The 1,153,433-nt window shown below is 46.4% G+C and overlaps 2 protein-coding genes and 1 long non-coding RNA gene across 8 annotated transcripts in view; all 3 read left to right on the top strand.

Moving 5' to 3' along the window:
• Positions 1-156,438: 156,438 nt before the first annotated feature.
• On the top strand, positions 156,439-660,937 carry LOC146857044 (histamine N-methyltransferase A-like). Of its 4 annotated transcripts, none has more exons than XM_085647541.1 (8): positions 156,453-156,656; positions 201,452-201,605; positions 270,855-271,082; positions 426,656-426,708; positions 498,256-498,363; positions 529,245-529,375; positions 533,484-533,577; positions 658,916-660,937. In XM_085647541.1, the coding sequence occupies exons 3-8, from the start codon at positions 270,934-270,936 to the stop codon at positions 659,269-659,271; spliced, it is 891 nt and encodes a 296-aa protein (XP_085503667.1). In that variant the 5' UTR covers positions 156,453-156,656; positions 201,452-201,605; positions 270,855-270,933; the 3' UTR covers positions 659,272-660,937. The 4 variants fall into 4 exon arrangements, with proteins under 4 accessions (XP_085503664.1, XP_085503667.1, XP_085503666.1 ...); XM_085647540.1 differs by lacking the exon at positions 156,453-156,656 and adding an exon at positions 170,955-172,761; XM_085647538.1 differs by lacking the exon at positions 201,452-201,605 and having other exon boundaries at positions 156,439-156,656.
• On the top strand, positions 507,551-511,091 carry LOC146857045 (uncharacterized). Its single transcript, XR_014979843.1, has 4 exons — positions 507,551-509,634; positions 509,719-509,776; positions 509,879-509,934; positions 510,037-511,091. It is a non-coding gene; the product is annotated as an uncharacterized LOC146857045 (long non-coding RNA).
• A 161,857-nt stretch (positions 660,938-822,794) lies between the features above and the next one.
• The window catches only part of LOC146857046 (histamine N-methyltransferase-like), a 383,299-nt gene continuing 52,660 nt past the window's right edge, over positions 822,795-1,153,433 (top strand). The window contains exons 1-4 of one of the 3 annotated variants that reach the window (XM_085647544.1): positions 852,976-853,192; positions 885,372-885,525; positions 968,942-969,169; positions 1,140,283-1,140,335. In XM_085647544.1, the coding sequence (XP_085503670.1) occupies positions 969,021-969,169; positions 1,140,283-1,140,335 (202 nt within the window). In that variant the 5' untranslated portion in view covers positions 852,976-853,192; positions 885,372-885,525; positions 968,942-969,020. Of the gene's footprint in view, positions 822,993-852,975; positions 853,193-885,371; positions 885,526-968,941; positions 969,170-1,140,282; positions 1,140,336-1,153,433 lie in introns of those variants that run through there. The other 2 variants (XM_085647543.1, XM_085647542.1) reach the window with 2 other exon arrangements.

Raw genomic sequence — 1,153,433 nt, forward strand, 5'->3', positions numbered from 1 at the left:
TCTACTGGCTACAAAATGTGTAGCCTTTGTTCCCGGGACAAATCCCATTGTGTTAGGATGAATGTGCTTCAGAACAACTGTGTCCCTCTCCCACAGTTCCATAGTTACTAGACTGAGCACAATCGGGCCCTTTCAAGTCCTTTCACCCGCATGTAACATGCTTTCAAAAATGGATTCTTCTGGGTCAGGATCATTCACCTTACAATCTCTCTTAAAGTTTCCCACCTTGATGCACTTGAAGAAAGTCACCACTTTGCCCTTGTAAGGACTACCCTACACTCCCTTCTCCAGATGGTCCTTCCAGCACAAACTATTACCATTCCCTTGTTTCCTGGGCCATCCTTGAGTCCCATGAGAGGTGTCCTGATGCTTACACTCTTACACTCTGGTTTAGGACCAGTCTGTGGAGAGTTCTTCTCCCTCCTTTGGCTTAGAACCATGCTGTTCTAGCCCTTTCGGAACCCTATTAGCCAACCACTTGTTAGCCAACACTGCAAGTTTCTCTGGATCCTTCTCTGTCAAGCCAGATAGGTATTGCATAGGTTGGGTAGAGCACTCCTATTTGAGTCTCTCTGTCACAATCAATTGGTTAAGAGACCAAAAGTCATCTGCTTCCATCTTTCTTACCCACTCATTCCAATCAAGTAACAAACCACAAATCTACGTTTAAAATGGAAAAACATATGCACTCTTGCAGTCCTGAAATCTCTGAAGGTACTGAGCTGGCTTCAGCCAAAATTGCCTAATCAGAGATTCCTTCATTCACTCATACATCATTTGGGGCAAGTGTCTGGTTTGTCTCTCAGTGAGTGGTGGCTGTGACTATCCTGTCTCCGGCATCTTGCCTCGCTGATGGTGTGCAAGTGCTCCCACAGAATCCTCACTTCCCTGGTGGGAAGTGGCAGATCAGGTTGCAGTTCTTGATGGTTCTGGTGAATCACTCTGGCATACAAGGTCATCATATCTCACAGTACATGGAATCCTGCCTGATCGGCACAGTGAAATCCTTCATGGTGGACACTCCTGGCATACAGGGTTGCCACACACTACTTCACAAGGCTATGGTCCTTACTGCACAGCCGTGTTGTTCACTGCAGCCCCTCCTGGAATACGGGGTAGCCAACTCAGCACTATGAATGGGGTTCATGCAGTGTGGCATATAGCTTAATTCATGGCGACCCTCTCCTGGCATAGAGGGGTCACTGACTCTGTCCTGCAGACAGGCAATGAAGCGATCAGTCCTCTTCCTAGCAGGCCACACTGGTCTTGGTAACCAGGCAGGTGCTGGTGCTCCAGGTCAGGTGGTCTTGGTTTCCCTTGGTGATGTCCCCTCCCCCAGCAGGCAGACTAATAGGACTTGGCCACCAGACCTGGTCATAGGCGGAAGTCCTACAGAACTTCCCCACCTCACACAATCCATCTGGATGTTTGGCAGAAGAATGTTTTTAGGGTCTCAAACTCTCCTTCTTGTAGTGCATTCCAGATACCAAATGTGATTTAGTCTTTCAGGTTTTATGATGGAATTCTGCTTTTTTTGAAATATCTACTCCTCTGCTCTCTATTCATCTTGAAAACCAGTCTGTCTCAGCAAAAGCGACTTATAGTCACACAACACAGGCTATGGGAGTGACTAGAATTCCAATCCTGGATGTCAGCCACAATGATATGTGCATCAAAAGGTTAGCCCAGGGGTCCCAGACCTACTCTTTGTTATTTTCTTATCAGTATGTCTGGACGGAATTCTGTGGAGGGGCAGAGTGGGCCGTGGGCATGCTGCAGAGATGAACAACAGATCCCCATGTGCCACAGCACCAGTAAAAAGTAAATGCAGGCTCGTGCTAGGCTGCACTCACCTTCTTGAGCTGCTCCACCTCCTGCCGGTCTTGCAAGTTGTACTCCAGCCAACAGTTACCCGGAATGGAGGCTCTGCTGCCCGAGAAGGGCAGCCCACGGACCACGACAGCGGGCAGAGGAGGCACTCCTACCGCCTGGGAATTCTGGGGTCACGGAGACTTTTGAGGCGGTCAGTCCAGTGTAACTACAGATGCAGAATATAAGGGTCAGCAGCACTCACCGTGCTTGCTCCGAGACCTGTATCACACTTTTCAGAGGCTTGCACACAAGTGGAATGTTAGCTGCACTGGAGGCGATGTTTCAGTGGTTCGCATTTTACAATACTTATTCAGCATCTAATTGGCCACCTCGAGGGGTGATCAGGTTAAGGGTCATAAACTACAACCTTCCACCGCAACCAAACTCACCCATAGAGCAACCAAAGCCCTGCTTTCAATTTGTTTTTAAATAAACAAGCATTTGGTAAATGCATTAGGTTTCTCATATTGGATTAATAATTTAAGAGGTGAGGAAGCTGTGTATGAGAGCAGGGAGAATGGTGTGAGTGCAGGGTGATTGGTTCATGAATGAAGTTTGATAAGTGACTGAGTGGAGGGTGAAAGTGCCTCAAAGCATGGTGATTGATATGTGTTCAGTGCAGAATTAGAAGTATGTGACTGTACAGGGAGAGAGAGGTTACCCTGTATAAGGTAGGATGTGTACAAGTATAGAGTGAGCGGTATGTCAATAGTATAAGTGCAGGATGAGTGGTTTAAGTTCATGGTGAGAGGTGTGGGTGGAGGCTGAAAGGAATGTGAGTGCAGAGTGAGAGGTATGTCAATTTTGTGTGAATGCAGAGTCAGCACTGTGTGAGTGGTGAGTGAGCAGTACCTGACTACCAGTGTAATGTAAGGGTGACTGTGCAGATTAAATGGTGGGTGAGTGTGCAGTATAAGCGGTGTCTGTGAGTAGGTGAAAGGTATTTAAGTAAGTGTTGTGCAAAGTTACAAAATGAGGCAAAGCACTGCAGTGTCCTGCCTGCAAATTAAATATTAACAATGGCAACAAATGCCATATTTTCCATTTGCTCCCCGAGCTGTGCTATACTTAAGAATTACTACACACTGCTGCCACTGTGGCCAACTTTCTATTGGAAGCCAGCAGCTGTTAAACGGGATAACAGGACTTTGAAATGGCATGGATTAGGAATAAAAGTTGGGGTAAAAATACATTACTTTGACTAATAAGATATGTGGGCAGAATAGAATTACTTGGGGCAAGAAAAAAGAATGTGGGACAAGAAAAATGTGTAGGAGAAGAAGGAATAACAAAAAGGAATATAAGGGCACGCGGTAATGAAAGAACTGAAGTAGCAAACGTCTGCAAAGTCAATAGGTCTGGGTATAATGTGCTAATCAATGCCAATACATTGACACATGCATTTGTTTTCTGGCTTCACTACATTAAAGCCAGACCTATTGGCTGCACCTTTGCTCATTTTGTTTCAAGCAACTAGATTGACTGCAAGTATACATATGTGTGAGTGTTGTAAATATATGCGCATGTCTGTGACTTGCTTGTGATTCCTGACTAATACTTAAGAAAAATGTTTAGGTCTGTTGTAAGCAGCACATGTAGTCCTGAAACAGGGAGGGTTGAAGTGTATGCTGATCAATGCAAATAATATGAAAGACCTTTACAAACAACATATATAAAAAGCTGTTAAATTCATCCAAACACCCGTATTAACATCACTAGTAACATACAGCTGAAAAGTGGAAGAAAAGTCATTTGGCCGAAGGTCTTCGGAGTTAATATGCAATGCATACAGCGTTTGTAAACAATACAAACCAACCTCATTTGCTTGTGCCCAGATGCTTGATCTAGTTCATAGAACTGTGCTGTGCAAGCCTGTTCATTAAACCATCTGTTCATAATCTTTACAAACACTTGGTTGTACAGAGGACTGCAAAAGTTAAGAACAGATTTAACCTGAAGCCGTACAAGTGATACATGACAACATTTGGAAATACTCAAGTGAAGATAAAGTTCTGAGGATTAACGAACACTGTGTTTTAAAAAAAATCTTATTCAAGTTATTACAGCCCTAGAGCCAGATGTATCAAGATAGCATTTTGGGATTCCCTATTGCAAATCACAAGGATTCACAATTAGGGAATCACAAAATGAAATGCATGAATGTGTATAGTGCACCTTTAGCGATTTCTAAGAGGTTGCAAATGACCTACCTCATGAATATTAATGAGGTAGGTCGCAATTTGCGTCCTCCTAGGAATTGCAAAAATCACAGGGATGGTGGCTTGCTGAGATCAGCAGACCACCATGTCTGTGATTGCTTTTCAATAAAGCAATCGTTTTTTTTTTTGTAAAGACCCTTTTCCATTTGCGAATGGGTTACCACCTACTTGAAGTAGGTGGTAAAATGAGAATGTTTTGTGATCACAATTGTGATCACAAAACATTCATACATACGGATGCGATTCAGTATTAAGAAGGTACGCCCTAAACACCCCCTTCCTAATACCGAATCGCAAACCAATTTTGCGATTCGTTAACAGGTTACTGAATCGCAAAATTAGGGTTGCTGAATCGGAAAAACAATTTTTGCGTTCGCAACGGGCTGATTCTGCTAATCTGCCCATTTGCGAAAACAAAAATGCTTGATACATCTGGTCCCTAGATTTATAGCGGAAAAGAAAAATGAAATAGCGAATCTGGTGCAGCTTAAGAACATTATTCAGACAAAAAAGAGAGAAGTCTGTGTCCTAAAAATAGAGCCATGTATGCTCAGATGTGCTCCAGATGTAGAATAAATCGCTACACAAAAGATTATGTTAAAAAAGTCAATTCATGCATCCAGAAAAACAGCTGGTGGTACCAAAGGAGGGAAGAAAAGGGGCACATGCCAGCAAATTCTGAGAGCAGGCAGGCAAATATCCTAGCAGTTTACAGAGATAAAGCAGCAGGTAATCCGCACAGCAGTACATATAGATAGAGCAGGCAGCAAAACATCATTTCGAGGAGATAGAACAGAACAGGCACGCTCCCAGCAGGTTGCAGAAACAGGATGGCTAGTGCTAGACTTGACTTTTTAAGCAGGTTTACCCCCAGACTTTTTGGCCTACTGTTTTTTACCTCTTTTTTGTCGGTTTTACGACTCTGGACACGTTACCACTGCTATTCAGTGCTAAAGTGCAGATACTCTCCATCGCTATGGTGCTTATGGATTGGTGTTTCCATGGTTGGCTTATTTCATTTACTACTAAGTCCCTAGTAATGTGCACATGTGTGCCCAAGGCCTGTAAATCAAATCCTGCTTGTGGGCCTGAACCACTGATTGTGCCACCCACACAGGCAGCCTTTCCAAGGTGCCTCAGACCTGCCACTGCAGGGTCTGCTTGCAATTTTTACTGCCATTTTAAGTGGCTTAACGCAGCCTTGTAAATAAGGCGAGGTCCATATCGCCATCACGTCACTGAAAGTGACGTTGTAGTGGCGATAGGGGCTTGTAAATATGCCCCTATGTCTATCCTAGAGGTTGCTTCCTGATGCCCATTTTGAAAGATGCAAATTTTAGCACTGCATGGAAGCCATGGCTTATATTCAATCGGTATACTCATTGTATATTTGCTGGTCTGTGGTGATTTTTTTTACTGTGTGTAATCAAGCTGTGGAAATTGTTGAGCTGATGTTCATGTTTTATTAAGCTTGGCCATTTTTACTGATATCTATGTGATTATATATATATTTTAGCACTGTAAATGAACTTTTTTTTTATTGTTTTGAACTGTTCTTTTACTTTTATGGTTGATGTATCCAAACCAATATAGTACGACTTGACTTGCCCTGTCCTAAACACACGTCACCAATAGGTGGTTTGGTTAGAGACAAGTGATGAAAACACCCTCTGCCAAATCACCAGTAGGACAAAAGTAAAAAATTACAAACCATAAATAAAGCAAACAGCCTTCAGACATGGAAAACTGCATGCATACTGAGTTCCAGCATCTCCATCGACTGGCATTAAACACCACGGATAGAAAAGTGGGGAAGAATTACAGTAACCACACCACACATTGATAGAAGTATACCCCAGCACATCCGTGAAACAAGCAACCTACCCACTCTAAAGCTAGTCCGTGATGTTGACAGCCTGCCTTCCTGCGACGTGCTAACTGGTCTTTCTAAGAGCCAAAGAGGGACGTCACTGCTCTTCAGGTTAATTTTCTTGCAGACAGCAAGCAACACCTTGGCACTGAGGTGAACAATACCTAATAACAGAACCCTAGCACAAACAATAAGCTTGAAGATATGTCAAAGAAAGGGAAGAAATTCGAAACGCAGCCCAATAAATGCTGAGAAACCAGAGGAGCCATTGAAAGCAAGAATCGTGACCAGAGACGTTTTCATGGTCATTTCCGGGAGAGCACTACCATGGCAAATATTTATTGCAACACCGAGGGGGATATTTACAAGAAAGAGGTAGAGAGAGGCGTTATCATTCCTGGCCTAACGCCTCTCTCCGCCACTTATGACACACAAGGCTGCCCCACAGTTACAACGATATGGTACAGCCTTGCGTTTCCTCCAGAGATGGCACAACATTTAGCAGTGAAGCACCAACGCAGGCCCCCTTGCACCATAGTGCAAGGATGCCTGAGTGCAAGGGAGGATTGCTTATGTGTACGAAGGTGTCCATTCCTGCACATAAACAATCCTGAAATTCCATTTTGGCACTTTCATGTGTGCTGCTTAATGCAGCACACATAAAAGTCACAAAATGACATTTAAAAAAAAATATTGCTTATGGAGACCTTCCTGTACATAAACAATCCATGGCATTTTGCTTTTTCCATGTGTGCTGCACAAGGCAGCTCACATGTAAAATGTAAAAGGCAAAAACGAGGAGAAATAATGCATTTCTCCTCGTTTCGCCAACTAAAGACCAGGTTTTCCCTGGTCTTATTTTTGCCACTGGTTCCTATGTAAACTACCCTTGTACATATGGGGCAGCGTCAAAAATATTGGGTGTTGCAGTGAAACGCCCACCACAACACCTTCCCCTTTCACCCTAACCATAGCGTGAAAGGGGGCCTTATTTACAAAGCAGGGTTAAGCCATGTTAAGTGGCTTAACTCTGCCTTGTAAATAAGGCTAAGCCCCTATCGCCACCACAACGTCGGTAAAAGTGACATTGTGGTAGCGATAGAGGGTTGTACATATGCCCCGAGTGCAGAAAATCAAGAGGAACTGCGAGGATTCTGTTTTCCTTGTAGGAAGGACTGTAAGGCAAATATCTCACATTTTGCTTTCCCCAAACTCTACCCGTGATCTCGTGGTCACAATTCCAGGCGCTGTACTACAAGCCTATAACCACTTCACCTGCTGATGTTGTGCCTACAGTCATGTGCTCTGCTAATCACAGCCTCAGAGGGTAGAGATCACGAAATCACCCCTTTTCTTAACCAGTACTTTTCATTGAATTTCAGTAGAGTGTATTTATTGTCCATGTGGGAATCGTGTCACTATAGCAAATGTGTACTACTTTAGCACATTACATGCAAACATGACATTTGCAATATGACTGCCATGTACCTCCTGGTTAGACTAACAAATGGATGCCTAATAGTTTCTGCACAATGTGTAGCAGACAACTTTGATAGGTACAAAACATAATTGACCAGTTGTTAGAAAGGATAGACGGACCGGGAGGGTCGGCCGGGGTCAGGAGGAGAGGTCTCCGGGGAGAGCCGTCTCCAGCGATCGTACAGATAAGTAACTTCCCCCCCACAGACAGATACCACACACGGATAAGGTTCAGTGTTCTTTATAAGCACTTCTTAAGGTACGGTTGAATGGTACAAGGAGGTCTGGACTCAGGGGTCCCCTCGATTCAAGTCTCTCAAAGCAGGGTAAGGGGTAGCGGGACAGTCTGTCTACCAGTCAGGTAGTTTGGATGAGATGATGATTAGCTCACAATCCTCGAGCTTAGTTGGTGCGGGCCGCGGCAGCGCCAGCAGGTCCCGGAACGATGGTCGATGTACGGTCCGCGGCAGCGCCAGCAGGTCCCGGTGAGGTTGGTCGTTACAACGGGCCGCGGCAGCGCCAGCAGGTCCCGGAAAGATGGTCGATGTACGGTCCGCGGCAGCGCCAGCAGGTCCCGGTGAGGATGGTCGTTACAACGGGCCGCGGCAGCGCCAGCAGGTCCCGACGAGGATGGATGTTGTAGAAGGCCGCAGCAGCGCCAGCAAGCAGGACGATGGTTCACAAGAGCGGGCTACGGCAGCGCCAGTAGTCCGTCAAGGCTGAGTTCTCTCGGTGTCTCTCGACTCCAGGATACAACTGCCTTCCTGCTCCGGAGTTGCCCCAGTTATAGGGCAGGCGCTCTTTGATGTCCGGACCCTCGCACTTGGAGGTCGGAGGGCCCGGGATGAAGGTGTCCAGACACCCAGCAGGGGGTGGAGCCAGCGCCTGGGGGAGCTGGGGGCGATCGGCACCTGGCGGGGGAAGAGCTCTTGACACTTCGTCCTCCCATTGACCTGCCAAGTGGTCCGCTCACCTCCTGGGTGGATGGTGGTGCCGGGATGTCGGGGCCGGTCAGGCCCGGGGTTAGGGTCGGGGCGAGGCCACGCGGCCTCGTGGTGCAGGGCCCAAGATGGCGGCTTGAACCGGCCGGGGAAGCCGGTGGGGCTGGGCCCCGTGATGAGTAGAGGTCCGAGGGCAGAAGATCCGTCGGGAGACGGGGTACGGGTGCTTTTCGTGGGTTATGCCTGGTGGGCCGGAGCTCGGGCCCTGTCGTGCGGGGAGGGAGCAAGCCCTTCGTGTGGCCTGTCCAACATGCGTCCCCCCCAGCTGAAGGCGGGGAGAGTCACCCATCTCCTTGGGGACTCTCTTCGTCGAGGCGGAAAAAGCGGGACAGGCCATCCGCGTTGGCGTGGTCTTGGCCTGGTCGGTGCTCCACAGTGAAGTCCATTCCCTGCAGTGAAATGGACCAGCGCAAGAGTTTTGGGTTCTCCCCCCGCATCTGCATCAGCCACTGCAGGGGTCGATGGTCGGTTTGTACCCGGAAGTGGGTACCGAAGAGATAGGGCCGGAGCTTTTTGAGGGCCCACACCACTGCGAAGGCCTCCCTCTCGATGGTGCTCCAGCGCTGTTCTCGGGCCAGGAGACGTCGACTGATGAAGGCCACCGGCTGGTCATGACCTTCGGGGTTTAACTGAGAAAGGACGGCTCCGATGCCGTGGTCGGAGGCGTCGGTCTGTACCATGAATTCCCGACTGTAATCGGGGGCCTGGAGCACAGGGGCGGTGCATAGAGCGGCCTTCAGCTTCTCGAAGGCCGCTTGACAATCGGGGGTCCAGTTAATCCGCTTCGGCTGGTTCTTGGACGTGAGACCCGTGAGGGGCCCCACGATGCTGCCGTAGTCTTTCACGAACCGCCGGTAGTAGCCGGTGAGCCCCAAGAAGGCTCGGACCTCGGTCTGGGTGACGGGGGGCTGCCAGGACTGGATGGCAGCAATCTTAAGTTGTAGCGGGGCCACCAGCCCGCTTCCCACTTGGTGCCCAAGGTAGGTCACAGACCCTTGGCCAATTTGGCACTTGCCGGCCTTAATTGTGAGGCCGGCCCGCTGGAGGGCCTGTAGGACCTCTTGGAGGTGACGGAGGTGGTCGGGCCAGTGGTGGCTGTATACAGCGATATCGTCCAGGTAGGCAGCGCTGAACTCTTCGAGCCCCGCCAAGACCTGGTTCACGAGGCGTTGAAACGTGGCGGGGGCATTCTTCATGCCGAAGGGCATGACCTTGAATTGGTAGTGGCCATCGGGGGTAGAGAAGGCTGACCGTTCCTGAGCCCTGGGTGTGAGGCCGATCTGCCAGTAGCCCGCTGTTAGGTCGAAGATACTGAGGTAGCGGGCGGCCCCCAGCCGGTCGATCAGCTCGTCTGCTCGGGGGATCGGATGAGCGTCGGTCCGGGTGACAGCGTTCAAGCCCCGGTAGTCGACGCAGAATCTCAGTTCAGGTGCGGTGCCGGGGGCAGCGGCTTTGGGGACCAATACAACCGGACTGGCCCAGGGACTGTCCGAGGGCTCGATGACCCCGATTGTGAGCATCTTGGCCACCTCCTCCTGTATGCAGGCCCGTACCCGATCTGGTACGCGGTAGGCCCGGTGTCGGACAGGGGGACTGTCCCCGGTGTCCACGTCGTGCAAACACCAAGGGGTGACCCCGGGGGTGAGGGAGAACAGGGTAGCGAACTGCAGCAGGAGGTTCCGGCAGCCCTGGCGTTGCTCCGAAGTGAGGGTGTCAGAGAGCCGGACCCCGTCCACGGAGCCGTCATTCTCCTGAGTCTTCAGAAGATCCGGGAGGGGTTCGGAGTCTTCCTCTGCCCCACTGTCCGTAGCCATCAGGAGGCTGAGTTCTGAGCGCACAAAGTGTGGTTTGAGTCGGTTGGTGTGGAGGACCCGAAGGGGGTTCCGGGAGGTCCCCAGGTCGATGAGGTAAGTGACGGGGCTTTTGCGCTCGACCACTTTGAAGGGCCCCGTCCACTTATCTTGCAAGGCACATGGTTCGGTGGGGGACATCACCCATACTTGTTGTCCAGGCTCGAACTCAACAGAGGAGGCATTGTGATCATACCACCTCTTCATGTCCTCCTGGCTGGCCTCGAGGTTCGCCTTGGCCATCTCTCTGAAGCGCCGGGTCTGATTGCGTAGGGCCAGGAGGTATTTGAAGACGTCTGGAGGGGTCTTTAGGGGGGCCATCTCCCAACCTTCTTTTACTAGGCTGAGGGGCCCTCGCACAGGGTGCCCGTACAGGAGTTCGAAAGGGCTAAAACCGAGGGACTTCTGGGGAACTTCGCGGTAGGCGAAGAGGAGGCACGGGAGTAGTACATCCCACTGGCGACGGAGGGGCTCTTCCAATCCCCCAATCATCCCCTTGAGGGTGCGGTTAAAACGCTCCACTAGTCCGTTCCCTTGGGGGTGATAGGGGGTCGTGAATCTGTAGGTGACCCCGCATTGTTGCCAGAGGGACTTCATGTATTTGAATATAAAGTTCGTGCCTCGGTCGCTGACGACTTCTCGGGGGAAGCCTACCCGGGAGAAGATCCCCATTAGGGCCCGGCCAACCACCGGAGCTGTCACGGTCCGTAGGGGCACCGCCTCGGGGTAGCGGGTGGCATGGTCCACCAGTACTAAGATGAACCTGTGTCCTTGTGCCGTGCGGGGGTCCAGAGGCCCCACGATGTCTATCCCCACCCTCTCGAACGGGGTGGTGACCACAGGGAAGGGTGGCAGAGGGGCTTTCAGCTTCCGACCACTCTTCCCGCTGGCTTGGCATGTGGGGCAAGATCGGCAGTGGTTCAGGACGTCATTCCTCATCTTCGGCCAGAAAAAGTGGGTCACTAGGCGGCTGTACGTTTTATCTTGGCCCAGGTGTCCAGCCAGGGGGACATCGTGGGCCAGGTTGAGCAGAAAGTCTCTGAAGCGGAGAGGTACCACCAGTACTCGACCGGCCCCCAGCTCGGCGATTCTTTGCTCGCTGTATAGCAGGTCGTTATCCCAGTAGACCCAGTGAGTTCCGGTGGAGTCCCCTGCGTTCTGGGCGCTGGCTTGTTGGCGGAGTCCCTCAAGGGAGGGACAGGTCTTTTGTTCCTGGCGGAACTGTGCTTGGGTGGGCCCCCCCTCTTGACGCCACTGAGCCAGGTCAGGAAGGTCCTGGGGTTGCGCGTCCCCTTCGGCCGTCGGGTCTGGGAGGCTGGCCTCGTCGTTGTCTTCTACTGGGGCGACTGGGGGCGGAGGTGCTGGCCATTCTGGTTCTTCTGATCGAGGGACGGCACGGGCGGCCATGGACCGGGTGGTTATGCAGGCCCAGTCTGGGAGGCCCAGCATCCCCAGGTGCTCTCTTCTCTCAACGGTGGCCCACGGGGAACTCTCGAGGTCATTTCCCAGGAGGCAGTCCACGGGGGCATCGTCCCGGACCGTCACCTTCAACAGGCCGGAGACCCCTCCCCATTCGAATGGAACGCAGGCCATTTGACACATACTTTCAGAGTTGTCTGCCGAGCGGACGGGGCAGAGAATGTTCGGCAGGATCTGCTCGGGCTTCACCAGGTGACAGCGGACGGCCGTCACACTGGCGCCTGTGTCACGCAAGGCCTCGGCTCGCTGTCCATTAATGGTCACCCACTGACCGTATTTCCTGGTGTTAGTGGGTAGGGGAGCCCGCGGGACCATGTCTCTTCCCCCTAAGCACGCCAGGACCATGGCGGCCGGTTCCCACTCTTGCTGGGCCGGCTCATACTCCTCTGGTTCCTCCAATGATCGCTCTTCCCCCAGGGCGGCGGCAGCTACCTGGCGGGGCTTGGGTGTTTGGTTCTGCGGGCAGCTCGGGTCATTGGCGTAGTGGCCGACTCGCTGGCATCGGTGGCACGTGACGTTGGCTCGGACCCCAGGACGCCACGGGGGGTTGCCCCGACCGGCCGGAGCCGGGGTGCTGGCCACGGGTGTTGCGGGCAAGGCGTCTCTCCCTCGCCCCTGGCCCCCTCCTCCTCCCCGAGGACGGTGCTGGCCTTGGTTGTTTCTGTTCTGTTCGTGTGGCCCCCTCCGGCCCACTCGGGTGCTTTCCCATCGGTCAGCTTCGGCGGCGAGCTGCCGGGGGTCAGTCAGCTTACTGTCGAGGAGGTGCTGCCTGAGCTCGACGAAGCAGTTGTTCGACAGGTGCTCCCATACCATCAGGTTAAAGAGTTGTTCATAGGTGGTGACCTGGCTCCCCTTTATCCAACCCTCGAAGGCACGGCTGAAATAGTTCACGTATTCTACCCAAGTTGTACCTGGGATCCGGGTGCAATCTCTGAACCTCTGGCGGTACATCTCGGGTGTGAGGCCGTAGCGGGTGAGGAGGGCAGCCTTCATGTGGTCGTAGGACGACATTTGGTGATCTGGGAGCTGCAGTAGGGCATCGCGCCCCTCGTTGATAAACCTCCCCCAGAGTCCGGCTCCCCAATCACTCCGGTCGATCCGGTGGGAGGTCATGGCGATCTCGTAGGCTTTAAACCACTGTTGTATGTCGTCTTCTCGGACATACTCGCGGACAACATCCTTGGGGATGTGGACTTTTTTCTCGATTGGCCCCGGGGTGTGTGGTCGCTCAGGCACCCCCAGTTCTTTATTCTGTTTCCGAAGTTCTATTTCCGCCAGTTTGCGCTCGTGCTCGAGCGTTATTTTTTTCTCCTCCAGCTCTCTCTGTCTCTGCTTCTCTTCTCGTTCATCTCGGAGCCGCATGTGCTCGAGGTTGAGTTTCTGTTCAGCTAACTTGAGTTCCCCATCCATCTTGAGTCGTGCCATTTCCAACTCGTGCAATCTGGTTCTTTCTCTTTCTCGGATCTCCTCCTGCGAGAGGCCCGTTCCCCGCTCCTCGGGAGCCGTGGCGTTCCCCTCTGGTGTGATGCTGCTTTGGTCGGAGGGTCCGGCGACCCCAGTTTCTGCCCACGACTCTAGGGCGTGCTTTAGATCCTCTTTGGTACTCAGGCCGGTGGTAGCAATGCCAAGTTCTATGCAGAATTGTCTCAGTTCGCGGTGGTTGTATTCTTCTAATTTCTCCATTTGGAATTTCTCGGTGGAGTTGCTATCTTTGGCTGACATCGTGTTGTTGTCGTGGGGTGAGCTACTCTCTGTACGATTACGCGTTGATTCGGATCGCGCCGCTGGCCACCAATGTTAGAAAGGATAGACGGACCGGGAGGGTCGGCCGGGGTCAGGAGGAGAGGTCTCCGGGGAGAGCCGTCTCCAGCGATCGTACAGATAAGTAACTTCCCCCCCACAGACAGATACCACACACGGATAAGGTTCAGTGTTCTTTATAAGCACTTCTTAAGGTACGGTTGAATGGTACAAGGAGGTCTGGACTCAGGGGTCCCCTCGATTCAAGTCTCTCAAAGCAGGGTAAGGGGTAGCGGGACAGTCTGTCTACCAGTCAGGTAGTTTGGATGAGATGATGATTAGCTCACAATCCTCGAGCTTAGTTGGTGCGGGCCGCGGCAGCGCCAGCAGGTCCCGGAACGATGGTCGATGTACGGTCCGCGGCAGCGCCAGCAGGTCCCGGTGAGGTTGGTCGTTACAACGGGCCGCGGCAGCGCCAGCAGGTCCCGGAAAGATGGTCGATGTACGGTCCGCGGCAGCGCCAGCAGGTCCCGGTGAGGATGGTCGTTACAACGGGCCGCGGCAGCGCCAGCAGGTCCCGACGAGGATGGATGTTGTAGAAGGCCGCGGCAGCGCCAGCAGGCAGGACGATGGTTCACAAGAGCGGGCTACGGCAGCGCCAGTAGTCCGTCAAGGCTGAGTTCTCTCGGTGTCTCTCGACTCCAGGATACAACTGCCTTCCTGCTCCAGAGTTGCCCCAGTTATAGGGCAGGCGCTCTTTGATGTCCGGACCCTCGCACTTGGAGGTCGGAGGGCCCGGGATGAAGGTGTCCAGACACCCAGCAGGGGGTGGAGCCAGCGCCTGGGGGAGCTGGGGGCGATCGGCACCTGGCGGGGGAAGAGCTCTTGACACTTCGTCCTCCCATTGACCTGCCAAGTGGTCCGCTCACCTCCTGGGTGGATGGTGGTGCCGGGATGTCGGGGCCGGTCAGGCCCGGGGTTAGGGTCGGGGCGAGGCCACGCGGCCTCGTGGTGCAGGGCCCAAGATGGCGGCTTGAACCGGCCGGGGAAGCCGGTGGGGCTGGGCCCCGTGATGAGTAGAGGTCCGAGGGCAGAAGATCCGTCGGGAGACGGGGTACGGGTGCTTTTCGTGGGTTATGCCTGGTGGGCCGGAGCTCGGGCCCTGTCGTGCGGGGAGGGAGCAAGCCCTTCGTGTGGCCTGTCCAACACCAGTGTACCATGGCTACAATTAACAGCTAACCAATGGTCCCACTGTGGCCTTCTCTTTCACTTACTTCACGTCTTTCGGAAGGTACAATGGCTAAGATCAAAGTACTTGCGTTCACAGCAATGGAAAGCACTATACTTTTATGATGACGTAAAAAGGGGAAGTGCCCCTTTTCACAGCTACAGTTGTCCACCGTCCTCTTGACACAACATTAAAGTTTTACCCATCTGCCCACACCACTGGACACTCTGGAAGCAGGACATAGACTCTCAGTTATTCATTAGTAAGGTATGCCTGTCGGTACCAATTCCTAGACAACTCTTCTCTGCTGTTTGCAGGCAATTACAAATGTACATAGGGGTACTTACATGTTTCCCTTTTGTTTAGACACACATCACCACAGCAATGTTAGCTGGCAACAGTCACACTGTGCTTCATTACCCACCTTACCCACCTCTGACAAATGGAGAAGACCTTGGGGGGGCTGGAGACTTGGGCCAAAACTGACACTGAGCTTCAGAACAACCTGGTGAGAGAGAGAACTCCATGCAACACTGATGGAGCGTCTGTGATGTCTAGATTGGACAGCACACATGGCCTGCACCAACGCTGAGCTTGACAAATTAGGCAAGTTACTGGCCCAATTGGTCATGCCTCACTGCTTGGAGACTGGGAGGGAATACAACAAACCTCACAAGAAGGCATTAAGTTTTCAGTGCATACTATGTCACATTATATGAGAGGGACACACCTAAGACTCACTTTCCATGATATGAGGCTATGGCTGAACTGTGACTGGCACAAGCCCTGAGAGACCACAAACAATCCCTGGGGGGCCCCCATCACTGAGCATGACATAAGGAAATGATTCAGTTCCTCTGGTGAATCAACTCTGCCAACTGCGGATTATCGCTGACATTTTATGCCAGCTACGAGACCTCTCTTACACCATGTGTTTTACATATGTTTCATAAGGCAAGAGACCTGGGGTAGTGGTCCCAAAAAGGAACGAGACACCTCACACCTGTCCTCATACAGACCAATTTCCCTTCTATCTACGGATTATTAAATCTTTATAAAATTAGTACAGATCGAACATTGCCCATCCTACCTGACCTGATCCACTCCCAAAAACGGCCTGAGAAAGTCAGAGTGCTGGGAAATTGTTGAGATGTGAAAAATGCAGTCCAAGAGCACATTAAGCAGGTCATCTCCCCAAGTTGGCTGACATTGCATAATTCTATTCTTAGGCACCCCTTCAACCTTGTCAAACTCTGCTCAAGAATGTGCATGCTAACCTGTTTTTTGGCATCCACCCACTAGAAGCTCTCCTAGAATTCCTCCATAAGGATACATGTACGGGACGTGGGGACAAAAGGACTTATGGGTGTCTAGAGAAAATTGTGCCCTGAGATACTGCTGTACAATTGGAAGGCATAATCTGTGAGATGAAAAGTGATGGTGGAAGCAGCCTCAGGCCCTGGTATAGACAACGCTAGGTCAGTGGATGTTAGTGTTATGTCCTCCAGCCCCAATATTGGAGGAGTCTGCATTTCCAAGACCTCTTTTTCTTCATGGTAATGAGTAGTCCTGGTATCACTCTCCTATCCAGGAGTGGCCTCAAGGTTCCTAATACTCTCTGTAGGTGCAGCTTCACCTAGAGCTGTTCTCTTCATGAGTATGTATGTTTTCAGGTTGAGATGTTGAATATTCACCATGCTCCTTGTCAGTGGTTGTTGTTGACTCCAGCATTCACGAAACAGCTGAGGTTATCCTATGCTTTTGCTCCCAGGGGCAGCAGTTGACATTTGAAAGTGGTGAGGCGTAAAATGATTGGCATACTGCACCGTTGCGAGCGAGCATAGCGTGCGTGCCCGAACCACAATAAGGGCGGTTCGGGGGGGATCTCCCCCGAGAACATTTTGAAAAAATAGAAGAAAAATGGTGCATTTTCAAGCAAATTTGAGAAAGCAGGAATGTTAATAAAGCAATTGTGAAAGTGCAGTTATTACATTAATAAAGAGATGTCATATAACATAGGTAGCTGCTTATTCAGTATAACCACAGAGCTTCATAACAGACTTCTGAAGTACTGGGTTTTTAAAACCCAGCGGTGCAGGGGAACACACCCTAAGACTTCAGGTTCTTCCTGTTTCAGACCTACAGAAACACAGAGTCTTCTAGGTGAAGTCAAAGATCGATTTATTTGGCTGCAGACAAATTACAGGTATCCGAGAAGTACAACACAATGTATGTTCTCAGGAGACTGCTTAAAGTTACAGAAACGGGCTTCTCGTTAAATACAGAATATCATGCTTCAGGCATACATTCCTTGTTTTACAATATGGTCATCTACATGTATCCATTACAAACGAAAAGGCAGAGTCATGATGACCATCCCACATTCCAGTTAAGCCAGCCCACAATTATTTACCCAGCGAGGCTCAGATCCCACATCAGATATCAACAGGCCCCAATAAACACGGGCATCTCCTGTTTATAAAACAAGCCATAAAGCAGGAAGAGTCAGGTGTGAAAGAGATTAGCTGGAGGCTTGTGTGGGATGAAAAGGCTTTATGGTGTGTCAAACCCTGATGCTAATCACAGGTGGCCGTAGGACGGGGAGCTCGTGGGACCGGACTGACCTGGGGCAGCGGAGCCAAGCTGCAAAGGTCACAGAGAAGTCAAATAAAGGTTCTAAAGGCCCGTATTTGTTCGTAATGTGTAGCCTATGTGAGGGCAACCATAAGATGGCCACCGCTCTAAGATGGAACCCACGAAGTCAATGTATAATATCGTATACATAGTGCATTTATCGTTAAAACGTTATACACAGCACTTGTACATACCGCATTGACCATTCGCGGTTCGCTAATACCGGAATAGACAGGGGTAGGGCCCTGCCTCCCACGCGGTCCCAAATTTCAAAGTACCACAGACCCTCCTTTTGCCCTTACATAGGCAATAACTATACTCACATCAATCCGAGTCTAGGTCAATATTCACGAAGTCATGGAGATGTTGCTGTAGCATCATCCTGTTACTTAGCTCGTCCCTCGATACAGGTTTCCTTACACATAATGTAGCACAGAGGCCACATATCGCAGGAGCGCACTGTATACACAGACAGAACAGGAAAAGAATGGCTAAGATCATTCCAATGACCATCAGAATCTTCCAACCCCAGGCAGATATCAGTTCCCAGAACCACCCCACCAGTGACCAATCTCCTTTATCCACGTGTATGGATTCAGATATTTTATGCAGTTTGGAGATGGCTTGATAAACTGTTGGAGCGTTATCTGGTATGAAAATGCAACAACTAGATTGGATAACCTTACATACCCCACCGCGGTCTGCAAGTATGACATCTAGAACCATGCGGTTCTGCAAAGTCATGAGGCGATCCGCTTGGAGCTCAGCTGTCAAATTACCAAGGGCACCAGCCGTAACATTAACAGTGGATTCAACCACACGAGTCAGTTGTCTCAGGTTCCTACTATTGACCATAGGTCCCCAAAACGGCAGGAAACCCAAAAAGAAGTCTCCCGCTTCCTGACCGGCAGTATCCTCCTTACTAATCACGCCTCTTACAACTCTGGTCTTGTGATAGTCAGAGGCAGCAGTAAATGTTGGCGGTAGCAGATTTGCAATATAACATGTGCCCGAGAAATCAGGGGGCAACCATGTATATGCTCGGTCATTGCAGACAAAATATGTACCCTTGGCAGCCAAAAACGCAGGGGAAAACTGTGATGGAAAAGTGTACGTTTCAGTACAGTCACTTTTCCCCAGTTGAGCTCTTGGATTCTGACCATTACCTTGTAAACAGAACCGACCCATGTGGGGTACGACCCAAATTGGGGATGAGATTTTTCGCTGCCTTTCACCCAGACTAATACTATACCCCGTCGCGTTCCAACCTACATAAGCTCGCAATTCATCCTTGGGAATAGATGAGTATGCGTCGATATCTCTGCTCATATCGGCAACTCCTTTCATTAAGGCTTTATTATTTGTGCTAGGTCTGATGGAACGCGGTTGTCGTGGGGAGTAGGCATCTAATGCAAAAAGGAACATGGTCTGGAATGCCCATGACGATCCATTATAACTAAACGGCAGCACTAGATATGGAATACCCTTGTTGATGGTATGTGGCATTAAACCACACACCCAGCAATTGGTTGTATTCATGACTAGTTGGTGCTGGTGCAGGAGCTGAATAAAGGAGTTGTTTACAAACTCTGATCGTCTAGCTTGTTTGTGTTCAGGCAGAGGGTGGAAAGAGTGCAAGGAGGCAGTAGGAGAAGGTATAGGCTGTACAGTGGGTGCAATGGGCTCTTGAGAGGAGAAGAATACAAATCCTACAGTAAACACCATCATACTACAAAGTATAAACAAACATAATAATACAAAACGTTTGCTCTTCATTATTTTACATATTTTCGCTTTAAAGTTCATTTCCTCAGCGAGTCTCTCCATCTTGAAAAACTCCATCCTCTAATCGTGCCGCTCGCGGCGGGTGAGTCTCTTCTGCTAAGGAGTACGCCTGTCGGTCCAGGGAACGCCCTAGACCAACCAGAACCATTGACCTAACGTCTTCGGCCTGTACCCCAAAGTCTTGTCACCGCGACCCTGCGGCTGAACCCGGATGGTGGTTCGAAAAACAAAAATCAAGAAAGTCCTTCAGATGGGAGAGCTATAATATCAAAAAATAGTAAGGGAAGGGAATTTTTATTTGTCCATTGGCCTTGGTCTCAGGTTGTAGCGGTTTCTACCAGCTACTGTCTGGTCTTGAAACAAGAGTTCAGGCTCTGTGGTGTCCAATCGAATTGACGGTGGCACAGCTTCTTGCAAAATATCGTCACTTTCTTGTTCTGAAGCTGTGCCTCTCACTCGTGCATCACTAAATGGTGCAAAACGAGGTACAGTGTCTGTTTCAGAATCGGTGATACCCTCCTGGACCCACTGGTCATATGGTAGAGGCAAAGGGATCCTCTTGCAGTGGGCGCCGTGAATCCAATTCTTATTCCCCTTTACTCGAACCGCTGACCTTGTCGATAGAAGTACGAGGTGAGGGCCAATCCAACGGGGCTCATCGTTGCTCTTCCGCTGGAAATTCCTCACCAGAACCCACGTGCCAGGGTCGATAGGGTGTCCTGGAGCTTCAGAGGCCTGGGGGAGAGTATTATGCACCTGTTGGTGTAAAACACGCAATTTAGCCGTCAATTCACACAGATAGTCAAGCAGTACTGGATGTTCGATTTCGATGAATTTCGTCAGTCTTGGCACACCCCTTACATTGGCCGGGCGGCCAAAAATCACCTCATATGGACTAAGTCCCACTCGTGAATGCACAGTCATTCTGGTGGATAGGAGTGCTAAAGGCAGAGCGTCAGGCCATTTAAGACCGGTGCTCGCCTGGATTTTGGCTAGTTTGAGCTTTAGAGTGCCATTGTAGCACTCTACTAAACCAGCTGATTGGGGGTGATTTGCAGCGTGAAACTTTTGCTTTATCCCTAACCCCTCAGACACATTCTTCATCACTCGACCCACAAATTCACTCCCATTATCACTCCACACCATTCTTGGCATTCCAAACCTAGGAAAAAATTCCTTCACTAGGGCTTTGGCTGTGGATAAAGCAGTGTTGTCTTTCAGGGGATATGCTTCTATCCATTTTGAAAAAGCGCAAACAACAACCAATACATATTTCAAGTTGTTGCACCTTTCCATGTGGATAAAATCTAGCTGCAAAACTTCAAATGGATATGATGGAGGCGCAAAATGACCAGCTGGAGTTGGGGTTCCTCTACCAGGGTTGTATTTCAAACATACCATACAATTCTTGACCACATTCTCTGCACACTTGGGAATTCAAGCATTCTGCCATACTGGAGCCAACAACTTACAGATTCCTTTCATACTGATATGTGCCATTCCATGTGCCATAGTAACCACTGGGAGCACATATGCATCAGGTAGCAACCATCGCCGATGTTCTGACAAATCAACCCAACAACCATTCTCATCCAATTTACCCGTACTTTCTCTCCACTTGCTCAACTCTTTCTCTGTGGCTTCAGCTTGAAGGGACTTCACACTCTCTATCGTGTCTTCACACATTCCAACGTCATTAACCCATCTTGCAGGGCCTGCAACATACATTCGAGTCTTCACATCTTTTGCTGTTTCTTTCGCGATTTCATCAGCAAAAGCATTACCACGACCAACATCATCAGTGATTTTCTTGTGCGCACTGCATTTCATAATCGCAACTTGTAACGGTAGGGTCAGTGACTCAAGGAGATCATTCACCAACTTGCCATTCTGAATTTTAGCTCCATGCGAAGTCAGGAACCCACGTTCTTTCCACAATCGCCCAAAACTATGGGCCACACCAAAGGCGTACTGGCTGTCAGTATATATGTTCACTTTCATTCCTTCAGACAACACGCATGCTCTTGTAAGGGCAATCAATTCTGCTGCTTGAGCCGAATTATGTGGCACTTGTGCAGTTTCAACGATCGTATGCAAAGTCGTGATAGCATATGCAGCAGTCGTATCACCATTCGGAAGCTTAAAGCACGAACCATCCACCCATAAGGTACCATCACACTCAGTCAGGGGAGTATCTTTAAGATCCACTCTCCCTTTCGTCTCTTCTTCTGTTCTGAACAGACAATCATGTTGCTCAATCTCATCTAGGTCCGCTGGAATCGGCAATAATGTAGCTGGATTCAACGTGTTGCATCTCTTTATGTGTATATGGTTTGCTAACAGTGTCAATTCATATCCTGACAATCGCGCACTAGTTAAGTGCTGTGTCTTGGTCCTGTTTAACAATGTGTCCACAGCATGTGGAACCATAACAATCAATGTATTATCCATCACTAGTCCAGCAGACTGTCGAATAGACACAGCTGCTGCCGCTGTGGCTCTCAAACAACTTGGCAATGCCCTCGCTACCGGGTCCAAGGTTGACGAAAAATATGCGCATGGACGCGGTCTGTCACCAAAAGGCTGTGTTAACACTGATAATGCGCAACCGTCCTTTTCATGAACATACAATGTAAAAGGCTTGCTGTAGTCAGTGGTACCCAACACAGGAGCTGAACATAATGCATTACGTAATTCCCAAAAACTTTTCTGACACTCCTCAGACCATGGGATAGGATTCGGTGTGTCTTTACATGTTAGTGCTAACAAAGGTTTTGCCAGCAAAGAAAAATTCGGTATCCAGTGCCTACAGTATGAAGTAATGCCCAAGAAAGCACGCACTTCTCTCTGTGTTCTGGGCACACTCAATTGTGCGATGGCTTGAATTCGTTCTGGGGTCAGTTTCCTTCCCTCCTTTGATAAGAGATGACCTAAGTAGGTCACTTCTTGTCGACAATATTGCAGTTTTGAGAGAGACACTTTATGATGAAAGGCAGACAAATGACTTAACAATGACAATGTAGCTTCTTTGCAAATCTTTTCAGTATCCGCGGCGATTAGCAAATCGTCAACGTACTGAATGAGGATAGCGCCACTCGGTAAAACAAGTGCATCAAGCTGCGCTTTTAAAGCTTGACTGTATATTGATGGACTTTCACAGTAGCCCTGGGGAGCGCGTTTAAAGCGGAAGCTTCGACCTACTAAACTGAAGCCAAAAATGTCCCTGCTCTCCTCTGCAATTGGGATGCTAAAGAAAGCATTCTTTAAATCGATCACTGAGAACCATGCAGCGGAGGCTGGAATCATAGTTAACAAGGCAGTTATATCGGGGACAACTGGAAACTGTGGCACAACAATCTTATTTACCTCTCTAAGATCGATCACAAATCTGTAAACAGGTGGCTGTGAAGGGTCCGTTCGTTTTAAGACAGGTAAAACAGGACTATTGCAAACGTTGCCTCTTGTCTCTTCAATTACACCCTTTTTAATCAAATCACTGACACTTGCTAACAACGCTTTCTGACCTTCATTGGAGATCTTGTACTGGGGAATACGTGGCAATCTGACATTGGCTTTTAAAGTGACCACATATGGCGGTGTTTCCAAGAGACCCACATTATTGGGACCAGTAGTCCAAAGGACATCCGGAAGGGATGACAATTCAGGTGGCATTGCATTCTTTGACAAATACATCGGGGAAATCACTTCCTTACCTAATGTAAGTTGTACTCCTGAGGGAGAACAATATAGCGTTGCATGCAATCTTTTTAACAAATCCAATCCTAACAAATTTTCACCACAACCTGTCGTTAGGCTGAGGGGTGATTTTAACTCACAAGGTCCAACAGAAAGGGGCATAGGACTAGAAATCGGGTTTCTAACTGGGGCGCCAGAAAAACCTACTGAAACGTTAATTTCGCCAGACAAAGGCGCGCCAGGGAGTTTTGAATGCATAATTGAACTCTTTGCAGCACCAGTGTCCAGCAGAAAGGGCTCTTTTACACCCGCTGTAGTCACTTTAACATATGGTCCACTTTGATCCACTGGTACTGCAACAACTCCCTCTCTCTGTCTATGGCTGTCCTAGTAATCATTACCTTCCACATTGTCGTCTTCTGCATACTGAGCAGTATTACCAGTTGCGTTGGCTTGCTGATCAAAGCTATTTATGGTATTTTGAGGTGGAAGAGGACGCGCGTTTTGGGGAACATTTCCACGCCCTCTACCTCTAGGAGCTTGCTGACCACCTCTACCTCTTGCGCCATACGCATTACTAGTACGCTGCATTAATTTAGGACAGCTATACTTGAAATTACCTTCCTCTCTGCAATATGAACATTGATTGGGACCTAGAGGGATACGTGGTTGATAATACCCATTCATTTGCTGGTTATTCTGAAACTGTTGGGGTTGCTGATAGATACCTTGGGTTTGCCTATAATTATTCTGTCCTCCACGTTGCGGGTAAGCCTGCTGTAAAAGGACCTTTGTTTTCAGTTCTTTCGTTTTCTTATCTGTTCTATCCTTCTCGTCTTTATCTCTATTTTCATAATACTGTGCAGTAGCCAGTATTTGCGCTGAAGAGGAAACAGCCGAAGAACTCTCTGAATCTTTTAATTTCTTACACAACTCGGGAAGTAGATTCTGCACAAATTTATCCACAAATAACTGTTGGCCAACTTCAGTACTCATGTCTGTGGTCGATAAACGTTTCTTCAAACCTTGTAAAGAAATCGGACACTGTCTCATCTTTCTTCTGCTTGCATGCAGATAGTTTATCCCAATTCACGCGCATCGCGGGCATTAAAGTTTTCATGTATGTAATAATTCTACCAGGGAGGTCTGCTACTAAAAGGTCAGGCTTCGCACCACCAACTTGGCCAGCGTCTGCAGCAATGATATTAGCCCATGTGTTACCCAATTCTGCAGCGTGATCTACATTACGAATGGATCCCCATAAAGGCTGTGGAACCACATTCCCGAACAACATATCTATGTCAGCTAGATTCATGACACACGATTCTGCAGTTTGTGATAACTCCTTATAATATCCTGTAGGGTTTTTACGGGGGTCAGGCAATGTCTGCTTAAGCGCTAACACCTCAGAACGCTTCCATGGGACATGTACCCAAACACGCTGAAAATGTGCTAAGACAGGTGGAGCAGCATTTGGATCAGCAGGTCTCCAAACTGGGGGAACCTCACGCATCGGATATTGGCGCGCTTTTACCTTCTTCCCCACAGGGAATTCCTGTTCAAACAATGATTGTTGACAATCGCCATCCCTGAAGGACAGTAAAATCGCAACTGCTCTATCTACATCGGGACCCACAATTGTACCTGTTCCAAAATCAAACCGCACTCGACACAACTCCTGTGGGGTTGAATTTGAACCATGATCCTCCAATTCCTCACAGAGGAATTCACACATTTTGTCAAAGACATACCTCTGTTTTGGGGCATCCCGTTGGTGGAAAACGTTAACAACTGATTCCACATTATAGAGTGAAGGGAAACCAATCCACCTACGTGCCAGATGATCTAACATCTCTTTCTCGTCAGGACCAGGCAGCTGACTACGCAATTGCTTACGTTGTAAACCAGGGGTCATACTAGATGACCCAAAGAGAGGCGACATTAAACTAGTAACTACATTAGCTAGTCGTTGTCGTGCTGAAGGAGAAGTTGAGGCGAAAACGGGGGGATAGACAGAGGGAAGAAAGGCGGATTCAGATACAGGTACCTGGGTAGTGTAAGAAAGAGCGCCAGGGGAGGCAGCTGATGTGCTAGGCAAAGTCGCAGGAAGCGCGGGGGCAACAGGTAACAAAACTGGCGGCCCTTGAGAGGGCTGCACTGCAGGGATAGGAGTCAGCTGAGGAGGAGCTGGCGGTTGTGGGAAGGCTTGCGGCATATTTACTGGAGGCTGCACATTTACGAGCTGTGGAGGCGCTGTGGCATTTTGCGCATACGGGGGTGGCGAACTTAGCAAATGGGACATTAGGGAATCTTTCTCTTTCTCTTTCGTCTCATCTTGTGGTAGAGGTGACAAAACTGGGTAACATTTATCGATCCCTAGTTTGCGCTGTCTATGTAACTGCTCATTCATTTGTTCCTCCTCATTATCTTTAAATTGCACAGCTGCTTGCATCATTGACATACCTTTGTCTCTCTTATTCCTTTTTGCTAGCTTAATTTCCTTCTGTTTGGCTTCCTTTCGCCATAGGCGGAAAGAATCAAACATCGCCGGCCGGGCTTTCTTTTTAAATAATTTAACTTCCAAATTATCTAAGATATCTGTATCGAAACTACCATTTTGGGGCCATTTTAAAACACCGTCCTTTCTGGTGTATCGGATCCACACTTCATTATATGTGATGGGGCCCACGCCATGTTTTACATAAAGCTCATAAGTTGGAGTTCCAATTGGAGGAACCGGACACAAATCCTCTAATTGGGAATCCCTCTTACAACCCAAACAAAACAATCTTCCAAATACACTAGAACCAGGCATCTTCGCTCACTAGTCTAGTTTCAACCTTCAAAGGATTATCGAATACGGTAGTCTCGTGAATACACGAGTCCTCTGGCTTTGGCACTTGCAAGTTCCAAATCAAAGCGATCCCGAAGGATACCAAAAATCCCGAAGGATACCAAACAAACTGGGAGACGCTCCACTTATACTTAACTGAGGTATCGATGATCGATGGCGTCACCAGAAGACTCTCTCAATTGTTTCGCTCTACCAAATCGTCAAGGGTCCAAAACAGGGCGATTAATCAGGGCAGCAGTCCTTCGTAGCCGTCGGGACGTGGAGAACCTCGCAGAAAAGACTTTCGTACCACGTCGACATGCAGGGGTCGATGAAGTGGCGGCCTTCCTCCAGAATTTCCACACGAAGCTCCTCACGAACCTCTGGCTTGGACCGGTACCGCTGAAATCGCCCCGAGTTGGGCGCCAACTGAAGTACTGGGTTTTTAAAACCCAGCGGTGCAGGGGAACACACCCTAAGACTTCGGGTTCTTCCTGTTTCAGACCTACAGAAAAACAGAGTCTTCTAGGTGAAGTCAAAGATCGATTTATTTGGCTGCAGACCAATTACAGGTATCCGAGAAGTACAACACAATGTATGTTCTCAGGAGACTGCTTAAAGTTACAGAAACGGGCTTCTCCTTAAATACAGAATATCATGCTTCAGGTATACATTCCTTGTTTTATGATATGGTCATCTACATGTATCCATTACAAACGAAAAGGCAGAGTCATGATGACCATCCCACATTCCAGTTAAGCCAGCCCACAATTATTTACCCAGCGAGGCTCAGATCCCACATCAATATCAACAGGCCCCAATAAACACGGGCATCTCCTGTTTATAAAACAAGCCATAAAGCAGGAAGAGTCAGGTGTGAAAGAGATTAGCCGGAGGCTTGTGTGGGATGAAAAGGCTTTATGGTGTGTCAAACCCTGATGCTAATCACAGGTGGCTGTAGGACGGGGAGCTCGTGGGACCGGACTGACCTGGGGCAGCGGAGCCAAGCTGCACAGGTCACAGAGAAGTCAAATAAAGCACATGTGTTCTAAAGGCCCGTATTTGTTCGTAATGTGTAGCCTATGTGAGGGCAACCATAAGATGGCCACCGCTCTAAGATGGAACCCACAAAGTCAATGTATAATATCGTATACATAGTGCATTTATCGCTAAAACGTTATACAAAGCACTTGTACATACCGCATTGACCATTCGCGGTTCGCTAATACCGGAATAGATAGGGGTAGGGCCCTGCCTCCCACGCGGTCCCAAATTTCAAAGTACCACACTTCGAGATACAATGCATTTCTGAGTACCTCACTCACAGATGTTTTTTATTTAACAAACAACTAAACTGGTCGCAAAGTAGCAGCGTTCAACATTGTTTACTTTTTGTAAATGAAATCAGCACGTCCCTCTTTAAGAGCAGCAAACTTGTCAATAACTTTAATGTTAAAGTCCAGGAATTTTTGAACTAGCTTGCTCTCTACAGAGAGCATTCCCAAAGCATTGAGTCTTTCCTCAAGCATGGTGTTCCTGAGGAATGTCTTAATCCTCTTTAAGGCTGAAAAACATCGTTCAGACTCGGATGTTGTCATTGTGGTAATGACAATTTTGAGTAAAGTCACTGTCTCTGTCAGTGACTTTTCCATATGAAGATTATTTATTAAAGACAGGGCACTTGTGGCCTTCCGGGACACAGGCATTGCGTACAGTACAGTCAACTCAGTTCTCAGCTGCTCTTTTTTGAGCATAGGATAAGCTTCCACAGCCTCATTCAGAGCACGCTCCGGGAAAGATTCATCATATTTTGCAAACTCTTCAGTTTGCATTAATGTGGCACTCACCAAATGTTTAGGGAAGGAAAAACTTTCTTGTGCCTGCACAATTACAATGTCACATATCTCCTTTGCAATTCGGACAAGAGTGGTGATGTTTTTCCTGCGGTTTGAAAAAGTAGAATGCTCTGGCAGTTTGCTGTCTAAATTTTCAACCCCATCTCTCACTTTGCTTATGCTTTGTACAAACATAGTGGTATATACTTGCACTTTGACAGTATCTATCTCTCGTGCTTGTAACTGATGGTATAACAGGTCAACAGCAACCATTATATCATGAAATAAAAACAGTAAGAACTGAAACTCTCTGTCTTGTAGTGTTCTAGAAAAGCCACGGGCTTCAGTCTGACTTTTGTAATCAAACTCATTATTGGCTTCTATGGCGGCAAAACATTTCTCAAGGTCCTCCCTATCTTCATAGATTAGGTTGACTGTAGGGATGTTAAAGTTCCAACGAGTTGAGGATCCCCGTGGAACCCTTTTGTCCACAATCTCATGAAGTGCTTCCATCCTTTTGGGGGAATGTGAGAAGAATGCTGCCATGCCTCCTACATCCTGAAAGAAAATTTGTGTCTCGGTGATCTTTGATACTGCCTGTTGCATAATAAGATTAAGTTGGTGAGCATAACAGTGCACATAATGAGCATTAGGGTACACATCTCAAATTCTTTTCTGTACTCCACTAAGGCTTCCACTCATTACGGAGGCACCATCATAGCTTTATGCGATAAGTTTTTGTTTTTGAGGCAGCTCTGGAAAATTAAGTTCACTTGACACAGTATAGCTGCAGTAATGGTTTCTGCACTAGAGTCTCTTAAATGTGTGAAACCATAGAACCTCTCCACAGCTTCTCTGTCATTGTCAATGTACCGAAACACTAATACAGACTGTGTTTTAGTGGCCACATTAGTGGTGTCATCAGCCTGAATAGCCACAAAGTCTGTATTTTGCAACTCTCATAATTTCGAGCATACACTCAAGGAGTTCATTTTTTATAGTTTTAGAGGTGCCCTTAAAGACTGTAGCACTTGCTAAATGTGTTTCCAATTCCTTGTCTATGCTTACTGTAGAGAGTAGGATCTGCTTCACATGGGTACCCCCACTTTTTGCTGGTGTTTCACTGTTTTTCGACCTTAGTCTGGCTGTGACCCTGCTAATCAGGACCACAGCCTAGCTGCTTCCTCTCTAAAAAGGTTTCCATGTACATTAGGTACATATCTAATTGGATTCTGGAGTTCCTTATAAGCCCCTAGTATATGGTATACTATGTACCTAGGGCATAAGTACCTCAGAGGCCTTCCAGGGGCTGCAGCATATATTATGCCACCCCTGGGAAGCTCTCCAAAATGGCACCACAGGTCTGCTACTGCAGCCTGGGTAAGGGTGTGCTTGCACCCCTTACTGTGGTATATCACTACCCTATACAGATACATATAAAGCTATAAGCCACTCCTATGGCAGGCCTTGACAATCCTGAAGGCTGAGTGCTTGGTTTTGTGTGAGAGGGCGACCAAGCATGAGCTGAGCCCTACTGCAGCTTTCAGAAATAATTCCTTATGGCTTCTCTGTGATACAGCCATACCATATTCTCTTAAGTGCATTCTAACCTCGCTGTAAATGCTAACTTTGGAATGGCTGCATCAAAACATGTTGTGTTTGGTGTCAAACGCTTTGGAATACTACCCCCCGCCAAATTGGCGGAGGTGGTAGCATTCCACCCTTCTAGAGGGAGAGACATGTTCACACTGGCTAAACCCGGTAGGACTTTCCTGAGCCCTGGCATCACAAAATGGATGCCTCTGACACAGACACGGGTCTGGCCTCCTGCTGCTGACCGAAACTCCGGCAGGGAAGGCCTGGACAATAGGTTTACTGTCGAGGGGAGGTGTAACCACCTCCCCAGACAGGCTGATGTGTATTGGGGCTGGGCGGAAGAACTCTCTGGTGCTTAGAAGTCCTGCACTGGGGGCACACTTCGTGTCCCTGTGTATACCTCAGTTCAAACCGGTTGCAGGGGCTACCTGCCCCTGCTCTGGTGCGAAACTGGACAAATGAAATGTGTGTAACCACCCCTCTTTCCAAGCCCACCCATAGGTGAGGCCTTAGAGTTAGTTCATCCCCTAAACTTACTATAAGTATAGGAATCCACTCCCTAGGACTTTAGATTACCCTGGACAAAACTCTGCAACATATATACCTGGACCTTCGACTTTCTATCACGACTAGAAGACGGAAGAAATCTCCCTTGGGGTAAAGGAGTGACTCCCCTGCTTGGCAGGCACCAAAGAAGCAACTGACTGGTCTGCATCGCTGAAGCTCCCGCCGGACGCCGAAGTCTTTGCATCACCAGGGGTAGATTTCCAGACTTCCCCGAGGCTACCCTGAGTCCACAGCAAAGCTGAGGCCTGTGGCTATCGTGGGTGATGTGGAACCGTGACCCTTGGACACCGTGATCTTTTGTAGCACTATCTTCCTGGACATCCTCGAAGTTGTGCTTTGGGCTCCATGCAGCCCCAGCCTTGAGCACCACCTGCACCAAAGATAGTTGGCCTCCACTCCACGAGTGACCCGTGGGCCAGCATAAGTGCAACTGCTTGAGGCTCCTTCGCGATCACTAGCCCATTGGCTAGCAGGTACCCACAAAGGCAACTCTTCTTCTGCTTGGACTTTCCTGCTTGATCCAGATGTGCCCTTACTTACCCTTGCTGGGTGAGTTCCTCAGACCTTGCTGGTCTGCAGCGCAGTCCTTTCTCTGAATTCCAGTGACTTGCCGTTGCCAAGGCTTGTTGGGTCCCTTCTGGTCGCCAACACCGCAGCACTCAACAGACTTTGTGGGACAGCTAGAATCCAGCTCATGGACTTTGTTGACGCCTCCTGGACCTCGTGGATGAAGAGTGAAGACACCCATCAACTGACCTGAAGCACCTGACATCTGTGGGCATTGGTCCATCCTGCACTAGGTCACTGGCAAGTGACCCAGACTCTGTCCCCTCTGCTTTCAGGTTCCCTACATCCTAGATCCAGGCTTGGATCTCTCCGGGAACTTCACAGCAGCAGCAGTTCTTTGCAGGCTTCCATTGGAATCGACGACGCGACCCGACACCAAAAGACACCTATGCACCCGGCTTCCCTGGGTGAGGTAACTCGAGTATTCCGGTGCTCTCGTGGGTGCTAGCCCTAGAACTACCTAAGTCCAGAAGGGTTTGGTCCTGAGTCGATTAGAAGTGTCCCTAATCTTTAAATTTCCAACGCGACATTGCCCATAGAAGATAACAGGAACCCGAAGGTTGTGTTTACACACTGCATACAGTCCCCGTGGGTCCCCTGTGTCACTACCTTGGGTGGTTCTTTGGGGTCTCAGCGATTCTACAGGCTATAGGCCTAGTGTCTATCCCAGTCGTGGTTCTTATACCACTTTTTTGGTATACGGTTTGGTACGCCCCAAGGGCCCAAACGTGTATTTGTGCTATTACTGATTATTGCTATCTTGTAAACTGAGTACTTTGAACTCCAGTCTCATAAAGAGACTAGAGGGTTGTGTTTTATCTTAAACACATATATTTTGAATATATACCTGGTGGGGTTGTCCTTTCATTTGATCATTCAAGAGATTATAGACTGGTAAAACAAGCTGCTTTACATTCCTTTAAGACTTAGCTTGAAGGCTGCTCTCCATAGCTACCACTAGGATAGCTTTCAATAAAGGTTGTCTTTGACCTATCACCATAAGGGGTTGTTTGGATTGGTACAAGGTGCCCACTAGAACTAGTGGACAGCATATATTAGGCCACCTTCTCACATTGGTGTGCAGCGTGTGGCATTCCAGCTTACTCTTGTTTTACCAGATAATCTCAATTTAATTGATCAACTGAAACCCACTAAAGGTACCTGAGGTACATAGAATATCAAGTTTAGCTACAGTAAGTTCTACTGAACTTAGAGTTGTGTGTTAAGGGATAGCACACCCTTTCTACAACTCAAGAGAGTTTAGTAGGCCACACTAGTGTAGGTAGTGCAATACACCACACCACATTAGTAATGTCTAACCAGCCAGGAACCAGTGGGCCCAACAGGAACCAGTGAGCTCTTTCCCAATAAATATGAGGATCTCTCCTTTGCTCAGCTAAGGGCCTTATGTTCCATTAGGAAGCTGAAGACAGGCAAAAGTCCATCCACCCAGCATCTCATAAAGATACTGAAACTGGATGATATCACAGGGCCTAGTGGTCCTGATTATGTAGACAGTGTGGGTGGGGCAGCACCTGTGGGTGGGTCTAGAGGTGGAAACTCCCCTGACCCTAACTCTAATGCTGACCAGACTGGTGACAATGACCAGACTCTGGTGAACACAGACCACCAGGATGAGGATGAGGATGAGGATGAGGAGGATGACAATAATGCTACTTCCTTTACTCCTCCTGGTAGGCCTGACAACAGGGCTAGAAGGGATAGATCTCTGTCAAGGGGATCTACCCAGTCTAACTCCTCTATATGAACTTCTGTTTCTTTTCACAGAGGGAGGCAAACCTCCCAGGAGAGGAGAGAGAAACTGCTGAAGTATGAGCAAGACAAGTTCAACCTCAGAAAACAGCAGATGGCATTAGAAAGGGAAGCCCTGGAGCTCTACAGAGCTAGTAAAAAGGAGGGACTAGAGTCCCTTGGTGGTAGCAATTTCCCTAGAGATAGGGAAAGTTCTTATGACCATAGAAACTTAAGTAAGATTGTCCCTCCCTAACTGCCTTGGAGAGGGCCTGTAAAGTACAGAAGGTCCCTCAAGGTCAGTGGGCAGCAATCTTATGGCTCTCCTTTGTAGACAAAGGTAGAGACAAGCTCCTCACTGTAAGAGAAGAGGATGCTGATGACTACAAAGTCTTGAAAAGTGCTCTGATAGATGGGTTTGGCCTAACCACTGAACAATACAGGTTAAAGTTCAGAGACACCCAAAAGGCACAAAATCAGGACTGGGTTGACTTTGTTGACTGTGCTGCTAAGGCTCTGGAAGGTTGGTCATTGGGCAGTAAAGTGTGTGACTTCAAAGGATTGTACAATCTGATAATGAGGGAGCAGATTCTTAATAACTGTCAAATATCAGCTGTTGCACCAGTACCTGGTAGACTCGGATCTGATCTCTCCCCAAGAATTGGGAAAGAAGGCAGACAAATGGGTCAGAACCAGGGTGAGGCAGAAGGTATAGAACCAAGGTGGTGACCCAAAGAAGCAAGATTCCAAAAACTCTGACAAGGGTGGGTACAAGGGTAAAGACCAGAAGTCTTCTCAAGGGCCCCAAATATCTTCTTCAGGTGAGGATTCACAGTCAGGAAAGGGAAAAGGCCAAAAGAAACCTTGGTGCAAAACCTGTAAACAGAAAACTCACTGGACTAGTGACTGCACCTAGGCCAAAGAAAATACTCCAGCCCTCACCAATGCCCCTAAGGCACCTGCTACCCCTAGTGCAGTTACAATTGGTGGTGGGAATACATAGAATAAGGGTGTAGTAGGGTTGACCCTGGGTTCTGAGATGGACTCTGTCCTAGTCAGAGTACCAATTCAGGCTGTGCTTGTCAGTGATGGGGAAATGGATATTTACACCTTTGTGAGTCCCAGTTACTTTGGCAAATACAGACAGCAGCCTTTAATTAATGGAGTAGAAGCTTGGGCATTTAGGGACACAGGAGCAAGTGTCACAATGGTGACAAACGATCTTGTGGATCCTGGGCAGATTATACTTGGGGAAATGTACCAAGTGACCAATGCTAGCAATGTCAGAACAGACCATTCTCTGGCTGTTGTTAACTTCTCCTGGGGAGGGGTAACTGGCCTTAAGAAGGTTGTGGTAAGTGCAGACCTACCAGTACAGTGCTTGCTTGGCAATGATCTATAAACTTCAGCTTGGGCTAAAGTGGAGCTTAGGACACATGCAGACATGTTAGGGATCCCTGCACATGTCTTTGCTGTGACCACGTCACAGGCAAAAATGTCAAAAGCTGGACAGGCCCTGTAGTCTGGAATAATGGACCAGGTGCCTCACAAGAGGAGGAGCAGTAGGGTTAAGGCAGAGCCTTCCCACCTGTTTCAGGATACTGATCAGTCTCCTCAGGGAGATGATCTTGAGCCTGCAGAAGGAACTGTACCAGATGAGCTTGAACCTGACCAGGTTGAGTTCTTGGGGACAGGGGGCCCTTCCAGGTCTGATCTGAGCCAGGAGAAGAAAACCTGCCCCTCTCTTGAAACCCTCAGACAGCAAGCTGCTGATGAGGCTGCTGGGAATGCTAGTGGCACCCATAACGTTTATTGGGATGATGGACTCCTTTACTCAGAGAGTAGAGACCCCAACCCTGGTGCACCCAGGAGGTTAGTTATACCTCTGAAGTTTAGGGGCTTCCTATTGACACTAGCACATGATATTCCCCTAGCAGGACACCTAGGCCAGAACAAGACTTGGGACAGCATTGTTTCTCACTTTCACTGGCCACACATGTCTGAAGACACAAAGGAGTTTTGTCGCTACTGTGTAACCTGCCAAGCCAGTGGCAAAGCAGGTGGTACTACAAAGGCCCCCCTGATACCACTACCTGTGGTGGGGGTGCCCTTTGAAAGGGTAGGGATTGACATTGTTGGTCCCATGGATCCCCAAACAGCATCTGGGCACAGCTTTATACTGGTGGTAGTGGATCATGCCACCAGGTATCCAGAAGCAATTCCCCTAAGGACCACTACAGCACCTGTCGTGGCAAGAGCTCTCTTGAGTGTGTTCTCTAGAGTAGGTTTTCTAAAGGAGGTAGTATATGACAGGGGTGCAAACTTCATGTCTAGTTACTTAACTGCTATGTTAAAGGAGTGTGGAGTGAACTACAAGTTCACCACACCCTATCACCCACAATGCAATGGTTTAGTTGAGAGATTCAACAAAATCTTAAAGGGCATGATCACAGGACTCCCAAGAAGCTTAGGCGAAAATGGGACCTTCTCTTGCCCTGCCTTTTATTTGCATACAGGGAGGTGCCTCAGAAGAGGGTTGGCTACAGCCCATTTGAACTTCTGTTTGGTCACCCTGTCAGGGGTCCATTGTGTTTGGTGAAGGAAGGATGGTAGCTACCTCTCAAGCCGCCAAAGCAAGACATAGTGGACTATGTACTTGGTCTCCACTCCAGGATGGCTGAGTACATGAAAAAGGCAAACACAAACCTTGAGGCTAGCCAGGAACTGCAAAAGCCTGGCATGACCAAAAGGTTGTACAGACTGTTTACCAGCAAGGACAGAAAGTGTGGGTGATGGAGCATGTGGCCCCAGCAGCTCTCCAGGACAAGTGGAGTGGACCCCACACTATTGTTGAACAGAAGGGAGAGCTTACTTATTTAGTAGACCTAGGAACTCCCAGGAGTCCCCATAGGGTGCTCCATGTCAACAGGCTATAGCCATATGTGGACAGTGCTGACATGGGCTTGCTCATGGCAACTGATGAGGGACAAGAGGAAGAGAGTGACCCACTTCCTGACCTCCTCTCGCAGAACCCTGATGATGGGTCAGTTGATGATGTAGCCTTGGCAGGCAGTCTCACTGGAGAGCAAGGGACCCACATCTAGGCATACCCTTCCCACTTGGGGTGACAAATGCAAAAACAACAGTTGATGGACAGAATGCAGAACAATGTCATACATTCACCCCAGTACAGAGATCTGGGCCTAAACACACTTAAAATCAGTTAACATGGTGGTGGTTGAGGGTCATCATAGGGTGTCAGACCACAAAAGTGGCTCATTCACTACACACATTAATCACTCCCGGTAGGTACAACACAGGCCGGGGGGGTGGGGTGGGGGAGGAGGGTGTTTAGAGTATCCTGAGGGTCGCATTCTCAGTATTTATGACTGTAAAAATCCAAAGTGCAGAACGCGATCAACCAACCATTTTCCACTGGTTAAACGACCTGTGCTAACACACACCAGCGACTTTACATTGAACAACATAGACCAGGAAGGTCACAGCAGCCGCGGCACATGCAAGGAGGAGTTTTGGGTAAGACATACTTCAGGGTTATAAAGAATCACAGCACAGTGAGTGGCACCCATTATGCTAAGAACAGCACGACGTGGTAGCGCTCATGATGGCAAGACTACATTTAACCCCCAGTTTTTGTGGCCTTTTTGCCAAATTTTGCAGCCTCAAAAAAAAAAAACAAGGGATAAATATGTAACATTAAACAAAATACATTGGCTGGCTCGGGAGGGGGTCCATAGTTAAAAAAATATATACATTGCTCTGGTTGGCTCGTTTTTCGCTGTGTTGCGCTGCATCCATGTGAGCTACATCGTGAATTACTAATAATATTTATTTATTTTATTTTTGTTTGTGAAGTTTTATACAGTGCTGGCTAGCCCCGGAGGTATCAGAGCGCTTTACATGAGAATTAGAGCGTTACAGTTAATATATATGGGCGCTGTTTCACTGTTGTATAGTAACGCAGTTTGTGGTTAGGGTGTATTTCCTGTTGCGTCCCAACGGTTTCCTGGTGCAGTGCTCTCTTTGGTAGAAAACAGGAGGAGGAGGGGCTTGACATCCTACTGTCAGTAGGAAATAACACTAACCTCCTTGGGGATCGCTATGGGCCCGATTCACAGAACTAACTTAAGACAAAATCCTAAACTTACTACCATTTTGGTATTCACAGAAGGCACTTACTCATTTTGGTATTCACAGAAGGCACTTACTCATTTCGGTATTCACAGAAGTTAGGAGTCCTAACTTTAGGACTCCTAAATGCCTTCTGTGAATACCGAAAGTCTTAAAATTAGGATTTTTCTCAGTTTAGTAGTAGTATAGTTAGGACTCCTAACTTTAGGACTCCTAAATGCCTTCTGTGAATACCGAAAGTCTTACAATTAGGATTTTTCTCAATTTAGTAGTCCTAAGTTTAGGACTCCTAACTTTATGACTCCTAAATGCCTTCTGTGAATACCGAAAGTCTTAAAATTAGGATTTTTCTCAATTTAGTAGTCCTAAATTTAGGACTCCTAAATGCATTCTGTGAATACCGAAAGCCTTAAAATTAGGATTTTTCTCAGTTTAGTAGTTGTAAAGTTAGGAGTCCTAACCTTAGGACTCCTAAACTGAGAAAAATCCTAATTTTAAGGCTTTTGGTATTCACAGAAGGCATTTAGGAGTCCTAAAATTAGGAGTCCTAAACTTAGGACTACTAAATTGAGAAAAATCCTAATTTTAAGACTTTCGGTATTCACAGAAGGCATTTAGGAGTCCTAAAGTTAGGACTCCTAACTTCTGTGAATACCGAAATGAGTAAGTGCCTTCTGTGAATACCAAAATGAGTAAGTGCCTTCTGTGAATACCAAAATGGTAGTAAGTTTAGGATTTTGTCTTAAGTTAGTTCTGTGAATCGGGCCCTATATTTTTAGGAAAAGTGGGATCTCATACCAATCTCTCAAACAAACGCTCCGTTCCTGCAAGCCTAAGAATGAAAGGCGAAAAACTCCACAGTCCCACAAACAGGAATCGAGTATCAAATGGAAAATGCAACGCCTCAAGGAGATGCGAGACCCCATTACCTCTCCTAAGAATAAAATGCCCGATTCGTTCGAGAAAAGAGGGAGTGAGAATACCACACCGACCTGCCCAAAATAAAGCACCACGTGCTGCCCCCGTTGAAACACCCACCTTTTTCGAAGCGCCTCACTCACCAAGAGAAGCGAACTCCCTTGCCTTCTCGCCTCTCAAAACATGCACTGCTATGACTGCGTATACAGGTTCATTAGCAAATTCAAAAGAGCAATCAGCGAGGCTTTGTGTGCAGCGAGGAGATAATAAAAATGATTACTAGCTGCGCGTGGAGCCTGGACGGGAGATGTCTGTGTCTTGCTGGGAGTCACTGGTCACATGAACGCAGTGACCGGGGGACTCAGGGGCCAGGACGTGCTGCTATTGTGTGCACCAAGGCGATAATAAAAAACAAGCAGCATGCGCTGCCCACCCCTCATACACACCGGCTCCTTGCGCATGCGCCGCTGCCTTTTTGGGGTCAGGCAGAGATGCGCTGGACAAACAAAAAGTCCGAACAGTGCAGACGAAAACTGTAGTTGGTGGCCGCTGCTTCCGGACTACACGGAAGTCAGTTGGACATCAACAGCCACTGAACACAAAGGTAACAAAAGCGATAACAACCTTTAGCAAATGGCAAGCAAATGGCAAGCGAGAAAATACCGACTGCTTGCCAACATATAGAGATTACTTTAGGTCTCGCTGAGACAGCGCATGCAGCGCATGCGCTGCCAAGGCGAGACCTAAAAAGGGTGGAGGGCAGGAGGCCACATGGAACGATGATACATCCGGACTCCACGAGGTGAGACAGGGGAGACTTCAGGAAGAGCGACCACAAGACAAAAGGGTTAGACAATACGGAGAAGAACCTGTAAGGAGGGAAAAAGTTGGTTAGAGCAATTACAAACATTGTTAAAATATGAGAAATTAGTTTAACTTTATAATTATGAACCTACAAAATCAGACATTAAGTTACAATGAGTAAAACAAACCAGTGTCTAAACTAGTAAATGATCTATGAACTCCACAAGAAACTCAACAGGTTAAATTGTCGTGAGGGTTTGGGGGTGCCAGCGGACGTTGCTAAGTTAGCATTAGTTTGTGCGTTGCATCACCGCCATCTTGCCGCTTATGCACACGACACTACATGCCTTGATTCCCGTAAACACTTTTGACCATGCTGCTTCAACTGTCTGCCTTTCACTATTTCTGTTGTGCTCTGAGTTCTCGTCTGTACTTTGTGTTCAAGGCCAGAAAACAACTCCACTGGTTAATCGGCTTTGGTCCGTCCCACACACATATAGACATAACATGGAAAACAGCTGCGCTTCTGACTTTCTGGGTGCTTTTAATATTGCACAGGATGCAAGTTAACAACACTTGGAGAAAACCTTTCTAGAGGAAGAGCTGTAAATCCTATCATATAAGACTTACGGTAGTTTGTTCCGCTGTCCAAGCTCAGAGGTCTTCCATTGATATAATAAACATAGCTTGTAGCACAGGGAGGGTGGTAAAGCGCTATAAGGATTAATCCACTGTCATTATAATATGAAATCCCCGTTCCTATTATATGGATTTGTAACCATGCTGATTATATTGTTTTTATGCATTTCTTTGCTAGTGTTAGCAAGTGTACTGAATTACAGAGCATGTTAGTTGAAATAAACATTTTAAACTATAGAGTGTCTCTGGTTACTCACATTGTGAACAGGTAAGAGTATCTAAGCAAAAGAGTGTCTTGTTCCCACTAATTTTGAGAGGCCCTGAGTCGAATGTCCTAGGATATCCAATCATTGGAAGCCTCGCTGTAGTACGGAGAACGAATGGGATACTATAGCTAGCCGGATAGGGGTTCTGGGCACTGATGCATGTTTGTGGTACACCACAATACAGCAAAGTGCTGGTTTCCTCTGCATAGTTCTGTATATGTGCAGAATCCCTGCAACAAAATATATAAGGCTATATCCAGGAGTTGCTATGAAAGAAGAATCATCAGGGATGTGATTTAGAAATATCCATCTTCTCCGGGCAGTGTGAGTTCAGGAAACTTTTGAGTTTGAGAGGTTCATCATGAGTGATGATGTTGTTGTTGAAAGTTACTCTGAACAAGCATGGATGAAATAAGCCAAATTGTGCACCAATAGAACGTAAAGCTGATCTCATGACCAAAAATTCCTTTTTTCTGTCTGCTGTAGACTTTGCATAATCCTGCGAGAAAAAAAGTTGATTTCCTGATGGCAAAATCCACTTCAAGGACCTAACTGCAGCCAGTACCTTGAGAAGATCTGTATATTCAAGAAAATAGAGTATGACACCTCTTGGTGTACGTAAGGCAGATGGAGAGGACTCAGCCTGTGAGCACATTGAATGTTCAAGACAGTGGTTTTTAGCAGATTGAGCACTGTCGGCAAGAATGATTTGAAGAAGGTTATAAGGTAAGAACCTTCTGAACCCTCTGACAAACCATATATACGAAGGTTGTTTTGCCTGTTTCTATTTTCAAGATTTTAAATCCGCTTCTCAAAAGATACAACCTGAGATTGAAGGACTGCAACCGGAGCGCAAGCCGAGCTCAGGGAATCCACACAATGTTCAACTGTGGTAATTCTCTCCTCCATCTGTTAAAACTTGAATCTTGGAATTTGTCTCCTCTACAAATGGGTAAAGTGCACATATTTCCTCTAGGATAAGATCCATTGGAACTGACATAGGCTGCTTTGGTGGAGTAGGAGTATGTCTTTTCAACTGCTTGGTTCACACCTTGGTGACTTTAGAAGAAGAAGTGGAGGCATCTTTAGGAGAGGAGTCCAAATATTCATCCATTTTGGTATGATGAATATAAAGGTGTGTGCGAGAAATAAATAAGCGATTTGCGGGGAACACCAGTGATCTTACTGTTTTCAGTCTACCCATAAATATGACGACTAGGAATAGTATCACCTCAAGTATGAGTTAAGCAAGTGCAGCCGTTAGCCCTAGTAACATCAAGCGCCTCGAACTTCAGGGTTAGAAGTGACATTAATAATGAAGCACTGCATAGTCATAACCTGTAGGAATTATCTTGGAGAGAAAAAAGAAAAAAACAAAGCCATATAATGCAGAGAAAATATCAATAGCGAAGTGTGAAGGAAAAGATTACTAATTCACACATAAAATACTCCACAAAGCCCACTGGTGTCCGGGAAAAACATTAGCTATCACAAAGAGAACAGTACGGCAAATATATGGTGTTTTGCATGCCAATAATATCACTTCGAAAAAGCGAAAGAGAAGACAATGCCACAGTGAATATAGCCTGCTTGAAATTCATGGTGACAAAAAAAACATGAAACAAATAAGCAGGGTTAATTACAGTAGACAGTTATCTTTTGACATTGGTTAAAGTACGCTGGATTCCATGTAAAATCCTTCACTAGAGGGCATAAAAAGCGCAAAATGGCCGCTGGTATCACTGACGAAGAAGGAAAAGCCCCTGTTGGTTTCTAGAGGTAAGAGGCAATAAGTCACTGCAAAAGATGCTCAGTTATGATAAATCTGCCTCCATGCAACTTGCAACGCAAAACGAAGAGATTTGGAAGCACAGAGAAACAAGGTTGAAGGTCCACAGAGGAAAAGAAAGTTCCCTCAGGTCGCGTGCATTTACCAAAATGGTGGGCGCTGCATTGTGACGGGGAAAAGGAAGAATTTTGACCAGAAAGCGGGTCTCTTCCACGTTGAAAAGCACTTCAACAGCTACTGCCTGGATTCCGACGGCCGCCCTGTCATTTCCGCCGTTCTTCTCAATGGCAAGACATTACAAATTCCTTCATCCTCAGCGCTGGCACCGGGAGCGTCACGGAAACGCTGCCATCCTCCTTGGGTGCTAGCCACACCCCCGACCTTTTGGCCATTATAACCAGACTTCACAGCCACAATTTAACTGAAGAGCACTGTCTACCTTCTGGTGAGCTGACGGATCCCTTTTCTGTGGAAAGAGGGGTGAGGCAGGATTATATTCTTGCCCCAACCCTCTTTTTGCTTTATGTTAATGATTTGATCTTCTTTCCGAATTATTGTGACAGGGATGCTCCCCAATTGGCTAACGTCAAGACTCTCACACTAATGATTGCGGTGACACCCTTTTAATATTAAAATCGCATATGGGATATTTTATGTAATTTGGAAAGTTTTTGCAATCAGAAGGGACTAGAAAGAAATGTAAATAAAATGAATTTTATGGATTTGAATTCAGGCCACCTTACTAGATCAAATCCTAAGCTCATTGGTGTCCTCTTAGATCACATGCACGTCTTTGACTATCTTGGGGTGACCCTCGTGGAGGATTAAGATTGGTGATGCCATATTGAAAAACGTAGGCTTAAATTAATGCAACACACTGGGGCACTACTAAGAGCACAGCAAAGTTCCCACTTTCATCCAATTACTCCTGCAATCCAAATTTATAAAATGCAGGCTCTGGGAGCTACCCTCTATGAGGTTGAACTCAAGGGGTATAAAGATATGTCTAAATTGTTAGGCACCGAGAACCGTTTTCTGCACCAGTTACTGGGGCTCCCTGATAGTACACCATTTCCGCTCCCCTCCTTCAATGGCAAATGGGTTGACAAATTGGGTATTGGTGGGTGCACCTGCCCTGCCTGTGGAGCGGATAGGGAAACAGAAGAGCATGTTTTATTTTTCGATCCGGCATGCTCAAAGAGCAGGGAAAAGTGGATATTCCCTGTTTGTCGGCTTTTAGGTGTCAGGGAACATCAAATTGCCCTCCATATCTTAAAGACTGATGCCATACAATGCTTGGCCTTTGCTGTATCCCGCTTTTTGATAGCTATGTGGAGGATTAGACAAGGGGCTTGTCCATAATCCACTGTTTTTGAAATTTTAGCAGTTTAGGTTTTAGCAATGTGTAATCTAACACAGTTTTGTGAGGGAGGGGGTTTAGGTGCATCTATCTGCCATTGGAATTCTATTTTTGGTAACTGGAATTTTGTCTCTTTTTTATTGATGTATGTTATTTCATATTTAATCATTTATGTGAAGTATTTGTATGCATCAAGTGATTTTATTTATTTGCTTGCACTTTTATGACACATTGCCGAAATAAAGTATTGAATTGAAATGAAAATGTGAATAATGGTATTTTTTATGAAATTGGTTTCTAAATAATTAAGAAGAACAAATGGGTGGTTTAATAATGAGTGTAGGAAGTTAAAATTGAGGATACGAAAATGGGAAAGACAGTTAAGAAAAAGGCCAGATAAGGGAACTCTGGAGAACCTCAGAGTGATAAAACAGGAATATAAAAAAAAGTTGAGAGACAGTAAATTAGAATAAATGGCCAAAAATTGTGATGCAATGTTAGACGTGATAAACGCAAATAATATAAGATCATTCTGGCGCCTGGTAAAAGATTGAAACGTACAGGAGGACATGCGCGTTTAGTGAGTGAAGATGACTGGGCTAGCCATTTGAGTAAACTGTACAATGGTACAAATAGCGAAAAGACCCTGGAAATAAGGTACGAGGAATCAGAACTACAAGGGCTGCACTTCTCCATTCAAAACATAAAAGAAACTATTCAATCCCTAAAATTAACTAAAGCAGCAAGGTCAGATAATCTGCCTGCAATCATATTAAAAAATAGTACAGATTGGTGGGCAAGGTTTTTAAATGCGACCTTTCAACATATTATAACTTCGGGAGTATTCCCAGAAAGTTGGAAGGGGGTCATTTTGAGGCCAATTTATAAAGAAGAGGATGCTACACTACCTCAGAATTACCGCCTAATAAGTTTGCTGGATGTAGGGGAGAAAGTTTTCTCTAAAATACTACTAGGCATAGTGAAATCCTGGGCAGAGCAGTATAACCTAATACCAATAGAGCAAGGTGGGTTTCAGGAGGGCCATTCAACCATTGACCATTGCCTCAGTCTATGGGCAATGGCAAAAAAGGCAATTGTAGTGCGAGGTAATCTGTTTTGCTGCTTTGTGGGCTTCCAAGCTGCTTTTGATTCAGTAGATCGTAGTCTAATGTGGAGTATGCTAGCGGAGCCCGGAATCAACAAGGCAGTACTCGCTTTAATCCAAGAAATGCACTCAAGTAATTTGGCCAGGTTTATCTTGGACACCCAGGGAACCCTATCTAGCAAAATCCAGATAATGAATGGTTTGTGGCAGGGTTGTGTTCTTGCCCCATTGCTATTCTCCTTATTTTTATCTGATTTGCCGAATATATTGAGTAGGGCAGGTGGGGTAAGCCCTAAGATGGGAGGGACCCATATATCTTGTCTGTTATATGCAGATGACTTAATGATAATGGATATGACAGAGTTGGGCTTGCAAAAAAAACTGGATATTTTTTTCGAATATTGCCTAAATAAATGACTCAGCGTCCACCTAGAAAAAACAAAAATAATGATATTGGGAAAAAAGAAGAGCTCCCTGTACTGGACATTGGGAGAGGTTAGAGTGGAAGAAGTGGATAGATACAAATATTTGGGTATGTGGTTTGACAATAAGTTAAATTGGAGGGATCACATACAAAGGCGCTCTCTCCAGTATGGGGGCCTCAAACATTTTAAGCAAAAGCATGAAGGCCCCTCTCTGCGGCCAATTCTATCGGCTTTTAATGCATTGGTACGCCCACAGTTCCAATACGGTGTAGAGGTACTATACATGGGAGGTAAATCAGATTGGAACTTAGAAGAGGGTAATCAAACAGCTCCTTGCACTCCCCTCGTCAAAAAATGAAACAGGCTGTACGAGTAGAATGGCATCTTAGAGCCTGGAATTTTCGGGGTATGCAAGCAGTATTGAATTTTTGCAGAGAATGAATGAAGAGGGGCCCGATAAAATAGCAAAAGTCTGTAAAAAATAAATAGAGGCTAGCGAACTCAATTGGGCGTCCCAAGCTAGAATTAGGCTAGAAAAGTTCTGTGTCAAACTATCCCTAGAACCAGACCAATGGAGGCTGGGGCAGCAGATTCCCAAGTCGGTGTTACGTGCTATTATTAATATGAAGGCCCGAGAGGAAGATTTGGGTTATTTGAGGAGTAAATGGTCCTCCCGGTTCTTGATAAACGGGTGGACTAACGATCAAATATTCCCTTATATTGAGGCCATGCCTAACCCAAAACTTAGAAATATAATCTTGAAATTTAGAGTGGGCCTGAACCCATGCACCACTGATTGGAAGATAAAATACGCTATGATGAATGAACAAGGTCTGTGCACATGTGGATTACAAGTAAAATGCAACGGCCCACACATTCTGTTGGACTGCTTGTGGTTCTTAGAAGAACGGAAAACATTTTTGAAACCCCTTTTTACTGTCTATGAAATTTTTAGTAGGGATCAAGCGCTTAGCTTACTGGCAAATATGAGATTTTTAAATGTGACATGTGCAATGGGAAGATTTTTAATTGCTATACAGGAGTCGTTGAAGGAATTGGTTATATAATTTAAAAGGGGCGGGCAGAAATTTGATACTACCCATGTTTGGGAATACCCCTGGCCCTTGTTATTTATGGTGGATGTATAAATGTTTACCTAATGTATAAGTGATTCCTTCCCCTCGCTGATGATGAATTAGGTTCTCCCTATGGTCTGGTCGAGTTCCTATTTTCGATTTAGCAGGATTTTATTGTGTTTTATACTGTTTTATGGTTACAGGGTTTGTACAAATCAGATTTTATTTGTATGTATTGCAGCACTTTATTTTTATGGCTATATATGCCAAATAGAAATGTAATAAACAAACGAAAATTGTATTCTCCAGTACTTATATTCTTAAAATATGCTGAATGAGTGTTTAAGTCAGTGCACTGAGTTTCTGAAACGGAGCCATGCTCATCATCTATTTACTTTTTATGTCAAAATCATTTGCGAAGTTTCAACATAAAGTGAAGAGAAGCAGTGCTACCTAGTGGGAATGTTAAGTGCAACAGCCTTTAAGGAGAGTGGGTGCGTGGGGGTTGGGTGCGTTATGCTGCATTGCAACTTGTATTTTATGTAGCACTCCATGCCACAATTCTGTCATTCTTAAGAGTTGTTAACAACAGATGATATTGTTACTCAATTTCAAGTTACTATTATCCAAAATAACTAATGCTTAAAATATCGACCACAGAAAGGAGAGAGATTGATCCAGTCTTGCTTTGGCTTTAACCCAGGACCAGTTGAACAAACCAGATATCAACAAGCATTTGCAATACAATAGGTCTCGAATTTACGCGAGTTTAAGCTATTGGCATTGTAAATCACAATGCGTTTTATTTATGTTTTAAAAAGCAAATCATAAATAAAAGGCATTGTCATTTACAAAGCCAATAGCTCAAACTCGCGTAAATGCTAGACCTATTGCATTGCAAATGCAAGGCATCATGGACAACGGGAGGGTGGGTGGGCAGTCTCAGGGAGGGAGAAGGTATGGACAGCGGGCCGACGAGGGGTGAGCGGGGAGGGAGAAGGCACGAACAATGGGAGAGAGGGGGGTAAACAAGGCATGACAACAGGAGGGGGTTAAAGAAGGCACCAAAGCACGTTGTGCCTGCAGTAAGAGAAACTAAAAAAGGAAAATAGTGCTCACAGTCTAAATAACACGTACCCTGTTACAACCGAAGTAAAGGGGCCAGTCGCCATGGAAGGTGACAAATGAAGAGGAGGCAGTACTGAGGCAGGACTAACAAGCCTATTTTTGAATCAGAAGCCAGCATTTAGAACAGACAATGACACAAGCCAATGTCAAATATGGGCAGAGTGGGCGGGGCTTTTCAATTCGCTATTCCACCACAACAAGTCTCGCAAAGCAGCGCATGCGCACTGGCTCTAGGCTCGACCTAAAAACGAGTGTCAACACCAGTCATATTTGAGACTGCATATCTAGAATCGTCTGAGCTTAGATAACTGTTTCTGTTTCTTAAAAATTATGCAGCCGTTCCCTATTTCATTTTTTCATGCTTTCGGTGGCCCAATGGCAAGAGCCCCATGAAAAGGAAATGCTATAAACATTTACTTTTGCATTTAGTTGAAAGACCCCATTACTCCAACAAGCTAAAATTAGCATGTACAGAGCACTAATATTTTTGATTAAGAACATACTTCAAATCAGCCATTTTCTCTGAACTAATAACAATTCTGATTAAAAAGCATGAAAAACTATTTTTGCGCTGCTCTTCTTCCGTAACAAAGGCTGACACTCTCAGTACACTCAAACTGGAATGGAAACTAAGTACCTGAATGCCTTGTTCATAAAACTGAACCTAATTGAAAGAAGGTAAGTACATCAAACATGAACTTGCGTGTCCGATCTCTTTTTGCTATATCTGATGCTTAAGCACATTCATAGGTTTCTTCAGCATGGTTGGAGTAAACCCTTGATCATCATGCACAACACCAAACATTCTACTAATAGGCTACACTACAAATCAAGGTTCAATCAACCATGCATAAAAAAGTAGGCCCATATTTATCAATATTTCACACAATGCAACGGAGCAAACAAACTTGCTACGTTGTGGTGTGCTGCGTGAAAGGACACAAAACAATCAATTGAAAACACAATACAAGGAAAATCCCATGCCCATTTAGAAAAAAATAATACATTTTAATAAATTATATGAGATCAAAATGACAACAACCCAATCAGTGGAACCAGAGATATGCAATTTAATGATTTACAGTAACTTTAGCACCTAAAACCACCATGCGCCACTCGCGGTCATCTGGATGTGTAAAACTGGGTAAAAGTCACAAGTTCAGGCCAACCGCGATGGAGCACAGGTCGGCTACAGAGACCTGATCAGGTTAGACCAGCTGAAAAAGTTGCCTTCTAAAGTGCAGTGCAAAGAGTTCTGCGAGGAGCAGGGAAAGTGAAGCGGACTGTAGTTGCTATAGCGCTAAGAGCAGGCGGGGTGTCATGGATGGTCATTGCTGTAGCATGAAGATCCTGTCGGGCATTGTCGGCGGTCATTCTGGAGCTTTGTGTTGGCGGTCAGCGCGGGCTGTCAGTGCTGTAGTGTGGATTGTAGACATAGTATTGCCGGTCATCGATGTAGCGCAAAGAGTTGGGTTGACTTGAGTCGGGCTCTACCATTGGGAAGACGGCTGCGTCAAGACCAAAAGACACTACAGTGTCCCCTACGATGAGCACTTTGCCCCTTACTCTACCATGGACTCCGGTGGCCCTGAACCAAATGCTCTATCCTGTGTCCCACATCTACAGCCCCCCTCATTCAGGACACAAACGGAAGCCTGTGCTTTCCCACTTAGGGAATTACCCTAGGCTATCTTCAGCCTCGGCAGATGGAGACCATGGCTGTTGTCCTCACAACGAGCATGCCCTGCCAATGTTCGCTTCCCCTTTTCTTAACACCCCAATCTCAGTTCAGCCGCAAAATAGGAGAGGTCAGCACGGATTACCTGAGTGGTGATCCTCTGTTCCCAAGTTCATTTCTCTTCTCCAACGCATCCAAAACTGGGGTCTTCAATTCTAAAAATGAATTTTTACGCATCCTAACTGCAATCTTCCCACACGCAACCAGCTGAGATCCCAGCCTTCTGAATAATTTTTATGAATAAGACTAGTGTGTTCCGTGACCATAGCCATTTTAACTTTCATTGCCGCTACCATGCCGTTTGCAGTCTCCTTCCTCAGGCAGCCATCTTCATGCAAACCCTCCACATAATTTCACTTAGAACTAAAATAGGACTATGGCCCCCAGACCAGCCCTGATCTCATGCAGGGAAACAAAAAGAAGACTGTGATTTATTTACAGCCTTGGCGGTCCATCTAGTGGCTAAATTGTTAATAATGACCTCCTTCTATAAACTTTGGGAAGCTACTGAGCTAATAGATATTTAAAAAGGTCTGAATTAAGCATCCAGAGCGGCGGCCATTTAGTATTGGTCCGTTGCTCTTCTACTCGAGCTGTACATTCGCATTCCTAGGCACAGAAGCAATCAGGAAGACACCTTTTCTGCTTCCCTGGTAGGTGAACAGCTACCACTAAGATATGAAAGAACAGCTGTAGACACACAAAATGTATAACCGAGCTTCATCTGGAAATGGCCATCTTCAATTGTTCAATTGACTGTCCCCCACTCCATCTAAAGTGACTTTATTTCACAATAAATTTTGCTTGCTACTTTACATATCAAAACACTCGTAATGACTTACCTACCAGAAGCATGGACTTTAAGGAAGTATCGGTTAATCCACTTGCCCATTCACAATCTCCGGCGAAGCACACCCCTCCTTGCCCACCAACCCTTGCTACCTGCGCCTTTCCTGGCAACATCATCATCCAGCCTAACTCCACTTAACCCTACGATGATTCTAGGTGTTGGCCATTGCGATAATTATGTCCTACCTTTGCCTGTAACTAGCGTTCTTCAACAGTTGCACTTTCTAGCCCTAATTACTTCATCTCCTTTGCCCCCTGACCACTTCCTCCACTCTCTTTCCACCACCCTATGCACAGCTTGCCTCTGGAAAGGATCCACAAAGAACAGCCAACACCATCCTGGAGCCAGCTGGACATTATGCTCATAAATCAAACATCCCCTGAATTTATCCAAAAAGGCATCCAAGTCCTTAAAACACAGACTCCTCAAACCTTATCCAGAAACTGTGGTCTCCGACCCATATTTTTGTGTGAATAAAGGAGCTATAATTAGTGACCTCATATTTTGTACAAATAGACGAGCACAATGGAGGAAAGCCCTACTCTCACTACTGATTATCTCCATAAACAGAAAAATGCCCCATGGTCTCAAACTGTTGGTATCCCCTTCTTCATCATGCAGAGCAGCAGTCACAGTTACCATCTACAAAAACAACAGTTGATGGACAGAATGCAGAACAATGTCATACATTCACCCCAGTACAGAGATCTGGGCCTAAATCCATAGTTTTTTTGCTCACCATGCCGTTCCAGTTTGAACCCAGCCATATGCAAATCAGTCTTGACCCTGTGCCTCATGGGAACACTCCAGCCCGAACTGCCAAGCCAGGTCCTCCCTGGACTGGAAACAAGCATCCTGGGACCGGTTTCGGGGTTTCACGCCTCTTCAGCCAGGAAAGCTTGATTCCAGTGGCATGGAGAGCACGGGACCCATGTCTGGGCATACCCTTCCCACTCGGGGTGACAAATGCAAAAACAACAGTTGATGGACAGAATGCAAAACAATGCCATACATTCACCCCAGTACAGAGATCTGGGCCTAAATCCATCGTTTTTTTGCTCACCATGCCGTTCCAGTTTGAATCCAGCCATATGCAAATCAGTCTTGACCCTGTGCCTCATGGTAACAGTCCAGCCAGAACTGCCAAGCCAAACCAGAAACCGGTCCCAGGATGCTTGTTTCCGGTCCAGGGAAGACATGGCTTGGCAGTTCGGGCTGTACTGTTCCCATGAGGCACAGGGTCAGACTGATTTGCATATGGCCATGTCTGAACTGGGGTGGCGGAGTGAGCTAAAGAATGATGATGGATTAAACCCAGATCAGTTGACTGGGGGTGAGTGCTTGCAATGTTCAACACTCCATCCATCATCCCCTTTGATTTTGCTTTGTTCGCCCTAAGTTGGCAGGGTATGTCCAGACGTGGGCCCCTTGCTCACTTTGCCACTGGATTCAAGATAACCTGGCTGATGAGGGTTATGAACCCGAAACCAGTCCCAAGATGCTTGTTTCCGGTCCAGGGAAGACATGGCTTGGCAGTTCGGGCTGGACTGTTCCCATGAGGCACAGGGTCAGACTGATTTGCATATGGCCATGTCTGAACTGGGGTGGCGGAGTGAGCTAAAGAATGATGATGGATTAAACCCAGATCAGTTGACTAGGGGGAGTGCTTGCAATGTTCAACACTCGGTCCATCATCCCCTTTGGTTTTGCTTTGTTTGCCCTAAGTTGGCAGGGTATGCCCAGACGTGGGTCCCTTGCTCACTTTGCCACTGGATTCAAGATAGCCTAGCTGGGGGGCGTGGCTTGCTGCCGACGGGAATGGCCGCGCAGTAGCGAAGCTCTGCAGTGCCACTCCCGAAAAATCCTGAAATACTGAGCCCCGAGGTCCCCCACCCGAGCGGAGAGCTGACGCCTGTGTTGCAGGAGCCCCCACGGCCCGGGTGGTGAAGTTTGGCGGTGATCGGAGGTGGGGCCGGGCCGGGACAGCGCTTCGTTCTGCGGGAGCTGTTGGACAACCGGACGGCCGCGAGGTGCGGCCCTATCGGACGAGGCAGCTACGTGAGGCCGCGGCTGCGGCCTGAGATCTCAGGTGCAGTGTGAGCGGGGGCGAAGGGCCCTGGCCTGCTTGAGGTCTGGTTCCGAGGGGCCCCTCGATCGGCCTGACCTATTGGAAGCCCCAACAGAAACAACAGCGACAGTGGCTGCAGGGCCGAAATTAACGGGAGCTGCCAGCGGAGTCTTGGGCCCGGTGGCGTGGCCGGATCGTGGCTGATGGTGGCTGAGCGCGGGCAAGGAGGGCTTCAGAGGTATACGGTGGAGACAAGGTCGCCGCTCTGAGTCGTGGGAACGAGAGACACGATTACATCTGGTCCCGGGTGCCGGCACTCCCCCAGTTGAAGGAAGTGCGACCCAGGTGGGTGACGGGACCAGCGCGGCCGTGGGGGTGGCCAGTCTGCCGGGTATGTGAGAAGCGACGTCTTCAGCGGGATAACAACGTGTCCCGAGTGATTCTGCTGGCCCCCCCACGACACCCCAGAGACCCCTATATTGTACAGGCGTGATTCCCACTGCAATTACGGTGGAGTGAAGGCGGAGAGCTGAGACGGATGACCTGCCATCGGTAGGGGGTGCACTCCAATAAGGGACTGAAGGACTCACCAGGGAGTGGGGTGTGAGGCCGCCTGGAGAGCCATCGGGTTCCCGCCTCTGCGGGTGAGAGAGATCTGATCGCTGGGGCTTGCCGTTGGACGGCTGGCCGAGGGAGCTGAGGTGTGGCCTTACGGAGTGGCGGGACCCAGAGGCCGGTCTACGAACGTCAACGTCAGGTTTCCACATGTAGGAGCACCTGGCTGGGGAGCGACTACCCGGCTACGGTGAAGCGGACACGGGGAGGGCGGTGGCCGGCCCTTGCAGTGGTCCACCCCAGGATCTTGAAGCCGGAGGGGGCGCCTTGGCGACAAGGGTGCAGTCTGCGAAAACCGACAGGCCGGGTGGAGGTCTCCACCGCAGGCGGCGGGGATTAGCGGCGGCGCCTCCTGGCTGTGGTGAGCCCACTGAGGGGCGATCATGCCGTCTGGGCGGAGCAACAAACCCACGACACAAGCCAAGCTAGAGAAATTCGCGTGGCACCAGCAGCAGGGAGGTGATCGAGCTGGGACGCCGGCCTCAGACGGTGGAAGTGACCCGACGAATAAAGACCTCCTGGACGCCATCAAAGCCGTCAAGACATCCCTTGAGAACCGGATCGATACGGTGGCCACCGATGTTGGGCTGATTCACGAGGACATGAGAAAGATCGCAGACCGGGTGGGGGCAGTGGAGACGATCACCAAAGAACTGTCAAGCGACACCAGCCTCCTCAAGCGTGAAATCACTGACCTGCGAACCTCCCACGAGGTACTTGCCCGGCAGCTGGACGACTATGAAGGCAGGATGCGCCGGAATAATGTCCGAATTATTGGTGTTCCGGAGCGGGCGGAGGGGCAAGCAGCGGATCTCTTTGTCGAAGACCTGGTCCTCACTCACTTACAGCCTAGGGGACTCTCTAAGTGTTTTCCATTGAAAGAGCCCATCGAGTGCCGGGGGGTCGCCCTAGGCCGGGGGCCCCTCTCTGACCACTTCTGGCCCGAGTGTTCAACTACCGTGATCGGGACATTATTCTTCAAACGGCGAGGGCGGCGCCGCCAGTCACTGTGGAGAACAGCACCATCACATTCTTCCCGCACTTCACCTTACGGGTCCAGAAACAGAGACGCAGCTTCCTGGAGGTGAAAAAGGCACTTCGCGATCATGAGGTCAAGTACGCAATGATGTTCCCGGCGAAGCTGCGAGTGGAGGCCGATGGCAAAATGTGGTTCTTCATGCGCCCGGAGGAAGCTTGGGACTGATTAGACGGTTGGCGCACGGTGGACAAACGGAAGAAGAAGGGTCCCTCGGCGGCGGATGCGACTGATGATTGGCGCCAGCAGAGACGCTCTCCGGTACGTTCCGATTCTGGGGCCCCTGGCCTGGTGGGAGAACATTAACTTTGGACGGTGGTAAGAAGGTATGGGATCCACCATGGCCGCACAGTATACTCTCCTCTAAGAGGTCACGAGGCAGACTGCTACCCTCACGGGGATATTACTCATTGTATACATGACACTTAGGCCGGGAGTGCACGGCACTCGTTGCGCTGTTACAGCCAACTGGGTCCCCCTTGTAGGCATCGGATGGGCGTGAGCTGTGCCTACACTAACATCGATGGCCTCCTCTCAACCGTGTGTTTATTCAAGTACTGTTTGGTGGAGTGGTGTGGGGGAGTATGATTCAAGTACGTAGCTATGGGGTGGAGTGTGGTTCTGGCGGTATGAGCAGTGGTTAAACTGAATTCTTTGACTAGTTGTGAGTAGGGTGGGAGGGAGGGGAAGGTTTTTGTAAGTTGTCATTTGGTGCGATGGGAGTGGGGCAATACACGTTTCCTCGAAGGTTTTCTGGGGGGTGACAGGCACTCTGCATGTTGGGGGAGGCGGGCGGTTGTGGTCCCGTTTTGCAGGGGAGCAGGGAGGGTGGGGTAGTTTCTTGGACTGAGATGGTTGGAGGGGTTGTTATTTATTGTTTTTTTGCAGCAGGTCCCCACGGTAACGTTTGTCAATGCACGGCATGGACTAATCGCCTATTGATTTCTGATCTCGTCTCAGTTGTCTACGGGAGGGGCGGGGGGAGGTGCTGACAGTGTGGCCCCTGTACGCTGCTAGCTCTGATCACTCCTGCATGTTGTTCTCAGGTTCCAGTGGCTATGGCTCAGAGACTTAGTCTAATGACCTGGAACATTAACGGGCTAGGCGACAAAATTAAACGGAGCATAGTGCAACAATTAATACACCGACATCGCTTAGACGTGGTGCTGCTCCAAGAAACTCATCTTATGGGTAACTCCTGTCAGGCCCTGGACCGAAAAGGGTATCGTATGGTGGCACACTCCGGATTTACCTCGGGATCCAGGGGGGTGGGGATTCTCATGAGAAAGGGCTGCCCCTATGTGATCCACACCACTCACACCGAGCCTCAGGGTAGATATGTGGTTTGCTCTGGTAGTTGGGAAGGGAGAGCCCTCCACCTAATCTCAGTTTATGCGCCGCCTGGCCTCTAGCGCCAGACCCTGGCAGATGTGGGGACAATCCTGACGACCCTTCTGGAGGGTGCGGTGGTTATGGGTGGCGACTTTAACTTGGCTATGGACGAGACAATGGACCGCTCTCCACCCCGTAGGGGTGACCCACGGGGCTCGCAACTGAGTAACTTTGCGGATGCATTCGGCCTGGTGGACATTTGGAGATGGTCGCACCCCAGAGACACGCTTTACACTTTCCAATCTGGAGTGCACGGCAGTCACTCTCGGCTTGACTATCTGTTTACTCAAGCGCAGTATATCCAACACTTCACCGACTCCTCCAGCTTGGCAAGGGGGATTTCTGATCACTCCCCGGTATTATCTTTCTTTGGAGCGAGCATAGAGCGGCAACCTGGTCCCATCCGGATCCAGCCGTGGATGCTGAAAATCCCGCATATTAGAGATTCCTGGCGACGGGACATGGATTACTACTTTGAGGAAAATGAGGGATCGGTGGCGTTGGCGGTACCATTATGGGGCGCGTACGGGGCGGTCATCAAGGGACGAGCGCTGTCCCTGATGGTGGGACACAAAACTGAACGTAGGAGACGGGTTAGTGAGCTGGAGACGGAGATATTACAGCTCGAGCAAGAGACCTCACGCACCCCAGCCCCCGAGACCCAACATTTACTTGACGTTAAGAGACTGGACTATAAACAACTGCTCTGTGAGGAGGCCAGTCGACAATCTCTTGCCACCCGACATAGAATTTATGAGATGGGGGAACGCACTGGTAAACTATTGGCCTGGCTAGAACGTAAAGAGTTAGCAACGCACTGGGTGGGGGCGGTCAAAGGGCTGGATGGGGAACTGATCACCGACCCTCAAAACATTGCCGAGCTATTTGCAAAATACTATGAGCAAATATATATCCCGCCGCACAATTCACAGGCGTGTTGGGCGGCAGCCCTCCTGGCCACCATAGACGTGCGATGTCTCTCCCAGCAAGAACGAGAGACCCTGGAGTCGGACATCTCGCTCGATGAAATTCAGACGGCTATCCGGGATACCCACTCCGGAAAAGCCATGGGTCCCAATGGAATCCCGATAAAATTTGTGAAATCTATGACCCTGAAGCTGGCGCCCCACCTGCTCAACCTGTATAAGGAATGCTATGAGACTGGTACTCTCCCGGCCGAAATCCGTGATGCCACAATAGCGGTGATACGCAAACCTGGCAAACCAGCGGATGAGTGTGCATCGTACAGGCCCATTTCCTTGATCGCCGTGGAGGCCAAAATCCTGGCTAAGCTGCTGGCCAACCGTTTACTTCCATATCTCGCAGCCCTGATCCACCCGGACCAGTCGGGTTTTATGCCTGGCCGCAATACCGTGCGTAATCTGCGTCGTGTTCACGGGGTCCTGGGGTGGGCGGAAACACTCCGAGAGGAGGCGCTATTGCTTGCACTCGATGCTAAGATGGCGTTTGATACGGTGGTGTGGGATTATCTCTTCGCTGTCCTCGCCCGTGTCAGGCTGGGTCCCCGGCTGATAGGATGGATTCGACTGCTATATACCTTGCCCACGGCCCATGTATCGGTCAACAACCACCGTTCGTCATCCTTCTCCCTCGGACGTGGCATGTGGCAGGGCTGCCCCCTATCGCCGCTCCTTTTTGCCTTGGCACTGGAGCCGCTCGCGGTCTGGATCCGGAGTGACCCCGAAATCAGGGGCCTTAAATGGACAGCGGATCAAGAAGATCGCATCTCTTTATATGCGGATGATATTCTGTTGTACCTGGCCTCTCCTGCACGCTCGATTCGTCGAGCGCTACATATTTTTCATATATTTGGGGCCCACTCGGGGTACCAGATCAACTGGTCCAAATCCCAGATGTATCCCCTCTGGGGTGACCCGCCGATTAGCCCTAGGGGATATAACATACCGGTAGCGCTACAGGGTTTTCAATATCTGGGCATTTTCATAACAATGGATTCGGCAGTATTCCACGAGCGTAATTTGGGGGGCCCACTGCAACGGTTCAAATCTAATGTGATTCACTGGAAAACACTGCCCCTTACCCTCCTGGGAAGGGCGGCCCTTTTCAAAATGCTAGCTCTTCCCCGTTTCCTCTATGACCTTCAAAACACATCCGTACCCATCCCTGAGTCCTATTTCTTGAAGATCGATGCAGCACTGCGTGGGCTGTTGTGGGGAGCTGGTACACCGCGCATCGCGATGCAAAAATTGACTATGGGCTGGTATGACGGCGGGATTGGATTGCCGGATTTACGCCTTTATTACCAAGCGACGCAATTGATTGCGATCAACCAGTGGGTGTTCGGGTCTTATGACGACCCCAGCTTTCGAATGGACCGCTGGCTCATGGGGAATGGAGGGTACAACCGAGCGCTGTACTTAAACCCGAAGAACCTTGGCTTGACTGGCCCGACGGCCCGAATGGTGGAGATTTGGCATACACTCCAGAGGCGCATGGGGTGGTGCGGACGGCTGACTAAGGCCACCCCACTCTGGGTACCTGAATGTCTAGGCCGGCTGAGCACCTGCGCGGGATTCGATAAGTGGGATCTTATTGGCATCTCTAAGGTGGGGGACGTCTGGTTAAAGGTAAGCTGGCGACCTTCGCAGAGCTTCAACTCAAGTACCAGCTTGCTCCCTCTGAGCACTTTCGCTATCTACAAATCAGCCATGCTATCGACCGCGCCCTACCCGCGGATACCTCCCTTCCGGATTACTCGCCTCTGGAGGACAGATTGCTGCTAGATCCAATGGACCGCAGGGCTATCTCCTTAACGTATAAAAAGTTAATTAATAATCACACTGACTCAATGCACAACGTTCGGGCCTGGTGGGAAACAGATGTGGGTGACCTATCTGATGAAGACTGGAGGGATGCGTTGGCCTCCCCTCGGGAGGTGGCGATACCAATGCGGCTCTGGCTGGTTCAGCTCAAAGTGCTGCACCGTGTGTATTCCGATGCACCCTTGCTGTGTAAACTAGGTAGGCGTTCTGATGAGGTCTGCCTGCGGAATTGTCATCAAGTTGGCACATTTACACATATATTGTGGGCCTGCCCCCCCCCGTACACCACTATTGGGTAGAAGTCACTCGGCAGATGGCGCGGGCCATCGGTAAGGCGGTCGCTCCCTCCCCTCAGCTATGCCTCCTCAATGTGTGGGATGATACCGACCTCACCCAAGCGGAGCAGGAGTGGGCGGCGTTGGGTTGTGCCACAGCTAAAAGGAATATTGCCCAGAAGTGGGGGGTAGCCGCTGTGCCATCGCTGTGCGCATGGGCCAATGATATGGATTTCTCGATGGTGGCGGAGAAAACAGTCTATAAGGGTCGAGGCTGCCCTACAAAGTGGGATCACAAATGGGGACGATGGAACAAATATTGGGGGGACATTTGCATTTCTCCCACAATAGAACTCCGACGAGAGAGACGGGCCATACTAGACAGTTTGGGAGTTGGGGCATCGTCCTGAGCGTCTGGAGAAACCTAGCCGAGATGCTGTGTGGTGGGTCCCCCTGATCCTTAACGGGGTTGGGAATCACCTCTTTCATGTGCCGCTACTGGGGGTGTCTTTGGCCTAGCTGTGATAAATGCAATGCTTACTGTCTCATATGCCCAACATGTATTCCGTCTATGTCGGTGCTATGCATGTGTCATGACTGCTGTAATGCTGCATATTTTGTTGTTAATAAAAAGTTATTTTTTTTAAAAAAAAGATAGCCTGGCTGATGAGGGTTATGAACCCGAAACAGGTCCCAGGATGCTTGTTTCCGGTCCAGGGAAGACATGGCTTGGCAGTTCGGGCTGGACTGTTCCCATGAGGCACAGGGTCAGATTGATTTGCATGTCTGAACTGGAGTGGCGGAGTGAGCTATGGAATGATGATGGATTAAACCTAGATCAGTTGACTGGGGGTGAGTGCTTGCAATGTTCAACACTCCATCCATCATCCCCTTTGGTTTTGCACAGTTACCATCTACAATAATGATATTAACCTCATCCAGTCTTTAGATCATCACCTTTGATAATTTGAGGAATGTTTCCCTCTCATCCAAAAATGGCATCGATGTCTGATTTTTCCTCCGTTCCTCCTAACACGGTAGGCATCGCTAAGTCACTTACATCACCACGTGGGACAGAAACCATTGCCCACCACACTGGTTTGTAGCTTTACCCCGAAGCCAGAGCAATTACTTCAGATTTTCATAGCCAAGTTACCAACACTCTTACCCCAACTATGCCTCTGATCTCCCACCTGCCTTAACGATGTCTCCCCAGAATGCTGATCCTCCATTAACATCTAATGTCATACCGCTAGCACTCCTGCATACCCATCTTTTGAGCTCTCTCCTACTAATGTTGATGTTACCTCTATCCCCAGTCGAGCCTCCCCTGTACTCTATCCCAATACATGAGCACCCTATCCCCAATTGCATCATCACCTCCTTGTCCCCCTGCCCACTGCTTCAAGACCTGACAACCCGCACACACACCTTCCTAGAATCCAGATTAGATGAGATTACATAAAACTTGCAGGAGCTCAAAGCAGACTTACATAGACTCTTTTGTATCACCACAGAGATGACCACCATTCACTGTCCTATTAAGGACCATAGGATGACCAACCCTTCAACCACCCTGCCATATCTACCATACCCCTCCCTTCCAACCTGACCTTTACTTTCATGTCACCCATGCAATCCCAATGAGCTCACGCGACCGATAAGATGGAAAGTCTCTTTATAACAATAATGATATCTAATCCCTCATCTTGTCATATAACTCTTTACCTTCTGATATCACTGACAATCGGGGTATAATCCATCCCATCCTGGCAAACCCTCATTGAGCTCCTACGTTCAACCATAGAGTGGTCAACAAGCACAACCTCAGGTGAATTACCCTCACAAATTCTATCCCAGAACACCACAAACCCCAATTGAAATGCATGGTAATCAACTGCAGATCAGTTTCAAGATATGAGGGAGATATTGCAGACCTTATCCTCATAGTTGATTTTTACCTGCTAATCCTGACTGAAACATGGCTAAATGACTCCTCTGCTCCTATCCTTGACATACTAATCCCTCCTAACCACAGCATTACTAGATGGGATAGACCCAGTAGACCAGGTGGAGGCATCGCCTGCATACACAACATCAACCTGTCAGTTAAACACGCACAAATCCTGTTCTATCCACCTGCAAATACATTTACCTCAATATCACTTGCAACAAAAGACCTATATACAAACTACACACAATCTACCACCCTCAAGGAGACAATATGGGTTTCATAGAACAAATCATGGAAACCATTGCAATGTTAGAATATGCTCGTTGACGCTTTAGTAATGTCATGTATAAGTTAGCATTTGCTAGGCCATTTTCTTTTCAGGCTCTAATTTGTGTGGTGTTTGAAACTAATCTTTCTCTGTCATGATAAATCCCCTTTGCTAAGTTTCATTTCTGTTATGAAGAACTGCTTGCGTTAGTGCATAGTTTCCCCCGATAAGAAACCTCTCCCACTTTTCTGGCAGTCAGATCGTAGCACAAGCCGGAACAGCCTTGAGCGCCAGCCGCGGCCTGTGGAGGGAGTTCCGTGGGGCGGTAAGGTGGGGCGGGGGGTTCTAAAAAACAGAATATGGATAATTGCAGGTAAGTAAACAATTAAATAAATAAAACGAATTTCGTAGCGCGCTGCATCGCAAAATGCGATGCAGCGCGCGCTACGAAATTCGTTTTATTTATTTAATTGTTTACTTACCTGCAATTATCCATATTCTGTTTTTTAGAACCCCCCACCCTGCCCCTCCCCCGCCCCGCCTTACCGCCCCACGGAACTCCCTCCACGGGCCGCGGCTGTTGAGCGCATCCCTGACAGGGTAAGATATGAGAGTAGAAATCTTTCTTTGTTTTTCACTGTCTGGCCACATCTGCTTGGAAAATTCTACTGTGGGCATGTTTTTAGCTAACCATGTAATGTACAAAATGTATCTTCATGCTTACAATTTCCCAGTACCCTCTGTAGACTGTTACAAAGCTGTGCAGGTGGAGCCTGGCTCTGAGCATATATAAATAAACAATTATTGGTGTATATTTGCCACTGTCTGTCCGACTCTTCATTTGGTATGGAAGGCTGAGAGCTGGTCTGTGGTGACTCGGGTGACCCTAAGCGGATCATTTCCTTCAGCAACAAATGCTGGTCAACATTGTACGCAAATCTTTCTGGGAGACTTCAACCTCCACTGGAACGATCTGAATGATTTTGCAGTTCACAGTTTTACCCTTCCTTGCTGAACTTAACCTCACCCAAGGTGACAGGCCCACATTCAACAAAGGGTTAACCTTAGATCTTATCATCGGAAAGCCCAGTTCAATTAAATTGGAATCCATCCTCCCCTGTGATTGACCAATTACCATTGCATCACATTCTTCATCAGGGAAGCTGTGATAACCAACACAACCCAACTTAAAAACCCAGATTCTGGAAAAGGAGCATGCACAACATCAACCGTAATGAACTGACCTCTTAGCAACAAAGGTGCCGATTACGATCCGGTAAAAAAAAAGCCCGTACGACTCGTATCCGGTCTTTTTACCGTACGAATCGTACAAGTGCCGTACAAACTGCCAATTACGATTCGCATGGCAAAAAGTCCATACGAATCGCATTGGGAAGTATTCCCCACATGTCCTCGGGTCGGAAAAAGTGTCCGACACGTCTATGGACGATTTACCGTACAAATGTGAAATGTGAAGTCCGACCGCGGAATCATGATCCATCCTGTGCGTCCGATATTACAACCGCATGGAAAAAACACCATCCGCACCGAACTCCCATAGCAACCATGGAGACATGTGCCCGCATACGCGCCCAACACTCCCCCCAGCCCCCGTACGTTCGAGTCATACCCCACGTGTATGTACACCCCCCGTGTATGTACACACCCCCTGTGTATGTACACCTGTGTACGTGTCGTACCCCCCGTGTATGTACACCCCTGTACGTGTCGTACCCCTCCCTGTATGTACACCCGTGTACGTGTCGTACCCCCCGTGTATGTACACCTGTGTACGTGTCGTACCCCCCGTATGTACACCCGTGTACATGTCATACCCCCCGTGTATGTACACCCGTGTACGTGTCATACCCCCGTGGATGTACACCCGTGTACGTGTCGTACCCCTGTGTATGTACACCCGTGTACGTGTCGTACCCCCCGTGTATGTACACCCCTGTACGTGTCGTACCCCCCCTGTATGTACACCCGTGTACGTGTCGTACCCCCGTGTATGTACACCCGTGTACGTGTCGTACCCCCCGTGTAGTACCCCCCGTGTATGTACACACGTGTACGTGTCGTACCCCCGTGTATGTACACCCCTGTACGTGTCGTACCCCCGTGTATGTACACCCCTGTACGTGTCGTACACCCCCTGTATGTACACCCGTGTACGTGTCGTACCCCCCGTGGATGTACACCCGTGTACGTGTCGTACCCCCGTGTATGTACACCCGTGTATGTGTCGTACCCCCGTGTATGTACACCCCTGTACGTGTCGTACCCCCCTGTATGTACACCCGTGTACGTGTCGTACCCCACGTGTATGTACACCTGTGTACGTGTCGTACCCCCCGTGTATGTACACCCGTGTACGTGTCGTACCCCCTGTGTATGTACACCCGTGTACGTGTCGTACCCCCCCCGTGTATGTACACCCGTGTACGTGTCGTACCCCCCCCTGTATGTACACCCGTGTACGTGTCGTACCCCCGTGTATGTACACCCGTGTACGTGTCGTACCCCCGTGTATGTACACCTGTGTACGTGTCGTACCCCCGTGTATGTACACCCCTGTACGTGTCGTACCCCCGTGTATGTACACCAGTGTACGTGTCCTACCCCCCTCTACGTTTGTGTCGTACCCCCGTGTATCTACATCCGTGTACGTTAGAGTCGTACCCCCACCCGCGTATGCATGGAGCGTACCCCCACCACAACATTCTAAGTACGGAGCGCACCCCAGGCCCCAACATCACAACCGCATGTACGAGTCGTACCAAGCCACACACAAGGACAGCACTGTACAACAAAATGGGCCATGTACACACCGTACACACGCTAAAAACGCACGTACACAACCAGGACAAACCAAAACAACACAAGAATACACCATTCGAATGGCACAAAGCTACAAAACATGTCCAACAACCACTAAAACAACACATTCACTGACCTGCAACTGCCAAAAACAAACAGAGGCCCAAAACACCACCACTCCTTATAACACACCCACCCAAAGTTCAAACACAGCCACACCCACCAATGGACCAATAAAAAGGGCCCACACACACAAACCATGAGCCTTTGCAACAGACTCACTGCTGCCAGACCCCACAGACAAACTACAGCACCATACTAGAACCTTTACCACACCTTACACTTGCACACCTTCACACACACACCTTCACAAACACCCCCTCATCACATTCACACACACACCTGCACAACCACACCCACACACCCACAACCATCCACACACACCCCCCCACCATCCACACCCACACCCCTCACCATGCCACTAACAAGAATCCAAAGTTCACTAGCTGAGAGTTGGAGGTCCTTGTCGATGAAATCCTCAGAGTCGAGCCACACCTCTTTGGAACATTGGTCAGACAGACCAGCATTTCAGCAAAAACAGCCATGTGGCAGACCATCGTCAATGCTGTGAATGCTGTTGCGTACACCAGAAGGAACAAGCAGGAATGCCAAGCCAGGTGGTACGATCTGCGGAGGAGGGTCCGAGCCAAGATGACGGATGAACACAACCAGGCCAACGTCACTGGAGGAGGGCCGTCCCGCAGACCCGTACACTACCATCCCTGGGAGGAGAGGGTGATGGCCATACTGCCGGTGGAGGCAGTGGACGGATTAGGAGGACTCCGAGACCCGGGTGAGTACACAAACAACGCACCTCACATGGGGGGAACGTCATCCACAACCAAACTCACAAACAGGCACGCAACCACCCCAAGCTATAGCATGACTCAACCACACTCCATGAACACGCACATGCCACTGGCGCCACCATGCCCCATGCACCCAGCTGGACAATGTCAAGTCACAGGCCACAGAAGACACCAACACATGACACGGTAAGCAGGATGGCGGGAGGGTGGGCCCAAAAAATCACATAGTGCAACTCAGAAGCAGACAACAATGCCCTCTGCCCATATGGCCTAGGTCACAGCCAGACAAACAGTGTGTCCCCACACAGGAAAGACTTGCCAGCAAATGGCGGACGCCTTGCATTAACACATGGGGGTGACGGCACGTTCTTGCACATGACAGCAGCAAATGAACAGACAACACTGTGAAAGAGTGGCAGCACACACCACCACAGCAGCAGTGCAGACACAACACCCAATGGGTGCCTGGAGATCAGAAACAAACTCACATCAACAATCCAAGGCCCATTCAAAGATCTGCTAACAGTGTGTGCACAGTAAGCTGGGCTGAGGTGACAGAGGGTGACACACAGAGGGAGGGAGAGGGGGACAGAGAGGGAGGGAGACACAGGGAGACGGACAGAGGGAGGAGGCTGACACACAGAGGGAGGGAGAGGGGGACAGAGAGGGAGGGATACACAGGGAGACGGACAGAGGGAGGAGGCTGACACACAGAGGGAGGGAGAGGGGGACAGAGAGGGAGGGAGACACAGGGAGACGGACAGAGGGAGGAGGCCAACACACAGAGGGAGGGAGAGGGGGACAGAGAGGGAGGGAGACACAGGGAGACGGACAGAGGGAGGAGGCTGACACACAGAGGGAGGGAGAGGGGGACAGAGAGGGAGGGATACACAGGGAGACGGACAGAGGGAGGAGGCTGACACACAGAGGGAGGGAGAGGGGGACAGAGAGGGAGGGAGACACAGGGAGACGGACAGAGGGAGGAGGCCAACACACAGAGGGAGGGAGAGGGGGACAGAGAGGGAGGGAGACACAGGGAGACGGACAGAGGGAGGAGGCTGACACACAGAGGGAGGGAGAGGGGGACAGAGAGGGAGGGAGACACAGGGAGACAGACAGAGGGAGGAGGCTGACACGCAGAGGGAGGGAGAGGGGGACGGAGAGGGAGGGAGACACAGGGAGACGGACAGAGGGAGGAGGCCGACACACAGAGGGAGGGAGAGGGGGACAGAGAGGGAGGGAGACACAGGGAGACGGATAGAGGGAGGAGGCTGACACACAGAGGGAGGGAGAGGGGGACAGAGAGGGAGGGAGACACAGGGAGAGCAAATCAGCCTTGTGGTGTGCGGGAATGTGTGCCAGTCAGCAGGTGGACTGCGTGCATGTAGACAAGGGTGGCCACTGCCAGCACCCCCCCTCTCCTCCATGGCAAAACACAGGGCCATGTCACAACCTGTGCACGAGCACAACGACAGCTACCTGCATCATATAAGTGTGTGGAACAACTGCATGTGCCCAGGTACAGTGCCACACGGAATGCGCCAATGCACGGCTTGCCACACCTGCCCACTCCACTGCTGACTGCAGTCACACTTGACGCAGCAAGTAAGACTGTGCCAGACATAGGTAAAGTCGCCAAAGCTGTGCCCAAGGGGCATACCCATGCACAAGTGCACTGTGAGTGGAATGCAAGACAGATCCAAATTCCCAGAGGAAATGTGCCAACTTATACACCAATGAAACATGGATGTTGCATGGAACAAAATTAACATTGTCTCTCTCACACACAGGTCAACGTCGTGGATCACCCCCCAACACTGGGGGGGAAGACTCCTAACACGGTAGGCATCACTAAGTCACTTACATCACCACGTGGGACAGAAACCATTGCCCACCACACTGGTTTGTAGCTTTACCCCGAAGCCAGAGCAATTACTTCAGATTTTCATAGCCAAGTTACCAACACTCTTACCCCAACTATGCCTCTGATCTCCCACCTGCCTTAACGATGTCTCCCCAGAATGCTGATCCTCCATTAACATCTAATGTCATACCGCTAGCACTCCTGCATACCCATCTTTTGAGCTCTCTCCTACTAATGTTGATGTTACCTCTATCCCCAGTCAGGCCTCCCCTGTACTCTATCCCAATACATGAGCACCCTATCCCCAATTACATCATCACCTCCTTGTCCCCCTGCCCACTGCTTCAAGACCTGACAACCCGCACACACACCTTCCTAGAATCCAGATTAGATGAGATTACATAAAACTTGCAGGAGCTCTAAGCAGACTTACATAGACTCTTTTGTATCACCACAGAGATGACCACCATTCACTGTCCTATTAAGGACCATAGGATGACCAACCCTTCAACCACCCTGCCATATCTACCATACCCCTCCCTTCCAACCTGACCTTTACTTTCATGTCACCCATGCAATCCCAATGAGCTCACGCGACCGATAAGATGGAAAGTCTCTTTATAACAATAATGATATCTAATCCCTCATCTTGTCATATAACTCTTTACCTTCTGATATCACTGACAATCGGGGTATAATCCATCCCATCCTGGCAAACCCTCATTGAGCTCCTACGTTCAACCATAGAGTGGTCAACAAGCACAACCTCAGGTGAATTACCCTCACAAATTCTATCCCAGAACACCACAAACCCCAATTGAAATGCATGGTAATCAACTGCAGATCAGTTTCAAGATATGAGGGAGATATTGCAGACCTTATCCTCATAGTTGATTTTTACCTGCTAATCCTGACTGAAACATGGCTAAATGACTCCTCTGCTCCTATCCTTGACATACTAATCCCTCCTAACCACAGCATTACTAGATGGGATAGACCCAGTAGACCAGGTGGAGGCATCGCCTGCATACACAACATCAACCTGTCAGTTAAACACGCACAAATCCTGTTCTATCCACCTGCAAATACATTTACCTCAATATCACTTGCAACAAAAGACCTATATACAAACTACACACAATCTACCACCCTCAAGGAGACAATATGGGTTTCATAGAACAAATCATGGAAACCATTGCAATGTTAGAATATGCTCGTTGACGCTTTAGTAATGTCATGTATAAGTTAGCATTTGCTAGGCCATTTTCTTTTCAGGCTCTAATTTGTGTGGTGTTTGAAACTAATCCTTCTCTGTCATGATAAATCCCCTTTGCTAAGTTTCATTTCTGTTATGAAGAACTGCTTGCATTAGTGCATAGTTTCCCCCGATAAGAAACCTCTCCCACTTTTCTGGCAGTCAGATCGTAGCACAAGCCGGAACAGCCTTGAGCGCCAGCCGCGGCCTGTGGAGGGAGTTCCGTGGGGCGGTAAGGTGGGGCGGGGGGTTCTAAAAAACAGAATATGGATAATTGCAGGTAAGTAAACAATTAAATAAATAAAACGAATTTCGTAGCACGCTGCATCGCAAAATGCGACGCAGCGCGCGCTACGAAATTCGTTTTATTTATTTAATTGTTTACTTACCTGCAATTATCCATATTCTGTTTTTTAGAACCCCCCACCCTGCCCCTCCCCCGCCCCGCCTTACCGCCCCACGGAACTCCCTCCACGGGCCGCGGCTGTTGAGCGCATCCCTGACAGGGTAAGATATGAGAGTAGAAATCTTTCTTTGTTTTTCACTGTCTGGCCACATCTGCTTGGAAAATTCTACTGTGGGCATGTTTTTAGCTAACCATGTAATGTACAAAATGTATCTTCATGCTTACAATTTCCCAGTACCCTCTGTAGACTGTTACAAAGCTGTGCAGGTGGAGCCTGGCTCTGAGCATATATAAATAAACAATTATTGGTGTATATTTGCCACTGTCTGTCCGACTCTTCATTTGGTATGGAAGGCTGAGAGCTGGTCTGTGGTGACTCGGGTGACCCTAAGCGGATCATTTCCTTCAGCAACAAATGCTGGTCAACATTGTACGCAAATCTTTCTGGGAGACTTCAACCTCCACTGGAACGATCTGAATGATTTTGCAGTTCACAGTTTTACCCTTCCTTGCTGAACTTAACCTCACCCAAGGTGACAGGCCCACATTCAACAAAGGGTTAACCTTAGATCTTATCATCGGAAAGCCCAGTTCAATTAAATTGGAATCCATCCTCCCCTGTGATTGACCAATTACCATTGCATCACATTCTTCATCAGGGAAGCTGTGATAACCAACACAACCCAACTTACAAAACCCAGATTCTGGAAAAGGAGCATGCACAACATCAACCGTAATGAACTGACCTCTTAGCAACAAAGGTGCCGATTACGATCCGGTAAAAAAAAAGCCCGTACGACTCGTATCCGGTCTTTTTACCGTACGAATCGTACAAGTGCCGTACAAACTGCCAATTACGATTCGCATGGCAAAAAGTCCATACGAATCGCATTGGGAAGTATTCCCCACACGTCCTCAGGTCGGAAAAAGTGTCCGACACGTCCACGGACGATTTACCGTACAAATGTGAAATGTGAAGTCCGACCGCGGAATCACGATCTATCCTGTGCGTCCAATGTTACAACGGCATGGAAAAAACACCATCCGCACCGAACTCCCATAGCAACCATGGAGACATGCGCCCGCATACGCGCCCAACACTCCCCCCAGCCCCCGTACGTTCGAGTCATACCCCACGTGTATGTACACCTCCCGTGTATGTACACACCCCCTGTGTATGTACACCTGTGTACGTGTCGTACCCCCCGTGTATGTACACCCCTGTACGTGTCGTACCCCCCCCTGTATGTACACCCGTGTACGTGTCGTACCCCCGTGTATGTACACCCGTGTACGTGTCGTACCCCCCCGTATGTACACCCGTGTACGTGTCGTACCCCCCGTGTATGTACACCCGTGTACGTGTCATACCCCCGTGGATGTACACCCGTGTACGTGTCGTACCCCGTGTATGTACACCCGTGTACGTGTCGTACCCCCCCGTGTATGTACACCCCTGTACGTGTCATACCCCCCCTGTATGTACACCCGTGTACGTGTCGTACCCCCGTGTATGTACACCCGTGTACGTGTCATACCCCCGTGTAGTACCCCCCGTGTATGTACACCCGTGTATGTGTCGTACCCCCGTGTATGTACACCCCTGTATGTGTCGTACCCCCGTGTATGTACACCCCTGTACGTGTCGTACACCCCCTGTATGTACACCCGTGTACGTGTCGTACCCCCGTGTATGTACACCCGTGTACATGTCGTACCCCCGTGGATGTACACCCGTGTACGTGTCGTACCCCCGTGGATGTACACCCGTGTACGTGTCGTACCCCCGTGGATGTACACCCGTGTACGTGTCGTACCCCCGTGTATGTACACCCCTGTACGTGTCGTACCCCCCGGTATGTACACCCGTGTACGTGTCGTACCCCCGTGTATGTACACCCGTGTACGTGTCGTACCCCCTGTGTATGTACACCCGTGTACGTGTCGTACCCCCCCGTGTATGTACACCCCTGTACGTGTCGTACCCCCCCTGTATGTACACCCGTGTACGTGTCGTACCCCGTGTATGTACACCCGTGTACGTGTCGTACCCCCGTGTATGTACACCCGTGTACGTGTTGTACCCCCTGTGTATGTACACCCCTGTACGTGTCGTACCCCCCGTGTATGTACACCAGTGTACGTGTCCTACCCCCCTCTACGTTTGTGTCGTACCCCCGTGTATCTACATCCGTGTACGTTAGAGTCGTACCCCCACCCGCGTATGCATGGAGCGTACCCCCACCACAACATTCTAAGTACGGAGCGCACCCCAGGCCCCAACATCACAACCGCATGTACGAGACGTACCAAGCCACACACAAGGACAGCACTGTACAACAAAATGGGCCATGTACACACCGTACACACGCTAAAAACGCACGTACACAACCAGGACAAACCAAAACGACACAAGAATACACCATTCGAATGGCACAAAGCTACAAAACATGTCCAACAACCACTAAAACAACACATTCACTGACCTGCAACTGCCAAAAACAAACAGAGGCCCAAAACACCACCACTCCTTATAACACACCCACCCAAAGTTCAAACACAGCCACACCCACCAATGGACCAATAAAAAGGGCCCACACACACAAACCATGAGCCTTTGCAACAGACTCACTGCTGCCAGACCCCACAGACAACCTACAGCACCATACTAGAACCTTTACCACACCTTACACTTGCACACCTTCACACACACACCTTCACAAACACCCCCTCATCACATTCACACACACACCTGCACAACCACACCCACACACCCACAACCATCCACACACATCCCCCCACCATCCACACCCACACCCCTCACCATGCCCACTAACAAGAATCCAAAGTTCACTAGCCGAGAGTTGGAGGTCCTTGTCGATGAAATCCTCAGAGTCGAGCCACACCTCTTTGGAACATTGGTCAGACAGACCAGCATTTCAGCAAAAACAGCCATGTGGCAGACCATCGTCAATGCTGTGAATGCTGTTGCGTACACCAGAAGGAACAAGCAGGAATGCCAAGCCAGGTGGTACGATCTGCGGAGGAGGGTCCGAGCCAAGATGACGGATGAACACAACCAGGCCAACGTCACTGGAGGAGGGCCGTCCCGCAGACCCGTACACTACCATCCCTGGGAGGAGAGGGTGATGGCCATACTGCCGGTGGAGGCAGTGGACGGATTAGGAGGACTCCGAGACCCGGGTGAGTACACAAACAACGCACCTCACATGGGGGGAACGTCATCCACAACCAAACTCACAAACAGGCACGCAACCACCCCAAGCTATAGCATGACTCAACCACACTCCATGAACACGCACATGCCACTGGCGCCACCATGCCCCATGCACCCAGCTGGACAATGTCAAGTCACAGGCCACAGAAGACACCAACACATGACACGGTAAGCAGGATGGCGGGAGGGTGGGCCCAAAAAATCACATAGTGCAACTCAGAAGCAGACAACAATGCCCTCTGCCCATATGGCCTAGGTCACAGCCAGACAAACAGTGTGTCCCCACACAGGAAAGACTTGCCAGCAAATAGCGGACACCTTGCATTAACACATGGGGGTGACGGCACGTTCTTGCACATGACAGCAGCAAATGAACAGACAACACTGTGAAAGAGTGGCAGCACACACCACCACAGCAGCAGTGCAGACACAACACCCAATGGGTGCCTGGAGATCAGAAACAAACTCACATCAACAATCCAAGGCCCATTCAAAGATCTGCTAACAGTGTGTGCACAGTAAGCTGGGCTGAGGTGACAGAGGGTGACACACAGAGGGAGGGAGAGGGGGACAGAGAGGGAGGGAGACACAGGGAGACGGACAGAGGGAGGAGGCTGACACACAGAGGGAGGGAGAGGGGGACAGAGAGGGAGGGAGACACAGGGAGACGGACAGAGGGAGGAGGCTGACACACAGAGGGAGGGAGAGGGGGACAGAGAGGGAGGGAGACACAGGGAGACGGACAGAGGGAGGAGGCCGACACACAGAGGGAGGGAGAGGGGGACAGAGAGGGAGGGAGACACAGGAGACGGACAGAGGGAGGAGGCTGACACACAGAGGGAGGGAGAGGGGGACAGAGAGGGAGGGAGACACAGGGAGAGCAAATCAGCCTTGTGGTGTCCGGGAATGTGTGCCAGTCAGCAGGTGGACTGCGTGCATGTAGACAAGGGTGGCCAGTGCCAGCACCCCCCCTCTCCTCCATGGCAAAACACAGGGCCATGTCACAACCTGTGCACGAGCACAACGACAGCTACCTGCATCATATAAGTGTGTGGAACAACTGCATGTGCCCACGTACAGTGCCACACGGAAGGCGCCAATGCACGGCTTGCCACACCTGCCCACTCCACTGCTGACTGCAGTCACACTTGACGCAGCAAGTAAGACTGTGCCAGACATAGGTAAAGTCGCCAAAGCTGTGCCCAAGGGGCATACCCATGCACAAGTGCACTGTGAGTGGAATGCAAGACAGATCCAAATTCCCAGAGGAAATGTGCCAACTTATAAACCAATGAAACATGGATGTTGCATGGAACAAAATTAACATTGTCTCTCTCACACACAGGTCAACGTCGTGGATCACCCCCCAACACTGGGGGGGAAGACTCACAGGACTCGGGTCGGCGGGATGAAGGAGCCACCGGCAGTGAGGACTCTCACCACTCTGTGGACGAACCCGACCAACCTGGCCCCTCTGGTGTCCAACGACCTGCAGCACCTGCGTCAGGTACAACGGGGCCAACCACCACCCCCACTCCTGCCACATCCCAGGAGACACCCAGGATCTCTGCCCCACCACCACAAAGCAGCCAGGCTGGCCAGGAGGGACACGGTGTCCCGGGCACCCAGGAGGAGGCAGGCGACAACGCCAATGCCACCCCTCAGGGGTCTCGGAGACCCGATGTGCCCACAAGGGCAGGCCAGGTGCAAGTGGGCAGGGGTGGTGGGAGTGGAGGACGGCGGAGGCGCCAGCCTGACCAGTTGGCAGGGGAACCGGTATTTTCCCATGTCCGAAACATCCTGGACACATACCGGCAGGACACCACGGGCATGGCCCAGGTTGTGTCCATCCTCGAGGAGATCAAGACCCAGCAGGCCCAGCAACATGCGCAGCAACATGCCTGTCTACTGCAACACCAACGGAGGATGGAGGACAGACAGGCTGAGCTCGTGACGGTGTTCACGGGAATTCACAGTACACTCCGTCGGATGGCCGACAACATGGGCAACCCTCCCTGTGCCAGAAGGCGTAGAATATCACCACCCACAGGGAGGGATCAGGAGGAGGAGGAGGAAACATCCGATGGAGCATCCCAAACATCGTCACGGCCTGCTTCTGAGGGTCCCCGCAGAAGGGCGGGTCGTCCACGGAAAAGACCGTGAGGGTCGGCGCTACAGCACCATCTCCCAGGACACCTGGCCTGGCACCTGGCCCACTGGAGCAACAGCAGCACAGCATCAAAAGACATTCTCTGCCAAATGGCCTTGCTGGTCACTGTCTGACCAATGTTGACAAAGACTGTGGCATGAACTCTGAGGATTTCTAATGGCAAGGACACCAACTCCCCTAGTGAACTTTGGATTCCACACACCCGGAAAGCCCCTCATGTCAAACCCCCCCCCCCCCCCTAAAATAAAAAGTCACACCATGAAGAGAAGATGCCTGCTGGTTGCATTATTACCTTACATGTGTCTTGTAAAGTCTAAACATGCCTGAGTTCTCTTTTGACTTAAACCATCCACACCCTGGGGCCTGAGTCTGGCACAGGACATACGGGTCACAATGTATTAGGCAAGACAGACATGGAGCACCATACACACCCGTGATGGGCCCAACCAGCTGAGGGGGTGGCCGCACAACCGTGCCGACAGACATATTGAGTACAGCAACAGTCATGCGCAGAGGTCAGGGATCATGTCGAGTGTCCTGGGGGCACCCAGGTATGTGTAGACAGGTGGCAGAACCATGTCCTGCAAGCTTGAGTCAGGTGGATGCAGAGAATGGTGGCCTGGCCAACGTTGGATGCATGGGGATGGCACATGTCACAATACCCACACAGTCATGGACATCATGCACAATACACAGTCTAATCCCACACAAACAGCTTGCATCTTGCTACTCTACACATAGACACATAGCCACTATCACGGAAAACCATGCCAGACATGCTGGATGCACCGTGGCAACACACCAGCATTGACTGAGAAGAGGCACCTTGGAGGCATAGGGACACCTTTATTAGTCATGTATTCGGGATTGCAGAGGCAACTCGAAGTACACATGAACAGTTCATGTGGAGTAACATGTGGGTCCAACACTGGCACCCCCCTTCTGCAGCACAAATGCGTGATAGCCATGGAACTGGCACACAAGTGTCGGCTAACAGCTAAACACCCCCTGCTGCTCACGGAGAGCCTGCCATACACCATTGATCCGCTGATGTGGAAGTCCCACAGCATGTCAAGCCAATGCAAACCATATGTGTCCGAGGGCAGTGTTACACACATTGATGCCATCATCACATTCCACAATCCCATCACTGATGACTGTCAACAAGTCTGACCATCTATTCAGGTGTACCCAGCTGCATGTAATGTGTACCATGGTGATGCAACATGTCTGCAGTGGAACCAAACATCGACAGGGGCAGTGTGCATACATCGTGAACAACTGCCACACCCAATACACCCTTGATGCATCCCTTACCCTAAGGAGACTTCCAAACGTGTCCGTGCCTGTAACGCTGAGTCAGCACACGATGACGTGTCCATAAGGAATAGCAGTGCCACAACAATGCAAGCAGCAGACGGCCTGCGCAAGTACCTGGGGAAGAGAGACACACAAGAAGTCAGCCACAAAAAGCAGAGCCACTTGCATGTGCATGTACTCGACACATGTATGGATGACAACATGCTAGGTCACAATTATGACTGGGGAAATACACCCATCACTGGCACCATCACTCCAGTGACACATCCACACACACCTCTGACTCACGTGCCATACATGCAGGTGGAGACACACATCACAACACCTGCCACACGGGGACCAATGCGTGCACACTCAGACACTGGTACTCACCACTAAGCAAAGAAGTCGCGTATGAGCCGAGTCCAGATGTCCTCTTGCGGCTCCACATCCTCCACATCACTAGTCCCATTGCCAAGCCCTTCGTCCTCCACGGGTGGATGGTCCTGGTCATCTTGATCCAGGATGAGTGGCACAGCTTTCTCAACTGCCATGTTGTGCAGCATGCAGCAGACCATGAAGATTTTGCAGACCTTCGCCGGGGCATATGGGAGGGCGCCGCCGCTCTTGTGGAGGTATCTGAATCGGCTCTTCAGGAGGCCAAATGTCCTCTCTATCACTCGCCTTGTCCGGCCATGGGCGGTGTTGTAGCGGAGCTGGGCCGGCGTGATGGGGTTGCGGAGAGGTGTGATCAGCCATGGCATGTTGGGATAGCCAGCGTCCCCTACATGGAAAGCACATGGACATAAGTAGGACAGGAGAAGCGGTCGTGCTGGAAGTCTATGCAAAATACAGGACAGACAGAGTGTACCCACCAACAACACATGCTCGTTCGTTGCGCAGCTGCGTCATCATTTCAGGCACCCTGCTACGCCTCATGATGTAGGCATCGTGTGCTGATCCTGGAAAACGAGCACAGACATGTGTAATCACCATGTTGGACAGACACACCACAAGGGCATTGATGGAGTGGTAGTGCTTGCGATTCCGGTACGCTACCTCCTGTGCCTGTGGTGGTACCAAAGCCACATGTGTCCCATCTATGGACCCAATGACATGGGGCATCCCTCCCAGGGCATAGAATCCACGCTTGACCCCAGTCAACATTTCTGGGGTAGGAAAATGGATGAAGTCATCCAGGTGAATCAACATGGCCTCTAAGAAATCATGCAGCACACGGCAGAACATGCTCTGGGACATGCCACCAACATGAGCTATGGTATTTTGAAAGGTACCCGTGGCTAGAAAATGTAGGGCTGCCATTACCTTTAGCTTGGGTGTCAGTGCCGTAGGATACCTGTGCTGCGGTTGCAGGTGTGGTGCCAGTCTCGCCGTCAACTCCAGAATCAACCGTTGGGGGAAGCGGTAGCACCGGATACAGTCATTCTCCCGCATGGCAGCCAAGTCCGGAATTGGTCGGCGAAGAGGCGGCACTCTGCAGTAATTTGGAAGTGACAAGGAAGAGTGAGTGCACCACAACAACAATTTATTTGTACTGAGCACATGTTAATCTGTCTATACACATATGCTACATACGGAGTCAGGTATGTGCCACATGCCCTGGACACGTATAGCTGCCAGGTGACACTCCTACCAAGACCCAGCTACACACGGAGATTGTGAACCTCCACATGCCATGGCATGGGATTAGCTGTGTCCCAGTGCAAGTGAACAGCCAGACGCAACACAGGAGTGACATACATCAACACATCATCAGAAGTAGGATGTCGATTGCAGAGACTGGTAGCGGAACACTAGAGCCACAGGTCACATGACATTACACTAGGACAGCACACACACCTTGCCATTAAGGTGTACATGTCATGACTCACCACACATTCATAGAGAGGATGCAGACATGTCCTTGTTACGCTACTCTGTGTCCCATGCATACATACGCACCTCACATCCGATACCACATGTAGCATGGTGTGCGGAACAGTGTGCCATGTCAATCTACACACAGACACATGTTGGTTGCTGCAACGGCTGCAGCTTTTGAGGGAGCTCCAACAGCAACCTAATGGGAACCCCCCACACATACAGGACATAGTCACATCGTGCACCGTGGGCAGTGACATGTCAGGTGTGGTAACCCCTGTACCGGGCCTCAGGGGACACTTCCGTGTGTTGGTGTCCGTGCCATGCCAGTGACGCTCATCCCAAGTGTGCAGTACGACATGCACACATGTCAAAGGAGTCAAGGGCATGCCTGGCACACATTGCATCGTGACACATTACATGTGTACACATCTCATCATACATCTGGTGCCTTCTCCACTCAGGAGTAATGTGCCACATCACAGCCTTTCACACCTGTGCCCCACACATGTAGTACTGGCCAGACAATGCCTCGATGTCCATCCATGGACAAGTATGTCAGCCCTATTCCTTCCTGTGTGCTGCCTGTCACCACTGTGATGTGTGAAAACCACCGTACTTCTGCTAAGAGGGCCTGTGTACGTTCACGTATCACTATGGGAGTGCTGCCGTATGTGTACCCATAGTGATGGTGAGCGTACAGGCATGTGTACGATCCGTACCACTATGAGTACGCATACACAAGAACACCCATAGTAGTACGGCCCGTACACGCGTGCGTACGTTCACTATCACTATGGGTGTCCTCGCGTATGCGTACTCGTAGTGGTACGGCCCGTACACACGCCTGTACGCTCACTATCACTACGAGTACGCATACGCGAGAACACCCATAGTGATAGTGAGTGTACAGGCGTGTGTACGGGCCGTACCACTACGAGTACGCATACGCGAGGACACCCATAGTGATAGTGAACGTACAGGCATGTGTACGGGCCGTACCACTACGAGTACGCATACGCGAGGACACCCATAGTGATAGTGAACGTACAGGCGTGTGTACGGGCCTTACCACTATGGGTGTTCTCGCGAATGCGTACTCGTAGTGATAGTGAGCGTACAGGCATGTGTACGGGCCGTACCACTACGAGTACGCATACGCGCGGACACCCATAGTGATAGTGAACGTACAGGCGTGTGTACGGGCCTTACCACTATGGGTGTTCTCGCGTATGCGTACTCGTAGTGATAGTGAGCGTACAGGCGTGTGTACGGGCCGTACCACTACGAGTACGCATATGCGCGGACACCCATAGTGATAGTGAACGTACAGGCGTGTGTACGGGCCTTACCACTATGGGTGTTCTCGCGTATGCGTACTCGTAGTGATAGTGAGCGTACAGGCGTGTGTACGGGCCGTACCACTACGAGTACGCATACGCGAGGGCACCCATAGTGATAGTGAGCGTACGCACGCGTGTACGGGCCGTACCACTATGGGTGTTCTTGCGTATGCGTACTCATAGTGGTACGGCCCGTACACACGCCTGTACGGGCCGTTGCTATGCATTTGGGGTGCCCTAGGGCCCCGGAACGCACCGTACCTGTGTGTGAAGCTCAAAATTACATAGGGGACACATGAGGGACAAGTATTAAGGCCTACATGCATGCTGGTTGTCATGGAGACCAAGTTGAAAGTTTGAATTTGTTCTGGAAGGTGCAAAGCAGAAGTCAGTTGGAATGAATCTACTTTGTTGCAATGTGTTTGTGGGGTTGACATCATGCTGAAGAAAAAAACACAATAAGAACCCACTGACTGTGCTAGGTTTGAAGGGATTGGAGGAAACATAGGATGCAAATGTGAGTGACCAATCATTCTGTACTCCAGTGCATGAAACAGGCCAGCAAGGCAGATATAAGGCAGCCAGGTCCCATGAGGGAGCACTTGCCTGCACATCTCTGGATTCCACGACCCAGCTGCTGCTACTGATTCCCTGGAACCATGTCAAGGTCTGTGGAGAGGTCACAGCCCTTCACCCTGGAGGAGAACCTGGCTTTGCTGGATGTGATCCTCCCACAGTACCCCATGCTGTATGGGCGTTCAGGGTATCAGGTGAGTGCAGAGTCCACTGGCACAGACTGTGTCCCTTTTTTGTGACTGTGACTTCTGGCATTGTGTCCAGGTGTCTCACACATGCTATGTACTGTAGGGGGATCCCAGGGGGGGGGGAATGCCTGATGTCTCCCAGCCAGAGCATGCAGTGGTGCATGTCTGCCATCCTCACTTGCATCGTGTTAACTGTGACAATCACTGCATGGTGCATGCCACATTCTGCCTGTCTTATCCTCCTGGGAATGTTGCCTCTACAGTCCTCATGTGATTATGTGGTCAGCCCAGTGTGACAGATGACTGTACCCACAGATGTGTGTTAGTTCTGTGTATCTGTGCTGAGAGTGTCCACATGATGTGTTCGTACCCTGGACATGGGTGTGTGTGTAAGTCCCCTGTCATATGTGTGGGTGCATATGTGGAGTGTAGCACCCCAGCTGCATGAGGGATGGATATACCCTGGCCATGTGATGTGAGCAGGGAGCAGTGCTGTGTGTCTGACATGCAGAGCCAGCCCCACACCTGTGAGCCCCCCCCAGTCTAGTGGCACATGTGCAGAGTGAGGTTTGTCGCTGCACTTGGCAATGGCAGGTGAATGTCCGGTGCCTGTGTGTGTCTGTGTACTCTGCTGCGGTAGCGTCAGTGGCCTGTGGCATGTGACTGCTTAGAGGTGCTGCACATTATCCTGGTGTAGCTTGTGATGCACAGTGTGAGCCTGGATCATTGATTGTGTAGTTGCCCTCATTCCACCTGTGTCCTTTCAATGGCACGTACTGCTATTGCCCTTCCCCAGAGGATCATGTCCCTATGACAAAGGTGCAATGCGTTGGATGCATACTATGCCTTGTTGTAAACAGCAAATGTGTTCTAATATGTGTCTCTGTGACATGTGCCAGGTGTATTGATGTAGTGTCACTTGTTCATCCTCACAGGTAGGCGCCTCTGCCAAGGAGCAGATATGGCTGACCGCCGTCAGCGCCGTGAGGAGTGCGGATGGTCGGAAGCGGCGCCTGTCCCAGGTGAGGAAACGCTGGCAGGATATCCGGTGCTGGATGCAGAGGATCGCACGGGTCCTGCTGGGGGACTCACGTGAGAGCCATAAGAACCGCGGGCGCCGCCGACTGACCCACATCCACAAGCGTGTGCTGCCGGTGGTCTTTCCAGACTCGGAGAGGCGCTTACAGGAGATGCAGCAGCAGGAAGGGGGTAGGTACATGTGTGCTTGTTGTGTTTCACCCGCATTTGTAAGTGCACAGTTGCATGGATACACTGCCAGGGTTTAAAGGTGCTGTGCAGATCCAGTTACCCACTGTATAGCTGTGCTCTCCTGCCTCCCTTCCCCTCCTTGCAATGTGTTCCCTGGTCTGTGTGTAGTCACTCCTTCACAAGGTTATCTAGGCTGGCACTTTCTCCACGTGAACTATGCCTGTGGCATCATGTGTGGGGGTGGTGTGTAACCGGTTTTGGGACCTTGCCTGTGCCCTGTCCAGTTCAGTACATGTGGGTTCCATGTCAGTTGGCACTGATGCTGAGTCCAGACATGGGAGTTAGTCTCACAAGTGTCATGCCTTACAGTGCGCATGTCCTATGTTGTGGCCTGTGACATGATGTGCATGAGTGTGCGATACGCATAGTGCAGGGATGGTGGCGTGTGTTGCAGTCATTCCCATTCAGGACCATGGAGCTGTGTTGCCACTACTGTCCCCTGGGGCATATTTTCCGAGGTGTCATGTGTGTCATCACAAAACGTGGACACTCTCAGTGTCTACAGCATAGGTTGTGCTCTGTGCCATTGTCCCCTGGCACCATCTATATTGACGTGAAATGTAGTACAAGTGTCCACTGTACAGCCTGACCTGATTTTCCTTGTTCATAGTCACAGTGGCCAGTGCCTGTGTGTCTTGTTACAATCATCTGATGATGGCCATTTGTATATGATTATTTGGACAGGCGCACCTCGGGTATTTGGCGTCCAATCTTGCATTTATGCAGCCCCTGTGTATTTCACCCAGACCAAGAGGTGTACGTGCCACCTGTGTCTCAACAGATTGTCTCATGTAGGGGGTGGTTGGTGCGGGGCAAGCCTACATGTCAAAACCTGAAATCTCCTTGCTAGTTCTGGCCAGTGTGTGATGTTTGGCTGGACATATACTCAAGGTGCAGTGAGCCAGTCATGTTGGGCATGTTTTCTGCATTACCTATGCAGCATGTGCCTCAAGTTTATGGATTTGGTCCCTCCTCATCCCTATTGTCGGCAACGCTGTGTGGTGCAGATGCAGTGCTGGATTGTCCCCAGGGCCTGGCTCCTCTGTCAAACTCCATTTCATGTCATTTGCTATTGTGTCATGCTCTCCATGGATTTTCATTGGCATGGTGGGTCAACCAACTGTGTGTTGCATGCCCTACATCTGTACCTTGTATTGTAGATGTTACTGATCTTACTTTTCAGGCTATGCACTGTAACCTACGTAGATTGGACTCATGTGACATATGTATACAGGTGTGTGATTAATTGCTGTCTCTTCACCTTGCCCACAGCATCGTCGGGGGACACGGAGGGAGACATGAGCACAGACGGAGCGGAGGGACCGAGCACCAGTGCCAGCGTTGACATCGTGGCTGGCACATTGAGTGGTACAGAGGCGGAGGAGAGTGAGGCCGAGCACCTGTCCACTGGCACCACCGAATATGAAGCGGACGGGTCCGAGGATGATCTCTCCGAGTGGGCGGAGGCTGCACCACCAGCTGAGAGTGGCACAACATCGCACCCCGCCCCCTCCATTGCCATCAGCCGCCTCCCACTTGCTCGTGTCCCTTCCCAACGTCCACGGTCACCACATGTCTCCTTCCTGCCAGGCACCGCACCCCCTGCCCCTGTCTCCACTGCTGCCGCCAATGCCGAGTCTGTGGACATCCAGCGGCAGTTGCAGGTTGGTCAGGCTGCGATCCTTAATGTCCTCCATGGCCACAGCCAAGTGCTGCACAACATGCAGGCATACTTGGAGAGCATTTTTTCATCGCAGGCTGACCAATGGCAGTTGCTGAGGTCCATAGACTCGACACTGACTGCAGCAGTGGGTCTCCTGCAGCGCTACGTCCCACCCCCTACCCCTGCCCCATCCACACTTCCCACTCCCATGCCTGTCCCACGTACACCCAGATGTACGCATGCACACACCACAACAGACACAGGCACCACACCAGCAGGGAAGGTCATACGCACACCTCCTGGCACGCACACACAGGGTGAAGTAGGCACACCCACTGGGTCGGGGGCAAACGTAAGACACACAGCCAGAGTGGGAGTCCGCATTCCACCCAATCCACTCCCTCCAAATCCCCTCCCCTCAGCTCTCCTGGCCACATATCACACAAAGACTCCTTCATGGCCGCTCTGTCCCTGAGCCCCACAGTGACACCACCCCGCAAGCGGTCAAGGGAGTCCCCGGTCAGGGTGGTTGATTCCCCCCCCTGTCTACACCCTCCCCCAGTGGCGCTGCGACCCATCCCTCTGACCCCCCCTCCTTGGGGCCTGTGGTTCCTTCGGGTGCAGGGGATTCCCTGGAGGAACTTGCTAAGGTGTGCAGCGAGATCCTGGCCTCCGCCATTGGCCCTGCCCCACCCCCTGTGGTGGAGTCCTCCATCCCTGCACCCACGACGCCTACCCTTCGCCCTCCTGTCCCTGCGGTGCCTGGTTCTTCCCCCCCACATGATGCCCTCACCCCTGTGGAAGACGACGGAATCTAACTGTGCAGGCAAGCTAGGGGACACGCATCCCACTGAGTCCCCCATCCAGCTGTGACTTCTGGACTGCCCTATGGGCTTTGTAAATATTGAACTTCCTACAAACAAGACTTTTTTGGTTCATGCTGAATAAAGCAATTTATGTTTTTCCTCTTGGAACACTACTGCTTTGCTGGTATTGCTGTTGGTGGGGCTGCTACATGGTTTTGGGTGGTGTTCATGTGTTGGGTGTGTGGGAAATCTAGTAGTGTGCTGGTCATAGGGGGGACCCTGGTATCTGTGTGCCATCACACGGGCGCCGATCAGGATCCTGTAAAAACCGGGTACGATCCGTCGGACGGAGCATATTCTCCGTCGTCAAAATCTACCAACATGGAATTACGATTCGCACGGAAACACCATTTCCGTACGAATCGTACAAAACCCCGACCGATGAAAATAAACCTACAAATGTGATCCGGGAAAGCGCCGACCTGACGTCGGGACGCTCGCAGCCTGCCATTCACGAACCAGGAATTACGATTCGCACCGACGTCATCCCGCACGGTGAATATTTTCCGGCTGCCAAAAACTGCCGGGAAATCAGGACGACGCGAACAAGGAGTACCAGTACGCGACGGACAGACAGGACGACGCGAACAAGGAGTACCAGTACGCGACGGACAGACAGGACGACGCGAACAAGGAGTACCCGTACGCGACTGACAGACATGGACCCGAACCTACGTGTCATCCCGGCCCTCATAGCAGTCGACCTCCTCTACAGGTTACGACGCAGACGCCGCAGAAGGTCAGAACAACTAAGGGAGGGGGGAAAGGTGGGGAAAGGGGGGGGTCAGGACGAGGGGCAGGCCACAAACCCCCACCATAGTCACACAGCACACATGCCGTGGACATACCTGACTCCCAGGCCCTGGTCACTATGAGGGGGTGGGGCCGTGTCCAGCCAAGCCAGCGACCGCCACAACAGAAGTCCTTGACGACGCGAACCTGCAACACAACCAGACAGGTACGTCCCGTACCCACGCCTTAAGAGCGTGGGTACGAGTCGTACCACGCCCACACCTACGTCACCCCAACAATGGCGGGACGGCTCGTACCCACGTGGCAAAGGCCTGGGTACGGCCCGCACAAGCATCACATAGCGTGGGGACGGATATGTATGGACCGTACTCCCACCCCGTATGCATGGAGCGGACCCCCAACCCCAACAGTGCAAGTACGACACGTACCCCCACCCGCGGACGTATGGAGCGTACCCCCCACCCCAACAGTGTAAGTACGACACGTACCCTCACCTGCAGACGCATGGAGTGTACCCCCACCCCAACAGTGTAAGTACGACACGTACCCTCACCCGCGGACGTATGGAGCGTACCCCCACCCCAACAGTGTAAGTACGACCCGTACCCCCACCCGCGGACGTATGGAGCGTACCCCCACCCCAACAGTGTAAGTACGACACGTACCCTCACCCGCGGACGTATGGAGCGTACCCCCACCCCAACAGTGTAAGTACGACCCGTGGCCTCACCCGCGGACGAATGGAGCGTACCCCCACCCCAACAGTGTAAGTACGACACGTACCCTCACCTCGAATGCATGGAGCGTACCCACATCCGTGTATGTAATGAGCGTACATATTGTGAAATAGGAGAGGTGTGTGCAGAGTCCTCCCAGCAGTGCCCAGAGACAGGAGGGGTGTGTGCAGAGTCCTCCCTGCAGTGCCCAGACACAGGAGGGGTGGGTTCCTATCACTCCCAGCAGTGCCCAGAGACAGGAGGGGTGGGTTCCTATCACTCCCGGCAGTGCCCAGAGACAGGAGGGGTGTGTGCAGAGTCCTCCCAGCAGTGCCCTGAGACAGGAGGGGTGGGTGCAGAGTCCTACCAGCAGTGCCCAGAGACAGGAGGGGTGTGTGCAGAGTCCTCCCAGCAGTGCCCAGACACAGGAGGGGTGGGTGCCTATCACTCCCAGCAGTGCCCAGAGACAGGAGGGGTGTGTGCAGAGTCCTCCCAGCAGTGCCCTGAGACAGAAGGGGTGGGTGCAGAGTCCTCCCAGCAGTGCCCTGAGACAGGAGGGGTGGGTTCCTATCACTCCCAGCAGTGCCCAGAGACAGGAGGGGTGGGTTTCTATCACTCCCAGCAGTGCCCAGAGACAGGAGGGGTGTGTGCAGAGTCCTCCCAGCAGTGCCCTGAGACAGGAGGGGTGGGTGCAGAGTCCTCCCAACAGTGCCCTGAGACAGGAGGGGTGGGTGCAGAGTCCTCCCAGCAGTACCCAGAGACAGGAGGGGTGGGTGCAGAGTCCTCCCAGCAGTGCCCAGAGACAGGAGGGGTGGGTGCCTATCACTCCCAGCAGTGCCCAGAGACAGGAGGGGTGGGTGCAGAGTCCTCCCAGCAGTGCCCTGAGACAGGAGGGGTGGGTTCCTATCACTCCCAGCAGTGCCCTGAGACAGGAGGGGTGGGTGCAGGGTCCTCCCAGCAGTGCCCTGAGACAGGAGGGGTGGGTGCAGAGTCCTCCCAGCAGTGCCCTGAGACAGGAGGGGTGGGTTCCTATCACTCCCAGCAGTGCCCAGAGACAGGAGGGGTGTGTGCAGAGTCCTCCCAGCAGTGCCCTGAGACAGTAGGGGTGGGTTCCTATCACTCCCAGCAGTGCCCAGAGACAGGAGGGGTGTGTGCAGAGTCCTCCCAGCAGTGCCCTGAGACAGGAGGGGTGGGTGCCTATCACTCCCAGCAGTGCCCAGAGACAGGAGGGGTGGGTGCAGAGTCCTCCCAGCAGTGCCCAGAGACAGGAGGGGTGTGTGCAGAGTCCTCCCAGCAGTGCCCAGAGACAGGAGGGGTGTGTGCAGAGTCCTCCCAGCAGTGCCCTGAGACAGGAGGGGTGGGTGCCCATCACTCCCAGCAGTGCCCATGGAACGCAAAGGGTGGAGTAGCCACAGATACCATGCCCACAAATGTCAGTCAGGTGCACAAAGACCCTGCAGTACATGTACCACATGTGTGCGAGGCTGGGAGTATACGCATGCATAGGGCCAAAAAGAAAACATGTCCACATGAAGTCATGTCAATAGTCCACATACACAAGTACAATGACTACCAAGGATGCCACGAATGATGCAGGTGGAGAATGGCTCAGCATGCATGTGCAAAGGTGAAGGACTACGTCACACACCCAGCTAATGTACACACAGCTCTGCGCTAAAGTCAGGGGACACCCTGCAGGGAAGAAGTCAGGGTACACAGAGGAAGGAATACACCTTGGGACAATTGCAACATGCAGCAACTGCTTACATGAATGGAGAAAGGTAGCTAACACCGTGTGATGGCACACAGATCTCAGGGTCCCCCCTATGAGCAGCACACTACTACATTTCCCACACACCCAACACATGACCAACACCCACAACCATGTAGCAGCCCCACCAACAGCAATGCCAGCAAAGCAGGAGTGTTCCAAGGGCAAAAAATAAATAGCTTTATTCAGCATGAGCAAAAAACTAGTATGAAGTAAGTCCAATATTTACAAAGCCCATAGGGCAGTCCAGGAGTCACAGCTGGATGGGGGACACAGTGGGATGCGTGTCCCCTAGCTTGCCTGCACAGTTACAAGCCGTTGTCTTCCACAGGGGTCAGGGCATCATGTTGGGGGGAAGGAACAGGCACCGCAGGGACAGGAGGGCAAAGGGTAGGTGACGTGGTTGCAGGGATGGAGGACTCCACCACAGGGGGTGGGGCAGGGCCAAAGGTGGATTCTAGGAGCGCGCTGCACACCTCGGCAAGGTCCTCCAGGGACTCCCCTGCACCCGAAGGAACCACAGGCCCCAAGGGGGGGGGTCAGAGGGATGGGTCGCAGCACCACTGGGGGAGGGTGTGGACAGGGGGGGGACTCAACCACCCTGACCGTGGACTTCCTTGACCGCTTGCGGGGTGGTGTCACTGTGGGGCTCAGGGACAGAGCGGCCATGAAGGAGTCTTTGGGGGAGATGTGGCCAGGAGAGCTGAGGGGAGGGGATTTGGAGGGAGTGGATTTGGTGGAATGCGGACTCCCACTCTGGCTCCGTGTCACACGTTTGCCCCCCGACCCAGTGGGTGTGCCTACTTCACCCTGTGTGTGCGTGTCAGGAGGTGTGCGGCGGACCTTCCCTGCTGGTGTGGTGCCTGTGTCTGTTGTGGTGGGTGCATGCTTACGTCTGGGTGTATGTGGGACAGGCATGGGAGTGGGAAGTGTGGAAGGGGCAGGGGTAGGGGGTGGGACGTAGCGCTGCAGGAGACCCACTGCTGCAGTCAGTGTGGAGTCTATGGACCTCAGCAAGTTGCGTTGGTCAGCCTGCGATGAATGAATGCACTCCAAGTATGCCTCCATGTTGTTGAGGACCTGGCTGTGGGCATGGAGGACATTAAGGATCGCAGTCTGACCAATCTGCAACTGCCGCTGGATGTCCACAGACTCAGCATTGGCGGCAGCAGTGGAGACAGGGGCAGGGGGTGCGGTGCCTGGCAGGAAGGAGACATGTGGTGACCGGGCACATTGGGAAGGGACACGAGCACGTGGGAGGCGGCTGATCCCAATGGAGGGGGCGGGGTGCGAGATGTAGGGCTGCTGTCAGATGGTGGTGCAGCCACCGCCCACTCGGAAAGATCATCCTCGGACCCGTCAGCTTCATACTCTGTTGTGCCAGTCGACAGGTCCCCGGGTTCACTCTCCTCCGCCTCAGTCCCACTCGAAGTGCCAGCCCCGATGTCACCGCTGGCACTGGTGCTCGGTCCCTCCGCGCCGTCTGTGTACATGTCTCCCTCCGTGTCCCCCGACAATGCTGTGGGCAGGGTGAAGAGACAGAAATTAATCATACACCTGTATACATATGTCACATGAGTCAAATCTACTTAGGTTACAGTGCATAGCCTGAAACAAAGGAAGAGTTACAACTACAAAACAAGGTACATATGTAGGCCCTGCAAGACACAGTTGTGTGACCCACCATGCCATGGAAAAACTATGGAGAGCATGACACAATAGCAAATGAGATGACATGGAATTTTGACTGAGGAGCAAGGCCCTGGGGACAATACAGCACTGCATCTGCACCACACAGCGTGGCAGGAAATTGGGATGAGCAGGGACCATATCCAGGAACTAGAGGCACATGCAGCATAGGTAATACTGATAACATGCCCACCCTGACTGGCACACTTCACCTTGAGTGTATGTCCAGACAAACATCACACACTGGCCAGTCCTAGCAAGGAGATTACAGGTCTTGACATGTAGGCCATGCCCGCACCACCCACCCCCTACATGAGACAAATCTGTGGAGACACAGGAAGCACTTACATCTCTTAGTCTGGGTGAAATACACATGGGATGCAATAATTCAAGATTGCACACCAAATACCCAAGGTGCGCCTGTCCAAATAATCATGTACAAATGGGCATCATCAGATGATTGCTACAAGACACACAGGCAATGGCCACCGTGAGTATGTACTTGGAAAATCAGGTCAGGCTGGACAGTGGACACTTGTAATACATCTCACGTCAATAAACATGGTGCCAGGGGACAATGGCACAGAGCACAACCTATGCTGTAGACACAGAGATTGTCGACATTCTCGGATTACACACATGATACCTAGGAAAATATGCCCCTGGGGACAGTAGTGGCCACACAACTTCATGCTCCTGAATGGGAATGACTGCAACACACGCTAACATCCCTGCACTATGCGTAACGCACACTCATGCACAACATGTCACAGGCCACCACATGGGACATGCCTGCTGGAAGGCCTGGCACTCGAGTGATTAACTCCCATGTCTGGACTCAGCATTAGTGCCAACTGACATGGAACCCACTAGTCCAGAACTGGACAGGGCACAGGCAAGGTCACAAAACCTGTTACACACCACCCCCACACATGATGCTGCAGGCATTGTACACTTGTAGAAGGTGTCAGGCTACATAACCTTGTGATGGAGTGACTACACACAGACCAGGGAACACATTGCAAGGAGGGGAAGGGAGGCAGGAGAGCACTGCAATACTGTGGGGAACAGGATCTGCACAGCACCATAAACCCTGGAAGTGTATCCATGGAACAGTGCACTTACAAATGCTGGTGAAACACAACAAACACACACATGTACCTACCCCCTTCTGGCTGCTGCATCTCCTGTAGACGCCTGTCCAAGTCTGGAAAGACCACCGCCAGCACACGTTTCTGGATGTGGGAGAGACGGCGGCGCCCGCGGTTCTTATGGCTCTCAGGTGAGTCCCCCAGCAGGACCCGTGCGATCCTCCGCGTCCAGCACCGGATATCCTGCCAGCGTTTCCTCACCTGGGACAGGTGCCGCCTCCGACCATCCGCACTCCTCACGGCGCTGACGGCGTCCAGCCATATCTGCTCCTTGGCAGAGGCGTCTACCTGTGAGGATGAACAAGTGACACTACATCAATACACCTGGCACATGTCACAGGGACACAGATTAGAACACATTTGCTGTTTACAACAAGGCATAGTGTGCATCCAACGCATTGCACCTTTGTCATAGGGACATGATCCTCTGGGGGAAGGCCAAAAGCAGTACGTGCCATTGAAAGGACACAGGTGGAGTGAGGGCAACTACACAATCAATGAGCCAGGCTCACACTGTGCATCACACCCACCCCTCCTGTCTCTGGGCACTGCTGGGAGGACACTGCACCCACCCCTCCTGTCTCAGGGCACTGCTGGGAGGACTCTGCAACCACCCCTCCTGTCTCTGGGCACTGCTGGGAGGACTCTGCACCCACCCCTCCTGTCTCAGGGCACTGCTGGGAGGACTCTGCACCCACCCCTCCTGTCTCAGGGCACTGCTGGGAGGACTCTGCACACACCCCTTGTTGGACAGGCCACACGAAGGGCTTGCTCCCTCCCCGCACGACAGGGCCCGAGCTCCGGCCCACCAGGCATAATCCACGAAAAGCACCTGTACCCCGTCTCCCGACGGATCTTCTGCCCTCGGACCTCTACTCATCACGGGGCCCAGCCCCACCGGCTCCCCCGGCCGGTTCAAGCCGCCATCTTGGGCCCTGCACCACGAGGCCGCGTGGCCTCGCCCCGACCCTAACCCCGGGCCTTGCCGGCCCCGACATCCCGGCACCACCATCCACCCGGGAGGTGAGCGGACCACTTGGCAGGTCAATGGGAGGACGAAGTGTCAAGAGCTCTTCCCCCGCCAGGTGCCGATCGCCTCCAGCTCCCCCAGGCGCTGGCTCCACCCCCTGCGGGGTGTCTGGACACCTTCATCCCGGGCCCTCCGACCTCCAAGTGCGAGGGTCCGGACATCAAAGGGCGCCTGCCCTATAACTGGGGCAACTCCGGAGCAGGAAGGCAGTTGTATCCTGGAGTCGAGAGACACCGAGAGAACTCAGCCTTGACGGACTACTGGCGCTGCCGTAGCCCGCTCTTGTGAACCATCGTCCTGCCTGCTGGCGCTGCCGCGGCCTTCTACAACATCCATCCTCGTCGGGACCTGCTGGCGCTGCCGCGGCCCGTTGTAACGACCATCCTCACCGGGACCTGCTGGCGCTGCCGCGGACCGTACATCGACCATCTTTCCGGGACCTGCTGGCGCTGCCGCGGCCCGTTGTAATGACCATCCTCACCGGGACCTGCTGGCGCTGCCGCGGACCGTACATCGACCATCTTTCCGGGACCTGCTGGCGCTGCCGCGGCCCGTACCAACTAAGCTCGAGGATTGTGAGCTAATCATCATCTCATTCAAACTACCTGACTGGTAGACAGACTGTCCCGCTACCCCTTACCCTGCTTTGAGAGACTTGAATCGAGGGGACCCCTGAGTCCAGACCTCCTTGTACCATTCAACCGTACCTTAAGAAGTGCTTATAAAGAACACTGAACCTTATCCGTGTGTGGTATCTGTCTGTGGGGGGGAAGTTACTTGTCTGTACGATCGCTGGAGACGGCTCTCCCCGGAGACCTCTCCTCCTGACCCCGGCCGACCCTCCCGGTCCGTCTATCCTTTCTAACATTGGTGGCCAGCGGCGCGATCCGAATCAACGCGTAATCGTACAGAGAGTAGCTCACCCCACGACAACAACACGATGTCAGCCAAAGATAGCAACTCCACCGAGAAATTCCAAATGGATAAATTAGAAGAATACAACCACCGCGAACTGAGACAATTCTGCATAGAACTTGGCATTGCTACCACCGGCCTGAGTACCAAAGATGATCTAAAGCACGCCCTAGAGTCGTGGACAGAAACTGGGGTCGCCGGACCCTCCGACCAAAGCAGCATCACACCAGAGGGGAACGCCACGGCTCCCGAGGAGCGGGGAACGGGCCTCTCGCAGGAGGAGATCCGAGAAAGAGAAAGAACCAGATTGCACGAGTTGGAAATGGCACGACTCAAGATGGATGGGGAACTCAAGTTAGCTGAACAGAAACTCAACCTCGAGCACATGCGGCTCCGAGATGAACGAGAAGAGAAGCAGAGACAGAGAGAGCTGGAGGAGAAAAAAATAACGCTCGAGCACGAGCGCAAACTGGCGGAAATAGAACTTCGGAAACAGAATAAAGAACTGGGGGTGCCTGAGCGACCACACACCCCGGGGCCAATCGAGAAAAAAGTCCACATCCCCAAGGATGTTGTCCGCGAGTATGTCCGAGAAGACGACATACAACAGTGGTTTAAAGCCTACGAGATCGCCATGACCTCCCACCGGATCGACCGGAGTGATTGGGGAGCCGGACTCTGGGGGAGGTTTATCAACGAGGGTCGCGATGCCCTACTGCAGCTCCCAGATCACCAAATGTCGTCCTACGACCACATGAAGGCTGCCCTCCTCACCCGCTACGGCCTCACACCCGAGATGTACCGCCAGAGGTTCAGAGATTGCACCCGGATCCCAGGTACAACTTGGGTAGAATACGTGAACTATTTCAGCCGTGCCTTCGAGGGTTGGATAAAGGGGAGCCAGGTCACCACCTACGAACAACTCTTTAACCTGATGGTATGGGAGCACCTGTCGAACAACTGCTTCGTCGAGCTCAGGCAGCACCTCCTCGACAGTAAGCTGACTGACCCCCGGCAGCTTGCCGCCGAAGCTGACCGATGGGAAAGCACCCGAGTGGGCTGGAGGGGGCCACACGAACAGAACAGAAACAACCAAGGCCAGCACCGTCCTCGGGGAGGAGGAGGGGGCCAGGGGCGAGGGAGAGACGCCTTGCCCGCAACACCCGTGGCCAGCACCCCGGCTCCGGCCGGTCGGGGCAACCCCCCGTGGCGTCCTGGGGTCCGAGCCAACGTCACGTGCCACCGATGCCAGCGAGTCGGCCACTACGCCAATGACCCGAGCTGCCCGCAGAACCAAACACCCAAGCCCCGCCAGGTAGCTGCCGCCGCCCTGGGGGAAGAGCGATCATTGGAGGAACCAGAGGAGTATGAGCCGGCCCAGCAAGAGTGGGAACCGGCCGCCATGGTCCTGGCGTGCTTAGGGGGAAGAGACATGGTCCCGCGGGCTCCCCTACCCGCTAACACCAAGAAATACGGTCAGTGGGTGACCATTAATGGACAGCGAGCCGAGGCCTTGCGTGACACAGGCGCCAGTGTGACGGCCGTCCGCTGTCACCTGGTGAAGCCCGAGCAGATCCTGCCAAACATTCTCTGCCCCGTCCGCTCGGCAGACAACTCTGAAAGTATGTGTCAAATGGCCTGCGTTCCATTCGAATGGGGAGGGGTCTCCGGCCTGTTGAAGGTGACGGTCCGGGACGATGCCCCCGTGGACTGCCTCCTGGGGAATGACCTCGAGAGTTCCCCGTGGGCCACCGTTGAGAGAAGAGAGCACCTGGGGATGCTGGGCCTCCCGGACTGGGCCTGCATAACCACCCGGTCCATGGCCGCCCGTGCCGTCCCTCGATCAGAAGAACCAGAATGGCCAGCACCTCCGCCCCCAGTCGCCCCAGTAGAAGACAACGACGAGGCCAGCCTCCCAGACCCGACGGCCGAAGGGGACGCGCAACCCCAGGACCTTCCTGACCTGGCTCAGTGGCGTCAAGAGGGGGGGCCCACCCAAGCACAGTTCCGCCAGGAACAAAAGACCTGTCCCTCCCTCGAGGGACTCCGCCAACAAGCCAGCGCCCAGAACGCAGGGGACTCCACCGGAACTCACTGGGTCTACTGGGATAACGACCTGCTATACAGCGAGCAAAGAATCGCCGAGCTGGGGGCCGGTCGAGTACTGGTGGTACCTCTCCGCTTCAGAGACTTTCTGCTCAACCTGGCCCACGATGTCCCCCTGGCTGGACACCTGGGCCAAGATAAAACGTACAGCCGCCTAGTGACCCACTTTTTCTGGCCGAAGATGAGGAACGACGTCCTGAACCACTGCCGATCTTGCCCCACATGCCAAGCCAGCGGGAAGAGTGGTCGGAAGCTGAAAGCCCCTCTGCAACCCTTCCCTGTGGTCACCACCCCGTTCGAGAGGGTGGGGATAGACATCGTGGGGCCTCTGGACCCCCGCACGGCACAAGGACACAGGTTCATCTTAGTACTGGTGGACCATGCCACCCGCTACCCCGAGGCGGTGCCCCTACGGACCGTGACAGCTCCGGTGGTTGGCCGGGCCCTAATGGGGATCTTCTCCCGGGTAGGCTTCCCCCGAGAAGTCGTCAGCGACCGAGGCACGAACTTTATATCCAAATACATGAAGTCCCTCTGGCAACAATGCGGGGTCACCTACAGATTCACGACCCCCTATCACCCCCAAGGGAACGGACTAGTGGAGCGTTTTAACCGCACCCTCAAGGGGATGATTGGGGGATTGGAAGAGCCCCTCCGTCGCCAGTGGGATGTACTACTCCCGTGCCTCCTCTTCGCCTACCGCGAAGTTCCCCAGAAGTCCCTCGGTTTTAGCCCTTTCGAACTCCTGTACGGGCACCCTGTGCGAGGGCCCCTCAGCCTAGTAAAAGAAGGTTGGGAGATGGCCCCCCTAAAGACCCCTCCAGACGTCTTCAAATACCTCCTGGCCCTACGCAATCAGACCCGGCGCTTCAGAGAGGTGGCCAAGGCGAACCTCGAGGCCAGCCAGGAGGACATGAAGAAGTGGTATGATCACAATGCCTCCTCCGTTGAGTTCGAGCCTGGACAACAAGTATGGGTGATGTCCCCCACCGAACCATGTGCCTTGCAAGATAAGTGGACGGGGCCCTTCAAAGTGGTCGAGCGCAAAAGCCCCGTCACTTACCTCATCGACCTGGGGACCTCCCGGAACCCCCTTCGGGTCCTCCACACCAACCGACTCAAACCACACTTTGTGCGCTCAGAACTCAGCCTCCTGATGGCTACGGACAGTGGGGCAGAGGAAGACTCCGAACCCCTCCCGGATCTTCTGAAGACTCAGGAGAATGACGGCTCCGTGGACGGGGTCCGGCTCTCTGACGCCCTCACTTCGGAGCAACGCCAGGGCTGCCCGAACCTCCTGCTGCAGTTCGCTACCCTGTTCTCCCTCACCCCCGGGGTCACCCCTTGGTGTTTGCACGACGTGGACACCGGGGACAGTCCCCCTGTCCGACACCGGGCCTACCGCGTACCAGATCGGGTACGGGCCTGCATACAGGAGGAGGTGGCCAAGATGCTCACAATCGGGGTCATCGAGCCCTCGGACAGTCCCTGGGCCAGTCCGGTTGTATTGGTCCCCAAAGCCGCTGCCCCCGGCACCGCACCTGAACTGAGATTCTGCGTCGACTACCGGGGCTTGAACGCTGTCACCCGGACCGACGCTCATCCGATCCCCCGAGCAGACGAGCTGATCGACCGGCTGGGGGCCGCCCGCTACCTCAGTATCTTCGACCTAACAGCGGGCTACTGGCAGATCGGCCTCACACCCAGGGCTCAGGAACGGTCAGCCTTCTCTACCCCCGATGGCCACTACCAATTCAAGGTCATGCCCTTCGGCATGAAGAATGCCCCCGCCACGTTTCAACGCCTCGTGAACCAGGTCTTGGCGGGGCTCGAAGAGTTCAGCGCTGCCTACCTGGACGATATCGCTGTATACAGCCGCCACTGGCCCGACCACCTCCGTCACCTCCAAGAGGTCCTACAGGCCCTCCAGCGGGCCGGCCTCACAATTAAGGCCGGCAAGTGCCAAATTGGCCAAGGGTCTGTGACCTACCTTGGGCACCAAGTGGGAAGCGGGCTGGTGGCCCCGCTACAACTTAAGATTGCTGCCATCCAGTCCTGGCAGCCCCCCGTCACCCAGACCGAGGTCCGAGCCTTCTTGGGGCTCACCGGCTACTACCGGCGGTTCGTGAAGGACTACGGCAGCATCGTGGGGCCCCTCACGGGTCTCACGTCCAAGAACCAACCGAAGCGGATTAACTGGACCCCCGATTGTCAAGCGGCCTTCGAGAAGCTGAAGGCCGCCCTGTGCACCGCCCCTGTGCTCCAGGCCCCCGATTACGGTCGGGAATTCGTGGTACAGACCGACGCCTCCGACCACGGCATCGGAGCCGTCCTTTCTCAGTTAAACCCCGAAGGTCATGACCAGCCGGTGGCCTTCATCAGTCGACGTCTCCTGGCCCGAGAACAGCGCTGGAGCACCATCGAGAGGGAGGCCTTCGCAGTGGTGTGGGCCCTCAAAAAGCACCGGCCCTATCTCTTCGGTACCCACTTCCGGGTACAAACCGACCATCGACCCCTGCAGTGGCTGATGCAGATGCGGGGGGAGAACCCAAAACTCTTGCGCTGGTCCATTTCCCTGCAGGGAATGGACTTCACTGTGGAGCACCGACCAGGCCAAGACCACGCCAACGCGGATGGCCTGTCCCGCTTTTTCCGCCTCGACGAAGAGAGTCCCCAAGGAGATGGGTGACTCTCCCCGCCTTCAGCTGGGGGGGACGCATGTTGGACAGGCCACACGAAGGGCTTGCTCCCTCCCCGCACGACAGGGCCCGAGCTCCGGCCCACCAGGCATAATCCACGAAAAGCACCTGTACCCCGTCTCCCGACGGATCTTCTGCCCTCGGACCTCTACTCATCACGGGGCCCAGCCCCACCGGCTCCCCCGGCCGGTTCAAGCCGCCATCTTGGGCCCTGCACCACGAGGCCGCGTGGCCTCGCCCCGACCCTAACCCCGGGCCTGGCCGGCCCCGACATCCCGGCACCACCATCCACCCGGGAGGTGAGCAGACCACTTGGCAGGTCAATGGGAGGACGAAGTGTCAAGAGCTCTTCCCCCGCCAGGTGCCGATCGCCTCCAGCTCCCCCAGGCGCTGGCTCCACCCCCTGCGGGGTGTCTGGACACCTTCATCCCGGGCCCTCCGACCTCCAAGTGCGAGGGTCCGGACATCAAAGGGCGCCTGCCCTATAACTGGGGCAACTCCGGAGCAGGAAGGCAGTTGTATCCTGGAGTCGAGAGACACCGAGAGAACTCAGCCTTGACGGACTACTGGCGCTGCCGTAGCCCGCTCTTGTGAACCATCGTCCTGCCTGCTGGCGCTGCCGCGGCCTTCTACAACATCCATCCTCGTCGGGACCTGCTGGCGCTGCCGCGGCCCGTTGTAACGACCATCCTCACCGGGACCTGCTGGCGCTGCCGCGGACCGTACATCGACCATCTTTCCGGGACCTGCTGGCGCTGCCGCGGCCCGTTGTAACGACCATCCTCACCGGGACCTGCTGGCGCTGCCGCGGACCGTACATCGACCATCTTTCCGGGACCTGCTGGCGCTGCCGCGGCCCGTACCAACTAAGCTCGAGGATTGTGAGCTAATCATCATCTCATCCAAACTACCTGACTGGTAGACAGACTGTCCCGCTACCCCTTACCCTGCTTTGAGAGACTTGAATCGAGGGGACCCCTGAGTCCAGACCTCCTTGTACCATTCAACCGTACCTTAAGAAGTGCTTATAAAGAACACTGAACCTTATCCGTGTGTGGTATCTGTCTGTGGGGGGGAAGTTACTTGTCTGTACGATTGCTGGAGACGGCTCTCCCCGGAGACCTCTCCTCCTGACCCCGGCCGACCCTCCCGGTCCGTCTATCCTTTCTAACACCCCTCCTGTCTCAGGGCACTGCTGGGAGGACTCTGCACCCACCCCTCCTGTCTCAGGGCACTGCTGGGAGGACTCTGCACACACCCCTCCTGTCTCTGGGCACTGCTGGGAGTGATAGGAACCCACCCCTCCTGTCTCAGGGCACTGCTGGGAGGACTCTGCACACACCCCTCCTGTCTCTGGGCACTGCTGGGAGGACTCTGCACCCACCCCTCCTGTCTCTGGGCACTGCTGGGAGGACTCTGCACACACCCCTCCTGTCTCAGGGCACTGCTGGGAGACATCAGGCATTCCCCCCCCTGGGACCCCCCCTACAGTACATAGCATGTGTGTCACACCTGGACACAATGGCAGAAGTCACAGTCACAAAAAAGGGACACAGTCTGTGCCAGTGGACACTGCACTCACCTGATAACCTGGTCGCCCATACAGCATGGGGTACCGTGGGAGGATCACATCCACCAAAGCCATGTTCTCCTCCAGGGTGAATGGCTGTGACCTCTCCACAGCCCTTGACATGGTTCCAGGGAATCAGTAGCAGCAGCTGGGTCGTGGAATACAGAGATGTGCAGGCAAGTGCTCCCTCATGGGACCTGGCTGCCTTATATCTGCCTTGCTGGCCCATCTCATGCACAGGAGTACAGAGTGATTGGTCACTCACATTTACATCCTATGTTTCCTCCAATCCCTTCAAACCTAGCAGTCTGTGGGTTCTCAATCTGTTTTTTTCTCCTGCATGATGTCAGCCCCACAAACACATTGCAACAAAGTAGATTCATTCCAACTGACTTCTGCTGTGCACCTTCCTGAACAAATTCAAAATTTGAACTTGGTCTCCATGACAACCAGCATGCATGTAGGCCTTAATACTTGTCCCTCATGTGTCCCCTATGTAATTTGGAGCTTCACACACAGGTACGGTGCGTTCCGGGGCCCTAGGGCACCCCAAATGCATAGCAACGGCCCGTACACGCGTGCCTACATTCACTATCACTATGGGTGTCCTCGCGTATGCGTACTCGTAGTGGTACGGGCCGTACACACGCCTGTAGGGAGCGTACAGGCGTGTGTACGGCCCGTACCACTACGAGTACGCATACGCGAGGACACCCATAGTGATAGGGAGCGTACAGGCGTGTGTACGGCCCTACCACTATGGGTGTTCTTGCGTATGCGTACTCGTAGTGGTACGGACCGTACACATGCCTGTACGCTCGCCATCACGATGGGTACACATACGGCAGCACTCCCATAGTGATATGGGAACGTACACAGGCCCTCTTAGCAGCAGTACGGCGGTTTTCACACATCACAGTGGTGACAGGCAGCACACAGGAAGGAATAGGGCGGACATACTTGTCCATGGATGGACATACTTGTCCATGAATGGACATCAAGGCATTGTCTGTGCATTACTACATGTGTGGGGCACAGGTGTGACAGGCTGTGATGTGGAACATTACTCCTGAGTCGAGAAGGCACCAGATGTACGATGAGATGTGTACAGATGTAATGTGTGACGGTGCAATGTGTGCCAGGCATGCCCTTGACTCCTTGGACATGTGTGCATGTCGTACTGCACACTTGGGATGACCGACACTGGCATGGCACGGACACCAACACACGGAAGTGTCCCCTGATGCCCGGTACAGGGGTTACCACACCTGACTTGTCACTACCCACGGTGCACGATGTGACTATGTCATGTATGTGTGGGGGCTTCCCATTTGGTTGATGTTGGAGCACCCTCAAAAGCTGCAGCGGTTGCAGCAACCAACATGTGTCTGTGTGTAGATTGACATTGCACACTGTTCCGCACACCATGCCACATGTGGTTTCGGATGTTCACTATCACTATGGGTGTCCTTGCGTATGCGTACTCGTAGTGGTACGGGCCGTACACACGCCTGTACGCTCCCTGTCACTATGGGTGTCCTCGCGTATGTGTACTCGTAGTGGTACGGGCCGTACACACGCCTGTACGCTCACTATCACTACGTGTACGCATACGCGAGGACACCCATAGTGATAGGGAGCGTAAGGCGTGTGTACGGCCCGTACCACTACGAGTACGCATACGCGAGGACACCCATAGTGATAGGGAGCGTACAGGCGTGTGTACGGCCCGTACCACTACGAGTACGCATACGCGAGGACACCCATAGTGATAGGGAGCGTACAGGCGTGTGTACGGCCCGTACCACTACGAGTACGCATACGCGAGGACACCCATAGTGATAGGGAGCATACAGGCGTGTGTACGGCCCTACCACTATGGGTGTTCTTGCGTATGCGTACTCGTAGTGGTACGGACCGTACACATGCCTGTACGCTCGCCATCACGATGGGTACACATACGGCAGCGCTCCCATAGTGATATGGGAACGTACACAGGCCCTCTTAGCAGCAGTACGGCGGTTTTCACACATCACAGTGGTGACAGGCAGCACACAGGAAGGAATAGGGCGGACATACTTGTCCATGGATGGACATACTTGTCCATGAATGGACATCAAGGCATTGTCTGTGCATTACTACATGTGTGGGGCACAGGTGTGACAGGCTGTGATGTGGAACATTACTCCTGAGTCGAGAAGGCACCAGATGTATGATGAGATGTGTACAGATGTAATGTGTGACGGTGCAATGTGTGCCAGGCATGCCCTTGACTCCTTGGACATGTGTGCATGTCGTACTGCACACTTGGGATGACCGACACTGGCATGGCACGGACACCAACACACGGAAGTGTCCCCTGATGCCCGGTACAGGGGTTACCACACCTGACTTGTCACTACCCACGGTGCACGATGTGACTATGTCATGTATGTGTGGGGGCTTCCCATTTGGTTGATGTTGGAGCACCCTCAAAAGCTGCAGCTGTTGCAGCAACCAACATGTGTCTGTGTGTAGATTGACATTGCACACTGTTCCGCACACCATGCCACATGTGGTTTTGGATGTTCACTATCACTATGGGTGTCCTCGCGTATGCGTACTCGTAGTGGTACGGGCCGTACACACGCCTGTACGCTCCCTGTCACTATGGGTGTCCTCGCGTATGCGTACTCGTAGTGGTACGGGCCGTACACACGCCTGTACGCTCACTATCACTCCGTGTACGCATACGCGAGGACACCCATAGTGATAGGGAGCGTAAGGCGTGTGTACGGCCCGTACCACTACGAGTACGCATACGCGAGGACACCCATAGTGATAGGGAGCGTACAGGCGTGTGTACGGCCCGTACCACTATGAGTACGCATACGCGAGGACACCCATAGTGATAGGGAGCGTACAGGCCTGTGTACGGCCCGTACCACTACGAGTACGCATACGCGAGGACACCCATAGTGATAGGGAGCGTACAGGCGTGTGTACGGCCCTACCACTATGGGTGTTCTTGCGTATGCGTACTCGTAGTGGTACGGACCGTACACATGCCTGTACGCTCGCCATCACGATGGGTACACATACGGCAGCACTCCCATAGTGATATGGGAACGTACACAGGCCCTCTTAGCAGCAGTACGGCGGTTTTCACACATCACAGTGGTGACAGGCAGCACACAGGAAGGAATAGGGCGGACATACTTGTCCATGGATGGACATACTTGTCCATGAATGGACATCAAGGCATTGTCTGTGCATTACTACATGCGTGGGGCACAGGTGTGACAGGCTGTGATGTGGAACATTACTCCTGAGTCGAGAAGGCACCAGATGTATGATGAGATGTGTACAGATGTAATTTGTGACGGTGCAATGTGTGCCAGGCATGCACTTGACTCCTTGGACATGTGTGCATGTCGTACTGCACACTTGGGATGACCGACACTGGCATGGCACGGACACCAACACACGGAAGTGTCCCCTGATGCCCGGTACAGGGGTTACCACACCTGACTTGTCACTACCCACGGTGCACGATGTGACTATGTCATGTATGTGTGGGGGCTTCCCATTTGGTTGATGTTGGAGCACCCTCAAAAGCTGCAGCTGTTGCAGCAACCAACATGTGTCTGTGTGTAGATTGACATTGCACACTGTTCCGCACACCATGCCACATGTGGTTTCGGATGTGAGGTGCGCATGTATGCATGGGACACAGAGTAGCGTGACAAGGACATGTCTGCATCCTCTCAATGAATGTGTGGTGAGTCATGACATGTGCACCTTCATGGCAAGGTGTGTGGGCTGTCCTAGTGTAATGTCATGTGACCTGTGGCTCTAGTGTTCCGCTACCAGTCTCTGCAATCGGCATCCTACTTCTGCTGATGTGTGGGTGTATGTCACTCCTGTCTTGCGTCTGGCTGTTCACTTGCACTGGGACACAGGTAATCCCATGGCATGGCATGGGGAGGTTCTCAATCTCCGTGTGTAGCTGGGTCTTGGTAGGAGTGTCACCTGGCAGCCATACGTGTTCAGGGCATGTGACACATACCTCACTCCGTATGTAGCATATGTGTATAGACAGATTAACATGTGCTCAGTACAAATGATTTGTTGTTGTGGTGCACTCACTCTTCCTTGTCACTTCCAAATTACTGCAGAGCACCGCCTCTTGCCCGACCAATTCCGGACTTGGCTGCCATGCGGGAGAATGATCAGATCCGGTGCTACCGCTTCCCACAACGGTTGATTCTGGAGTTGACGGCGAGACTGGCACCACACCTGCAACCGCTGCACAGGTATCCTACGGCACTGACACCCAAGCTGAAGGTAATGGCAGCCCTACATTTTCTAGCCACGGGTACCTTTCAAAATACCATAGCTCATGTTGGTGGCATGTCCCAGAGCATGTTCTGCCGTGCGCTGCATGATTTCTTGGAGGCCATGTTGATTCACCTGCATGACTTCATCAAGTTCCCAACCCCTGAACAGTTGACTGGGGTCAAGCGTGGATTCTATGCCCTGGGAGGGATGCCCCATGTCATTGGGTCCATAGATGGGACACATGTAGCTTTGGTACCACCACACGCACGGGAGGTAGCGTACCGCAATCGGAAGCACTACCACTCCATCAATGCCCTTGTGGTGTGTCTGTCCAACATGGTGATTTCACATGTCTGTGCTCGTTTTCCAGGATCAGCACACGATGCCTACATCATGAGGCGTAGCAGGGTGCCTGAAATGATGATGCAGCTGCGCAACGAACGAGCATGTGTTGTTGGTGGGTACAGTCTGTCTGTCCTGTATTTTGCATAGCCTACCAGCACGACCGCTTCACCAGTTCTAACGATGTCCATGTGCTTCCCATGTAGGGGACGCTGGCTATCCCAACATGCCATGGCTGCTCACACCTCTCCGCAACCCCATCACGCCGGCCCAGCTCCGCTACAACACCGCCCATGGCCGGACAAGGCGAGTGATAGAGAGGACGTTTGGCCTGCTGAAGAGCCGATTTCGGTGCCTCCACAAGACCGGCGGCGCGCTCCCATATGCCCCTGCGAAGGTCTGCAAAATATTCATGGTCTGCTGCATGCTGCACAACATGGCAGTTGAGAAAGCTGTGCCACTCATCCTGGATCAACATGACGAGGACCATCCACCCGTGGAGGACGAAGGGCTTGGCAATGGGGCTAGTGATGTGGAGGATGTGGAGCCGCAAGAGGACATCCGGACTCGGCTCATACGCGACTTCTTTGCTTAGTGGTGAGTACCAGTGTCTGAGTGTGCACACATTGCTCCACGTGTGGCATGTGTTGTGATGTGTGTCTCCACCTGCATGTATGGCACGTGAGTCAGAGGTGTGTGTGGGTGTGTCACTGGAGTGATGGTGGCAGTGATGGTTATATTTCCCCAGTCATAATTGTGACCTAGCATGTTGTCATCCATACATGGGTCGAGTACATGCACATGCAAGTGGCTGTGCTTTTTGTGGCTGACTTCTTGTGTGTCTCTCATCCCCAGGTACTTGCGCATGCCGTCTGCTGGTTGCATTGTTGTGGCACTGCTATTCCTCATGGACACGTCATCGTGTGCTGACTCAGCGTTACACGCACGGACAAGTTTGGAAGTCTCCTTAGGGTAAGGGATGCATCAGGGGTGTATTGGGTGTGGCAGTTGTTCACGATGTATGCACACTGCCCCTGTCGATGTTTGGTTCCTCTGCAGCCATGTAGCATCACCATGGGACACGACATGCAGCTGTGTACACCTGAATAGATGGTCTGACTGGTTGACAGTCATCAGTGATGGGATAGTGGATTGTGATGATGGCATCAATGTGTGTAACACTGCCCTCGGACACATACGGTTTGCATTGGCTTGACATGGTGTGGGACTTCTACATCAGCGGATGAATGGTGTATGGCAGTCTCTCCGTGAGCAGCTGTGGGTGTTTAGCTGTTGGCCGACAACTGTGTGCCAGTTCCATGGCTATCACGCATTTGTGCTGCAGAAGGGGGGTGCCAGTGTTGGACCCACATGTTACTCCACATGAAGTGTTCATGTGTACTTCAAGTTGCCTCTGCAATCCCGAAAACTGACTAATAAAGGTGTCCCTATGCCTCCAAGGTGCCTCTTCTCAGTCAATTCTGGTGTGTTGCCACGGTGCATCCAGCATGTTTGGCATGGTTTCCCCTGATAGTGGCTATGTGTCTATGTGTCGAGTAGCAAGATGCAAGCTGTGTGTGTGGGCTGAGACTGTGTATTATGCATGATGTCCATGACTGTGTGGGTATTGTGACATGTGCCATCCCCATGCATCCAACGTTGGCCAGGCCCCCATTCTCTGCATCCATCGGACTCAAGCTTGCAGGACATGGTTCTGCCACCTGTCTACACATACCTGGGTGCCCCCCAGGACACTGGACTGGATCCCTGACCTCTGCGCATGACTGTTGCTGTACTCAATGTGTCTGTCAGCACGGTTGTGCGGCCACCCCCTCAGCTGGTTGGGCCCATCACGGGTGTGTATGGTGCTCCATGTCTGTCTTGCCTAATACACTGTGGCCCGTGTGTCCTGTGCCAGACTCAGGCCCCAGGGTGTGGATGGTTGAAGTCAAAAGAGAACTCAGGCATGTTTAGACTTTACAAGACACATGTAAGGTAATAATGCAACCAGCAGGCATCTTCTCTTCATGGTGTGATTTTTTATTTTTTGGGGGGGGGGTTATGACGTGAGGGGCTTTCCGGGAGTTTGGAATCCAAAGTTCAGTAGGGGAGTTGGTGTCCTTGCCATTGGAAATCCTCAGAGTCCATGCCACAGTCTTTGTCCACATTGGTCAGACAGTGACCAGCAAGGCCATGTGGCAGAGAATGTCTCTTGATGCTGTGATGCTGTTGCTCCAGTGGGACAGGTGCCAGGCCAGGTGTCCTGGGAGATGGTGATGTAGCGCCGACCCTCACGGTCCTTTCCGTGGACGACCTGGCCTCCTGCGGGGACCCTCAGAAGCAGGCAGTGACGATGTTTGGGATGCTCCATCGGATGTTTCCTCCTCCTCCTGATCCCTCCCTGTGGGTGGTGATGTTCTACGCCTTCTGGCACAGGGAGGGTTGCCCATGTTGTCGGCCATCCGACGGAGTGTATTGTGAATCCCCTGGAACACCGTCACTTGCTCAGCCTGTCTGTCCTCCATCCTCCGTAGGTGTTGCAGTAGACAGTCATGTTGCTCCGCATGTTGCTGGGCCTGCTGGGTCTTTATCTCATCGAGGGTCCCCTTGATCTCATTGAGGGTGGACACAACCTGGGCCATGCCCGTGGTGTCCTGCCGGTATGAGTCCAGGATGTTACGGACATGGGAATATACCGGTTCCCCAGCCAACTGGTCAGGCTGGCGCCTCCGCCGTCCTCCACTCCCACCAGCCCTGCCCACTTGCACCTGGCCTGCCCTTGTGGGCACATCGGGTCTCCGGGACCCCTGAGGGGTGGCATTGGCGTTGTCGCCTGCCTCCTCCTGGGTGCCCGGGACACCGTGTCCCTCCTGGCCAGCCTGGCTGCTTTGTGGTGGTGGGGCAGGGATCCTGGGTGTCTCCTGGGATGTGGCAGGAGTGGGGGTGGCGGTTGGCCCCGTTGTACCTGACGCAGGTGCTGCAGGTGGTTGGACACCAGAGGTGCCAGGTTGGTCGGGGTCGTCCACAGAGTGGTGAGAGTCGTCGCTGCCGGTGGGATCGGGCTCCCGCAGATCCGGGTCCTGTGAGTCTTCCCCCCCAGTGTTGGGGGGTGAACCACGACGTGACCTGTGTGTGAGAGAGACAATGTTAATTTTGGTCCATGCAACATCCATGTTTCATCAGTTTCAACGTTGGCACATTTCCTCTTGGAATTAGGATCTGTCTTGCATTCCACTCACAGTGCACTTGTGCATGGGTGTGTCCCTTGGGCACCACTTTGGCCCCTTTAACTATGTGTGGCACAGTCTTACTTGCTGCGTCAAGTGTGACTGCAGTCAGCAGTGGAGTGGGCAAGTGTGGCGAGCCATGCATTGGTGCCTTCCGTGTAGCACTGTACATGTGCACATGGAGTGGATCCACACACTTATATAATGCACGTAGCTGTCGTTGTGCTCGTGAACAGGTTGTGACATGGCCCTGTGTTTTGCCATGGGGAAGAGGGGGGTTCTGGCACTGGCCACCCTTGGCTACATCACGCAGTCTACCTGCTGACGAGCAGACATTCCCACACACCACACGGCTGATTTGCTCTCCTTGTGTCTCCCTCCCTCTCTGTCCCCCTCTCCCTCACTCTGTGTGTCAGCCTCCTCCCTCTGTCCGTGTCCCTGTGTCTCCCTCCCTCTCTGTCCCCCTCTCCCTCCCTCTCTGTCCCCCTCTCCCTCCCTCCGTGTGTCAGCCTCCTCCCTCTGTCCGTGTCCCTGTGTCTCCCTCCCTCTCTGTCCCCCTCTCCCTCCCTCCGTGTGTCAGCCTCCTCCCTCTGTCCCTGTGTCTCCCTCCCTCTCTGTCCCCCTCTCCCTCCCTCCGTGTGTCAGCCTCCTCCCTCTGTCCGTCTCCCTGTGTCTCCCTCCCTCTCTGTTCCCCTCTCCCTCCCTACGTGTGTCAGCCTCCTCCCTCTGTCCATGTCCCTGTGTCTCCCTCCCTCTCTGTCCCCCTCTCCCTCCCTCCGTGTGTCAGCCTCCTTGTTGGACAGGCCACACGAAGGGCTTGCTCCCTCCCCGCACGACAGGGCCCGAGCTCCGGCCCACCAGGCATAACCCACGAAAAGCACCCGTACCCCGTCTCCCGACGGAACTTCTGCCCTCGGACCTCTACTCATCACGGGGCCCAGCCCCACCGGCTTCCCCGGCCGGTTCAAGCCGCCATCTTGGGCCCTGCACCACGAGGCCGCGTGGCCTCGCCCCGACCCTAACCACGGGCCTGACCGGCCCCGACATCCCGGCACCACCATCCACCCAGGGGGTGAGCGGACCACTTGGCAGGTCAATGGGAGGACGAAGTGTCAAGAGCTCTTCCCCCGCCAGGTGCCGATCGCCCCCAGCTCCCCCAGGCGCTGGCTCCACCCCCTGCTGGGTGTCTGGACACCTTCATCCCGGGCCCTCCGACCTCCAAGTGCGAGGGTCCGGACATCAAAGAGCGCCTGCCCTATAACTGGGGCAACTCCGGAGCAGGAAGGCAGTTGTATCCTGGAGTCGAGAGACACCGAGAGAACTCAGCCTTGACGGACTACTGGCGCTGCCGTAGCCCGCTCTTGTGAACCATCGTCCTGCCTGCTGGCGCTGCCGCGGCCTTCTACAACATCCATCCTCGTCGGGACCTGCTGGCGCTGCCGCGGCCCGTTGTAACGACCATCCTCACCGGGACCTGCTGGCGCTGCCGCGGACCGTACATCGACCATCTTTCCGGGACCTGCTGGCGCTGCCGCGGCCCGTTGTAACGACCAACCTCACCGGGACCTGCTGGCGCTGCCGCGGACCGTACATCGACCATCGTTCCGGGACCTGCTGGCGCTGCCGCGGCCCGCACCAACTAAGCTCGAGGATTGTGAGCTAATCATCATCTCATCCAAACTACCTGACTGGTAGACAGACTGTCCCGCTACCCCTTACCCTGCTTTGAGAGACTTGAATCGAGGGGACCCCTGAGTCCAGACCTCCTTGTACCATTCAACCGTACCTTAAGAAGTGCTTATAAAGAACACTGAACCTTATCCGTGTGTGATATCTGTCTGTGGGGGGGAAGTTACTTATCTGTACGATCGCTGGAGACGGCTCTCCCCGGAGACCTCTCCTCCTGACCCCGGCCGACCCTCCCGGTCCGTCTATCCTTTCTAACATTGGTGGCCAGCGGCGCGATCCGAATCAACGCGTAATCGTACAGAGAGTAGCTCACCCCACGACAACAACACGATGTCAGCCAAAGATAGCAACTCCACCGAGAAATTCCAAATGGAGAAATTAGAAGAATACAACCACCGCGAACTGAGACAATTCTGCATAGAACTTGGCATTGCTACCACCGGCCTGAGTACCAAAGAGGATCTAAAGCACGCCCTAGAGTCGTGGGCAGAAACTGGGGTCGCCGGACCCTCCGACCAAAGCAGCATCACACCAGAGGGGAACGCCACGGCTCCCGAGGAGCGGGGAACGGGCCTCTCGCAAGAGGAGATCCGAGAAAGAGAAAGAACCAGATTGCACGAGTTGGAAATGGCACGACTCAAGATGGATGGGGAACTCAAGTTAGCTGAACAGAAACTCAACCTCGAGCACATGCGGCTCCGAGATGAACGAGAAGAGAAGCAGAGACAGAGAGAGCTGGAGGAGAAAAAAATAACGCTCGAGCACGAGCGCAAACTGGCGGAAATAGAACTTCGGAAACAGAATAAAGAACTGGGGGTGCCTGAGCGACCACACACCCCGGGGCCAATCGAGAAAAAAGTCCACATCCCCAAGGATGTTGTCCGCGAGTATGTCCGAGAAGACGACATACAACAGTGGTTTAAAGCCTACGAGATCGCCATGACCTCCCACCGGATCGACCGGAGTGATTGGGGAGCCGGACTCTGGGGGAGGTTTATCAATGAGGGGCGCGATGCCCTACTGCAGCTCCCAGATCACCAAATGTCGTCCTACGACCACATGAAGGCTGCCCTCCTCACCCGCTACGGCCTCACACCCGAGATGTACCGCCAGAGGTTCAGAGATTGCACCCGGATCCCAGGTACAACTTGGGTAGAATACGTGAACTATTTCAGCCGTGCCTTCGAGGGGTGGATAAAGGGGAGCCAGGTCACCACCTACGAACAACTCTTTAACCTGATGGTATGGGAGCACCTGGCGAACAACTGCTTCGTCGAGCTCAGGCAGCACCTCCTCGACAGTAAGCTGACTGACCCCCGGCAGCTCGCCGCCGAAGCTGACCGATGGGAAAGCACCCGAGTGGGCCGGAGGGGGCCACACGAACAGAACAGAAACAACCAAGGCCAGCACCGTCCTCGGGGAGGAGGAGGGGGCCAGGGGCGAGGGAGAGACGCCTTGCCCGCAACACCCGTGGCCAGCACCCCGGCTCCGGCCGGTCGGGGCAACCCCCCGTGGCGTCCTGGGGTCCGAGCCAACGTCACGTGCCACCGATGCCAGCGAGTCGGCCACTACGCCAATGACCCGAGCTGCCCGCAGAACCAAACACCCAAGCCCCGCCAGGTAGCTGCCGCCGCCCTGGGGGAAGAGCGATCATTGGAGGAACCAGAGGAGTATGAGCCGGCCCAGCAAGAGTGGGAACCGGCTGCCATGTTCCTGGCGTGCTTAGGGGGAAGAGACATGGTCCCACGGGCTCCCCTACCCGCTAACACCAGGAAATACGGTCAGTGGGTGACCATTAATGGACAGCGAGCCGAGGCCTTGCGTGACACAGGCGCCAGTGTGACGGCCGTCCGCTGTCACCTGGTGAAGCCCGAGCAGATCCTGCCGAACATTCTCTGCCCCGTCCGCTCGGCAGACAACTCTGAAAGTATGTGTCAAATGGCCTGCGTTCCATTCGAATGGGGAGGGGTCTCCGGCCTGTTGAAGGTGACGGTCCGGGACGATGCCCCCGTGGACTGCCTCCTGGGAAATGACCTCGAGAGTTCCCCGTGGGCCACCGTTGAGAGAAGAGAGCACCTGGGAATGCTGGGCCTCCCGGACTGGGCCTGCATAACCACCCGGTCCATGGCCGCCCGTGCCGTCCCTCGATCAGAAGAACCAGAATGGCCAGCACCTCCGCCCCCAGTCGCCCCAGTAGAAGACAACGACGAGGCCAGCCTCCCAGACCCGACGGCCGAAGGGGACGCGCAACCCCAGGACCTTCCTGACCTGGCTCAGTGGCGTCAAGAGGGGGGGCCCACCCAAGCACAGTTCCGCCAGGAACAAAAGACCTGTCCCTCCCTCGAGGGACTCCGCCAACAAGCCAGCGCCCAGAACGCAGGGGACTCCACCGGAACTCACTGGGTCTACTGGGATAACGACCTGCTATACAGCGAGCAAAGAAACGCCGAGCTGGGGGCCGGTCGAGTACTGGTGGTACCTCTCCGCTTCAGAGACTTTCTGCTCAACCTGGCCCACGATGTCCCCCTGGCTGGACACCTGGGCCAAGATAAAACGTACAGCCGCCTAGTGACCCACTTTTTCTGGCCGAAGATGAGGAATGACGTCCTGAACCACTGCCGATCTTGCCCCACATGCCAAGCCAGCGGGAAGAGTGGTCGGAAGCTGAAAGCCCCTCTGCAACCCTTCCCTGTGGTCACCACCCCGTTCGAGAGGGTGGGGATAGACATCGTGGGGCCTCTGGACCCCCGCACGGCACAAGGACACAGGTTCATCTTAGTACTGGTGGACCATGCCACCCGCTACCCCGAGGCGGTGCCCCTACGGACCGTGACAGCTCCGGTGGTTGGCCGGGCCCTAATGGGGATCTTCTCCCGGGTAGGCTTCCCCCGAGAAGTCGTCAGCGACCGAGGCACGAACTTTATATCCAAATACATGAAGTCCCTCTGGCAACAATGCGGGGTCACCTACAGATTCACGACCCCCTATCACCCCCAAGGGAACGGACTAGTGGAGCGTTTTAACCGCACCCTCAAGGGGATGATTGGGGGATTGGAAGAGCCCCTCCGTCGCCAGTGGGATGTACTACTCCCGTGCCTCCTCTTCGCCTACCGCGAAGTTCCCCAGAAGTCCCTCGGTTTTAGCCCTTTCGAACTCCTGTACGGGCACCCTGTGCGAGGGCCCCTCAGCCTAGTAAAAGAAGGTTGGGAGATGGCCCCCCTAAAGACCCCTCCAGACGTCTTCAAATACCTCCTGGCCCTACGCAATCAGACCCGGCGCTTCAGAGAGATGGCCAAGGCGAACCTCGAGGCCAGCCAGGAGGACATGAAGAGGTGGTATGATCACAATGCCTCCTCCGTTGAGTTCGAGCCTGGACAACAAGTATGGGTGATGTCCCCCACCGAACCATGTGCCTTGCAAGATAAGTGGACGGGGCCCTTCAAAGTGGTCGAGCGCAAAAGCCCCGTCACTTACCTCATCGACCTGGGGACCTCCCGGAACCCCCTTCGGGTCCTCCACACCAACCGACTCAAACCACACTTTGTGCGCTCAGAACTCAGCCTCCTGATGGCTACGGACAGTGGGGCAGAGGAAGACTCCGAACCCCTCCCGGATCTTCTGAAGACTCAGGAGAATGACGGCTCCGTGGACGGGGTCCGGCTCTCTGACACCCTCACTTCGGAGCAACGCCAGGGCTGCCGGAACCTCCTGCTGCAGTTCGCTACCCTGTTCTCCCTCACCCCCGGGGTCACCCCTTGGTGTTTGCACGACGTGGACACCGGGGACAGTCCCCCTGTCCGACACCGGGCCTACCGCGTACCAGATCGGGTACGGGCCTGCATACAGGAGGAGGTGGCCAAGATGCTCACAATCGGGGTCATCGAGCCCTCGGACAGTCCCTGGGCCAGTCCGGTTGTATTGGTCCCCAAAGCCGCTGCCCCCGGCACCGCACCTGAACTGAGATTCTGCGTCGACTACCGGGGCTTGAACGCTGTCACCCGGACCGACGCTCATCCGATCCCCCGAGCAGACGAGCTGATCGACCGGCTGGGGGCCGCCCGCTACCTCAGTATCTTCGACCTAACAGCGGGCTACTGGCAGATCGGCCTCACACCCAGGGCTCAGGAACGGTCAGCCTTCTCTACCCCCGATGGTCACTACCAATTCAAGGTCATGCCCTTCGGCATGAAGAATGCCCCCGCCACGTTTCAACGCCTCGTGAACCAGGTCTTGGCGGGGCTCGAAGAGTTCAGCGCTGCCTACCTGGACGATATCGCTGTATACAGCCACCACTGGCCCGACCACCTCCGTCACCTCCAAGAGGTCCTACAGGCCCTCCAGCGGGCCGGCCTCACAACTAAGGCCGGCAAGTGCCAAATTGGCCAAGGGTCTGTGACCTACCTTGGGCACCAAGTGGGAAGCGGGCTGGTGGCCCCGCTACAACTTAAGATTGCTGCCATCCAGTCCTGGCAGCCCCCCCGTCACCCAGACTGAGGTCCGAGCCTTCTTGGGGCTCACCGGCTACTACCGGCGGTTCGTGAAGGACTACGGCAGCATCGTGGGGCCCCTCACGGGTCTCACGTCCAAGAACCAGCCGAAGCGGATTAACTGGACCCCCGATTGTCAAGCGGCCTTCGAGAAGCTGAAGGCCGCTCTATGCACCGCCCCTGTGCTCCAGGCCCCCGATTACAGTCGGGAATTCATGGTACAGACCGACGCCTCCGACCACGGCATCGGAGCCGTCCTTTCTCAGTTAAACCCCGAAGGTCATGACCAGCCGGTGGCCTTCATCAGTCGACGTCTCCTGGCCCGAGAACAGCGCTGGAGCACCATCGAGAGGGAGGCCTTCGCAGTGGTGTGGGCCCTCAAAAAGCTCCGGCCCTATCTCTTCGGTACCCACTTCCGGGTACAAACCGACCATCGACCCCTGCAGTGGCTGATGCAGATGCGGGGGGAGAACCCAAAACTCTTGCGCTGGTCCATTTCCCTGCAGGGAATGGACTTCACTGTGGAGCACCGACCAGGCCAAGACCACGCCAACGCAGATGGCCTGTCCCGCTTTTTCCGCCTCGACGAAGAGAGTCCCCAAGGAGATGGGTGACTCTCCCCGTCTTCAGCTGGGGGGGACGCATGTTGGACAGGCCACACGAAGGGCTTGCTCCCTCCCCGCACGACAGGGCCCGAGCTCCGGCCCACCAGGCATAACCCACGAAAAGCACCCGTACCCCGTCTCCCGACGGAACTTCTGCCCTCGGACCTCTACTCATCACGGGGCCCAGCCCCACCGGCTTCCCCGGCCGGTTCAAGCCGCCATCTTGGGCCCTGCACCACGAGGCCGCGTGGCCTCGCCCCGACCCTAACCCCGGGCCTGACCGGCCCCGACATCCCGGCACCACCATCCACCCAGGGGGTGAGCGGACCACTTGGCAGGTCAATGGGAGGACGAAGTGTCAAGAGCTCTTCCCCCGCCAGGTGCCGATCGCCCCCAGCTCCCCCAGGCGCTGGCTCCACCCCCTGCTGGGTGTCTGGACACCTTCATCCCGGGCCCTCCGACCTCCAAGTGAGAGGGTCCGGACATCAAAGAGCGCCTGCCCTATAACTGGGGCAACTCCGGAGCAGGAAGGCAGTTGTATCCTGGAGTCGAGAGACACCGAGAGAACTCAGCCTTGACGGACTACTGGCGCTGCCGTAGCCCGCTCTTGTGAACCATCGTCCTGCCTGCTGGCGCTGCGGCGGCCTTCTACAACATCCATCCTCGTCGGGACCTGCTGGCGCTGCCGCGGCCCGTTGTAACGACCATCCTCACCGGGACCTGCTGGCGCTGCCGCGGACCGTACATCGACCATCTTTCCGGGACCTGCTGGCGCTGCCGCGGCCCGTTGTAACGACCAACCTCACCGGGACCTGCTGGCGCTGCCGCGGACCGTACATCGATCATCGTTCCGGGACCTGCTGGCGCTGCCGCGGCCCGCACCAACTAAGCTCGAGGATTGTGAGCTAATCATCATCTCATCCAAACTACCTGACTGGTAGACAGACTGTCCCGCTACCCCTTACCCTGCTTTGAGAGACTTGAATCGAGGGGACCCCTGAGTCCAGACCTCCTTGTACCATTCAACCGTACCTTAAGAAGTGCTTATAAAGAACACTGAACCTTATCCGTGTGTGGTATCTGTCTGTGGGGGGGAAGTTACTTATCTGTACGATCGCTGGAGACGGCTCTCCCCGGAGACCTCTCCTCCTGACCCCGGCCGACCCTCCCGGTCCGTCTATCCTTTCTAACACTCCTCCCTCTGTCCGTGTCCCTTTGTCTCCCTCCCTCTCTGTCCCCCTCTCCCTCCCTCCGTGTGTCAGCCTCCTCCCTCTGTCCATGTCCCTGTGTCTCCCTCCCTCTCTGTCCCCCTCTCCCTCCCTCCGTGTGTCAGCCTCCTCCCTCTGTCCGTGTCCCTGTGTCTCCCTCCCTCTCTGTCCCCCTCTCCCTCCCTCCGTGTGTCAGCCTCCTCCCTCTGTCCGTCTCCCTGTATCTCCCTCCCTCTCTGTCCCCCTCTCCCTCCCTCCGTGTGTCAGCCTCCTCCCTCTGTCCGTGTCCCTGTGTCTCCCTCCCTCTCTGTCCCCCTCTCCCTCCCTCCGTGTGTCAGCCTCCTCCCTCTGTCTGTCTCCCTGTGTCTCCCTCCCTCTCTGTCCCCCTCTCCCTCCCTCCGTGTGTCAGCCTCCTCCCTCTGTCCGTCTCCCTGTGTCTCCCTCCCTCTCTGTCCCCCTCTCCCTCCCTCTCTGTCCCCCTCTCCCTCCCTCCGTGTGTCAGCCTCCTCCCTCTGTCCGTCTCCCTGTGTCTCCCTCCCTCTCTGTCCCCCTCTCCCTCCCTCTGTGTCCCCCTCTCCCTCCCTCTGTGTGTCACCCTCTGTCACCTCAGCCCAGCTTCCTGGGCACACACTGTTAGCAGATCTTTGAATGGCCCTTGGCTTGTTGATGTGAGTTTGTTTCTGATCTCCAGGCACCCATTGGGTGTAGTGTCTGTCTCTGCGCTGCTGCTGTGGTGGTGTGTGCTGCCACTCTTTCACAATGTTGGCTGTTCATTAGCTGCTGTCATGTGCAAAACAGTGCCTTCACCCCCATGTGTTGATGCAAGGCGTCCGCCATTTGCTGGCGAGTCTTTCCTGTGTGGGGACACAGTGTTTGTATGGCTGTGACCTAGGCCATATGGGCAGAGGGCATTGTTGTCTGCTTCTGAGTTGCACTATGTGAATTTTGGGGCCCACCCTCCCGCCATCCGGTTTACCGTGTCATGTGTTGGTGTCTTCTGTGGCCTGTGACTTGACATTGTCCAGCTGGGTGCATGGGGCATGGTGGCGCCAGTGGCATGTGCGTGTTCATGGAGTGTGGTTGAGTCATACGATAGCTTGGGGTGGTTGCGTGCCTGTTAGTGATTTTGGTTGTGGATGACGTTCCCCCCATGTGAGGTGCGTTGTTTGTGTACTCACCCGGGTCTCGGAGTCCTCCTAATCCTTCGACTGCCTCCACCGGCTGTATGGCCATCACCCTCTCCTCCCAGGGCTGGTAGTGTACGGGTCTGCGGGAGGGCCATCCTCCAGTGGCGTTGGCCTGGTTGTGTTCCTCTAGCATCTTGGCTCGGACCCTCCTCCGCAGATCGTACCACCTGGCTTGGCATTCATGCCTGGTCCTTCTGGTGTCCGCAACAGCATTCACAGCATCGACGATGGTCTGCCATATGGCTGTTTTTGCTGCAATGCTGGTCTGTCTGACCAATGTTCCAAAGAGCTGTGGCTCGACTCTGAGGATTTCATCGACAAGGACCTCCAACTCTCGGTTACTGAACTTTGGATTCTTGTTAGTGGGCATGGTGAGGGGTGTGGGTGTGGATGGTGGGGGGTGTGTGTGGATGGTTGTGGGTGTGTGGGTGTGGTTGTGCAGGTGTGTGTGTGTGTGAATGTGATGAGGGGGTGTTTGTGAAGGTGGTTGTGTGAAGGTGTGCAAGTGTAAGGTGTGGTGAAGCTTGTAGTATGGTGCTGTAGGTTGTCTGTGGTGTCTGGCAGCAGTGAGTCTGTTGCAAAGGCTCATGGTTTGTGTGTGTGGGCCCTTTTTATTGGTCCATTGGTGGGTGTGGCTGTGTTTGAAGTTTGGGTGGGTGTGTTATAAGGAGTGGTGGTGTTTTGGGCCTCTGTTTGTTTTTGGCAGTTGCAGGTCAGTGAATGTGTTTTTTTAGTGTTTGTTGGACATGTTTTGTGGCTTTGTGCCATTCGAATGGTGTATTCTTGTGTTGTTTTGGTTTGTCCTGGTTGTGTACGTGCGTTTTTAGCGTGTGTACATGGGCCATTTGGTTGTACGGTGCTGTCCTTGTGTGTGGCTTGGTACGACTCGTACATGCGGTTGTGATGTTGGGGCCTGGGGTGCGCTCCGTACTTAGGAGGTTGTGGTGGGGGTGCGACTCTGACGTACACGGGTGTACATACAGGGGGGTACGACACATACAGGGGTGTACATACACGGGGGTAGGACACGTACAGGGGTGGGGGTACGACTCGAACGTACTGGGGTGTACATACACGGGGTAGGACACGTACAGGGGTGGGGGTACGACTCGAACGTACAGGGGTGTACATACACGGGGGTAGGACACGTACAGGGGTGGGGGTACGACTCGAACGTACTGGGGTGTACATACACGGGGGTAGGACACGTACAGGGGTAGGGGTACGACTCGAACGTACAGGGGTGTACATACACGGGGGTACGACACGTACAGGGGTGGGGGTACGACTCGAACGTACAGGGGTGTACATACACGGGGGTACGACACGTACAGGGGTGTACATACACGGGGGTAGGACACGTACAGGGGGGGGGTACGACTCGAACGTACTGGGGTGTACATACACGGGGTGGGACACGTACAGGGGTGGGGGTACGACTCAAACGTACTGGGGTGTACATACACGGGGGTAGGACACGTACAGGGGTGTACATACACGGGGGTACGAAACGTACAGGGGTGTACATACACGGGGGTGGGACATGTACAGGGGTGGGGGTACGACTCGAACGTACTGGGGTGTACATACACGGGGGTAGGACACGTACAGGGGTGGGGGTACGACTCGAACGTACAGGGGTGTACATACACAGGGGTAGGACACGTACAGGGGTGGGGGTACGAATCGAACGTACTGGGGTGTACATACACGGGGGTAGGACACGTACAGGGGTGGGGGTACGACTCGAACGTACAGGGGTGTACATACACGGGGGTAGGACACGTACAGGGGTGGGGGTACGACTCGAACGTACTGGGGTGTACATACACGGGGGTATGACACGTACAGGGGTGGGGGTACGACTCGAACGTACAGGGGTGTACATACACAGGGGTACGACACGTACAGGGGTGTACATACACGGGGGTAGGACACGAACAGGGGTGGGGGTACGACTCGAACGTACTGGGGTGTACATACACGGGGGTAGGACACGTACAGGGGTGGGGGTACGACTCGAACGTACTGGGGTGTACATACATGGGGGTAGGACACGTACAGGGGTGTACATACACGGGGGTACGACACGTACAGGGGTGTACATACATGGGGTGGGACACGTACAGGGGTGGGGGTACGACTCGAACGTACTGGGGTGTACATACACGGGGGTAGGACACGTACAGGGGTGTACATACACGGGGGTATGACACGTACAGGGGTGTACATACACGGGGGTGGGACACGTACAGGGGTGGGGGTATGACTCGAACGTACTGGGGTGTACATACACGGGGGTAGGACACGTACAGGGGTGGGGGTACGACTCCAACGTACAGGGGTGTACATACACGGAGGTACAACACGTACAGGGGTGGGGGTACGACTCGAACGTACAGGGGTGTACATACACGGGGTAGGACACGTACAGGGGTGGGGGTACGACTTGAACATACAGGGGTGTACATACACGGGGGTAGGACACGTACAGGGGTGGGGGTACGACTCGAACGTACAGGGGTGTACATACACAGGGGTAGGACACGTACAGGGGTGGGGGTACGACTCGAACGTACAGGGGTGTACATACACGGGGTAGGACACGTACAGGGGTGGGGGTACGACTCGAACGTACTGGGGTGTACATACACGGGGGTAGGACACGTACAGGGGTGGGGGTACGACTCGAACGTACAGGGGTGTACATACACGGGGGTACGACACGTACAGGGGTGGGGGTACGACTCGAACGTACACGGGTGTACATACAGGGGGGGTGTACATTAACGGGGAGTACGACTCGAACGTATGGGTGCTGGGGGGAGTGTTGGGCGCGTATGCGGGGACATGTCTCCATGGTTGCAATGGGAGTTCGGTGCGGACGGTGTTTTTACCATACGGTTGTGAGATCGGACGCACGGGTTGGATCGTGATTCCTCGGTCGGACTTCACTTTTCACATTTGTACGGTAAATCGTCCGAGGACGTGTCGGACACATTTTCCGACCCGAGGACGTGTGGGGAAATATTCCGAATGCGGTTCGTATGGACTTTTTACCATGCCAATCGTGATTGCCAGTTTGTACGGCACTTGTACGATTCGTACGGTAAAAAGACCGGATACGAGTCGTACGGGGAATTTTTTTGCCGGATCGTAATCGGCACCACGGTGTTAGCTAGGTTTCTCTGTTCATGTAAGCAGTTACAGCATGGTGAAATTGTCCCAAGGTGTATTCCTTCCTCTGTGTACCCGGACATCTTCCCTGCAGGGTGTTCCCAACATTTAGCGCTGAGCTGTGTGTACATTAGCTGGGTGTGTGACGGACTCCTTCAACTTTGCACATGCATGCTGAGCGATGTCTCCACCTGCATCATTCGTGGCATCCTTGGTAGTCATTGTACTTGTGTATGTGGACTATTGACATGACTTCATGTGGACATGTTTTCTTTTCGGCGCTATGCATGCGTATACTCCCAGCCTCGCACACATGTGGTACATGTACTGCAGGGTCTTTGTGCACCTGACTGACAATTGTGGCAATTGGATCTGTGGGTACTCCAACCTTATTTTTTTCCATGGGCAATGCTGGGAGGACTCTGCACCCACCCCTCCTGTGTCTGGGCACTGCTGGGAGTGATAGGCACCCACCCCTCCTGCGTCTGGGCACTGCTGGGAGTGATAGGCACCCACCCCTCCTACGTCTGGGCACTGCTGGGGGGTCTTTGCACCCACCCCTCCTGTGTCTGGGCACTGCTGGGAGGACTCTGCACACACCCCTCCTGTCTCTGGGCACTGCTGGGAGGACTCTGCACACACCCCTCCTGTCTCTGGGCACTGCTGGGAGGACTCTGCACCCACCCCTCCTGTCTCTGGGCACTGCTGGGAGGACTCTGCACACACCCCTCCTGTCTCTGGGCACTGCTGGGAGGACTCTGCACACACCCCTCCTCTGTCAGGGCACTGCTGGGAGTGATAGGCACCCACCCCTCCTGCGTCTGGGCACTGCTGGGAGTGATAGGCACACACCCCTCCTATTTAACAATATGTACGCTTAGAACATACACATGTGTGGGTTCGCTCCATGGGGGTACGGTTCGTACTTACACTGTTGGGGTGGGAGTACGCTCCATATGTACGCGGGTGGGGTACGGGTCTTACTTACACTGTTGGGGTGGTGGTACGGTACGTACATACACTGTTGGGGTTGGGGTACGCTCCATGCATACGAGGTGGGGGTACGGGTCGTACTTACACTGTTGGGGTGGGAGTACGCTCCATACGTACGCGGGTGGGGTACGGGTCGTACTTACACTGTTGGGGTGGTGGTACGGTACGTACATACACTGTTGGTGTTGGGGTACGCTCCATGCATACGAGGTGGGGGTACGGGTCGTACTTACACTGTTGGGGTTGGGGTACGCTCCATGCATACGCGGGTGGGGGTACGGGTTGTACTTACACTGTTGGGGTGGGGGTATGCTCCATGCATAAGCGGGTGGGGGTACGGGTCGTACTTACACTGTTGGGGTGGGGGGTACGCTCCATACGTCCGCGGGTGAGGGTACGGGTCGTACTTACACTGTTGGGGTTGGGGTACGCTCCATGCATACGCGGGTGGGGGTACGGGTCGTACTTACACTGTTGGGGTTGGGGTATGCTCCATGCATACGCGGGTGGGGGTACGGGTCGTACGTACACTGTTGGGGTGGGGGGTATGCTCCATGCATACGCGGGTGGGGGTACGGGTCGTACTTACACTGTTGGGGTGGGGGGTACGCTCCATGCATACGCGGGTGGGGGTATGGGTCGTACTTACACTGTTGGGGTGGGGGGTACACTCCATACGTCCGCGGGTGAGGGTACAGGTCGTACTTACACTGTTGGGGTTGGGGTACGCTCCATGCATATGCGGGTGGGGGTACGGGTCGTACGTACACTGTTGGGGTGGGGGTATGCTCCATGCATACGCGGGTGGGGGTACGGGTCGTACTTACACTGTTGGGGTGGGGGGTACGCTCCATGCATACGCGGGTGGGGGTATGGGTCGTACTTACACTGTTGGGGTGGGGGTACGCTCCATACGTCCGCGGGTGAGGGTACGGGTCGTACTTACACTGTTGGGGTTGGGGTACGCTCCATGCATACGCGGGTGGGGGTACGGGTCGTACTTACACTGTTGGGGTTGGGGTACGCTCCATGCATACGCAGGTGGGGGTACGGGTCGTACGTACACTGTTGGCATGGGGGGTACGCTCCATATGTCCGCGGGTGAGGATACGGGTCGTACGTACACTGTTGGCATGGGGGGTACGATCCATGCAAACGCGGGTGAGGGTACGGGTCGTACTTACACTGTTGGGGTGGGGGGTACGCTCCATGCATACGCGGGTGGGGGTACGGTCCGTGGAATACTTGTGCGGGCCGTACACAGGCCTTTGCCACGTGGGTACGAGCCGTCCCGCCACTGTTGGGGTGAGGTAGGTGTGGGCGTGGTACGACTCGTACCCACGCTCTTAAGGCGTGGGTACGGGACGTACCTGTATTGTTGTGTTGCCGGTTCGCGTCGTCAAGCACTTCCGTTGTGGCCGTCGCTGGCTTTGCTGGACACGCCCCCACCCCCTAGTAGTGACCAGGGCCTGAGGGTCAGGTATGTCCAGGGCATGTGTGCTGTGTGACTTGGGTGGGGGTTTTGTGGCCTGCTCCTGGTCCTGCCACCCCCCTCCCCTTTCCCCCCTCCCTTTGTTGTTCTGACCTTCTGCGGCGTCTGCGTCGGAACCTGTAGAGGAGGTCGACTGCTATGAGGGCCGGGATGACACGTAGGTTCGGGTCCATGTCTGTCCGTCGCGTACAGGTACTCCTTGTTCGCGTCGTCCTGATTTCCCGGCAGTTTTTGGCAGCCGGAAAATATTGTCCGTGCGGGATGACGTCGGTGCGAATCGTAATTCCTGGTTCGTGAATGGCAGGCTGCGTGCGTCCCGAAGTCACGTCGGCGCTTTCCCGGATCGCATTTGTATGTTTATTTTCATCGGTCGGGGTTTTGTACGATTCGTACGGAAATGGTGTTTCCGTGCGAATCGTAATTCCATGGTTGTATATTTTGACGACCGGGTACGCGTCGGACAGAGAATATGCTCCGTCCGACGGTTCGTACCCGGTTTTTACAGGATCTTGATCGGCACCAAAGTCTTGCCTCCTCCTGGAGAGATATCAGATGTCCTTGATCTTAAAAATCACGACACTTGCTCCATATTGACTGTTCTTGACACGGTTGCTCTACAACAACTAAAAAGAGTGTCCACAAAAGATTCCAAACCTTGGTATAATGGTAGCGTCAATACAGAAAGATGCAACTTGAGGCTAGTTGAATGACAGTGGAGATCAGCTCCGTCCCTTGAACACCTCAAGCACTTGAGATCACTGTGGAACAGATACTACATACGCATCAGATCTTCAAAAGCAAATTGTTTCAGAAACCAGCTGGATCAAGCCAACAACTGACTCAAAAATGTTTAAATCTCATAAGAGCTCAATTAAACTGGCACCTATTCGGCCCATTGCTGGATCTAATCCACAACCGAATTGCAAGGAATTTGCCTCCTTCTTTCTCCAGAAGACAGAGAGCTTAAAAAATGATCTGCAGATTACTGTGGAACAATGTCCTCTCCCACCTCAAAACATCCTGTCCGCCTCCTGTTCTACTGTTCCTTTGTGTCCCCCGAGGCACTTCCCCCAAAACAATGCCTCATGGAACTGTTTCAAAAACTTTGAGGAAAGTACCATTCATAATATTCTAACAACGCTCAAACCCTCAAACCACTTCAAGAACCATCTACTTCCCAACTTTCTCAAGGAGATCATACCCGCAATACTCCCCCCTTGGAGAAAGTTTGTCAATGCCTTCCTCCTTCAAGTCACTATCCCGACTGCCTAAAGCACGGTCAGGGTTCCCCCATCCTAAAAAAAAACTAAAAGCAGATAAAACTGACTTAAACAACTTCAGATCTATTTTCTCCAATATTCCTACCCTGGCAAACCTCCTTGAAAAATGTGTTCTTATCCAACTCTGTAACCACATTGATCAATTTCGAATATTAGACCAATTTCAATCTGGTTTCCGTCCAGGACACAGCACTGAATCGGCTATGACATACGTAGTGGACGATGCCCTAAAAATACTGGATCAGAACCAATCCTTTCTTTTAATCCTCCTTGACCTATCATCGCCATTTGATTCAGTTAAGCATGACAACCTACTAGCCCTTTTGGAACAATGTATGAGGTTATCGGGATCAGTCATTAACTCACCTATATCCATTACAGGACTCAAAGATTCAAAGTTACTCACTCACTATCTCAGACCATGCCGGTCATATTAGAGATTTTCACTCTCCTTCAGGAAGGGGATATTGATATTCTGTCCCTGACAGAAACCTGGATGGGGGACGCATCAGCCCCCGATATTATTTCGTCCCTGCCAGGGAATTTTGACGCCGTTTGGCACAATAGGCAAGATAACAGAAGAGGGGGAGGGGTGGCTACTCTTTTTAAATCTAGTCTTACGGCTACCATGATAATATCAGAAAGTTTTGATAAGTCTGAGATTTTATGAGTTAAGTTTATATTTAACTCCTCTTGTTTCGTACTTCTGACAGTTTGGTAGGATCACTGACAAAATATCGAAGGTCAAAACATCGACCTACAAAAATATCGGAGCAAAAATATCGATGTCAAGAATATCGACATCCTATCTCCAACATGGTAAGTCCAAAAATATTGAAAATAAAATATAGAATGTCAAAAATATAGTTTTTAAAAATATAGGGTATTTTTTAGTTAAAATAAAATATGTTAAATAAACCAAATAATACTTATAAATAAAATAAACATAATCAAATATATTTTATAATGTTTAAAATGAATAATTAATATATATATAATTTAATAAAACATGAATTAAACATATACATATAATATATAATATGCTTCAAAAATAAAGCCCCACTCCGATTTCTGTGCAAACACAAGACTTTATTCGTCTGAAGCAGCATATATATAACTCAAGTCCTGACCGGTTTCGGCGTCACCACGCCTTGCTCACAGGTGAGTTCAATATTTACCATGTGGTCACGAGGCCATAGGATCAACTACAGCCCCCAGCATGCATCATCGTTGCTTTGTAATCACGAGGCATTGCTTAGTATTCATGTTTTGCCCAAATAGCGTTTTATGAACAATGTCTCAACAACGTACCAAATTGTAATGTGCACGCATTCCTTCTCACAGCAAGTGCACTTTTATGCTGCCTCTGTCCATGATAAGGGTTAGCACTGCGGAGCTTCCAAGAGGAGAAAACTCCCCTATTCCCTTTCTCTCTGATGAGCTACCAATACTTCTGGCAATCCTTCGTTTGGTGCGCGAGAGCGTGTCATGCCCCCTCCATAAAATCCAGCACAACATCCTCCGTTTACTGGGGGCCACCGACTCTGCAGGGTGGGCTCAAAGGTTGCAGGAGCGGAGAAGCCTGCATATTCAATGCTTCAAAAATAAAGCCCCACTCCGACTTCTGTGCAAACACAAGACTTTATTCGTCTGAAGCAGCATATATATAACTCAAGTCCTGACCGGTTTCGGCGTCACCACGCCTTGCTCACAGGTGAGTTCAATATTTACCATGTGGTCACGAGGCCATAGGATCAACTACAGCCCCCAGCATGCATCATCGTTGCTTTGTAATCACGAGGCATTGCTTAGTATTCATGTTTTGCCCAAATAGCGTTTTATGAACAATGTCTCAACAACGTACCAAATTGTAATGTGCACGCATTCCTTCTCACAGCAAGTGCACTTTTATGCTGCCTCTGTCCATGATAAGGGTTAGCACTGCGGAGCTTCCAAGAGGAGAAAACTCCCCTATTCCCTTTCTCTCTGATGCGCTACCAATACTTCTGGCAATCCTTCGTTTGGTGCGCGAGAGCGTGTCATGCCCCCTCCATAAAATCCAGCACAACATCCTCCGTTTACTGGGGGCCACCGACTCTGCAGGGTGGGCTCAAAGGTTGCAGGAGCGGAGAAGCCTGCATATTCAATGCTTCAAAAATAAAGCCCCACTCCGACTTCTGTGCAAACACAAGACTTTATTCGTCTGAAGCAGCATATATATAACTCAAGTCCTGACCGGTTTCGGCGTCACCACGCCTTGCTCACAGGTGAGTTCAATATTTACCATGTGGTCACGAGGCCATAGGATCAACTACAGCCCCCAGCATGCATCATCGTTGCTTTGTAATCACGAGGCATTGCTTAGTATTCATGTTTTGCCCAAATAGCGTTTTATGAACAATGTCTCAACAACGTACCAAATTGTAATGTGCACGCATTCCTTCTCACAGCAAGTGCACTTTTATGCTGCCTCTGTCCATGATAAGGGTTAGCACTGCGGAGCTTCCAAGAGGAGAAAACTCCCCTATTCCCTTTCTCTCTGATGCGCTACCAATACTTCTGGCGATCCTTCGTTTGGTGCGCGAGAGCGTGTCATGGCAATAATAGGCAAGATAACAGAAGAGGGGGAGGGGTGGCTACTCTTTTTAAATCTAGTCTTACGGCTACCATGATAATATCAGAAAGTTTTGATAAGTCTGAGATTTTATGAGTTAATTTTATATTTAACTCCTCTTGTTTCGTACTTCTGACAGTTTGGTAGGATCACTGACAAAATATCGAAGGTCAAAACATCGACCTACAAAAATATCGGAGCAAAAATATCGATGTCAAGAATATCGACATCCTATCTCCAACATGGTAAGTACAAAAATATTGAAAATAAAATATAGAATGTCAAAAATATAGTTTTTAAAACTATAGGGTATTTTTTAGTTAAAATAAAATATGTTAAATAAACCAAATAATACTTATAAATAAAATAAACATAATCAAATATATTTTATAATGTTTAAAATTAATAATTAATATATATATAATTTAATAAAACATTAATAAACATATACATATAATATATGATATATAGACTTACTTAATCAGTTTTAATAATTGTTTTAATAACTTATAAATTATTAAAAATTATTATAAATTACAAATACATCATACACATAAAACAATAACATGAATACAAATTAAATAATTATATATAACACATTTAAAAAATTACATTTAATTTGAATATTGTTAAAATTAATTATATATTACATTAGCTAAAATAATAAAAAAAATATTAAATAGCACAGACAATAAAACTACTACTTCAGCTCCAAAAAAACAACAGTAAGGAAAATGTTGGATAGCGTAGGGGGAAAAATTTCTATTCCAACTCCAGAGAGTGCAACAGTAGAGAAAGTGTTGGATAGCGTAGGGGTAAAAATTACTATTCCCACTCCACAGAGTGCAACATTAGGGAAAGTGTTGGATAGCGTGGGGGTAAAAATTACTATTCCAACTCGAGAAAGTGCAACAGTAGGGAAAGTGTTGGATAGCGTAGGGGTAAAAATTACTATTCCCACTCCAGAGAGTGCAACAGTAGGGGAAGTGTTGGATAGCGTAGGGGTAAAAATTACTATTCTCACTCCAGACAGTGCAACAATAGGGAAAGTGTTGGATAGCGTAAGGGTCAAAATTACTATTCCAACTCCAGAGAGTGCAACAGTACAGAAAGTGCTGGATAGCGTAGGGATAAAAATTACTATTCCAACTCCAGAGAGTGCAACAGTAGGGAAAGTGTTGGATAGCGTAGAAGTTCAAAATAACATACTTATAAATAAAATAATTATTTAAAATATTAGTGATTTAATTATTAAATAACTCTAAATTATTTACAAATACCAATAAATTATGATTACAAACATAACTACCAATTAATAATTAATTAACAATAAATTAATAATAAATACCAATAAAAAACAATTAACAAATATTAATTACCCGATAATTAATATTAAACAATAACATATTTTTCACACCCAAAAACATATGAATTATTAAAAAGTAATTACCAATTAAAAAATATTGAACAATTAACAAAAATGATACCACAAAATAATAATGAAACATTAATTACCAATTAATAATTACTTATTCATATATTAATTAGAAATATCAATACATAATATTTAATCATATTTAATTCACAATTAATGATTGATCAACAACAAATTATTTTTCATAACCAAAATTTTATAATTTACAATATTTACCAATTAATAAATAATGTCCAATTAATTAATTATCCACACCCAACAATAAATTTAATAATTACTTAATAAGATTTCAATTACTTCCAAGACTATTCCCCTATAAACGCACAACGCACTCCAATAATAAAATAATACACTTAACATAATTATCAATTAATCAATTAATAAAAACTAATTACCAATTAATAAAAATTGATTACCAATTAATACTTAATTAACAATAATATAATTATCAATACCAATAAATGAAAATAAATTAATATTTAATTACAATTAAATTACTTCCCACCCTATTCCCATATAAACCCACAACCCGCTACCGAACTTAAACGCAAAAATTAATTAAAATTAATTTATAATTCCTAAAAATGTATAATTAATTTCATATAATTAAATTACTTCCCACCCTATTCCCCTATAAACCCACAACCCACTACAGTACTAAAACACAAAATTGACTTAAAAAAACATTATTAACATATCAAAATTGTATACATATATTTTAAAACCAGTAAAACACTTAACAAAAAACATATAACACATGCATATTAAATACATAATAAAATACATACAAATAATATAAATATCGATACTAGTAACATCAATATTAGTAACATCGATATATTTGATATCGATATTACTAACTTCGATATTACTAACATCGATATAAAAATACTTACCTTAGGGTCGATATTCTGTCCATAGATATTATTGACATCGATATTCTGTCCCTTCGATATTTAAAACTCGATATTAGTGTAGGTCGAAATTTTATTTTCGATATTTTGACTGTTTACCAGTTTATCGTCCCCCGGATGCATCCCCTGGCTTCTGCGATTACTTTGGCAAAACTCTATCGGACCTCAACACACGCTATCAAAAGTTTATGGTCGTAGGAGATTTTAATTTCCATTGGGAAAGAATCCCACGAGAGCCACAAGCTAAACAAATTGACATGACAATGTCGAATTGAGGTTTCCACCAACTGGTAAACTGGCCCACTCACATCAAGGGGCACACCCTTGATCTGGTTTGGTCATCTAACCAGCAAGACAGGCTCCTAAACATTCTCCCATGTGCTTGGTCGGACCATTCCTTAATCTCCTGCTGGGTCCCTCTGGATAGCTCCCCCACCCAATCTCGTTCGGAATGGAGGAGAGTGCGAAGCTGGCATAAGATCCAGGCGGGAAATCTCACAGCCAACCTTCAGAGACTACCCTTATGTAGGCCGGGGGGGGTTATACCAACATTGACATTGCCAGCCAATCCCTTAGTAACACCCTCCAATCAGCTATTGACCACCTAGCTCCAGAACGCAGGGAAAGAATAAAGCCCAAACGTAAGGGGGCTCCCTGGTTCAATGAAGCTTTGCGGGTAAACAGACAGAGCTTGCGTAAAGCGGAGAGACAGTGGAGGAAAGCCTAGAACTCCACTGACCTGATCCTTTACAAAGCTGCTCTGGCCCTATATAAGAAATCTATCACTTCTAGGAAAGCTGAATACTATGAGGCTCGGATTACAGATGCCCCTAATAAACAGAAGGAAACTTTCAAGATCTTAAAGGAACTCAGCAAAAAGGTCGACGCCAAATCAGCCTCAATACCTTTCGACGTCAATACCCTGCAGACTTTCTTTCTTCAGAAAGTGACAGATATTCTTCATGAGATTGATAGATCTCCTATTGCTCTGAGTTCCCAGGAACTGGCGCTGCCTTTCTCTTCATCAGTTCAATTCCTCACAGACTTTCCCCCTTTGGACTCAGAAGCTCTGGCATCATTAATCAACAAAACCAAATCCGGTTCACCGGCCGATCCATGTCCACCTAGGATCTTCCAGATGGCCCTCCCAGTCTTGGATTGCCAGATCCTCACACTTCTTAATAACTCCCTGGCCACCGGCCAGGTACCATCCAATTTGAAGGAGGCTAGAGTTATCCCCTTATTGAAAAAGCCAGGAGCTGACAGGGCTGAGCTGAAAAACTATAGGCCTATCTCGCAACTCCCTTTCTTAGCTAAGGTCATGGAGCAGCATGTCTTGAAAGTATTATCCGGTTTTCTTGAAAATTCTGAGCTACTCCACCCACGCCAGGCCAGCTTTAGAGCCCACCACAGTACGGAGCTAGTCATATTATCTGCTCTTGATGACCTCAGATTAAAGGCTGATAACAGAGAGGCGAGCGCCCTAGTACTCTTAGACCTCTCCGCAGCATTCGACACGGTCAGTCACTCTATTCTACTGACTCGACTGGCGTATTTGGGATTTAGGGGTCCTGTCTACAATTGGCTAAAGTCCTTTTTATCGGGACGCTTGCAAAGGGTTCAACTCGGCGATTATACTTCAAACAGGGGTGATATCCCCTGTGGCGTGCCTCAGGGCTCTGCATTATCCCCTCTGCTTTTCAATATATACTTGCAGCCCCTAGTGACTGCACTGTCCAATCTGGATTGCCGAGTTTTTAACTATGCAGACGACACTCAACTTATCCTGAGTATTGACAACTCGGCCTATGCTCAAGAGACAGTTCAAAACATCCTAAGATTTACCACTAACTGGATGACGGTTAATTCCTTGAAAATTAACCCTGACAAAACGGAGGTCCTCGTCATTCCAGCAATTAACAACTCCTGGAGTGGCTTGTTCTGGCCCAAAGAACTTGGGGCCCCTCCATGTCCGTCACCAGTCGTGAAAAGTCTGGGAATCAAGATCGATTCAGAACTCTCCTTGAGTCACCAGGTCTACTCAGTGGTGGGCATCTGCACTGGCGTCCTGAGACAACTGAAGAAACTGGTCCCCCTCCTATCAGTTTCTTCTATGAAATCCATAGTCTCGGCTACTATTCTATCGCGCCTCGACTATGGGAATGCGCTCTACCTAGGACTCCCTCTGAAACTTACGAATTGACTCCAGGTTGTACAGAACGACGCCGCTAGGCTGATTTTTAGCCTTCCTAGGAGGACCCATGCTTCATCCCTTGCTGCACAAGCTACACTGGCTGCCTGTCAGACAGCGCGCAAAATTCAAAGGCCTGTGCATTGCTCACAAAACCCTCTATGGCCACGCCCCCAGCTACATAAGGGAACGTCTAGTTAAATATGTGCCAGGGCGAGTACGTCGCTCTACAGATGCCTCCCAGTTAGTCTGCCCTCGGAGCAATTTGGTTACCAAGGGTGGACGAGCTATCTCAGTTATTCTGCCACGACTCTGGAACCAACTGCCGGATACCCTACGAAAGGAACCGGGTTTGCTCCCTTTCCGGAAGTTGCTAAAAACTCTGTTATTTAAAGACACTTTTTAACCTAACTCACCACCAGGACGGTCTGTACCGGCTTGAATGCAACCTCTTTTCTGTCAAGTGCTAAGAGATCTGTTGGTATATATGCGCTATATAAATAAACATACAAATACAAATACAAATTAGGGGTCCCAGGGGGCCACACACTTTTGCCCACTCTTTTCACCCTGTTCATGGATCCTCTTACAGAAATGTTGTGTTCATCCAACATCCACTTTCGCTTGTACACTAATGCTACTCATCTATACCTAAAAGTCTCTGCACTAGAAGACATCAGTTCCCTCAACACAACTCTTCACAAAACTCAAAATTAGCTTGCATCAAATTGCTTAAAACTAATACCAGTCATCTGTCATTGAAAAATGGTTGAAACATCTAGGAGCCCTCAACTGCATTCAACACGTCATTGACTGAGAGATCACTGGGATTAACTCTTGACAAGAACCTCAACATGCAGACACACCAAAGGAGTGAATCACTAAATGAACATTCTAAGAAAATTAAAATCATTCGTCTCCCCCAGTGACTTCAAGCATGCAGTGCAAGCCCTTGTGATTCTCAGGTTGGACTATGGAAGTACAATACTCTATGGACTGCCCAGATCCAAACTGGCTCCTCTGAGAGCCTCGCTCAACTCTGCGGCTAGGTTTAACTGAAATCCCTTAACTGGCTCCCTTAAGAATCAAGAATCAAGCAAGATATTGCCTGCATGACACACAAAGCCTTCCACTTCAAAACCCCTAGATATCTTGATCAGAAACTAGAAATCTCTGGTGTTTCCAGATCATCCAGAAGCTTCAACACCTTACTTCTGAAACCTCAGAGATTCCACAAGAAGTAAACCTACAACCGATCTTTCTCTAGGATTGTTCCGAGAATATGGAACACCTTGCCCTTCTCAAGTCAGAATGAATCCCTCAAATGTATCCTTTAAGAAAGAAGTCAAAGTACTACTTGTGAACACACTTTTTCCCTATATCCTAAGATATCCATTTAGATTCCTTAGTTTTCCTCATGACTACGGAATGCGGAATACTTTGTGTTTTCGACTTCCGAGTCCTGACACTACCCTCCCTTTTCTCAACACTGCATTATCCTGCAGTTTTCTTGACTATGATACTTTTGTTTTTATTGGTTTATCTCCTCTGCTCTCTGGACACTGTAAAGCATAACCTTCCTTGCCGGGTACTGCCTTACCCTGTAATTTTCTCTGATATGATATTATTGTTATTATTGGTCTGCTCTCTTTATATTTGTAAAGCATTCTGATACCCGCAAGGGTCATGTTCGCGCTATAAAAATGTATCAAATAATACCCAGATTTTTGCATTGGCCGTCGGAGTGGATGGCAAAAATTTGGCACAAACGGGCCTGTTTGCGGTCACGAAGAGCCCAAAAATTAAGGATTTTTCCTGTTCTTCCAGGAGAAGCTCCACTGAAGTCACACCTAGGGTCCAGGACATCAGGGGCACCTCTTGAGGATCAGGAACTTACTGCAGGTGAGGCCAGAAGGACTCAGGCAGGTCTAGTTTCAGGTCCAGACAGGTCCAGTACTGCAGGTCAGCTGTGCAATTGCAGGAAGGGCTCTGGAGCTTGTTGTGTCCCTCTAGCTCAGAACAGTTAAGTCAACAGACCCTTGGAGTCACTTCAGGCTGGGATGCAGGTCTAGTCTGCCTTCTCAGACAGCAGGGCAGGCCTTAAGTAGAAGAGCAGCAGGGCAGCCCTTTTGTAGTAACCACAGGCCTACGAGTGCACTGAAGAGTGTGTCTAAGGGTTGCATTTTTATAACTTGTGACCACTTTGAAGTGAAAGAAACTTGTGGAGTCTACAGATGTGTCTGGAATGTCCTGCCTCCCTGTCCTGGTCCCAGTATATCTGCATGCACAATAGGCTAGTGTGAATTCCTTTGTGTGTGAGCTGAGGCAGTGTCTTTGAAGTACAAGAGTGACAGGTGACAGCTCCGGCCCTCTCAAAAAGTCAGGATGGCGCATCCTGTCAACACCCAGATCCTCTATTTTGTGGCTGCCTAGGAGGAATAAACAAAGACCAACTGCCAAATATACCCAGGAACAAACTGTATGAACCAAAGAAAATTTCAACTTTCTAAAAAGAGGCCTTTTTTCAGAATTGTCAATTAAAATCCAACTCCACCACTAAAGAGGGCTTCACATTCCATTTCCTCAGACATCAAACATGACATTCCTACCTGTATTGATATTAAGAATGATATATTGACCATTGGCTCTATTTGGCATAATTGACTCCATTTTCTGTGCTGATTCCATCTTGTGTAACAGACTCCATTTTCTGTGTTCGCGCATAGCTGCAAACTGGGGAGGGCTCTTCACTTGTTTTTTGCTCTTCACCAATTAGAGTGAACTGGAACATGTTGTGTGGGATGCGTGCTTGGTACCTTTCAGGGAATGTGCGGAATGTACAGCTCTGTCTGGGAGTCAAAATACAGGAGCCTGGCCAGCTGCTCTCTTGACCTTGACACAGACCAGTACGGCCAGCTCGGTTTTTGTAACAGAAGAAAGGGGCCGAGGTTCCTAGAACATTTGACTCACGTTGAGTAAAGCCAGAGAATGTTGACAGGTGGACTGGAACATCTCTCACAGAGCAGAGGTACTGTTATAAGATGAACGGAATTTGAGTCCCGTTCGAGAGTCCAAGCCCAGCTGCCAACGGGTTCCCCAGCTAGAGTTGGCGAGGATGTAGAGTGAACGATCGGTGAGGTATTACTTTATGTACATAATTGCTAAGTTTCTTAGCTCTTTGCTACATATATATTTGCTACATTTTATTCTGGTTTTGCACTTGAGTTTCTTGATATTTGGGAGTCTGCATTAACTGATAGATTTTGCCTTCCTTCCTAAAATATGTGTCACTTTAAATGCACTTGAACTTGTCTTCTTGCCTCTCCGAAAGAGAGTGCTGGGTCTTGTTTTATCACCTCGTCTTTTGGGAGTGCTGTTTAACGTTTGTTGTGTAAAGGTACAGAGGTGCATTTGCCTCCTCTTGGGAGTGCAGGGTCCAGGTGTGTCCTATTGTGTCAAATTACAAGCAATGTATTTTTGGCATCACTTGCCAGGATTCGAAAAGAAAATTTAAAAGGGGAAAGAAAAATGTTTTTCAGAAAAACGAGGGCAGATTCCCAGATACCAATTGAAATACCTGGATGGGAGGTAGTCCCACATGGTATGCTTGCCCACAAGTTGGTTCATTGCGCTGGGCTGAGTGAGAATTGGAATGTGTGTTTAGCTGACACTGAGCCAGCACAAGTGGTTGTGTGTTTGCAAAAAGTGCCTGTCGAGAAAGGGCAAGACCATAGCATGTTAGGGCGAAGAGGCTGGATCCTCTTGTGTGCTTATCGTAAAACGCATGAAAAATGTGTTCAGCTGCAGCACGGACATGAAAAAAACGTGAAAAACAGTTTGTTGAAGCCAAAAATACCTCTACGATGTTAACTTGTCAGAATAAGTTATTACAAGATAAGTTGGAAACTTACCAGACTGTGGCAGAAAAGGCTGCAGGTCGTATTGCGCAATACAAGTACAAGAAAAGGAGGGGAAGGGTTCACAAGAGCAAAGTACGTTTAGTTAGGTAGGAATTGACAGATTCTGACAAAGACCTGGAGAATCTCTGCTTACATGGAGGGTGCGGCTGTTTTATATGGGTGCCTCTGGGTTAATGTTGGGTCACGGAGATGCAATGAAATTCTGCACGCTCAGTACAGATCCCACAGTGCAGGAGCCGTTTAGGAATTACGGGGGCAATAATCAAACTAACCTGTTAAAAATGGCAGTGGTTGGATGCAGTCAGAAATCCACGACAGAGTCAGACTGGCCAGTGAATGATAAACCCTGGTATACATTGAGAGATGCTCTACAGAGGCTTAAGGAGGAAGGGATGAAAACTACTATTTTTCTGGATAATGCACATAAGTTGATGTATGGACTTTTAACTGTGTCAGTGCGAAATAAAATAATCCGTTTGGCTCCCCCTGCTTACAAACAAGTGATGATGACTTTGCTAATTAATCAAACTGGTAATACTTTGGCACAAGTGATTGAGGCAGTCCGTGAGTTGGGAGAGCTGGGGGACTGGATTAAGACTGAAAGAGCTGCCTGATCTGAGAAACGTACAGATAAATGCAGGCCAACTAGGAGAGATATGTTTATGGCTTTGTTGAGGTATGGAGTGGAGAAAGAGAAGATAGATGGAATACATACTAGAAGTCTGTTGGAGATGTATCGGAAAAGAGGGTTGGACAAAAAAGACGGAGGCAGGAAAGTGAGTAAGCAGAATAAAATGCAAGTGAGTCAGAGAAAGCCAGAGGTGGATGAGGAGGAAAAGGAGGGTGAGAGAGCTGCCTATTTGAGTATGAAGGAAGGGAGAGATTCAGAGAGTGAATGGCTCAGTGAGAACTGGAGGGGGGAGGAGTTCCCCCGAGAGTATGACAAGTTGTACCCGGATTTGATCTGGGCAAAGGTTGACAGATTTAATGCAGATTAGGAAATAGGTCAAGCTCCAATACAGAGATGGGCTCACAAAGACAATAGACCTTATGTTGACATAGAAAGTCATTGGAAACATCGTAATGTTCAGAGGACCCGAGCCCTAGTAGATACTGGAGTAGAGACCACTTTGATATATGGACAAGTTTAAAGGATAGTATTTCACAATCACATGTTTAGGCAGAAAAGAGACACCAGCGGTGCAGACAAAGGTTCAAATGAAAATAGGGAGAATAGAAAAAAGAGAGTACACTGTATTGATTGTGTCCCTCTCTGAATATATTATTGGAATTGATATCTTGAAGGGAATGACTCTGTATTTGGAGGATGGGTACTATGAATTTGGATAAAAAAGGTACATTTCAGTTGGCCCTGTAAGAGTGAGTCACTTGAAGATTCCTCCAGTGAAGGTGCCCCAGGCTACTAAGGTAATTCATTTGAAACAGTACAGAATTCCAGGAGGGCATGAGGAGATCAGTGCAACCATACAAGACTTGATAGAGGCAGGGGTGGTGACTCCAATCACTACCGCCTGGAATAACCCCTTGTGGCCTGTGCTCAAAAGTGACAATACTTGACGCATGACAGTTGATTATCGCGAATTGAACAAGCACACACCTCCTTTGACTGCCGCTGTCCCAGCTACTGTTACTGTAATTGAGAAAATACAGAAGCATCCTGGGACTTGGTATGCGACTATTGATATTGACAATGCTTTCTTTTCTATACCTATAGCCCTTGAATGCCAAGAGCAATTCTCATACTCATGGAATGGCAGACAACTAACATTTAGAAGCCTTCCTAGGGGGTACTTACACAGTCCTACTATCTGTCACCAGCTGGTGGCAGAGCATTTAGATGAGGTACCAGTTATTCCTGGCTGGAGTACAGCTTGGCCATTACATTGATGATGTAATGATACAGGGAGAGACATAAGAGCAAGCACAGATTCAGTTGGACAGGATTGTGGAGCATTTGCAGAGTAAAGGATGGGAGATAAATCCCGCAAAGGTACAAGGACCCTCACAAAATGTGAAATTTTAGGGTATTCAATGGCATCAGGGACACAGAGAGGTGGTGCCGCAGGTGAAACAAAACATCAAAGAATTTGCTGTGCCACGAAATAGGAAGGAAGCCCAGAGGTTCATTGGATTGTTTTGTTTTTAGACACAGCACATCCATCAATAGAGACAGATTTTGGCCCCTTTGTACAAAGTCACGAGAAAGAAAAATGCATTTGAATGGGGAGAGCAACAGCATATTGCATTTGAATCAGCAAAAGAGGCTATACAGCGCGCTTTGGATTTGTGGCCAGTGCACGAGGGGGGTGTACACTGCCTAGCATGCTGACTTCATGTCAATGGGGTGTGCAGCCTTATTTCCGCAGATCCATGTCTGCATCTATGGGAGTGACATGCGGTGGTTTTGCAGCCATACAATTACACTGCTGGTTTGAGACACTCGAGGGGGTGTACACTGCCTAGCATGCTGACTTCATGTCAATGGGGTGTGTAGCCTTATTTCCACAGATCCATGTCTGCATCGATGGGAGTGACATGCGGTGGTTTTGCAGCCATAAAATTACACTGCTGGTTTGAGACACTCGAAGTCAGAACAAACATTGTTTTGGGCTATGTGATGTCATAGTCCATTAAGTCTTCACATGCTCATTCGTGTCATTACAAATGTATTTTGTCCAGAGGGTACTGAATGATGTGTGTACAGTTTTCAAATGGCCCCTATAGTGATGTGTGCATTATGCACAAGAGTCCAATGCCTGGGTGTAACACTCTTGGTGGTAATTCACCTATGACACATCAAATAAATCTGAGTTGGCGATGTCATCCTTCTATTGATTCCATGATGTGTTCAGTCTTGCATGTGTAGGCACAGTTTACCCTACATGCATGTGATAACTCTGATGAACCACATTTAACCTCAGTGTGAGGCCCTCCGGCCTGCACATAAACTGCCCAATGTTACAAGGAGCCATCACTAAATGGACTGAGTGAAACATGTGTGTTGTCCACCGCCCTCTTTATCAATGCGCTATCTTATGCCTGAGGATTGCACAGGACAAGACTACACCTTGTGAGAAGAGTGTCAGAATGTAAGATCGTGACCCTAAATGTGACCAACATGACACATGTAGCCATGCACTGGTGAAGGACATTGAGGGGTGTGTAGTGTTGGACACAGTGAGTCTGCCATGACACATCATTTCCAATGTATTGTATGTAATGCTCACTCCGATACTGCATAACAGATGAGGGCCATTATCACATTGTTTGCTGTGCTGGCACTCTGCATATGTATGAGATGGCCATGTAGTGTGTCCATCATCATACATGTATACATTTCTATGAGATTATTTGATCCAAGGGTACTCTGTATCATGCTGTATGACCTCTGCTCAACATTTATGTATTAGTGTGTTATGTTATTGCATGCTCCTGAACTGACACACAGTGGTACACAACACATTGTCACTGAAACTTCCTCTTCTTGTCTCCCATGCCTGCAGCTTAAGGTACATCAGCGTAAGGTGATATGGAGGGCCATTGCACGTAGGGTGCGGGCTCTGGGTGTATCTAACCGATGGCATACATACTGTCAAAAGAGGTGGGATGACATCTGCTGGCTGAGCAAAAACATGGCTGGGGGTGCTCCCTCGGAGTGGCAGGTTGGCACGCAGGAGCATGACAGCACTAATTGCCCACATCTTGGAAGTAACATAGCCAGAGGTCAATGGACGCTTGTGGGCCCATCAGCAGCAAGATGGGGGTGAGTATTATGTGAAGTGTGACCTTGGGTGTGACTGACTGCATGAATCCCAATCCTAAGCCAGTGCGAAGCTCTGTGATGTATATAGTGTGATGCAATGGCTTTTAAGTGGCCTCAGTGTTGAGTGCAGCTGTTCTGCATTTGTAAAACATGTGGTTTTTCATGTGTTTAAACACCTGACCCTTGTCATTGACAGATGAGGTGTGGCCTAGTGACATATGCTGCAGTATGAGTGTCATAGACATGAGCTGGCAGTGAATGTAGGAGAGTAGGGTCTGCTTCACATGGGTACCCCCACTTTTTGCTGGGGTTTCACTGTTTTTCGACCTTAGTCTGGCTGTGGCCCTGCTAATCAGGACCACAGCCGAGCTGGTTCCTCTCTAAAATGGTTTCCATGTACATTAGGTACATATCTAATTGCATTTTGGAGTGCCTTATAAGCCCCTAGTATATGGTATACTATGTACCTAGGGCATAGGTACCACAGATGCCTACCAGGGGCTGCAGCATATACTATGCCACCACTGGGAAGCACTCCAAAATGGCACCACAGGTCTGCTACTGCAGCCTGGGTAAGGGGGTGCTTACACCCCTTACTGTGGTATAGGCTACCTATATCCACACATATATACAGACACATATAAACCTATAAGCCACTTCTATGGCAGGCCTTGACAATCCTGAAGGCAGAGTGCTTGGTTTTATGTGAGAGGGTGCCCAAGCATGAGCTGAGCCCCTCTGCAGCTTTTGTAAATACTTCCTTATGGATGTTCTGTGATACAGCCATACCATATACTCTTAAGTGCACTATAACCTTGCGGTAAATGCTAACTTTGGAATGGCTGCATCAAAACATGTCGTGTTTGGTGTCAAACGCTTTGGAATACTACCCCCTCCCCACCAGTTCTGGCGGCGGGGTTAGCATTCCACCCTTCTAGAGGGATAGACATGTTCACACTGGCTAAACCAGGTAGGACTTTCCTGAGCCCTGGCATCACAAAATGGATGCCTCTGCCACAGACACGGGTCTGGCCTCCTGCTGCTGACCGAAACTTCTGCAGGGGATGCATGGACAATAGGTTTCCTGTCGAAGGGAGGTATGACCACCTCCCCAGACAGGCAGATATGTATTGGGGCTTGGCGGGAGCACTCTCTGGTGCTTTGAAGTCCTGCACTGGGGGCAAGTTTGCTGTCCCTGTGCATAGCCCAGTTCAAACCAGTTGCAGGGTCTACCTGCCCCTGCTCTGGTGTGCAACTGGACAAAGGAAATGGGTGTAACCACCCCTCTTTCCAAACCCTCCCATAGGTGGGTCCCTAAAGTATGTCCAACCCCCAAACTTAGTATAAGTATGGGAACCCAGTCCTTGCGACTTTAGATTACCCTGGACGAAACTCTGCAACATATATCCTGGACCTTCGACTTTCTATTTCGACTAGAAGATGGAAGAAATCTCCCTTGGGGTCAAGGAGTGACTCCCCTGCTTGGCAGGCACCAAAGAAGCAACTGTCTGGTCTGCAATTCCAAAGCTCCAGCTGGACGCCGAAGTTTCTGCATCATCAGAGGTGGATTTCCTGACTTTCCCGAGGCTACCCTGAGTCCACAGCAAAGCTGAGGCCCATGGCTATCGTGCGTGACATGGAACTGTGAACCCTGGGCACCGCATACTATTGCTGGTATATCAACTTCCTGTTTATCCTTGAAGTTCTGCTTTGGGCTCCGAGTAGCCCCCGCCTTGAGCACAGACTGCACCAAAGATCTCTGGCCTCCACTCCATGAGTGACCCGTGGGCCAGGTTGCAGTGCGACCGCTTGAGGCTCCTTCATGATCGCTAGCCCGTTGGCTAGTAGGTACCCACGAAGGCAACTCCTCTTCTGCTTGGGCTTGACCTTCTATGTTCTACTTCAACTATAAGACTGAAGAAATCTCCCTTGGGGTCAAGGAGTTACTCCCCTGCTTGGCAGGCACCAAAGTAGCAACTGACCGGTCTGCATCGCTGAAGCTCCCGCCGGACGCCAAAGTCTCTGCATCACCAGAGGGAGATTTTCAGACTTCCCTGAGGCTACCCTGAGTCCACAGTAAAGCTGAGACCCGTGGCTTTCGTGGGTGATGTGGAACCGTGACCCCTGGACACCGTGAACTTTTTCAGCAACACAATCTTACTGGTCCTCCTCGAAGTTGTGCTTTGGGCTCCAAGTAGCCCCAGCCTTGAGCACCTCTTGCACAGAAGATTGTTGGCCTCCACTCTACGAGTTACCCATGGGCCAGCTCCAAGTGCGACCACTCGAGGCTCCTTCGCGATCACTAGCCCATTGGCTAGCAGGTCCCCACGAAGGCGACTGCTTTTCTGATTGGGCTTACCTGATTGCTCCAGATGTGCCCTGACTTACCCTTGCTGGGTGAGTCCCTCAGACCTTGCTGGTCTGCACCGCAGTCCTTTCTCTGAATTCCAGTGACTTGCCGTTGCCAAGGCTTTTTGGGTCCATTCCGGTCGCCGACACTGCAGCACCCCACAGATATTGTTGGACAGCTCGAATCCGGCTCGTCTACTTCATCGACGCCTCCTGGACCTCGTGGCTGAAGAGTTAAGACACCGATCAACTCACCTGAAGCACCCGACATCTGTGGGCATTGGTCCATTCTCCCCTCGGTCACTGGCTAGTGACCCAGACTCTGTCCCCTCTGCATTCAGGTTCCTTACATCCTAGATCCAGGCTTCGATCTCTTTGGACACTTCTCCTCTTCCCGGCAGCGGCAGTTCTTTGCAGGCTTCCATTGAAATCGACAACGTGACCCGACACCAACAGACACCTATGCACCCGGCTTCCCTGGGTGAGGTAACTCGAGTACTCCGGTGCTCTCGTGGGTTCTAGCCCTAGAATTTCTTAAGTCCAAAAGGGTTTGGTTCACACTCGATTAGAAGTGTCCCTAATCTTTAAATTTCAAACCGCGACATTGCCCTTAGAAGATAATAGGAACCCGCAGTTGTGTTTTCACACTGCATACAGCTCCCGTGGGTCCCCTGTGTCACTACCTTGGGTGGTTCCTTGGGGTCCCAGTGATTCTAGAGGCAATAGGCCTAGTGCCTGTTCCAGTCGTGGTTCTTATACCACTTTTTTGGTATATGGTATAGTACCTGGTGTGGTTGTCCTTTCATTTAATCATTCAAGAGATTATAGACTTGTAAAACAAGCTGTTTTACATTCCTTCTTCAAGACTTAGCCTGAAGGCTGCTCTCCATAGCTACCACTAGGATAGCTTTCATATAAGTTTGTCTTTAACCTTTCACCATAAGGTGTTGTTTGGACTGATACAAGGTGCCCACTAGAACGAGTGGACAGCATATATCAGGCCACCTTCTCACATCAATCATATAGACCAATGTCATCATGTTTAGGTAGAAGCACGTGCACTTTAGCGCTGGTTAGCTGTGGAAAAGTGCTCAGTGTTCTAAGGCCAACATGTGAGGCAACAGGCAAAATGGTTGGGGTTTTCCCCCAACCATTTTACCTTTTGTCTCCCATATTTGCTGATCTAATGATGACAGGTTTGACACCCCAAAACCGTAACGATTACGCATTACCGTGGAGCCTTAGTTGGCATGGGATAGCTGGCCTCTGTGCCGGTGAGTAGAGCCGCTCGCTTGTGAACTGGAATGTGGACGGAAGGGGGAAGCCTCCATCACTCTTAGTGCACTGCATGTCCATGGGGCACCTCGTGCTAAATCATTTGTAGACTACCTGATTCTGGGTCAGGGTTTCGTAAGTAGCGAGGCGGATACCTTGTTGTGATTTTTTTGAAAGTCATCCTCTGTTCATAGCTTTTATCTTACTGCGTGGATGCCTGTGCCACGAGGGATGGGGTGACACCCTGTGGAAGGCTGCCTCCAACATGTGAAGTGCAGCATGGGGGCTCCTTCTCCTGTCCTGCATCACCAGTAGCAGGAATGGGGGCAAACACTTTGGAAGTCAGCATGGTGAACAGATGGCCAGAACAGACACCATCGAAGCCGCTTGGATATAAGAAGGCAGTCAGTGGCTCAAGGAAGGGTACTCTTGAGTGCTATCATCGTTGTCATCTCCTGCCAACATTCTGGTCATCAGGTTAGGCCAAGCCACCTGGTCACCAGGCAGAGAGACCAAATGACTAGCCAATGACAGACTGCCCAGATGACCAGTCAGTTGCTGTCCGACCAGTGGCCAAAAGGGTCTGCCGGAACAGCCAACTCCGACTTTTGTCTCCCCCCAGATTCTGTAAACCCCCACGATAATGAAAGAAAAATGGCTTTCCAGATAGGCTCTAGGGGAGACAAGGTGTTGGCTGGGGTTTAACCCTCCTTAATTCCAGGCTCTTTCACCAGGAAGGTAGAACACACCAACCCAGGGCTTCTTTTGCTGATGGCCTGGCGTGACAATCCTCACCTTGGGCATGGTGGCTGCAGACTGGCAATGACCCTCATGACCTTCCAGGTTGAGGAGCAGAGACAGGACCCAGTGTGAAGGTCCAGGCTGATACGGGGCTAGGTTGGCATACCCCGCGGACGGAGCAAGGAGGGGGAGTGTCAAAGCACTTCCCTGAGGCCCCACCCAACCGGCCACAGCATCCATGTCTGCCCGCAGGAAAGGGCAGACAAAAATGAAGAGCCGGCTCACGCGGCAGCATACGAGGGTGCTGGCCAGTCGGGGAGCTGGCAAGAGCAGAGAGCAGCTGGGAGTGGGCTCCCCATGCTTCTCTCCACCTCACCTGGATGCGGGGTGCCTGGGTGGGACTGGAACCTTCGAGGAAGTGAAAAAGTGGCATGAAGCCACCAAGATGGAAGCACGGCTCTTTCCGGAGCAACGAGAGAGCCGCTACTCAAATATGCACAAGCAGGGGTAAAGCAACCCATAATGCTTTGCAGGGCCTAGGAAGGCATGCAGAGCAACCTGGCTTGGTTGTGGCATGTGGTGACCCCAGGAAGATGGGGTCACTGCCATTTATGTGCAAAGGTGCAGGGGGAGCTGCAGGAACAACACAGTCTCCCCTAGCACGAACGTGGAAAGTTCCCACCCAAAGTCTCTGGGGAACTTGAAGGAAAGAACCCCTCAAGCTGATGGCTAGGTCTACACTGATGTGTGAAAGGTTGAACATGGATTGTATTCTTGGAAGCATCCCTTAGGGGTGGAAATGTGTAATTGCACTGTTGGTGGTTTTACTTAATGTTGTTCCTTTTGGGGACTGGAAGTCACATACAATTTTTGAAATGATAAGTAATTTGGATATATGTTGCTAGCCTTTCCTGCCAGGTTGTAATTGCACAATCATTGCATTATAAATGTGAAGCCTTTTAGGGGCTTTGATTGTCTTCCATTATACCTGCTATCAGATATGTTAAGTACCTGTCATTCTATGTGAGGCCTAGACACGTATTCTTGCTACTGCGTTAGTTGAACAACCAGACTGTCAGCCACTGTGATTAAAGTGTGTATATTTTCTGTTCAGTATGAGATGCTCAGTCAGTGTTATGTATCACTATGGCAGGTGGTCCTAATAGAAATGCTTGATGAAATAATGGGATGGGCTGTCGCTGGGGTGGTGCCAGTGGGAATGGCCCCGCTCCAGGGTTTGGTCAACCCACTGCATTTGGGGGCAAGATGATGTTCATACATGTGAATGGTGGTATGCAGGAGGGGTGAGAATTTTACGCAATGTTAAGAGTATTTCCAACAGCTTGTAAATTGATGCATAGTATTGAGTAGTGTGCGTGTCATAAATGTACTCTTCCTTTTTATAAAGAAAAGTACAGACTGGACAATCAATTATTGAGTGTAATTTCTGAGTACCTGTAAATGGCGATTACTAGCCTACACTATCTCCCCTGAGCAAGCCTGAGACTGCTCTGCAATGCGCTACAATCGGGTGTTGGGTTCCCAGTGAAGGACAAATGTAGACCCATTATTTGTGCAGGCCTCACAACTAATGCGTCATTTTCCAACATTGGTGTCTAGCGGCAGGAAACATAGTATCCCATTCTGGTACGCATTGACAGCATTTGATAATTCCAGTTTTGCCACACATTACCTAAGCAGAAAGGAGCAAATAATAGAGCACAAGGCTCTGAGAAGGGTTCAAAGGTTTGGTTATATGAAATAAAGGTATGGGAAAGGTAAGCCCCCAAACACATATGTCATGTGAAGATATTATGGTTTAAAGGTTAAACTGTATTGATATGACTGAGTTATGTTGATTGTAATGTGATGGAGGAATAGGGCTTTCCAGGAAATGATTGCATACCAGTGTTCTAAGCCATATTGTTCCCTTTGAACCCTACACACACTACCTCTGCATGAGGCGGGAGTCTGGGTTTCCTACAGCTTGGACAGATCCTGTAATCTGCTTGTGGGAGGGAGGCAAAGCCCTGGCTTTTTCCTCTGAAGCCAAGGCTCCAGGCACAAGGCAGGGCCAAATCCATACCCAGGCCAGGGTGGCGTTGGATCAGGCAGGATTCTGGGGCTCCTGTGGCTGAACAGTTCCCAAAATCCTACACCCCAGGAGAGGCTGGTGAAGCCATGGCTATTGCCTGGGAAGTCAAGGCTCCAGACACTGTGCACTTTCACCTTCCCTACCTGGGCCAAGATGGCATTGGGCCAGGAAGGAGTCTGTAGGTTGGACAGCTCCCACAATTCCATCATAACAGGCTTTTGCCTGGGTTTGAAGGGCACTAAGCATGGCCACCTTACCTACCCAGGTCAGGGTGGCATTAGGCAAGGGAGGAGTCTGGACTCCTGTTGGCTAGACAGCTCCTGTAACACCCACCCCCTGTAAGAGGCAGGTGAAGCCATGACTTTCAACTAGAAACTAGGGTCACAGGCAGGGTCACCTTCCCTACACACAACAGGGTGGCATCGGACTGGGGAGAAGTCTGGGGCTCCTGCAGGTTGAACAGCTCATGTAATCCCCTTCCTCCATGAGAAGCAGGCAAAACCATGGCTGTCCTCTGAGAAGCCAGGGCTGCAGGCACCAGGCAGGGCCACCTCCCCTACCTGGGCCAGGGTGGCATCGGACAAGGAAGGAGCCTGGGGCCTTTGCAAGCTGGACAAATCCCTCAATTCCCTGTTGGAGGCCCGGTCCCCGCAGGCCCGTGGTGCCAGCCAGCAGACTGAGGCTCATACCCTGGTCAGGGCAGGATATAGCCCCCCCACACAAGGGTTTGCCTGGTTTTAAGACAGCCACTAGTTAACTTTTCAGCATCCAGTGGGCAAAAGCAGGGCCGGACTGGGAACAGAAACCGGCCCTGGAAAACTGCTCAGCCAGCCCCCTGGGAGGGAGGTGTAGCGAGATGTTTGCTAGAGCCGGTTTCGGCCGATTTTGTTACAGGGGGCCGAAATTGCTGTCCTCCTGTAACAAAAACGGCCCCCCACCAGGGGCTGAAAACCAGTCCCCACCCAGGAAACCCCTGGTACCCGCTACAATCAGTCCAGCCCTGGGTAAAAGGGTCACTTGTGACATTTTCATTCTCAAGGCCGTTCCAGCCAATGCACGAGCATAGGGTAGTGAACCACATAACCAACCCTGCCTTCCTAATGTGAATTCCTGCCAGGCCAATCCGAACATGCAAAGAATCTTCGCTACCTCTCTCAACGGGTAGATATAACGCACAGCTACATAACTGCACATGAAAAAAAATTGGATTTCAACGGTTTAGCTAGAATTACAGCTGTTAGTTGGCAGCACAAAACAGAACTCCGTGCCAAACATTCACTGTGGAATTGGGAAAATTAATGTTTAATAATCGACTACTGTCTGGTAACTCATTTCTGCTGGAGACAAAACCACACCTTCTGTCCCGAAATGCCCTTTGGTGTGGGTGGAGCTGTTGAAAGTTTGACTTGGCAGGTTCGTCTAGTGTTTTTCAAAGTTCCAGATTTAAACAACTCTCACTCTGTTACTTCGATTCGAGTCCTCGAGATCGCTATTACCTAAGTGAAAACGCTTTATCATTTCTGAATAACATCTCCAGAATTGTAATCTTTTTCTGCGAACATTGCTTGCTGCAGCCTTAAAGGAAATTATCATAGTGGAGTAAGGAGTTAGGTAAGTCTCCCACTGTTTATTTAACACATGTGACTATTTTCTTTGCTGTACATTTGGGTAAACACATACTAGGTATTAGCTACAAATTCGTATAGTTGTATCTACGTTCGTTTATAAAACCGATATATATTTATTTAACATGCAGATTTACATACTGGATTTAAAATAACTAGTTAATTTCAGACTTTGCAAGGCTATCCCTGTTTGTGACTTTTCTTTCCTATTTTGAATCAGTACAAATATTGTAAATATAGAGTGTGTCATTCGTAAATTCTACTATCCATGATTTGTGGATTATCCAACAGTAGAGAGTGGTTATGAATGTGCTACATTCTGGAATTAACAAATAATGGCAGTAGTAGGCTTAGAAAGCAGTACCAGCCTCATGTTTCCTCACATACACTAGCAACCAGACACCAAGAGGTGATAAGATGTATGCTGACAAAGTCTAACCACTTGCAATAGCTTGGGATAGCATTTCAACCCATCATGTTTCACCCAGTGTGCTACTATAAACAGAGGCCCACACAATGCAAATCTCTTCTGACCCTGTTCATCATAGAAAGTGTCCTCCCTGAACCTTGGACATCTCATCTTTCCACCCTGCAGCTCTCTGCTTTTTACAGTTGGGATATTTGAGATTTACTGCCCCAAATCTCTCTGGCTAAGGTACACCCCTGTCAAGGACACTCCATTAGCACTTTATATTGAAATTACGGAATGAAATGTAGTTTTCCAAGGCTTACTCATGTTGTTGCCACATTTTGTAGAAGGATTTTTATGTTGCATATCAATTTTCCCTCTGTATGCTGTAATAATCATTCCGAAACAATTCACACAGCTCTAAAATACATTTTATTTTATATATTTATGTGTTTGCTGTTTCCAGATTGTCTCTAAATAGAAAAAATAAGGTTGTTATTCCTTTTTGCAATTCTCTATGGGTTTCTCCTGTGATTCTGGATTGACAAGTGTTCATGGAGAAGACCCATCTGGCCTATGCTAATGTTGGCTAATGCTTCCTCTCTTGCTGAATGACTTTCTCCCACCCTCAGTATTTTTGCAATTTGCACAGTACCTTTTGTCCATTCTAGTTCTTTTTAGTGAAAACTGAGCTTTCAGCCTCCATTGGTAGGCGAGAGCCAACACTACTATGGTTAGGTTGCACTCAGCAAGGATCACTAAGTGAGGTTGACAGTGTCCTAATATGGGCTAACAAATGTGCCTGCAGTCCTCGACTTGTGCTTCTCTGCACACTGATCCAGGAAAGCAGGGCATGTACCAGTTGAAGAGGAGGTGGCGCCAGAGTTGCATTGTTCACGATGTAGTGGATCGTACCACTTGGTATCTTCCTCAGGCACAATCATAAACCTCACCATCTAAACAACCCTGTTTCTTAGTGATGAGTACTTCAGACTGGTTGAAGTTCTTTCCGTTGGAGTGGCATTTCCTTTAATACTTTATGTATTTAATAGTAAACTGCAGGATGAGGTCAGAATTGTCTAGTGCCCTGATGTTTCTTGGCGCTGAGTTAATTCAATCAATCAGGGATTTATAGGTCTCACTACTCCCCGGGGAGGGTCTCAAGGCACTGGAGGAAGGGTTATTCAGGCAACTCCGGTCATTCGAAAAGCCATGTCTTGAGGCTCTTCCTGAATGCTTGCAATGTGGGGCTTCATCTGATGCTGAGGGGGCATTTGTTCCTGGTCTGGGCCTCGATGTAGGAGAAGGATCTGGCTCCTGTTCTGGCTCTGTGGATGTGGGGGATTTCGGCCAAGGCCTGGTCAGTGGAGTGGAGGTTTCTCATCTCCATTGAGGTATTGGGGTCTGGTGTTGTGGAGGTCTTTGTAGGTGTGTGTGAGCAGCTTGAAGGTCACTCTTTTATCGACGGGGAGCCAGGGGAGGTATTGTAGGTGCCGGGTGATGTGGTCTTGTCATGGGATGCCGAGAAGTCTGGCTGCGGCGTTGTAGACGGTTTGGAGTTTGTGAAGTAGAGATTTGTTGATTCTGGCATAGAGGGCGTTCCAGTAGTCCAGCCTGCTGGTTATGAGTGCGTGAGTGACGGTTTTCCTGGAATCAGGGGGAACCATTTGAAGGTCTTGTGGAGTATGCAGAGGGTGTTGAAGCATGTGAAGATACAGCATTGATCTGTCTGTTCATGGTGAGGGGGAGTTCAGTATGATGCCAAGGTTGCAAGCATGGTCCGCGGGAGTGGGGGGGCTGCCGAGGGTTTGGGGCCACCAGGTGTTCTCCCACACAGAAGGGGTGGATCAGAGGATGAGGACTTCCATTTTTTCTGAGCAGAGCTTCAGGCAGCTGCTGCACATTCCAGGTTGTGACGTCCTTCATTCCTTCCTGGAAGTTGTGCCTGGTGATGTTGAGTTCCTTGATGAGGGAGAGGATGTGCTGGGTGTTGTCGGTGTAGGATAGTATGCTGAGTCCGTATTTTCTGACGATGGTTGCAAGGGGGGCCATGTAGGTATTAAAGAGTGTGGGGCTCAGGGAGCATCTTTGGGGTACTCCTCATCTGATCTCTGTGGGTTTGGAGAGGAAGGGCGGGAGTCTGATTCTTTGAGTTTGGCCGGCTAGGAAGGAGCAGATACAGTCTAGGGCAGTTCCCTGTATACCTGTGTCGTGGAGTCTGGTGGCTAGTGTGCAGTGGGAGACAGTGTCAAAGGCTGCTGAGAGGTTTAGTAGAATGAGGGCTGCAATATGGCCTTGGTCGAGGAGTGTGCAGATGTCATCCATGGCAGCTAGGAGGGCGGTCTCTGTGCTGTGGTTACTGCGGAAGTCGGATTGGGATGTGTCAAGGATGTCATTGGATTCCATGAAGTTCGTCAGTTGGATGCTGACGCTCTTGTCTGTGACTTTGGAGGCGAAGGGGAGGATGGAGATTGCAAAAAACCGGGAGAGAGAGGGTCCACAGGAAAAGTTTAACGACCTCCACAGACACTTTCCCAACCAACTCTCGCAACAGAACAATGAGGTGCGTGACACGCTTAGTGTTATCACTCGTTTGCTTCTGCGGAATGAATCCAGCCTGATCGGGGTCCACAAGCCCAGGCATATAGGGGGCCAGTCGGGTGGCTAGTATGCCAGTGTAGAGCTTCAGATCCATGTTCAGAAGCGCAACGGGCCGGTATGACCCACAATCCATCTTGTCCTTCCCTGGCTTAGGGATGACGGCTATCGCTGCTTCCAACATGGAGAAGGGGACCGCCCCGGCTGCTGCGAAGGAGTTGAAGAGCCGGGTGAGCAGAGGAGTGAGCGTTGAGCAAAACTGCTTATAAAAAGCCGCGGTGTAGCCATCGGGGCCAGGAGATTTGCCTAGCTTCAAATGAGCAATAGCTGCTATGACTTCCTCCGGCCTTATCTCTCTCTCCATGTGAGCTGCTTGGTCTGGTGTCAGGGTGGGAAGACGAGCTTGGGCTAAGTACGCATCTATGTCCATACTCTCCAAAGGCTGTTCGTTGTAAAGTTGGGCATAAAAGTTGTGGAAGATCTCTGCAATAGCCGCGTCGCCCGAATACATCACTCCTGCTCGGTTCCTAATCTCCTGGACTCCCTCTCGCTGTCGAACCTCCCAGAGCTTGTGCACGAGTATTCGCCCACATTTATCCTCGCCAGTATAAAAGGAGTGCCACAGCCGCATCACAGCGTATTCCGCCTTATCACGGTCAATAGCAACCAGCTGTGCCCAAGCTGCCGTCAGCTGTCGCCATATCCGGGGGGCCCGGTACGCTGGTGCATCCGCTCTAGCACACGTACCTTCTGTGTCAGCTCTTCCCTTTTCGCTTTATGGTCCGCGTTGTCTGCGGAAGAGATGTCAATGACTTCACCTCTGATGACTACGTTAAGGGCCTCCCATCGAGTAGAAAGAGCTGTGTCTGGACTGCCATTGTGTAATAAATAGTTCTCTAGTGCATGCTGTATCTGGGCGACTGTGTCTGGTCTGTGCAATAAAGTGTCGCGGAAGTGCCAGTGTCTAGTCGGTCGCCCTATCTGTGGAAGGGCCAGTGTGACCTCCATTAGGGCGTTATCGGACAGAGACGCTGCCAATATGTCGGCCGAGAGAGTAACGACGCGGAGAGCCTTCGAACCCAAAAAGTAGTCCAGTCTGGCATATGTTTTGTGTGTGTTAGAATAATATGAAAATTCTTGTGATCGAGGGTGGTGTTGTCGCCATAAGTCTGTAAGGTCTAGGTCATGCAGCCTAGCGAGCCCTGTAGGTGAGAGGGCGCCAACCTGACTTGTGCATTGTGCTGATCTGTCTAGGTCGTTGAACACCAAGTTGATATCCCCCCTATCAATATGTGATGCTCCTGAGTTGCCGTAGCCTCCATGAGGACTTCATGTAAGAATCGTTCTCGACCTTCGTTGGTGGCATAGATAGACCCCACAATTAAAGTGTGACCCCCTATGGTAAATTGGTAAGTGAGAAGTCTGCCCTTAATCTCAAACCCTTTCTGCACCATTTTTCCCAGGAAAGCCCTTGAAACCAAAAAAGCCACCCCTGCGATCTTGGTGGGTTTAGAAGAAAATAATTGTGTCAGAAAGGTGTGGGACCTAAGCCGGTGGCAGTCCTTGGGGAGCAGGTGTGTCTCTTGAAGGAGGCAAATATCTGCCCCTGTACTCTCTAGATAGGAAAGAAGTGCCCTGCGTTTGATGGGGTTATGGAGCGCTCTCACATTAAGAGTGAGAATATTAACTGATAGTGGCATCTAGTACCTAGAGATGGATGTGGCACCAATCGTGATTATCGGGAGAGCAAAAACCCGGGAGAAGCTTGCAAGGGGCAACCCTCAACGCCAGCGCAAGAACGAGTAAACAATAGTACCCCATGGACTGGGGGCCCCCCGGAAAAAAGAGACAGAAGGAAAGAGTAAGTAAAGAGAGGATTAGAGCAAAGACCCGCAAAAAATGGAGCAGAAAAAACAGGGCACAAGCGCCAAAAAAGTTCCTGAGTTCTATCATTAGTCCGTCATCCAAAGAAGAACAGAGAAAAGGTCTATGGGGTTGTCGTGCGGCCCTCTCCACCCCAACCCCCCAAGCATCAATAGAAGGACAGAAGCATGTTAGCCAGGCTCAGTCACATAGTCGACACCTTGGCCAGGGCTTCTGGCAAAGCCTCGAGGGCGGCCTGTTGCTCTTTCTTGACCACCAGTGGATCTGGTCGCTGGGCGCGGTGTTGTCGGCGCTGTTGCCTCTATTTCGGACGACCATCGCTAGACCCATGATCTGAGCGCTCCCCCTCGTCTGCGTCTTCTGGGATGGGGATCCTCAACAGTTTGCTTGCCTCAGACAAAGAGCGGAGTTGGTACAACTTGCCATCATGCCTGAAAACGAGGCGGAATGGTTGTCCCCAGGAATAGGGAGAGCCTCCGTGATGGGCCGGAAGATCTTACGTTTCTGGAGCGTAATAGCAGCAAGGTCTTGGTAGAGGATGGGCGATTGGTTGCGGAAGGTGATCGATTGAAGCAATCTAGCTTTGAGTAGAATTTCTTCCATGGTGTTGAAGTCCTGGACGCAGAACAAGATGTCTGCCAGAGGTGCAGTTGCCGCCCTAGGTGGGCCCACCCTGTGCGCTCGGTCCAGCTTGAGATCAGAGTCCAGTGGGTTGCCCAGGATATGGTTGAAGACCTCATGCACATATTTGAAGATATCGCCGGTTTCTTCATTGGTTTTCACTCCTTGGATTCTAATGTGGCGGCTGGAGCGGTTTCAAGGTCTTCCAAGTGAGATTGAACGTTCTCCTGCTGCCATGTATTCGGATTACCTCCTGTTGCATGGCGGCCAATTCGGTTTCCTGGGTGTCTCTTATGTCTTCCAGGGATGCCACTCTCTCCCCTATGTCGTCTACGTCCTTGTGTATGTCTTTAATCCTCGCTGTGAGGTCACGTTTCACTGTCTGGAGGTCATCCCGTAGGGCAGCGAACAGGGACTCCAGAAATGCCCACGTCACCGGTGCCTCCATAGAAGTGGCCATCTGTGCTGTTGCGTCCGGTCATCCGAGGTCCGCTGACCCCCCGCTCTGTGTCCGGGCAAAGAGATCCTTCAGCGATTTTTCTCTTGTGGCTGATTTGTCCTTTCTGCCCTGGGTGGATGTCATGCTCAGCTCTCCCAACGGTACCGGCACTGGCAAACACGAACCAGGCTGCATGGTGAGTCATTATGGTGCAATATCGTCTGATACGGAAATCCCACTCCGCGTCTCCGGGCCCAACCATGTGCGTACCAGCTCTACTCCGCACCCAGTACATAGTGCTGCCAAATATCAGCATGCAATCGGCTGGGCCCCTAATGGTGCGCCGGGCATCCCTACCTTCCAGGCCTAGGTGCGTCAGGACATCATGCAGCTTCAATCAGTGGAGGCCGGTGGGGCAAGTCCAGTAGTCTGCCTCTATGTACGGCCTCCTCTGGCTTGAGAGCGAAGTTGCGCGAAGGGGGAACATGGTTAAGCGCTCACAGGGGTGCGGCAACACCCACCAGATGCAGGGACCCTTCAATTATCCAGCGCTGGTTTCTATAGGACCAATGGCTGCAGATGGCAGGGTGGTGCCGTCACTCCCGAGCCACTACCTGCTCCATAAAGCCCAACAGCGGGGGCCAGCCCAGCGGTGTCCAGGAGAGCAGATCCGGCAGGGTCCCTCTTGGTGGACGCCGGACTGGGTGTACTGCCAGAGCCCCGAGCTCTAATCAAGCCTGCCATGGGGCCCAGCACGGCCTTGAAGTCCTCGAGGAGGCTCCAGGGAAGGAAGCTGCAGTGGGGAGTGGGCGTTTGGTGCGACTCGCCGTGGGAGCCCCGGGGGTCACTCCACCGGGCTGAAGGCCAAAATGCCTCCCGATTGCACACACCCCCACTGCCAACCTCCAAGCATGTGTGTGCTCCGGCTTCAACCAGGAAGGCCGCCGCTCCTCACAAAATGGCAGCCTTTGTTCGGCCGCCGATCGCCAGCGCTGTTGCTCACAGGTCTGAGGCATCATGGGCAATCCTTGGGTCTGGCCATCGACCCCGGCGGAGTGATGTCACTTCGCGGCTAGGGACGGAAGGCTCTAGCCCCCGCAGCCGCGGTATCGCCGGCTTCTGCTGTACACTACTTCTCTGCCACACGGCTCCAGCTCAGAATCGGAAGCATGAAGCACAGCCACGGGAGCCCCAGGAGTCACACCTGGTAAGACGCCGATTGTGCCAGGGCACCACAGCTGCCAAATCAGTCGCTTTCGGTGCGTTTCAGAGCCAAGGCTGGTGCTAGAAATCGGTGGGCAGGGGAGAGAAGGCAAAGTACGTCTTAGCTCTCCGCCATCTTGGCCACGCCCATCATATAGTTTTAAATGCTAAGTCAAAGTGGCAGTAAACTGCACACACAGGCACTGCAGTGGCAGGCCTGAGACAGGTTTGAAAGTCTTCTTCTGAGGGTAGCACAATCAGTGCTGCAGCCGACTAGTATCATTTGAAGTAAATACTCTGGGTATATGGTATACCACTTTACAAGGGGCTTACCAGTACACCAAATATGCCAATTGTAGGAGAGTAGGATCTGCTTCACATGGGTACCCCCACTTTTTGCTTGTGTTTCACTGTTTTTCGACCTTAGTCTGGCTGTGGCCCTGCTAATCAGGACCACAGCCTAGCTGCTTCCTCTCTAAAATGGTTTCCATGTACATTAGGTACATATCTAACTGGATTCTGGAGTGCCTTATAAGCCCCTAGTATATGGTATACTATGTACCTAGGGCATAGGTACCTCAGAGGCCTACCAGGGGCTGCAGCATATATTATGCCACCCCTGGGAAGCACTCCAAAATGACACCACAGGTCTGCTACTGCAGCCTGGGTAAGGGTGTGCTTGCGCCCCTTACAGTGGTATAGGCTACCTATATCACTACCTTATACAGACACATATAAACCTATAAGCCACTCCCATGGCAGGCCTTGACAATCCTGAAGGCAGAGTGCTGGTTTTATGTGAGAGGGTGCCCAAGCATGAGCTGAGCCCCTTTGCAGCTTTCGGAAATACTTCCTTATGGCTGTTCTGTGATACAGCCATACCATATACTCTAAAGTGCATTATAACCTCGCGGTAAATGCTAACTTTGGGATGGCTGCATCAAAACATGTTATGTTTCGTGTCAAACGCTTTGGAATACTACCCCCCTTCCCCGCCAGTCCTGGTGGCGGGGGTAGCATTCCACCCTTCTAGAGGGAGAGACATGTTCACACTGCCTAACCCGGAAGGACTTTCCTGAGCCCTGGCATCACAAAATGGATGCCTCTGCCACAGACACGGTTCTGGATTCCTGCTGCTGACCGAAACTCCGGCAAGGGAGGCCTGGACAATAGGTTTCCTGTCGAGGGGAGGTGTCCCCACCTCCCCAGACAGGCTGATGTGTATTGGGGCTGGGCGGGAGCACTCTCTGGTGCTTTGAAGTCCTGCACTGGGGTCACACTTGGTGTCCCTGTGCATACTCCAGTTCAAACCGGTTGCAGGGGCTACCTGCCCTAGCTCTGGCACAAAACTGGACAAAGGAAATGGGTGTAACCACCCCTCTTTCCTTGTCCACCCATAGGTGGGGCCTTAGAGTTAGTCCATCCCCTAAACTTAGTATAAGTATAGGAATCCAGTCCCTAGGACTTTAGATTACCCTGGTCGAAACTCTGTAATGTACATCCTGGACCTTCAACGTTCTATCCTGACAAGAAGACTGAAGAAATCCCCCTTGGGGTCAATGACTGACTCCCCTGCTTGGCAGGCACCAAAGAAGCAACTGACTGGTCTGCAATTCTGAAGCTCTCGCCGGACCCCGAAGTCTCTGCTTCCCCAGAGGTAGATTTCCAGACTTCCTCGAGGCTACCCTGAGTCCACAGCAAAGCTGAGGCCCGTGGCTATCGTGGGTGACGTGGAACCATGACCCCTGGACACCGTGAACTTTTGCAGCAACACTATCTTCCTGGTCCCCCTTGAAGTTGTGCTTTGGGCTCCGAGTAGCCCCAGCCTTGAGCACCTCTTGCACCAAAGATTGTTGGCCTCCACTCTACGAGTGACCCATGGGCCAGCTCCAAGTGCGACCACTCGAGGCTCCTTCACGATCACTAGCCCATTGGCTTGCAGGTCCCCATGAAGGCGACTCCTTTTCTGATTGGGCTTACCTGATTGCTCCAGACATGCCCTGACTTACCCTTGCTGGGTGATTCCCTCACACCTTGCTGGTCTGCACCGCAGTCCTTTCTCTGAATTCCAGTGACTTGCCGTTGCCAAGGCTTGTTGGGTACATTCCGGTCGCCGACACTGCAGCACCCCACAGACATCGTTGGACAGCTCGAATCCGGCTCATCTACTTCATCGACACCTCCTGGACCTCGTGGCTGAAGAGTCAAGACACCGATCAACTCACCTGAAGCACCCGACATCTGTGGGCATTGGTCCATTCTCCCCTCGGTCACTGGCTAGTGACCTAGACTCTGTCCCCTCTGCATTCAGGTTCCTTACATCATAGATCCAGGCTTGGATCTCTTCGGACACTTCTCCTCTTCCCGGCAGCAGCAGTTCTTTGCAGGCTTCCATTGAAATCGACGACGCGACCCAGCACCAAAAGACACCTATGCACCCGGCTTCCCTGGGTGAGGTAAGTCGAGTACTCCGGTGCTCTCGTGGGTGCTAGCCCTAGAACTTCTTAAGTCCACAATGGTTTGGTTCAGACTCATATTAGAAGTGTCCCTAATCTTTAAATTTCAAACCGCGACATTGCCCATAGAAGATAATTGGAACCCGCAGTTGTGTTTTCACACTGCATACAGCTCCCGTGGGTCCCCTGTGTCACTACCTTGGGTGGTTCCTTGGGGTCCCAGTGATTCTAGAGGCAATAGGCCTAGTGCCTGTTCCAGTCGTGGTTCTTATACCACTTTTTTGGTATATGGTTTGGTACGCCCCTAGGGCCCAAACATGTATTTGTGCTTTTACTGATGCTTGCTCACTTGTAACTTAAGTACTTCAAACTCCAGTCTCATAAAGAGACTAGAGGGGTGTGTGTTAACATAAATACATATATTTTAAATATATACCTGGTGTGGTTGTCCTTTCATTTGATCATTCAAGAGATTATAGACAGGTAAAATAAGCTGCTTTACATTCCTTCTTCAAGACTTAGCCTGAAGGCTGCTCTCCATAGCTACCACTAGGATAGCTTTCATATAAGTTTGTCTTTAACCGTTCGCCATAAGGGGTTGTTTGGACTGATACAAGGTGCCCACTAGAACTAGTGGACAGCATATATCAGGCCACCTTCTCACACCAATCATATAGACCAATGTCATCATGTTTAGGTAGCACGTGCACTTTAGCACTGGTTAGCTGTGGAAAAGTGCTCAGTGTTCTAAGGCCAACATGTGAGGCAGCAGGCAAAATGGTTAGGGTTTTCCCCCAACCATTTTACCTTTTGTCTCCCATATTTGCTGATCTAATGATGACAGGTTTAACACCCCAAAACCGTAACGATTACGCATGACCGTGGAGCCTTAGTTGGCATGGGATAGCTGGCCTCTGTGCCGGTGAGTAGAGCCGCTCGCTTGTGAACTGGAATGTGGACGGAAGGGGGAAGCCTCCATCACTCTTAGTGCACTGCATGTCCATGGGGCACCTCGTGCTAAATCATTTGTAGACTACCTGATTCTGGGTCAGGGTTTCGTAAGTAGTGAGGCGGATACCTTGTTGTGATCTTTTGAAAGTCATCCTCTGTTCATAGCTTTTATCTTAGTGCGTGGATGCCTGTGCCACGAGGGATGGGGTGACAGCCTGTGGAAGGCTGCCTCCAACATGTGAAGTGCGGCATGGGGGCTCCTTCTCCTGTCCTGCACCACCAGGTGCAGGAATAGGGGCAAACACCTTGCAAGTCAGCATGGTGAACAGATGGCCAGAACAGACACCATCGGAGCCGCTTGGATATAAGAAGCCAGTCAGTGGCTCAAGGAAGGGGACTCTTGAGTGCTATTATCAATGTCATCTCCTGCCAACATTCTGGTCATCAGGTTGGGCCAAGCCACCTGATCACCAGGCAGAGCAACCAAATGACTAGCCAATGACTGACTGCCCAGATGACCAGTCAGTTTCTCTCCGACCAGTGTGCAAGAGGGCCTGCCGGAACAGCCAACTCCGACTTTTGTCTCCCCCCAGATTCTGTAAACCCCCACGATAATGAAAGAAAAATGGCTTTCCAGACAGGCTCTAGGGGAGACAAGGGGTTGGCTGGGGTTTAACCCTCCTTAATCCCAGGCTCATGCACCAGGAAGGTAGAACGCACCAACCCAGCACTTCTTTAGCTTATGGGCTGGGGTGACAATCCTCAACTTGGGCATGGTGGCTGCAGAAAATGACCCTCATGACCTTCCAGGTTGAGGAGCAGAGACAGGACCCAGTGTGAAGGTCCAGGCTGATACGGGGCTAGGTTGGCATACCCCGCGGCAAGACAAAGGAGGGGGAGTGTCAAAGCACTTTCCTGAGGCCCCACCCAACCGGCCACAGCATCCATGTCTGCCCACAGGAGCGGGCAGACAAGAATGAAGAGCCAGCTCCCGCGGCAGCATACGAGGGTGCTTGCCAGTCGGGGAGCTGGCAAGAGCAGAGAGCAGCTGGAAGTGGGCTCCCCATGCTTCTCTCCACCTCACCTGGATGCGGGGTGCCTGGGTGGGACTGGGACCTTCGGGGAAGTGGAAAAGTGGCATGAAGCCACCAAGATGGCAGCACGGCTCTTTCCAGAGCAACGAGAGAGCCGCTACTCAAATATGCACAAGCAGGGGTAAAGTGCCCCCTAATGCTTTGCAGGGCCTGGGAAGGCATGCAGAGGAAACTGGCTTCGTTGTGGCGTATGGTGACCCCAGGAAGATGGGGTCACTGCCATTTATGTGCAAAGGTGCAGGGGGAGCTGCAGGAGCAACACAGTCTCCCCTAGCACGAACGTGGAAAGTTCCCACCCAAAGTCTCTGGGGAACTTGTAGGAAAGAACCCCTCAAGTTGATGGCTAGGTCTACACTGATGTGTGAAAGGCTGAACATGGATTGTCTTCATGGAAGCATCCCTTAGGGGTGGAAATGTGTAATTGCACTGTTGGTGGTTTTACTTAATGTTGTTCCTTTTGGGGACTGGAAGTCACATGCAATATTTGAAATTATAAGTAATTTGGATATATGTTGCTAGCCTTTCCTGCCAGGTTGTAATTGCACAATCATGGCATTATAAATGTGAAGCCTTTTAGGGGCTTTGATAGTCTTGCATTATACCTGCTATCAGATATGTTAAGTACCGTGTCATTCTATGTGAGGCCTAGACATGTATTCTTGCTACTGTGTTAGTTGAACAACCAGACTGTCAGCCACTGTGATTAAAGTGTGTATATTTTATGTTCAGTATGAGATGCTCAGTCAGGGTTATGTATCACTAGGGCAGGTGGTCCTAATAGAAAAGCTTGATGAAATAATGGGATGGCCTGCCGCTAGGGTGGTGCCAGTGGGAAGGGCCCCGCTCCAGGGTTTGGTCAACCCACTGCATTTGGGGGCAAGATGATGTTCATACATGTTAATGGTGGTATGCAGGAGGGGTGAGAATTTTATGCAATGTTAAGAGTATTTCCAACAGCTTGTAAATTGATGCATATTATTGAGTAGTGTGTGTGTAATAAATGTACTCTTCCTTTTTATAAAGAAAAGTACAGACTGGACAATCAATTATTGAGTGTTATTTCTGAGTACCTGTAAATAGCGATTACTAGCCTACACTATCTCCCCTGAGTAAGCCTGAGACTGCTCTGCAATGCACTATTTGTGCAGGCCTCACAACTAATGCGTCATTTTCCAACATTGGTGTCTAGCGGCGGGAAACATAGTATCCCATTCTGGTACCCATTGACAGCATTTGATGATTCCAGTTCTGCCACACATTACCTAAGCAGAAATAATCAAATAATAGAGCACAAGGCTCTGAGAAGGGTTCAAAGGTTTGGTTATGTGAAATAAAGGTGTGGGAAAGGTAAGCCCCCGCACACATATGTCATGTGAAGATATTATGGTTTAAAGGTTAAACTGTATTGATATGACTGAGTTATGTTGATTATAATGTGATGGCGGAATAGGGCTTTCCAGGAAATGATTGCATACAAGTGTTCTAAGCCATATTGTTCCCTTTGAACCCTACACACACTACCTCTGCATGAGGCGGGAGTCTGGGTTTCCTACAGCTTGGACAGTTCGTGTAATCTGCTTGTGAGAGGGAGGCAAATCCCTGGCTTTTTCCTCTGAAGCCAAGGCTCCAGGCACAAGGCAGGGCCAAATCCATACCCAGGCCCGGGTGGCATTGGATCAGGCAGGATTCTGGGGCTCCTGTGGCTGAACAGTTCCCAAAATCCTACACCCCAGGAGAGGCTGGTGAAGCCATGGCTATTGCCTGGGAAGTCAAGGCTCCAGGCACTGTGCACTTTCACCATCCCTACCTGGGCCAAGATGGCATTGGGCCAGTAAGGAGTCTGTGGGTTGGACAGCTCCCACAATTCCATCATAACAGGCTTTTGCCTGGGTTTGCAGGGCACTAAGCATGGCCACCTTACCTACCCAGGTCAGGGTGGCATTAGGCAAGGGAGGTGTCTGGGCTCTTGTTGGCTAAACAGCTCCTGTAATACCCACTCCCTGTAAGAGGCAGGTGAAGCCATGACTTTCAACTAGGAAACTAGGGTCACAGGCAGGGTCACCTTCCCTACACACAACAGGGTGGCATCGGACTGGGGAGAAGTCTGGGGCTCCTGCAGGTTGAACAGCTCATGTAATCCCCTTCCTCCATGAGAAGCAGGCAAAACCATGGCTTTCCTCTGAGAAGCCAGGGCTGCAGGCACCAGGCAGGGCCACCTCCCCTACCTGGGCCAGGGTGGCATCGGACAAGGAAGAAGCCTGTGGCCTTTGCAAGCTGGACAAATCCCTCAATTCCCTGTTGGAGGCCCGGTCCCCGCAGGCCCGTGGTGCCAGCCAGCAGACTGAGGCTCATACCCTGGTCAGGGCAGGATATAGCCTCCCCCACACAAGGGTTGCCTGGTTTTAAGACAGCCACTAGTTAACTTGTCAGCATCCAGTGGGCAAAAGCAGGGCCGGACTGGGAACAGAAACCGGCCCTGGAAAACTGCTCAGCCGGCCCCCCTGGGAGGGGAGGGAGGTGCGGCGAGATTTTTGCTAGAGCCAGTTTCGGCCGATTTTGTTACAGGGGGCCAATATTGCCGTCTTCCTGTAACAAAAATGGCCCCCCCAGGGGCTGAAAACCAGTTCCCACCCAGGAAACCCCTGGTACCCGCTACAACCAGTCCAGCCCTGGGTAAAAGGGTCACTTGTGACATTTTCATTCTCAAGGCCGTTCCAGACAATGCACGAGTATAGGGTAGTGAACCACATAACCAACCCTGCCTTCCTAATGTGAATTCCTGCCAGGCCTATCCCAACATGCAAAGAATCTTCGCTACCTCTATCAACGGGTAGATATAACGCACAGCTACATAACTGCACATGAAAAAAAATGGGATTTCAACGGTTTAGCTAGAATTACAGCTGTTATTTGGCAGCACAAAACAGAACTCCGTGCCAAACATTCACTGTGGAATTGGGAAATGTAATGTTTAATAATCGACTACTGTCTGGTAACTCATTTCTGCTGGAGACAAAACCACACCTTCTGTCCCGAAATGCCCTTCGGTGTGGGTGGAGCTGTTGAAAGTTTGACTTGGCAGGTTCGTCTAGTGTTTTCCAAGTTCCAGATATAAGCAGCTCCCACTCTGAGACTTCAAATCGAGTCCTCGAGATCGCTATTACCTAAGTGAAAACGCTTTATCATTTCTGAATAACATCTCCAGAATTGTAATCTTTTTCTGCGAACATTGCTTGCTGCAGCCTTAAAGGAAATTATCATAGTGGAGTAAGGAGTTAGGTAAGTCTCCCACTGTTTATTTAACACATGTGACTATTTTCTTTGCTGTACATTTGGGTAAACACATACTAGGTATTAGCTACAAATTCGTATAGTTGTATCTACGTTCGTTTATAAAACCGATATATATTTATTTAACATGCAGATTTACATACTGGATTTAAAATAACTAGTTAATTTCAGACTTTGCAAGGCTATCCCTGTTTGTGACTTTTCTTTCCTATTTTGAATCAGTACAAATATTGTAAATATAGAGTGTGTCATTCGTAAATTCTACTATCCATGATTTGTGGATTATCCAACAGTAGAGAGTGGTTACGAATGCGTGTTTTTCATTATCTGCTGTACCAACAGTGGATATTTGAACGTAAATAAGCTACTGATCATGTTTACATACTCATTTGTTCAGTTCAAATTAACCAGCAAATTACGACAACCAACATACGCCAATTATTTTCATAACACAACTCAAAAATTCATCTGTGATGGTACGTTTTTCAGGGATCATTAGGTAAATTGAGCCTTTTACCCCCGTGTAAAGCAGGTGAGAGAGAGATATCCATCTGCTGGCTCAACTTCAAAATGTGGAAACCAGATAACCGAGAATTAGTACCTCCTTCCCTGCTTTTTCAAAGTGTGTGATCCTCAGCAAACATTTTATTTCACAGATCTTATTTTTTCTTTATTTTCCCACATAAGTGTACATTTAAATACTTGATTTCCGGATATGCACTTTACAAGCTCCTTTAATGTTTGATTTATTAGACTGTAATCGTGTCCCATCTTTAATAACAATCTCTGCTTTGTTTAGGGGTTACATGTGTGCTGGCTTGCCTCTTAGGTCACTAATGGCATTGTCGTTGAGGAGAAAGAAATTGCTGTTTCTAGGTTCAAAGTCATTAAAGTTTCTAGGTCTGATGTGCTAAGGAAAAATACAGGGTTTTTTACACGATATACATTGCAAATGTTTTCATGGCTTGGATCGTATAGCCAATCAAGAGCCTCGACCTAATTTGCTGTTGCATCCACCTCTATTTGCAGCGTATGGTTAGTACATGGAGCAGCCAGTCATTTGATAAAATGAGTTATAAAAAGTGACAACTGGAGATGTGGAGCCTTGTCTACACACACAGTTTTGACAGCTCTGCCATCAAGACTTCTCGCAACAGACATGAAGAGTGTGTGCAGTGAAAATACATTTAAAACATGTTATCCCAGGGCAAGGAGTCCCGGCTATTGTGTTGAACATGAAGATAGTCATGATTTCCCTGTGAGAACTACAAGGCCATTTGGGACGGGCGTGGGTCAAGCTTCTGGAAGGGGTTTTTGGGAGTGACACTCCGCAAATGCATTCTTGGCTTGTGGTTGGGTCTGGGGGCCCTGGGTCGTGTTTGTGATGTCTGTGGTCATAGAAGTGTTCATTGAAGGGGTGCACATGTGCTACATTCTGGAATTAACAAATAATGGCAGTAGTAGGCTTAGAAAGCAGTACCAGCCTCATGTTTCCTCACATACACTAGCAACCAGACACCAAGAGGTGATAAGATGTATGCTGACAAAGTCTAACCACTTGCAATAGCTTGGGATAGCATTTCAACCCATCATGTTTCACCCAGTGTGCTACTATAAACAGAGGCCCACACAATGCAAATCTCTTCTGACCCTGTTCATCATTGAAAGTGTCCTCCCTGAACCTTGGACATCTCATCTTTCCACCCTGCTGCTCTCTGCTTTTTACAGTTGGGATATTTGAGATTTACAGCCCCAAATCTCTCTGGCTAAGGTACACCCCTGTCAAGGACACTCCAATAGCACTTTATATTGAAATTACGGAATGAAATGTAGTTTTCCAAGGCTTACTCATGTTGTTGCCACATTTTGTAGAAGGATTTTTATGTTGCATATCAATTTTCCCTCTGTATGCTGTAATAATAATTCCGAAACAATTCACACAGCTCTAAAATACATTTTATTTTATATATTTATGTGTTTGCTGTTTCCAGATTGTCTCGAAATAGAAAAAAAAAAGGTTTTTATTCCTTTTTGCAATTCTCTATAGGTTTCTCCTGTGATTCTGGATTGACAAGTGTTCATGGAGAAGACCCATCTGGCCTATGCTAATGTTGGCTCATGCTCCCTTTCTTGCTGAATGACTTTCTCCCACCCCTCAGTATGTTTGCACTTTGCACAGTACCTTTTGTCCATTCTAGTTCTTTTTAGTGAAAACTAGGCTTTCAGCCTCCGTTGGTAGGTGAGAGCCAACACTGCTATGGTTAGGTTGCACTCAGCAAGGCTCCCTAAGTGAGGTTGACAGTGTCCTAATATGGGCTAACAAATGTGCCTGCAGTCCTCGACTTGTGCTTCTCTGCACACTGATCCAGGAAAGCAGGGCATGTACCAGTTGAAGAGGAGGTGGCGCCAGAGTTGCATTGTTCACGATGTAGTGGATCGTACCACTTGGGATCTTCCTCAGGCACAATCATAAACCTCACCATCTAAACAACCCTGTTTCTTAGTGATGAGTACTTCAGACTGGTTGAAGTTCTTTCCGTTGGAGTGGCATTTCCTTTAATACTTTATGTGTTTAATAGTAAACTGCAGGATGAGGTCAGAATTGTCTAGTGCCCTGATGTTTCTTGCGCTGAGTTAATTCAATCAATCAGGGATTTATAGGTCTCACTACTCCCCGGTGAGGGTCTCAAGGCACTGGAGGAGGGTTTATTCAGGCAACTCCGGTCATTCGAAAAGCCATGTCTTGAGGCTCTTCCTGAATGCTTGCAATGTGGGGCTTCATCTGATGCTGAGGGGGCATTTGTTCCTGGTCTGGGCCTCGATGTAGGAGAAGGATCTGGCTCCTGTTCAGGCTCTGTGGATGTGGGGGATTTCGGCCAAGGCCTGGTCAGTGGAGTGGAGGTTTCTCATCTCCATTGAGGTATTGGGGTCTGGTGTTGTGGAGGTCTTTGTAGGTGTGTGTGAGCAGCTTGAAGGTCACTCTTTTATCGACGGGGAGCCAGGGGAGGTATTGTAGGTGCCGGGTGATGTGGTCTTGTCATGGGATGCCGAGAAGTCTGGCTGCGGCGTTCTAGACGGTTTGGAGTTTGTGAAGTAGAGATTTGTTGATTCTGGCATAGAGGGCGTTCCAGTAGTCCAGCCTGCTGGTTATGAGTGCGTGAGTGACGGTTTTCCTGGATTCAGGGGGAACCATTTGAAGGTCTTGTGGAGTATGCAGAGGTTGTTGAAGCATGTGAAGATACAGCATTGATCTGTCTGTTCATGGTGAGGGGGAGTTCAGTATGATGCCAAGGTTGCAAGCATGGTCCGCGGGAGTGGGGGGGCTGCCGAGGGTGTGGGGCCACCAGGTGTTCTCCCACACAGAAGGGGTGGATCAGAGGATGAGGACTTCTATTTTTTCTGAGCAGAGCTTCAGGCAGCTGCTGCACATTCCAGGTTGTGACGTCCTTCATTCCTTCCTGGAAGTTGTGCCTGGTGATGTTGAGTTCCTTGATGAGGGAGAGGATGTGCTGGGTGTTGTCGGTGTAGGATACTATGCTGAGTCCGTATTTTCTGACGATGGTTGCAAGGGGGGCCATGTAGATATTAAAGAGTGTGGGGCTCAGGGAGCATCTTTGGGGTAATCCTCATCTGATCTCTGTGGGTTTGGAGAGGAAGGGCGGGAGTCTGATTCTTTGAGTTTGGCCGGCTAGGAAGGAGCAGATACAGTCTAGGGCAGTTCCCTGTATACCTGTGTTGTGGAGTCTGGTGGCTAGTGTGCAGTGGGAGACAGTGTCAAAGGCTGCTGAGAGGTTTAGTAGAATGAGGGCTGCAGTATGGCCTTGGTCGAGGAGTGTGCAGATGTCATCCATGGCAGCTAGGAGGGCGGTCTCTGTGCTGTGGTTACTGCGGAAGTCGGATTGGGATGTGTCAAGGATGTCATTGTATTCCATGAAGTTCGTCAGTTGGATGCTGACGCTCTTCTCTGTGACTTTGGAGGCGAAGGGGAGGATGGAGATTGCAAAAAAACGGGAGAGAGAGGGTCCACAGGAAAAGTTTAACGACCTCCACAGACACTTTCCCAACCAACTCTCGCAACAGAACAATGAGGTGCGTGACACGCTTAGTGTTATCACTCGTTTGCTTCTGCGGAATGAATCCAGCCTGATCGGGGTCCACAAGCCCAGGCATATAGGGGGCAGTCGGGTGGCTAGTATGCCAGTGTAGAGCTTCAGATCCATGTTCAGAAGCGCAACGGGCCGGTATGACCCACAATCCATCTTGTCCTTCCCTGGCTTAGGGATGACGGCTATCGCTGCTTCCAACATGGAGAAGGGGACCGCCCCGGGTGCTGCGAAGGAGTTGAAGAGCCGGGTGAGCAGAGGAGTGAGCATTGAGCAAAACTGCTTATAAAAAGCCGCGGTGTAGCCATCGGGGCCAGGCGATTTGCCTAGCTTCAAATGAGCAATAGCTGCTATGACTTCCTCCGGCCTTATCTCTCTCTCCATGTGAGCTGCTTGGTCTGGTGTCAGGGTGGGAAGACGAGCTTGGGGTAAGTACGCATCTATGTCCATACTCTCCAAAGGCTGTTCGTTGTAAAGTTGGGCATAAAAGTTGTGGAAGATCTCTGCAATAGCCGTGTCGCCCGAACACATCACTCCTGCTCGGTTCCTAATCTCCTGGACTCCCTCTCACTGTCGAACCTCCCAGAGCTTGTGCACGAGTATTCGCCCACATTTATCCTCGCCAGTATAAAAGGAGTGCCGCAGCCGCATCGCAGCGTATTCCGCCTTATCACGGTCAATAGCAACCAGCTGTGCCCAAGCTGCCGTCAGCTGTCGCCATATCCGGGGGGCCCGGTACGCTGGTGCATCTGCTCTAGCACACGTACCTTCTGTGTCAGCTCTTCCCTTTTCGCTTTATGGTCCGCGTTGTCTGCGGAAGAGATGGCAATGACTTCACCTCTGATGACTACGTTAAGGGCCTCCCATCGAGTAGAAAGAGCTGTGTCTGGACTGCCATTGTGTAATAAATAGTTCTCTAGTGCACGCTGTATCTGGGCGACTGTGTCTGGTCTGTGCAATAAAGTGTCGCGGAAGCGCCAGTGTCTAGTCGGTCGCCCTATCTGTGGAAGGGCCAGTGTAACCTCCATTAGGGGGTTATCGGACAGATACGCTGCCAATATGTCGGCCGAGAGAGTAACAACGCGGAGATCCTTCGAACCCAAAAGTAGTCCAGTCTGGCATATGTTTTGTGTGTGTTAGAATAATATGAAAATTCTTGTGATCGAGGGTGGTGTTGTCGCCATAAGTCTGTAAGGTCTAGGTCATGCAGCCTAGCGGGCCCTGTAGGTGAGAGGGCGCCAACCTGACTTGTGCGTTGTGCTGATCTGTCTAGGTCGTTGAACACCAAGTTGATATCCCCCCTATCAATATGTGATGCTCCTGAGTTGCCGTAGCCTCCATGAGGACTTCATGTAAGAATCGTTCTCGACCTTTGTTGGTGGCATAGATAGACCCCACAATTAAAGTGTGACCACCTATGGTAAATTGGTAAGTGAGAAGTCTGCCCTTAATCTCAAACCCTTTCTGCACCATTTTTCCCAGGAAAGCCCTTGAAACCAAAATAGCCACCCCTGCGATCTTGGTGGGTTTAGAAGAAAATAATTGTGTCAGAAAGGTGTGGGACCTAAGCCGGTGGCAGTCCTTGGGGAGCAGGTGTGTCTCTTGAAGGAGGCAAATATCTGCCCCTGTACTCTCTAGATAGGAAAGAAGTGCCCTGCGTTTGATGGGGTTATGGAGCGCTCTCACATTAAGAGTGAGAATCTTAACTGATAGTGGCATCTAGTACCTAGAGATGGATGTGGCACCAATCGTGATTATCGGGAGAGCAAAAACCCGGGAGAAGCTTGCAAGGGGTGACCCTCAACGCCAGCGCAAGAACGAGTAAACAATAGTACCCCATGGACTGGGGGCCCCCCGGAAAAAAGTGACAGAAGGAAAGAGTAAGTAAAGAGACGATTAGAGCAAAGACCAGCAAAAAGTGGAGCAGAAAAAACAGGGCACAAGCGCCAAAAAAGGTCCTGAGTTCTATCATTAGTCCGTCATCCAAAGAAGAACAGAGAAAAGGTCTATGGGGTTGTTGTGCGGCCCTCTCCACCCCAACCCCCCAAGCATCAATAGAAGGACAGAAGCATGTTAGCCAGGCTCAGTCACGTAGTCGACACCTTGGCCAGGGCTTCTGGCAAAGCCTCGAGTGCGGCCTGTTGCTCTTTCTTGACCACCAGTGGATCTGGTCGCTGGGCGCGGTGTTGTCGGCGCTGTTGCCTCTATTTCGGACGACCATCGCTGGACCCATGATCTGAGCGCTCCCCCTCGTCTGCGTCTTCTGGGATAGGGATCCTGAACAGTTTGCTTGCCTCAGACAAAGAGCGGAGTTGGTACAACTTGCCATCATGCCTGAAAACGAGGCGGAATGGTTGTCCCCAGGAATAGGGAGGGCCTCCGTGATGGGCCGGAAGATCTTAAGTTTCTGGAGCGTAATAGCAGCAAGGTCTTGGTAGAGGATGGGCGATTGGTTGCGGAAGGTGATCGATTGAAGCAATCTAGCTTTGCGTAGAATTTCTTCCATGGTGTTGAAGTCCTGGACGCAGACCAAGATGTCTGCCAGAGGTGCTGTTGCCGCCCTAGGTGGGCCCACCCTGTGCGCTCGGTCCAGCTTGAGATCAGAGTCCAGTGGGTTGCCCAGGATATGGTTGAAGAGCTCATGCACATATTTGAAGATATCGCCGGCTTCTTCATTGGTTTTCACTCCTCGGATTCTAATGTGGTGGCTGGAGCGGTTTCAAGGTCTTCCAAGTGAGATTGAACGTTCTCCTGCTGCCATGTATTCGGATTACCTCCTGTTGCATGGCGGCCAATTCGGTTTCCTGGGTGTCTCTTATGTCTTCCAGGGATGCCACTCTCTCCCCTATGTCGTCTACGTCCTTGTGTATGTCTTTAATCCTCGCTGTGAGGTCACGTTTCACTGTCTGGAGGTCATCCCGTAGGGCAGCGAACAGGGACTCCAGAAAGGCCCACGTCACCGGTGCCTCCATAGAAGTGGCCATCTGTGCTGTTGCGTCCGGTCATCCGAGGTCCGCTAACCCCCCGCTCTGTGTCCGGGCAAAGAGATCCTTCAGCGATTTTTCTCTTGTGGCTGATTTGTCCATTCTGCCCTGGGTGGATGTCATGCTCAGCTCTCCCAACGGTACCGGCACTGGCAAACACGAACCAGGCTGTATGGTGAGCCATTATGGTGCAATATCGTCTGATACGGAAATCCCACTCCGCGTCTCCGGGCCCAACCGTGTGCGTACCAGCTCTACTCCGCACCCAGTACATAGTGCTGCCAAATATCAGCCGGCAATCGGCTGGGCCCCTAATGGTGCGCCGGGCGTCCCTACCTTCCAGGCCTAGGTGCGTCAGGACACCATGCAGCTTCAATCAGTGGAGGCCGGTGGGGCAAGTCCAGTAGTCTGCCTCTATGTACGGCCTCCTCTGGCTTGAGAGCGAAGTTGCGCGAAGGGGGAACATGGTTAAGCGCTCACAGGGGTGCGGCAGCACCCGCCAGATGCAGGGCCCCTTCAATTATCCAGCACTGGTTTCTATAGGATCAATGGCTGCAGATGGCAGGGTGGTGCCGTCACTCCCGAGCCACTACCTGCTCCATAAAGCCCAACAGCGGGGGCCAGCCCAGCGGTGTCCAGGAGAGCAGATCCGGCAGGATCCCTCTTGGTGGACGCCGGACTGGGTGTACTGCCAGAGCCCCAAGCTCTAATCAAGCCTGCCATGGGGCCCAGCACGGCCTTGAAGTCCTCGAGGAGGCTCCAGGGAAGGAAGCTGCAGTGGGGAGTGGGCGTTTGGTGCGACTCGCCGTGGGAGCCCCGGGGGTCACTCCACCGGGCTGAAGGCCAAAATGCCTCCCGATTGCACACACCCCCACTGCCAACCTCCAAGCATGTGTGTGCTCCGGCTTCAGCCAGGAAGGCCGCCGCTCCTCACAAAATGGCAGCCTTTGTTCGGAAGCCGATCGCCGGCGCTGTTGCTTACAGGTCTGAGGCATCATGGGCAATCCTTGGGTCTGGCCAGCGACCCCGGCGGAGTGATGTCACTTCGCGGCTAGGGGCGGAAGGCTCTAGCCCCCGCAGCCGCGGTATCGCCGGCTTCTGCTGTACACTACTTCTCTGCCACACGGCTCCAGCTCAGAATCGGAGGCATGAAGCACAGCCACGGGAGCCCCAGGAGTCACACCTGGTAAGACGCCGATTGTGCTAGGGCACCACAGCTGCCAAATCAGTCGCTTTCGGTGCGATTCAGAGCCAAGGCTGGTGCTAGAAATCGGTGGGCAGGGTAGAGAAGGCAAAGTACGTCTTAGCTCTCCGCCATCTTGGCCACGCCCATCATATAGTTTTAAATGCTAAGTCAAAGTGGCAGTAAACTGCACACACAGGCACTGCAGTGGCAGGCCTGAGACAGGTTTGAAAGTCTTCTTCTGAGGGTAGCACAATCAGTGCTGCAGCCGACTAGTATCATTTGAAGTAAATACTCTGGGTATATGGTATACCACTTTACAAGGGGCTTACCAGTACACCAAATATGCCAATTGTAGGAGAGTAGGATCTGCTTCACATGGGTACCCCCACTTTTTGCTTGTGTTTCACTGTTTTTCGACCTCAGTCTGGCTGTGGCCCTGCTAATCAGGACCACAGCCTAGCTGCTTCCTCTCTAAAATGGTTTCCATGTACATTAGGTACATATCTAACTGGATTCTGGAGTGCCTTATAAGACCCTAGTATATGGTATACTATGTACCTAGGGCATAGGTACCTCAGAGGCCTACCAGGGGCTGCAGCATATATTATGCTACCCCTGGGAAGCACTCCAAAATGACACCACAGGTCTGCTACTGCAGCCTGGGTAAGGGTGTGCTTGCACCCCTTACAGTGGTATAGGCTACCTATATCACTACCTTATACAGACACATATAAACCTATAAGCCACTCCTATGGCAGGCCTTGACAATCCTGAAGGCAGAGTGCTGGTTTTATGTGAGAGGGTGCCCAAGCATGAGCTGAGCCCCTCTGCAGCTTTCGGAAATACTTCCTTATGGCTCTTCTGTGATACAGCCATACCATATACTCTTAAGTGCATTATAACCTCGCTGTAAATGCTAACATTGGGATGGCTGCATCAAAACATGTTGTGTTTGGTGTCAAACGCTTTGGAATATTACCCCCCCCCGCCAGTCCTGGCGGCGGGGGTAGCATTCCACCCTTCTAGAGGGAGAGACATGTTCACACTGCCTAACCCGGCAGGACTTTCCTGAGCCCTGGCATCACAAAATGGATGCCTCTGCCACAGACACGGGTCTGGCCTCCTGCTGCTGACCGAAACTCCGGCAAGGGAGGCCTGGACAATAGGTTTCCTGTCGAGGGGAGGTGTCCCCACCTCCCCAGACAGGCTGATGTGTATTGGGGCTGGGCGGTAGCACTCTCTGGTGCTTTGAAATCCTGCACTGGGGTCACACTTGGTGTCCCTGTGCATACTCCAGTTCAAACCGGTTGCAGGGGCTACCTGCCCCTGCTCTGGCACAAAACTGGACAAAGGAAATGGGTGTAACCACCCCTCTTTACTGGTCCACCCATAGGTGGGGCCTTAGAGTTAGTCCATCCCCTTAAACTTAGTATAAGTATAGGAATCCAGTCCCTAGGACTTTAGATTACCCTGGTCGAAACTCTGTAATGTACATCCTGGACCTTCGACGTTCTATCCTGACTAGAAGACTGAAGAAATCTCCCTTGGGGTCAAGGACTGACTCCCCTGCTTGGCAGGCACCAAAGAAGCAACTGACTGGTCTGCAATTCTGAAGCTCCCGCCGGACCCCGAAGTCTCTGCTTCCCCAGAGGTGGATTTCCAGATTTCTTCGAGGCTACCCTGAGTCCACAGTAAAGCTGAGGCCCGTGGCAATCGTGGGTGACGTGGAACCATGACCCCTGGACACCGTGAACTTTTGCAGCAACGCTATCTTCCTGGTCCCCCTTGAAGTTGTGCTTTGGGCTCCGAGTAGCCCCAGCCTTGAGCACCTCTTGCACCAAAGATTGTTGGCCTCCACTCTACGAGTGACCCATGGGCCAGCTCCAAGTGCGACCACTCGAGGCTCCTTCACGATCACTAGCCCATTGGCTAGCAGGTCCCCATGAAGGCGACTCCTTTTCTGATTGGGCTTACCTGATTGCTCCAGACGTGCCCTGACTTACCCTTGCTGGGTGATTCCCTCAGACCTTGCTGGTCTGCACCGCAGTCCTTTCTCTGAATTCCAGTGACTTGCCGTTGCCAAGGCTTGTTGGGTCCATTCCGGTCGCCGACACTGCAGCACCCCACAGACATCGTTGGACAGCTCGAATCCGGCTCGTCTACTTCATCGACACCTCCTGGACCTCGTGGCTGAAGAGTCAAGACACCGATCAACTCACCTGAAGCACCCGACATCTGTGGGCATTGGTCCATTCTCCCCTCGGTCACTGGCTAGTGACCCAGACTCTGTCCCCTCTGCATTCAGGTTCCTTACATCCTAGATCCAGGCTTGGATCTCTTCGGACACTTCTCCTCTTCCCGGCAGCAGCAGTTCTTTGCAGGCTTCCATTGAAATCGACGACGCGACCCAACACCAAAAGACACCTATGCACCCGGCTTCCCTGGGTGAGGTAAGTCGAGTACTCCGGTTCTCTCGTGGGTGCTAGCCCTAGAACTTCTTAAGTCCAAAAGGGTTTGGTTCAGACTCGATTAGAAGTGTCCCTAATCTTTAAATTTCAAACCGCGACATTGCCCATAGAAGATAATAGGAACCCGCAGTTGTGTTTTCACACTGCATACAGCTCCCGTGGGTCCCCTGTGTCACTACCTTCGGTGGTTCCTTGGGGTCCCAGTGATTCTAGAGGCAATAGGCCTAGTGCCTGTTCCAGTCGTGGTTCTTATATCACTTTTTTTGGTATATGGTTTGGTACGCCCCTAGGGCCCAAACATGTATTTGTGCTTTTACTGATGCTTGCTCACTTGTAACTTAAGTACTTCAAACTCCAGTCTCATAAAGAGACTAGAGGGGTGTGTGTTAACATCAATACATATATTTTAAATATATACCTGGTGTGGTTGTCCTTTCATTTGATCATTCAAGAGATTATAGACTGGTAAAATAAGCTGCTTTACATTCCTTCTTCAAGACTTAGCCTGAAGGCTGCTCTCCATAGCTACCACTAGGATAGCTTTCATATAAGTTTGTCTTTAACCATTCGCCATAAGGGGTTGTTTGGACTGATACAAGGTGCCCACTAGAACTAGTGGACAGCATATATCAGGCCACCTTCTCACACCAATCATATAGACCAATGTCATCATGTTTAGGTAGAAGCACGTGCACTTTAGCACTGGTTAGCTGTGGAAAAGTGCTCAGTGTTCTAAGGCCAACATGTGAGGCAGCAGGCAAAATGGTTGGGGTTTTCCCCCAACCATTTTACCTTTTGTCTCCCATATTTTCTGATCTAATGATGACAGGTTTAACACCCCAAAACCGTAACGATTACGCATTACCGTGGAGCCTTAGTTGGCATGGGATAGCTGGCCTCTGTGCCGGTGAGTAGAGCCGCTCGCTTGTGAACTGGAATGTGGACGGAAGGGGGAAGCCTCCATCACTCTTAGTCCACTGCATGTCCATGGGGCACCTTGTGCTAAATCATTTGTAGACTACCTGATTCTGGGTCAGGGTTTCGTAAGTAGCGAGGCGGATACCTTGTTGTGATCTTTTGAAAGTCATCCTCTGTTCATAGCTTTTATCTTAGTGCGTGGATGCCTGTGCCACGAGGGATGGGGTGACAACTTGTGGAAGGCTGCCTCCAACATGTGAAGTGCGGCATGGGGGCTCCTTCTCCTGTCCTGCACCACCAGGTGCAGGAATGGGGGCAAACACCTTGCAAGTCAGCATGGTGAACAGATGGCCAGAACAGACACCATCGGAGCCGCTTGGATATAAGAAGCCAGTCAGTGGCTCAAGGAAGGGGACTCTTGAGTGCTATTATCATTGTCATCTCCTGCCAACATTCTGGTCATCAGGTTGGGCCAAGCCACCTGATCACCAGGCAGAGCGACCAAATGACTAGCCAATGACTGACTGCACAGATGACCAGTCAGTTGCTGTCCGACCAGTGTGCAAGAGGGCCTGCCGGAACAGCCAACTCCGACTTTTGTCTCCCCCCAGATTCTGTAAACCCCCACGATAATGAAAGAAAAATGGATTTCCAGACAGGCTCTAGGGGAGACAAGGGGTTGGCTGAGGTTTAACCCTCCTTAATCCCAGGCTCATGCACCAGGAAGGTAGAACGCACCAACCCAGCGCATCTTTAGCTGATGGGCTGAGGCGACAATCCTCACCTTGGGCATGGTGGCTGCAGACAATGACCCTCATGACCTTCCAGGTTGAGGAGCAGAGACAGGACCCAGTGTGAAGGTCCAGGCTGATACGGGGCTAGGTTGGCATACCTCGCGGCAAGAGCAAGGAGGGGGAGTGTCAAAGCACTTCCCTGAGGCCCCACCCAACCGGCCACAGCATCCATGTCTGCCCACAGGAGCGGGCAGAGAAGAATGAAGAGCCGGCTCCCGCGGCAGCATACGAGGGTGCTTGCCAGTCGGGGAGCTGGCAAGAGCAGAGAGCAGCTGGAAGTGGGCTCCCCATGCTTCTCTCCACCTCACCTGGATGCGGGGTGCCTGGGTGGGACTGGGACCTTCGAGGAAGTGGAAAAGTGGCATGAAGCCACCAAGATGGCAGCACGGCTCTTTCCGGAGCAACGAGAGAGCCGCTACTCAAATATGCACAAGCAGGGGTAAAGTGCCCCCTAATGCTTTGCAGGGCCTGGGAAGGCATGCAGAGGAAACTGGCTTCATTGTGGCGTGTGGTGACCCCAGGAAGAAGGGGTCACTGCCATTTATGTGCAAAAGTGCAGGGGGAGCTGCAGGAGCAACACAGTCTCCCCTAGCACGAACGTGGAAAGTTCCCACCCAAAGTCTCTGGGGAACTTGAAGGAAAGAACCCCTCAAGCTGATGGCTAGGTCTACACTGATGTGTGAAAGGCTGAACATGGATTGTCTTCATGGAAGCATCCCTTAGGGGTGGAAATGTGTAATTGCACTGTTGGTGGTTTTACTTAATGTTGTTCGTTTGGGGACTGGAAGTCACATGCAATATTTGAAATTATAAGTAATTTGGATATATGTTGCTAGCCTTTCCTGCCAGGTTGTAATTGCACAATCATGGCATTATAAATGTGAAGCCTTTTAGGGGCTTTGATTGTCTTGCATTATACCTGCTATCAGATATGTTAAGTACCTGTCATTCTATGTGAGGCCTAGACATGTATTCTTGCTACTGCGTTAGTTGAACAACCAGACTGTCAGCCACTGTGATTAAAGTGTGTATATTTTATGTTCAGTATGAGATGCTCAGTCAGGGTTATGTATCACTATGGCAGGTGGTCCTAATAGAAAAGCTTGACGAAATAATGGGATGGGCTGCCTCTAGGGTGGTGCCAGTGGGAAGGGCCCCGCTCCAGGGTTTGGTCAACCCACTGCATTTGGGGGCAAGATGATGTTCATACATGTGAATGGTGGTATGCAGGAGGTGTGAGAATTTTACGCAATGTTAAGAGTATTTCCAACAGCTTGTAAATTGATGCATAGTATTGAGTAGTGTGTGTGTAATAAATGTACTCTTCCTTTTTATAAAGAAAAGTACAGACTGGACAATCAATTATTGAGTGTTATTTCTGAGTACCTGTAAATAGCGATTACTAGCCTACACTATCTCCCCTGAGTAAGCCTGAGACTGCTCTGCAATGCACTACAATGGGGTGTTTGGTTCCCAGTGAAGGACAAATGTAGACCCATTATTTGTGCAGGCCTCACAACTAATGCGTCATTTTCCAACATTGGTGTCTAGCGGCGGGAAACATAGTATCCCATTCTGGTACGCATTGACAGCATTTGATAATTCCAGTTTTGCCACACATTACCTAAGCAGAAATGAGCAAATAATAGAGCACAAGGCTCTGAGAAGGGTTCAAATGTTTGGTTATGTGAAATAAAGGTATGGGAAAGGTAAGCCCCCGCACACATAAGTCATGTGAAGATATTATGGTTTAAAGGTTAAACTGTATTGATATGACTGAGTTATGTTGATTGTAATGTGATGGCGGAATAGGGCTTTCCAGGAAATGATTGCATACCAGTGTTCTAAGCCATATTGTTCCCTTTGAACCCTACACAAACTATCTCTGCATGAGGCGGGAGTCTGGGTTTCCTACAGCTTGGACAGATCCTGTAATCTGCTTGTGGGAGGGAGGCAAAGCCCTGGCTTTTTCCTCTGAAGCCAAGGCTCCAGGCACAAGGCAGAGCCAAATCCATACCCAGGCCAGGGTGGCGTTGGATCAGGCAGGATTCTGGGGCTCCTGTGGCTGAACAGTTCCCAAAATCCTACACCCCAGGAGAGGCTGGTGAAGCCATGGCTATTGCCTGGGAAGTCAAGGCTCCAGGCACTATGCACTTTCACCTTCCCTACCTGGGCCAAGATGGCATTGGGCCAGGAAGGAGTCTGTGGGTTGGACAGCTCCCACAATTCCATCATAACAGGCTTTTGCCTGGGTTTGCAGGGCACTAAGCATGGCCACCTTCCCTACCCAGGTCAGGGTGGCATTAGGCAAGGGAGGAGTCTGGGCTCTTGTTGGCTAGACAGCTCCTGTAATACCCACCCCCTGTAAGAGGCAGGTGAAGCCATGACTTTCAACTAGGAAACTAGGGTCACAGGCAGGGTCACCTTCCCTACACACAACAGGGTGGCATCAGACTGTGGAGAAGTCTGGGGCTCCTGCAGGTTGAACAGCTCATGTAATCCCCTTCCTCCATGAGAAGCAGGCAAAACCATGGCTTTCCCCTGAGAAGCCAGGGCTGCAGGCACCAGGCAGGGCCACCTCCCCTACCTGGGCCAGAGTGGCATCGGACAAGGAAGGAGCCTGGGGCCTTTGCAAGCTGGACAAATCCCTCAATTCCCTGTTGGAGGCCCGGTCCCCGCAGGCCCGTGGTGCCAGCCAGCAGGCTGAGGCTCATACCCTGGTCAGGGCAGGATATAGCCCCCCCACACAAGGGTTACCTGGTTTTAAGACAGCCACTAGTTAACTTGTCAGCATCCAGTGGGCAAAAGCAGGGCCGGTCTGGGAACAGAAACCGGCCCTGGAAAACTGCTCAGCCGGCCCCCCTGGGAGGGGAGGGAGGTGCGGTGAGATTTTTGCTAGAGCCGGTTTCGGACGATTTTGTTACAGGGGGTCGATATTGCCGTCCTCCTGTAACAAAAATGGCCCCCCAGGGGCTGAAAACCAGTCCCCACCCAGGAAACCCCTGGTACCCGCTACAAACAGTCCAGCCCTGGGTAAAAGGGTCACTTGTGACATTTTCATTCTCAAGGCCGTTCCAGCCAATGCACGAGCATAGGGTAGTGAACCACATAACCAACCCTGCCTTCCTAATGTGAATTCCTGCCAGGCCTATCCTTAACATGCAAAGAATCTTCGCTACCTCTCTCAACGGGTAGATATAACGCACAGCTACATAACTGCACATGAACAAAAATTGGATTTCAACGGTTTAGCTAGAATCACAGCTGTTAGTTGGCAGCACAAAACAGAACTCCGTGCCAAACATTCACTGTGGAATTGGGAAAATTAATGTTTAATAATCGACTACTGTCTGGTAACTCATTTCTGCTGGAGACAAAACCACACCTTCTGTGCCGAAATGCCCTTTGGTGTGGGTGGAGCTGTTGAAAGTTTGACTTGGCAGGTTCGTCTAGTGTTTTCCAAGTTCCAGATATAAGCAGCTCTCACCCTGAGACTTCAAATCGAGTCCTCGAGATCGATATTACCTAAGTGAAAACGCTTTATCATTTCTGAATAACATCTCCAGAATTGTAATCTTTTTCTGCGAACGTTGCTTGCTGCAGCCTCAAAGGAAATTATCATAGTGGAGTCAGGAGTTAGGTAAGTCTCCCACTGTTTATTTAACACATGTGACTATTTTCTTTGCTGTACATTTGGGTAAACACATGCTAGGTATTAGCTACAAATTCGTATAGTTGTATCTACGTTCGTTTATAAAACCGATATATATTTATTTAACATGCAGATTTACATACTGGATTTAAAATAACTAGTTAATTTCAGACTTTGCAAGGCTATCCCTGTTTGTGACTTTTCTTTCCTATTTTGAATCAGTGCAAATCTTGTAAATATAGAGTGTGTCATTCGTAAATTGTACTATGCATGATATGTTGATTATCCAACAGTAGAGAGTGGTTATGAATGCGTGTTTTTCATTATCTGCTGTACCAACAGTGGATATTTGAACGTAAATAAGCTACTGATCATGTTTACATACTCATTTGTTCAGTTCAAATTAACCAGCAAATTACGACAACCAACATACGCCAATTATTTTCATAACACAACTCAAAAATTCCTCTGTGATGGTACGTTTTTCAGGGGTCATTAGGTAAATTGAGCCTTTTACCCCCGTGTAAAGCAGGTGAGAGAGAGATATCCATCTGCTGGCTCAACTTCAAAATGTGGAAACCAGATAACCGAGAATTAGTACCTCCTTCCCCGCTTTTCCAAAGTGTGTGATCCTCAGCAAACATTTTATTTCACGGAGCTTATTTTTTCTTTATTTTCCCACATAAGTGACTTGATTTCAGGATATGCACTTTACAAGCTCCTTTAATGTTTGATTTATTAGACTGTAATCGTGTCCCATCTTTAATAACAATCTCTGCTTTGTTTAGGGGTTACATGTGTGCTGGCTTGCCTCTTAGGTCACTAATGGCATTGTCGTTGAGGAGAAAGAAATTGCTGTTTCTAGGTTCAAAGTCATTAAAGTTTCTAGGTCTGATGTGCTAAGGAAAAATACAGGGGGCCTCATTTATGAAAAGTGACGCATCACTGCGTGAAAACAGTGATGCGCCACTTTTCACTGCGCCCTCCCTGCGACTCCAGTGATGCGTCATATTTACAGTATGACGCATCATGTCGCAAGGAGTCACAGATACGTCAGTATTTCTGACGTATCTGTAGGCGCAAAAGTGACGCATCGCTGGAGTGTGTCACAAAAGTGACGCAACTCCAGCAATGTGTCCTTTCACATGGGGCAAGCCCCATGTGAAAGGGCCTGCGTCAGTCTTACGCCTGCCTTGAGGCAGGCGCAAGAAATTGACGCATTTGCACCCTAGAAGTGGCGCAGTGAAATCTCGTAGATTTCACTGCGTCACTTCTACGACCCTTTGTTGCGTCAAAACGCCCCCCTTGCATACATTATACCTGGCGCAGGTATAATGTGGCGCAGGGGTTTACAAAGTGACGCATCTACCTAGATGCGTCACTTTGTAAATATGGCGCAACATGGCGCATGTTTTCTGCCACTGGTGCGTCACAAAAAGTGACGCACCGGCGGCGCAAAAGTGACGCAGGGGCTCATAAATGAGCCCCAGGGTTTTTTACACGATATACATTGCAAATGTTTTCATGGCTTGGATCGTATAGCCAATCAAGAGCCTCGATCTAATTTGCTGTTGCATCCACCTCTATTTGCAGCGTATGGTTAGTACATGGAGCAGCCAGTCATTTGATAAAATGAGTTATAAAAAGTGACAACTGGAGATGTGGAGCCTTGTCTACACACACAGTTTTGACAGCTCTGCCATCAAGACTTCTCGCAACAGACATGAAGAGTGTGTGCAGTGAAAATACATTTAAAACATGTTATCCCAGGGCAAGGAGTCCTGGCTATTGTGTTGAACATGAAGATAGTCATGATTTCCCTGTGAGAACTACCAGGCCATTTGGGACGGGCGTGGGTCAAGCTTCTGGAAGGGGTTTTTGGGAGTGACACTCCGCAAATGCATTCTTGGCTTGTGGTTGGGTCTGGGGGCCCTGGGTCGTGTTTGTGACGTCTGTGGTCATAGAAGTGTTCATTGAAGGGGTGCAAATGTGCTACATTCTGGAATTAACAAATAATGGCAGTAGTAGGCTTAGAAAGCAGTACCAGCCTCATGTTTCCTCACATACACTAGCAACCAGACACCAAGAGGTGATAAGATGTATGCTGACAAAGTCTAACCACTTGCAATAGCTTGGGATAGCATTTCAACCCATCATGTTTCACCCAGTGTGCTACTATAAACAGAGGCCCACACAATGCAAATCTCCTCTGACCCTGTTCATCATAGAAAGTGTCCTCCCTGAACCTTGGACATCTCATCTTTCCACCCTGCAGCTCTCTGCTTTTTACAGTTGGGATATTTGAGATTTACAGCCCCAAATCTCTCTGGCTAAGGTACACCCCTGTCAAGGACACTCCATTAGCACTTTATATTGAAATTACGGAATGAAATGCAGTTTTCCAAGGCTTACTCATGTTGTTGCCACATTTTGTAGAAGGATTTTTATGTTGCATATCAATTTTCCCTCTGTATGCTGTAATAATCATTCCGAAACAATTCACACAGCTCTAAAATACATTTTATTTTACATATTTATGTGTTTTCTGTTTCCAGATTGTCTCGAAATAGAAAAAAAAAGCAATTCTCTATAGGTTTCTCCTGTGATTCTGGATTGACAAGTGTTCATGGAGAAGACCCATCTGGCCTATGCTAATGTTGGCTCATGCTCCCTCTCTTGCTGAATGACTTTCTCCCACCCCTCAGTATTTTTGCACTTTGCACAGTACCTTTTGTCCATTCTAGTTCTTTTTAGTGAAAACTGGGCTTTCAGCCTCCATTGGCAGGCGAGAGCCAACACTGCTATGGTTAGGTTGCACTCAGCAAGGCTCACTAAGTGAGGTTGACAGTGTCCTAATATGGGCTAACAAATGTGCCTGCAGTCCTCGACTTGTGCTTCTCTGCACACTGATCCAGGAAAGCAGGGCATGTACCAGTTGAAGAGGAGGTGGCGCCAGAGTTGCATTGTTCACAATGTAGTGGATCATACCACTTGGGATCTTCCTCAAGCACAATCATAAACCTCACCATCTAAACAACCCTGTTTCTTAGTGATGAGTACTTCAGACTGGTTGAAGTTCTTTCCGTTGGAGTGGCATTTCCTTTAATACTTTATGTGTTTAATAGTAAACTGCAGGATGAGGTCAGAATTGTCTAGTGCCCTGATGTTTCTTGGCGCTGAGTTAATTCAATCAATCAGGGATTTATAGGTCTCACTACTCCCCGGTGAGGGTCTCAAGGCACTGGAGGAGGGGTTATTCAGGCAACTCCAGTCATTCGAAAAGCCATGTCTTGAGGCTCTTCCTGAATGCTTGCAATGTGGGGCTTCATCTGATGCTGAGGGGGCATTTGTTCCTGGTCTGGGCCTCGATGTAGGAGAAGGATCTGGCTCCTGTTCTGGCTCTGTGGATGTGGGGGATTTCGGCCAAGGCCTGGTCAGTGGAGTGGAGGTTTCTCATCTCCATTGAGGTATTGGGGTCTGGTGTTGTGGAGGTCTTTGTAGGTGTGTGTGAGCAGCTTGAAGGTCACTCTTTTATCGACGGGGAGCCAGGGGAGGTATTGTAGGTGCCGGGTGATGTGGTCTTGTCATGGCATGCCGAGAAGTCTGGCTGCGGCGTTCTAGACGGTTGGGAGTTTGTGAAGTAGAGATTTGTTGATTCTGGCATAGAGGGCGTTCCAGTAGTCCAGCCTGCTGGTTATGAGTGCGTGAGTGACGGTTTTCCTGGAATTAGGGGGAACCATTTGAAGGTCTTGTGGAGTATGCAGAGGGTGTTGAAGCATGTGAAGATACAGCGTTGATCTGTCTGTTCATGGTGAGGGGGAGTTCAGTATGATGCCAAGGTTGCAAGCATGGTCCGCGGGAGTGGGGGGGCTGCCGAGGGTGTGGGGCCACCAGGTGTTCTCCCACACAGAAGGGGTGGATCAGAGGATGAGGACTTCCATTTTTTCTGAGCAGAGCTTCAGGCAGCTGCTGCACATTCCAGGTTGTGACGTCCTTCATTCCTTCCTGGAAGTTGTGCCTGGTGATGTTGAGTTCCTTGATGAGAGAGAGGATGTGCTGGGTGTTGTGGGTGTAGGATACTATGCTGAGTCCGTATTTTCTGACGATGGTTGCAAGGGGGGCCATGTAGATATAAAGAGTGTGGGGCTCAGGGAGCATCTTTGGGGTACTCCTCATCTGATCTCTGTGGGTTTGGAGAGGAAGGGCGGGAGTCTGATTCTTTGAGTTTGGCCGGCTAGGAAGGAGCAGATACAGTCTAGGGCAGTTCCCTGTATACCTGTGTCGTGGAGTCTGGTGGCTAGTGTGCAGTGGGAGACAGTGTCAAAGGCTGCTGAGAGGTTTAGTAGAATGAGGGCTGCAATATGGCCTTGGTCGAGGAGTGTGCAGATGTCATCCATGGCAGCTTGGAGGGCGGTCTCTGTGCTGTGGTTACTGCGGAAGTCGGATTGGGATGTGTCAAGGATGTCATTGTATTCCATGAAGTTCGTCAGTTGGATGCTGACGCTCTTCTCTGTGACTTTGGAGGCGAAGGGGAGGATGGAGATTGCAAAAAAACGGGAGAGAGAGGGTCCACAGGAAAAGTTTAACGACCTCCACAGACACTTTCCCAACCAACTCTCGCAACAGAACAATGGCGGACAATCAACTGCACCCTCGAAACAGGCACATTCCCTGACAACTGGAAGCATGCAGAAGTCAAACCCCTCCTCAAGAAGCCCTCCGCAGACCTGACAGACCTCAAGAACTACAGCCCAATCTCCATCCTCTGAAAACACAATAAATTGTCTCGAGGTCTGTATTATTACTAGGTGCCTACAGGCATCCTGCACTACTCATAAGTACCTAAGCTCAACTAAATTTAAAATGCCATATGGGCAACCCTTATAGGGAAACGGAGTCCCATCACTCACCCACGGGTGATGTGCTTCATCATTTGGGTTCTCCTCCCGGCTGTAACTCCTAGTACAGCCGAGGGCTACAGCCCACGCACTGTGAGGGAGGAGCACAGGGATGTTTTATTGGAATGATCTCATAGGATAAACTAGAATCCACGATATGATGAGCTGTGGGCTATTAATAGGTGACAGACACAGTGCAAAAAACCAAAAATTAGTGAAGTTAAAACTGGCTACTAAGAGAAAAATGTGTTTATTGTATATATCTTAGTGTCAGGGTTAAAACCAGTGCTAAGGCAGTTGTGAAAAAATAAACTGCTACTGTCTAGTTTTAGAGGGTAGGTCGGTCTACATGTTTCAGCTATCTGTGACCAAAAAGTGTCTAGCCTTCCTCAGGACCTAAAAAGTATAAGTTACTGCGTCAAAGAATACAACAAAAATGTTTAGTGTGAAAATATGTAAATGAAAAAATAGAAAGATGTAACTTATCGCACCAATTATATTATTCCAAAGTTTGTCTGCAAACCTGTGTAGAAAACAGACAAAACAATAGATGAAAAAAGGGTACTGGTGAAGCAGTGTTCAAAGTAATAAAGAGCTAGTAATAAAGACTCAGTCTCTTATACAAATGCTTTGCGTTATATTGTAAAAAAAAAATTGAAAGGACTCACCCGAAATGTACGGGTAAGAAACCTCACCTCACATGGCCACTGCTCAGGACGTGAGGCACTGCACTATAAGGCGTTTGTCTATGAGTATGTGTGATGACACTCCTCAAAGGCACAGGGTGAGCGTCTCCGTCTTCCACAGCCACATGTGGGATATAGTCATTGGATTTAAACCAGTAGTATGCATACTGCGCCTGCACACATAGGTAATACACATAGAAGTCTGGAGCAGTGAACCCTCCCTTCTCATAAGTCAGCGTTAAAGTAAGCCAGCTAATTATAGGTTGCTTGTTCCCCCATACTAACCTCAATAATTGAGTTTGTACTGTTTAAAAAAAATGTTTTGTCAGTGGGATTTGAATATTGCAAAAAAGATTTAGATACTTAGGTAGGATGACCATCTTTATTACAGCTATGCGATCTACCAAGGACAACGGCAGGCGGGCCCACCGGTCAACCTGCTGCACTAAGGTGTTATAAGCCTGACTATAATTCACCCTGACCACCACCTCAGGGTCTCGATGCACCCATACCCCGAGGTACTTGACCGGTTCTTCCGACCATACCAGTGGGTACTCCATTTGGGGTGGGGCCGTAGCTAGCGTTAGAGGGATAATGACAGATTTCGCCCAATTGATTTGTAGCCCTGAACGGAGGCCACATTTTATATATTCTCTTATAATCTGGGATAGATAACTCTGGGGTTTACGAACAAGAAGGAACATATCGTCCGCATATAGGGAAATCCCGACCGGCCGTTGATTAAAATTTAGGGCAGCATCCCTATGCCTCTGTCTTATTTTACACGCTAAAGGCTCTAATACAAGTGCAAAAAGAAGGGGGGGACAGAGGACAGCCCTGTCTGGTACCGCGTTCTATCTGAAATGGTTCTGATGTGAGGCCGCCCAATCGAACTCTCGCTGAGGCGTCAGTGTAGAGAACCTGTATCCAGCGAGTCAAAATGAAGGGAAATTCCATTCTGTGTAAAATATATATCATATATTTCCACTCTATAGAGTCGAACTCTTTTGCAGCGTCCAACAGAACTGCCACAGCCGACAAGTCAGGGTTAAGCACGTGGAACATGGCAAAGATGGTACACAAGTTGTGGGAAGTAGAGCGTTCCGGAATAAACCGAGATTGATCTGGGAGCACCAAGAGTGGCATCAAAGGCTGTATTTTGGTGGCCAGAATTTTTGCTAAAATGTTTGCATCCAAATTAATAAGTGAGAGTGGACGATATGAGTAACAGTGTATGGGAGACTTATCTTTCTTCAGGAGAGTGATAATGAGGGCCTGGCGCAAGGAAGGAGGGAGAATCACTGATTCATGAGCTTCCGCATACATCTCTAGTAAGTGTGGTATGAGGACGTCCGCATAGGCCTTATAAAACTCCGCCGTCAGGCCATCTGGCCGTGGAGTTTTATTGTTGGAAAGAGAGAGAATGGCTTCTCTGACATCGGCCTCATCAATGGGCTGACTTAGGTATTCTCTGTGGGCATCGGTGAGCCATGCACAGGCAGCGTCTTCTAGGTAGTCATTCATAGCTGCATCATCCATGCCGCCACGTGTGGCATAGATACCTGAATAAAACCTCTGGAATTGTTCCAGTATAGCATGAGGTGTGTAGTGTGCCGTACCATTACAGTCAATAATGTGGTCAATTGGGGGATTGTCAATTCTAGAGCGAAATTTTCCAGCTAGATTTCTACCCGGCCTCCCCCCTTCCCCGTAGGCTCGGGCCACATGTCGTTTAGATAGATACCTCACTTACGTATCTGCTAATGCCCTATATTCCTCCAGTTGTTCGTGGATTTGCGCCAATATAGCCGCGGTCAGAGGTCACTGGTATTGTTTCTCAAGCTCCCCTAGTCTTCTCTCTGTCTTGGACAACTGGCCTCTAAGGTCCTTAAGAATCCCCGCTGAGGTACTTATACACACCCCTCTGATCATCACCTTGAAGGCTTCCCACAGTCACCTGACTGTCCACAGAGCTCACATTCAAGTCAAAATATTGTACAATAGCCTTTCTAACAGTTTCATTATAAATCGGATCTAACAAAGCCTCTGCCCTAAATTGGTGGTGGTGCGGGTTAGTGGGAATGTGTATATCAAGGACAACAGGGTTGTGGTCGGATAATGTACGCGGGAGCGTGTAGAGATTTTCCACCCACCCATTGGCCTGATCCTTCAGCAGCCAGTAGTCTAACCGCGACTAGCTGTTAAACGCAGGAGTTATGTGTGTACCCTCCCGCACTCCCTCATTACGTAATCGCCACAGGTCCACCAGCCCCATTTCTGCCATGGCGTCCCTTACACATTGTGCCACTTTTTGAGTTTGCACACCTGCTGGATTAGATTTATCCACTAAAGGATCGAGATGGGTATTCAGGTCACCTCCCCAAAGGATCGCCGACTCAGGCCAAGTGCGCAACATATTAAGCATGTGCAGAAAAAAGGCGCTGTATCATCTACAACAGGACCATACATGTTCACCACTGTCACCAGCGCCATTCTCAACTTTCCTTGCACCATTGCCCATTGGCCCTCTGTATCTACGCAGTTATGTATGGGTTGGAACGGTACTCCTTTTTTAATAAGAATAAGGACACCCCTTGAGTAGGTAGAATATGATGAGGCCAACCGATAGGCTGCCCATCTGCACGCCACCTTGTCCTCTGTGTATTTACTCAGGTGAGTCTCCTGTAATAGAGCGATCTTCACAGCGTGTCTATCCAGCTGTGCTAATACTTGTCTAATCTTCTTTGGGGTATTTAATCCCCGGACATTCCAAGTTATACATTTATACATTTCCGTGGTCATCTGTAGTGAGAAGCAATGCGACTGATATGGCGTGGTATTATACAGAGCATGCACATATATCTACATACAATACAGGTATCATTGCAATTCCAATCAAGGTACCTCCAATATAGTAAACCAATCCCGCCCAGCCCACCCCCCACCCACTTCAGCAACCCCAATTTGCCAAAGATAAGACCCTCATGGAAAAACCAACCCAACAACAACAACATCCTATCCCATGTCAAGTGGGGAATGCCCATTGTGGGGGGTCGCAGCGGGAAGTCCACTCCCAGATCTAGGTGGGAGGGGGCCGCGATAATCTATTTTACCCTCCTATCCATAGCCAATCCACCGGATCCTTGTTAAGGAATATGGTGCAGGGTATCAAACAGATTTATAAACCTTTAGTCACAACAACACACTATTAGGTATATCCCAATCCATCAACCACATGACTGAAGAAGCCTGTACTGCCCCATCTGGTAACATTTATATACTAGCAGTCATAGCCACAGTAGTACACTAAATATCGGAGGGGTGTCTCACTCCGGGTAGGTCGTTTGAAGCCCGTATATACTGTAAACGTAACCATAGAAACATGTAGCGTGACTCTGGGCACTATCCTTCACGCACAAATATAAGCATCCAATATGCATTCAGTGGGCTCAAGGCCCCTTACTACTCAGTCATCAACATACGATGTGTGGGCCGGAGAACTACGCTGCCGGCGCAGGGATCTAGCGTAGTCCATGGCCTGCTTAGGGTTGGCGAAGATCTTGGCGTCATCTGTCCCTCCTATTCGCAGTCGCGCTGGATAGAGCATCGCGTATGGGATCTGTTCTTTCATTAGTAGTTTCTTCACATTTTGGAATTCCTTCCGGGCCGCCTGTACTGTCGCCGTAAAGTCTGGATAGAATGAGAGAACGTTACCCTGATAGTTAATCGTGCCTTTTTGACGTGTGATGCGCAGCACAGTATCACGGTCTCTAAAATTTAACAGCCTGGCAATGATTGGTCGTGGAGGAGCGCCAGGAGGACATCTGAGACATTTGAGAGGTTCTCCGTGCCACATACGTCCCGCAGCAGTGTCTCCATGTAGTCTTCTAACCGCCCCACATTGGTGGATTCTGAAATGCCCAAAACGCGTACGTTATTGCGCCGGGATCGTGCTTCAATATCTTCATTCTTCGCCTGGATAACAGCAAGCAGTTTCGTGATGTCGGACATTTTCGTGGCAACATGCTGCAGTCCATCTTCAGCGTCAGAAATGCGCTGCTCGGCTTCTCCAAGTCGCACCACCTGCCTATCAAATTTTGCTGAAAAATGGTCCATTCTCCCATTAAAGGCTTCGATCTTGCCATCTATGGCCTGAAAGCTGGCCTGGATGGCAGACAGCGATTTTTCGAGTGCTGTGGGGTCCTGGGATGTCGCATGTAGCTCAGAGTCCGACGCCGCATTATGGGTGGACTTCCCACCTTTCCGCAATTCAAACGTGTTTTTTTTCCGGTTTCCCCATCGTGTATACCCCAGCTGGGAGGCCCTGCGCAGGTAGAACACAATGCCGCAAAATTCATGGCGGCGGATGCGCACTTCAAACACAAACCAGAAGACTATTGTCTGCGTTGCCAGAGAGCAGCACCAAACGCCACAAAAATGTGCACCCCCGTATCTTACTCCTCAGGGGACCGGTATCTTCAGCATCTGAATGCAGGCTGGGTAGATGTTGGGCCCAGGAGATGTACTGCTATGATAAGAAGCACTCGTGGCGTGTAGCGTTTCCGCAGCAACGCAGGGCGGCAACCAGTGTCTCCTAGAATGTCCACTTCAGTTATAATGCCGAGAGTCCCCACCACAGTGGTCCAGCCCTTAAATTATCAAGGGGGCACATGTTCAAGAGGCTGTGCAGAGTGAAGAGCAACCAACCCTTCCAACACTAATGTGGTGTGCCCCAGATCCTGCCGTGGTACAGGTTAGACACAGCTTGGTCCCCTCTGCTGTGGGGTAGCACTCCGTGCTTTTTTTTCGTTTTGCTTCTGTTCACCATGCAGTCTGGTATATGTGCCTTTCCTGTTTTCCTCTTATAATGGGACCATAGAGGCTCCCAGCAGCGTCTATGCAGTACAGTGCACTTAATATGAGGCATATGCTCGCCCCGAGATCAGAGAGCAGGGGTTACACCAGGGGGGGGGGGTCCCGTCAACACTGCCTTCCCGCCCGGGTGAGCTCCACAGGCGGCGTGTTTGTCTCCGTCCCCGTCAAAACCTACCCTCCGACCGGCATCAAACAGCACAACGCACTCCTCGGACGCTGTTAGGGAGCTCATAAGATGCGTTTGTCACGCTCATGTAGCCTCCATTTTCTCGGGTCCGAGGCACGTCGTTATTAATACCTCATCCTCTGAAGCCTTGATTCCGGGGACAAACCACCTCTCAATCGCCCTCAGTTCCCGCAGCAATTCTTCATGAGATACCGCAGTAAATGGCCCGGTAGAGGCAGGATTCTTGCAGGATTTTGATCAGCGGCCGGCAGAGCAACGCTACTGTGCAGCCATCATGCCGAACGCCAGGCTACGCCCCTTGAAATGATATAATGGGTGCGATAAGTTATATCTTTCTATTTTTTCATTTACATATTTTCACAGTGAACATTTTTGTTGCATTCTTTCACGCAGTAGCTTATACTTTTCAGGTCCTGAGGAAGGCTAGACACTGTTATAGATCACAGATATCTGAAACATGTAGACCGACCTACCCTCTAAAACTAGACAGTAGCAGTTTATTTTTTCAAAACAGCCTAAGCACTGGTTTTAACCCTGATACTAAGTGATACACAATAAACACATTTTTCTCTTAGTAGCCAGTTTTAACTTCACTAATTTATGTTTTTTTGCACTGTGTCCGTCACCTAATAATAACCCACAGCTCATAATATTGTGGATTTTAGTATATCCTATGAGATCATTCCAATAAAACATCCCTGTGCTCCTCCCTCACAGTGAGGGGGTTGTAGCCCTCGACTGTGCTAGGAGTTATAGCCGGGAGGAGAACCCAAATGATGAAGCATGTCACCCGTGGGTGAGTGATGGGACTACGTTTCCCTATAAGGGTTGCCCATATAGCATTTTATATTTAATTGAGCTTAGGTACTTATGAGTAGTGCAGGATGCCAGTAGGCTCCTAGTAATAATACAGACCTTGAGACAATGTATTGTGTTTTCAGAGGATGGAGATTGGCCTGTAGTTCTTGAGGTCTGTCAGGTCTGCGGAGGGCTTCTTGAGGAGGGGTTTGACTTCTGCATGTTTCCAGTTGTCGGGGAATGTGCCTGTTTCAAGGGTGCAGTTGATTGTCCGCCGTTGTTCTGGTGCGATGGCAGGTGTGGCCCTGTGGAAGATGAGTGGCTCGCAGGAGTCCATTGGTGCTCTAGAGTGTATGCTCCTCATGGTCTTTGTGGTGTCTTCTGTGGTGACAGGGGACCATGCGAGGATGGTCAGCTGAGTGGAGTTGCAGGTGGAAGGTGTAGGGTCGGTGCCTTGGTTCGGTTTATCGAAGTTGTCATAGAGAGTCCTGATCTTGTAGCGGAAGAAGGAGCCAAGTTTGTTGCAGATGGCCTGGGAGGGAGGGACATCAGAGGTTTGACTGGGGGGTGTGGTGAATTATTGTATGATTTTGAAGAGTTCCTTGGAGTTGCAGGAGTTGGAGAGGATTCTGGCCTGGATAAAGTTCCTCTTTGTAGATCTGATGAGTTTGTGGTGTGCTGTAGTGACGTTCCTATGGGCGGTGCGTGCTTCTGGGGTTTTGCTGTTCCTCCGCACTTTCTCGAGTCTTCTGCGCGTGCGCTTGGATTCTCAGAGGTCTGTGGAGAACCAGGTGGCTTTCGTGGTGTGTTGCCTGTCGGAGTTCTGGAGAGGTGCGAGCATGTTGGCACAGTTGGCGAATCATTTGTGGAGTTCTTTGGCTACAGAGTTGGCATCGGTCATGGTGGGTGGAGGAGGGTGGCTGAGGGTGGAGGCAAGGTGTTCTTTGGTGATTTTGGTCCAGTTTCTCTGCTGGTGCGTGCCGTTGGTTTGTGTGCGGTGGGTTTTGAGAAGGAGAAGTGAACACAGTCGTAGTCCATCCAGGGGAGTTGCGTGGTGTGGCCGAAGCGAAGGTTGATTCCTCTGGTGAAGATGGGGTTTAGAGTGTGTCCCGCCTTGTGAGTGGGGGTGGTGGCAAGTTGCTTTAGTCCGAGGTTGGCGAGGTTGTCTAGGAGGGTGGCGGAGCTGGGGTCGCTGAAGTTGTCAAGGTGGAAATCAGTACGTAGTCCATGGAGGTGAGGGCGTGGGGTGTGTTGGTGTTAGTGTACGGGGTGCACGGTCTGGGAGGTCTGTAGGCGAGAGTTCTGCATAGAGTTGTTCTGGGAAGCAGAAGATATACAGTATCCCTTTTCCCTAGCACTCAAATTCCAGATATATATTTCTCGTTCAAGCTTATTGGCCACTTCAGGGCTGCCAACCCAGATCCTGTGCAGAGCAATGCAGGCTCTTCCCTGCATTGCAGCAGATCCCTTCAGTTCATCTTGCCCCAGCATCTTTACAGCCCCTCTCCTCAGCAGTGACTGCCTCATGCAAGATCACCTCCAATTTCCCTCCTGAACAATTGGTCTCTCTCCTTCAAAGCAGGATCAATGCAGTCTCTCCTGGCAGGTTCTCAGAACTCTGCATGTTTCTGATCCCTACCTGGTAAGGAAGGTTAGCTGTAGTTACCCAATACCTGGAGTACAGTGAGTTTCTCGGCTGCCACTGGTGTGGAGGCCCCAGATGTTAGAAGAGACATCTTGGCATGCATTTGCTTTAAACTTGCTGTCCCATCTTTATATCAATGTTGCACACAGCATTTGTGTTTTCTAATAGTACTTTTGTAGGCACGTTTTAGGCAGTTCCTACCTTTTGATTATTCCACTGAGAGTGGTCTAGCCATAGCATTTCTTGTCAGTAGCTAGTAGGAAGGTGGAGTGGAACTATGGGCCAGATGTATCAAGCATTTTTCCCATTTGCAAACGGGCCAATTCGCAGAATTGGCCCATTTGCGTACGGGAAAAAGCCTTTTGGGATGTTTCATCCAAAAAAAGGCATTCGCAAAATAGGAAGTCGCAAAAATTGTGATTCCCTATTTTGCGTATGCATTTAAGGAATCGCAATTTGCAATTCCTTAAATGAAATGCAGGAAGCTAAAATAAATTGCGACCTTGCAACTTCAAGTTGGTGGTAATATGCGAATTCCATGAAAAATTCACTTTTTTGCATTTTTCAAGGTGCCATGTGGAGTACATTCATGCCCTTAGGGCATGTATGTGTGCCACATGTGCACACATGTATATTCCAGGGGTGCAACAGGGTGTCCATTTCGCACCAATGCACTCTTGAAATTGCATGCACAATTTGCGAGTACCTATTGGGCAGTTACAAATTGTGCATGAAATTCCCATTCATTCCTATGGGCCTCTAGGCCCATAGGGATGAAAGGGAAACCATTCCTTATTTGCGACTCGCAATTTGTGAGTCGCAAATAAGGAATGTGTAGGAAATGCAATTTATTTTGCGAAACCTACGTACATTGCATTTTGCGAGTCCATAATAGCGAATCGGTAATATTTGCTATTATTGGACTTGCAAAAGGCAATTTTGATACATCTTGCCCTATGAGTCTTCTGTCAGCGTGACCCGAAACAAGGTCACAAAAGAAAGAGTGGCTGCCCCTAGTTAACTACTTGTTAACTTGTGGAGGGTAGCCCTACCAGTGAACAATGCCCAAAACACCAATTTGCCAACAGTATAAAAGCAAAAAATAGCTAAGAAAAGCAACATGGTGGGTGGCATAAGTTGTGGCATGTGTTGTATGCGTTGTAAACCATAACTGTTGGATTTCAGTCGTTTTACACATTTGCGCCAGAGCCATACCTCAGTTTTTAACTGTGTATTATCAGCATGAAATCAGTTTATACTCAGTAATGATATTTAGGATCACATTTTCACAGGAAAGACTTTTTTTGGCTTGGTCATAATGTGCTGTTATTTTACTAATCTTCATGTGATTTTCCCCAAAAAGTCTCATCCACCTCAGCTACTTTCAGGAAAGTTTTAAGATGTGCAAGTACCCTAAATGTAGCAGAAAACTAGATCCAAGCACTGGGTGTTTAAGACGTGGTTCCCAGCACCAGAAGTAATCAAAGGTATTGCCTCCATACTTATAATGAGTGACTGTATTCAGTCTAGATCCACAAGCAAACCAAGTAAAACAGTTTTTTAATGCAATCGAAATTCGTAGCTTTAGGTGTAATGCAATTCATAAGCAGTTTAGTTTTTTTGTTGCTATTTGTAAAGGAATTCCAAAGTCTTGCAATTGTAAGAGTTTGCAATGTCAAACCAAATGTTTTTTATGTGATTTTTAGGAACAGGGTATAGACCAGGCCATTTATGTTGCAGAGCATATAAACTGATTAAGAGAATATTTTGCCTCTCCCTTGTATTCTTATTGCCAAGGTCTCTTTCTAAGCAGTACGGAACCTTTTGTAGCAGTTACAAATGAAAGTCAACTGATTAGCACTGTGAGGTTAATGTTGTGCAGGCTTGCACTCCAGAAATGGGACTCTTGAGGGAGGAGAGATGGAGAGAAGACAATGTTTGTGTCCTTGGGAATGAGGCACACACATTTTTGGGTGCTCCTCATAACTGGCATATGAGAATACAGGTGTGTGTAACTTTATAAACTATCTACTTGCCCAAGAGATGGGATGCTTCAGAAATATACCTGCCATGTTACAAAATCTAGTTGTCCCTTTTGATGTCATGCAGCGTGTTGACAATTTATGGCAACGTCCTTATTATATCAGAGCACTGATAATAGTCTCTGCTATTATGCTATGACTCTTATTATATCTAACTTTTGATTATAGCAAGACACATTTTTCCATCTTTTCAGAAATGTACAAGCAGGGGTTGGAAGTAAGACGGAAGTAATATTTCCAGGGTTGGGATGCATGTGAATCTGTACACACCTACACATTTACAGGTTTAAGGGTATTTATCCATTCCTCTCCAGTACTAGAAAAGATTAGAAATGTACTTCTCTAAAGGAAAGAGATCGTGGCATCCTACATTTGTATGAGTAGCTCTACAAAAGCAATTAAATAAAGCAAAGTTAATTAGTAGTTGCTATAAATCTGTTTTTAAATGTAATTACTGCAGATATCTATGTCTGAATTGTCTACTGTACATGTATATCCCCTATATACAGTGACTGGAAAAGTAAGACACCTCCCTCTAAATCATGAGTACTCAAAAACTTTTTCCAAGGAGCCAAACTGTTCATCTCTGGTGTGACCGACAGCCTCATTAATGGCAGCATCGTGGTGGGGCGTGGGAGGTGTAAAATGGGAGTAGGGTAAGCAAGACATGTACATCTTCCACACTTGACCAAACTGTGTGATCCTGGCCAATTGTTTTATTGCACTTTGCTTATTGCATTGTTGTCAGTGTGAGGGAGGAAGGAGACATGAATGTTTCTAAATTCATGTCTGAATACTTTGACTTTAAAAAAAAACTTTTGCAATACACTCTTATAATCTCATGTACTAAGGTGAAATGCGTCCGCAGGTTAAATGAAACACACTTTTTTGAATTTTGAAGAGGCTTCTGTGCTTTTTTAATTTTTTTTACTTCAGTTCACTGTAAATCAATGCATTGCATTTATTTAATATCTTTATGAGTATTACTGCCTTGTAAATTAAACAGTAGCCTAGTTCTGCTGTTTAACCAGGGGCTGCATTTAAAGATCAGGTGTATTGCATGCGGCCCCCGGACTCTACTTTGAGTATCACTGCTCTAAATGATAGTGTTAAACAAAGCAGCTTCAAAAACGTTTAGTGTTGCTCGAATATGAATTTACCTTGAAAAAACAAAAGACAGGAGGCGTCTGGCAATACAGAAACAAATGGTTTAATTAAACACTGCGGCGGGGAATACAGCTTACAGAAAGAGGTCTGAGGACTGTCTCAAAGCACAATCATTCCAAGCAATTGTTATACAGTTTTGAGAGCAATAATGTGGAGCTTGTCTGTGAAGCCATAAATAAAAGGTCCCTGGTAACAAATGCAGGTTGGCCTTGACCTTGTGTGGACAAAATGTGGTCCTATGGGTAGTGTGTCCAGATGTCCGGCATGAGGAGAGCGTGATCACTGCATGTACTGTGTATGTTGTGTCCTGATTGGTTGCGTGTTCCTAACTCAATGTGGCATCTGACTTTATGATGTTTGGGAATGCTTGATCCCTTCTGACCTCAGTTTCCTGTTCGTGTGTTTGTCTGCCAGATACGTGCCACCCCACTTTTGACCTGTCAATCAATTACCGCGTTCCTGGGTTGCAGAGCCTGCCCAATCAGTGATTTTCGAGTCGGGGTTGATGGAGAGTTCATGACGGGCGAATTTGACAATAGCGAAGCGATTTCGTTTGTGTATGCAAGTTTACCATCATAAGCATTAGCATTATTTTTATCAATATCAAAAGTAGTTAAGGAAATAACCAATTATATTAAGAAAAATTATGATAACCAGTGTTAGTATCTTGAAGGAAGTGGCCCAAATTAGGGTCACTCGGGTCACTCACGGCCACCTATATGCCTTCCCAATAAATGAAGAGTCGATCAGTCAGTAGAGAAAACAAAGCAGTTAGTTTATTCGTAATACGCTGCAGCGGAGCCCAGTCTGATCAGTCTCCTTAGATGGCTGCCAAGGGGTCTTATCTCTCTCCACACAGTAACACAAATGATACAATTCCGACACCTTGAGAGTCCCACCCAAACTGGAACTTCCCAGTTCAGGCCATAATGAACAAAGAAGGCACCTACGGTGGGCAGTGCCACAGGGCAGGGAACATGCTATCTCCGTCCCAAGGCCGTTCGGCAGCTCTCTACTATGGAAAGATGTGGGAACAAGTGTATCTAACGGTAAAGGTATGCAACAATGGATAGTATATTCATTAGTGCAGTAAAGCTTCAACCTTGAGAAGTACAAGCTGGAGGCGCAGGGCAGCCTGTCTGCAGAGACAAGCATTATGAGACACTCAATCTTAGTTACAGGACAACATGGCGTCAATAAAGATGGCGCCATGCATGCTAACTTAACAAGGAATAGAGGCTTGAAGATAGCAAAGGGGGCATTGTTTTAATCATGTGCATCACGTAAATAACATTTGAAATCTAACAGATCCTCCTTTTAACATGCATGCTAAGAAGCTTTATTGGCACCATCAGGTCAGGGTCTTTACAATTCTAGAGCTGAGAGGAAAAAAGGAATATGCGTACATGCAATAAGTATTCAAATATCCCTTTGTCTATATTTATTAAATCCTGAATACCTTGCATCATCATAACTCTTGCATCAGAATCTCATCTTGGGGGCATAGGAAACATCTTTGGACATTGATGCACAGCATGCACAACAAGCAGGGAGGCAGTGTATACACAGGCAGCATGTCAGAATTACACCAGCTAAACCAATAAGGAAAGTAAGGATCTTTCAACCCCAGGTAGCGAGCAAACTCCAGAACCATCCTGTGAATGACCAGGTACTATTATCCTGATGTATCTCTGATGCTATCATATGCGATTTCTGTATGGCAGTGTAGAAAGTGGGGACGTGATCAGGGATGTACACACAACAGCTACTACAGATGACGAAACAGGCCCCACCCCGGTCAGCCAGGATAATGTCTAAAACCATACGATTTTGAAGGGCAACAAGTCTCGTAGCCTGGACCTCTACTTATTTTTTTTTTTTTAGAATTTTATAGAGCACGAACTAGACACGAAGATATCGGGTATCAGAGCGCTTTACATGAGCACCAGTTTCGTTACACAAGAACACGTTCATTTTTTTGTTAGGCAAGGGGAGATTAAGTGATTTGCCCAGAATCACAGGATGTTGAGCGTCGTCACGGAGACTCGAACCCGGTTTTCCAGCTTCGAGGTCGACTGCTCTAGCCATAAGGCTACATCCTCGCCACCATGATATTGGTCAGTATTCCTGCAGTCATATTAATTATTCCTTCCACCACCCCGTAACCCTTCTAATATTAAGACTATTGGCCTTGGGGCCCCAAATAGGTATGATGACTTTCATGGCATCCATGAACTGCTGCAATTTGGTGTCTGTCTGATCAATGTCATCGGTGGTAATCATTGTTTTAGTTCAGGGCGCACGGGCCCCTCTTCACTGCAAACAATGATCCTTATGATAATTGGGAGGAGCTATATACACGGGTGGCAGAAGGTAGGAAAGGGAGCACCTCCCCAAAGACCCTTCAGGGATCCCAACAGAACCATGGTGCCCACACACAAAATAAACATTACATGGAGGGATCAAGGGTGGACTTCTTGTTCCTCTTAAATTATAAGTAGTGTTGCAACTTCTCACCCCCACCTCTATGTCTCCTACCCCCTGGACACAGAAAGAAGCAATAACGTCCACCACTGACAAGGGTATTGGGTTGTCCTCAGTAGCGTTGCGGGCCTGGAAAGACTGGTAATATTCTGATGAGTTGAACTGTAGGATATTATCTCTCTCCACCTGAGACCAATTCCCCCCTCTCACTCCCTTTTATGCCTGCATGCAGGAGCTCAGAAACAACCTGCCAAATGGCTCTCGGCCTGTGGGGTTACCAGGGGGAGCTCTATTCCTGGAGCGCACGTTCTGTGTCTGGGTACGAGAACTGGTACTCTTGCGCTCCAATGTATCATCCTGGGGAAAAGAAGTGACCATGCTAAGTAAAGCAAACCACCCCTTACAACTATGAACATATGACTAGGGCATGGATAACAGATTCTCACTTTTATGAATTACCAAGGGCAGTAGTCCACATATCCAACACTTTGTCGTATTGTAAGCAGCATGCGTCTGATGCAACGTTTGAATAAAGAGATTATCTTTATAAGGCTCTCTATGTTCCTTCTTGTGAGAATTCAAAGTAACAATTATATGTTCAGGGGAATATAGGCGTAGTGCCAATCAAAGCATGTGCAGGATATTTCTCCTCGAGGAAGTACGTCACCCCAAGTACCAATATCGAAGAGATCAAGATAATCCGCACAAACACAATCTTGTTTCTAACAGACCAGGTGGACCAAACAGGCCCATTTTGCTCAGGACGCGGAGCTGCGAAAGGCTGCTCCTCCTCTTTAATGGGGTGGCCAAAAGGGATACATGTATATTTTCCTCTATTCACACAACAACAACAGAAGAGTCTTACACTTGGAGCCAAGCTGGAATGAAAAGAAAAATTAAAAGGAAACCAGGGCAGTATATTGTTCATTAATCGTTGGCTCTTTTGAGCACCGGCGGTGGAACTGTTCGTCCAGCTCGAATCCGATCCCACGTTGCAGGGCAAGAACATTCTCCTCGAAAACACCATCCACTTGTCCTGTTCGGTGACTGTCCGAGTAATGCACCAAGTACTCTGTCCCTAAACTATTATTGGTACCACATGCAAGGTACACGCACTCTATTCTTCAGCAATGCAGTCCATCCCTACTAACCTGACTGTCCCTCTGGTGCACTGTTCTTCTTACGGGGACGCAAATTGTATCTCAGCACTCCAGGGACAGTAGGGTCAGGGAACAAGGGGTCAGGCTCAAGGGAACCAAGGGGCAAATGGGCAGACCTTGAGAGTCCCGCCCAAACTGGAATTTTCCTGTTCAGGCCATAATGAACAAAGAAGGCACCTACGGTGGGCAGTGCCACTGGGCAGGGAACATGCTATCTCCCTCCCAAGGCCGTTCGGCAGCTCTCTACTATAGAAAGATGTGGGAGCAAGTGTATCTAACGGTGAAGGTATGCAACAATAGATAGTACATTTATTAGTGCAGCAAAGTTTCAACATTGAGAAGTACAAGCTGGAGGCGCAGGGCAGCCTTTCTGCAGAGACAAGCATTATGAGACAGACACTTGATCTTAGTTACAGGACAACATGGCTTCAATAAAGATGGCGCCATGCATGCTAACTTAACAAGGAATAGAGGCTTGAACATAGCAAAGGGGTCATTTTAATCATGTGCATCACGGAAATAACATTTAAAATCTAACAGTGTGCTTCATCATACCTTCACATCCATCAAAGAAACCAGTCATGGCTTTGCCCTTTTCAATCAAACTGAACTATGAACCAACCACTTCCCAAGCACCAGTTTCTTTCAGAGTTTACGCTTCATGCTAAATATTAGTTATATTATTAACATATTCACTAATTACCATGCTATTATCCTGCACATAAGTACAATATTGGAAGACTTCCAATAAACAGCACACAACACCTTCTTTTGTGAGCAAAATATCTAAAGCTCTGTTATTCTGAATTACCACTGCATGGATGACAATAATCTCCTCATTAATATTAGTGAAATCATTTGCAGTATTAGCAGCAACTCAATGTACTGAGGTGGATAACTTGCTAATGTTCACATTACTCAAAGCCACACCGCTAACAGTTATAAACACTAACCCTGGGCGTAGTTCACGAAGTAGCTCTATGCGTGTCTACGCAAAGTGCACTTCGCACTACGCGAGCTACGCTTAGCACTTCGCGAACTGCGTAGTACCCTGTTTGCACTCTGCAAGAAGCATCCGGCACTGTGCAATCTTTGAAAACGGCATCTTGCACAGTGCGAGCTGTAGTTTTCTGCCACTCGAGTAGATTTTTACTCGAGTGGCAGCTTTCTCAACGCGGACTGGTAGTTTCTCATTGTGAGCGGTCGCGAGCATACGCGACTACTCGCAATGAGAAACCTGACCTCCCCACATTGAGAATCTTGCCAGGAGGTTTATTTTCCACGCTCGAGATCGGCAACTTTATGTTGCTGATCGCGAACGTGGGAAAAGTCTCGCCGGGATGTCATTTTGCTTGCTCGCGGTCGCCAACTTGACGTTGAGGACCGCGAGCAAGCAAAAAATTACCACTGCACTACGCTAAGCGTGTTTGCACTGTGCGAAGTAGCGCAAACTTCGCAAATTACGCGAGCATAGAGTAGTGCTTTGCCCAGGGTTAATAAACACCCTGAAAATATCTGTAACATCTTGACAAAACACATATTTCACTATTTTAATGTCTCAATTAATTCATCCAATTTATTTACTTACATGATACATTTTCGCTAATACTATGTAGCAGGAACCAACCCAGTTATAGTAAATCAATGTTAAAATAAGCTGCTTTACCATATACATGATAAATTCCCCAAAATATAGGTTCATTACCTAACATATAACCTCGGCTAGCTGTTTAACACTGTTAGACTTGGCATCCTTGGCATGGTTTCCCCTGACTTTTTACCTCTACCTCCTATATTTGTGATGCTGTGCTGGATTTTGTTTTCGTGGTCCTAGATGCATTGGGCACTTTGCCACTGCTGATCAGTATCAAAGTGAAAGTGCTCCCTGTAAAAATTTTTATTACAATTGGTTATCCATGATTGAAATATTTGATTTACTGGTAAGTCCTTAGTAAGGTGCACTGTGTGTGCCCAGGGCCTATAAATTAAATGCTACTAGTGGGCCTGCAACACTGATTGTGCCACCCACCTAAGTAGCCCAGCAAATGTAACTCAGACATGCCGTGTCTGTGCACAGTTCTAACTGCCATGTTGCCCTGGCAAGTGCACCCACTTGCCAGGCCCTAACCTTCCTTTTTCTTACATGTGAGACACCCCTAAGATAGGCCCAAGGTACCCTTGTGGCAGGGTGCAGTGTATGTGGAAGGTAGGAGATATACTGGTGTGTGTGATATATCTTGATTGTGAAATACTGCCAATTTTGTTTTTCACTATTGAAAGGCCACCTGTCCCATAGGATAATATGGGAGATATTTTGTAAGATCTTAAAAATATAACTTCCCATTGGGACAAGCAGAGAATAGAGTTTAGGCTCTCTGAACTCATAATTTTATGACCAATCTATTAGTGAAGATTGTTTTTAAATTGTGTATTTCAAAATTGCTTCTTTAGAAAGTAGGCATTTTCCTACTTAGCCATTCTGTGTGCCTGTGCTGGTTTGTGTATTGACTGTCTGGTTTTGGAGTGACAGGGGCTGGGGATGTGCATTCACAGTAGACAGCCACTGGGGAGGTTGAGGTGTGGCCTGCCTGTCCTGGATGACTCAGACCTGAGCTGAATAGACCTTGGCTGCAATTAGTAGTGAGATGAGCTTTCCTTGCACCTGAATAGGGCCTGTCTCCCTTGCACCAATGCTGTCTCCACTTCATGTGGTCATGCTGAACCAGAGAGGACAGAACTGGTTTGGACTGGGCTCGGAGACCATTGCCACAAAGAGAACAAACACAAAATGGGGTATAAGTAATGGACATTAAACCCCAGAATGTTATATCACATCTGGACTCAATAGGATTTTTTCCAAGGAGAAGAGCTGGAGAGCTCCTAGGAGGAGTACTGCTCCTTTGATGTGCACTCTTTGTGGTTAGCCTGCAGATACTGCTTCTGCCAAGGAAAGAACAAAGACTGGAACTTTGCTGAGGAACCTGCTTGAAGAAGAATCTCCAAAGATCCTGTTTGTGCTGACCTCCTGTTCTAAAGTTTCAGGGACTCAAAGACTTCACCTGCAACCCACTGAAAAGCACCTGATCTCCTGTCTGGACTACTGCATTCAAAATTGCACCAATTCAATTCCTGGACCTTGAGAATTGTGTGGATGGTGTTGCAAAGCAAAGAAAACCATTTCCACTGCTGTCAGCGACACTGCTGTGACACCATGATCTGCACCGAAGTCAGGGGCACCGCTCGTAAAGTGAACGATGCACCACCCTGCCTGCACTGCCGCTCTAACGCACTTCAACACCTCCAGTTATTGGCCTTCCTGACTCCAGCGCTCTCACCGACTCCGTCACTGCCAGCACCTGCATCCTGCTATCACGGCACTGATAACCGACTAGGGTCACTCCATGAACTTGCCGACTTCGCTTCGCCTCACCGGAATCAATGCCTCACCGCCAACGCAACTGACTTCCCCTGTCCTGGATTTGACATGTCGCCTCTTCACGGACTCGATGCCTCACCTATCCTGTGGCAGCCAGGGAGCTGGCGTCAACCTCAGCACTGACGTCTCAGCTCCCCAAGGCCATGCATCATCATACACACTTATTTTCCAAGGTACAGTTGGTTTGGGGGTCCATGTGACTCTGAGCCCAATGCTGGGCACCTTGCTGTCAGCGCTGTACTTTGGATTTATTGCTGTCACAATATGGTATTAGCCCCAGGTGGAGCTATTTGTTTTCAACAAACTTTATTTTTGAAATAACTATTTTAAATGCTATTTTACTACATTTATGCTTGATTTTTGTCATTTTGGTCTTGTTGAGTTTAGATAAAGATACTTTATTTTCTCTAAACTGGTGTGGTGTCCATTTGTGGTGTTATCTCTGCGTTACAGTGTGTTTTGAGTACAAATACTTTACACATTGTCTTTTGGATAAGCCTGTCTTCTCATGCCAAGCTATCAAGGTGGTGGGCAGGGGTTACCTAAAGTGTGTTCCCCCTTACCCTGACTAGAAGCAAGGGTCCCTACTTGGACAAAGGTACCTACCTCTGCCAAGTAGAGACCCCCAGCTCTAACAAACAATAACTACACTTACTCCTTCCAACCATTTCTGAAGCTCCCCAATCATTTTGTTTCTCACACAGCATGCACTTCACCCCTTTCGTTTCTGATTAATTCTAAGATAAATATTTGATTTTCTAAATTTCTCTTCAATTATTTCTTACAATTGAATCTCTCTAGCTTCTTCAACATTCCGACTCATTTTCACTCATCTGTCTATGAGTTCTCTAATATAGTTACGCTTCGTGTTAACCAGCTTATACATAACATAACAGGTGTATTTGTAAAGCGCAAGAATACCCAAAGGTGTCGGGGCACTGAATAACAGATGTTTATTGTTACCCAACTCAGTGGTACTCATTTTATCAACCTCAAATGGATGAAAGGCTGAGTGGACCCACGGGGATTTGACCCTGTGACCATGAGGGCGAACACACGCCCCTGCAGTGGCTACTTTAGTCCACTGAGTCACCAGACCCGGCTTTAGCCACCAGACCTGCTTACATACACTCTTTTTATTATTTACATTAGTAATTTGATATTGCATGATGGTACTGTCATTATGGATGTCAGAATCCAAATTCTTAATCTTAGGCAACACATCAAATGGCAAACTATGAAGTATTTCAAACTCGAAAAACAAATGCTGTTTCCATAAAACAGATACGTATATATTACATGACAAAGAATAGGATAAAACAAGTTTCTTGTATGTTATTCATCTGTAACAGAAGTAGGCAGATATGTACATATATATCAATCACTAGGGCTCATCACCACTCTGTACCTCGTAAGAAATAGAGCAGAAATATTTTTCTTAGAATTCTCAACAGAAACAACTTTTACCTGATCTACTAATTATTGAAAATCCTATGCCATAATCACCTTTGATTTCAGAAGCAAACTCAACAGGAGAATGTAAACTCACTAAAACTGAAAATAAAATTAATAAATTGAGAATCGTAACAATTATTTTTAGAGTCAAGCACAATTTGTTAAGAGTAGCCATCTTCTGTTCATAAAAATTCTCAAAAACAAAATCTAATTCCCTAACAAGGTGCTAAATTGAAAATACTTCATCTCCGGTTCTCAAAAGTAAGTGAACATGGGCAGATATAGGCAGGCAAAACAAGTTTTTAATCCTTAGAGTTCAATGCGCACATAAAACTATCTTCAGCAGGATGCCTAGGGCACAAAATCATTCTTCTCCAAAAGGCATTCACTACTAAGATAGGCAAAAGGAAAATTCTTCTAATTCAATTTCTAGTCTAAGAAAGTATTGCAGGTACACAGTGAAGATGATAAATCTTCTCAATGATTCAATATTCAGTTAATTGCTCCATTAGGATTATTCAGTGTTTATCACCATAATTTCTCAGTTCAAGACTATTCACGGAGAGTCATCCAATAGATACTGATAGTCTCTCAGATCAATGTTTCTTTTTTCCTTTGAATATTTGTCAAATATGCCCATTCAGGTGCTGCATACTTCCTGTTTGATACCCTTATTCTTTTTGATCTTCCGTCCTTAGGCTGTTCAGAATCGCCACCAATAAGATCTGTTACTGATTGCAATGCTCTTCTTCCTTTTTTTCACACCTTCAGACCAATCAGCTTAAATAAAGCTTTTATCTTCAGTCAGATTTGTCCAATTTTCATCTTCGTCTGTCTCATGATTTGCATAACTTTCAACAGGGGCACCTCTGACTGCTCTTGAGGGTTTTCAAAGTTAGAGTTTTAAAAGTTTGATTTTCTTGTTCTTTTTGTTATTGGTCTTTATGATCTTGTTGTTCTGGAATTCTTTGTATTCTTCCTTTTCTCTATTCCCCCCCCTCAGGATCCACATAGTGAACTTGTGCTTGACTGTGAACTAGTGGTACGTATCACCACTTATTCATCTGCAGTCTTCTCTCTCTTGTGAGACGTGTGAATTTTATGTGGCATTCCTCTATACTTAACAGCAGTATTGGTCACCAATAATACTTGGTAGGACCCTTTCATCTGGAATCCAGATATTATTTCCTCTGGTGCTCGTTCACCACAGCCTAGTCTAGGTCATGGCAGGGTTCTTCACTTGCTGAAGGTGTAGCCACATTCACCTGGTGAGTGACAGTTCATAGCATATCAGCCTAACTCTTGCAATAATCCAAAACTAGATAATCATTTATGTTTACACATGCAACTGAAGGAATACCTGTAATTCTCATTCCTCGGCACATCAGAATCTCATGAGGAGAAAACCCAGTAACAATACCAAGGGAAAGTTATCTGGCTACCTCAATATTGACGGTGCACAGACCTTTGCTAGCGTTGCTTTCAGAAAGTAGGGGCTGTCTCTACAACTTCTCATGCTCTGGGTGATATGAATAATTGAATTTCTGTTCCAACTTCAGTACCTAATAACCTCATTTTTTAAATGTGTTCCTATACCTGACTCCAAAGAAGCTGGTAAACAGAATCTAGGGATTAATCCTGACAGTAAAAGCTTGGCTACACTGAGCGCATCACATCGCCTGGTGTGCGCATGGCCAGCGGCTCAAAAGACATACAACCACAAAATATATCTCAAATTGTTACATGTGTTATTTCCACAAAATCAATTTTTTATTTTGTATCGGGGTCTTTTGACCTTCCTATTTGACTCATGGACATATTAGGTTTCCTACTGACATTTAACTGTATATAATGTTGGCACCTTTATAAAATGTTGGATATACCAAAAGTTTTTAAAGATGGCCACCATACCATCATATCTAATGTGTAGGCCATGAAGATACATTACTATCTACAACAACGTTAAATCATGCAAAACAATCCTTCCACCAGTAACACCCAATGTTCATTTTTCCCTTTTGAACATCCTGCTTTTTCCATCCTTTTTTTATCCTCTGGCAACTCGGTTTGCAGTTTCCTCATCTCCTTAAATGATTGAACTGACATTGACAAGAAGATATTTTTGATTGGCAATTGCACAGAGTAGTTAGTACTCTAGCGTACAGTAGCTCTCGACACCAGCCTAGGGCCTGCGTACTTGAATACGGGCATGGTGAGGACACGCCAATTGAGCGCTAAAGGCACACCAAAGGCAAGCCCTTCTGCTCCCGAATGGCCCAGGAGCCAGGAATTATGCCTTTTTGTCTACAGATAGTCTCACTTACACTGCCTCCCAACTGCTTGACTGCTTGCCCTTCACCCCTTTACCACTAGAACCTTTAGTTTTTTCAGTGAATTTCTAAGGCTTTTTAAATTTAAAATGCAAATTCCTAACTATAACTTACCTGTAACCTTTGATTTTTTCAGTTAATTTTCATGTTTTTTTTAAGTAGCAATGGTCTTTGCAGAATGGTGTGAAAGGGGGGGGGGCTCTGACCAGCTCTCAGAAATCCCGTTGAGTAGGACCTATAGAACGAACCAGGAGGGCTTCTTGATTCCCAAGGTCCTTTAGCATCAAATGCAAAAACAACAGTAGATGGACAGAATGTAGAACAATGTTATACATTCACCCCAGTACAAAGATATGGGCCTAAATCCATTGTTTTTTTGCTCACCATTCCATTCCAGTTTGAACCCAACCATATGCAAATCAGTCTGGACCCTGTGCCTCATGGGAACAGTCCAGCCCGAACTGCCTAGCCAAGTCCTCCCTGGACTGGTCCTAAGATGCTTGTTTCTGGTCCAGGGAGGACCTGGCTTGGCCGTTCGGCCAGGTCTAAACTGGGGTGGCATGGTGAGCAAAAGAATTATGGATTTAACCCTGATCTCTTGACTGGGGGAGAATGTTTTGATTTCTTCTGCATTCCGTTCATCAATTGTGTGTCTTTTCCTTTAGCATCAAAGACAACTTTATTCCCCAACCAGTAGTATGCCATGAGACGTGTTTGCAGAGTGGTGCAGAAAGGGGGTGAGGCCTCCGAAAACCTCTTAGCAAACTGACTGTGTGGATCTTGCTGGAGGTAACAAGAGGGATACTTGGCCTCCAAATTCCCTCAAGAGCCAAGGACACTTCATCCTCCAACTAGTACTATGCTAGGAGGCATGTTTGCAAAATGATGGAGAAAGAACGTCTTTGATGATTGCACAGGTAGTGCCTGTATGATTCTATGAGTGCCATTGCCAAGGGCAGATTGTGAATACCGGGTGTTTTTAACAAAGTGAAAAACCCATATATGGACATATTTTACATATGGTTTCAATGTAGTTATTTAGTAAGATACTAATTTAACTCTTCCATTTGTAATAATTTGTCGAAATAACTAAATCATAAATGCATTTTCCTTCTTCACAGCAACACCAGAGGTCGCAATGACATCAGCAGTCATTAAACAAATGAAAAAGTGAAAAATAGATATATAGACATATTTTACACAAAGTGTGTGTCTATCTCTTTAGTAACATATTGGTTTAACATTATTTTAACAACACATTTATTAAAAAGAAAAGTTAAAAAAATAACTCAACATCTGAACTCACAAATAGAACATATCTACCAAACAACCATCAAACTACCCATTGTTACCCAAACTCATGGGGAATAAAAAACTGTTGCCAAACTGGTACAAAGCACAATCTGAAAACATCACATTACTGGGAAAGTAAGTAATATCTTTGGATAATATACTGTTCAGTAAAATGAATAGGAAGTATACACCCACTCCTCCTTCTTGAATCTTCTTTTCCAGGAGTTTATTGTGAGCAGTTGGTAGATTTTGACTGGAGTCTGTTTTTGAATTCATGGAATAACGTCTCTAACTGCCGGTCAAGCAGAAGGAAGCTGGAGGACCATCTACATCAGTGGCAGCAGCAACAATTCCCGGGCACAAAGTCCCATTAGAGGTACATACTACTTCAACAGATATGGCTCCAGAGTTTTCAAGAATGCCCACATATTACATGAATTGTAGTTTTGTTATAACAGCTGGTGAGCAGTGTGTTATAGCTATTCACAATGCTGCCAAAAATCATACATGGGGCCCGATTCACAGAACAAACTTAAGACTAAATCCTAAACTTAGTACCATTCTGGTATTCACAGAATGCACCTAGTACTTCTGGTATTCACAGAATGAACTTACTTCTTTTGCTATTCACAGAATGAACTTAGTACTTTTGCTATTCACAGAATGGATTTACGACTACTAAACTTACGTCCGCACTCGGGCCGGAAATTCCGGCCCGGAGGCGGAGCTTCCGGCCCGGAGGCGGAGCTTCCGGCCCGGAGGCGGGGCTTCCGGGACGGAGGCGGAGCTTCTGGGCCGGAGGCGGATCTTCTGGCCCGGAGGTGGAGATTTCGGCCATAGCTAAATCGGCCGGAATCCCCACCCCCGGGCCAGAAGCTCCGCCTCCGGCCCGGAAGCCCCGCCTCCGGCCCAGAAGCCCCGCCTCCGGGCCGGAAGCACCGCCTCCGGGCCGGAAGCTCCGCCTCCGGGCCGGAATTTCCGGCCAGAGTGCGGACGTATGTTTAGTAGTCGTAAATCCATTCTGTGAATAGCAAAAGTACTAAGTTCTTTCTGTGAATAGCAAAAGTAGTAAGTTCATTCTGTGAATACCAGAAGCACTAGGTGCATTCTGTGAATACCAGAATGGTACTAAGTTTAGGATTTAGTCTTAAGTTTGTTCTGTGAATCGGGCCCATGGTATTTTTTCCCCCTCCTATATTTTTTGCACATTTCATAAGAGGAGTTCATAGTGAGCAGCAAGAAGGCAACGCAAAGCTAAAGGACCCTCGACTTGAACAGTACACAACAACCCGAAGCAGAGAGTCCATTCAAAAGTCCAATCTAAACTTCAAGATTTGGCTCCACAGTTTTCCCCTATCGCATCATACTGCATGGATTGTGGAGTTGTGAATGCTGGAGAGCAGTCCATAATGACCCTTCTCAATGCCGCAAAGAATAATAAATGTTGATGTTTTCTTTTCATTGTTGGCCCTTCATAGTTTTTCTACATTACCAGGCATTTTATCTTACAAAATAGGTATCTTATGTGTTGTTCACTTTATTATATTCTAATTTATTGTAACACTACCTACATATAACTTGCCGTATAGACAAGTCAAGCCATCCCTCTACAAATAAATACACAGGTAACTTTTGCCAATTATCATCATTTACTTTTTCTCTTTTTAAATATAAGTCAACACTCTGTATTAAAATCTTCTAGTAAGTGCATCGACAACATATACAAACATACTCTGTTTTTTTCACTTTCTTAAAACTATCATCTGTAATATATGGGTATTGTCCTGCAACTCCTCCTCTTAACAACTCTTCATTTTTCCTAGAATCCTGCTCAGGACCAACGAAACAAAACTGCACATCACTGCAAACCTATTCCATATCTGCCACACTACAATGCAAAAGTGCTCTATTCATTTCTCCTAAACATTAAGCAGGAGTTTTCACATAATGCAGTCTCCTACCTTAAAGTTATCATTGTTGAGTGGTATAACTTATTTAGTTTTTTAAACTTCGCCTTGGAAAGATATGTAGGAATTTTACAAAGTGCATGAGTGCATAAGTAGAGCCTGAGTGTTTCATCAGTGCACACGTGTGCCTCAGTATTTTAATGACTGTATGGGTTGTAAGTGGGTATTTAGATGGCTATATAGGTTTTGCTCAAATATTATAATGATTGCATAGTTACAGCCTTGTTAATGGCGTAAGTCAATAGTTAGTACCTAGGTGATTAGATGAAAATATAGATAATTTCTGCATAGTTCAATGACTACATAATTTCTGCCTGCCTAATTGCAAGAATACATGTGTAGTGTCTGGGTAATTAAATAACTCAATGGATAGTGAATCACTGATTTGATGACTTCCTGAGTAATGACTGGGTGATTGCATGAGTGCCTGAATACTGCCTGACTGACTGAGAAAGGAACATCATTGCGGTTAGATACATAACAGTTGTCACTATATTTCAAACTCATTGGTTAACTCCTTCTGTCAGTATCAAACTACCTGTTTTACTGAATACATGCTTTTCTTCTGAATTAAATCTAGGTATCGCACTTGATATATAATTGCCAATTCCAATCCAATCTTTATTTCGGTCCGTGGCCCATAAGAGAACATTGCAAAAACATACGATATATAAAAACAGATTGAAACTTTAAAACCCCCAAAAAAACAAGATAAAATTGATACAAGGACGATTAAAAAATCAATCAGCATTTATTCCATTACTGGTTCCTAAAAAAGCCAAATGAGCCCACCACATAAAAGATAAAAACGAGATACAGCGTACACAATTGGCAATTGACTATTATACTTTAGGAGTCTAAAAGTTTCTTCACAACGCCTTATACACAGGTTCCTACACAGTTGTACCAGCCATCTGTACCTGATTTTTTTTTATATCCCGGACAAAAAATTAAATACATGGATTTCAGTCTCCTCCTCTGAACGACATGCAGGGCATCCCAGAGCAGAGCTGTCGATCCATTTGTTAGAAAATGCACACAGAGGGAGAGAACCGTGCCTGAACTGTACATAGAGTTTCCTAGCTAGGGCTGGTTGTATTTCATCTAGGCATGGCTCCAATTTATAAGTATCCTTTATGTTCAGAAAATTACCTGTGAGAGAACAGATGGCAGGATTTTCATGGAGTTGAGCGAGTTTACCCCCCCTGTAGCTACTAAGTAGTTGTTTACATGAGATTGTACTACAGGCAACCTCCTGATTACTCCAGAGGCTGTCTCTACCTATGTTTTGAAAACCTTCTTTCAGGTGTGCGAACCAGGCCATTTTACCTATACCAGGAAATCCCAATATTTCTTGCAACTCTGTCCTATATTCAGCCAGTTCTGGGGTCACCCATAATCGCTGCCAGAATATTAGGGGTCTACAGCCAATTTCCTCTGCAATTGGTCTAACTCCTAGGTCCAAGCGTAGTGCGACAAGTGGGGAGCACACTGGTAGGCCAAACAGCTGTCTAAAGAGCTTATTCTCAGTCTTAATAATTGTCTTGGAAAGGCAATACCCCTGAGTTCGGCCCCAAACTTAGCAGCACTCCTTAGGTGGGTTTTATAGATCTCTATTACAGGTCCTACTGGCTTATGAAAATAATTTCTGGAGAACTTAGCCAGCCTGCCTGCCATCTGGGCTAGCTTAAGACTTGACTTATCCATTTGTAGACCCCAATCCATTTTTTCTTTTAAGGTGGGACCTAGATACTAAAAAACAGATACCCACTCAAGTTGGATACCATTCATATCTGGGTTAGGACAGGTTGTGTGAGCAGAGTTGAAGACCATATATTTTGTTTTCTCTATATTTTGTTTTCCAACCCCCTGTTTCTGCAAAACTTGCCAAAACCATCCAGGATTCTCTGGATACCCATTGGTGATTTGGACAGCAGGAGGGTATCATCTGCAAACATCATTGCTGGGATTAGCTTGTGTGCTCGCTTTGGAGTATCTATGTCCTTCAACCTGCTCAATGTAACAACCAGTCCATTGATATAAAGACAAAACAGAGTGGTAGCCAGCACACACACAGCCCTGTCTAACTCCTCAATTTATTGGGATTGGCGGAGTGAGTTCCCTGTGCTTCCCATGCCTGATATGTGAACAATTGCCCTCATGCAGTCTTCTTAACATATTCAAGAGATATTAGGGAATTCCAAGGATGCTTACTACCACCCAGAGGGCATCGCTTGGCACTAGGTCAAAAGCACGTTTGAGATCCACAAAGACCAAGTATAGACTACCACCTTCCAGATGCACTGTTTTCCAATAAAGGAGTTGGAGCCTAAATATTTGGTATATGGTGGATGTTTTTTCCCTAAAACCAGCTTGTAGAGGACAAATATGTTCCTCCAACCAGGTCTGTAAGTGATCCAATAAGGTCCTTGCAAAGATTTTTTGTGATACATATATTTGATGGGCAATAATGGGGACCCTTTTCTTATACCCTAGAAGAATCTCTGCTCCAGCCCAAGTTGACGGGCATGCCATCCCTTGTAATATAGCGTTAAAGAGCACCCACAGATATGTTCGCCAGATGTTAGGCTCAGCACTGAAAAGATCCCCAGGTTTCTTGTCCAGACCTGGGGCTTTATCAGGAGCTGTTTTTTTTACAGCACTGATAGCTTCGGTCAACTCAGGATCTCTGTGTGGGGGTTTTAGGATGGCTGGGTTCTGTGGTCTGGGTGCTAACATAAGTCTCCGGTGGGCTTAGAGGGCCTGGAAATGTTCTTTACAACTATCAGCCGCTGTATTGGGTTCTAGAGCCACCTTTCCATTTCTGCTGCCTGTACTCACAATGTTTCAGAAGGCTTTTATATCCGTAACCTCTAGGGCCTGTTTCAGAGATGCTCATTGATCAATTTCCCATGATTTTTTTGCAAGTGAACTGGTGTCTTCATAGAAAGCCCTTGCACTTCATGTTTGGTTTATACTCTTAGATTTTATGGCCTCTATCAGGGCCCACTTTGCTTTCCGACAGCTTTGGTTAAACCAGGACTGCTTAACCTTTGCCCCCACCCCCGGGTGGCCACTGGCCAGAATATGTCCACCACTTTAGTGGTCATTGCTTCATGCAACTTAGCAACTATTGTTGGGGATGCAACAATACCATTTATGGTTGATAATTTTGCTAGTTCTAAAAAAGATGGTATGATGGATTCCTACAGAAAGGTCATTCTTTCAGGGGATTGTTCGATCCAAATCCATCTTAAATTTTGCCTACCATTGATGAGTAATAGTCTATCATCTATTGTTCAGAGTTCTCAGCGTCTGACAGCTGCAATTCCAAGGTTAAAGCATTATGGTCGCTGTCATGCCGTGATTGGACAGTGAAATCAACAACCCTATCCCACATCCATATTTCTATCAGGATGTAGTCTAGGATGGAAGAGTGACCAAGCCTATTGAAGTTGTGTTTTCCAAGGGAATCAGATCTGGTTTGGCCGTTGCAGGGTCGATGGAGTGATTTAAAGTAAGCAACTTAATCTGAAGAGCCAGTGGTGTCCATGCCCTCAATGTAGGAATATAAGGCTTAGGGATAGCCCAAAGCCGATCCTCCTCAGTGGGTGGTGTATCATAAAAATCTTTAGTTGGCTCGAATTGACAATTTAAATCACCCCATATACCTGCCAAAGCATTTTTGGTGAAGCTAAGAATTAGGCGGTCTAATTGATCTAAGGTCAAGGATTCTTGAATGGTCCTCACGGGCCTTGAATAGACATTGACCAGAACTATTTTGAAGTTTGGAGAAAAGGTAAGCAGGATACACAAGATGTCATCAGAAAAGGACTCCAGTTGAGTAACCGTCCAGCCTAAATAGGAACCTACCCAGATACACAGCCTCCCAGAGGGCCTTCCATTTCCTCTTGAGGAGGCATCTATTTTGAAGGTTGCAAACCCCATACGCAATGTCTCCTCCGTTGTCCTTGTTTCCTGGAACATGCATATATCAACCCTGTCAACAAAATCCCCAACATATAATTGCATACATGGCTCTCTAGAAACATACATTGCTTTGTTACTAAGCGTGCACATGCATCAGTGAGTTTCTAAAATGAAAAACAAAATTTTGAAATTTTTCAAAGGGCAAAACCTTTTGGGAATGGCAAACCTACATTATTTCTCAAATACTTCTTCTGCTTCTAAATCAAACATTCAGCATATCTCAAACAAAAGTAACTCTCGGAATGAAGCTAGCACAAGAACTCTCAAGGCATCCTTCTCAATGTTAAACAAACCATGTTTAAAGAAAAAGACTACTCTCACCATATTCATTACATTTTCATCAGCCTTACTTCACATAGATTACCATGTAAACATATATGTGATTTCTTATTAAATGTATACATTCTAGCCCTCTTTCCCAAAATATATACCTCTCTGCATCTTTAAGTAAACTCAAAAGTCCCACCAAGTCTAGCTCCGTGACCGCTCTGCTCCCTAAACTGCACTGGCTTCCCATGGAAAAACGCATCCAGTTCAAGGCTTTATGTGTGGCGCATAAAATCCTGTCTGGACAGGCCCCGTTGGGCCTGGCCAAGCTACTTAAGTCCTACACCCCATGACGCCTATTAAGATCGGCTGGTCGTGCTTTGGTCTGTACCCCCGCGTCTTCAAAGCCAGAGCTGGTGGCCGCTCCTTTCGGAACTTAGCCGCCAAACTCTGGAACTAACTGCCGGTCCCTATTAGAATTATTCAGAAGCACTTGGCGTTTCGTAAAGCAATAAAAACCTGGCTCTTTTCTGGCCCTGCGAAATCCTTGTAGGTCTAGCTGTCATCCTGCGTCTATCTCTTGGTTGTTGGTCTTGGTCAGGGTAGCGCTGGGACGCCCTGTTGCTGGGGCAGCCATGCGCGCTACAAATCGGATTAATAATAATAATATATATAGCTATGTGCAAGCACAAAAACCATATCTTATTATCTAAGCATCTGCAAAGCGGTCATATAAGTTAAAAAACACATTGACAAACACTTCCCAATACATTCCGAACAAGTATTAATACTTTCTAATCCATAGACAGGTGGACAACATGTTCTCATCTTTTATTTCCCACTATACTATTCCTGTTTAATAATTTTATTAAAAGTACTACAACTCCCAGAATGCAAATAACAGATGTATCTATTCTGCACATGATTTTACACATTTAAAACATTCTTAGTGCCTCATAGCAACTTTTCTCAAGACTATACTGTTATTTTTCATTAACTTATACAATGTAATAAAGAGGTGCTAATTCATTTTTCTCTTTCTTCCCAAAACATTCACCACTAACCTCTTAAAAACATACAGTCTAATCGATACAGTTCATTTAATATATTTTTTCTCATCACTGTGATACTCCTTTTAATTAAACTCCCATATACATCTTCATTTCTAATGTGCATTTTAAAAATAATTGGAAAGTTATACACATACCAGTGAATTCAGTTTGTAGATTTTATTGCTGTTTAGCTCTTTCTGGATAGTTTTGACACAATTAAGATTTGTAAAAACTAACCATAAGAATTGTACACCACTCGCATGCAAAGCAACTCTAAAATAGCAACCTCTTCTACTTTCCAAACTATCATCATGAAAAATGCAGAAATTGGAATCATCTTTCATTTTAGTCTACTGCATCTCCACTTGTGAAGGGTTAGCATCTGTTAACCCTTTCCCTCTCTTTCAAAAAGAGGTTCCCGTTGGCGTGTTTTCGCAATGTGTTCGTGATGACCACGGAAAAAATTGGAGTTCAAACCTATATCTAGATTCATTTTTCTGAAATGTAAATACTACACAACAGTTTATTACATAGTCCTGAGTTGGAAATTAAAACTTGCCATTACTTACATTATGTCATCACTCCTCAACTTTAAAAAAAGTTCTGTCTCTTTAACACCCTTCCCCCAATACAGTCTTAGCTCAGTGTACCTGCAAACCCAGTGGAACCAGTAGGGAAAACGTTTACAGCACATTCTAGAAGGAACATGCTACTTCCAAATGAGATACAGCAAGTGTGGTTTACTCCACAGATTCAAATGCAGAACAATGTCTGTATTACATTTCTTTTTTTTAAACAACAGCCAATAATAAGACTTTTTCCTGAGCCATCCAACACACTACCTAATTTTATGCACTTTCATGCTGACCGCATTGAATGAAATATATATATATATATACATATATATATATATTACCTACTGGCGGTCGCCAGTAGGTAGTTATAGTTAGGACCACGTTTCCATAGGAAAACCTCAACATTCTATTTTGAATAACTTTGGCGCCGGTCGATGAATCCTCGCGAATTTCTCAAAATAGGTGGGGCGCTCCGCTCCGCTCCTACCCTGAAAGTCTCGGGGGGATCCGTCAAGCGGGGGCTGAGATAAAAGGGGGGTCCCAAAACGCGTTTTTCCCATGCATTTTTCCATAGGACCTTTAGAACGAGCTACAGCCCGAACGGCTGAACAGAATTACTCAAAATTTGGCAGAGAGGTAGTCCCTAGGTCAAGGAAGTGCCTTTTGTAGGTTTGGTGTAAATCTGTTCAGTAGATTCTGAGAAAATAGCCTTTAAATCAATATATATATCTGAGCCCGCTTACGGTACGCTTACCGTACGCTTACGGTAAGCGTACGGTGGCGTGCGCGAGCGCGATTCTGATTGGCTCTTAGATCTTAGTAAACATTCGAATCGGTCGAAACCAGGAAGCGGCGGCCGCCGTTTTGTGTATTTCACTCTGAAAAAAAAGAGTGAAAACAAGGAAAGGGGGCAATGAGGAGAGTTACAGACCCCCTAACATTTGTAAGGGGGTCAAAGAAGGACAGAAAAGTACAAAAAAAACATTTATTGATTTTAAAAAAAATCACGGGGTACGCGTACGGTAAGCTTACGGTAAGCGTACGGTAAAAAAAATAAAAAAAAATAAATGAAAAGCAGATTTAAGAGTTTAGATATTAGGGGGCTCTAAAAAGAGCCGTTGTGTTTATGAAGTGATTTTTTAGTGGTACCTACAAGTAAGTACCGATGCAGAGTCTAAGGTTCAAGAGGAAGACTCTGTTCCCTTCATCATTGAAGTGCACACCATCTCCTCTATAAATGTCTTGCATGTCATAACGCAAGTTGTTGTGGTAAATGGCACCCATACCATAGTCACGGAGGAAAGCAGAAACAGATTTGTTGATGTGCTTTCTTGCTTTGTCAATCTGTGGACAGAAATGATTGGACCAGTTCCATTTTTGCCTTTGGCATATGTTGGAAAACACAAAGGCAGTTTTAGGGAAAAGTGTAAACAGTTGTGCAAAGGTGTCCTTCATAAGCATTTCCAGACATACCCCAGTCAAAGTGCCTAGGTCATTGCCACCACAGTGCACTATTATGAGGTCAGGGTGTTGGATTTGAATGAAGGATTTCACCAATGGCATCAATTGGTGCCACTTTAACCCTCTCTGACCAATCCATTTAATGTCTACATTTGGCAAAGCAAGGTCTCTCACCATACCTGTTTTCTCTGCAAACTTTTCACTCCAGAAGACATAGCTGTGCCCTACAATCCACACTGTGAACATCTTCAAAGGAGAACTGGATGCACTCAGGAGGTGTCTTTCAGTAGAATGGCAATATGAAAAGAAAGACAGTTTGGAAATGGAGGCATACATATTTTTTTCAAAACAAAAAGAACTGATTGGCTGTTTCATACCATTCTAGAATAAAAACTAGGCTGTATGTGTAAATTAATAGAAGCATGTTTTGTATTGGTAAAAAAAAATGTGTAAACAAAGAACAGTACTATGGATTTGCTGTTAGGTTTGAAAAGTCAAGCACTCTTGCTCTGTGGAATTGAAACATTGTTTGGCGAACTTCTGACCTAACTCAACACAGCAGTGTTCCATGAGCTGTTGCTATGGTAGCAGGCAGAAGTCAAGTTGGGGGAAGGGTACTAGGCAGAAGTCAAGTTGGGGGAAGGGTACTTTTGGAAAAGGGTTGGTTTTCAACCAATAGAAATGTGTGATTACATTTGAAAAAAAGGGGGAAGCACTGAGATTTGAAACTTACAAGTATATGTGTGGAAAAATAGAGGGAAAGTTTGCCATTATCTGGTTCTGCTGAGAGGAGAGAGGTGAACACAACAGAGATCCTGGCTCTGATAATCTGCTGTTTGAGTGTCACATTTCTTTCACAACTAACTAATTTTAAAGGTGAGTTTACAGTTTGAGAGGGGATGTATGTAGTAACTTAAGAAATGAATAATAGAAATGGAAATTGTTTTTGTTGTAGTTACACATGGAGGTTTCATAATGTGTCAGTCTGTAAAAGTGATTTTCACTTGCCCAAAAAAAAGAGCAGTAAGTGTGCTTTCAAATTGGCAAAGAAATTTCGTTTTGGGACTAATGTGAAAACATGACTCTGTGTGCAGAGAGGAATTATAGGCAGAGATTTATTGCGTCTTGCTCTGGTGATTTCACAGTTGCATTAGATGGAAAGGGGGAGCGAATTTTTGGGGGAAGAAGCAGAGTCTTAGCACACACCCATGTGCTTGCCATGTATAGTCATGCACAGTATTTACAAGCGAGTGGGGTTTTCAGGTTTCAGTCTGTAATGCAAATACATTCAGCATCACTAAGGCTGGTTGCCCTTGCTGTAGTGTAGCAGTCTGGACATGGGCTTTTTAAAAAATCTGAAAAGTGGTTTCATAATGTGACAGTTTGTAAAAGTGATTTTCACTTGCCCAAAAAAAAGAGCAGTTAGTGTGCATTCAAATTGGCATAGAAATTTCATTTTGTGACTATTGTGAAAAGAAATGTAGTAATATATTTAAATACAATAAAGGAATTGTTACAGAGAATCGGTGAGATCTGTACAAATAAAACTTTAGAATTTTATTGGATTACCATTGGAAATTTAATCAAAAAAGAATTTTAAAATTACTATTTGGTCTAAAGGAAATGAAATCAGATGTATTTTGGAGTTATTTGAGATATAATATTGTGATTATACTTCTGAAACAAACATATCAGACGGTATTTTAAAGAAATAAGTATTGGTATTAGATGATATTTTTTTAGAATATTATGCATTTCTATAATGTTAAGTTTAAGTAAAAAAAGAATCAGGGCTTTTTTAATACAATCTTTGTGATTGTTATTTTTTTTTGCCCGCTGTAAAATGATGAATGCAATTGCTTTCACAATTTATAGTGAAATGCAATATATTCTGAAAACAGCAAAAATAAGGCAAAAATATTTTATGGAAAAAAATGTAAATATGTGTACTGTATTATAAAATGTTTTAAAAATATTAATACTTTTTTCTTTTTTTCCAGATAGATATAGAAAATTTTCGAAAACTACAAACATTTTTAAAACTATTTTAAAAAAAAACAAATGAATAAATATTTTTTCAGTGAGTATGGTAAGTCAATAATAATAATTGTAGTCTCTCAAGGACCTTGTAATGTGTTTATTGATTTTTAGTGTTTTTTAAAAAAAAAAAAAAAAGTACGCGCACCGTACGCGTACGGTAAAAAAAAATAAAAAAAAGTTTTTAAAAACATATGTAAAAAAAAGGTGAAAGATAAGGTTGGCTCTTAAAAGAACCGTTGTGTTCATGCAGGGACAGAGGAAAGGAAGCATGGGAAAATTATTCAAAGCGACAAATGTGTTGATCTATTTTGTTGTTCACTAGGGAAACACTGGTCTCCCTATAGCAAATTAGATCTTGACAAAATGTGCATCGAATATCAACCTTCCGAAATCGAGGGTTGATTTCCAGAGGGCCAGCAAAAGGAGATTCTCCCCCCACAGATGAAGGGCTCACCTGACCTGCAGAAGAAGGAGTCAGCCCTGCAGATGATGGTTCAGGCTGAGCTGCTGTGGATGTACTGGCTTGTCTTTCTGAAGAGTTACCTCCAAAAAGATGACCATGTGTCCTTCTGTGTACATCCTGGAGGTGTCTCTTCATGGTGTGATTCCCAAAGGAATACTTCCTGTTAGGATTACCTCTAGAAAGTACACGCTTACACAGCTTACAAGTCACTAAGGGTGCATTTACCTTTTGCTGGCCTTCAGGAAAAGTAAAATAATCCCATACATAAGAGGGCTTTTGTTTCCTCGATCTCTGCCTCAAGACAGTGCTGCTAGTGCTAGCCTCACTCTCAGAAGAGCTCTGCTGTTCTGCCATCGTATCCCAAAGACAAACCAGCTCCTTCTCCCAAGGGATCACAAGCAGAAATGAGGGGAATGGGTGTGGTGTAGGAGAGTTCTAGAACTGAAAGTAGTTTCAACCAATCAAAAGTTGTGTTTCATGATCACATGACCTACCGTACGCTTACGGTACGCTTACGGCAAAAGTGCGCATGCGCATAAAAAAGACACGCGCTTGTGCGCATGCGCATAACAGTCACTCCCGGCACTTCCGCGTAACGTGCGCGTGTAGCGTACACGCGTACGCGTCCCACGCGGAGTACGCGCGGCTACGCAAATTGCGTAACTATACGCAAGCAGCGTAGGAAAATTACGGACGTTGCGTAAACCGTACGCTTACCGTGAGCTTACGGTACGCGTACTAAAAAAAATAAAAAAAAAAATAGAAAAAAAGTACTGCAAATAAATTTTACATGTTTATTTTAAAAAATATATAAAAAAAAACATATTTAAGAATTTTAAAAATTTAATCATAGTCTTTATAAAAGGTAAGAAAATTAAAATAAAAATATGTTAGAAAAAATAGAAGAAAAAAAAAAATTAGCATTTAAAAAACCTTGCAAATTCACTGAAAAAACCATGGGTTTCACACACGTTATAGTTAGGAATTAGCATTTAAAAAACCTTAGAAATTCAGTGAAAAAACCATAGGTTTCACACACGTTATAGTTAGGAATTAGCATTTAAAAAACCTTAGAAATTCAGTGAAAAAACCATAGGTTTCACACATGTTATAGTTAGCTGGACATTTTACTCGTAAAAAACCAATGAAATTCCCCCGTTATAGTTAGTTCAGCTAACTATAACTCGCGCGCCCGCAATGAACTGCTGATGACGTCACATATTACATCACTCATGACATGGTCAGTGACATCACTCATGACATCACTGATGACATCTCAAATGACATCACTGATGACCTCACTGATGACATCATCCTTGTGATAGAGTGGCAGACCTCCTCTTCCCCTAATAAAACCTTTGATACACACATTCAAAAATAGAGACTAAAATTTACAAAACAATGGACATACCAATAACAGTTACAACAACCTCTTCAGTAATTCTAAGATCCACATACACATCCACTCATTCACCAACAGTCCAATACAGTCACTCATACATGTACTCACTTATCATATGTACTCATACACCTATACATCCTGTAACACAATGCCACTCATCCATAGGGCTACTCACACACATAGTCACTCATGCTAATAAAGAATCAAACATACATTTACTTGCATATACAGTTATACACACACCACCACACTTACTTCTACGGAAACTTACACATACTTAGTCTTTTAAACAATCACTTATGGAAATACATACTTATTCATACAGGAACTCTTTCAATCTCTCACTCTCACATATACTCACATATATAAACCAATAGTCACATATACTAGTTTTAAACATATGTAGTTACTCATAAAGACACTATTGAGACAGTCATTCACTCACTAACACACCCATACACACACTCATCCACCCATGCAGTCCTGCACACATGCTCTGTTCAACACATACAAACAGTGAGTCACTCATTCATGCACCTATGCACTACGTCATACCCCCCACCGAACCATGCAGACACTCAGACTAATACTCAAAAAACCAACTAATAACCTATATAGACACCCATGTAGCTACTCACCAACCCATGCAGCCACTTATACACAAAGTGAAAAAATGATACAGATATTTATATATTTAAACATTACTCACTAAGCCATGTATTCACTATGATACACTTAATCAGTCAGTTACATAATCAATTTTTCAAAAAGAAATCATCCATTTAGACAGTAATATACCCATTTATTCTTCCATCAACCTTGAGATATACATATATAAAACATATTTAATTTTCAGAAAAACACACATTCACTGGAAGCTGTCATCAGTGAGGTCATCAGTGATGTCATTTGAGATGTCATCAGTGATGTCATGAGTGATGTCACTGACCATGTCATGAGTGATGTAATATGTGACGTCATCAGCAGTTCATTGCGGGCGCGCGAGTTATAGTTAGCTGAACTAACTATAACGGGGGAATTTCATTGGTTTTTTACGAGTAAAATGTCCAGCTAACTATAACATGTGTGAAACCTATGGTTTTTTCACTGAATTTCTAAGGTTTTTTAAATGCTAATTCCTAACTATAACGTGTGTGAAACCTATGGTTTTTTCACTGAATATATATATATATATATATATATATATATATAATCACAGAAAAAACCATAGGTTTACCACACGTTATAGTTAGGAATTAGCATTTCAAAAACCTTGCAAATTCACTTAAAAAACCAATCCTCTGCTGATGACTTCAGATATTACATCACTGTATTTAAACACTTATTTACCCATGTCTTCTTCCATTAATTTTTAGCTATACATATATTACAATTTTTTTTTTTTCAGAAAGACACATATGTCATCAGTGATGTAATATAGGATTGCGGTCGCGTGAGTTATAGTTGCCTGCACTAACTATAACAGGGGAATTTCATTGGTTTTTCACGAGTGAAATGTCCTGCTAACTATAACATGTGTGAAACCTATGGTTTTTTAAGTGAATTTGCAAGGTTTTTGAAATGCTAATTCCTAACTATAACGTGTGTGAAACCTATGGTTTTTTCAGTGAATTTGTACGGTTTTTTAAATGCTAAGTTATGTATTTATTAATATATTTTTTTTTTGAAATTTTTTTTACTGTGCGCACCGTGCGCGCCCACTTTACGCAGTTCGGGCCGTGCGCGCACGGTGCACGAAGTACGCGGAATTTTTTCTGTTTCTACCGTGCGCGCACGCTACGCGCACTTCGCGATTTTTCGCAAAAAAAATAAAATCTTTTTTTGGCCCTTGGGGGTCCTTCTGGGACCCCCTGACAAATGCTAGGGGGTCAGGAACTATCCAGCCTGCCCCCTTTTCACGTTCTCCACCTTTGTTTTTCACCCCCTGAGAGTGCGAGAGACAAAATGGCGGCCGACACTTCCTGGTTTCGACCGATTCGAATGTTTACTAAGATCTAACAACCAATCAGAATTGCGCATGCGCAAGGCAGGGTGCGCGCACCCAGCGCGCACGGTGCGCGCGTATAGATATTTATATGCCTTTAAATGCTATTTTCTCAGAAAATACTGAACAGATTTACACCAGACCTGCAAAAGGCACTTCCTTGACTCTATGGCTACCTCTCTGCCAAATTTCACGTAATTCTGTTCAGCCGTTCGGGCTGTAGCTGCGACTAAAGTCCCTATGGAAAAATCCAGGGCGAAAACGCGTTTTGGGACCCCCCCTTTTTCTCGGCCCCCGCTTGACGAATCACCCCGAGACTTTCAGGGTAGGAGCTGAGCGGAGCGCCCCATTAGTTTTGAAAATTTCGCGAGGATTCGTCAACCGGCGCCAAAGTTATTCAAAATAGAATTTTCAGATTTCCTATGGAAACTCGGTCCTAACTATAACTATCTACTGGCGGTCGCCAGTAGATAGTTATAGTTAGGACCGAGTTCCCATAGTAAATCTGAAAATTCTATTTTGGATAACTTTGGCATCGGTTGACTTATCTTCGTGAAATTTTCAAAACTAATGGGACGCTCCGCTCAGCTCCTACCCTGAAAGTCTCGGGGTGATTCGCCAAGTGGGGGCTGAGAAAAAAGGGGGGTCCTAAAATGCGTTTTCCCCATGCATTTTCCCATAGGACCTTTAGTCGAAGGTACAGCCCGAACGGCTGAACAGAATTACTTGAAATTTGGCAAAGAGGTAGTCCTCAGGTCAGGCATGTGCCTTTTGCATATATGGTGTCAATCTGTTCACTAGTTCCTGAGAAAATTGCAGTTAAAAGTACATAAATATCTACATGCGCGCACTGTGCACGCACAAATGTCCGTGAGCGTAATTCTGATTGGTGGTTAGATGTCAGTCAACATTCCAATCGGTCGAAATCAGGAAGTGTCGGAGGCCCTTTTGTGTGTGACAGTGAAAAAAAAAGGTGGAGAACATGAAAAGGGGGAAGGGTAGAGAGTTTCCTGACCCCCTAGCCTTTGTCAGGGGGTCCCTGAAGGAACCCGAAGGGTGAAAAAAACATTGTATTTTTTTTCAAAAAATCACGGGGTGCGCGCATGGCGGCAAAAAAATCATTAAAAAAATAGAATTAAAAATCAAGTTTAAGTGTTTAGATGTTGGTTGGCTCTAAAAAGAGCTGTTGTGTTCATTGAGTGTTTTTTTGTACCTACAAGTAAGTACCGATGCAGAGTCTAAAGTTCAAGAGGAAGACTCTGTTCCCTTCATCTGTGAAATGTACACGTCTCCTCTATAAATGCCTTGCATGTTGTAACGCAAGTTGTTGTGGTATATAGAACCCATACCATAGTCTCTGAGGAAAGCAGAAACAGACCAATTGACGTGCTTTCTTGCTTTCTCAATCTGCGGACAATATTGGTTGGACCAGTTCCACTTTTGCCTTTGGCATATATTAGAATATACAAAGGTAGTTTGTGGAAAAAGTGACATCAATTGCACAAAGGTGTCCTTAACAAGCATTTCCAGACCTACCACAGTTAAAGTGCCTAGGTCATTTCCACCACAGTGCACAATTATAAGGTTAGGCTGTGGGAGATGTTGAAAGGATTTCATCAAAGGCATTAATTGGTGCCACTTTAACCCTCTCTGACCAATCCATTTAATGTCTACATTTGGCAAAGCAAGGTCTTTCACAATACCTCTTATTCTGCATACTTTTCACTCCAGTAGACATAGCTATGACCTACAATCCACACTGTGAACATATTTCAAGGAGATCTGGATTAGGCCTGGGCGAAAATTTTGTTCCGTTCGCGGAAATTGCGAAAATTGGGCATTTTCGAGTTCCGCGGAGAGCGCGGAAATGTCAAAATGTACGCATTCCGCAGCTTTGCGATAATTTGTTTCTTGCTCGCGCTGTAAAAAAATACATTCTCGCGCGCGCGCGATCGCCTTACCTGAATCCCCGCATTCGCCGACAAGTTTTCCCAATCCGGTCGCGTTCTCCATGAGATGTTGTATTGTTTTAGCCATTTGCGCTGTCTCGCGACAGTTCACGTCTGCAGTGACGTCATGCGTCGCGCGATCACGCCTTTCTTCTCGCGATCATGCACCACGAGACAACTGAAAACAAGATGGCCCGCCCGCGAGCAACCGCAGGGGAAGTTGGCGACCCGCAACCATGCAGAAAATTTCGCGAACGTGCGGGAAAAAAACTTCCGCATCTTCGCGATATTTCCACGTGTTTGCGGAGATTTGTGACATTTTCGCGATAATTTGCGAAAGTGAATTTCGCAAATTCCGCCCACCCCTAATCTGGATGCACTCAGAAGGTGTCTTTCAGTAGAATGGCAATATGAAAAGAAAGATAGTTGTAAAATGGAGGCTTACATACTATTTTTTTTAATAAAAAGAACTCATTGGCTGTTTCAGACCATTCAACACTAACAACTTGGCTGTATGTTTACATTTTTAAAAACATGTTTTGTATTGGTTCAGAAAAATGTGTTTCCACAGAAGATTACTTTGGATATGCTGTTAGGTTTGAAAAGTCAACCACTCTTGCTCTTTGGATTAGAAACATTGTGTGCTGAACTTCTGACCTCTCTGCTCACACCAGTGTTCCATGATCTGTTGCTATGGTAGCAGGCAGAAGTGATGTTGGGGTTAGGAATCATTTGGAAAGGGTTGAAATTTGCAACCAATAGAAATGTGTGTTTCCATTTAAAAAAATGTGGGAAGCAATGTGATTTGAAGTTAACATGTATAAGTGTGATAAAAGAGAGGGAAAGTTTGCCATTTAGTGGTTCTGGTGAGAGGAGTACAGCTCAGAGATTGTGGCTCTGATAATCTGCTGTGTGAGTGGCACATTTCTTTCTCAACTAACTACTTTTAAAGTTGAGTTATGAATTTGAGAGGGGATGTATGTGGTGTATTTTGATATAAATAATAGAAATTTGTTTCTTCTTTTAAAGTTGTGTTTTACATTTTATGTTTTGGAAGATATTTAACTGCCTTGAACTTGTAAGATATTATGGAGTATGTCTTCACCATAAGTTAAGGTGTACTGGTATCACCCAGAAATACTGTTTTGTGCCTAGAATCACATCATGAGCCTGAGTGCACACAGGAATTGTTGTCAGAGATTTAATTTGTGTTGCTTTTGTTCTGTAATACTTGCACTCGTAGGAAAGGGGCAGCTTGTTTTCTTGAACTGTGATGGTTAGCATTCAGCACAAATCACTATCTCACAGATGAGAGGCAAATGCTAACACATTTGAAAACAACAGGGTAGATTTTCCTTCCACTCCTGCAATGGGTGAGGTAGTTCCTACATGTTCAAAACTCCAATTAACCCTTACCACAGGTTATCTTACATACATCTCTGCAGTCTTCATGCAGTTGTGCAAGCGTCCATGCAGATCTCTCTTGCACCTGACAACACACAGTCTCCAGAAACACACTCTCAGCACACAGGCAGCTGCTTCTGCTGCACTCCCATGCTTACTATTCAGCACTGTGTGGTATTTCAGATAGCAGTGTGTAACGCTAACACATTCAACATCACCAAGGCTCATTTCCTTTGCTCTAGTCTAATCACTCACCCAGGTTCCACATGCTCATGCTCACAAGTAGCTGTTAGGACATGTGCTCTTTTCTGCCTCTCTAAACTATAAGGAAAATGTGTCAGGCTGTTACAGTAATTATCACTTGCTCTACCACAGTAGTAAATGTGCTTTGAAATTGCCAATGAAATATCGTTTTCTGCCTAGAATCACACCATGAGTCTGTGTGCACACAGGAATTGTTGTCCAAGATTTAATTCGTGTTGCTCTTGTTCTGTAACACTTGCACTCGTAGCAAAGGGGCAGCTTGTTTTCTTGAACTGTGATGGTTAGCATACAGCACACATCACCATCTCACAGATGAAAGGCAAATGCTAACATATTTGAAAACAAAACAACAGGGTAGTTTTTCTTTGCAGTACTGTAATGAGTGAGGTAGTCCCTACATGATCATAAGCCCAATTAACCCTTACCACATGTGCTCTTACATACATCTCTGCAGTCTTTATGCAGTTGTGCAAGCATCCATGCATATCTCTCTTGCACCTGACAATACACAGTCTCCAGAAACACACTCTTAGCACACAGGCAGCTGCTTCTGCTGCACTCCCATGCTTACTATTCAGCACTGTGTGGTATTTCAGATAGCAGTGTGTAACGCAAACACATTCAACATCATTAAGGCTCATTTCCTTTTCTCTAGTCTAATCACTCACTCAGTTTCCACATGCTCATGGTGTCAAGTAGCTGTTAGGACATGTGCTCTTTTCTACCTCTCTAAACTATAAGGAAAATGTGTCAGGATGTTACAGTAATTATCACTTGCTCTACCACAGTAGTAAATGTGCTTTGAAATTGCCAATCAAATATCGTTTTCTGTATTGTTAAATATTACTACTTTTTTTCTTTTTTTTCAGATCTAGAAAGAAAATTTAGGAAATTGAATAAATTTTTCTTTTAATTAAAAAAACCCATTTATTTCTAATTAAGTTATTTTGTTGGTCAGGTACGTTTAAAATATCTGTATTTCTCACCCCTTCACTTTCATCCTCCCTTTTCTTTACTTCTCCTCTCTCTGCTTTTCTCATTCCCCTTTCCTCTCTCTTCTTCCTTTACTGCTCTTTCGTAACTCGCTCACTCCTTCTCTACTACTCCCCTAGGTTTACTGCCTCCATCACTATTTTTTCAACCATGTTTCTCTACCTGTCTCCATATGTCTCAGTCATTCTAACTGACTTACTCCTTCTCAGTTCCTTGCTCTCTGTCTCTGTTTCTGTCTCTCTCCCTTTGTCTGTCTTACCCTTAATTTCCTTAACATCTCTGTTTCTACCACTCCTCCTCTCTCCATCACTCATTTTCCATCTATGTTGATTTTTTAACCTTCTCCGTCATTCTCCTTCCCTCACCTTCCCTAACTGTCACTATCCTTTACTCATAGTCACTCCTATTCTCCTACTTCACTTCCTCCTGTCTGTATCTCACACCCCTTCACCTTTTCGCATTCTTTCCTTCACTCTCCCTCACTCTGCTTTGCTCATTGAAATCCTGACTCCCTTTCTCTCACTCCAGTTTCCTAAATCCCTCCATCCCCTCACTCCCCATCTCTCACTTTCCCTTACCCCCTTTTCTAATCCTCATACCCCTTATCTCACCATCACTCCACTTCTCTTACTTTCAATCCCTTTACCCTGCTGTACTTCATCCGCTTCATCTGTTACTCCCTTTTCCTATCTCCGTCCCTTACTCCCCTTTTCTCACTCCCCCTCCCTCACTCTCCATTACTCACTGCCATTCCCTTACTCATTCACTCTTCTTATCTGTATCCTTTACCCTTAGTCCTTTTGTTGCAGTCAGTCTTTCACTTGCCTTTCTTGACTGATCATACTTTCCTTTTCTCACTCATTCTGTCAGTCCTTTCCTCCTCTTCACTCAGTCATTTCAATCATTTCAATCATTCATGTATACACTACACTTTCATTCAATAAAATTACAACACAGTATATTAGGAATATAGCTCTTCTTGGAGAAGTGAAGTGAGTTCTGAAAAGAACAGTTTTTTTTTCTTTTTTGTTTTGTATTTTTTTTTTTAGTTTTTTAACAATTTTGTATTTTTTTAGAGCACCAAAAAAAAACAGGGAATGAAAAACTGTTCAACAGGAACAAAAACAATAAATGAAAAGAATTATGGGGTGGCGCATGTGTGCTGCTGTATTTTGTTCTCAATCAAGTTAATGCTGCTCTCGCCGTAGCAAAGAACAGCATTGCACACATTGCAATGTATGTGCACCTTCTGGAACAGTGGGCGGATATCCAGTGATCTTGTACACGGTGAATCTGCGGCCGCAGATGATGTGCTCGGCTGAGCAGGTGGAGGGTTGTCTCTTATGGCTCATGTCGACTCACGAGCATAAGCTACAGGATGCACTGTTTTGAAGTGCCTCAACATGGAATAAATACTAAAGGAGTATTTCTTTGTGGGATCTCCTCTAGATAAGACACTTCCACATATAGTGCATGTCACCTTTGGGGCATTGCCTTCTTTTGGCCCTCTGGAAAGGTGAAGAATTTCCATATGAAAGAGTCTTTTTGTTTCTTCTGCCTTGGTGGTACCACAAAGGTCTCCTCCTCACTCCCTGAAGAAGACTGCTGTTCTGCCATTTTCAAATACTGGAAAAGCTGTTCAGCTCCTTCTCCCAGGAAATAAGAAGAAATAGTGATGGGAGTGGGTGTGGTGCTTGAAGATTCTGGAACAGAAACTACTATGAACCAATGAAAAGTGTTGTTTCGTAATCACATGACTTGCCGTGCGCACACCGCGCGCGTACGGTGCATGCACGCATGTGTGCACGGAGCACGCACGCATGCGCGCACGGAGCACGCAGGGTGCACGCACACATGCGCGCACGGAGCACGCACCCATGCGCGCACCCCCACGGCAGAAGATAGCCAAAGAGAAAAGTTAAGAACGTGAAAACACGTAATGGAAGACACTTCCTAACGCCCTAGGCCTTGTCACAGGGTCTCAAAAGGACCCACAAGAGCAAAAATAATGCTTTAAAAAAAAAATAATAATAAATTAGCGCGCACCGTGAAAAACCCCTAAAAGAAAAAAAGAATTTAAACTGTTTATAAGTTTATAGAAGATATTAACTATGCTGTTCAACTTTAGCCAAATAAAAAAAAAAAGAGCTGAGCCATTCCATATTACAGGATACAGTCAATCTATAACTATATACATAGGTAGTTTATTGTAAAATAAATATATACAAAATATAATATACATAAATAAATTAGCATTTAAAAAAACTTGCAAATTCTGTAAAAAAAACATAGGTTTCACACACGTTATAGTTAGGAATTAGCATTTAAAAAACCTTTGAAATTCACTGAAAAAACCATAGGTTTCACACACGTTATAGTTAGGAATTAGCATTTAAAAAACCTTGCAAATTCACTGAAAAAACCATAGGTTTCACACACGTTATAGTTAGGAATTAGCATTTAAAAAACCTTGGAAATTCACTGAAAAAACCTTAGGTTTCACACATGTTATAGTTAGCTGGACATTTCACTCATACAAAACCATTGAAATTCCCCCGTTATAGTTAGTTCAGCTAACTATAACTCGCGCGCCGGCAATCCACTGCTGATGACGTCACATATTACATCACTCATGACATGGTCAGTGACATCACTCATGACATCGCTGATGACATCTCAAATGACATCACTGATGACATCACTGGTGACATTATCCAGTGAATATGTGTTTTTCTGAAAAATAAATATTTTTTATATATGTATATCTAAAGGTTAATGGAAGAATGAATGGGTAAATAAGTGTCTAAATTGATTTTTTTTTTGTAAAATTAATTGTATAACTGACTTATTAACAGTATCTTAGTGAATACAAGTATTAGTGAGTAATGTTTAAATATTTAAATATCTGTATCAGTGTCTCACTTTGTGTATAAGTGGCTGCATGGGTTGGTGAGTAGCTACATGAGTGTGTATATGGGTTATTAGTCCGTTTTTAGAGTATCAGTATGAGTGTTTGTATGGTTCAGTGGGGGATATTACTTAGCGTATAGATGCATGAATGAGTGACTCACTGTTTGTATGTGTTTTGAAGACAGTATGTGAGCAGGACAGTATGGGTGGATGAGTGTGTGTATGGGTGAGTAAGAGAGTTAATGACTGTCTCAATAGTGTCTTTATGAGTAAGTCCATATATTTTAAACTAGTATATGTGAGTATTGATGTATATAAGTGAGGATATATGAGAGTGAGAGATTGGAAGAGTTCCTGTATAATAAGTATGTGTTTCTATAAGTGATTGTTTTAGAGAGTAAGTATGTGTATGTTTCTTTAGAAGTAAGTGTAGTGGTGTGTGTATTGCTGTATATGCAAGTAAATGGATGTTTATTTGCATGTGTGAGTATGTGTGTGAGTAACTCTATGTATGAGTGTAGGTGTGTAACAGGATGTATAGTTGTAAGAGTAGATATGATGACTGAGTACATGTATGAGTGACTATATAGAAGTGTTGATGAATGAGTGGATGTGTATGTAGATTTTGGAATTACTGAATAGGTTGTTCTAACTGGTATTGGTATCTATAGTTTTCAAAACTTTAGTTTGTATTTTTCAATGTGTGTATCAATGTTTATATTAGGATAAGAGGAGGTCTGCCACTCTTACACAAGGATGATGTCATCAGTGATGTCATCAGTGATGTCATTTGAGATGTCATCAGTGATGTCATGAGTGATGTCACTGACCATGTCATGAATGATGCAATATGTGACATCATCAGCAGTGCATTGCGGGTACGCGAGTTATAGTTAGCTGAACTAACCATAACGGGGGAATTTCTATTGGTTTTGTACGAGTGAAATGGCCAGCTAACTATAACACCCCTGAAACCTATGATTTTTTCTGCAAATTTCTAAGGTTTTTTAAATGCTAATTTCTAACTATAACATCTCTGAAACCTATGTTTTTTTCAGTGAATTTCAAAGCTTTTTTAAACGCTAATTTCTAACTATAACGTCTCTGAAACCTATGTTTTTTTTCAGTGAATTTCAAAGGTTTTTTAAATGCTAATTTTTAAGTTTGATAGTAGTTAAACCTATTTCTTTGTACTGATTTTCTACAGTTTTTTAACTGTTTATTTATAAATATTTTATTCATTAAATAACATAATATATTTTTCTGAAAATTGCAAAAAAAAGAATTTTCAAATTCAAACTGAAATATTGATTATTTTCTTGTTTTCATTTTTTATTTGAATATATTTATATTATTTTCTTTAAAGCGTACACATCACGGTGGGTGCGCGCATTCTAGCTGCCATTTTAGAAAAGTTGTGAAGGATCCGCGTACGGTGTGCGACGGCTGCGTGTCTTTCAGTTACATCATATACATTTAATATTACGTGATGTGCGCGATTGGTATGCGACCAGTCCGCGACTCCTACTCCCGCGCATTTGTGACACATGCGTATTACGGTATGAGATGTTTGCGCGGTTGCGGATCCCGCGTGATGTCATATACGTGCTGGGGCGCACTGGGTGCGCGACACCCGCAAAAAAATGTATGTTCCAAAATTATATGTATGTGTCTTTAATATACATATTAGGGCAAGAGATGATCGAAGATATTCATAAAACTAATATATGTGTACTTATAAAAAACTTGCGAAGTCGGGTGCGTGCATCATGAGTGCAGAGAACCAGGTCAGCAGAACTGCTGTATAGCCAGAGAAACCAGGTCAGTAGAGCTGTTGTAGAGCCAGAGAACCAGGTCAGCAGAGTTGCTCTAGAACCAGAGACCCAGGTCAGCAGAGCTGCTCTAGAGCCAGAGACCCAGGTCAGCAGAGCTGCTCTAGAGGGAGAGAACCAGGTCAGCAGAACTATTTTAGAGCCAGAGAACCAGGTCAGCAGAGCTGCTCTAGAGCCAGAGAACCAGGTCAGCAGAGTTGCCTTAGAGCCATAGAACCAGGTCAGCAGAGCTGGTCTAGAGGCAGAGAACCAGGTCAGCAGCACTGCTTTAGAGCCAGAGAACCAGGTCAGCAGAGCTCTTTAGAGCCAGAGAACCAGGCCAGCAGAGCTGCTTTAGAGCCAGAGAACCAGGTCAGTAGAGCTGCTCTAGAGCCAGAGAACCAGGTCAGCAGAGCTGCTTTAGAGCCAGAGAACCAGGTCAGCAGAGCTGCCTTAGAGCCATAGAACCAGGTCAGCAGAGCTGGTCTAGAGGCAGAGAACCAGGTCAGCAGAACTGCTTTAGAGCCAGAGAACCAGGTCAGCAGAGCTCTTTAGAGCCAGAGAACCAGGCCAGCAGAGCTGCTTTAAAACCAGAGAACCAGGTCAGCAGAGCTGCTCTAGAGCCAGAGAACCAGGTCAGCAGAGCTGCCTTAGAGCCATAGAACCAGGTCAGCAGAGCTGGTCTAGAGGCAGAGAACCAGGTCAGCAGAACTGCTTTAGAGCCAGAGAACCAGGTCCGCAGAGCTCTTTAGAGCCGGAGAACCAGGTCAGCAGAGTTGCTTTAGAGCCAGAGAACCAGGTCAGCAGAGCTGCTCTAGAGCCAGAGAACCAGGTCAGCAGAGCTGCTTTAGAGCCAGAGAACCAGGTACACAGAGCTGCTTTAGAGCCAGAGAACCAGGTCAGCAGAGCTGCTCTAGAGGCAGAGAACCAGTTCAGCAGAGCTGCTTTAAAGGGAGAGAACCAGGTCAGCAGAGCTGCTTTAGAGCCAGAGAACCAGGTCAGCAGAGCTGCTCTAAGCCAGAGAAACCAGGTCAGCAGAGCTGCTTTAGAGGGAGAGAAACAGGTCAGCAGAACTGCTCTAGAGCCAGAGTACCAGGTCAGCAGAGCTGCTTTAGAGCCATAGAACCAGGTCAGCAGAGCTGCTCTAGACGCAGAGAACCAGGTCAGTAGAGCTGATTTAGAGGGAGAACCAGGTCAGCAGAACTGTTTTAGAGCCAGAGAACCAGGTCAGCAGAGCTGCTCTAGAGCCAGAGAACCAGGTCAGCAGAGCTGCTTTAGAGCCAGAGAACCAGGTCAGCAGAGCTGCTTTAGAGCTATAGAACCCGGTCAGCAGAGCTGCTTTAGAGCCAGAGAACCAGGTCAGCAGAGTTGCCTTAGAGCCATAGAACCAGGTCAGCAGAGCTGGTCTAGAAGCAGAGAACCAGGTCAGCAGAACTGCTTTAGAGCCAGAGAACCAGGTCAGCAGAGCTCTTTAGAGCCAGAGAACCAGGTCAGCAGAGCTGCCTTAGAGCCATAGAAACAGGTCAGCAGAGCTGGTCTAGAGGCAGAGAACCAGGTCAGCAGAACTGCTTTAGAGCCAGACAACCAGGTCAGCAGAGCTCTTTAGAGCCAGAGAACCAGGCCAGCAGAGCTGCTTTAGAGCCAGAGAACCAGGTCAGCAGACCTGCTCTAGAGCCAGAGAACCAGGTCAGCAGAGCTGCTTTAGAGCCAGATAACCAGGTCAGCAGAGCTGTCTTAGAGCCATAGAACCAGGTCAGCAGAGCTGGTCTAGAGGCAGAGAACTAGGTCAGCAGAATTGCTTTAGAGCCAGAGAACCAGGTCAGCAGAGCTCTTTAGAGCCAGAGAACCAGGTCAGCAGAGTTGCTTTAGAGCCAGAGAACCAGGTAAGCAGAGCTGCTCTAGAGCCAGAGAACCAGGTCAGCAGAGCTGCTTTAGAGTCAGAGAACCAGGTCAACAGAGCTGCTTTAGAGCCAGAGAACCAGGTCAGCAGAGCTGCTCTAGAGGCAAAGAACCAGGTCAGCAGAGCTGCTTTAGAGGAAGAGAACCAGGTCAGCAGAGCTGCTTTAGAGCCGGAGAACCAGGTCAGCAGAGCTGCTCTAAGCCAGAGAAACCAGGTCAGCAGAGCTGCTTTAGAGGGAGAGAAAAAGGTCAGAAGAACTGCTCTAGAGCCAGAGTACGAGGTCAGCAGAGCTGCTTTAGAGCCATAGAACCAGGTCAGCAGAGCTGCTCTAGACGCAGAGAACCAGGTCAGTAGAGCTGATTTAGAGGGAGAACCAGGTCAGCAGAACTGTTTTAGAGCCAGAGAACCAGGTCAGCAGAGCTGCTCTAGAGCCAGAGAACCAGGTCAGCAGAGCTGCTTTAGAGCCAGAGAACCAGGTCAGCAGAGCTGCTTTAGAGCTATAGAACCCGGTCAGCAGAGCTGCACTAGAGGCAGAGAACCAGGTCAGCAGAGCTGCTTTAGAGCCAGAGAACCAGGTCAGCAGAGCTGCTTTAGAGCCAGAGAACCAGGTCAGCAGAGCTGCTCTAGAGCCAGAGATCCAGGTCAGCAGAGCTGCTCTAGAGCCAGAGAACCAGGTCAGCAGAGCTGCCTTAGAGCCATAGAACCAGGTCAGCAGAGCTGGTCTAGAGGCAGAGAACCAGGTCAGCAGAACTGCTTTAGAGCCAGAGAACCAGGTCAGCAGAGCTCTTTAGAGCCAGAGAACCAGGTCAGCAGAGTTGCTTTAGAGCCAGAGAACCAGGTCAGCAGAGCTGCTCTAGAGCCAGAGAACCAGGTCAGCAGAGCTGCTTTAGAGCCAGAGAACCAGGTACGCTGAGCTGCTTTAGAGCCAGAGAACCAGGTCAGCAGAGCTGCTCTAGAGGCAGAGAACCAGATCAGCAGAGCTGCTTTAAAGGGAGAGAACCAGGTCAGCAGAGCTGCTTTAGAGCCAGAGAACCAGGTCAGCAGAGCTGCTCTAAGCCAGAGAAACCAGGTCAGCAGAGCTGCTTTAGAGGGAGAGAAACAGGTCAGCAGAACTGCTCTAGAGCCAGAGTACCAGGTCAGCAGAGCTGCTTTAGAGCCATAGAACCAGGTCAGCAGAGCTGCTCTAGACGCAGAGAACCAGGTCAGTAGAGCTGATTTAGAGGGAGAACCAGGTCAGCAGAACTGTTTTAGAGCCAGAGAACCAGGTCAGCAGAGCTGCTTTAGAGCCAGAGAACCAGGTCAGCAGAGCTGCTTTAGAACTATAGAACCCGGTCAGCAGAGCTGCTTTAGAGCCAGAGAACCAGGTCAGCAGAGTTGCCTTAGAGCCATAGAACCAGGTCAGCAGAGCTGGTCTAGAAGCAGAGAACCAGGTAGGCAGAACTGCTTTAGAGCCAGAGAACCAGGTCAGCAGAGCTCTTTAGAGCCAGAGAACCAGGTCAGCAGAGCTGCCTTAGAGCCATAGAACCAGGTCAGCAGAGCTGGTCTAGAGGCAGAGAACCAGGTCAGCAGAACTGCTTTAGAGCCAGAGAACCAGGTCAGCAGAGCTCTTTAGAGCCAGAGAACCAGGCCAGCAGAGCTGCTTTAGAGCCAGAGAACCAGGTTAGCAGAGCTGCTCTAGAGCCAGAGAACCAGGTCAGCAGAGCTGCTTTAGAGCCAGAGAACCAGGTCAGCAGAGCTGCCTTAGAGCCATAGAACCAGGTAGGCAGAGCTGGTCTAGAGGCAGAGAACCAGGTCAGCAGAACTGCTTTAGAGCCAGAGAACCAGGTCAGCAGAGCTCTTTAGAGCCAGAGAACCAGGTCAGCAGAGTTGCTTTAGAGCCAGAGAACCAGGTCAGCAGAGCTGCTCCAGAGCCAGAGAACCAGGTCAGCAGAGCTGATTTAGAGTCAGAGAACCAGGTCAGAAGAGAAGCTTTAGAGCCAGAGAACCAGGTCAGCAGAGCTTCTCTAGAGGCAGAGAACCAGGTCAGCAGAGCTGCTTTAGAAGGAAAGAACCTGGTCAGCAGAGCTGCTTTAGAGCCAGAGAACCAGGTCAGCAGAGCTGCTCTAGAGCCAGAGAACCAGGTCAGCAGAGCTGCTTTAGAGCCAGAGAACCAGGTACACAGAGCTGCTTTAGAGCCAGAGAACCAGGTCAGCAGAGCTGCTCTAGAGGCAGAGAACCAGGTCAGCAGAGCTGCTTTAAAGGGAGAGAACCAGGTCAGCAGAGATGCTTTAGAGCCAGAGAACCAGGTCAGCAGAGCTGCTCTAAGCCAGAGAAACCAGGTCAGCAGAGCTGCTTTAGAGGGAGAGAAACAGGTCAGCAGAACTGCTCTAGAGCCAGAGTACCAGGTCAGCAGAGCTGCTTTAGAGCCATAGAACCAGGTCAGCAGAGCTGCTCTAGACGCAGAGAACCAGGTCAGTAGAGCTGATTTAGAGGGAGAACCAGGTCAGCAGAACTGTTTTAGAGCCAGAGAACCAGGTCAGCAGAGCTGCTCTAGAGCCAGAGAACCAGGTCAGCAGAGCTGCTTTAGAGCCAGAGAACCAGGTCAGCAGAGCTGCTTTAGAGCCATAGAACCCGGTCAGCAGAGCTGCTTTAGAGCCAGAGAACCAGGTCAGCAGAGTTGCCTTAGAGCCATAGAACCAGGTCAGCAGAGCTGGTCTAGAAGCAGAGAACGAGGTCAGCAGAACTGCTTTAGAGCCAGAGAACCAGGTAAGCAGAGCTCTTTAGAGCCAGAGAACAAGGTCAGCAGAGCTGCCTTAGTGCCATAGAACCAGGTCAGCAGAGCTGGTCTAGAGGCAGAGAACCAGGTCAGCAGAACTGCTGTAGAGCCATAGAACCAGGTCAGCAGAGCTCTTTAGAGCCAGAGAACCAGGCCAGCAGAGCTGCTTTAGAGCCAGAGAACCAGGTCAGCAGAGCTGCTCTAGAGCCAGAGAACCAGGTCAGCAGAGCTGCTTTAGAGCCAGATAACCAGGTCAGCAGAGCTGTCTTAGAGCCATAGAACCAGGTCAGCAGAGCTGGTCTAGAGGCAGAGAACTAGGTCAGCAGAACTGCTTTAGAGCCAGAGAACCAGGTCAGCAGAGCTGCTTTAGAGCCAGAGAACCAGGTCAGCAGAGCTGCCTTAGAGCCATAGAACCAGGTAGGCAGAGCTGGTCTAGAGGCAGAGAACCAGGTCAGCAGAGCTGCTTTAGAGCCAGATAACCAGGTCAGCAGAGCTGTCTTAGAGCCATAGAACCAGGTCAGCAGAGCTGGTCTAGAGGCAGAGAACCAGGTCAGCAGAACTGCTTTAGAGCCAGAGAACCAGGTCAGCAGAGCTCTTTAGAGCCAGAGAACCAGGTCAGCAGAGTTGCTTTAGAGCCAGAGAACCAGGTCAGCAGAGCTGCTCCAGAGCCAGAGAACCAGGTCAGCAGAGAGCTTTAGAGTCAGAGAACCAGGTCAGAAGAGAAGCTTTAGAGCCAGAGAACCAGGTCAGCAGAGCTTCTCTAGAGGCAGAGAACCAGGTCAGCAGAGCTGCTTTAGAGGGAAAGAACCAGGTCAGCAGAGCTGCTTTAGAGCCAGATAACCAGGTCAGCAGAGCTGCTCTAGAGCCAGAGAACCAGGTCAGCAGAGCTGCTTTAGAGCCAGAGAACCAGGTCAACAGAGCTGCTTTAGAGCCAGAGAACCAGGTCAGCAGAGCTGCTCTAGAGGCAAAGAACCAGGTCAGCAGAGCTGCTTTAGAGGAAGAGAACCAGGTCAGCAGAGCTGCTTTAGAGCCGGAGAACCAGGTCAGCAGAGCTGCTCTAAGCCAGAGAAACCAGGTCAGCAGAGCTGCTTTAGAGGGAGAGAAAAAGGTCAGAAGAACTGCTCTAGAGCCAGAGTACCAGGTCAGCAGAGCTGCTTTAGAGCCATAGAACCAGGTCAGCAGAGCTGCTCTAGACGCAGAGATCCAGGTCAGTAGAGCTGATTTAGAGGGAGAACCAGGTCAGTAGAGCTGATTTAGAGGGAGAACCAGGTCAGCAGAACTGTTTTAGAGCCAGAGAACCAGGTCAGCAGAGCTGCTCTAGAGCCAGAGAACCAGGTCAGCAGAGCTGCTTTAGAGCCAGAGAACCAGGTCAGCAGAGCTGCTTTAGAGCTATAGAACCCGGTCAGCAGAGCTGCACTAGAGGCAGAGAACCAGGTCAGCAGAGCTGCTTTAGAGCCAGAGAACCAGGTCAGCAGAGCTGCTTTAGAGCCAGAGAACCAGGTCAGCAGAGCTGCTCTAGAGCCAGAGATCCAGGTCAGCAGAGCTGCTCTAGAGCCAGAGAACCAGGTCAGCAGAGCTGCCTTAGAGCCATAGAACCAGGTCAGCAGAGCTGGTCTAGAGGCAGAGAACCAGGTCAGCAGAACTGCTTTAGAGCCAGAGAACCAGGTCAGCAGAGCTCTTTAGAGCCAGAGAACCAGGTCAGCAGAGTTGCTTTAGAGCCAGAGAACCAGGTCAGCAGAGCTGCTCTAGAGCCAGAGAACCAGGTCAGCAGAGCTGCTTTAGAGCCAGAGAACCAGGTACGCTGAGCTGCTTTAGAGCCAGAGAACCAGGTCAGCAGAGCTGCTCTAGAGGCAGAGAACCAGATCAGCAGAGCTGCTTTAAAGGGAGAGAACCAGGTCAGCAGAGCTGCTTTAGAGCCAGAGAACCAGGTCAGCAGAGCTGCTCTAAGCCAGAGAAACCAGGTCAGCAGAGCTGCTTTAGAGGGAGAGAAACAGGTCAGCAGAACTGCTCTAGAGCCAGAGTACCAGGTCAGCAGAGCTGCTTTAGAGCCATAGAACCAGGTCAGCAGAGCTGCTCTAGACGCAGAGAACCAGGTCAGTAGAGCTGATTTAGAGGGAGAACCAGGTCAGCAGAACTGTTTTAGAGCCAGAGAACCAGGTCAGCAGAGCTGCTTTAGAGCCAGAGAACCAGGTCAGCAGAGCTGCTTTAGAACTATAGAACCCGGTCAGCAGAGCTGCTTTAGAGCCAGAGAACCAGGTCAGCAGAGTTGCCTTAGAGCCATAGAACCAGGTCAGCAGAGCTGGTCTAGAAGCAGAGAACCAGGTAGGCAGAACTGCTTTAGAGCCAGAGAACCAGGTCAGCAGAGCTCTTTAGAGCCAGAGAACCAGGTCAGCAGAGCTGCCTTAGAGCCATAGAACCAGGTCAGCAGAGCTGGTCTAGAGGCAGAGAACCAGGTCAGCAGAACTGCTTTAGAGCCAGAGAACCAGGTCAGCAGAGCTCTTTAGAGCCAGAGAACCAGGCCAGCAGAGCTGCTTTAGAGCCAGAGAACCAGGTTAGCAGAGCTGCTCTAGAGCCAGAGAACCAGGTCAGCAGAGCTGCTTTAGAGCCAGAGAACCAGGTCAGCAGAGCTGCCTTAGAGCCATAGAACCAGGTAGGCAGAGCTGGTCTAGAGGCAGAGAACCAGGTCAGCAGAACTGCTTTAGAGCCAGAGAACCAGGTCAGCAGAGCTCTTTAGAGCCAGAGAACCAGGTCAGCAGAGTTGCTTTAGAGCCAGAGAACCAGGTCAGCAGAGCTGCTCCAGAGCCAGAGAACCAGGTCAGCAGAGCTGATTTAGAGTCAGAGAACCAGGTCAGAAGAGAAGCTTTAGAGCCAGAGAACCAGGTCAGCAGAGCTTCTCTAGAGGCAGAGAACCAGGTCAGCAGAGCTGCTTTAGAAGGAAAGAACCTGGTCAGCAGAGCTGCTTTAGAGCCAGAGAACCAGGTCAGCAGAGCTGCTCTAGAGCCAGAGAACCAGGTCAGCAGAGCTGCTTTAGAGCCAGAGAACCAGGTACACAGAGCTGCTTTAGAGCCAGAGAACCAGGTCAGCAGAGCTGCTCTAGAGGCAGAGAACCAGGTCAGCAGAGCTGCTTTAAAGGGAGAGAACCAGGTCAGCAGAGCTGCTTTAGAGCCAGAGAACCAGGTCAGCAGAGCTGCTCTAAGCCAGAGAAACCAGGTCAGCAGAGCTGCTTTAGAGGGAGAGAAACAGGTCAGCAGAACTGCTCTAGAGCCAGAGTACCAGGTCAGCAGAGCTGCTTTAGAGCCATAGAACCAGGTCAGCAGAGCTGCTCTAGACGCAGAGAACCAGGTCAGTAGAGCTGATTTAGAGGGAGAACCAGGTCAGCAGAACTGTTTTAGAGCCAGAGAACCAGGTCAGCAGAGCTGCTCTAGAGCCAGAGAACCAGGTCAGCAGAGCTGCTTTAGAGCCAGAGAACCAGGTCAGCAGAGCTGCTTTAGAGCCATAGAACCCGGTCAGCAGAGCTGCTTTAGAGCCAGAGAACCAGGTCAGCAGAGTTGCCTTAGAGCCATAGAACCAGGTCAGCAGAGCTGGTCTAGAAGCAGAGAACGAGGTCAGCAGAACTGCTTTAGAGCCAGAGAACCAGGTAAGCAGAGCTCTTTAGAGCCAGAGAACAAGGTCAGCAGAGCTGCCTTAGTGCCATAGAACCAGGTCAGCAGAGCTGGTCTAGAGGCAGAGAACCAGGTCAGCAGAACTGCTGTAGAGCCATAGTGCCAGGTCAGCAGAGCTCTTTAGAGCCAGAGAACCAGGCCAGCAGAGCTGCTTTAGAGCCAGAGAACCAGGTCAGCAGAGCTGCTCTCGAGCCAGAGAACCAGGTCAGCAGAGCTGCTTTAGAGCCAGATAACCAGGTCAGCAGAGCTGTCTTAGAGCCATAGAACCAGGTCAGCAGAGCTGGTCTAGAGGCAGAGAACTAGGTCAGCAGAACTGCTTTAGAGCCAGATAACCAGGTCAGCAGAGCTGCTTTAGAGCCAGAGAACCAGGTCAGCAGAGCTGCCTTAGAGCCATAGAACCAGGTAGGCAGAGCTGGTCTAGAGGCAGAGAACCAGGTCAGCAGAACTGCTTTAGAGCCAGAGAACCAGGTCAGCAGAGCTCTTTAGAGCCAGAGAACCAGGTCAGCAGAGTTGCTTTAGAGCCAGAGAACCAGGTCAGCAGAGCTGCTCCAGAGCCAGAGAACCAGGTCAGCAGAGAGCTTTAGAGTCAGAGAACCAGGTCAGAAGAGAAGCTTTAGAGCCAGAGAACCAGGTCAGCAGAGCTTCTCTAGAGGCAGAGAACCAGGTCAGCAGAGCTGCTTTAGAGGGAAAGAACCAGGTCAGCAGAGCTGCTTTAGAGCCAGAGAACCAGGTCAGCAGAGCTGCTCTAGAGCCAGAGAACCAGGTCAGCAGAGCTGCTTTAGAGCCAGAGAACCAGGTACACAGAGCTGCTTTAGAGCCAGAGAACCAGGTCAGCAGAGCTGCTCTAGAGGCAGAGAACCAGGTCAGCAGAGCTGCTTTAAAGGGAGAGAACCAGGTCAGCAGAGCTGCTTTAGAGCCAGAGAACCAGGTCAGCAGAGCTGCTCTAAGCCAGAGAAACCAGGTCAGCAGAGCTGCTTTAGAGGGAGAGAAACAGGTCAGCAGAACTGCTCTAGAGCCAGAGTACCAGGTCAGCAGAGCTGCTTTAGAGCCATAGAACCAGGTCAGCAGAGCTGCTCTAGATGCAGAGAACCAGGTCAGTAGAGCTGATTTAGAGGGAGAACCAGGTCAGCAGAACTGTTTTAGAGCCAGAGAACCAGGTCAGCAGAGCTGCTCTAGAGCCAGAGAACCAGGTCAGCAGAGATGCTTTAGAGCCAGAGAACCAGGTCAGCAGAGCTACTTTAGAGCTATAGAACCCGGTCAGCAGAGCTGCTTTAGAGCCAGAGAACCAGGTCAGCAGAGTTGCCTTAGAGCCATAGAACCAGGTCAGCAGAGCTGGTCTAGAAGCAGAGAACCAGGTCAGCAGAACTGCTTTAGAGCCAGAGAACACGGCAAGCAGAGCTCTTTAGAGCCAGAGAACCAGGTCAGCAGAGCTGCCTTAGAGCCATAGAGCCAGGTCAGCAGAGCTGGTCTAGAGGCAGAGAACCAGGTCAGCAGAACTGCTTTAGAGCCAGAGAACCAGGTCAGCAGAGCTCTTTAGAGCCAGAGAACCAGGCCAGCAGAGCTGCTTTAGAGCCAGAGAACCAGGTCAGCAGAGCTGCTCTAGAGCCAGAGAACCAGGTCAGCAGAGCTGCTTTAGAGCCAGATAACCAGGTCAGCAGAGCTGTCTTAGAGCCATAGAACCAGGTCAGCAGAGCTGGTCTAGAGGCAGAGAACCAGGTCAGCAGAATTGCTTTAGAGCCAGAGAACCAGGTCAGCAGAGCTCTTTAGAGCCAGAGAACCAGGTCAGCAGAGTTGCTTTAGAGCCAGAGAACCAGGTAAGCAGAGCTGCTCTAGAGCCAGAGAACCAGGTCAGCAGAGCTGCTTTAGAGTCAGAGAACCAGGTCAACAGAGCTGCTTTAGAGCCAGAGAACCAGGTCAGCAGAGCTGCTCTAGAGGCAGAGAACCAGGTCAGCAGAGCTGCTTTAGAGGAAGAGAACAAGGTCAGCAGAGCTGCTTTAGAGCCGGAGAACCAGGTCAGCAGAGCTGCTCTAAGCCAGAGAAACCAGGTCAGCAGAGCTGCTTTAGAGGGAGAGAAAAAGGTCAGAAGAACTGCTCTAGAGCCAGAGTACCAGGTCAGCAGAGCTGCTTTAGAGCCATAGAACCAGGTCAGCAGAGCTGCTCTAGACGCAGAGAACCAGGTCAGTAGAGCTGATTTAGAGGGAGAACCAGGTCAGCAGAACTGTTTTAGAGCCAGAGAACCAGGTCAGCAGAGCTGCTCTAGAGCCAGAGAACCAGGTCAGCAGAGATGCTTTAGAGCCAGAGAACCAGGTCAGCAGAGCTGCTTTAGAGCTATAGAACCCGGTCAGCAGAGCTGCACTAAAGGCAGAGAACCAGGTCAGCAGAGCTGCTTTAGAGCCAGAGAACCAGGTCAGCAGAGCTGCTTTAGAGCCAGAGAACCAGGTCAGCAGAGCTGCTCTAGAGCCAGAGAACCAGGTCAGCAGAGCTGCTCTAGAGCCAGAGAACCAGGTCAGCAGAGCTGCCTTAGAGCCATAGAACCAGGTCAGCAGAGCTGGTCTAGAGGCAGAGAACCAGGTCAGCAGAACTGCTTTAGAGCCAGAGAACCAGGTCAGCAGAGCTCTTTAGAGCCAGAGAACCAGGTCAGCAGAGTTGCTTTAGAGCCAGAGAACCAGGTCAGCAGAGCTGCTCTAGAGCCAGAGAACCAGGTCAGCAGAGCTGCTTTAGAGCCAGAGAACCAGGTACGCAGAGCTGCTTTAGAGACAGAGAACCAGGTCAGCAGAGCTGCTCTAGAGGCAGAGAACCAGGTCAGCAGAGCTGCTTTAAAGGGAGAGAACCAGGTCAGCAGAGCTGCTTTAGAGCCAGAGAACCAGGTCAGCAGAGCTGCTCTAAGCGAGAGAAACCAGGTCAGCAGAGCTGCTTTAGAGGGAGAGAAACAGGTCAGCAGTACTGCTCTAGAGCCAGAGTACCAGGTCAGCAGAGCTGCTTTAGAGCCATAGAACCAGGTCAACAGAGCTGCTCTAGACGCAGAGAACCAGGTCAGTAGAGCTGATTTAGAGGGAGAACCAGGTCAGCAGAACTGTTTTAGAGCCAGAGAACCAGGTCAGCAGAGCTGCTCTAGAGCCAGAGAACCAGGTCAGCAGAGCTGCTTTAGAGCCAGAGAACCAGGTCAGCAGAGCTGCTTTAGAACCATAGAACCCGGTCAGCAGAGCTGCTTTAGAGCCAGAGAACCAGGTCAGCAGAGTTGCCTTAGAGCCATAGAACCAGGTCAGCAGAGCTGGTCTAGAGGCAGAGAACCAGGTCAGCAGAACTGCTTTAGAGCCAGAGAACCAGGTCAGCAGAGCTCTTTAGAGCCAGAGAACCAGGCCAGCAGAGCTGCTTTAGAGCCAGAGAACCAGGTTAGCAGAGCTGCTCTAGAGCCAGAGAACCAGGTCAGCAGAGCTGCTTTAGAGCCAGAGAACCAGGTCAGCAGAGCTGCCTTAGAGCCATAGAACCAGGTCAGCAGAGCTGGTCTAGAGGCAGAGAACCAGGTCAGCAGAACTGCTTTAGAGCCAGAGAACCAGGTCAGCAGAGCTCTTTAGAGCCAGAGAACCACGTCAGCAGAGTTGCTTTAGAGCCAGAGAACCAGGTCAGCAGAGCTGCTCCAGAGCCAGAGAACCAGGTCAGCAGAGCTGCTTTAGAGTCAGAGAACCAGGTCAGCAGAGAAGCTTTAGAGCCAGAGAACCAGGTCAGCAGAGCTTCTCTAGAGGCAGAGAACCAGGTCAGCAGAGCTGCTTTAGAGGGAAAGAACCAGGTCAGCAGAGCTGCTTTAGAGCCAGAGAACCAGGTCAGCAGAGCTGCTCTAAGCCAGAGAAACCAGGTCAGCAGAGCTGCTTTAGAGGGAGAGAAACAGGTCAGCAGAACTGCTCTAGAGCCATAGAACCAGGTCAGCAGAGCTGCTCTAGACGCAGAGAACCAGGTCAGTAGAGCTGATTTAGAGGGAGAACCAGGTCAGCAGAACTGTTTTAGAGCCAGAGAACCAGGTCAGCAGAGCTGCTCTAGAGCCAGAGAACCAGGTCAGCAGAGCTGCTTTAGAGCCAGAGAACCAGGTCAGCACAGCTGCTTTAGAGCTATAGAACCCGGTCAGCAGAGCTGCACTAGAGGCAGAGAACCAGGTCAGCAGAGCTGCTTTAGAGGGAGAGAACCAGGTCAGCAGAGCTGCTTTAGAGCCAGAGAACCAGGTCAGCAGAGCTGCTCTAGAGCCAGAGAAACCAGGTCAGCAGAGCTGTTTTAGAGGGAGACAACCAGGTCAGCAGAGCTGCTTTAGAGCCAGAGAACCAGGTCAGCAGAGCTGCTCTAGAGCCAGTGAACCAGGTCAGCAGAGCTGCTTTAGAGCCAAAGAACCAGGTCAGCAGAGCTGGTCTAGAGGCAGAGAACCAGGTCAGTAGAGCTGATTTAGAGGGAGAGAACCAGGTCAGCTGAGCTGCTTTAGAAGGAGAGGACCAGGTCAACAGAGCTGCTTTAGAGACAGAGAACCAGGCCAGCAGAGCTGCTTTAGAACAAGAGAACCAAGTCAGCAGAGCTGCTTTAGAGCCAGAGAACCAGGTCAGCAGAGCTGCTCTAGAGTCAGAGAACCAGGTCAGCAGAGCTGCTTTAGAGGGAGAGAACCAGGTCAGCAGAGCTGCTTTAGAGCCAGAGAACCAGGTCAGCAGAGCTGCTCTAAGCCAGAGAAACCAGGTCAGCAGAGCTGCTTTAGAGGGAGAGAAACAGGTCAGCAGAACTGCTCTAGAGCCAGAGTACCAGGTCAGCAGAGCTGCTTTAGAGCCATAGAACCAGGTCAGCAGAGCTGCTCTAGACGCAGAGAACCAGGTCAGCAGAGCTGCTCTAGAGGGAGAGAACCAGGTCAGCAGAGCTGCTCTAGAGGGAGAGAACCAGGTCAGCAGAGCTGCTCTAGAGCCAGTGAACCAGGTCAGCAGAGTTGCTTTAGAGCCAAAGAACCAGGTCAGCAGAGCTGCTCTAGAGGCAGAGAACCAGGTCAGTAGAGCTGATTTAGAGCGAGAGAACCAGGTCAGCAGAGCTGCTTTAGAGGGAGAGGACCAGGTCAACAGAGCTGCTTTAGAGACAGATAACCAGACCAGCAGAGCTGCTTTAGAGCCAGAGAACCAAGTCAGCAGAGCTGCTTTAGAGCCAGAGAACCAAGTCGGCAGAGCTGCTTTAGAGCCATAGAACCAGGTCAGCAAAACTGCTTTAGAGCGAGAGAACCATGTCAGCAGAGCTGCTCCAGAGCATCAAAACCAGGTCAGCACAACTGCTCTAGAGCCAGAGAACCAGGTCAGCAGAGCTGCTGTAGAGTCAGAGAAACCAGGTCAGTAGAGCTGCTTTAGAGGGAGAGAACCAGGTCAGCGGGGCTGCTCTAGAGGAAGAGAACCAGGTCAGCAGAGCTGCTCTAGAGCCAGAGAACCATGTCAGCAGAACTGCTTTAGAGCCATCGAACTGGGTCAGCAGAGCTGCTTTAGAGCCAGAGAACCAGGTCAGCAGAGCTGTTGTAGAGCCAGAGAACCAGGTCAGCAGAGCTGCTCTAGCTGACACTGACTGACTCTGACTGATTGACACAGACTGACACTGATTTATTGACACTGACACGGACTGACACTGACACTGACTGACACTGATTGACTGAAACTGACTGAATGACAATGACTGACAATGTTTGACTGGCACTGACTGACTGATACTGACTGACTGACTGACACTGACTGACACTGACTGTCTGACACTGACTGACACTGATTGACTGACACTGACTGACACTGATTGACTGACTGACTGGCACTGACTGACTTACACTGACCTACTGACACTGACTGACACTGACTACTCTCTACTACTCTACTACTCACTCTCTACTACTCTCTACTACTCACTCTCTACTACTCACTCTCTACTACTCACTCTCTACTATGCACTACTACTCACTCTCTACTACTCTACTACTCTCTACTACTCACTCTCTACTACAATCTACTACTCACTCTCTACTACTCATTCTCTACTACTCTCTCTCTACTTCTCACTCTCCACTACTCTCTACTATTCACTCTCTACTACTCACTCTCTACTACTCTCTACTACTCACTCTACTAATCTCTACTACTCTCTACCACTCACTCTCTACTATTCTACTACTCACTCTCTACAACTCTCTACTACTCTCTCAATACTACTCACTCTCCACTCTACTACTCTCAACTACTCACTCTCTACTACTCACTCTCTACTACTCACTCGCTACTACTCTCTATTACTCACTCTACTACTCTCTACTACTGTCTACCACTCACTCTCTACTACTCTACTACTCACTCTCTACTTCTCTCTACTACTCTCTCTTTACTACTCACTCTCTACTACTCACTCTACTACTCACTCTACTACTCTCTACTACTCACTCTCTACTACTCTCTCTCTACTACTCGCTCTCTACTACTCTCTACTACTCGCTTTCCACTACTCACTCTGTACTACTCGCTCTCTACTACTCTCTACTACTCACTCTCTAATACTCACTCTCTGCTACTTTAGTATTCTCTCTACTGCTCACTCTCTACTATTCTCTACAACTCACGCTACTACTCTCTACCACTCACTCTCTACTACTTTACTACTCACTCTCTACTACTCTCTCTCTACTACTCACTCTCTACTACTCACTCTACTACTCTCTACTACTCACTCTCTACTACTCTCTACAACTCACTCTCTACTACTCACTCTCTACTACTTACTCTCTACTACTCTCTACTGCTCACTCCCCACTACTCACTCTCTACTACTCGCTCTCAAGTCTCACTCTCTACTACTCACTCTCTCCTACTCTCTACTGCTCACTCTCCACTACTCCCTCTCTACTACTCGCTCTCAACTACTCACTCTACTACTCACTCTCTACTACTCCACTACTCTCGATTACTCTCTCTACTTCTCACTCTCTACTACTCTTTCTACTACTCACTCTCTACTACACACTCTCTACTACTTGCTCTCTACTACTCGCTCGCTACTACTCTCTACTACTCACTCTATTACTCACTCTGCTACTCACTCTCTAGTACCCACTCTCTACTACTCCACTACTCTCTACTACTCTCTCTCTACTACTCACTCTCTATTGCTCTCTACTACTCACTCTCTACTACTTGCTCTCTACTACTCATTCTCTACTACTCACTCTCTAATACTCTCTACTACTCACTCTCTACTACTCACTCTCTACTACACTCTCTCTCTACTACTCTCTATTACTCACTCTCTACCACTATCTAATACTCTCTCTCTGCTACCCACTCTCTACTACTCTCTACTACTCACTCTCTACTACTCACTCTACTACTCACTCTACTACTCACTCTCTACTACTCACTCTACTACTCTCTACTACTCACTCTCTGCTACTCTCTCTACTACTCTCTACTACTCTCTCCTACTCTCTACTACTCACTCGCTACTCTCTATTACTCACTCTCTACTTCTCTACCTCTCTCTACATCTCTCTACTACTGTCTACCTCTCTACCTGTACCTCTCTACCTCTACACCTCTAACTCTACATCTCTACCTCTACACCTCTACCTCTCTACCTCTCTCTACCTCTCTACATATATATATGCACATATATGCATATTCATTTATCTATATGTATGTGTATATATATATATATACATACATATATACACATATATATAATCTGCATATCTATATAAATACAAATATAAATGCATGCATACATATACATATACATATATGCATACATATGCATGTTACGTACATGAAAGTTTGAAAAACACTAATACAAGCAAAGCTAAAAAGCAACCTAATTACAAACAGAATTGCTTTAACTTAACTGAGGGCGAGACCTATTGCATTTTCAATGCTTGTTTACTTTGGTTCCATCAAGAAGGCATTCAGATGTGTCACATATTTGCCATAAATTCTGAATGGTAGCACTCTAGTTGCTCATTAGATCACTGCAGTAAAGCTACTGCTCACCAGGGAAGTCTGCTGCTGGTATTCAAAGTGCATGTTTCAGTCTGCATGTCAGACTTTTTTAATGACATAGAAGAGGATTTGAGAAGTCAAAATGTGCCCTAATTTTTCTTTCTGCAGCACTAATCATAATTTCCATTGCAAAATGAACCCCCTCATTTTGTTCCTTTGCAAATGAAATGTTTTAAGTGTTACCACTTTATTCCAATCAAGATGGCTTCAGGTGTGCCATACTTTTGTCATAAGTAAGACTGTTAGCGCTCTAGTTGTTCTTTAGAACACTCTGGGACATTCTGTCATTGGGCTATACTTGGGCTACATCTGGGTGATATTTGTGCTACATTTGGGCTCTTTTTTCTCTGGTGGCCAACTTGGGAGACGTTTTTGTTATGAAGTTTCCACATTTCCTCATTTACTACAGTCTCCTCAATAGGAAATACTTTCAGGTTTTTTACTTTGATTCCATCAAGAAGGCATTCAGATGTGTCACACATTTGCCATAAATTCAGAATGATAGCACTCTAGTTGCTTATTAGATCACTGTAGTAAACCTACTGCTCACCAGGGAAGTCTGCTGCTGGTATTGAAAGTGCATGTTTCAGTCTCCATGTCAGAATTTCTTAATGAAATAAAAGAGGATTTGAGAAGTCACTCAAAACGTGCCCTTAGTTTTCTTTTTTCAGCATTAATCATAATTTCTATGGTTCCTTTTAAATTAAACTACTCACTTTCTACTACTCACTCGCTACTACTCTCTGCTACTCACTCTCTACTACTCACTCTCTACTACTCTCATCTACTCTCTACTACTATTCTCGACTACTCACTCTCTAGTACTCACTCTCTACTACCCACTCTCTACTACTCTCTACTGCTCACACTCCACTACTCACTCTCTACTACTCGCTCTCAACTACTCTCTACTACTCACTTTACTACTCACTATCTACTATTCTACTACTCTCTCTTACTCTCTCTACTTCTCACTCTCTACTACTCTCTCTACTACTCACTCTCTACTACTCTCTACTACTCACTCTCTACTACTCTCTACTACTCATTCTCTAGTACACACTCTCTACTACTTGCTCTCTACTACTCACTCTCTACTACTCTCTACTACTCACTCTCTACTACTCCCTACTACTCATCTACTACTCACTCTCGACTACTCTCTACTACTCAATCTCTACTACTCCACTACTCTCTACTACTCACTCTCTACAACTCTCTTTCTACTACTCTCTATTACTCTCTACTACTCACTCTCTACTACTCACTCTCTACTACTCAATCTCTACTACTCTCTACTTCTCACTCTCTACTACTCTCTACTACTCACTCTCTATTACTCACTCTACTACTCACTCTCTACTACTCACTCTCTACTACTCTCTAATTCTCTCTCTCTGCTACTCACTCTCTACTACTCTCTACTACTCACTCTCTACTACTCTCTACTCTCTACTACTCTCTACTACTCACTCTCTACTACTCACTCTCTACTACTCTCTACTACTCACTCTACTACTCTCTACTACTAACTCTCTGCTACTCTCTCTACTACTCTCTACTACTCTCTACTACTCACTATCTATTCTCCACCTCTCTACCTCTCTCTACCTCTCTCTCTACTACTCTCTACCTCTCTACCTGTACCTCTCTACCTCTACACCTCTATCTCTCTACCTCTCTCTACCTCTCTCTACATGCACACATATGCACACACATATATATATATATATATATATATATATATATATATATATATATATATATATGTATATATGCATATGCATTTATATATATTTATGTGTATATATACATACATACATATATAAACATATATATAATCTGCATATCTATATAAATACAAATATAAATGCAGGCATAAATATACATATATGCATACATTTGCATGCTATGTACATGAAAGTTTGAAAAACACGAATACAAGCAAAGCTAAAAAGCCACCTAATTACAACAAACAGAATTGCTTTAACTTAAACGAGGGCAAGACCCATTGCATTTTCAATGCTTGTTTGCATTTGCCATAAATTCTGAATGTTAGCACTCTAGTTGCTCATTAGATCACTGTAGTAAAGCTACTGCTCACCACGGAAGTCTGCTGCTGGTATTCAAAGTGCATGTTTCAGTCTGCATGTCAGAATTTTTTTATGAATTAGAAGGGGATTTGAGAAGTCAAAATGTGCCCTCATTTTTCTTTCTGCAGCATTAATCATAATTTATATGGCAAAATGAACCCCCTCATTTTGTTCCTTTGCAAATTAAATGTTTTAAGTGTTAGCACTTTATTCCAATCAAGATGGCTTCAGGTGTGCCATACTTTTGTCATAAGTAAGACTGTTAGAGCTCCAGTTGCTCTTTAGAACACTCTGGGACATTCTGTCATTGGGCTATACTTGGGCTACATCTGGGTGATATTTGTGATACATTTGGGCTCTTGTGTCTCTGGTGGCCATCTTGGGAGACTTATTTGTTATGAAGTTTTCTAATTTCCTCATTTACTCCGGTCTCCTCAGTAGGAATACTTTCAGTTTTTTACTTTGATTCCATCAAGAAGGCATTCAGATGTGTCACACATTTGCCATAAATTCAGAATGTTAGCCCTCTAGTTGCTCATTCGATCACTGTAGTAAAGCTGCTGCTCACCAGGGAAGTCTGCTGCTGATATTGAAAGTGTATGTTTCAGTCTGCATGTCAGAATTTCTTTATGAAATAAAAGAGGATTTGAGACGTCACGCAAAATGTGCCCTAATTTTTGTTTCTGCAGCACTAATTATACATTCTATGGCAAAATTAACCCCCTCATTTTGTTCCTTTTTAAATTAAATGTTTTAAGACTTACCACTTTATTCCAATCAAGATGGCTTCAGGTGTGACATACGTTTATCATAAGTAGGACTATTAGCGCTCTAGTACATGTTTTACTGAGAATGTCAGACTTCATTCTCACATGACTCAGAAAGATAATGTGAATTTACAGAAAATATGCTCTCAGTTTATCTTATAGATCACCTTCCAAACCTCTGTGGGAAAAGCATGAGAAAATAGTTTTATCTCAAACAGGGTTCATGATATCCCAGTAGAAGGCTTTTTCACATGGTAAAATCACCTTAGAACATAATACAATTCCTAAAATGAGTATGGTACCATATCAACAAATGATTTATAATGTAACTAAAGTCTTAAAACCTTCTAATAACTGCAATGCTTTTTAATGAGGTGCTATCATGTATATTGGTCCCAGGATGGCTGCCAACACTTCTTGGATGAAGTGCTGACAGCCAATCAGATCTCACGATGAGATGTGTGTTTAGGCTCCGCCCAGATATATATTTGGTTTTACTTTTGATTGTCTCAGGAACTACTGAACAGATTTACACCAGTTAACCAAAAGGCACGAGTGTGAACCAAGGGCTAACTCTTTGCCAAATTTCGTGTAATTCCGTTCAGCAGTTCGGGCTGCAGCTGCGATTAACGATTCCTATGGAAAATTGCATTGACAAAACACGTTTTGGGACTCCCCTTTTTTCTCGGCCCCTGCTTGACGTATCACCCCGAGACTTTCAGGATAGGAGCGGACCGGACCACTCCACCAGTTTTGAAAATTTCGCAAAGATTCATCAACCGGTGCCAAAGTTATTCCAAATAGAATGTTGCAGATTTCCTATGGATAATTGGTCCTAACTATAACTACCTACTTGCGACTGCCAGTAGGTAATACACATACATATATATAAATGCATATACATATATATGCATATACATATATATATATATATATTTCTATTCAAAAAGCGATTATGCAAGTATTCTCAAAGATATCAGAATTTGACTACTCACAGAACATGGCAGAAAAGCTTTACAGAGTCGATTGCTATGTTATTTGTTTCCAACAGAACAAATAGTTCCAGAGAAAATATACAAGAAAATTGCTGAAAACAATACTGTAATCTGCTTAATGCCAACACTACATGAATGCTCTATATTCAATCAAGAACTTTTGAAATTGGAAAATGAAGAGATTATAAAACTGGAAGCTGTGGAAAAAATACAACCAGAAGGAATAACTATTATATTGACAAGCAAATTGACAACTAAATTGGATTCTCTAGAGAAAAACATATCGAAAACCGCTGGTTTAGAAAAGAATCTTTATGTATGTATGAACTGTCGAGTAATTTTAAGACGTAATTTGGATGTAGAAAAAGGTGAATGGAGCTATGGGTAAAGTTGGGGGTTTTGTTAATTACCAGAAAAAAGATGGAATTGAATTTTTAAAAATAAAATTTGATCACATTGAAGAGGTTAAAGACATTAGTCGTTGTTCAGTTTGTTTTTTGCTTGTGAAAGACTTATATGTACGTAGGAAGCAGTTTCCGTTTTCTCTAGCATATGCTGTAACTATTTACAAATCTCAAGGATTAACTGTAGATAGTGCTTTTGTAAACATTGGATCTAGTGTGTTTAAAGAAGATATGGCATATGTTGCTTTGTCACGAGTGAAAAAAATATCTGGTTTATTCATGATAGACTTTGATGACTCAAAAGTTAGTGCTGATGCAAATTGTGTAAAGGAGTAAAATAGATTAAGAAGAAGCTATGTTCCTCATTTAGGTCAGTATCCAGTGTTTGAAAAACGTGTTGTTTGTCGGAAAAGGAGAATTGAGAATATCTGTAATGAGGATGTACAGAAGAGAAAACAAAAAGAGAGTGATGTGATTGCAAGCAAAAAGAAAAAGGACAATGTTGAAGAGGTTGTTGGTTGTCATTTTGAAAATAGCTAGGTGTCAACTGTTACGCTAATGTAGTGCTGAATGTTGTATTTTATCTTGAAAGTTTGCAAGAGCAGATAATACTAAATCATGAAAAAAGATTTTGTTCTCTGCTGAGTTTCCTTTATGAGAAGCTAAGTAATGATAAAACTAAAATAGAAAGTGCTTCGGATGTTAGAAATCATTTAGATGTATGTTCTGGATGTACACAGTTTACACAAAATGTCCAGCAAGATGCACAGGAATTCTTAATGTATATGCTTATGGTACTGGAAGATGAAGGGATAGAAATAGAAAATATGTTTGGTCTCTCTTATAAATGGGAACATTGTTGTGAAAACTGAATGAACACATGCAGCAATAAATGTTGATTCTGAAAGGTTCATACATTTAACATTACCAGAGAGTAAATCAGTGACTTTTAGTAAATTAGTTAAAGATGCAAATCACAACATGGAATGTTCTCAATGTAAATCAGAAATGTTATCAACGTTATTTTTAAAGAAATATGGACAGTATATATTTTAATGATGCAACGTTGTAGAGCTGATGGAACAAAATTGGACACTTTAATAAAGAAGTTTGTAGGAAATCAATTATCAATATCAGGAAAGACTTTTGTTGCAGTTGCAATAATTTTCCATGATGGACCTTCGATAACTTCTGGTCATTACACAGTTTATCTAAAATGTGAAAAAGGCTGGACGCTGTGTAATGATTCTCAATTGATTTTCAAGCAACGTTTGCCTGCAGAATTACCAAATTGTTACTTAATTTTTCTAAAACCAAATTTATAGATACAAATTGCAGCATCTGAAGAAACCATTATTTAAATTTTATAGGATTAACATTGGTTACTTCACTTAAAAAGGATTTAAAAATTACCATTTGGCCTCATGGAAAGGTAAATGTTTCTATTGTGGACTTCTTTGACAGATATTATTTTGGTGTATGTGCTTAAGCAACAAGATTTACAGACGTTATTTATTGCAAATAGTTATTGTTCTTAGAAGATATTTTTAATATATATGTTACATTTCTATCAAGGTATATTTTACTGAGGATACATTCAGGGCTTTCAGATTGTTTATTTTTTGGCCCGCTGTTAAGTGATGAATACAATTGATAACACTATTTTCAGTGAAATTCAATATATTCTGAAAACAGCAAAAAAAGGGCAAAAATTTACTTTGTTAAATATGAAAATATGTGTACTGTTTTCTAAAATGTATTGTTAAATATTACTACTTTTTTCTTTTTTTTTCAGATCTAGAAAGAAAATTTAAGAAATTGAATCCATTTTTCTTGCAATTAAAAAAACCCATTTATTTCTAATTAAGTTATTTTGTTGGTCAGGTAAGTTTAAAATATCTGTATTTCTCACCCCTTCACTTTCATGCTCCCTTTTCTTCACTTCTCCTCACTCTGCTTTTCTCATTCCCCTTCCCTCTCTCTTCTTCCTTTACTGCTCTTTCGTAACTCCCTCACTCCTTCTCTACTACTCCCCTAGGTTTACTGACTCCATCACTATTTTTCCAACCATGTTTCTCTCCCTGTCTCCATATGTCTCAGTCATTCTAACTGCCTTACTCATTCTCAGTTCCTTGCTCTCTGTCTATGTTTCTGTCTCTCTCCCTTTGTCTGTCTTACCCTTAATTTCCTTAACATCTCTGAGGCAGATTTACAAGCCCCCTGCGCCACCACTACGTCACTTTTCATGACGTACTGGTGGCGCAGGGGGTTCCTCCATATTTAAAAGGAGAGGAAAAGCCACCCTGCGTGACTTTTGCTCTCCTCGTAAATACAGTCACTTCACAGGCAGCACTGTGCGTTGAAGGGGCATTCCATAGGTGTTGTTGTGGGTGTTCCCACGCAACACCCATAGAACTAGACACATCTCCAGATTTACGAGAAATCGTAACTCTGGAGATGCGTGTGAATGCTACGCCACCCTAGAGGTGGCGTAGCGAGGCACAACGAGGAGAAATGTTTTCATTTCTCCTTGTTTTTTCCTCTTTCAGTGCGTGCTGCATTCTACAGCACGCATTGAAAGAGGATAAAGCCTCTTGTGATTGTTTTTGTGCAGGAAGGTGTCCCTTCATGCACAAGAACAATCTCCCCACCACGCAGGCATCCTTGCACTATGGTGCAAGGGAGCCTGCACCGGCGCATGGCTGCAGTTTGTGCATCAGTTCAGGGGAAACATAGAGATGCGACATATTCTTGTAAATATGTCGCATCTCTGTGCTTTGAAACTAACGCAGCATGGCTCAGCAAAATTACTTGCTGCACCGTGCTGTGTTAGTTTGTTATAAATCTGCCCCTCTGTTTCTACCACTCCTCCTCTCTCCATCACTCATTTTCCATCTATGTTTATTTTTTAACCTTCTCCGTCATTCTCCTTCCCTCACCTAACCTAACTGTCACTATCCTTTACTCATAGTCACTCCTATTCTCCTACTTCACTTCCTCCTGTCTGTATCTCACACCCCTTCACCTTTTCACATTCTTTCCTTCACTCTCCCTCACTCTGCTTTGCACATTGAAATCCTGACTCCCTTCTCTCACTCCAGTTTCCTAAATCCCTCCATCCCCTCACTCCCCATCTCTCACTTTCTCTTACCCCCTTTTCTAATTCTCATACCTGTTATCTCACCATCACTCCACTTCTCTTACTTTCAATCCCTTTACCCTGCTGTACTTCATCTGCTTCAACTGTTACTCCCTTTTCCTATCTCCGTCCCTTACTCCCCTTTTCTCACTCCCCCTCCCTCACTCTCCATTACTCACTGCCATTCCCTTACTCATTCACTCTTCTTACCTGTATCCTCTACCCTTAGTCCTTTTGTTGCAGTCAGTCTTTCACTTCCCTTTCATGACTGATCATACTTTCCTTTTCTCACTCATTCTGTCAGTCCTTTCCTCCTCTTCACTCAGTCATTTCAATCATTTCAATCATTCATGTATACACTACACATTCATTCAATAAAATTACAACACAGTATATTAGGAATATAGCTCTTCTTGGAGAAGTGAAGTGACTTCTGAAAAGAACTGTTTTTTTTGTCTTTTTTGTTTTGTATTTTTTTTTAGTTTTTTAACAATTTTGTATTTTTTTTATTTTTTTAGAGCAGCAAAAAAAACCAGGAAAAACTGTTCAACAGGAACAAAAAAATGAAAAAAAATTATGGGGTAGAGCATGTGTGCTGCTGGATTTTGTTCTCTATTAGGTTAATGCTGCTCTCACCATAACAGAGAACAACATTGCACACATTGCGACTTATATGAACCTTCTGTAACAGAGGGTGGATATCCAGAGGTCTTGAAGCAGGTGAACTTGCGGCCGCAGATGATGTGCTGGTGGAGGGTTGTCTCTTGTAGCTTGTGTAGACTCACGAGCATAAGCCACAGGATGCAGTGTTTTAAAGTGCCTCAACATAGAGTAAATAGTAAAGGAGTATTTTTTTTTAGGATCTCCTCTAGATAAGACCACTCCACAAACAGTGCATGTGACTTTTGGAGCATTCACCTTCTTCTGGCCCTCTGGAAAAGTGAAAAAATTCCAAATGAATGAGTCCTTTTGTTTCTTCTGCCTTGGTGGGACAAAGGTCTCCTCCTCACTCCCTGAAGAAGACGAATGTTCTGCTATTTTCAGGTGCAGGAAAAGCTGTTTCTCCCAGGAAATAAGAAGAAATAATTAGGGGAGTGGGTGTGGTGTTTGAAGATTCTGGAACTGAAACTACTATGAACCAATGAAAAGTGTTGTTTCGTAATCACATGACTTGCCGTGCGCGTACTGTGCGCGCACCGCGTACTGTGCGAGCACCGTGCACGCACCGTGCGTGCACCGTGCGTGCACCGTGCACGCACGGAGCACGCATGCATGCGCACACGGAGCACGCACGCATGTGCACACGGAGCGCATGCGCACACGGAGCATGCACGGAGCACGCACGCATGCGCACACCGTGCGCGCACGGAGTGCGCACGGTGCGCGCACCCCCGTGGCAGAAGATAGCCAAAGAGAAAAGTTGAGAACGTGGAAACAAGTAACGGAAGACACTTCCTAATGCCCTAGGCCTTGTCACAGGGTCTCAAAAGGACCCATATGAGCAAGAAAAATGCTTTAAAAATAAATAAAAAAATTGCAGGTGCGCGCACCGTAAAAAACCCTAAAAAAAAATTGTTTAAAAGTTTATAGAAGATATTAACTATGCTGTTCAACTTTATCCTAATTCAAAAAAAAAGAGCTGAGCCATTCCATATTACAGGTTACAGTCAATCTATAACTATATACATCGGTAGTTTATTGTAAAATAAATATATAAAAAATATAATAATACATACATAAATTAGAATTTAAAAAAACTTGCAAATTCAGTAAAAAAAACATAGGTTTCACACACGTTATAGTTAGGAATTAGCATTTAAAAAACCTTGGAAAATCACTGAAAAAACCATAGGTTTCACACACGTCATAGTTAGGAATTAGCTTTTTTAAAAAACTTGTAAATTCACTGAAAAAACCATAGGTTTCACACACGTTATAGTTAGGAATTAGCATTTAAAAAACCTTGCAAATTCACTGAAAAAACCATAGGTTTCACACATGTTATAGTTAGCTGGACATTTCACTTGTACAAAACCATTGAAATTCCCCCGTTATAGATAGTTTAGCTAACTATAACTCACGCGCCCGCAATCCACTGCTGATGACGTCACATATTACATCACCCATGACATGGTCAGTGACATCACTGATGACATCACTGATGACTTCTCAAATGACATCACTGATGACATCACTGATGACATCATCCAGTGATTATGTGTCTTTCTGAAAAATAAATATTTTTTATATATGTATATCTAAAGGTTAATGGAAGAATAAATGGGTAAATAAGTGTCTAAATGGATGTTTTTTTTGTAAAATTAATTGTACAACTGACTTATTAACAGTATCTTAGTGAATACAAGTATTAGTGAGTAATGTTTAAATATTTAAATATCTGTATCAGTGTCTCACTTTGTGTATAAGTGGCTCCATGGGTTGGTGAGTAGCTACATGAGTGTGTATATGGGTTATTAGTTCGTTTTTAGAGTATCAGTAAGAGTGTCTGTATGGTTCAGTGGGGGATATTACTTAGCATATAGATGCATGAATGAGTGACTCACTGTTTGTATGTGTTTTGAAGACAGTATGTGAGCAGGACAGTATGGGTAAATGAGTGTGTGTATGGGTGAGTAAGAGAGTGAATGACTGTCTCAATAGTGTATTTATGAGTAAGTCCATATGTTTTAAACTAGTATATGTGAGTATTGATGTATATAAGTGACGATATATGAGAGTGAGAGATTGGAAGAGTTCCTGTATAAATAAGTATGTCTTTCTATAAGTGATTGTTTAACAGAGTAAGTATCTGTACGTTTCTTTAGAAGTAAGTGTAGTGGTGTGTGTATAGCTGTATATGCAAGTAAATGGATGTTTATTTGCATGTGTGAGTATGTGTGTGAGTAACTCTATGTATGAGTGTAGGTGTAGGAGTAGATATGATGACTGAGTACATGTATGAGTGACTATATAGAAGTGTTGATGAATGACTGGATGCGTATGTAGATTTTGGAATTACTGAATAGGTTGTTCTAACTGGTATTGGTATCTCTATAGTTTTCAAAACTTTAGTTTGTATTTTTCAATGTGTGTATCAAAGTTTATATTAGGATAAGAGGAGGTCTGCCACTCTTACACAAGGATGATGTCATCAGTGATGTCATCAGCGATGTCATTTGAGATGTCATCAGTGATGTCATGAGTGATGTCACTGACCATGTCATGAGTGATGTAATATGTGACGTCATCAGCAGTGGATTGCAGGCGCGCAAGTTATAGTTAGCTGAACTAACTATAACGGGGGAATTTCAATGGTTTTTTACGAGTGAAATGTCCAGCTAACTATAACGTGTGAAACCTATCGTTTTTTTGTGAATATATATATATATTTATATATAGAACTTCGTCTTCAATCTCCCACATCAACCGGAAGGACGACCACGGACCAAGTAGGTAATGTGCAAGTGTTTATTATTCCTTTACAACACCCTGCACCACCATGACGCGTTTCATCCTCAGAAAGGCCTTGATCACCTGACGCTGCCAGAAGAAACCTCTTCTTTTAAAGTGAAAGCGCACTTCCCGTGACAGTGGCTGATAGACATAGAGAAAACCTCTAGATAAATACGCATAGTGCAGTTTGTTATGGACATCACATGGTCAAATAACTTAACATTTTCAGTTACTTGTTGTGGAAATGAGCCAACACAAATACCTGTACAACATAACGCAAAAGTGCAAATTGGGCATGTGCAAAGAAGCAAAATTGGAACATGTGCAAATAAACAAGTTATTAGACGCCCAATGTTTCGAGCCAACTGCGAAATTGAAGAGGTTAAAAAAGAACAATACATAATTAAATAATATGTTCTAGAAATTCCCCTCATTAGCTCTTGTTGCTTGATATCCATAGTTGATAATATACAATGTACAGCAATCAACCAATGTGCTAAAATGTAACAATTTCAGTTTTTAGCAGCATTCTCATATCGTATGGAAAATTCCTACTTATGCTGATGTTGGCCTGACACAGAAAATTAGACCTGTGATCGATGCTATGTCCTGAAATAATGCATACATCTTTTGTATCTATTCATGTAATTACCATATGGAGCTAAATAGTACCCCAGTGGGTCAAAAGATTCTTAGTATTCTTGTGTGACTTAGGGGTTCGTAACAAAGTAACATGTTTAAGATATGTTGTTAGGTGTTCTCAAATTACGACAAAACTAATAGGTAGAGTGATTTATAGAATTAAAATCAAATGATTTGGAAATTCATATAAATATAATATCCTAAAATAGTATATATCATAAAAAACGACCTAAAAAAAACCCCTTTAAGAAATAATTATTACATCATAAATATTTAAAACTACATGTTAACTAAATCACATGTACGGTCACCTAAAAGTAAAAGAGTAAATTAACTTATTAAATTTACTTTGAATCCCTATATGCCAGTTCTGATAAAAATGTATAGTTAATGACTGTGTTTACCACCTCCAACCACTGAGTGCAACAATATTAGAAGAGTAATAAAGTAACCCAGTGTAAAATGTGAATTCATTTCTTTTTATATCTACAATGGAAAAAAGAAGCTCCACACTGTGCGTAAAGAAACATACGATTATCATATTTGTATTGACATAGGGGCTGCTACTATCTAGACTGAATAATAGGAGTATTAGTAGGGGTGGGCGGAATTTGCGTAGTCGCGTTACGCAATTCTCCGCGAAATGGTATAAAATCTCCGCGAACACGCAGAAATTCCGCCAACACGCGGAATTGCTTGTTCGCGATGCTTTTTTCCTGTTCGCGACCGCTGTTTGCGTGCTCGGGGGGAAATATCTCGCGCACACGCATTTTGAGATCGCGAACAAGCAAAAATTCCGCGAAGTCCCGCGGAAAGCAGAATTTTGGGCAATTCTGCGTTCTCCGCGGAACGCGAAATTACCTAAATTTCGCAAATTCCGCGAACGGAACGGAATTTACCGCCCAGGCCTAAGTATTAGAAGCAGGTAAAAAAATCCTCACTTAAATTAAGTCAAATCGGAGTCTCAGTATCCAACTCGAGGATATATTTGGTTTCGAGCTTTCTTAACAGGGCCTCTCGGTCACCACCCCGGCATGGGGGTGGGACCATATCCTCCACAAAGTAGCTCAAATGTTCCAAACGGCTGTGATGCACCTCTTTGAAGTGTCTAGCTACTGGGTAGGCTGTATCATTATTGCTGAATGCCCTCATGTGCTGGAGTACACGCTTGTGAACCTGCAACTTGGTACTACCAACATATTGTAGGCCACACGTGAACTCCAGCACATGTACGGCAAAATCTGTTTTGCAAGTTAATTTTTTAGAGAAGGTGATCGGGGCCTCATGGAAGGGAATTGTATTGGAAGTTTTGTTTCTACCATATCTGCAGGCCTTGCAGGTAGCGCATTTCAGGAAGCCTTTGGTGGATTGTAACCAAGAGCTAGTGCTCACTATTTTAGGACTACTCTTTACGAGCATGTCATTCATAGATCGAGCTCTACGAAAAGTGATATTCGGAGTTTTAGGCAGAGTATCACCAATAATGGGGTCATTACATACCAGCGTCCAGTTTTTGTTAAAAATCATGCGTAACTTATTGTGCTGCCGACTATAGGTTGTTATAAACCTAGGTGGTTCGCTAATGGGAGTTACAGTAGCGGACAGAACAGATATGTTGTGGCTACTACCCAGTGCTAATGATCGGGAAATGCTGTTTGCTTTTGTGATCGCTTCATCGATCATTTTGGCAGAGTAACCTCTCTACAAGAATCTGTTCTTACTCTCCATTTGTGCAGCGGTGCAGTCAGTATCCACACTACAGATACGTCTGATATGCAGCATCTCACCAAACGGGATGCTGCGTATCAGGTGATCCGTGTGGTGGCTGGTGGCTTGTAGCACTGTATTGCCCGCCATAGATTTATGGTGTAAACGGGTCTCCAGATGACTGTCCTGGACATACACCTCTACATCCAAGAAATTTACTGATACTTTGCTGATTTGTGATGTAAAGCTCAGATTGAGAGTATTATCATTGATTTCTTTGATGAACACATTAGCAGCCTGCTCTGATCCCTTCCAAATGACAAAGAGGTCATCTATGTAGTGACGCCACACTACTATATGATCAGACAGGATGTGCTCAAATCTAGAGGCGAGGACTTGCTCCTCCCACAGTCCCGCATGAAGAGAGGCGTAACTGGGGGAGAAGCAAGCCCCCATAGCCACACCTCTTAGTTGTTGAAACACCTGACTCTGGAATAAAACATAGTTATTATTTAGACATGTCAGAATCATATCGGATAACATTTTGTTGTGTTTCAGCATATAGAGTGGTTTTGTCCACAAGTAGTATTCGACTGCTTTAATACCATCCATGTGATGTATACTTGTGAAGAGCGCCGTAACGTCTAAAGTTATTAGCAGATAGTCTTCTTGCCATATGGTTTTATCTATTTTCCTCAGTAAGTCAATTGTATCCTGTATGTACGATGGAAGGCGCTGTAAAAAATAATCAATGTATTTTGAAGTGTTTTCCATAATGCTTTTCTTGGCAGAGATGATAGGTCTGCCAGGAGGCTTATTGGGATCTTTGTGAATTTAGGGAATTAAGTAACTTTTTCATTAGGCTGCCATATTGGTTGTTTTGATGGACACTTCTGTGTTGGGTGTGGAGTGTCGATATATGCAACTTCTTAAGTTGGGTCGTCACCAACTCATTGTAAATATCAATGTTGTCATGCATCATTATAGGATTAAATGATGATTTTGGTCTGAATTTGGTTAGGCCTGGCGATTCAATCTGGGGAAGGTGCCGACATTGATTGTGTCATCACTTGTGCTCTCTTGATGTAATTCATTCAGATTGCACATCAGCTCATAGTCATTGGCTGTTATGATTGGGGGGCTTAACATCTCTTGTAGCACTCCCTCCTCCATCACATTAGGCTTGGAATTGCTCAAAGTATAGAATTTGAGCAATTTGAGCTTACGAGCATATTGATATAAGTCAATGCGGGTTTGGGCATAGTTGAAATTATTCGGTGGGCAAAATGATAAACTAAGAGATAAAATATTGGTTTCAGCACTAGTGAGATTCATATTCGTAAGATTGACTACTGATAACTCATCTCCAATGGGGCTAATCATTTGCGGTTCCATCTCGTCTGTGTCTTTTTGCAAGTTGGTTTGCCGCTGCCGTTTGTTTTTGTGGCACTGTCTGTGCTCCCGGCGCTTAATATATATATATATATATATATATATATATATATATATATATATATATATTACCTACTGGCGGTCGCCAGTGGGTAGTTATAGTTAGGACCTATTTTCCAAAGGAAATCCGCAACATTCTACTGCCAATAAGTTTGGCGCCGGTTGACGAATCTTTGCGATATTTTCCAAACTTTTGGCCAGCTCCGGTCCGCTCCTATCCTGAAAGTTTTGTGGTGATTCGTCAAGCGGGGGCTGAGAAAAAAGGGGGTCTCAAAACACGTTTTACCCATGCAATTTCCCGTAGGACCTGTTGACGCAACTACAGCCCGAACTGCTGAACGGAATTACACCAAATTTGGCTAAGAGGTAGTCCTCAGTTCAGACTCGTGCCTTTTGCATAAATGGTGTAAATCTTTATAAAATTAGACTAAATAAGATAGATGTATCTATGGCCTCGGAGGATAAGCGCACCCTATGCGCACCCTAAGCGCACCCTCCCCGAACCGAGCGCGCACCCTCCCGATCACACGCTGAATGCTAATTGGCTGTCAAGTGTCTGTCTACATTCGAAACCAGGAACTGTTGGCAGCCATTTTGTGCCTCGGTAGAAGCGAGGCTGAAGAAGTAAGGATATTAAGTGTTTAAAACATATAAAGGGGGCAGGGTAGAAATACTCTGACCCTCTAGTGTTGCTTAGGGGGTCCCAGAAGGACACCCTGGGGCCCCTTTTTTTTTTTTTTAAATCTGCGAAATGCGCGCAGGGTGCGCGGATCCGGACGAAAAAAAAAACCCGAAGCGCGGGCTTCCGCAGTTTGTTAATAATTAGCCCCAGGGTGGGCCAAATCCCAGGGGTAAAATGTTTGGAAATTTATTGAGGGAGGGGGGCTGTGTGACCCCCCTCCTGGAGCCTTCGAGGGCCCTGGGGACCGCCACCCCCAGGGCCTGCTCCTAGAGTGTCCTGGGGTGCCCACCCCCAGGACACTGCTGTTTGCTATGAGAGGGCGGGAGTCTCTTGCCCTCCCATAGCAAACTTCGTTCAGATTTTGAAAGAGAGAGTAGGGAAACCTGCTCTCTCTTTCAAAATCCAAACGATATTGCTTTTCCACATGGGGAGCTGCATGTCAGCAGCTCCCCATGGGGAAAAGCAATGCCGGCTCCCAAAGGATGTGGGGAGTCGGCTGGGACCGTGGGGGCGTTGGGGCTCCCCCCATGGTCTCCAACGTTTTTTATAAGCCCCGGGGGATGGGGTCTCCGCGGATAATAAAAATTAGTGATAGGGGCTATTTTTTTTTTTACGGTAAAATTAGGAGTCGCGCATCCTAACGCCTTGGGTGCGCGGTTCCTCTCACGTAGGGTGCGCAGTTCCTTCTACTTCTAAGGTGTGAGATGTTCCTACAAAGAAGCTCAAAGAAGAATGATTGAAATGGGTGGGGTCTTTCAATAGTTAGAATAGGAAATGTAATGAACCAATCAAATCTCTTTTTCTCAGGTCACATGGGATCCGCGCACCATGCGCATAGGCGACATGCACCGAGCGCGAATCCGCGAAATCGCATTTAAAAGGAATATAGGATTAGAAGTAAAAATATATAAATTTTATCAGTTGTTTAGATTGTGTGTTCAATTAATATTCACATGAAATACATATATATATGTTTTTTGACATTTAAAATATTTCGTGGGATTCGCGCACCCATCGTGTCAAACACGCATATGACGTTTCGCGTAAGCGCGCATGCGTCGCGTAACGTGCTTTGTACGTGTTGCGTATGGGCTTGGAGCAGCGTACCAGTCGCATAGCAATCGCGTACAAAAATACGTACCCATCGCATACCGTACGCGGATCCTACACTACAATTGTAAAATGGCGACTATGTTCCGTCCAGGGATAGAAAAAAGGTGCCCATAGGGTGTGGGAATCCCCAAAAAATTGTACCAAAAAATAAGTATTACAAATATAGCTTCAAAAATTGTTAAAATATATAAAAAATGGTTTAAAAAATTAACAATTTAAAAAAAAAATCTTTAAAAAAAAACACTATAAAAAAATGGTGAAAAACAATTTAAAAAAAACATAATTAAAGGAATTGACACACTGAAATATAAAGATTTAGAAATCCTATGAAAATCATTAAACATCATAGCTTTAGAGATAAGTTATAGATAGGAATTAGCATTTAAAAAACCTTTGAAATTCACTTAAAAAACCATAGGTTTCAGGTATGTTATAGTTAGGAATTAGCATTTAAAAAACCTTAGAAATTCACTGAAAAAAACATAGGTTTCATACACGTTATAGTTAGGAATTAGCATTTAAAAACCTTAGAAATTCACTGAAAAAATCATAGGTTTCAGGGTTGTTATAGCTAGCTGGACATTTCTCTCGTACAAAACCCTAGAAATTCCCCCGTTATAGTTAGTTCAGCTAACTATAACTCGCGCCCCCGCAATGCACTGCTGATGACGTCACATATTGCATCACTCAAGACATGGTCAGTGACATCACTGACGACATCTCAAATGTCATCACTGATGACATCACTGATTACGTCATCCATGTGATAAATTAGTGCATCTTCTCACGCCCTAATATAACCTTTGATACACCGACTCAAAATTTCAGACGGCCATTTTGAAAACCATAGATACTCCAATACCAATAACTACATCACCACTCATTGACTCTTAGGTCTACGTACACCTCCATTCACTCACCTGTACAGTCACTCATACTTACAGTCACTCAGTACAGGACTATCATATGCATTTATACACCTATATAGACATTCACACACTGCCAATCATCCATTGAGGTACTACTGACACACCTAGTCAGTCATGCAAATAATTAATCACAGTCCAATTTACTCACCTATACAGTTATACACACACAACTTCACTTACTCATAAAAAATGCTACCACATTCTTACACTCTTATACAATTACTGATACAAGCACACACTCATACATACACTCACTCTCACAATCACACACTCTCACATATAGCCAGTTATATACTCTTACACACATATATACTGCCTTTCACATATGTAGTTACTGTCACATGTACCACTGAGATATATATTCAATCACTAACACAACCATACACACACTCACCCACCCATACAGTCCATCACATATGCACTCTTAAAACCATGCACCATAGAATCACCCACTCACACATCTATGCACAGAGTCATACACACCCTACCCACACAAACACTCAGGCACCCATACAGATACTCAGACAACCAATCATTAAACCACATAGACACTCATATAGCTATTCACAAAACCATGCAGCCACTTATACACCAACAGATAGACAGATACAGACATTCAAGCAGTTTAATCACTAGTCTGCAGTAAGATACGTTTAATGACTCATTTATATAGTCAGTCACGCAACTACTAAATCATCCATTCACATAATTATACACCCACTCATTCTTCCATAGGCCTGTCCCTATATATATTAAACATATTTAAATTTTACAGAAACACAGACTCACTGGATGACGTCATCAGTGAAGTCATCAGTGATGTCATTTGAGATGTCATCAGTGATGTCACTGACCATGTCATGAGTGATGTAATATGTGACGTCATCAGCAGTGCATTGCGGGGGCACGAGTTATAGTTAGCTGAACTAACTATAATGGGGGAATGTCTAGGGTTTTGTACGAGAGAAATGTCCAGCTAACTATAACACCCCTGAAACCTATGTTTTTTTCAGTGAATATATGTATATATATATACATACATACACATTTATATATATACATTTATATATATATAATATACATTTATATATATATATATATATATTATCTTTTAGGTGTAGGCTGCTGTGTTTTTAGGGTAGTTGGGCAGGATGTTAATTAAATAATTATTATCAATTAATGAATTAGCTATTTAATTGATCATCAATAATGAAATTAGGTAAATGGTTTAGTACTTATTTATTTTAGCTTTCTCTACGTTTGCTTAGACTAGAGTGGGAATAGTCATTGTAACCTTCTGAAGTCCAGTGCTTTCCCTACTTTTACACAGACTGGAGTGGGAATAGTAAATGTATCCCCTCTGAAGTCTAGCACATCCCCTAATGCAGCACAAAAAACAAGGATAAATAAGCATATTTCTCCTCATTACGCCTCACCTCAGGAGGCGTACTGATTTGGTGCTTCCCCGTGTGTACATCTATTTAGAATTCTGGGACAGAGTCAAATTTCCGTGGGTTTGCAGGGGAAAACCTACAGCAATGACCATGGAATGTCTCCCAGGTGCAGAGTCCCCACCTGCAGCCTCTTTCTGTTCTGAATCAACATGCTCAACATTAGACTATACATTGGTATCCCTTTCATTCTTTTGTCCCATCACTACATTCCGCCTTGGGGATAAGAAGGACAGTGACATTAGGCCAAAGTAGATACTTCTACAAGTAGCTGCACCGGCATTGGCCCTCACTCTTGCCACACAGTGAATTTTAGGAGCTCCAAATCCTCACTAGCAAACACAGGTGAGGTGCTTCAATCTGCAAAGGTCCTACAATAGGCATGAGATGGGTTTACAAGTAGCCTTACCAGCAAATGGGAATGCTTCACTGTCAATTTAGCAAATGCATTCTATTTGATAGTCAAATATAGTCAAATACAGGCCGACACGAGTTACAAGGGAAGCAGAATGGATCCCAATTGCCCAACAAAATCAACTGAGACAGCTGAAAAAGTCCATAAACAGCACACTGAGACTGTAGAGGTACAAACCAGGGGATCCGATCCTCCAACCGTTATTGTGCCAACTGAGAAATAGGCTTAATAAGTTAAAATGGAACATTAATAGATACAGGGAAGAAGAGCTCTGGGCACAACTTCTCTACGACACCAAGGCCAAAAATAGCACACGTTTCTTGACAACGCTGAATAAAATAATGCTTCCATTTATTTCTGAAGAGATCTGGACATATTTCTTGACAGTTCACTTGAACCAGCAAGCTCAATGATAGATGTAATTATTTTCCAAAATCTTCAGAAAAACATCACTCTCTAAACAATCGTTAATCATCAGAATGCTGCTAGGCCATCTCATATTACTGCAATTAAGCACCATATCTTAAAAGGCATGCTAGAAGGGGCCATGGGCCTAACGGGATTCCACCAGCCCTCTTCAAGCAAGACACAAACTATTGAGAAGCAACTTTAGATCCTCTCTTTCAGGAAATTAGAAAACCTAGGGCAACTCCGGGACTCCTGGAAAGGCTCTGTCATTTCCCCAATCTATAAGAATGAAGATAAATCCCTACCAAAAAAATTACTGCCTTGTCGCCTTGCTTGACAATGAGGCAAAATATTTTGCCTGCACTTTAATAGATGAACTCCAGGCCTGGGCAGCAGAGCAGGCAATCATACCATTCAACCAAACTGGGTTTTCCAAGGCACAGGCACAATTACAAATATCCTAACCATGTCCCTGCTCATAAACATGGCAAGGTCATCCAAACAGGCATTTAAACTCTGCTTTATAGACTTCATGGTAGCATTTGACAACATAGACCGAGTTAGACTCTGGAAGAAATTGGCCCACTGAAAGGTTTCCGCAACCACTCCCGGACATGTTAATACTTCTCCTTACAGACAGCTGGGTGCATGTAAAAGTAGATGAGGGCACACACATTTCAAGATGAATTCCAACCACCGATGGGCTCAAACAAGGGTGTGTTCTCGCACCCCTCTGATTAATATGTATACAGCACATTTGACTCAGACCCTCAGCTCCTGCAACTCACATGCCCCCTAGCTAGGGGCAAGTCTTTATCCAGCTTACTATATGCGGACAATGTGGTTCTGCTTAGCCACATACAAGTGAGAATGCAACGCCTCCTTAAAATACTGTAGGCATATAGAGCGGACAACTTTCTCACAGTAAATTTAGAGAAAACTAAAATAATGAGCATAAAACATGGCAGGAAAAAACCTAAAGTCTGCAACACACTATAAATATTTAGGGGTAATAATCGATAATTGTGGTCAATTTGTCGGCCAGCTTGAATCGATTAAAATGAAAGGGCTGGCCTTAAAATAACACTGAGCAACCTAAAATCCAAACTGTCAGCTCCCAATGCACTCCCGACTTCTCCAGGTAGCACGATCCAAATATTACCTACCATTGCTTATGGAAGCGAATCCTGAGAGTAAGGGGCTCCAGAATCTTGGACAGCACCTAAGTCAAGGCCTACAGAATTATGTTTAACATACCAACTTATGCCTCTGGAGCACAGATCGGGCAGGAGTTCGGCCTCACCAAACAATAATTAGCAAGGCAGGGGGCTTATATAGCCTGCTCGCATAAGATCAGACATGCCATCCCGTACACTATAAATTATCTGCACTGGCAAGAGCTACAGCACAGGAGTACATCAACTGCTAGACATTTCCTTAGGAATTCCATGCAAACACTGAACTCTCCCAAGTTTGGGATGCTGCAACCAGGCATGCAGCCTTCTAGAAAGTGGAACAGAAGGCAATCAAAAGTCATTGATTAGTAGAAGAAAAGGCAGCATTCTCAGCCCCAAGCAATGCCTGGATGTCGATCAGCAGGTACAAATCACTTGGCCCACAGACCTAATTTTAGCTTGTGCTAGCCCAGGAATATAAAGGAAGAGCTTTTGAAATATTGGTTAGGCATACTTCTGTTTGCTTTACACCTTCCACTGTGGCTGAGGGGACAAACCTCAATGTGCTGCCACCTGCACAGCATTGGAATGAGGACATGCTGCACCTGCTTTACACCTGGACTAATCTGAGGAAGGAAAGGTCTTGCCTGCTTCAACCCCAGTTTAACTCCCATGAAGTCCACATGCAGAGACAGGCTGTGATAGCCTGCTTCAAATCAGAGGACCCGCAGTTAAACTGCAAGTTAGTAAACTTCCTGGCACTGGCACAAAACAAACCACCAAGTTCCAGCAGAGACATTGCCCCTGCAGCAACTTTGGCTGCCAATGCAACAAGCAACATTAACTTTTAAACCATCATTTTAAAAATCACCAACACTATGGATTGCTCCCTATCTCTCATGGTAAAAGTACAAAAGACACATGGCAGAAAAGCCTCCTTCCTGCAGATGGTTCACTGCATCTAGAGCTTTTTCAGGCCAGATATGAAGAAGAGTTAGGATATGGGCATGGCTTCCTGGGTACTTGGGAACTCACCTAGCTTAAGCTTGTCACAAGTCTATTTTACTTACTTTGTAACTTTTTATTTCAGCACGTCTATAGGATTATGTTTATGTAAATTCTAAATCCACATGTAAAAAGTTATATATATTTTACTAGGCCTTAAAAATATATTTTCATCTTTCTGTTTTAACTTGCACTGGTTTTAAATAACTATGCATCTTTAAAAAACTTGAAACTTGAGTAAGGTGATGCAGTGGTTTGCTCTGCGCCACCTTACTCATGATTTATAAGCCACTCATAGCCACGCAGGGTGGCTTTGCTTGGCTTCCTAAATTGAAATGAGAACCCTACATCAGACATGTACCACTTTAAATGGTGGAAATGTGAAGCAGGGCTCTCATAAATAAGCTCCTTGGTATATCCCTAGATAGTGTAGCAAGATCACTATCAAGTCAAATTAATCCCGAAATGGTCAGGGTTATGCAATGTGTCTTGGGCACCAGTTGAGGAGTGGACTGATTAATTATAACTTTGCACAATGCAGTAAAATAAATTAATAGTTGATGGTGGGTGTCGGTAATTTCCTGCCTTTCATGCCCCTCAAGAAAACACTACATGGTATTGTACTCAATACGTCCAAATTGCGTAAATATTGAGTGATCCATTTGATAATTTTTCAACAATGGATGCAAACTAAAACATGTACAAATGGACGACCAACACTGAAATGCATGTATAAACCATTGCTAATCTATGGCCATCTGAAATTATTGAAAGTTGGCATGCAGCAGTCCGCATATTTACACAATGTAGCACAAAAAGAAAGTAATAGGAGTTTGAACAAAAATAATTGTGTGTGTTGGTATAATATCCTGGTAAATTAGGTAAATGGAATGCTGTGCTTTCATAGATCGGACTCTTGCCACTGATGGGTGGTCTAATCTGTCCTTAGTGACCACTTCTTTTCATCCAGTGAAGTTTTCTGTACCATTAGTTCACACTCCAGCTGGAAACCCTTAGGATCTATGGGTGTGCACCTTCTTTTGTACCTAGTACTGCAGTGTGAAGACCACAACTGATTCAGTCTGCTAGATATCAGGGAACAGCCTCAAGTTCCTGCCTTTAACTTATAGATTTAATACAAAGTAATTCCAAGGTCCACCCAGTGAAGGTAATAATGTGCTACACTATCAAATTGATACTCTTCTGTGCTATATGCACCTTGTACCATGACCCCTTTGCCCCATCTACAACACAAATGGTTTCCCACAGAGGTTTCACTGTAAACACAAATTCTGCCAAGTTCTATTTGGGTCCACACCCCTCCGCACAACATTATATAAATGCTAAACCGGATAAAATCTAATACATGTAATTATTATCAGTGGAAAGATTTCAGTAATTGACTGTTTTTGTATAAATTCCTGAAACTGGTGAAAGGTGAATTATTTGATAAATTCTAGGAGGTCAGTCTTTGGAGATGGAAAGGCATGAAGCTATATTTAATAATTCAGACTTCAATTTAACATTCATAAACATACTTTGGGTTGGGACCATACTGATGGATATTTCATATATCTACTACCCCACTTGCCCTTTGTAAAAAAATATCCTATGCACCAGATACATCCTAACATCTGGATCTTTAAATAGGAAACATATACACTGTTTTCACATTAATTCATTTCCGGTCAAGGTCCCTGGAGTATAGTCCAGATCCGGAGTTTACCTGGAACACTAGAAGGTGAAAAACTCTTTAATCAAATCACTCAAGGCTATAATGGCATTTGATCTTGATCAGATAAGAACTATAACGATAAAATAATAAAACCCAAAGATTCTGCATTGTAAATGATTTTTTAAGATGCAGCATTGGAACGATGTTTAATTTTTAAAACATAAATGCTGGTGGCCAACAGTTTTTTTGAGATGCCACTGCCCACTTCTAGCAATGCCACTTCCTCCACTAGTACTCACCAATTGTACCACTGGTGTATGTCAAAGTAGTGTTGCAAAGGGGCCTATCTTTATCAAAAGGGATTTGGGGGTTTCCCCCAGGAAAAGTGTAAAACAAACTAGGAAAATGGGCCACAATTAGGTACACAATTAGAGCGCGGTGGATCACTCAATTCTTTTGCACTGGAATCACTGTACCTGCTGCACTAGTGATAGCCAAGCCTCTTCTTTTGTATGTTAAGGATTCCTGAAGTGCAATAGTGCAATCGCAAGTGTTATTAGATGAGACTCACAGGAGCGTGTTATAGCATGTTCAGGTAAATGCTTAGCCATAGCAGAACTGTGGCATAACAGAAAGATGTAAGCAGACATAATGTGACTTTCGCAGATCTCTCAAGTAGAAGATGTTGCCATGTCATATTTGTAGCTTCACATAGTTTGTATTCTATTACCCCAGGAGCAGCCAGTGCAGGTAAGAGCATTGGGGCTGGTTGGGGGGGTTTCGACAGACGACCACGAGGGAAAATTAAATAAATAATGAATTTTTCCTCGTCGCCATCTGTCGAAATCCCTCACTCCACCCGGCCCCACCGCACTTACTTTCATGGGCCGTGGCTGCTCTTACCCCTTTGTCTATCTTCCTTGTCCAAGCTCTACCCACGTGGAGTGGCCCCAACCGCAGACAGATACCCGTTATGTTCAGTCTGCCTCCTTCAGGACATTGATACCTTGTTGCAGTGAGTAGCTAGTATTTAAGTTAAAAAGTAGTGGTTTAATTGTATGTGAAATGCTCTGAAAACTCACATGTAAATCTGCTACACTTGAGCAGGCAGCAGGAATGAGTTGCTGTGGCAGGGATTGTTTTCCCTACTCAGGTGATCTAGCTTGGGCGGGGAGATGAATAACGTCCCTGCAGTGTCTTATTGTATCTCTGCTATTAAGTATTCCTTGTTTCTTCTGGCACTTGAATAGGAGTGTGCATGCAGGAGGGTTGAGTGCACTGTGTTGATTTTAGCACTGATTCTTGATTCACAAGATGTGAACCAGGTAGGTAACATATGAAAAGAGTAACAACTGCAGCAGCGAGGTTGGTAGCCTGGTGTTAACACCATGGAAGAGAAGATGTGTGTAGGGTAGGGGTCACCAACCTTTTCTTTAGTAAGAGCTACTTCTGAACACTGACAATTATTGTGAGCTACTGAAGGCTAAGCAACTTGATTATTGTTACCAGACACCCCCTCGTCCAGCTTCATTGACCTTAAGCCTAATGTCCAATAAGCTAGATACTATGGTTTGAACAAAATACTTTGCCTACGGTCACTATGACAGGGCTTCAATGTGTGTCAGCGCGAGCGGAGTCCTTGGGGATGTATGAACATGTGTGCGTATAATTAGGATACATGTATGTTGAGGGTGACTGAGAGCCTGTGTTGTATGTACTTATGAGACAGGACATACCTTTTGCCATATTTGTCACCGTTACATGTATAAAACAAACATTCAAGCATTTTTTAAATGGGACACATTTATAGTGCAGAAAAATGTTCAGCAAAACTGTTCATAATATAGATCATTTTTTGGAAATTTAAATGTCTCCTGCTTAAAATAATGGCTGTATTTTTCAGTTATAAATATGCAGGGTCTACCAGTTACTGGCAGCAAGATGCCTGCTTTGTATAAAGGTGACACTTTGAAATGGAAGAACATTAAACTGAAGAGCTAACTTTATGTTTACATGGATTGCATAATACTGATTATTTAAAGATTCCCCATTTCCAAGTGTCACATTTACAAACAGCTGGCATCTTGCTTTGAGTGACCTATTGACATGGTGCCATATTTATAACAGAAAAACAGCCATTTGTTTGATGGGAGGAATTTAAAGTGAATAAATATGCTTCATAAAACATTAAGGTGTATTTGGCTTAATTGAAAGTGTAGAAAATATTTAGAGTTAGTAGTTCATAGAAATATTTTTCTCCACTTTAAATTTCTTCCATTTCAAACAAACACTTTGAAATGGAAGAAAATTCAAATGAAGAGATAACTTATTCATTAACGTAACTTTTAATTTAGATTTTCTCTCATTTAAAAGCATTCAGAAACATACTGTTGATCTCACATTCCAATATTGAGTTGACAAGGACTTTTATTTAAGAGTTAACTCCCTCAGTACTTCAGTTCTTCACTTCTGTGCTCCAGCCTCGGTCCTGAATGTGACTGAGCACTGCTCATTATCAGGTCCTGCTATCTGCAGACTGATGATAATAATGTAAAATAACACAGCCTGCACTTAACTTTAAAAGGAAAATGTATGCTGTGCTTATTTAAAAATGAACTCAAGGTTCTGAGCTACTCTGAGAGCTACTGTTAGCTCGCAATCGACTGGTTGGTGAAACGTAGGTAGAGGAATGTCACAATGTCCCCAGTGACCCTGAGAAGTATGAGAAGTGGGACATTATATCTACATCTACAGCTGCTTTTCAGGTCATGATTTCCAGTGCTGTGTCAGCAGACCTGAATAACCTGTGACAACAAGGTCATTATTTTCCCCTGAAACATATGACAACCAGCACCCTGTGCAAAGAGGGAAATATATACAAGGAGCACAATTACTCCTTATACAAGTAAAGGCAGTCTTACAATTTCAAGTTACTTCACAATACGATAGATGACCTTCCATTTCATAATGTCATCCAAAACCTTTGTGTTGCAGGAATTGAAAGATATGGACAAATTGAACCTCAGTTCTATAAAGTTTAGCCTGTTAATCCTCTATGGCTTCAAGCAAAACTGTTTTCACAGACTCTGCAGGAAACAAGTTGGAGAGATCGCAAAATATTTCCTGTAAAGCACCTAATTTTGCAATGAGGACTGGAATATATGTGGCATGTGCTGCCCAATTGTTTTTTAATAATTTCCAGTCTTTATTCAACAGTCTGAAAGCCTACCTCCATTTTGGGCCACATGGAATGGTTGACCTACTTCTTGTCACCTATAATCATTCTGATCCTTTGCTCCATCTGTTGGTGCATTATAGCAAGTGGAGGAATTCTTTTGATGAAACTTTGGAATCTAGATATTGATGAAGAGCTCTAGCATATCATCTACTTTGGGACAAATGTTTTTGGACCTAAATCCAATGAATGTTTTAAAAAATCAGCTAAGGAGGATGATTATTCAAACTTGTTCAGCCACATGTTCGAAACAATCCTTTTGTCTAGAGATGCTGAAGCTAAGAAATCCTGGTGGATGTCTCCCCTTTCGAGGCAGGGCTGGGATATTGCACATGCTAAAACATTGTGTCTCCACTCTCCATCCCACCCAGAAACAGCCCTCAACAGCATGACTATCACTGCCCTAAGGTGGGAGGAAGTATAAATGCTTTCTTAAGAAAATGGAAAGAAACGATACAAACTAAAAGGCTATTGTCCATTATCCAAGATGGCTATCTTATAAAATGCAAGGAACTTGCCCTGAACCACTGCTCTCTCCAAGCAGAAATCAAGAAGAACTCTCTTCTTTAAGATATAAAATACCTACTACACACATATGCAATAATTCCTGTCCCTCATTCTCAGAGACATTTTGGAACTTATTCTATCCTATTTCTGGCACCAAACGTGGATGGGAGGGTGCATCCATTCTATAAGTACAGACAATATACAGTTAGGTCCTCTGTACTCTGTTCAAGATGGTGATTTTACAATCTGTGATACCTTGATGGTGCCCTGTGATTGTCATCAGCTAAAACATCTACTGCCTCAAATTGTGGCTTATTGATCTCCGGAAACAAAAAGCTATGAAAATATAGTTCTGAAAGGAATCTCAATAGCTACAGTGGTGGCTGGATCAAAAAAGTCTACCAAAAGCAGTTCTGTAGACTTTCCCAAAGTATCATATTGAATAAAGATGCAAGTTATTAGGGATGGGGGGGGCAACATTGGGCAGATTAGAATTGCATGGCAGTTGGTCTCAATCAGAAAATCTGCAATCATCAAATTGGAATGAGTTTTTAATGATTCTAAAATCTCTAATGTGTTTTTCTCTTAAAGTGGTAGGAAATCTGTGATTGCACGGACAGTCAATCAGGTAGCTCACAGGTATGTAGTTTTTCAGGGGGATATGAAAAACAAGCCCTTAGTGCAAAAAGTCACAGTGATATTGAAAGCTGCTTTTGATCCTTATTGACTGTGGTTCTTAGCTGTCATGCTAATGGCAGTAGTGCCTCGTTTTTGCCTTCTCCTATCCCCATCTTCTCTCAGAGGTAGGATAAACTGCCAAGAATTAAGTTGCAAAATAAAAGTGTGCAAAACATTATTGAATGTGTTTATATTCTTAGTGCCTGCAAAAAATAAGACCTACATTATATCCTCAAATATTTAGAACTAGTATGAAGAAGATGGACAATGGAGTAATGACCCTATTACTTGCTTGAACTGTATTACTTTTAGCCCTTAAATTCTCCTATTTTGCTTGGTATTTGAAGGTCAGCCATGGAAAGGAGGAGAAAGAATGTGGGTACGGGTCCATTAAACAGTGTCTGCCTTGGGGGTAAAGGCCAACCCATGAGGTTAGGACTGTGATGAAAAAGACTAGGACTCAGGGCAATAAATATTACTGGTATGTAGCAGCACCATTACTCTACGAGAGCACAATTGAATTTAACACTGAATTCATGTCACACCAACAAACATTACTACATCAAATGTTTACTTGAGCCTTTGTGGTTTCCTATATAAAGGAAACAAGAAATCAAGTAGCCCTTGTTTACAAATATCACACCAATAAGGAACATGCCATAGCATTATTTTTCTTGCATCAGGTAGCTAAATATTTGCCTTATGAAACAGAGAGAATAAAATGTGAGAAACTCTAAAAATATAAGTGGCTTGAACAAAATATACAAGCTGTGTTCTAAAAGGTATTTTAATCTTCATTTCAGAGAAGAGAATTACCAGGCAAGGTGAGAAGAAAAAAACGAGGCAACTCTCATAAAGTTGAACTTTTCATTAATTTGTCAGATGGCAACCACCATGGCAAGTTCACTGCGAAGCTTATTATCAGATGAAGTCTGTTATGCTGAATCATACCAAGTGTTCCATGACAAATCAACTGCACATGAGTGCATGCAGGAATTTATTTCAAAGGAGTTGCCAAACATAATTTCAGGGTAAGTTATTCTGTCTATTCATTATATATTGCTGCCACTGGGAAGTTATAGTTAGGAAAGCATTTCCATGGGAAATGCCTTTTGCATTTTGTTAATAACTTTAGTGCCATTTGAAGAATTTGCACAAAACTTTCTAAAACATCTTGATCCGGTTTTTGTGTGGAAAGTTTCATGGTGATCCATCAAGCAGGGGCAGAGAAAAAAAGGTGGCTTCAAAATGCAAAATCCTCATGCATTTTCCAAAGACTTCCTTAGCAAGCACTAACACAAAAACTGCTGAACTGAATTACACCAAATTTTGGAGGCTGCTTGACATTGGCTCAAAGATTGCGCTTTATCTGATTTTTTGTAAATCTGCTAAGTTGTTTTTGAGAAATGTAAGGTTACAAAACATGTGTATATCTTGAAAGTTGGATTTTCTGGGCTCTCGCAAAAGTCCAGCAGGAGTGCAAATTCAAAAATCGAACCATATGATTGAACGAGAGGCCTTGTTTTCCCATCAGGAATCTTGAGATGTTCCTGTGAGTTCCACAGGACTGAGACCTCTCATTGACTGGCTGTAAGAGGTTTTTAAATGAAATGGCTACCTCTGCACTTGAGCACAAAGCTTCAGGAAAGATTGACACAGAGAAGAAGGAGAAATATTTGAAGCACAAGCAGTGTGAGATACCTAATTTTGCGCAGAACTGTGGGGCCGAGAACAGATTTGTGAGTACTCCTATCATACCTTTTAGAGTAGACCTAAACTTAAAATTGATAAGAGTCCTAAATAAACTAAAACCATTACTGTTCTGCAAACGGATCTGAGTTGCTCCATATCTAAAACAGTATAGGGATTGCCTGAATGATATCTTAAACTCACTGACAGCGTTGAAATCACCTTGGCTCTAGTTTGTCAAGATATTCCTTGAAGATTTGGAGCTAAGTGAACTGTGGTTGGACATGGGAAGTATCAATCTGTCTTCAAGTAAGCTCATGAATTTGCTCCACTGGTAATTTGAATGGGGAAAATTGCACTGCTGTCCCGATTTAGGGAGATTAACCCTGCAGTTCTTGCAATTCAAACCCGCTCCCAGTTTTGAAGTTTTTTCTATCACATTAATCTCCCTTTGTAAGGTAATTTCTTGTTCACTTTAGATTGGGTACATTGCCACTTGCCAAGACAAATGGAAGCGCTACCCCCATGGGCAAGCCAATTGCAGGGCATGTGGTGTTGCTCCCAAAACTGAGGCCCATTGTCTTTTATTTTGCAAGAAGTATAAAAGACAGAAGAAATTCTGGGTCCTACACCTTTTTAGGCAACTGGGAGATAGATAATACAAAATGGCCCTGATGATCTGCAATTTGAATACCAGCCTCTGCGTCCTAATCGCTGATGCAAAATTCTTGAAAGCAGTTTGGCCTCTAAGAAGGTGAAAATCAACACATGAAATCAAAGTGTTCTGCCAAATATCCTGGTGGGCCTTATTTGAGTAGCTTTGTCTGATATGCTCGAGCCTACTATTTCTAACCCAGTACTGTATTAGAAATTTGGCTCTGTTTTTTACTAAGCATGCACTTTATCTCGATAATCATTGCATGAAACATTGCAATAGGATCCTGGCCCCAATACGGATCTAGTAAAGTGGGGAATGCTGGGGTTCAGAATGCTGTAGTGCAGTATGGATGCCTAACATATGCCCCCCCATTTTGAGGCCAATCAAATATCTAATAACCCCAGGTAGTTGGTGCAAAGCACCTTGCCTTATAATGTTTCCTGCATAATAGTTTGTGCATAATGGGTGACCATTTTTTAATGGCTTTTTTTACATGTTTTAATTATACTGTTAACAGAAACATTTGAGGGGATTTCATAATGGGCCTCCCAAATCTGTATATGATAAAGTGTGGAATACCCCTCTGAGGGAACTCTGGGATTAGATTGTTGGAGCCCACTAGGGAAATGGTTAAGTTCACGTTTAGAATTAGGTTTGAACGTTTTGGAATAACATGGCAGACCAGGATAGGCTGTTATCTGAGATGCGATGGCACCTGTGTGATCAACCATTTTTATCTTTTATTCTAGCCATGATGCTTGTATGTATATTCATCTTTATTGAAATGAATTGCACTTTTTAGATATATTGTATTTGTATGTGACTTTCGAGGACTTCGGCCAAAATAAAGTACTTTTTTTTACTTTGACTTTAAAATGGCTGCCATGACAGTTTATTAGAAAATATTGCTGATGTTGTGTGGATGAAGTGAAAAAGGCATATAACCAGTTAGGAAAAAGGCATCTTGTCCCTATGGTAATTGAGAGGCGGTCTGTAAGGCATAATCACTGTGATGAAAAAAAGTGGAACTCCTTTTAAAAAAATGTTGCAATCCTGCGGGACACTCGGGGGATCGCAAACATTTATGGGGGGTAGATAACATCTCTTTCCACTGTACTATGGACATCTGTTGCCCTAGGGAGGAGTCTTACTATGGAGGTAGTTCATCATTACCCCTACAATGCATATTTCTCACACTGCAGAATAGTCTGAGCAGAGAGGCCTGTCCTTTTCCGTACTTTACTATGGATGCTTGCCTTCCTGTGAAGGGATGCTAGTGGAGATTCTAGTCCCTCCCCACACCCTACTACGTATACCCATCACCCTGAAGCTACCCATCAATGGACAGGTCAGTCCCTCTCAATAACATACTATGCACACCCTTCATTCAAGAGAGAGGTCACAGCAGAGAGTGTAGTCCTTCCCCACACCCTACTACATCTACCCATCACCCTGAAGTTAGCCATCAATGGAGAGATCAGTCCCTTTTCATACCCTACTTTGCACACCCGTCATCCAAGAAAGATATCACAGCGGAGAGGCCGTTTCCTCCCCAGATCGTACTATAAATGCCTTTCACCCTGGGCACATGTCTCAGTGGAGAGGGCACTCATTTGTCACAACCTATCATGCACACTTTCAACCAGGGGCAAGGTTTCAGGGGGGAGAGGGTAGTTGCAACCCATAGCCTAGTACAGACATCTGTTAACCTGGTGAGAGGTCTCAGCAGGAAGGCCACTGCCTTCCCATATTGTACTACGCAAGCCCATAACCTTGGGTATAGGTCTTAGAGGATTAAATATTTTGCTGATAATTTTGTAGTTGCTATTGTATGAATTGATATTTTTGACAATATACGTTTATTTAAAAGCAACAATATTTTTGTTTTCAAAATATGTAAAAATTGATATTTCTAACTACAATATGTGTGTTCTTGATGTTTGTGTTTTTTATAGTTAAGTATACAGTGGCAATATTTTTGTTGATATTAAATTCTGGATATTTTTGTGTTTTGATATTTTATGGATCAATATTATGTAAGTTATCCACTCAGTGAGCCTAAATCAAGCTTTTGAGCTCTTTGCAACCGTAAACGGACCCGTTTGCACGGAGACCGTGTCACCCACCCTAAAAATCAATGTGAAGCACCATCAGTCCAACTCTTCACACTGCAGCATTGACCGCTCACAGGAGAACGCCAATGCAAAACTCCAGCTTGCCCATCCATAATGCCCAGCCTGCTCTTGGTACCATTCCAACTAGGGGTGGGCGGAATTTGCATAGTAGCGCTACTCAAAGCTCTGCGAAATAGTAAAAAATCTCCATGAGCATGCAAAAGTTCCGTGAACATGCGGAATTGCTTGTTCCGCCCGTTCGCGATGCTTTTTTCTTGTTCGCGAATGCTATTTGCGTGCTCGGGGAGAAATATCTCGCGAACATACATTTTGAAAGTGCGGACAAGCTAAAAATTCCACGAAGTCGCGGATCGCAGAACTTTTTACAATTCCGCGTTCTTCGCGGAATGCCATAATTACCCAAATTCCGCAAATTACGCAAGCAGAACGGAATTTACCACCCAGGCCTATTTCCAACAGCCTCCTGCGACAATCTCCTTGCTCCTGGCAGCCCTCTCCAACACAAACAGGACTCTTGGCACAAAATCTGAGAAGGTAAACCTTCAATGGGACTAACCTGGGACTGTATCCAACCTGCGGTCCATCGCGGTTGGCCTGAACTTTTGAATTTTACCTGGTTTAGTGCTACCAGATTGGCGCTTTGTGCTTTTTGCCACTATATTCACTTTATACTTTAAAAATTTATATTTTTTTCATTGGATTTATGTTGTGTTGGATTTGTTTTATTTATTCAATTCAGCTCTACTCTTTTAACCTGGTGTGGGATACTTTTTCTGTGGCATTTTCACTGTGTTGCTGTTTGAGGATTTTGCACAAATACTTTACACATTACCTCTAAGTTGAATTGAAACTTTATTCGGTAAGAAAATTACATACCATAAAAGTGTTTACACATAAAAAATACATTAGTAATTTGTACACATGTCATTTTTACAGGATTGATTTGTTTGGCCTAAACAAGTGGAAATAAGTGCAAAATGGCAAGAGCGAATTAAAAAGGATAATGTAACATTAATTTAAAAATGGTAAGATAATTTAAGAAAATTAGGGCAATGTATGACAGAGCAAAAACAAACCCCCCGGTGGCAGTTTTAGGATGCATAGGGGGGCTAATCCCAATTCATCGTAGGGTATGTTTAAGTGGTTCGCAGAGAGCGTCTGTCAGTGTGTTATGTCGTACACAGAATTTTAAAAACATTGCCATATTTTTTGCCAGTGAATCTGTTTCTAACAGTTGGAGGGCCATAAAAGCTGTCCGGCACTGAATTAGGCCCAAATGTTTCAGGAAGGGGATCAAGTATAGCTTTCTTGGCTCAACATAAAATTTGCAAAACATTATCACATGAATGGTTGTTTGGGGGGAAAGATCGTCACAAAGGCACGGCATCAGTTGGGTACTCCAGTCGTTTTGCCCAGGGAAAGTAATTAGACGATGGAATATATTCAGTCGCATTCTGGTGAGTAAAAATTTCTCATAATTACTCAGGTTGGAATTCAGATATGGCTCAATTTGATCTGTTATCTGTATTGAGAAGAACAGTTGGGCAGAGTTTTTATTTAATTCAAGAGCCAGGCGCAGATCAGTTAAATGGGTTAAACAAATGTCTCGCAGCCTTTTTCTGGGGATTAATGTGTTATTTTGGGGGTTTAAAAAGAGATGCTCAAGTTCTAGGTCCATTAAAAACTTTTTGACGTAAGCAAGCCAAGTGATTGATGATCCGTGCGCCAAGTTCTTGCAATCATTAATGAGTTCCTGGGTAAGTTTTAGTTCTGGTGTCGTCCAGATACGATGCCATAGAAGAATAGGCTGCATGCGTATCACGTCCATAATGTATGGAAGGCCCAGTTCACTGTGAATGTTAAAGGTTGAGGTGGACGATGGGACTCCCAGCAGGAATTTCAAAAAGGAATTTTCTGTCTTTTGAAGTGAAGTGACGTGTGCATTTCCCCAAATCCCGGCCCCGTAGATAGCTGTGCTAAGGCATTTTGAGTTATAAATATCTAACATTTCCTTTGATGCTCTTTTACCCAGCCTCCGAGCAAACGCTTTCAGGGCCGTTGTTGCTTTTAAAAACTGCAAATTTCTGCTCTCTATTGCACTTTTCCAGGTAGATTAATTATCTATCACGACTCCTAAGTAGGGATAGGTGGTAGTGTCCTCTATTTTGGTGTCGTGTAGATAGATGTTTTTCTTGTTACGTAGGTGTTTCCCTGATGCCATCACAAAAGTTTTTTTGGTGTTAATGTTTAGATCCAGTTGTTTCATAAAATCCGTATATCTGATCAGGGCCCGTTGTAACTCAAGGGGGGTGCGGGCGAGTATGACTGCGTCGTCCGCATATAAGAGTGCGGGGATTGGGCGTTGTTTAATGTGTGGCTGGTCCTGACTGCCTTTTAGCAAGGCTGCTTCTAGTCCATTAGTGTAAATGTTGAAAAGAAAGGGAGCCAGGACACAGCCTTGCCTTACTCCCAGTTCAATTGCAAAGGATGATGTTAGCTGCCCCCCGATGCCATATCTTACTCTAGTAGTGGTATTCGAGTAGATTTCCCTTATGTAGTTCACCAGGTTGAAGTCAATGCCCAGTTGCATCATTACGGTCCAGAGCTTGGTGTGATCTACGCAGTCAAAGGCTGCGGATAGGTCAACGTATGCCATGTAAACACTGCCACCCTTTACATGGACATACTTCCCTCTCAAGAGTGTAAGGTTGAGGACCTGCTCTATAGTGCCTCTACCTTCCCTAAACCCGAACTGAAGGTCGGATAGGGTATTGTTTGATTCGGCCCAATTTTGTAAACGTGCTAAGAGGATTCTACCTACTACTTTGCCGAAAGAATCCAATAATGAAATTGGTCTATAGCACGTGGGGTTGTTCCTGTTTCCCTTTTTAAATATGGGCACTAAGATCGAATCAGACCAGGAGGTTGGTAGTCCTACATAACCCAATGCGTCTAGGACGTTTAGTAGCAGGGGGGCCCAGAGGTCGATGTTTGATTTGTATAGGTCCATGGGGACCGCGTCGGGACCCGGGGCCTTTCCTGATCTGCTAGCATTCAGGGCTTGCTCAACCTCTGCAAGCTCGAAGTTCATGTTTGGAGGGATGGTTCGGGGTGTGGATGCATAATGATTGTGTGTTTGGAGCCCGTCCAATTTTGAGAAAATTTTTGAAAAATGGGTGACCCACTCTTGTTCTGAGATGGTAGTCTCAAGTGTGCCACTTGCTTTCGGTCCTGACAGAAAAGAAGAATTTACAATCTCCCAGAATGTTACCGAGTCTTTATTTTGGCAGCTGCTATGTAAAGCGGTCCAGTGTTCTTCTTTAAGTTCTCTTTTCCTGGAAGCTACTGCCTTATTATAATTTTGTCTGGCAGTTAAAATATCGGAAATATTTCTTGGGGATTTTTTAAGGGCAATCTTGAGGGTTTTGTGGGCTCTGGAGCATACTGAGTTAAACCACCTGAACTTGGGTTTATCCTGAGGTGTTTTCTGTGCCCGGGGTTGGACTGTCAGGGCATTCTTGACCTGTAATGTTATTAGGTCGTAGTTAGCCACAATCTCTTCGGGGTTGGTTGTCTCCGTTAAACAGGCTTCAAAAGCAGGGCGGGCTGCGTTAATTATAGTTTCAAGGATGGCGGTGGGGTTGATTTTTGACCATTTCAGTGCATAACCATTTGGACGAGGCATAGAGATGGATTCTGCACGGAGTAGTGTTTCTGGGTTTCTTTTTGGGGCAGTGGTTTGGATTGTGACTGTCAGTGGAAAGTGATCACTGAATGCACTATCATGGGTATGGACGTCAGTAATCAAGTTGGGGAGGATGTTCCCTACTAAGATGAAGTCGATGCAAGAGGATAGGCCTCTGCCGTTGAAAGTTGGGGCAAAAGGAGTTATAGGAGTGGTGAATTCATTTGCAAAGGCCAGTTGTAAATGGATCATGTTCTCATTCAAGACAGACCCGTTTTGAGAATGTGAGAAATGAGGAATATTGTTTTGTGTGTGGTCCAGGTAGCCACAGTTACCGTTTGGGGCGTTCTTGCATGGTGCTGAGTTAAAGTCTCCCCCCCAGATTATTATTGGTTCCCTGCCTTTAGTAGAGGTTAATTGTTTTTGTAAGGAGACACGGATTTCTTTTATGACCCCTGCGAATCTATCTTCCGGGAGATTGTTATAGAAATTAACAATTAAGATAGGTGGCATTCTACTTATAGTGATGCGTATAATCTGGTATTGTGGTTCGGCTTTAAGGGTATGGGCCTCCAAGGTTGGTACTAAGTTTGTGACATATATTGTTAATCCACCCTTTGCTCTACCCGATGTAGAGGGGAGTGCTGGGCTGAAAAAAGTCTTGTAGCCATTTATATGTAAAGGGGTTATTGACCAAGTCTCCTGAAGAGCGATAATTTCAGATTCTTTAATGAATTTTATCCATTCTTCGTTTTGGGTCTTTGAGCGAAGGCCTGATATATTCCAAAAAGTTATTTTTAAGGGTGAGTTTGTTTTCTTGCGTTTAGGGTTTGTTCTGCGAATGTTTTGATTATGTGCAATAGGATCCATATTGGTACTGGTGTCACCCTCCCTGTGAGGTGTAACTGTCAGGGGGGAAATAATTTCGGGACTGTTGATCTGTTCAGCGTTGGGTATGATCCCTTGTTGATTTGTGAATGTTGAATGAGTTGAGGAGGGGAAAAACTGTTGTTTCCTTAGGTGTGGCTCGGATTGGACAGTTGGTAGAGAAAGAAAGGGGATGGTAGTCGGAATTTCAGGATTGCTCATTGATGTTAACTGTCAGTCTACCTCTTCTAATGTATTGAGCTGTTCAAATCGGTTTTGGGTGAGGATGCACCCATTCCCGTTGTGAGCATTTATTTGCTCGCTGTGATAGAAATAGTCAAGTGACACCATATTGATATGGTTGATTTCATGTATTATTGTCCTATTGATTCTAAGTAAGGAGCGGACTAAGCCTGGTGATCTGAAATTTACGACTATGCAGTCTCCAGGGCTTTTTTTGGTAGAGTCACCGATCCAGCCCACTCTCCTCACCATCAAGATCTGATTTGTGTGTCTTGGGTGGAAGTAGGTGTTTTTAGTGAGCCAGTGGGTGACCTTGTTCCTTAACGAGGCCCATGATTCAGTGGATTCTTTTTGTAGAAAAGGGACGTTTGTCAGGACCAAAACGTATGGCCGGGCAGCTGGTGGTAAGTGTAAATGATCGTTGTTAGGGATAGTAGTACGGTCTGCCCTATTGTTTTAGCTTAGAGCTACGTTAGAACTCGGAGATGGATCAGGTTCAGTGTTTGGTCTTGAAGTTCCCTTTGTTACATGGGTCTTCATCAGTCCAGTTGTCGAATGGAAAGTAGGGGTGGTTACACTGGGATTGTTGGGGTGGTTAATTGAAGGTAGTGGGTTCCGGTTTGGTTGTGGATTGGGGTGACTGGTTACCAGCGATGTATTAGTCGAGTTTTGTTTGGTTATGGCATCGACTACCGTTTTAGTCAGTTGGACAAATTTATCTTCAAATACCGAAGAAAGTAAGGAGATCATTTCCCCAAGTTTAGTTCCGATGTCCTGACTAACAGCTAACTGTAGTGTCTTTACACTACTTTCCACTGATAACTTAATTGTCTCGCCAAGAGTAAATAATTGGTCTTGAGGGGATGGGTTGATTTCCTCTGTTTGTATGCCTATATCACTGGTGGTTGGAGTTGGTGAGGACTTTCCCCCTTTGCAAGACTGGCCTTTTTTATGTGTCCCCTTCCCCGGTACTCGTTTTGGTTTTACCTTTCCCTCGTGTTAAGGGGCCCTTTGATTGTAATGCGTCGGCATTCAGCCGAAGTCTAGGTCGATCAGGTGAAGTTGGGGAATGATTGAGAGAAGTATTACTGGGGGCATGTTTTTTTTTAATCTTCTTTGCAGTTTTGATCGGAGTCTGTTCCGTTATTGAATTGTCAGTTATGTATAAGGTGTCAGAAATATGCCCGGTGATATCGTTCGGCGTTAATGATATGTCTGTGACACCAGAGGTCTGGGAGGTGGGAATCATATCAGTAACGGGGGCTGTAGTGGAGATAGATATGGAAGTCGTAGGGGGTGAAGGGGCGTTCACAATGTGTCCTAACGACGAGCGTTTTTTAAAAAGAGGCTCCATAGATAAACGCCGTTCAGTAATAGCTATCTCCTGCTCCAGAACGGAGGCAGCCCTAGTGATAAAATGGTCTAAGGTCCCCCTAACTGACCCCCCCACCACTGGTTTCTTAGTGTGGCTTACGCGGTTGGTCATAATGACTTAATAATGTACGGAACCGAATAAGACAGCTAGTTGATGTGGTAATAACAAAAGTCAGTGGATTACAGACAAAAATGACTTTGCTGGCCTACGCACAATCAATTAGAAGCAGAACCACTCCCAAAGTCAAACAATCCAGAGTAAACCCCGCCCATACAAGATGTGCGGGTGGTAGGCACGGGTTGATGATCGCAGTTCACGTGTTAGCAAATAGCAGCAGGACTGTCACTTTCGGTCTTTCGGTCTCCTGATAATGCGCACAACCAGTGTCCACGATAATAGTGTGATTTCTTTACACCAAACTTCTTACTGACATTGGGCAAGTAGGAATTAGTAAGAATGCCATTATACAGTACCTCAGGACCAATGCCAAGAGATGTGGCTCTGCTCTGCTTCTTCCTGCCTCTGAGGGCCGCAGAGGGCCCGCCCTTTGCCCGGGCTTAGCCCGGCTGCGCCCGCGCGCGGTCCCGCGTCGTGGGGGCTGGGAGTGATTTTATGCGTCTCTGTGCGCACTTCTGATGACGTTGGCCAATTAGCGCTGCAAGGGTTCCTGGGAACTGTGGTCCCACCTGCGCACTGCGGCCGCTGTCAGGTCTTAGTGCGGCGGCGGCAGGGGGACGAACAAAGGATTCCGGTGGTGAAAACGGTAAGAGCACTAGTCCAGGGCCAAAGCAGGGCGCAACCAGAATAAGGCATCCACGGCACGGCTGACAGAAGAAGCCCGCTCTGCCGGGGCTGGGAGTGATTTTACGCGTCTCTGTGCGCACTTCTGATGACGTTGGCCAATTAGCGCTGCAAGGGTTCCTGGGAACTGTGGTCCCACCTGCGCACTGCGGCCGCTGTCAGGTCTTAGTGCGGCGGCGGCAGGAGGACGAACAAAGGATTCCGGTGGTGAAAACTGTAAGAGCACTAGTCCAGGGCCAAAGCAGGGCACAACCAGAATAAGGCATCCACGGCACGGCTGACAGGAGAAGCCCGCTCTGCCGGGGCTGGGAGTGATTTTATGCGTCTCTGTGCGCACTTCTGATGACGTTGGTCAATTAGCGCTGCAAGGGTTCCTGGGAACTGTGGTCCCACCTGCGCACTGCGGCCGCTGTCAGGTCTTAGTGCGGCGGCGGCAGGGGGACGAACAAAGGATTCCGGTGGTGAAAACGGTAAGAGCACTAGTCCAGGGCCAAAGCAGGGCGCAACCAGAATAAGGCATCCACGGCACGGCTGACAGAAGAAGCCCGCTCTGCTGGGGCTGGGAGTGATTTTATGCGTCTCTGTGCGCACTTCTGATGATGTTGGCCAATTAGCGCTGCAAGGGTTCCTGGGAACTGTGGTCCCACCTGCGCACTGCGGCCGCTGTCAGGTCTTAGTGCGGCGGCAGCAGGGGGACGAACAAAGGATTCCGGTGGTGAAAACGGTAAGAGCACTGGTCCAGGGCCAAAGCAGGGCGCAACCAGAATAAGGCATCCACGGCACGGCTAAGTTAAGCCTGACTGCTTTGTGCCAAACTATAGGAGGTTGAGCACAGGCTACTTTGAGGGATGCTTATGCCTTATCCTGACAAGGATTGTGGTTCCTGCTCAACCAGGGCTTACACCCCAGTCAACCAGTAACCCAATTTCTCACATTGGTGATCAGAAGTGAAGATCAGGACATATGTTTGCTCAGTGCCATACAGTGATTTGTTGTACATTAAGATCCCATATCTGAGACCAATTCAAGTTTTAAACTCTCCCTGATTAGTGATGGATTAAACCCAAATCAGTTGACTGGGTGTGAGTGCTTGCAATGTTCAACACTCCGTCCATCATTTCCTTTGGTTTTTGCTTTGTTCGAAATAAGTTGGCAGGGTATGCTCAGACGTGAGTCCTTTGCTCACTTTGCCACTGGATTCAAGCAAGCCTGGCTGAAGACGGCTGAAATGCCAGAAACCGGTCCTAGGAAGCTTGTTTCCGGTCCAGGGAAGACATGGCTTGGCAGTTCGGGCTGGACTGTTCCCATGAGGCACAGGGTCAGACTGATTTGCATATGGCCATGTCTGAACTGGGGTGGCAGAGCGGGCTAAAGAACGGTGATGGATTAAACCCAAATCAGTTGACTGGGGGTGAGTGCTTGCAATGTTCAACACTCCGTCCATCATTTCCTTTGGTTTTTGCTTTGTTCGCCATAAGTTGGCAGGGTATGCTCAGACGTGAGTCCCTTGCTCACTTTGCCACTGGATTCAAGCAAGCTTCGCTGAAGACGGCTGAAATGCCAGAATCTGGTCCTAGGTAGCTTGTTTCCGGTCCAGGGAAGACATGGCTTGGCAGTTTGAGCTGGACTGTTCCCATAAGGCACAGGGTCAGACTGATTTGCATATGGCCATGTCTGAACTGGGGTGGCAGAGTGGGCTAAAGAACGGTGATGGATTAAACCCAAATCAGTTGACTGGGGGTGAGTGCTTGCAATGTTCAACACTCCGTCCATCATTTTCTTTGGTTTTTGCTTTGTTCGCCATAAGTTGGCAGGGTATGCTCAGACGTGAGTCCCTTGCTCACTTTGGGTCCGATTCATAGAACTAACTTAAGACAAAATCCTAAACTTACTACTTTTGGAATTCACAGAAGTTAGGATTTTGTCTTAAGTTTGTCTTAAGTCTGTCTTAAGTCTGTCTTAAGTTTGTCTTAAGTCTGTCTTAAGACTGTCTTAAGTCTGTCTTAAGACTGTCTTAAGTCTGTCTTAAGTCAATCAATCAATCAAGCATTTGTATAGCGCACTACTCACCCAGAGGGTCTCAAGGCGCTGGGGGAGGGAAGTCCGCTACTGCTCGAACAGCCAGGTCTTGAGCTGCTTCCTGAAGGCGAGGTGGTCCTGGGTCAGGCGGAGGTGGGTCGGGAGGGAGTTCCATGTTTTGGCGGTGAGGTAGGAGAAGGACCGTCCCCCTGTGGTGGCTCTTTGGATGCGGGGGACGGCGGCAAGGGCGTGGCCGGTCGATCGAAGCTGGCGTTTGGGTGCGTAGAAGTTGAGGCGGTTGTTGAGGTATCCTGGGCCTTGGTTGTGTAGGGCTTTGTGTGCGTGGGTGAGGAGTCGGAAGGTGATTCTCTTGTTGACCGGGAGCCAGTGCAGGTCTCTCAGGTGTCCGGAGATGTGGCTGCGACGGGGGATGTCCAGGATGAGTCGTGCTGAGGCGTTCTGGATCCGCTGGAGTCTCTTCTGGAGTTTGGCGGCGGTTCCGGTGTAGAGGGAGTTGCCGTAGTCCAGACGGCTGGTGTCGAGGGCCTGGGTGACCGTCTTCCTGGTCTCAGTGGGGATCCACCGGAAGATCTTGCGTAGCATGCGCAGGATGTTGAAGCACGACGAGGAGACGGCGTTGACTTGTCTGGTCATGGAGAGGGAGGAGTCCAGGATGAAGCCCAGGTTGCGTGCGTGGTCTGTTGGTTTGGGTGCGCTGCCTAGGGCGGGGGGCCACCATGAGTCGTCCCAGGCGGAGGGTGAGGACCCCAGGATGAGGACTTCCGTCTTGTCCGAGTTCAGTTTCAGGCGGCTGTTCTTCATCCATTCGTCTACCTCTTTCATCCCTGCGTGGAGGTTGGCTCTGGCGGTGGCGGGGTCGTTGGTGAGGGAGAGGATCAGCTGGGTGTCGTCGGCGTAGGAGATGATGTTGAGGTTGTGCTGGCGTGCGATGTCTGCGAGAGGGCTCATGTAGACGTTGAAGAGGGTTGGACTGAGCGAGGAGCCTTGAGGAACGCCGCAGATGACTTCGGTGGCTTCGGAGCTGAACGGGGGGAGGCGGACTCTCTGTGTCCTTCCTGCGAGGAAGGAGGTGATCCACTCCAATGCCTTTTCCTGGATTCCGACGTTGCTGAGACGCTGCACTAGTGTACGGTGGCAGACAGTGTTGAAGGCCGCGGAGAGGTCTAGGAGGATGAGGGCTGCTGTTTCTCCATTGTCAAGCAGTGTTCGGATGTCATCGGTGGCTGCGATCAGGGCGGTCTCGGTGCTGTGGTTGGCCCGGAAGCCCGACTGCGAGAGGTCGAGGGAGCCGTTCGTCTCGAGGAAGGCGGCCAGCTGTTTGTTGACGGTCTTCTCAATGACTTTTGCAGGAAACGGGAGCAGTGAGATGGGACGGTAGTTCTTGAGGTCGGTGGGGTCGGCTGATGGCTTCTTTAGTAGAGCGCTGAGTTCGGCGTGCTTCCAGCTCTCCGGGAAGGTAGCGGTGTCGAAGGAGGTGTTGATAATGTCCCGCAGGTGGGGTGCGATGACAGCGTCGGCCTTGTTGAAGACGTGGTGGGGGCAGGGGTCGGTTGGAGATCCGGAGTGGATGGAGTTCATCGTGCGGACGGTGTCTTCGGTGCTGGCCGGGGTCCAGGCGCGGAGGGTGGTGGTGGGGGGCGGTGGTTCAGCCGTGGCGTGCATTGGTTGAGTGCTGAAGCTGTTGTGTATGTCAGCGATCTTGTTGTGGAAGAAGGAGGCGAGGGAGTTGCAGAGGTCTTGCGAAGGGGTGATGTCGTTGTTTCCGGCGTTGGGGTTGGAGAGCTCTTTAACGATGTTGAAGAGTTCCTTGCTGTTGTGTGCGTTGTTGTCCAGTCGTTCCTTGAATGCAGTTTTCTTGGTGGCGTGGATGAGTTGGTGGTGTTTTCGGGTGGCGAGCTTGAGGGCGGTCATGTTGTCTGGTGTCGGGTCTCTGCGCCATGTTCTCTCGAGGGTTCGGCAGTTCTTCTTGGAGCTCTTGAGTTCGTCGGTGAACCATGGGGCTTTCTTGCTAGCGGGTCTGCTAGGCGGGGTCTTCAGAGGGGCGAGGTCGTCTGCGCAGTTGCTGATCCACTTCGCGAGGTTGATGGCCGCCTGGCTTGGGTTCGTTGCGCTGGTGGGAGGGTTCATGCTCAGGGAGGTCGCGAGCTGGTCGGCTGTGATCTTGTTCCAGCTTCTGCGTGCAACCTGTTGCTGGTGGTGGTGGACCGTGGTCCTTCTGAAGCTGAAGTGGACGCAGCTGTGGTCCGTCCAGTGGAGTCCGGTGGCGTGGCTGAAGGCGATATCCTTGCTGGATGAGAAGACGGGGTCGAGTGTGTGTCCGGCGTAGTGGGTGGGGGTGGTGACCAGCTGCTTGAGTCCCAGGTTGGCGAGGTTGTCCAGCAGGGTGGTGCTGTTGCGGTTTTTGTTGTTCTCCAGGTGGAAGTTGAGGTCCCCGAGGAGGATGTAGTCAGCGGAGGGGAGGGCGTGCGGGCTGATGAAGTCGGCGATGTCTTCACTGAATTGTGTACGTGGTCCCGGGGGTCTGTAGATGAGGGTGCCTCTGAGGGTGGTCTTGGGGTTGATGTGGACCTGGAAGTGCAGGTGCTCGGCGGGTGCGAGGGTGTCGTCGGTGTTGGTCGTGATGCGGATGGTGTTCCTGTGGATGATGGCGATGCCTCCACCGGTCTGGTTGATGCGGTCCCTTCGGATGATCTTGTAGCCGTCTGGGATGGCTATGGCGATTTCGGGCGCTGAAGAGGCGTTCATCCAGGTTTCCGTGAGGAATGCGACGTCTGGGGCTGTGGTGTCGAGCAGGTTCCATAGCTCGACGGCGTGTCTGTGGACGGAGCGGGTGTTGAGCAGGATGCATTTCAGGTGGCTGCTGCTGTTGCTCGTCTTGGTCTTGGTTGGTGCTGGAGTCGTGCAGGTCCGGATGCAGGTGAACTTGCAGGAGTTGCAGCAGAAGGGTCCGTGGGTGCGTCTCGGGGTGGCTCGATAGCATCCTGGGCTTCGGCCGGCATTGAGTGCATTGAGGGTGGCGGTGTCGTACGTCCGGCGGGTAGGGTGGGGTCTGCGGGGGCCAGGGGTCCTGGCGCTGGGCGCGGTCCGGCCGCGGACGGGCGCAGACGGGCTTACCTTTGGTGCACCTTCGGCGCACAATCGGCGCGCCCGCTGCGCGTCAACGCTGCGCGTCTGCACGGTCGCCATATATGGCGAAGTGTGAGGGAGGGAGGAGCTGGGAGGCGGGGAGCGGGGAGGGTACACAAAGGAAAAGGGGCGTGGCCGCTGGCGCGGCGGCGGGAAGCGGGGAGCGGGGCGGGGGTCACAGGGTAAACACGGGAGAAAAAAATAATTAGATGGCAGGCACAGGGGGAGAAAACACGGGTAACAGTGGAAAGCAGTCACAACAATAGCAGTTAACAGAGGAAATTAGCGTGGCAAACACGGGATAAAAAATAATTAGATGGCAGGCACAGGGGGAGAAAACACGGGTAACAGTGGAAAGCAGTCACAACAATAGCAATCAACAGAGGAAATTAGCGTGGCAGTACACAGGAGGGGAGAGCGATCCCGCTGGGGCTGCGGGGGCGGGGGAGAGGCGGCAGGCTCAGCGAGGCTGAGAGCGGCAGCGGGCAGGGAGCACACGCAGCAGCTGGTGGCCGTGCGGTGCGGGGGTGTCCTGGGAGGTCACACTCACCTGCACTGCACGGTCGCCATATATGGCCAAGTGTGAGGGAGGGAGGAGCTGGGAGGCGGGGAGCGGGGAGGGTACACAAAGGAAAAGGGGCGTGGCCGCTGGCACGGCGGTGGGAAGCGGGGAGCGGGGCGGGGGTCACAGGGTAAACACGGGAGAAAAAAATAATTAGATGGCAGGCACAGGGGGAGAAAACACGGGTAACAGTGGAAAGCAGTCACAACAATAGCAGTCAACAGAGGAAATTAGCGTGGCAAGCACGGGAGAAAAAATAATTAGATGGCAGGCACAGGGGGAGAAAACACGGGTAACAGTGGAAAGCAGTCACAACAATAGCAATCAACAGAGGAAATTAGCGTGGCAGACAAATTTAAGACAAAATCCTAACTTCTGTGAATACCAAAAGTAGTACGTTTAGGATTTTGTCTTAAGTTAGTTCTGTGAATCGGCCCCAGAGCCACTGGATTCAAGCAAGCTTGGCTGAAGACGGCTGAAATGCCAGAAACCAGTCCTAGGAAGCTTGTTTCCGGTCCAGGGAAGACATGGCTTGGCAGTTCGGGCTGGACTGTTCCCATGAGGCACAGGGTCAGACTGATTTGCATATGGCCATGTCTGAACTGGGGTGGCAGAGTGGGCTAAAGAACGGTGATAGATTAAACCCAAATCAGTTGACTGGGGGTGAGTGCTAGCAATGTTCAACACTCCGTCCATCATTTCCTTTGGTTTTTGCTTTGTTCGCCATAAGTTGGCAGGGTATGCTCAGACGTGAGTCTCTTGCTCACTTTGCCACTGGATTCAAGCAAGCCTGGCTGAAGACGGCTGAAATGCCAGAAAACGGTCCTAGGAAGCTTGTTTCCGGTCCAGGGAAGACATGGCTTGGCAGTTCGGGCTGGACTGTTCCCATGAGGCACAGGGTCAGACTGACTTGCATATGGCCATATCTGAACTGGGGTGGAAGAGTGGGCAAAAGAACGGTGATGGATTAAACCCAAATCAGTTGACTGGGGGTGAGTGCTTGCAATGTTCAACACTCCGTCCATCATTTCCTATGGTTTTTGCTTTGTTCGCCATAAGTTAGCAGGGTATGCTCAGACGTGAGTCCCTTGCTCACTTTGCCACTGGATTCAAGCAAGCCTGGCTGAAGACGGTTGAAATGCCAGAAACCGGTCCTAGGAAGCTTATTTCCGGTCCAGGGAAGACATGGCTTGGCAGTTCGGGCTGGACTGTTCCCATGAGGCACAGGGTCAGACTGATTTGTATATGGCCATGTCTGAACTGGGGTGGAAGAGTGGGCTAAAGAACGGTGATGGATTAAACCCAAATCAGTTGACTGGGGGTGAGTGCTTGCAATGTTCAACACTCCGTCCATCATTTCCTTTGGTTTTTGCTTTGTTCGCCATAAGTTGGCAGGGTAAGCTCAGACGTGAGTCCCTTGCTCACTTTGCCACTGGATTCAAGCAAGCCTGGCTGAAGACAGCTGAAATGCCAGAAACCGGTCCTAGGAAGCTTGTTTCTGGTCCAGGGAAGACATGGCTTGGCAGTTCGGGCTGGACTGTTCCCATGAGGGACAGGGTCAGACTGATTTGCATATGGACGTGTCTGAACTGGGGTGGCAGAGTGGGCTAAAGAACGGTGATGGATTAAACCCAAATCAGTTGACTGGGGGTGAGTGCTTGCAATGTTCAACACTCCGTCCATCATTTCCTTTGGTTTTTGCTTTGTTCGCCATAAGTTGGCACGGTATGCTCAGACATGAGTCCCTTGCTCACTTTGCCACTGGATTCAAGCAAGCCTGGCTGAAGACGGCTGAAATGCCAGAAACCGGTCCTAGGAAGCTTGTTTCCGGTCCAGGGAAGACATGGTTTGGCAGTTCGGGCTGGACTGTTCCCATGAGGCACAGCGTCAGACTGATTTGCATATGGTCATATCTGAACTGGGGTGGCAGAGTGGGCTAAAGAACGGTGATGGATTAAACCCAAATCAGTTGACTGTGTGTGAGTGCTTGCAATGTTCAACACTCCGTCCATCATTTCCTTTGGTTTTTGCTTTGTTCGCCATAAGTTGGCAGGGTATGCTCAGACATGAGTCCCTTGCTCACTTTGCCACTGGATTCAAGCAAGCCTGGCTGAAGACGGCTGAAATGCCAAAAACCGGTCCTAGGAAGCTTGTTTCCGGTCCAGGGAAGACATGGCTTGGCAGTTCGGGCTGGACTGTTCCCATGAGGCACAGGGTCAGACTGATTTGCATATGGCCATGTCTGAACTGGGGTGGCAGAGTGGGCTAAAGAAGGTTAATGGATTAAACCCAACTCAGTTGACTGGGGGTGAGTGCTTGCAATGTTCAACACTCCGTCCATCATTTCTTTTGGATTTTGCTTTGTTCGCCATAAGTTGGCAGGGTATGCTCAGACGTGAGTCTCTTGCTCACTTTGCCACTGGATTCAAGCAAGCCTGGCTGAAGACGGCTGAAATGCCAGAAACCGGTCCTAGGAAGCTTGTTTCCGGTCCAGGGAAGACATGGCTTCGCAGTTCGGGCTGGACTGTTCTCATTTGGCACAGGGTCAGACTGATTTGCATATGGCCATGTCTTATCTGGGGTGGCAGAGTGGGCTAAAGAACGGTGATGGATTAAACCCAAATCAGTTGACTGGGGGTGAGTGCTTGCAATGTTCAACACTCCGTCCATCATTTCCTTTGGTTCTTGCTTTGTTCACCATAAGTTGGCAGGGTATGCTCAGACGTGAGTCCCTTGCTCACTTTGCCACTGGATTCAAACAAGCCTGGCTGAAGACGGCTGAAATGCCAGAAACCGGTCCTAGGAAGCTTGTTCCCGGTCCAGGGAAGACATGGCTTGGCAGTTCGGGCTGGACTGTTCCCATGAGGCACAGGGTCAGAGTGATTTGCATATGGCCATGTCTGAACTGGGGTGGCAGAGTGGGCTAAAGAACGGTGATGGATTAAACCCAAATCAGATGACTGGGGGTTAGTGCTTGCAATGTTCAACACTCCGTCCATCATTTCCTTTGGTTTTTGATGTAATATGTGACATCATCAGCAGTGGATTGCGGGCGCGCGAGATGTAGTTGGTACAACTTACTATATCAGAGGAATTTCAATGGTTTTGTTCGAGAGAAATGTCCAGCTGGCAATAACACCCCTAAAGCCTATTGTTTTTTCAGTGAATTTCTAAGGTTTTTTAAATGCTAATTCCTAACTACATCAGGCCTGAAACCTATGTTTTTTTCAGTGAATTTCAAAGGTTTTTTAAATGCTAATTCCTAACTATATCAGGCCCGAAACCTATGGTTTTTTCAGTGAATTTCAAAGGTTTTTTAAATGCTAATTCCTAACTATATCAGGCCTGAAACCTATGTTTTTTTCAGTGAATTTCAAAGGTTTTGTAAATGACAATTTTTAATGTATTAATTGTTATACTGATTATTTTGATACTGATTTACTACATTTTGTAAACTTTTTATTTTTAGATATTTAATTTTTTTAATTACATTATACATTACAATACAAAACATACTTTCTCAGAATGAATTACTTTAGTTTAAATAATTTGCAAATAGGCAATAGACTTTTAAGTACAATAGTTACAGTTGTTGCAATGGGCAACACAATTTCAAACACAATGCAACATTGAGCTCAATGTGAAATTCTAGTCAAATGCAATTAGTTACTTTATGGATTACTTTTATAACTAGAGGGCTGGATCCTAGATTCAGTCCTTGGACATCTCCTGTAAACAGTTGAGTAAAAGCCTTTTGGTTACAGTAGTGATTTTTAAGGAATATTATTGTATTTTAAAAGGTGACAGAACATTTTTCACATAGAATCACCAGTGTTATCCTATTGCAGAAATTTACTTAGCAGGTAAGTAGTGTTATTGTTACTTTTTCTTACTCAGTGGTGGATCCTGGATCCAGCACTGGCCAATCTCCTGTAAACAGTTGAAAGTCATACAGACGATTTTTTAGGAATATTTTTAGTTTGTGGAAATAGACACTTAGAAACTTTTCTGGTGAAAACCACACAATGAATTCCTATGGAAGGAAATACAAGTTACTGGTAAGTACGTTTATAATTACTTTTCAGGGTCTGTGCTGGTCTAAAAGATGCAGCACTGGGTTCTCTCCTGATAACAGGTGAGTAAATTGGAATTCGTAGTTCGGCTGATTTTAGAGGAATATTTGTACGTTTCAAAAATGGACACTTAGAAACTTTTCTGGTGAAAACCACACAATGGATTCCTATGGAAGGAAATACAAGTTACTAGTAAGTATGCTTACAATTACTTTTCATGGTCAGTGCTGGGCTAAAAGATGCAGCCCTGGGTTCTCTCCTGATAACAGGTGAGTAAATCGGAATTCCCAGTTCGGCTGATTTTAGAGGAATATTTGTACAATGGTGAAGGAAGGGGGCGGGGCCTGAGGTGACGTGTGAAAACACGCCCTGTGGCGCATTTTAAGTTGGTCAATTAATTACTCTTCAATCCAGAGGTCCCCTGGGGCTCAACTAGCCCACCAGGTACCTCCAGTATGCGCCAGGGAGCTGTGTTGCAGAGAGGTGTTCAGAGGCCATGCCCCTTTTTACAACACTCTGCAACACAGCTCCATGGTGCTTACTGGAGGTACCTGGTGGGCTAGTTGGCCCCTAGGGGACCTCTGGAATGAAGAGGAATTAATTCCCCAACTTAAAACGTGCCACAGGGCGTGTTTGCACACATATCACCTCAGGCCCCGCGCCCTACCTTCACCACTGTGCAAACGCACCCTGTGGCGTGTTTTAAGTTGGGGGATTAAGTCCCCTTGACTCCTGAGGTCCCCTGGCGGCCAACTAGCCCACCGGGTACCTCCAGTATGCGCCAGGGAGCTGCATTGCAGAGAGGTGTTCAGAGGCCACGTCCCTTTTTACAACCCTCTGCAAAGCAGCTCCGTGGTGCTTACTGGAGGTACCTGGTGGGCTAGTTGTCCTCTAGGGGACCTCTGGATTGAAGCGGGATGAATTCCCTAACTTAAAACGCACCACAGGGCGTGTTTGTACAGTATCACCTCAGGCCCTGCCCCCTACCTTCACCACTGTGCAAACCACCCCGTGGCGCGTTTTAAGTTGGGGAATTAAGTCCCCTTGAATCCTGATGTCCCCAGGCTGCCAACTAGGCCACCAGGTACCTCCAGTAAGCGCCACGGAGCTGCGTTGCAGAGAGGTGTAAAAAGGGGCGTGGCCTCATTACACCTCTCTGCAACGCAGCCCCCTGGTGCATACTGGAGATTCCTGGTGGGCTAGTTGGCCCCCAGGGACCCCCAGTATTCAAGGGGAATTAGTTCCCCCTCTGCAAACGCTCCAGGGGGCGCGTTTGCAGAGTGGTGTAAGGAGGGGGCATGGCCTCCGGCCCGATCCCGGTCTTTTTTTTCTTCTTCTTTTTTTTAGAAGGGGGGCTTCTTTTTCCATTTTTTGGGCCCTGGGGACCACATCCCCCAGGGCCTGCCCCCAATTTTTGTTTATAAAAAAAAAATCGGGAAGGGGACCGCGTGGCCCCCCTCCCGAGGCCATAATTTGCCCCGGGGACCACACACACGGGGACATTGCCCTTTCTTTTTTTTTTTTTTATTTTTTATGGAGGGGGGCTGCGTAGACCCCCTCCTCTGGCCATTTTAAGGCCCCGGGGACCCCATTGTTTTTTTATTTTATTTTTTAATCTGGGAGGGGGGCCGTGTGGCCCCCCTCCTAGGCCACTTATGGCCCCGGGGACCCCATCCCCCGGGGCCTGGCCTCTGTTGGGGGCCGTGGGGGTCCCCAATTCCCCCATGGTCCCAGCCATCTCCCCGCGTACTGCGGGAGCCGGCATTGCTTTTCCTCATGGGGAGCAGCTAACATGCTGCTCCCAATGTGGAAAAGCAATCAGCTTTGCTTCATTGAAGCCAGAGCAGGTCTCCCTGCTCTTGCTTCAATGAAGCAAAGCAGTTTGCAATGACAGGGGGGGAGCCGCGAGGCTCCCGCCCTGACATTGCAAACTACAGTGTCCCGGGGGTGGGCACCCCGGGACACTGCAGTAGCCGGCCCTAGCAGTCCCCAGGGCCTATTCAAGGGGGGTGGCGGTCCCCGGGGCTGGGGGGGCCTGAGAGCCCCCCATCCCAAATTACTTCAAGCCCCGGGGGTGGCTGTCCCCGAGGCTGGGGGGCTGCGAGCCCCCCCCACCCATTTTCAAGAAGCCCCGGGCGGTGGCGGTCCCGGGGCTGCGGGGTGCTGTGAGCCCCCCCACGTATACTATCTTTAAGCCCCGGGGGGTGGCGGTCCCCGGGGCAGTGTGGGGGGGATTGTGACCCCCCCAAACTTTTTTAAATTCTGCCCCCGGAATTTGGCCCCCCCGGGGGCCAATTATCAAAGAAGCGCGGGAGCCCTGCGCTACTTTTTTTCATTTTCGGCCAAAATTTGTGCTGGGTGCGTGAATCTCACCGATCTTGTTTTTAAAAAAATGCTTTTTTTGGCCCTGGGGGTCCTTGTGGGACACCCTGAGCAGGCCTAGGGGGTCAGGGTGTTTCTATTTTTGCGTTTGTCGCATTTGTTTTATAGGTTTCTTGTGCCTCGGTTGTACCGAGGCACAAGATGGCTGCCAACACTTCCTGATCTGGAGTGTTGACAGCCAATTAGCATTCAGCTCGTGCACAGCAGGGTGTGCGCTGGGTGCGGGGAGGGTGCGCGGATCCTCCGAGCCCATAGATATATCTATCTTTTTAACTCTAATGTTCTCAGGAACTACTGAACGGATTTACACCATTTAAGCAAAAGGCACGAGTCTGAACTGAGGACTACCTCTTTGCCAAATTTGGTGTAATTCCGTTCAGCAGTTCGGGCTGTAGCTGCGTCAACATGTCCTATGGGAAAATGCATGGGGAAAGTGCGTTTTGGGACCCCCCTTTTTTCTCGGCCCCCGCTTGACAAATCACCGTGAAATTCTCAGGATAGGAGCGGACCGGAGCTGGGCAAAAGTTTGGAAAATTTCATGAAGATTCGTCAATCGGTGCCAACGTTATTCCAAATAGAATGTTGCGGATTTCCTATGGAAAATAGGTCCTAACTATATCTACCTACTGGCGACCGCCAGTAGGTAATAGATATATGTTGGACTTGGCCCTTCTGGCAGGTTCACCCCTGAACTTTTTGCTTTTATTGGTGACTTGGGGATAGTGGTTTTTGGATTCTGCGCACTTTCCCTGTGTCCCAGGGTAAAGTGCGCGCGCACTCTGAGTGCATGTGGTGAGATAGGCCTGCCCTCCCATAGGAATGCATGGGGAATGTATGTGTCCCTAGTAGTTCCTGATGTGTGGGGTGTGCAGGCCCGAGTTTGGTATGTGCGGACTCGTGTAATCGAATGCTTCGCAATGATATATAATGCGTGATTATGTCATGTGCGGAAGTGCCACTTCTAGGAGTTGGCATATTAGTGTAAAGTGTGTCTGGCGTGTGATTGGCTGGAGCTGGCTGGTGAGCCTGGCTCCAGGAGTCTGGTTGGGTCTGCCCCAGTGGTGAGTGTGAGATTAGCATGCTGATGGCTGGGGAGGAGTGCACCTTGGACCTGAATAGGGCAGGGCTTTCCCCATACAATGCTGGCTCCGCCCCTGTGGTGCGACTGACGACCCTAGCCCTGCCAGTGAATAGAGTGAGGGGCTGAGCACATCAAGGGTGCTCCCCAACCAGCTGTGACTGGTTTTCCCCCTCACCCTGAACCAAGAACAAAGGGTTTTTACTGTATAAAAATGGGGCTGTGTCCCCACAGAAACTGTTCTCTTCCAGGATCCTGAGGGTGGGCTGCTGCTGCTGGAGGCAAGGAGGAACCGCCACTTGGGACTGCCTTCCTGCCCTGGAGGGCCCAGTGAGCTGGCCCCTGGCCCAGCCTTGTCCCCCTGCCTACCTTTCTAGAAACTTGGCTGGACTTTGTGCCTATTCTCTCCTGCGCGCCTGGAAGCGCTCTTTGTTTCACTTATAGCGCTAGGAGCGCTTTAATTGTGGCCAGCAGCGCGGAGCTGCAGTTGATAGCGAGGGAACCCCGACGTAGGGATTCCCTGATATTTTGCCACGTTGCGGGTGCCCACCCCTCTTATTGCCATGCACTTCGCGGGTGCCTACCCCGCTTCTTTGAGCATTTAATTAGCGGGTGCCCACCCCGCTCTTGGTGCCGCATTTTTGTGGAGAATTCACGTCGCGGGTGCCCACCCCGCGACTTAAAAACTACCTTGAAAATCACCGCTGTGGCCCCATTCGGCCGGACAGGAAGTCAGGCAGTGTTCGTGGTGACGTGGACGGGGCCTCGTCCTAATCCAGGAAGTCGACGGGAGCCTACCCCGCGCTTCCCAGGAGAGCTCCTGTGAAAGTGAGCCCGACAGCAGGAGGAAGCGGAGACCGAGGCTCAGCGGGAGCCTACCCCGCCTACCGGAGGAGAAGGGAGCCAGTGAGTGGGGGCCACGTGGGACAGAGCGCCTGACGCTCCAACGTGTGGGGCAGCAGGGTGAAAGAGTCCCCCATGTGGGACTCCGACGTCTGGGGGCCTTTGTGATTGGGAGCCTGCGAGGCTCCAAGGCTCTAGGGGGCAGTTCATTTGGTTCTTGAGCCCCGAGAGGGCTCCACCGGAGGTCGGGGCATTTTTGTCGTGCCGGCAGGCACCAGGGCAGTGCGAGTGTCGGGCGGCCCCGGAAGGCAGCGGGCCGCCCCAACGTGTCCCCTAGCCCCGAGCGGGACTCCAACGGTTACGTGTGGCATTCCTTTGCTGTTACGAGCGGCCCCGGAAGGTAGTGGGCCGCTCCAACGCAGGGCACATTATTGATCAGAGCCGGCGAGGCTCAGGGCATTTCGTGTTGCAAAGCCCAGAGGGGTTCAGGGGGCCACAAGTGGTGCATATTTAGAGTCCAGGAGAGGCTCCAACCCCTGCCATATTTGTTTAAGAAGGCACAGTGGTGCCCCAGCATTTCTCCAGTTGCCCAGCACTTAGCGGGCAACTGCTACGTGTAGGTTGTGCTTTGTGCGCCCTGGTTTGCGCAGCCTGCGCAGGAGCGCCCTGACTCTGCTGGACACAGGTCGTCCTTGTCCCTTCAAGGCCAGTTGGCCTAGGGACTGCCACAGGTGGTGGCTGATGTGAGTTTTGCGCTATTGTTTCCTTTCCTGCACCTCTGAATGTGTTGCGATGCATCATGTGTAACGTGCTATTACTCCTACAGGTATTGTGATACTTAGGTGGTTGTTTGTTTTCTCCTAGTACAGGTGGTGCTAGTGAGGTCCTGGTTCCCTGCACGATATTTTCCTAAGGTGGTTAGGGTTGCGTAGGTGGTACTTACCTGATACCAGTAGTTACTGGTTGTGTGCTACATTTGCTATTTTGTACTACAGTATTATTCCTATGTTCTACGAGTACTAATTCCTGACCGTGGTCCATGTGGCCCTGTCCCCTGTACATATAATCCCTTGTAAACTCTGCCCGTGCCTGTTGGCACATTGTAAAGTGTGTGTTTTTATCTAATGTGTTTTGGTAATACAAAGGCTATTTTTCTATAATACCTTGTGTGGAATTTCTTTTGTGGTAGGATTTGGGTGTTGTTGCTGGGTGCGAGCGCAAACGATTTACACATCGCCTCAGAGATAAGCCTGACTGCTCGTGCCAAGCTACCAAGGGGGTGAACAGGGGTTATCTTTGGCGTGTAACTTCCTTGCCCTGACTAGAGTGGTGGTTTCTACCTGGCTTTGGCGCAAGCCTTAGCCAACCGGATATCCCATTTCTAACATTGGTGGTCAGCGGTGGGATTTGGACTTGCGTTTGCGCTGTATCGCAGCAGCAACTGGCTGCACGACAAAACTCTGCATTTAGATAGTCACATGGTATAGGGATTATTGTCTAAGGTTGCTTTTAAAATGTCATTTCTGTGGAAATGTGTTGCTTGTGCACTTTGAGTTGAGTGTCCTGCCAAGGACAGAAACCAGAAGCTGGAGGAGGTAACTGCCCCTGTGCTGTTTGTTATTTCTGGGGTTGGCCTGCAGTAGAAGCTGGAGGAGGTAACTGCCCCTGTGCTGTTTGCTATTTCTTGGATTGGCCTACAGTGGGGACTTACTGGCACATGCATCAAGGAAGACTTTTGCGATTCCTTAATTGCGATTATTAAGGAATCGCAATTAAGGAATTGCAAAAGCCTATGCATGTAGGAATCGCTATAAAAATAGCGATTCCTACACATTCCTTAATTGCGAGTCGCAAATTGCCAGTCGCAATTAAGGAATGCCGTCCCATTCATTCCTATGGGCCTCCAGGCCCATAGGAATGATTTGGATATTGCATGAGCAATTTAGGTACTCGCAAATTGCTCATGCAATTTCAAGGGTGCAAGGGTGTCAAAATGACACCCTATTGCACCCCTGAAATTGATCTGTGCACATATGTTGCACACACACATGCCCTAAGGGCATGTGTTTGCGCAACATGAAACTTTGAAAAATGCAAAAAAGTGCATTTTTCAATGTTTTTGCAAATTACCATGAAGTCCAACTTCATGGTAATTTGCTTCCCCTAATAGCGAAATCGCTAATTTTAAAACTTTAATGCATTGCATTTAAGGAATCTCAATTTGGGATTCCTTAAATGCAATCGCAATTTAAGGAATCGCTATTTTGAGATTCCTTAAATTGCGATTTTTGCATTTGGGATGATGCATCCCAAATGCAAAAATACCGGTCGCAAAGGGGCAGATTCTGAGAATCTGCCCGTTTGCGACCGGTTTTTGCTTTGATGCATGTGGGCCTTAATTGGTAGGTGTCCCTAGCTCGGGAGGGTAGATCATCCCCCTAAGTGCAGTGTATTTTCTGGATTCACCAGTAAGGGTGGGATCCAGTGGTGGCAGCATAATAGTGTCCAGTACATTTGTTCCCCGCCCTGCGCCCAGAGTTAGTACCTGTGTCACTTGTGGTCAGGTTGAGGAATCAGGGGTGGTAGAAACTGCCTTACCAGTCCGAGGGGAGGGTTGTGTATGGATGAATGGTGTGTGGCACTAGGCAAGTGAGTGTGAGTTCTCTGGGATAGAGAGCTTGCTGAACCCTTTTTGTGAATTGTGTGCTTCTGTTAAGCTCAGACCCCTAGGTTCCCTGTGTAATCCTTTCACCAGAACGTCCGCCAGAATGGAGCCTGCTTGTGATCCCTATGAGCTAGCTTGGCGCCAGAGGCAGGAGTTAGAAAGGTCCTGTACAGAGAGAGAGTCCGACACTCTGTACGAACTTCAGGACCACCTGGTCCTATGGCAAAAGGGTCCATGGGATCTTGAGCACAGTATGGAAAGGGCCCGGGCCTCCCACCTGGAGGGTGGTGGGTCTGTGGGGAGCCCTGAAGATTCAGAAGATGACAGTACCTGGACGCCAGTAGAGAGTGAAGACCCCATAGGTAGGGAGTCCCTTGCTGGGTCCAGCGTAGGAGGCAATGCCTCATCCCTTTCCCTGTCCCCAGAGGAGTGGGAAGATAGGAGGAAAGAAAGGGAGCACCAGCTGACGTTAGAAAAGCTCAGGTTGGAGCATGCCCAGGCTATGGCGCAGCTGGAGGTCGAGAAGCAACAGCTGGATGTGGAGGAGAAAAAGTTGGAGACCGAGAGGGTCTTAGCGCAGGAGAGGATAGTGGAGGCTGAGAGGGCCTTCCCCAGGGAGAAATCAGCTCTGGAGGGTAGACTATCCCCTGCGCGCAGTTTTAATTTTCTGAGCTCCCCAGGGAGGGTTGAGTCCAGTGGTGGCAGCCATATAGATTCCAGTGTAGGAAATCCCTGTCCCCCCAGTCTGGTACCTGTTTCCCAGGAGGAGGAGTTAAGGTTGAAATTCAGGGGCAGGAGGAAGCTGTCTCACCAGTCTTAGGAGGAGTTTGTGGATGGATGTGAGGATGCACTGTTTGATTGGATAAGAGTTCACACGCTCTCTGATTTTGATAAACTGTGCGAACTGGTTCTCAAAGAACACCTGCTTAGTTGTTGTGTGCCGGGGTTGCACCAACACCTGTTGGGGTGTGGATTGTCTGAGCCAGGTGAGCTTGCGGATGAAGCAGAGCGCTGGGAAAGTGCTAGAGGTTCTCTAGAGTCCTTAGGGAGTGAATCCAAAAGTAGTGGTTCAGGTATCTTCCAGCCCAGCGTGGTGGAAGAGGCTCAGTGTTGCCCAGCTAGGTCCCAGGATAGCGAGGAGGGTGTAGGGGCTTACGGCCTGGCTCAGTGGAGCGGGAGTAAGTGGGTGACCGAGGGTCCCCAGACGTACGAAACCCTGCCTCAGGACTTGAATGGTTTCATGAGGGAACACCAAGTTGGGGACCTAGGCTGTCCTATTAGCCCATTTGAGGAAGATCTCCTAGGGAGTAGAGGACCTGGAGCGCCTGTAAACAGGGCTCCTGTGGTTCTAGAGTCTGGCAGTACCGCTCCGGTAGGGAGGGTACAGGAGTCCAGCATGAGAAGTGATTGGGGGATGAGTTCCCCAGGGGAAGAGCCAGTGGGTCAGGGACTACCCAGTTGGGCTAGGATCCCGTGTAGTGACCATGGTGACACCACTTCTGTTCTGGGGGATCTCTGCGCACTGTCAGGTGGACAGGGGACGGGAGATCAGCGCCAGACAGACAGTCACTCGACATATGTGTCGTTTGTGAACCTCAGGGGGATGGAGTGTAAGTCCCCAGAAGTCCTGGAGTGCCAGGCAATTATTCCACCAAAGGTTCTAGGCCCGAGGTTGGAAGGCCAGGTTCGGGGTCAGCCTGACCTGAAGGGAGGAACGTCTGTAACCAGCGTCCCGACCGGTTCTTCGTCCAGAGGTACCGCCCCAGTTGGTAGGGAGCAGGGCACTGGAAGGGGGTGCAGAGGGCGGGAGAGCCCACCTCTGGCCCCGGTACAACCTGAGGGGTTAAACCCTGGGTTGGAATGGCGTTCTAGAGGTACCCCTCGCCAGAGGAGGAGGAACCCTAGGAGAAGAGGTAGGGTGAGGAGAGCCTTCCCTGAGACTCCTGGTCCGCTTGAGGTTGTAGACCCTAGGCTGAAGAACCAGTGGCAGTCTAGTCCTGTCTTGCGGACAGGAAGAGTGGAGAATGGCCGCTATGTGCCAGGGGTTACTACCCCCCACTCTGTGATTAGGCAAAGACCGGTGGCACCTGGGTGGCCTAGGGCCTGGTCTTGGCCGCGGACAGCTTGGGAGTACCAGTGGGGTAGCCCAGTTGGTCCGGACAGTGGTTTTAGAAGGAATTCCATGGGTTCACCGTGGCGTAGAACAGGAGGGTGTCCCTGCAGTTGCGGGCCCGCGTCCGTGTTCTATCGCCCCAAGCAGAGAAGTCCATCACGGTGGTGATAGGTCTGCCCTGCGTTTTGGCTGGAAGGGGGTTGTGTTGGACTTGGCCCTTCTGGTAGGTTCACCCCTGAACTTTTTGCTTTTATTGGTGACTTGGTGATAGTGGTTTTTGGATTCTGCGCACTTTCCCTGTGTCCCAGGGTAAAGTGCGTGCGCACTCTGAGTGCATGTGGTGAGATAGGCCTGCCCTCCCATAGGAATGCATGGGGAATGTATGTGTCCCTAGTAGTTCCTGATGCGTGGGGTGTGCAGGCCCGAGTTTGGTATGTGCGGACTCGTGTGATCGAATGCTTGGCAATGATATATAATGCGTGATTATGTCATGTGTGGAAGGGCCACTTCTAGGAGTTGGCATATTAGTGTAAAGTGTGTCTGGCGTGTGATTGGCTGGAGCTGGCTGGTGAGCCTGGCTCCAGGAGTCTGGTTGGGTCTGCCCCAGTGGTGAGTGTGAGATTAGCATGCTGATGGCTGGGGAGGAGTGCACCTTGGACCTGAATAGGGCAGGGCTTTCCCCACACAATGCTGGCTCCGCCCCCTGTGGTGCGACTGACGACCCTAGCCCTGCCAGTGAATACAGTGAGGGGCTGAGCACATCAAGGGTGCTCCCCAACCAGCTGCGACTGGTTTTCCCCCTCACTGAACCAAGAACAAAGGGTTTTACTGTATAAAAATGGGGCTGTGTCCCCACAGAAACTGTTCTCTTCCAGGATCCCGAGGGGGGGCTGCTGCTGCTGGAGGCCAGGAGGAACCGCCACTTGGGACTGCCTTCCTGCCCTGGAGGGCCCAGTGAGCTGGCCCCTGGCCCAGCCTTGTCCCCCTGCCTACCTTCCCAGAAATTTGGCTGGACTTTGTGCCTATTCTCTCCTGTGCGCCTGGAAGCGCTCTTTGTTTCACTTATAGCGCTAGGAGCGCTTTAATTGTGGCCAGCAGCGCGGAGCTGCAGTTGATAGCGAGGGAACCCCGACGTAGGGATTCCCTGATATTTTGCCACATTGCGGGTGCCCACCCCGCTTATTGCCGTGCACTTCGCGCGTGCCTACCCCGCTTATTTGAGCATTTAATTAGCGGGTGCCCACCCCGCTCTTGGTGCCGCATTTATGTGGAGAATTCACGTCGCGGGTGCCCACCCCGCGACTTAAAAACTACCTTGAAAATCACCGCTGCGGCCCCGTTCGGCCGGACAGGAAGTCAGGCAGTGTTCGTGGTGACGTGGGCGGGGCCTTGTCCTAATCCAGGAAGTCGACGGGAGCCTACCCCGCGCTTCCCAGGAGAGCTCCTGTGAAAGTGAGCCCGACAGCAGGAGGAAGCGGAGACCGAGGCTCAGCAGGAGCTTACCCCGCCTACCGGAGAGTGGGGGCCGCGTGGGACAGAGCGCCTGACGCTCCAATGTGTGGGGCAGCAGGGTGAAAGAGTCCCCCGTGTGGGACTCCGACGTCTGGGGGCCTTTGTGATTGGGAGCCTGCGAGGCTCCAAGGCTCTAGGGGGCAGTTCATTTGGTTCTTGAGCCCCGAGAGGGCTCCACCAGTGGTGGGGGCATTTCTGTCGTGCCGGCAGGCACTAGGGCAGTGCGAGTGTCGGGTGGCCCCGGAAGGCAGCGGGCCGCCCCAACGTGTCCCTGAGCCCCGAGCGGTACTCCAACGGTTACGTGTGGCATTCCTTTGCTGTTACGAGCGGCCCCGGAAGGCAGTGGGCCGCTCCAACGCAGGGCACATTTTTGATCAGAGCCGGCGAGGCTCAGGGCATTTCGTGTTGCAAAGCCTAGAGGGGTTCAGGGGGCCACAAGTGGTGCATATTTAGAGTCCAGGAGAGGCTCCAACCCCTGCCATATTTGTTTAAGAAGGCACAGTGGTGCCCCAGCATTTCTCCAGTTGCCCAGCACTTAGTGGGCAACTGCTACGTGTAGGTTGTGCTTTGTGCGCCCTGGTTTGCGCAGCCTGCGCAGGAGCGCCCTGACTCTGCTGGACACAGGGCGTCCTTGCCCCTTCAAGGCCAGTTGGCCTAGGGACTGCCACAGGTGGTGGCTGATGTGAGTTTTGCGCTATTGTTTCCTTTCCTACACCTCAGAATGTGTTGCGATGCATCATGTGTAACGTGCTATTACCCCTACGGGTATTGTGATACTTAGGTGGTTGTTTGTTTTCTCCTAGTACAGGTGGTGCTAGTGAGGTCCTGGTTCCTTGCGCGATATTTTCCTAAGGTGGTTAGGGTTGCGTAGGTTGTACTTACCTGATACCAGTAATTACTGGTTGTGTGCTACATTTGCTATTTTGTACTACAGTATTATTCCTATGTTCTAAGAGTACTAATTCCTGACCGTGGTCCATGTGGCCCTGTCCCCTGTACATATATTCCCTTGTAAACTCTGCCCGTGCCTGTTGGCACATTGTAAAGTGTGTGTTTTTATCTAATGTGTTTTGGTAATACAAAGGCTATTTTTCTATAATACCTTGTGTGGAGTTTCTTTTGTGGTGGGCTTTGGGTGTTGTTGCTGGGTGCGCGTGCAAACGCTTTACACATCGCCTCAGAGATAAGCCTGACTGCTCGTGCCAAGCTACCAAGGGGGTGAGCAGGGGTTATCTTTGGCGTGTAACTTCCTTGCCCTGACTAGAGTGGTGGTTTCTACCTGGCTTTGGCGCAAGCCTTAGCCAACCGGAAATCCCATTTCTAACAATATATAGCTGGGCTTGCCGCGTGAAAATCAAAGCTACCTGTTGCCCCCTCGGCAAGGCATCACTCGAGCAGCCGCGAAGGCAAGCACCACCCCAAAGAAAATAGGGGTCACGAGCTCGGAATCATGCCGAGCTCTCTATGTGAAGGAGCAGTTGAGGGATGAAGGCACACCACGCACCCCGAGGCCCATCCAAGGGCCACTAATTACAACAGCTGTGAGCATTAGCGCCAATCCATGGGAAAAGACACGAACTACGAATTCCATCAGGCAGTGCGGGTCACACCCGAATCGCCCATTGGAGGGCCATCAATTTGCCAAGTAGGAGTGTCCTAATAACTCACCTCAAGTCGAGCCTCTGATGAGAGCGAAGGCTCAGAAACGCGTCAGGCTGAACATCAAAGACATGAGCGCCGGAGAGAGTTCTCGGTGTGCGGGGATGTGCTGTACCCGCCATGACTGCTGCTCGAGTGATGCCTTGCCGAGGGGACAACAGGTAGCTTTGATATATATATATATATATATATATATATATCTTTACTGAAGAAACCATAGGTTTCAGGGGCGTTATAGTTAGCTGGACTTTTCACTCGTACAAAACCATTGAAATTCCCCCGTTATAGTTAGTTCAGCTAACTATAACTCGCGCGCCCGCAATGCACTGCTGATGCACATATTACATCACTCATGACATGGTCAGTGACATCACTCATGACATCACTGATGACATCTCAAATGACATCACTGATGGCATCACTGATGACATCATCCAGTGAATGTGTGTTTTTCTGAAAATTAAATATGTTTTATATATGTATATCACAAGGTCGATGGAAGAATAAATGGGTATATAAGTGTCTAAATGGATGATTTGTTTTTGAAAAATTGATTGTATAACTGACTGATTAAGTGTATCTTAGTGAATACATGGCTTAGTGAGTAATTTTTAAATATGTAAATATCTGTATCAGTCTCTCACTTTGTGTATAAGTGGCTGCATGGGTTGGTGAGTTGCTACATGAATGTCTATATACGTTATTAGTTGTTTTTTTGAGTATCAGTATGAGTGTCTGTATGGTTCGGTGGGGGGTATTACATAGTGCATAGGTGCATGAATGAGTGGCTCACTGTATGTGTTGAAGACAGCATGTGTGCAGGACTGTATGGGTGGATGAGTGTGTGCATGGGTGTGTTAGTGAGTGAATGACTGTCTCAATAGTGTCTTTATGAGTAACTACATATGTTTTAAACAAGTATATGTGACTATTGGTGTATATAAGTGAGTATATGTGAGAGTGAGAGATTGGAAGAGTTCCTTTATGAAGAAGTATGTGTTTCTATAAGTGATTATTTAAAAGACTAAGTATGTGTAAGTTTCTGTAGAAGTAAGTGTGGTAATGTGTGTATAACTGTATATGCAAGTAAATGGATGTTTGATTCTTTATTAGCATGAGTGACTATGTGTGTAAGTAACTCTATGGATGAGTGGCATTGTGTAACAGGATGTATAGGTGTATGAGTACATATGATGAGTGAGTACATGTATGAGTGACTGTATAGGACTGTTGGTGAATGAGTGGATGTGTATGTGGATCTCATAATTACTGAATAGGTTGTTGTAACTGGTATTGGTATGTCCATTGTTTTGAAAATGTTAGTTTCTATTTTTCAATGTGTGTATCAAAGGTTATATTAGGGGGAGAGGAGGTCTGCGACTCTATCACAAGGATGACGTCATCAGTGATGTCATCAGTGATGTCATTTGAGATGTCATCAGTGATGTCATGAGTGATGTCACTGACCATGTCATGAGTGGTGTAATATGTGATGTCATCAGCAGTGCATTGCGGGCACGCGAGTTATAGTTAGCTGAACTAACTATAACGGGGAAATTCCAATGGTTTTGTACGAGTGAAAAGTCCAGCTAACTATAACGCCCCTGAAAGCTATGGTTTTTTCAGTGAAGTTCTAAGGTTTTTTAAATTCTAATTCCTAACTATAATGTGCCTGAAACCTATGGTTTTTTCAGTGAATTTCAAAGGTTTTTTAAATGCTAATTTCTAACTATGCCTACAGAGATAGGACATGTGAAGAAAGAAGAAAAAACGCACAGAAAGAAAAAAAAGAAATGCAGAAAGAAGCAACAGAAGTCCTCAAAGACGAAGAAAAGTGCAGGAAGAAGGATAACGTGCAGAAAGAACAAACAGAAGAGCAGAAAGAAGGCTTGTTGCAAAATCATCCTGTACCCTCAACTTTTTCAGATGGATACTGGTGTTAACTGAGTCTGACTAACCAGTCCTAGAGCCAGTGCTATGTTAAAAGACACTCAGAATACAGTGAAAACACCTACATACACTAGGGAACACTATGTGTTGGGGTCCCCCTGTGATTAGCATGACCTCCTCTGTAAGCCCCTAGTATATAATAGGGCAGGGGATTAAAAATACCTCTTAAACGCGCTACAGGGCGTGTTTGCACACGTCACCTCAGGCCCCGTCCCCTCCCTTCACCACTGTGTAAACACGCCCTGTGGCCGTTTTAAGTTGGGAGATTAAGTCCCCTTGACTCCTGAGGGTCCCTAGGGTCCATCTAGACCACTAGGTACCTCCAGTAAGTGCCACAGAGCTGCGTTGCAGAGAGATGTAAAAAGGGGCATGGCCTAAACCACCTCTCTGCAACGCAGCGCAGTGGGGCTTACTGGAAGCACCTGGTGGGCTAGTTGGCCCTCAGGGTCCCTCAGGATTGAAGGGGAATTATTTCCCCAACTTAAAACGCGCCACAGGGCGTGTTTGCACACGTTAACTCAGACCCCGTCACCTCCCTTCACCACTGTGTAAACACGCCCTTTGGCATTTTTAGTTGGGAGATTAAGTTCATTTGAATCCTGAGGGTCCCTAGGGTCCAACTAGCCCACTAGGTACCTCCAATAAGCGCCACAGAGCTGCGTTGCAGAGAGGTGTAAAAAGTGGCACAGCCTGGACCACCTCTCTGCAACGCAGCTCAGTGGCGCTTACTGGAAGCACCCTCAGGATTGAAGAGCTGTGTTGCATAGAGGTGTAAAAAGGGGCGTGGCCTCAGAACACCTGTCTGCAACGCAGCTCCGTGGCGCATACTGGAGATACCTGTTGGGCTAGTTGGCCCTCAGGGACCCTCAGTATTGAAGGGGAATTAATTCCCCAACTCACAACTGGCCAAGGGGCACGTTTGCAGAGTGCTGCAAGGAGGGGGCGGGCCTCCGGCGCGATGCCGGTCTTTTATTTATTTTATTTTTTTAAGAAGGAGGGCTCTGTGGCCCCCCATCTTTTTCTAATTTATTGGCCCTGGGGACCCCATCCCCCAGGGCCTGCACCCTAATTATTTTTGTTGAAAAATTAATTTGGAAGGGGGCCGCGTGGCCCCCCTCCCAAGGCTTTAATCGGCCCCGGGGACCCCATCCCCGGGTCATGGCTTTTTTTTGTTTTTTAATTCTTTAGGAGGGGGGCTGCGTTGCCCCCTTCCTCAGGCCACTTATGGCCCCGGGGACCCCATCCCCCTGGGCCGGCCTTTGTTTTTTAATATTTTAAAGATATATATATTTATAGAAACACCTAGGACATGCTGGACAAACCGTATATACCTATCACCATGACGATTTGCGTGATATTCATTAAAAGGCGACTATGCATACAATAAATCCACGTTGCATGTATTTACACCGCTAGTGAAGCTCTGACGTGTCTAATCCCGGTGCCCCCGCCGGTGGATACTCTCCAAGTAGACACCCTTGTCGTTTATTTATACAAACATGGGTAGCTATTGACGGGCACATTTAATACACACGCACACAAAGCCATTCAAAGGGGATTCGCCAAAAATTTGACCAAACTATGCAAGAAACCCCCCTCACGGTTAATAAAACAAACATCCACCGCCGGATGTGTAATACTTTTGATTTTACTCTCTGGAAAGGGGACGAACCTCACTTGAGAGACACAGCGTGCTCCTGGCTGAGCCCAATGCTGTGTTACACCCACCAGTGCCCGCCGAGTGCCACACACCTCTGTGTTGTATTCCACCAGCTAGTGCACATGCTATTACACTCTCTAGCCCATGTGCACTGTAACAGCACCCCGTGAATATGTCATGCCACACTTGCCTTCGCAAGGGTTATATTGCCCCATCTAACATGCCTTCCTCGATGCCTATGTTATCAATCAATAATCTTTATTCTCGATCATTTAGATCATCAAAGATATAAATACATAACAATTTTTTAAAATTTTGAAGTTTTCGATAATTTGAACAGTTCCATGTACACAATGACTTTCGACAATTTCATAGTGCGAACATTAAAAAAACATAAAAAGAGATTGACCAATATCTTATAATTTTATACAACCCCCCCTCTTTTAAAAAACGAGATCGAACATACCACATGGCCATTAAATACTTTGCCACAGCAAAAACAATCGAAGTTGACATATCAGTTTTTAAAATTCTGAACGCAGGCAGATAGTTCCTAAATCCCATATTTTTAAGAATGGGTAGGAGCCAGTACTTCCTCACTCTTTGGTAGGCTTTGCAAAAAAGGACCACATGTAGGTCAGTTTCCTGGGGATATGTATAGGCTGGGCACTGCTCTATTGTTGAGGGCTGGGACCAAGAGCTGGTGAAGGCCCTCAGGGGTAGAGAACCATATCTCCACTGTAGGTATAGCTTTCTTGCCAACACAGGACCCATACCATCTAATACACTTTCCATTAGGTAAGAGTCTTTCAATTGTATAAATGTATGAGTCAATGAGCCCACCCGTGTGCTACCTAAATCAGTAGACAACTTTGCCTGATAGTAGAGTTGAGAGAGTGCCTTTCGAGAAGTCCTCCTACTTGAGTTAACAGGGTCGGTCCATAATTCTGGTAGGCCTAAACTTTCACATATACTCTTTATGTATCTTAACCAGGGGATGTTACTGGTATTCGGTAAAGCCAGGAACTCCTGGAGCTCGCTTCTATAATCACTAAGATCCTGGCTGCTCCATATTCGTTGCCAAAAGTCTAGGGGTTTTAGACCAAGTTCCTCAGCGATTGGCCTAAGACCTAGGTCCAGTCTCAGGGGAAATAGTGGGGTACTCGAGGGGAGGGCCACTAGCTGCCTGAGAAATTTATTCTCTGTGATTGTTAAGTTTTTTGCAGGAACATGGCCCCAATGTTCCGCCCCGTATGTAACTGAGCCCCGAGCTTGGGATTTATAAATCTGTATCATGGGGCCCAGTGGGCGATATATAGATTTACCCGCCATTCTTAAAATACCCCCCGCTTTCTGTGATAGTTTCAAATTTGCCTTAATCGTATGTGTCCCCCATGTCATTTTCTCATTCAGGGTTACCCCTAAATATTAGAATGTGGAAACCCTCTCCAGACGCACCACACCCAACAAAGGGTTAGGACGTGTTGAGGGGGTAGGGTTCAGGATCATAAATTTTGTCTTGGAGGTGTTAATTTCAAGGCCCCTCTCAGTGCAAAATTTCAGGAACCCATCCACTATCCGTTGGATTCCCATGGGGGATTTGGACAGCAGCAGGGTGTCATCTGCAAACATTATGGCGGGCACCCTGCTGCCATTCAGTTTGGGAGCGTCGATGTCTTCTATCCTGGACAGGTGGGCGATTACCCCGTTGACAAAGAGGCAAAACAGGGTGGGTGCAAGCACACATCCCTGCCTCACCCCCCTGTCAACGGGGAATCTTTCTGTTAAGCCCCCCATCCTGCCACACCTGACCCGCGCAAAGTTGTCCTGATGTAGTTTAATCAGAATGGACAGGATATCTGGCGGGACTCCCAAGTCATCCAGGACACTCCAGAGTTTGGATCTTGGCACCAAGTCGAAGGCGGCCCGCAAGTCCACGAAGACCGTGTACAGGCTGCCCCCCTCGATAAGTGCCGTCCTCCAATAGATAAGATTAAGGCGAAACATTTGGTCCATGGTGGATACCCCCTTTCTGAACCCGGCCTGGTAAGGACTCATGGTGGCGGTCTCCTCTATCCAGTTCTGTAATCGGTCTAAAATGAGCCTTCCAAAAAGTTTTTGCGACACATCTATCAGGCTGATGGGCTGGTAGTTCCTAAATCCCATATTTTTAAGAATGGGTAGGAGCCAGTACTTCCTCACTCTTTGGTAGGCTTTGCAAAAAAGGACCACATGTAGGTCAGTTTCCTGGGGATATGTACAGGCTGGGCACTGCTCTATTGTTGAGGGCTGGGACCAAGAGCTGGTGAAGGCCCTCAGGGGTAGAGAACCATATCTCCACTGTAGGTATAGCTTTCTTGCCAACACAGGACCCATACCATCTAATACACTTTCCATTAGGTAAGAGTCTTTCAATTGTATAAATGTATGAGTCAATGAGCCCACCCGTGTGCTACCTAAATCAGTAGACAACTTTGCCTGATAGTAGAGTTGAGAGAGTGCCTTTCGAGAAGTCCTCCTACTTGAGTTAACAGGGTCGGTCCATAATTCTGGTAGGCCTAAACTTTCACATATACTCTTTATGTATCTTAACCAGGGGATGTTACTGGTATTCGGTAAAGCCAGGAACTCCTGGAGCTCGCTTCTATAATCACTAAGATCCTGGCTGCTCCATATTCGTTGCCAAAAGGCTAGGGGTTTTAGACCAAGTTCCTCAGCGATTGGCCTAAGACCTAGGTCCAGTCTCAGGGGAAATAGTGGGGTACTCGAGGGGAGGGCCACTAGCTGCCTGAGAAATTTATTCTCTGTGATTGTTAAGTTTTTTGCAGGAACATGGCCCCAATGTTCCGCCCCGTATGTAACTGAGCCCCGAGCTTGGGATTTATAAATCTGTATAATGGGGCCCAGTAGGCGATATATAGATTTACCCGCCATTCTTAAAATACCCCCCGCTTTCTGTGATAGTTTCAAATTTGCCTTAATCGTATGTGTCCCCCATGTCATTTTCTCATTCAGGGTTACCCCTAAATATTAGAATGTGGAAACCCTCTCCAGACGCACCACACCCAACAAAGTGTTAGGACGTGTTGAGGGGGTAGGGTTCAGGATCATAAATTTTGTCTTGGAGGTGTTAATTTCAAGGCCCCTCTCAGTGCAAAATTTCAGGAACCCATCCACTATCCGTTGGATTCCCATGGGGGATTTGGACAGCAGCAGGGTGTCATCTGCAAACATTATGGCGGGCACTCTGCTGCCATTCAGTTTGGGAGCGTCGATGTCTTCTATCCTGGACAGGTGGGCGATTACCCCGTTGACAAAGAGGCAAAACAGGGTGGGTGCAAGCACACATCCCTGCCTCACCCCCCTGTCAACGGGAAATCTTTCTGTTAAGCCCCCCATCCTGCCACACCTGACCCGCGCAAAATTGTCCTGATGTAGTTTAATCAGAATGGACAGGATATCTGGCGGGACTCCCAAGTCATCCAGGACACTCCAGAGTTTGGATCTTGGCACCAAGTCGAAGGCGGCCCGCAAGTCCACGAAGACCGTGTACAGGCTGCCCCCCTCGATAAGTGCCGTCCTCCAATAGATAAGATTAAGGCGAAAAATGTGGTCCATGGTGGATACCCCTTTTCTGAACCCGGCCTGGTAAGGACTCATGGTGGCGGTCTCCTCTATCCAGTTCTGTAATCGGTCTAAAATGAGCCTTCCAAAAAGTTTTTGCGACACATCTATCAGGCTGATGGGCTGGTAGTTGGATGGGAGCAGGGGCGAGCCTTTCTTAAAAATCGGAACCACCTCTGCGCCCAGCCAAGTACAGGGCACCTCCATATCCTTCAGAATCGCGTTGAATAGTACCAGGAAATAAGGGGCCCAAATATCTGGCTCCTGTTTAAAAAGATCCCCCGGGAGCCCATCCAGGCCAGGTGCCTTCCCAATTGACAAGCCTGATATGGCAGCCCGGACCTCCCTTTCAGTGAATGGGTCCCATTCCATATAATTATGTACAGATGGGATAATGGTACAGTCTCCATGCCCTGGTTCCACTGTGTACAGAGACTGGTAATGCTCCTGCCAAGTCTTGGAAGAAATATTTGGCTCTATTGCCGAAACAAGTTCCCCGGAGCCTGAGTTGACAATTCGCCAAAACTTCCGTGAATCCATAAGGGCTAGAGAACTGACAAGTTCTTCCCATTTATTCTGATACCACTCAATCTTAGCATTAGCAATCAGCTTCTTGTATTCACGTCTCCTGGCTTGAATCTCAGACCTACTTTTGCGATTCTTAATGCTCGACAAAAGGTCCCTCCTTGCTCTACGGCACACCGCATTATACCATGTGCACTGGTTCCTTCCACCCCCCCTCCTTGGTCCATTGTTGAATAGATCTGCAGTCAGAGTCTTTACGACTTCTTCATGGTTCAGCCAAATTTGTTTGTTTTTTTCCCCTGAACTAGGTTCATCACTTAAAAAGGCCATATTCTACAAAATGGGAATGAGATTATTATAAAACCGGGGGAGCTTGGCTGTGCTTGCTACTATTTTTTCCCACTTAATTCTTCTCCTATTGCTTTCGAGGACTAGATCAGGGTTTGTTTTAGAAGATTCTACTTCCCCATGGTCCCGTCCGGGAAGGAGATAGTCCAATTCCAGGGCATTGTGGTCGCTGTCTTCTCTATCCATTACCCTAAAATCAATGACATGCGACCACGAGGATAGTTGCACTAAGATATAGTCTAATCTTGATTCCCTACCTTTCCGATTGAATGTGGGTTTACTCGGGATATCAGATTTAACACGCCCGTTACAAGCCCTAACCCCATGTTTCAAAGTTAGGGCAGTAATCTGGAGTGCTAGTGGGCTCCAAGCTTTGGGCGATATAGATACTATCGATGGTACTCGCCATCCTGCCTCTTCCTCTAGGAAAGCCCCATCTAGAAGACCTGGTAGGGGCTCAAAGTGTGAGTTCAAATCCCCACCCACTACAAAAGGGAACCCCTTATGGAGTTCAGCGAGAAGATCCAAAAGTTCATCAATGGTGGGGGACTCCTGCAGGGTGGTAACCGGCCTCGAGTATACATTTACCACCGCTAATCTGCAGCAATGGGACCATTCTAGTAGAGCCACAAGTATGTCTTCTGATGCCACTGGAAAACGCGTGGCCTGGCATCCCAGGTGAACTGCGACCCAGGTTTCAAGGCCTCCCGATGGACGCCCCCTTCCCCCCCATTTCGCGGGAATGGAGAATACTGCAAAACCTTGCCTCGCATGTTCCTCTCTCTCCCAGGTTTCCTGGAACATGCATAAATCTTTGGAATTAATATATTCAATCCATTCCTGGCAGTCGGACTTATTTCCCAAACCAGCCACATTCCATGACAATATTTTTAATGGCAGGGGCCTATCGTTTAAAATAGTGATGATGTGGATGGAAACATCCCCTTTATCGCTGGCCATGATCTCTGGGTGAGTTGGGGGGAGGCTTGTTTCTTCCCCCACATTGTGACATGGCTTGCCAATGGAATTACTCGGAACCCCATGGTATTCTAGGGCGTTGGGCAGCTCTATCTCTAGACTAATTCCATCCACAGCCTCCCATACTACAGGGTTACACTTCCTGCTTGTGTATATAGGCAGTCAATCTACCATATCTAGTTGGCTGTACCTATTCTGAGTTGGAAGGTAAAATTGCTGAAGGGATCTCCGGGGATGGTAGTCTTGCTCGCTAGCGCCCCAATTGCCGCCTCTCCTATGGCAAATTTCCCATCCCTCATCGGCCATATTGGTGGTGTAGTGGGCTATCTCCTGTCTTCGAGGGTTGGGGAATTCTCTCCATCCTCTTGCCAGCCCCCCACCCAATCTCTCCGAATGTGTGCCTTGTACATTAATTTCGGGGTACCCTTGGTATTGGCTTCTGGGGTGATGAAAAACTCCCCTTCTTTTGATATCTCCCCACCCAGCCGGTCTTTGTATCCGAGCCCCCCAAGTCTCATCCTCTCTATCATATGCTAGAGGAGGATAAAAAAAGGAGAGGGGTAGGGATTGAATGGTAGTCCCCTCTTCCTCTGGGATCCATCCGCATATATGCAGGACGGTCCTGTGGTCTTTAAAACTGACTATAACACAATCACCATTTATGGATTTAGTTGAACTACCCAACCATGGAACCCTTCGTACCATAACGACTGCGCTCAATATACCTTCCGGGAGCGGTCTGTATGTGCATAGCCAATTTATCACCTTATTCGTAAGGGAGGCGGTGGATTCTTTAGAGGTAGCGTTCAATTCTGGTACCCCTACCAGGACAACAGTATATGGGGCTGCCTCTGGGGGAAGGTGTATTGGTCCCGGCTTAATCCTCTTACTCACACCCTCGGACGTTAGTTCCCCAATATTCGGTGTAATGATAGGAGCAGGATCACTTTCCCCAGCTTGCGTTGCACTATTTGGAGGGGAAGATGGATGATTATACTGTTCTACATGGTTTTTTGGAGCATTTGCCTTCAACCTACTTATAGACGGGGTAGGTTTTGCCTGCTGCGCTATATGTGTGGCACTTTTAACCCGATTTGTAGCCTGAGAGGGTCCCTTTTTTGTTTCTCTGTCGGGAACCTTGGTCCCACCACTGTTGATTGCTTTCAAACTGTCAGCTAGTTGGGCTGTCGACTTTTCTATGGCCACTAACCTAGCTTCCATTTTTATTAGCCTTTCTTCCAGTGGGCTTAAAAGGTTTCTTATGAGGGCACCTATATCCGCAAGGGTAACATCCTCCTCAGTGGGCTCAAGTAAATTCAATTCAGCGTGGGTGCCTGTCTCCCCAGGTGAATTGAAGCGCATAGCCTCACCTCTATCTATTTGCGTTTTTCCCCTAATGTTTAAACAGGAACTGTTTAATAGCGGATGCGAGGAGAGTTTTGAGGTATTTAGCTTTCGCACGCCCTTGTTCTTAGGCCCTCCTCTCTTTTTCGGGATTGCTCCTTCTCTAATCCCCTTTCGCTTATTCGCTTTTGGGCCTACGGGGTTAGCATTATCGGGGTCTAGGGTGGGGTTTATAGTAAGTATGGGGTGGTGTTGAGCAGGTGGAAGAGTTAGCATGCTAAGGTCTACAGAATCACTGGGGTCCTTCCTGCTTAACTGGGAGATACAATTTGATATATCCAAAGTCCCGGAGGGATCACTTGTGCCGTCCACCCCCGTGTCCAACACAATAAATTCTGGGCTTACCTCAGGAGATTTTGCCTGAGCCAAGGGACCCATAGACGATCTCCTCACCCAGTCCAGTTCTTGAGATATTCGCCTCTCAAGGAGTGTGATGTCCTCTATTAATAGGGACCCAGCTTTCACAAAGTAATTATCCAATGTTCCCTTTGGTACAGCTGCAACAGCCGTGGCACTTTTACTCCTTGTTTCCCTTGTCGTCATCTCTACAGGCAAACACCAAAAGTAACCTTCAAAATCCAACTGAATTTCCGGGATGGACCAGGGGGGATGGCCCAGGCCCGGCCTCTCCCGTCCTCTAACGGCCTCACACGGCCCGCCCTTTGCCCGGGCTTCGCCCCGGACTGCGCCCCGCACGCGTCCCGCTAACACGTAAGTAATCAAGGGATTATATAGTAAAGGGGGGAGGAGTTGAAGGCGGGCCGGGAAGAGTGACCAGGTGCGCGGGATGAATCTGGCAGCTACGCACCCTGGACCTCGCAGTCCGAGCAAACAGGCAGCCTCCAGGTGTAAGCACCCTCAATAGAATGTCCCAGGGCTCCTCGATGCAAGAAGAGTTGAATGAGCAAAACGGCAAGGTCCGCGCCTACGAGCGGCTCCTGCGAAGCGGGGGCTGCGAGGCGTTATGTAGGTGGAGGAGCTGAAGGCGGGGCCGGGAAGAGTGACCAGGTGCGCGGGATGAATCTGGCAGCTACGCACCCTGGACCTCGCAGTCCCAGCAAACAGGCAGCCTCCAGGTGTAAGCACCCTCAATAGAATGTCCCAAGGCTCCTCGATGCAAGAAGAGTTGAATGAGCAAAACGGCAAGGTCCGCGCCTACGAGCGGCTCCCGCGAAGCGGGGGCCGCGAGGTGTTATGTAGGCGGAGGAGCTGAAGGCGGGGCCGGGAAGAGTGACCAGGTGCGTGGGATGAATCTGGCAGCTACGCACCCTGGACCTCGCAGTCCCAGCAAACAGGCAGCCTCCAGGTGTAAGCACCCTCAATAGAATGTCCCAAGGCTCCTCGATGCAAGAAGAGTTGAATGAGCAAAACGGCAAGGTCCGCGCCTACGAGCGGCTCCCGTGAAGCGGGGGCCGCGAGGCGTTATGTAGGCGGAGGAGCTGAAGGCGGGGCCAGGAAGAGTGACCAGGTGCGCGGGATGAATCTGGCAGCTACGCACCCTGGACCTCGCAGTCCCAGCAAACAGGCAGCCTCCAGGTGTAAGCACCCTCAATAGAATGTCCCAAGGCTCCTCGATGCAAGAAGAGTTGAATGAGCAAAACGGCAAGGTCCGCGCCTACGAGCGGCTCCCGCGAAGCGGGGGCCACGAGGCGTTATGTGGCGGAGGAGCTGAAGGCGGGGCCGGGAAGAGTGACCAGGTGCGCGGGATGAATCTGGCAGCTACGCACCCTGGACCTCGCAGTCCCAGCAAACAGGCAGCCTCCAGGTGTAAGCACCCTCAATAGAATGTCCCAAGGCTCCTCGATGCAAGAAGAGTTGAATGAGCAAAACGGCAAGGTCCGCGCCTACGAGCGGCTCCCGCGAAGCGGGGGCCGCGAGGCGTTATGTAGGTGGAGGAGCTGAAGGCGGGGCCGGGAAGAGTGACCAGGTGCGCGGGATGAATCTGGCAGCTACGCACCCTGGACCTCGCAGTCCCAGCAAACAGGCAGCCTCCAGGTGTAAGCACCCTCAATAGAATGTCCCAGGGCTCCTCGATGCAAGAAGAGTTGAATGAGAAAAACGGCAAGGTCCGCGCCTACGAGCGGCTCCCGCGAAGCGGGGGCCGCGAGGCGTTATGTAGGCGGAGGAGCTGAAGGCGGGGCCGGGAAGAGTGACCAGGTGCGCGGGATGAATCTGGCAGCTACGCACCCTGGACCTCGCAGTCCCAGCAAACAGGCAGCCTCCAGGTGTAAGCACCCTCAATAGAATGTCCCAGGGCTCCTCGATGCAAGAAGAGTTGAATGAGCAAAACGGCAAGGTCCGCGCCTACGAGCGGCTCCCGCGAAGCGGGGGCCGCGAGGCGTTATGTAGGCGGAGGAGCTGAAGGCGGGGCCGGGAAGAGTGACCAGGTGCGCGGGATGAATCTGGCAGCTACGCACCCTGGACCTCGCAGTCCCAGCAAACAGGCAGCCTCCAGGTGTAAGCACCCTCAATAGAATGTCCCAGGGCTCCTCGATGCAAGAAGAGCTGAATGAGCAAAACGGCAAGGTCCGCGCCTACAAGCGGCACCCCGTATGTTATAACGCACAGCGCTATGCCATACATATTACAATCTGGGATCCATATCTTTGTCACAGTGCATATGCAACGTTACACTCCCCAGCACATATTTTATATTACAACTTTAGAGACTAGTTAGGTTACACAACACTGCCCTGTGCATATTACACTCCAAGGTGCATATCGCATAGCACGCGCTAGTGCCTGTGCTATCTCGCACTCTCCAAGGAATCTGTCATTGCGCACAATGTATTGCATATTATATTTCACGCCCGGTTCATCTTATATCACACTTTTTGGTGCATAGATTATACCAAATACTATATCTAGTTTTCATTTTCAATCGTGTTCTCAGGACTATGTTCTATATAACACTGCGTCCACCTACCCTTTTCACGGGCATTACATTTTTCGATGGGGTGTGGAGGGTGAGGGGGTGTTTCTGCCAAGTGAGCCCAGAGTCACAGTCACAAACGTCCTCTTCTTCCTGGATAAAAGTGAGATTATGCTGCATACTTGTTCATATTTTAAGTAGTTCGCACAGACACACATATTTTAAAAACAATAAAGTTCCCAATACCCACCTTCTCTGAACAGTTAGCTTGCTGCCCCATCCACCTCCTCCCTATCCTCTGTTGTCTGAATCCATGGACTAGCCTCCTCCCTCCTGCCATGCATGGTCTGATGTGCTGCCACTGCCCTCCATTTAGCATGATGTACCAGTCCACTCCTCCTGCCCTCCATTGCCCAATTCTATCGCCCATCATTGACCTCCTGTTAGCCTCTGCACTTAGCTTGCTGCCCCTATTCTCCTTCCCCCTGCCCTCCGATGTCTTTGGGCATGCCCCTGCTCCATCCTTTTTGCCCACCATGTTCCATGGACCTGCCACTCCTATCTACTCTGAGTGTTCTGTTGAGCTGCCACTCCCCTCCCACCTGCCTAGCATTGTCTGACGACTGTAACCTGTCCCTGCCACCTCCACCCTGCCTGTCCACATGCCATGTCCCTATCCCCTTCCTCCTGTCCTCCATGGTCAATTTTACTGCCACACCCTTCTGCCCTCCCTGGTCTGTTGTGCTGCAACTGCTCCTCCTGCCTGCCCCGCTTGGTCTGTTGTGAGGCCCCTTCCCCTGAACTCTCTTGTCTGTGCCCAGGTCCTGACCCTCCCTTCTATCCTCCATGGTCCTTTGTGCATGCCCCTGCACCCTCCTTCTTGCCCATCATAGCCATTGTGCTGCCACTAAACCTCCTGCTTGCCATGCATGGTCTTCTGTGCTGCCATGACCCCTCCCACCTTCCCTGTGTGGTCAGCTAGCTGCCCCTGACCCCCTCCCACCTTCCCTCCATTGTCTGTGTGTATGCCATCATAGTCTCACTGTTGCTCTCCATGGTGTGTCTTGTTTCGAGTGCCCATCCTGCCTGACCTCCATGGTCATCTTACTGCTCCTGCCCTGGTCCCGTGCCCCCAGCCCTCTGTTTCCATGTGCAGAACCCTATTCCCTCCGTCCTGGCTTGTCTATTCCATTGTAATGCCCCTGAACCGTCACTCCTGCCCTTTATGGTCTGTTATGCTGCAGCTTTCTCTCCTGTCTGTCCATTATGGTCAGCTAGCTACCATTGCCTCTTTCCCCTCTGTTCTCTGTTGTCCATGTGCATGGTCCTGTCCCCTCCCTATTGCTTTCTATGGATTGTTGTGCTGCACTCCCGTCCCGCATGCCCTGTGTGGTGTATTGTGCTGCTGCAAACCCTGATGCCTGCCCTGTAGGGTCAGTTTGGTGCACCTCTCCATGTCCCTCCTGTCCTCTGTTATCCGAGTCCATGTCCTTACCCCAATTCCTCCTGCCTACCATGATCCAATGTACCATACTTGCGAACATTTTGAACTTGGTAAGAGGGAGATTTTGATAAAAAACTGGGGTATTGATTTTCCCCTTTGAGTTATATTGAAAAAGAGGAGTTTGTAGACAGGAGACAGATCAAATAAAGCCCGTTTGAGCTTAAAAACATTGGACTTTTCCTGGCTGAAACGGGTCTGTTGGCATGTATGGTTGTATTACCACTGCCTCTTCCTTCTGCCCACAATGGTCTATTATATTGCCACAGCCTCTCTTGCCAGTCGTGTATTGTTGGTTTGTTGCCCCTCCCTCCCTTTCCACTGCCCTCCATAGTCTGTTGTGCTGCCCTGCCCTTCCTGCCTGCCCAGTGTGGTCAAATTGTTGCCTCTGCACTCTCCTACCTGCCTTCAATTTTCAGAGTCCGTGCCCCTGGCCTCTGCCTCTCAACAGTATCCCAATGAACAACTAGATTGCTTACATTCTATATTTATTAGAAAAGTGTGGAACGCCTGACGTCATCTTGATGTAATCAAAACTGTAATACCTAGAGCATTTCCTTTAGAAATTACATATATGAGAGGGTCTTACTTACATCAAAATTATGGTTAGTGCTCTAAAAAACTAAAATGAGGACATATTTTCTGAGTTTTCAAATAGCGACAAAGAACTTTTAAATTATTTGTAATCTTTATGTTTTTTTATCCAGTTGACCACTTGATTAAATGTTGCACTTAGGGGAGAGGATGAGGTGTTACTTCCAGAGCTGCAGACTTTGCAACTGGGGAACCTGGTTGGAGTTTCTGCTTCAGCTCAACATTCTGTGATTCTGGTCAAATCACTTAATCTCCCCATGTCTACAACCAAAATGAATTTGATCTTGTGTGATGTAACCAATGCTCATGTAAAGCACTCCAATACCTGACAAGTCTGGACTATATAAAACTGCAAATACACAAAAAATAAGTGTTTTGCACACTTCTGTCATCGGGCTACATGTGGGCTACATCTGGGTGATATTTGTGCTGCATTCGGGCTCTTTTGTCTCTGGTGGCCATTTTGGGAGGCTTATTTTTTATGAAGTTTCCTAATTTCCTCATTTACTACAGTCTCCTCAGTAGGAAATACTTTCAGTTTTTTACTTTGATTCCATCAGGAAGGCATTCAGATGTGTCACACATTTGCCATAAATTCAGAATGTTAGCACTCTAGTTGCTCATTAGATCACTGTAGTAAAGCTACTGCTCACCAGGGAAGTCTGCTGCTAGTATTGAAAGTGCATGTGTCAGTCTTCATGTCAGAATGTTTTTATGAAATAGAAGAGGATTTGAGAGGTCACTCAGAATGTGCCCTAATTTTTCTTTCTGCAGCACTAATCATACTTTCCATGGCAAAATGAACCCCCTCATTTTGTTCCTTTTTAAATAAAATGTTTTAAGAGTTACCACTTTATTCCAATCAAGATGGCTTCAGGTGTGCAATACGTTTGCAATACGTTTGTCATAAGTAGGACTGTTAGCGCTCTAGTTGTTCTTTAGAACACTCTGGGAAGCTGCAGTAGAACACAAAGGAATCAACTGACAGTATCTGCCCTTGTTGGATGTACATGTTTTACTGAGAATGTCAGACTTCATTCTCACATGACTAAGAAAGATAATGTGAATTTACAGAAAATATGCTCTTAGTTTAGCGTATAGATCACCTTCCAAACCTCTGTGGGAAAAGCATGAGAAAATAGTTTTCTCTCAAACATGATTCATGATATCACAGCTTGGCCTGGGCTAAAATTCCGTTCCGCTCGCGGAAATTGCGATAATTTGACATTTTCGCGTTACGCAGACAGCGCGAAAGTGTCAAAATTTACTCAATCCGCATTTTACCGGAATTTTTTTGCTTGCTCGTGCTGTAAAATAATACATTCTCGCGTGCGCGCGGTCGCCTTACCTGAATCCCCGCGTTCACCGACAAGTTTTCCCGATCTGGTCACGTTCTCCACGAGATGTAGGATTATTGGCAGCCATTTGCGCTGTCTCGCGACAGTTCGCGCCCGCTGTAGCATCATTCGTCGCGCGATCACGTCTTTCTTCTCGTAATCATGCACCGTGAGACAAGTGAAAACAAGATGGCCGCGCCCGCGAGCAACCGCATGGGTAAGTTGGCGAGCCGCGACCAAGCAGAAAATACCGCGAACGGGCGGGAAAAAAGCTTCCGCATCTTCGCGAAATTTCCGCGTGTTTGCAGAGATTTTAATATTTTCGAGATAATTTGCGAAAGTGAATTTTGCAAATTTCGCCCACTCCTAATCACAGCAGAAGGGTTTTTTCACATGGTAAAATCAAATTCAAAATTCAAGTAAACTATATTAGGATAAAAGTCTCTTATCTGAATTCTGTATTGACCCGAGCCCGGGGAAGAATAGGGTAGGGAACCCGTGAAGTGACCATGTAGAGGGTGGGTCCCTTCCTTTCCTCCTGTGAAAAAAAGGGAACATCGATAAGAGATATACTATTTATTCCACTGAGCACATTATATACAAAACAGCGAAATACAAAGCATCAATATATTATAGCAGAATTATTTTTTTTTAAATAAGTGCTCATGAATCATGGAGATGTGAGGCTAATTCCTCATCGAGGTTATGTCCTCCCGGAAACTTGGATTCTAGTACTAATATCCATTTGGATTCCTTTTGTCTAAGCACCAGTTCCCTATTGCCACCCCTTATACCTACAACTATTTGTTCAATAGCAAAAAATCTAAGTAGGGAATTATTGGATTGATGGTGTTCCAAGAAATGTCTGGCAATAGGGTAAGCTACATTTACATTGGTTATGGCCCTAAGGTGTTCCATGACTCTTTTTTTCACCATGCATGTAGTGCTACCCACATATTTAAGTTTACATGGACACTCGAGTACATACACAATGAAAGTGCTGCTACATGTCAGGATTTGATTAATTTTCCAATTTTTGTTCCTCCCTGGGATACTGAATTCCTTCACTGAATAGCTAAATATACAAGCTCTACAGTGTCCACAGGGAAAAACCCCTTTTAACTCATGGAAGTCATTCTTTTTCATCTCCGTTCTATCTCCCCTCACTAAGATATCTCTCAGACTTTTGCCTTTTCTGTACGTGATTTGGGGTCTTTCTCCTACTTCTTTACCTACAATAGCATCCGTTTGAAGAATCTTCCAATTGTCTGTTATGACTTTACGAATTTTATTAGATCTGTTGTTATAAGTCGTGATCATTCTGATACCCTTATCTGAATCCTTATTTCCTTTGTTAGTCGGTTCAAGTGATTTCTCTCTGCTGACTTCGTTGACCTTGTTATGAGCCCTATTCAGGACCCATTCAGGGTACCCCCTTTGTCGGAACCTTTCAAGCATGATCCTCTATTCCTCATGAAATTTCTCATCAGTACTACAGTTCCTTCTTGCCCTCAGTAGCTCCCCATATGGAATACTCCATTTCAGAGATTCTGGGTGTCCAATGAGGGCATGAAGTAGGCTGTTTCCAGCCGTCTCCTTTCTATAGAGACTGGTGACAAGGTTTCCGTTCTGTACCTCTATGCGGGTATCTAGGAAGTCTACACTTTTGTTACTGATGGTATGTGTTAGGACTACATTGTATGGATTGTTGTTAAGTTTATCAATAAAGGAAACGGCATTTTCTTCAGTTTCCCTTCCATACAATAAATAAATCGTCAATATATCTTAGCAATAAAGCTACTGACTCAAAATCCTTGACGAGTACCTGATCCTGATGAATCTCCTCCTCCCACTTGCCCAGGAAGAGGTTAGCAAAGCCAGGTGCGAAGCACGTTCCCATTGCCGTGCCCCGCACCTGCTGATACAATGTTTCGTCAAACATGTTTTTTAGGCACAACATTATCATGTCTGCTAACATACCTGTGTGCTCTAAATACATGATAGATCTAATTCCAAGGTAATGCATGCAGGCTTCCACACCCTGGACGTGATCAATTATAGTATACAATGAATTCACGTCCAGGGTGATAAGATAGTAATTTTCTTCCCAGGTAAGACCCTGTATTTTGTTTCAAAAGTCCTTGGTATCTTTCACGTATGATGGTAATTACATAACATGTTCTTTAAGAAAATGATCAACATACTTTGATATATTTTCATTCACATTACCTACGTAGGAAACAATCGGTCTCCCTGGTGGAATAGTGGGGTGTTTATGGATATTTGGTAGGAGGTAGAGAATAGGCGATTTGGGAAAGTCTTGTTTCAAAAAACAATATTCCTGCCATGAAACAATGCCTAATTCTTGCCATTCTGATAATTTTTGCCAGGTGGTAGTTATACTGGCATTATATGCTACTGTATCACATTTACAATAGAATTCAACATTATTGAGCTGTTTTTTAGCCTCATTGATATACATTTGTTTGTCCCATAACACAATGTTACCACCTTTATCAGATGGACTTATGACCAAACTACTATCTTTAGACAATGATAAAATCAAATTGCGTTGTTTATGAGACAAGTTAAAATTCCCTGTTCTGCAATTTGCAGTATTATGTTTCTGTTTAACCAGTTCCTTGGTAACAACATCATGGAAGGTATCAATTGCATCATGAGTAAGATTCGGATAAAATACTGATCGTGGTTTTAACGATGTACAAACAGCCTTATCCGTTACAAAGTCGGATCTTCTCAGTTCATCCTGTTCTTCTGTGCCATTCTTATAGGGGCTTCCCAGATCAAACACTGTTTGTAATATTGAGGCATCTCCCACTGTAAGCCCTGGTTGTGTAGGCATTAGGCCTGGGCTAAACTTTCGTTCCGGTCGCAGAAATTGCGATAATTTGACATTTTCGCGTTCCGCGGAAAGCGCGAAAATTTCAAAATTTCCGCATTCCGCAGCTTAGCGATAATTTGTTTCTTGCTCGCGCTGCAAAATAATAAATTCTCGCGTGCGCGCGATCGCCTTACCTGAATCCCCGTGTTCGCCGACAAGTTTTCCCGATCCGGTCGCGTTCTCCATGAGATGTTGGATTGTTGGTAGCCATTTGCGCTGTCTCGCGACAGTTCGCGCCCGCAGTGACGTCATGCGTCGCACGATCACGTCTTTCTTCTCGCGATCATGCACCGCGAGACAACTGAAAACAAGATGGCCGTGCCCACGAGCAACCACATGGGTAAGTTGGTGAGCCGCGACCATGCAGAAAATACCGCGAACGGGCGGGAAAAAAACTTCCGCATCTTCGCGATATTTCTGCGTGTTTGCGGAGATTTTTAACATTTTCGCGATAATTTGCGAAAGTGAATTTCGCAAATTCTGCCCACCCCTAGTAGGCTTATCATATCTTTGCATCATACTAGATTGCCCTTCACTGTTATTTAGTGCATGCCATTTTTTTCAATTTTATTTTTCTTATAAATTTAAAAATGTCTATACGGGTGTTAGCATAACTGAATAGTTCTGTGGGGCAAAAGGTCAAACCTAAGCATAAAGTGGATTTCTCAAAGTAAGATAAAGTACGGGCAGAAAGATTTACAATAGTTCTATTTACCTTTGTTTTTTTATATTGCGACATTGTTTATGGGTAAGCTAAGGTGATTTAGTTTATAAATTTGCCATTTCTTTTGTTTTCTTTTTAGGCAATCTCCATGTCTTTGAGAGAACTGTGTAATTATGTAATCTTTTTTTTAATTTTTTGTTCATTTCCCTCATATTCGTTCGCCCCGGGGGGGAAACTCCCATATGGCCTTGAGCCATGTAATAGTCGGGGTGGGTTTTCCAGGGGGGGGGGGGGGGTTGGGGATGTAATGGGTGGGGAGCAGTGGGGAAAAAAAAATCCTCAGACGCCTCAAAAAAAAAAAATTCTTTTTGTTTTTTAGATTTGATTATTCTTGCCCTTGCGATTCCTTTTCTTTCTTTATTAATTTAGATGGGTGACAAAAGAGGAGAATTAGTAAAAATTCTTTCTTGGAACGTCAATGGTCTCAGGGTACGAGGGAGAAGGAATAAGATAATACAGTACCTTAAAGACTGCCCAGCTCAGATCATCATTTTACAGGAGACACACTTACCTCATGGAGAAGGTTTAGACCTTTTTGGGCGCCAAAGCTGGATTTCTCAAGTAGCTTGCACATCGCACTCGGCAGTGATAAAAGGGGTTGCTATTTTTGCAAAAAGAGGGTCGCAAGTGGTGTTTGATTCCCATATTTCAGATAAAGCCGGAAGATGGCTTCTGGTTAAGGCAAAGGTCTCAGGCTACCCTTTTACTTTAGTGGGATATTATGGCCCCAATCAGGATGACGTCTCCCCTTTGGGAGAGCTATTAGCTGAGTTAGTGGATTCTTTAGATCCTATCATTATGGCGGGAGATTTCAACGCTATTTTAGATTATAAGCTATATAGGACCTCTTGTAGTAGAGCTCGTGTTAATCTAAAAATGTCAACCCTTATTAAACAAATAACGGGGACCACAACCCCGGGGCTTTTATTGATTATTTTGCGGGGGCACATGGTCCCCCTGCTGCCCGGGACCACCACCCCCAAGGCTTTTAAAAAACAAATAATACACCTGTATGAGGGTGCTCAAGTCCCCCCACATGCCCCGGGGATCACCACCTCCCCAGGGCACTAATATTCAAATGCAGGGGTCCGTTACGGACCCCCGAGCCCTGTGGACCACCACCTCCCCGGGGCTGTGCAAATGTTGGGAGGGGGGCGCACGACCCCCCTCCTGGATCCCTTGATGGCCCTGGGGACTGCCACCCCCCAGGGCCGGCTCCTGCAGTGTCCTGGGGTGCCCCGGGACACTGCTGTTTGCTATGGCAGGGCAGCAGCCATGCGGCTCCCGCCCTGTCATAGCAAACTGTGGTTTGGGTTTTTAAAGTGAGAGCAGGAAACCTGCTCTCACTTTCAAAAATGCAACCACATTCTTTTTCCACACGGGGAGCTGCATGTCAGCAGCTTCCCATGTGGAAAAGCTATGCCGGCTGCTGCAGGACGCGGGGAGCCAGCAGGGACCGTGGGGGCATTGGGGCTCCCCCCACGGTCCCCAAGGAAGAGGCCAGGTGCCGGGGGATGGGGTCCCCAGGACCAGAAGTGACCCGGAAGGGGGGTCATGCGGCCCCCCTCCCCTGTGTATTTAAAATAAAAAATAAAAAAGCAGAGGCCAGGTCCCAGGGGATGGGGTCCCCGGGGCCATATTTGGCCTGAGGAGGGGGGCCACTCGGCCCCCCTCACAAAAAAACCATAAAAAAGGATGGCCAGGCCCCAGGGGATGGGGTCCCCAGGGTCAGAAGTGGCCTGGGAGAGGGGCCACGCGGCCCCCTCCCCCAAAAAATAATTATTAAATAAATGGGGGCCCCTGGTGATGTGGTCCCAGGGGCCAATAGAGGCCTTAGGAAGGGGGCCATGCATTCCCTCCTTCCTATAAAAAACAATATGTGTGGCCATGCCCCGGGGGATGGGGCCCCCGGGGCAGAAATTGGCCACGCGAAGGGCGCCCATGCGACCCCCCTCCCATTTGAATTTTTTTTTTAAAAAGGGGCCAGGCCCTGGGGGATCGGGTCCCCACAGCTCAAAAAAGGCAAGAGAAGGTGGGCCACACAGCCCCCCTTCTTCATTTTTTTTTGTTAATGTCGGCATCGCGGCTAGGCCCCATCCCCTCCCTACCACACTCAGCAAATGCACCCCCTGGCGCGTTTAAAGTTGGGAAATTAATTCCCCTTGAATACTGAGGGTCCCTGGAGGCCAACTAGCCCACCAGATACCTCCAGTAAGTGCCACAGGGCTGCGTTGCAGAGAGGTGGTCCAGGCAATGCCCCTTTTTACACCTCTCTGCAACGCAGCTCTGTGGCGCTTACTGGAGGCACCTGATGGGCTAGTTGGAACCCAGAGACCCTCAGGATTCAAGTGGAATTCATCCCCCAACTTAAAACGTGCGACGGGGCGTGTTTGCACAGTGGTGAAGGGAGGGGGCAGGGCCTGAGGTGACATGTGTGCAAACATGCCCTGTGGCGCGTTTTAAGGTGGGGAATTATTTCCTCTTCAATCCTGAGGGTCCCTGGGGGCCAACTAGCCCACCAGGTACCTCCAGTAAGCACCACTGAGCTGCGTTGCAGAGAGGTGGTCCAGGCCATGCCCCTTTTTACACCTCTCTGCAACACAGCTCTGTGGCACTTACTGTAGGTACCTGGTGGGCTAGTTGGACCCCAGGGACCCTCAGGATTCAAGGGAACTTAATCCACCAACTTACAATGCGCCAGGGGGCATGTTTGCAGATTGGTGGAGAAAGGGGGCATGGCCTTTGTCTACCTCTCACCAATCCCACTGTGTGGGGCTTACTGCAGGTAAAAGGTAGGTTAGTTGGCCCCTAATGGACCCCCAGCAGCGAAGCGGACTTCAATCCTCATCTAAGAGTGTGCAAGGGAGCGTGTTTGTAGAGTGGTGGGCAAAGTGGGCATGGCCTAGAACGAGTACTTACCAATGTTGCTGTGTGGGACTGACTGGAGATAATAGTTTGGGAAGTTGGGCCCAAAGGATGTTCTTGGGGGCCAACTACCCCTCGTGGCAGACTACGGGATGGGGGATGAAGTCCAATTTAGTCCTGAGGGAGTTTTGGGGGCCAAGAATCCCTCCTGGTACCTCCTGTAAGTCCTACGCAGCGGAATTCCTGAGCGTTCGTTGGACGCCCAGCACCTTTTCTCCACCACTCTGCAAACGCGACTACTAGTTAAAGTAGCATATTTCTGCACCTCTGACTTATAGGTAGGTTTAATCCCCCTGCCCAATTATGTACTAGGGCCTTACAGAGGAGGTCATGCTAATCACAGGGGTACCCCAACGTGTATGTAGGTGTTTTCACTGTATTCTAAATGTCTTTTAGCATAGCACTGGCTCTAGGCCTGGTTAGTCAGTGTCAGTTACCACCAGTACCCATCTGAAAAAGTTTTGGGCACAGGATGATTTTGGAACAAGGCCTCTTTCTGCTCCTCTGTTGGTTCTTTCTGCACATGTCTTGCTTCTTCCTGCTCTTTTCTTCGTCTTTGTGGTCTTCTGGTGCTTCTTTCTGCATTTCTTTTACTTCTTTCTGTGAGTTGTTTCTTCTTTCTTCAAATGTCCTACCTCTGTAGGCATAGTTAGAAACTAGCATTTAAAAAACCTTTGAAATTCACTGAAAAAAACATAGGTTTCAGGCACGTTATAGTTAGAAATTAGCATTTAAAAAACCTTAGAAATTCACTGAAAAAAACACAGGTTTCAGGGGCCTTATAGTTAGTTGGACATTTCACTCGTACAAAACCAGAGAAATTCCTCTGTTATAGTTAGTTCAGCTAACTATAACTCGCGCCCCCGCAATGCACTGCTGATGACGTCACATATTACATCACTCATGACATGGTCAGTGACATCACTGATGACATCACTGAGGACATCTCAAATGACATCACTGATGACATCATCCATGTGAGTTGATGCATCTTCCCACACCCTAATATAACCTTTGATATACCCACTCTAAATTACAGACTGCCATTCTCGAAACCATAGACACTCCAACACCAATAACTACATACCCACTCTCTCATTCTAAGGTTTACACACACATCCACTCACTCATCCATACAGTCACTCATACTTATGGTCACTCAGCACAGGCCTATCATATACACTCATATACCTATATAGACACTCACACACCGCCACTCATCCATAGAGGTATTCACACACCTAGTCAGTCATGCAAATAATTAATCACACTGCCATTTACTCACCTATACAGTTATACACACACCAGCTCACTTACTCATACAAATACTATCTATGACATCATCCAGTGACTGTGTGTTTCTGTAAAGTTTAAATATGTTTTATATATATATATAGGCCAAGGTGTATTGAAGAATGAGTGGATGCATGACTGTCTGAATGGATGATTTATCAGGTGTGTGACTGACATTTTAAGTGAGTGATTAAACATGTCTTACTGAATGCATGGGTTAGTGACTCAACTGTGTGAATATATGTATCAGTATGTCTGTTGGTGTTTAAGTGGTTGCATGAGTTGGTGAGTAGCTACATGAGTGCCTTCATGGTTTATTGATTGGTTGTCTGAGTATCTGTATGGGTGCCTTAGTGTCTGGGTGGGTGGGGTGTGTGTGACTCACTGCATAGATGTGTGAGTGGGTGATTCACTGGGTGTATGGGTTCAAGAGTGCGTCTATAAGGGGCTGTATGGGTGGGTGAGTGTATGTATGGCTGTGTTGGTGAGTGAATGGATGTCTCAATGGTACATGTGTGAGTAACTACATAATTGAAAGGCAGTATATTTGAGTGTTGGAGTATATAAATGACTATATGTGAGAGTGAGTGATTGTGAGAATGCCTGTGTGGATGAGAGTGTGCTTGTGTCAGTGATTATATAACAGAGTAAGTATGTGTTAGTATCTGTGTGAATAAGTGAGGTGGTTTGTGTATAACTGTATAGGTGAGTAAATGGGAGTGTGATTGATTCTTTGCATGACTAATTAGCTATGTAAGTAACTCTATGGGTGAGTGGCGGTGTGTGAGTGTCTGCATAGGTGTATGAGTGCAGATGATAGTGGATGTATTGATGAGTGATTGCATGTATGAGAGACTGTATGGGTGAGTGAGTGGATGTGTGTGTAGACCTAGGAATCAGTGAGTGGGTATGTAGTAACTGGTATTGGTGTGTCTATGATTTCATGAATGACAGTCTGTATTTTAGAGTGGGTGTATCAAAGGTTATATTAGGCTGTGAGGAGGTGCGTCAGAGGACCACATGGATAATGTCATCAGTGATGTCATTTGAGATGCCATCAGTGATGCCACTGACCATGTCATGGGTGATGTAATATGTGATGTCATGAGCAGTGCATTGCGGGGGCGTGAGTTAAACTTAGCTCAAATAACTATAAATGCCGAGTTTCTCTGGTTTTGTATGAGTGAAATGTCCAACTAACTATAACGGCCCTGAAACCTGTGGTTTTTACAGTGAATTGCTCTGACTAACCAGGCCCAGAGCCAGTGATATGCTGAAAGACACTTATAATACAGTGAAAACACCTACATACATTAGGGTACCCTATGGGTTGGGGTACACCTGTGATTGGCATGACCTCCCATATTAGGGCGGTGGTATTGTGAGAAGTTGGCATGATATATGCTGTCCACTAGTTATAGTGGGCACCTTGTATCAGTTCAAACAACCCCTTATGGTGATAGGTTAAAGACAACCTTTATTGAAAGCCATCGTAGTGGTAGCTATGGAGAGCAGCCTTCAGGCTAAGCCTTGAAGGAATGTAAAGCATCTTGTTTTACCAGTCTATAATCTCTTGAATGATCAAATGAAAGGACAACCACACCAAGTATATATTTAAAATATATGTGTTTAAGATAAAACACACTCTCTTTATGAGGTTGGAGTTCGAAGTACTTAAGTTACAAGTCAGTATTCAACTATAAAAGCACAAATACACGTTTGGGCCCTAGGGGCGTACCAAACCATATACCAATAAAGTGGTGTAAGAACCACGACTGAGCTAGACACGAGTCCTAGAGCCTGCAGAAGTGCTTGGACACAAGGAACCACCCAAGGTAGTGACACAGGGGACCCACAGAGGACGTGTGCAGTGTGAGAACACAGCCGCGAATCGCCGCTAACTTCTATGGGGAAAGTCGCGGTTGGAAATTAAGAGTTGAAGGACACTTAGGGGATGACTATGAGCGAACCCTTTTGGACTTATAGGTGTCTAGGGCCAACACCCATGGGAGCACCGGAATACTCGTGTTACCTCACCCAGGGAAGCCGGGTGCATAGGTGTCAAATGGTGTCCGGTCGCGTCGCTGTTTTCAATGGAAGCTGTTCAGGAAGTGCTGCTGCCGTGAAGAGGAGAAGTGTCCGGAGAGTTCCAAGCCTGGATCTAGGGTGGAATGAACCTGAAAGCAGAGGGGACAGAGTATGGGTCACTTGCCAGTGACCAAGGGCACGATAGTCCAATGCCCATTGATGTTGGGTGCTTCAGGTGAGTTGATGGGTGTCTTGACTCTTCACCCACGAGTTCCAGGAGGTGTCGACGACAACCAGGGGCTGGATTCAAGCTGTCCCATTAAGTCTGTTGAGTGCTGCAGTGTCGGCGACCAGATTGGACCCAACAAGCCTTGGCAACGGCAAGTCACTTTGAAACAGAGGAAGGACATCGGTGCAGACCAGCAAGGTCTGGGGGACTCACCCAGCAAGGGTAAGTCGGAGCACGTCTGGAGCAACCAGGAAAGCCCAATCAGAAGAGGAGTTGCCTTCATGGGGACCTACTAGCTAACGGGCTAGCGATATCAAAGGAGCCTCAAGAGGTTGCACTGGAAACTGGCCCACAGGTCACTCATGGAGTTCAGGCCAGAAATCTTGGGTGCAGAATGTGCTCAAGGCTGGGCTTCACAGACACCAAAACACAACTTCAAGGAAGACCAGGAAGATGATAGATCAGCAAAAGATCACGGTGTCCAGGGGTCACGGTTCCACATCACCCACGATTGCCACGGGCCTCAGCTTTGTCTGTGACAGTGGCATCCATTTTGTCATGCCAGGGCTGTAGAAAGTCTTTACTGGGTTAGACCAGTGTGAACATGTCTCTCCCTCTAGAAGGGTGGATTGCTACCCCGCCGCCAGAACTGGCGTGGGGGTAGTATTCCAAAGCGTTTGACACCAAATCGACATGTTTCCGTGCAGCCAGTCCAAAGTTAGCATTTACCGCGAGGTTATAATGCACTTAAGAGTACATGGTCAGGCTGCACCACAAACAGCATCAGAGGAGGTACTCTGAATGCTGCAGAGGGGCTCTGCTCATGCAGGGGCATCCTCTCACATAAAAACCAAGCACTCTGCCTTCAGGATTGTTAAGGCCTGCCATAGGAATGACTTATAGGTTTTATATGTGTGTGCAATGGTCGTGATATAGGTAGCCTATACCACTGTAAGGGGTGCAAGCACCACCTTACCCAGGCTGCAGTAGCGGACCTGTGGTGTCATTTTGGAGTGCTTCCCAGGGGTGGCATAATACATGCTTCAGCCCCTGGTAGGCCTCTGAGGTACCTATGTCCTAGGTACATAGTATACCATATACTAGGGGCTTATAAGGCACTCCAGAATCCAATTAGAAATGTACATAATGTACATGGAAACCATGGAAAGAACAAACAGAGGTGCTGAAAGAGGCGCAAAGGGTACAGAAAGAGCAAGTGAAGTGCAGAATGAGGCAAGCGAGGTACACAAAGAGGCAAGAGAGGTATAGAAAGAGACAGGTGGGGTGCAGAAAGAAGGAAGAGAAGTGCAGAAAGATGCAAGGGAATTGCTGAAAGAAGCAACAGAGCTGTAGAAAGATGCAAGAGAAGTGCAGAAGGAAGCAACTGAGGTGCAGAAAGAAGCTAGAGCAGTGCTGAAAGAACCAACAGAGGTGCAAAAAGAGTCAATATGGGTGCAGAAAGAAGGAAGAGAAATGCAGAAAGAAGCAATAGAGGTTCTGAAAGAGGCACAAACAGTGCAGAAGAGCAAGATAAGAGCAGAAAAAAAGCAACAAAGGTACAGAAAGAGGCAAGAGAGGTGCATAAACAGGCAGGAAAGGTACAGAAAGATGAAACAGGGGTGCAAAAAGAGGCAAGAGGGGTGCAGAAAGAGAAAGAGAGGTGTAGAAAGAGGCAAGAGGGGTGCAGAGAGAGGTATGAGAGGTGCAGAAGGAGGCAAGAGAGGTACAGAAAGAGACAGTAGGGGTGCACAAAGAAGGACAAGAAGTGTAAAAAGAGGTAAGAGAATTTCTGAAAGAAGCAACAGAGGTGTAGAAAGAAACAAGAGGGGTGCAGAAAAGAGGCAAGTGAGGTGCATAAAGAAGCAAGAGCAGTGCAAAAATAACCAACAGAGGTACAAAAAGGGGCAAGAGGGGTGCAGAAACAAGTAGGAGGGGTGCACAAAGAGGCAAGAGAGGTACAGAAAGAAGTAGGAGGGGTGCAGAAAGAATGAAGAGAAGTTCAGAAAAAAGTAACATAGGTGTTGATATAGGTGTGAAGGGTACAGAAAGAGCAAGAGAAGTGCAGAAAGAGGCAACAGAGGTACAGAAAGAGGCAAAATAGGTGCAGAAACAGGCAAGAAATGTACAGAAAGAGAGAACAGGGGTGCAGAAAGAGGCAAGAGAGCTGCAGAAAAAAGCCACAGAGGTGCTGAGAGAGGCAAGTGAGGTGCAAAAAGGGGCAAGAGATGTGCAGAAAAAAACAGATGTGCTGCAAGAGGCAAGTGAGGTACAGAAAGAAGCAACAAAGGTGCAGAAAGAGGCAATAGCAGTGCAGAAAGAAGCAAAAGAGGTGCAGAAAGAGGCAAAAGGGGTGCAGGAAGAGGCAAGAAAGGTGCAGAAAGAGGCAACAGAGGAACATAAAGAGGCAAGAGGGGAGCAGGAACAGGCAGGAAAGGTGCAGAAATAGGGAACAGGGAAGCAGAAAGAGGCAAGAGAGGTGCAGAAAGAGAAAAGAGGGGTGCAGAAAGAGGCAAGAGATCTGCAGAAAAAAAGCAACAGAGGTGCTGAAAGAGGCATGTGAGGTACAGAAAGAGGCAAGAAATCTGCTGAAAAAAGCAACAGAGGTGCTGAAAGAGGCAATTGAGGTGTAGAAAGAAGAAAGACAGCTTCAGAAAGAAGGAAGAGAAGTGCAGAAAGAAGAAACAGAGGTGCTGAAAGAAGCTCAAAGGGTGCAGAAAGAGCAAGAGAAGTGCAGAGAGAGGCAACAGAGGTACAGAAAGAGTCAAGAGAGGTGCAGAAAGAGGGAACAGGGATGCAGAAAGAGGCAGGAGATCTGTAGAAAAAACAATAGAGGTGCTGAAACAGGCATGTGAGGTGCGGAAAGAGGCAAGAGATCTGCAGAAAAAAGCAACAGAGGTGCTGAAAGAGGCAAGTCAGCTGCAGAAAGAAGCAAAAGGGGTTCAGAAAGAGGAGAGAGAAGTGCAAAAAGAAGCAAAAGAGTTGCTTAAGAGGCAAAAGGGGTGCAGAAAGGGACAAGAGCAGCGCAGAAGAACTAAGGGAAGCGCAGAAAGAAGCAACAGAGGTGCAGAAGAAAGCACGAGGAGTGCAGAAAGAAAGAAGAGAAGGGCAGAAAGAAGCAACAGAGGCACAAAAAGGCAAGAGTGGTGCATGTAGAGGAAAGAGAGTCGTAGAAAGAGGCAAGAGAGTTGCACAAAGACGGAAGACGGGTGCAGACAGAGGCATGAGGGGTACAGAAAGTGGCAAGTGAGGTGCAGAAAGAAGCAAGAGCAGTGCAAAAAAAATCAACAGATATACAAAAAGAAGCACAAGGGGTGCAGAAACATGTAGGAGGGGTGCACAAAGATGCAAGAGAGGTACAGAAGAGGCAGGAGGGGTGCAGAAAGAATGTAGAGAAGTGCATAAAGAAGTGACAGGTGCTGAAAGAGGCATGAAGTATACAGAAAGAGCAAGAGAAGTGTAGAAAGAGGCAACAGAGGTATAGAAAGAGGCAAGAGAGGTACAGAAACAGGCAGGAAAGGTGCAGAAAGAGGGAACAGGGGTGCAGAAAGAGTCAAGAGAAGTGCAGAAAGAAGCAACAGAGGTACAAAAAGAGGCAAGAGTGGTGCAGGTAGAGGGAAGAGAGGCATAGAAAGAGGCTAGAGAGTTGCACAAAGAGGAAAGACAGGTGCAGACAGAGGCAAGAGGAGTGCAGAAACAGGCAATGGAAGTGCAGAAAGAGGCAAGAGAATTGCTGTAAGAAGCAACATTGGTGTAGAAAGAAGCAAGAAAAGTGTAGAAAGAGGCAAGTGAGATGAAGAAACAGGCAATAAAGGTGCAGAAAGAGGGAAGACGAGTGCAGAAAGAGACAACAGGGGTGCAGAAAGAAGCAAAACAGCAGAAAGAAGCATGAAAAGTACAGAATGAATCAACAGGGGTGCAGAAAGGTCAAGTGAAGTGCAGAAAGAAGCAATAGAGGTGCAGAGTGAGGAAAGAGAACTGCAGAAAGAGGCAAGAGTTGCAGAAACAGTCAAAAGAGGTACATAAAGACACAGCAGGGGTTCAGAAAGAAGCAAGACAGGTGCAGCAAGAAGCATGGAAGTGCAGAATAAAGCAACAGGGGTGCAGATAGAGGCAAAGTAGTGCAGAAAGAGGCAAGTGAGGTACAGAAAGAGGCAGGAGAGATGCATAAAGAGGCAAGATAGGTGCCGAAACAGGGAAGAGAAGTGCAGAAAGAGGCAAGAGAATAGCCGAAGGAAGCAACAGAGGTGCAGAAAGAAGCAAGAAAATTGCAGAAATAGGCAAGTGAGATGCAGAAACAGGCAAGAAAGGTACAGAAATTGAGAAGACAAGTGCAGAAAGAGATAACAGGGGTGCAGAAAGATGCAAGATAGCTGTAGAAAGAAGCATGGAAAGTGCAGACTGAAGCAACAGGGGTGCAGAAAGAGGCAAGAGAACTGCAGAAAGAAGCAACAGAGGTGTGGAAGCAGGCAAGATAACTGCAGAAAGAGGCAAGAGAGTTGCAGAAACAGGCAAAAGAGGTACATAAAGACACAGCAGGGGTGCAGAAAGAAGCAAGACAGGTGCAGAAAGAAGCATGAAAGTGCAGAATGAAGCAACAGAGGTGCAGATAGAGGCAAAGTAGTGCAGAAAGAGGCAAGTGAGGTACAGAAAGAGGCAAGAGAGATGCAGAAACAGGCAAGAAAGGTACATAAAGAGGGAAGACAAGTGCAGAAAGAGATAACAGGGGTGCAGAAAGAAGCAAGACAGCTGTAGAAAGAAGCCTGGAAAGTGCAGAATGAAGCAACAGGGGTGCATAAAGAGGCAAGAGAACTGCAGAAAGAAGCAACAGAGGTGCGGAAGGAGGCAAGATAACTGCAGAAAGGGGTAAGAGAGTTGCACAAACAGGCAAAAGAGGTACAAAAAGATGGAACAGAGGTGCAGACAGAGGCAAGAGAGGTGCAGAAACAGGTCAAATTGGTGCAGGAAGAGGCAAGAGGGGTGCAGAAATTTGCAAGAAAGGTGCAGAAAGAAGCAAGAGAAGTGCAAAAGAACCAACAGGGGTGCAAAAAGAGGCAAGTGAGGTGCAGAAGGAGGCAAGAAAACTGCAGAAAGAGGTAAGAGAGTTGCAGAAACAGGCAAAAGGGGTGCGGAAAGAGGGAACAGGTGGGCAGACTGAGGCAATTGAGGTGCAGAAAGTGGGAAGAGGGGTGTAGAAAAATACAAGATGCATGCAGAAAGAGGCAAGTGAAGTGCAAAACAAAGCAAAAGAGGTGCAGAAAGAACCAACTGAGGTGAAAAAAGAGGCAAGAGGGGTGCAGAAAGGGGTAGGATAGGTGCACAGAGAGGAGGGGAACTGTAGAAAGAATCAACGGAGGTGCAGAAAGAGGCAAGTGCGGTGCAGAAAGTAGCAAGAGAGGTGTAGAAGGAGGCAATAGAAGTTCAGAAAGAGGCAATAGAGGTACAGAAAGAAGGAACAGGGGTGCAGTAAGAGGCAGGGGTGGTGTGGAAAGAGAAAAGGGTGCAGAAAGAGGCAAGAGATCTGCAGAAAAAGCAACAGAGGTGCTGAAACCAGCAAGTGAGGTGCAGAAAGAGGCAAGAGATCTGCAGAAAAAGCAATAAAGGTACTGAAAGAGGCAAATCAGCTGCATAAAGAAGCAAGAGAAGTGCAGAAAGAAGCAAGAGAGGTGCAGAAAGAGGCAATAGAAGTGCAGAAAGAAGCACCAGAGGTGCAGAAAGAGGCACAATGGGTGCAGAAAGAGGAAAGAGAAGTGCAGAAAGAAGAAGCAAAAGAGGTGCTCAAAGAGGGAAGAGGGATGCAGAAAGGGACAAGAGCAGTGCAGAAAGGACCAAGGTAAGCACAGAAAGAAGCAACAGAGGTGCAGAAGGAGGCGCGAGGAGTGCAGAAAGAAGGAAGAGAAGTGCAGAAAGAAGCAACAGAGGTGCTGAAAGAGGCATGAAGGGTACAGAAAAAGTCAAGAGAAGTGCAAAAAGAAGCAACAGAGGTGCAAAAAGAGGCAAGAGTGGTGCAGGTAGAGGGAAGAATAGCATAGAGAGAGGAGGAGAACTGTAGAAAGATTCAACAGAGGTGCAGAAAGAGGCATGTGAGGTGCAGAAAGAAGCAAGAGAGGTGCAGAAAGAATCGAGAGAGGTGTAGAAGGAGGCAATAGAAGTTCAGAAAGAGGCAGTAGTGGTGCAGAAAGAGGGAACAGTGGTGCAGAAAGAGGCAGGAGTGGTGTGGAAAGAGAAAAGGGTGCAGAAAGAGGCAAGAGATCTGCAGACAAAAGCAACAGAGGTGCTGAAACAGGTAAGTGAGGTGCAGAAAGAGGCAAGAGATCTGCAGAAAAAAAGCAACAAAGGTGCTGAAAGCGGCAAATCAGCTGCATAAAGATGCAAGGAAGGTGCAGAAAGAAGCAAGAGAGGTGCAGAAAGAGGCAATAGAAATGCAGAAAGAAGCACCAGAGGTGCAGAAAGAGGCAAAAGGGGTGCAGAAAGAGGAAAGAGGAGTGCAGAAAGAAGCAAAAGAGGTGCTCAAAGAGGGAAGAGGGATGAAGAAAGGGACAAGAGCAGTGCAGAAAGAACCAAGGGAAGCGCAGAAAGAAGTAACAGAGGTGCAGAAGGAGGCACAAGGAGTGCAGAAAGAAGGAAGAGAAGTGCAGAAAGAAGCAACAGAGATTCTGAAAGAGGCATGAAGAGTGCATAAAGAGGCAAGATAAGTGCAGAAAGATGCAACAGAGGTGCAAAAAGAGGCAAGATTGGTGCAGGTAGGGGGCAGAGAGGTGTAATAAGAGGCAAGAGAGTTGAACAAAGAGGGAAGACAGGTGCAGACAGAGGCAAGAGGGGTGCAGAAAGAGGCACATGAGGTGCAAAAAGAAGCAAGAGCAGTGCAAAAAGAACCAACAGAGGTGCAAAAAGAGGCAAAAGGGGTGCAGAAAAAGGTAGGAGGGGTGCACAAAGCGTCAAGAGAGGTATAGAAAGATAGGCCTTCCAAGCATCCCACACCACTGAGATCTCAGCGGAACTGATGTTAATATTGAAGAAGGACTCTATTTCCTTGGATAAGTATTTAGCTTTGGATTCGTCAAGAAGTAGTGAACGATCAAATGTCCCCACCCTTGATTGTTCTTTCTCTGCCAAAACTAAGTCCATCCATACAGCTGTATGGTCTGACAGATGGGGAGTCAGGTAGCCTATATCCTTGATTTTACCCCTAAGGTCGTGACTGACCAGAATATAGTTAATCCTTATCTTATGTCCATATTTGCTATTATAAAAAGAGACACCTAATTGGGAACCCAACCTTTCTCTCCAAACATCGCACAGTCCATTCTGTGTCATCATCATTTGAAGATATGTCCAAGACTTGGACAATACATTCGCCCTACTACTTGGGGACTTATCCAGCAGAGGATTCAGAACTATATTGAAATCACCAGCCACGATAATTGGTTCTGGAAATAACAACAGATTTGAAAAGATCGTTTTCAAGGAGGAGGGGTCATCTTAGTTAGGGCCATAATAGCCTACCAGTGTTAAAAGAAAACCTTGAACAGATAGTTTGACAATGACCCACCTGCCACCTGCGTCTATCATCGACTTTAAGGGGTAGGAGAGGTGTACAAAGAGGCAAGAGGGGTACAGAAAGAGTCAGGAGGAGTGCAGAAAGAGGAAAATGTGAAAGAATCAACTGAGGTGCAGAAAGAGGCAAGTGAGGTGCAAAAAGAAGCAAAATAGGTGCAGAAAGAAGCAACAGAAGTGTAGAGAGAGGGAAGAGGGGTGGAGAGAGGGAGAGATGCAAGAGGGGTGAAGAAAGAAGCAAGACAGGTGCAGAAAGAAACAAAGAAGTGCAGAAAGAAGGAACAGAGGTGCAGTAAGAGACAAAAAGGGTGCAGAAAGACATAAGAAAGGTACAGAAAAAGGCAAGAGAGGTGCAGAAAGAGAGAAGAAGGGTACAGAAAGTGGCAAGAGGGGTACAGAAAGAAGCAAATAAGGTGCAAAAAGAGGCAACAGACGTGCAGGAAGAGGGAAGAGAGATGCACAAAGTAGAAGAGATTTGCAGAAAGAGGCAAGAGAAGGGCATAACAAGAAAGAAATGTATAGAAAGAAGCAACATTAATGCAGAAAGAGGCAAAAAAGGTGCATTAGAACCAATTTAACACCCACATTTAGCAATAAGTAACAGGTGACCATTCTAGGTTTGCAAAGGGCCTTCCACCACGCTGTAACACTTGTCGCAGAATGTTTGGTACCGTTTGAGCCACTTGAGCTAGAAACAAGGCTTTTTTTGTTCAAATCTGCAGATTAGGGAGCAGAAGATAAATTACGTGGCTAATGCAGAAAATGTATAATTGTATAAAAGTTGGTGCAGCCAAACAGTCGCATAATTCCACTGGCCCTGCTCATACCTCTGACTAGGTCCACAAGTGCTCCTCAGTGATTCCTTCTTTTTTTTGTCTCACTGAGTTCATAGTTGAGCTTCTATGGAAACGAGGAAGACTAAACCTGAGGTTACCACTCCACAACACAGACTACCATACCACATAATTACTCTCCATAACAAATAATCCCACTGTACATAATTCCTATACACTAAGTACCACATAGTTAATATCTACATAAATTCACTGCACAACATACCATCTAATTCTACTACACACAATGTACATCCACTCCACTCCAAAAAACATTAGTAAACAACTTTTACATTTACAACGCCAATAGCTCGAACTCTCACAAATGCGAAACCTACCACATTGCAGACAGTTCTTTAACTAGTAGATGCGTTTGCAGTGTGGTGTAGATGGGGTGCTGGGCCTCCGCCCAGTGCTCTGGAATTCTGCTGTGCTGGACTTACAGGAGGTACCAGGAGGGCTTCATGGCCCCCAAAGTCCCTCAGGAGTAAATTGGTCTTCATCCCCTATCCCCGAGTTTTACCTACCCAGGCCATTCTCCTAACCATTTTAAATTCAGAAGAAAAGTACCCTATTTAAACCAGTCCTGGTTCTTAACCAATGTAGGGATTTGTTTCTTAAAGCCACCCAGGATTCGTTTTCATAGGTAGAGAGCTGCGGTACGTTTGCTAAAATTACAGTATAGGGAGTTGCTTCAGGGTCCTTAGGGGCCAACTAGCCCACCTGTTACCTCCAGTAAGCCCCACACAGGTGGATTGCTTAGAGGTGGTCAGAGGCCACGCCCTATTTCCACCACTCTGCAAACTCACTTCTCTGTGCAGTGCTGGTGGGGTGATGAGGTCCCCTTGCCTCTTGAGGACCTCAGGAGTAAATTAGACTTCATCCCCCAAGCAGCAGTGCACCAGGAGGCACGTTTGCAGAGTGGTGGAGAAAGGGGGCATGGTCTCTGACTACCTCTCAGCAATCCAGCTGTATGGGGCCTAATAGAGGTAACGGTAGGGCTAGTTGGCCCCTAGGGACCATCGAGAGGCAACGGGACTTCATCCCCCAACCAACAGTGCACCAGGAGGCGTGTTTGCAGAGTGGTGGAGAAAGGGGGCATGGCCTGCGACCACCTCTCAGCAATCGCACTATGTGGAATTTACTGGAGGTAACAAGAGGGGTAGTTGGCCCACAAGAACAACCTTGGGGGCCAACTATGCCTCCTAGTACCTCTAGTAAGTCCCAAACAGCAGGATTGTTAAGTTCTCATAGCAGGCCACGCCCCCTTTGCCCATCACTCCGCAAACGCGCTCCCTGACATGCTCTTGGATGAGGACTGAAGTCCCCTTTGCTGCTGGGGGTCATTTAGGGGCCAACTAGCGTATCTGTTACCTGGAGTAAGCCCCACACAATGGGATTGCTGAGAGGTGGACACAGTCCATTCTCCCTTTCTCCACCACTCGGCAAAAGAGCCTCCTGGTGCGCTCTTGGTTGGGGGATGAAGTCCCCTTTCCCCCTGTGGGTCCCGGGGAGCCAACTAGCCCTCCTGTTACCTCCACTAAGCCCCATACAGCTAGATTGCTGAGAGTGCTAAAAGACCACGCCCCCTTTTTACACAACTCGGCAGACGCGACTCCTAGCGCACTGCTGCTCGGGGATGAAGTCCACTTTAGTCTTGAGATCCTCAGGACACAAGAGGACCTCAACGCCCCACCAGCAATGCGCCAAGAGGTGTGTTTGCAGTGGTGTGAAAAGGGGTGTGGCCTTGGACCACCTCTCAGAAATCCCACTGTTTGGGGCTTACTGGAGGTACCTGGTGGGATAGTTGGCCCCTAAGGACCCAAAAGATTCTAGGGGACTTCCTCCCCCAACCCAAAACATGCCAGGAGGCGCATTTGCAAAGTGGTGCAGGGAGGGACTGGGGCCTCCGGCGAGATGACGGTTGCTGTTTTTATCCCTTTGTTAGAAGGGGGGCCTTTTGGCCCCCTTCTCCTAACAATTTTTGGGCCCTGAGGACCCCATCCCCAAGGCCTGAGAATTTTTTTATTAAAAAAAAATGGGAAGGGGGCTGCGTAGCCCCCGTTGCCCGGGCCACTTCTGGCCCAGGGAACCCCATTCCCTGGTGCCTGGTCAACCCCCTTTTTATGAAGAGAGGGCCTGCGTGGCCTCCCTCCTGAGGCCAATTGTGGCCCCGGGGACCCCATCCTCTAGGGCCGGCATTCTGTTTTTTTATTTATTAAATTAAAGAGGAGGAGGGCCGAGCGGCCCTCCTTCCGGGCCACTTATGACCACGAGGACCGCATCCCCCTGGGCCTGGCCTCTTTTTAATTTGTTTAAAAAAAAAATCATTAGGGGAGGGGGGGGGGCGCATGTCCCCCCTCCCCTGGGTCACTATTGGCCCCGGGGACCCCATCGCCCATGGGCTGGCCTCTTTTTAATTTTTTAATTAGGTGAGGGGGTCGGCCACTTCTGGCCCCTGGCACCCCATCCACTGGGGCTGCCCCTCAAGTTAGGGACCGTGGGGGGAGCCCCAGTGCCCCCACAGTCCCTGCCAGCTCCCCAACTCCTGCGGGAGCCGGTATTGCTTTTGGACAAGGGGAGCTGCTAACATGCAGCTCCCCTTGCCCAAAAGCAATTCTGCTTTGCTTCATTGAAGCGATAGCAGGTTTATTGCTCTTGCATCAGCAAAGCAAAGCAGGAGTTTGCTATGACAGGGCAGGAGCCGTGCTCCCACCCTTCCATAGCAAACAGTAATGTCCCAGGAGTGGGCACCTCAGGGCATTGCAGAAGCCGGCCCTGGGGAGTGGCAGTCCCCAAGTCCATTGAGGGCTCCAGGAGGGGGGCTGCACAGCCACCCTCCAAATCTTTAAAGCCCCAGGGAGGTGATGGTCCCCGGGGCCCGGGGGTCCGCAAAGGACCCCATATTTAAATAAACAGTGCCCTGGGGAGGTGGTGGTCCCTGGAGCAGTGTGGGAGGGCTTGAGCCCCCCATACTAATTATTTTTCATTGCCCTGGGGAGGTGGAGGTCCCTAGGGATTGGGGGGCCCGCAAGGCCCCCACCCTTATTTATCAAAGCCCCAAGGAGGTGGCTGTCCCAGGGGCTTGGTGGGGCCTGCGAGGCCTCCACATCCTTATTTGAATAAAGCCCCAGGAAGGTGGCGGTCTCCGGGGATACCTGGGGCTGCGTGCCCCCCGCTTATAATGGATAAAGCCCAAGGGAGGTGCCATCCCCGGGGCTGCAGTGCCCCCGTGTACCCCTGCTATATAATAATACACTGCCCCCGCGACCTTGCCCACCATGGGCTTAGGAATAACAAAGCGCAGGAGCCAGCACTTCGTTTTTTTTGTATTTTCTCGCACGGATTCACATACACAATAAGATTTCGGCTGTTTTTTTAAAAAAAAAGATTTTTTTGGGGCCCTGGTGATCCTTGTGGGACCACCTGAGCAGACCTAGGGGGTCAGGGTGTTTCCACCCTGCCCTCTTTCTTATTTTTTCACCTTTTTGGCACTATTTTCTTGTCACTCGGTTACCGCATCACAAGATGGCTGCCAACACATTCTGGTTTGGAGTATTGGCAGCCAATCAGAAGTCAGCACCAGCTCGGAAGGAGTCATGACTCTTCCTCGGTGCTCAGATATATACATTTTTATTTTTTTATTTTCTCAGCAACTACTGAACGGATTTAAACCATTTTAAAAAAGGTTGCTTTCTGGCCCAAGAGCTAACTTTTTGCCAAATTTTGTTCAGCAGTTCGGGCTGTAGACGTGTCTAAAGTTCCTATGGAAATTAAGATGGCGAAAACGTGTTTTAGGACGCCCCTTTTTTCTCGTCCCCCACTTGACGAATCACCCCAAAACTTTCAAGACAGGAGCTGACCTGAGTGAACCATTAGTTTTGAAAATTTTGTGAAGATTCGTCGAATGGCGCAAAAGAAAAACGCTTTTTGAATAGAAATATATATATATATATATATATGTATATGCATATATATGTATATGCATTCATATATATGTATGTGTATTACCTACTGGCGGTTGCCAGTAGGTAGTTATAGTTAGGACCTATTATCCATAGGAAATCCGCAACATTCTATTTGGAATAACTTTGGTGCTGGTTGATGAATCTTCGCGAAAATTTCAAAACTGGTGGGGCGCTCCACTCCACTCCTATCCTGAGAGTCTCGGGGTGATTCGTAAAGCAGGGGCCGAGAAAAAAGGGGGGTCCCAAAACATGTTTTCCCCATGCAATTTTCCTTAGGAACCTTTAATCGCAGCTACATCCCGAACTGTTGAACGGAATTACACCAAATTTGGCAAAAAGGTAGCCCTTGGTTCGTCCTCATGCCTTTTGGTTAAATCGTGTAAATCCATTCAGTAGTTCCTGAGAGAATCAAAAGTAAAATCATAGATATATGTGGGCGGAGCCTAACCACAAATCTCATCGTGAGATCTGTTTGGCTGTCAGCACTTCATCCAAGAAGTGTTGGCAGCCATCTTGGGACCAATATTCATGATAGCATCTCATTAAAAAGCATTGCAGTTAATAGAAGTTTTTAAGACTTTAGTTACATTATAAATCATTTGTTGATGGTACCATACTCATTGTAGGAATTGTGGTGTGTTCTAAGGTGATTTTACCATGTGAAAAAGCCTTCTGCTGTGATATCATGAATCATGTTTGAGAGAAAACTATTTTCTCATGCTTTTCCCACAGAGGTTTGGAAGGTGATCTATAAGCTACACTGAGAGCATATTTTCTGTAAATTCACGTTATCGTTCTCAGTCATGTGAGAATGAAGTCTGACATTCTCAGTAAAACATGTACATCCAACAAGGGCAGAGACTGTCATTTGATTCCTTTGTGTTCTACTGCAGCTTCCCAGAGTGTTCTAAAGAACAACTAGAACGCTAACAGTCTTACTTATGACAAACGTATGGCACACCTGAAGCCATCTTGATTGGAATAAAGTGGTAACTCTTAAAACATTTAATTTAAAAAGGAACACAATGAGGGGGTTCATTTTGACATAGAAAATATGATTAGTGCTGCAGAAAGAAAAATTAGGGCACATTTTGACTTCTCAAATCCTCTTCTATTTCATTAAAAAATTCTGACATGCAGACTAAAACATGCACTTTGAATACCAGCAGCAAACTTCCCTGGTGAGCAGTAGCTTTACTACAGTGATCTAATGAGCAACTAGAGTGCTACCATTCAGAATTTATGTCAAATGTGTGACACATCTGAATGCCTTATTGATGGAACCAAAGTAAACAAGCATTGAAAATGCAATAGGTCTCCCCCTCGTTTAAGTTAAAGTAATTCTGTTTGTAATTAGGTGGCTTTTTAGCTTTGCTTGTATTAGTGTTTTTCAAACTTTCATGTACATAACATGCATATGTATGCATATATGTATATGTATGCATGCATTTATATTTGTATTTATATAGATATGCAGATTATGTATATGTTTATATATGTGTCTATATATATCCACATACATATATATAAATGCTTATGCATATATATGTATATATATGTGCATATGTGTGCGTGTAGAGAGAGGTAGAGAGAGGTAGAGAGGTAGAGGTGTAGAGGTAGAGGTGTAGAGGTAGAGAGTAGTAGAGAGTGAGTAATTGATAGTAGAGAGTGAGTAGTATAGAGTAGTAGAAAGTAGTAGAGAGTAATAGAGTGAGTAGTAGAGAGTAGTAGAGTGAATAGTAGAGAGTAGAAGATAGTGAGTAGTAGAGAGTAGTAGAGAGTGAGTAGTAGAGAGTGAGTAGTAGAGAGTGAGTAGTTGAGAGTAGTAGAGAGTAGTAGAGAGTGAGTAGTAGAGTGAGTAGTAGAGAAGTAGAGAGTAGTAGAGAGAGAGTAGTAGAGAGTAGTAGAGAGTGAGTAGTAGAGAGTGAGTAGCAGAGAGAGTAGTAGAGAGTAGTAGAGAGTGAGTAGTAGAGTGAGTAGTAGAGAGTAGTAGAGAGTGAGTAGTAGAGTGAGAAGTAGATAGTAGTAGAGAGTAGTAGAGAGAGAGAGTAATAGAGAGTGAGTAATAGAGAGTAGTAGAGTGAGTAGTAGACTAGTAGAGAGTGAGTGGTAGAGAGTGAGTAGTAGAGAGTAGTGGAATAATAGAGAGTGAATAGTGGAGAGTAGTAGAGAGTGAGTAGTAGAGTGAGTAGTAGAGAGTAGTAGAGAGTGAGTAGTAGAGTGAGTAGTAGAGAGTAGTAGAGAGCGAGTAGTAGAGAGCAAGTAGTAGAGAGTGTGTAGCAGAGAGTGAGTATTAGAGAGTAGTAGAGAGTGAGTAGTAGAGAGGGAGAAGTAGAGAGGGAGTAGTAGAGAGTAATAGAGTAGTAGAGAGTGAGTAGTAGAGTTGTAGAGAGTGAATAGTAGAGAGTGGGTAGTAGAGAGAATAGTAGAGAGTAGTAGAGTAGTAGAGAGTGAATAGTAGAGAGTGAGTAGTAGAGAGTAGTAGAGAGCGAGTAGTAGAGGGTGAGTAGTGGAGAGTGAGTAGTAGAGAGTCTGTAGTAGAGAGTGAGTAGTAGAGAGAGAGTAGTAGAGCAGTGAGTAGTAAAGAGTAGTAGATTGAGTAGTTGAGAGTGAGTAGTAGAGAGAGAGTAGTAAAGAGTAGTAGAGAGTGAGTTGTAGAGAGTAGTAGAGAGTAGTAGAGTGAGCAGTAGAGAGTCGTAGAGAGTGAGTAGTAGAGGGTGAGTAGTCGAGAGTAGTAGTAGAGAGTAGTAGAGAGTAGTAGAGAGTGAGTAGTAGAGAATGAATAGTAGAGAGTAGTAGCAAGTGAGTAGTAGAGAGAGAGTAGTAGAGAATGAGTAGTAGAGAGTGAATAGTAGAGAGTAGTAGAGAGTGAGTCGTATAGAGTGAGTAGTAGAGAGTAGTATAGAGTGAGTAATAGAGAGTAGTAGAGTAGTAGAGAGTGAGTAGTCGAGAGTAGTAGAGAGTGAGTAGTAAAGAGTGAGTAGTAGAGAGAGAGTATTAGAGAGTAGTCAGTCAGTGTCATTCGGTGTCAGTCAGTGTCAGTCAGTCAGTGTCAGTCAGTCAGTGTCAGTCAGTCAGTCAGTGTCAGTCAATCAGTGTCAGTCAGTGCCAGTCAAATAGTGTCAGTCAGTCAGTGTCAGTCAATGAGTGTCAGTCAGTGTCAGTCAGCCAGTCAGTGTCAGTCAGTCAGGGTCAGTCAATCAGTGTCAGTCAATCAGTGTCAGTCATTGTCAGTCAGTGTCAATCAATCAGTGTCAGTCAGTGTCAGTGTCAGTCAGTGTCAGTGTCAGTCAATCAGTGTCAGTCAGTGTCAATCAGTCAGTGTCAGTCATTCAGTGTCAGTCAGTCAATGTCAGCTTGACTTTCTCTGCTGACCTGGTTCTCAGGCTCTAAAGCAGCTCTGCAGACCTGGTTCTCTCCCTCTAAAGCAGCTCTGCTGACCTGGTTTCTCTGGCTCTACAGCAGGTCTGCTGACCTGGTTCTCTGGCTCTACAACAGCTCTGCTGATCTGGTTCTCTGGCTCTAAAGCAGCTCTGCTGACCCGGTTCTATGACTCTAAAGCATTTCTGCTGACATGGTTCTCTGGCTCTAGAGCAGCTCTGCTGACCTGGTTCTCTCCGTCTAGAGCAGCTCTGCTGACCTGATTCTCTCCCTCTAAAGCAGCTCTACTGACCTAGTTTCTCTGGCTCTACAGCAGCTCTGCTGACCTGGTTCTCTGGCTCTAGAGCAGCTCTGCTGACCTGGATCTTAGGCTCTAGAGCAGCTCTGCTGACCTGGTTCTCTGGCTCTAAAGCAGCTCTGCTGACCTGGTTCTATGGCTCTAAAGCAGCTCTGCTGACCTGGTTCTCTGGCTCTAAAGCAACTCTGCTAACCTGGTTCTCTCCCTCTAAAGCAGCTCTGCTGACCTGGTTCTCTGGCTCTAAAGCAACTCTGCTAACCTGGTTCTCTGCCTCTAAAGCAGCTCTGCTGACCTGGTTTCTCTGGCTCTAGAGCAGCTCTGCTGACTTGGTTTCTCTGGCTCTAGAGCATCTCTGCTGGCCTGGTTCTCTGGCTCTAAAGCAGCTCTGCTGACCTGGTTCTCTCCCTCTAAAGAGCTCTGCTGACCTGGTTCTCTGGCTCTAAAGCAGTTCTGCTGACCTGGTTCTCTGCCTCTAGAGCAGCTCTGCCAACCTGGTTCTCTGGCTCTAAAACAGTTCTGCTGACCTGGTTCTCTACCTCTAAAGCAGCTCTGCTGACCTGGTTTCTCTGGCTCTACAGCAGCTCTGCTGACCTGGGTCTCTGGCTCTAGAGCAGCTCTGCTGACCTTGGTCTTTGGTTCTAGAGCAGCTCTGCTGACCTGCTTCTTAGGCTCTAGAGCAGCTCTGCTGACCTGGCTCTCTGGCTCTACAACAAACCTGGTGACCTGGTTTCTCTGGCTCTAAAGCAGCTCTGCTGACCTGGTTCTCTCCCTCTAAAGCAGCTCTGCTGACCTGGTCCCTTGGTTCTAAAGCAGCTCTGCTGACCTGGTTCTCTCCCTCTAAAGCAGCTCTGCTGACCTCGTTCTCTTGCTCTAAAGCAGCTCTATTGACCTGGTTTCTCTGACTCTACAGCAGCTCTGCTGACCGGGTTCTCTGGCTCTAGAGCAGCTCTGCTGACCTGGTTCGTAGGCTCTAGAGCAGCTCTGCTGACCTGGTTCTCTGGCTCTAAAGCATTTCTGCTGACCTGGTTCTCTGGCTCTAGAGAAGCTCTGCTGACCTGGTTCACTGGCTGTAAAGCAGCTCTGCTGACCTGGTTCTCTCCTTTTAAATCAGCTCTGCTGACCTGGTTCTCTGCCTCTAGAGCAGCTCTGCTGACCTAGTTCTATGGCTCTAAAGCAGCTCTGCTGACCTGGTTCTCTGGCTCTAAAGCAACTCTGCTAACCTGGCTCTCTCCCTCTAAAGCAGCTCTGCTGACCTGGTTTCTCTGGCTCTAGAGCAGCTCTGCTGACCTGGTTTCTCTGGCTCTAGAGCAGCTCTGCTGGCCTGATTCTCTGGCTCTAAAGCAGCTCTGCTGACCTAGTTCTCTCCCTCTAAAGAGCTCTGCTGACCTGGTTCTCTGGCTCTAAAGCAGTTCTGCTGACCTGGTTCTCTGCCTCTAGAGCAGCTCTGCCAACCTGGTTCTCTGGCTTTAAAGCAGTTCTGCTGACCTGGTTCTCTACCTCTAAAGCAGCTCTGCTGACCTGGTTTCTCTGGCTCTACAGCAGCTCTGCTGACCTGGGTCTCTGGCTCTAGAGCAGCTCTGCTGATCTCGGTCTTTGGTTCTAGAGCAGCTCTGCTGACCTGCTTCTTAGGCTCTAGAACAGCTCTGCTGACCTGGTTCTCTATCTCTACAATGAACCTGGTGTCCTGGTTTCTCTGGCTCTAAAGCAGCTCTGCTGACCTGGTTCTCTCCCTCTATAGCAGCTTTGCTGACCTGGTCCCTTGGTTCTAAAGCAGCTCTGCTGACCTGGTTCACTCCCTCTAAGGCAGCTCTGCTGACCTCGTTCTCTCGCTCTAAAGTAGCTATATTGACCTGGTTTCTCTGACTCTACAGCAGCTCTGCTGACCTGGTTCTCTGGCTCTAGAGCAGCTCTGCTGACCTGGTTCGTAGGCTCTAGAGCAGCTCTGCTGATCTGGTTCTCTGGCTCTAAAGCAGCTCTGGTGACCTGGTTCTCTTGCTCTAGAGAAGCTCTGCTGACCTGGTTCACTTTCTGTAAAGCAGCTCTGCTGAACTGGTTCTCTCCCTTTTAAATCAGCTCTGCTGACCTGGTTCTCTGCCTCTAGAGCAGCTCTGCTGACCTAGTTCTATGGCTCTAAAGCAGCTCTGCTGACCTGGTTCTCTGGCTCTAGAGAAGCTCTGCTGACCTGGTTCACTGGCTGTAAAGCAGCTTTGCTGACCTGGTTCTCTCCCTTTTAAATCAGCTCTGCTGACCTGGTTCTCTGCCTCTAAAGCAGCTCTGCTGACCTGGTTCTCTGGCTCTGAAGCAACTCTGCTAACCTGGTTCTCTCCCTCTAATGCAGCTCTGCTGACCTGGTTTCTCTGTCTCTAGAGCAGCTCTGCTGACCTGGTTTCTCAGGCTCTAGAGCAGCTCTGCTGGCCTGGTTCTCTGGCTCTAAATCAGCTCTGCTGACCAGGTTCTCTCCCTCTAAAGAGCTCTGCTGACCTGGTTCACTGGCTCTAAAGCAGTTCTGCTGACCTGGTTCTCTGCCTCTAGCGCAGCTCTGCTAACCTGGTTCTCTGGCTCTAAAGCAGTTCTGCTGACCTGGTTCTCTACCTCTAAAGCAGCTCTGCTGACCTGGTTTCTCTGGCTCTACAGCAGCTCTGCTGACCTGGGTCTCTGGCTCTAGAGCAGCTCTGCTGACCTCGGTCTTTGGTTCTAGAGCAGCTTTGCTGACCTGCTTCTTAGGCTCTAGAGCAGCTCCGCTGACCTGGTTCTCTGGCTCTACAACGACCCTGGTGACCTGGTTTCTCTGGCTCTAAAGCAGCTCTGCTGACCTGGTTCTCTCCCTCTAAAGCAGCTCTGCTGACCTGGTCCCTTGGTTCTAAACCAGCTCTGCTGACCTGGTTCTCTCCGTCTAAAGCAGCTCTGCTGACCTGGTTCTCTCGCTCTAAAGCAACTCTGCTAACCTGGCTCTCTCCCTCTAAAGCAGCTCTGCTGACCTGGTTTCTCTGGCTCTAGAGCAGCTCTGCTGACCTGGTTTCTCTGGCTCTAGAGCAGCTCTGCTGGCCTGATTCTCTGGCTCTAAAGCAGCTCTGCTGACCTGGTTCTCTGGCTCTAAAGCAACTCTGCTAACCTGGCTCTCTCCCTCTAAAGCAGCTCTGCTGACCTGGTTTCTCTGGCTCTAGAGCAGCTCTGCTGACCTGGTTCTCTGGCTCTACAACGACCCTGGTGACCTGGTTTCTCTGGCTCTAAAGCAGCTCTGCTGACCTGGTTCTCTCCCTCTAAAGAGCTCTGCTGACCTGGTTCACTGGCTCTAAAGCAGTTCTGCTGACCTGGTTCTCTGCCTCTAGCGCAGCTCTGCTAACCTGGTTCTCTGGCTCTAAAGCAGTTCTGCTGACCTGGTTCTCTACCTCTAAAGCAGCTCTGCTGACCTGGTTTCTCTGGCTCTACAGCAGCTCTGCTGACCTGGGTCTCTGGCTCTAGAGCAGCTCTGCTGATCTCGGTCTTTGGTTCTAGAGCAGCTCTGCTGACCTGCTTCTTAGGCTCTAGAACAGCTCTACTGACCTGGTTCTCTGGCTCTACAACGAACCTGGTGTCCTGGTTTCTCTGGCTCTAAAGCAGCTCTGCTGACCTGGTTCTCTCCCTCTATAGCAGCTTTGATGACCTGGTCCCTTGGTTCTAAAGCAGCTCTGCTGACCTGGTTCACTCCCTCTAAGGCAGCTCTGCTGACCTCGTTCTCTCGCTCTAAAGCAGCTCTATTGACCTGGTTTCTCTGACTCTACAGCAGCTCTGCTGACCTGGTTCTCTGGCTCTAGAGCAGCTCTGCTGACCTGGTTCGTAGGCTCTAGAGCAGCTCTGCTGACCTGGTTCTCTGGCTCTAAAGCAGCTCTGGTGACCTGGTTCTCTTGCTCTAGAGAAGCTCTGCTGACCTGGTTCACTGGCTGTAAAGCAGCTCTGCTGAACTGGTTCTCTCCCTTTTAAATCAGCTCTGCTGACCTGGTTCTCTGCCTCTAGAGCAGCTCTGCTGACCTAGTTCTATGGCTCTAAAGCAGCTCTGCTGACCTGGTTCTCTGGCTCTAGAGAAGCTCTGCTGACCTGGTTCACTGGCTGTAAAGCAGCTCTGCTGACCTGGTTCTCTCCCTTTTAAATCAGCTCTGCTGACCTGGTTCTCTGCCTCTAGAGCAGCTCTGCTGACCTAGTTCTCTGGCTCTGAAGCAACTCTGCTAACCTGGTTCTCTCCCTCTAATGCAGCTCTGCTGACCTGGTTTCTCTGTCTCTAGAGCAGCTCTGCTGACCTGGTTTCTCAGGCTCTAGAGCAGCTCTGCTGGCCTGGTTCTCTGGCTCTAAATCAGCTCTGCTGACCAGGTTCTCTCCCTCTAAAGAGCTCTGCTGACCTGGTTCACTGGCTCTAAAGCAGTTCTGCTGACCTGGTTCTCTGCCTCTAGAGCAGCTCTGCTAACCTGGTTCTCTGGCTCTAAAGCAGTTCTGCTGACCTGGTTCTCTACCTCTAAAGCAGCTCTGCTGACCTGGTTTCTCTGGCTCTACAGCAGCTCTGCTGACCTGGGTCTCTGGCTCTAGAGCAGCTCTGCTGACCTCGGTCTTTGGTTCTAGAGCAGCTCTGCTGACCTGCTTCTTAGGCTCTAGAGCAGCTCCGCTGACCTGGTTCTCTGGCTCTACAACGACCCTGGTGACCTGGTTTCTCTGGCTCTAAAGCAGCTCTGCTGACCTGGTTCTCTCCCTCTAAAGCAGCTCTGCTGACCTGGTCCCTTGGTTCTAAAGCAGCTCTGCTGACCTGGTTCTCTCCGTCTAAAGCAGCTCTGCTGACCTGGTTCTCTCGCTCTAAAGCAGCTCTATTGACCTGGTTTCTCTGACTCTACAGCAGCTCTGCTGACCTGGTTCTCTGGCTCTAGAGCAGCTCTGCTGACCTGGTTCGTAGGCTCTAGAGCAGCTCTGCTGACCTGGTTCTCTGGCTCTAAAGCAGCTCTGCTGACCTGGTTCTCTGGCTCTAGAGAAGTTCTGATGACCTGGTTCACTGGCTGTAAAGCAGCTCTGCTGACCTGGTTCTCTCCCTCTAAATCAGCTCTGCTGACCTGGTTCTCTGCCTATAGAGTAGCTCTGCTGACCTAGTTCTATGGCTCTAAAGCAGCTCTGCTGACCTGGTTCTCTGGCTCTAATGCAACTCTCCTAACCTGGTTCTCTCCCTCTAAAGCAGCTCTGCTGACCTGGTTTCTCTGGCTCTAGAGCAGCTCTGCTGACCTGGTTTCTCTGGCTCTAGAGCAGCTCTGCTGACCTGGTTCTCTGGCTCTAGAGCAGCTCTGCTGACCTGGTTCGTAGGCTCTAGAGCAGCTCTGCTGACCTGGTTCTCTGGCTCTAAAGCAGCTCTGCTGACCTGGTTCTCTGGCTCTAGAGAAGCTCTGCTGACCTGGTTCACTGGCTGTAAAGCAGCTCTGCTGACCTGGTTCTCTCCCTCTAAATCAGCTCTGCTGACCTGGTTCTCTGCCTCTAGAGCAGCTCTGCTGACCTAGTTCTATGGCTCTAAAGCAGCTCTGCTGACCTGGTTCTCTGGCTCTAAGCAACTCTGCTAACCTGGTTCTCTCCCTCTAAAGCAGCTCTGCTGACCTGGTTTCTCTGGCGCTAGAGCAGCTCTGCTGACCTGGTTTCTCTGGCTCTAGAGCAGCTCTGCTGACCTGGTTCTCTGGCTCTAAAGCAGCTCTGCTGACCTGGTTCTCTCCCTCTAAAGAGCTCAGCTGACATGGTTCTCTGGCTCTAAAGCAGTTCTGCTGACCTGGTTCTCTGCCTCTAGAGCAGCTCTGCTGACCTGGTTCTCTGGCTCTAAAGCAGTTCTGCTGACCTGGTTCTCTACCTCTAAAGCAGCTCTGCTGACCTGGTTTCTCTGGCTCTACAGCTGCTCTGCTGACCTGGGTCTCTGGCTCTAGAGCAGCTCTGCTGACCTCGGTCTTTGGTTCTAGAGCAGCTCTGCTGGCCTGCTTCTGAGGCTCTAGAGCAGCTCTGCTGACCTGGTTCTCTGGCTCTACAATGACCCTGCTGACCTGGTTTCTCTGGCTCTACAGCAGCTCTGCTGACCTGGTACTCTGCACTCACGATGCATGCACCCGACTTTGCGAAAATATATTTAAAAATAATATAAGTTTATTATAAGTACAAATATATTATTTTTATGAATATCTTTGATAATCTCTTGCCCTAATATGTATATTAAAGACACATACATATAATTTTGGAACATCATTTTTTTTGCGGGAGTCGTGCACCCAGCGCGCCCCAGCACGTATATGACGTCACGTGGGACCCACCACCACGCAAGCATCTCGTACCGTAATGCGCATGTTTCGCGAATGTGCGGGAGCAGGAGTCGCGGACTGATCACATACCAATCGCACACATCATGTAATATTAAATTTATATGATGTAACTGAAAAACACGCAGCCGTCTCACACCGTACGTGGATCCTTCACAACGGCTGGAATCCGTGCACCCACCGTGATGTGTGCGCTTTGAGTGCGCGACTTGAATTGGTTTTTAAAAAAGAAAATAATATAAATATATTAAAATAAAAAATAAAAACAAAAACATTAATCAATATTTCAGTTTGAATTTTGTTGTTGTTGCAATTTTTGGAAAATAAATAATGTTATTTAATGAATACAATATTTATAACTAAACAGTCAAAAAACTGTAGAAAATCAGTACAAAAAAATAGGTAGAACTACTATCACACTTAGAAATTAGCATTTAAATTTTTTTTGTAATTCACTGAAAAAACCATAGGTTTTAGAGACGTTATAGTTAGAAATTAGCATTTAAAAAACCTTAGAAATTCACAGAAAAAACCATAGGTTTCAGGGATGTTATAGTTAGCTGGCCATTTCACTTGTACAAAGCCATAGAAATTCCTCCGTTATAGTTAGTCCTGCTAACTATAACTCGCGTGCCCGCAATGCACTGCTGATGATGTCACATATTGTATCATTCAGGACATGGTCAGTGACATCACTGATGACATCACTGATGACATCTCAAATGACATGGCAAAGAATACGAGAACTACATGAGCAGGACACTTACTGGTGAGCTCAGCCAACGGGGGAGCCACTTTACAGGAAGATGCAGTAGGCTCCCCTGGGAGGAAACGCCACCAAGATTTATTCGAAAATAGGCAAGCCGCTACTGCTGTTGCTGTGGTCAGGCAAGTCAGCAGAAGTGTTGGTAGTAGGTCCTTTCGATCTATCCATCGGCTACAATATAGCAAATGTTATTCTTGAGGTGATCCCAGCAAACCATTGTAGTGTTAGAGATGTTTCTGGCAGCCCCGAGTCTTTTAGTCTCAACCGGAGTAGCATATGTGAATCAGAGCAACCAGAGCAATTAACGGGGACTGTCGACAATGGAGCTCACATCTGTGATGCTATAATTGATACAGAATCAAATTAATTAAGGGGATCACTTTATCACCTGAATTAATGGCTACTGCTGGAGAGCATGGAAGAGTTCTAGATGCACATTATTGGGAAAAGGAGGTAACCAAGGACCAGCCTGGTTTTGAGCTGACCAGTTTCAATAGCTACGACTTCTGATACAACCCCCACCCCTGCTTCTCTAGGTAGGGATTCCGATGGGGAAGGGGAGAGACAAATTGCTCCTCAGGTACCGACTGGTGACTGCGCAATAACTTGTAAGGCACAAAAATTTCAAGCTGCTCAAGTTGCTCAACAGGAATATAGGAAAATCACGGAAAAGAGAGACAGCCCAATACTTTACTTGTCTAATAAAAAGAGGAACGCCAGATTTAAAGCAGCGAAGGGAGCAAAGAAAATTAATACTGGGCATGACAATACTATCTCTTCACAGGCAAAAGGCCTTCCAGTGGACAGCCCTCTCCGACGCTGGGTTCAAGCAAATGGGGGGTTAGAATTATAATATCACGGCTATAGGGGGCTAGTCCTTCTGATGGTCCTTCTGATAGCGCCAATGGTGGAGCAATGGTAGAAATAGGTACGGATAATTCGGAGAGGACTTCTGCCTCCTCCAGAACATTGCAACACACGATGCAACAGGCAAGGTAGAATGGTCAGTTGGAGAAGGCCCAAGATTTAGAGCAGCCATCACTGTCTTCGATCTTCCAGGCTTTACATGACCAGTGATCAGAAGCCCAGGAATACTATGCTCAAGCCAGAGCTGATAATCAAAGTATTCAACAATCAATAAAGGAGGTGAATATGAAGATCGAGACACTTACGATTGAGGAGCTACATCAGAGGGTGGCAATCACTGAGGAGACTAACGTCCAAGCTGCTAGCTCGCTGCAAAAACATGAGAATTATATTACAGCCATGCAGCTTAAGATAGAAGATTTGGAGACCCAGCAGCGGTGCAATAATCTTAGGCTGTTTGGTGTCCCAGAGGACAAGGAGGGGTCGGATCCAAGAGCGTTCACAGTCCAGCTTCTTCAGAAGGCCTTCCCCGACTTGGGAGACTGGGACTGAGATTGCCAGGTACAAAGAGCGCATAGGCTTCCACTGGTAACATATAAACAGGGATCCTGCTACCCAAGGCCATTCCTGATTTTTTTGGGAAATGTTTTGCTTCGGCAGGCAGTATCCTTAAAAGCCCGTCCTAGCTCCCAGGTGACTGTTGGTTCTTATACAATTTTTGTGCGGTCTGATCTTTGTAAGGTGTCAATGGACAGACGGTGGAAGTTGTATCAATTGATAGATACATTAAAGGCTAATGGGGCACAAGTGTTTTTGAAGGAGCCTGCATGCTTGAAAGTTCTAAGTGTGGGGTCAATCATATTTTTTCTCAACCGAACAGGAGGCAAAGGACGCAATTGACAGATGGCAAAAAAAGCCTTCAGATAATATTTAGATTGTTTTGATTCTGATTTGTGTTGTTCTACAAGTCAAAGAAGGGTGGGGAAGTGGGGGAGAGAAGAGAGGGGGAAATTGATTTTAGGGTTGGATTCATGATTACAATGTCTCTCCGTCTCTCTCTGATTTATGTCCTATTCTTTTTTTTTTTCCTCTTAATATTCACTCTTCAGTGGGCCTGGATTTGGCTTCAATGTTTACTTAGAAGCAGGTTCTGAAAAATTGGAGAGGGTTTGGGACTAGCTTGGGCATCTCCGTGGGGTACTGCTGCCAGTAGCTGCCAATTCAGGGGCAGCTGGTGAGAGGGGATAATTCCTCCTCTATGACAGGGGGTGGGGGTCCTAAGGAAGGAGAGGGAGGGATGGGGGTGTTTGAAAGACAGGAAAAAAGTCAACAAAGTGGTATTTGGAGAGCCTAGAAGTAAACTGACAAAAAGAGCATATAAAAACAAATTTATTATAAGATTAGAGGGGCATATGGGGCAGGGCAGCACTAAAATAAAAGGGAATTATATTTATCATGGACCGGAATAAATGTCTTGTTTGGAATGTTGCAGGTCTTAATAATAGAACGGAACTTCAACTGGTTTATGAAGAGCTGAAAATGTATAACCCCCAATTGATGTTGCAAACAGAGACGCATCTTGCATATAAAGATCGGGCTTTTCTTAAATATTTGGGCTATGAGACAATAGTATGTACAACACAAGGTACATCAACGAGGTGAACTGCTATAGTTGCACAGTTGGAAATTAGGGGTAAGAAATTTTCTGCTCATTGTATGGTTCTACGGTTATTGATACTTTGAATAGGGAAATGTTAAATTGGGAGGGGGAGCGGATGGTAATGGGAGATTTTAATTGTGTTATGGATTATAATATCGATACAACTAGACAAGGAGCTATTCATAGAATGCGGAAGACTCGTGCAGCGATTATAGAACTGGGACGGTTGCAATCTATCAGAGACACATGGAGGTACTTAACCATCCCAGGGTACACGTACTATTCTGCGCCACATAAGCTGTATTCTAGGGGGCGGGGCGTGGCCAACTGCCGGGCATGGAGGACGTGAGCTGAAAGAGCTCCGTTCCTTACCCTGACAATTAGGGGAATATCCTGCATCTAACTGGACCTGGGTCACCCATCCTTATGCAGCGGACCACCTCTGGACTCAGTGGCTGTGTTTTGGGCGCTGATAACCTGACGGAACCTCTTCCATTCTGTGTTACCTATGGACGGCACCGGAGCCGTGGAGCGACGAAGGGCGGAGCCTCGTATGCTGTAAGGCCGTCCCGCCGGAATTCGCAACTCCCACCATGCTTCCAGCGACTATGGGCGATATTGACGTGAAGATTGCGGACGCTGCTCCTGATCGGCGGTGTTGCGAGGGGAGGCTGTGGTGAGCATTTGATTGTTTGGTTTGCTGCGCCACAGCAAAGACCAAAGAAAGCAAGATGGCGGATGTGGCCAGCCACGAACATGACCGGCGCAAGAGAGGGTGATGGTGAGAGGTGCCCTGGTGAGTGTGCGAGCAACTGTAGAGGATCTTGGTATTGCGGAGTGTGGGGACTGCAGGCGCTTTACCCCCCCTGATTGGGACATATACTGACGATTCCGAGGTGAGCCTCCGCTGGGAGGAGGGGTGCATGACTAGGTGTATGGGCGCCCCTGATCCTACACCTGGCATCGCTGCTTCCCCGCTGACTACAGAAGGCCACGCTCTGCATAGGGTTGCATTGCGGTGTTTTACGCACGCTGCCTCCGTGCTTTCTTGTATGTGTTTCACCTTCAATGTGCAGACCAACGCACTGCTACAGGGCCCTCTTCTGAATGTTTGTGCCCCTGCCCCCATGATTGGCGACCACACGTGCAGGGATGGTGACGCTCTCCACCTGCTGTCTAGCCTGGCTGTAGAGGAGCACCCGGGGTTGGATTGGGGGTGCACTGCTGGTATTACCGCTGGGACTGATCTAATGCTTGTTGGTGGTGCAGTGACCGGCATCCCTGACAGTGAACATAGGGAGTGTGAAGCCAGCGCATGGATGGGACTAAAGACCCATGACCTGCGGCACTCGAGTCTGCAGGCATAGTTTGTGTGCGCCAAGGACCTGAGCCTACCTGGCAAACCTGAGCCATGGCACGATTGGACGCACCAAAAACAAACAAGTGGATGCGGCCGCGGATTGCAAATGCAGCTCACATTCGGCAGTGCTTCAGATAATGATGTGATACCTCTCACTGGAAAAAATCCCCACGATGCTAAACTGGACTTAATCTTGAAAGAGATACGGGACTCACAAACGGCGCTGGAGGCGCACATGGGTACGATGTCCACCAATCTCGGCCTCCTGCAGGTGAACCACAAAAACCTCGCCGACAAGGTCAAATCGAATAAACTGGCACTGGATGATCTCATACCCCAGCAGACCATGCACTCAGCTCGAACAATTTCAACGTCAACTGAAGGGCTTGCAGGACAGAGTGGACGATGCAGAAGGAAGGTCCCGCCGCAATAACGTTTGCATACTTGGTATACTGGAGAGCAGATCCAACCCCACACAGTTTGTAGAGGACTGGCTGAGAGACCATGTGGTGACAGAGGGCCTAACATCTTTGTACAGTGTGGAGAGGGCGCACCGAGTGCCTCCCAGACCTCCTCAGCCGGGTGCAACCCCCGCCCGCTGATAGCACGCATACTACATTACAAGGACCGCGACACAATCCTACGAGCCGCCAGAGAGAATGCTCCCATACGTTTTGAGAACTGGACAATTTCTCTTTACCCAGATTTTAACCCGGCAGTCCAGAAAGCTAGAGCTACTATTTTAGGAGTCGAGAAGAACCTACGGGAACGTAACTTGAAATATGCACTGCTTTTCCCAGCTCGATTGAAAATTGTCTACGGGCAAAAATCATATTTTTTTGAAAACCCAGAGGAAGCAGCGATCTGGCTTGAAATAACTTTTACACCGGAGACTTCTCAGACTTCACTACCGTTGGGACAACTACATCATGCTCCCCGATATGAATGACTGGACTACCCCGATCGGGATGTGGCAGTAATATAAACACTGTGGACACTGGCCCAACATCGGAACAGATCAGGAACAGCCAGAAAGATGCACTCCTGACGGTGGCAGCGTTGGCTGCTCACGATGCCCAGGCTGCGGCGACCTCGGAGCACTCATCGGATGTAGACACAGTGCGCTCTGACTCTGAAACTAGCATAACGCTGTTCCCCTCGATTACAGCTCAGGTTGCCAGAGACTTCTAATGTTGTGTTCAGGGATGTCCGGGACCGGTAAAGTATACAGAGGTTATGCATTATATGTACTACTGTTGGTGGCTGCTTTAGTAGGTCTAGTGTAACTAAGCTGTATAGGGAAGTGTGCTAATGTAACCAGGACATTTTTGAATGGGCAATACATTGTTTCTACGAACTGTCGCAGTTCTGGCCTTCACCCCCCAGGCGATTGCGATAAGTCATTTATTGTTTAGAATCCATGTTGGACTTCTGTTTCAAGTTTAGTCCTCTGAAGTTTTATGGGGGAACCTAGTATTGGGGAATTTATATGTTAACGCATGCTTGGCTCATAGGCAGTTTATGTTTACAGGGATTCCGTTTTCACATGTCACATGGCAACTACGCTTTCTGCACCACGATGGAATTACATAATAAATACACCTACTTCACCTGGAACGTGAGGGGCAAGGGTTCCATCCATAAAAGACACCGTGTCCTGGTGCAACTTAATAGAGGGAAGGTTGCTATAGCTTATCTGCAAGAAACTCACCTAATGCTGACGAGGCAGCCAAGTTACTGAGAAAGTGGAGGGGGCAACTGTTCGCTACCACATACTCAGCTTTCTCCAGGGGGGCGGCGGAGTGGGTGCGAAATAATGTCCCTTTCAGGCTCCTGGAGCAGAAAATAGATATCAACGGCAGATATGTGTTACTCCATGGTTTGTTGGACGGGGCTCATGTGGTTATGGGCTGTATATACGCACCGAACATTGACCAGGATAAATATCTAGCTACACTGGGTGCAGCCTTGACAGACTGGGCCGAATACCCTTGGGTGAAAGGGGGCGACTTTAGTGCTGTATTAGACGTTGACTTAGACAGGTCTCACCCCCCATTACACACCACAGAAAGCAGAAAACAAGCAGAGGCACTTAAAGTGTGGACGAAGGGATGGAAACTCCATGACACATGGAGGGCAATACATCCAGGGTACAGGGAGTATTCCTTTTATTCACCACCACACAGACTGCACACTCGGATAGATCGGTTCCTATGTTCCGGCACCCTGATGGGATCCATTACTTTTGTGCTCCATATGGGACAAACCCTATCGGACCATAACCCAGTGGAATTAACTCTGCAGTGGGGCAAGGTTCCAACTCCGATCTCGACTTGGAAACTACAGCCCAGGATGCTGGAAGATCCAGTCTTCCGCAATGCCCTCTCGGAGGCGATTGTCCATTAGTTTATGGAGAATGCGGGGTCTGCTAGCACTCGCCAGATGGAATGGGATGCTTTTAAAATGGTCATTAGGGGAGTGGCAATTAGCACTAAAACCTCGTTATTGGTTTAATGCACTGGTAATGGTCTGATATGGTCTACATGTTTCAGCCTCGTGCAGAGTCTAGAGGCTTTCGTCAGGACCAATGAGTTTAGGGGAGCATTTTCGGGCTCACCTAAAAATTGTATGGGGTGGATATTTTGTACTCACCGCCCTTGTTGTCAGGAATCAGACCTGTAGTATCTGTTCCTGCAAAAAGAAATTGTGAACATTATCACATCCTAACAACAAATTAATTGCTAGTTGTTTTCATTGATCTATGCTAGAACGATTTTCAAATATTCTAATCCCTGTTAAAACTAATTTAGGTGTGGGATAATAGTACGCATTACTGGCGCCCATATTTCACAGACAGGACTGAATGTTGTCAACAGAGGTAAAAAGTAAACGCTCTATCGGCTTTCTTTTAGATGTTAGATACATTCTTACCAGTATATGATTGTTGAAATGAACCGGTTAAATGGTGTGTCTGATGTATCATTGTTTCTTATGTATAAGGTTTGTTGCGAAAATTAATGATCTGAACTGTTGAATTCAGTTTTCACATGTACAATTTTCAATTATGGACATCGGTTAGTCATGGTGGTATGTGCATATTTGCTAATGCTACGAGGAGTGAGACTATGGTCGCCTCGATACTCGTGTAAACTAGCTATGTTATGGTTCCCGAAGGGAGGCCTGTCTAGGGCGAGTAATACGATAGGGGTCAATTACCTCTCTTATAGTGAAGACATCTTCCTTCAGGGTACCCGTCAGTTGTTTGAGAACCTATTGCTGTTGAAAAAGGGAAACGGTTAGTTTCCGTTTACTCACTGTTTGCCGCCTCGTTGGGAACAGCTTCGGCGTGGCTTACCGGTTGCTCTTTCAGACTCGCTTGTTCTGACTCTGACGTTGGTCCCTGGGATAACGTGCGCCCGGTTAGGCTCGCGTTACATAGGCGAGCGTGTGTGAAATGAAAGTAGGACTTTTCGATTCTGGTTGGCATTTCGGTTGGCACTTGTGGTTGGCATTGTTGTTGTTAATAGTACATGTGAAGGTAACGTGCAAAAGTTAATTTTAGTATAGGTGGATACACAATCATTTTTATATGGAATTCAAAGTTTATGGTGGAAAGACGTGAATTTTGAGCTGCATATTCGCTGAGCCTTATTTATCCAGTGATTGGAAGAAACAAGTGTTTTTTCTTATTCAATCATGGAAGGTAATTGTTGCTGTCATTTGTTCAGAGCAAACCAGGGTATAGTATCATTCAGCCCTTCTTTGTCTGTCTTGAGAGGGTGGACCCAGCGTTGTTCCTTTTCAAAGAGCACACGTTCCGCATTGTAGCCTTTGATCAATAGGGTCTCTAGGACTACCCAATGTAGATCTACTGAAGTGTGATTTGCTTCAATGAAATGTTTGCTCATTTGTGTTGTTGCTCTTTTACATGTGATATTGCTTCGATGTTCAATGATCCGTTGTTTGATCTTACGGCACGTCATTCCTATGTATCTCAAGTCACATGGGCAGACAATTATATAAACCACATGAGTGGTGTTACAATTCGTGTGGTTACGTAGTTCACATCTGAGGTTAGGGAGTAGTTGTAAGGTCTTGGTCACCTTTGTTAACTTGCAAACGGAGCAGGAACCACAAGGGTAATGACCTACTACCGGACTTAGGTTCCATGCTGATGTTATGGTTTCCCTTGTGGTCATGATCCTAGGTCTTGTGTGGACCAAGATGTCTTTGATGTTTTTAGTCCTCCTGTTGGCGAATCTCGGTTTGGGCCATTTCAGTGTATTCGATGTTAGGATTCTCCAGTTCTTATTGACGATTTTCTTTACTGTGTTTGATTCTGTGTTATACGTCGTGACACAAGTCAGTAGATCTTTTGGTTCTTCTCGTTGCACAGTTAGTAGTAGATTCTCTCTTGGCTGATTGTGAGCTCTTTTTTGACACTTTTTTATTGTCTTGATTGGATAATCTCTCTTCATAAGTTGCTTCTCTAGGTCTCTTGCTTGTTGTTTGTAATCCTCTAAATTGCTGCAGTTCCGTTTTAAACGTAGGAATTGACTGTAGGGAAGATTGTCTCTCAAAGGTCGGGGATGGAAGCTGTTGTAAGAGAGGATACTGTTCCTTGCTGTCGGCTTGTAATAAGTTTTGGTGTGCAGTGTATCATTCTGGGTAAAGATAGTTACATCCAGGAAATCCAGTTGTTTTTTGTCTGCTGTGGATGTGAATTTGAGACAATCGTCTCTTGTGTTTATCCAGGTTATGAAGTTGTTTAGTGCTTCATGACTGTCTTCCCATATCATGAACACGTCATCTATGTAACGTCGCCAAAACGTTATCCCTCTGTGGAAGGGGTTGTTGGGGGTTTGTATGTGTTCCTGTTCGAAATTGCTCCCATACAACCCTGCCACACTAGGGGCAAATGTGCTGCCCATCGATGTACCGTGGCATTGTCCAAACAGGGTCCCTTCGAATTCAAAATAGTTCTCTGTGAGAGCTAATCTGCAGCACTCCAATACAACATTTCTGGGTGTCTTGTAGGTCCAGTCGCATGTGAATAGGATGTTCTCAAGAGTATTCAGAGTCTTCTGTTGGGGTAAACTAGATATAGAGACTCTCAACATCTAGGCCTACTAGGAGCATGGTGTTCTCATTAAAGGTCTGTCCTTCAAGTAGGTTGAGGAGATCACGGGTGTCCTTCAAGTAAGTGGGTGTTCTTTGTACCAGAGGTTTCAGGAATTGATCGGCAAATTGCGAGAGTGGTTCTAAGACGGACCCAATTCCTGACACTATGGGGCGTCCTGGTGCTGGGGTTTTGTTCTTGTGTATTTTTGGCAGGGAGTAGAAATATGGGTCTCTTGGTGACTTTGTTTTTAGGAAAGCGGCCTCATATTTCGAAATCCATTGATTGATCTCTGCCTCATCTCCCATTAGTTCGATGGTTCTTTGCAATCTCTTTGTGGGATCAGGTGTTAGTTTGATATAAAATCTTTCATCAGATAGGTGATCAATGCATTGCTGATTGTAGCTTTGTTTGGTCAGTAGGACAATGGCTCCTCCTTTATCCGCTGGTTTTATTATTAGGTTGTCTTTCTTGCGTAGTTCGTCCATCGCTCTTTGTTCTTTCTTTGTTAGATTTATGTAGGGTTTCTTACTTGTGGATCCCAGGTTGTCTACTTCTTGCATAATCGCTTGTTCAAAAGCTTGTATCTCGACAGGCACCAGATGCGTTGGTGGATTGAAGGTAGATTTGGGTCTTAAGTTGGTATCGCTTTCTCTGAGTTGTGTCTCTTTGTCATTAAAAAAAGCCTTGAGTTTGATTTTCCTGCAGAATTCTGCTAGCTCACATCTCAATTTGAAGATGTCGAGCGGTGGGGTAGGAACGAAGCCAAGACCTTTGTTGAGGACCTTCTCTTGGTCATTTGTAAGCGTGATTTCAGTGAGGTTAACTACCAATGATTCATTGAGCTGTTTCCTGGTTGTTCCTTGGTCATGCTTCGGGTATGCATTTGTCTTTCTTGCTTGTTCCAAGTGACTCCTTTTCTTCTTCCCCTCTGGCGTTCAGGTCCTCTCCCTAAAAAAGAGGAGGATGATGGTTGTGTATTCATCATTGGGCCCATATGTGGTGGGCCTTGGAAGTATGGATTCATCCATCCTGAGTAGTTTGGCATGTATGGTTGAAAAAGAGGTGGTGGATGATCGTAATATCTCGGCATTTGCTAGAGTTATTTTCTCTTCGGCGTTGGTTCCTTCTATTCTGGCCTCTCCCTCTCCTTGTGGCGGTGCCCTCGTCACTACTCCAGTCAGAGTTGTTGTTGGAGCTTTCAGCTGAGGAATCTTCATCTTCTCTGTAATCCGGAGTGATATAATCTTCTCTTGAGTAAGGGTGCATTTTCTCCATTGAAAATCTTTTAAGGCCTTTATTCAATTTCTGGATTTTGTTTTGGGTAATGTACTCTTTTGTCTCATTCATTTCTTTGTTTATTTCCTCAAGTTTTTTCTTATAAACAGATATCTGGACCGTGGTTTTAAGTTTGGCTTCACTGGTTTGTATGCTGATTGTTAAAGCTTCGACTAGCCGTGTTGCTGTCTTAATTATTAGGACTAAATAGTCCCTAGTACATTTCCATGAGATGGATGACCAGTCTTTACGGAAGAGTATATCTTTTAGAAAGATTTGTGGGGCGTTTTGTACCCATAGGCCTTTAGGTGCTGAGTTTGCGCGTAGGTATTCTTTCATAATGATGCCATGGATGGCTGTTCTGACTAGTTCTTTCTTGGTCTCTGTGAGTTCATCCCACTCATTCATTTGAGTTAACGTCTGTGCCAAGTCTCTGTCTTGTAATAATGTGGATAATTAAGACAGTAACACGGCTAGTCGAAGCTTTAACAATCAGCATACAAACCAGTGAAGCCAAACTTAAAACCACGGTCCAGATATCTGTTTATAAGAAAAAACTTGAGGAAATAAACAAAGAAATGAATGAGACAAAAGAGTACATTACCCAAAACAAAATCCAGAAATTGAATAAAGACCTTAAAAGATTTTCAATGGAGAAAATGCACCCTTACTCAAGAGAAGATTATATCACTCCGGATTACAGAGAAGATGAAGATTCCTCAGCTGAAAGCTCCAACAACAACTCTGACTGGAGTAGTGATGAGGGCACCGCCACAAGGAGAGGGAGAGGCCAAAATAGAAGGAACCAACGCCGAAGAGGAAATAATTGGCAAATGCCGAGATATTACGATCATCCACCACCTCTTTTTCAACCATACATGCCAAACTACTCAGGATGGATGAATCCATACTTCCAAGGCCCACCACATATGGGCCCAATGATGAATACACAACCATCATCCTCCTCTTTTTTAGGGAGAGGACCTGGACGCCAGAGGGGAAGAAGAAAAGGAGTCCCTTGGAACGAGGAAGAAAGACAAATGCATACCCGAAGCATGACCAAGGAACAACCAGGAACCAGCTCAATGAGTCATTGGTAGTTAACCTCACTGAAATCACGCTTACAAATGACCAAGAGAAGGTCCTCAACAAAGGTCTTGGCTTCGTTCCTACCCCACCGCTCGACATCTTCAAATTGAGATGTGAGCTAGCAGAATTCTGCAGGAAAATCAAACTCAAGGCTTTTTTTAATGACAAAGAGACACAACTCAGAGAAAGCGATACCAACTTAAGACCCAAATCTACCTTCAATCCACCAACGCATCTGGTGCCTGTCGAGATACAAGCTTTTGAACAAGCGATTATGCAAGAAGTAGACAACCTGGGATCCACAAGTAAGAAACCCTACATAAATCTAACAAAGAAAGAACAAAGAGCGATGGACGAACTACGCAAGAAAGACAACCTAATAATAAAACCAGCGGATAAAGGAGGAGCCATTGTCCTACTGACCAAACAAAGCTACAATCAGCAATGCATTGATCTCCTATCTGATGAAAGATTTTATATCAAACTTACATCTGATCCCACAAAGAGATTGCAAAGAACCATCGAACTAATGGTAGATGAGGCAGAGATCAATCAATGGATTTCAAAATATGAGGCCGCTTTCCTAAAAACAAAGTCACCAAGAGTCTAGGGGTGGGCGGAATTTGCGAAAGCGACTTTCGCAAATTATCGCGAAAATGTTAAAAATCTCCGCAAACACGCGGAAATATCGCGAAGATGCGGAAGTTTTTTTCCCGCCTGTTCGCGATATTTTCTGCATGGTTGCGGGTCGCTAACTTACCCCTGCGGTTGCTCGCGGGCGCGGCCATCTTTTTTTCAGTTGTCTCGCGGTGCATGATCGCGAGAAGAAAGACGTGATCGCGCGACGCATGACGTCACTGCGGACGCGAACTGTCGCGAGACAGCGCAAATGGCTAAAACAATACAACATCTCATGGAGAACACGACCGGATCGGGAAAACTTGTCGGCGAACGCGAAGATTCAGGTAAGGCGATCGCGCGCACGCGAGAATGTATTATTTTACAGCGCGAGCAAGAACCAAATTATCGCAAAGCTGCGGAATGCGGAAATTTTGACATTTCCGTGCTCTCCACGGAACGCGGAAATGCCAAATTATTGCCAATTCCGCGAACAGAACGGAAATTTTGCCCAGGTCTACAAGAGTCCCATATTTCTACTCCCCGCCAAAAATACACAAGAACAAAACCCCACCACCAGGACGCCCCATAGTGTCAGGAATTGGGTCCGTCTTAGAACCACTCTCGCAATTTGCCGATCAATTCCTGAAACCTCTCGTACAAAGAACACCCACTTACTTGAAGGACACCCGTGATCTCCTCAACCTACTTGAAGGACAGACCTTTAATGAGAACACCATGCTCCTAGTAGGCCTAGATGTTGAGAGTCTCTATACTAGTTTACCCCAACAGAAGACTCTGAATACTCTTGAGAACATCCTATTCACATGCGACTGGACCTACAAGACACCCAGACATTTTGTATTGGAGTGCTGCAGATTAGCTCTCACAGAGAACTATTTTGAATTCGAAGGGACCCTGTTTGGACAATGCCACGGTACATCGATGGGCAGCACATTTGCCCCTAGTGTGGCAGGGTTGTATGTGAGCAATTTCGAACAGGAACACATACAAACCCCCAACAACACCTTCCATAGAGGGATAAAGTTTTGGCGACGTTACATAGATGACGTGTCCATGATATGGGAAGACAGTCATGAAGCACTAAACAACTTCCTAACCTGGATACACACAAGAGACGATTGTCTCAAATTCACATCCACAGCAGACAAAAAACAACTGGATTTTCTGGATGTAACTATCTTTACCCAGAATGATACACTGCACACCAAAACTTATTACAAGCCGACAGCAAGGAACAGTATCCTCTCTTACAACAGCTTCCATCCCCGACCTCTGAGAGACAATCTTCCCTACAGTAAATTCCTACGTTTAAAACGGAACTGCAGCAATTTAGAGGATTACAAACAACAAGCAAGAGACCTAGAGAATCAACTTATGAAGAGAGATTATCCAATCAAGACAATAAAAAAGTGTCAAAAAAGAGCTCACAATCAGCCAAGAGAGAATCTACTACTAACTGTGCAACGAGAAGAACCAAAAGATGTACTGACTTGTGTCACGACGTATAACACAGAATCAAACACCGTAAATAAAATCGTCAATAAGAACTGGAGAATCCTAACATCGAATACACTGAAATGGCCCAAACCGAGATTCGCCAACAGGAGGACTAAAAACATCAAAGACATCTTGGTCCACACAAGACCTAGGATCATGACCACAAGGGAAACCATAACATCAGCATGGAACCTAAGTCCGGTAGTAGGTCATTACCCTTGTGGTTCCTGCTCCGTTTGCAAGTTAACAAAGGTGACCAAGACCTTACAACTACTCCCTAACCTCAGATGGGAACTACGTAACCACACGAATTGTAACACCACTCATGTGGTTTATATGATTGTCTGCCCATGTGACCTGAGATACATAGGAATGACGTGCCGTAAGATCAAACAACGGATCATTGAACATCGAAGCAATATCACATGTAAAAGAGCAACAACACAAATGAGCAAACATTTCATTGAAGCAAATCACACTTCAGAAGATCTACATTGGGAAGTCCTAGAGACCCTATTGATCAAAGGCTACAATGCGGAACGTGTGCTCTTTGAAAAGGAACAACGCTGGGTCCACCGTCTCAAGACAGACAAAGAAGGGCTGAATGATACTATACCCTGGTTTGCTCTGAACAAATGCCAGCAACAATTACCTTCCATGATTGAATAAGAAAAAACACTTGTTTCTTCCAATCACTGGATAAATAAGGCTCAGCGAATATGCAGCTCAAAATTCACGTCTTTCCACCATAAACTTTGAATTCCATATAAAAATGATCGTGTATCCACCTGTACTAAAATTAACTTTTGCACGTTACCTTCACATGTACTATTAACAACAACAATGCCAACCACAAGTGCCAACCAAAATGCCAACCAGAATCGAAAAGTCCTACTTTCATTTCACACACGCTCGCCTATGTAACGCGAGCCTAACCGGGCGCACGTTATCCCAGGGACTAACGTCAGAGTCAGAACAAGCGAGTCTGAAAGAGCAACCGGTAAGCCACCCCTAAGCTGTTCCCAACGAGGCGGCAAACAGTGAGTAAACGGAAACTAACCGTTTCCCTTTTTCAACAGCAATAGGTTCTCAAACAACTGACGGGTACCCTGAAGGAAGATGTCTTCACTATAAGAGAGGTAATTGACCCCTATCGTATTACTCGCCCTAGACAGGCCTCCCTTCGGGAACCATAACATAGCGAGTTTACACGAGTATCGAGGCGACCATAGTCTCACTCCTCGTAGCATTAGCAAATATGCACATACCACCATGACTAACCGATGTCCATAATTGAAAATTGTACATGTGAAAACTGAATTCAACAGTTCAGATCAATAATTTTCGCAACAAACCTTATACATAAGAAACAATGATACATCAGACACACCATTTAACCGGTTCATTCCAACAATCATATATTGGTAAGAATGTATCTGACATCTAAAAGAAAGCCGATATAGCGTTTACTTTTTACCTCTGTTGACAACATTCAGTCCTCTCTGTGAAATATGGGCGCCAGTAATGCGTACTATTATCCCACACCTAAATTAGTTTTAACAGGGATTAGAATATTTGAAAATCGTTCTAGCATAGATCAATGAAAACGATTAGCAATTAATTTGTTGTTAGGATGTGATAATGTTCACAATTTCTTTTTGCAGGAACAGATACTACAGGTCTGATTCCTGACAACAAGGGCGGTGAGTACAAAATATCCACCCCATAAAATTTTTAGGTGAGCCCGAAAATGCTCCCCTAAACTCATTGGTCCTGACGAAAGCCTCTAGACTCTGCACGAGGCTGAAACATGTAGACCATATCAGACCATTACCAGTGCATTAAACCAATAACGAGGTTTTCATATGCACGATACCCTTTTTAATTTCCCCGTGTCATGCATCTCAGGAATAAAGGACACGAGATTTGACATCGGGAATTTTATTTAAAATATCACGATTCTCTGAGCACGAGCACACCCTCTTTTTGATATTTCTGGCCACTACTGCAGAACCAGTTGCTCTTCCTCCATGGGGAGGTTAGCATTTGGACAAAAAAAAGCCCAATGATCATGCTATTGCGATACACGAAGGCGGAGAATCAACATATACCGCCTAACGCATGTGTACGTATATGAGGGTTTTTTAACGATGACCACCCACGTTAACTAAGACCCTGGTACACAGGACAAGTGGTCCATTCTCCCCCCATTTTTATATTTGTACTAACCATTGGAAGCTGAATGGATCACTGCTTCTTTTTCCCTCCCCCCATTGATTTTTTGTAGTTATAAGTAGCGCACAGCTGTGGGAAAATATATGAGACCTAGAACAGGGAGAACGATCTCCCAAAGTCCCCGCACACCCAACAATTGGGCTAAACGGGCATAAACCTACACGGACTAGAAAACAGAGGTAATCATGGCTGAAATGCAAGGACTGAGCTATACAGAGGAGGAAGTAAATGCTATTCTATCAGAATCCTCATTATTACAAGACAGAGACTTGGCACAGACGTTAACTCAAACGAATGAGTGGGATGAACTCAAAGAGACCAAGAAAGAACTAGTCAGAACAGCCATCCATGGCCTCATTATGAAAGAATACCTACGCGCAAACTCAGCACCTAAAGGCCTATGGGTACAAAACGCCCCACGAATCTTTCTAAAAGATATACTCTTCCGTAAAGACTGGTCATCCATCTCATGGAAATGTACTAGGGACTATTTAGTCCTAATAATTGAGAAGATGTAGATTCCTCAGCTGAAAGCTCCAACAACAACTCTGACTGGAGTAGTGACGAGGGCACCGCCACAACGAGAGGGAGAGGCCAAAATAGAAGGAACCAACGCCGAAGAGGAAATAACTGGCAAATGCCGAGATATTACGATCATCCACCACCTCTTTTTCAACCATACATGCCAAACTACTCAGGATGGATGAATCCATACTTCCAAGGCCCACCACATATGGGCCCAATGATGAATACACAACCATCATCCTCCTCTTTTTTAGGGAGAGGACCTGGACGCCAGAGGGGAAGAAGAAAAGGAGTCACTTGGAACGAGCAAGAAAGACAAATGCATACCCGAAGCATGACCAAGGAACAACAAGGAACCAGCTCAATGAGTCATTGGTAGTTAACCTCACTGAAATCACGCTTACAAATGACCAAGAGAAGGTCCTCAACAAAGGTCTTGGCTTCGTTCCTACCCCACCGCTCGACATCTTCAAATTGAGATGTGAGCTAGCAGAATTCTGCAGGAAAATCAAACTCAAGGCTTTTTTTAATGACAAAGAGACACAACTCAGAGAAAGCGATACCAACTTAAGACCCAAATCTACCTTCAATCCACCAACGCATCTGGTGCCTGTCGAGATACAAGCTTTTGAACAAGCGATTATGCAAGAAGTAGACAACCTGGGATCCACAAGTAAGAAACCCTACATAAATCTAACAAAGAAAGAACAAAGAGCGATGGACGAACTACGCAAGAAAGACAACCTAATAATAAAACCAGCGGATAAAGGAGGAGCCATTGTCCTACTGACCAAACAAAGCTACAATCAGCAATGCATTGATCTCCTATCTGATGAAAGATTTTATATCAAACTTACATCTGATCCCACAAAGAGATTGCAAAGAACCATCGAACTAATGGTAGATGAGGCAGAGATCAATCAATGGATTTCGAAATATGAGGCCGCTTTCCTAAAAACAAAGTCACCAAGAGTCCCATATTTCTACTCCCTGCCAAAAATACACAAGAACAAAACCCCACCACCAGGACGCCCCATAGTGTCAGGAATTGGGTCCGTCTTAGAACCACTCTCGCAATTTGCCGATCAATTCCTGAAACCTCTGGTACAAAGAACACCCACTTACTTGAAGGACACCCGTGATCTCCTCAACCTACTTGAAGGACAGACCTTTAATGAGAACACCATGCTCCTCGTAGGCCTAGATGTTGAGAGTCTCTATACTAGTTTACCCCAACAGAAGACTCTGAATACTCTTGAGAACATCCTATTCACATGCGACTGGACCTACAAGACACCCAGACATTTTGTATTGGAGTGCTGCAGATTAGCTCTCACAGAGAATTATTTTGAATTCGAAGGGACCCTGTTTGGACAATGCCACGGTACATCGATGGGCAGCACATTTGCCCCTAGTGTGGCAGGGTTGTATGTGAGCATTTTCGAACAGGAACACATACAAACCCCCAACAACCCCTTCCATAGAGGGATAAAGTTTTGGCGACGTTACATAGATGACGTGTTCATGATATGGGAAGACAGTCATGAAGCACTAAACAACTTCCTAACCTGGATAAACACAAGAGACGATTGTCTCAAATTCACATCTACAGCAGACAAAAAACAACTGGATTTTCTGGATGTAACTATCTTTACCCAGAATTATACACTGCACACCAAAACTTATTACTAGCCGACAACAAGGAACAGTATCCTCTCTTACAACAGCTTCCATCCCCGACCTCTGAGAGACAATCTTCCCTACAGTCAATTCCTAAGTTTAAAACGGACCTGCAGCAATTTAGAGGATTACAAACAACAAGCAAGAGACCTAGAGAATCAACTTATGAAGAGAGATTATCCAATCAAGACAATAAAAAAGTGTCAAAAAAGAGCTCGCAATCAGCCAAGAGAGAATCTACTACTAACTGTGCAACGAGAAGAACCAAAAGATCTACTGACTTGTGTCACGACGTATAACACAGAATCAAACACAGTAAAGAAAATCGTCAATAAGAACTGGAGAATCCTAACATCGAATACACTGAAATGGCCCAAACCGAGATTCGCCAACAGGAGGACTAAAAACATCAAAGACATCTTGGTCCACACAAGACCTAGGATCATGACCACAAGGGAAACCATAACATCAGCATGGAACCTAAGTCCGGTAGTAGGTCATTACCCTTGTGGTTCCTGCTCCTTTTGCAAGTTAACAAAGGTGACCAAGACCTTACAACTACTCCCTAACCTCAGATGGGAACTACGTAACCACACGAATTGTAACACCTCTCATGTGGTTTATATGATTGTCTGCCCATGTGACCTGAGATACATAGGAATGACGTGCCGTAAGATCAAACAACGGATCATTGAACATCGAAGCAATATCACATGTAAAAGAGCAACAACACAAATGAGCAAACATTTCATTGAAGCAAATCACACTTCAGAAGATCTACATTGGGTAGTCCTAGAGACCCTATTGATCAAAGGCTACAATGCGGAACGTGTGCTCTTTGAAAAGGAACAACGCTGGGTCCACCGTCTCAAGACAGACAAAGAAGGGCTGAATGATACTATACCCTGGTTTGCTCTGAACAAATGACAGCAACAATTACCTTCCATGATTGAATAAGAAAAAACACTCGTTTCTTCCAATCACTGGATAAATAAGGCTCAGCGAATATGCAGCTCAAAATTCACGTCTTTCCACCATAAACTTTGAATTCCATATAAAAATGATCGTGTATCCACCTATACTAAAATTAACTTTTGCACGTTACCTTCACATGTACTATTAACAACAACAATGCCAACCACAAGTGCCAACCGAAATGCCAACCAGAATCGAAAAGTCCTACTTTCATTTCACACATGCTGGCCTATGTAACGCGAGCCTAACCGGGCGCACGTTATCCCAGGGACCAACGCCAGAGTCAGAACAAGCGAGTCTGAAAGAGCAACCGGTAAGCCACGCCGAAGCTGTTCCCAACGAGGCGGCAAACAGTGAGTAAACGGAAACTAACCGTTTCCCTTTTTCAACAGCAATAGGTTCTCAAACAACTGACGGGTACCCTGAAAGAAGATGTCTTCACTATAAGAGAGGTAATTGACCCCTATCGTATTACTCGCCCTAGACAGGCCTCCCTTCGGGAACCATAACATAGCGAGTTTACACGAGTATCGAGGCGACCATAGTCTCACTCCTCGTAGCATTAGCAAATATGCACATACCACCATGACTAACCGATGTCCATAATTGAAAATTGTACATGTGAAAACTGAATTCAACAGTTCGAGTCATTAATTTTCGCAACGAACCTTATACATAAGAAACAATGATACATCAGACACACCATTTAACCGGTTCATTCCAACAATCATATACTGGTAAGAATGTATCTAACATCTAAAAGAAAGCCGATATAGCGTTTACTTTTTACCTCTGTTGACAACATTCAGTCCTCTCTGTGAAATATGGGCGCCAGTAATGCGTACTATTATCCCACACCTAAATTAGTTTTAACAGGGATTAGAATATTTGAAAATCGTTCTAGCATAGATCAATGAAAACGACTAGCAATTAATTTGTTGTTAGGATGTGATAATGTTCACAATTTCTTTTTGCAGGAACAGATACTACAGGTGTGATTCCTGACAACAAGGGCGGTGAGTACAAAATATCCACCCCATACAATTTTTAGGTGACCCCGAAAAGGCTCCCCTAAACTCATTGGTCCTGACGAAAGCCTCTAGACTCTGCACGAGGCTGAACATGTAGACCATATCAGACCATTACCAGTGCATTAAACCAATAACGAGGTTTTTATATGCACGATACCCTTTTTAATTTCCCCGTGTCATGCATCTCAGGAATAAAGGACACGAGATTTGACATCGGGAATTTTATTTAAAATATCATGATTCTCTGAGCACGAGCACACCCTCTTTTTGATATCTCTGGCCACTACTGCAGAACCAGTTGGTCTTCCTCCATGGAGAGGTTAGCATTTGGACAAAAAAAAGCCCAATGATCCTGCTATTACGATACACGAAGGCGGAGAATCAACATATACCGCCTAACGCATGTGTACGTATATGAGGGTTTTTTAACGATGACCACCCACGTTAACTAAGTCCCTGGTACACAGGACAAGTGGTCCATTCTCCCCCCATTTTGATATTTGTACTAACCATTGGAAGCTGAATGGATCACTGCTTCTTTTTCCCTCCCCCCATTGATTTTTTGTAATTAGCACTAAGACAGGAGTTCGACTCGCTCTAATAGAACGACTTACGGAGCTAGAGGGTAACTTGGCTGCGCTGGAAAGGGAGGCTACAAGGACAAATGAACAATTGACACAACTACGGGAGGCTAACATTCAATATGCAGAGCTACTTGAGGAGCTACATGTTGTCGATCACCGGCTATACACACAGAAACAACACACACAAGCTGACAGGTCAGGGCCGTTGCTAGCACGGTTGGTTCGTGACGCCCTTTTGCCCGCACCCATATTGGAAATCCAGAACAGTATGGATGTTGTGGTGAACACGCAATTAGACATCAATACTGCGGTTAGGGACTACTACGAGCACCTTTACGGTCCACTACCTGGACTTGCTGATACTGATTTTGAACCCTTCTTCGACGGATTATGCTTACCACAACTCACACAACAACAACGTGAAGAATTGACACGACCAATAACAGGGGTGGAAATCAGGCAGGCGATTAAGGCTCTACCGCCTAATAAAACCCCAGGGAATGATGGCCTACCAGTTGAAGTTTACACGGTATTTGCCGACTTGTTGATTCCTCGTTTGCAATGCATATATCACAAGTCATTGAAAGAAGGTGTGCTCCCCACTGCTACATTGCAAGCGTTAGTAGTTTCTTTATTAAAACCTGGGAGGGATGGTTTGCTCATTTCGAGTTACAGACCCTTATCGCTCCTCAATACAGACTATAAAATACTGAGTAAATTGTTGGCCACTCGCCTTGATCAGTTTATTCCCACACTAATACACACTGATCAATGTGGGTTTGTACCTGCAGAGTAGCCATCACAAAAATAGTACTGCTGCCGTGGCTACTTTATTATTTCACCAATTTACCAATACTTGTCCTCTCAAGGATCTTTAAAGTATTGAGCTCTCTGGTAATAGACCTAATATGGGGCACAGGGCGCAGACGTATCAGCCTAGCAAAATTACAATTAACCACGAAACAAGGGGGGATGGGAGTGCCAGATTTGCGTGTGTATTGATATGCTAGCCAATTGCAGTGGCTAGCATATTGGCTTTACAGGAAGTCATTTGCAATAGTTGGATATGACACCACGGGACAGGGACAAGGGGGTCATCCACAGGCTCTTACTACCTCAAGCCCCCCTACCGACATTGACACCCCATTTATTGAAGTTAGCCATTACTTACTGGAGGAGTGCGGTGAGATACACTGGACGGACGACACCGTATGCCCCCCTTATTCTGCTACTGGGTATCCCTACCTGATTGGGACTGACCACTAACCGTGCTCTACAAGCATGGACTGGAGTGGGCATCACCACAATAGGCGAGTTCTTTTTGGAGGGTGTCTTAATGACACATGAAACATTTGTGCGGGTACGTGGTGCCCCCGATACGCTGTTCCTACTACATGCACATATATCCAGATATATACGCACTACATGGTCACCAGAGGACACTGAACCGACCACGAATACGCTACTTACCATGCAATACCTAATGGGAAATGGGGCACACCTGACAAAATGGCTAACTCACGGGATTCGGACTGAGACGGCGATCTCATTATGACCGTTATGCGACAGGTGGGAAGGGGACGTAGGCCGTGAATTTACAGTCAAGGAATGGGACACTATATTGGGATACCCCAAGAAGGTTTCTCGTAATACTAAATTAAAATTTATTCAATTGATGTTGCTACACAGAGCTTATTTAACCCCACGCAGACTGAGCACTATGTTTCCGGGGGCAAATGATGCCTGCCCGCCTTGCCAAGCACCCAATGCGGGGTTGATACACATGGTATGGGATTGTCTGGGGCACTACTGGGTGACGGTATGCAAAATACTGGCAGATATAGCCCCGGCGCGCCAGAATGACACCTTGGAATGCTGCATACTAGGACTAGGGCCTGGTGAAAAGAAGGGTAATCCTGACTCTCGATTTGCCAATCTTGCGCTCCTTCTAGCTAAAAGACCCATAACCACATGATGGAAAGCCACTAGGGCCCTGTCCCTACAGGACTGGCATACGGAAGTGGTGAGATGGGGCAAGGCAGAGGGGGTTGAACTACAAAGGGAGGAATATAGAGGCTTAAGGAAAACACAGATTTCGTTGAGCTGGAATACAATGATGGAAGAATATGCTGCGATAGATATTTTATCCTTCTAAGGCATAATGTGACTATCGATTGGGGGCTTGGACCACGGTTATGGGACACATGGGCTACTTACATCATCTGTGGGCTATATTATGTAAGTTAGCAGGGCTGCACAGTTAATCTAAGACAGACTATGGAACCGAGATACACACAAATTCAGATATGGAAAATGTGCAAATGCTAATATCAGATACTTATTGCCGAGCATGTGGGGAGGGGAGGGAAGGTTGGGTACATTTTTGTTAGGTTGATATAAATGTAATGGGCCCTGATAGATTTGACTAATCATGATATGATTTGCTGGACTCCTGATGTAGACGAGAATGCTGAGAATTATCGGTACTGGCTTGCCGTTAGAGACTCATTTCACGATTTCAGACCTCTATGCGATGAAGTACAGGGACTCTCATGGATCTTCGGCACTATCAATGTGTATTATTTTAAACTGGTTGTAAACATTTGTAGCTATGCCATGTACCTATATGATCATGTATCGCTCTGCAATGTCTGTCTAACTGTTGTGTAAAATCAATAAAAACAAATAAAAATAAAAAAGCTGTATTCTAGAATGGATATGGAATGGGTGTCGGATCATATAATGGCATCATCAGATATAGAAATATGCCCACGAGTTACTTCCAATCACAATCCTTTATTGTTATTGTTTAATTTAGAAACCCAAGATAGGATACTTAGACCTTTTTCTTTTCCTATATATCTTCTTTCAGATAGTGGCTATTTGGATAATACTAGAAAACAGCTTGAATTATTTCTCAAGGAGAATATTGGTACCGCCTCCTCATTTATGGTTTGGGATACTATGAAAGCTGTTGTATAACTCAACAATTTATATGGCAATAGAATAAAGCTGGGGAAAATGCGAGTAAGGAGGCTATTCAAGCTGTTCGAAGAGCTGAAGAATTATACTCAGAGGCAATCCGACTAGGTACAAATGATCAGGAACAGCTGCTTCTCTCCTTGATGGATGCTAGGTTAGCTATAAGGAAGACATTTAGGAAAAGAAACACGGTTAGATACCATAAACATCGTGTGATTAAATATGAATATGGAGAACAAATAGATAAAGTTCTGGCTTACAAAGTGGCAGAGGATAGAGCTAAAACTCAAATAAGAAATATAAAAGGAGCAAATAACACTCTGTACTCACAGCCACAAAATATTTTAGAACAATTTGTTTTATAGGGAGTTATATATGCCAACTGCAGATCCTGGAGAGTAGGAGATGCGGCTGTACCTTCAGGGTAGAATCTTTCCAACAGTGAGCGACAAAACATCTGCTTTATTGGAGAGCGATGTAACTACGGAAAAATTGACTTGGCAATATCTTCCCTGCCATCTGGAAAGGCAGCTGGAGAAGATTCTATACCTACTGAATTTTACAAAACTTTCAAAGATATTTTGACTCAATTTCTTAGATTAGTCATGCAAAGTATAGGGGTCGTGGGAAAGATACATGACACAGATGTTTTTTTTTTTTTTTAAAAAGGGCAAGCCCGCTGATGAGTGTGGCTCTTATCGGCCAATTTTGTTGTTTAACGTAGATGCCAAGATCTTTGCAAAAATCTTAGCGAATCGTCTCTCACCAGCTAGGCCTGGGTTGGTGTCCTCTCAACAACATGGGTTTGTTCAAAACAGGGATACTACAGCCCATGTTAACATGGTAGTGGGGGCATTCGATATGCCTGGAAGGAGGGCAATTCCTCTAGGTATGATTCTTTTAGACACCAAAAAGGCATTTTTTTATAGGTTGTACTTTATAAGTTTGGGTTTAAAGGCCAATTTAGGCGGTGGATACAAGCTCTATATGATAAGCCTCAATCCAAATCATCATACCTAGGTTTGCAGTCAACAATTTTTTCGATTCACTCTGGTACAAGACAGGGGTGTCCCCTCTCCCCTTTATTATTTGTTTTATATATCGAGCCGTTTATATCTGCCCTGCTGTCTGACCTTCAAATTATGCCATTAGTATCAAGCGATATACCACTTAAGGTTATCACTTAAGCAGATGATATAGTGCTTTTTACAACTGAACCAATTAAAACTATTATGTTTATTGATGATGAAGCTGCTAACTTCGACTCTATTTCAGTATATAAACTAAATATTAAATAAACACACTTTTTGGTGTTTGCTCTGTAGTTACTTATCTGGGGATTAGGCTATCTGCACAGATAGACAAGATATTTTTTATTAATTCTGAATCTCTATTGAAAGATACAGTTAATATGCTCAGGAAGTGGAATAAATGTCCGATAGGTATAACAGGGCGTTCCAATATTATAAAGAAGAAGATTTTGCCCAAATGTTTGTATTTATTTAGAACTATTCCTTTGCGGGTTCCAAATGTATGTTTTTAAGAAACAGGAGCGAGTTTTGGGTAGTTTCATATGGGGATGCAAAAAAGCTTGGTGAGCTATTGATTTGTTGAAGCTTTCATATGAACAAGGAGGACTTGACTTTCCTGATTTTAAAAAGTACTTTTAGGCTGATTTCGCTGTCCATTTTCACAGCCTTCTAAAGCCTGAGTATAAAAACTGTTTTCATCAATTTATACTAGGAGAGGACAGCAATATGTACCTATACAGGACCAATGACCCAAACTATTTCAATAGAGTTAAGTTTAAGAATATAAGGGATAGTATATTTATTTGGCGTGCTATTTCTACTAGATGCAATCTGTCATTTTACCATGATAAACTTCCCTTATAGGACAATCCGATATTTCCAGATGCTTTTCATGATGTTGTCAGCAAACGGAGATTAGATATGGGATTACATGTCTAGGAGATCTCTATGACTATAATGGTTTTGTATCCTTTAATAATCTGCTGATGCAATATAAATTGCCTGATCATATGTTTTGAAAATATTTACAGATTAGGGAATATTTGGTGAGACATCTAAACTTGACAAAATTAACTAGGTCTGAGATATGGGAATGCCTGTATAGTACGAAAACAAAATCGGTGATAAGTCAAATGTATAAATGTATTCAGAATTCTAGGCCAAATGATTCTGAAAGATTGGAGGCTGTTGGATGAAGACGCTGGGGACAGAGGTTACATCTATTACTATAGGACAAGCGCTTAACACTATAGTTAAGTCAGTGCTTTCTGTCAATCTGCACCTGCAGCAATTTCGCACCATATGTTTGCTATATCACACGACAGAAAAAATATCTAAATGGCTCAGGACTGGTTTGGGAAGCGATAGGACAAATTGCCCCAGGTGTGATCTATATTCAGCTAGCATTACGCATATGTTTGCAACCTGTCCTGAATTAGAGACATATTGGCAGCAGATTGGCCAAGTATTCTCTCAGAGGTTGGGGATAGTGGCACCAGTAACGGTCATAGAAATTATGATGGGTCGTGAGATAGTGGATCATAGACTTACTCAATTAGCTTCAATACTGCTAGTTGCTGCTAGATTGGCAATAGCCCGGGTATGGATCTCTATAAAACCACCCTCTATAAATGATTGTTGGCTGCTGGTCAAGGAAACGTGCTAGATGGAAAAAGCTTTAGCTAAGGCAAGGGGTATACGCTCCGTGATGAAGCTAGATGCAATATGGGGGCTACTGTTTTAAACCTTTTTTGTTTCAGGTATAATTCTATCTGAGGTATAGATAGCTGTTATGTTATGATGCTTCCTTCTGCTTTGTCATGATATTTGTTATTTTGTTTGTTTTAAGATATTTATCTATGCTTTTCTACAATTATTTTGTGTTCATGTAATTTGGTGTAAAGTCTGTGCCCCTCTTGTTGACAAGAAAAAACAAGAAAAAAAAGAAAATCTACTTTACTTCAAACACATTACATATTTGAATAACCACCATTAATTTAGAAAGTATAAAAAACTCTTAATATAAAGATTAAAACTTAACTAAAATATATATATTTACCAAATTCCTAAAGAATCTAATAATTAATTTTCAATTAAAAAATAATGGTTATTTAATTATTCCGTGGAGGCACACTTCTAGTCTAATTCCATGAAAAAGAGGTTGGTGAAATATGAATATTCAGGAGCAAGAGACCTCACCTAACCAAATGGGTGGCATACTTCATCATCGGGCAGCTCCTCATTGGGCCGGTGCTGCAATGCCCAATGGCCCCTCAAGTAGGCTCTTTGCCAGAGATCTTTTCAATTGATTTGCCATAGAAAGCCTATAGTGAGGGTGCTGTGAGTGTAGATTGGAGTGAAAATGAATTGAATGCTAAAATTGACTAAGGTCCACCAAATCACTAATTTATTGTAATGGTGTTTCTTGTAAAAAAAAAAGCAGAGTGACTCCAGACAGGAAAGAATGTTCCTTCTTATTTGCTCTCAAAAGTGTAGTTACAAACTAGTCAACATGTTTCTTGACAGAAATGGAGGCCATGATGATCTTTGGCAACTCATCAAGACCTTATAATATTCTAATCTACAAGGAACTGGAACAGAAATCTGAATTGGTAAAGTGCCCAATCCAAGGTACCACCTATAAGTGTGGAAAAAACAGATTCTCTTATTGAAATTGTCATGAAGAGAAAGGAAAAAGGAAAGACTCTGACCTGAAAAATAAAATATCAGAATAGAAGCATATGTTGTTAAGCATCTCCATCAAGCTTATTATTGCGAGGGCATCAAGTAAACTCAGTGCATTAGCATTCAACTTGGATGCAATCGAGGTGCAAGTGGACAAACAAACCCTGTGTGGGATGCCACAGAAATACCACCTGGACAAACCAATACAAACAAAAAAACAAGCTTCCCTTACATGCTAGTGGTAAGCATTAAAAGCAACAAATAAGGCATCTAATATATCTTGCCTATTTGGGAAATGCTCAGTTCCTTGGATATCGCACGGAACAAGTTAACCGCATTGTGTGCGGTCTCTGTGAAAGAAGATCCAGCCTAAAGTCAAACAGTGCCCCTTCTGAGGAGATCCATAAAGGGAGAGTGAAAATAGACTCATGGTCCCATGCTCGGCCACTGCCTGACGACCTACCCTTTCGTTGCTATCCTGAAGGTATCCACGAGGGGGAGGATGGGGCTTAAATCTCTGCCATTCACGCTTCTGGGCGGCAAATATAGCAGTGCATGTGGAGCATGCAAAACGTGCATGTGCCACTCAGAGCCAACTCATCAACTAAGGCGAGGGAAAGGACCTGGAGGGCGGTGGGGATGGTCTTAGAGCTAAAATATTGGAATGGCAAATCCTGGTGGATAGAAAGTGAAAATAGAAAACCATCTAATTTTCCACTTAAACACAGACATGCGTTATTAAGAACCGGCCCCTGAGAAATAGCAAATAAATTCAAAGAGGGTGACAAAACATGTGATTGCCCAAAACGTGCAAAGGCCTATATAATTGAACAAGTTGAAATAAGTGGCACAAAGGGAGCCATTAATGTTGGTCAAGTTCACTCAATGTATATGACCATTGAAGTCCATAATATGTGCATTGAGGTGGAACACGCAATGTTGTTCTCTATAAAGCAAGGTGTTTTGTTTGCATTATGCCATGCTTCCAGTACTGTCCACTCAATGTAATCAAGAATATGATTCATTGCAAGGAGATGAGTGCTTGTTTTATTAGTTTTCCTCCTACATCTAATGTCACTTCTATGTTAGTTCATGCGTGTTTTATTTGGTCATGTGGTCATCCCCATGAACCTACATGAGCATACAATCATAGAGATGCAATTTTTTGTGTTGCAATTTGTGTGATTAGTTAATGTCATAGTGTGTGTATTGCCTACGATTATCTATTAAGTAGGTTCTGTGAGACTGAAGACTCAACAGAAGCCACATGAGTAGCGTCCCGTAACGGGTGGAAGATCCCATAGGCTACATTGTTCTCTCCGTGGCCTTGGTTTTGGTATGGAATGGACCAGCATATCCATCAAGTTACTAGTGCCCTTGAAAGCAAATCGGGGGATAGGGATATCAAGGGAAGCAGTTTTTAGAATGCCCCAATGTCTTGGGATGATCTTTTCAATTATATTTAAGTTGGAAGTGTGTCATTCTGGTCTCAAGTAGTGTTTTGCAGTTATTCTACCTAGCCCTTTTGCGAGCATGGTTGATGAAATATTGTGGGTGGTTCTTTGCTCTCAAGTTGTCTGTCAGGGACATAGCTTGGTTGTCAAAATCCCTAGAGATGCTGCAGTTACGGCAGTTACTCAAAAATAGTCCAAATGAGAGATTGTACCTAAGGGCCCTGGGATGATGACTTTTACATAGAAGGAGACTATTGCAAGCAGTAGACTTTTTGCATGTCTTAGTTATAAGCCTCCCCTCCAAGATAGTAATGGCCAGGTCCAAGAAAGAGAGTTCTGTGTTGGGTATGGCTTTGGTAAACCAGAGGTAAGGATTAAGAAAGGTTATCAAATCTGTGAAAGTCTCGCATGTGGCCAAATTGCCTCTTCATATCATCAAGATAACATATATTTAGTGTTGTCATAGTAGTATGTTATCTGTATATGGATTGGTGGTACTGACAATTAATTCTTTCTCAAAAGTGATACATATACAAGCAGGCCAAAGTGGGCACAAAAGTACTCCCCATAGAAATGTATTATGTTTGAAGATGCAGATTGTCTTCAAATGGAAAGAAATTCTCTTTCAAAGTGATGGTGACACATTCGATGATAAAATGTACTGGGGTACAGGAAGACACTGTTTTCAATCTCACATATTCTTCAATAACCACCAGGGTTGCATCCTGAGGAATGTTAGCGTAAAGTGCCTCCACATCTAGGGAGACCAGTAAGTCAATCTCCTTGACTTTGTTGGCCTACTAAATTAGATTCAAAATGTCCTTGATGTGTTTGACAAATGACGGAGTCTTTTATACTAAAGTTTAAGGAAGTGGTCAATGGGGGTGTACTTTGGCAACCACGTAAGATGGCTGCTTAAAGCTCGAGCTCCACAGCCCCCGAGAGCCTTGGGGATGCGGTGGAGACCTTGACTCCTTGGCCACAGTGTGCGACCCCCAGACTCCACTGAAATGGGCACGGTGGTTTGAGCCCTGTCATGCGGAGTCCTCTGTTCCTGCCAGGAGGACTGGCTTTAATGCCTTCATGGGGTGTGCAGCTGAGGCAGAGCAGGCATACAGATGAGTAGCAGCCCAACCCAACTGCTTGCACAGGCTGCGATGCATCACCCTGGGAGCAAGGGCATGGTACACCAGTCACAGCACCCGCCCCACCCAAGAAACTCTGAGGGCCGGAGACTACCTGTATTCTTTCCTCCAGGTCTTGGAGGCCTCCAGATCCCAGAGACATTGCCCGGTCGGGGATCCACCTGAAGAGTTGTTGCAGCAGGTCACGATACGGCGTTCCCACCGAGTCTGATACAGCCTTCATCACATCACTCTACATCGGGGGACAGGGGTGTGAGCACGACCCCCCCACAGCATTCCATACCTCTCATGGCTCCTCTGAGGACAAGGATCTGCCTGCACTTTCTCTTCTTGCTCTCATGGATCTTATAGGCAAAATCAAGTTGGGTCCCACCAAACAGTTAGGTGAGTGGCGTGAGACTGGACTAGCTAGCCTGCATACCCCCATCCTCCACTTTCCACCCCCACAGGGAATCATCCTACCTGACGACAGGTAATAGCCCTGCTCCTCCATTCACAGAGTGTCTGCCCTGGCCCACCCACCAGAAGACAATACAATGGCCTTTTGCTGTGGGGTAGCATGCAGGCAGTCCAGAAGGTGACCTTGTAGAGATTCACCTATGTCCTAGACATGCTCCCCTTCCACCTGCCAATCTCGCTCTTATGATTGGTGGATGGGGGCATACGGTCTTTCATCTTGGAAATCATTTGGGCCCCGGGTGACTAGTCATAAACTCTTCACCCACCATTCGCGCGACGGCCCAGGACTCCCCTCGGTAGAACCCTATGCCTTGGCCCTGCAACTGGTGCTGCTCACCTCCATGCTCCCAGATGCTCCAGACCCTCAACTGTGGGCCACAATTGAGCATCCAAGCTGGAGTGCCCACAGGGGATCTAGCCTATCTATCGGTATGACCCTTCCTTCCCAAGCCCTAGGAACCTGATGCTCCAGCATTGGCTAAATCTTGGTGGACAGCCCACAGCCTTTTTTCAATGGACACTCTCCTCCACGACCACACACCTCTATTGGAAAATTAGGCCTATGCATTTGGGGCTGAGGTTGTATTGAGGGACCTGGTGCACCGCAGGTATCCATAAGTACCGCCACATGCTGGACCAGTTTCTTTGGGGTGTCCCACAAGGAGTTTGGCCTAATGTCCCACCATTCCTGGAGGTATCTCTACCTGAGTCATCATCTGGGCCTGCATCCTTGGACTTTCTAGCCCACTGTGGTCTCTTATCTAAGAACATGGTGACACTTTCGTGGGGCGATGTCTGGCCTTAACACTCTATTGATTCACCATTTGTAATCTATACCCAAGCAGGCCAGCCTCCACATTAAATGGCAAATCCGGCTACATACAGACTAAGAACCAGAGAAGTGGGTGGTCCAGCCTGGGGCGCTGGACTGCCATGCCAGAAAAGCGCAGCTGAAGCTCTGACTCTTTAAATCACTACATGACTGGCATGGGACACCCTCGATGCTGAGGGCAGCAGTTCTACTGCCCCATTGTAACTGCTGGCGCTGTGACGATGGTCACTGCAATCTGATCCACATCTTCTATGATTTTTCCACTATCCTGCCCTAATGGGAGGTGATCAGCCACTCTCACCATGGTTTTGCCAGTTAGCAGGCCTCAGTGCACTCCCAGAGGTAAAAAGAACAGCAGCATCAGTCAGAAAATGTTGAGGTGAACATGCAAAAGAGGTCTTTCCCAACAGGACATGAGTAACTTATTCTTGTCCTGGTAGTTCTCATGATCTAGGTGGAAAAAGCTGAAAAGGCCATCTGAATTTACATGGTCAGTCTCAGGTCTGCGTTTCACTATATAGCCCATACCCTGTAGTGAGATTGACCATCTTAACAGTTTGCGGTTCTCTCCTCTGAGAGATCTATGGTCATTTTTAACTCTGAAGTAAGTCTCAAAAACCTAGGGTCTCAGCTTCTTCATGGACCAAACCAAAGTAAAGGCTTACCTGTGAATGGCGCTCCTATGCTGCTCCCTAGGGAGGAGTCACCAGCTGATAACGGCAACTGGTTGATCCTGACTCTGGATATTCAGCTGCGGCAGTACTGTCCCAATCCGATGTTCTAAAGCATCAGTTTGGACAACAAATGCTTTGCTAAATTCAGGTGCCTTCAGAACAGGCGCTGAACACAAAGCTTTCTTAAGAGTATCAAGGGCCTTTTGGCATTGGTCAGTCTAAGTTACTTCCCTTGGCGGCTTTGTGGAGATTAACTCTGTTAAGGTTGCCACTATTGTACCGTACCCTTTAGAAAATCTTCTGCAATACTCGGTCAGGCCAAGAAAGTTCATGACCTGGTTCTGTGTCTTGGGAGCTTCCCAGACTAGAATTGTCTGGGTTTGGGCTAAAGAGGGTGTACATGGCCTCCACCTACTTGGTGACCCAAGTACTACAGACCCATGTCCTCTCTGGCACTTGCTGGCCTGTTGAAGGGCTTGACGCACTACCCTGAGGTGGACCAGGCATTCTAAATACAGCAACATCATCCAGATATGCTTCACTAAAGTCTTCCAAACCTAGGAGTAGTCTGTTCACCAGCCACTGGAAGGTGACAGGTACATTGTTCAATCAAAAGGGCATCACTTTGAACTCAAACTGGCCTTCAGGTGTAGACTTCTTCTTTTCTTCTGGTGTGAGGACTACCTGCTAATAACCTGAGATCAGATCAAAAGTGCTCAGATATTTTGCAGCACCCAACCTATCCATGAGCTCTTCTGCTCTTGAGATGCAGTAAGTATTGGTCTTGGTAACTGCATCCAAGACTCTGTAGCCTACATAAAATATAATTTCTGGTGTACCACCCTTAGGGAATTGCTTGGGCACTAGGACTACTGGGCTACCCCATGGATCACTAAAGAGTTCAATCACCCCAGCTCTAGCATATTTACAACATCAGCTTTGATACTCGCTTGGACAGGGTCTGACAACCTGCATATCTTGTTTGTGACAGGTAAACTGTCACTTATGTCCATCTTATGGTTACACCAGGTTGTCAACCCTGGGGTCAATAAAAAGAGATCAGTAAATTTACTGAGCAATTTTTAGCAGTCTTTTAGTTGCTGTTCGGTCAGAGTAGAAGACAGGACTACTCCCTCCACTGAGCAATCCTTAAAATCGGTAGACAGTAGGTCAGGGAAGGGCTCACTCTCCTCCTCTTCCCCTCCATCTGTCACCATGAGCATAGTAATATCAGCGTTATCATGATGGAGCTTGAGCCTATTCACATGTATCAATCTGTGGGGGTATCTGGGCATTCCCATTCTTCTCTAAGATAGGGTAAGCCCCGTTCATTTATCTTAGAGGGCCCTGGGGGCTACAGGCTCTAGAACCCACACCAGTTGTCCAGGTTGGTACTTAACCAGGGAGGACTTCTGCTCATACCAGTGCTTGATAAGTTCCTGGCTGGCCTCTAAGTTTCATGTATTCAGCCATTCTTGAGGGAATGCCAAGTACATAGCCCAGAATGTCTTTCGTGAGTTCCTTGAGAGGTCTTTCTCAACTTCTCTCACCACACTCAAAGGACCTCTTACAGGGTGCCGAAAGAGCAGTTCAAATGGCATGACCTCTACTCCTTTCTGACAGACCTCCCTGTATGCAAACAGCCAGCATGGTAAGAGAACATCCCATCTCCTTCTGAGTTTCTCCGGTAAACCCATAATCATACTTCCATGGTCTTGTTGAATCTTTCGACAATACAATTTCCTTGGGGATTATAGAGGGTAGCAAAGTTATAGGTCACTCTTCACTCGTCCCACATGGCTTTTAGATAGGCAGACATTAAATTTGTCCCCCCATCTGGTGAAGATTCCAAGGAGGGCTTTAGCTACTACAGGAGTAGTAACCATCCTAAGGTGAATAGGTTCAGGGTATCTGGTGGCATGATCCACTATAACTAGAATGAACCTATTGCCAGAGGCAGTAGCAGGGTCTTGAGGACCAACAATATTGATCCCTACTCTCTCAAAGGGAGTCCCTACTACAGGCAGTTGTATGAGGGGAATATTTGACTTGCAACCTGCTTGAGGTTAGGTTGAAGATAAATTATCTGTACTGTTAGAGGGACACTTCTCTCCTGCCTGCCCCTGGTTTATGGCCCCTTGCCTCACTGTGCAGGATTCCCTCCTACCAGCACACTTTAAGAGTTCCAATGACATAACCTTCCTCCAATCTCAGGCCTTCAAGAGTGGGCCATGTTTTTTGTCCTTGGCTCAAGTCCTCTTTGGAGTTCTGCTAACTCAGGCCTGTTTCTCTTGAGAGCAGCCTCTTGCTCAGACCCCAGGCCATCACCTGATAGTTAGACTCCTTCTGAGTCTGTGGACTAAGGGAAGTTGCCTTGCCAGACTTCCTACCCTTCTTCTTCATTGGGCCATCATTTTTTTAAGCTCCAAAGTCTAGACACACACCTACTCAGGAAGACTCAGCATTGCTGCATGAGCCCTTCTCTCTACCTCTGTCCAGGCAGAAGTTTCAAGATTCGTTCCCAGCCATCAACTGGATGGCAGGGAACATAGCTACTTTCTAGGGCCAGTAACCCCTACTCACTCCAAAACTACCACATCTATGTGATGCAACTTTTTAACATTGTCAGAGTTTAGTATCTGCTGCAGTTCATCAGGATGATCTGACCTGGGGAAACTAGCTTAGTCATAACCACAGTGATACTGTCACCTGTATCCCTCAAGGCCTGGGCCTCAGTCTTGGCCACTGCCTATACTATACCATGCCTGCAGGCCAGTGGGCCAATGGTACAATTTCCTCCTCACCCATTGAGACCAAAGTGGCTTCAGTGTACCCTCTGCAATTTCCAGTGGCAGCTTCTACCCTGAACTCTACATTGGCAATGCCCTTGGAATGGTCACCAGTGGGTGGTTTTTGGTGTATGTAGGATCTCCCCTCGTACGCCCTGGCTGCCTACAGTCATATCACACCCCAGACTTTGCAGGGTCATAATTCTTTCCCTGGTTCCTGCATTCCTTTGACTGGGATGTGGCTCTGAGCTTCCCTCCTTGGGCATCTTTAGGGGATTCCTTGGGATTCTCTGCCTTTTTATGCTTGACTCCATCTTTCCGCAGGTTGGGCTTTCCTCCTTTCTTTTGTTAACCACCAAGGACCTTCTTGGGCACTCTAGTGCATACCCATTCATCAGCTATCTTCCCCACCTCTCTAGGGCGAGATGGATTTGAATCTACCAGAGGCAGGTGTAACTTTTCTGAGGTGCAATTGGTAAGTATTTGTTCCTTCACCACCAAACTGTAGAGTCCCTCAAAGGTATCTACATTGTTACCCTTTATTCCATCCTTCAGTGACTTCACAGAGGGATGTTCGAAATCCACTCATGTCTGATCTGACCCCTAGTCTAATGTGTGTTCCTGAACTTTTGTCTGTAATCCTCTGGGGTGAGACCAAACAGTTGTATGAGTACCTCCTTCATGTGGGTGTATAGCTCTGCCACCTCATCCTCAAGTATCAGCAGCCCATCTCTCCCTACTGTTCGGACCAGTTCCCACCCTTCTCATTTGAAAGCTCTCACATAGGATTTCAGCCCTTTATCTATGCCATCCCCCACTACATCCATAGGAACAATTCTCTAGGGCAATCTTGGATCAAGGGCCCCCCCTGCATTCACCTCTGGTTCCTTGATGTTGCCTACATTTTTCTTGGAGTTTCAACCACAGCTTGATCTTTGGAAGGACCGTCTCCTTCCTTCCAAGGCCAACTTCCACTCTTGTTTCTCTAGGAAACATAAGCTGCATTTCCAGATCCTTGTGTCTCCTTACAAAAGTGGAACTCTTTTTACTTTGAGATGTGAAGTCATGCATTGATTGAAAGTGGAGGTAACTCTCTCATTGCCCCCCTCTGTTTCAAAGAGATCTCTACTATCTTCTTCATCCCTACTGCCAGGGGGGCTCTCTTCTGCTAGTTGTGCCTGGAATTGCCTTGCTTCCTCCCAAGTTCTGAGGGCCTTCTTGAGGTCCTCTTTCTTGGCAGTGAGCCTGGGCCGTTTTTTCTCTATTCCTGCCCAGCACCCTTAATTTACTGATCCTTAATGTGGGTAGGATAGCCAAGTTGATTCCCATGTCACAGACCTGCAGTGCTGTTCAAATCTGTAAGTTTACTAAAAACCTTAAACTATGCATCTCTCTCTCACACCTTTTCATTCGCCACGCTACTATGTTCCTTAACTCACTAATCACACCTCGGTGGTTACCATGCACACCATGGAAACACTTCCCACATAGGATAAAAAATAAAGACATCGGCTTTCCAACCACACACCCTACATGGAGTAGCTTGCTGACAATGTAGGTAAGTGCTTCAGTGCACAACATAAGGGTAGTAAGAATTATACAAATGATGCAATACAATTATTTTAATACATCATGCCTCCTTTTTGTGCATTATCATACAATGGTACCTTTAAATGCCTAAGTTAAGCGTGCGCACTTTTCCATGTAATAATAACCTATTCCACATGTATGGTGCTCAAGACTTGTCACTTAGGTCATTACTATAGCATTGCTATAAGGGATGGTGGGAGTCCATGATTATTTCATTTTCAAAAGCTGTTACTTCTAAAAATACCTCTCAGTTTAGCGCAATAATGGGTTGTTCGCATGAAATACTTCTGCATATAGGAGAAATAAACGTGATTTTCTAAAACATTCAATCATATTTTTGTACGACTTTTGTGCCATTATTTGCATTATTTTTAAGTCTTTGCTCATTTAAGGAAGGGGTCACAGACCTTAGCTTGGCCCAGGCTCAGCTCCCATTGTTAATTTATTGGCCTCATTTACAACAGAAACATATAGCCGCTGCGAGTGTGAGGTATTTTTTTTTTTTAAATGAAATTCAATTTAAAGTGAATTGTGAAGCCTTATATTCATTGTGCCATAAAATTAACACTTCATTAAATTAAAAGCATTGTTTTACATGTATTTTGTTCTCAAATACAGCACCTCTTGGAAGTTCTCCCTGGGGACAGACTAGAGCCAGGAACTTAATTTTACATTCCTCCCATCATTTCATTAAAATGTAATGAAAAAACGTGCAAAATGATGTTCCTGGTTCTGTTTTGTGGCCAGGAACATTTAGAAATGCTGCATTAATTTAATTATTAAAATAAAGCAGTGTTTCTAATTGATTTTTTATAACAAGTCTGCTCTCGTTTTGGATGCCTCAAATAACGGCATGCACAGGCATTTTAAAAGAAAAGTTCCTATTGGACACAAAACCTGATGCCTGTCTGGTTGTGCTGAAGGTGGCAAGCGCAGCCTCTCCTGCTCCAGGGTATGCAGACCCAATAGTGCCTTCATGGCTGCATCTCTAACTGCCAAAAATGAGCAGGGTCATAGCACGATGCCGGCAGCAGAAGGCAAGCATTGTGGTTTTCCGTGGTCAGGCAAACACTGCCCATGCTGGCCAATGTCAGCAACAGGTAGGCTCAAATAGCAGCTCGTTTGTATGGTAGCGGACAATCACGGGCAAAAGGCCTGAAAAGGCCTAAAAAATAAACAAAACAATGACAACAGGGTACTAAAATGGAAGTCAGGCTTTGAGCTACTGACAGGGTGTCGGCGAGCTACCAGTAGCTCGCGATCAACCGGTTGGAGACCCTTGGCTTAAGCAAAGGAAGAAGTGTAAAGAATTTAACTGTACCAAACAACAACAAAAAGAAAGCCACATGACACAAAATAAATCTGACACAATTTTATAGAAATAGATTATATTTTTATGAATTGTTAGTTTCCAAGATAAGCACAATCCACTGGAGAGTTCTGGAGGTTCCGATTTTCAAAGAAAATCTAACTCTCAGTTCAGCCGCAAACAAGCATTCGTAACCGTAAAGTATGTAAAAAGTTGCAATGTTTGTAAGAGTAGAGTTTGACTACTCCAGCCTTGCTTGGGCAACCAAATCTGAGAGAGATAAGATCTGACGGGGCCAATAAGAAATATTTAGAGTTACCTGGAACCAAAGCATTTTCCAGTCCAGCCCCACACTTTACAGCATGACCTCGATAGACTTCAATGGAGAGGCCCTGATGCTGCGGATGGAGCAGATGGACAATGCTCAAGACTGATCTGGGTGCTATGCAATCGAGGAAGATCCTTTGCAGCTATTCCTCAGTCCATGGGTCAGGTGGGACGACTTTGGCCACAGAGGTCAGAGTCCCTAAAATGCCTTTTTAAGACAGAAGAAGGCTAGCTGCGGCTAGGCTACCCATCTCCGTACAGAGAAGTCCCAGTAATATCCTTTGGTGGAGGCTGGTGACCTATCTGGACTCAGATTACTCTCCCAGGTCCTGCTGACTTGTGTGCAACTTTTGGCCATCGAAGATTGGTCTCTTGGGTTGCATAGCAGCATTCAGTGGTAATTCTCCCAAAGTGGGTATTGGCTTGCCGATTTGGGCTAATCCAGCTTTGATGGCCCTGGTGCTGGTTCCAGGAGGTCAGCCGACTGACCCTTGGAGTCACTTCTGTGGTCAGGGGATTGGAAATGACTTTTCTAAAAAGCCAGAAACTATAGGCACAGTCCTGTTTTTGCTTGCCCAAAGTGCGGCAGGTGCAGGGGTCAGCTGGACAGTCCTTCTTTGGTCGTTGTTCCAGTTTTAGCATGATCTGTGATTCAGGGTGCCAGGAGTACCATATTTATTCCCACAAAGTGCCCTGAGGGGATGATGCAGTCACTAGCCAATGGGCTACCAGGACCCCTCCCTCTTGGTAATGACTTCCCGGCTATGTGTTGCATCAAGCCATTCCAGAGTACACTATTCTGCCCACTCTCAAGATGTTGGACCCTTCCTTGAATGTTAGGAGTTTAGTAGCCCACCCTAGAGGTGTGGCTACCTGGAGGCTACATGTTCATGGGAAAACCAGTTTGGGCACTGGTCTCCCCTCTCTGTTCCCTCCACCAGCTCATCTACCTGAACAAAGGGCAGGCCCTCAAGGGTGTGATCGCCATTCGCCTACCAAAGACAGCTCTGACATTGAAGCTTGGCTTTTAGGCTAACACTCTGAGTGACTTGCTGAGAAGGAAAGGTAACACCTCACCCTATAGCAGGCTGATATTGTTCCTACACCTGGGAGTCATTCACATAACTCCCAAGAGGGCAGAAAGCTGACTGGTTTCTATTTACTCTGTTAGGCCACTGGACAGACTGTGTCACAGAGTGGCAACTTTCAAAAAGTTGCCTTTCTTTAATAGTGGCATAAAATTCGACCTGGGCATCAAGTCGTGATTAATTCCATGACTAATTTGATACCTAACAGTGCCCATCTAAGTAGTCCCATTCAGAAGTTAGTCTGGCTGAGGGGTCAGTTGGAAACTCTTTGCTAGCCTATTGGCCTATTAACTCTTCCACGGCAAAATGACAATTTGGAAGTGTTGCTGCCATGACATATATAAAATGCATGTTAGACTTAATAATATACAGTTCTTTATCTTAGGGCTCAATAGGTCTTCCATAGGGGAGACGTTTAAATATTGTTAAGGGACGTGGGGGCTTTACCTTTGGTTTTAATGGCATAGTCAAACTAGCAGTGTTACTCCTGCCATTCCAGTCTGTAGTGGCAGGCTGGGAGATATGTTGTACCGTGTTGCACACAGGGTGGCACAATCAGTGCTGCACCCCTGGATGGACACTTTGCCTTGCATGCCCCAGGTACCATAGACTAGGGACCTACAAGTAAGCCAGTCTATGCCAATTAGGGGTTCACAATTCAACATACTTTGTAAGGGGTTAGAAAACTGACACTGAGGTCTGGTTAGCAGGCCTCAGTGCACTCTCAGTCAAAAAAACAGCAGCCTCAGTCCAAAAAATGTGGGGGTGAACATGCAAAAATAGTCATTTCCTTACACAAATCTACCACCCTGAGGAGGATAGTCACATGAGAGGCGAGTATATTTGTATATGCTACTATAATGACCTATCACCCTGGTGAGGTCTGTTACTGGAGAAGCTATTCTTCTCACACACTCTACCACAAACATTTATTTTTCGGAGTATCAGTGCCACTTGAGAGGCTAGTCCCTCCCTATACTCTAATATCAACAGCTATTAGTCTGGCAAGCAGTCTGAAAAGAAAGGTCAGTATGTTGCCACCCCCTACTACATACACTCATAACTCTCAGACGATATCTCAGGTTAGCGACCAGTACTGATACACCCACTTCTTAGAGAAAAGCAAGAACTTAGCAGTCAGGTAAGTTACACAATGCAATCTACTTTGCACACCAGTCATTCAAAAGAAAAGTCTCATGGGAGACATGACATCCTTTACATACCCAACTGCACATATTTAAAGTTGAAGATAGATGTCTCCTCCATAAGGCCACTATCTTCTTATAGTCTACCATACACAGCTGTCATCAAAGAGAAACTACTCAGCACAGAGACCTTGGACCATATTTTTCTGAGGGTTGTGCAGATTTTGCACCAAGCTACTGAGTACAAAAGCAACGCAACCCTTAAGATGTGATTTATTAAGCCACACATGGTCACCTTGCATGGCCCTGAGTGGCTTGATAAATCCAGAGTAACACAGTGTAGCACAAATTGCTGTTTTACTTTACTCTGGCCCAGGGAGGCATTCCATGGCTGGCGTATGGGTGTTCCTATGTAAAACACATGGATTGTGACGCATCCCTAGATGTACCATGAGTAGTAGACCTTGGAATTCCTAAACAATTGCTTAACATCCCCAGATCAGGCAAAACAAGGAGGAATTTATATTTATTTCTCCTTGTTTTTACCTGTTTCTATGTGTGCCGTAGAAAGAGGAAAATGTTTCAGGGGATTGTATTTTTGGAGAAGGATGCCCCTTTCTGCACAAAAAAATCCTGCTCACAACACAGGTACCCTTGCACCATGGTGCAAGAGTGCCTGTGTTGGTGCTAGGCAGCACATTGTGTACCAGCACTGGAAAAAGGCTAGAATGCACTGTAAAATGTTAATTATGGCACATTCATGTCTTTTACCCTGTCACACAGTGCAGCAAGGTAACTTTCTGCCCTGTGTGATATGTAAACGCATAAAATTATAAGTAGGGACAAGAAGAGCACACACAAAGGCTTCAAAAAATGGCTTTATTGACAATGAACTGCAGTTGAGACAATTTGCAAGTAAGACTGCAAAGAGATCTGATTACAGAAAGGAAAACCAGTCCTTATATACAATTTTCAGAACCTTCAGACATGTTAATCATTAATACCAAGATCATGGTGTGATCATTTCCCAAATATGTCCACGTGTCCATTACTTTATAAGTGACGTACATGATCGTGCTAATATTTAGCCAACTCTTAACGTTACTGCCTTCTATGCACTATTTCCATATATATGATATTTGCCATGAACAAACACTTTAGCCAAGCAAGAGCAGAGCAGGTTGACATTATCTAGTTCAGAGGGCCATTTCTAAGAATGAACTCGCTGATCTGGCTTCTGTACATAGTTGAAGGCTAGTGGGCCATTTCTAAGGGCCTGCAAGTTACACGTATATGCACAAAGTACAGTTGCAATCCATTTGGTTCTTGCTGAATTTCAGACAGTTTAGTTTAAACATTTGTGTACCACCAAACTATATCTGATGAGTGAGCACATATTATTAACAAGTTGGTGAAACACAGAAATTAATGTAAAACTATGGTTCACTCTAATATATCTTTTCACTAAAAGGGGCTAATTAATTTTTCGTCTTTTACAGATATAATGATAAATATGCCCCAGTTCTTCTCCATACTGTACTAAATAAAGCCATGACCCAACAGAGAATTGTCTCTAAAGACACCAGTCTCTTTCAACAAGCTACTAAAACAGTTATCTTCCTGGGGAGAACTCTCAGTAGAGACACCAGTCCCTCCCCACACCCTGCTGTGAATAGTCATCACACTAGAGCAGAGGTCTTCAAACTTTTGGGTGCCGAGACCCCCCTGTCAACATTTTCAGTCGTAAGGACCCCCTCCTGATAAACATTTCAAAAACTGTAGGCAGGGCTTCTGGAATTACGAGGCAGGTGCGGACCAAATTACACGACAGGCTTGACTAAATTGTGTGGGAAGAAAATTTAAATAATGTTATGTGATGCAGCGTTATTTTGGGATAGAATTGCTTCATTATTTTAAAATTTTTTGCACACAGTATCACTGAGGAAAGATTTCACCCCATCAATACCAGTTTATAACCAAAATACAGCAATTAACATCAGAAAGATGTCTAGTCAACCTTTGAGATGGGCCTTCCACTCCGCAGGAATACGTGCTGCCATATTAGAAGCTCACCTGGCCCTGGCCGGGAGCAGCAGGGGTCCCTTAAAACCCTGGCAGTCTTGTGCAGAGTTAAGCAATTTACCCATGCCACTTTCCTCTCACCCCTCCCTTCCATCCCTCTCTCCTCTCCCGGATCCCTCTCTCACTTTGCAGGCCATTTTCTTTCACCCCTTCTTACAACTTCTAAACTCTCCCCATTCAACTTCTCACTTCACCCTTAATCACCTCTTGCCATTCTGCCTTTTCACTGCCCTCATCTCTAACAGTTTCTCGCATTTATCTCATGGCCTCTCTGGCCCTGTCACCTCCCGTGCCCATCTGCCCTTCTCATTCATCTCAAGTCTCTCCGTTCAAATTGTTGTCTATTTGTATCTTACACCTCTCCAGTCCCCCATTCATCTTTCACATCTATCCTTTGTTTTTTCACACCTTCTTGAACCAATGTCCCTCTCCCCTGTTACCTCAGCACCAGTGCTTAATTTGAGAAGGTGGTTTCCGTTGCTCCGCACTGGCACCTAATTGTGCACACTGGCAATATGACCGTCTGCCACATGGCACTTGATGGCTCTGTCTGTGTAATTTAGAGATGAGCAGAACAGCTGTTTATTAATTCAATATACATTAAAAACGATAAACTCCTGACATCCATGCCATTCTTATAGCTTTGTGGGCTTGAAATAGTCACACTTGTACAGTGTTATGGTTGGTAGTTGCATAGGTATTGACATTGGCCGCACATGCAAGGCAATGGGTGGGTGGTTAAAGTTGCAGTGGCCTACTGGTGAGGTTCCTGGCACATGTTTAATTATAAATTAATCACTGCTAAGCACCCACCCCAGTACTCCCTCTCTTCCCCTATCGCTGCTGTCCCTCACCAATGTCGCATCAAATTACTTTTTAGGTCACAGATCATCTCTCAGCTATCTTCTCTCACAGTTTGACAGTAGCCCTCCTCTGTGCCCTCAACTTACCCTCACACTCACTTCTTGCGTGTCTGCACTTCCCTTCGGCACTTCACATTTCTCCTCATCCCTGACCTCTTCAATCGAATTCTCTCACTCCCTTGCTGTACTTTCTCATCCTCTCATCTCTCCTCACCGAGCACACGGGTCAGACCCGTATGCTCCTCTTGGCCTGTGCCACTCTGCTTATTGTTCCCTAATTCAGGAAGGCACGAATTGTCTGTCTTGCTGTTTTGGTGCAGGCCACACAGTTATGGAACGTGCACCCTCCTTTGCTTCGCTCCACCAAGACTCTATTATCCTTTAGGAAGATATAAAAACCTGGCTCTATGCTCTGTAGGTCAGCCCATTTGGCTGGTTCTCCTTCCCCTTCTGTATGTTTCTCATTTGCCTTCAGGCAGCAGAGGGCTATTAGCCACAGGACACCTTTTGGTAATAGCAGCACACTACAAATGTAAATAATAATAGTAGGCAGAAGCATGGGAGCGACTAGACCCAAACTTCGCGAGGGGGCCTACACTCCCAGGCAGGGCTGGCCATAGCACTGGCCACACACGGCGCAACAGTCTTTTTTGGTGCCCCATCCCCGTTTCCTCCTTCTCCATAAATTCCCTCACTACCACTCACCAACAAAGCACCTCATCTCTCTGTAGCACCTTTCTGACAAACATTTTTTTTTTATAGTGCTACTCAGTTTACTCACAGTTCTGTGATCTGCATAGTACATGTTCTTTGTAGCAGGCACATTAACCCTCTGCACTCTGTGGATGAGAAGTGTGCCCATGTGAGTGCACGGTGAGTGATGCAACAGTGTGAGAGTAGGGAAAGAGGAGTGACTGCAGGGTGAGTGAGGTGACCATGAATTTGGGTGCGGATGTAAGTGCAGAGTGGGACGAATTAATGCATGGTTAATGATGGGCTTGTTTGAGCAAATTGCAAATTGAGCAGTGAGGGGACAGGTGAAGGAGGTGTCACATGAGTGCATATGAGTGGTGTGACTGCAGGCTGAGGTACAGGGTGAACAACGCAAGTGCATTGTGATTGCAGAGTGATCACTGTGAGTGCAGTGTGAGAGGGTGAATGATGTGAGTGCATGGTGATCAGTGTGAGTGCATTGCGATCGCTGTGAGTGCAGGGTGAGCGTGAAAGTGAAGTGCGAGAATGAGAAGTGAGTTCTCTGAATGCAGGGTGCATTCCCAAACACTTGAAGTAACTCAGCATATTATTGACGGCAGCGTAGGGTTTAAGATATAAGTTAAACTATTGCTATTATGACATTAATCAGGGATCGAGGGTGGAGGAAATAAATAATATGCTGATCCTGCAACACACTTCCAGTCCTATGGTTAGGGTTGCCTGCTCATTATTTTGATTTCCCAGACGGTACAAAATTAAGCAGTCACCTAAAGCTGTATATTTCAGCACTCATCTGTGCGTACTTGGAACGTCAAATATAAATAGAAAGCACTTTTAATTGTGTTCTAGGGCTGCCTCAATGATCCATGACTGATAATTAAAGGGAACAAAGACAGAAAAGTCACATTACGAATTAATGCATATGATTTTATTTACAATCCCATTTAGTGTCAAGAGGAGGCCTTTGCAGGCTCCTTAAACATTAAATGGCTGGTATTTTTCTTCTTGCAACCCTACTTTATATTTATTTTCATGAAATGCACTCTCACACTACTGCAGTAACTGTAAAATACAAATGTAAGGAAAAGGCAGAGTTGGGGCCCAGGGGGTACTGGAACTAGAAAAAATCAGTAACCACTTTACAAAAGGTATGTAAATCTGCAAATGGTCCTTAACGATCCGTGAAACTCAGGAGATAAGACTGCAGTGCAGACAGCTCAGCGGAGCCCACAGCAGCTCGAGCTGAGACACACTACGGGGGAGATGGGGGGCTGAATCCCTTGTTGTGCCTCGCAGAAGTGTGACCGTGAATGCGCGACCCCCTTTCCATCAGTTCACGGCCCCCCTGGGGGTCGCGCCCCACACTTTGAAGACCCCTGCACTAGAGTAAGGTGTGAATAGAAAAGGCAGTCTTTCCCCATACTCTACTACACCAACCTTTCATCCTGGGATGAGGTCTCAGTGGTGGGACAGTCCCTTCCCATATCTAACTATGTAGCACTAGGGAAGTGTCAGTGGACATGCCTCTTCCTTCCTACAACCTACTATGCATGCCAGGGCAGTCTCTACTCATGCTCTACTATGAATTAACATCACCCAGAGGAGAGGTGTCAGCAGAGAACATAGGGGCATATTATCAAGCCAGGCGATAAAATTATCGCCGCTTTAGTGGCAGAAAACTGCTGCTAAAACGGCGATAATGGGCTTGATAATATGCTCTATGGAATTCCAATTGAAACCCATGTTAGATGTGAAGGACATCTAACATGGGCTTCAATTGATATTCCATAGAGCATGTTATAAAGCCCATTATCGCTGTTTTAGCGGCGGTTTTTTGCCGCTAAAGCGACGATTATTTTATCGCCTGGCTTGATAACATGCTCCTCATTTCCCCCAACATCCTTCTACACACACAAGTCATCTGGGGCAGAGGTCTCACCAGAGAGACCAGTCTCTCTGCACAACCTACTGTTCATGCCTCTCACCCTGGGAAGAGGTATTGGCAGAGAGGTCTGTCTCCACCTACACACTAATACACATATTTCTCACTCAAAATGGAAGTGTCAGTGCACAAGACAGTGCTTCCCCATACCCTGAAATGTACATCAAGTATTGAGGAGAGACATCTGAATGGAGATTTCAGCCTGTACTGCATGTATCCTGATATAAAAACATGTCAAATCTTCCCCACTTCAGTGTATGCCTCTCCAGTCTGCACCATTCCACTGTACACTATTCCACTGTACTGAATCCCACTGAACCCCACTCCTCCCTGCTCTATGCCACTCAAGTCTACACCACTCCTCTGTATGCCACCCTACTGTTTGCTATACCATTGAAAGGTACTACAATCTACACCACTGGACTCTTCACTATTCTACTGTATGCCCCTCCACTCCATGCCACTTCCCTGTATGCCACTGCACTGTGTTCTATTCCATTGTCTGCCACTCCCCTCTACAGGACACCCTTTGAGGTCCTGATTATGATTATGGCAGACAGGGTTACTCTGTCACAAACATGATGGATATCCCGTCGGCCAAATTAAAATTCCATTATATCCTGTGGAACTTGTAACACAGCGGATGAGATATCCATCACATTTGTGATGGAGCATTACAACAGGACCTAAGTCACTTAACTATTATTCACTTCTCTCAATACTATTCCAATCTATGGCACTCCAGTCTCTTCTATGCCACACTACTCCACCATACACCGCTCCACTCTACTTTAGGATAGTATACTCCACTGTACACTGCTCCAATCTATGCCACTCCATGTTATTCCACTCTCCACCACTACTTTTAACTCTGTCCCACTCCACTGTACACTGTACACTATCTACTATACGCCACTCCACTCTATGCCTCTGTACTGTATGCCACTGCACTATACGTCACTCCACTGCCCCCTAATCTATTCTACACCACTCTACTCTATCCCACTTCCCTTTCCGCCAATCCATTGTATACCTCTCCACTCTTTACTATGCCACTCTTCTCTACTCCATTCAAGTCTCCAACACTCCAGTATTTGCCACTCCAGACTGCACCACTCAACTGTACGATATCCCATTGTACCCCACTACACTCTACACCACTACACTTTACACTATTCCATTTTCTGGCACTCCACTGCACTTCCCTTTATGCCACTCCACTGTATGCTATTCAACTGTATGCCCCGCCCCTCTATGGGACTTCACTCTACACCTCTCCACTCTATACTATTCCACTGTTTGCCACTCCACTGTATATCACTCTACTTTGTTCCATTTTGCAGCTCTTCAATCTGCTATACGACATGCTTCTTGACTCTACACAGCTTCACTGTACTCCAATCCTCTCTACACTATGACACACTACTCTATTCTACTCACTGCACGCTACTTTAAGAAAGACCAGTCCACTCTATGCCACTTCACTGTATGCCATACCACTGTATGCAAGTCTACTGTATACCACTCCACTATATGCCACTCCACTCTACGTTAATCCACTCTAAGGCACTCCACTCTACGATACGCTACTTGACGCTACACAATTCCAGTCTACCCCACTCCACTGTATGCCATTCCACATTACAACATGCCACTCCACTCTATGTCACTCCACTGCATGCCATTCAACTCTATGCCACTCCACTCTACAGCACTCAAGTGTATGCCACTTCACTCAAAGCTACTACACTCTATGATGTTCTACTGTATGCCACTTCACTCCACTGTATGCCATACCACTCTATTGTAGGCTATTCAACTGTACATCACTCCACTCTATGCCACTCAAGTATACGCTACTCCAGGGTATGCCTTTCCAGTGTACGTCACTCCATTGTATGTCATTCCATTCTAAGCCACTATGCTCTACACCACTCTATGCTGCTGTTCCACTGTATGTCATTCCACTGTATGGCACTCCACTTTGTGCAACTCAAAGTGGTTGTTTGGGGATGGGTGGGAGGTCAAGAGCAGGGAAAAGCAAAGCAACTCAAGTCCATGTCACTCCATTGTATACCATTCCATTGAAAGCCATTGTAATCTACAAAACTGCACTCTTCACTATTCCACTGTATTCCACTCCACTCCATGACACTTTCCTGTACGCCACTCACTGTATGCTATTTCACTGTATGATACTCCCCTCTTCAGGACTCCACTCTACCCCACTCCATTCTATGTCACTCCACTCAAAGCTATTCCAATCCATGGCACTCCACTCTACACTACACCACTACACTCTACTTTATGACAGGCTAGTCCCCTTTATATCATTACTCTATGGGTCACTCCACTGTATGCTATTCTACTCTTTACCACTCCACTCTACCCCACTCCACTCTACACCATTCCACTGTACCCGGGCCACTCTACACTATTCCACTATATGCCACTCCACTCTACACCACTCAAGTCTTCTCCCGTCTAGTGTATGCCACTCCAGTGTACACCACTCCTCCTCTCCTCATTTCTTCCTTCCGTCCAAGATGCCATAATCCGACTGATGCCTCGCTACCTACTCTACCCCAATACCCAGGAACTGAAGTTGGAGATCAAGCAAGGGTTTTATGCCATTGCTTGGTTTTCACACGTGCTGGGAGCCATGAACTTCACACATGTGCAACTGGTACACCCTGAAGCCACTGCACATCTTTATGGGAACTGGAAACACACACACTCCATAAATATCCAGGCTATTGTGGACCATCGGGTCCTCTTCACCAATGTGATGGCTAAATTCCCTTGCAGTGTGCATGATGTCTATATATTCTGGCACTGCATCATCAATAAGCTATTCCAGAACAGTTAATATGGGAATGACCTACTTGTAGGTAAACTAACCTCCAATACCCCACACACCCACCAACAGGTAGAAATGGATGACATACTACCCGTGAGTGTGTCTGTTGGTGCAGTTAGGAAATGAAGAGGGATGTTGCTCATACATGCACTGTCTCAGTACACTGCTGGCTCTGTTTCTGGCTGTTTGGTTTTGTAAATCTATATGAAAGAGATGCCATGGATTATCTCTTGGGTGTGTCAGTCACTAATGACTTGTGTAAGTGAGAGTGGCACTGTCTCCATTACCGCTAGATACATAACAACAGTGTCTCTGCATGGGAATAAAGTTGTAGATGCTTCAAACTGTGTCTGAGAGCATCTATTAGTAGCTCTGCCTTTTTTTAACAAGTGCTTACATGACATTAAACTCAGTATAGAACACTGCATGTATAAGTCAGTACATGCACCTAAAACTATGTGTACCTGTCAAAAACATCTAGCTACAAGTCTTTGCTTTTATGCACAAACAGTTTACCCTATGACCTTCCTACAGGCTACCTTAGAGATGACTTGTAAGTAGTACTATAGCAGATTAAAACATGTCAAAGTGTTTGAAAGACCAGGTTGGCCTACCTGTAGAAATGCATGCACAGACTCAAGTGTACTAGGCCTGGAATATTTTCCAAGTGCTACTTCTCTGGATGTTTCACTTACTAATGTCTGACCTTTACAACATATCTCCATAAGTGTCTCAGTTTCTATCTGTTTTTTTTCCGTTATGTAGTAAAGTGTCTCAGTACACGGTTGGCTCTGTTTGTGGCTGTTTGATTCTGTAAAATTATTGGAAAAGAGATGCATGGATTGTCGCTTGGATGTGTCAGTCACTAATGACTTGTAGTAGTAGTAGTAGTAATAAGCTTTATTTGATTTCTGTTTAAGAGAATCATAAAAGCACACAAAAACATACTATACAAGTTAAAAAAAATCATCATCCCATTTTTCACAATTTCTTTTGGGAAATATTTTAAACCGTATGTTTCTCCCCATTATAAAAGCAAAATTATTAAACCATCTTCATAATATGATCGAATTTCTACATTTTACAATACTTTTCAAAAACATAGATTAAATTCATATCGTAAATTCATTTTCTAAAAGTAGCAGTGCTGAGAACGTGGGTCGACATCTTCTAAAACCAAACTTCTTTAAAAGAGGTAACAACCATTTTTTCCTTTGAATATTATAAAATTTACAGAAAAGAACTGCATGGAGTGTCGTTTGCTCTGATCTGTCATCACAGGGGCATAATTGCATCACCCTGGCCCAATCATTCGTATTTGGGAAGCCAATTATTCTATGTAGTATGCCCAATATAAATCTTGTCAGCAGTAATCGATCATAAATGCCTCGCACTAAAATAAGATATGGTGGCATACTATAGGTTGTTAATATCAGTTGATTATGCAATACTGTAGGTTTGGAAATTTGTTTTTCAAATCTTAGTGATTCAAGTAAACACATACCTTTGGATTTCAACTCTTTTCTTGAGATAATGCTCATTTTGCTTGGTTCATTGAAAACTCTGGATAACCTAAGTCATACAGGAAATCCTTGACATACTTAAACCACTTCATTCTTGAGACCCCAGCCATACTTAAAACATCAGTTAAAATCTCTCGATTTAGATTAGTTTCTGCGCATAGCCATATCCTATGCCAGAGCATGATTGGTTCTATTTTAATTAAATCTACAATAAATGGGACCCCCAATTCCGAATGGCAGACATACGACAAAGTGCTGCTCGGGAGTGACAAAATATATTTTAAGAATCGATTTTCAACAAGTTGTAAAGATTAAACATTACAATCACCCGAAAGTCCTGCACCGTATATGGAGGTAGAGACGCACTTACCCTTATTGATTTGTAAAAGTGCTTGAGGGGCCTCCTACCTAATTTATTTGCGAAGTTAACTAGGGCTGCTGTAGTTTTCATATAAGCAAGCTTTCTCGCTTGATCCGCCGGAGCCCATGTAGCTTTATGGTCAAATAAAATTCCCAAGTAACTAAAACTATTAATAAAATGTATTTTTTGTTTATCAATATACATATCTCTACATTTATTACTGGCTTGGCCGCACCTAATAGCAAAGGTTTTAGTAGTGTTCACCCTTAAACCTAGATCATGCATAAAAACTGAAAAACTATCTAGTAGTCTTTGTAGACCCAATTGGGTGCGGCACATCAGGACGGCATCATCCACATATAATAAGAGGCCGTCCTTTTATCATGGGAAAATCTTGACCGGTATTAACCAAAGCTTGAGCCAGCTCATTAATATAGAGATTAAAAAGGAAGGGGCCAAGAGACTGCCTTGCCTCACCCCTCTCCTAATTTGGAATGGGGCAGTACATTCTCCAGTTGGGAGAATGTACTGGTACTTCTGGTAGAGTTGTTTTAAAAAATATATAATGGTATCATCTACCGCCAGATCCTGGAGCACATTCCAGAGCCTGTCGTGCCTTACACAGCCAAAGGCTGCGGAAAGGTCAACAAAAGCTAAAAACAGCCTTCCTTTAAAAAAAAAAAGTATATTTACCTATGAGAATGCTCAGGTTCAAACTTTGTTCGGTGGTTCCCAATCCCTTGCGGAATCCATATTGCAGATCTGAGAGTATCTTGTTCTCCTCAGCCCAATCTTGTAGGCTCTTAATATGATGTGTCCAATAATTTTGACAGGGAGTCTAACAAGGATATTAGGCGATAGCAAATAGCATCTTGTCCATTGCCTTTTTTGAAAATGGGAATTAGAATAGATTCTGACCATGTCTCTATGAGCTTAGACAAACATCTGGCTGTAATTACTTGTGTAAGTAGTGGGCCCCATAATGCAATATTATTTTTAAATAGATCGAAGGGAATCCCGTTAGGTCCTTGAGCTTTCCTCCCTTTACTGGCCATGATTGCCCTATTTACCTCCTCCAGGGTAACTTGGAGGTCAGTGGATTTTACTGGACATAACAATGTCGTTTCATTGTCATCCTCCAAGTATTTTTCCATGACATTGGTATTGTCAACCTCATCAAATAATTTTGAGAAATGCTCCACCCACTGCAATTCCGTAATAGCCATCTCAATGGAAGGAGCATCCTCCGGCTCCAGAAAAGGCGCCCTCACTGCCCTCCAGAAACTCACCCCATGCTTGGTCATAGAGGTCTCCTGGAGAGCTTGTGAAAGCTCTTCTCTTAGTTCTACCTTTTGTGCTTTAATCGCCTTTTTATATAATCCCTCCTTGCCTCTCTTAGTACTATTGGGTTTCTGGGTATTTTGTGCGTCAATGTTTTCAAAGTTGCATATGCCTGCGTGCACTTCGTATCAAACCATCCTTTAGCCTTTCTAGATGGGTTGACTTTTGCACCCAGAGAGCCTCATTGATGGCCCTTGTGATAAACTGAAAGGCATTTAAAACCGTTTTGCCTGTTTCATTCTCATCTAAGATGGTCACCATTGCCGAATTATTTTTTGCCACAATCTTCTTCGTGGTTTCTAGTGGATCCACCATCGCCCACTTCAGGGCATAAATATTTACTATATTTATTGCCAAATTTTGTGGGGCATGAATGAATTTATGCTCATGGTTATTTTGTTGTGTTAATTGCGACAAGGATATGCTCTCTGTTAAGTGATCACTTAAGACAATTTCATGAGTTTCAAATGAATTCACTCTAGCCGCATATCTGTTTGATATGAGGATATAGTCTATTGTAGTAGTGCATCCTCTTCCATTAAAAGTACCTTTGAAGGGAGCAGGTTTGGTACTTAACTCGTTTGCGAAACCCAGATCATGACCACATACCATCTCATTAAAGACTTCCACGTACTGCGAATATGGGAAATGGGTTTCATTTTTCCCCTCCTCATTCATATTGCCACATATATCCTTGCCATTATTTGGGCATAGTGCTATATTAAAATATCCCCCAAATAATAAAACACGACCCTTTCCCCTCACTTTGAACCAATTTCAGATCATTATCTAGTGTTTCTAAGATTTTCCCAATCTGATTCGCTTGAGCATTGTTATAAAAATTTACCAAAGCGACATTATACTTCTTCTCCATATACAGTAGCAACACCTGATAATATATTTTATACTGACCTCTACCATTTGACTAGTTTTGGGTACCACCTTGATCATCTAAGGAACTGCTGAGAGTTTGGCCTCTATCGGGTGTAATTGCTGGAGGCTGTTTGGCTCTATGTGGTGATTAGAAGGGCTATTTGAATTTGTTTTTGTACACTTGTCGTTAGCTACCACTTTCTTATATCAGTGTTGTAGTGTTGCCTCCTTTTCCAGTCAATCTAACTCTTCTAGGTTGTTTAGACTTTCAAAACAATTTGATGTTTGGACATTGCACTTAGAGTAACTCTCACCTACATAAATCCTGTCATGTCATGTCAGTGGGAATTTATAGAGCGCACGTACACTGGGGAGGTTTCATGGCGCTAGTTTGGCAGGAGTACGGTCCAGAGAAGAAGTTAGAAGGCCTGTCAGAAAAGCCAGGTCTTTAAAAGACTTCTGAAGGCGAGAAGATTGGTGACAAGACGGATTTCAGATGGGAGAGAGTTCCAAAACGAGGGGGCCAAGGTTGAAAAACTGACTCTGCCGGTGCGTTTGAGTCTAAAAGAGGGAGTCAAGAGAAGGTTTTTGTGGGCGGAGCGGAGATGGCGAGTGGGGGCATATCTTTTGATCATGTTATTGACAAATTTTGGGCTGATGCCATTGAGTGATTTTCAAATGAGACATCCAATCTTAAAGGCACACCGCTGGATAACTAGCAGCCAGTGAAGTTGCTTCAAAATGGAGGTGATGTGGTGATGCCTGTGTAAATGAGTAATCCGACGCGCTGCCTGCTTTTGTATTAACTGAAACCATTTAGAGAGATGAAGAGGGATGCCAAAGTACAGGGAATTGGTGTAATCGACATGTGACATAACCATAGCAATGACTACCTGGATACGAGCGTCATTAGTGAGGTATTTACAAATCTTCTTTATTTTCCGGAGTTGAAAAAAACAGGTGGATACTACAGAACTAATCTGTGGCTTCAGAGTGAGATCGTGACTGATAATCACACCAAGGCTTTTAGCCGAGCTGGAGGGGACAGGAGGCTGACCTAGTTCTCCGGGCCAGAAGTGGGGTCCCCAGGAATTTTTGTCAATACCACCAGTTAGGATGAGTTCCGTTTTATCCGGATTAAGTTTCAGGTGGTTCTTGCTCATCCATTGGCTGATGAACAACATGGTGGATTGAAAAGCATGGATCGACTCGGGGGTATTGCTAATGGGAAAGATGAGTTGGAAATCATCTGCGTAATTGAAAGTGCAGACTTTGTGCTCCTTCAGGGCTCGGACAAGTGGATGAAGGTAGAGGTTGAACAACAAGGGGGAGAGGGAGGATCCCTGGGGGACTCCACAAGAGATTTGAACACTAGGGGCCGTAAACTGAGCTGTGCGAACAGCCTGAGAACGATTTTCCGAGAAGGAGTTGATCCAGCTTAGGGCAGGGCCTGAGATTCCGGCATCCTTGACACGGTCGACCAAGAGACAGTGGTCGACCATGTCGAAGGCAGTGGAAAGGTCAAGTAGGACGAGGGCCTGTGGAGAGCCATTATCAGCCTCACTGCGAAGGGTGTCCAGTACAGTAAGAATAACCGCCTCAGTAGAGTGTGCCAGGCAGAAGCCAGCTTGGTGAGGGTCAAGGAATTCTGATTTCTCCAAGAAGTTAGGGAGGCAGCTGGTGACATGGCCTTCCAATAGCTTGTATTTAAATCAATGTGGAGTGAGATAGAAGGAGCTGTGATCCATTCGGCTTCCAGCTAATTGTTCATAATCAAAGGGAATGGATCACTGGTACCTGTCACCAGGGTTCAGGTGGTTGTTTCCGAAACTTGGTAAAAAACCCTCATTTACGTAGAGCTGTTCAGGGGCGGTATATCTTGATTCTCCGCCTTGATTTAGCTATGTGTCAGCATCATCATAGGGTTTTCTCTCATGCTTCCTCCGCCTGGAGGGAACCACTGGATGTTACAGTAGTGATCAGAGATAAAAACAGAATGTGTGAAGTGCTCTTGTGATGTGAAAAAATAGTTATGTTTAAAAAGTCCCTCTTGCTACCTGGTCTCAATTGTATTCCGTGCGGTGCAAGGGAAAAAGGGGTAAAATCTGTAAATGTGCAGATAGGGTATATAATGAGTCCACTGCACTTTTTTAGTTGGTCGACATGTTTCAGTTCCGTTGATTGCCCAGAGGAATTTGGTACTCGATCTTCTACCTAGGATTTGGTTATTTGCCATTTCCTACACAAATCACCCCTTTCTGAGGTCCTGAAGAAAGCCCCCTGACCCCTCTGGGCAACCAACGGGCTGAAACATGTCGACCAACTAAAAAAGTGCAGTGGACTCATTATATACCCTATCTGCACATTTCCAGATTTTACCCCTTTTTCCCTTGCACCGCACGGAATAAAATTGAGACCAGGTAGCAAGAGGGACTTTTTAAACATAACTATTTTTTCACATCACAAGAGCACTTCACACATTCTTTTTTTTTGTATCTCTGATCACTACTGTAACATCCAGTGATTCCCTCCGGGCAGAGGAAGCATGAGAGAAAACCCTATGATGATGCTGACACGTAGCTAAATCAAGGCGGAGAATCAAGATATACCGCCCCTGAACAGCTCTACGTGAATGAGGGTTTTTTACCAAGTTTCGGAAACAACCACCTGAACCCTGGTGACAGGTACCAGTGATCCATTCTCTTCCAATAGCTTGGCCAGAAAAGGGAGATGGGCCGGTAGTTGGTCCAAACTGACGGATCGGAGACCATCTTCTTTAAGAGGGGTATGACAATGGCCTCCTTAAAGGTGGCAGGGACGGCACCTTGAAGTAAAGATTCATTTAAAAGATTTAGAGCAGGGCCCGGAAATGCAGTGAAGATTTCCTTCAGAATGCTAGGACAGCAACAATCAATGGGTGAACAAGATTTGATTTTTGAAAGAAGTTTAGAAAAGGTGTGATCAGCTAGTAAGGAAAAATGCATGAGGGAGCTGTTATTGGTGATGTAAGGGGGGTAAGAGACAGGTTTTGACTGGCAGGGATGCTGGACTTGATTTTCTTAATTTTATCAATGAAGAAGATATTTAAGGCATTGCAAAAGGTTTGAGAGGGTGGGGGCCTACACAGGGTTCTTTCAGGATTGGAGAGCTCGTCAACAATGCGAAAGATCTCCTTAGAGCGGTTGGTTGCAGGCAACATTTTTGTAGAATAATAGGCTGCTTTGGCCACTGAGATGGATTTTTTGTAGGATTTCGAAAAGTTAAGGTAGGACTGTTTGTCTTCAGGTTTGTAATTGCTATGCCACTTTCTTTCAAATTGCCTAAGAGCAAGTTTTAGAAGTTTTAAATCACTTGAAAACCATTTTTGAGCGTCATGTGGGTGGGGCGCGTGGGTCTTCCTGAGGGGAGCAAACTTATCGCAGGCGGTCAATAACCAATTGGTGAGCTGAGCATCGGCTAGGTAGAGTAGGGCATTGCCCAGAGGAGCTGAGTTAATGAGGGAGTCAAAAAAGATGGTTTATCAAGTTTGGTCCAGTTTCTTTGAGTGCAGCTAACTGGGCTGGGAATTTTGTTCATGGCGTTATTTAGAATAGAAAAATGGATAAGATGGTGGTCAGACCAGGTGCAGGGTGAGACTGAGACCAGACACAGAGTGATGTTCATGGTCCAGACCTGGTCAAGAGTGTGTCCTTTAATATGAGTAGCCATGGATATATGTTGGGTGAGGTTTAGTTGGGTGAGTAGCTCGGTTAGCTCAGCCGATTTAGGGCCGCCGGGGGTGTCAGTGGCCCAGTAGTTGAAGTCGCTGATTAGTAAGAGCCTCCCATAGTTCCTGTTTCTATTTATATGGCCCAACAAGTTTGGTAGTTTGTAGAAGTGACCTAATGGCACAACATTGATGTTTTGGGGGCTAATAAAGTAATTTGCTAGCTGCTCTAAAATGGTTCTCACCAAATAAGGGGAACCAAAAGTCATGACTGCACAGTCCCATGGAAGAACTTTGTGAGTTTTACCTGCCCAGGCCAATCTCCTAACCATTTTAAAATTCAGAGAAAAGTACCCTATTTAAACCAGTCCTGGTACTTTACCAATGTAGGGATTTGTTTCTTAAAGCCACCCAGGATTTGTTTTCAGAGGTAGAGAGCTGCGGTACGTTTGCTAAAATTACAGTATAGGGAGTTGCTTTAGGGTTCTTAGGGACCAACTAGCCCACCTGTTACCTCCAGTAAGCCCCACACAGGTGGATTGCTTAGAGGTGGTCAGTGGCCATGCCCTATTTCCACCACTCTGCAAATTCACTTCTCGGTGCAGTACGAGTGATGAGGTCCCCTTGACTCTTGAGGACCTCAGGAGTAAATTAGACTTCATCCCCCAAGCAGCAGTGCACCAGGAGGCACTTTTGCAGAGTGGTGGAGAAAGGGGGCATGGTCTCTGACCACCTCTCAGAAATCCAGCTGTATGGGGCCTACTAGAGGTAACGGTAGGGCTAGTTGGCCCCTAGGAACCCTTGAGAGGCAAGGGGACTTCATCCCCCAACCAACAGTGCACCAGGATGCATGTTTGCAGAGTGGTGGAGAAAGGGGGCATGGTCTGCACCACCTCTCAGCAATCCCACTGTGTGGGGCTTACTGGAGGTAACAGAGAGGCTAGTTGACCTCTAAGGACCCCTAGCACTGAAGAGGAGTTCATCTCCCAACCAAGAGCATGCCAGGAGGTGCATTTGCAGACTGGTAGAGAAAGGGGGCATGTCTTGCTATCAGAACTCGGCAATCCTGCTATGTGGGATATACTGGAGTCCCACACTGGACTTACAAGGATGTCCTTGGCGCCAGCTGCCTCTCTTGTTACCTCCATTAAGTCCAACCCAGCAGGATTACTAAGAGGTCTTCGGAGGCCATGCCCCCCTTTCTCCACCACTCCGCAAATGCATCTGCTGGCACACTAATGGGTGTGGGAGGAAGTCCACTTTACCTTTGAGGGACCTTGGGGGGCCAAGAAGCCCTCCTGGTACCTCTTGTAAGTCCTACACAACAGAATTTTTGAGAGCTGGTCGGAGGCCCAGCACCCTTGCTCCACCACTCTGCAAACGCGACTACTTAAAAAACCTAAGAAATTCACAGAAAAAAACAAAGGTTACAGGGACGTTATAGTTAGGAATTAGCATTTTAAAAAACCTTTGAAATTCACGGAATAAACAAAGGTTACAGGTATGTTATAGTTAGGCTGAAATTTCACTCATACAAAACCAGAGAAATTCAGCTGAGCTAACTATGACTCGCACACAAGCAATGCTCTGCTTAAGACCTCACATATTACATCACTCATGAAATGGTCAGTGACATCACTCATGACATCACTGATGACATCTCAAATGACATTACTGATGACATCAGTGATGATATCATCCACAGCATCTCTGATGCACCCACTCATACACCTATAGAATCTTTTATACATCAACTGGCACTCCCACACAACCATTCACAGACCTATTCACAGAGCCATACCAGTACTTACACACCCACTCACTGATTAATTGATCTATACACACAACCACTCTCTCACCCATACTGCCATTCATAGACCCACTCACTCACTAATACAACCATTGATATATCCACTCATTCAGCCATACAGGCACTCACACACTGAGTGAGTCACCCATAGAACTACTCACACACCTATGCACTCATCCATACAGTCAATCTTACAGCCACTTACTCACCAAACAGTTATACACCTACCCACTTACTTACTTATACAAATAGTAACACATACTCACTCAGCTATACAGTCACTGACAGAAGCATGCACTCATCCATATAGCCACTCTCACATTCATTCACTCATGCATATAGTCACTCATATGCCCTGTCACTCACTTACACTGCCTTTCACATACTCAGCTACTCGCCCATACTGACACATGTACTCAATCACAGACAGTCATACAGCCACTCACTCACCCATACAACTTCTCACACATGTAACAGTACACCATACAGCCAATGACTCACTCACTCACTGATCCATAGAGGCAGTCACACACCTCCTCACCCACACACACAGACACCCAGACAACCATAGACATAGTCAGACAACCAATTAATCACCCATATAGCCATTTACGTACCCACTAACATACTCATACACCCACTTAGACTTCAACTGACAGATACACACATTCACACAACCAGTCACTCACCCATACATTCAATGAGATACCTAATCACTCACTTATACAGTCAGTCACACACCCACTGAGTCATTCATACAGTCACTCATACATCCACTGATTCAACAATACATCTTGGTATATATATTTAACACATTTAAAAAAAACACTCACAGTCACTTAATGATGTCATCACTGATGTAATCTCTGCTGTCCTTTGATATGTCATCAGTGATATCATCAGTGATGTCACTGACCATATCATGAGTGGTGTAATATGTGAAGTCATAAGCAGAGCTTTGCGGGCGCAAGTTATAGTTATCTCAGCTAACTATGACTTCTCACTTTCTCTGGTTTTATATGAGTGAAATGTCAGCCTAACTATAACGTCCCTGCAATCTTTGTTTTTTTCCGTGAATATATATATATATGTATCAAGGCCACAGTCTGGTGGCCGAAATGCATCATCTGGACATGATATTGCAATAAAATAATCCTTCTGCATCTCCATTGGAGTCTGTGCTCGTGTTTTACTCGTCGTGGTTCAACCTTGAGGATTTGTTTGGATATATATATGTATATGTGTACACATACACACACACACACACACACGCACACACACACACACATTAAAAACTATTTATTATTAACATACCTCTCAATTTTCGTAGTCACTTCTTGAATGTTACCACTGTTTCGCTTGCAACTATGTTTTATCTCTAAAGTACTTTACTTTTAAGAATCAATTCACAACAGTTTTGGAAACCTTCCCCCACACTGGTATGCTACAGTTACCATATCAACCTGTTTTTAAACACTATACTGTAATAGAAAGTCAAAAGTTCATACACTTTTCAACCACAGCATACCAGCTTCCAATTGCACACTAGCAGGTGTGGTTGAGTACTGCTAAACACAAACCTTTCCACAGTAGCATAACTTTTGAAACATTTAAATTCACCAAACACAATTCTACTCACATTTCCAATTAAAACACACTCTATTTTAAACTTTTCAATTATTTACAGTACCTAATCAAATACAACATTTTGAAAAACCAACTGCACTCCTCCATTTTAACTTTTATTCATTCTACCAACTTTCACATTCAGCTACAGCCTTCTCCTGTGTGCTACTACTTCTTCCTTGAAAATGGTTAGATTGTGGATTGTGGGTCACAGCTATGTTTTCTGGGACAGAGAATATGCAAGAAAGTGTGGAATGACAGAGACTTGGGTTTTCCTAATGTGAAACTTAAATGGTTGGGCCAGAGTGATTTAAAGTGGCACCAATTGCTGCCTTTGGTTGAGAGTATTTCACATTCCCACCATCCAGACCTGTTGATAGTGCACTGTGATGGCAATGACCCAGGGACTCTTACTGGGGTTGGTTTGGAAATTGCATTGAAAAAGGCCTTTGGCAAATTAATCACACTTTTCACTTATACTGTCTTGGTGTACGCCAACATATTGTCATTTACAATGCTGATGGCTTAAACTCGTGTGGATGTGAGACCTATTGCATTGCAAATGCTTGTTTCAATGGGAGCCTGTGTTCTCGTTCGGAACACAAACTCCCATTAAAGTCAATCCGAGTCCGACTGAACAATGTTGGGAAGTATCGTAATCGGTCAGTTAGACTCGCACAACCCGATTCGGTCGAAAACGGTTCCGGAACCGATTCAGTCTTAACAGTTCCTGAACAACATCGTAATCGGCCCCATAATACATTGATAGGATATGTTGTATTTTTAATCATAGAGGCAGCATCTGACTTAAACTTCACAGTCATAGTTAAGAATTCATAACTGGGAAACTCAGCAACAGACAATTCCTTAAGTGCTTCATTGTGGGACTCTTCAACTCGCTGATTCCCTCCCTTTGTTCTCCCTGACCCCTGCCTTTTGTGGATCCTGTCTTTTTCTGGATCGCTAACTTACCCTGATATTGAATGTGTTATCTTTCTGTCATTATTGAATTTTTTTTTTCTTTTGCCGTTTGTTCCCCATCTGTTGACCTACCAGTTCCGACCTGCCTCCTAGCCCCCTATCCCTTGTTGCCTTTGACTAAGCACTCCTTCTCCCCTTGTTGGGGAAAGATCCAATATTCGTACTCTAGAGTCTCAATTACCCCTCTGAGAGAGTTCACAGCATCAAGGGAGCTACGCACAGTTGAGGTATGGTATGGCGCCCCATGCCAAAGCACTCCCTCTCCCCTTGTTGGGAAAGGATCCAGTAGGTAGGCCTTGGAGTCTCAGATACCCCTCTGAGAGAGTCAACTGCATAAAGGGAGCCTCACGCAGCGGAGATGTGGGAATGATACCACTTCCCCTGGGATCACAGCTTACCGGACCTTGAACGCGGCTTTACTCATCTACCGGTTTGTGCCCCGTCACCCTCTCCCTCCTCTTTCATGCTCTGTCTCTCAACCCTCCCCCACCGCTACCCTCTTTCATTCTTTGTCTACTTCCTCTGCTCCTATCTCCGCTCCTCTGAATCTCTCCCCTTGCCTGCCACGCAGCCTAGCCCCTTGTCCCTTGTGCCCTTTGACTAAGCACTCCTTCTCCCCTTGTTTGGGAAAGATCCAATATTTATACTCTGGAGTCTCAGTGATCCCTCTGAGGGAGTCCACAGCATCACGGGAGCCACGCACAGTTGAGGTATGATATGGCGCCCCTTGCCAAAGCACTCCCTCTCCCCTTTTTGGGGAAGGATCCAGTAGGTAGGTCTTGGAGACTCAAAGACCCCTCGGAGAGAGTCCACTGCGTAAAGGGAGCCTCTCGCAATGGAGATGGGGGAATGATATCACTTCCCCTGAGATCACAGCTTTCTGGACTTTGGGCGCAGTTATTACTCGTCTACCGGTTTGTGCCCCTATCACCCTACCCTTCCTCTTTCATGGTGTTACTCTCACCCTCCCCCTCCTCTTTCCTTCCTTCATTCTCTGTCTACTTCCCCTGCTCCTACCCCCTCTCCTCCGAATCTCTCCCCATGCATGATTTTTCCCTATATATGTCCCTATTGTTTGTCTCGACCCAATATCCAATATGCAACGATGTAGCTATGCTCTAACACTGTGTAACCTTTGTAACAATGTAATCTGCAACTCTGGTCTGATACTCATGTAAAGCACTTTGATACCTCCGGGTCTAGCCAGCGCTATATAAAACATTTAAAATAAATAAATAAATAAAAATGCTAAATACAAAAATGGAAGTGGTCAAATTAATTCTGTCCACAGATTGACAAAGCCAGGAAACATGTTAATAAAGCTGCTTCTGCAGTCCTCAGATACCATAGCATGGGCTCTATCAACAAGAACAATCTAGGTTTTGACATGCATGAAATCTATAGAAGTGTTGGAGTTCACTTTACAGATGAAGGCAACAGGGTGTTTCTCAGCAACTTGAAACTTTTCATCCAGTCTTATGTGTAGCTACAACATACTCACAATGAATACAATGGCTCTCGTCAGAGCCACCCTATTGCTCACCAATAAAAAATATTGATTTCAAATCCTTTTATATATATATATATATTTTTTTTTTTTTAGTCCTGACTCCACAAAACAAAAATACAAATTTAAGGGACAAGAACACATTTTAGATTTATAACTCAGAATTTACATCCATATATGTTATAATTAATTTATAAATAGTTTTGTAGCCAACTAACCGTGTGTGCAAGTGGGTGCATCAGTTTGAGTGGCTGTTTGACTAAGTACATGAGTCTCTGAGTGCCTCTGTTGTGTGGTTGCAAGAGTGTCTAAGTAGATCTCTAACTGGGTGTGTCAGTCTTTGAGTGCCTCTGTGAGTGTGTGCGTCACTGTCTGAGTGGGTGTATGAGTAGCTGCATGAATGTCTACATGAATGTCAGTGAATCTGAGAGTGGGTGTGTAAGTCTTAGAGTGGGTCTGTAAGTGTGTTAATAACTCTGTAAGTGAGTCTGTGAGTAGGTGCATACATCTCTGACTGGATATATAATTGGGTGCATGAGTGTCTAAATGGATTTTGAATTGGTGTATAGCTGTCTGAGGAGGTCCATGAGTGGGTGCATGACTCTCTAAGTGGGACTGTGACTGGGTGCATGCATCGAGGAAGAGGTGTGGCGCAGCGGCCAGGGCGACTGACTCCGGAATCCGGGGATCACGGTTCGATCGCCGGCGGCAGATTAGCCGAGCACCATGTGACTCTGGGCAATAGCTTGCTTAATCTTCCCGACGGCCCCCAGCACCTAGAGACCATTACGGGTGATTGTTCACGCATTACAAATGTGGATTATTATTATTATTATTATCTCTAAATTGCTCTTGAATGGGTGTATGACTGTCAGACTGAGTCCATGAGTGGGTGCATGAATCTTTGAGCAGGTCAGTCAATTGGTGTATGAGTGTCTAAATGGGTCTTGAGTGGGTGTATACCTGTCTACGTGAGATAGTGAGTGGGTGTGTCACTCACTAATTGGCTCTATGAGTGGGTTCATAAGTGTCTGAGTGGATGCATAAATTGATTCATGAGTCTCTGAGTGGGTCTGTGAGTGGGTGCATGAATGTCAAAATGGATCTTGAGTGGGTGAATAACTTTTTGAGTGGGCATGTGAGTGGGTGCATGAGTGCATAAATGGGTCTTCAATGGGTGTATGGCTGTCTGAGTAAGTGCAAGAGTATGTGCATAACTCTGATTGAGTGAGTGGGTGCATGAGTCTCTAAGTGGGTCCAAGTGTGGGTGCCTCAGTCTCTGAGTGGGCATGTGAGTGTGAGCAGGAATGTCAACATTTGTCTTGAGTGGGTATATGGGTGTCTGAGTGAGTCTGAGGATAGATGAGTGACTTTCTGACTGGGCTTGTGAGTGGGTGCATGAGTGTGTAAATGGGTCTTGAGTGGGTGAATGACTGTCTGAGTGAATCCGTGAGTGGGTGCATGAATCTTTGAGTGGGCATGTGATAGGGTGCATGAGTACATAAACAGGTATTCAGTGGGTGTATGCTGACTGAGTAAGTGTCAGAGTGTGTGCATGACTCTCTCAGTGAGTCTGTGAGTGTGTGCATGAGTGTCTAAATTTGTCTTGAGTGGCTTTATGGCTGTCTGAGTCAGTACGTGACAGGATGCAGGAATCTCTGACTGGGCTTAGGAGAGGGGGCATGAGTGTCTAAATGGGTCTTGAGTGGGTGTATGGCTGTCTGAGTGAGTCCATTGGTGGTTGTGTGAGCCTCTCAGTCAGTCTGTGAGTGGGTACATGAGTGTCTGAGTGGGTCTGTGAGTGGGTGTGTGAGTCACTATGTGTGCCTGTAAGTAGGTGAATGAGTTTCTGAGTGAGTGTGCGAGTATCTCTGTGGGTCTGTAATTGTATAGATAAGTCTGTGAGTGGGTTTCTCAGTGGGTGAGTGACTGAGTGATTCTTTAAGTGGGTTTATGAGTCTATGAGTGGGCTGCTGAGTGGTTGCATGACTCTATGTGTGGATGTGTGCATGTCTGTGTGGCTATGAGTGCATGCATTACTGTGTAAATCAGTGTTTCAATTTTTTTCATTGAGGTTTGTAACTACATTGCAACATTACACAAAGGGGGCACGCTGAGTGTCGTGATGGGGTTGCTTCTTCACACGTGTAAAAAACAAACAAATGACCACATTTCTTTGCTCGTAAGGGATGCCTTGCAAAATTCTATAATACAATAATGGAGTCAGGGTACCCCCTACCCTGATCTCTTATAAACCTTTTACCACTGGCATATATCCGCTAGAGAAAATGGATGCCGTTTTGGTGTGGTGCATGACGTTACATGGGGACCACGCTTAGAGCCATGCTGGAGTCGCGACCCCATCGAAATAAAAAAAATCCCAGTATTCTAAAACACAAAATATATCTTCATACCCCCCAACAATACATCCATGGGATCAAGGTACTCCTACCCTTACCCCTTTTATGGTTTTTTGAACTTTAAACAATCCACTGGGACCAGCTCACTTCACAAAATGGTAGCCGCAACATTTTCCAAAGCCTTCCTCCAGCCAATGACAGCTCTCTTTCTGTCACATGGCTTCACATAGCAATGTGTCAGAGTCGCGTTCCCTTCACATCCCAAGTTGAATATCTGGAACACCTTTAAATAACTCCAAAACTACTGAATGGGCTTACACCCACTCTCAAAAAGGCACTTCCCCGAACCAACATCTACTGTCATGCTCAATTTGGTGTAATTCGATTCAGCGGTTTGACCTGTAGCCATCTCTAAAGTTCCTTAAAGAATTAACATCAGAAAAATGAGTTTTTGGACCCCCCTTTTTCTCGGGCCTCACTTTGGTGGATCAGCCAAACATTTTGCAGACTGCAGCTGAAGTGAGCGGTGAACTAATTCTATACATTTTGCCAGTAGCCTTCAAACCAAAAAACTCTATTCCTATGGAAACTACATCCTAACTTTAACTACCTACTGGCAACAGAGGTAGTATCACAAGTGTAGTTCTTGACAATATCACATGAAAGTATTTTCATGCAAAAATAACATTTTACTTTTTTTGCAGTAGTCTTGCTCTCACTCAAAGTGGTTTTTAAAAAAACCCAAGCCACACTCTGCTTCTTGGATGACAGCTCTTCATCATCAGTGTCTTCTTCTCCTACTGGCACCTCCTGCTTTTGAGATTGGCTGAGCAGGTGTTCTTCCTCCTCAGTTGACCCTGATGCCAAAATATTTTTCCAAAAAGCACAAAAGTCTGTCCAAAACTCTCCCTTTTTTCAATATCCCCACCAGAGCTCCAAAAGTGTTCCTATCCCACAGAGGAACATTCAAGAAAGAAGAAAGAAGTGGGATAATTTTTCCAAAATTACAGCAACTGACTCCTCCAATCACATGTCTTCCATTCCAAATCACATGATGTGTGCACATACCGGGGTATTACCGATCACCGAGATCATTGGGGTGACCGGCACCATCGTGAAAGTAGGAAACAGCAAGTACTAGTAATTTTGTTAAAATATTATTACATATTTACAAGTTTAAAGACCATACTACTAAACCAATGGTGTCAGAGAGTGCTTCAAATATGTGTATATATATATGTTTCAGATTTTTTTAAAAACAGGCACGCTTTGCGGTCATCAACGTCATCGTGGTGGCCGGCACAATTGCAAAAGCTCGAAATTACAACTGAAAGAAATTGTGTTAAAATATAATTACATTTATGCAAATTTCAAGACCCTACTACTTATCCACTGGTTTCAAAGAGTGCTTCAAATATGTGTATATATATGTTTTAGACTTTTTGAAAACACACACTATCCGTGGTGTCCCCATGGTGACTGTGAAGAAGTTGTGATGATAAAAATGTATATAAAAAACACCTTTAATAATCCACAAAAAAATTAATGATAGGCACCTTACTAAAAGGCCTCTTCAGCATATAGTCTAATACTTTTGGAGAGGTGTTCTTCATGTCTAGGAATACAGTTCATGACCACCACTTAACGAGGCACTTACTTCTTCAAAGTAAAAATCATTTTTCTCTGCAGTATCACTGTCTATAGTTATCTGTTGAACATGGTTGATCAACAAATACAATGAAAAACTTACAGACACATAACAGCGCTGGAGACATTTCCTCAGCATTCTTTACAGCATTACACCACTCTACAAATGCAACTGCTAGTTAAAAAAACTTTGATAATCACTTAAACAACCAAAGGTTACAAGGACCTTCTAGTTAGAAAATGGAATTTTAGAAATCTTTAAAAGTCACTAAAAAAAGCAAAGGTTACAGGGATGATATAGCTAGGAAATAGAATAAAACAAATATTAGAAATACATTAAGAAAACAACAGTTACAGTGAGACGTTATATTCAGAACTTATAGCTGAGCTAACTATAACTCGTGCCTCTGCAATGCACTGCTTATGACCTCACAAATATTATCACTCATGACATGGTCAGTGACATCTCAAATGACATCACTGATGACATCATCAATCAAGTGTAACTGTTTTTAAGAGTTTATGGGTGTCAAACATATACGCTCACCTCCTGCAAAAGTTAAATTAGTATACTAGATGCATTATTACTGAATGATACTACTTCTAACATATATCATCAGAGTGTCTGTGTGACTTTATGTACCCTTATGTGTATGGGTGTGTGTGTGACTACATGGGTGTATAAGTGGGTGTGTGTGTAGCTGTGTGGTGAGTGAGATGCTGTGTAAGTAGCTGTATTCTTGAGTGAGTGGGTGTGTCAGTGGCTGCATGGGTGAGTGAGTAGCAGTGTGAGTGACTCTATCGGTGGGTAAGTGGGAGTGTAATAACTTTATAGGTGAGTGAGTGGGTATCTGAATGGCTATATGAGTGAGTGACTGGGTGTGTAAGTGGCTGTGTGGGTAAGTGAGTGACTCTGTCTGGCAGCTGCAACACGTATAGGAATTTGACGTTTCCTTGAATAAACATTGGTGAATTTTATTGAACTGGTGACATTGTTCTTGAGGGAGAACTTTCCAATAGTATATATGTGCATATTTGAGATGTCATCAGTGATGTCATCAGTGATGTCACTGACCAAGTCATGAATTATATAATATGTGACATCATCAGCAGTGCATTGCGGGCGCATGAGTCATAGTTAGCGTAACTAACTATACCGGACACATTTGTCTAGCTTTGTATGAGTGAAATGTCCAACTAACTATAACGTCTCTGAAAACTATGTTTTTTTAAAGAATTTCAAAGGTTTTTTGTATGAAAATCTCTAACTAAAACGTCCCTGAAACCTGTGTTTTTTTCAGGTGAATTTCTATGGCTTTTTAAATGCTAATTTCTAAGTATAACGTCCCAGAAACCTATGTTTTTTTCAGTGAATTTCTAAGGTTTTTTTAAATGCTAATTTCTAACTATAACGTCCCTGAAACCTGTGGTTTTTTCAGTGAATTTCAAAGGTTTTTTAAATGCTAATTTCTAACTATAACGTCCCTGAAACCTGTGGTTTTTTTTTAGTGAATTTCAAAGGTTTTTTAAATGCTAATTTCTAACTATTCCTACAGAGGAAGGACATGTGCAGAAAGAGAAAGAAAGGCACAGAAAGAAGCAAGAGAAAACCAGAAAGAGGCAACAGAAGTCCAGAAAGACGAACAAAGGTACAGAAAGAAGCAATAGATGTGCACAAAGAACCAACAGAGGAGCAGAAAGAGGCCTTGTTGCAAAGTCATCCTGTGCCCCTAACTTTTTGCTGGCGGTTACTGGTGGCAAGTGACTCTGGCTAACCAGGCCTAGAGCCAGTGCAATGCTAAAATACACCTAGTATCCAGTGAAAACACCTATATACACTAGGGAACACTCTGCGTTGGGGTACCCCTCTGATTGGCATGACCTCCTCTGTAAGGCCCTAGTACCTAATAGGACAGGGAGATTAAAACTACCTCTAAGTAAGAGGTGCAGAAAGATGCTTCTTTAAGTAGCAGTCGCAATTGCAGATTGGTGGAGAAAGGTTGCTGGGCCTCCGACCTGTGCTCAGGAATTCTGCTACATAGGAATTAGAGGAGATACCAGGAGGGCTTATTGGCACCCAAAGTCCCTCAGGAGTAAATTGGACTTCATCCCCCATCCCGTAGTCTGCCAGGAGGCACGTTTGCAGAGTAATGGAGAAAGGGGTCTTGTCCTCTGAAGACGTCTTAGGAATCCCACTGTGTTGGACTTACTGGAGATAACAATAGGGGTAGTTTGCTATGGCAGTGGGGAGCCGTGATCCTGCCCTGCCATAGCAAACAGCATTGCAGGATCCGACCCTGGGGGGGTGGTGGTCCCCAGGGCAATCGAGGGCTCCAGTAGGGGGGTCGAACTGCCCCATCCCAGCATTTGTAAAGCCCCAGGGAGGTGGTAGTCCCTGGCACGGACCCCCGAATTTAAATAAACAATGCCCCGGGAAGGTGGTGGTCCCTAGGGGCAGTGTGGGGGGCTCGAGTCCCCCCACACTTTAATTCTGAAAGTAGCCCCAGGGAGATGGCAGTCCCTGGCGCTGCGGGGGGCCATGTAGCCCCCACATTTAAATCAGGTAGCCCTGGTGGTTCCCGGGGCTTTGGGGGGCCTGTGAGCCCCCCAAATAATTAAATGTCCCGGGGAGGTGGCCGTCCCCAGGGCTTGGGAGGGCCCACGAGGCCCCCTACCCAATTTCAACAAAGCCCTGGGGAGGTGGCAGTCCCCCTTTATTTAATTAAAGCCCCAGGGAGGTGGCGGCCCCTGGGGCTGCAGGGGGCCACGTGCCCCCGTGAATAAATGATGAAGCCCTGGGGAGGTGGCGGGCCCCGGGGCTGTGGGGGCTGGGCCCCTCACCTTAATTTCAGAATTGCTGCCGGGACCTGGCCCACCCAGGGGCTTTTTAACAAATGAAGCGCGGGATCACGAGCTTCATTTTTTAAAAATAATTTTGGCCAGATTCGCAAACCCAGCATGAATTCGGCCAAAACTATAGGAAAAATGCATTTTTGGGGCCTGGGGGTCCCTGTGGGACCCCCTGAGGAGGCCTAGGGGTTCAGAGTGCTTCCATCCTGCCCCCTTTTATTGTTTTTAATGTTTTTTCTTCCCTTTTTCTTGTTACTCGGTTACTGAGTCACAAGATGGCTGCCAACATATTCTGGTTTAGAGTGCTGGCAGCCAATCAGAGTGAAGCTCGTGCCCGGGTGTGTTCGTAAACCCTCCTTGGTGCTCAAATATCGATATTTTTCTTTTTTGAATTTCTCAGCAACTACTGAACGGATTTGCACCATTTTAAAAAAAAGGCCGATTTCTGGACCAAGATATACCTTTTTGTCAAATTTAGTGTAATTCCGTTCAGCAGTTCGGGCTGTAACCTGTTTCAAAATTCCTCTGGAAATTAAGATGGAGAAAACGTGTTTCGGGACCCCCTTTTTTTCTTGGCCTCAGCTTGATGAATCACCACAAAACTTTCAAGACAGGAGCTGACCGGAGCGCCCCATTAATTTTGAAAATTTTGCGAAGATTCGTCAAACGGAGCTAAAGATATTGGCAAATAAAAAATAATTTTCCTTTGGAAAATACATTCTAACTATAACTACCTACTGGCGTGTCTATATATATATATGTAGACACACACCAAAAAAACAATGTTTCAAGTAACATGATAAGTGAATATGTCAGTGACAGCATTCTTTTTTTAATGTAATAAAACACAAGAGAAATAGTAGTAAGGGTAGGTGACAATTTCCGTTCCGCTCCCGGAAATTGTGAAATTTCATCATTTTCGCGTTCCGTGCATAACGCGAAAATGCCAAAACTTCCGCGATCCGCAGCGGGACGGAAATATGCAGGGCAGGATTCATTCTTGCACAATGCTCCTGTCATTTTAAACCTCAGGAAGCACTTACAGATTTAAATAAAGCAGGTGCACGAGTTGAAGGTCAAATTCAATAACGCATTAATCAGCACAAAAGATTCGTGAGCACGGTGGAGGCTAGGCAGGTGTGCTTTCTCCCCATATCTACCGTCACCAATTTGCTGTATTCCTTGATGGAGGTCTGTGCATCCATGAGTTTCTCGAGCGCAATCCCCGTGTAGTTCCTGACACCAGGAGGTTCTGTCTCCTCATCTGCTGCGCTGGTCGGTCTCTGACCCTTTATAAACAAGAGGCATGTGAACTGCATAGAAGCCCTGCCGTTTGGCCCCAGCCCACACACCAATGGTGTGCAACGTCTTCCCGCCCTTTCCCCACTATGATGGACAGCTCACTCGAGGGACCCCGGCGCCCATCAGCACGGTGGCAAAAGTTACAGACACACATGGTCGCTGGACAACTCTTCTGGCCCTTTACGCAGCTGTAGTGTAGGAAAAGCACTATACATTTACCCACCGAGGTAGCACTTACTGATTAGCCAGTAGAAAGTACTCCAGTTGAGTATTGCACAATGACGGTGGCATCTTGTTGAAAAATATGCAGGGCAGGATTCCTTCTGGCACGATGCTCCTGTCACAAAAATTAAACCTCAACAGGAAGCACTTACAGATATAAATAAAGCTGGTGCCCGAGTTGATGGCCAAATACAGTAACGCATTAATCAGCACAAAAGATTCATGAGCTCGGTGGAGGCTAGGCAGGTGTGCTTTCTCCCCATATCTACCTTCAACAATTTGCTGTAATCCTTGATGGAGGTCTGTGCATCCATGAGTTTTTTGAGCGCAATCCCCGTGTAGTTCCTGACACCAGGAGGTTCTGTCTCCTCATCTGCTGCGCTGGTCGGTCTCTGACCATTTATAAACAAGAGGCATGTGAACTGCATAGAAGCCCTGCCGTTTGGCCCCAGCCCACACACCAATGGTGTGCAACGTCTTCCCGCCCTTTCCCCACTATGATGGACAGCTCACTCGAGGGACCCCGGCGCCCATCAGCACGGTGGCAAAAGTTACAGACACACATGGTCGCTGGAGACAACTATTCTTGCCCTTTACGCAGCTGTAGTGTAGGAAAAGCCCTATACATTTACCCACCGAGGTAGCACTTACTGATTAGCCAGTAGAAAGTACTCCAGTTGAGTAGAGGTATTGCACAAAACGGTGGCATCTTCTTGGACAAATATGCAGGGCAGGATTCCTTCTGGCACAATGCTCCTGTCACAAAAATTAAACCTCAACAGGAAGCACTTACAGATATAAATAAAGCAGGTGACCGAGTTGAAGGTCAAATTCAGTAACGCATTAATCAGCACAAAATCTCCGTGAGCAAATGAAATTTCACGTGTTCGCGGAGATTTTTTGCCGTTTTGCGACATTTTGCGAAAGGCACTTTCGCAAATTCTGCCCACCCTTAAATAGTAGTATCTGTGATAAGCTGTTGCTCAAAAATCCATTTCCACTGGCTAACCTATGAACGTCGACGGTTACTCCTCTCTAACAGCCGTCACAGTGATATCTAATTATTATGTCCATAAGATTTTTGGAACAAAGAAGAAGAAACCGGTTTGGACTGTGTATCTGAGACTGCATGTGGTTAGGAGGATGTATCTATTACCAGTGATCATTTTTAGAATAAATTTGTATTTTTTGATTCGGCAATGTGGGGTACAACAGTGTTTTTTTATGAATATTGCCAATTGTAAACCTAACTCTGAATTTATATTGCTTATGTGAGTATTAATCTTTGTACAATAAATAGAATAATTGTGAAAACAAAATTAAAATGAATTATTTGACCAGTACGCCTGACTTTTATTTCAATATATTGGTTATACTGTAAAGGGTGTCTTCTGCATAATAATTGTAGTGTTGGATTTAAAGACTAACAAAACACAAAGTATACTGGAAATAATCCCTCCAGGGACATTTTGTTTTTTGACTTAATTACGTTTCCTGGGGGAATACTGAGTTGCCCTAGTGTGATTAAATATACTTTCTAAAAGTGTCATTCTAAAATAATAATGTTATATACAAATGTACCATTATAGAGGATTTATCATTACCATTCCAAGGATATAAAATTCAACTAGCCCATTCTACTCAGGAATTACATCTTAAAAGTTTATTAAGGAATTCCCAATGCTAACCCTTCGAGGGGGAGTAGGCCTCACAGCAGTGAAAATATGAATTTAGCTGTTTGGTACTACCAGGACATGTAAAACTTAAAAGGCCATCTCCTGCCTTTTACTAAGACAGCACATTGCCCTTAAGGCTACCAAGGGCCTACGCTAGGGGTGACTTCTGTGTAATAAAATGGGAGTATAAGGCTTGAAAAGTGGTTTTAAATGGCAAGTGGAAGTGGCAGTAACCTGCACACACACGGCCTACAATGGCAAGCCTGAGACAGGTTTGAAATGCTACTTGTGTAGGTGGCACACTCAGTGCTGCAAGCCCACTAGTAGCATTTAGATTACAGGCCCTGGGTATATGGTATACCACTTTACAAGGGACTTTAGCACTGGTCAGCAATGGTATAGTGCTCAGAGACCTGAGCTCAACAAAATGATACAGCAAAACGAGAAGGTAAGCGGGGAAAACATTTGAAGGAAGAATGTCATAAGGATGACAGGTCTAACAGTATATGTATATGAGACAATACCAAAACTGAAACAAAACATAAAGTTTTTATTCAAATGTATTGTCTTTTTAATGCCATTCATTTGAAAAATACCTACTATATGGATCTCAGCAATTCAAATACTGCTTCCCTTAAACTGTACTTCTGTAATAATTCAGATATGAATGATTAGAGAAACAATGGTTCTCAGGTGATAACATTAAATGTATGTCTTCTTCTACGCTACTATAAAGTTTTGATAAAGCATAAGTATATCATTTAATTAATTCACAGCAATAAAATGTTGTATCCATTTTACTTTCAGGACTGGACAAGGGAAGTCTTCAATCAATGTCTTAGGTATAGGAAGTGGAACAGGTTTGTAAGTTTTAGTCATTGCAATGTATTTCTTTTTCCTAATGCGTTGCTTGTTTTTTTGGCTTTGACGAAGCCATCGCTTGAAGAAGGTGTGCAGTGTGACTGTCATAACATTTAGTCTAATGTACTGTAAATGCTAGATGATAGTAATGCAAATATTCCCGACCTGTATATGCATATTTGCCTTTCCTCAGTGAGATAAGCAATTGGTGAACTTATGTTTAGCCATATAAATGTAAACTAAATCTATGTTCTTCATTTTGCATGTTACAAAACATTATATAATATGGATTGTACTGTTCAAAAGTTCAAGCCTTCAACCCATTTTTTGGCAATGTAAAAGGTTGGCCTGGGTTGCAAAGCGGCAGGAAATTACAGTGGAATCGCTGCTGTTTCAGCTATTGCCAGAAAATAACGGGGCAATATTTAAAAGGTATGGGGAAACATTGTTTCCAACAAATCATTTGACTATGTCTCCTTCAGCAGAGAAAGTGGTCTGTAGATCTTTCCGATAATTATCAGGGGGTTTTTAGTGTCTTGACCCTGTCCCGGGCTCACTGTGCCACTGGATTCAAGCTAGCCTGTCTGATGAGGGATGTTGCCCCAAAACCGGTTCCAGGATGCTTGGTTCCTGTCCTGGGAGGACCTGACTTGGCAGTTCGGGCTGTACTGTTCCCATGAGGCACAGGGCCAAGACTGATTCACATATGGCTGGGTCTAAACTGGGGTGGCATTGTGAGCAAAAGAACAATGGATTTACCCCAGATCTCTTGACTGGGGGTGAATGTTTGATTTGCTCTGCATTCTGTCCATCATCTGTGTGTCTTTTGCTAGCTTAAATAATTGACTTTGCTGTCATGCTACCACAAAAAGGTATGAAGCTGTCCACCCACATCACTCTACTACCATGAAGTCAATTAATAATTTGTAAAAGACTTTCATATATAAATACTCTATCTTCTAATGATATGAAAAATAGAACAATACGCTCTAAAATTGAATAAGCCTCCTTTTACACTGCACTTATCCATTCAAATATTTACAGAATTTCACAAATATGTGCTCTTTCATTGAATTATCAACTCTAAGGAGTATTTTAGAAAAGATATTCAAATATGGGTTCCCTTGTAGCTAACACATTCCTCCAATATAAGGACTAAATTATCCAGTATGCTTAGAGGGTCCATGATGGCCTCTTTTATCAAATAGTGAACCAAGATTCAAAGCAGGGCCCTACTGTCCACCTTGTAATTGTAGTTCATACACCAGTGAAAAATCTGGAATTCTCTATTCTTCCTGTTTAAAAAATGGAATGCTTTGGGCATCAAGGTGTAAGAGAACACATTGTGAAGTGCTTAAGAATTAAGGAAAACTCTGAGAAAAGCTGTGTGGCAGCAAAGCTTTTCGTGTCGGCTCCTGTGAGGAACCAGGTGTTTTGCAGGTTTCCACCTGCCTTTTGTTTCACCCCCATTTGGACTACTACAAGAGACAAATGGTTCTGTCGGGTCACACAATTTCTTTGCAGTGTGAGTTATTCACTGAGAGATTTATACAATTGAATAAAAGCGATCCGCTTGAATACAAAAGAAAATGGATGAATTTGTCTCATTCAGAAGGATATTTTACTTCATATTTGCAAATCATTGGATAAGGTCAAGAATTACCATGTCATAAAAGCTGTCCGATAACTCTACTAAAAAAAAAAAAAAACGACGCATGTGGGTGTGATTGTAGTGACTTGGTGAATAAAGTATGTGTATCATACAACAAATTTGGACAAATACTGTATAAATATTTTTTACAACGAAGTATTGAAAAACAAGGTCCCATTTTCACATCAAATAATGGAGATCACCCTAGATTGCTAAATTCATTATATACTGGTTTACTAAGGGACCTATGGCATGGACAAAAGAACCGTCGACGTTTCGACCCTGACAATCTGCATGAATGATGTCAGCACGGGTCTTCTTCAGAACAAACAAGCGCGGTGGACAGCCTGTGTAGAGAAATAACTAAGTATCTGAGGATCCATGTGAATACTGTGGCCTAAACCAGGTCAATCATCTTGACTATATTTATATACCATTTTTGGTTCTTGTGTAACATATCCTCATTCATTTTTGTGGAATAGATCGCCAATGTGCATGTGATTCGTGGTTCAAATCAGCAAATATACCTTGACCACGTCTATAATCTAATACCATTTCTGGTACATTTGTTTTTGTTCCATCCCAAATACGTGAAGATGCCTTACAGACACTCCTGCATTGAGCCTGTGGTCTCGCTGCCACGGCACGGCATCCTACGGAGGAGATAGTGGCTGGGTGAGAAGGTGATTTGCCTCCTTTAGGAGCGGCCCTCGGTGGACTCTGGAGCTGAGTCCTGGCTGTGCCTAAACACCGCCCCCCCCATGGGGATGATAATGAGGGCCCAGGAGGGCCTTAGGGTGGAGGGCCCTGGAGTGTTTGGCTGCTAGTTGTCTCATGTACTCTACTTACCTGTCACCCCACTGGGCTGTAATGAGGGAGAGTGTGGCCTGCTCTGGAGGAGCTGTGGCAACCGGCGGTTCCAGCTTGCGTCAGAGGGTAGCCCCTTTGAGTCCCTGAGCTTAGAATTAGCTCCAGCTCTCACAACAGCTTCACACTTGATGGACTTGAGGATTTGCAGCCACACAAGCTACATACCTTTTGCTATCATATGGAGCCTTCAACATCCCTCAACCCCAGATAAGTGCCCACTACCTCATTTTCACCTTGTGCACAGATGAGACGCTAGATTCTGGAAGACCTGATGCTTCAATCACCTTCTCCTTTATTAAAGCCCTGTTTGCTTCCCTGCGAGACGATATCCAACCCACAAAAAAGAGCTCTCTGTTTATCTCAAGGAGGTTTGTCGAGACATAGACAGCCTTGGAGACAGAGTCTCAACACTCACAGATGACGAATCGAGCCGAAACAAGAAAATTGAGCAACTCCAGCAGAAAGTCCTTCACCTTCAAGACCAACACTTAGACCTGCAAGCCCATGTGAAAGATTTGGAAAATAAGTTGCGTCATAATGACATCTGTATTAGGGGCATCCCATCAGGTTTGGAGGGGTCAGACATCACCTCATTTTTGACTGAACTTTTTTGCTTGATTCTTGAAGCACCTCCAGACACTGAAATCAAATGGGATCGCACCCGTCGAGTAGGCTCTAAAAGGTCAGCTCCGGCACCCCAGCTGACATTTTGATAAGTGTTCGTGAGTTCCCGCAGAAAGAACGTATTCCCCGAATGGCTCGAGACAAACACCCAATACAGTTCCAAGGATACAATCCGATTCTTTATAAAGACATAGCAGCATCCACCCTTTAAAATCTTAGGGCCTTCCTTCCTGTCACTACCCACCTAAACAACCCGCATACCATATAATTCTGGAAACACCCCTTTAGACTGGACTTCCAACTTGATGGGAAACTTCATCAGTTTTGCTCACTTGAAGAGGCCTGTCAATCATTGGACATTAAAAATGTCTTCCCGGAGTAGTCTTGCAATGACCAGCATGATCAAGGAACCCGGAGAACCTGCAGAAGGAGAACCACAAGACTATCCCCTACAGAACTACGCCCAGACCCAGTGACTATGTCTAAAGAGAGACATGCACTCCTGGTTCCAATCACTGGAGATTCAGGCAACTTAGCAGTGACACGAAGCAGGCCACGACCTTTCTCTCCTCCTCTGTTCCTCTTTTCAACTTCTTTCTTTCTCCACACTCTTGACGACTGGCCTGGGTGGGGGCTGGGGAAAATGAGTATTGGCCACTGTACACCCGTTTTTCTGCTTTACATTCCAGAGCGTGCTGAGTCCTGGACATTGACACTGTTCACAATGTTTCTTCAACTGCTTCTTCATTTACCCATAGGTTTGTTTATTCCTTTGTTTTGTTGGGACCCAGCGACTAGTGATCCCCTTTTCAAACACCATTACTTTAGATATGGGCTCTCACACAACACTATGTTCTTCATACATGTTGCTTAAAGCACCCCGCAGAGGTACCTCTGTATCTCACAACCCCTCTTGTGCAGATGACAGGTGATCTGATGATTCTCACGCTCAATGTTAAGGGTCAAAATAATCCCACTAAAATGCAATCTATCCTTTCATACTTGGAGCATTCTGAGGCTCATATTTCTCTTCTTCATGAAACGTACCTTCTTACCAGTGAAGCTTTTCCCCGACAATATTTCTCATCACTTCACAGTAAAACTGCAGGAGTGGCCATTCTAGTCTTCAACTCCTTTCAAAGGAAGGTAGGTCCCAAACAGGCCAAAATTAAGGGTAGATTGCTAGCTTATACAGTGATAGTGGGCTCTCATGCTTTCACCTTAGGCACCATTTATGCCCCAAATGAAAGGCAGGAACGCTTTTTCTGATGAGCAGGGACAGAGGTGATGAATACCCCAGATCAGCTGGTTATACTGGTAGGGGACCTGAATTTGGTTTGTGACAATGCGCTAGCAAGGTCAGCCCAATGTCATGGACAAATGGGAACCCTTTCCCCTGAGAAGGCACTATGGTTAGGTGACATAGGCTTAATGGACATCTGGCAGGCCATGGCGCACACAATCAGGACTACACATTTTATTCCCATGCACACAAAACATATGCTAGATTAGACAATTTTTTGGCTCACCTGAGGTCACTTCCATAAGTTCTTTATCGGACCATGTTGCAGTAAGTATTACCCTGACTGTATCCCCAACCAGGCCACCCCCCTAAACCTGGTGACTTCAAGAAATCCTATTGCAATGCCCTGAAGTTGTAAAGCAAATCACTTAAGCGATATAGGAATTGCTAGCTATTAATGCCCCCCGACAGTACTATCACTAAACTATGGAGAAGTATAAAGGCTGTTGTTAGCAGGGAGCAGATTGCAATTTTTGCTGCAGACAATAGAATACGCAAGGACAAATGGGAAACACCTGTCCCACCAGGTTTGAGAACTGGAATGCATTCACAAATGGATGGACGCTCCATGGCTATGGCGACAGCTTGAAGCTGCCCATTCCTATCTGGCAGGTATCAATCTGGATAGTGCGTAATATGCAGGGTTCATTCTCCGCAAATGTATTATATTGGGGGCAATAGATGTGGATGCCAGAGCAAGTGGGTCCAGACAGAGTTTGAAACTGCGGTTCAGGAATGGAAAGATGACCCCAATATCGTGAATACCTTCTGAGATTTCTATGAAGACCTTTATACGGCCCAAAGCCTGTCCACAGATGCGCCAGCCACATTCCTTCAAGAGGCCCACTCCCCAAAATTAACAGGGGAACAAGCAGCTGATAATGACCATCGTAAAAAAACACTTAAATCTCCAGGCTCAGGTGGCCTCTCTGCCCTCTTTTGCAAGACATTTTGCTCGCTTTTAAGATTATTTAATGTGATTTTCTTAATTCCCCCTTCCATGTTGACAGCATCATCCACTGTCCACTGTCCTTATTATAAAGCCAGGTAAGAACAGACGTTATTGTGTATCATAAAAACCAATATCTTTTTAAATGTAGATCTTAAACTTCAATGGCATCCTTGCAGCCTGTTTGAGCCCCTTGATGCTTGGCCTCACTGCCAATGTACTCCATCTCATTGACAAAGCCTAGCGCTCAAATCAGGAGCAGATGTTGTTAGCAATAGATGCTAAATAAATGTTTGCTAGAGTTCATTGGCTGTATATGGCAGCCACTCTCAAGCATTTTGACCTCGGAGACAAATTGTGTAGATGGATCCTCAGCAGCTATAGTCAGCCTACTGCAGTGTTCCGGGTGAACGGGCACTCCTCCGCTCCGTTTCCGATCAGCAGCAGCACGCGACAGTGGTGCCACCTCTCACCCCTAGTGTTTGCATTATATATGGAAACAATGGCTCAGAGAATCCGGCCTCATCCTATGATATAGAGAATCCTCTTTGGGGAGAAGAGCATGCTATCAGTCTCTACTCAGATAATGTTATAGCAACATTAGAGGATCAATCCATTTCATTACCTACCTTCCTTAATGAACATGAACTGGATACATTTAGCCAGGCTGCAGGCTTTAAAGTAAATGTGCACAAATCTCAAGTTTTTAATCTATCCCTTCATCCTCCCACACAGGAAACCCTGCAACACAAATATCCCACACAATGGGCAACAACATCTATCCCATAGCAGGGTCTTCAACTCACAGCTAAGACCCAGACAACAGCGACGCTCAATTATCAGAACTTACTTCACCAAGTTAAATTAAAATGACATCGCTGGGACCTTACTGTCTTCCTTTGCTTGGTCACATTGCAGCCCTAAAGATGATGATTCTACCAAAGATATTATTTCTCTTCCAGATGCTCCTGGTGGAACTCCCTCCTGGAGTATTACAGACCCGTCAACAGGGGCTTAATCAAATATCATATGTATAGGCAGCTAGGAGACCCCGCATGTGCAGAGACTTAAGCTATAGATCGCAGACGAAAGGAGGTTTAGGAGTTCCGAATCTCTACCGTTATTATCGGGCAGCTCAGCTTAGGGTTTTTCTGGAGTGGGGTTCCAAGACAAATCTGAAAAGCACTGGGTTTTCATGGACAGAGGGGTGGCGGGACAGCCACTGTAGAAAATTACCTTCTTTCACAAATACGCCCACCCCAGGAACCTTTATCTTTCCCCTATCACTAAATCCTCCTTGGATGCCTCCTACAAAGTTGCTGAGCAGGGTGGACTTACCTCATTCCCCTCTTCCCTTACACCAGTTGTGGGTAACCCAGATTTCACTCCAGGTTTAGACTCTCCGGATTTCAAATACTGGAACCAGATTGGTTGTAGATCAATTTGCTCGTAATGTGGCTATTATTTTAACAGCAACTAAGATCGCCACAAATTGGTATTTCAGAACCTACCCAGGTGCAGAAAGGTAATCCATCTTGAAAACCAGATTGTTTGTCAATTGTGGCTCTTTAGGCATGTTACTGCATTTACTATGGGATTGTCCAACACTCACATCACATCCTACTGGATGCAAGTGCTTGATGACGTTAATACCCATTTCAACACACAACTTCCTGGATTCCCTGCCTAAAATCATTCTGGGTCCACCCAATACACTCACCATCCCACTCAAATCTCGCAGGGGCAGACAGATTGGAGATGCACTGGTTGCAGCCCTGCAGAATATAATGACACATTGGGGTGTGGGCAGATCCCAACAGATCTAGGATGGTTACACTAGTTTTGCCACATACTTGGGATGGAGTGACTGCCCCTTTTCTTATTGAATCAGGGAACCTCTTTCCCTGAGATTTGCTGCCTGTTCCTGACATTACTGACATTGTAGTTTTGCAAACTCTACTGTCCCAAATTTTGACGCCTTCTTTGATTAACTGAGACCCTCCATACCCCTATCTGAAAGAGTCCCTGTAATTTTCCACATTAGCCTATCAGATCGCACTTGCTTTGATTTCAAATGCTGATTGGTCCCGGGGGTAGGAGGAGTTTTGGGGTTGATTGGGAAATTCTAATGATGGCATGGCTAATAGGTTGATAATTTTGTGTTGCTTTTCGTTCTTATTTTATAAAACCAATAAAGAGATTTAAACCATAAAAGAAATCATAGGCATGATGGTCCACTGACCCCAGCCAGCCACGATCCCTGTGATGGTAGCGATTCATATTTGGTCACAATTTACAACTTACCTCATGCATATTATTGAAGTAGGTCACATTGCAATCCCATTTGAATTTTAGAAGTTCGCAAAAAGCAGTGCTTTCAGTAAATTTTGGTGCACAAATTGCAACCAAGTTTATTAAATGCATTGTATGAACATAAGGCCCCTGATTTCTTGGCAATTAAGTGCCAAAGTTCAGAAGTGTTCCCCTTTTTGTTTACAAGAGTATGCCCCAAATGTTACGAATAGGTCCTGATAGAGATGCCTTTATATTTCTGCTTAACATTATAAATGTCACACTTAGGAAAACCGTTTTTGTGGACCAGGATCTTCAAATTGCATTTCAGATTTTTAAAAACATTATCGTATCAGTGGCATGTAATTATTATGGTCAATGTGTCCATCAATCAAGACAAGGTTAGACCAGTAGAGGGCTGCAAGGGGTGCCTGGTGCTGTTAGGTGCTGTAAATATGTAAACTCACTTAACTCAAAAAAAGTATCCTCCCTTACAAGGAGCAATGATGAAGGAGAAAAGGAAAAGAAAACCTATACTCCACCACACTTAGAGGTGGGAAGAGGAGAAAACCTCTTTTTCTATATATCCCTCACCCACTCTAGCAGTGGCATTCTTCGTCATTGGGTTCACCCAAACTCCTAAAGATCAGTTGAAAAATGGTCATTCAAGCACAATATGTGACACAATACAGATGCCTTTGTCTGTCACTTTGAAATGATTAAGTAATTTCGAGCAAAATGAAAACATAATCATGCTATTTTTCTGTTTGTACTTTCTGTTCACATGCAAATCCCTCCAGACAATAAGTACCTATCTTTTGTTTGCATGCTGAAGTAATTCTTTAGCACTACACGTTTCCAGCTGCATAAATTAAGTTACTGGGGGATCTCTACTAGAAGAATGCCCAGGACCTATTTAGGCCAATAGAGTAGGGCAGAAAAATGTTGGCTCTTTTACCTTAGGGTCATAGGACAACAATTTCCTTGATGCCCCTTCCCATAGTTTTTAATCGTATCCACTCACTCCACTAATAAAGGGATACCTTGGATTTGTCGTGTAGCTCCTATAACAAATATAGAGGATATGCACGTTTGGACCGCATACACTGTAGGATTGGTGTCAGAGTCACTCTAAACACCCCCACTGGGTATGTTGGCCTTTTGTACCAACTAGCTCACAGTGCCACTAGGATGTCCTCTTACCAAGGAGAAAATAGTTTTCAGCAACCATCGAACATGACATCCCTGATCCCTCAGGATCGTGGAAACAATATGCTACTTTTGGCTCAGTAACTCGTGCTTACATAGTCTGTCTCAGAGAGATACACAGAATAAACTGGCTGGGCGTTTTCAATAAGTATTTTCTGAACAGTTGTTATTCTGGTGTAGAATAGATGAGCTCCAACAACCGTTAGACAGTATAAGATATACATGATTAGCAGTACTATAAAGGTAAATGGATGGTACAGCTCTACCATCTTACAATTGTCATGAAAACATACTAGTATATAAAACACATAATTAAAAGATGCGTACTCCTATGATACTTCCCGAACTAGATGTACCTAAATGTACCTAGCATGTGTGTAGGTGTTAAGCCAAGAATCCCTCTAGGATAAACTCAACCCCATTACCTGAAGTGAGAGACTGTGGGACCCCGTCTTGGTCTTGAGTTGGACACCCCGCAAGGGATGTTAGACCACTGCAAGCTGTAGTGTCTGCTTGCAGGAACCTCAGCATCTCTGGTCAGTGTGTCGGCCGGGAAGTCTCGGTCTCCTCTGCTCTATCTTAGCAAGATGTGATGTATATATACCCATAGGCCTCCCCAGGGGTGCTTCTTCTCTGTATTACTGTGTCGGCCTAAGGATGACATTGGGCACAAACTTTATACATAAATATTATACAGGAGATGATCATCCTGCTGTGCCTCCAAGAATCCTCATGCATAATGTATGAGATTTCAAACTATGGAAAACCTGTGTTTCTGAATGCAGTGTCGTATTTAGGTGAAAGGTCAGTCCCTGTAAACTGTTATAAGTGTAATGTAGGGAAGAATATGGGTGAAGGGTAATGAAGTTACCGGGTCCTATATTATGGTACCTATATGGAATATAACAAGGTGAGGTAGGGATTTTTATTAAATATTTTTTTTTAAAACCCATACAAAAAAAATTCAAGTCTTTTTTAATGTGCTTCCTGGAACATGGTTGAGCCCGCCCTAACCTTTAGGGGTTAGGGTGAACCCAATGATAAAGCATGCCACTACTAGAGTGGGTAAGGGTTATATACAAAAAGAGGTTTCCTCCTCTTCCCACCTCTAAGGGCAGTGGAGTATAGTTTTTTTCACTTTCTCCTTAATCATTGCTCGTTGGAAGGGAGGATACTGTGTTTGAGTTAAGATTGTTTCAGTGGGAGTACGTATCCTCTTTCCTTTCACTTTTCAAGGATCTCTCCACCCTTTTGGTCTCTGAAGTAGCCCTTCGTACCCCATCTGTTATAAGCTGCAAATATGTCCCCCTAACTGGTTGGGTGATGTTATGGTTCCACATCAAATTGATAAAACCCTTAAACATCACCAATCATGACCTGCTACATATAGCATAACTTGTGTCCTGCCTTCAAAATCTTCACTCATCCCGTTCTAACTTCAGAATTTTAAAGAGTTCATGAGTAGTAGTGAATTGTGAATTTCAACTAAAAATAAGGCATTAAGTCATCAGGTGTGTGGCTGGGTCCATGGACCGGTAGGATGCAAGGCTGGTTGTATGCAGGGCTCACCTCAGCCAAATTTTCTGTCCAGCTCTTCTTTCAACACCTACCACATGGAACTAAAAACTGTGCAATGTGAGATCTGGGTGCCCGCTTGTTTGGTTGCAGGACCTGTTCTAAGGTGAGGGTCTCTGTAAATCCCATCAGCCATGCGCAGTGGGAACCTAACACACTGGCTGGGGACCTCTGTCCAAGTGCTAATATTCCTTTAAAAAAGTAATCAGAAATTCTGGGGAAAAAAGTTAAGATGAAATTGTGGCTCAAATCCTGTAACATTCACATGGGAAAAAACTATGAAACTCACTTAACGATTCTAAATGAAAATGTAAAAATACCTGAAATTCAGCAACAATTGTCCACTATACAAATTATAACACATGACCACTGATAGAAAGTCTGCTGATACATCAGGTAGAAGGGGAAGGAGTCAGATTTAGTCAGAATGTGTAGAGCATAATCAACGCCTGACTTCATCGTTAGGTGTTTTCCAAAATGAGTTTGGATTGTCTCTCCACCCATTTCTTTCCTAGATTGTAGTCAGGAATCAAAGGTTAGAGATTTAATGAAACATAATCATATGTTATACATCTGCTCCAGGTTTGTTTTAGCAAAGAAAAAACATAGGTTTGTTGGAGTCAATCTGGGATTGTCCCTTACGAAAAGCATGAAGTATTCGGGGCTGGATTTATAAAAGGATTGTGATGCTCTTGTGTCACAAAAAGTGACACAAGGAAACTAAATCTTTAAGTAAGTTTTACTAAGCCACGCAAGGCCTATTTGCCTGGCCCTGCATTGTCTGGTAAATCTGGAATAATGCAAAGCAGCGCACGTCAATGCCTTGCGTTACTCTGAAGTGGGAAGATGTTACATAGTAGGGCGTGTGTGTTACTTAACATCCAGCTGTGCTTTTTGGTGCATTTCCAGATTAATCAAGACTAGTAAACCTGGGAACACATCAAAATGGTAAGCCTATCCAATTGAGGCACAATAAGAAGTAATATCGACATTTCTCCTTGTTGCTGTCTTTTTGTAAGTGTACTACATTCTGCAGCACACTTGGAAAGAGGAAAATGCCTCTAAGGATTCTTTTTGTGTGAGAAGGAGTCAATTTCTGCACAAAAGCAACCTGGCTGACAAGCAGGCACCCTTACTGGATGGGGCAAGGGTGTCGGAATTGGTGCTAGGCAGCACACAATGCACAAGCATAGGGAGAAGGCAGGAATACGCCAAATCCTGATAGATATGACACATTCTTGCCCTCTCTATTTGACACAGTGCAGCAAGTTGTCTTCCTGCATTGTGCTGCATCATATAGTGATAAATCTGGGTCCTGGTTTATTTAGGAGAGAGTGATATCGGAGCAGACTCTTTGGAGAAATGGATTCTGAGAAACGTAAATAAGGCTTCATCTTGGCAATAGTAGCGGTGGGCTGCTAACCGCCACCGCTAGCCGCTAACCGTTAATCTGCTGGAACCTGTGGAGCCCCTTCTGAGCCGAATTTGCAGTGCCCGCAGCAGCCGCCACCGTAAGCAGCCGCCCTCACCACAGCCGCATACCAGCTGCAAACCGGTGAGCTGGGGACCAGCCTGCACATGGCACCTGCACCAGTCCCTGTAGCAGCGGTAAGCCCCCTCGGCCCCCTGGGGGGCCCTTGTGCCCAGCGGGAGCAGTCAACGTGGTGGGGGCCATACACCCGCATGTCTCCTCAATGCAGGGGCAGGTGCAGGGGAGAGGGGGAGAGGGTTACTAGCGGTTGGCCCCAAGAGAAGGTAGCAACCATTAAGATCGTGGCACAGGTCGGCCTTCTGCCCTCTGCCCGGCTGGTCCCGTGCTTTCCTGGCCCCCCCTAGAGGCTGTACTCAATCAATCAGTCCACCCCTCCTAAACCACTTCCAAGCCACTGAAACACCGTGCAGGCTCTAGTTTTCTCGCGGCAGGTGAGCGTGAACGCGGTGGTGAGCGTGAACGCTGCAAAACGCCGAAACACTGCCAAAGCCGCAGACGGTGAGCCAGGACTGGCTCGGCTTCCCACTTGGCCCTCCATCATCCTCCGTCACCAGAGGTGAGGTGACCGATCCTCTGTATCAGATCATCCCTAACACCTGGTGCGGGCGGTGCAGAGCTTTCGGGACATCGCTGATCTATCGACGGAGCCGTTCGGCCAACGAGCTGCGACGCCGGGGCCTCGAGTGGTGTTTGAGGCTGGGAGAGCAGAGTACAGATCGGGGACATTGCGGTAAAGTGGCGCCGGCAGAATTTGGAGGGGCGGCACGGATTACTGGTGGGCGGATTGTATCTTCCCGAGGCTCCAGGAAACCAAGGTGAGCAGCACCTTACTGCCCCGGCTGCGCCACAGACCCTCGGGGCACACAGGAGACCCGAATAGATTTAGGCCCTAGGGGGAAGACGCTGATAGCCCAAGTGACGGCAGCGGCCGTGAAGACGTTGGTGTGGCCTGAAGCCCTGGGCCCTGAGGACGCCGGCGATCGGGAGGCCGGCATTGGCAACCACAGGCGGAGTGAGGGCTCCCTGGGTCCTGGGTCAATCCCTGCAGCGCCGGAGAAGAAGTGGACGGGTGATACGGCGTAGAGAGCACCTCCCGGTGATTTCGGGCCTGAGAATTGTGACGGTGCTCACTGATATTGATCGGTGTACTGAGGAACCCTGTGACTACCAGTCAACCAAGACCTGCTTTGCTCTGTTGTTGCCGTGTTTTCGCCTTCCGATTAGCCAACCAGCCAGCCAGCCAGCCAGCGAGAAGCCTGCTTCCACGACGAAAACAAAAAGAAGAAAAAGGAAGACCACCTGATAAAGTGCTCCTCAAAAGAACAGCTAGGCAGGCTGGGCAGGCAAACGGTACAACAGAGGTAAGTGAGTGCATAAGTGAGGGAATAACTGTAGCAACCCACCACCCCGCTAAACATCTTTAAAACTGATAATAGGCAGTATACAGGGGATAATTGCAGGGGGCAAAGGCAGAATTACGCCCCAAAGCAATATCTGAGCCAAGTAGCTCTGAAATTAAAAGGACGATGGCCCCGAAAAGGAAGCAAAAACTACGCAAGGAAGCTTTCGAAGAAAGCCCAGGGAGGAGTGAGTTACGGGAGGGGTAACGGACACTGGAAGAGAACCAGGAAAGCCAGGCCTCCCCTGAGGATAATAGTAAGGGGTTACGAAAGAAGAGGAAAAATAAAAGAGCTACCAAACAAGACCTGCAAGCCCAAAATGGTAGCACCTCAATACCCAACCTGAAAGGTAGCACTGCAGTCACTAAATCCATAAAGGACTTTGTAGGGAAACACTATAAAATCACAGAGCAACCTATAATAAACTTGGAAACGGAGAAGGAGCACCGGACTGAGAACGCAATAAACCTGGAAACTGAGGAGGAGCACCGGACAGAGAAAGGAATGGGAGTCTCCCTAGAAGAAGAAAGGGAGGATCCCCTGTCAATAAACCATTCCATCTTGAGCCAAAACTTAGAAATAGCAGCACCACGTCTTTCATCATCCCCAAAACTTTTATCTTTGCAAACTTCGGAGAATGCAGGGCAATTGGGAAATGAAAGTCAGGGTCTAAGTTTCGTCTGTGGGGCCTCATACCACCAAGTACTGCAAAATTTAAATGGGCTAAAAAACGCAACCCAGCAGGACTCTCCAAGTATAGGAAGCCAAGCTATCCCTGAGAGAAACAGTCTCCAGGACTCGGTCCTGTCAGCGTCACCCTCATCCTCCATGATGGACTTACTTTTGATGTTACAGAAAACCCTTCAGGGAAATCACAAAAGCTGTCCCTAAAAAAGATCGAAGAGGAGCTGGTAGGAATCAAAGGACAAATGCCTCACATGTTAAGATCAGTAGTCACTCCCCAGCCCACAGACCAAAAGTATAGTGAGTGAGACGGCAGAAGCACCAGATAACGTATATATATACAAATGCCCAATGTTGATAAAATGGAGATGTGAATATGTAAGGGTTCACACTAAAGGTAGGGCACACAAGAAGCGGGCCCCCAAAACAGCATTAAAGGGAAAAAGGAAAGAAAGGGAGGTAGTGGAAGAGCAAAGCCTAAATGCCTCTGCCCTGACTTTTGTACCCATTAGATCTCCGATAGCAGAGAACAAAAGAAATGCCCCAAGCGTTCAAAGGAAGAGCCAGAGTAGTAAGGGTTTAAATGAGGGATTATTAAAAACCAAATTTGCAAATCAGAGAGTAAATTCATCCCTAGGGGGACAAACCCGAAACTATCCGAGGTATGTTAACCCAGATGAAGCACCACATCCCCAAGTTCTAGCAGAAGTGGATAGTAAAATGGGGCACCCAGGGTGGGCAAATGGTAGACAGTTAAACCCAGAAACCCCCAAGAAAGGATTAGACGAGGGTAATAACAAATGGGTGTACCTGGAACCGGCGCTATGAGGACAAAGGGGAAAGAAACTGAGGAAAATTAACCCATTAAGTAGGGTGCAAATCATGACTTCCTTCTCTAAATGCTCAAGCCTGAGTGGGATTGGCTCGGAAGATCTGAGACAGGTGGGTTTCATAGAAAATACAAATGGCAAGGAAATAACAAGAGAAACATTGAGAAAGCAGTGAGTGAGATACTCCATGTGGGAATAAGGTTAATCCCAGAGAGGGAACTAAAGAGAAATGCACAATCAGGAAGTAGTTTCCTAAAGTGCCATGCAGGCCTTGGGAGGAGACAGGTGAGGCTACTGAGAGATAATGAAGAAGAGGGTAGCCGCCTGAACATAGTGGTAAATAACACAGTAAAGGAAGACTCATGGGGTAATTGGAGTCAAAGAAGCAACCTGGGAGAACCTTCCGAGAGGTATATGGAGGGAATGGCTGAAGATGGTGGTCTAAGTGAGGTAGAATAGGATGAGGGGGGGTCGCATATCCTAAGTCTCTTATCATGGAACATAAATGGTTTAGGCAATGAGATAAAACAAGAGCATATAAAGAAATTAGTAAATAAAGTGGAAATTGCCTGTCTATAAGAGACTTGGGTATGCGACGAAACCCCTAACTTCGATGGCTACCTTTAACTAAACCGACCGGCCAAGAAAAAAAGATTTGGTTGCCCATCAGGGGGAATTATGACTCTTATATCAACAAAAGCAATAAGAAATGTAAAATTGCTAAAAGTAAAATATAAATGGCTATTGGCATTCAGATTAGACCTCTTGACCTTGGATAAGAAATATGAAAATTTAACTGTTATAAATGTATACATGCAATGGGATAATGCGGCAGAGTATGTAATTGAGATGGGGAATTTTAAAGAGGATATAGACTCTTTATTAGAAAACCATGCTTCAGATGTGTTGTTAATCATAGGGGATTTTAACCATAAGCTGCACACAAAAAAGGCCGATCTTTGTCACAGAGAACTTTTGGATGCATATGGAATCGACTATGCCTGTTTTCCAGCATGTGATCCCTCGAAACAGGATATGGAATTGGTAAACTATCTAGGGAGGAAGGGTCTTTTTTGCCTAAATGGCAGATTCAAAACAGACTGCCCGGCAAAGAAGACCTTCAAAATAGGTTTACAAAATTGCCCAATTGATTATGTTTTTATGCTAGCCTGGAACTTCCCACTGGTTCGGGAATTTAAGTGACACCAAAATGAAAGCAGCGACCACAATCCATTACAATTGACGGTATACGAGGGAAGGAGGGAACCCAGAGAATAAGTGATCCCACAAGAAGTTGACTACCCCAAGCGTGTGACGACAAGACAGACAGAGGAGTATCAGGAAAAATGAAAGTCCTTTCAACTTAAGGTAGAACTGGGAGACATAGGGAGTAAAATCTTGAAATGGTACGAGGAGAAGATAGTCCAAGTAGTACAGTGTCTACGGATGGAACTAAACAAGGATAAACGAAAGGGTACAATAATCCCGGTTAGCCGACTGAAATGGTTCTCCACTGACTGTCAAATTAAAAAAAAGGAGATAAGGACAGTATTAAGAAGCCACAGAAAAGAGTTCAACCAAGAGAGGCAAAATTATCTTAAAAAGCTGAAAACTGAGTTTAAAAAGATGGTTACTGATGCAAAAAGGTCGTATAAAGAGAAATGTTGGGTAAATCTGCTAGAATCAATTGAAGCTAAAAATCTAAGACAATTTTGGAAACTGGTAAAAGCAGCATCCGCTCCCACAGCAGGGGAAATGAAATGTGTCATTAGCGAGACAGCCTGGGAGAAATACTTAAGGGAATTGTATGGTCCTCGAGAACTTTTAGGAGTCATAGAGCTCCAGCATTGGCAGGAAATATCAGAAGATTTCAAATCAGATTTTACCGAAAAGAAAGTAGAAAATATAATAAGGAACCTGAAACTAACCCGTGCTGCAGGGCCAGACAATCTCCCAGCAATAATATTAAAGTCTCAGATAAAATGGTGGGCAAGATTTTTCTCCCAGCTGTTCCAAATAATATTAGTAAAAGGCATAATGCCAATGAACTGGAAGGGCGCTGTAATCAGGCCAATCCATAAAAAAGTAGCATGGACATGCCACAAAACTATAGATTGATTAACCTTCTAGATATAGGAGAAAAGGTATTTTCAAAAATTGTGTTAATTAGACTAAATGCTTGGGTCGATGAGTTTTCAATCGTTTCCATTGAACAGGGAGGATTCAGAGAGGGGCATTCGACGATAGATCATTGCTTTGCTCTATGGACAATGGCGAGACAGTCGACGGAACAAAACGGTAAGCTTTGTTGCTGTTTCGTTGACTTTCGAGCAGCATTCGATTCAGTAGACCGAGCCTGCCTCTGCGAAACTCTCATGAACAAAAATATACCTAAAGACCTGCTGGCTATAAAAAAAGAACTACACCGAGGTAATTGGGCACAAGTAATCAAGGATACTGAGGGGTCACGCCAAAAATACCTATTGAAAACGGCCTGAGACAGGGCTGCGTTTTGGCCCCACAGTTATTCTCTATATTTCTGTCTGATTTACCAGCCTGCCTAGAAGTTGAGGGTAGTGCTAGCCCAAGAATGGATGGTAAAAAGGTGCCCTGCCTTTTATATGCGGACGACTTGGTAATAGTAGACCAGATTGAAATGGGCCTCCAAAGAAAGCTGAAATCTTTTAGTGAATATTGTGCAAGGAAATTTCTAACAATAAACTTGGACAAGACAAAAATTCTATGTTTTGGAAAAAAAGGTAATAAAGTTTAATCGGTTCTTAGGTGATCTTAAACTGGAATCTGTTAATGTACATCGCTACCTAGGGATGTGGTTTGAAAAGACACTAAACTGGCATACACATCTAGAAGCCCAAAAAGCGAAAGCTCAAACATAAATTTCTGGTCTAAAAATGTTTAACCGTGATTACGAGGATATGTCTCACCGTCCGTTACTAAAGGCCTTCAGTGCAATGATACCTCCACAAGTACTCTATGGCGCAGAAATCCTTTATTTGAGCAGTAAAGGAGTCTGGGACCTGGAGGAAGGAAAATGCCTGAAAAACCTTATGTCCCTGCCCCCATCATCAATGGTCCAAGCAATAAGAACTGAACTAGGAACAATTGCCTGGGGGGGTACAATCACAAATAGCGGTGATTAGATTTTGGAAACGTTTGGAAAATGAAAAAGGCCAGAAAGCACCATAATGGTGTAGAAAAGAGATTGAATTTAGTAATCTAAAATGGGTAAAAACATGTAGGAAGAAAATGGCGCAGGCCTGTGAGTGTATAAAGGTGGTCATATGCCAAGAATCACTACGAATAGAGTGCACAAAAAGTGACTCGAAGTTCAATGGGCAAGAAGTTTCTAGAAGAACTGACTTGGAATACCTGGCTAAGAAAAAATCAGTAGAGTTTATGATGAGCTCCTGGTCTAAGGAAAACTGGTTCCCTTACTTGGACATATCACCAAACCACTGGTATAGACAGGAGATATTAAGGATGCGAATTGGGATTGATCCGTGGCTGGTAAACAAAGAGACTAAATCGAAAATGTTGGATCATAAAGGGTGCTGCAAGTGTAGGCTGGGCACAAAAGGGGATATAGTGCACATCCTGTTATATTGCATAACTATATTAGAACAGCGTAAACTATGTCTGCACCCAGTATTTTTAAAATATGATATAAGAACACGGGCACAGGCGGTCAATTTCCTCACGGAAATGCCCTCTATCGAAATCGCAATTGCTCTAGGGAATTATATAAAGGTAGTACAAAGATTTCTAACAATATATAAGTATAATTTTAGAAATGTTATAATAAATGAATTATATAGCTTGTCTAAGAGAAAAGGTTGATTTTAATATGATAATAATTTTTAAAGGGTAAGGACCATCCAAAGAAAGTGATGTTTTATTGGTACCTTCCTTTGAGACATGTATCCAGTGTACGGAAATTTTATAAATTTTCTGTAGAATATTTTAATGCATGCAATTATTTTGTTGCATGCTGTAGAATATTTTAAACCAGTAATTTTCCATTTGCACATGTTTAAAGACTATGATCTAAATAAACATAATTTTGACTTGACTTGACACTTCCATCAAAGTACATTTTCTGATTTAACACTAAATGACCCCAGACTTCTGTGGTGCGCCACCTAAGATGTTGTAGTGAATGAGGGAGAGTTCAGTTTTTCATCCAAGCTTCAAAAAAAGTGGAGAAATCTTTGTGTTTTTTTAGAAATGTTGGAGACCCCCTTTGATCCTTTTAATTCAGAGTTGCATGAGGTTCTCTGAAGGTCGAATCAGACACAAATTTTGTTCAGAGGCTCTGAGGAACAGTTAAAATGTTTGAGTGCCAAAGTGCTGATCTTTAATTATTTTCATCTTTTGAATATTTCCTGCACACTCCTGTCCATATCATAATTTCCATGTGCTAAGCTGTAGACCCTTGGACTTTTTTCCACTGATATAGAGTGTAAAACCTGAACACGGTATTGTTATTCAGGTCTGTGACCCATTTCCTGCGTCAATAGGTGGTAGGTAATTGAAAAGGAGATGCAGCGCCAGCACCGGGGGACTCAGCGGAGGCTACAGTGTGCAAAACTACATGCCCCAGACTGCCGAGGGCCAGCACCAGCAGCAGAGGTCCCGCCCCTTGTGAACGGGGACTGTATTTAATCAACTCGCGCCTCCTGCTTCGCGGGAGACGCAGCGCCAGCACCGGGGGACTCAGCGGAGGCTACAGTGTGCAAAACTACATGCCCCAGACTGCCGAGGGCCAGCACCAGCAGCAGAGGTCCCGCCCCTTGTGAACGGGGACTGTATTTAATCAACTCGCGCCTCCCGCTTCGCGGGAGACGCAGCGCCAGCACCGGGGGACTCAGCGGAGGCTACAGTGTGCAAAACTACATGCCCCAGACTGCCGAGGGCCAGCACCAGCAGCAGAGGTCCCGCCCCTTGTGAACGGGGACTGTATTTAATCAACTCGCGCCTCCCGCTTCGCGGGAGACGCAGCGCCAGCACCGGGGGACTCAGCGGAGGCTACAGTGTGCAAAACTACATGCCCCAGACTGCCGAGGGCCAGCACCAGCAGCAGAGGTCCCGCCCCTTGTGAACGGGGACTGTATTTAATCAACTCGTGCCTCCCGCCACGCGGGACGCGCGCGGGCGGCGCCGGGCTAAGCCCGGGCAAAGGGCGGGCCGTCTGTGGCCGTCAGAGGCCGAAGGAGGCTGGGCTGGGCCACGTCCCTTTCCTCTCCAGCAACTGTGAGTACACAGGCCCGGTGTGTCTCCCCGTTTTGTTTCCGGTCAATTATGTCTACTCGTTCTGGTAAGCTGTTAAGGAACGAGGGCGAAAAGGGGCCAAATGTGGCGAGCCCTATCATAGGAACTATGGACCGCTTCATCACCAGGGTGGCGGCGGTGATTGAAAAGGAGATTGCTATGTCTGAGCGGCGCTTATCTGAGGTTTACCTCCCCTCAAGACGCTCATCCTTGGGGGTCGACGCTCAATCGTTTATACCGGCCAGTGCCCAGGTTCAACCCGTATCTCCATCTAGTGTGCCTGGTGTTTACACAGACCCCCCCCAGTTGGCTGGTATAGAGCAAAATATAGGTAGGCTGGAAAATTTGGCTGCTCTTTTCCCTATAGCTACAGCGGAAGACGATGGCCTTGGTAAGCTGTCCACATCATTATTAACTAACCTCCCAAGCGAAGTTATCAGTGAGCTGGAGCCCTCAATACCGCTCACTGCGCCCTTAGCTTTATCAGAAGGGGAGTTAGTTAGGTCTTCCCCGAACTCCCAAACTCCAATCACTGGACAGGAGAATAGACCCCTAAGCAAAAAGCTACGAAAACGTAAAAAGGGTTGCCTAGTGAGACAGGCCGCTCTTTACCAAAGATTAAGAAAGCCTTCTGGATCTGGTACGAGAACTACAAGGGGTAAGCCTATAACGAATGAAATTGACATAGATGGGGATGTTTTGATCTCTTCCAAGGGGCTACACCCAGACGCAAACACTCTCAAGTTTTCAAAGCTCCCTGACTCAGTAACGGTTGAAAATATTTTTGAGAAGGTATACAGCCTCTTGAAACCGTTACTAACACAAGTCAAGGGTCTAGGGGAAAGGATAGACAAACTTGAGCAATCAACCCTTGACGGGTTTCATTCACTTAAAACAACATTTAAACAAATAATTAGAGTGACTGAAAACAAGGACTTGGGTGCAAAGGGGAATGAGCCTTTACCTCAGAGAGACCCTAAGCACCCAATATGTCTTAACAAGGTTGTTCCCAATAGTCCATTAATTCCAGCTCTCATATCTCCCGTCCGTCCCAAAGCAGGGCCAAAACATAAGGGTTCAACAACTCACATAGAGCCTGACAAAAATAAGCCTAAGCCTCTTCAACAAAAGCAGCCACAGACTGTTAGTGGCAAAATGGAAGTCTCCCAAAAACCAGGGGCACGTAGTAATTTTAATGGGTTAGCGCTAGAGGAAGTCCCTAGGTCTGCATCCCAACCTACCGCCACACCTACCCTCTCACCGGCCCCCAGTAAGCCAGCTCGACGGATCCCCTCAGTAAACCTCCCACCAGACTGTCAACCTTTTGTTGCAGTCATGGTTAATGTGCCCCCTCTAAAGGAAGGCCAGGTGGAAAACCATCAATCACTCAAGAACAAGTGTATCCACTGGCTGAAGGCAAACAAACCAATCCCGCTGGGTGTGGATGGTATTATCTTAAGTGTCCGCAGAGTGGATTGGGTAGGGCAGGGGAAAAAATCGCAGGAGGGGGATTGTATAATCATAAATTTCCAAGACACAAGAGTAGTACCATCGATCTGCACTCCTATTAAAAGTATGGGGGCTCCGGGGGTTAAAGTGGTAGATCTTTCTTATTTTTACCCCAGGAAAATTGTTGGCTCAACTGGAGGAAGTTTAAGTCCCCCTGTTTTTGGTCAGAACTGGGCTGGGGTCTCAGGGGACATTAGGGAGAACCATTTGTGGGCACCAGGGCCTTACTGACTGGAAACTGGGAGTAGAGCTGACCCAGCTGGAGTATTACCCACCAAAATAAATCTTACAAGTGGGATAGGCGACTGTATATCCACCCCACATGAGCCCTGTTCCCCTCATATTCCTCCGAGGAGGTTCATAGACAGGGGCATTCTGGCGACCAGCGACACTTCAGCTGTCACGGACCTAGTTTTTAAGGTTTTCAGCTGGAATGTCGCAGGGATTGCAAGAAAACTGGCACTACCGGAGTTTACTGCTTCGGTTGATGAGCACTCCCTGTGCCTTTTCCAAGAGACATGGAGCTGTGTTCCGGTCCATAGGGTGGGCTTTTCTTCCTATTCCTCCCCTGCGCAGGTTTCGGAAACAGGGAGAGGGCGACCAGCGGGCGGCCTTCTCATCTGGGTCGCGGCTTCTCTAGATTGCAGAGTCATGGAGTTTCCCACAGGTTCCCCTGACATACAAAACATCACCCTAATAGACCAAAGGGGAAGAATTGTTCTAAATGTTTATAATGTTTATGCCCGGGGAACCGTGGGCGGGAGAAAGTCTCCTGTAATTTCTCTCCTCGAGACCTTGCTAAATAATACCCCATATAAGTCTCGTACATTGGTTGCTGGTGATATGAATTGTACGTTCGAGCCCTTGGGCTCGGACGTCTCCCTCGACCAAGACGAGGAGGATACCAGGTTGGGGATTCCGGTACTGGAAATCCCACCGATTAGAAGGTGGTCAGAAGTGGCGCTCCAGTTATACTCCCTGAGCCTTGAATTCAACTTAAGGGCAGCAAATGGGAGGACATCCTCGGATAGGTTGGGTGCCCACACGTACAATAGGCCAGGACATACCTCTAGGTTGGATTATTTTCTAATAGACGTATACCTATGGCCTTATGTAAGGGACATGCAGGTGGTCCCCTCGACTGAAAGTGACCACAACTTGCTCTCTTTAAGTATGGTCCAGTGGTGGCGCCCCACAAGTAAGGATAACATTAACCGGGTAGCCGCACCCCCGGATGAGTCTGAAGTCTCCCCTTGTGGTAGACGAATAAAATGGGCCAAACTGGTTTTATCAGAGGCAAAGGTAGGGGAAATTCAATTCCACTTAAACCACGCGGTAACAACCCTTGGAACCTCCTTGGAAGGGGTGGGTAGTGTGAGTGGGCTTTTTGTCTCCCTGGTAGAAGCCTTAACTAACGTCTTTACATTATACCATAACAAGTCGGGTAACAAAGACATTAAAAAACCAGCCGATGGTTGGTATACCCAAACATGCAGGGTTCATAAGGCTAAGTTAGTTGAGGCGCTCAAAGCTAAGTCCCGTAGTGTGATACAGGAAGCAAGGAAGGCCTACAATAAGTCCCTTAAACTTGCCAGGAGGGAGTGGGAAGATAAATACTGGGAAGACCTGCTCCAGGCTAGTAAAATTAGGGACTCTCATAAGCACGTGGAAAAACCCCGATGCTTTTGTGAGACCCTGCAACATCCCGCCTCAAAGCTGGGTAAAACATTTTGGGACCCTATACCTCCCCCTAGATGGGGAACGCAACGTGGGGATGGACTTCACACGAGCAATCGAACCTCATGCCTATGATCTCTTCACTCCTTTAGAGATTGAGGGGGTTATAGGGTGGGTAGCCCCTCGCAAGGCAGCGGGCCCAGATGGCCTTCCGGGGGACCTTATGAGGGCATATCCAGCGGAATGGGCACGGGTTATAGCAGCTCTTCTAAATGATATCATGATGGGAGGGGCAGTGCCAGAATCCTGGAAAGGGGCGGTGGTGGTCCCGATTTATAAAAAAGGGTGCAGGGAAACACCGGGGAACTACCGCCCTATAAGTCTGATTGACTCCACCCAAAAGATAGCTGGTAAAGCTATCCTTGGAAGGATTCTCCACTGGGTGGAGGAGAATAAAATCCTATCAGACTTTCAGGCAGGTTTTCGGGCTGGTATGGGGACAATAGAACAGGTGTTCAGGCTGGCACTACTGGGGTGGAAGGTGGTGGAACTGGGCAAGGGTAGTCTTTATTTGGCCTTTATAGACCTGAAGACTGCCTTTGACCTAGTCCCCCGGGAAGATCTTTGGAGGGTACTTTATGAGTTGGGATTACCCCCTTACATCTTGTCCCTTCTCATTAGCCTCCATGCCCATACCTTTGCTCAGGTCCGCTGGGGTAAAAACGGAGAACTCACTGAGAAGATTCCAGTGTCCAGGGGCGTAAGACAGGGCTGTGTCTTGGCACCCACCCTATTTTCACTATATGTGAATGGGGTGGTTAAACATCTACAACAAGAACCAGCCGACGCCCCCTGTCTCGGAGGAGTCCGTATCCCCACCCTGCTTTTTGCGGATGATACGCTCCTGATCTCGAAGACCCCTCAAGGCCTCCAGAAATTACTAACGCGTTTTCAGGAGTTCTGTGCTGCAAAAGGACTAATAATAAATGTGGACAAAACAAAATATCTAGTCCTAAATCCTCCTAAGAAATTGGGCCGTCCACCCACACTTAACTCGATCCCCTTAGAGAAAGTAGCCGAATTCGATTACCTCGGTATTCGGATTACGGATAGGTTGTCTTGGGCTAATCATATTGATAAAATGGTCCTCAACCATAGGAGAGTAGGAGGTGCTCTCATGAGGGAGTTCAGGGCCTCTCCTAGGAGATCACTTACCCCAGTAATCGATATCTACAAGGCCAAAGTAGTGTCATCAGCCTTGTATGGGGCAGAACTGTGGGGCCACTGCCGATTGGACACCCTAGAGACAGCGGAGAGCAAGCTTCTGAAATCCTTTATCTCCGTTCCACTGAGCACACCATCTGTACCAGTGCGGTTGGACACGGGCTGTAAAAACATTAAAGACCAGGCCCAGCTTCGCCCGCTCCTACTATGGACACGAATCTGGAGGGGTGAAGAACTAAAATCCTATGCTGACGCCCTGGGGGAAATAATGAGTCTGGGGGGCTGGGCGAAGGTTAAGAGAAACTAAAAAGCTTCTGGAGAAGATCGGACTAGGAGGCTGTTGGTCATCACGTTCAGCCCCTCCAAAAGAAGTTGTTAAGGCGCTTTACTGGAAATGGACTGTGGAGCGTCTAATTACAAACTCTAACCACTGCAAGTCCACTGTCGCCTTTTTACAAATTAAAGATATTGTGGCTTTTGAACCCTACCTGGACTTGATTACTCTCCCCTTCGACCGAGCCCTTTATTTTAAATTTAGAGTTGGATCCCTCCCCCTGGGTGCAGTGGTATCGAGTTGGTCATCAGCGGCCCGTACTTCTCCCAATTGTGCATGCTGCCCGAGTAGGATTGAGTCCATTGCGCATGTCTTATTTGAATGCCCGGATTATGCAAGGCCTAGGAGATCCTGGTTGAAACCCCTCTGTCGAAATATGGGCACACGTAGCCACCTAGTAGCCTTGCGTATCCTAACCACGGACACTTCCCCCCCTATAGTATGTGGAATAGCAACATTTTTAAAGTTGTTTTGGCTTATTCGTTGTAAGAGATTGTCAGTAGCTGTTTAATTCTTTTTTAGCTAATTTAATAACGGGCATTTTATGTCCTTTTATCTTTTTATGAATTTTTACTGGCTTCTTGTAGCATTGTTTTTTTTTTTTTTTTTTTTCTGTGCATTGTAATGATCGTATTTTTATTGTGCTTACAAGATATCTTGCATATCGAATAAAAGCTTATGACTGACTGACTGAGATGAGGAGGATGAACCAATAAAGATGAGCCTAAGTAACCTTCTTTCCAACTTGGAATGACTAGAATGAAGCTCTATTTGTGTGTGGTAATTACACATAATTAATTGAATGATGTTAATATTGCTTATGATGAGGACAAAAGTGACACAGCAGGTTTGTTTGGATCTCCACAGTGAAGAATGTAGTATCAAAGGAAAATATCCGTGTCAGAAGTGATCAAATATTTTACGACCGTTTGATATTTTTTCTTTGAATTTTTTGTTGCCATGAAGAACATGGTAGATAACATGTAATCTGACTGACAGAATTGGAAAGTAGGGAACTGGTATTTTGTATGACTTGCATGTGATGGAACTTACGTGAATTGCTCCTGCCCTGCCCTCTGTATTCGCATTTCTATTCAGACACATAATAAAATATTCAGGTGGGCTCAACAGATCTAACGCTTGTTGAGAGGTTTTATTCAACCAATCAGGAAGATTAGGACCAGGTTGTTTGAAATAACACAATGTGCAATATATGTGCCATGTTTAATGAAAATCTGCACTTATGACGAGGCATTTGAGGGTGCATTGCATGGTGATTTTAGGTAGGGTAGCTAGCATTTTATTTTAGTCAGCTCGTCATGGTGAACACCTTTACTCTTGCATGTTGGAATTCTTACTCTTCTTAGTAGTGATGGAGTAGAGCCCTTTAGTCCTCTTTGTTCTTGAGTTTGAGTTATACTTGTGTGGCAGGTGCTAGGTGCCTTTAATGGTCATAGGTGTATTTTGTCTACTATCTCATGTGTGTATGTTGCTTTGTGGTGTGGATTCCACTAAGGATTTAGTGGAAGAATGGGGGGCCTGTTTGGTGAACAAGATATTGCAATTTAGTGTGTTCTGCATAGAGGCTACAATGCTGCCAAAGTTCATTAGAGGGCAATCTCATTTACTTGAAGGGTGTGTCAAACTTGAAAGAGATGACTTATAGATCCAGGTATATAAAGACTTAATTGCATGCTTTCCACCATTCACAGGTGGTCAGTGTCCTTCCCTTAAGGCCACCTAAGTGATACTACAATTGACTCCTCATTGTTGTGCAAAAGTTGAGTTTAACTAAGTTTACAGTTTCTGAACAAGTGGGAAAGGAGCCATACCTGTCATTTAGGTATTCATTAGGGCTTGTGGCAGACTGAGGGTAGGAGGTCTAAATGTTGTTCCCAGTTAGGCAGGATAAGAAGGAGAGAATGCAGACATGTGCCTGAAGTAGTAGTTCTAGGGGAACTGTAGCCAGGAAGAGAGGTAAAGAGAACTGTGATGGACCAACAGATGCATCCAGGACATCTTTCGGGCAATTTGCCATTTGGATGCAGACCCAAATTGAGGTAGACTGGCTGTGTCAAGTTGAATAGGAGATGCATGAACTAGATTAGGTAAGTTCCACTAAAGTGCCACAATGCAGGCAGTTGAGGATCACCTAGTGAGTGTGGCTATTACAAGGTGGTGAAAGGTTCAATTAATCAGAGATCTTACTTACCTTTTGTTACAGTTGTTAAGTATTGGGATGCAAGTCTCTGACATTGAAAAGTTGTTTTTTGTCCCACATTGAGGGAGGAGCCTTAAGTGATTGTCGCTTGGTTGAGTCGAGGCAGGCTCTCATTTGAGCTGATTCCATGGATGGAATTGTTTTGATGCAAGAGAAGTTGGAGATGAGTCTATAGTTGGCTAGGATCTTAGGATTAGCATTTCAATTTTCTTTATTAAATATCCACATGCTATATGTATAAGTTAACATGGGACAAACCCACTAAGAGAGAAATAGCAATAGGAGTGGTAATGGTGAGTACCAGCTCAAGAAGCCTGACATTCACAGCTTTTTTTTTGTTAAATATGTTTTACTAGTTGTATTGTCAACTGTCAGGCAATACCATAAGCATGTCATACAATAATGATCCACAGCAAAGCAACTTATGGTGATATTAAAATCTATAGTGAACCACACATTTCTCCGACAGCTTGCCATTATCCCAGTTTACATTATCGTTCAGATATGATAATGATCAAAAGTATACTCTCTATGTATAAACCCACATGGATGTGCATTATCATATGATCTTTACCTCTTTCTTAGAGATTGCAGTGGATCATGTGAGCAACCTTTTGAGTATGGCTGTGCGTTAGCATGATTATTAATAAGTAGCAAAAGAAGGGTAAAGGGCTCAAGTGGTCAGATAGATCAAACCTCAAGCACTGTGTAGTATGTTCCCATTGCCACTAACAGATCATCAAATGAAAACCAAACTATGTCTGAGGTCTGTAAGACACATAGGTGCCGATTCCGATCCATTAAAAAATTTCCCCGTACGACTCGCATCTGGTATTTTTACCGTACAAATTGTACAAGTAGCGTACAAACTGCCAAGTACGATTCGTATGGGAAAAAGTCCATACGAATCGCATTGGGAAAATTCCCCCACACATCCTCGGGTCGGAAAATGTGTCCGACACGTCCCCGAACGATTTACCGTACAAATGTGAACAGTGAAGTCCGAGCGCGCAAGTACGATCCGTCCCGTGCGTCCGATGTTACAACCGTATGGAAAAAACACCGTCCGGACCGAACTCCCATAGCAACCATGGAGACATGTGCCCGCATACGCGCCGAACACCCCCCTAGCCCCCGTACGTACGCTCAGAGCACCCCCCCAGCCCCCGTATGTACGCGCTGAACACCCCCCCAGCCCCCATATGTACGCGCCGAACCCCCACCCGTGTACATCCACCAGTGTACATACGGACCGTACCCCCACCCGTGTATGTACACCCGTGTACGTATGGACCATACCCCCACCCGTGTATGTATGGAGCGTACCCCCACCCCAACAGTGTATGTACGGACCGTACCCCCACCCGTGTACATACACCAGTGTATGTACGGACCGTACCCCCACCCTTGTATGTACACCAGTGTATGTACGGACCGTACCCCCACCCGTGTATGTATGGAGCATACCCCCACCCCAACAGTGTATGTACGGACCGTACCCCCACCCGTGTACATACACCAGTGTACGTACGGACCGTACCCCCACCCGTGTATGTATACCCGTGTACGTACGGACCGTACCCCCACCCGTGTATGTACACCCGTGTACGTATGTATGGAGCGTACCCCCACCCCAACAGTGTATGTACGGCGCGTACCCTCACCCCCTTATGTACGGCACGTACCAACACCCCACCCGTGTATGCATGGAGCGTACCCACACCCCACCAGTGTATGTACGGTGCGTACCCCCACCCCCGTATGTACGGCGCGTACCAACACCCCACCCGTGTATGTATGGAGCGTACCCACACCCCAACAGTGTATGTACGGACCGTACCCCCACCCGTGTATGTATGGAGCGTACCCCCACCCCAACAGTGTATGTACGGACCGTACCCCCACCCGTGTACATACACCAGTGTATGTACGAACCGTACCCCCACCCGTGTATGTATGGAGCGTACCCCCACCCCAACAGTGTATGTACGGACCGTACCCCCACCCGTGTATGTACACCCGTGTACGTACGGACCATACCCCCACCCGTGTATGTATGGAGCGTACCCCCACCCCAACAGTGTATGTACGGCGCGTACCCTCACCCCCGTATGTACGGCGCGTACCAACACCCCACCCGTGTATGCATGGAGCGTACCCACACCCCACCAGTGTATGTACGGCACGTACCCCCACCCCCGTATGTATGGCGCGTACCAACATCCGACCCGTGTATGTATGGAGCGTACCCACACCCCAACAGTGTATGTACGGACCGTACCCCCACCCATGTATGTATGGAGCGTACCCCCACCCCAACAGTGTATGTACGGACCGTACCCCCACCCGTGTACATACACCAGTGTATGTACGAACCGTACCCCCACCCGTGTATGTATGGAGCATACCCCCACCCCAACAGTGTATGTACAGACCGTACCCCCACCCGTGTACATACACCAGTGTACGTACGGACCGTACCTCCACCCGTGTATGTACGGAGCGAACACACACCCCACCAGTCTAAGTACGGAGCGTACCCCAGGCCCCAACACCAGCACCCTCACCCAACATCGCGCATGTACGAGTCGTACCAAGCCAGAGCAAAGGACAGCACTGTACAACAAAATGGCCGATGTACACACCGTACAGACGCTAAAAACACTTGTACACAACCAGGACAAAGCAAAAAAACACAAGAAGACTCCATTCGAATCGCACAAAGCCACAAAACATGTCCAACAAGCCCAAATACAACCTATTCACTGACCACCAACTGCCAAACTCCTAAACAGAGGCACAAAACACAACCACTCCTTATAACACACCCACCCAAAGTTCAAACACAGCCACACCCACTAATGGACCAATAAAAAGGCACAACACACACAAACCATGATCCTTTGCAACAGACCCACTGCTGCCAGACCACACAGAGAAACAACTGCACCATACTACAACCTCCACTACACCTTACACCTGCACACCTTCACACAACCACCTTCACAAACACCCCCTCATCACATTCACACACACACCTTCACAACCACACCCACACACCCACAACCATCCACACCCACACCCCCCACAACCATCCACACCCACACCCCTCACCATGCCCACTAACAAGAATCCAAAGTTCACTAGCCGAGAGTTGGAGACCCTTGTCGACGAAATCATCAGAGTCGAGCCACACCTCTTTGGAACATTGGTCAGACAGACCAGCATTGCCGAAAAATCATCCATGTGGCAGACGATTGTCGATGCTGTGAATACTGTTGGGGCCACCAGAAGGACCAGGCATGAATGCCAAGCCAGGTAGTACGATCTGCGGAGGACGGTCCGCCGCAAAATGACCGACGACCACAACCAGGCCAACATCACTGGAGGAGGGCCGCCCCGCAGACCCGTACAATACCATCCCTGGGAGGAGAAGGTGATGGCCACGCTGCCGCCGGTGGGAGTGCACAGAGTAGAAGGACTCCGAGAGCCTGGTGAGTACACAAACAACTCACATCACATGGGGGAACGCCATCCACAACCAAACTCACAATCATGCACGCAACCACCCCAAAGCTATCACTTGACTCAACCACACTCCAAACACACGCACATGCCACTAGCGCCACCATGCCCCATGCACCCAGCTAGACAATGCCAAGTCACAGGCCACAACAAACAACAACACAAGACACGGTAACCCGGATGGCGGGAGTGTGGGCCTCAAAAATCACATAGTGCAACTCAGAAGCAGACAACAATGCCCTCAGCCCATATGGCCTAGGTCACAGCCAGACAAACAGTGTGTCCACACACAGTAAAGACTTGCCTGCAAATGGCGGACGCCTTGCATTAAGACATGGGTGTGAAGGCACTTTTTGCACATGACAGCAGCTAATGAACAGCCAACACTGTGAAAGAGTGGCAGCACACACCACCACAGCAGCAGCGCAGACACAGACACTACACCCAATGGGTGCCTGGAGAGCAGAAACAAACTCACATGAACAAGCCAAGGGCCATTCAAAGACCTGCAAACTGTGTGTGCCTAGGAAGCTGGGCTGAGGTGACAGACAGAGGGAGGGAGAGGGGGAGAGAGAGGGAGGGAGAAAGGGAGACGGACAGAGGGAGAAGGCTGACACAGGGAGGGAGGGAGAGGGACACAGAGAGGGAGGGAGACACAGGGAGACGGACCGAGGGAGGAGGCTGACACAGGGAGGGAGGGAGAGGGGGACAGAGAGGGAGGGAGACACAGGGAGACGGACAGAGGGAGGAGGCTGACACAGGGAGGGAGGGAGAGGGGGACAGAGAGGGAGGGAGACACAGGGAGACGGACAGAGGGAGGAGGCTGACACAGGGAGGGAGGGAGAGGGGGACAGAGAGGGAGGGAGAAAGGGAGACACAGGGAGACCAATTCACCCTTGGGTGGTGTGGGAATGTCTGCTCGTCAGCAGGTGGACTGCGTGCATGTAGACAAGGGTAGGCAGTGCCTGAATCCCCCTCTCTTCTCCATGGCAACACACTGGGACATGTGTCAACCTGTGCACGAGCAGAATGCCAGCTACCTGCATTATCTAAGTGTGTGGAACAACTCCATTTGCCCACGTACAGTGCAACATGGAAGGCGCCAATGCATGGCTCGCCACACCTGCTCACTCCACTGCTGACTGCAGTCACAATTGACGCAGCAAGTAAGACTGTGTCACACATAGGTAAAGTCTCAAAAGCTGTGGCCAAGGGACATACCCATGCACAAGTGCACTGTGAGCGGAATGCAAGACATAGCCAAATACCCAGAGGAACTGTGCCAACTTTGAAACGAATGAAACATGGATGTTGCATGGAACTAAAATAACAGTGTATCTCTCACACACAGGTCAACGTCGTCGATCTCCCCCCAACACTGGGGGGGAAGACTCACAGGACCTGGCTCTGCGGGACGACGATCCCACCGGCAGCGACAACTCTCACCACTCTGTGGACGACCCCGACCAACCTGGCCCCTCTGGTGTCCAACCCCCTGCAGCACATGCGTCAGGTACAACTGGGCCAACCACCACCCCCACTCCTGCCACATCCCAGGAGACACCCAGGATCCCTGCCCCACCACCACAACGCAGCCAGTCTGACCAGGAGGGACACGGTGTACCGGGTACCCAGGAGGAGGCAGGCGACAACGCAAATGCCACCCCTCAGGGGTCCCAGAGACCCGATGTGCACACAAGGGCAGGCAAGGCGCAAGTGGGCAGGGGTGGTGGGAGTGGAGGACGGCGGAGGCGCGAGCCTGACCAGTTGGCTGCAGAACCGGTATATTCCCATGTAAGAAACATCCTGGACACATACCGGCGTGACACCACGGGCATCAGCCAGGTAGTGGAGGCCCTCAACGAACTAAAGAACATGCAGGCCGAGCAACATGCCTGTCAACAGCGACACCAAGGACGGATGGAGGACAGACAGGCTGAGCACTTGACGGTGCTCACGGAAATGAACCGTTCACTCCGCCGGATATCCTACAACATGGGCAACCCTCCCTGTGCCACCAGGCGAAGAACATCACCACCCACAGGGAGGGATCAGGAGGAGGAGGATACATCCGACGGAGCATCACAAGCATCGTCATGGCCTGCTTCTGAGGGTTCCCGCAGGAGGGCGGGTCGTCCACGGAAAAGACCGTGGGGGTCAGCGCAACAGCACCATCTCCCAGGACACCTGGCCTGGCACCTGGCCCACTGGCCCAACAGCAGCACAATAGCAAATGACATTGTCTGCCACATGGACTTGCTGGTCACTGTCTGACAAATGTTTACAAAGACTGTGGCATGGACTCTGATGATTTCCAATGGCAAGGATACCAACTCCCCCAGTGAACTTTGGATTATACACACCCGGAAAGCACCTCTTGTCATACCCCCCCCCCCCCCCAACACGTACCCCAACATAAATAAAAACTTTCACAATCAAGAGATGATGGCTACATTTTGCATTATTACATTACATGTGTCTTGTAAAGTCTAACCATGCCTGAGTTCACATATGACTTCAACCATCCATACCCTGGGGCCTGAGTCTGGCACAGGACACACATGGGTCACAATGTATTAGCCAAGACAGACATGGAGCACCATACACACCCGTGATGGGCCCAACCAGCTCAGGGGGTGGCCGCACAACCGTGCCAACAGACATATTGTTGACAGCAACAGTCATGCACAGAGGTCAGGGATCATGTGGAGTGTCCTGGGGGGCTCCCAGGTATGTGTAGACAGGTGGCAGAACCATGTCCTGCAAGCTTGAGTCAGGTGGATGCAGAGAATGGTGGCCTGGCCAACGTTGGATGCATGGGGATGGCACATGTCACAATACCTACACAGTCATGGACATCATGCACAATACAGAGTCTAATCCCTGACAAACAGCTTGCATCTTGCTACTCTACACATAGACACATAGCCACTATCACTGAGAACCATGCCAGACATGCCGTATGCACCGTGGCAACACACCAGCATTGACTGAGAAGAGGCACCTTGTAGCCATAGCGACACATTTATTAGTCATGGATTCCGGAATGCAAAGGCAACTCGGATTACACATACACACGTCATGTGGAGTAACATGTCGGTCCAACACTGGCACCCCCCTTCTGCACCACATATGCTTGATATCCATGGAACTGGCACACAAGTGTTGGGTAACAGCTAAACACCCCCTGCTGCTCACGGAGAGGCTGCCATACACCATTGATCCTCTGATGTGGAAGTCCCACACCATGTCAAGCCAATGCAAACCTTATGTTTCCGAGGGCAGTGTTACACACATTGATGCCTTCATCACAATCCACTATCCCATCACAGATGACTGTCAACAAGTCTGACCATCTATTCATGTTAATCCAGCTACATGTCATGTGTCCCATGGTGATGCTACATGTCTGCACAGGAACCAAACATCAACAGGAGCAGTGTGCACACATTGTAAACAAATGCCACACCCAAAACACCCCTGATGCATCCCTTACCCTAAGGAGACTTCCAAACTTGTCCGTGCGTGTAACGCTGAGTCAGCACACGATGACGTGTCCATGAGGAATAGCAGTGCCACAACAATGCAACCAGCAGACGGCATGCGCAAGTACCTGGAGATGAGAGACACACAAGAAGTCAGCCACAAGAAGCACATCCACTTGCATGTGCATGTACTCGACACATATGAGGATGACAACATGCTAGGTCACAATTATGACTCCGGAAATACACTCATCAATGGCACCATCACTCGAGTGACACATCCAAACACACCTCTGACTCACGTGGCATACATGCAGATGGACACACACATTGCAACACATGCCACACAAGGACCAATGCGTGCACACTCAGACACTGGAACTCACCACTAAGCAAAGAAGTCGCGTATGAGCCGACTCCAGATGTCCTGTTGCGGCTCCACATCCTCCACATCACTAGCCCCATCGCCAAGCCCTTCGTCCTCCACGGGTGGATGGTCCTGATCATCTGGATCCAGGATGAGTGGCACAGCTTTCTCAACTGCCATGTTGTGCAGCATGCAGCAGACCATGAAGATTTTGCAGACCTTCACCGGTGCATATGGGAGTGCGCCGCCGGTCTTGTGTAGGCACCGGAATCGGCTCTTCAGGAGGCCAAAAGTCCTCTCTATCACTCGCCTTGTCCGGCCATGGGCGGTGTTGTAGCGGAGCTGGGCCGGCGTGCTGGGGTTGCGGAGAGGTGTGATCAGCCATGGCATGTTGGGATAGCCAGCGTCCCCTACATGGAAACAACATGGACAAAAGTAGGTCAGGAGAAGCAGTCGGACAGAAAATCAACGCAAAATACAGGACAGACAGAGTGTACCCACCAACAAGACATGCTTGTTCGTTGCGCAGCTGTGTCATCATTTCAGGCACCCTGCTACGCCTCATGATGTAGGCATCGTGTGCTGATCCTGGAAAACGAGCACAGACATGTGTAATCACCATGTTGGACAGACACACCACAAGGGCATTGATGGAGTGGTAGTGCTTGCGATTCCTGTACGCTACCTCCTCTGCCTGTGGTGGTACCAAAGCAACATGTGTCCCATCTATGAACCCAATGACATGGGGCATCCCTCCCAGGGCATAGAATCCACGCTTGACACCTGTCAAATGTTCAGGAGTTGCGAAATGGATAAACTCATCCAGGTGAAGCAACATGGCCTCTAAAAAATCATGCAGCACACGGCTAAACATTGTTTGAGACATCCCACCCACACGAGCTATGGTATATTGAAAGGTACCCGTGGCAAAAAAATGTAGGGCTGCCATTACCTTCATCTTGGGTGTCAGTGCCGTAGGATACCTGTGCAGCGGTTGCAGGTGTGGTGCCAGCCTTGCCGTCAACTCCTCAATCAACGGTTGGGGGAAGCGGTAGCAGCGTATACAGTTATTCTCCCGTGATTGCACTACAACAACAATTTCTATGTACTGAGCACATGTTCATCTGTCAATACACATATGCTACATACGGAGTCAGGTATGTGCTACATGCCCTGGACACGTATGGCTGCCAGGTGACACTCCTACAAAGACCCAGCTACAGACGGGATTGTGAACCACCACATCACATGGCATGGGACTAGCTGTGGCCCAGTGTAAGTGAACAGCCAGACACATTACAGGAGTGACATACATCCACATATCAGCAGATGAAGGATGTTGATTGCAGAGACAGGTAGTGGAACACTAGAGCCAAAAGGTCAAATGACATAGAACTACAACAGCCCACACACCTTGCCATGAAGGTGTACATGTCATGACTGATCACACATACATTGAGAGTATGCAGACAGGTCCTTGTTACGCCACTCCGTGTCCCATGCATACATACACACCTTACGTCGGATTCCACATGTGGCCTGGTGTGCGTAACAGTGTGCCATGGCCATCTACACACAGACACATGTTGGTTGCAGCTACTGCAGATGCATTTGAGTGAACGCCAACAGCAAGCTAATGGGAACACACCACACATACATGACATTGTCACTTCGTGCAATGTGGGTAGTCACATGTCAGGTGTGGTAACCCCTGTGGCGGCCATCAGGGGACAGTTGCGTGTGTTGTTGACTGTGCCATGCCAGTGACGCTAATCTCAAGTGTTCTGTACTACATGCACACATGCCAAAGGAGTGAAGGGGATGTCTGGCACATAGTGCACCATCACACATCACATCTGTACACATCTCATCATACATCTATTGCCTACACAACTCAGCAGTAATGTGCCACATCACAGTCTTTCACACCTGTGCCCCACACATGTAGTACTGCACAGACAATGCCTTGATGTCCAGCCTTGGACAAGTATGTCAACTGTATTCCTTTCTGTGTGCTGCCTGTCACCACTGTCACATGTGAAATGCACCGTACATATGCTCTGAGGGCGTGTGTACGTTCCCTATCACTATGTGAGTGCTGCCATAGGCCTACCCATAGTGATAGGGAGCATACACGCGTGTGTACGGTCCGTATCACTATGGGTACGCATACGCGAGCAAACCCATAGTGATAGGGAGCATACACGCGTGTGTACAGTCCGTATCACTATGGGTACGCATACGCGAGCACACCCATAGTGATAGGGAGCGTACACGCATGTGTACGGTCCGTATCACTATGGGTACGCATACGCGAGCACACCCATAGTGATAGGGAGCGTACACGCGTGTGTTCGGTCCGTATCACTATGGGTACGCATACGCGAGCAAACCAATAGTGATAGGGAGCGTACACGCGTGTGTACGGTCCGTATCACTATGGGTACGCATACGCGAGCACACCCATAGTGATAGGGAGCGTACACGCGTGTGTACGGTCCGTATCACTATGGGTACGCATACGCGAGCAAACCCATAGTGATAGGGAGCGTACACGCGTGTGTACGGTCCGTATCACTATGGGTACGCATACGCGAGCACACCCATAGTGATAGGGAGCGTACACGCGTGTGTACGGTCCGTATCACTATGGGTTTGTTCGCGTATGCGTACCCATTGTGATATGGACCGTACACACGTGTGTACGGCCTGTTGCTATGCATTTGGGGTGCCCTAGGGCCCTGGAACGCACCGTACCTGTGAGTGAATGACCAAATTACATAGGGGACACATGAGGGACAAGTATAAAGCCATAGATGCATGCTGGTTGCCATGGAGACCGAGTTTAAAGTTAAAACTTTTTTCATCAGGTGGCCTGCAAAAGTCGGTTTGAAATAATCTACTTTGTTGCAAAGTGGTTGTTGACTTGACATCATGCTGAATTGTAAAAAAATGCTAACCCCCTCACTGGGGTAGGTTTAAAGGGATTGGAGGAAACATAGGATGCAAATGTGAGTGACCAATCACTCTGTACTCCTGTGAATGAAACAGGCCAGCAAGGAAGATATAAGGCAGCCAGGTCCCATGAGGGAGCACTTGCCTGCACATCTTTTGAATCCACAACACTGCTGCTGCTCGTGATTCCCTGGCACCATGTCAAGGTCTGTGGAGAGGGCCCAGCCATTCACCCTGGAGGAGAATCTGGCATTGCTGGATGTGATCCTCCACAGTACCCCATGCTGTATGGTCGACCAGGGTTTCAGGTGAGTGCTGAGTCCACTAGCAAAGACTGTGCCCCTTTTTTGTGACTGTGACTTCTGCCATTGTGTACAGGTTTGACACACATGCAATGTACTGTAGAGTGGGTCCCAGGGGGGGGAATGCCTAATGTCTCCCAGCCAGAGCATGCTGTGGTGCATGTCTGCTCTCCTCACTTGCATTGTGTTTACTGTGACAATCACTGCATGGTGCATGCCACATTCTGCCTGTCTAATCCTCCTGGGAATGTTGTTTCTACAGTCCTCATGTGATTCTGTGGTACCCCCAGTGTGACAGGTGACTGTACCCATAGATGTGTGTTTGTTTAGTGTACCTGTGCTCAGAGTGTCCACATGATGTGTTTGTGCCCTGGACATCGGTGTGTGTGTGTAAGTCCCCTGTCATGTGTATGGGTGCATATGTGGAGTGTAGCACCCCAGCTGCATGAGGGATGGATATACCCTGCCCATCTGATGTGAGCAGGGAACAGTGATGTGTGTCTGCGGTGATGAGTCAGGCCCACACCTGTTACACCACCCAGTCTAGTGGCACATGTGCAGAGTGAGGTTTGTAGCTGCTGTTGGCAATGGCAGGTGAATGTCCTGTGCCTGTGTGTGTCTGTGTACTCTGCTGAGGTAGCGTCAGTGGCCTGTGGCATGTGACTGCTTTGAGGTGATGCACATATTCCTGGTGTAGCTTGTGATGCACAGTGTGAGCCTGGATCATTTATTGTGTCGTACCCCTCATGCCACCTGTGTACTTTCAATGGGACGTAGTGCATTTGGCCTGCCACAGAGGAAAATGTCCCTATGACAAAGGTGCAATGAGTTGGCTGCATACTATGCCTTGTTGAAACCAGCAAAATTGTTCTAATGTGTGTCTCTGTGACATGTGGCAGGTGTATTGATGTAGTCTCACTTTTTCATCCTCACAGGTAATCCCCTCTGCCAAGGGGCAGATCTGGAGGGACGCCGTCAGTGCCGTGAGGAGGACGGATGGTCGGAAGCGGCGCCTAGCCCAGGTGAGGAAACGCTGGCAGGACATCCGGTGCTGGACGCGGAGGATCGCACGGGTCCTGCTGGGGGACTCACCTGAAACCCATAAGAACCGTGGGCGCCGCCGTCTGACCCACATCCACAAGCGTGTGCTGGCGGTGGTCTTCCCGGACATGGACAGGCGCTTACGGGAGAAGCAGCAGCAGGAAGGGGGTAGGTACATGTGTGTTTGTTGTGTGTCACCAGCATTTGTAAGTGCGCAGTTGCATGCATACACTGCCAGGGTTTAAATGTGCAGTGCAGATCTTATTACCCACAGTATGGGGGTGCTGTCCTTCCTCCCTTCCCCTCCTTGCCATGTGTTCCCTGGTCTGTGTGTAGTCCCTCTTTCACAAGGTTATCTAGGCTGCCAGTTTATCCAAGTGCCCAATGCATGCAGCATCATGTGTGGGGGTGGTGTTTAACAGGTTTTGGGACCCTGCCTGTGCCCTGTCCAGTTCAGTACTTGTGGGGTCCATGTCAGTTGGCACTGATGCTGAGTCCAAACATAGGAGTGTGTCTCTAAAGTGTAATGCCTTACAACAAGCATGTCCTATTTTGTGGCCTGTGACATGATGTGCATGAGTGTGAGATATGCAGAGTGCAGGGATGGTGGCTTGTGTTGCAGTCATTGCCATTCAGGACCATGGAGTAGTATGGCCACTACTGTCCCCTGGTGAATCTTTTCCTGGGTTTCATGTGTGTAATTAAAAAATGGGCACAATCTCAGTGTATACAGCATAGGTTGTGCTCTGTGCCGTTTTACCCTGGCCCCATTTATATTTACGTAAAGTGTACTACATGTGTCCACTGTACAGGCTGCCCTAATTTTCATTGTTCATACTCACGGGTGCCAGTGCCTGTGTGTCTTGGTACAATTATCAGATGATGGGCATTTGTAAATGATAAATTGGTACAGGCGCACCAGGGGTATTTTGTGTCCAATCAGGATTTCTTGCAGGCCATGTGTATTTCTCCCAGACTAAGAGATTTAAGTGCTTCCTCTGTCTCAACAAATTGTCTCTTGTAGGGGGTGGTTGGTGCGGGCAAGGCCTCCATGTCAACACCAGAAGTCTCCTTGCTAGGTCTGGCCAGTGTGTGATGTTTCTCTGGACATACACTCAAGGTGCAGTGACCCATTCATGTTGGGCATGTTTTTAAGTATTACCTTTGCAGCATGTGCCTCAAGTTCATGGAGATGGTCCCTGCTCATCCCTTTTTACGGCAACGCTGTGTGGTGCAGATGCTGTGCTGCATTGTCCCCAGAGCCTGGCTCCTCTGTCCAAATCCATATCATGTTATTTGCTATTGTGTCATGCTCTCCATAGTTTATCAGTGGCATGGTGGGTTAACCAACTGTGTGTTGCAGGGCCTACATATGTACCTTGTATTGTAGATGTTAGTCATCTTTCTTTTCAGGCTATGCACTGTGACCTATGTAGATTTGACTCATGTGACATATGTATACAGGTGTCTGATTAATTCCTGTCTCTTCACCTTGCCCACAGCATCATCGGGGGACATGGATGGAGACACCGGCACGGACCATGAGGAGGGACCGAGCACCAGTGCCAGCAGTGACATCTTGGCTGGCACATCGAGTGGAACGGAGGCCCAGGGGAGTGTGCCGGAGGACCTGTCCAGTGCCACCACAGATTATGAAGCTGACGGGTCCGAGGCTGAGCTCTCCGAGGGGGCAGAGGCTGCTCCAACAGCTGAAAGCAGCACAACATCTCTCCCCGCCCCCTCCATTACCATCACCGGCCTCCCACTTGCTCGTGTCCCTCCCCGGCGTGCTAGGTCACCACGTGTCTCCTTCCTGCCAGGCACCGCACCCCCTGCCCCTGTCCCCACTGCTACCGCCAATGCCGAGTCTATGGACATCCTGCGGCAGTTGCAGGTTGGTCAGACTGAGATGCTTAATGTCCTCCATGGCCACAGCCGAGTGCTCAACAACATGAAGGCATACTTGAAAGGCATTTCAGCATCGCAGGCTGACCAACGCAACTTGCTGAGGTCCATTGACTCGACACTGACTGCAGCAGTGGGTCTCCTGCAGCACTTCGTCCCACCCCCTACCCCTGCCCCATCCACACTTCCCACTCCCATGCCTGTCCCACGTACACCCAGATGTCAGGATGCACACACCCCACCAGACACAGGCACCACACCAGCAGGGAAGGACAAGCGCACACCTCCTGGCACGCACACACAGGGTGAAGTAGGCACACCCACTGGGTCGGGGGGCAAACGTAAGACACGCAGCCAGAGTGGGAGTCCGCATTCCGCAAAATCCACTCCTTCCAAATCCACTCCCCTCAGCTCTCCTGGCCACAAATCCAGCAAAGACTCCTTCATGGGCGCTCTGTCCCTGAGCCCAAAAGTGTCACCACCCCACAAGCGGTCAAAGGAGTCCCCGGTCAGGGTAGTTGAGTGCCCCCCCCCTGTCCACACCCTCCCCCAGTAGCACTGCGACCCATCCCTCTGACCCCCCCCCTCCTCCTTGGGGCCTGTGGTTCCTTTGGGTGCAGGGGAGACGCTGGAGGACATTGCAACTGTGTGCAGCGCCATTCTCACCTCCACCTTTGGCGCTGCCCCACCCCCTGTGGTGGAGTCCTCTGTCCCTGCACCCACAACACCTACCCTTGCCCCTCCTGTCCCTGCGGTGCCTGGTCCTTCCCCCCTACATGATGCCCCCCCCCTGTGGAAGACAAAGGAGTCTGACTGTGCAGGCAAGCTAGGGGACACGCGTCCCAATGTGTCCCCCACCTGGATTGGAACTTTGGATTGCCCTATGGGCATTGTACACTTTGAACTTTCAAAGGACAAACATATTTTTTGATGCTGAATAAAGCAATTTCTTTTTCCTTAGTACACTACTGTTTTTCTGGTATTGCTGTTGGTGGACCTGCTCCATGATTTTGGGTGGTGATAATGTGTTGGGTGTGTGGGAAATGTAGTCTTGTGCTGGTCATAGGGTGGACCCTGGTATCTGTGTGCCATCACAAGCTGTTGGCTAAATGACTTTGTTCATGTAAGCAGTTACTGCATGGTGACATCGTCCCAAGGTGTGTTCCTACCTCTGTGTAACCTGACATCTTCCCTGCAGTGTGTTTCCATTTTGAAGTGCTGAGCTGTGTCTACATTAGCTGGGTGTGTGAGGGACTCCTTCAACTTTGCACATGCATGCTGAGCGATGTCTCCACCTGCATCATTCGTGGCATCCTTGGTGGTCACTGTACTTGTGTATGTAGACTGTTGACATGACTTCATGTGGACATGTTCTCTTTTAGGCACTATGCATGTGTGTACTCCCAGCCTCGCACACATGTGGTACATGTACTGCAGGGTCTTTGTGCACCTGACTGACATTTGTGGCCATTGGATCTGTGGGTACTCCACCCTTTTCGTTCAATGTGCACTGCTGGGAGGACTCTGCACACACCCCTCCTATGTCTGGGCACTGCTGGGGGAACTCTGCACCCACCCCTCCTGTGTCTGGGCACTGCTGGGAGTGATAGGCACCCACCTCTCCTATGTCTGGGCACTGCTGGGGGAACTCTGCACCCACCACTCCTATGTCTGGGCACTGCTGGGGGGACTCTGCACCCACCCCTCCTATGTCTGGGCACTGCTGGGGGAACTCTGCACCCACCCCTCCTATGTCTGGGCACTGCTGGGAGAACTCTGCACCCACCCCTCCTATGTCTGGGCACTGCTGGGAGTGATAGGCACCCACCTCTCCTATGTCTGGGCACTGCTGGGGGAACTCTGCACCCACCACTCCTATGTCTGGGCACTGCTGGGGGGACTCTGCACCCACCCCTCCTATGTCTGGGCACTGCTGGGGGAACTCTGCACCCACCCCTCCTGTGTCTGGGCACTGCTGGGAGTGATAGGCACCCACCCCTCCTATGTCTGGGCACTGCTGGGGGAACTCTGCACCCACCCCTCCTATGTCTGGGCACTGCTGGGAATGATAGGCACCCACCCCTCCTGTGTCTGGGCACTGCTGGGGGAACTCTGCACCCACCCCTCCTGTGTCTGGGCACTGCTGGGGGTACTCTGCACCCACCCCTCCTGTGTCTGGGCACTGCTGGGGCAACTCTGCACCCACCCCTCCTGTGTCTGGGCACTGCTGGGAGTGATAGGCACCCACCCCTCCTGTGTCTGGGCACTGCTGGGAGGACTCTGCACCCACCCCTCCTATGTCTGGGCACTGCTGGGAATGATAGGCACCCACCCCTCCTGTGTCTGGGCACTGCTGGGGGTACTCTGCACCCACCCCTCCTGTGTCTGGGCACTGCTGAGGGAACTCTGCACCCACCCCTCCTGTGTCTGGGCACTGCTGGGAGTGATAGGCACCCACCCCTCCTGTGTCTGGGCACTGCTGGGAGGATTATGCACCCACCCCTCCTATGCCTGGGCACTGCTGGGAATGATAGGCACCCACCCCTCCTGTGTTTGGGCACTGCTGGGGGAACTCTGCACCCACCCCTCCTGTGTCTGGGCACTGCTGGGGGAACTCTGCACCCACCCCTCCTGTGTCTTGGCACTGCTCGGAGGACTCTGCACCCACCCCTCCTATGTGTGGACATGTACGCTCGGAACATACGCGGGTGGTGGTACGGTCCGTACATACACTGTTGGGGTGGGGGTACGCTCCATACATACGCGGGTGGTGGTACGGTCCGTACATACACTGTAGGGGTGGGGGTACGCTCCATACATACGCGGGTGGGGGTACGGTCCGTACATACACTGTTGGGGTGGTGGTACGCTCCATGCATACGCGGGTGGGGGTACGGTCCGTACATACACTGTAGGGGTGGGGGTACGCTCCATACATACGCGGGTGGGGGTACGGTCCGTACATACACTGTTGGGGTGGTGGTACGCTCCATGCATACGCGGGTGGGGGTATGGTCCGTACATACACTGTAGGGGTGGGGGTACGCTCCTAACATACGCGGGTGAGGGTACCGTCCGTACATACACTGTAGGGGTGGGGGTACGCTCATTATATACGCGGGTGAGGGTACGGTCCGTACATACACTGTAGGGGTGGGGGTACGCTGGTTACATACGCGGGTGAGGGTACGGTCCGTACATACACTGTTGGGGTGGGGGTATGCTCCATACATACGCGGGTGAGGGTACGGTCCGTACATACACTGTAGGGGTGGGGGTACACTCCTAACATACGCGGGTGAGGGTACGGTCCGTACATACACTGTAGGGGTGGGGGTACGCTCATTACATACGCGGGTGAGGGTACGGTCCGTACATACACTGTAGGGGTGGGGGTACGCTCGTTACATACGCGGGTGAGGGTACGGTCCGTACATACACTGTTGGGGTGGGGGTACGCTCCATACATACGCGGGTGGGGGTACGGTCCGTACATACACTGTTGGGGTGGGGGTACGCTCCATACATATGCGGGTGGGGGTACGGTCCGTACATACCCGTACCCACGCTGTAGCATGCTTGTGCGGCCCGTACCCAGGCCTTTGGTACATGGGTACGGGCCGTACCGCCATTGTTGGGGTGACGTAGGTGTGGGCGTGGTACGACTCATACCCATGCTCTTAAGGCGTGGGTACGGTACGTACCTGTATTGTTGTGTTGGCGGTTCGCATCGTCACCCACTTCCGTTGTGGCAGACGCTGGCGTTGCTGGACATGCCCCCACCCCCTCGAAGTGACCAGGGCCTGGAGGTCAGGTGTGTCCAGGGCATGTATGCTGTGTGACTTGGGTGGGAGTTTTGTGTCCTGCCCCTGCCCCCCCCCTTTGACCCTGGGTGTTGTTCTGACCTTCTGCGACGTCTGCGTCGGTACCTGTAGAGGAGGTCGACTGCTATGAGTGCTGGGATGACACGTAGGTTCGGGTCCATGTCTGTCCATCGCGTACAGGTGCTCCTTGTGCGCGTCGTCCTGATTTCCCGGCAGTTTTTGGGTGCCGGAAAATATTCTCCGTGCGGGATGACGTCGGTACGAATCGTACTTCCTGGTTCGTGAAACGCAGGCTGCATGCGTCCCGACGTCACGTCGGCGCTTTCCCGGCTCACATTTGTATGTTTATTTTCGTCGGCCGGTGTTTTGTACGATTCGTACGGAAATAGTATTTCCGTGCGAATCGTACTTGCATATTTGTAAATTGTTACAACTGGGTACGAGTCGGACGGAGAAAATGCTCCATCCGACGGTTCGTTCCCGGTTTCTCCAGGATCGGAATTGGCACCATAGTGATTCAACATCCTGTTTTTGCTATTGAGATTAATTCCCGTTGATTAACATGACACAGGACTGCTTGGTGATCAAAGACTCTTAATCTCATTTATTCTGAGATGTGTAGAAATATGAGCCAATTATATTGATTAAAGAGACAAGAAGGCCAACATGTATTTCACGACAATGAGGTTACTACATCAGGGCCATTACAGTGTCTAAGAGTAATATGAAATTCATTAAAACAGCCACATGTCATAAACAGAATGTTACCAAAGACCAGTAGAAAAGGAGATTAAAAAAAAAAGAAATAAAACAAAACGTTAGAATAAAAATGAGAATGTTCATAATGTAACAAAATATTGTTTTCAAAATCTTTTAAAGGATTTACCATATAATAGTTCGGATAAGTGAGTTAAGATAAAATCTTGAACACATAGGCCTAGAATACCAAAACTCACCACAATGCAAATGGAATTAATACCTAAGAGCCAATAGTAAAAATAGAAAGCTTTCCTATCCACACCTTGTGACACACACAAATAAAATTGAAAAATATTGAGTCGAAAGGAAAATGATTGTAAAAAGTAAAGAAAAATGGAAAATAAATGATGCTGAGAAAAGACAGATATCTAATGGCTACCTGAAATATTAACTCAAAGGTGTGATAGAGTGAATAATGTTCAAAATTATGAAATACCTAATTACTTATTGACATCCAATTTCCACAAAATTACCACTTCACATGAGTTTTCACAAATCTAGTTCCATCAGTTCCACAAATACTGTTTGCATACGTTTAACATCAGTCTAAAAAATAGAAAATAATGTACATTCAAAAGTTAATGAAGGATCAATCACTTATTAGTTACCATGTCTGAAGAATAATAACATATCTGGGGGTACTCACATTCTATTTGTCTTCTTGTACAGTTAAAATCAGAGGTGCAATTTTATGTCAAGATTTGGAGGCCAATATTATGCAAAAGTCCTTTATTGCCACCACTCAGCAGAATCTTAAAGACTTCTAAAACTTAGTATCTTTAGAACATTCTAAACATAATTAAAAAAACAGCAAACAGTCCTCTTCATTCTTTTATTGCAGTTGCTCACTTAGATAAGTATAACTAATATTCTGTTCTTTGAAATATACCTTGCTTGTTTTGAGAGATGAATTTCTGTGTTGTTTGGAGCATGTTTGACTGACTCGCTCTTGGTTATGAGTGTGTGGTTAATTCTGTTGTTGTTATACCTGTATGCCCTTTTTATGCTAGTTTAGAGCTTTGCGGGTCTTTATCTTATTTATATTTACATTCGTAAATTTGTTTTGTAACTTAGAAATAATATAATTTGCAAGATTTTGGGACTTTTAGGACCGGTGTTTGTGTACCCTAACTGTCAATTTCATGGTTAGAGCTTTACGAAATGTGCGTTGACATGGGAACAACCTTACGGTTCCCTGAATGTATTTAGCTCTAGGTGGTTTTTGCACTGTCAGTGAGAGCCATAGTTTCTGCGGCGTGAGGCGGATGTCGGCTGGTGTTTGGGAATTTGCTTTGTGATGCTCCCTAAGCAATTGCGTGAACTCGAGGACCTTATAAGGCACGTTGAGAAGGGCTAGACTGCTAACCTCATCGGGAAGTTGTTTGTGCATGCATGAGCCCGGTAGAGGCAGCTCCTCTCGGAACGTTCGTGTGCGTTCTGAAAGGATTCAATTTTTGTGAGAGGAGGAACATTTTGAGACAATGTGCAGGTTTTCTGAGTTTCAGAAGAAGAGTAGATCAGCTTTTTCTTATTATTGATATTCCCTTTGGTATTTGTGGACTTTTCTCTTCGGAGTTGGTAGGCCTTTTTATACTTCTGGTGTTCTTGAGGAGGTTTAAAGTTTAAGATTGCTGAATTCTTTTCCTATCTTACTATTTCTCTAGTATTCTTTGTTGAGGTATTATGGGCGGTTCAGTGACTAAATATCGAGGGACAAAATATCGACTACACAAAATATCGACTCCCTATCTACAAACAGGTAAGTACTAAAATATCGATTCCAAAATATAGACTGTTAAAATATAGTTAGCCAAAATATCGAATTTTTTAAATGTATTAAAAATAATATAAAATTAATTAAATATTAAAAACAATTAAATAAAACATGCATAATATAATATAAAAAAGCTTAAAATGTAAACATAATATAAGTAATTTAAAAAAGTCGAGATTTTGTTGGATTGTGAGAGCGTAAAAATTACTATTCCCACTCCAGTGAGTGCAACAGTAGGGAAAGCGTTGGATAGCGTAGGGGTAAAAATTACTATTCCCACTCCAGTGAGTGTAACAGTAGGGAAAACGTTGGATAGCGTAGGGGTAAAAATTACGATTCCAACTCCAAGCAGTGCAACAGTAGGGAAAGCGTTGGATAGCGTAGGGGTAAAAATTACTATTCCCACTCCAGAGAGTGCAACAGTAGGGAAAGCGTTGGATAGCGGGAGGGTAACAATTACTATTCCCACTCCAGAGAGTGCAACACTAGGGAAAGCGTTGGATAGCGCAGGGGTAAAAAGTACTATTCCCACTCCAGTGAGTGCAACAGTAGGGAAAGCGTTGGATAGCGGGAGGGTAACAATTACTATTCCCACTCCAGAGAGTGCAACAGTAGGGAAAGTGTTGGATAGCGGGAGGGTAGCAATTACACAATTACTATTCCCACTGCAGAGAGTGCAACAGCAGGGAAAGGGTTGGATAGCGTAGGGGTAAAAATTACTATTCCCACTCCAGAGAGTGCAACAGTAGGGAAAGCATTGGATAGCGTAGGGGTACAAATTACTATTCCCACTCCAAAGAGTGCAACAGTATGGAAAGCGTTGGATAGCGGGAGGATAAAATTAACTATTCCCACTCCAGAGAGTGCAACAGTAGGGAAAGCGTTGGATAGCGCAAATGGAAATTTACTATTCCCACTCAACTGAGTGCAACAGTAGGGAAAGAGTTGGATAGCGGGAGGGTAAAAACATTGGGGCCGATTCACAGAACTAACTTAAGACAAAATCCTAAACTTACTACTTTTGGTATTCACAGAAGTTAGGAATTTGTCTTAAGTTTGTCTTAAGACAAACTTAAGACAGACTTAAGACAAACTTAAGACAAACTTAAGACAGACTTAAGACAGACTTAAGACAAACTTAAGACAGACTTAAGACAGACTTAAGACAGACTTAAGACAAACTTAAGACAGACTTAAGACAAACTTAAGACAAACTTAAGACAGACTTAAGACAGACTTAAGACAAAATCCTAACTTAAGTCTGTCTTAAGTCTTTCTTAAGTCTGTCTTAAGTTTGTCTTAAGTCTGTCTTAAGTCTGTCTTAAGTTTGTCTTAAGTTTGTCTTAAGTCTGTCTTAAGTCTGTCTTAAGTCTGTCTTAAGTTTGTCTTAAGTTTGTCTTAAGTTTGTCTTAAGTCTGTCTTAAGTCTGTCTTAAGTTTGTCTTAAGACAAACTTAAGACAAAATCCTAACTTCTGTGAATACCAAAAGTAGTAAGTTTAGGATTTTGTCTTAAGTTAGTTCTGTGAATCGGGCCCTTACTATTCCCCTAGTCCCCTATGTAATTTTGATATTCACACACAGGTACGGTGCGTGCCAGGGCCCTAGGGCACCCCAAATGCAGTGAAACGCACCGTACACACGCGTGTACGGTCCGTATTACTATGGCGTACGCCTACGGCAGCACTCCCATAGTGATAGGGACCGTACACACGTGTGTACGGTGCGTATTACTATGGCGTACGCCAACGGCAGCACTCCCATAGTGGTAGGGACCGTACACACGCGTGTACGGTCCGTTTCACTGCAGTTTTGGTGCCCTAGGGCCGTGGAACGCACCGTACCTGTGTGTGAATTTTGAAATTACATAGGGGACACATGAGGGACAAGTATAAGGGCCTAAATGCATGCTGGTTGTCATGGAGACCGAGTTTAAAGTTTGAAATCTTGCATCAGGTGGCCAGCAAAAGTCGGTTGGAGACAATATACTTTGTTGCAATTTTTAAACCATGCAAAGGCACTCACTGGGGTAGGTTTAAAGGGATTGGAGGAAACGTAGGATGCAAATGTGAGTGACCAATCACTCTGTACTCCTGTAAATGAAACAGGCCAGCAAGGCAGATATAAGGCAGCCAGGTCCCATGAGAGAGCACTTGCCTGCACATCCTTTCATTCCACAACACTGCTGCTGCTCGTGATTCCTCTGGCACCATGTCCATGTCTGTGGAGAGGGCCCAGCCATTCACCATGGAGGAGAATATGGCATTGGTGGATGTGATCCTCCCACAGTACACCATGCTGTACGGTCGACCAGGGGAGCAGGTGAGTGCTGAGTCCACGAGCTTAGACTGTGCCCCACGCGTACCCGTACGTACCCGTACGTCACCCCAACAATGGCGGTACGGCTCGTACCCACGTCCCAAAGGCATGGGTACGGGCCGTACCGCCATTGTTGGGGTGACGTAGGGGTGGGCGTGGTACGACCCGTACCCACGCTCTTAAGGCGTGGGTACGGTATGTACCAGTATTGTTGTGTTGCCGGTTCGCGTCCATGTCGACATCCGTTGCAGCGGGACGCTGGCCTAAGTGGACATGTCGCCACCCCCGAAGTGACCAGGCCCTGGAGGTCAGGTATGTACAGGGCATGTATGTATTTTAACTTGGGTGGGGGTTCTGTTTCCTGCCCCTGCCCCCCCCTTTGCCCCTGGGTGTTGTTCTGACCTTCTGCAGCGTCTGCGTCGGTGCCTGTACAATAGGTGGACAGCTATGAGGGCTGGGATGACATGAAGGTTCGGGTCCATGGCTGTCCGTCGCGTACAGGTGCTCCTTCTGCGCGTCGTCCTTATTTCCCTGCCGGAAAATATAATCGTACTTTCTGGTTCGTGAAACGCTGCCTGAATGCGTCTGGACGTCACGTCGGCGCTGTCCCGGATCACATTGGGATGTATTTTTTAGTCGGTCGGTGTTTTGTACGATTCGTACGGAAATAGTGTTTCCGTACGGATCGTACTTGCATATTTGTAATGTTTTTTTACCGGGTACGAGTCGGACGGAGAAAACGCTCCGTCCGACGGTTCGTACCCGGTTTCTCCAGGATCGGAATCGGCCCCATAGTGGCTTAACACTCCCTTGTAAATAAGGCAAAGCCCCTATCGCCATCACAGCGTCACTGAAAGTGACGCTGCGGTGGCAATAGGGGCTTGTAAATGTGCCCCTAAGGCTCCCAGTCACTTAATTCCCTTCTCACTATCCCTTTGCCTCTTTCCCAACAAATTCAGTCAATACAGTCAGCAACTCATTCTAAACCTGAGACACACCTGGTTTTCTTATTGCCTTTTAAACCTGATTTAGAAGCAGATGCTTTCAATACTTCCATAAATATACTCATCCATCTCCAATTTTCCCAGTGTGAGACCCAGCAACCAACTTCCAGGACATAGCTCTTAGGCAGTGCTTTATCAGTGTCCCTCCTAAAAATGGAACGCTGCTGCTTGAGTATTCTATACAGGGGTGAAGGATCAACCCCAACAACAGATCTTTATTTTACCCCAGTCCACCCCTCCATATCCGTAGTCGTTCACTGAATGACTTTCACAAACTCAACTTTATTTGGCAGGACTAGAGCGTATGTATTGAGAATTCATCTTCTCAGGTCCTACATCTGGGATACACTAACTGTAGTACTCAATATATTTTGCATAATTTACTAGGTGTCAAAAAGATTTTCTGTACTATTTTGATTTGTATAAGCCTAAAATATACACCGTTAGATTTTTCTGGCGCATAGTTTAATATCTGTCTCCAATCTCCCTTAGTATAATTTAGGAGAGTATATATGCTGCCCACTTACCTTAAATCACTGGAGGATTACTCCTGATCCCTGCTGCAATGCCCGATAAAGTAAAGTCACTGCCTTGTTCCCCTTATCCAAAATAAGTATTGTGTTCTTTGGGTTCGAGGTTGCCTGTCTACCACGTCCTTTTAATTAAACGAATCATACATCTATGGAGCAGAAAGTCTTCTCCAATCATATCTTTATTCTGGAAAAGATCCCAGAAAGGTGTAAGACTTCCAGCTTTATATAGGCGTCCCACTATGTCCGTACCTCTGTCCAACCACAATGCCAAGTGCCAGGTGTTCACCTAAGTTCACAAGCCTAGCAAGCCCTCCGGTCTAAGGCTTAAGCTATTTTGGTCAGTTTTTTTTTGACTATGCACCAATCATGCTTTAGACACCAAGTGATGATACATTTGTTTATTAGTTAATAAAAATCATAAACAGAGATCAAAACATACAAAAACGTATAATCGATAAATGAGTCAAATCTTGAAATGAAATTATCTATCATGGTAAAGCACTCAATCTCACATGGTTTTCTAGACCGTCGAAAGACAAGTCTGATATAAAATGTAAAAAATGCCTACATTGTCTAAAACTGGGAAGGCCTTATCAAAATTCAAACGTTTAACCTGGATTCCACGTGGACACCAATTTTTGGTACTAGGTAACTGGTGCTGCAATAATAATATTTATACTTTGTTGTTTGGTCGATTTGAACCTTTACGAGCTAAAATTGCCGGTTGAGATTAAGAAGAAAGTAAAAAGCTAGAGGCGTACATATATAAGGGAGCATATTCCCATGCTAGACCTTACAAGGCTCCACTAGACCTTAGAAGGTTTGATGTCTTAGCACAAGCAGGTGTACCCTTGTGGTGTCAATTGTGAGTTAACCTTGAAGGCCTGTCCACCACAATCCATATTGAAGTTTATCTCCAGTCTTGCGGGCAGGCCTACGAAGCAGCACACCCTAGAGCAACAGTGATCCAGTTACTGTGACTCTGTCACTGAGGTCACATGAACCTTGAGTAGGTTAGGGCGGTGCAAACGGTGTGACCGCACTGGGTACCTATTTTGGGTGGGTGCGTAGTGTTTGCAAGTATATTATGGTTTAAAAAAAAACTTGCTGAAACCTTCCTGACCTCCAGCAATTTTCAGAAACAATAAAAAATGTCATGATAACTTCGGTGATTAATGTTCGTCCTAGAGAGAGATCCGAGTTTTGTCTAGTGGAAGGGTTGACTCCTGGAAAGGTAGCACAGAGGGTTAATATGCCTGCTGCAAAGAACATGTACCATGCAGATCACAAAGTGCGCTGCTTTAATGGGGGGACCATGATGAATGGTTATTTAATGTCAGCTGTAGATGATGGATCTCTGAATAGTGTCATGCATGTGCATGTTTGCATTGTGCTGAGGGGATTAACACTGTATCCCGGACCCCATCCCAGACTTTTTCCCTTAAGCTCTCCCCTAATGACAGCTTCACAGGAACTCTTGTCTATTGCCCTCCAGGCCCACTGAACCAATTTCATACAACTCTACCCTCCCTAGGAGCAGAACTAGCTTTGTCCCCCTCCAACTTTATCTTGCTGGGCGACCTTAACATTCATTTCGACAATAGCTCAGACAGCACAGCAAATGATCTTACAGCGAGCCTGGCCGCATTGCAATTGGAGCAACTAGTTCGAACCCCCACTCATAATAAAGGACATTTGCTGGACCCTGTATTCAGCAACTGCAACAAGCTCAGGGTAGGCCCCATCACCGCTCTCCCATGGTCCGACCACTTTCTTATCCCTCTCATCTGGTCCATACATAAACCTGTATCCTGCACTCGCCTCCCACGAAAAATGAGAAACTGGTCCAGGCTCCCACTAGAACAGTGGACTAGGTCCCTGGTAGCCTCAAGACCCTCATTTTCTCAGAATCCCTCGTCAGACAGCAGGGAATTTCACAACTGGATCCGGAAGTCCATTGACTCCATACTCCCCACTCGTAAAATCACCTTAAAGAGACCTCGGGAAACAGCCCCCTGGTACTCAGATGAACTCAGAAGGAAAAAACGACTGCAGGAAATTTGAGAGGAAGTGGCGTCTGGGGTATGCCACCGCAGACAAAGCCATGTATAGGGAAGCCATCAGAGCCTACAAAACTGAAATAAAAACGACACAGTCCACAGTATTTTAGTAGCAAAATTATGAAGGTCAGATCTAAACCGAGAGAGATTTATCAAATAGTAAAAAGCCTCACCAAGCTGCCCCCTCCCGTAGTCCCAAATGACAACCCCACCGCGCGCTGCAACGACCTAGCGGACTTCTTTTATCAGAAAATAAACAAAATTTATGTAACATTTACAGCTTCAACCTTGGAACCCCCCAGGGTTGGACCTCAGCCCCCTACTAGGGCGGAGGGCCACTCGCGAATAGCTCTGGAACACTTCCCCCTAGTGGACCTAGAGTCACTAGAACCCGTGATACTACAGGTGAAGTCAGGTTCCCACGACCCAGCCCCCCCCGCACTATGACCGCCGCCAGTAAAGTTATTCTTCCTACTCTCATGGAGCTGCTTAACAACTCCTTGATAAAAGGAAGTGTGCCACCAACTTGGAAGCAAGTTATGGTGCGAGCACTCCTGAAAAAGCCCAACCTAGACCCCAATAACTATAATAACTACCGCCCCATCTCCCTTCTGCCTTGGGTGAGCAAGATCCTGGAGAGACACATCAACCTCCATCTCACAAGGTTTCTCGAATCTAACCATCTACTCGATGCCTCACAGACACGGTTCCGCCCCAAACATGGGACGGAAACAGCTCTGCTGGCCGTGACAGAAGAAACCAGGCGGATCCTGGATCGAGGGGGGTCAGTGGCAGTCATCCTCCTCGATCTGAGCGCCGCGTTTGACACGGTATGTCACAAAACTTTGCTGTGCCGACTGCTCGATCTAGGAGTTTCAGGAGATGCTCTGGCCTGGCTAGGATCCTTCTTGAGCGAGAGGACCTTCCAAGTCTTTGACAGAGATGCCATCTCCACAAGCAAACCGTTGGACTGCGGGGTACCGCAAGGCTCATCACTAAGCCCCACGCTGTTCAATGTGTACATGAGGCCGCTGGCTGAGATCGTCCGTCTATATGGCATTAAGATCGTTACATATAGTGGTTTCCCTCGCACAGAAGAACGGTGAGCCAGTACAGGTCAACCTAACGACCTGTATGGAAAAGGTTAGGAGATGGATGACGGCATCCTCTCTTAAACTCAACGGCGATAAAACTGAGCTCATGGTGCTCGGCCCTCCATCTTTGTCCACCATCGACCGCCTATGGCCCATCACCTTAGGCTTACCCACAATTCCGAAAGACAATATTAAAAGCTTAGGGGTCTGGTTGGACAAATCCTTAACCCTCAACACCTAAGCTACAAAAACATCTGCAAACTGTTTCGGGATCATAAGGGTGCTCAGAAATAGCCTGCCACTTCTGCCCTTTGAAGCCAAACAAATTGTCATTCAAAGCCTTATTCAATCCCGACTTGATTTCAACAATGCCCTTTACTTAGGGGCGCCGGAATACATGCTGCAAAAACTCCAGCGGATCCAGAACTGCGCTGCTCGCACGTTGCTGCAGATTCCACGCAGAGTATCAGCGGTGCCCGGGCTGAGGACCCTACACTGGCTCCCTGTCAGGGAGAGAGTAAAATTCAAAGCCATGTGTATCTCCCACCGAGCCTTCTGGAGAACTGGCCCCAAAATTAACCACTCCCTGCTTTCCCCCTACTGCCCCGGCAAACAACTCCGATCCACCCACGCATTCCTAGCGGTAGCCCCCCGGATCAAGAGGTCAAGAGCAGGAGGAAGGTCCTTCACGCTCAACGCTGCTAAGCTGTGGAACTCCCTCCCCCTACACCTCAGATCAAACCCTAATCTGTCATCCTTTCGCAAGGAGCTTAAAACGTTCCTTTTCAGCAACTAACTAACCCCTAGCTGCTCTCCTCAAAGCACTATTCTTTCTATTAGCGCTTGTACGCCTAAGGGCAGCAGGCGCGCTTAATAAAACCCCTTTTCATTTCATTTAATTCATTTCATTACCAGGTAATTGTTCACGCAGCTCTCTGATGGATGTCACATGCGGTTTTTCTGAGTCCCCATCTCTTTTGTACTGCCAGTTACAGGTGTATTCAACTGTGTAGCCTTGGACCGTGTCATGTATGTGTATGTAACTTGCATGATCGAGGTAACTATTAGCGGCGATACTACGTGTCTCTCGGTCCTCTTTCAAGTGCTTGCCGTCCTTTTTTCCCAGCAACCCCCCCCGCCCCCGGGGCGGCAATCTGAGGGATAGTCTCGGGCGCCACAAGCTCTAGCTACGCCTCTGGACGAGGAGATGTCCCACCTGGAGCCTGCAGTGCTGTTCTGTTTGCCATGGGATCTTGGAAGATGTCATGGAAGTTTCTCCTCAATGCAGAGTCGTTTGCCATGCCTGTTCGTTATTTATGGGATCTCATTTGTTTTTTCCAACTCCTTCACTGCTGTGGCCAAAAAATTCACTGCTTTGCATACAGGCTGAACCAAAGACCCTTGTAGTAGCTTTATCACGGTGGGTCAACATGATTTTCCTTACCACTGTCTTAAAGCTGGACGCAGTAGATTTTCCTGACTGATAATAGCTCCAGGCAGGTGCATAATAGGTGCAGCAGTACTACACTACTGTAGCTGCAGAGACGACACTCCATCTTTAACCAGGTCTGTTCCCATGCCACCAAGTGAAGAGTACTTCCCACAAGATGGGCCAGTGACTTTCCCCCTAGCAATGTGTATGTCTTCTCACCCTGTTCAGTGATGAGCCATCTAGCTATCTACTGGATTTCTGCTGGCCAAGCAATCTAACCCAAAGCATAGTACACAAAACAGTCCTCTCCTGCTGGCTCTTAAGTGTTGCGAAGGCAATGCTGCATCTCATATATTTCAGTTCAGGTCTTGTAAAATGCTATTAATTCATGGAAAAGGTAATTACTGAGTAAATGTTTGAAATAATACAGTGGATGGGGTAGTGTTATCATTTTAGAGAGGACATTCTTAATCTTGCCCTTGACCAGCAGATATAGGGTCTTACAAAAGGCTACACTGTTCTTCAGCACTGCAGACAATGAAAGGGTCTTCCAAAAGGTTACACTTTTCTTCTGCACTGCCATTGCTTACCTAAAATTGCTGTCTATTATCTTGGGATCTACATAGTAAATAGTAACCCCCAAAATAACAGAATAATTGCAGTTCTCAATTGAGATCTTTACAAGATTTGGCAGTTGGAAAAGGCTAGACTGCAAGGTCATTACAACTGTCAGAACTTACATAGAGCATTGGCAGATGAGTCCTTGTAGCAAAGTAGGATCTGCTTTTATGGTTACCCCCACTTTTTGCCTGGTGCTAAGCTGTTATTGACTAGTCTGATTCGGGTCCTGCTAATCAGGACCCCAGTCTCAATGAATTAATCCCTATATTGGTATGTTCAGTACTCAGACACATCCCGGATTGGATTGGGGTCCCTAGTATATGGAAATAAGGTACCCAGGGCATAGGTACCCCACAGGTCCCTCATGGGCTGAAGCATGTATTATGCCACCCATGGGAGACCATTCAAACTGTAACTACAGGACTGCCACTGCAGCCTGTGTAAGCTGGTGCTAGCACCACGTACGAAAGATATAGGTTTCATATATCTAGGGTCACTGCACTTAAAAACTATGAGTCAGCCCTATACCAGGACCTAACAATCCTGAGGGCAGGGTGCTTGGTTCTAAGTGTGAGGGTGCCCCTGCATGAGCAGGACACCCCTACAGCCTATGGAGTCCATTCTCCTGGGTTGTAAGTGAAGCAGCCATGTATCATATTAAGAGGCACCTCGTAATTACACGATGACCATCTTGAAATCTGCTGCAACGAATCCTATCATGTTTGGTATCAAACATATTGGAATCATACCCCAGTAAATGGGGTAGGAGGTATGATCCCAAGCACTGGAAGAGCCCTCTGTTAAGCTCTCAGTGCTCCCGGTACCATTCTTCTAGACCCGGACAGCACAACATCGCTGCTGCCGACCAGAGACATGATTCTGCTGCTGAGTCGAGCTCGGGCAGGGGAAGGCAGAACAATAGGTATACTGTCACAGGTAGGTGTGACTGACCACCTCCCAGACAGGATTTAGGTCAGATGTACGACGCGAATTAGCATGCGCAAACGGGTTTGCTAACCATTTGCACATGCTAATTCTGATAGGGCCATGTACAAACACTATTTTGCGACTCGCAAAATAGTGTTTTGTAACTCACTATCAGGAAGGGGCGTTCCCTTCCTAATAGCGAGTCACAAGCCATGTACCAATGTTTTGCAACCGCAATTGCGGTCGCAAAACACTCGCAAATTACCACCCTCTTCAAGAGTGTGGTAATGCAGTCGCAAATGGGAAGGGGACCCCTTCCCCTTTGTGACTGGCACTGAAATATTTTTTAAGGGCAGGCAGGGGTCCAAGGGACCACTCCTGCCCTTAAGAAATGAAACGAAAATGTTTCCTTTTTTTTTAATGCACCCCGTTTTCCTTTAAAAAAAACAAGCTGCATTTAAATAAAAAAACTGCTTTATTGACAGGCAGTCCCAGACATGGAGGTCTGCTGAGCCCAGAAGGCCACCATCCCTGGGAGGGCCAGCCATTCTCAATGAGGTCGCAAATTGCAAGTGACTCATTAATATTCATAAGCCTTGCATTTTTCGACCCCATTGGGAATCACAATCAGTGTCTCCGACACTGAAGTACATTGTAAATTGTGCCTTGCAATTTATGACTCACAATCAAGTGCAAATTGTGAGGCGCAATTTATAAGGGTCGTAAATCTGGCCCTGAGTGTATTGGGGCAATTGATTGCACTTGCCAGTGTCACTCAGTATGCGTGAGGGGCACATTTGGTGACTCCTTTTATAGTCCAGTTCAATCCAGGCTCTGTGAGCTGTTATCTCCCACTCTGACACAAAACTGGACAAAGGACATGGGAGTATGCTCTCCCCTGTCCAAACCCTCCCCTGGGAGGGTCCTCTGAATCATCTCCAACCTTTCGTTAAGATACTTAAGGGATTACATGGGTGTATGTCCCTAGATTCGGCGTGTGACACAATTAAATTCAGACACCACTTCACCTTCTACCGTCTGGGCACTCTGGACTTTGTTTGGGCTCAACTTCATCTTCCTTCCAGTCTGCTGCATTGTTTGTGCCTCTCCACCATACAGGAATCTTCCAATGCCTGTGGGCATCCAAGACACATGAAGGAATCTCCCTTGGCGTGAAGGAGTGCCTTCATCTGCAGGCACCAAAACTAAGCTGATTGATCTGCTGATCCTGAGCTCCCACAGACTCCAAAAGGCTCAGTAACACAGGTGGTGGTTCTTCACATCTCTCGAGGCCTGTCCTGCCCTCTCACCAAGTTTGAGGCCAGTATCCCTTGTACGTGCCACAGGAAGCAACCCCCTATGAACTTTGTCAACTTGCCATTGCAAAGGCTTGTTGGCTTTCTTACACCAAGATCTTCAGGCTATAAAATAACCCCATCCACAAGCATCTCCAGTGACCAGAATCCTCATCCACACCGCATTGTTTGCACCGTGGCCTGCATCTTTTGGTGAGCTGCTTGAGGTCCTCTTGCAACTCCAGTGCCTCTGGCCTGTGGGTCCTGTACAAGGTCACCTTTTTTCTTTTGGGCTTCCCTGATTGTCCTGTGCCTGCCCTGCCTCCCCTGCTTTTGGTGAGTCCCCTGGACCTTGCTGGTCCCGACATTGCACCTTCTTCGACAACAACATTGTTTGCAGTTGCCAAGGCTTGTTGGTGGTCCCTACAGACATCGACCCATCAGCTCTCAACATCCGATGTGGGACAAATCAAGGTCACTGTCAACTTTCCTGCAACTCCTGACTTTGGTGCGCATTCGTCTTCCAGGTCTGTGGGTCACTCCTGAGTGACATAGACTTTTCCCCCTGTCCTTGCAGGTACTCTTCAACTTGAATCCACCTTCGGATTCCACTGGACACTGGATTTTCCAGAAATCCTACATAGGTTTAGACTGCTGTTTCAGATGCCATTTCACACCTATGCACCCGGCTTCCCGGGTGTAAGTAACGTGGGTACTAGGGTATCCACAGGTAGGGTGGCTCTCCAACCTTCTGACTTCCACTGGGTTTATTCAGGGTTCACTAGGAAGGGTCTTTAATCTCTAAAATTGCAACAGCGACTTACACATTGATTTGTACGGAGAATGTGGTTGTGTTCCCACACTGCACACAATCTCCATGAGGTCCCTAGGTACTCACCTTGAGTGGTTCCTTGGGTACCCAACACTTCTATGTCCTCTGGGCATTGTCCTGACACTAATCATGGTTCTTATACCACCTTCTTAGTATATGATTTGGTCCACCCCTAGGGTCGACTGTATATTCTGTGCTATTTCCGTGATTTCTATGCAAAGTATTGTGTGCATTGTGCATATCTCTATCTCTATCTATAGTAGATAGCTGTATGTGTTTGTTAGTTAGTATTATATAATAAATAAGTATTTTTATAAATACATTGTGTGGTTCTTTTTCATTTAATCTATACCTATAAGATTGCATTCTGGTAAAACAAGCTGCTTAAACTCCTTCTGGACTCAGCCTGAAGGCTGCTCTCCACAGCTACCACTTACAGAGCTTTCTAAGGTTGTCTAAGACCTTTCAAATCACCACAAGTGTTGTCTGGACTGGTGCAGGGTGTCCACTTGCATAAGTGTACATCATATACCAGGCCAGTCTCTCACAGTCCACTCATTAGAGTGCACCATGTAGAACACTAGTCTCATTCATACATATGAAAGACCATATGTGGTTCCTTGGTTGTGGTGATTTTCCTTTGCCTGCCCTCTAGCCAGTGTACAGTTGCTAGGCTTTCTATTACCAGCTCAAATATCATCTTCTGATGGCCACCCTGCAGCACTGCTGCCACATCCTCCAGACGTTCCCCTTCCCTTGTCAGGGGTCATGCCTAGTTTTGTTTTTCATCTTCTACTAGACTGTCCTTCCCTGCTGCCTTATCATGCCAAGTTGCTCTCAGTATGTGTTTCCAACTAATTTTTAGCCATCTGTGAGTTCCATGAAGAATTGTGCTTTGTCATTCACCATGGTTTTGAGTTTAGCTGGGAACAAGAGTGTGTAGCGCAACCCCAATTCTTTTCTGTGGTTTACTTACAGTAAGTAAAAGCACCAGGACTGGGCAGCCAGGGTGTAATAACATGACAGAACAATAATACTGTTTTCCACTTCAAAATATTTGGCTTCCCAAACCTTTTATAAGATTAAGTCTATGTGCCTGTAGTTTAAGATACTGACTACTAATTGGTGTTGGGGCCGAGCTGGGTGGAGAGGGTTTCCCTGAGTCTCTACATGAAATATTCTGTGATGCAGAATTTTTAAAGCCCATTCATGCACAACGTTTGAGAAATCCAGTTCTCGAAAAAGAGAAAACATTATGCTTTTTGGCCTTTCCTAAAAACTCATATGCTATTTCTCCCGGATTGCCCATGTCTGTATGTTCAATGAACCTCACCCTCTAAGTCAGCTCTTGTGGTATTTTGCACAGTGCTTTTGTACTTGACTTGGTTGAAGTTCACTGTGCACTGCTTCCACCAGTCCCACAGTTTCCTCCAGCTTCTTCTGGGTTTCTCTAATTATGCCATGAGCAATTATGATACGTGCAAAAGGTGATGGGTGGCTGTTTGTAATAAGTCTAAAGGATGTATGTCGTTACAACGCACACTTTTACAACGCATGCACTTACAACGCATTTTTTACAACGCATAATCCATTACAACGCATGACATTACAACGCATGACACTACAACGCATTTTTAAAAACTACCTTTACAACGCATTTCCATTACAACGCATACTACCTTTACAACGCATACCATTACAACGCATAATATTAAATTGCATTTAAGGTAAGTATTATATAGTATAGGGGTAAAAGTTACTTTTCTAACTCCAGGGGGTGCAAAAGTAGGGTAAGTGTTGGATAGTATAGGGGTAAAAATTACTATCCTAACTCCAGGGGGTGCAACAGTAGGGTAAGTGTTGGATAGTATAGGGGTAAAAATTACTATTCTAACTCCAGGGGGTGCAACAGTAGGGTAAGTGTTGGATAGTATAGGGGTAAAAATTACTATTCTAACTCCAGGGGGTGCAACAGTAGGGTAAGTGTTGGATAGTATAGGGGTAAAAATTACTATTCTAACTCCAGGGGGTGCAACAGTAAGGTAAGTGTTGGATAGTATAGGGGTAAAAATTACTATTCTAACTCCAGGGGGTGCAACAGTAGGGTAAGTGTTGGATAGTATAGGGGTAAAAATTACTATTCTAACTCCAGGGGGTGCAACAGTAGGGTAAGTGTTGGATAGTATAGGGGTAAAAATTACTATTCTAACTCCAGGGGGTGCAACAGTAGGGTAATTGTTGGATAGTATAGGGGTAAAAATTACTATTCTAACTCCAGGGGGTGCAACAGTAGGGTAAGTGTTGGATAGTGTAGTGTAATATTATGCGTTGTAAAGGTATGCGTTGTAATGGTAGTATGCGTTGTAATGGAATGCGTTGTAAAGGTAGTTTTTAAAAATGCGTTGTAGTGTCATGCGTTGTAATGTCATGCGTTGTAATGGATTATGCGTTGTAAAAAATGCGTTGTAAAGGTAGTGCGTTGTAAAAGTTGCGTTGTAAAGGTTGTTCCCCAAGTCTAACCACTGGCAGTAGCACAGCGTAGCTCTCACATACATCATTCTTTTGCTCACCATGCAGACTCAGTCTGGAGCCAGACATGCAAATCAGTATTGACCCTGTTCCTCATGGGAACCGTCCCACCCAAACTGCCAAGTCAGGTCCTCCTGAACCAGGACCCAAGCAACCCAGGGCTGGTCTCGCCCTAGTTAGGGTCTTATCAGCTGGGTAAACTTGGTTCTAGTGACACAATGAGCATATCACCCACATCTGGCCATACCCATGCCACTTAGGCATGGGTATGAAACACACAAAAGGTGATGGGTAGCTGTTTGCAATAAGTCTAACATCTGACAATCGGTTGGGGAAGCACTCTAACCCATCACACTTTTGCTCACCATGCCACTTCAGTTTAGACCCAACCCTGTTCCTCATGGGAACATTCCAGCCCAAACTGCCAAGCCAGGTCCTCCCTGAACTGGAACACATGTAACCCAGGACCAGTTCCACCTTAATTATGGGCTCATCAGCCAGGTACAGCTTGGTTCCAATAACACAGTGAGCGTGGGACCCACGTATGGGTATACCCATGCCACATAGAGCAGTACATGGAATATATAAAAAGTGATAGGTGACTGGTTGCAATAATTCTAGACACTGGCAACTGCACTGGGTAGCACTCCATTATCTGGTCTGAGGAACACATCCCTGTAGCAAAACTGGTCCTGGGCTGCTTGTGTTCCAGTTCAGGGATGACCTGGCTTGCCAGTTCGGGTCGGACCACTCTGAGTGGAGCAGGGTCAAAACTGATTTTCAAACAGCTGGGTCCAAACTGAGTTGACATGGTGTGCAAAACAATCATGGATTGGGACGCAGGCCAAGTAATTACCAGTGGCTGAGATTAATTCAAGCATTCCATCTGTTACTTTTTGTATACTTTAGTGTCACGCAAAGTGGGATGGGTCCTGTGCCAACTGTGTCACTGTAACCAAGCTTTACCTGGCTGATGAACCCATAACTAGGGCAAAACCAGTCATTGATTGCTTGTTTTCTGGTTCAAAGAGGACATGGCTTGGCAATTTGTGCTGGACTGTTCCGATTAGGAGTGTCAATGTTGATTTGCAAATAGCTGGGTCCAAACTGAGGTGCCATGGTGTGCAAAATAATGATGGATTAAGATGCATCCCTGACTAATCACCAGTGGCTGGGCATAATTCAAGCATTCCAATCATCAATTTGCATACTTTAGTGATCGATTATGATAGCATCAATTTTGTGTTTGAGTGCCTTTCACATGGCCTAGATTGTATTCAGGATCTTGTCCACTTTATCTGATTTTGCTTTGGAATCCACCATTTAGGCATAATTGGGGGCTTATAGGCACTATTTGAAGGTGGTCATCATCCGTTTTTGTCTTGCTTCTTTGTCTTGTTTTGCTCCCTTGGTGCTCCATGGCTTTCACATACGCAGACACTAGGCTCATTCACCTTGTTCAAGTGGCTCAAGTAGAGAAGAGCAGACTCAGTTAAGCTCTGGTTGCTGTAAAACAGTTGTTCTTTTTACTTCCAAGATGTGTGCCAACAATGGTCTTGGGTTGTGGAGAGGGAGCCACTCCACCAGTTTCTTATAAGTGATATATCAGTGCTTGGTGCAAGCAGATCTGGCAACAGCGTTTACTAGATGCTGAGCCTGTTTACAAGTGATTTCTAGCTTGGTGTCTATGCCAGTCCTTTTCTCTCTATATACCTATTGTCCAGGAATGAGCCCACTCGTGGCACAGTAGTATGTATCGCTGCTGTAGGGCAACAGCCAGAGAAAGAGGGTGGTAGTCTCACCAGGTGCACCCAACTGGAGAATCTGGTACCTGGAAGCCATTTGTCCTGCTTTTCTGTGTGACCAGACACAAAAAGAAACTATCTCAGTATCTCACTTCCCACTTCCAAATTTTCAGCTGCCCTCAGCAGTAGTCTTTTACCCACTCATGCATGTATCGATACCTTGTGCAAAATCTGGACAATTGAGGAGTAAACAGGAACAAGAAGAGGTCTGTCCTCGAGTTCCTGGGCAGCCATCCTCTCCTCCATTGCCACATGGACCAACACCATACATTTGGTACCCTTGAGGTGCCCACTGCTCACCAGAGTTCACTTCTTACCGAACAGGACCACACAAATGCGGCAGCACTCCAGGCTACTTTCTGCACTCGATCACTCTTGGTATTCACTCATGTGGGCCTCTCTTCATCACAAACCTTCTGCCCAGAAGTGATGATACACGAGTTATAATTGATAAACACTATTGTGGAGTATATTTTGTGTGCACCTCCATCCATTTTTTAACAGTTATGCATATGCTTTTTTATTATTGATTCCTTGGAAATATGTGTAGCATTAATGCTACTATGAGCAGATTGTTGCAAAATTGTTTGTCCTGTTGAAGGAGTCTCATAAGTAGGTGGGGTCCTGAAATACTGACAATTGATATGCTACAAAAGACATGTATGACAAATAGAAACAAGATGCGAAGAATGAATATAATACGCAGTATGACGAAAATGTTAGGGAATTTACTCCAGCAATCTCTTTGCGTTCCTTCTGGCATTGATGAATTGATTACCAAATGTGAAGAAATGCATTAAGATTGTCATAGAATTTAGTAGAGCACTTTGAAAACTGTTTAAGTAGTTTTTAGTATACAAATGTAAAAGGTGTAGGAAAGTGCAATTTTGGTGTGGTAACCTATATATTTGTTTGGAACTAATGCTGCTGTTTTACCTACTCTGGCAATGGGATGCTGCTAAACAGGTGGCTGGTAGGAGTGGGTGGGTGTATCTCGTGTAATTTGCCGCCGAGTAATTATGTGAAATTACTGCATAATTAAGTAAGATTATGCGGAATTATATGAGGACTAGTATAAGAGTGCTACACTGTATTTAGCTCTATTTTCCTATTGCAAAATTCTGCTTCAATAGTGCAAAGTTCACCCCCTTGCGCCTAAAATGGACACAAGGTTGCATTTTGCACTAAGAAAAATAGTGCAAAATGCAACAGAACACTAGAAGTAGCAGCCAGGAGCCGCTTGAGCTTGCTTTGCTTGGCCTGTGCTTCTGCCCTGTGATTGTGGTGCTAAGTATTCCAACAGCTGCAATCGCATAATTTTCTGTAATTTTACATAAAAAAATGAACACAAAATTACTCCAGTTACTCCAGCGTAATTAAAATGTAATAGGGCCTAGTGACAGTGCTTGTGATCTAGCCTCTAGAGTTTAACAAAATGGGATAACTCCTAATTGCCAACCATAACATCTCTACAAGGTCATAGTATATGGTGTGGAAATACACCCATGGCATTATAAGTTAAATGTCACCTATGAAATGCAGCACATATAGTGCCATCTACTGGTGTCATAAAGGAAAACATGGCTTCATGACTATCATTTTAGCCCGACTGCTGCAGTCACAATCCTACAGGGTAGATTCAAATATTAGTAAATCACCCCAAAGAAGTTCTTTTTGCTCACAAGGTTGGGTGTATGGCATTTAAAAGTGAGACCTGTGGAAAATGAATGTCGGCATGTACCTACAGTGATATTGCCCAAAAGCCTTTTCCACTATGGCAGTCCTAGCTGTCCTATTTCAAAAATCAGAGTACCGCTCAATCAATCAATCAATCAATCATTTGCAAAGCGCACAACATACCAGCGGGGGTCTCAAGGCGCTGGAGGGGCTACTGGTCGAACAGCCAGGTCTTGAGTATCCCCCTGAAGGTCAGCAGGTCTTGGGTCTGTCGTAGGCTCAGAGGGAGGGTGTTCCATGTCTTGGTGGCGAGGTGGGAGATGGATCTCCCACCGGTGGTTATTCTTCGGATACGTGGGACGGTGGTGAGTGAGAGGTCGGTGGAGCGTAGCTTTCGGTTGGGGATGCAGAAGAAGAGCCGTCTGTTGAGGTAGGCTGGGCCGGTCTTGTGGAGTGCTTTGTGTGCGTGGATGAGGAGCTTGAAGGATATCTTCTTGTTGACGGGGAGCCAGTGCAGGTTTCTCAAGTGAGGGGTGATGTGGCTGTGTCGTGGTACGTCGAGGATCAGTCGTGCCGAGGCATTTTGGATGCGTTGTAGTCGTTTGATGAGTTTTGTCGGGGCTCCTGCATAGAGGGCGTTTCCGTAGTCGAGTCTGCTGCTGACGAGGGCCTGGGTGACTGTCTTTCTTGTATCTGTCGGGATCCATCTGTAGATCTTGCGGAGCATGCGGAGGGTGTTGAAGCAGGAGGAGGAGACGGCGTTGACTTGCTTGGTCATTGAGAGCATTGAGTCGAGGATGATTCCCAGGTTGCGTGCATGGTCGGTGGGTGTTGGAGCTGCCCCCAGTCCCGTCGGCCACCAGGAGTCGTCCGTCCCAGGCTGAATGGTTGGAGCCGAGGATGAGGACCTCCATCTTGTCCGAGTTCAGCTTCAGACGGCTGATCTTCATCCAGTCGGCGACAGCCTTCATTCCTTATTGGAGGTTGGCTTTGGTGGTGATGGGGTCCTTGGTGAGGGAGAGGATCAGTTGAGTGTCGTCGGCATAGGAGTTTATGTTGAGGTCGTGCTGTCGGGCGACGTGTGCAAGCGGGGCCATGTAATTGTTGAACAGTGTCGGGCTGAGGGAGGATCCCTGGGGTACGCCACAGATGATCTCGGAGGCTTTGGAACGGAATGGGGGGAGGCGGACGCTCTGGATTCTGCCAGAGAGGAAGAAGGTGGTCCTTTCCAGAGCCTTGTCTCGGATCCCTGAGGCGTGGAGGCGTGCGCGTAGTGTGCAGTGGCAGACGGTGTCGAAGGCGGTGGAGAGGTCTAGGAGGATGAGTGCTGCGGTCTCACTGTTGTCCATCTGGGTTCTGATGTCATCGGTGGCGGCGATTAGGGCAGTCTCAGTGCTGTGGTTGCTGCAGAACCCTGACTGGGAAGGGTCCAGGATTCTGTTTTCTTCAAGGTATTGGGTTAGCTGTCTGTTGACAATTTTCTCAATGACCTTGGCCGGGAAGGGGAGCAGAGAGATGGGACGGAAGTTCTTGAGGTCTCTTGGGTCTGCCTTAGGTTTTTTGAGTAGGGTGTTTATCTCAGCGTGTTTCCAGCTCTCTGGGAAGGTCACGGTCTCGCGGGAGAGGTTGATGACGTTTCGCAGGTGGGGTGCGATGAAGCTGCTTGCTTTGTTGAAGACGTGGTGCGGGAATGGGTCTGACGGAGACCCGGAGTGGATTGTGCTCATGGTCTTGATGGTGTCATCGACGCTCACGCTGGCCCAGGCTAGCAGGGGGTCGTAGTCGATGGTGTGTGGAGGGTCTGTTGTGTTGCTGTCTGTTGGGGCTGTCTGGGTGTTGAAGCTGTCGTGGATGTCTGCTATCTTGCGGTGGAAGAAGGTGGCGAGGGAGTCGCACAGGACATGCGACGGCGGGATGTCGTTGGTGTTGGAGCTGGGGTTGGAGAGTTCCTTCACGATGTTGAAGAGCTCCTTGCTATTGTGTGTGTTGTTGTCGAGGCGGTCTTTGAAGGAGGTCCTCTTGTAAAACTAACGCTGTATCTTGGGAATGGGAACAGTGGTGGCTGGTGAAATTTGAAAGTGATGGTGTTGCATAAGAGCGATGAATTAATTTTTGTGTGCGAGCAAGCAGGATATTTCAAAAGGGGGTAGGGGGAGGTTTTTTGCCCTGAAAAGTTTTTTTTAAATTGATATCAAATTGTGATCTCTCTATAGTAATCAAACCCACAAATAGTGTATAAATGACCCCTGATTTTCTGCTTTATTTCTGATAGCTTTGCCATCAGAATGGGGACAGGACTGTTTATCAGTTCAGATTCAAAAGCTGTTACTTTTAATGAATACTTTGGAATGGAAAATCTCATATTCTAAGGTGAAACGCTTCTGCATGTTAAAGAAAGAAACTTTTTTGAATATTGATGACACCATGTTATATTTTAGAGAACAAATGGAGGGACGGGAGAGGCCGTTTTCCACTCACAAGGGAATGGGAGGTCCAATAGGAACAGGGGCCCCTGTTACAATAATAGCAAAAAATGTTCCTATAGTTCCTCAAAGAAGAAGGAGAGTAGTGTAAACGCAAAGGCTTCAGGCGGATAAAACACACCATACAGTCAGTGTGGAAAATCCTTGTGTCGGATTTAAATGCCCTCACACACCCTTGCAGGTGTCATGCTTCATCATTTGGGCTGCTCCTCGTCGGGCCGGCGGTGCAATGCCCCACGGGCTCCCTAAAAAGGGGCTCTTTGGCGGAGATCTTCAATCCGACTGCCGTATAGATGAAGTGCGGGTGTGGGGCCAAATAGATGTAGATAAAGATTGGTGATATTAAAATAAGGTTAGGAATGCCTATTTGAGGTACATTTTATTCAGATGGCTTCCTACCTTAATTAAAAACGTGTACACAGAGCACTTATGTGAGTGTAATGTCTCCTATTAAAGTGGTATGTATATTGCAATACTGGGTCAACATGTTTCTCGCTATGAGCAATTTATACTCGCGATTCTTCAGGACCTATGGGGGGGTATCTAAACTATCTACATAACACAACCTAGTTGGTTGGGATTAATGATCAATCTATGTATTGAATACCTGTTGGTACCGGGAGTTACCTGAAAAGAAAGGAAGGTATCATCAAACAAGTTTGATCAGACAAGTTTGCAAAGGTGATTCGTGAAGCCTGCACGGTGACACACTCTCTATAACTTAGATGGTGCAGTGTCGCAACATACGTCAACATTAGTGGATTAACGTTGACTATATTTAAAAACGCCGAGGTGGTAGGTCCCTAGGTGAGCTAGAGTGACTAATCACCGGTGTGTAACATCTGTGGAAAACACATAGCCGCGTCTAAACAACTCACCCTAGTCAGTCAATATCCAGGTATCAACAGTACTCGGTAGGTTGTACACGAATGTGACTTCCTCTAGATTAAGAGGCTGTAATCGACTTCTAGTGCTAATGACTTCATTAGTACACATGAGCCCCTTCAAATACAGGATATCATGATGTGCACTGTACTAACAGAAATCCTTTTCGTTCATTGCACATCCTGAGCTCACGCCTTTTATGATGGTCATATGCTCAAATTACGAAAGCTTACTGTGCTTGTTCCAGTGTAGTGTTGCACCCCCCCAGCCCTCGCACTCCGGTGCCGACTTACTGTATAATAAAAAGGATTCCTGGAATGAAGACATGAGGGCATTGCAAGCAGCCTCCTTTAAACCCACCTTTGCCCAGGACATTGTGGGGTGGGGTCAATGAGACTTGTTGGCCCCACCCTGTGACAATCTGGGAGAGGGTAGGATGGTGAGGAAGCCTCAGCAATGACTGGCAAGCAGCCACGGGCAGTACAGGACTGATGCCCAACATGCCCGGGCAGCTTCTAAAATATGATGTTGCTACGCAGCATCAGTGGGTGGTCCTCCAAGTCCCCCAAATCCAGCAATTTTGTGCAGGTGTTAGGTTAGTCCCACTTAGCCAAGAAATAAAGAAAACGTTACCTGTGCACATGTGAGTGTGCCACCATAAACGGGCTTGTTGCCTGACCCTCAACTGAGCAAGGGTTAAAGAAAGGCAGGCACTGAGGCACAGAAATGTTTTTTTAGGCATGTGGATGCTACATGCTAAAAGCAATTACTAGCAATTAACAATTTAGCAATTAACATCCACATGCCTGCAAAATGAGGAGTACAAAGTCCTAATGTTCAAACACAGGAACTGCACCTGAATGGGACACGTAATAAAAATCATTAAACAACAATTTTTAACAATTCAAAGGGGAAGTTAGGTGTCTTATAAAATTACGGATAAGTAACTTTAGAAAGCTACATTTTCTATGTCTGATGGGCAAATTCGTATTAACACTCCAGAAACGACCAGCCTGAATATGGTGTGACTGAGGTATGGAATTTGCACCAGGACCTACATAACAGTTCATTGCGACTGACAGGTCGCCTTTAATAGTCTGAGATTACTCCTTTGAACTCAGCAGACTGATGGTGTCCTGCCATCCTGCTGACACCTCAATGTCAAATCCTACCTGACAGGCCTGTTTTCGCCACATTTTACATTTTGGCACCCTTGAAAGGGAGCAAACAGGATGCCTGGTCAATTTATGTGCATCCCCATCTAGTGCTTAGGGACCTTGTTTTAGTCTTACCAGACCTCTGTCTCCTTCTTCAAACTAGATTTTTATGGTTAGTTGTGCGTGGACACTGGTGATTTCCATAGTCCACTCCTCTACAACCCCCCAGCATTCAAAGCCCAAGTTCAGTGTGGCTAAAGACCTCTGCCATCTTGAAATTGCTCTGACACATGGCACTTTGGGACTGTTTGTGATAAAGCAAAGGGGAACTACTGAAAAAGTGAGTTGGGTTGCTGCCAGGAACCTTTACTCCATGGGTTAGGGAGTGCCTAGGATTAACACTCACCCACTAGTTTATGCCAGACAAAAACATGGCATACCAAGGCACCTAATAAGGAATACTTTCAGGATCTGCAAAAGAATAGAAGAGGACTGACCTGTTGTCTTCACCTGAAGGAATGCACTGCTCCCACTTATACCTAGGTCTAAGAATCAGACTCCAAGTTAATAATTCATTTTCTCACAGATGGTATATTACCATAGTTACTAAAAATGAACAACTTGATGAAATGCCCTGTTTTTGTTAAAGTTCATTTATATAAATTAAGTAGGAGATTTATGACTAGACAAACGGCCCCATGATGGAGGTGCGACCCACCTAATTTATAAGACGATCATTTATAAAGGCTGTTACGGCGGTTCAGTTAAATGCATTTTGCTGTTCTTTTTTATTTACAAATAGAAAATCCTGAAACTGGATTTTCTTTTTGTAAAGGAAAAATACAGTGCTCCCCTCGCCATAGTACTTTTCTCCCTTGGTGGGGGTAACATTATAATGTTTGAATTTTTCCTTACTGGCAGGTTTTAGTATTATTGTATTATTATAGCATTATTAGTGGAACCAACTTGTTATGGAGCTTCATGATGCTTCATATGCCCCCTGAAGCTTTTCCGGCCTCTTCCTGTTAGTTTCCAGTGCCAGTGGCCTGAATTAAGGCACCCACTGTCCTTGCTATTTGGCAACCATCTTTGATCGACTGAGGGGCCCAAGTTGTCAACAGATGTTTTCCTTAGAGAGTAAAGGTTGTGAGGATGAAGTTGAACAATTTAATAATGTCACAATTAGTAGTCTTCATTACTATCCATCCAAATCTTCCTTGAAACACTGCATTCATCCTGCAGCTATGCACTTGGACTAGGAAGTGGCTTCCCTCCTGAATCAATAGATCCTGCATAACAAACAAAAAGTGAAAAACACTAACATACTTTTTTCATATGTGTTCGTCTTTTTAATGCAGCATTTATTTTGCTTGATAAGTGTATTCTGGAAAAATCAAGTTGAAAAATACTAAATTTCCATGATGGTATTTTCAGGGAATGTTTGATCAAGAATAAGGAATGTAGAATATGTTTCTTTTAAACTGAGGAGTTATTTTTCAAGTTTCTGTGTCCCTCCAGCAAGACCTCGTCAAATGCCAATGAGAATTCACCTCAAGCAGAGCAAAGGAAGCACTCCTGGGAAGAAGAATACTGTACCAATCAACAAATAGCAGTAGAGATGTATACTTTTTTAGACTGACACAAGAGATGATTTATAGTGATGCAAGGGGGCTCCATGGATATTGTAGACAATAGGCTTTGCAGAGGGCTGAAGCGAACAAGCCAGATCTCAATAGTGCAGGAGTTATTAGGGGGGGTTTCAAGAATGAAGCATTCTGTGGTATGCTCACATTTGTTAAACAATGTCATTTATTTTTCTACTTAGGAAAAATGGATATACAGATTTTGTCAAAATTACAATCTCAGTGCCCAGGAGTCCAAATTAATAATCATGTGGTTGAACCAAATTCTGCGCAGCTCTCAAAATATCAAGGTAATGTATTCAGATACATGCATACTGTATGTAGTTTAACTTGTGTTTAATTCAACTTCGTTTTACAGTGTGTTTCCAAGCCTGTATCATTGTTGAACTTCATTGTAAGGTAGCATTTAATACGGTTAATTTATAATGTGTTGTTTTTATGTTTTTCTGATACAATGAGTTCTGTTGCATGAAACAGTTTTTTACTTTTATAAAACATGTTTTATGTTTCCTCATCCCTTCTTACCATAACCCTTTCAATATAAATAAATATATACTGAGTTGATCCGGGTAAGAGAGATTCTTCATTACAAAGTGTGGGTGGTAGCTGCCTGCATTTTCAAGAGGGGACAGAGATCCCCTAGCAGTTAGGTGCAGTGAGTGACAACACCCACCTGCAGGTGGATGTCTATGTGGACCATGGGAACTCCTGACTCCCTCCAGATGTCTGCCCTCAGGGGGCGCACTGATAGTGTGGCACTTTTATCTAAGATGTTAGATAATATAACTACAGAGATGATGCTAGGAGACAAGAAAAAAGGGATTACTAAGTGGATCGGATGGCTACATTCAAAGTAAAATAACGGTGGGAGCGTGCAGCTCGAAAACAGATTTTGTGACTTTAATTTCATTTCCTTACACTAATATTTCACCCATTGTTAAATGTATGCCTTATTTTGCACACTCATGCTATATGGCCACCAATGCATTTAATATATACTCCACGAAAATTGGCAGAAAAATCTGTATTGCCCCACTCATTAACCACATGTGGCATACACACAAGGGGGGCAAAGTGAGAATTCTGAAAGCTGCAATTTTCCTCATTTACCACACGAAGCTCTGACTGTATGCAAAGAACGGGGTTATTACCATCCGGGGAAAAAACGAAATCAAATATTTTGAGAAATGTAAATTCCTGCTGGACGGGAGTGTCAATTACTTTTTACGAGTTCAGACATATTCTACAGCATAAGAAGAATTCTGCATTGATCTGCTCTCTTGTCTGCTTCGTCAATATTTTTTCTTGTGTTTTGTATTTGTAGTGCCTGATCTTGTCCTCAGTAATTGTGTCAAGTCTGCAATCGCTAGCTCAGTATGTCTGTCCAGTAATCTTTAACTCAATGTTTGGACCTAAATAATTGCTCATGCCTACACTTTTTTGTTACACATGGAAACTGAATATTCACGGCTTACAACCAGCCCCCAGAAAATCATCACAGACACAACTGTACCACGAAGAAAGCTGTACTGCAGGAACACCCTCATTATCAGCAATATTAAAATATTCAGCTGATGTCTGAAGACAATTCATACCTCAATGGCCAGAATCACCCTCAATCTCTCACACCAAACCCACATTACACCACACCTGAAGGGGAACCAATGGTTCCCAGTTCATAAAGGAGCATAATTCAAAGTCATCACCCACATTTTCAATGCATTACATAACGCTGGTCCATTATGCCTCAACAATTGCATCTTCTTTGACAGATGTTCTGGACCCCTCTACTCACCCAGACTTCTGATTGCACACATCCCATGCATACAGAAAACCAGATTCAGCTGTCAAGCCTTTTCCAACATCACTTCTAAAGCATGGTAGAACCTGCTGCCACATCTAAGAACCTCCTCTTCACTTCTTCAATTCTGCAGGAAGCTGAAAACGTCACTTTTTGAGTTGTCCCAAAAGGCCTTAGATGTGGCTAGATTCACACCTGCTCATGGCCAGGATACCCTCCCGGGTGATAGTGCGCTATGTAAGTCTCCATAACATAATCTAACCAAGAAAGTCCAAGAACAAATTATAGAAATGTCTCTATACCTCAAAGAGGGCTGGGCTTTAGAGCTTTTGAGTTTTCTTGAGTCACATATTCTTTAAATTAACTGCTATCATGCTATTATAGCGGATGTCAATTTAATGAAAATGTGTGCTTAACATTATGAACATTTCTGCACTAAAATGAAAAGACTTTCCTTGAACGAAACTTTGTTTCCCTGTGCTTGACTAAATTAGCCCCAAATGAAGTCAAATTTCTACCTTGGAGTTAACCATGGTGTGTACTATCTAATGCTCTGTATTTACATGTTGTTCTCCAAAACTACGGAGGAAGCCTTTTGTAAAATGCAGTGCTCTTTTTGCCACTAATACTATGGGCAATTAATTTGTGGGACTTCCATTGTTTTGAGTAACTAGATTTGTAATGCCACATCCAATGAAATTATGATAGAATAGGGCAAATTAATACTCATTTACGGCATAGTGCTAGGATGTGGCAATAGATGATATTGTGTAAATCTGAATTGTAATTTGTTTACCTTTGCACTCCTTATGCTAACTTTGCCCTTTCCATTGACCTCTGTTGTAAATTGTTCTATAAAAGATGGTACATTTTGGAGGTGAGCCAGTCTGGTTGGCTTGACTTTAGAGAGTAAACCCCATTGGATTGTCTCATACTTTGGACTTAGAATATTTTTCACTTGACTTAATGTCATTCTCATGCTGCATTTCAATGAGTCTTACGCTGATTCCCTATATTGATTTACTCTGCACTTCAACTAATTATTGTGTTTGAGTTATATATTGCACCTGAATTATTTTAATAAACCCTGATGATGATTTGCATCTTACTATTGACTCTTAAGAAATTATTTCAATTAAATGCTAATTATTTAATTTGTGTTTGGGTGCAATTTAGGGACACATTGCCTTGTATATGCTTGAGGTTTAACACCATCCTCTATCCTGCGATGGCGCTTTATCTTCATTATCTGATTAGATAGTGTCAACAGTTTTGGTGGAAGATACGAGCACCCCAAAAAAAGGCACGCCAAATATAGACACCTGAAAACCCTTAAATTCTCTAAAAACTTTTAGCATCCCATAATCTGGATTCTGTCTAACCCAGTGGTTGCTAAATTGGATTATTTTCTGTGTTCCGTGTTCCTGAGCTGTTCTGGACCAATGGAAAGTGAATATAAATATGTCTAGATGCATTGTGGTGTGTTTCGTTTTTGTTCAAGTGCATTATGTTTTTTTGTAGTTTGTGTATGTTCGGTATGATTTACACCGTGTGTGATCTCTTTTGCATTCCAATTCTGATTTTGTCCTGGGCATAGTTAGCGGAGTTTCGTTACGCAGAACTCCTTGAAGTGGCATAAAAACTAAGTGGAGTTCTGCAAGCGGCAGAGTGCAGCGTGAACTGCCGTTTGTGCTGATCTTCCTCCTGCTCTAGTAGAAATTGTATGCGTGCAGCAGCTCGCGCTCGCCTACTTACTGTTGGCGAGCGTGAGCAGGGAAAACACTCTGCTGCACTATGGGGAGTGGAGTTTTCCCACTCCACGAGCTCTGCGGAATGCGGCGTGCAGATAATTTCACAAACTCTCCGAGCAGAGTGGAGTTCACTGCACAGGCCTAGTCTTTAGGTGGCCTAGTTACTGTGATTTTGATAATTTTGGCACATTTATGACCGTGGTTTATGTGTTTGTTGTTGTGTCCATCTAGATTTCAGTGTGGTAGGGATTGGGTCACTACAATTTGTATACATTTGTTGACTGGTGGCCATGCCATTGCACTGGAAATCCCAGGCTTTGCTTTTTAAGCAGGACCTGACCTTGTATTTGCGTAACTTTCATAACAATGATTTGGGGCCCGATTCACAGAACTAACTTAAGACAAAATCCTAAACTTACTACCATTTTGGTATTCACAGAAGGTACTTACTCATTTTGGTATTCACAGAAGGCACTTACTCATTTCGGTATTCACAGAAGTTAGGAGTCCTAACTTTAAGACTCCTAAATGCCTTGTGTGAATACCGAAAGTCTTAAAGTTAGGATTTTTCTCAGTTTAGGAGTAGTAAAGTTAGGACTCCTAACTTTAGGACTCCTAAATGCCTTCTGCCAATACCCAAAGTCTTAAAGTTAGGATTTTTCTCAGTTTAGGAGTAGTAAAGTTAGGACTCCTAACTTTAGGACTCCTAAAATGAGAAAAATCCTAACTTTGAGACTTTCGTGTCTGTTTAATCACAGCACTTTTTATTGTTGAAGTGGTCCATGAGCAGAAAATAAAGTTGTGGTAGTCATGGCCCGCTCTCAATTTTAAAGTCAGGACTTTGGTGTGTAATTGATCACTCCTTTTTTTCACCGTTGTGTTTTCTTTAATTTTTGTTGGTACAGTTTCCAATTTTTGTTGAACAAGGTGGCAACCGATGATGAGAAACGTGGCAGTACTGGTAATCATCTAACCAGTGTCAGCCCGCTATGGTGTTGCGCACGTGAGGTGCCTCCTTGCTCCGCACATTTTTTCCAATTCTTTGTTTCTTTTCTTCTTCTCCCCTAACTTCCACGGTGGGGGTTGCCACAGCCTTACAATTGATAACTGTGGTCTTCAAGCTAAGGGTTCTTGCAATAGTCACTGCTTTTTAAATAAACAGTACAGATATTGGGCTATCAGGAATCCACCTCACAAATATAGATTATTGGGGGTGGTTGTGATGAGATGAGTTTTCCCTCCCCAATCCTGGCAGTACATAATATAAAATAAGCAAGCACTGTACACTATCTAGTGGGTCTGTTGTGGTATATACCACCTGGAATTCCCCTTATTTGTTGTTCGAGTGAGGTGAGTCACTATGCTGTCTAGCCTTTTTTCCAGTGGGCCAAGAAGGGTACGCAGCAGTGTGTCTATTTGCTGTGTTGATATTACATCCCCGACTGCTTGTGGCGATGTGGTAAGAGGAGCATGTGCCTGGTCTGAGGGTTCCCCAGGGGGCTTTAGGTGAATGGACTCTGGGGGTGGGATGCAGCTTCCCAGGCCTTCAGTGCCCATATTGGAAGCCTCAGGAACTATGTTATTTCGACGTTTTGCTAGTTTAGCTCCCCCAGGTTTAGCTCTAGCTACACTGGAGGCTTTGGGCTTGATTTTCGGAATCGACCCTTTTGTATTGCCCTTTTTGTTTCGCAAAATCGGTCCATGTCTAATCACTGGAGGCGATAAATCTCACAAAGTTGTCGGGAGATCATCACAGCTCAGGAGATCACTGTGGGATGTGTCATCCATAAATTGGGTAAGGGGTAAAATGGTTGTTTTAGAACCACTACAATTAGGAGCACCCTCTAAAGCTTTGGGGGTGCGGGCAGTAGCAAAAAGGCCCCAAGGAAGATCTCCTAGCTAGGGCAAGGTCCTGCGAAACTCTGCATTCCATAAGGTCGATGCCCTGATCGATCACAGAATTTGCTCTTACTATAAAATGGTCTAAAGTGCTCGTAAGGTTACCATTGGGAACAAGGTTCCTGCCCTCTTTGGTTGCCATTTGGCTTAAGGGGAAAAAGAATAGTGAGATCGTAGTAGTAATGCGCCAATAATTGCTGCAATCAGCCTGTAAATAGTTGGTACCAACAATCAATATCCGATGAGAATGTTATAACATAAAAGGTACACATACGGTTTGGTCCACAGATTAAAGAGGGGGGGCCCGGTCCGGTCTCTATCGGTCTCAAACGGGCTACAACGGGCCCGCCCTTGGCCCAGGCTTCACCCGGGACATGCCCCGGACGCGTCCCGCGTACGCGTTGTAGTGGGAATAGTTATAGTGGAAATGGAGGGAGGAGCCGGGAAGAGTCACCAGCTGCGGCCAATGTCCAGCAAGCAGAGGGGACGCTGGGACTCGCAGTCCCGGGTATGCTTTTACGCTGTCCTCAGTGCTCCCGCACCTATTTCCGCACAACAATCACCTCCGGTGGATAAGAGATCCTGCACACAGCCCGCCAGCCAAAGTCTGTCTCCGAGCGGCTCCTGCGAAGCGGGGGCCGCGAGGAGCTTTGAAGTGAGGAAGGGAGGGGCCGGGATGAGTCACCAGCTGCGGCCAATGTCCAGCAAGCAGAGGGGCCGCTGGGACTCGCAGTCCCGGGTACGCTTTTACGCTGTCCTCAGTGCTCCCGCACCTATTTCCGCACAACAATCACCTCCGGTGGATAAGGGATCCTGCACACAGCCCGCCAGCCAAAGTCTGTCTCCGAGCGGATCTGGTGGACCATGCATTACTGTGGACAACCTTACTGGATCTAGGTGCACTATCTGAAATTATTTATTTCCTGGCACGACTGTATAGTAAATTGTCGGCTAGGATTCGCTTTGGTCAAGCGGGAGAATGTACCCCTAACATTAGAGTGGGTTGCGGCATTAGGCAAGGTTGTGTCCTCGCCCCCCTTCTTTTCTCCCTTTTTATTAACGCCATTGAGTCCGAGTTGAGACTGGTTAATGCTGATGCCCCAACCGCTGAAGGACTAGCAATTCCAGTATTGCTTTACGCATACGACACAGTGCTTCTATCTAGAACCCCTGTCGGACTGCAGAGACTAATGGATACATTTTTGGATTTTATTAAAAGGAGAAAGCTCAAGATTAACAATTCAAAAACTTTTATTATGGCCTGTAGGAAGAAAGTAAAAAAATGAAGAACCTTTGTGTTTGATGATCAAACGATCCAAGTGGTTGAGAAATTTTGTTACTTGGGTATCACTTTTAATAGTGGTGGTATATGGGCTCAGGAGATGTCTAATGTTAGGGCAAAAATGAGGAAATGTGCCTTCGGTATCTTTAAATTTGCTTCCAAACTGGGAAGTAGGCGCATATATGACATGTTGTATATTTACCGCCACAGATGTGTATCTTTGGCTCTTTATGGTTCAGGCGTGTGGGGATATTGTCGCCATGAGGCCTTACAAGTGGAGGAAAATACATTTTTAAAAAGGCTCCTCTGTTTACCATCCTCAGCCTCTACCAGACTGACCCACCAGGAGGTCGGATTGGAGCACCTGGCAGACCTCATAGGATTAAGACCCCTACTGGTATGGAGATCTATCTGGTCTAAGGAACAAACTGGCTTTACGAGGAAAATGATCATTGATTGCCTCCGTTTAGATAAATTTAGACTGATCCCATGGCGTAATTATACTATCACTACGTTTAGAGATGTGTTTAATTTGAACGTCCTTGAAGACCCTGCCTGCGCTATTGATATACCGAAGAAGGAGTTAAAACATGTTTATTTGGGGGGTAAAGCTAAATTACGTAGTGATGCCACATGCCAGTTCTCTACCCATATATATTACCATTCTTATAATTTGGCTGAATTTGGCTTCTCAAAGTATCTAAAAGTGGTCACTAAACACTCTCATCAGCATGTCCTTACTAGACTGCGACTAGGGATAGTTCATAAACTGGTAGCTTACCCTCAAATTAAGAAACATACCTCTGCCCCATGCCGGTGTGATGGGATTTCAAAACAAAGTTCCGAGCACTTTTTGTTGATTTGCCCATTATATTTGTGTTTTCGTATCACTTACCTGAAACCACTTTTTAAAAAATACTTTGTGCTCACTGCGAAATCTGCTATGAGCCTTCTATTTGCACTTGATGAACCTGATGTGTGTTATTCTACTGCTGTATATATTTTAAAATCTGTATCTGCAAGAAAAAGTATGTCCTTTTTATCTTAATGAGTTTAATCTGTTTTTAGTCAAACCCATTGGATTCCGTCTTCCCATTGTCATGAAATTTTATTGTGCTTTTATGATTGTTTTCTAAAATGATCGAATAACGTTTTTGAATCGAATCGACTCGAATCGTGTGCTTAAGTTTAAGTGTTCATGTTAATCACAGCCCCTTCACAAGCTATGATTAACATGAATACTTAGACAAAAGCACACAATCTGCCCCACACCACGCTTTACTAACAAAAGAGTACAGCAAGTTTAAAAACACAGCGTGTACTTTCAATTTATTCTGAAAGCACATGCCCAGTGGTGGTCGTGCAGCTCTTGTTATTGAAGTGCATTTCATTAAATATTGTGCGTGTTCTTGGATAATTCTCCCTGGTATGTGCGAGTTGTAAGTTGGTGCAGGGGTTCCACTTAAAAAGTATATTAAGACCCCTTCGTGTAAACATTTTTAAAAAAAATAATAATTTGCACTTGCCTTGAGTTCTATTGAGTGCTACATGTTACCCAAATGAATTTACAGCGCTATAAAATATGATTAAAAAAAAGAATTGCAATAAAATGTTGCCAACATGAGCATTCTTGTCAGTCTGGATGTTTAGGGCGTTCCTGGATCTGACATTCTTTGGTTCTGCTCATAATATTAGACTTTAATCAAAAGCCTCTTTAAAACCATCGATATTCACAATTTCCTTGAACTACAGAAAACATGCATTGTGAGGTGAAGGGCTGAGGCTCATCCAAAGTTTCATGTCCTGGATCCCAAGGATCCTCTGGCATACTTCACAGGGTCAAAGGTCAAGTACTATGTACCTAGCAGGGGGGGGGGGCGCATTTCCCTAGCTTGCTTAGGGCCCATGGAATAACTCCATGCCAGGAATGATCGCAGGCTCTTGGATGGACACAGTGGCTTGCCAATTTCTGAAGGCAGCCTTGCCCTTTGTCCCAATAGGCTTTGTATATAAAGCACAGGGTTTTTTGGTGCCCTAATCCACATGAGTAATCCTCGCATTTGGTTTGTTCACAGTCACTCATAAAGTCATTTGTAATTATGGCTCCGTGTTTTATGATATTTATTTTTAAACATTTACATCTGTATTTATCGATATTTATTTTTGGGCCATTTTATGAGTATTTATCCATATTTATTTTGCGGTTTGAGAATAAATGGAACAAAAAAAGGTATATTTCCACGTTTATTTAATGGATAAACATGCACTCATACTTTGATGCCTGTCGAATTTTAGCAAATGCAGCAGCCAAATATAGCAAAACACTACAACCCCAGGCAAATATTAACAATTTACTGCAAATGTATTTTAACTTGTGCCCTCATTTTAAGATATCTTAACCTGTGATTCTTTAACTCTGCTGTCTATCTGCTCATCTGTTGTCTTGGATTCGCATCAGACACCATTGAAAGCCAATCATTATAAGCACAATTTTCGATATTTGTCTGCTTTTAAATATGAATACAGACAGGAAACCTATAGTTTTCTGTTTGTATTTATCTGTAAAATTCAGTAACAATAGAAAACTGAAACCCTTTGTAATTAGATTTGTCAGAATGTGCCATGTATTACTTAAGCTCGCGGGTTCGATCCCCGTATTGGCCAGTATTTTTTATCATTAATGTAGAAAAGACATGCATTAGAGTACAAGGCATTTAAAAACACTTTATTGGGTTGGTGTTTGTTCTAGTAATTTAATTTGCTCTGGTGGCTGATGTTTTTTACTAGGAACAGGGTGGGTGTTGCTTGAGTCATATAAGGGGCACTGCAGGCTAACTCTTGCTGTGATAACCGCCTCTGCCATGTTTTCATGGGTCTCTCAAAGTGCACTTTTTGAAGTGCTGTTTGAACATGGACGCGTCACTGAAAGGGACACTTTCTCTCCGTGAGTGGCGATTCCTCAGCTGGATGTTCAGATGTCACGAGAGGTGAAGGAAAGAGCACATGTTATGTAGCCTACATAATGGAGGCATCATGGAAGATCTGGTATATCTTGGTGCCCTTTACTCTCGTTTAGTTTAACGTATGTATTGCACACTTCATCCACCAGTGTAAACCTTGCAAAATGAATACAAATATGTACATATAATTGTATATGTTTTTCGTGACTCCCTTTGTAATTTTTCCATTCCAATATCAGGTTTTCTTCTGCAATATCTTGTTGGTAGGAACTGCAAAATATCACAGCTTTAGGGACATAAAAATATGCACAGTCTCTCAGGAAAGCAAGCACAGTGTGGAAAAAGATCCAGAGTTTGAATCTCAGCAGTACCTCGTGTTTTGCACAACCTCATAGAAGACGTATTGTTTGATAAAAGACTCACTGTCTGCAAACCCAGCTGCTCCTATTATAATTATCCACATGCACTTAATGCTCCTCCTTCAAAGCTAAAGATATTTTTGGTGTTTAAATGCCAATGTATTGTACCACCAAACACTAGTGTCTTTAATTTTCAAAGCCAATCAGTTTGGGTGTGAAGTAAAAAGATGTTTTTAAGCTGCACTGGCATCAAAGTACAACATAGGCAGCAGTAATGCAAGCTTCAAACAAGTGCGGCTCAGCCAGCACTAGAATAACCTTCAATTACTGTCACTGTTACTGAAGGGCCAGAAGAGGTTCAAGCTTCAGTGGTCCAAGAACATTCACAGCACAGTCAGCAGATTAGAGTACAGATGGTTACAGCACAGGCAGCGGTGCTGCAAGCTTCACTTACATGATAAGGCTGTGAGTAGGCTAAATGTAAAGTTAGGTTGCAGAGGGAGCAGTAATAAAAACAGGCAGAAATGGAAGTACTTTTACAACCGGGCATTGTGCACAGCACAAGTAAGGTCTTCTGTGTAGAGCTGAGTACATTTCCAAAAGGCTCCTTTTGAATAATGTGTCTGAACAGTTACTACCCGCTTTAGAGACTAGTTTAGCATATTGTGACCCAAGCTTAGGGCCCCTCTGAAGTGTTGTGTCTAGTTCTGCACAAGTAAGGTCTTCTGTGTAGAGCTGAGTACATTTCCAAAGGGCTCCATTTGAATAATGTGTCTGAACAGTTACTACATGGTCCACCAGCTTCTTTGCATCAGGCATTTTAACCTCCTCCGCTACTTTATGATGAGCCAAAACCTCCACTAGACAAAACTCAGATCTCTATGCAGCAGGTCCACCAATCTTCAGAGTTATCTTGACATTTTTATCATAGCATGAAAATTGCTAGAAAGTCTTTATCATATTTCTTACATGCCACTGCATCATCTTCAGGTGGGATCTTTTGATGGCTTGTGTGCTGCTCAGTCCTTCTTGTGAATTTCCTTGTTCAGCCAACTCAACCATTTGCGCAGTTTGAATGCCAGGGAAAAACTGCATCACAGAAGGTGTAACACACAATACAGATTTATAGGCCAGTTTAAGATAATGGATGCTAATAATGAAGCACATGGGCACGTGCCTGTTTGTCCTGAACTGGAATCGCATGTAACTATTTGGTCATTTTTCCTATTGGGGTCTCTAGACCTGTCCCATTCATAGTTTGTAACTCTTCCAGCGTTTGCTTATGATCTTGTCTTCAATTGCAGGTTTCCATTCTGTAAGGTATTTGTATATGAATGATCGGGTGTGGTTACCCACAAAGTCAAGGTAGTTCTGTTTACTTTCCTCGTTGGGCTGGGGGTTGCTACGTAAATAGATTCACAATCTGCACCGCTTTTCTTTTGCAGGTTTGTGAGACCGTACTACAAATACAATTGCTCAGGCAGACGTGAGTACAGGCAGAACAAACAGGTAATTGTTTGGTAGAGTTATACTGGTGCATCTTGTACATTGTAGTATAACAACATACCTTACCCATGTTTTCTTCTGTTGCAGGTTTCACAGACAGAACCCCACACATTTAAACGGGCGTACATGAGTACAAGCAGAACAGGTAATTGTTTTAGTCGAGTTCCCTTATGGTGCACATGGTATATTGCTGTATCACAATGTGCTGAATCACACTGTGCCATAACAATCTTTACTTCTATTGAAGGCTCTACGGACAGTGCTACATAGAAGTTTAGAAGGGCAGAGAACAGAAAAATCCAGGTAATTACACTCTATGTTGTGCTGGTGATACCTCAGTACTACGTGACAGATTGCATTCATGTGCATAGGCGTCAACGAAAGCCATTTTCCATTATTTTGCAGGCTTTGTGGCACAGCAGGTTCAAACCGGCGGGGACGGAAATGTTCAAGCGCAATCTGTAACTTTGGGAGAGTGCCGTGCTTCACTACAAAGGAACAAATGTTGCCTTGTATTCAAGGAAGAGTGGATGAAAGAAATTGTGGAGGCTGACATACAGAAATCACGAAGCAAGGTTTGGGTGCAGCTCGGGGTACTATTTCAATACAGTCCAGATGTGGGCTTGATTTTCAAAGCATGTGTCGAAGTCGAGATTGTTGGGGACCTTTCTACAGATAAGAAATGGAGTGATGGCTGGAAATTGGATTACATGAAATGCCATCTAATTAGCAAAGTTCACGAGTCTGCCATGGTGATATTGAGAAACAGAAGTGCTGCTGCCAGGTTTGGTTATGGAGTGCGGGCAATTCTGAAAGAAACTGCCACTGACAAAGCAAATAGAATGGAAGAAGTTGAATGACAAAGATCCCTGCCTGAGGAGTTAGAGATTCTCATCAACAACGTGTTGCTGGCAGTCAAGATGAATGCTTCAATGTTATCTGTACAAGACATTCATGACCACCTAGCTTTGTATGTGAAGATACCAGACATCTAGAGGAGCAATAACCATTCCTTTCAGTTCCTTGAGGCCATCAATAGCATTATATACTGTGAAGTTATGTCAGAACTTCGTAACGCCTTGTATCACACATTGATAATTTATGAGAGAACATATATTTCTGTTATAAAAAATGTTCATCCTGTACTTCAAGTTCCGACCTGTAACATCAACAGAGCACAAAAAACTGTTTGGGGCATAGTGAAGCTGACTAGTTGTAATGCTGAGGTTAACACTACTGCTGTAAAAGAATTCGGCACTGCCAATGAACTGGACCTCATGAAAATGGTCCTGTTCACATCTGATCGTGCATCTATGATGCTGGGTAAGAATAATGGTGTTGCTACTCGCGTTAAACAATCTATTACTCATTTAGTTGAGCAGCATGGTGTCGCCCATCAAGAAGATTTGGGAGTTGATGATGCCTGGAAGAGGGTTCTAATGATTAACCCCTTCAGCGCGGCGGATTACCGCGCCGTGCTGAAGGTTTCTTGCGCGGGCGGGGCCGTGACGGAGCGGTTCCGTCATGCGCACAGCGTGACCGACGCGCATGACGGTACCGCTCCGTCACAAGCATCGAAGGGGTTAAAGAGATGGAGACATTATTGAGGCATGTCTACACTGTGTTTTCAAGATCTCCTGCAAGGAAGTCCAAGCTGGATGAAATTGCATCGGTCACTAAATGTGAAGTGGTTTCTTTTCAACCACTGAATAAAGTCCGGTGGCTTTCAAGGCATTTTGCTGTTGGTGCACTAATTCGTAATTATGAGGCTGGTCTTAAGTACTTTGAGCATGAGAAAGTTCAGGAGAATGATCCAGTTGCTAAATATTGTTTCAGAAAGCTATCAGACTCCAACTACCATATTCCCTCTGCAGTACTTAATGACATTCTGGATGAATTTGCATTTTTGTGCAAACTATTCCCAAAACGTTATTTGACTACTGTTGAAGCAGTACACTGTCTTTTGGAGCAGCAATGTAAGAGATCTGATGGTGTTGTTCAAGGAATGGCAAGAGTTTGACAGTGGGCCTATTTTGTCTTTTGTTTCCCTTATTTGTGAGCACATGCAAAAAAGGTTCCCTGAAAATGAACTGAAAGAATGGGCAAGTTTTGAATTCCAGGCAATAGCAACATAATCACATTTTGAATATGGGACTGAAAATGTACAAAGACTTGCTGAAAAGTTTAGAAATGTCTTGGTCCTGGGTGATTGTGAGACACCGGAAGATGTTGTTCGACAGTACAGAGAATATAAATATGTGGTGGAAGAACATGTAAAGGGTGGATTATTTACCACCATTCAAGACATGGTGAATTTCACTGTAAGCAATGCTGCTCAGTATAGTGTGGTGTCTCATTTTGTTGATGTCTGTGCAACATTTCAAGCATCTAGTGCAGATTTGGAATGAGGATTCAGCCTCATGAATACTATCAAGAGTAAATTGAGAAATAGATTAGAGCAGAAGCATTTGGAAATGCTGATGAGGACAAAGGCCTACCTCCTGAATGGGAAAGTTGACCTCAATAGACTTTATCAGTATTGGAAAAATGGCAAGGATTGCAGTGACAAGCAACCATGTCACCCATCTAGTGATGCCACTTGACTTGTCTAAACTGCCCTCTCCCACAGTCCATGTTTGCCTGGATGTCAGACTTTTAAAAACTATCTCTGGCGGGATAGCCCAACATTACACAGTAGCTTTCACATCAAATTGTAAATATGTTATGTAATTTTGTAACTTATTGTGTATATGTGATCTTGTATAGGCTCTCAACATTTCCCCACCCAATGAACAGTGAGTGCTCCAGTGAGGAATATTTAGTGAAATCTTATGATGGTACCACCGTTGGAGTCTTGTGCTTTTCTAAACCTGAAGTATACTTGCCTGTGTAACCAATTCATGTCATGGCGTGTTTGTCCAATTTGCAAACCTGCCTTGAGACCCTTAACATGGCACTGTATGTGTGAAAATGCACCATCTTTTCACTTTATTAAGTAAACGTTTGGAGTGATATTTGGCGCTGCCCACACACGCGGTCTGGTTCCTGGCGCACATTGCCATGATTCCACTGCCGCACACAGAGGAAAAAAATGAGAGGGAACATTGGTTATGAAGTTCTGCATTCACATCGTTGTAGGACATTTCTCTGTGTTGTTATTGAAGTACTAGTTGTGAATGCATTTTAATTTAGACTGGTTATTGTTCACTGCTTTGTATGGAACTAGACGCTGGTGGGAAACTTGCCTATGTGTGAGTGATAGTGCCAAAAGGTATTATTACCTCTCCGAGTGAAATTAATGTACCCTTCCTTTTTGTCATGTGTCAAGTGAAGCAGAGAAGGAATTTTGTTTTGAATAGATTTAAATTGTTGTTTAGTTTTTATTTTTTTCAAGAGGAGAGCATTGTGTCACATGAATGGTGCTGCTGTTTGTTGATTTTCACAGGCAGTCCTACTGTGATTGGTTGGTCATAGGAAATTGTGTTTTTGGTCGAGGTGGGTGTTAAACATTCTCAAGCAGGAATCACAATTCTTGTTAGGGTGATCCGCAAAAGTCATGAAATCAACCTGTGCTTAACCTTATGGTAGTGGTGCACAAAAACAGTCAGGCTTAACTTAGACTGTGTTAAGATTTTATGCAGCACACAAAAATAATAAAGTGAGAGCAAAACATGGGAAACATTCCACACCAATTTACAAAATAACATAATAAAATTCAATACATAAATTGAGACCCAACTGACAAAGATCCAATCAGTAGAACCGGAGATATGAAATTTCAAAGATTTCGGTAAATATAGCACCTAAAAACAAAGGATCCTCTTGTGGTCAACTGATCGTCTTAGACTGGGGAGAAGTCACAAGTTTAGGCTAACCATGATAGAGTGCGGGCAGAATACAGGAACTCGGTTAGTTCAATTGAAAAATTACCTTCTCAAAGTTTGGTGCGAAGAGTCCAGTTCATGGTGCAGGAGGCCAGGAGGAGTGAGAACAGCATTGCAGATGGCCAATGTTGTAGTGCGAGTTTCCTGTGGAGCTTCGTGAATCGTCATTGCTGGAACTTTGCATTGGTGGCTACGGTGGGCTGTTGCTGCAGTAAAGCAAAGTGCAGATTTAGCATTGCTGGAAGCCTCTGTAGGATGAAGAGTGGGGGTCACCAGATCTTTGAGTTGGCGGTGGTCCTGTGTGGCAGTGTCTCTCTATGAATGGGCTTATTCACAGTCACAATGAGCTCAAACTTTGAGACTTCTCCTTTCTTCACAGAGGACTGCACACTGATGGCATCCAATGGTATTGGACCTGGGGAGGCACCTCTTGGGGATCGAGAACTCACTCTGGCAGACGCTAGCAGGGCTCAGGCAGGTTCACTTGCAGCAGGTCCATGGGGCAGTTGCAATGAGGCCTCTGGAGCTTGTTATGTCCCTGTAGCTCATAGTAGGAGGTCACTCTCATAGTACTGGTCCTCTCTCCTATAAGCAGCAAGGTAGACCTCAAGCAACAGGGTAGTCCTCTGAGACACTGGGCAGGCTACAAGCAGCAGTACAGTCCTCTGAGAAACAAGGCAGTCCTTCTGAAGTCTTCCACAGATCCAGAAGTGTACCAAAGAGTGGAACTGAAGGTCCAATAGTTATAGCTGGTGCCAGCCGTTGAAGTGGGGGAAACGTCTAGGCCTTTCTACATATGGTTCTGGAAATGTCCACCCTCCCCCTCCCAAGCTCTAAGGTTTCTAGGGTGAAAAAGGTCTGGTGGTAAGTTCTTTGTGAGTGTGCTGGATACAGCACATTCAAAATGTAAGTAGTCAGGGAACATCTTCCCATCCTGCCAATATCCAGTCCCCTTTTGTCTCACTGTCAAGGAGGAAAACACAAAGGCCAACTATACCCAGGTATGTGACCCAGGTAACAGGCAGTAGGCACCAAATAGTTACAACAACAAAAAGTGACATTTCAAGTTACAATTCCTCAGACATCAAACCTGAAATTCCCACCTACTCCCAAACAATAGTTATCAAATGTAATAATATAAATCAATGTTATCCTATGGGAAAGATAGCCCTTGCAAAAGTGAAGAACGATTCTTGGAATTTTTCACTTACAGGACATGTAACATTTACAAGTACATGTCCAGTCTCTTCAATAAACTGCACCCTGACCTAGGGCTCTTTAGGGTCTACCATAAGGGTGACTTATATGTATTCAAAAGGAAGGTTCATGCTTGGAAAAAGGTTTATTTTCTTAAACTGTACACAGCCTGAAATGGCAAGCCTGAGAAATGTTTTAAAGGCTTACTTAAGTGGGCGGTACAAAAGTGGTCCCAGAGCACTAGTAGCATGTTAGTTAATAGGCCCTTGGTATTTGTAGTACCACTTTACTATGGTCTTGTCAGTAAATTAAATGTGCCAATTGGGTGTAAGTCAAATTTGATTGTTCAAATGAGCTACCTCAAGCTCCCTGATTCCCAGTGCCTGACTCTTGGCTCCAGCACCCGACCCCAAAGTGGTCGCCGGGGGGTTCCAGTGTTCAGGAGCACTTGATCAGCAGTAAGCGGGAAGGCTGTCAGTGCGAGGCTCTGGGTGCAAGTCATGCGGTGGTGTGGTGCAGGGCATTTACCACTTACCTCACAACTAGCTGGTCTGGCCCCGCCCAGCTGCCCAGCCCATTGCACCAGCCCACAGTGCTCCCATAGTGTCTCCAGCCAGAAGAGGGGCCTTGAGAGACCCCAAGTGGCCTCATTATTTGGTAGGCTAGAGGAACAAGTTGGAGCTCAGGAGGGGATCCAGAAGAATAGCAAAGCACAGAGCAGGTAGGGCTAGCGCCATGGCTTCCTCCACTGGGGAGGAAGTGGCCGGCATTAGGCCGGTGCAGCTTGCTCCTTTTGTGGGATCACTCCACCCCTGCCCTTTTTCGTGTGCACTACTATGCAACAACCACCCAGCAATATTTAAATCTCCACTATTATCTGCCACCCTGCAGACAGGCACCTTCCAGGGAGGCACAACCACCAGTGGCTTGAACACTGCATGACCATCCATTGCTGGCTACATTTGACTATTAGCCTGTTGGTGAGTGCGAACCACAGGAGGGGGCAGAGAACCTCAATTCCCAGGAGTCATTGCGGCTGATGCCACGTACAACACCAGCAATGCACACAAAGGTGCCTACTTCTTTTGCTGGGGCTCTCAAATTTATAGTCAATATTAATGGCAAAATAAATCAGGAGATAATGACCTGTCTAGACCCAAATCCTGATAGAAAGGAAGTCCTGCTAGTCTTTGAGAACATATTGCAAGAAATTAAACTTAATTTACTATGACCAAATAGCCCCCATAATCCTAATACTGTTAGCTGGTATGATAGTGCCTGTACAAAAGCACCTAAAAACCTTCATACAGCTCTAAAGACTAATCCTAGCGACCCTTTGCTAGTTAGGACAAGACACCATTCCTCAAAAAGTCAAGGGAAGCCAGGCTGAGAGTCATGAAGGAAGAGGCTTCGGACACTCTACAACAGGCAGTGGTGTCGAAGAATAGTAGAGACTTCTGGACTGTCATTAACACCCCCTTTTTCAAAGATGCCACAGATATTAACCTCGAAATTCATGTGAATGAGGAAGAGTGGGTGGCACATTTTGAGAAGAGTTTTGTTAGCTTAGAGGCAGGAATTTCTCAGCCATCATGTCCTGCACAGATTATAAATAAGGACATTCTGTCCTTTGACTTAGGGGAGGTGAGATTGGGACTGGAACAGTGTAGTAGATCTAATTAACCTGGCCCTGACGGGGTTTTCGTCGATTTCTTCTTAGATAACCTGAATCTATGGGCCCCACTTCTGACATCTGTTTTTAATGGTATAGCCAAAGCTGTTATTCCCTCTTTATAGTAAAAGTCAGACATAATTCCATTTATAAAAAGGGAGAAAAGGCCTTAGTTAAAAACTATAGACCCATTGTGTTACTCAATGGCACAGCTAAACTAATTGGACAGGTATTATTGAACAGATTAGAGACCTGGCCCCAAGAAAGCAACTTTCTAATTCCATAACAGTTTGGCTTTAAAAAAGAAAAAGGGACTAGCGATCAATTCCTTAACCTAAATTTGCTAATTTCTAAGTATATAGTGGCCAAGAAAAGACATCTTTACATGGCCTTTATGGATTTATCGGCCGCTTTTGACTATGTCATTCACTCAAAGTTATGGGAAATTATGAAAGGTATGGAAATAGAGCTGACAATAATAAGATTTATACAGACAATGTATTCACAGGCTACCGCCTGTGTCGGATTCAGGAGGGATGGAGAGTGCACAAGACAGTTTGGCATCTCTAGGGGTGTTAGACAGGGCTGTGTGTTCACCCCATTCCTCTTCTCAATTTACACCACTGGTGTAGAAGGCGCACTGGTGGAGACTACATTGGATGTCCCTAAAGTGAACTCGGCCCGTGCTCCCATTCTCCTTTATGCGTACAATGCTGTCCTGCTGGCGAGAACTGGTAACGCATTACAAAGACTAATAGGGGAATATATGAAAAATATGAAGAGCCTTGGGCTCCAGATCAATGAGACAAAATATTTCGTCCTCGAATGAAGAAACCAATAAGTATTTTACAGAAGGGAAAAGGCTGGAAGTGGTGGATACCTTCTCCTACTTAGGGGCCCTGTTTGACAGGAAGATTATGTGGAAAAAGTTGGCTCCAACTAGAAAAGAGTATTGGAGCTATATACAGATTCCCGAAAAAGATAGGTACTACACCATTGAAAGTAATTAAAAAGATTTATGTGGCAAAATCCATCTCTGTTGCCACGTACGGGGCAGCTGTCTGGGGGTCAGCAGACATGACACTCTTGCAATGAATAGAAGATGGCTTTCTGAAAAGATTGTTGACTGTACCAAAATCCTGCTGCAATTTTAACTGCCACACACCGTACTGTACATTTTCCCACCAGTCTAATCTGCATTTTCAATTATTTTGCAAAGTGTACATTGATGAAAGAAAAAGATTTATTGCCCCGCGTTTGCGCAGGATGAAGTTTACACACTGCCACCCAGCTCTCTATTTTCTGCTCTGATAATTTTACTTGTTATGCCCTGGCATCATTTTATGGTCTGCCATAAAAAAAAGGAGGCAGCATCTTTAGCATTGATTGTCTGACAGTTTAACACCCGGGGTTACATTTTTTAAAATCTAAAATAGATTCCTATGTATTTATTTGCATATACTGGTGAACATTATTTACTTACACCAATTTGTAAGCAAGGCTATACTTTTTTTTATGATATGTTTTATGAAATGTAAATAGCCATGGATTTTATTCACTTAGTATTTTAGCTTTGTTTTATATTGTGCTCCTAGCTGTGTGATATACTTTGTATAATATATATGAAATAGCGAAATAAAGGTTATTGATGATGATGATGAATTACCACAAGCACTTTAGCACTGGTAAAGTACACAGAGTTTTAAAGCCAATGTAGGGAAGAAGGACAAAAGTTTGGGGGAAGACCACACCAAAGGCTGTCAGGTCTAACATTGGTGTTGCATAAGAGTGTTTCATCGTGAATGGTTGCCATTTACCACAACTGTGCTCATACTGGTTTAGTGTAATTGTGTATTTTTGGGGAATTGAGTTAAGGAAAATGTGTATTTTACATGGAAGAATCATTCCGCTCTTTTAATGGAAGGAGAGAAAATTCCTCCAGAAGATTCTCCCACCTATGAAATGATTTTAAAGTTTGGCCCATATATGTGTATGTGGTTAAGAGAATGGAATAAGCTGAGAAAATATGCTTTAGTTTTAATGGTTCCCTCAGTGTAAGAAAGCTTGACTATCTGAGATGGAACATGCTCGATGGAAAGCCACAGGTTTGATCTGAACAGTTTAAAGCACTGAATGAATTAAAAGGGAACAAAAAAGAATGAAAAACCAAATTAAAAATGCTGTGAGCCATTTTTTTTAAACAAGATGAGGAATGCAGAATAGGGTATGGAAAAGCAACACAGTGTTATGTGGAGGGTATATCATGCAATAGTGAGTGATACTGATAAAAAGTAAAAAGATAATTGATCTGTGAAAATGAAAATAGAAAAGCTAAATGTTGTGAACAATTCAGATGAGGAGGACACATTTTGGATGGCTTATGTGATCTAAGACCTTCTCCATGCAATGATGATGATCAGAGATCAGAGATCAAGACTCGTGGAGCAGGGAGGAGCAGGAGATCCTTTGTGCATCTGCCACAATTATACGTACAGAGCCAGATGTTTCAATGGCACCTGGGAATTAAGAAGCAAGGCCAAGTGTAGTCGATCCAACTAGTGTTATCATTGTGTCTACCCTACCTGTTTTAGATAATGTGCTAACTGTTCACACAGTAATTACTATTGCTGCTGCTAGTGCAGAGCAACCAGAAGAATAAGCAAGAAAAGTGATTAATATTTACAAGCAAAAATCTGAATATAGGTAACTTTTGTGAGGTAGTATTACTATAGAGAGATATATTCTCTATATTGTGGATGTTTTGAAATACATGAGTAATAAAGCAGCTAATCGTGGATGTGATGCATATGAGAAATTTGAGGCGCTGGCAGAAGAGTGTGGTGTTTATTTGTCTAAAAATTAGGGGTGGACAATAAATACTGCCCACGTTCTTGTAATGTTGAGATCAAATAAAACTCCACCAATCACCGCATGCCAACATTAATTTGATGAGCGAGATTTGCCATCCCCTAGCGCAATATTCTGGAGCTAGGATGGTACCCGGCGAGATTTTTTCAACATGGGCGGTCGCACACTGCCTCGACCGTTGGCAGTGAGAAAACTGCTGCTCAGGTAAAAAATCTTCTGGAGCTGCAGCAAAGAAGCAGCACCCTCTGGCACACTCCTTGGTGCCATTGGTACTGATTTTGGAGCATGCAACTAGCTCATGGTGCTAGAGAATCAGTACAACATGCAGAATCTACCCACTTGCGGAACTCCGTGGAATCTCGCTGAGTTTTTACGTAAGTCCGCACAGTTGCGAAGAGTGAGACTCTGCGAGTTCCGTTCACCCCTACTAAAAAGAAAAGTTTATGTAAAATGTATATAATGTATATGACTGATGATGAGATACATGAAATGTGTTTGCTCTACCTACAGCCATGCATTATGGAGTTAGCAAGCTGTAGTAAAGAATGGATGGCTCTAATAAATACAGAAATAAGTGATGACCAAACCCTAAAGGGGTGGCAAAACACTGAAGAAAAATACATGGAAATGAGTCTGAAAAAGAAATGGTTGTGACTGAGTTTCCATTGTGAGATTATCTGATGTTTGCATTTCCAAGGTGTTAGTGTGATGGAAAGCAATGTTCAGAATGCAAAAGCTATTTCTCAGAGTAGAGGTAGGGGTTGTGTGAACAGTTCACATGGAAATGAGAACATTAATATAGTGAACAATAACATTTCCTGCCATAACTGTGGACATCTTTGACATTGGAAGCAAGAATGTAGACAATTTCAAGATCAAATTCTGATTTTGATTCCCAAATGCAGCAGAATCCAAATAACTTAGCACAGAATGAGCCCTGACATCTCAGTCAATGGTCCCAGCTAAACCGTCTCCGGTGCAAAATATACAGAATCAAGGACAATATGATGTGAATGTACCTGTAGCTCCAGTGATGTAGCAGAATATACAAAATAGCAGAGTGCTTTAATCACCAATAATTGAAGTGTTTTCCCAATTAACAGCAAATATGAGTGACTCACAATGGCGGCACCTGAGGGGGGAGGAGCATTGCATGCTTCGAGCAGTGCTAGATGTAGAATAGAGTTTCCCCTATGTAGAGGGTGATGTGAATGGCCACCCAGTATCATTTCTGATTGATACAGTTGCTACCCAAACCCCTGTTCATCCCATCGAGACTGCAAGCCTACCCCTGTCATGAAAAGAAATCAAAGTTGTTAGTATTAATAACAGAGAGATAACTAGCCAGGTCTCAGCAAATCTGAGCAAATGTTACAATAAAAGTTGTCCAACTTGAGAGTGATCATGAGTTCATAATATGTGACACAAGTCCCGTAAGCCTATTAGGATGGGACATCCACTGAGAAATTGAATTGCATGATCTATTGTGTACCAGATGGTGGTGCAATTCAAACCCAATGTAAAGACTTAACCTTCAAAAATTAAGGGTGTCATTTATATCTTGCTGGGACTACTGCCATCCCTCTGTGGCAGCTGTTCCAAGTACTCCATTGAGTTGATGGTATTCAGCCAGCTGTATTTATATGTGTGCTGGCTGAACCGACGCTGCAGCAGCTTTCTCCGCTGGCTAACAGTGCCCTGTCACCATCAGGCTGGCGGCATTGTGGTAAGACTATTTAGATGTTCCCGCTACGCGGGCAGTGTCCTAGCAGCAGTTTGCTGATGAAGTGAGCCCCTGGTGGAGTAGAAACTCGCAGGTACTGCTTATTACTGTGCAAATACACATATATGTCATGTTTTTTGTATCAAAAACATGTCTCAGAAATGTGTTATGTCCCTTTGTGTTACATATTGCACGCCACACACACAACATACACACCCTATTGAATGCACAACCACAGGCGCCACAGGTACAACACCCACAACCACAACAAAGCATTTTTTTTTAGTGCCCATACAGGCGTGTTCAATTCACCTCAATAAGAAGGAAAATGACCACTTCTACATTACACCTAAGAAAAATGTTGCACGTAAGAGCAATGCAAAAGATACACAAGATTACAGCAATTATCAAAACACGAATTATAGTAGGCCAATTGTACAAGTAGTTAGATCCCAGAAAAATGAAGTTGTTTGGCATTGTGATGGGCTAAGAGCAGCAAAAGAGGGACCTGGGCTCATGGGTACAAGATGGAAACAGAAGAGGAAAACAGGAAAAATTTACACTTTTTGCCACATTTCCTTCAATTCTGCAAAATCAAAGTAGGAGGTATTCCCACCACATTTGCCTCAACTGAAAGGCAAATCATAATCAGGTCGGTGGAATCCGTGTCTGCAGTCCCGCCGCCAGCCACTTCTGCCTATGGAGCTGTTGACGCGAGTGAAGATTCCCAATGAAGGCAGCGGACTCTAACGGTCATTCGCCTCTGGACTCACCAATATCTAAATAGAGTTGGTGGACCACCAAATAGGCAGGTGATGAAACAGTCAAAAAAGTGACAGTGAGACCGATTCTGGCAAGATCTAAATCAGGCCCAAAATCATTTGTATCTAGTTCTCCTAAAATATGATTTGCCTCTTGATTTGAGACCCACAGTGAATTTTATATGTAAAAAGATAGGACTAATTAAATGTGCAAAATCAGTCAAAAAAACTTTCAGTGACATTAATGCAGCCTTTCCTCAAACTCTTCAATGCAATCTTATATGAGAAGCAGAGGAGGAGATGAAGCCCGTAACTGAAAAGACTAGAGAACAGTGAATTCTAAAGAATGTGCTCGGTAGTCCCCATAATTTCCCTGTGATGGGAATTCATAACAACAAGCGGAAAATATAGGGTAGTCGTGGATCTTAAAAATATCAACAAAAATGTGGTTCCATGCAGTCCTGTGGTACCAAGTCCTGCTGTGATTATAGTTCAGATTCCTGTAGATGCAGAATGTTACAGATTTATTGACTTATGCCAATCGTTCTTCTCCATTCCTCTTCGTGAAGATAGCCAAAATCTTTTCACATTCAGATCCTCAATAATGTTCTTTTTGGTGCTGTATCCTACAAAGGTATGCAGAAAGCACCTCAATCTTTAATTAAATTCTGAAGAACATTTGGAAAATCTGCAACTACCCTGTAATTCAGTGCTAGTGAGATATATTGACTATTTGATCATTGCAGCAAAAATAAAAGATTAAGATCGAATGCAAATGTGATAATGGTCTTAAAGTGTCTCCCATGAAAATGCATTATTGTATGAAAGAAGTAATCTATTAGGGTCACCATATTCAAAACAGGGCAAGAAAGAATATGTTTCTGCAATCCTGAGACTGAATCCTCCAAAAATCCGAAGAGAAGTAAGAATGTTCCTGGCTCCTGGGAATAGTAGATAGTGGATTCAACACTTTTCCTTTTTAGGTCTCGGCTGAGCCAGCGCTTTAGCGCTGCTCTGGCGAGACTTATAGTAAGCGAGTTTTGGAAGTGCAAACAGTGGCTTTTCAGTCCTCCAAGTACAGTGCATGTGCCCCGGGCGCTCGCACCATTTGGCAGCCTGAAAAGCACTGCCTGATCACTTGCTTTGATGTCCTCAGTGAGCCGCGTGGCCACTGAGGACATCAAAGTGCACACCATTTGCCACCCCCTTGTTTTTTCCTTTGATCCCTATCTTTCCCTTCCTCAATCTCACCCTCTCCCTGCCTTTTACAACTGCGGCCCGCACCACTGCGCCCGTCCCCACTCCCCCCTCCCACTCCTTCCTCGTCAGCTTCAGTGCGCTCTTGTTTACGAAGTAACTACATAAAAAGACCCTCATTCCTGTATTGAACATGGGGTCTGCATTAATAATATTTTCCTATTTATGAGCCAGGAATCTACTTCACGGGCAGACTGACATAACTGCTGCCTAATCACATGTTCCTAAAGAAAGGTTCAACAAAGGGGTGCCACCAAAGCCCATATAGCTATACTGCTTTTTAATTCCTTTTTTGTGTGATTAGGTTAGTTTTACCAAAGAAGTCTCCAGCCAGACCTAGAGAAAGGAAAGCACGGTCTCCTCATTAAAAGACTAGGAAGTCGCTTCTGAGCATGGGCAGGCGGGAGGGATCAGCATACTACTGCCAACAGGAGGTCGACCACTTTGTTCCAATAATCCTACAAATGCTCAGACACACCTCATGCCGCCGGTACTGTATTCAGAACACAAACTTCCTGCGGATTGCACGAGGCGGAAATACATTTCTCCTCATTTATGAGCAAATTATGGCACATAGTCATCACGTTAACATGTTTTTCATCTTAACAATGCTGCTGGGTTGTTGTGCTCTTAATTTTCTCTCACGCTATATTGATGGGCTGTCTTTTAGATCTCGGCTTGGATCAAAGCGATACAGTTCCCGTAATAAAACTAACCAAGGGAATGTCTTGTATTATTACCGGTAAGAAAATACATGGTAAACCGACAGAGGACAACGCGAGGAGACGTTTCCTATGCAGCTGGGCCTCAAATGAGCTCCAGACACTTGCATCTCTCTGCTAAGCACATCAATCTGTCCAGCCTTCTTTTTTTGAGCGCCCCCTTTAAATCAGTCTCCACTGCAGTTAAATCAAGCTGTTTCTTCAAACTTCAGTCACCCATGCCTTCCCCTTGGCTGTAAACTCGCAAACCAGTCATTAAGTGTCGGTAATAACCAAGAGGTGGAAGCACAATTGTTGCCTAATTAAGATTTGATTAAAGGCATCGTCAGAAACCTACACGAAAGTTTACATCAAGATGAAACGTTGACATAAACAACACACAAACCGCTGCTATCTCGCTGGGCCCGTATTTATAAATAATCCCTTTTCAAGATGAGTCCAACATTCCAGCGCAGAAGCAAAATCAACTGAGCATAAAACATACTGTGTTACGTATGCAATTATGTGAGGTAGGTGCGGCACTGAAAAGGAGACCGGGTGTAATTTCAATCGGTGGTTGCAGGTGGGGCCAATGGCACTCATTTTTCCTTAATAAACTTTGCCCGAGAGAAGGAGAGCAAAAAAAAATAAATCATTGGCATAGCCAATAGGTCTCGCTTTTGGGACCTTATAAGTGTTTGATTAACCAGCACAATATCCTTAGTGCAACAACATCAACGGTTGCATGGCTAAACACATATAAGGCCACAAAGGCGGGACCTATTGGCTATGAGGTTTACCATTGAAACTCTCTTCTGTGTCCAGGATACCTTAAGAGCAGCTGAGAATATTTCTGTACCTTTAGCACCAGCAGAGTCACTTGCAATCTGTATTGACGTGCGTCTGGCTCATGTATCTGTCATTGGGAGTCAGCATCAGACGTGGTCGGCCACATCCAACCCACTCCCCTATTATGTCACAGCAGGAACATCTCACCCCTAACAAAGACATCACCGCGCGCTGGCGCCACTCACGCGGTCTGCCCTGTCGCATTCACACAGATGGCTAAGCACGGAGACTAGGTGGTCCGGTGAAGTCAATCAGGGTCGGCCTGCAGCCTCATGTGACGATGGGAGAGGCATCACTTGCCACGGTGCCTCACACCCTCCGGACCCCAGGGACACGGCACGCAGTGAGAACTAACACAGACCCACCCGGCCGTGTCTCCTTGTCGTACAGAGGAGGTGGTGATAACAATGCCGGGTTTGTTCCATGCCCAGGTACCCAGTGGAGCCAGGCGCGTGCAGTATTGATGGCCCTGCATGCACTGTGTGTATGAGTGAAGTGTGCATGCTGCTGGCCTTACCTGCACTGTGGGTACGAGGGAAGTGTGCAGTGCCGCTGGCCTTACCTGCACTGTGGGTACGAGGGAAGTGTGCAGTGCCGCTAGCCCCTTACCTTCACTGTGTGTGGCCTAACTTAGCGCTCCTGGCAGGGCTCCTACAGTTATTACGACAGTTATTACGGAGCTTTGTTTTTACCGGTGCCACACCGTTTCAAACAAAAGCAGACAAAATGTTTCCAAGGAATACCTCAATTAAATGTCTTTGCAGATGAATATACGTTACACCTATTTAATTCATATGGAGCATCCTCTCACAAATGTTATATAGCGCAAACTCAAACCTATTTTATTAAGGTATCACGTGCACTCTGGTGCTAAATTTACACCGGTGACTAACGGAACGCGCTGATGTTTAAATGCATTTGTAATGCTGCAGCAACATGCTTTGCCATTTACAGCTAAAACAAACATTGTCATTGCCAATAGGTCTCGTTGGTTTTGTGTTTATTAAGCTGTACTGTCTGCATGTGCGCTACGAATGAAGCATGTGTTGGCAAGGGTGGCCCCAGATGCTCCTCACGCCTCCTTCCCGGGTGCTGAGTCAAGACTCCTATCTCCTTTCAAGGCTCGAGGACAAAAGGGAGGGATAGCGTGTGCAGCAGCAGCAGGGAAAGCTTCCCTCCCCCAGAGATTCCCGAGGGAAGCCTCAAGGCCTCCCAGACCCCACCCCTCAGGACAAAGAACTCTCACTTGTCAAAAGGGCCTGTATGGGGTGCGGTGACATCAAACGGACAATACCAAGCGTGCACGTTCATTCGCAGCACACGATCTCACCTCGCTCCAAGCCTTCACTAATGCATTCCTATTTATGTAGCGCTTTCCACAGCTGAGGCGAGGCATAAGGCGCTTGCTTTAAAAAAAGTGCCATATTCACTAGAGATGGCAGCTGCCTCTCACGCCAGAGCATGTACCTTCTGTAAGTTCCTCTGACTGGAAAAAAAGTGCTCCACAGGAATACATGGTAGGGCACGGAACCCACCCTTTCCCTGAATACAAAATTGGGCTACCAAGCATATAATGCCGTTGGAGTCTCCACTACGCGAAATAAACACTTTTGTAGAAAGTCTACCCCGGAGTAAACAACGCCAAGTTCTGAAGGAAGACAACTTATCGCGGAAAAAATGTTTGAGAGTTTATTTTTTTGCAGTTTTCTTATATAGCGTGAACTCGACCCGAAGGTATCAGGGCGCTTTACATGAGCATCAGTTGTAGGACACATTCGTTTTTTTAGGTACGGGGAAATTAATTGATTTACCCAGAATCACAGGATGTTTGCGCCGACACCAATCTCAAACCCAGTTCGCCAACTCCAAAGTCGCCCGCTCTAGCCATTAAGTCACATCCTCACGATTGGCAGGTCCAAAATGTTTAACAAAAGACTTCAGCACTGACAGGTTTCACCTACCTCAACCGCTTACCCCTTCAACACAACTTCTCCACCCCTAGAGGTTACAACAGAAACCTAGAACTACAACAAGCATTTGCAATGCAATAGGTCTCGCATTTACACAAGTTTGAGCTATTGGCATTGTAAATGACAGTGCCTTTTATTTATATTTTAAAAAACCAAACTTAAATAAAAAGCATTGTCATTTACAATGCCAATAGCTCAAACTCGTATAAATGCGAGACCTATTGCATTGCAAATGCTTGTTTGCAAAGCCTTTACTGAGGCTTCCTCACAGCGATCATTCGAATCCTGTGCAGTTTGAAGATGAATGCACAAGTGCCTTTCTTGTGCTCAGAGATAAACTCTGTAGTGCACCTGCTCTAAAAAATCACATTTAAAAAATATGCTGCCTATTCTGCCATGAGAGAGAAGGATGTACATTCTCTGTACTTGTTCAAGAACATGAGAAAATCAGAAGAACCATGGCTTATTTTTCTGCCACATTAGATCTAACTGCTGCTGCACATCTTGGATTTCTGAAGTCGGTTGTAGCAGTTTATCATGCCGTTCAGCACAGTGAAGGGATTGTGAAGGGTTACACATAGGGAGCCTGAGTCACAAATGTAAGCTTCCATGTTTGTGTAAGTTTACTACTTCTACTTTTAGGTAGTCACAAACTATGTGCAGAGTTAAAGGACTCTGTACTCCCTATTACTTTTGTGTGCAGAGTTCTTGGGCGGAGAACTCCACAAACTTACGTTTAAGGGGTTCAGAGTCATAAAACCTGGCACGTAGTTTGTGAATACCTAAAAGTAGTAAACAAACACAAAACTTTGAATTTACCTTCATGAATCAGGCCCTAATTGTGCTATTCCTTCACTCAGTTGAGACTGTGCTGACTCGTACACAAACTCAGCATCTGACAAACAGTTGTTTTTCTAAATCATGGTGAATAATTTTGGTGGCTAACCATATTTCAATCAGAATAATACTATGAGTTAATAGTAGGTCTACGACTATGGATACTCCACTATCATGGTGGATAACTCTGCATACAAAAGATAAGCCTGTCTTATATTTTTATGGCAGAGTTCTCTGCCCTGACCATGGAGTCTGTCTAGTCGAAAACTAACTATTAACTTGTAGTTTGTGAATACCGCAAAAAAATAAACTTACATAGAAGGGTGATTGTGTACCTTTGTGAATCAGGGCCCCACTTGTCATTTGTACAGTGTTCCCTTCTGCTGGTTTGCTATCCAACCTGTTTCTGTGTCGTCCTCTGACACATCCGTAGCTACTAGTGCCTTTTCCCAGAACACATGCATCTGCCACTTCAGCTCACCAGTCCTGTGGTCTTCACAAAGCCAGTTCAGAAATCTTATTACAGATGCTGACCTCAAGACAAGTTGCCATTGACCATCAGAACCCTCTCAGTAGTCTGAAAACATCAACCATTGTTTATTTTTATATGCTTGCTCTATCCGTTAAAACATGTCACTCTTAAGGAGAAGATGTGGTCCGTCGGCTAGACTGCCGACTTTGGTGCTGGAAACCAGGGTTCGAGCCTCGGGGTCGCGTCCATATCCTGTGATTCTGGGCAAATCACTTAATCTCCCCGTGCCTGAATGTGTAACGTAACCGGTGCTCATGTAAAGCGCTCCAATACCTTCGGGTCGAATTTGCGCTATATAAATCTGCAATAAAATGTTTAAAAAAGTCATCTCCCCCTATTTGGCTTGACCCTTCCACCCTCTCACTTTGGGGAATCACCCCCTTTCTTGACCACAACACTGCATGTTAATTTATTATGGAAGTAGAATAAAAGGACTCCTGAAGGGAGGAAACCAGAATAATAACCAATGGACTTTGGCTGGGACAGGAAAGGAAACTGGTGTCTTCATTGGACTTCACCAGATAAATCTACTTAATTGCCGAATGCATTAGTCTCTTATTCCAAGTTTTCCTCTGAAACATGCAGGATTAGCTTTTTCTGCACGACATGCTAAAGGTATTGATATTTACCTCATATTTTTCACCTTCTACATTTTGCTGGTTTGACCTGCTGAAATTTACCAATGGGAAGAGCGGGCTGCAATATTTACTGCAAATCTCAGAATTCTGATTTCTACGTAAAGATAAGATTGCATACGGATCCAAATTCACCCTTAATTATGATCTGGACCATAGTCTGTTTGTGCCAGCTAGGCTATTCAAACGTTTAATCGATTACAACACCAATAGGCAGTATACAACAATCTTATCTGTATTAAGGCTCAAAATACACAATGGGTTTTCAATTGCACTTACTATGGAGTACAACCGTTTTCACTGTAATCACAACTCAGCAGGAGTGTTTTAATAGTTCTATGAGCAAGGCTTTGTGTTTGACAATTCTATATTTATTTTGATGTCTGTTCATACATTGCTCTTTCTTTCCTTGGAACTATCCTTTCCCTCTTCCTACAGTGGCTTGGAGAGTCATGGGTTATTATAAACCTGTTTTCTCCTTGTCTCCACCAGAAAACTTGAATCCCCTTAAACTGCTTTAGCACATGGACACCTTATAGTGAAGAGACTCAAGTATGCCGGCCCTTCACCTGAAGTACTTTATTACTGTTAAGCATTCCCTATCTGATGTGTGCTTCTGTTTTTATGACGCTCCCAACTATTCTAAATGAGTTAGATGAATTTCTAGAATGAATTAGAGAAGAAAAATATTACAGAAGATTACAAGCGCATGTATTTTTTATTTCAGAGCTTGTTACCAAAACATCACATCTTCGAAATATAGATTTCATCTGGCATAATATGACTCTAGAAGAATATCAAAGTGAAATGGAGGATAAAAAAGAAGAAATCAAATATGACTTTATCCACATGATTCAGGTAATATGCACGCAGTATATGAACACAGGAATAAAGAAATCAAGGCTTGCCAAAGAAAAGTGATCTACACATTAAGCTGATAAGCCCTATTCTTGAAAATAAAGTTATTTTAGCAAATATAAAAAAGCCTGGGTCATTTAATATTTGTCAGGATGGAAGAACCCTTATACATCTGCAGTTCTCCTACCCCTCCAAACTTGTAGCTCCCCTACCCCATTCAGAGTGTGGTATCCACTATTGAGTCAATCAAAGCTTTGGCTTGTTCACCATACCGGGTTGCTTTTCAGGCACTAAGAAGACCACCCGAAAAGGGCCTGATGTATGTTTTCTAAATCACAAATAACAATAAACCTCACACACATGGAGAAAACACCATGTGACAATTCACAGTGATCCCCACACGCATGAAGAAAAGGCCATGTGTCATAGGACTATATTTTTTGTTTTCCAAATGACCACTTTGTAAGGGTTGTCAATGAAAAATAACAAGCATTTGGCAAAACCAAAAATTCCCATCTCCCCCCTCCAGGGAGTCTATAATTTTTGCCAATACTATTTTTCCCAAAGATGGGCACCGAATGTGTGAGCACAGACTCAGTAGCCAAAGAAAAATGTAAAAGATGGCTACCATATAACATACGTAGGTATAGAGGTCATGTTTGTCTGATTACCATTGTGCATGCACACACTAATTCTGCAACAGCCTTTCTAATTTACTTTAAATTTAGAGTTCTATGATTGCAGGAATAAAGTATTCATGAGCTGCAATGAAATGGGAAAGAAGTGAGCTGCCTGATATTACTGTACCTCTCTGCAGGCAATTTACAGAAATAATTTTAAAATAAGAGTGAAAAGGTGGTAAACGGGCAGTTGTGAGTGCCAGGAGCAGCATATCTAGGAGCAAAGCAGATTGCCCAAAGGCAGAGGACCTGCTGCAGGTCTGCCTCATGCTCCACAAAATGACATTCAGCCAATGACTCCTCATCTTGAATTACTAAGGACACCCTCTTCAAGGAGAAACATAACTACTATGCAATTCTGAACACAAAAAAGCTCTATCAATTGATGACCCTTCTGTATTGTATATACAATTTGGGTGTGAACAATGGATGAAGGTATGGCTTGATTTTAACTTGAATGACTTACTATGTTGCCTAATGTTGATGATAATATATCTGCACTGGTTGAAAAGTACCTCCTGAATTTTGAAGGATGCAGTTTATTAGCGTGACGGAGCAGCTTCATCACTACGCTGGCATGTAACACCACCATCCTGAAACCACTGCTTAGATGATGTCACAAACTCAGGGAATGTGTGACTGGCATATATGCAGTTCCCTCTCACAGATGCACCTATATGCCACCACTATTCATGCTAGCAGCAATAATCTATGGACACCACTGTTACCTCACTAAGTCCATCCTCTGAATCATGCAAAGGAATATATATAAGTGCAAGGGCAGATGGCATGGCTAAAAAACAGCTTTGTCCAATTGGAACACCTTGGCAGATGACTTGGGTACAGGTTGGTATTCTCAACCAGTGCCCCATGCACAATAGTTGGAGACACATCTTCACCATTCTGCACACTATAACCAATGAATGTCCTGATGATCTTACTAGTAAGTCACAGAGGAAGTCAGTATACTAACAACAATAGAATGACCAATAACTGTGCCCTAATTAGCACTACTGAGCGGACAAAACAGATGACAATGAGATCTCCCTATAACCATCTTTGCCCTGTTGGCTGCTCTAAACATTGTCCTGCCTCACAGCATGATTTTCATTGTACTTTCAGCAGCATGTCCATCACCTGTGTGACTAGTTCATAGTCTCCCTGAGTGTGACTCAACCAAAGCTGCCCACTCATGCAGTAACTGTAGACCCACCATTTACTGTTAGTCACATAACTCGTGTTGCCACTTTCTTATAGGACTCACCACCCTGTGTATTTGGTACATCACATTCAACTTTTACCCAGTACCAGTCACTGGTAAGAGGCAAAGGTTGCACCCTCTACTGATCATGTCCATATGCTCAGTCAGGACTTCTCTTCTACCAGAAATTGAGTTTCTTGATTCTTGGAGTTCCATGCACTGCTCTCAGGGTATGTGTTCATCCTACTCTGCCTATTGACATGACATTTTGGACACTCAAAACTATGGAAAATACATTTCTAACCAATACAGTTGAGGTTCTAACATTAAGTCAATCATTTGGCATGGGTTTGTATGTCTTTCCTTCATCTAAGAAAGTGTATAGTAGTGATCCAGTCATTCGCTCTGGTGATGGCAAGCTTGACTCTACACTCAAGTTCACATATCATTCTATAAGGGGTTTCTGGTATATACCAGGGAAAAAGGCATTTTGTTGTTCTGAAGTTGGTTCAAGGCACATGTATCATGTGGTTGAGAGAGTCCAGCATCTATCTTGCTAATTTAAGCCCATGCCTATATTAGCAATTAAAATCAAAGAGGGAGTGAGCATAAATATCAGCTGCAGATTTAGAGCTCAAACAAGGATAATGCAGCTCAATGAAGTGGCCATGTTGAAGCATGCTGAAGTTCCTTCTGGAAGATACAGACATAGATTAACTTGAGCTCCATCTCCTACATTATCACAAGGGCCTACTGTGGCATGCTCAGCACTCTTGTCAATGCCCCCGAATGATGTACCTACAAGGATATTAGCAGAGCTCCTCAGCTAGTTGCACAAAAGACAATGTCAGTCTAATATTTTGACCCTTGAGCAGTGCCATCAGAGCTGATAACAAAGACAGAACCCACAGGGATGGAGTTTGTAGACTCTATAAACCTCATGTAATATGTTGACTTGGCTTTCTCCTCTTCATTGCCTTTGTAGGGAAGTACAGATGTCAGAAATGACATGCCGCACTGCGCATCCGAAACAGTAACAGTGTGTCCAGTACATGTTCTCCACATACTAGATCCTATAACTTACTTTTCAATGACATTCACCTCAGCCCTAATGGAAGCAAGAGGTAATGTATGAGGCCAGTAAAGGTGGCATACTTGGAATCCATACTTTTGAAAGCCACTTGGCCTGAACTGCAGTCCTAAACTCATTCTGTGGAGGAACGGTTTTAATATGTTAAGCAGCTGAACTGTTAATATGCCTACTAGAAATAACACTGAGTCCTTAAGTACATTGGTATTGTATGTAACTCTTTGATATATCATATATCTAGAGTATTGTCTGATCCCCACTGAAAATAAGCTTCTCCAGCCATAGGTCACAAGTAATATTATGTTGCCACCCAACAATGTAAGGAATACTGTCATTAAGATTTTTTATTAAAATTGTTTAGCATACTGACCCTTATGCACCCAGCATCAAATGCTTAAGTTACCAGAAATTCAGTCTCAGTTAGCTCCAGAGATATAGCTGAATATTCTCAGTGTATTAGGGTACAGCGATCCTTAACTTACTATTGAAGACTACCAATGATCTAGTTTACAGACTGAACAATACAAGTTCCAGAAATGATCCCTAAGGTGCCCAAATGTCATAGGGTTGTGGGAAATTCATCTAGCTTGCTGTAGTCATTTGGTACAGAATAATGCAAACCAGACCCTCTCTATGAAGCCAACTATGCTGATCAGGATTAAAATGAGGACACTATGATGTAGCACATGTAAAGCTTCTGAAGGAACTTGTAAATTGGTACTCACAACTCTAGTCCAGATGATTTCTCATCCAGCACCAATCCAATTGTGGTCTCTTATTGTGTAACGCACCCTGCTGACATTTTTAACTGGTACCCCACTCACAGACGCTCCTCATGTGAATCAATTAGGAGAAATTAAGGTAGACACATTCAGGGCCTCCAATTCTTCTGGAGGAAGACAGATAATAACGGGACATTACTTGTACATTGTATTGAGCCAAAACAGAAAATTGTTGAGTAGCCACAATGTCTTATCCAAGTGATACTGTTATTGCAAACAGCTTGTAGACACTCCTAGTTCATTCCTTTTTCGTGGAAAAAAAGTATACAGTTTGAATGCATTTTGTTAATTGGGTAATATTCTTAGCACAGGTCTTAGCACATTGTTCTTAATATATCTGAATTATTATTTGTAGATGCTTTATTATGTGAAAGATGTCAAGAAAACTATAAACTACTGGAGAAATTGCTTGGCACCAGGTGGGAATCTTCTTATCATTCTAGCGTCAGGTGGGTAACTTTTGAATCTTTACTTGCCTCGCTAATCGATATGTACTGCACTTTATATTTTTATTGCACTTGTTTCAAGTATATTTTTTATTACGCATAGTTACTAAAAACCATTGCACAGTTGTGTGCTGTCAGAATAAAAAAAATAACATTGTGGTTCTGCAGTAAAAACATTGATACCCATCATGAAGGTGCTGTGCAGTGCTTACATACAAATATACAAAAAGGCTGATAAAACCATTTGATGAGTGCCATTAAAATGTAACAGTAAAAATGAGAACCATAAAAAGTATGCACTGCAGTACTGCGTGGCTGTGATGATAATGGTTAGTGTGGCCTGCGATGTGCATCTATTGTACAAGACAATAGTTCCAGACAGTCACAGCGCGAAATGAGGACAGTGCATACATATCAGGAGGAGGCTCATGATGGCTAAGCGCTAGGACTTCGTTTCCCATGTTGGTGGGCTGTTTGTCGAGTTGTTAAAATTGAGTTTAAGGAAGCAGCTCCCGGTTGGCATGTCAGGTTCTTCATTGTACGCTTAATGCTGGAGTGGTTTGTATGCTCCTGTTATGTTGAATTGATTTTTTGATCCACCAATGTGACGAATTTGACCACTCTGCAGTTCAGTTGTGTGGCCCCTAAATCGAAACATGCCAGCACCGCTTGCCGCCTGCTGCAGATCCCTGACTGCTTGAGCAGGATCTTTGGTAGCTGTATCCTCTCTTGCTCCAGAGCTGTGCATGTGCAGATTAAGTGCAGAATGTCTCCCGGGCCGGTGTAGCACAGACTGCAAGTGAGCATGCCCTCTGCCATGGTGGAAGGTGTTCGGCGCACAGTAGAATGCCCAGGAGATGCTTTAAAATCTTTATTTTGAGAGCTTTTTGGGGTAACCCTGATTGAAGTATTTTTGGGGTGCAGATCTTTTGTAAAAGTTCAGGGTCATCCAGGAATGAAATCTGGCTGAAAACAGACCCTTGTCTTCCAGCAGTGAGAGTTGTTTTACTGACTTCCAGACCAATTTTTTGAAGAATGTGTGTTGTAGCTGGGTATTTCAAGGATTAGTGAACCTTGTGATTTCAAGAGATTCTTGTAAGTAGTGTCTGCCTGGAGATGTATCTCTATGCTGGAGTTCTTACCATAGCAGCTGATTAGAGTGTTTGAGGCAGAGAGTCTTATCTTATTCCAGCAGATGATGTAGGCACCATGCCTGGACAGCGATTGTTTCACTAAGCCGAACTCCAGCCTTATCTGAGCTGGTGAAATGTATTTTGGGAGGCTGAACATGGTTCTGTACGCCATTATCAGGGAGCTATCCAGTTTCTTAGTATCTCTCCCCCACATTGCTTCGCTGCCATAGGTTAGTGTGGGGAGTAGCTCGGCCTGTGCTACCTTCAGGAAAGGGGCATAGTGAGGGCCCCATCAGTTTTGATGACAGGTTTTTCAGTGTTATTGCCACAACCAGGCTTCTCCTTCTGATTTCCTAGTGGACCCATCATTATCAATAATGACGCCTCGATATTTATAGTCAATGGTGGGTTCAATAAGACCACCTCCAAGGTGCCACCGCTTCTGCCGCCTTCTTTTGTTGTTTATCGTCATAGTCCGTGTTTTCTTGAAAATAATTTTTAGACTGTTCTCTGCGGCGTATTTCTGCATTCCATCAAGCAGATGTTGGAGACCCACATATGTGTGGCTGAGCAGCACCACGTCATCAGCATACATAAGGTTTGTCTGTGGTTTACCACCGAACCTGGGTGCCTGTGTGTTGCTGATGTTGAGAGCTTGACGGAGGTCAGTCATGTAGAGAATGAACAGAGTGGGTGCCAGCATGCAACCCTGCTTCAGGCCTTTAGTTGTAGGGACCTTTCTAGAAATATGTCTTCCCCCTCCCAGTTTCACCTGGACCCAGGTATCAGTGTGTAGAAGCAGTGGATTTCCAAGATGTCCTGAGGGATTCAGCCCATGCTATGAGATCCTCCAAGATGGTGCCTGCAAAATATTTTGCCTCGTTGTCGATCAGGGCCACTAGGCGATAGTTGCTAGGATGAGCCTTGTCACCGCTCTTATGGATCTGCGTGATCATTGATCCTTTCCTTGATTGCGGTATTCTGCCTTGTGACCAGATTTCTGAAAATAGGGTTTGCAGGACATTAGCCAGTCGGCTGGTTTGTTTTCAAACAGGGACGGTGGATTCCATTTGGGCCCGGAGCCCCCTCTCTTTTCTCTTTTGTGATTTGCTTCTTGATTGCCAATGGAAGTGGTTGCCTGGCTCGTGCCCTGGTGATTTTACTGGATTTGGCATGTTCAACCCCAGCTCTTGGGCGATCGCGAGGCATCCGTCCATTTGGGTCCATTGGGCAGGTGTCCCCAGCATCGTTGTTGAAGTGTTTGAAAAGAAATTTAAGCCATATTTCCTCTGAGATGTGAGACGAGATTCCCTTGGGATTATAGCATTCACTTTTTTCCAGAATCAGACGCTGTCATTGTGGTTAGCATCATGAAGCAGCTTTGCCCAGATTTCGTCTTCTTGCTCTTTCTAGATTTCCCAGTTCAATTTCTTCAGACGCTTCCATCAGTCTTGCAAGAGTGTGCGGGCACTTAAGTCCCCTGGGAGACTTCTCAGGCGTCTTCGGTTGGAGTTTATTGATTTCTTGAGCATTTTTAGTTGGTCCCTTTGAGCTTTGGGGCTCCTGTTTCTCGGGCCAGTTACCTGGCAAGAGTCTACTTTCGGAGGTGTTGTTCCCCAGAGGGGCACCGTTAGTTGTGCCTGTTGCTGTTGATTGAAAAACATTGGTTGTTGTTTTTGAAAGAGACTCCGTAGTTGTTACTGCCCATTTGATCCTCCTTACATTTGAGGTGTAGGTAGGCTCCAAAGCTAGTTCTTGTTGGATGGTGAAGGTTACGGTGGCTGACAGTAGGATTTCCTGTGGGCGATGGTCACTGTTCCCTTTATCCACCATTTGGAACTGTTGAATGAAGGTGAACAGTGAGAGGCTGTGAACGTGTAATCTAAAATTGAGCATGATGTGAGGGAACGGGCGCGAGTCCTCAGGGAATCTTTGGTTGAGAGTGCTGAGGGTTAAATGTTCTATACCATCCAAGAGACGTTTTTTCTTGCGCTTTTGCTTGCAATTAGTGAAGCGCATTGTGGTGGGATGTTGCAGAGTGAAGTGAGGATGGTGGTCTCTTCATCCCTCGATGTGCCAAGGAAATGTTGATTTAAATCCCTGGTTTTAATGAAATATGGGGTTTCCATTTCAGTTATAAAGCTAGATACTTTGTCTATCAAGTTCTCTGAATCTTTGGATTTCCGTTTTTGGGTTGATGTAAGTGTTGACTAGGACCACCTCGTCTTGCCATCCATAAAGAGAGAGGGCAATATTCAAGGCGAAGGTGGCCGGTGCAGGGGAGCCAACCAGGGCCAATGAGGTGACTCTCGTTCTGGAGACGTAGGTTGCCAGCCCCCCTGAGTGGTGTCCAAATTTGTTGCTTATTGTGGTTGGTGTGGAGAAACACATATAGCCTTGGAGATGATGCAATAGTGTGAGCCATGTTTCCCGCAGCATAATTATGTTGAAAGATTGGAGATATTGTAAGAAGTTCTGATCCATGATTTTTGTCGACAAGCGGTTTATATTCCATGAGCATAAGCGGAGAGGGTTGGGGTCTGCTGTATCCCTAAGGCCTTTTTTTTTGGGTCATCATTGCCTTCCTGCGAAAATGGTTATTGTCCGAGTGATTGGCCTGAAAGCAGGCGATCTACTCTGCGTGGTGGGTGTTGCCCAAGTGCTGCTTTGTCTGTCTGTCCTCAAATTGGTCCCCGGCTGGGTTGATTATTCTAGAGCCCCTCAGCACTGTATTTGCCCCCCCCTGGGGCTTTGTAGACGTTTGCCTCACAATGGGGGCCATAAAAGGCGTTGGATATGCTGGAGTTAAATGCGGGGTGATGTCAGGCTTTGAAGGTGCCCTGTTCAGCTAAAACCTTCTGGGTGGCTGTTGCTGATTTCCATGTGCTCTTAGTGGCCTCTGGCATTGTAAGGTCTGCGGGCAAATCATTTCTACCGAGAATATGTCAGTTGTGCTCAGATCAGTGAGAGTTGGAATTATTTGCAGCAGCCTTTGGATATTCCCCCTGTTCTGGGAATCCTGTTGTCCTTTTGATGTAAACATGGGGTAGAAGAGAGTGGCGTAAGTGGCCTTCTGCATATTTCCCTTCAGAGGAGTTTTCTGTTGAAGGTCGTTGGTAGGTGCTATGTGCTAGGGTGCCAGGTTGGCGACTGCCTTGTAATGCTCCCTTTGGCTGGGGTTCCCTGCTGTTGCTTGGCAAACTTACAGTTCTCTGTTGGAGGATGCTTAGGGGGGTGCAGTGTGTTCTGTTCAGGCTGAGCTGCGTGATTCTCTCTCTGAACTACAAGGTGCTTTCCAGACATAAGAATGGTCGATAAGGCCAATTGTTCCGGGTTGTGCACTGCCATCCGGGACTGCCCAGTTTTGCTGTTGGGGACTTCAGCGCCAATCTTCTTGCTTGTATTCTTTTGTGACTTAGGACTCTTTGAGGCTGCGTCCAGCAACAGTGATATAAGCTCATCATTACTGTAGACTGTTGCAGTTGTCCCGGAGTGGTAAAAGGGGGCAGAGGCCCTCCATTTGGTTCAGATCGTTCGAGTCTCGGTTGGCTGCCGCTCTGGGGACCCTTTTTATATAAATGTTGTTAGATTTGGGGGTCTCTAGTTGGCACAGGTAGGTACTTGTGACAAATAGGGACCCTTGCCTCTAGTCAGGGTAAGGTGGTACACTCCTACAATAACCTCTGCTCATCCCCTTGGTAGCTTGGCACGAGCAGACAGGCTTATCTCAGAGGCAGTGTGTAAAGCATTTGTGACCACATACAGTAATCCAGTGACAACACTACAAATGGACACCGCACAGGTTTTATATAAAAAATAAGTATACTTTATATAGATTTACCACAAGACCATAAACAACAAAAATACACAATAATATTACTTTAAGATGGTAGTTTTAGCTTGGTTCAGTTAAGTTCTTAAGGTGCAATACTTTGCGTCAATGTACCTTATGATGCTTGCGCTTCCACGACAAGCAATGTTGCAGCGATAGAAATGCGGCAAAGATCTGGTGCAAAGAAATAAAGATGTGAAGATCTTCCAGATGGGGCATGCTTCTCCGGGGATGCGAGAAGTTCTCGGTTCGATGCGTGGAATGCAGCGGAGACACCCTTGTTCAGAAGTGCGACGGCAACAGCTTCAGCTGTGACACTCTTCTCCCAGTTTGCATGAAGATTCCGCACAATGCGACAACTACAGCGGTGACATCCTTGTTCAGAAATGCGACGGCAGCAGCTCCGACGGCGGCGCGCTTCTCTTGGGATGCGAGGCGCTTTCCTCGATGCGGTGCACTGCGACAGTTCCAGCGGCGACACCCTTGTTCAGAAGTGCGACGGCAGCAACAGCGATGGCGACACACTTCTTCCTCATTGCGCGGCCCTTCTCTCGATGCGGTGCAGTGCGACAACTCCAGCGGCGACACCCTTGTTCAGAAGTGCGATGGCAGGCAGCAGCGACGGCGACACGCTTCCTCTTCATTGCGAGACGCTTCTCTCGATGCGGTGCAGTGCGACAACTCCAGCAGCGACACCCTTGTTCAGAAGTGCGACGGCAGCAGCAGCAACGGCGACGCGCTTTGGCTTCGTTGAGTCGCGCTTCCAGCTCCTTGCAACACGCAGTCTCTCAGAAGGCCCAAAATAACAGAAGGCACTTCCAAGGAACTCTGGGGTGCTGGGTGTTGAAGTCTGTTGTCCCTGAGACTTCAGCAGGAGGCAAGCTCTGTTCCAAGCCCTTGGAGATCCTTACAAGTTGAAATAAGCACACAGAGTCTCTTCTCCTTCCTTTGACAGTCAGGCAAACCACTGCAGGCCAATCCCCCCAAGCAGCACTTCAGCTTAGAGATAGTCTCTCCTCAGTTTCTTCAGGTTCCGCTCCTCAGTAAAGGTTTCTTCTTGTTCCAAAAGTGATCTAAATTCTTGGGATCAGGGTCCCTCTAAATATACCCCAAAATCCTTTGTTCTCTGAGGGGAGAGGGGCCTTTGCCTAGTCCAAACCAGTTCCTGAGCACTCTGTTCACCAGACTTCTCCTTTCCTTTCACAGTGTAGGGCAGAAACATCAGACGCCCCACAGGAGGTGGAGCCAGCATAGTGTAGGGAAAGCACAGCCCTGGAGCACTTTGTTGACATGATTCTTTCTCTTCTCTCACAGTGCAGGGCAGAGACATCAGACGCACCACAGGGGGTGGAGCCAGCACTGTGGGGGGGCAGGCACAGTCCTATTCAGGTCCCAGGTGCAACTCCTGCCTCCCATCTAGATGCAGATCTCTCTATTCACCACTGGGCGGACTCACCCTGTCTCCTGTCCATAGGGGTGTCTGATATGAAGAAAAGGGAAGGTTTAGGGACTGGCAAGTAGGTGCATTTGCCCAGTCAGCATGACAGTACCAGACTGCACACAGGCTCTGCAGTGGCAGGCCTTAGACACACTTTTACAGGCTGCTTCTGTGGGTCGCACAGCCAGTGCTGCAAGCCCACCAGCAGCATTTGGATTTACATGCCCTTGGCACACTCAGTGCTCTGTACTAGGGTCTGACAAGTAAACCAAATCAGTCAATTATGGAATCACCAATTCATACACCAATTTACAATAGGGAGAGCATATGCACTTTAGCACTGGTCAGCAGTGGTAAAGTGCCCAGAGTCATAAAACAGCCAACAACAGGTCAGACAAAATACAGGAGGAAGGCATAAAGTTCAGGGATGACCCTGCAAAAAGGGCCAAGTCCAACAGATGTGAAGTTAAGTTCCCATTTCCATTGTCTCTTTTGCTTGGCATGTGCGCCTGTTCCGGGTTTTGTGAGAAAGAGGGGCTTCCTTGGTCGGACTGGTTATTTGGCAGGGGGTCTCTGGTATTGGTATTGACTGAACCAGGTTTAGTGGGCAGCTGTGTTTGTTGATGGGAGAAGATTGGGTAGAAGATTGTGGGCTTCTCAGCGGTTTTCTGATTGCGCCCTTTCCTTCTCTGTTGGCGTCCATGTTTGGTGTTAGCTTCAAGGCATGCGTTACTTCTTGGGGCTTTGTTGTCTTGTCCTTATGAATCCCTGGCAGCCTGGCAGATACCTTGGTGTCAGGTCCAGTCTGCTGATTTTGGTGGTACGCCCTCCCGCTGTTCAGAGTTGCCTGATTCCCCTCGAGTGGTCCTTGTGCCATAGCGCTGCCACTTAGCGGCTTGTTTCCGGGTCCGATTGTTGCAGAACTCATCTCCATTAGTAGGTTGTGTAACATTGAGGGCAGAGTAGAAAGTTTATCAACTATGTCGCTGCAACCGCAGTGGAGTTGGAACTCAGACTGAGCCCTCGTGATTAAGCTGTTAAGGGCCCCCAATTTCTCATAATTGCCTGCGGTGAACAGAGCCAAGGTGTTCAATAGTTAGAGTTGAATATCCATCTCTTCAGACTGATATTAAAGCACCTCAACGGCCAGTTGTATCGTGTTTAAGAGGGAGGCCCAGGTGCTACTGACTTGCTATTTAGGGTACGTCCCCCTCTTAGGTTTGTCTGTTGACTCCTCCCCAGACAATCAACTGAGGTTTAGGGAGCGTAGTTGAGGGACCGTGACTGGGGTAGCGCTCTGTTGCGGGCCAGGTGAGTAAGCAGCCAGAATTTCCTCCCATTCTTGTGTGTTCAGATAGGATAGAACTGCCTTCCCCCCCTCTTGATGGCTCGGGTCAGCAGACCCCCCTGTTTCTTCAGAAAGTCTGGGCAGTAGGGAGGATGTCCAAAGTTGTGGATGTAACAACTCTGGGGTTGATAGATTTGTGACTGCTGGCCGCTGCAATGCTGCCAGTGTGGTATCCCTGAATGTCAGTAATTGACTAAAACTGCTTTTCAGGTTTTTTTCTGCCTGCTGAGTCCTCTCAGAGCATGTTGAGCATGAGGAGCTGTTCTCCTTTTGTGTCAGGGAAGGGCAGCACTCTAAGTTGCTTTCTGGAGTGCATTCTGAGGCGGATTCTAGTTGGTTAGACTGCATGGTCCTTTTGTGGCAGTTATCCTCTTGTGTGAGACCCAGTGGGCTGGCTGCCTTTGGGGTGGGAGCTGGTGAGATATTGCCCCCCTGCCCCGCTGTGGCCTGCAGTGAGCCTAGTTCCAGTGCTGATTCTGATTCTGAATCTAAGCAGTTGGCTGCCCTGAGCTTATTTTGACCTTGGTGTACTAGTGCTTGTACTTGTCATGAGTTGGTTAAGGTCCAGGTTCTTTGAGACATTGCAGGACTGAAAAGGGGCTGATTGTTTCCGCTGTGCTGAGACTGGCCTTTGGGAGCCCCAGCTGACTGTGGCAGGTGGAGCAAGGGGGGCTGCGGTTGTTGCAGATCTCTGGAGCCCTTGGGCCCACTGTGGAGGTAAGCATTCTTGTGGCTGAGTTGTTAGCTGGCGTCAGGCTTGGCAGCTCCTCAGCACTTGGGCTAGTCTTCTCTTGCATCTGAGTGATTAATCAGGTCGAATCCATTTGCAAGGGAAGCAGAGGGGTCTGCATTGCTCGAATGGATTGAAGAGCCTGCGTCAGTGAGGAATTTTAATTTTGTATAGATTTTTGGTTGGGTTAAGACAGGTAAACTGCTTAGGAAGTCTTTTGATGCAGGGTCTGTTGTGATTAATGCAATGCTGGTGCTGGCTCAAGCAGTGGGGCATCACTTTTGTTTTTTCCTTTCTTCTCCCCCGGCATTGGGGAAGTGGCCACCTTGGCTTTCCCCAACCTCATCGGTGCCAGCTGGCAAACTGCTGGTTGGGCAGGAGAGCAGAGAAAGGGTGGCTGCGGGCCCCTGGGCTTCAGCTCCGGTTTGGGGAATTGTTAGTCTGATATTTAGAGTTGTATTGCCCTTTGTTATGCAGTCAAATATCCTTGCCCCCGTTGCCACTACTGAGCGAAGGGACCTCAAGAGTGGTGCTGGAACTGGAGATGGTGCTGGGTCTGGTATAAGTGGGTTCCAAATTGATTGGCATCTCCCTCTTTTCCCCCTGTTAGGGGAGGCTGTGTGGTGCAATGCACTGGGAAGTTGTAGTGACTGGCGGGGTGCCATTTAAGCACTGTTTAGGTACTGCTTCCTGTCCTCAATTGGCCCCCAGCATTGGGTTACACCAAACTGCCTGCGGTGAGGGGCCTGCATGTATTTGTCTATTCGGGTCGAGTGGAGTTGAGAAGGATGTAATGGGGGTTGACCTTGATTATGGAGGAAGGGATTCCCGCTGGTCCTCAACTGCCTTATGGTGTTGCGGGGGTTCTTCCGACAGCGTAGGGAGAGAGAGAGTTTAGAGGGACCAGAAGAACTAGAAGAGAAAGAAAAACTTGGCAGATTGCAGATGACAGCTGGCAGCTCCTGCCGCTAGATGCCTCTAAATGCTGCGGATTGGACCTCCCCAGCTTGCCACCCCAGCTGGCCACCCCCTACCTCCTGGTGAAGGGGTGGCATGGGGTGACACTCTGCAGCAACTTGACAGTAGCGGCAACCCCCTTGGCTCTCCTCTCAGACCCAAGTGGCACCCAAATGGCAAGGTGGCGGAGCAGGCAGATGAGCAGGGCACTCGGGCTGAAATACACAGGCTACACCCAACCTAATTGGGTCGCCTCCGCAGGTTCCACCCAGCACACACTCAGCAACCACCTCTAATGACAGTTGCATTGGTCGTCTTAGGCTGCGTGGTTGATGGGCTTGTTTGCGTCAGCCTTGCCACCTTGCTGCCTTGCCTTACCGCTGCTAGGTAGGGGTCCGAGGAGAAGTTTGGCCGGGCAGGAGAGTCTGCTTTGCTCGGGATAAGCATGGTGCAGAGCAGCGGTGATTTTAATATAGAGCTCGCAATGTCCCACACTCACTAGCAATCATTTGAAGAGGCTGTAAGTGAAGACATGCAAGAAGATTAGAGGATGTGTCACATGTCAGTTTCCTCCCACAAACTGAAAAGTCTATTATGTGTTTGCTACAACACATTTTACTCTTCTTTTTCGTTCTCATAGCATTCCATAGCACCTGGTCCTGGGTGAAGCATATTCAAAATTGTAACATCCTCTTTGAGTGAAGACAGTGATGCACATTTTTATAGCATTACAATAATAGTGTTGTCACCTCCTTTGTGGTTTTATTCAAGCAATTAAGATCAAACTTTCATTTTAAATTTTGTTGAATTAACTTTTTTTATTAAAATACATTTTCATATTTTCCCTATACTTAGTGAGTGTCACTGAACTCAAGATTTTAAAGTGCTAGTTCAGTCAATGTGCATACTTTGGTGTTGTTTTTTGATTATGTAAAACAAGTTTCACTCATGATCGCCTTCAATTATTGCTATGACGTGTACTGCTTGCAAAAGTCTTGTCCCTGCCCCCACATCACATGACTATTTCATCACCTTTAGGTGGCCATATCAGTAAAATGCCTAGGCATCCAGAGGCTCAACCAAGCAAAAGCAGTCTGCAGCATGGCTGGACAGCAACAGATGCTGACAACTACTCAGGTGGCCCTGAATTTCCATTTAGTATGATCATGGCCCCCAAATGCAACAAAAAGATTGACATTTAGGTCTGGCTGTCCTATGGAGGCTCTTTATACCCCAGGCCCAGAGGGGTGAACAAGGTGTGTGTTGATTGGGAGTACCACAGCAATTGGAGGGCCTGAGCAGCACCGTTGTTGGCATCAGAGTTGCCCCTCATTTACATGAGCTAATTGAGGGGCTTGTGGTCAGTCTGAACCCAGATGTGAGTCCCAACCAAGTATGGTCTCTGCTTCTTCAGTGCACAATCCACAACAAAGGCCACCCTTACAATAGCACTCCACTTCTGTTCCTTGGAAAGTAATATCCTTCTGATAAAGGCAATAAGCTGGCCTAGACCCTCCTCTTTTAACTATGATTACACAGTCCCTACACCAGTCTCTGGGACAGCAGTTTGTACAATAAATTCTTGAGAAAATTCATGGGGATTGAGTACAGGTGCTATGTACATGAAGTGTTTGAGGGTGTCAAAGGCTCTCTGACAGGTCTCTGTCCAGATAACCTGCTTGGGCTGCTTCTTGGAAGTCTGCTCTGTTAACGGGGCACCAATAGTGCCATATTCCTTAACAAACCTCCTGTAATAACCAGTGAGGCCCAGGGAGGATCTCACATTTGTTTGTGATTTTGGGGGCTATAAGGACATGATAGTCTCTATTTTGGCCTGGAGGGGCTGCACCTTTCTGCTGCCAATGAGATGTCTCATGTTCACAAAAGAACCCTGCTTTATTTGGCACTTGTTGGTCTTTATAGTTCAGCCCGCCTGTTGCAGAGCCTGGAGTAATTTCTGGAGGGGAAACAGGTGGACCTCTCAGCTGCTACTGTAGCGTGCTATGTCATCTAAATAAGCAGCCCAACGGCCTCCATCCCAGCTAGGACTTGGCTCTGAAAAGTGGCTGGGCATTCCTGAGTTCAATCGGCACCATCCTAAACTGGAAGTGGCCCTCTGGAGTAGAGCATGCTGACCTCTCATTGCCCCCCTTGGTTAGAGAAAGTTCCCTCTCAGTAGGTGGCTGAGTCAACATGACTGGAGTGGGTGAAAGCCACTTTATCATAGTTGTGTGACTGAGCATGAACTAAATCATGTATTAAAACATTCTAAAAAGAAAAAGAAGAATGGTGCTGGGGAGGAAAATGTTGCCGAACCAATGGTGAGCAATAAGGTTGTGGGTTCAAAAGGCATGATGGTGGCCCTGGACACTGTCTTCAAGAAACTTGATAAAGTTGACACGTTCCTGGTCATGGTAAAGTGTAGACTGCAGACTTCGGCGAAGAAAATAAAAAAGCTGCCATACTCAGTGAAGTGGTTTTGCCTGCAACAAATGGTGGAAGGAATGGGCCATCGAAGTTGGATACAGCACCCATATGGAGTTTAGAAGTGGAGTGCAGAGGGTTCTGTCGGCACTGTAAGGAAGAACTACATTAATCAAAGGTAAATGGCTCATATTAGAGTGATGGGGTTCCTTGTGCTGGTACTCAAAGCATAACTGACTCAGGCAATGGGAACATCTTTATTGGATCACATATCCCCCTGGGCACACTACAGAGAACTGATCAAAATAGCCTATTGACTTTCATCTGGACACACGTGGCCCTTGAAAAGAAACAGCATCAGAGCCATACTTGTGGTCTTTAGGGACTCCTGTTTACCATCAGCCATCCTCAAATCTACAGTAGTGTTTGAATCCGCCTTACAAGTTGCTGGTAATATGATCTTTCCATTCCAATCTAGATTCACAAATCTAAGCTTAGTAGTCAAAGTTAAATGGGAGGGGTCTGTGACTGAAGAACTGCTGATGCCAGGTATCACATCTTCACCATGCTGTCTGCCTCACCTGAAGGTGATGAGGGAATGACAAGACCGATGTATACGTTCAGAGAGAGGCAGTGCAAGCATTCTCTGAACGATGTTAGGAAATACACTGCAGTGGCATCTTTGGAATGATAAAGCTGTGCTGGTGATATAATACAGTGTCTACAAACACTGAGAGGTAGGGTAGAGGATTTGGGTTGAAGGATAGGAATTTGGAGCATCATTAATATAATACAGTTGCTGAGAGTTACAGTTTTTAAGTCTACCATGGAACAATGGACCCTTGGTATCTTTGACCTTCTATTTAAAAAACAAACATTTAGCAAAATTAACCACACCAAACCAGTTTTGAAACAATCGAATTGGAACCAATTTCGAAGGGGATTGTGTTCAAATGACTGTGTGTGCTGTATTTTACAGTGAAACTTTGAGCAAATAAACAAATACACAGTGGCTCAGTTTGTCTTTTCACCTAATAATGATTCCTTCTGTCTAGCTAAGGACCAAATTACAAGTTTGTTGGACTGATGATTGGGAGATATGGGGCGAAGATGATCTATTCCACACAGTATCTCACTGTCAACATCCAGCCATTGCTAGATATTACCCCCTCAAATGGGAACAACCATATCGATCTGTAATTGCCTGAACCTTTTGAATGGGTTAGCTCTAATTCTGGGGACGTTTCTGGTGACATTTATATCCTGCTTTGGGCAGGATGGTGTGATTTGACAGGGCAGGCTATGATGTGAATGGAGGGTTGGATGATCCCAATGTGCTGCAGCAGTGGGTCAGGTGGAGGCCTAGCTGAAGCGTCAGACATCAGGTCCCGTTAGTTTTACCAGGTGAGAATTGACAATCTGTAAAACTGGGAACAGTGCTTCTGCACCAAGTAGTCCCGGGTGCAGAAACCATGGGGTACCTGTGATTGGGTGGACCTGCTCCTAGGAGGTACTGCTTTTCCAAACTTATAATGCAACGTTTAATCTATTATGGAGACACAGAGGTTTATTTACAAGCCAATTGCACTGCCAGTACGTCACTTTTTCCCATGTTAAAAGTGACGCCGGCGGTGCAAGGGGCTTGTAAACAAGCCCCATAGTTTCTAGGTCCAAGTTGCAGTGCACTGTATTAAAGCATGAGTCAAGCCAGAAATCCTAAATAGCTACACAAAAGCCACAATTGATGGTAGGGATCTATATTCCAAATCTTCAGGGTATTTAAAGAGACAGTGGGTGATAGATTACCTGAAATAAGTAGCTCTTCAAACTTTAGTGAAACCACGTGCTGTAGTCTTCAACTAAAATGGCGATGGGGATTCACTTAAAGAAAATTGACCTTTCCATATGGAGGGATTTGCTGCAAAACTAGACCCTGAAGTGGAAACAAATCTCACCATTGTTTTAGAGATCACATTAGTTGCCACTACATTTGCAGATTATCTTTAAGGCACTGAGAAATGCCCCAAAGACTGGGGACTCAGGCTTCAACTCTATGCAAGACTTCAGATATACAGACATGAACCATACCAAATTCCACTTTGTTTGTTTGATACAGTTTATATGTGTCATATATTTACTGCCTCACTGCATGTCAGATATATGTCAGAATAAGTAATTAAAAACTAGAGGTTATGTCCAGATCCTGGGAAATCTGGAAACTGACTGATTTCCCACAGAGCCTCCCAAAAATATGTTCTGTTCTTCAATAAATATTTTCACAGTATTATACATGTTTACATGTACTGTAAATGACTTCAGCTCAGAGAAACTGGTGTTAACACCACCATTGCTGAGTACTTGCCTTCCTCAAGTAAACCCTCAAACATCCACATGGTTTCTCCCTCTGCACTTTCCTAATGTTTTTTGTTTCACTGATTCAGGATCAGATGCTATACTATTACAGGGAGATTACATTTTTTACATTTTTCAATTACTGGCTAATACCACAAGTGGCGTCAGTGTGCTTAATAAATATATATGCTATTTGACCTTTGGCGCCTCGTTATCTTGATGTTTAGGCAGGGGCTGGTGCCCTCTTTATGGGTGTGAGCACTTTTAGTTCCTTTAATTAAAAATCATACGCAGATTCCAACTTGACCAATAGTTACCAGCCTATATCTTGACTGCCCTTGGTCACAGCTGCAAAAGAAGGGTCTACAGGAAGATATGCTTCAGTACACTTTAGCAGTACTGCAAATCCTCTTCTTTATTGGGAGTGACTGGCTCTAAACCAGGAGCACACCTGTCATACTCTTTTTTAGTATCTGCTGGCCACGACCACAGCACTGAGGCCAAATGTACTAGCCAACATCAGTAGTCAGCTATTCCTGCAGGAATCGGCCGGTCATTACCCCTTCTCCCTGGCAAGACTCTCAAGGATTTCCAGGATATTGAAACAGCTCTTCCTCCAGATCAGATTCCAGAAAATGTCCTCTCTCCATTGGGAAGTTAGTTGTCAGGCAGATACCAGTTCTTGCTGCACAGTAGTCCTATGGGTACTCTCTCCTTGGTAAAAGAGAATTTGGAACTGAAACAACAAGTAGGTCAACACCTCCCATTTTACACTGGGACAACATGCGGGGGATGTGCATTATGGGGCATATTCTCAAGGATCTATCACCAAGTTATCGGCACATTAGAGCAGCCAAAGTTGCGATAAATATATCACCCCATTCACAAGCTGGTGCTAACAGCCCACATCACCACTTTACCAGCGAGAGCAGCTGCAAAAAACATCACCACAGATGACCCCGGCAACTAACGCTAATGAGATGCAGAGTAGACGTTCCTGAGCAAAAAGCCTCGACAACACCACACCGCAACAATCTCAACGACCAGCCAGATAGGCGATGAGATCACAAAACATGCGATAAGGTGCGTTAGCAGCAGGAAATTAACATCTGCTCTGACCTGGTGCAAAGTCGGACAACAACCTGCAGCATAAAGGGAGCCCAGAGCCACACCTGAAGAACAACAGATGCCATGGAGCTACTCATCATGGAGCTCGGTGCCCCAACAGGGCCACAACACCCACGCCACCACCCCCAGGACCGCCACCCTCCCAAGAACCCCACCGCTCCCCCCATGAAACAACACAGACGCAACGCAGACAAAGACAGCGGACCTTCAGAAATGCACCAGCCTCACAGACTTAACACCAGAGTATGTCATTGCCAACTACAGACTCAAAAGGACAACCATCCTCCACATCCTATACATCATTGCTCACAGGCTGAGGGCACCAACACAGTGGACAACCAAAAACCCTCCGCAGACAAAGCTGCTGGCTGTGCTGCACCTGTTGGCCTCTGGGACATTCCATCCAACAACTGCCAGAGTCAGAGGAGTCTCACAGCCAGCCCTATCCAAGTTCCTCAAACCTGTCCTGGATGCCATCCTCAGCTTGGTACCTTAGTACCTATACTCCCCCCACACTGCACATGAACAGCTGGAGAACAAGCAAGGCTTCTATGCCATAGCTGCATTCCCGCACGTGTTGGGGGCAATTGACTTTACACATGTCCTACTAGTGCCACCTGCCGACACTGCACACAATTACCACAACAGAAAGCACAAGCATTCCATCAATGTGCAGGCAATTGTGGACCACCGGGGACTCTTCACCAATGTCGTCACCATCTACCCAGGCAGTGTGCATGACTCATACATCTTCCAACAGTCCATCATCAACCGGCGCTTCCAGGATGGCACCTACGGAAATGCAATGCTCATTGGTAAGTACCAAATGAACACCCCACACACCTCCAATCCACAATCATACAACTCACAACTCTGGCAATACACACATTAGAAACCCACATACAACATGTCAAACAACATGCTCACCCACCAGACACGACAGCACAACTTACTGTGGCAACCTGGACTAGCCATGTACATGAGCCACCAACGGCATGGCACATCAGCCACACACCAGGGGAATGTGGAGTTAGGTGGCAACCAGATATGTGCGAAGGAGGCAAGTGACCCATGAATGAGGATTTCCCCTATTGCCAAGTGTGGCGTGGATGTGCTAGACAGACTGTAGTATGCAGACGACAGACACATCCATGTCGACATATAATGCTGGTGTTGGTAGTGTTGTGGACAGTGGACGCAACTATGTCAGCCCAGCCAGTGGGGAAGATCACAGAAATGTAGCTTGTTACGTCCCCCCTGTAAGCGTGTGCGGAGTGGGCTTACGCGACGTGCGCCAGGCTAGTGTAGGGGTGTGAATAAAAAGCACATAGCCCTGGGCGTAGTTTTCTTCTGGAATGGCCAACGTGTCTGCCAGGGCGACGCCTCTCACCCCGCCACGAGGCCGACGCTGTGTGCGTCCGTGCCTGTGATCCTGGGCGCCTTCCGCAGCCCGGGCCGCTGCTCCCCGAACTAGTCTTGTCCGCCCCTGTGCATTCCAGGTCTCACTTCTCACCTGCCGACACCGGCGTGTCTCCAAGAGTGCCCACCACGTGCATGTGCCAGCTACAAGCCGGAGGCCCCAAACCTTGGCAGCCTCCTCAGACCATTGCGGCCTCCGCGAGCAAGGCCCGCAGAACTCCTTTCCCGTTGACGCACTCCACCGGCAAGCACAATGGACAAGTAGGTTACACTTTTGGAACTGAGTCTTGATTACACGATGGCAGAGTACATATTCATGGCATTGTTTAAATCCCTATTCTCTGTTTGATGTGGTGCTACCAACTCTGTGGATAGCATTCCGACCACACATGTCTGTGGGCCCTTGCGGACTTCTGCCTTAGGCCTACACACCGGTCCAACAGGCCTCAGACAAATCCAATCCAGTCCATCCCAGGAAGGACACGGCATCGTCGCTGGATGTACACCCGGTCACCTCTGGTGCCCCCACCTCCGTCAACCAGGAATCTTCTCCCCATGCCATTCCAATGCCGTGTGTTACAGATCCAGGAGGACCTGGCTGCACAGCAGTTGCCCCACGCTAACCGCTGCCTCCGGCACACACTGCGGTCGAGTAGGACACACAATTGGAACTGAGTCTTGATTTGTTCATTGCAGAGTTAATATCATTGTACAGGCCTCATCACAGACTGCATCCCCTCACAGCTCTGGTGCCACGGACTCTGTGCCCTACGGGAGTCACGGGCACTCTCCCATTGAACTTTGTTGGCATCTGAGTCTATAGCCTGGGGATTGTCTTCATCATGTAGCTGATTCTGATATGGTGGGAAAAAGGAGACTGTAGCATTCAACTCCTCCATAATGCCTGTTTCTGCTTGCTTCTGCCCTCTGCATAATGCCCTGGATGGAAACCTTCCACTGTCACCCATAACACTCCGTGACATTCTACTTGGACATCAACGAGGACCCGCTCAGCTCTCGTGGCCCTATCTCAGTGCACCACAAGTCACCGTCCCTTGCGGGTGTGCCTGTGCCAGCCGCAGGGCATCCGTGGCCACTAACTCTGTGCAGCTCATGTCATGGACCCTTGCTGTTTGTACTTTGTACTTCTGATTGTCTGATCACTGTTGTAGTTGTTGCCAGCACCAACCAACCCCTAAGGGGTTGCTTACACTACCCAACACCCATACAGCAAAGGCGTCACTGAACGTGTGACCCTGGCAATAAAAGGTGCCGGGTGCACGTGCCCATAGCCAGTTCCACAAATTAGCTCAGTGTGTCCGTCTGGTCATTATGTATGGATGAGAGCCCCAGGCCATACAACATCACATTGTGCTGTGTACAATGTGCACAACCTTGTCACCTCAGGCAGTCGGGTAGACCTGGGACATGTAGCTGTGTCAGAACACCCTGTGAGCGTAAGTGAGTTGACCGGCATACGGCAGTACGGCGTAGGGGTGTGGCCATTCGGCACGTGGCTCTGGGCGTGGTTGAGTTTAGGCCTTGACAAAGAGGTAACTGATGCGTGTGTCTTTGGTGTAGTGTCTGTGCCACCTGTCACGCAATGTGCAATGTTGCTATGTAGCATGCCTACTGAGTGCGGCCTCGGCCAAGGGGTACATGAGGGTGAGCCAGCCCGCCCGGGGTCTGGGATCATAGATGTCAATTGCTGTGTGTGTTGCCATTTCCGCAGCATAAGCCAAAGGTCTACCCTCAACTGCAGGGCGAGTTCAGACAGGCATGAACTATACATTTGTGTCCGCCCAGTCCTTACCACAGGCCTGCACACACGTGACCACCCACCTTCAGTGCACAACATCACTGTGTCGTTGTCAGGCTTGTGGACATGTCAAATAAGGACAAAGTTACCCCCTATTTGCTTTCAGGTCTAAGAGGAGGGGGAGACAACAACAACTAAGAAAATACCTCTATACTGACCTATCTAATTTCAACATTGGCCACAAGCACAAACATAAGACATCTCCCCATAAACAAAATCTTGTCACATGTACTTACTTCATAAATTATTTTTATTATTATCAAAAGAAAAAAGAAAATTCTCAATTTTTATATATATATCTACATGTTATTCATTTTTGTGCTCATAAAGTCATAAAAACATACATGTGCTTACAAATTCATATGAGTTAAATGAATATGTACATTTGAAATATAAATCACAAAGTTGTAAAAACCCCACACACAACCATCATACCTGCATTCTCACCGAACAGCCTGCTCACTCATACTATAATACATACTTACAACACAAAAAGTGACAATAAAATACAAAGTATGGATGGGATCCTATATAACTATAAGTTCAACCATTGACATTCGAGAATTAGATTATTCTTCTTGACATACTCTCTTCTTATCTGTGCCTCTGGTAGGATTCCCAAAAGTCTGTAAGTGGTCTACGCACGTTTTGGTGAAAAGTTAATCATATCACATTCATCAGGTCCAGTTACAGATTCAATTAATTATACCATTAAGGTGGACAAGGGGTTATCTGTAAAAACAACAGTAACTTACATTAACCTGGGGAATGTCATGATTAACAATGATATAAGGAAATTATTTAAACATAGTAGTGCCCATGGTGTCTGAAACTTTTACCAGTAGCGGTATTACTCCATGATCTACTTGGTAGTGACAGCGTAACTATACCAATGGTCAAGTGCACAAAATTGTTAGAGTGAGGTGAGGTTTGGCCCAGAGTTTTAAAAAAAGAGACCAAAGTGTGCATATAATTGAAGAGTGCAGAGGAAAAAAGAAAAGAAAAAAAACAAGAGGAAAAGAAGAAAAAAAGGAGGGAAACAAAATGATTTATTTCACCTAAGATCAAGAATCAAGAAGTATGTTATAGAACCCGAAAAATGAGGACCTGAAAGTTATAAAATATTTCAAGAAATAGGAATAAAGTTAGAACCTGCATAATTCTGTTTAAACTCACAGCAGAGATGTCTATGGCTTAAGTATATCTACTTTGCTATCTGATAAGAGCCCACATGTGGGTGTTCCTTGAAAAGCTGATGATTCTATTAACAGGGGAGGAATAGAATATAGTACACAAAAAGAGTAATCTCCCAAACCAACATTAAAGACAGAATTCATCCTATTAAGAAATTGTAACATCTCACCCCAGTCAGATCAGTCCTGTCAGGAGATAGTAATATCTCACTCAAATCATATATCGTCAAAACTATTAGGTCGCATCCATACAAGAATGTTTCTTATTTTTCTAAGTTTGAAATATTATGGTGTTTGTCTTGGCTCCACCTGAAGAGAAAGATTGACAAAGACGGCCATGACAGAGAATCTACTCTATGTCTAAACACACTTCAATTGTTCTACAGTGTGATAAATATCTTACCTAAATAATCAGGACATTTGTAACTAACGTCTCTTCGTGGTCATTCAGTGGACAAAGGAGGGCCAGGTATCTTTATTATCCAGATTGCTCCGTAAGATTATTCTAAAAATTGATAAATAATTTTGACATCAAATTAATATATGAGCCAATGATGAAGTTAATATAAATCACCAGCACAGATCTATATGTAGTGTTTAGAACCTGGTGGCGCATGCTCCATTATTAAGAAATTAAGCAGGCAGACGTATTCCTACTCTAAAATGAAACTAAGTCCAGGGCTGCTAAGATGGTGTAACCTATCGCATCCCAGGTTGTTAGATGCAAATGTCAGGAGCTGTCATAGGGAAAATCGTGTGGTCACATATGGAGGAAATATTCTATCTCTCTAATTAGATAATAGGCATTACCAGGAGTTAAACCTTTAAGATGCCAAACAGTAAAAAAACAGAGAACAATCATCTCATGGTGGTGGTGCTGTGAGCTAGTATTTGGAGAAAAAAACGGGAGCGTAATCACCACCTTTAGACCAAAGACTCAAGTGTGAGGCACCTATTCTAGGATGGGCATAATTCACAACATTAATTGCTAAACCTTCAATAAAACATGAAGGTGCACCCACTGGTAGGTACAATAGGAGTTGTTATATAACATTTACAGTGGACACAGGACAGTTTGTGCTAGATAAACAATTTAAATGACGATAGAAAAAGTTTCTAGAAAGGTGCCTAAGCCTGGTGGGCGAGAATCTCACTGATTTTCTTCTTCTTATGGCGACTTTATCCACGTTGTCCCGTAATCCTTCTGCGTATGCGGAAATCCTTCCGTATCTATGACGTTATACGTAGTCCAATAATCAAAATCTCGCGATGTTACATGGTTCCAAGGGATCAAACCCTCGTATGTTGTACAATGGACGGCATATTAAGAGGGTTAGCGTATCGCTCATAACATGATGAATAAAACGTATATACGTATATACGTTACGGCGGTTACGAAGGGCAGCATAAAGCCACCCATGCACGATCAGTCCATAGTTAGAACAACCTCATCGATGCTCTACTATGAAGTAAACAATCAAAGTATATTAATGATTATAATCCAGTTATTTTGTCGATGTGGAATGCTAATATGGATATCCAGTATGCTGTGGGTAATTCCATTGCTGTTGCTCGGTATGTAACGTCATACATACACAATCTGAAAAGATGGAGTTGAAAGAAATGTGGGAAGAAATTTCTCAAGAGAAGTCTCCTAGTTAGAAATTGTACAGGTTTAGTTTGATGATGCTGTCCCATCGAGAGATTGGATCCTAGGAATGTTTGGATCGGTTGTCCTCTTCAAGTTTATATTCAAAGCCAAGAGGAATCATTTGGGTTAGTCTAGGTCTTGCTGCAACACAAAATCGAGTACTTAAATCTATTCAAGAAATTGAATATTTAGCATTACATGAACCGGAAAGCACAGTAGTTGTTAAAACAAACATGTTGGATACATACTATCCAAATAGAAGTCAACATCTTGAAAACATATGTCTCTATGAAGTACTGCAATATTACAGTTTTAAGAGAAATATTACAGAGAACATAAATGAAGAAAAATATGCAGTGATTGGTTCAGAAGGATGTTTGGTGAAACATAGTAAAGGAAATCTGATTAATCACAGGAAACTGAGTTGTGATACTCCTGATAAAAGAGAATGTTACTATTTACCACTTCTGCAACTCTTCAAGCCTTGATGTACTGAAATGGATTTTCAGTGCTATGAAGATTATTTTAATGCATGTAAAGATAGCATTGAATGCACAGTTTTTCCAAATTATCTCCAAATGTTAAATGAAGAAATTGAACAGGAAGCTAGTATTGCAGTTGAGATTGCTAGAGACAGTTCTAAAGATAGTCAAAGTTCTGCTCTACTGAGTCAAGATCTACTAGGAGAACCAATTCTTGAAAATGAAGCAGCAATTGCTATGAGTGAAGTAGAAATGCAATGCATTAAGCTCAACAGGATATATGGAGTTGGGAAAATTAGAAGAGCAACTAGATATTGACCAGAAAGAAATATATCAGAACGTTACACAACAGATAGACCATGGTTTACTTCATGAAAATAAAGAATGCAACAGTAGATCATTTAAACCTATCCGAATGTATATCAGTGGTCAGGCTGGTACAGGAACACGTTTCTTAATTAAAGTTTTAACCAGTTATATACAGAAAACCACTGAATATCATTTATCTTGTGTTGTAACTGTTCCAACTGGATTAGCAGCTCACAACATTAAAGGAATTACATTACATTGCTTACTAATGCAAATTTTTAAATCAGAATACGATGTGTTATTTGGAGGAAAACATGTGATAGTTTTTGGCGATCTACTGCAACTTACTCCTGTAAAAGGGCAACCAGTTTTTAAAACACTTGTGCTTGAAGACACCAGAACATCTTTGGGAAGTATTGGAAATATGAACATTTGGTCATATTTTGAATACAGAGAACTTATTAAAAATATGCGACAGGCAAGTGATGAAGATTATGGAAGCATTCTTCAAGATATAAGAATTGGTGTATTGACAGAAGGTGGCAAAGAAGCATTGCAAAGTCGACTACTTACAAACTTGTTTCCAAATGAAAATGTTGCTCCGGAAATAATATACAAAAATATTGGAGAAAAGAAATCTATAATCTGCCTAATGCCAACACTGCGAGAGTGTTCTACATTCTATGAAGAACTTTTGAAGCTGGAAAAACAACAAATAATACAAATGAAAGCCATTGATAAAATAGAGAATGAAGGAATCACTATTATTTTGTCAGAAAAATTAAAAACAAAATTGGATTCATTGGAAAAATCTATAGCTAAGACTGCTGGTTTAGAAAAGAGTGTATATTATGTGAAAACTGTCGGGTAATTTTACGGCGTAATTTGGATGTGGAAAATGTTTAGTGAATGGAGCAATGGGAAAAGTTGTTGATTATGTTAATTATCAAAATAGAGATGGAATTGAATTTTTGAAGATCAAATTTGAGCAGATTGAACAAGTAAAACAGATTGCACGTTGTCTGTTCGTTTTTTGCTTGTTAAAGATTTGTATGTTCGTAGAAATCAGTTTCCTCATTCTTTAGCATATGCGGTGACCATTCATATCTCAAGATTTAAGTGTAGACAGTGCTTTGGTAAACATTGGAAGTACTGTGTTTAAAGAGGAAATTGCATATGTTGCATTGTACCGAGTCAGAACTTTATCTGGGTTGTATTTGATTGATTTTGATGAGAGAAAGATTAGTGCAGATGCAAATTGTGTAAGAGAGTATAATCGGTTAGGAAGATTGTATGCTCCAAACTTCGGTGAATATCCTGTATATGAAAAGCGTGTAGTAGGTCAAAAACGAACATATAAGAAACTCTGTATTGAGGTTGGAAAGAAGAAAAAAATCAGTAGAATGTTGAGATTCCGAACAAAAAGAAAAAGGACACTGTTGAAGAGATTGTAGGATATCAGTTAGAAAATAGTTCAGGTATCAACTGCTATGCTAATGTATCTGTGAATGTCATATTTTTTCTAGAAAATCTCCAACAACAAATTATGGAGAATCGTGAAAAAAAATTTTGTTCCTTGTTGCATTCTATTTTTGAAAAATTGAGTACTGATAAAAGTACTGATAAAAGTACTGATAAATGTTTCTGATATTCTGAATCTTCTGGATATATGTTCTGGTTCTTCACAATTTACACAGAATGTACAGCAAGATGCTCAAGAATGTTTTATGTTTAAGCTTGTAGTATTGGAAGATGAAGGAATACAAATTGAAAATTGGTTTGGAGTTCGTTACAGATGGGAACATCAATGTGAACATTGTACATTTGCTTCTACCACTATCATAGACACTGAAAGATTCATATATTTGACAATACCAGATTGTAAAACAGTGTTTTTTAGCAAATTAGTTAAATCAGCTAATCAAAATATGGAGTGTAGTCACTGCAAGTCAGAAATGTTATCAACATTATTTATAGAAAGATTTGGACAATATATAATTTTAATGATACAACGTTGTACAGCAGATGGAAGAAAATTAGAAACTTTAATAAAAAAAATTCTAGCAAGTCAACTATCAATATCAGGAAGAACTTTCAAAGCAGTAGCAAATATTTTCCACGATGGACCTTCTACAACATCTGGACCCTACACTGTCTATTTAAAGTGCAATAAAGGATGGACACATTGTAATGATGTACATTTGCTTTTCAAATATCGGTTGCCTAATGAACTACCAAATGCATACCTAATATTTTTGATGTCAAAGTTCTGAGAACATCATTCAGCCTATTGGGAAGATGTCATTATGAATTAATGAGATTATATTGGATATTTTCAATACAAAGAATTTCAGAAACAGCATTTGGCCTATTGGGAAGATCTTAATATGAAATAAGAAGTTTATTTTTGGTATTCTCACTGCAAATGGTTTCAAAAACCTCATTTAGACTATAGGGAAAATATTAAGATTTGTTGATTCAATTATCTTTTCTGTTCTTTGATATTTTATTTTGAAAATTGTGTTAGAAAGGAGCATTTCATATTTTTGATCGTTGTATTATATGCAATATTATTGAGGATATTTATTTTAGTAAATCTGAACACATAGTTGATTTTGTTGTAAATATATTGAACACAGATCTGTTTTTTTCAACAATCTTATTGATTGTATTGTTTTGCCCGCTGTTACATGATGAGCAACATTGAAATCACTGTCTATGGTGAAATTCAATAGATTCCGAGAACAGCAAAAAAGGCAAACTGAATATGTTATGTAACGGTAAAATTATGTTGTGTACTTTAAACTATAATATTATACGTTATAACTTTATTTTTTCTAGGCCTGGGCGTAAATTTCGTTCCGCTCAGGGAATTTGCGATATTTTGACATTTTTGTATTCTGCGGAGAGCGCGAAAATGTCAAAGCTTTCGCAATCTGCCGCAAAACGGAAGTATTTTTCTTGTTCGTGCTTTAAAAATGCATTCTTGCTTGCGCGGTTACGACTTACCTGCGTTCGCCGATGAGTTTTCCTATCCGTTCACGTGCGCCACAAGATGTTGGGTTGTTGGTAGCCGGTCGCGCTATCCAGCGAGAGTTTGCGCTCGCGAACATGTCATTTGACCCGGAACAGGAAATAAGCATCGCGAGCAAGATGGCCGCGCCCATTAGCGACAGCATGGGCAAGTTCGCGATATATTTCCCCGCGAGCATGCAAAAACACATCACGAATGGGCGGAAAAGGAATTTCCGAATCTTCACGAAAGTTCCGCGTGCTCGCAGAGATTTTTAGCAATTTTGCGATAATTTGCGAAAGTCAATTTTGCAAATTCCGCCCATCCCTAATTTTTTCTTCTCTTTTACAGACCAAAATTCTAAAGTTTGAAAGATTTTTAAATTTTGATTATAAAAAAGAACTGCAAAAATTGTTTCAAAGACTTTCATATCTACTATCGAAAAAGTAAGATTAGGTAACCCAAACACTATCCATGCACTACTACATTTGCCTCTTCACTATCCATACAGTCCTCTAACCACCTAGACACTGCTCATTCACACCTTCAATTCCCCAGGTAGTACCCATGCAGTCAAGCAATCACCCTGTCACTCCCCATGCATTTCTCCAGTCACCCAGCAAGTACCATGGACTAACCAATCACTCCGCCAAAACCCAAACACTTAAAAAATTCACTCAGGCACTGTCCTTGTGGTACTCTAATCATCCAGTCACTACCCATATACTCATGCAATGACCCAGTCACTAACAAATGCACTGCTGCAATCCCCTATGCACTACCCATGCAGTCCTCTAACCACTTACACACATCTCATCCGCTCCTTAAATTCCACTGGTAGTACCCATGCAGTTCAGCATTCACCCTGTCACTCCCCATGCACTCCTCCAGTCACCCAGCCACTACCATGTACTAATCCAAACACTCCGCCAATACCCAAGCACTTATAAATTCACCACACACTCTCCTTGCAGTACTCTAATCATCCACTCAGTACCCATATACTCATGCAATGATCCAGTCACAAACACATGCACTGCTACAATCCCCTATGCACTACCCATGCAGTCCTCTAACCACTTACACACTTCTCAGTCGCTCCTTCAATTCCCCTGGTAGAACCCATGCAGTCCTGCAATCACCCTGTCACTTCCCGTGCACTCCTCCAGTCACCCAGCCACTACCATGTACTAATCCAAACACTCTGCCAATACTCAAGCACTTATAAATTCTCCACGCACTCTCCTTGCAGTCCTCTAATCATTCACTCAGTACCAATGTACTCATGCAATGATCCAGTCACAAACACATGCACGGCTGCAATCCCCTATGCAAAACCCATGCAGTCCTCTAACCACTTTAACGCTTCTTATTCGCTCCTTCAATTCCCCTGGTAGTACCCATACACTCCAGCAATCACCCTGTTACTCCCCATGCATTCCTCCAGTGACCCAGCATATACCTTGTACTAATACAAACACTCCGCCAATACCAAAGTACTTATACATTCATCACACACTCTCCTTGCAGTACTCTAATCATCCACTCAGCACCCATATACTCATGCAATGATCCAGTCACAAGCACATGCACTTCTACAATCCCCTATGCCCTACCCATGCAGTCCTCTAACCACTTACACACTTCTCAGTCGCTCCTTCAGTTCCCCTGGTAGTACCCATGCAGTCCTGCAATCACCCTGTCACTCCCCATGCACTCCTCCAGTGACCCAGCCACTACCATGTACTAATCCAAGCACTCCGCCAATACCCAAGTACTTATACATTCACCACACACTTTCCTTGCAGTACTCTAATCATCCACTGAGTCCCCATATACTCATGCAATGATCCAGTCACAAACACATGCACTGCTACAATGCCCTTGCACTATCCATGCAGTCCTCTAACCACTTACACACTTCTCATTCGCTCCTTCAATTCCCCTGGTAGTACCCATGCAGTCCTGCAATCACCCTGTCACTTCCCGTGCACTCCTCCAGTCACCCAGCCACTACCATGTACTAATCCAAACACTACACCAATACTCAAGCACTTATAAATTCTCCACGCACTCTCCTTGCAGTCATCTTATCATTCACTCAGTACCCATGTACTCATGCAATGATCCAGTCACAAACACATGCACTGCTACAATCCCCTATGCACTACCCATGCAGTCCTCTAACCACTTACACACTTCTCATTCGCTCCTTCAGTTCCCCTGGTAGTACCGATGCAGTACTGCAATCACCCTGTCACTCCCTGTGCACTCCTCCAGTCACCCAGCCACTACCATGTACTAATCAAAACACTCCGCCAATACTCAAGCACTTATAAATTCTCCATGCACTCTCCTTGCAGTCCTCTAATCATTCACTCAGTACCCATGTACTCATGCAATGATCCAGTCACAAACACATGCACTGCTTCAATCCCCTATGTACTACCATGGCAGTCCTCTAATCCCTTACACACTTCTCATTCACTCCTTCAATTCCCCTGGTAGTACCCATGCACTCCAGCAATCACCCTGTCACTTCCCGTGCACTCCTCCAGTCACCCAGCTACACCCATGTGCTAATCCAAACACTCCACCAATACCCAAGCACTTATAAATTCATTCAGGCACTCTCCGAGCAGTACTCTCCTCATCCACTCAGTACGCATGTACTCATGCAATGATCCAGTCACAAACACATGTACTGCTGCAATCCCCTATGCACTACCCATGCAGGCCTCTAACCACTTACACACTTCTCATTCGCTCCTTCAGTTCCCCTGGTAGTACCCATGCACTCCAGCAATCACCCTGTCACTCCCCGTGCACTACTCCAGTCACCCAGCCACTACCATGTACTAATCCAAACACTCCGCCAATACCCAAGCACTTATAAATTCATTCAGGCACTCTCCTAGCTGTACTCTAATCATCCACTCAGTACCCATGTACTCATGTAATGACGCAGTCACAAACACATGCACTGCTGCAATCCCCTATGCACTACCCATGCAGTCCTCTAACCACTTAAACACTTCTCATTCGCTCCTTCAATTCCCCTGGTAGTACCCATGCACTCCAGCAATCACCCTGTCACTCCCCGTGCACTCCTCCAGTCACCCAGCCACTACTATGTACTAATCCAAACACTCCGCCAATGCCCAAGCACTTATAAATTCACCACACACTCTCCATGCAGTACTCTAATCATCAATCACTCAAGCAATTTTTCTTTTTTTAACCAATAGAGGTGGTTCCGTAAGAACCTTTTTTTTTGTTTTCTGAACAATTTTACATTTTTCTTGTTATTTTTTAACTTTTTAAACATTTTTGTGTGTTTTGTATTTTAAAGGCAACAGACAAAAATGAAGATCAGGTAACGATCTCTCCAACGAAAACAAAGGCACATTATAAAAAGAAAAATTAACATTTATGTGCTTTTAGAGCAACAGAGATAACGTCCACACACTGCTCTCCAATACAGACTTTGGTGTCGCACTTAATGCAACTAACTGCTGCATTTAAAAATTCTGGAAGAATGTGTGGCCTTGGAGCAGGTGGAAGCTGTGATGATGTAGATGGATCATGCGATCCTGTTCGGCAGCAGCATTTAACTTCTCCTCTCTTCTCTTGCCAGGTGTACCGAGTGTATAGTCTCCAGATGTTTTTTCATGCTGCTAGTACCGCACAAATATTTATTTTTGGAACCTCTAGACAGCACTCTCTTGCAAATAATGGAAGTAACTTTTCGGGCGTTTACCTTTTTTTCGCCCTGAGGAATGGTGAGAAAAGCCCACACAATGCTCTCCTTTTTCTTCTTGCCCTGGTCCACCGTCTGTTCTTACTCCTCAATGGCCAAAGGATCAACTTCAGCAAGACTGGAAGCCATAGTTGTTTTGTAAAATAAACAACACACAAAAAAAGTAAAAGTTTTGAAGACCAGCAGGAAACAGGTCTTGTCTCTGTGAAAGACAACAAATAAGGGGAATATCATGAGGATGGATCCTCCCTCTTCCACAATGAAATTGATTTAAACCAATCAGATTCTTATTTTCTTGTGCTGACATGAAGTTGCGTATGGTGCGCGCACCCATCACACACCCATCGCGCACCCACAAAATATCGTATACATGATTTTACACTATAATTAGAAATTTCTATAAACTTTTTAAGTATATTAGCAAACTGTTCACTGTAATATCATATTCAAAGTTTCAATAGTAATTTTTTCAAATTTGAAAATACGCCGAAGTCGCGATCACGGCGTGACCCTGGATATTCGTACGGGGAGGGATCACACACAATAAGCGCATATGCTGCGCATACAGCAAAATTACTTTCAAGCAGATTATATTGAAAATAATAGTTTAAAAATAATTTTGTAAATACATTTAAACAAACACTTAATGCAAAACTTTTATTCATAATACATTTAAAGATATTTCATACTTTACAAATTTTACCGAAATCGTGATCCCTGCGCAAATTTTCAAAATGGCTATACGAATGCGCGCAGCCATCATGTAGGGTGCAAGTAGGGTGCGCAACTTCTGTTTTAAAAAATTATTATTATTATAGTTTTCCTAACTATAAATTATTCTAAACTTTTTAAAAATATGTATACATGTAGTCAATAAAAAAAACATAGGATTGAGGCACATTATACTTCGAAATTTTCATTCAAAATACCTTTGAAATTCACTGAAAAAACCATAGGTTTCAGGTAAGTTATTTTAGAAATTAGCATATAAAAAAACCTTTGAAATTCACTGAAAAAACCACAGGTTTCAGCAACGTTATAGTTAGAGATTAGCATTTAAAAAACCTTAGAAATTCACTGAAAAAAACACAGGTTTCAGGGACGTTATAGTTAGTTGGACATTTCACTTGTACAAAACCAGAGAAATTAGTTAGTTGGGCAAACTCTAACTCGTGCCCCCGCAATGCACTGCTGTTGACGTTACATATTACATCACCATGACATGGTCAGTGATATCACTGATGACATCACTGATGACATCTCAAATGACATCACTGATGACATCACTGTTGATATTATCCACATGATCATCTGATGCACCTCCTCACACCATAATATAACCTTTGAAACACCCCCTCTAAAATACAGACTACTATTCTCGAAACCATAGACACACCAATACCAGTTAGTACATACCCACTCACTGATCCATTGGTCTACACACACATCCTCTCACCTATACAGTGACTCATACAAGCAGTCACTCATCACACAGTCACTCTCACAATCACTCACTATCATATATAGTCATTGATATACTTCAACACTCACATATACTGTCTTTAACATTTGTAGTTACTCACACATATACCAGTGAGATATCCATTCACTCACCAACACACCCATACAAACACTCACCCACCCATACAGACCTTCACAGATGCACTCTTGAACCCGTACACTCAGTAAAGCATCCACTCACACATCTATGCACAGAGTTACACCCCCCCACCCACTCTCACAGACACTCAGGCACCTATACAGATACTCAGACAACCAATCAATAGCCCATATAGACACTCAAGTAGCCACTCACAAATCCATGCAGCTGCTTACACACCAACTGACAGACTGATATGGACATTCACACAGTTTAATCACTAACCTACTAAATCATCCACTCATACACCCACTCATTCTTCAATACACCTTGGCATATATAATACATATTTATGATGTCATCAGTGATGTCATTTGAGATGTCATCAGTGATGGCACTGACCATGTCATGAGTAATGTAATATGTGACGTCATCAGCAGTGCATTGCGGGGGCACGAGTTATAGTTAGCTGAACTAAATATAACGGGGGAAATTCTAGGGTTTTGTACGAGGGAAATGTCCAGCTAACTATAATGCCCCTGAAACCTATGGTTTTTTCAGTGAATTTCTAAGGTTTTTTAAATGCCAATTCCTATCTATAACGTGCATGAAACCTATGGTTTTTTCAGTGAATTTCAAAGGTCTTTTAAATGCTAATTCCTATCTCTAAAGCCATGATGTTTAATGATTTTCATTGGATTTCCTAAAATTTTCTATTTCAGTGTGTCAATTCCTTTAATTATGTTTTTTTAAATACTTTTTTCACCATTTTTTTTAACTTATTTTTTCAATTAATTATTTTAAAAATTAAAAAATATTTTTTTTTAATTGTTTAAAAAAAAAAAAAGTTAATTATTTTTTTAAAAAATGTGTTTGTTAAAATATTTGTTAAACTATATTTTCAAAACTTTTTTTTTCTTTTTTTTGGGATCCGTGCACCCTATGCGCACCGTTCTCGATCCCTACGCGAAAGCATCCACGCACCCAACGCATTAGGAACCGCGCACCCAACGTGAGAGAAATCGTGCACCCAACCGTTTACCGTAAAAAAAAATTGGCACCTATCACTAATTTTTATTATCCCCGGGGACACCATACCCCGGGGCTTATAAAAAAACGTTGGAGACCGTGGGGGGAGCCCCAACGCCCCCACAGTCCCTGCTGGCTCCCCGCATCCTTCGGGAGCCGGCTTTGCTTTTCCACATGGGGAGCTGCTGACATGCAGCTCCCCGTGTGGAAAAGCAATATCGTTTGGATTTTGAAAGAGAGAGCAAGTTTCCCTGCTCTCCCTTTCAAAATCCTAACGAAGTTGGCTATGGGATGGCGGGAGACACCCGCCCTCTCATAGCAATCAACATTGTCCTGGGGTGGACACCCCAGGACACTGTAGGAGCCGGCCCTGGGGGGTGGCGGTCCCCAGGGCCTCGAAGCCTCCAGGAGGGGGGCCACACAGCCCCCCTCCCCCTATTAATTTATAAACATTATGCCCCCGGGATTTGGCCCACCCAGGGGCTGATTATTAATGAAGCGCGGAAGCCCGCGCTTCGGGTTTTTCTTTTTTCGGCCAGATCCGCGCACCCTGCGTGCATTTTGCCATTTAAAAAAAAACAAAAAAGGTGGCCTCACGAGGTCCTTCTGGGACCCCCTAAGCAACACTAGAGGGTCAGAGTATTTCTACCCTGCCCCCTTTACATCTTTCACACACTTCTTTCCCTTACTTAATCAGCCTCGCTTCTACCGAGGCACAAAATGGCTGCCAACAGTTCCGGGTTTCGAATGTAGACAGACACTTGACAGCCAATTGGCATTCTGCGCATGATCGGGAGGGTGCGCGCTCGGTTTGCAGAGCGTGCGCTTATGGTGCGCATAGGGTGCGCGGATCCTCCGAGGCCATAGATATATCTATCTTTTTTACTCTAATTTTCTCAGGAACTACTGAACGGATCTACACCATTTATGCAAAAGGCACGAGTCTGAACTGAGGACTACCTCTTTGCCAAATTTGGTGTAATTCCGTTCAGCAGTTCGGGCTGTAGCTGCGTCAACAGGTCCTATGGGAAATTGCATGGGGAAAACGCGTTTTGGGACCCCCTTTTTTCTCAGCCCCCGCTTGATGAATCACCACAAAACTTTCAGGATAGGAGCGGACCGGAGCTGGCCAAGAGTTTGGAAAATTTTGCGAAGATTCGTCAACCGGCGCCAGACTTATGGGGAACAGAATGTTGCAGATTTCCTATGGAAAATAGGTCCTAACTATAACTACCTACTGGCGACCGCCAGTAGGTAATATATATATATATATATATATATATATCTATATATATATATATATATTGAACAAGTATACTCTCCACACTTCCACTTCTGCTTCCAGCGGAAAAAAGAGAGACGGACCCTCACGGCTCTGTCAGGAAGATATTTATTCAATAGACTCCCCTCTGCGACGCGTTTCGAGCACTGAGTGCCCTTGATCACACAAAGACCATTGCGCCCGCCATTATTTTTAAACATTGCATCGTGAATCACATGACCTTTCACAAATAGACATAGAAGAAATACTCCGCTACATAAAACCTTCGTTGTGATGAGGAAGATGTCCTGTTACATTGTGTTAATCAATTAACTTATTGTAATTGTTGGTAATAATTTCTAAACTGCATAAATGCATTGAAGTATATTATAGTGGGTTGAATAAATATATAAATACATTAAAAAATACATTTAATTATATAAATATTTTAAAAAATATTTCTAAAACCACTCACAACTATATCACAGGGCTTTGCTATTGTAAACATAATCAATAAATATGTAAACAAAATATTGTGCAATATATCGCAATCTGTGCAAACTTTGCAAAGCTAAATCGCCAGTGTCCATATTACTGTGCAACAATATACTTCCTTCTTTGCATAACCCAACAGTTTATGTCTGCATGAATGCTTTACAGATATGACCTCATTAACCAACTTCTTTTAGCAGGCTCGAATTTTTAAACTATGTCTAAATTAGCTTTTTCTAACTATTCTCTAAACAGTGAGTTTAGTAAATGAAGTGCTAAAATTGTACCCTTCCCTAAAGTAAAAAATCAAAAAATCTCTTTTTTTATATATATGTCTTCTATACATGTACATAAATAAATTGTTAATAATTTGTACATGATCCTCACTATTGTTGCTATATGAAAAATACCCTTAATGTGCAAAACAGTCATGTTTAATAATTCAAAATTGAAATAAGTTAATAAAGTGAAAACATTTATTTTTTTACGGGCAAGAATGTTATAATCCTATATATAGAGAGAGAGACACATTAATTTTTGGTAGGCACCTGGAGATTAAGTGATTTGCCCAGAATCGCAGGATGTTGAGCCGGGACTCGAACGTTGTTCCACAGCTCCAAAGTCGGCCGCTCTGGCTGTTACATCACATCATTTCATATAGTAGATAATGTGTCCTTGATTGCGCATGCAAATATGTGTAAACACTTTAAAGACTTGGAAGAAATTCAGACAGGGCAGCTGGATTGCAGTATTCTTTGTATTGCACTATTAATTTGAATCCCTGCTAACATCACACATTCTATTTTCAGGGATGCATTTATTTTAGCAGGACCTCAGACATTAAAAGTATCATATTTCACCCTTTTTTAGGTCCTATATCCTGCATCCTAAAGCACCTCCTGCTGAGGAACTTGCATATGAAACATATTACATTGTGCTGAAAAGCTGTGTGAATAATACTTGTGGTGTTTTTGTCATATAATTTGCAATTTCTTGAACCAAAATGTATTAAACCATGCAACACGCTCCGCTGCTGAATACTTTAGTGACTGAATATAAGAAAGGACATAATCAAGAAACTAGTGAGGGCCCCTTCTAGGTATTCAGCGGAAATGGAGCCCAGAGGCGAGGTCCAAACACATTGGCATTCTAATTCTTTCATTTTGATCGTGCACTCTGGCTCTCTCCGTTGGGGGAATAACTATCCAGGACACACAGTTGGGCACAGTCTTCTTGTGACCCTTCCCTTAAGGCTAGGTGACTGCACAGGAAGAACGACTGTTGATTCAAAGATTCATCTTTTTATGATTACATCTACATGGTTATCGTGATGGCCAGGATTCATTTACCGCTGTCTACATTGTATCAAGTGTGCCAAGTGGACCCATAGTCACCCGTATTTGAGGATTTACGGACTGACCATGTATTATAGAACAGCTGATACAGCAATATTTGGCTCTCTCCAGCCTTTAGATATCCACTTACTGGCTGGAATTTGAAGCATTACAACCACTGTGCCTTTGTCTGTTTCTGAGACCTTGTGGCATATACTAGGAATCTTGAGACAACTCGTTTTAAATTATTATACTGAGCCCTGGTGTATTATGATATATGGACACAACATATGAATTACAGATGGCCGTCTGACCACTACATAAATCATAAATTGAGCACCCTGATGAAGGAGTGTCTCAGTCAATGGTACCTCCGAAACGCTTGTCGGCGCACTTTCTCTGTGGTGTTTACATATTGGGGCAGATTTATGAGGGACTTGCGCCCCTTTTACGCTGCCGTTGCGTCACTTTTGTGACGCAGCGGCATCGTAAACCCTGTGCCACTTTGCGCCCTATTTACATTGTGACGCATCTATGGAGATGCGTCACGCTGTAAAGCCCTGCGCTACATTAAACCTGCGTCAGGTTTAATGTATGCAGGATGGGCGTTCCGTCGGAAAAAGCCTCGGAAAAATGACGCAGTGAAATCTATAAGATTTCACTGAGTCACATTTCCGACGCTGCTACGTCAAAACCCTGCGCCTGCTTGAAGCAGGCGTAAGGCATGACGCAGCATGTTAGGTATGGGCAGCCCCTGAGCATTGCTGGAGTTGCGTCGTGCTTGCGACATGACTCCAGCAATGCGCCGCCCTTACGCCATCAGATGCGTCACGCATCTGTTTATTCCTGCGCCATGATGCGCCGCATTGTAAATGCGGCGCATTATGGGTGGCGCAAGGGTAAATTTGCGTGACGCATCTTTCCTGGTGCATCCTTGCTGATTTGCAGGGATGCGCCAGGAAACATAAATCTGCCCCATTGTATTTAATGTTGTCTATATGTTTAGTGTAATTTATTGTAGTACTGTTTCACTATATGTTTTTGTCGATTCTGTCACTGTGGAGACGTACATTCATTGTATGATTTTTTCTATGTAAATTTTGGGGCTCTGTTCCGATTAATGTACGATGTTGTGAATTGTTTTATGTCAGAATATGTAATTTTATAAGGATACATATATAAAAAATATCTCAACCAAAAAAAATGCTATATATATTTTCTGATAATAAATGATCTAAACTACTTTGTTCTGTGGGACATAGTATTCGGGATCCACTACCGGTCACAAAAGAAATTTAGAGGGGAGTGTGTATGTTTTTTCCCTGGTTGCTTACCCTTATATTGTGTTTTCGCAGTGACCCTCTTATGTGTTCTTTATAAGCCGAGACTCGAACCTGGTTCCACAGCTCCAAAGTCGGACGCTCTGGCTGTTACATCACATCATTTCATATAATAATAATCCACATTTGTAAAGCGGCGAACAATCACCCGTAAGGGTCTCTAGGCGCTGGGGATCGTCGGGAAGATTAAGCAAGCTATTGCCCAGAGTCACATGGTGCTGGGCTAATCTGCTGCAGGCGCCGGGGATCGAAGTTGCGTCGTGCTTGCGACACGACTCCAGCAATGCGCCGCCCTTACGCCATCGGAAGCGTCACGCATCTGTTTATTCCTGCGCCATGATGCGCCGCATTGAAAATGCGGCGCATCATGGGTGGTGCAAGGGTAAACTTGCGTGTCGCATCTTTCCTGGCGCATCCTTGCTGATTCCCAGATTCCGGAGTCAGTTGCCCTTGTCGCGGCGCCACACCTCTTCCCTAGATAATGTATCCTAGACTGCGCATGCAAGTATGTGCAAACACTTTAAAGACTTGGAAGAAATTCAGACAGGGCAGCTGGATTGCAGGATTCTTTTTATTGCACTATTAACTCGAATCCCTGCTAACATCACACATTCTGTTTTCAGAGATGCATTTATTTTAGCAGGACCTCAGACATTAAAAGAATCATATTGCACCTTTTTTAGGTCGTATATCCTGAATCCTAAAGCACCTCCTGCTGAGGAACTTGCCTATGAAACATTACAATACTTGTCGCGTTTTTCTCATATAATTTGCGATTTCTTGAACCAAAGTGTATTAACCCGTGCAACACGCTCCGCTGCTGAATACTTTAGTGACTCTGAATGTAAGAAAGGACTTAATCAAGAAACAAGTGAGGGCCCCTTCTAGGTATTCCAGTCTTGTGTTCATCTGTCTTACAAGGACGTACTTTGAGCTAGGGATGGTTCTTGCAACAGTTCCCTCTCAGCAGTCCCAAGTCCTAGACCCACAGTGGTTAGTACCTCACTTATATTTTCCATGGTTTGATGTATTATCCTTGCAGTGATATCTATATGACCATCATTACATAGGTATAAGTGCCTACCTATTCCGCTGTTCCTTCTTCCGAAATCGATGACTTTTGCTATCATTAGATTCAGTTAATTTCAGCACTTCTATATGGCAACAGCTGCAGCAGAAAGTGCTATAAAACAACAATTTGATATGACTTAGTTAAACTTCAAAGCGTGCACAAAGGTCATACATGTGTTGTAATACAACTCAACCTCTCAGGGGAGTTCGACACCATTAACCATACAACCTTTCTTCACAAGTTAACGAAATATGCAGGAATAGGCAAAACCACTCTCACCTTAGGTATAGTAGGGCTGGGTGAAATCTTAATTGCACCAGTGGAATTTGTGAAAATCTCAAGTTTTACGTTAAGTGACATTTTTCAAAATAATTTTTTAAGGAGTATGCACCTTGTGTTAAAAAAAAGTCTTGTGGAATACCAGCAAGAAACTAATTTGCCAGGTAAATGTCTGGTTAAAAGACTGTTTCTGCCCATACCAGTGTCCTGCTAGTATTTCACAATACTTTTTTTTAATGAAAGGTGCATACTCCCTTAAAAAGAGTAATGTGAGGTAACAGCTAACCACATTTCAGTCTGCAGGTGTAATTTTTCAAAATGTTCATAACATTTTAAAAGGAAATGATGCGGTTTTGTACAACCCGTATTAGATCCTTCCTAGCCAACTGCACTCACCAGGCCAATGTAGTTTCTCTCTTTTCCATGGCCACCACTGTTATCAGTGGAGTTTTAAGGTATCGTCATTTTACCAAACCTCGCCAGCTTCTATTTGTGTCCCTTGACTTACACTCTGTGATGGCCACAATGTGGTGTAACAGATGTTCAAAACGTCACATATATTCATGTCAGATTGGCAGAGATCTATGTATGATGCACACCCAGCTCCTTCAAGAATGTCCAGCATTGGATGAAACAAAACGCACTCTGTCTGAACAGCCAAAAGACTTAGACCATCTTCTGGCCCTGCAAGCCCATCTTTGCTTCCTGTCGCCTGGATCAATTCTACGTGATTTTCAACGACTTCAGTTTCCAAGGTGCGGTATGAAGGTGCCTTGGTTAACGAAGATTACACTTTCATCCAACAATTGAGCACAATTACCATAAATGCACTCTGACATCTCTGTCTGGCATGAGGTATACTCCCGGTATGCCTTCTTTCACACAATTTACCTTGCTAATTCCATTGTTCTCACCTCACCTAGGTCACAGCAACAGGCTGCAGAGGGTTCTGTCCAGGTAGACACTTAACAAATTGCAACCCATTTCAAAACTTTCATGCTTGGTGTACATTTATTGCAAGTCAATTGGATCATCTAACACTCATGTTTAGGACACTCTATTGGCATCCAATCAGGAAGAGGAACAAGTTCAAGACTTGTTTGCAAGATAGGCCCGAGGCTACTTTGCTAAAGTTTTTTACCCCTATTAGCGTCCCTGTAGACCATAATCAGCCTCTGTGAATATAATGGGCCATTCCCGTCAAATCTGGTGAAAAACCTTTCTGTGTACAAGATCAGCCCTCTAGACATTTCCGATGACTTCCAAAACGATGGTTATGGTCTCACGATCACCTTTTTGCACTAATCCTACCAGATCTCATCACTGATTCTGTTCTTGTGACCCCTCCAACACCTACATGGGATCAAGGGGTTTATAGTAGTCTATGACCTGGAGAGCGCCTATCTCCCTCATATTATGCACTGTGACTCTCCATATGTTAGCCCCCAGTGCTCTAAGACAGTAGATTAGTCTAGTGAGTTGAATGCTTACCAATAATATATGTGGACATCTGCAGGTAAGGAGTTGCAATTCTTTCAAGGCCACCTCAGTCTCCCATCCTTACAAGAGCAATAAAGTTAGCGCCATTAAACTGGGTAATATAATAAAGACAGGGCAACCCGATGGGTGAGCAGTACCTGGTTATACAGTAGATTAAGCAGTAAGTGCCCAACTCAACTAATTCTCAACAAAACGATATTAATGTCATACAGGGACAAGAAAGTCACAATTTCAGTTATCTTGCAGGCAACAGAGTTATTATTTGAATGATGCAACAGGTGCAGTGGCACTAGGCCCAACAGTTGTCAGAACTTTTCTAAACACCTAATATTGATATATTTTACAACTAAACAGGCAGCCATAAGTGCAGATATCTAGCAAGCACTAGGGTCATGATTTAAATAGTGCAGCAGGTGCAGTGGCACCGGGAGCAAAAGCTCCAGGCACCCCACTAAACCCCCAATATTGTTATATTTTATTCCTAAACAGGCAAGCACAAGTGCAGTTACCTTGTGGACAACAGGGTCATGGTTTGAATGGTGCAGCTGGTGCAGTAGCACCGTCCCCGAAAGATGTCAGTACTCCTCTAAACACATAATATTGCTATATTTGACTCCTAAACACGCAGTCACAATTGTAGTTACCTTGCAGTTAAAAGAGACTTGATTTGAATGGTGCAGCAGGTGCAGTGGCACTGAGGTTAAAAGCTCTAGGGAGCCCATTAATCCCAGATTATTGCAACATTTTACTAATAAACAAGACAGTCACAAGTGCAGTTATCTAACAGTCAATAGAGTCATGATTTGAGTGGTGCAGCAGGTGCAGTAGCACCAAGACCAAAAGCTCTAGGCTCCCCACTATGCACTTAATATTGCTATATTGTACTACTAAACAGCCAGTCACAAGTGCAGTTACCTTGCAGAAAACAAGGTCATGATTTGAATGGTGCAGCAGGTGCAACGGCAACAGGCCCAAATGTGTCAGACTCCTCTAAACACATTATATTGCTATATTGTACTACTATACAGGCACAGCCAATTGCAGTTATCTTGCAGTTAAAAGGGGCTTGATTTGAGTGGTGCAGCAGGTGCAGTGGCACTGAGGCCAAAATCTTTAGGGACCCTTCTAAAGTCAGAATATTGATACATTTTACTACTAAAAGCGCTGTCACAAGTAAAGTTATCTAGTAGGACAATGGCCATGCTTTCAATTGTGCTGCAAGTGCAGTTGCACCTGATCAAAACATTGTCAGAACTCCTCTACACAGCAAATATTGCTATATTTAACTACTAAATAAGCAGTCACAAGTGCAGTTGCCTTGCAGTCACTAGGGTCATGATTTCAGTGGTGCAGCAGTTGCAGTGGCATTGGGCCCAAAAGTTGTCAGAATTCCTCTAAACTCATAATTTTGCTATTACATCAATTATTTCCCCTTTTCATTTCATTTTTCAAATGTTTCTATTACTTACCCACACGAGACCACTAGAAACAGCACAATATATTGCCTTTTTCTACATGAACAAGTCATAACACTTTAACAGGCTTTTTTCGAACTTATATTGTACAACTAGTCAGCAAGCTACAACTTACAACAGAAACAGCTTAATATTAATTACATAGGCAAAACCTAATGCGTTTACCAATGCTAGTTTGTTCTTAGGGTGATGTCAAACAGATATCAGATCACACATTTCATCCACTGACACATGCAGTACTTGATTTATGTAGTATGCCTGGTCAGGTATAGAATACCTTCAATAAGGCACTCTCGCTCACTTTGGTCTCCTCAGTCTTTGTTGATCTCTCTCTAAGTCATTTGAACCACTTGTTTTTGTTTCAGTGACAAGTTGGTAGTATTCAAACATATTCAAACATCTGACACACTTGTTCTCAGTTTCCTGACAATAGTTTTGTGGCCACTCAGCATTAAGGGTGACTCTTCTTGGTTTAATGCTTGTTCCTTCACCCGGTTCTGCGGTTTATTCTGGTGCTGTCTCAACTACTTTCTCAAGTGGTGATCTAGTCTCTTCTTCTTGGTCAGCGACTTCAGTGCCACTTTGTGAAATCCCAGGAATTTGTATCGATGTTACTGGCTGTAGCTCTTCACCCCTTTCTTCTCCTCGCTGCTGTGATCTATGTGATACTGCTCCTTGCAGCCCATCAGCTTGTGGCGATACAGTCACCAGTGCTATCAATTCAGGCTCAAAGAGCACTGTTTCTTCATATTGATTTCTTACTCTTTGGGGGCACGAAGCATGCACCCAGTTTGGTGCTCTGTTACACTTAACAGCAGTGTTCGTGATTAAATCCACTTGGAAGGGGCTTTTCCATCTTGGTTCCAAACAAGTCTTCAGGACATGCCTTTTGACTTCCAGTCTCCTGGACTGAGGCTACGGAACTGTATATTATGCAGGTTTAGAGTTTTAGATTCAATCTAGTGCCAGACAGAGCACACCACGTCAACCATTCCTTTGCAGTAATTGAGTATCAAATCATCTGTGATTTTCAAAAGTGCATTTGCAGGTACAACGGGCAGTCTTATGGCATACCCTGTCAACATCTCATGAGGGGATAACTCAGTGTTTCTGTCGGAGACTCATCAACACCGATGGTAAAGCACCTGGCCATTTCAGCTATGTGGAAGAACAAACTTATGCTAATTGAGACTTTATGGTTGTAATCTGTAATGCTGTACAAAACAGCCAAAAGATCTCATTATTGAAATGAGTCCCATATATGACTCCAGAAAATCAGGCAATCCATACCTTGCTCTTAACTCTTCCAGCAGTAGTTTAGCTACAGCAACACACATTCAATCCTCCATGTTGGGCAGGCTTCCATCCATCAAGAGAAAAAGCATACTATAAACAGAAAGTATCTGAACCTGTTACAAACAGGCATCTCAATAAAGTCCATTTGCATCCTGTTGAAAGGACCACCTGATCTACCCATGTGACTCGGTATTACTAGTGTTCTTTTCCCTACATTCATTTGTTGACATATCACACAACAATGGCACAATTCCTCTGCAAGCATACTAAATCTGGGGTTAAACACATTTTGTGTGAATACCCTCCCCATTGCACCTCTTCCTAAGTGTGTTGGGCCAAGGAGATGTGCCATTGGGAACAACAAACTGTCTGGCAAAACTAGTCTTTCATCAGCTGACATCCAGATGTCATTTGCATTTTTCTCACAACCTCCTCTGATTTAAGCCCTGCTGCTCTGCCTTTGAAACATTTTCCTGCAATCAATTGAACTCTTTCCATTTGTCAATTACTGACAATAACATTGAAAAGGCAGTGACTTCCTCAGATTCACCTGAGTAAACTGCATTGAATGTGCAGGCCGCTAGTGCACAATACTGTGCAACTTCATCAGCATGTCTGTTTTCAACTGCAATGTAACCATTGTCACGTTGGCGAGCTGCACATTTAACCACTGAAACCCTCGTTGGCCACTGTAGTGCTGTAAGCACATTTTTTACATGTTCCCCATTTCGGATGGGAGTTCCAGATGAGGTCATGAAACTTCTTTGCGACCATATCTGTCTGAAATCAAGGAAAACACCATAGCCATACTGATTAGCTATAAATATAGTTGCTCTCAATTGTGCAGCTAACCTGCATGCTTCAGGTAAGGGAAATTAGTTCTGCAGCTTGTGCTGAGGTAACACCTCAAACACTTGAAGCTTCCACATGATTAATTGCACAGACAGTGTAAGCTGCTCTCAGGGTGCTTTCATTGTTTCTCAAAAATGAGCCATCAACAAAGATTACACAATCAAGCTCATTCAGGAGTTCATGTTTAATGTTTGCCTTCGGTTGATGCATAAGACTGTGCCATCTAGACAATAATGTTCAACTTTATCACAGTTTTGTTGACGTGTAGAAGTGTTGAGGGATTCAGAATTTGGCATTGCCTTAAAATCCCATTCTCCAATGCCAGGTTTTGCTGCTCAAACATAGTGAGCCTTTTGTTGGTCATGTACTGGGCTTTTTTTCTGGTGAGTAATATCTCAACAGAATGAGGAACCATTACAGTTAAAGAATGTCCCATTACTATGTTCTCACTCCTCTCAATACTGACACCAAAGGCTGTGATTGCTTTAAGGGAGCTGGGCAGACCTGGAGATAAAGGGTCAAGGGAAGTAAAACAAGCATTTGCAATGCAAATAGGTCTCGCATGTGTGAGTTAGAGCTTTTGACATTGTAAATGGTAATGTTTTTTACATATACATTTTGTTTTTGGAGTGAATGTATGTAGTGTGCAAAATCGCTTGGAAAGGTCCTGCACTTCGTAATAAATATATTGAAAAAGACGCAAAGTGTGGATTGTGTCAACAATTGCTTGGCACGTACCTCATGGGTGAAGTGTCGCCACACATGCACACCGTGGTGCTTTACTAATGCGAAACTCATTAATAAAAGTAGTGCTTACAGACTAACCAACGCGATCAGGATCGGAGCATGTGAATCCGAATCCCGGTTTCTCTTTCATATTCTAGACTATTTTACTCACTCTCCTGCATCTTGGTTATCCCCCAAACACTGGGAGGCAATGAAGTATGCCAAGGGTGCAGGGGGCAAGGGGACTTCGGGGGTACATGAAAATGTATTCATTGCCTAATTGTCAAAGGTCGCCCAGTGCTATTAGTTAAAAGAGTGCAGATTTCATTAAGATATTAAGAGTACTTTAATCGCATCTATGAGAAAATTGACATTAACTAAACAAAATGCCAGAATGCATGTCAGTTTTCACAGTGTTTTAGACAGTACTGGTTGCTTAGTTTCATTACATTAATTTTTGTATTTACTCTTTTACACAGCATCCAAAGTAGGTTACCTACCCCAGAGCCCTGTGTTATTAAATGACCCATAGAAGGGAGTATTTTACAGTTGAGCAAATGTGTCCAAATGTAATTTTGATAGTGCCATGGAATGATCGGCCAATGAGCAGGTATTTAACTACACGTTCAAAACGTACGGTATTGTAGCTGTTGTTTGTTTGTACACAACCACCTCTCTGAATGTGTTTATTAACACAGAGCTTCATCTACCAGACAGTGCTCACAGAGTGGCGACTAAAGCACAGAACAAAGTGTATTCATTTATCCTGAGTGTGAAGGCAACCGGAAGGCTTAGGTGCCTGCCCGGAGAGGCTAGGGATCCCAGCGCTTCTACAGACTCTGCCGTGCTCCTCTGCACCAGTAGCAATTGCAAAAACAACAATTGATGGACAGAATGCAGAACAATGTCATACATTCACCCCAGTACAGAGATCTGGGCCTAAATCCACCGTTTTTTGCTCACCATGCCGTTCCAGTTTGAACCCAGCCATATGCAAATCAGTCTTGACCCTGTGCCTCATGGGAACAGTCCAGCCCGAGCTGCCTAGCCAGGTCCTCCCTGGACTGGAAACAAGCATCCTAGGACCGGTTTCTGGCATTTCAGCCGTCTTCAGCCAGGCTTGCTTGATTTCTAGTGGCATGGAGAGCAAGGGACCCACGTCTGGGCATACCCTTCCCACACGGGGTGACAATTGCAAAAACAACAATTGATGGACAGAATGCAGAACAATGTCATACATTCACCCCAGTACAGAGATCTGGGCCTAAATCCATCGTTTTTTTGCTCACCATGCCGTTCCAGTTTGAACCCAGCCATATGCAAATCAGTCTTGACCCTGTGCCTCATGGGAACAGTCCAGCCCGAACTGCCAAGCCAGGTCCTCCCTGGACTGGAAACAAGCATCCTAGGACCGATTTCTGGCATTTCAGCCGTCTTCAGCCAGGCTTGCTTGATTTCCAGTGGCATGGAGAGCAAGGTCTGCATTGTCAGCATTCCGTCCATCATTTGTTTGTTGTAACGCTTTTTGCCCTAAGTGGGATGGGTATTCCCAGACGTGGGACCCGTGCTCACTATGCCACTGGAGTCAAGCAATCCTGGCTGATGACGGCTGATAGCCAGAAACCGGTCCTAGGATGCTTGATTCCGGTCCAGGGAAGACATGGCTTGGCAGTTCGGGCTGGACTGTTCCCATGAGGCACAGGGTCAAGACTGATTTGCATATGGCCATGTCTAAACTGGGGTGGTGTAGTGGGCAAAAGAACGATGGATTTAACCCAGATCTCTTGACTGGGGGAGAATGTCTGCATTGTCAGCATTCCGTCCATCATTTGATTGTTGTAACCCTCTGCAGCAGCAGGGCACAGCTCAGAATCTGCCGCATGTGTTAAGAATAGGTGAGGGGGATGAGGTTGGGGCATGAGGGAGTTGCAGGCACATTTCCAGGTTATTGAAAGTGATTATTCTAACGTGAGGCAATGGAGACTGACTTTGTCTGCACAAGTCTATTTCTCTACCATCTACCTGTGCTCACTGTCATGTATCCATTCATATCTCTTTGTTAGAGGTGCGCCAGCCAATATATTAATTAACAGGTAGAGCCAACCGGAGATGAGCCAAGCGTATACGAGCCAGTGGGCGAGCCGTGAAAATGATCGGCATGTTAATCATACAGTAAACATGATGTAAATGTGCGATAATGTCTCTTCAGAATTCAAAAAAGTGTATTTCTTTAGTGCGTCACCTCAGTACACAAGATGATAGCACTGAATTGAGAGGAAGTTATTAAAAGTGCTCCTTTTAAGCATGAGTTAAAACACTGCCGCTCCTCCCGCCCGACAACAATGCCATTTGTGAACTAAGAGGCGTCAGTTGCCATGCATACCCCGAATGTTGCTTAGAGTTTTATTATATTTAGAGTAACATTAAAATCTAGTTAATTAAACATGAGAATTTTTTGTACAGCATGCATCTTGAACTCGCATTTTTCAAGGTGGCAATAATAAAGATGAAAACAGAAGAGCCGGCAGACAAGAAAACATAAACGGGAGTGGGGGGGTGAGAAGTCACAGACTGAGGGTGGGGTTGTGGGGTGGGGAGACAGGGAAGAAAATAGTGTTAGGAGTAAAGGGGTCAATAGCCGTGAAAGGATACAAATGATAAATGAGGAGGGACTAACAAGCCTCAAACCAATCGCAAGGCAGCATTTAAGACAAAAGCCAATGAGCAGAGAGTGGGCGGAGCTTCCACGAAGCTTCCACACTACAGTATATACTGCATGTCTCACAAAGCGATGGCAGCGCATTCGCGCTGCAATGCTAGGTGAGACCTAAAAGAAAATAGTGTCAGGACTAAGGGGCCAATAGCCGTGGAACAATACAAATGAGGAATGAGGAGGGACTAACCAGCCTCAAACCAATCGGAAGGCAGCATTTAAGACAAAAGCCAATAGGCAGAGAGTGGGCGGAGCTTCCACGAAGCCTCCACACTACCGTATATACTGCATACCTCGCAAAGCGATGGCAGCGCATTCGCGCTGAAACGCTAGGCAAGACCTAAAAATAAGCCACAGGTCTTCGTGCATTTGAGTAAGCACTGAGAGAGCGCAGCCCTCTCTCACACTGCAAAACAGTGTAAACATCTAACTGTAATCTGGCATTCCAAGCAATCGTTGTCGCATAGAAGCAGATCAGGCACATCTTTTTGTGTCAACCTCAGTAACAGCATAGCCACTAGGGAAACACTAGTTGTCCACTGCCTGCAGTAGCCAACTATTCCCAAAAACATTCTGACTCCTGTCTGTGTTTGGAGTGGGATATTCTGCAAAATTGCCTCCACTCTCTCTGGGGACACCTTTCACGCTCCTTTCTCAATTATATGCTCCATATATTGGACTTCTTTCTGACAGTATTGCAGTTTATCTGGTGACACTTTGAGCCTTATTTCCAAGAAATGATGCATCGCTGCGGTAACGCATTGAAGCGTCAGATTTACTGGCGCCTGCTGCAAACATCCTTGTGATGCCATGGAAGTGCTGTATTTACCATACGTATCTCCATGGCGCAAGGACCCAAGTATGCATCAGAAATACTGACAGATATGTGTGAAGGATGCCACAAGGCATCAGGCCCAAAGATAGTGCATTGCTATAGTTGGAAATAAGACTGACGCAGCTACAGCAATGCATCAAAAAAACAAACAATGCATCAGTATTAATTGACAAAAGTAGCCTACTTTATGGGGACTGGGTGAAAAACTCACCTTGGACTCTATTACATTGGTCCTGTATATCTTGCATATAAGTGGGAATAGTGTACTTCTATGCACCACAATACCTATTAATGTGTGGCGTATTGTGTTAGACTACTATGTGTGTGGATACAAGTCATTAATGTTGTGTAATGTGACATTTACTGTGTTACAGCACACAACAAGAAGCTACCCTGAATCAGTGTCTGATTCCTAGTTCAAGATGAGGCACATTATGCCAATGAATTAGGTGGTGCTGGACATATAAAAAAATGCATGACCTGGACTTACACACCACCAGGTGTCATGCTTCATCATTGGCTGTCCTCGCCCTTTAAAAACCACGTTTAATAAAGGGCGGGCCTACACCTGGAGACAGGGAGACACTTCTATAACTAAGAGGGGACCCATGTTGAATAAGTGAGTGAGTGACATTAAAAATCGATGTACGGCCTGCGTGAAACTTTAATTGTGCAGAACATGCTTGATATTAAAAGTAATGGTGGAGACTAGGAGGTTTAGTGCCCCATCTACATCTGTCTTGCCAACATGCTTCTGCCACATCAGGCCAGGAGGGTCCATGGCATTCATCAGGGCATAAATAAAATGTCTCCTATCTTGTCTCTAAGAGACAAAGATGAATCCCCTCACATAGGCTAACTCTAGTCTAAGTCTACCATGACATTATCGGAATACCTGTAAAGAAATGACATACCACAACCTCAGTGAAACAGTAATATACACTCGTACTGGTAAGGAAGGAATCAGACGAGAACACATGCACAAGGTACACTTAAAGAGCATGTAGTGAGCACACATGTCACTGCATATGTGGTGCTCCAAAACAATTGTTGTGAGACCAGCTCACACTCTTACCCTATTAAAGGTGTAGGGATGTCCCATGGGAAGGGAGGAGTAGAGGTGAGGAAATATGAATTTTGTGATCAGTTATGTCCCCTATCGTAGACCCCAACGGCTCCATGTACCTGCTATACGTACATGTATGTTCCCTCTTGCTCCAGTTTTGAAGACGCAAATATATGTGCGTCCACCGTCAACATGTCCTCTTTCAGATCCACCATGAATGGGTCAGATATTCCTTTCCTAAGTATGAAAGGCCACCGACTTTATGTGGTTCACTTTCCACATTTTACAGATTCAGGCGAGTAGGCCCGAATTCTGTCATCAAGCCTTTTCCTGTCTTCTGCCTCTGAAAGCTCCAGTCTGAGCCTGCATCTGTGACCATGAACTTTGTCTTACTCCCTGCGCGGCTAACGGTGCCTGATCCAGCCCGTAGCCTGCCAAAAAACTGTATTTCACCTTCAAGATTATCTCCTCCGCCCCTCATCCGATGCATTCCTGTCTAGCAGTTTAGGTAAACATTCCTCCAGCTACCGTGCAAAGGGGCCAGGCCTCGCTGTCCTCATGCAAGTAATTCATAACCCTGTTGCCATGGAATATTCCTACCCCCTCGCATTTAGTGTAGACACTTAGACGCTTGTACACGCACTAGTCAGTATAGTCAGTATAGTCAGTATAGAATAAGATTCTATCCTAAGAGACCTCTCTTTTTGGATAACACAGATCTTTAAACATAGGATATTAGATATGATTTGGGATTAGGTTGACATAACCCCAGACTTTTGTCTCCACATGTAGAGCTAAATGTCAAGTCCCTTTCTCCCTCTAGTTGCACGTCAATCACACGTCATGCGGCTGCGCACGCATCTCTGCCAAAATATTTCTGCTGACATTGCAGGATTCTCTTATGGATCCACCCACTTATGACCTCATATATGATGACGTTGTCTAGTTACGCCTATTCTAGTTACGCATGCATAGTTTATTTTTCTTATCAGTTGATACGCCTACTACATCTGTTTTACTGTAATGCCTCTTCTATAAAAATGATTAACTGTCAATAATATATGCCCTTCCTTCCTGAACTTTCGTGGTGATGGAACAGAACGCAAACAATTCGAATTGTGTTCCTTTGTATAGGAATAAAGCCTTTTTAAACCTCTAATACCACGGATTCTGCCTCTCATTCTACTGAGTTATTTTTAATAGACTTTACCGCATAAAAAATAGTACCGGTAACGAAATATTTACCACATAAATTGGCGCCCGAACAGGGACACTTTCTCATCTCACGCGCCGGCGGTGCGTTGCAGGCCCGGTCTCCTGCCACAGCTGAACGGACAAAAACGCGTACCCGCAGGATTTCCTGTATCTCCCTCCGGCCAAGCGGGGACGACTGAGGCTGCGATCAACACCCAGACGAGGCGGTGAGAAGTGCGAAGTATCCCGACCAGAGCCTAGCTGAGAGAGCAAGATCCGAGGTATACAGAGACCCGCCAGGTTCCGAAGTTCCGAGTCCAGTCCGGTCCAGTCCAGTTTCAGTTCCGTTCCGAGGCCTTCCGTTCCGAGCTACGCGGTGAGTACCATTACCGGGGAGGCATTTAACGTGCACATAGTCTGTGCCGGTCAAGACGGGTTTGGGTACACAAATCCGGTCTGCACTGTTTTAGCAGTGTATCTGTACTGTTTAGCAGTATATATAGTATGTTTTGCATATATATAAGATAAATAAGTATTATCTAGTGTCAGTATAATGTCAGTAACTAGTTTTCTATTAGTTATCATTGTTCGTAAAAACTGTTAAGTGTTAAATGTTTTAAATACGTTCTATATACTGTGGTGTGAATGACTGTTCATTATTGTGTTTTTATAAAGTTTGTCCCAGTCATAAGGTCTAAAAATGCCGCTCTTCTCGAAACTAAGACAGATCAAAACTAGAAAAGGAGTACTCGAAGAAGCTGTTCCCATCCCACCGAGGGACACTCCAGGGTACTTTATGTATCATAAGCATGGCCTAGATGCCGTATTATTTCTTGATTTATGGGTGGACTACACCAAAGAATTACCAGAGAGTCAGAGATGGCCCGCAGCGGGGACCTGGGATGCAGATTGCATCATGAGAGTAGAAGAAGAATTATGGAAAAAGAAAGCCAGACAGTCACAGAAAGATGCCATTGAATTATGGCGTAAAGAATCATATAGACGCACGGAAAAAGCACTCAGACAGGAAGAGAAAGGTGAAGAGAATTCAAATAAAACCCGAGAAAATCTATTACTTGAGGAAGGTACCCGAGTAAAATCAGAACAAATAGACAGACAAAGAAACGCCCTTATGAACGGTATGTATCCACTTCTGGCCGAAGGGTTACCTAAGGCTACTCCGGAAATACCAAAAGACTTGCCACCTCCATTGTTTCCGATAAAAGCACATCCCAAGGGGCATCCTAGAACCGCACAAGATGTTTTCCTTTCCTCTTACTTAGATGACGCAGCTCCCGAGTATGCTAATACCGCATCACATGGACCGCTTGCCGATGATGTGCATCGCCAAGATTCTCCGTCTGTACCTCCACAACAACCAGCTTCGACACACATTCCGACAAGCACATCTGTTTCTACAGCTTTTCCCGCAACGACGGTTGCTGTCTCACCTTCAACAAATCCTTTTACGTCCAGCACCCCGGACGGTGCTATAGGAGGTACGACAGACATTTTTTCTACGCCACCCAGAGGAGATAAATTTTCCCTTAGAGAATTAGCACACCAACGTACGCCCAAACTAGCAACCCCCGACATGCTCAAGGAACTTCTAGTAGATTGTAGATATGATCCTGTACCCGGTAAACGGGACGAAATGCTGCTGTCATCATTACGTATTCGACGAGCCGCAATATATTTAACGAAGCTACCAGGAATGGCTACGCATTTAGAAAATATATATCACTTTGTCCAGTCAGGACGAGGTCCTGAAAGTATTAGCAGAGCCATGGAGTACCAGAAAGTGGAGGTACAGGGACAACTGTTACGTTTCCTCATAAACTGTGTAATCAGAAATCAAGACCGACCAGGGGTAAATCCGGAAGAAATGCAAAAACTTGTCACTTGGGGTAAGAATATATCAGAAGGAAGACATGATAAACTGTTATGTATAGTAGCTATGTACCGAAAGATCCGCAAAGAAGTAGAACGAATACACGAAGAAAGATTAGAGGTAGACCCCACTGACATAAACAGAGAGGAGGAGGAGCAAGAATCAGACCAAACAGATACAATAGCTTATGTAGGTAGAGGAAGATCCCATAATAATACCAGAGGTTTTAATGACCCAATACGTCCAATACGTCCGGAATGTAATAGACATCTTCCAAACCCTATGCAAAATGCAAAATCCCCTGAACACTTATTCCAAGCCGCTGATAAATTACTCCGAGATCGAAGGGGGTACCACGTGCTCGATTCCATGGACGAACAAGAATTAGCCAGGTCAGCAGTACAATGGGCAGACAGTCCCGGCGAATACAATGATGATGTACTTGCACACACGTTTCTGAATCTAGACCCCTATGAACAGCGTTTAGCTAGTATATACATGATTCAACACCTCCTTATATTATATAAAAACCAACACTCCGATCCAGGACCCTTACCTGACATATTGACAGAACTGCTCACGAATATATGGAGAGGGTCAGGTACTGATTTAATTAAGGAAATTCTAGTATCTCGAAATCAATATTTAAATTTCGTATGCCCAGAACACGTTCCAGTTCCCATCATGGGGAGAAAAATGTATCACATAGATAGACAGAATCCGTTACGCGAAGTACACCCAATTAGAGGTGCCGATGATAATTTTACACGCGTGTTTGTATACACGCCTATAACTAAACTGGAATTATTAGAAATGAAGAAAGTAGTACCCAGCCATGACAAGGACCCAGCAGGTTTCCACCGTGAGATCAAAGACATGTTACTCATGGGAGAGTATACCTACCCCGACATTATGAAAATATTGAAAGTCCTATTACCCGCCGGTGTTTATGAGAAACTCAAAGAAAAAGAATGGGAGGTGGGAGACCAAAAGATAGATTGGACAGCATTAGAAAACGAAGAAAAGGCCCGAGCTGCAGGAGCAGGGCTTGGGGATAAGACTACAGCATTAGCAGGATTACTAATACAGGTACTGCCACGTTTATTAACTACGAAAAAGGAAGACTGGGGTGCAATTTCAGCCTGTAAACAAAAACCAGATGAAGACACTAGTGATTTCTATTCCCGATTTGAAAAATGTTTTAGTATAAATAGTGGTATAAAAGCCAGTAGTGAGTCATATCCACATCTGTTTGTGACAAAATTAGTTGAAAATTCTCTGCTACAAGTCAAGAATAGAGTATTGAAATTCGAAAGTACCTGGCAAGGTAATACCCCATCACAGATGCTACAGATGTTACAATATCACCACAATAGAATTAGAGAAGAACAAGAACACGAACAAAGACGTATGAAAGATACGAAAATGAAAATGCTTGTTGCACAATCAGTTCCAGCCGATAGTCACCAAAAGGGTGATTCCGCAGGTCCTGCGAAAGGGACATGCAACTATTGTAAACAACCCGGTCATTATATACACGATTGTCCAGTCCTGAAACATAATATTGCCACAGGTAGAACACATGAGAGACCACGTCCACCTAGACAGGATCAGAATCAACAGCAACTGCCTCAGCAGGCACAACCTAGGTTAGCTCCGCAACAATTAGCTCCGCAACAGGCAGCTCCACAACAGATCGTAGCACCACCACAAGCGCAGCCTGTTGCTGCAACTCAAGCAACAACACAACAGATGTATCAGTACGCACAAACAGATTATCCCGATTATCAACGATACTCATGAGATAGCCTAGAGAGGGAAGTTGGCTTACCCCTTATAGAGGTTCCTGTAGACCAAGAGGGACCTTATGTACATAGTGAACTATTAGGGGAAGACAGAAAGTTTTTACTTGATACAGGGGCAAGCAGAACAACTATAAGACGCAGTGAAGTTCCAGGGGCACCCCTCTCAGGCTCACAAAATATTTCCCTTGGATTCTCAGGAAAACCTATAATAAATGACGTAACACAACCTCTTCCACTTACAGTCGGTCCATTAACACGTACTACAGATTTATTGCTTACTAAATCATGTCCAGAAAACTTGTTAGGTATAAAAACATTGAAAGCTCTAGGAGCCATAATATGTTGCTCTCCGGAAGGAGTACGACTATTTTTACGTGACTTTAAAGGTCACTACGTATCCAGAGACATGGATCACCGACTGCAGAATTTACCTACACATTTATGGGCACAAGGCCCCACTGATGTTGGTTGCATGAACATTACACCATATCGAGTTACACTGAAATCAGGAGTGGTACTACCACGAATGCGACAATACAAGTTACCACCAGATGCTGTAGTGGCTTTACTGCAAATCATTGACGAGCTTATTGCCCAAGGAGTGGTTGTCGAAACTGACTCCAATGTATGTAATTCCCCGATAATTCCGATTCTTAAAAGAACGGATCCAAAAGCTCCGCCAGTATATCGATTGGTTATTGATCTGCGCGAATTAAATAAATGCATTGTACCACAATACCCTGTGGTCCCAGATATCTCCTCATTACTCACAGCTATTGACTCAGAAGCAACGTTTTTCACTGTAATTGATCTCAAGAACGCTTTCTTTAGTGTCCCAATTGATCCAGAAAGTCAATACTTATTCGGTTTTAGTTTAAATGGACGAAGTTTTAAATTCACACGCGCACCTCAAGGATTTACAGAAAGCCCCAGCATCTATAGCCAAGCATTAAAACGAGAACTTGACAGTATCCACATGCCAGTTAACACTGCCTTGCTTCAATATGTCGATGATCTGCTGATCACCGCCCGAAGCGAACATGAATGTGAAAAAGCGTCACTGACGGTTTTAAAATTTCTGGCTGACAAGGGGCACAAGGTGTCCCCTTCCAAGCTGCAATTCTGTGTCCAGCGAGTTGTTTATCTTGGGCACTCGCTGTCCAAGGAGGGAAGGCAGCTTACACCCGACCGCATCCAGTTAATTGCTAACATGCCACCACCCAAGACACAAAAGGAGGTGCGGGCTTTTATAGGCCTCACTTCATACGGTAGGCAGTGGATCCCTCAATATGCATTTCTAGCAAAACCACTCATCCAGTTGACAACACAGGAGGCAGCCACATCGACTGTCCTCCCTTGGACTCCAGAACATACACATGCCTTCGAAAGCTTAAAGAAAGCTTTATGTCAAGCACCTGTCCTAGCAACACCATGTTACAGTAAACAGTTTACACTCTTTGTTACAGAACGCGAAGGTACTGCTTTGTCAGTACTCACTCAGGAACAAGCAGGATCACACAAACCTTGTTCTTATTTCTCTAGTACATTAGATCCAGTAGCTCAGGCACTTCCAGCGTGCCTGAAATCAGTTGCAGCAACAGCTTTAGCAATCAGACAAAGCGATGCCATAGTGTTAGGACATCAATTGACAGTACAAGTACCACATGCAGTAGAGGTTCTCTTGAACCGCACACAAACACAACACTTGACTATAGCAAGACTCACCGGTTACGAATTGACATTGTTTCAGCCACACATAGAAATCAGACGTTGTAATACGTTAAATCCTGCCATACTGTTACCAGTAGGCGGAACAGATCCATTGGCACATGATTGTGTCGAAGTCATTACTATCACGACTCAACCCAGACAAGACTTGACAGATATCCCTTTGACAGATCCAGACTTGACATTATATGTAGATGGGTCATGTATGAGAACAAGTACAGGAGAGTTAGTGGCCGCTTACGCAGTCACAACAGACACTGAAGTCATTGAAACAAATTGTATTAACACTTTGTCAGCTCAAGCAGCAGAGCTCATCGCTCTGACACAAGCCTGTATTCAAGCCACAAATAAAAAAGTCAACATATATACAGATTCACGTTATGCATTCGGAGTCGTCCATGACTTCGGCGTACTGTGGCGAGAGAGAGGTTATTTAACTTCTCACGGTGCCCACATCCAACACGGACCCCTCATTCAAGCCCTATTAGACGTGATTCATTTACCTACTGCAATATCGATTATGAAATGCAAAGCCCATATAAAAGTTACCGATATCATTTCTCAGGGTAATGACCTAGCTGACAGAACAGCTAAACAGACTGCTCAGAATCAGACTCTCACAACTGACGTGACAAAGACAATAGTCCCGACACCAACACATTGCATGACAGTTAAGGATCCCGCCCTTGATGTAATTGACATACAGACACATGCTACACCAGAAGAAATAAAGAAATGGACTGAATTAGGAGGGATCCAAACAGATCAAGGATGGATGACGAAGGAAAAATCTATATGGTTTCTTCCCGACTCAATGGTCCAAGTCATCATTAACACTATACATAGTCCAGCGCACCTAGGAGAAAAAGCTATGCTAGACAGCATTCAACACATTTGGTTCAACAAACACTTGCGAGCCGCAGCAAAACAAAAGGTTCGTACCTGTATGATATGTTGTCAGTTTAATCCAGGTAAAAGCATCCCCGTAGAGCAGGGTGGATTCCAAACTCCCGATCACCCTTTCGAAGTCCTCCAGATGGATTATATCCAGATGGAACGATGTCGAGGATTCAAATATGTTCTCGTAGTTGTCTGTGCTCTTTCCCGTTGGACAGAAGCATACCCGGTTTCAGATTACACTGCCCCGACTACTGCCAAACAGTTAGTTCGAGAATTCTTCCCACGGTACGGTTTACCACGTGTTGTCTACTCAGATAACGGCCAGCCGTTCTCATCCGAATTAATGAAACACGTTTCCCTTCTATTAGGTTATCAATGGAAATTTCACTGTGTCCGACATCCCGAGGCGGCAGGTCTCGTGGAACGCCATAATCAAACTCTGAAAATTAGATTGTCCAAAATATGTAGAGAAAAAGGAGTCGATTGGATAGTAGCTTTACCAGTTGCGCTCTTTTACATGAGAATGGTAGCACATTCTCGAACAGGGCTATCCCCGTATGAGGTGATCTTCGGTAGACCACCAAATATGTGGGGGACGCCTATACCTCGTAAAATAACTGACGTTGACTGTAATATGCTGACAGATTACCTGGCTTCCTTGATGTCTGCACTACAATCTTGTCGTTCACAGGTATCCGCAGCTTTTCCCGACAATACTGAGGTGAAACCCCATGACGTGGTTCCTGGGGATCTGGTTTTAGTCAGGAATTTCGACCGGAAGACCCAACTGGATCCTAGGTGGAAGTCACCGAAGTTGGTTTTACTTACCACAAGGACAGCTGTGAAAATCGAGGGAAGAAAAGGGTGGCTGCACTCGAGTCATATCAAGAAATTTTATGGACTACCATCCAGGGTAGAGACTCAACCCTGTATTCCCTCACAGACAGACTCAAAGCTCCCCTTGGTTGAGCAATCGAACTCAGAACTGTATAAACTAAAATTGAGGTCCAGTAAGTCAGACAATTTGATTGTTTAAGTCCTCTCCAAGGTGAATCGGTTGAATTTGTCTCTGACATGTATCCTCTGGACCGGAATAGAGAAAGAAATAATCAAATATTGCTCAAGAAGCATGCGTATTGTAAATCATTTCGTAGTCATTGTACAGTAACATTATTAATTTTGTTTTTTCTAAGTCTTTTGATCATCATTGTCAGCATCCTATTGCATATGTATTACCCTATTCCTAAGCATGCTTATAATATAACTGCAGAACATTCTTTTAGTGAATTACCTCCACATGAATTGTCTTATAGATTTGCGCTGCGCAATAACACTTTCATTAGTATGCTACATCATTCCCATCAAACCAGCAATGCCACAAATTGTTGGATATGTGGCCGACTCCCTCCCTATCAGAACTATAAGGGAGTTTTGCCCCTCTTTCCCTATCCGTTTACACACAATGGCTCCTGTGGAGCATGGTTTAGCTTGATTAATTCCCTAGATTCGAATTCCGCAGTTTATCAAGACAACTGGGTATGGGGAAACCTGAACTTAGTTTTGCTTAAAGTCTGCTACCCTAACAAGGAGGGACTTCCCAAAAGAACAGGAACTGATCTAGAAAATGAAGTATATGGATTAGGTAATTTTACACTTAACCTCATGATCCTGAACGTTGAATCTGAAGCCACACCAATCTTGCCCGCCATGTCCGTATTCCCAGTAAAAGGGGAACTATGTATAAGAAAGAATGGCTCCATACACATGGGCCATAGTAAATGCACCACTGTAATAAAATTCAGTGATCAAGGCAAGTCTACATTTAGAGCTTCTCGTCATTCCTACTTTATATGTGGCCAGACCGCATATATACGCCTACCTCTAGATTGGGATGGTACCTGTTACATAGCATTCCTCCTACCACCTGTTTTCCTAGCTCCTCCTGATTATCACAGAAATACTCATTTAGTACACAATAGACAGCAGAGAGATCTCCCAATTGTCGATTACACTGAAACGGCATGGGAAAAATACACAGATTTCAATAAAGGTTTCTTTCCTTATATAGGTACAGTCACTAATAGTAAGCTGATACGTAGATTAACCAGAACCCTTGAAGCAGTAGTGAACGAAACTATTTCCGCCTTAGGCAATTTAACAGAAGAGCAGTCTGCTATGCGGATTGTTGTGCTTCAAAATCGTCTTGTTCTTGACGTCATCCTAGCTGATAGGGGCGGAGCTTGTAGGGTCATCGGATCAAGTTGTTGCATTTTCATACCAGAAAATTCGCCGTCAGTATATAAAGCCATAACCCGCCTTCATAAGATTGTAAGCCAGATAAACCAGAGTCCAGGCACCTGGACTTGGTCCGGTTGGTTCTGGGGCGTGTTGTCAGCCTGGGGATGGAGAATGCTCTCCTTCCTAGGTATTGGCTTTCTCATACTATTCAGTTGCTGCTTATGTCTACAATGTGGGCCAGCGATTTGTGGTCTGTGTGCCACCTCGTGTATCCCACATCCAAGTTTTCGTTCGAGATCCCGGAAGAAGAAAGAAGAACAAATGATGCTATATGAACAGATCGATGGATTGATGAAGATCGATATCTCCTAAGGGTCCGAAGGGGACAAGGAGGGAATGAGGAAATATGAATTTTGTGATCAGTTATGTCCCCTATCGTAGACCCCAACGGCTCCATGTACCTGCTATACGTACATGTATGTTCCCTCTTGCTCCAGTTTTGAAGACGCAAATATATGTGCGTCCACCGTCAACATGTCCTCTTTCAGATCCACCATGAATGGGTCAGATATTCCTTTCCTAAGTATGAAAGGCCACCGACTTTATGTGGTTCACTTTCCACATTTTACAGATTCAGGCGAGTAGGCCCGAATTCTGTCATCAAGCCTTTTCCTGTCTTCTGCCTCTGAAAGCTCCAGTCTGAGCCTGCATCTGTGACCATGAACTTTGTCTTACTCCCTGCGCGGCTAACGGTGCCTGATCCAGCCCGTAGCCTGCCAAAAAACTGTATTTCACCTTCAAGATTATCTCCTCCGCCCCTCATCCGATGCATTCCTGTCTAGCAGTTTAGGTAAACATTCCTCCAGCTACCGTGCAAAGGGGCCAGGCCTCGCTGTCCTCATGCAAGTAATTCATAACCCTGTTGCCATGGAATATTCCTACCCCCTCGCATTTAGTGTAGACACTTAGACGCTTGTACACGCACTAGTCAGTATAGTCAGTATAGTCAGTATAGAATAAGATTCTATCCTAAGAGACCTCTCTTTTTGGATAACACAGTTCTTTAAACATAGGATATTAGATATGATTTGGGATTAGGTTGACATAACCCCAGACTTTTGTCTCCACATGTAGAGCTAAATGTCAAGTCCCTTTCTCCCTCTAGTTGCACGTCAATCACACGTCATGCGGCTGCGCACGCATCTCTGCCAAAATATTTCTGCTGACATTGCAGGATTCTCTTATGGATCCACCCACTTATGACCTCATATATGATGACGTTGTCTAGTTACGCCTATTCTAGTTACGCATGCATAGTTTATTTTTCTTATCAGTTGATACGCCTACTACATCTGTTTTACTGTAATGCCTCTTCTATAAAAATGATTAACTGTCAATAATATATGCCCTTCCTTCCTGAACTTTCATGGTGATGGAACAGAACGCAAACAATTCGAATTGTGTTCCTTTGTATAGGAATAAAGCCTTTTTAAACCTCTAATACCACGGATTCTGCCTCTCATTCTACTGAGTTATTTTTAATAGACTTTACCGCATAAAAAATAGTACCGGTAACGAAATATTTACCACAGAGGGACCCCTGTAGTCCAGTCCATACATTTTTTTGATGTGCCCAGCACCACCTAATTTATCGGCATAATGTGCCTCATCTTGTACCAGGAATCAGACACTGAGTCAGGGTAGCTTCTTGTTGTGTGCTATATGTTGGTTGGAGGCCAGCTTACCCTGCCAGCCTCTTTTTTCCTCCCCTTTTGAACAAAAGGGTTCCTGTGTATTTATATACATTTACTGTGTTACCTACCGTATGTGAGGAACTGTTGAGGGGGGGTAAATTCCTTGCAGATTACTTTGTTGGAAGGGATTTCAGCTGGCCTATGCCATAGCCAATGCGCCATCCCCACAACTGGTTTTTTGAGGCGTACAAATTCTGAAGCATTGAAAGCACCGTGCCCCGCTTCCTGATGATACGTCACTTTTCCAAAAAATCATAAATACCACTGCGTCAGTTTTATGTGGGATTTTACATGGGAACACCTAACTTGCATAAATCAATTTTAACGCGATGCAGCTGATTCAGAAGAAGGTAAAAACAAACGCAGGCCAACGAAAAGTGACGTATCTGCCTAGATACATCACCTTGTAAATACGGGGCAAAGAAACTGCAGCCGGTGTGTCAAAAAAATTACTCAACAGCAAAGCAAGCTCCTTGTAAAGCTGCCCCTTTTTGACAGTTCTCAGCCAGGTGATTCAATAATGCAATTGTATCTTGTTTGCAAGCTTCTTATGTCTCTGATGGCACACGTATATCATCAAAGTACTGCACGAGAACTGAAGTGTAGGACAACTGTTGTGACTCCAAATAGTTTTTCAAGAGCTGATTGAGAATAGAAGGACTCTCTGCATACCCTTGTGGAACTTGGCACCATGCTCTGTTGAAAAATGAAGGAAAATAGGAACTAGCTATCTTCATGCAATAGTACTGAGAAGAAAGGCTGACAGTGGTCAACGATGGTGAACAATTATGAAATGAATGGAATCTGGAAAAGAATTGTGTTTGGATCCGGTACCAGGGACAAAATGGGATAACAAAGTTGTGAATCTTACAGAGGTCCTGAACAATCTAATATTTACCATTAGGTTTCTGCAAACCACTGATCGGAGAGTTGCAGAAACGACTAACAAGTTCTTAAAAATACATTTATTCAACATGTCTTCAATTACAGGTATTATTCCTGCAATTGTTTATGGAGTCAAATTGTATGGTTGTGTTCTTGGATACACTGCGTTTGGCTTCACTGTGCATCGGACAGGATCTACACCTTTAATCATTCCTCTGTCTTTTCCTGTGAAATCAGATGCTACTGGGTTCACCGTCTCTTTCAAATCAGGTAGAAAATCTTTAATTTTTCTCACTGGAAATAATGCTACGGTCAGAAATGGGGTTACTAGCTGGGAGTGGTTTGCATCCTGTTCAAGTAGGGACCCTCACTCTAGTTAGGGTAAGTGAGTCACACAGCTAAGATATTCCCTGCTCAACCCCTTGGTAACTTGGCATGAGCAGTCAGGCTTATCCCAGAGGAAATGTGTAAAGCATTTTTTACACACTCTTTAACACAGGGAAAACGCCACAAAAGTACTCCACACCAGTTTAGAAAAATAGACAATATTTATCTGAGTAAAACAAGACCAACCCGACAAAAATCCAACATAAACAAATCAAGGTATCACTTTTGAAAAGATCACTTAAAAGTAAAGATTGCAGAAATCAATAGCTCCAACTGGAGCTATTGTGACAGGTACTAGTCCAACAGTTCAGTGTCAACAACGAGGATGCACGGGCCAGCTACAGAGACACATGGACCCCCGGTTTCAGTACCTTGGAAAATGAGGAAAGCAAAGACTTTGCACGGTGTCGGGGAGGTGAGGCATCACTGGGCCAGTGCAGCGTCAGTTTCTTACTGCAACAGGGGAGGTGAACTGTTGGTTCCTTATTGTTAAAGGGGAGGTGATGTGGATTCCGCTGCGATGCATCAGTGTTGAGGAATTAGGGAGGTCACACACATCGGTTATAAACTCCACAGCGTTGCTGTTTTAGTGCTGGCATCAATAGGTATAAGTTGGGGCAGTGTGTCGTGCTCTTCATGAGTGGGGCTTTCCTCTCTGGTACAGGCAGCAGAGTGGCATTGGTGGGGAGTGCAGTCACCGTGGTGGTCAAGGGTGCGGCATGAGTCGTGGTGCTGTGTCAAGGTCTTCATGAGTGGTGTCCTCAGGTCTGATGCAGACAGCAACTTCAATGATGGAGTCAGAGTTTTTTTAGTTGATGGCATCAGCAACACCAGGGCTGCAGTGTAAGAGGGGGCGGTGCATCATGCTCTTTACAAGTGGGGCCCTAGTCTCCAGAGCAGGCAGCGGCACTTCAGATGGCATCGGGATTGCTTTTCTTGAGTTGCAGCACCAACCATATGTTTCCAAGGATCGAGCAACTAGATTTGGCACCACATGGCAATCAGACCTCCTAGCAGAGATGTCCAGGTGCTGTTAACAAGATGCAGGTGAAGTCTTTGATGGCCCTGAGACTTCTTAACAGGAGGCAAGCACACACAAGCCCTTGGAGAACCTTGGAAGCAGAATGTAGAAAGCAAAGTCCAGTCCTTTCACTCCCAGAACAGAAGCAGCTGCAGCCGGCCAGCCCAGCAAAGCATTCAACAAAGGGGCAGCATCTCCTGACTGCAATCCAGCTCTTCTTCCTGGCAGAATGTCTACAACCCAGAAGTGTTCTGAGTATATGGTGCTAGAGGTCCAGTACCTATACCCATTTCAGTCTTTGAAGTAGGCAAACTTCAAAAGAAAGTCTTTACGTGCCCTGCCTTCTGATACACTTCGCAAACTGGAGATGGCTTTGTGGGAGGACAGCCACAGCCCTATTCAAGTGTCAGTGTCAACTCCTCCCACTACTCTAGCTCTGGAACACCTGTCAGCCTGGTAAAGGGCCATCAGATATGCACAGCACATCGCAGCTCCATTTGTGTGACTGTCCAGAGTGGAAACACAAAGAGTCCAACTGTCATCCTAACCTAGGCATGTATTCAGCAGACAGGCAGAGGCACAGATTGGTTAAGCAAAACAATTTACATTCTCTAAAAGTGGCATTTCCAGACAAGCAATTTAAAAAAACAACTTCACCAAAAGATGTATTTTTAAATTGTGAGTTCAGAGACCCCAAACTCCAAATCTCTTTTTATTCCCAATTGGAAGATATACTTATAAGATGTTACAAGGCAGCTCCAAGGCTAACGTAAGGGAGAGATAGGCCTTGCTGTAGCGAAAAACAAAATGAGCAGTATTTCACTACCAGGACATGTAAAACACAACTGTACATTTCCTATCCTTTCAATACATTGTACCCTGCCCATGAGGCTACCTTGGCCTTACCTTAGGGGTGCCTTACATGTAATAAAAGGTAAGGCTTGGACCTGGCAGGTGGGCACACTTGCCAAGTCAACATGGCAGTTTAAAACTGCTCACACTGACACAGCAGTGGCAGGACTGAGACATGGTTGCAGGGCCACTCATCCGGGTGGCACAATCAATACTGCAGACCCACTAGTCGCATTTGATTTACATGCCCTGAGCACACCTGGTGCACTTTACTAGGGACTTACTATCAAATCAAATATGCCACTCAAGCCTAACATAACACCAATTCAAATTAGACATGGAGCACTTGCACTTTAGCATTATTCAGTAGTGGTAAAATACTTAGGGGCAGATTTACAAGCCCCTTGCGCCACTTTTGCATCACATTTCCCATGTTAAAAGTGATGCAAAAGTGGCGCAAGGGGCTTGTAAATCTGCCCCTTAGAGTTCTAAAAACCAGCAAAAGTTAGTCAAAAAAATACAGGAGGAAGGCAAAAATGTTGTGATAGCCCTGCAAAAAGGGCCATTTCCAAAACCTAGTTTTCTGTCTTGTTAAACCAATGTAAACTCTATGTCCTCACAATGTGTCTGGAATTCAATACCATAAGGTGAGCAGTAAATTGTGAAATTGAACTTGCTCAACAAACCTCTCCCTAACAAGTTTACAGGACTTGAATCACAGACAGCTAATTTATGTATTTCCTTAATTGAGTCAATTTTTACAGGGACCTTCTCTGAAATTGGGTTTGTGATCTGTTTGTTGGAAACCCCTACAACTTGGATCTTCTTTCCAGACAGAGGTAGGGCTGGGTCTTCTGCTGTTCTAACAAAAGGATCGGATAGCACTGGTGTTGATTAAAAATGACACCTGGTGGCCACTAACTTCTCCTTCAGCAAATGGCCCCCTCTGGTCTACCTCTAAGACTGCGGCAAGCACAACATCTTCCTTCCAGTTCAGGCACTGTTATTGAGAATTGTTGGAGCCAAAACATCATGATTGAAAACAGGAAACTGGTTCTGAAATGGGTTTAAATTTACTTTGAGCATACAGGGTTTCCCATATTTTGTTGGGACCATCAGGGATTGTGGAATCTGCATCATTAGAACTTGTTTCTGCATTGGCACTTGCATTTGCTGAATGGACACATTTTGCAACTGCATTTGATTTCCTTCCTGAATTTGTACATTTCTGTTTAATCAGTCTGGATTAAATCCACACTTAATTTTCCAATGCCCGATCTTGTTGCAAAAAGAGCAAGGCGTCATTTACTTCAACGCCTTTACATCTACACTAGAATTCAGATCAACCGAAACACTTCTATATCTACCCTGTGAAAAAACAAATCCTCCTTGAGTACCCTATAATCCAGATTGTAAACCAACACTTTGCATACCACCTTGATTTCCTGCAAATGACTAATTCTGAAAAGCTTTTATGAACAAACATCTGGGCTAATATGAATTCCTCCTTAGGTTGTCTGTGCTTCATCTCTTGTTCATACCTACAGTATTTTGCATTGTTCAAGATTAACCCTGGGCAAAGTTTGCGTAGCCGCGCTATGTGAGGCTACACGAAGTAGCACAAAAACTTCACAACGCTACATGTAGATACGCGAGCATGCGGAGGTGCTGGTTTCCACATGCTCGCGTGTGCTCACGGTCGCCAATTGGCACTGCCATCTTGTTTTTCTATTCTTTGCATGGTTCTGGTGCCTGTTTTTCAATCCCTCTCTAATCTTTTCAATCCTTTTTTTTTACACTGTTTTCTGATCTTTCTTGTCTATCCTTCTCTGTCCCTAAGTGTATATTTTGCGTTTTATTTCTACTTTAACTGTGTTTTTTTACTTTTATCGACTGTTTTATATTACTTACCTTTTTATTCTCCTATTTCTTCTCCTGACTTTATTTTTTACTCCTACGTTTCTCCCCCCACCCACACCAGAACCATGGCTAAGGGTACCGGCTCCAAGGGGAAGGTGCCTGCGCCCAAGAAGAGCCGCCACCTCGTAGCAGACTGCGCCCGGAAGGGGTGCAGACCCTGTCCCTTTTAGCAAGACGGAGGTGGCCACCCTTATTTTTTTGTGCAGCGACACCTCCCCTTGATCTTGGCAGCCTGCCTCCGGGTACGCTTCCCGAGGGCATCACTGCCAGTGGGCAAGGGTGCACCGGGCAGTGTTTCACTGCTCTGGGGTCCGGCGCACCCGCAACCAGCTGACCCACCAGTGGTCAGACATCTTGGACCGGAAGCGGGACCTGCTGGACCTGCTTGGTGTTGAGGACATGGGGCTTGGTGAGTAGCTAATAGTATAATACTAGTAGTATTGTGTGTTCTGTAGACTGTGTTACTGTTATTGCGAATATAATTTTTTCCGAATAGCAAGAATGCTGCTGCGTACATTGCAGGTAAATTATGTTAAAAAATCTTCTGTGATTGCTATTCTTATAGACACAGGTTCTCGGCGCTACTAACCAGCGCTCGCTTGGGCTGATTATGTGAGAGAGTTTACTTTAGAGAACTTAAGTTAGGTAATGCTAGAGAGACTCTAGTCCTTCCTTCGTCCTCCTGTCACTAAGATAGTGGTGGATTGATAGGTAGTTTAATTACTTAGTATTAGTTGGTAATTTTTCAGCGGTCTGCGTGGCGCATCCTCTGTCACGTCACGTGCTGCTGAGTGCTTCTTACTCCAGTCCTTAGTAGAACCTTTTGTAGTTTGTTAGTGAGTGAGTAATATAGGCTTAGCAGAACATCAGCAGCAACCAACCAACAATTTGGTGTATGCAAAAAGGTATGCATGCTTCCTCCATCTATGCATTTTTGAGGACTAAAATAAATGGAAATTCAGACTTAGTGAACAATTGGCCCGTCTGGAATAGGTGGGTTAGGTCAGGTGCTACTTAGGCTTAGGATGGGATTCTGGAATCAGAATGGAACACTGGATTTGTGCTCATAAATAATAAGTAGACGGTCCGCGAATCCCGCAATACTACTACTCGATCAGATTATATAGTCAATTATATTGCAATTGTTGTTTGCAAAAATGTTTTTATGTGCGCTTTTTAAAATATTTTATTTGTTTCACACCAATCATCAATTTTTGTCTCTTTCTTTATTATATTTTACATGATCAGCACCTAGGGGCAAGAAGACGGGGTCAGAGTCAGCGTCAGCAGGATAAGATGCCTCCCAGGGCCTCCCAGGGCCAGTATCGCTCCTCTACAGAGGGCTCTGCTGCTGGACCCAGTAAGTCCTCCAGTTGTTAATATTATAATTATATTTCCCTAACTTTTACTGCACCTTATTTTTTCTGAACTATTATTTCCGTTTCCTAATTCTATTTTTTACCAAATCTTCTTTTATCTACATTATCTGTTTCTAAATTCTTGTTATCCCTGCTTCTAACTGCCTCTGCCCTGACTCTCTGTACTATTACTATATTAGTCTGTCTGTAGCTAAGCTTGCCCAGTTGGCCACTCTATATTTTTATTTAAAAAGTTTTAAAACTAAGATTCACCAACAGCTCTAGCCACTGAGTCCAGTCTTTTAGGTTGTCTTCTTCTAGTCTTCTTAATCTTGAGGCTTTTCAACAATTCCCACCAACAAAAAATGCCCAACCAGATATTTTACTATTTTTGATAGGATTGGACATACTACTGCTAGTTTCTACTCTACTGTAGTACCCGATTTGTACTATTGATGTATGTGGTATATGTAATATGTATTTACACTTTTTTTTCAATCTTGCTAGTGAAAAAGAATAAATAGAGGAGGTGTATATGGCATCTAAAATATGTATGTTGAGAGAGACTAAGTTGTTGTGAACAATGGTTGAGGAAGACACCCTTTACTTAGCATTAGAGCAATAGCATTAGCAGCGGGAGTAGTAGTTGAGTAACTAATGGCCTCCTCTATCCGACTTCAACTCAGCTGGGGAAGTTTCATGGAGAAGACTCAGAGTCAGATCAGAGGACCTTGATGGATGGGTTGAACGAAAAGGAAAAGAAGGATGGAAGGAGGAAGGACGGGCGAGATGTAATATATATGACTGGCAGAGAAGGATATGTGGGATGCATGCATATAGGTGGCTGATTGAAATCAGATGCATGGGTGGTTGAAGGATGGGTGGAAGGTGAAAGAAAAGATGACTGCCTAGGTGGGTGAAACTGTATGGGTGATAGCAAGGTTCCTCCGGGGTGCTTCATGGGTCAAACGTAAGGGCAAGCAAGGAAGGAAGGACGCATGGGTGGTGGTTTATGGAAACATAATAAATGTTTGTTGTTGGTGAAACAAACTAAGGTTTGTTGAGAGATTAAGGAGAATGATAGACATGTTAACTTTGAATGAATGGATGCCTGGATGGTATTCATCATAGCATAGGTGGAGACTGTCACTTGATGAACAGTCTTTGAAGAGAATGTAAAAGCAAATAAACTGCGCTAGAGTAGCAAAGACAAGGAGAATAGAACAAAGTTGTATTTTCAGAATACTCTCTTGACTCCCAGTAGTTTGCAATCACAGCATATATATTGTGTATGTTGTTATCAAGCGCCTTCCTCCGACTCTAAGGCCCACTCTCTACTTTAATTTATTTTCGACTGTCTCTGCCTGCCATGAGTGGCCTGGCCTATCAGCTGCCTGATTGGTTACACAATCAATCAAAACAAAGTACCTCATGTCCTCATGTCGTCCCATATATAAGCAATGATCATTTGGATCAGACATCATCTGCCTTGTTGGAGTAGTCAGGGCAGGGTGAAAGTGAAATTGAGCAGTTGCCCTTGATGTAACAGAGTATGGCCAGTGCCACCCATAATAGAAAAATAAGATGATTGTGTAGGCAGCTTCCCCACCTGCAGACAGTAGTAAATAATATTTACGTGAGTCTGCGCCACAAGTATGTTTGTCTTGGGCGCAAGCTGACTGAGCTGGCATGCTGACTACAACAAGGTTACTTAATTTACATAAACAAGAGAGAAGAAGAAGACTGGCGTACTCGAGTCCATAGTGCTAGTATAATGCCTGAAACTGCCACAAATGTTAGAGGCCGAGAAAGTGGGAGGATCGATACCACAAATATTATGTACTGTGCTTGCTAGTGCTACTGTGCCACTATGTGTAGAATTAATTTTGTGTTACTGTTTTGCTAACAGTATTGGTTACAATCTTAATAGTCTTTTTTTAGGTCTCGCCTGACCCAGCGCATGCGCTGGTCTGGTGAGACTTTTAGTAGGTGAGTTTTCAAAGTGGTACTGGCTGGCCTAGCACTTGCGTTCACGCGAGCGTACACGCGCACAGCCGCCATCTGTCTTTCACGGGTCATTAGCACCACTCGGCCGCACGTCTTGTGGCTCCTGCCATGTCTGCTTTGTTGGGAGTCCTTCACTGAGCAGCAAAGAAAGAAAAGCGAACAATGTCATATATGCTTTATTTTAGAATAGGAAAGTCAAATATTCAGAAAAAATCGGGGGAATGCATTTTCCCCTTAGCTTGTGTGAAAACAGAGGCAATTTTAGGCAGGAGACTGTGAAAGGCTATTTTTGCTTCAACAATCGTGAGTCTCTCGCCTCAACACTCAACAGGGTCGATTGACATGTATCCCATAGGCGCTAGGGTGTCGGATCCATGCATAGATAATTTGACTCATATTCATTAACTCCTTACGAACTAGTCTGCTCTGGACGACCTCTTGTTCTTAACATGTTTAGAGTGTTCTATGTTGAGGACGACAAATTTCTCTATAGTTTTCTGCTTTGTAACTCTTTCATTTGTCCACTGGTTTAGTTGGAAAACAAACAAACAGTTCCATGAAATAGGCAAGTTCGCCACCCAGTGGCCTGTGGCGGTAAATGCCCGATCAATGAAGAAAACTGGAATTTGAAATCAGTTACGGCCCACTGCGACGTTAGCACCGAGTCTGTCTACCTAGCGCTTTCCTGCACTTGAAGCACACGCACTACATAACTACAGTTTAACATTGTATTATCATCCATATGTATTACTGAGATCGACTTTGTCAGAGTGTTGCTCTTAAATACTGCTTTTTGCTTTCATTCCATTCTGAAGTCCGTGAAAGTTTGCAGTGAGGCCGGGGTAGACATAAACTTGTTTGCCTTATCGCTGTCTTTTTAAACTTGAAGAATGCAGCTTTTTGGAGCACCTCAATTATATTATTTCTCCTCTTGCCTCAGTTTGTATTTTAATCTTTGTTACATATAAAGTGTTTTAAACACCCTTTGCATAAATAGCTGCTACAATGTTGTCAAATTTTTCCTCCCAAGGCGATTTAAAATGGCCTCTGCCTACATCTACTAATCCTGCACCAGAATGTGTTTGATATAAAAGGCTGGAAAGCGGTATCCAGCATCAATAGCTACTACTGCAGGAACACTTTTTTCTAAATAAGGTCTTACACATTGCTTTCTGCATGCACGATGCATATTAACTTTTAGACCTCTTAAAATAAATAGACATTTCAACTTTAATGTACCGTCAAGTCCTCAAAATATATATATTTTTTATATGTGAGTATCAACCTCACATTATTTTTGATGTAAGCAGTCTTAGGGTAATATAACATCCCCTAAGGCAAGACTCGTCCCAAAACGTAGCTGCATTCTCCTTTCTCCCACGGCACCCAAAGCCTCATACAGCATGGACAAGTTGTGCCATTACAGCCCAAGCTTCTGACTTTGCTACTGGGGAACCACGTTCACCTGTCTAAAATTTTGTGATTCCGTAGAAATAACTTTCTTACCCTGTGAATAAAAAAACAAGGGACATTGTGTAATGTAACTGGTGCAAATGGAAACTGGCACAATATCTTTGGTTTGAGTTTGCACATTATAAAACTGTACAAAAAAAATATGTAAGGCCTACCACCTGAGTCAAGTCTGCAGCCATTCGCACAGAGCTGTAGGGTAATGGTAGATGGTAGGCCATTGCTGTATGTGTGTGTGGTGCCTGTCTGCAGTGTGTGTATGCAGTGCCTGTCTGCAGTGTGTGTGCGCATGCGGTGCCTGTCTGCGCGGTGTCTGTGTGCAGTGGCTGTCTGCAGTGTGTGTGTGCGCGTGTGCGTTGTTTCGTCTGCGTGTGTCTGCATGCTCGAATTTGCATAGGCATCAGAATGCCAACACTGTCGAAGGACTAGAAGTAATGCCTGGAAGTATTAGACCCAGTATATCATAGATTATTTACCACAAACTTGATTGTCTTTAATGGCTAATGTAATATAATGGATACTGTGCTACATGGCTAAACACTAAAAAAGTTCCAAAAGCGAGACCTTTTGGCTATGCCAATGCTTGATCATTTTTGGTATAGCTACTCCTTCCCAACCAAAGAAAGCCAAACTAGACAGGAAGGAGTTGTCAGCCATGGCCCGGCACCTGGAAGCTGGAGGCCATCCGCATGGAACATCGGCGGCTGGTGGCTCTGGCGGAGGAGGTGGCAGCAGCTGCAGCCTCCTCTAATGCCCCAGGCCCCAGCCAGGCCCCTTGAGTGGTACGGCGCCGCGGTCTGGCAGCCGCCCGCCACCATTCAACCCACACTGCTGCCCCCCGTGGATGCACTTGTCGAGCTCTTAAGCGCCGGATGCTCCTCCAAATGGCAGGCCTAGAGGAGCAGGTAAAGGAGGTCCTGGCGATTAACCTGCGACTGCGAGCCCACCGATAGAGATCCCGTTGGATTGCCCCTTTTTTATTCCTTTTTTGGTGGGTGGGCATTGAGCGTACGTTGGGGAAAAGTTGGGGGTTATATACTTATGGACAATTTTATTTTTGAATTTAAAGGACATTGTTTTTACTCTTTCTTTATCTTTTTGGACATTGGGTGGGGTTAGGGAGAGGGGTGGGTCAGGTGTTGTGGGATTTTTTACATTAGTTTATTTTAGAAGGGGATTACATTATAGTTATACTTAAACTTTACGATGTACACACAGTTTCCTTCCTTTGCTCCTGAAGGTCTGCAGCAAGTTTTTGATTTAAATAATCTGCCGATTTTGTAACACACTAACAGATAGATGTGGTACCCTCACTGAGTGACTTGTCCTACTAGTACTGTCAGTCTCTCCTCCTAGTCTATGCAGTCTGCAACTGGACTCAAGGGTGTGGGTGTGGGAATTATTGAATTCATTTCCATTATTAATTATGCCTTTCCCAAACTTCTTCTCTTACCTGTGATTGATGTTTAAACTTAGGCACAGCGATGGCTGAATGGTGATGATGGTTTGGTTTCCCAAGATGCCATGGTTGTGGTGGTAGTAGTAGACAATGGCAGTAGCATTTGAAAAAAAAGAAAATGAGACAGTCAGTCGCTGGAGAGAGACTCTGGAAGGAGTAGTAGAACGAAGTACACAAGAAGACTGCCAAACAAAAAACCATGATAATGATCGGCAATGCTAAAGTAACATAAAACATAATGGTGGCGGGGATAGCCAAGTACAACAAGTTACAAACTGTAGTTGACTCGAGTCACTCGACACAAGCATAACCTTTAGTGCTGTAAGGAGGAGGATGATGGATCCAATCTATGCGGGCAATTAATTAGGATGGATTATTTTCCTTGGGAAAACAAATGGAGCATGGGTGGGAAAGCAGAAGATCCTCGCCCTGCCTTGATATTGAATTAGTGTTGCGTTCACCACATCCACCCCAGCAAGTGTGTGATCAATTATTGGTGTAAATTTACTTGGTCACACCTCAATATAAATCACAAAGCCCGAATGAAGCGGGTTAGGGTTTGATTAATGGTTGGAAAGAGATAATTGAGGGAAAGGTTTGACAAAGACATACAGTACACATGGGCAACAACAACTGAACACACACAATCTTGGCCGACGACCATCATATATCTATTAAGGGAGAAAAAGGAAATGCATGCATGATGATGACTTGATGGTTAATGATGATAAGTAGGACTTACTAACTAGACTAGTAAACAGTACAGGGCAGCAGTATATTATTAATTATTATTATGCAATTTGCCTTGCCTGTCTGCCCTCTGAGAAACCCAAATTACATACATTTTATGTTCTGTTGTACCGGGCTTCCTTTTAAAGGTAGCAAAGAAAATTAAAAAATAGCAGTAGGGATCAATTATAAGCAAAGAGCAAACATAATAACGACAAGACACAGTCATAGTGATTGGAGAGAAAAAAACAATCAAATTATTTTAAAGATGATGAATGATACTAAGGTTACTGTATGTTATCCTGGTCGAATTGGGGAGTTGCATCTCGGCATTTCTATTGATCCTCCCTTTCATGGACTCTGCGTCCGTCAATCTTGGGTGCCACTGTCTGCCTTGTGGATGCGGATTAGTAGGTGGGTGTGAGTTGTTTTTCTCTGTTTAGCACGGGGAAAAGCCAGCCTGTAAGTTTAGATGGAAATACAAAAGGGATATTGAAAAATCAAGGAGAAAAAAAAAGCATCAATTACGGAGGAGTGCACACACTTTCAGAGGTGGCATTGCTAAATCATGTCTACTCTGTTGTATGTTTCCAGCAACAGGATAGAGCAGGCCCACGGCGGCCACCCAAACTCCGCTTAGCTTAGATTTTGACTGAGCCAGACAGAGCACACATATACAGCAACACAGCATTTTCCAAAGTAAGTAACTAAATCAATGCTTGGCTGTCAGTCATACCACTACTACACTCGTGACTCGACTCCACCACTACACAGATATGTAGCTGTGGTTGTTGTTGGCTTGTTTATCTTTTTATGCCACTTCGTGAAACACCCTGAGTTATCATCTCCGATCCAACTGACTGACTGCGAAGATACTATGTGGTCATCATCATGGTGTTGTCCAGCTCAGTCTGTAGTGTACTGAGTCAAACTGGTATGTATGGGAGGTCAGTTCTTTTCTTACCTCGGCCACCAGCTATGGAATGACCCCCGAGAAACTGCACCTCATTGTCCATCTTTTGAAAACAGCTTAAGACTTGGATGTTCTAATCTGGTGGCGTTCAGTGTGGGTACTGTTGCGCTATATATTTCAATAACCAAAATAATAGGAGATTAACCATTTTAGCATGATTCTTGGTGGCCTCAGTATTAGTAGGTGTAGAAAAGTGCCCTTCTTGGATGTTCACCCACTATTTCTTTCTGTAGCTGCTGTGGTTTTAGATCTGAAAATGCACTGGGACCTGCTAACCAGGCCCAAGTGCCAGTGCTCTTTCCCTCTAAAGGTAATTGGTACACCCAGTTGGCAAGAAGCTTTAACCCCCTCTCTTATAAGTCCCTAATATATGGTACCAGTGGTTCACGGGGCAAGGGTACATCATGTGTGGGCAGAGTCCCTTCACCGCCTTGATATATGTAAGTCACGCCGACGGTAGGCGTCCTAAAGCCCAGGAGGAAGGGTGCATTATTTTAATAGTAAAGACATATATGTTCAGACAAATATGCCTCAACAGTAACTTTGCCATTCAAGTTTGCTGAAGTGAACGGCGGTCCACAGGCTAAAGTGGTCTGGCTACCAGACAAAACTGAAATAGCCAGCTCCACAATGGTGCCACTGAATTTAATCATCCTTGGTATCAAGCACCACTCTTTTTCACACCTGACACGATTCTCGTGTTGGGGTGAGCCGGCATGCACCCATGGTGTCATCCCTAGAGGTTGCCCACCAACATACTGAGATCCCCTGTGACTTGCCAGAATATCCGGGCCATTTGCTGCCAAGAGAAACATCTGACCTCCTGCTGGTGGGTGCTTTCACTCCCAGAGCACAAGAGACAAAAGGCCTGGGCAGGAAGGAGGTCACACCTCCTCCCTCCCAGGATGGCTAGTGAAAGACTTATCAGGGCGGCGAGTCTCAAAGGCTTCACCACCTCTTATATGTAAGTGACCTGGCCCCCAGTGGAGGCAAAGCCCTCCCACCCCCAGGTACTCGTGTTTGTGAGCAGGTGGGAAATTAGGTATTCATGGGGCTTACCACCCCAAAAAGCTAGCCATACATCTACGGTGACCTAGTGGGATCGTGCAGCCATGGATGCCATGTACCATCTCAAAAAGTCTGAAGAATAGTGGGTTCTGTGTGGTTTGGTGACATGCACCCACAGGATGTGGTCACCTCAGGGGCAGATTAGCCACAGGATGAGCAGCAAATTGGCTACTAGCCCTCACACCCCTGAACACCCACTAAATCCAATTTTGAAGGGGCATCCCTGACATCAGATCTCCAGATCAGCTCTGAGAAGAAAAGGACAAAGAACAGACCCATGTCAGCAGGACTCCACAAACAATAGGCACAAAGATTGCACCTGTGGCAGCCCACGACTTTACTACGACATGACCAAAAGGAAGGTGAAACCCTCTGTAACTTAAAGACTTCACCAGGATTCCCTAGTACTAGAGGAACTAGTCACCTGTAGTCGGCAGGCTCAAACAGCACGTCCATATTCCGAAGAAGGACTAACCACCGAGCTCCATCATAGACCACCCTGAAAGTGACCAGCCAGGTGCCATTCTGGGAAGCCCATTCCTGAACCTCAGTGAGTCTCAGCCCTCTACAGTGTTCTTCGGACATCTGGAATAAGATTGACGAAGCTGTGACTTTTGCCGAGACCAAGGCTTGTTGGTGGTTTGGCTGACTGCCAACTGCTTCACTCTACACCTCATGTGGAGAGAGCCTTCTGCATTGTCCCCCTCCACCCCTGTGGCACAGCTGTTGAGTTCTTGCAACCTAAATAAGGCTTTGTTGGCACACGTGGTAAAGCCAGCACCTGCAGTTCCATTGTACACCACGGCTAGCCAAGCACACCTCTGCACTCGAGAGGACCAAGCTAGGTAGAGCTGATCTACTAGGTAAATCCTGGTCCAGGGGCCCCTCAAAGCTTTTCCTCCAAGGGGCTCCTCTGAACTTCAACCTGCGAGTATGTTTTGTCAAGTACTGTTTTTGACTGCTCCTGCATCTTCCATTCAACACCCAGGACAGCCAAGTCACCTCTGCAGCCGAACTCCCTGGTCAATGTAAAATTACTCTGACTATGGAGGCTTGGTCTGTGGACCCGCAAGACCTTAACTCTAAGTGGGTTCCATTAATCTTGCTCCATAAGTGGCCGTGTGTCACCTGAGATTTTCCCCATTGACCGCAATGGTGAAGTTTGACAGCTCTGCAAAGTACTGATTTATTGAACACTTTAAAATCAATAACTCTGGTAATACGCCTTCTACGGATTTCATTTTGGTTTCCAAATTTATATACAAATACGCTCTATTTTTATAAATTATGTGTCGGATTTCTTTTGAGTTGTGTCAATAACTCATTGTTCATGTTGGTGCTGTAAAATACTCAACATCTGCCTCTAAATAAGACTATCTGCTCTTTGCCACTCTACTGGGACTCAGAGAGGGATAGTGTGAATGCAAGGTCTATTTTGGGTTTCATGTTAATATTACATGGTAAGGCCTCCCAGTCATTTCACATAATGTTGCCACTTTGCTAAAGTAGGCATGAATTGTTTTTTACTGTGATGTATCATTCCGCCTCTGCCAGATAATTCACCCTGGAACTAGATACAACAGCATCCAATTCTCAAATAAAAAATTATGTTCTTGTCTGAATGTATTAATTTTCAAAAACAGGTATATCTAGCCTACATTAGAGTTCATGCTTTGTCACAAATAATACCATACTGCAGGTGTTTGAAAAAACACTGAAGTTGCCGGAGATATATATTTTTTTACTTATTTATTTATATTTTCCAAAATGTACAATGAAAGATAGAAATAATTGTCCTTGGCAATCATTAACAAAAATGAGTACAGATCATCATAGGTCCATGTCCAGCAGAATATTACAGGGTATGTTTTGTGATCCAATGGAGTATTATATTAATATGGAAAAAAAATGATAAAAGAAAATAAATGTACGCAAATCAACCTAGCAGACAAACCTACTAACCTAGTAAAATTATGTGACATGATGACATTGTAATAATAATGTGGAGTAAATTAGAGTAGGATCAAAGAGTGTGTATTGAGAGATTTACATTTACACCTGCATCATTTCAACAAAAATACGACAATTCAGAAACCAAACAAGAAAACTCTGGGGCATATTTTCAAGGAGCTATCGCTGAGTTAACAGCACTTTATCGCAGCCAAAGTTGTGATTAATGTATTGCCCAATTCACAAGCTGGTGTTAACAGCCAACAGCACCAGTTTACCCGCGATAGCAGCCGCAAAAAAACATCGCCACAGAAGACCCCCACAACTATCGCTAATGAGCTGCAGAGTAGGCGTTCTCGTGCCAAAAGCCGCCACAACACCACTTCAAAACATTCACAACGACCAGCCAGAACTGCAATAAGAACACAAAACAGGCGATAAGGCGTGTTAGCAGCAGGAAAATAACACCTGCTCTGACCTGGTCCAAAGTCGGACCACAGCCTGCACCACAAAAGGGAGCACAGCCCACAGCCACATTGGAAGGGCAACAGATGCCATGGAGCCACTGGTCATGTGGCCCGGACACCCAAGAGGGCCACAACACCCACCGCCTCCACCCCAGGACGCCAACCCCTACCCGGAACACCCCCCGGGCCACCACAGAGGCAGCGCAGACAAAGACAGTGGATCTCCAGGAAACGCACCAGCTACACAGACCCAACACCTGACAATGTCATTGCCCACTACAGGCTCAAAAGGACAACCATCGTACGCATCCTGGCCAACAATGCCCAACAGGCGGACGGCACTAACACAGCGGACAACCAACATCCCACCCCACACAAAGCTTCTGGCTGTGCTGCACCTGTTGGCCCCTGGAGCCCCCCAACCAACACCTGCCAGAGTCGGAGGTGTCACACAGCCAGCCACATCCAAGTCCCTCAACCCTGTCCTGGACATCACCATCAGCCTGGTACCCCCACCAAACCCATGATTCCTCCATCCTCCGACAATCCATCAGAAACCAGCGTTCCCAGGATGGCACCAAGGGAAATTCACAGCCCCTCGGCAAGTTCCAAATGAACACCCCACTCACCTCAACTCCACAACCATGCAACTCACAACTCTGGCAATGCATACGTCACAAAATCAAAACCAACATGCAAAACAACATGCCCACCCACCAGACACGACAGAACAACTCACAATGGTAACCTGGGCAAGCCATGAGCATGAGCCATCAACGGTATTGCACCAAAGCCACACACTAGCCGAATGTGGGGAGAGGTGGCAACGAAGCATGTGTGAAGGAGGCAGGAGAACCATGATTGGGAAAGTACACAATGCCAAGAGTGGCAGAGATCTGCTGGACAGACTGCAGTATGCAGAACACACCCATATCCATGGTGACATATACCTCTGGTGTATGGAATGTAGTGGACAGTGGACGCAACCATGTTACCCCGGCCAGTGGGGGAGTTCGTGGAAATGTTGCCTGTGACGTCCCCTCTCGTAAGGGTGAGCGAAATGGGATGGCCCGGTGTGTGCCAGGCCAGCGTAGGGGTGTGAATAAAAAGCACGTAGCCCTGTGCGTGGTCCTCTTCTGCAAAGCCCAACGTCTCTGCCAGGGTGGCGCCTCTCACCATGCCACGAGGCCGACGCCATCCTCTTGAGCAGAGTTGCCTGCGATCCTGTGCGCCTGCCGTACCCTGGCCCGCTGGACCCCGAACCCATCAGACCCGCCCCTGTGCAGCCAGGCCACACTGATCACCTGCCGACACCGGCGTGTGTCAAGGAGGGCCCACCATGTTCCGGTGCAAGCTCCAAGCACCAGTTCTGTGACCTCAGCAGACTCCGCAGGCCAGTGCTGCCCCCCCGACGCTGGCCTACATTACTCCTTCCTCATTCAGATTCTACACCGGCGTCCACTTTGGCCCAGAAGGTCCCATATGTGAAACTGTGTCATGAGTCCTGAATAGCAGTGACCCCAAAGCCGGGGCAGCGGCCACAGCACCAGACCCCCCGGATCAGTGAGGCATAGTTCCATATGGGCATCTTGCGATATGTGGTGCCACTAACCCTGTTCAACGCCAGCCGGCGACACGTGGTGCCAAGAACCCTGTTCAACGCCAGCTGGCAACATGGTGGTGCCACTAATCCTGTTGCCACTAACCCTGTTCAACTACAGCCAGCGACACGTGGTGCAACTAACCCTGTTCAACGCCAGCCGGCAACACATGGATGAGGGACCAGGACTACCCTGCGGACCAGTAGGTCCCAAATCCAGCACCTAGTTGCAAATCACGAATGGCAGAGTCCACACCAGTGGTTGCACGGAGAGGAGTAAGAGGAAGATGCGGCTCAGTCCGGACGAAAGCCGGGTCACAGTCACGGAGGTGACCGAACACTATCAACAACTGACCTGATGCCATCAACCCTGTTCATCGCAAGTCCACAACCCATGGTGCCACTGAACCTGAACCACACAGGCCGTTGGGGCCATACAACCTATGCTGGCGACACTCTGTGAATGGCCCATGCTGACCACTGCCTCAGGCCTACACTGCGGTACAGTAGGTCACACATGTGGAACTGTGTCTTGGGTAAGATGTGGAGGAATCCACACCATTGGACATGCCTAATCGCAGGCGTCATCCCCTAAAAGCACTGGTGCCACTACCTCTGTGCGCAATGAGTCATGGGCACCATCTGTTTAGACTTTGGTGGCATCAGAGCCCATGGCTTGGTGGTTTTCTCCATCTTCTTCTGCTGGACCGGACTTGGTGTCCGATATGTGTCTGATCCATTCATCTCCACCATAGTAACTGTATCAGCGTTGGCCTGCCCTCTGCATCCTGCCCTGGGGTACACCTTCCACTGTCCATCGAGACTCTCCGTGACAAGGCCCCTTGTCATCCTGTGAACCTGCTCTGCACCCGTGACCCTTCCCCAGTTCACCGCAAGTCAGCGGCCCATGGCGGCAGGCCCATGCAGGACGCTGTGCATCCAGGGCTAATAACTCTGTGCAGCACAAATCATGGGGCCTTTATGGTTGAATGGTTGTGTCCTTTAAGATGTACACTGTTGTCGATTTCTGACTGCACCAGGCAGCCCTTGCCGGCTGGTGTGCACACACCACACACACATCCAACACAGGTGTCACTCGGTAAGTGTGCCTGATAATAAATGTGGCCGTGCACACGTGCCCATAGCCATTCACACCATCTGAACAAGTGTGTCCGTGTGTTCATTGTGTCAGCATGATGGGCACAGGCCCTGCAACATCACAGTGTGCTGTCTTCTGCGGACATTGCCATGTCACCTCAGCATTGGCAGTGACCCTGGACATGTAGCCCCGCACTTAGCCCCCTGCATGCACAGGCTGTGTGTGCTGGTTCGGCAGGGGGGCAGGGTGTGGTCCGGACCTGGCCTGGTACAGGAAGTGTGGTAAGTGTGTCTATGTTTTGGGGTGTTGTCACCACCAGGGCCACAGTACATGATGTTGCAATGTGGCATGTACCAGCAGGGCGGGACCGCAGGTACGGGGACATGTAGGAGTGCAAGAACGCTCGGGGTCTTGGCAAATGCATGCCAGGTGTTATGTGTATCAGTCTTGCGGATGCATGAGTCTGTTGCCTGGCCTCATTTGCAGCGCGATCCCAGCCGGCCATGGGCTGAACACCTGTGTCCACCCTGTCCGGACCATTGGCCTATACTCAAGTGGGCGCACACCTTCGAAGGCCAGCATCATGGTGTTGTGGTGTTGTTGGCATGGCGCTGGACATGCGTGGACAGGCATTAGAATGGTGTCCAGTAGGAGTGCACGTGATGCAACCGTGCAGCGCACTCAAGTGTGGGTGCCCGTGGCAGGGAGGAGCAGCTGTGTATCAACGTGACACACAGTGAGTCCGCTCATGTGCGTCATGCTGGGCATATCATCCATGAATCCCAGGGTGGCAGATGTCCCACCACAACCACGACCGGCCTCTGTACGTTTCCTGTATGCATGCAGCTGGTGAAGTTACTGTAGGGATGAAAGGTCCTTTGTCTGTACTATCAGACGGTAGCACATCTGCAGCTCCGAGCAGGAACTTGCATGTGCCCAGCGCCCCCTGACAGATACAATAGCATTTGCTTGCGACTCCCACACTACGCACTGCCTGACGTGAGACCAACGTGTACACATCCCACACGCAGTAGTATTTGGTCGTAGTTGGCGTGCGTGAAATGGCTTTCACACGTACTCCCACCCTACCCAAGGCCTGCACCCGTTGCACACAGACACTGCTCATTGCACCAAGCTGTGTGATTTCATCAACAGGACTGTCTCAGGGCAAGCCAGTGCCGCATCAAGCAGAGCCACTGATGCAAAAGCAGACCATCCCGGACACATGCTCGACTCCAGTCACATGGAGCTGTACCGTGCACTTCTGCTGCATGTACTGGGGGCATTGCCATTGGCGGATAAGTTACCAGCTGAGCTTCCCCCTTGCACACGTCACCTGCATGCAGCCTGTATTGCATTGTCGCTCGTGCATATTCAAGTGGTCCATGGATGTCTGCCTCTCCAACGTAACGGTAGACGACCTGGATTACGACGTGTGTGTGCGCCCCTGTTGCACCACGACCAGGATTGTCACCAGGATGACTGCTTATGGCATGCATCTATGTTTGGCATGCAGGCTGGAAACTGGACCTGGGAGATTGCACGAGTCGTCATGTGCAGTGAGCACATTGAGCCACTACCCGATTGGGCTTTGGTGCACATTGGGTCCAGTGGTTGGAGTCAGCACATCTGTCCAGGTCAGCTGATGGATTACGTCAACAACATGTCAGATGTGGTGGACGACGATCGCTCATTGGAGATGTTGTTTTACGCAGCTGCACTCACGTTCATGGACGAGTGACAAGGTACCTGCAGCCACAACTGGATGTGAGCCATTGCACGTTTCCCGACACATGGATGCATGTAATGGATATGGTCACATGTCCCAAGACACGATATATATAAACATCCCACAGGTAAAATACTTATTTCAAAAAATGATTCTCATGAATGCAACAATATTGAATTAAAGAAATTAAGGACACGATGATGGAATAATGATGTGGTCTAGTGTTGTAGAAACCAATGAGAAAGTTTATTTTCTGCTAGCCGCAGATTCGCCGATACACGTCGACGCTCCAATGGTAGGAGGTCTGTTAGATCTTTTGAACATACGGTTAGAATCATCCAATTACCGGTCGTGTAAAAGATCGGTAGACCTAACTCCTTAACTCACCCATAAGGAAAGATCAAATAGTTTATTAGACCCCCTACATGTGACTAGAGCTACCCTATCACAGGGGATGTTCGACAAGCTACGAGGAGGTTAACGTGAAAACACACGTCATGTGATCTAAGATACCCAATACAAGATAGGAACAGAGAATTTTTGCCAGCCATTTATATTTAAATGGCTTGATCTCAGGCAGATACATTTCAAACGCTACCGAGTAGGACGCAGAGACACCGCCGGTATTTACGAGATCGAGACATCATTTAAGGTAAAATTTGGCCAACGGAAGGTTTAGATATACCCCTCTATCAGGATTCTTATGTTTAAGATAATAGACAGGTTAGAACAATTGAGGTGCTAAAAAGATAGGATCGAATTAATTGAATGACGAAATATAACTTTTGATGAGGATTCTAATATTTAAAAGAACAAGTTTGTTAGAACCATAAGTGAGATGATTACGCATTACAATTTTGTGTGTACGATCATGGCGAGCTACACATAGCCTCGTACATTCAGATTTTTACGATAATATTTAAGAAGATAGAAAATTGTCAAACATTAACCAGCTTAAATAAGACCTGAATCAATAATAGAAGACCAAGGGCCTCATGTAGGTAGCGAAATACCGGTCGGTAACGGCCGATTTTCGGTAAATATGCCGTTACCGACCGGTATTCAGACAAGTGAGATGTAGGAGTCCAAAAACCACTTTTCGGTAAATATGAGGCGGTAAATACCGATTCATAGTTACCGAATTCTAAAATACCGATTCATATTTACCGAATACATAATTAACGAATCGGTAAATATGAAGTGGTAAATATGAAGTGGTAAAAATTTAAAATGACATGTAGGAGCAGTCGGTAATTAAGAAATCCAGGAAAATCGGTAAATAAGAGTCGGTAATTAACACGGATTGAAAGCAGGTGGTAACCATCAACAATGCACATAAGCAATCCCAAAATGCAACAGCGTGGACAACATGGCCGCCATGTACGTCATTGCAAGGCGCCTACGTCTACAGGCAGCAGGACTGAGGGTGTGGCGACGGGAGGAACAAATCTACAGACAGCGCATCACACTATTCCAGCTGACTGATGCAGAGATACATGAGAGGTACAGGCTACACCCCGAAACCATCATGGACCTGATAAGGGACCTGCACCCACTCCTGGACCAGCCAACAAGAAGGGCGCACGCCATACCACCACATGTGCAGGTGCTCTGCAGCCTACATCTACTGGCATCCGGCAGTTATCAGGTGGTGACAGCTGCGGTGGGTGGTGTATCCCAGAGTTGCCTGTCCCGTTTCTTCAGGAAGTTCCTGGATGCCATGATGCAGAGAATGCACCACTACATCAGCTTCCCAAACACACAGGCTGCACTGCAGAAAACAAAAACAGACTTTTATCACATGGCACAGTTCCCCCATGTCATCGGCTGTATTGATGGTACACACATCCCAATCTGTCCACCAGCTGATACAGAGCACATCTACAGGAACAGGAAGTCCACCCACTCCATCAATGTGCAGGTGATCTGTGATGCAGGGAACATCATCACAGATATTGTTGCCAAGTTTCCTGGGAGCACCCACGACTCGTACATCTTCCAGAATAGTGGGATCTACACACGACTGAGTGCCGGCGAATTCGGAGAGGGATACCTGCTGGGTAAGTAACAGTGACGCCCCTTGAAACCTGCAAATCAGAGTGTATAGAGGCATGTAACTGATGGTTCCCTGTTACTCATCCAGGCGACAGTGCATATGCATGCCGTTCATTCATCCTCACTCCCTACCTACACCCAGCAACCCAGAGTGAGAGACGATACAACGTGGCCCACAAATCTACACGCAATGTGGTGGAGCGCACGTTTGGACTACTGAAGAGCAGGTTCCGCTGCCTCCACAAGAGCGGAGGCGCACGCCAGTACAAACCCATCACCTGCTGCAAGATAATTGCCACTTGTGCAATGCTGCACAACCTTGCCACGAAAAAAGGTACAGATGTGGAACTAACATATTTTGAGGACAACGAGGATGAGTCAGGCCAGCCAGAGGGCAGCGCAGCTAGAGTGCCAACTGCAATCGATGGGAGAGAGAGACGGGCAGAGATCACATGCAACTATTTCTGAGTAAGTGAGGGGACACAGCGAGTTGTGAGAAGTCATGACGTAGTTTAATGTGGCACCACGCCATGAACACATGAACAGGCCAATCTGGCAATATGCCATCTATACAATGAGTATGTCCAGGGTTACGTCACCCAATGGCAAGTGGATAAGCAGGGCCACATCAATGTTTGCGCATACGCGCTGCAGTGGTGGATTGCACGGCCTGTGCATCCTCACTAGAGCCAACCCCAAGCCGCCTGCTGCTCCTGCGTGCTTCGGGGACGGGGGGTGTGATGCTGCTGCTGGTGTCGATGCTCTCCGCAGCATCCCCTGCAGCAGTTGTCGACGCCTGACTAGTCAATAGCACCCCTAGTGCACTTGTCACCTGCACCATCCCCCGAGACAGGTCGCTGCAGCACTGTGTTAGGCCCTCCTGCATCGTCACAGAGCGCCGGCAAAGTAGGGAAGTCGCAGTTGCCAGACGGTTGAGTGCCCTGCTGGTAGTGTCCCTTCTCTGGCGTTCCCGGCGCCGTGCTTCGATGTCAGCATCTAATTTGCTGCACAACTGCTGGATTGACTGGGACATGTCCCGAATGCCCGCAGCCATGCCGCCAATGTTTGTGTCCATGTTGACTAAGCTTATCTTCATCACCCGCATGTGCCTCTGGACTGACATAACTGCCTTTGATTGCAGGCGCTGTTGCTTCAACATTTGGCCCTCGAGCCCCAAGAAGACACCATGGCCGTCAGTGGGTGCTGGTGGACTCTGGACACGCGACCTGCGGCGCCCTCTTGCTCCCGTCTGTGCTGCCTGTGAGGTGTGGGGCACAGTGGGATGGCTCCCTTCCTGGGGCCCGGTGCGGTCTTCTGGGCCCATGCTGTCGTCTGACGAGGTGTCTAAGGCTCGTAGCCTGGCTGCTGGACGCCTCCTCATTCTCACACCTGCAAGCGGAGATGTGGCTGGTGAATCGAACATGAGTGGCGATGCTGGCTCTGGTGGTGGTGATGCTGGCTCTCGGTGAGGTGATGCTGGCTCTGTGTGCGGCGAGGCTGGCTGCGTAGGTGGTGCGGCTGCAAGTGGGCCTGCTCCCTGGTCTGCACTCGTGCTGGCTAGAGGTGATTTTTGTGGCCGGTGTGCCGTCTCCCCTGCAGCATGCCCTGTACTGCATGATGTCACATCTGTGGACAGAAAAACAACATTGGCTCAGTGTCCCCGAAGGGCTGCATTGCAAGCGTCACAATAAATCATTTCACATTCCAATCTGTCCTCTGTCTCCTTGTGCCTCGAGTGCGTGACATGCCTTGTTGCCCTGTAACATTTACGTCATGGTTAGTGTTGCCCTGACTACATCTCCCGGAATGCATTGCCTGTCTGCACTGACACGTGTGGACTGCAGTGTGATTCTCGTTTCACAATGGGGGATGTGGGATAGGGGTAGGGGAGGCTACATTGCTGTGCTTTCGTCTTACCTTGGTGTGTTGCGGCTCTGGCAGAGCTGTCGGCGTCCCCAAGACCCACGACGCTCTCTTGCTCGAGTGTGGCCGCCACCAGCTCCTCCAGTTCGGTGAGGGCAGGTGCCCTGTTGGTTCCACCTCCGGTCTGGCTGGCCTCCCTCTGGATGTCGCCCATCTTCCTCTTGGTCACAATCCTCAGGTCATACCAGCGCTTTTTGAGGACCTCAATGTCCCTGTGGGTCACTCCCACAGCATTGACCTGCGCCTGGATGGCCAGCCATTTGTTGCGCTTTTCGGCCTCAGGCACTTGCAGGGATTGCCTCCCAAACAGCTTCTGGTGCTGCTTCACCACCTCCTCCACCAGCACCTGGAGTTCCTTGGGGCTGAATTTGAGCTTCCTCCTCCTTTCCCCTCCGTCTTTCTGTGTTCTCTGGCTGGACATGCTGTTCGTTTCCCGCTCGCACATGCAACTGCTCCCTGCCTCTCCTCTGCACTCCAAGCCTCTCCAGGGTCGGCTAATTATGTACACCTGCCTGGGTGTGGCCACTTCGGCTAATTGTGTACACCTGCCTGGGTGTGGGCAGTTCCTGGTTGGGTGGGCTGTCGTTGCACAGGATTAGCTGTTTCGTCAAGTCATGTGATGTTATTTACCGAATCCGTACGTACCGATTCGGTATTTTCCGATTCGGTAGACACCACCTCGGTATTTTCCGATTCGGTAGATACCACCTCGGTATTTTCCGAATCGGTAATTATCACCTCGGTATTTACCGAATCGGTGAATTCCGATTCGTATTTACCGAATGTTACCGAATCGGTAACTGTTACCGAATTTTTACCTACATATAACTTAACGATTCTAATTTACCGATTCGGTACGGCTCGGTATTTAAGAACCGGTAAAATTTATTTACCTACATGAGGCCCCAAATAAACAGGATATCATGTAAGTGAAACTCCATATAGGAATAATATATACCTGTCATTTCCCTTATAGGTGGACCCAAATAGATTATCATCATTGACAAAACCTTCTTTTTAGGTCTCGCCTTGGTATTGCGTAAGCGATCGCAAAGCGAGACTATAGAGAGCGGGTTTGAAAAGTGCTCCCAAAAAGCGGATTGCCTTGCTAGCACACGCACAATCACGCGCATCGTGCCGCCATGCAATCCGCCTTTTGGGAGCACTTCACAGGGTCCGCTCCCCCGCCCCCAAGCGCGCGCGCGCCACGCTCCGCCGGGCTTGTCTTTTTTTTTTTTATAAACTTTAAGCGCGAGGCGCGCGTGCGGACAATGCTTGTTTAAACTTAAAGCGCGAGGCGCGCGTGCGGCCAATGCTTGTTATTACTTTGAAGCGGCGCTCCTTTACTTTTGGAAGCAATGTGAGTACTTTAGTGAGGGGTTTCTATTTTTTATCACTCTTGCCTTATCTATCCTACATGTACTTTCAACTCTGCATGACAAACTCTGTTCTTTAATTGTGTTCTAATGTTATCAAACGTCGCCTTTTCACGCTCCTCTCAATTGCATAACCATTTTGAGAACCTTCTATTTCCTCACCAGCAATTACAGCAATTCAGTTTTCTACAGCGCCAACTCGACCCGAAGGTATTCGAGCGCTTTACATGACCACCAGTTACATTACACGAGGACGGATTCATGTTTTTGTAGGCACGGGGAGATTAAGAGATTTACGCAGAATCACAAAATAGTTGACACGGAGATTCGAACCGGGTTTCAACTCTGCATGACAAACTCCGTTCTTTAATTGCGTTCTAATGTTATCAAACGTCGCCTTTTCGCGCTCCTCTCAATTGCATAACCATTTTGAGAACCTTCTATTTCCTCACCAGCAATTACAGCAATTCAGTTTTCTACAGCGCCAACTCGACCCGAAGGTATTCGAGCGCTTTACATGACCACCAGTTACATTACACGAGGACGGATTCATGTTTTTGTAGGCACGGGGAGATTAAGAGATTTACGCAGAATCACAAAATAGTTGACACGGAGATTCGAACCGGGTTTCAACTCTGCATGACAAACTCCGTTCTTTAATTGCGTTCTAATGTTATCAAACGTCGCCTTTTCACGCTCCTCTCAATTGCATAACCATTTTGAGAACCTTCTATTTCCTCACCAGCAATTACAGCAATTCAGTTTTCTACAGCGCCAACTCGACCCGAAGGTATTCGAGCGCTTTACATGACCACCAGTTACATTTCACGAGGACGGATTCATGTTTTTGTAGGCACGGGGAGATTAAGAGATTTACGCAGAATCACAAAATAGTTAACACGGAGATTTGAACCGGGTTCCCCAGCTCCAAAACCGGCAACTAAAGCTGTTATGCCACATCCGTGTTGGAATGAAAGTGAGTTGGACGCTGGGAAACATTATGAGAGGCATTTCCCTCATCCTTAGAATGGGAATGTGGGTGAACTGGCGTTTCCCGGTTGTCGGCGCATGAAGTGCAGTATTGAAGCGTTTCGTAAAAAAAAAAAAAAAAACACATATAATATAAAGAACACGTACTTTACAGTCCTCTTCAAGCCATCCGCCGCGAGACCGATCTCCAACAAATGCTTTCCCTGCAGCCGTATTTCAATGGGTATCAAAGTTTCAGTTTTGTTTCATCACTAGCCAGATCACATGGTTAAGGCACTCGAGAAGCGAGATAGAAACTGACGCCTGCTTGTTGGCAAGCATAATAACATCTAGTACCCTGTTCAACATCGATCTCACAGGTCCTGATTAAAACAAGCATTGGCATAGCCAATAGGTCTCGCTTTTGGGACCTTATAAGTGTTGAACTATGCAACAGTTGCATAACTAAATACTTATAAGGTCCCAAAAGCGAGACCTATTGGCTATGCCAATGCTTGTTTATATAAGTGACCTCATCAAAAAGGATCAATAGAATAAAGGATTGACAATACAATATACAGGTATATGTTTGTTGTGAATGAGTATAATCATTTATATTTATAACTATGATAGAATCAAATGATACAATACCTTTTTTTGTTTTCCAGTACAATAGATGAGGATATCAGCATATGGAATGTACTGATAATAATCAGAGAAAGGAAAACTAGATTAAACAGATATAAAAACTTCATCATCTGATATAATTGTAAGTAACAATTGAGACCTAGTCGAATCAACGTATATATACGGTAAAGAAAAATGTGTAAAATCGGAATTCTATGTATTTTTTCTAGAATATCCACGTAACAGCGGAAAGTAAATAAAAGATACTAACAGATAGAGGAAAGATATAAAGGAAGCTGATGCATATATGAGAGGAAAACCCGTATTGATTATCGCAAGAAAGACAGAGTAATTAGATAAACAAAGTAAGCAAATATGTCTGGAATAAATAGAGCACTATCATACTATTGAAAATATAATAGTCACTCTATAGAAATTCACAGTAAAAAGAAATGAAAACCCTAATATCTCCACGCTTCATCAAACATCTTTATACCTTTTCACTCTACCCTACTTTCCATTAATTTATCCTAAAATTCTGAATCACGTTTACTATTTAATAAGTCCACTATGGTGAAGGTCAAGGTCAAGGTCAATTCAGTCAAAATGTTTTCAAAAACTGTAGTGTAATTTTTGAAATTTTATTTTAGGTTAACGTGTGGCTTTTTTCCTGATGAAGACGCAGTTGGCGTCGAAACGCGCGTCGAAAAGTCTTATATTGTCTGCCACAAAGAAACACGATTTTTCTTTTTTATCCATATATGTGATTGTCTTGTAAAGATTTACTGGTCTGTCACAAAAAATTATTGTATTTTAGATAATTGTTATTACTGTTTATTAAACTGTACAAATATGTCGATGTATATATAACTGTATACACAAGAGAGGGAAAGACTATTGATTGATGTATAATCTGTACATATAAGAAAAGGAACTATATGTCAATTTGTATTTTAATTGCTTAATAAATAACAGTTTTTATAGAAAATCTCTTGGTAATTTTTAGCCACTTTATGTTTTACACTCAGTTTATTGTATCTAATATGTACTTGATAAACATGGTTATCTATTAATTTAGAAACATACTATATATATTGCCTAGGGATATATATTTCACTTATGTTGTGTGCCCTGGGAATTACCACATAAATTGGACAGGGGGTCCCTGATACTTTTCACACATGTCCCAACACGACAGTGGACATGGCTGCATTGGCCTTGGCCAGGACTCAAGTTACAGGCGTGGACAACTAACGTGGGTTGGCACTGACTTGTGTTGGTGAGGGACTCCCCCGAGGTGGACATGGGCGCTTTCCTACGTTCCCCATTCAGACATGCTGCTGCATTTGTCTGCATATCGTGGCACTTCTCTTGGCCGTACTGACTGGCACTTGTTGATAAAGTTTCCACACTTTCACTTGTCTCCAACTGTGTTGTGTCTTGATTTGTATACCAATGTGTGTGTCACGGACTCTCTGGCTCCCTGCCATACGTGCATTGCTACCCCATCAGGACTGTGTGTTTGTACTTGTGCATTATCCTGTCCCTGTTTCGTGCTTTGCCAGATGCGTATGGTCGTTTTCTTGTTCACAAGCGTGTGCACTTGTGTCCTGTGTTTGGTTGTGAACAAGTTGGTGTTTGTACCACATAGTTTTCGATATTGGGGTGCTCTGCTTCCTATGTGTGTGTTCTGCATTGTGTGTGTGAGATGTCCTTTCAGCTCTGATTTGGCTCACCCTTCTCCCTTTCAGGCGGTGTTGTCTTCAATTATGTGCTTGTTCAGTGGTGTGACATTGCCGGGTTGTGTGACTTGTGCTCCTGGTTGGTGTTGTTTCTCTTGGGCATGGTTTGTCTGCAGTTGTGCTGTGCTTAGTTGTGCATGTGTGCCATTGTGCCCATCTCCCCCTGTCCCCCAGTCCCTGCTGGTTCCTCTCCCTGTTGCTGTTGTTTGGTGCAGTTTCCGGTCCCCGAGTCCTGCCACCATCTCCAGACTGATGTGGTGGACACCATTTCCTCCATGTCATCCAGCTCCTGGTGTGGCGCTGGACTCCCACCTCCGGTGTGCATTGCTGCCTTCTTGTTGTTGGCATGTTTCTGCTTGTTTGTGCCTTTCGCATCATTGCTGGAGTTCTGGTTTTCTGCCATTGTCCTCCTCCACTCTCAGGCTGCATTCATCTTGTCCAAGATGGCCTGCCATGTACAATGTTTTGTTGCCAATGGGTTTGGTGGCGTTTTCTGCTGGCTCAGGTTACCTCCATTGTGGTTGGCTCTTGTTTCCTGTTTGGTCTGTCTTACTTTATAGGCTTTTCTTGTGCTTATTCCCACCTGCCGTGTGTTTCCCAGGTCCTGGCGGTGCTTATCCCTGCTTTCCTCATTGCGAATGGGCTCATCGCACGTTTTCTGGTGTTGTGGTTTGTGTTTTTATCTCCGTCAGGGTGGTTGTATTGCGGACATTGGCCAAGTTTTCGGCGGACTATCGCATGCTACCACCATGTTGTGAATTCCACGTTAACATGGGGTTATTTCCCCGCGATGGGCTGCGATGTGTAAAGTTGCGTTAGCATTTTTTGGTGACGTTTAGCACACGTTCTTGCGAATATACCCCAAAGTGTGCTGTTTGCATACATGGCCATGGCATTACTGGGTGAGGTAGGGAGCAATAGACAGTGTTGCAGCTGTGTGGTCATTAGACTTGATATATTTGATTGTGCTGAGAATAAGTTGCTTGGGGAGAAAGATGGTGAATGAGGTGAGGGTGTAGGGAAGGGGGTAGGGGAGGGGGCAGGGAGTATCGAAAAAGAAGTTCTAGGTCAGTTCCTACCCTATCTGTCGATCTATGAGTTATCATTGAGAAAAGGTGAACAGATTGAAGATTAACGTCCTAACTATCCTGTAATTTGTATATGAGCCTCTAATATGACGCAGTTGTATACCTTTCAGTTATCCACTCATCATGAGCATGTGGTGTGGTGTGGTAATTCGTCAGTGGCATAGAATAGAGATCTTGGCCATGGTGATCTCTGTGGAGAGTAAATGTAGTATATGGTTTGTTAAAGAAGAGAAGTCAGTCATGTCATGCAACATGATCAATTTTTGCATTAGGGGTAGTGGAATATCAAGGGTTTTGTTGAGAGTATCCCCTAGTCAAAGCCACAGTCCAAGTATGTTTGAGCAACAATTGAGAACATGCACTATATCACACCCCACCTGGACACATCTCCCATACTTCATGTAGAGAAGTAGGCTGACTGTAAACAGTTTTTGTTGGGTCCAGTACCAATCCTGAATTATTATAAGGAAGAAAATGTAATTCCAGATTCCTCACTCACATCCCCCGATCAATATTCTGATTTTTTATTTTCATTCCATGGCAGTGTATTCTGTGACATATCTTGGCACTTTTTATGCAACTCTGATAGTAAAGGGCCTGGCATGCAATTAAGACATTAAAATGTTATAAAAGTGTACCTTAAAGCCTGGTTGCGGAGCATTGCGAGGTCCCGCGTCAAGGATGAGTCGTGCAGCTAATGTTGATGAGTCGGTTCAGAGGAGCTACAAGTCTGCGATGCAAGATCCTACATCGTCATAGAGGAGCCCGTCAATGAGGCGCTTGCATTTTGAAGTCTGGCATAGAGGATGTGTCACGCAGCCTGGGCGATGCGTGTGTTCCAAGTAGCTGCGTGCCAGCGATGGGGAGTCTGGCGTCATTGTTGAGACTGCTGTCCATGAAGGGTTTGTGATGAGAGAGCGTGTGGCAAGAATGTGTCTTGCAGAGGTGGGTCAGATGAGGCTACGGGCTGTGAGGGCAATGCCAAGTCCTAATAACCGGATACCATAGGATATAATGCACTTATAATACGGTGGACGGGATATCCGTCACGTTTCTATCGCAAGTATCCCATCTTGAGTATTCCATCAGCCAAGATCTAAATCAGACTGTGAGCCTATTGAGGTGTAAGTAGTGCTCTGCCATCCCAACCTGCAAGTGAAGGCACATTAAGGCACATATAAGCTCTCTATTGCATGTAGCTTTATTAGAGAAACACACACAAAGACCAACTGCCAACTACACCCAGTCTAATGACCCAGGCACTAAATGGCTAAGGCAGGAAAATACCAACTTTCTATAAGTGGCCTTTCCAATATTGTTATTCATAATCCAACTTCACCATAAAAGAGGACTTTTCATTACAGTTCCAAAGACATCAAAGATGAACTGTTCACCTGTTGCCATTTGGAAGACATCCTTATTAAAAGCCATGTTAACTCCAGTGTTATCCTATGGGAGAGGCAGGCCTAGCAATATTGAAAAATGAATTTAAGAGTTTTTTACCACCAGGACATGTAAAACTTAAAAGTACATGTCCTACTTTTTAAATACACTGCCTAACCTAGGGGAGAAGTATTATTAAAAAGGAAAGTTTGAGCCTGACAAAAGTTTTTTTTGCCTGGTCGAAATGGCAGTTTAAAAAAAGAGAAATGGGGGTGCACGTATCTAGCAGTCCAAAGAACCAAAATATAATTTTCAAATGTCCTCTTTATTTCAAAAATATTTTTGGGGAGTAATAAGAAATGGTCAGCCAACGCGTTTCATTCCCTCAAGGGGAACTTAATCAGAGCTTTACTTAATGTTTCCACTCTTCACAACATTTCCAAGATAACACGAAGAGTTCACGAGATGCAGTCTATTTAACATGCGCCTCGAATTCCGGTAGTGTCCCGAACAAAATCCTCAGTAATCCGGCGTGTTCCTCGAAATGGCAGTTTAAAACTGCACACACAGTCTGTAGTGACAGGTCTGAGACATATTTAAAGTGCTACTTAAGCGGAAAGGGTCAATCGGTGCTGCTGGCCCACTAGTAGCATTTAATTTACAGGCACTGAGCACATGTAGTACCCCTTTACTAGGGGCGTTCAAGTATGGAGATCACATCACCATTATTAAGAGAGAATTTCCCCCCTCCACCCAGCACAAAGACAACCCTCACAATAGGCATGGGAAAGCCAGCTGACCTCCTTTTCTGTGTAGCAGTGACATAACTAGGCCTGAGCCGAATTTGCGGACTTCAGGGAGATCTGCAAGCAGCGGAGTATGGTGTGAACTGCCATTCAATCATATCTTCATTTCGCTATGGTAGAAATACTACCTGAGCGGTAGCTCAGACTCTCCAAGATACTGTTGGCGCGTGCAAACGGGGAAACATATCTCCACTGCACTACACAGAGTGAAGTTTTCTGCACTCCGTGAGCTACACGGAGTGCGGAGTGCAGAAATTTACCAAAACTCCACAAACGGAGCAGAGTTCATTGCCCAGGCCTAGAAATATCAGCTGCAGAAACTCGCTGCAACTGCCAAGCTAACCTGCTGCCTTGACCTACAATTAGACCTGCAACTGGCCCCGCCTGAGCCTTACTGTTCTCTCCTGGAATGAGTTCCTGACTCCTAAGTGGCACCTCTTAGGTCCTGAACTTTTGCTGTGGCTCTTTTGAGCTCCACTTAAGTCTTCTGACTTTTCTTGACTGATAATGGGCCTGTTCCCACCAAAAAGTAGCTGACTGCACCAGCCACCAATGCAAAGTTTCAGTGAGTCATCTCTTAGTTCTACAGCATCGACCGCCAATGTTGCCCTGTCTGAGATGCCGACAGGATCTTTGCGCTACATCAATGAAAGTCTGTAATGCCCAGATGGCCCTTCGCTCTACTTCTACAACCCAAAAGACTCTCCCTGCTCCTTGTCGTCCTTTTCTCCATGAGAGGAACTCTTGACACTTGACTGAGATGGTACCTTTTTCAGCTGAACTAACCTGGTTCCTGTATCAGACACGCGCTCTATCGCGATTGGCTTTATCTTTTAACTTTCACCTGGTCATGCAGAACCAGAACGCCACTCGTGGCGCTTTGGGACTTTTGGTGCAATTTTCACTTAAATATTCATAACTCCATTTCTACTGATTAGATTTGGGTTGTTTGGTGTGAAATTATTTTTTCAAATTTTACTCAATGTTTTTAAATTGTTGTGGAACCTTTCTTTTGGTGTATTTTCACCGTATTGCTGTTTGAATTGCTATATGAATACTTTACACTGTACATAGCCACTATGTTAAGCCTGACAGCTCTGCCAAGCTTGTGGCTTCACCCTGACAAGAATTGTGGTTGCTGCCTGAGAAGGGTTTCAACCCCCCACAACCATTAACCCAATTTCTTACACATTGTTTAAGCTCACAAGTTAGCCTTAAGGTCAGCAAATTTTCACACATGAGGAGCAGGGGTGGGGTTCTGCTTAGCTCACAAAGCATATCATGATATGTCTGAGAGAACTAATTCTTGTTGATGATGTACACAATATCCCCACTAAAGGTGGGGAAAAATGGAGACCACAGTGTCAGAGCCGAGCAACAGCTCCAGTCCCAGGAGTGCATCCTCACTAACTTCTGTGCTGTACTTGTACAAGTAAATCAGTTATGAAGGTCATGCAAGTTCAGCTAAAGTCTCTTTGATAGAGATATTTCAAATGTCCCTCTTTAGGAGTAAAGGTCATTGGTATTGGACCATTGGTGATCTTTGTCACACTTTCTTTCTTTCCCTCTAAGTGACAAGCATTGTACCCATAACCGACTATCCAACTGGGGAGGGTGCCGGTGAGTTAATGTGGGACCTGAGTACACATATAGTTATGGTAAGACCTACTCCTGATCGCGGGGATGGGTGCTGCTGTTGAGGGAGCCGGTGGATCACTGCAATGACAATGCATGTTCTCACAGATGGGTCCGGTGCCTTTCCTTGAGACCACATGAAAAAACCATCTAAGAAATACTGACCAATGGCCGTCAGGCCAATTCTGTGCCATCTGTGATGAGTACAATCACCAAAAAACTAAGGGAAAAAGTGTTACTCCAAATCTGTGTGTATGAGTTGACATTAGTGATATATGATAACAAATCATATTTTTCAGGCATCTTGAATTGTCTTATATTTCAGTAATTTAAAGTAATTAGGGCCAGATGTATCAAACAGTTTTACCCATTCTGTGTCAATGGGAAAATGTGTTCATAAATCTGGCCCTTAGACTCTGAACTAAAACAATGACAGGATTCTGTACCAATGACAAATTCCTATGTAGACAGCACTTTTCTATCGCCTCTCTTCATTAGAAGAGAGCATATACATGAACCAAAGGATGCCCAGAAGGACATTTTAAAGTTTGGTAAGGCCCATCCATACTTTTTCTGATTTAGCTTCATGAATCGGCTCAATCTTCTAGCTTTCTGATACCCCATATAAAAATGCCAATGGCTAATTCTAGTTGCCTAAATAAAGAATTTTGCAAAAGCAGTAGGATTGCATGAAACAAAATGGATTCATTTTCAGAATATTATATTGTCCAATGATACTAATCTGTAACCGGTCCCAATGACACATTTTGAATATTCATTGAACACATTGCATCATCAGTTATGAACCAATGTTTCCCCCTGGTTTGAAATTCCGAATAATATTTGTTTTAATAGTTTTCTGTTTATAATGAGATACTATGCCAATGCCTTCAATATCAGAAATAGCTTTGATGGCATCAATAGAATATATGGCCACATCATCAGAATGAGCAGTGATTTGAACTCTGACCGCACTGATCATGATGGGGATATTGAAGTGTTATCCATTTTCCAATGTAGATAGAGTTCTAGCTAAATTGCAAACAGAAAAGGGGACATTGGGAACCGGTAGGTGCTTCTGTTAATCAGGAATAATTTGGACACTAGACTGGTAATAACGGTATTTCCTCTGGGTTTTTTGTGAAGTGCCTGGACACGGTTAACAAATTTCACACTGAATCCCATCATACTCAAGGCTGCCCATAAGAATGGCCACAAACCTCTATCAAAATCCTTCGCTGCATCTTGGAGAATCATTCCAACTAATTAATTAAAGCAGAATCATACAATGAGATTGCTTAATTTTGGTGAATGGTAGCATCACGTCCAAGTATAAAGCCACGTTGCTGTGGACTGACAAGTACCTCAATAATGAAAAAAGGTGAGTGGCTAAGATTTCTACATATATTTTTGCCATATTGGTAAGTACAATCATATGTCTTAAAAAAACTGCAATATTGATTGAGTTCCATGAAATGGTATTTCAGAACCATGTTCTATGCCAATGATAGTTACAAAAGTATAGGAGCTAACTGATGTATAAATGCCTTAAAAAATCCAATAGGATTGTAGCATTGTTCCCAGATGGTAAGGATAGTATGGCTGATCTAATCTCTTCTAGAAAGATATCAGCATCTAATAAGCTAGTTTTTATTTTATTTAGCTTCAGCTTATTAACAGTTTTTGAGTAAGAGTATTGAGTCAGGAGAACATACTAAGTCTTCACAAAATACACTATATTGTGTTTGGTAAAAGATTAGGAACTGTTTGGGGTGTCTCCTTTGGCTGAGACACAGTGCCTCTTTGACTAACTTGTGGCCGAACGCTCCTGGGGCTCACAGGTTCTCCTACCTGACCACGCCGTGAAGGCAATGGCTTCATTCCTACCAGCGCCATGAGGGGAACAGCTTCACTTTCACCAGCACCAGCGCTGTGAGGGGAACGGCATCCTGCTCCCTCCCCTGCACGCCTCACATCGCGCCGTGAGGGCAACCGCTGCAGCTGGGGACTACATCACCCAGCTGCCACAGGGACCGGCGCACCAGTGACGCCATCGACGCGCCCAGAGGCGCCTTAAGTGAAGGGAGTGCCGAACGCTCCTGGGGCTCACAGGTTCTCCTACCTGAACACGCCGTGAGGGCAACGGCTTCATTCCTACCAGCGCCATGAGGGGAACGGCTTCACTTTCACCAGCACCTGCGCCGTGAGGGGAACGGCATCCTGCTCCCTCCCCTGCACACCTCACATCGCACCGTGAGGGCAACGGCTGCAGCTGGGGACTACATCACCCAGCTGCCACAGGGACCGGTGCACCAGTGACGCCATCGACGCGCCCAGAGGCGCCTTAAGTGAAGGGAACGCCTCCTGCCTCGCGGGACGCGCGCAGGCGGCGCCGGGCTAAGCCCGGGCAAAGAGCTGGCCATCTGTGGCCGTCCGGGGCAGGACGAGGCAGGGCTGGGCCACCCCTTTAACATCCAGAAGAGGCTGCAGAGAGCTCACCAAGGTACTGCTATGTTGTTAAAAAAAAAAAAGAGGCGATTGTGGCCCCCTATTACCTCGCAGTTAACATTCGATAATTGGGCCCCCAAGGGACCACCCAGCTGCAACTTACGCAGTGACACTGACATTATAGTGTATAAGTAGAATGGCTGCAAAAGTACAAACTCGATCTGCCAAATTGAGCACCAAGGGCCATTTAAACTTAAGACAAATGAGCTATTCAAAAGGAACTCCCCCCCAAGTACCAGCGCAGCAGACCGCAATTGATAGAATGTTGCTCAAGGCTATCGGCGAAGTTTCAAACAAAATTTAGCGTACTGAAAGACGGCTCTCATTAACCCCTCAATTGAGCCAATTTTCATCGCCTGACACCAATATGCCAATGACCATTCATGATTTGCCTCTGGAGACCCTGCTGACAATTATTACCCCTGTACAGACAACTCCCATTAGGGGCACAGATGTAAACAGTAAAGGGGTTAAGACACGAGCTGCCAAGAAAAAGGGGAACAGTAAGAGACAACCTGGATATAAAAAGGCCAGAAACCGTCTGGTCCCTAACCACCCAGATGTTGTAGCTGCAGAAGATAGTAGGGACCAAGTATTGGATACACAGGTACCCTCTGGGTGGGTGTCCCATATTATCAGTGACCTACAGTCATATTTTGAGCAACTTATCAATGCTCAGACGAAACAAATCCTGAGTAGGTTGGATAAAGTTGTCTCTTTAGTGAAGCTAAGGGGGGGGAGGGATAGGCAACACTCTCTTACCACTATCGACCAATAATTTGGTCACAGAGTCAATGAGCACAAACCCATTGACTGCACAAATAACTAAAACCACGGTAGAAGAGCAGCCTAACAAAAATACGCCCACCACCCCATTAGATAATCCCGTAGCAGGGCCCTCTAATGTTAACATAAGACCATCATTATTGTCAATCCCGAACCACTCACATAGTGATAGAACATATACAGGCCCTCCTTCGAACATAGCCTCTGCAATCTTGGCGCTACCGCACAATTTGTTGGGCCTGCCCCAACCTAGAGAAACACCTTCTATTAAACACGTAAATAACGGGTCTTGTATAAATTTACCCCCAGAGGCAGCCCCATATGTCATCATACTTACAGGGGTCCCAGAGTTAAAACCTGGTTATACAGAATTGCATGACGAGCTTAAAAACAAAGTCACGCATTGGTTGAACAAGAACAGGCCATTGCCCAGGGACGTACAGGGGGAAATTTTGCATGTAAGAAGGGTAAGGTGGCTAGGGAATAGGCAACAGAATGCAGTAGGCGACTGTGTGGTGGTAAATTTTAGGGACTACAGAATAGTCGATCACATACTAAGTTGGGGCCCGGCTGTTCACAGTAGCAATATTAGTTCTTTACCTTTGGGGTCCTTCTATGCTAATGGAAGAAGCACACTGTTTGGAAACTGGGCCCATCAAGACACAGACGAGCGTTCTTGGGGTGGCAAGGATTTCTATGGAACAAAGTCATATGCTCTCCCGGGGAGCCAAGGTAGATTAACCCTGAGGAACAGGTTTGATCCCCTTATGTCCCTGGAGGAGTTGGACTGACTGCAAGGGGCGAAAGATCATGTTGAGCAAACTTTCGTAGAACTGAATACTGCTCAAATTACCTCTACAACTATGGCCCCTTGTCACCCTAAGACGAGTAAAATCTGCACTCATTAACCAATTGGGGGGAGGATCCCAGATAAAACTATTGTAACTGAATGCACAACAGGAAATATGTTGGGTAGCTCTGCATGCTTAAAGGAGGACAAGATTACTGAGGCAGTAGCCCATGTGTCCCCACAAATACAGCACCCACAAGCTGTTCAGACTATGCTAGCGATCAATATAGATGTAAGCACTGGAGTATCTGACCACACTACCTATAATAACCTTGTCCCAAAAGGGAGACAATCACAAGAGGGGATTGAAATGGTCTCATGGAATATAGCTGGGTTGTCCTCCAAATTTCATAATCAGGAGTGGAGGCAATATATCACCACATTTCATGTAATTTGTTTGCAGGCAACTTGGGTGGTGGACCACAATCCCTTTCACTTAGCAGGGTACAAGTGTTTCTCTGTTCCCGCACAGAAATTGGCCCCGGGAAGAGCAACAGGAGGGCTAATTATTTATGTGGATCTGCAGCTAGAAGGAGTGTTGACCGATTTAAATTGGAACTCAGCTAATACACAAGCTATTGGGTTTCACGCAAGTAGGCTAAATGTCATCTTGATTAATGTATATAATGCCATAGCAGGGGGTGGGAAGGGGCGAATAATATATGACTTGGATAATTGCCTGACTCAAGAGTTGGATCAAAGGAAGACAGCTATGGCCCCATGTGTGGTTTTGGTGGGAGACCTAAACTGTCACCTGTGCCCTAATTTAAGATCAATGGAGGGTGTTTGGTCTGGTTGCACATTGGCAAAAGGGCCGCATTTTGAACACAGTCCGGAAGAGCTGGAGTTTGAGAGGGTCCTGAAAAACCACGCGTTAAGGCACACATTAGACCTGGTGGGTTCCAAAGATGGCTGTGAGGTCACTCCAACATTTAGGGGAAGAGGGTATTGCTCCATTATAGATTACATAGCTGTCTCTCATCTATTCCGGGAATGGATAAATGAGGCAGACATTGAATGGAGCATATTCAGTGACCATAACCCATTAGTATAGAAGATTAAGAACTGGTCTTCCCGTAATGCAACGAAAAGGGTCAAGGCAACTAGCACAGTGAGGGTAACCGATAAAGGAAGACGCCTCAGTTGGGCAAAAGTGGATGGGGATGCCTTCTATAGATCCTTAATGGAGAAAGGCAAAGAGATGATTGGGGTGTGCTTAGACCCCTCAGTGGAGGGACCTGTTGTGGTTAAAGCTTTTGAGTCCGTGGCACACCTCATAGATGGTCTATTAAAATTAACCTCGAAAGTGGAAGTCAAATCCTCCGCCAGATGGTTTAACAAAAACTGCTCCCGGGCCCACAAAGAGTTAAAAGAATGTCTAAAAATAGTCCCAAGAGACAAGATGCGTATTGCACAGAGCAGGACCGCATCCAAAAAAGCAATCAAACAAAGGAAATCGGCACTCCAATTACAGGCATGGGAAGACCTACGGGATGCAGTAGATAGAAGAGATTCAAGTGCATTGTGGAAAATAATAAACAAACCTTGTTTCCAGGATACTGCTGCCCCAGTAATTGGTACAACCATCCTCCCGGAGCAATGGTCTGACCACTTTGAATTACTGTATAATTATTCAATTGAGAGCTCTAGGGGTGATGGGAGACCATGCCCATGGGTGACTAAAATCAAATTCACATTGGAGGAAATGGTAGTGGGCATCCAAGGATTGACACAAAATAAAGCCCCAGGCCCGGACGGAATTCCCCCAGATCTCTACTTAAGTAGGGTTGATCTTTGGGCCCCAATTCTAACAAGGTTAATAAATACAGCGATTGCAACGAGTATGCCACGATCCTGGTCCGAGGCTATAATAGTCCCAATTTTCAAAAAAGGATGATCCGCAGTGTTACCGACCCATATCTCTAATTGACGTGACGGCCAAAGTCTTGGGGCGAGTAGTCTTAAATCGCCTATTAGACTGGGCTGAAGAACACCAAATAATTACGGACTTGCAATATGGGTTCAGGACCGGAAAATCAACTACAGACCAGTGCCTGAATCTTTATTTATTAGAGGCTAAATACACCCTTGCAAGTGATCAGGCTGTATATCTGGGGTTCATGGATCTCTCAGCCGCTTTCGATCATGTCAATAGGGAAAAGCTCTGGGATCTGATGATCAGACTAGGGGTAGATCAGGGCTTAGTTGACATCCTAAGAGCACTCCACTGGAACACCTCAGCTAAAGTGCGATTTAATCTGGAGGGTGATACTACGGCACCCTTCCCTTGCACCAGCGGGGTGAGACAGGGATACATTTTGGCCCCGTTCCTGTTCTCATTGTACATAAATGAGTTAGAACAGGCACTATGGAAACTGAATGTAGATACCCCTAGAGTAGGCTCCCGACCGGTTCCCGTGTTGTTGTATGCTGACGATGCAGTACTTTTAGCCCGCACACCTAAAGGTCTCCAGAGTTTGTTAGATGGGTTCGTTAGCTTTATGGCCAGTTTAGATCTATCAGCCAACCTAACTAAGTCCTATGTACTGCTGGCTGGATCTAAACCTTGTAAAAAGTTCTTATATAAAATAGGCACATACAAAATGGAACAAGTTAAGACCTTTTCCTATCTGGGTTTACTTTTCGATGGGCTTTTAAATTTTAAACTTTTAATTGAAGAGCGAAGCTCAAAATTAGTGGCATCCACAGGGGCCATAATGAGCTACGGGCGTAGGCTGGGCAGGTGGTCTCCAGAACAAGTTATGCACCTATACGGCTCAATCTGCTGCCCCAAAGTAATGTATGGGGCTGATGTTTGGGGTTTTGTATGTACCCAACAAATACAGATTGAGGAAAACAAATTCCTGAGAAAGATCCTCCAAACTTCACAAAGTACACCGGCCCACATTACTCATGCTGAATTGGGAAGGGTACACATGGAGGATCTGATTAAGGTCAGACCTCTCACGGCTTGGCTAAGAATTTGGTCCAATATGGAGGCAAGTTTGAGCAGACAAATAATCAGAGACTGCATGGACAGAGACAAGGGAATATGCATTCCATGGCTGAATTATGTAAGGACTGCTTTGGAGGTATTAGGTTGTAAGGACCTCTTTTTTAACCCAACAACAATAATCCCCGAGGAAAAACTTAGAATTAAAATAATTTTTTATGCAAAAGAGACTGCACGTAGAGCGGCTCTTGAAGAAAGCAAGCCCACAGTTTGTGCCTACAGCATGGTAAAGACAGTAGAAGGTATGGAACCGTACCTCGCTCTTATGCACAATACACAGGATAGGTTTTTAATCACCCGATTTAGGCTCAACCTTTTACATCACCTGTTGGCTGATCCACTTGGTTTTACTGTTACAGTTGAGCAGAAGGGTACCTGTGGCTGTGACAATAGGTCTCCGCAGGATACCCTTCACTTTGTTTTATTATGCCCTTTTTATTCGGTACCCAGACGTAGCTTTTTACTCAGGATTTTAAAACAAATGAAGTTTAGACATGCCAAGGTTGCTCTTTTATACTTACAAAGGTCTGAGAACCCACTGACATTGGCTTGTACCATGAATTTTATTAAAGTTGCAATAAGACTTAGGAACACTAGGGGGCAATATTGAATGAATTGATGATAAATGTACTTTGTGAAGCCCAATGTAATTGAAATGCACTGAAATGATGTTTTTTAAATGTATTACTGTACTTTTATGATATTTTTTAAATATCGAATAAAGGATTTGAAATGAAATGACTAACTTGAAGAAAGATGTAATGGCTTTATTCATTTTTTCATTACTTTTATAAGCCATGGCTTTACCAAATGATTTGCCATATTCATAATCTGCTCCCTTGCTTACTTTATAGGCAAAAGCAGCTTGTTCCCTCAGTGAATGACCCTAAGTGAATGGCCACTTTTTGTTTTATATTCAACCACTTGCAGAAGAATATATTTTATGTCATGGAGCTTGGCTCTATATTAATCTGGCAAGTTCCAATTCTAGTGTCAACAGATTTGAATAAATGTTTTCCTCTCTTTTACTTTGTATCCTGCTTCAATTGGAAAAAAATGTAATAGTAACTCCCCTGAAATATGCTTTGAGAGTGTTCACAATCTATGTTATTAGTCAGAAGCTCATGTAGGGTGGGTAGAAACCCTTTTGTATTCAAGATCAAGGAAAGGGGAGCATTAGTTATTACATTTCTGCTTTCCCTTGATGAATAAATAAGATGACCGCGATGCAATGTCACTTTAGGGGAGATTTCAATATGAGCTTTGAATGCTATTTTATGTGGAGCTAGACCCAAATCTACATAGGAGTAATGTTTATTGAGAGGGGAGTAATACTTGTAGACTGTTTCATCTCTTTTCAGCTATTGACAGAAATTGATAAGACCATGAACTTTCATCAACGCTTGTATTACATTGCAAGCTCTTGACAGACAGGATGTGGCATGATGAGTAGAGTCACTTTTTTATTCCAATATGCAACAGAAATTGCTAAGTGTGACTAACTCCCCTGGTCAAGCTTTCAATCTTAAAATTAGTAAATCAATAGTCTGAGGCTCATCTAGATTATTATAAATTACACATATGCAATTTAGAACATGCCCCATCTCTGGTTGGGCCATGACCCATGAATCAAATCGGTCAACAGCCATCTTGGACACTGTCTTAGAGATAAGACAATCACTCCTCAGATATATGTTTATTGTAATGTACATTCAACTAGAGTCGTGAAAAGCAGCAAAATCTTTATAAATGGTATTTGTCTCCGCTAAGCAGAAAATGTGTGGTTTGTACATCCTACTTTTTACTTTAACTAGCCGTCATTTTAGGGAGCTATTTAAACCACATTAATTCGGGCACATTAACTTTATAGGTGCCATGTAATCATAAATTCATAGCTAAAAGCCTCCATTTTGCTTTGTTTTCATTTGTTTTTGCTCACTACCTTCTGTCAACAAGAATACAAACTTGTTTTGCCCTTCTCTCCCTTTTTTAGGGCGAAAATCCCTACGTCCCGCCACAGATGATATACACCATTATTCCCTCTGCCAGTATTTAGTCTGCCATGAATAAACCTCTTGTTCAATAGTATAGTTTCCATGCCTATTTCTTTAAGACTCATTTTTTAATTTCTCACATTGTTTCTAAATGTTATCAACGTCCACTTCTGTAGTACAAAAGTAAGTATGGCCATGTCTTTGAATCTTCAGTCTGGAAGGTTTCTGCAAATAAACCTGTGCCCTTGCTGTTTTCAATGGTTTGATCATTATGGATAGTCGCCATCAATGCACAAAACTTTAAGTGGCAGTAACCAGATCAACCAAAAAAAGATGTAGTGCTAAGCAGGATTGAATTAGTAGGTTGTGTCTTCAGATAGGTTGTGTGTCATAATAAATATTTACCAATATTTATCAAAATGGCTCTTTGTCTGGTAGTGGTAAGCAAATTAGAATGCATATTTATAGCCAAATGAAGCCAATTGGCAAAACCAAGCCAGTTAGGTCAGGAAATGCGTTTTGGAATAATTGTATAATGTATTGCTGGGGATCATTCCCCTCCTGCCCTTCTGGAATACCAAACACCTGAAGATTATCCGTTCACTGTTGCTTGTCTAGATCCTTAATTTTTTGCATTGGATTTTCTGAACTTGTCACTCATGCCCTTGAACTGACGCAGTTATCCGTGCTGTTTCTTCCTCAGTCTCTGCAGTGCATTTTTCAGATTCAGCCATCTGCTCAGTCAGGGCACAGATATTTCTGGCCACCTAGGATAAGAACTGTTAGTTCTTCAGCTTATCAGGCTAGGCCTTCATATAGAGTGCTAATGGCTAATGTCTATGTATCTGAATCAGTTGAAAGATGGTCCCAAGGAAAGTTCTTTTATCTGTGCGTCATCATGAATTTTACTTGAGTTGCTGGAGCGGTAATGGATTGGTAAACCAGAATTGCCCAATCAGTCATTCCCACATCAGGTGATCAAAATGCTGGAAAAATCAGTCAGAGATGGTTGTCTCTGTCTCACTAGGCTATTTACACTTTTGTGGTGATACTGGTTTTACTGCAGAGATTCTTAGGATTTTGCAACATCATATATGGTTTGCTCTGCAGTCTAGGCACTCCTTTTTTACAGTCAATCATATTTGGATCGCCTCTCTTATTTGTAATTTTGAGCACCCATTTTCCAATGGAAACATTGTTAGGCCAGGCTTCGAGCATATCTTTTTTTTTAATACATTTGTTTATTGAGTTTTACACGTTGAGTTCAATTTGTAGTTATACATTTATCTAGCAACATTTGGCACATTTATAAATGGGTAGTCCATATCTGCAAAGATCAGATGCCAATGGGGGGAGGAAGAAAATAACATCTTAGTAGTGCAGGTATTAATCACATCTGTCTATATCCAGCAGTTCTGTCATTTTCTACCCCTGATATTTCAGGGTTCGGGGTTAGGGCCGCATAACATTGTCAATCAAATATACTCTAACATTGTTCTCATGAACAGAAAAACATATATACAAAAAACTTTAAAAGAACAAGCGCATCAGTATACTAGAAACAGTTGCAGGTATAGCGGGTAAGTGATCTTGGCATTAAGCTGACAGCTCAATCTAGCTTTGTGCATCTGTGCTGTCGCAACGGTCTTCTTGGTGGGCGAACATTTTCCCTCTCGTCATGGGGGGGTTGTGTTATAGAGCAGCGCTGTTTATCAACATGGGGAGGTTGGGGACACCGCAGGGGAGGGGGCATCTTCTTCTATATCCTTACTTTCCCATCCCCGTCTGACCACAGGTCGGCTATTGGGCAGCGTCGTAGTCCTCTGCTATCTTCCTCTATTAGTGCTTGTTCTTCTGCCCGAGCCCAAGCCATGATATCCTTTTCCCAATGCAGTATGCCGGGACCAATAGGGAACTTCTACCTGAGGGCTACTCTTCTCCTAGCTAACACCAGGGCTAGGTCTATGAATCGGTTTCCGATTTTCTTGTGTGTAGGCCTATGGAGTATTCCGAGTATACATGCCTCCATCGTACAGGGTATCGTGCGTTCCAGGACCGTGTACATTGCCTATATAACATGCTGCCAGTATGTGACCAGTAGCGGGCAGCACCAGACCATGTGCGTAAAGTCAGCGTTCGGCTGTCTGCTGCGCTGGCATTGTTTGTCTGTATTGCCCCATATTACATTAAGTCTGTGCGGGTGAGTTAAGTCATGTGTAAGGCATTAAATTGGATATATTTAAAGCTAGCGTTTCTAGAAATAGTCTTAGGTGATCTCAGCACTCGTGTCCACTCCGCATCTGTGATAGTGCATTCTATAAGGAGTTCCCATTTTTGGCGCAGTGTGGGTAGTGTATTCTCGACCATTACCCTGAAGGCCCGGTAAAGCCACTTAATGAGAGGTCCTGCTGTTCCCAGTATAGTCATGGCGTGTAGTAAGCCATGTGTTTGTGGTTGCTGTGTTTCCTCTCCCCATAGAGATTGAAAGGTTTTCTGCAGCCCATAATAGGTCAGGAACTGTCTGCTTGGAAGGTTGGACTGGGCAATCAAGTCCTCTAGTGGGATCAACGCTCCATCCAGGTACAGGTCCCCCAGTCTTGACAGTCCCACATTTTCCCACTCCCTCAGTTGGCTCATAGTCAAGGAGGAGGTGTTAGTATCCCCTCTGGGCAATCCAGCCAAGAGAAGATCTGGTGAGTACAATGTGGCTCCTGGCACTCGAGTGAGGCCCCTTCACTGACACTGTAGGGCCACCATACCCAGAGCATTCCTGGGCCGGTCTCGTTGCCTAGGCTTTTTAGCCAGTTCAGCAACTCCCCCTTAAGTTCCGTACTAGGTGGGTAGTCTAATTTCTCCAGCCCAATCCCCTCGAGCCACTGGGCCAGCCACTGCAGCTGGGCGGCCAAACGATAAGCCTCCAAATCCGGGGCTCCTAGCCCTCCATTGTCTGGAGATCTCTGGGCAGTGGCTAGGGAGACTCTGTTGCTGCCTCCATCACATATCAGGTCTCTCAGTAGCGTATCAACCTCTACAAACCAGGTCTTTGGGATGACCACTGGCAGATTTGCAAAAAAATAAAGTAGGCATGGCAGCATGACCATTTTAGAGAGCGGTATTCTTGACATGGTTGGAAGCTTGAGGGAGCGCCAGAATGCCACAACCGATTTAAGTGAGCGGAGCGCTAATTCAGGTTGCCCTCCAGAAGATCATGCTGATCATGAAATATCTGAATACCCTGATATCTGAAAGACCGAGGGGACCACCTAGTACCAGCCGGCAGCAGGGGGCTGCAGGGCCCAGGGGGAATACATGTGTCTTGTGGTGGTTCACCTTTAAGCCGGTCAACCCAGTGTAGTCGTTTAAAATCGTCAGTGCATCCCCTATCCCTTCTTCCCCATTCCGTAGGTACAGAAGGATATAATCTGCATATAGTGATATCATATATTTCCTGCCGCCCAGCAACATACCCTAAATTGCACTGCCAGCGGCACAATGGCCAGCGCAAACAAGAGAGGCGATAAAGGGCATCCCTGTCTGGTTCCTCTATGAATATCGTAGGAGGTTGAGATTACGCCGCCTGTCCTAACTCTAGCTGTTGGGAGAGTATAGAGGAGCTTAACCCATCCGATCCACTCGTCCCCCAGCCCCATAGCATGCATTACTCTCAGCAGAAAGTCCCAAGGCAGGGAAACAAATGCCTTTTCAAGATCCACTGCCATGACCGCTGCATTTGGGTAGTGAGGGATGTCTCGGTGGAACAGTGTGCAATACAGCCGTTGGAGGCTGCCCGAGGTGGACCTAGTAGGAATGAACCAATTCTGGTTGGTGTGGACTAGAGTACGCATGTGTGGGAGTAGCCTGCCAGCCAATATTTTACTCAATATTTGGAAGTCCAAATTCAACATGGACAGAGGCCTGAACTCCGTAACCTTAGTGGTCTCTAATTTAGCCTTAGGAATGGGCACCACCACCCCCTCCCTGGTTGATACAGGCAGGTGGCCCTGTTCTAGTGAGTGTGTGTAGAGCCTCACAAGTGGTGCATGAGCTGGTCACATGTAGAATTTGGCCGGGAGCCATCCGGGCCAGGGGTCTTCCCTTTTGCCAATTCCTTAATTGCTGCTCTAACCTCGTGCAGACTAATGGGGCTCTCCAGAGCCTTGTTGTCCTCAGCATCGATGGACCGCAAGGGGGTACTCTCTAAGTAATCCTAGAACATAGTTTCCGGTATGGCCAGTGGGCTCTCATACAGAGACTCGTAATAGTGTAGGAAGCTTGCGTTTATAACTTTAGGGAATAAGTCGTGCTGCCGTCGCTAACCTGCAATCTGGTTATTGGAGACCCTCTGGCTTCTGGTTGGATAAGCCAGGCCAGCAGCCTGCCTGACTTCCCGCCCTCTATGTGTTGTTTCTTCCGGTATTCCGTACCGTCCAAGGTCCACAGTCTGTCCAACGTCTTGTTGTACGCACTCTTGGCCCCAGCCCACCCTCCAGCCCATGAAGCTCCGTTTCCAGTTGTTCATTCACAATCTCTCGCCTAGTCCCCACCATCGCTCCCATACAGTGGCCTCTGACAACCGCGTTGAAAGAGTCCCATACCACCAACGATGAGCTGACCGTCCCCTGATTGTTGTGAAAATAGTCAGTTACACATGTCTGCAGCGCTTGCCGAAAACATGCATCTCCCAGCATAGTGACGTCTAGGCGCCAAGTCGGAATGGCTGGTATATCTGGCTTAAGGGAGAGCATCAGGAGCAAGGGGCTATGGTCTGACAGTGTGCGCCCTAGGTACTCTGAGTGGCACATTTGAGTGCTAATGTGGGATGAGCAAAGAAACATATCCAACCTGGTGTGTAGGTGATACAGAGGGGAGTAGAACAAGTAATACCCTGTCCGGTCGTGGTGCAGTCGCCATATATCTACTAAGTCCCAGTGCCTCATCCAAGTTCCCAGGGCTTTTGCGTTGGAGTTAGCCAGCACGCCACGGAGGTGTGGTGTTGATCTGTCCATGGTGACCTCTACATCACAATTATAGTCCCCACCCAGCACAACGTCTTGAGAGGTCAACTCTGCTAGTGGGCCAGAGAGTACCCCAAGGAACTGTTGTTGCTCCTGGTTGGGGGTGTAAATACTGCCCACCACTATCTCCTTGCCAAATAATCTCCCCTGCATCAGCACATACCTGCCTTAAGGGTCTATTAGGGTGTGTGCTACCTCAAGGTCGGGTCCCGGGGTGTACCCATATCAAGGCCCCTCTGCAGGAAGCAGAATAGGATGTGGCGTATAATTAGCCCCTCCATCTATGTTTGAGCCGCTGTCCTTCTTCCCGGGTCCGGTGGGTCTTTTGCAGCATAACCACTAGTTCCCCTCTATGCCTGATGCAGCTTAGTTTGTTTTGACGTTTTGTTGGCGACCCCATGCCCCTGACATTCCAAGTAAGGAACTTTATTCCTCCTGGGCCCATCCTTCTGTCTGCCATAGGAATCTAAGTGCATGCACCGCCTGCCAAAGATAATCTTGAGCATATGCTGGTAACTGTGCGCTAATATAAACTTGAAAACCCTCAACACCCCAACCCAAGAGCAGCAGCGCAACCGCTAACCGTCCAAACTTACGGACCAAACAGTACATGCAGTCAGAATGCCACATCCAGCCACTGGATGAAGCCTTCTGTTGGGGGTGAGTGCAGAATGCGAGTGAGGCGGGGAGCCTCATCCCCGCTCCATCCGTTGCTGATATTCTCAGGCAGCAGTTCTGAGTTTCCAGTTCACTTCAATAACCTGCTGTGCCCCGCTGTCATGCATGTAGGTGGTCCAGATCCCGCAGTATGCCTCTCCCAAGAGGGCAGAGCAAAGGGCCTCTCTGAGAGACGTCCCAGGAGTCTCCTCTTGTTAAACGATATCATCAGCCAACCGTGGGGTGAGCTTAGGCAGGAGAGAATCGGCATCAAGGGAGTCCTCAGAGTCAGCTGACGCATCTGCGGATGCCGCCGAAGACCCCGGTGTCTGAGTGCCTTGCAAAGGCGAGATGTTTGGCGCCTCTATCTGCAGCCCCACCTGCCTGTCGCGGAAAGTCTGTGAGGCTGTGGGCCTGTGCGTTTGCGGTCCTTTACGGTTACGTTTTGGTCTCCTCCTGCGTGGCAGCAACCCTGTTTCCGTAGTATTGTGCCTCTTAGGCAGGGGTGCTCCTTTCTTGTAGGCTTCCATCCAGGTCCAAACTGCCTCTGGAGAGTCACAGAAATGTGATGTGCCGTCCAGCATGATTTTCAACCTTGCCGGAAATATTACAGAGTACTGTATTCCTTCTGCCCTAAGGGCTTTTTTGGAGTCTATGAAGGACGCTCGCTGGACTTGCACTCTGGCTGTAAAATCCGGGAATATGGACACCTTACTGTTTTCGATGGTATAGGGGCCGTGGGTGCGTGTGTGTCGGAGGAGTGCGTCGCTGTCCCTGAAATGGAGGATTCTGGTGATCACTGGTCTAGGGGAGCCCCCCGGGGCAGGAGGCCTACCCGGCACTCGATGCGCTCTATCCAAAGCAAAGAACTGGGACAGGAGCTCCGGGGCCACCACGGATTGCAACCATTGTTAGTGAAAGTCCACCATGTAGGATCCTTCCATTCGCTACGGTATCCCTATGAGTTTGATATTGTTCCGGCGATTGCGCCCTTCTGCATCCTCTGCCCGCCGTTAAAGCATTGCCACCCTGGTGAAGAGATCTTCCAGCTTTGCAGCCTGCGCTCTCTGCTCTGGCTGGGCCTCTGCCAGCGCGGTTTCAGTTTCCTGGACCCTGTCTGACAACTATTGGTGTTCTGCTTGCAGCAGCCCCAAACCCACCGATACTGCCCGATGTCCTGCTGGAGTGCATTCTTGGTATCAGCAATGGAATCCTTGACCCTATCGAGGTGTGAATGGAGTGAGTCGTTGTTAGAAATGGGATTTCTGGTTGGCTAAGGCTTGCGCCAAAGCCAGGCAGAAACCACCACTCTAGTCAGGGCAAGGAAGTTACATGCTAAAGATAACCCCTGCTCACCCCCTTGGTAGCTTGGCACGAGCAGTCAGGCTTATCCCGGAGGCAATGTGTAAAGCGTTTGCGCACGCACCCAGCAACAACACCCAAGGCCCACCACAAAAGAAACTCCACACAAGGTTATATATAAAAAATAGCCTTTGTATTATACCAAAACACATTAGATGATAATCACATAATTTACACTGTGCCAACTGGCACTGGGAAGAATTTTATAAGGGACTATTTACACAAGACAGGGCCACATGGGCCACTGTCAGAATTAGCACAAATCACCAAAAGTAAATGTAGAACATATACCAAAGGAAACACAAAGTAACTGTAGAGCACCACCAGTAACTACTGGCGCAATAATGACCTCAGCGTCATCACACTAGAATCAGGTAGCACAACCAGTACTTACTGGCGCAATAATGACCTCAGCGTCATCACACTAGAATCAGGTATAAAACCTATCCTGCATCCATCACAGGGGCATAAACACATTATGCAATTTCTCATTAGTCTAACGCATTAGACCTCACCACCTAAGTATAACTATACTAGGGGCGTACATCACACAGGGAAGTACAATCTGCCTAACATCAACCTAAACATGTAAAACAACCTCCTAGGCAGAAATCCTATCTAGAGGTATAAAATACAGGGTGCGCAAAACATACTATACACAGTACAATTCCTAACACCATAAGCATTAACACATGAATCACGATAACACCTCAATCACATTAGGGTCCAGGTAGCGCCAGAACCTAAACGTAGCAGCTGCCCACTACTTGCTGGGCAGCTGGGGACAAGAAGAGGGCCTAAACGCTGCAGCTGACACTAAGTGATGTGCAACTGTGGAAGGCAAATAGGAGGCACGGGCTCTCAATGGCCCCTGAAACAATATCCAAAACGTTGGAGCCACCTAGGCTCTACACGCACCATGTCCCCCAGTACTGTGGAGCGCACTGGCGCTTTTTAGAAGGAAAAGATACCCCCAAAACGCTGGAGCCACGTAGGCTCTTAGAACACTTATGCCCGTGGGGGATACCTAGCGACAATAACCATGCCCACCATGCTGGAGCCTTTAAACAAATATGGCCCACGTTGGAGCCACATAAGCTCTAGAAATAACATGTCCCCATAGCGTTGGAGCCAGCTGGGGCTCTTAAAATAAGAAAATAGCACTGGTACTACGGGTGTCATCAGAGTCCCACTCCGGGACTCGTAGGAAGGCGGGATGGCCCAGCAACGATGGAGCAGCCCCCTATCAGGCGGGGGCCGCTCAGTACATGGGCAGTGACTCTGTGCCTCGACCGGCACACACAACAGAGGCGCCCCTGCTCACCGGCTCTCTTCGTCGGGGCGAGACTTCTCTCCTCTCGCGGCGCGGGGCTTCCCTCACTCCTGAGAGCCCCGCGCTGCCGTCTTCACCCGGGCCCTCTCCTGGGACCCGGGACTTTTACCTGTCGGCTTGTGGAGGCGGGGTGGGTTCCCGCCCTCCGTGAAGGAAGCAGCCACACCTCACCGCGCTTCACCCGGTCCCCCATCTCGGGACTGGGGCTTACAAGCTGGAGCCCTCGCGGCTCCTCCACAGACTCCTTTTCTGGGGCTCCCTCCAGCCAATGCGAGCCCCGCAACGCTCACACCACTTCCCGCTTCACAGACCCAGCTGCAGGTCCCGCCCCCGTCACAGGCAGACTTGCCTGACTTCCGGGAGGCCGCGTCTGGGCAGCGGCGGCTATTTCTTCGGCCACAACGAGGGGTAGGCTCCCTCGAGGGGGAAAATAAATGTAGAAGCGGGGTGGGCACCCGCATTGAACTCCTACAAGCGGGGTGGGCACCCGCATTAATCATGAAACAAAACCGAAGACGCAGGGTGGGCACCTGCGCGCCAAAAAGCAACCAAATAAGCGGGATGGGCTCCCGCAAGGCCGGCATCATGGGGGAATCCCTAGTCCGGGGATTCCCTCTCCTTCTCTTAGCAGCGCGATGCTGCACAGCCCCAGCTCCTCTCTCTGGGGGAATTAGAATAAAGCGGTCTCCAGGCGCTATGTTCAGGACCAACACAAAGTCCTTGCTAGATCAAGAAAACAGCCAAAAGGTCCCACAAAGTCCATCAGGTATCCAGGGGCTGGGCAGGGCCCAGGGAGGCAAGCCTTTCCCTGGGCCCCAGCAGCAGCACGCCCCTGGTTGTTTCAAGTCCACGAACAAGAACATTTTCATGGGGTCACAGCCCCTCTTTTATACACCAAATCCTTTGTTTCCAAAGGTGCAGGGAAGGGGCGGACCAGATGCAACTGGTTCCTGAGCACTTTGTTTTGCTCAGCCCCTCTCCCTATTCACAGGACAGGCCAGGGACATTAGACGCACCACAGGGGGTAGAGCCAGCATTGTGTGGGGAAAGCCCAGCCCTATTCAGGTCCCAGGTGTACTCCTCCCACTCATCCACATGCAGCTCTCTCCATTCACTACCGGGGCAGACCCATCCTGACTCCTGGAGACAGACACACCAGCTAATCGCAAGCCAGACAGTCACTGCACATTTATGCCAGAGTCTAGAAGTGGTACTTCTACACTAGCCACAGTAACGCCGCACACATCATCGCGCAGCATTTAATCTCACAAGTTCGCACATACCAAACTCGACCCTGCACTCCTCTCACATCGGGACTTAGCACGGTCACTCAGATCCCCCATGCATTCCTATGGGAGGGCAGGTCAGCCTCACTAAACCATACACAGAGCGCATGCGCTTTACACTGGGACACAGTGTGAAAGCGCCTAGAGGCCCAAAACCACTAGTACAACACAGGAAAAAGGCTAGGATAATGCAAAAAGTTCTGGGGGTGAACTTGCCAGAAGGGCCAAGTCCAACACAACCCCCTTCCAGCCAAAACGCAGGGCAGACCAATCACCACCGTGATGGTCTTCCCTGCTTGGGGCGATAGAACACTGACGCAGGCCCGCACTGCAGGGACAGCCTCCGGTTCTACGCCATTCTGAATCAACGTGTTTGCATCTGAAAAAACAACTGAAAAAAACTCAGGCCCAACTAGGCTACCCCACTGGTACTACCTAGTTGTCCACGGCCAGGACCAGGCCCTAGGCAATCCAGATACCACTGGTCCTTGCCAAACCCAGAGTGGGGGTAGTAACCCCTGACATACAAGCCGTTCTCCACTCTTCCTCTCAGTGTAGTTCCCAACTACCACTGATCCTTCAACCTAGGGTCCGCACCCTCAGGCTGACCAGAGGTCACGGGCAAGAATGCCCCACCCTACCTCTACTTCTGGGGTTCCGCACCCTCCCAGGGAAGCACCCACCAGAACACAACTCTCCCACCAGTTCAGGACCTCTCTCCACCAACTGGTCTACCACCTGGGATCCACGGGGGTCAGAAGTGAGGACTCCCTCCCTCTGCACCCCCTTCCAATGTAAAGCAGGGTCTCTTCACCTAAGATGAGCCCCACCTGCCCTCAGGACTACAGCTGCCCTTTACGTCCAGATCCGGAAACACTGACTACTGGCTCCCCAACCGAGGGACGTACCCTTTGGTCAGATGCCTGGCGAACCAGGACTTAACGAGGGTGACACATAACTAATGGGTCGTGTGACAGTCTGCCTGGCGCTGATCTCACTACCTCCTGTCCATCTGACAGTGCGTGCAGACCCCCCAGGACAGAAGTGGCGACACCAAGGTCACTCAGTGACGACTAAGCCATCCCGGCTGGTCCCTGACCTACTGATTCCCACTGGGGAATCCCTCCCCCTCTCACCCCCCCCTCTGGACTTCCGCACCCTCCAAACTGGAGCGGTACCGCCAGACACCAGAAGTACTGGATGTGTACAGACACTCCACATCCTCTAGACACTGGGAGATCTTCCTCAATGACCTATTGGTACAGCCTAGGCCCCGACCTGATGTTCCCTAAAGAAACCATCCAGGCCCTGAGACTGGGTTTCGGGCACCTGGGGACACGCAGTCCCACCCACTCCTTCTCCGCAGAGTCAGGACGTGACCGAGACCTAGCTGGGCTACGCTGAACCTCAGCCACTCCTTTTGGAATCACTCCCCAATGCAAGTTCCCTATCCCAGAGAACTCACACCCAATCAACTAGCAAGCTCCTTATTTCAGAGAACTCACACCAAAGTATTCAGCAAGCTCCTTATTTCAGAGAACTCACACCATTCATCCACACACCCCCCCCCCCCAGATTGGTAAGACAGTTTCTACCGCCCCTGATTTCTCAGCCTGACCACCACGTGACATAGGTACCATTACTCCGGGAACTGGGAATGGGACGTTCACATTCATCCAGCGCATTACACATTCATCCCCACCCCTCCCAAGACTGGTAAGACAGTTTCTACCGCCCCTGATTTCTCAACCTGACCACCACGTGACACAGGTACCATTACCCCGGGAACTGGGAATGGGAATACATGCACTGGACACACATCTGCTGCCACCTCTGGATTCCACCCATACTGGTGAATCCAGAAACACATTTCCACAGAAATGACACTTAAAACAATTTAAAACAATAATCCCTTTCCATGTGAAAATCTAAATGCAGAGTTTTGTAGTGCAGCCAGCCGTCGCTGTGGTACTGCGCAAACGCAAGTCCTATCCCACCGCTGATCACCAATGTTAGAAATGGGATTTCTGGTTGGCTAAGGCTTGCGCCAAAGCCAGGCAGAAACCACCACTCTAGTCAGGGCAAGGAAGTTACACGCCAAACATAACCACTGCTCACCCCCTTGGTAGCTTGGCACGAGCAGTCAGGCTTATCCCAGAGGCAATGTGTAAAGCGTTTGTGCGCACACCCAGCAACAACACCGAAGGCCCACCACAAAAGAAACTCCACACAAGGTTATATATACAAAATAGCCTTTGTATTCTACCAAAACACATTAGATGATAATCACATAATTTACACTGTGCCAACTGGCACTGGGTAGAATTTTAAAAGGGACTATTTACACAAGACAGAGCCACATGGGCCATAGTCAGAATTAGCACAAATCACCAATAGTAAATGTAGAACATATACCAAAGGAAACACAAAGTAACTGTAGAGCCCCACCAGTAACTACTGGCGCAATAATGACCTCAGCGCCATCACACTAGAATCAGGTATAAAACCTATCCTGCATCCATCACAGGGGCATAAACACATTATGCAATTTCTCGTTAGTCTAACGCATTAGACCTCACCACCTAAGTATAACTATACTAGGGGCGTACATCACAAAGGGAAGTACAATCTCCCTAACATCAACCTAAACAGGTAAAACAACCTCCTAGGCAGAAATCCTATCTAGAGGTACAAAATACAGGGTGCGCAAAACATACTATACATAGTACATTTCCTAACACCATAAGCATTAACACATGAATCACGATAACACCGCAATCACATTAGGGTCCAGGTAGCGCCAGAACCTAAACGTAGCAGCTGCCCACTACTTGCTGGGCAGCTGGGGACAAGAAGAGGGCCTAAACGCTGCAGCTGGCACTAAGTGCTGCGCAGCTGTGGAAGGCAAATAGGAGGCATGGGCTCTCAATGGCCCCTGAAACAATATCCAAAACGTTGGAGCCACCTAGGCTCTACACACACCATGTCCCCCAGTACTGTAGAGCGCACTGGCGCTTTTTAGAAGGAAAAGATGCCCCCAAAACGTTGGAGCCACGTAGGCTCTTAGAACAATTATGTTCGTGGGGGTGACCTAGCGACAATAACCATGCCCACCATGCTGGAGCCTTTAAACAAATATGGCCCACGTTGGAGCCACATAGGCTCTAGAAATAACATGTCCCCATAGCGTTGGAGCCAGCTGGGGCTCTTAAAATAAGAAAATAGCACTGGCACTATGGGTGCCATCAGAGTCCCACTCCGGGACTCGTAGGAAGGCGGGATGGCGCAGCAACGATGGAGCAGCCCCGTATCAGGCGGGGGCTGCTCAGTACATGGGCAGTGACTCTGTGGCTTGACCGGCACACACAACAGAGGAGCCCCTACTCACCGGCGCTCTTCGTTGGTGAAGAACCAGAACCTTATGGGCCTGGCGGCGCAGGGTACGCCTGATATCTTCGGGGTTCTCCTGCTTAGCTGCACAGAGACACGGGACACTCTGTTCAGCGTAAAAGATCGGATTTTATTAGCTGCAGCTAGCACAGATATCCAAGAAGTACACAAGGTAGGTTCTCAGGAGACTGCCACTTCACTCCGTGGCGCACAGTCTTTTATAGTACATAGGTGATATATACATTAACCAAGAACACACCTAAAGCACACAAAAAGGAACCAGTAAGAAGAGTCGGAAAATAAAGCAGAACCAATAGAATAAGGTGAAAAACAAAAGTGTCATGTAACTCGGAGAAACCTCTCCTCCATGGATGTTTGTCACCCCTCCCACAAGTTAATCAATCTAATGACCGGTAACTGACTTCGCAGATGGCGAGACACTTTTGTGTGTTTTAGAGGACAGTTGTGAAACGAGAGAATACGAGCAGAGGACAGCGAAGGCCAGATGATAAGATAGAGTCAGGAAAGAATAGTGTGAACCAACAGATAGTTGAGACAGGGATTAAGGAAACCAGACGGGGACTAGTGCACTCGGCCGGTTCCTGACACCAGCTTCTAAACAGAGGCAGAAGGCTTATTCCGACACGATGTTGCAGAAAAAGCAGAAATGCAGAAATGACTTCGTTCGCCGTGCTGCCTGAGTGAGGGCAACACAAAATGGCGGCGGAGCAACAGTTACATCTTTACAGATGTCTTCTGAATCAGCAGCAATCAATAAATTGTCCATGTACTGTATAAGAGCAGCACCGGATGGTAAATGAAAAGTATCAAGATGACTCTTTAAAGCTTGACTGTAAATAGAGGGACTTTCACAATAGCCTTGTGGTGCGCGTTTGAACCGGAAGCTTCGGCCTCCAAGAGAGAAGCCAAAAATATCCCTACTTTCTTCTGCAATAGGAATACTAAAGAAAGCATTTTTCAGATCAATTACAGAAAACCAAGTCGCTGTGGAAGGTATCATTGTCAATAAGGCAGTGATATCTGGGACCACGGGAAACTGTGGTACGACAATTTTGTTTACCTCTCGGAGATCAATTACAAAACGGTAAACAGGAGGTTGAGAAGGATCAGTGCGTTTAAGAACAGGAAGAATAGGACTGTTACATATGTTTCCTCTTGTTTCTTCAACCACACCCTTCTGAATCAAATCATGGATAATTTCCAAAAGTGCTTTTTCACCTTCAGTGGAAATTCTATACTGTGGAATATGTGGCAATTGAACATTAGGTTTGAGAGTGACAACATAAGGTGGAATTTCAAGACAACCAACATCGTTCGGACCCGAAGCCCAAAGTGTTGTAGGGAGAGAAAGCAATTCTGGTGGAAATTTGTCTTTAGATAAGTACATTGGAGAAGTCAGTTTCTGTCCTAAAGTAAGATGTACACCAGAAGGAGAACAATATATTGTAGCATACATTCTTTTCAATAAGTCCAAACCCAACAGATTCTCACCACAACCATTCGTCAACAGAAGTGGAGATTCTAGATCGTAAGGGCCAATTGAAATAGGTAAAGGGCTAGAGACTGGATTACGAACTGGGGCGCCAGAAAATCCTACAGATACATTCGTTAAGCCAGACAAAGGTGCCCCAGGGAGTTTAGAATGAATGATAGAACTTCTCATCGCACCAGTATCTAAAAGAAATGGCTCTGAAATACTCATCGTAGTGACATTAACATAAGGTCCATTCTGATCTACTGGAATCAACACAACTCCCTTACTTTGTCCATGGCTGTCCTAGTTAGCATGAAGACTTTCATTCTCGCCTTCAATATAATGATCTTCATTGTAGTACTGTGCAGATCTAACATTTTGTTGATCAAAGTAATTCACGGAATTCGGAGGAGGAAGGGAACGTTGTTCTTGAGTCAACATACCTCGACCTCTGCCTCTGTTTACCGACTGGAGGCCACCACGACCTCGTGAAGCAGATGGTGTTCCATTACGCTGCAATAAAACCGGACAACTATTTTTAAAGGGACCTTCCTGTTTACAATAGGCACATTGATTAGGGCCTAACAAAGGTCGCGGAACATATGGTTCAGGCTGTTGATACAACCTTTGAAACTGCGGAGGCTGTTGAAACTGAGGCTGAACATAGCGAGGAGGATAAGCCTGTTGCAAGAGAACCTTTGTTTTTAATTCTTTCGTCTTTTTCTCTTGCTTTTCTTTTTCTTCTTTATCCGTGTTTTCATAATATTGAGCAGTAGCCAATATCTGGGCTGAAGAAGATACAGCCCATGAACTTTCGGAATCTTTTAATTTATGTGACAGCTCGGGAAGCAAATTATACACAAATGTATCCACAAATAATCGCTGTCCACCCTCTGTAGCCATATCTTGACCACTATGATCAATGAATGTCTCCTCAAAACGAGTGAAGAAGTCGGAGACACTCTCATCTTTCTTTTGTTTGCATGCTGCCAGTTTATCCCATTTTACTCTCAAGGCAGGCATCATCGTTTTCATTAACGTAATAATTCTACAGGGGAGTTCCGTAATCAAAACATCAGGCTTCGCACCACCCACTTGAGCTGTATCTGCGGCAACTATAGCATTCCAATCACCACCTAATTCTTGAACGTGATCTTCTTTACGAATCTTAGCCCATAATGCTTGTGGAACAACATTTCCCATCAACATATCGATATCAGCTAAGTTCATGATACAAGCATCAAACAGTTTGTGACAATTCTTTATAATAATCCGTAGGGTTTTTCCGTGGATCCGGTAAAGACTGTTTGAGTGCTAAAACTTCAGATCTCTACCAGGGGACATGTACCCATATACGCTGGAAGTGAGCAGGAACAGCTGGATTAGGACCCTGACCTGCAACCGCTTCCTTCCACACCGGAGGAACCTCCCTCATCAGGTAATTTTTCAGTGTCAGTCTAACCGAAGGATCGGAATCAAGGAAAGTCTGAGAGGACAATAAAGTTCTAAAGGTGATAAGTGTCCTTACAGCATTATCCACTTTAGAACCTACAATAAGACCTTTATCAAAATCAGCCTGAATATCTAACAGACCCTGTGGAACCAAATTTAAATTCGTATCTTCCCATTCTTTAACAAGAGTGTCACACATTACATTAAAAACATATCTTTGCGTAGGCGCATTCAATTGCGAAAAGGTAGACATAATATCAGGCACACTATATTGCGGACCCTTCTCGATCCATTTGCGTGCGAGAGAGTCCAATTTTTCTCGTTCTTCAGAAGCTGGGAACTGACTACGGGACTGTCTTTGTGCAAAAGCCGGTGATACATTTAATGCTTCAAAGAAAGGTGATAAAATACCAGTAACAGTGTCTGTGCGTCGCTTACGCACAGACGGCGAATTAGACATAAGGATGGGGGACAAGGTATTAGGCAAACTAACAGAAAGAGAACCAGCAATTTCAGGAGGAGCGGAAGGCGTAGGAGCAGGAGATGAGGACAAAGAAGTCGAGGGCAAAGCTGGTAGGGGCGATAATACTGGAAGGGGCAAAGTCAGAAGAGCCGGAGCAGGCGGAGGTACTGCTGGCGGCTGAACAGGCTGTAACAAAGGAGGTACATTAGCACCTTGTACATAGGGCGGAGGCAATCTCAATAGGTGAGACATCAGGGGATCTTCTTCTAAATCTTTCTTTTTATCGGGAGAGGAAATAGGCAACACTGGATAACATTTATCTATTGCCATACGATGCTGTCTTTCTGAAATTTCCATCGCATTATTAATTTCGTCATCTTTAAATTGTTGGGCAGCCTGTATAATCGTCATACCCTGTGTTTTCCTATCTCGTTTTGCTTGCTTAATTTCTCTCTGTTTGGCTTCCTTACGCCAAAGGCGGAAAGAGTCAAACATTGCCGGCCGGGCTTTTCTCTTAAATAACGCTGCTTCCAAATTATCTACAACATCAGTCTCGAAACTACCATTTTCTGGCCATTTTAAAACACCATCTTTCTTCGTGTATCGGGTCCATGCCTTGTTAAAAGCAATGGGGCCAACACCATGTTTTGAATAGAGCTCATAAGTGGGAGTTCCAACCGAAGGAATCAGACAAGAGTCCTCAAGTCGGGAATCCCTATTACAACCAAAGCAACAAAATCTTCCAAACTTAGTCAGACCAGGCATCTCGCGATGCCTCAGGTACTGTTCACAAACTTCAAGGGGGTAAATTTTAATTTACGTAGTACAAATGCACTTACCCCTCGGCTTCGGCTATTGCAATAGTTGAATCTAAGGACCTAAGGGCAAAACAAAGGAACAAGTTGTGGGAGCGACCCACCAAATATACTTAACTAAGGACGTCTTCTTACGCCAACAGAGGCCCGTCTATCATCTCGCCTTACCATACATCACCAAAAGAAGGGCTGAGGCAGGGCGGCAGTCAGGGCAGCAGTCTTCAGTAGCCGTCAGGAAGGAGTAACCACGCTGCAAAAGACTTTCGGACCACTTCGACATACAGGGGTCGCTTAACGTGGCTCGCGATTCCTCCAGAATTTTCTTGCGGGGTTCCTCACGACCTTCAGGCAGAACCACTACCACTGCAGCCGTCCCACGTTGGGCGCCAGTTGAAGAACCAGAACCTTATGGGCCACGCGGCGCAGGGTACGCCTGATATCTTCGGGGTTCTCCTGCTTAGCTGCACAGAGACACGGGACACTCTGTTCGGCATAAAAGATCGGATTTTATTAGCTGCAGCTAGCACAGTTATCCCAGCAATACACAAGGTAGGTTCTCAGGAGACTGCCACTTCACTCCGTGGCACACAGTCTTTTATAGTACATAGGTGATATATACATTAACCAAGAACACACCTAAAGCACACAAAAAGGAACCAGTAAGAAGAGTCGGAAAATAAAGCAGAACCAATAGAAAAAGGTGAAAAACAAAAGTGTCATGTAACTCGGAGAAACCTCTCCTCCATGCATGTTTGTCACCCCTCCCACAAGTTAATCAATCTAACGACCGGTAACTGACTTCGCAGATGGCGAGACACTTTTATGTGTTTTAGAGGACAGTTGTGAAACGAGAGAATACGAGCAGAGGACAGTGAAGGCCAGATGATAAGATAGAGTCAGGAAAGAATAGTGTGAACCAACAGATAGTTGAGACAGGGATTAAGGAAACCAGACGGGTATTAGTGCACTCGGCCGGTTCCTGACACCAGCTTCGTAAACAGAGGCAGAAGGCTTATTTCGACACGATGTTGCAGAAAAAGCAGAAATGCAGAAATGACTTGGTTCGCCGTGCTGCCTGAGTGAGGGCAACACAAAATGGTGGCGGAGCACAAAATGGCGGGTCGATTCGATCGCGATCGAAAATCACATTTCCTCATCGGGGCGAGACTTCACTCCTCTCGCGGCGCGGGGCTTCCCTCACTCCTGGGAGCCCTGCGCTGCCGTCTACACCCGGGCCCTCTCCTGGGACCCGGGACTTTTACCTGTCGGCTTGCGGAGGCGTGGTGGGGTCCCACCCTCCATGAAGGAAGCAGCCACACCTCACCGCGCTTCACCCGGTCCCCCATCTCGGGACCGGGGCTTGCAAGATGGAGCCCTCGCGGCTCCTTCACAGACTCCTCTTCCGGGGGGCTCCCTCTAGCCAATGGGAGCCCCGCAACGCTCACAACACTTCCCGCTCGCTGACCCAGCCGCTGGTCCCGCCCCTGTCACAGGCAGACTTGCCTGACTTCCGGGCAGCTGCGGCTGGGCAGCGGCGGCTATTTCTCCGGCCACAATGAGGGGTAGGCTCCCTCGAGGGGGAAAATAAATGTAGAAGCGGGGTGGGCACCCGCATTGGACTCCCACAAGCAGGTTGGGCACCCGCATTAATCATGAAACAAAACCGAAGACGCAGGGTGAGCACCTGCGCACCAAAAAGCAACCAAATAAGCGGGTGGGCTCCCGCAAGGCCGGCATCATGGGGGAATCCCTAGTCTGGGGATTCCCTCTCCCTCTCTCAGCAGCGCGATGCTGCACAGCCCCAGGTCCTCTCTCTGGGGGAATTAGAATAAAGGGCTCTCCAGGCGCTATGTTCAGGACCAACACAAAGTCCTCGATAGATCAAGAAAGCAGCCAAAAGGTCCCACAAAGTCCACCAGGTGTCCAGGGGCTGGGCAGGGCCCAGGGAGGCAAGCCTTCCCCTGGGCCCCAGCAGCAGCACGCCCCTGGTTGTTTCAAGTCCACGAACAAGAACATTTTCATGGGGTCACAGCCCCTCTTTTATACACCAAATCCTTTGTTTCCAAAGGTGCAGGGAAGGGGTGGACCAGATGCAACTGGTTCCTGAGCACTTTGTTTTGCTCAGCCCCTCTCCCTATTCACGGGACAGGCCAGGGACATTAGACGCACCACAGGGGGTGGAGCCAGCATTGTGTGGGGAAAGCCCAGCCCTATTCAGGTCCCAGGTGTACTCCTCCCATTCATCCACCTGCACCTCTCTCCATTCACCACCGGGGCAGACCCATCCTGACTCCTGGAGACAGACACACCAGCCAATCGCAAGCCAGACATTCACTGCACATTTATGCCAGCGTCTAGAAGTGGTACTTTTACACTAGCCGCACACATCATCGCGCAGCATTTAATCTCACGAGTTTGCACATACCAAACTCAACCCTGCACTCCTCTCCCCTCTGGACTTAGCACGGTCACTCAGATCCCCCATGCATTCCTATGGGAGGGCAGGTCAGCCTCACTAAACCATACACAGAGCGCACGCGCTTTCCACTGGGGCACAGTGTGAAAGCGCCTAGAGGCCTAAAACCACTAGTACAACACAGGAAAAAGTTCTGGGGGTGAACTTGCCAGAAGGGCCAAGTCCAACAGTCGTCATCGCCAGCCGGTTCATTAGTGCCGCTCTTCTGCGCTACCGGCGGAGTCTATCTTGTCGCGGGCTGGGTCCCTCCCTGCTTCTGCTTGGGATTAGGCATCTTGCCTCCTGGAAGGGCTCCCCGCAGCGCCACTCACCCTCAGTATGCAGCAGGAGGCCCCGAGTAGCGGGTCACCACTTTGTCGCAGGGCGGCCCCCCATGCGGGGTTGCCTCTGGGGTCCTCCATTTGGGCAATCCAGTACGCAGTATTCTACGAGCTCTCTGAACAGAGTGGGCACAGTGGAGGGGCACCGCCACCCCCCGTCTACAGGATCCACCCCAGAGGCTGGTGAGGTCCACGAGGTCTTCCACAGATTTCCCCCAAGCTCTTGCTAACAGGGTCGTGGTGTGGCCCCCAGCATCTCCAAGGACAGGGCACCTCCAAACATCAGGTAGCCCATCAGTTCTCCGGGCTCAGGTGCTCCTCCGTCGTTACCTCTAGGCTGAACAGAGGCTGAGGTGCAGCACCTCCGCCGCAGTCTCTCCGACCCCAGCGCCGAAGTCAGCACACCCTCAACAGTCTGCTCTGGCCGGGATCCAACTTCTAGGCCCCCATCGTGTGTCTACCATCCAGCAGCCTTTTGCCTCTTGCCGCAGCCAGTCTATGCTGCACCGGGCCTCAGTCGACCTGCCCCTGCTCTCTCCGAGGGCACTCCGCCTCGTCCCTCGCAGCATTGTCCTGCACTCCAGGGGCTTCAGGACAGCCCACCCCTGTGCTCCACTACTCAGACAAGGACCAGCTGTGGCCACCCAACGCCAGTGGTGGGGTACCCTCCTCAGGCCTCACCCGCCGTGCTCTCTGCTGGCTTCGAGCATATCTAATGCTGTTTTACCCCTGTCTAGAATAAAGAATATATTATATTTCAGAAGATTCACTATTGTCATTTTGCCCTCCGAAAAGCCGTAAAGCGTCAAATGTATGTAGGCTCCTTTAAAAACCTAGTTTAGGTTTATGGTCTAGCACTTAGAGAATGGGATACCAAGTGTGCATTAGTCGAACCTTTGAGGATGTGCTCATCATTTTTTAATTCAGGGTGGTTATCTTATCAGTGGAACTCAAGCTTCCTTTAAAGGTTTCTGAGTCTGTTTCAACATTAGTGAATTGCTTTAGTTTTTCAGGTGAATTACTTTGAAAGAAGTGGAAGAGACCAATGTTATTCTATCAGAATTGAGTGCAACATTTGTGTCTCTATTTGTTGCTGAACAAGCAGGTTTGCTGGATACTTTTTTGTCATCCTAATACATCTTGTCACTCTATGTAGCCCCTGTCTGTGACCTTAATTCCAAATTCAGGTGAATCTGAGGTCTTCTCATGGAGCTGGTGCACTGATATCACAACAACTTCTGCTTCTAAGGTCCCTTGCATGGCATCACAGAGGCATGAATTGACTGGGGAATCCTAAACATTGGCTATGCCATCGGTTGGAAGACTGGCTCAATTGGACAGGTACTCAATCACCCGTTGTCCATTCTTGAATGACTGATTCCAAATGCTAAATCTTAAGCCTTTCGATTTTCTTGAGCCCCAACTGGAGCATTCGTTGCCTAGGGTTCGGAAGGCATGGCTGCCGCTGTTGCCTCCACTGGGTGTAACCATGACACTAATGATTGCTGTTGTCACCCACTGAGAGTAGATAAGTATGCTATTGAAAATGGCAAAACTAGCTTCAGTCCTCTCACTTTTTGCCTCCATAGGTGAAAAGACAACATGGTTGTACATGATGTGGGACTGGCAGAAGAGCTGATCAGCACTATCTGTGGCTCACTTTGCCACCATCTGTCTCCCCCTTAAAAATGTCTAATTCATCAAAATGACAGAAACAAATTTTTGAGGATCATGGAGCTGCATCTTGATTTTTCACATGTAGTGGGTCACAAAAGGTGTGTTAGCCATAGTTTTGCAGGTTGGTATATAAATACCTCAAATCAGGGACTCACTTGGGTCCACATTTTGGGATCAGCCCTTATCCTCGTTGGGAAGGTATTCAGGAACTTGCAAGGCTCTACAGAGAAAAGGGTCACACTGATGAAGGTTTATAACAAAATCTATGAGGAGAGGAGCCATTCTGAAACTGAGAATTCTCCTTTGACCTCATAGTTTGTTTAGGTATTAGCAATGTCTGTCCTATCCTGCGGATTTCCACACCAGCAGTACAGTCAATGAGTCTGATTATGAGTAAGTAAATTTCTGGTCAGTGCATCTCTTTCATTTCTCTTCAAGCATTCAACATTGTTTTATAGAACATGACTTACCATGTATAATAAACTTTATTTTCCCCTTCACAGGAAACGGTGGATGGGACACATTATGGAATAAACATGCCCAGAATTATGCCAAGGATGATACGGTCTCATTAATCACTTCTTCGGATGTGAGGACAATTCTAGATGAGCAAAGAGTTAACTATGAATATTACCATTTACCATCCGAAATTGACATTTCAGAATGCTATGTCCATGGCAGCAGAGATGGAGAGCTTCTTGTGGATTTCTTAACACACACCATTGACCTTTTTAAAGTAGCCCCATCTGACTGGAAAGTTGCAATTTTAGACATTTTAAAAACACAAGACTGCAGTGATGAAAAAGATGGAAAGTTGCTTTTTAAAAACCATAGTGGTGCAATTGTGATTCCACAGTGACTATTTGATGCATGCATTGTGGGTAAATAAATAAAATTAAAGTTAGTGTACCTAGTAAAAAGCATGAATATTACACTCAGTTTAACTACCTTTACAAATGCATTTTCAGTCAGGTGTGAAACATAGGGTGATGGCATTAGTGTTAATGGATTTTTATTAATTGCTTTTGTCTTTAAAAATCACAAACATGGTGCATTGATTTGGTTGCATATAGGCATCAATAAAATAGTGTCTTCCAAATTATGGTTTTCTAAATGTAATCATGTTGCGGAGCAGTGCAACGTTTTTACATTTAAGTTTTCTGATGTTTGAAGTAAGGAATACTTTTCTTTACTTGTCTGTAGGTTTTGTATTATAGATTGTGGGACTTATCCAAATAATATGCTTCCCGTCTGTGTTAGACAGGGACAGTCTTTCTCGATGCAGTACATCAGGACGTTTTATTACATTTATCATTTACAACATATCGAGAAGGCAGTATATTTGCTATTAATGTCAACTATGTAAAAGTAATGTACAACACATTAATTTCCAAATACGTTGCACAAATCACAGTTCAGGGCCTAATTATGAGTGTGCCAGACACATTGGTGTTAATTCTGCACCCACAGAGTTAACAATTGTGAGGGTCCAATTAACTCTGGGGGTGCAGAATTAACATGGATTGCTGGTTGAATCCTGAGATTCCCCTGAGAATTTAGGAATTACCTTTGGAATCCGTAATTCTAGGTCAAGTTACCCTGGTATTTCATAAGTTCTCCAAGACTTTCATTCACCTGGGGGATGTCTTAGGGTAAAAGTAAACAATTTTGATGTTGTGGCATGAGTCTTGTAAAGCACAACGATTACCCCTAAGGCCATTCTTGTACTAAATGGGTACAGGGAAACAACATGCCGACTAGGTCAGAAAACCAATTGAATACATGGGTTTTCAGTTTATTTTCTGAAAATCAGTATATTGAGAATACACATTTGCATATAAATGTGGAGCAAAATGTGCCTCCCATTGCTTAAACTTCTAATTACACAAATATTACTCTATCTTTATTTTTAGCCTCCTTCCTATTGATTTTTATATTTGTAAAATGGATAATTATATTTCCAACATTTGTTGGTCATGTAATAGTAAAGATGGCACATTACTTCCTATGTTATGTTTTTTACGTAAATGTGTTAACTTCATTTTGGACCATGGAATGGTCTGAATCCTTTAAAACTTTGCAATGTAATGCCCCCATTCATTTAAATATGTTGTTTTGCATTTCATGAATCTTTTCTGATTGCAACTCTACTTTTAATGTCAATTTATTGGACTTGTTTCTTGTTGTTTCTTTCATGCAAATAACTTTGTGTTGGAAAGGCTTTTAAAAACATCAGTCTTGGTTGAATCATATAATCACAGGATAGATACTTCTCATTAGACAATAAAAGTAATTTAGTAGTGGTTTGCCATGGTTGCCTTATAACTATATTTGTATCCAATTGCTCAGCTGTTTAAATAATGTTATTTTTTAATCAATTATTCTATTGTCTTGCTTCTTTTATTCTGTACTTTCTCCTACTTTCTTTTCCTAGTTTCTGTATGTTCACTTTAAATAATTCTCATACCTCTAAAAAGTAAAGTTTAAAAAAATGTTACAATAGTAAAGTAATGAAATCACCATAATAGGTTTGCTATTGTATGTTTTATTTTATGTAATACTGCTTTTATTGCTTGAAATACAACTTTATTCAACAAAAAAATTATTTGGGGGATATACTTCAGAGAACTTCTGATAAAAGTTTGGCTTATAGAGACCCGAGAGCTCTCCTTGGAAGGTGAGGTTTTTATTTATGTTTAAGAACCTTGGACTAGAATTGTGGGCTGGTTAATGCACTAATCATAAAGCTTTAAATGTGAGGCAACACTTTATAGGTAGCCAATATAGGTCACACAAGGTGTGAAGACAATGAAGCATGAGCAGTGTGACCAAAAATTAGTCTTGAATGATCTGAAGGTGATGAGAGAGGTAATCAGGGAGCCCAAGGTTGAGCGAGCTCCCTTACTCCAACCGAGAGACTATCAGAAGTGTATTACGGCCTTACAGGCTAGAGAATGAAGGAGTGGGACACAGTTCTTGTTGGTTAAAGATTAAACCCAAATTCATTGCAATGAAAATTGGGTCCTGGGAGATCCCCAATTCTGCTGGTCACCAAGATTTGGACTGCAGAGTTGTTTTTCGGCCAAACCTGAAAACCCCTGTTTTATCTCTACTAGTTTTAATGCAGTTAGAGTTCATTTCCCAAACAACAGAGCTCATGCAAGCTTAAACATTTGTTTGGGTCTGTATGTCATTATTCAGTATGGAAATAATAATCTGAATGTCATCTGTTAAGGAAATTTTGTCAAGACCAAAGGAACGAGTACATTTGGCCAACAGGGTAATGCAAACATTGTACAGCATAGGACTAGTAGAAGATCAATTAGGAAATCCCCAAAGTAAAGGAAACTACATTAGATTTTTAAAGGATATTAGATGGACTGACTGTGCTCTCCTACAGAGAAAGGAGAAAATCTATTTAAGTGCTGTAGTACAAATCTCCAAGGTCAAAAAGGGCTTTGCTCAGAGTGGAGTGAGATATGTATCAAATACAATTGACAGGTCAAGTAATGCGTGAGTGGTGTAATGTCCCAGCTATTAAGTACATTTTGGTGCCGATTCCGATCATGGAAATCCCCGGTACGAATCGCAGTTCAGAGCGTTTTCTCTATACGACTCGTACTCGGGATTTCCAGTTTACAAACCAGCAAGTACGATTCGTCCCGATAGGCCATTTCCGTCCGATTCGTAAAAATTTACGAGCGTGCAAAAAATACCCACAATTCCGATCCGGGGCTTCTTGTACGTGACGTCCGGACGGAGTCAGGCAGCGTTCCACGGACCAGCAAGTACGATTCGTGCCGACGTCATTCTGCACGTATATATTTTTCCGGCAGCCGAAAACTCCCAGGAAACTGAGGACGACGCGAACAAGGAGCAGCGGTACGCAACGGACAGCCATGGACACCAACCTACGTGTCATCCTGGCCCTCATAGCCTACGACCTGGTGCACAGAAATCGCCGCGCACGCCGCAGAAAGTCAGAACCACACCCAGGGGCAGAGGGGGTGCGAGGGGCAGAAAACATAACCTCGACATAATATATAAAAAACATACCATATACTGTACATACCTGACCTCCAGGGTCTGGTCACTTCGGGGGGTGTGTCCACTAATACCCGCGCATGCGTATCCGTCACCACCACAATGTAGGTACGGTCCGTACCCACGCCCTCAGGACGTGGGTACGGGCCGTACCACCATTGTAGTGGTGACGTAGGGCTACGCGTGGTACGGCCCGTACCCACGTCCTGAGTGTGTGGGTATGGGCCGTACCACCATTGCAGTGGTGACGTACTGGTACGCGTGGAACGGACCCTACCCATGCCCTCAGCATGGGTATGGGCCGTACCACGCATAGCCCTACGTCACCACTACAATGGAGGTACGGGCCGTACCCACGTACTCAGGACATGGGTACGGGCCGTACCACGCGAAGCCCTACGTCACCACTGCAATGGTGGTACGGCCCGTACCCACGCCCTCAGGACGTGGGTACAGGCCGTACCACGCATAGCCCTACGTCACCACTGCAATGGTGGTACGGCCCGTACCCACGCCCTCAGGACGTGGGTACGGGCCGTACCACGCGTAGCCCTACATCACCACTACAATGGTGGTACGGCCCGTAACCACGCCCTCAGGACGTGGGTACGGGCCGTACCACGCATAGACCTAAGTCACCACTACAATGGTGGTACGGCCCGTACCCACGCCCTCAGGACGTGGGTACGGCGCGTACACATACAGAACCACTACAATGTTGCCACGAACCGTACCAACACCCCCAGAGCGTGGGTATGGTTCGTACCAACATTGTAGTGGTTATGTTGGGGAATATGAGGTAAGGACCGTACCCACCCTATGAATGCGGGGTAATGGACCGCATCACCCGTACCCCTAGGGCACCAGTACACAATGGATACAAGGCGTACACACGCCACAAATGTTGGCTCAGGGCCTGGTGCAGGAGTTAATCAGTATATTGGTGTGTGTGAATGCACAGGACAGCAGTGTACTGCACCAAGGGTGCGAGTGGGTGGGTGGGTGGCTGCCGAGGACTCCCAGCAGTGCCCAGGGACATGTGGGTGGGTGCAGAGGAATAGCAGCAGTGCCCAGGGACATGTGGGTGGGTGCATATCACTAACAGCAGTGCCCAGAGACATGGGGGTGTGTGCATATCACTAACAGCAGTGCCCAGGGACATGTGGGTGGGTGCAGAAGAATACCAGCAGTGCCCAGAGACATGGGGTGGCTTCCGAGGACTCCCAGCAGTGCCCAGGGACATGTGGGTGGGTGCAGAGGAATAGCAGCAGTGCCCAGGGACATGTGGGTGGGTGCATATCACTAACAGCAGTGCCCAGGGACATGTGGGTGGGTGCAGAGGAATACCAGCAGTGCCCAGGGACATGTGGGTGGGTGCAGATGAATACCAGCAGTGCCCAGGGACATGTGGGTGGGTGCATATCACTAACAGCAGTGCCCAGGGACTTGTGGGTGGGTGCATATCACTAACAGCAGTGCCCAGAGACATGGGGTTGTGTGCATATCACTAACAGCAGTGCCCAGAGACATGGGGGTGTGTGCATATCACTAACAGCAGTGGCCAGGGACATGGAGGTGGGTGTACATCAGTATCAGATGCACAGAACCCCATGTGTGTATGTACGCATACCTGAGTTTGGACTATGATGATAGTGCCCTAACAACACATCACTGACAGCAGGGTCCCACTCACAGGAAGATGGATGTATTTCCCCCAATGCATGACACACCACATGTGGGTGTGACGACAAATAACACATGCAGACCCACCCATGGTTGATGCAGCACAATACACACCCTGAGATCAGGACACAAGACTGTATAGTCATGTAAAAGTGCACCAAAATAAGAGACCCAAAGGGAACACACACTGTCAGGCACATCCCAGGACTGATACGAATGTACAGGTGCAGGGACATCCACCAAGATATTGGCTCACATGGAAGGAATAGGGTGGAATTCCCACAGATACAATGCCCACAATTGTCAGGCAGGTGCCCAAATACTCTGCAGAAAAACTAACATTTGTGTGCTAGACCAGGATTACACACATACATAGTGCTGGAAATGGAGATTTCCACAATGAATTAATTGACACATACTCAATACACAAGTACAGTGGCTACCAAGGATGGCACAGAAGATGCAGCCGCAGACATCCGTGAGCAGGCGTGGCCATAGCTTAAGGGATACGTCATTCAACAAAGGAAATGTAGACACATGTCAGCACAACAATTGGGCAAGTCTTTGCAGGGAAGCTGTCAGGTGCCACAGAGGAAGGAACACTCCTTGGGCCAATGTCTCCAATCCCAAGGAACACACACTAACAATGAATCTTACCAGAGACATTGTAATGGCACGCAGATACCATGGTAAAACTTCGTGACCATCACACAAAAACATTCCTCAGAACCATAACACATTACCACCACAACAACTCCATGAGCCTCAGCACCACCATCAAGTACCTGAAATGCAATAGTGTGCAAACCAAAACATAATGCTTTATTCAGCACAAAAAATAAATTTGAACAGAAGACTGTATACAAAGGCCAATGGCCAGTCCATTATTGAAGTCCTTGGGTGTACGTATGGGACAGCGTCTCCCCCTAGCTTGCCTGCACACTGGAACCCTCAGGTCCATCTACCGGCACCGCAGGGACAGGAGGGGGAAGGGTAGGTGTGGTGGGTGCAGGGGTGGACCTGTCCAACACAGGGGGGATGGCAGCGCCAAAGGTGCAGGCCAGCTCTGCGCTGCACACCGGAGCCATTGCGTCCACGGCAGCCCCGGCTCCACAGGATTGCCCAGGGTCAAGGGAGGGTGTGGTGGCGGTGGGATGGGGCGCTGCGCTCATGGTGGAAGTGGTTGAGGTGGGAGGGGACTCAACTCCCCTGCCTGGGCACTTTCTCGCACGCTTCTGTGGTGGTGGCTCTGTGTGGGCAAGGTCCTGTCCAGCAAGAAACATCTGCTGGGGTGACAGTGTAGCAGGGGAGCTAAGGAGACTAGTTGAGGTAGAGGGTTTTGAGGCATGCGAAATCACACTGTGGCTGTGTGTCTGCCTGTCAGTACCCGACCCTGTGAGTGTGCCTAACTCCCCCTGAGTGTGCGTGCCAGGAGGTGTGTGCTTGCCCTTCATTGGTCGTGTGGTGCCTGTGTCTGGTGTGGTGTGTGTGTGGGAAGGTCTGTGTGTGCTTGGGACAGGTATGGGAGTGGGTATTGTGGATGTTACCGTGGTAGGGGGGTGACGCTGCGCTGCAGGAGAATCACTGCTGCCTGCAGGGAAGAGTCAATGGAACGCAGAAGCCGTTGTTGGCCAGACAGCGTTGCTGACATGCCCTCCATGAACGACACCATCTGGGTCAGCAGTGTGGTGTGGCCATGGAGGACCTGCAGCACCGATGCCTGCCCAACCTGCAACTGCCGCTGGATGTCCACACTGAGGGCAGCAGGGGTGAGAGGGGCAGGGGGTGCGGTGCCTGGACTGAAGGAGACATTCACTGGCTCTGCACGGACAGAAGGGACTGGAGCTACTGGGAGGGCGCTGATTAGAACGGAGGAGGCAGGGACAGATGTTGGGCTGCTGCTAGATGGTGGAGCAGCCTCCGCCTCCTCGAAGAGGTCAGCCTCGGACCAGTCGTCGTTGTAGTTGGTGTCGCCACCAGACAGGTCCTCCGACTGACTCTCCACGCCCTCCGTGCCACTGGCTCCAGCAGACTCCGAAGCACTGGTGGCACTGGTGCTGGGTCCCTCCTCCTGGTCCGTGCAGGTGTCTCCCTCGGTTTCCGTGGATGGCGCTGTGGGCAAGGAGAAAGTACACAAACCATCAGTCACCTGTATACATCTGACACATGAGTACAAACACATCATGCAACACTGCAACTCAGTAAAGCATCATGAGTACCAGTTACATTATTCCATACATATCTAGGCCCTGTACTCCCCAGTTGTAAGACCCACCATGCCACTTGGACACAAGGGGAAAAAAGGACATACCAGGCCAAATATTTCATTACAAATGCAAGGAGGAAATAGTGTCTGTGAACAGGTGAGCACAGCAATACAATGAAGTCATGCCACCTCTTGGTTACCCTGAAACAAACAGTAGTGGTGCACACAATCACAAATGACACACCACAATACTCCAGGTGTCCACACATAAGACACAATGCCTGTCATGTGGAGTGGAACACATGGCCAAAGCCCAGACAATGCATAAGAGAATGGGCCTGCAATAGTGATGTAAAATAGCATAGCTGTACTGTGGAGACACCCTCATGGCAAGGCAGAATGTCCACACACATGTACGTACACCAAGACAAAAGTCCCTTGCACCAGGAACACACACAGGTGCCAAAAATGCATGATCGGGAATCATTTACTTTGAAAATAACACATCCTGCTAACCTCAAACAACAACCCCACCGCCAACATCACTGGGTCACTGCAAGTGATTCACTGCCGTGCCAATTTGCACACACATGTCAGACCTGGCAAGGAGTAATCAGGGTAGTCCATGTAGGCCCCTACCGCACAAACACACCCTACATGAGGCAATGTGAGTGAGACAGATCAAGAAGTGCCACCTCTTAACCAGGGATAACTAAAATGTTCTGCGAAAATTCACAAAGGTACACATCAACTCCTGAGTCTGGCATTGCAGTTCTGTGACATACAACCAGCAACTGATACTTGTGAATAGCCACACAGGAAATGCACAGTGTGAGTATGCACAAGACACATGGTGTATTCCTGTACAGGGGACACATGTATCACACATTGGATAAGTACTAATGAGCTCAGTGAAATATGCCACTGATGAAAAACTATGCTGAACTCACGGAGAATGGCCAAACTGGCGTGTGACACACATGATTGTGAGGCCTGGGTGTCTCAGGGGACTGTGGTGGTCACAGTGATCCGTGGCCATTGTATTATCTGAGTGCAACCTTAGCAACCGCCATGGCACTATGCATACCTCCCACACATGCACATCATGTCTGAGGCCACAACATTGGTCATGCATGCTGCAAGGGTGTGTGGTAGATACCTCACACTCCTATGATGAGGATCACCATGAGTGCTTAAGAATATGGACCCACAACATAGTGAACAGGTCGGGGTACAGGCAAGGTACCAACACATGTCACACTCCACCCTCCCACATGATGCAGAAAGCAATGTGCAATGGATTAACTGCCAGCCTAGATGACCATGTGCTAATCTGATGACACACAGACAGGGGACATATGTCAAGGAGGGGAAGGGATGAATCAGACCACCGGTTGACATTGGGGAACTGTAAATGCTATGCACATATGCACTACAGCAGTGGATCCAGACTACACAGCATTGCCAAAAGCTGGTGACACACAACACAACATCCATGTACCTATCCCCTCCTTGCTGCAGTCTCTCCCTTAACTGCCTATCGAGGTCAGGCAAGACCACCGCCAGGACACACACCATGTGGTGGGTCAAGCGTCAGCGCTCTCCGTGTTTCCGTGGAGGTGAGAGTCTCAGCTGGACCCGGGCGATCCGCCGGGTCCAGCACCGGATGTCTTGCCATCTCTTCCTCACTTGTGGTAGGCGCCGTCTTCGATCCCCCACATTTCTCACGGCCCTGACGATCCGCTTCCAGATCTGACCCTTCTCGTAGGCAGTTACCTGTGATGAGGAATAAAAGTGAAACAACATCACTACACCAGCTCCATGTACCATAGACACACATATTAACATCTTTGCAATGTTGAACAGGGCAGAGGATGGTGGCAAGGAATTGCTGAATACTGAATACCTTGTCCTCTGTGGAAGTCCCAATGCACTACATGGCATTGAAAGTACACAGGTGGCAGAAGGGGTGCAACACACTCTATGATCATGGCACACACTGTGCTTCACATGCAACAGCAGGCTGATGGACAGCACCTCCAAGCACACACATGCCACAGTCCACTGATGCAACCCCAGATGAGTACACAGACACACACAGGCACTGAGCAATCACCTGCCCATCTCAACAGGAGATACAAGCCTCACTCTGCACATGTGCTACTTGACTGTGGGGTGTCACAGGTGTTGTACGAGCTCAGCAAGTCAGACACACAGCACAGCTTCATTCTCACATCAGATGGGTCGAGCTGTTGCCTCCTCCATGCAGCTGTGGTGCAACACTTCACATACACACTCACGCACATGACAGGGAACATTCACACACATCCATTTACATGTGGCGTTCACATCACTTGGACACTCTGACCACAGGTCCACTCAACTCATACACATCTGTGGGTACAGTCACCTGTCACACCGGGGTGAACACACATTCACCTCCGGACTGTATTTCTAAAAACTACCAAGGCGTTGCAATGCTGAATGTGTCATGCACTATGCAGTGAATGTCACCAGTTAGCACAATGCAAGGCTGGAGTGGACACATGAACTACATCATGCTCTGCATGAGGTACATAACCTCCACCCCACCCCCCCGGGACACACTCTAAACAACATTGGCTGTCTGCCCCTCTTGGACACAATGCCAGAAGTGAAAGTAACAATAAAGGTGCACAGTCAATGGTAGTGGAGTCAGCACTCACCTGTTCCCCTGGTCTCCCATACAGGCTGGGTTACTGTGGGAGGAGCACATCCAGCAGGGCCTGGTTCTCCTCCTGGGTGAATGGCTGTGCCCTCTCCACAGTCCTAGACATGGTGCCAGAGGAATGCAATGCTGCAGCAAGTTAGTCAACTGGAAAGTTGTGCGGGCAAGTGCCCTCTCAGGGGTGCTGGCTGCCTTATATCTGTCTTGATCAGGGGCTTTCACATAAAGGAATACATGGTGATTGGTCAGACTCCTTAGCATCCTACGTTTACACCAATCCCTTTAAACCTACACCGATGACACAAATCTGCATGATTCAAATGTTGAGCATCAGTGCAAGGAAACCACCACTTTGCAACATTGTAAATGTTTGACCAACTGACTCTTCCTGGCCACCTGAAGGCAAAATTTGAAAAGGAAACCTCTGTACCCATGACAGCCAGAATACTTTTTTAATTAGATTTTTGAAAATACAAACACATGTATGGTGCGTTTCACGTGTACACGTTGGGCACCTCTACGATAGTGTTACGAACCGTACACATGCTCGGAGAGTGCATGTGTACGGTCCGTAACATGCGTACAGGCACGGGGCTGGTGTAGGGCCTGGGGTACGGTGCGTACATACGCGGGTAGGGGGTAGGTGCGTACATACACGGGTGGGGGGTAGGTGTGTACAAGCACGGGGCTGGTGTAGGGCCTGGGGTACGGTGCGTACATATGCGGGTCGGGGGTAGGTGCGTACGTACGTGGATGGGGGTTAGGTGCGTACAGGCATGGGGCTGGTGTAGTGCCTGGGGTACGGTGCGTACATACGCGGGTGGGGGTAGGTGCGTACAGGCACAGGGCTGGTGTAGGGCCTGGGGTACGGTGCGTACATACGTGGGTGGGGGTAGGTGCGTACATACGCGGGTGGGGGGTAGGTGCGTACAGGCACGGGGCCGGTGTAGGGCCTGGGGTACGGTGCATACATATATGGGTGGGGGGTAGGTGCGTACATAAACGGGTGGGTATGTAGATGCATGGAACGGACCCTACCCATGCCCTCAGAGCGTGGGTACGTTGCATTTCACAGCTTACAATGGGGATAGTATGCGCTAACAAAAGCTATGGAGGTCTCACACTCGCATGAGGATGTACATCAAGTGATTGTCAGGGCAGTCCTTCATGTGCATGGACAATGCGTGTCAGGCATTGATATGTCACATGTATCATCATGTGTTCTCACAATAGATGTGTGACGACCTGTGTCCACATGTCATGTGTGATGGGGCACTATGTACACACCTCTCCTTCCCACTTAGCACATGTGTGCATGTAGTGCAAACATGTCAAGCACTGCATCACTGTAATGGCACAGTCAACCACACCCGCAAGTGTCCCATGATGGCAGGGACAGTGACACTACCACCTGACATCTAACTACCAGCGTGTCCCGATGTGACTATGTCATGTGTGTCATGTGTTCCCATGAGCTTGCTGTTGGTGGTCCGTTAACTGGATCTGATGTTTCTGCATCCAACATGTGTCTGTGTGTATATGTGCATGTCGCACATATACGCACAACATGCCACATGTGGCTTCACACGTGACGTGTGTCTGGATGCTCGGAACATGATAGTCGTTTACATGAGGACATATCTGCGATGTCCCCATGTCTGTGTTTCCATTACTCACGTGTACCCCTTGATTGCAATGTGTGTGATCTGTACATTAATGATGACATGTGACATGTGAGTCTAGGTGGCCGCAAGCTGTCTGTATGAGATGTCATCCTTGTAATGCAGATATGTGGATGAATGTTACTCCTGTGACGTGTCTGGCTGTTCACTTACACTGGCACATAGGTAGTTCAAGGACATGTAATGTAGAATATGACAATCAACGGGTGTAGCTGTGTCTTTGCAGGGGTTTCACCTGGATAGCAGATGTGTCCGGGCTGTGTTGCACAGGCCATACTCAGAAATTAGCTGATGTATAGTAGTAGCGTAGCGTGTGCTCTGTTCATTGACCTAGATGTCATCATGTACTCACCCTCAGTCATTCCTTCTGATTTAATGCAGAGCACCGCCTCTACCCCGACCAATGCCAGACTTGGGTACCACGAGGGAACGTAACTGCATCAGACGCTACCGCTTCTCCCAACAGTTGATTCAGAACTTAACCACGAGGCTGGCACCGCACCTCCAACTGCGACACAGGTATCCTACTGCGCTGACCCCCAAGATGAAGGTGATGGCAGCCCTACATTTTTTTGCCACGGGTACGTTTCAGTTCACCATAGCTGTTGTTGGTGGCATGTCCCAAACTATGTTCAGCTGTGTCCTGCATGATGTTTTAGAAGCCATGTTGCAGCACATGGATGAATTCATTCATTTCCCAACTCGTGAGCAGTTGACAGGTGTCAAGGGTGAGTTCTATGCCCTGGGAGGGATGCCCCATGTCATTGGGTCCATTGATGGGACACATGTGGCTTTGGTGCCACCACAGGCACAGGAGGTAGCCTTTCGCAACCGTAAGCATTATCACTCCATTAATGCCCTTGTGGTGTGTCTTGCAAACATGCTTATTTCCCATGTCTGTGCACGTTTTCCAGGGTCAGCACACGATGCCTACATCATGAGGCGTAGCAGGGTGCCAGAAATGATGCAGCAGCTGCACAACGAACAAGCATGTCTTGTTGGTGGGTATCCTCTGTTTGTCCTGTGTTTAGTGCTATCCTTGTATCTTACGTCATCTCCTGACCCACTTCTTCACATGATGTTTCCATGTAGGAGACTCTGGCTATCCCAACATGCCATGGCTGATGACTGCTCTCCGCAACCCCAGGACAGCTGCAGATCAACGTTATAACAGCGCCCATGGGCAGACCAGGCGAGTGATTGAGAGAACGTTTGGACTCCTGAAGAGCCGTTTTCGCTGCCTTCACAAGACAGGCGGGTCTCTCCCATATGCACCGGTGAAGGTCTGCAAAATCTTCCTTGTGTGCTGCATGCTGCACAACATGGCAGTGGAGAAGGCTGTGCCACTCATACTGGATCCGGATAATCTGGAACATCCACCCGTGGAAGATGAAGGGCTTGGTCACGAGGCAAGTGACGAGGAGGAGGAGGAGGACATCCGGAGTCAGCTCATCCGCAACTTCTTCTCATAATGGTGAGTCCCTGTGTCTGAGTGTGCACGCTTGGAGCCGTGTGTGGCATGTGTTGGTATGTGTGTGTCCAGCTGACTGTATGCTAAGTGCCTAAGAGGTGTGTTCAGATGTGTCCCTCACGTGATGATGTCATTCAATGCATTGTAGCTGAGTCACTCAATTTTCTAATAGCATGCTGACACACTTATTCCTGTAGGGTAAATGACCATGCATGCGGATGAAAATGTTTTGCATGACTTCTGGTGTGTCTGTCATCCCCAGGTACTTGCACATGCTGTCTGCTCGTGTCATGGTTAGCCTCCTGCTATTGCTCATGGGTATTGCAATGTGTGCTGAATCAGCGTTCCATGCACAGACATGGTGAGTAGTCATTTTGTGTAAGGATTGCTACAAGGCCTTTTGGGTGTGGTAGGTGTTTGTAATGTGTGTGCCCTGCTCCTGTGCATGTAGTGTCACTATGCATACATGTCAACTCACCATGGGGTACATGACATGTAGCATGACTCCCATGACTTCATGGTCACACTTTGTGAGCGTCATCTGTAATGGGACAGTGGATTCTGATTAGGGCATCAATGTGTGTACAACTACCCTGGCAACATACAGGAAGCTACAGGTGGACATAGTGTGGGCCATCCCCGTGACAGGCTCAATGGGGACTTGATGCCTCTCGGTGTGCAGCAAGGGGTGTTTGGCTCCCACACACTACACTTGTGTGCCAGTTCAATGGATTTACAGCCTCTGTGTTGTGTAGGGGGTGGCCAGTTTAGCTCCCACATGTTCAGGCAAAAGATCTGTGATTCTGTTCAGATTGATGCGTGTCCGTTGTTGTGAGCCTGAGTAATAAAGCTGTTCCTCAGCCTCCAAGGTGCATCATCTCACTCAATGCAGGTCCCTTGCCACTTTGCATGTGGCATCTCTGGCATTTAATTCAAAGTGTGGGAATATGAGTCTATGTGTACTGTTGCAACATGCGTGCAGTTACTCATGGATTCTATTGTCTATTGTGCATGAAGTCCATGTTTGTGTATGTATTTGAGCTTGTTGGTCCCCACAAGGGGCAATCAACGCCTGCTGAGGGTGTGTCTCCTGTGTAGGCCTGGGCGAAAATTTTGTTCCGTCCGCGGAAATTGCAATAATTTGACATTTTCGCGTTCCGCGGAGAGCGCGAAAATGTCAAAATTTCCGGTTTCCGCAGCTTGGCGATAATTTGTTTCTTGCTCGCGCTGTAAAATAATACATTCTCGCGCGCACGCGATCGCCTTACCTGAATCCCTGCGTTCGCCGACAAGTTTACTTGATCCGGTCGCGTTCTCCATGAGACGTTGTATTGTTTTTAGCCATTTGCGCTGTCTCGCGACAGTTCACGCCCACAGTGACATCATGCGTCGCGCGATCACGTCTTTCTTCTCGCGATCATGCACCGCGAGACAACTCAAAACAAGATGGCCGTGCCCGCGAACAACCACATGGGTAAGTTGGCGACCCGCAACCATGCAGAAAATCTCGCGAACATGCGGGAAAAAAACTTCCACATCTTCGCAATATTTCCGCTTGTTTGCGATAATTTTAAACATTTTTGCGATAATTTGCGAAAGTGGATTTCACAAATTCCGCCCACCCCTACTCCTGTGCACATCTCGGCCTTCGGTTTCATGGTCCTGGGTCAGTCATCTTAGGTTATTGTGCATCCATCGTGTCTGTGTGTGCCATGGGAAAGCGGACACTCCATCATGTACATTTGCCTGTTGCAGTTGTCCTTACTCACATATTTGTGTATTGGTGCAACTAGTGGCATAATTTCAAGGACATGCTGCATGCTGATGCAGTCCCAGCAGCAAGGGCACAGATAGTATCCTGATTCGGCAACATACACGCCTCCAAGATGATCCTCCCTTCCTCCCTCCACCCATTCATTTGGCCTGTCATCATCTTGTCTGTGCCACTGTTGCGGTCACACGGTGCCAAAGGATGGTCCGTCAGTGCATGCAACGTGCACATTGCGTGACCCTCATGTCCTTGCATGACCCACATCACACTACAGTCTGATGTTGCTACCACACTCCAAGCAATGTCCATCCGCAAATCTGCGGCATGCTCTCAGGCATACCCTCAGCACACACACAGCAGCTTAGCATGATGAGTGTGCCACTAGAACTGCCTACACAGCACTGCCACGCATTCCAGGCACTGTGACACCAACCAGGTGATGTCCCTCTTACTCCCCACCGGCACTCTACCACAGCAAGTACATGGGAGTGGGAGTCAAGCCTTCAGCCTGTAGTATGGTGTTGACATATGGCACATGGCCCAGGTATTATCTCTGAGCGTGTCAATCGTCTATGTGTCTAGGACTACCCTATCCCCCATGACATGCGCACAGCAACTCATCATCAGCTCGTATGCCATTGATAGCCAAGTGCTACTCACCCTCACCAAAGACGCAAACATTGCCAGTTCCAATATTCAAGAATGCATGTCATCCATAGATGTATGGCTGTACAGCAGCCACCTGAGGCTGGACTGGTACATGAATGAGATAATAATCTGAGGATTGTCCCCTTCCAGCTGGGCAAGTGGTTGTGTCCCACACGCAAGACACCTGCACAAGCACACAGTGGCCATGCACACAAGATGGTGTGCACCATGTATTGCTGGCTCACATTTGCCATGCAAATCTCAAGCATCTGTGCCTAAGGCTGTAACTCACTAGGCATTATGCACATGATCCACAGATAGATCCACTCCGTGGACAGACAGGCCATCCCCCAGGTCCACAACAACATCTGTGTGAAATACTGCCCTGCCCTATACGGAGCAAGTACATCCACACTCACAGGACACTTGTACACATCCAGGGTGCGTCTGCAGACCTCAGCTTCGACATCCTGCGCCCCAGCAACATAACCCTCCACCAGAGATAGCTGCAATGGATAACTGTGTGCTGGCAGATGACCTTCACACTCCCCGCAAAGACTCATGAGACAGGCCCCCAACCCCAGACCCAAAACCAACCTTGTACGTCTGTCAGCCGAGACCCCGTTGGGCCATCTCCCTGCATCCAACCTTGCCCTGCCCACCATTCTTCACATCCAACATACTACAGATGCAGGACATGTTTTGCAGAACTGCGAAGACATATCTGCTACTCACTCCCAGGCAACATCCACATGAGCCATGTCCTCTACGCATTGCTTGTTCCTGTTCCCAATTGGTCTGTCCTCACAGCATTAGAATCCCCCCTCAGCAGCATGTGGCCACCACGGTTGAGTATTGTGCTACATGTCTGTTTCGGATGATACATTGTGACCCAGGTGTGTCCTGTACCAGACTCAGCTCCCAGGGTATGGATGGCTGGAGTTAGTTCCACATTCAGGCATAGTTTGACATTTCCACACACGTAGGTTGTAGACACATGCTAAAAAACTGCAACATATAGGTAGAGAGTTAAAGATTTATTATCAGTGGGGGGCGTGTTTAGTAGGGACAAGTAGGTGCTGTACAGTGTCCATAGAATCCAAGGTTCACAGGGGGAGATGGGATCCTTGTCATTGGAAATCATCGGAGTCCAGACCACAGTGTAGGTCATCATTGGTCAGACTGTGACCAGCAAGTCCATGTGGCAGAGAATGTCATTGGATGAGGGGCTGCTGTTGCGCCAGAGGTCCAGGTGCCAGGCCAGGTGTCTTGGGAGATTGGGATGGTACGCTGCCTCTCACGGTCTTTTCTGTGGATGACCCACCTTCCTCGCGGGACCCCCAGATGCAGGCCTTGACGATGTTTGTGATGCTCCGTCGGAGTCCTCCTCCTCCTCATCCTTCCCTGTGGCTGGTGTTGTTCTTTGCCTGGCGGCACAGGGAGGGTTGGCCAAGTTGTCGGCCATCCGATGGAGTGAACGGCTAATGTCCGTGTGCACTGCCAGGAGCTCAGGCAGTCTGTCCTCCATCCGTCCTTGGTGTTGCTGTTGACTGGCATGTTGCTCGGCCTGCAGGTTCTTAATCTCGTTGAGGGTCTCCTCTACCTGGCTGATGCCCCTGGTGTCACGCCGGTATGTGTCCAGGATGTTGCGTATGTGCGACATACTGGATCCCTCAGCTGGCTGGTCAGGTTCTCGCCTCCGCCTGCCTCCACTCCCACCACCCCTGCCCACACGAGCCTGGCCTGCCGTTGTGGGCACATCGGGTCTACGGGACCCCTGAGGGATGGCATTTGCAGGGTTGCCTGCCTCCTCCTGGGTGCCTGGAGAACCTTGTCCCTCCTGGTCAGACAGGCTCTGTTGTTCAGTGCGAGCAGGGCTCCTGGGTGTTTCCAGGGATGTGGCAGGAATGGGGGTGGTGGTTGGGCCAAATGTACCTGACACAGGTGCTGCAGGGGCTGGGGCACCAGAGGGGCCAGGTTGGCTGGGGTCATCACTGCCAGTGGGATTGTCTTCACGCTGAGCCTGGGACTGTGATTCTTCCCCCCCAGTGTTGGGGGGAGATCCATGACGTTGCCCTGTGTGTGAGAGAGAGACAATGTTAATGCTGTTTCATTAAATGTTAGAATTGGGAATCTCTGGTTGGCACAGGTATGCACTTGTGACAAGCAGGGACTCTGACTTCTAAGTCAGGATAAGGGGATCACCCTTTCAAATAACCCCTCCTCACCCTCTAGGTAGTGTGGCGCAAGCAGTCAAGACTATTCTCAGGGCGTCATGGGTTAAGCATTTGTGAACACATACAGTGATACAATGACACACCACAAATGGACACCAGTCAAGGTTGTATAAAAATAGGTTTCTTTATATAAGGCTTAGCACAAGACCAGAATAACGAGTAAAATGACCACAATAATATTTTAAAGTTTAATGTTCTTGTAAAAAGGCTTAAAACACAAAAATAGTCTTCTTTTAGTTAAATACGCTTCTTTCACATAAGTACGCTTCTTTCAAGGCTCTGTACGGTTCGTACCTGGATGTGCGGTTCGCTGGCGTTAAAAACAAAGAAAGTACGAGTCGAACAATCGTTGCGGACTCCGGGGTCTTTGACGTGCACGCGGCGGTGCGAACAGAACAAAGTACCTTGGTTTCGTGGGGTCCGCGACAGACAGTGCGGGACAAGTCGATGGGTCCGGATTGTAGCTCGGCAGCGTATTCGGTCTGGTCGGGTCGCGGCGTCGGGACGCGGCATTGATACGGGACCTTCAGGGATATGTTGCGGATGGTCCGGATCGGCTTGCAGAGTCTGTGGCGTTCGGCTTTCGAGCCGTACCGTCGGTGCGGATAGGCGGCGACACTTTTCGGCGCCGTACTGCGTACGGGGAGGATCGGTGCGATGCCGCGTCTCGGCTCTGAGCACGGCACAGTACAGTACGTTTAGCAGTGTACGGACCGTACCTGCGGGACAACGAAGCTTGATGCGTACCAGATCAGGCAGCCAGGGCTGTACGACTCGAATCGGCGGGGAAGGTTAGGTGCGATGCGGCCGGGAGGAATACGGTGCGTACCAACGCTTTTAAATCAGCGTAGACACACGGTGCCGGGCGGCAAAGACACGGCTTCGTGGCGGATGGAGTACGAGTCGTACTGGGGCCAAATCCAGCGGGAAACAAGCAAGAATTGTCCAGGCAACTCAATTTTGGAAGGCAGATGAGTCCAATGGTCCTGGGACTCAATTCAGGGGGCAAGCTCTTCTTCCAAGCCCTTGGAGATAGTTGAACAAAAGTCGCAAAGTCTCTTCTAGACTTTTTCTCTCCTTTCTCAGCAAGGCACCAGCTGCAGGCCAATCCCCAAGGTTAGGGAAAGTTACTCCTCCTTCAGCTTCTTCCAGGTCCTTCTAGTCAGGCAGAGTTTCTTCGTGGTTCAATTAGGATCTGATTTCTTAGGAGCAGGGCTCCTACATTTATACCCAGTTTCTTTTGTCTTTACAGGCCAGGGGGGCCTTTGCATAATCCCAGTCCAGTTATTTTCAGTGTGGAGCACTTTGTTGTTGGGACTCTGGCTTCTCCTTACAGCAGGCAGGGCAGAGACATCAGACGCTCCCCAGGGGGTGGAGCCAGCATTGGAGTGGCAGAGCACAGCCCTATTCAGAGTCAAGGTGCACCTCTCCCACCCATCCTGGTGTAATCTCCCTATTCACCACCTGGCAGCCCCATCCTGTCTCCTGGAAATTCCCAGCCCTGTCACTCCAGCTACACACAAAGGAGATAACCCCTCCCAGCAGACTGAAATGGTTAGGCACGCAAAGGCTATCTTTCTAAAAGTAGCATTTGCAAACCCAGGATATTAAAATAAACTTTACTAAAAGATGTATTTTATTATTCTGAGTTCAAGCATACTAAACACGAATTTCTACCATGCTTCCTGAGCTTGCTAGGATTATAAAGTGTTATAATCTAGCAGCCCATTCTGGCCTATGGAGAGCAGGTAGCCTTACAATAGTGAAAAACGAAAATGGCTGTAATTCACTATTAGGACATGCCACACACTTCAGGGCATGTCCTACCTTATCCTTACAATGCACCCTGCCCTAGGGCCTACCATAGAGGTGACTAACATGAATGTAAGGGAAGGTTTAGGGACTGGCAAGTGGGGACACTTGCCCAGTCAGCATGACAGTACCAGACTGCATGCAGGTTCTGCACTCTAGTGGCTGGAGTCAGCCTAATTTCCTAGAATTTCAATCGGGCTATGTTGCGGATGCGGGACAGGTTTTAAGTGCTGGTACAGATCTTTTTATACCTGTTGTTTTTAGTTTTCTTTTAAAAGTTTCTTACTGTAATCCCATCCCCAGGACCATATATATTTTTCCAAAAAGTGTGCCCTGTGAGGAACAGTACAGTTTTGAAGAGAACCATGTCCATTGGAGAGCCCTGTTGAGTGGACCCTCGTGTGAGGTGTGAGAAAACAGCCACTGCATTGATCAGGTCAGTACCCCTCTGCAGCACAAAGTTGATGACTCCTGTATGCAGGACAGGGCCACCGTGAATTGAGCTATGAGCTGTGCTGCACCGATTGGGCTGGAGCTCATGTGTAGTGCCAAGTCAGCAGCCCCATATGCCAGAAGGGGCCACAGTGAAAAAGGCTCTTGTATCCCAGCCTCCAAGGCATGTTGTCTTTGTTTCCCTGGATGATGTCATCTCACCCAGCAAGAAGACTAGAATGCCTTGGCCCCCAGTCCTGGTCAGAAGCAGGCATTTTACAGAGCCTCCTCTCCTCCCACTGCCTGTTTGGCTGCTTAGAAGATGACAATTTTTAGGGTCTCAAACTTCCCTTCCTACAGTCCATTTCCAGACGGCACATGTGATTTAGGGTCTGAGTCTATAATGTTTTCTGTTGGGGTTCTGCTACTTTTGAAGTGTCCACTCATCTGCTCTCACTCCCTCTTGAAGAGCATCTGACCACAGCAGGAGCAGCTCCAAAGCTGATAGTCCCAAAACACAGGCCATGGGAGTGACTAGAGGTCACACCTGGATGCCAGCCACTGTGATATCTGCATCAAAATGTTAGCTCAGGACTCTTCCTTGTCACATCCAACTGAATCAAGGAGCCCCCTTTGAAGTCTTCGGGGGAAGCTGCCTCTCCGCTCTCCAGTGTGTGCCCCACTCAGCTTACAGGAATCCACCAATGCACAGATCTGTCTGGGGGGATTTATCTACCTCCACATGCTTCACCATGCATGCCTTGGCCTCCCAAAATGCAAACCAGGGTCCTCCATTCAATGTATGATTTGCATGCACACGTACACCCAGTGTACAGATAGAGCAAGCACACACTGCAAAACACTGTATCTTCCATGTACGGTACCACCAATAGGCACTCACACACACAGCACATTCACTTACCATGAATGCACTGTGCAGCACTGTATCCTTTAAGTATTGTGACGCTCACAGGCACACATATATTCAGCACATACATTTAACAAGCATGCCCTACTGAGCACTGTATCCTTTGCGTATTGTACCACTCCTAGGTACAAATGCACCCAGCATATGCATATGGCTTGCACATACTGCACAGCACTACCACCTTCCTGTATTGTACCTTTCACAGGCACACATACCCCCACAATATGCATCCTTCACACACACACTGCAGAGCACTACACCATTCATGTCTTGCACCATTCACAGGCAAATATACAGGCAGCAAATATATTTAACATGCTCGCACTGCATAGTACTGCATGATCCTTGCATTCCACCCTTCCCAGGCACATATAAATGCAGCGCAGCTACACCACTACACACCAAGCTGAGGTAAGACAAGGGGTGAGTTAAGCAGACAGCAGTGGGTCTTTAACAATGAGAGAGCCAGTTAGCCTCACTCCAGTGACACAGGTTAAAAAGGACTTGTTCACTCCTTCTAATCACTACACGGTATTCTGCCACCAACACACTCGTGCTGCATAACTTCTGTTGAAGACATTAGCCTTTCCCCACCATGAGGGTAGTGCTTTGGGTACCCCTCCCCGTTCAACAAGACCGCAATCCTTGAGACAGCCCTCTATCATGGCCCACACTAATGATCTATGTTTGCCTATGCAAAAACAACAAGGTGATGGATAGAATGTTTGCATTAATCTCAGCCACTGTCAATTGCTCTCGATGCATTCCAATCCATTGATTTTTGCCCACCATGCCACCTCAGTTTGGACCCAGTCACATGCAAATCAGTCTTGACCCTGCTAATCCTGGGAACAGTCCAGCTCTAACTGCCAAGTCAGGTCCTCCCGCAACTGGAACACAAGCAACCTAAGATTATTTTTGCCGTACTTAGAGCTCTTCAGATAGATATAGCTTGGTTCCACTGGCACAGTGAGCCTGGGACCCATGTCTGGACATACTCGGCGCACTTACGGTGGCAAATGCAAAAAAAACAAGGTGATGGATGGAATGCTTGAATTAATCCCAGCCACTGGAAATTGCTTGGGCCTCATCCCAATCCATAGTTTTTTGCCCACCATGCCATCTCAGTTTGGACCCAACCATATGCAAATCATTCTTGACCCTGCTCCTCATGTTTGATATGACAACAAAAATTAGCATTAGGCTTTCGGACATCAATACATTTGGGCACTTAGGTCTGGGGTACACGTCCATTACCATGCAGAGGACTTTTCCTTCCCAACAGACGCCCCTCCCAAGTCAGAGCACTCTGAACCAACTTGCAATCTAGAGAGATTGAGTGGTCAGATTGATAGAAACAGTGGGAAGGTCCATCAGCATTCCTATGGCTCAATCCGGCTCTATGCTCCACCAAAAAGTCTAACTCTTGCAAATAAGTATACTCTTGCATATTGGGTCTCTAGTTGGCAGAGGCATGCACCCTGTCCAAGTAGGGACCACAATTCAAGTCAGGATAAGTCACAACACATTCCCAAATTATCGTGTGCTCACCCTCTAGTAGCTTGTCACATAACAGGCAGGCTTAACTTAGAAGGCAATGCATAAAATAAACTCCACAGCAGTTTAGAAACATAGAGAATAATTATCTGAGTGAAACCATGCCACAATGATCAAAATCCATCAATTAGAAGTCGAGATATTGAATGTTGAAGAAATAAATGCAGTAAAGCACTTAGAAGCAGGCAACGCTAAAATAGTTACTTCAGGTCGCGAGGGACTGGTGCCTATCCAAAGTTCAGGCCGACTGCCATGGAGCACAGGATGGTTACAGGGAGCCATTTCGGCCCGCTGAACACAGTACCTGAATCCTGGAGCGCAGTCTGTGCGATAAGGCTTTGCGTCATCCTACGTCAGTTCCGGGAGACTGTGAGGTTAGTCTTTGGGAAACTTTGCGTTGTTCGGCATCAGTTTGAGAGAAATCAGCTGGGCGGCAAGGGTTTGGGGGGCTTTGCTCTGTGTTGCTTGGGATTTGGCAGAAATTCAGTGGCAGAACCCACATCTGAGGCCCAGAACTTGGAGGGGGCATCTCAGGCAAGGGTAGGAGTCAGAGTCCAGCAGCACCAGCTGAACTGCAGGAAGTCTTTTATACCCCTGAGACTTAAGAAAAGGGAGGCGAGCTAACAAGCCCTTGGCGATCACTTTGGAGAGAAGGTAGAGTTCAGCTCTCGTTCCAGCAGAGTCAGAGAGCAGCAGGCAGCAGGGCAACAAGCAGGAAAGCAGTCCTTCCAGAAAAACAGTCAATTTGAGTCCTTTGAGCAGCACTGCAATTCTTCTCACAGCCATTCGGTGTAGTTCCAGAAGTCTCTGATTTGGGAGGGTCAGGGACCCAGAAGTGCACGAGCACCCCTTTCAAGACAGTCCTGTCTGCTACGTTATCTATGGGGATCACCCGCCAATTTGTGGTGTGTCAGGTCATTCATAACTCCTTGATGTCCTGTTGTGAGCCCCCTTTACTCACGTCTGCTCAGGCCAGCCATCAGAATGGAGATTTATGCAGAATGGTGTTCAGCCACCCCTGGCCTTCATGGGTATGTGGCCATCGGGCATGAATGGGATCTGTCACCCCATCCAGATGAGTATTGGAGACAGGCTAGAGGTCACATAGAGCAAAGTTATGAGCAGAAAAAGGCCCACTCTCTGCAGGTTCCATTTCTGCACAAGTAGTGTTAAATCCAACCTTACCAGCAAAGTGAATTCATCACTACTATTCCACACATAGCAAACATGACAAAGTTACTCTCCTAGGATCAAGAATTACTACTTAGAAGCACGTAAGGGAATTCCCAATGCTGGTCTATGAGGAGAGTAGGCCTCATTGTAGTGAAAAATGAAATAGGCTGTTTTTCACTACCAGGACATGTAAAGCATACAAGCACACGCCCTTGTCTTTGCTCACATAGCACCCCGCCCACTGGGATTCCAAGGGCCGCCCTTAGGGGTGACTTATATGTAATAAAAAAGGGAGTTCAGGGATTGGCAAGCAGCTTTACCTGCCAAGTCATAGTGACAGCGAACTGCACATGCAGGCCCTGCCATGGCAGGCCTGAGAGACATGAGCGACCTTTGACCCTGCCACCAGGCAGGTCGCTCCCCCCATCCGCCATGCAGCCCCCTGTGGGTTGAACCTCCGTTGCCGCTTTTGCCGCCTGACTGCTCGCTCCCTTTTTCATTCTGTACCCCTGCGCTTGGCTCTCTGTGCCACTTTGTTTTTTCATTCTGTGCCCCTGTGTTTTGCTTTCTGTACCCCTGTGCTCTGTTGTCCCTTTCCCGCCGTCTTTTCCCGCCGGGTTTTCCCCGGGTTTTCCAGCACCGCGGAGCCCCTGCGGCCCCGCCCCCTTCACTCCCATTGGCCGCCCCGCTCCCACCTCCCAGCTGCTCCTCCATCCCTCTGCCCTCATATGGAGGAAGCGAAACGGGCGCGCAGAGGACGCGTGCAGCGTGCGCGCCGCTGGCGCGCCTACGGCAAGCCCGTCTGCGCCTGTCCGCGCCTGGACCGCACCCAGCGCCAGAACCCCTGGACCCCGCACCCCCCGCAATGCCAGACTGCACTACGACGCAAGCACCCTCCACGCACTCAACACCAGACGAGACCACCCCTGCTACCGGGCCACCCCGAAACGCACCCAGGGGCCTTTCACCTGCCGGAACTGCAGATTCACCAGCATCCAACCCTCCACACCACCAGCCAGAGAACCCAACCACCTCCGCTGCATCCTCCTCAACACCCGCTCCGCTCGCAAGCACGCCATTGAACTCTGGGACCTTCTAGACTCCACCGCCCCCGACGTCGCCTTCCTGACGGAGACCTGGCTGAACGCCACCTCAGCACCAGACATCGCCATAGCCATCCCACAGGGCTACAAGATCTCCCGCAGAGACTGCACCAATGGAGTGGGAGGAGGAATCGCCATCATCCACAAAGACTGCATCAAAATCTCAACGAACACCGATGACACCCTCACCACCGCCGAGCACATGCACTTCCAGATCCACACCGACCCCAACACCACCCTCAGAGGAACTCTCATCTACAGACCTCCCGGACCCCGCCCACAGTTCAGTGACACCATCGCCGACCTCATCAGCACCCACGCCCTCGCTTCCCCGGACTACATCTTCCTCGGGAACCCGAAATTCCACCTCGAGAACAACAACAACGCCAACTCCACCGCCCTGATCGACAACCTCGCCAACCTTGGACTCAAACAGCTCGTAACGACACCTACTCACGCCGCTGGACACACGCTCGACCCCATCTTCTCCGCAAGCCCCCACGTCTCCTTCAACCACACCACCGAACCACACTGGACCAACCACAGATGCGTCCACTTCACCACAGATACCACGCCGCTGCTGGGGCAAGGTCACCGAGGACCAACTGACTACCGCCCTCTCCCTGAGACCACCCACCGACCCCACCGACCCAGACACCGCCGCAACCAACCTCACACAGTGGATCAATGACTGCGCCAACACCCTCGCCCCTCTCAAGACCTCTACCACCAACCACACCAACAAGAAAGCCGCCTGGTTCACCGAGGACCTCTGGATCTCCAAGCACACCTGTCGGAAGCTGGAGCAGAAATGGCTCCACGACCGAACACCAGACAACCACACAGCCCTCAAGAGCGCCACCCGCAGACACCACCAACTCATCAGGACCGCCAAGAAGACCACCTTCAAGGACCGCCTCTACAACAACGCACACAACAATAAAGGGCTCTTCAGCATCGTGAAAGAACTCTCCAACCCCAGCTCCAACACCAATGACATCCCGCCATCTCAAGACCTGTGCGACTCTCTGGCCACCTTCTTCCACCGCAAGATCACCGACATCCACGACAGCTTCAACTCCGACCCCCCCGCACCCACCACCGAGTCCACCACCCCTGCGACTACCACTCGCACCAGTTGCCTGACCGTCTGGTCCAGCGTCAGCGACGAAGACACCATCAAAACCATGAACTCCATCCACTCCTGATCCCCATCGGACCCCTGCCCTCACCACGTCTTCAACAAAGCCAGCGCAACCATCGCGCCCCACCTCCGGAAAACAATCAACTGTTCCTTCGAGACAGCAACCTTCCCAGAAAGCTGGAAGCACGCCGAGACCAACGCCCTTCTGAAGAAGCCCAAGGCGGACCCCAAGGACCTCAAGAACTTCTGGCCCATCTCCCTGCTCCCTTTCCCGGAAAAAGTGACTGAGAAGATTGTCAACAAACAGCTGACCCGCTAACTCGAAGTTAACAACATCCTGGACCCTGCCCAATCCGGTTTTCGCACCAACCACAGCACCGAGACCGCCCTCATCGCTGCCACTGACGACATCCGGACCCTGATGGACAAAGGAGAAACAGCCGCCCTCATCCTCCTGGACCTATCAGCAGCCTTTGACACGGTCTGCCACCGCACCCTATCAGCACGCCTCCATTACGCCGGTATCCAAGAGAAGGCCCTGGCCTGGACCACATCCTTCCTCTCCGGCAGAACCCAGAGCGTCCGCCTCCCACCCTTCCGCTCCAAAACCACTGAGATCATCTGCGGCGTCCCACAGGGATCCTCCCTCAGCCCGACGCTGTTCAATATCTACATGGCCCCCCTCGCCCACGTCGCACGACAACACAACCTCAACATCATCTCCTACGCCGACGACACATAGCTGATCATATCCCTCACCGAAGATCCCCACACCGCCAAAGCTAACCTCCACAAATGAATGAAGGCCGTAGCCGACTGGATGAAGGACAGCAGACTGAAGCTGAACTCAGACAAGACAGAGGTCCTCATTCTCGGACCCACCCCATCAGCCTGGGACGACTCTTGGTGGCCGATGTCACTAGGCACAGCCCCGGAACCCACAGACCACGCACGCAACCTGGGGGTCATCCTCGACTCCACTCTCTCCATGACCAGGCAAGTCAACGCTGTCTCCGCGTCCTGCTTCAACACCCTCCGTATGCTTCGCAGGATCTTCAAATGGATCCCCCTCGACATGAGAAAAACCGTTACCCAGGCCCTCATCACCAACAGACTCGACTACGGGAACGCCCTCTACTCAGGCACTACAAACAAGCTCCTGAGACGACTCCAACGCATCCAGAACGCCTCGGCTCGACTCATCCTCGACGTCCCCCGCCGCAGCCACATCACACTCCACCTGAGAGGCTTGCACTGGCTCCCCGTCAACAAAAGGATCACCTTCAAGCTCCTGATCCACGCACACAAAGCACTGCACAACACCGGACCCACCTACCTCAACAACCGACTCAGCTTCCACACCCCCACCCGAAGCCTCCGCTCAGCCAACCTCGCCCTCGCCACAGTCCCTCGCATCCGAAAAACCACCGCCGGCGGCAGATCCTTCTCCTACCTCGCCGCCAAGACCTGGAACACTCTCCCCACCATCCTATGACAGACCCAGGACCTGCTGGCCTTCAGAAGACTCCTCAAGACCTGGCTCTTCGACCAGTAGCACCCCCCTCCCCAGCGCCTTGAGACCCTCTCGGGTATGTAGCGTGCTTTACAAATGCAGTGATTGATTGATTGATTGATTGATTGATTGGTTAGGGGGCTACGTAAGTGGGTGACACAATCAGTGCTGCGGGCCCACTAGTAGCACTTAATTTAGAGTCCCTAGGCACCTGCAGTGCAAGTTACAAGGGACTTATAAATAAATTAAATATGCAAATTGGGTCCGATCCAATGTTACCATGCTTTAGGGGAGAGAGCACAGGCACTTTAGCACTGATTAGCAGTAATAAAGTGTGCAGAGTCCTAGAGCCAGCAAAAATGCGTACAGAAAATGGAGAGAGGATGGAACTGATGGCCTCCTTATTTGTATTGTGATATTCTGGATAGGCTTCGATGACAACACCACATGGGGCACAGCGGTAGTATAATGCCTGCATTGTATGCATTGTATCCTGAGCTCTCTGTATAACTAAAATGCTCAATGCACCCCCACTTGAAAATCCCAATAAAGATGTTTAAAAAAAAAAAAAAAAGAAAATGGAGAGAGGCAGGTGAAAAAGTTGGGGGAAGACCCTGCCAATGCTGTCAGGTCTAACATATAGCATCTCAACAACTTGGAATTCTCTCCCTTCATAGCCATGAACCATTTCAGTGACTTATGATCTGTTTGCAACACAAACTTAGTGGCAAACAAATAAAGGAGGTATTTACACAAGATCACAATATGGAAAAACACTCCTTCTGAATAAATGCCCAGTTCTGTTCTCTGGGTAGTGATCTCCTACTAATAAGGCTTACTGGATGCTCTCCACCTTTATCATCCAGTTGAGTTAACATCGCTCAAACTCCTTTGTTAGAGGCATCCACCAGTACAATGAAAGGCTGACTGTGGGCAGATGCTTTCAGTACAAGTGCAGTGCATAGCACCTTCTTCAGTTACTCAAATGCTTTCTGACACTCTGCAGTCAATATCCCTTTTTCAGGCTGCTTCTTAGATATCAATGCAGCCAGTGGGGCATTCAAACTTCCATAGTTTGATACAAAGTTACTGTAATACTGAGTGAGACCTAAAAAGACCCTCACTTCAGTCTGGGAAGTAGGCACTTTCCACTCCATCACAGACTGAATCTTGGCATCCAAGTGGCAAATCTTCCCATTCTCCACCTCATGCCATAGGTAGAATACAGAGAACACTGGTTACCTTGATGGTCAGATTTTCCTCCTGTTGTGTATATAACAGTTGTTCTAAGGGCCTCAGGCGGTCCTGCCATGATTTGCTGAACCCTGCAACATCATCCAGGTAGGCCAAACAGAACTCTTCAAGCTCTGTGTGAACACGATTCATCAGACACTGAAAAGTGGCAAGAGCATTCTTCAACCCAAAGGGCATCACTTTAAACTGATATATCCCTTCTGTGGTACAGAATGCTGTCTTCTCTTTAGCATTTTGAGTATACACTCTCAGATCGAAGGTGCTCAAGTACTTTGCAATACTTAACCAATCCATAAGCTCATCTGGTCTGGTAATTGGATGGACATTGATTTTGATTACCTAATTGAGGGCTAGGTAGTCCACATATACCCGCAAATCAATACACCCTTGCATTGGTACTAGGATCACATGACTAGTGCAAGCGCTATGAGATCTCTCAATCACCCCCAGGTCTAAAATGTTGGCAACTTCCTACAAAATGCATCCTTGAACCCAGTCAGACAGTACGTACATTCTGGCCTTCACTGGCAGATTGTCACCTGTATCTATGTGAACCACACAGACAGGTGTCAACCTTGGAGTCAGCAAAAAGAGGTTGACAAACCATCCCAACACCTCTCTACATTCTCTCTGCTGCCCAGGCACCTACTCGGGGGCTAACTGAACCCCTTTCACAGTGCCATCCTTCATGTCATTATGCAGCAAGTCATTAGGAAGCTCACTATCTTCCTCTACTTCCCCTGCCATACCCATGACATCCACTGTGTATTCTCTCTGGAGGTTAGGCTTCAGCGTGTTCATATGGAACACCCTCTTGGGTTCCCTTGTGGCACCTGTGTCCACAAAGTACTTTGCCCCAGAAACCTTCTGAACTACCTTGTATGACCTCCTGACCTTCCTGACATACAGTCAGCTCAGCTTTCTGGTCATACCATTCTTCGTCAGTGCTTGGCTGGCCTAAAGATTTTTTTTTCCTGACTCATGTATTGCGTCCTCACCAGCCTGAGGCCAATCACATAGTCCACCACATCCTTTTTGTGGAGACTCTGAGGTTTCGTCCCATCCTTCTGAGACTAAGGTGAGTGGGCTCCATATTAAGTGTCCATTCAGAAGCCCAAAGGGACCGAACCCTACCCCCTACTGTGGAATCTCTAGCTATGCAAGCAAAAGACATGTCAGGAGAAGATCCCACTTTCCCCTGAGGTTCTCTAGCAGGCCTCCCACCATGCTCTTTAGGGGCGGGAGGTGAACTCCGCTCCGCTTGCGGAGTTCGCTTAGTTTTGCCTATTCTGCGCAGAGTTCTGAAAAACTCTGTGAAGTGGCACAGAGTTTTTCCTCTCAACATTAAGTTGATGAGTGAGGTAAATCATACTCTAGACCACTTCCGGGCAAGATTTCTCAACACAGCCGGTCATGGCAGGTCACTACCGCTCGTGTTCAGAAACCTGCCACTCGCTTTGAGGAAGCTACTGCTCAAGTAGAACATCTACGCGAGCAGCAGAAAGAAGCAGTGGCCTTTTGCGATGCGTGTGGTGCTGCTTGCACTGATTCTACCACGCAATACAAACTCCCTGTGCTAAAAATCAGCACAAGTAGCACAACTTACCGCACTCTGCCACCTGTGGAACTCCATGGGGTGCAGCAAAGATTTTTGGGCACTTTGCAGAGTTCTCCACAAACTCCACGAAGGCCTAATGCTCTTCAGCATCTTGTTAAACCATTGGTTTGGGGGTGGTATGCCATGAAGAAGTGATATGTCATATCAGTTTGCTTCCACACCTCTCTATTGTGAGAGGAGAAGAGGATGGTTCCCCTGGTCAGAAATTACTGTCCTTGGAAATCTGACCCCCAGAAAGATGCCCAGGAGAGCTCTTGCTACCACCCTGGCAGTCTTACTCCTCAGAGGTACAGCTTCAGGGTACCTGGCGGCGTGAACAACCACAACCAAAATATAATTGCTCTCTGAATGTGAGGGGGTGGGGTTGAATGGACCAACTTTGTCTATCTCCACCCACTGAAATGGAACACCTACACTCCGAAAAGGTCCTAATAGTGTCTTAGTCGACGCTCCTGTTTTACCCCTAATCTGGCCAGTGTGACAGGTTTTAGAGAACCTCTCTTTGTCTTTGCCGATCCCTGTCCAATTCAACAGAGGGTCCAAACTATCCTGGATTTTTCTAATCCGTAAGTGTCCTGCTAAGGGCACTTCACGGGCCAGCCACAACAGGAAGTTCCTGTGCACTAATTAAATCACTAGTCTTTTGCTAGTTCCTGGTTCAGGATTTACTGGCTCACTATAAATTAGGCCACCTTCCCAGCTAACTTAGTGTTACCCGACCACCCCTTTGCTGTCCTAATCCTGCGCGTTTTGTCAAAGTCCCAAAAGCAAAGGGCACTCCTCCTTTGCACTAAATAAATCTTTCTAGGTCAGATCACTTGCTGGACACTGAAAGTGTCCCAGCCTCCAGCAACTGGTCCACTTCAGGAGCCTCATCCCCTCCTCCCTCTGGAGCAGAAGAGATGACTTCCACAGCCATTGCCTTCTCAGAGTCTACCCTTTCCTGCAAACTACCTTGTTCTGGTACCTGAAAATCAGGAATGATCCCAGTCCCTATCTGAGACTGATGTGCAGTCTGTGCTCTGGTCCACACAGGTGATGTTATCCAGGCCATAAAGGCTTCTTGTCCTGGCATCAAGCCAGGAGCAATCAAATAATTTCCCAAGAGAATGACAGGACTGGTAAATTTAAATCTCGACTTGGGGTTCATCAGTCACTCTCTGGTCTAAAAAAGAAGAGATGGATTTATTGCGCATTAAACAAGAGACACAGTATTATTTTTAGAAGGCCTCTTCAATCGTTTACTAACTATGCTCATTTCAGTTCTCTGCGGTATTCCAAGATGGCGGCTGCCATCTGTGCCGTTCCAAGTCAGCACTCTAGTGTTTTGCCCCCAGTTGAAGATTAGTGTACTTCTCACGCGCGCTCTATGCGCGCTGTGCACTTCAACTGTAGATTCATGGTGTGAGGCAGTGTTTCGTTTTGCGTATGAGCAATTCTGAAGAAGTTTCTCAGGAGAGTCGCGTTTTCGCTATTATCGCTGCTCTGCCTGACTTGTTTGAGTGTTGGCAGCATTTCTTGTGGAAATACTTTTGAGTTCCAGTCTCCAGGTATTTAGAGAATACAACATCTTCCTGAGACTGGTGAGTTCCTTTATTTTTGGAAGCTGTAATCCGTGAATTTTCAAAGTAGAATCCAGAACCACAAGTAAGTCCTTAGCATTTCCTTCAATGAGGTGAACAGTACCTCTCTGCGTCGGGGAGTCTCTAAAAGAAAGTAAATTCTGGAGTTTCAGAGAAATTTGAGTGAATTTAATTAGAGGCAGTAGTGAGTTTGAGAACAGCTTTACAGGCTACACAGAATACCATTTCAAAACAGATTAATTAAGGAAGTTTGGTCGCAGCGCAGTTAGTACAACTTCCTAAGAACATATTGGAGAAGATACTTAAACTGTTTAGTGAGTTTTCTGCGCATTAGTACACTTGTCTATCTACACTCGACTCTACGCTACAGTAGATATAAATATATATATATTTGTACTTACCATCTTTATTTGCATCCAACATCTGTTAGAGAAAAAAGAGAAAAGCGAAAAGACTTTTAACAAGAAGGAATACAATAATTTAATGCTACAAGTAGGAGCGCAGTAGTAGCAGTGTGTATTGAAAATAACTATACTTTAAGTAGGTCTTGTCTCAATCTAACAAGACTAAAGAGAGCAGCTAACCCACTGTGTTCTAAAGGTAATTAAGTTCCGTGGGAGGAGGAGGTTGGGAGTATTGAGAGGGCGTTAGTGTTAGAAGTAGTAAACTCTGTTCTTGTGTTTACAGGTGTTCGTGAGAACCCTTGCAGGGTTTCCAGTGAGGTGAACACAGCAGTGGCAGCCTCTCTTGTATTTCTCATTCCCCCTTCCCCCTCTCTACTGTGAGTGAATATATTTACTGGCAGTGGAGTCTGGGATTTGGGACTTGCTCTTCTGCTCCCTTGGAAGCCAAGTTACGAGGTGCGTGGTACTTGACAGATTGAAGTGGCTTACAACTCTTCCACTCGAGCGGAAAGGCAGAAGGTTTTGACGTTAAGGCTTTAGTGTCAGTTTTGGAGGGGTTACAGAAAAAGTTACGTGAAACAATAGACAAGAATAAGACCTTAAGAGACGAGGTTAGGAAGTCTAGTCTGGAAGCAATTTATCTCCGTCAGAGTTTTGAAAACTTGGTTGAAAGGATCTATCCTACGGTAAAAGAGCAAAAGCCCCAACAGTTTTCCCCATCCCCTTCAGCAGCAGGATTGACTACGCAAGTAATTCATGCAATTTCCCCCATAATTCCCTTAGCCCCCCCTGAGAGGTTTACTGGTGACCTTCATAAGGCTCAAGTTTTTATCACGCAGTGCTCCTTGCATTTCCTTTGTAGGCGCATCATATTTAGGGAGGATCAGTTCAAGGTAGCCTTCATGCTGTCTTACCTGAGCGGAGATGACACAGCCTGGTCGATGCCACTGGTAAATTGCAATGATCCAATTTTGTATAACTTCGAGGAATTTAAGAAGAAGTTCCTTTGCATTTTTGATCACCAAACAGTTTCAAAGACTACAGACAATGAACTGCTTGATCTCAAGCAAGGAAATCGAGAGCTGGTTGCGTATCTCGTGAAATCCAACAAGTTGATTGTCAAAACTAATTGGCCTGAGGCTAAGAGGGCAGCTATCTTCTATAGAGGTCTCAAGGACGAATTAAAGGATGGTCTGGCCCAAATCCCAAAAAGAACCACAGATGTTTCCGAATTAATTGATTTGCTACTACAAATAGATGAACAGCAAAATGAGAGGAAGAGGGAGCATCAGAAAGATTTTTTGACCAATGCCACCTCGATTTGACAGAATTAAACCAGACACCAGTAAATCTAGTGAATCTATGTCAGGAGAAGATCCTATGCAGATTGGTTCAGTTCACGGTCCCTTGACCAAAGAAGAGAGAGAAAGACGTAAGACCGGAAAACTGTGTATGTACTATGGAAATTCTGGACATTTCGTCAGAGAGTGTCCTAAGAAGCCTAAGAACAATTCTTGGTTAAAAGACAGGTCCCACCAGTAAAAGGGGCTGCTCTGGTGGGTGCTTCTGATAAGACGACTCCAGACACACAACTTGTCTCTAATACTCTACAATCTTCCGCCCCCCCATCTGACTATCTCTAGTTTGATCAAATTCAGAAATACTGAAGTAGAGGAGGTATTTGTCATGATCGATTCTGGTGCTACTGGTAACTTCTGCGATATTAAATTTGCCACGTCACTTGGAATTAATTTTATTATGAAAGAAAGGCTAAAGCCTGTTTGAGCAGTGGACGGAACCAATTTATCTTCTGGACCCATTACTTACGACACAGAAGAAATTACTCTGATTGGTCCGAACAAAATCGAAGTTTGTTGAGATTTAGTCTCATAGATGCACCGCAATTTCAGTTCATACTGGGACTACCGTGGCTCACCGAGCATAATCTAAAAATTGATTAAGCTCCTAGGACTGTGGAACTAAATTCAGAATACTGCAAAGAGCATTGTTTTCACTTGTGTGACACAGTTCATCGACCTTCGCCATCATTTCTATTGGCTACTCTGACTCACATGGATTGCGCTATAGAAGTACCAGAGATCCCCAGCGAATACCAAGATTTGGCTCCTCTTTTTGATGAACAAGAAGCCCAAAAGTTGCCACCCCTTGTGAATATGATTGCAAGATTGATTTAGAACGTGGAGCTTGTGAGAAGGTGGCCTGATACATGCTGTCCAATAGTTCTAGTGGGCACCTTGTATCAGTCCAAACAACCCCTTATGGTGAATTGGTTAAAGACAACCTTTATTGAAAGCTAACCTAGTGGTAGCTATGGAGAGCAGCCTTCAGGCTAAGTCTTGAAAGAATGTAAAGCAGCTTGTTTTACCAGTCTATAATCTCTAGAATGATCAAATGAAAGGACAACCACACCAGGTATGTATTTAAAATATATATATTTAGGTTAACACACCCCCCCCTAGTCTCTTTATGAGACTGGAGTTCGAAGTACTTAAGTTACAAGTTAGCAATTATAAGTAATAGCACAAATACACGTTTGGGCCCTAGGGGCGTACCAAACCATATACCAAAAAAGTGGTATAAGAACCACGACTGGGATAGACACAAGGCCTAGAGCCTGTAGAATTGCTGGGACCCCAAGGAACCACCCAAGGTAGTGACACAGGAGACCCACGGGGACTGTATGCAGTGTGTAAACACAACCGCGGTTTCCCGTTATCTTCTATGGGCAATGTCGCGGTTGGAAATTTAAAGATTAGGTGCACTTAGAATTAAGTCAGGACCAAACCCTTTTAGACTTAAGAAGTTCTAGGGCTAGCACCCATGGGAGCACCAGAGTACTCAAGTTACCTCACCCGGGTGCATAGGTGTCTTTTGGTGTCGGGTCGCGTCGTCGATTTCAATGGAAGCCTGCAAAGAACTGCTGCTGCCATGAAGAGGAGAAGTGTCCGAAGAGATCCAAGCCTGGACCTGGGATGGAAGGAACCTGAAAACATAGGGGACAGAGTCTGGGTCACTAGCCAGTGACCGAGGGCAGGATGGACCAATGCCCACAGATGTCGGGTGCTTCAGGTGAGTTGATGGGTGTCTTGACTCTTCAGCCACGAGGTCCAGGAGGCGTCAACGAAGTCCACGAGCCGGATTTGAGCTGTCCCACAAAGTCTGTCGAGTGCTGCTGTGTCGGCGACCAGAATGGACCCAACAAGCCTTGGCAACAGCAAGTCACAGGAATTCAGAGAAAGGATTGCGGTGCAGACCAGCAAGAACTGAGGGACTCACCCAGCAAAGGTAAGTCAGGGCATGTCTGGAGCAACCAGGAAAGCCAAGCAGAAAAGGAGTTGCCTTCGTGGGGACCTGCTAGCCAATGGGCTAGAGATCGCAAAGGAGCCTCAAGCGGTCGCACTTGAAACTGGCCCACGGATCACTCGCGGAGTGGAGGCCAGCAATCTTCAGTGCAGGAGGTGCTCAAGGCTGGGGCTTCTCGGAGCCCAAAGCACAACTTCAAGGAGGATCATGAAGATGCTGTTGCTGCAAAAGATCATGGTGTCCACTGTCACGGTTCCACGTCACCCACGATAGCCACGGGCCTCAGCTTTGCTGTGCACTCAGGGTAGCCTCGGGGAGGTCTGGAAATCCACATCTGGTGATGCAAAGACTCTGGCATCCGGCGGGAGCTTCAGCGATGCAGACCGGTCAGTTGCTTCTTTGGTGCCTGTCAAGCAGGGGAGTCACTCCTTGACCCCAAGGGAGATTTCTTCCATCTTCTAATCGTGATAGAAAGACGAAGGTCCAGGATATATGTTGCAGAGTTTCGTCCAGGGTAATCTAAAGTCCTACGGACTGGATTCCTATACTTATAGTAAGTTTAGGGGATGGACTAACTCTAAGGCCCCACCTATGGGTGGGCTTGGAAAGAGGGGTGGTTACACCCATTTCCTTTGTCCAGCTTCGTGCCAGAGCTGGGGCAGGTAGCCCCTGCAACTGGTTTGAACTGGATTATGCACAGGCACACCAAGTGTGCCCCCAGTGCAGGACTTCAAAGCACCAGAGAGTGCTCGCGCCCAGCCCCAATACACATCTGCCTGTCTGGGGAGGTGGTTACACCTCCCCTCAATAGGAAACCTATTGTCCAGGCCTCCCCTGCCGGAGTTTCGGTCAGCAGCAGGAGGCCAGACCCGTGTCTGTGGCAGAGGCATCCATTTTGTGATGCCAGGGCTCAGAAAAGTCCTACCGGGTTTGACCAGTGTGAACATGTCTCTCCCTCTTGAAGGGTGGAATGCTACCCCTGCCGCCAGAACTGGCAGGGGTAGTATTCCAAAGCATTTGACACCAAACACAGCATGTTTTGATGCAGCCATTCCAAAGTTAGCATTTACCGCGAGGTTATAATACACTTAAGAGTATATGGTATGGCTGTATCACAGAACAGCTATAAGGAAGTATTTCCGAAAGCTGCAGAGGGGCTCAGCTCATGCTTTGGTACCCTCTCACACAAAACCAAGCACTCTGCCTTCAGGATTATCAAGGCCAGCCATTGGAGTGACTTATAGGTTTATATGTGTCTGTGTATATAGGTGGATATAGGGAGCCTATACCACTGTAAGGGGTGCATGCACACCCTTACCCAGGCTGCAGTAGCAGACCTGTTGTGCCCTTTTGGAGTGCTTCCCAGGGGTGGCATAATACATTCTTCAGCCCCTGGTAGGCCTCTGAGGTACCTATGCCCTAGGTACATAGTAAACCATATAATAGGGGCTTATAAGGCACTCCAGAATCCAATTAGATATGTACCTAATGTACATGCAAACCTTTTTAGAGAGGAAGCAGCTAGGCCGTGGTCCTGATTAGCAGGGCCACAGCCAGACTAAAGTCGAAAAACAGTGAAACACCAGCAAAAAGTGGGGGTACCCATGTGAAGCAGATCCTACTCTCCTACAGAGCTGCCTTGCCTTACAGCAGCATCTATGTCCTCTCTGAAGTGGAAAACTGTCATTTGAAGGAATATTTGGATCAGTACCTTGCAAACGGATTCATGCGAACCTCACAGTCCCCTGTCTCATCTCCTTTGTTTTTCATCTCTAAAAGGATGGGAAGCTTAGGCTTTGTATAGACTATAGAGCCTTGAAGTTTGCCACCAAGAAGAACCGTTACCCTTTGTTCTTGATTTTGGAACTCTTGGATCAGGTAAAGGAACTAATGTATACACCAAGTTGGATCTGAGAGGGGCTTAACATTTGGTAAGGATGGCTGAGGGCGACGAGTGGAAGACCACTTTTCGAACCCGATTTGGTCTGTTTGAATATGAAGTCATGCCGTTCTGCCTTTGCTGTGCTCCTGCAGCGTTCCAGCATTTTGTCAACAACATTCTTAGGGAGCATTTGGATCGCTTAGCAGTTGTATACATCGATGATATCCTTATCTTCTCTGCAAATTTGGAAGAACACGTGTTGCAGGTACGATTTTGTAAAAAATTGCCTGAAAATCAACTCTATGTTAACCTGGAAAAGTGTGTACTTCATACCTCTCGAGTGGAGTTTTTGGGCTTCATTTTGTCTCCAGAAAGAGTTTCAATGGATGACACCAACGTGAGAGCGATAAAAGATTGGCCTTCTCCCTGAAATGTAAAAGAAATACATCACTTTTTTGGTTTCGCCAATTTTTACAGCCGCTTTATCCACAACTTTTCTGAAAAGGTTAGCCCCCTTACTCGTTTACAGAAGAAGAAGGAGAAGTTTGTTTGGAGTTCTGAGACTGAATAGGCCTTTCAGTTATTAAAAGTTACTTTTACCACGGCACCGATTTTACAGCATCCGGATTGGGAAGAGTAATTTTTTGTTGAGGCTGACGCTTCCAATTTGGTCAATGGTTGAATTCTTTCTCACAGGCACAAGAAAACTGTGCAGCTTCACAGTGGCCACGGTCCAGAAAGTTAACTGTGGCAGAGGTCAACTATGCAATTGCAGACAAGGAACTATTGGCAGTGAAGGATGCCTTTCAGGAATGGAGGCATTATTTATTGGGAGCTAAGCAAGAGAGTACGGGCTTCACTGACCACATAAATTTGCAATTTTTAAAGTCTGCGAGAACACTTGCCCCCAGACAATTGAGATGGTCAATTTTCTTTGCAGATTACAATTTTGTCCTAACCTACAAGCCTGGTACAAAAAATGGAAAGGCGGAGCCCCTGTCTCGAATCGATACAGGAGAAGGTAAAGAGCTCACTACTAGGGGATTGATCATACCTAAAGAAAAGATCATTGGAGCCATTCAGTACACCAAACTGGAGGAAAACTTTAAGAGTTCCCTTTCAGATGAAGATAGGTTGAAATGGATTGAGGGAGGCTCTGGGAGAGAATTAAAAGATGGAAAGCTCTATTATCAAGGAACCTTCTATGTTCCATGCGAAGAATTACAGAAGAAGGTCATTCAGCATTGTATTGGCTGGGCACAAAGGAGTGAAGAAAACTTTGGAATTAATAAAACAAAAAGTTTGGTGGCCAGAAATGGAAGCTCAGGAGAGGCAGTATTTGGCATCTTGCTAACAGTGTGTCAAGGGAAAGGTAGTCAGGCAGGCCCCACAAGGTTTGCTGATGCCTTTGTCTGTAGCCCCCTATCCATGGCATACAGTTTCCATGGACTTCATCGTAGATTTGCCCTCCAGTCAAGGGTATTCCACCATTTGGGTGATAGTTGACCATTTTTCTATAATGAGTCATTTTGTCCCACTCAAATCCCTTCCCAACTCTGCACAGTTGGCTATTTTATTCTCACAACACGCAGTGAAGATACATGGAATTCCTAAAGTGGTGATTTCAGATCGGGATCCCCACTTTATTTCACATTTTTGGAGAGCCTTTTTAAAAAGTTGGGAGTCGATTCTCGTTTGTCCACGGGTTTCCCTCCAGAGACTGATGGGCAAACTGAGACGGTAAATCAGAATTTGGAGCAATACCAGCGTCTATATCTGATGGAACAGGAAGGTGAATGGCCAAATTTGATTTGGGCAGCTGGGTTTATCTATAACAATGCAGTACACTCTTCCACAGGTTATTCCCCATTCTTTTTAAACTCAGGCAGGCACCCTAACATGTTAGTTGGGAAACAGGAGAGTGAAGTTCCGGCAGTGGAGGTAGTGGTAAAGGATTTACAAAAGGCCTATCAGACTGCCACAAATAATCTTGTGAAAGCTAAAGGTTCCTTTAAGAAGCAGACTGACAAGAAGAGAAGAGAGAATCCAGTTTATGAGTCAGGTGATAAGGTTTTGATCTCCACTCGCAATATGCGATTAAAAGGGAAAAGGACATTCCAACCTTGATTTTTGGGGCCTTTTTAGGTAGAGAAGATAGTTAACCCAGTCACTGTTAAAGATTCAACTCCCTTGAAGATTAAGAATTCATCCTGTGTTCCATGTGTCTTTGAGAAAAAAAAATCCACCAGACTTGAGAAAGGTCCTTCCACCAGCACCAGTTCAGTTCCAGTCAGAAGAAGAATTTGAAGTAAAACGAATCTTAGATTCTAAAGTAAGAAACGGGAAGTTATTTTAACTTCTAGACTGAAATGATTTTGGTCCAGAGGAAAGGTCCTGGGAGCCTAGTACAAATGTTCATGCCCCTAGAAGGATTCTAGAATTTCACAAGACCCAACCCAAGAAGCCTAAGGTGGGAGGCGAGGAGGCTTTGGTGGGGGGTACTGTCAGGGCTGAAAAATTTAAATCTCGACTTGGGGTTCATCAGCCACTCTGGTCTAAAAAAGAAGATATTGATTTATTGCTCATTAAACAAACAAGAGACACAGTATTATTTCTAGAAGGCCAATTCAATCTTTTACTAAGTATGCTCATTTCAGTTCTCTGGGGTATTCCAAGATGGCGGATGCCATCTGTGCTGCTCCCAGTCAGCACTCTAGTGTTTTGCCCCCAGTTGAATATTAGTGTACTTTGCACGCGAGCTCTATGCGCACTTCAACTGTAGATTCATGGCATGAGGCAGTGTTTCATTTTGCGCATGAGTAATTCTGAAGAAGTTTCCCAGGAGAGTAACATTTTTGATATTATCGCTGCTCTGCCTGACTCATTTGAGTGTTGGCAGCATTTCTTGTGGAAATACTTTTGAGTTCCAGTCTCCAGGTATTTAGAGAAAACAACATTTTATTGAGACTGGTGAGCTCCTTTATTTTTGGAAACTGTAATCCGTGAATTTTCAAAGAAGAATCCAGAACTGCAAGGAGTCCTAAGCATAACCTTCAGTGAGTGTACAGTACCTCTCTTCATCAGGGAGCCTCTAAAAGAAATTACATTCTAGACTTGCAGAGAAATGTGAGTGCATTTAATAAGAGGCACTAGGGAGTTTGAGAGCAGCTATACAGGCAATACCATTTCAAAACAGACTCATTAAGGAAGTTTGGTCGTTGCGCAGTTAGTACAAATTCCTAAGACCATATTGGAGAAGATACTCAAACTGTTTAATGAGTTTTCTGCGCATTAGTACACTTGTCTATCTACACTCGACTCTACGCAACAGTAGATATAAATATATATATTTGTACTTATCATCTTTATTCGCATCCAACATCTGTGAGAGAAAAAAGAGAGAAAAGCTACACGTAGGAGTGCAGTAGTAGCAGTGCATATTGTAAAGAACTATACTTTAAGTAGGTCTTGTCTCAATCTAACAAGACTAAAGAGAGCAGCTAAACCACTATGTCTAAAAGGTAATTAAGCTACGTGGGAGGAGGAGGTTGGGAGTATTGAGAGGGCATTAGTGTTAGAAGTAGTAATTTCTGTTCTTTTATTTGCAGGTGTTCGTGAGAATCCTTGCAGGGTTTCCAGTGAGGTGAACACAGCAGTTGCAGTCTGGCTTGTTTTTCCCATTCCCACTTCCCCCTCTCTACTACGAGAGAATATATTTACCAGCAGTGGAGTCTGGGATTTGGGACTTGCTCTTCTGCTCCCGTGGAAGCCAAGTTACGAGGTGCGTGGTACTTGACAGAGATACATAGCACCTTGCCCGGATATCATGGACAACTTGCCATTGAGCTCAATCTAAACTCTGGTAAGGGGGCACTCCATGCCCTCTCTACTGGCTACAAAATGGGTAGCCTTTGTTCCCGGGACAAATCCCATTGTGTTAGGATGAATGTGCTTCAGAACAACGGTGTCCCTCTCCCACATTTCCATAGTTACTAGACTGAGCACAACCGGGCCCTTTCGAGTCCTTTCACCCGCATGTTACATGCTTTCAAAAATGGGTTCTCCTGGGTCAGGATCATTCACCTTACAATCTCTCTTAAAGTTTCCCACCTTGATGCACTTGAAGAAATCACCACTTTGCACTTGTAAGGACTACCCTACACTCCCTTCTCCAGGTGGTCCTTCCAGCACAAACTATTACAATTTCCTTGTTGCCTGGGCCATCCTTGAGTCCCATGACAGGTGTCCTGACGCTTACACTCTGGTTTAGGACCAGTCTGTTGAGTGCTCTTCTCCCTCCTTTGGCTTAGAACCATGCTGTTCTAGCCCTTTCGGAACCCTATTAGCTAACCACTTGTTAACCAACACTGCAAGTTTCTCTGGATCCTTCTCTGTCAAGCCAGATAGGTATTGCGTAGGTTGGGTAGAGCACTCCTATTTGAGTCTCTCTGTCACTATCAATTGGTTAAGAGACCAAAAGTCATTGGCTTCCATCTTTCTTACCCACTCATTCCAATCAAGTAACAAACCACAAACTAAGTTTTAAATGGAAAAACATATGCACTCTTGCAATCTTGAAATCTCTGAAGGTACTGAGCTGGCTTCAGCCAAAATTGCCTAATCAGAGATTCCTTCATTCACTCATAGATCATTTGGGGTAAGTGTCTGGTTTGTCCCTCAGTGAGTGGTGGCTGTGACTATCCTGTCTCCTGCATCTTGCCTCGCTGATGGTGTGCAAGTGCTCCCACAGAATCCTCACTTCCCTGGTGGAAGTGGCAGATCAGGTTGCATTTCTTGATGGTCCTGGTGAATCACTCTGGCATACAAGGTCATCATATCTCACAGTACATGGAATCCTGCCTGATCGGCACAGTGAAATCCTTCATGGTGGACACTCCTGGCATACAGGGTTGCCACACACTACTTCACAAGGCTATGGTCCTTACTGCACAGCCGTGTTGTTCACTGCAGCCCCTCCTGGCATACGGGGTAGCCAACTCAGCACTATGAATGGGGTCCATGCAGTGTGGCATATAGCTTAATTCATGGTGACCCTCTCCTGGCATAGAGGGGTCACTGACTCTGTCCTGCACACAGGCAATGAAGCGATCAGTGCAGCATCCATTTTCTCAAACCTCACACAGAGAGCCCACTCGACAGGGCTCCCACTGGACCTTTCTCCATTCAACGATCTCCTCTTCCTAGCAGGCCACACTGGTCTTGGTAAGCAGGCAGGTGCTGGTGCTCCAGGTCAGGTGGTCTTGGTTTCCCTTGGTGATGTCCCCTCACCCAGCAGGCAGACTAATAGGACTTGGCCACCAGACCTGGTCACAGGCGGAAGTCCTACAGAACTTCCCCACCTCACACAACCCATCTGGACGTTTGGCAGAAGAATAATTTTAGGGTCTCAAACTCTCCTTCTTGTAGTACATTTCAGACACCAAATGCGATTTAGGGTCTGAGTCTTTCAGGTTTTATGACGGGATTCTGCTTTTTTTGAAATATCTACTCCTCTGATCTCTATTCATCTTGAAAACCAGTCTGTCTCAGCAAAAGCCACTTATAGTCCCACAACACAGGCTATGGGAGTGACTAGAATTCCAATCCTGGATGTCAGCCACAATGATATGTGCATCAAAAGGTTAGCCCAGGGGTCCCAGACCTACTCTTTGTTATTCTCTTATCAGTATGTCTGGACGGAATTCTGTGGAGGGGCAGAGTGGTCAGTGGGCATGCTGCAGAGATGAACAACAGATCCCCATGTGCCACAGCGCCAGTAAAAAGTAAATGCAGGCTTGTGCTAGGCTGCACTCACCGCCTTGAGCTGCTCCACCTCCTGCCGGTCTTGCAAGTTGTACTCCAGCCAACATTTACCCAGAATAGAGGCTCTGCTGCCCGAGAAGGGCAGCCCACGGGCCACGAAAGCGGGCAGAGGAGGCACTCCTACCGCCTGGGGATTCCGGGGTCACGGAGTCTTCTGAGGCGGTCAGTCCAGTGTAACTGCAGATGCGGAAAATAAGGGTCAGCAGCACTCACCGTGCTTGTGCCGAGACCTGTATGACACTTTTCAGAGGCTTGCACACAAGTGGAATGTTAACTGCACTGGAGACGATGTTTCAGTGGTTTGCATTTTATTCAGCATCTAATTGGCCACCTCGAGGGGTGATAATGTGAAGGGTCATAAACTACAACCTTCCACCGCAACCAAACTCACCCATAGAGCAACTAAAGCCCTGCTTTCAATTTGTTTTTAAATAAACAAGCATTGGTAAATGCATTAGGTTTCTCATATTGGATTAATAATTTAAGAGGTGAGGAAGCTGTGTATGAGAGCAGGGAGAATGGTGTGAGTGCAGGGTGATTGGTTCATGAATGAAGGTTGATAAGTGGCTGAGTGGAGGGTGAAAGTGCCTCAATGCATGGTGATTGATATGTGTTCAGTGCAGAATTCGAAGTGTGTGACTGTACAGGGAGAGAGAGGTTACCCTGTAAAAGGTAGGATGTGTGCAAGTATAGGGTGAGCGGTATGTCAATAGTATAAGTGCAGGATGGTGGTTTAAGTTCATGGTGAGAGGTGTGGGTGGAGGCTGAAAGGAATGTGAGTGCAGAGTGAGATGTATGTCAATTTTGTGTGAATGCAGTCAGCACAGTGTGAGTGGTGAGTGAGCAGTACCTGACTCCCAGTGTAATGTAAGGGTGACTGTGCAGATCAAATGATGGGTGAGTGTGCAGTATGAGCGGTGTCTGTGAGTAGGTGAATGGTATTTAAGTAAGTGTTGTGCAAAGTTACAAAATGAGGCAAAGCACTGCAGTGTCCTGCCTGCAAATTAAATATTAACAATGGCAACAAATGCCATAGTTTCCATTTGCTCCCCGAGCTGTGCTATACTTAAGAATTACTACACACTGCTGCCACTGTGGCCACCTCTCTTTCTGTTGGAAGCCAGCAGCTGTTAAACGCGATAACAGGACTTTGAAATGGCATGGATTAAGAACAAAAGTTGGGGTAAAAATACATTACTTTGACAAATAAGATATGTGTGCAGAATAGAATTACTTGGGGCAAGAAAAAAGAATGTGGGACAATAAAAATGTGTAGGAGAAAAAGGAATAACAAAAAGGAATAAAAGGGCATGCGGTAATGAAAGAACTGAAGTAGCAAACGTCTGCAAAGTCAATAGGTCTGGGTTTAATGTGCTAATCAATGCCAATACATTGGCACATGCATTTGTTTTCTGGCTTCACTACATTAAAGCCAGACCTATTGGCTGCACATTTGCTCATTTTGTTTCAAGCAACTAGATTGACTGCAAGTATACATATGTGTGTGTGTTGTAAAGATATGCGCATGTCTGTGACTTGCTAGTGATTCCTGACTAAAACTTAAGAAAAATGTTTAGGTCTGTTGTAAGCAGCATATGTAGTCCTGAAACAGGGAGGGTTGAAGTGTATGCTGATCAATAAAAATAATATGAAAGACCTTTACAAACAACATATATAAAAAGCTGTTAAATTCATCCATGCACTCGTATTAACATCACTAGTATCATACAGATGGAAAGTGGAAGAAAAGTCATTTGGCCGAAGGTCTTCGGAGTTAATATGCAATGCATACAGCGTTTGTAAACAATACAATACAACCTCATTTGCTTGCGCCCAGATGCTTGATCTAGTTCATAGAACTGTGCTGTGCAAGCCTGTTCATTAAACCATCTGTTCATAATCTTTACAAACACTTGGTTGTACAGAGGACTGCAAAAGTTAAGAACAGATTTAACCTGAAGCCGTACAAGTGACACATGACAACATTTGGAAATAATGTTAATGTTAATGTTAATGTTAATGTTACTGGGTATTTGTTAAGCGCACGGCTACTCCCCAGAGTGTCCCGGCGCTGATCATAGAACCCGCAACAAAGATACTCAACAAACATATACCACAGACCCAAATCAAGGAAACAGTGATGTTTTTACCTTATGACGAAAACGCAAGAGATCAGATTCCTGGCGTAAGTCAGAAGGAAGATTATTCCATAGGGCAGACGCCAGTACCTGAAAAGTACGGCCACCCTGACGGGAAAGAAAAAACCTGGGAGTGCAAAGTCGTTGGGCAGTAGAGGACCGTAGCAAACGTGAAGGTACATAATATTGGCAGCGGTCCCTTAAATACGGTGCGCCAATATTATGAGAGGCCTTAAAGGCCAGTACCAAAGCTTTAAAGAGAATCCTCTTGCGTACAGGAAGCCAGTGCAGAGTTTTCAGAAGAGGGGTCGTATGAGTGCGACGATCGTCCAGATAGATCGCTCGAGCAGCAGCATTTTGAGCCACCTGGAGGCGATTCAGGAGATATTCAGGCAAACCAAGATACAAAACATTCACATAGTCAAGGTGAGATAGTACCAAAGCCTGGACAACTGTCTTTCTATGTGATTGAGAGAGCAATGGAAGAAAGTTTCGCATCATCCTGAGTAAGCCAAAGCAGATGCCTACCACTGACTGAACCTGGGCATTCATGGAAAGCTTATTATCAAGTTTCACCCCCAGGTTCTTGACCGTGGTAGCTAGGTCTGAGGGCGGAGACATGTTTGAAATACTCAAGTGAAGACAAAGTTCTGCGGATTAACGAACACTGTGTTTTAAAAAAATCTTATTCAAGTTATTACAGCCCTAGAGCCAGATGTATCAAGATAGCATTTTGGGATTCCCTATTGCAAATCACAAGGATTCACAATTAGGGAATCACAAAATGAAATGCATGAATGTGTATAGTACACCTTTTGCGATTTCTAAGGGGTTGCAAATTACCTACCTAATGAATATTAATGAGGTAGGTCGCAATTCGCGTCCTACTAGGAATTGCAAAAATCACAGGGATGGTGGCCTGCTGAGATCAGCAGACCACCATGTCCGTGATTGCTTTTCAATAAAGCAATCTTTTTTTTTTGTAAAGCAGCCCGTTTTCCTTAAAGGAAAACAAGATGGTTAACAAAACAAAAACTTTAAAGTTTTCTTTTAATTTCTAAGAGGAGGCAGTGTTTTTACGAACATTGGGACCCCTTCCCATTTGCGAATGGGTTACCACCTACTTGAAGTAGGTGGTAAAATGAGAATGTTTTGCGATCACAATTGTGATCACAAAACATTCATACATACGGATGCGATTCAGTATTAAGAAGGTACGCCCTAAACACCCCCTTTCTAATACCGAATCGCAAACCAATTTTGCGATTCGTTAACAGGTTACCGAATCGCCAAATTAGGGTTGCTGAATCGGAAAAATTATTTTTGCGTTCGCAAACGGGCTGATTCTGCGAATCTGCCCATTTGCGAAAACAAAAACGCTTGATACATCTGGCCCCTAAATTTATAGCGGAAAAGAAAAATGAAATAGCGAATCTGGTGCAGCTTAAGAACATTATTCGGACAAAAAAGAGAGAAGTCTGTGTCCTAAAAATAGAGCGATGTATGCTCAGATGTGCTCCAGATGTAGAATAAATCGCTACCCAAAAGATTATGTTAAAAAAGTGAATTCATGCATCCAGAAAAACAGCTGGTGGTACCAAAGGAGGGAAGAAAAGGGGCACATGCCAGCAAATTCTGGGAGCCGGCAGGCAAATATCCTAGCAGTTTACAGAGATAAAGCAACAGGTAATCCGCACAGCAGTACATATAGATAGAGCAGGCAGCAAACCATCATTTCGAGGAGATAGAACAGAACAGGCACGCTCCCAGCAGGTCGCAGAAACAGGATGGCTAGTGCTAGCCTTGACTTTTTAAGCGGGTTTACCCCCAGACGTTTTGCCTTTTGGCCTACTGTTTTTTACTTCTTTTTTGTTGGTTTTAAGACTCTGGACACGTTACCACTGCTATTCAGTGCTAAAGTGCAGATACTCTCCATCGCTATGGTGCTTTTGGATTGGTGTTTCCATGATTGGCTTATTTTATTTACTACTAAGTCCCTAGTAATGTGCAAATGTGTGCCCAAGGCCTGTAAATCAAATCCTGCTTGTTGGCCTACACCACTGATTGTGCCATCCACACAGGCAGCCTTTACAAGGTGCCTCAGACCTGCCACTGCAGGGTCTGCTTGCAATTTTTACTGCCATATCAACCTGGCAAGTGTACCCAATTGCCAGGCCCAAACCTTCCCTTTTCTTACATGTAAGGCACCCCTTGGGTAGGGTGCAGTGTATGTGAAAAGTATGAGATGTACTGGTGTGTCTTACTTGTCCTGATAGTGAAAGACTCTGTATTTCGTTTTTCACTATTGCAAGGCTGTTTGTCCCAGAGGCTTAACATGGGAGTTTCCATTGGGATAAAATAGAGAAATGGAATTTAGTATGCCTGAACTCAGAATTTAAAAATACATCTTTTAGTAAGGATGATTTTTATATTAGAAAGTGGGTATTTTCTTGTATAACCATCCTGTGTGCCTCTGCCTCTGGGTTTAGAGTGACAGGAACAGGATATGTGCATTCACAATAGACAGAGACACGGAGGGGTTGAGGTGTGTCCTGCCTTTCCTGGGTGACTCATAGCCAGGCTGAATAGACCTGGCTGCAATTAGAGTAGTGGGAGGAGTTGTTGCCTGCACCTGAATGGACTGTGTCTGTCTTCCACAAGGCTGTCTCCACTCCCTGGAGTGAGATTGGTCTGAGACAGGCAGGACTGGATTATGTATGCCAGTACAACTTTGTTTGTGCCATCTTCAAAGGGAAATGTGATATAAATATTTGGGTTAACATGTCTGTGATTCAATACTCTGCACTTTATGGTAGCTTTTCAGTCCTCGACTTCTTATCATGCGACTCTTCCATTATGCCCAGTGATGATCATTTTACACAATGCACTTTGCACTTATTGTTCTTTTGTAAATATTTTGGGGCATAGTTACAATAAAGTGGAGAAGCATGTCGTTAAGCCAAGAAGGCCAACGACACGCTTCGTCACTTTAGAAACACAGGGCTGCACAATATTTACTAGCGGTATACAACCTTTACAACGCAACTTTTACAACGCACTACACTTACAACGCATTTTTTACAACGCAACATCCACTACAACGCATTCCATTACAACGCAGGACACTACAACGCATTTTTAAAAACTACCTTTACAACGCATTCCATTACAACGCATACTACCTTTACAACGCATACCATTACAAAGCATAATATTACATTAAAACCCCTACACTATCCAACACTTACCCTACTGTTGCACCCCCTGGAGTAAGAATAGTAATTTTTACCCCTATACTATCCAACACTTGCCCTACTGTTGCACCCCCTGGAGTTAGAATAGTAATTTTTACCCCTATACTATCCAACACTTGCCCTACTGTTGCACCCCCTGGAGTTAGAATAGTAATTTTTACCCCTATACTATCCAACACTTGCCCTACTGTTGCACCCCCTGGAGTTAGAATAGTATTTTTTACCCCTATACTATCCAACACTTGCCCTACTGTTGCACCCCCTGGAGTTAGAATAGTAATTTTTACCCCTATACTATCCAACTCTAACCCTACTGTTGCACCCCCTGGAGTAAGAATAGTAATTTTTACCCCTATACTATCCAACACTTACCCTACTGTTGCACCCCCTGGAGTAAGAATAGTAATTTTTACCCCTATACTATCCAACACTTGCCCTACTGTTGCACCCCCTGGAGTTAGAATAGTAATTTTTACCCCTATACTATCCAACACTTGCCCTACTGTAGCACCCCCTGGAGTTAGAATAGTAATTTTTACCCCTATACTATCCAACACTTGCCCTACTGTTGCACCCCCTGGATTTAGAATAGTAATGTTTACCCCTATACTATCCAACACTTACCCTACTGTTGCACCCCCTGGAGTTAGAATAGTAATTTTTACCCCTATACTATCCAACACTTGCCCTACTGTTGCACCCCCTGGAGTAAGAATAGTAATTTTTACCCCTATACTATCCAACACTTACCCTACTGTTGCACCCCCTGGAGTTAGAATAGTAATTTTTACCCCTATACTATCCAACACTTACCTTACTGTTGCACCCCCTGGAGTTAGAATAGTAATTTTTACCCCTATACTATCCAACACTTACCCTACTGTTGCACCCCCTGGAGTAAGAATAGTAATTTTTACCCCTATACTATCCAACACTTACCCTACTGTTGCACCCCCTGGAGTAAGAATAGTAATTTTTACCCCTATACTATCCAATACTTACCTTAAATGCAATGTAATATTATGCGTTGTAATGGTATGCGTTGTAAAGGTAGTATGCGATGTAATGGAATGCGTTGTAAAGGTAGTTTTTAAAAATGCATTGTAGTGTCATGCGATGTAATGGAATGCGTTGTAGTGGATGTTGCGTTGTAAAAATTGCGTTGTAAGTGCATGCGTTGTAAAAGTATGCGTTGTAACATCATACATCCTTGACAAATTAGGCAAGTTACTGGCCCAATTGGTCATGCCTTACTGCTTGGAGACTGGGAGGGAATACAACAAACCTCACAAAAAGGCATTAAGTTTTCAGTGCATACTATGTCACATTATATGAGAGGGACACACCTAACACTCACTTTCCATGATATGAGGCTATGGCTGAACTGTGACTGGCACAAGCCCTGAGAGACCACAAATAATCCCTGGGGGGCCCCCATCACTGAGCATGACATAAGGAAATGATTCAGTTCCTCTGGTGAATCCACTCTGCCAACTGCGGATTATCGCTGACATTTTATGCCAGCTACGAGACCTCTCTTACACCATGTGTTTTACATATGTTTCATAAGGCAAGAGACCTGGGGTAGTGGTCCCAAAAAGGAACGGGACACCTCACACCTGTCCTCATACAGACCAATTTCCCTTCTATCTACGGATTATTAAATCTTTAGCAAAATTAGTACAGATCGAATATTGCCCATCCTACCTGACCTGATCCACTCCCAAAAACGGCCTGAGAAAGTCAGAGTACTGGGAAATTGTTGAGATGTGAAAAATGCAGTCCAAGAGCACATTAAGCAGGTCATCTCCCCAAGTTGGCTGACATTGCACAATTTTATTCTTAGACACCCCTTCAACCTTGTCAAACTCTGCTCAAGAATGTGCATGCTAACCTGTTTTTTGGCATCCACCCACTAGAAGCTCTCCTAGAATTCCTCCATAAGGATACATGTATGGGACGTGGGGACAAAAGGACTTGTGGGTGTCTAGAGAAAATTGTGCCCTGAGATACTGCTGTACAATTGGAAGGCATAATCTGTGAGATGAAAAGTGATGGTGGAAGCAGCCTCAGGCCCTGGTATAGACAACGCTAGGTCAGTGGATGTTAGTGTTATGTCCTCCAGCACCAATATTGGAGGAGTCTGCATTTCCAAGACCTCTTTTTCTTCATGGTAATGAGTAGTCCTGGTATCACTCTCCTATTCAGGAGTGGCCTCAAGGTTCCTAATACTCTCTGTAGGTGCAGCTTCACCTAGAGCTGTTCTCTTCATGAGCATGTATGTTTTCAGGTTGAGATGTTGAATATTCACCATGCTCCTTGTCAGTGGGTGTTGTTGACTCCAGCATTCACGAAACAGCTGAGGTTATCCTATGCTTTTGCTCCCAGGGGCAGCAGTTGACATTTGAAAGTGGTGAGGCGTAAAATGATTGGCATACTGCACCGTTGCGAGCGAGCATAGCGTGCGTGCCCGAACCACAAAAAGGGCGGTTCGGGGGGGTTCTCCCCCGAGAAAATTTTGAAAAAATAGAAGAAAAATGGTGCATTTTCAAGCAAATTTGAGAAAGCAGGAATGTTAATAAAGCAATTGTGAAAGTGCAGTTATTACATTAATAAAGAGATGTCATATAACATAGGTAGCTGCTTATTCAGTATAACCACAGAGCTTCATAACAGACTTCGAGATACAATGCATTTCTGAGTACCTCACTCACAGATGTTTTTTATTTAACAAACAACTAAACTGGTCGCAAAGTAGCAGCATTCTACATTGTTTACTTTTTGTAAATGAAATCAGCACGCCCCTCTTTAAGAGCAGCAAACTTGTCAATAACTTTAATGTTAAAGTCCGGGAATTTTTGAACTAGCTTGCTCTCTACAGAGAGCATTGCCAAAGCATTGAGTCTTTCCTCAAGCATGGTGTTCCTGAGGAATGTCTTAATCCTCTTTAAGGCTGAAAAACATCGTTCAGACTCGGATGTTGTCATTGTGGTAATGACAATTTTGAGTAAAGTCACTGTCTCTGTAAGTGACTTTTCCATATGAAGTTTATGTATTAAAGTCAGGGCACTTGTGGCCTTCCGGGACACAGGCATTGCGTACAGTACAGTCAACTCAGTTCTCAGCTGCTCTTTTTTGAGCATAGGATAAGCTTCCACAGCCTCATTCAGAGCACGCTCCGGGAAGGATTCATCATATTTTGCAAACTCTTCAGTTTGCAATAATGTGGCACTCACCAAATGTTTAGTGAAGGAAAAACGTTCTTGTACCTGCACAATTACAATGTCACATATCTCCTTTGCAATTCGGACCAGAGTGGTGATGTTTTTCCTGCGGTTTGAAAAAGTAGAATGCTCTGGCAGTTTGCTGTCTAAATTGTCAACCCCATCTCTCACTTTGCTTATGCTTTGTACAAACATAGTGGTACATACTTGCACTTTGACAGTATCTATCTCTCGTGCTTGTAACTGATGGTATAACAGGTCGACAGCAACCATTATATCATGAAATAAAAACTGTAAGAACTGAAACTCTCTGTCTTGTAGTGTTCTAGAAAAGCCACGGGTTTCAGTCTGACTTTTGTAATCAAACTCATTATTGGCTCTATGGCGGCAAAACATTTCTCAAGGTCCTCCCTATGTTCATAGATTAGGTTGACTGTACGGATGTTAAAGTTCCAACGAGTTGAGGATCCCCTTGGAACCCTTTTGTCCACAATCTCATGAAGTGCTTCCATCCTTTTGGGGGAACGTGAGAAGAATGCTGCCATGCCTCCTACATACTGAAAGAAAATTTGTGTCTCGGTGATCTTTGATACTGCCTGTTGCATAATAAGATTAAGTTGGTGAGCATAACAGTGCACATAATGAGCATTAGGGTACACATCTCAAATTCTTTTCTGTACTCCACTAAGGCTTCCACTCATTACGGAGGCACCATCATAGCTTTATGCGATAAGTTTTTGTTTTTGAGGCAGCTCTGGAAAAATTAAGTTCACTTGACACAGTATAGCTGCAGTAATGGTTTCTGCACTAGAGTCTCTTAAATGTGTGAAACCATAGAACCTCTCCACAACTTCTCTGTCATTGTCAATGTACTGAAACACTAATACAGACTGTGTTTTAGTGGCTAGATTAGTGGTGTCATCAGCCTGAATAGCCACAAAGTCCGTATTTTGCAACTCTCATAATTTCGAGCATACACTCAAGGAGTTCATTTTGTATAGTTTTAGAGGTGCCCTTAAAGACTGTAGCACTTGCTAAATGTGTTTCCAATTCCTTGTCTATGCTTACTGTAGAGAGTAGGATCTGCTTCACATGGGTACCCCCACTTTTTGCTGGTGTTTCACTGTTTTTCGACCTTAGTCTGGCTGTGGCCCTGCTAATCAGGACCACAGCCTAGCTGCTTCCTCTCTAAAAAGGTTTCCATGTACATTAGGTACATATCTAATTGGATTCTGGAGTGCCTTATAAGCCCCTAGTATATGGTATACTATGTACCTAGGGCATAAGTACCTCAGAGGCCTACCAGGGGCTGCAGCATATATTATGCCACCCCTGGGAAGCTCTCCAAAATGGCACCACAGGTCTGCTACTGCAGCCTGGGTAAGGGTGTGCTTGCACCCCTTACTGTGGTATAGGCTACCTATATCACTACCCTATACAGACACATATAAAGCTATAAGCCACTCCTATGGCAGGCCTTGACAATCCTGAAGGCTGAGTGTTTGGTTTTGTGTGAGAGGGCGACCAAGCATGAGCTGAGCCCTACTACAGCTTTCAGAAATACTTCCTTATGGCTGTTCTGTGATACAGCCATAGCATATACTCTTAAGTGTATTCTAACCTCGCTGTAAATGCTAACTTTGGAATGGCTGCATCCAAACATGTTGTGTTTGGGGTCAAACGCTTTGGAATACTACCTCTGCCAGTTCTGGCGGCAGGGGTAGCATTCCACCCTTCTAGAGGGAGAGACATGTTCACACTGGCTAAACCCGGTAGGACTTTCCTGAGCCCTGGCATCACAAAATGGATGCCTCTGCCACAGACACGGGTCTGGCCTCCTGCTGCTGACCGAAACTCCAGCAGGGAAGGCCTGGACAATAGGTTTACTGTCGAGGGGAGGTGTAACCACCTCCCCAGACAGGCTGATGTGTATTGGGGCTGGGCGGGAGAACTCTCTGGTGCTTAGAAGTCCTGCACTGGGGGCACACTTCGTGTCCCAGTGTATACCTCAGTTCAAACCGGTTGCAGGGGCTACCTGCCCCTGCTCTGGCGCGAAACTGGACAAAGGAAATGTGTGTAACCACCCCTCTTTCCAAGCCCACCCATAGGTGGGGCCTTAGAGTTAGTTCATCCCCTAAACTTACTATAAGTATAGGAATCCAGTCCCTAGGACTTTAGATTACCCTGGACGAAACTCTGCAAAATATATACCTGGACCTTCGACTTTCTATTACGACTAGAAGACGGAAGAAATCTCCCTTGGGGTCAAGGAGTGACTCCCCTGCTTGGCAGGCACCAAAGAAGCAACTGACTGGTCTGCATCGCTGAAGCTCCCGCCGGACGCCGAAGACTTTGCATCACCAGGGGTAGATTTCCAGACTTCCCCGAGGCTACCCTGAGTCCACAGCAAATCTGAGGCCTGTGGCTATCGTGGGTGATGTGGAACCGTGACCCCTGGACACCGTGATCTTTTGCAGCGCTATCTTCCTGGACATCCTCGAAGTTGTGCTTTGGGCTCCGTGCAGCCCCAGCCTTGAGCACCACCTGCACCAAAGATAGCCCTCCACTCCACGAGTGACCCGTGGGCCAGCTTTAAGTGCAACTGCTTGAGGCTCCTTCGCGATCACTAGCCCATTGGCTAGCAGGTACCCACGAAGGCAACTCTTTTTCTGCTTGGACTTTCCTGCTTGATCCAGACGTGCCCTTACTTACCCTTGCTGGGTGAGTTCCTCAGACCTTGCTGGTCTGCAGCGCAGTCCTTTCTCTGAATTCCAGTGACTTGCCGTTGCCAAGGCTTGTTGGGTCCCTTCTGGTCGCCGACACCGCAGCACTCGACAGACTTTGTGGGACAGCTAGAATCCAGCTCATGGACTTCATTGACGCCTCCTGGACCTCGTGGATGAAGAGTGAAGACACCCATCAACTGACCTGAAGCACCTGACATCTGTGGGCATTGGTCCATCGTGCCCTAGGTCACTGGCAAGTGACCCAGACTCTGTCCCCTCTGCTTTCAGGTTTCCTACATCCTAGATCCAGGCTTGGATCTCTCCGGACACTTCTCCTCTTCACAGCAGCAGCAGTTCTTTGCAGGCTTCCATTGGAATCGATGACACGACCTGACACCAAAAGACACCTATGCACCCGGCTTCCCTGGGTGAGGTAACTCGAGTATTCCGGTGCTCTCGTGGGTGCTAGCCCTAGAACTACCTAAGTCCAGAAGGGTTTGGTCCTGAGTCGATTAGAAGTGTCCCTAATCTTTAAATTTTCAACCGCGACATTGCCCATAGAAGATAACGGGAACCCGAAGGTTGTGTTTACACACTGCATACAGTCCCCGTGGGTCCCCTGTGTCACTACCTTGGGTGGTTCTTTGGCGTCTCAGCGATTCTAGAGGCTATAGGCCTAGTGTCTATCCCAGTCGTGGTTCTTATACCACTTTTTTGGTATATGGTTTGGTACGCCCCAAGGGCCCAAACGTGTATTTGTGCTATTACTGATGATTGCTATCTTGTAAACTGAGTACTTTGAACTCCAGTCTCATAAAGAGACTAGAGGGGTGTGTTTTATCTTAAACACATATATTTTGAATATATACCTGGTGGGGTTGTCCTTTCATTTGATCATTCAAGAGATTATAGACTGGTAAAACAAGCTGCTTTACATTCCTTCAAGACTTAGCTTGAAGGCTGCTCTCTATAGCTACCACTAGGATAGCTTTCAATAAAGGTTGTCTTTGACCTATCACCCTAAGGGGTTGTTTGAACTGGTACAAGGTGCCCACTAGAACTAGTGGACAGCATATATTAGGCCACCTTCTCACATTGGTGTGCAGCGTGTGGCATTCCAGCTTGCTCTTGTTTTACCAGATAATCTCAATTGAATTGATCAACTGAAAACCACTAAAGGTACCTGAGGTACATAGAATATCAAGTTTAGCTACAGTAAGTTCTACTGAACTTAGAGTTGTGTGTTAAGGGATAGAACACCCTTTTTACAACTCAAGAGAGTTTAGTAGGCCACACTAGTGTAGGTAGTGCAATACACCACACCACATTAGTAATGTCTAACCAGCCAGGAACCAATGGGTCCCTACCAGGAACCAGTGAGCTCTTTCCCAATAAATATGAGGATCTCTCCTTTGCTCAGCTAAGGGCCTTGTGTTCCATTAGGAAGCTGAAGACAGGCAAAAGTCCATCCACCCAGCATCTCATAAAGATACTGAAACTGGTTGATATCACAGGGCCTAGTGGTCCTGATTATGTAGACAGTGTGGGTGGGGCAGCACCTGAGGGTGGGCCTAGAGGTGGAAACTCCCCTGACCCTAACTCTAATGCTGACCAGACTGGTGACAATGACCAGACTCTGGTGAACACAGACCACCAGGATGAGGATGAGGAGGATGACAATAATGCCACTTCCTTTATTCCTCCTGGTAGGCCTGACAATAGGGCTAGAAGGGATAGATCTCTGTCAAGGGGATCTACCCAGTCTAACTCCTTTATATGAACCTCTGTTTCTTTTCACAGAGGGAGGCAAACCTCCCAGGAGAGGAGAGAGAGACTGCTGAAGTATGAGCAAGACAAGTTCAACCTCAGAAAACAGCAGATGGCATTGATAGGGAAGCCCTGGAGCTCTACAGAGCTAGTAAAAAAGGAGGGACTAGAGTCCCTTGGTGGTAGAAATTTCCCTAGAGATAGGGAAAGGTCTTATGACCATAGAAACTTAAGTAAGATTGTCCCTCCCTAACTGCCTTGGAGAGGGCCTGTAAAGTACAGAAGGTCCCTCAAGTTCAGTGGGCAGCAATCTTATGGCTCTCCTTTGCAGACAAAGGTAGAGACAAGCTCCTCACTGTAAGAGAAGAGGATGCTGATGACTACAAAGTCTTGAAAAGTGCTCTGATAGATGGGTTTGGCCTAACCACTGAACAATACAGGTTAAAGTTCAGAGACACCCAAAAGGCACAAAATCAGGACTGGGTGGACTTTGTTGACTGTGCTGCTAAGGCTCTGGAAGGTTGGTCATTGGGCAGTAAAGTGTGTGACTTCAAAGGATTGTACAATCTGATAATGAGGGAGCAGATTCTTAATAACTGTCAAAATCAGCTGTTGCACCAGTACCTGGTAGACTCGGATCTGACCTCTCCCCAAGAATTGGGAAAGAAGGCAGGCAAATGGGTCAGAACCAGGGTGAGGCAGAAGGTATAGAACCAAAGTGGTGACCCAAAGAAGCAAGATTCCAAAAACTCTGACAAGGGTGGGTACAAGGGTAAAGACCAGAAGTCTTCTCAAGGGCCCCAAAAATCTTCTTCAGGTGGGGATTCACAGTCAGGAAAGGGAAAAGGCCAAAAGAAACCTTGGTGCAAAACCTGTAAACAGAAAACTCACTGGACTAGTGACTGCATCAAGGCCAAAGAAAATACTCCAGCCCTCACCAATGCCCCTAAGGCACCTGCCGCCCCTAGTGCAGTTACAATTGGTGGTGGGAATACACAGAATAAGGGTGTAATAGGGTTGACCCTGGGTTCTGAGATGGACTCTGGCCTAGTCAGAGTACCAATTCAGGCTGTGCTTGTCAGTGATGGGGAAATGGATATTTACACCTTTGTGAGTCCCAGTTACTTTGGCAAATACAGACAGCAGCCTTTAATTAATGGAGTAGAAGCTTGGGCATTCAGGGACACATGAGCAAGTGTCACAATGGTGACAAAAGATCTTGTGGATCCTGGGCAGATTATACTTGGGGAAATGTACCAAGTGACCAATGCTAGCAATGTCAGAACAGACCATTCTCTGGCTGTTGTTAACTTCTCCTGGGGAGGGGTAACTGGCCTTAAGAAGGTTGTGGTAAGTGCAGACCTACCAGTACAGTGCTCGCTTGGCAATGATCTAGAAACTTCAGCTTGGGCTGAAGTGAAGCTCAGGACACATGCAGAAATGTTAGGGATCCCTGCACATGTCTTTGCTGTGACCACGTCACAGGCAAAAATGTCAAAAGCTGGACAGGCCCTGTATTCTGGAATAATGGACCAGGTGCCTCACAAGAGGAGGAGCAGTAGGGTTAAGGCAGAGCCTTCCCACCTGTTTCAGGATACTGATAAGTCTCCTCAGGGACATGATCTTGAGCCTGCAGAAGAAACTGTACCAGATGAGCTTGAACCTGACCAGGTTGAGTTCTTGGGGACAGGGGGCCCTTCCAGGTCTGATCTGAGCCAGGAGCAGAAAACCTGCCCCTCTCTTGAAACCCTCAGACAGCAAGCTGCTGATGAGGCTGCTGGGAATGCTAGTGGCACCCATAACGTTTATTGGGATGATGGACTCCTTTACTCAGAGAGAAGAGACCCCAAGCCTGGTGCACCCAGGAGGTTGGTTATACCTCTGAAGTTTAGGGGCTTCCTATTGACACTAGTCCATGATATTCCCCTAGCAGGACACCTAGGCCAGAACAAGACTTGGGACTGCATTGTTCCACACTTTCACTGGCCACACATGTCTGAAGACACAAAGGAGTTTTGTCGCTCCTGTGTAACCTGCCAAGCCAGTGTCAAAGCAGGTGGTACTACAAAGGCCCCCCTGATTACACTACCTGTGGTGGGGGTGCCCTTTGAAAGGGTAGGGATTGACATTGTTGGTCCCATGGATCCCCAAACAGCATCTGGGCACAGCTTTATACTGGTGGTAGTGGATCATGCCACCAGGTATCCAGAAGCAATTCCCCTAAGGACCACTACAGCACCTGTCGTGGCAAGAGCCCTCTTGAGTGTGTTCTCTAGAGTAGGTTTTCCAAAGGAGATAGTATATGACAGGGGTGCAAACTTCATGTCTAGTTACTTAACTGCTATGTGAAAGGAGTGTGGAGTGAACTACAAGTTCACCACACCCTGAATAAATGAATGAATGAATGAATTTCGACTTGTATCGCGCAACTAAGCCCAATGGGCGTCAAGGCGCCTAACCAAACCAAGCTAACTAGATGAAAGATAAGGGAACTTATTGGTAGGCCTTTGTAAAGCACCAAGTCTTAAGTGCCTTCCTAAAAAGATCCATAGAAGGTTGGGACTTAATCTCCAAAGGAAGAGTATTCCATAAAAGCGGAGCAGCGATGGAAAACGCTCTGCTGCCCCATCTAACCTTCTTGGAGCGGAGGACTACCAGCTGATTAGAGTCTGAGGAACGAAGAGGTCTGCTGGGAATGTAGCGGGTCAACAAAGACCCCAACGCATCCCCAGGGCCAGCCGAAAGGGCTCTGTACGTAAGGCATAGCAATTTGAATGAGATCCTATGGTAAATAGGAAGCCAATGCAGGTTCTTCCTGGCCGTTGTTGCGGAAGAGTCCTTTGGGAGTGCCAAGACAAATTTGGCAGCCACGTTCTGCACAACCTGAAGGCACTGGATAAGGGATTTATTGATCCCCACATATAATGCGTTACAATAATCCAGCCTAGAACCTACAAGGGCAATCACAGTTTGCTTACGTGCCTGAGGGGACAGATAATGAAGAATTCTCTTCAGAATCTTGATGACACCCCAGCAGGTGGCTACTGTCCTATTGACCTGGAGATTCATGGACAGTGAAGTATCAAAGATAACGCCGAGATTCCTAGCCGATTGTGAAGGGGTGGGGCAAGTTCCTAAGGATATAGGCCACCACTCACTAGACAAAATGTCCTGGTCTTTTCCAAAGATCAGGACCTCTGTTTTATCGGCATTAAATTTTAAGGAATTTAGAATCATCCAATCCGCCACCATCTGCATGCATGACCTAAAGCCCGACGCCGAAACACTAACAGAGTGGGCTAGGGACACCATAATTTGCGTGTCGTCGGCGTAAGACACCACCTCCATCCCCTGAGATCTTACTAATCTAGCAAGGGGGGCCACATAGATGTTGAATAGAGTCGGACTTAAGGCCGACCCCTGGGGCACCCCACATTGTAAAGATTTAGCAGGGGAGAGGAACTCTCCAAGCATGACTCTTTGCTCTCTAAGATGTAAAAAAGAGTCAAGAAGATTTAAAGCCGACCCTGCTACCCCTGCCTCCCGTAACCGAGATATTAAGGTAGAGGGAGACAGGGTATCAAACGCTGCAGTAAGATCCAATAGGACCAAGACAGTCGTCTGACCAAAATCCACCTTACGACGAATATTATTAACCACCATAGTCAGCGCAGATTCTGTACTATGGGATTTCCTGAATCCGTGCTGAGAACTATCAAGGAACTCAGAGGAATCAAGAAAGGTGGAAAGGTGAAGATTTAGGTGGGCTTCAAGCATCTTTGCAGGAGCAGGTAGCATCTTTGCAGGAGCAGACCTATCACCCACAATGCAATGGTTTAGTTGAGAGATTCAACAAAATCTTAAAGGGCATGATCAAAGGACTCCCAAGAAGCTTAGGCGAAAATGGGACCTTCTCTTGCCCTGCCTTTTATTTGCATACAGGGAGGTGCCTCAGAAGAGGGTTGGCTACAGCCCATTCGAACTTCTGTTTGGTCACCCTGTCAGGGGTCCATTGTGTTTGGTGAAGGAAGGATGGTAGCTACCTCTCAAGCCGCCAAAGCAAGACATAGTGGACTATGTACTTGGTCTCCACTCCAGGATGGCTGAGTACATGAAAAAGGCAAACAAAAACCTTGAGGCTAGCCAGGAACTGCAAAAAGCCTGGCATGACCAAAAGGTTGTACAGACTGTTTACCAGCCAGGACAGAAAGTATGGGTGTTGGAGCCTGTGGCCCCAGCTGCTCTCCAGGACAAGTGGAGTGGACCCCACACTATTGTTGAACAGAAGGGAGAGCTTACTTATTTAGTAGACCTAGGAACTCCCAGGAGTCCCCATAGGATGCTCCATGTCAACAGGCTAAAGCCATATGTGGACAGGGCTGACATGGGCTTGATCATGGCATCTGATGAGGGACAAGAGGAAGAGAGTGACCCACTTCCTGACCTCCTCTCGCAGAACCCTGATGATGGGTCTGTTGATGATGTAGCCTTGGCAGGCAGCCTCACTGGAGAGCAAGGGACCCACGTCTAGGCATACCCTTCCCACTTGGGGTGACAAATGCAAAAACAACAGTTGATGGACAGAATGCAGAACAATGTCATGCATTCACCCCAGTACAGAGATCTGGGCCTAAACACACTTAAAATCAGTTAACATGGTGGTGGTTGAGGGTCATCATAGGGTGTCAGACCACAAAAGTGGCTCATTCACTACACACATTAATCACTCCCGGTACGTACAACACAGGCCGGGGGGTGGGGTGGGGTGGGGAAGGAGGGTGTTTAGAGTGTCCTGAGGGTCGCATTCTCAGTATTAATGGCTGTAAAAATCCAAAGTGCAGAACCCGATCAACCAACCATTTTCCACTGGTTAAACGACCTGTGCTAACACACACCGGCGACTTTACATTGAACAACATAGACGAGGAAGGTCACAGCAGCCGCGGCACATGCAAGGAGGAGTTTTGGGTAAGACATACTTCAGGGTTATAAAGAATCACAGCACAGTGAGTGGCACCCATTATGCTAAGAACAGCACGACGTGGTAGCACTCATGATGGCAAGACTACATTTAACCCCCAGTTTTTGTGGTCTTTTTGCCAAATTTTGCAGCCTCAAAAAAAAAAAAACAAGGGATAAATATGTAACATTAAACAAAATACATTGGCTGGCTCGGGAGGGGGTCCATAGTTAAAAAATATAAATACATTGCTCTGGTTGGCTCGTTTTTCGCTGTGTTGCGCTGCATCCATGTGAGCTACATCGTGAATTACTAATAATATTTATTTATTTTATTTTTATTTGTGAAGTTTTATACAGTGCTGGCTAGCCCCGGAGGTATCAGAGCGCTTTCCATGAGAATTAGAGCGTTTCAGTTAATATATATGGGCGCTGTTTCACTGTTGTATAGTAACGCAGTTTGTGGTTAGGGTGTATTTCCTGTCGCGTCCCAGCGGTTTCCTGGTGCAGTGCTCTCTTTGGTAGAAAACAGGAGGAGGAGGGGCTTGACATCCTACTGTCCGTAGGAAATAACACTAACCTCCTTGGGGATCGCTATATTTTTAGGAAAAGTGGGATCTCAAACCAATCTCTCAAACAAACGCTCCGTTCCTGCAAGCCTAAGAACGAAAGGCGAAAAACTCCACAGTCCCACGAACAGGAATCGAGTATCAAATGGAAAATGCAACGCCTCAAGGAGATGCGAGACCCCATTACCTCTCCTAAGAATAAAATGCCCAATTCGTCCGAGAAAAGAGGGAGTGAGAATACCACACCGACCTGCCCAAAATAAAGCACCACGTGCAGCCCCCATTGAAACACCCACCTTTTTCGAAGCGCCTCACTCACCAAGAGAAGCGAACTCCCTTGCCTTCTCGCCTCTCAAAACAAGCACTGCTATGACTGCGTATACAGGTTCATTAGCAAATTCAAAAGAGCAATCAGCGAGGCTTTGTGTGCAGTGAGGAGATAATAAAAATGATTACTAGCTGCGCGTGGAGCCTGGACGGGAGATGTCTGTGTCTTGCTGGGAGTCACTGGTCACATGAACGCAGTGACCGGGGGACTCAAGGACCAGGACGTGCTGTTTTTGTGTGCACCGAGGCGATATTAAAAAACAAGCAGCATGCGCTGCCCACCCCTCATACACACCGGCTCCTTGCGCATGCGCCGCTGCTATTTTGGGGTCAGGCAGAGATGTGCTGGACAAACAAAAAGTCCGAACAGTGCAGACGAAAACTGTAGTTGGTGGCCGCTGCTTCCGGACTACACGGAAGTCAGTTGGACATCAACAGCCACTGAACACAAAGGTAACAAAAGCGATAACAACCTTTAGCAAATGGCAAGCAGCTGGAGAAAATACCGACTGCTTGCCAACATATAGAGATTACTTTAGGTCTCGCTGAGACAGCGCATGCAGCGCATGCGCTGCCAAGGCGAGACCTAAAAAGGGTGGAGGGCAAGAGGCCACATGGAACGATGATATGTCCGGACTCCACGAGGTGAGACAGGGGAGACTTCAGGAAGAGCGACCGCAAGACAAAAGGGTTAGACAATACGGAGAAGAACCTGTAAGGAGAGAAAAAGTTGGTTAGAGCAATTACAAACATTGTTAAAATATGAGAAATTAGTTTAACTTTGTAATTATGAACCTACAAAATCGGACATTAAGTTACAATGAGTAAAACAAACCAATGTCTAAACTAGTAAATGATCTATGAACTCCACAAGAAACTCAACAGGTTAAATTGTCGTGAGGGTTTGGGGGTGCCAGCGGACGTTGCTAAGTTAGCATTAGTTTGTGCGTTGCATCACCGCCATCTTGCCGCTTATGCACACAACACTACATGCCTTGATTCCCGTAAACACTTTTGACCATGCTGCTTTACATGGGAACTGTCTGCCTTTCACTATTTCTGTTGTGCTCTGAGTTCTCGTCTGTACTTTGTGTTCAAGGCCAGAAAACAACTCCACTGGTTAATCGGCTTTGGTCCGTCCCACACACATATAGACATAACATGGAACACAGCTGCGCTTCTGACTTTCTGGGTGCTTTTAATATTGCACAGGATGCAAGTTAACAACACTTGGAGAAAACCTTTCTAGAGGAAGAGCTGTAAATCCTATCATATAAGACTTAAGGTAGTTTGTTCCGCTGTCCAAGCTCAGAGGTCTTCCATTGATATAATAAACATAGCTTGTAGCACGGGGAGGGTGGTAAAGTGCTATAAGGATTAATCCACTGTCATTATAATATGAAATCCCCGTTCCTATTATATGGAATTGTAACCATGCTGATTATATTGTTTTTATGCATTTCTTTGCTAGTGTTAGCAAGTGTACTGAATTACAGAGCATGTTAGTTGAAATAAACAATTTAAACTATACAGTGTCTCTGGTTACTCACATTGTGAACAGGTAAGAGTATCTAAGCAAAAGAGTGTCTTGTTCCCACAAATTCTGAGAGGCCCTGAGTCGCATGTTCTAGGATATCCAATCATTGGTAGCTCCGCTGTAGTATGGAGAACGAATGAGATACTATAGCTAGCCGGATAGGGGTTCTGGGCACTGAGGCATGTTTTTGGTACACCACAATACACCGAAGTCCTGGTTTCCTGTGCATAGTTCTGTATATGTGCAGAATCCCTGCAACATGGCGCACCTAACATTTGGTCTGGTACTTATTTACGAGGCACTTTCGTAGTTCTCAGTACTTGTTCACAATCACCTCGCCTCTGTTACCGGAAAACATTGGTGATGGTTTACCTGCTTATAGTGTCGCTTTAATGGTGATTCAAGCTTGAAATTTACCAAAGGTATTGTTCGTATTTTGAATTATGACCCGACATTGTCTTGCCGCCTTTTTCCTTAGTGTTTTCTTTTTCGAGTTTCTATATGGAAGTTGATATCGCGGCGCACAGCCGCCTGATGGTCCGGCAGCATTTGCAAGCATGTGGAGTGCCGGATGCTGGTGTCAATCTGATCTTTGTGGTCTAAGCCGACCCTGTCTACACATATGAAGTGTTTGATTCCTGGGTGACATTTCTAGCAATTGAGGGGGCGGATAATTCATGGTATAAATACAGCCATTCTGCCCTTCCTGCTGTGTTACGGCCATATAGAACTCTAGATGTTCTGTTGACGGCGCGGCAGAATTGCATTGGGTTTGATAGCGCCCTTCCCGTACCCCTGATACCTGTCATGTCTGGCCCGTTATCAATTGATGGGGACACTTGGCCCATGTTGGCGGGTTTTACGCCACATCCACGGTATTTAACGTGCGATGTAGCGGCCTTCGTCTCATGCACACTCTACTAATCCGTGTGTATAGAGCATTGGTTCAGTATGTAAACCGCAACATCCAGGCGGGAGCACCTGGAGTTGCACAGCAACCAGCTGGTGCTGGTGGTGTTACTATTAGCCCCATAATGGTTGATTCAGTTATGGGCAAGCCTCCGCAAATAAGGAAGATTTACCTTATTGGCTTGCTGAGAAATTTGACCAGCTGGAAGTGGTGTTTCCACATACCACTCCTGTGGAGAAGCACCACATTTTGATAATTAGTTTGCAGAAAGACTTAGTACCTGAAGTCACTGATTGTGAGAGTTGGAGTAAAATATTTGTGGCAGTTTATGCAAAGTGTTTTGGCACACCATCCATGACAGTACTACCCTCTGTAATAAAACGTGTTCAAGATGAAAACGGATCGGAGGAGGCAGTCGAGTTGGGGATGAGGTTATTTGGAGCGTATGACGTAGTTGCTGATCTAATCCTTGCTAATGTTAAGGGTGATGCAGTCAACTTTCAGGTGTCTAATGCTTTGGCGCTTGTCCCAGATGTGGACAAGCCCTGCGAATTACCTAAAATTATTGCCCAGGCATATAAAACAGTTGGGAGTAATAGTTTGGGTGTTAAGCCTTTTGCTAAAGTGCCTGCACAACCACAGGCACAGCGGACGTCTTAAAATGATCAAGGAGGCCGTCCACAATTCCCTACAAAGAATTGGAAGAATAACAAACAGGGGAAAACACAACAAAATTAAGGGGGACGGGCACCGTCCCCTACGCCTTTGGTCTCGGAACGCATTTATGAACTGCGTGACCGCGCGAGAATTAAATCTCCTGATCGATTACAGGTTCCAGATACGCGTTCTCCTCGTTCTTCACAGGAAGCATCAGGCTCATATGCCGGTGGAGGTGATCGCCAGGAGCGTGGACGAGGTCAAGGTGCCCCGCAGGGACGTGAGCAGCCACAGGCTGGTGACGGAAAGGAAAAACAAGAAAACTTTCCTCGTCAGTGCCCCCTTTTCAAAAGAAGAAAAGTGTCCGCTTTAACTGCGAGGTATGCCACGGACAGTGAGGACCTAGCTCCGGAATCAAACATGGGCAGTAACACTGCTAGACAGCGCAGTGGAGGTTACAGTAGTGCGGCAAGCACTACCTCCATTTCTGGAGGCGACAGCAACTGATACTTTTATCACAGTTGAAACTGCTGATACTCGAGTGGCTCCCCCTGACAGACTATATTGGGCCGATTCACAGAACTAACTTAAGACAAAATCCTAAACTTACTACCATTTTGGTATTCACAGAAGGCACTTACTCATTTTGGTATTCACAGAAGGCACTTACTCATTTCGGTATTCACAGAAGTTAGGAGTCCTAACTTTCGGACTCCTAAATGCCTTCTGTGAATACCGAAGTCTTAAAGTTAGGATTTTTCTCAGTTTAGGAGTAGTAATGTTAGGAATCCTAACTTTAGGACTCCTAAATGCCTTCTGTGAATACCAAAAGTCTTAAAGTTAGGATTCTTCTCAGTTTAGGAGTAGTAAAGTTAGGACTCCTAACTTTAGGACACCTAAATGCCTTCTGTGAATACCGAAAGTCTTAAAGTTAGGCTTTTTGTCAGTTTAAGAGTAGTAAAGATAGGACTACTAATTTTACTACTCCTAAACTGAGAAAAATCCTAACTTTAAGACTTTCAGTATTCACAGAAGGCATTTAGGAGTCCTAAAGTTAGGAGTCCTAACTTTACTACTCCTAAACTGAGAAAAATCCTAACTTTCAGACTTTCGGTATTCACAGAAGGCATTTAGGAGTCCTAAAGTTAGGACTCCTAACTTCTGTGAATACCGAAATGAGTAAGTGCCTTCTGTGAATACCAAAATGAGTAAGTGCCTTCTGTGAATACCAAAATGGTAGTAGGTTTAGGATTTTGTCTTAAGTTAGTTCTGTGAATCGGGCCCTATGACATTAGTATTCTCATAGAAGGTGACATAAAATGCATTATTAAAGGTTTTTGGGGGGAAAATCTGACTTCTTCATATGACATCCTGTTAGCAGAGGCAGACTGGCTCCTGCCTTTTGTTCTAGAAACTCAGAGAGGGGAGGAGGTAATCCTCCCTAGTTTTTCACACAGTGTCCCGAAGGAGCATGCGCAACATTTTGCAGAACAGTGGGCATCTGCGCTTGCGCCGGCTTTATACCGTACTCAGGTGCGGTGGGATGCAACATCTCCCGATCACGAGATTCCATTCCGGTCCATACCACAGGCATAACCCCAATATCCCATCCGTAGGGAAGCAAAGGCTCCTGTAGCAGAAATACTAGACCAATTGGAGTATCAAGAGGTAATTGAGACATGCGTGTCACTGATGAATAACACTCTTTTTATCGTGACCAAGCCAGACTGGTCATACCGCATAATTTTGTATTACCAACATTTGAACTCTCATTGTCGGACGAATGCGGTACAGAATACCCACAGTTCAGCCCTAGTGGACAGTCTAGTTCAGAAAAAATATAAAACGACACTAGCTATATCCAATGGCTTTTTTAGCCACAACCTGTCCCCCTTGTCAAGTCAGTGGACAGCCTTTACACACGGCGGCAAACTAAAATATTTTACAAGATTGGCGATGGGCTATAAGAACAGCCCAGGTGTTTTCGCCGCACATGTAGTCTCATTAGTAGACACAATCGACCCTGATGCATATTCGTATGTAGATGACATTTATCTTACTGACGACAAATTATATCCGCATCTTTGTTGCGTGGACCGCTTCATTGTGGAGTTTGCGGACTACGGATACAAATTTAATTTTGCAAAATCAAACATTGCTGAATTTGCAGTGTTGTTCTTGGGCTACGAGCTCAATAATAAAGGACGCGGTTTGGCACCACACTTCCTAGAGAAGTGCGCACGTTTGTGTCCTCCTACAACCCTGAAAAAATTACAATCTTTGCTGGGTTTCTTGAACTTTGGTCGTACTTACGTACCAGAGTATGCCCAGCGTATCAAGCCCCTCTAGGCTTTGATACAACCAACATTTGCGCAAGCATGCTGACTTCCGGAACATACAAATATACTGCATTCTTTGCAGTCTGATTTACTTGACTCTAAACTCTTCTTAACCCGTGACAACCATACTAACCTGGTGATACGAATCGTCCCAGGCACGGTGGGTTTCACATACTTGACATTTAATGAAGGAGACACAGTCCCTATTGCTTATAAGTCACACTTGTACACTTCAGCAGAACTGAGGTTTCCTCTGTCGAAAAAGTCTTGACGGCAGTCCAGATGGCGATTCTAAAAGAACGCGCCCTGGCGCAAGGCAAACGCATGTTGGTGGTAACACCATATCCTGCTCTAAAAGCAGTGATAAAGGCGAGTGTTCCTAATTCCAAAGCTTTACATCCACGGTGGATACAATGGGCTACATCGTTGACATCCCCGGATGTCACATTTATCTATGATTCCTTGTTACAGACTCAGGAGTCGCTGCAATATGAATTCGTTCATCCAGCTCGAGGAATCCGCTCGAGGAATTCCATTGTATCATTCACACTGACGGTTCGGCGCAACCAGCTATTGGATCTAAACATTCTTATTCTGCAGCCTGTGCGATTGTGGCTGGTTCCATAGAGAATGGCGAGTTTCAGTCTAGTGTGGTTCACACACAGGCGCTCTGCGACTGTACTGTCCAATTGGCTGAGCTGCGTGCTTTGGTGCTCGCACTGGAGTTTGCAGATCCTAATGTGACTACTTTGATTGTAAGCATTTCCTATTACTGTGTGCAATCTTTAAATGACAATTTATTCTTTTGGTCTCAAAATGACTACCGTGATTCCAAAGGCAAGACAATTAAGCATAAGGTGCAGTGGGTTCAAGTGGCAGAGCTAAAGGAACGGTTGCCGCTCACACAGGTAATTCATACTCTTGGCCACCAACCTGCAGGAGTACACGCGGTTGGTAACAGCTTAGAGGATAAAGAGGCTAAGTCAGCAGTAGCCACGTGCTTAGTAGCAGCAGTTACAAGATCCATGAGTAAGGTTGATGATGACGTCTTGGCAGCAATAACTGCTACAGAGAAGGGAGATAATTATCCAAAAGGATTCCCTTCCAAATACTCATATCATTTAAACCCTGATAACGTTCCCTATGTGACAATTTATAAGGTTGGTGAGAGGTTGATTCCTAAAGCAGTCCGCAGACTTACACTGATAATCGCAGCACACGAGGGCATGGCCTTGGCGCATGCTGGTGTGTCTGCTACAGTCAGTATCTTGCAACAACGTTACTGGTGGTGTGGCTTATATAAACAAACACGTACTTATGTACTTTCTTGTGGCATTTGTCAGCAAATCAAGCCGTCTATTGTGACCTGGCAACCACAAACACCGTTATGCATATCCAATAGACCATTTGCATGTGTTTATTTGTATCACTGCGGTCCATTTTCTTTTTCTACTGCATTTAAATACATTTTAGTTGCAGTTGATTCGTGCACACATTTTCTATGGGTCTGGCTACAACGCAGCGCTGACGCTCGAACTGTAGTCAGGGATTTGCGCGTCTATGTGGGAATTTTTGCAGTGGGCACCTTACATTCAGACCAGGGTCCGGCGTTCGCCTCTAGGGCGTACAAAGAATCCATGAGGTCTTTGGGGATACAGGTTAACTTTTTGTCTCCATACCGGCCTGAGGGCAATTCTGTTGTGGAGCGAATGAACCGTGACTTAAAGTAATCCTTAACAGCTAGAGTCCTAGGCACTGGCAGGAACTGGCTCGCCCATTTGTACAGCGTACAACGTGCACTTAAAAATCTCCCTAGAAGACCTCTGGGTGGGCGGACCCCTTACGAATTGCTCTTTGGCATGAAAATGTTTGTGCCAGACCTTGATGGTCTAGACTTGGTGGCTGCCGCCATCCCTTTTGACGTAGATAAACATTGTGCTGTATTACAGACCCTACAAGACACAAGAGACAGTCTAGCAAAAGACCATTTACCTGCCGCCGCGGATGGTGCACTGCAGATTCCAGTGATCGGCTGGCTGCCTAAAGTTGAAGAAGGTGGAGAACAAAAAATAGCTCCGGTTCCAGTGCTGGGTGTGCAGGGAACTCGTACAGTTATTTTACCTCCACTTCCAGGAAGCAAAGACAACATATGTCTCAATTGACAATGTCAAGCTACACCATCTGGCCGATTCTGAATAGTTTTCCTCCAGCTTCATCGTATGCCACTATTACAGGAAATCCTGACACTGCCATAGAGATGGACTCTGTTGCTAATCCTTTGCTGGTCCAACAATCCTCAGCTTCTAATGAGGAACCAGAATATACTTACACTACTAGTGAATCTTTGCCTGGGTTAAATGCTGCAGCCAGGAACGAGTCACGTTTTTCCTTTAACTCTCATTCAACATCGACTTTGACCCCATCAAAATTTTCTATTTTTATCTCCTGGTTTAAACACACTTATTTGATTCCCCCTTGGATAGATATTTGGCTGGCGCTCATCCTTATTTTCCTATTCATGTCCGTTGGATTTGTGACAGTATTTTTTCTTTTGATCAATGGACACTACCTTAAAGAACGCTCTGCTGTAGAACTGGTAGATGGAACTTTGGCCCCGCATTCTTCGTCGCACATCATGAAGAGGGACATGACTTTCGTCAACATAACAGCCTGGCCAGTTACGGATGGCATAGTTTGGGATACAGTTCCATTTAAAAATCATGGTCCGACAGAGATTGTTAATGTTCCAAATGTACTTCGTGTCTCCATGGGTGATGTGATTAAATATAACATACGTTCAGATGACTGGGATGTGCGAGCCATACAATCTCTGTTTTCAGATTTAAAATACTATGCATCATTTGATGCTGAAGACTTGTATTTGAATTCTGCAAATTATGCTGACTTATTTTGCTATCAGCATTATGGCCACCGTTATTTGAATAAAGCAACTACTTTTCGAGCTGTATTCAATTACACACAATGGGAACATTGTCCCGCCCCACCAATAGGGAGTTCAAAGACCCTGTATAATAAATTTACATATTTTACGAGTTTTGATACCTCAAACCCTGAATCTTACTATTTTAAATTAAATTCTAAATCAAATACGAAAGTTATGCTTACCCACACTAAATTGTTATACTCGGATTCCTTCATCCTTAAATTGGCAGTGAGTGGCTATGATCATTGGAAAAATACAGTTGTTTTAAAATCAGTTTGGGGTTCCAAAACCTGGCAGGTGCAGGGCACAGAAGCTTTGCATCATGCATGTCTTATACCAACACAAATACTGTTCTTGAACGATTCCATCTATCAGACAACTTGTCTGGGTTTAGCTACGGCTAACCAACTGAAGGCTCCTGCGTTTCCTTCTTTTGCAGAATATCCAGACTGGAATGTTACTACCAATTACACATTTGAGAAGTTGCAGTCTCTATTTACAAATGCAACATTTAATATCTCTAATATTGACTCTATGGGGTGGTTGGTTTGGCAGACCAGTGCAGATGCATGCCAAATGCATTTCCATGACAGGGCTCCAGGTTACAGGACAGGCCTGATCCACGATGTTTGACTACACATTCTGTTACAAAGTATTCTGTTGGTAAATTATGTCAAAATTGGTTGCAACACTCTACCTTGTCTTCTGTCAAACAGCATTTCTCAATGTTATCGAATGATGTGGATTTAACGGATTTAATAAAAGGCCCGAATGGCCCTAGAACTAAAAGATGGATATATGCTGTTTACAATGAAATTTGGAAATTGTCTCAAATTGAAGCCGCTTCACGTTTAAGGGCTGTAGACCAAGTTAATCTTGAAAAAGTTCTTGCTGTAGTAAAAAACATTATTAATACCCTTTCTTCCAGGATTTACACATTGGACAATATTGTTTCGTCTGTGGTTGATATTGTACAGGATGATGCATCTGTGTTATATCATGGTCAGAACCAATTGCGATCTATTATGCAGTTAGCATGGACCTTGCAGACGCTTAAAAAGGGCTGCATGCCATGGGACTATGTAAACTCGTCATCTTTGTTTTTACCTTTTAATTTGACTGACAGACAACAGTCTATGTCCATGAAAGATGCAACCTATACCCTTTTACAAATAGAAAAATTAGACCCTTTACCGTTCTCAGTAGTGGAAACAAACTCAGCTGTTTGGCTCGTTCATGGGGTTATAACACTGCCGTTCTCCTTATTTAAATTTAAATCCTGCATGAAACCTTTTCCCCTAGGTCACTATGAACCATTAGGAAACTCGTTCCTTCATGAAGTTTGGTCACTCCCCTTCATGTTTAGATGCTTGCGTGATGACACAGAGGTGTATCTGACTGGTGAATCTTGCGATTCTTCCATTGGACACTCCCTTGTGTGCAAAAATATACAACTGCACAGCGTCTGTAATTTAGAGGTGCCAAATTTAGCGTGCATTTTAAAGGGAAAGCCCGTCCCCTCGATTAAACCAACCTTAACACTGTTGTCTAACGGTAGTTATTTACTTCTTATTAATGAAAAATGCTGTGGCGTGTTAATAGGCATATCATACATTGTGACTGTGTCACAATGTGTAGTTTGCTGCAAAAATTTGCTCTTTCCTCTGCCTCGTGGGAGTCCCAATATCTCAATGTGGCCTTCCATTCTGACCTTGAAGGCAGAGTTCGACGAGCTGAGCCGAATAAGAGCTTTAGTGTCCCAGAAAGAAGTTTCTCTCACTTCTGCCCATGAGACCTATGTCCTGCAGGTGGCTAATACAAGAACGGAAGTTCAGGCACTTTTAAACACTGACCTCCCACAACATTTTGGTGAGCTAATTCATTCTATCTTCAATGCTTCGCATACAACGGGGCTGGCTCATTTTTTTAAAACTGTGGGCTTTGGCCTTGTAACATCTTTTCAAACTATTTTTGATGTGATCCCGGCTTTCATTCATTCTATTTTTTCCTGCGTCTTCGGCGGGTTGCCACTAATACTCGCTTTAGCAGCCAAGGTCTTCCTAGTGATTTGCCCACTCCGAAATGAGTGACCCTCTTGTGGTGGTACACAACCCGACCCGGCTGCAGCTGCTTCATAGCCGCATGCTTCAGTGCAAGCATCATCGAGGACATAGCCCCACTTCAACTAAAAAGAATCTCTGACAAAGACAAAAACCCGTGGTTCAACGGCGCCCTTAATGAAGAAAGAAGGTCTCTAAGACTCTCAGAACGTAAATGGCGACAATACCCTTCGTCACCCCACTTAACCCAACTGAGACAATCCAGAAAAGCTTACAATAAAAGCATTCTAAAATCTAAGAAAAACTTTTTCAGGAAAGAACTGGATAATGCAGTAAACAGACCAAGGAAACTATTCGATCTTCTAAAAGATCAATCAAGTAAATCTGCCAAATCCACACCAACCATCACGAATACGACCTTGAATAGTGAAGACTTCTCCATTTTCTTTACAGACAAAGCCAACGCACTGGAGAGGGAGCTCAAAAAAGCAGCCAAAAACATGGAAAGAGATAAGGACTTCTCAATGGATCAGCATAATCAACAAGAATTAGAAAAACCAAAAAACAAGGCTCAGTGGTCCAGATTTAGGCCGGTCAGCGAACTAGACATTGCAAAGATCTTGCCAACCACTAAACCTAACAATCACTAGAACGATCCCATACCGGCAAAGTGCTGGTCTGCGATAAACCACCTACTAATCCCATCATGGACAAAGGTCATAAACGATTCATTGTCACAAGGCCAAATACCGGCCTGCCTAAAAACTGGTCAAGTCATTCCCCTCTTAAAAAAACCTACAGAGAACCCATCTGATCCCAACAACTTCAGACCAGTAACAAATATTCCCATGTTAGCCAAAGTTCTGGAAAAATGTGTCCAACAACAACTGAGTTTTCATATTTCGTAATTCAATCTTTTAAATGATTTCCAATCCGGTTTCAGACCAAACCATAGTACAGAAACAGCTATTCTGCAGATAGTAGATGACGCTTTACTGGCACTTGACCATAACAAAACATGCCTCCTTATCCTGTTGGACCTGTCGTCGGCTTTCGACACGGTGAACCATGAAAAAATAGTCAATCGGTTGAAAAACAGAATGGGTCTAGAGGGAACTGTCCTTAAATGGTTTATATCCTTTCTCGAGAATAGATCACAAAAATTCATAGTCAACCAAACCCTCTCAGGACCATCCAGCAACAATATCGGAGTTCCGCAAGGGTCAACACTATCTCCGGCACTATTCAACCTATACGTAGAACCGCTAACGGATATACTACAAAAAGCGAACATTTCATTCCACATGTACACCGATGACACCCAGCTGTACATCAAGGTCTCATCATCTGAAGAGATAAAGACCATGAACCATGCACTATCGAGAACCATCCAATGGTTAACGGCTAACCACCTGAAGCTAAACGCTCAGAAAACAGAATTCCTATTGATTACACCCCAAAAAAGCAAATCAAATATAGTAGAATGGACCAACACTATCACTACTCTAAAATGTACTCCGAAGATTGTCGACTCTACTAAATCTCTGGGAATTACTCTGGACAAAAACCTGAACATGTTAGCTCACATTAACTCAATGGCAAAAAACGCCAGTTTCCATTTAAGTTACCTGCGGAAACTAAAACCATTCCTAAATAACACAGATCTCAAGACAGCAGTTCAGGCACTGGTTATATCAAGGATTGAGTATGGTTGCACAACTTTGGCCGGCCTCCCCAAGATCTCAACAGCACCACTGAAAGCATGTCTGAATGCTGCCACAAGACTTATATCTGGATCCAAAAAATTCGACCACATCACCCCTCACTTGAAAGCCCTTAACTGGCTGCCCTTCGAAGCAAGAATTCAATTCAAGTTGGCATGCATCACGCACAAAGCATTACATCTCTAAACTCCAGTTTACCTCGCAAAAAAACTCACGCTATCAGGAGGGTGCCGATTTTCCAGGAGCCATGCAGACCTTCTATTGAAACCGACTCGCTTTTGTAAGAAAAGAACTTATGATAGAGCATTCTCCAGGGCAGCTCCAAGAATCTGGAACGCTATCCCCCCTAACATTAGAAGAATTCCTTCCATCACGGCATTCAAAAAGGAAGCAAAAGCGTTCTATATGAGAAAATTTCTCCCATAAGTACATCTTGGTCACAGTCTACAAACCTAACATGACTTTTCCATGTGCCCGCTAGCTGCTCTCTAACCTTATATGGGCCTGTATATACATGTTCAAATTGTAGTCTTTTACTTTTACTTTAAACTACTCATGGTAATTCAATATGTGTATATATTATCTTTTGCTGCCTAATGCTCTGTTCTAAACTTGGTAGGCATCTAATGACTTGTAATGTATTCGGTTCTGTTTCACCGAAATTCAGTTGTAAAGCGCTCTGATACCCTACGCAGGGTCATGTCCGCGCTATAGAAAACACTAAATAAATAAATAAATAAAATAAATAAATACCTTGCCACTGGCCACTCTAAGCGTGTCTTATTATCTGTCTTTCCGATTTCCATGGTGCACTTTCGAGCAACCAGTTTTCTCCTGCTTGGAATGTCCTTTTGAATGGGCTTTGGATCTCTGCCTCACAAATACAGCGTCTCCTGACCCGGACTTTGCCTAACTGATGGGCCCGCTAGTGTCCTCATGAGCAGGACTGTTCTTGTATGGGTTTGATAGCATATGCGGCTGCGCTAGGGGTACTAGCTCAGTGGGACATCGCTGCAGCAGCAAGTGATTTCCTGCAGCGAAGTTACATCGAGCAGCACGCAAGTTGCCCACCGATGGTGCTGGAAGCACCCATCGTTAATGAGCATGTTTCCTCCTTTGAATTACTTAACTGGATGGCATCTACATTTTCAGACGATGACAATGATTTCCTGTTGGAAGCTGTCGCCACTGTTTGCGCTTACACGCTAATGGATTGATAAGACCAGGCCCCCCAGACATTTTTTTTAACACATTTTTTCCTTTCTATTACTTTTTGAATCCCCTGCCAGAAGGATATTTTTTTTTTAACGAACAGAACTATACCATATTTCTCACGCTATTGACATTCTTCACTTCCAAGTCGCATAAGCTCTTGTTGTTCAGACTTTTTGAACTCTGTGTTCTGCTTCGATCACTGTGCGTAGGACTGCCCAAGGGGAGGATGTCGTGAGGGTTAGGGGGTGCCAGCGGACGTTGCTAAGTTAGCATTAGATCGTGCATTGCATCACCGCCATCTTGACGCTTATTCACACAACACTACATGCCTTGGTTCCCATAAACACTTTTGCTTGTGCTGCTTCACATGGGAACTGTCTGCCTTTCACTATTTCTGTTGTGCTCTGAGTTCTCGTCTGTACTTCGTGTTCAAGGCCAGAAAACAACTCCAATGGTTAATTGGCTTTGGTCCGTCCCACACACATATAGACATAACATGGAACACAGCTGCGCTTCTGACTTCCTAGGTGCTTTTAATATTGCACGGGATGCAGGTTAACAGCACTTGGAGAAAACCTTTCCAGAGGAAGAGCTGTGCTTGTCCGAAGATGTAAATCCTATCATCTAAGACTTGAGGTAGGGGGTTCCACTGTCCAAGCCCAGATGCCTTCCACTGAAATAATAATCATAGCTTGTAGCACGGGGAGGGTGGTAAAGCGCTATAATGCCTGTCATTATAATATGCTATCCCCGTTCGTATTATATGGAATTGTAACCATGCAGATTATATTGTTTTTAAGCATTTCTTTGGTAGTGTTACCAAGTGTACTGCATTACAGAGCATGTTAGTTGAAATAAACGTTTTAAACTATACAGTGTCTCTGGTTACTCACATTGTGAACAGGTAAGAGTATCTAAGCAAAAGAGTGTCTTGTTCTCACAAATTCTGAGAGGGCCTGAGTTGCATGTCCTAGGATATCCAATCATTGGAAGCCTCGCTGTAGTACGGAGAACGAATGGGATACTATAGCTAGCCGGATAGGGGTTCTGGGCACTGAGGCATGTTTTTGGTACACCAAAATACAACAAAGTGCTGGTTTCCTCTGCATTGTTCTGTATATGTGCAGAATCCCTGCAACAAAATATATAAGGCTATATCCAGGAGTTGCTATGAAAGAAGAATCATCAGGGATGTGATTTAGAAATATCCATCTTCTCCGGGCAGTGTGAGTTCAGGAAACTTTTGAGTTTGAGAGGTTCATCATGAGTGATGATGTTGTTGTTGAAAGTTACTCTGAACAAGCATGGATGAAATAAGCCAAATTGTGCACCAATAGAATGTAAAGCTGGTCTCATGACCAAAAATTCATTTTTTCTGTCTGCTGTAGACTTTGCATAATCCTGCGAGAAAAAAAGTTGATTTCCTGATGGCAAAATCCACTTCAAGGACCTAACTGCAGCCAGTACCTTGAGAAGATCTGTATATTCAAGAAAATAGAGTATGACACCTCTTGGTTTACGTAAGGCAGATGGAGAGGACTCAGCCTGTGAGCACATTGAATGTTCAAGACAGTGGTTTGTGGCAGATTGAGCACTGTCGGCAAGAATGATTTGAAGAAGGTTTTAAGGTAAGAACCTTCTGAACCCTCTGACAAACCATATATACGAAGGTTGTTTTGCCTGTTTCTATTTTCAAGATTTTCAATCTGCTTCTGAAAAGATACAACCTGAGATTGAAGGACTGCAACCTGAGCGCAAGCCGAGCTCAGGGAATCCACACAATGTTCAACTGTGGTAATTCTCTCCTCCATCTGTTAAAACTTGAATCTTGGAAATTGTCTCCTCTACAAATGGGTAAAGTGCACATATTTCCTCTAGGATAAGATCCATTGGAACTGACATAGGCTGTTTTGGTGGAGTAGGAGGATGTCTTTTCAACTGCTTGGTTCACACCTTGGTGACTGTAGAAATATTCATCCATTTTGGTATGATGAGTATAAAGGTGTGTGCGAGAAATAAATACGCGATTTGTGGGGAACACCAGTGATCTTACTGTTTTCAGTCTACCCATAAATATGACGACTAGGAATAGTATCACCTCAAGTATGAGTTAAGCAAGTGCAGCCGTTAGCCCTAGTAACATCAAGCGCCTCGAACTTCAGGGTTAAAAGTGACATTAATAATGAAGCACTGCATAGTCATAACCTGTAGGAATTATCTTGGAGAGAAAAAAGAAAAAAACAAAGCCATATAATGCAGAGAAAATATCAATAGCGAAGTGTGAAGGAAAATATTACTAATTCACACATAAAATACTCCACGAAGCCCACTGGTGTCGGGGAAAAACATTAGCTATCACAAAGAGAACAGTACGGCAAATATATGGTGTTTTGCATGCCAATAATATCACTTCGAAAAAGCGAAAGAGAAGACAATGCCACAGTGAATATAGCCTGCTTGAAATTCATGGTGACAAAAAAAACCATGAAACAAGTAAGCAGGGTTAATTACAGTAGACAGTTATCTTTTGACATTGGTTAAAGTACGCTGGATTCCATGTAAAATCCTTCACTAGAGGGCATAAAAAGCGCAAAATGGCCGCTGGTATCACTGACGAAGCAGGAAAAGCCCCTGTTGGTTTCTAGAGGTAAGAGGCAATAAGTCACTGCAAAAAATGCTCAGTTATGATAAATCTGCCTCCATGCAACTTGCAACGCAAAAAGAAGAGATTTGGAAGCACAGAGAAACAAGGTTGAAGGTCCACAGAGGAAAAGAAGGATCCCTCAGGTCGCGTGCATTTACCCAAATGGTGGGCGCTGCATTGCGACGGGGAAAAGGAAGAATTCTGACCAGAAAGCGGGTCTCTTCCACGTTGAAAAGCACTCCAACAGCTACTGCCTGGATTCCGACGGCCGCCCTGTCATTTCCGCCGTTCTTCTCAATGGTGAGACATTACAAATTCCTTCATCCTCAGCGCTGGCACCGGGAGCGTCACGGAAATGCCACCATCCTCCTTGGGTGCTAGCCACACCCCCGACCTTTTGGCCATTATAACCAGACTTCACAGCCACAATTTCACTGAAGTGCACTGTCTACCTTCTGGTGAGCTGACGGATCCCTTTACTGTGGAAAGAGGGGTGAGGCAGGATTATATTATTGCCCCAACCCTCTTTGTGCTTTATGTTAATGATTTGATCTTCTTTCCGAATTATTGTGACAGGGATGCTCCCCAATTGGCTAACGTCAAGACTCTCACACTAATGATTGTGGTGACACCCTTTTAATATTAAAATCGCATATGGGATATTTTATGTAATTTGGAAAGTTTTTGCATTCAGAAGGGACTAGAAAGAAATGTAAATAAAATGAATTTTATGGATTTGAATCCAGGCCACACGTAGGCTTAAATTAATGCAACACACTGGGGCACTACTAAGAGCACAGCAAAGTTCCCACTTTCATCCAATTACTCCTGCAATCCAAATTTATAAAATGCAGGCTCTGGGAGCTACCCTCTATGAGGTTGAACTCAAGGGGTATAAAGATATGTCTAAATTGTTAGGCACCGAGAACCGTTTTCTGCACCAGTTACTGGGGCTCCCTGATAGTACACCATTTCCGCTCCCCTCCTTCAATGGCAAATGGGTTGACAAATTGGGTATTGGTGGGTGCACCTGCCCTGCCTGTGGAGCGGATAGGGAAACAGAAGAGCATGTTTTATTTTTCGATCCGGCATGCTCAAAGAGCAGGGAAAAGTGGATAATCCCTGTTTGTCGGCTTTTAGGTGTCAGGGAACATCAAATCGCCCTCCATATCTTAAAGACTGATGCCAGACAATGCTTGGCCTTTGCTGTATCCCGCTTTTTGATAGCTATGTGGAGGATTAGACAAGGGGCTTGTCCATAATCCACTGTTTTTGAAATTTTAGCAGTTTAGGTTTTAGCAATGTGTAATCTAACACAGTTTTGTGAGGGAGGGGGTTTAGGTGCATCTATCTGCCACTGGAATTCTATTTTTGGTAACTGGAATTTTGACTCTATTTTATTGATGTATGTTATTTCAAATGTAATCATTTATGTGAAGTATTTGTATGCATCAAGTGATTTTATTTATTTGCTTGCACTTTTATGACACATTGCCGAAATAAAGTATTGAATTGAAATGAAAATGTGAATAATGGTATTTTTTATGAAATTGGTTTCTAAATAATTAAGAAGAACAAATGGGTGGTTTAATAATGAGTGTAGGAAGTTAAAATTGAGGATACGAAAATGGGAAAGACAGTTAAGAAAAAGGCCAGATAAGGGAACTCTGGAGAACCTCAGAGTGATAAAACAGGAATATATAAAATAAGTTGAGAGACAGTAAATTAGAATAAATGGCCAAAAATTGTGATACAATGTTAGACGTGATAAACGCAAATAATATAAGATCATTCTGGCGCCTGGTAAAAGATCGAAACGTACAGGAGGACATGCGGCGTTTAGTGAGTGAAGATGACTGGGCTAGCCATTTGAGTAAACTGTACAATGGTACAAATAATAGCGAAAAGACCCTGGAAATAAGGTACGAGGAATCAGAACTACAAGGGCTGCACTTCTCCATTCAAAACATAAAAGAAACTATTCAATCCCTAAAGTTAACCAAAGCAGCAGGGTCAGATAATCTGCCTGCAATCATATTAAAAAATAGTACAGATTGGTGGGCAAGGTTTTTAAATGCGACCTTTCAACATATTATAACTTCGGGAGTATTCCCAGAAAGTTGGAAGGGGGTCATTTTGAGGCCAATTTATAAAGAAGAGGATGCTACACTACCTCAGAATTACCGCCTAATAAGTTTTCTGGATGTAGGGGAGAAAGTTTTCTCTAAAATACTACTAGGCGTAGTGACATTCTGGGCAGAGCAGTATAACCTAATACCAATAGAGCAAGGTGGGTTTCAGGAGGGCCATTCAACCATTGACCATTGCCTCAGTCTATGGGCAATGGCAAAAAAGGCAATCGAAGTGCGAGGTAATCTGTTTTGCTGCTTTGTGGACTTCCAAGCTGCTTTTGATTCAGTAGATCGTAGTCTAATGTGGAGTATGCTACCAGAGCCCGGAATCAACAAGGCAGTACTCGCTTTAATCCAAGAAATGCACTCAAGTAATTTGGCCAGGTTTATCTTGGACACCCAGGGAACCCTATCTAGCAAAATCCAGATAATGAATGGTTTGTGGCAGGGTTGTGTTCTTGCCCCATTGCTATTCTCCTTATTTTTATCTGATTTGCCCAATATATTGAGTAGGGCAGGTGGGGTAAGCCCTAAGATGGGAGGGACCCATATATCTTGTCTGTTATATGCAGATGACTTAATGATAATGGATATGACAGAGTTGGGCTTGCAAAAAAAACTGGATATTTTTTACGAATACTGCCTAAATAAATGCCTCAGCGTCAACCTAGAAAAAACAAAAATAATGGTATTGGGAAAAAAGAAGAGCTCCCTGTACTGGAAATTGGGAGAGGTTAGAGTGGAAGAAGTGGATAGATACAAATATTTGGGTATGTGGTTTGACAATAAGTTAAATTGGAGGGATCACATGCAAAGGCACTCTCTTCAGTATGGGGGCCTCAAACATTTTAAGCAAAAGTATGAAGGCCCCTCTCTGCGGCCAATTCTATCGGCTTTTAATGCATTGGTACGCCTACAGTTCCAATACGGTGTAGAGGTACTATACATGGGAGGTAAATCAGATTGGAACTAAGAAGAGGGTAAATGCATCAAACAGCTCCTTGCACTCCCCTCGTCAACAATGATACAGGCTGTACGAGTAGAATGGCATCTTACAGCCTAGAATTTTCGGGGTATGCAAGCAGTATTGAATTTTTGGCAGAGAATGAATGAAGAGGGGCCCGATAAAATAGCAAGAGTCTGTAAAAAAGAAATAGAGGCTAGCGAACTCAATTGGGCGTCCCAAGCTAGAATTAGGCTAGAAAAGTTCTGTGTCAAACTAACCCTAGAACCAGACCAATGGAGGCTGGGGCAGCAGATTCCCAAGTCGGTGTTACGTGCTATTATTAATACGAAGGCCTGAGAGTAAGATTTGGGTTATTTGAGGAGTAAACGGTCCTCCCGGTTCTTGATAAACGGGTGGACTAACGATCAAATATTCCCTTAAATTGAGGCCCTGCCTAACCCAAAACTTAGAAATATAATCTTGAAATTTAGAGTTGGCCTGAACCCATGCACCACTGATTGGAAGATAAAATACGCTATGATGAATGAACAAGGTCTGTGCACATGTGGATTACAAGTAAAATGCAACGGCCCACACATTCTATTGGACTGCTTGTGGTTCTTAGAAGAACAGAAAACATTTTTGAAACCCCTTTTTACTGTCTATGAAATTTTTAGTAGGGATCAAGCGCTTAGCTTACTGGCAAATATGAGATTTTTAAATGTGACATGTGCAATGGGAAGATTTTTAATTGCTATACAGGAGTCGTTGAAGGAATTGGTTATATAATTTAAAAGGGGCGGGCAGAAATTTGATACTACCCATGTTTGGGAATACCCCTGGCCCTTGTTATTTATGGTGGATGTATAAATGTTTACCTAATGTATAAGTGATTCCTTCCCCTCGCTGATGATGAATTAGGTTCTCCCTATGGCCTGTTCGAGTTCCTATTTTCGATTTAGCAGGATTTTATTGTGTTTTATACTGTTTTATGGCTACAGGGTTTGTACAAATCAGATTTTAATTGTATGTATTGCAGCACTTTCTTTTTATGGCTATATATGCCAAATAGAAATGTAATAAACAAACGAAAATTGTATTCTCCAGTACTTATATTCTTAAAATATGCTGAATGAGTGTTTAAGTCAGTGCACTGAGTTTCTGAAACGGAGCCATGCTCATCATCTATTTACTTTTTATGTCAAAATCATTTGCGAAGTTTCAACATAAAGTGAAGAGAAGCAGTGCTACCTAGTGGGAATGTTAAGTGCAACAGCCTTTAAGGAGAGCGGGTGCGTGTGGGTTAGGTGCGTTATGCTGCATTGCAACTTGTATTTTATGTAGCACTCCATGCCACAATTCTGCCATTCTTAAGAGTTGTTAACAACAGATGATATTGTTACTCAATTTCAAGTTACTATTATCCAAAATAACTAATGCTTAAAATATCGACCACAGAAAGGAGAGAGATTGATCCAGTCTTGCTTTGGCTTTAACCCAGGACCAGTTGAACAAACCAGATATCAACAAGCATTTGCAATACAATAGGTCTCGAATTTACGCGAGTTTAAGCTATTGGCATTTTAAATCACAATGTGTTTTATTTATGTTTTAAAAAGCAAATCATAAATAAAAGGCATTGTCATTTACAAAGCCAATAGCTCAAACTTGCGTAAATGCTAGACCTATTGCATTGCAAATGCAAGGCATCATGGACAACGGGAGGGTGGGTGGGCAGTCTCAGGGAGGGAGAAGGTATGGACAGCGGGCCGACGAGGGGTGAGCGGGGAGGGAGAAGGCACGAACAATGGGAGAGAGGGGGGTAAACAAGGCATGACAACAGGAGGGGGTTAAAGAAGGCACCAAAGCACGTTGTGCCTGCAGTAAGAGAAACTAAAAAAGGAAAATAGTGCTCACAGTCTAAATAACACGTACCCTGTTACAACCGAAGTAAAGGGGCCAGTCGCCATGGAAGGTGACAAATGAAGAGGAGGCAGTACTGAGGCAGGACTAACAAGCCTATTTTTGAATCAGAAGCCAGCATTTAGAACAGACAATGACACAAGCCAATGTCAAATATGGGCAGAGTGGGCGGGGCTTTTCAATTCGCTACTCCACCACAACAAGTCTCGCAAAGCAGCGCATGCACACTGGCTCTAGGCTCGACCTAAAAACGAGTGTCAACACCAGTCATATTTGAGACTGCATATCTAGAATCGTCTGAGCTTAGATAACTGTTTCTGTTTCTTAAAAATTATGCAGCCGTTCCCTATTTCATTTTTTCATGCTTTCGGTGGCCCAATGGCAAGAGCCCCATGAAAAGGAAATGCTATAAACATTTACTTTTGCATTTAGTTGAAAGACCCCATTACTCCAACAAGCTAAAATTAGCATGTACAGAGCACTAATATTTTTGATTAAGAACATACTTCAAATCAGCCATTTTCTCTGAACTAATAACAATTCTGATTAAAAAGCATGAAAAACTATTTTTGCGCTGCTCTTCTTCCGTAACAAAGGCTGACACTCTCAGTACACTCAAACTGGAATGGAAACTAAGTACCTGAATGCCTTGTTCATAAAACTGAACCTAATTGAAAGAAGGTAAGTACATCAAACATGAACTTGCGTGTCCGATCTCTCTTTGCTATATCTGATGCTTAAGCACATTCATAGGTTTCTTCAGCATGGTTGGAGTAAACCCTTGATCATCATGCACAACACCAAACATTCTACTAATAGGCTACACTACAAATCAAGGTTCAATCAACCATGCATAAAAAAGTAGGCCCATATTTATCAATATTTCACACAATGCAACGGAGCAAACAAACTTGCTACGTTGTGGTGTGCTGCGTGAAAGGACACAAAACAATCAATTGAAAACACAATACAAGGAAAATCCCATGCCCATTTAGAAAAAAATAATACATTTTAATAAATTATATGAGATCAAAATGACAACAACCCAATCAGTGGAACCAGAGATATGCAATTTAATGATTTACAGTAACTTTAGCACCTAAAACCACCATGCGCCACTCGCGGTCATCTGGATGTGTAAAACTGGGTAAAAGTCACAAGTTCAGGCCAACCGCGATGGAGCACAGGTCGGCTACAGAGACCTGATCAGGTTAGACCAGCTGAAAAAGTTGCCTTCTAAAGTGCAGTGCAAAGAGTTCTGCGAGGAGCAGGGAAAGTGAAGCGGATTGTAGTTGCTATAGCGCTAAGAGCAGGCGGGGTGTCATGGATGGTCATTGCTGTAGCATGAAGATCCTGTCGGGCATTGTCGGCGGTCATGCTGGAGCTTTGTGTTGGCGGTCAGCGCGGGCTGTCAGTGCTGTAGTGTGGATTGTAGACATAGTATTGCCGGTCATCGATGTAGCGCAAAGAGTTGGGTTGACTTGAGTCGGGATCTACCATTGGGAAGACGGCTGCGTCAAGACCAAAAGACACTACAGTGTCCCCTACGATGAGCACTTTGCCCCCTACTCTACCATGGACTCCGGTGGCCCTGAACCAAATGCTCTATCCTGTGTCCCACATCTACAGACCCCCTCATTCAGGACACAAACGGAAGCCTGTGCTTTCCCACTTAGGGAATTACCCTAGGCTATCTTCAGCCTCGGCAGATGGAGACCATGGCTGTTGTCCTCACAACGAGCATGCCCTGCCAATGTTCGCTTACCCTTTTCTTAACACCCCAATCTCAGTTCAGCCGCAAAATAGGAGAGGTCAGCACGGATTACCTGAGTGGTGATCCTCTGTTCCCAAGTTCATTTCTCTTCTCCAACGCATCCAAAACTGGGGTCTTCAATTCTAAAAATGAATTTTTACGCATCCTAACTGCAATCTTCCCACACGCAACCAGCTGAGATCCCAGCCTTCTGAATAATTTTTATGAATAAGACTAGTGTGTTCCGTGACCATAGCCATTTTAACTTTCATTGCCGCTACCATGCCGTTTGCAGTCTCCTTCCTCAGGCAGCCATCTTCATGCAAACCCTCCACATAATTTCACTTAGAACTAAAATAGGACTATGGCCCCCAGACCAGCCCTGATCTCATGCAGGGAAACAAAAAGAAGACTGTGATTTATTTACAGCCTTGGCGGTCCATCTAGTGGCTAAATTGTTAATAATGACCTCCTTCTATAAACTTTGGGAAGCTACTGAGCTAATAGATATTTAAAAAGGTCTGAATTAAGCATCCAGAGCGGCGGCCATTTAGTATTGGTCCGTTGCTCTTCTACTCGAGCTGTACATTCGCATTCCTAGGCACAGAAGCAATCAGGAAGACACCTTTTCTGCTTCCCTGGTAGGTGAACAGCTACCACTAAGATATGAAAGAACAGCTGTAGACACACAAAATGTATAACCGAGCTTCATCTGGAAATGGCCATCTTCAATTGTTCAATTGACTGTCCCCCACTCCATCTAAAGGGACTTTATTTCACAATAAATTTTGCTTGCTACTTTACATATCAAAACACTCGTAATGACTTACCTACCAGAAGCATGGACTTTAAGGAAGTATCGGTTAATCCACTTGCCCATCCACAATCTCCGGCGAAGCACACCCCTCCTTGCCCACCAACCCTTGCTACCTGCGCCTTTCCTGGCAACATCATCATCCAGCCTAACTCCACTTAACCCTACGATGATTCTAGGTGTTGGCCATTGCGATAATTATGTCCTACCTTTGCCTGTAACTAGCGTTCTTCAACAGTTGCACTTTCTAGCCCTAATTACTTCATCTCCTTTGCCCCCTGACCACTTCCTCCACTCTCTTTCCACCACCCTATGCACAGCTTGCCTCTGGAAAGGATCCACAAAGAACAGCCAACACCATCCTGGAGCCAGCTGGACATTATGCTCATAAATTAAACATCCCCTGAATTTATCCAAAAAGGCATCCAAGTCCTTAAAACACAGACTCCTCGAACCTTATCCAGAAACTGTGGTCTCCGACCCATATTTTTGTGTGAATAAAGGAGCTATAATTAGTGACCTCATATTTTGTACAAATAGACGAGCACAATGGAGGAAAGCCCTACTCTCACTACTGATTATCTCCAAAAACAGAAAAATGCCCCATGGTCTCAAACTGTTGGTATCCCCTTCTTCATCATGCAGAGCAGCAGTCACAGTTACCATCTACAAAAACAACAGTTGATGGACAGAATGCAGAACAATGTCATACATTCACCCCAGTACAGAGATCTGGGCCTAAATCCATAGTTTTTTTGCTCACCATGCCGTTCCAGTTTGAACCCAGCCATATGCAAATCAGTCTTGACCCTGTGCCTCATGGGAACACTCCAGCCCGAACTGCCAAGCCAGGTCCTCCCTGGACTGGAAACAAGCATCCTGGGACCGGTTTCGGGGTTTCACGCCTCTTCAGCCAGGAAAGCTTGATTCCAGTGGAATGGAGAGCACGGGACCCATGTCTGGGCATACCCTTCCCACTCGGGGTGACAAATGCAAAAACAACAGTTGATGGACAGAATGCAAAACAATGCCATACATTCACCCCAGTACAGAGATCTGGGCCTAAATCCATCGTTTTTTTGCTCACCATGCCGTTCCAGTTTGAATCCAGCCATATGCAAATCAGTCTTGACCCTGTGCCTCATGGTAACAGTCCAGCCAGAACTGCAAAGCCAAACCCGAAACCGGTCCCAGGATGCTTGTTTCCGGTCCAGGGAATACATGGCTTGGCAGTTCGGGCTGTACTGTTCCCATGAGGCACAGGGTCAGACTGATTTGCATATGGCCATGTCTGAACTGGGGTGGCGGAGTGAGCTAAAGAATGATGATGGATTAAACCCAGATCAGTTGACTGGGGGTGAGTGCTTGCAATGTTCAACACTCCATCCATCATCCCCTTTGATTTTGCTTTGTTCGCCCTAAGTTGGCAGGGTATGTCCAGACGTGGGCCCCTTGCTCACTTTGCCACTGGATTCAAGATAACCTGGCTGATGAGGGTTATGAACCCGAAACCAGTCCCATGATGCTTGTTTCCGGTCCAGGGAAGACATGGCTTGGCAGTTCGGGCTGGACTGTTCCCATGAGGCACAGGGTCAGACTGATTTGCATATGACCATGTCTGAACTGGGGTGGCGGAGTGAGCTAAAGAATGATGATGGATTAAACCCAGATCAGTTGACTAGGGGGAGTGCTTGCAATGTTCAACACTCGGTCCATCATCCCCTTTGGTTTTGCTTTGTTTGCCCTAAGTTGGCAGGGTATGCCCAGACGTGGGTCCCTTGCTCACTTTGCCACTGGATTCAAGATAGCCTAGCTGGGGGCGTGGCTTGCTGCCGACGGGAATGGCCGTGCAGTAGCGAAGCTCTGCAGTGCCACTCCCGAAAAATCCTGAAATACTGAGCCCCGAGGTCCCCCACCCGAGCGGAGAGCTGACGCCTGTGTTGCAGGAGCCCCCACGGCCCGGGTGGTGAAGTTTGGCGGTGATCGGAGGTGGGGCCGGGACAGCGCTTCGTTCTGCGGGAGCTGTTGGACAACCGGACGGCCGCGAGGTGCGGCCCTATCGGACGAGGCGGCTACGTGAGGCCGCGGCTGCGGCCTGAGATCTCCGGTGCAGTGTGAGCGGGGGCGAAGGGCCCTGGCCTGCTTGAGGGCTGGTTCCGAGGGGCCCCTCGATCGGCCTGACCTATTGGAAGCCCCAACAGAAACAACAGCGACAGTGGCTGCAGTGCCGAAATTAACGGGAGCTGCCAGCGGAGTCTTGGGCCCGGTGGCGTGGCCGGATCGTGGCTGATGGTGGCTGAGCGCGGGCAAGGAGGGCTTCAGAGGTATACGGTGGAGACAAGGTCGCCGCTCTGAGTCGTGGGAACGAGAGAAACGATTACATCTGGTCCCGGGTGCCGGCACTCCCCCAGTTGAAGGAAGCGCGACCCAGGTGGGTGACGGGACCAGCGCGGCCGTGGGGGTGGCCAGTCTGCCGGGTATGTGAGAAGCGACGTCTTCAGCGGGATAACAACGTGTCCCGAGTGATTCTGCTGGCCCCCCACGACACCCCAGAGACCCCTATATTGTACAGGCGTGATTCCCACTGCAATTACGGTGGAGTGAAGGCGGAGAGCTGAGACGGATGACCTGCCATCGGTAGGGGGTGCACTCCAATTAGGGACTGAAGGACTCACCAGGGAGTGGGGTGTGAGGCCGCCTGGAGAGCCATCGGGTTCCCGCCTCTGCGGGTGAGAGAGATCTGATCGCTGGGGCTTGCCGTTGGACGGCTGGCCGAGGGAGCTGAGGTGTGGCCTTACAGAGTGGCGGGACCCAGAGGCCGGTCTACGAACGTCAACGTCAGGTTTCCACGTGTAGGAGCACCTGGCTGGGGAGCGACTACCCGGCTACGGTGAAGCAGACACGGGGAGGGCGGTGGCCGGCCCTTGCAGTGGTCTACCCCAGGATCTTGAAGCCGGAGGGGGCGCCTTGGCGACAAGGGTGCAGTCTGCGAAAACCGACAGGCCGGGTGGAGGTCTCCACCGCAGGCGGCGGGGATTAGCGGCGGCGCCTCCTGGCTGTGGTGAGCCCACTGAGGGGCGATCATGCCGTCTGGGCGGAGCAACAAACCCACGACACAAGCCAAGCTAGAGAAATTTGCGTGGCACCAGCAGCAGGGAGGTGATCGAGCTGGGACGCCGGCCTCAGACGGTGGAAGTGACCCAACGAATAAAGACCTCCTGGACGCCATCAAAGCCGTCAAGACATCCCTTGAGAACCGGATCGATACGGTGGCCACCGATGTTGGCCTGATTCACGAGGACATGAGAAAGATCGCAGACCGGGTGGGGGCAGTGGAAACGATCACCAAAGAACTGTCAAGCGACACCAGCCTCCTCAAGCATGAAATCACTGACCTGCGAACCTCCCACGAGGTACTTGCCCGGCAGCTCGACGACTATGAAGGCAGGATGCGCCGGAATAATGTCCGAATTATTGGTGTTCCGGAGCGGGCGGAGGGGCAAGCAGCGGATCTCTTTGTCGAAGACCTGGTCCTCGCTCACTTACAGCCTAGGGGACTCTCTAAGTGTTTTCCATTGAAAGAGCCCATCGAGTGCCGGGGGGTCGCCCTAGGCCGGGGGCCCCTCTCTGACCACTTCTGGCCCGAGTGTTCAACTACCGTGATCGGGACATTATTCTTCAAACGGCGAGGGCGGCGCCGCCAGTCACTGTGGAGAACAGCACCATCACATTCTTCCCGGACTTCACCTTACGGGTTCAGAAACAGAGACGCAGCTTCCTGGAGGTGAAAAAGGCCCTTCGCGATCATGAGGTCAAGTACGCAATGATGTTCCCGGCGAAGCTGCGAGTGGAGGCCGATGGCAAAATGTGGTTCTTCATGCGCCCGGAGGAAGCTTGGGACTGGTTAGACGGTTGGCGCACGGTGGACAAACGGAAGAAGAAGGGTCCCTCGGCGGCGGATGCGACTGATGATTGGCGCCAGCAGAGACGCTCTCCGGTATGTTCCGATTCTGGGGCCCCTGGCCTGGTGGGAGAACATTAACTTTGGACGGTGGTAAGAAGGTATGGGATCCACCATGGCCGCACAGTATACTCTCCTCTAAGAGGTCACGAGGCAGACTGCTACCCTCACGGGGATATTACTCATTGTATACATGACACTTAGGCCGGGAGTGCACGGCACTCGTTGCGCTGTTACAGCCAACTGGGTCCCCCTTGTAGGCATCGGATGGGCGTGAGCTGTGCCTACACTAACATCGATGGCCTCCTCTCAACCGTGTGTTTATTCAAGTACTGTTTGGTGGAGTGGTGTGGGGGAGTATGATTCAAGTACGTAGCTATGGGGTGGAGTGGGGTTCTGGCGGTATGAGCAGTGGTTAAACTGAATTCTTTGACTAGTTGTGAGTAGGGTGGGAGGGAGGGGAAGGTTTTTGTAAGTTGTCATTTGGTGCGATGGGAGTGGGGCAATACACGTTTCCTCGAAGGTTTTCTGGGGGGTGACAGGCACTCTGCATGTTGGGGGAGGCAGGCGGTTGTGGTCCCGTTTTGCAGGGGAGCAGGGAGGGTGGGGTAGTTTCTTGGACTGAGTTGGTTGGAGGGGTTGTTATTTATTGTTTTTTTGCAGCAGGTCCCCACGGTAACGTTTGTCAATGCACGGCATGGACTAATCGCCTATTGATTTCTGATCTCGTCTCAGTTGTCTATGGGAGGGGCGGGGGGAGGTGCTGACAGTGTGGCCCCTGTACGCTGCTAGCTCTGATCACTCCTGCATGTTGTTCTCAGGTTCCAGTGGCTATGGCTCAGAGACTTAGTCTAATGACCTGGAACATTAACGGGCTAGGCGACAAAATTAAACGGAGCATAGTGCAACAATTAATACACCGACATCACTTAGACGTGGTGCTGCTCCAAGAAACTCATCTTATGGGTAACTCCTGTCAGGCCCTGGACCGAAAAGGGTATCGTATGGTGGCACACTCCGGATTTACCTCGGGATCCAGGGGGGTGGGGATTCTCATGAGAAAGGGCTGCCCCTATGTGATCCACACCACTCACACCGAGCCTCAGGGTAGATATGTGGTTTGCTCTGGTAGTTGGGAAGGGAGAGCCCTCCACCTAATCTCAGTTTATGCGCCGCCTGGCCTCTAGCGCCAGACCCTGGCAGATGTGGGGACAATCCTGACGACCCTTCTGGAGGGTGCGGTGGTTATGGGTGGCGACTTTAACTTGGCTATGGACGAGACAATGGACCGCTCTCCACCCCGTAGGAGTGACCAACGGGGCTCGCAACTGAGTAACTTTGCGGATGCATTCGGCCTGGTGGACATTTGGAGATGGTCGCACCCCAGAGACACGCTTTACACTTTCCAATCTGGAGTGCACGGCAGTCACTCTCGGCTTGACTATCTGTTTCCTCAAGCGCAGTATATCCAACACTTCACTGACTCCTCCAGCTTGGCAAGGGGGATTTCTGATCACTCCCCGGTATTATCTTTCTTTGGAGCGAGCATAGAGCGGCAACCTGGTCCCATCCGGATACAGCCGTGGATGCTGAAAATCCCGCATATTAGAGATTCCTTGCGACGGGACATGGATTACTACTTTGAGGAAAATGAGGGATCGGTGGCGTTGGCGGTACCATTATGGGGCGCGTACGGGGCGGTCATCAAGGGACGAGCGCTGTCCCTGATGGTGGGACACAAAACTGAACGTAGGAGACGGGTTAGTGAGCTGGAGACGGAGATATTACAGCTCGAGCAAGAGACCTCACGCACCCCAGCCCCCGAGACCCAACATTTACTTGACGTTAAGAGACGGGACTATAAACAACTGCTCTGTGAGGAGGCCAGTCGACAATCTCTTGCCACCCGACATAGAATTTATGAGATGGGGGAACGCACTGGTAAACTATTGGCCTGGCTAGAATGTCAAGAGTTAGCAACGCGCTGGGTGGGGGTGGTCAAAGGGCTGGATGGGGAACTGATCACCGACTCTCAAAACATTGCCGAGCTATTTGCAAAATACTATGAGCAAATATATACCCCGCCGCACAATTCACAGGCGTGTTGGGCGGCAGCCCTCCTGGCCACCATAGACGTGCGATGTCTCTCCCAGCAAGAACGAGAGACCCTGGAGTCGGACATCTCGCTTGATGAAATTCAGACGGCTATCCGGGATACCCACTCCGGAAAAGCCATGGGTCCCAATGGAATCCCGATAAAATTTGTGAAATCTATGACTGTTGGACTTGGCCCTTCTGGCCGGTTCACCCCGAAACTTTTTGCTTAATATTGTGACTTGGTTTAGTGATTTTATTGACTTCGGCGCACTTTACCGCTGTGTCCCAGGGTAAAGTGCGTGCGTGTTGTGAGGTTGGCCTGCCCTCCCATAGGAATGCATGGGGGAATGTATGTGTCCCGGTAGTTCCTGGTGCGTGGGGTGTGCAGGCCCGTGTTTGGTATGTGCGGACTCGTGGGAGTGAATGCTGCGCGTTGATGTATGCGGCATGCATGTACCTGGTGTGGAAGTGCCACTTCTAGAAGTGGGCACTTCAGTGTGCAGTCTGAAATGTGTGGCTTGTCTGGCGATTGGCTGGTGAGGTCAGGTGACGGACTAGGGAATTCCCCAGAGTCAGGAGGAGTCACCCAGTGGTGAATGGGGAGTTAGCATGTTGATGGCTGGGGAGGAGTGTACCTGGGTCCTGAATAGGACAGGGCTTCCCCCACACAATGCTGGCGCCGGCCCCTGTGGTGCGTCTAATGACGCTAGCCCTGCCAGTGAATGAGGAGAGGGGCTGAGCAAAACAAAGTGCTCAGGAACCTGTTGGAACTGGTTCGCCCCTTCCCTGCACCTTAGACAAGCCTTATACTGTATAAAAAGGGGCTGTGTCCCCTTACATGTTGTTCTCTTCCAGGATCCACTTGAGGGGGGGCCTGCTGCTGCTGGGCGCCAGGAGAGACCGCCACTGGGGACTGCCTCCCTGCTGGAGGGCCCTGTGAGCTGGCTCTGGGCCCAGCCTTTGCCCCCTGCTCTCTGAAGGACCTTTTTTTTGTTGCTGAACACTGCTTGTAGCGCCTGGGAGCGCTTTCTGGACTTTATAGCGCTGGGCGCGCTGTTTTCCTGGACTGGCTGTCTCTCAGAGCCTGGGAGCGCTTTTAGGATCCTTGGTAGCGCTGCGAGCGCTGGCTCACCTTGTAGCGCTGGGAAGCGCTTGGATTCAGCTTGCGGGTGCCCACCCCGCTTATTTGCGATTATTTCGAGGGAGCCTACCCCTCATTGCCGCTGGGAACGTCACCGCCGCGGCCGGGCTTCAGTCGGAAGTCAGGCGGCTGGGGGCGGGCCTCCGGGACAACCGGAACTCAGAGAAGGAGGGCGGGAGCCTACCCCGCCTCCTGCCAAGCACCGCGGTTGCAGCCCGGTCGGAGAAGCGAGGATCCAGGCGGGAGCCTACCCCGCGCTGGACGGAGGAGAGGAGTGCTGCCGGTTCCGTGGGGCGGACCAAGAGGAGCGGAGACAGCGCGGGAGTCCCCTGCGAGCAGCCCGGTAAGTCAGGAGGGCTGGGGGACTCCGTGCGTGTGCCTGTGGGTGCCGGTCCCAGTCCGGCTGATTCTCCCAAGAGGCTCCAACGTTACTTAAAGCCTGCGAGGCTCTAGGGGGCCTGAGCACCTCGAGCGTTGACGCTCCAACGAACGGGGGCATTGTGGTGATTCGAGTCCCGGAGAGGGACTCCAACGAAGAGCGCAGTGAACGCTCCGACCTCGGGGGCATGTTGGTTCAGAGCCGTGAAGGCTCCCGGGGCATTGTTGTTTGAGCCCAGTGAGGCTCCAACGTTGTGCAGAGCCACGAGGGCTCTAGAGGGCATATCTTTAATGAACAGAGCCCAGAGAGGGTCCCAGAGGCACGCAGAGTGCCTGAAGTTCGTTTTCCAGCTGCCCAGCACTTAGTGGGCAGCTGCCACGTTTAGGTGGGGGACCATTCTTGTTTTAGTCTGCGCAGCTGGCGCAGCTTGACTGAACGCAGGGCGTCCTAGCCCCTTCCAGGCAAGTTGGCCCAGGGACTGCCACAGGTGGTGGCATAGGAGTTTTGCGCAATTGTGTTCCTACTTGCACCTCTGAATGTGTGTTGATGCATCATGTGCCATTGCTTTTACACCTCTGAATGTTTTATGCATCATGTGTGTTCCTTCCTTGCACCTCTGAATGTGTTTTGATGCGTCATGTGCCATTGCTCTACACCTCTGAATGTTTTAGGCATCATGTGTAACGTCCTATTATCCCTACAGGTATTGTGATACGTAGGTGGTTGTTGCTTTCTCCTAGTACAGGTGGTGCTAGTGAGGTTCTAGTTCCCTGCGTGACAGTCTCCTAAAGTAGTTAGGGTTACGTAGGTGGTACTTCCCCGATACCAGTAAGTACTGGTTGTGTGCTATACAGATTATTTTTGTGCTACAGTGATTTTATATATTTTGTGTGCTAAATATCTAAAAAGTGCTAATTCCTGACAGTGGTCCAGGTGGCCCTGTCTTGTACATAATCCCTTGTAAATTCTGCCCGTGCCTGTTGGCACATTGTAAAGTGTGTGTTTTTATCTAATGTGTTGTTTATAATACAAAGGTTATTTTTATAGAATACCTTGTGTGGAGTTTCCTTTGTGGTGGGCCTTGGGTGTTGTTGCTGGGTGCGCGCGCAAACGCTTTACACATCGCCTCAGAGATAAGCCTGACTGCTCGTGCCAAGCTACCAAGGGGGTGAGCAGGGGTTATCTTTGGCGTGTAACTTCCTTGCCCTGACTAGAGTGGTGGTTTCTGCCTGACTTTGGCGCAAGCCTTAGCCAACCAGAAATCCCCCTTTCTAACATTGGTGATCAGCGGTGGGATTTGGACTTGCGTTTGCGCTGTTCCGCAGCAGCGACTAGCTACACCACAAAACTCTGCATTAGATAATCACATTTTAGGGATTATTGTTTTGAAGTTCCTTTATTTCTTCTCCTGAAGGTATCATTGTGTAATTGTGTCCAGTACATTTGTCCCCCGCCCTGCGCCCAGAGTTTGGTACCTGTGTCACGTGGTGGTCAGGTTGAGGGATCAGGGGTGGTAGAAACTGCCTTACCAGTCCGAGGGGAGGGTTGGGTGTGGATGGTGTGTGGGGCACTAGACAGTGAGTGTGAGTTCTCCAGGATAGAGAGCTCACTGAAACCTTTTGTGAATTGTGTACTCCTGTGTATCTCCGACCCCCAGGTTCCTTGTGTTGAACTCTTCTCAGGAACGTCCGCCAAAATGGAGCCTGCTTTTAACTTCTGTAGTCTGTTTAGGTACAGTAGGTTGGAGCTGGTAGGGTTCTGTGAGGAGAGGGACATAGAGGTGGGTGAGTCAGATACCCAGTCCAAACTGAGGGACAACCTGATCCTTTGGCAAAAGGAGGAGTGGGAGCGAGAGCGCAGCGAGGAAGATAGGGCCCGGGCCGCACGCCGAGAGGGTGGTGGGTCTGAGGGGAGCCCTGAGGAATCTGAGGAGGAGGAAGGTTACCTGACAGGGACGCCAGTAGAGAGTGGAGACCCCATAGATAGGGAGTCCCTTGCTGGGTCCAGTGTCAGGAGCAGCACCCCATCCCTTTCCCTGTCCCCAGAGGAGTGGGTAGATAGGAGGGAAGAGAGGGAGCATCAGCTGGCCATGGAGAAGCTCAGGTTGGAGCATGCCCGGGGGATGGCGCAGCTGACTATGGCAGAGAAAAAGCTGGAGACCGAGAGGGTCTTAGCGCAGGAGAGGATGGCGGAGGCTGAGAGGGCCTTCGCCAGGGAGAGATTAGCTCTAGAGGGTAAGTTGTCCCCAGAGCGCAGTGGTAGTTTTCTGGGCTCCCCAGGGAGGGTTGAGTCCAGTGGTGGCAGCAATAGAGAGACCAGTGCAGAGAGTCCCATTCCCAGTTCCCCCAGTATGGTACCTAGTTCCCGGGAGGAGGAATGTAGGTTGAGGTTCAGGGGCAGGAAGAAGCTGCCTCACCAGTCTTGGGAGAAGTTTGTGGAGGAATGCGAGGATGCACTGTTTGATTGGATATGGGGTAGCACGAAGGAGGATTTTGAAAAACTGTATGATCTGCTCGTCAGAGAGCAGCTATCCAGTAGTTTTTATCCCGAGTTGCGCCAACACCTGTTAGCATGGGGGCACACTGATCCGTGGGAGCTGGCAGCGGAAGCAGACCGATGGGAACAGGCCCCCAGTTATGATGAGGAATGGGATAGTTCTTCCCACACTAGTGACTCAAGTTGTGGTTCAGGTACCTTCCAGCCCAGCGTGGTGGAAGAGGCTCCGTGTAGCCCAGCTAGGTCCCAGGGTAGCGAGGAGGGTGTAGGGGCTTACGGCCTGGCTCAGTGGAGCGGGAGTAAGTGGGTGACCGAGGGTCCCCAGACGTACGAAACCCTGCCTCAGGACTTGGGTGGTTTCAGGAGGGAACACCAAGTAGGGGACCTAGGCTGTCCTGTTAGCCCATTTGAGGAGGATCACCTAGTGAGTAGAGGACCTGGAGCGCCTGTAAGCAGGGCTCCTGTGGTTCTAGAGTCTGGCAGTACCGCTCCGGTAGGGAGGGTACAGGAGTCCAGCGTGAGGAGTGGTTGGGGGATGAGTTTCCCAGTGGGTGCACCAGTGGACCAGGGACTAGCCAGTTGGGCTAGATCTTCTTGGGGGGACCCGGGTGGCGCCACTTCTGTTCTGGGGGATCTTCGCGCCCTGTCAGGTGGGCAGGGGACGGGAGATCTGCGCCAGACAGACAGTCACACAACACATGGGTCATGTGTCAGCCTCAGGGGGATGGCGTGTAAGTCCCCAGAAGTCCTGGAGTGCCAGGCAATTATTCCACCGAAGGTTTTAGACCAGAGGTTGGAAGGCCAGGTTCAGGAGCAGCCTGACCTGAAGGGTCTGACTACTGTAACCAGTGTCCTGACCGGTTCTTCTTCCAGAGGGACCGCCCCAGTTGGTAGGGAGCAGGACTCTGGAAGGGGGTGCAGAGGGTGGGAGAGCCCACCTCTGACCCCGGTGCAACCTGAGGGGTTAAACCCTAGGTTGGTAGACCAGCTCTCAGGGAGGGGTCCTGAGCTGGTTGGTGAGGTATGTTACGAGGGTGCCTCTCAAAGGAGGCGAGGGCGGAACCCTAGGAGAAGAGGTAGGGGGAGGAGAGCCTCGCCTGTGACTTTTGGTCAGCCTGAGGGTACAGACCCTAGGCTGGAGGATCAGTGGCAGTTTAGAACTGCCCTGATGAGGGGTAGGGTGGAGAATGGCTGCTATGTGCCAGGGGTTAAAACCCCCCACTCTGTGGTTAGGCAAGGACCAGGGGCACCTGGGTGGCCTAGGGCCTGGTCTTGGCCGCGGACAGCTTGGGAGTACCAGTGGGGTAGCCCAGTTGGTCCGGAGAGTGGTTTGAGAAGAAACCCCAGGGGTTCACCGTGGCGTAGAACAGGAGGGTGTCCCGGCAGTGGCGGGCCCGCGTCCGTGTTCTATCACCCCAAGCAGGGAAGTCCATCACGGTGGTGATTGGTCTACCCTGCGTTTTGGCTGGAAGGGGGTTGTGTTGGACTTGGCCCTTCTGGCCGGTTCACCCCGAAACTTTTTGCTTAATATTGTGACTTGGTTTAGTGATTTTATTGACTTCGGCGCACTTTACCGCTGTGTCCCAGGGTAAAGTGCGTGCGTGTTGTGAGGTTGGCCTGCCCTCCCATAGGAATGCATGGGGGAATGTATGTGTCCCGGTAGTTCCTGGTGCGTGGGGTGTGCAGGCCCGTGTTTGGTATGTGCGGACTCGTGGGAGTGAATGCTGCGCGTTGATGTATGCGGCATGCATGTACCTGGTGTGGAAGTGCCACTTCTAGAAGTGGGCACTTCAGTGTGCAGTCTGAAATGTGTGGCTTGTCTGGCGATTGGCTGGTGAGGTCAGGTGACGGACTAGGGAATTCCCCAGAGTCAGGAGGAGTCACCCAGTGGTGAATGGGGAGTTAGCATGTTGATGGCTGGGGAGGAGTGTACCTGAGTCCTGAATAGGACAGGGCTTCCCCCACACAATGCTGGCGCCGGCCCCTGTGGTGCGTCTAATGACCCTTGCCCTGCCAGTGAATAGGGAGAGGGGCTGAGCAAAACAAAGTGCTCAGGAACCTGTTGGAACTGGTTCGCCCCTTCCCTGCACCTTAGACAAGCCTTATACTGTATAAAAAGGGGCTGTGTCCCCTTACATGTTGTTCTCTTCCAGGATCCACTTGAGGGGGGGCCTGCTGCTGCTGGGCGCCAGGAGAGACCGCCACTGGGGACTGCCTCCCTGCTGGAGGGCCCTGTGAGCTGGCTCTGGGCCCAGCCGTTGCCCCCTGCTCTCTGAAGGACCTTTTTTTTGTTGCTGAACACTGCGTGTAGCGCCTGGGAGCGCTTTCTGGACTTTATAGCGCTGGGCGCGCTGTTTTCCTGGACTGGCTGTCTCTCAGAGCCTGGGAGCGCTTTTAGGATCCTTGGTAGCGCTGCGAGCGCTGGCTCACCTTGTAGCGCTGGGAAGCGCTTGGATTCAGCTTGCGGGCGCCCACCCCGCTTATTTGCGATTATTTCGAGGGAGCCTACCCCTCATTGCCGCTGGGAACGTCACCGCCGCGGCCGGGCTTCAGTCGGAAGTCAGGCGGCTGGGGGCGGGCCTCCGGGACAACCGGAACTCAGAGAAGGAGGGCGGGAGCCTACCCCGCCTCCTGCCAAGCACCGCGGTTGCAGCCCGGTCGGAGAAGCGAGGATCCAGGCGGGAGCCTACCCCGCGCTGGACGGAGGAGAGGAGTGGTGCCTGTTCCGTGGGGCGGACCAAGAGGAGCGGAGACAGCGCGGGAGTCCCCTGCGAGCAGCCCGGTAAGTCAGGAGGGCTGGGGGACTCCGTGCGTGTGCCTGTGGGTGCCGGTCCCAGTCCGGCTGATTCTCCCAAGAGGCTCCAACGTTACTTAAAGCCTGCGAGGCTCTAGGGGGCCTGAGCACCTCGAGCGTTGACGCTCCAACGAACGGGGGCATTGTGGTGATTCGAGTCCCGGAGAGGGACTCCAACGAAGAGCGCAGTGAACGCTCCGACCTCGGGGGCATGTTGGTTCAGAGCCGTGAAGGCTCCCGGGGCATTGTTGTTTGAGCCCAGTGAGGCTCCAACGTTGTGCAGAGCCACGAGGGCTCTAGAGGGCATATCTTTAATGAACAGAGCCCAGAGAGGGTCCCAGAGGCACGCAGAGTGCCTGAAGTTCGTTTTCCAGCTGCCCAGCACTTAGTGGGCAGCTGCCACGTTTAGGTGGGGGACCATTCTTGTTTTAGTCTGCGCAGCTGGCGCAGCTTGACTGAACGCAGGGCGTCCTAGCCCCTTCCAGGCCAGTTGGCCCAGGGACTGCCACAGGTGGTGGCATAGGAGTTTTGCGCAATTGTGTTCCTACTTGCACCTCTGAATGTGTGTTGATGCATCATGTGCCATTGCTTTTACACCTCTGAATGTTTTATGCATCATGTGTGTTCCTTCCTTGCACCTCTGAATGTGTTTTGATGCGTCATGTGCCATTGCTCTACACCTCTGAATGTTTTAGGCATCATGTGTAACGTCCTATTATCCCTACAGGTATTGTGATACGTAGGTGGTTGTTGCTTTCTCCTAGTACAGGTGGTGCTAGTGAGGTTCTAGTTCCCTCCTAAAGTAGTTAGGGTTACGTAGGTGGTACTTCCCCGATACCAGTAAGTACTGGTTGTGTGCTATACAGATTATTTTTGTGCTACAGTGATTTTATATATTTTGTGTGCTAAATATCTAAAAAGTGCTAATTCCTGACAGTGGTCCAGGTGGCCCTGTCTTGTACATAATCCCTTGTAAATTCTGCCCGTGCCTGTTGGCACATTGTAAAGTGTGTGTTTTTATCTAATGTGTTGTGTATAATACAAAGGTTATTTTTATAGAATACCTTGTGTGGAGTTTCCTTTGTGGTGGGCCTTGGGTGTTGTTGCTGGGTGCGCGCGCAAACGCTTTACACATCGCCTCAGAGATAAGCCTGACTGCTCGTGCCAAGCTACCAAGGGGGTGAGCAGGGGTTATCTTTGGCGTGTAACTTCCTTGCCCTGACTAGAGTGGTGGTTTCTGCCTGACTTTGGCGCAAGCCTTAGCCAACCAGAAATCCCCATTTCTAACAATGACCCTGAAGCTGGCGCCCCACCTGCTCAACCTCTATAAGGAATGCTATGAGACTGGTACTCTCCCGGCCGAAATCCGTGATGCCACAATAGCGGTGATACGCAAACCTGGCAAACCAGCGGATGAGTGTGCATCGTACAGGCCCATTTCCTTGATCGCCGTGGAGGCCAAAATCCTGGCTAAGCTGCTGGCCAACCGTTTACTTCCATATCTCGCAGCCCTGATCCACCCGGACCAGTCGGGTTTTATGCCTGGCCGCAATACCGTGCGTAATCTGCGTCGTGTTCACGGGGTCCTGGGGTGGGCGGAAACACTCCGAGAGGAGGCGCTATTGCTTGCACTCGATGCTAAGATGGTGTTTGATACGGTGGTGTGGGATTATCTCTTCGCTGTCCTCGCCCGTGTCAGGCTGGGTCCCCGGCTGATAGGATGGATTCGACTGCTATATACCTTGCCCATGGCCCATGTATCGGTCAACAACCACCGTTCGTCATCCTTCTCCCTCGGACGTGGCATGTGGCAGGGCTGCCCCCTATCGCCGCTCCTTTTTGCCTTGGCACTGGAGCCGCTCGCGGTCTGGATCCGGAGTGACCCCGAAATCAGGGGCCTTAAATGGACAGCGGATCAAGAAGATCGCATCTCTTTATATGCGGATGATATTCTGTTGTACCTGGCCTCTCCTGCATGCTCGATTCGTCGAGCGCTACATATTTTTCATATATTTGGGGCCCACTCGGGGTACCAGATCAACTGGTCCAAATCCCAGATGTATCCCCTCTGGGGTGACCCGCCGATTAGCCCTAGGGGATATAACATACCGGTAGCGCTACAGGGTTTTCAATATCTGGGCATTTTCATAACAATGGATTCGGCAGTATTCCACGAGCGTAATTTGGGGGGCCCACTGCAACGGTTCAAATCTAATGTGATTCACTGGAAAACACTGCCCCTTACCCTCCTGGGAAGGGCGGCCCTTTTCAAAATGCTAGCTCTTCTCCGTTTCCTCTATGACCTTCAAAACACATCCGTACCCATCCCTGAGTCCTATTTCTTGAAGATCGATGCAGCACTGCGTGGGCTGTTGTGGGAAGCTGGTACACCGCGCATCGCGATGCAAAAATTGACTATGGGCTGGTATGACGGCGGGATTGGATTGCCGGATTTACGCCTTTATTACCAAGCGACGCAATTGATTGCGATCAACCAGTGGGTGTTCGGGTCTTATGACGACCCCAGCTTTCGAATGGACCGTTGGCTCATGGGGAATGGAGGGTACAACCGAGCGCTGTACTTAAACCCGAAGAACCTTGGCTTGACTGGCCCGACGGCCCGAACGGTGGAGATTTGGCATACACTCCAGAGGCGCATGGGGTGGTGCGGACGGCTGACTAAGGCCACCCCACTCTGGGAACCTGAATGTCTAGGCCGGCTGAGCACCTGCGCGGGATTCGATAAGTGGGATCTTATTGGCATCTCTAAGGTGGGGGACGTCTGGTTAAAGGTAAGCTGGCGACCTTCGCAGAGCTTCAACTCAAGTACCAGCTTGCTCCCTCTGAGCACTTTCGCTATCTACAAATCAGCCATGCTATCGACCGCGCCCTACCCGCGGATACCTCCCTTCCGGATTACTCGCCTCTGGAGGACAGATTGCTGCTAGATCCAATGGACCGCAGGGCTATCTCCTTAACGTATAAAAAGTTAATTAATAATCACACTGACTCAATGCACAACGTTCGGGCCTGGTGGGAAACAGATGTGGGTGACCTATCTGATGAAGACTGGAGGGATGCATTGGCCTCCCCTCGGGAGGTGGCGATACCAATGCGGCTCTGGCTGGTTCAGCTCAAAGTGCTACACCGTGTGTATTTCGATGCACCCTTGCTGTGTAAACTAGGTAGGCGTTCTGATGAGGTCTGCCTGCGGAATTGTCATCAAGTTGGCACATTTACACATATATTGTGGGCCTGTCCCCCCCCGTACACCACTATTGGGTAGAAGTCACTCGGCAGATGGCGCGGGCCATCGGTAAGGCGGTCGCCCCCTCCCCTCAGCTATGCCTCCTCAATGTGTGGGATGATACCGACCTCACCCAAGCGGAGCAGGAGTGGGCGGCGTTGGGTTGGGCCACAGCTAAAAGGAATATTGCCCAGAAGTGGGGGGTAGCCGCTGTGCCATCGCTGTGCGCATGGGCCAATGATATGGATTTCTCGATGGTGGCAGAGAAAACAGTCTATAAGGGTCGAGGCTGCCCTACAAAGTGGGATCACAAATGGGGACGATGGAACAAATATTGGGGGGACATTTGCATTTCTCCCACAATAGAACTCCGACGAGAGAGACGGGCCATACTAGACAGTTTGGGAGTTGGGGCATCGTCCTGAGCGTCTGGAGAAACCTAGCTGAGATGCTGTGTGGTGGGTCCCCCTGATCCTTAACGGGGTTGGGAATCACCTCTTTCATGTGCCGCTACTGGGGGTGTCTTTGGCCTAGCTGTGATAAATGCAATGCTTACTGTCTCATATGCCCAACATGTATTCCGTCTATGTCGGTGCTATGCATGTGTCATGACTGCTGTAATGCTGCATATTTTGTTGTTAATAAAAAGTTATTTTTTTTTAAAAAAAGATAGCCTGGCTGATGAGGGTTATGAACCCGAAACAGGTCCCAGGATGCTTGTTTCCGGTCCAGGGAAGACATGGCTTGGCAGTTCGGGCTGGACTGTTCCCATGAGGCACAGGGTCAGACTGATTTGCATATGGCCATGTCTGAACTGGAGTGGCGGAGTGAGCTATGGAATGATGATGGATTAAACCCAGATCAGTTGACTGGGGGTGAGTGCTTGCAATGTTCAACACTCCATCCATCATCCCCTTTGGTTTTGCACAGTTACCATCTACAATAATGATATTAACCTCATCCAGTCTTTAGATCATCAACTTTGATAATTTGAGGAAAGTTTCCCTCTCATCCAAAAATGGCATCGATGTCTGATTTTTCCTCCGTTCCTCCTAACACGGTAGGCATCACTAAGTCACTTACATCACCACGTGGGACAGAAACCATTGCCCACCACACTGGTTTGTAGCTTTACCCCGAAGCCAGAGCAATTACTTCAGATTTTCATAGCCAAGTTACCAACACTCTTACCCCAACTATGCCTCTGATCTCCCACCTGCCTTAACGATGTCTCCCCAGAATGCTGATCCTCCATTAACATCTAATGTCATACCGCTAGCACTCCTGCATACCCATCTTTTGAGCTCTCTCCTACTAATGTTGATGTTACCTCTATCCCCAGTCGAGCCTCCCCTGTACTCTATCCCAATACATGAGCAACCTATCCCCAATTACATCATCACCTCCTTGTCCCCCTGCCCACTGCTTCAAGACCTGACAACCCGCACACACACCTTCCTAGAATCCAGATTAGATGAGATTACATAAAACTTGCAGGAGCTCAAAGCAGATTTACATAGACTCTTTTGTATCACCACAGAGATGACCACCATTCACTGTCCTATTAAGGACCATAGGATGACCAACCCTTCAACCACCCTGCCATATCTACCATACCCCTCCCTTCCAACCTGACCTTTACTTTCATGTCACCCATGCAATCCCAATGAGCTCACGCGACCGATAAGATGGAAAGTCTCTTTATAACAATAATGATATCTAATCCCTCATCTTGTCATATAACTCTTTACCTTCTGATATCACTGACAATCGGGGTATAATCCATCCCATCCTGGCAAACCCTCATTGAGCTCCTACGTTCAACCATAGAGTGGTCAACAAGCACAACCTCAGGTGAATTACCCTCACAAATTCTATCCCAGAACACCACAAACCCCAATTGAAATGCATGGTAATCAACTGCAGATCAGTTTCAAGATATGAGGGAGATATTGCAGACCTTATCCTCATAGTTGATTTTTACCTGCTAATCCTGACTGAAACATGGCTAAATGACTCCTCTGCTCCTATCCTTGACATACTAATCCCTCCTAACCACAGCATTACTAGATGGGATAGACCCAGTAGACCAGGTGGAGGCATCGCCTGCATACACAACATCAACCTGTCAGTTAAACACGCACAGATCCTGTTCTATCCACCTGCAAATACATTTACCTCAATATCACTTGCAACAAAAGACCTATATACAAACTACACACAATCTACCACCCTCAAGGAGACAATATGGGTTTCATAGAACAAATCATGGAAACCATTGCAATGTTAGAATATGCTCGTTGACGCTTTAGTAATGTCATGTATAAGTTAGCATTTGCTAGGCCATTTTCTTTTCAGGCTCTAATTTGTGTGGTGTTTGAAACTAATCCTTCTCTGTCATGATAAATCCCCTTTGCTAAGTTTCATTTCTGTTATGAAGAACTGCTTGCGTTAGTGCATAGTTTCCCCCGATAAGAAACCTCTCCCACTTTTCTGGCAGTCAGATCGTAGCACAAGCCGGAACAGCCTTGAGCGCCAGCCGCGGCCTGTGGAGGGAGTTCCGTGGGGCGGTAAGGTGGGGCGGGGGGTTCTAAAAAACAGAATATGGATAATTGCAGGTAAGTAAACAATTAAATAAATAATTTCGTAGCGCGCTGCATCGCAAAATGCGGTGCAGCGCGCGCTACGAAATTCGTTTTATTTATTTAATTGTTTACTTACCTGCAATTATCCATATTCTGTTTTTTAGAACCCCCCACCCTGCCCCTCCCCCGCCCCGCCTTACCGCCCCACGGAACTCCCTCCACGGGCCGCGGCTGTTGAGCGCATCCCTGATAGGGTAAGATATGAGAGTAGAAATCTTTCTTTGTTTTTCGCTGTCTGGCCACATCTGCTTGGAAAATTCTACTGTGGGCATGTTTTTAGCTAACCATGTAATGTACAAAATGTATCTTCATGCTTACAATTTCCCAGTACCCTCTGTAGACTGTTACAAAGCTGTGCAGATGGAGCCTGGCTCTGAGCATATATAAATAAACAATTATTGGTGTATATTTGCCACTGTCTGTCCGACTCTTCATTTGGTATGGAAGGCTGAGAGCTGGTCTGTGGTGACTCGGTGACCCTAAGCGGATCATTTCCTTCAGCAACAAATGCTGGTCAACATTGTACGCAAATCTTTCTGGGAGACTTCAACCTCCACTGGAACGATCTGAATGATTTTGCAGTTCACAGTTTTACCCTTCCTTGCTGAACTTAACCTCACCCAAGGTGACAGGCCCACATTCAACAAAGGGTTAACCTTAGATCTTATCATCGGAAAGCCCAGTTCAATTAAATTGGAATCCATCCTCCCCTGTGATTGACCAATTACCATTGCATCACATTCTTCATCAGGGAAGCTGTGATAACCAAAACAACCCAACTTACAAAACCCAGATTCTGGAAAAGGAGCATGCACAACATCAACCGTAATGAACTGACCTCTTAGCAACAAAGGTGCCGATTACGATCCGGTAAAAAAAAAAGCCCGTACGACTCGTATCCAGTCTTTTTACCGTACGAATCGTACAAGTGCCGTACAAACTGCCAATTACGATTCGCATGGCAAAAAGTCCATACGAATCGCATTGGGAAGTATTCCCCACACGTCCTCGGGTCGGAAAAAGTGTCCGACACGTCCACGGACGATTTACCGTACAAATGTGAAATGTGAATTCCGACCGCGGAATCACGATCCATCCTGTGCGTCCGATGTTACAACCGCATGGAAAAAACACCATCCGCACCGAACTCCCATAGCAACCATGGAGACATGTGCCCGCATACGTGCCCAACACTCCCCCCAGCCCCCGTACGTTCGAGTCATACCCCACGTGTATGTACACCCCCCGTGTATGTACACACCCCCTGTGTATGTACACCCGTGTACGTGTCGTACCCCCCGTGTATGTACACCCCTGTACGTGTCGTACCCCCCCCTGTATGTACACCCGTGTACGTGTCGTACCCCCGTGTATGTACACCCGTGTACGTGTCGTACCCCCCCGTATGTACACCCGTGTACGTGTCGTACCCCCTGTGTATGTACACCCGTGTACGTGTCATACCCCCGTGGATGTACACCCGTGTACGTGTCGTACCCCCGTGTATGTACACCCGTGTACGTGTCATACCCCCCGTGTATGTACACCCCTGTACGTGTAGTACCCCCCCCTGTATGTACACCCGTGTACGTGTCGTACCCCCGTGTATGTACACCCGTGTACGTGTCATACCCCCCATGTAGTACCCCCCGTGTATGTACACCCGTGTATGTGTCGTACCCCCGTGTATGTACACCCCTGTACGTGTCGTACCCCCATGTATGTACACCCCTGTACGTGTCGTACACCCCCTGTATGTACACCCGTGTACGTGTCGTACCCCCCGTGTATGTACACCCGTGTACGTGTCGTACCCCCCATGGATGTACACCCGTGTATGTGTCGTACCCCCCGTGTATGTACACCCGTGTACGTGTCGTACCCCCCGTGGATGTACACCTGTGTACGTGTCGTACCCCCGTGTATGTACACCCGTGTACGTGTCGTACCCCCCGTGTATGTACACCCCTGTATGTGTCGTACCCCCCTGTATGTACACCCGTGTACGTGTCGTACCACCCGTGTATGTACACCTGTGTACGTGTCGTACCCCCGTGTATGTACACCCGTGTACGTGTCGTACCCCCTGTGTATGTACACCCGTGTACGTGTCGTACCCCCGTGTATGTACACCCCTGTACGTGTGGTACCCCCCTGTATGTACACCCGTGTACGTGTCGTACCCCCCGTGTATGTACACCCGTGTACGTGTCGTACCCCCCGTGTATGTACACCCGTGTACGTGTCGTACCCCCGTGTATGTACACCCCTGTACGTGTCGTACCCCCCGTGTATGTACACCAGTGTACGTGTCCTACCCCCCCTCTACGTTTGTGTCGTACCCCCGTGTATCTACATCCGTGTACGTTAGAGTCGTACCCCCACCCGCGTATGCATGGAGCGTACCCCCACCACAACATTCTAAGTACGGAGCGCACCCCAGGCCCCAACATCACAACCGCATGTACGAGTCGTACCAAGCCACACACAAGGACAGCACTGTACAACAAAATGGGCCATGTACACACCGTACACACGCTAAAAACGCACGTACACAACCAGGACAAACCAAAACGACACAAGAATACACCATTCGAATGGCACAAAGCCACAAAACATGTCCAACAACCACTAAAACAACACATTCACTGACCTGCAACTGCCAAAAACAAACAGAGGCCCAAAACACCACCACTCCTTATAACACACCCACCCAAAGTTCAAACACAGCCACACCCACCAATGGACCAATAAAAAGGGCCCACACACACAAACCATGAGCCTTTGCAACAGACTCACTGCTGCCAGACCCCACAGACAACCTACAGCACCATACTAGAACCTTTACCACACCTTACACTTGCACACCTTCACGCACACACCTTCACAAACACCCCCTCATCACATTCACACACACACCTGCACAACCACACCCACACACCCACAACCATCCACACACACCCCCCCCACCATCCACACCCACACCCCTCACCATGCCCACTAACAAGAATCCAATGTTCACTAGCCGAGAGTTGGAGGTCCTTGTCGATGAAATCCTCAGAGTCGAGCCACACCTCTTTGGAACATTGGTCAGACAGACCAGCATTTCAGCAAAAACAGCCATGTGGCAGACCATCGTCAATGCTGTGAATGCTGTTGGGGACACCAGAAGGAACAAGCAGGAATGCCAAGCCAGGTGGTACGATCTGCGGAGGAGGGTCCGAGCCAAGATGACGGATGAACACAACCAGGCCAACGTCACTGGAGGAGGGCCGTCCCGCAGACCCGTACACTACCATCCCTGGGAGGAGAGGGTGATGGCCATACTGACGGTGGAGGCAGTGGACGTATTAGGAGGACTCCGAGACCCGGGTGAGTACACAAACAACGCACCTCACATGGGGGGAACGTCATCCACAACCAAACTCACAAACAGGCACGCAACCACCCCAAGCTATAGCATGACTCAACCACACTCCAGGAACATGCACATGCCACTGGCGCCACCATGCCCCATGCACCCAGCTGGACAATGTCAAGTCACAGGCCACAGAAGACACCAACACATGACACGGTAAGCAGGATGGCGGGAGGGTGGGCCCAAAAAATCACATAGTGCAACTCAGAAGCAGACAACAATGCCCTCTGCCCATATGGCCTAGGTCACAGCCAGACAAACAGTGTGTCCCCACACAGGAAAGACTTGCCAGCAAATGGCAGACGCCTTGCATTAATTAACACATGGGGGTGACAGCACGTTCTTGCACATGACAGCAGCAAATGAACAGACAACACTGTGAAAGAGTGGCAGCACACACCACCACAGCAGCAGTGCAGACACAATACCCAATGGGTGCCTGGAGATCAGAAACAAACTCACATCAACAATCCAAGGCCCATTCAAAGATCTGCTAACAGTGTGTGCACAGTAAGCTGGGCTGAGGTGACAGAGGGTGACACACAGAGGGAGGGAGAGGGGGACAGAGAGGGAGGGAGACACAGGGAGACGGACAGAGGGAGGAGGCTGACACACAGAGGGAGGGAGAGGGGGACAGAGAGGGAGGGAGACACAGGGAGACGGACAGAGGGAGGAGGCTGACACACAGAGGGAGGGAGAGGGGGACAGAGAGGGAGGGAGACACAGGGAGACGGACAGAGGGAGGAGGCCGACACACAGAGGGAGGGAGAGGGGGACAGAGAGGGAGGGAGACACAGGGAGACGGACAGAGGGAGGAGGCTGACACACAGAGGGAGGGAGAGGGGGACAGAGAGGGAGGGAGACACAGGGAGACGGACAGAGGGAGGAGGCTGACACACAGAGGGAGGGAGAGGGGGACAGAGAGGGAGGGAGACACAGGGAGACGGACAGAGGGAGGAGGCTGACACACAGAGGGAGGGAGAGGGGGACAGAGAGGGAGGGAGACACAGGGAGAGCAAATCAGCCTTGTGGTGTGCGGGAATGTGTGCCAGTCAGCAGGTGGACTGCGTGCATGTAGACAAGGGTGGCCAGTGCCAGCACCCCCCCTCTCCTCCATGGCAAAACACAGGGCCATGTCACAACCTGTGCACAAGCACAACGACAGCTACCTGCATCATATAAGTGTGTGGAACAACTGTATGTGCCCACGTACAGTGCCACACGGAAGGCGCCAATGCACGGCTTGCCACACCTGCCCACTCCACTGCTGACTGCAGTCACACTTGACGCAGCAAGTAAGACTGTGCCAGACATAGGTAAAGTCGCCAAAGCTGTGCCCAAGGGGCATACCCATGCACAAGTGCACTGTGAGTGGAATGCAAGACAGATCCAAATTCCCAGAGGAAATGTGCCAACTTATAAACCAATGAAACATGGATGTTGCATGGAACAAAATTAACATTGTCTCTCTCACACACAGGTCAACGTCGTGGATCACCCCCCAACACTGGGGGGGAAGACTCACAGGACTCGGGTCGGCGGGATGAAGGAGCCACCGGCAGTGAGAACTCTCACCACTCTGTTGACGAACCCGACCAACCTGGCCCCTCTGGTGTCCAACGACCTGCAGCACCTGCGTCAGGTACAACGGGGCCAACCACCACCCCCACTCCTGCCACATCCCAGGAGACACCCAGGATCTCTGCCCCACCACCACAAAGCAGCCAGGCTGGCCAGGAGGGACACGGTGTCCCGGGCACCCAGGAGGAGGCAGGCGACAACGCCAATGCCACCCCTCAGGGGTCCCGGAGACCCGATGTGCCCACAAGGGCAGGCCAGGTGCAAGTGGGCAGGGGTGGTGGGAGTGGAGGACGGCGGAGGCGCCAGCCTGACCAGTTGGCAGGGGAACCGGTATTTTCCCATGTCCGAAACATCCTGGACACATACCGGCAGGACACCATGGGCATGGCCCAGGTTGTGTCCATCCTCGAGGAGATCAAGACCCAGCAGGCCCAGCAACATGCGGAGCAACATGCCTGTCTACTGCAACACCAACAGAGGATGGAGGACAGACAGGCTGAGCTCGTGACGGTGTTCACGGGAATTCACAGTACACTCCGTCGGATGGCCGACAACATGGGCAACCCTCCCTGTGCCAGAAGGCGTAGAACATCACCACCCACAGGGAGGGATCAGGAGGAGGAGGAAACATCCGATGGAGCATCCCAAACATCGTCACGGCCTGCTTCTGAGGGTCCCCGCAGGAGGGCGGGTCGTCCACGGAAAAGACCGTGAGGGTCGGCGCTACAGCACCATCTCCCAGGACACCTGGCCTGGCACCTGGCCCACTGGAGCAACAGCAGCACAGCATCAAAAGACATTCTCTGCCACATGGCCTTGCTGGTCACTGTCTGACCAATGTTGACAAAGACTGTGGCATGGACTCTGAGGATTTCTAATGGCAAGGACACCAACTCCCCTAGTGAACTTTGGATTCCACACACCCGGAAAGCCCCTCATGTCAAACCCCCCCCCCCCTAAAATAAAAAGTCACACCATGAAGAGAAGATGCCTGCTGGTTGCATTATTACCTTACATGTGTCTTGTAAAGTCTAAACATGCCTGAGTTCTCTTTTGACTTAAACCATCCACACCATGGGGCCTGAGTCTGGCACAGGACATACGGGTCACAATGTATTAGGCAAGACAGACATGGAGCACCATACACACCCGTGATGGGCCCAACCAGCTGAGGGGGTGGCCGCACAACCGTGCCGACAGACATATTGAGTACAGCAACAGTCATGCGCAGAGGTCAGGGATCATGTCGAGTGTCCTGGGGGGCACCCAGGTATGTGTAGACAGGTGGCAGAACCATGTCCTGCAAGCTTGAGTCAGGTGGATGCAGAGAATGGTGGCCTGGCCAACGTTGGATGCATGGGGATGGCACATGTCACAATACCCACACAGTCATGGACATCATGCACAATACACAGTCTAATCCCACACAAACAGCTTGCATCTTGCTACTCTACAGATAGACACATAGCCACAATCACGGAAAACCATGCCAGACATGCCGGATGCACCGTGGCAACACACCAGCATTGACTGAGAAGAGGCACCTTGGAGGCATAGGGACACCTTTATTAGTCATGTATTCGGGATTGCAGAGGCAACTCGAAGTACACATGAACAGTTCATGTGGAGTAACATGTGGGTCCAACACTGGCACCCCCCTTCTGCAGCACAAATGCGTGATAGCCATGGAACTGGCACACAAGTGTCGGCTAACAGCTAAACACCCCCTGCTGCTCACGGAGAGCCTGCCATATACCATTGATCCGCTGATGTGGAAGTCCCACAGCATGTCAAGCCAATGCAAACCATATGTGTCCGAGGGCAGTGTTACACACATTGATGCCATCATCACAATCCACTATCCCATCACTGATGACTGTCAACAAGTCTGACCATCTATTCAGGTGTACCCAGCTGCATGTAATGTGTACCATGGTGATGCAACATGTCTGCAGTGGAACCAAACATCGACAGGGCCAGTGTGCATACATCGTGAACAACTGCCACACCCAATACACCCCTGATGCATCCCTTACCCTAAGGAGACTTCCAAACGTGTCCGTGCCTGTAACGCTGAGTCAGCACACGATGACGAGTCCATGAGGAATAGCAGTGCCACAACAATGCAAGCAGCAGACGGCCTGCGCAAGTACCTGGGGAAGAGAGACACACAAGAAGTCAGCCACAAAAAGCACAGCCACTTGCATGTGCATGTACTCGACACATGTATGGATGACAACATGCTAGGTCACAATTATGACTGGGGAAATACACCCATCACTGGCACCATCACTCCAGTGACACATCCACACACACCTCTGACTCACGTGCCATACATGCAGGTGGAGACACACATCACAACACCTGCCACACGGGGACCAATGCGTGCACACTCAGACACTGGTACTCACCACTAAGCAAAGAAGTCGCGTATGAGCCAAGTCCGGATGTCCTCTTGCGGCTCCACATCCTCCACATCACTAGTCCCATTGCCAAGCCCTTCGTCCTCCACGGGTGGATGGTCCTGGTTATCTTGATCCAGGATGAGTGGCACAGCTTTCTCAACTGCCATGTTGTGCAGCATGCAGCAGACCATGAAGATTTTGCAGACCTTCGCCGGGGCATATGGGAGGGCGCCGCCGGTCTTGTGGAGGCATCTGAATCGGCTCTTCAGGAGGCCAAATGTCCTCTCTATCACTCGCCTTGTCCGGCCATGGGCGGTGTTGTAGCGGAGCTGGGCCGGCGTGATGGGGTTGCGGAGAGGTGTGATCAGCCATGGCATGTTGGGATAGCCAGCGTCCCCTACATGGAAAGCACATGGACATAAGTAGGACAGGAGAAGCGGTCGTGCTGGAAGTCTATGCAAAATACAGGACAGACAGAGTGTACCCACCAACAACACATGCTCGTTCGTTGCGCAGCTGCGTCATCATTTCAGGCACCCTGCTACGACTCATGATGTAGGCATCGTGTGCTGATCCTGGAAAACGAGCACAGACATGTGTAATCACCATGTTGGACAGACACACCACAAGGGCATTGATGGAGTGGTAGTGCTTGCGATTCCGGTACGCTACCTCCTGTGCCTGTGGTGGTACCAAAGCCACATGTGTCCCATCTATGGACCCAATGACATGGGGCATCCCTCCCAGGGCATAAAATCCACGCTTGACCCCAGTCAACATTTCTGGGGTAGGAAAATGGATGAAGTCTTCCAGGTGAATCAACATGGCCTCTAAGAAATCATGCAGCACACGGCAGAACATGCTCTGGGGGATGTATGACGTTACAACGCACACTTTTACAACGCATGCACTTACAACGCATTTTTTACAACGCATAATCCATTACAACGCATGACATTACAACGCAGGACACTACAACGCATTTTTAAAAAATACCTTTACAACGCATTACCATTACAACGCATACTACCTTTACAACGCATACCATTACAACGCATAATATTAAATTACATTTAAGGTAAGTATTAGATAGTATAGGGGTAAAAATTACTATTCTAACTCCAGGGGGTGCAACAGTAGGGTAAGTGTTGGATAGTGTAGGGGTAAAAATTACTATTCTAACTCCAGGGGGTGCAACAGTAGGGTAAGTGTTGGATAGTGTAGGGGTACAAATTACTATTCTAACTCCAGGGGGTGCAACAGTAGGGTAAGTGTTGGATAGTGTAGGGGTAAAAATTACTATTCTAACTCCAGGGGGTGCATCAGTAGGGTAAGTGTTGGATAGTATAGGGGTAAAAATTACTATTCTAACTCCAGGGGGTGCATCAGTAGGGTAAGTGTTGGATAGTATAGGGGTAAAAATTACTATTCTAACTCCAGGGGGTGCATCAGTAGGGTAAGTGTTGGATAGTATAGGGGTAAAAATTACTATTCTAACTCCAGGGGGTGCATCAGTAGGGTAAGTGTTGGATAGTATAGGGGTAAAAATTACTATTCTAACTCCAGGGGGTGCAACAGTAGGGTAAGTGTTGGATAGTGTAGGGGTAAAAATTACTATTCTAACTCCAGGGGGTGCATCAGTAGGGTAAGTGTTGGATAGTGTAGGGGTAAAAATTACTATTCTAACTCCAGGGGGTGCAACAGTAGGGTAAGTGTTGGATAGTGTAGGGGTAAAAATTACTATTCTAACTCCAGGGGGTGCAACAGTAGGGTAAGTGTTGGATAGTGTAGGGGTAAAAATTACTATTCTAACTCCAGGGGGTGCAACAGTAGGGTAAGTGTTGGATAGTGTAGGGGTAAAAATTACTATTCTAACTCCAGGGGGTGCAACAGTAGGGTAAGTGTTGGATAGTGTAGGGGTAAAAATTACTATTCTAACTCCAGGGGGTGCAACAGTAGGGTAAGTGTTGGATAGTGTAGGGGTAAAAATTACTATTCTAACTCCAGGGGGTGCAACAGTAGGGTAAGTGTTGGATAGTGTAGGGGTAAAAATTACTATTCTAACTCCAGGGGGTGCAACAGTAGGGTAAGTGTTGGATAGTGTAGGGGTAAAAATTACTATTCTAACTCCAGGGGGTGCATCAGTAGGGTAAGTGTTGGATAGTATAGTGTAATATTATGCGTTGTAATGGTATGCGTTGTAATGGTAGTATGCGTTGTAATGGAATGCGTTGTAAAGGTAGTTTTTAAAAATGCGTTGTAGTGTCATGCGTTGTAATGTCATGCGTTGTAATGGATTATGCGTTGTAAAAAATGCGTTGTAATGGTAGTGCGTTGTAAAAGTTGCGTTGTAAAGGTTGTTCCCCTGCTCTGGGACATGCCACCAACATGAGCTATGGTATTTTGAAAGGTACCCGTGGCTAGAAAATGTAGGGCTGCCATTACCTTTAGCTTGGGTGTCAGTGCCGTAGGATACCTGTGCTGCGGTTGCAGGTGTGGTGCCAGTCTCGCCGTCAACTCCAGAATCAACCGTTGGGGGAAGCAGTAGCACTGGATACAGTCATTCTCCCGCATGGCAGCCAAGTCCGGAATTGGTCTGTGAAGAGGCGGCACTCTGCAGTAATTTGGAAGTGACAAGGAAGAGTGAGTGCACCACAACAACAATTTATTTGTACTGAGCACATGTTAATCTGTCTATACACATATGCTACATACGGAGTCAGGTATGTGCCACATGCCCTGGACACGTATAGCTGCCAGGTGACACTCCTACCAAGACCCAGCTACACACGGAGATTGTGAACCTCCACATGCCATGGCATGGCATTAGCTGTGTCCCAGTGCAAGTGAACAGCCAGACGCAACACAGGAGTGACATACATCCACACATCATCAGAAGTAGGATGTCGATTGCAGAGACTGGTAGCGGAACACTAGCGCCACAGGTCACATGACATTACACTAGGACAGCACACACACCTTGCCATTAAGGTGTACATGTCATGACTCACCACACATTCATAGAGAGGATGCAGACATGTCCTAGTTACGCTACTCCGTGTCCCATGCATACATACGCACCTCACATCCGATACCACATGTGGCATGGTGTGCGGAACAGTGTGCCATGTCAATCTACACACAGACACATGTTGGTTGCTGCAACGGCTGCAGCTTTTGAGGGAGCTCCAACATCAACCTAATGGGAACCCCCCACACATACAGGACATAGTCACATCGTGCACCGTGGGCAGTGACATGTCAGGTGTGGTAACCCCTGTACCGGGCCTCAGGGGACACTTCCGTGTGTTGGTGTCCGTGCCATGCCAGTGACGCTCATCCCAAGTGTGCAGTACGACATGCACACATGTCAAAGGAGTCAAGGGCATGCCTGGCACACATTGCATCGTGACACATTACATGTGTACACATCTCATCATACATCTGGTGCCTTCTCCACTCAGGAGTAATGTGCCACATCACAGCCTTTCACACCTGTGCCCCACACATGTAGTACTGGCCAGACAATGCCTTGATGTCCATCCATGGACAAGTATGTCAGCCCTATTCCTTCCTGTGTGCTGCCTGTCACCACTGTGATGTGTGAAAACCACCGTACTTCTGCTAAGAGGGCCTGTGTACGTTCCCGTATCACTATGGGAGTGCTGCCGTATGTGTACCCATAGTGATGGTGAGCGTACAGGCATGTGTACGGTCCGTACCACTATGAGTACGCATACACAAGAACACCCATAGTAGTACGGCCCGTACACGCGTGCGTACGTTCACTATCACTATGGGTGTCCTCGCGTATGCGTACTCGTAGTGGTACGGCCCGTACACACGCCTGTACGCTCACTATCACTACGAGTACGCATACGCGAGAACACCCATAGTGATAGTGAGTGTACAGGCGTGTGTACGGGCCGTACCACTACGAGTACGCATACGCGAGGACACCCATAGTGATAGTGAACGTACAGGCATGTGTACGGGCCGTACCACTACGAGTACGCATATGCGAGGACACCCATAGTGATAGTGAACGTACAGGCGTGTGTACGGGCCTTACCACTATGGGTGTTCTCGCGAATGCGTACTCGTAGTGATAGTGAGCGTACATGCGTGTGTACGGGCCGTACCACTACGAGTACGCATACGCACGGACACCCATAGTGATAGTGAACGTACAGGCGTGTGTACGGGCCTTACCACTATGGGTGTTCTCGCGTATGCGTACTCGTAGTGATAGTGAGCGTACAGGCGTGTGTACGGGCCGTACCACTACGAGTACGCATACGCGCGGACACCCATAGTGATAGTGAACGTACAGGCGTGTGTACGGGCCTTACCACCATGGGTGTTCTCGCGTATGTGTACTCGTAGTGATAGTGAGCGTACAGGCGTGTGTACGGGCCGTACCACTATGAGTACGCATACGCGAGGGCACCCATAGTGATAGTGAACGTACGAACGCGTGTACGGGCCGTACCACTATGGGTGTTCTTGCGTATGCGTACTCATAGTGGTACGGCCCGTACACACGCCTGTACGGGCCGTTGCTATGCATTTGGGGTGCCCTAGGGCCCCGGAACGCACCGTACCTGTGTGTGAAGCTCAAAATTACATAGGGGACACATGAGGGACAAGTATTAAGGCCTACATGCATGCTGGTTGTCATGGAGACCAAGTTGAAAGTTTGAATTTGTTCTGGAAGGTGCACAGCAGAAGTCAGTTGGAATGAATCTACTTTGTTGCAATGTGTTTGTGGGGTTGACATCATGCTGAAGAAAAAAACACAATAAGAACCCACTGACTGTGCTAGGTTTGAAGGGATTGGAGGAAACATAAGATGCAAATGTGAGTGACCAATCATTCTGTACTCCGGTGCATGAAACAGGCCAGCAAGGCAGATATAAGGCAGCCAGGTCCCATGAGGGAGCACTTGCCTGCACATCTCTGGATTCCACGACCCAGCTGCTGCTACTGATTCCCTGGAACCATGTCAAGGTCTGTGGAGAGGTCACAGCCCTTCACCCTGGAGGAGAACCTGGCTTTGCTGGATGTGATCCTCCCACAGTACCCCATGCTGTATGGGCGTTCAGGGTATCAGGTGAGTGCAGAGTCCACTGGCACAGACTGTGTCCCTTTTTTGTGACTGTGACTTCTGGCATTGTGTCCAGGTGTCTCACACATGCTATGTACTGTAGGGGGGGTCCCAGGGGGGGGAATGCCTGATGTCTCCCAGCCAGAGCATGCAGTGGTGCATGTCTGCCATCCTCACTTGCATCGTGTTAACTGTGACAATCACTGCATGGTGCATGCCACATTCTGCCTGTCTTATCCTCCTGGGAATGTTGCCTCTACAGTCCTCATGTGAATATGTGGTCAGCCCAGTGTGACAGGTGACTGTACCCACAGATGTGTGTTAGTTCTGTGTATCTGTGCTGAGAGTGTCCACATGATGTGTTCGTACCCTGGACATGGGTGTGTGTGTAAGTCCCCTGTCATATGTGTGGGTGCATATGTGGAGTGTAGAACCCCAGCTGCATGAGGGATGGATATACCCTGGCCATGTGATGTGAGCAGGGAGCAGTGCTGTGTGTCTGACGTGCAGAGCCAGCCCCACACCTGTGAGCCCCCAGTCTAGTGGCACATGTGCAGAGTGAGGTTTGTCGCTGCATTTGGCAATGGCAGGTGAATGTCCGGTGCCTGTGTGTGTCTGTGTACTCTGCTGCGGTAGCGTCAGTGGCCTGTGGCATGTGACTGATTAGAGGTGCTGCACATTATCCTGGTGTAGCTTGTGATGCACAGTGTGAGCCTGGATCATTGATTGTGTAGTTGCCCTCATTCCACCTGTGTCCTTTCAATGGCACGTACTGCTATTGCCCTTCCCCAGAGGATCATGTCCCTATGACAAAGGTGCAATGCGTTGGATGCATACTATGCCTTGTTGTAAACAGCAAATGTGTTCTAATATGTGTCTCTGTGACATGTGCCAGGTGTATTGATGTAGTGTCACTTGTTCATCCTCACAGGTAGGCGCCTCTGCCAAGGAGCAGATATGGCTGACCGCCGTCAGCGCCGTGAGGAGTGCGGATGGTCGGAAGCGGCGCCTGTCCCAGGTGAGGAAACGCTGGCAGGATATCCGGTGCTGGATGCGGAGGATCGCACGGGTCCTGCTGGGGGACTCACGTGAGAGCCATAAGAACCGCGGGCGCCACCGACTGACCCACATCCACAAGCGTGTGCTGCCGGTGGTCTTTCCAGACTTGGAGAGGCGCTTACAGGAGATGCAGCAGCAGGAAGGGGGTAGGTACATGTGTGCTTGTTGTGTTTCACCCGCATTTGTAAGTGCACAGTTGCATGGATACACTGCCAGGGTTTAAAGGTGCTGTGCAGATCCAGTTACCCACTGTATAGCTGTGCTCTCCTGCCTCCCTTCCCCTCCTTGCAATGTGTTCCCTGGTCTGTGTGTAGTCACTCCTTCACAAGGTTATCTAGGCTGGCACTTTCTCCACGTGAACTATGCCTGTGGCATCATGTGTGGGGGTGGTGTGTAACCGGTTTTGGGACCTTGCCTGTGCCCTGTCCAGTTCAGTACATGTGGGTTCCATGTCAGTTGGCACTGATGCTGAGTCCAGACATGGGAGTTAGTCTCACAAGTGTCATGCCTTACAGTGCGCATGTCCTATGTTGTGGCCTGTGACATGATGTGCATGAGTGTGCGATACGCATAGTGCAGGGATGGTGGCGTGTGTTGCAGTCATTCCCATTCAGGACCATGGAGCTGTGTTGCCACTACTGTCCCCTGGGGCATATTTTCCGAGGTGTCATGTGTGTCATCACAAAACGTGGACACTCTCAGTGTCTACAACATAGGTTGTGCTCTGTGCCATTGTCCCCTGGCACCATGTATATTGACGTGAAATGTAGTACAAGTGTCCACTGTACAGCCTGACCTGATTTTCCTTGTTCATAGTCACAGTGGCCAGTGCCTGTGTCTTGTTACAATCATCTGATGATGGCCATTTGTATATGATTATTTGGACAGGCGCACCTCGGGTATTTGGAGCCCAATCTTGCATTTATGCAGCCCCTGTGTATTTCACCCAGACCAAGAGGTGTACGTGCCACCTGTGTCTCAACAGATTGTCTCATGTAGGGGGTGGTTGGTGCGGGGCAAGCCTACATGTCAAAACCTGAAATCTCCTTGCTAGTTCTGGCCAGTGTGTGATGTTTGGCTGGACATACACTCAAGGTGCAGTGAGCCAGTCATGTTGGGCATGTTTTCTGCATTACCTATGCAGCATGTGCCTCAAGCTCATGGATTTGGTCCCTCCTCATCCCTATTGTCGGCAACGCTGTGTGGTGCAGATGCAGTGCTGGATTGTCCCCAGGGCCTGGCTCCTCTGTCAAACTCCATTTCATGTCATTTGCTATTGTGTCATGCTCTCCATGGATTTTCATTGGCATGGTGGGTCAACCAACTGTGTGTTGCATGCCCTACATCTGTACCTTGTATTGTAGATGTTACTGATCTTACTTTTCAGGCTATGCACTGTAACCTACGTAGATTGGACTCATGTGACATATGTATACAGGTGTGTGATTAATTGCTGTCTTTTCACCTTGCCCACAGCATCGTCGGGGGACACGGAGGGAGACATGAGCACAGACGGAGCGGAGGGACCGAGCACCAGTGCCAGCGTTGACATCGTGGCTGGCACATTGAGTGGTACAGAGGCGGAGGAGAGTGAGGCCGAGCACCTGTCCACTGGCACCACCGAATATGAAGCGGACGGGTCCGAGGATGATCTCTCCGAGTGGGCGGAGGCTGCACCACCAGCTGACAGTGGCACAACATCGCACCCCGCCCCCTCCATTGCCATAAGCCGCCTCCCACTTGCTCGTGTCCCTTCCCAACGTCCACGGTCACCACATGTCTCCTTCCTGCCAGGCACCGCACCCCCTGCCCCTGTCTCCACTGCTGCCGCCAATGCCGAGTCTGTGGACATCCAGCGGCAGTTGCAGGTTGGTCAGGCTGCGATCCTTAATGTCCTCCATGGCCACAGCCAAGTGCTGCACAACATGCAGGCATACTTGTGGGCATTTTTTCATCGCAGGCTGACCAACGGCAGTTGCTGAGGTCCATAGACTCGACACTGACTGCAGCAGTGGGTCTCCTGCAGCGCTACGTCCCACCCCCTACCCCTGCCCCATCCACACTTCCCACTCCCATGCCTGTCCCACGTACACCCAGACGTACGCATGCACACACCACAACAGACACAGGCACCACACCAGCAGGGAAGGTCATACGCACACCTCCTGGCACGCACACACAGGGTGAAGTAGGCACACCCACTGGGTCGGGGGCAAACGTAAGACACACAGCCAGAGTGGGAGTCCGCATTCCACCCAATCCACTCCCTCCAAATCCCCTCCCCTCAGCTCTCCTGGCCACATATCACACAAAGACTCCTTCATGGCCGCTCTGTCCCTGAGCCCCACAGTGACACCACCCCGCAAGCGGTCAAGGGAGTCCCCGGTCAGGGTGGTTGATTCCCCCCCCCTGTCTACACCCTCCCCCAGTGGCGCTGCGACCCTTCCCTCTGACCCCCCCCCTCCTTGGGGCCTGTGGTTCCTTCGGGTGCAGGGGATTCCCTGGAGGACCTTGCTAAGGTGTGCAGCGAGATCCTGGCCTCCGCCTTTGGCCCTGCCCCACCCCCTGTGGTGGAGTCCTCCATCCCTGCACCCATGACGCCTACCCTTCGCCCTCATGTCCCTGCGGTGCCTGGTTCTTCCCCCCCCACATGATGCCCTCACCCCTGTGGAAGACGACGGAATCTAACTGTGCAGGCAAGCTAGGGGACACGCATCCCACTGTGTCCCCCATCCAGCAGTGACTTCTGGACTGCCCTATGGGCTTTGTAAATATTGAACTTCCTACAAACAAGACTTTTTTGGTTCATGCTGAATAAAGCAATTTATGTTTTTCCTCTTGGAACACTACTGCTTTGCTGGTATTGCTGTTGGTGGGGCTGCTACATGGTTTTGGGTGGTGTTCATGTGTTGGGTGTGTGGGAAATGTAGTAGTGTGCTGGTCATAGGGGGGACCCTGGTATCTGTGTGCCATCACACGGGCGCCGATCAGGATCCTGTAAAAACCGGGTACGAACCGTCGGACGGAGCATATTCTCCGTCCGACGCGTACCCGGTCGTCAAAATCTACCAACATGGAATTACGATTCGCACGGAAACACCATTTCCATACAAATCGTACAAAACCCCGACCGACGAAAATAAACCTACAAATGTGATCCGGGAAAGCGCCGACCTGACGTCGGGACGCTCGCAGCCTGCCATTCACGAACCAGGAATTACGATTCGCACCGACGTCATCCCGCACGGTGAATATTTTCCGGCTGCCAAAAACTGCCGGGAAATCAGGACGACGCGAACAAGGAGTACCAGTACGCGACGGACAGACAGGACGACGCGAACAAGGAGTACCAGTACGCGACGGACAGACAGGACGACGCGAACAAGGAGTACCCGTACGCGAGGGACAGACATGGACCCGAACCTACGTGTAATCCCGGCCCTCATAGCAGTCGACCTCCTCTACAGGTTACGACGCAGACGCCGCAGAAGGTCAGAACAACTAAGGGAGGGGGGAAAGGTGGGGAAAGGGGGGGGGGGCAGGACCAGGGGCAGGCCACAAAACCCCCACCATAGTCACACAGCACACATGCCCTGGACATACCTGACTCCCAGGCCCTGGTCACTACGAGGGGGTGGGGCCGTGTCCAGCCAAGCCAGCGACCGCCACAACAGAAGTCCTTGACGACGCAAACCTGCAACACAACCAGACAGGTACGTCCCGTACCCACGCCATAAGAGCGTGGGTACGAGTCGTACCACGCCCACACCTACGTCACCCCAACAATGGCGGGACGGCTCGTACCCACGTGGCAAAGGCCTGGGTACGGCCCGCACAAGCATCACATAGCGTGGGGACGGATATGTATGGACCGTACCCCTACCCCGTATGCATGGAGCGGACCCCCAACCCCAACAGTGCAAGTACGACACGTACCCCCACCCGCGGACGTATGGAGCGTACCCCCCACCCCAACAGTGTAAGTACGACACGTACCCTCACCCGCAGACGCATGGAGTGTACCCCCACCCCAACAGTGTAAGTACGACACGTACCCTCACCCGCGGACGTATGGAGCGTACCCCCACCCCAACAGTGTAAGTACGACCCGTACCCCCACCTGCGGACATATGGAGCGTACCCCCACCCCAACAGTGTAAGTACGACACGTACCCTCACCCGCGGACGTATGGAGCGTACCCCCACCCCAACAGTGTAAGTACGACCCGTGGCCTCACCCGCGGATGAATGGAGCGTAACCCCACCCCAACAGTGTAAGTACGACACGTACCCCCACCTCGAATGCATGGAGCGTACCCACATCCGTGTATGTAATGAGCGTACATATTGTGAAATAGGAGAGGTGTGTGCAGAGTCCTCCCAGCAGTGCCCAGAGACAGGAGGGGTGTGTGCAGAGTCCTCCCAGCAGTGCCCAGACACAGGAGGGGTGGGTTCCTATCACTCCCAGCAGTGCCCAGAGACAGGAGGGGTGGGTTCCTATCACTGCCAGCAGTGCCCAGAGACAGGAGGGGTGTGTGCAGAGTCCTCCCAGCAGTGCCCAGAGACAGGAGGGGTGGGTGCAGAGTCCTCCCAGCAGTGCCCAGAGACAGGAGGGGTGTGTGCAGAGTCCTCCCAGCAGTGCCCAGACACAGGAGGGGTGGGTGCCTATCACTCCCAGCAGTGCCCAGAGACAGGAGGGGTGTGTGCAGAGTCCTCCCAGCAGTGCCCTGAGACAGAAGGGGTGGGTGCAGAGTCCTCCCAGCAGTGCCCTGAGACAGGAGGGGTGTGTGCAGAGTCCTCCCAGCAGTGCCCTGAGACAGGAGGGGTGGGTTCCTATCACTCCCAGCAGTGCCCAGAGACAGGAGGGGTGGGTTCCTATCACTCCCAGCAGTGCCCAGAGACAGGAGGGGTGTGTGCAGAGTCCTCCTAGCAGTGCCCTGAGACAGGAGGGGTGGGTGCAGAGTCCTCCCAGCAGTGCCCAGAGACAGGAGGGGTGTGTGCAGAGTCCTCCCAGCAGTGCCCTGAGACAGGAGGGGTGGGTGCAGAGTCCTCCCAGCAGTGCCCAGAGACAGGAGGGGTGGGTGCAGAGAAATCCCAGCAGTGCCCAGAGACAGGAGGGGTGGGTGCCTATCACTCCCAGCAGTGCCCAGAGACAGGAGGGGTGGGTGCAGAGTCCTCCCAGCAGTGCCCTGAGACAGGAGGGGTGGGTTCCTATCACTCCCAGCAGTGCCCTGAGACAGGAGGGGTGGGTGCAGAGTCCTCCCAGCAGTGCCCTTAGACAGGAGGGGTGGGTGCAGAGTCCTCCCAGCAGTGCCCTGAGACAGGAGGGGTGGGTTCCTATCACTCCCAGCAGTGCCCAGAGACAAGATGGGTGTGTGCAGAGTCCTCCCAGCAGTGCCCTGAGACAGGAGGGGTGGGTTCCTATCACTCCCATCAGTGCCCAGAGACAGGAGGGTTGTGTGCAGAGTCCTCCCAGTAGTGCCCTGAGACAGGAGGGGTGTGTGCAGAGTCCTCCCAGCAGTGCCCTGAGACAGGAGGGGTGGGTGCCTATCACTCCCAGCAGTGCCCAGAGACAGGAGGGGTGGGTGCAGAGTCCTCCCAGTAGTGCCCAGAGACAGGAGGGGTGTGTGCAGAGTCCTCCCAGCAGTGCCCAGAGACAGGAGGGGTGTGTGCAGAGTCCTCCCAGCAGTGCCCTGAGACAGGAGGGGTGGGTGCCCATCACTCCCAGCAGTGCCCATGGAACGCAAAGGATGGAGTAGCCACAGATACCATGCCCACAAATGTCAGTCAGGTGCACAAAGACCCTGCAGTACATGTACCACATGTGTGCGAGGCTGGGAGTATACGCATGCATAGGGCCAAAAAGAAAACATGTCCACATGAAGTCATGTCAATAGTCCACATACACAAGTACAATGACTACCAAGGATGCCACGAATGATGCAGGTGGAGAATGGCTCAGCATGCATGTGCAAAGGTGAAGGACTACGTCACACACCCAGCTAATGTACACACAGCTCTGCGCTAAAGTCAGGGGACACCCTGCAGGGAAGAAGTCAGGGTACACAGAGGAAGGAATACACCTTGGGACAATTGCAACATGCAGCAACTGCTTACATGAATGGAGAAAGGTAGCTAACACCGTGTGATGGCACACAGATCTCAGGGTCCCCCCTATGAGCAGCACACTACTACATTTCCCACACACCCAACCCATGACCAACACCCACAACCATGTAGCAGCCCCACCAACAGCAATGCCAGCAAAGCAGGAGTGTTCCAAGGGCAAAAAATAAATAGCTTTATTCAGCATGAGCAAAAAACTAGTATGAAGTAAGTCCAATATTTACAAAGCCCATAGGGCAGTCCAGGAGTCACAGCTGGATGGGGGACACAGTGGGATGCGTGTCCCCTAGCTTGCCTGCACAGTTACAAGCCGTTGTCTTCCACAGGGGTCAGGGCATCATGTTGGGGGGAAGGAACAGGCACCGCAGGGACAGGAGGGCAAAGGGTAGGCGACGTGGGTGCAGGGATGGAGGACTCCACCACAGGGGGTGGGGCAGGGCCAAAGGTGGATTCTAGGAGCGCGCTGCACACCTCGGCAAGGTCCTCCAGGGACTCCCCTGCACCCGACGGAACCACAGGCCCCAAGGAGGGGGGGGGGTCAGAGGGATGGGTCGCAGCGCCACTGGGGGAGGGTGTGGACAGGGGGGGGGACTCAACCACCCTGACCGTGGACTTTCTTGACCGCTTGCGGGGTGGTGTCACTGTGGGGCTCAGGGACAGAGCGGCCATGAAGGAGTCTTTGTGGGAGATGTGGCCAGGAGAGCTGAGGGGAGGGGATTTGGAGGGAGTGGATTTGGTGGAATGCGGACTCCCACTCTGGCTGCGTGTCACACGTTTGCCCCCCGACCCAGTGGGTGTGCCTACTTCACCCTGTGTGTGCGTGTCAGGAGGTGTACGGCGGACCTTCCCTGCTGGTGTGGTGCCTGTGTCTGCTGTGGTGGGTGCATGCTTATGTCTGGGTGTATGTGGGACAGGCATGGGAGTGGGAAGTGTGGAAGGGGCAGGGGTAGGGGGTGGGACGTAGCGCTGCAGGAGACCCACTGCTGCAGTCAGTGTGGAGTCTATGGACCTCAGCAAGTTGCGTTGGTCAGCCTGCGATGAATGAATGCCCTCCAAGTATGCCTCCATGTTGTTGAGGACCTGGCTGTGGGCATGGAGGACATTAAGGATCGCAGTCTGACCAATCTGCAACTGCCGCTGGATGACCACAGACTCAGCATTGGCGGCAGCAGTGGAGACAGGGGCAGAGGGTGCGGTGCCTGGCAGGAAGGAGACATGTGGTGACCGGGCACGTTGGGAAGGGACACGAGCACGTGGGAGGTGGCTGATGCCAATGGAGGGGGCGGGGTGCGAGATGTAGGGCTGCTGTCAGATGGTGGTGCAGTCACCGCCCACTCGGAAAGATCATCCTCGGACCCGTCAGCTTCATACTCTGTTGTGCCAGTCGACAGGTCCCCGGGTTCCCTCTCCTCCGCCTCAGTCCCACTCGAAGTGCCAGCCCCGATGTCACCGCTGGCACTGGTGCTCGGTCCCTCCGCGCCGTCTGTGTCCATGTCTCCCTCCATGTCCCCCGACGATGCTGTGGGCAGGGTGAAGAGACAGAAATTAATCATACACCTGTATACATATGTCACATGAGTCAAATCTACTTAGGTTACAGTGCATAGCCTGAAACAAAGGAAGAGTTACAACTACAAAACAAGGTACATATGTAGGCCCTGCAAGACACAGTTGTGTGACCCACCATGCCATGGAAAAACTATGGAGAGCATGACACAATAGCAAATGAGATGACATGGAATTTTGACTGAGGAGCAAGGCCCTGGGGACAATACAGCACTGCATCTGCACCACACAGCGTGGCAGGAAATTGGGATGAGCAGGGACCATATCCAGGAACTAGAGGCACATGCAGCATAGGTAATACTGATAACATGCCCACCCTGACTGGCACACTTCACCTTGAGTGTATGTCCAGACAAACATCACACACTGGCCAGTCCTAGCAAGGAGATTACAGGTCTTGACATGTAGGCCATGCCCGCACCACCCACCCCCTACATGAGACAAATCTGTGGAGACACAGGAAGCACTTACATCTCTTAGTCTGGGTGAAATACACATGGGATGCAATAATTCAAGATTGCACACCAAATACCCAAGGTGCGCCTGTCCAAATAATCATGTACAAATGGGCATCATCAGATGATTGCTACAAGACACACAGGCAATGGCCACCGTGAGTATGTACTTGGAAAGTCAGGTCAGGCTGGACAGTGGACACTTGTAATACATCTCACGTCAATAAACATGGTGCCAGGGGACAATGGCACAGAGCACAACCTATGCTGTAGACACAGAGATTGTCGACATTCTCGGATTACACACATGATACCTAGGAAAATATGCCCCTGGGGACAGTAGTGGCCACACAACTCCATGCTCCTGAATGGGAATGACTGCAACACACGCTAACATCCCTGCACTATGCGTAATGCACACTCATGCACAACATGTCACAGGCCACCACATGGGACATGCCTGCTGGAAGGCCTGGCACTCGAGAGATTAACTCCCATGTCTGGACTCAGCATTAGTGCCAACTGACATGGAACCCACTAGTCCAGAACTGGACAGGGCACAGGCAAGGTCACAAAACCTGTTACACACCACCCCCACACATGATGCTGCAGGCATTGTACACTTGTAGAAGGTATCAGGCTACATAACCTTGTGATGGAGTGACTACACACAGACCAGGGAACACATTGCAAGGAGGGGAAGGGAGGCAGGAGAGCACTGCAATACTGTGGGGAACAGGATCTGCACAGCACCATAAACCCTGGAAGTGTATCCATGGAACAGTGCACTTACAAATGCTGGTGAAACACAACAAACACACACATGTACCTACCCCCTTCCGGCTGCTGCATCTCCTGTAGACGCCTGTCCAAGTCTGGAAAGACCACCGCCAGCACACGTTTCTGGATGTGGGAGAGACGGCGGCACCCGCGGTTCTTATGGCTCCCAGGTGAGTCCCCCAGCAGGACCCGTGCGATCCTCCGCGTCCAGCACCGGAAATCCTGCCAGCGTTTCCTCACCTGGGACAGGTGCCGCCTCCGACCATCCGCACTCCTCACGGCGCTGACGGCGTCCAGCCATATCTGCTCCTTGGCAGAGGCGTCTACCTGTGAGGATGAACAAGTGACACTACATCAATACACCTGGCACATGTCACAGGGACACAGATTAGAACACATTTGCTGTTTACAACAAGGCATAGTGTGCATCCAACGCATTGCACCTTTGTCATAGGGACATGATCCTCTGGGGGAAGGCCAAAAGCAGTACGTGCCATTGAAAGGACACAGGTGGAGTGAGGGCAACTACACAATCAATGAGCCAGGCTCACACTGTGCATCACACCCACCCCTCCTGTCTCTGGGCACTGCTGGGAGGACTCTGCACCCACCCCTCCTGTCTCAGGGCACTGCTGGGAGGACTCTGCAACCACCCCTCCTGTCTCTGGGCACTGCTGGGAGGACTCTGCACCCACCCCTCCTGTCTCAGGGCACTGCTGGGAGGACTCTGCACCCACCCCTCCTGTCTCAGGGCACTGCTGGGAGGACTCTGCACACACCCCTCCTGTCTCAGGGCACTGCTGGGAGGACTCTGCACCCACCCCTCCTGTCTCAGGGCACTGCTGGGAGGACTCTGCACACACCCCTCCTGTCTCAGGGCACTGCTGGAAGACTCTGCACACACCCCTCCTGTCTCTGGGCACTGCTGGGAGTGATAGGAACCCACCCCTCCTGTCTCAGGGCACTGCTGGGAGGACTCTGCACACACCCCTCCTGTCTCTGGGCACTGCTGGGAGGACTCTGCACCCACCCCTCCTGTCTCAGGGCACTGCTGGGAGGACTCTGCACACACCCCTCCTGTCTCAGGGCACTGCTGGGAGACATCAGGCATTCCCCCCCCTGGGACCCCCCCTACAGTACATAGCATGTGTGTCACACCTGGACACAATGGCAGAAGTCACAGTCACAAAAAAGGGACACAGTCTGTGCCAGTGGACACTGCACTCACCTGATAACCTGGTCGCCCATACAGCATGGGGTACCGTGGGAGGATCACATCCACCAAAGCCATGTTCTCCTCCAGGGTGAATGGCTGTGACCTCTCCACAGCCCTTGACATGGTTCCAGGGAATCAGTAGCAGCAGCTGGGTCGTGGAATACAGAGATGTGCAGGCAAGTGCTCCCTCATGGGACCTGGCTGCCTTATATCTGCCTTGCTGGCCCATCTCATGCACAGGAGTACAGAGTGATTGGTCACTCACATTTGCATCCTATGTTTCCTCCAATCCCTTCAAACCTAGCAGTCTGTGGGTTCTCAATCTGTTTTTTTCTCCTGCATGATGTCAGCCCCACAAACACATTGCAACAAAGTAGATTCATTCCAACTGACTTCTGCTGTGCACCTTCCTGAACAAATTCAAAATTTGAACTTGGTCTCCATGACAACCAGCATGCATGTAGGCCTTAATACTTGTCCCTCATGTGTCCCCTATGTAATTTGGAGCTTCACACACAGGCACGGTGCGTTCCGGGGCCCTAGGGCACCCCAAATGCATAGCAACGGCCCGTACACGCGTGCCTACGTTCACTATCACTATGGGTGTCCTCGCGTATGCGTACTCGTAGTGGTACGGGCCGTACACACGCCTGTACGCTCCCTGTCACTATGGGTGTCCTCGCGTATGCGTACTCGTAGTGGTACGGGCCGTACACACGCCTGTATGCTCACTATCACTACGTGTACGCATACGCGAGGACATCCATAGTGATAGGGAGCGTAAGGCGTGTGTACGGCCCGTACCACTACGAGTACGCATACGCGAGGACACCCATAGTGATAGGGAGCGTACAGGCGTGTGTACGGCCCGTACCACTACGAGTACGCATACGCGAGGACACCCATAGTGATAGGGAGTGTACAGGCGTGTGTACGGCCCGTACCACTACGAGTACGCATACGCGAGGACACCCATAGTGATAGGGAGCGTACAGGCGTGTGTACGGCCCTACCACTATGGGTGTTCTTGCGTATGCGTACTCGTAGTGGTACGGACCGTACACATGCCTGTACGCTCACCATCACGATGGGTACACATACGGCAGCACTCCCATAGTGATATGGGAACGTACACAGGCCCTCTTAGCAGCAGTACGGTGGTTTTCACACATCACAGTGGTGACAGGCAGCACACAGGAAGGAATAGGGCAGACATACTTGTCCATGGATGGACATACTTGTCCATGAATGGACATCAAGGCATTGTCTGTGCATTACTACATGTGTGGGGCACAGGTGTGACAGGCTGTGATGTGGAACATTACTCCTGAGTCGAGAAGGCACCAGATGTATGATGAGATGTGTACAGATGTAATGTGTGACGGTGCAATGTGTGCCAGGCATGCCCTTGACTCCTTGGACATGTGTGCATGTCGTACTGCACACTTGGGATGACCGACACTGGCATGGCACGGACACCAACACACGGAAGTGTCCCCTGATGCCCGGTACAGGGGTTACCACACCTGACTTGTCACTACCCACGGTGCACGATGTGACTATGTCATGTATGTGTGGGGGCTTCCCATTTGGTTGATGTTGGAGCACCCTCAAAAGTTGCAGCTGTTGCAGCAACCAACATGTGTCTGTGTGTAGATTGACATTGCACACTGTTCCGCACACCATGCCACATGTGGTTTCGGATGTGAGGTGCGCATGTATGCATGGGACACGGAGTAGCGTGACAAGGACATGTCTGCATCCTCTCAATGAATGTGTGGTGAGTCATGACATGTGCACCTTCATGGCAAGGTGTGTGGGCTGTCCTAGTGTAATGTCATGTGACCTGTGGCTCTAGTGTTCCGCAACCAGTCTCTGCAATCGGCATCCTACTTCTGCTGATGTGTGGGTGTATGTCACTCCTGTCTTGCGTCTGGCTGTTCACTTGCACTGGGACACAGCTAATCCAATGGCATGGCATGGGGAGGTTCTCAATCTCCGTGTGTAGCTGGGTCTTGGTAGGAGTGTCACCTGGCAGCCATACGTGTTCAGGGCATGTGACACATACCTCACTCCGTATGTAGCATATGTGTATAGACAGATTAACATGTGCTCAGTACAAATGATTTGTTGTTGTGGTGCACTCACTCTTCCTTGTCACTTCCAAATTACTGCAGAGCGCCGCCTCTTGCCCGACCAATTCCGGACTTGGCTGCCATGCGGGAGAATGATCGGATCCGGAGCTACCGCTTCCCACAACGGTTGATTCTGGAGTTAACGGCGAGACTGGCACCACACCTGCAACCGCTGCACAGGTATCCTACGGCACTGACACCCAAGCTGAAGGTAATGGCAGCCCTACATTTTCTAGCCACGGGTACCTTTCAAAATACCATAGCTCATGTTGGTGGCATGTCCCAGAGCATGTTCTGCCGTGCGCTGCATGATTTCTTAGAGGCCATGTTGATTCACCTGGATGACTTCATCAAGTTCCCAACCCCTGAACAGTTGACTGGGGTCAAGCGTGGATTCTATGCCCTGGGAGGGATGCCCCATGTCATTGGGTCCATAGATGGGACACATGTAGCTTTGGTACCACCACACGCACGGGAGGTAGCGTACCGCAATCGGAAGCACTACCACTCCATCAATGCCCTTGTGGTGTGTCTGTCCAACATGGTGATATCACATGTCTGTGCTCGTTTTCCAGGATCAGCACACGATGCCTACATCATGAGGCGTAGCAGGGTGCCTGAAATGATGATGCAGCTGCGCAACGAACGAGCATGTGTTGTTGGTGGGTACAGTCTGTCTGTCCTGTATTTTGCATAGCCTACCAGCACGACCGCTTCACCAGTTCTAACGATGTCCATGTGCTTCCCATGTAGGGGACGCTGGCTATCCCAACATGCCATGGCTGCTCACACCTCTCCGCAACCCCATCACGCCGGCCCAGCTCCGCTACAACACCGCCCATGGCCGGACAAGGCGAGTGATAGAGAGGACGTTTGGCCTGCTGAAGAGCCGATTTCGGTGCCTCCACAAGACCGGCGGCGCGCTCCCATATGCCCCTGCGAAGGTCTGCCAAATCTTCATGGTCTGCTGCATGCTGCACAACATGGCAGTTGAGAAAGCTGTGCCACTCATCCTGGATCAACATGACGAGGACCATCCACCCGTGGAGGACGAAGGGCTTGGCAATGGGGCTAGTGATGTGGAGGATGTGGAGCCGCAAGAGGACATCCGGACTCGGCTCATACGCGACTTCTTTGCTTAGTGGTGAGTACCAGTGTCTGAGTGTGCACACATTGCTCCACGTGTGGCATGTGTTGTGATGTGTGTCTCCACCTGCATGTATGGCACGTGAGTCAGAGGTGTGTGTGGGTGTGTCACTGGAGTGATGGTGGCAGTGATGGTTGTATTTCCCCAGTCATAATTGTGACCTAGCATGTTGTCATCCATACATGTGTCGAGTACATGCACATGCAAGTGGCTGTGCTTTTTGTGGCTGACTTCTTGTGTGTCTCTCATCCCCAGGTACTTGCGCATGCCGTCTGCTGGTTGCATTGTTGTGGCACTGCTATTCCTCATGGACACGTCATCGTGTGCTGACTCAGCGTTACACGCACGGACAAGTTTGGAAGTCTCCTTAGGGTAAGGGATGCATCAGGGGTGTATTGGGTGTGGCAGTTGTTCACGATGTATGCACACTGCCCCTGTCGATGTTTGGTTCCTCTGCAGCCATGTAGCATCACCATGGGACACGACATGCAGCTGTGTACACCTGAATAGATGGTCTGACTGGTTGACAGTCATCAGTGATGGGATAGTGGATTGTGATGATGGCATCAATGTGTGTAACACTGCCCTCGGACACATACGGTTTGCATTGGCTTGACATGGTGTGGGACTTCTACATCAGCGGATCAATGGTGTATGGCAGTCTCTCCGTGAGCAGCTGTGGGTGTTTAGCTGTTGGCCGACAATTGTGTGCCAGTTCCATGGCTATCACGCATTTGTGCTGCAGAAGGGGGGTGCCAGTGTTGGACCCACATGTTACTCCACATGAAGTGTTCATGTGTACTTCAAGTTGCCTCTGCAATCCCGAAAACATGACTAATAAAGGTGTCCCTATGCCTCCAAGGTGCCTCTTCTCAGTCAATTCTGGTGTGTTGCCACGGTGCATCCAGCATGTCTGGCATGGTTTCCCCTGATAGTGGCTATGTGTCTCTGTGTCGAGTAGCAAGATGCAAGCTGTGTGTGTGGGCTGAGACTGTGTATTATGCATGATGTCCATGACTGTGTGGGTATTGTGACATGTGCCATCCCCATGCATCCAACGTTGGCCAGGCCACCATTCTCTGCATCCATCGGACTCAAGCTTGCAGGACATGGTTCTGCCACCTGTCTACACATACCTGGGTGCCCCCCAGGACACTGGACTGGATCCCTGACCTCTGCGCATGACTGTTGCTGTACTCAATGTGTCTGTCAGCACGGTTGTGCGGCCACCCCCTCAGCTGGTTGGGCCCATCACGGTTGTGTATGGTGCTCCATGTCTGTCTTGCCTAATACACTGTGGCCCGTGTGTCCTGTGCCAGACTCAGGCCCCAGGGTGTGGATGGTTGAAGTCAAAAGAGAACTCAGGCATGTTTAGACTTTACAAGACACATGTAAGGTAATAATGCAACCAGCAGGCATCTTCTCTTCATGGTGTGATTTTTTATTTTTGGTGGGGGTGGGGGGAGGGGGGTATGACGTGAGGGGCTTTCCGGGAGTTTGGAATCCAAAGTTCAGTAGGGGAGTTGGTGTCCTTGCCATTGGAAATCCTCAGAGTCCATGCCACAGTCTTTGTCCACATTGGTCAGACAGTGACCAGCAAGGCCATGTGGCAGAGAATGTCTCTTGATGCTGTGATGCCGTTGCTCCAGTGGGCCAGGTGCCAGGCCAGGTGTCCTGGGAGATGGTGATGTAGCGCCGACCCTCACGGTCCTTTCCGTGGACGACCTGGCCTCCTGCGGGGACCCTCAGATGCAGGCAGTGACGATGTTTGGGATGCTCCACCGGATGTTTCCTCCTCCTCCTGATCCCTCCCTGTGGGTGGTGATGTTCTACGCCTTCTGGCACAGGGAGGGTTGCCCATGTTGTCGGCCATTCGACGGAGTGTATTGTGAATCCCCTGGAACACCGTCACTTGCTCAGCCTGTCTGTCCTCCATCCTCCGTTGGTGTTGCAGTAGACAGGCATGTTGCTCCGCATGTTGCTGGGCCTGCTGGGTCTTTATCTCATCGAGGGTCCCCTTGATCTCATTGAGGGTGGACACAACCTGGGCCATGCCCGTGGTGTCCTGCCGGTATGAGTCCAGGATGTTACGGACATGGGAATATACCGGTTCCCCAGCCAACTGGTCAGGCTGGCGCCTCCGCCGTCCTCCACTCCTACCACCCCTGCCCACTTGCACCTGGCCAGCCCTTGTGGGCACATCGGGTCTCCGGGACCCCTGAGGGGAGGCATTGGCGTTGTCGCCTGCCTCCTCCTGGGTGCCCGGGACACCATGTCCCTCCTGGCCAGCCTGGCTGCTTTGTGGTGGTGGGGCAGGGATCCTGGGTGTCTCCTGGGATGTGGCAGGAGTGGCGGTGGTGGTTGGCCCCGTTGTACCTGACGCAGGTGCTGCAGGTGGTTGGACACCAGAGGTGCCAGGTTGGTCGGGGTCGTCCACAGAGTGGTGAGAGTCGTCGCTGCCGGTGGGATCGGGCTCCCGCAGATCCGGGTCCTGTGAGTCTTCCCCCCCAGTGTTGGGGGGTGAACCACGACATGACCTGTGTGTGAGAGAGACAATGTTAATTTTGGTCCATGCAACATCCATGTTTCATCAGTTTCAACGTTGGCACATTTCCTCTTGGAATTAGGATCTGTCTTGCATTCCACTCACAGTGCACTTGTGCATGGGTGTGTCCCTTGGGCACCACTTTGGCCCCTTTAACTATGTGTGGCACAGTCTTACTTGCTGCGTCAAGTGTGACTGCAGTCAGCAGTGGAGTGGGCAGGTGTGGCGAGCCATGCATTGGTGCCTTCCGTGTAGCACTGTACATGTGCACATGGAGTGGATCCACACACTTATATAATGCAGGTAGCTGTCGTTGTGCTCGTGAACAGGTTGTGACATGGCCCTGTGTTTTGCCATGGGGAAGAGGGGGGGTTCTGGCACTGGCCACCCTTGGCTACATGCACGCAGTCTACCTGCTGACGAGCAGACATTCCCACACACCACACGGCTGATTTGCTCTCCCTGTGTCTCCCTCCCTCTCTGTTCCCCTCTCCCTCCCTCCGTGTGTCAGCCTCCTCCCTCTGTCCGTGTCCCTGTGTCTCCCTCCCTCTCTGTCCCCCTCTCCCTCCCTCCGTGTGTCAGCCTCCTCCCTCTGTCCGTGTCCCTGTGTCTCCCTCCCTCGCTGTCCCCCTCTCCCTCCCTCCGTGTGTCAGCCTCCTCCCTCTGTCCGTGTCCCTGTGTCTCCCTCCCTCTCTGTCCCCCTCGCCCTCCCTCCGTGTGTCAGCCTCCTCCCTCTGTCCGTGTCCCTGTGTCTTTCTCCCTCTCTATCCCCCTCTCCCTCCCTCCGTGTGTCAGCCTCCTCCCTCTGTCCGTCTCCCTGTGTCTCCCTCCCTCTCTGTCCCCCTCTCCCTCCCTCCGTGTGTCAGCCTCCTCCCTCTGTCCGTGTCCCTGTGTCTCCCTCCCTCTCTGTCCCCCTCTCCCTCCCTCCGTGTGTCAGCCTCCTCCCTCTGTCTGTCTCCCTGTGTCTCCCTCCCTCTCTGTCCCCCTCTCCCTCCCTCCATGTGTCAGCCTCCTCCCTCTGTCCGTCTCCCTGTGTCTCCCTCCCTCTCTGTCCCCCTCTCCCTCCCTCTCTGTCCCCCTCTCCCTCCCTCCGTGTGTCAGCCTCCTCCCTCTGTCCGTCTCCCTGTGTCTCCCTCCCTCTCTGTCCCCCTCTCCCTCCCTCTGTGTCCCCCTCTCCCTCCCTCTGTGTGTCACCCTCTGTCACCTCAGCCCAGCTTCCTGGGCACACACTGTTAGCAGATCTTTGAATGGCCCTTGGCTTGTTGATGTGAGTTTGTTTCTGATCTCCAGGCACCCATTGGGTGTAGTGTCTGTCTCTGCGCTGCTGCTGTGGTGGTGTGTGCTGCCACTCTTTCCCAATGTTGGCTGTTCATTAGCTGCTGTCATGTGCAAAACAGTGCCTTCACCCCCATGTGTTGATGCAAGGCGTCCGCCATTTGCTGGCGAGTCTTTCCTGTGTGGGGACACAGTGTTTGTATGGCTGTGACCTAGGCCATATGGGCAGAGGGCATTGTTGTCTGCTTCTGAGTTGCACTATGTGAATTTTGGGGCCCACCCTCCCGCCATCCGGGTTACCGTGTCATGTGTTGGTGTCTTCTGTGGCCTGTGACTTGACATTGTCCAGCTGGGTGCATGGGGCATGGTGGCTCCAGTGGCATATGCGTGTTCATGGAGTGTGGTTGAGTCATGCGATAGCTTGGGGTGGTTGCGTGCCTGTTAGTGATTTTGGTTGTGGATGACGTTCCCCCCATGTGAGGTGCTTTGTTTGTGTACTCACCCGGGTCTCGGAGTCCTCCTAATCCTTCGACTGCCTCCACCGGCTGTATGGCCATCACCCTCTCCTCCCAGGGCTGGTAGTGTACGGGTCTGCGGGAGGGGCCTCCTCCAGTGGCGTTGGCCTGGTTGTGTTCCTCCAGCATCTTGGCTCGGACCCTCCTCCGCAGATCGTACCACCTGGCTTGGCATTCATGCCTGGTCCTTCTGGTGTCCGCAAAAGCATTCACAGCATCGACGATGGTCTGCCACATGGCTGTTTTTGCTGCAATGCTGGTCTGTCTGACCAATGTTCCAAAGAGCTGTGGCTCGACTCTGAGGATTTCATCGACAAGGACCTCCAACTCTCGGTTACTGAACTTTGGATTCTTGTTAGTGGGCATGGTGAGGGGTGTGGGTGTGGATGGTGGGGGGTGTGTGTGGATGGTTGTGGGTGTGTGGGTGTGGTTGTGCAGGTGTGTGTGTGTGTGAATGTGATGAGGGGGTGTTTGTGAAGGTGGTTGTGTGAAGGTGTGCAAGTGTAAGGTGTGGTGAAGCTTGTAGTATGGTGCTGTAGGTTGTCTGTGGTGTCTGGCAGCAGTGAGTCTGTTGCAAAGGCTCATGGTTTGTGTGTGTGGGCCCTTTTTATTGGTCCATTGGTGGGTGTGGCTGTGTTTGAAGTTTGGGTGGGTGTGTTATAAGGAGTGGTGGTGTTTTGGGCCTCTGTTTGTTTTTGGCAGTTGCAGGTCAGTGAATGTGTTTTTTTAGTGTTTGTTGGACATGTTTTGTGGCTTTGTGCCATTCGAATGGTGTATTCTTGTGTTGTTTTGGTTTGTCCTGGTTGTGTACGTGCGTTTTTAGCGTGTGTACATGGGCCATTTGGTTGTACGGTGCTGTCCTTGTATGTGGCTTGGTACGACTCGTACATGCGGTTGTGATGTTGGGGCCTGGGGTGCGCTCCGTACTTAGGAGGTTGTGGTGGGGGTGCGACTCTGACGTACACGGGTGTACATACAGGGGGGTACGACACGTACAGGGGTGTACATACACGGGGGTAGGACACGTACAGGGGTGGGGGTACGACTCGAACGTACTGGGGTGTACATACACGGGGGTAGGACACGTACAGGGGTGGGGGTACGACTCGAACGTACAGGGGTGTACATACACGGGGGTAGGACACGTACAGGGGTGGGGGTACGACTCGAATGTACTGGGGTGTACATACACGGGGGTAGGACACGTACAGGGGTAGGGGTACGACTCGAACGTACAGGGGTGTACATACACGGGGGTACGACACGTACAGGGGTGGGGGTACGACTCGAACGTACAGGGGTGTACATACACGGGGGTACGACACGTACAGGGGTGTACATACACGGGGGTAGGACACGTACAGGGGTGGGGGTACGACTCGAACGTACTGGGGTGTACATACACGGGGTAGGACACGTACAGGGGTGGGGGTATGACTCAAACGTACTGGGGTGTACATACACGGGGGTAGGACACGTACAGGGGTGTACATACACGGGGGTACGACACGTACAGGGGTGTACATACACGGGGGTGGGACATGTACAGGGGTGGGGGTACGACTCGAACGTACTGGGGTGTACATACACGGGGGTAGGACACGTACAGGGGTGGGGGTACGACTCGAACGTACAGGGGTGTACAAACACGGGGGTAGGACACGTACAGGGGTGGGGGTACGACTCGAACGTACTGGGGTGTACATACACGGGGGTAGGACACATACAGGGGTAGGGGTACGACTCGAACGTACAGGGGTGTACATACACGGGGGTACGACACGTACAGGGGTGGGGGTACGACTCGAACGTACAGGGGTGTACATACACGGGGGTACGACACGTACAGGGGTGTACATACACGGGGGTAGGACACGTACAGGGGTGGGGGTATGACTCGAACGTACTGGGGTGTATATACACGGGGTAGGACACGTACAGGGGTGGGGGTATGACTCAAACGTACTGGGGTGTACATACACGGGGGTAGGACACGTACAGGGGTGTACATACACGGGGGTACGACACGTACAGGGGTGTACATACACGGGGGTGGGACATGTACAGGGGTGGGGGTACGACTCGAACCTACTGGGGTGTACATACACGGGGGTAGGACACGTACAGGGGTGGGGGTACGACTCGAACGTACAGGGGTGTACAAACACAGGGGTAGGACACGTACAGGGGTGGGGGTACGACTCGAACGTACTGGGGTGTACATACACAGGGGTAGGACACGTACAGGGGTGGGGGTACGACTCGAACGTACAGGGGTGTACATACACGGGGGTAGGACACGTACAGGGGTGGGGGTACGACTCGAACGTACTGGGGTGTACATACACGGGGGTATGACACGTACAGGGGTGGGGGTACGACTCGAACGTACAGGGGTGTACATACACGGGGGTACGACACATACAGGGTTGTACATACACGGGGGTAGGACACGTACCGGGGTGGGGGTACGACTCGAACATACTGGGGTGTACATACACGGGGGTAGGACACGTACAGGGGGGGGGTACGACTCGAACGTACTGGGGTGTACATACATGGGGTAGGACACGTACAGGGGTGTACATACACGGGGGTACGACACGTACAGGGGTGTACATACATGGGGGTGGGACACGTACAGGGGTGGGGGTACGACTCAAACGTACTGGGGTGTACATACACGGGGGTAGGATACGTACAGGGGTGTACATACACGGGGGTACGACACGTACAGGGGTGTACATACACAGGGGTGGGACACGTACAGGGGTGGGGGTATGACTCGAACGTACTGGGGTGTACATACACGGGGGTAGGACACGTACAGGGGTGGGGGTATGACTTGAACGTACAGGGGTGTACATACACGGGGGTATGACACGTACAGGGGTGGGGGTACGACTCGAACGTACAGGGGTGTACATACACGGGGGTAGGACACGTACAGGGGTGGGGGTACGACTCGAACATACAGGGGTGTACATACACGGGGTAGGACACGTACAGGGGTGGGGGTACGACTCGAACGTACAGGGGTGTACATACACGGGGGTAGGACACGTACAGGGGTGGGGGTACGACTCGAACGTACTGGGGTGTACATACACGGGGGTAGGACACGTACAGGGGTGGGGGTACGACTCGAACGTACAGGGGTGTACATACACGGGGGTACGACACGTACAGGGGTGGGGGTACGACTCGAACGTACACGGGTGTACATACAGGGGGGGGGTGTGTACATTAACGGGGAGTACGACTCGAACGTATGGGTGCTGGGGGGAGTGTTGGGCGCGTATGCGGGGACATGTCTCCATGGTTGCAATGGGAGTTCGGTGCGGACGGTGTTTTTACCATACGGTTGTGAGATCGGACGCACGGGTTGGATCGTGATTCCTCGGTCGGACTTCACTTTTCACATTTGTACGGTAAATCGTCCGAGGACGTGTCGGACACATTTTCCGACCCGAGGACGTGTGGGGAAATATTCCGAATGCGGTTCGTATGGACTTTTTACCATGCCAATCGTGATTGCCAGTTTGTACGGCACTTGTACGATTCGTACGGTAAAAAGACCGGATACGAGTCGTACGGGGAATTTTTTGCCGGATCGTAATCGGCACCACGGTGTTAGCTAGGTTTCTCTGTTCATATAAGCAGTTACAGCATGGTGAAATTGTCCCAAGGTGTATTCCTTCCTCTCTGTACCCGGACATCTTCCCTGCAGGGTGTTCCCAACATTTAGCGCTGAGCTGTGTGTACATTAGCTGGGTGTGTGACGGACTCCTTCAACTTTGCACATGCATGCTGAGCGATGTCTCCACCTGCATCATTCGTGGCATCCTTGGTAGTCATTGTACTTGTGTATGTGGACTATTGACATGACTTCATGTGGACATGTTTTCTTTTCGGCGCTATGCATGCGTATACTCCCAGCCTCGCACACATGTGGTACATGTACTGCAGGGTCTTTGTGCACCTGACTGACAATTGTGGCAATTGGATCTGTGGGTACTCCACCCTTATTTTTTTCCATGGGCAATGCTGGGAGGACTCTGCACCCACCCCTCCTGTGTCTGGGCACTGCTGGGAGTGATAGGCACCCACCCCTCCTGCATCTGGGCACTGCTGGGAGTGATAGGCACCCACCCCTCCTGCGTCTGGGCACTGCTGGGGGGACTCTGCACCCACGCCTCCTGTGTCTGGGCACTGCTGGGAGGACTCTGCACACACCCCTCCTGTCTCTGGGCACTGCTGGGAGGACTCTGCACACACCCCTCCTGTCTCTGGGCACTGCTGAGAGGACTCTGCACCCACCCCTCCTGTCTCTGGGCACTGCAGGGAGGACTCTGCACACATCCCTCCTGTCTCTGGGCACTGCTGGGAGGACTCTGCACACACCCCTCCTCTGTCTGGGCACTGCTGGGAGTGATAGGCACCCACCCCTCCTGCGTCTGGGCACTGCTGGGAGTGATAGGCACACACCCCTCCTATTTAACAATATGTACGCTTAGAACATACACATGTGTGGGTTCGCTCCATGGGGGTACGGTTCGTACTTACACTGTTGGGGTGGGAGTATGCTCCATACGTACGCGGGTGGGGTACGGGTCGTACTTACACTGTTGGGGTGGTGGTACGGTACGTACATACACTGTTGGGGTTGGGGTACGCTCCATGCATACGAGGTGGGGGTACGGGTCGTACTTACACTGTTGGGGTTGGGGTATGCTCCATGCATACACGGGTGGGGGTACAGGTCGTACTTACACTGTTGGGGTGGAGGTATGCTCCATGCATAAGCGGGTGGGGGTACGGGACGTACTTACACTGTTGGGGTGGGGGTACGCTCCATACGTCCGCGGGTGAGGGTACGGGTCGTACTTACACTGTTGGGGTTGGGGTACGCTCCATGCATACGCGGGTGGGGGTGCGGGTCGTACTTACACTGTTGGGGTTGGGGTACGCTCCATGCATACGCGGGTGGGGGTACGGGTCGTACGTACACTGTTGGGGTGGGGGGTATGCTCCATGCATACGCGGGTGGGGGTACGGGTCGTACTTACACTGTTGGGGTGGGGGGGTACGCTCCATGCATACGCGGGTGGGGGTATGGGTCGTACTTACACTGTTGGGGTGGGGGGTACGCTCCATACGTCCACGGGTGAGGGTACGGGTCATACTTACACTGTTGGGGTTGGGGTACGCTCCATGCATACGTGGGTGGGGGTACGGGTCGTACTTACACTGTTGGGGTTGGGGTATGCTCCATGCATACGCAGGTGGGGGTACGGGTCGTACGTACACTGTTGGCATTGGGGGTATGCTCCATACGTCCGCGGGTGAGGATACGGGTCGTACGTACACTGTTGGCATGGGGGGTACGATCCATGCATACGCGGGTGAGGGTACGGGTCGTACTTACACTGTTGGGGTGGGGGGTACGCTCCATGCATACGCGGGTGGGGGTACGGTCCATGGAATGCTTGTGCGGGCTGTACCCAGGCCTTTGCCACGTGGGTACGAGACGTCCCGCCATTGTTGGGGTGACGTAGGTGTGGGCGTGGTACGACTCGTACCCACGCTCTTAAGGCGTGGGTACGGGATGTACCTGTATTGTTGTGTTGCCGGTTCGCGTCGTCAAGCACTTCCGTTGTGGCCGTCGCTGGCTTTGCTGGACACGCCCCCACCCCCTCGTAGTGACCAGGGCCTGAGGGTCAGGTATGTCCAGGGCATGTGTGCTGTGTGACTTGGGTGGGGGTTTTGTGGCCTGCTCCTGGTCCTGCCACCCCCCTCCCCTTTCCCCCCTCCCTTTGTTGTTCTGACCTTCTGCGGCGTCTGCGTCGGAACCTGTAGAGGAGGTCGACTGCTATGAGGGCTGGGATGACACGTAGGTTCGGGTCCATGTCTGTCCGTCGCGTACAGGTACTCCTTGTTCGCGTCATCCTGATTTCCCGGCAGTTTTTGGCAGCCGGAAAATATTGTCCGTGCGGGATGACGTCGGTGCGAATCGTAATTCCTGGTTCGTGAATGGCAGGCTGCGTGCGTCCCGAAGTCACGTCGGCGCTTTCCCGGATCGCATTTGTATGTTTATTTTCATCGGTCGGGGTTTTGTACGATTCGTACGGAAATGGTGTTTCCGTGCGAATCGTAATTCCATGGTTGTATATTTTGACGACCGGGTACGCGTCGGACAGAGAATATGCTCCGTCCGACGGTTCGTACCCGGTTTTTACAGGATCGTGATCGGCACCAAAGTCTTGCCTCCTCCTGGAGAGATATCAGATGTCCTTGATCTTAAAAATCACGACACTTGCTCCATATTGACTGTTCTTGACACGGTTGCTCTACAACAACTAAAAAGAGTGTCCACAAAAGATTCCAAACCTTGGTATAATGGTAGCGTCAATACAGAAAGATGCAACTTGAGGCTAGTTGAATGACAGTGGAGATCAGCTCCGTCCCTTGAACACCTCAAGCACTTGAGATCACTGTGGAACAGATACTACATATGCATCAGATCTTCAAAAGCAAATTGTTTCAGAAACCAGCTGGATCAAGCCAACAACTGACTCAAAAATGTTTAAATCTCATAAGAGCTCAATTAAACTGGCACCTATTCGGCCCATTGCTGGATCTAATCCACAACCGAATTGCAAGGAATTTGCCTCCTTCTTTCTCCAGAAGACAGAGAGCTTAAAAAATGATCTGCAGATTACTGTGGAACAATGTCCTCTCCCACCTCAAAACATCCTGTCCGCCTCCTGTTCTACTGTTCCTTTGTGTCCCCCGAGGCACTTCCCCCAAAACAATGCCTCATGGAACTGTTTCAAAAACTTTGAGGAAAGTACCATTCATAATATTCTAACAACGCTCAAACCCTCAAACCACTTCAAGAACCATCTACTTCCCAACTTTCTCAAGGAGATCATACCCGCAATACTCCCCCCTTGGAGAAAGTTTGTCAATGCCTTCCTCCTTCAAGTCACTATCCCGACTGCCTAAAGCACGGTCAGGGTTCCCCCATCCTAAAAAAATACTAAAAGCAGATAAAACTGACTTAAACAACTTCAGATCTATTTTCTCCAATATTCCTACCCTGGCAAACCTCCTTGAAAAATGTGTTCTTATCCAACTCTGTAACCACATTGATCAATTTCGAATATTAGACCAATTTCAATCTGGTTTCCGTCCAGGACACAGCACTGAATCGGCTATGACATACGTAGTGGACGATGCCCTAAAAATACTGGATCAGAACCAATCCTTTCTTTTAATCCTCCTTGACCTATCATCGCCATTTGATACAGTTAAGCATGACAACCTACTAGCCCTTTTGGAACAATGTATGAGGTTATCGGGATCAGTCCTTAACTCACCTATATCCATTACAGGACTCAAAGATTCAAAGTTACTCACTCACTATCTCAGACCATGCCGGTCATATTAGAGATTTTCACTCTCCTTCAGGAAGGGGATATTGATATTCTGTCCCTGACAGAAACCTGGATGGGGGACGCATCAGCCCCCGATATTATTTCGTCCCTGCCAGGGAATTTTGATGCCGTTTGGCACAATAGGCAAGATAACAGAAGAGGGGGAGGGGTGGCTACTCTTTTTAAATCTAGTCTTACGGCTACCATGATAATATCAGAAAGTTTTGATAAGTCTGAGATTTTATGAGTTAAGTTTATATTTAACTCCTCTTGTTTCGTACTTCTGACAGTTTGGTAGGATCACTGACAAAATATCGAAGGTCAAAACATCGACCTACAAAAATATCGGAGCAAAAATATCGATGTCAAGAATATCGACATCCTATCTCCAACATGGTAAGTACAAAAATATTGAAAATAAAATATAGAATGTCAAAAATATAGTTTTTAAAAATATAGGGTATTTTTTAGTTAAAATAAAATATGTTAAATAAACCAAATAATACTTATAAATAAAATAAACATAATCAAATATATTTTATAATGTTTAAAATTAATAATTAATATATATATAATTTAATAAAACATTAATTAAACATATACATATAATATATAATATATAGACTTACTTAATCAGTTTTAATAATTGTTTTAATAACTTATAAATTATTAAAAATTATTATAAATTACAAATACATCATACACATAAAACAATAACATGAATAAAAATTAAATAATTATATATAACACATTTAAAAAATTACATTTAATTTGAATATTGTTAAAATTAATTATATATTACATTAGCTAAAATAATAAAAAAAATATTAAATAGCACAGACAATAAAACTACTACTTCAGCTCCAAAAAAACAACAGTAAGGAAAATGTTGGATAGCGTAGGGGTAAAAATTTCTATTCCAACTCCAGAGAGTGCAACAGTAGAGAAAGTGTTGGATAGCGTAGGGGTAAAAATTACTATTCCCACTCCACAGAGTGCAACATTAGGGAAAGTGTTGGATAGCGTGGGGGTAAAAATTACTATTCCAACTCGAGAAAGTGCAACAGTGGGGAAAGTGTTGGATAGCGTAGGGGTAAAAATTACTATTCCCACTCCAGAGAGTGCAACAGTAGGGGAAGTGTTGGATAGCGTAGGGGTAAAAATTACTATTCTCACTCCAGACAGTGCAACAATAGGGAAAGTGTTGGATAGCGTAAGGGTCAAAATTACTATTCCAACTCCAGAGAGTGCAACAGTACAGAAAGTGCTGGATAGCGTAGGGATAAAAATTACTATTCCAACTCCAGAGAGTGCAACAGTAGGGAAAGTGTTGGATAGCGTAGAAGTTCAAAATAACATACTTATAAATAAAATAATTATTTAAAATATTAGTGATTTAATTATTAAATAACTCTAAATTATTTACAAATACCAATAAATTATGATTACAAACATAACTACCAATTAATAATTAATTAACAATAAATTAATAATAAATACCAATAAAAAACAATTAATAAATATTAATTACCCGATAATTAATATTAAACAATAACATATTTTTCACACCCAAAAACTTATGAATTATTAAAAAGTAATTACCAATTAAAAAATATTGAACAATTAACAAAAATGATACCACAAAATAATAATGAAACATTAATTACCAATTAATAATTACTTATTCATATATTAATTAGAAATATCAATACATAATATTTAATCATATTTAATTCACAATTAAAGATTGATCAACAACAAATTATTTTTCATAACCAAAATTTTATAATTTACAATATTTACCAATTAATAAATAATGTCCAATTAATTAATTATCCACACCCAACAATAAATTTAATAATTACTTAATAAGATTTCAATTACTTCCAAGACTATTCCCCTATAAACGCACAACGCACTCCAATAATAAAATAATACACTTAACATAATTATCAATTAATCAATTAATAAAAACTAATTACCAATTAATAAAAATTGATTACCAATTAATACTTAATTAACAATAATATAATTATCAATACCAATAAATGAAAATAAATTAATATTTAATTACAATTAAATTACTTCCCACCCTATTCCCATATAAACCCACAACCCGCTACAGAACTTAAACGCAAAAATTAATTAAAATTAATTTATAATTCCTAAAAATGTATAATTAATTTCATATAATTAAATTACTTCCCACCCTATTCCCCTATAAACCCACAACCCACTACAGTACTAAAACACAAAATTGACTTAAAAAAACATTATTAACATATCAAAATTGTATACATATATTTTAAAACCAGTAAAACACTTAACAAAAAACATATAACACATGCATATTAAATACATAATAAAATACATAACAATAATATAAATATCGATATTAGTAACATCAATATTAGTAACATCGATATATTTGATATCGATATTACTAACTTCGATATTACTAACATCGATATATAAATACTTACCTTAGGGTCGATATTCTGTCCATAGATATTATTGACATCGATATTCTGTCCCTTCGATATTTAAAACTCGATATTAGTTTAGGTCGAAATTTTATTTTCGATATTTTGACTGTTTACCAGTTTATCGTCCCCCGGATGCATCCCCTGGCTTCTGCGATTACTTTGGCAAAACTCTATCGGACCTCAACACACGCTATCAAAGGTTTATGGTCGTAGGAGATTTTAATTTCCATTGGGAAAGAATCCCACGAGAGCCACAAGCTAAACAAATTGACATGACAATGTCGAATTGAGGTTTCCACCAACTGGTAAACTGGCCCACTCACATCAAGGGGCACACCCTTGATCTGGTTTGGTCATCTAACCAGCAAGACAGGCTCCTAAACATTCTCCCATGTGCTTGGTCGGACCATTCCTTAATCTCCTGCTGGGTCCCTCTGGATAGCTCCCCCACCCAATCTCGTTCGGAATGGAGGAGAGTGCGAAGCTGGCATAAGATCCAGGCGGGAAATCTCACAGCCAACCTTCAGAGACTACCCTTATGTAGGCCGGGGGGGTTATACCAACATTGACATTGCCAGCCAATCCCTTAGTAACACCCTCCAATCAGCTATTGACCACCTAGCTCCAGAACGCAGGGAAAGAATAAAGCCCAAACGTAAGGGGGCTCCCTGGTTCAATGAAGCTTTGCGGGTAAACAGACAGAGCTTGCGTAAAGCGGAGAGACAGTGGAGGAAAGCCTATAACTCCACTGACCTGATCCTTTACAAAGCTGCTCTGGCCCTATATAAGAAATCTATCACTTCTAGGAAAGCTGAATACTATGAGGCTCGGATTACAGATGCCCCTAATAAACAGAAGGAAACTTTCAAGATCTTAAAGGAACTCAGCAAAAAGGTCGACGCCAAATCAGCCTCAATACCTTTCGACGTCAATACCCTGCAGACTTTCTTTCTTCAGAAAGTGACAGATATTCTTCATGAGATTGATAGATCTCCTATTGCTCTGAGTTCCCAGGAACTGGCGCTGCCTTTCTCTTCATCAGTTCAATTCCTCACAGACTTTCCCCCTTTGGACTCAGAAGCTCTGGCATCATTAATCAACAAAACCAAATCCGGTTCACCGGCCGATCCATGTCCACCTAGGATCTTCCAGATGGCCCTCCCAGTCTTGGATTGCCAGATCCTCACACTTCTTAATAACTCCCTGGCCACCGGCCAGGTACCATCCAATTTGAAGGAGGCTAGAGCTATCCCCTTATTGAAAAAGCCAGGAGCTGACAGGGCTGAGCTGAAAAACTATAGGCCTATCTCGCAACTCCCTTTCTTAGCTCAGGTCATGGAGCAGCATGTCTTGAAAGTATTATCCGGTTTTCTTGAAAATTCTGAGCTACTCCACCCACGCCGGGCCAGCTTTAGAGCCCACCACAGTACGGAGCTAGTCATGTTATCTGCTCTTGATGACCTCAGATTAAAGGCTGATAACAGAGAGGCGAGCGCCCTAGTACTCTTAGACCTCTCCGTAGCATTCGACACGGTCAGTCACTCTATTCTACTGACTCGACTGGCGTATTTGGGATTTAGGGGTCCTGTCTAGAATTGGCTAAAGTCCTTTTTATCAGGACGCTCGCAAAGGGTTCAACTCGGCGATTATACTTCAAACAGGGGTGATATCCCCTGTGGCGTGCCTCAGGGCTCTGCATTATCCCCTCTGCTTTTCAATATATACTTGCAGCCCCTAGTGACTGCACTGTCCAATCTGGATTGCCGAGTTTTTAACTATGCAGACGACACTCAACTTATCCTGAGTATTGACAACTCGGCCTATGCTCAAGAGACAGTTCAAAACATCCTAAGATTTACCACTAACTGGATGACGGTTAATTCCTTGAAAATTAACCCTGACAAAACGGAGGTCCTCGTCATTTCAGCAATTAACAACTCCTGGAGTGGCTTGTTCTGGCCCAAAGAACTTGGGGCCCCTCCATGTCCGTCACCAGTCGTGAAAAGTCTGGGAATCAAGATCGATTCAGAACTCTCCTTGAGTCACCAGGTCTACTCAGTGGTGGGCATCTGCACTGGCGTCCTGAGACAACTGAAGAAACTGGTCCCCCTCCTATCAGTTTCTTCTATGAAATCCATAGTCTCGGCTACTATTCTATCGCGCCTCGACTATGGGAATGCGCTCTACCTAGGACTCCCTCTGAAACTTACGAATTGACTCCAGGTTGTACAGAACGACGCCGCTAGGCTGATTTTTAGCCTTCCTAGGAGGACCCATGCTTCATCCCTTGCTGCACAAGCTACACTGGTTGCCTGTCAGACAGCGCGCAAAATTCAAAGGCCTGTGCATTGCTCACAAAACCCTCTATGGCCACGCCCCCAGCTACATAAGGGAACGTCTAGTTAAATATGTGCCAGGGCGAGTACGTCGCTCTACAGATGCCTCCCAGTTAGTCTGCCCTCGGAGCAATTTGGTTACCAAGGGTGGACGAGCTATCTCAGTTATTCTGCCACGACTCTGGAACCAACTGCCGGATACCCTACGAAAGGAACCGGGTTTGCTCCCTTTCCGGAAGTTGCTAAAAACTCTGTTATTTAAAGACACTTTTTAACCTAACTCACCACCAGGACGGTCTGCACCGGCTTGAATGCAACCTCTTTTCTGTCAAGTGCTAAGAGATCTGTTGGTATATATGCGCTATATAAATAAACATACAAATACAAATACAAATTAGGGGTCCCAGGGGGCCACACACTTTTGCCCACTCTTTTCACCCTGTTCATGGATCCTCTTACAGAAATGTTGTGTTCATCCAACATCCACTTTCGCTTGTACACTAATGCTACTCGTCTATACCTAAAAGTCTCTGCACTAGAAGACATCAGTTCCCTCAACACAACTCTTCACAAAACTCAAAATTGGCTTGCATCAAATTGCTTAAAACTAATACCAGTCATCTGTCATTGAAAAATGGTTGAAACATCTAGGAGCCCTCAACTGCATTCAACACGTCATTGACTGAGAGATCACTGGGATTAACTCTTGACAAGAACCTCAACATGCAGACACACCAAAGGAGTGAATCACTAAATGAACATTCTAAGAAAATTAAAATCATTCGTCTCCCCCAGTGACTTCAAGCATGCAGTGCAAGCCCTTGTGATTCTCAGGTTGGACTATGGAAGTACAATACTCTATGGACTGCCCAGATCCAAACTGGCTCCTCTGAGAGCCTCGCTCAACTCTGCCGCTAGGTTTAACTGAAATCCCTTAACTGGCTCCCTTAAGAATCAAGAATCAAGCAAGATATTGCCTGCATGACACACAAAGCCTTCCACTTCAAAACCCCTAGATATCTTGATCAGAAACTAGAAATCTCTGGTGTTTCCAGATCATCCAGAAGCTTCAACACCTTACTTCTGAAACCTCAGAGATTCCACAAGAAATAAACCTACAACCGATCTTTCTCTAGGATTGTTCCGAGAATATGGAACACCTTGCCCTTCTCAAGTCAGAATGAATCCCTCAAATGTATCCTTTAAGAAAGAAGTCAAAGTACTACTTGTGAACACACTTTTTCCCTATATCCTAAGATATCCATTTAGATTCCTTAGTTTTCCTCATGACTACGGAATGCGGAATAGTTTGTGTTTTCGACTTCCGAGTCCTGACACTACCCTCCCTTTTCTCAACACTGCATTATCCTGCAGTTTTCTTGACTATGATACTTTTGTTTTTATTGGTTTATCTCCTCTGCTCTCTGGACACTGTAACGCATAACCTTCCTTGCCGGGTACTGCCTTACCCTGTAATTTTCTCTGATATGATATTATTGTTATTATTGGTCTGCTCTCTTTATATTTGTAAAGCATTCTGATACCCGCAAGGGTCATGTTCGCGCTATAAAAATGTATCAAATAATACCCAGATTTTTGCATTGGCCGTCGGAGTGGATGGCAAAAATTTGGCACAAACGGGCCTGTTTGCGGTCACGAAGAGCCCAAAAATTAAGGATTTTTCCTGTTCTTCCAGGAGAAGCTCCACTGAAGTCACAACTAGGGTCCAGGACATCAGGGGCACCTCTTGAGGATCAGGAACTTACTGCAGGTGAGGCCAGAAGGACTCAGGCAGGTCTAGTTTCAGGTCCAGACAGGTCCAGTACTGCAGGTCAGCTGTGCAATTGCAGGAAGGGCTCTGGAGCTTGTTGTGTCCCTCTAGCTCAGAACAGTTAAGTCAACAGACCCTTGGAGTCACTTCAGGCTGGGATGCAGGTCCAGTCTGCCTTCTCAGACAGCAGGGCAGGCCTTAAGTAGAAGAGCAGCAGGGCAGCCCTTTTGTAGTAACCACAGGTCTACGAGTGCACTGAAGAGTGTGTCTAAGGGTTGCATTTTTATAACTTGTGACCACTTTGAAGTGAAAGAAACTTGTGGAGTCTACAGATGTGTCTGGAATGTCCTGCCTCCCTGTCCTGGTCCCAGTATATCTGCATGCACAATAGGCTAGTGTGAATTCCTTTGTGTGTGAGCTGAGGCAGTGTCTTTGAAGTACAAGAGTGACAGGTGACAGCTCCGGCCCTCTCAAAAAGTCAGGATGGCGCATCCTGTCAACACCCAGATCCTCTATTTTGTGGCTGCCTAGGAGGAATAAACAAAGACCAACTGCCAAATATACCCAGGAACAAACTGTATGAACCAAAGAAAATTTCAACTTTCTAAAAAGAGGCCTTTTTTCAGAATTGTCAATTAAAATCCAACTCCACCACTAAAGAGGGCTTCACATTCCATTTCCTCAGACATCAAACATGACATTCCTACCTGTATTGATATTAAGAATGACATATTGACCATTGGCTCTATTTGGCATAATTGACTCCATTTTCTGTGCTGATTCCATCTTGTGTAAGACTCCATTTTCTGTGTTCGCGCATAGCTGCAAACTGGGGAGGGCTCTTCACTTGTTTTTTGCTCTTCACCAATTAGAGTGAACTGGAACATGTTGTGTGGGATGCGTGCTTGGTACCTTTCAGGGAATGTGCGGAGTGTACAGCTCTGTCTGGGAGTCAAAATACAGGAGCCTGGCCAGCTGCTCTCTTGACCTTGACACAGACCAGTACGGCCAGCTCGGTTTTTGTAACAGAAGAAAGGGGCCGAGGTTCCTAGAACATTTGACTCACGTTGAGTAAAGCCAGAGAATGTTGACAGGTGGACTGGAACATCTCTCACAGAGCAGAGGTACTGTTATAAGATGAACGGAATTTGAGTCCCGTTCGAGAGTCCAAGCCCAGCTGCTAACGGGTTCCCCAGCTAGAGTTGGCGAGGATGTAGAGTGAACGATCGGTGAGGTATTACTTTATGTACATAATTGCTAAGTTTCTTAGCACTTTGCTACATGTATATTTGCTACATTTTATTCTGGTTTTGCACTTGAGTTTCTTGATATTTGGGAGTCTGCATTAACTGATAGATTTTGCCTTCCTTCCTAAAATATTGAATTATTAAACATGTGTGTGTCACTTTAAATGCACTTGAACTTGTCTTCTTGCCTCTCCGAAAGAGAGTGCTGGGTCTTGTTTTATCACCTCGTCTTTTGGGAGTGCTGTTTAACGTTTGTTGTGTAAAGGTACAGAGGTGCATTTGCCTCCTCTTGGGAGTGCAGGGTCCAGGTGTGTCCTATTGTGTCAAATTACAAGCAATGCATTTTTGGCATCACTTGCCAGGATTCGAAAAGAAAATTTAAAAGGGGAAAGAAAAATGTTTTTCAGAAAAACGAGGGCAGATTCCCAGATACCAATTGAAATACCTGGATGGGAGGTAGTCCCACATGGTATGCTTGCCCACAAGTTGGTTCATTGCGCTGGGCTGAGTGAGAATTGGAATGTGTGTTTAGCTGACACTGAGCCAGCACAAGTGGTTGTGTGTTTGCAAAAAGTGCCTGTCGAGAAAGGGCAAGACCATAGCATGTTAGGGCGAAGAGGCTGGATCCTCTTGTGTGCTTATCGTAAAACGCATGAAAAATGTGTTCAGCTGCAGCACGAACATGAAAAAAACTTGAAAAACAGTTTGTTGAAGCCAAAAATACCTCTACGATGTTAACTTGTCAGAATAAGTTATTACAAGATAAGTTGGAAACTTACCAGACTGTGGCAGAAAAGGCTGCAGTTCGTATTGCGCAATACAAGTACAAGAAAAGGAGGGGAAGGGTTCACAAGAGCAAAGTACGTTTAGTTAGGTAGGAATTGACAGATTCTGACAAAGACCTGGAGAATCTCTGCTTACATGGAGGGTGCGGCTGTTTTATATGGGTGCCTCTGGGTTAATGTTGGGTCACGGAGATGCAATGAAATTCTGCACGCTCAGTACAGATCCCACAGTGCAGGAGCCGTTTAGGAATTACGGGGGCAATAATCAAACTAACCTGTTAAAAATGGCAGTGGTTGGATGCAGTCAGAAATCCACGACAGAGTCAGACTGGCCAGTGAATGATAAACCCTGGTATACATTGAGAGATGCTCTACAGAGGCTTAAGGAGGAAGGGATGAAAACTACTATTTTTCTGGATAATGCACATAAGTTGATGTATGGACTTTTAACTGTGTCAGTGCGAAATAAAATAATCCGTTTGGCTCCCCCTGCTTACAAACAAGTGATGATGACTTTGCTAATTAATCAAACTGGTAATACTTTGGCACAAGTGATTGAGGCAGTCCGTGAGTTGGGAGAGCTGGGGGACTGGATTAAGACTGAAAGAGCTGCCTGATCTGAGAAACGTACAGATAAATGCAGGCCAACTAGGAGAGATATGTTTATGGCTTTGTTGAGGTATGGAGTGGAGAAAGAGAAGATAGATGGAATACATACTAGAAGTCTGTTGGAGATGTATCGGAAAAGAGGGTTGGACAAAAAAGACGGAGGCAGGAAAGTGAGTAAGCAGAATAAAATGCAAGTGAGTCAGAGAAAGCCAGAGGTGGATGAGGAGGAAAAGGAGGGTGAGAGAGCTGCCTATTTGAGTATGAAGGAAGGGAGAGATTCAGAGAGTGAATGGCTCAGTGAGAACTGGAGGGGGGAGGAGTTCCCCCGAGAGTATGACAGGTTGTACCCGGATTTGATCTGGGCAAAGGTTGAGAGATTTAATGCAGATTAGGAAATAGGTCAAGCTCCAATACAGAGATGGGCTCACAAAGACAATAGACCTTATGTTGACATAGAAAGTCATTGGAAACATCGTAATGTTCAGAGGACCCGAGCCCTAGTAGATACTGGAGTAGAGACCACTTTGATATATGGACAAGTTTAAAGGATAGTATTTCACAATCACATGTTTAGGCAGAAAAGAGACACCAGCGGTGCAGACAAAGGTTCAAATGAAAATAGGGAGAATAGAAAAAAGAGAGTACACTGTATTGATTGTGTCCCTCTCTGAATACATTATTGGAATTGATATCTTGAAGGGAATGACTCTGTATTTGGAGGATGGGTACTATGAATTTGGATAAAAAAGGTACATTTCAGTTGGCCCTGTAAGAGTGAGTCACTTGAAGATTCCTCCAGTGAAGGTGCCCCAGGCTACTAAGGTAATTCATTTGAAACAGTATAGAATTCCGGGAGGGCATGAGGAGATCAGTGCAACCATACAGGACTTGATAGAGGCAGGGGTGGTGACTCCAATCACTACCGCCTGGAATAACCCCTTGTGGCCTGTGCTCAAAAGTGACAATACTTGACGCATGACAGTTGATTATCGCGAATTGAACAAGCACACACCTTCTTTGACTGCCGCTGTCCCAGATACTGTTACTGTAATTGAGAAAATACAGAAGCATCCTGGGACTTGGTATGCGACTATTGATATTGACAATGCTTTCTTTTCTATACCTATAGCCCTTGAATGCCAAGAGCAATTCTCATACTCATGGAATGGCAGACAACTAACATTTAGAAGCCTTCCTAGGGGTACTTACACAGTCCTACTATCTGTCACCAGCTGGTGGCAGAGCATTTAGATGAGGTACCAGTTATTCCTGGCTGGAGTACAGCTTGGCCATTACATTGATGATGTAATGATACAGGGAGAGACATAAGAGCAAGCACAGATTCAGTTGGACAGGATTGTGGAGCATTTGCAGAGTAAAGGATGGGAGATAAATCCCGCAAAGGTACAAGGACCCTCACAAAATGTGAAATTTTAGGGTATTCAATGGCATCAGGGACACAGAGAGGTGGTGCCGCAGGTGAAACAAAACATCAAAGAATTTGCTGTGCCACGAAATAGGAAGGAAGCCCAGAGGTTCATTGGATTGTTTTGTTTTTAGACACAGCACATCCATCAATAGAGACAGATTTTGGCCCCTTTGTACAAAGTCACGAGAAAGAAAAATGCATTTGAATGGGGAGAGCAACAGCATATTGCATTTGAATCAGCAAAAGAGGCTATACAGCGCGCTTTGGATTTGTGGCCAGTGCACGAGGGGGGTGTACACTGCCTAGCATGCTGACTTCATGTCAATGGGGTGTGCAGCCTTATTTCCGCAGATCCATGTCTGCATCTATGGGAGTGACATGCGGTGGTTTTGCAGCCATACAATTACACTGCTGGTTTGAGACACTCGAGGGGGTGTACACTGCCTAGCATGCTGACTTCATGTCAATGGGGTGTGTAGCCTTATTTCCACAGATCCATGTCTGCATCGATGGGAGTGACATGCGTTGGTTTTGCAGCCATAAAATTACACTGCTGGTTTGAGACACTCGAAGTCAGAACAAACATTGTTTTGGGCTATGTGATGTCATAGTCCATTAAGTCTTCACATGCTCATTCGTGTCATTACAAATGTATTTTGTCCAGAGGGTACTGAATGATGTGTGTACAGTTTTCAAATGGCCCCTATAGTGATGTGTGCATTATGCACAAGAGTCCAATGCCTGGGTGTAACACTCTTGGTGGTAATTCACCTATGACACATCAAATAAATCTGAGTTGGCGATGTCATCCTTCTATTGATTCCATGATGTGTTCAGTCTTGCATGTGTAGGCACAGTTTACCCTCTCATATTGTACATGCATGTGATAACTCTGATGAACCACATTTAACCTCAGTGTGAGGCCCTCCGGCCTGCACATAAACTGCCCAATGTTACAAGGAGCCATCACTAAATGGACTGAGTGAAACATGTGTGTTGTCCACCACCCTCTTTATCAATGCGCTATCTTATGCCTGAGGATTGCACAGGACAAGACTACACCTTGTGAGAAGAGTGTCAGAATGTAAGATCGTGACCCTAAATGTGACCAACATGACACATGTAGCCATGCACTGGTGAAGGACATTGAGGGGTGTGTAGTGTTGGACACAGTGAGTCTGCCATGACACATCATTTCCAATGTATTGTATGTAATGCTCACTCCGATACTGCATAACAGATGAGGGCCATTATCACATTGTTTGCTGTGCTGGCACTCTGCATATGTATGAGATGGCCATGTAGTGTGTCCATCATCATACATGTCTACATTTCTATGAGATTATTTGATCCAAGGGTACTCTGTATCATGCTGTATGACCTCTGCTCAACATTTATGTATTAGTGTGTTATGTTATTGCATGCTCCTGAACTGACACACAGTGGTACACAACACATTGTCACTGAAACTTCCTCTTCTTGTCTCCCATGCCTGCAGCTTAAGGTACATCAGCGTAAGGTGATATGGAGGGCCATTGCACGTAGGGTGCGGGCTCTGGGTGTATCTAACCGATGGCATACATACTGTCAAAAGAGGTGGGATGACATCTGCTGGCTGAGCAAAAACATGGCTGGGGGTGCTCCCTCGGAGTGGCAGGTTGGCACGCAGGAGCATGACAGCACTAATTGCCCACATCTTGGAAGTAACATAGCCAGAGGTCAATGGACGCTTGTGGGCCCATCAGCAGCAAGATGGGGGTGAGTATTATGTGAAGTGTGACCTTGGGTGTGACTGACTGCATGAATCCCAATCCTAAGCCAGTGCGAAGCTCTGTGATGTATATAGTGTGATGCAATGGCTTCTAAGTGGCCTCAGTGTTGAGTGCAGCTGTTCTGCATTTGTAAAACATGTGGTTTTTCATGTGTTTAAACACCTGACCCTTGTCATTGACAGATGAGGTGTGGCCTAGTGACATATGCTGCAGTATGAGTGTCATAGACATGAGCTGGCAGTGAATGTAGGAGAGTAGGGTCTGCTTCACATGGGTACCCCCACTTTTTGCTGGGGTTTCACTGTTTTTCGACCTTAGTCTGGCTGTGGCCCTGCTAATCAGGACCGCAGCCGAGCTGGTTCCTCTCTAAAATGGTTTCCATGTACATTAGGTACATATCTAATTGCATTTTGGAGTGCCTTATAAGCCCCTAGTATATGGTATACTATGTACCTAGGGCATAGGTACCACAGATGCCTACCAGGGGCTGCAGCATATACTATGCCACCACTGGGAAGCACTCCAAAATGGCACCACAGGTCTGCTACTGCAGCCTGGGTAAGGGGGTGCTTACACCCCTTACTGTGGTATAGGCTACCTATATCCACACATATATACAGACACATATAAACCTATAAGCCACTTCTATGGCAGGCCTTGACAATCCTGAAGGCAGAGTGCTTGGTTTTATGTGAGAGGGTGCCCAAGCATGAGCTGAGCCCCTCTGCAGCTTTTGTAAATACTTCCTTATGGATGTTCTGTGATACAGCCATACCATATACTCTTAAGTGCACTATAACCTTGCGGTAAATGCTAACTTTGGAATGGCTGCTTCAAAACATGTCGTGTTTGGTGTCAAACGCTTTGGAATACTACCCCCTCCCCACCAGTTCTGGTGGCGGGGTTAGCATTCCACCCTTCTAGAGGGATAGACATGTTCACACTGGCTAAACCAGGTAGGACTTTCCTGAGCCCTGGCATCACAAAATGGATGCCTCTGCCACAGACACGGGTCTGGCCTCCTGCTGCTGACCGAAACTTCTGCAGGGGATGCATGGACAATAGGTTTCCTGTCGAAGGGAGGTATGACCACCTCCCCAGACAGGCAGATATGTATTGGGGCTTGGCGGGAGCACTCTCTGGTGCTTTGAAGTCCTGCACTGGGGGCAAGTTTGCTGTCCCTGTGCATAGCCCAGTTCAAACCAGTTGCAGGGTCTACCTGCCCCTGCTCTGGTGTGCAACTGGACAAAGGAAATGGGTGTAACCACCCCTCTTTCCAAACCCTCCCATAGGTGGGTCCCTAAAGTATGTCCAACCCCCAAACTTAGTATAAGTATGGGAACCCAGTCCTTGCGACTTTAGATTACCCTGGACGAAACTCTGCAACATATATCCTGGACCTTCGACTTTCTATTTCGACTAGAAGATGGAAGAAATCTCCCTTGGGGTCAAGGAGTGACTCCCCTGCTTGGCAGGCACCAAAGAAGCAACTGTCTGGTCTGCAATTCCAAAGCTCCAGCTGGACGCCGAAGTTTCTGCATCATCAGAGGTGGATTTCCTGACTTTCCCGAGGCTACCCTGAGTCCACAGCAAAGCTGAGGCCCATGGCTATCGTGCGTGACATGGAACTGTGAACCCTGGGCACCGCATACTATTGCTGGTATATCAACTTCCTGTTTATCCTTGAAGTTCTGCTTTGGGCTCCGAGTAGCCCCCGCCTTGAGCACAGACTGCACCAAAGATCTCTGGCCTCCACTCCATGAGTGACCCGTGGGCCAGGTTGCAGTGCGACCGCTTGAGGCTCCTTCATGATCGCTAGCCCGTTGGCTAGTAGGTACCCACGAAGGCAACTCCTCTTCTGCTTGGGCTTGACCTTCTATGTTCTACTTCAACTATAAGACTGAAGAAATCTCCCTTGGGGTCAAGGAGTTACTCCCCTGCTTGGCAGGCACCAAAGTAGCAACTGACCGGTCTGCATCGCTGAAGCTCCCGCCGGACGCCAAAGTCTCTGCATCACCAGAGGGAGATTTTCAGACTTCCCTGAGGCTACCCTGAGTCCACAGTAAAGCTGAGACCTGTGGCTTTCGTGGGTGATGTGGAACCGTGACCCCTGGACACCGTGAACTTTTTCAGCAACACAATCTTACTGGTCCTCCTCGAAGTTGTGCTTTGGGCTCCAAGTAGCCCCAGCCTTGAGCACCTCTTGCACAGAAGATTGTTGGCCTCCACTCTATGAGTTACCCATGGGCCAGCTCCAAGTGCGACCACTCGAGGCTCCTTCGCGATCACTAGCCCATTGGCTAGCAGGTCCCCACGAAGGCGACTGCTTTTCTGATTTGGCTTACCTGATTGCTCCAGATGTGCCCTGACTTACCCTTGCTGGGTGAGTCCCTCAGACCTTGCTGGTCTGCACCGCAGTCCTTTCTCTGAATTCCAGTGACTTGCCGTTGCCAAGGCTTTTTGGGTCCATTCCGGTCGCCGACACTGCAGCACCCCACAGATATTGTTGGACAGCTCGAATCCGGCTCGTCTACTTCATCGACGCCTCCTGGACCTCGTGGCTGAAGAGTTAAGACACCGATCAACTCACCTGAAGCACCCGACATCTGTGGGCATTGGTCCATTCTCCCCTCGGTCACTGGCTAGTGACCCAGACTCTGTCCCCTCTGCATTCAGGTTCCTTACATCCTAGATCCAGGCTTCGATCTCTTTGGACACTTCTCCTCTTCCCGGCAGCGGCAGTTCTTTGCAGGCTTCCATTGAAATCGACGACGTGACCCGACACCAACAGACACCTATGCACCCGGCTTCCCTGGGTGAGGTAACTCGAGTACTCCGGTGCTCTCGTGGGTTCTAGCCCTAGAATTTCTTAAGTCCAAAAGGGTTTGGTTCACACTCGATTAGAAGTGTCCCTAATCTTTAAATTTCAAACCGCGACATTGCCCTTAGAAGATAATAGGAACCCGCAGTTGTGTTTTCACACTGCATACAGCTCCCGTGGGTCCCCTGTGTCACTACCTTGGGTGGTTCCTTGGGGTCCCAGTGATTCTAGAGGCAATAGGCCTAGTGCCTGTTCCAGTCGTGGTTCTTATACCACTTTTTTGGTATATGGTATAGTACCTGGTGTGGTTGTCCTTTCATTTAATCATTCAAGAGATTATAGACTTGTAAAACAAGCTGTTTTACATTCCTTCTTCAAGACTTAGCCTGAAGGCTGCTCTCCATAGCTACCACTAGGATAGCTTTCATATAAGTTTGTCTTTAACCTTTCACCATAAGGTGTTGTTTGGACTGATACAAGGTGCCCACTAGAACGAGTGGACAGCATATATCAGGCCACCTTCTCACACCAATCATATAGACCAATGTCATCATGTTTAGGTAGAAGCACGTGCACTTTAGCACTGGTTAGCTGTGGAAAAGTGCTCAGTGTTCTAAGGCCAACATGTGAGGCAACAGGCAAAATGGTTGGGGTTTTCCCCCAACCATTTTACCTTTTGTCTCCCATATTTGCTGATCTAATGATGACAGGTTTGACACCCCAAAACCGTAACGATTACGCATTACCGTGGAGCCTTAGTTGGCATGGGATAGCTGGCCTCTGTGCCGGTGAGTAGAGCCGCTCGCTTGTGAACTGGAATGTGGACGGAAGGGGGAAGCCTCCATCACTCTTAGTGCACTGCATGTCCATGGGGCACCTCGTGCTAAATCATTTGTAGACTACCTGATTCTGGGTCAGGGTTTCGTAAGTAGCGAGGCGGATACCTTGTTGTGATTTTTTTGAAAGTCATCCTCTGTTCATAGCTTTTATCTTACTGCGTGGATGCCTGTGCCACGAGGGATGGGGTGACACCCTGTGGAAGGCTGCCTCCAACATGTGAAGTGCTGCATGGGGGCTCCTTCTCCTGTCCTGCATCACCAGGTGCAGGAATGGGGGCAAACACTTTGGAGGTCAGCATGGTGAACAGATGGCCAGAACAGACACCATCGAAGCCGCTTGGATATAAGAAGCCAGTCAGTGGCTCAAGGAAGGGTACTCTTGAGTGCTATCATCGTTGTCATCTCCTGCCAACATTCTGGTCATCAGGTTAGGCCAAGCCACCTGGTCACCAGGCAGAGAGACCAAATGACTAGCCAATGACAGACTGCCCAGATGACCAGTCAGTTGCTGTCCGACCAGTGGCCAAAAGGGTCTGCCGGAACAGCCAACTCCGACTTTTGTCTCCCCCCAGATTCTGTAAACCCCCACGATAATGAAAGAAAAATGGCTTTCCAGATAGGCTCTAGGGGAGACAAGGTGTTGGCTGGGGTTTAACCCTCCTTAATTCCAGGCTCTTTCACCAGGAAGGTAGAACACACCAACCCAGGGCTTCTTTTGCTGATGGCCTGGCGTGACAATCCTCACCTTGGGCATGGTGGCTGCAGACTGGCAATGACCCTCATGACCTTCCAGGTTGAGGAGCAGAGACAGGACCCAGTGTGAAGGTCCAGGCTGATACGGGGCTAGGTTGGCATACCCCGCGGTAAGAGCAAGGAGGGGGAGTGTCAAAGCACTTCCCTGAGGCCCCACCCAACCGGCCACAGCATCCATGTCTGCCCGCAGGAAAGGGCAGACAAAAATGAAGAGCCGGCTCCCGCGGCAGCATACGAGGGTGCTGGCCAGTCGGGGAGCTGGCAAGAGCAGAGAGCAGCTGGGAGTGGGCTCCCCATGCTTCTCTCCACCTCACCTGGATGCGGGGTGCCTGGGTGGGACTGGAACCTTCGAGGAAGTGAAAAAGTGGCATGAAGCCACCAAGATGGAAGCACGGCTCTTTCCGGAGCAACGAGAGAGCCGCTACTCAAATATGCACAAGCAGGGGTAAAGCAACCCATAATGCTTTGCAGGGCCTAGGAAGGCATGCAGAGCAACCTGGCTTGGTTGTGGCATGTGGTGACCCCAGGAAGATGGGGTCACTGCCATTTATGTGCAAAGGTGCAGGGGGAGCTGCAGGAACAACACAGTCTCCCCTAGCACGAACGTGGAAAGTTCCCACCCAAAGTCTCTGGGGAACTTGAAGGAAAGAACCCCTCAAGCTGATGGCTAGGTCTACACTGATGTGTGAAAGGCTGAACATGGATTGTCTTCATGGAGACACCCCTTAGGGGTGGAAATGTGTAATTGCACTGTTGGTGGTTTTACTTAATGTTGTTCCTTTTGGGGACTGGAAGTCACATACAATTTTTGAAATGATAAGTAATTTGGATATATGTTGCTAGCCTTTCCTGCCAGGTTGTAATTGCACAATCATTGCATTATAAATGTGAAGCCTTTTAGGGGCTTTGATTGTCTTCCATTATACCTGCTATCAGATATGTTAAGTACCTGTCATTCTATGTGAGGCCTAGACACGTATTCTTGCTACTGCGTTAGTTGAACAACCAGACTGTCAGACACTGTGATTAAAGTGTGTATATTTTATGTTCAGTATGAGATGCTCAGTCAGTGTTATGTATCACTATGGCAGGTGGTCCTAATAGAAATGCTTGATGAAATTATGGGATGGGCTGTCGCTGGGGTGGTGCCAGTGGGAATGGCCCCGCTCCAGGGTTTGGTCAACCCACTGCATTTGGGGGCAAGATGATGTTCATACATCTGAATGGTGGTATGCAGGAGGGGTGAGAATTTTACGCAATGTTAAGAGTATTTCCAACAGCTTGTAAATTGATGCATAGTATTGAGTAGTGTGCGTGTAATAAATGTACTCTTCCTTTTTATAAAGAAAAGTACAGACTGGACAATCAATTATTGAGTGTTATTTCTGAGTACCTGTAAATGGCGATTACTAGCCTACACTATCTCCCCTGAGCAAGCCTGAGACTGCTCTGCAATGCGCTACAATCGAGTGTTGGGTTCCCAGTGAAGGACAAATGTAGACCCATTATTTGTGCAGGCCTCACAACTAATGCGTCATTTTCCAACATTGGTGTCTAGCGGCAGGAAACATAGTATCCCATTCTGGTACGCATTGACAGCATTTGATAATTCCAGTTTTGCCACACATTACCTAAGCAGAAAGGAGCAAATAATAGAGCACAAGGCTCTGAGAAGGGTTCAAAGGTTTGGTTATATGAAATAAAGGTATGGGAAAGGTAAGCCCCCAAACACATATGTCATGTGAAGATATTATGGTTTAAAGGTTAAACTGTATTGATATGACTGAGTTATGTTGATTGTAATGTGATGGAGGAATAGGGCTTTCCAGGAAATGATTGCATACCAGTGTTCTAAGCCATATTGTTCCCTTTGAACCCTACACACACTACCTCTGCATGAGGCGGGAGTCTGGGTTTCCTACAGCTTGGACAGATCCTGTAATCTGCTTGTGGGAGAGAGGCAAAGCCCTGGCTTTTTCCTCTGAAGCCAAGGCTCCAGGCACAAGGCAGGGCCATATCCATACCCAGGCCAGGGTGGCGTTGGATCAGGCAGGATTCTGGGGCTCCTGTGGCTGAACAGTTCCCAAAATCCTACACCCCAGGAGAGGCTGGTGAAGCCATGGCTATTGCCTGGGAAGTCAAGGCTCCAGACACTGTGCACTTTCACCTTCCCTACCTGGGCCAAGATGGCATTGGGCCAGGAAGGAGTCTGTAGGTTGGACAGCTCCCACAATTCCATCATAACAGGCTTTTGCCTGGGTTTGAAGGGCACTAAGCATGGCCACCTTACCTACCCAGGTCAGGGTGGCATTAGGCAAGGGAGGAGTCTGGACTCCTGTTGGCTAGACAGCTCCTGGAACACCCACCCCCTGTAAGAGGCAGGTGAAGCCATGACTTTCAACTAGAAACTAGGGTCACAGGCAGGGTCACCTTCCCTACACACAACAGGGTGGCATCGGACTGGGGAGAAGTCTGGGGCTCCTGCAGGTTGAACAGCTCATGTAATCCCCTTCCTTCATGAGAAGCAGGCAAAACCATGGCTTTCCCCTGAGAAGCCAGGGCTGCAGGCACCAGGCAGGGCCACCTCCCCTACCTGGGCCAGGGTGGCATCGGACAAGGAAGGAGCCTGGGGCCTTTGCAAGCTGGACAAATCCCTCAATTCCCTGTTGGAGGCCCGGTCCCCGCAGGCCCGTGGTGCCATCCAGCAGACTGAGACTCATACCCTGGTCAGGGCAGGATATAGCCCCCCCACACAAGGGTTGCCTGGTTTTAAGACAGCCACTAGTTAACTTGTCAGCATCCAGTGGGCAAAAGCAGGGCCGGTCTGGGAACAGAAACCGGCCCTGGAAAACTGCTCAGCCGGCCCCCTGGGAGGGAGGTGTGGCGAGATGTTTGCTAGAGCCGGTTTCGGCCGATTTTGTTACCGGGGGCCGAAATTGCTGTCCTCCTGTAACAAAAACGGCCCCCCACCAGGGGCTGAAAACCAGTCCCCACCCAGGAAACCCCTGGTACCCGCTACAATCAGTCCAGCCCTGGGTAAAAGGGTCACTTGTGACATTTTCATTCTCAAGGCCGTTCCAGCCAATGCACGAGCATAGGGTAGTGAACCACATAACCAACCCTGCCTTCCTAATGTGAATTCCTCCCAGGCCTATCCGAACATGCAAAGAATCTTCGCTACCTCTCTCAACGGGTAGATATAACGCACAGCTACATAACTGCACATGAAAAAAAATTGGATTTCAACGGTTTAGCTAGAATTACAGCTGTTAGTTGGCAGCACAAAACAGAACTCCGTGCCAAACATTCACTGTGGAATTGGGAAAATTAATGTTTAATAATCGACTACTGTCTGGTAACTCATTTCTGCTGGAGACAAAACCACACCTTCTGTCCCGAAATGCCGTTCGGTGTGGGTGGAGCTGTTGAAAGTTTGACTTGGCAGGTTCGTCTAGTGTTTTCCAAGTTCCAGATATAAGCAGCTCTCACCCTGAGACTTCAAATCGAGTCCTCGAGATCGATATTACCTAAGTGAAAACGCTTTATCATTTCTGAATAACATCTCCAGAATTGTAATCTTTTTCTGCGAGCATTGCTTGCTGCAGCCTCAAAGGAAATTATCATAGTGGAGTAAGGAGTTAGGTAAGTCTCCCAATGTTTATTTAACACATGTGACTATTTTCTTTGCTGTACATTTGGGTAAACACATGCTAGGTATTAGCTACAAATTCGTATAGTTGTATCTACGTTCGTTTATAAAACCGATATATATTTATTTAACATGCAGATTTACATACTGGATTTAAAATAACTAGTTAATTTCAGACTTTTCAAGGCTATCCCTGTTTGTGACTTTTCTTTCCTATTTTGAATCAGTGCAAATCTTGTAAATATAGAGTGTGTCATTCGTAAATTCTACTATCCATGATTTGTGGATTATCCAACAGTAGAGAGTGGTTACGAATGTGTGTTTTTCATTATCTGCTGTACCAACAGTGGATATTTGAACGTAAATAAGCTACTGATCATGTTTACATACTCATTTGTTCAGTTCAAATTAACCAGCAAATTACGACAACCAACATACGCCAATTATTTACATAACACAACTCAAAAATTCCTCTGTGATGGTACGTTTTTCAGGGGTCATTAGGTAATTTGAGCCTTTTACCCCCGTGTAAAACAGGTGAGAGAGAGATAGCCATCTGCTGGCTCAATTTCAAAATGTGGAAACCAGATAACCGAGAATTAGTACCTCCTTCCCTGCTTTTCCAAAGTGTGTGATCCTCAGCAAACATTTTATTTCACAGAGCTTATTTTTTCTTTATTTTCCCACATAAGTGTACATTTAAATACTTGATTTCAGGATATGCACTTTACAAGCTCCTTTAATGTTTGATTTTTTAGACTGTAATCGTGTTCCATCTTTAATAACAATCTCTGCCTTGTTTAGGGTTTACATGTGTGCTGGCTTGCCTCTTAGGCCACTAATGGCATTGTCGTTGAGGAGAAAGAAATTACTGTTTCTAGGTTCAAACTCATTAAAGTTTCTAGGTCTGATGTGCTAAGGAAAAATACAGTGTTTTTTACACGATATACATTACAAATGTTTTCATGGCTTGGATCGTATAGCCAATCAAGAGCCTCGACCTAATTTGCTGTTGCATCCACCTCTATTTGCAGCGAATGGTTAGTACATGGAGCAGCTAGTCATTTGATAAAATGAGTTATAAAAAGTGACAACTGGAGATATGGAGCCTTGTCTACACACACAGTTTTGACAGCTCTGCCATAAAGACTTCTCGCAACAGACATGAAGAGTGTGTGCAGTGAAAATACATTTAAAACATGTTATCCCTGGGCAAGGAGTCCTGGCTATTGTGTTGAACATGAAGATAGTCATGATTTCCCTGTGAGAACTACCAGGCCAGTTGGGACGGGCGTGGGTCAAGCTTCTGGAAGGGGTTTTTGGGAGTGACACTCCGCAAATGCATTCTTGGCTTGTGGTTGGGTCTGGGGGCCCTGGGTCGTGTTTGTGATGTCTGTGGTCATAGAAGTGTTCATTGAAGGGGTGCACATGTGCTACATTCTGGAATTAACAAATAATGGCAGTAGTAGGCTTAGAAAGCAGTACCAGCCTCATGTTTCCTCACATACACTAGCAACCAGACACCAAGAGGTGATAAGATGTATGCTGACAAAGTCTAACCACTTGCAATAGCTTGGGATAGCATTTCAACCCATCATGTTTCACCCAGTGTGCTACTATAAACAGAGGCCCACACAATGCAAATCTCTTCTGACCCTGTTCATCATAGAAAGTGTCCTCCCTGAACCTTGGACATCTCATCTTTCCACCCTGCTGCTCTCTGCTTTTTACAGTTGGGATATTTGAGATTTACAGCCCCAAATCTCTCTGGCTAAGGTACACCCCTGTCAAGGACACTCCAATAGCACTTTATATTGAAATTACGGAATGAAATGTAGTTTTCCAAGGCTTACTCATGTTGTTGCCACATTTTGTAGAAGGATTTTTATGTTGCATATCAATTTTCCCTCTGTATGCTGTAATAATAATTCCGAAACAATTCACACAGCTCTAAAATACATTTTATTTTATATATTTATGTGTTTGCTGTTTCCAGATTGTCTCGAAATAGAAAAAAAAAAGGTTTTTATTCCTTTTTGCAATTCTCTATAGGTTTCTCCTGTGATTCTGGATTGACAAGTGTTCATGGAGAAGACCCATCTGGCCTATGCCAATGTTGGCTCATGCTCCCTCTCTTGCTGAATGACTTTCTCCCACCCCTCAGTATTTTTGCACTTTGCACAGTACCTTTTGTCCACTGCTATGGTTAGGTTGCACTCAGCAAGGATCACTAAGTGAGGTTGACAGTGTCCTAATATGGGCTAACAAATGTGCCTGCACTTGTGCTTCTCTGCACACTGATCCAGGAAAGCAGGGCATGTACCAGTTGAAGAGGAGGTGGCGCCAGAGTTGCATTGTTCACGATGTAGTGGATCGTACCACTTGGGATCTTCCTCAGGCACAATCATAAACCTCACCATCTAAACAACCCTGTTTCTTATTGATGAGTACTTCAGACTGGTTGAAGTTCTTTCCGTTGGAGTGGCATTTCCTTTAATACTTTATGTGTTTAATAGTAAACTGCAGGATGAGGTCAGAATTGTCTAGTGCCCTGATGTTTCTTGGCGCTGAGTTAATTCAATCAATCAGGGATTTATAGGTCTCACTACTCCCCGGTGAGGGTCTCAAGGCACTGGAGGAGGGGTTATTCAGGCAACTCCGGTCATTCGAAAAGCCATGTCTTGAGGCTCTTCCTGAATGCTTGCAATGTGGGGCTTCATCTGATGCTGAGGGGGCATTTGTTCCTGGTGTGGGCCTCGATGTAGGAGAAGGATCTGGCTCCTGTTCTGGGTCTGTGGATGTGGATGTGGGGGATTTCGGCCAAGGCCTGGTCAGTGGAGTGGAGGTTTCTCATCTCCATTGAGGTATTGGGGTCTGGTGTTGTGGAGGTCTTTGTAGGTGTGTGTGAGCAGCTTGAAGGTCACTCTTTTATCGACGGGGAGCCAGGGGAGGTATTGTAGGTGCCGGGTGATGTGGTCTTGTCATGGGATGCCGAGAAGTCTGGCTGCGGCGTTCTAGACGGTTTGGAGTTTGTGAAGTAGAGATTTGTTGATTCTGGCATAGAGGGCGTTCCAGTAGTCCAGCCTGCTGGTTATGAGTGCGTGAGTGACGGTTTTCCTGGAATCTGGGGGAACCATTTGAAGGTCTTGTGGAGTATGCAGAGGGTGTTGAAGCATGTGAAGATACAGCGTTGATCTGTCTGTTCATGGTGAGGGGGAGTTCAGTATGATGCCAAGGTTGCAAGCATGGTCCGCGGGAGTGGGGGGGCTGCCGAGGGTGTGGGGCCACCAGGTGTTCTCCCACACAGAAGGGGTGGATCAGAGGATGGGGACTTCTATTTTTTCTGAGCAGAGCTTCAGGCAGCTGCTGCACATTCCAGGTTGTGACGTCCTTCATTCCTTCCTGGAAGTTGTGCCTGGTGATGTTGAGTTCCTTGATGAGGGAGAGGATGTGTTGGGTGTTGTCGGTGTAGGATACTATGCTGAGTCCGTATTTTCTGACGATGGTTGCAAGGGGGGCCATGTAGATATTAAAGAGTGTGGGGCTCAGGGAGCATCTTTGGGGTAATCCTCATCTGATCTCTGTGGGTTTGGAGAGGAAGGGCGGGAGTCTGATTCTTTGAGTTTGGCCGGCTAGGAAGGAGCAGATACAGTCTAGGGCAGTTCCCTGTATACCTGTGTTGTGGAGTCTGGTGGCTAGTGTGCAGTGGGAGACAGTGTCAAAGGCTGCTGAGAGGTTTAGTAGAATGAGGGCTGCAGTATGGCCTTGGTCGAGGAGTGTGCAGATGTCATCCATGGCAGCTAGGAGGGCGGTCTCTGTGCTGTGGTTACTGCGGAAGTCGGATTGGGATGTGTCAAGGATGTCATTGGATTCCATGAAGTTCGTCAGTTGGATGCTGACGCTCTTCTCTGTGACTTTGGAGGCGAAGGGGAGGATGGAGATTGCAAAAAAACGGGAGAGAGAGGGTCCACAGGAAAAGTTTAACGACCTCCACAGACACTTTCCCAACCAACTCTCGCAACAGAACAATGAGGTGCGTGACACGCTTAGTGTTATCACTCGTTTGCTTCTGCGGAATGAATCCAGCCTGATCGGGGTCAACAAGCACAGGCATATAGGGTGCAGTCGAGGGGCTAGTATGCCAGTGTAGAGCTTCAGATCCATGTTCAGAAGCGCAACGGGCCGGTATGACCCACAATCCATCTTGTCCTTCCCTGGCTTAGGGATGACGGCTATCGCTGCTTCCAACATGGAGAAGGGGACCGCCCCAGGTGCTGCGAAGGAGTTGAAGAGCCGGGTGAGCAGAGGAGTGAGCATTGAGCAAAACTGCTTATAAAAAGCCGCGGTGTAGCCATCGGGGCCAGGCGATTTGCCTAGCTTCAAATGAGCAATAGCTGCTATGACTTCCTCCGGCCTTATCTCTCTCTCCATGTGAGCTGCTTGGTCTGGTGTCAGGGTGGGAAGACGAGCTTGGGCTAAGTACGCATCTATGTCCATACTCTCCAAAGGCTGTTCGTTGTAAAGTTGGGCATAAAAGTTGTGGAAGATCTCTGCAATAGCCGTGTCGCCCGAACACATCACTCCTGCTCGGTTCCTAATCTCCTGGACTCCCTCTCGCTGTCGAACCTCCCAGAGCTTGTGCACGAGTATTCGCCCACATTTATCCTCGCCAGTATAAAAGGAGTGCCGCAGCCGCATCGCAGCGTATTCCGCCTTATCACGGTCAATAGCAACCAGCTGTGCCCAAGCTGCCGTCAGCTGTCGCCATATCCGGGGGGCCCGGTACACTGGTGCATCTGCTCTAGCACACGTACCTTCTGTGTCAGCTCTTCCCTTTTCGCTTTATGGTCCGCGTTGTCTGCGGAAGAGATGGCAATGACTTCACCTCTGATGACTACGTTAAGGGCCTCCCATCGAGTAGAAAGAGCTGTGTCTGGACTGCCATTGTGTAATAAATAGTTCTCTAGTGCACGCTGTATCTGGGCGACTGTGTCTGGTCTGTGCAATAAAGTGTCGCGGAAGCGCCAGTGTCTAGTAGGTCGCCCTATCTGTGGAAGGGCCAGTGTGACCTCCATTAGGGCGTTATCGGACAGAGACGCTGCCAATATGTCGGCCGAGAGAGTAACAACGCGGAGAGCCTTCGAACCCAAAAGTAGTCCAGTCTGGCATATGTTTTGTGTGTGTTAGAATAATATGAAAATTCTTGTGATCGAGGGTGGTGTTGTCGCCATAAGTCTGTAAGGTCTAGGTCATGCAGCCTAGCGAGCCCTGTAGGTGAGAGGGCGCCAACCTGACTTGTGCGTTGTGCTGATCTGTCTAGGTCGTTGAACACCAAGTTGATATCCCCCCTATCAATATGTGATGCTCCTGAGTTGCCGTAGCCTCCATGAGGACTTCATGTAAGAATCGTTCTCGACCTTTGTTGGTGGCATAGATAGACCCCACAATTAAAGTGTGACCACCTATGGTAAATTGGTAAGTGAGAAGTCTGCCCTTAATCTCAAACCCTTTCTGCACCATTTTTCCCAGGAAAGCCCTTGAAACCAAAATAGCCACCCCTGCGATCTTGGTGGGTTTAGAAGAAAATAATTGTGTCAGAAAGGTGTGGGACCTAAGCCGGTGGCAGTCCTTGGGGAGCAGGTGTGTCTCTTGAAGGAGGCAAATATCTGCCCCTGTACTCTCTAGATAGGAAAGAAGTGCCCTGCGTTTGATGGGGTTATGGAGCGCTCTCACATTAAGAATGAGAATCTTAACTGATAGTGGCATCTAGTACCTAGAGATGGATGTGGCACCAATCGTGATTATCGGGAGAGCAAAAACCCGGGAGAAGCTTGCAAGGGGTGACCCTCAACGCCAGCGCAAGAACGAGTAAACAATAGTACCCCATGGACTGGGGGCCCCCCGGAAAAAAGTGACAGAAGGAAAGAGTAAGTAAAGAGAGGATTAGAGCAAAGACCAGCAAAAAGTGGAGCAGAAAAAACAGGGCACAAGCGCCAAAAAAGGTCCTGAGTTCTATCATTAGTCCGTCATCCAAAGAAGAACAGAGAAAAGGTCTATGGGGTTGTCGTGCGGTCCTCTCCACCCCAACCCCCCAAGCATCAATAGAAGGACAGAAGCATGTTAGCCAGGCTCAGTCACGTAGTCGACACCTTGGCCAGGGCTTCTGGCAAAGCCTCGAGTGCGGCCTGTTGCTCTTTCTTGACCACCAGTGGATCTGGTCGCTGGGCGCGGTGTGGTCGGCGCTGTTGCCTCTATTTCAGACGACCATCGCTGGACCCATGATCTGAGCGCTCCCCCTCGTCTGCGTCTTCTGGGATAGGGATCCTGAACAGTTTGCTTGCCTCAGACAAAGAGCGGAGTTGGTACAACTTGCCATCATGCCTGAAAACGAGGCGGAATGGTTGTCCCCAGGAATAGGGAGGGCCTCCGTGATGGGCCGGAAGATCTTAAGTTTCTGGAGCGTAATAGCAGCAAGGTCTTGGTAGAGGATGGGCGATTGGTTGCGGAAGGTGACCGATTGAAGCAATCTAGCTTTGCGTAGAATTTCTTCCATGGTGTTGAAGTCCTGGACGCAGACCAAGATGTCTGCCAGAGGTGCTGTTGCCGCCCTAGGTGGGCCCACCCTGTGCGCTCGGTCCAGCTTGAGATCAGAGTCCAGTGGGTTGCCCAGGATATGGTTGAAGAGCTCATGCACATATTTGAAGATATCACCGGCTTCTTCATTGGTTTTCACTCCTCGGATTCTAATGTGGTGGCTGGAGCGGTTTCAAGGTCTTCCAAGTGAGATTGAACGTTCTCCTGCTGCCATGTATTCGGATTACCTCCTGTTGCATGGCGTCCAATTCGGTTTCCTGGGTGTCTCTTATGTCTTCCAGGGATGCCACTCTCTCCCCTATGTCGTCTACGTCCTTGTGTATGTCTTTAATCCTCGCTGTGAGGTCACGTTTCACTGTCTGGAGGTCATCCCGTAGGGCAGCGAACAGGGACTCCAGAAAGGCCCACGTCACCGGTGCCTCCATAGAAGTGGCCATCTGTGCTGTTGCGTCCGGTCATCCGAGGTCCGCTAACCCCCCGCTCTGTGTCCGGGCAAAGAGATCCTTCAGCGATTTTTCTCTTGTGGCTGATTTGTCCTTTCTGCCCTGGGTGGATGTCATGCTCAGCTCTCCCAACTGTACCGGCACTGGCAAACACGAACCAGGCTGTATGGTGAGCCATTATGGTGCAATATCGTCTGATACAGAAATCCCACTCCGCGTCTCCGGGCCCAACCGTGTGCGTACCAGCTCTACTCCGCACCCAGTACATAGTGCTGCCAAATATCAGCCGGCAATCGGCTGGGCCCCTAATGGTGCGCCGGGCGTCCCTACCTTCCAGGCCTAGGTGCGTCAGGACACCATGCAGCTTCAATCAGTGGAGGCCGGTGGGGCAAGTCCAGTAGTCTGCCTCTATGTACGGCCTCCTCTGGCTTGAGAGTGAAGTTGCGCGAAGGGGGAACATGGTTAAGCGCTCACAGGGGTGCGGCAGCACCCGCCAGATGCAGGGCCCCTTCAATTATCCAGCGCTGGTTTCTATAGGATCAATGACTGCAGATGGCAAGGTGGTGCCGTCACTCCCGAGCCACTACCTGCTCCATAAAGCCCAACAGCGGGGGCCAGCCCAGCGGTATCCAGGAGAGCAGATCCGGCAGGATCCCTCTTGGTGGACACCGGACTGGGTGTACTGCCAGAGCCCCAAGCTCTAATCAAGCCTGCCATGGGGCCCAGCACGGCCTTGAAGTCCTCGAGGAGGCTCCAGGGAAGGAAGCTGCAGTGGGGAGTGGGCGTTTGGTGCGACTAGCCGTGGGAGCCCCGGGGGTCACTCCACCGGGCTGAAGGCCAAAATGCCTCCCGATTGCACACCCCCCCACTGCCAACCTCCAAGCATGTGTGTGCTCCGGCTTCAGCCAGGAAGGCCACCGCTCCTCACAAAATGGCAGCCTTTGTTCGGCCGCCGATCGCCGGCGCTGTTGCTTACAGGTCTGAGGCATCATGGGCAATCCTTGGGTCTGGCCAGCGACCCCGGCGGAGTGATGTCACTTCGCGGCTAGGGACGGAAGGCTCTAGCCCCCGCAGCCGCGGTATCGCCGGCTTCTGCTGTACACTACTTCTCTGCCACACGGCTCCAGCTCAGAATCGGAGGCATGAAGCACAGCCACGGGAGCCCCAGGAGTCACACCTGGTAAGACGCCGATTGTGCTAGGGCACCACAGCTGCCAAATCAGTCGCTTTCGGTGCGTTTCAGAGTCAAGGCTGGTGCTAGAAATCGGTGGGCAGGGGAGAGAAGGCAAAGTACGTCTAAGCTCTCCGCCATCTTGGCCACGCCCATCATATAGTTTTAAATGCTAAGTCAAAGTGGCAGTAAACTGCACACACAGGCACTGCAGTGGCAGGCCTGAGACAGGTTTGAAAGTCTTCTTCTGAGGGTAGCACAATCAGTGCTGCAGCCGACTAGTATCATTTGAAGTAAATACTCTGGGTATATGGTATACCACTTTACAAGGGGCTTACCAGTACACCAAATATGCCAATTGTAGGAGAGTAGGATCTGCTTCACATGGGTACCCCCACTTTTTGCTTGTGTTTCACTGTTTTTCGACCTTAGTCTGGCTGTGGCCCTGCTAATCAGGACCACAGCCTAGCTGCTTCCTCTCTAAAATGGTTTCCATGTACATTAGGTACATATCTAACTGGATTCTGGAGTGCCTTATAAGCCCCAAGTATATGGAGCAGTTTGAATCCTGCCGTGAGGGGAACGGCTGTGTTCCTGTTGGTTACACTCACCTCCACTTTGTCAGCAAGCCGTGAGGGGAACGGCGTGTATTGCATCGAACTACCATACCCAGCGACCCTCTGGGTTGGACACGCCCACATCGCCAGCTGAGGCAGGTTAGCCTTTTTAAGGCCGGTGCGCCTCCCGCAGCGCGGGACGCGCTTGGAGCAGTTTGAATCCTGCCGTGAGGGGAACGGCTGTGTTCCTGTTGGTTACACTCACCTCCACTTTGTCAGCAAGCCGTGAGGGGAACGGCGTGTATTGCATCGAACTACCATACCCAGCGACCCTCTGGGTTGGACACGCCCACATCGCCAGCTGAGGCGGGTTAGCCTTTTTAAGGCCGGTGCGCCTCCCGCAGCGCGGGACGCGCTTGGAGCAGTTTGAATCCTGCCGTGAGGGGAACGGCTGTGTTCCTGTTGGTTACACTCACCTCCACTTTGTCAGCAAGCCGTGAGGGGAACGGCGTGTATTGCATCGAACTACCATACCTAGCGACCCTCTGGGTTGGACACGCCCACATCGCCAGCTGAGGCGGGTTAGCCTTTTTAAGGCCGGTGCGCCTCCCGCAGCGCGGGACGCGCTTGGAGCAGTTTGAATCCTGCCGTGAGGGGAACGGCTGTGTTCCTGTTGGTTACACTCACCTCCACTTTGTCAGCAAGCCGTGAGGGGAACGGCGTGTATTGCATCGAACTACCATACCCAGCGACCCTCTGGGTTGGACACGCCCACATCGCCAGCTGAGGCGGGTTAGCCTTTTTAAGGCCGGTGCGCCTCCCGCAGTGCGGGACGCGCGCGGGCAGCGCCCGGGCAAAGCCCGGGCCAAGGGCGGGCCCGTCCTAGCCCGTCAAGGACCGCTCGAGGCCGGGCTGGGCATACCCTCTGACATCTCTACTAATCTGTAAGTGTTGAAAGTGTTGGCTTTCCCTGCCATCTTACTCATCTGTATATTGCCTTTCTACTTTGTATCATTGGACCTACCTTGACTGGCTATATTAGTAGCACCTGATTATCAGGATACACTTTGTCATTTTCTGTGGATTATTTTGGGTTGGAGATAGGCCTGTCGTAGGCCAGTGACTTTGATTGGGAGTTACCTGGACTCTTACTGTGTGTGACATTCCTTGCTTGGGGTCGCTTACTCCTTTCCCCTTCTTTTGTAGTGGTCGCTTGCTTATTCAAGACACTATGGCTGAGAATCAAGAGTTTTCGTCATCTATAAAGCCTGGTGGTTTGGCTAAGGGCACTTTGGACCGATATTTCAGTAAGGTCACTACGGACCTAGAGAGGGAGGACATACTAGCTGAGAGAAGGGCTGAGCGCCGCCAGTCAATTGAATGTCTGAAGAAAAGGCCCCCTACTGATTTTTTACAACAAGATACCCAGACGGTTGTAAACCCGTCTAACGATGACTTGACCTCACTAGATGGTGTCCCTGCACTTCTTCGGGAGTTATCTCCCCCATCTTCCCCACCTAATTCCCTGAATTCTACACATGTAATAACTATCTCTTGCTCGCGTGACTCTTTGTCGGGAACAGAAGTGTTACCAATCTCTTCCCTGCCATATAAAGAGCCTACTAAAAGGAAGACTAGACCTTTAGTGCAGTCTAAAGTTCCCGGCCCACCACCCAAAAAAAGGAGAAAGAAGGGCGGAGATGCATGTAGACCTAAAATTAGCCACACTGACTTTGGGAGAAGTGATATGATTATCACCAAACCTGTTGTTACTACCCCTAAAGCTCCCACGTTGCCTGTACAAACCACAAAGGTTGCCGCGAACACTGTTTTAAACCTGGTGGAGGTAGGCACCCCCCAACATTGTCCTCCTAAGGAAATACAACTTAATGACCCCCTGGAAAGTATTGAGCACCTTATAAGGTCCTTCATTTTACCTATTATTGAGAGGTTAAAGAGGGTTGAGGAAAGACTGGGGAATATAGAATCGGCCATCAACTACAAAATAGGACAGACTAGAGATATAGTAATGTTGGACCATTCTCCCGTCAAAACCAAACTACCTCCATGTCCTGTCGCAGGAGAAGGTCCAGCTGGAGCTAGTGTAACGATTACTAGCGCTAAAGAGCTGTCCCAATTAACCCCTAAATCTGTAAGACATTTGGACGTACAAGCCCAAAATGAAACCCAGAGGTTGGGGATAAACGAGATGGAAAAAATGTGGGCTCTAATGAGCGCGTGAGTCCCAGTGCTGCTAGGGGAAAAAATTTCAGGGAGCCCCAGGTTGAATTACCTCCTGAAGCAGTCCCCTATGTGGTAGTGTTGGCGAGAGTTCCTAAACTGCCTGATGGTAAGAGGGAGGGATTTGCTCAGCTCAAAAATAAGACTGTACATTGGCTGAGCCAAAATCGTCCACTCCCCCATATCATCAATGGCGAAATTCTTCACGTCCGCCGACTGGATTGGTTGGGAAGCAGGAAGAAGGATATTAAGGGGGATTTAATTCTCATTAACTTTAGGGACCCTGCGGCTGTAAGACATATCCTTAATTGGCCTGCAGAGACATTTGGTACTTCTATTACTCCCTTGGAGTTAACCTTTTTTTACCCCAGAAACCAAGGGAGCAGAACAAGATACCTTGGGGTTCCTTCTGTTTCTTTGACTAACTCTTGCTTATTTCATAAAAAAGAGTATAAAAGGCTTGAAACTAATCCCAAACCAATGTTCCTTGATAGCATTCCAGGGTGGGACACTGTACTACCATGGAGCTATGGGAATCGTATTGGGAGGCAGGACTATTTGATCCCTCTTACACCACTGGATGTCTCGAATCGATATGAGGTTCTTTCGAATCTTGATGATTGCGATTGACAGATGAGACATACGACCAAACTTCCCCTTGTTGCTACCCAGTCTGATCCACTTGTACATCTCGGGCTGCTTCAAAATGGTAATCCCGGACAAATTGAACGACAAAGCCTGTTGAAGAGGATCATGACCCCAGAACTACCTGTCCCTCCCTCTACTCCATGCCCCCCTCTAGAATGCGTAACCAAACAGAGGGTGGATGCTGGTACCTTACCCTTGAGCTATTCTACCAACTTATTGGAACCTCAAATAACTAAGCAAACCCCCAACGTTGAAGGGATTAAAATAATCTCATGGAATGTGGCAGGCCTTAAAAATAAACTCCCCAACCCTGAGTGGGTTACATTTGTCTCGTCCTTTGACATCTGCATGCTGCAAGAAACCTGGATGCTTAAAGAGAGTGCGGCCCCGGGTTTTGCAACATTTGATATTCTAGCATGTAAGAGTGGTAGGGGAAGGCCATCGGGGGGGCTGTCTATATGGGTTGGCTCCCATTTGGGGATCAAGGCGAAGGATATTCCAACTGATTCTCGGGATGTACAACTTGTATTATTGGATGTAGTGAACGGCCCAAGCATTGCCCTGATAAATGTCTATTCAAGGCCTATTAAGAGGGGCCTTGAATCAAAGGCTATTACTGTAATGTCTAAACTCTTACAGTCACTTGACTCCTCTACTGTGCTAATCCTGGGCGGGGATTTTAACTGCCACTTTGAGCCCCTTCTGGACCCAAATACGGGAGATCGTGATGAAGTAGATGCTTTATGGAATATTCCTGACCCACTGGCCCCTTTGGTCAAGGTATGGACCCCCCTTGTTCTGCAATTGCAGTCACTCTCCCTAGCTACATCACTGCGAGCATGCAATGGAAGGGTGATGCCAGATAGACCTGGTAATGTAACGTTTAATAGAGCAAATCATACCTCAACAATTGACTTCATTTTCATTGAAGCCAGACATTGGGACAGGCTCCATGAATTTGTGGTCATTGAGAGGTCTGATAGTGACCACAATGCTCTAGCCCTGACCCTTAAACCAGGAAGTTTTGGACTTAAAAATCCTGCTCCGGGTGATCACTTTGTGATTGACCCATTGACAATCACAAATTGTAGAAGGAGAGTAAAGTGGCCAGAACTTCAAATGTCCACTAGTAAGCTGGCGGAGCTGTATGGAATAATAATACCATTTATAGAAGAGATGGGGAGAGTTGGGCCTCTTGGTAGCCCTACAGATATCCATGGTAATCTGGTTATTGCATTAAAGGACACCCTGTACCCAGTTAAAAGGGTTAAACAGTCCCGGGCCTTAACAGCTAGGTGGTTTAATAAAACCTGCCGCACGGCCAAAAAGGATTTGCTGATTGCAATAAAAATTAAGGACAGGGAGCAAATTAGAGCAAATCGTTCTTTGTATAAAAAGGCAATCAGTGAAGCGAAGAAGGAAGGGGATGCTGTACTGTGGGAAGAGTTGGGACGTGCGCTTAGCTGCAAGGACATAAAATCCTTTTGGACCATTGTTGCAACTGGAGTTGGTGGCCATTCCCACGCCCCTGCCCCTAACATAGCTGCTTCAATTTGGGAACGTCATTTTAGTGATCTTTATGGCGCGAGCAATCTTGATAGTCTGTCTATTGATACCCCAGATCTTTTACCAGTCCCAGGGTGCTATGCCCCATCTGAACTCTTCACTTTGGTTGAGGTGGAAACAGCAATCGGAAAAATGCTCCCAAATAAGGCTCCAGGCTTGGATAAATTGCCAGGGGACTTATTTAGGGCTCAACCGAAGATATGGGCACCGTACTTGACTGTCCTGTTTAATCGTATCCTACAGGGGGGTGAAGTACCTTACACCTGGCTTGGGGCCGAAATAGTACCCGTTTTTAAAAAGGGCTGTCCATTAACCCCCTCCAATTATAGGCCTATCAGCCTTATCGACACCTCGCAAAAATTAATGGGGAGGGTTCTTTTGGACAGGGTCTTGGGATGGATTGAGGAGAATGGGATTCTCTCCACACTCCAGGGAGGCTTCAGGGCTGGTACTTCTACTCTAGATCAGATTTTTCGCCTGCAGGTCTTGTATTGGAAAACAGCTTTGGTTGAGGGTGGCAGCCTCTACCTAGTGTTTGTGGACCTGCGGGCGGCATTCGATCTAGTCCCACGAACTAAATTGTGGCAAGTATTGGCAGAACTGGGCCTTCCACCTTACTTATTGGCCGTCCTAATTAGGCTCCATAACAACAATTTTGCCCAAGTAAGGTGTGGTAAGCATGGTGAGCTCACTGAACGTTTCCCCGTTCAAAAAGGCGTCCGCCAAGGGTGTGTCCTGGCCCCGACATTATTCAGCCTTTATATTAATGGTCTTGTTGACCACCTAAACCGCGTGGTAGACAATGACGCCCCTAAATTGGTGTCAGGTCGTGTGCCCGCATTGATGTTTGCAGACGATACTCTGTTATTGTCAAAAACGTCATCGGGCATACAAAACATATTGAATGGTTTTGCGAGGTTTTGTGAGCTAAGAGGACTTGAAATTAATCTGGGGAAAACAAAATATATGATTTTTAACCCCCCTAAGCGGGTGCGCCCAAATCCAGTTTTATTTGACATTCCCCTTGAAAGGGTCAAAACTTTTGTTTATCTGGGCGTTACGTTAACGGAGAACTTTAGCTGGAATTCCCAAATTGCTAAGTCCACGCTCAAACTTGCCCAATTGACAGGGGGTTTAAATAAAGTTTTTAAAAAATCAATTTTTAAACCTGTTTCCCCTGCCCTTGAAATTTATTGTCGACAGGCAAGAGTGGCCGTAATTTATGGGGCTGAACTTTGGGGGCATAAGCAGACAGTGTCTCTCCTCAAGGTTGAGCAGTCCTTCCTGAGATCCCTTTTAGGGCTTCCTTCTAGCACTCCGCTGATCCCCCTTAGGCTTGATCTTGGGCTAGTCCCAATAGAGGAGATCATCAGTGCGAGACCAATTTTATATTGGAAGAGGCTGTGGTCAGTGCCTGAACTGACCTCCTATAGGTCAGAATTTGCAGAGATTTGGCCTGTTCTTAAATATAAAGAGATCCCCTGGCTTACACATATTAATGAAGGTTGTATCCAATTAGGACTTCCGGATCTGTGGGCAAACCCGGAAGCAAGTTGCCCTGGGATAACAAGGAAAAAGCTGCTTGCCCTGATATCCATGAAGAATTTTTCTTCTTTTTCGAGTTCCTCAGCTTTGGGTAGGTTGTCCTTAGAATTCCTCATGGTTAAGCAAGATTCCAAACTGGAGGAATTCATGGATCAAATAGAACCCCCATTGGCACGAAAATTGTATATCCAGCCAAGATTTGGTACTTTACCGGTTAGGTCCTTTTCGTCTAAGTGGCAGACTCAAAACCAGGAAAGCTGTCCTGCTTGTAATTATAAAACAGAGTCTGTTGCACATGTACTATTCTTTTGTCCAGCCTATTATGCAATCAGGAAATGTTGGTTGACTCCTATTTGTAGGAATTTGGGATTTCGCCACTTTAAGCAGGCTTGCAGGTCATTAATCTATGATACTCATCCCAACATCGTCTTTGCTGTATCCCGCTATTTGCACAGTATGTGGCGTAGGAGACAAACTTTCTTAACTTAACTATCTCTGTATGATAACTTCAAGTTTAATTCTTTTTTAACTTTTTTAACTTTATATGTATATTTATTGTTTTATCATGTCTTTGTAATTGTTGATGTACGCCTGTGCACTTTTATGGTCGCTTGACCGAAATAAAGTTATCACTGACTGGTATACTATGTACCTAGGGCATACGTACCTCAGAGGCCTACCAGGGGCTGCAGCATATATTATGCCACCCCTGGGAAGCACTCCAAAATGACACCACAGGTCTGCTACTGCAGCCTGGGTAAGGGTGTGCTTGCACCCCTTACAGTGTTATAGGCTACCTATATCACTACCTTATACAGACACATATAAACCTATAAGCCACTCCTATGGCAGGCCTTGACAATCCTGAAGGCAGAGTGCTGGTTTTATGTGAGAGGGTGCCCAAGCATGAGCTGAGCCCCTCTGCAGCTTTCGGAAATACTTCCTTATGGCTCTTCTGTGATACAGCCATACTGTTAAATGGTAGAGGCAGTTTCAATCGATAACCTTTCAAGTATTTGCCCGGCGGTAATCGCCTCTCATACCACTCGATAATTTACCAATGAAAGAGGCAGGCGCCGGAGACTGGAAGGCAGGAAACAAAGTTTTATTCCGTCGGAGCAGAACACATCAGATCAGACAGCAAGGTATCGTCACGAGGTGCTCTAACTGCATCTCTGAGACCTGGTCTCTTATACACAGGTTTATTGCTTTATTACACATAGTACATTCTTGAGATTCCCTTGATGCATGAGAGAACATCCCCTGAAGCCCCGGCTCAGATCCGATCCCACACATAGCTACAGTAGAAGTTCCCACCTCACCCGCAGTAGGAGAGGGCTATCGCGCAGCAGGGTATTCTGCCAATTCCTGGGGGTGTGTGCAACCGGTCGGGTCTCAGGGGGTAGGGGCTTTGATCTACTGTAATCCCTTTGATGTGGGGTGTTTCCCTTACAGTAGGGGCAATAAACTGCATCCGCAGGGCTAGGTGATGGCCTGGGATCGGGTCGGACAATGGGGCGCAGAGGAAGGGGGTTATCAAAGGAGAGGCACGACCATGTATGGGATGTCGGTCGGATGTGGTACCGTAGCAGGGTCGCGCAGAAGGAGAGGGTTTACGGCCTGTATGAGAGAGCGGGGGTGGCCGGCGCGCGGGGGGTGCTTGCAGTGTCAGGGGAACGCGCTGGCGATTGACAATGAGCGGGGGAGAGAGTGGGGTGCCTAAAATGGCGGCCGTGCATTCGCTGTGCGTGGCGCTGGGGAGAGGCAAGATGGCGCAGATAATGTTCAGTTTGCAAGCTAAATTTCCACAGTCCTCCCTTTTAACATATCTCGCCAGCTTGCCTGGCCGACGTTTATCTTCGTTAACCTTCAGCTATAATATCGTTAATGTCTTTTGTACATTCCTTAAAGATACAGAGTTTTTAGGGCAGGCAGGAGTAATCTGACACATTTGCTTATAGTTACATACAGGTGATAAAGTAGGCAAGGAGGTAGTACATACAGAGTTACATCAGCTGTGCCGCATGTCAGGCCCAGGTACAGGAGGAGGGGAGTTTGTTTGAGCACAAATAGGATACTGTAAAGCAAACAGGATGTTTCTGGCAAAACAAGGGATATTTCATACATTACTTAAGGCCCAGACTTCGTGTGGATCGAAAATAGTCAGTATAGTCGTGTGCATGGCTGGTGTTGTGTGAATGTTACTATACAAAGTTACATTTTCTTAACTTCTCAGTGTACAGTCGGAAGTGATTGATGCAACATCATGAAAACTTGATAGGAAGATAGTTAATATAAACAGGTGGTTGGGAGAGGATTTTCAACTTTGACATGGGTTCTTCTTTCCAGTGTCCTTTTTTTATAAAGAGCCATCACTGGTAAGCTCTTATTGTTGTTCTTCTTTCGTTGGCACTGTTGAGCACCTGCGGTGGAGCTAAGGTCCAGCTCAAATCCAATTTCTCACGTTGCAGGGTGTGACCATTCACTGTTCTCCGATCACAGCCCTGTTCCTTAACACAGTTCACCATAGGTACTTTGAGACAGGGTACCTGCTTTTTGTTCTTCTGTAGGTAAGTCGGATTCATAATCCATATAAAAGAGGGTGAGAGAGAGAAGGGTGTGACGTGCTTCGGGATGCCGAGGGAAGAGGGGGTGGAGTGGGGTCGGATCAAAAATGTGGACCAAGGGGAGCAGAATCTTCCAGCACTGGGCCCATCAATCGGGCCCGACGGGTTGAGACTTCAGGCATGCTGGTCAGTGAGCAGGGGGGCCTCGATGTAGCCCTTCGCGCTTATCATCCTGAAAATGGTGTCTCGTCTCACGCCCTTTTTGCTTCGTAGCTTCCCCCTTGGTCGATGTCATAGATGTTCCATGGTCTGCAGCCAGGCTGTGCGTCACGTCCGACCCCTCCCTTCCGATGGCAGCACGTTATCTTTAAATGAGTACAAGAAACAAAAATCTTAGAGAGTTGGCAGGGAAGACATTTACATACTTCATCCTCTCTCCCAACCACCGAGTAGTTGCGGACATGCTTTTATCGGTTGCTGTATGATTGGTGCCTATTAACTCTGATGTTAGTGTGTGCGTTACTAATCTATTAATCATTGCTGTGGTGCAAGTTTCTGTGGGTATCCCTGTCCATCGTCTGGCCCTCTAGGTGCCGATTCCTGCGCCCGATACTGGTTGCAGGAAGCCTGACATCTGTCAACCCTCTAGTCTATTAAAAATTCGAACCGGCTTCTCCGGCAGAGACTCGTTCTTCTCAACACAAGTTTTGTTAATACATATTTCCTTCCGAGGACTGCTAAGTTTATGAAAAGAAAGTGCGAGGTGCTACTGTCACGGGTTCACGAGTATCCATTTCGGGGAGGAACATAAGCTAAGCATTATTTTTGCTGGCGACAATAGGTAACCCTTTATCAGTTTAGGTGATGTATTATTAGTGAATAAGGTCATCAGCTGTTTCATTCGAAATACTCTGAGGCGGCTAGTATAGGGCTGGGGTTATCTTGGGAGAACGGGGTGCTTTAGACATTCTATTTCGGGGTAATTGGGCGGGGGTAATTCTGGGCGGTGGAGATGGTGTTGTTAAAGCTCTGAAAAAAACCACTGACATATAGTCCCCGTGATGAGGGCCAAATTGGGAGACATCAGTCGTCTTACCTGTCCTTTCTTTTCTCAGCCAATTAAGCTCAATATTTGTAGAAAGGAGAGGTAGTAACGTGGCAAAGTACGGTCGTTTTGTTTCAGTCAATTTGTTCGAACACCACCGTGCTCCAGGCCAATTATACACTTACCCAGGAGGTATGTGTCGTTAATTTATTCAAAAAGAAAGAGGGTAGGAAGGCTTTTTAGTGAGGGAGGGAGTGAGAGAGAGAGAGAGAGAGAGAGAGAGAGAGAGAGAGAGAGAGAGAGAGAGAGAGAGAGAGAGAGAGAGAGATAGGTGTGCATCGAGTAGGCTATTTGGCATACATACGACACAAAACGAGGGAGACATGGGTAAGATAATAGGCCACTTGGTGCACACACAACATGGAGTAGCATGGGTCTGTTCCATGTAAGAAAACACAAGCGGGGAAAAGACATAGATTCGGTGATCACGTACACACAAATGCCGGATAGGGTGTGACAGTACATGCATCAAGCGCAGAAACTTAAGACGGAGACTCAGGGCTACGTTGAGTATGGGGACCTCTCCTTTCCTGTCCTCCTTTCCTATGCATGCTGCGTACTTTCAGTATTTTGTAGTTTATCCTAGGGGGTGTCGGACCCTTTATTCTCCTCCCTTTGATCGGTGGGCGAGCACTTCAATCATACAGTGACGCTCTCTTCAAGTGACCTAAGCATGAGATGCATACACATTCATACCGTGTAATCATAGCACACACGCACCATCATGCCATACAGTTCCTCATGTTCTCAATGGTGGTCTGCACTTCACACACTATCTCACAACGTTTGTCTAAATTTTCCCTGATATTGAACTCGGTGCGGTCCATGTCCACTTCATTCTTCAGTCGGAGCTTCGTCGTGACCTATAGAGGGGAAAAAGAGGGGAGGGGATGTGCAGCATTCAAAGTACCCTAGCGCGCGCAGACACGAAAAAGTTCTACATACCACATACCAGGCTAGTCGCAGGAATGGGTGATACCACAGACCTATTATTCTTTTTATCCGAGACAAAGATGCTCTAATTTATTTCATTTCCTAAATTCGGGTTCCCTTGTCATACATGCATTTCTCAATCGGTCGTGTATTAAGGTGCAAGATACCATACCTTGCGTTCGGCATATACCCTGAGCTATGGTTGACCATTGTTTAACAACTCTTGGAAAAGATAGGTGTGATGGGTACAAATTCCGTTAATCAAAAAGATTCAGGCAAATGGGGACTGCATTATCTGTTTTCTATTGCTTGGGAGTAACAATCATTTATTTCAAAAGAAGAAATCTTTATCAACCTATGTGATTAGTCATGACACTGATTCCGTAATTCTTTCAAGAGGCCCTTTATTTAAAACAATGTCAGTGTACAAGATACGGGCCTACAACCGTTCAGGCCGGCCACGGCGTGAGAGGCGTCGAGTGTCATGAGCAACGCTACTACGGCATAAAATCGGTTCCCTCCCCGCCCCTCCCCGACCATCAGGTGTGGAAGCATCGCATATATATCTATATATATCTCTCTTTTTAACACAAATGTCACGTGACTGGAACGCCACAAGGGTTTGTAGGCCTCTCCTACATCGGCGCCATCTTGGGGCGAGGTCGGGCCAGAGTACAGTCTAAGTCTTTCCATGAATTAGCTGTTGGACCAGAATTCCTTTCAGTAGTTCGAGAACTTTCGTTAGCGTCAACTTTGCGTCAGCATGGCGTCACTGCGACCCCGTAGAAATGCCATGGTTCGTTCTTGGGGCGGGGCAGCAGGCGGGTTCTTCCGCCGACGCTTCGAACCAGTCTTTCTCACTGCACCAAGCGGAGGCAAGGTGGCTGCCGCCCGGGGCAAAGAGCAATGGCGGCGGCTTTGTCCTTACCGGAAGTCTGCGGGAGTCGAGTGTCAAATACTCCAGCCGATTTTGCAAGGCTGAGGGGAGCATTTTGTCAAGGGTGGGGCCCACGCCCAAGCAGACAAGCTTTCGAGTCCAGAATTGTCTCATGGTGGGCTTAGGCCTGGATCCGGAGGAGCCGACCGCCTGGAGTCAAAAGGCAGCAGCAGTAGCAGCTCTTCGGTACAGCCACCGGAGAGGAGCCAACAGCAGCAACAACGGCAGTTCGGATGGTACTGCCACCGGGGTGATTCCAGTAGCAGCGACGACAGCAGTTTGGATGGTATCGCCACCGGGGTGGGTCCCCGATTACTTGGCTGCGGGGGCCCACTCCTCGCGTCGGGTGCTAGTGGCGATCCTGGTGAACCCGTGCTTGGGCGGTGGTCCGGTGGTCGCGTGCAGCGGCAGGGTGCAGCTCAGCTGGCCGGTGAGTCAAAGACGGTTGGGTGCAGCTTAGCTGGCCGGCGAGTCAAAGACGGTTGGGTGCAGCTTAGCTGGCCGGCGAGTCAAAGACGGTTGGGGTGCCCTCATCTGCTGGCGAGCCTCCACCTGGGGAGGTGGGGGAGGCCCGTCCGCGTCGCCTCCCCCCGCCAGGGCACCCTCCGTTATTGAAGGAAGAAGAGAATGGGAAGATCCGCACAGCGTGCCAGGGTGCAATTCAGCAGACCGATGAAAAAGATGGCTGGGGTGCCCTCATCTGCTGGTGAGCCTCCACTTGGGGAGGCGGGGGAGGCCCGTCCGCGTCGCCTCCCCCCGTCAGGGCATCAGCCGTTATTGAAGAAAGAAGAAAGAAAACGGGAAGGTCCGCACAGCGTGGCGGACTCCGCCTTGGTGTTGCCAGAACTTCGGCGCTTCGTATAGCCTCCGGCCTATTCGCACAGTCGTCCGCCACTGATGTCAATGGATTTTTGCATGGCTTTTATAGCCCAAAGTCAACTAAAAGGACCGCCCAAAACAGGCCAATGTTGCAATTTCGAGGAAGGAGAGGCGAGCACGGTGTCACGTGGACGTTAAGGCTTTGGGATGGAGGTTGCAGCATACTGTCATGTAAATAGTTGTTTTAAAACGTGTTTTAACCTGTTTACCCTGTTGGTGTGTTTGTTATATCTTATAAGTTATTAAAATGTTATAACTATACTACTTCGTTGGAGTGTTTGTACATATTTGCGATCTGGTGACGAGCACAAGGAGGTTACTGTGCAATCGGAAAATAACATAGCCCAATTGTGCGCGATCTAGCCCTAGTTTGGTGACGTCGATGGTGGGTGTCAGCAGGCTTCCGTTTGTGCAGGATTTTGTCATGCTTATTGGGCGGGGTGGGCAGTAGGGCAGACATGTTTAGGTAGCGAGAGTAATGGAGTCGGGCTACCTCGTGGCCGTCTCGACCGTGAGCTTGGCTCCTTCCCTTGGTTTCATATGTCCCACAAAGGGCTAACTCCTAGCGTTACTTTAGTTTTTGTAAGGTCAAAAAGGATCCCACCAGTGCCTTTACTATTTTGTCGATTCCTGTTCGTTCATCCTTTGTTAGTCGATTCATTCTGATGGACTCTTTCTTTCTCATCTCAGGGTCACCCAACATTATTGCCGACGTTGTGTTCAGTACAAGAGGCTCAGCCGGCACGGAGGCCGTGAGGACCGAGGCCCCTGTACTGCTTTCGCTCGTGTTTGGGGGTGGTGGGTGTTGCACTACTGACTGGGAGGGTGCATATGGAGGGGGCATGTAAATGATCGGGGCACCTAACAGTAATTCGTCATTCGTTCGCTGCTTGGAGGACAACTCAGGGTAGAGCAAAGAAGGGGTCCTAACAGCGTACTGGCCTGATGTTTCGGGCTCCTGCCTTAGTTTAGTTTCCCTTCTCTCCTTTATTTCTTCTTCTAACCTTCTAGCGGCAAGGTGGGCTGCCTTTCGTAATTCCTTTTCTGCTTTTACTTCTTCCCTCTTTTTCCGTTGCGTTGCTTCTTTGCGCCACATGCCAATACTGTCAAGCATAGTAGGCGTTGTCTTATTGCTACGCAGAGCTATTTCTAGCGCTTCTATCTTATGGTCGTCGAAGGATCCCATCAGTGGCCACTGACTCTCGGGGTCCTTCTTTGTATATTTATGCCATAGCTTGGTATAAGCTACGGCGACTAGTCCATATTTAGTGAACATGTCCTTATTAGGGGTGCCTTCCAGTGGAGCCGGATGGTCCACCTCTAATAAGCGGTCCGGGCAGAACCAACTACCAATCAGTGGGGAGAAGATAGGCATGACAGGTTTCAACGGGGACAAAAGTCAGCACTACCTATCTTTTCACTGCTTGCAAAGACTAGACAGAATATCTCTATTCCTCGTTATTTGTAAGCAGAGAATACCTCCAAAAGAACCAATATCGAACAACTAGTGTTCGGACAATCAATCAATCAATCAATGGGGAGATAAAGATAGGCACGACGGGTTTCAACGGGGACAAAAGTCTGCGTTACCTACCCTTCACTATTTGCAAAGACTAGACAGAATATTTCTATTCTACGTTATTTGCAAACAGAGAATATCTCAAAGAGCACTATTCTTCAAAACAATCAATGTTCGGACAATCAATCAGTGGGGAGATAAAGATAGGCACGACGGGTTACAACGGGGACAAAAGTCTGCATTACCTACCCTTCACTACCTGCAAAGGGAGAGAGAGAGAGAGAGTATTTCTACTCCTCCCCGTTTGTAGACAGCGAATATCTCAAAGAGAACTATTCTTCAAAACAATCAATGTTCGGACAATCAATCAGTGGGGAGATAAAGATAGGCACGACGGGTTACAACGGGGACAAAAGTCTGCGTTACCTACCCTTCACTATCTGCAAAGGGAGAGAGAGAGAGAGTATTTCTACTCCTCCCCGTTTGTAGACAGCGAATATCTCAAAGAGAACAATCAATGAGCACAATCAATGAGCAATACTAGTATTCCAAAGCTTCAAACAATCAATCAATTATTTCGCAATTTGTCGTGTATCACGACCTTACCCGGACCGCGTGGACAGTTTCTCGTCTTCCGCCTCCAGCGCCCGATCGTCCTCTACTCTCCGTATTTGCCGCGGCACTCCTGATGGTTCCCAGTCAGGACCGTAGATCACTCGAGAGAGGTCTGCTCGGAACCAGTGAAGTTCGGATGATCGGCTGCCAGACGAGGGTCTATTGGGCAGGAGCTCTCCCGATCGTTGCAGTCGTTCACTCTGTCGTCGGGACCTCTCCCACTGGATCCACGTGTCGCTGATGGGCCCCACGTTTGGGACGCCAATTGTTAAATGGTAGAGGCAGTTTCAATCGATAACCTTTCAAGTATTTGCCCGGCGGTAATCGCCTCTCATACCACTTGATAATTTACCAATGAAAGAGGCAGGCACCGGAGACTGGAAGGCAGGAAACAAAGTTTTATTCCGTCGGAGCAGAACACATCAGATCAGACAGCAAGGTATCGTCACGAGGTGCTCTAACTGCATCTCTGAGACCTGGTCTCTTATACACAGGTTTATTGCTTTATTACACATAGTACATTCTTGAGATTCCCTTGATGCATGAGAGAACATCCCCTGAAGCCCCGGCTCAGATCCGATCCCACACATAGCTACAGTAGAAGTTCCCACCTCACCCGCAGTAGGAGAGGGCTATCGCGCAGCAGGGTATTCCGCCAATTCCCGGGGGTGTGTGCAACCGGTCGGGTCTCAGGGGGTAGGGGCTTTGATCTACTGTAATCCCTTTGATGTGGGGTGTTTCCCTTACAGTAGGGGCAATAAACTGCATCCGCAGGGCTAGGTGATGGCCTGGGATCGGGTCGGACAATGGGGCGCAGAGGAAAGGGGTTATCAAAGGAGAGGCACGACCATGTATGGGATGTCGGTCGGATGTGGTTCCGTAGCAGGGTCGCGCAGAAGGAGAGGGTTTACGGCCTGTATGAGAGAGCGGGGGTGGCCGGCGCGCGGGGGGTGCTTGCAGTGTCAGGGGAACGCGCTGGCGATTGACAATGAGCGGGGGAGAGAGTGGGGTGCCTAAAATGGCGGCCGTGCATTCGCTGTGCGTGGCGCTGGGGAGAGGCAAGATGGCGCAGATAATGTTCAGTTTGCAAGCTAAATTTCCACACATACCATATACTCTTAAGTGCATTATAACCTCGCTGTAAATGCTAACTTTGGGATGGCTGCATCAAAACATGTTGTGTTTGGTGTCAAACGCTTTGGAATATTACCCCCCCCGCCAGTCCTGGCGGCGGGGGTAGCATTCCACCCTTCTAGAGGGAGAGACATGTTCACACTGCCTAACCCGGCAGGACTTTCCTGAGCCCTGGCATCACAAAATGGATGCCTCTGCCACAGACACGGGTCTGGCCTCCTGCTGCTGACCGAAACTCCGGCAAGGGAGGCCTGGACAATAGGTTTCCTGTCGAGGGGAGGTGTCCCCACCTCCCCAGACAGGCTGATGTGTATTGGGGCTGGGCGGCAGCACTCTCTGGTGCTTTGAAATCCTGCACTGGGGTCACACTTGGTGTCCCTGTGCATACTCCAGTTCAAACCGGTTGCAGGGGCTACCTGCCCCTGCTCTGGCACAAAACTGGACAAAGGAAATGGGTGTAACCACCCCTCTTTACTGGTCCACCCATAGGTGGGGCCTTAGAGTTAGTCCATCCCCTAAACTTAGTATAAGTATAGGAATCCAGTCCCTAGGACTTTAGATTACCCTGGTCGAAACTCTGTAATGTACATCCTGGACCTTCGATGTTCTATCCGGACTAGAAGACTGAAGAAATCTCCCTTGGGGTCAAGGACAGACTCCCCTGCTTGGCAGGCACCAAAGAAGCAACTGACTGGTCTGCAATTCTGAAGCTCCCGCCGGACCCTGAAGTCTCTGCTTCCCCAGAGGTGGATTTCCAGACTTCCTCGAGGCTACCCTGAGTCCACAGTAAAGCTGAGGCCCGTGGATATCGTGGGTGACGTGGAACCATGACCCCTGGACACCGTGAACTTTTGCAGCAACACTATCTTCCTGGTCCCCCTTGAAGTTGTGCTTTGGGCTCCGAGTAGCCCCAGCCTTGAGCACCTCTTGCACCAAAGATTGTTGGCCTCCACTCTACGTGTGACCCATGGGCCAGCTCCAAGTGCGACCACTCGAGGCTCCGTCACGATCACTAGCCCATTGGCTAGCAGGTCCCCATGAAGGCAACTCCTTTTCTGATTGGGCTTACCTGATTGCTCCAGACGTGCCCTGACTTACCCTTGCTGGGTGATTCCCTCAGACCTTGCTGGTCTGCACCGCAGTCCTTTCTCTGAATTCCAGTGACTTGCCGTTGCCAAGGCTTGTTGTGTCCATTCCGGTCGCCGACACTGCAGCACCCCACAGACATCGTTGGACAGCTCGAATCCGGCTCGTCTACTTCATCGACACCTCCTGGACCTCGTGGCTGAAGAGTCAAGACACCGATCAACTCACCTGAAGCACCCGACATCTGTGGGCATTGGTCCATTCTCCCCTCGGTCACTGGCTAGTGACCCAGACTCTGTCCCCTCTGCATTCAGGTTCCTTACATCCTAGATCCAGGCTTGGATCTCTTCGGACACTTCTCCTCTTCCCGGCAGCAGCAGTTCTTTGCAGGCTTCCATTGAAATCGACGACGCGACCCAACACCAAAAGACACCTATGCACCCGGCTTCCCTGGGTGAGGTAAGTCGAGTACTCCGGTGCTCTCGTGGGTGCTAGCCCTTGAACTTCTTAAGTCCAAAAGGGTTTGGTTCAGACTCGATTAGAAGTGGCCCTAATCTTTAAATTTCAAACCGCGACATTGCCCATAGAAGATAATAGGAACCCGCAGTTGTGTTTTCACACTGCATACAGATCCCGTGGGTCCCCTGTGTCACTACCTTCGGTGGTTCCTTGGGGTCCCAGTGATTCTAGAGGCAATAGGCCTAGTGCCTGTTCCAGTCGTGGTTCTTATATCACTTTTTTTTGGTATATGGTTTGGTACGCCCCTAGGGCCCAAACATGTATTTGTGCTTGTACTGATGCTTGCTCACTTGTAACTTAAGTACTTCAAACTCCAGTCTCATAAAGAGACTAGAGGGGTGTGTGTTAACATCAATACATATATTTTAAATATATACCTGGTGTGGTTGTCCTTTCATTTGATCATTCAATTGATTTTAGACTGGTAAAATAAGCTGCTTTACATTCCTTCTTCAAGACTTAGCCTGAAGGCTGCTCTCCATAGCTACCACTAGGATAGCTTTCATATAAGTTTGTCTTTAACCATTCGCCATAAGGGGTTGTTTGGACTGATACAAGGTGCCCACTAGAACTAGTGGACAGCATATATCAGGCCAACTTCTCACACCAATCATAAAGACCAATGTCATCATGTTTAGGTAGAAGCACGTGCACTTTAGCACTGGTTAGCTGTGGAAAAGTGCTCAGTGTTCTAAGGCCAACATGGGAGGCAGCAGGCAAAATGGTTGGGGTTTTCCCCCAACCATTTTACCTTTTGTCTCCCATATTTTCGGATCTAATGATGACAGGTTTAACACCCCAAAACCGTAACGATTACGCATGACCGTGGAGCCTTAGTTGGCATGGGATAGCTGGCCTCTGTGCCGGTGAGTAGAGCCGCTCGCTTGTGAACTGGAATGTGGACGGAAGGGGGAAGCCTCCATCACTCTTAGTGCACTGCATGTCCATGGGGCACCTCGTGCTAAATCATTTGTAGACTACCTGATTCTGGGTCAGGGTTTCGTAAGTAGCGAGGCGGATACCTTGTTGTGATCTTTTGAAAGTCATCCTCTGTTCATAGCTTTTATCTTAGTGCGTGGATGCCTGTGCCACGAGGGATGGGGTGACAGCCTGTGGAAGGCTGCCTCCAACATGTGAAGTGCGGCATGGGGGCTCCTTCTCCTGTCCTGCACCACCAGGTGGAGGAATGGGGGCAAACACCTTGCAAGTCAGCATGGTGAACAGATGGCCAGAACAGACACCATCGGAGCCGCTTGGATATAAGAAGCCAGTCAGTGGCTCAAGGAAGGGTACTCTTGAGTGCTATTATCATTGTCATCTCCTGCCAACATTCTGGTCATCAGGTTGGGCCAAGCCACCTGATCACCAGACAGAGTGACCAAATCACTAGCCAATGACTGACTGCACAGATGACCAGTCAGTTCCTGTCCGACCAGTGTGCAAGAGGGCCTGCCGGAACAGCTAACTCCGACTTTTGTCTCCCCCCAGATTTTGTAAACCCCCACGATAATGAAAGAAAAATTGATTTCCAGACAGGCTCTAGGGGAGACAAGGGGTTGGCTGAGGTTTAACCCTCCTTAATCCCAGGCTCATGCACCAGGAAGGTAGAACGCACCAACCCAGCGCATCTTTAGCTGATGGGCTGGGGCGACAATCCTCACCTTGGGCATGGTAGCTGCAGACAATGACCCTCATGACCTTCCAGGTTGAGGAGCAGAGACAGGACCCAGTGTGAAGGTCCAGGCTGCTAAGAGTCTTTCCAACAGCTTGTAAATTGATGCATAGTATTGAGTAGTGTGTGTGTAATAAATGTACTCTTCCTTTTTATAAAGAAAAGTACAGACTGGACAATCAATTATTGAGTGTTATTTCTGAGTACCTGTAAATAGCGATTACTAGCCTACACTATCTCCCCTGAGTAAGCCTGAGACTGCTCTGCAATGCACTACAATGGGGTGTTTGGTTCCCAGTGAAGGACAAATGTAGACCCATTATTTGTGCAGGCCTCACAACTAATGCGTCATTTTCCAACATTGGTGTCTAGCGGCGGGAAACATAGTATCCCATTCTGGTACGCATTGACAGCATTTGATAATTCCAGTTTTGCCACACATTACCTAAGCAGAAATGAGCAAATAATAGAGCACAAGGCTCTGAGAAGGGTTCAAAGGTTTGGTTATGTGAAATAAAGGTATGGGAAAGGTAAGCCCCCGCACACATAAGTCATGTGAAGATATTATGGTTTAAAGGTTAAACTGTATTGATATGACTGAGTTATGTTGATTGTAATGTGATGGCGGAATAGGGCTTTCCAGGAAATGATTGCATACCAGTGTTCTAAGCCATATTGTTCCCTTTGAACCCTACACAAACTATCTCTGCATGAGGCGGGAGTCTGGGTTTCCTACAGCTTGGACAGATCCTGTAATCTGCTTGTGGAAGGGAGGCAAAGCCCTGGCTTTTTCCTCTGAAGCCAAGGCTCCAGGCACAAGGCAGAGCCAAATCCATACCCAGGCCAGGGTGGCGTTGGATCAGGCAGGATTCTGGGGCTCCTGTGGCTGAACAGTTCCCAAAATCCTACACCCCAGGAGAGGCTGGTGAAGCCATGGCTATTGCCTGGGAAGTCAAGGCTCCAGGCACTGTGCACTTTCACCTTCCCTACCTGGGCCAAGATGGCATTGGGCCAGGAAGGAGTCTGTAGGTTGGACAGCTCCCACAATTCCATCATAACAGGCTTTTGCCTGGGTTTGAAGGGCACTAAGCATGGCCACCTTACCTACCCAGGTCAGGGTGGCATTAGGCAAGGGAGGAGTCTGGACTCCTGTTGGCTAGACAGCTCCTGTAATACCCACCCCCTGTAAGAGGCAGGTGAAGCCATGACTTTCAACTAGAAACTAGGGTCACAGGCAGGGTCACCTTCCCTACACACAACAGGGTGGCATCGGACTGGGGAGAAGTCTGGGGCTCCTGCAGGTTGAACAGCTCATGTAATCCCCTTCCTCCATGAGAAGCAGGCAAAACCATGGCTTTCCCCTGAGAAGCCAGGGCTGCAGGCACCAGGCAGGGCCACCTCCCCTACCTGGGCCAGGGTGGCATCGGACAAGGAAGGAGCCTGGGGCCTTTGCAAGCTGGACAAATCCCTCAATTCCCTGTTGGAGGCCCGGTCCCCGCAGGCCCGTGGTGCCAGCCAGCAGACTGAGGCTCATACCCTGGTCAGGGCAGGATATAGCCCCCCCACACAAGGGTTGCCTGATTTTAAGACAGCCACTAGTTAACTTGTCAGCATCCAGTGGGCAAAAGCAGGGCCGGTCTGGGAACAGAAACCGGCCCTGGAAAACTGCTCAGCCGGCCCCCCTGGGAGGGGAGGGAGGTGCGGCGAGATGTTTGCTAGAGCCGGTTTCGGACGATTTTGTTACAGGGGGCCGAAATTGCTGTCCTCCTGTAACAAAAACGGCCCCCCACCAGGGGCTGAAAATCAGTCCCCACCCAGGAAACCCCTGGTACCCGCTACAAACAGTCCAGCCCTGGGTAAAAGGGTCACTTGTGACATTTTCATTCTCAAGGCCGTTCCAGCCAATGCACGAGCATAGGGTAGTGAACCACATAACCAACCCTGCCTTCCTAATGTGAATTCCTGCCAGGCCAATCCTTAACATGCAAAGAATCTTCGCTACCTCTCTCAACGGGTAGATATAACGCACAGCTACATAACTGCACATGAAAAAAATTGGATTTCAACGGTTTAGCTAGAATTACAGCTGTTAGTTGGCAGCACAAAACAGAACTCCGTGCCAAACATTCACTGTGGAATTGGGAAAATTAATGTTTAATAATCGACTACTGTCTGGTAACTCATTTCTGCTAGAGACAAAACCACACCTTCTGTCCCGAAATGCCGTTCGGTGTGGGTGGAGCTGTTGAAAGTTTGACTTGGCAGGTTCGTCTAGTGTTTTCCAAGTTCCAGATATAAGCAGCTCTCACCCTGAGACTTCAAATCGAGTCCTCGAGATCGATATTACCTAAGTGAAAACGCTTTATCATTTCTGAATAACATCTCCAGAATTGTAATCTTTTTCTGCGAACATTGCTTGCTGCAGCCTTAACGGAAATTATCATAGTGGAGTCAGGAGTTAGGTAAGTCTCCCACTGTTTATTTAACACATGTGACTATTTTCTTTGCTGTACATTTGGGTAAACACATACTAGGTATTAGCTACAAATTCGTATAGTTGTATCTACGTTCGTTTATAAAACCGATATATATTTATTTAACATGCAGATTTACATACTGGATTTAAAATAACTAGTTAATTTCAGACTTTGCAAGGCTATCCCTGTTTGTGACTTTTCTTTCCTATTTTGAATCAGTACAAATATTGTAAATATAGAGTGTGTCATTCGTAAATTCTACTATCCATGATTTGTGGATTATCCAACAGTAGAGAGTGGTTAGGAATGCGTGTTTTTCATTATCTGCTGTACCCACAGTGGATATTTGAACGTAAATAAGCTACTGATCATGTTTACATACTCATTTGTTCAGTTCAAATTAACCAGCAAATTACGACAACCAACATACGCCAATTATTTACATAACACAACTCAAAAATTCCTCTGTGATGGTACGTTTTTCAGGGGTCATTAGGTAATTTGAGCCTTTTACCCCCGTGTAAAGCAGGTGAGAGAGAGATATCCATCTGCTGGCTCAATTTCAAAATGTGGAAACCAGATAACCGAGAATTAGTACCTCCTTCCCTGCTTTTTCAAAGTGTGTGATCCTCAGCAAACATTTTATTTCACAGAGCTTATTTTTTCTTTATTTTCCCACATAAGTGTACATTTAAATACTTGATTTCCGAATATGCACTTTACAAGCCCCTTTAATGTTTGATTTATTAGACTGTAATCGTGTTCCATCTTTAATAACAATCTCTGCTTTGTTTAGGGTTTACATGTGTGCTGGCTTGCCTCTTAGGTCACTAATGGCATTGTCGTTGAGGAGAAAGAAATTGCTGTTTCTAGGTTCAAAGTCATTAAAGTTTCTAGGTCTGATGTGCTAAGGAAAAATACAGGGTTTTTTACACGATACACATAGGAAATGTTTTCATGGCTTGGATCGTATAGCCAATCAAGAGCCTCGACCTAATTTGCTGTTGCATCCACCTCTATTTGCAGCGTATGGTTAGTACATGGAGCAGCCAGTCATTTGATAAAATGAGTTATAAAAAGTGACAACTGGAGATGTGGAGCCTTGTCTACACACACAGTTTTGACAGCTCTGCCATCAAGACTATTCGCAACAGACATGAAGAGTGTGTGCAGGGAAAATACATTTAAAACATGTTATCCCAGGGCAAGGAGTCCTGGCTATTGTGTTGAACATGAAGATAGTCATGATTTCCCTGTGAGAACTACCAGGCCAGTTGGGACGGGCGTGGGTCAAGCTTCTGGAAGGGGTTTTTGGGAGTGACACTCCGCAAATGCATTCTTGGCTTGTGGTTGGGTCTGGGTGCCCTGGGTCGTGTTTGTGACGTCTGTGGTCATAGAAGTGTTCATTGAAGGGGTGCAAATGTGCTACATTCTGGAAATAACAAATAATGGCAGTAGTAGGCTTAGAAAGCAGTACCAGCCTCATGTTTCCTCACATACACTAGCAACCAGACACCAAGAGGTGATAAGATGTATGCTGACAAAGTCTAACCACTTGCAATAGCTTGGGATAGCATTTCAACCCATCATGTTTCACCCAGTGTGCTACTATAAACAGAGGCCCACACAATGCAAATCTCTTCTGACCCTGTTCATCATTGAAAGTGTCCTCCCTGAACCTTGGACATCTCATCTTTCCACCCTGCAGCTCTCTTCTTTTTACAGTTGGGATATTTGAGATTTACTGCCCCAAATCTCTCTGGCTAAGGTACACCCCTGTCAAGGACACTCCAATAGCACTTTATATTGAAATTACGGAATGAAATGTAGTTTTCCAAGGCTTACTCATGTTGTTGCCACATTTTGTAGAAGGATTTTTATGTTGCATATCAATTTTCCCTCTGTATGCTGTAATAATCATTCCGAAACAATTCACACAGCTCTAAAATACATTTTATTTTATATATTTATGTGTTTGCTGTTTCCAGATTGTCTCGAAATAGAAAAAAAAAGGTTTTTATTCCTTTTTGCAATTCTCTATAGGTTTCTCCTGTGATTCTGGATTGACAAGTGTTCATGGAGAAGACCCATCTGGCCTATGCTAATGTTGGCTCATGCTCCCTCTCTTGCTGAATGACTTTCTCCCACCCCTCAGTATTTTTGCACTTTGCACAGTACCTTTTGTCCACTGCTATGGTTAGGTTGCACTCAGCAAGGATCACTAAGTGAGGTTGACAGTGTCCTAATATGGGCTAACAAATGTGCCTGCAGTCCTCGACTTGTGCTTCTCTGCACACTGATCCAGGAAAGCAGGGCATGTACCAGTTGAAGAGGAGGTGGCGCCAGAGTTGCATTGTTCACGATGTAGTGGATCGTACCACTTGGGATCTTCCTCAGGCACAATCAAAAACCTCACCATCTAAACAACCCTGTTTCTTAGTGATGAGTACTTCAGACTGGTTGAAGTTCTTTCCGTTGGAGTGGCATTTCCTTTAATACTTTATGTGTTTAATAGTAAACTGCAGGATGAGGTCAGAATTGTCTAGTGCCCTGATGTTTCTTGGCGCTGAGTTAATTCAATCAATCAGGGATTTATAGGTCTCACTACTCCCCGGTGAGGGTCTCAAGGCACTTGAGGAGGGGTTTTTCAGGCAACTCCGGTCATTCGAAAAGCCATGTCTTGAGGCTCTTCCTGAATGCTTGCAATGTGGGGCTTCATCTGATGCTGAGGGGGCATTTGTTCCTGGTCTGGGCCTCGATGTAGGAGAAGGATCTGGCTCCTGTTCTGGCTCTGTGGATGTGGGGGATTTCGGCCAAGGCCTGGTCAGTGGAGTGGAGGTTTCTCATCTCCATTGAGGTATTGGGGTCTGGTGTTGTGGAGGTCTTTGTAGGTGTGTGTGAGCAGCTTGAAGGTCACTCTTTTATCGACGGGGAGCCAGGGGAGGTATTGTAGGTGCCGGGTGATGTGGTCTTGTCATGGGATGCCGAGAAGTCTGGCTGCGGCTTTCTAGACGGTTGGGAGTTTGTGAAGTAGAGATTTGTTGATTCTGGCATAGAGGGCGTTCCAGTAGTCCAGCCTGCTGGTTATGAGTGCGTGAGTGACGGTTTTCCTGGAATCAGGGGGAACCATTTGAAGGTCTTGTGGAGTATGCAGAGGGTGTTGAAGCATGTGAAGATACAGCGTTGATCTGTCTGTTCATGGTGAGGGGGAGTTCAGTATGAAACCAAGGTTGCAAGCATGGTCCGCGGGAGTGGGGGGGCTGCCGAGGGTGTGGGGCCACCAGGTGTTCTCCCACACAGAAGGGGTGGATCAGAGGATGAGGACTTCCATTTTTTCTGAGCAGAGCTTCAGGCAGCTGCTGCACATTCCAGGTTGTGACGTCCTTCATTCCTTCCTGGAAGTTGTGCCTGGTGATGTTGAGTTCCTTGATGAGAGAGAGGATGTGCTGGGTGTTGTCGGTGTAGGATACTATGCTGAGTCCGTATTTTCTGACGATGGTTGCAAGGGGGGCCATGTAGATATTAAAGAGTGTGGGGCTCAGGGAGCATCTTTGGGGTACTCCTCATCTGATCTCTGTGGGTTTGGAGAGGAAGGGCGGGAGTCTGATTCTTTGAGTTTGGCCGGCTAGGAAGGAGCAGATACAGTCTAGGGCAGTTCCCTGTATACCTGTGTCGTGGAGTCTGGTGGCTAGTGTGCAGTGGGAGACAGTGTCAAAGGCTGCTGAGAGGTTTAGTAGAATGAGGGCTGCAGTATGGCCTTGGTCGAGGAGTGTGCAGATGTCATCCATGGCAGCTTGGAGGGCGGTCTCTGTGCTGTGGTTACTGCGGAAGTCGGATTGGGATGTGTCAAGGATGTCATTGTATTCCATGAAGTTTGTCAGTTGGATGCTGACGCTCTTCTCTGTGACTTTGGAGGCGAAGGGGAGGATGGAGATTGCAAAAAAACGGGAGAGAGAGGGTCCACAGGAAAAGTTTAACGACCTCCACAGACACTTTCCCAACCAACTCTCGCAACAGAACAATGGCGGACAATCAACTGCACCCTTGAAACAGGCACATTCCCTGACAACTGGAAACATGCACAAGTCAAACCCCTCCTCAAGAAGCCCTCCGCAGACCTGACAGACCTCAAGAACTACAGCCCAATCTCCATCCTCTGAAAACACAATAAATTGTCTCGAGGTCTGTATTATTACTAGGTGCCTACAGGCATCCTGCACTACTCATAAGTACCTAAGCTCAACTAAATATAAAATGCCATATGGGCAACCCTTATAGGGAAACGGAGTCCCATCACTCACCCACGGGTGATGTGCTTCATCATTTGGGTTCTCCTCCCGGCTGTAACTCCTAGTACAGCCGAGGGCTACAGCCCACGCACTGTGAGGGATGAGCACAGGGATGTTTTATTGGAATGATCTCATAGGATAAACTAGAATCCACGATATGATGAGCTGTGGGCTATTATTAGGTGACAGACACAGTGCAAAAAAACAAAAATTAGTGAAGTTAAAACTGGCTACTCAGAGAAAAATGTGTTTATTGTATATATCTTAGTGTCAGGGTTAAAACCAGTGCTAAGGCAGTTGTGAAAAAATAAACTGCTACTGTCTAGTTTTAGAGGGTAGGTCGGTCTACATGTTTCAGCTATCTGTGACCAAAAAGTGTCTAGCCTTCCTCAGGACCTAAAAAGTATAAGCTACTGCGTCAAAGAATACAACAAAAATGTTCAGTGTGAAAATATGTAAATGAAAAAATAGAAAGATGTAACTTATCGCACCAATTATATTATTCCAAAGTTTGTCTGCAAACCTGTGTAGAAAACAGACAAAACAATAGATGAAAAAAGGGTACTGGTGAAGCAGTGTTCAAAGTAATAAAGAGCTAGTAATAAAGACTCAGTCTCTTATACAAATGCTTTGCGTTATATTGTAAAAAAAAATTGAAAGGACTCACCCGAAATGTACGGGTAAGAAACCTCACCTCACATGGCCACTGCTCAGGACGTGAGGCACTGCACTATAAGGCGTTTGTCTATGAGTATGTGTGATGACACTCCTCAAAGGCACAGGGTGAGCGTCTCCGTCTTCCACAGCCACATGTGGGATATAGTCATTGGATTTAAACCAGTAGTATGCATACTGCGCCTGCACACATAGGTAATACACATAGAAGTCTGGAGCAGTGAACCCTCCCTTCTCATAAGTCAGCGTTAAAGTAAGCCAGCTAATTATAGGTTGCTTGTTCCCCCATACTAACCTCAATAATTGAGTTTGTACTGTTTAAAAAAATGTTTTGTCAGTGGGATTTGAATATTGCAAAAAAGATTTAGATACTTAGGTAGGATGACCATCTTTATTACAGCTATGCGATCTACCAAGGACAACGGCAGGCGGGCCCACCGGTCAACCTGCTGCACTAAGGTGTTATAAGCCTGACTATAATTCACCCTGACCACCACCTCAGGGTCTCGATGCACCCATACCCCGAGGTACTTGACCGGTTCTTCCGACCATACCAGTGGGTACTCCATTTGGGGTGGGGCCGTAGCTAGCGTTAGAGGGATAATGACAGATTTCGCCCAATTGATTTGTAGCCCTGAAAGGAGGCCACATTTTATATATTCTCTTATAATCTGGGATAGATAACTCTGGGGTTCACGAACAAGAAGGAACATATCGTCCGCATATAGGGAAATCCCGACCGGCCGTTGATTAAAATTTAGGGCAGCATCCCTATGCCTCTGTCTTATTTTACACGCTAAAGGCTCTAATACAAGTGCAAAAAGAAGGGGGGACAGAGGACAGCCCTGTCTGGTACCGCGTTCTATCTGAAATGGTTCTGATGTGAGGCCGCCCAATCGAACTCTCGCTGAGGCGTCAGTGTAGAGAACCTGTATCCAGCGAGTCAAAATGAAGGGAAATCCCATTCTGTGTAAAATATATATCATATATTTCCACTCTATAGAGTCGAACTCTTTTGCAGCGTCCAACAGAACTGCCACAGCCGACAAGTCAGGGTTAAGTACGTGGAACATGGCAAAGATGGTGCACAAGTTGTGGGAAGTAGAGCGTTCCGGAATAAACCGAGATTTATCTGGGAGCACCAAGAGTGGCATCAAAGGCTGTATTTTGGTGGCCAGAATTTTTGCTAAAATGTTTGCATCCAAATTAATAAGTGAGAGTGGACGATATGAGTAACAGTGTATGGGAGACTTATCTTTCTTCAGGAGAGTGATAATGAGGGCCTGGCGCAAGGAAGGAGGGAGAATCCCTGATTCATGAGCTTCCGCATACATCTCTAGTAAGTGTGGTATGAGGACGTCCGCATAGGCCTTATAAAACTCCGCCGTCAGGCCATCTGGCCGTGGAGTTTTATTGTTGGAAAGAGAGAGAATGGCTTCTCTGACATCGGCCTCATCAATGGGCTGACTTAGGTATTCTCTGTGGGCATCGGTGAGCCATGCACAGGCCGCGTCTTCTAGGTAGTCATTCATAGCTGCATCATCCATGCCGCCACGTGTGGCATAGATACCTGAATAAAACCTCTGGAATTGTTCCAGTATAGCATGAGGTGTGTAGTGTGCCGTACCATTACAGTCAATAATGTGGTCAATTGGGTGATTGTCAATTCTAGAGCAAAATTTTCCAGCTAGATTTCTACCCGGCCTCCCCCTTCCCCGTAGGCTCGGGCCACATGTCGTTTAGATAGATACCTCACTTACGTATCTGCTAATGCCCTATATTCCTCCAGTTGTTCGTGGATTTGCGCCAATATAGCCGCGGTCAGAGCTCACTGGTATTGTTTCTCAAGCTCCCCTAGTCTTCTCTCTGTCTTGGACAACTGGCCTCTAAGGTCCTTAAGAATCCCCGCTGAGGTACTTATACACACCCCTCTGATCATCACCTTGAAGGCTTCCCACAGTCACCTGACTGTCCACAGAGCTCACATTCAAGTCAAAATATTGTACAATAGCCTTTCTAACAGTTTCATTATAAATCGGATCTAACAAAGCCTCTGCCCTAAATTGGTGGTGGTGCGGGTTAGTGGGAATGTGTATATCAAGGACAACAGGGTTGTGGTCGGATAATGTACGCGGGAGCGTGTAGAGATTTTCCACCCACCCATTGGCCTGATCCTTCAGCAGCCAGTAGTCTAACCGCGACTAGCTGTTAAACGCAGGAGTTATGTGTGTACCCTCCCGCACTCCCTCATTACGTAATCGCCACACGTCCACCAGCCCCATTTCTGCCATGGCGTCCCTTACACATTGTGCCACTTTTTGAGTTTGCACACCTGCTGGATTAGATTTATCCACTAAAGGATCGAGATGGGTATTCAGGTCACCTCCCCAAAGGATCGCCGACTCAGGCCAAGTGCGCAACATATTAAGCATGTGCAGAAAAAAGGCGCTGTATCATATACAACAGGACCATACATGTTCACCACTGTCACCAGCGCCATTCCCAACTTTCCTTGCACCATTGCCCATTGGCCCTCTGTATCTACGCAGTTATGTATGGGTTGGAACGGTACTCCTTTTTTAATAAGAATAAGGACACCCCTTGAGTAGGTAGAATATGATGAGGCCAACCGATAGGCTGCCCATCTGCACGCCACCTTGTCCTCTGTGTATTTGCTCAGGTGAGTCTCCTGTAATAGAGCGATCTTCACAGCGTGTCTATCCAGCTGTGCTAATACTTGTCTAATCTTCTTTGGGGTATTTAATCCCCGGACATTCCAAGTTATACATTTATACATTTCCGTGGTTATCTGTAGTGAGAAGCAAGGCGACTGATATGGCGTGGTATTATACAGAGCATGCACATATATCTACATACAATACAGGTATCATTGCAATTCCAATCAAGGTACCTCCAATATAGTAAACCAATCCCGCCCAGCCCACCCCCCACCCATTTCAGCAACCCCAATTTGCCAAAGACAAGACCCTCATGGAAAAACCAACCCAACAACAACAACATCCTATCCCATGTCAAGTGGGGAATGCCCATTGTGGGGGGTCGCAGCGGCGAAGTCCACTCCCAGATCTAGGTGGGAGGGGGCCGCCGATAATCTATTTTACCCTCCTATCCATAGCCAATCCACGGATCCTTGTTAAGGAATATGGTGCAGGGTATCAAACAGATTTATAAACCTTTAGTCACAACAACACACTATTAGGTATATCCCAATCCATCAACCACATGACTGAAGAAGCCTGTACTGCCCCATCTGGTAACATTTATATACTAGCAGTCATAGCCACAGTAGTACACTAAATATCGGAGGGGTGTCTCACTCCGGGTAGGTCGTGTGAAGCCTGTATATACTGTAAACGTAACCATAGAAACATGTAGCGTGACTCTGGGCACTATCCTTCACGCACAAATATAAGCATCCAATATGCATTCAGTGGGCTCAAGGCCCCTTACTACTCAGTCATCAACATACGATGTGTGGGCCGGAGAACTACGCTGCCGGCGCAGGGATCTAGCGTAGTCCATGGCCTGCTTAGGGTTGGCGAAGATCTTGGCGTCATCTGTCCCTCCTATTCACAGTCGCGCTGGATAGAGCATCGCGTAAGGGATCTGTTCTTTCATTAGTAGTTTCTTCACATTTTGGAATTCCTTCCGTGCCGCCAGTACTGTCGCCGTAAAGTCTGGATAGAATGAGAGAACGTTACCCTGATAGTTAATCGTGCCTTTTTGACGTGTGATGCGCAGCACAGTATCACGGTCTCTAAAATTTAACAGCCTGGCAATGATTGGTCGTGGAGGAGCGCCAGGAGGAGGGTGCGCCGCCAGGGATCGATGAGCCTGCTCTACAGCGAACATTTGAGAGGTTCTCCGTGCCACATACGTCCCGCAGCAGTGTCTCCATGTAGTCTTCTAACCGCCCCACATTGGTGGATTCTGAAATGCCCAAAACGCGTACGTTATTGCGCAGGGATCGTGCTTCTATATCCTCCTTCTTCGCCTGGATAACAGCAAGCAGTTTCGTGATGTCGGACATTTTCGTGGCAACATGCTGCAGTCCATCTTCAGCGTCAGAAATGCGCTGCTCGGCTTCTCCAAGTCGCACCACCTGCCTATCAAATTTTGCTGAAAAATGGTCCATTCTCCATTAAAGGCTTCGATCTTGCCATCTATGGCCTGAAAGCTGGCCTGGATGGCAGACAGCGATTTTTCGAGTGCTGTGGGGGCCTGGGATGTCGCATGTAGCTCAGAGTCCGACGCCGCATTATGGGTGGACTTCCCACCTTTCCGCAATACAAACGTGTTTTTTTTCCGGTTTCCCCATCGTGTATACCCCAGCTGGGAGGCCCTGCGCAGGTAGAACACAATGCCGCAAAATTCATGGCGGCGGATGCGCACTTCAAACACAAACCAGAAGACTATTGTCTGCGTTGCCAGAGAGCAGCACCAAACACCACAAAAATGTGCACCCCCGTATCTTACTCCTCAGGGGACCGGTATGTTCAGCATCTGAATGCAGGCTGGGTAGATGTTGGGCCCAGGAGATGTACTGCTATGATAAGAAGCACTCGTGGCGTGTAGCGTTTCCGCAGCAACGCAGGGCGGCAACCAGTGTCTCCTAGAATGTCCACTTCAGTTATAATGCCGAGAGTCCCCACCACAGTGGTCCAGCCCTTAAATTATCAAGGGGGCACATGTTCAAGAGGCTGTGCAGAGTGAAGAGCAACCAACCCTTCCAACACTAATGTGGTGTGCCCCAGATCCTGCCGTGGTACAGGTTAGACACAGCTTGGTCCCCTCTGCTGTGGGGTAGCACTCCGTGCTTTTTTTTCGTTTTGCTTCTGTTCACCATGCAGTCTGGTATATGTGCCTTTCCTGTTTTCCTCTTATAATGGGACCATAGAGGCTCCCAGCAGTGTCTATGCAGTACAGTGCACTTAATATGAGGCATATGCTCGCCCCGAGATCAGAGAGCAGGGGTTACACCGGGGGGGGGGGGGGGGGGGGGGTCCCGTCAACACTGCCTTCCCGCCCGGGTGAGCTCCACAGGCGGCGTGTTTGTCTCCGTCCCCGTCAAAACCTACCCTCCGACCGGCATCAAACAGCACAACGCACTCCTCGGACGCTGTTAGGGCGCGCATAAGATGCGTTTGTCACGCTCATGTAGCCGCCATTTTCTCGGGTCCGAGGCACGTCGTTATTAATACCTCATCCTCTGAAGCCTTGATTCCGGGGACAAACCACCTCTCAATCGCCCTCAGTTCCCGCAGCAATTCTTCATGAGATAACGCAGTAAATGGCCCTGTAGAGGCAGGATTCTTGCAGGATTTTGATCAGCGGCCGGCAGAGCAACGCTACTGTGCGGCCATCATGCCGAACGCCAGGCTACGCCCCTTGAAATGATATAATTGGTGCGATAAGTTATATCTTTCTATTTTTTCATTTACATATTTTCACAGTGAACATTTTTGTTGCATTCTTTCACGCAGTAGCTTATACTTTTCAGGTCCTGAGGAAGGCTAGACACTGTTATAGATCACAGATATCTGAAACATGTAGACCGACCTACCCTCTAAAACTAGACAGTAGCAGTTTATTTTTTCAAAACAGCCTAAGCACTGGTTTTAACCCTGATACTAAGTGATACACAATAAACACATTTTTCTCTTAGTAGCCAGTTTTAACTTCACTAATTTATGTTTTTTTGCACTGTGTCCGTCACCTAATAATAACCCACAGCTCATAATATTGTGGATTTTAGTATATCCTATGAGATCATTCCAATAAAACATCCCTGTGCTCCTCCCTCACAGTGAGGGGGTTGTAGCCCTCGACTGTGCTAGGAGTTATAGCCGGGAGGAGAACCCAAATGATGAAGCATGTCTCCCGTGCGTGAGTGATGGGACTACGTTTCCCTATAAGGGTTGCCCATATAGCATTTTATATTTAATTGAGCTTAGGTACTTATGAGTAGTGCAGGATGCCAGCAGGCTCCTAGTAATAATACAGACCTTGAGACAATGTATTGTGTTTTCAGAGGATGGAGATTGGCCTGTAGTTCTTGAGGTCTGTCAGGTCTGCGGAGGGCTTCTTGAGGAGGGGTTTGACTTCTGCATGTTTCCAGTTGTCGGGGAATGTGCCTGTTTCAAGGGTGCAGTTGATTGTCCGCCGTTGTTCTGGTGTGATGGCAGGTGTGGCCCTGTGGAAGATGAGTGGCTCGCAGGAGTCCATTGGTGCTCTAGAGTGTATGCTCCTCATGGTCTTTGTGGTGTCTTCTGTGGTGACAGGGGACCATGCGAGGATGGTCTTCTGAGTGGAGTTGCAGGTGGAAGGTGTAGGGTCGGTGCCTTGGTTCTGTTTATCGAAGTTGTCATAGAGAGTCCTGATCTTGTAGCGGAAGAAGGAGCCAAGTTTGTTGCAGATGGCCTGGGAGGGAGGGACATCAGAGGTTTGACTGGGGGGTGTGGTGAATTATTGTATGATTTTGAAGAGTTCCTTGGAGTTGCAGGAGTTGGAGAGGATTCTGGCCTGGATAAAGTTCCTCTTTGTAGATCTGATGAGTTTGTGGTGTGCTGTAGTGACGTTCCTATGGGAAGTGCGTGCTTCTGGGGTTTTGCTGTTCCTCCGCACTTTCTCGAGTCTTCTGCGCGTGCGCTTGGATTCTCAGAGGTCTGTGGAGAACCAGGTGGCTTTCGTGGTGTGTTGCCTGTCGGAGTTCTGGAGAGGTGCGAGCATGTTGGCACAGTTGGCGAATCATTTGTGGAGTTCTTTGGCTAAAGAGTTGGCATCGGTCATGGTGGGTGGAGGAGTGTGGCTGAGGGTGGAGGCAAGGTGTTCTTTGGTGATTTTGGTCCAGTTTCTCTGCTGGTGCGTGCCGTTGGTTTGTGTGCGGTGGGTTTTGAGAAGGAGAAGTGAACACAGTCGTAGTCCATCCAGGGGAGTTGCGTGGTGTGGCCGAAGCGAAAGTTGATTCCTCTGGTGAAGATGGGGTTTAGAGTGTGTCCCGCCTTGTGAGTGGGGGTGGTGGCAAGTTGCTTTAGTCCGAGGTTGGCGAGGTTGTCTAGGAGGGTGGCGGAGCTGGGGTCGCTGAAGTTGTGAAGGTGGAAATCAGTACGTAGTCCATGGAGGTGAGGGCGTGGGGTGTGTTGGTGTTAGTGTACGGGGTGCACGGTCTGGGAGGTCTGTAGGCGAGAGTTCTGCATAGAGTTGTTCTGGGAAGCAGAAGATATACAGTATCCCTTTTCCCTAGCACTCAAATTCCAGATATATATTTCTCGTTCAAGCTTATTGGCCACTTCAGGGCTGCCAACCCAGATCCTGTGCAGAGCAATGCAGGCTCTTCCCTGCATTGCAGCAGATCCCTTCAGTTCATCTTGCCCCAGCATCTTTACAGCCCCTCTCCTCAGCAGTGACTGCCTCATGCAAGATCACCTCCAATTTCCCTCCTGAACAATTGGTCTCTCTCCTTCAAAGCAGGATCAATGCAGTCTGTCCTGGCAGGTTCTCAGAACTCTGCATGTTTCTGATCCCTACCTGGTAAGGAAGGTTAGCTGTAGTTACCCAATACCTGGAGTACAGTGAGTTTCTCGGCTGCCACTGGTGTGGAGGCCCCTGATGTTAGAAGAGACATCTTGGCATGCATTTGCTTTAAACTTGCTGTCCCATCTTTATATCAATGTTGCACACAGCATTTGTGTTTTCTAATAGTACTTTTGTAGGCACGTTTTAGGCAGTTCCTACCTTTTGATTATTCCACTGAGAGTGGTCTAGCCATAGCATTTCTTGTCAGTAGCTAGTAGGAAGGTGGAGTGGAACTATGGGCCAGATGTATCAAGCATTTTTCCCATTTGCAAACGGGCCAATTCACAGAATTGGCCCATTTGCGTACGGGAAAAAGCCTTTTGGGATGTTTCATCCAAAAAAAGGCATTCGCAAAATAGGAAATCGCAAAAATTGTGATTCCCTATTTTGCGTATGCATTTAAGGAATCGCAATTTGCAATTCCTTAAATGAAATGCAGGAAGCTAAAATAAATTGCGACCTTGCAACTTCAAGTTGGTGGTAATATGCGAATTCCATGAAAAATGCACTTTTTTGCATTTTTCAAGGTGCCATGTGGAGTACATTCATGCCCTTAGGGCATGTATGTGTGCCACATGTGCACACATGTATATTCCAGGGGTGCAACAGGGTGTCCATTTCGCACCAATGCACTCTTGAAATTGCATGCACAATTTGCGAGTACTTATTGGGCAGTTACAAATTGTGCATGAAATTCCCATTCATTCCTATGGGCCTCTAGGCCCATAGGGATGAAAGGGAAACCATTCCTTATTTGCGACTCGCAATTTGTGAGTCGCAAATAAGGAATGTGTAGGAAACGCAATTTATTTTGCGAAACCTACGTACATTGCATTTTGCGAGTCCATAATAGCGAATCGGTAATATTTGCTATTATTGGACTTGCAAAAGGCAATTTTGATACATCTTGCCCTATGAGTCTTCTGTCAGCGTGACCCGAAACAAGGTCACAAAAGAAAGAGTGGCTGCCCCTAGTTAACTACTTGTTAACTTGTGGAGGGTAGCCCTACCAGTGAACAATGCCCAAAACACCAATTTGCCAACAGTATAAAAGTAAAAAATAGCTAAGAAAAGCAACATGGTGGGTGGCATAAGTTGTGGCATGTGTTGTATGCGTTGTAAACCATAACTGGTGGATTTCAGTCGTTTTACACATTTGCGCCAGAGCCATACCTCAGTTTTTAACTGTGTATTATCAGCATGAAATCAGTTTATACTCAGTAATGATATTTAGGATCACATTTTCACAGGAAAGACTTTTTTTGGCTTGGTCATAATGTGCTGTTATTTTACTAATCTTCATGTGATTTTCCCCAAAAAGTCTCATCCACCTCAGCTACTTTCAGGAAAGTTTTAAGATGTGCAAGTACCCTAAATGTAGCAGAAAACTAGATCCAAGCACTGGGTGTTTAAGACGTGGTTCCCAGTACCAGAAGTAATCAAAGGTATTGCCTCCATACTTATAATGAGTGACTGTATTCAGTCTAGATCCACAAGCAAACCAAGTAACACAGTTTTTTAATGCAATCGAAATTCGTAGCTTTAGGTGTAATGCAATTCATAAGCAGTTTAGTTTTTTTGTTGCTATTTGTAAAGGAATTCCAAAGTCTTGCAATTGTAAGAGTTTGCAATGTCAAACCAAATGTTTTTTATGTGATTCTTAGGAACAGGGTATAGACCAGGCCATATATGTTGCAGAGCATATAAACTGATTAAGAGAATATTTTGCCTCTCCATTGTATTCTTATTGCCAAGGTCTCTTTCTAAGCAGTACGGAACCTTTTGTAGCAGTTACAAATGAAAGTCAACTGATTAGCACTGTGAGGTTAATGTTGTGCAGGCTTGCACTCCAGAAATGGGACTCTTGAGGGAGGAGAGATGGAGAGAAGACAATGTTTGTGTCCTTGGGAATGAGGCACACACATTTTTGGGTGCTCCTCATAACTGGCATATGAGAATACAGGTGTGTGTAACTTTATAAACTATCTACTTGCCCAAGAGATGGGATGTTTCAGAAATATACCTGCCATGTTACAAAATCTAGTTGTCCCTTTTGATGTCATGCAGCGTGTTGACAATTTATGGCAACGTCCTTATTATATCAGAGCACTGATAATAGTCTCTGCTATTATGCTATGACTCTTATTATATCTAACTTTTGATTATAGCAAGACACATTTTTCCATCTTTTCAGAAATGTACAAGCAGGGGTTGGAAGTAAGACGGAAGTAATATTTCCAGGGTTGGGATGCATGTGAATCTGTACACACCTACACATTTACAGGTTTAAGGGTATTTATCAATTCCTCTCCAGTACTAGAAAAGATTAGAAATGTACTTCTCTAAAGGAAAGAGATCGTGGCATCCTACATTTGTATGAGTAGCTCTACAAAAGCAATTAAATAAAGCAAAGTTAATTAGTAGTTGCTATAAATCTGGTTTTAAATGTAATTACTGCAGATATCTATGTCTGAATTGTCTACTGTACATGTATATCCCCTATATACAGTGACTGGAAAAGTAAGACACCTCCCTCTAAATCATGAGTACTCAAAAACTTTTTCCAAGGAGCCAAACTGTTCATCTCTGGTGTGACCGACAGCCTCATTAATGGCAGCATCGTGGTGGGGCGTGGGAGGTGTATAATGGGAGTAGGGTAAGCAAGACATGTACATCTTCCACACTTGACCAAACTGTGTGATCCTGGCCAATTGTTTTGTTGCACTTTGCTTATTGCATTGTTGTCAGTGTGAGGGAGGAAGGAGACATGAATGTTTCTAAATTCATGTCTGAATACTTTGACTTTAAAAAAAAAACTTTTGCAATACACTCTTATAATCTCATGTACTAAGGTGAAACGCGTCCGCAGGTTAAATGAAACACACTTTTTTGAATTTTGAAGAGGCTTCTGTGCTTTTTTAATTTTTTTTACTTCAGTTCACTGTAAATCAATGCATTGCATTTATTTAATATCTTTATGAGTATTACTGCCTTGTAAATTAAACAGTAGCCTAGTTCTGCTGTTTAACCAGGGGCTGCATTTAAAGATCAGGTGCATTGCATGCGGCCCCCGGACTCTACTTTGAGTATCACTGCTCTAAATGATAGTGTTAAACAAAGCAGCTTCAAAAACGTTTAGTGTTGCTCGAATATGAATTTACCTTGAAAAAACAAAAGACAGGAGGCGTCTGGCAATACAGAAACAAATGGTTTAATTAAACACTGCGGCGGGGAATACAGCTTACAGAAAGAGGTCTGAGGACTGTCTCAAAGCACAATCATTCCAAGCAATTGTTATACAGTTTTGAGAGCAATAATGTGGAGCTTGTCTGTGAAGCCATAAATAAAAGGTCCCTGGTAACAAATGCAGGTTGGCCTTGACCTTGTGTGGACAAAATGTGGTCCAATGGGTAGTGTGTCCAGATGTCCGGCATGAGGAGAGCGTGATCACTGCATGTACTGTGTATGTTGTGTCCTGATTGGTTGCGTGTTCCTAACTCAATGTGGCATCTGACTTTATGATGTTTGGGAATGCTTGATCCCTTCTGACCTCAGTTTCCTGTTCGTGTGTTTGTCTGCCAGATACGTGCCACCCCACTTTTGACCTGTCAATCAATTACCGCGTTCCTGGGTTGCAGAGCCTGCCCAATCAGTGATTTTCGAGTCGGGGTTGATGGAGAGTTCATGATGGGCGAATTTGACAATAGCGATGCGATTTCGTTTGTGTATGCAAGTTTACCATCATAAGCATTAGCATTATTTTTATCAATATCAAAAGTAGTTAAGGAAATAACCAATTATATTTATTTTATTTATGGGTTTTATATAGCGCCAGAATCACCCCATACGGGGTATCTCTGCGCTTTGGACTGCTGATTAACCACTGAGGAGAGTACGATTAGAAAAGTTCTGTTTTCAGTAATTTCCTGAAGACCCCTAGGTTGGTACATTGACGAAGATGTAATGGGAGGAGATTCCAATAATGGGGTGCCAGATAGGAGAACGCCTTCCCTCCCATCCGGGCCAATTTGATGCGAGGGGTTTGCAGGTGTGCAAGTTGTTTGGATCTCAGTAGTCTTGTAGGAGTATATCTAACAAGTTTCCGAGCAAGATAGCCAGGACCCAAGTTGTGCAGGGATTTAAAAACCATGCAACAGATTTTAAATCTGACTCTCTTTTTTATGGGGAGCCAATGAAGGTCGCGAAGCAAAGGGGCTGACGGGGTCCTGGGAAGTGCGTTGTTTACTAATCGGGCTGCGGTATTCTGGACCACCTGCAATTTGTATAAAGATTTTTCTGTAGCTGCAATTAGCAAAGCATTGCAGTAGTCCAATCTGCTAATAATCAATGATTGGACCAGGGATTTACGGGTGGTTATAGGAAGAAAGGGACAGACCCTACGCAACATGCGGAGAGTGTGGAAGCAGGTGTTGGCGGTGCTGTTAACATGTTCTTCAAGAGTAAGATCGTTGTCCAGGCGCACACCCAAATCCTTTACAACATCTTTAGGCGACGGGGCAGAGCCCAAATCCTCTGGCCACCAACTAGGGGACCATCTTAGTTTTGCCTCTCCAAACAGCATGATTTCTGATTTATCAGAATTTAGTTGTAAAAAATGTTCCCTCATCCAATGCGCAACACCTTTCATGCCCTCAGAAAAGAAGTCCTGGGTAAGTGGATTTGCTTTGTCAAATGACATCAAAAGTTGTGTGTCATCGGCATAGGATATGGGGTCAAACCCAATCCGTCTAAGGTATCCTGCCAACGGGGCTACATAGATATTAAACAATGTAGGGCTCAAACAGGAGCCCTGAGGAACCACCTTGCTGATACTGGTGGTTGACGAGCGATAGGGACCAAGATTGACAGTTTGCGTCCTGTTGGTCAGAAAGTCAGTCAACCAACTTAGTGCTTTACCTCTTACACCCATCTCCTCAAGGCGGGTGATAAGGACCTGATGAGATATGGTGTCGAAGGCAGCAGACAGGCCAAGCAGGACCAACATCACTGCCTTTTATTAAGAAAAATTATGATAACCAGTGTTAGTATCTTGAAGGAAGTGGCCCAAATTAGGGTCACTCGGGTCACTCACGGCCACCTATATGCCTTCCCAATAAATGAAGAGTCGATCAGTCAGTAGAGAATACAAAGCAGTTAGTTTATTCGTAATACGCTGCAGCGGAGCCCAGTCTGATCAGTCTCCTTAGATGGCTGCCAAGGGGTCTTATCTCCCTCCACACAGTAACACAAATGATACAATTCCGACACCTTGAGAGTCCCACCCAAACTGGAACTTCCCAGTTCAGGCCATAATGAACAAAGAAGGCACCTACGGTAGGCAGTGCCACTGGGCAGGGAACATGCTATCTCCGTCCCAAGGCAGTTCGGCAGCTCTCTATTATGGAAAGATGTGGGAACAAGTGTATCTAACGGTAAAGGTATGCAACAATGGATAGTATATTCATTAGTGCAGTAAAGTTTCAACCTTGAGAAGTACAAGCTGGAGGCGCAGGGCAGCCTGTCTGCAGAGACAAGCATTATGAGACACTCAATCTTAGTTACAGGACAACATGGCGTCAATAAAGATGGCGCCATGCATGCTAACTTAACAAGGAATAGAGGCTTGAAGATAGCAAAGGGGGCATTGTTTTAATCATGTGCATCACGTAAATAACATTTGAAATCTAACAGATCCTCCTTTTAACATGCATGCTAAGAAGCTTTATTGGCACCATCAGGTCAGGGTCTTTACAATTCTAGAGCTGAGAGGAAAAAAGGAATATGCGTACATGCAATAAGTATTCAAATATCCCTTTGTCTATATTTATTAAATCCTGAATACCTTGCATCATCATAACTCTTGCATCAAAATCTCATCTTGGGGGCATAGGACACATCTTTGGACATTGATGCACAGCATGCACAACAAGCAGGGAGGCAGTGTATACACAGGCAGCATGTCAGAATTACACCAGCTAAACCAATAAGGAAAGTAAGGATCTTTCAACCCCAGGTAGCGAGCAAACTACAGAACCATCCTGTGAATGACCAGGTACTATTATCCTGATGTATCTCTGATGCTATCATATGCGATTTCTGTATGGCAGTGTAGAAAGTGGGGACGTGATCAGGGATGTACACACAACAGCTACTACAGATGACGAAACAGGCCCCACCCCGGTCAGCCAGGATAATGTCTAAAACCATACGATTTTGAAGGGCAACAAGTCTCGTAGCCTGGACCTCTACTTATTTTTTTTTTTTTTGAGTTTTATAGAGCACGAACTAGACACGAAGATATCGGGTATCAGAGCGCTTTACATGAGCACCAGTTTCGTTACACAAGAACACGTTCATTTTTTTGTTAGGCAAGGGGAGATTAAGTGATTTGCCCAGAATCACAGGATGTTGAGCGTCGTCACGGAGACTCGAACCCGGTTTTCCAGCTTCGAGGTCGACTGCTCTAGCCATAAGGCTACATCCTCGCCACCATGATATTGGTCAGTATTCCTGCAGTCATATTAATTATTCCTTCCACCACCCCGTAACCCTTCTAATATTAAGACTATTGGCCTTGGGGCCCCAAATAGATATGATGACTTTCATGGCATCCATGAACTGCTGCAATTTGGTGTCTGTCTGATCAATGTCATCGGTGGTAATCATTGTTTTAGTTCAGGGCGCACGGGCCCCTCTTGACTGCAAACAATGATCCTTATGATAATTGGGAGGAGCTATATACACAGGTGGCAGAAGGTAGGAAAGGGAGCACCTCCCAAACGACCCTTCAGGGATCCCAACAGACCCATGGTGCCCACACACAAAATAAACATTACATGGAGGGATCAAGGGAGGACTTCTTGTTCCTCTTAAATTATAAGTAGTGTTGCAACTTCTCACCCCCACCTCTATGTCTCCTACCCCCTGGACACAGAAAGAAGCAATAACGTCCACCACTGACAAGGGTATTGGGTTGTCCTCAGTAGCGTTGCGGGCCTGGAAAGACTGGTAATATTCTGATGAGTTGAACTGTAGGATATTATCTCTCTCCACCTGAGACCAATTCCCCCCTCTCACTCCCTTTTATGCCTGCATGCAGGAGCTCAGAAACAACCTGCCAAATGGCTCTCGGCCTGTGGGGTTACCAGGGGGAGCTCTATTCCTGGAGCGCACGTTCTGTGTCTGGGTACGAGAACTGGTACTCTTGCGCTCCAATGTATCATCCTGGGGAAAAGAAGTGGCCATGCTAAGTAAAGCAAACCACCCCTTACAACTATGAACATATGACTAGGGCATGGATAACAGATTCTCACTTTTATGAATTACCAAGGGCAGTAGTCCACATATCCAACACTTTGTCATATTGTAAGCAGCATGCGTCTGATGCAACGTTTGAATAAAGAGATTATCTTTATAAGGCTCTCTATGTTCCTTCTTGTGAGAATTCAAAGTAACAATTATATGTTCAGGGGAATATAGGCGTAGTACCAATCAAAGCATGTGCAGGATATTTCTCCTCGAGGTAGTACGTCACCCTAAGTACCAATATCAAAGAGATCAAGATAATCCGCACAAACTCAATCTTGTTTCTAACAGACCAGGTGGACCAAACAGGCCCATTTTGCTCAGGACGCGGAGCTGCGAAAGGCTGCTCCTCCTCTTTAATGGGGCGGCCAAAAGGGATACATGTATATTTTCCTCTATTCACACAAGAACAACAGAAGAGTCTTACACTTGGAGCCAAGCTGGAATGAAAAGAAAAATTAAAAGGAAACCAGGGCAGTATATTGTTCATTAATCGTTGGCGCTTTTGAGCACCGGCAGTGGAACTGTTCGTCTAGCTCGAATCCGATCCCACGTTGCAGGGCAAGAACATTCTCCTCGAAAACATCATCCACTTGTCCTGTTCGGTGACTGTCGGAGTAATGCACCAAGTACTCTGTCCCTAAACTATTATTGGTACCACATGCAAGGTACACGCACTCTATTCTTCAGGAATGCAGTCCATCCCTACTAACCTGACTGTCCCTCTGGTGCACTGTTCTTCTTACGGGGACGCAAATTGTATCTCAGCACTCCAGGGACAGTAGGGTCAGGGAACAAGGGGTCAGGCTCAAGGGAACCAAGGGGCAAATGGGCAGACCTTGAGAGTCCCGCCCAAACTGGAATTTTCCTGTTCAGGCCATAATGAACAAAGAAGGCACCTACGGTGGACAGTGCCACTGGGCAGGGAACATGCTATCTCCCTCCCAAGGCCGTTCGGCAGCTCTCTACTATAGAAAGATGTGGGAGCAAGTGTATCTAACGGTGAAGGTATGCAACAATAGATAGTACATTTATTAGTGCAGCAAAGTTTCAACATTGAGAAGTACAAGCTGGAGGCGCAGGGCAGCCTTTCTGCAGAGACAAGCATTATGAGACAGACACTTGATCTTAGTTACAGGACAACATGGCGTCAATAAAGATGGCGCCATGCATGCTAACTTAACAAGGAATAGAGGCTTGAAAATAGCAAAGGGGTCATTTTAATCATGTGCATCACGGAAATAACATTTAAAATCTAACAGTGTGCTTCATCATACCTTCACATCCATCAAAGAAACCAGTCATGGCTTTGCCCTTTTCAATCAAACTGAACTATGAACCAACCACTTCCCAAGCACCAGTTTCTTTCAGAGTTTACGCTTCATGCTAAATATTAGTTATATTATTAACATATTCACTAATTACCATGCTATTATCCTGCACATAAGTACAATATTGGAAGACTTCCAATAAACAGCACACAACACCTTCTTTTGTGAGCAAAATATCTAAAGCTCTGTTATTCTGAATTACCACTGCATGGATGACAATAATCTCCTCATTAATATTAGTGAAATCATTTGCAGTATTAGCAGCAACTCAATGTACTGAGGTGGATAACTTGCTAATGTTCACATTACTCAAAGCCACACCGCTAACAGTTATAAACACTAACCCTGGGCGTAGTTCACGAAGTAGCTCTACGCGTGTCTACGCAAAGTGCACTTCGCACTACGCGAGCTACGCTTAGCACTTCGCAAACTGCGTAGTACCCTGTTTGCACTCTGCAAGAAGCATCCGGCACTGTGCAATCTTTGAAAACGGCATCTTGCACAGTGCGAGCTGTAGTTTTCTGCCACTCGAGTAGATTTTTACTCGAGTGGCAGCTTTCTCAACGCGGACTGGTAGTTTCTCATTGTGAGCGGTCGCGAGCATACGCGACTACTCGCAATGAGAAACCTGACCTCCCCACATTGAGAATCTTGCCAGGAGGTTTATTTTCCACGCTCGAGATCGGCAACTTTATGTTGCTGATCGCGAACGTGGGAAAAGTCTCGCCGGGATGTCATTTTGCTTGCTCGCGGTCGCCAACTTGACGTTGAGGACCGCGAGCCAGCAAAAAATTACCACTGCACTACGCTAAGCGTGTTTGCACTGTGCGAAGTAGCGCAAACTTCGCAAATTACGCGAGCATAGAGTAGTGCTTTGCCCAGGGTTAATAAACACCCTGAAAATATCTGTAACATCTTGACAAAACACATATTTCACTATTTTAATGTCTCAATTAATTCATCCAATTTATTTACTTACATGATACATTTTCGCTAATACTATGTAGCAGGAACCAACCCAGTTATAGTAAATCAATGTTAAAATAAGCTGGTTTACCATATACATGATAAATTCCCCAACATATAGGTTCATTACCTAACATATAACCTCGGCTAGCTGTTTAACACTGTTAGACTTGGCATCCTTGGCATGGTTTCCCCTGACTTTTTACCTCTACCTCCTATATTTGTGATGCTGTGCTGGATTTTGTTTTCGTGGTCCTAGATACATTGGGCACTTTGCCACTGCTGATCAGTATCAAAGTGAAAGTGCTCCCTGTAAAAAATGTTATTACAATTGGTTATCCATGATTGAAATATTTGATTTACTGGTAAGTCCTTAGTAAGGTGCACTGTGTGTGCCCATGGCCTTCAAATTAAATGCTAGTAGTGGGCCTGCAACACTGATTGTGCCACCCACCTAAGTAGCCCAGCAAATGTAACTCAGACATGCCATGTCTGTGCACAGTTCTAACTGCCATGTTGCCCTGGCAAGTGCACCCACTTGCCAGGCCCTAACCTTCCTTTTTCTTACATGTGAGACACCCCTAAGATAGGCCCAAGGTACCCTTGTGGCAGGGTGCAGTGTATGTGGAAGGTAGGAGATATACTGGTGTGTGTGATATATCTTGATTGTGAAATACTGCCAATTTTGTTTTTCACTATTGAAAGGCCACCTGTCCCATAGGATAATATGGGAGATAATTTGTAAGATCTTAAAAATATAACTTCCCATTGGGACAAGCAGAGAATAGAGTTTAGGCTCTCTGAACTCATAATTTTATGACCAATCTATTAGTGAAGATTGTTTTTAAATTGTGTATTTCAAAATTGCTTCTTTAGAAAGTAGGCATTTTCCTACTTAGCCATTCTGTGTGCCTGTGCTGGTTTGTGTATTGACTGTCTGGTTTTGGAGTGACAGGGGCTGGGGATGTGCATTCACTGTAGACAGCCACTGGGGAGGTTGAGGTGTGGCCTGCCTGTCCTGGATGACTCAGACCTGAGCTGAATAGACCTTGGCTGCAATTAGTAGTGAGATGAGCTTTCCTTGCACCTGAATAGGGCCTGTCTCCCTTGCACCAATGCTGTCTCCACTTCATGTGGTCATGCTGAACCAGAGAGGACAGAACTGGTTTGGACTGGGCTCGGAGACCATTGCCACAAAGAGAACAAACACAAAATGGGGTATAAGTAATGGACATTAAACCCCAGAATGTTATATCACATCTGGACTCAATAGGATTTTTTCCAAGGAGAAGAGCTGGAGAGCTCCTAGGAGGAGTACTGCTCCTTTGATGTGCACTCTTTGTGGTTAGCCTGCAGTTACTGCTTCTGCCAAGGAAAGAACAAAGACTGGAACTTTGCTGAGGAACCTGCTTGAAGAAGAATCTCCAAAGATCCTGTTTGTGCTGACCTCCTGTTCTAAAGTTTCAGGGACTCAAAGACTTCACCTGCAACCCACTGAAAAGCACCTGATCTCCTGTCTGGACTACTGCATTCAAAATTGCACCAATTCAATTACTGGACCTTGAGAATTGTGTGGATGGTGTTGCAAAGCAAAGAAAACCATTTCCACTGCTGTCAGCGACACTGCTGTGACACCATGATCTGCACCGAAGTCAGGGGTACCGCTCGTAAAGTGAACGATGCACCACCCTGCCTGCACTGCCGCTCTAACGCCCTTCAACACCTCCAGTTATTGGCCTTCCTGACTCCAGCGCTCTCACCGACTCCGTCACTGCCAGCACCTGCATCCTGCTATCACGGCACTGATAACCGACTAGGGTCACTCCATGAACTTGCCGACTTCGCTTCGCCTCACCGGAATCAATGCCTCACCGCCAATGCAACTGACTTCCCCTGTCCTGGATTTGACATGTCGCCTCTTCACGGACTCGATGCCTCACCTATCCTGTGGCAGCCAGGGAGCTGGCGTCAACCTCTGCACTGACGTCTCAGCTCCCCAAGGCCATGCATCATCATACACACTTATTTTCCAAGGTACAGTTGGTTTGGGGGTCCATGTGACTCTGAGCCCAATGCTGGGCACCTTGCTGTCAGCGCTGTACTTTGGATTTATTGCTGTTACAATATGGTATTAGCCCCAGGTGGAGCTATTTGTTTTCAACAAACTTTATTTTTGAAATAACTTTTAAATGCTATTTTACTACATTTATGCTTGATTTTTGTCATTTTGGTCTTGTTGAGTTTAGATAAAGATACTTTATTTTCTCTAAACTGGTGTGGTGTCCATTTGTGGTGTTATCACTGCGTTACAGTGTGTTTTGAGTACAAATACTTTACACATTGTCTTTTGGATAAGCCTGTCTTCTCATGCCAAGCTATCAAGGTGGTGGGCAGGGGTTACCTAAAGTGTGTATCCCCCTTACCCTGACTAGAAGCAAGGGTCCCTACTTGGACAAAGGTACCTACCTCTGCCAAGTAGAGACCCCCAGCTCTAACAAACAATAACTACACTTACTCCTTCCAACCATTTCTGAAGCTCCCCAATCATTTTGTTTCTCACACAGCATGCACTTCACCCCTTTCGTTTCTGATTAATTCTAAGATAAATATTTGATTTCTAAAGTTCTCTTCAATTATTTCTTACAATTGAATCTCTCTAGCTTCTTCAACATTCCGACTCATTTTCACTCATCTGTCTATGAGTTCTCTAATATAGTTACGCTTCGTGTTAACCAGCTTATACATAACATAACAGGTGTATTTGTAAAGCGCAAGAATACCCAAAGGTGTCCGGGCACTGAATAACAGATGTTTATTGTTACCCAACTCAGTGGTACTCATTTTATCAACCTCAAATGGATGAAAGGCTGAGTGGACCCACCGGGATTTGACCCTGTGACCATGAGGGAGAACACACGCCCCTGCAGTGGCTACTTTAGTCCACTGAGCCACCAGACCCGGCTTTAGCCACCAGACCTGCTTACATACACTCTTTTTATTATTTACATTAGTAATTTGATATTGCATGATGGTACTGTCATTATGGTTGTCAGAATCCAAATTCTTAATCTTAGGCAACACATCAAATGGCAAACTATGAAGTATTTCAAACTCGAAAAACAAATGCTGTTTCCATAAAACAGATACGTATATATTACATGACAAAGAATAGGATAAAACAAGTTGCTTGTATGTTATTCATCTGTAACAGAAGTAGGCAGATATGTACATATATATCAATCACTAGGGCTCATCACCACTCTGTACCTCGTAAGAAATAGAGCAGAAATATATTTCTTAGAATTCTCAACAGAAACAACTTTTACCTGATCTACTAATTATTGAAAATCCTATGCCATAATCACCTTTGATTTCAGAAGCAAACTCAAGAGGAGAATGTAAACTCACTAAAACTGAAAATAAAATTAATAAATTGAGAATCGTAACAATTATTTTTAGAGTCAAGCACAATTTGTTAAGAGTAGCCATCTTCTTTTCATAAAAATTCTCAAAAACAAAATCTAATTCCCTAACAAGGTGCTAAATTGAAAATACTTCATCTCCGGTTCTCAAAAGTAAGTGAACATGGGCAGATATAGGCAGGCAAAACAAGTTTTTAATCCTTAGAGTTCAATGCGCACATAAAACTATCTTCAGCAGGATGCCTAGGGCACAAAATCATTCTTCTCCAAAAGGCATTCACTACTAAGGTAGGCAAAAGGAAAATTCTTCTAATTCAATTTCTAGTCTAAGAAAGTATTGCAGGTACACAGTGAAGATGATAAATCTTCTCAATGATTCAATATTCAGTTAATTGCTCCATTAGGATTATTCAGTGTTTATCACCATAATTTCTCAGTTCAAGACTATTCACGGAGAGTCATCCAATAGATACTGATAGTCTCTCAGATCAATGTTTCTTTTTTCCTTTGAATATTTGTCAAATGGTAACTAGACATAATATCGAAAAAAAAATATCGAGTAGCCAGAATATCGAGTTTTAAATATCGAATGGACAGAATATCGACTTGCAAAAATATAGTGGTGAAGAATATCGAAAAACAGGTAAGAAATATCGATTGCAATAATATAGAAGTAAGTAATATCGACAGTCATAATATAGTTGTTAAAAATATCGAATTTTTTATAGTGTTTTAAGTGTTAGTATATGTGTTAAAAGTATGTATTATTATTGGAATGTATGTTAGAATATTTTTAAATTATTGAATTTTATGTTTTTTTATTTTTTTGTAATTTAATTCCGTAGCGGGTTGTGGGTTTATAGGGGAGTAGGGTGGGAAGTAATTTAATTATAGTACATTAAATAATAATTTTTAGGAATTATTAATAATTTTTAATTTAATTTTGCGTTTTACTTCTGTAGCGGGTAGTGGGTTTATAGGGGAATAGGGTGGGAAGTAATTTAATTGTTATTAGTTAATTATTAATTGGTATTGCAAATTAATTGGTTGTTGATTAATTATTAATTGGTAAATAATTAGTATTAATTGGTAATTAATTTGTATTAATTGTTTAATTGATAATTATGTTAATTGTATTCATTTAATATTTGTAGCGGGCAGTGTGTTTATAGGGGAATATGGTGGCAAGTAATATAATTGTAAATAAATAATTATTTAATTTATTTGTGTATATTGTTAATTAATATATCTTTAATTTAATTTTGCATTTTACTTCTGTAGCGGGTTGTGGGTTTATAGGGGAATAGGGTGGGAAGTAATTTAATTGTTATTAGTTAATTATTAATTGGTATTGCAAATTAATTGGTTGTTGATTAATTATTAATTGGTAAATAATTAGTATTAATTGGTAATTAATTAGTATTAATAGGTAAATTGATAATTATGTTAATTGTATTCAATTAATATTTGTAGTGGGTATTGTGTTTATACGGGAATATGGTGGGAAGTAATATAATTGGAAAAAAATAATTATTTAAATAATTTGTGTATATCCTTACTTAATATATTATAAATTAATTATTAATTGGTAATATTTGCATTTATTAATGTTTGTTATTGAAAAACAATTGTTTGTTAATTAATTATTAATTGTTAATTAATTAAACAAAAATGTATTGGTATTAATAAATAATCAATTCTTGTGTGATTGGTAATTAATTGTAATACTTGTTTTTGTATTAATAATTAATTAATTTAAAAATAAAAATACATTTATTATTTTCTCTACTATTGCACTTACTTGAGTGGGAATAGTAATTTTTACCCCTACGCTATCCAACGCTTTCCCTACTGTTGCAGTCACTGGAGTGGGAATAGTAAATTTGACACTCCCGCTATCCAACGCTTTCCCTACTGTTGCACTCTCTGGAGTGGGAATAGTAATTTTTACCCCTACGCTATCCAACGCTTTCCCTACTGTTGCACTCACTGGAGTGGGAATAGTAAATGTTACCCTCCCGCTATCCAACGCTTTCCCTACTGATGCACTCTCTGGAGTGGGAATAGTAATTTTTACCCTCCCGCTATCCAACGCTTTCCCTACTGTTGCACTCTCTGGAGTGGGAATAGTAATTTTTACCCCTACGCTATCCAACGCTTTCCCTACTGTTGCACTCACTGGAGTGGGAATAGTAAATGTTACCCTCCCGCTATCCAATGCTTTCCCTACTGTTGCACTTTCTGGAGTGGGAATAGTAATTTTTACCCTCCCGCTATCCAACGCTTTCCCTACTGTTGCACTCTCTGGAGTGGGAATAGTAATTTTTACCCCTACGCTGTCCAACGCTTTTCCTACTGTTGCACTCACTGGAGTGGGAATAGTAAATGTTACCCTCCCGCTATCCAACGCTTTTCCTACTGTTGCACTCTCTGGAGTGGGAATAGTAATTTTTACCCCTACGCTATCCAATGCTTTCCCTACTGTTGCACTCACTGGAGTGGGAATAGTAAATGTTACCCTCCCGCTATCCAACGCTTTCCCTACTGTTGCACTCTCTGGAGTGGGAATAGTAATTTTTACCCCTACGCTATCCAATGTTTTCCCTATTATTGCACTCTCTGGAGTGGGAATAGTAATTTTTACCCTCCCGCTATCCAACGCTTTCCCTACTGTTGCACTCTCTGGAGTGGGAATAGTAATTTTTACCCTCCCGCTATCCAACGCTTTCCCTACTGTTGCACTCTCTGGAGTGGGAATAGTAATTTTTACCCCTACGCTATCCAACGCTTTCCCTACTGTTGCACTCACTGGAGTGGGAATAGTAAATGTTACCCTCCCGCTATCCAATGCTTTCCCTACTGTTGCACTCTCTGGAGTGGGAATAGTAATTTTTACCCTCCCGCTATCCAACGCTTTCCCTATTGTTGCATTCTCTGGAGTGGGAATAGTAATTTTTACCCTCACGCTATGCAACGCTTTCCCTACTATTGCACTTACTGGAGTGGTAATAGTAAATTTTACACGCCCGCTATCCTACACAGAAAATATAGAATATTTTTAATTAATATCACATTAAGATATATGTATTACATTTTTTTTTTTACTTACTTTAATTATTCATTAAGTTTACTGTTATTTAAGTATTTTTAAGTATGTGTCAGTTAATTATATGTATTATTTAATTAATTTAACATTACTTTTAAAACATTTAAAAAATTCGATATTTTGACTGACTATATTATTTACAACGATATTTTGGATTCGATATTTTTGTAATTTCCTGTTTGGAGATAGGACTTCGATATTTTGGCATTCTATATTTTGGCATCGATATTTTTGTAAGTCTATATTTTTGTAGTCGATATTATGTCAGTGATCCTTGTCAAATATGCCCATTCAGGTGCTGCATACTTCCTGTTTGATACCCTTATTCTTTTTGATCTTCCGTCCTTAGGCTGTTCAGAATCGCCACCAATAAGATCTGTTACTGATTGCAATGCTCTTCTTCCTTTTTTTCACACCTTCAGACCAATCAGCTTAAATAAAGCTTTTATCTTCAGTCAGATTTGTCCAATTTTCATCTTCGTCTGTCTCATGATTTGCATAACTTTCAACAGGGGCACCTCTGACTGCTCTTGAGGGTTTTCAAAGTTAGAGTTTTAAAAGTTTGATTTTCTTGTTCTTTTTGTTCTTGGTCTTTATGATCTTGTTGTTCTGGAATTCTTTGTATTCTTCCTTTTCTCTATTCCCCCCCCTCAGGATCCACATAGTGAACTTGTGCTTGACTGTGAACTAGTGGTACGTATCACCACTTATTCATCTGCAGTCTTCTCTCTCTTGTGAGACGTGTGAATTTTATGTGGCATTCCTCTATACTTAACAGCAGTATTGGTCACCAATAATACTTGGTAGGACCCTTTCATCTGGAATCCAGATATTATTTCCTCTGGTGCTCGTTCACCACAGCCTAGTCTAGGTCATGGCAGGGTTCTTCACTTGCTGAAGGTGTAGCCACATTCACCTGGTGAGTGACAGTTCATAGCATATCAGCCTAACTCTTGCAATAATCCAAAACTAGATAATCATTTATGTTTATACATGCAACTGAAGGAATACCTGTAATTCTCATTCCTCGGCACATCAGAATCTCATGAGGAGAAAACCCAGTAACAATACCAAGGGAAAGTTATGCACAGACCTTTGCTAGCGTTGCTTTCAGAAAGTAGGGGCTGTCTCTACAACTTCTCATGCTCTGGGTGATATGAATAATTGAATTTCTGTTCCAACTTCAGTACCTAATAACCTCATTTTTTAAATGTGTTCCTATACCTGACTCCAAAGAAGCTGGTAAACAGAATCTAGGGATTAATCCTGACAGTAAAAGCTTGGCTACACTGAGGGCATCACATCGCCTGGTGTGCGCATGACCAGCGGCTCAAAAGACATACAACCACAAAATATATCTCAAATTGTTACATGTGTTATTTCCACAAAATCAATTTTTTATTTTGTATCGGGGTCTTTTGACCTTCCTATTTGACTCATGGACATATTAGGTTTCCTACTGACATTTAACTGTATATAATGTTGGCACCTTTATAAAATGTTGGATATACCAAAAGTTTTTAAAGATGGCCACCATACCATCATATCTAATGTGTAGGCCATGAAGATACATTACTATCTACAAGAACGTTAAATCATGCAAAACAATCCTTCCACCAGTAACACCCAATGTTCATTTTTCCCTTTTGAACATCCTGCTTTTTCCATCCTTTTTTTATCCTCTGGCAACTCGGTTTGCAGTTTCCTCATCTCCTTAAATGATTGAACTGACATTGACAAGAAGATATTTTTGATTGGCAATTGCACAGAGTAGTTAGTACTCTAGCGCACAGTAGCTCTCGACACCAGCCTAGGGCCTGCGTACTTGAATGCGGGCATGGTGAGGACACGCCAATTGAGCGCTAAAGGCACACCAAAGGCAAGCCCTTCTGCTCCCGAATGGGCCCAGGAGCCAGGAATTATGCCTTTTTGTCTACAGATAGTCTCACTTACACTGCCTCCCAACTGCTTGACTGCTTGCCCTTCACCCCTTTACCACTAGAACCTTTAGTTTTTTCAGTGAATTTCTAAGGCTTTTTAAATTTAAAATGCAAATTCCTAACTAGAACTTACCTGTAACCTTTGATTTTTTCAGTTAATTTTCATGTTTTTTTTTAAGTAGCAATGGTCTTTGCAGAATGGTGTGAAAGGGGGGGGGCTCTGACCAGCTCTCAGAAATCCCGTTGAGTAGGACCTATAGAACGAACCAGGAGGGCTTCTTGATTCCCAAGGTCCTTTAGCATCAAATGCAAAAACAACAGTAGATGGACAGAATGTAGAACAATGTTATACATTCACCCCAGTACAAAGATATGGGCCTAAATCCATTGTTTTTTTGCTCACCATGCCATTCCAGTATGAACCCAACCATATGCAAATCAGTCTGGACCCTGTGCCTCATGGGAACAGTCCAGCCCGAACTGCCTAGCCAAGTCCTCCCTGGACTGGTCCTAAGATGCTTGTTTCTGGTCCAGGGAGGACCTGGCTTGGCCGTTCGGCCAGGTCTAAACTGGGGTGGCATGGTGAGCAAAAGAATGATGGATTTAACCCTGATCTCTTGACTGGGGGAGAATGTTTTGATTTCTTCTGCATTCCGTTCATCAATTGTGTGTCTTTTCCTTTAGCATCAAAGACAACTTTATTCCCCAACCAGTAGTATGCCATGAGACGTGTTTGCAGAGTGGTGCAGAAAGGGGGTGAGGCCTCCGAAAACCTCTTAGCAAACTGACTGTGTGGATCTTGCTGGAGGTAACAAGAGGGATACTTGGCCTCCAAATTCCCTCAAGAGCCAAGGACACTTCATCCTCCAACTAGTACTATGCTAGGAGGCATGTTTGCAAAATGATGGAGAAAGAACGTCTTTGATGATTGCACAGGTAGTGCCTGTATGATTCTATGAGTGCCATTGCCAAGGGCAGATTGTGAATACCGGGTGTTTTTAACAAAGTGAAAATCCCATATATGGACATATTTTACATATGGTTTCAATGTAGTTATTTAGTAAGATACTAATTTAACTCTTCCATTTGTAATAATTTGTCGAAATAACTAAATCATAAATGCATTTTCCTTCTTCACAGCAACACCAGAGGTCGCAATGACATCAGCAGTCATTAAACAAATGAAAAAGTGAAAAATAGATATATAGACATATTTTACACAAAGTGTGTGTCTATCTCTTTAGTAACATATTGGTTTAACATTATTTTAACAACACATTTATTAAAAAGAAAAGTTAAAAAAATAACTCAACATCTGAACTCACAAATAGAACATATCTACCAAACAACCATCAAACTACCCATTGTTACCCAAACTCATGGGGAATAAAAAACTGCTGCCAAACTGGTACAAAGCACAATCTGAAAACATCACATTACTGGGAAAGTAAGTAATATCTTTGGATAATATACTGTTCAGTAAAATGAATAGGAAGTATACACCCACTCCTCCTTCTTGAATCTTCTTTTCCAGGAGTTTATTGTGAGCAGTTGGTAGATTTTGACTGGAGTCTGTTTTTGAATTCATGGAATAACGTCTCTAACTGCCGGTCAAGCAGAAGGAAGCTGGAGGACCATCTACATCAGTGGCAGCAGCAACAATTCCCGGGCACAAAGTCCCATTAGAGGTACATACTACTTCAACAGATATGGCTCCAGAGTTTTCAAGAATGCCCACATATTACATGAATTGTAGTTTTGTTATAACAGCTGGTGAGCAGTGTGTTATAGCTATTCACAATGCTGCCAAAAATCATACATGGTATTTTTTCCCCCTCTTATATTTTTTGCACATTTCATAAGAGGAGTTTATAGTGAGCAGCAAGAAGGCAACGCAAAGCTAAAGGACCCTCGACTTGAACAGTACACAACAACCCGAAGCAGAGAGTCCATTCAAAAGTCCAATCTAAACTTCAAGATTTGGCTCCACAGTTTTCCCCTATCGCATCATACTGCATGGATTGTGGAGTTGTGAATGCTGAGGAGCAGTCCATAATGACCCTTCTCAATGCCGCAAAGAATAATAAATGTTGATGTTTTCTTTTCATTGTTGGCCCTTCATAGTTTTTCTACATTACCAGGCATTTTATCTTACAAAATAGGTATCTTATGTGTTGTTCACTTTATTATATTCTAATTTATTGTAACACTACCTACATATAACTTGCCGTATAGACAAGTCAAGCCATCCCTCTACAAATAAATACACAGGTAACTTTTGCCAATTATCATCATTTACTTTTTCTCTTTTTAAATATAAGTCAACAGTCTGTATTAAAATCTTCTAGTAAGTGCATCGACAACATATACAAACATACTCTGTTTTTTTCACTTTCTTAAAACTATCATCTGTAATATATGGGTATTGTCCTGCAACTCCTCCTCTTAACAACTCTTCGTTTTTCCTAGAATCCTGCTCAGGACCAACGAAACAAAACTGCACATCACTGCAAACCTATTCCATATCTGCCACACTACAATGCAAAAGTGCTCTATTCATTTCTCCTAAACATTAAGCAGGAGTTTTCACATAATGCAGTCTCCTACCTTAAAGTTATCATTGTTGAGTGGTATAACTTATTTAGTTTTTTAAACTTCGCCTTGGAAAGATATGTAGGAATTTTACAAAGTGCATGAGTGCATAAGTAGAGCCTGAGTGTTTCATCAGTGCACACGTGTGCCTCAGTATTTTAATGACTGTATGGGTTGTAAGTGGGTATTTAGATGGCTATATAGGTTTTGCTCAAATATTATAATGATTGCATAGTTACAGCCTTGTTAATGGCGTAAGTCAATAGTTAGTACCTAGGTGATTAGATGAAAATATAGATAATTTCTGCATAGTTCAATGACTACATAATTTCTGCCTGCCTAATTGCAAGAATACATGTGTAGTGTCTGGGTAATTAAATAACTCAATGGATAGTGAACCACTGATTTGATGACTTCCTGAGTAATGACTGGGTGATTGCATGAGTGCCTGAATACTGCCTGACTGACTGAGAAAGGAACATCATTGCGGTTAGATACATAACAGTTGTCACTATATTTCAAACTCATTGGTTAACTCCTTCTGTCAGTATCAAACTACCTGTTTTACTGAATACATGCTTTTCTTCTAAATTAAATCTAGGTATCGCACTTGATATATAATTGCCAATTACAATCCAATCTTTATTTCGGTCCGTGGCCCATAAGAGAACATTGCAAAAACATACGATATATAAAAACAGATTGAAACTTTAAAACCCCCAAAAAAACAAGATAAAATTGATACAAGGACGATTAAAAAATCAATCAGCATTTATTCCATTACTGGTTCCTAAAAAAGCCAAATGAGCCCACCACATAAAAGATAAAAACGAGATACAGCGTAAACAATTGGCAATTGACTATTATACTTTAGGAGTCTAAAAGTTTCTTCACAACGCCTTATACACAGGTTCATACACAGTTGTACCAGCCATCTGTACCTGATTTTTTTTTATATCCCGGACAAAAAATTAAATACATGGATTTCAGTCTCCTCCTCTGAACGACATGCAGGGCATCCCAGAGCAGAGCTGTCGATCCATTTGTTAGAAAATGCACACAGAGGGAGAGAACCGTGCCTGAACTGTACATAGAGTTTCCTAGCTAGGGCTGGTTGTATTTCATCTAGGCATGGCTCCAATTTATAAGTATCCTTTATGTTCAGAAAATTACCTGTGAGAGAACAGATGGCAGGATTTTCATGGAGTTGAGCGAGTTTACCCCCCCTGTAGCTACTAAGTAGTTGTTTACATGAGATTGTACTACAGGCAACCTCCTGATTACTCCAGAGGCTGTCTCTACCTATGTTTTGAAAACCTTCTTTCAGGTGTGCGAACCAGGCCATTTTACCTATACCAGGAAATCCCAATATTTCTTGCAACTCTGTCCTATATTCAGCCAGTTCTGGGGTCACCCATAATCGCTGCCAGAATATTAGGGGTCTACAGCCAATTTCCTCTGCAATTGGTCTAACTCCTAGGTCCAAGCGTAGTGCGACAAGTGGGGAGCACACTGGTAGGCCAAACAGCTGTCTAAAGAGCTTATTCTCAGTCTTAATAATTGTCTTGGAAAGGCAATACCCCTGAGTTCGGCCCCAAACATAGCAGCACTCCTTAGGTGGGTTTTATAGATCTCTATTACAGGTCCTACTGGCTTATGAAAATAATTTCTGGAGAACTTAGCCAGCCTGCCTGCCATCTGGGCTAGCTTAAGACTTGACTTATCCATTTATAGACCCCAATCCATTTTTTCTTTTAAGGTGGGACCTAGATACTAAAAAACAGATACCCACTCAAGTTGGATACCATTCATATCTGGGTTAGGACAGGTTGTGTGAGCAGAGTTGAAGACCATATATTTTGTTTTCTCTATATTTTGTTTTCCAACCCCCTGTTTCTGCAAAACTTGCCAAAACCATCCAGGATTCTCTGGATACCCATTGGTGATTTGGACAGCAGGAGGGTATCATCTGCAAACATCATTGCTGGGATTAGCTTGTGTGCTCGCTTTGGAGTATCTATGTCCTTCAACCTGCTCAATGTAACAACCAGTCCATTGATATAAAGACAAAACAGGGTGGTAGCCAGCACACACACAGCCCTGTCTAACTCCTCAATTTATTGGGATTGGCGGAGTGAGTTCCCTGTGCTTCCCATGCCTGATATGTGAACAATTGCCCTCATGCAGTCTTCTTAACATATTCAAGAGATATTAGGGAATTCCAAGGATGCTTACTACCACCCAGAGGGCATCTCTTGGCACTAGGTCAAAAGCACGTTTGAGATCCACAAAGACCAAGTATAGACTACCACCTTCTAGATGCACTGTTTTCCAATAAAGGAGTTGGAGCCTAAATATTTGGTATATGGTGGATGTTTTTTCCCTAAAACCAGCTTGTAGAGGACAAATATGTTCCTCCAACCAGGTCTGTAAGTGATCCAATAAGGTCCTTGCAAAGATTTTTTGTGATACATATATTTGATGGGCAATAATGGGGACCCTTTTCTTATACCCTAGAAGAATCTCTGCTCCAGCCCAAGTTGACGGGCATGCCATCCCTTGTAATATAGCGTTAAAGAGCACCCACAGATATGTTCGCCAGATGTTAGGCTCAGCACTGAAAAGATCCCCAGGTTTCTTGTCCAGACCTGGGGCTTTATCAGGAGCTGTTTTTTTTACAGCACTGATAGCTTCGGTCAACTCAGGGATCTCTGTGTGGGGGTTTTAGGATGGCTGGGTTCTGTGGTCTGGGTGCTAACATAAGTCTCCGGTGGGCTCAGAGGGCCTGGAAATGTTCTTTACAACTATCAGCCGCTGTATTGGGTTCTAGAGCCACCTTTCCATTTCTGCTGCCTGTACTCACAATGTTTCAGAAGGCTTTTATATCCGTAACCTCTAGGGCCTGTTTCAGAGATGCTCATTGATCAATTTCCCATGATTTTTTTGCAAGTGAACTGGTGTCTTCATAGAAAGCCCTTGCACTTCATGTTTGGTTTATACTCTTAGATTTTATGGCCTCTATCAGGGCCCACTTTGCTTTCCGACAGCTTTGGTTAAACCAGGACTGCTTAACCTTTGCCCCCCCCCCGGGTGGCCACTGGCCAGAATATGTCCACCACTTTAGTGGTCATTGCTTCATGCAACTTAGCAACTATTGTTGGGGATGCAACAATACCATTTATGGTTGATAATTTTGCTAGTTCTAAAAAAGATGGTATGATGGATTCCTACAGAAAGGTCATTCTTTCAGGGGATTGTTCGATCCAAATCCATCTTAAATTTTGCCTACCATTGATGAGTAATAGTCTATCATCTATTGTTCAGAGTTCTCAGCGTCTGACAGCTGCAATTCCAAGGTTAAAGCATTATGGTCGCTGTCATGCCGTGATTGGACAGTGAAATCAACAACCCTATCCCACATCCATATTTCTATCAGGATGTAGTCTAGGATGGAAGAGTGACCAAGCCTATTGAAGTTGTGTTTTCCAAGGGTATCAGATCTGGTTTGGCCGTTGCAGGGTCGATGGAGTGATTTAAAGTAAGCAACTTAATCTGAAGAGCCAGTGGTGTCCATGCCCTCAATGTAGGAATATAAGGCTTAGGGATAGCCCAAAGCCGATCCTCCTCAGTGGGTGGTGTATCATAAAAATCTTTAGTTGGCTCGAATTGACAATTTAAATCACCCCATATACCTGCCAAAGCATTTTTGGTGAAGCTAAGAATTAGGCGGTCTAATTGATCTAAGGTCAAGGATTCTTGAATGGTCCTCACGGGCCTTGAATAGACATTGACCAGAACTATTTTGAAGTTTGGAGAAAAGGTAAGCATGATACACAAGATGTCATCAGAAAAGGACTCCAGTTGAGTAACCGTCCAGCCTAAATAGGAACCTACCCAGATACACAGCCTCCCAGAGGGCCTTCCATTTCCTCTTGAGGAGGCATCTATTTTGAAGGTTGCAAACCCCATACGCAATGTCTCCTCCGTTGTCCTTGTTTCCTGGAACATGCATATATCAACCCTGTCAACAAAATCCCCAACATATAATTGCATACATGGCTCTCTAGAAACATACATTGCTTTGTTACTAAGCGTGCACATGCATCAGTGAGTTTCTAAAATGAAAAACAACATTTTGAAATTTTTCAAAGGGCAAAACCTTTTGGGAATGGCAAACCTACATTATTTCTCAAATACTTCTTCTGCTTCTAAATCAAACATTCAGCATATCTCAAACAAAAGTAACTCTCGGAATGAAGCTAGCACAAGATCGCTCAAGGCATCCTTCTCAATGTTAAACAAACCATGTTTAAAGAAAAAGACTACTCTCACCATATTCATTACATTTTCATCAGCCTTACTTCACATAGATTACCATGTAAACATATATGTGATTTCTTATTAAATGTATACATTCTAGCCCTCTTTCCCAAAATATATACCTCTCTGCATCTTTAAGTAAACTCAAAAGTCCCACCAAGTCTAGCTCCGTGACCGCTCTGCTCCCTAAACTGCACAGGCTTCCCATGGAAAAACGCATCCAGTTCAAGGCTTTATGTGTGGCGCATAAAATCCTGTCTGGACAGGCCCCGTTGGGCCTGGCCAAGCTACTTAAGCCCTACACCCCATGACGCCTATTAAGATCGGCTGGTCGTGCTTTGGTCTGTACCCCCCGCGTCTTCAAAGCCAGAGCTGGTGGCCGCTCCTTTCGGAACTTAGCCGCCAAACTCTGGAACTAACTGCCGGTCCCTATTAGAATTATTCAGAAGCACTTGGCGTTTCGTAAAGCAATAAAAACCTGGCTCTTTTCTGGCCCTGCTAAATCCTTGTAGGTCTAGCTGTCATCCTGCGTCTATCTCTTGGTTGTTGGTCTTGGTCAGGGTAGCGCTGGGACGCCCCGTTGCTGGGGCAGCCATGCGCGCTACAAATCGGATTAATAATAATAATATATATAGCTATGTGCAAGCACAAAAACCATATCTTATTATCTAAGCATCTGCAAAGCGGTCATATAAGTTAAAAAACACATTCACAAACACTTCCCAATACATTCCGAACAAGTATTAATACTTTCTAATCCATAGACAGGTGGACAACATGTTCTCACCTTTTATTTCCCACTATACCATTCCTGTTTAATAATTTTATTAAAAGTACTACAACTCCCAGAATGCAAATAACAGATGTATCTATTCTGCACATGATTTTACACATTTAAAACATTCTTAGTGCCTCATAGCAACTTTTCTCAAGACTATACTTTTATTTTTCATTAACTTATACAATGTAATAAAGAGGTGCTAATTCATTTTTCTCTATCTTCCCAAAACATTCACCACTAACCTCTTAAAAACATACAGTCTAATCGATACAGTTCATTTAATATATTTTCTCATCACTGTGATACTCCTTTTAATTAAACTTTTAATTAAACTCCCATATACATCTTCATTTCTAATGTGCATTTTAAAAATAATTGGAAAGTTATACACATACCAGTGAATTCAGTTTGTAGATTTTATTGCTGTTTAGCTCTTTCTGGATAGTTTTGACACAATTAAGATTTGTAAAAACTAACCATAAGAATTGTACACCACTCGCATGCAAAGCAACTCTAAAATAGCAACCTCTTCTACTTTTCAAACTATCATCATGAAAAATGCAGAAATTGGAATCATCTTTCATTTTAGTCTACTGCATCTCCACTTGTGAAGGATTAGCATCTGTTAACCCTTTCCCTCTCTTTCAAAAAGAGGTTCCCGTTGGCGTGTTTTCGCAATGTGTTCGTGATGACCACGAGTTCAAACCTATATCTAGATTCATTTTTCTGAAATGTAAATACTACACAACAGTTTATTACATAGTCCTGAGTTGGAAATTAAAACTTGCCATTACTTACATTATGTCATCACTCCTCAACTTTAAAAAAAGTTCTGTCTCTTTAACACCCTTCCCCCAATACAGTCTTAGCTCAGTGTACCTGCAAACCCAGTGGAACCAGTAGGGAAAACGTTTACAGCACATTCTAGAAGGAACATGCTACTTCCAAATGAGATACAGCAAGTGTGGTTTACTCCACAGATTCAAATGCAGAACAATGTCTGTATTACATTTCTTTTTTTTAAACAACAGCCAATAATAAGACTTTTTCCTGAGCCATCCAACACACTACCTAATTTTATGCACTTTCATGCTGACCGCATCGAATGAAATATATATATATACATACATACATATATATATATATATATATATATATATATATATATATATATATATATATATATATATATATATATATATATATATATATATATATATATATATATAATCACAGGAAAAACCATAGGTTTCACACACGTTATAGTTAGGAATTAGCATTTCAAAAACCTTGCAAATTCACTTAAAAAAACAATCCTCTGCTGATGACTTCAGATATTACATCACTGTATTTAAACACTTATTTACCCATGTCTTCTTCCATTAATTTTTAGCTATACATATATTACAATTTTTTTTTTTCAGAAAGACACATATGTCATCAGTGATGTAATATAGGATTGCGGTCGCGTGAGTTATAGTTGCCTGCACTAACTATAACAGGGGAATTTCATTGGTTTTTCACGAGTGAAATGTCCTGCTAACTATAACATGTGTGAAACCTATGGTTTTTTAAGTGAATTTGCAAGGTTTTTGAAATGCTAATTCCTAACTATAACGTGTGTGAAACCTATGGTTTTTTCAGTGAATTTGTACGGTTTTTTAAATGCTAAGTTATGTATTTATTAATATATATTTTTTTTGAAATTTTTTTTACTGTGCGCACCGTGCGCGCGCGGTGGGCACGCTGTGCGCTTCACGCACCGCGCGCCCACTTTACGCAGTTCGGGCCATGCGCGCACGGTGCACGAAGTACGCAGAATTTTTTCTGTTTCTACCGTGCGCGCACGCTACGCGCACTTCGCGATTTTTCGCAAAAAAAATAAAATCTTTTTTTGGCCCTTGGGGGTCCTTCTGGGACCCCCTGACAAATGCTAGGGGGTCAGGAACTATCCAGCCTGCCCCCTTTTCACGTTCTCCACCTTTGTTTTTCACCCCCTGAGAGTGCGAGAGACAAAATGGCGGCCGACACTTCCTGGTTTCGACCGATTCGAATGTTTACTAAGATCTAACAACCAATCAGAATTGCGCATGCGCAAGGCAGGGTGCGCGCACCCAGCGCGCACGGTGCGCGCGTATAGAAATTTATATGCCTTTAAATGCTATTTTCTCAGAAAATACTGAACAGATTTACACCAGACCTGGAAAAGGCACTTCCTTGACTCTATGGCTACCTCTATGCCAAATTTCACGTAATTCTGTTCAGCCGTTCGGGCTGTAGCTGCGATTAAAGTCCCTATGGAAAACTCCATGGGGAAAACGAGTTTTGGGACCCCCCCTTTTTCTCGGCCCCCGCTTGACGAATCACCCCGAGACTTTCAGGGTAGGAGCTGAGCGGAGCGCTCCATTAGTTTTGAAAATTTCGCGAGGATTCGTCAACCGGCGCCAAAGTTATTCAAAATAGAATTTTCAGATTTCCTATGGAAACTCGGTCCTAACTATAACTATCTACTGGCGGTCGCCAGTAGATAGTTATAGTTAGGACCGAGTTCCCATAGTAAATCTGAAAATTCTATTTTGGATAACTTTGGCATCGGTTGACTTATCTTCGTGAAATTTTCAAAACTAATGGGGCGCTCCGCTCAGCTCCTACCCTGAAAGTCTCGGGGTGATTCGTCAAGCGGGGGCCGAGAAAAAGGGGGGGTCCCAAAACTCGTTTTCCCCATGGAAATAGAATTAAAAATCAAGTTTAAGTGTTTAGATTTTGGTTGGCTCTAAAAAGAGCTGTTGTGTTCATTGAGTGTTTTTTTGTACCTACAAGTAAGTACCGATGCAGAGTCTAAAGTTCAAGAGGAAGACTCTGTTCCCTTCATCTGTGAAATGTACACGTCTCCTCTATAAATGCCTTGCATGTTGTAACGCAAGTTGTTGTGGTATATAGAACCCATACCATAGTCTCTGAGGAAAGCAGAAACAGACCAATTGACGTGCTTTCTTGCTTTCTCAATCTGCGGACAATATTGGTTGGACCAGTTCCACTTTTGCCTTTGGCATATATTAGAATATACAAAGGTAGTTTGTGGAAAAAGTGACATCAATTGCACAAAGGTGTCCTTAACAAGCATTTCCAGACCTACCCCAGTTAAAGTGCCTAGGTCATTTCCACCACAGTGCACAATTATAAGGTTAGGCTGTGGGAGATGTTGAAAGGATTTCATCAAAGGCATTAATTGGTGCCACTTTAACCCTCTCTGACCAATCCATTTAATGTCTACATTTGGCAAAGCAAGGTCTTTCACAATACCTCTTTTTCTGCATACTTTTCACTCCAGTAGACATAGCTATGACCTACAATCCACACTGTGAACATATTTCAAGGAGATCTGGATTAGGCCTGGGCAAAAATTTCGTTCCGTTCGCGGAAATTGCGAAAATTGGGCATTTTCGCGTTCCGCGGAGAGCGCGGAAATGTCAAAATGTACGCATTCCGCAGCTTTGCGATAATTTGTTTCTTGCTCGCGCTGTAAAATAATACATTATCGCGCGCGCGCGCGATCGCCTTACCTGAATCCCCGCGTTCGCCGACAAGTTTTCCCAATCCGGTCGCGTTCTCCATGAGATGTTGTATTGTTTTAGCCATTTGCGCTGTCTCGCGACAGTACGCGTCTGCAGTGACGTCATGCATCGCGCGATCACGTCTTTCTTCTCGCGATCATGCACCACGAGACAACTGAAAACAAGATGGCCGCGCCCGCGAGCAACCGCAGGGGAAGTTGGCGACCCGCAACCATGCAGAAAATTTCGCGAACGGGCGGGAAAAAAACTTCCGCATCTTCGCGATATTTCCACGTGTTTGCGGAGATTTGTGACATTTTCGCGATAATTTGCGAAAGTGAATTTCGCAAATTCCGCCCACCCCTAATCTGGATGCACTCAGAAGGTGTCTTTCAGTAGAATGGCAATATGAAAAGAAAGATAGTTGTAAAATGGAGGCTTACATACTATTTTTTTAATAAAAAGAACTCATTGGCTGTTTCAGACCATTCAACACTAAAAACTTGGCTGTATGTTTACATTTTTAAAAACATGTTTTGTATTGGTTCAGAAAAATGTGTTTCCACAGAAGATTACTTTGGATATGCTGTTAGGTTTGAAAAGTCAACCACTCTTGCTCTTTGGATTAGAAACATTGTGTGCTGAACTTCTGACCTCTCTGCTCACACCAGTGTTCCATGATCTGTTGCTATGGTAGCAGGCAGAAGTGATGTTGGGGTTAGGAATCATTTGGAAAGGGTTGAAATTTGCAACCAATAGAAATGTGTGTTTCCATTTAAAAAAATGTGGGAAGCAATGTGATTTGAAGTTAACATGTATAAGTGTGATAAAAGAGAGGGAAAGTTTGCCATTTAGTGGTTCTGGTGAGAGGAGTACAGCTCAGAGATTGTGGCTCTGATAATCTGCTGTGTGAGTGGCACATTTCTTTCTCAACTAACTACTTTTAAAGTTGAGTTATGAATTTGAGAGGGGATGTATGTGGTGTATTTTGATATAAATAATAGAAATTTGTTTCTTCTTTTAAAGTTGTGTTTTACATTTTATGTTTTGGAAGATATTTAACTGCCTTGAACTTGTAAGATATTATGGAGTATGTCTTCACCATAAGTTAAGGTGTACTGGTATCACCCAGAAATACTGTTTTGTGCCTAGAATCACATCATGAGCCTGAGTGCACACAGGAATTGTTGTCAGAGATTTAATTTGTGTTGCTTTTGTTCTGTAATACTTGCACTCGTAGGAAAGGGGCAGCTTGTTTTCTTGAACTGTGATGGTTAGCATTCAGCACAAATCACTATCTCACAGATGAGAGGCAAATGCTAACACATTTGAAAACAACAGGGTAGATTTTCCTTCCACTCCTGCAATGGGTGAGGTAGTTCCTACATGTTCAAAACTCCAATTAACCCTTACCACAGGTTATCTTACATACATCTCTGCAGTCTTCATGCAGTTGTGCAAGCGTCCATGCAGATCTCTCTTGCACCTGACAACACACAGTCTCCAGAAACACACTCTCAGCACACAGGCAGCTGCTTCTGCTGCACTCCCATGCTTACTATGCAGCACTGTGTGGTATTTCAGATAGCAGTGTGTAACGCTAACACATTCAACATCACCAAGGCTCATTTCCTTTGCTCTAGTCTAATCACTCACCCAGGTTCCACATGCTCATGCTCACAAGTAGCTGTTAGGACATGTGCTCTTTTCTGCCTCTCTAAACTATAAGGAAAATGTGTCAGGCTGTTACAGTAATTATCACTTGCTCTACCACAGTAGTAAATGTGCTTTGAAATTGCCAATGAAATATCGTTTTCTGCCTAGAATCACACCATGAGTCTGTGTGCACACAGGAATTGTTGTCCAAGATTTAATTCGTGTTGCTCTTGTTCTGTAACACTTGCACTCGTAGCAAAGGGGCAGCTTGTTTTCTTGAACTGTGATGGTTAGCATACAGCACACATCACCATCTCACAGATGAAAGGCAAATGCTAACATATTTGAAAACAAAACAACAGGGTAGTTTTTCTTTGCAGTACTGTAATGAGTGAGGTAGTTCCTACATGATCATAAGCCCAATTAACCCTTACCACATGTGCTCTTACATACATCTCTGCAGTCTTTATGCAGTTGTGCAAGCATCCATGCATATCTCTCTTGCACCTGACAATACACAGTCTCCAGAAACACACTCTTAGCACACAGGCAGCTGCTTCTGCTGCACTCCCATGCTTACTATTCAGCACTGTGTGGTATTTCAGATAGCAGTGTGTAACGCAAACACATTCAACATCATTAAGGCTCATTTCCTTTTCTCTAGTCTAATCACTCACTCAGTTTCCACATGCTCATGGTGTCAAGTAGCTGTTAGGACATGTGCTCTTTTCTACCTCTCTAAACTATAATGAAAATGTGTCAGGATGTTACAGTAATTATCACTTGCTCTACCACAGTAGTAAATGTGCTTTGAAATTGCCAATCAAATATCGTTTTCTGTATTGTTAAATATTACTACTTTTTTTCTTTTTTTTCAGATCTAGAAAGAAAATTTAGGAAATTGAATCAATTTTTCTTTTAATTAAAAAAACCCATTTATTTCTAATTAAGTTATTTTGTTGGTCAGGTACGTTTAAAATATCTGTATTTCTCACCCCTTCACTTTCATCCTCCCTTTTCTTTACTTCTCCTCTCTCTGCTTTTCTCATTCCCCTTTCCTCTCTCTTCTTCCTTTACTGCTCTTTCGTAACTCCCTCACTCCTTCTCTACTACTCCCCTAGGTTTACTGCCTCCATCACTATTTTTTCAACCATGTTTCTCTACCTGTCTCCATATGTCTCAGTCATTCTAACTGACTTACTCCTTCTCAGTTCCTTGCTCTCTGTCTCTGTTTCTGTCTCTCTCCCTTTGTCTGTCTTACCCTTAATTTCCTTAACATCTCTGTTTCTACCACTCCTCCTCTCTCCATCACTCATTTTCCATCTATGTTGATTTTTTAACCTTCTCCGTCATTCTCCTTCCCTCACCTTCCCTAACTGTCACTATCCTTTACTCATAGTCACTCCTATTCTCCTACTTCACTTCCTCCTGTCTGTATCTCACACCCCTTCACCTTTTCGCATTCTTTCCTTCACTCTCCCTCACTCTGCTTTGCTCATTGAAATCCTGACTCCCTTTCTCTCACTCCAGTTTCCTAAATCCCTCCATCCCCTCACTCCCCATCTCTCACTTTCCCTTACCCCCTTTTCTAATCCTCATACCCCTTATCTCACCATCACTCCACTTCTCTTACTTTCAATCCCTTTACCCTGCTGTACTTCATCCGCTTCATCTGTTACTCCCTTTTCCTATCTCCGTCCCTTACTCCCCTTTTCTCACTCCCCCTCCCTCACTCTCCATTACTCACTGCCATTCCCTTACTCATTCACTCTTCTTATCTGTATCCTTTACCCTTAGTCCTTTTGTTGCAGTCAGTCTTTCACTTCCCTTTCTTGACTGATCATACTTTCCTTTTCTCACTCATTCTGTCAGTCCTTTCCTCCTCTTCACTCAGTCATTTCAATAATTTCAATCATTCATGTATACACTACACTTTCATTCAATAAAATTACAACACAGTATATTAGGAATATAGCTCTTCTTGGAGAAGTGAAGTGAGTTCTGAAAAGAACAATTTTTTTTTCTTTTTTGTTTTGTATTTTTTTTTTAGTTTTTTAACAATTTTGTATTTTTTTAGAGCACCAAAAAAAAACAGGGAATGAAAAACTGTTCAACAGGAACAAAAACAATAAATGAAAAAAATTATGGGGTGGCGCATGTGTGCTGCTGTATTTTGTTCTCAATCAAGTTAATGCTGCTCTCGCCGTAGCAAAGAACAGCATTGCACACATTGCAATGTATGTGCACCTTCTGGAACAGTGGGCGGATATCCAGTGATCTTGTACACGGTGAATCTGCGGCCGCAGATGATGTGCTCGGCTGAGCAGGTGGAGGGTTGTCTCTTATGGCTCATGTCGACTCACGAGCATAAGCTACAGGATGCACTGTTTTGAAGTGCCTCAACATGGAATAAATACTAAAGGAGTATTTCTTTGTGGGATCTCCTCTAGATAAGACACTTCCACATATAGTGCATGTCACCTTTGGGGCATTGCCTTCTTTTGGCCCTCTGGAAAGGTGAAGAATTTCCATATGAAAGAGTCTTTTTGTTTCTTCTGCCTTGGTGGTACCACAAAGGTCTCCTCCTCACTCCCTGAAGAAGACTGCTGTTCTGCCATTTTCAAATACTGGAAAAGCTGTTCAGCTCCTTCTCCCAGGAAATAAGAAGAAATAGTGATGGGAGTGGGTGTGGTGCTTGAAGATTCTGGAACAGAAACTACTATGAACCAATGAAAAGTGTTGTTTCGTAATCACATGACTTGCCGTGTGCACACCGCGCGCGTACGGTGCACGCACGCATGTGTGCACGGAGCATGCACGCATGCGCGCACGGAGCACGCAGGGTGCACGCACACATGCGCGCACGGAGCCCGCACCCGTGCGCGCACCCCCACGGCAGAAGATAGCCAAAGAGAAAAGTTAAGAACATGAAAACACGTAATGGAAGACACTTCCTAACGCACTAGGCCTTGTCACAGGGTCTCAAAAGGACCCACAAGAGCAAAAATAATGCTTTAAAAAAAAAATAAAAAAATTAGCGCGCACCGTGAAAAACCCCTAAAAGAAAAAAAGAATTTAAACTGTTTATAAGTTTATAGAAGATATTAACTATGCTGTTCAACTTTAGCCAAATAAAAAAAAAAAGAGCTGAGCCATTCCATATTACAGGATACAGTCAATCTATAACTTTATACATAGGTAGTTTATTGTAAAATAAATATATACAAAATATATTATACATAAATAAATTAGCATTTAAAAAAACTTGCAAATTCTGTAATAAAAACATAGGTTTCACACACGTTATAGTTAGGAATTAGCATTTAAAAAACCTTTGAAATTCACTGAAAAAACCATAGGTTTCACACACGTTATAGTTAGGAATTAGCATTTAAAAAACCTTGCAAATTCACTGAAAAAACCATAGGTTTCACACACGTTATAGTTAGGAATTAGCATTTAAAAAACCTTGGAAATTCACTGAAAAAACCATAGGTTTCACACATGTTATAGTTAGCTGGACATTTCACTCATACAAAACCATTGAAATTCCCCCGTTATAGTTAGTTCAGCTAACTATAACTCGCGCGCCGGCAATCCACTGCTGATGACGTCACATATTACATCACTCATGACATGGTCAGTGACATCACTCATGACATCGCTGATGACATCTCAAATGACATCACTGATGACATCACTGGTGACATTATCCAGTGAATATGTGTTTTTCTGAAAAATAAATATTTTTTATATATGTATATCTAAAGGTTAATGGAAGAATGAATAGGTAAATAAGTGTCTAAATTGATTTTGTTTTGTAAAATTAATTGTATAACTGACTTATTAACAGTATCTTAGTGAATACAAGTATTAGTGAGTAATGTTTAAATATTTAAATATCTGTATCAGTGTCTCACTTTGTGTATAAGTGGCTGCATGGGTTGGTGAGTAGCTACATGAGTGTGTATATGGGTTATTAGTCCGTTTTTAGAGTATCAGTATGAGTGTCTGTATGGTTCAGTGGGGGATATTACTTAGCGTATAGATGCATGAATGAGTGACTCACTGTTTGTATGTGTTTTGAAGACAGTATGTGAGCAGGACAGTATGGGTGGATGAGTGTGTGTATGGGTGAGTAAGAGAGTGAATGACTGTCTCAATAGTGTCTTTATGAGTAAGTCCATATGTTTTAAACTAGTATATGTGAGTATTGATGTATATAAGTGTGGATATATGAGAGTGAGAGATTGGAAGAGTTCCTTTATAATAAGTATGTGTTTCTATAAGTGATTGTTATAGAGAGTAAGTATGTGTATGTTTCTTTAGAAGTAAGTGTAGTGGTGTGTGTATTGCTGTATATGCAAGTAAATGGATGTTTATTTGCATGTGTGAGTATGTGTGTGAGTAACTCTATGTATGAGTGTAGGTGTGTAACAGGATGTATAGTTGTAAGAGTAGATATGATGACTGAGTACATGTATGAGTGACTATATAGAAGTGTTGATGAATGAGTGGATGTGTATGTAGATTTTGGAATTACTGAATAGGTTGTTCTAACTGGTATTGGTATCTATAGTTTTCAAAACTTTAGTTTGTATTTTTCAATGTGTGTATCAAAGTTTATATTAGGCCACTGTGAAGCTTGCATTGGTTCATTTAGTTTTCCACTGCCATCGCGCTGGGGTGCATCCCAGAGCCGTTGGGAGGCTCATAAAAGCCTTCTTTTTTATTCTTGAATACACGCTGGAGCGCATAAGAGGGACGTAGAAAGGCTCCGGTTATTAACCTTGTGTTCTTTTGAGCATAAATGCTGGAGCCCTTATAAATAAACGCACTGATTCTGCATTTACAGCATGGAAGCTCCTATTCTTTCTAGACGGGCGCGCTGGAACGCTACCCTCTAGTCCTGAAGTTTGAACACTGCTGATGAACAGACGTATCGCTTACTGGGATTCAACGATATAATTGTGCTTGCTGTCGGCGCTGTATAAACATGTGTGGGACTTACATGCTGATTGTGGATGTTAAGGGGGAACACCAATCTGACTCGACTTGAGTTGTGCTGAACTTTCACTTGAAAAGCTGCAGTTCATACAAGACACTGCCCTGTTCCTTTGGCACCTCCTCATTTTTGTTCATTGATTTTTCACGGAGAGATCTAGAGGCCTTAGAACTTGCTGCACACTGGCCTCTTCTGAAAGGACTATCATCCTAATATTGTGTGACAGTAGTTCGTAATACAGACTTTTCGCTAACTCTACGGTTTATGGTGGGGAACAGTATTGAGGGATCTTTCCTGAATAATTCTGCTGTGAAGGTCCTTAAATAAGCGTCATTGACGGTAAGATCGAAGCATCCCGTCCTTTGACCTACTGCTCTGCCTGCCTTCCTGGTGGTTCCTTTCTGATCTCACCTCTTCTGAGGGGTATTAGGCGACCTTCTGAGTGTGCCGCTCGCAGGCGCAGGACCTTGCTTTCACTCAGGCTCATCCAGAACTGTTTCCCGCAGCGGACCTTGGCGCGGACAGCACGGATTTCCACTAAACTACACGGGGCTTTTAATTGTGACTTTATTTAATTTGCGGGACTGCGAGGACCAGAGTGCTTTCTTTCCTGCTGATCACTCGCACCTGGCTCCTCTTCCCGCCCCTCACTCCGGCCAGTATTTCACGCCTCGCGGCCCCCGCTTCGCGGGAGCCGCTCGCAGGCGCAGGACCTTGCTTTCACTCAGGCTCATCCAGAACTGTTTCCCGCAGCGGACCTTGGCGCGGACAGCACGGATTTCCACTAAACTACACGGGGCTTTTAATTGTGACTTTATTTAATTTGCGGGACTGCGAGGACCAGAGTGCTTTCTTTCCTGCTGATCACTCGCACCTGGCTCCTCTTCCCGCCCCTCACTCCGGCCAGTATTTCACGCCTCGCGGCCCCCGCTTCGCGGGTGCCGCTCGCAGGCGCAGGACCTTGCTTTCACTCAGGCTCATCCAGAACTGTTTCCCGCAGCGGACCTTGGCGCGGACAGCACGGATTTCCACTAAACTACACGGGGCTTTTAATTGTGAGTTTATTTAATTTGCGGGACTGCGAGGACCAGAGTGCTTTCTTTCCTGCTGATCACTCGCACCTGGCTCCTCTTCCCGCCCCTTACTCCGGCCCATTTAACCCTCGCCTGTGGGGCAAAGCCCGGGCCAAGGGCGGGCCCGTTCTAGCCCGTTACAGACCGGGCAAGACCGGACCGGGCCATATCTCTTTCATTTGCCTGAGCGTTCCGGCTACCCATCGGTTGTCTCGTACTGCTGTAACTGCTATCTCCAGTGACCATAGCTTAAAATGGCAGCAAGGGAAACTCGTAGTAAATGTCTTGTAAGCAGTGGATCTGTATCAGGGACTTTAGATGCTTTTTTAATACGAGCCAATTCTCTATTAAATAATGAGATAACGGTTCTTGAAAAGCGCCTCTCTATAGGCATTGAAAATGCCAAAAGATCCTCATTGGGTCATATCGCCCAGGCAAGGACGCCTGACAATGTTCCTCTGCCCGGTAAACAGACACTATCTATTGTTATTCCTGCTACTCCTGTTTTTAATTCCCCTATTGATAATGAGTGTCCTCACAGAACGATTAATGCTAGGATATCGCCCGTGAAAAGCCCCAATCCCAATCCCACTACTAAAAACAGTTTGGTTGGTAGGAAGCGTTCTAGAGCTGCTAGGGAGGGAGCCATTCCTAAGAAGAATAAAGGCCCCCCAATAAAGAGAAATAAGTTGCACAAGTCATCAGTTTTTCCCCCTCGCACTGATACAGTTCCTGAGAGCACTACAAACTTTAGCGCGTCTCCCGTCGCTATAAGCAGATCTGTATCTACTATGACTACTTGTCCAGATCAGGTGGCCTCCCTTCATTCCTTAGCTACCCCTACTTCTAATACTAATATGGGCATAAATATTGAACCCTCTTACAAAGATGTAAAGGCTTTATTAAAATCTTTGCTTGATCCTCTTTGTTCTAAACTGGACCAATTGGAGGATAGAATAGCTAATTTGACAAGGGTAGTTGAGTCTTACTCCAACCCCTCCATTGTTCCATCTTCTTCTGAAAGGGGGCGGGGTAATGTCGCTGCATTACAGAGTACAAGCGCTTCAATTTCACAATTACCTATACATACTCCCGCACCCCCGACACTGCCAGCCCAGGTTTCCACACTCCCCATTAGTAGCTTTATCCCTCCCTCCTCTACGGTGACAAACATAAACTCTCTAGGAAGGGTAGAGCCAGATTTGCACCAGACCATTATCACTAATGCTCCCATTGCTGGAGTATATCTTCCTCCAAATCTCCCCCCAGAGGCTGCCCCGCTTGTTGTAGTTCTAACGGGAGTCCCTAAACTTACCGAAGGAACCACCGAATCCTTCTCATCGCTCAAGAACAAAGTGGTGAGTTGGCTTACAAACCATAGACCCCTCCCCCCAAATTTTTCGGGTGAGATTTTGATGGTTCGTAGGGTCCACTGGGTGGGCAATACTAAGAAAGGTCTTACTGGGGATTGTGTGATTATAACCCTGAGGGATAAGGGTGCTGTTTCTTTCATCCTTAACTCTCCCCACATGGGGTCTGAATCTTTAATAAAGCCCCTCCCACTAGCTTTTTTCTATCCCCCTCCCAGAAGACACCAGGAGCATGATTATGATCAAGGGTGGACACGTGTGGGTCGCAATGGATTTTGTAGTGGGCATAGTACTAGATATGAACCACAGGGCTCTTCCTTATATCTGGGGGATTACAATCGATTTAGATGTCTTAGCGAGGTTGATTGACTGGTCCTAAATACATGTTCGATCAGTGGGTCGATCCACGCTGAACCATCTACCCAAGGAGAACCAGGCAGGGGAGTTACTAAAATTACATCTATGGTGCCACCAAGCCCGACTTTATACTCAAATCCGGATGAGGACTTTAAAATTTTACCACAGACTGTGTCTCTCGTGAACTCCCCTACTGTCCCCTACACCGGGGATAATGTCTTTGCTTTATGTACTAATCCTCCTTCTATAGCTGATTCCCCAAACCTAAGTATAGATGCCCCTACCATAGGAGAGCCTAAAACTGATGTTAACCTTATCTCTTGGAATGTAGCGGGCCTAAAGAACAAACAGATATGCAATGAGTGGGGTAATTTTATGGACACCTTTGATATCTGTTTGTTACAAGAGACATGGGCCACGGAAAACTACCAACGAGAGGGGTTTGCCTCTTTTGGCATTCTGGCTTTATCTAGTGTCAGGGGGAGACCTTCTGGAGGTCTTAGCACCTGGGTTGCAATTCACCTGGGTGCTAAAGCCAGGCAACTTCAAACAGGATCTGATGACATTTTATGTGTTCTACTGGACCTGCCTGAGAACAGGCATTTGGTTCTCCTAAATGTCTATTCTAGACCCTCCCCAGGAGGAGGCGAATCTAAGGTCATTACAGCTTTGAATGATTTTATTCTGACTTTAGATCCAGATTATTCTGTTATAGTAGGCGGCGACTTTAACTGCCAGTTTGAGCCACTTAGTCTCTCAGCTCAAAATGACCCTGTGGCGGAAGACACACATTTAAATATCCCTGATCCTATGATCCCTACGGTCAGAGCTTGGACCCCATTAGTACTCCAAATTCTTTCTCTTACCCTCTCTTTATCATTGAGGGCCTGTAATGGCCGATTTAAATCCGACCAGCCTGGACATACTACTTTTAACAGAGCTGGGCATTTGTCGATCTTGGATTATATCCTGATCGATACAAAATCATGGAATAAGGTCCTAGATTTTAGAGTGGTCGTTCGTGATGATAGCGACCACAATGCCCTTACCCTGAAATTAAAATCAGACCATTGGGGATTTTCAACGTATGCCAGTGGGGTGTTCCCTCCTTTGCAATCTTTAACTCTTCATAATAATAAACGAAGAGTCAAATGGTCTAGCATCCTCATGCGTCCTGAGAAACTGGCAGAAACTTATAGATTGGCACTTCCCTGCCTTAATGAAATGGCCGGCGTTGTGCTAGACTGCTCTTCCGCGGAAAGTTTATCCAGCCCCGTTATTATCCACACTCAGTTATCAATGAAAATTCTGGACGTTTTTTCTCGTTCAGAGGTTCCTAAGGCACCTGTGCCCAACAAGCAATCTTGGTTTACAGGTGAATGTAGGAAACTAAAAACTGAGTTGATTGTGGCAATAAAAGCAAAGGATAAACTTAGAACTAAATCACTCCGTGCCCTTTATAAACAACAGACCAACAGGGCAAGGAAGTCTTGGGAAGACGATATGTGGGAGGAGCTAAGAGTATCTTTACAGAATAAGGATTTTAAGACTTTCTGGGCCATTGTTAGCAATGGAAAGAAAGATTCTGACGCCATCACTGGTTCTAATATTGCCCCTGCAGTGTGGGAAGGGCACTTCGGTGGCCTATACTCTATAGCGGATCTTAATTTACTTTCCCCAGTTGACTCTTCCCCTAATACAGCTTGTCGTGCTGCAGTTATCCCACAAATTAAAATTAAGGAGGTTGAAAATGCCATCTCTATGCTCATACCTAACAAAGCGCCGGGCCTGGACAAAATCCCAGGCGATCTCTTTAGGTCTGAACCTACGGTGTGGGCTCCTTACTTATGTGTCCTTTTTAACTCCATCTTGTATGGTGCAGAGCCACCAGTAACCTGGCGTGGCGCGGAGATAGTGCCTATTCACAAAAAAGGCTGTCCTCTACAGCCCTCAAATTATCGCCCGATAAGTCTAATTGATACGACCCAAAAACTATTTGGGCGCATAATTTTGAATAGATTGCAGGCCTGGGAAGAAGAAAATAACGTTTTAAGCACTTTGCAGGCCGGCTTTAGGAAGGGTACTTCAACCCTCGACCAGATATTTCGTCTTCAGGTTATATTCTGGAAGACTGTGAGAGTAGAGGGTGGCAGCCTCTACCTCATTTTTGTTGATCTAAGGTCAGCATTTGATCTGGTTCCGAGAGAAAAGCTCTGGGCCGTTCTGCAAATGCTCAACATTCCCCCCTATCTCTTGGATGTTTTGAAGAACTTACACAAGGCCAATTTCGCCCAGGTTAGATGTGGGAAGTATGGCGAACTCTCCGACCGCTTCCCTGTTAGCCGAGGAGTTCGACAAGGATGCGTGTTAGCTCCTACGTTGTTTTGCCTATACATCAATGGACTCATAAAACACCTTTTAGCCCTCAAAGATATTGATGTTCCTAGGCTTGCTTCGGGCAAGGTTCCTGCCCTAATGTTCGCTGACGACACCCTGCTGTTGTCACGCACTCCCATGGGAATCCAGCGAATTTTAGATGGCTTTGTTGACTTCTGTGGTGACAGGGGCCTTGAGATCAACCTAGCCAAAACGAAATTTATGATTCTCAACCCTCCTAAAAGTACTCGCCCCAGCCCAGTTCTGAATGGTATCCCCCTTGAAAGGGTTAAAACGTTCACTTACTTGGGGATTACACTCCAAGAAGATCTTGGCTGGGGAGGCCAGGTGGTCAATTCTACACTTAAGTTGACCCAAACCACAGGAGGTATGGCTAGATTGTTTAGTGGCACGGTTTTTAAACCAGCGGCTCCAGTGGTAGAAATCTTTAAAACTCAAGCCCGACCTGCCTCTACCTATGGAGCAGAACTATGGGGCCATTCCAAAATAGATAGTCTAACGAGGGTCGAAAACTCCTTTATCAGGAAACTACTAAGTTTACCCCCTAGCACCCCGCTGGTCCCAATTAGACTAGATCTGGGACTGCTTCCTATTGAAGAAGTGGTGGCGGCCCGGCCTGTCCACTATTGGAAGAGACTATGGTCTAATCCAGACCTGGAAATTTTTAGAGATGAATTTCTGGATCTCTGGCCTACACTTAAACACATGAAGATTCCTTGGTTAACCCACGTTAGGGAAACTTGTTTCAAGATTGGTCGCCAGGAACTCTGGGATACCCCAGAAGGTTCCTGCCTATCTGTTTCTAAAACCAATCTTGCTGAAGAACTAAGATACTTTCATCTAACACGCCTGCACATGGATCCTAATATAGGCAGGCTGACTGAACAGTTTCTTCAGATTAAACCGAACTATGGGAGGGAGTTATTTTTGGATCTGATTTTCCCTCCTGTAGCCAGGAAATTATATGTTCAATTTAGAATGGGTACCCTACCACTCAGGTCCTTTACTTCTAGATGGGACATTAACAATAGTATTTCATGCCCTGCATGTGGCTACAAACTGGAGGATGAAATTCATATGTTCTTTGTTTGTCCAGCGTACCTTACCCATAGGAAACGTTGGGTAAAATCGATTTGTAGGAACCTTGGTTTTAGAGACTGTGTTAATGCCCTGCGAGTCTTAAAATACGACACCCATCCCCCAATTGTGTTCGCAGTTTCACGTTTTCTTAATGCTGTATGGTTTCAGCGCAGGAAATTTTCCACCAACTCTTAATAATGTGAAAATTTTAATCTGACTATTTTACTCTGTCCTGGTGGTTAAAATGTGATCTGCTTTTGCTTTTGACATATAAATTGTTGTATTGTATTCTTGCTTTTATGGCCCTTGTGGCCGAAATAAAGTTTTTGACTGACTGACTGATAAGAGGAGGTCTGCCACTCTTACACAAGGATGATGTCATCAGTGATGTCATCAGTGATGTCATTTGAGATGTCATCAGTGATGTCATGAGTGATGTCACTGACCATGTCATGAGTGATGTAATATATGACGTCATCAGCAGTGGATTGCGGGCGAGCGAGTTATAGTTAGCTGAACTAACCATAACGGGGGAATTTCAATGGATTTGTACGAGTGAAATGTCCAGCTAACTATAAAATGTGTGAAACCTATGGTTTTTTCAGTGAATTTCCAAGGTTTTTTAAATGCTAATTCCTAACTATAACGTGTGTGAAACCTATGGTTTTTTCGGTGAATATATATATATATATATATATCACGCTCAGGACTCCGTCTTGTTCTCTTCACTCGCAATCGGGTGCTCTCATAGCGGTGACGGACACCGCGTGTATAGTCAAGCTCGTGGTACTCGAAACAAAATACCAGCACTCACGGGAACAGTGTCTTCAGTTTATTGAAAGACAAGCCTCACGACAAAACGCGTTTCGGCTGCCGCCTTTGTCAATTGTGGTCGGCGCGCGCGTTCAGTAAACATAAATACATTTCATGTGTCATTGAAATGAACATAGGACTTCCGTCAGTCCCGGAGTGGCAGCCATAATTAAACGTGCAAATTCTGACGTTAACTTAACATTTCCTGTTGTTTACAAATTAAAACATCCCGCCCTGAATGGGCTTTCTTAAACAACTGAAACAAACTTATACATGTAAAACAATCACACCCTGGATGGGTTATATTGCAGCCCTCAAACTTCGATACTACATGCTTATTCCAAAAACAGATTCGTTCTTTTGCAGATGAACGACCATTTCCTCTCCACTGTTTAAACCAAAAGGCATCCTGGTCTGATTATCTATTATGTGTCTTGATTCTAGTCTTCTCAATTGAAGCTGTCTGTCACCCCCTCTTACACTGGATGGTACATGATCTATGCAAAAGAAACTTAGCAAATCCCTGTTACTTTGATGAAATTTTTCAAAGTGTCTTGCCACCGGGTAATTTACATCCTTGGTACTGATGGCCCTCAGGTGTTCAAGAATACGGATCTTAGTGGGATGTATGGTGCTGCCAATGTAGCGTAAGCCACACGGGCACACCAAACAATACACCGTGAAGCAGGTATTGCAATTCAATAGTTTGTTGATCTTTCTGGGGTGGTCTAGACCAGGTACGCTGTAATTAGTGACCTTCCGACTGTTTTTACATGCTCTACATTTTGTACATGGAAAAAAGCCTGTAATCTTCCCAAAGGGTGATATTATGCTCCCTTTGCTACAATGGCTCTGGACTAGATCGTCCCGCAAAGTCCTCGCTCTTCTAAATGTAATGAGTGGAGCTTTGGGTATCTCCCTACCAATAATGGGATCTGCTTTCAAAATGTGCCAGTTCTTTCTAAAAATTTCTCTAATGGCTTGGGCATCATCTGAAAATTCAGTAATCATTCTGAAGTTGTTATTCTTACCCTTCTTACTGCTTTTTTCCCTGTTTGCGCTCCCTTCCTCAGTGATCAGATCAGTTCTGGATTTGGCTTCAGCCTTTCTCTTGGCAGCTTCTAGAATATCCTGATGGTACCCTCTAAGCCTGAATCTATTCATGCTCTCTTGTGCTGCGAATACATAGTCGCAGTTGCGCGTGCAATTTCTCTTGATTCGAAGAAGTTCGCCATATGGAATACTGGTTTTGGTTGTTTCCGAATGGCAACTTCGAGCATGCAGCACGGAGTTACCCGCGGTGGGTTTCCTGTGCAGCCGAGTGCACAGTCTGCCCTCCGCGGAGAACACCGTGAGGTCCAGGTAGTTCACGGAAACCTTACTTATTTCCCCCGTGAACTTGAGGTTAAGTTCATTGTTGTTCAATACTTTCACATATCCATGTGCCTGTGCTTCTGTGCCTTTAAACACAATGAATAAATCGTCAATGTATCTGGTCCAACTAACGACCATTTGGGTCCAGTTATGATTGGACTCCGCCCAGGCGACCTGCTCCTCCCACCAGCCCACGAAAAGGTTCGCGTAGCTGGGGGCTATATATATTCACAGAAAAAAACATAGGTTTCAGGGGTGTTATAGTTAGCTGGCCATTTCACTCATACAAAAGTATAGAAATTCCTCCGTTATAGTTAGTTCTGCTAACTATATCTCACACACCCGCAATGCACTGCTAATGATCTCACATATTGCATCATTCATGACATGGTCAGTGACATCACTGATGACATCTCAAATGACATCACTGATGACATCACTGATGACATCATCCAGTGAATGTGGTTTGGTTTGTTATTGAAATATGTATTATATATATATATATACCAATCTGCAGTGAAGATTGAGTGGATATATAACTGTCTGGATGGAGTATTTAGTAGCTGTCTGACTGTCTGTTTAAGTGAGTAATTAAAAGTAAAAGTAACTAAACTATGTGAATGTGTCAAGCACTGTCTCTGGTGTTGTATAACATGCTGCATCAGTTGATCACTAACTACATGAGTGTGTATATTAGTTATTGATTAGTTGGTTGAGTACTTGTATGGGACACTGAGTTTGTATGTGGTTGGATGGGGTGTGTGTAACTCTATGCATAGATGTGTGAATGGTTGATTGACTAGGTGTATAGGTTTAAGAGTGCATGTGGAAACAGTTGTTTGGGCAACTGAGTGTATTTATTTGTGCGTTGGTGAGCGAATATATGTTTTAGTTGTAAATCTTCAACAAAGTAAAAAAATAAAAGGCATTGTATGTGAGAGTTGGTGTATATAAATAAGTATGTATAAGAGTCAGTGATTGTGAGAGTAACTATATGAATGAGTGTATAATTGTAATGGTGATTTTTTAACATATTAACTATGAGTTACTATGTGTTTGAATAAATGAGGTGTTGTTGGATAATTGTGTAAGTGAGTAAATGTAATTGTGATTAATTTTTTTATGAGTGAGAAGGATGACTGCATAACCAACTAAGATGACTGCTGATGTGTCAATGTCTATATATGTGTATAAGTGCATTTGATAGTGTTCTATTAATTAGTGACTGCATGTATAAATGATACTGTTGTTGAATGGGTAGTTGTGTTTGTAGACTTAGGAATCAGTGAGTGGGTATGTAGTAACTGGTATTGGTGTGTCAATCGTGTCAAATATGGTACTCTGTATTTTACAGTGAGTGATGAAAGGTTATACTAGTGTATGATGAGGTGTATCAGATTGTCACATGGAAGATGTCATCAGTGATGTCATTTGAGATGTCATCAGTGATGTCATCAGTGATGTCACTGACCATGTCATGAATGATGCAATATGTGACATCATCAGCAGTGCATTGCGGGTACGCGAGTTATAGTTAGCGGAACTAACTGTAACGGAGGAATTTCTATTGGTTTTGTACGAGTGAAATGGCCAGCTAACTATAACACCCCTGAAAACTATGATTTTTTCTGCAAATTTCTAAGGTTTTTTAAATGCTAATTTCTAACTATAACATCTCTGAAACCTATGTTTTTTTCAGTGAATTTCAAAGCTTTTTTAAACGTTAATTTCTAACTATAACGTCTCTGAAACCTCTGTTTTTTTTCAGTGAATTTCAAAGGTTTTTTAAATGCTAATTTTTAAGTTTGATAGTAGTTAAACCTATTTCTTTGTACTGATTTTCTACAGTTTTTTAACTGTTTATTTATAAATATTTTATTCATTAAATAACATAATATATTTTTCTGAAAATTGCAAAAAAAAGAATTTTCAAATTCAAACCGAAATATTGATTATTTTCTTGTTTTCATTTTTTATTTGAATATATTTATATTATTTTCTTTAAAGCGTACACATCACGGTGGGTGCGCGCATTCTAGCTGCCATTTTAGAAAAGTCGTGAAGGATCCGCGTACGGTGTGCGACGGCTGCGTGTCTTTCAGTTACATCATATACATTTAATATTACGTGATGTGCGCGATTGGTATGCGACCAGTCCGCGACTCCTACTCCCGCGCATTTGTGACACATGCGTATTACGGTATGAGATGTTTGCGCGGTTGCAGATCCCGCGTGATGTCATATACGTGCTGGGGCGTACTGGGTGCGCGACACCCGCAAAAAAATGTATGTTCCAAAATTATATGTATGTGTCTTTAATATACATATTAGGGCAAGAGATGATCGAAGATATTCATAAAACTAATATAAAAGCCGGGTGCGTGCATCATGAGTGCAGAGAACCAGGTCAGCAGAACTGCTGTATAGCCAGAGAAACCAGGTCAGTAGAGCTGTTGTAGAGCCAGAGAACCAGGTCAGCAGAGTTGCTCTAGAACCAGAGACCCAGGTCAGCAGAGCTGCTCTAGAGCCAGAGACCCAGGTCAGCAGAGCTGCTCTAGAGTGAGAGAACCAGGTCAGCAGAACTATTTTAGAGCCAGAGAACCAGGTCAGCAAAGCTGCTCTAGAGCCAGAGAACCAGGTCAGCAGAGTTGCCTTAGAGCCATAGAACCAGGTCAGCAGAGCTGGTCTAGAGGCAGAGAACCAGGTCAGCAGAACTGCTTTAGAGCCAGAGAACCAGGTCAGTAGAGCTCTTTAGAGCCAGAAAAACAGGCCAGCAGAGCTGCTTTAGAGCCAGAGAACCAGGTCAGCAGAGCTGCTTTAGAGCCAGAGAACCAGGTCAGCAGAGCTGCCTTAGAGCCATAGAACCAGGTCAGCAGAGCTGGTCTAGAGGCAGAGAACCAGGTCAGCAGAACTGCTTTAGAGCCAGAGAACCAGGTCAGCAGAGCTCTTTAGAGCCAGAGAACCAGGCCAGCAGAGCTGCTTTAGAGCCAGAGAACCAGGTCAGCAGAGCTGCTCTAGAGCCAGAGAACCAGGTCAGCAGAGCTGCCTTAGAGCCATAGAACCAGGTCAGCAGAGCTGGTCTAGAGGCAGAGAACCAGGTCAGCAGAACTGCTTTAGAGCCAGAGAACCAGGTCAGCAGAGCTCTTTAGAACCAGAGAACCAAGTCAGCAGAGTTGCTTTAGAGCCAGAGAACCAGGTCAGCAGAGCTGCTCTAGAGCCAGAGAACCAGGTCAGCAGAGCTGCTTTAGAGCCAGAGAACCAGGTACACAGAGCTGCTTTAGAGCCAGAGAACCAGGTCAGCAGAGCTGCTCTAGAGGCAGAGAACCAGGTCAGCAGAGCTGCTTTAAAGGGAGAGAACCAGGTCAGCAGAGCTGCTTTAGAGCCAGAGAACCAGGTCAGCAGAGCTGCTCTAAGCCAGAGAAACCAGGTCAGCAGAGCTGCTTTAGAGGGAGAGAAACAGGTCAGCAGAACTGCTCTAGAGCCAGAGTACCAGGTCAGCAGAGCTGCTTTAGAGCCATAGAACCAGGTCAGCAGAGCTGCTCTAGACGCAGAGAACCAGGTCAGTAGAGCTGATTTAGAGGGAGAACCAGGTCAGCAGAACTGTTTTAGAGCCAGAGAACCAGGTCAGCAGAGCTGCTCTAGAGCCAGAGAACGAGGTCAGCAGAGCTGCTTTAGAGCCAGAGAACCAGGTCAGCAGAGCTGCTTTAGAGCTATAGAACCCGGTCAGCAGAGCTGCTTTAGAGCCAGAGAACCAGGTCAGCAGAGTTGCCTTAGAGCCATAGAACCAGGTCAGCAGAGGTGGTCTAGAAGCAGAGAACCAGGTCAGCAGAACTGCTTTAGAGCCAGAGAACCAGGTCAGCAGAGCTCTTTAGAGCCAGAGAACCAGGTCAGCAGAGCTGCCTTAGAGCCATAGAACCAGGTCAGCAGAGCTGGTCTAGAGGCAGAGAACCAGGTCAGCAGAACTGCTTTAGAGCCAGAGAACCAGGTCAGCAGAGCGCTTTAGAGCCAGAGAACCAGGCCAGCAGAGCTGCTTTAGAGCCAGAGAACCAGGTCAGCAGAGCTGCTTTAGAGCCAGATAACCAGGTCAGCAGAGCTGTCTTAGAGCCATAGAACCAGGTCAGCAGAGCTGGTCTAGAGGCAGAGAACCAGGTCAGCAGAATTGCTTTAGAGCCAGAGAACCAGGTCAGCAGAGCTCTTTAGAGCCAGAGAACCAGGTCAGCAGAGTTGCTTTAGAGCCAGAGAACCAGGTAAGCAGAGCTGCTCTAGAGCCAGAGAACCAGGTCAGCAGAGCTGCTTTAGAGTCAGAGAACCAGGTCAACAGAGCTGCTTTAGAGCCAGAGAACCAGGTCAGCAGAGCTGCTCTAGAGGCAGAGAACCAGGTCAGCAGAGCTGCTTTAGAGGAAGAGAACCAGGTCAGCAGAGCTGCTTTAGAGCCGGAGAACCAGGTCAGCAGAGCTGCTCTAAGCCAGAGAAACCAGGTCAGCAGAGCTGCTTTAGAGGGAGAGAATAAGGTCAGAAGAACTGCTCTAGAGCCAGCGTACCAGGTCAGCAGAGCTGCTTTAGAGCCATAGAACCAGGTCAGCAGAGCTGCTCTAGACGCAGAGAACCAGGTCAGTAGAGCTGATTTAGAGGGAGAACCAGGTCAGCAGAACTGTTTTAGAGCCAGAGAACCAGGTCAGCAGAGCTGCTCTAGAGCCAGAGAACCAGGTCAGCAGAGCTGCTTTAGAGCCAGAGAACCAGGTCAGCAGAGCTGCTTTAGAGCTATAGAACCCGGTCAGCAGAGCTGCACTAGAGGCAGAGAACCAGGTCAGCAGAGCTGCTTTAGAGCCAGAGAACCAGGTCAGCAGAGCTGCTTTAGAGCCAGAGAACCAGGTCAGCAGAGCTGCTCTAGAGCCAGAGAACCAGGTCAGCAGAGCTGCCTTAGAGCCATAGAACCAGGTCAGCAGAGCTGGTCTAGAGGCAGAGAACCAGGTCAGCAGAACTGCTTTAGAGCCAGAGAACCAGGTCAGCAGAGCTCTTTAGAGCCAGAGAACCAGGTCAGCAGAGTTGCTTTAGAGCCAGAGAACCAGGTCAGCAGAGCTGCTCTAGAGCCAGAGAACCAGGTCAGCAGAGCTGCTTTAGAGCCAGAGAACCAGGTACGCAGAGCTGCTTTAGAGCCAGAGAACCAGGTCAGCAGAGCTGCTCTAGAGGCAGAGAACCAGGTCAGCAGAGCTGCTTTAAAGGGAGAGAACCAGGTCAGCAGAGCTGCTTTAGAGCCAGAGAACCAGGTCAGCAGAGCTGCTCTAAGCCAGAGAAACCAGGTCAGCAGAGCTGCTTTAGAGGGAGAGAAACAGGTCAGCAGAACTGCTCTAGAGCCAGAGTACCAGGTCAGCAGAGCTGCTTTAGAGCCATAGAACCAGGTCAGCAGAGCTGCTCTAGACGCAGAGAACCAGGTCAGTAGAGCTGATTTAGAGGGAGAACCAGGTCAGCAGAACTGTTTTAGAGCCAGAGAACCAGGTCAGCAGAGCTGCTTTAGAGCCAGAGAACCAGGTCAGCAGAGCTGCTTTAGAACTATAGAACCCGGTCAGCAGAGCTGCTTTAGAGCCAGAGAACCAGGTCAGCAGAGTTGCCTTAGAGCCATAGAACCAGGTCATCAGAGCTGGTCTAGAAGCAGAGAACCAGGTCAGCAGAACTGCTTTAGAGCCAGAGAACCAGGTCAGCAGAGCTCTTTAGAGCCAGAGAACCAGGTCAGCAGAGCTGCCTTAGAGCCATAGAACCAGGTCAGCAGAGCTGGTCTAGAGGCAGAGAACCAGGTCAGCAGAACTGCTTTAGAGCCAGAGAACCAGGTCAGCAGAGCTCTTTAGAGCCAGAGAACCAGGCCAGCAGAGCTGCTTTAGAGCCAGAGAACCAGGTTAGCAGAGCTGCTCTAGAGCCAGAGAACCAGGTCAGCAGAGCTGCTTTAGAGCCAGAGAACCAGGTCAGCAGAGCTGCCTTAGAGCCATAGAACCAGGTCAGCAGAGCTGGTCTAGAGGCAGAGAACCAGGTCAGCAGAACTGCTTTAGAGCCAGAGAACCAGGTCAGCAGAGCTCATTAGAGCCAGAGAACCAGGTCAGCAGAGTTGCTTTAGAGCCAGAGAACCAGGTCAGCAGAGCTGCTCCAAAGCCAGAGAACCAGGTCAGCAGAGCTGCTTTAGAGTCAGAGAACCAGGTCAGCAGAGAAGCTTTAGAGCCAGAGAACCAGGTCAGCAGAGCTTCTCTAGAGGCAGAGAACCAGGTCAGCAGAGCTGCTTTAGAGGGAAAGAACCAGGTCAGCAGAGCTGCTGTAGAGCCAGAGAACCAGGTCAGCAGAGCTGCTCTAAGCCAGAGAAACCAGGTCAGCAGAGCTGCTTTAGAGGGAGAGAAACAGGTCAGCAGAACTGCTCTAGAGCCAGAGTACCAGGTCAGCAGAGCTGCTTTAGAGCCATAGAACCAGGTCAGCAGAGCTGCTCTAGACGCAGAGAACCAGGTCAGTAGAGCTGATTTAGAGGGAGAACCAGGTCAGCAGAGCTGCTTTAGAGCCAGAGAACCAGGTCAGCACAGCTGCTTTAGAGCTATAGAACCCGGTCAGCAGAGCTGCACTAGAGGCAGAGAACCAGGTCAGCAGAGCTGCTTTAGAGGGAGAGAACCAGGTCAGCAGAGCTGCTTTAGAGCCAGAGAACCAGGTCAGCAGAGCTGCTCTAGAGCCAGAGAAACCAGGTCAGCAGAGCTGTTTTAGAGGGAGACAACCAGGTCAGCAGAGCCGCTTTAGAGCCAGAGAACCAGGTCAGCAGAGCTGCTCTTGAGCCAGTGAACCAGGTCAGCAGAGCTGCTTTAGAGCCAAAGAACCAGGTCAGCAGAGCTGGTCTAGAGGCAGAGAACCAGGTCAGTAGAGCTGATTTAGAAGGAGAGAACCAGGTCAGCTGAGCTGCTTTAGAGGGAGAGGACCAGGTCAACAGAGCTGCTTTAGAGACAGAGAACCAGGCCAGCAGAGCTGCTTTAGAACAAGAGAACCAAGTCAGCGGAGCTGCTTTAGAGCCAGAGAACCAGGTCAGCACAGCTGCTCTAGAGTCAGAGAACCAGGTCAGCAGAGCTGCTTTAGAGGGAGAGAACCAGGTCAGCAGAGCTGCTTTAGAGCCAGAGAACCAGGTCAGCAGAGCTGCTCTAAGCCAGAGAAACCAGGCCAGCAGAGCTGCTTTAGAGGGAGAGAAACAGGTCAGCAGAACTGCTCTAGAGCCAGAGTACCAGGTCAGCAGAGCTGCTTTAGAGCCATAGAACCAGGTCAGCAGAGCTGCTCTAGATGCAGAGAACCAGGTCAGCAGAGCTGCTCTAGAGGGAGAGAACCAGGTCAGCAGAGCTGCTCTAGAGGGAGAGAACCAGGTCAGCAGAGCTGCTCTAGAGCCAGTGAACCAGGTCAGCAGAGTTGCTTTAGAGCCAAAGAACCAGGTCAGCAGAGCTGCTCTAGAGGCAGAGAACCAGGTCAGTAGAGCTGATTTAGAGCGAGAGAACCAGGTCAGCAGAGCTGCTTTAGAGGGAGAGGACCAGGTCAACAGAGCTGCTTTAGAGACAGATAACCAGACCAGCAGAGCTGCTTTAGAGCCAGAGAACCAAGTCAGCTGAGCTGCTTTAGAGCCAGAGAACCAAGTCGGCAGAGCTGCTTTAGAGCCATAGAACCAGGTCAGCAAAACTGCTTTAGAGCGAGAGAACCATGTCACCAGAGCTGCTCCAGAGCATCAAAACCAGGTCAGCACAGCTGCTCTAGAGCCAGAGAACCAGGTCAGCAGAGCTGCTGTAGAGTCAGAGAAACCAGGTCAGTAGAGCTGCTTTAGAGGGAGAGAACCAGGTCAGCGGGGCTGCTCTAGAGGGAGAGAACCAGGTCAGCAGAGCTGCTCTAGAGCCAGAGAACCATGTCAGCAGAACTGCTTTAGAGCCATCGAACTGGGTCAGCAGAGCTGCTTTAGAGCCAGAGAACCAGGTCAGCAGAGCTGTTGTAGAGCCAGAGAACCAGGTCAGCAGAGCTGCTCTAGCTGACACTGACTGACTCTGACTGATTGACACAGACTGACACTGATTTATTGACACTGACACGGACTGACACTGACACTGACTGACACTGATTGACTGAAACTGACTGAATGACAATGACTGACAATGTTTGACTGACACTGACTGACTGATACTGACTGACTGACTGACACTGACTGACACTGACTGTCTGACACTGACTGACACTGATTGACTGACACTGACTGACACTGATTTGTCTGACTGACTGGCACTGACTGACTTACACTGACTGACTGACACTGACTGACACTGACTACTCTCTACTACTCTACTACTCACTCTCTACTACTCTCTACTACTCACTCTCTACTACTCACTCTCTACTACTCACTCTCTACTATGCACTACTACTCATTCTCTACTACTCTACTACTCTCTACTACTCACTCTCTACTACTCATTCTCTACTACTCTCTCTCTACGTCTCACTCTCCACTACTCTCTACTATTCACTCTCTACTACTCACTCTCTACTACTCTCTACTACTCACTCTACTACTCTCTACTACTCTCTACCACTCACTCTCTACTATTCTACTACTCACTCTCTACAACTCTCTACTACTCTCTCTCTACTAATCACTCTCCACTCTACTACTCTCAACTACTCACTCTCTACTACTCACTCTCTACTACTCACTCGCTACTACTCTCTATTACTCACTCTACTACTCTCTACTACTGTCTACCACTCACTCTCTACTACTCTACTACTCACTCTCTACTTCTCTCTACTACTCTCTCTTTACTACTCACTCTCTACTACTCACTCTACTACTCACTCTACTACTCTCTACTACTCACTCTCTACTACTCTCTCTCTACTACTCGCTCTCTACTACTCACTACTACTCACTTTCCACTACTCACTCTGTACTACTCGCTCTCTACTACTCTCTACTACTCACTCTCTAATACTCACTCTCTGCTACTTTAGTATTCTCTCTACTGCTCACTCTCTACTATTCTCTACAACTCACGCTACTACTCTCTACCACTCACTCGCTACTACTTTACTACTCACTCTCTACTACTCTCTCTCTACTACTCACTCTCTACTACTCACTCTACTACTCTCTACTACTCACTCTCTACTACTCTCTACAACTCACTCTCTACTACTCACTCTCTACTACTTACTCTCTACTACTCTCTACTGCTCACTCCCCACTACTCACTCTCTACTACTCGCTCTCAAGTCTCACTCTCTACTACTCACTCTCTCCTACTCTCTACTGCTCACTCTCCACTACTCCCTCTCTACTACTCGCTCTCAACTACTCACTCTACTACTCACTCTCTACTACTCCACTACTCTCGATTACTCTCTCTACTTCTCACTCTCTACTACTCTCTCTACTACTCACTCTCTACTACACACTCTCTACTACTTGCTCTCTACTACTCGCTCACTACTACTCTCTACTACTCACTCTATTACTCACTCTGCTACTCACTCTCTAGTACTCACTCTCTACTACTCCACTACTCTCTACTACTCTCTCTCTACTACTCACTCTCTACTGCTCTCTACTACTCACTCTCTACTACTTGCTCTCAACTACTCATTCTCTACTACTCACTCTCTACTACTCTCTACTACTCACTCTCTACTACTCACTCTCTACTACACTCTCTCTCTACTACTCTCTATTACTCACTCTCTACCACTATCTAATGCTTTCTCTCTGCTACCCACTCTCTACTACTCTCTACTACTCACTCTCTACTACTCACTCTACTACTCACTCTACTACTCACTCTCTACTACTCACTCTACTACTCTCTACTACTCACTCTCTGCTACTCTCTCTACTACTCTCTACTACTCTCTACTACTCTCTCCTACTCTCTACTACTCACTCGCTACTCTCTATTACTCACTCTCTACTTCTCTACCTCTCTCCACATCTCTCTACTACTGTCTACCTCTCTACCTGTACCTCTCTACCTCTACACCTCTACCTCTACATCTCTACCTCTACACCTCTACCTCTCTACCTCTCTCTACCTCTCTACATATATATATATGCACATATATGCATATTCATTTATCTATATGTATGTGTATATATATATACATACATATATACACATATATATAATCTGCATATCTATATAAATACAAATATAAATGCATGCATACATATACATATACATATATGCATACATATGCATGTTACGTACATGAAAGTTTGAAAAACACTAATACAAGCAAAGCTAAAAAGCAACCTAATTACAAACAGAATTGCTTTAACTTAAATGAGGGCGAGACCTATTGCATTTTCAATGCTTGTTTACTTTGGTTCCATCAAGAAGGCATTCAGATGTGTCACATATTTGCCATACATTCTGAATGGTAGCACTCTAGTTGCTCATTAGATCACTGTAGTAAAGCTATTGCTCACCAGGGAAGTCTGCTGCTGGTATTCAAAGTGCATGTTTCAATCTGCATGTAAGACTTTTTTAATGACATAGAAGAGGATTTGAGAAGTAAAAATGTGCCCTAATTTTTCTTTCTGCAGCACTAATCATAATTTCCATTGCAAAATGAACCCCCTCATTTTGTTCCTTTGCAAATGAAATGTTTTAAGTGTTACCACTTTATTCCAATCAAGATGGCTTCAGGTGTGCCATACTTTTGTCATAAGTAAGACTGTTAGCGCTCTAGTTGTTCTTTAGAACACTCTGGGACATTCTGTCATTGGGCTATACTTGGGCTACATCTGGGTGATATTTGTGCTACATTTAGGCTCTTTTTTCTCTGGTGGCCAACTTGGGAGACGTTTTTGTTATGAAGTTTCCACATTTCCTCATTTACTACAGTCTCCTCAATAGGAAATACTTTCAGGTTTTTTACTTTGATTCCATCAAGAAGGCATTCAGATGTGTCACACATTTGCCATAAATTCAGAATGATAGCACTCTTGTTGCTTTTTAGATCACTGTAGTAAACCGACTGCTCACCAGGGAAGTCTGCTGCTGGTATTGAAAGTGCATGTTTCAGTCTCCATGTCAGAATTTCTTAATGAAATAAAAGAGGATTTGAGAAGTCACTCAAAATGTGCCCTTAGTTTTCTTTTTTCAGCATTAATCATAATTTCTATGGTTCCTTTTAAATTAAACTACTCACTTTCTACTACTCACTCGCTACTACTCTCTGCTACTCACTCTCTACTACTCACTCTCTACTACTCTCATCTACTCTCTACTACTATTCTCGACTACTCACTTTCTAGTACTCACTCTCTACTACCCACTCTCTACTACTCTCTACTGCTCACACTCCACTACTCACTCTCTACTACTCGCTCTCAACTACTCTCTACTAGTCACTTTACTACTCACTATCTACTATTCTACTACTCTCTCTTACTCTCTCTACTTCTCACTCTCTACTACTCTCTCTACTACTCACTCTCTACTACTCTCTACTACTCACTCTCTACTACTCTCTACTACTCATTCTCTAGTACACACTCTCTACTACTTGCTCTCTACTACTCGCTCTCTACTACTCTCTACTACTCACTCTCTACTACTCCCTACTACTCATCTACTACTCACTCTCGACTACTCTCTACTACTCAATCTCTACTACTCCACTACTCTCTACTACTCACTCTCTACAACTCTCTCTCTACTACTCTCTATTACTCTCTACTACTCACTCTCTACTACTCACTCTCTACTACTCAATCTCTACTACTCTCTACTTTTCACTCTCTACTACTCTCTACTACTCACTCTCTATTACTCACTCTACTATTCACTCTCTACTACTCACTCTCTACTACTCTCTACTTCTCACTCTCTACTACTCTCTCTCTACTACTCTCTACTACTCACTCTCTACAACTCTCTAATTCGCTCTCTCTGCTACTCACTCTCTACTACTCACTCTCTACTACTCTCTACTCTCTACTACTCTCTACTACTCACTCTCTACTACTCACTCTCTACTACTCTCTACTACTCACTCTACTACTCTCTACTACTAACTCTCTGCTACTCTCTCTACTACTCTCTACTACTCACTATCTATTCTCCACCTCTCTACCTCTCTCTACCTCTCTCTCCACTACTCTCTACCTCTCTACCTGTACCTCTCTACCTCTACACCTCTACCTCTCTACCTCTCTCTACATGCACACATATGCACATATATATATATATATATATATATATATATATATATATATATATATATATATATATATATATATATATATATATATATATATACATATGCATTTATATATATTTATGTGTATATATACATGCATACATACATATATAAACATATATATAATCTGCATATCTATATAAATACAAATATAAATGCAGGCATAAATATACATATATGCATACATTTGCATGCTATGTGCATGAAAGTTTGAAAAACCCGAATACAAGCAAAGCTAAAAAGCCACCTAATTACAACAAACAGAATTGCTTTAACTTAAACGAGGGCAAGACCCATTGCATTTTCAATGCTTGTTTGCATTTGCCATAAATTCTGAATGTTAGCACTCTAGTTGCTCATTAGATCACTGTAGTAAAGCTACTGCTCACCACGGAAGTCTGCTGCTGGTATTCAAAGTGCATGTTTCATTCTGCATGTCAGAATTTTTTTATGAATTAGAAGGGGATTTGAGAAGTTAAAATGTGCCCTAATTTTTCTTTCTGCAGCATTAATCATAATTTATATGGCAAAATGAACCCCCTCATTTTGTTCCTTTGCAAATTAAATGTTTTAAGTGTTAGCACTTTATTCCAATCAAGATGGCTTCAGGTGTGCCATACTTTTGTCATAAGTAAGACTGTTAGAGCTCCAGTTGCTCTTTAGAACACTCTGGGACATTCTGTCATTGGGCTATACTTGGGCTACATCTGGGTGATATTTGTGATACATTTGGGCTCTTTTGTCTCTGGTGGCCATCTTGGGAGACTTATTTGTTATGAAGTTTTCTAATTTCCTCATTTACTCTGGTCTCCTCAGTAGGAATACTTTCAGTTTTTTACTTTGATTCCATCAAGAAGGCATTCAGATGTGTCACACATTTGCCATAAATTCAGAATGTTAGCCCTCTAGTTGCTCATTCGATCACTGTAGTAAAGCTACTGCTCACCAGGGAAGTCTGCCGCTGATATTGAAAGTGTATGTTTCAGTCTGCATGTCAGAATTTCTTTATGAAATAAAAGAGGATTTGAGACGTCACGCAAAATGTGCCCTAATTTTTGTTTCTGCAGCACTAATTATACATTCTATGGCAAAATTAACCCCCTCATTTTGTTCCTTTGTAAATTAAATGTTTTAAGACTTACCACTTTATTCCAATCAAGATGGCTTCAGGTGTGACATACGTTTATCATAAGTAGGACTATTAGCGCTCTAGTACATGTTTTACTGAGAATGTCAGACTTCATTCTCACATGACTCAGAAAGATAATGTGAATTTACAGAAAATATGCTCTCAGTTTATCTTATAGATCACCTTCCAAACCTCTGTGGGAAAAGCATGAGAAAATAGTTTTATCTCAAACAGGATTCATGATATCCCAGTAGAAGGCTTTTTCACATGGTAAAATCACCTTAGAACATAATACAATTCCTAAAATGAGTATGGTACCATATCAACAAATGATTTATAATGTAACTAAAGTCTTAAAACCTTCTAATAACTGCAATGCTTTTTAATGAGGTTCTATCATGTATATTGGTCACAGGATGGCTGCCAACACTTCTTGGATGAAGTGCTGACAGCCAATCAGATCTCAGGATGAGATGTGTGTTTAGGCTCCGCCCAGATATATATTTGGTTTTACTTTTGATTGTCTCAGGAACTACTGAACAGATTTACACCAGTTAACCAAAAGGCACGAGTGTGAACCAAAGGCTAACTCTTTGCCAAATTTCGTGTAATTCCGTTCAGCAGTTCGGGCTGCAGCTGCGATTAACGATTCCTATGGAAAATTGCATTGACAAAACACGTTTTGGGACTCCCCTTTTTTCTCGGCCCCTGCTTGACGTATCACCCCGAGACTTTCAGGATAGGAGCGGACCGGACCACTCCACCAGTTTTGAAAAATTCGCGAAGATTCATCAACCGGTGCCAAAGTTATTCCAAATAGAATGTTGCAGATTTCCTATGGATAATTGGTCCTAACTATAACTACCTACTTGCGACTGCCAGTAGGTAATACACATACATATATATAAATGCATATACATATATATGCATATACATATATATATATATATATTTCTATTCAAAAAGCGATTATGCAAGTATTCTCAAAGATATCAGAATTTGACTACTCACAGAACATGGCAGAAAAGCTTTACAGAGTCGATTGCTATGTTATTTGTTTCCAACAGAACAAATAGTTCCAGAGAAAATATACAAGAAAATTGCTGAAAACAATACTGTAATCTGCTTAATGCCAACACTACATGAATGCTCTATATTCAATCAAGAACTTTTGAAATTGGAAAATGAAGAGATTATAAAACTGTAAGCTGTGGAAAAAATACAACCAGAAGGAATAACTATTATATTGACAAGCAAATTGACAACTAAATTGGATTCTCTAGAGAAAAACATATCGAAAACCGCTGGTTTAGAAAAGAATCTTTATGAATGTATGAACTGTCGAGTAATTTTAAGACGTAATTTGGATGTAGAAAAAGGTGAATGGAGCTATGGGTAAAGTTGTGGGTTTTGTTAATTACCAGAAAAAAGATGGAATTGAATTTTTAAAAATAAAATTTGATCACATTGAAGAGGTTAAAGACATTAGTCGTTGTTCAGTTTGTTTTTTGCTTGTGAAAGACTTATATGTACGTAGGAAGCAGTTTCTGTTTTCTCTAGCATATGCTGTAACTATTTACAAATCTCAAGGATTAACTGTAGATAGTGCTTTTGTAAACATTGGATCTAGTGTGTTTAAAGAAGGTATGGCATATGTTGCTTTGTCACGAGTGAAAAAAATATCTGGTTTATTCATGATAGACTTTGATGACTCAAAAGTTAGTGCTGATGCAAATTGTGTAAAGGAGTAAAATAGATTAAGAAGAAGCTATGCTCCTCATTTAGGTCAGTATCCAGTGTTTGAAAAACGTGTTGTTTGTCGGAAAAGGAGAATTGAGAATATCTGTAATGAGGATGTACAGAAGAGAAAACAAAAAGAGAGTGATGTGATTGCAAGCAAAAAGAAAAAGGACAATGTTGAAGAGGTTGTTGGTTGTCATTTTGAAAATAGCTCTGGTGTCAACTGTTACGCTAATGTAGTGCTGAATGTTGTATTTTATCTTGAAAGTTTGCAAGAGCAGATAATACTAAATCATGAAAAAAGATTTTGTTCTCTGCTGAGTTTCCTTTATGAGAAGCTAAGTAATAATAAAACTAAAATAGAAAGTGCTTCGGATGTTAGAAATCTTTTAGATGTATGTTCTGGATGTACACAGTTTACACAAAATGTCCAGCAAGATGCACAGGAATTCTTAATGTATATGCTTATGGTACTGGAAGATGAAGGGGTAGAAATAGAAAATATGTTTGGTCTCTCTTATAAATGGGAACATTGTTGGGAAAAACGAATGAACACATGCAGCAATAAATGTTGATTCTGAAAGGATCATACATTTAACATTACCAGAGAGTAAATCAGTGACTTTTAGTAAATTAGTTAAAGATGCAAATCACAACATGGAATGTTCTCAATGTAAATCAGAAATGTTATCAACGTTATTTTTAAAGAAATATGGACAGTATATATTTTAATGATACAACGTTGTAGAGCTGATGGAACAAAATTGGACACTTTAATAAAGAAGTTTGTAGGAAATCAATTATCAATATCAGGAAAGACTTTTGTTGCAGGTGCAATAATTTTCCATGATGGACCTTCGATAACTTCTGGTCATTACACAGTTTATCTAAAATGTGAAAAAGGCTGGACGCTGTGTAATGATTCTCAATTGATTTTCAAGCAACGTTTGCCTGCAGAATTACCAAATTGTTACTTAATTTTTCTAAAACCAAAATTATAGATACAAATTGCAGCATCTGAAGAAACCATTATTTAAATTTTATAGGATTAACATTGGTTACTTCACTTAAAAAGGATTTAAAAATTTCCATTTGGCCTCATGGAAAGGTAAATGTTTCTATTGTGGACTTCTTTGACAGATATTATTTTGGTGTATGTGCTTAAGCAACAAGATTTACAGACGTTATTTATTGCAAATAGTTATTGATCTTAGAAGATATTTTTAATATATATGTTACATTTCTATCAAGGTATATTTTACTGAGGATACATTCAGGGCTTTCAGATTGTTTATTTTTTGGCCCGCTGTTAAGTGATGAATACAATTGATAACACTATTTTCAGTGAAATTCAATATATTCTGAAAACAGCAAAAAAAAGGGCAAAAATTTACTTTGTTAAATATGAAAATATGTGTACTGTTTTCTAAAATGTATTGGTAAATATTACTACTTTTTTCTTTTTTTTTCAGATCTAGAAAGAAAATTTAAGAAATTGAATCCATTTTTCTTGCAATTAAAAAAACCCATTTATTTCTAATTAAGTTATTTTGTTGGTCAGGTAAGTTTAAAATATCTGTATTTCTCACCCCTTCACTTTCATGCTCCCTTTTCTTCACTTCTCCTCACTCTGCTTTTCTCATTCCCCTTCCCTCTCTCTTCTTCCTTTACTGCTCTTTCGTAACTCCCTCACTCCTTCTCTACTACTCCCCTAGGTTTACTGACTCCATCACTATTTTTCCAACCATGTTTCTCTCCCTGTCTCCATATGTCTCAGTCATTCTAACTGCCTTACTCATTCTCAGTTCCTTGCTCTCTGTCTATGTTTCTGTCTCTCTCCCTTTGTCTGTCTTACCCTTAATTTCCTTAACATCTCTGAGGCAGATTTACAAGCCCCCTGCGCCACCACTACGTCACTTTTCATGACGTACTGGTGGCGCAGGGGGTTCCTCCATATTTAAAAGGAGAGGAAAAGCCACCCTGCGTTACTTTTGCTCTCCTCGTAAATACAGTCACTTCACAGGCAGCACTGTGCGTTGAAGGGGCATTCCATAGGTGTTGTTGTGGGTGTTCCCACGCAACACCCATAGAACTAGACACATCTCCAGATTTACGAGAAATCGTAACTCTGGAGATGCGTGTGAATGCTACGCCACCCTAGAGGTGGCGTAGCGAGGCACAACGAGGAGAAATGTTTTCATTTCTCCTTGTTTTTTCCTCTTTCAGTGCGTGCTGCATTCTACAGCACGCATTGAAAGAGGATAAAGCCTCTTGTGATTGTTTTTGTGCAGGAAGGTGTCCCTTCATGCACAAGAACAATCTCCCCACCACGCAGGCATCCTTGCACTATGGTGCAAGGGAGCCTGCACCGGCGCATGGCTGCAGTTTGTGCATCTTTCCGGGGAAACATAGAGATGCGACATATTCTTGTAAATATGTCGCATCTCTGTGCTTTGAAACTAACGCAGCATGGCGCAGCAAAATTACTTGCTGCACCGTGCTGTGTTAGTTTGTTATAAATCTGCCCCTCTGTTTCTACCACTCCTCCTCTCTCCATCACTCATTTTCCATCTATGTTTATTTTTTAACCTTCTCCGTCATTCTCCTTCCCTCACCTAACCTAACTGTCACTATCCTTTACTCGTAGTCACTCCTATTCTCCTACTTCACTTCCTCCTGTCTGTATCTCACACCCCTTCACCTTTTCACATTCTTTCCTTCACTCTCCCTCACTCTGCTTTGCACATTGAAATCCTGACTCCCTTCTCTCACTCCAGTTTCCTAAATCCCTCCATCCCCTCACTCCCCATCTCTCACTTTCTCTTACCCCCTTTTCTAATTCTCATACCTGTTATCTCACCATCACTCCACTTCTCTTACTTTCAATCCCTTTACCCGGCTGTACTTCATCTGCTTCAACTGTTACTCCCTTTTCCTATCTCCGTCCCTTACTCCCCTTTTCTCACTCCCCCTCCCTCACTCTCCATTACTCACTGCCATTCCCTTACTCATTCACTCTTCTTACCTGTATCTTCTACCCTTAGTCCTTTTGTTGCAGTCAGTCTTTCACTTCCCTTTCATGACTGATCATACTTTCCTTTTCTCACTCATTCTGTCAGTCCTTTCCTCCTCTTCACTCAGTCATTTCAATCATTTCAATCATTCATGTATACACTACACATTCATTCAATAAAATTACAACACAGTATATTAGGAATATAGCTCTTCTTGGAGAAGTGAAGTGACTTCTGAAAAGAACTGTTTTTTTTGTCTTTTTTGTTTTGTATTTTTTTTTAGTTTTTTAACAATTTTGTATTTTTTGTATTTTTTTAGAGCAGCAAAAAAAACCAGGAAAAACTGTTCAACAGGAACAAAAAATGAAAAAAAATTATGGGGTAGAGCATGTGTGCTGCTGGATTTTGTTCTCTATTAGGTTAATGCTGCTCTCACCATAACAGAGAACAACATTGCACACATTGCGACGCATATGAACCTTCTGTAACAGAGGGTGGATATCCAGAGGTCGTGAAGCAGGTGAACTTGCGGCCGCAGATGATGTTCTGGTGGAGGGTTGTCTCTTGTAGCTTGTGTAGACTCACAAGCATAAGCCACAGGATGCAGTGTTTTAAAGTGCCTCAACATAGAGTAAATAGTAAAGGAGTATTTTTTTTTAGGATCTCCTCTAGATAAGACCACTCCACAAACAGTGCATGTGACTTTTGGAGCATTCACCTTCTTCTGGCCCTCTGGAAAAGTGAAAAAATTCCAAATGAATGAGTCCTTTTGTTTCTTCTGCCTTGGTGGGACAAAGGTCTCCTCCTCACTCCCTGAAGAAGACGAATGTTCTGCTATTTTCAGGTGCAGGAAAAGCTGTTTCTCCCAGGAAATAAGAAGAAATAATTAGGGGAGTGGGTGTGGTGTTTGAAGATTCTGGAACTGAAACTACTATGAACCAATGAAAAGTGTTGTTTCGTAATCACATGACTTGCCGTGCGCGTACTGTGCGCGCACCGCGTAGTGTGCGAGCACCGTGCACGCACCGTGCGTGCACCGTGCGCGCACGGAGCACGCATGCATGCGCACACGGAGCACGCACGCATGTGCACACGGAGCGCATGCGCACACAGAGCACGCACGGAGCACGCACGGTGCGCGCACCCCCGCGGCAGAAGATAGCCAAAGAGAAAAGTTGAGAACGTGGAAACAAGTAATGGAAGACACTTCCTAATGCCCTAGGCCTTGTCACAGGGTCTCAAAAGGACCCATATGAGCAAGAAAAATGCTTTAAAAAAAAAATAAAAATTGTAGGTGGGCGCACCGTAAAAAACCCTAAAAAAAAATTGTTTAAAAGTTTATAGAAGATATTAACTATGCTGTTCAACTTTAGCCTAATTCAAAAAAAAAGAGCTGAGCCATTCCATATTACAGGTTACAGTCAATCTATAACTATATACATCGGTAGTTTATTGTAAAATAAATATATAAAAAATATAATAATACATACATAAATTAGCATTTAAAAAAACTTGCAAATTCAGTAAAAAAAACATAGGTTTCACACACGTTATAGTTAGGAATTAGCATTTAAAAAACCTTGGAAAATCACTGAAAAAACCATAGGTTTCACACACGTCATAGTTAGGAATTAGCTTTTTAAAAAAACTTGTAAATTCACTGAAAAAACCATAGGTTTCACACACGTTATAGTTAGCTGGACATTTCACTTGTACAAAACCATTGAAATTCCCCCGTTATAGATAGTTTAGCTAACTATAACTCACGCGCCCGCAATCCACTGCTGATGACGTCACATATTACATCACCCATGACATGGTCAGTGACATCACTGATGACATCACTGATGACTTCTCAAATGACATCACTGATGACATCACTGATGACATCATCCAGTGATTATGTGTCTTTCTGAAAAATAAATATTTTTTATATATGTATATCTAAAGGTTAATGGAAGAATAAATGGGTAAATAAGTGTCTAAATGGATGTTTTTTTTGTAAAATTAATTGTATAACTGACTTATTAACAGTATCTTAGTGAATACAAGTATTAATGAGTAATGTTTAAATATTTAAATATCTGTATCAGTGTCTCACTTTGTGTATAAGTGGCTCCATGGGTTGGTGAGTAGCTACATGAGTGTGTATATGGGTTATTAGTTCGTTTTTAGAGTATCAGTAAGAGTGTCTGTATGGTTCAGTGGGGGATATTACTTAGCACATAGATGCATGAATGAGTGACTCACTGTTTGTATGTGTTTTGAAGACAGTATGTGAGCAGGACAGTATGGGTAGATGAGTGTGTGTATGGGTGAGTAAGAGAGTGAATGACTGTCTCAATAGTGTATTTATGAGTAAGTCCATATGTTTTAAACTAGTATATGTGAGTATTGATGTATATAAGTGAGGATATATGAGAGTGAGATATTGGAAGAGTTCCTGTATAAATAAGTATGTCTTTCTATAAGTGATTGTTTAACAGAGTAAGTATCTGTACGTTTCTTTAGAAGTAAGTGTAGTGGTGTGTGTATAGCTGTATATGCAAGTAAATGGATGTTTATTTGCATGTGTGAGTATGTGTATGAGTAACTCTATGTATGAGTGTAGGTGTATGAGTAGATATGATGACTGAGTACATGTATGAGTGACTATATAGAAGTGTTGATGAATGAGTGGATGCGTATGTAGATTTTGGAATTACTGAATAGGTTGTTCTAACTGGTATTGGTATCTCTATAGTTTTCAAAACTTTAGTTTGTATTTTTCAATGTGTGTATCAAAGTTTATATTAGGATAAGAGGAGGTCTGCCACTCTTACACAAGGATGATGTCATCAGTGATGTCATCAGCGATGTCATTTGAGATGTCATCAGTGATGTCATGAGTGATGTCACTGACCATGTCATGAGTGATGTAATATGTGACGTCATCAGCAGTGGATTGCAGGGGCGCAAGTTATAGTTAGCTGAACTAACTATAACGGGGGAATTTCAATGGTTTTTTTACGAGTGAAATGTCCAGCTAACTATAACGTGTGAAACCTATGGTTTTTTCAGTGAATATATATATATATTTATATATAGAACTTCGTCTTCAATCTCCCACATCAACCGGAAGGACGACCACGGACCAAGTAGGTAATGTGCAAGTGTTTATTATTCCTTTACAACACCCTGCACCACCATGACGCGTTTCATCCTCAGAAAGGCCTTGATCACCTGACGCTGCCAGAAGAAACCTCTTCTTTTAAAGTGAAAGCGCACTTCCCGTGACAGTGGCTGATAGACATAGAGAAAACCTCTAGATAAATACGCATAGTGCAGTTTGTTATGGACATCACATGGTCAAATAACTTAACATTTTCAGTTACTTGTTGTGAAAATGAGCCAACACAAATACCTGTACAACATAACGCAAAAGTGCAAATTGGGCATGTGCAAAGAAGCAAAATTGGAACATGTGCAAATAAACAAGTTATTAGACGCCCAATGTTTCGAGCCAACTGCGAAATTGAAGAGGTTAAAAAAGAACAATACATAATTAAATAATATGTTCTAGAAATTCCCCTCATTAGCTCTTGTTGCTTGATATCCATAGTTGATAATATACAATGTACAGCAATCAACCAATGTGCTAAACTGTAACGATTTCAGTTTTTAGCAGCATTCTCATATCGTATGGAAAATTCCTACTTATGCTGATGTTGGCCTGACACAGAAAATTAGACCTGTGATCGATGCTATGTCCTGAAATAATGCATACATCTTTCGTATCTATTCATGTAATTACTATATGGAGCTAAATAGTACCCCAGTGGGTCAAAAGATTCTTAGTATTCTTGTGTGACTTAGGGGTTCGTACCAAAGTATCATGTTTAAGATATGTTGTTAGGTGTTCTCAAATTACGACAAAACTAATAGGTAGAGTGATTTATAGAATTAAAATCAAATGATTTGGAAATTCATATAAATATAATATCCTAAAATAGTATATATCATAAAAAACGACCTAAAAAAAACCCCTTTAAGAAATAATTATTACATCATAAATATTTAAAACTACATGTTAACTAAATCACATGTACGGTCACCGAAAAGTAAAAGAGTAAATTAACTTATTAAATTTACTTTGAATCCCTATATGCCAGTTCTGATAAAAATGTATAGTTAATGACTGTGTTTACCACCTCCAACCACTGAGTGCAACAATATTAGAAGAGTAATAAAGTAACCCAGTGTAAAATGTGAATTCATTTCTTTTTATATCTACAATGGAAAAAAGAAGCTCCACACTGTGCGTAAAGAAACATACGATTATCATATTTGTATTGACATAGGGGCTGCTACTATCTAGACTGAATAATAGGAGTATTAGTAGGGGTGGGCGTAATTTGCGTACTCGCGTTACGCAAATCTCCGCAAAATGGTATAAAATCTCCGCGAACACGCAGAAATTCCGCGAACACGCGGAATTGCTTGTTCGCGATGCTTTTTTCCTGTTCGCGACCGCTGTTTGCGTGCTCGGGGGGAAATATCTCGCGAACACGCATTTTGAGATCGCGAACAAGCAAAAATTCCGCGAAGTCCCGCGGAAAGCAGAACTTTGGGCAATTCTGCATTCTCCGCGGAACGCGAAATTACCTAAATTTCGCAAATTCCACGAACGGAACGGAATTTACCGCCCAGGCCTAAGTATTAGAAGCAGGTAAAAAAATCCTCACTTAAATTAAGTCAAATCGGAGTCTCAGTATCCAACTCGAGGATATATTTGGTTTCTAGCTTTCTTAACAGGGCCTCACGGTCACCACCCCGGCATGGGGGTGGGACCATATCCACCACAAAGTAGCTCAAATGTTCCAAACGGCTGTGATGCACCTCTTTGAAGTGTCTAGCTACTGGGTAGGCTGTATCATTATTGCTGATCGCCCTCATGTGCTGGAGTACACGCTTGTGAACCTGCAACTTGGTACTACCAACATATTGTAGGCCACACGTGAACTCCAGCACATATACGGCAAAATCTGTTTTGCAAGTAAATTTTTTAGAGAAGGTGATCGGGGCCTCATGGAAGGGAATTGTATTGGAAGTTTTGTTTCTACCATATCTGCAGGCCTTGCAGGTAGCGCCTTTCAGGAAGCCTTTGGTGGATTGTAACCAAGAGCTAGTGCTCACTATTTCAGGACTACTCTTTACGAGCATGTCATTCATAGATCGAGCTCTACGAAAAGTGATATTCGGAGTTTTAGGCAGAGTATCACCAATAATGGGGTCATTACGTACCAGCATCCAGTTTTTGTTAAAAATCATGCGTAACTTATTGTGCTGCCGACTATAGGTTGTTATAAACCTAGGTGGTTCGCTAATGGGAGTTACAGTAGCGGACAGAACAGATATGTTGTGGCTACTACCCAGTGCTAACGATCGGGAAATGCTGTTTGCTTTTGTGATCGCTTCATCGATCATTTTGGCAGAGTAACCTCTCAACAAGAATCTGTTCTTACTCTCCATTTGTGCAGCGGTGCAGTCAGTATCCACACTACAGATACGTCTGATATGCAGCATCTCACCAAACGGGATGCTGCGTATCAGGTGATCCGTGTGGTGGCTGGTGGCTTGTAGCACTGTATTGCCCGCCATAGATTTATGGTGTAAACGGGTCTCCAGATGACTGTCCTGGACATACACCTCTACATCCAAGAAATGTACAGATACTTTGCTGATTTGTGATGTAAAGCTCAGATTGAGAGTATTATCATTGATTTATATGATGAACACATTAGCAGCCTGCTCTGATCCCTTCCAAATGACAAAGAGGTCATCTATGTAGTGACGCTACACTACTATATGATCAGACAGGATGTGCTCAAATCTAGAGGCGAGGACTTGCTCCTCCCACAGTCCCGCATGAAGAGAGGCGTAACTGGGGGAGAAGCAAGCCCCCATAGCCACACCTCTTAGTTGTTGAAACACCTGACTCTGGAATAAAACATAGTTATTATTTAGACATGTCAGAATCATATCGGATAACATTTTGTTGTGTTTCAGCATATAGAGTGGTTTTGTCCACAAGTAGTATTCGACTGCTTTAATACCATCCATGTGATGTATACTTGTGAAGAGCGCCGTAACGTCTAAAGTTATTAGCAGATAGTCTTCTTGCCATATGGTTTTATCTATTTTCCTCAGTAAGTCAATTGTATCCTGTATGTACGATGGAAGGCGCTGTAAAAAATAATCAATGTATTTTGAAGTGTTTGCATAATGCTTTTCTTGGCAGAGATGATAGGTCTGCCAGGAGGCTTATTGGGATCTTTGTGAATTTTGGGAATTAAGTATCTTTTTTATTAGGCTGCCATATTGGTTGTTTTGATGGACACTCCTGTGTTGGTGTGGAGTGTCGATATATGCAACTTCTTAAGTTGGGTCGTCACCAACTCATTGTAAATATCAATGTTGTCATGCATCATTATAGGATTAAATGATGATTTTGGTCTGAATTTGGTTAGGCCTGGCGATTCAATCTGGGGAAGGTGCCGACATTGTTTGTGTTATCACTTGTGCTCTCTTGATGTAATTCATTCAGATTGCACATCAGCTCATAGTCATTGGCTGTTATGATTGGGGGGCTTAACATCTCTTGTAGCACTCCCTCCTCCATCACATTAGGCTTGGAATTGCTCAAAGTATAGAATTTGAGCAATTTGAGCTTACGAGCATATTGATATAAGTCAATGCGGGTTTGGGCATAGTTGAAATTATTCGGTGGGCAAAATGATAAACTAAGAGATAAAATATTGGTTTCAGCACTAGTGAGATTCATATTCGTAAGATTGACTACTGATAACTCATCTCCAATGGGGCTAATCATTTGCGGTTCCATCTCGTCTGTGTCTTTTTGCAAGTTGGTTTGCCGCTGCCGTTTGTTTTTGTGGCACTGTCTGTGCTCCCGGCGCTTGATATATATATATATATATATATATATATATATATATATATATATATTCACTGAAAAAACCATGGGTTTCACACACGTTATAGTTAGGAATTAGCATTTAAAAAACCTTAGAAATTCACTGAAAAAACCATAGGTTTCACACACGTTATAGTTAGGAATTAGCATTTAAAAAACCTTAGAAATTCAGTGAAAAAACCATAGGTTTCACACATGTTATAGTTAGCTGGACATTTTACTCGTAAAAAACCAATGAAATTGCCCCGTTATAGTTAGTTCAGCTAACTATAACTCACGCGCCCGCAATGCACTGCTGATGACGTCACATATTACATCACTCATGACATGGTCAGTGACATCACTCATGACATCACTGATGACATCTCAAATGACATCACTGATGACATCACTGATGACATCATCCAGTGAATGTGTGTTTTTCTGAAAATTAAATTTGTTTTATATATGTATATCTCAAGGTCGATGGAAGAATAAATGGGTATATAAGTGTCTAAATGGATGATTTGTTTTTAAAAAATTGATTGTGTAACTGACTGATTAAGTCTATCTCTCACTTTGTGTATAAGTGGCTGCATGGGTTGGTGAGTAGCTACATGGGTGTCTATATAGGTTAGTAGTTGTTTTTTTGAGTATCAGTCTGAGTGTCTGTATGGTTCGGTGGGGGGTATTACGTAGTGCATAGGTGCATGAATGAGTGACTCACTGTTTGTATGTGTTGAAGACAGCATGTGTGCAGGACTGTATGGGTGGATGAGTGTGTGTATGGGTGTGTTAGTGAGTGAATGACTGTCCCAATAGTGTCTTCAGGAGTAACTACATATGTTTTAAACTAGTATATGTGACTATTGGTGTATATATGTGAGTATATGTGAGAGGGAGAGATTGAAAGAGTTCCTGTATGAATAAGTATGTGTTTCTATAAGTGATTGTTTAAAAGACTAAGTATGTGTAAGTTTCCGTAGAAGTAAGTGTGGTGGTGTGTGTATAACTGTATATGCAGGTGAATGTATGTTTGATTCTTTATTAGCATGAGTGACTATGTGTGTGAGTAACTCTATGGATGAGTGGCATTATGTAACAGGATGTATAGGTGTATGAGTACATATGATGAGTGAGTACATGTATGAGTGACTGTATAGGACTGTTGGTGAATGAGTGGATGTGTATGTGGATCTTAGAATTACTGAAGAGGTTGTTGTAACTGGTATTGGTATGTCCATTTTTTTGAAAATTTTAGTCTCTATTTTTGAATGTGTGTATCAAAGCTTATATTAAGGTGAGAGGAGGTCTGCCACTCTATCACAAGGATGATGTCATCAGTGATGTCATCAGTGATGTCATTTGAGATGTCATCAGTGATGTCATGAGTGATGTCACTGACCATGTCATGAGTGATGTAATATGTGACGTCATCAGCAGTGCATTGCGGGCGCGTGAGTTATAGTTAGCTGAACTAACTATAACGGGGCAATTTCATTGGTTTTTTACGAGTAAAATGTCCAGCTAACTATAACATGTGTGAAACCTATGGTTTTTTCACTGAATTTCTAAGGTTTTTTAAATGCTAATTCCTAACTATAACGTGTGTGAAACCTATGGTTTTTTCAGTGAATTTCTAAGGTTTTTTAAATGCTAATTCCTAACTATAACGTGTGTGAAACCCATGGTTTTTTCAGTGAATTTGCAAGGTTTTTTAAATGCTAATTTTTTTTTTTATTCTTCATTTTTTTCAAACATATTTTTAATTTAATTTTCTTTCATTTTATAAAGACTATGCTTAAATTTTTAAAATCCTTAAATATTTTTTTTTAATATATTTTTTAAAATAAACATGTAAAATTTATTACCAGATTTTTTTTTTTTTTATTTTTTTTATTTTTTTTTATAGTACGCGTACCGTAAGCTCACGGTAAGCGTACGGTTTACGCAACGTCCGCAATCTATCTACGCTGCTTGCGTATAGTTACGCACTTCGCGTAGCCGCGCGTACTGCGCGTGGGACGCGTGCGCGCTTACGCCACACGCGCACGTTACGCGGAAGTGCCTGGGAGTGACTGTTATGCGCATGCGCGCAAGCGCGTGTCTTTTTTACGCGCACGCGTACTTTTTGCCGTAAGCGTACCGTAAGCGTACCGTAAGCGTACGGTAGGTCATGTGATCTTGAAACACAACTTTAGATTGGTTGAAACTACTTTCAGTTCTAGAACTCTCCTACACCACACCCATTCCCCTCATTTCTGCTTGTGATCCCTTGGGAGAAGGAGCTGGTTTGTCTTTGGGATACGATGGCAGAACAGCAGAGCTCTTCTGAGAGTGAGGCTAGCACCAGCAGCACTGTCTTGAGGCAGAGATCGAGGAAACAAAAGCCTTCTTATGTTTGGGATTATTTTACTTTTCCAGAAGGCCAGCAAAAGGTGAATGCACCCTTAGTTACTTGCAGGCTGTGTCAGCGTGTACTTTCTAGAGGTAATCCTGACAGGAAGTATTCCTTTGGGAATCACACCATGAAGAGACACCTCCAGGATGTACACAGAAGGACACATGGTCATCTTTTTGGAGGTAACTCTTCAGAAAGACGAGCCAGTACATCCACAGCAGCTCAGCCTGGACCATCATCTGCAGGGCTGACTCCTTCTTCTGCAGGTCAGGTGAGCCCTTCATCTGTGGGGGGAGAATCTCCTTTTGCTGGCCCTCTGGAAATTAACCCTCGGTTTGCGAGGGTTGAAGTACGGTGCGCCACTTGTCACGATCTAATTACTTATAGGGAGACCAGTGTTTCCCTGGTGAACAGTAAAATAGATCAGCACACTTGTCGTACCGTCTAATATTCCCAATCTTTCTTTCCTCTGTCCCTGCATGAACACAACGGTTCTTTTAAGAGCCAACCTTATCTTTCATCTTTTTTTTACATATGTTTTTTAAAACCTTTTTTTTTTTTTTTTTACCGTACGCGTACGGTGCGCGTACTTTTTTTTTATTTTTTAAAAAAAGCACTAAAAATCAATTATCAAATTACAAGGTCCTTGAGAGACTACAATTATTATTATTGACTTACCATACTCACTCAAAAAAATATTTATTCATTTGTTTTTTTTAAAAATAGTTTTAAAAATGGTTGTAGTTTTCGAAAATTTTCTATATCGATCTGAAAAAAAAGAAAAAAGTATTAATATTTTTTTAACAATTTATAATACAGTATACATATTTACATTTTTTTCAAAAAAATATTTTTGCCTTATTTTTGCTGTTTTCAGAATATATTGCATTTCACTATAAATTGTGAAAGCAATTGCATTCATCATTTTACAGCGGGCAAAAAAAAATAACAATCTCAAAGATTGTATTAAAAAAGCCCAGAATCTCTTCTCACTTAAACTTATCATTACAGAAATGCATATTATTCTAAAAAAATATCATCTAAAAACAATACTTATTTCTTTAAAATACCGTCTGATATGTTTGTTTCAGAAGTATAATCACAATATTATATCTCAAATAACTCCAAAATACATCTGATTTCATTTCCTTTAGGCCAAATAGTATTTTTTTTTTTTTTTTGGAATAAATTTCCAAGGGAAATCCATTAAAATTCTAAAGTTTAATCTGTCCAGATCTCACCGATTCTCTGTAACATTTTGTTTCACGAAAATTTTTTGAATAATTTATTTAGTCCACAATAGAATTGCTTACTTTTCCACATGGCCAAATAGTAATTTTTTAAATCATTTTTGAAAAAATTTCCAATGGCAGTCCAATAGCATTCCAAAATTTAAAATGTGCAGAAGTTACCGATTATCTATAAATTATTGGTTTTTCAAAATTGCATTAAAAATTAAAAAAGTCCACATTACAATTGGTTATCTTTCCTTTAGGCCAAATGATAATTTTAAAAATATTTTTTCTACAAAATTGCAATGGTAATCCAGTAAAATGGTAAAATTATTTTGTCCAGATCTTGCCAAGTCTCTCTAAAATTTAGGTTTCAGGAAGATTAGATAGGAATTTGCTAAATCAAAAGGCAAACGTTGTTTGAAAATCAATTGGGAATCATTACACAGTGTCCAGCCTTTTTCACATTTTAGATAAACTGTGTAATGTCCAGAAGTAACAGTAGGTCCATCATGGAAAATTTTTGCAACAGTTACAAAAGTTTTTCCTGAAATTGATAATTGCTGTCCTGTAAACTTCTTTATTAAAGTATCCAATTTTGAACCATCAGCTCTACATCGTTGCATCATTAAAATTACATACTGTCCGTATTCCCTTAAAATTAATGTTGAAAACATGTCAGAATTACACTCACCACATTTCATGCTATGATTAGCATCTTTAACTAATTTTGCAAAAGTCACTGTTTTACTCTCTGGCAATGTCAAATAAATAAACCTTTCATTATCAACAATAGAGCCACATATATTATAACAATTATCACAACTATGTTCCCATTTATAAGAGAGACCAAAAAAAATGTCAATGGGAACTCCTTCTTCTTCCACTACCTGAAGAAAATACATCAAAAATTCGTGTGCATCTTGCTGTTCATTTTGAGAAAACTGTGTTCGTCCTGAACATACATCTAAAAGTTTTCTAATATCAGTAGCACTTTCTATTTGAGTTTTATCTTTACTCAGCTTTTGAAAAAGGAGACTCAGCTCTGAACAGAATCTTTTTCCCTGATTTACTATTATCTGCTCTTGCAAACTTTCCAGATAAAATGCAACATTCAGCACTACATTAGCGTAGCAGTTGACACCAGAGCTATTTTCAAAATGACATCCTACAACCTGTTCTTCATTGTCCTTTTTCTTTTTGCTTGCAATTACATCACTCCTCTTTTTTTTCCTCTTCTCTATATCTTCATTACAGATATTCTCATTTCTCCTTTTACGAGAAACTACACGTTTCTCCAACACAGGATACTGACCTAAATGAGGAGCATAGCTTCTTCTTAATCTATTATACTCCTTTACACAGTTTGTATCAGCACTAACTTTTGAGTCATCAAAGTCTATCATGAATAAACCTGATAATGTTTTGACTCGTGACAAAGCTACATATGCCATACCTTCTTTGAACACAGTTGAACCAATGTTCACAAATGCACAATCTACAGTCAATCCTTGAGACTTGTGGATAGTTACAGCATATGCTAGAGAAAACGGAAACTGCTTCCTACGTACATATAAGTCTTTCACAAGCATAAAACGAACTGTACAACGACAAATATCTTTAACTTCATCTATCTGATCAAATTTTATCTGTAAACATTCAATTCCTTCTTTTTTCTGATAATTAATAAAACCCACAACTCTTCCCATCGCTCCATTCACTAAGCCTTTCTCAACATCCAAATTTCTCCTTAAAAATACTCTACAGTTCATGCAAACATATAGATTTTTTTCTAATCCTGCTGTTTTGGAGATGTTCTTCTCTAGTGAGTCCAATTTATTTTTCAGTTTGCCTGTTACTGTGACAGTAATTCTTCCATCCTCAATTTTGTCCACTGCTTCCAATTTCCTGATCTCTTCCTTTTCCAATTTCAAAAGCTCCTCATTAAATATTGAGCATTCACGTAGAGTTGGCATTAAGCAGATGACACTTTTGTTTTCTGCAATATTCTTGTATATTTTCTCTGCAACTATTTCTTCCTTTGGAAATAAATTATGTAGCAGCCGACTCTGTAATGCTTTTTTCCCAACTTCTGTGAGTAGTCCAATTCTGATATCTTTCAGAATACTTCCATATTCTTCATCGTTTGCTTGCCTCATATTAGTTGTAAGTTCCTTGTACTCAAAGAAGGACCAAATATTTGTATTTCCAATGCTTCCCAATGACTTCTTCGTGTCTTCATGTGTCACAGTATTAAACACTGGTTGTCCTTTAACTGGAGTAAGTTGCAAAAGATCCCCAAAAACTATGACGTGTTTTCCACCAAATAACACGTCATAGTCTGTCTTCAAAATTTGCTGCATTCTTAAATGCACAAAGGCAAGCATTAAGTTTGATACCATGCTCACCTCATCAATAATGAGAACTTGCATCTTCTTCAATACTCTTGAAACTTCCAAGGATGCTTCTCCAGTTAGCTTGTTGAATTGTATTTTGTTCTCATGCTCCACTGGTAACATTAGCAAACGATGTAAGGTGATTCCTTTTATGTTATATGCTGCTAACCCAGTTGGAGCAGTAACCACACAAGACAAAGTAGAATCCGTTTTTTGCTTTAGGTAGCTTCTGATGACTTTAATTAGGAAACTTTTTCCAGTGCCAGCTTGTCCGCTTACATACATCCTGATTGGATGAAATGATGTGCATGAGCACTCTTTTTTTATATGTAGAAATCCGTGATCAATTTTGTTTTTGATCTCTTCATAAATGTGTTGCTGCTCTTGATTCAGTTGTCTTTCCAAATTTTGTAAGTCTATAAATTCTTCTTGAGCTTGATTCATAGCCGTTTCCACTTCATTCATGGCTATTGATGCTTCATTTTCAACGATCGGTTGTCCTAGGGGATCTTGACTGTATGTTCCTGAACTTTGGCTGTCCTGAGAACTGTCTCTAGCTATTTCTGCTGCAATTGTAGTTTCCTGTTCTATTTCTTCATTTAACATTTGCAGATAAGTTGAGAATGTACTGCATTGTATGCTGTCTTTGCAAGCATTAAAAGAATCTTCATAGCTCTGGAATTCTCCCAGTAGTTCATCCTCTGTACGCCATGGTTTAAACAACTGTAAAAGAGCCAAGTAGTAAAATTCTTTCTTGTCGGTTGTGTCGCAACTCAGCTTCCGGTGATTTATCAAACTTCCTTTGGTTTGCTTCACCAAACATCCTTCTTCACCAACAACTTTATATTTTCCACTGTTGATGTCTTCTGCAGCTTTCCGTGAATAAATGTAGTTCTGCAGCACTTCATAGAGACACATGTTCTCCAGATGATGACTTCTCTTGGGATAATATGTGTCCAACATGTTTGTTTTCAATATATCTGTACTTTCTGGGTCATTCTCGGCCAAATATTCAATTTCTCCAACAGATTTCAGTACCCGATTTCTCATTGCTGCAAGGCCTAAACTTGCCCAAATTATTCTTCTTGACTTCGAGTAGAGACTTGCAGAAGATAACCTATCTGAACATTCGTAGGATCCAATTTCTCGATGCGATAACATCTTCAAACTGAAACTGTACAGCTTCTTACTGACAGTCTTCTCGTGAGAAATCTCTTCCCACATTTCCTTCAATTCTGTTTTTTCTGATTTCGTAATGTAAGACGTTACATATCGTGCAACAGCAATGGAATTGTCAGCTACATACTGTATATCCATGTTAGCGTTCCACATGGATAAAATGACTGGGTTGTAGTCATTTATATTTTTTGATTCTTCTTTTCTTTTAAGGTTGTAGGTATTCTTAGGTGATTTTCTTGTGATAGTATGTCTCACAGCTGACATAAAACTGTTGACTCTTCCATTTGAAAGAACAGGTCTAGGAAATCCAAATCGACATTTAGTGTAGTATTTTTCTTTGCTCTTGTATTTCCGTCGACAGTATTTTCCACACCGATGACTTTGGAAACGTAGAACTTGCTCCTTTAACTTGTTCTCTTCTTTGCTTTTTGGTATACCACATGTTGCATATTCTTCAATGTAAGATAACACTGCTTCATCAGTATCTGTTCCAAACTTTGGGGCATCCTTGATCCACAGCAGCATATGAATATGAGGAGCACCTCTTGCCTGGTACTCTTTTTTCCAAAAGAAATCCACTACTTCTCCAAGGGGTGGATTTTTTTTATTGCAGATGAAGGACATCATAGCCTCAAATCTATGATTGAAATATCTGCAAACATTAACCGGATCCAATGAGCACAGTTCTCCTGCTGTCTTGTATTCGATGTTTTTAATGTTTGAATTGGCCTCTCGTAGAAAATCCAGTAAATCATCCCAAGCGTACTCGGCACAGCTTAGGGTAAGGAACCATGTTGGTGTTCCTAAATTGCGTAACATGCATTTTAGTTCACCATGGCGTCGGTACCAATATTCATTTGTCCCACGCTGACAAGCCATCAGATTGATCAGTTGTGTTTCCAAATGATCATCTCGGTGCTGCACTTTCTCCATAAAATCCTTAGCAGACACATTTTGTAAATGTACTCCACTTTTTAAAATGTGATTTACTGCATAAGACAGTGCAGACAAGTCGCTTTCAAATAAAAGATGGAACAAATAAGGAATACTTTGTCGAAATCTGGGATCTTCAGCATATAGTCTTGTAGACCGATACTCTGAAGCTGGAATCTGTTCTGGACGTTCATCGTATCGTCCTCCTTTTCCTTTAGGAAACAGCTGGGGAAAACATCGAGCTTCCAAGCTCTCCTCCCATACACTCACGGGATTTCCTTTTGCTTTCTTCATCTGAAAGAGATCAATATTGTCTCCCATAACTTCTTTCGAATGGAGAGGATGTATGCTAAAATGTTCATAAATTTCTTCTTCCTTTGACTTGTCCACTTTTTCAATTTGTCCAGTTGGTGTTTCTGTGTGTTCTTGAAAATCTTCTTCTTCTTCTTCTTCTTCTATATAAATTGATTCATACCATTTGTTATTTTTTTTCAAATACAAATTTGCTCTTTGTACTTTCCGCACATCTACCAGCTCCTGCCAAATCTTCTTATTCTTTGTAGGTACACCATTAACCAGAATAATTAATGGTTCAGTTTCCAAAGTATCCGCATCAATAGTTTCCATATTTTTTTTCAAATCCAAGGGCAAATACACCACTCTACCTTTTAAACCTCTCAGTAAATCTGAAGGAGGTAATTTACCAGTTTTGGGCTCCATACGTACTATGGTCTGGAACGGATGAACACATTGAATGAGTATAGACTCATATGTATTTAATTCAGAAAGTTCAGCAGGAATAGCATCCAATTCTAAATTATTATGTACAGCTCTGGTCGGCATTCTATTTTCCTCTAACTTGTTGTAACAGTATTTAAAAATACGCTGATCTTCACCCAATTCAAAACAATTTTCAAGAAATATATATGTGGCAAAATCCATCCACTTATAATTATCTTCATTTTCACTCTTTCTGTAGAGATCAACATTCCTAGTTTGTTTTCTATAATGAGTTCTGCGGCAACAAATACAAGTAATATTTGGTCTTTCATTAGAGACTATTGCAAATTTTGTTATGTGATCATTAAATGTGTTACTTACAGAGGGTTCTACATTCTCTTCCACTTCTGCCTCATTTACTGTGTCCTTCTCTGCACTGTTTTGTTCAGGACCAAAGTAACAAAACTGAATTTCATCAACAACCTTCTCTACATCTGATACCGTTCCTCGGAACAGAGCCCTATTCAATTCATTTAACTTTATTGCTGGACTTTTGGCAAAATACAACCGTCTCACAAACTTTCTCATTTCAGTATGATGAACAGCCAGCATCCTAAAATGATGGAAAACACTATTGCACACTTTTCTAGATAGACAAGCAAGAGAATGACCCTGCAAACCAGTATTCTCTCTCACTCTGCATGGATCCAGACTTTGAAGCACCTTAATCTTTTGTTTTACACTTTTTTTACTATATTCTCTTAGAAACTCTCGAAATCTGTCAATAGATTCCTGACGCACAGTGCAAATACTACTACAATTCCAAGTGTACACTGGGGCTTTAGGACGTCTCCCCATTGCCTCATCTGCCATCACTTGTACCTCATCTCTTGGAGCCATTATCTCCTTCTCCATTATGCAACCATTTTTTACTTCGTATGAACGACCTCTGGTGTCAACTGCATGCAGCAAACTATTACTTTGAAAATAGCTCTCTTCATTAAAAAAAGGTTCACTACTTGAACTATGCATCCACTTTCCTAAAAACACTTTACAAAAGTTTGTTCTGTTCACTACTCTTTTGCTTTTGCTTTGTGATTTCAGTACATTAACCATTTTATCTAATGTACGCATCCTATTCAAAATTAATATGAATAGTTTCCTTTTTTAATTCTAATGCTTTTGCTGCAATGGCTTCAATTTCTTTTTTTCTCTTGTAATATTTTGCCTTTTGCTTATATTTCTTCACATCCTTTATCAAATTGGACATAACTCTTCTCTGAAACATTTTTCTACGTATCTCTTTAAACGCTGTTTTTCTGTTTATGTTAAACTTTTCAATTGCAGAAGGTATATTTGCATTAACTAAATTCTCAATTTTTTGCTGTTCTCTATGTTTTGTTACATTTTTCCGAGGACAGACATTTTGTACATTTTTCTTTGTTTTGAATATTTTGTTAAGAAATTCTTTTTTCTGCTTACCAGAAGATTTTTTCTTTTTCCCAACATGAGCATCTTCTACTAACTTTGGTCCTCCAGTTGTCTTCAAATATAGTTTTTTTTTTAGCGTTTTTTGAGCTCGAGATTTTGTAGGCATCTTAAATTTTGTTCACTGTTCTTCAGCAATACCTGAAAAAAACTAAAAAAAAAATCCTTTATTGTATTTAAATATATTACTACATTTGTTTTCACAATAGTCATAAAACAAAATTTCTTTGCCAATTTGAATGCACACAAACTGCTCTTTTTTTTGGGCAAGTGAAAATCTCTTTTACAAACTGTCACATTATGAAACCACTTTTCAGATTTTTTAAAAAGCCCATGTCCACAGTGCTACACTCCAGCAAGGGCAACCAGCCTTAGTGAAGCTCAATGTATTTGCATTACAGACTGAAACCTGAAAACCCCACTCGCTTGTAAATACTTTGCATGACTATACACGGCAAGCACATGGGTGTGTGCTAAGACTCTGCTTCTTCCCCCAAAAATTCGCTCCCCCTTTCCATCTAATGCAACTGTGAAATCACCAGAGCAAGATGCAATAAATCTCTGCCTATAATTCCTCTATGCACACAGAGTCATGTTTTCACATTAGTCCCAAAACGAAATTTCTTTGCCATTTTGAAAGCACACTTACTGCTCTTTTTTTTTCGGGCCGAGTGAAAATCACTTTTACAGACTGACACATTATGAAACCTTTTTTAAAAATTTATTTAATTGCACATGTCCAAGCTGTTTTTTTTTCAGACCACCACCATGTGTATTCTCTGTGTCTGCCTACACTCCAGCAAGGGCAACCAGCCTTAGTGATGCTGAATGTATTTGCATTACAGACTTAAACCTGAAAACCTCACTGGCTTCTAAATACTGTGCATGACTATACATGGCAAGCACATGGGTGTGTGCTAAGCCTCTGCTTCTTCCCCAAAAAATTCGCTCCCCCTTTCCATCTAATGCAACTGTGAAATCACCAGAGCAAGACGCAATAAATCTCTGCCTATAATTCCTCTATGCACACAGAGTCATGTTTTCACATTAGTCCCAAAACGAAATTTCTTTGCCATTTTGAAAGCACACTTACTGCTCTTTTTTTTTCGGGCCGAGTGAAAATCACTTTTACAGACTGACACATTATGAAACCTTTTTTAAAAATTTATTTAATTGCACATGTCCTAGCTGTTTTTTTTTCAGACCACCACCATGTGTATTCTCTGTGTCTGCCTACACTCCAGCAAGGGCAACCAGCCTTAGTGATGCTGAATGTATTTGCATTACAGACTTAAACCTGAAAACCTCACTGGCTTCTAAATACTGTGCATGACTATACATGGCAAGCACATGGGTGTGTGCTAAGCCTCTGCTTCTTCCCCAAAAAATTCGCTCCCCCTTTCCATCTAATGCAACTGTGAAATCACCAGAGCAAGACGCAATAAATCTCTGCCTATAATTCCTCTATGCACACAGAGTCATGTTTTCACATTAGTCCCAAAACGAAATTTCTTTGCCATTTTGAAAGCACACTTACTGCTCTTTTTTTTTCGGGCCGAGTGAAAATCACTTTTACAGACTGACACATTATGAAACCTTTTTTAAAAATGTATTTAATTGCACATGTCCAAGCTGTTTTTTTTTCAGACCAACACCATGTGTATTCTCTGTGTCTGCCTACACTCCAGCAAGGGCAACCAGCCTTAGTGATGCTGAATGTATTTGCATTACAGACTGAAACCTGAAAACCCCACTCGCTTGTAAATACTTTGCATGACTATACACGGCAAGCACATGGGTGTGTGCTAAGACTCTGCTTCTTCCCCCAAAAATTCGCTCCCCCTTTCCATCTAATGCAACTGTGAGATCACCAGAGCAAGACGCAATAAATCTCTGCCTATAATTCCTCTATGCACACAGAGTCATGTTTTCACATTAGTCCTAAAACGAAATTTCTTTGCCAATTTGAAAGCACACTTACTGCTCTTTTTTTTTTCGGGCCAAGTGAAAATCTCTTTTTACAATTTGAAATCACTTTTACAGACTGACACATTATGAAACCACTTTTTTTTCTTTTATTTAAATGCACATGTCCAAGCTGTTTTTTCAGACCACCACCATGTGCATTCTCTGTGACTGCCTACACTCCACCAAGGGCAACCAGCCTTAGTGATGCTGAATGTATTTGCATTACAGACTTAAACCTGAAAACCCCACTGGCTTCTAAATACTGTGCATGACTATACATGGCAAGCACATGGGTGTGTGCTAAGCCTCTGCTTCTTCCCCCAAAAATTCGCTCCCCCTTTCCATCTAATGCAACTGTGAAATCACCAGAGCAAGACGCAATAAATCTCTGCCTATAATTCCTCTATGCACACAGAGTCATGTTTTCACATTAGTCCTAAAACGAAATTTCTTTGCCAATTTGAAAACACACTTACTGCTCTTTTTTTTTAGGGCCAAGTGAAAATCTCTTTTTACAATTTGAAAACACTTTTACAGACTGACACATTATGAAACCACTATTTTTGATTTGTTTAATTGCACCTGTACAAACTGTTTTTTTTTCAGACCACCACCATGTGTATTCTCTGTGTCTGCCTACACTCCAGCAAGGGCAACCAGCCTTAGTGATGCTGAATGTATTTGCATTACAGACTTAAACCTGAAAACCCCAGTGGCTTCTAAATACTGTGCATGACTATACATGGCAAGCACATGGGTGTGTGCTAAGCCTCTGCTTCTTCCCCAAAAAATTCGCTCCCCCTTTCCATCTAATGCAACTGTGAAATCACCAGAGCAAGACGCAATAAATCTCTGCCTATAATTCCTCTATGCACACAGAGTCATGTTTTCACATTAGTCCCAAAACGAAATTTCTTTGCCATTTTGAAAGCACACTTACTGCTCTTTTTTTTTCGGGCCGAGTGAAAATCACTTTTACAGACTGACACATTATGAAACCTTTTTTAAAAATGTATTTAATTGCACATGTCCAAGCTTTTTTTTTTTCAGACCACCACCATGTGTATTCTCTGTGTCTGCCTACACTCCAGCAAGGGCAACCAGCCTTAGTGATGCTGAATGTATTTGCATTACAGACTGAAACCTGAAAACCCCACTCGCTTGTAAATACTTTGCATGACTATACACGGCAAGCACATGGGTGTGTGCTAAGACTCTGCTTCTTCCCCCAAAAATTCGCTCCCCCTTTCCATCTAATGCAACTGTGAGATCACCAGAGCAAGACGCAATAAATCTCTGCCTTTAATTCCTCTATGCACACAGAGTCATGTTTTCACATTAGTCCTAAAACGAAATTTCTTTGCCAATTTGAAAGCACACTTACTGCTCTTTTTTTTTTCGGGCCAAGTGAAAATCTCTTTTTACAATTTGAAATCACTTTTACAGACTGACACATTATGAAACCACTTTTTTTTCTTTTATTTAAATGCACATGTCCAAGCTGTTTTTTCAGACCACCACCATGTGCATTCTCTGTGACTGCCTACACTCCACCAAGGGCAACCAGCCTTAGTGATGCTGAATGTATTTGCATTACAGACTTAAACCTGAAAACCCCACTGGCTTCTAAATACTGTGCATGACTATACATGGCAAGCACATGGGTGTGTGCTAAGCCTCTGCTTCTTCCCCCAAAAATTCGCTCCCCCTTTCCATCTAATGCAACTGTGAAATCACCAGAGCAAGACGCAATAAATCTCTGCCTATAATTCCTCTATGCACACAGAGTCATGTTTTCACATTAGTCCTAAAACGAAATTTCTTTGCCAATTTGAAAGCACACTTACTGCTCTTTTTTTTTAGGGCCAAGTGAAAATCTCTTTTTACAATTTGAAAACACTTTTACAGACTGACACATTATGAAACCACTATTTTTGATTTATTTAATTGCACCTGTACAAACTGTTTTTTTTTCAGACCACCACCATGTGTATTCTCTGTGTCTGCCTACACTCCAGCAAGGGCAACCAGCCTTAGTGATGCTGAATGTATTTGCATTACAGACTTAAACCTGAAAACCCCACTGGCTTCTAAATACTGTGCATGACTATACATGGCAAGCACATGGGTGTGTGCTAAGACTCTGCTTCTTCCCCCAAAAATTCGCTCCCCCTTTCCATCTAATGCAACTGTGAAATCACCAGAGCAAGACGCAATAAATCTCTGCCTATAATTCCTCTATGCACACAGAGTCATGTTTTCACATTAGTCCCAAAACGAAATTTCTTTGCCATTTTGAAAGCACACTTACTGCTCTTTTTTTTTCGGGCCGAGTGAAAATCACTTTTACAGACTGACACATTATGAAACCTTTTTTAAAAATTTATTTAATTGCACATGTCCAAGCTTTTTTTTTTTCAGACCACCACCATGTGTATTCTCTGTGTCTGCCTACACTCCAGCAAGGGCAACCAGCCTTAGTGATGCTGAATGTATTTGCATTACAGACTGAAACCTGAAAACCCCACTCGCTTGTAAATACTTTGCATGACTATACACGGCAAGCACATGGGTGTGTGCTAAGACTCTGCTTCTTCCCCCAAAAATTCGCTCCCCCTTTCCATCTAATGCAACTGTGAGATCACCAGAGCAAGACGCAATAAATCTCTGCCTATAATTCCTCTATGCACACAGAGTCATGTTTTCACATTAGTCCTAAAACGAAATTTCTTTGCCAATTTGAAAGCACACTTACTGCTCTTTTTTTTTCGGGCCAAGTGAAAATCTCTTTTTACAATTTGAAATCACTTTTACAGACTGACACATTATGAAACCACTTTTTTTTCTTTTATTTAAATGCACATGTCCAAGCTGTTTTTTCAGACCACCACCATGTGCATTCTCTGTGACTGCCTACACTCCACCAAGGGCAACCAGCCTTAGTGATGCTGAATGTATTTGCATTACAGACTTAAACCTGAAAACCCCACTGGCTTCTAAATACTGTGCATGACTATACATGGCAAGCACATGGGTGTGTGCTAAGCCTCTGCTTCTTCCCCCAAAAATTCGCTCCCCCTTTCCATCTAATGCAACTGTGAAATCACCAGAGCAAGACGCAATAAATCTCTGCCTATAATTCCTCTAGGCACACAGAGTCATGTTTTCACATTAGTCCTAAAACGAAATTTCTTTGCCAATTTGAAAGCACACTTACTGCTCTTTTTTTTTAGGGCCAAGTGAAAATCTCTTTTTACAATTTGAAATCACTTTTACAGACTGACACATTATGAAACCACTATTTTTGATTTATTTAATTGCACGTGTCCAAGCTGTTTTTTTTTCAGACCAACACCATGTGCATTCTCTGTGTCTGCCTACACTCCAGCAAGGGCAACCAGCCTTAGTGATGCTGAATGTATTTGCATTACAGACTTAAACCTGAAAACCCCAGTGGCTTCTAAATACTGTGCATGACTATACATGGCAAGCACATGGGTGTGTGCTAAGCCTCTGCTTCTTCCCCAAAAAATTCGCTCCCCCTTTCCATCTAATGCAACTGTGAAATCACCAGAGCAAGACGCAATAAATCTCTGCCTATAATTCTTCTATGCACACAGAGTCATGTTTTCACATTAGTCCCAAAACGAAATTTCTTTGCCAATTTGAAAGCACATTTACTGCTCTTTTTTTTTCGGGCCGAGTGAAAATCACTTTTACAGACTGACACATTATGAAACCACCATGTGTAACTACAACAAAAACAATTCCCATTTCTATTATTCATTTCTTAAGTTACCACATACATCCCCTCTCAAACTGTAAACTCACCTTTAAAATTAGTTAGTTGTGAAAGAAATGTGACACTCAAACAGCAGATTATCAGAGCCAGGATCTCTGTTGTGTTCACCTCTCTCCTCTCAGCAGAACCAGATAATGGCAAACTTTCCCTCTATTTTTCCACACATATACATGTAAGTTTCAAATCTCAGTGCTTCCCCCTTTTTTTCAAATGTAATCACACATTTCTATTGGTTGAAAACCAACCCTTTTCCAAAAGTACCCTGCCCCCAACTTGACTTCTGCCTAGTACCCTTCCCCCAACTTGACTTCTGCCTGCTACCATAGCAACAGCTCATGGAACACTGCTGTGTGCAGTTAGGTCAGAAGTTCGACACACAATGTTTCAATTCCACAGAGCAAGAGTGCTTGACTTTTCAAACCTTACAGCAAATCCATAGTACTGTTCTTTGGTTACACATTTTTTTGTACCAATACAAAACATGCTTCTATTAATTTTCACATACAGCCTAGTTTTTATTCTAGAATGGTATGAAACAGCCAATCAGTTCTTTTTGTTTTAAAAAAATATGTATGCCTCCATTTCCAAACTGTCTTTCTTTTCATATTGCCATTCTACTGAAAGACACCTCCTGAGTGCATCCAGTTCTCCTTTGAAGATGTTCACAGTGTGGATTGTAGGGCACAGCTATGTCTTCTGGAGTGAAAAGTTTGCAGAGAAAACAGATATGGTGAGAGACCTTGCTTTGCCAAATGTAGACATTAAATGGATTGGTCAGAGAGGGTTAAAGTGGCACCAATTGATGCCATTGGTGAAATCCTTCTTTCAAATCCAACACCCTGACCTCATAATAGTGCACTGTGGTGGCAATGACCTAGGCACTTTGACTGGGGTAGGTCTGGAAATGCTTATGAAGGACACCTTTGCACAACTGTTTACACTTTTCCCTAAAACTGCCTTTGTGTTTTCCAACATATGCCAAAGGCAAAAATGGAACTGGTCCAATCATTTCTGTCCACAGATTGACAAAGCAAGAAAGCACGTCAACAAATCTGTTTCTGCTTTCCTCCGTGACTATGGTATGGGTGCCATTTACCACAACAACTTGCGTTATGACATGCAAGACATTTATAGAGGAGATGGTGTGCACTTCAATGATGAAGGGAACAGAGTCTTCCTCTTGAACCTTAGACTCTGCATCGGTACTTACTTGTAGGTACCACTAAAAAAATGACTTCATAAACACAACAGCTCTTTTTAGAGCTCCCTAATTTCTAAACTCTTAAATCTGCTTTTCATTTATCTATTTTTTTTTTTTTTACCGTACGCTTACCGTAAGCTTACCGTACGCGTACCCCGTGATTTTTTTTTAAATCAATAAATGTTTTTTTTGTACTTTTCTGTCCTTCTTTGACCCCCTTACAAATGTTAGGGGGTCTGTAACTCTCCTCATTGCCCCCTTTCCTTGTTTTCACTCTTTTTTTTCAGAGTGAAATACACAAAATGGCGGCCGCCGCTTCCTGGTTTCGACCGATTCGAATGTTTACTAAGATCTAACAGCCAATCAGAATCGCGCTCGCGCACGCCGCCGTACGCTTACCGTAAGCGTACGGTAAGCGTACCGTAAGCGGGCTCAGATATATATATTGATTTAAAGGCTATTTTCTCAGAATCTACTGAACAGATTTACACCAAACCTACAAAAGGCACTTCCTTGACCTAGGGACTACCTCTCTGCCAAATTTTGAGTAATTCTGTTCAGCCGTTCGGGCTGTAGCTCGTTCTAAAGGTCCTATGGAAAAATGCATGGGAAAAACGCGTTTTGGGACCCCCCTTTTATCTCAGCCCCCGCTTGACGGATCCCCCCGAGACTTTCAGGGTAGGAGCGGAGCGTAGCGCCCCACCTATTTTGAGAAATTCGCGAGGATTCGTCGACCGGCGCCAAAGTTATTCAAAATAGAATGTTGAGGTTTTCCTATGGAAACGTAGTCCTAACTATAACTACCTACTGGCGACCGCCAGTAGGTAATATATATATATATATATATATATATATATATATATATATATATATTCACTGAAAAAACCATAGGTTTCACACACGTTATAGTTAGGAATTAGCATTTAAAAAACCTTGCAAATTCACTGAAAAAACCATAGGTTTCACACATGTTATAGTTAGCGGAAATTTTACTGATAAAAAACCAGTGAAATTCCCCCGTTATAGTTAGCGCAGGCAACTATAACTCACGCGACTGCAATCCTCTGCTGATGCTAATACTGTATTTAGACACTTATTTGCCCATGTCTTCTTCCATACATTTTTAGCTATACATATATTACAAATATTTTTTTTTCATAAAGACACATATGTCATCAGCAGAAGATTGCAGTCGCGTGAGTTATAGTTGCCTGCGCTAACTATAACGGGGGAATTTCACTGGTTTTTTATCAGTAAAATTTCCGCTAACTATAACATGTGTGAAACCTATGGTTTTTTCAGTGAATTTGCAAGGTTTTTTAAATGCTAATTCCTAACTATAACGTGTGTGAAACCTATGGTTTTTTCAGTGAATTAGTACGGTTTTTTAAATGCTAAGTTTTTTTCCCTTATAATAAGCCCTGTACATTTGGTGGCCTTCGGCCACCAAAAGCACAGGGGGTGGGGTAAGTGTGGATAGTGTTTTTTGCCCTTAACAAAAGCCCTGTACATTTGGTGGCCTTCGGCCACCAAAAGCACAGGGGGTGGGGTAAGTGTGGATAGTGTTTTTTTTATTTTTATTTTTTTACCGTACGCTTACGGTAAGCGTACGGTAAGCGTACCCCGCGAAATTGCCGAAAAAAAAATAAAACCGTTTTTGCACTTGGGGGATGTTTGGGGACTCCCTCAACATGACTATGTGGGAGGGAGTTGTCAAAACAGCCCCTTTACATGTTTTTGGGCTTGATATTTTAAAAATCACTCTCAGTGCGAGAGACAAAATGGCGGCCGCCGCTTCCTGGTTTCGGCCGATTCGAATGTTTACTAAGATCTAAGAGCCAATCAGAATCGCGCTCGCGCACGCCACCGTACGCTTACCGTAAGCGTACGGTAAGCGTACCGTAAGCTGGCTCAGATATATATATTGATTTAAAGGCTATTTTCTCAGAATCTACTGAACAGATTTACACCAAACCTACAAAAGGCACTTCCTTGACCTAGGGACTACCTCTCTGCCAAATTTTGAGTAATTCTGTTCAGCCGTTCGGGCTGTAGCTCGTTCTAAAGGTCCTATGGAAAAATGCATGGGAAAAACGCGTTTTGGGACCCCCCTTTTATCTCAGCCCCCGCTTGACGGATCCCCCCGAGACTTTCAGAGTAGGAGCGGAGCATAGCGCCCCACCTATTTTGAAAGATTTGCAAGGATTCGTCGACCGGCGCCAAAGTTATTCAAAATAGAATGTTGAGGTTTTCCTATGGAAACATGGTCCTAACTATAACTACCTACTGGCTATCGCCAGTAGGTAATATATATATATATATATATATTACCTACTGGCGGTCGCCAGTGGGTAGTTATAGTTAGGACCTATTTTCCATAGGAAATCCGCAACATTCTACTGCCAATAAGTTTGGCGCCGGTTGACGAATCTTTGCGATATTTTCCAAACTTTTGCCCAGCTCCGGTCCGCTCCTATCCTGAAAGTTTTGTGGTGATTCGTCAAGCAGGGGCTGAGAAAAAAGGGGGTCTCAAAACACGTTTTACCCATGCAATTTCCCGTAGGACCTGTTGACGCAGCTACAGCCCGAACTGCTGAACGGAATTACACCAAATTTGGCAAAGAGGTAGTCCTCAGTTCAGACTCGTGCCTTTTTCATAAATGGTGTAAATCTTTATAAAATTAGACTAAATAAGATAGATGTATCTATGGCCTCGGAGGATAAGCGCACCCTATGCGCACCCTAAGCGCACCCTCCCCGAACCGAGCGCGCACCCTCCCGATCACATGCTGAATGCTAATTGGCTGTCAAGTGTCTGTCTACATTCGAAACCAGGAACTGTTGGCAGCCATTTTGTGCCTCGGTAGAAGCGAGGCTGAAGAAGTAAGGATATTAAGTGTTTAAAACATATAAAGGGGGCAGGGTAGAAATACTCTGACCCTCTAGTGTTGCTTAGGGGGTCCCAGAAGGACACCCTGGGGCCCCTTTTTTTTGTTTTTTTAAATCTGCGAAATGCGCGCAGGGTGCGCGGATCCGGACGAAAAAAAAAAACCCCGAAGCGCGGGCTTCCGCACTTTGTTAATAATTAGCCCCAGGGTGGGCCAAATCCCAGGGGTAAAATGTTTGGAAATTTATCGAGGGAGGGGGGATGTGTGGCCCCCCTCCTGGAGCCTTCGAGGGCCCTGGGGACCGCCACCCCCAGGGCCGGCTCCTAGAGTGTCCTGGTATGCCCACCCCCAGGACACTGCTGTTTGCTATGAGAGGGCGGGAGTCTCTTGCCCTCCCATAGCAAACTTCGTTCAGATTTTGAAAGAGAGAGTAGGGAAACCTGCTCTCTCTTTCAAAATCCAAACGATATTGCTTTTCCACATGGGGAGCTGCATGTCAGCAGCTCCCCATGGGGAAAAGCAATGCCGGCTCCCGAAGGACGTGGGGAGCCGGCTGGGACCGTGGGGGCGTTGGGGCTCCCCCCATGGTCTCCAACGTTTTTTATAAGCCCCGGGGGATGGGGTCTCCGCGGATAATAAAAATTAGTGATAGGGGCTATTTTTTTTTTTACGGTAAAATTAGGAGTCGCGCATTCTAACGCCTTGGGTGCACGGTTCCTCTCACGTAGGGTGCGCAGTTCCTTCTACTTCTAAGGTGTGAGATGTTCCTACAAAGAAGATCAAAGAAGAATGATTGAAATGGGTGGGGTCTTTCAATAGTTAGAATAGGAAATGTAATGAACCAATCAAATCTCTTTTTCTCAGGTCACATGGGATCCGCGCACCATGCGCATAGGTGGCATGCACCGAGTGCGAATCCGCGAAATCGCATTTAAAAGGAATATAGGATTAGAAGTAAAAATATAAAAAATTTATCAGTTGTTTAGATTATGTGTTCAATTAATATTCACATGAAATACATATATATATGTTTTTTGACATTTAAAATATTTCGTGGGATTCGCGCACCCATCGTGTCAAACACGCATATGACGTTTCGCGTAAGCGCGCGTGTGTCGCGTAACGTGCTTTGTACATGTCGCGTATGGGCTTGGAGCAGCGTACCAGTCGCATAGCAATCGCGTACAAAAATACGTACCCATCGCATACCGTACGCGGATCCTACACTACAATTGTAAAATGGCGACTATGTTCCGTCCAGGGATAGAAAAAAGGTGCCCATAGGGTGTGGGAATCCCCAAAAAATTGTACCAAAAAATAAGTATTACAAATATAGCTTCAAAAATTGTTAAAATATATAAAAAATGGTTTAAAAAATTAACAATTTAAAAAAAAAATCTTTAAAAAAAAACACTATAAAAAAATGGTGAAAAACAATTTAAAAAAACATAATTAAAGGAATTGACACACTGAAATATAAAGAGTTAGAAATCCTATGAAAATCATTAAACATCATTGCTTTAGAGATAAGTTATAGATAGGAATTAGCATTTAAAAAACCTTTGAAATTCACTTAAAAAACCATAGGTTTCAGGTATGTTATAGTTAGGAATTAGCATTTAAAAAACCTTAGAAATTCACTGAAAAAACCATAGGTTTCATACACGTTATAGTTAGGAATTAGCATTTAAAAACCTTAGAAATTCACTGAAAAAATCATAGGTTTCAGGGTTGTTATAGCTAGCTGGACATTTCTCTCGTACAAAACCCTAGAAATTCCACCGTTATAGTTAGTTCAGCTAACTATAACTCGCGCCCCCGCAATGCACTGCTGATGACGTCACATATTGCATCACTCATGACATGGTCAGTGACATCACTGACGACATCTCAAATGTCATCACTGATGACATCACTGATTACGTCATCCATGTGATAAATTAGTGCATCTTCTCACGCCCTAATATAACCTTTGATACACCGACTCAAAATTTCAGACGGCCATTTTGAAAACCATAGATACTCCAATACCAATAAATACATCACCACTCATTGACTCTTAGGTCTACGTACACCTCCATTCACTCACCTGTACAGTCACTCATGCTTACAGTCACTCAGTACAGGACTATCATATGCATTTATGCACCTATATAGACATTCACACACTGCCAATCATCCATTGAGGTACTACTGACACACCTAGTCAGTCATGCAAATAATTAATCACAGTCCAATTTACTCACCTATACAGTTATACACACACAACTTCACTTACTCATAAAAAATGCTACCACATTCTTACACTCTTATACAATTACTGATACAAGCACACACTCATACATACACTCACTCTCACAATCACACACTCTCACATATAGCCAGTTATATACTCTTACACACATATATACTGCCTTTCACATATGTAGTTACTGTCACATGTACCACTGAGATATATATTCAATCACTAACACAACCATACACACACTCACCCACCCATACAGTCGATCACATATGCACTCTTAAAACCATGCACCATAGAATCACCCACTCACACATCTATGCACAGAGTCATACACACCCTACCCACACAAACACTCAGGCACCCATACAGATACTCAGACAACCAATCATTAACCCACATAGACACTCATATAGCTATTCACAAAACCATGCAGCCACTTATACACCAACAGATAGACAGATACAGACATTCAAGCAGTTTAATCACTAGTTTGCAGTAAGATACGTTTAATGACTCATTTATATAGTCAGTCACGCACCTACTAAATCATCCATTCACATAATTATACACCCACTCATTCTTCCATAGGCCTGGCCCTATATATATTAAACATATTTAAATTTTACAGAAACACAGACTCACTGGATGACGTCATCAGTGAAGTCATCAGTGATGTCATTTGAGATGTCATCAGTGATGTCACTGACCATGTCATGAGTGATGTAATATGTGACGTCATCAGCAGTGCATTGCGGGGGCACGAGTTATAGTTAGCTGAACTAACTATAATGGGGGAATGTCTAGGGTTTTGTACGAGAGAAATGTCCAGCTAACTATAACACCCCTGAAACCTATATTTTTTTCAGTGAATATATGTATATATATATACATACACACACATTTATATATATACATTTATATATATAATATACATTTATATATATATATATATATATTATCTTTTAGGTGTAGGCTGCTGTGTTTTTAGGGTAGTTGGGCAGGATGTTAATTAAATAATTATTATCAATTAATGAATTAGCTATTTAATTGATCATCAATAATGAAATTAGGTAAATGGTTTAGTACTTATTTATTTTAGCTTTCTCTACGTTTGCTTAGACTAGAGTGGGAATAGTCATTGTAACCTTCTGAAGTCCAGTGCTTTCCCCTTTTACACAGACTGGAGTGGGAATAGTAAATGTATCCCCTCTGAAGTCTAGCACATCCCCTAATGCAGCACAAAAAACAAGGATAAATAAGCATATTTCTCCTCATTACGCCTCACCTCAGGAGGCGTTCTGATTTGGTGCTTCCCCGTGTGTACATCTATTTAGAATTCTGGGACAGAGTCAAATTTCTGTGGGTTTGCATGGGAAAACCTACAGCAATGACCATGGAATGTCTTCCAGGTGCAGAGTCCCCACCTGCAGCCTCTTTCTGTTCTGAATCAACATGCTCAACATTAGACTATACATTGGTATCCCTTTCATTCTTTTGTCCCATCACTACATTCCGCCTTGGGGATAAGAAGGACAGTGACATTAGGCCAAAGTAGATACTTCTACAAGTAGCTGCACCGGCATTGGCCCTCACTCTTGCCACACAGTGAATTTTAGGAGCTCCAAATCCTCACTAGCAAACACAGGTGAGGTGCTTCAATCTGCAAAGGTCCTACAATAGGCATGAGATGGGTTTACAAGTAGCCTTACCAGCAAATGGGAATGCTTCACTGTCAATTTAGCAAATGCATTCTATTTGATAGTCAAATATAGTCAAATACAGGCCGACACGAGTTACAAGGGAAGCAGAATGGATCCCAATTGCCCAACAAAATCAACTGAGACAGCTGAAAAAGTCCATAAACAGCACACTGAGACTGTAGAGGTACAAACCAGGGGATCCGATCCTCCAACCGTTATTGTGCCAACTGAGAAATAGGCTTAATAAGTTAAAATGGAACATTAATAGATACTGGGAAGAAGAGCTCTGGGCACAACTTCTCTACGACACCAAGGCCAAAAATAGCACACGTTTCTTGACAACGCTGAATAAAATAATGCTTCCATTTATTTCTGAAGAGATCTGGACATATTTCTGGACAGTTCACTTGAACCAGCAAGCTCAATGATAGATGTAATTATTTTCCAAAATCTTCAGAAAAACATCACTCTCTAAACAATCGTTAATCATCAGAATGCTGCTAGGCCATCTCATATTACTGCAATTAAGCACTATATCTTAAAAGGCATGCTAGAAGGGGCCATGGGCCTAACGGGATTCCACCAGCCCTCTTCAAGCAAGACACAAACTATTGAGAAGCAACTTTAGATCCTCTCTTTCAGGAAATTAGAAAACCTAGGGCAACTCCGGGACTCCTGGAAAGGCTCTGTCATTTCCCCAATCTATAAGAATGGAGATAAATCCCTACCAAAAAAATTACTGCCTTGTCGCCTTGCTTGACAATGAGGCAAAATATTTTGCCTGCACTTTAATAGATGAACTCCAGGCCTGGGCAGCAGAGCAGGCAATCATACCATTCAACCAAACTGTGTTTTCCAAGGCACAGGCACAATTACAAATATCCTAACCATGTCCCTGCTCATAAACATGGCAAGGTCATCCAAACAGGCATTTAAACTCTGCTTTATAGACTTCATGGTAGCATTTGACAACATAGACCGAGTTAGACTCTGGAAGAAATTGGCCCACTGAAAGGTTTCCGCAACCACTCCTGGACATGTTAATACTTCTCCTTACAGACAGCTGGGTGCATGTAAAAGTAGATGAGGGCACACACATTTCAAGATGAATTCCAACCACCGATGGGCTCAAACAAGGGTGTGTTCTCGCACCCCTCTGATTAATATGTATACAGCACATTTGACTCAGACCCTCAGCTCCTGCAACTCACATGCCCCCTAGCTAGGGGCAAGTCTTTATCCAGCTTACTATATGCGGACAATGTGGTTCTGCTTAGCCACATACAAGTGGGAATGCAACGCCTCCTTAAAATACTGTAGGCATATAGAGCGGACAACTTTCTCACAGTAAATTTAGAGAAAACTAAAATAATGAGCATGAAACATGGCAGGAAAAAACCTAAAGTCTGCAACACACTATAAATATTTAGGGGTAATAATCGATAATTGTGGTCAATTTGTCGGCCAGCTTGAATCGATTAAAATGAAAGGGCTGGCCTTAAAATAACACTGAGCAACCTAAAATCCAAACTGTCAGCTCCCAATGCACTCCCGACTTCTCCAGGTAGCACGATCCAAATATTACCTACCATTGCTTATGGAAGCGAATCCTGAGAGTAAGGGGCTCCAGAATCTTGGACAGCACCTAAGTCAAGGCCTACAGAATTATGTTTAACATACCAACTTATGCCTCTGGAGCACAGATCGGGCTGGAGTTCGGCCTCACCAAACAATAATTAGCAAGGCAGGGGGCTTATATAGCCTGCTCGCATAAGATCAGACATGCCATCCCGTACACTCTAAATTATCTGCACTGGCAAGAGCTACAGCACAGGAGTACATCAACTGCTAGACATTTCCTTAGGAATTCCATGCAAACACTGAACTCTCCCAAGTTTGGGATGCTGCAACCAGGCATGCAGCCTTCTAGAAAGTGGAACAGAAGGCAATCAAAAGTCATTGATTGGTAGAAGAAAAGGCAGCATTCTCAGCCCCAAGCAATGCCTGGATGTCGATCAGCAGGTACAAATCACTTGGCCCACAGACCTAATTTTAGCTTGGGCTAGCCCAGGAATATAAAGGAAGAGCTTTTGAAATATTGGTTAGGCATACTTCTGTTTGCTTTGCACCTTCCACTGTGGCTGAGGGGACAAACCTCAATGTGCTGCCACCTGCACAGCATTGGAATGAGGACATGCTGCACCTGCTTTACACCTGGACTAATCTGAGGAAGGAAAGGTCTTGCCTGCTTCAACCCCAGTTTAACTCCCATGAAGTCCACATGCAGAGACAGGCTGTGATAGCCTGCTTCAAATCAGAGGACCCGCAGTTAAACTGCAAGTTAGTAAACTTCCTGGCACTGGCACAAAACAAACCACCAAGTTCCAGCAGAGACATTGCCCCTGCAGCAACTTTGGCTGCCAATGCAACAAGCAACATTCCCTTTTAAACCATCATTTTAAAAATCACCAACACTATGGATTGCTCCCTATCTCTCATGGTAAAAGTACAAAAGACACATGGCAGAAAAGCCTCCTACCTGCAGATGGTTCACTGCATCTAGAGCTTTTTCAGGCCAGATATGAAGAAGAGTTAGGATATGGGCATGGCTTCCTGGGTACTTGGGAACTCCCCTAGCTTAAGCTTGTCACAAGTCTATTTTACTTACTTTGTAACTTTTTATTTCAGCACTTCTATAGGATTATGTTTATGTAAAATCTAAATCCACATGTAAAAAGTTATATATATTTTACTAGGCCTTAAAAATATATTTTCATCTTTCTGTTTTAACTTGCACTGGTTTTAAATAACTATGCATCTTTAAAAAACTTGAAACTTGAGTAAGGTGATGCAGTGGTTTGCTCTGCGCCACCTTACTCATGATTTATTAGCCACTCATAGCCACGCAGGGTGGCTTTGCTTGGCTTCCTAAATTGAAATGAGAACCCTACATCAGACATGTACCACTTTAAATGGTGGAAATGTGAAGCAGGGCTCTCATAAATAAGCTCCTTGGTATATCCCTAGATAGTGTAGCAAGATCACTATCAAGTCAAATTAATCCCGAAATGGTCAGGGTTATGCAATGTGTCTTGGGCACCAGTTGAGGAGTGGACTGATTAATTATAACTTTGCACAATGCAGTAAAATAAATTAATAGTTGATGGTGGGTGTCGGTAATTTCCCGCCTTTCATGCCCCTCAAGAAAACACTACATGGTATTGTACTCAATACGTCCAAATTGCGTAAATATTGAGTGATCCATTTGATAATTTTTCAACAATGGATGCAAACTAAAACATGTACAAATGGACGACCAACACTGAAATGCATGTATAAACCATTGCTAATCTATGGCCATCTGAAATTATTGAAAGTTGGCATGAAGCAGTCCGCATATTTACACAATGTAGCACAAAAAGAAAGTAATAGGAGTTTGAACAAAAATAATTGTGTGTGTTGGTATAATATCCTGGTAAATTAGGTAAATGGAATGCTGTGCTTTCATAGATCGGACTCTTGCCACTGATGGGTGGTCTAATCTGTCCTTAGTGACCACTTCTTTACATCCAGTGAAGTTTTCTGTACCATTAGTTCACACTCCAGCTGGAAACCCTTAGGATCTATGGGTGTGCACCTTCTTTTGTACCTAGTACTGCAGTGTGAAGACCACAACTGATTCAGTCTGCTAGATATCAGGGAACAGCTTCAAGTTCCTGCCTTTAACTTATAGATTTAATACAAAGTAATTCCAAGGTCCACCCAGTGAAGGTAATAATGTGCTACACTATCAAATTGATACTCTTCTGTGCTATATGCACCTTGTACCATGACCCCTTTGCCCCATCTACAACACAAATGGTTTCCCACAGAGGTTTCACTGTAAACACAAATTCTGCCAAGTTCTATTTGGGTCCACACCCCTCCGCACAACATTATATAAATGCTAAACCGGATAAAATCTAATACATGTAATTATTATCAGTGGAAAGATTTCAATAATTGACTGTTTTTGTATAAATTCCTGAAACTAGTGAAAGGTGAATTATTTGATAAATTCTAGGAGGTCAGTCTTTGGAGATGTGAAGGCATGAAGCTATATTTAATAATTCAGACTTCAATTTAACATTCATAAACATACTTTGGGTTGGGACCATACTGATGGATATTTCATATATCTACTACCCCACTTGCCCTTTGTAAAAAAATATCCTATGCACCAGATACATCCTAACATCTGGATCTTTAAATAGGAAACATATACACTGTTTTCACATTAATTCATTTCCGGTCAAGGTCCCTGGAGTATAGTCCAGATCCGGAGTTTACCTGGAACACTAGAAGGTGAAAAACTCTTTAATCAAATCACTCAAGGCTATAATGGCATTTGATCTTGATCAGATAAGAACTATAAAGATAAAATAATAAAACCCAAAGATTCTGCATTGTAAATGATTTTTTAAGATGCAGCATTGGAACGATGTTTAATTTTTAAAACATAAGTGCTGGTGGCCAACAGTTTTTTTGAGATGCCACTGCCCACTTCTAGCAATGCCACTTCCTCCACTAGTACTCACCAATTGTACCACTGGTGTATGTCAAAGTAGTGTTGCAAAGGGGCCTATCTTTATCAAAAGGGATTTGGGGGTTTCCCCCAGGAAAAGTGTAAAACAAACTAGGAAAATGTGCCACAATTAGGTACACAATTAGAGCGCGTGGATCACTCAATTCTTTTGCACTGGAATCACTGTACCTGCTGCACTAGTGATAGCCAAGCCTCTTCGTTTGTATGTTAAGGATTCCTGAAGTGCAATAGTGCAATTGCAAGTGTTATTAGATGAGACTCACAGGAGCGTGTTATAGCATGTTCAGGTAAATGCTTAGCCATAGCAGAACTGTGGCATAACAGAAAGATGTAAGCAGACATAATGTGACTTTCGCAGATCTCTCAAGTAGAAGATGTTGCCATGTCATATTTGTAGCTTCACATAGTTTGTATTCTATTACCCCAGGAGCAGCCAGTGCAGGTAAGAGCATTGGGGCTGGTTGGGGGGGTTTCGACAGACGACCACGAGGGAAAATTAAATAAATAATGAATTTTTCCTCGTCGACATCTGTCGAAATCCCTCACTCCACCCGGCCCCACCGCACTTACCTTCATGGGCCGTGGCTGCTCTTACCCCTTTGTCTATCTTCCTTGTCCAAGCTCTACCCACGTGGAGTGGCCCCAACCGCAGACAGATACCCGTTATGTTCAGTCTGCCTCCTTCAGGACATTGATACCTTGTTGCAGTGAGTAGCTAGTATTTAAGTTAAAAAGTAGTGGTTTAATTGTATGTGAAATGCTCTGAAAACTCACATGTAAATCTGCTACACTTGAGCAGGCAGCAGGAATGAGTTGCTGTGGCAGGGATTGTTTTCCCTACTCAGGTGATCTAGCTTGGGCGGGGAGATGAATAACGTCCCTGCAGTGTCTTATTGTATCTCTGCTATTAAGTATTCCTTGTTTCTTCTGGCACTTGAATAGGAGTGTGCATGCAGGAGGGTTGAGTGCACTGTGTTGATTTTAGCACTGATTCTTGATTCACAAGATGTGAACCAGGTAGGTAACATATGAAAAGAGTAACAACTGCAGCAGCGAGGTTGGTAGCCTGGTGTTAACACCATGGAAGAGAAGATGTGTGTAGGGTAGGGGTCACCAACCTTTTCTTTAGTAAGAGCTACTTCTGAACACTGACAATTATTGTGAGCTACTGAAGGCTAAGCAACTTGATTATTGTTACCAGACACCCCCTCGTCCAGCTTCATTGACCTTAAGCCTAATGTCCAATAAGCTAGATACTATGGTTTGAACAAAATACTTTGCCTACGGTCACTGTGACAGGGCTTCAATGTGTGTCAGCGCGAGCGGAGTCCTTGGGGATGTATGAACATGTGTGCGTATAATTAGGATACATGTATGTTGAGGGTGACTGAGAGCCTGTGTTGTATGTACTTATGAGACAGGACATACCTTTTGCCATATTTGTCACCGTTACATGTATAAAACAAACATTCAAGCATTTTTTAAATGGGAGACATTTATAGTGCAGAAAAATGTTCAGCAAAACTGTTCATAATATAGATCATTTTTTGGAAATTTAAATGTCTCCTGCTTAAAATAATGGCTGTATTTTTCAGTTATAAATATGCAGGGTCTACCAGTTACTGGCAGCAAGATGCCTGCTTTGTATAAAGGTGACACTTTGAAATGGAAGAACATTAAACTGAAGAGCTAACTTTATGTTTACATGGATTGCATAATACTGATTATTTAAAGATTCCCCATTTCCAAGTGTCACATTTACAAACAGCTGGCATCTTGCTTGCAGTGACCTATTGACATGGTGCCATATTTATAACAGAAAAACAGCCATTTGTTCGATGGGAGGAATTTAAAGTGAATAAATATGCTTCATAAAACATTAAGGTGTATTTGGCTTAATTGAAAGTGTAGAAAATATTTAGAGTTAGTAGTTCATAGAAATATTTTTCTCCACTTTAAATTTCTTCCATTTCAAACAAACACTTTGAAATGGAAGAAAATTCAAATGAAGAGTTAACTTATTCATTAACGTAACTTTTAATTTAGATTTTCTCTCATTTAAAAGCATTCAGAAACATACTGTTGATCTCACATTCCAATATTGAGTTGACAAGGACTTTTATTTAAGAGTTAACTCCCTCAGTACTTCAGTTCTTCACTTCTGTGCTCCAGCCTCGGTCCTGAATGTGACTGAGCACTGCTCATTATCAGGTCCTGCTATCTGCAGACTGATGATAATAATGTAAAATAACACAGCCTGCACTTAACTTTAAAAGGAAAATGTATGCTGTGCTTATTTAAAAATGAACTCAAGGTTCTGAGCTACTCTGAGAGCTACTGTTAGCTCGCAATCGACTGGTTGGTGAAACGTAGGTAGAGGAATGTCACAATGTCCCCAGTGACCCTGAGAAGTATGAGAAGTGGGACATTATATCTACATCTACAGCTGCTTTTCAGGTCATGATTTCCAGTGCTGTGTCAGCAGACCTGAATAACCTGTGACAACGAGGTCATTATTTTCCCCTGAAACATATGACAACCAGCACCCTGTGCAAAGAGGGAAATATATACAAGGAGCACAATTACTCCTTATACAAGTAAAGGCAGTCTTACAATTTCAAGTTACTTCACAATACGATAGATGAACTTCCATTTCATAATGTCATCCAAAACCTTTGTGTTGCAGGAATTGAAAGATATGGACAAATTGAACCTCAGTTCTATAAAGTTTAGCCTGTTAATCCTCTATGGCTTCAAGCAAAACTGTTTTCACAGACTCTGCAGGAAACAAGTTGGAGAGATCGCAAAATATTTCCTGTAAAGCACCTAATTTTGCAATGAGGACTGGAATATATGTGGCATGTGCTGCCCAATTGTTTTTTAATAATTTCCAGTCTTTATTCAACAGTCTGAAAGCCTACCTCCATTTTGGGCCACATGGAATGGTTGACCTACTTCTTGTCACCTATAATCATTCTGATCCTTTGCTCCATCTGTTGGTGCATTATAGCAAGTGGAGGAATTCTTTTGATGAAACTTTGGAATCTAGATATTGATGAAGAGCTCTAGCATATCATTTACTTTGGGCCAAATGTTTTTGGACCTAAATCCAATGAATGTTTTAAAAAATCAGCTAAGGAGGATGATTATTCAAACTTGTTCAGCCACATGTTCGAAACAATCCTTTTGTCTAGAGATGCTGAAGCTAAGAAATCCTGGTGGATGTCTCCCCTTTCGAGGCAGGGCTGGGATATTGCACATGCTAAAACATTGTATCTCCACTCTCCATCCCACCCAGAAACAGCCCTCAACAGCATGACTATCACTGCCCTAAGGTGGGAGGAAGTATAAATGCTTTCTTAAGAAAATGGAAAGAAACGATACAAACTAAAAGGCTATTGTCCATTATCCAAGATGGCTATCTTATAAAATGCAAGGAACTTGCCCTGAACCACTGCTCTCTCCAAGCAGAAATCAAGAAGAACTCTCTTCTTTAAGATATAAAATACCTACTACACACATATGCAATAATTCCTGTCCCTCATTCTCAGAGACATTTTGGAACTTATTCTATCCTATTTCTGGCACCAAACGTGGATGGGAGGGTGCATCCATTCTATAAGTACAGACAATATACAGTTAGGTCCTCTATACTCTGTTCAAGATGGTGATTTTACAATCTGTGATACCTTGATGGTGCCCTGTGATTGTCATCAGCTAAAACATCTACTACCTCAAATTGTGGCTTATTGATCTCCGGAAACAAAAAGCTATGAAAATATAGTTCTGAAAGGAATCTCAATAGCTACAGTGGTGGCTGGATCAAAAAAGTCTACCAAAAGCAGTTCTGTAGACTTTCCCAAAGTATCATATTGAATAAAGATGCAAGTTATTAGGGATGGGGGGCAACATTGGGCAGATTAGAATTGCATGGCAGTTGGTCTCAATCAGAAAATCTGCAATCATCAAATTGGAATGAGTTTTTAATGATTCTAAAATCTCTAATGTGTTTTTCTCTTAAAGTGGTAGGAAATCTGTGATTGCACGGACAGACAATCAGGTAGCTCACAGGTATGTAGTTTTTCAGGGGGATATGAAAAACAAGCCCTTAGTGCAAAAAGTCACAGTGATATTGAAAGCTGCTTTTGATCCTTATTGACTGTGGTTCTTAGCTGTCATGCTAATGGCAGTAGTGCCTCGTTTTTGCCTTCTCCTATCCCCATCTTCTCTCAGAGGTAGGATAAAATGCCAAGAATTAAGTTGCAAAATAAAAGTGTGCAAAACATTATTGAATGTGTTTATATTCTTAGTGCCTGCAAAAAATAAGACCTACATTATATCCTCAAATATTTAGAACTAGTATGAAGAAGATGGACAATGGAGTAATGACCCTATTACTTGCTTGAACTGTATTACTTTAAGCCCTTAAATTCTCCTATTTTGCTTGGTATTTGAAGGTCAGCCATGGAAAGGAGGAGAAAGAATGTGGGTACGGGTCCATTAAACAGTGTCTGCCTTGGGGGTAAAGGCCACCCCATGAGGTTAGGACTGTGATGAAAAAGACTAGGACTCAGGGCAATAAATATTACTGGTATGTAGCAGCACCATTACTCTACGAGAGCACAATTGAATTTAACACTGAATTCATGTCACACCAACAAACATTACTACATCAAATGTTTACTTGAGCCTTTGTGGTTTCCTATATAAAGGAAACAAGAAATCAAGTAGCCCTTGTTTACAAATATCACACCAATAAGGAACATGCCATAGCATTATTTTTCTTGCATCAGGTAGCTAAATATTTGCCTTATGAAACAGAGAGAATAAAATGTGAGAAACTCTAAAAATATAAGTGGCTTGAACAAAATATACAAGCTGTGTTCTAAAAGGTATTTTAATCTTCATTTCAGAGAAGAGAATTACCAGGCAAGGTGAGAAGAAAAGAACGAGGCAACTCTCATAAAGTTGAACTTTTCATTAATTTGTCAGATGGCAACCACCATGGCAAGTTCACTGCGAAGCTTATTATCAGATGAAGTCTGTTATGCTGAATCATACCAAGTGTTCCATGACAAATCAACTGCACATGAGTGCATGCAGGAATTTATTTCAAAGGAGTTGCCAAACATAATTTCAGGGTAAGTTATTCTGTCTATTCATTATATATTGCTGCCACTGGGAAGTTATAGTTAGGAAAGCATTTCCATGGGAAATGCCTTTTGCATTTTGTTAATAACTTTAGTGCCATTTGAAGAATTTGCACAAAACTTTCTAAAACATCTTGATCCAGTTTTTGTGTGGAAAGTTTCATGGTGATCCATCAAGCAGGGGCAGAGAAAAAAAGGTGGCCTCAAAATGCAAAATCCTCATGCATTTTCCATAGACTTCCTTAGCAAGCACTAACACAAAAACTGCTGAACTGAATTACACCAAATTTTGGAGGCTGCTTGACATTGGCTCAAAGATTGCGCTTTATCTGATTTTTTGTAAATCTGCTAAGTTGTTTTTGAGAAATTTAAGGTTACAAAACATGTGTATATCTTGAAAGTTGGATTTTCTGGGCTCTCGCAAAAGTCCAGCAGGAGTGCAAATTCAAAAATCGAACCATATGATTGAACGAGAGGCCTTGTTTTCCCATCAGGAATCTTGAGATGTTCCTGTGAGTTCCACAGGACTGAGACCTCTCATTGACTGGCTGTAAGAGGTTTTTAAATGAAATGGCTACCTCTGCACTTGAGCACAAAGCTTCAGGAAAGATTGACACAGAGAAGAAGGAGAAATATTTGAAGCACAAGCAGTGTGAGATACCTAATTTTGCGCAGAACTGTGGGGCCATATTAATGTTGACCAGCTGAAAGTGACCGAGAACAGATTTGTGAGTACTCCTATCATACCTTTTAGAGTAGACCTAAACTTAAAATTGATAAGAGTCCTAATTAAACTAAAACCATTACTGTTCTGCAAACGGATCTGAGTTGCTCCATATCTAAAACAGTATAGGGATTGCCTGAATGATATCTTAAACTCACTGACAGCGTTGAAATCACCTTGGCTCTAGTTTGTCAAGATATTCCTTGAAGATTTGGAGCTAAGTGAACTGTGGTTGGACATGGGAAGTATCAATCTGTCTTCAAGTAAGCTCATGAATTTGCTCCACTGGTGATTTGAATGGGGAAAATTGCACTGCTGTCCCGATTTAGGGAGATTAACCCTGCAGTTCTTGCAATTCAAACCCGCTCCCAGTTTTGAAGTTTTTTCTATCACATTAATCTCCCTTTGTAAGGTAATTTTTTGTTCAGTTTAGATTGGGTACATTGCCACTTGCCAAGACAAATGGAAGCGCTACCCCCATGGGCAAGCCAATTGCAGGGCATGTGGTGTTGCTCCCAAAACTGAGGCCCATTGTCTTTTATTTTGCAAGAAGTATAAAAGACAGAAGAAATTCTGGGTCCTACACCTTTTTAGGCAACTGGGAGATAGATAATACAAAATGGCCCTGATGATCTGCAATTTGAATACCAGCCTCTGCGTCCTAATCGCTGATGCAAAATTCTTGAAAGCAGTTTGGCCTCTAAGAAGGTGAAAATCAACACATGAAATCAAAGTGTTCTGCCAAATATCCTGGTGGGCCTTATTTGAGTATCTTTGTCTGATATGCTCGAGCCTACTATTTCTAACCCAGTACTGTATTAGAAATTTGGCTCTGTTTTTTACTAAGCATGCACTTTATCTCGATAATCATTGCATGAAACATTGCAATAGGATCCTGGCCCCAATTCGGATCTAGTAAAGTGGGGAATGCTGGGGTTCAGAATGCTGTAGTGCAGTATGGATGCCTAACATATGCCCCCCCATTTTGAGGCCAATCAAATATCTAATAACCCCAGGTAGTTGGTGCAAAGCACCTTGCCTTATAATGTTTCCTGCATAATAGTTTGTGCATAATGGGTGACCATTTTTTAATGGCTTTTTTTACATGTTTTAATTATGCTGTTAACAGAAACATTTGAGGGGATTTCATAATGGGCCTCCCAAATCTGTATATGATAAAGTGTGGAATACCCCTCTGAGGGAACTCTGGGATTAGATTGTTGGAGCCCACTAGGGAAATGGTTAAGTTCACGTTTAGAATTAGGTTTGAACGTTTTGGAATAACATGGCAGACCAGGATAGGCTGTTATCTGAGATGCGATGGCACCTGTGTGATCAACCATTTTTATCTTTTATTCTAGCCATGATGCTTGTATGTATATTCATCTTTATTGAAATGAATTGCACTTTTTAGATATATTGTATTTGTATGTGACTTTCGAGGACTTCGGCCAAAATAAAGTACTTTTTTTTACTTTGACTTTAAAATGGCTGCCATGACAGTTTATTAGAAAATATTGCTGATGTTGTGTGGATGAAGTGAAAAAGGCATATACCCAGTTAGGAAAAAGGCATCTTGTCCCTATGGTAATTGAGAGGCGGTCTGTAAGGCATAATCACTGTGATGAAAAAAAGTGGAACTCCTTTTAAAAAAATGTTGCAATCCTGCGGGACACTCGGGGGATCGCAAACATTTATGGGGGGTAGATAACATCTCTTTCCACTGTACTATGGACATCTGTTGCCCTAGGGAGGAGTCTTACTATGGAGGTAGTTCATCATTACCCCTACAATGCATATTTCTCACACTGCAGAATAGTCTGAGCAGAGAGGCCTGTCCTTTTCCGTACTTTACTATGGATGCTTGCCTTCCTGTGAAGGGATGCTAGTGGAGATTCTAGTCCCTCCCCACACCCTACTACGTATACCCATCACCCTGAAGCTACCCATCAATGGACAGGTCAGTCCCTCTCCATAACATACTATGCACACCCTTCATTCAAGAGAGAGGTCACAGCAGAGAGTGTAGTCCTTCCCCACACCCTACTACATCTACCCATCACCCTGAAGTTAGCCATCAATGGAGAGATCAGTCCCTTTTCATACCCTACTTTGCACACCCGTCATCCAAGAAAGATATCACAGCGGAGAGGCCGTTTCCTCCCCAGATCGTACTATAAATGCCTTTCACCCTGGGCACATGTCTCAGTGGAGAGGGCACTCATTTGTCACAACCTATCATGCACACTTTCAACCAGGGGCAAGGTTTCAGGGGGGAGAGGGTAGTTTCAACCCATAGCCTAGTACAGACATCTGTTAACCTGGTGAGAGGTCTCAGCAGGAAGGCCACTGCCTTCCCATATTGTACTACGCAAGCCCATAACCTTGGGTATAGGTCTTAGAGGATTAAATATTTTGCTGATAATTTTGTAGTTGCTATTGTATGAATTGATATTTTTGACAATATACGTTTATTTAAAAGCAACAATATTTTTGTTTTCAAAATATGTAAAAATTGATATTTCTAACTACAATATGTGTGTTCTTGATGTTTGTGTTTTTTATAGTTAAGTATACAGTGGCAATATTTTTGTTGATATTAAATTCTGGATATTTTTGTGTTTTGATATTTTATGGATCAATATTATGTAAGTTATCCACTCAGTGAGCCTAAATCAAGCTTTTGAGCTCTTTGTAACCGTAAACGGACCCGTTTGCACGGAGACCGTGTCACTCACCCTAAAAATCAATGTGAAGCACCATCAGTCCAACTCTTCACACTGCAGCATTGACCGCTCACAGGAGAACGCCAATGCAAAACTCCAGCTTGCCCATCCATAATGCCCAGCCTGCTCTTGGTACCATTCCAACTAGGGGTGGGCGGAATTTGCGTAGTAGCGCTACTCAAAGCTCTGCGAAATAGTAAAAAATCTCCATGAGCATGCAAAAGTTCCGTGAACATGCGGAATTGCTTGTTCCGCCCGTTCGCGATGCTTTTTTCTTGTTCGCAAATGCTATTTGCGTGCTCGGGGAGAAATATCTCGCGAACATACATTTTGAAAGTGCGAACAAGCTAAAAATTCCACGAAGTCGCGGATCGCAGAACTTTTTACAATTCGCGTTCTTCGCGGAATGCCATAATTACCCAAATTCCGCAAATTACGCAAGCAGAACGGAATTTACCACCCAGGCCTATTTCCAACAGCCTCCTGCGACAATCTCCTTGCTCCTGGCAGCCCTCTCCAACACAAACAGGACTCTTGGCACAAAATCTGAGAAGGTAAACCTTCAATGGGACTAACCTGGGACTGTATCCAATCTGCGGTCCATCGCGGTTGGCCTGAACTTTTGAATTTTACCTGGTTTAGTGCTACCAGATTGGCGCTTTGTGCTTTTTGCCACTATATTCACTTTATACTTTAAAAATTTATATTTTTTTCATTGGATTTATGTTGTGTTGGATTTGTTTTATTTATTCAATTCAGCTCTACTCTTTTAACCTGGTGTGGGATACTTTTTCTGTGGCATTTTCACTGTGTTGCTGTTTGAGGTTTTTGCACAAATTCTTTACACATTACCTCTAAGTTGAATTGACACTTTATTCGGTAAGAAAATTACATACCATAAAAGTGTTTACACATAAAAAATACATTAGTAATTTGTACACATGTCATTTTTACAGGATTGATTTGTTTGGCCTCAACAAGTGGAAATAAGTGCAAAATGGCAAGAGCGAATTAAAAAGGATAATGTAACATTAATTTAAAAATGGTAAGATAATTTAAGAAAATTAGGGCAATGAATGACAGAGCAAAAACAAACCCCCCGGTGGCAGTTTTAGGATGCATAGGGGGGCTAATCCCAATTCATCGTAGGGTATGTTTAAGTGGTTCGCAGAGAGCGTCTGTCAGTGTGTTATTTAAACAGAGATCTCCGTTTAGAGGTTAGCTCTATGTCGTACACAGAATTTTAAAAACATTGCCATATTTTTTGCCAGTGAATCTGTTTCTAACAGTTGGAGGGCCATAAAAGCTGGCCGGCACTGAATTAGGCCCAAATGTTTCAGGAAGGGGATCAAGTATAGCTTTCTTGGCTCAACATAAAATTTGCAAAACATTACCACATGAATGGTTGTTTGGGGGGAAAGATCATCACAAAGGCACGGCATCAGTTGGGTACTCCAGTCGTTTTGCCCAGGGAAAGTAATTAGACGATGGAATATATTCAGTCGCATTCTGGTGAGTAAAAATTTCTCATAATTACTCAGGTTGGAATTCAGATATGGCTCAATTTGATCTGTTATCTGTATTGAGAAGAACAGTTGGGCAGAGTTTTTATTTAATTCAAGAGCCAGGCGCAGATCAGTTAAATGGGTTAACCAAATGTCTCGCAGCCTTTTTCTGGGGATTAATGTGTTATTTTGGGGGTTTAAAAAGAGATGCTCAAGTTCTAGGTCCATTAAAAACTTTTTGACGTAAGCAAGCCAAGTGATTGATGATCCGTGCGCCAAGTTCTTGCAATCATTAATGAGTTCCTGGGTAAGTTTTAGTTCTGGTGTCGTCCAGATACGATGCCATAGAAGAATAGGCTGCATGCGTATCACGTCCATAATGTATGGAAGGCCCAGTTCACTGTGAATGTTAAAGGTTGAGGTGGACGATGGGACTCCCAGCAGGAATTTCAAAAAGGAATTTTCTGTCTTTTGAAGTGAAGTGACGTGTGCATTTCCCCAAATCCCGGCCCCGTAGATAGCTGTGCTAAGGCATTTAGGGCCTCATGTAGGTAGCATACCAGTTACCACTTCTAAAATACCGAACGATACCGAATCGGTATTTTAGAAGTGGTAACTGGTATGTAGGTAATGAGTCGGTATTTTTTACCGAATCGTTACTAGTCGGTAATTACCGAATCGGTATTTACCGATTCGGTAATGAGGCATACCTTCCCATTGATGGGAAGGTATGCCTCATTACCGAATCGGTAAATACCGATTCGGTAATGGGGGGAACACATACAAGGGTGGCAGGGTGTCACATTGACACCCTGTTGCACCCCTGATTCGGCCATGTGTGCACATGTGGCACACATACATGCCCTAAGGGCATGTATGTATGCCACATTGCACACTGCTACGCGCGTAAAAATGCATTTACACATACATTCATTATTTACCACCAACTATAAGTTGGTGGTAAATACCGACTCATAAACACACACACACACTCCCCCTACATCTCGATTTTGCTTTCGGAATTTACCGAATCGGTAAAATTACCGATTCGGAAAAGTTACCGATTCGGTAACATTACCGATTCGGTATTATTACCGAATCGGTAATTTTACCGATTCGGTAAATTCCGAAAGCAAAATATGTCCCCCTACATACCAATGGCCAAAATACCGGTCGGTAACGGTATAATTACCGAAAATCGGCCGTTACCGACCGGTATTTGGCTACCTACATGAGGCCCTAAGAGTTATAAATATCTAACATTTCCTTTGATGCTCTTTTACCCAGCCTCCGAGCAAACGCTTTCAGGGCCGTTGTTGCTTTTAAAAACTGCAAATTTCTGCTCTCTATTGCACTTTTCCAGGTAGATTTATTATCTATCACGACTCCTAAGTAGGGATAGGTGGTAGTGTCCTCTATTTTGGTGTCGTGTAGATAGATGTTTTTCTTGTTACGTAGGTGTTTCCCTGATGCCATCACAAAAGTTTTTTTAGTGTTAATGTTTAGATTCAGTTGTTTCATAAAATCCGTATATCTGATCAGGGCCCGTTGTAACTCAAGGGGGGTGCGGGCGAGTATGACTGCGTCGTCCGCATATAAGAGTGCGGGGATTGGGCGTTGTTTAATGTGTGGCTGGTCCTGGCTGCCTTTTAGCAAGGCTGCTTCTAGTCCATTAGTGTAAATGTTGAAAAGAAAGGGAGCCAGGACACAGCCTTGCCTTACTCCCCGTTCAATTGCAAAGGATGATGTTAGCTGCCCCCCGATGCCATATCTTACTCTAGTAGTGGTATTCGAGTAGATTTCCCTTATGTAGTTCACCAGGTTGAGGTCAATGCCCAGTTGCATCATTACGGTCCAGAGCTTGGTGTGATCTACGCAGTCAAAGGCTGCGGATAGGTCAACGTATGCCATGTAAAGACTGCCACCCTTTACATGGACATACTTCCCTCTCAAGAGTGTAAGGTTGAGGACCTGCTCTATAGTGCCTCTACCTTCCCTAAACCCGAACTGAAGGTCGGATAGGGTATTGTTTGATTCGGCCCAATTTTGTAAACGTGCTAAGAGGATTCTACCTACTACTTTGCCGAAAGAATCCAATAATGAAATTGGTCTATAGCACGTGGGGTTGTTCCTGTTTCCCTTTTTAAATATGGGCACTAAGATCGAATCAGACCAGGAGGTTGGTAGTCCTACATAACCCAATGCGTCTAGGACGTTTAGTAGCAGGGGGGCCCAGAGGTCGATGTTTGATTTGTATAGGTCCATGGGGACCGCGTCGGGACCCGGGGTCTTTCCTGATCTGCTAGCATTCAGGGCTTGCTCAACCTCTGCAAGCTCGAAGTTCATGTTTGGAGGGATGGTTCGGGGTGTGGATGCTTAATGATTGTGTGTTTGGAGCCCGTCCGATTTTGAGAAAATTTTTGAAAAATGGGTGACCCACTCTTGTTCTGAGATGGTAGTCTCAAGTGTGCCACTTGCTTTCAGTCCTGACAGAAAAGAAGAATTTACAATCTCCCAGAATGTTACCGAGTCTTTATTTTGGCAGCTGCTATGTAAAGCGGTCCAGTGTTCTTCTTTAAGTTCTCTTTTCCTGGAAGCTACTGCCTTATTATAATTTTGTCTGGCTGTTAAAATTTCGGAAATATTTCTTGGGGATTTTTTAAGGGCAATCTTGAGGGTTTTGTGGGCTCTGGAGCATACTGAGTTAAACCACCTGAACTTGGGTTTATCCTGAGGTGTTTTCTGTGCCCGTGGTTGGACTGTCAGGGCATTCTTGACCTGTAATGTTATTAGGTCGTAGTTAGCCACAATCTCTTCGGGGTTGGTTGTCTCCGTTAAACAGGCTTCAAAAGCAGGGCGGGCTGCGTTAATTATAGTTTCAAGGATGGCGGTGGGGTTGATTTTTGACCATTTCAGTGCATAACCATTTGGACGAGGCATAGAGATGGATTCTGCACGGAGTAGTGTTTTTGGGTTTCTTTTTGGGGCAGTGGTTTGGATTGTGACTGTCAGTGGAAAGTGATCACTGAATGCACTATCATGGGTATGGACGTCAGTAATCAAGTTGGGGAGGATGTTCCCTACTAAGATGAAGTCGATGCAAGAGGATAGGCCTCTGCCGTTGAAAGTTGGGGCAAAAGGAGTTATAGGAGTGGTGAATTCATTTGCAAAGGCCAGTTGTAAATGGATCATGTTCTCATTCAAGACAGACCCGTTTTGAGAATGTGAGAAATGGGTAATATTGTTTTGTGTGTGGTCCAGGTAGCCACAGTTACCGTTTGGGGCGTTCTTGCATAGTGCTGAGTTAAAGTCTCCCCCCCAGATTATTATTGGTTCCCTGCCTTTAGTAGAGGTTAATTGTTTTTGTAAGGAGACACGGATTTCTTTTATGACCCCTGCGAATCTATCTTCCGGGAGATTGTTATAGAAATTAACAATTAAGATAGGTGGCATTCTACTTATAGTGATGCGTATAATCTGGTATTGTGGTTCGGCTTTAAGGGTATGGGCCTCCAAGGTTGGTACTAAGTTTGTGACATATATTGTTAATCCACCCTTTGCTCTACCAGATGTAGAGGGGAGTTCTGAGCTGAAAAAAGTCTTGTAGCCATTTATATGTAAAGGGGTTATTGACCAAGTCTCCTGAAGAGCGATAATTTCAGATTCTTTAATGAATTTTATCCATTCTTCGTTTTGGGTCTTTGAGCGAAGGCCTGATATATTCCAAAAAGTTATTTTTAAGGGTGAGTTTGTTTTCTTGCGTTTAGGGTTTGTTCTGCGAATGTTTTGATTATGTGCAATAGGATCCATATTGGTACTGGTGTCACCCTCCCTGTGAGGTGTAACTGTCAGGGGGGAAATAATTTCGGGACTGTTGATCTGTTCAGCGTTGGGTATGATCCCTTGTTGATTTGTGAATGTTGAATGAGTTGAGGAGGGGAAAAACTGTTGTTTCCTTAGGTGTGGCTCGGATTGGACAGTTGGTAGAGAAAGAAAGGGGATGGTAGTCGGAATTTCAGGATTGCTCATTGATGTTAACTGTCAGTCTACCTCTTCTAATGTATTGAGCTGTTCAAATCGGTTTTGGGTGAGGATGCACCCATTCCCGTTGTGAGCATTTATTTGCTCGCTGTGATAGAAATAGTCAAGTGACACCATATTGATATGGTTGATTTCATGTATTATTGTCCTATTGATTCTAAGTAAGGAGCGGACTAAGCCTGGTGATCTGAAATTTACGACTATGCAGTCTCCAGGGCTTTTTTTGGTAGAGTCACCGATCCAGCCCACTCTCCTCACCATCAAGATCTGATTTGTGTGTCTTGGGTGGAAGTAGGTGTTTTTAGTGAGCCAGTGGGTGACCTTGTTCCTTAACGAGGCCCATGATTCAGTGGATTCTTTTTGTAGAAAAGGGACGTTTGTCAGGACCAAAACGTATGGCCGGGCAGCTGGTGGTAAGTGTAAATGATCGTTGTTAGGGATAGTAGTACGGTCTGCCCTATTGTTTTGGCTTAGAGCTACGTTAGAACTCGGAGATGGATCAGGTTCAGTGTTTGGTCTTGAAGTTCCCTTTGTTACATGGGTCTTCATCAGTCCAGTTGTCGAATGGAAAGTAGGGGTGGTTACACTGGGATTGTTGGGGTGGTTAATTGAAGGTAGTGGGTTCCGGTTTGGTTGTGGATTGGGGTGACTGGTTACCAGCGATGTATTAGTCGAGTTTTGTTTGGTTATGGCATCGACTACCGTTTTAGTCAGTTGGACAAATTTATCTTCAAATACCGAAGAAAGTAAGGAGATCATTTCCCCAAGTTTAGTTTCGATGTCCTGACTAACAGCTAACTGTAGTGTCTTTACACTACTTTCCACTGATAACTTAATTGTCTCGCCAAGAGTAAATAATTGGTCTTGAGGGGATGGGTTGATTTCCTCTGTTTGTATGCCTATATCACTGGTGGCTGGAGTTGGTGAGGACTTTCCCCCTTTGCAAGACTGGCCTTTTTTATGTGTCCCCTTCCCGGTACTCGTTTTGGTTTTACCTTTCCCTCGTGTTAAGGGGCCCTTTGATTGTAATGCGTCGGCATTCAGCCGAAGTCTAGGTCGATCAGGTGAAGTTGGGGAATGATTGAGAGAAGTATTACTGGGGGCATGTTTTTTTTTAACTTTCTTTGCAGTTTTGATCGGAGTCTGTTCCGTTATTGAATTGTCAGTTATGTATAAGGTGTCAGAAATATGCCCGGTGATATCGTTCGGCGTTAATGATATGTCTGTGACACCAGAGGTCTGGGAGGTGGGAATCATATCAGTAACGGGGGCTGTAGTGGAGATAGATATGGAAGTCGTAGGGGGTGAAGGGGCATTCACAATGTGTCCTAACGACGAGCGTTTTTGAAAAAGAGGCTCCATAGATAAACGCCGTTCAGTAATAGCTATCTCCTGCTCCAGAACGGAGGCAGCCCTAGTGATAAAATGGTCTAAGGTCCCCCTAACTGACCCCCCACCACTGGTTTCCTAGTGTGGCTTACGCGGTTGGTCATAATGACTTAATAATGTACGGAACCGAATAAGACAGCTAATTGATGTGGTAATAACAAAAGTCAGTGCATTACAGACAAAAATGACTTCGCTGGCCTACGCACAATCAATTAGAAGCAGAACCACTCCCAAAGTCAACCAATCCAGAGTAAACCCCGCCCATACAAGATGTGCGGGTGGTAGGCACGGGTTGATGATCGCAGTTCACGTGTTAGCAAATAGCAGCAGGACTGTCACTTTCGGTCTTTCGGTCTCCTGATAATGCGCACAACCAGTGTCCACGATAATAGTGTGATTTCTTTACACCAAACTTCTTACTGACATTGGGCAAGTAGGAATTAGTAAGAATGCCATTATACAGTACCTCAGGACCAATGCCAAGGGATATGGCTCTGCTCTGCTTCTTCCTGCCTCTGAGGGCCGCAGAGGGCCCGCCCTTTGCCCGGGCTTAGCCCGGCTGCGCCCGCGCGCGGTCCCGCGTCGCGGGGGCTGGGAGTGATTTTATGCGTCTCTGTGCGCACTTCTGATGACGTTGGCCAATTAGCGCTGCAAGGGTTCCTGGGAACTGTGGTCCCACCTGCGCACTGCGGCCGCTGTCAGGCCTTAGTGCGGCGGCGGCAGGGGGACGAACAAAGGATTTCGGTGGTGAAAACGGTAAGAGCACTAGTCCAGGGCCAAAGCAGGGCGCAACCAGAATAAGGCATCCACGGCACGGCTGACAGAAGAAGCCCGCTCTGCCGGGGCTGGGAGTGATTTTATGCGTCTCTGTGCGCACTTGTGATGACGTTGGCCAATTAGCGCTGCAAGGGTTCCTGGGAACTGTGGTCCCACCTGCGCACTGCGGCCGCTGTCAGGTCTTAGTGCGGCGGCGGCAGGGGGGCGAACAAAGGATTCCGGTGGTGAAAACGGTAAGAGCACTAGTCCAGGGCCAAAGCAGGGCGCAACCAGAATAAGGCATCCACGGCACGGCTGACAGGAGAAGCCCGCTCTGCCGGGGCAGGGAGTGATTTTATGCGTCTCTGTGCGCACTTCTGATGACGTTGGTCAATTAGCGCTGCAAGGGTTCCTGGGAACTGTGGTCCCACCTGCGCACTGCGGCCGCTGTCAGGTCTTACTGCGGCGAACAAAGGATTCCGGTGGTGAAAACGGTAAGAGCACTAGTCCAGGGCCAAAGCAGGGCGCAACCAGAATAAGGCATCCACGGCTAACAGAAGAAGCCCGCTCTGCCGGGGCTGGGAGTGATTTTATGCGTCTCTGTGCGCACTTCTGATGACGTTGGCCAATTAGCGCTGCAAGGGCTCCTGGGAACTGTGGTCCCACCTGCGCACTGCGGCCGCTGTCAGGTCTTAGTGTGGCGGCGGCAGGGGGACGAACAAAGGATTCCGGTAGTGAAAACGGTAAGAGCACTGGTCCAGGGCCAAAGCAGGGCGCAACCAGAATAAGGCATCCGCGGCACGGCTAAGTTAAGCCTGACTGCTTTGTGCCAAACTATAGGAGGTTGAGCACAGGCTACTTTGAGGGATGCTTGTGCCTTATCCTGACAAGGATTGTGGTTCCTGCTCAACCAGGGCTTACACCCCAGTCAACCAATAACCCAATTTCTCACATTGGTGATCAGAAGTGAAGATCAGGACATATGTTTGCTCAGTGCCATACAGTGATTTGTTGTACATTAAGATCCCATATCTGAGACCAATTCAAGTTTTAAACTCTCCCTGATTAGTGATGGATTAAACCCAAATCAGTTGACTGAGTGTGAGTGCTTGCAATGTTCAACACTCCGTCCATCATTTCCTTTGGTTTTTGCTTTGTTCGAAATAAGTTGGCAGGGTATGCTCAGACGTGAGTCCTTAGCTCACTTTGCCACTGGATTCAAGCAAGCCTGGCTGAAGACGGCTGAAATGCCAGAAACCGGTCCTAGGAAGCTTGTTTCCGGTCCAGGGAAGACATGGCTTGGCAGTTCGGGCTGGACTGTTCCCATGAGGCACAGGGTCAGACTGATTTGCATATGGCCATGTCTGAACTGGGGTGGCAGAGCGGGCTAAAGAACGGTGATGGATTAAACCCAAATCATTTGACTGGGGGTGAGTGCTTGCAATGTTCAACACTCCGTCCATCATTTTCTTTGGTTTTTGCTTTGTTCGCCATAAGTTGGCAGGGTATGCTCAGACGTGAGTCCCTTGCTCACTTTGGGTCCGATTCATAGAACTAACTTAAGACAAAATCCTAAACTTACTACTTTTGGTATTCACAGAAGTTAGGATTTTGTCTTAAGTTTGTCTTAAGACAAACTTAAGACAGACTTAAGACAGTCTTAAGACAGACTTAAGACAAACTTAAGAGAGACTTAAGACAGACTTAAGACAGACTTAAGTTGGGATTTTGTCTTAAGTTTGTCTTAAGTCTGTCTTAAGTTTGTCTTAAGTCTGTCTTAAGACTGTCTTAAGTCTGTCTTAAGACTGTCTTAAGTCTGTCTTAAGTCAATCAATCAATCAAGCATTTGTATAGCGCACTACTCACCCAGAGGGTCTCAAGGCGCTGGGGGAGGGAGGTCCGCTACTGCTCGAACAGCCAGGTCTTGAGCTGCTTCCTGAAGGCGAGGTGGTCCTGGGTCAGGCGGAGGTGGGTCGGGAGGGAGTTCCATGTTTTGGCGGCGAGGTAGGAGAAGGACCGTCCCCCTGTGGTGGCTCTTTGGATGCGGGGGACGGCGGCAAGGGCGTGGCCGGTCGATCGAAGCTGGCGTTTGGGTGCGTAGAAGTTGAGGCGGTTGTTGAGGTATCCTGGGCCTTGGTTGTGTAGGGCTTTGTGTGCGTGGGTGAGGAGTCGGAAGGTGATTCTCTTGTTGACCGGGAGCCAGTGCAGGTCTCTCAGGTGTCCGGAGATGTGGCTGCGACGGGGGATGTCCAGGATGAGTCGTGCTGAGGCGTTCTGGATCCGCTGGAGTCTCTTCTGGAGTTTGGCGGCGGTTCCGGCGTAGAGGGAGTTGCCGTAGTCCAGACGGCTGGTGACGAGGGCCTGGGTGACCGTCTTCCTGGTCTCAGTGGGGATCCACCGGAAGATCTTGCGTAGCAAGCGCAGGATGTTGAAGCACGACGAGGAGACGGCGTTGACTTGTCTGGTCATGGAGAGGGAGGAGTCCAGGATGAAGCCCAGGTTGCGTACGTGGTCTGTTGGTTTGGGTGCGCTGCCTAGGGCGGGGGGCCACCATGAGTCGTCCCAGGCGGAGGGTGTGGACCCCAGGATGAGGACTTCCGTCTTGTCCGAGTTCAGTTTCAGGCGGCTGTTCTTCATCCATTCGGCTACCTCTTTCATCCCTGCGTGGAGGTTGGCTCTGGCGGGGTCGTTGGTGAGGGAGAGGATCAGCTGGGTGTCGTCGGCGTAGGAGATGATGTTGAGGTTGTGCTGGCGTGCGATGTCTGCGAGAGGGCTCATGTAGATGTTGAAGAGGGTTGGACTGAGCGAGGAGCCTTGAGGAACGCCACAGATGACTTCGGTGGCTTCGGAGCTGAACGGGGGGAGGCGGACTCTCTGTGTCCTTCCTGCGAGGAAGGAGGTGATCCACTCCAATGCCTTTTCCTGGATTCCGACGTTGCTGAGACGCTGCACTAGTGTACGGTGGCAGACAGTGTCGAAGGCCGCGGAGAGGTCTAGGAGGATGAGGGCTGCTGTTTCTCCGTTGTCAAGCAGTGTTCGGATGTCATCGGTGGCTGCGATCAGGGCGGTCTCGGTGCTGTGGTTGGCCCGGAAGCCCGACTGCGAGAGGTCGAGGGAGCCGTTCGTCTCGAGGAAGGCGGCCAGCTGTTTGTTGACGGTCTTCTCGATGACTTTTGCAGGAAACGGGAGCAGTGAGATGGGACGGTAGTTCTTGAGGTCGGTGGGGTCGGCTGATGGCTTCTTTAGTAGAGCGCTGAGTTCGGCGTGCTTCCAGCTCTCCGGGAAGGTAGCGGTGTCGAAGGAGGTGTTGATAATGTCCCGCAGGTGGGGTGCGATGACAGCGTCGGCCTTGTTGAAGACGTGGTGGGGGCAGGGGTCGGTTGGAGATCCGGAGTGGATGGAGTTCATCGTGCGGACGGTGTCTTCGGTGCTGGCCGGGGTCCAGGCGCGGAGGGTGGTGGTGGGGTCGGTGGTTCGGCCGTGGCGTGCATTGGTTGAGTGCTGAAGCTGTTGTGTATGTCAGCGATCTTGTTGTGGAAGAAGGAGGCGAGGGAGTTGCAGAGGTCTTGCGAAGGGGTGATGTCGTTGTTTCCGGCGTTGGGGTTGGAGAGCTCTTTAACGATGTTGAAGAGTTCCTTGCTGTTGTGTGCGTTGTTGTCCAGTCGTTCCTTGAATGCGGTTTTCTTGGTGGCGTGGATGAGTTGGTGGTGTTTTCGGGTGGCGAGCTTGAGGGCGGTCATGTTGTCTGGTGTCGGGTCTCTGCGCCATGTTCTCTCGAGGGTTCGGCAGTTCTTCTTGGAGCTCTTGAGGTCGTCGGTGAACCATGGGGCTTTCTTGCTAGCAGGTCTGCTAGGCGGGGTCTTCAGAGGGGCGAGGTCGTCTGCGCAGTTGCTGATCCACTTTGCGAGGTTGATGGCCGCCTGGCTTGGGTTTGTTGCGCTGGTGAGAGGGTTCATGCTCAGGGAGGTCGCGAGCTGGTCGGCTGTGATCTTGTTCCAGCTTCTGCGTGCAACCTGTTGCTGGTGGTGGTGGACCGTGGTCCTTCTGAAGCTGAAGTGGACGCAGCTGTGGTCCGTCCAGTGGAGTCCGGTGGCGTGGCTGAAGGCGATGTCCTTGCTGGATGAGAAGACGGGGTCGAGTGTGTGTCCGGCGTAGTGGGTGGGGGTGGTGACCAGCTGCTTGAGTCCCAGGTTGGCAAGGTTGTCCAGCAGGGTGGTGCTGTTGCGGTCGTTGTTGTTCTCCAGGTGGAAGTTGAGGTCCCCGAGGAGGATGTAGTCAGCGGAGGGGAGGGCGTGCGGGCTGATGAAGTCGGCGATGTCTTCGCTGAATTGTGTACGTGGTCCCGGGGGTCTGTAGATGAGGGTGCCTCTGAGGGTGGTCTTGGGGTTGATGTGGACCTGGAAGTGCAGGTGCTCGGCGGGTGCAAGGGTGTCGTCGGTGTTGGTCGTGATGCGAATGGTGTTCCTGTGGATGATGGCGATGCCTCCACCGGTCTGGTTGATGCGGTCCCTTCGGATGATCTTGTAGCCGTCTGGGATGGCTATGGCGATGTCGGGCGCTGAAGAGGCGTTCATCCAGGTTTCCGTGAGGAATGCGACGTCTGGGGCTGTGGTGTCGAGCAGGTTCCATAGCTCGACGGCGTGTCTGTGGACGGAGCGGGTGTTGAGCAGGATGCATTTCAGGTGGCTGCTGCTGTTGCTTGTCTTGGTCTTGGTTGGTGCTGGAGTCGTGCAGGTCCGGATGCAGGTGAACTTGCAGGAGTTGCAGCAGAAGGGTCCGTGGGTGCGTCTCGGGGTGGCTCGATAGCATCCTGGGCTTCGGCCGGCGTTGAGTGCGTTGAGGGTGGCGGTGTCGTACGTCCGGTGGGTAGGGTGGGGTCTGCGGGGGCCAGGGGTCCTGGCGCTGGGCGCGGTCTGGCCGCGGACGGGCGCAGACGGGCTTACCTTTGGCGCACCTTCGGCGCACAATCGGCGAGCCCGCTGCGCGTCAACGCTGCGCGTCTGCACGGTCGCCATATATGGCGAAGTGTGAGGGAGGGAGGAGCTGGGAGGTGGGGAGCGGGGAGGGTACACAAAGGAAAAGGGGCGTCGCCGCTGGCGCGGCGGCGGGAAGCGGGGAGCGGGGCGGGGGTCACAGGGTAAACACGGGAGAAAAAAATAATTAGATGGCAGGCACAGGGGGAGAAAACACGGGTAACAGTGGAAAGCAGTCACAACAATAGCAGTTAACAGAGGAAATTAGCGTGGCAAACACGGGAGAAAAAATAATTAGATGGCAGGCACAGGGGGAGAAAACACGGGTAACAGTGGAAAGCAGTCACAACAATAGCAATCAACAGAGGAAATTAGCGTGGCAGTACACAGGAGGGGAGAGCGATCCCACTGGGGCTGCGGGGGCGGGGGAGAGGCGGCAGGCTCAGCGAGGCTGAGAGCGGCAGCGGGCAGGGAGCACACGCAGCAGCTGGTGGCCGTGCGGTGCGGGGGTGTCCTGGGAGGTCACACTCACCTGCACTGCACGGTCACCATATATGGTCAAGTGTGAGGGAGGGAGGAGCTGGGAGGCGGGGAGCGGGGAGGGTACACAAAGGAAAAGGGACGTGGCCGCTGGCGCGGCGGCGGGAAGCAGGGAGCGGGGCGGGGGTCACAGGGTAAACACGGGAGAAAAAAATAATTAGATGGCAGGCACAGGGGGAGAAAACACGGGTAACAGTGGAAAGCAGTCACAACAATAGCAGTCAACAGAGGAAATTAGCGTGGCAAACATGGGAGAAAAAATAATTAGATGGCAGGCACAGGGGGAGAAAACACGGGTAACAGTGGAAAGCAGTCACAACAATAGCAATCAACAGAGGAAATTAGCGTGGCAGACAAACTTAAGACAAAATCCTAACTTCTGTGAATACCAAAAGTAGTACGTTTAGGATTTTGTCTTAAGTTAGTTCTGTGAATCGGCCCCAGAGCCACTGGATTCAAGCAAGCTTGGCTGAAGACGGCTGAAATGCCAGAAACCGGTCCTAGGAAGCTTGTTTCCGGTCCAGGGAAGACATGGCTTGGCAGTTCGGGCTGGACTGTTCCCATGAGGCACAGGGTCAGACTGATTTGCATATGGCCATGTCTGAACTGGGGTGGCAGAGTGGGCTAAAGAACGGTGATGGATTAAACCCAAATCAGTTGACTGGGGGTGAGTGCTAGCAATGTTCAACACTCCATCCATCATTTCCTTTGGTTTTTGCTTTGTTCGCCATAAGTTGGCAGGGTATGCTCAGACGTGAGTCTCTTGCTCACTTTGCCACTGGATTCAAGCAAGCCTGGCTGAAGACGGCTGAAATGCCAGAAACCGGTCCTAGGAAGCTTGTTTCCGGTCCAGGGAAGACATGGCTTGGCAGTTCGGGCTGGACTGTTCCCATGAGGCACAGGGTCAGACTGACTTGCATATGGCCATATCTGAACTGGGGTGGCAGAGTGGGCAAAAGAACGGTGATGGATTAAACCCAAATCAGTTGACTGGGGGTGAGTGCTTGCAATGTTCAACACTCCGTCCATCATTTCCTATGGTTTTTGCTTTGTTCGCCATAAGTTAGCAGGGTATGCTCAGACGTGAGTCCCTTGCTCACTTTGCCACTGGATTCAAGCAAGCCTGGCTGAAGACAGCTGAAATGCCAGAAACCGGTCCTAGGAAGCTTGTTTCCGGTCCAGGGAAGACATGGCTTGGTAGTTCGGGCTGGACTGTTCCCATGAGGCACAGGGTCAGACTGATTTGTATATGGCCATGTCTGAACTGGGGTGGCAGAGTGGGCTAAAGCACGGTGATGGATTAAACCCAAATCAGTTGACTGGGGGTGAGTGCTTGCAATGTTCAACACTCCGTCCATCATTCCCTTTGGTTTTTGCTTTGTTCGCCATAAGTTGGCAGGGTAAGCTCAGACGTGAGTCCCTTGCTCACTTTGCCACTGGATTCAAGCAAGCCTGGCTGAAGACAGCTGAAATGCCAGAAACCGGTCCTAGGAAGCTTGTTTCTGGTCCAGGGAAGACATGGCTTGGCAGTTCGGGCTGGACTGTTCCCATGAGGGACAGGGTCAGACTGATTTGCATATGGACGTGTCTGAACTGGGGTGGCAGAGTGGGCTAAAGAACGGTGATGGATTAAACCCAAATCAGTTGACTGGGGGTGAGTGCTTGCAATGTTCAACACTCCGTACATCATTTCCTTTGGTTTTTGCTTTGTTCGCCATAAGTTGGCACGGTATGCTCAGACATGAGTCCCTTGCTCACTTTGCCACTGGATTCAAGCAAGCCTGGCTGAAGACGGCTGAAATGCCAGAAACCGGTCCTAGGAAGCTTGTTTCCGGTCCAGGGAAGACATGGTTTGGCAGTTCGGGCTGGACTGTTCCCATGAGGCACAGCGTCAGACTGATTTGCATATGGTCATGACTGAACTGGGGTGGCAGAGTGGGCTAAAGAACGGTGATGGATTAAACCCAAATCAGTTGACTGGGTGTGAGTGCTTGCAATGTTCAACACTCCGTCCATCATTTCCTTTGGTTTTTGCTTTGTTCGCCATAAGTTGGCAGGGTATGCTCAGACGTGAGTCCCTTGCTCACTTTGCCACTGAATTCAAGCAAGCCTGGCTGAAGACGGCTGAAATGCCAGAAACCGGTCCTAGGAAGCTTGTTTCCGGTCCAGGGAAGACATGGCTTGGCAGTTCGGGCTGGACTGTTCCCATGAAGCACAGGGTCAGACTGATTTGCATATGGCCATGTCTGAACTGGGGTGGCAGAGTGGGCTAAAGAACGTTAATGGATGAAACCCAACTCAGTTGACTGGGGGTGAGTGCTTGCAATGTTCAACACTCCGTCCATCATTTCTTTTGGATTTTGCTTTGTTCGCCATAAGTTGGCAGGGTATGCTCAGACGTGAGTCTCTTGCTCACTTTGCCACTGGATTCAAGCAAGCCTGGCTGAAGACGGCTGAAATGCCAGAAACCGGTCCTAGGAAGCTTGTTTCCGGTCCAGGGAAGACATGGCTTCGCAGTTCGGGCTGGACTGTTCTCATGTGGCACAGGGTCAGACTGATTTGCATATGGCCATGTCTGATCTGGGGTGGCAGAGTGGGCTAAAGAACGGTGATGGATTAAACCCAAATCAGTTGACTGGGGGTGAGTGCTTGCAATGTTCAACACTCCGTCCATCATTTCCTTTGGTTCTTGCTTTGTTCACCATAAGTTGGCAGGGTATGCTCAGACGTGAGTCCCTTGCTCACTTTGCCACTGGATTCAAACAAGCCTGGCTGAAGACGGCTGAAATGCCAGAAACCGGTCCTAGGAAGCTTGTTCCCGGTCCAGGGAAGACATGGCTTGGCAGTTCGGGCTGGACTGTTCCCATGAGGCACAGGGTCAGAGTGATTTGCATATGGCCATGTCTGAACTGGGGTGGCAGAGTGGGCTAAAGAACGGTGATGGATTAAACCCAAATCAGATGACTGGGGGTTAGTGCTTGCAATGTTCAACACTCCGTCCATCATTTCCTTTGGTTTTTGATGTAATATGTGACATCATCAGCAGTGGATTGCGGGCGCGCGAGATGTAGTTAGTACAACTTACTATATCAGAGGAATTTCAATGGTTTTGTTCGAGAGAAATGTCCAGCTGGCAATAACACCCCTAAAGCCTATTGTTTTTTCAGTGAATTTCTAAGGTTTTTTAAATGCTAATTCCTAACTACATCAGGCCTGAAACCTATGTTTTTTTCAGTGAATTTCAAAGGTTTTTTAAATGCTAATTCCTAACTATATCAGGCCCGAAACCTATGGTTTTTTCAGTGAATTTCAAAGGTTTTTTAAATGCTAATTCCTAACTATATCAGGCCTGAAACCTATGTTTTTTTCAGTGAATTTCAAAGGTTTTGTAAATGACAATTTTTAATGTATTAATTGTTATACTGATTATTTTGATACTGATTTACTACATTTTGTAAACTGTTTATTTTTAGATATTTAATTTTTTAAATTACATTATACATTACAATACAAAATATACTTTCTCAGAATGAATTACTTTAGTTTAAATAATTTGCAAATAGGCAATAGACTTTTAAGTACAATAGTTACAGTTGTTGCAATGGGCAACACAATTTCAAACACAATGCAACATTGAGCTCAATGTGAAATTCTAGTCAAATGCAATTAGTTACTTTATGGATTACTTTTATAACCAGAGGGCTGGATCCTAAATTCAGTCCTTGGACATCTCCTGTAAACAGTTGAGTAAAAGCCTTTTGGTTACAGTAGTGATTTTTAAGGAATATTATTGTATTTTAAAAGGTGACAGAACATTTTTCACATAGAATCACCAGTGTTATCCTATTGCAGAAATTTACTTAGCAGGTAAGTAGTGTTATCGTTACTTTTTCTTACTCAGTGGTGGATCCTGGATCCAGCACTGGCCAATCTCCTGTAAACAGTTGAAAGTCATACAGACGATTTTTTAGGAATATTTTTAGTTTGTGGAAATAGACACTTAGAAACTTTTCTGGTGAAAACCACACAATGAATTCCTATGGAAGGAAATAAAAGTTACTGGTAAGTACGTTTATAATTACTTTTCAGGGTCAGTGCTGGTCTAAAAGATGCAGCACTGGGTTCTCTCCTGATAACAGGTGAGTAAATTGGAATTCGTAGTTCGGCTAATTTTAGAGGAATATTTGTACGTTTCAAAAATGGACACTTAGAAACTTTTCTGGTGAAAACCACACAATGGATTCCTATGGAAGGAAATACAAGTTACTAGTAAGTATGCTTACAATTACTTTTCAGGGTCAGTGCTGGGCTAAAAGATGCAGCCCTGGGTTCTCTCCTGATAACAGGTGAGTAAATCGGAATTCGCAGTTCGGCTGATTTTAGAGGAATATTTGTACAATGGTGAAGGAAGGGGGCGGGGCCTGAGGTGACGTGTGCAAACACGCCCTGTGGCGCATTTTAAGTTGGTCAATTAATTACTCTTCAATCCAGAGGTCCCCTGGGGCTCAACTAGCCCACCAGGTACCTCCAGTATGCGCCAGGGAGCTGCGTTGCAGAGAGGTGTTCAGAGGCCATGCCCCTTTTTACAACACTCTGCAACACAGCTCCATGGTGCTTACTGGAGGTACCTGGTGGGCTAGTTGGCCCCTAGGGGACCTCTGGAATGAAGAGGAATTAATTCCCCAACTTAAAACGTGCCACAGGGCGTGGTTGCACACATATCACCTCAGGCCCCGCGCCCTACCTTCACCACTGTGCAAACGCACCCTGTGGCGTGTTTTAAGTTGGGGGATTAAGTCCCCTTGAATCCTGAGGTCCCCTGGCGGCCAACTAGCCCACCGGGTACCTCCAGTATGCGCCAGGGAGCTGCATTGCAGAGAGGTGTTCAGAGGCCATGTCCCTTTTTACAACCCTCTGCAAAGCAGCTCCGTGGTGCTTACTGGAGGTACCTGGTGGGCTAGTTGTCCTCTAGGGGACCTCTGGATTGAAGTGGGATGAATTCCCTAACTTAAAACGCACCACAGGGCGTGTTTGTACAGTATCACCTCAGGCCCTGCCCCCTACCTTCACCACTGTGCAAACCACCCCGTGGCGCGTTTTAAGTTGGGGAATTAAGTCCCCTTGAATCCTGATGTCCCCAGGCTGCCAACTAGTCCACCAGGTACCTCCAGTAAGCGCCACGGAGCTGCGTTGCAGAGAGGTGTAAAAAGGGGTGTGGCCTCATTAAACCTCTCTGCAACGCAGCCCCCTGGTGCATACTGGAGGTTCCTGGTGGGCTAGTTGGCCCCCAGGGACTCCCAGTATTCAAGGGGAATTAGTTCCCCCTCTGCAAACGCTCCAGGGGGCGCGTTTGCAGAGTGGTGTAAGGAGGGGGCATGGCCTCCGGCCCGATCCCGGTCTTTTTTTTCTTCTTCTTTTTTTAGAAGTGGGGCTTCTTTTTCCATTTTTTGGGCCCTGGGGACCACATCCCCCAGGGCCTGCCCCCAATTTTTGTTTATAAAAAAAAAATCGGGAAGGGGACCGCGTGGCCCCCCTCCCGAGGCCATAATTTGCCCCGGGGACCCCACACATGGGGGCATTGCCCTTTCTTTTAAAAAAAAAAATTTTTTATGGAGGGGGGCTGCATAGGCCCCCTCCTCTGGCCACTTATGGCCCCGGGGACCCCATGCCCCGGGGCCTGGCCTCTGTTGGGGGCCGTGGGGGTCCCCAATTCCCCCATGGTCCCAGCCATCTCCCCGCGTACTGCGGGAGCCGGCATTGCTTTTCCTCATGGGGAGCAGCTAACATGCTGCTCCCAATGTGGAAAAGCAATCAGCTTTGCTTCATTGAAGCCAGAGCAGGTCTCCCTGCTCTTGCTTCAATGAAGCAAAGCAGTTTGCAATGACAGGGGGGGGAGCCGCGAGGCTCCCGCCCTGACATTGCAAACTACAGTGTCCCGGGGGTGGGCACCCCGGGACACTGCAGTAGCCGGCCCTAGCAGTCCCCAGGGCCTATTCAAGGGGGGTGGCGGTCCCCGGGGCTGGGGGGGCCTGAGAGCCCCCCATCCCAAATGACTTCAAGCCCCGGGGGTGGCTGTCCCCGGGGCTGGGGGGCTGCGAGCCCCCCCACCCATTTTCAAGAAGCCCCGGGCGGTGGCGGTCCCCGGGGCTGCGGGGTGCTGTGAGCCCCCCCACGTATACTGTCTTTGAGCCCCGGGGGGTGGCGGTCCCCGGGGCAGTGTGGGGGGGATTGTGACCCCCCCAAACTTTTTTAAATTCTGCCCTCGGAATTTGGCCCCCCCGGGGGCCAATTATCAAAGAAGCGCGGGAGCCCTGCGCTACTTTTTTTCATTTTCGGCCAAAATTTGTGCTGGGTGCGTGAATCTCACCGATCTTGTTTTTAAAAAAATGCTTTTTTTGGCCCTGGGGGTCCTTGTGGGACACCCTGAGCAGGCCTAGGGGGTCAGGGTGTTTCTATTTTTGCGTTTGTCGCATTTGTTTTATAGGTTTCTTGTGCCTCGGTTGTACCGAGGCACAAGATGGCTGCCAACACTTCCTGATCTGGAGTGTTGACAGCCAATTAGCATTCAGCTCGTGCACGGCAGGGTGTGAGCTGGGTGCGGGGAGGGTGCGCGGATCCTCCGAGCCCATAGATATATCTATATTTTTAACTCTAATGTTCTCAGGAACTACTGAACGGATTTACACCATTTAAGCAAAAGGCACGAGTCTGAACTGAGGACTACCTCTTTGCCAAATTTGGTGTAATTCCGTTCAGCAGTTCGGGCTGTAGCTGCGTCAACATGTCCTATGGGAAAATGCATGGGGAAAGTGCGTTTTGGGACCCCCTTTTTTCTCGGCCCCCGCTTGACAAATCACCGTGAAATTCTCAGGATAGGAGCGGACCGGAGCTGGGCAAAAGTTTGGAAAATTTCTTGAAGATTCGTCAATCGGTGCCAACGTTATTCCAAATAGAATGTTGCGGATTTCCTATGGAAAATAGGTCCTAACTATATCTACCTACTGGCGACCGCCAGTAGGTAATATATAGATGTTGGACTTGGCCCTTCTGGCAGGTTCACCCCTGAACTTTTTGCTTTTATTGGTGACTTGGGGATAGTGGTTTTTGGATTCTGCGCACTTTCCCTGTGTCCCAGGGTAAAGTGCGCGCGCACTCTGAGTGCATGTGGTGAGATAGGCCTGCCCTCCCATAGGAATGCATGGGGAATGTATGTGTCCCTAGTAGTTCCTGATGCGTGGGGTGTGCAGGCCCGAGTTTGGTATGTGCGGACTCGTGTAATCGAATGCTTCGCAATGATATATAATGCGTGATTATGTCATGTGCGGAAGTGCCACTTCTAGGAGTTGGCATATTAGTGTAAAGTGTGTCTGGCGTGTGATTGGCTGGAGCTGGCTGGTGAGCCTGGCCCAGGAGTCTGGTTGGGTCTGCCCCAGTGGTGAGTGTGAGATTAGCATGCTGATGGCTGGGGAGGAGTGCACCTTGGACCTGAATAGGGCAGGGCTTTCCCCACACAATGCTGGCTCCGCCCCTGTGGTGCGACTGACGACCCTAGCCCTGCCAGTGAATAGAGTGAGGGGCTGAGCACATCAAGGGTGCTCCCCAACCAGCTGTGACTGGTTTTCCCCCTCACCCTGAACCAAGAACAAAGGGTTTTTACTGTATAAAAATGGGGCTGTGTCCCCACAGAAACTGTTCTCTTCCAGGATCCTGAGGGTGGGCTGCTGCTGCTGGAGGCAAGGAGGAACCGCCACTTGGGACTGCCTTCCTGCCCTGGAGGGCCCAGCGAGCTGGCCCCTGGCCCAGCCTTGTCCCCCTGCCTACCTTTCTAGAAACTTGGCTGGACTTTGTGCCATTTCTCTCCTGCGCGCCTGGAAGCGCTCTTTGTTTCACTTATAGCGCTAGGAGCGCTTTAATTGTGGCCAGCAGCGCGGAGCTGCAGTTGATAGCGAGGGAACCCCGACGTAGGGATTCCCTGATATTTTGCCACGTTGCGGGTGCCCACCCCTCTTATTGCCGTGCACTTCGCGGGTGCCTACCCCGCTTCTTTGAGCATTTAATTAGCGGGTGCCCACCCCGCTCTTGGTGCCGCATTTTTGTGGAGAATTCACGTCGCGGGTGCCCACCCCGTGACTTAAAAACTACCTTGAAAATCACCGCTGCGGCCCCGTTCGGCCGGACAGGAAGTCAGGCAGTGTTCGTGGTAACGTGGACGGGGCCTCGTCCTAATCCAGGAAGTCGGCGGGAGCCTACCCCGCGCTTCCCAGGAGAGCTCCTGTGAAAGTGAGCCCGACAGCAGGAGGAAGCAGGGACCGAGGCTCAGCGGGAGCCTACCCCGCCTACCGGAGGAGAAGGGAGCCAGTGAGTGGGGGCCACGTGGGACAGAGCGCCTGACGCTCCAACGTGTGGGGCAGCAGGGTGAAAGAGTCCCCCGTGTGGGACTCCGACGTCTGGGGGCCTTTGTGATTGGGAGCCTGCGAGGCTCCAAGGCTCTAGGGGGCAGTTCATTTGGTTCTTGAGCCCCGAGAGGGCTCCACCGGAGGTGGGGGCATTTTTGTCGTGCTGGCAGGCACCAGGGCAGTGCGAGTGTCGGGCGGCCCCGGAAGGCAGCGGGCCGCCCCAACGTGTCCCCTAGCCCCGAGCGGGACTCCAACGGTTACGTGTGGCATTCCTTTGCTGTTACGAGCGGCCCCGGAAGGTAGTGGGCCGCTCCAACGCAGGGCACATTATTGATCAGAGCCGGCGAGGCTCAGGGCATTTCGTGTTGCAAAGCCCAGAGGGGTTCAGGGGGCCACAAGTGGTGCATATTTAGAGTCCAGGAGAGGCTCCAACCCCTGCCATATTTGTTTAAGAAGGCACAGTGGTGCCCCAGCATTTCTCCAGTTGCCCAGCACTTAGCGGGCAACTGCTACGTGTAGGTTGTGCTTTGTGCGCCCTGGTTTGCGCAGCCTGCGCAGGAGCGCCCTGACTCTGCTGGACACAGGGCGTCCTTGTCCCTTCAAGGCCAGTTGGCCTAGGGACTGCCACAGGTGGTGGCTGATGTGAGTTTTGCGCTATTGTTTCCTTTCCTGCACCTCTGAATGTGTTGCGATGCATCATGTGTAACGTGCTATTACCCCTACAGGTATTGTGATACTTAGGTGGTTGTTTGTTTTCTCCTAGTACAGGTGGTGCTAGTGAGGTCCTGGTTCCCTGCACGATATTTTCCTAAGGTGGTTAGGGTTGCGTAGGTGGTACTTACCTGATACCAGTAGTTACTGGTTGTGTGCTACATTTGCTATTTTGTACTACAGTATTATTCCTATGTTCTACGAGTACTAATTCCTGACCGTGGTCCATGTGGCCCTGTCCCCTGTACATATAATCCCTTGTAAACTCTGCCCGTGCCTGTTGGCACATTGTAAAGTGTGTGTTTTTATCTAATGTGTTTTGGTAATGCAAAGGCTATTTTTCTATAATACCTTGTGTGGAATTTCTTTTGTGGTGGGCTTTGGGTGTTGTTGCTGGGTGCGCGCGCAAACGCTTTACACATCGCCTCAGAGATAAGCCTGACTGCTCGTGCCAAGCTACCAAGGGGGTGAGCAGGGGTTATCTTTGGCGTGTAACTTCCTTGCCCTGACTAGAGTGGTGGTTTCTACCTGGCTTTGGCGCAAGCCTTAGCCAACCGGATATCCCATTTCTAACATTGGTGATCAGCGGTGGGATTTGGACTTGCGTTTGCGCTGTACCGCAGCAGCAACTGGCTGCACGACAAAACTCTGCATTTAGATAGTCACATGGTATAGGGATTATTGTCTAAGGTTGCTTTTAAAATGTCATTTCTGTGGAAATGTGTTGCTTGTGCACTTTGAGTTGAGTGTCCTGCCAAGGACAGAAACCAGAAGCTGTAGGAGCTAACTGCCCCTGTGCTGTTTGTTATTTCTGGGGTTGGCCTGCAGTAGAAGATGGAGGAGGTAACTGCCCCTGTGCTGTTTGCTATTTCTTGGGTTGGCCTACAGTGGGGACTTACTGGCACATGCATCAAGGAAGACTTTTGCGATTCCTTAATTGCGATTATTAAGGAATCGCAATTAAGGAATTGCAAAAGCCTATGCATGTAGGAATCGCTATAAAAATAGCGATTCCTACACATTCCTTAATTGCGAGTCGCAAATTGCGAGTCGCAATTAAGGAATGCCGTCCCATTCATTCCTATGGGCCTCCAGGCCCATAGGTATGATTTGGATATTGCATGAGCAATTTAGGTACTCGCAAATTGCTCATGCAATTTCAAGGGTGCAAGGGTGTCAAAATGACACCCTATTGCACCCCTGAAATTGATCTGTGCACATATGTTGCACACACACATGCCCTAAGGGCATGTGTGTGCGCAACATGAAACTTTGAAAAATGCAAAAAAGTGCATTTTTCAATGTTTTTGCAAATTACCATGAAGTCCAACTTCATGGTAATTTGCTTCCCCTAATAGCGAAATCGCTAATTTTAAAACTTTAATGCATTGCATTTAAGGAATCTCAATTTGGGATTCCTTAAATGCAATCGCAATTTAAGGAATCGCTATTTTGAGATTCCTTAAATTGCGATTTTTGCATTTGGGATGATGCATCCCAAATGCAAAAATACCGGTCGCAAAGGGGCAGATTCTGAGAATCTGCCCGTTTGCGACCGTTTTTTGCTTTGATGCATGTGGGCCTTAATTGGTAGGTGTCCCTAGCTCGGGAGGGTAGATCATCCCCCTAAGTGCAGTGTGTTTTCTGGATTCACCAGTAAGGGTGGGATCCAGTGGTGGCAGCATAATAGTGTCCAGTACATTTGTTCCCCGCCCTGCGCCTAGAGTTAGTACCTGTGTCACTTGTGGTCAGGTTGAGGAATCAGGGGTGGTAGAAACTGCCTTACCAGTCCGAGGGGAGGGTTGTGTATGGATGAATGGTGTGTGGCACTAGGCACGTGAGTGTGAGTTCTCTGGGATAGAGAGCTTGCTGAACCCTTTTTGTGAATTGTGTGCTTCTGTTAAGCTCAGACCCCTAGGTTCCCTGTGTAATCCTTTCACCAGAACGTCCGCCAGAATGGAGCCTGCTTGTGATCCCTATGAGCTAGCTTGGCGCCAGAGGCAGGAGTTAGAAAGGTCCTGTACAGAGAGAGAGTCCGACACTCTGTACGAACTTCAGGACCACCTGGTCCTATGGCAAAAGGGTCCATGGGATCTTGAGCACAGTATGGAAAGGGCCCGGGCCTCCCACCTGGAGGGTGGTGGGTCTGTGGGGAGCCCTGAAGATTCAGAAGATGACAGTACCTGGACGCCAGTAGAGAGTGAAGACCCCATAGGTAGGGCGTCCCTTGCTGGGTCCAGCGTAGGAGGCAACGCCTCATCCCTTTCCCTGGAGTGGGAAGATAGGAGGAAAGAAAGGGAGCACCAGCTGACGTTAGAAAAGCTCAGGTTGGAGCATGCCCAGGCTATGGCGCAGCTGGAGGTCGAGAAGCAACAGCTGGATGTGAAGGAGAAAAGTTGGAGACCGAGAGGGTCTTAGCGCAGGAGAGGATAGCGGAGGCTGAGAGGGCCTTCCCCAGGGAGAAATCAGCTCTGGAGGGTAGACTATCCCCTGTGCGCAGTTTTAATTTTCTGAGCTCCCCAGGGAGGGTTGAGTCCAGTGGTGGCAGCCATATAGATTCCAGTGTAGGAAATCCCTGTCCCCCCAGTCTGGTACCTGTTTCCCAGGAGGAGGAGTTAAGGTTGAAATTCAGGGGCAGGAGGAAGCTGTCTCACCAGTCTTGGGAGGAGTTTGTGGATGGATGTGAGGATGCACTGTTTGATTGGATAAGAGTTCACACGCTCTCTGATTTTGATAAACTGTGCGAACTGTTTCTCAAAGAACACCTGCTTAGTTGTTGTGTGCCGGGGTTGCGCCAACACCTGTTGGGGTGTGTATTGTCTGAGCCAGGTGAGCTTGCGGATGAAGCAGAGTGCTGGGAAAGTGCTAGAGGTTCTATAGAGTCCTTAGGGAGTGAATCCAAAAGTAGTGGTTCAGGTATCTTCCAGCCCAGCGTGGTGGAAGAGGCTCAGTGTTGCCCAGCTAGGTCCCAGGATAGCGAGGAGGGTGTAGGGGCTTACGGCCTGGCTCAGTGGAGCGGGAGTAAGTGGGTGACCGAGGGTCCCCAGACGTACAAAACCCTGCTCAGGACTTGAATGGTTTCATGAGGGAACACCAAGTTGGGGACCTAGGCTGTCCTATTAGCCCATTTGAGGAAGATCTCCTAGGGAGTAGAGGACCTGGAGCGCCTGTAAACAGGGCTCCTGTGGTTCTAGAGTCTGGCAGTACCGCTCCGGTAGGGAGGGTACAGGAGTCCAGCATGAGAAGTGATTGGGGGATGAGTTCCCCAGGGGAAGAGCCAGTGGGTCAGGGACTACCCAGTTGGGCTAGGATCCCGTGTAGTGACCATGGTGACACCACTTCTGTTCTGGGGGATCTCTGCGCACTGTCAGGTGGACAGGGGACGGGAGATCAGCGCCAGACAGACAGTCACTCGACATATGTGTCGTTTGTGAACCTCAGGGGGATGGAGTGTAAGTCCCCAGAAGTCCTGGAGTGCCAGGCAATTATTCCACCAAAGGTTCTAGGCCGGAGGTTGGAAGGCCAGGTTCGGGGTCAGCCTGACCTGAAGGGTGGGACGTCTGTAACCAGCGTCCCGACCGGTTCTTCGTCCAGAGGTACCGCCCCAGTTGGTAGGGAGCAGGGCACTGGAAGGGGGTGCAGAGGGCGGGAGAGCCCACCTCTGGACCCGGTACAACCTGAGGGGTTAAACCCTGGGTTGGAATGATGTTCTAGAGGTACCCCTCGCCAGAGGAGGAGGAACCCTAGGAGAAGAGGTAGGGGGAGGAGAGCCTTCCCTGAGACTCCTGGTCCGCTTATGGTTGTAGATCCTAGGCTGAAGAACCAGTGGCAGTCTAGTCCTGTCTTGCGGACAGGAAGAGTGGAGAATGGCCGCTATGTGCCAGGGGTTACTACCCCCCACTCTGTGATTAGGCAAAGACCGGTGGCACCTGGGTGGCCTAGGGCCTGGTCTTGGCCGCGGACAGCTTGGGAGTACCAGTGGGGTAGCCCAGTTGGTCCGGACAGTGGTTTTAGAAGGAATTCCATGGGTTCACCGTGGCGTAGAACAGGAGGGTGTCCCTGCAGTTGCGGGCCCGCGTCCGTGTTCTATAGCCCCAAGCAGAGAAGTCCATCACGGTGGTGATAGGTCTGCCCTGCGTTTTGGCTGGAAGGGGGTTGTGTTGGACTTGGCCCTTCTGGTAGGTTCACCCCTGAACTTTTTGCTTTTATTGGTGACTTGGTGATAGTGGTTTTTGGATTCTGCGCACTTTCCCTGTGTCCCAGGGTAAAGTGCGTGCGCACTCTGAGTGCATGTGGTGAGATAGGCCTGCCCTCCCATAGGAATGCATGGGGAATGTATGTGTCCCTAGTAGTTCCTGATGCGTGGGGTGTGCAGGCCCGAGTTTGGTATGTGCGGACTCGTGTGATCGAATGCTTCGCAATGATATATAATGCGTGATTATGTCATGTGCGGAAGGGCCACTTCTAGGAGTTGGCATATTAGTGTAAAGTGTGTCTGGCGTGTGATTGGCTGGAGCTGGCTGGTGAGCCTGGCTCCAGGAGTCTGGTTGGGTCTGCCCCAGTGGTGAGTGTGAGATTAGCATGCTGATGGCTGGGGAGGAGTGCACCTTGGACCTGAATAGGGCAGGGCTTTCCCCACACAATGCTGGCTCCGCCCCCTGTGGTGCGACTGACGACCCTAGCCCTGCCAGTGAATAGAGTGAGGGGCTGAGCACATCAAGGGTGCTCCCCAACCAGCTGCGACTGGTTTTCCCCCTCACTGAACCAAGAACAAAGGGTTTTACTGTATAAAAATGGGGCTGTGTCCCCACAGAAACTGTTCTCTTCCAGGATCCTGAGGCGGGGCTGCTGCTGCTGGAGGCCAGGAGGAACCGCCACTTGGGACTGCCTTCCTGCCCTGGAGGGCCCAGTGAGCTGGCCCCTGGCCCAGCCTTGTCCCCCTGCCTACCTTCCCAGAAATTTGGCTGGACTTTGTGCCTATTCTCTCCTGTGCGCCTGGAAGCGCTCTTTGTTTCACTTATAGCGCTAGGAGCGCTTTAATTGTGGCCAGCAGCGCGGAGCTGCAGTTGATAGCGAGGGAACCCCGACGTAGGGATTCCCTGATATTTTGCCACGTTGCGGGTGCCCACCCCGCTTATTGCCATGCACTTTGCGCGTGCCTACCCCGCTTATTTGAGCATTTAATTAGCGGGTGCCCACCCCGCTCTTGGTGCCGCATTTATGTGGAGAATTCATGTCACGGGTGCCCACCCCGCGACTTAAAAACTACCTTGAAAATCACCGCTGCGGCCCCGTTCGGCCGGACAGGAAGTCAGGCAGTGTTCGTGGTGACGTGGGCGGGGCCTCGTCCTAATCCAGGAAGTCGACGGGAGCCTACCCCGCGCTTCCCAGGAGAGCTCCTGTGAAAGTGAGCCCGACAGCAGGAGGAAGCGGAGACCGAGGCTCAGCAGGAGCTTACCCCGCCTACCGGAGAGTGGGGGCCGCGTGGGACAGAGCGCCTGACGCTCCAACGTGTGGGGCAGCAGGGTGAAAGAGTCCCCCGTGTGGGACTCCGACGTCTGGGGGCCTTTATGATTGGGAGCCTGCGAGGCTCCAAGGCTCTAGGGGGCAGTTCATTTGGTTCTTGAGCCCCGAGAGGGCTCCACCAGAGGTGGGGGCATTTCTGTCGTGCCGGCAGGCACCAGGGCAGTGCGAGTGTCGGGTGGCCCCGGAAGGCAGCAGGCCGCCCCAACGTGTCCCTGAGCCCCGAGCGGTACTCCAACGGTTACGTGTGGCATTCCTTTGCTGTTACGAGCGGCCCCGGAAGGCAGTGGGCCGCTCCAACGCAGGGCACATTTTTGATCAGAGCCGGCGAGGCTCAGGGCATTTCGTGTTGCAAAGCCCAGAGGGGTTCAGGGGGCCACAAGTGGTGCATATTTAGAGTCCAGGAGAGGCTCCAACCCCTGCCATATTTGTTTAAGAAGGCACAGTGGTGCCCCAGCATTTCTCCACTTGCCCAGCACTTAGTGGGCAACTGCTACGTGTAGGTTGTGCTTTGTGCGCCCTGGTTTGCGCAGCCTGCGCAGGAGCGCCCTGACTCTGCTGGACACAGGGCGTCCTTGCCCCTTCAAGGCCAGTTGGCCTAGGGACTGCCACAGGTGGTGGCCGATGTGAGTTTTGCGCTATTGTTTCCTTTCCTACACCTCAGAATGTGTTGCGATGCATCATGTGTAACGTGCTAGTACCCCTACGGGTATTGTGATACTTAGGTGGTTGTTTGTTTTCTCCTAGTACAGGTGGTGCTAGTGAGGTCCTGGTTCCCTGCGCGATATTTTCCTAAGGTGGTTAGGGTTGCGTAGGTGGTACTTACCTGATACCAGTAGTTACTGGTTGTGTGCTACATTTGCTATTTTGTACTACAGTATTATTCCTATGTTCTAAGAGTACTAATTCCTGACCGTGGTCCATGTGGCCCTGTCCCCTGTACATATAATCCCTTGTAAACTCTGCCCGTGCCTGTTGGCACATTGTAAAGTGTGTGTTTTTATCTAATGTGTTTTGGTAATACAAAGGCTATTTTTCTATAATACCTTGTGTGGAGTTTCTTTTGTGGTGGGCTTTGGGTGTTGTTGCTGGGTGCGCGTGCAAACGCTTTACACATCGCCTCAGAGATAAGCCTGACTGCTCGTGCCAAGCTACCAAGGGGGTGAGCAGGGGTTATCTTTGGCGTGTAACTTCCTTGCCCTGACTAGAGTGGTGGTTTCTACCTGGCTTTGGCGCAAGCCTTAGCCAACCGGAAATCCCATTTCTAGCAATATATATATATATATATATATATATATATATATATATATATATATATATATATATATATATCTTCACTGAAGAAACCATAGGTTTCAGGGGCGTTATAGTTAGCTGGACTTTTCACTCGTACAAAACCATTGAAATTCCCCCCGTTATAGTTAGTTCAGCTAACTATAACTCGCGCGCCCGCAATGCACTGCTGATGCACATATTACATCACTCATGACATGGTCAGTGACATCACTCATGACATCACTGATGACATCTCAAATTACATCACTGGTGGCATCACTGATGACATCATCCAGTGAATGTGTGTTTTTCTGAAAATTACATATGTTTTAAATATGTATATCACAAGGTCGATGGAAGAATAAATGGGTATATAAGTGTCTAAATGGATAATTTGTTTTTGAAAAATTGATTGTATAACTGACTGATTAAGTGTATCTTAGTGAATACATGGCTTAGTGAGTAATTTTTAAATATGTAAATATCTGTATCAGTCTCTCACTTTGTGTATAAGTAGCTGCATGGGTTGGTGAGTTGCTACATGAATGTCTATATACGTTATTAGTTGTTTTTTTGAGTATCAGTATGAGTGTCTGAGTGTCTGTATGGTTCGGTGGGTGGTATTACATAGTGCATAGGTGCATGAATGAGTGACTCACTGTATGTGTTGAAGACAGCATGTGTGCAGGACTGTATGGGTGGATGAGTTTGCGCATTGGTGTGTTAGTGAGTGAATGACTGTCTCAATAGTGTCTTTATGAGTAACTACATATGTTTTAAACAAGTATATGTGACTATTGGTGTATATAAGTGAGTATATGTGAGAGTGAGAGATTGGAAGAGTTCCTTTATGAAGAAGTATGTGTTTCTATAAGTGATTATTTAAAAGACTAAGTATGTGTAAGTTTCTGTAGAAGTAAGTGTGGCAATGTGTGTATAACTGTATATGCAAGTAAATGGATGTTTGATTCTTTATTAGCATGAGTGACCTTGGGCCCGATTCACAGAACTAACTTAAGACAAAGTCCTAAACTTACTACTTTTGGTATTCACAGAAGTTAGGATTTTGTCTTAAGTTTGTCTTAAGACAAACTTAAGACAGACTTAAGACAGTCTTAAGACAGACTTAAGACAGTCCTAAGACAGACTTAAGACAGACTTAAGACAAACTTAAGACAGACTTAAGACAGACTTAAGACAGACTTAAGTTAGGATTTTGTCTTAAGTCTGTCTTAAGTCTGTCTTAATTCTGTCTTAAGTTTGTCTTAAGTCTGTCTTAAGACTGTCTTAAGTCTGTCTTAAGATTGTCTTAAGTCTGTCTTAAGTTTGTCTTAAGACAAACTTAAGACAAAATCCTAACTTCTGTGAATACCAAAAGTAGTAAGTTTAGGATTTTGTCTTAAGTTAGTTCTGTGAATCGGCCCCTATGTGTGTAAGTAACTCTATGGATGAGTGGCATTGTGTAACAGGATGTATAGGTGTATGAGTACATATGATGAGTGAGTACATGTATGAGTGACTGTATAGGACTGTTGGTGAATGAGTGGATGTGTATGTGGATCTTATAATTACTGAATAGGTTGTTGTAACTGGTATTGGTATGTCCATTGTTTTGAAAATGTTAGTTTCTATTTTTCAATGTGTGTATCAAAGGTTATATTAGGGGGAGAGGAGGTCTGCGACTCTATCACAAGGATGACGTCATCAGTGATGTCATGAGTGATGTCACTGACCATGTCATAAATGCTAATTTCTAACTATGCCTACAGAGATAGGACATGTGAAGAAAGAAGAAAAAACGCACAGAAAGAAAAAAAAGAAATGCAGAAAGAAGCAACAGAAGTCCTCAAAGACGAAGAAAAGTGCAGGAAGAAGGATAACGTGCAGAAAGAACAAACAGAAGAGCAGAAAGAAGGCTTGTTGCAAAATCATCCTGTACCGTCAACTTTTTCAGATGGATACTGGTGTTAACTGAGTCTGACTAACCAGTCCTAGAGCCAGTGCTATGTTAAAAGACACTCAGAATACAGTGAAAACACCTACATACACTAGGGAACACTATGTGTTGGGGTCCCCCTGTGATTAGCATGACCTCCTCTGTAAGCCCCTAGTATATAATAGGGCAGGGGATTAAAAATACCTCTTAAACGCGCTACAGGGTGTGTTTGCACACGTCACCTCAGGCCCCGTCCCCTCCCTTCCCCACTGTGTAAACACGCCCTGTGGGCATTTTAAGTTGGGAGATTAAGTCCCCTTGACTCCTGAGGGTCCCTAGGGTCCAACTAGACCACTAGGTACCTCCAGTAAGTGCCACAGAGTTGCGTTGCAGAGAGATGTAAAAAGGGGCATGGCCTAAACCACCTCTCTGCAACGCAGCGCAGTGGGGCTTACTGGAAGCACCTGGTGGGCTAGTTGGCCCTCAGGGTCCCTCAGGATTGAAGGGGAATTATTTCCCCAACTTAAAACGCGCCACAGGGCGTGTTTGCACACGTTAACTCAGACCCCGTCACCTCCCTTCACCACTGTGTAAACACGCCCTTTGGCATTTTTAGTTGGGAGATTAAGTTCATTTGAATCCTGAGGGTCCCTAGGGTCCAACTAGCCCACTAGGTACCTCCAATAAGCGCCACAGAGCTGCGTTGCAGAGAGGTGTAAAAAGTGGCACAGCCTGGACCACCTTTCTGCAACGCAGCTCAGTGGCGCTTACTGGAAGCACCCTCAGGATTGAAGAGCTGTGTTGCATAGAGGTGTAAAAAGGGGCGTGGCCTCAGAACACCTGTCTGCAACGCAGCTCCGTGGCGCATACTGGAGATACCTGTTGGGCTAGTTGGCCCTCAGGGACCCTCAGTATTGAAGGGGAATTAATTCCCCAACTCACAACTGGCCAAGGGGCACGTTTGCAGAGTGCTGCAAGGAGGGGGCGGGCCTCCGGCGCGATGCCGGTCTTTTATTTATTTTATTTTTTTAAGAAGGAGGGCTCTGTGGCCCCCCATCTTTTTCTAATTTATTAGCCCTGGGGACCCCATCCCCCAGGGCCTGCACCCTAATTATTTTTGTTGAAAAATTAATTTGGATGGGCCGCGTGGCCCCCCTCCCAAGGCTTTAATCGGCCCCGGGGACCCCAACCCCGGGTCATGGCTTTTTTTTGTTTTTTAATTCTTTAGGAGGGGGGCTGCGTTGCCCCCTTCCTCAGGCCACTTATGGCCCCGGGGACCCCATCCCCCTGGGCCGGCCTTTGTTTTTTAATATTTTAAAGATATATATATTTATAGAAACACCTAGGACATGCTGGACAAACCGTGTATACCTATCACCATGACGATTTGCGTGATATTCATTAAAAGGCGACTATGCATACAATGAATCCACGTTGAATGTATTTACACCGCTAGTGAAGCTCTGACGTGTCTAATCCCAGTGCCCCCGCCGGTGGATACTCTCCAAGTAGACACCCTTGTCGTTTATTTATACAAACAGGGGTAGCTATTGACAGGCACATTTAATACACACGCACACAAAGCCATTCAAAGGGGATTCGCCAAAAATTTGACCCAACTATGCAAGAAACCCCCCTCACGGTTAATATAACAAACATCCACCGCCGGATGTGTAATACTTTTGATTTTACTCTCTGGAAAGGGGACAACCACTGTGCCCTCGGCCTGGTCGCTCACACACCTCCCGCCTGCTCCTTACCTGCTGGACCTCCTGCTGCCGCCTGCCGCCTGAACCACCACAGGGCCGCCGAGCGCCGCCCCAGCCGCCACAGGGCCGCCAAGCGCCGCCACCGAGCCCCCTGGTTTCCCGCCGCTGCCCACGAGACCCCGCCCCCCCGCCCGCCGATTGGTTCCCGCGCTCCCCGCCTCCCCGCAGACCCTCCCTCCCGGCTCCCCTCTTAAGGGGACCCTCTCCCCCGTCCCAGGTGTGACCACTGTGCCCTCGGCCTGGTCGCTCACACACCCCCCGCCTGCTCCTTACCTGCTGGACCTCCTGCTGCCGCCTGCCGCCTGAACCACCACAGGGCCGCCGAGCGCCGCCCCAGCCGCCACAGGGCCGCCAAGCGCCGCCACCGAGCCCCCTGGTTTCCCGCCGCTGCCCACGAGACCCCGCCCCCCCGCCCGCCGATTGGTTCCCGCGCTCCCCGCCTCCCCGCAGACCCTCCCTCCCGGCTCCCCTCTTATGACGCCCCCAGAGCGACCGCGCAGCGGGAGCACCGAATGAGCGCCGAAGGTGCGCCAAAGGTAAGCCCGTCTGCGCCCGTCCGCGACCGGATCGCGCCCAGTGCCAGGACCCCTGGCCCCCGCAGACCCCAGCCCTCCCGCCTGACTTACGATGCCGCCACCCTCAACGCACTCAACACCGGCCGAACCCCCGGGTGCTACCGAGCCACCCCGAGACGCACCCACGGACCCTTCAGCTGCCTCACCTGCAAGTTCACCTGCATCCGGACCTGCCCCGCACCAGCACCCGCCAAGCCGAACACCAGCAGCAACCACCTCAAGTGCATCCTGCTCAACACCCGCTCCGTCCACAGACACGCCGTTCAACTCTGGAACCTCCTCGACACCACAGCTCCTGACGTTGCCTTCCTCACGGAAACCTGGATGAACGACTCCTCAGCGCCCGACATCGCCATCGCCATCCCAGAGGGCTACAAGATCATCCGGAGAGACCGCGACAACCAGACTGGAGGAGGCATCGCCATCATCCACAGAGACACCATCCGTATCTCGACCAACGCCGACAACACCCTGACATCCGCCGAACACCTGCACTTCCAGATCCACACCGACCCCAAGACCACCCTCAGAGGCACCCTGATCTACCGACCCCCGGGACCACGCACTCAATTCAGCGAAGACATCGCCGACTTCATCAGCCCGCACGCCCTCCCCTCGGCCGACTACATCCTCCTCGGGGACATCAACTTCCACCTGGAGAACAACAACGACCGCAACACCACCACCCTGCTTGACAACCTCGCCACCCTCGGACTCAAGCAGCTGGTGACCACCCCCACCCACCTCGCCGGACACACACTCGACGCCATCTTCTCGTCCAGCAAAGACATCTCCTTCAGCCACGCCACTGGACTCCACTGGACGGACCACAGCTGCATCCACTTCACCTTCAAAAGAACCACGGTCCACCACCACCAGCAACAGGCCGCACGAAGAAGCTGGAACAAGATCACAGCCGAACAACTCACCACATCCCTGAGCCAGCACCCTCCCGCCAGCTCACCGAACCCCAGCCAAGCCGCCGACAACCTCACGAAATGGATCTCCACCTGCGCGGATGAGCTTGCCCCTCTGAGGACCCCACCCAGCAGACCCGGAAGCAAGAAGGCCCCTTGGTTCACCGACGAACTCAAGAGCTCCAAGAAGAACTGCCGAGCCCTCGAGAAAGCATGGAGAAGAGACCCAACGCCGGACAACATGACTACCCTCAAGCTCGCCACCCGAAGGCACCATCAACTGATCCACGCCACCAAGAAAACAGCATTCAAGGACCGGTTGGACAACAACGCACACAACAGCAAGGAACTCTTCAACATCGTCAGAGAGCTCTCCAACCCCAACGCCGGAACCAACGACATCACCCCATCGCAAGACCTACTTCCACAACAAGATCGCTGACATACACAACAGCTTCAGAACACAACCAACGCTCCCCACGACCAAACCAACGCCCCCCACCACCACCCTCAACGCCTGGACACCGATCAACCTCGAAGACACCATCAGCACGATGAACTCCATCCACTCCGGTTCCCCAACCGACCCCTGCCCTCACCACATCTTCAACAAGGCCGACGCTGTCATCGCACCCCACCTGCGGGACATCATCAACACCTCCCTCAACACCGCCACCTTCCCTGAGAGCTGGAAGCACGCCGAACTCAGCGCTCTACTAAAGAAACCAACGGCGGACCCCACCGAACTCAAGAACTACCGCCCCATCTCGCTCCTCCCGTTTCCAGCCAAAGTCATCGAGAAGACCATCAACAAGCAACTGGCAGCCTTCCTCGAGACGACTGGTTCCCTCGACCCTTCCCAGTCAGGCTTCCGGGCCAACCACAGCACCGAGACCGCCCTCATCGCTGCCACAGACGACATCCGAACCCTGTTGGACAACGGAGAAACAGCGGCCCTCATCCTCCTGGACCTCTCCGCGGCATTCGACACTGTCTGCCACCGCACCCTAGTGCAGCGCCTCAGCAACGTCGGGATCAAGGAGAAGGCACTGGAATGGATCATCTCCTTCCTCACCGGAAGGACACAGAGAGTCCGCCTGCCCCCGTTCAGATCAGAAGCCACGGAAGTCACCTGCGGCGTCCCTCAGGGCTCCTCGCTCAGCCCCACCCTCTTCAATGTCTACATGAGCCCCCTTGCGGCCATCGCACGCCAACACAACCTGAACATCATCTCCTACGCCGATGACACCCAGCTGATCCTCTCCCTGACCAACGACCCCGCCACCGCCAGAGCCAACCTACACGAAGGGATGAAAAACGTGGCCGAGTGGATGACGACCAGCCGCCTGAAACTGAACACAGACAAGACGGAAGTCCTCATCCTGGGCTCCTCACCCTCCGCCTGGGACGACTCCTGGTGGCCCCCTGCCCTGGGCAACGCACCCAAACCGACAGACCACGCACGCAACCTGGGCTTCATCCTGGACTCCTCCCTCTCCATGACCAGACAAGTCAACGCCGTCTCCTCGTCCTGTTTCAACATCCTGCGCATGCTACGTAAGATCTTCCGGTGGATCCCCTCCGAGACCAGGAAAACAGTCACCCAGGCCCTCGTCACCAGTCGACTGGACTACGGCAACGCCCTCTACGCCGGTACCACCGCCAAGCTCCAGAAGAGACTCCAGCGGATCCAGAACGCCTCGGCGAGACTCATCCTCGACGTCCCCAGACGAACTCACATCTCCAGACACCTGAGAGACCTGCACTGGCTCCCGATCAACAAAAGAATCACCTTCCGGCTCCTCACCCACGCACACAAAGCCCTACACAACCAAGGCCCGACCTACCTCAACAGCCGCCTCAACTTCTACGCTCCCAAACGCCACCTCCGCTCGACCAGTCTCGCCCTCGCAGCCGTCCCCCGCATCCACAGAGCGACAACAGGAGGTAGATCCTTCTCCCACCTGGCCGCCAAGACTTGGAACGCCCTCCCCACCGAACTACGCCTGACCCAAGACCACCTCTCCTTCAGGAAGAAGCTCAAGACCTGGCTGTTCGAGCAGTAGCTGACCCCCCCCCCCCAGCGCCTTGAGACCCTCCGGGTGAGTAGTGCGCTTTATAAATTGATTGATTGATTGATTGATTGAGAGACACAGCGTGCTCCTGGCTGAGCCCAATGCTGTGTTACACCCACCAGCGCCCGCCGAGTGCCACACACCTCTGTGTTGTATTCCACCAGCTAGTGCACATGCTATTACACTCTCTAGCCCATGTGCACTGTAACAGCACCCCGTGAATATGTCATGCCACACTTGCCTTCGCAAGGGTTATATTGCCCCATCTAACATGCCTTCCTCGATGCCTATGTTATCAATCAATAATCTTTATTCTCGATCATTTAGATCATCAAAGATATAAATACATAACAATTTTTTAAAATTTTGAAGTTTTCGATAATTTGAACAGTTCCATGTACACAATGACTTTCGACAATTTCATAGTGCGAACATTAAAAAAACATAAAAAGAGATTGACCAATATCTTATAATTTTATACAACCCCCCCCCTCTTTTAAAAAACGAGATCGAACATACCACATGGCCATTAAATACTTTGCCACAGCAAAAACAATCGGAGGTGACATATCAGTTTTTAAAATTCTGAACGCAGGCAGATAGTTCCTAAATCCCATATTTTTAAGAATGGGTAGGAGCCAGTACTTCCTCACTCTTTGGTAGGCTTTGCAAAAAAGGACCACATGTAGGTCAGTTTCCTGGGGATATGTACAGGCTGGGCACTGCTCTATTGTTGAGGGCTGGGACCAACAGCTGGTGAAGGCCCTCAGGGGTAGAGAACCATATCTCCACTGTAGGTATAGCTTTCTTGCCAACACAGGACCCATACCATCTAATACACTTTCCATTAGGTAAGAGTCTTTCAATTGTATAAATGTATGAGTCAATGAGCCCACCCGTGTGCTACCTAAATCAGTAGACAACTTTGCCTGATAGTAGAGTTGAGAGAGTGCCTTTCGAGAAGTCCTCCTACTTGAGTTAACAGGGTCGGTCCATAATTCTGGTAGGCCTAAACTTTCACATATACTCTTTATGTATCTTAACCAGGGGATGTTACTGGTATTCGGTAAAGCCAGGAACTCCTGGAGCTCGCTTCTATAATCACTAAGATCCTGGCTGCTCCATATTCGTTGCCAAAAGGCTAGGGGTTTTAGACCAAGTTCCTCAGCGATTAGCCTAAGACCTAGGTCCAGTCTCAGGGGAAATAGTGGGGTACTCGAGGGGAGGGCCACTAGCTGCCTGAGAAATTTATTCTCTGTGATTGTTAAGTTTTTTGCAGGAACATGGCCCCAAAGTTCCGCCCCGTATGTAACTGAGCCCCGAGCTTGGGATTTATAAATCTGTATCATGGGGCCCAGTGGGCGATATATAGATTTACCCGCCATTCTTAAAATACCCCCCGCTTTCTGTGATAGTTTCAAATTTGCCTTAATCGAATGTGTCCCCCATGTCATTTTCTCATTCAGGGTTACCCCTAAATATTCGAATGTGGAAACCCTCTCCAGACGCACCACACCCAACAAAGGGTTAGGACGGGTTGAGGGGTTAGGGTTCAGGATCATAAATTTTGTCTTGGAGGCGTTAATTTCAAGGCCCCTCTCAGTGCAAAATTTCAGGAACCCATCCACTATCCGTTGGATTCCCATGGGGGATTTGGACAGCAGCAGGGTGTCATCTGCAAACATTATGGCGGGCACCCTGCTGCCATTCAGTTTGGGAGCGTCGATGTCTTCTATCCTGGACAGGTGGGCGATTACCCCGTTGACAAAGAGGCAAAACAGGGTGGGTGCAAGCACACATCCCTGCCTCACCCCCCTGTCAACGGGGAATCTTTCTGTTAAGCCCCCCATCCTGCCACACCTGACCCGCGTATAGTTGTCCTGATGTAGTTTAATCAGAATGGACAGGATATCTGGCGGGACTCCCAAGTCATCCAGGACACTCCAGAGTTTGGATCTTGGCACCAAGTCCAAGGCGGCCCGCAAGTCCACGAAGACCGTGTACAGGCTGCCCCCCTCGATAAGTGCCGTCCTCCAATAGATAAGATTAAGGCGAAAAATTTGGTCCATGGTGGATACCCCCTTTCTGAACCCGGCCTGGTAAGGACTCATGGTGGCGGTCTCCTCTATCCAGTTCTGTAATCGGTCTAAAATGAGCCTTCCAAAAAGTTTTTGCGACACATCTATCAGGCTGATGGGCTGGTAGTTGGATGGGAGCAGGGGCGAGCCTTTCTTAAAAATCGGAACCACCTCTGCGCCCAGCCAAGTACAGGGCACCTCCATATCCTTCAGAATCGCGTTGAATAGTACCAGGAAATAAGGGGCCCAAATATCTGCCTCCTGTTTAAAAAGATCCCCCGGGAGCCCATCCAGGCCAGGTGCCTTCCCAATTGACAAGCCTGATATGGCAGCCCGGACCTCCCTTTCAGTGAATGGGTCCCATTCCATACAATTATGTACAGATGGGATAATGGTACAGCCTCCATTCCCTGGTTCCACTGTGTACAGAGACTGGTAATGCTCCTGCCAAGTCTTGGAAGAAATATTTGGCTCTATTGCCGAAACAAGTTCCCCGGAGCCTGAGTTGACAATTTGCCAAAACTTCCGTGAATCCATAAGGGCTAGAAAACTGACAAGTTCTTCCCATTTATTCTGATACCACTCAATCTTAGCATTAGCAATCAGCTTCTTGTATTCGCGTCTCCTGGCTTGAATCTCAGACCTACTTTTGCGATTCTTAATGCTCGACAAAAGGTCCCTCCTTGCTCTACGGCACACCGCATTATACCATGTGCACTGGTTCCTTCCACCCCCCCTCCTTGGTCCATTGTTGAATAGATCTGCAGTCAGAGTCTTTACGACTTCTTCATGGTTCAGCCAAATTTGTTTGTTTTTTTCCCCTGAACTAGGTTCATCACTTAAAAAGGCCATATTCTCCAAAATGGGAATGAGATTATTATAAAACCGGGGGAGCTTGGCTGTGCTTGCTACTATTTTTTCCCACTTAATTCTTCTCCTATTGCTTTCAATGACTAGATCAGGGTTTGTTTTAGAAGATTCTACTTCCCCATGGTCCCGTCCGGGAAGGAGAAAGTCCAATTCCAGGGCATTGTGGTCGCTGTCTTCTCTATCCATTACCCTAAAATCAATGACATGTGACCACGAGGATAGTTGCACTAAGATATAGTCTAATCTTAATTCCCTACCTTTCCGATTGAATGTGGATTTACTCGGGATATCAGATTTAACACGCCCGTTACAAGCCCTAACCCCATGTTTCAAAGTTAGGGCAGTAATCTGGAGTGCTAGTGGGCTCCAAGCTTTGGGCGATATAGATACTATCGATGGTACTCGCCATCCTGCCTCTTCCTCTAGGAAAGCCCCATCTAGAAGACCTGGTAGGGGCTCAAAATGTGAGTTCAAATCCCCACCCACTACAAAAGGGAACCCCTTAGGGAGTTCAGCGAGAAGATCCGAAAGTTCATCAATGGTGGGGGACTCCTGCAGGGTGGTAACCGGCCTCGAGCATACATTTACCACCGCTAATCTGCAGCAATGGGACCATTCTAGTAGAGCCACAAGTATGTCTTCTGATGCCACTGGAAAACGCGTGGCCTGGCATCCCAGGTGAACTGCGACCCAGGTTTCAAGGCCTCCCGATGGACGCCCCCTTCCCCCCCATTTCGCGGGAATGGAGAATACTGCAAAACCTTGCCTCGCATGTTCCTCTCTCTCCCAGGTTTCCTGGAACATGCATAAATCTTTGGAATTAATATATTCAATCCATTCCTGGCAGTCGGACTTATTTCCCAAACCAGCCACATTCCATGACAATATTTTTAATGGCAGGGGCCTATCGTTCAAAATAGTGATGATGTGGATGGAAACATTCCCTTTATCGCTGGCCATGATCTCTGGGTGAGTTGGGGGGAGGCTTGTTTCTTCCCCCACATTGTGACATGGCTTGCCAATGGAATTACTCGGAACCCCATGGTATTCTAGGGCGTTGGGCAGCTCTATCTCTAGACTAATTCCATCCACAGCCTCCCATACTACAGGGTTACACTTCCTGCGTGTGTATATAGGCAGTCAATCTACCATATCTAGTTGGCTGTACCTATTCTTAGTTGGAAGGTAAAATTGCTGAAGGGATCTCCGGGGATGGTAGTCTTGCTCGCTAGCGCCCCAATTGCCGTCTCTCCTATGGCAAATTTCCCATCCCTCATCGGCCATATTGGTGGTGTAGTGGGCTATCTCCTGTCTTCGAGGGTTGGGGAATTCTCTCCATCCTCTTGCCAGCCCCCCACCCAATCTCTCCGAATGTGTGCCTTGTACATTAATTTTGGGGTACCCTTGGTATTGGCTTCTGGGGTGATGAAAAACTCCCCTTCTTTTGATATCTCCCCACCCAGCCGGTCTTTGTATCCGAGCCCCCCAAGTCTCATCCTCTCTATCATATGCTAGAGGAGGATAAAAAAAGGAGAGGGGTAGGGATTGAATGGTAGTCCCCTCTTCCTCTGGGATCCATCCGCATATATGCAGGACGGTCCTGTGGTATTTAAAACTGACTATAACACAATCACCATTTATGGATTTAGTTGAACTACCCAACCATGGAACCCTTCGTACCATAAGGACTGCGCTCAATATACCTTCCGGAAGCGGTCTGTATGTGCATAGCCAATTTATCACCTTATTCTTAAGGGAGGCGGTGGATTCTTTAGAGGTAGCATTCAATTCTGGTACCCCTACCAGGACAACAGTATATGGGGCTGCCTCTGGGGGAAGGTGTATTGGTCCCGGCTTAATCCTCTTACTCACACCCTCGGACGTTAGTTCCCCAATATTCAGTGTAATGATAGGAGCAGGATCACTTTCCCCAGCTTGAGTTGCACTAGTTGGAGGGGAAGATGGATGATTATACTGTTCTACATGTTTTTTTGGAGCATTTGCCTTCAACCTACTTATAGACGGGGTAGGTTTTGCCTGCTGCGCTATATGTGTGGCACTTTTAACCCGATTTGTAGCCTGAGAGGGTCCCTTTTTTGTTTCTCTGTCGGGAACCTTGGTCCCACCACTGTTGATTGCTTTCAAACTGTCAGCTAGTTGGACTGTCGACTTTTCTATGGCCACTAACCTAGCTTCCATTTTTATTAGCCTTTCTTCCAGTGGGCTTAAAAGGTTTCTTATGAGGGCACCTATATCCGCAAGGGTAACATCCTCCTCAGTGGGTTCAAGTAAATTCAATTCAGCGTGGGTGCCTGTCTCCCCAGGTGAATTGAAGCGCATAGCCTCAGCTATATCTATTTGCGTTTTTCCCCTAATGTTTAAACAGGAACTGTTTAATAGCGGATGCGAGGAGAGTTTTGAGGTATTTAGCTTTCGCTCGCCCTTGTTCTTAGGCCCTCCTCTCTTTTTCGGGATTGCTCCTTCTCTAATCCCCTTTCGCTTATTCGCTTTTGGGCCTACAGGGTTAGCATTATCGGGGTCTAGGGTGGGGTTTATAGTACGTATGGGGTGGGGTTGAGCAGGCGGAAGAGTTAGCATGCTAAGGTCTACAGAATCACTGGGGTCCTTCCTGCTTAACTGGGAGATACAATTTGATATATCCAAAGTCCCGGAGGGATCACTTGTGCCGTCCACCCCCGTGTCCAACACAATAAGTTCTCGGCTTACCTCAGGAGATTTTGCCTGAGCCAAGGGACCCATAGACGATCTCCTCACCGAGTCCAGTTCTTGAGATATTCGCCTCTCAAGGAGTGTGATGTCCTCTATTAATAGGGACCCAGCTTTCACAAAGTAATTATCCAATGTTCCCTTTGGTACTGCTGCAACAGCCGTGGCACTTTTACTCCTTGTTTCCCTTGTCGTCATCTCTACAGGCAAACACCAAAAGTAACCTTCAAAATCCAACTGAATTTCCGGGATGGACCAGGGGGGATGGCCCAGGCCCGGCCTCTCCCGTCCTCTAACGGCCTCAAACGGCCCGCCCTTTGCCCGGGCTTCGCCCCGGACTGCGCCCCGCACGCGTCCCGCTAACACGTAAGTAATCAAGGGATTATATAGTAAAGGGGGGAGGAGTTGAAGGCGGGGCCGGGAAGAGTGACCAGGTGCGCGGGATGAATCTGGCAGCTACGCACCCTGGACCTCGCAGTCCCAGCAAACAGGCAGCCTCCAGGTGTAAGCACCCTCAATAGAATGTCCCAGGGCTCCTCGATGCAAGGAGAGTTGAATGAGCAAAACGGCAAGGTCCGCGCCTACGAGCGGCTCCTGCGAAGCGGGGGCCGCGAGGCGCTATGTAGGCGGAGGAGCTGAAGGCGGGGCCGGGAAGAGTGACCAGGTGCGCGGGATGAATCTGGCAGCTACGCACCCTGGACCTCGCAGTCCCAGCAAACAGGCAGCCTCCAGGTGTAAGCACCCTCAATAGAATGTCCCAAGGCTCCTCGATGCAAGAAGAGTTGAATGAGCAAAACGGCAAGGTCCGCGCCTCCGAGCGGCTCCCGCGAAGCGGGGGCCGCGAGGCGTTATGTAGGCGGAGGAGCTGAAGGCGGGGCCGGGAAAAGTGACCAGGTGCGCGGGATGAATCTGGCAGCTACGCACCCTGGACCTCGCAGTCCCAGCAAACAGGCAGTCTCCAGGTGTAAGCACCCTCAATAGAATGTCCCAAGGCTCCTCGATGCAAGAAGAGTTGAATGAGCAAAACGGCAAGGTCCGTGCCTACGAGCGGCTCCCGCGAAGCGGGGGCCGCGAGGCGTTATGTAGGCGGAGGAGCTGAAGGCGGGGCCATGAAGAGTGACCAGGTGCGCGGGATGAATCTGGCAGCTACGCACCCTGGACCTCGCAGTCCCAGCAAACAGGCAGCCTCCAGGTGTAAGCACCCTCAATAGAATGTCCCAAGGCTCCTCGATGCAAGAAGAATTGAATGAGAAAAACGGCAAGGTCCACGCCTACGAGCGGCTCCCGCGAAGCGGGGGCCGCGAGGCGTTATGTAGGTGGAGGAGCTGAAGGCGGGGCCGGGAAGAGTGACCAGGTGCGCGGGATGAATCTGGCAGCTACGCACCCTGGACCTCGCAGCCCCAGCAAACAGGCAGCCTCCAGGTGTAAGCACCCTCAATAGAATGTCCCAGGGCTCCTCGATGCAAGAAGAGTTGAATGAGCAAAACGGCAAGGTCCGCGCCTACGAGCGGCTCCCGCGAAGCGGGGGCCGCGAGGCGTTATGTAGGTGGAGGAGCTGAAGGCGGGGCCGGGAAGAGTGACCAGGTGCGCGGGATGAATCTGGCAGCTACGCACCCTGGACCTCGCAGTCCCAGCAAACAGGCAGCCTCCAGGTGTAAGCACCCTCAATAGAATGTCCCAGGGCTCCTCGATGCAAGAAGAGTTGAATGAGCAAAACGGCAAGGTCCGCGCCTACGAGCGGCTCCCGCGAAGCGGGGGCGGCGAGGCGTTATGTAGGCGGAGGAGCTGAAGGCAGGGCCGGGAAGAGTGACCAGGTGCGCGGGATGAATCTGGCAGCTACGCACCCTGGACCTCGCAGTCCCAGCAAACAGGCAGCCTCCAGGTGTAAGCACCCTCAATAGAATGTCCCAGGGCTCCTCGATGCAAGAAGAGTTGAATGAGCAAAACGGCAAGGTCCGCGCCTACGAGCGGCTCCCGCGAAGCGGGGGGCGCGAGGCGTTATGTAGGTGGAGGAGCTGAAGGCGGGGCCGGGAAGAGTGACCAGGTGCGCGGGATGAATCTGGCAGCTACGCACCCTGGACCTCGCAGTCCCAGCAAACAGGCAGCCTCCAGGTGTAAGCACCCTCAATAGAATGTCCCAGGGCTCCTCGATGCAAGAAGAGTTGAATGAGCAAAACGGCAAGGTCCGCACCTACGAGCGGCTCCCGCGAAGCGGGGGCGGCGAGGCGTTATGTAGGCGGAGGAGCTGAAGGCGGGGCCGGGAAGAGTGACCAGGTGCGCGGGATGAATCTGGCAGCTACGCACTCTGGACCTCGCAGTCCCAGCAAACAGGCAGCCTCCAGGTGTAAGCACCCCCAATAGAATGTCCCAGGGCTCCTCGATGCAAGAAGAGTTGAATGAGCAAAACGGCAAGGTCCGCGCCTACAAGCGGCACCCCGTATGTTATAACGCACAGCGCTATGCCATACATATTACAATCTGGGATCCATATCTTTGTCACAGTGCATATGCAACGTTACACTCCCCAGCACATATTTTATATTACAACTTTAGAGGTTAGTTAGGTTACAAAACACTGCCCTGTGCATATTACACTCCAAGGTGCATATCGCATAGCACGCGCTAGTGCCTGTGCTATCTCGCACTCTCCAAGGAATCTGTCATTGCGCACAATGTATTGCATAATATATTTCACGCCCGGTTCATCTTATATCACACTTTTTGGTGCATAGATTATACCAAATACTATATCTAGTTTTCATTTTCATCGTGTTCTCAGGACTATGTTCTATATAACACTGCGTCCATCTACCCTTTTCACGGGCATTACATTTTTCGATGGGGTGTGGAGGGTGAGGGGGTGTTTCTGCCAAGTGAGCCCAGAGTCACAGTCACAAACGTCCTCTTCTTCCTGGATAAAAGTGAGATTATGCTGCATACTTGTTCATATTTTAAGTAGTTCGCACAGACACACATTTTAAAAACAATAAAGTTCCCAATACCCACCTTCTCTGAACAGTTAGCTTGCTGCCCCATCCACCTCCTCCCTATCCTCTGTTGTCTGAATCCATGGACTAGCCTCCTCCCTCCTGCCATGCATGGTCTGATGTGCTGCCACTGCCCTCCATTTAGCATGATGTACCAGTCCACTCCTCCTGCCCTCCATTGCCCAATTATATGCCCCATCATTGACCTCCTGCTTAAACTCTGTGCTTAGCTTGCTGCCCCTATTCTCCTTCCCCCTGCCCTCCGATGTCTTTGTGCATGCCCCTGCTCCATCCTTTTTGCCCACCATGTCCCATGGACCTGCCACTCCTATCTACTCTGAGTGTTCTGTTGAGCTGCCACTCCCCTCCCACCTGCCTAGCATTGTCAGATGACTGTAACCTGTCCCTGCCACCTCCACCCTGCCTGTCCACATGCCATGCCTCTATCCTCTTCCTCCTGTCCTACATGGTCCATTGTACTGCCACACCCTTCTGCCCTCCCTGGTCTGTTGTGCTGCAACTGCTCCTCCTGCCTGCCCCGTGTGGTCTGTTGTGAGGCCCCTTCCCCTGAACTTTCTTGTCTGTGCCCAGGTCCTGACCCTCCCTTCTATCCTCCATGGTCCTTTGTGCATGCCCCTGCACCCTCCTTCTTGCCCATCATAGCCATTGTGCTGCCACTAACCCTCCTGCTTGCCATGCATGGTCTTCTGTGCTGCCATGACCCCTCCCACCTTCCCTGTGTGGTCAGCTAGCTGCCCCTGACCCCCTCCCACCTTCCCTCCATTGTCTGTGTGTATGCCATCATAGTCTCACTGTTGCTCTCCATGGTGTGTCTTGTTTCGAGTGCCCATCCTGCCTGACCTCCATGGTCATCTTACTGCTCCTGCCCTGGTCCCGTGCCCCCAGCCCTCTGTTTCCATGTGCAGAACCCTATTCCCTCCGTCCTGGCTTGTCTATTCCATTGTAATGCCCCTGAACCGTCACTCCTGCCCTTTATGGTCTGTTATGCTGCAGCTGTCTCTCCTGTCTGTCCATTATGGTCAGCTAGCTACCATTGCCTCTTTCCCCTCTGTTCTCTGTTGTCCATGTGCATGGTCCTGTCCCCTCCCTATTGCTTTCTTTGGATTGTTGTGCTGCACTCCCGTCCCGCATGCCCTGTGTGGTGTATTGTGCTGCTGCAAACCCTGATGCCTGCCCTGTAGGGTCAGTTTGGTGCACCTCTCCATGTCCCTCCTGTCCTCTGTTATCCGAGTCCATGTCCTTACCCCAATTCCTCCTGCCTACCATGATCCAATGTACCATACTTGCGAACATTTTGAACTTGGTAAGAGGGAGATTTTGATAAAAAACTGGGGTATTGATTTTCCTCTTTGAGTTACATTGAAAAAGAGGAGATTGTAGACAGGAGACAGATCAAATAAAGCCCGTTTGAGCTTAAAAACATTGGACTTTTCCTGGCTGAAACGGGTCTGTTGGCATGTATGGTTGTATTACCACTGCCTCTTCCTTCTGCCCACAATGGTCTATTATATTGCCACAGCCTCTCTTGCCAGTCGTGTATTGTTGGTTTGTTGCCCCTCCCCCCCTTTCCACTGCCCTCCATAGTCTGTTGTGCTGCCCTGCCCTTCCTGCCTGCCCAGTGTGGTCAAATTGTTGCCTCTGCACTCTCCTACCTGCCTTCAATTTTCAGAGTCCGTGCCCCTGGCCTCTGCCTCTTAACAGTATCCCAATGAACAACTAGATTGCTTACATTCTATATTTATTACAAAAGTGTGGAACGCCTGACGTCATCTTGATGTAATCAAAACTGTAATACCTAGAGCATTTCCTTTAGAAATTACATATATGAGAGGGTCTTACTTACATCAAAATTATGGTTAGTGCTCTAAAAAACTAAAATGAGGACATATTTTCTGAGTTTTCAAATAGCGACAAAGAACTTTTAAATTATTTGTAATCTTTATGTTTTTTTATCCAGTTGACCACTTGATTAAATGTTGCACTTAGGGGAGAGGATGAGGTGTTACTTCCAGAGCTGCAGACTTTGCAACTGGGGAACCTGGTTGGAGTTTCTGCTTCAGCTCAACATTCTGTGATTCTGGTCAAATCACTTAATCTCCCCATGTCTACAACCAAAATGAATTTGATCTTGTGTGATGTAACCAATGCTCATGTAAAGCACTCCAATACCTGACAAGTCTGGACTATATAAAACTGCAAATACACAAAAAATAAGTGTTTTGCACACTTCTGTCATCGGGCTACATGTGGGCTACATCTGGGTGATATTTGTGCTGCATTCGGGCTCTTTTGTCTCTGGTGGCCATTTTGGGAGGCTTATTTTTTATGAAGTTTCCTAATTTCCTCATTTACTACAGTCTCCTCAGTAGGAAATACTTTCAGTTTTTTACTTTGATTCCATCAGGAAGGCATTCAGATGTGTCACACATTTGCCATAAATTCAGAATGTTAGCACTCTAGTTGCTCGTTAGATCACTGTAGTAAAGCTACTGCTCACCAGGGAAGTCTGCTGCTAGTATTGAAAGTGCATGTGTCAGTCTTCATGTCAGAATGTTTTTATGAAATAGAAGAGGATTTGAGAGGTCACTCAGAATGTGCTCTAATTTTTCTTTCTGCAGCACTAATCATACTTTCCATGGCAAAATGAACCCCCTCATTTTGTTCCTTTTTAAATAAAATGTTTTAAGAGTTACCACTTTATTCCAATCAAGATGACTTCAGGTGTGCAATACGTTTGCAATACGTATGTCATAAGTAGGACTGTTAGCGCTCTAGTTGTTTTTTAGAACACTCTGGGAAGCTGCAGTAGAACACAAAGGAATCAACTGACAGTATCTGCCCTTGTTGGATGTACATGTTTTACTGAGAATGTCAGACTTCATTCTCACATGACTAAGAAAGATAATGTGAATTTACAGAAAATATGCTCTCAGTTTAGCGTATAGATCACCTTCCAAACCTCTGTGGGAAAAGCATGAGAGAATAGTTTTCTCTCAAACATGATTCATGATATCACAGCTTGGCCTGGGCTAAAATTCCGTTCCGCTCGCGGAAATTGCGATAATTTGACATTTTCGCGTTCCGCAGACAGCGCGAAAGTGTCAAAATTTACTCAATCCGCATTTTACCGGAAATTTTTTGCTTGCTTGTGCTGTAAAATAATACATTCTCGCGTGCGCGCGATCGCCTTACCTGAATCCCCGCGTTCACCGACAAGTTTTCCCGATCAGGTCACGTTCTCCACGAGATGTAGGATTATTGGCAGCCATTTGCGCTGTCTCGCGACAGTTCGCGCCCGCTGTAGCGTCATTCGTCGCGCGATCACGTCTTTCTTCTCGTAATCATGCACCGTGAGACAAGTGAAAACAAGATGGCCGCGCCTGCGAGCAACCGCATGGGTAAGTTGGCGAGCCGCGACCAAGCAGAAAATACCGCGAACGGGCGGGAAAAAAGCTTCCGCATCTTCGCGAAATTTCCGCGTGTTTGCAGAGATTTTAATATTTTCGAGATAATTTGCGAAAGTGAATTTTGCAAATTTCGCCCACTCCTAATCACAGCAGAAGGGTTTTTTCACATGGTAAAATCAAATTCAAAATTCAAGTAAACTATATTAGGATAAAAGTCTATTATCTGAATTCTGTATTGACCCGAGCCCGGGGAAGAATAGGGTAGGGAACCCGTGAAGTGACCATGTAGAGGGTGGGTCCCTTCCTTTCCTCCTGTGAAAAAAAGGGAACATCGATAAGAGATATACTATTTATTCCACTGAGCACATTATATACAAAACAGCGAAATACAAAGCATCAATATATTATAGCAGATTTTTTTTTTTTAAATAAGTGCTCATGAATCATGGAGATGTGAGGCTAATTCCTCATCGAGGTTATGTCCTCCCGGAAACTTGGATTCTAGTACTAATATCCATTTGGATTCCTTTTGTCTAAGCACCAGTTCCCTATTGCCACCCCTTATACCTACAACTATTTGTTCAATAGCAAAAAATCTAAGTAGGGAATTATTGGATTGATGGTGTTCCAAGAAATGTCTGGCAATAGGGTAAGCTACATTTACATTGGTTATGGCCCTAAGGTGTTCCATGACTCTTTTTTTCACCATGCATGTAGTGCTACCCACATATTTAAGTTTACATGGACACTCGAGTACATACACAATGAAAGTGCTGCTACATGTCAGGATTTGATTAATTTTCCAATTTTTGTTCCTCCCTGGGATACGGAATTCCTTCACTGAATAGCTAAATCTACAAGCTCTACAGTGTCCACAGGGAAAAACCCCTTTTAACTCATGGAAGTCATTCTTTTTCATCTCCGTTATATCTCCCCTCACTAAGATATCTCTCAGACTTTTGCCTTTTCTGTACGTGATTTGGGGTCTTTCTCCTACTTCTTTACCTACAATAGCATCCGTTTGAAGAATCTTCCAATTGTCTGTTATGACTTTACGAATTTTATTAGATCTGTTGTTATAAGTCGTGATCATTCTGATACCCTTATCTGAATCCTTATTTCCTTTGTTAGTCGGTTCAAGTGATTTCTCTCTGCTGACTTCGTTGACCTTGTTATGAGCCCTATTCAGGACCCATTCAGGGTACCCCCTTTGTCGGAACCTTTCAAGCATGATCCTCTGTTCCTCATGAAATTTCTCATCAGTACTACAGTTCCTTCTTGCCCTCAGTAGCTCCCCATATGGAATACTCCCTTTCAGAGATTCTGGGTGTCCAATGAGGGCATGAAGTAGGCTGTTTCCAGCCGTCTCCTTTCTATAGAGACTGGTGACAAGGTTTCCGTTCTGTACCTCTATGCGGGTATCTAGGAAGTCCACACTTTTGTTACTGATGGTATGTGTTAGGACTATATTGTATGGATTGTTGTTAAGTTTATCAATAAAGGAAATGGCATTTTCTTCAGTTTCCCTTCCATACAATAAATAAATCGTCAATATATCTTAGCAATAAAGCTACTGACTCAAAATCCTTGACGAGTACCTGATCCTGATTAATCTCCTCGTCCCACTTGCCCAGGAAGAGGTTAGCAAAGCCAGGTGCGAAGCACGTTCCCATTGCCGTGCCCCGCACCTGCTGATACAATGTTTCGTCAAACATGTTTTTTAGGCACAACATTATCATGTCTGCTAACATACCTGTGTGCTCTAAATACATGATAGATCTTATTCCAAGGTAATGCATGCAGGCTTCCACACCCTGGACGTGATCAATTATAGTATACAATGAATTCACGTCCAGGGTGATAAGATAGTAATTTTCTTCCCAGGTAAGACCCTGTATTTTGTTTCAAAAGTCCTTGGTATCTTTCACGTATGATGGTAATTACATAACATGTTCTTTAAGAAAATGATCAACATACTTTGATATATTTTCATTCACATTACCTACGGAGGAAACAATCGGTCTCCCTGGTGGAATAGTGGGGTGTTTATGGATATTTGGTAGGAGGTAGAGAATAGGCGATTTGGGAAAGTCTTGTTTCAAAAAACAATATTCCTGCTATGAAACAATGCCTAATTCTTGCCATTCTGAAAATTTTTGCCAGGTGGTAGTTATACTGGCATTATATGCTACTGTATCACATTTACAATAGAATTCAACATTATTGAGCTGTTTTTTAGCCTCATTGATATACATTTGTTTGTCCCATAACACAATGTTACCACCTTTATCAGATGGACTTATGACCAAACTACTATCTTTAGACAATGATAAAATCAAATTGCGTTGTTTATGAGACAAGTTAAAATTCCCTGTTCTGCAATTTGCAGTATTATGTTTCTGTTTAACCAGTTCCTTGGTAACAACATCATGGAAGGTATCGATTGCATCATGAGTAAGATTCGGATAAAATACTGATCGTGGTTTTAACGATGTACACACAGCCTTATCCGTTACAAAGTCGGATCTTCTCAGTTCATCCTGTTCTTCTGTGCCATTCTTATAGGGGCCTCCCAGATCAAACACTGTTTGTAATATTGAGGAATCTCCCACTGTAAGCCCTGGTTGTGTAGGCATTAGGCCTGGGCTAAACTTTCGTTCCGGTCGCAGAAATTGCGATAATTTGACATTTTCGCGTTCCGCGGAAAGCGCGAAAATTTCAAAATTTCCGCATTCCGCAGCTTAGCGATAATTTTTTTCTTGCTCGCGCTGCAAAATAATAAATTCTCGCGTGCGCGCGATCGCCTTACTTGAATCCCCGCGTTCGCCGACAAGTTTTCCCGATCCGGTCACGTTCTCCATGAGATGTTGGATTGTTGGTAGCCATTTGCGCTGTCTCGCGACAGTTCGCGCCCGCAGTGACGTCATGCGTCGCACGATCACGTCTTTCTTCTCGCGATCATGCACCGCGAGACAACTGAAAAGAAGATGGCCGTGCCCACGAGCAACCACATGGGTAAGTTGGCGAGCCGCGACCATGCAGAAAATACCGCGAACGGGCGGGAAAAAAACTTCCGCATCTTCGCGATATTTCTGCGTGTTTGCGGAGATTTTTAACATTTTCGCGATAATTTGCGAAAGTGAATTTCGCAAATTCTGCCCACCCCTTGAAGGCTTATCATATCTTTGCATCATACTAGATTGCCCTTCACTGTTATTTAGTGCATGCCATTTTTTTCAATTTTATTTTTCTTATAAATTTAAAAATGTCTATACGGGTGTTGGCATAACTGAATAGTTCTGTGGTGCAAAAGGTCAAACCTAAGCATAAAGTGGATTTCTCAAAGTAAGATAAAGTACGGGCAGAAAGATTTACAATAGTTCTATTTACCTTTGTTTTTTTATATTGCGACATTGTTTATGGGTACAAGCTAAGGTGATCTAGTTTATAAATTTGCAATTTCTTTTGTTTTCTTTTTAGGCAATCTCCATGTCTTTGAGAGAACTGTGTAATTATGTAATCTTTTTTTTTTTTTTTTGTTCATTTCCCTCATATTCGTTCGCCCCGGGGGGGAAACTCCCATATGGCCTTGAGCCATGTAATAGTCGGGGTGGGTTTTCCAGTGGGGGGGGGGTTTGGGGATGTAATGGGTGGGGAGCAGTGGGAAAAAAAATCCTCAGACGCCTCAAAAAAAAAAAAAATTCTTTTTGTTTTTTAGATTCGATTATTCTTGCCCTTGCGATTCCTTTTCTTTCTTTATTAATTTAGATGGGTGACAAAAGAGGAGAATTAGTAAAAATTCTTTCTTGGAACGTCAATGGTCTCAGGGTACGAGGGAGAAGGAATAAGATAATACAGTACCTTAAAGACTGCCCAGCTCAGATCATCATTTTACAGGAGACACACTTACCTCATGGAGAAGGTTTAGACCTTTTTGGGCGCCAAAGCTGGATTTCTCAAGTAGCTTGCACATCGCACTCGGCAGTGATAAAAGGGGTTGCTATTTTTGCAAAAAGAGGGTCGCAAGTGGTGTTTGATTCCCATATTTCAGATAAAGCCGGAAGATGGCTTCTGGTTAAGGCAAAGGTCTCAGGCTACCCTTTTACTTTAGTGGGATATTATGGCCCCAATCAGGATGATGTCTCCCCTTTGGGAGAGCTATTAGCTGAGTTAGTGGATTCTTTAGATCCTATCATTATGGCGGGAGATTTCAATGCTATTTTAGATTATAAGCTAGATAGGACCTCTTGTAGTAGAGCTTGTGTTAATCTAAAAATGTCAACCCTTATTAAACAAATAACGGGGACCACAACCCCGGGGCTTTTATTGATTATTTTGCGGGGGCACATGGCCCCCCTGCTGCCCGGGACCACCACCCCCAAGGCTTTTAAAAAACAAATAATACACCTGTATGATGGTGCTCGAGTCCCCCGACATGCCCCGGGGATCACCACCTCCCCAGGGCACTAATATTCAAATGCAGGGGTCCGTTACGGACCCCCGAGCCCTGTGGACCACCACCTCCCCGGGGCTGTGCAAATGTTGGGAGGGGGGGCGCACGACCCCCCTCCTGGAGCCCTTGATGGCCCTGGGGACTGCCACCCCCCAGGGCCGGCTCCTGCAGTGTCCTGGGGTGCCCCCGGGACACTGCTGTTTGCTATGGCAGGGCAGCAGCCATGCGGCTCCCGCCCTGTCATAGCAAACTGTGGTTTGGGTTTTTAAAGTGAGAGCAGGAAACCTGCTCTCACTTTCAAAAATGCAACCACATTCTTTTTCCACACGGGGAGCTGCATGTCAGCAGCTTCCCATGTGGAAAAGCTATGCCGGCTGCTGCAGGACGCGGCGAGCCAGCAGGGACCGTGGGGGCATTGGGGCTCCCCCCACGGTCCCCAAGGAAGAGGCCAGGTGCCGGGGAATGGGGTCCCCAGGACCAGAAGTGACCCGGAAGGGGGGTCATGCGGCCCTCCTCCCCTGTGTATTTAAAATAAAAAATAAAAAAGCAGAGGCCAGGTCCCAGGGGATGGGGTCCCCGGGGCCATATTTGGCCTGAGGAGGGGGGCCACTCTGCCCCCCTCACAAAAAAACCATTAAAAAGGATGGCCAGGCCCCAGGGGATGGGGTCCCCAGGGTCAGAAGTGGCCTGGGAGAGGGGCCACGCGGCCCCCTCCCCCAAAAAATAATTATTATATAAATGGGGGCCCCTGGTGATGTGGTCCCAGGGGCCAATAGAGGCCTTAGGAAGGGGGCCATGCATTCCCTCCTTCCTATAAAAAACAATATGTGTGGCCATGCCCCGGGGGATGGGGCCCCCGGGGCCGAAATTGGCCACGCGAAGGGGGCCCATGCGACCCCCCTCCCATTTTAAATTTTTTTTTTAAAAGGGGCCAGGCCCTGGGGGATCGGGTCCCCACAGCTCAAAAAAGGCAAGAGAAGGTGGGCCACACAGCCCCCCTTCTTCATTTTTTTTTGTTAAAGTCCGCATCGCGGCTAGGCCCCACCCCCTCCCTACCACACTCAGCAAATGCACCCCCTGGCGCGTTTAAAGTTGGGAAATTAATTCCCCTTGAATACTGAGGGTCCCTGGAGGCCAACTAGCCCACCAGATACCTCCAGTAAGTGCCACAGGGCTGCGTTGCAGAGAGGTGGTCCAGGCAATGCCCCTTTTTACACCTCTCTGCAACGCAGCTCTGTGGCGCTTACTGGAGGCACCTGATGGGCTAGTTGGAACCCAGAGACCCTCAGGATTCAAGTGGAATTCATCCCCCAACTTAAAACGTGCGACGGGGCGTGTTTGCACAGTCGTGAAGGGAGGGGGCAGGGCCTTAGGTGACATGTGTGCAAACATGCCCTGTGGCGCGTTTTAAGGTGGGGAATTCTTTCCTCTTCAATCCTGAGGGTCCCTGGGGGCCAACTAGCCCACCAGGTACCTCCAGTAAGCACCACTGAGCTGCGTTGCAGAGAGGTGGTCCAGGCCATGCCCCTTTTTACACCTCTCTGCAACACAGCTCTGTGGCACTTACTGTAGGTACCTGGTGGGCTAGTTGGACCCCAGGGACCCTCAGGATTCAAGGGAACTTAATCCACCAACTTACAATGTGCCAGGGGGCATGTTTGCAGATTGGTGGAGAAAGGGGGCATGGCCTTTGTCTACCTTTCACCAATCCCACTGTGTGGGGCTTACTGCAGGTAAAAGGTAGGTTAGTTGGCCCCTAATGGACCCCCAGCAGCGAAGCGGACTTCAATCCTCATCTAAGAGTGTGCAAGGGAGCGCGTTTGTAGAGTGGTGGGCAAAGTGGGCATGGCCTAGAACGAGTACTTACCAATGCTGCTGTGTGGGACTGACTGGAGATAATAGTTTGGGAAGTTGGGCCCAAAGGATGTTCTTGGGGGCCAACTACCCCTCATGGCAGACTACGGGATGGGGGATGAAGTCCAATTTAGTCCTGAGGGAGTTTTGGGGGCCAAGAATCCCTCCTGGTACCTCCTGTAAGTCCTACGCAGCGGAATTCCTGAGCGTTCGTTGGACGCCCAGCACCTTTTCTCCACCACTCTGCAAACGCGACTACTAGTTAAAGTAGCATATTTCTGCACCTCTGACTTATAGGTAGGTTTAATCCCCCTGCCCAATTATGTACTAGGGCCTTACAGAGGAGGTCATGCTAATCACAGGGGTACCCCAACGTGTATGTAGGTGTTTTCACTGTATTCTAAATGTCTTTTAGCATAGCACTGGCTCTAGGCCTGGTTAGTCAGTGTCAGTTACCACCAGTACCCATCTGAAAAAGTTGTGGGCACAGGATGATTTTGGAACAAGGCCTCTTTCTGCTCCTCTGTTGGTTCTTTCTGCACATGTCTTGCTTCTTCCTGCTCTTTTCTTCGTCTTTGTGGTCTTCTGGTGCTTCTTTCTGCATTTCTTTTACTTCTTTCTGTGAGTTGTTTCTTCTTTCTTCAAATGTCCTACCTCTGTAGGCATAGTTAGAAACTAGCATTTAAAAAACCTTTGAAATTCACTGAAAAAAACATAGGTTTCAGGCACGTTATAGTTAGAAATTAGCATTTAAAAAACCTTAGAAATTCACTGAAAAAAACACAGGTTTCAGGGGCCTTATAGTTAGTTGGACATTTCACTCGTACAAAACCAGAGAAATTCCTCTGTTATAGTTAGTTCAGCTAACTATAACTCGCGCCCCCGCAATGCACTGCTGATGACGTCACATATTACATCACTCATGACATGGTCAGTGACATCACTGATGACATCACTGAGGACATCTCAAATGACATCACTGATGACATCATCCATGTGAGTTGATGCATCTTCCCACACCCAAATATAACCATTGATATACCCACTCTAAATTACAGACTGCCATTCTCGAAACCATAGACACTCCAACACCAATAACTACATACCCACTCTCTCATTCTAAGGTTTACACACACATCTACTCACTCATCCATCCAGTCACTCATACTTATGGTCACTCAGTACAGGCCTATCATATACACTCATATACCTATATAGACACTCACACACCGCCACTCATCCATAGAGGTACTCACACACCTAGTCAGTCATGCAAATAATTAATCACACTGCCATTTACTCACCTATACAGTTATACACACACCAGCTCACTTACTCATACAAATACTATCTATGACATCATCCAGTGACTGTGTGTTTCTGTAAAGTTTAAATATGTTTTATATATATATATAGGCCAAGGTGTATTGAAGAATGAGTGGATGCATGACTGTCTGAATGGATGATTTATCAGGTGTGTGACTGACATTTTAAGTGAGTGATTAAACATGTCTTACTGAATGCATGGGTTAGTGACTCAACTGTGTGAATATATGTATCAGTTTGTCTGTTGGTGTTTAAGTGGTTGCATGAGTTGGTGAGTAGCTACATGAGTGCCTTCATGGTTTATTGATTGGTTGTCTGAGTATCTGTATGGGTGCCTTAGTGTCTGGGTGGGTGGGGTGTGTGTGACTCACTGCATAGATGTGTGAGTGGGTGATTCACTGGGTGTATGGGTTCAAGAGTGCGTCTATAAGGGGCTGTATGGGTGGGTGAGTGTATGTATGGCTGTGTTGGTGAGTGAATGGATGTCTCAATGGTACATGTGTGAGTAACTACATAATTGAAAGGCAGTATATTTGAGTGTTGGAGTATATAAATGACTATATGTGAGAGTGAGTGATTGTGAGAATGCCTGTGTGGATGAGATTGTGCTTGTGTCAGTGATTATATAACAGAGTAAGTATGTGTTAGTATCTGTGTGAATAAGTGAGGTGGTTTGTGTATAACTGTATCGGTGAGTAAATGGGAGTGTGATTGATTCTTTGTATGACTAATTAGCTATGTAAGTAACTCTATGGGTGAGTGGCGGTGTGTGAGTGTCTGCATAGGTGTATGAGTGCATATGAAAGTGGCTGTATTGATGAGTGATTGCATGTATGAGAGACTGTATGGGTGAGTGAGTGGATGTGTGTGTAGACCTAGGAATCAGTGAGTGGGTATGTAGTAACTGGTATTGGTGTGTCTATGATTTCATGAATGACAGTCTGTATTTTAGAGTGGGTGTATCAAAGGTTATATTAGGCTGTGAGGAGGGGCGTCAAAGGACCACATGGATAATGTCATCAGTGATGTCATTTGAGATGTCATCAGTGATGCCACTGACCATGTCATGGGTGATGTAATATGTGATGTCATGAGCAGTGTATTGCGGGGGCGTGAGTTAAACTTAGCTCAAATAACTATAAATGCCGAGTTTCTCTGGTTTTGTATGAGTGAAATGTCCAACTAACAATAACGTCCCTGAAACCTGTGGTTTTTACAGTGAATTGCTCTGACTAACCAGGCCCAGAGCCAGTGATATGCTGAAAGACACTTATAATACAGTGAAAACACCTACATACATTAGGGTACCCTATGGGTTGGGGTGCACCTGTGATTGGCATGACCTCCCATATTAGGGTGGTGGTATTGTGAGAAGTTGGCATGATATATGCTGTCCACTAGTTATAGTGGGCACCTTGTATCAGTTCAAACAACCCCTTATGGTGATAGGTTAAAGACAACCTTTATTGAAAGCCATCGTAGTGGTAGCTATGGAGAGCAGCCTTCAGGCTAAGCCTTGAAGGAATGTAAAGCATCTTGTTTTACCAGTCTATAATCTCTTGAATGATCAAATGAAAGGACAACCACACCAAGTATATATTTAGTAGTAGTAGTAGTAAAGCTTTATTTCGATATAGAAACATATCATAAAAGCAAAACATGACAGCATAAAAACAATGGTCGAAACAAAGCAATTTACAATTCATATTACCATTAAAAACATTTCATATTTACACGAGATAATCTTAAAATTTATGAAAAATGAAAAAGGGACACTTTACTGTATCGTCAGTTGTTTAGCAGATCTTATGCGCCAAGCCCAGCCTAGGAATTTAGCCAAACAAATGGCAAAAAAGGGTCTTGTATCTGAGAGCAGTATTCTTATAGCTTCCAGATGTGAGCGAGTTCCCAGGCTCCTACAAAGAGGCTTCAACCACCTCCGTCTAGGGGCCATATAGACTCGACACTCAAATAGAAAGTGTGCGACAGATTCGATTTTTAGCTCGCAGAATGGGCAATAGGGTACAGTTTGCAGTGGTGGTTTCCAGGTAGAGGTAAACTGACATAAAGGTAAGACCCCAACCCTGAATTTAAAATATAATGCCCTATCATGTGAACTGTGAATCAAGTCCAAATATGGTTCTCTGGAGGGGATATCTTTAACCATCAAGAAGTTGGCAACAGATCTTGGGTGATTTGATTTACCAAGTCTCTCGTTATCCACCCAAGACCAGTAAGCCTTCTTCAGTTCTTGTTTAGGAGGTGCTGTTTTATTTTCCCACGCAGCTCCCAGACCGAGCTTGTATAATGCCCTCTTGACCTCTCTGAGCCAGGCGATCTTATGCCAGCCAGGTAAGGACAGTACATCTTTTAGGGCGTCTGCATAGCTGTGGAGTTCGGGGACGTTCCAAATTCTAGACCATAGTAGTAAGGGGCGTAATTTAGCTTGCTCGCAGATTGGACGAGTACCTGCGTCCAGCAAGAGGGGGATTGTGGGGGTGCTCTGGGGTAGCCTCATCAAATCTTTGTGAAATTTATTTTCTAGGTGGGCCAAAGTATCCACTCTCTGGGTACCCCAAAGTTCTGCGCCATACAGTGCTGCACTCACAACCTTACCCCTATAAATATCAAGAAGTGCCCCAATAGGTTTTGTGGAGGAAGCACGCTGCTCTTTAAGTAAAGCACCAACAACCCTCTTATGGGTTAGAAACACTTTTTAGTGATGGGCCTTCCAGCTCATACTATCACAAAGACGTATGCCTAGATAGTCAAATTCTTTGACCCGTTCTAATGTGACAGAGTCTAGAGTGGGGGGTTTAACAGATTTCTTAGGGGGGGTGAGGACAAGAAATTTGGTCTTGCCAATATTTATGGCCAGTCCCTTGGTGTCACAGAAGGCCTTGAAGCTGGAAAGTAGTGACTGTATGCCTGCAGGCGATTTCGAAATCAGGAGGGTGTCGTCCGCAAACAGGAGCGTCGGGATTTTCCTTCCAGCCAGGGATGGTGCATCTGCAGGATGTTGAAGAAGGTGCTCCACCACTCCATTGACGTAAAGCGAAAACAGAGTGGGGGCAAGCACACACCCCTGGCGGACGCCCCTGTCTACTGGAATACACGGGGTTTTTTCTCCCTGGGCACCCCATCTGATTTGGGCAAAGTTGTTTTCATGGAATTTTATCAGCAAGGCCAACAAATAGGGAGGTAGACCTAACTCGTCAAGGACCTTCCACAATAATGCTCTTGGAACCAGGTCGAAGGCTGTTTTCAAGTCTATGAAGACTAAGTATAAGCTGCCCCCTCCTAGCACCACTACCTTCCAATAGAGCATTAAAAGGCGGAATGTCTGCTCGACGGTGCCTGTCCCTGATCTAAAACCCGCTTGGAAATCAGACAATATCTGATTTTCATCCACCCACTCCAGAATCCTGCCCAATACCACTTTCCCCGCTACCTTTTGCGTCGAATCCAGCAAACTGATGGGGCGGTAATTGGCTGGGTCTTCTCTGCTACCCTTCTTGAAAATGGGGACTACTTCAGCGCCCCTCCAAGAGTCAGGGAAAGACCCCCCCAACGTAACCTCATTAAGAAGAGCAGCAATTAATCTGCTCCAAAATGGGGGATTATTTTTTATCAAGTCACCCGGGATCCCATCAGGTCCTGCCGCTTTGTTAGAAACAATACACCTGATTGCCTTCTCTACTTCCAAGGTGGTAAATAGGACTTCATTTGGTGGGAGATCTGTGGAACTGAGCCTTGGGAGCGGATCTGGTTGCGGAGGCCCTGTCTGAGCCGAATACAATTTCGAAAAGTGGGCAAACCAGGCAACACCAGGGATATTACAAGTCAGTTGTTGATCAATGGGCTTGTCTCTTGATCTTAGCAAGTCCCAGAACCCCTTAGCATCTTTCCTTGTGCTCGCCTCCGTTAGGTCACGCCAAAAGTTGAAATCATATGTCCGCTTGGCCTCAGTCACAGTTTTCCTATAAAGTTTCCTTGCAGACCTGATGGTAACTTGGTCTTTTCCTTTTACTGCAGCAACAAGATCACCCTTAGCAAGTCGACACTTGGCTGTGAACCACTTTTCACTTGTTCTCAGGGCCCCCTTTGAAGCAGTTCTGGAGCTGGGTTTGGGAATAATGAACAGCCCACTTAGTGCCGTTACAGTCTCCGTAAATAACGATAAAAACATCTTGCTATCGCTATTCGTGCTATCAAGCCTAGATTCAGCCTCTAGTAAGATGGTTTCAGCTTGTGACATCCTAGCCTCATCCGCTGAGACTCTTGCCCTTTTAAGACGTCTGCCACAGTTTGAGGGAAGAATCTCATGTGAAGCTTTCCATAACTGATTAGTGGTTTCTTGAGACCCAGTTTGCCAGGGGACAGAAATGGTTAAAGCGAGAGGATTGTGGTCGCTGTCACAGGTCTCTATAATCTCCATGTCTTGATGATATGGCCAGAGGTTATAGTTGAGCATAACAAAGTCAATTCTGGATGAGTGGCCCGTCCTATTGTATGTATGGGCACCCATGGGATCTGATTTAGAACGCCCATTCGTTGCTCTCAAGTTATGCTCCATGCAAAGAGCATTTATATCGATCGCCTTTTGTGTCCATTTAGGGATCGGTTCGAGGTTCAAAATAGGGATGCCCCTCCTGTTATCCTCCTCGTTGGTATCCAGAATATCTTCTTTGGCTAAAGGCTCAAAACAGCAATTAAAATCGCCTGCCAGCAGGACGAGAGAGTCGGCGTCACAGGCAGACAGGTGGTTACTTAAGCCTAAAGAGTTTAGAGATCCTCCGTTCCTATTGCCCCTTAAGTAGAGATTAAATAGTTCTAGTTTCTTTCCCCCTTTGTAGTGCACTGTTAGCCATTGAAGGTCAGGTGTTTCGGTGGTCCTTTGAGAAACACTGAGGTCTAGTGCTATGTTGATCCAGATGAGAAGACCACCGGATGGGCGTCCTTTAGAACCTTTGTGACATACAGCCGGAACATAGAAGGTCGAAAACCCCACTCTATGTCTAGGTTCCTGGCACCATGTTTCCTGTAGCAAGCAAATGTCATAGGGTGCCAGGAAGGTGTTCCATTCCGGGTTATCAAAGTTACGTGCAAGGCCAGCCACATTCCAGCTTAAGACCCTCAGTGAAGAATCGCCTGGGGAGGCAACTCTATCAGGCAGGTCGATCTCCATTGGATTAGATTGTACTGGAGGAGGGGGGATCGAACAGGGGCTGTCTGGCCTCGTTTCCACTCTTTTGCAATCTAAAATGGCCATTTTGATCGGTTCCATGGCCCGGGGCAAAAGAGTCAGAAGCCCGGCTTGGCTAGTTGGAGGGCCATTGGTTGGATTTCCAATTATGTCTATAACATGTGGAGACAATGCTTTTTCTAGTTGTGGGCATGCTGGGAACATAGAAAGTCAATCGACCTCCTCCAGGCCTCCAAATCTATTGTAGGTTGAAAGGCCATTCCAGTGTAAAAGAGTATTCTTTTGCCTTATGGGATGGGTGTTCCATGGGTGGTGCTGCACCAAGGACCAGTTATCCGCTTGGGTATGCAATTGGCGTGGGGGGTAAAAATAGGATAGCGGCCTTGGTATGACTAAAGAATCTTCACTAGTTGGCCAGGAACAGATATGGTGCGCCGTATGTGGGTCTTCAAAAGTTACAACTACACAGTCCCCTTGCTTAGATTTCTTGGTTGGGCCCACCCAGGGTATTCTACGGACCATCATTACTCGGCTTCTTTTGCCATTGGGAATCGGTCTGTTGACGTTAAGCCAGTGCATAGTTTTATTTTTCAATGACCAGTGGTTTTCGTGTTGGTCAGTGCCAATCACAGGGACGCCTGTCAACACGACCACATAGTCATTGGCCTCTGGTGGAAGGTCTATATAGCCTCCTCTAAAATTTTCTTTTGGACGAGTACCCCGGGTTTCGGTAGGCTGGGGTCTGGCAGATGCTACCAGGTTTGGATTTACTTTTCCAGGCTTAGAGTTCCGTGTGGGAATCTGCGGTTTAGCGGTTATGGAAACTTGATCCACAGCCACAGTCCTCGGCTTAGGAACAGGCCTTACAGCAACAGGTACTGGTGGGGGGTGCTGCTCAGCTTGCAAAACAGGGGCTGGCGAAAGTGGGTCAGACAAGGACACGCCCTGGTTTTCGAGACTTCTCAGGCCAAGAGTGGCCAGAGCAATAATGCTCTTCTCCATCTCGAGTAGATTGTTTTCTATCCTAGACAATCTTAAGTCGAGTGGTGAGAGAAGTTTTTTTAATGTTTCCCAGACTTGATCTATAAATTCCTTATCATTCCTTCCCTGGTCTTGTACCTGCGCCCCCTCGTCTACTGGGGTGGTGTTGGCTGGACCCTCTCCCATACTTTGGCATACTGACTGTGTGCTCGAGGAACCCTCAGGTAACGCATTACGTGCCTGAGTGTTGGTCATTGTGAGCTGGTGGGAGACTGCGACCTTTGCCTTTTTACGAGAGTAGGCTGAGCGTGATTGGCGTTTTCTTTTGGGTTGTGCACCACTAACACGGGAAGTAGTTGGGAATACTTGGGAAAGGGGATTAAGGGTGGGGGTCTGGGCGTGAGAAGGTGCAGCGAAACTTAGCTCTTCTGTAATGCGTGATTGTTCTAAGGGCGGAGTGAGGGTGGAAGTAATCGGGGGCTGGTGTAAATCAACCTGGGTGGTAATACTATTTGGGCGGGCAGGGCGTGCTGGAGTGACAGCAGAGGCTATATGTCCTAGGGATGATTTTTTCGAGAGGGCAATTACCTCGGACAGCCTACGTGCAGCTACCAATTCTAGGGATACCCGGGTTTGAAGTTTAGATATTTCTTCATCGATGGCTATATTTGTGCGGGTGATGAAGTCGTCCATAGGGCCACAGATTTGTGAACCACCTTTGGAGGCTTTGCTACGTGTCATCCTAGTACTCATGGTGCTTACGATGAGATCAGGGTCGTCACTCGACTTACTAACTAGGGAGCTTCAGTTTAAGCTAACCTGTCTCGGCACGATGATACAATAACAAGCAGGTTAGGAGCAATAAGGGGGGTGGGCCAGGGCCGTCCACTGCCGTCCTCGAACGGCCTCAAACGGCCCGCTCTTAGCCCGGTCTTCGCCCCGGCCGTTGCCCCGCGCGCGTCCCGCGTGCGCGTTGTCCACACAAGCTATGAAGGAAAAACAAGAGGAAGGGGCGGGAAGAGGACCAGCTGCGGCCGATCCACGCCGCTAGGAATGCTGGTCCTCGCAGTCCCGCCTCTACCCCTGTTGACCAGATGACAGCTTGCAAGGGGCGCGTTGGTGCTCAAAGCACGTGAAGGGAGGCAGAAAGGATGTTCCCCAGAGAGAGTCTAAGCCTACGAGCGGCTCCCGCGAAGCGGGGGCCGCGAGGCGTGGCGAAGTGGCCAGACAGCAACAACACAGGAACAGGCTTCTTTGCAGGAAGGGTCCCAAGGCTCACTCACTCCACACAGATTTTAAAGAGGAGGAGGAGGGGGCGGGAAGAGGACCAGCTGCGGCCGATCCACGCCGCTAGGAATGCTGGTCCTCGCAGTCCCGCCTCTACCCCTGTTGACCAGATGACAGCTTGCAAGGGGCGCGTTGGTGCTCAAAGCACGTGAAGGGAGGCAGAAAGGATGTTCCCCAGAGAGAGTCTAAGCCCACGAGCGGCACCCGCGAAGCGGGGGCCGCGAGGCGTGGCGAAGTGGCCAGACAGCAACAACACAGGAACAGGCTTCTTTGCAGGAAGGGTCCCAAGGCTCACTCACTCCACACAGATTTTAAAGAGGAGGAGGAGGGGGCGGGAAGAGGACCAGCTGCGGCCGATCCACGCCGCTAGGAATGCTGGTCCTCGCAGTCCCGCCTCTACCCCTGTTGACCAGATGACAGCTTGCAAGGGGCGCGTTGGTGCTCAAAGCACGTGAAGGGAGGCAGAAAGGATGTTCCCCAGAGAGAGTCTAAGCCTACGAGCGGCACCCGCGAAGCGGGGGCCGCGAGGCGTGGCGAAGTGGCCAGACAGCAACAACACAGGAACAGGCTTCTTTGCAGGAAGGGTCCCAAGGCTCACTCACTCCACACAGATTTTAAAGAGGAGGAGGAGGGGGCGGGAAGAGGACCAGCTGCGGCCGATCCACGCCGCTAGGAATGCTGGTCCTCGCAGTCCCGCCTCTACCCCTGTTGACCAGATGACAGCTTGCAAGGGGCGCGTTGGTGCTCAAAGCACGTGAAGGGAGGCAGAAAGGATGTTCCCCAGAGAGAGTCTAAGCCTACGGGCGGCACCCGCGAAGCGGGGGCCGCGAGGCGTGGCGAAGTGGCCAGACAGCAACAACACAGGAACAGGCTTCTTTGCAGGAAGGGTCCCAAGGCTCACTCACTCCACACAGATTTTAAAGAGGAGGAGGAGGGGGCGGGAAGAGGATCAGCTGCGGCCGATCCACGCCGCTAGGAATGCTGGTCCTCGCAGTCCCGCCTCTACCCCTGTTGACCAGATGACAGCTTGCAAGGGGCGCGTTGGTGCTCAAAGCACGTGAAGGGAGGCAGAAAGGATGTTCCCCAGAGAGAGTCTAAGCCTACGAGCGGCACCCGCGAAGCGGGGGCCGCGAGGCGTGGCGAAGTGGCGAAGTGGCCAGACAGCAACAACACAGGAACAGGCTTCTTTGCAGGAAGGGTATATTTAAAATATATGTATTTAAGATAAAACACACTCTCTTTATGAGGTTGGAGTTCGAAGTACTTAAGTTACAAGTCAGTATTCAACTATAAAAGCACAAATACACGTTTGGGCCCTAGGGGCGTACCAAACCATATACCAATAAAGTGGTGTAAGAACCACGACTGAGCTAGACACGAGTCCTAGAGCCTGCAGAAGTGCTTGGACACAAGTAACCACTCAAAGTAGTGACACAGGGGACCCACAAAGGACGTGTGCAGTGTGAGAACACAGCCGCGAATCGCCGTTAACTTCTATGGGGAAAGTCGCGGTTGGAAATTAAGAGTTGAAGGACACTTAGGGGATGACTATGAGCGAACCCTTTTGGACTTATAGGTGTCTAGGGCCAACACCCATGGGAGCACCGGAATACTCGTGTTACCTCACCCAGGGAAGCCGGGTGCATAGGTGTCAAATGGTGTCCGGTCGCGTCGCTGTTTTCAATGGAAGCTGCTCAGGAAGTGCTGCTGCCGTGAAAAGGAGAAGTGTCCGGAGAGTTCCAAGCCTGGATCTAGGGTGGAATGAACCTGAAAGCAGAGGGGACAGAGTATGGGTCACTTGCCAGTGACCAAGGGCACGATAGTCCAATGCCCATTGATGTTGGGTGCTTCAGGTGAGTTGATGGGTGTCTTGACTCTTCACCCACGAGTTCCAGGAGGTGTTGATGACAACCAGGGGCTGGATTCAAGCTGTCCCATTAAGTCTGTTGAGTGCTGCAGTGTCGGCGACCAGATTGGACCCAACAAGCCTTGGCAACGGCAAGTCACTTTGAAACAGAGGATGGACATCGGTGCAGACCAGCAAGGTCTGGGGGACTCACCCAGCAAGGGTAAGTCGGAGCACATCTGGAGCAACCAGGAAAGCCCAATCAGAAGAGGAGTTGCCTTCATGGGGACCTACTAGCTAACGGGCTAGCGATATCAAAGGAGCCTCAAGCGGTTGCACTGGAAACTGGCCCACAGGTCACTCATGGAGTTCAGGCCAGAAATCTTGGGTGCAGAAGGTGCTCAAGGCTGGGCTTCACAGACACCAAAACACAACTTCAAGGAAGACCAGGAAGATGATAGATCAGCAAAAGATCACGGTGTCCAGGGGTCACGGTTCCACATCACCCACGATTGCCACGGGCCTCAGCTTTGCTGTGGACTCAGAGTAGCCTCGGGAAGTCTGGAAATCCACCTCTGGGGATACAGAGACTTCGGTGTCCAGCAGAAGCTTCAGAATTGCAGACCGGACAGTTGCTTCTTTGGTGCCTGCCAAGCAGGGGAGTCACTCCTTGACCCCAAGGGAGATTTCTTCAGTTTTCTAGTTAAAGTAGAACATCGAAGGTTAAAGATATATGTTGCAGAGTTTCGTCAAGGGTAATCCAAAGTCGCAAGGACTGGGTTCCCATACTTCTACAAAGTTTGGGGGTCGGACATACTCTAGGGACCCACCTGTGGGAGGGTTTGGAAAGAGGGGTGGTTACACCCATTTCCTTTGTCCAGTTTTGCGCCAGAGCAGGGGCAGGTAGCCCCTGCAACCTGTTTGAACTGGACTATGCACAAGGACACCAAGTGTGCCCCATTGCAGGACTTCAAAGCACCAGAGAGTGCTCCCGCCCAGCCCCAATACACATCTTCCTGTCTGGGGAGGTGGTTACACCTCCCCGGACAGGAAACCTATTGTCCAAGCCTCCCCTGCCGGAGTTTCGGTCAGAAGCAGGAGGCAAGACCCTTGTCTGTGACAGTGGCATCCATTTTGTCATGCCAGGGCTGTAGAAAGTCTTTACTGGGTTAGACCAGTGTGAACATGTCTCTCCCTCTAGAAGGGTGGATTGCTACCCCGCCGCCAGAACTGGCATGGGGGTAGTATTCCAAAGCGTTTGACACCAAATACGACATGTTTCCGTGCAGCCAGTCCAAAGTTAGCATTTACCGCAAGGTTATAATGCACTTAAGAGTACATGGTCAGGCTGCACCACAAACAGCATCAGAGGAGGTACTCTGAATGCTGCAGAGGGGCTCTGCTCATGCAGGGGCATCCTCTCACATAAAAACCAAGCACTCTGCCTTCAGGATTGTTAAGGCCTGCCATAGGAATGACTTATAGGTTTTATATGTGTGTGCAATGGTCGTGATATAGGTAGCCTATACCACTGTAAGGGGTGCAAGCACCACCTTACCCAGGCTGCAGTAGCGGACCTGTGGTGTCATTTTGGAGTGCTTCCCAGGGGTGGCATAATACATGCTTCAGCCCCTGGTAGGCCTCTGAGGTACCTATGTCCTAGGTACATAGTATACCATATACTAGGGGCTTATAAGGCACTCCAGAATCCAATTAGAAATGTACATAATGTACATGGAAACCATGGAAAGAACAAACAGAGGTGCTGAAAGAGGCGCAAAGGGTACAGAAAGAGCAAGTGAAGTGCAGAATGAGGCAAGCGAGGTACACAAAGAGGCAAGTGAGGTATAGAAAGAGACAGGTGGGGTGCAGAAAGAAGGAAGAGAAGTGCTGAAAGATGCAAGGGAATTTCTGAAAGAAGCAACAGAGCTGTAGAAAGAAGCAAGAGAAGTGCAGAAGGAAGCAACTGAGGTGCAGAAAGAAGCTAGAGCAGTGCTGAAAGAACCAACAGAGGTGCAAAAAAAGTCAATATGGGTGCAGAAAGAAGGAAGAGAAATGCAGAAAGAAGCAATAGAGGTTCTGAAAGAGGCACAAACAGTGCAGAAGAGCAAGAGAAGAGCAGAAAAAAAGCAACAAAGGTACAGAAAGAGGCAAGAGAGGTGCATAAACAGGCAGGAAAGGTGCAGAAAGATGAAACAGGGGTGCAAAAAGAGGCAAGAGGGGTGCAGAAAGAGAAAGAGAGGTGTAGAAAGAGGCAAGAGGGGTGCAGAGAGAGGTATGAGAGGTGCAGAAGGAGGCAAGAGAGGTACAGAAAGAGACAGTAGGGGTGCACAAAGAAGGACAAGAAGTGTAAAAAGAGGTAAGAGAATTTCTGAAAGAAGCAACAGAGGTGTAGAAAGAAACAAGAGGGGTGCAGAAAAGAGGCAAGTGAGGTGCATAAAGAAGCACGAGCAGTGCAAAAATAACCAACAGAGGTACAAAAAGGGGCAAGAGGGGTGCAGAAACAGGTAGGAGGGGTGCACAAAGAGGCAAGAGAGGTACAGAAAGAAGTAGGAGGGGTGCAGAAAGAATGAAGAGAAGTTCAGAAAAAAGTAACATAGGTGCTGATATAGGTGTGAAGGGTACAGAAAGAGCAAGAGAAGTGCAGAAAGAGGCAACAGAGGTAGAGAAAGAGGCAAAATAGGTGCAGAAACAGGCAAGAAATGTACAGAAAGAGAGAACAGGGGTGCAGAAAGAGGCAAGAGAGCTGCAGAAAAAAGCCACAGAGGTGCTGAGAGAGGCAAGTGAGGTGCAAAAGGGGCAAGAGATGTGCAGAAAAAACCAGATGTGCTGCAAGAGGCAAGTGAGGTACAGAAAGAAGCAACAAAGGTGCAGAAAGAGGCAATAGCAGTGCAGAAAGAAGCAAAAGAGGTGCAGAAAGAGGCAAAAGGGGTGCAGGAAGAGGCAAGAAAGGTGCAGAAAGAGGCAACAGAGGAACATAAAGAGGCAAGAGGGGAGCAGGAACAGGCAGGAAAGGTGCAGAAATAGGGAACAGGGAAGCAGAAAGAGGCAAGAGAGGTGCAGAAAGAGAAAAGAGGGGTGCAGAAAGAGGCAAGAGATCTGCAGAAAAAAAGCAACAGAGGTGCTGAAAGAGGCATGTGAGGTACAGAAAGAGGCAAGAAATCTGCTGAAAAAAGCAACAGAGGTGCTGAAAGAGGCAATTGAGGTGTAGAAAGAAGAAAGACAGCTTCAGAAAGAAGGAAGAGAAGTGCAGAAAGAAGAAACAGAGGTGCTGAAAGAAGCTCAAAGGGTGCAGAAAGAGCAAGAGAAGTGCAGAGAGAGGCAACAGAGGTACAGAAAGAGGCAAGAGAGGTGCAGAAAGAGGGAACAGGGATGCAGAAAGAGGCAGGAGATCTGTAGAAAAAACAATAGAGGTGCTGAAACAGGCATGTGAGGTGCGGAAAGAGGCAAGAGATCTGCAGAAAAAAGCAACAGAGGTGCTGAAAGAGGCAAGTCAGCTGCAGAAAGAAGCAAAAGGGGTCCAGAAAGAGGAGAGAGAAGTGCAAAAAGAAGCAAAAGAGTTGCTTAAGAGGCAAAAGGGGTGCAGAAAGGGACAAGAGCAGTGCAGAAGAACTAAGGGAAGCGCAGAAAGAAGCAACAGAGGTGCAGAAGAAAGCACGAGGAGTGCAGAAAGAAAGAAGAGGAGGGCAGAAAGAAACAACAGAGGCACAAAAAGGCAAGAGTGGTGCATGTAGAGGAAAGAGAGGCGTAGAAAGAGGCAAGAGAGTTGCACAAAGACGGAAGACGGGTGCAGACAGAGGCATGAGGGGTACAGAAAGTGGCAAGTGAGGTGCAGAAAGAAGCAAGAGCAGTGCAAAAAAAATCAACAGATATACAAAAAGAAGCAAAAGGGGTGCAGAAACATGTAGGAGGGGTGCACAAAGATGCAAGAGAGGTACAGAAGAGGCAGGAGGGGTGCAGAAAGAATGTAGAGAAGTGCATAAAGAAGTGACAGGTGCTGAAAGAGGCATGAAGTATACAGAAAGAGCAAGAGAAGTGTAGAAAGAGGCAACAGAGGTATAGAAAGAGGCAAGGGAGGTACAGAAACAGGCAGGAAAGGTGCAGAAAGAGGGAACAGGGGTGCAGAAAGAGTCAAGAGAAGTGCAGAAAGAAGCAACAGAGGTACAAAAAGAGGCAAGAGTGGTGCAGGTAGAGGGAAGAGAGGCATAGAAAGAGGCTAGAGAGTTGCACAAAGAGGAAAGACAGGTGCAGACAGAGACAAGAGGGGTGCAGAAACAGGCAATGGAAGTGCAGAAAGAGGCAAGAGAATTGCTGTAAGAAGCAACATTGGTGTAGAAAGAAGCAAGAAAAGTGCAGAAAGAGGCAAGTGAGATGAAGAAACAGGCAATAAAGGTGCAGAAAGAGGGAAGACGAGTGCAGAAAGAGACAACAGGGGTGCAGAAAGAAGCAAAACAGCAGAAAGAAGCATGAAAAGTACAGAATGAATCAACAGGGGTGCAGAAAGGTCAAGTGAAGTGCAGAAAGAAGCAACAGAGGTGCAGAGTGATGAAAGAGAACTGCAGAAAGAGGCAAGAGTTGCAGAAACAGTCAAAAGAGGTACATAAAGACACAGCAGGGGTTCAGAAAGAAGCAAGACAGGTGCAGCAAGAAGCATGGAAGTGCAGAATAAAGCAACAGGGGTGCAGATAGAGGCAAAGTAGTGCAGAAAGAGGCAAGTGAGGTACAGAAAGAGGCAGGAGAGATGCATAAAGAGGCAAGATAGGTGCCGAAACAGGGAAGAGAAGTGCAGAAAGAGGCAAGAGAATAGCCGAAGGAAGCAACAGAGGTGCAGAAAGAAGCAAGAAAAGTGCAGAAATAGGCAAGTGAGATGCAGAAACAGGCAAGAAAGGTACAGAAATTGAGAAGACAAGTGCAGAAAGAGATAAAAGGGGTGCAGAAAGATACAAGACAGCTGTAGAAAGAAGCATGGAAAGTGCAGACTGAAGCAACAGGGGTGCAGAAAGAGGCAAGAGAACTGCAGAAAGAAGCAACAGAGGTGTGGAAGCAGGCAAGATAACTGCAGAAAGAGGCAAGAGAGTTGCAGAAACAGGCAAAAGAGGTACATAAAGACACAGCAGGGGTGCAGAAAGAAGCAAGACAGGTGCAGAAAGAAGCATGAAAGTGCAGAATGAAGCAACAGAGGTGCAGATAGACGCAAAGTAGTGCAGAAAGAGGCAAGTGAGGTACAGAAAGAGGCAAGAGAGATGCAGAAACAGGCAAGAAAGGTACATAAAGAGGGAAGACAAGTGCAGAAAGAGATAACAGGGGTGCAGAAAGAAGCAAGACAGCTGTAGAAAGAAGCCTGGAAAGTGCAGAATGAAGCAACAGGGGTGCATAAAGAGGCAAGAGAACTGCAGAAAGAAGCAACAGGTGCGGAAGGAGGCAAGATAACTGCAGAAAGGGGTAAGAGAGTTGCACAAACAGGCAAAAGAGGTACAAAAAGATGGAACAGAGGTGCAGACAGAGGCAAGAGAGGTGCAGAAACAGGTCAAATTGGTGCAGGAAGAGGCAAGAGGGGTGCAGAAATTTGCAAGAAAGGTGCAGAAAGAAGCAAGAGAAGTGCAACAGAACCAACAGGGGTGCAAAAAGAGGCAAGTGAGGTGCAGAAGGAGGCAAGAAAACTGCAGAAAGAGGTAAGAGAGTTGCATAAACAGGCAAAAGGGGTGCGGAAAGAGGGAACAGGTGGGCAGACTGAGGCAATTGAGGTGCAGAAAGTGGAAAGAGGGGTGTAGAAAAATACAAGATGCATGCAGAAAGAGGCAAGTGAAGTGCAAAACAAAGCAAAAGAGGTGCAGAAAGAACCAACTGAGGTGAAAAAAGAGGCAAGAGGGGTGCAGAAAGGGGTAGGATAGGTGCACAGAGAGGAGGGGAACTGTAGAAAGAATCAACGGAGGTGCAGAAAGAGGCAAGTGAGGTGCAGAAAGTAGCAAGAGAGGTGTAGAAGGAGGCAATAGAAGTTCAGAAAGAGGCAATAGAGGTACAGAAAGAAGGAACAGGGGTGCAGTAAGAGGCAGGGGTGGTGTGGAAAGAGAAAAGGGTGCAGAAAGAGGCAAGAGATCTGCAGAAAAAGCAACAGAGGTACTGAAAGAGGCAAATCAGCTGCATAAAGAAGCAAGAGAAGTGCAGAAAGAAGCAAGAGAGGTGCAGAAAGAGGCAATAGAAGTGCAGAAAGAAGCACCAGAGGTGCAGAAAGAGGCACAATGGGTGCAGAAAGAGGAAAGAGAAGTGCAGAAAGAAGAAGCAAAAGAGGTGCTCAAAGAGGGAAGAGGGATGCAGAAAGGGACAAGAGCAGTGCAGAAAGGACCAAGGTAAGCACAGAAAGAAGCAACAGAGGTGCAGAAGGAGGCGTGAGGAGTGCAGAAAGACGGAAGAGAAGTGCAGAAAGAAGCAACAGAGGTGCTGAAAGAGGCATGAAGGGTACAGAAAGAGGCAAGAGAAGTGCAAAAAGAAGCAACAGAGGTGCAAAAAGAGGCAAGAGTGGTGCAGGTAGAGGGAAGAATAGCATAGAGAGAGGAGAAGAACTGTAGAAAGATTCAACAGAGGTGCAGAAAGAGGCATGTGAGGTGCAGAAAGAAGCAAGAGAGGTGCAGAAAGAATCGAGAGAGGTGTAGAAGGAGTCAATAGAAGTTCAGAAAGAGGCAGTAGTGGTGCAGAAAGAGGGAACAGTGGTGCAGAAAGAGGCAGGAGTGGTGTGGAAAGAGAAAAGGGTGCAGAAAGAGGCAAGAGATCTGCAGACAAAAGCAACAGAGGTGCTGAAACAGGCAAGTGAGGTGCAGAAAGAGGCAAGAGATCTGCAGAAAAAAAGCAACAAAGGTGCTGAAAGCGGCAAATCAGCTGCATAAAGAAGCAAGGAAGGTGCAGAAAGAAGCAAGAGAGGTGCAGAAAGAGGCAATAGAAATGCAGAAAGAAGCACCAGAGGTGCAGAAAGAGGCAAAAGGGGTGCAGAAAGAGGAAAGAGGAGTGCAGAAAGAAGCAAAAGAGGTGCTCAAAGAGGGAAAAGGGATGCAGAAAGGGACAAGAGCAGTGCAGAAAGAACCAAGGGAAGCACAGAAAGAAGTAACAGAGGTGCAGAAGGAGGCACAAGGAGTGCAGAAAGAAGGAAGAGAAGTGCAGAAAGAAGCAACAGAGATTCTGAAAGAGGCATGAAGAGTGCATAAAGAGGCAAGATAAGTGCAGAAAGATGCAACAGAGGTGCAAAAAGAGGGAAGATTGGTGCAGGTAGGGGGCAGAGAGGTGTAATAAGAGGCAAGAGAGTTGCACAAAGAGGGAAGACAGGTGCAGACAGAGGCAAGAGGGGTGCAGAAAGAGGCACATGAGGTGCAAAAAGAAGCAAGAGCAGTGCAAAAAGAACCAACAGAGGTGCAAAAAGAGGCAAAAGGGGTGCAGAAAAAGGTAGGAGGGGTGCACAAAGCATCAAGAGAGGTATAGAAAGATAGGCCTTCCAAGCATCCCACACCACTGAGATCTCAGCCGAACTGATGCTAATATTGAAGAAGGACTCTATTTCCTTGGATAAGTATTTAGCTTTGGATTCGTCAAGAAGTAGTGAACGATCAAATGTCCCCACCCTTGATTGTTCTTTCTCTGCCAAAACTAAGTCCATCCATACAGCTGTATGGTCTGACAGATGGGGAGTCAGGTAGCCTATATCCTTGATTTTACCCCTAAGGTCGTGACTGACCAGAATATAGTCAATCCTTATCTTATGTCCATATTTGCTATTATAAAAAGAGACACCTAATTGGGAACCCAACCTTTCTCTCCAAACATCGCACAGTCCATTCTGTGTCATCATCATTTGAAGATATGTCCAAGACTTGGACAATACATTCGCCCTACTACTTGGGGACTTATCCAGCAGAGGATTCAGAACTATATTGAAATCACCAGCCACGATAATTGTTTCTGGAAATTCCAACAGATTTGAAAAGATCGTTTTCAAGGAGGAGGGGTCATCTTAGTTAGGGCCATAATAGCCTACCAGTGTTAAAAGAAAACCTTGAACAGATAGTTTGACAATGACCCACCTGCCACCTGCGTCTATCATCGACTTTAAGGGGTAGGAGAGGTGTACAAAGAGGCAAGAGGGGTACAGAAAGAGTCAGGAGGAGTGCAGAAAGAGGAAAATGTGAAAGGATCAACTGAGGTGCAGAAAGAGGCAAGTGAGGTGCAAAAAGAAGCAAAATAGGTGCAGAAAGAAGCAACAGAAGTGTAGAGAGAGGGAAGAGGGGTGGAGAGAGGGAGAGATGCAAGAGGGGTGAAGAAAGAAGCAAGACAGGTGCAGAAAGAAACAAAGAAGTGCAGAAAGAAGGAACAGAGGTGCAGTAAGAGACAAAAAGGGTGCAGAAAGACATAAGAAAGGTACAGAAAAAGGCAAGAGAGGTGCAGAAAGAGAGAAGAAGGGTACAGAAAGTGGCAAGAGGGGTACAGAAAGAAGCAAATAAGGTGCAAAAAGAGGCAACAGACGTGCAGGAAGAGGGAAGAGAGATGCAGAAAGTAGAAGAGATTTGCAGAAAGAGGCAAGAGAAGGGCAGAACAAGAAAGAAATGAATAGAAAGAAGCAACATTAATGCAGAAAGAGGCAAAAAAGGTGCATTAGAACCAATTTAACACCCACATTTAGCAATAAGTAACAGGTGACCATTCTAGGTTTGCAAAGGGCCTTCCACCACGCTGTAACACTTGTCGCAGAATGTTTGGTACCATTTGAGCCACTTGAGCTAGAAACAAGGCTTTTTTTGTTCAAATCTGCAGATTAGGGAGCAGAAGATGAATTACGTGGCTAATGCAGAAAATGTATAATTGTATAAAAGTTGGTGCAGCCAAACAGTCGCATAATTCCACTGGCCCTGCTCATACCTCTGACTAGGTCCACAAGTGCTCCTCAGTGATTCCTTCTTTTTTTTGTCTCACTGAGTTCATAGTTGAGCTTCTATGGAAACGAGGAAGACTAAACCTGAGGTTACCACTCCACAACACAGACTACCATACCACATAATTACTCTCCATAACAAATAATCCCACTGTACGTAATTCCTATACACTAAGTACCACATACTTAATATCTACATAAATTCACTGCACAACATACCATCTAATTCTACTACACACAATGTACATCCACTCCACTCCAAAAAACATTAGTAAACAACTTTTACATTTACAACGCCAATAGCTCTAACTCTCACAAATGCGAAACCTACCACATTGCAGACAGTTCTTTAACTAGTAGATGCGTTTGCAGTGTGGTGTAGATGGGGTGCTGGGCCTCCGCCCAGTGCTCTGGAATTCTGCTGTGCTGGACTTACAGGAGGTACCAGGAGGGCTTCATGGCCCCCAAAGTCCCTCAGGAGTAAATTGGTCTTCATCCCCTATCCCCGAGTTTTACCTACCCAGGCCATTCTCCTAACCATTTTAAATTCAGAAGAAAAGTACCCTATTTAAACCAGTCCTGGTTCTTAACCAATGTAGGGATTTGTTTCTTAAAGCCACCCAGGATTCGTTTTCATAGGTAGAGAGCTGCGGTACGTTTGCTAAAATTACAGTATAGGGAGTTGCTTCAGGGTCCTTAGGGGCCAACTAGCCCACCTGTTACCTCCAGTAAGCCCCACACAGGTGGATTGCTTAGAGGTGGTCAGAGGCCACGCCCTATTTCCACCACTCTGCAAACTCACTTCTCTGTGCAGTGCTGGTGGGGTGATGAGGTCCCCTTGCCTCTTGAGGACCTCAGGAGTAAATTAGACTTCATCCCCCAAGCAGCAGTGCACCAGGAGGCACGTTTGCAGAGTGGTGGAGAAAGGGGGCATGGTCTCTGACTACCTCTCAGCAATCCAGCTGTATGGGGCCTACTAGAGGTAACGGTAGGGCTAGTTGGCCCCTAGGGACCATTGGGAGGAAACGGGACTTCATCCCCCAACCAACAGTGCACCAGGAGGCGTGTTTGCAGAGTGGTGGAGAAAGGGGGCATGGCCTGCGACCACCTCTCAGCAATCGCACTATGTGGAATTTACTGGAGGTAACAAGAGGGGTAGTTGGCCCACAAGAACAACCTTGGGGGCCAACTATGCCTCCTAGTACCTCTAGTAAGTCCCAAACAGCAGGATTGTTAAGTTCTCATAGCAGGCCACGCCCCCTTTGCCCATCACTCCGCAAACGCGCTCCCTGACATGCTCTTGGATGAGGACTGAAGTCCCCTTTGCTGCTGGGGGTCATTTAGGGGCCAACTAGCGTATCTGTTACCTGGAGTAAGCCCCACACAATGGGATTGCTGAGAGGTGGACACAGTCCATTCTCCCTTTCTCCACCACTCGGCAAAAGAGCCTCCTGGTGCGCTCTTGGTTGGGGAATGAAGTCCCCTTTCCCCCTGCGGGTCCCTGGGAGCCAACTAGCCCTCCTGTTACCTCCACTAAGCCCCATACAGCTAGATTGCTGAGAGTGCTAAAAGACCACGCCCCCTTTTTACACAACTCGGCAGACACGACTCCTAGCGCACTGCTGCTCGGGGATGAAGTCCACTTCAGTCTTGAGATCCTCAGGACACAAGAGGACCTCAACGCCCCACCAGCAATGCGCCAAGAGGTGTGTTTGCAGTGGTGTGAAAAGGGGCGTGGCCTTGGACCACCTCTCAGAAATCCCACTGTTTGGGGCTTACTGGAAGTACCTGGTGGGATAGTTGGCCCCTAAGGACCCAAAAGATTCTAGGGGACTTCCTCCCCCAACCCAAAACATGCCAGGAGGCGCATTTGCAAAGTGGTGCAGGGAGGGACTGGGGCCTCCAGCGAGATGACGGTTGCTGTTTTTATCCCTTTGTTAGAAGGGGGGCCTTTTGGCCCCCATCTCCTAACAATTTTTGGGCCCTGAGGACCCCATCCCCAAGGCCTGAGAATTTTTTTATTAAAAAAAAATGGGAAGGGGGCTGCGTAGCCCCCGTTGCCCGGGCCACTTCTGGCCCAGGGAACCCCATTCCCTGGTGCCTGGTCAACCCCCTTTTTATGAAGAGAGGGCCTGCGTGGCCTCCCCCCTGAGGCCAATTGTGGCCCCGGGGACCCCATCCTCTAGGGCCGGCATTCTGTTTTTTTATTTATTAAATTAAAGAGGAGGAGGGCCGAGCGGCCCTCCTTCCGGGCCACTTATGACCACGAGGACCGCATCCCCCTGGGCCTGGCCTCTTTTTAATTTGTTTTAAAAAAAAATCCTTAGGGGAGGGGGGGGCCGCGTGTCCCCCCTCCCCTGGGTCACTATTGGCCCCGGGGATCCCATCGCCCATGGGCTGGCCTCTTTTTAATTTTTTAATTAGGTGAGGGGGGCCGGCCACTTCTGGCCCCTGGCACCCCATCCACTGGGGCTGCCCCTCAAGTTAGGGACCGTGGGGGGAGCCCCAGTGCCCCCACAGTCCCTGCCAGCTCCCCAACTCCTGTGGGAGCCGGTATTGCTTTTGGACAAGGGGAGCTGCTAACATGCAGCTCCCCTTGCCCAAAAGCAATTCTGCTTTGCTTCATTGAAGCGATAGCAGGTTTATTGCTCTTGCATCAGCAAAGCAAAGCAGGAGTTTGCTATGACAGGGCAGGAGCCGTGCTCCCACCCTTCCATAGCAAACAGTAATGTCCCAGGAGTGGGCACCTCAGGGCATTGCAGAAGCCAGCTCTGGGGAGTGGCAGTCCCCAAGTCCATTGAGGGCTCCAGGAGGGGGGCAGCACAGCCACCCTCCAAATCTTTAAAGCCCCAGGGAGGTGATGGTCCCCGGGGCCCGGGGGTCCGCAAAGGACCCCATATTTAAATAAACAGTGCCCTGGGGAGGTGGTGGTCCCTGGAGCAGTGTGGGAGGGCTTGAGCCCCCCATACTAATTAGTTTTCATTGCCCTGGGGAGGTGGAGGTCCCTAGGGATTGGGGGGCCCGCAAGGCCCCCACCCTTATTTATCAAAGCCCCAAGGAGGTGGCTGTCCCAGGGGCTTGGTGGGGCCTGCGAGGCCTCCACATCCTTATTTGAATAAAGCCCCAGGAAGGTGGCGTTCTCCGGGGATACCTGGGGCTGCGTGCCCCCCGCTTATAATGGATAAAGCCCAAGGGAGGTGCCATCCCCGGGGCTGCAGTGCCCCCGTGTACCCCTGCTATATAATAATACACTGCCCCCGCGACCTTGCCCACCATGGGCTTAGGAATAACAAAGCGTAGGAGCCAGCACTTCGGTTTTTTTTTATTTTCTCGCACGGATTCACATACACAATAAGATTTCGGCTGTTTTTAAAAAAAAAAGATTTTTTTGGGGCCCTGGTGATCCTTGTGGGACCACCTGAGCAGACCTAGGGGGTCAGGGTGTTTCTACCCTGCCCTCTTTCTTATTTTTTCACCTTTTTGGCACTATTTTCTTGTCACTCGGTTACCGCATCACAAGATGGCTGCCAACACATTCTGGTTTGGAGTATTGGCAGCCAATCAGAAGTCAGCACCAGCTCGGAAGGAGTCATGACTCGGTGCTCAGATATATACATTTTTATTTTTTTATTTTCTCAGCAACTACTGAACGGATTTAAACCATTTTAAAAAAAGGTTGCTTTCTGGCCCAAGAGCTAACTTTTTGCCAAATTTTGTTCAGCAGTTCGGGCTGTAGACGTGTCTAAAGTTCCTATGGAAATTAAGATGGCGAAAACGTGTTTTAGGACGCCCCTTTTTTCTCGTCCCCCACTTGACGAATCACCCCAAAACTTTCAAGACAGGAGCTGACCTGAGTGAACCATTAGTTTTGAAAATGTTGTGAAGATTCGTCGAATGGCGCAAAAGAAAAACGCTTTTTGAATGAAATATATATATATATGATCAAGACTGCCGTGAGGCAGTCGAAACGCGTCAGGCTGAGCACTTGCGAGTGAATTTTAGGCACCATGCACTTTAAATCTGCAAACTAAATAAAGAAAACTTTGAACCCCACGCTGTGGTCCGTACCTGCTTTTGGGTTCTATCTAAACCCGTTCCAGGACTTTTGGTTTTCCATATATATATGTATGTGCATATATATGTATATGCATTTATATATATGTATGTGTATTACCTACTGGCGGTTGCCAGTAGGTAGTTATAGTTAGGACCTATTATCCATAGGAAATCCGCAACATTCTATTTGGAATAACTTTGGTGCCGGTTGATGAATCTTCGCGAAAATTTCAAAACTGGTGGGGCGCTCCACTCCACTCCTATCCTGAGAGTCTCGGGGTGATTTGTAAAGCAGGGGCCGAGAAAAAAGGGGGGTCCCAAAACATGTTTTCCCCATGCAATTTTCCTTAGGAACCTTTAATCGCAGCTACATCCCGAACTGTTGAACGGAATTACACCAAATTTGGCAAAAAGGTAGCCCTTGGTTCGTACTCATGCCTTTTGGTTAAATCGTGTAAATCCGTTCAGTAGTTCCTGAGAGAATCAAAAGTAAAATCATAGATATATGTGGGCGGAGCCTAACCACAAATCTCATCGTGAGATCTGTTTGGCTGTCAGCACTTCATCCAAGAAGTGTTGGCAGCCATCTTGGGACCAATATTCATGATAGCACCTCATTAAAAAGCATTGCAGTTAATAGAAGTTTTTAAGACTTTAGTTACATTATAAATCATTTGTTGATGGTACCATACTCATTGTAGGAATTGTGGTGTGTTCTAAGGTGATTTTACCATGTGAAAAAGCCTTCTGCTGTGATATCATGAATCATGTTTGAGAGAAAACTATTTTCTCATGCTTTTCCCACAGAGGTTTGGAAGGTGATCTATAAGCTACACTGAGAGCATATTTTCTGTAAATTCACGTTATCGTTCTCAGTCATGTGAGAATGAAGTCTGACATTCTCAGTAAAACATGTACATCCAACAAGGGCAGAGACTGTCATTTGATTCCTTTGTGTTCTACTGCAGCTTCCCAGAGTGTTCTAAAGAACAACTAGAACGCTAACAGTCTTACTTATGACAAACGTATGGCACACCTGAAGCCATCTTGATTGGAATAAAGTGGTAACTCTTAAAACATTTAATTTAAAAAGGAACACAATGAGGGGGTTCATTTTGACATAGAAAATATGATTAGTGCTGCAGAAAGAAAAATTAGGGCACATTTTGACTTCCCAAATCCTCTTCTATTTCATTAAAAAATTCTGACATGCAGACTAAAACATGCACTTTGAATACCAGCAGCAGACTTCCCTAGTGAGCAGTAGCTTTACTACAGTGATCTAATGAGGAACTAGAGTGCTACCATTCAGAATTTATGTCAAATGTGTGACACATCTGAATGCCTTATTGATGGAACCAAAGTAAACAAGCATTGAAAATGCAATAGGTTTCACCCTCGTTTAAGTTAAAGTAATTATGTTTGTAATTAGGTGGCTTTTTAGCTTTGCTTGTATTAGTGTTTTTCAAACTTTCATGTACATAACATGCATATGTATGCATATATGTATATGTATGCATGCATTTATATTTGTATTTATATAGATATGCAGATTATGTATATGTTTATATATGTGTCTATATATATCCACATACATATATATAAATGCTTATGCATATATATGTATATATATGTGCATATGTGTGCGTGTAGAGAGAGGTAGAGAGAGGTAGAGAGGTAGAGGTGTAGAGGTAGAGGTGTAGAGGTAGAGAGTAGTAGAGAGTGAGTAATTGATAGTAGAGAGTGAGTAGTATAGAGTAGTAGAAAGTAGTAGAGAGTAATAGAGTGAGTAGTAGAGAGTAGTAGAGTGAATAGTAGAGAGTAGTAGATAGTGAGTAGTAGAGAGTAGTAGAGAGTGAGTAGTAGAGAGTGAGTAGTAGAGAGTGAGTAGTTGAGAGTAGTAGAGAGTAGTAGAGAGTGAGTAGTAGAGTGAGTAGTAGAGTAGTAGAGAGTAGTAGAGAGAGAGTAGTAGAGAGTAGTAGAGAGTGAGTAGTAGAGAGTGAGTAGCAGAGAGAGTAGTAGAGAGTAGTAGAGAGTGAGTAGTAGAGTGAGTAGTAGAGAGTAGTAGAGAGTGAGTAGTAGAGTGAGAAGTAGATAGTTGTAGAGAGTAGTAGAGAGAGAGAGTAATAGAGAGTGAGTAATAGAGAGTAGTAGAGTGAGTAGTAGACTAGTAGAGAGTGAGTAGTAGAGAGTGAGTAGTAGAGAGTAGTGGAATAATAGAGAGTGTATAGTAGAGAGTAGTAGAGAGTGAGTAGTGGAGTGAGTAGTAGAGAGTAGTAGAGAGTGAGTAGTAGAGTGAGTAGTAGAGAGTAGTAGAGAGCGAGTAGTAGAGAGCAAGTAGTAGAGAGTGTGTAGCAGAGAGTGAGTAGTAGAGAGTAGTAGAGAGTGAGTAGTAGAGAGGGAGAAGTAGAGAGGGAGTAGTAGAGAGTAATAGAGTAGTAGAGAGTGAGTAGTAGAGTTGTAGAGAGTGAATAGTAGAGAGTGAGTAGTAGAGAGAATAGTAGAGAGTAGTAGAGTAGTAGAGAGTGAATAGTAGAGAGTGAGTAGTAGAGAGTAGTAGAGAGCGAGTAGTAGAGGGTGAGTAGTGGAGAGTGAGTAGTAGAGAGTCTGTAGTAGAGAGTGAGTAGTAGAGAGAGAGTAGTAGAGCAGTGAGTAGTAGAGAGTAGTAGAGTGAGTAGTTGAGAGTGAGTAGTAGAGAGAGAGTAGTAAAGAGTAGTAGAGAGTGAGTTGTAGAGAGTAGTAGAGAGTAGTAGAGTGAGCAGTAGAGAGTCGTAGAGAGTGAGTAGTAGAGAGTGAGTAGTCGAGAGTAGTAGTAGAGAGTAGTAGAGAGTAGTAGAGAGTGAGTAGTAGAGAATGAGTAGTAGAGAGTAGTAGCAAGTGAGTAGTAGAGAGAGAGTAGTAGAGAATGAGTAGTAGAGAGTGAATAGTAGAGAGTAGTAGAGAGTGAGTCGTATAGAGTGAGTAGTAGAGAGTAGTATAGAGTGAGTAATAGAGAGTAGTAGAGTAGTAGAGAGTGAGTAGTAGAGAGTAGTAGAGAGTGAGTAGTAAAGAGTGAGTAGTAGAGAGAGAGTATTAGAGAGTAGTCAGTCAGTGTCATTCGGTGTCAGTCAGTGTCAGTCAGTCAGTGTCAGTCAGTCAGTGTCAGTCAGTCAGTCAGTGTCAGTCAATCAGTGTCAGTCAGTGCCAGTCAAACAGTGTCAGTCAGTCAGTGTCAGTCAATGAGTGTCAGTCAGTGTCAGTCAGCCAGTCAGCCAGTCAGTGTCAGTCAGTCAGTGTCAGTCAATCAGTGTCAGTCAATCAGTGTCAGTCATTGTCAGTCAGTGTCAATAAATCAGTGTCAGTCAGTGTCAGTGTCAGTCAGTGTCAGTGTCAGTCAATCAGTGTCAGTCAGTGTCAATCAGTCAGTGTCAGTCATTCAGTGTCAGTCAGTCAGTGTCAGCTTGACTTTCTCTGCTGACCTGGTTCTCAGGCTCTAAAGCAGCTCTGCAGACCTGGTTCTCTCCCTCTAAAGCAGCTCTGCTGACCTGGTTTCTCTGGCTCTACAGCAGGTCTGCTGACCTGGTTCTCTGGCTCTACAACAGCTCTGCTGATCTGGTTCTCTGGCTCTAAAGCAGCTCTGCTGACCCGGTTCTATGGCTTTAAAGCATTTCTGCTGACATGGTTCTCTGGCTCTAGAGCAGCTCTGCTGACCTGGTTCTCTCCGTCTAGAGCAGCTCTGCTGACCTGATTCTCTCCCTCTAAAGCAGCTCTACTGACCTAGTTTCTCTGGCTCTACAGCAGCTCTGCTGACCTGGTTCTCTGGCTCTAGAGCAGCTCTGCTGACCTGGATCTTAGGCTCTAGAGCAGCTCTGCTGACCTGGTTCTCTGGCTCTAAAGCAGCTCTGCTGACCTGGTTCTATGGCTCTAAAGCAGCTCTGCTGACCTGGTTCTCTGGCTCTAAAGCAACTCTGCTAACCTGGTTCTCTCCCTCTAAAGCAGCTCTGCTGACCTGGTTCTCTGGCTCTAAAGCAACTCTGCTAACCTGGTTCTCTGCCTCTAAAGCAGCTCTGCTGACCTGGTTTCTCTGGCTCTAGAGCAGCTCTGCTGACTTGGTTTCTCTGGCTCTAGAGCATCTCTGCTGGCCTGGTTCTCTGGCTCTAAAGCAGCTCTGCTGACCTGGTTCTCTCCCTCTAAAGAGCTCTGCTGACCTGGTTCTCTGGCTCTAAAGCAGTTCTGCTGACCTGGTTCTCTGCCTCTAGAGCAGCTCTGCCAACCTGATTCTCTGGCTCTAAAGCAGTTCTGCTGACCTGGTTCTCTACCTCTAAAGCAGCTCTGCTGACCTGGTTTCTCTGGCTCTACAGCAGCTCTGCTGACCTGGGTCTCTGGCTCTAGAGCAGCTCTGCTGACCTCGGTCTTTGGTTCTAGAGCAGCTCTGCTGACCTGCTTCTTAGGCTCTAGAGCAGCTCTGCTGGCCTGGTTCTCTGGCTCTACAACAAACCTGGTGACCTGGTTTCTCTGGCTCTAAAGCAGGTCTGCTGACCTGGTTCTCTCCCTCTAAAGCAGCTCTGCTGACCTGGTCCCTTGGTTCTAAAGCAGCTCTGCTGACCTGGTTCTCTCCCTCTAAAGCAGCTCTGCTGACCTCGTTCTCTTGCTCTAAAGCAGCTCTATTGACCTGGTTTCTCTGACTCTACAGCAGCTCTGCTGACCGGGTTCTCTGGCTCTAGAGCAGCTCTGCTGACCTGGTTCGTAGGTTCTAGAGCAGCTCTGCTGACCTGGTTCTCTCCCTCTAAAGCAGCTCTGCTGACCTCGTTCTCTTGCTCTAAAGCAGCTCTATTGACCTGGTTTCTCTGACTCTACAGCAGCTCTGCTGACCGGGTTCTCTGGCTCTAGAGCAGCTCTGCTGACCTGGTTCGTAGGTTCTAGAGCAGCTCTGCTGACCTGGTTCTCTGGCTCTAAAGCATTTCTGCTCACCTGGTTCTCTGGCTCTAGAGAAGCTCTGCTGACCTGGTTCACTGGCTGTAAAGCAGGTCTGCTGACCTGGTTCTCTCCTTTTAAATCAGCTCTGCTGACCTGGTTCTCTGCCTCTAGAGCAGCTCTGCTGACCTAGTTCTATGGCTCTAAAGCAGCTCTGCTGACCTGGTTCTCTGGCTCTAAAGCAACTCTGCTAACCTGGCTCTCTCCCTCTAAAGCAGCTCTGCTGACCTGGTTTCTCTGGCTCTAGAGCAGCTCTGCTGACCTGGTTCTCTCCCTCTAAAGCGCTCTGCTGACCTGGTTCTCTGGCTCTAAAGCAGTTCTGCTGACCTGGTTCTCTGCCTCTAAAGCAGCTCTGCTGACCTGGTTCTCTGGCTCTAAAGCAACTCTGCTAACCTGGCTCTCTCCCTCTAAAGCAGCTCTGCTGACCTGGTTTCTCTGGCTCTAGAGCAGCTCTGCTGACCTGGTTTCTCTGGCTCTAGAGCAGCTCTGCTGGCCTGATTCTCTGGCTCTAAAGCAGCTCTGCTGACCTGGTTCTCTCCCTCTAAAGAGCTCTGCTGACCTGGTTCTCTGGCTCTAAAGCAGTTCTGCTGACCTGGTTCTCTGCCTCTAGAGCAGCTCTGCCAACCTGGTTCTCTGGCTTTAAAGCAGTTCTGCTGACCTGGTTCTCTACCTCTAAAGCAGCTCTGCTGACCTGGTTTCTCTGGCTCTACAGCAGCTCTGCTGACCTGGGTCTCTGGCTCTAGAGCAGCTCTGCTGATCTCGGTCTTTGGTTGTAGAGCAGCTCTGCTGACCTGCTTCTTAGGCTCTAGAACAGCTCTGCTGACCTGGTTCTCTGGCTCTACAACAAACCTGGTGTCCTGGTTTCTCTGGCTCTAAAGCAGCTCTGCTGACCTGGTTCTCTCCCTCTATAGCAGCTTTGCTGACCTGGTCCCTTGGTTCTAAAGCAGCTCTGCTGACCTGGTTCACTCCCTCTAAGGCAGCTCTGCTGACCTCGTTCTCTCGCTCTAAAGCAGCTCTATTGACCTGCTTTCTCTGACTCTACAGCAGCTCTGCTGATCTGGTTCTCTGGCTCTAGAGCAGCTCTGCTGACCTGGTTTGTAGGCTCTAGAGCAGCTCTGCTGACCTGGTTCTCTGGCTCTAAAGCAGCTCTGGTGACCTGGTTCTCTTGCTCTAGAGAAGCTCTGCTGACCTGGTTCACTGGCTGTAAAGCAGCTCTGCTGAACTGGTTCTCTCCCTTTTAAATCAGCTCTGCTGACCTGTTTCTCTGCCTCTAGAGCAGCTCTGCTGACCTAGTTCTATGGCTCTAAAGCAGCTCTGCTGACCTGGTTCTCTGGCTCTAGAGAAGCTCTGCTGACCTGGTTCACTGGCTGTAAAGCAGCTCTGCTGACCTGGTTCTCTCCCTTTTAAATCAGCTCTGCTGACCTGGTTCTCTGCCTCTAGAGCAGCTCTGCTGACCTAGTTCTCTGGCTCTGAAGCAACTCTGCTAACCTGGTTCTATCCCTCTAATGCAGCTCTGCTGACCTGGTTTCTCTGTCTCTAGAGCAGCTCTGCTGACCTGGTTTCTCTGTCTCTAGAGCAGCTCTGCTGACCTGGTTTCTCAGGCTCTAGAGCAGCTCTGCTGGCCTGGTTCTCTGGCTCTAAATCAGCTCTGCTGACCAGGTTCTCTCCCTCTAAAGAGCTCTGCTGACCTGGTGTACTGCTCGATTTTCCCGGCCTTCCGGTGTTGCAGAGCAATCCATATGACTTCAGTCTCTTTCCATCCGAGTCTAAGGACTGGAGTAGTGAGTAGGGCCTATCTATTAGACATTTGTGACACCATCCCGTGCTCCTACCCTTAGCTCAGGGCCTACACACATAGCCTAGGGGATAGATTCGTTAGCCTTGAGGATAATTTGCCCTATAGTGAGGTTGTTTCATGGAGCTGTGTTGAATTCAGGCCTGGTAGGCCTCAAACGGGAGAGACTCCATCTTTCTTTCTGCTCCGGCAGCCCGGGACCTTTCCAGAGGGAGGGGGATGTTTTAGTTATGAGGTGTTATTCGCTCGGAGAGAACCGGTTCAGGCCGGCCCTTATCGAAGGATTGTATTTTTCTTCATGCCGAAGACACTACATCAGGCCGGCCGGCTGGGAAAGTGTCCTTGGTACGGGGAGGTACAGGAATTTGGTGGGCGGCAGGTTTCGAGCTGGAAATTTCCATGAGGGAATGCACTTCTATATTAGTGAAAGTCTGAGTGAGATAAGGGCACTTGCTTCTAGACCATAGGCGGCATCTGGCCGTTAGCAGAAGAGCTATTACTTATTCCAGGGAAGACTGATGATGAACTTGAATCCAAAGAGGAGAGAGTAGCCGATAAGGACGAGGTTCCAGTGACTCGGAGAGGGAGAAGGGAGCAGACCCACAACTGCAGAGGGGTGACTTCCAGGCTAAGCCGAGGCATAGACGAGAAGGGAACCTAGATGACCATTGAGCACGGGCTACGTACCATAAAGGTGAAGTCGACCCCTTTTTCTTTAGAGTATACAACTTAACCTTTCACTTTCCTTGCAGGTTGTCTATATATATAATGTATTCTGCGAATGTGCATGTGGCATTTAAATAAAGTATTTAGCTTGTTGTACGTTAGCATGTGTTGTGTACTTTTGTATAGGAGGATAGCCTATTCTTTAGTCAGAGTTGCCTTAAAATGAACAGAGGTTAATCCTGGTCAGGTAAGTGGTAACTGGATGAGGGGGAAAACAAGCCCCTCGAACTAGAGAACAGGTTGTGCTCCGCTAATGGTCTTTGTGTGATCTGATATATAGTAATCCCAATTCCCCTGTCGTGTACTACAATGATAATAGGATGAGCTCGTGCCAAGGCTGCCGTGTAGGTAGGAGATTCTGGGTCTGACTGAGGCCGCGAGATCGTGTGTGTGTCGCTGCCGAATGGGTAGGAGATTCTGGACCTGACTGAGGTCGCGAGACTTTGTGTGTTGCTACCGGATGGGTAGGAGATTCTGGGTCTGACTGAGGCCGCGAGATCGTGTGTGTCGCTGCCGAATGGGTAGGAGATTCTGGACCTGACTGAGGTCGCGAGACTTTGTGTGTTGCTACCGGATGGGTAGGAGATTCTGGGTCTGACTGAGGCCGCGAGATCGTGTGTGTGTCGCTGCCGAAGGGGTAGGAGATTCTGGACCTGACTGAGGTCGCGAGACTTTGTGTGTTGCTGCCGAATGGGTAGGAGATTCTGGACCTGACTGAGGTCGCGAGACTTTGTGTGTCGCTGCCGAATGGGTAGGAGATTCTGGACCTGACTGAGGTCGCGAGATCGTGTGTGTGTCGCTGCCGAATGGGTAGGAGATTCTGGGTCTGCCTAAGGCCGCGAGACTGTGGTTGCTGAGATTGCGAGGCTGTGAGGTCTTGATATATATATATATATATATATAATAGGAATTCCCTGTCCTTAGGTGGTACGTATATATGTGGTTATTTGGGTGTAAAAAGACCCTAGGGAGGGGGTAACGTTCTGTTTTGGGTCAGAAGGGCTCTGTAGAGCGGGTTCCACCCGATCCGAAAACCCAAGCAGAACATTTGGCGTCACGAACTGTTTACGTAACCTGTGTGCGTTGTGGTTGTCTTGTGTTTGCTTTCGGCGTGTGCGTGATTTTCTTTTTTTTTTTTTTTTTTTTTTTTTTTGTATATTTGCGTGTATACTTTTTCTTTCTCTTTCTTTCTCTCTTCCTTTCTTTTCTCTGCGTTTCTTTTTCTTTCTTTTTCGCGATGTTTTCTAGGAAATCGAAATCTACTCTTAAATTGTCCGTTGATATTCCCGGATGGGATTCAACGCCTTATGGTGCCTTGGCCCGAGAGTGGGCTGATTCTACTGGTCTGAGTGAAAATTGGAATTCTTCTTTGGAGTCGGCGGAACCGGCTGACGTGATTACTTGTTTGCAGACGGCACCTGTCTTGAAGGGTGAGGAGGTTCCCGCTTTGGGGCGCAGAGGTTGGGTTATTCTGTCTGCGTATCGGATTCTGCATGAGAGGTTGCTGAAATTGCAGGTCTCTTTTAAGGATGCGGAATCACACCTTGTTGAGATTCAGAATTCTAACACTTTATTGCGGTGTCAAAATAAGTTGCTTTCCGACAAACTTGACACTTACCAAACGGTTGCCGAAAGGGCGGCTGTGCGGATTGCTCGTTATAAGTACAAGAACAGGCGTGGTCGTGTTTCGTCGCGTAAAGTGCGTCTGGTCGTGGCGAAAGCTGGACTGGATTGGAATCCTGATGAATGGGATGGTAATATCTGGGACTCGACTACGTCTTGTTCCTCGGGTGAGGAATGTGCTATGCATGAGCTTTCTCGTTCCCGTCCTGAAAGTAAGTCTACTTCTCGCACCTCTGATGGTGCACCCCGTGATTGCGCTCGTTCTTCGGGCGGGATTGATACTTTTCACACTGACTGTCCCTCTACTCGTACTGCTCGGGCTCCTTGTGATGCTCGTCCCGTTGTTTCTGCGCACCCGGTTTTTCGTCGGAAGTTGCAGCAGTCTCCCAATGCTCCGCAGGGTGTTTCTTTGGACTGTTTGGAAGATTTTACCCAGCAAGAAATTAGTGATATTTTGCAACGCTTTCGGCAGCGGACTGGTGAGGCTTTGCTCACGTGGATGGTGCGCCTTTATGAACTAGGCGCTGCTGGTATTATGTTGGATAATGGCGATTGTTTGAAGTTTTGTTCTTTGAGTTTGGATTCTACTGTGCAAGATCATTTTCGTAACTATAATGGTGGTGGTCAAATTTCTTTGCTCCAATTGGCGACTGAAGGTTGCAATTTGAAGTATCCTACTGAATCTGACTGGCCTGTCAATGACAAGCCGTGGTATACCTTGCGTGATGCTGCGCAACGTCTTAAGGAGGAAGTGATGAAAACGGCTATTTTTCTGGGCACTGCTGACAGGTTGCTTGATGGGTTGTTGACTTCTTCGGTGCGGAATCGTATCATTTGCTCTTCTCCTGTTGCCTACAAGCAGGTCATGATGACTTTGTTGATTAACCAGACTGGTAATGTACTATCTACGGTGTTGGAGTCGGTACCCCAACTCGGTGAGTTGGGTGAGTGGTTTAAACCTGAACGTCAGTCCCGGTCTGACACTCGTACTCCTGGTGAATATAAATTTACTAGACGTGATATCTTTACTGGTCTTTTGGCTGATGGTGTGCGTCGGGAGGATATTGATGGTGAGACTACTGCTCGTTTGTGGGAAATGTTTCGCAAACGGGGCTTGGACCGGAAGGAGGGTGCCCGGCGTGTTCGGACGACTGAGTGTGATCGTGGTTGTTCTGATGGTAGCGGTGATGATGATCGCCGTGGGCGCTTTGATCGTCGTGATGATCGGCGTCCTGTACGTGATCTGTCCCCTCGTCGAGAGCGGGACAGGGAGAGAGAGGGGGAAAAGGAAAGGGGGAGAAATGATCATGCTTACAGCAGACGTAGAGATGATAGGGATCAATCCCCTGAATTGAGAAGGAGGGAGGATCGATACAGTTTGGCCGATCGAAACTCGCAGTGCAATGTAGAGGACAGGAATCCATTTCGTAATAGAGATGGATATGAACAGGAGGTACCGATACCTAAGAAACGTGAGAGTCTTTATCCTGATTTGTCCTGGTACACAGAATGCAGTAAGAATGACTAGGAAATAGGTCAAGCTCCGGTACACAGATGGGCTCACAGAGATAATAGACCCTATGTAGATATTGATATTTTTTGGAGACATCGTAATATCCAAAGGGCCCGAGCATTAGTTGATACAGGAGCGGAGGCCACTCTTATTCATGGAAAATCAAAGAAATTTACAGGGCAGCCTTTCACTATTACCGGATTAGGAGGAAAGGAAACCCCTGCAGTTCAAACTTTGCTTGAAATGAGAATAGGTAGAATCCCTAGAAAGGAATATTCTGTATTAGTGGTGCCACTTCTAGAATTCATAATTGGAATTGATATTTTGAAGGGAATGACATTGCATCTTGATGATGGGTGTTACCAATTTGGAACGATGCATTATATCTCATCCAGACCTATACGGGTTGGTCGTTTAAGGATGCCCCCCATACAAGTTCCCCAGGCGACCAAAGTGGTTTGTCAGAAGCAGTATCGTATTCCGGGTGGTCATGAAGAGATTAGTACCACCATTCAGGAGTTGGTTGATGCAGGCGTTATAACTCCAGTTACTTCTGCTTGGAATAATCCTGTTTGGCCGGTGCGTAAAAGTGATAATTCTTGGCGCATGACTGTTGATTATCGAGAATTGAACAAACACATGCCCTCTTTGACTGCTGCAGTACCGGATGTTATCACCCTGATTGAAAGAATCCAAACACATCCAGGTACATGGTATGCGTCCATCGATATTGCTAATGCTTTCTTTTCTATTCCAATTGCCCCTGAGTGTCAGGAACAGTTCAGTTTTACGTGGAATGGGCGTCAGATGACGTTCAGAAGTCTTCCTCAGGGCTATGTGCATAGTCCTACGATTTGTCACCGGCTGGTGGCAGAACACTTGATTGAGGTACCAGTTCATCCCAAAATCCAGATATGTCATTATATTGATGATGTTTTGATCCAAGGCGAAACACAAGAGGATGTTCAGACACAATTAGATAGAATCATTGAGTGTCTGCGTGGGAAAGGTTGGGAGATCAACCCGGACAAATTACAAGGTCCGTCTCAAGCTGTAAAATTTTTAGGTATTAATTGGCATGAGGGACACCGCGAGGTGATCCCTCAAGTTAAACAGAAAATTCTTGATTTTTCGGTTCCGAGGAATAGGAAGGAAGCCCAAAGATTCATTGGTTTATTCGGTTTTTGGCGCCAGCATATTCCTCATTTGAGTCAAATATTGGCCCCGTTGTACCGTGTTACACGTAAAAAGAATGCATTTGAATGGGGTAAGCAACAACAAGATGCATTTAGTCTAGCGAAAGAGGCAATTCAACATGCTATGGATCTTTGGCCTGTACGTGATGGTGATGTGGATTTGAATGTGTCTGTGCAAGGCCCTTATGCAAACTGGAGTCTGTGGCAGAAACAAGGCAGGTGCAAAGTACCATTAGGGTTTTGGACCAAAAAGCTACCTGATGCTGGTGAGCGTTATACACCCTTTGAGAAACAGCTACTTGCTTGTTATTGGGCTTTGGTGGATACCGAGCAATTAACATTGGGACATGACATATTCTTGCGTCCTGAAATTCCTATTATGCAGTGGGTTTTGAGTTCACCAAAAACTCATCGAATTGGGCATGCTCAGGAGGCGAGTGTGATTAAATGGAAATGGTACATACAAGACAGGGCACGTGTGGGTCCGAAAGGAGTTGCGTCTTTACATGAGCAAGTGGCGCAAGCACCATCGACTGAGACTGAGAGTGAGTGTTCTGTACCTTTAGAACAGGAGTCTCCTGTCAAGTGGGGTAAACCTTTTGATGATTTGTCCGTCGAGGACAGGAACCATGTGTGGTTCACAGATGGGTCAGCAAAATTTATTGGAACTACACGGCACTGGAAGGCGGTGTCTTATAATCCGATCACACAGAAACTGTTGAGCACAACTGGTGAAGGGAAGAGTAGTCAGTTCGCAGAGCTCTATGCCGTTTATCAAGTTTTGAAACAGGAGTTACCTGGTGTATGCCATATTTTCACCGACTCCTGGTCCACTGCCAATGGACTGGCCGTTTGGTTACCGACCTGGCATTCCCATAATTGGAGGTTACACTCCAAAGAGTTATGGGGAAAAGAGTTATGGCAAGAGATTTGGGAAATGCTCCCACAGAGTACTGTTACCATCTTCCATGTGGATGCTCACACCCCAATAGATTCTCTTGACAAATTTTTTCATAACATTGCAGATGAGCAATCTAAAATTGCCGAGGCAGTGGTGGACAGACAAGATCCTGATATTGCGGGATTGGCGAAATGGGCACACCAGAAGGCAGGACACTTTGGAGAGAAGGCCACTAGCAGGTGGGCTGCTGATAGAGGAATTTATATTCCCCTGGACCTAATCAAAAATGTTATTTTACATTGTCCCGTCTGTCAGCATATCAGACAGCGTAAAGTACCCCAAATTGTTAGAGGTCATTTACATCGCGGGAAATTGCCCGCTCAAATCTGGCAGATTGATTACATCGGACCCCTTCCCATGAGCAGAAATTGTCAATATGTTTGCACAATTGTCGATACATATAGTGGTTTGCTGGTAGCTTTTCCATGTAAGCAAGCCACCCAATTGAATACCATTAAAACATTAGAATTGATTATGATGTATTATGGTGTGCCATTCCAAATTCAATCTGATAATGCATCCCATTTTCGTGGAAGATTGGTACAGGAATTCTGTGCGGAAAATCATATTGAGTGGATCTTTCATATACCTTACTACCCGCAGGCCTCGGGCCAGGTGGAGAGATTGAATGGCCTGTTAAAGGATCAGCTACGCAAATTAACAGATGACAAGTATAAAAATTGGCGAGACTTTTTACCCCAAGCACTGTTAATCCTGAATAATCGTCCTTTTTTAAATGCTGAATCTCCACTTATGCGTTTGTTCCCCCCAAAGGTTGAGACTATGCCTAATGTAATTAATGAAACTGTGATGTATTGGGAAATTACTTCCGGAGCTCTGGCTCCATGCAGAGCGACCCCAGGGTCGGCAGGCTTAGATTTGCATGCTATGGATGACACCGTTCTGGAAAGCAAAAATCGGGTCATCATTGCTACCGGTGTTGGTATTCATATACCACCGGGGAATTTTGGATTGATCGCCCCTAGATCGGGGCTGGCTGTAAAAGGCATCCAGGTACTTGGAGGGGTAATTGACAGCGACTATCAGGGAGAGATTAAGGTACTTCTGCTAAATAGCAGTGAGAATGACTTGCTGATACACCGCACCGACCGAGTGGCTCAATTACTCATTATGCCTGTTTTCAGTGGTGAAATAATGAAAGGCACTGCCCCAACTTTGCTAACTGTACGAGGCCAGAAAGGCTTTGGCTCTACGGATAACCCTGGAGCCAAGATTTGGGTGCAATCGCCTAAGAATCCCCCTGAACAAGCAGAGGTTATTGCCACCGGTCAGGATAATACCATTTTGGTTATGAGGCCAGGGAAAGATAGCTGGGAAGCTGTCCCAGCTAATAAATGTTATTTACGAGAATGATTAATGCCTGTGTTTGGTTCTTTTTCAGATCATTCTTTGGATTGTTGCTGCAGGATGTGTCGGTACTGGACACCGTTCGGTCTACTTCGGAGAGAGAGAAGGGATCCCATTAACCCGGGATGAATTGGGAACCAGAGTGTTGCGTTCCTTCAATGCGTGGGACTCGTCATCGAACTTTTGGACACTGCTGGCGAAAAGAGTAACTGATGCCCCTCACTTCTGTTTGACACCGATGAGATCTGTGCACGATATCTTAGCGACGTGCCTAGTTGCTGTCCCCGCCTCGCTGGAGACGTTAATAAGCATCTTTAACGTTTCAAAGGCTCGTCCGAATATTATTCTGGGTGATTTTGCTACCCATGCATATTGTCCTTTATGTACTGAACTGCGGAATGAGCAACTTCCCATCCAATCCCAAATAACTACGTATAACATTACACAAGGTGATCTATGTTTTTTCCTCACATGTAATCCTAATGCAATTTCTGAATGTCTACGTCTCAAGTTAAGAGGCGCCACTGTTCTCACATCTCATGAACGAACTCTGTGTTTCCAGAGGACACCGACCACATGTGTTTCAGTCCAGAACAATATGACTTGCAATAGTTTGGTAGTTACTCCCAGTCACTATCGTGCAATATTGCTACCTGCCGGATGGCTTTTCTCATGTGGTAATACTTCCTGGCCCTATGTCCCTGCGAACATTTCCGGAGGCCCGTGTGCCATTACTAGACTCAGTTTACTTATGTTCTCATCACATCCAAATGCCAACTCTCGTGTGCTCCGAGATACAACTATGTTACAGGAGGATTGTGACTCATCTTTGCATTTATATTCCAAGTCTGAATACCTTAGTCTAGCTGTTTCAATTATTGGTGTCCCTGCTTTGGCGGTTTATAATGCTAAATCCATTGGGAAAATGGCTTGCTGGATGGTCAAATCTATTAATCATACTTCCACAGTCTTATCTGACTTGCTATTAGACGCCCAGGGTGAACGTAGAGCCATCTTGCAAAATAGAGCAGCCATTGATTATCTTCTGCTTAAACATGGACATGGCTGCTCGGACTTTGAAGGCCTCTGCTGTTTTAACTTATCTGATCATACACAATCCATTCGTGCACACATAGATAAATTGCATGACCTAACTAATGAAGTTAGGAAACACATTGATCAGAGCTGGTTTGACTGGCTCTTTAACTGGTTGCCAGACATGAATATGCTACGCCACACATTAGGTGGCATTTTGATTGCTCTTGTTGTTTTAATTTCTATCTGTTGTTTTATTCAGTGTATCCCTTCACTGCTTCAATTCTGCACATCTGGTACTAGACATAGATCAGTTAGTTTTGTTTCATATTATTCTTCCACAGATGTTAGTTCCATTTAGTATATATATAATAGACTGAAGTCAAGGGTGGAATGTACTGCTCGATTTTCCCGGCCTTCCGGTGTTGCAGAGCAATCCATATGACTTCAGTCTCTTTCCATCCGAGTCTAAGGACTGGAGTAGTGAGTAGGGCCTATCTATTAGACATTTGTGACACCATCCCGTGCTCCTACCCTTAGCTCAGGGCCTACACACATAGCCTAGGGGATAGATTTGTTAGCCTTGAGGATAATTTGCCCTATAGTGAGGTTGTTTCATGGAGCTGTGTTGAATTCAGGCCTGGTAGGCCTCAAACGGGAGAGACTCCATCTTTCTTTCTGCTCCGGCAGCCCGGGACCTTTCCAGAGGGAGGGGGATGTTTTAGTTATGAGGTGTTATTCGCTCGGAGAGAACCGGTTCAGGCCGGCCCTTATCGAAGGATTGTATTTTTCTTCATGCCGAAGACACTACATCAGGCCGGCCGGCTGGGAAAGTGTCCTTGGTACGGGGAGGTACAGGAATTTGGTGGGCGGCAGGTTTCGAGCTGGAAATTTCCATGAGGGAATGCACTTCTATATTAGTGAAAGTCTGAGTGAGATAAGGGCACTTGCTTCTAGACCATAGGCGGCATCTGGCCGTTAGCAGAAGAGCTATTACTTATTCCAGGGAAGACTGATGATGAACTTGAATCCAAAGAGGAGAGAGTAGCCGATAAGGACGAGGTTCCAGTGACTCGGAGAGGGAGAAGGGAGCAGACCCACAACTGCAGAGGGGTGACTTCCAGGCTAAGCCGAGGCATAGACGAGAAGGGAACCTAGATGACCATTGAGCACGGGCTACGTACCATAAAGGTGAAGTCGACCCCTTTTTCTTTAGAGTATACAACTTAACCTTTCACTTTCCTTGCAGGTTGTCTATATATATAATGTATTCTGCGAATGTGCATGTGGCATTTAAATAAAGTATTTAGCTTGTTGTACGTTAGCATGTGTTGTGTACTTTTGTATAGGAGGATAGCCTATTCTTTAGTCAGAGTTGCCTTAAAATGAACAGAGGTTAATCCTGGTCAGGTAAGTGGTAACTGCATGAGGGGGAAAACAAGCCCCTCGAACTAGAGAACAGGTTGTGCTCCGCTAATGGTCTTTGTGTGATCTGATATATAGTAATCCCAATTCCCCTGTCGTGTACTACAATGATAATAGGATGAGCTCGTGCCAAGGCTGCCGTGTAGGTAGGAGATTCTGGGTCTGACTGAGGCCGCGAGATCGTGTGTGTGTCGCTGCCGAATGGGTAGGAGATTCTGGACCTGACTGAGGTCGCGAGACTTTGTGTGTTGCTACCGGATGGGTAGGAGATTCTGGGTCTGACTGAGGCCGCGAGATCGTGTGTGTCGCTGCCGAATGGGTAGGAGATTCTGGACCTGACTGAGGTCGCGAGACTTTGTGTGTTGTTACCGGATGGGTAGGAGATTCTGGGTCTGACTGAGGCCGCGAGATCGTGTGTGTGTCGCTGCCGAAGGGGTAGGAGATTCTGGACCTGACTGAGGTCGCGAGACTTTGTGTGTTGCTGCCGAATGGGTAGGAGATTCTGGACCTGACTGAGGTCGCGAGACTTTGTGTGTCGCTGCCGAATGGGTAGGAGATTCTGGACCTGACTGAGGTCGCGAGATCGTGTGTGTGTCGCTGCCGAATGGGTAGGAGATTCTGGGTCTGCCTAAGGCCGCGAGACTGTGGTTGCTGAGATTGCGAGGCTGTGAGGTCTTGATATATATATATATATATATAATAGGAATTCCCTGTCCTTAGGTGGTACGTATATATGTGGTTATTTGGGTGTAAAAAGACCCTAGGGAGGGGGTAACGTTCTGTTTTGGGTCAGAAGGGCTCTGTAGAGCGGGTTCCACCCGATCCGAAAACCCAAGCAGAACACCTGGTTCACTGGCTCTAAAGCAGTTCTGCTGACCTGGTTCTCTGCCTCTAGAGCAGCTCTGCTAACCTGGTTCTCTGGCTCTAAAGCAGTTCTGCTGACCTGGTTCTCTACCTCTAAAGCAGCTCTGCTGACCTGGTTTCTCTGGCTCTACAGCAGCTCTGCTGACCTGGGTCTCTGGCTCTAGAGCAGCTCTGCTGAGCTCGGTCTTTGGTTCTAGAGCAGCTCTGCTGGCCTGCTTCTGAGGCTCTAGAGCAGCTCTGCTGACCTGGTTCTCTGGCTCTACAACGACCCTGCTGACCTGGTTTCTCTGGCTCTACAGCAGCTCTGCTGACCTGGTACTCTGCACTCACGATGCATGCACCCGACTTTGCGAAAATATATTTAAAAATAATATAAGTTTATTATAAGTACAAATATATTATTTTTATGAATATCTTTGATAATCTCTTGCCCTAATATGTATATTAATGACACATACATATAATTTTGGAACATCATTTTTTTTGCGAGAGTCGTGCACCCAGCGCGCCCCAGCACGTATATGACGTCACGTGGGACCCACCACCACGCAAGCATCTCGTACCGTAATGCGCATGTTTCGCAAATGCGCGGGAGCAGGAGTCGCGGACTGATCACATACCAATCGCACACATCATGTAATATTAAATTTATATGATGTAACTGAAAAACACGCAGCCGTCTCACACCGCATGTGGATCCTTCACAATGGCTGGAATCCGTGCACCCACCGTGATGTGTGCGCTTTGAGTGCGCGACTTGAATTGGTTTTTAAAAAAGAAAATAATATAAATATATTAAAATAAAAAATAAAAACAAAAAAATGAATCAATATTTCAGTTTGAATTTTGTTGTTGTTGCAATTTTCAGAAAAATAAATAATGTTATTTAATGAATACAATATTTATAACTAAACAGTCAAAAAACTGTAGAAAATCAGTACAAAAAAATAGGTATAACTACTATCACACTTAGAAATTAGCATTTAAAATTTTTTTGAAATACACTGAAAAAACCATAGGTTTTAGAGACGTTATAGTTAGAAATTAGCATTTAAAAAACCTTAGAAATTCACAGAAAAAACCATAGGTTTCAGGGATGTTATAGTTAGCTGGCCATTTCACTTGTACAAAGCCATAGAAATTCCTCCGTTATAGTTAGTCCTGCTAACTATAACTCGCGTGCCCGCAATGCACTGCTGATGATGTCACATATTGTATCATTCAGGACATGGTCAGTGACATCACTGATGACATCACTGATGACATCTCAAATGACATGGCAAAGAATACGAGAACTACATGAGCAGGACACTTACTGGTGAGCTCAGCCAACGGGGGAGCCACTTTACAGGAAGATGCAGTAGGCTCCCCTGGGAGGAAACGCCACCAAGATTTATTCGAAAATAGGCAAGCCGCTACTGCTGTTGCTGTGGTCAGGCAAGTCAGCAGAAGTGTTGGTAGTAGGGCCTTTCGATCTATCCATCGGCTAAAATATAGCAAATGTTATTCTTGAGGTGATCCCAGCAAACCATTGTAGTGTTAGAGATGTTTCTGGCAGCCCCGAGTCTTTTAGTCTCATCCGGAGTAGCATATGTGAATCAGAGCAACCAGAGCAATTAACGGGGACTGTCGACAATGGAGCTCACATCTGTGATGCTATAATTGATACAGAATCAAATTAATTAAGGGGATCACTTTATCACCTGAATTAATGGCTACTGCTCGAGAGCATGGAAGAGTTCTAGATGCACATTATTGGGAAAAGGAGGTAACCAAGGACCAGCCTGGTTTTGAGCTGACCAGTTTCAATAGCCTTATTGCTACGACTTCTGATACGACCCCCACCCCTGCTTCTCTAGGTAGGGATTCCGATGGGGAAGGGGAGAGACAAATTGCTCCTCAGGTACCGACTGGTGACTGCGCAATAACTTGTAAGGCACAAAAATTTCAAGCTGCTCAAGTTGCTCAACAGGAATATAGGAAAATCACGGAAAAGAGAGACAGCCCAATACTTTACTTGTCTAATAAAAAGAGGAACGCCAGATTTAAAGCAGCGAAGGGAGCAAAGAAAATTAATACTGGGCATGACAATACTATCTCTTCACAGGCAAAAGGCCTTCCAGTGGACAGCCCTCTCCGACGCTGGGTTCAAGCAAATGGGGGGTTAGAATTATAATATCACGGCTATAGGGGGCTAGTCCTTCTGATGGTCCTTCTGATAGCGCCAATGGTGGAGCAATGGTAGAAATAGGTACGGATAATTCGGAGAGGACTTCTGCCTCCTCCAGAACATTGCAACACACGATGCAACAGGCAAGGTAGAATGGTCAGTTGGAGAAGGCCCAAGATTTAGAGCAGCCATCACTGTCTTCGATCTTCCAGGCTTTACATGACCAGTGATCAGAAGCCCAGGAATACTATGCTCAAGCCAGAGCTGATAATCAAAGTATTCAACAATCAATAAAGGAGGTGAATATGAAGATCGAGACACTTACGATTGAGGAGCTACATCAGAGGGTGGCAATCACTGAGGAGACTAACGTCCAAGCTGCTAGCTCGCTGCAAAAACATGAGAATCATATTACAGCCATGCAGCTTAAGATAGAAGATTTGGAGACCCAGCAGCGGTGCAATAATCTAAGGCTGTTTGGTGTCCCAGAGGACAAGGAGGGGTCGGATCCAAGAGCGTTCACAGTCCAGCTTCTTCAGAAGGCCTTCCCCGACTTGGGAGACTGGGACTGAGATTGCCAGGTACAAAGAGCGCATAGGCTTCCACTGGTAACATATAAACAGGGATCCTGCTACCCAAGGCCATTCCTGATTTTTTTGGGAAATGTTTTGCTTCGGCAGGCAGTATCCTTAAAAGCCCGTCCTAGCTCCCAGGTGACTGTTGGTTCTTATACAATTTTTGTGCGGTCTGATCTTTGTAAGGTGTCAATGGACAGACGGTGGAAGTTGTATCAATTGATAGATACATTAAAGGCTAATGGGGCACAAGTGTTTTTGCAGGAGCCTGCATGCTTGAAAGTTCTAAGTGTGGGGTCAATCATATTTTTTCTCAACCAAACAGGAGGCAAAGGACGCAATTGACAGATGGCAAAAAAAGCCTTCAGATAATATTTAGATTGTTTTGATTCTGATTTGTGTTGTTCTACAAGTCAAAGAAGGGTGGGGAAGTGGGGGAGAGAGGAGAGGGGGAAATTGATTTTAGGGTTGGATTCATGATTACAATGTCTCTCCGTCTCTCTCTGATTTATGTCCTATTCTTTTTCTTTTTCCTCTTAATATTCACTCTTCAGTGGGCCTGGATTTGGCTTCAATGTTTACTTAGAAGCAGGTTCTGAAAAATTGGAGAGGGTTTGGGACTAGCTTGGGCATCTCCGTGGGGTACTGCTGCCAGTAGCTGCCAATTCAGGGGCAGCTGGTGAGAGGGGATAATTCCTCCTCTATGACAGGGGGTGGGGGTCCTAAGGAAGGAGAGGGAGGGATGGGGGTGTTTGAAAGACAGGAAAAAAGTCATCAAAGTGGTATTTGGAGAGCCTAGAAGTAAACTGACAAAAAGAGCATATAAAAACAAATTTATTGTAAGATTAGAGGGGCATATGGGGCAGGGCAGCACTAAAATAAAAGGGAATTATATTTATCATGGACCGGAATAAATGTCTTGTTTGGAATGTTGCAGGTCTTAATAATAGAACGGAACTTCAACTGGTTTATGAAGAGCTGAAAATGTATAACCCCCAATTGATGTTGCAAACAGAGACGCATCTTTCATATAAAGATCGGGCTTTTCTTAAATATTTGGGCTATGAGACAATAGTATGTACAACACAAGGTACATCAACGAGGTGAACTGCTATAGTTGCACAGTTGGAAATTAGGGGTAAGAAATTTTCTGCTCATTGTATGGTTCTACGGTTATTGATACTTTGAATATGGAAATGTTAAATTGGGAGGGGGAGCGGATGGTAATGGGAGATTTTAATTGTGTTATGGATTATAATATCAATACAACTAGACAAGGAGCTATTCATAGAATGCGGAAGACTCGTGCAGTGATTATAGAACTGGGACGGTTGCAATCTATCAGAGACACATGGAGGTACTTAACCATCCCAGGGTACACGTACTATTCTGCGCCACATAAGCTGTATTCTAGGGGGCGGGGCGTGGCCAACTGCCGGGCATGGAGGACGTGAGCTGAAAGAGCTCCGTTCCTTACCCTGACAATTAGGGGAATATCCTGCATCTAACTGGACCTGGGTCACCCATCCTTATGCAGCGGACCACCTCTGGACTCAGTGGCTGTGTTTTGGGCGCTGATAACCTGACGGAACCTGTTCCATTCTGTGTTACCTATGGACGGCACCGGAGCCGTGGAGCGACGAAGGGCGGAGCCTCGTATGCTGTAAGGCCGTCCCGCCGGAATTCGCAACTCCTACCATGCTTCCAGCGACTATGGGCGATATTGACGTGAAGATTGCGGACGCTGCTCCTGATCGGCGGTGTTGCGAGGGGAGGCTGTGGTGAGCATTTGATTGTTTGGTTTGCTGCGCCACAGCAAAGACCAAAGAAAGCAAGATGGCGGATGTGGCCAGCCACGAACATGACCGGCGCAAGAGAGGGTGATGGTGAGAGGTGCCCTGGTGAGTGTGCGAGCAACTGTAGAGGATCTTGGTATTGCGGAGTGTGGGGACGGCAGGCGCTTTACCCCCCCTGATTGGGACATATACTGACGATTCCGAGGTGAGCCTCCGCTGGGAGGAGGGGTGCATGACTAGGTGTATGGGCGCCCCTGATCCTACACCTGGCATCGCTGCTTCCCCGCTGACTACAGAAGGCCACGCTCTGCATAGGGTTGCATTGCGGTGTTTTACGCACGCTGCCTCCGCGCATTCTTGTATGTGTTTCACCTTCAATGTGCAGACCAACGCACTGCTACAGGGCCCTCTTCTGAATGTTTGTGCCCCTGCCCCCATGATTGGCGACCACACGTGCAGGTGATGGTGACGCTCTCCACCTGCTGTCTACCCTGGCTGTAGAGGAGCACCCGGGGTTGGATTGGGGGTGCACTGCTGGTATTACCACTGGGACTGATCTAATGCTTGTTGGTGGTGCAGTGACCGGCATCCCTGACAGTGAACACAGGGAGTGTGAAGCCAGCGCATGGATGGGACTAAAGACCCATGACCTGCGGCACTCGAGTCTGCAGGCACAGTTTGTGTGCGCCAAGGACCTGAGCCTACCTGGCAAACCTGAGCCATGGCACGATTGGACGCACCAAAAACAAACAAGTGGATGCGGCCGCGGATTGCAAATGCAGCTCACATTCGGCAGTGCTTCAGATAATGATGCGATACCTCTCACTGGAAAAAATCCCCACGATGCTAAACTGGACTTAATCTTGAAAGAGATATGGGACTCACAAACGGCGCTGGAGGCGCGCATGGGTACGATGTCCACCAATCTCGGCCTCCTGCAGGTGAACCACAAAAACCTTGCCGACAAGGTCAAATCGAATAAACTGGCACTGGATGATCTCATACCCCAGCAGACCATGCACTCAGCTCGAACAATTTCAACGTCAACTGAAGGGCTTGCAGGACAGAGTGGACGATGCAGAAGGAAGGTCCCGCCGCAATACCGTTTGCATACTTGGTATACTGGAGAGCAGATCCAACCCCACACAGTTTGTAGAGGACTGGCTGAGAGACCATGTGGTGACAGAGGGCCTAACATCTTTGTACAGTGTGGAGAGGGCGCACCGAGTGCCTCCCAGACCTCCTCAGCCGGGTGCAACCCCCCGCCCGCTGATAGCACGCATACTACATTACAAGGACCGCGACACAATCCTACGAGCCGCCAGAGAGAATGCTCCCATACGTTTTGAGAACTGGACAATTTCTCTTTACCCAGATTTTAACCCGGCAGTCCAGAAAGCTAGAGCTACTATTTTAGGAGTCGAGAAGAACCTACGGGAACGTAACTTGAAATATGCACTGCTTTTCCCAGCTCGATTGAAAATTGTCTACGGGCAAAAATCATATTTTTTTGAAAACCCAGAGGAAGCAGCGATCTGGCTTGAAATAACTTTTACACCGGAGACTTCTCAGACTTCACTACCGTTGGGACAACTACATCATGCTCCCCGATATGAATGACTGGACTACCCCGATCGGGATGTGGCAGTAATATAAACACTGTGGACACTGGCCCAACATCGGAACAGATCAGGAACAGCCAGAAAGATGCACTCCTGACGGTGGCAGCGTTGGCTGATCACGATGCCCAGGCTGCGGCGACCTCGGAGCACTCATCGGATGTAGACACAGTGCGCTCTGACTCTGAAACTAGCATAACGCTGTTCCCCTCGATTACAGCTCAGGTTGCCAGAGACTTCTAATGTTGTGTTCAGGGATGTCCGGGAGCGGTAAAGTATACAGAGGTTATGCATTATATGTACTACTGTTGGTGGCTGCTTTAGTAGGTCTAGTGTAACTAAGCTGTATAGGGAAGTGTGCTAATGTAACCAGGACATTTTTGAATGGGCAATACATTGTTTCTACGAACTGTCGCAGTTCTGGCCTTCACCCCCCAGGCGATTGCGATAAGTCATTTATTGTTTAGAATCCATGTTGGACTTCTGTTTCAAGTTTAGTCCTCTGAAGTTTTATGGGGGAACCTAGTATTGGGGAATTTATATGTTAACGCATGCTTGGCTCATAGGCAGTTTATGTTTACAGGGATTCAGTTTCCACATGTCACATGGCAACTACGCTTTCTGCACCACGATGGAATTACATAATAAATACACCTACTTCACCTGGAACGTGAGGGGCAAGGGTTCCATCCATAAAAGACACCGTGTCCTGGTGCAACTTAATAGAGGGAAGGTTGCTATAGCTTATCTGCAAGAAACTCACCTAATGCTGACGAGGCAGCCAAGTTATTGAGAAAGTGGAGGGGGCAACTGTTCGCTACCACATACTCAGCTTTCTCCAGGGGGGCGGTGGTGTGGGTGCGAAATAATGTCCCTTTCAGGCTCCTGGAGCAGAAAATAGATATCAACGGCAGATATGTGTTACTCCATGGTTTGTTGGACGGGGCTCATGTGGTTATGGGCTGTATATACGCACCGAACATTGACCAGGATAAATATCTAGCTACACTGGGTGCAGCCTTGACAGACTGGGCCGAATACCCTTGGGTGAAAGGGGGCGACTTTAGTGCTGTATTAGACGTTGACTTAGACAGGTCTCACCCCCCATTACACACCACAGAAAGCAGAAAACAAGCAGAGGCACTTAAAGTGTGGACGAAGGGATGGAAACTCCATGACACATGGAGGGCAATACATCCAGGGTACAGGGAGTATTCCTTTTATTCACCACCACACAGACTGCACACTCGGATAGATCGGTTCCTATGTTCCGGCACCCTGATGGGGTCCATTACTTTTGTGCTCCATATGGGACAAACCCTATCGGACCATAACCCAGTGGAATTAACTCTGCAGTGGGGCAAGGTTCCAACTCCGATCTCGACTTGGAAACTACAGCCCACGATGCTGGAAGATCCAGTCTTCAGCAATGCCCTCTCGGAGGCGATTGTCCATTAGTTTATGGAGAATGCGGGGTCTGCTAGCACTCGCCAGATGGAATGGGATGCTTTTAAAACGGTCATTAGGGGAGTGGCAATTAGCACTAAAACCTCGTTATTGGTTTAATGCACTGGTAATGGTCTGATGAGGTCTACATGTTTCAGCCTCGTGCAGAGTCTAGAGGCTTTCGTCAGGACCAATGAGTTTAGGGGAGCATTTTCGGGCTCACCTAAAAATTGTATGGGGTGGATATTTTGTACTCACCGCCCTTGTTGTCAGGAATCAGACCTGTAGTATCTGTTCCTGCAAAAATAAATTGTGAACATTATCACATCCTAACAACAAATTAATTGCTAGTTGTTTTCATTGATCTATGCTAGAACGATTTTCAAATATTCTAATCCCTGTTAAAACTAATTTAGGTGTGGGATAATAGTACGCATTACTGGCGCCCATATTTCACAGACAGGACTGAATGTTGTCAACAGAGGTAAAAAGTAAACGCTATATCGGCTTTCTTTTAGATGTTAGATACATTCTTACCAGTATATGATTGTTGGAATGAACCGGTTAAATGGTGTGTCTGATGTATCATTGTTTCTTATATATAAGGTTTGTTGCGAAAATTAATGATCTGAACTGTTGAATTCAGTTTTCACATGTACAATTTTCAATTATGGACATCGGTTAGTCATGGTGGTATGTGCATATTTGCTAATGCTACGAGGAGTGAGACTATGGTCGCCTCGATACTCGTGTAAACTCGCTATGTTATGGTTCCCGAAGGGAGGCCTGTCTAGGGCGAGTAATACGATAGGGGTCAATTACCTCTCTTATAGTGAAGACATCTTCCTTCAGGGTACCCGTCAGTTGTTTGAGAACCTATTGCTGTTGAAAAAGGGAAACGGTTAGTTTCCGTTTACTCACTGTTTGCCGCCTCGTTGGGAACAGCTTCGGCGTGGCTTACCGGTTGCTCTTTCAGACTCGCTTGTTCTGACTCTGACGTTGGTCCCTGGGATAACGTGCGCCCGGTTAGGCTCGCGTTACATAGGCGAGCGTGTGTGAAATGAAAGTGGGACTTTTCGATTCTGGTTGGCATTTCAGTTGGCACTTGCGGTTGGCATTGTTGTTGTTAATAGTACATGTGAAGGTAACGTGCAAAAGTTAATTTTAGTATAGGTGGATACACAATCATTTTTATATGGAATTCAAAGTTTATGGTGGAAAGACGTGAATTTTGAGCTGCATATTCGCTGAGCCTTATTTATCCAGTGATTGGAAGAAACAAGTGTTTTTTCTTATTCAATCATGGAAGGTAATTGTTGCTGTCATTTGTTCAGAGCAAACCAGGGTATAGTATCATTCAGCCCTTCTTTGTCTGTCTTGAGAGGGTGGACCCAGCGTTGTTCCTTTTCAAAGAGCACACGTTCCGCATTGTAGCCTTTGATCAATAGGGTCTCTAGGACTACCCAATGTAGATCTACTGAAGTGTGATTTGCTTCAATGAAATGTTTGCTCATTTGTGTTGTTGCTCTTTTACATGTGATATTGCTTCGATGTTCAATGATCCGTTGTTTGATCTTACGGCACGTCATTCCTATGTATCTCAAGTCACATGGGCAGACAATTATATAAACCACATGAGTGGTGTTACAATTCGTGTGGTTACGTAGTTCACATCTGAGGTTAGGGAGTAGTTGTAAGGTCTTGGTCACCTTTGTTAACTTGCAAACGGAGCAGGAACCACAAGGGTAATGACCTACTACCGGACTTAGGTTCCATGCTGATGTTATGGTTTCCCTTGTGGTCATGATCCTAGGTCTTGTGTGGACCAAGATGTCTTTGATGTTTTTAGTCCTCCTGTTGGCGAATCTCGGTTTGGGCCATTTCAGTGTATTCGATGTTAGGATTCTCCAGTTCTTATTGACGATTTTCTTTACTGTGTTTGATTCTGTGTTATACGTCGTGACACAAGTCAGTAGATCTTTTGGTTCTTCTCGTTGCACAGTTAGTAGTAGATTCTCTCTTGGCTGATTGCGAGCTCTTTTTTGACACTTTTTTATTGTCTTGATTGGATAATCTCTCTTCATAAGTTGCTTCTCTAGGTCTCTTGCTTGTTGTTTGTAATCCTCTAAATTGCTGCAGTTCCGTTTTAAACGTAGGAATTGACTGTAGGGAAGATTGTCTCTCAAAGGTCGGGGATGGAAGCTGTTGTAAGAGAGGATACTGTTCCTTGCTGTCGGCTTGTAATAAATTTTGGTGTGCAGTGTATGTGCAGAATCAAACACAGTAAATAAAATCGTCAATAAGAACTGGAGAATCCTAACATCGAATACACTGAAATGGCCCAAACCGAGATTCGCCAACAGGAGGACTAAAAACATCAAAGACATCTTGGTCCACACAAGACCTAGGATCATGACCACAAGGGAAACCATAACATCAGCATGGAACCTAAGTCCGGTAGTAGGTCATTACCCTTGTGGTTCCTGCTCCGTTTGCAAGTTAACAAAGGTGACCAAGACCTTACAACTACTCCCTAACCTCAGATGGGAACTACGTAACCACACAAATTGTAACACCACTCATGTGGTTTATATGATTGTCTGCCTATGTGACCTGAGATACATAGGAATGACGTGCCGTAAGATCAAACAACGGATCATTGAACATCGAAGCAATATCACATGTAAAAGAGCAACAACACAAATGAGCAAACATTTCATTGAAGCAAATCACACTTCAGAAGATCTACATTGGGAAGTCCTAGAGACCCTATTGATCAAAGGCTACAATGCGGAACGTGTGCTCTTTGAAAAGGAACAACGCTGGGTCCACCGTCTCAAGACAGACAAAGAAGGGCTGAATGATACTATACCCTGGTTTGCTCTGAACAAATGCCAGCAACAATTACCTTCCATGATTGAATAAGAAAAAACACTCGTTTCTTCCAATCACTGGATAAATAAGACTCAGCGAATATGCAGCTCAAAATTCACGTCTTTCCACCATAAACTTTGAATTCCATATAAAAATGATCGTGTATCCACCTGTACTAAAATTAACTTTTGCACGTTACCTTCACATGTACTATTAACAACAACAATGCCAACCACAAGTGCCAACCAAAATGCCAACCAGAATCGAAAAGTCCTACTTTCATTTCTCACACGCTCGCCTATGTAACGCGAGCCTAACCGGGCGCACGTAATCCCAGGGACTAACGTCAGAGTCAGAACAAGCGAGTCTGAAAGAGCAACCGGTAAGCCACCCCGAAGCTGTTCCCAACGAGGCGTCAAACAGTGAGTAAACGGAAACTAACCGTTTCCCTTTTTTAACAGCAATAGGTTCTCAAACAACTGACGGGTACCCTGAAGGAAGATGTCTTCACTATAAGAGAGGTAATTGACCCCTATCGTATTACTCGCCCTAGACAGGCCTCCCTTCGGGAACCATAACATAGCGAGTTTACACGAGTATCGAGGCGACCATAGTCTCACTCCTCGTAGCATTAGCAAATATGCACATACCACCATGACTAACCGATGTCCATAATTGAAAATTGTACATGTGAAAACTGAATTCAACAGTTCAGATCATTAATTTTCGCAACGAACCTTATACATAAGAAACAATGATACATCAGACACACCATTTAACCGGTTCATTCCAACAATCATATATTGGTAAGAATGTATCTGACATCTAAAAGAAAGCCGATATAGCGTTTACTTTTTACCTCTGTTGACAACATTCAGTCCTCTCTGTGAAATATGGGCGCCAGTAATGCGTACTATTATCCCACACCTAAATTAGTTTTAACAGGGATTCGAATATTTGAAAATCGTTCTAGCATAGATCAATGAAAACGACTAGCAATTAATTTGTTGTTAGGATGTGATAATGTTCACAATTTCTTTTTGCAGGAACAGATACTACAGGTCTGATTCCTGACAACAAGGGCGGTGAGTACAAAATATCCACCCCATAAAATTTTTAGGTGAGCCCGAAAATGCTCCCCTAAACTCATTGGTCCTGACGAAAGCCTCTAGACTCTGCACGAGGCTGAAACATGTAGACCATATCAGACCATTACCAGTGCATTAAACCAATAACGAGGTTTTCATATGCACGATACCCTTTTTAATTTCCCCCGTGTCATGCATCTCAGGAATAAAGGACACGAGATTTGACATCGGGAATTTTATTTAAAATATCACGATTCTCTGAGCACGAGCACACCCTCTTTTTGATATTTCTGGCCACTACTGCAGAACCAGTTGGTCTTCCTCCATGGGGAGGTTAGCATTTGGACAAAAAAAAGCCCAATGATCATGCTATTACGATACACGAAGGCGGAGAATCAACATATACCGCCTAACGCATGTGTACGTATATGAGGGTTTTTTAACGATGACCACCCACGTTAACTAAGTCCCTGGTACACAGGACAAGTGGTCCATTCTCCCCCCATTTTTATATTTGTACTAACCATTGGAAGCTGAATGGATCACTGCTTCTTTTTCCCTCCCCCCATTGATTTTTTGTAGTTATAAGCAGCGCACAGCTGTGGGAAAATATATGAGACCTAGAACAGGGAGAACGATCTCCCAAAGTCCCCGCACACCCAACAATTGGGCTAAACGGGCATAAACCTACACGGACTAGAACACAGATGTAATCATGGCTGAAATGCAAGGACTGAGCTATACAGAGGAGGAAGTAAATGCTATTCTATCAGAATCCTCATTATTACAAGACAGAGACTTGGCACAGACGTTAACTCAAACGAATGAGTGGGATGAACTCAAAGAGACCAAGAAAGAACTAGTCAGAACAGCCCTCCATGGCCTCATTATGAAAGAATACCTAGGCGCAAACTCAGCACCTAAAGGCCTATGGGTACAAAACGCCCCACGAATCTTTCTAAAAGATATACTCTTCCGTAAAGACTGGTCATCCATCTCATGGAAATGTACTAGGGACTATTTAGTCCTAATAATTGAGAAGATGTAGATTCCTCAGCTGAAAGCTCCAACAACAACTCTGAATGGAGTAGTGACGAGGGCACCGCCACAACGAGAGGGAGAGGCCAAAATAGAAGGAACCAACGCCGAAGAGGAAATAACTGGCAAATGCCGAGATATTACGATCATTCACCACCTCTTTTTCAACCATACATGCCAAACTACTCAGGATGGATGAATCCATACTTCCAAGGCCCACCACATATGGGCCCAATGATGAATACACAACCATCATCCTCCTCTTTTTTAGGGAGAGGACCTGGACGCCAGAGGGGAAGAAGAAAAGGAGTCACTTGGAACGAGCAAGAAAGACAAATGCATACCCGAAGCATGACCAAGGAACAACAAGGAACCAGCTCAATGAGTCATTGGTAGTTAACCTCACTGAAATCACGCTTACAAATGACCAAGAGAAGGTCCTCAACAAAGGTCTTGGCTTCGTTCCTACCCCACCGCTCGACATCTTCAAATTGAGATGTGAGCTAGCAGAATTCTGCAGGAAAATCAAACTCAAGGCTTTTTTTAATGACAAAGAGACACAACTCAGAGAAAGCGATACCAACTTAAGACCCAAATCTACCTTCAATCCACCAACGCATCTGGTGCCTGTCGAGATACAAGCTTTTGAACAAGCGATTATGCAAGAAGTAGACAACCTGGGATCCACAAGTAAGAAACCCTACATGAATCTAACAAAGAAAGAACAAAGAGCGATGGACGAACTACGCAAGAAAGACAACCTAATAATAAAACCAGCGGATAAAGGAGGAGCCATTGTCCTACTGACCAAACAAAGCTACAATCAGCAATGCATTGATCTCCTATCTGATGAAAGATTTTATATCAAACTTACATCTGATCCCACAAAGAGATTGCAAAGAACCATTGAACTAATGGTAGATGAGGCAGAGATCAATCAATGGATTTCGAAATATGAGGCCGCTTTCCTAAAAACAAAGTCACCAAGAGTCCCATATTTCTACTCCCTGCCAAAAATACACAAGAACAAAACCCCACCACCAGGACGCCCCATAGTGTCAGGAATTGGGTCCGTCTTAGAACCACTCTCGCAATTTGCCGATCAATTCCTGAAACCTCTGGTACAAAGAACACCCATTTACTTGAAGGACACCCGTGATCTCCTCAACCTACTTGAAGGACAGACCTTTAATGAGAACACCATGCTCCTAGTAGGCCTAGATGTTGAGAGTCTCTATACTAGTTTACCCCAACAGAAGACTCTGAATACTCTTGAGAACATCCTATTCACATGCGACTGGACCTACAAGACACCCAGACATTTTGTATTGGAGTGCTGCAGATTAGCTCTCACAGAGAATTATTTTGAATTCGAAGGGACCCTGTTTGGACAATGCCCCGGTACATCGATGGGCAGCACATTTGCCCCTAGTGTGGCAGGGTTGTATGTGAGCATTTTCGAACAGGAACACATACAAACCCCCAACAACCCCTTCCATAGAGGGATAAAGTTTTGGCGACGTTACATAGATGACGTGTTCATGATATGGGAAGACAGTCATGAAGCACTAAACAACTTCCTAACCTGGATAAACACAAGAGACGATTGTCTCAAATTCACATCTACAGCAGACAAAAAACAACTGGATTTTCTGGATGTAACTATCTTTACCCAGAATGATACACTGCACACAAAAACGTATTACTAGCCGACAGCAAGGAACAGTATCCTCTCTTACAACAGCTTCCATCCCCGACCTCTGAGAGACAATCTTCCCTACAGTCAATTCCTAAGTTTAAAACGGAACTGCAGCAATTTAGTGGATTACAAACAACAAGCAAGAGACCTAGAGAATCAACTTATGAAGAGAGATTATCCAATCAAGACAATAAAAAAGTGTCAAAAAAGAGCTCGCAATCAGCCAAGAGAGAATCTACTACTAACTGTGCAACGAGAAGAACCAAAAGATCTACTGACTTGTGTCACGACGTATAACACAGAATCAAACACAGTAAAGAAAATCGTCAATAAGAACTGGAGAATCCTAACATCGAATACACTGAAATGGCCGAAACCGAGATTCGCCAACAGGAGGACTAAAAACATCAAAGACATCTTGGTCCACACAAGACCTAGGATCATGACCACAAGGGAAACCATAACATCAGCATGGAACCTAAGTCCGGTAGTAGGTCATTACCCTTGTGGTTCCTGCTCCGTTTGCAAGTTAACAAAGGTGACCAAGACCTTACAACTACTCCCTAACCTCAGATGGGAACTACGTAACCACACGAATTGTAACACCTCTCATGTGGTTTATATGATTGTCTGCCCATGTGACCTGAGATACATAGGAATGACGTGCCGTAAGATCAAACAACGGATCATTGAACATCGAAGCAATATCACATGTAAAAGAGCAACAACACAAATGAGCAAACATTTCATTGAAGCAAAGCACACTTCAGAAGATCTACATTGGGTAGTCCTAGAGACCCTATTGATCAAAGGCTACAATGCGGAACGTGTGCTCTTTGAAAAGGAACAAAGCTGGGTCCACCGTCTCAAGACAGACAAAGAAGGGCTGAATAATACTATACCCTGGTTTGCTCTGAACAAATGACAGCAACAATTACCTTCCATGATTGAATAAGAAAAAACACTTGTTTCTTCCAATCACTGGATAAATAAGGCTCAGCGAATATGCAGCTCAAAATTCACGTCTTTCCACCATAAACTTTGAATTCCATATAAAACTGATCGTGTATCCACCTATACTAAAATTAACTTTTGCACGTTACCTTCACATGTACTATTAACAACAACAATGCCAACCACAAGTGCCAACCGAAATGCCAACCAGAATCGAAAAGTCCTACTTTCATTTCACACATGCTGGCCTATGGAACGCGAGCCTAACCGGGCGCACGTTATCCCAGGGACCAACGCCAGAGTCAGAACAAGCGAGTCTGAAAGAGCAACCGGTAAGCCACGCCGAAGCTGTTCCCAACGAGGCGGCAAACAGTGAGTAAACGGAAACTAACCGTTTCCCTTTTTCAACAGCAATAGGTTCTCAAACAACTGACGGGTACCCTGAAAGAAGATGTCTTCACTATAAGAGAGGTAATTGACCCCTATCGTATTACTCGCCCTAGACAGGCCTCCCTTCGGGAACCATAACATAGCGAGTTTACACGAGTATCGAGGCGACCATAGTCTCACTCCTCGTAGCATTAGCAAATATGCACATACCACCATGACTAACCGATGTCCATAATTGAAAATTGTACATGTGAAAACTGAATTCAACAGTTCGAGTCATTAATTTTCGCAACGAACCTTATACATAAGAAACAATGATACATCAGACACACCATTTAACCGGTTCATTCCAACAATCATATACTGGTAAGAATGTATCTAACATCTAAAAGAAAGCCGATATAGCGTTTACTTTTTACCTCTGTTGACAACATTCAGTCCTCTCTGTGAAATATGGGCGCCAGTAATGCGTACTATTATTCCACACCTAAATTAGTTTTAACAGGGATTAGAATATTTGAAAATCGTTCTAGCATAGATCAATGAAAACGACTAGCAATTAATTTGTTGTTAGGATGTGATAATGTTCACAATTTCTTTTTTCAGGAACAGATACTACAGGTGTGATTCCTGACAACAAGGGCGGTGAGTACAAAATATCCACCCCATACAATTTTTAGGTGACCCCGAAAATGCTCCCCTAAACTCATTGGTCCTGACGAAAGCCTCTAGACTCTGCACGAGGCTGAACATGTAGACCATATCAGACCATTACCAGTGCATTAAACCAATAACAAGGTTTTTATATGCACAATACCCTTTTTAATTTCCCCGTGTCATGCATCTCAGGAATAAAGGACACGAGATTTGACATCGGGAATTTTATTTAAAATATCATGATTCTCTGAGCACGAGCACACCCTCTTTTTGATATCTCTGGCCACTACTGCAGAACCAGTTGGTCTTCCTCCATGGGGAGGTTAGCATTTGGACAAAAAAAAGCCCAATGATCATGCTATTACGATACACGAAGGCGGAGAATCAACATATACCGCCTAACGCATGTGTACGTATATGAGGGTTTTTTAACGATGACCACCCACGTTAACTAAGTCCCTGGTACACAGGACAAGTGGTCCATTCTCCCCCCATTTTGATATTTGTACTAACCATTGGAAGCTGAATGGATCACTGCTTCTTTTTCCCTCCCCCCATTGATTTTTTGTAATTAGCACTAAGACAGGAGTTCGACTCGCTCTAATAGAACGACTTACGGAGCTAGAGGGTAACTTGGCTGCGCTGGAAAGGGAGGCTACAAGGACAAATGAACAATTGACACAACTACGGGAGGCTAACATTCAATATGCAGAGCTACTTGAGGAGCTACATGTTGTCGATCACCGGCTATACACACAGAAACAACACACACAAGCTGACAGGTCAGGGCCGTTGCTAGCACGGTTGGTTCGTGACGCCCTTTTGCCCGCACCCATATTGGAAATCCAGAACAGTATGGATGTTGTGGTGAACACGCAATTAGACATCAATACTGCGGTTAGGGACTACTACGAGCACCTTTACGGTCCACTACCTGGACTTGCTGATACTGATTTTGAACCCTTCTTCGACGGATTATGCTTACCACAACTCACACAACAACAACGTGAAGAATTGACACGACCAATAACAGGGGTGGAAATCAGGCAGGCGATTAAGGCTCTACCGCCTAATAAAACCCCAGGGAATGATGGCCTACCAGTTGAAGTTTACACGGTATTTGCCGACTTGTTGATTCCTTGTTTGCAATGCATATATCACAAGTCATTGAAAGAAGGTGTGCTCCCCACTGCTACATTGCAAGCGTTAGTAGTTTCTTTATTAAAACCTGGGAGGGATGGTTTGCTCATTTCGAGTTACAGACCCTTATCGCTCCTCAATACAGACTATAAAATACTGAGTAAATTGTTGGCCACTCGCCTTGGTCAGTTTATCCCCAGACTAATACACACTGATCAATGTGGGTTTGTACCTGCAGAGTAGCCATCACAAAAATAGTACTGCTGCCGCGGCTACTTTATTATTTCACCAATTTACCAATACTTGTCCTCTCAAGGATCTTTAAAGTATTGAGCTCTCTGGTAATAGACCTAATATGGGGCACAGGACGCAGACGTATCAGCCTAGCAAAATTACAATTAACCACGAAACAAGGGGGGATGGGAGTGCCAGATTTGCGTGTGTATTGATATGCTAGCCAATTGCAGTGGCTAGCATCTTGGCTTTACAGGAAGTCATTTGCAATAGTTGGATATGACACCACGGGACAGGGACAAGGGGGTCATCCACAGGCTCTTACTACCTCAAACCCCCTACCGACATTGACACCCCATTTATTGAAGTTAGCCATTACTTACTGGAGGAGTGCGGTGAGATACACTGGACGGACGACACCGTATGCCCCCCTTATTCTGCTACTGGGTATCCCTACCTGATTGGGACTGACCACTAACCGTGCTCTACAAGCATGGACTGGAGTGGGCATCACCACAATAGGCGAGTTCTTTTTGGAGGGTGTCTTAATGACACATGAAACATTTGTGCGGGTACGTGGTGCCCCCGATACGCTGTTCCTACTACATGCACATATATCCAGATATATGCGCACTACATGGTCACCAGAGGACACTGAACCGACCACGAATACGCTACTTACCATGCAATACCTAATGGGAAATGGGGCACACCTGACAAAATGGCTAACTCACGGGATTCGGACTGAGACGGCGATCTCATTATGACCATTATGCGACAGGTGGGAAGGGGACGTAGGCCGTGAATTTACAGTCAAGGAATGGGACACTATATTGGGATACCCCAAGAAGGTTTCTCGTAATACTAAATTAAAATTTATTCAATTGATGTTGCTACACAGAGCTTATTTAACCCCACGCAGACTGAGCACTATGTTTCTGGGGGCAAATGATGCCTGCCCGCCTTGCCAAGCACCCAATGCGGGGTTGATACACATGATATGGGATTGTCTGGGGCACTACTGGGTGACGGTATGAAAAATACTGGCGGATATAGCCCCGGCGCGCCAGAATGACACCTTGGAATGCTGCATACTAGGACTAGGGCCTGGTGAAAAGAAGGGTAATCCTGCCTCTCGATTTGCCAATCTTGCGCTCCTTCTAGCTAAAAGACCCATAACCACATGATGGAAAGCCACTAGGGCCCTGTCCCTACAGGACTGGCATACGGAAGTGGTGAGATGGGGCAAGGCAGAGGGGGTTGAACTACAAAGGGAGGAATATAGAGGCTTAAGGAAAACACAGATTTCGTTGAGCTGGAATACAATGATGGAAGAATATGCTGCGATAGATATTTTATCCTTCTAAGGCATAATGTGACTATCGATTGGGGGCTTGGACCACGGTTATGGGACAAATGGGCTACTTACATCATCTGTGGGCTATATTATGTAAGTTAGCAGGGCTGCACAGTTCACCTAAGACAGACTATGGAACCGAGATACACACAAATTCAGATATGGAAAATGTGCAAATGCTAATATCAGATACTTATTACCGAGCATGTGGGGAGGGGAGGGAAGGTTGGGTACATTTTTGTTAGGTTGATATAAATGTAATGGGCCCTGGTAGATTTGACTAATCATGATATGATTTGCTGGACTCCTGATGTAGACGAGAATGCTGAGAATTATCGGTACTGGCTTGCCGTTAGAGACTCATTTCACGATTTCAGACCTCTATGCGATGAAGTACAGGGACTCTCATGGATCTTCGGCACTATCAATGTGTATTATTTTAAACTGGTTGTAAACATTTGTAGCTATGCCATGTACCTATATGATCATGTATCGCTCTACAATGTCTGTCTAACTGTTATGTAAAATCAATAAAAACAAATAAAAATAAAAAGCTGTATTCTAGAATGGATATGGAATGGGTGTCGGATAATATAATGGCATCATCAGATATAGAAATATGCCCACGAGTTACTTCCAATCACAATCCTTTATTGTTATTGTTTAATTTAGAAACCCAAGATAGGATACTTAGACCTTTTTCTTTTCCTATATATCTTCTTTCAGATAGTGGCTATTTGGATAATACTAGAAAACAGCTTGAATTATTTCTCAAGGAGAATATTGGTACCGCCTCCTCATTTATGGTTTGGGATACTATGAAAGCTGTTGTATAACTCAACAATTTATATGGCAATAGAATAAAGCTGGGGAAAATGCGAGTAAGGAGGCTATTCAAGCTGTTCGAAGAGCTGAAGAATTATACTCAGAGGCAATCCGACTAGGTACAAATGATCAGGAACAGCTGCTTCTCTCCTTGATGGATGCTAGGTTAGCTATAAGGAAGACATTTAGGAAAAGAAACACGGTTAGATACCATAAACATCGTGTGATTAAATATGAATATGGAGAACAAATAGATAAAGTTCTGGCTTACAAAGTGGCAGAGGATAGAGCTAAAACTCAAATAAGAAATATAAAAGGAGCAAATAACACTCTGTACTCACAGCCACAAAAGATTTTAGAACAATTTGTTTTATAGGGAGTTATATATGCCAACTGCAGATCCTGGAGAGTAGGAGATGCGGCTGTACCTTCAGGGTAGAATCTTTCCAACAGTGAGCGACAAAACATCTGCTTTATTGGAGAGCGATGTAACTACGGAAAAATTGACTTGGCAATATCTTCCCTGCCATCTGGAAAGGCAGCTGGAGAAGATTCTATACCTACTGAATTTTACAAAACTTTCAAAGATATTTTGACTCAATTTCTTAGATTAGTCATGAAAAGTATAGGGGTCGTGGGAAAGATACATGACGCAGATGTTTTTTTTTTTTTTTAAAAAGGGCAAGCCCGCTGATGAGTGTGGCTCTTATCGGCCAATTTTGTTGTTTAACGTAGATGCCAAGATCTTTGCAAAAATCTTAGCGAATCGTCTCTCACCAGCTAGGCCTGGGTTGGTGTCCTCTCAACAACATGGGTTTGTTCAAAACAGGGATACTACAGCCCATGTTAACATGGTAGTGGGGGCATTCGATATGCCTGGAAGGAGGGCAATTCCTCTAGGTATGATTCTTTTAGACACCAAAAAGGCATTTTTTTATGGGTTGTACTTTATAAGTTTGGGTTTAAAGGCCAATTTAGGCGGTGGATACAAGCTCTATATGATAAGCCTCAATCCAAATCATCATACCTAGGTTTGCAGTCAACAATTTTTTCGATTCACTCTGGTACAAGACAGGGGTGTCCCCTCTCCTCTTTATTATTTGCTTTATATATCGAGCCGTTTATATCTGCCCTGCTGTCTGACCTTCAAATTATGCCATTAGTATCAAGCGATATACCACTTAAGGTTATCACTTAAGCAGATGATATAGTGCATTTTACAACTGAACCAATTTAAACTATTATGTTTCTTGATGATGAAGCTGCTAACTTCGACTCTATTTCAGTATATAAACTAAATATTAAATAAACACACTTTTTGGTGTTTGCTCTGTAGTTACTTATCTGGGGATTAGGCTATCTGCACAGATAGTCAAGATATTTTTTATTAATTCTGAATCTCTATTGAAAGATACAGTTAATATGCTCAGGAAGTGGAATAAATGTCCGATAGGTATAACAGGGCGTTCCAATATTATAAAGAAGAAGATTTTGCCCAAATGTTTGTATTTATTTAGATCTATTCCTTTGCGGGTTCCAAATTTATGTTTTTAAGAAACAGGAGCGAGTTTTGGGTAGTTTCATATGGGGATGCAAAAAAGCTTGGCGAGCTGTTGATTTGTTGAAGCTTTCATATGAACAAGGAGGACTTGACTTTCCTGATTTTAAAAAGTACTTTTAGGCTGATTTCGCTGTCCATTTTCACAGCCTTCTAAAGCCTGAGTATAAAAACTGTTTTCATCAATTTATACTAGGAGAGGACAGCAATATGTACCTATACTGGACCAATGACCCAAACTATTTCAATAGAGTTAAGTTTAAGAATATAAGGGATAGTATATTTATTTGGCGTGCTATTTCTACTAGATGCAATCTGTCATTTTACCATGATAAACTTCCCTTATAGGACAATCCAATATTTCCAGATGCTTTTCATGATGTTGTCAGCAAACGGAGATTAGATATGGGATTACATGTCTAGGAGATCTCTATGACTATAATGGTTTTGTATCCTTTAATAATCTGCTGATGCAATATAAATTGCCTGATCATATGTTTTGAAAATATTTACAGATTAGGGAATATTTGGTGAGACATCTAAACTTGACAAAATTAACTAGGTCTGAGATATGGGAATGCCTGTATAGTACGAAAACAAAATCGGTGATAAGTCAAATGTATAAATGTATTCAGAATTCTAGGCCAAATGATTCTGAAAGATTGGAGGCTGTTGGATCAAGACGCTGGGGACAGAGGTTACATCTATTACTATAGAACAAGCGCTTAACACTATAGTTAAGTCAGTGCTTTCTGTCAATCTGCACCTGCAGCAATTTCGCACCATATGTTTGCTATATCACACGACAGAAAAAATATCTAAATGGCTCAGGACTGGTTTGGGAAGCGATAGGACAAATTGCCCCAGGTGTGATCTATATTCAGCTAGCATTACGCATATGTTTGCAACCTGTCCTGAATTAGAGACATATTGGCAGCAGATTGGCCAAGTATTCTCTCAGAGGTTGGGGATAGTGGCACCAGTAACGGTCATAGAAATTATGATGGGTCGTGAGATAGTGGATCATAGACTTACTTAATTAGCTTCAATACTGCTAGTTGCTGCTAGATTGGCAATAGCCCGGGTATGGATCTCTATAAAACCACCCTCTATAAATGATTGGTGGCTGCTGGTCAAGGAAACGTGCTAGATGGAAAAAGCTTTAGCTAAGGCAAGGGGTATACGCTCCGTGATGAAGCTAGATGCAATATGGGGGCTACTGTTTTAAACCTTTTTTGTTTCAGGTATAATTCTATCTGAGGTATAGATAGCTGTTATGTTATGATGCTTCCTTCTGCTTTGTCATGATATTTGTTATTTTGTTTGTTTTTTAAGATATTTATCTATGCTTTTCTACAATTATTTTGTGTTCATGTAATTTGGTGTAAAGTCTGTGCCCCTCTTGTTGACAAGAAAAAACAAGAAAAAAAAGAAAATCTACTTTACTTCAAACACATTACATATTTGAATAACCACCATTAATTTAGAAAGTATAAAAAACTCTTAATATAAAGATTAAAACTTAACTAAAATATACATATTTACCAAATTCCTAAAGAATCTAATAATTAATTTTCAATTAAAAAATAATGGTTATTTAATTATTCCGTGGAGGCACACTACTAGTCTAATTCTATGAAAAAGAGGTTGGTGAAATATGAATATTCAGGAGCAAGAGACCTCACCTAACCAAATGGGTGGCATACTTCATCATCGGGCAGCTCCTCATTGGGCCGGTGCTGCAATGCCCAATGGCCCCTCAAGTAGGCTCTTTGCCAGAGATCTTTTCAATTGATTTGCCATAGAAAGCCTATAGTGAGGGTGCTGTGAGTGTAGATTGGAGTGAAAATGAATTGAATGCTAAAATTGACTAAGGTCCACCAAATCACTAATTTATTGTAATGGTGTTTCTTGTAAAAAAAAAAGCAGAGTGACTCCAGACAGGAAAGAATGTTCCTTCTTATTTGCTCTCAAAAGTGTAGTTACAAACTAGTCAACATGTTTCTTGCCAGAAATGGAGGCCATGATGATCTTTGGCAACTCATCAAGACCTTATAATATTCTAATCTACAAGGAACTGGAACAGAAATCTGAATTGGTAAAGTGCCCAATCCAAGGTACCACCTATAAGTGTGGAAAAAACAGATTCTCTTATTGAAATTGTCATGAAGAGAAAGGAAAAAGGAAAGACTCTGACCTGAAAAATAAAATATCAGAATAGAAGCATATGTTGTTAAGCATCTCCATCAAGCTTATTATTGCGAGGGCATCAAGTAAACTCAGTGCATTAGCATTCAACTTGGATGCAATCGAGGTGCAAGTGGACAAACAAACCCTGTGTGGGATGCCACAGAAATACCACCTGGACAAACCAATACAAACAAAAAAACAAGCTTCCCTTACATGCTAGTGGTAAGCATTAAAAGCAACAAATAAGGTATCTAATATATCTTGCCTATTTGGGAAATGCTCAGTTCCTTGGATATCGCACGGAACAAGTTAACTGCATTGTGTGCGGTCTCTGTGAAAGAAGATCCAGCCTAAAGTCAAACCGTGCCCCTTCTGAGGAGATCCATAAAGGGAGAGTGAAAATAGACTCATGGTCTCATGCTCGGCCACTGCCTGACGACCTACCCTTTCGTTGCTATCCTGAAGGTATCCACGAGGGGGAGGATGGGGCTTAAATCTCTGCCATTCACGCTTCTGGGCGGCAAATATGGCAGTGCATGTGGAGCATGCAAAACGTGCATGTGCCACTCAGAGCCAACTCATCAACTAAGGCGAGGGAAAGGACCTGGAGGGCGGTGGGGATGGTCTTAGAGCTAAAATATTGGAATGGCAAATCCTGGTGGATAGAAAGTGAAAATAGAAAAACATCTAATTTTCCACTTAAACACAGACATGCGTTATTAAGAAAATTTCTCAAACTACAATGTAAAACACTTGATAGATACTTAAACCAAGTAAGAGAATCTAGTGAAGAGAAAAACTGGCCACCACAGTCATAGGACCGGCCCCTGAGAAATAGCAAATAAATTCAAAGAGGGTGACAAAACATGTGATTGCCCAAAACGTGCAAAGGCCTATATAATTGAACAAGTTGAAATAAGTGGCACAAAGGGAGCCATTAATGTTGGTCAAGTTCACTCAATGTATATGACCATTGAAGTCCATAATATGTGCATTGAGGTGGAACACGCAATGTTGTTCTCCATAAAGCAAGGTGTTTTGTTTGCATTATGCCATGCTTCCAGTACTGTCCACTCAATGTAATCAAGAATATGATTCATTGCAAGGAGATGAGTGCTTGTTTTATTAGTTTTCCTCCTACATCTAATGTCACTTCTATGTTAGTTCATGCGTGTTTTATTGGGTCATGTGGTCATCCCCATGAACCTACATGAGCATACAATCATAGAGATGCAATTTTTTGTGTTGCAATTTGTGTGATTAGTTAATGTCATAGTGTGTGTATTGCCTACAATTATCTATTAAGTAGGTTCTGTGAGACTGAAGACACAACAGAAGCCACATGAGTAGCGTCCCGTAACGGGTGGAAGATCCCATAGGCTACATTGTTCTCTCCGTGGCCTTGGTTTTGGTATGGAATGGACCAGCATATCCATCAAGTTACTAGTGCCCTTGAAAGCAAATCGGGGGATAGGGATATCAAGGGAAGCAGTTTTTAGAATGCCCAATGTCTTGGGATGATCCTTTCAATTATATTTAAGTTGGAAGTGTGTCATTCTGGTCTCAAGTAGTGTTTTACAGTTATTCTACCTAGCCCTTTTGCGAGCATGGTTGATGAAATATTGTGGGTGGTTCTTTGCTCTCAAGTTGTCTGTCAGGGACATAGCTTGGTTGTCAAAATCCCTAGAGATGCTGCAGTTACGGCAGTTACTCAAAAATGGTCCAAATGAGAGATTGTACCTAAGGGCCCTGGGATGATGACTTTTACATAGAGGGAGACTATTGCAAGCAGTAGACTTTTTGCATGTCTTAGTTATAAGCCTCCCCTCCAAGATAGTAATGGCCAGGTCCAAGAAAGGGAGTTCTGTGTTGGATATGGCTTTGGTAAACCAGAGGTAAGGATTAAGAAAGGTTATCAAATCTGTGAAAGTCTCGCATGTGGCCAAATTGCCTCTTCATATCATCAAGATAACATATATTTAGTGTTGTCATAGTAGTATGTTATCTGTATATGGATTGGTGGTACTGACAATTAATTCTTTCTCAAAAGTGATACATATACAAGCAGGCCAAAGTGGGCACAAAAGTACTCCCCATAGAAATGTATTATGTTTGAAGATGCAGATTGTCTTCAAATGGAAAGAAATTCTCTTTCAAAGTGATGGTGACACATTCGATGATAAAATGTACTGGGGTACAGGAAGACACTGTTTTCAATCTCACATATTCTTCAATAACCACCAGGGTTGCATCCTGAGGAATGTTAGCGTAAAGTGCCTCCACATCTAGGGAGACCAATAAGTCAATCTCCTTGACTTTGTTGGCCTACTAAATTAGATTCAAAATGTCCTTGATGTGTTTGACAAATGACGGAGTCTTTTATACTAAAGTTTAAGGAAGTGGTCTATGGGGGTGTACTTTGGCAACCACGTAAGATGGCTGCTTAAAGCTCGAGCTCCACAGCCCCCGAGAGCCTTGGGGATGCGGTGGAGACCTTGACTCCTTGGCCACAGTGTGCGACCCCCAGACTCCACTGAAATGGGCACGGTGGTTTGAGCCCTGTCATGCGGAGTCCTCTGTTCCTGCCAGGAGGACTGGCTTTAATGCCTTCATGCGGTGTGCAGCTGAGGCAGAGCAGGCATACAGATGAGTAGCAGCCCAACCCAACTGCTTGCGCAGGCTGCGATGCATCACCCTGGGAGCAAGGGAATGGTACACCAGTCACAGCACCCGCCCCACCCAAGAAACTCTGAGGGCCGGAGACTACCTGTATTCTTTCCTCCAGGTCTTGGAGGCCTCCAGATCCCAGAGACATTGCCCGGTCGGGGATCCACCTGAAGAGTTGTTGCAGCAGGTCACGATACGGCGTTCCCACCGAGTCTGATACAGCCTTCATCACATCACTCTACATCAGGGGACAGGGGTGTGAGCACGACCCCCCCACAGCATTCCATACCTCTCATGGCTCCTCTGAGGACAAGGATCTGCCTGCACTTTCTCTTCTTGCTCTCATGGATCTTATAGGCAAAATCAAGTTGGGTCCCACCAAACAGTTAGGTGAGTGGCGTGAGACTGGACTAGCTAGCCTGCATACCCCCATCCTCCACTTTCCACCCCCACAGGGAATCATCCTACCTGACGACAGGTAATAGCCCTGCTCCTCCATTCACAGAGTGTCTGCCCTGGCCCACCCACCAGAAGACAATACAATGGCCTTTTGCTGTGGGGTAGCATGCAGGCAGTCCAGAAGGTGACCTTGTAGAGATTCACCTATGTCCTAGACATGCTCCCCTTCCACCTGCCAATCTCGCTCTTATGATTGGTGGATGGGGGCATACGGTCTTTCATCTTGGAAATCATTTGGGCCCCGGGTGACCAGTCATAAACTCTTCACCCACCATTCGCGCGACGGCCCAGGACTCCCCTCGGTAGAACCCTATGCCTTGGCCCTGCAACTGGTGCTGCTCACCTCCATGCTCCCAGATGCTCCAGACCCTCAACTGTTGGCCACAATTGAGCATCCAAGCTGGAGTGCCCACAGGGGATCTACCCTATCTATCGGTATGATACTTCCTTCCCAAGCCCTAGGAACCTGATGCTCCAGCATTGGCTAAATCTTGGTGGACAGCCCACAGCCTTTTTTCAATGGACACTCTCCTCCACGACCACACACCTCTATTGGAAAATTAGGCCTATGCATTTGGGGCTGAGGTTGTATTGAGGGACCTGGTGAACCGCAGGTATCCATAAGTACCGCCACATGCTGGACCAGTTTCTTTGGGGTGTCCCACAAGGAGTTTGGCCTAATGTCCCACCATTCCTGGAGGTATCTCTACCTGAGTCATCATCTGGGCCTGCATCCTTGGACTTTCTAGCCCACTGTGGTCTCTTATCTAAGAACATGGTGACACTTTCGTGGGGCGATGTCTGGCCTTAACACTCTATTGATTCCCCATTTGTAATCTATACCCAAGCAGGCCAGCCTCCACATTAAATGGCAAATCCGGCTACATACAGACTAAGAACCAGAGAAGTGGGTGGTCCGGCCTGGGGCGCTGGACTGCCATGCCAGAAAAGCGCAGCTGAAGCTCTGACTCTTTAAATCACTACATGACTGGCATGGGACACCCTCGATGCTGAGGGCAGCAGTTCTACTGCCCCATTGTAACTGCTGGCGCTGTGACGATGGTCACTGCAATCTGATCCACATCTTCTATGATTTTTCCACTATCCTGCCCTAATGGGAGGTGATCAGCCACTCTCACCATGGTTTTGCCAGTTAGCAGGCCTCAGTGCACTCCCAGAGTTAAAAAAAACAGCAGCATCAGTCAGAAAATGTTGAGGTGAACATGCAAAAGAGGTCTTTCCCAACAGGACATGAGTAACTTATTCTTGTCCTGGTAGTTCTCATGATCTAGGTGGAAAAAGCTGAAAAGGCCATCTGAATTTACATGGTCAGTCTCAGGTCTGCGTTTCACTATATAGCCCATACCCTGTAGTGAGATTGACCATCTTAACAGTTTGCGGTTCTCTCCTCTGAGAGATCTATGGTCATTTTTAACTCTGAAGTAAGTCTCAAAAACCTAGGGTCTCAGCTTCTTCATGGACCAAACCAAAGTAAAGGCTTACCTGTGAATGGCACTCCTATGCTGCTCCCTGGGGAGGAGTCACCAGCTGATAACGGCAACTGGTTGATCCTGACTCTGGATATTCAGCTGCGGCAGTACTGTCCCAATCCGATGTTCTAAAGCATCAGTTTGGACAACAAACGCTTTGCTAAATTCAGGTGCCTTCAGAACAGGCGCTGAACACAAAGCTTTCTTAAGAGTATCAAGGGCCTTTTGGCATTGGTCAGTCTAAGTTACTTCCCTTGGCTGCTTTGTGGAGATTAACTCTGTTAAGGTTGCCACTATTGTACCGTACCCTTTAGAAAATCTTCTGCAATACTCGGTCAGGCCAAGAAAGTTCATGACCTGGTTCTGTGTCTTGGGAGCTTCCCAGACTAGAATTGTCTGGGTTTGGGCTAAAGAGGGTGTACATGGCCTCCACCTACTTGGTGACCCAAGTACTACAGACCCATGTCCTCTCTGGCACTTGCTGGCCTGTTGAAGGGCTTGACGCACTACCCTGAGGTGGACCAGGCATTCTAAATACAGCAACATCATCCAGATATGCTTCACTAAAGTCTTCCAAACCTAGGAGTAGTCTGTTCACCAGCCGCTGGAAGGTGACAGGTACATTGTTCAATCAAAAGGGCATCACTTTGAACTCAAACTGGCCTTCAGGTGTAGACTTCTTCTTTTCTTCTGGTGTGAGGACTACCTGCTAATAACCTGAGATCAGATCAAAAGTGCTCAGATATTTTGCAGCACCCAACCTATCCATGAGCTCTTCTGCTCTTGAGATGCAGTAAGTATTGGTCTTGGTAACTGCATCCAAGACTCTGTAGCCTACATAAAATATAATTTCTGGTGTACCACCCTTAGGGAATTGCTTGGGCACTAGGACTACTGGGCTACCCCATGGATCACTAAAGAGTTCAATCACCCCAGCTCTAGCATATTTACAACATCAGCTTTGATACTCGCTTGGACAGGGTCTGACAACCTGCATATCTTGTTTGTGACAGGTAAACTGTCACTTATGTCCACCTTATGGTTACACCAGGTTGTCAACCCTGGGGTCAATAAAAAGAGATCAGTAAATTTACTGAGCAATTTTTAGCAGTCTTTTAGTTGCTGTTCGGTCAGAGTAGAAGACAGGACTACTCCATCCACTGAGCAATCCTTAAAATCGGTAGACAGTAGGTCAGGGAAGGGCTCACTCTCCTCCTCTTCCCCTCCATCTGTCACCATGAGCATAGTAATATCAGCTTTATCATGATGGAGCTTGAGCCTATTCACATGTATCAATCTGTGGGGGTATCTGGGCATTCCCATTCTTCTCTAAGATAGGGTAAGCCCCGTTCATTTATCTTAGAGGGCCCTGGGGGCTACAGGCTCTAGAACCCACACCAGTTGTCCAGGTTGGTACTTAACCAGGGAGGACTTCTGGTCATACCAGTGCTTGATAAGTTCCTGGCTGGCCTCTAAGTTTCATGTATTCAGCCATTCTTGAGGGAATGCCAAGTACATAGCCCAGAATGTCTTTCGTGAGTTCCTTGAGAGGGCTCTCTCAACTTCTCTCACCACACTCAAAGGACCTCTTACAGGGTGCTGAAAGAGCAGTTCAAATGGCATGACCTCTACTCATTTCTGACAGACCTCCCTGTATGCAAACAGCCAGCATGGTAAGAGAACATCCCATCTCCTTCTGAGTTTCTCCGGTAAACCCATAATCATACTTCCATGGTCTTGTTGAATCTTTCGACAATACAATTTCCTTGGGGATTATAGAGGGTAGCAAAGTTATAGGTCACTCTTCACTCGTCCCACATGGCTTTTAGATAGGCAGACATTAAATTTGTCCCCCCATCTGGTGAAGATTCCAAGGAGGGCTTTAGCTACTACAGGAGTAGTAACCATCCTAAGGTGAATAGGTTCAGGGTATCTGGTGGCATGATCCACTATAACTAGAATGAACCTATTGCCAGAGGCAGTAGCAGGGTCTTGAGGACCAACAATATTGATCCCTACTCTCTCAAAGGGAGTCCCTACTACAGGCAGTTGTATGAGGGGAATATTTGACTTGCCACCTGCTTGAGGTTAGGTTGAAGATAAATTATCTGTACTGTTAGAGGGACACTTCTCTCCTGCCGGCCCCTGGTTTATGGCCCCTTGCCTCACTGTGCAGGATTCCCTCCTACCAGCACACTTTAAGAGTTCCAATGACATAACCTTCCTCCAATCTCAGGCCTTCAAGAGTGGGCCATGTTTTTTGTCCCTGGCTCAAGTCCTCTTTGGAGTTCTGCTAACTCAGGCCTGTTTCTCTTGAGAGCAGCCTCTTGCTCAGACCCCAGGCCACCACCTGATAGTTAGACTCCTTCTGAGTCTGTGGACTAAGGGAAGTTGCCTTGCCAGACTTCCTACCCTTCTTCTTCATTGGGCCATCATTTTTTTAACCTCCAAAGTCTAGACACACACCTACTCAGGAAGACTCAGCATTGCTGCATGAGCCCTTCTCTCTACCTCTGTCCAGGCAGAAGTTTCAAGATTCGTTCCCAGCCATCAACTGGATGGCAGGGAACATAGCTACTTTCTAGGGCCAGTAACCCCTACTCACTCCAAAACTACCACATCTATGTGATGCAACTTTTTAACATTGTCAGAGTTTAGTATCTGCTGCAGATCATCAGGATGATCTGACCTGGGGAAACTAGCTTAGTCATAACCACAGTGATACTGTCACCTGTATCCCTCAAGGCCTGGGCCTCAGTTTTGGCCACTGCCTATACTATACCATGCCTGCAGGCCAGTGGGCCAATGGTACAATTTCCTCCTCACCCATTGAGACCAAAGTGGCTTCAGTGTACCCTCTGCAATTTCCAGTGGCAGCTTCTACCCTGAACTCTACATTGGCAATGCCCTTGGAATGGTCACCAGTGGGTGGTTTTTGGTGTATGTAGGATCTCCCCTTGTACGCCCTGGCTGCCTACAGTCATATCACACCCCAGACTTTGCAGGGTCATAATTCTTTCCCTGGTTCCTGCATTCCTTTGACTGGGATGTGGCTCTGAGCTTCCCTCCTTGGGCATCTTTAGGGGATTCCTTGGGATTCTCGGCCTTTTTATGCTTGACTCCATCTTTCCGCAGGTTGGGCTTTCCTCCTTTCTTTTGTTAACCACCAAGGAACTTCTTGGGCACTCTAGTGCATACCCATTCATCAGCTATCTTCCCCACCTCTCTAGGGCGAGATGGATTTGAATCTACCCGAGGCAGGTGTAACTTTTCTGAGGTGCAATTGGTAAGTATTTGTTCCTTCACCACCAAACTGTAGAGTCCCTCAAAGGTATCTACATTGTTACCCGTTATTCCATCCTTCAGTGACTTCACAGAGGGATGTTCGAAATCTACTCTTGTCTGATCTGACCCCTAGTCTAATGTGTGTTCCTGAACTTTTGTCTGTAATCCTCTGGGGTGAGACCAAACAGTTGTATGAGTACCTCCTTCATGTGGGTGTATAGCTCTGCCACCTCATCCTCAAGTATCAGCAGCCCATCTCTCCCTACTGTTCGGACCAGTTCCCACAATAAGGACCCTCGATGCTGGGCACCCACCCTTCTCATTTGAAAGCTCTCACATAGGATTTCAGCCCTTTATCTATGCCATCCCCCACTACATCCATAGGAACAATTCTCTAGGGCAATCTTGGATCAAGGGCCCCCCCTGCATTCACCTCTGGTTCCTTGATGTTGCCTACATTTTTCTTGGAGTTTCAACCACAGCTTGATCTTTGGAAGGACCGTCTCCTTCCTTCCAAGGCCAACTTCCACTCTTGTTTCTCTAGGAAACATAAACTGCATTTCCAGATCCTTGTGTCTCCTTACAAAAGTGGAATTCTTTTTACTTTGAGATGTGAAGTCATGCATTGATTGAACAGTGGAGGTAACTCTCTCATTGCCCCCCTCTGTTTCAAAGAGATCTCTACTATCTTCTTCATCCCTACTGCCAGGGGGGCTCTCTTCTGCTAGTTGTGCCTGGAATTGCCTTGCTTCCTCCCAAGTTCTGAGGGCCTTCTTGAGGTCCTCTTTCTTGGCAGTGAGCCTGGGCCGTTTTTTCTCTATCCCTGCCCAGCACCCTTAATTTACTGATCCTCAATGTGGGTAGGATAGCCAAGTTGATTCCCATGTCACAGACCTGCAGTGCTGTTCAAATCTGTAAGTTTACTAAAAACCTTAAACTGTGCATCTCTCTCTCACACCTTTTCATTCGCCACGCTACTATGTTCCTTAACTCACTAATCACACCTCGGTGGTTACCATGCACACCATGGAAACACTTCCCACATAGGATAAAAAATAAAGACATCGGCTTTCCAACCACACACCCTACATGGAGTAGCTTGCTGACAATGTAGGTAAGTGCCTCAGTGCACCACATAAGGGTAGTAAGAATTATACAAATGATGCAATACAATTCTTTTAATACATCATGCCTCCTTTTTGTGCATTATCATACAATGGTACCTTTAAATGCCTAAGTTAACCGTGCGCACTTTTCCATGTAATAATAACCTATTCCACATGTATGGTGCTCAAGACTTGTCACTTAGGTCATTACTATAGCATTGCTATAAGGGATGGTGGGAGTCCATGATTATTTCATTTTCAAAAGCTGTTACTTCTAAAAATACCTCTCAGTTTAGCGCAATAATGGGTTGTTCGCATGAAATACTTCTGCATATAGGAGAAATAAACGTGATTTTCTAAAACATTCAATCATATTTTTGTACGACTTTTGTGCCATTATTTGCATTATTTTTAAGTCTTTGCTCATTTAAGGAAGGAGTAACAGACCTTAGCTTGGCCCAGGCTCAGCTCCCATTGTTAATTTATTGGCCTCATTTACAACAGAAACATATAGCCGCTGCGAGTGTGAGGTATTTTTTTTTTAAAAATGAAATTCAATTTAAAGTGAATTGTGAAGCCTTATATTCATTGTGCCATAAAATTAACACTTCATTAAATTAAAAGCATTGTTTTACATGTATTTTGTTCTCAAATACAGCACCTCTTGGAAGTTCTCCCTGGGGACAGACTAGAGCCAGGAACTTAATTTTACATTCCTCCCATCATTTCATTAAAATGTAATGAAAAAACGTGCAAAATGATGTTCCTGGTTCTGTTTTGTGGCCAGGAACATTTAGAAATGCTGCATTAATTTAATTATTAAAATAAAGCAGTGTTTCTAATTGATTTTTTATAATAAGTACTGCTCTCGTTTTGGATGCCTCAAATAACGGCATGCACAGGCATCTTTTTAAAAGAAAAGTTCCTATTGGCCACAAAACCTGATTCCTGTCTGGTTGTGCTGAAGGTGGCAAGCGCAGCCTCTCCTGCTCCGGGGTATGCAGACCCAATAGTGCCTTAATGGCTGCCTCTCTAACTGCCAAAAATGAGCAGGGTCATAGCACGATGCCGGCAGCAGAAGGCAAGCATTGTGGTTTTCCGTGGTCAGGCTAACACTGCCCATGCTGGCCAATGTCAGCAACAGGTAGGCTCAAATAGCAGCTCGTTTGTATGGTAGCGGACAATCACGGGCAAAAGGCCTGAAAAGGCCTAAAAAATAAACAAAACAATGACAACAGGGTACTAAAATGGAAGTCAGGCTTTGAACTACTGACAGGGTGTTGGCGAGCTACCAGTAGCTCGCGATCAACCGGTTGGAGACCCTTGGCTTAAGCAAACGAAGAAGTGTAAAGAATTTAACTGTACCAAACAACAACAAAAAGAAAGCCACATGACACAAAATAAATCTGACACAATTTTATAGAAATAGATTATATTTTTATGAATTGTTAGTTTCCAAGATAAGCACAATCCACTGGAGAGTTCTGGAGGTTCCGATTTTCAAAGAAAATCTAACTCTCAGTTCAGCCGCAAACAAGCATTCGTAACCGTAAAGTATGTAAAAAGTTGCAATGTTTGTAAGAGTAGAGTTTGACTACTCCAGCCTTGCTTGGGCAACCAAATCTGAGAGAGATAAGATCTGACGGGGCCAATAAGAAATATTTAGAGTTACCTGGAACCAAAGCATTTTCCAGTCCAGACCCACACTTTACAGCATGACCTCGATAGACTTCAATGGAGAGGCCCTGATGCTGCGGATGGAGCAGATGGACAATGCTCAAGACTGATCTGGGTGCTATGCAATCGAGGAAGATCCTTTGCAGCTATTCCTCAGTCCATGGGTCAGGTGGGACGACTTTGGCCACAGAGGTCAGAGTCCCTAAAATGCCTTTTTAAGACAGAAGAAGGCTAGCTGCGGCTAGGCTACCCATCTCCGTGCAGAGAAGTCCCAGTAATATCCTTTGGTGGAGGCTGGTGACCTATCTGGACTCAGATTACTCTCCCAGGTCCTGCTGACTTGTGTGCAACTTTTGGCCATCGAAGATTGGTCTCTTGGGTTGCATAGTGGCAATCAGTGGTAATTCTCCCAAAGTGGGTATTGGCTTGCCGATTTGGGCTAATCCAGCTTTGATGGCCCTGGTGCTGGTTCCAGGAGGTCAGCCGACTGACCCCTGGAGTCACTTCTGTGGTCAGGGGATTGGAAATGACTTTTCTAAAAAGCCAGAAACTATAGGCACAGTCCTGTTTTTGCTTGCCCAAAGTGCGGCAGGTGCAGGGGTCAGCTGGACAGTCCTTCTTTGGTCGTTGTTCCAGTTTTAGCATGATCTGTGATTCAGGGTGCCAGGAGTACCATATTTATTCCCACAAAGTGCCCTGAGGGGATGATGCAGTCACTAGCCAATGGGCTACCAGGACCCCCCCCTCTTGGTAATGACTTCCCGGCTATGTGTGGCATCAAGCCATTCCAGAGTACACTATTCTGCCCACTCTCAAGATGTTGGACCCTTCCTTGAATGTTAGGAGTTTAGTAGCCCACCCTAGAGGTGTGGCTACCTGGAGGCTACATGTCCATGGGAAAACCAGTTTGGGCACTGGTCTCCCCTCTCTGTTCCCTCCACCAGCTCATCTACCTGAACAAAGGGCAGGCCCTCAAGGGTGTGATCGCCATTCGCCTACCAAAGACAGCTCTGACATTGAAGCTTGGCTTTTAGGCTAACACTCTGAGTGACTTGCTGAGAAGGAAAGGTAACACCTCACCCTATAGCAGGCTGATATTGTTCCTACACCTGGGAGTCATTCACATAACTCCCAAGAGGGCAGAAAGCTGACTGGTTTCTATATACTCTGTTAGGCCACTGGACAGACTGTGTCACAGAGTGGCAACTTTCAAAAAGTTGCCTTTCTTTAATAGTGGCATAAAATTCGACCTGGGCATCAAGTCGTGATTAATTCCATGACTAATTTGATACCTAACAGTGCCCATCTAAGTAGTCCCATTCAGAAGTTAGTCTGGCTGAGGGGTCAGTTGGAAACTCTTTGTTAGCCTATTGGCCTATTAACTCTTCCACGGCAAAATGACAATTTGGAAGTGTTGCTGCCATGACATATATAAAATGCATGTTAGACTTAATAATATACAGTTCTTTATCTTAGGGCTCAATAGGTCTTCCATAGGGGAGACGTTTAAATATTGTTAAGGGACGTGGGGGCTTTACCTTTGGTTTTAATGGCATAGTCAAACTAGCAGTGTTACTCCTGCCATTCCAGTCTGTAGTGGCAGGCTGGGAGATATGTTGTACCGTGTTGCACACAGGGTGGCACAATCAGTGCTGCACCCCTGGATGGACACTTTGCCTTGCATGCCCCAGGTACCATAGACTAGGGACCTACAAGTAAGCCAGTCTATGCCAATTAGGGGTTCACAATTCAACATACTTTGTAAGGGGTTAGAAAACTGACACTGAGGTCTGGTTAGCAGGCCTCAGTGCACTCTCAGTCAAAAAAACAGCAGCCTCAGTCCAAAAAATGTGGGGGTGAACATGCAAAAATAGTCATTTCCTTACACAAATCTACCACCCTGAGGAGGATAGTCACATGAGAGGCGAGTATATTTGTATATGCTACTATAATGACCTATCACCCTGGTGAGGTCTGTTACTGGAGAAGCTATTCTTCTCACACACTCTACCACAAACATTTATTTTTCGGAGTATCAGTGCCACTTGAGAGGCTAGTCCCTCCCTATACTCTAATATCAACAGCTATTAGTCTGGCAAGCAGTCTGAAAAGAAAGGTCAGTATGTTGCCACCCCCTACTACATACACTCATAACTCTCAGACGATATCTCAGGTTAGCTACCAGTACTGGTACAGATTCTAATACACCCACTTTTTAGAGAAAAGCAAGAACTTAGCAGTCAGGTAAGTTACACAATGCAATCTACTTTGCACACCAGTCATTCAAAAGAAAAGTCTCACGGGAGACATGACATCCTTTACATACCCAACTGCACATATTTAAAGTTGAAGATAGATGTCTCCTCCATAAGGCCACTATCTTCTTATAGTCTACCATACACAGCTGTCATCAAAGAGAAACTACTCAGCACAGAGACCTTGGACCATATTTATCTGAGGGTTGTGCAGATTTTGCACCAAGCTACTGAGTACAAAAGCAACGCAACCCTTAAGATGTGATTTATTAAGCCACACATGGTCACCTTGCATGGCCCTGAGTGGCTTGATAAATCCAGAGTAACACAGTGTAGCACAAATTGCTGTTTTACTTTACTCTGGCCCAGGGAGGCATTCCATGGCTGGCGTATGGGTGTTCCTATGTAAAACACATGGATTGTGACGCATCCCTAGATGTACCATGAGTAGTAGACCTTGGAATTCCTAAACAATTGCTTAACATCCCCAGATCAGGCGTAAAAGGAGGAATTTATATTTATTTCTCCTTGTTTTTACCTGTTTCTATGTGTGCCGTAGAAAGAGGAAAATGTTTCAGGGGATTGTATTTTTGGAGAAGGATGCCCCTTTCTGCACAAAAAAATCCTGCTCACAACACAGGTACCCTTGCACCATGGTGCAAGAGTGCCTGTGTTGGTGCTAGGCAGCACATTGTGTACCAGCACTGGAAAAAGGCTAGAATGCACTGTAAAATGTTAATTATGGCACATTCATGTCTTTTACCCTGTCACACAGTGCAGCAAGGTAACTTTCTGCCCTGTGTGATATGTAAAAGCATAAAATTATAAGTAGGGACAAGAAGAGCACACACAAAGGCTTCAAAAAATGGCTTTATTGCCAATGAACTGCAGTTGAGACAATTTGCAAGTAAGACTGCAAAGAGATCTGATTACAGAAAGGAAAACCAGTCCTTATATACAATTTTCAGAACCTTCAGACATGTTAATCATTAATACCAAGACCATGGTGTGATCATTTCCCAAATATGTCCACGTGTCCATTACTTTATAAGTGACGTACATGATCGTGCTAATATTTAGCCAACTCTTAACGTTACTGCCTTCTATGCACTATTTCCATATATATGATATTTGCCATGAACAAACACTTTAGCCAAGCAAGAGCAGAGTAGGTTGACATGATCTAGTTCAGAGGGCCATTTCTAAGAATGAACTCGCTGATCTGGCTTCTGTACATAGTTGAAGGCTAGTGGGCCATTTCTAAGGGCCTGCAAGTTACACGTATATGCACAAAGTACAGTTGCAATCCATTTGGTTCTTGCTGAATTTCAGACAGTTTAGTTTAAACATTTGTGTACCACCAAACTATATCTGATGAGTGAGCACATATTATTAACAAGTTGGTGAAACACAGAAATTAATGTAAAACTATGGTTCACTCTAATATATCTTTTCACTAAAAGGGGCTAATGAATTTTTCGTCTTTTACAGATATAATGATAAATATGCCCCAGTTCTTCTCCATACTGTACTAAATAAAGCCATGACCCAACAGAGAATTGTCTCTAAAGACACCAGTCTCTTTCAACAATCTACTAAAACAGTTATCTTCCTGGGGAGAACTCTCAGTAGAGACACCAGTCCCTCCCCACACCCTGCTGTGAATAGTCATCACACTAGAGCAGAGGTCTTCAAACTTTTGGGTGCCGAGACCCCCCTGTCAACATTTTCAGTCGTAAGGACCCCCTCCTGATAAACATTTCTAAAACTGTTGGCAGGGCTTCTGGAATTACGAGGCAGGTGCGGACCAAATTACACGACAGGCTTGACTAAATTGTGTGGGAAGAAAATTTAAATAATGTTATGCGATGCAGCGTTATTTTGGGATAGAATTGCTTCATTATTTTAAATTTTTTTGCACACAGTAACACTGAGGAAAGATTTCACCCCATCAATACCAGTTTATAACCAAAATACAGCAATTAACATCAGAAAGATGTCTAGTCAACCTTTGAGATGGGCCTTCCACTCCGCAGGAATACGTGCTGCCATATTAGAAGCTCACCTGGCCCTGGCCGGGAGCAGCAGGGGTCCCTTAAAACCCTGGCAGTCTTGTGCAGAGTTAAGCAATTTACCCATGCCACTTTCCCTTCACCCCTCCCTTCCATCCCTCTCTCCTCTCCCGGATCCCTCTCTCACTTTGCAGGCCATTTTCTTTCACCCCTTCTTACAACTTCTAAACTCTCCTCATTCAACTTCTCACTTCACCCTTAATCACCTCTTGCCATTCTGCCTTTTCACTGCCCTCATCTCTAACAGTTTCTCGCATTTATCTCATGGCCTCTCTGGCCCTGTCACCTCCCGTGCCCATCTGCCCTTCTCATTCATCTCAAGTCTCTCCGTTCAAATTGTTGTCTATTTGTATCTTACACCTCTCCAGTCCCCCATTCATCTTTCACATCTATCCTTTGTTTTTTCACACCTTCTTGAACCAATGTCCCTCTCCCCTGTTACCTCAGCACAAGTGCTTAATTTGAGAAGGTGGTTTCCGTTGCTCCGCACTGGCACCTAATTGTGCACACTGGCAATATGACCGTCTGCCACATGGCACTTGATGGCTCTGTCTGTGTAATTTAGAGATGAGCAGAACAGCTGTTTATTAATTCAATATACATTAAAAACGATAAACTCCTGACATCCATGCCATTCTTATAGCTTTGTGGGCTTGAAATAGTCACACTTGTACAGTGTTATGGTTGGTAGTTGCATAGGTATTGACATTGGCCGCACATGCAAGGCAATGGGTGGGTGGTTAAAGTTGCAGTGGCCTACTGGTGAGGTTCCTGGCACATGTTTAATTACAAATTAATCACTGCTAAGCACCCACCCCAGTACTCCCTCTCTTCCCCTATCGCTGCTGTCCCTCACCAATGTCGCATCAAATTACTTTTTAGGTCACAGATCATCTCTCAGCTATCTTCTCTCACAGTTTGACAGTAGCCCTCCTCTGTGCCCTCAACTTACCCTCACACTCACTTCTTGCGTGTCTGCACTTCCCTTCGGCACTTCACATTTCTCCTCATCCCTGACCTCTTCAATCAAATTCTCTCACTCCCTTGCTGTACTTTCTCATCCTCTCATCTCTCCTCACCGAGCACACGTGTCAGACCCGTATGCTCCTCTTTGCCTGTGCCACTCTGCTTATTGTTCCCTAATTCAGGAAGGCACGAATTGTCTGTCTTGCTGTTTTTGTGCAGGCCACACAGTTATGGAACGTGCACCCTCCTTTGCTTCGCTCCACCAAGACTCTATTATCCTTTAGGAAGATATAAAAACCTGGCTCTATGCTCTGTAGGTCACCCCATTTGGCTGGTTCTCCTTCCCCTTCTGTATGTTTCTCATTTGCCTTCAGGCAGCAGATGGCTATTAGCCACAGGACACCTTTTGGTAATAGCAGCACACTACAAATGTAAATAATAATAGTAGGCAGAAGCATGGGACCGACTAGACCCAAACTTCGCGAGGGGGCCTACACTCCCAGGCAGGGCTGGCCATAGCACTGGCCACACACGGCGCAACAGTCTTTTTTGGTGCCCCATCCCCGTTTCCTCCTTCTCCATAAATTCCCTCACTACCACTCACCAACAAAGCACCTCATCTCTCTGTAGCACCTTTCTGACAAACATTTTTTTTTATAGTGCTACTCAGTTTACTCACAGTTCTGTGATCTGCATAGTACATGTTCTTTGTAGCAGGCACATTAACCCTCTGCACTCTGTGGATGAGAAGTGTGCCCATGTGAGTGCACGGTGAGTGATGCAACAGTGTGAGAGTAGGGAAAGAGGAGTGACTGCAGGGTGAGTGAGGTGACCATGAATTTGGGTGCGGATGTAAGTGCAGAGTGGGACGAATTAATGCATGGTTAATGATGGGCTTGTTTGAGCAAATTGCAAATTGAGCAGTGAGGGGACAGGTGAATGAGGTGTCACATGAGTGCATATGAGTGGTGTGACTGCAGGCTGAGGTACAGGGTGAACAACGCAAGTGCATTGTGATTGCAGAGTGATCACTGTGAGTGCAGTGTGAGAGGGTGAATGATGTGAGTGCATGGTGATCAGTGTGAGTGCATTGCGATCGCTGTGAGTGCAGGGTGAGCGTGAAAGTGAAGTGCGAGAATGAGAAGTGAGTTCTCTGAATGCAGGGTGCATTCCCAAACACTTGAAGTAACTCAGCATATTATTGACGGCAGCGTAGGGTTTAAGATATAAGTTAAACTATTGCTATTATGACATTAATCAGGGATCGAGGGTGGAGGAAATAAATAATATGCTGATCCTGCAATACACTTCCAGTCCTATGGTTAGGGTTGCCTGCTCATTATTTTGATTTCCCAGACGGTACAAAATTAAGCAGTCACCTAAAGCTGTATATTTCAGCACTCATCTGTGCGTACTTGGAACGTCAAATATAAATAGAAAGCACTTTTAATTGTGTTCTAGGGCTGCCTCAATGATCCATGACTGATAATTAAAGGGAACAAAGACAGAAAAGTCACATTACGAATTAATGCATATGATTTTATTTACAATCCCATTTAGTGTCAAGAGGAGGCCTTTGCAGGCTCCTTAAACATTAAATGGCTGGTATTTTTCTTCTTGCAACCCTACTTTATATTTATTTTCATGAAATGCACTCTCACACTACTGCAGTAACTGTAAAATACAAATGTAAGGAAAAGGCAGAGTTGGGGCCCAGGGGGTACTGGAACTAGAAAAAATCAGTAACCACTTTACAAAAGGTATGTAAATCTGCAAATGGTCCTTAACGATCCGTGAAACTCAGGAGATAAGACTGCAGTGCAGACAGCTCAGCGGAGCCCACAGCAGCTCGAGCTGAGACACACTACGGGGGAGATGGGGGGCTGAATCCCTTGTTGTGCCTCGCAGAAGTGTGACCGTGAATGCGCGACCCCCTTTCCATCACTTCACGGCCCCCCTGGGGGTCGCGCCCCACACTTTGAAGACCCCTGCACTAGAGTGAGGTGTGAATAGAAAAGGCAGTCTTTCCCCATACTCTACTACACCAACTTTTCATCCTGGGATGAGGTCTCAGTGGTGGGACAGTCCCTTCCCATATCTAACTATGTAGCACTAGGGAAGTGTCAGTGGACATGCCTCTTCCTCCCTACAACCTACTATGCATGCCAGGGCAGTCTCTACATTGCTCTACTATGAATCAACATCACCCAGAGGAGAGGTGTCAGCAGAGAACATAGGGGCATATTATCAAGCCAGGCGATAAAATTATCGCCGCTTTAGTGGCAGAAAACTGCTGCTAAAACGGCGATAATGGGCTTGATAATATGCTCTATGGAATTCCAATTGAAACCCATGTTAGATGTGAAGGACATCTAACATGGGCTTCAATTGATATTCCATAGAGCATGTTATAAAGCCCATTATCGCTGTTTTAGCGGCGTTTTTTTGCCGCTAAAGCGACGATTATTTTATTGCCTGGCTTGATAACATGCTCCTCATTTCCCCCAACATCCTTCTACACACACAAGTCATCTGGGGCAGAGGTCTCACCAGAGAGACCAGTCTCTCTGCACAACCTACTGTTCATGCCTCTCACCCTGGGAAGAGGTATTTGCAGAGAGGTCTGTCTCCACCTACACACTAATACACATATTTCTCACTCAAAATGGAAGTGTCAGTGCACAAGACAGTGCTTCCCCATACCCTGAAATGTACATCAAGTATTGAGGAGAGACATCTGAATGGAGATTTCAGCCTGTACTGCATGTATCCTGATATAAAAACATGTCCAATCTTCCCCACTTCAGTGTATGCCTCTCCAGTCTGCACCATTCCACTGTACACTATTCCACTGTACTGAATCTCACTGAACCCCACTCCTCCCTGCTCTATGCCACTCAAGTCTACACCACTCCTCTGTATGCCACCCTACTGTTTGCTATACCATTGAAAGGTACTACAATCTACACCACTGGACTCTTCACTATTCTACTGTATGCCACTCCACTCCATGCCACTTCCCTGTATGCCACTGCACTGTGTTCTATTCCATTGTCTGCCACTCCCCTCTACAGGACTCCCCTTTGAGGTCCTGATTATGATTATGGCAGACAGGGTTACTCTGTCACAAACATGATGGATATCCCGTCGGCCAAATTAAAATTCCATTATATCCTGTGGAACTTGTAACACAGCGGATGAGATATCCATCACATTTGTGACGGAGTGTTACAACAGGACCTAAGTCACTTAACTATTATTCACTTCTCTCAATACTATTCCAATCTATGGCACTCCAGTCTCTTCTATGCCACACTACTCCACCATACACCGCTCCACTCTACTTTAGGATAGTATACTCCACTGTACACTGCTCCAATCTATGCCACTCCATGTTATTCCACTCTCCACCACTACTTTTAACTCTGTCCCACTCCACTGTACACTGTACACTATCTACTATACGCCACTCCACTCTATGCCTCTGTACTGTATGCCACTGCACTATACGTCACTCCACTGCCCCCTAATCCATTCTACACCACTCTACTCTATCCCACTTCCCTTTCCGCCAATCCATTGTATACCTCTCCACTCTTTACTATGCCACTCTTCTCTACTCCATTCAAGTCTCCAACACTCCAGTATTTGCCACTCCAGACTGCACCACTCAACTGTACGATATCCCATTGTACCCCACTACACTCTACACCACTACACTTTACACTACTCCATTTTCTGGCACTCCACTGCACTTCCCTTTATGCCACTCCACTGTATGCTATTCAACTGTATGCCCCGCCCCTCTATGGGACTTCACTCTACACCTCTCCACTCTATACTATTCCACTGTTTGCCACTCCACTGTATATCACTCTACTTTGTTCCATTTTGCAGCTCTTCAATCTGCTATACGACATGCTTCTTGACTCTACACAGCTTCACTGTACTCCAATCCTCTCTACACTATGACACACTACTCTATTCTACTCACTGCACGCTACTTTAAGAAAGACCAGTCCACTCTATGCCACTTCACTGTATGCCATACCACTGTATGCAAGTCTACTGTATACCACTCCACTATATGCCACTCCACTCTACCTTAATCCACTCTAAGGCACTCCACTCTACGATACGCTACTTGACGCTACACAATTCCAGTCTACCCCACTCCACTGTATGCCATTCCACATTACAACATGCCACTCCACTCTGTGCCACTCCACTGTACTTTACGACAGGCTACTCCACTGTATGCCACTCCACTCTAAGCCACTCCACTCTATGCTGTTCCACTCTATGTCACTCCACTGCATGCCATTCAACTCTATGCCACTCCACTCTACAGCACTCAAGTGTATGCCACTTCACTCAAAGCTACTACACTCTATGATGTTCTACTGTATGCCACTTCACTCCACTGTATGCCATACCACTCTATTGTAGGCTATTCAACTGTACATCACTCCACTCTATGCCACTCAAGTATACGCTACTCCAGGGTATGCCTTTCCAGTGTACGTCACTCCATTGTATGTCATTCCATTCTAAGCCACTATGCTCTACACCACTCTATGCTGCTGTTCCACTGTATGTCATTCCACTGTTTGGCACTCCGCTCTGTGCAACTCAAGTTCATGTCACTCCATTGTATACCATTCCATTGAAAGCCATTGTAATCTACAAAACTGCACTCTTCACTATTCCACTGTATTCCACTCCACTCCATGACACTTTCCTGTACTCCACTCACTGTATGCTATTTCACTGTATGATACTCCCCTCTTCAGGACTCCACTCTACCCCACTCCATTCTATGTCACTCCACTCAAAGCTATTCCAATCCATGGCACTCCACTCTACACTACACCACTCCACTCTACTTTATGACAGGCTAGTCCCCTTTATATCATTACTCTATGAGTCACTCCACTGTATGCTATTCTAATCTTTACCACTCCACTCTACCCCACTCCACTCTACACCATTCCACTGTACCCGGGCCACTCTACACTATTCCACTATATGCCACTCCACTCTACACCACTCAAGTCTTCTCCCGTCTAGTGTATGCCACTCCAGTGTACACCACTCCTCCTCTCCTCATTTCTTCCTTCCGTCCTAGATGCCATAATCCGACTGATGCCTCGCTACCTACTCTACCCCAATACCCAGGAACTGAAGTTGGAGATCAAGCAAGGGTTTTATGCCATTGCTTGGTTTTCACACGTGCTGGGAGCCATGAACTTCACACATGTGCAACTGGTACACCCTGAAGCCACTGCACATCTTTATGGGAACTGGAAACACACACACTCCATAAATATCCAGGCTATTGTGGACCATCGGGTCCTCTTCACCAATGTGATGGCTAAATTCCCTTGCAGTGTGCATGATGTCTATATATTCTGGCACTGCATCATCAATAAGCTATTCCAGAATAGTTAATATGGGAATGGCCTACTTGTAGGTAAACTAACCTCCAATACCCTACACACCCACCAACAGGTAGAAATAGATGACATACTACCCGTGAGTGTGTCTGTTGGTGCAGTTAGGAAATGAAGAGGGATGTTGCTCATACATGCACTGTCTCAGTACACTGCTGGCTCTGTTTCTGGCTGTTTGGTTTTGTAAATCTATATGAAAGAGATGCCATGGATTATCTCTTGGGTGTGTTAGTCACTAATGACTTGTGTAAGTGAGAGTGGCACTGTCTCCATTACCGCTAGATACATAACAACAGTGTCTCGGCATGGGAATAAAGTTGTAGATGCTTCAAACTGTGTCTGAGAGCATCTATTAGTAGCTCTGCCTTTTTTTAACAAGTGCTTACATGACATTAAACTCAGTATAGAACACTGCATGTATAAGTCAGTACATGCACCTAAAACTATGTGTACCTGTCAAAAACATCTAGCTACCAGTCTTTGCTTTTATGCACAAACAGTTTACCCTATGACCTTCCTACAGGCTACCTTAGAGATGACTTGTAAGTAGTACTATAGCAGATTAAAACATGTCAAAGTGTTTGAAAGACCAGGTTGGCCTACCTGTAGAAATGCATGCACAGACTCAAGTGTACTAGGCCTGGAATATTTTCCAAGTGCTACTTCTCTGGATGTTTCACTTACTAATGTCTGACCTTTACAACATATCTCCATAAGTGTATCAGTTTCTATCTGTTTTTTTTCCGTTATGTAGTAAAGTGTCTCAGTACACGGTTGGCTCTGTTTGTGGCTGTTTGATTCTGTAAAATTATTGGAAAAGAGATGCATGGATTGTCGCTTGGATGTGTCAGTCACTAATGACTTGTAGTAGTAGTAGTAGTAACAAGCTTTATTTGATTTCTGTTTAAGAGAATCATAAAAGCACACAAAAACATACTATACAAGTTAAAAAAAATCATCATCCCATTTTTCACAATTTCTTTTGGGAAATATTTTAAACCGTATGTTTCTCCCTATTATAAAAGCAAAATTATTAAACCATCTTCATGATATGATCGAATTTCTACATTTTACAATACTTTTCAAAAACATAGATTAAATTCATATCGTAAATTCATTTTCTAAAAGTAGCAGTGCTGAGAACGTGGGTCGACATCTTCTAAAACCAAACTTCTTTAAAAGAGGTAACAACCATTTTTTCCTTTGAATATTATAAAATTTACAGAAAAGAACTGCATGGAGTGTCGTTTGCTCTGATCTGTCATCACAGGGGCATAATTGCATCACCCTGGCCCAATCATTCGTATTTGGGAAGCCAATTATTCTATGTAGTATGCCCAATATAAATCTTGTCAGCAGTAATCGATCATAAATGCCTCGCACTAAAATAAGATATGGTGGCATACTATAGGTTGTTAATATCAGTTGATTATGCAATACTGTAGGTTTGGAAATTTGTTTTTCAAATCTTAGTGATTCAAGTAAACACATACCTTTGGATTTCAACTCTTTTCTTGAGATAATGCTCATTTTGCTTGGTTCATTGAAAATTCTGGATAACCTAAGTCATACAGGAAATCCTTGACATACTTAAACCACTTCATTCTTGAGACCCCAGCCATACTTAAAACATCAGTTAAAATCTCTCGATTTAGATTAGTTTCTGCGCATAGCCATATCCTATGCCAGAGCATGATTGGTTCTATTTTAATTAAATCTACAATAAATGGGACCCCCAATTCCGAATGGCAGACATACGACAAAGTGCTGCTCGGGAGTGACAAAATATATTTTAAGAATCGATTTTCAACAAGTTGTAAAGATTGAACATTACAATCACCCCAAAGTCCTGCACCGTATATGGAGGTAGAGACGCACTTACCCTTATTGATTTGTAAAAGTGCTTGAGGGGCCTCCTACCTAATTTATTTGCGAAGTTAACTAGGGCTGCTGTAGTTTTCATATAAGCAAGCTTTCTCGCTTGATCCGCCGGAGCCCATGTAGCTTTATGGTCAAATAAAATTCCCAAGTAACTAAAACTATTAATAAAATGTATTTTTTGTTTATCAATATACATATCTCTACATTTATTACTGGCTTGGCCGCACCTAATAGCAAAGGTTTTAGTAGTGTTCACCCTTAAACCTAGATCATGCATAAAAACTGAAAAACTATCTAGTAGTCTTTGTAGACCCAATTGGGTGCGGCACATCAGGACGGCATCATCCACATATAATAATAGGCCGTCCTTTTATCATGGGAAAATCTTGACCGGTATTAACCAAAGCTTGAGCCAGCTCATTAATATAGAGATTAAAAAGGAAGGGGCCAAGAGACTGCCTTGCCTCACCCCTCTCCTAATTTGGAATGGGGCAGTACATTCTCCAGTTGGGTCATAGCGTACTCTGGCCTCGGCGTTCTGGTAGAGTTGTTTTAAAAAATATATAATGGTATCATCTACCGCCAGATCCTGGAGCACATTCCAGAGCCTGTCGTGCCTTACACAGCCAAAGGCTGCGGAAAGGTCAACAAAAGCTAAAAACAGCCTTCCTTTAAAAAAAAAAAGTATATTTACCTATGAGAATGCTCAGGTTCAAACTTTGTTCGGTGGTTCCCAATCCCTTGCGGAATCCATATTGCAGATCTGAGAGTATCTTGTTCTCCTCAGCCCAATCTTGTAGGCTCTTAATATGATGTGTCCAATAATTTTGACAGGGAGTCTAACAAGGATATTAGGCGATAGCAAATAGCATCTTGTCCATTGCCTTTTTTGAAAATGGGAATTAGAATAGATTCTGACCATGTCTCTATGAGCTTAGACAAACATCTGGCTGTAATTACTTGTGTAAGTAGTGGGCCCCATAATGCAATATTATTTTTAAATAGATCGAAGGGAATCCCGTTAGGTCCTTGAGCTTTCCTCCCTTTACTGGCCATGATTGCCCTATTTACCTCCTCCAGGGTAACTTGGAGGTCAGTGGATTTTACTGGACATAACAATGTCGTTTCATTGTCATCCTCCAAATATTTTTCCATGACATTGGTATTGTCAACCTCATCAAATAATTTTGAGAAATGCTCCACCCACTGCAATTCCGTAATAGCCATCTCAATGGAAGGAGCATCCTCCGGCTCCAGAAAAGGCGCCCTCACTGCCCTCCAGAAACCCACCCCATCCTTGGTCATAGAGGTCTCTTGGAGAGCTTGCGAAAGCTCTTCTCTTAGTTCTACCTTTTGTGCTTTAATCGCCTTTTTATAATCCCTCCTTGCCTCTCTTAGTACTATTGGGTTTCTGGGTATTTTGTGCGTCAATGTTTTCAAAGTTGCATATGCCTGCGTGCACTTCGTATCAAACCATCCTTTAGCCTTTCTAGATGGGTTGACTTTTGCACCCAGAGAGCCTCATTGATGGCCCTTGTGATAAACTGAAAGGCATTTAAAACCGTTTTGCCTGTTTCATTCTCATCTAAGATGGTCACCATTGCCGAATTATTTTTTGCCACAATCTTCTTCGTGGTTTCTAGTGGATCCACCATCGCCCACTTCAGGGCATAAATATTTACTATATTTATTGCCAAATTTTGTGGGGCATGAATGAATTTATGCTCATGTTTATTTTGTTGTGTTAATTGCGACAAGGATATGCTCTCTGTTAAGTGATCACTTAAGACAATTTCATGAGTTTCAAATGAATTCACTCTAGCCGCATATCTGTTTGATATGAGGATATAGTCTATTGTAGTAGTGCATCCTCTTCCATTAAAAGTACCTTTGAAGGGAGCAGGTTTGGTACTTAACTCATTTGCGAAACTCAGATCATGACCACATACCATCTCATTAAAGACTTCCACGTACTGCGAATATGGGAAATGGGTTTCATTTTTCCCCTCCTCTTTCATATTGCCACATATATCCTTGCCATTATTTGGGCATAGTGCTATATTAAAATCTCCCCCAAATAATAAAACACGACCCTTTCCCCTCACTTTGAACCAATTTCAGATCATTATCTAGTGTTTCTAAGATTTTCCCAATCTGATTCGCTTGAGCATTGTTATAAAAATTTACCAAAGCGACATTATACTTCTTCTCCATATACAGTAGCAACACCTGATAATATATTTTATACTGACCTCTACCATTTGACTAGTTTTGGGTACCACCTTGATCATCTAAGGAACTGCTGAGAGTTTGGCCTCTATCGGGTGTAATTGCTGGAGGCTGTTTGGCTCTATGTGGTGATTAGAAGGGCTATTTGAATTTGTTTTTGTACACTTGTCGTTAGCTACCACTTTCTTATATCAGTGTTGTAGTGTTGCCTCCTTTTCCAGTCAATCTAACTCTTCTAGGTTGTTTAGACTTTGAAAACAATTTGATGTTTGGACATTGTACTTAGAGTAACTCTCACCTACAGAAATCCTGTCATGTCATGTCAGTGGGAATTTATAGAGCGCACGTACACTGGGGAGGTTTCATGGCGCTAGTTTGGCAGGAGTACGGTCCAGAGAAGAAGTTAGAAGGCCTGTCAGAAAAGCCAGGTCTTTAAAAGACTTCTGAAGGCGAGAAGATTGGTGACAAGACGGATTTCAGATGGGAGAGAGTTCCAAAACGAGGGGGCCAAGGTTGAAAAACTGACTCTGCCGGTGCGTTTGAGTCTAAAAGAGGGAGTCAAGAGAAGTTTTTTGTGGGCGGAGCGGAGATGGCGAGTGGGGGCACATCTTTTGATCATGTTCTTGACAAAATTTGGGCTGATGCCATTGAGTGATTTTCAAATGAGACATCCAATCTTAAAGGCACACCGCTGGATAACTAGCAGCCAGTGAAGTTGCTTCAAAATGGAGGTGATGTGGTGATGCCTGTGTAAATGAGTAATCCGACGCGCTGCCTGCTTTTGTATTAACTGAAACCATTTAGAGAGATGAAGAGGGATGCCAAAGTACAGGGAATTGGTGTAATCGACATGTGACATAACCATAGCAATGACTACCTGGATACGAGCGTCATTAGTGAGGTATTTACAAATCTTCTTTATTTTCCGGAGTTGAAAAAAACAGGTGGATACTACAGAACTAATCTGTGGCTTCAGAGTGAGATCGTGACTGATAATCACACCAAGGCTTTTAGCCGAGCTGGAGGGGACAGGAGGCTGACCTAGTTCTCCGGGCCAGAAGTGGGGTCCCCAGGAATTTTTGTCAATACCACCAGTTAGGATGAGTTCCGTTTTATCCGGATTAAGTTTCAGGTGGTTCTTGTTCATCCATTGGCTGATGAACAACATGGTGGATTGAAAAGCATGGATCGACTCGGGGGTATTGCTAATGGGAAAGATGAGTTGGAAATCATCTGCGTAATTGAAAGTGCAGACTTTGTGCTCCTTCAGGGCTCGGACAAGTGGATGAAGGTAGAAGTTGAACAACAAGGGGGAGAGGGAGGATCCCTGGGGGACTCCACAAGAGATTTGAACACTAGGGGCCGTAAACTGAGCTGTGCGAACAGCCTGAGAACGATTTTCCGAGAAGGAGTTGATCCAGCTTAGGGCAGGGCCTGAGATTCCGGCATCCTTGACACGGTCGACCAAGAGACAGTGGTCGACCATGTCGAAGGCAGTGGAAAGGTCAAGTAGGACGAGGGCCTGTGGAGAGCCATTATCAGCCTCACTGCGAAGGGTGTCCAGTACAGTAAGAATAACCGCCTCAGTAGAGTGTGCCAGGCAGAAGCCAGCTTGGTGAGGGTCAAGGAATTCTGATTTCTCCAAGAAGTTAGCGAGGCAGCTGGTGACATGGCCTTCCAATAGCTTGTATTTAAATCAATGTGGAGGGAGATAGAAGGAGCTGTGATCCATTCGGCTTCCAGCTAATTGTTCATAATCAAAGGGAATGGATCACTGATACCTGTCACCAGGGTTCAGGTGGTTGTTTCCGAAACTTGGTAAAAAACCCTCATTTACGTAGAGCTGTTCAGGGGCGGTATATCTTGATTCTCCGCCTTGATTTAGCTATGTGTCAGCATCATCATAGGGTTTTCTCTCATGCTTCCTCCGCCTGGAGGGAACCACTGGATGTTACAGTAGTGATCAGAGATAAAAACAGAATGTGTGAAGTGCTCTTGTGATGTGAAAAAATAGTTATGTTTAAAAAGTCCCTCTTGCTACCTGGTCTCAATTTTATTCCGTGCGGTGCAAGGGAAAAAGGGGTAAAATCTGTAAATGTGCAGATAGGGTATATAATGAGTCCACTGCACTTTTTTAGTTGGTCGACATGTTTCAGTTCCGTTGATTGCCCAGAGGAGTTTGGTACTCGATCTTCTACCTAGGATTTGGTTATTTGCCATTTCCTACACAAATCACCCCTTTCTGAGGTCCTGAAGAAAGCCCCCTGACCCCTCTGGGCAACCAACGGGCTGAAACATGTCGACCAACTAAAAAAGTGCAGTGGACTCATTATATACCCTATCTGCACATTTCCAGATTTTACCCCTTTTTCCCTTGCACCGCACGGAATAAAATTGAGACCAGGTAGCAAGAGGGACTTTTTAAACATAACAATTTTTTCACATCACAAGAGCACTTCACACATTCTTGTTTTTTGTATCTCTGATCACTACTGTAACATCCAGTGATTCCCTCCGGGCAGAGGAAGCATGAGAGAAAACCCTATGATGATGCTGACACGTAGCTAAATCAAGGCGGAGAATCAAGATATACCGCCCCTGAACAGCTCTACGTGAATGAGGGTTTTTTACCAAGTTTCGGAAACAACGACCTGAACCCTGGTGACAGGTACCAGTGATCCATTCTCTTCCAATAGCTTGGCCAGAAAAGGGAGATGGGCCGGTAGTTGGTCCAAACTGACGGATCGGAGACCATCTTCTTTAAGAGGGGTATGACAATGGCCTCCTTAAAGGTGGCAGGGACGGCACCTTGAAGTAAAGATTCATTTAAAAGATTTAGAGCAGGGCCCGGAAATGCAGTGAAGATTTCCTTCAGAATGCTAGGACAGCAACAATCAATGGGTGAACAAGATTTGATTTTTGAAAGAAGTTTAGAAAAGGTGTGATCAGCTAGTAAGGGAAAATGCATGAGGGAGCTGTTATTGGTGATGTAAGGGGGGTAAGAGACAGGTTTTGACTGGCAGGGATGCTGGACTTGATTTTCTTAATTTTATCAATGAAGAAGATATTTAAGGCATTGCAAAAGGTTTGAGAGGGTGGGGGCCTACACAGGGTTCTTTCAGGATTGGAGAGCTCGTCAACAATGCGAAAGATCTCCTTAGAGCGGTTGGTTGCAGGCAACATTTTTGTAGAATAATAGGCTGCTTTGGCCACTGAGATGGATTTTTTGTAGGATTTCGAAAAGTTAAGGTAGGACTGTTTGTCTTCAGGTTTGTAATTGCTATGCCACTTTCTTTCAAATTGCCTAAGAGCAAGTTTTAGAAGTTTTAAATCACTTGAAAACCATTTTTGAGCGTCATGTGGGTGGGGCGCGTGGGTCTTCCTGAGGGGAGAAAACTTATCGCAGGCGGTCAATAACCAATTGGTGAGCTGAGCATCGGCTAGGTAGAGTAGGGCATTGCCCAGGGGAGCTGAGTTAATGAGGGAGTCAAAAAAGATAGTTTATCAAGTTTGGTCCAGTTTCTTTGAGTGCAGCTAACTGGGCTGGGGATTTTGTTCATGGCGTTATTTAGAATAGAAAAATGGATAAGATGGTGGTCAGACCAGGTGCAGGGTGAGACTGAGACCAGACACAGAGTGATGTTCATGGTCCAGACCTGGTCAAGAGTGTGTCCTTTAATATGAGTAGCCATGGATATATGTTGGGTGAGGTTTAGTTGGGTGAGTAGCTCAGTTAGCTCAGCCGATTTAGGGCCGCCGGGGGTGTCAGTGGCCCAGTAGTTGAAGTCGCTGATTAGTAAGACCCTCCCATAGTTCCTGTTTCTATTTATATGGCCCAACAAGTTTGGTAGTTTGTAGAAGTGACCTAATGGCACAACATTGATGTTTTGGGGGCTAATAAAGTAATTCGCTAGCTGCTCTAAAATGGTTCTCACTGTTAGACCTGGCACCTTGGCGTGAGTTTCCCTCCCACTTTTTGATGGTGTGCCTCGACTGTTTTGCTGGTGTTGTCCGCTCAGGGCACTGCGCCACGGCTAATCCGTGCCGCAGTGCAAGTGCTCCCTAGGTAAAGTGTACCTGTAATTGATGTTCACGATTGGTTTATTGGATTCACTGTCAGTCCCCAGTAAAGGGCACCAGGGGTGCCAGGGCTTGTGAATGCCAATGCTGCTGGTGGGCTTGCAGCGCGGGTTGCGCCACCCACAGGAAGCGGCCTTGTAAAGTGTGTCTAGGGTCTGCCACCGCAGACCCTGTGCGCGGTCCGGGACCGTCGCACTGACTGCGCAAGTGTCCCCACTTGCCAGTCCCTAAACCTTCCCTTACCTACATATTAGCCACCCCTCTGGTAGGCCCAAGGGCAGGGTGCATTGTAGGCATAAGGTAGGACATGCCCTGATGTGTGTGGCATGTCTTAGTAGTGAATTACAGCCCTTGTCGTTTTTCACTATTGAAGGCTACCTGCTCTCCATAGGCCAGAATGGGCTGCCGGGATCACGCCAACGCTGTGACCCCAGTGGACTCAGAGAGCATGGTAGAAGTGTCAAGTTTAGTATGCCTGAACTCAGAATAATAAAATACTTCTTGTAGTCAAGTTTATTTTAATATCCTGGGTTTGTAAATACTGCTTTTAGAAAGTTAGTATTTACTGACCTGACCATCTCAGTCCGCCTCTGGTGTGTGTGTGTGTGTGTTCTGCCTAGCAACAGTAAGGAGCAGGGTGGGGGGATCCCCAGAGACAGGTTGGCTGCCAGGTGGTGGGTAGAGAGATTACACCTGGATGGGTGGGAGGAGTACACCTTGACTCTTGAATAGACCTGTGCTCTACCACCACAAAGCCGGCGCCACCCCCTGTGGGGCGGCTGATGTCTCTGCCCTGCTGCTGAAAGGAAAGAGCAGAGTCACCATAACAAAGTGCTCCAGAACTGGACTGAGCCAGGCCTAGGCCCCCTGGCGCTAAAGAACAAAAGAATCATGGTATAAAAGTAGGAGCCTGGCTCCTAAGAAAGCAGAATCCTGTTTACCACAAAGGACCTCTGCCCGACTAGAAGGAGAAGAAGACGCCGGAGGAGCTGGCCTGCTGCTTGCCTTGCTGAGAGAGGAGAGGAAGAGACTTACTGAAAAGACTTTGCTACTTTGTGCTTGAACATTCTCCAAGGGCTTGATCTGAGCTTGCCCCCTGAACTGAACCCCAGGAACAGTGGGTTCTCTGTGCTTCTTGCTCGTCCTCCAATTCGAGCCGTGTGTGCATCCCGCTGGAAAAGAGACTGCGCCCCTCATCGCCCCTCCTAGGGCCGTGACACCCAGAAGCTTGCCGGCCTCAAACCCGTGAGAGCCCCGCTCCGTCCAGAGCCGCTCTCTGTCCCCGGGCCAGGCCGCCTGCATCCCTGTCACCGCCTGCTACTGGAGCGCGCTGACCGCGCTATCACCCCTCCCGCCGGAAGCCGTCCGACGACTGTGATCTACGCCGGGTCATCCAGCTGCACTGACTGTGCCCTGTGGCCCCGCTTCGCTATCCTCGGACATCTCAGGCCGCGCCGCCCCCGCTGTGGAGACCCTCCTGCACCGCCGTGCTAAAGGGTCGCGGGCCGCGCCTGCCTACTTGCCCACACCTGCTGATTGAGGACCCAAGAACACTTTCCAAGCTGAGAGTCGCACCGACCCGTGCCGACTCTCCACATCACGAAAGAAGTTCCAGTATCGGGCTCGGGGCCCGCAACGTCTTATTTCCCCGTTCGCAGGAGTCGATCTCTGTGAGTACTGGAACTACAAGTACAGAGACTACAAAGTATCCATTTGAAGCTACAAACAAGAACATTTGCCTGCTGTATAACCTGGTGGCCTAGCGAAAACGTTATTGGTCTTGTGATAAGTCTGTTGAGATATATATACCTTATTTTTACATAAAGAATCGTATTTTTATATATATCCAAGTCTGGTGTCCGTTTCTGGGGGGATTGATGTATTTACTGTGTGTATGATTGTAAGTGCTTAACCAACAACGCCTGAGGAATCGCCTTGGCTGCTCACGCCACGCACCTAGAGGGTGAGCAAGGGTCATTCGCGAGGGGTTATCCTGCGCCCTGACGTGGAGGAGAGGGTTCCTGCTTGACACAAGGGCAACCTTGCGCCAACCAGAGATCCCCGACTCTAACACTCACCAAATAAGGGGAACCAAAAGTCATGACTGCACAGTCCCATGGAAGAACTTTGTGAGTTTTACCTGCCCAGGCCAATCTCCTAACCATTTTAAATTCAGAGAAAAGTACCCTATTTAAACCAGTCCTGGTTCTTTACCAATGTAGGGATTTGTTTCTTAAAGCCACCCAGGATTTGTTTTCAGAGGTAGAGAGCTGCGGTACGTTTGCTAAAATTACAGTATAGGGAGTTGCTTTAGGGTTCTTAGGGGCCAACTAGCCCACCTGTTACCTCCAGTAAGCCCCACACAGGTGGATTGCTTAGAGGTGGTCAGTGGCCACGCCCTATTTCCACCACTCTGCAAATTCACTTCTCGGTGCAGTACGAGTGATGAGGTCCCCTTGCCTCTTGAGGACCTCAGGAGTAAATTAGACTTCATCCCCCAAGCAGCAGTGCACCAGGAGGCACTTTTGCAGAGTGGTGGAGAAAGGGGGCATGGTCTCTGACCACCTCTCAGAAATCCAGCTGTATGGGGCCTACTAGAGGTAACGGTAGGGCTAGTTGGCCCCTAGGAACACCTTGAGAGGCAAGGGGACTTCATCCCCCAACCAACAGTGCACCAGGAGGCATGTTTGCAGAGTGGTGGAGAAAGGGGGCATGGTCTGCACCACCTCTCAGCAATCCCACTGTGTGGGGCTTACTGGAGGTAACTGAGAGGCTAGTTGACCTCTAAGGACCCCTAGCACTGAAGAGGAGTTCATCTCCCAACCAAGAGCATGCCAGGAGGTGCATTTGCAGACTGGTAGAGAAAGGGGGCATGTCTTGCTATCAGAACTCGGCAATCTTGCTGTGTGGGATATACTGGAGTCCCACACTGGACTTACAAGGATGTCCTTGGCGCCAGCTGCCTCTCTTGTTACCTCCATTAAGTCCAACCCAGCAGGATTACTAAGAGGTCTTCGGAGGCCATGCCCCCCTTTCTCCACCACTCCGCAAATGCATCTGCTGGCACACTAATGGGTGTGGGAGGAAGTCCACTTTACCTTTGAGGGAACTTGGGGGGCCAAGAAGCCCTCCTGGTACCTCTTGTAAGTCCTACACAACAGAATTTTTGAGAGCTGGTCGGAGGCCCAGCACCCTTGCTCCACCACTCTGCAAACGCGACTACTTAAAAAACCTAAGAAATTCACAGAAAAAAACAAAGGTTACAGGGACGTTATAGTTAGGAATTAGCATTTTAAAAAACCTTTGAAATTCACGGAATAAACAAAGGTTACAGGTATGTTATAGTTAGGCTGAAATTTCACTCATACAAAACCAGAGAAATTCAGCTGAGCTAACTATGACTCGCACACAAGCAATGCTCTGCTTAAGACCTCACATATTACATCACTCATGAAATGGTCAGTGACATCACTCATGACATCACTGATGACATCTCAAATGACATTACTGATGACATCAGTGATGATATCATCCACAGCATCTCTGATGCACCCACTCATACACCTATAGAATCTTTTATACATCAACTGGTACTCCCACACAACCATTCACAGACCTATTCACAGAGCCATACCAATACTTACACACCCACTCACTGATTAATTGATCTATACACACAACCACTCTCTCACCCATACTGCCATTCATAGACCCACTCACTCACTAATACAACCATTGATATATCCACTCATTCAGCCATACAGGCACTCACACACTGAGTGAGTCACCCATAGAACTACTCACACACCTATGCACTCATCCATACAGTCAATCTTACAGCCACTTACTCACCAAACAGTTATACACCTACCCACTTACTTACTTATACAAATAGTAACACATACTCACTCAGCTATACAGTCACTGACAGAAGCATGCACTCATCCATATAGCCACTCTCACATTCATTCACTCATGCATATAGTCACTCATATGCCCTGTCACTCACTTACACTGCCTTTCACATACTCAGCTACTCGCCCATACTGACACATGTACTCAATCACAGACAGTCATACAGCCACTCACTCACCCATACAACTTCTCACACATGTAACAGTACACCATACAGCCAATGACTCACTCACTCACTGATCCATAGAGGCAGTCACACACCTCCTCACCCACACACACAGACACCCAGACAACCATAGACATAGTCAGACAACCAATTAATCACCCATATAGCCATTTACGTACCCACTAACATACTCATACACCCACTTAGACTTCAACTGACAGATACACACATTCACACAACCAGTCACTCACCCATACATTCAATGAGATACCTAATCACTCACTTATACAGTCAGTCACACACCCACTGAGTCATTCATACAGTCACTCATACATCCACTGATTCAACAATACATCTTGGTATATATATTTAACACATTTAAAAAAAACACTCACAGTCACTTAATGATGTCATCACTGATGTAATCTCTGCTGTCCTTTGATATGTCATCAGTGATATCATCAGTGATGTCACTGACCATATCATGAGTGGTGTAATATGTGAAGTCATAAGCAGAGCTTTGCGGGCGCAAGTTATAGTTATCTCAGCTAACTATGACTTCTCACTTTCTCTGGTTTTATATGAGTGAAATGTCAGCCTAACTATAACGTCCCTGCAATCTTTGTTTTTTTCCGTGAATATATATATATATGTATCAAGGCCACAGTCTGGTGGCCGAAATGCATCATCTGGACATGATATTGCAATAAAATAATCCTTCTGCATCTCCATTGGAGTCTGTGCTCGTGTTTTACTCGTCGTGGTTCAACCTTGAGGATTTGTTTGTATATATATATGTATATGTGTACACATACACACACACACACACACGCACACACACACACACATTAAAAACTATTTATTATTAACATACCTCTCAATTTTCGTAGTCACTTCTTGAATGTTACCACTGTTTCGCTTGCAACTATGTTTTATCTCTAAAGTACTTTACTTTTAAGAATCAATTCACAACAGTTTTGGAAACCTTCCCCCACACTGGTATGCTACAGTTACCATATCAACCTGTTTTTAAACACTATACTGTAATAGAAAGTCAAAAGTTCATACACTTTTCAACCACAGCATACCAGCTTCCAATTGCACACTAGCAGGTGTGGTTGAGTACTGCTAAACACAAACCTTTCCACAGTAGCATAACTTTTGAAACATTTAAATTCACCAAACACAATTCTACTCACATTTCCAATTAAAACACACTCTATTTTAAACTTTTCAATTATTTACAGTACCTAATCAAATACAACATTTTGAAAAACCAACTGCACTCCTCCATTTTAACTTTTATTCATTCTACCAACTTTCACATTCAGCTACAGCCTTCTCCTGTGTGCTACTACTTCTTCCTTGAAAATGGTTAGAGTGTGGATTGTGGGTCACAGCTATGTTTTCTGGGACAGAGAATATGCAAGAAAGTGTGGAATGACAGAGACTTGGGTTTTCCTAATGTGAAACTTAAATGGTTGGGCCAGAGTGATTTAAAGTGGCACCAATTGCTGCCTTTGGTTGAGAGTATTTCACATTCCCACCATCCAGACCTGTTGATAGTGCACTGTGATGGCAATGACCCAGGGACTCTTACTGGGGTTGGTTTGGAAATTGCATTGAAAAAGGCCTTTGGCAAATTAATCACACTTTTCACTTATACTGTCTTGGTGTACGCCAACATATTGTCATTTACAATGCTGATGGCTTAAACTCGTGTGGATGTGAGACCTATTGCATTGCAAATGCTTGTTTCAATGGGAGCCTGTGTTCTCGTTCGGAACACAAACTCCCATTAAAGTCAATCCGAGTCCGACTGAACAATGTTGGGAAGTATCGTAATCGGTCAGTTAGACTCGCACAACCCGATTCGGTCGAAAACGGTTCCGGAACCGATTCAGTCGTAACAGTTCCTGAACAACATCGTAATCGGCCCCATAATACATTGATAGGATATGTTGTATTTTTAATCATAGAGGCAGGATCTGACTTAAACTTCACAGTCATAGTTAAGAATTCATAACTGGGAAACTCAGCAACAGACAATTCCTTAAGTCCTTCATTGTGGGACTCTTCAACTCGCTGATTCCCTCCCTTTGTTCTCCCTGACCCCTGCCTTTTGTGGATCCTGTCTTTTTCTGGATCGCTAACTTACCCTGATATTGAATGTGTTATCTTTCTGTCATTATTGAATTTTTTTTTTCTTTTGCCGTTTGTTCCCCATCTGTTGACCTACCAGTTCCGACCTGCCTCCTAGCCCCCTATCCCTTGTTGCCTTTGACTAAGCACTCCTTCTCCCCTTGTTGGGGAAAGATCCAATATTCGTACTCTAGAGTCTCAATTACCCCTCTGAGAGAGTTCACAGCATCAAGGGAGCTACGCACAGTTGAGGTATGGTATGGTGCCCCATGCCAAAGCACTCCCTCTCCCCTTGTTGGGAAAGGATCCAGTAGGTAGGTCTTGGAGTCTCAGATACCCCTCTGAGAGAGTCAACTGCATAAAGGGAGCCTCACGCAGCGGAGATGTGGGAATGATACCACTTCCCCTGGGATCACAGCTTACCGGACCTTGAACGCGGCTTTACTCATCTACCGGTTTGTGCCCCGTCACCCTCTCCCTCCTCTTTCATGCTCTGTCTCTCAACCCTCCCCCACCGCTACCCTCTTTCATTCATTGTCTACTTCCTCTGCTCCTATCTCCGCTCCTCTGAATCTCTCCCCTTGCCTGCCACGCAGCCTAGCCCCTTGTCCCTTGTGCCCTTTGACTAAGCACTCCTTCTCCCCTTGTTTGGGAAAGATCCAATATTTATACTCTGGAGTCTCAGTGATCCCTCTGAGGGAGTCCACAGCATCACGGGAGCCACGCACAGTTGAGGTATGATATGGCACCCCTTGCCAAAGCACTCCCTCTCCCCTTTTTGGGGAAGGATCCAGTAGGTAGGTCTTGGAGACTCAAAGACCCCTCGGAGAGAGTCCACTGCGTAAAGGGAGCCTCTCGCAATGGAGATGGGGGAATGATATCACTTCCCCTGAGATCACAGCTTTCTGGACTTTGGGCGCAGTTATTACTCGTCTACCGGTTTGTGCCCCTATCACCCTACCCTTCCTCTTTCATGGTGTTACTCTCACCCTCCCCCTCCTCTTTGCTTCCTTCATTCTCTGTCTACTTCCCCTGCTCCTACCCCCTCTCCTCTGAATCTCTCCCCATGCATGAATTTTCCCTATATATGTCCCTATTGTTTGTCTCGACCCAATATCCAATATGCAACTATGTAGCTATGCTCTAACACTGTGTAACCTTTGTAACAATGTAATCTGCAACTCTGGTCTGATACTCATGTAAAGCACTCTGATACCTCCGGGTCTAGCCAGCGCTATATAAAACATTTAAAATAAATAAATAAATAAAAATGCTAAATACAAAAATGGAAGTGGTCAAATTAATTCTGTCCACAGATTGACAAAGCCAGGAAACATGTTAATAAAGCTGCTTCTGCATTCCTCAGATACCATAGCATGGGCTCTATCAACAAGAACAATCTAGGTTTTGACATGCATGAAATCTATAGAAGTGTTGGAGTTCACTTTACAGATGAAGGCAACAGGGTGTTTCTCAGCAACTTGAAACTTTTCATCCAGTCTTATGTGTAGCTGCAACATACTCACAATGAATACACCTCACCAATAAAAAATATTGATTTCAAATCCTTTTATATATATATATATATTTTTTTTTTTAGTCCTGACTCCACAAAACAAAAATACAAATTTAAGGGACAAGAACACATTTTAGATTTATAACTCAGAATTTACATCCATATATGTTATAATTAATTTTTAAATAGTTTTGTAGCCAACTAACCGTGTGTGCAAGTGGGTGCATCAGTTTGAGTGGCTGTTTGACTAAGTACATGAGTCTCTGAGTGCCTCTGTTGTGTGGTTGCAAGAGCGTCTAAGTAGATCTCTAACTGGGTGTGTCAGTCTTTGAGTGCCTCTGTGAGTGTGTGTGTCACTGTCTGAGTGGGTGTATGAGTAGCTGCATGAATGTCTACATGAATGTCAGTGAATCTGAGAGTGGGTGTGTAAGTCTTAGAGTGGGTCTGTAAGTGTGTTAATAACTCTGTAAGTGAGTCTGTGAGTAGGTGCATACATCTCTGACTGGATATATAATTGGGTGCATGAGTGTCTAAATGGATTTTGAATTGGTGTATAGCTGTCTGAGGAGGTCCATGAGTGGGTGCATGACTCTCTAAGTGGGACTGTGACTGGGTGCATGCATCGAGGAAGAGGTGTGGCGCAGCGGCCAGGGCGACTGACTCCGGAATCCGGGGATCACGGTTCGATCGCCGGCGGCAGATTAGCCTAGCACCATGTGACTCTGGGCAATAGCTTGCTTAATCTTCCCGACGGCCCCCAGCACCTAGAGACCATTACGGGTGATTGTTCACGCTTTACAAATGTGGATTATTATTATTATTATTATCTCTAAATCGCTCTTGAATGGGTGTATGACTGTCAGACTGAGTCCATGAGTGGGTGCATGAATCTTTGAGCAGGTCAGTCAATTGGTGCATGAGTGTCTAAATGGGTCTTGAGTGGGTGTATACCTGTCTACGTGAGATAGTGAGTGGGCGTGTCACTCACTAATTGGCTCTATGAGTGGGTTCATAAGTGTCTGAGTGGATGCATAAATTGATTCATGAGTCTCTGAGTGGGTCTGTGAGTGGGTGCATGAATGTCAAAATGGATCTTGAGTGGGTGAATAACTTTTTGAGTGGGCATGTGAGTGGGTGCATGAGTGCATAAATGGGTCTTCAATGGGTGTATGGCTGTCTGAGTAAGTGCAAGAGTATGTGCATAACTCTGATTGAGTGAGTGGGTGCATGAGTCTCTAAGTGGGTCCAAGTGTGGGTGCCTCAGTCTCTGAGTGGGCATGTGAGTGTGTGCAGGAATGTCAACATTTGTCTTGAGTGGGTATATGGGTGTCTGAGTGAGTCTGAGGATAGATGAGTGACTTTCTGACTGGGCTTGTGAGTGGGTGCATGAGTGTGTAAATGGGTCTTGAGTGGGTGAATGACTGTCTGAGTGAATCCGTGAGTGGGTGCATGAATCTTTGAGTGGGCATGTGATAGGGTGCATGAGTACATAAACAGGTATTCAGTGGGTGTATGCTGACTGAGTAAGTGTCAGAGTGTGTGCATGACTCTCTCAGTGAGTCTGTGAGGGCGTGCATGAGTGTCTAAATTTGTCTTGAGTGGCTTTATGGCTGTCTGAGTCAGTACGTGACTGGATGCAGAAATCTCTGACTGGGCTTGGGAGAGGGGGCATGAGTGTCTAAATGGATCTTGAGTGGGTGTATGGCTGTCTGAGTGAGTCCATTGGAGGTTGTGTGAGCCTCTCAGTCAGTCTGTGAGTGGGTACATGAGTGTCTGAGTGGGTCTGTGAGTGGGTGTGTGAGTCACTATGTGTGCCTGTAAGTAGGTGAATGAGTTTCTGAGTGAGTGTGCGAGTATCTCTGTGGGTCTGTAATTGTATAGATAAGTCTGTGAGTGGGTTTCTCAGTGGGTGAGTGACTGAGTGATTCTTTAAGTGGGTTTATGAGTCTATGAGTGGGCTGCTGAGTGGTTGCATGACTCTATGAGTGGGTCTATGTGTGGATGTGTGCATGTCTGTGTGGCTATGAGTGCATGCATTACTGTGTAAATCAGTGTTTCAATTTTTTTCATTGAGGTTTGTAACTACATTGCAACATTACACAAAGGGGGCACGCTGAGTGTCGTGATGGGGTTGCTTCTTCACACGTGTAAAAAACAAACAAATGACCACATTTCTTTGCTCGTAAGGGATGCCTTGCAAAATTCTATAATACAATAATGGAGTCAGGGTACCCCCTACCCTGATCTCTTATAAACCTTTTACCACTGGCATATATCCGCTAGAGAAAATGGATGCCGTTTTGGTGTGGTGCATGACGTTACATGGGGACCACGCTTAGAGCCATGCTGGAGTCGCGACCCCATCGAAATAAAAAAAATCCCAGTATTCTAAAACACAAAATATATCTTCATACCCCCCAACAATACATCCAATGGGATCAAGGTACTCCTACCCTTACCCCTTTTATGGTTTTTTGAACTTTAAACAATCCACTGGGACCAGCTCACTTCACAAAATGGTAGCCGCAACATTTTCCAAAGCCTTCCTCCAGCCAATGACAGCTCTCTTTCTGTCACATGGCTTCACATAGCAATGTGTCAGAGTCGCGTTCCCTTCACATCCCAAGTTGAATATCTGGAACACCTTTAAATAACTCCAAAACTACTGAATGGGCTTACACCCACTCTCAAAAAGGCACTTCCCCGAACCAACATCTACTGTCATGCTCAATTTGGTGTAATTCCATTCAGCGGTTTGACCTGTAGCCATCTCTAAAGTTCCTTAAAGAATTAACATCAGAAAAATGAGTTTTTGGACCCCCCTTTTTTTCGGGCCTCACTTTGGTGGATCAGCCAAACATTTTGCAGACTGCAGCTGAAGTGAGCGGTGAACTAATTCTATACATTTTGCCAGTAGCCTTCAAACCAAAAAACTCTATTCCTATGGAAACTACATCCTAACTTTAACTACCTACTGGCAACAGAGGTAGTATCACAAGTGTAGTTCTTGACAATATCACATGAAAGTATTTTCATGCAAAAATAACATTTTACTTTTTTTGCAGTAGTCTTGCCCTCACTCAAAGTGGTTTTTAAAAAAACCCAAGCCACACTCTGCTTCTTGGATGACAGCTCTTCATCATCAGTGTCTTCTTCTCCTACTGGCACCTCCTGCTTTTGAGATTGGCTGAGCCGGTGTTCTTCCTCCTCAGTTGACCCTGATGCCAAAATATTTTTCCAAAAAGCACAAAAGTGTGTCCAAAACTCTCCCTTTTTTCAATATCCCCACCAGAGCTCCAAAAGTGTTCCTATCCCACAGAGGAACATTCAAGAAAGAAGAAAGAAGTGGGATAATTTTTCCAAAATTACAGCAACTGACTCCTCCAATCACATGTCTTCCATTCCAAATCACTGATCACTGAGATCATTGGGGTGACCGGCACCATCGTGAAAGTAGGAAACAGCAAGTACTAGTAATTTTGTTCAAATATTATTACATATTTACAAGTTTAAAGACCATACTACTAAACCAATGGTGTCAGAGAGTGCTTCAAATATGTGTATATATATATGTTTCAGATTTTTTTAAAAACAGGCACGCTTTGCGGTCATCAACGTCATCGTGGTGGCCGGCACAATTGCAAAAGCTCGAAATTACAACTGAAAGAAATTGTGTTAAAATATCATTACATTTATACAAATTTCAAGACCCTACTACTTATCCACTGGTTTCAAAGAGTGCTTCAAATATGTGTATATATATGTTTTAGACTTTTTGAAAACACACACTATCCGTGGTGTCCCCGTGGTGACTGTGAAGAAGTTGTGATGATAAAAATGTATATAAAAAACACCTTTAATAATCCACAAAAAAATTAATGATAGGCACCTTACTAAAAGGCCTCTTCAGCATATAGTCTAATACTTTTGGAGAGGTGTTCTTCATGTCTAGGAATACAGTTCATGACCACCACTTAACGAGGCACTTACTTCTTCAAAGTAAAAATCAGTTTTCTCTGCAGTATCACTGTCTATAGTTATCTGTTGAACATGGTTGATCAACAAATACAATGAAAAACTTACAGACACATAACAGCGCTGGAGACATTTCCTCAGCATTCTTTACAGCATTACACCACTCTACAAATGCAACTACTAGTTAAAAAAACTTTGATAATCACTTAAACAACCAAAGGTTACAAGGACCTTCTAGTTAGAAAATGGAATTTTAGAAATCTTTAAAAGTCACTAAAAAAAGCAAAGTTTACAGGGATGATATAGCCAGGAAATAGAATAAAACAAATATTAGAAATACATTAAGAAAACAACAGTTACAGTGACGTTATATTCAGAACTTATAGCTGAGCTAACTATAACTCGTGCCTCTGCAATGCACTGCTTATGACCTCACAAATATTATCACTCATGACATGGTCAGTGACATCTCAAATGACATCACTTATGACATCATCAATCAAGTGTAACTGTTTTTAAGAGTTTATGGGTGTCAAACATATACGCTCACCTCCTGCAAAAGTTAAATTAGTATACTAGATGCATTATTACTGAATGATACTACTTCTAACATATATCATCAGAGTGTCTGTGTGACTTTATGTACCCTTATGTGTATGGGTGTGTGTGTGACTACATGGGTGTATAAGTGGGTGTGTGTGTAGCTGTGTGGTGAGTGAGATGCTGTGTAAGTAGCTGTATTCTTGAGTGAGTGGGTGTGTCAGTGGCTGCATGGGTGAGTGAGTAGCAGTGTGAGTGACTCTATCGGTGGGTAAGTGGGAGTGTAATAACTTTATAGGTGAGTGAGTGGGTATCTGAATGGCTATATGAGTGAGTGACTGGGTGTGTAAGTGGCTGTGTGGGTAAGTGAGTGGCTCTGTCTGGCAGCTTCAACACGTATAGGAATTTGACGTTTCCTTGAATAAACATTGGTGAATTTTATTGAACTGGTGACATTGTTCTTGAGGGAGAACTTTCCAATAGTATATATGTGCATATTTGAGATGTCATCAGTGATGTCATCAGTGATGTCACTGACCAAGTCATGAATTATATAATATGTGACATCATCAGCAGTGCATTGCGGGCGCATGAGTCATAGTTAGCGTAACTAACTATACCGGACACATTTGTCTAGCTTTGTATGAGTGAAATGTCCAACTAACTATAACGTCTCTGAAAACTATGTTTTTTTAAAGAATTTCAAAGGTTTTTTGTATGAAAATCTCTAACTAAAACGTCCCTGAAACCTGTGTTTTTTTCAGGTGAATTTCTATGGCTTTTTAAATGCTAATTTCTAAGTATAACGTCCCAGAAACCTATGTTTTTTTCAGTGAATTTCTAAGGTTTTTTTAAATGCTAATTTCTAACTATAACGTCCCTGAAACCTGTGGTTTTTTCAGTGAATTTCAAAGGTTTTTTAAATGCTAATTTCTAACTATAACGTCCCTGAAACCTGTGTTTTTTTTTTTAGTGAATTTCAAAGGTTTTTTAAATGCTAATTTCTAACTATTCCTACAGGGGAAGGACATGTGCAGAAAGAGAAAGAAAGGCACAGAAAGAAGCAAGAGAAAACCAGAAAGAGGCAACAGAAGTCCAGAAAGACGAACAAAGGTACAGAAAGAAGCAATAGATGTGCACAAAGAACCAACAGAGGAGCAGAAAGAGGCCTTGTTGCAAAGTCATCCTGTGCCCCTAACTTTTTGCTGACGGTTACTGGTGGCAAGTGACTCTGGCTAACCAGGCCTAGAGCCAGTGCAATGCTAAAATACCCCTAGTATCCAGTGAAAACACCTATATACACTAGGGAACACTCTGCGTTGGGGTACCCCTCTGATTGGCATGACCTCCTCTGTAAGGCCCTAGTACCTAATAGGACAGGGAGATTAAAACTACCTCTAAGTAAGAGGTGCAGAAAGATGCTTCTTTAAGTAGCAGTCGCAATTGCAGATTGGTGGAGAAAGGTTGCTGGGCCTCCGACCTGTGCTCAGGAATTCTGCTACATAGGAATTAGAGGAGATACCAGGAGGGCTTATTGGCACCCAAAGTCCCTCAGGAGTAAATTGGACTTCATCCCCCATCCCGTAGTCTGCCAGGAGGCACGTTTGCAGAGTAATGGAGAAAGGGGTCTTGTCCTCTGAAGACGTCTTAGGAATCCCACTGTGTTGGACTTACTGGAGATAACAATAGGGGTAGTTTGCTATGGCAGTGGGGAGCCGTGATCCTGCCCTGCCATAGCAAACAGCATTGCAGGATCCGACCCTGGGGGGGTGGTGGTCCCCAGGGCAATCGAGGGCTCCAGTAGGGGGGTCGAACTGCCCCATCCCAGCATTTGTAAAGCCCCAGGGAGGTGGTAGTCCCTGGCACGGACCCCCGAATTTAAATAAACAATGCCCCGGGAAGGTGGTGGTCCCTAGGGGCAGTGTGGGGGGCTCGAGTCCCCCCACACTTTAATTCTGAAAGTAGCCCCAGGGAGATGGCAGTCCCTGGCGCTGCGGGGGTCACGTAGCCCCCGCATTTAAATCAGGTAGCTCTGGTGGTTCCCGGGGCTTGGGGGGGCCTGTGAGCCCCCCAAATAATTAAATGTCCCAGGGAGGTGGCCGTCCCCAGGGCTTGGGAGGGCCCACGAGGCCCCCTACCCAATTTCAACAAAGCCCTGGGGAGGTGGCAGTGCCCCTTTATTTAATTAAAGCCCCAGGGAGGTGGCGGCCCCTGGGGCTGCAGGGGGCCACGTGCCCCCGTGAATAAATGATGAAGCCCTGAGGAGGTGGCGGGCCCCGGGGCTGTGGGGGCTGGGCCCCTCACCTTAATTTCAGAATTGCTGCCGGGACCTGGCCCACTCAGGGGCTTTTTAACAAATGAAGCGCGGGATCACGAGCTTCATTTGTTAAAAATAATTTCGGCCAGATTCGCAAACCCAGCATGAATTCGGCCAAAACTATAGGAAAAATTCATTTTTGGGGCCTGGGGGTCCCTGTGGGACCCCATGAGGAGGCCTAGGGGTTCAGAGTGCTTCCATCCTGCCCCCTTTTATTGTTTTTAATGTTTTTTCTACCCTTTTTCTTGTTACTCGGTTACTGAGTCACAAGATGGCTGCCAACATATTCTGGTTTAGAGTGCTGGCAGCCAATCAGAGTGAAGCTCGTGCCCGGCTGGGTTCGTAAACCCTCCTTGGTGCTCAAATATCGATATTTTTCTTTTTTGAATTTCTCAGCAACTACTGAACGGATTTGCACCATTTTAAAAAAAAGGCCGATTTCTGGACCAAGATATACCTTTTTGTCAAATTTGGTGTAATTCCGTTCAGCAGTTCGGGCTGTAACCTGTTTCAAAATTCCTCTGGAAATTAACATGGAGAAAACGTGTTTCGGGACCCCCTTTTTTTCTTGGCCTCAGCTTGATGAATCACCACAAAACTTTCAAGACAGGAGCTGACCGGAGCGCCCCATTAATTTTGAAAATTTTGCGAAGATTCGTCAAACGGAGCTAAAGATATTGGCAAATAAAAAATAATTTTCCTTTGGAAAATACATTCTAACTATAACTACCTACTGGCGTGTCTATATATATATATGTAGACACACACCAAAAAAACAATGTTTCAAGTAACATGATAAGTGAATATGTCAGTGACAGCATTCTTTTTTTAATGTAATAAAACACAAGAGAAATAGTAGTAAGGGTAGGTGACAATTTCCGTTCCGCTCCAGGAAATTGTGAAATTTCATCATTTTCGCGTTCCGTGCATAACGCGAAAATGCCAAAACTTCCGCGATCCGCAGCGGGACGGAAATATGCAGGGCAGGATTCATTCTTGCACAATGCTCCTGTCATTTTAAACCTCAGGAAGCACTTACAGATTTAAATAAAGCAGGTGCCCGAGTTGAAGGTCAAATTCAATAACGCATTAATAAGCACAAAAGATTCGCGAGCACGGTGGAGGCTAGGCAGGTGTGCTTTCTCCCCATATCTACCGTCACCAATTTGCTGTATTCCTTGATGGAGGTCTGTGCATCCATGAGTTTCTCGAGCGCAATCCCCGTGTAGTTCCTGACACCAGGAGGTTCTGTCTCCTCATCTGCTGCGCTGGTCGGTCTCTGACCCTTTATAAACAAGAGGCATGTGAACTGCATAGAAGCCCCGCTGTTTGGCCCCAGCCCACACACCAGCTGTGTGCACCGTCTTCCCGCCCTTTCCCCACTATGATGGACAGCTCACTCGAGGGACCCCAGCGCCCATCGGCGCGGTGGCAAACGTTACAGACACACATGGGCGCTGGACAACTCTTCTGGCCCTTTACGCAGCTGTAGTGTAGGAAAAGCACTATACATTTACCCACCGAGGTAGCACTTACTGATTAGCCAGTAGAAAGTACTCCAGTTGAGTATTGCACAATGACGGTGGCATCTTCTTGAAAAATATGCAGGGCAGGATTCCTTCTGGCACGATGCTCCTGTCACAAAAATTAAACCTCAACAGGAAGCACTTACAGATATAAATAAAGCTGGTGCCCGAGTTGATGGCCAAATTCAGTAACGCATTAATCAGCACAAAAGATTCATGAGCTCGGTGGAGGCTAGGCAGGTGTGCTTTCTCCCCATATCTACCATCAACAATTTGCTGTAATCCTTGATGGAGGTCTGTGCATCCATGAGTTTTTTTAGCGCAATCCCCGTGTAGTTCCTGACACCAGGAGGTTCTGTCTCCTCATCTGCTGCGCTGGTCGGTCTCTGACCATTTATAAACAAGAGGCATGTGAACTGCATAGAAGCCCTGCCGTTTGGCCCCAGCCCACACACCAATGGTGTGCAACGTCTTCCCGCCCTTTCCCCACTATGATGGACAGCTCACTCGAGGGACCCCGGCGCCCATCGGCACGGTGGCAAAAGTTACAGACACACATGGTCGCTGGAGACAACTCTTCTTGCCCTTTACGCAGCTGTAGTGTAGGAAAAGCCCTATACATTTACCCACCGAGGTAGCACTTACTGATTAGCCAGTAGAAAGTACTCCAGTTGAGTAGAGGTATTGCACAAAACGGTGGCATCTTCTTGGACAAATATGCAGGGCAGGATTCCTTCTGGCACGATGCTCCTGTCACAAAAATTAAACCTCAACAGGAAGCACTCACAGATATAAATAAAGCAGGTGACCGAGTTGAAGGTCAAATTCAGTAACGCATTAATCAGCACAAAATCTCCGTGAGCACATGAAATTTCACGTGTTCGCGGAGATTTTTTGCCGTTTTGCGACATTTTGCGAATGGCACTTTCGCAAATTCTGCCCACCCTTAAATAGTAGTATCTGTGATAAGCTGTTGCTCAAAAATCCATTTCCACTGGCTAACCTATGAACGTCGACGGTTACTCCTCTCTAACAGCCGTCACAGTGATATCTAATTATTATGTCCATAAGATTTTTGGAACAAAGAAGAAGAAACCGGTTTGGACTGTGTATCTGAGACTGCATGTGGTTAGGAGGATGTATCTATTACCAGTGATCATTTTTAGAATAAATTTGTATTTTTTGATTCGGCAATGTGGGGTACAACAGTGTTTTTTTATGAATATTGCCAATTGTAAACCTAACTCTGAATTTAGATTGCTTATGTGAGTATTAATCTTTGTACAATAAATAGAATAATTGTGAAAACAAAATTAAAATGAATTATTTGACCAGTACGCCTGAGTTTTATTTCAATATATTGGTTATACTGTAAAGGGTGTCTTCTGCATAATAATTGTAGTGTTGGATTTAAAGACTAACAAAACACAAAGTATACTGGAAATAATCCCTCCAGGGACATTTTGTTTTTTGACTTAATTACGTTTCCTGGGGGAATACTGAGTTGCCCTAGTGTGATTAAATATACTTTCTAAAAGTGTCATTCTAAAATAATAATGTTATATACAAATGTACCATTATAGAGCATTTATCATTACCATTCCAAGGATATAAAATTCAACTAGCCCATTCTACTCAGGAATTACATCTTAAAAGTTTATTAAGGAATTCCCAATGCTAACCCTTCGAGGGGGAGTAGGCCTCACAGCAGTGAAAAAATGAATTTAGCTGTTTGGTACTACCAGGACATGTAAAACTTAAAAGGCCATGTCCTGCCTTTTACTAAGACAGCACATTGCCCTTAAGGCTACCAAGGGCCTACGCTAGGGGTGACTTCTGTGTAATAAAATGGGAGTATAAGGCTTGAAAGGTGGTTTTAAATGGCAAGTGGAAGTGGCAGTAACCTGCACACACACGGCCTACAATGGCAAGCCTGAGACAGGTTTGAAATGCTACTTGTGTAGGTGGCACACTCAGTGCTGCAAGCCCACTAGTAGCATTTAGATTACAGGCCCTGGGTATATGGTATACCACTTTACAAGGGACTTTAGCACTGGTCAGCAATGGTATAGTGCTCAGAGACCTGAGCTCAACAAAATGATACAGCAAAACGAGAAGGTAAGCGGGGAAAACATTTGAAGGAAGAATGTCATAAGGATGACAGGTCTAACAGTATATGTATATGAGACAATACCAAAACTGAAACAAAACATAAAGTTTTTATTCAAATGTATTGTCTTTTTAATGCCATTCATTTGAAAAATACCTACTATATGGATCTCAGCAATTCAAATACTGCTTCCCTTAAACTGTACTTCTGTAATAATTCAGATATGAATGATTAGAGAAACAATGGTTCTCAGGTGATAACATTAAATGTATGTCTTCTTCTACTCTACTATAAAGTTTTGATAAAGCATAAGTATATCATTTAATTAATTCACAGCAATAACATGTTGTATCCATTTTACTTTCAGGACTGGACAAGGGAAGTCTTCAATCAATGTCTTAGGTATAGGAAGTGGAACAGGTTTGTAAGTTTTAGTCATTGCAATGTATTTCTTTTTCCTAATGCGTTGCTTGTTTTTTTGGCTTTGACGAAGCCATCACTTGAAGAAGGTGTGTAGTGTGACTGTCATAACATTTAGTCTAATGTACTGTAAATGCTAGATGATAGTAATGCAAATATTCCCGACCTGTATATGCATATTTGCCTTTCCTCAGTGAGATAAGCAATTGGTGAACTTATGTTTAGCCATATAAATGTAAACTAAATCTATGTTCTTCATTTTGCATGTTACAAAACATTATATAATATGGATTGTACTGTTCAAAAGTTCAAGCCTTCAACCCATTTTTTGGCAATGTAAAAGGTTGGCCTGGGTTGCAAAGCGGCAGGAAATTACAGTGGAATCGCTGCTGTTTCAGCTATTGCCAGAAAATAACGGGGCAATATTTAAAAGGTATGGGGAAACATTGTTTCCAACAAATCATTTGACTATGTCTCCTTCAGCAGAGAAAGTGGTCTGTAGATCTCTCCGATAATTATCAGGGGGTTTTTAGTGTCTTGACCCTGTCCCGGGCTCACTGTGCCTCTGGATTCAAGCTAGCCTGTCTGATGAGGGATGATGCCCCAAAACCGGTTCCAGGATGCTTGGTTCCTGTCCTGGGAGGACCTGACTTGGCAGTTCGGGCTGTACTGTTCCCATGAGGCACAGGGCCAAGACTGATTCACATATGGCTGGGTCTAAACTGGGGTGGCATTGTGAGCAAAAGAACAATGGATTTACCCCAGATCTCTTGACTGGGGGTGAATGTTTGATTTGCTCTGCATTCTGTCCATCATCTGTGTGTCTTTTGCTATCTTAAATAATTGACTTTGCTGTCATGCTACCACAAAAAGGTATGAAGCTGTCCACCCACATCACTTTACTACAATAAAGTCAATTAATAATTTGTAAAAGACTTTCATATATAAATACTCTATCTTCTAATGATATGAAAAATAGAACAATACGCTCTAAAATTGAATAAGCCTCCTTTTACACTGCACTTATCCATTCAAATATGTACAGAATTTCACAAATATGTGCTCTTTCATTGAATTATCAACTCTAAGGAGTATTTTAGAAAATATATTCAAATCTGGGTTCCCTTGTAGCTAACACACTCCTCCAATATAAGGACTAAATTATCCAGTATGCTTAGAGGGTCCATGATGGCCTCTTTTATCAAATAGTGAACCAAGATTCAAAGCAGGGCCCTACTGTCCACCTTGTAATTGTAGTTCATACACCAGTGAAAAATCTGGAATTCTCTATTCCTTCTGTTTAAAAAATGGAATGCTTTGGGCATCAAGGTGTAAGAGAACACATTGTGAAGTGCTTAAGAATTAAGGAAAACTCTGAGAAAAGCTGTGTGGCAGCAAAGCTTTTCGTGTCGGCTCCTGTGAGGAACCAGGTGTTTTGCAGGTTTCCACCTGCCTTTTGTTTCACCCCCATTTGGACTACTACAAGAGACAAATGGTTCTGTCGGGTCACACAATTTCTTTGCAGCGTGAGTTATTCACTGAGAGATTTATACAATTGAATAAAAGCGATCCGCTTGAATACAAAAGAAAATGGATGAATTTGTCTCATTCAGAAGGATATTTTACTTCATATTTGCAAATCATTGGATAAGGTCAAGAATTACCATGTCATAAAAGCTTTCCAATAACTCTACTAAAAAAAAAAAAAACAACGCATGTGGGTGTGATTGTAGTGACTTGGTGAATAAAGTATGTGTATCATACAACAAATTTGGACAAATACTGTATAAATATTTTTTACAACGAAGCATTGAAAAACAAGGTCCCATTTTCACATCAAATAATGGAGATCACCCTAGATTGCTAAATTCATTATATACTGGTTTACTAAGGGACCTATGGCATGGACAAAAGAACCGTCGAGGTTTCGACCCTGACAATCTGCATGAATGATGTCAGCACAGGTCTTCTTCAGAACAAACAAGCGCGGTGGACAGCCTGTGTAGAGAAATAACTAAGTATCTGAGGATCCATGTGAATACTGTGGCCTAAACCAGGTCAATCATCTTGACTATATTTATATACCATTTTTGGTTCTTGTGTAACATATTCTCATTCATTTTTGTGGAATAGATCGCCAATGTGCATGTGATTCGTGGTTCAAATCAGCAAATATACCTTGACCACGTCTATAATCTAATACCATTTCTGGTACATTTGTTTTTGTTCCATCCCAAATACGTGAAGATGCCTTACAGACACTGCCGCATTGAGCCTGTGGTCTCGCTGCCACGGCACGGCATCCTACGGAGGAGATAGTGGCTGGGTGAGAAGGTGATTTGCCTCCTTTAGGAGCGGACCTCGGTGGACTCTGGAGCTGAGTCCTGGCTGTGCCTAAACCCCGCCCCCCCACGGGGATGATAATGAGGGCCCAGGAGGGCCTTAGGGTGGAGGGCCCTGGAGTGTTTGGCTGCTAGTTGTCTCATGTACTCTACTTACCTGTCACCCCACTGGGCTGTAATGAGGGAGAGTGTGGCCTGCTCTGGAGGAGCTGTGGCAACCGGCGGTTCCAGCTTGCGTCAGAGGGTAGCCCCTTTGAGTCCCTGAGCTTAGAATTAGTTCCAGCTCTCACAACAGCTTCACACTTGATGGACTTGAGGATCAGCAGCCACACAAGCTACATACCTTTTGCTATCATATGGAGCCTTCAACATCCCTCAACCCCAGATAAGTGCCCACTACCTCATTTTCACCTTGTGCACAGATGAGACGCTAGATTCTGGAAGACCTGATGCTTCAATCACCTTCTCCTTTATTAAAGCCCTGTTTGCTTCCCTGCGAGACGATATCCAACCCACAAAAAAGAGCTCTCTGTTTATCTCAAGGAGGTTTGTCGAGACATAGACAGCCTTGGAGACAGAGTCTCAACACTCACAGATGACGAATCGAGCCGAAACAAGAAAATTGAGCAACTCCAGCAGAAAGTCCTTCACCTTCAAGACCAACACTTAGACCTGCAAGCCCATGTGAAAGATTTGGAAAATAAGTTGCGTCATAATGACATCTGTATTAGGGGCATCCCATCAGGTTTGGAGGGGTCAGACATCACCTCATTTTTGACTGAACGTTTTTGCTTGATTCTTGAAGCACCTCCAGACACTGAAATCAAATGGGATCGCACCCGTCGAGTAGGCTCTAAAAGGTCAGCTCCGGCACTCCAGCTGACATTTTGATAAGTGTTCGTGAGTTCCCGCAGAAAGAACGTATTCCCCGAATGGCTCGAGACAAACACCCAATACAGTTCCAAGGATACAATCCGATTCTTTATAAAGACATAGCAGCATCCACCCTTTAAAATCTTAGGGCCTTCCTTCCTGTCACTACCCACCTAAACAACCCGCATACCATATAATTCTGGAAACATCCCTTTAGACTGGACTTCCAACTTGATGGGAAACTTCATCAGTTTTGCTCACTTGAAGAGGCCTGTCAATCATTGGACATTAAAAATGTCTTCCCGGAGTAGTCTTGCAATGACCAGCATGATCAAGGAACCCGGAGAACCTGCAGAAGGAGAACCACAAGACTATCCCCTACAGAACTACGCCCAGACCCAGTGACTATGTCTAAAGAGAGACATGCACTCCTGGTTCCAATCACTGGAGATTCAGGCAACTTAGCAGTGACACGAAGCAGGCCACGACCTTTCTCTCCTCCTCTGTTCCTCTTTTCAACTTCTTTCTTTTTCCACACTCTTGACGACTGGCCTGGGTGGGGGCTGGGGAAAATGAGTATTGGCCACTGTACACCCGTTTTTCTGCTTTACATTCCAGAGCGTGCTGAGTCCTGGACATTGACACTGTTCACAATGTTTCTTCAACTGCTTCTTCATTTACCCATAGGTTTGTTTATTCCTTTGTTTTGTTGGGACCCAGCGACTAGTGATCCCCTTTTCAAACACCATTACTTTAGATATGGGCTCTCACACAACACTATGTTCTTCATACATGTTGCTTAAAGCACCCCGCAGAGGTACCTCTGTATCTCACAACCCCTCTTGTGCAGATGACAGGTGATCTGATGATTCTCACGCTCAATGTTAAGGGTCAAAATAATCCCACTAAAATGCAATCTTTCCTTTCATACTTGGAGCATTCTGAGGCTCATATTTCTCTTCTTCATGAAACGTACCTTCTTACCAGTGAAGCTTTTCCCCGACAATATTTCTCATCACTTCACAGTAAAACTGCAGGAGTGGCCATTCTAGTCTTCAACTCCTTTCAAAGGAAGGTAGGTCCCAAACAGGCCAAAATTAAGGGTAGATTGCTAGCTTATACAGTGATAGTGGGCTCTCATGCTTTCACCTTAGGCACCATTTATGCCCCAAATGAAAGGCAGGAACGCTTTTTCTGATGAGCAGGGACAGAGGTGATGAATACCCCAGATCAGCTGGTTATACTGGTGGGGGACCTGAATTTGGTTTGTGACAATGCGCTAGCAAGGTCAGCCCAATGTCATGGACACATGTGAACCCTTTCCCCTGAGAAGGCACTATGGTTAGGTGACATAGGCTTAATGGACATCTGGCAGGCCATGGCGCACACAATCAGGACTACACATTTTATTCCCATGCACACAAAACATATGCTAGATTAGACAATTTTTTGGCTCACCTGAGGTCACTTCCATAAGTTCTTTATCGGACCATGTTGCAGTAAGTATTACCCTGACTGCATCCCCAACCAGGCCACCCCCCTAAACCTGGTGACTTCAAGAAATCCTATTGCAATGCCCTGAAGTTGTAAAGCAAATCACTTAAGCGATATAGGAATTGCTAGCTATTAATGCCCCCCGACAGTACTATCACTAAACTATGGAGAAGTATAAAGGCTGTTGTTAGCAGGGAGCAGATTGCAATTTTTGCTGCAGACAATAGAATACGCAAGGACAAATGGGAAACACCTGTCCCACCAGGTTTGAGAACTGGAATGCATTCACAAATGGATGGACGCTCCATGGCTATGGCGACAGCTCGAAGCTGCCCATTCCTATCTGGCAGGTATCAATCTGGATAGTGCGAAATATGCAGGGTTCATTCTCCGCAAATGTATTATATTGGGGGCAATAGATGTGGATGCCAGAGCAAGTGGGTCCAGACAGAGTTTGAAACTGCGGTTCAGGAATGGAAAGATGACCCCCATATCGTGAATACCTTCTGAGATTTCTATGAAGACCTTTATACGGCCCAAAGCCTGTCCACAGATGCGCCAGCCACATTCCTTCAAGAGGCCCACTCCCCAAAATTAACAGGGGAACAAGCAGCTGATAATGACCATCGTAAAAAAACACTTAAATCTCCAGGCTCAGGTGGCCTCTCTGCCCTCTTTTACAAGACATTTTGCTCGCTTTTAAGATTATTTAATGTGATTTTCTTAATTCCCCCTTCCCTGTTGACAGCATCATCCAATGTCCACTGTCCTTATTCCAAAGCCAGGTAAGAACAGACGTTATTGTGTATCATAAAAACCAATATCTTTTTAAATGTAGATCTTAAACTTCAATGGCATCCTTGCAGCCTGTTTGAGCCCCTTGATGCTTGGCCTCACTGCCAATGTACTCCATCTCATTGACAAAGCCTAGCGCTCAAATCAGGAGCAGATGTTGTTAGCAATAGATGCTAAATAAATGTTTGCTAGAGTTCATTGGCTGTATATGGCAGCCACTCTCAAGCATTTTGACCTCGGAGACAAATTGTGTAGATGGATCCTCAGCAGCTATAGTCAGCCTACTACAGTGTTCCGGGTGAACGGGCACTCCTCCGCTCCGTTTCCGATCAGCAGCAGCACGCGACAGTGGTGCCACCTCTCACCCCTAGTGTTTGCATTATATATGGAAACAATGGCTCAGAGAATACGGCCTCATCCTATGATATAGAGAATCCTCTTTGGGGAGAAGAGCATGCTATCAGTCTCTACTCAGATAATGTTATAGCAACATTAGAAGATCAATCCATTTCATTACCTACCTTCCTTAATGAACATGAACTGGATACATTTAGCCAGGCTGCAGGCTTTAAAGTAAATGTGCACAAATCTCAAGTTTTTAATCTATCACCTCCCACACAGGAAACCCTGCAACACAAATATCCCACACAATGGGCAACAACATCTATCCCATAGCAGGGTCTTCAACTCACAGCTAAGACCCAGACAACAGCGACGCTCAATTATCAGAACTTACTTCACCAAGTTAAATTAAAATGACATCGCTGGGACCTTACTGTCTTCCTTTGCTTGGTCACATTGCAGCCCTAAAGATGATGATTCTACCAAAGATATTATATCTCTTCCAGATGTTCCTGGTGGAACTCCCTCCTGGAGTATTACAGACCCGTCAACAGGGGCTTAATCAAATATCATATGTATAGGCAGCTAGGAGACCCCGCATGTGCAGAGACTTAAGCTATAGATCGCAGACGAAAGGAGGTTTAGGAGTTCCGTATCTCTACCGTTATTATCGGGCAGCTCAGCTTAGGGTTTTTCTGGAGTGGGGTTCCAAGACAAATCTGAAAAGCACTGGGTTTTCATGGACAGAGGGGTGGCGGGACAGCCACTGTAGAAAATTACCTTCTTTCACAAATCCGCCCACCCCAGGAACCTTTATCTTTCCCCTATCACTAAATCCTCCTTGGATGCCTCCTACAAAGTTGCTGAGCAGGGTGGACTTACCTCATTCCCCTCTTCCCTTACACCAGTTGTGGGTAACCCAGATTTCACTTCAGGTTTAGACTCTCCGGCTTTCAAATACTGGAACCAGATTGGTTGTAGATCAATTTGCTCGTAATGTGGCTATTATTTTAACAGCAACTAAGATCGCCACAAATTGGTATTTCAGAACCTACCCAGGTGCAGAAAGGTAATCCATCTTGAAAACCAGATTGTTTGTCAATTGTGGCTCTTTAGGCATGTTACTGCATTTACTATGGGATTGTCCAACACTCACATCACATCCTACTGGATACAAGTGCTTGATGACGTCAATACCCATTTCAACACACAACTTCCTGGATTCCCTGCCTAAAATCATTCTGGGTCCACCCAATACACTCCCCATCCCACTCAAATCTCGCAGGGGCAGACAGATTGGAGATGCACTGGTTGCAGCCCTGCAGAATATAATGACACATTGGGGTGTGGGCAGATCCTAACAGATCTAGGATGGTTACACTAGTTTTGCCACATACTTGGGATGGAGTGACTGCCCCTTTTCTTATTGAATCAGGGAACCTCTTTCCCTGAGATTTGCTGCCTGTTCCTGACATTACTACTGACATTGTAGTTTTGCAAACTCTACTGTCCCAAATTTTTACGCCTTCTTCGATTAACTGAGACCCTCCATACCCCTATCTGAAAGAGTCCCTGTAATTTTCCACATTAGCCTATCGGATCGCACTTGCTTTGATTTCAAATGCTGATTGGTCCCGGGGGTAGGAGGAGTTTTGGGGTTGATTGGGAAATTCTAATGATGGCATGGCTAATAGGTTGATAATTTTGTGTTGCTTTTCCTTCTTATTTTATAAAACCAATAAAGAGATTTAAACCATAAAAGAAATCATAGGCATGATGGTCCACTGACCCCAGCTAGCCACGATCCCTGTGATGGTAGCGATTCATAGTGGGTCACAATTTACAACTTACCTCATGCATATTATTGAAGTAGGTCACATTGCAATCCCATTTGAATTTTAGAAGTTCGCAAAAAGCAGTGCTTTCAGTAAATTTTGGTGCACAAATTGCAACCAAGTTTATTAAATGCATTGTATGAACATAAGGCCCCTGATTTCTTGGCAATTAAGTGCCAAAGTTCAGAAGTGTTCCCCTATTTGTTTACAAGAGTATGCCCCAAATGTTACGAATAGGTCCTGATAGAGATGCCTTTATATTTCTGCTTAACATTATAAATGTCACACTTAGGAAAACCGTTTTTGTGGACCAGGATCTTCAAATTGCATTTCAGATTTTTAAAAACATTATCGTATCAGTGGCATGTAATTATTATGGTCAATGTGTCCATCAATCAAGACAAGGTTAGACCAGTAGAGGGCTGCAAGGGGTGCCTGGTGCAGTTAGGTGCTGTAAATATGTAAACTCACTTAACTCAAAAAAAGTATCCTCCCTTACAAGGAGCAATGATTAAGGAGAAAAGGAAAAGAAAACCTATACTCCACCACACTTAGAGGTGGGAAGAGGAGAAAACCTCTTTTTCTATATATCCCTCACCCACTCTAGCAGTGGCATTCTTCGTCATTGGGTTCACCCAAACTCCTAAAGATCAGTTGAAAAATGGTCATTCAAGCACAATATGTGACACAATACAGATGCCTTTGTCTGTCACTTTGAAATGATTAAGTAATTTCGAGAAAAATGAAAACATAATCATGCTATTTTTCTGTTTGTACTTTCTGTTCACATGCAAATCCCTCCAGACAATAAGTACCAATCTTTTGTTTGCATGCTGAAGTAATTCTTTAGCACTACACGTTTCCAGCTGCATAAATTAAGTTACTGGGGGATCTCTTCTCTACTACCACCCTGAAGAATGCCCAGGACCTATTTAGGCCAATTGAGTAGGGCAGAAAAATGTTGGCTCTTTTACCTTAGGGTCATAGGACAACAATATCCTGGATGCCCCTTCCCATAGTTTTTAATCGTATCCACTCACTCCACTAATAAAGGGATACCTTGGATTTGTCGTGTAGCTCCTATAACAAATATAGAGGATATGCACGTTTGGACCGCATACACTGTAGGATTGGTGTCAGACTCACTCTAAACACCCCCACTGGGAATGTTGGCCTTTTGTACCAACTAGCTCACAGTGCCACTAGGATGTCCTCTTACCAAGGAGAAAATAGTTTTCAGCAACCATCGAACATGACATCCCTGATCCCTCAGGATCGTGGAAACAATATGCTACTTTTGGCTCAGTAACTCGTGCTTACATAGTCTGTCTCAGAGAGATACACAGAATAAACTGGCTGGGCGTTTTCAATAAGTATTTTCTGAACAGTTGTTATTCTGGTGTAGAATAGATGAGCTGCAACAACCGTTAGACAGTATAAGATATACATGATTAGCAGTACTATAAAGGTAAATGGATGGTACAGCTCTACCATCTTACAATTGTCATGAAAACATACTAGTATATAAAACGCATAATTAAAAGATGCGTACTCCTATGATACTTCCCGAACTAGATGTACCTAAATGTACCTAGCATGTGTGTAGGTGTTAAGCCAAGAATCCCTCTAGGATAAACTCAACCCCATTACCTGAAGTGAGAGACTGTGGGACCCCGTCTTGGTCTTGAGTTGGACACCCCGCAAGGGATGTTAGACCACTGCAAGCTGTAGTGTCTGCTTGCAGGAACCTCAGCATCTCTGGTCAGTGTGTCGGCCGGGAAGTCTCGGTCTCCTCTGCTCTCTCTTAGCAAGATGTGATGTATAAATACCCATAGGCCTCCCCAGGGGTGCTTCTTCTCTGTATTACTGTGTCGGCCTAAGGATGACATTGGGCACAAACTTTATACATAAATATTATACAGGAGATGATCATCCTGCTGTGCCTCCAAGAATCCTCATGCATAATGTATGAGATTTCAAACTATGGAAAACCTGTGTTTCTGAATGCAGTGTCGTATTTAGGTGAAAGGTCAGTCCCTGTAAACTGTTATAAGTGTAATGTAGGGAAGAATATGGGTGAAGGGTAATGAAGTTACCGGGTCCTATATTATGGTACCTATATGGAATATAACAAGGTGAGGTAGGGATTTTTATTAAATATTTTTTTTTAAAACCCATACAAAAAAAATTCAAGTCTTTTTTAATGTGCTTCCTGGAACATGGTTGAGCCCGCCCTAACCTTTAGGGGTTAGGGTGAACCCAATGATAAAGCATGCCACTACTATAGTGGGTAAGGGTTATATACAAAAAGAGGTTTCCTCCTCTTCCCACCTCTAAGGGCAGTGGAGTATAGTTTTTTTCCCTTTCTCCTTAATCATTGCTCGTTGGAAGGGAGGATACTGTGTTTGAGTTAAGATTGTTTCAGTGGGAGTACGTATCCTCTTTCCTTTCACTTTTCAAGGATCTCTCCACCCTTTTGGTCTCTGAAGTAGCCCTTCGTACCCCATCTGTTATAAGCTGCAAATATGTCCCCCTAACTGGTTGGGTGATGTTATGGTTCCACATCAAATTGATAAAACCCTTAAACATCACCAATCATGACCTGCTACATATAGCATAACGTTTGTCCTGCCTTCAAAATCTTCACTCATCCCGGTCTAACTTCAGAATTTTAAAGAGTTCATGAGTAGTAGTGAATTGTGAATTTCAACTAAAAATAGGGCATTAAGTCATCAGGTGTGTGGCTGGGTCCATGGACTGGTAGGATGCAAGGCTGGTTGTATGCAGGGCTCACCTCAGGCAAATTTTCTGTCCAGCTCTTCTTTCAACACCTACCACATGGAACTAAAAACTGTGCAATGTGAGATCTGGGTGCCCGCTTGTTTGGTTGCAGGACCTGTTCTAAGGTGAGGGTCTCTGTAAATCCCATCAGCCATGCGCAGTGGGAACCTAACACACTGGCTGGGGACCTCTGTCCAAGTGCTAATATTCCTTTAAAAAAGTTATCAGAAATTCTGGGGAAAAAAGTTAAGATGAAATTGTGGTTCAAATCCTGTAACATTCACATGGGAAAAAACTATGAAACTCACTTAACGATTCTAAATGAAAATGTAAAAATACCTGAAATTCAGCAACAATTGTCCACTATACAAATTATAACACATGACCACTGATAGAAAGTCTGCTGATACATCAGGTAGAAGGGGAAGGAGTCACATTTAGTCAGAATGTGTAGAGCATAATCAACGCCTGACTTCATCGTTAGGTGTTTTCCAAAATGAGTTTGGATTGTCTCTCCACCCATTTCTGTCCTAGATTGTAGTCAGGAATCAAAGGTTAGAGATTTAATGAAACATAATCATATGTTATACATCTGCTCCAGGTTTGTTTTAGCAAAGAAAAAACATAGGTTTGTTGGAGTCAATCTGGGATTGTCCCTTACGAAAAGCATGAAGTATTCAGGGCTGGATTTATAAAAGGATTGTGATGCTCTTGTGTCACAAAAAGTGACACAAGGAAACTAAATCTTTAAGTCAGTTTTACTAAGCCACGCAAGGCCTATTTGCCTGGCCCTGCATTGTCTGGTAAATCTGGAATGATGCAAAGCAGCGCACGTCAATGCCTTGCGTTACTCTGAAGTGGGAAGATGTTACATAGTAGGGCGTGTGTGTTACTTAACATCCAGCTGTGCTTTTTGGTGCATTTCCAGATTAATCAAGACTAGTAAACCTGGGAACACATCAAAATGGTAAGCCTATCCAATTGAGGCACAATAAGAAGTAATATCGACATTTCTCCTTGTTGCTGTCTTTTTGTAAGTGTACTACATTCTGCAGCACACTTGGAAAGAGGAAAATGCCTCTAAGGATTCTTTTTGTGTGAGAAGGAGTCAATTTCTGCACAAAAGCAACCTGGCTGACAAGCAGGCACCCTTACTGCATGGGGCAAGGGTGTCGGAATTGGTGCTAGGCAGCACACAATGCACAAGCATAGGGAGAAGGCAGGAATACGCCAAATCCTGATAGATATGACACATTCTTGCCCTCTCTATTTGACACAGTGCAGCAAGTTGTCTTCCTGCATTGTGCTGCATCATATAGTGATAAATCTGGGTCCTGGTTTATTTAGGAGAGAGTGATATCGGAGCAGACTCTTTGGAGAAATGGATTCTGAGAAACGTAAATAAGGCTTCATCTTGGCAATAGTAGCGGTGGGCTGCTAACCGCCACCGCTAGCCGCTAACCGTTAATCTGCTGGAACCTGCGGAGCCCCTTCTGAGCCGAATTTGCAGTGCCCGCAGCAGCCACCACCGTAAGCAGCCGCCCTCACCACAGCCGCATACCAGCTGCAAACCGGTGAGCTGGGGACCAGCCTGCACATGGCACCTGCACCAGTCCCTGTAGCAGCGGTAAGCCCCATCGGCCCCCTGGGGGGCCCTTGTGCCCAGTGGGAGCAGTCAACGTGGTGGGGGCCATACACCCGCATGTCTCCTCAATGCAGGGGCAGGTGCAGGGGAGAGGGGGAGAGGGTTACTAGCGGTTAGCCCCAAGAGAACGTAGCAACCATTAAGATCGTGGCACAGGTCGGCCTTCTGCCCTCTGCCCGGCTGCTCCCGTGCTTTCCTGGCCCCCCCCTAGAGGCTGTACTCAATCAATCAGTCCGCCCCTCCTAAACCACTTCCAAGCCACTGAAACACCGTGCAGACTCTAGTTTTCTCGCGGCAGGTGAGCGTGAACGCGAGGGTGGGCGTGAACGCTGCAAAACGCCGAAACACTGCCAAAGCCGCAGACGGTGAGCCAGGACTGGCTCGGCTTCCCACTTGGCCCTCCATCATCCTCCGTCACCAGAGGTGAGGTGACCGATCCTCTGTATCAGATTATCCCTAACACCTGGTGCGGGCGGTGCAGAGCTTTCGGGACATCGCTGATCTATCGACGGAGCCGTTCGGCCAACGAGCTGCGACGCCGGGGCCTCGAGTGGTGTTTGAGGCCGGGAGAGCAGAGTACAGATCGGGGACATTGCTGTAAAGTGGCGCCGGCAGAATTTGGAGGGGCGGCACGGATTACTGGTGGGCGGATTGTATCTTCCCGAGGCTCCAGGAAACCAAGGTGAGCAGCACCTTACTGCCCCGGCTGCGCCACAGACCCTCGGAGCACACAGGAGACCCGAATAGATTTAGGCCCTAGGGGGAAGACGCTGAGAACCCAAGTGACGGCAGCAGCCGTGAAGACGGTGGTGTGGCCTGAAGCCCTGAGCCCTGAGGACGCCGGCGATCGGGAGGCCGGCATTGGCAACCACAGGCGGAGTGAGGGCTCCCTGGGTCCTGGGTCAATCCCTGCAGCGCCGGAGAAGAAGTGGACGGGTGATACGGCGTAGAGAGCACCTCCCGGTGATTTCGGGCCTGAGAATTGCGACGG

The sequence above is a fragment of the Triturus cristatus genome, chromosome 3_2 (assembly GCF_964204655.1).
Source record: "Triturus cristatus chromosome 3_2, aTriCri1.1, whole genome shotgun sequence".
NCBI lineage: Eukaryota > Metazoa > Chordata > Amphibia > Caudata > Salamandridae > Triturus > Triturus cristatus.

What these genes read in the sequence shown, in the direction of transcription:
- LOC146857044 (XM_085647538.1), top strand. Translation starts at nt 270,934, where the DNA reads ATGGCAACCACCATGGCAAGTTCACTGCGAAGCTTATTATCAGATGAA. An exon ending in TTGCCAAACATAATTTCAGG is followed by an intron (nt 271,083 to 426,655) that starts GTAAGTTATTCT and finishes TTTTACTTTCAG; the next exon opens with GACTGGACAAGGGAAGTCTT. An exon ending in ACTTTATCCACATGATTCAG is followed by an intron (nt 529,376 to 533,483) that starts GTAATATGCACG and finishes TATTATTTGTAG; the next exon opens with ATGCTTTATTATGTGAAAGA.